Raw genomic sequence first — 1153433 nt, 5'->3', positions numbered from 1 at the left:
TTTGAACCTTCCTGAAGCAGGGATTGGAGCTGCTGGATAGAAGGGGGGTGAGTCACAGAGACAAAGACACTGAGGTGGGGGCCATTTGAATCATATATCTATAAACCAAAATAGCAATAATACATTCTGGATTAGTGTGCTTGAGATTGTGATTTTATTTTATTTCAAAATGACTGGCTTAGTTCAATGTAATAGCTGTTTTGCACCTGTCTTTCACAATACTCTTTTCAAATTTGGATACTGTCCCCTTTGTAAACAAATTACTAGTCTACATAGACAGATTACCTATCTAGAATCTGTAATCTGTGCTCTCCAAGCAGAAACTAGATGTCTACTTCAGCCATTCTACTCTATGGAGATGCCATGCTATCAGCCCCCTCTGCCACAAAGATCTTGCAGAGAAGAGCAGTCTGGACAACCGTGGGATCTGGCAGGTTGAGAGCTGTGAACCATAAACACAAAGCTTTTGCTGTGACCCAGCAAAACAGATATAGTGCCCTTGCTGACCTTAATGGGGACACTAAAGAGATAGGTCAAGGTAGTTGTGATAATGATGACTCAAATAAGCAGGGGATCGTGGTCCAAAACGAAGAACCTTCTTCGGAAATGCGAAATGGGGAACCAGGTATCACACATCAGTCACAGAAGAAGAGCAAGGTAAGCAAAACGAGAAGCCACCTTCTGGTTGGTGATTCAATCGTAAGGGATGTAAATTTAGGAGAGGATATGGAGGTTTTAAAAGAGGTCAGGTGTCTACCAGGTGCTACTGCCAGCAGAGACAAGAGGCGTATTCTTAAGATAGTCAAGAATGCAAGTAAGGACTGTGACATTGATGCTATTATACATCTTGGCACAAATGATCTGTCCCCAAAAGATGTACTTTCTGTGCAGAATGATTTCCAGAACTTGGGATATGAACTTAATAGTATAGGTTGTAGGCTTATCTTTTCAGAGGTTTTACCTGTATATAAGGAACAAAAAGGGAAGGCCCAGCATGTAGCAGAGTTTAATGTTTGGCTAAAGGAGTGGTGTAAAAGGGAAGGCTTTGGTTTTATTAGTCACGATGCCTGTAGCTGGTCCAATAAAAAACTGTACAAAAGAGATGGGTTGCACCCATCAAAGACAGGGACTGAGCTACTTGGCATCAAATTCACAGATTTTCTTGATAAACATTTAAACTGAAGAGCAGGGACAGAGAATTAATAGATACAGAATATTTCTGTCCCCAGCAAACTAAAATTCATAAGATTATAAGTGCATGTAACATAGATGTGTGTGTGGGTAAGATTATCACTCCTGCTGTCAAGCAAAACCAAGCATTTAATAGTGATTGCCATACCATGTGCATGAATCACACAAGTGGCAAGAAAATAGGGGCAGTCAGGCATAACACAGGTTATATAGACAGTAAACACAAGGTCAATCAAAATGGACTCAAATGTCTATACACCAATGCACAGAGTATGAGGAATAAACAGGGCGAATTAGAAATTCAAGTAAAAGAGGGCAGATACGATATTATTGCCATTACAGAAACTTGGTGGGATGAAACCGACAAATGGAACATACAGCTAGAAGGATTTAAATTATTTAAAAGAAATAGACCAAATAAAAGAGGAGATGGAGTTGCACTATATACAAGAAATAACTACATCTCTACAGAAATAGAACACAACAATGATGAGAACTATCTTGAATGCATTTGGGTCAATATTAAATGTTGTGGGGGAAATGACATTGCCATAGGTCTATACTACAGGCCACCCAACCAAGCAGAGGAAGTAGATGAACTTTTTGCTAGTCAGCTAACTAAGGTATGTAGGAAGCACACCACAATAGTAATGGGAGATTTTAACTACCCTGACATCAACTGGGAAACAAACTTTGCACCAAGTGGAAGATCCAACAGGTTCTTAAGAAACCTAGCAGACAACTTTGTTTTCCAAAAAGTAGAGAACGGAACAAGGGGATCAGCCATATTGGACTTAATCCTCACTAACAGAGAGGAAATGATAGAAGGTGTTGAAGCCATAGGAACCCTGGGGGCAAGTGACCATGCAATATTGGAATTCAACATTATCCAAACACAAGTAGTAGAACAAAGCCAAACTAGAGTCTTGGACTTTAAGAAAGCTAATTTCAATAAACTTAGAGAGAGCTTGGGAAAAATTCCATGGATGAGAATCCTCAAGGGGAAAACAACTCAAGAAGCTTGGGAAATTTTGAAAAATGAGATTACAAAAGCCCAGTCTAGCACAATACCAATGAAGAAGAAAAATAACAGCTCCCAAAAGAAACCAGCATGGTTTGGAGTCCTAGTGGACAACCATTTAAATATGAGCCAGCAGTGTGCAGCAGCTGCCAAAAAAGCCAACACAGTTCTAGGCTGCATCAACAGAGGGATAGAATCAAGATCACGTGAAGTGTTAATACCACTTTATAATGCCTTGGTAAGGCCACACTTGGAATACTGCATTCAGTTCTGGTCGCCACGATGTAAAAAAGATGTGGAGACTCTAGAAAGAGTGCAGAGAAGAGCAACAAAGATGATTAGGGGACTGGAGACTAAAACATATGAAGAACGGTTGCAGGAACTAGGTATGTCTAGCTTAAGAGAAAGAAGGACTAGGGGAGACATGATAGCAGTGTTCCAATATCTCAGGGGTTGCCACAAAGAAGAGGGAGTCAAACTATTCTCCAAGGCACCTGAGGGTAGAACAAGAAGCAATGGGTGGAAACTAATCAAGGAGAGAAGCAACTTAGAACTGAGGAGAAACTTCCTGACAGTTAGAACAATTAATCAGTGGAACAGCTTGCCTCCAGAAGTTGTGAATGCCCCAACACTGGAAGTCTTTAAGAAGATGTTGGATAGCCATCTGTCTGAAATGATATAGGGTTTCCTGCCTAGGCAGGGGGTTGGACTTGAAGACCTCTAAGGTCCCTTCCAACTCTACTATTGTATTGTATTGTATTGATCAGATCTTCCTTGCCTTCCTTTGTGAATATAGGACTAAGATTTGCTGTCTTCCAACTATTCTGTTTCTGTTTATTTGGATTTATATGCCGCCCTTCTCCAAAAGGACTCAGGGCGGCGTACAACATTAAAAAAACACACATCCCAAAGTTAAAAAAATATACATATCCAAAAAACCCCAACTGAATTTAAAAGACAATACATTTAAAATAAGTTAAAATTAACAGGCCAGGCCAGCTTGCTGGAAAAGCCAACTTTTTAGGGCGCGTCGGAAGGACCAGAGGTCAGGGATTATGCGAAGCTCCAGGGGCAGCTCATTCCAGAGGGAAGGTGCTCCCACAAAGAAGGCTCTCCCCCTGGGGGTCACCAGCCGACACTGTCTGGCCGACGGCACCCTGAAGAGGCCAACTCTGTGGGATCGTACTGGACGGTGGGAGGCTACTGGTGGCAGTAGGTGGTCTCGCAGGTACCCTGGGCCTAAGCCATGGAGCGCTTTAAAGGTCATAATTAATACCTTGAATCGCACCCGGAAAACAACCAGCAACCAGTGCAGGCCGCCTAAACGGGGTGTAACATGGGAGCACTTAGGTACCCCCATGACAATCCGCGCGGCCGCATTCTGGACCAGCTGAAGCCTCCGGGTGCTCTTCAAGGGCAGCCCCATTTAAAATATTCACCTATTTTAAACTCCCCCTCCCAAACTCCACTTCCCCCAACCCAGTGATGTATATATATATTGCCTATTTGTACTTCCTCAGCCAAGTCTTTCCTATATATTCGTATCAAGTCAAGGATAGCTGATCATTAGGAGTGTGCAATAGAAAATTTATTTTGTTTGAGCCTGGCCATTCTTTTCAACCATTTCAACTTGGCTGAGTTTGGATCAGAGGTGGTATTCAGCAGGTTCTGGCCACTGGTAGTGGAAATTTTGAGTAGTTCAGAGAACTGGTAAATACCACCTCTGACTGGCCCCATCCCCATCTGTTCTCTGTCTCCCAAGTCCCAGCTGATTGGGAGAACATGGGGATTTTGCAGTAACCATTCCCTGGAGTGGGGGGGGGGGGGAAATGGAGATTTTACAGTATCCTTCCCCTGCAACACCTACCAAGCCACGCTCACCAAGCCGTGCCACGCCCTCAGAACCAATAGTAAAAAAAATTGAATTCCACCACAGGTCTGGATGGGACAATGTTTGGCTCAAGGTTCCAGATTTCATTGAAACAAAGCTGGAAAGGTAAAACTGGTCCTTGCCCACAGCTGTGTTCCAACAGGTAGCTAGCATTTAGATGGATGGTGGCATACATATATTTTCAATCAATAAATCAATCATTAGTCTCATTGATGGCAGGCCATGCCAGGCCCCCTAAAACAACATTATGAAGATGAGAAGTTGGTTTGGGCTTCCTCAGTCCAAACCCTCTACGTTGGGACCTTGGGTGCCAACCATAATCCATTCCAGGACTTCAGTCGCCACCCAATTTGGTTGTGACCAGAAGCAAGACTGACTGTGTATGCGGGCACACAAACAAAATGGTGCGGAAGTGGGAATTGCCATAGCAGGGGAAATTGTCTCAACTGTGTTTATTCGGCACCCGAGGATGTCTTCGTGACGTGAGTGAAACATTTAGCGGATTTTTTGGTCAGCACCCAAATTATATGTGGTCTGAGCCGTTTGGGACCCAAGGTCCCACTGTATTATCCAACATGGTCTTAAAGTTAGACTCTGTGCATGTGTATTTTCCAGTCTGTTAGAAGTTACACAAGAACTGAAAAAGACCACAAAGAAAGAAAACAAGACCCATAGAATCTTACATATCCCACATCAAAGATAAGGAAACAAAAACATGATTTTGATACATTAAATACTCAAGAAATATGAAGCTGCTTTACTCCAAGGGCAGACCATTGGTAAAATAGGCACACATTTTTCTGATCTTTCTTTGCTGTTCTGATTTAAACTTGCAACTATATGAATTCTTATTCCTATTGGTTGAAAGAACAACCTATTGGATTATTAATATTTTCATTAATCTAAGGAAGAATATACTTCAATCTAATGCTGTTATCTTATTTCAGTGAACCTCTCCCAGTTTCGCACTATTAAAAAAAGAGATACTTATTGCTTAAGCATTACTTGGGAAAAAAGATTGATTAGTCTAGTATTAGTATAACTTAGACCAGCGGTTCTCAACCTGTGGGTCACAACCCCTTTGGGGGGTCGAACGACCCTTTCACAGGGGTCGCCTAAGACCATTGGAAAACACATATTTTTGATGGTCTTATGAATGGCATAGGCTGAGCTCAAACTACAGCTCCCAGCATCCCCTTCTGAGCCAGGAAAAGAAAGGCTGGGTGTCAGCCGGCTGCTCCTACTCGGCAAAGCTTCTGATATGCTCTTTGTGACAGCTGCTCTGAGCCACAAGCGCTGAGTGGTCGCCCCTCCTTCCCTAGACAGGGGGCCTCACTCAGCCACGGTAGCCCCTGGTGGCCTGGCGAAGACCTTGGGTGAGAAGAGTGGGCAGTGAAGGGAGCAGGGCTGGGACCGATTCTATTGATCTGCTGGGCTCCTGCTCTTTCTTTGGCCAAGGCAGGAAGGAGAAGCGGCCGCCTCTCTTGGGAGGCACGTTGGCTGCTTCACCCTGCTCGGTGAGGGGCAAGCCAGATTGGCAATGGCTGTTTGGCATGGCCTTTTTTTTTTCCACAAGACGCCTCCGCCATCTTATGGAATATCCCATGCCGAGCGGCCGAGGGAAGCATCTTCACCACTTTCCCTTCAGGCTGCCCCGGCAACCGAGAGGGAAGAGGAACCATCGTGGTGGCAAGGGGGTTGTGCCAGCTTCCCCCTTTGAGGTTCTTGGGCCAGGCAGCGGGTTTTAACTTCAAACTAGGGAAGTAAGGATCCGGGGCTGCAGCCCGCTGAGTCTCAAAGGAGGCATCCTCACACTTTCCTTACTCTGCTGCACGATTTTAACCTGTAACTTTGCACGATGCTTGAGTAGGGACTTTGAATCCAGTTGGGTCAGTGCCCTAATTTGTATTCAGTTAATTATTGCTTTTCTATCACCTCTTTCTTCTGGAAGTTTAGAGTGCCCGGCCTGGGGATCGCCATTCAAATAACAACCTCTAAGGAAGGCCAATTTGAGTGTTATCAGAGTGAGTGACCTATGAAAAAGGCCAGGTACATCTGTTGATGCTGTGCAGCTGAAGTTCAACTCCTTTTGAATCTGAGTGGTTTCATTATCCAGAAGTCATAAAATTCTTCACAGTGGGCCTTTCAGACTTTTTATGAAAATCGTCTTTTCTGTCTTTAATCAGATGCAATGACGTGGCAAAATATCTCAATTTGATTGTTGGATTTTCACTGTGTAGATGCAAATGTCAACTCTTACTAGTGATTGGACTCAAAATGGGTCTTTAATTAATTATGTTCAATTTCTAATAATGAAAATACATCCTGCATATCAGATATTTACATTACGACTCATAACAGTAGCAAAATTACAGTTATGAAGAAGCAACAAATATAATTTTACGGTTGCGGGTCACCACAACATGAGGAACTGTATTAAAGGGTTGCGGCATTGGGAAGGTTGAGAACCACTGACTTAGACTATCTAAATGTGTGCATGCATATTATAAACAACAAAAAGCCCTGTCGCTACAGAATCTTTTCACACAGGGGGGAATTAAGATTCACCTCACATCCTTCCCCCCCCCTCCTTTTTTTCCGGTAATCACAGTGCAGGCACTATCAGTGCACATAGAATCTTTGTATTATTTCCAAGTTCCCCCTATTGTCAGTCAATGTGACAAAGAGCAGGACAACCTGACACAATGATAAATCACTTCAGACATTGAGTTTTCCCATGACTGTGAAACAATCTTACTAGACGGTGGCACCTGAAGCACCCATCGATCCAAAGTAGTGCTTTGCTTTAAAATACTTTGTTCAAATTTTCTATTAAGTCAATGGACCTTTCTGTCAGGGAACAGAAATGCAATAAAAGAAACTCCTTTGGATTCCCATCTATTTTACATTAATTGAAATTGCATCAGCAGGAATAAAATGGCTTACTAGAATCAGGTTTAATACGAATCGACAAGAAAAAACTGTAGTCTGCACCATCTAATGGTTATCTAAGAATTATGGCCCTTTGTCAGCAGTTGTCTAATAATGGACTAGAAATCCTGAAATAGTGGCTTTCTTCATAAATATGCTAGGAAATTATTTACTAGAAGTAGGCAATCCTTTGCTCTTGTCTGTTGAGCTCAAGCACCACTGCCTCAACTGATGAGGTGGTTGGAGTGCAATGCATGGGCAACATTTGGCTGATAACACAAGTGATTGGTACGAGATAGATGAACTTACACATGGATTAAAATAAAAATATAATAATAAATATTTATAATTACATAAATAGACACGTTACTCCAGGAATCTCTATGTAACGTTTCAGAAGTTTAAGCAAGCCATCGTATCTGTCAATATGGACCATTTCACTTTGTTCAGGTTTTGCAAGGATCCTAGTTTTATTCGGACCATGCTATCCCAAATCTTTCCACCCATTATCCATTTATTCAGCAACCAAAGAAAAAGCAGTGCCCCACCCACCCAATTTGCCCACTGGCTAGCTATACGCTGGAATTTGGGGAGGAAAATATAAATAATACCTGCAGCCACCACCACATGTATTTATTTAGGGAATTTATATTGCTGCTTATTCGCACGAGGGACGTGGTGGCTCAGTGGCTAAGATGCTGAGCTTTTCGATCAGAAGGTTGGTTCGAATCCCTAGTGCTGCGTAATGGAGTGAGCTCCTATTACTTGTCCCAGCTTCTGCCAACCTAGTTGTTTGAAAGCAAAAATGCAAGTAGTCACACCTTATACAAACTTGAGAGAAGTGTCTTCAGGAGTAAAGCTTTCCCATGTGTAGTTGTTCACATGCTAGTGTCTAAATGTGTAAGGACTCTGATACCAGTGAGTCCTGGCAGACATGAAAGTTTCACAAGTGGAAGCATATCAGGGAAGACTTTTCTCTGAACAAGATTATTTGAGTGACATCAACAGAGTGTAAGATTTGTTTGTGAGGACATTTTATTAACAGCCCTGGCTTTGATCATTTATAAATGGATTTATATCCCTTCTAGGCGTCTATATTCTGGATACCTTCACCCTAACAAATGTATGTGAATATATTTGGGATGCGGTGGCTCAGTGGCTAAGATGCTGAGCTTATCAATCAGAATGGTCAGCAGTTCATTGGTTCGAATCCCTAGCACAGCGTAATTTAGTGAGCTCCTGTTACTTGTCCCAGCTTCTGCCAACCTAGCAGTTCAAAAGCATGTAAAAATGCAAGTAGAAAAATAGGAACCACCTTCGGTGGGAAGGTAACAACGTTTCGTGCACCAAAGACATCTTTGGACAGCACTGGCTCTTCGGCTTTGAAACAGAGATGAGCCCCACCCCCTAGAATCAGGAATGACTAGCACATGTGTGCGAGGGGAACCTTTACCTTCACCTAGTGATTTGCATTTCTATATTATAGTAGGACACACATGTAACTTTCTTCCAAATATGACATGCTACTAATATTACTATCCTTTTTCTCATTTTCTCAAAAGCTGGGTAAGAGACAGTTACAATACATGGTTGCATGTACTCTATATATTTAGAAATGCTTGTTTTCCTGCATCAGTAGTAGCTTTACTTTTCCACATGGCGATGTCTTCTATTTTTTCCCCATAAACATATCGGACTCTCTGAGTTATTTCTCTTCCTGCACAATATTCATGATAGCAATTGGATACCTTAGCAGTTTCAAGGTTATCAAATGATTGAGAATCCTGCTGCTTACTTCAAGGTATAGCAGATAAATCCCACTTGCCATCCGCCATAGAACTGTAATAGATTTTCTTAATGCCTTTCATGAAGCCCTGATTTAAAAGTGCGAGCTAACTTTAGAAAAAGGACTTATCAGTGGTGGACCTGGTAGGCTGTCCTTAACAGTGGGGAGGCAGCATCTTGATTTTCAATCACAAGGGGCCGTCCTCCTTAAGGGAGCCCTCTTTAATCTCATTCATCTCTCTTGGTAAATCAAACGGATGGAAGAGTACAATAAAGTATCTATAATGAAAAAACAATGCCTCATGTATTGAAGTTTTATTTCCTGGATTAATGCCTGAGCTGCAAAGATATATCTGCTTGCGCTTCTGCTGAACATGGAATAGGCTGGGAACATTGTGTGGCGGAGTTTGTGATAGACAGATCTTAGGAAGATACAGATTCATGCTTCTAGGGCATTATAAGATTACTTTAGAGAAAGGCAGAAAACAGGCCACACAGCATGGTAATGTATTTCTATAAATATACAGAATGACCATCATTAATCATCATCATCATCTTAATCAAACATTTCCTAGGAATAAAAGAGAATAAATATTCCCAAATGCATTGGTTGTCTCAGAATAAGGTTCCTCTTAACATTGCAGTACATATCAAATATTACAAGGTCATGGTTACATCAGAGTGGGCAATCTGAAGATATCAATAGAAGTAGTATTTAGACTTATATACTGCTTCACAGTGCTTTTACAACCCTCTCTAAGCAGTTTACAGACTCAGCATATTGCTCCCAACTATTTTGCCAACCTCGGAAGGATGGAAGGCTGAGTTAATCATGAACCGGTTAGGATTGAACTGCTCATCGGAATTATCCTGCAATATTGCATTCTAACCACCGTGTCACCAGTGGTGGGTTCCTGCATGCATACTGATTCAGACCGAACTGGTAGTAACATGGCGTTCTGGGTCACTGGAACCGGCAGTGACCCAGGCCTGCCACCACCACCACCTGAACCAGTTCTCCCGGCGCTGCCGTAGGTGCCACCATCTTGTTTTTTGCTCCTGCGCATGCGCAGAGCAATTTTACTTGTACTGCATATGCGCATGCGTGTCACATCCCTGAGGGAACCAGCAGTAGTCTCTGCCAGAATCCACCCCTGTGTGCCACCCTGGCTCAAGATGGCAAGGTCAAATTGGCACACTTTCTGTAGCTCTTTTGGTGGACTTTGGCGATCTTTCCAACTACAAATGATTATGAAAGTTTTCATCTAGGTTGCTCGAGACAGAGATCACACACATATCATGTAACATAAACCCTAAATTGGTTTTATTCATATCAGTCACAGGTGTGTCCTCACCTGGCCTCTTTGCACCATTAACTTCTCCATTTTTGCTTTCATCTCTTTCAGTGTTAAGTATAATGTCTAGCAACCAAACAATTATGCACTTCAGAATTAGGAAATAGAAGATATATAGAAGTGTTGGTCATGCCTCCCTTACTGAATGATGAAGCTCTTTTATTCACATCTCTATCCATTTTTTAATTTTAATTTAATTTAGTTTAATTGTATCCTGCTTTTATTATTTTTGCATATAACTCATGGCGATGAACATATCCAATACACTTTCCACCTCGTACAGTATTTTTCCACCACAACAATTCTGTGAGGTGAGTTGGGCTGAGAGAGAGTGACTTACCCAAGGTACCCAGATAGGTTTCATGACTATTACTGGACTACAGTTCACTGTCTCCCAATTTCCAACCTGGTGCCTTAACCACTAGACCAAACTGTCTCTCTATGCAGCAAATAACCACTGCCTGAAAGCTCTTTGTTTATTTATTTATTTGTTTATTTATTTATCTCACATGCTGCCCATCTCACTTAGAGATGACTCTCGGTAGTTTATAGACAATAAAACCAAGATAAAACATTAGAACAATCAATAGTACACTAACATTGATTTAAAATTAACAAGGATGGGAAGGAAGGGTGCTAGATGCACACAAAGGAGCTGGGTCTTATCTTAGTCCTTTAAACACCTCCACATTGGGGTTTCCAGCCAGCTGTCTTCAGGCCCTTTCAGAAGGTCAAAAGGATGGGTATCAGAGGTGGTATTCAGCCAGTTCTGACAGATTCTGGAGAACTGGTAGTGGAAATTTTGAGTAGTTTGGAGAACCGGCAAATAGGCTGGCCCTGCCCCCTCTGACTCCCAGCCTCCCAGCTGATCTTCTTTTGTTGCCCTGAACAGGAGAACGGAGCAGGAAAGCAGGTTAGTGGGGAGGGGAGGGAGTGGGGATTTTGCATAACCTTCCCCCAGGAGTGGGGAGGGAATGGGGATTCTGTAGTATCCTTCCCCTGCCATGCCCACAGAGCCATGCCACGCCCACAAAGCCACACCACACCCACAAAGCTACGCCCACGGAACCGGTAGTAAAAAAAAATTGAATCCCATCACGAATGGATATGGATCTCACCTGAGGAGAACATATTTTTCCATAAATATGTAGTCATACTCAAAAAGAACCGTGTTACATGACTTTAGCGCCTAATTCAGTAATATTAGAATAAGGCCTTCTGTCATAAAGCTGTTATAAGGCCTTCTGTCAAAAAGCTGTTATAATATCAGCTTTTTATGCTAGAATTCAAGACAAAGTTGATTCTAGGATATGGCTGGAAAGAAAGAGACAACAAAAGAACTAAACAGGGGAAGAATTCAGGTGGGAGAAGGTGGGGGAAATCCTTGTTGGTTCCTACAATTCAAAGTGAGTACTAGGATTTTGTTTCAGGTACCCTTTAGGTAGCCTCTAACTATTCAGCTGGGTTGCTAGATTGACTTTGCATAGGCACATCTGCTCGAGTAACAGATGTCTGTGTCACTAAGGTGCTATGTTCTCATTTTTTTATAGGAGGGCAAATGGCTTCTTTTATTATTTTTATGCAATTAAAATGCATTATTCTGATCCATCCAGGAGATTCATATATATGGAATAGTATATTTAGAGAGAGAGACACGCACACAGCTTCATAAAATTCTTTGCTTTTTGGGTATCAGAAAAATTCCTTGTATACTGTCAATTGTGCATGAAATTAGGTCTTATTTTAATTACCAATATAAAGGTACTGACAGTTATTCAGAGAGGACCTATTCATTTGGTAAATGAAGAGTGCATAATAGCACTGGAAGCTAGCGGATTTTCAGCAAGAAGTTCATTTTCAACTTATCACAAAGCATTAATGGTGAGAAGCAGCTGACTGGCAGTCTTAGAAAATACTATGACTTTTTTTTTAATGAGCTATATAGCTGAAACAAATAATCCAGGGGAATTTAAAATTCAGCACATTGTTCAAAGTTAAGTTGCCGTCCTGTTCACTGTAATTCATGTCACTCAAATATTTAAGCTATATTTACACATGGTTAATTATGTGCAAGATTGCGCCCTTTAAGCTTTGAATTAATTTCTAATTTGAGATGTTGTAATGCTAATTACAATACCTGAAATCATCCAGGGAAAAGATGAGATGCAAATATTTCAGTAAATAAACAGTATTAATTTATTTAATAAATTCTTCAGCCATTCATATGGTGCTTCACAGTAAAAATCACTCACAAACTAGACCTCTTCATGTCTCTTCTTACAGAGTTGAGCACATCTTAGTTCTAAGTAAGAATAACAGAGTTAGAAAGGGCCTTGGAGGTCTTCTAGTCCAACCCCTTGATCAGGCAAGAAATCCTACATCATTTCATACAAAAGGTTGTCCAATATCTTTTTAAAAACCTCCAGTTTTGGGGACCTCACAACTTCTGGAGGCAAGTCGTTCCACTGGTTAATTGGAATCAGTAAGGGTGCATAGGATTCCAGTATGCTTGCTTATTTATGCATGTAAAGTAAAGATAAAGGTTCCCTTCGCACATATGTGCTACTCATTTCTGACTAAACGCTGAAGGTGCATGGAAAGCTGTTACCTTCCCACCAAAGTTGGTTCCTATTTTTCTACTTCCATTTTTACATGCTTTTGAACTGTTGGCAGAAGTTGAGACAAGTAATGGGAACTCACTCCATTACATGGCGCTAGGGATTTGAACCGCTGAACTGCTGACTTTCTGATTGACAAGCTTAGCCACTGAGCCACTGCATCCTATTTATGCATGTATGTATTATCTATTTAATTTCTATGTTGCCCATTACACTCTGCCAAGCAACTCTATGATCTACTCTTTTTAGAAAAGGGGAAATGGCAATAATACTAGATTCTTTAAAATTAACACACAAAGTTATCTTTCAGTGAAAAGACATGTGGCAGCCAATAATGTAGGACAGGTCTTGGAAACCACAATGTTAGGAATGCTACTTGATTGATATACAGTATATTCCAGTAACAGAATCTTGAAATCCTAATCACATTCTCCTTTCCTTTTTGTCAAGTTGATACATTTCAACAATCCTTCATCTTGCTGGTGCTTTAATTAAATTTATCTCATTATTTTTAAGCATGTAGGATACAGTTCTTCTACAACTTTGCTTGCATAGTTAATTTTCAACTTATCACATAAGTTAATTCTTTTGGTGGCCAACTTAAAAGAAGTGTACATATTTCTAGCACCATAACTTCTCACACTGAGAATAATCTGCTTTTTTTCTGTACATCTGATTTAACAGCCAACCGATTTAACATCTGATTTAACAGTGTGGATAGTATATAAGGATCCTGAAGGCTGTGAATGGGCAAAATGTTTGCATCCAGACGTGAATCCTGTCATCTCACTAAAAGTGGAACAGGATCAGAAAAGGGAAAGCAAAAATAATCAAGGGACTGAATACTAATTTCTCCAAAGTGGTGTGGAAGGAAATGGTATATTTAGCTTTAAGAATAAATGAGTGAAAAAGGCTACCATAATATGTTTCAGGAAAGTGAGAGACAGAGAAAGCACGAGAAAGGAAGGAAGGAAGGAAGAAAGAAAGAAAGAAAGAAAAGAAAAGAAAAGAAAAGAAAAGAAAAGAAAATGTGTCTTGATCTCTAGGGTTCCAGAATGTTGAACACAGAATAATGGCCTTACTTTTCAAGAAAGCACATTCCATTTGAAGATAAGGAAAACTTTTCTAAAGGGAAGAATAGTTTGAAAATTGATCAATTTGCATAAGGAAGTGTTGCATTTAAGCAGAGATAGGACAGGCAGCTATCACTTGGCATTAAGCATTGACTTGTTGAGCTTCATTCCGGGGCTCAGAAGGAAATCTTAGGTCTCTAGATACCGTATTTAATTTTAATTCACATCTCAGCTAGATTTGGCAGAAGAGTCCCAGACACAATTTAGCTAGATTAGAATCTTTATTACAAACAAGAATGAAATCTCAAACAACCACAGAAGATTGGCCACAGGAGAATGTGGACATCTGAAAATTATGTTCCAAATTTTAACCATGCACATTCTTCATTTTGCCTTTTCAAATTAGTAGATATTTGGTAGATCGTTTGATGGTCACAGGAAATTCACATCTGTTTAAATACCAATGCTTTATGACCTGTGAACTTCTGGTCATCATGCTGTGAATCTCCCCTCTTATAGGCTGTGTTTTGGTGGTGCAAATGGTCCTTTGTTAGTCTGTGATTCCACAATTTTCAGCCACAGTACAGACAATCTTTTATGATTGCAACCAGCTCCAGATTGGAAAAAGTAAAGACAAGAAAGAAAGAAAGAAAGAAAGAAAGAAAGAAAGAAAGAAAGAAAGAAAGAAAGAGGGAGGGAAAAAGGAAAGGAAAGGAAAGGAAGAAAGGAAGGAAATTAATCATCTTTACTTCCAAAGGAACAAACCATGTGAATGGTTTGTTCTGACAGCCATTATCCCACCAGAACCTGTGAAGGATTCAAAGATACATGTCTTATGGCAAGAAATAACATCTGGCAATCTCATAGCCTAGCTGCAGGTAGCATAATCAACTTAATATTTGTTTCTTCTCATTTGCATGATTAATTGACATCTTGTTAACAACTCTTCAGGGAAAACAGAAATCGTCACTTTATAAAACAAACGCATTTCTCGCCAAGGGGAGCTTCTTACAGGAAATTAGTTTAGTTTTATTTTTGTTTTAAGGCACTCAATTGATTGCTCCAAAGGAAAAGTTATGAGCTTGTCTGGGGCTATAGGAAAGTATATCAAAGAGAAACGGTTCTTTTCTGTACTGAAAAAGGGAAAAAGACCTACTCCTTTTTCTTCCTGATTCTTGTCTTCAACCAGATGAAACATAATTGACATATTGTTTTCAATATAATTACATAGCCACTCCGGGCAAGTTCTTGGAAAAGTCAATTGGCTTTCAAAACCATTGACTATAGAATCCCTTCCCTACCTCTTGTCAAAGGTCAGCAACATTTTGTTTTGGCCCTTGACTTCCTTAAAAAGCAAGAAGCAGAGACTTGGTCCCTGCAAAACCCCTTTTATTTACAAGACTGTGAATTACTTTCATTCACAGTTCGCAAGGCTTAACAAACAGTCTTTTAGAGAATGTTTATCAACATGAACCTTATCTCATTTGGCGAGCTGCCAAATAACTAGTTTCCAAACTCAGGGCAAGGCAAAACTTGGCACAGTCTCTTATAGTCACAAACAGAAGTTTCCACTCTTGAAATGACTGACTGAATGAATTGTTTCCTGCAAAAGCCCACTCCCCGTTTGCTCCTCTTTTATTTCCTATGGGAGGGGCCAGTCACCTCCAAGCTGTGGCTCTACTCCTAAATCGACCCCTGCTTTCTTAGTTGTTCTTGTCTTCTGGCAACTCTGTGCGTGCGGACACTGGGAACAGGTTCCAGCTGTTCCTCTGCCTCACTGCTGTCTAACTTCCTCTCTGCCTCCGACGCAGAGCCCTTGTCTGAGCTTTCCTTAGCCCCCATGACTGACCCATGTTCCTCCCCAACCTCCCCAACCTCCTCACTGCCCAACTCTGCTGCCAGCTGGCTGTCAGTGGGCCACAACACTTTTCCATGGGACAGGCATCCCTTTCCATTCTAGAAAAAGAGGCCTGGACCATGTTCACACATGTTAATTCCACCAAAGCTGAACTCAAAAAAGACAGTTTGTGTCTGCCAAACTGCAGATTGCTCTCAAATAAGTCATAACTAGTTGTGGAAAGTGTGTGGGAATAGAGGGGTTAGAATTGGCAATAACTGAGAAAACTTGTGGAAGAGCTGCCCCGTGAGCAACGTAGATACATCTTCTCGAAGCCAGAAAGTGTGAATGGAAGGGGTATCACATGCAAAAGGAAAAACAGAAAAAAAAACCAAAGTTTGACCACAATGTTTGCCACTGTGCTTTCAGAAAAATGTGCTAACTCTTGGGCTTAAAAATCAACAGAATGCAACACACAACCATGTTTAAGGAGGAGTAAAAATGCAAAAGTGCACGATGTATTGAAGAAACCCTTATGAAAGAATTAACAGTGTGGTTTAATGGTCAAGGTGCTGAACTAGAAATAGGGAGAACATCAGTTCTAGTCATCACTTAGGCAGAGAAGCCAGCTGGTAAACTTTGAGCCAGTCGCTGTCCTTTTGCGTCATAGGGAGTTCTAGGAAAAATGGAAGATTATGTGTGAAAAATAAAACTGGGATATAAAACTAATACACCAGCAAATAACAGGCCAAAAGACTACTTATTTGGGAATCTGATAGTTTCCCTAAATAAACAGTTGGCTATTATTTGTGCGCCACCAAATTGGTATCAATTGTTAGTGAACATGTAGATCACAGGTGTCAAATTCGCTGTGTCACATTGCTGTCACGTGACGTTTCACGATGTTTTTCCCCTTCATGAAGCTGGGGTGGGCGTGACCTGCCCATGATGCATCCGGCCCACGGGCTGCCAGTTTGACAACCTGATTTAGATAAACCTTCTGCAGGATGGTCTCCAACTGGCCCATTCAAGGCTCACAATGGTGCATGTTTCTTTGCAATGGGTAGTGGGAAGAGGTGGGTTGTAAATCCCGGTGCTACCAGTTTGCTCATGCTTGCGTGCATGCTCACATGTGTGTGTGATGCTTCTGCACATGCGCAGAAGCATCTGGGCAGAGCCTCCCACTGCCGCCATTACCGGTTTGCCTGATCTGGGCCGATCCGGGAGCAACCCACCTCTGGTAGTGGGTAGTGAGAAGAAGGCAGTGGTGCAGACAAGCGGGTGTAGTCAGATGAGCAAGTGTGCATGTACAGGGGAGAGTGCAAGGGAGGGCATATATTTGGGAATGGAAAGAGAGAGATGATGGCATGACTAAGATTGCCTGATCTGCATGACTTTGTTTCTCAGCCTGGCATTCCTGTTGTTACTCCCAGTTCTACTGAGATACAACTGTTATGAAAGTATGAGAGGGCCTTTTCTGTTCTAGACTCATAAAGTAGAATTTTTAGGGCATTTATCCTCTTGGCAAATGTTCCATGGCAAATCTTGATTCCTCTGTAGCAGAGTTTGTTTATGGTTCTTTGTTGTAGCATTTATCCTCTTCCCCTTCCCTTCCTCTTTTTTCTTCCTCTTCCCCTTTCTTTTTTCCTGTTCAAAATTTTAATTTTGACATGAGTCAGATCTCCTTTTTTCCAAGTTGCAGAGTCTGTGTGACCATTCCCCTTCCTAATAAAATAGCTAATCAAATGCTAATAAAAAATAGGAGCAAAATAAATAGAGGGCTGGGCAAAAGAGAGAACCCTGGTATTGACTCTCAAGTCAAAAACGTGACAGAGAAGGAACCTGCATGTCCTGCATGAGAAGAGAAGTATCTGCTCACAAGCCATTCATTCCTCCTCCTCACCTCTACTTCCATTAAAAACGATAGCGACAAGAAGGCTTCTTGTGCCAGGAGTCATTATACAAACAAATATGATTGTCTACATGATGGAAGAGTATCACCATTTGTGAGACTACAAATGAGGAGGGGAGATTGTATGGTGAGAAAGCTCAATCAAGTCAATGAGGTGGAACTATGCTCTGGATATCAATGGCCAAAGATGCATAGATGGATACACGGGCATACAGTGGAAGCTCAAAAGAAGCTCGGATTCCATTCTTCACTCTGTGGCTTCTTCACATCATTTGGTGATTCAAAAATGAGACTTAGACAAAAGCAGCATAGGATTAAACCGTTAATTTCTCACTGAAGCACTGAGAGGGCTTCTTGCAAATTCAGATATAATTTCCAAAACCTATCTCTATGGTTCTGCTTTCCTTGATTTTAGTGGTATGTGACCATATAACAAATCAGTCCTTGGGTGCACCCCTCTCTGTGTGTGTGTGTGTGTGTGTGTGTGTATCTCTGCCTCTCTCTCTCTCTCACGCACACACAAACCAAACCACACACAGAGAGAGAGACAGAGACAGAGACAGAGAAAGACACACACACACACACACAGAGGTGTGTGTGTGTGTGTGTGTGTGTGAGAGAGAGAGAGAGAGAGAGAGAGAGAGAGAAAGACAGAGAGAGAGAGGTGTGAGGGAGAGGGGGTGAAAAAGAGAGAAAGAGAGGTGTGTGTGTGTGTGTGAGAGAGAGAGAGAGAGAGAGAGGAAGGGAGAGGGAGAGGGAGATATTCAAAGCATTCTGCTTTGTTGGCTTTGTTTGTCCAGAGGATCTGTCTTTCTTTTTCTTGTCCAGCTGTTGCTTCTTTTGCTTTTTTTGGAGCAGAATCACTCCTCACACCCAACACCTTTTCCTGCACCACGTAAGAAGGAAGCATGGTGCTGCAAGATTGGAATATACATTTAAAAAGCCATTAGTCCATTTCCAGTGGGACAGCAAGGTTAAATAAATTGTAGATGGATTTCAGCCCCCCACCACACCTCCCGATATTCTGGCATTGGTATATCCAAGTCATAAAAAGTACACAAATATTTGTCATAGAGCCACAAAGAAATGGGCCGATATCTTGCAAAGATCGTGCTTCTCCATTGGGGAATAATAGCATTAATTGTGCCTGAAAAGATTGTCTGAGAAAAGAAAAGATTCTGGCAAGCACAGATATTGCAGCTAATGATAGATGTATATCCTTTGCGGCAGAGAAATCAGTAGGAATACAAAGGACACATTTTGCCTCCCCGATGCAGCTCACTGTATCACTAAGAAAGATACCTCTAATATATTTTCTTTTATGTTATTCAGCAATGACATTGCTGATTCCTCCTCCTCCTCCTCTTTTTCCTCCTGCAGCCCAACTTTTGTGGCAAACCAGAAATATTATTCCAGAAATTCTGGAATATAACAACACTTTCATTCCATGCATCGCAGAGTAGAGTAATTTGTTTTCAGCCTTGGTCCCATAATATTATTGGAACAGGACAGGTGATATCTGAGAAGGAGTGATCAAGGGTAGGTGGGGGAAAGGACACACAAGTAATTTGCAAATAGAAAGAGTGTGCGAGGGAGAAGAGAGCTACTCTTTGTTTATGATGACACCCTCTAGCAAAATATGAAAATAGATTTCAGCAGATGACAGTTTTGTTGCTTTTTACATCTCAAGATGCCACTTCAAAACTCACTTCCTTAGCATCTGTGAGGCACTATGCTTCAGTAGTCAGAGATCGCAGAGAGGATGGGATTTAGCAAAGAAGCTAAACTAAGGAAAAATGAGAGCAACCTTCATAATCCCTACTTTTTTCTCTCTCTCTTGAAGGAAGTCACACGGGTGCAAATTCTTCCCATTCTGCCAAAAGGGCAATTCTTTTAAGTATCCTTTAAGGAAGGATACCTAGGGAATCTTATGTACTGTATAGCCCCACTTTCTTCTGGAGAGGTATTTGCCATAGGAGGCAAAGATAATAATGTGCACCCAAGAGATAGGAATGCATTTCTAAGATAGGAAGGAGAGAGATTTACATTTTTCACAAGCCTGTAGATCTAATATTGAAAGATCAATAGATTCCAAATATTGTGTTCTTATGGACCACATTTCACTGATAACCAGGAATTGAAAAAATACGAAAACATTTCCCCATCATTACTAAACAATCTACTCAGCAGTCAAAAGGGAGTCAGGCTACAATCTGTTTCTCCCTTATCTGAGGACAATGCCCTCACTGGTATTTATTTACTTAGTAGATATGTTTAGGGTTGCATTAAAAGTGGATCATCAAGTATTTAAGTAGTCTTGAATCAGCTGCAGGCCATTTTAGATACTTTCTAGACATAGAGACTTGTAATATATCTAATCCGGGAGTATAGATACCTAAGATTTGTTCTCCAGAGCTACTCTTAAAAAATAGCCACTGAACTGTATATATTGCAGTGTGGCAGAAAAGTGAAATTTGAGGAGGAATACACATATTTAGTTTTGGTCTCCCAATCTTGCATATTAATTTTCTTCCCACATTGGATAAATTTCATTCAGCTTACTTACTGTTTGAAGGAGAGACTTATTCAAGAATACAATCTAAAGACCAAATGAGATCTTGAGATCCTCACTATGGTTGAAATATACATGAAAAGCAAAATTCAACGTACTCAAATTCAATTCAGTGCATGTAGCTCCTTTGTTATTGGTTCAGTCACTAGTCATGTCTGACTCTTCATGACTGCAAGGACCACAGCATGCCAAGCCCCTGTGTCCTCCACTCTCTGACAGAGTGGAGTCCACTCTTTCATGTTCACTGTGTTGATGACACTATCTAACCAACTCATCATTTGCCGGCCCCTTCTCCTTTTGTCTTCTCTCTTTTCCAACACCAGAGTCTCTTCCAATGAGTCTTGTCTTCTCATTTGGTGGCCAAAATATTTAAGTATTTCAGGTTGTCCTTCAAAGAATGATCAGCATTGATTTCTAATTAACACTAAATACTAATAAAGAAGCCCCCTTTCTTTCAATTAACTGTCTTAAACATACAGAGAGAAATAAATGTCTGTCTTTGGGAGTCCTGGATCTCCACAACTTCTTTTTCCCAGGCACCACTTTCTAGTTTCTACTCAATCCCATCTAAAGAAAGAAAGACAGCCAGTCAAAGAGAGATTGTGAATGATAAAAACTGAACTATTTATCTATCTATTTCAAGAAAAGATTTCCAAATGAATTATTGCGATGATGGTGGTGGTGCCTATGATAATTGATCATTGAGCAGTAAGTTAGATGTTCAGATTGGATTTGACATTTTTGTTTACCTATCAAGTCCGTACCAAGGACCTGGGATAGGCAGATCTAGATACAGATATCATTGCAGGATGGAAGCTGTTCCAAGTAAAGCCGCCTTCAGCAATTGACTGATGGTGAATTTGACAATGCCGATGGTGTTCAAGGGGTGCTCCAATTGTTTAGGGATTGAGCCCAATGAGCCTATTACCATTGGTACTACCCTTGCTTGCCTTTGCCACAATCGTTCTACTTATATTTGTAGGTCTTTGTATTTTATTATCTTCTCCAGTTCTTTCTCTTCTATTCTGCTATCTCCAGGCACTGCCACATCCACTTTCCAGACATTTTTTGTCTTTCTTGTCGACAATTGTTAAGTCCAGGGTGTTATGTGACAAATGCCTGTCTAGTTGATTTCTAAAGACCCAGAGCAATTTAACTTGTTCATTTTCTATGACTTTCTCTATTTTATGGTCCCACCAGTTCTTGCTTGAAGGCAAATGATACTTCTTGCAGATCTTTCAGAGCACCATTGCTGCTACTTTGTCAGTCAGTCTTTCTAGCCCCTCTGCAAAGAAAGACAGTCTGTCAGAGAGGTTGTGAGTGATAATAACTGAACATAGGTCTATTTATTTCAAGAAGATTATTGTTATTATTATCATGATTATTATTATCATTATTATTCCCACTTCCATATGCTGTACATTCTGTTCCCGCTGTAGTGTAACTGCTTTCAATCCTTACTTTCCTTTAATGAAGCAGGTACAATGCAAAGATTGCTAAGCTTGACTAAACTTGATGTTCTCCGGGGATGGCGAAGGCATTGACTTTGATGCATCACAGTCACTCTTGAAACAGAGTCAGACAGATTAGTGTGTATCAAAAGCGAGATTTGGCATGCCTGATTTTGAGGGGGGTGGGGATGTTTCAAGGAGATAATTTTTCTCATTAACCTTGACAACATGCCTCAAATACATAGGGCTTCTTGGTCTATCGTGGAAATATATTTTCCAGACGGAGGTTCTCAGCCTTTTGTGAGAATACCAAGATTGTTGAATATTAACTCATTGCATGCCTCATTCCACGTAACCAAGGAAGATGGAAATGTTCTTTTGACCTCCTACAGGCCCATCGTTCAGATTCTCCCACTGGCCACCTATCTGTAGGGATCATAATAATTCACTGGATTGGATTTTGAGGATTCATTTGCTACCTATGACAGAATAAGCCTTCCAAACAGGCCGGCATAGCCAAGTCTCAGAAAATCCTCCATCTACCACCTGGAACCTCAGACATGTTTCTGAAAGTTTATATTCCCTAACTCCCACAGGTAGAAGAAATATATTTGAATGCTTTTGGAATCTGAGCAAAGAAAAGTAACAGCAGGAAGGTTTTCCCATCAAATGTGACAAGACAATTGTTTTGATATCAGTCGACATCAGACGGATGGCTATCATTCAATTTTCTAACTCTAGGACTTTTAAATGAAATTTGCCCTGATCACAGATCAGTGTTTATACGGTTATTCTGCCATAACATATTTAAGCCCAGTGTTATTATTGGATTAGAATGATTTGCTATCTCATTGACTCACCTATAGTAGATGCCAGTTTCCAATCTAAGGCCTGTGTAATCTCTTTGTTCCCCTTATAATCAAAATAAGTGAATCCAGAGAACTGAATCCAAGGGTTCTGTAAATTAGCAGCCAAGATGTAACTAGCTAACAAGCAAATCTATTGTTTGTTTGCAATACTACTACTGTGTTTCCCTGAAATAAGCACTTGGCCCCCAAAATAAGCACTTGGCCTTATTTTGGGGGAGGTATTATTATTTTTGAGGTGCAGGAGGCTGCAAGCATGGTCACCTCATGGCTGCTGCTCTGTTACAATATTTTTGGGGATGGCTTATTTTCGGGGGTTTATTTTAGCGCATGTGCTCAAAAGCCCAATTGGGCTTATTATCAAAGAGGTCTTATTTTCAGGGAAAAGGGAATGTACTGTGGAAACATCTTTGCTTAGAGCATAACTTTCAAATTTCAAAGTCCTGGTATTATAAATAATTGACTGTTTATTGTACATCGTTTTGAATATATAGGTAAATAACTATTCTTAATTTGTTTCATCTCACCAAGTCCCTTTTCTTTCTATAACATTGTCTATCCATGTAGATTGTCAATTGTTTGTAGGCCATCAGATTGATAACAGCTCTGACAATCTCTAGATCAGGTAAATATTGGCCACTTTCCTTTTTCAAAGCGATTCCATGCCCTTACAGCTGCAGAATATCAATTATGTTCGACATACAGTTTGCAAGTAGAAAATGAAATAAAATATGTATCATTTCTGATCATGGTCCAAAATCAGCAAATAGGTTTTGGAAAACCCTTGTTGATTTTTAATATTGAGATAAAAGAAGACCAGAAATGAGGTTTTTTCCCCCCTAAGAACAATAACATTTAAAAACTTTTGAAGAGTGCATCAAACTTTAATATAGCTCAATTGATTCTGTAACTATTGTGTTATATTGAGTCAAGATTAGCTTTTTATTCCTGCCTTTGATTTTCAAAACCCTTGAAAATTCCAAATACTAAATATAACTTTCAGAGGGAGACAAGGTTCAAGGTTATCTGTGAATCTGAGACTCCAGGTTACCTAGCTCACTCCTCCCTACTTCAATTTCTCTATCTGATATGGCAGCATTCAAAACCATGATAATTCACATCAAATTACAGGTGTGCTACATTACTCAGAGCACATAACTAAAGAAAATTCTGTCTTCCTGCAAGTTATCACCACATATTTGGCCATTCCTCCAATTATTTTCTGCCTTCCGTACTCTATGCTGTAACTAAGTGGAGCAGTTTACTGGAGGGGAATAAAACCTCTCCCTGTCAATAACAACAACAAAAACCCAGTTAAAATAAATTATTTCGACCCTTTCTTGAGATGTGACTAGGACAGCAACTTGAAAGCATGCATCCATCATGTCATGTTTGGCATATAGGCTAGAGGAAAGCCATGTGTTGCCTTGGCAAAGGCCATCCTATCAAAGATTGTCTGCTGCTTTGCCTATGAAACTTTGATTCATGGACTAGGCTAAATAATGTTGCAGATTAAGAAAAATGTAGAGTTTCGAGTGACAGGGAAAGACAGAAATGAGATTTGGGGGTCTGGAGGTTTCATGGAAGAAAAGAAATCGAAGTGAGAATAATAAATAGGACATAGACATCTTGTTTATCTTGTCCTTTTCAACTACAATTATAATATATCTGTTGATATAATTTCCTCGAACTGCATGTAAAATGGAACCAATACAAGGGCATAAAGATTAATTGTAAATCTGAATAGTTTTTTTTTTAACCATGAAAACAGGTAAAGTAGGCCTTTGATGTTATCCTCGCAAGAGAGGAAACAAAAGTTGCACCATTTGCTCCATAAGCACGTGGAATTAAGACAAATGAGGACAAAACATAGAGATGCTCACAAAATATATTGAGATGAACAGTGAAAATATTGAGAAAAATCAGGTTGAAAGGTATTAAAAGCACAACTCTAAAGACGGTGCCTCTGATAGGATTTAAACTGCTGATGAGATTCAAAGGGCTTAATCATGAAAAGCAGCTTATTTCAAGAATGTGGTAAACATGTACCGAAAATGCAGTATTGGAGAAAAACATATTAGAAAACAATTTCTTTGGAACACAATCTCATTTTTTTTCTAGTCTTCAAAATAACCATCTGGATAAACTTTAGGGACCCAAAAGAGATTCTCAGGGTACTGGACAACTCTTAGTGGTGAAGAGAAATTGTACTATGATTTCAAGCACAATGGGTCGCCCCCCCCCCCCAAATTGTGTTCTACAGTCTTATAAAAATGTCTGTTAGTCATTGTTGGTCTCTGGAAACTGTAGGGCAGTCTCTCTACCAATCTATTTTTTAAATATGGTATTGTATTAGACAGATAGAAAATCTCTCTCTCTCTCTCTCTCTCTCTCTCTCTCTCTCTCTCTCTCTCTCACACACACACACACACACACAAACACACTTTTCTGTGGGATAATACTTTCCCATTTAACTGCTGTTATCAGTAAATTGGGTAATTCTTTTTTCCTTGAAAATGAATACATCCCCCCCCCCCGCCCCCTGTAATGGTCAGTTGCAACGAATGCCATTCATAGGAGCTATGTAAAAAAAAAAAGGCCTGAATTTGCCTGTAATTTTTCTCCAAATTCTTTCTAGCTGCTTTTTCTCCTGGAAGAACCTTGCTCTTGTGCCTTGTCCTACTTATAAAACATTCTCTCCAACAATCACTCAACACTGACAAGTTCTTTGAGGCAGGCAGATTAAAGAAATAGGAACAGCTTGGATTTCTGGAATGATCTTTATTGCTGTAAGATATTGTAGCAGAGTCTTGTAAACCACCCAAGTAAATCTCCAGCTCAATGAATAGCTAGTGTTATTAAAGTGGAGTTATTCTGAGTCACCTTTCGTCTGTCCCAGAAATCGTTTCTATCTTGGTCAACACCCTCTTCCATATTCCTAGGGTGTATTAGACATCCATGGGTGAAATTCAGCAGGTTCTGACAGGTTCTGGAGAACCAGTAGTGGAAATTTTGACTAGTTCGGTTAACTGATAAATGCCGACCTCTGGCTGGCCCCAGAGTGGGGTGGGAATGGGGATTTTGCAATATCCTTCTCCTGGAATGGGGAGGGAATGGAGATTTTGCAGTATCCTTCCCCTGCTACGCCCACCAAGCCATGCCCATAGAACCGGTAGTAAACAAATTTGAATTTCATGACTGGTTCCCCCCTCCCCTTGGCTAATTCTTACAGAAATATAATAGATTTACTTTAGAAAAGACTTGAGACTGGGCGTACCCAAAGCTTTGGGGGATTTTTCAGTATCCTTCCCCTGCCATGCCCACCATGCCACACCCACAGAACCAGTAGTAAAAAAAAAATGAATTTCACCACTGATTTTATCACTTACTTCCTCCTGCAAATTCCATTTATATCTCCACCATGGAATCCCAACCCAGATGTATTTCTTTATGTCAGTGTGTATGACTGCCCAGAGTCGCCTATGAACAGCAATGCAAACCTATTTAAATAAATAAACAAGCCTATGAAGTAGGGTTAGATATCTCCTCAGTGTCATAGGCCAAGTCTGAAACAGAAGAACGTGGAATGTTTCATCCCCTCTTGCCCCTGTTCAATATCTGACTCGGAAACACCAGCTTGCAAGGCACAGAGTCCTCATGTACTTTGCAATCAAAATCTGGCATGGTAGGTGGCAGTTCAGTGAGATGAGGCATGTGGGGAAATGACAGATGGACCTGCCAAACAAGCTGGGGCACATGAATGTCTTCTGCCACTTCCTACAATCTCTGTCTCAAAGCAGCCATTTCGATGAATTAAATATTCTAAACTCCCCTTCCTAGAATCCAGAAAACACTTCATTTTGCCTTCATCCTCCTCTTGGTTTATCCATAGTGAATGGAAGAAGGAATCTGCAGGATGCAAGGGACACACAAGGAAAGAGCAGTAAAATACAGCAGTATGTCATAGTAGTGGACGTGCAGTAGTAGTAGTAAATCTACTACCAGGAAATGGTTAAACCCACCATATCTGAGATGTCATTAATCAAGTTTGGGAAAATGTGTCCTACTCTCTTGCGAGAGATGTGAGTAGGGAAACAGCTAAATTTGGATGCATTTCACTTATATTAAAAAATAATAATCAAAGTTAATAGAATTATTCTCCACTCATATAGTTGATCACATTTGCCTTTAATTTCCTTAAAAAATTACAAGTTGTTAATAAAGTAGGTTGCTTCCTAGGGACTCATGCACCCCTATGATCCTTTGCTGTACTCATATATTTTAAACCATGAAAAATATTTTTCACTACTGTTACAATTGGTTTTTAATTGTGCTATTTGTTTTTATATTGTATATCTGGAGAAGAGCCAAATGCTGGGAAAGATTGAGGGCAGAAGAAGAAGGGGGTGACAAAGAATGAGGTGGCTGGATGGAGTCACTGAAGCAGTAGGGCTGAGCTTAAATGGAGAATGGTAGAGGACAGGAAGGCCTGGAGGAACATTGTCGATGGGGTCGTGATGTGTCGGACATGACCTTGCAACTAACAACAACAATTGTATATGTTAGATATTAGCATATATCGGGATAAGTCTTCCCTCAGGTCCGCTCCTACAGCGGGAAACAGGTATTCCTCTGATTGGTCAATGGGCGTGCCTCATCCCTATAAAAGGGGAACCCTCCGACCACAGAGTAAGCTGGATCACTACTATTACTAATAAAGAGCTGTTAAGTCACGTCGTGTCCGCAGTCTGTCTCTCGTTGCCCAGATCTAACATTGGCGACGAGGGTGGGATTGAGAGACAGATAGGACGAAGAACGCTACTTCAAGAATCTCCGGATTTGATCCAGCCCAGGAATTCGGCAGAAATTCCGGCAGCCATCTCAGATCACCGCAGCGCGGCAAATTCAAACTGAGAAGATGGCGATGCATGCTCCCCCCGCTCCTTTCGACCCAGCAACCGACGAATGGGAAGCCTTCATGATTCGCTTCGAGTGTTTCCTCGAAGCAAATGAGTACACGGGGATCACCGATGCAAGAAAGAAAAATATCTTCCTCGGCTACTGCGGAAAGGAAGTCTTCAATACGGCCAGAGACCTCACCGCGCCTACTCCAATACAAGCAGTACCATGGGCGACGCTGAAACAAGCCTTGGAAACACATTACGCGCCAAAACCGTCCCGCCATGTCAGCCGCAAAGAGTTCAACATGAGGACTCAAAAGGCGGGAGAATCCATTAACCAATTTGTTGTAGCTCTACGAAGAATAGCAGCCCACTGTGAATACAGGGATTTGGAAGAGCATATCTTAGAGCAATTCATCTGTGGGGTAAGAGACATTTCGTTGCAAAAGAAACTGTTAGCCAACCCGAATCTAACCCTACAGTCAGCATTGAACAAAGCAAGAGCGTCGGAATCAGCGGAGAAATCAGCAGTGACCATACAACGAAGGGTCAACGAAACCCAGCCAGCACCGAGACAAACCAGAGTCCACTACGAAGACGCAAGCCCCGACTACGTGGATCCCGAGTTCGAGGACAGTCACCTAATGCAGAGCAGTCACTGGAGGCCTGGGGGGAAACCCGGATCCCGTTTGCCGCCCTGCGCAAGCTGCGGAGGGAATCACCCCAGGTCTACTTGCAGGTTCAGGAACGTTGTTTGTTCGCACTGCAACAAACTTGGGCACATCGCACGAGTGTGCCGGAGCGGAGTCCCTGCCTCACGGCAGCCACCCATGTACCGCCAACAGAAGCCCAACCCAGGGGCTTGGCGAAATCAAAAAGGGCGCCCAGAGAAAAATCCACAAGTGTTTACCCAGAGAGAAACTCCCCAAAGAGCTGAACGAGCGTATTCCCAGAGAGATTACTCACAAGAAAGTGAGCGAGCGTATCCCCAGAGAGAATTCACACAGAGAGCCGAAAGAGCGTTCTACCAAGACGCTCAACGAGAGTATTTTCAGGATATAGACGATGAGATAGAGTTGACCCAGAGAGAGGAGTTGCGAACGTATCTCACCACGATACATCAGGTCCGCCCTAAGCGGCCCAAAAGGCTGAAAGTCACAGTCCTCTTGGAGGGCTCACCCTGCGAGCTGGAGGTTGACACAGGATCAACCCTGACGATCATTTCATGGGCATCCATGAAACAGGCCATTCCCAGCCTCAGAAAGAGCCAACTGCGCGCTCCTGACGTCCTGCTACGAGACTACCAGGGGAACCAAGTCCCCATCGTGGGCCAAGGCACATTCCACATCCAGTTTAAGGACATCGAAGCCCAGCTGCCCGTGACCATCTCCAGCGCGCCATTGCAGAACCTCCTGGGGCTTGATTGGTTTGAAGCCCTGGGATTAGAAGTCACCGGAATCAACGCCGTGAGAAACAGCAGCGCTGAAAAGATCTTTAAGGAGTTCGAGGATGTGTTCAGCTCCGGTCTTGGTAAGTATGTGGGCAAACCAATATCGTTCAATTTAGATCCAAATGTGGCGCCAATCCGGCTTAAACCGAGACGAGTGCCTTTTGCACTCCGCCCAAAAATAGATAAAGAGATAGATAAGTTAGTGGAACAAGGAATCCTGGAGCCGGTAGATCACGCGCGTTGGGAGACACCTATCGTGACCCCAGTTAAGTCAGACGGATCAGTCCGCTTGTGCGCAGACTATAAATGCACAATTAATGTCGCGCTACAACAGAGCGCATATCCGGTGCCCGTAGTACAGCACCTATTGCACTCATTGGGGCCAGGAAAAGTTTTCGCTAAATTAGATATGGCACAAGCTTACCAGCAACTGCCAGTAGATAGCGCCACAGCGGAGGCCCAGACTATAGTGACGCACAGAGGAGCGTTTAAATGCAACCGGCTACAATTCGGCGTAAGTATTGCTCCAGGATTGTTCCAGAGCGTCATGGAACGACTGTTGCAAGGGATACCGGGAGTCGTCCCATATTTTGACGATATCTTGGTGTCCGCTGCAAACGAGGAGCAACTAAACAAAAGAGTCAGATCGGTTTTGGCCAGAATCAGAGAGAAGGGTCTCCGCCTGAAAAAAGAAAAATGCCAAATTAACGTGCCTAGCGTAGAATTCCTGGGTTATAGAATTGATGGTCAGGGAATTCACCCCACTGAAAAGAAAATTAAGGCGATCCAGGACGCCCCCACACCACGAAATCAAACCGAGTTGCAGGCCTTCCTCGGACTACTTAATTTCTACAGCGTTTTTCTGAGACAGAAGGCGACCGTTGCTGAGCCACTACACCGTCTACTCCAGAGGAACGCACCATGGAGATGGGGACGAGCAGAAGCTGCAGCATTCGCCGGGGTAAAGCGCCTGCTCACCACTGACTCACTACTTGTACAATACAGTCAGACCCTCCCGCTGGTATTGACCTGCGACGCATCGCCGTTCGGGGTTGGAGCAGTCCTCAGCCACAGGATGCCCGACGGGAAAGAAGCACCCATTGCTTTCTACTCCAGAACTCTTTCATCGGCCGAAAGGAACTACAGCCAAATGGACAGAGAAGCATTGGCTGCCGTTGCAGGTGTGAAACGTTTCCATGAATACCTCTACGGCCGCGATTTTGAACTCATTACTGATCACAAACCGCTGTTAGGACTTTTGGCGGGAAATCGCCCCACTCCGGTCTCCCTTTCTCCACGTATGACCAGGTGGACTGTTTTCCTGGCTGCGTACTCTTACAAGTTAATTCATCGACCGGGCTCCACTCTAGGGCACGCAGATGCGCTCAGCCGTTGCCCATTACCAGACATTTTGCCAGACCCCACTCCAGAAGTACCGGTATTGCTCATTGACTGTTTGGATTCGGGACCGGTTTCTTCTTACGACGTTGCAAGGTTCTCCTCGAAGGACAATTTAATAAAACAAGTGCAAACTTGGGTATGGAGGGGGTGGCCAAAGGGAAATGTGGGCCCGGAATTCAAAATGTTTTGGTCTAAACGGGACGAACTCTCCGTGTTACAGGGATGTTTGTTGTGGGGGGATCGAGTTGTTATTCCTTTTGCGCTACGAAAAAAGGTATTGAATGCTTTACATATGGGGCATCCGGGGATCGTGAGAATGAAAGCGTTAGCGAGAAGTTATGTGTGGTGGCCCAATATGGACAAAGAAATAGAGGAGTGGGTGGCCACTTGCGATCCATGCCAGGAGTCGAGACCAGCACCCCCGGAAGCGCCCGCCACAGAATGGGAGAAACCCAAGGCACCCTGGTCACGCATTCATATTGATTTTGCAGGGCCATTCCAGGGTCAAACCTTCCTCATAGTTGTAGATGCTTATTCTAAATGGTTGGATGTAGTCCTAATGACATCAACCACGGCAGAGGCAGTTATAAAGGTTCTTAGGCGGCTTTTCGCCACCCATGGTCTACCAGATCTGTTAGTATCGGACAACGGGCCCCAATTCACGGCCATGCAGTTCGAAACATTTTTAGCAGGGTTGGGAATCAGACACGCCCTCATCGCGCCATTCCATCCAGCGTCCAATGGTCAGGCAGAAAGAATGGTGCGGTTCGCGAAAGAGGCCCTCGCCAGGATGGGCCCGGGGGATTGGCAAACACGCATTGACCATTACCTCCTCATTCAACACATTACCCCGAGCGCAACGACGGGTAGAAGCCCCGCTGAACTACTAATGGGTCGCCGCCTACGATCTCACCTGGACAGGCTCCACCCGAATTATTCTACCTCGGCTCCCCCAGACTCTACAAGTAAGGTCAGATCTTTTAGAGAAGGAGACACTGTTTATGCTCAAAATTACACAGGGGGGACATTGTGGATACCGGCAAGGGTCATTGGCATCATGGGCCCTCGATCGTATTTGTTAGAGCTTGAAGATGGGCGGAATTGGAGAAGGCACATCGATCAGCTTCGAGGTCGCCTAGCACACTCCAACTTAAGGGATGAGGGCGAAAGTTCCCTGTCCACAGAAAGACAACCGCAGGGAAACTTCATCCCAGGAAACGACGACACCGGCGAGCTAAGCGGGGGACAGGACATCACGCACGCAGCTGAGCAACCCCCCGTCATCACAGCCGCTGAGCAAACCCCCGTCATCGCAGCCGAACAAGATACCAGGGAAAAGAGCATCGAAAACGCAAGACCTCCAGAAACAGAAAAAGCACCCGATCCTGCAACTACTTCAACCCAACAGGAAACCAATCCTGCAAGTACTTCAACACAACCTGAACTCCGACGTTCCTCCCGAGCAAGACAAACACCCACCTACCTAAAGGACTATGTCACCTACCGCAACGTCCCATCTAGGAGGGGAGGGGTGTTAGATATTAGCATATATCGGGATAAGTCTTCCCTCAGGTCCGCTCCTACAGCGGGAAACAGGTATTCCTCTGATTGGTCAATGGGCGTGCCTCATCCCTATAAAAGGGGAACCCTCCGACCACAGAGTAAGCTGGATCACTACTATTACTAATAAAGAGCTGTTAAGTCACGTCGTGTCCGCAGTCTGTCTCTCGTTGCCCAGATCTAACAGTATATCTTACATTTTAGTTTTAGTTTACATTGTAAGTTACCATGGGAATTTTGGCAGGTAGATACCTTTAATCTGCCCATTAATATAGACATTGTAGGAAATGAGCAGGACTGCTCTTAGAACAAGCTTTGCACACCTCTTCTCCATCAAATAAGTTGCTCTAAGATTTTGGATACCAGTTGCCAGAATATCATGAAAATATCTGTTTTTAGAAAGTTTTTCTAGTTACAGCTTCCCCTTTAATGGGAACAGGTGGCAGAATGAATAGCCAAGCAAACAGCAAGGAAGGGCTTAGAATAGTGATAGAAACATAGTACACCTTGATGTTTTTCAAATTCACTTTTAGGAAAGTTACAAATATCCTTAAATGATCAACATTCAGATGTCTCTGCTATCCAGATGGCATTCCATTTGTTGTTCAGGGAAAAAAAATCAAGGATAACAAAATCCAGAGTCTTTTCTTTTAACACAACTGAATGGCTCTCTGATCAACCAAAACCTCATTTGGCTTCAATTTGCTTTGAGCTGTCCAAGACTCTCAAATGAGCATCCTTGAGTATTTTGGGCTACATAATTGTCAGATGCAATAGCAAAAAGACAGAAATTACTGCTGGGGATTGTGTTTGTTCTTCGTTGCCATGCTTTCACTTTGGTACAATCTTTGCAATGTATGTTTGTAGGTAAATAGAGATGTTGCAACAAACTGGTATACATCACAACAGAAATAATATATTCAACTGTTCCTGTTCAAAAAGCGGAGAAAAGCCCTCTAAAATACATATAAGTGTAGCAAAACCCACCAGTCCTTGTAATTTAACTTATAATAAAATGTGTGTCAGAGTTCCAAATATCATGCAGAATTAAATCAGAGTCCAAGGTAGAGCTATCCTTAAAGTTCCAATTTAATAAGATAGACATGTTGGCACATCTATGGAAATCCCAAATCTAAAGCTTCCTTAGATTCCTCCCAGTTGAAAGTTCATGATCTTATCCCCACACCCATCAATCCATCACATGGTCCAATCTTCTTCAGCCACGCTGGCATCTCCACCCAGCTGATTCCGGTCAGGTGCAGAGGTGCGGAGACAAAATATGACCTTGGGCTTCTAGAAAGGAGTGACAACAACACATTCCACAATTCTACTCCTTTCTATTCCCCCTCCCAATTACTGCACTAATGAAACAGCATAATGAAATAATAGAGAGTGTGGCAGGCCAAAGATCCTAAAAAGGAATATAACTGCAGGCCTGACAATGTGTTTTTTTAAAAAATCTTTTTAAAAAATCTTTAAAAGTCCATTTATAAAAATAGGTGGAGGGAGGATAGTGGAAGCATGTAAACCTCAGTTCTACCCAGTGCAGTTAATGAGATTTGTACATATATGGCCAAACATGTTGGTACCCCTTTACCTTGCCCCTCAAAGAATTCAAATTTGTTATGAAATAAGTTGAACTTGACACGAGTAAATGGCATCCACCATAACCATAGAGCAGATACTTTGCTTTTGATGTATGAGTTACCATATTCTTGTAAATCATAAAACAAATAAAAATGGCATGGATATAATTATTGGTACCTCTTAGAAGTTAAAAATACCTTATTGGATTTTAGTGATCCTCCAGACAGACTGCTTACTTTAGTTAGTGTCACAGGTGTCTTCAATCTCAATCAGTACTGCACAAGGGGGCTCCCTCTGGTAAGGGGGAAAATCCAACATTAGAAATTACGTTTGATCCAGATATTTTCCCCTATAAATAAATACCCAGGCAACACCAGGTTATCAGCTAATCAGAAGATAAACAAGACATTCTGAAGCAAATACCCAGTGTTAGAAAGCTCCATCTTAGGCTGAGCAGGATAACAATTCAAAACATACACCTAAGAATGGTTGAAAAACAATTATTGCTCTATTCTGAGTGGCCTGCCATGATTTTGGATCTGAATCCAAAAGACCATCTATGGAAAGAGCTGAAACTCATCATTGGCAGAAGGGACCCATATGGGAACAATTTACTGAAGAAGAGTAGGACAAATTGACAAATGAGAAGTCTTCATCGGAGCTACAGAAAGCCCTTGATTGACACAAATGCTACAAAATATTAGGTTAATGGAGCCAATAATTGAGCCAGTGCCATTTTAATTAGCTTTTATGATTTATATGAATGGGTTAAGTCATACAGCAGAACAAAGTGTCTGCTCAGTGGACTATGGTGGGTCCCATTTGGAAAATTTGAAAGCAGATGCTGGCAGAAGTTGTATCATGGCAAATTGGGATTCTTTGGGAAAAGTGGAGGGGTACCCAATGCTTTTGACCATGTCTGTAGAATAAAGAGATTGAGTTCCAAAGGTCAAGTTTGTTTCGATCAGGTTTATTCTCACTGTGATGCCTACAGTCAACAGGATTTATTTATTTATTGTATTTTATTATTTTATTTGATTAGATTTGGAGGCTGCCCAATTCCTAGACAATGCTGGACAGCCAGGGATTGTCACCTGTTGAGACATTTGTTTAGTAAATCACAATAATTGTAATAAAAGTCTCAGCAGCAACATCTGCTGTCATTATTCATGATGTTCTCAGAAGTAGAGAAATAACTAATCCTGCAGTTCTCAGTGCATGTAAGTCCTCCTTTGGACTGCTAATTCAATGTTCAATTTTCTACATCATGGCTGAATTGCCATTCCCTTTGGGATCCTTCACTAAATTTAACTATTTTAACTCTCATAAAGGACTCATATTTTGTCGGGTCCAGAGAAAAAATCCACATAAAATGGAATTCCAAGAAAGAACCCCAGAATACGAAATACAAGAAAAGGCAGTAACTGTCTCAGAATGGCATAAAAAAAAGTAGTGCTTATGTTTCTTATGTTTTGGTACCTTACGAAAAAGGGAATGTGATTGAAGGACAGTGCTCAGAGGAATGAATAACAATTTGTCTGTGAGGAAGAACTTGTAATGACTCTGTGGACAAAAGTCCATCATCTCAAGCTGTCCATTGCCATAATCTGGTATGTTATTTGATCTTGTCCATCCATGTTCTCACTTGTCTTCCTCTTTTATTTGCCTCAGTCTTTCCAAGCATAATTATTTGTTCCCAGTCTGCCACTTCCTCACATCAAAAGTATTTGAGTTTCTGTTTATGTAATGTTGCCTCCGAGACATGGTGTCGGTCCTTATTAGCTTTAGGACTTATTGATTAGTTCTCTCTTTTTTGCAGTCTATGACACCTCCTAGTAAACATTTGCAGATCCATACTTCAAAGACATCTTATCTTGTTTTTCTCAGTCTATCTCAACGTCCCCCTTTCAAAGTGACACATTTTTCAGTAATAAGCTACAAATCTACACTATGACTCAAGATCCTATGGAGCGCCTTGTACAGGAAGCTGTTCTCATACAGAATAAAAGAATTGGAAGGGACCTTGGAGGCCTTTAAGTCCAATCCTCTGTTCAAGCAGGAAATCCTATATCATTCCAGACAAATGACTTTCCAATCACTTCTTAAAACCTCCAGTGATGGAGGACCCACAACTTCGGAAGGCAAGATGTTCCACTGATTAATTGTTTTCACTGACAGGAAATTTCTCCTTAGTTCTAAGCTGTATCTCTCCTTGATAAGCTTCCATCTGTTACTTCTTATCCTGTCCTCGGGTGCTTTGGAGAATAGCAATAGCACTATAGCAATAGCACTTAGACTTACATATCGCTTCACAGTGCTTTGCAGCCCTCTCTAAGCAGTTTACAGAGTCAGCATAATGCCCCCAACAATCTGGGCCCTCATTTTACTGACCTTGGAAGGATGGAAAGCTAAGTCAACCTTGAGCCAGTGAGACCCGAACTGCCAAACTGCTGGCAGCTGGTGATCAGCAGAAGTCGTCTGCAGTACTGCATTCTAACAACTGTTGACTCCTTCTTCTCTGTGACAGCCCCTCATCTGTGGTAGACCCTCATCTCTAGATCTTCCCTTCATTAAACTAGACATAAATCATCCTTCAACCATTCATCCTATGTGTTAGCCTCCACCTCCCTAATCATCTTTGTGGCTCTTTGCACTCTTTCTACAGTCTTTTTTGTATCATGGCGACCAAAACTGGCTGCAGAATTCCAAGTGGGGTCTTACCATGGTAGTATAAAGCAGTTCTAAAATTTCACGAGATTTTGATACTATCCCTCTGTTTTGTTTTGTTTTTTAAACAAAGTTTTATTGGTTTTTTAAAAATTTGCAAGGAAAAAGGTAGTGGAAAAAGTATACAAATTTTGGCAGTTGCAAAGTGTGGTAGGCGCCCCCTCCCTCCAAACTCATAGTATACATCTGGGTAAAAGTCATTAATACATAGTTATATATAGTCAGCATGTTAATTCTGTTGGTACTTTCAATCAATTTAATACATAGTAGTATAAAGTCCACATGTTAATTTCATTGGTACTTTCGGTCAGTTTATGTCAAAAAGATTTTCTTGTTCATTTTTGTGATCTGAGCTTTCTTGGTATTGCCCCATCTTCCCCCGCCAGCAGAGCTCCGGCCCCTCCCGTGTCCTGCATATCTGTTGTAAGATCTTCTGTTTTTTCTAGATGTGTTTTGTTTTTTTCCATAAAGGCCTGTGCCTCTACGGGTGTGTTGATTCTAATTCTTGTCTCCTCCCAGAATATTAACATACCTTCAGGCATCAACCATCTGAACCACACCCCCTTCTGGTATAATTTATTCGCTAATTGCGAATAATTTTTTCTTTTTTCCCTCACTTTCTTGGGGATCTGCTTCAGAATGGTTATCTCCCTATCATGGTATGTCAGGGCTTGCCCCCTTTGTGCACCCAGAATTTCGTCTCTTGTGGTTTTTCTGAGAAATTTAATATGTACCTCCCTGGGTACGTTGTGTGTTCTGGCATAGGCTGAGTTCACTCTATAAACCAGATCTATCTCCCATTCCATCTGTTGTTTTTCTTTATGGATATATTCGGCCAAAATATTTATCATGATGTCCATTATATTTTCATCATCTGCTTCCATCACGTTTTGAAATCTAAGATAAAAGGACATTCTCTCAAATTCTGTTTTCATTTGTTGGGTATCAAGTTCTTTGTTTCCCTTCTGCACTGCCTCCACCCTCCCTCATCTCAGCCACCCCACCCTCCACAAGGTCCAGTCTCTGTGAGTTCTTATAAATTTGGGCTTGATTCTCTTTAATTTCTTCTTTCATTTCCTTTAATTGTTTCTTAATTTCCTCTTGTCCCTGTAAAAGTTGCTGAAGCATTTGTTGCAAATCCATCTCTGTACTTTTAGGTTGCATCAGGTCTGTTATCTTTGATTGTGTAGCAGGGCTGGAAGTTGCTGATGTCGGGGCAGAGGTAGCAAAGCCAGGCTTTCCAGGATGTGGTCTTTTAGGAGACATTGTTTATAGAATAAAGAGCTCAGCCAGTGTAGAGAATGGACAGCTAGAGCGGCAGGGCAGCCAGATGAGTCCAGGAGGCAGAGGGTCCAGGCAGGAGAGAGTTTCTCTAATCAGCCTGGCAGTAGAGTAAAGTTTTTCACCCCAGGGAGTTCAAAGAGTAGGAATCCACAAGAGATTTATCTGAGTAGCACGGAGACAAAGACTGGAAGCCTGAATTTTTAAAGGTGGAGTCAGGTTTCACAGTTCATGAAGACAACGGAAGTGTGCCATCTTGCCCTGCCAGCTTCGGGTTTAGAGGCATAACAAAGTTTTCAAAGTTCCCAAAGTTTTCAGATCATCAGTATATTATGGGGTTAAGTCCAAAGAAAATCACTTTAAGCAAGGGTGTGGCATCATTGGTTGGCTCTCCCCCCTCCTCCTTCCCCTGGGGCTGAGAGCAGAATTGTTCCAAGCCGCCTGTCCGAGGGGGGGGAAATCCCCCTCCCTCCAGCCATGCCTCCCAAGTTAGCCGAAAGAAAAAGTTTTAAACTGCTGAAAAGTTCTTCAATTCAACAAAGGGAGTGAAGGGGGGGGTATGCGCCTCACCGCACCGCCGCTGCTTCCTTCTGCTTGTTCATTCTCCGCGCAGCATTCAGCCCACGCGTCCTCCGATCTGCTTCCCGGTGCCTTGGACGAAGTGGGGGACCTCCCGCCGGCCACCGCCGATCCAGGGATCCCCGCGATGCCGCCCCTCCGGCAGGACGCCTCTGCGGGGCGTCCTGTGCCCCCCAAGGAGTGGGGAAGCCCACTGAGGAGCTGGAGCAAGCAAACACTTGCTCGTCGCTGGTGGCCGCCGGAACCGAAGTCCGATACTATCCCTCTGTTGATACAGCCTAAGACTGCATTGGGATTTTTGGTGGATGCAGTGTATTGCTGGCTCATATTTAAGTGATTGTCCACTAGGGTGTACCTGTTCAGCCAGGTACAACCTATTCTGTACCTGTGCATTTGGAAATCTGCTTCAGCAAACCAGCTTTTCTCTGCTAGGAGATTTGGGGCTGTTGGTGTAGAACCATTTGGGACCAGATTACCTTCTTCCTATAATGAACTGATTCACAAGAAAGCAGCTTAATGCATCACAGTGGTATGATGCATTGACTGTTATTTTTTCACTTTAATTTGGAAAATTGTTTGTCAGAAGGATTAACATTTAACAGTTATGCTAACCTATCCAGCTGCTTGTCAATCTTGAGTTACAATTTAGCATATTGTGTAAATCCAGCTATTTGTAGCTTATTTAATGAACTATTGTTGCACAAATCATAATTTACTGTTATATTATATCCCTCCACACACGCACAAAAATTGTGTAAAAAAAAAACTTTAGCTGTAGTAGTGGGTATGATGAAGTAAAATTAGGCAGTCCCAAAATTAATATGTTCTCAGGCAAAGAACTTTGACCGGATTGATTCACTTTATATCAATTTAAAGTACTTCGGAGGGTTCTCTAGATAAATTAGGGGAAGAATTGCTATGAACTCCTGGATGAAAGCCAATCAATCTAATGAACAGAAAAATTGCAAATCCTGAGAGGGCACATAAGAGGTTTCTTGGTCAAGGGTCATCCAGTCCTACTTCTAGTTGTGGGATTCCCAATGTAGAAATAGGACTGGACAACCCTTAACCAAGGAACTTATTATGATCAATATTTTAAAAGAATTTGTAAGAACCTCAGGAAAATATTCTCTGAACCTGCAACTTTCAGTACAAACTTAGTAGTCCTTTAACCCCCACTAAAGATGTAATTTATTTTGAAATGAACATGTATAGCTAGTGCAATTCTGTCCTCGCTGACTCATTGAATTTGATGGGACTTATTCTTAAGTAAATGTAGGTATGGAAACAGAGCCTCAGAGCTTTTGCAACTTCAGAGTGCAGAAAGGTTTGCAAATAATATAGTTTTCCAGCCTTTTGTTTTCTGATAAGTAATCTCACCTTTCAGCAATGATAAATAAGCTTGAGAGAGGACAATGGCAGAATATGCTGCACTCAGAAAAGAAATGGTGAAAACATTATTTTTGTCCTCATTTTCTTTAGCACTTGTAGTTCAAAAAACAATGAAGTAAGTTCTCTGTCACAATGCTGTATTTTTTTTTCTTGCCTTATCCCGCCAAGTTTGATATGGGAGATTTTAAAAAAAAACTTTAAAACTGTGACTTTCAGGCTAACAAATGGATTTAATGTGAAGAATTGTTGCATTATATAAGCCAATTGTAAGGTTAAATTTTAGCCCTCTATTTTTTTTTCTTTTTATGACCCTGTGTAATCCCTTTTTATTGGGATGGAGATGGAGGGACTGAATGGAACTGAGCGTTTACTAGCTGGATGCCCTTCCTGACACCTACACAGAGTTCTCAGCAGATATTTTCTCGTTGTTCCCTGATAGAGAAACACCTGCTGCTATCTAGGATTCAACTCTCAACCTCCTGAGTGTGAGGTGAGCATCTTCAGCTCTAGGTCAGCACGCTGCTCCCTTTTAGTCATCTAAATGACTGTCCATTATTTGGTGAATACAGAATTTTCATTTTCTAAATTAACAGAGGTACAATTTGAAGTGACTTCTTTAGTCTGACATTATCTCAGACTTTAAGGTCATTTCTCCTTAGCCTTTTCAAATGAGCAATCAATATGTGTACTTTAATCACAGATTCAACAACATTTACCATTCCTGATGTCTATGGCATTCATTTTATTTTGTCATTTTATTTTTTCCAGTTTTTGAAATCTCCTCAATAGGAGATGGTGCTTCGCAGACATGTTCATTTTAATTTAATGTCACTGAATCAACCTTTCTTTTGTTTTAAAGTTGAAGAAGAAATATGCCTATATGAAACTTGGATGGTTTTGCACCAGAGATCTTAAACAGCAGGCCAGCAGGAGGATTCATACAGGTATGGCACAATGGTGTCTTCATAAATTTCTCCTCCTGATATTATTCATAACTGAATAGTTCATTGTGGAGGCCAAGTTCATCTCTCAGTAGCACTGAAAAACAATTTCATTATCAATTCTGCTCCTACTCATATAATTAATCCTGAATTAGAGGAACCAGTTTGGTCTGCCTCAACACAATGTCACTTCCTAGGTTAAGCCATAGGAATTCCCATATCTGCAACAACAATATTGGTGAATACAAGAACCAGGTATAAACAAACTTGAAAAGTTCCATTAAATTTGTTGAAAGAGAAATTGAGTGGACAACAATTGAGTGAGTCTACTCTGCAGCAATTTCTCAAGTGCTTCTGTCTCATTTACAACAAGTACTATAGAGGAATCTCAGTAGGAGGAATTATCTCACGGTGTCTTCACCACATTTAGTTGGAATTTAGGAAGGCTCCAGACTTCTGAAGAGATGATTATAAAATGAAATAATGCACTTACATAACACTTGGCTACTTATAATTAAGCAAGTATAAGAAACATTAATTCCATCTATTAAAAGTTCTGAGACTTTTTCCCCCATCAAACCAATGAGCTATAGAAAAAATTAGCAGGAGACTATCTGACCAACGGAAGTAATCTTTATTATGCACGATATTATCTATCAGTACTTCAGAGATTTCTGGTCTGAAGGCAATGTTTGCAAATTAAGGCATTCCACAAAGAGTTCTTAGTGATAATAGGCCTCAATACTCTAATCTTGAATACTGAGTAATACTTTCCAGAGTAATCTTGAATACTGAGTAATACTCTGCCAGTAATCTTGAACACTGAGTAATACTTTCCAGAGTAATCTTGAACACTGAGTAATACTTTCCAGAATAATCTTGAATGCTGAGTAATAATCTGCCAGTAATCTTGAATGCTGAGTAATACTCAGCCAGTAATCTTGAACACTAAGTAATACTTTCCAGAGTAATCTCGTGGGTTAGAGATTTGCCTATAAATCGGAATCGGGGCGGCAGCCTTCATGGCTGACAAGATGCTGGCCTTTTTCTCAAAATAAGTTTGGAACAGACGGAGACTGGGAGAGATAAAAGGCCTGGTAAGAGACCTTATCTAACACACAACTATAAATTAAACCTGGAAAAGGCAAATAAAATTTGAGAACATAAATAATACTGATGGTCAGATTAGGACTTTTTTTTCCTAAAGGAAAAGGAAGAAAGAAAGGTGAAGGGTTGTAACACCAGCCCCCCTGCAAGTTCTTCGTCTGTGCTTTTGAACAGAAGAACACAAAGCAGAGCAGTTACAAACCCACATAATTATAACATTAAATTTGGTTTTGGATCTTAAACAGAAACCAATATTTTTACTCTGTTTGAATTCCTTCCAGCTAAAATAATCAAGAAAAAACCATGTCGTCTTCTGAACCCACTCAATATAAACTCTAATTTGGTCTTGGATATCAAATAGAAGTCAAATATTTTGATCTCCTTTTCTCTGATAATGGATAACCTAACCTTGACTGTGTGGATTAACTAACCAACTACCATAAATCAGAAGTTGCAAGAGCAGGAGGCAAAAGAGACACGTACCCGAATCTAGTTCTTTATAAGTTTGTTCTAATTGATAAGTTTTAAACAGCTGTGGTTGATCGGAGACGGAAGATGACAGGGGGAAGAATTATTACAGAGATAAGAACTGGAAAATGCTAAGGTTTTTTTCTTTTTTCTTCTTCCCTCCTTCGCCTTTTTATTTTACTGAAAAAGATTAAGATGGCCCCGGCTTCGTTTCCAGTCCCACAGTAGCTAAAACTTGAGGTGGACCAGAGCCTCAAAATATGACTTTGTATAACTAACTGCAATCCTGGAACTGGATATTAAGGAAGAACAAAAGACCAAGATGGCTCCCATCATTCTCCCCTACAGTAATCTTGAATGCTGAATAATACTTTACAATAGTACTTTCTGATATTTTTATTGATTGATTGATTGATTGAGTGAGTGAGTGAGTGAGTGAGTGATTTTATTTATTTATCACATTTCCATACTATCCATCTCACCTAAGTAACTTTGGGTGGTTTACAGTAGAAATATGTCATAGCACAAAAGCATAATTAAGAACCGAATTAAAAACACAATTAAAAGGTACAGTTATAGTATTCAAGGTTTAAAAGGTGCAAAAGGTAGAGAGAACACCCCACAATGTCAATCATCCCCAGCCTTGCCTAGTATTCCTTTGTCACAGTGATTTCCCTGACACAACATCCAGGCCACATTATCCCAGTCTAATGGCCTAGTTGAAAATAGAAAATATTGTTTAAAAAGAAACAAACAAGGTAGCAATAGCACTTTGATTTATATACTGCTTTACAGTGCTTTTTACAGCCCTCTCTAAGCAGTTTACAGAGTCAGCCTATTGCCCCCAACAATCTGGGTCCTCATTTTACCCACCTTGGAAGGATGGAAGGCTGAGTCAACCTTGAACCAATGAGTCCCCGAACTGCGAAGTTGCAGCACATCTATATTATTTTTATACATAATTCAAAGCAGTGAACATACTAATATTTGTTCCTCCAATTTTCCCCATATGAAGCACTATTGATTCACTATAGGTGCCCTTTTAGGAAATGACCGTTTCCCGATGAAGTTGAAAATAAAATACAAAGGAAAGGGGGAATCTTTTTTTTAAAAAAAAGCCAATCCAGTGTTTTAAAAAGAGGGTTGGTGAACTTCCACAGCTGAAATCTGGTTTTCTTGTTTGTCTCCCCTAATAAGTGAGACAATCAAGCTCCCATTAAACAGAGAATTCTTCTGCATTCTTATTTAACTCTGGCAGATTAGGAAGAACTGTACCAGCAGAACCATCAAAATGTTGCCAAACAGGGAAAACAACAGAGGCATCTTCAAAAAAGCATCACCATCCTGTGGACAGCAGCTACTTGTCTAGCTAACTCATCGTTTCCAGTGGAAGATGAATGAATGCTCATAGAGATTCTTAGAAAGCTGCCAAGAACCTTCATCTAGAGTAGGGGTTCACACAGGGGGAAAACATCTCACTATAGGCAGTGTGCCAGCGATTCCTTTGCAGATGCTCTTAAGAACTATATTCTGAATTTGTTTTTCACTAAATGGGAGGAAGAGGGATTTGCAGAAGATCATGGGACCAGAAGGTGGAGATTAATTTTGGTATTGGCCTAAATATGTGTCTAATAGTGATGTCACAATAAAGAAGTTGTAGCATATTATTGGTTGGAACCTAGACTTGTACACCCTAAGTAAATTTTCACTTCCTTTTCTCTTTTGCTCCATGCATTCCCTATATTCACTTCAGATTATATCCACAGTTTTTCAAAGGAGATTTGGGGACTCACAAGAAACTTCAGAGTAAGAGAAAATATGCTGCACCATCCATAATGACTATTCCTGGATACACAAAATTGAATTTTACGCCTTGTTTCTGCTCATATATTACACCTAAAGGAGTTAGAGCAAATTAATATTCAACTAGTATATATTGCTATGTAAAAGCAAAAAGTTGAGATTGTATGTTATTACCCTGTTCTATTGCACTAAAAAGAGTGGGAAACCAATGTTTTTCTTTCTTTTCCTCCCTTTCCCTTACAACAGTGTTTCTCAACCTTGGCAGCTCAAAGATATGTCAATTTCAACTCCCAGAAATCCCCCAGCCAGCCAAGAAACACTTGAGAAATACTGCCACTACATTTTTTCCTCTTCCCTTTTTCCTCCGTTGCTTTCCTATTCACTTGTTAATACCATTTTCTAATGCTTTTGTAAGACCACACTTGGAATACTGCATCCAGTTTGGGTCACCACAATGTAAAAAAGATGTTGAGACTCTAGAAAGAGTCTTGTAGAGAAGAATAACAAAGATGATGAGAGGACTGGAGGCTAAAACATATAAAGAACATGGAACACTGGAATTGAATATGTTTAGTTTAATGAAAAGAAGGACTAGGGGTGACATGATAGCAGTGTTCCAATATCTCAGGGGCTGCCACAAAGAAGAGGAAGTCAAGCTATTCTCCAAAGCACCTGAGGGCAGGACAAGAAGCAATGGCTGGAAACTAATCACGGAGATAAGCAACTTGGAACTAAGGAGAAATTTCCTGAGAGTTAGAACAATTAATCAGTGGAACAACTGGCCTCCAGAAGTTGTGAATGCTCCAACACTGGTAGTTTTTAAGTAGATGTTGGATAACCATTGGTCTGAAGGGGTGTAGGGTTTCCTGCCTGAGCAGGGGGCTGGACTACCCATAGAAGACCTCCAAGGTCCCTTCCAACTCTGTTATTCTATTATTTGCATTTTTATTTGTATTGCATATGTTGATAAACTAATAAAAAAATTAAAACTGGAAAGTAAATTAATATTTGGATAAAAATTAGCCACCGGTATACAAAACTATATTCTATTGGTGAAGTGCTTTGCAATTTGGGGATGTATATACAATGTGCTAAAGAGCCAACTCTTTCAGAACAGGCTGTGGATAAGCTTAGAGTACATTTGATAGCAAAATGCACATTTATCGTGGATATTTAAAGGATAATTGAAAGGACTGGCAGACTATTCTCATTCAAACTAGCTTTAATTATCATATGCTTTTTGTTAGCAAAATGCACAATAACAGCACTTCAGGGCAATGAAGGCAATAAGAGCACAGCAAGAGAATGCAAGATTACATGCAAAAAAAAAAGTCGAGAGAATTAGATGTCTATTGCCTGCCATGCTTTAAGATGAAACCTTTTGAGAGAGAAGGTGATTCAGAAAAACAAAAATTAGCGGGGGTGGCGGAGTCTTAAAATTCATTTGTCTGGAGATACTAACAATTTGCTTCTTATGCAAAGGCATTCTGGGAGAGAAAATAGACAGGGGAATTGAACAAATATGAAATCTCATATAAATGAGTAACAGCAAATTGAGCAAAAGAGGATTTAGAGCTAAATCTTTTGTTCAAAGAGTGATTAAAAAGCATTATGTTGGATGAAGTCGATCAGAAGCTTAGCTAGACAAATTTCCTGTTCTGCTGATTTCCCGCATCTCTTTGTTTGGTCCCCAAGAAAGGAGAGAAGAGCAGAGGATTTTAGTGTCTTGAGGCTGGGTAGGAGGCCATAACAGCCAGCAAAGATGACAGTACATGATTTTAAAGTTTATTTCCTATCACCTTTGTTCCAATCTTTACCTCATCCCCTGGTCCCTTCCTTTCTCCTGTTAATGAGAACATCACCCCAAATGCTAAAAACTAGGTCTGCATGAAGGCAACTTAGATTCACTTTAACAGCTTTCTTCTTACAAAGGCAAAATTATTTCCTTTGTCAAAGCAAAGGTGCAACAGTTTCTTGTGACAAAATGCTTGCTATCGCCCTGAACATGCTGCAGGTCTCCTACTTCTGTTGCTTGCAAAAGCCAGCGCTCGGAAAGAAGCTATTCCAGTGTTGGCAAGTGCTTCTGGAGAAGGCTGATAGGGAAACATTTCCTCAGAAACTCTTACATTCTCCATCAGCACTTACAAACGAGGCCACCATGCAAGTGCATTGCTGAGGGGGAGTAAGAAACTTTAGGAAACTCACAAGAAATCTGGAAATTTCAGATAAAGGATGTTTATTGTATTCCAGGTTAGCAAGTGTTTATTTTATTTATTTAGTGTATGGCATCTACAGAGGTGATGCAATCAATGATAAACCAATTTAGTTTAAATAAAGTATCAGCAAATATACTGTAGATGATAGATGATAGATAGATAGATAGATAGATAGATAGATAGATAGATAGATAGATAGATGATAGATAGATAGATAGATAGATAGATAGATAGATAATAGATAGATAGATAGATAGATAGATAGATAGATAGATAGATAGATAGATAGATAGATAGATGGATGGATGGATGCACATAACAATTTACAGTGAACTATGCATGTGCAGTCATTAAAATCCAAAATGGCGGCGGCCCAGCAACAGCAAGAAAACTGGTTCAGGGGCATGGCAGGCTTGGATCGCTGCCGGTTCTATGAACCCATGCCTGAATTTCATTACCGGTTCAGCTGAACTGGGCCAAACTTTGAACAATCCACTTCTGTCCCAAGGGAGTCAGCAGCAATCCAAATATAAATATACAAAGAAAATATTTAAGAAAAGCTAAAGTAGAAATAAAATTCAACTCGGGGAGGGGAGTGAATTTTAGTTCAGGAGCTATGCAGATTTCCTGTACCAAATCTATAGTACGTGTGTGTGTGTGTGCGCGCGCATACCTGTGTGCTCAACCCATCTCTTCATTTGGTCTATAGGTCAGCATACTACCTGGCAAGTATGATGTCACTTATAGGACATACATTCCAGCTATTATTTTTGCTTTTTTGACCTGAGCAGAATTCAGAAATGTTTTAACTAGGTAGTACCCAGAGCTTCTGATTGAAGTTAAAATAGTAATGCTGAGCTGTAAGGCACAGCAGGCTCATTTTTTATGGTCATAGTCTTTGAAATTATTAATCCAGGCCTCATCTTTAAGGGAAAAGACTTCTGAAGCTGCTCCTCAACCATAAAGCAACTTTAGCTCCTAGAAGGCTCAGCTCCTGAAGTTTCTGTGTACACATGGGCGTTGCCATATTGAATGCTTATAGTAATAGCAATAGCACTTAGACTTATATATCACTCTACGGGGCTTTACAGCCCTTTTCAAGCAGTTGACAGAGTCAGCATAATGCCCCCACCAGTCTGGGTCATCATTTTACCAATCCTGGAAGGATGGAATGCTGAGTAAACCTTGAACCCTGTCAGGATCGAACTTTAGGCTGCAGGCAGAACTTTAGGCTGTTAGCCATCACTGCCCTAGACAATACTTTATAGATTTTAATGGGGTAGCTACTACTGTCCCATGCTGGCTCTTTTAAGATTTCACTCCTGTGCTGGCTCTTTCCTATTATAGACCTTGGTCCTGAGTCAAAGAAGGAAAAATAGCATATAAGAGAAGCCCGTAATCACATCAAAGTTCTCTGAATCTAATTCTTTGTTTTCTTTTCATCTTTCCCAAAATAGGTGAGTCATTTCAAAAATTGTAATTAGTTTTGAAGGAAGGCTTAATTAATATGTGGTAGGCAATAGCTATGTAAAGAAAGCAATCAGGGACAATGATTAGCCCATTGATAAGTTCTGTTTCAAATCAGGATTCAAATCTAGACATTAATTCCAGGTAAGACAGGTGTGCATAACCTGTGTCCCATAATGTTTTTTAACTAGGTTCTGAGTCCCTGAAAAGGTTTTCTTGAAGATTGGGGTTGATTGATGGGGTATGTTCTCATATAGTGAATAGTTTTCTTTATGAGCCTGTTATTATTTATTTAGAGTATGATGAGAATGTGACAGAACAGAAGTGAATATATATACACACACACACACACACATACACACACACACACACACACACATATATATATATATATACACATATACATATACATACATACATACACACATATATACATATACATATACTGTACACATACACACACACATATGTGTGTGTGTGTTGTATTTGTGCTGATAAATAAATAAAGGGAGACTAGTATAGATCTATTTCAAGCTATTTAACTCTCATCAGCTAGCCATACCCTTACTGGGATCCGAACCTGGCTTGTATTACATATTAGGCAGATGTATTAGTCACTAATCCACAGGCTCTCCTCCTTATCAGCTGAGCCAGGGAAATAGGTATGTATTTGTGAAAACCATATTTTTAATGTTGCCTTTTTATATTTGTGTTGTATTTGTGCTGATAAATAAATAAAGGGAGACTAGTATAGATCTATTTCAAGCGATTTAGCTCTCATCAGCTAGCCATACCCTTACTGGGATTCGAACCTGGGCTGTATTACATTTTAGGCAAGGGTTGTAACACACACACACACACACACACACACACACACACACACACACACACACACACACACACACATATATATATATATATATATATATATATATATATATATATATATATATATATATATATATGCTGGTCTTTTTTAATAAAGTTTTAATAAAGTTTTTTTGCCAATCACCCATCAAGTATACTTATTTTCATTGTTGTCCTTGTGCATCATACATTCAAGCACAAATGTTATTCCTTTGTTTCTAAACAGAGTGTTCTAAATATTCACTTCATACATGTACCAAACTTTCATTACTTCCTTATTAAACTGTAACAACAAAATATCTGTATAATATACATCACTACTTACAATTATGTATATCACCAATCATCTATCAAATATACATAGGTTCATTATTATCCTTATCCTTCATTTTAGAACAAAATATTCTAAATTATTCAATTCATATATCTACCAGTCTTTCATTATATCGTTATTAATCTATTTAACCTCAAAATGTCTTTGTATTATCACTTATCTCCCTCAATTGAAAAAGGAATAAAACATTTTCATTTCCAGGTTTTTTTATCTAACCATTGATAAAACAACTCCCATATCTTATAGAATTGGTCATCTTCTTGTTCTCTAATTTCAAATGTCAATTTACTCATTTCAGCACACTCCATTATTTTTCGAATAACTTCCTCCTGTTTTGGTATTTTCTCATTTTTCCAGTTTTTTGCAAATAGAATTCTAGCTGCTGTTAAAATGTTTACAATCAGATATTTCAAGTCTTTATTGTACGTTTCTGGTATAATTCCCAATAAAAAAACATCTGGTTTAGGGTCTATGTGTTTATGTATCATTTTCTCCAACCACATGTGAATTTTAGTCCAGAATCTTTTGGCTTCAGTGCAAGTCCACCACATGTGGTAATATGAGCTGATGTCTGATGACATTTCCAACACTTTTCCGACTTATTCTTGAACATTCTTGCAATTCTCGTTGGGGGTAGGTGCCATGTGTAAAACATTTTATACAAATTTTCTTTATATGCAGTTGACATTGTCATTTTATAATTTTAAGACCACAACTTCTGCCATTTCTCTAACTCAATCCCTTGTCCAAAATCCCCCCCCCCCCAAGCTATTATAGGTTCTTTGACTTGTTCCTCTTGTAGTTTAACCTCTAATAGATATCCATATAATTTTAATTACTTTTTCATCATTACCTGTTAACATTTTATCTAATTCAATTATTTTGTTGTAAATACCTTCTGATTTTCTATCTTCATTATATCTAGAGTGTATCTGCACATATGAATACCAATTCATTTCTATTCCTTCTTGTTTCAACTCTTGAATTCAATATTTCAACATATCTGTTTGTTCCTTTTTATATATTATTGGATATGAAAAGGCTTCAGACTGGAGTTTTTAAGTAATGTAATCTTTTAACCTTCTCCCAATTTAATAACAAAGCCTCCCTTATATAATGTCTTCTAAAATAATCATGTGCTTTAGTTTCCTTATACCATAAAAAAGCATGCCATCCCAATAGTAAATTATGACCCACTACATTCAATAATCTACAGTTTCTTAGTTTTATCCACTCCTTAATCCACATCAGGTTTGTTGCCTGGTAATATAATTCTCAGTCAGGTAAACCAATCCTCCTCTTATTCTAGCATCTTGTAACAATTTGAGTTTTATTCTTGCTTTCCCTCCCTGCCAGATAAACTTCAAAACTATTTTGTTTAAACCTTCAAAAAAAGTCCTTCCCCAATCTGATTGGGATTGTCTGGAACAGATATAAAATTCTGGGTACAATGTTCATTTTAATTGTAGATATTCTCCCTATCATTGATAGTTGTAGGTTTTCCCATTTCATCAAGTCAGTTGCAATTTGCTGCTTCAGTCTAATATAATTGTCCTCCTTAAGAGTGCTGCATCTAGCTGTTAGGTATATCCCCAAATATTTAAGCTTGTGTGGGACTTGAATCTGCAAGACTTCTGCCAATTCTTCCTTTTATCTTAATGGTATATTCTTTGTTAAGATCTTTGTTTTATCTTTATTTATTTTCAAGCCTGCTACTTTTCCATACTCCTCTATTCTTTCTAACAATTTGAGTGCTGTCTCTGATGGGTCCTCAAGAATAAAAACCAAATCATCTTCAAATGCTTGTAGCTTGTATTTTTTAATTCTCATTCTTTTATTTCTTCTTCTCTAATCTTTCTGTTTAAAACTTCTAAAGTTAAGACAAAAAGTAACGGTGATAGTGGGCAGCCTTGTCTCGTACCTCTCTTTATTTTAATAGAATCTGTCAATTCTCCATTTACCATTATCTTTGCTGTTTGTTTATGATATACCATTTGTACAGCTTGAATAAATTTCTTACCAAAATTCATCTGTTTCAATTGTAGGAACATAAATTGCCAATTCACATTACTGATTACTTCTGTGCATCAAGAAACATAAAAGCCATTTGTTTTTCGGGATGGGCCTCATAATACTCCAAAGTATCCAAAATCATTCTCATATTGTCTTTGATTTGTCTCTTTGGTAAAAAAAAAAAAAACATTTTGGTCAGAGTGGATAAAACTATTTAAGCATTTTTTAAGTCTCTCTGCCAGTATAGATGCAAATAATTTATAATCTGAATTTAATAAGGAGATTGGTCTATAGTTCTTAGTTTGTGTTAAATCAGTCTCTTCAATGTATGCTTCTGACCATGATTTAGATATTCTACTCTCAGACATCACTTCATTCATAACTTCTAGGAGTGGGAGAGACAAGGATTCCTTGAGTGTTTTGTAGAATTCCACTGGTAATCCGTCCGCTCCTGGGGCCTTTCCATTGTTTTGTTTTTTAAGTGCTTCGGTTAGCTCCATCATCGTTATTTTACCTTCTAACATTGTTCTAGTTTTGTCTGATATCTGGGGAAGATTAACATCCTATAAATATTTTTAACTCCTCCCTCTTCTATTTTCTCTTGTTCATACAGCTTAGCATAATAGTCTTGTATAATTTTCTTCTTCTCAGCATTTCCACACTGAATTTGTCCTTGCTCATCTCTTAACTGCAATATTTTCTTTGCTTCTCTCTCTTTTTTCAGTTTATATGCCAACCTTCTGCCTGGCTTGTTTGCATTTTCAAAGCAGTTCTGTTTAGCACCTCTGATTTTTTGTGCCAATTCTTCCTTTCCTAGTAGATCCATTTTGTGTTTAATTGTGTCCATTTTTATTTTAACATCTTTTTTGTGTGTGGAGATCTCTGTAGCTCTTTTTCAAGTATCTTATAGCCATTCTCTAAACCTTTATGTATTTGTCTTTTCTTTAAATTTCTCTTCCTTGTGTAGTCTATTATCAGACTTCTGGTAAAGGCCTTCATTGTATCCCAAAGATTCTGCATTGATGTGTCTTCTTTTCTATTTTCTTTAAAGAAAAAAGGCAGTTCTTTTTCCATTTTCTGTAGAAAGTCTTTTTCTTTCAATATAGTATTGTTTAGTGTCCATCTAGATCTTGTCCTTTGGCCTTTCCATTTGATTGTAATTGGATTATGATCTGCCCAGGTGCTTGTTTCAATCTCAACTTCTTGTATGTTACAAATCAATTCTGTTGAGGCCCATATCATATCAGTTCTGGAAAATGATGAATGTCTATTTGAATAAAAATTATATTGTGTTTTTTTTTTTGGTAGAGTTTCTTTCTCTCCAAATATCTTTCAAATTTGTTTCATCTATCATCCTGAAAAAGGATTTTGGAAGCAATTTTCTATTTAACTTTGTTGTTTTGTGTCTTTTGTAGTCCATATTCTGGTTTACAATGCCATTGAAATCTCCCATCATACAAGTATCAGCATAGTCCAAGTCACAATTTTTTTTGTGGAGTTTTTTTTTTGCAAAATTCATCTTGTTTTTCATTGGGTGCATAAATTGCAACTAAGAGTATTTTTTTAATATTGTCCATAGTTTCCACCATCAAGATTCTACCCTCTTTATCTGTATAAATTGGTTTTGCTGGAATTTTATATTTAATATAGAAGATCACTCCTTTTTTCTTACAATTCGCCAATGTAGTAAACATTTTTCCAAGCTTTGGTTGTACTAGTAGATGTTCATGTCTCTTTTGAATATGCACTTCTTGTAGGCAGATTATGTTTTGCCTTTTCTAGTTTGTGGAATATTTTTCCTTCTTTTAATTGCTGAATTAAGTCCGTTTATATTAATTGTGACCATTTTTTTCTTCCATGTTTATATTTTATATGTAGGATTTATGGCTCTAGTTCAGAGGTGGCGAACACGCGGCTCGCGAGCCGCATGCGGCTCCCGGCCAAAATAAATGAGGCTCTTTGCCTCTTATCATTATTTAGTATACTGTGGCTCGGATCGCGCGCTTCCTTTCGGAAGCTGGGGAGGTCCTTTGCAGGCAGCTTGAACGGGCCGCCTGCAAAGGACTTCCCCAGACTTGCTTTGAGGAGCACGGGGTGACTGAGGCTAGTTGTGAAGCCCCAAAGCCCCCACCGCCACCGGAAGAACTGCTGCCACCTCCTCCTCATCCTCCTCTAACAGGCAGCACTGCCGGATTTGCCGCCCGGCGCTGCGGCTGAGATGAAGCCGCCAAACCTCCAGCCGGCATCTCCGCGCGTGGCAGCGGCGCCTCCCCTCCGCTCGGAGCAGCTGAGCTCAGTCAGCGCTGGGTTACCCCTGCCCCTTCCTCCTCCTCCGCCGTGCTTTTGAGGAGCCATGAGGCTGCAGGAGCCAGTAGGAAGGCGGGGGGGGAGCAGGGGAAAAAAAGCCTCATGGCTCCTCAAAAGCACGGAGGAGGGGGAGGGGGCAGAGGTAACCCAGCGCTGAGCTCAGGAGCAAATTTGGTGATTCTGTTGGAGGAGGAGGAGGAGGAGGTAGCAGCAGTTATTCTGGTGGCAACTCGTACTCGTCGGCATCTTCAGCAGAAGCCCTGCCCACAATGAAGAAAGCAAAGATGGAACAGATCCACGCAGATGACGTCGCTGCAACATGACTGGAGGAGGAATTCTGGGAGTTGAAGTCCACAAGTGTTAAAGCTGTCAGGTTTGAAGACCCCTGGGGGTTTTTTCCCTAAAGGGTTAGGGGTGCAAGGGTCTTGTAACTTGACAGCTTTAAGAGTTGCGTGCTTCAAATGCCAGAGTTCCTGAGCCAACAGGACTGGAGGAGAAATTCTGGGAGTTGAAGTCCACAAATCTTAAAGCTGTCAGGTTTGAAGACCCCTGGGGTTTTTTTTCCCTAAAGGGTTAGGGGTGCAAGGGTCTTGTAACTTGACAGCTTTAAGAGTTGCGTGCTTCAAATGCCAGAGTTTCTGAGCCAACATTTTGGTTGCTAAGCAGGAGCGTTGTTAAGTGATACTGATATTATATAACACTTTGAATTAAGCGGGTACCTTGAAGAAACATAACTTTGAGTTTCAAATAATACTGATTTCGTTGTTGTCTTAGGTGACATCTGTGAAAAAAATTCGGGTGCTCAGGCATGAAAATGTGCCGCTCAAACACTATACTTTTCTGCTCACATCGAAAAAAAATTAGAGGGAACATTGCTTCCGGGTCTGTTTTGGCAGGTCACTGCGTGGTGTGGCACTCTGACTCTCACAGTTTAAAATTTTGGCTCTTTTTGTCGAACTTGTTCGCCACCCTTGCTCTAGTTGATCTCGGTTCTCGTTGTTCTCTGAGATTTACACCACCCACCGCGCCTTCTTCTATATCAATTCCACTTACAGCACTTTCTGTTTTCTCAGTCTCGATTATGGGTGCCTCCAGTAGCTGTACCAATAATTCTTCTTTTCCAGTTTTCCCAGCCATTCCTCTGAAGCGTTCTGCATAGAAGGCTTCTGCCTTATTGATTGTATCTATTCTGTATCTTTGTTCTTGCCATGCAAATATTAAACCTTCTAGTATGAGCTATCTATAATTAACACCTTTCTTGAGCAGGATCTTAGTCAAAAATTGATATTCTCTTCTCTTCTCTCTCACTCTTCTTGGAATTTCTTTCAGAACTACAATCTCCTTGCCTTTATATTCCAGTTTTCTGTCTCTCGTTTTCTGTAATATTTGTAACTTAGTTGCTTTCTTAGTAAATCTTACGTGGACTTCCCTTGGGAGGCATTTCTCGTTGCATATCTTGTGTGTACTCAGAACGCTTCATCTATGCCATCCATCATCCTCTCTTGGGATATCTCTAATATGTTTGTCAAAATTTCAGATATTATTTGTACTAGGTTCTCTCCTCTTTCTTCTTCTATGTTTTGAAATCTTAAGAAAAATTCGGACTGATCCATTTCCCGTCCTAATATTCCACTGCTCTCTTTTTCCACGTCACTCAATCTGCTGTCAAACTCTTCAGCCTTCTTCTCTTCTTGTTCAACCTTTTCTTCGATTTTTTGCATTCTGTCCTCGTACTTCATCATCCATTGTTGCATGTTTTCTATTTTTCCTTCTGTTTTAGCTGCCTTTTGTTCTATGTTTTCTGTTCATTGCTCTATCGTCTCAATTCTTTTTTCTATACTCTCAGTCCTCTTTACAATGGTGTCTAACCTCTCATCATTGCTATCAGCTCCTGTATGCAATTTCTGTATCCCTTGCATAACTGCCTCTAGGGTTATTTCCTTCTCTTTTTCCTGTTGAAGCATCACCTGTATTGATCTTTGTCCTCCTGCAGGTGAGGAGACAGGGGTTGTTGTTGTGGAAGCAACAGGTGTTATCTTTCTACTCATCTTCTAAGTTTTTTTTTCTTTTTATATTTTAGTCCAATTAATATCAAATAGTGTAAAAGTCTCAAATAACCACTGGAGTATCACAAACATTAAGCGTCAACTATAAAAATACAGAATTATGAATAAAATGGAAAAAGAAAAAAAGAAGAGAGAGAGGAAAAAATATTTCTTACTTAAAAAAAAAAGAAAAATTCTTCAGTCAAATTCACTTAAGGTTTAAAACAAGCCATCCATATGTCTCCAATATCTCCAAAAGGAAAAGAGAGGAAAGAAAAAACAGGAATCAATACTTCAAAACTTCAGAAAAAAAGGAGCCAAGGAGCCAAGGAAAAAATCACCACCTCCCTAGCAAGATAGTATAAGCACTGCCACCAAAAAAAGAGGAAAGAAGATTAAAAGTTTTTTTTTAAGATGAAAGTCTTTCCAAGGTCACTCTGAGCTTTCCCTTAGAGCTTCTGTTTATTACAAAGTAGGTTTCCAGATACTGAAAGTTTTCACAGGAAACAGCTGTATAAACAACTGTTCCTGCCCCTATCAGTTCTTAACCAAATAGCTTTCAAGGGAACAGCTTCTCTCTAAACAATTCAGATAATAAAACTTAGTAACAATGTTTCAAGTCCACTAGGTGGCAGTGGTAATTGTATCAACTCTCAATCCTTGTCTCTTTCCATTCTGCCTTTAACTTAAAAAAAAACAGGAAATAAAAAATACAAAAAGGAAAGCAAAAAAAAAAAAAAAGAGGAAGAAGGAATCTTTAAAACAATTAGAGCTTAGATATATTCAGTGTCTCCACAAAGTCCAAAAGTAAAAGTATAGGAAAAGCGCAATAAGCCAATCCACATTCAACTGCAATTGAAGTCCAGCCTGGCTTCCGACAATAAAAAGGGAAAAAAGAAAATCTTCAATTGGCCGTCTTAAATCCACCACTTTCTCTCTAGTCAGCCTTTATTTTAAATTAAATTTCCAGATTTAGGGTCTTCTCTCTCCAATAGAAAAAAAAGATTAAAAAACTCTCACCAAAATGACATGCTTCTCTCCTGCGCTTGCGTATAGAAGCTGTCAGCAGTTTCAGTAGCCTGGGGGCTGATTCGCGATCGCTGGCATACTTCTGGATACTTCATACTTCACATACATACACAGTTCATGTAATTATAAGTAAAACTTATATGGGGGTATGGCAGTGGTATGGGTTTGTGTTCTTATTAACATAAACATCTAAAAAATCTCCCAAATAGCAAAGGCTGTGTTGGAAACAACTAGGAAACAGTCAGTTTAAATTGTGATACCTGTTACAGTTAACTGCTCTCTGTATAAATATGTATTCCTATGTATTCTTTATGTTGTATGCAGTATGATATGGCATTGTTACACAAGTGATCATCTGCCTCCAGCATCCTCCTACATCACTGCTACCCAATATAGGTGCCTGCTTGCTGTATCTAGTTACCTGGATTTGGCTGAACCAGTCTGAATTGGTAGGAACCTACCACTGGTATATATACTCTTGCTGTATAGTGCTGGTATTCTTTATTCAACATTTTTAGGAACTGTTCAACCAGAGCAAGATTATTATTATTATTTATTTATTTTATTTATTTTATTTGTTAGCCGCTCCCTCTCCACAAGGGACTCGGGGCAGCGTACAATAAATAAAAACACATATATATATTACACGGAGGAGGTAACAACCATTACAATACATAAAATAATAATAATGAAATTAGAAATTAAAATACCCCAGTTTAAAATTACTAATTTAAAAAAGACTGTCAGGAGGAATAAGATGTAACTATGGTTGAGCCAGGCCAGATAGTTGAAAAAGGTGGGTCTTGAGTTTTGAACGGAAGGAGCGGAGATCGGAGGTAATCCTAATGTTGAGGGGGAGGTCATTCCAAAGGGCTGGGCCCATCACAGAGAAGGCCCTACTCCTGGGTGTCGCCCTCTGGCATTGTTTAGTGGACGGCACCCGGAGAAGTCCCTCTCTGTGAGAGCAGATTGGTCGTAGGGATGTATGGGGCAGGATGCGATCCCGCAGGTAGCTGGGTCCTATGCCATGGAGCGCTTTGAAGATGGTAATCAAAACCTTGAAACGCACCCGATAGACCACAGGAAGCCAATGCAGCTCGCGCAGGAGAGGTGTTATATGGGAGTATCTAGTACTCCCCATAATCACCCGCGCGGCCGCATTCTGAACCAACTGTAGTCTTCGAGTGCATCTCAAGGGAAGCCCCATGTAGAGAGCATTGCAGTAGTCTAGGCGGGACGTCACCAGCGCATGGGTGACTGTGCGTAAGGCATCCCGGTCCAATAGGGGGCGCAATTGGCGCACCAGGCGAACCTGGTGGAACGCCCCCCTTGCCACGGCTGTTACATGGTCATCCATGGACAGCCGGGCATCCAGGAGGACGCCCAAATTGCGCGCCCGCTCCATGGGGGCCAGTTGCTCGCCCCCGATGGCCAGAGATGGAAGCAACTGGTTGAACCGGGGGGCCGGAAGCCACAGCCACTCCGTCTTGGAGGGGTTGAGTTTGAGTCTGTTGTCACCCATCCAGACCCGTACGGCTTCCAAACACCGGGACATCAGTTCGACGGCCTCGTTGGGGTGGTTCGGGGTGGAAATGTACAGCTGCATATCATCAGCGTACAGATGATATCCCACCCCAAAACCACGAATGATCTCGCCCAGCGGCTTCATATATGTGTTGAACAGGAGATCTGGTTAAGCTGTGTCTTCTTAAGACTAAAACTCAGCAGATTATGAAGTATTGGGGTCCACCTACCTTGATCAATTTATAAACTGGTTGGCCACCAGTTTGACACCCCCTGCTCTATGGCTTCGATTGGTAGATTCAGAGTGGAGTTTCATTCCCAAGAGAAGCACTTGATGAAGCCATTTTCCCAGGTCTGTAATTGGTGTTCCATACAATATTTATCTGGACAATTTATTACAGAATGTGTAGAAGTAAAAGTGCTGGACCATAACTGGAGATACTTATATTCAGGTCTTGACGCAACCATCAAGTTTGTATGTCTGTTTATGTTTAGCATGGGGGTAAAATACATTTTTAGAAGCAATATTGCTTATAGTTTAACAATGCTTTCTAGTCAATCACGCGCACCTATAGTTGTCTCAAAAATGTTGTTGGATTTCATGTTACACTGTTACACTTCATTCTTTTAACTTTTCTTTCTGCAGACATTCATTACATATTTGCCGTCCAAAAACTTACCTTCTCTGTGAGACTGGTGGACTATATAAATATTATGACTAAACAAAAAGTTAAATCAATAAAAACTTTTTGAAGACTACCTGGAAGAAATTGCTTTGAAAAGTGCTATATACATTTTCAAATAGTTATAAACAGAAAAAGAAAACTGAGGCTCAGAGAACTTACTAGGCACTTTGGTTCCATTGCTGGGAATTCTATTATTTATATTCCTAAGGTATCTGATGAGTATCAAGTCATAATAGGCTATGGTAAAGAATATATTTGTAACTTTAATGTATTCAAATCTAATACTTGCTTTACACTTCAAATTAAGTTAACTAGTTATGTTAACATTCCTTTTCCAACCAAACCAAAGCAAACCAATCCAATCCAAAGCAAACCAAAGCAAACCAAAGCACACCAAAGCAAAGCAAAGCAAAGCAAAGCAAAGCAAAGCAAAGCAAAGCAAAGCAAAGCAAAGCAAAGCAAAGCAAAGCAAACGAAACCAAACCAAACGAAACCAAACCAAACCAAACCAAACCAAACCAAACCAAACCAAACCAAACCTTACTCTGATGTGGGACTCCAGTCATAAACTCATTCATTTGAACTGTGTTGTGAACTATTTGATATAATAATGCTATAACAGTGATGGCGAACATTTTTGGCTCGCGTGCCACAAGTGGGGGGAGCGCGGGGGGTCGTGTGCAGGCGTGCCGCACCCATAATGCAACGCGCGATCCCCCAGTGTGCATGCGCGCACAATGCCCCCACCCCCCCAATTTTTACATGCTTTTTTCGCCCTCCCCAGGCTCCAGAGGCTTTATAGGAGCCTGGGGAGGGCGAAAAGAGCCTCCCCGCCCCCCCCTGAAGCCCTCCGGAGGCTTCAGGGACCGTCTGGAGGCTTCCCTGAAGCCTTTGGAACACTTAAAACCACTCTCCGAGCAAACCAGAAGTGACTTCCGGGTTGCTCGGAGGGTCGTTTTAAGCGTTCCAAAGGCTTCAGGGAAGCCTCCGGACGGTCCCTGAAGCCTTCGGAGCACTCAAACTTGTGGCACGCGTGCCATAGGTTCGCCATCACTGTGCTATAACATAGCTCTGCTCATAGATAAAACTACTCCACCAAGTTAACCGTGGTTTGTTGAAGTATTAACTAAACTATAATTAGGGATACATAAATCAGGACAAACCAAAAACAAATAAACCTTATTATAAATTATGCTAAGTGTTGCCCAAGTACTGGTGTCACATTCTTTCTCAAAAATTATGCAAGTGTAGCATAATGCGTAGCATATAAAGTAAACATTTGTAGATTGTTCTTTGTTTAAGTGCTACACTCACTTTCTATCATTTTACAGCTTCCTGAATAACTGCAGGAGTACTGTTTTCTTTTTCAGCAAAACAAATGCTGTGCTGTGTAATTTATTGATTTGTTTTCACAAAATGCTTTTGCAAAAGGACTCTAGTTTGTGAAGGAGATGACTGTGAGGGTTGTGCTGTCATCTTCATTTTCTTCCCAGGCAGCAATTATATTTGCTATCATGTTTTACTTTCACAGCACACTAATGCTTTTAAAGCTTTTTCATGAGCACTGCAACTGGCTTGATAATGCACAAAGGGGTAACTGGGAGGTACTGTAGTAGAAGGAATGATATGACCAGACTGATGGGATGAAGTGGATTTTTATGTTAGCTGGCCTGGAACTCAGATATGATCTATGATGAATGACCTCACACTTAATATGCTGTCTGAACAGTAGGCTACACCATCTGTGACACTTCGTTTTACCATCACAGTAGTTTATTTTCATTCTCTCCTGAACAGACATGGGTGTTCATAAGTAAGTTGTACAACTCTGGAACATATGGCAAGAAGGTCCAAGAAGTCCCAGGAAACATGAAAAATCATGCTTGGTTGGGATGAACTTAAAGACCAGAATGATTGACTATGCCTGATCTGAACTCAGTCAAGCTAGATAGCAGCTCCTAGCCAACTTTGGCTGATTTTGAAAAGCTTAATCAAACCAATCTAAGTGTTTGGACCAGAGGCCGCGAGGAAATAATAAAAATGTAGCTATACCTGGAAGTCAAAATTACCTCCTAAAAGCAAACGATCGCAAATCATTGCCATACAGTTTTGGAAAATTATACGGATGTGCCCATGAAATCAAGATTGGCTTGCAAAATTGCTTATTTAGGATTGGCTTCTTTGGCATCTGTATTTATTTAGTCACACACACACACACACGTACTCTAGGGCAGGGGTGTCAAACTTGATTTCATTGAGGGCTGCATCAGGGTTGTGTTTGATCTGAGGGGGCCAAGGTGGGTGTGGCCAGCTCTACATCACTCATGTCGGGGGTGCCTGCGGTGGCCCGAACACTCTGCCAGCAAAAACGGGCTCCCGATTTCCATGTTTAGTTATGACGGCAACCTGCAACCCTCTGCCAATGAAAATGGAGCTTGGGCGGACTGCCTGAGACCCTCCCGAGCTCCATTTTTGCTGGCCAGAGCACTGCGGGCTGGTCCTTTGCTCCTTCCCGCGGGCCAGATCTATGCAACCCATGGGCCGAATCCGGCCCCTGGGCCTTGAGTTTGACACCCCTGCTCTAGAGGAATAGTGCACTTTCTGGAGCTCATCTGGGATTGGGGGTAGAAGGAAATCTAAGAGGAATGGAGGAGTGTTCTTTGTGTTAATCAAAGTCAGCATGTCTGCTACAGCCAATTTGTTTGATATATAGTCTTCAAAGAAATTAGAAGCTTGAATCAGCATAGAAAGGATCACAGACACAGAAAAGAAGCAAGATTCAAGCATACATGTAATCGAGACCCAGAAATAGAGCTACTAGATTAAATTCATGAAGAACAAGACACATCACTGCAATAAATTACATACTAGTGCAGTTAATATTGCTGTGCAGAGTGTACATCTTTTTGAAGGACCCCGGTGCTATGAATGTCAGTGGCATGAATATTATTGAAGGTGAAAAGAAACAGATCACTTTTTTGGATAAGGCTAGCACTGAACATGAATGGTCCTGTGGTATGTTTCTTGCTTTTTACTTGAAGATCTGTAACATCAACATATGACATGAAAAATATTAGAGTAAATAATAATGCATGTTATTTCTAAGCATCCTGAAGACACTATTGCTGTCAATATTGCTGAAAGTCAGCATGTTTTTGCCAAAAGAGTGAGAAATAACTGCTGTGGAATTCTATAGAGATCATCTATCTTGATTTCAGGAAAACTTTTGACAAGTTTCAGCAAAGCAATCTTATTGATAAACTCTTAAACGTGCAATTGGATGGCACTTCAGTAAGGCCAATCCATAACTATACCCAGATCAGATCAGATCTTCATTATGCTCATAAACTAGCATAAACTACACTTGAAGGGTCAGCATTAATGGCTCTATATTAAGTTGGATAATAGTTTTATAGTGTATTGTATCTCTTTGACATCATCCAGAGGTGACCCAGATATGGAAATATATAAAGGGCTGTACAGTTTTGATTTCCTACTGTTGAGACTCTAGAAAGAGTACAGAGAAGAGCAACTAAGATGATTGGCGGACTGGAGGCCAAAACATATAAAGAATGATCGCTGGAATTGAGCATGTCTAGTTTAATGAAAAGAAGGACTTGGGATGACATGATAACAGTGTTCCAATATCTCAGGGGCCTCCACGAAGAAGAGGGAGTCAGTGCACCTGAAGAAGAGGGATTCTCCAATGCACCTGACAGCAGAACAAGAAGCAATGGATGGAAACTAATCAAGGAGAGAATCAACCTAGAACTAAGAAGAAATTTCCTGATAGTTAGAACAATTAATCAGTGGAACAACCTGCCTCCAGATGTTGTGAATGCTCCAACACTGGAGGTTTTTAAGAAAATAATAGATAATCATTTGTCTGAAATGGTATGGGGTTTCCTCCATGAACAGGGTATTGGACTAGAAGACCTCCAAGGTGCCTTCCAACTCTGTTATTCTATATATTCTAATCTCATTCTCCGCTGTCCCCTTCTCCTTTTACCTTCAATCTATCCCAACACCAGGTTTTTTTTTCCAATAAGTTCTCTCTTCTCTTTAGGTGGTCAAAATATTTGAGCTTCAGCTTCAGCATCTGTCCTTCCAAAGAACAGTCAGGATCGATCTCATTTAGGATTGACTGATTTGATTTCCTTGCAGTCCAAGGGACTCTTAAGAGTCTTCTCCAGAACCACAATAACCCTACTCTTAAATATACTATATGCATTCATTTTCAAAGCATGAGCTTCAACAATCCTCCCTAAGCTAATTACAGTCTCTCTCTCTTTCTTTCAATTTTATCAGAATTAGCTAGTTTTCAGTTCTACTCCCTAACATAAATTGTTGGGTAATACTGCCGAGGGCTCTTAAACAGCTGTTAGATTTCACTCCAGTGCATGTAGCACCTCTGTGTAAGGTGAAGTGGTTTTCACATTTCAAGACACCGAGGTGTTTTGGGACAATTGGAAATGAAAAATGCAATATATATTCAAAATTCTTATATGACTTGTGGTAAAATTATATTATGCAATCAATGAAAACATCTGCTGTATTTTAAGACTCAGTGCACTTTATAGACATAGAAGCTGAAAAATAGTTAGTTACAGCTGGTGAAGAATTCTGTTAAAAATCTAAGGGTTTATATATGTGTGTGTATACAGTCTTCCTCACCCTCTCAATAAAATGGGTTTACCTGAGGAAAATTTAACACTTAAATGACGTCCTACAGATTGGCAATATTATTAAAATAATATTAAAACATTAAAAAAGCCTTTGCCAACAGAAGCACACCAATAAAAATAAGAATACCATGTTTTATACGTAGCTGTGGAGACAAAATAACGCAATCCAATAAATGTATCTAGATTTTATGCATTAAAATGTATAAATGGCTGGAGATTGAAGTGTGTTTTGTGTGTGCGCGCGCACGGATATAAATGTTCCTGACAGCAGGAATCTGATCTGAGAAATTATTAGAGAACCAGGTTTTATAACTATAGGAGAAAAGAGATTTATATATAGGACATACACTAGGTAAAGCCTAATAACTAACTAACTACATCAGATTAGCATCTTTTTGATGCAGAAGATGTGGAGTAATAAATAAAGAGTATGGACTTTTGGGTCAATAGGTCATGAGATGCTAAAAGAGTCACTGCTATTATTGGATTGGAACTCCAAACATAAATGAATAAAGAAATATTTCAAATTCCTTTACGTGCCTCATCTGTTTATAAATCTCTAAAACCAACATCTAAAACCAGTCTCCAGACTAAGGCTGGGCAATATTTCTATGGGCTGGGATCAGCTGTACACTGATAGCTATCAGCTATCAACCTGTTGCTTGGATATTTGGGGAAATGTTTTACGGGTAGGGACTTTCCTCATCCTACAATTTCATCTCTGGGAGGGATAGAACTCCCATTTCAGAATATAGAATAACAGAGTTGGAAGGGACCTTGGAGGTCTTCTAGTCCAATTCCCTGCTCAATCAGGAGACTCAATACCATTTCAGACAAGTGGTTGTCCAATCTATTCTTAGAAACCTCTAGTGATGCTGAACCCACAACTTCTGTAGGTAGATATTGTTCTAACTATCAAGAAATTTCTTCTTAGTTCTAGGTTGCTTCTTTCCTTGATTAGTTTCCATCCATTACTTCTTGTCCTACTTTCAGGTGCTTCGGAGAATAGGTTGACCCTCTCTTCTTTGTGACAACCCCTGAGATATTGGGAACATTGCTATCATGTCACCAGGGCCGGATTTTCCTATAGGCTAACTAGGCTTCAGCCTAGGGCCTCAAGATCAAGGGGCTTTTTATTTTTATTTATTATCCGTGCCACATTTTTTTTATAAAGGTTAGTACCAATTACAACATGTTTCATTTAATATATTGATATATATCACAGTAATGATGTATTTTATTATCTCTCATGTAATTTACAAACTTAAAAATGGGAGGTGAAAGGGCCCCATAAGTGGAATAGCCTAGGGCCTCTTTTCATCTAAATCTGGCCCTGCATGTCACCCTTAGTCCTTCTTTCAATTAAATTAGACATACCGAATTCCTGCAATCAGTCTTCATATGTTTTAGCCTCCAGCCCTCTAAAGAAAGAATTGAGATTTTTTTCTTTGCTATATTTTAAAGCTTAAACGTCAGCACTAAAATCTAACCATTTTACTACTTCAGGAATTTGGAGCAGCACTGGTTGGATGGGCATTATGTTCAGTTCAAGACAAGAGTCTCCCTGGCAATAGTATTATGACTCAATATAATTGGTTTTTTTATTGCAAATGAAGAAACTGAGGTACAAAGTAATTTTAAGGCAGAAATATAATCCATCCTGCCTTCCTCACTCTAGGATCAGGATTAATTTTGCTTGTCCTTCTCTGATCTTACCTCGCAATACACTATGAAATAATTGTTAATATTTAAACCTAACTACCCAATCGTTCTTGCATTATATTAAACTGAATGTTTCTCATTTTTTTATCCATGTATTTTCCCACACTTTCTTCTCTCAGCTGTTCTCTTTCCCTTTTCCTGATAACCATTACGCTAAGATTTATGTTTGGATAGTCCTTACCACAAAACATTTTAACCGAGTGCGTTCTCCTATCCTGTGTTTCAAATGAGTTCACAAATCCTACTTAAGTGGAACTGACATTAACCATTGCTGAGATTGATGCAAACATAAAGTCTGCAAAATAATAACTGGAGTACATGTAGTGCCACAGAAAATTCGTGTGGACAGAGGAAGAGGCTTAGGAAATACAACACAGGGTTTCCCAGCTGGTTGGCAAACTCTTTAACTATTGTTTAAATACCTAGAATGCTGAGCCTTAAATTCACTGCAATAACGTGTTGTTATTTATGAAATGCTATTTTTAAAACCGAATGAGTTAAGAGTATGCACTAATACAAAGCAAAGACCATCCCTTTCATTTACCAGCCTTCTATTTATGTAATTTAACTAGAGGTGAATTTAGACTTTCATTGATTTCTTTTATATATTTTTTCCTTGTCTTTTTTCGATCTCATGGGCTAAGTCCTTACAGGCGGGCTGCAAATTTTTATAGTTGAGTTATAACTCACTGAAAAACGGGGGTCTTTAAAATGGAAGGCCTGACAAAACTTTAAACTACAGTGTTGCAAATGGCATCACAATAATTTATAATCTACAGGCAGCTCTTGGGTTTATTATCGCAATGACAAATGCACTGTCACTGTTAATAGGATATTCCCAGCAAGGGCTTCTTGTTATGCAAGCCAGGTTCACTATGTCATGCAGCATGATAGCAATAAAGCCTACAAGAATTGGTAATGAACTTCAATTACTAATAGATTATGGTTAATGGGAAATATGTGCAGTAAAGATATGGGTTTTTATATGTGCCTTCTGCTACTCTACAAGGCAAAGATTTATGCTACAATTTATGTTAACATTCTCCAGACCGGAGAGAAGGAGAGTGAAAGGAAGTGAGAGTCTAAATTGGTAGAAAGCTCCTCCATCCAGAACAAAATATTTAAGATAATTTTGGCACATCGTACAAATGAAGATATAAAATTAGATCCCTTTTCATGAGATCGTGTATATTCTTATGAAACATTAAAGCTCCATCCTACTAATATATTGATATAGGGTGGAGCCTATGAAATAAAAACCTGGTTATAATTAAATGAGTGCTGCTAGGTTCAAGGAAGAAGAAAAAAGTGATGACATCATTGGAGAAACCAGTTAAATTTCCGCAATTTGCTTCTAGGAATTATTCAGTGGAAGAATAGGTGTGATAGGTCAACGTTTAGGATGAGTAACTTAATGATTTCCAGTCAAATGAAAGGAGCATGGAGTGAAAATCTTGGATACCATTAAGGACTCTGCAGCTTGATAAATTGAAAACAAAGTTATTTGGTCTACAATCCACAAGGGCTAGATCCAGGGGGAATTGTTGAGATAAAGGGAAAAGGCTGGGATTCAGGAAAGAAGGCTGAGGCTAGTGATATGTCTAGATTGCCTTCCACTTAACCACCCCATGGACAACAGGCTCCACCATTAGGTAAAATTTAGCCACCTCAAGTGGGTCCAAGAAAGTGTTATTTGTCCAAATAAGGGCTTTTGAGGGCAACATCTTCAGGGTTAATACGTTCTCCAGTTCCCAATCTAGTCAGGCTTTGTAGAGGGAATAGGAGGAGATCTGTCCTCTTATTCTTTGCTTCAGGCTGTAAAATATCCCAGGCTGTTCTACACAAGTGTTCATCATAGCCTGAACACATCTAGAGCATTATATCCAGTTTGGGGCATTACCTTTTAAGAAGAATATTCACACACTGGAATGGAACCAAGTGAACAGAAACCATTATGATGGGAACGTTGATGCAGTCCTGTTAATAGTTGAAATATCAGCATCTATTTAAGCCAGGGAATGTAAATTAAAGGAGAGATACAGTACCACTCTTCCATATCAGATATCTGGAATGGAGAAGATGAGTTGTGTTCTAGGGTTCAAAAGTACAAGTTTATTTCATGCTACCTATACACAAGAATCTGAACTACTAACGGTAAAGGCAAATTGGTGGTAGATAAGAGTCAATGAAATTCACATGGGGGCTAGATTTAGATCTCTTGTGGGAGTGTAGTGACTCCAAACTGATGACTCATTTGGCCCCACCTTTGGGCTCAGCCTGGTCATCTCCTACACACAGCTTCAAAAGGGGTGGATGGATTCTTTGATAGCCAGCTCTCCAAAGGCTGCCAAACTATAACTCCCAGGATCTCTTAGCATTGGCCATGCATGCTAGGGCTTCCAGGAGTTATCACTCAACAACTTCTAGATGTCTCCTTTGCATTCAGAAGCAATAACTATTCACTTAAGGTTTTATTGCAAGGAGAAAGAAGAAAATAACAATAGTGCAACATTAGACAGCAATCAAAGAATAATCATGAGTATTGAAGAATATAATAAGAAAAAGAAAGATCCCGTGGCCCTTCTGCCAGTCAGGAAACCCAAGAGAAGCACCCACTCACACATGCACTTCAGGGTCTGCATCGAACTTCCATCCCATGGAGGCTTCTCACTAGGACAGTTCTATCTTATTTTGCCATGCTTTGTCCTCTTGCCAAGAATGAGACCATCATGGCTGAAGAGTCCTTGTTTATATGAGGGGGGAAATGAGACTATGTTAAAAATAAAAACTATCTGTTTCTCCAGATTAATTGGATTGAAGATGAGAAAGATCATCCTATTCTACACAGATGTCTCACCAAGGATAGGGCAAAACAAAATATGACTTTTAATGACTAAAATAAATCTTTGTTTAATTCTGCAGTATATATTCAACAATTGTATGAAAATATAAAGATCTGTGTACTTTGTGCTGAAGGGAATGATGCATACACTGTTATCCAATGCCCCCTTACCAATGGAACTGGCAGCACTACACTTTCAGATTTCTATTAATGAAAGAAATTCACAATGAAAAAGAACTATGAAAGTGGCCAACAGAATTTAATTGGAAGCAGAATTAGTAACTCTTCCTCTGTGTGCTTTGTGCTCATGTGTCCACGTTCTTTTGCATCCATAGCAATAGCGAAACATTAAAGATGGGAAATCAATCATAAAAGATTGTTTTTTTTAATCCAGGAAAAAAGAGGAGAAATTAGCCTCTCCTCCAGTAGACCATAAATGTCTTGTTGAAGGAACGCTTATTGTGTGGCTAAACAAATACTTTGTTCCCCATCTCCCTTGCCTGGGAATTTCCAAGATAGAAAATGTCAGCCACTTAGGCAGCGTCACCTATCAATGAATGGCAGAGCATGCAAATTGGCATACAGTCAAAATTTTCCTTTCTGGAAGAGGAACAACCCCCTCCCTTTTCTTTGTGAACTAATCCATTTTGCCAAATCGTCCAAACAATTGAAGAATTTTGTATGCCCTCTAGGACACAACTGTTTCTACAGGAAGGCTTTCAAAAGTATAAACCTTCCCCTGACGATTTTAAAAATGTATCCTTTGAAGCTAATGTTGACTGCTGCACTGGTTGGCCTCGTGATCTCAGATCACAAGATTCATATGTCCCACGATGAAGCTGAACGTGAATGGGTGGTTAAGCATTCTTATCTACCTCAGAACACAACATCCTCCATAAAGGAAGGAATTATTCCTTTGACCAGACATATAAGGAAACAGAATAACTTCAAGGCAGAAAAAAGCAGCCCCAAAACACGAGAAAATGATCAAACCATCATTGTCCTCCCAGCCCAACCACAGTTTTCATTAGAAAAAACACATTATATCCCAAAAGTAAAAGAATGACAAGGAAACCTACAATCTCATAAATAAAAACCCTAAACAGAAACTAAACAACCAAATCAGCAAAACCCTCAATCACCTAATCATAATGTAACAAGTCATAAAAGAAGAACAATAGCTCATGAAAAAAAGAACAGATCCATGAACATCAACTGAGAGTTAAAAGAAAACTCCTTAGTTTCACAACACACTGATAATTTCAGCCGTATTTTCAATTGGGAAACTAGACAACTTAGACCAAAAATGCAAGAAAATTCCTAGATGTTTTTCACTCTGTGAGTCAGTCATTAAGACACATGTTGAGATAAGCTCCGACCACAAACTATTCAAGGAAAAAAGTGAGGAAAAGTCAAGGAAAGAAGCAAATACTTCAGACATCTATTGACCAGCACCCAGACAAGCAGCAACCAGCAATCAGATAAACAAGAATAATCTAAGAAGAAGCAATATTTCACCAAAAAAAGCAATCAAAGAAGAAATAATGTCCCAAACAAGACTGATAAGATAAGCTACCACATAGAAACAGCCAGCAAACTCCATTCCCCCATGCACTGATAATGTTTCCCAAACTGGTCATGAAATATCTACAAGAACCAAAAGCAAGTTCAGAGAACAATACCTCAACAATTCAAGTATGCCTATATATATATTCTCTACTATGGCAACATGTGCATGCTTTGTACACATCTAAGAGTCAGCTATTATCTATCTATCTATCTATCTATCTATCTATCTATCTATCTATCTATCTATCTATCTATCTATCTATCTATTTTAAGTGAGGTGGATAGTGATTCACACGTATGTGATAATAAGAGCCATACGAATCCATTGTCTTTGCTTTAAAAATAACATAAGTATCTTTCAGAAAATACTTCTCTTTTGGCATTCAAAAATGGCTGACATGTTGCAAACACAGAGGGACTGGTAACTGGGCAGCCTTCGTTGCAGGCTTCCCCATTGATTTTCTGGGGAAGCTGGCAGGAAAAGTTACAAATGGTGATTACATGAAGGTTACAAATGGTGTTTAAACATGGTGATTACGTGATTGAGGGCACTGCAACAAGTTGTAAATGCAAATTGGTTGTCAACCACACTTTCTTCATCAACCAGGTGAATATAGACTTCTGTCTTTTCAAGACCTGATTCATCATCTCAACATAGGACCTTCACATAGGAATAATGATAGACATCCCAATAAAGTAACTTTTAATTTATTAATAAGGTGTTTCTTTGCAACATTGCAAACGCATACTGGTATTGATACTCTTAACAATGATAACTTGAGGCACAAAATACTATATGCCACTTGAGTGTTTCTGTCTGTATTTGTCTCAGGTTTCACATACAACCCAGTTATTAAAATATTAAACAAGTTCATAAAGATATTAGGTTTGTAAGTAAGTCTCTCCATTTTAATGTTCAATCATTATTGCGCTCAGGGTGTTATTAAAAAAATACTTGTCACCTCTCCTTTCACTATATTCAGGCTTTTTAAGATCTTCAGTGAGTTCGTTTTTTAGATCAAGAGGGGCAGTTTTACTGAAATTATAGGTTTCTGTCAAAAAATCAAGCAAAAGTTCCCCATTTTTGCTCCCTTCAGTAAAACAATCCGTAATGTCCATGTCTGATGGAAGCTCATAAGTCTGATACTTCAGTCCAGAACCATCAAGCATCTCTTCAACGTCAACAGAAGAAATATATAAACACAGATCATTCGGAGGTAAACGAGGACCATATTTCCTCCACAATTTGGCCCAGCCACTGTGTCCTGTCAAATAAACAATATCACAAACATGTAAGTGATAAATCATTTGTATAATACATGTTCCAATAGAAGAGAATATCTATAGCTCAGGATTGAACTGTCAGGTCCTTGGCACCCTCTGAGCTTGGTGGTTTTCTTGCAGGCATTTCATTACCTAACTAGGTAACATCATCAGTTCTAGCAAGAAGCGGGAGTTTGCTCTCTGTTTGTATACTAGGAGCTTGCCCCGTCAGTGTTGGTGTAAATGATGTTGGTGGTTCCGTGATTAAGCTGTTGTTTAATGTTTGTTTGTCTGGGCTATATAATTTACAATGAATTGATTTCCTATATTTTAAACATGGGGCTTGAAATAGGACTAAAAACCAAAACAGTGAAATTTCATTCCATCAAATTCAATTTAGGTTCATTTTCCCCATGTTGTTCCCTTCAGATATATTTGCATTGTAAGTCCCTAAATTGTTGGCAATCTTGTTCAGTGGCCATGCTCTTCGGAGATTTTTAAGAGTGATTATAATCCCACAGAAGAGAGAAAAACTGAGAAGCTAGTAAATAGTGTTGGGTCAGGCAGGTATCCTAATTCTTAACTCGAAAAGTTCGATTTTGAGGAGAAATCTGAGGAAAATCAATTCACCGCATGGGTTGAGGAGTGTCAGTGACAGTATGCACAGATTTAACATGAGGCAAAAATATGGGCAGAATGACAAGAAAAAGACTTTGGCAACTAGATATCAAGAAAAAGGAATGTGCCAGGCTGAAAACATAGATGGTCCCAAATAAGAAAGTTGCCACATGCCTTGCCTTTTTGACACTTTTGCAGATCACAAAAATCCCAAATCTAGGTCCAAGTTGGTTCAACACACAAACCAATTAGGGAGGCCATCTTTATGAACATTATCCATAGTGAACAGGGGTGAGATTACATATTTTGCAGTTGGGGTGGTTATATATTTTAAAGGAGACCTCTTACTCTTTTCAATCTCTCTCGGTGCTGTTGTAGTTTTGTACATAATTTAGAAACTGAAGATCATTTCCAACCATGAATGGGAACATCACTGAGGCCAGAGCTGATCTCATGATTGACTCTTCACCACCCATACAAATAAATCAGAAACTGGTTGATAAATCTCCAAATCGTCTAGAAGAGCAGGTTTAGAGCTGGACTGAAGAGCCACTTTGGAAGCAATTGCTCAAGGGGCTAGTGAAATCATTCTAGCAGTGGAAAGCTATGATCACCACATGTAACTGTACATTTAAAATAAAATGCTTTTAATGGAAGAGGGAGAAGTATTTGGGTGTTTTCACAGTAATCTCTCTCTCTCTGTGTCTTTCTCTCTGTCTGTCTGTCTGTTTCTCTCTCTCTCTTTCTGCCTCTCTCTTGACTTTGCCAAAGATAAATTATTTTAGTTTACATTTATTCAAATTTAAAATCATCCTTTGAATCTGCAATCAGACATTAGACGTTCAGGGAAAGATAGTGAGATAAGTGATTATGTAAATAACGATTGCCTTTTCTTAGGTATTTCGTCGTATAGTATCAAAATTTATCCTTTCTGAAGGATGGGAAATTAATTTCTTACAATGATGGCTATTTATGTGTCTGGTAGAACAACAAGGACATGTGGAAATGTGTGTGTGTGTGTGTGAGTGTTTTACCGAAGATATCCTGAACTTCAAAGCTGCATTCTCATTTCTACCTATTGGAAATACAGGTAGTCCTCGATTTACAATCAGTTACTTAGAGACTACAATGGACCTTCCTGGGGGTACTCACAATCCAGATTCAAAATTCCAATGTTTTGCTCTCCCATCACATGACTGTACCTCAGACATTTGGCCACCAGACTGCATTTACAGCTGTTTGTAGCTTCCCACAATCACATGATCACATTTTACAATGGTTTTGGGAAAAACCAACATTTATGTCTGTTTTGGGCAAAACTGCACCTTTAGTGAACCATTACTTCACTTGATAATCACTGCAAAAAAAAGTCATAAAATTGGGTCAATCCCATGGGTCAGCCACTTTATGACTATCATGACTTATACCTGTGATGGGCAGGTGCCATTATGGTCATAATTCAAGGACCAGCTGTAATCCCTGTTTAACATAATCTGAATATACTAGTTTTAAAATGGGGTCCACATATTGTGTACTATCTTTCAAAATCTGAGGCAGAAATCTTATAAACAAATATTTTGATAGAGACTAAGCCAGCTTTCTCCCGCCTGATGTTTTAGACTTTGATTTCCAAAATTATCAGGCACATTGAAAGTATATTAGAATGGTAAAGGTTTGTGTAAGTCCATTAAAGCAGGAAAATAGTACATTCAGCCTAATCCTGGTTGTTTACTAGAAAGGAAGTCCATTTAGTGCATGTAGTGCAGCTTCATTCATGATTAATTAAAATCTAATTAACTTTCATATGATTTAGCTGAGAGATCGACTTATATACTGTATGCTCCTAACATAGGCAATTGTAATTAATTCAGAAGCATCCATGGAGACTGAGAAGCGAGAAAATACCAGTCTTCTGACAAAGTGTCATCCTGATTTACATTAGGCCTAAAATAAGCCAGGGCTACATGCTTTATGGCACTCTGTGGTACTTTAATATACTATAAAGTTGTATTAGAGTGACAGGATGGCAGGATAGGAGGCCTCCATTAGAATCATGAAATTCTAGTATAAAGATGTCCCAAATTATTCAAAATGTTTGGCAATCTTAGGTCACCCAGCTAACAACCCCTTGCAGTGAGAAATATTTTTATTTAAAAATTGTTTGCATGTTAGCTATACAGATATTACCACAGAGAGTGAGAGAGGGAGGGAGGGAGGGAGGGAGGGAGGGAGAGAGAGAGAGAGAGAGAAAGAGAGAGAGAGAGAGAGAGAGAGAGAGAGAGAGAGAGAGAGAGAAATATATTATCAGGAACAGTAGGAAGGGGCATCAGGCTAATTCATTTATTTAGTACCCTTGGTGGCATGATTCAGCATTTCTGATGTGAATCATTTATAAAAAGCCAAAGCTCCTGGCCCCTTTGGATAGGAAAGCAATAAATTCAGGACTAATGAGGGCCTGCTGAGAAGTATGACTGCAAATCCCCCATGTTAATAAAGCTACTTGTCTGCCCATTTTTTGTGTGTGTGGAGGAAAACAGTCAGTGTTGAAAGAGTTTCTTTCGGAAACGTAAACATTGTCAGCTTTAAATGGATGCCGCACAACATATTTGTGTTATTTATTCTTTCCCTGTCTCTCCCTCCCCCAGTGGTGGGAAATGAATGCTGAGCACTAATTGCAAGGAATGCGCTGGTGTTGGTGTTCTGTGACTCAATGCCATTTCTGAAATGGAGCAATTATACACTACCTGACTGGCACATTATTATAATCACTCCCTGTAGAGGGAACATATGGTGCCAGACTGGTGTTTTTAAAGACTTTGTGGCAAGAGAAGGATATTATCTTTAAAAACAACCCTATATCTTTCTTCATAGCTAGCCTGGTTTCACCGACAACTGAAATATGGGCAGATCTGATGTCCCACGTGTTTCTTATCAGATTCCTACTCTCCATTTCACATGACATAATTTTTTTATTAGATGAGGAGGCAATGGCACACTGAGCACAACTCACTGGGAATCCCTCCTTAGGCAGGCTGCACTGCAAAGAACAGGTCTGAGTAGCACCAGAGAGCTTTCGACATAAGACTTGGTACCAACGTGCTAGAGGTTGTTTTATTGACTACGTTCAGGAAAGTTTTATTTTAGCAAAGGCTTGTTCTGTTCCTCTGCTCGTTCACCTCTTTTGATGTTTATCTACTCTGTTGTACCTCACACTATTCACTCTGAATGATGGAGTCTGACATCTTTTCCTTAACTGATTGTCTTTGGTTGTCTTCCTTTTTTTGTTATCTTTTACCCAAGTGAGGAACGGCTGGCAGAAAAGAAATTGCACATGGATGTATCTCAGTTCCAATGGATGCCCCCATAAACATTTTCTGATAGGGGCCCTAGATTCAGTTAGCATAGAGCAGGGGTGTGCGTGCTGGCTGGGGGATTCTGGGAGTTGAAGTCCACAGGTCTTCAAGTCGCCAAGGTTGGGCATCCCTGACTTAGCATTTCTGCATGCCTGCCTGTTGCATTCCTTGTGTCTGCTAAGTATGCTGGAGAAGAGAGAAATGGAATAAAATTCAAAATGGAATAAGAGTGCCAGACTTGGGACAGAAAAATGTTTTGAGTTTTTAAAAAGTCTATAACTAAAAATATCCAAAATCAGGTCAGAGTAAATTTGCCCATTTTTTTTTCTTTGTCCTTTTCTAATTTCTTGTAAATGTCCTCTTTCTCTTCAGATGCTTCAAGATGTGCCAGCATAGGGTAGATAATCAATATAAAATTTGGCTTGTTGTATACATATGTTTTGCACCCAGGAACTTATAACTAATTATTCTGAAATACAGCTTTAAGATTATATTTCTCTTGAAAGTGTAAAGTCAGCACTTGATATCTAATATAGTCTTCTCCTTGATTAACTCGCTTTCAATATGCACATATTAAGAGAAAAGGGCGTTCAATGATGTATCTTCTGTCTACAAATATATAGCCCAAGCATATATTTGATGCATGAGATGTCCTGTTTCTTTAGGGTACCTCTTATGTATCCATGTCTCTGTGATTTGAATATAAGGATGCCCTTCATAATTTCTTATTGTATGTATATATGCATATGATTTTTTTAAAGATTTAAAGAAATGTCCTTACTTTAGCAATAGCACTTAGACTTATATACCACTTCAAAGTGCTTTACAGGCCTCTCTGAGCAGTTCACAGAGACAACATCTTGCCACAACAATCTGGGTCCTCATTTTACCAACCTCAGAAGGATGGAAGGCTAAGTCAACCTTGAGCCAGTGAGAATCGAACTGCTGAACTGTTAGCAGTCAGCAGTTAGCAGAATTAGCCTGCAATCCTGCATTCTAACCACTGCACCTCTAATCACGGCTCCTTTACTTACAAGAATAACCATATGGCTAAAGTTAGTGAGATGAAATGAGAAATAATCCCTAATTTGGTAATTTAAGGTTAAAGGGCAATGTTTCGCTACACGCTAAGCATTTGACAAAAATGTTGCTTTTGTTTTCACTGAAAACATAACCAGATAAATAACTCTTTCAAAAATCTAGAAGGACGTGTGTATTTGTGTTCATAAGCAGCCAGGAGTCCTATTGAGCTGGTTCTGTATTATTAGGCTGCTATTTTGTGAAAGATATTTGATAAACTCAACTCTTTTCCATCCCTCCCCTTTTTCCTGTGTACATATTGTTCTATTCACAACACAAACCTGAGAGTAACAAATGCAAACTGTGAAATCAATGAAACCTGAAAGTGCTTAACTTTGGCTGGTTGTACCTATAAGACTTGCATTAGGTACTAATCCTAAAAATGTTATTTGCTTTGCTCACCCAGTATCAGATAAAAATAAATGCTTCATTATCGTAATCTTTGGTATTTCATTTTTCAGATAACCTGAACACATCTTTTTTTCCCCAGGTTTCAGACATAACCCTCCTAGTGTAGACTTTTTACCCAGCACCACAATATTGGATGAAATGAGGAGTTGTAACATGGAAAAAAAGCCAGCCATATAGCTGGAGAGAACTTTCTAGCTATTTGCTTAATGCCACACGCAGTCAGGTGTTATGGGTGCCATTCTGAAAAATTTGTAAACACATGAATGAATTCATTAATGGAAATTGGACTCCTCCCTCCCATGAGTTAAAGTGTTTCAAACCCTCTCCCTTTCCTCTTTTTAACTTCTGTTCGAAATAAATATATTTCGAGTTTAATGGAAGTAATGAATTTTGGGGGGTTATATTTATATTGATAGTCACTCTCTCTATATATATATTTGGTAGATCACTCTTTATATCTATAAAATGAAAAATCAGCAAATAAGCTCTAATATTTTAATATAATCTGTTTTTTTTTACTATGCACAGGGGGAGCACCATTCCTGGTGACATATCTGAGTTTTATTTTCAAAGAAATAGCAGCATGACTAAATGTAATATAAGGCAGAGAGCACATGGGGAAAAGCTGGCTGATTTCATATGTCCGTTTCTGGATCAAAGTTTAAACAGTTGACAAATAGTTTTTATATATGTGTGTGCGTGCATTCATGCCTATACACGTTCACAGGCCTATTGATTCAGCCCTCCACAACAACCCCAGGTTCTGATGTGGCCCCTTTGGAAAATGAATTGCTCAACCCTGCCATAGAATAACATCTGGCTACACACACCTGATGATTCCCAAAGAGGTTGAAAGTGGTCCTATAGTGCCTCCTGGTGGCCAATGTAATCTTTTTATAGGGTAGTCCACATTATGGATTACTTCAATACAGGCGGTTCTCAATTTACAACAGTTCATTTAGTGACTGCTCAAAGTTACAATTGCACTGAAAAAGGTGATTTATGACCATTTTTCACACTTATGACCATTGTAGCATCAAACATCAGACACTTGGCAACTGACTCATATTTATGACAGTTGCAGTGTCCTGAGATCATGTGATCACTTTTTGCAACCATGTTAAGTTAGTAGCAACCATGTTACTAACTTAACAACTGCAGTGATTTACCTTAATAACTATGGCAAGAAAGGTCATAAAAATGGGGCAAAATTCATTTTAAAATGCCTCACTTAGCTACAGAGATGTTTGGCTGAATTATTGTAGTAAGCTGAGGACTACCTCTGGTACATAAATAATAAAATACTACAAATACTACAAATGTCTTAGGATTCAGATTTGAACCTACCTGAAACAAGAATAATGAGGAGTTTGGCCCCAGCTTCCAAGAGGCTGTGAAAGAATCTAATGGTAGCTGGCATGTCTTTTACGTAATATAGCATCTAAAAATGAGAAGAATCATTTCAAGGTGAAATGGGTTTGCAGATTTCTTGAAACATTTTGTTAAATCATTCAAATATTTTGCTTATTTTGTAATTCAAATATTTGCAAAATCTTCCTCTCTGTATGTTGAGTTATATCTCCCCCACCCCAGTCACTACAGAGCAGGATAACTATCAGATCGGGAAGATAAAACTACAGCGAAAAAAACTAGTTTATAAATAAAAAGAGCAAATTTGTAATATTGAAGTAATACACCATGCATGAAAAATAGCCCATTAATGTAATGTCTCAGTAACAGTGGTCTAGCCACATAATAATGTGCTTTGTTCTACCTGGATCATGTGGATGAAATTCCATTTTCCCATCTCTTTGCTGTCCATAATTCGATTTTCATATTCCAGGGATGTCTCTTTGTGCCAAGTGAACTTTATGTTCTTGAGATCTGATGCCTTTGCAACACATTCTGAAATGTGACAGTTCCAAAGTTTATCTCATTTGCAAATAAGGAATACATTTTCATTTCAGTCTTTTTAAAGCAGCTGAAAGCCATATAACTGTTAATATGACGTTGATGCCATTGGTGAGACCAGTTCTTGGATGCTATTCTTTGTTCACTTTAATATAAGCGGACGTACATTTCTGAAATCTGGTCTAGATCTCTGATACTTAAATATAGACCAACAATATATTCATATTATCTCGTTTGGGAAAACATGATTTATTTAACTAAGGGGGGGGGTCCTTGGTGCTCTCTGAGCTTGCTTGTTTTCTTGCAGATTTTCATTAACCTAACTAGGTAACATCATCAGCTAGTAAGGAGTGCTGTTTGCTGTCAGTTTATATTCTGGTGTCTTGCCTGTCCGTGTGTGTGGGCAGTCTTAAGATTCTTTTGTTGGGCTGTTTACTGATGGCTCTTTGGCAGTTTCTTGATTACTGGTGGAGAGGTGCTGGAGTCTTTTTCTCTTTTGAACTGGTTGATTATCTCTTTTGCATAATCTGAAGATGTTGTAAATGTCTATTGATGGTTGATTTATCAGAGTGCCAAGCTTCTAGATCCATCCATCTATCATCTATCTATCATCTATCTATCAACTATCTATCTATCTATCTATCTATCTATCTATCTATCTATCTATCTATCTATCATCTATCTATCTATCTATCTATCTATCTATCTATCTATCTATCTATCATCTATCATCTATCATCTATCTATCTATCATCCATTATCCATCTGCCCATTCATCTACCTACCTACCTACCTGGAGGAGAAAATGGCCAAAAGGTTTTACCATAAAACTGCTATTATTTGAGCTATGATAAGATTATGATAATACACTGAACTATGTCTTTAGTATTTTTATATAATCTAAAACTGGTTTTTGATCTATTTTTAAAAAAATAATGGAAGTTTGGTTTAATTCTAGAAGGATGGAAATCTGTACTCTTTGTGTTGTTATGAAATTACAGTACCTAGCATCTTGCACAATTTGCCATCATGGTGTAGCTAATAAAAGTTGTAATTTCATAAAAACCAAAAAACCACAAGGTTTCCTATTCTTGACCTAGAGGTTAATCCCACTGTGGTGTAATTTGACATTTCCTTGTGAAATCAGTTCTGATTTCAGGGTCATTTTGAAAACTAAGGGACATTGAGGTAATAATTGGAATATTTTCTTGATTACAATATTCTCTTAATTTCCAGTACAAGGAGACAGTGCCTACTCTGTCACTGAAAACTCATAAAGGATGTGGCTTTCTTCACTCCCCAAAACCAATAAAGATCTCCGTCACTGATACTGTAAGACTGTCTCAACCACGATTCCATTATTTTGGGTTCTGTTACGTGATCTGAAATCCTGAGTGCATGCACAGAGCATTCAGAATATCACAGACGCTGACTTAATGCAGAAAAGGAAATATTACTTTTCTCAAGGATCTGATTATGATACGTCCCTGCAAAGATGAGAAATGTTCTCTCTTTGCTTATTCTAGTCCTCTAACCGACGCTTTTAAGAAAAAGTTCCTATTGGACACCAGATTACTGTAGTGTACTTTATATGGACTTGTCTTTGAAGATAGTTCAGAAGGTTATTGCCGCATAAGCTAAGGTTTAGAGGTGCTTTATGGGCTGCAATGAGCTTCTGGATTCAATATAAAATGATATTTTTTAAATCTATATTTATCTATATATTTAATCTATAAAGGTGGACCAGGTTTTTCCAGGAAACCTTCTTCAGGTAGATGTAGCCCATTCTATTCACTCATCCCAGGAAAGTTTACTCAAAGTCTCCCATTTGTAAAGGTGGCAAGATGGACTAGTCTAGAATAATGTTTCTCTATGGAAAAAGGGACGTGGTAGCCAGGGGTGGATTCCAGCAGTCACTACTGCCAATTCGCTCGTGGGTGCTTTGCATGCGCTATTGCTGTGCATGCAAGTGCAATAAAAATTGCTCTGTGCATGTGCAGAAGCAAAAAACTAGATGGCAGCGCCTATGGCGCCGCTGAGAGAATTGGTTTGGGGGTGTGGCAGACCTGGGTTGCTGCCGAATCCAGCAAACCACTACCGGTTTGGCCAAACCGGTCAGAACTGGTAGGAACCCACACTGGTGGTGGCTCAGTGGCTAAGATGCTGAGCTTGTCAGTCAGAAAGGTCAGCAGTTTTGTGGTTCAAATCCCTAGCGCCGCGTAACAAAGTGAGCTCCCATTACTTGTCCCAGCTTCTGCCAACCTAGCAGTTCGAAAGCAGGTAAAAATGCAAGTAGAAAAATAGGGGCCACCATTGGTGGGAAGGTAATAGCTTTCTGTGTGCCTTCGTCGTTTAGTCATGCCGGCCACATGACCACGGAGATGTCTTTGGACAGCGCTGGCTCTTCAGCTTTGAAACAGAGATGAGTACCACCCCCTAGAGTCGGGAATGACTAGCACATATGTGCAAGGGGAACTTTTACCTTTTATGGCAGGTCCCATTCCTCTGTAATACCGATAGTCCTCAGTTTAAGACCACAAATTGAGCCCAAGATTGATTTTGGCAAGTGAGACAGTCACTGAGTAAGTTTTACACTATTTAGTGACTCTTCTTGCCACAATTGTTAAAGGAATCACTGCAGTTGTGAAGTTAATGATAGGGTTGTTAAGTGAATGTGGCTTCCCCATTGACTTTGCTTGTCAGAAGGTTGCAAAACATGATCACATGACCCCAGGACACTGCAACCCTCATAAATAAGAATCAGTTGCCAAGTGTACAAATTTTGATCAGGTGACCATGGGGCAGGAGTCGGCAACCTTAAACATTCAAAGGACCACAAAGGTCCTAACCGGAAGCCCCCTGTGCAATTCCGGAGCCGACCGGAAGTCCGTTTCCCCCACCATAGAATCTCCTAGCGTGGTGTCCTTTTTCCTCTACCTGTCCTAACTGAAAGCCCTATCAGTTGCGGAGCTGACCGTAAAACCCACCCCTTCCTATAGAGTCTCCTCCTGACATTCCCTTCTCCCCCCACCCACTCTCAACCAGAAGCTCCTCTCAAAATTGTGGCACCGATCGGCAATGGGGCCACAGCAATGGAATGAAAGAGCCACTTGCGGCTCCAGAGCTGTGGGTTGCTGATCTTGCCATGGGGATATTGCAACTATGTAAGTGTGAAATATGGTCATAAGTCTCTTTTCCAGTGCCATGGTAACTTCAAACGTTCACCAAACGAATAGTTGTAAGTTGAGGACTACCTATAGTCAAAAGTAGAGTTTTCTCACTCAGAAAGGCTATTAACACTGTATTTGAGACAGCATTAGGGACGTTGTCATGATTCAGCAACAGGGTGATGATTATTTGTTACATATTTCTGGTTTCAGTGGTGCTTTATTATTTTTTTCTTGCTCTGCAATAATTACTTTGAATTTATTCACACATGTGGTGTGTATTATATATGCATGCATTCTCTATGTGTGAGTGGTCTCACTTTTAACTGCTGCAGCTGTTTTTCAGCCCTCTTCCATTATCGGTTCCTAGGCTCTATGACCACAATGAAGCTCTGTGTGTATTAAGGCCAGATAGCTTTCTGCAAGTAATCCATACCGACAGTAAAGATAACATGCCCCAGAACTGTTTTTTATTTCATTATTGGACAGTTGATACACAGACAATGGGAAAATGAAGAGTGAGAAGAAAGCTAATGTCTATCAATATATCAAAAATTCTGGGCTGCCTACCAAATACTATTTGAAAACCTACAAGAGAGGAACTCTTTCCCTAAATGGAAATATGAAATATGAAATATGAAGTATGTAGCCAAACTTAACATTGTGTTATGGTTAGCCTTGTAAGAGAGGGGGAGGGAGAGAGGGAGAGAGAGAGAGTGTGTTCATAGTAGAAAAGGAAATGTGATCCCTACAGGAACCCACTATGTCTGTGGACATCACCCTTGGTATCTACCAGGCTCTGCAATGCAGAAGCCTTTGCAGAAAATAGCCTGTGGCAAGCATATGCAAGCTTTTAGCTTCACTTTATTTCTAAGGAGGCCTTATAGGCATCCTGTCAAGTTAAACGGGGCATTTTCCTTTCCTATCTACCGTGTTTCCCCGAAAATACGACAGGGTCTTATATTTTTTTTTGACCCATGAAATATGGCCTTGGGCTTATTAAAGGGGAGGGCTTATTGTTTTTGGGTTGCCGGACGGCTGCTCCCTTGCAACCGGGCTCCCGAAGAGCCAGGCACAGCCTCAGGGTCGAATTGCTGTGTTGCGCTGTCGCAGCAGCAACACAGCAACCACGAGGTGACCATGCTCGTGAGCAGCCACTCGGCAACACCCCTTTCCAGCTGGGCACAGCACTGCTGACCAACTTAGCGGTATCCAGAAGGCACCAAGCAACACTAGCCCGTTTGCCGTCTTCCGCCTACAGCGGCTTGCGCCTTCAGAATGCCCCTAGGTGAGTGAATGGGGCTCTGCATGGCTGGAGAGGGGGGGTTGCGTGAGTGGCTTTTCCACTCCCCGCTCGCACAACTCCCAGGCTCACGATGTCCTTTGCTAACTCTACAGTACCTGCAGAGCCAGGGCATCTCCGCTGCTGGCACCACCTGCCGCTTGGGTTTTTTGGTGGCTTTCAAAGCACAGAGGACAGATGCTGCTCTGGGAGTACGCTCTATGGTTGTGGGCTGCAGAGCATACAACCATAGAGTGTACTCCCAGAGTGGCATCCATCCTCTGTTGCGGCTTCCAAAGCACGGAGGTAGGATACCGCTCTGGGAGTATGCTCTATGGTTGTACGCTATCATAGAGCATACTTCCAGAGTGGCATCCATCCTCCATGCTTTGAAAACCAGAAAAAAAACCCAAGTGGCAGGTGGCGCCAGCAGTGGACATGCCCTGGCTCTGCAGGTACTGTAGAGTTAGTCAAGGGCATCGTGAGCTCGTGAGTCGCGCGAGCAGGGAGCGGAAAAGCCCCTCACGCAACCCCCCTCTCCAGCCATGCAGAGCCCCATTTACTCACTTAGAGGTATTCCGAAGGTGCCGAGCCGCAGGAAGCGGAGGGCGGCAAACAGGCGCTCGCGTTGCTTGGTGCCTTCCGGGTACTGCTAGGTCGGTCAGCAGCGCTGTGCCTGGCTGGAAATGGGTGTTGCTGGGAGGCTGCTCGTGAGCGTGGTCACCTCATGGCTGCTGTGTTGCTGCTGCGACAGCGCAACACAGCCATTCGACCCTGAGGTTGTGCCTGGCTCTTCGGGAGCCCGCTCGCAAGAGAGCAGCTGCCCGGAAACCTCCCCTCTTCAGCTGGGCACAGCGCCACTGACTGACCTAGTGGTACCCCGAAAGCACCAAGCAACACGAGCGTCTTTGCCCCCCACCTCGTTTCCACAGCTTGGCACCTTCAGGATACTGCTAGGTCGGCGAGCAGTGCTCTGCCTGGCTATAGCGGGGGATTGTCCAGGGGGCTTATTTTCAGGGGGGGTAATATTTTTGCCCACCCGAAATATGTGGCAAGGCTTTAGTTTCAGGACCGGTTGTATTTTCGGGGAAACACGACACCTGCTTATAAAAAGTCAGAAATAAGTTGGAGTGAAGCTGAGAAGGTGGCAACAATAACCAGCTAATTTGTTTTAGCTGGTTAGTCAATAAGTGAGGATTTTAAGATTGTAGAGAGTACACAATGTCAGAAAGCATAGCAGCTGTTTTGAGGCTTTTCAAACGTCCAAGAGCACCAATAGTCTCAAGAAAGCAGCCTTGTCCTTCTTCAACTCATGGAGAAAAAGCAACATTTGTGCCCTGGCTTGAAGTTTCAGAAAGTTTAATCCCTAATTATTATTTTTTTCAAACAACAAAGTGGCAAAATTTCCCCTTTTCATTTCCGTAGCATTAATACTGCATTGTGTTTGCTGTCACTTAAGCAGGGATTTACACCCTCTGGTTTGCCGCCATGCTGAGAAACATCAGGCTGTATCTCTTCCTCCCTTTCAGTGGAAATGTGATAAATGGATGTTTCAGAGAAACATTTCAATAGCACATTATTTCCATAACGAACTCTAGAACACCGAGGGGCAAACAGATCGGTGACGTGGAGCTCAGCAGAAGCTGCAACATTAAGCATACCTTTGTAACTGTTTATTTGTTCTGCATTTGGTTCTATCACATCGGTATGAATGATCACGCCAGGGTATTCCGACTGTAATCTTGCAAGAATCTCAAGGTCAATTTCCCCTAGGACACAAAGAAGAACAAAGAAACCAAAAACTAATATCATTTTTTTGCTAAACGTGTGTGTGGGTTTACTTGGTTCATGTGCAAATGTCAAATTAGTTTCCAAATGGCATATAGAGAATGGCAAGATGAAAAGCATTGCTTTATTACAGGGGTGTCAAACTCGATTTCATTGAGGGCCGCATCAGGGTTGTGTTTGACCTCGGGGCGGGGGGGGCTGAGGGGGCGTGGCCAGCTCAACCTTACTTGTATTGGGGGCGGCTGTGGTGGGCTGAGTGCTCTGAGCGCTCTGCCACACTCCCGAGCTCCGTTTTCAGCTGCGACAGCTCCTTGCAACCCTCTGCCAGCAAAAACAGAGCTCGGGAGTGCCATAAGCGGCTCTCCTGAGCTCCGTTTTCTCCGTCAGAGGCCTGTGGACTGGTCCTTTGTTGTTTCCAGGGCGACCCCACGGGCCAGATCTAAGCAACCCATGGGCCGGATCTGGCCCCCGGGCCTTGAATTTGACATCCCTGCTCTATTATGATCAAGTTACATCCCATCGTTATTAGGACCTTGTGACGGCTGAATGGCTGAATATTAGAACAACTAGATTGGGCTAGATGTAGCTAGTCATTCTTTTGACAACTCGTATGAATCTCGCGAACAAAACATGCATTAAATAGTATTCTATCACTGGTGTTACACCAGCAAATGGAATCGATAAGGAATCTGCTTCTGAACCTGATGGTGATGAAGAGTCACCATGACTACTACTCATTAGTTTTATACTTAATAGTTTTATACTCATGAACTTGTTTTAACGTACTTTAAAACTGTCCCAATTCTGCTGCCATCACATATGCGACAGCTATATATTTATTATATTTTGTGTATAGAAGTCTTACCTTTGTTCTACTTTAATCTCTTGCCATGTGCTTTATCGGCAGGAGGAGGAAAAAAGGATCTTGCTTTTTCCAAACCAGATATTGGATCTTTTTTTCCTATCTTGTCCTCATTTGCTTGCCATTTTTTATTCCTGGACAAATTATTATTCATCATTTTTGCTGACCATCTCATATGTATTCTTAGCTCTATAATATCTTTTCCAAAGTATTGTGATCAAATTTGTTTATGATATTCCAATCTATATTTGTTACATCATAGATACCTCCAAAGGCTTAACAAAATCTATCATTTGTATCACTTTTAGAAGATACTTTACACTATGGTCCTTCGATAGGGATCCATCCATCTGTCCATTATCTCAACTTATGTATACGATTCTTTACAAAGAAGTAAAATGGATCTATCATACCCAGAGGCTGAAATAGATAGACGGATAGACCTACTCATAATTGGTGTATTCAGTGCTAGCCAATTCTAAACAGAGGCTTAAGGTCACATTGCAAAAATAATTCATTGTACTGGAAAGCGAAGGAAAAAGAAACATAATGCTGATGGCATTGCATGTGATAGCATTGTATTTATGTTGGATTTGGTCAAAGAGCCTCTTAAGCTTACATGCAGAAGATGGAAGCAAATGCCAGATTCAATCATTATTGAATTATCTTAAGGCAGCCTAGTGCTCTTCTGGTGCATCATTCTTAACCAATATGGTCAAGCTGATTGGGATAGCTAGAGCTGTTATTGACTCATCTGGAGATCTTGTATTTTTATTGATCGAATGGGTAATGTATTCATTAACCCATTGCCCTCGGTTATTTTAAAAGCTCCTCTTCACCTCAAACTCCTGATTTGTAATTTAATCTTCTACCTTAATTGAGTTCATTTAGTTATTTATATGCAAACAAGGGCTTTGGGGCATTTCGGAACCAGTTTTCTAGCAGCCTGAAAATCAATTGACAACTATCAGTTAAAGCTCTAGAAATTATTTAAGGACTCTGATACAATTACCTTTAAAGGGCTACCACTATTTTCGCCATTAAATTACCAATTAAACTTTTCAAGGAAATAGATTGTTTAGAGTGGAGTCACTATTTTACCACACAGTAAATGTCTTCAGCGATTAGAAGGGGATGGAGTTCTCCACATTAATAAGATATAAAGCTATAAGCAGAACACACTTTCTTATAGATGGGAATGACACCACTTCATTATTCAAATGACCATTTAAAGGTAGACCGTCTACATCAGAGGTGGTATTCAGCAGGTTCTGACCAGTTCTGGAGAACCGGTAACGGAAATTTTGGGTAGTTTGGAGAACTGTTGAATACCATCTTTGACTGGTCCCACCCCATCTATTCTCTGCCTCCCGGGTCCCAGCAGATCGGGAGGAAATGGGGATTTTGTAGTATCCTTCCCCTGGAGTGGGGAGGGAATGGAGATTTTACAGTATCCTTCCCCTGCCACACCCACCAACCCACGCCCACCAATCCACATCCACTGAATCGGTAGTAAAAAAAATGAATCCCACCACTGTCCTACATTCCTAGTTTTGATAATGTAGCATTTTGCTCTCACAAGCTTTTCCATACCGACTGTCAACACTAGTATAATGAACAGTTGGGAAGAACTTCTTCAGTAGTAGAATTGAAATGTTTTTAAATAAATCATTCAAATGAATAAGAGATGTGTCAAAACTTTGGGCACATTGAGCAACTAGCATTCTACATGTGATCCTAAATTTTCTTCTTTCCTATCCAGACACTTTGACACTAAAAAATAAATACTGAACAAAGACCTAGGAGCTGGGCTAAATCATCAGATGCAGGTCCCGTTACTCTTAGCATGACTTCTGCTGCATACCAGTAGCCTACCACAGACACTAATAGTTGAATGGGGATCAGATAATGGAGTTCATCCAGTCCTATAAAATAGCCAATTCTGGCCAGGTTCTTAATCATTTGAAATCGTATTACTTGCCTCTTACTTTTAAGCTACCAGCCACCAGCGCTATAAATAAATATCACTGTCTTCATGAGTCGTGCAATCTTTCTGCTGGTGGTATCCAGTGAATAAAATAACAAAATTGAATTGGTATGGCATGGCATGATAACACTTTGAATGGATTACTTTGCGGAAAGAAGAGTGGAAACTTGGAACCAACTTCCAATGGAAGTAGTAGGTCAATTATCAGTAAATGAGTTAAAACATACTTGGAATAAACACGTATCTAACTTAACAAATAAAATTAAAATTAAAAAGCCCTCAAAGGGCAGCTTTAATCGATCACTAGGGCTTTTTCCATTGTCAGTTTTTTTGTTTCATGGTATGGTATGGTATGGTACAGTCCACTTCAGCGATTATCATTGATTAAATGATTCTCAATTATTAGAGTTATTGATTTTAAGACTGCAGGGCAAATATTTGTTTCATAGCAAGAGAGGTTTGGAGTTTTTCTTCATTATTGATTTACATGAGTGAAAAAAAAGAGTGGCCTGTCCTGATCAATATGGCAGCTCTCCAAAAGATTGAGCCCCCTTTTGGCGCTATTTTGAAGAGGGGGGCTAATGGGCAAAAGTCTTGCGGAGTCTTCAGGTACGCATTACATTCCTTAACACACACACATACCTGTATCCTGGCTCTACCACTTTCAGAATGAGATCCTTGATCTATTACACAACATGTAGTGTAGCTCTTGAGCCAAGAAAATGTAAGCATAGAATTATGTTATCCATAGGTAAAGGTAAAGCTAAAGGTTCCCCTCACACATATGTGCTAGTCATTCCCAACTCTAGGGGGTGGTGCTCATCTCTGTTTAAAAGCCGAAGAGTCAATGCTGCCCGAAAATATCTCCATGGCATGACTGAACACCAAAGACGCATGTAACACTATTATCTTCACACCAAGGTGGTCCCTATTTTTCTACTTGTATTTTTACATGCTTTTGAATTGTTATGTAGGTTGGCAGAAACTGGGACAAGTAGCAGGAGCTCACTCCGATACTCTGTGCTAGGGATTCGAACTACCAAACTGCTGACGTTTCTGATCAACAAGCTCAGAGTTTTAGCCACTGAGCCACCACATCCCTTATGTTATCCATAGAAACCAGTTAACGCCCCTTCTCCATTTTGCCCCATGTCTTTGTCTCAGCTCTACATTTAAGCATCCTTTCTTGCTCTTTTTAACCACAAAACCCATACCATTCCAAAAACAGAAGAAAAAAAACCAGGATGGTTTTATAAATAACCATTTATAAACCATAAATAAATAAATAAGGATGCCAGCAGCTCTTTTTACTGCTACAGCATGGGCTGAGTTCTTCATCGTGACTAAGGCAAGACGTTTTAATATTGAATTGCTCCTATTCGTGGGTTGTCGTTGTTTTGGTTTTAAATGTTTCCATAATAATTTATGACTTAAGTCATAATGAGTCAATCACTTGAAAATGAAATAAAATAAAACTAAATTCTGGTAGTAAAATAGATAGCAAACTCAAGCATCCCTGAATTTCCAATAAATCCAAAACTTTGGTGGGAAATGTAATTTTAAAAAAATACAAAAAAAACCCTCACCTAATATCAGTACTGCTCAAACCCCTGTCAGAACAAGAATGTTTACACTGTTTGGAAAGCCTGCAAGATGAGGACTAAATGAACTTCAGGGAGTATTTTGTTTCAAAGTGTTGGGGCCACCACCAAGAAGATCCGCTTCCAAACTCTACCCCAGTTAGTTACTTAGTTAGTGGGCTTGGGACCCTAACATTCACTCTTGGCATGATAGTCCGAATAGGAAAATTCTAGTTAGAAGAAAGGGTCCTGCATGTAAACAGGTGCTGGGGTATGTAGGTGAACACCAGATGGTTGCTTAGAAACCTATCGGCAGACAATATCATTGGGGCTATATGTTAAAGTGACTCGTCATCTTCACCGTCTGGATCCTTATCTTTTACACAATTGCACTTTGCTTTCTAGACTTTATTCAAAGGAGCAACCCTGCATAAAGTGTGCTACATTCATCTAAACCTGTAGTCATAAGGGCATAAATCAATGTTATAAAGTTACCTTAAGTCAAAAAGGATTGTAACAGAGGTGGTATTCAGGAGGTTCTGACCAGTTCTGGAGAACCGGTAGCGGAAATTTTGAGTAGTTCGGAGAACCAGTAAATACCACCTCTGACTGGCCCTGCCCCCATCTATTCTCTGCCTCCCAAGTCCCAGCTGATCGGGAGGGGATGGGGATTTTGCAGTAACCTTCTACTGTCATGCCCACCAAGCTACGCCCACCAAGCTACACCACGCCCATCAAGCTACAGCCACAGAATTGGTAGTAAAAAAAAATTGAATCCCACCCCTGGGTTGTAACTATTGTACCAACTGAAGATGGGCAAAAGGTCCCGCACCCTTGGCCTTCACCAGTGAAAATGTGAATCCTGGAGAAGCTGCAAGTCCCACAGAATCTGGCTGGATATCATGAGAATCAAAATGCTAGACCTAGATGAGTATCCAGAAGGCCTTTCTTATATGCTTAAAAAGTCATTTATCACAAAGAAAATGAAAAACAGAATAAGAAATTGAAAAGCCCCATCCCATTCTTTCTTTTGCGGGGAGGGGGCTAGCCAACATTCCAGTCTGATTCTATATATAGGTTTAATTTTCACATTATTCTCATTATCTGAGTCTTTTTTGCCCATTCATCCCCACATTGCAGAACATCCTTTTGCCAGGAGGTATATTTTCAATTATTTCTAAATTCCTCCAAGTACATGAATGCAATATAATACCCTGCATATGTAACAGCATTTATAATTCAGATTGCTAAATAATACTTTTGTGTTTTTGACTCACCTGAACCACCACCAACACTTAGAATGTTGATTTCACTTTTTCCATTACTGATGCTAGGAGGGAAGGACAAATTCATAACATCAAAAGCTGTTCAAAAAGTTCAGGAACTTGCATTTCTAGATGTCCTCTAGGGACACACATACCCCAGGCTTTTATTCCAGCCTGATGTGGCTCATTAAGGATGGTCAGGATGGGGCTGTGTAGATGGACTGCAGACTTGTGGTTAGGAACAAGTTTAAGTCTCAGTGACTTTGGACTATCAGAGAGAGATAAGTAAGATAAAGGTAAAAGTTCCCCCGCACATGTGTGCTAGTCGTTCCCGATTCTAGGAGGCGGTGCTCATTTCCATTTCAAAGCCAAAGAGCCAGTGCTGTCTAAAGATGTCTCTGTGGTCATGTGACTGGCATGACTAAATGCCACAAGCACATGGGGCGCTGTTACCTTCCCACCAAAGTTGTCCCTATTTTTCTATTTGTAGTTTTTACATGCTTTCGAACTGCTAGGTTGGCAGAAGCGGGGACAAGTAATGGGACCTCACCCTGTTATGCAGCGTTATGCTAGGGATTCAAACCGCTGAACTGCCGACCTTCTGATTGACAAGCTCAGCGTCTTAGCCACTGAGCCACTGCGTCCCCCCATCCCTAAAGTCTCAGTGAATTTGGGCTATCAGAGAGAGATAAGCATGGACTGCTTAAAGCTAAACTGAACTACGTAGCAGACAAACAAGAGCAGTAAGTCTTTTCAGCTCCTTTAGATGAACATGTCAACCAGCAAAAAAGTTTAAAAAAAATGCTAATGGGGTATATTGATGGAAATTTTAAATAGTGTTAGAGAGAGTAACTTTTTTTTTTTTAAAGGAAAAGTAGTGGGTCGGATTAAGTGGAATGAAAAGTTAAATTGCACTCAACTAAATACATTAAAAAGCTCACTCAGATTGACTTTAGTTGAAATATTTATATAGCCACTCACCTTTCAATTAACTCAGGGCACCTCCCAGTCAAAAATTAAAAGACATATAAAATCATATTTTATTATAAAACTCAACCAATTGAAAACTTAAAAAGAACAAAAACCTAGAACAAAACCAGTTCTAATCTGGGATTATCTAATCCCATGATGGCGAACCTATGGCATGCGTGCCAGAGGTGGCATGCAGAGCCCTCTCTGTGGGCACATGTGCCATCACCAGCTGCTCTTCTGGTTTCATGCATGCTGGCCAGCTGGTCTTTTGGGTGCTGAAGTATTAGAAAACAGCCTGAAAAACGGAAAAAAAATCAGGCTGTTTTTTGGACCATTTTGGGGCTGGTTTTGGGGCCAAAAGCAACCCAAACGTGTCCTGTAAATGGCCTGGAAAATGGCCTGAAAATGCCCCCAAAGCACCATAAAAGCAGTCTGAAAATGCCCTGAAAAATGCCCCCAAAACAGCCTGAAATCAGCCTGAAAAATGGCCTGAAAACGCCCAAAAAACAGGCATGCGTGTGCCAGCCAGCTCGTCTTCAGGTTTCCTGTACTCCGACACGTGTGAAGATCAGCTGGCTGGCACACATGCACATGCCAGAAATCTGAAAACCAGCTGGTCAGCATGTGCAATTGTGCATGCTCACCGGCCAGCTGGTCTTCGGTTTCCAGCACTCCGGCGCATGCACACACATGCACCTGAATGCGTGTTCCTGTTTGGGCACTCGGTATTGAAAAGGTTCGCCATCACTGATCTGGTCTTTTCCCATCAATCTCATGCATGAAAGCATCTATCAAATATTTCTAAGAACATGTCTATCGTATATTTACCTGGATATTAATTGGGGCAGCTTCTTCTGAATGAAGTCCAGCATGCACTGATGTTCGGTTGACTTCTTGAGGAAGACATGAAAAGTTTCAACATAATGACTGTGATTCGAGAACAAACTTCTCATGGCCATGGTGATCACCAACCTGCTTAAAGGTAGAGGTCAAAGAAACAGAAAGTACACTTATTTGGCTCACATTTTGGAAAGGCAGGAGACAAGGAAGAGGGATGGAAAAAGTAAGAACAGCCTCAGTCCTTGTCCAACCCCAGAGAGCGTTGCAAGGCCTTACTTAGGGCAAGTAAAGCAAGTAAGGAAAGCATTTGCTGAAACAGCATATTGTCATTTTTGCCAGATTTTGCAACAAGATCTCAGCTGCCTGCAGAACAAAGTGCCCAGCACGGCTCTTTTGAAAACAGAATCTAAGTAATAATAAGGAATTTCTACCCAGAAATGTTTTGGAAGATAGTTCTGCGTCTCTAAGGGGATATTGTGGGACCAGTTTAAGATTAGCTCAAATTCTGTTTTATCCTGGCAATCCCTTGGGCATTTGAAAAAACATAATAGGTTCAGCTTAGGGGGGGGGGAGTTAAATTTACAATACTGTGTCATCGTCAAACATTTTTTAGAAGGGAAAAAACTCAATTAAAAGGTTTTAGTGGAGCCTGAGACATTGCTCTGAAGTGATTGCTGCCCATCCTATCAGAATATTATACTGTAGACTCCTGGAGACAGAGGTGTCAAATTCAAATAGAAACAGGGACCACTAAATCCTGCTTAAGGATGCTGGTGAGAGAAGAGGGAGGAGCTAAATGCCAGGAAGCTAAGGAGAAAGATCAAAGGGAGATGGAGAAAGAACAGGAAGAGAAAGCATTAAGAGAAGGAGCAAGGGCCAAGGAGATGAAGGAGCAGAGGGACCTAAGAATGACTAGATCAACTAAACCTATAAATCAATAAGACATGGAGGAAGAAATAAAAGTAATCTCCATCAACATAAACAGACTAAATTCAGCTAAAAGAAGAAGAACATTTAATAAATTAGAGAAATTGAAATTGAACAATGTATGTTTACAGGAACTACATATTAGAAAGCAACATAGAAAATTTCTGGAACAGGTAAAACTAGGCAATTTATATACGACATTGGCTGACCAAAGCAAAAAGGGAATAACATTATATGTTAGAAAGATGATACAATAAAACTTAATTTTTGAAGATGGGAAGGGAAGAATACTGATGGTGGAGATAATGATGAATTTGAGAAAGATATTATTAGTGGCAATATACACTCCAAAAGAACGCTTCATGTTGTATTTTAATGTAGAAAATCATACAGGTATATTTGTGTATATATCCAGGTTTGGAATAATGAAAATGAAATGAAAGCCAGCTGGGTGGTCTTGACTCAATCCCTCTCTTTCACTCACTCCACCTTGCAGGGTTGTTGTTGTAGGAAAAATAGGAGGAGTGTTAGGTATGTTGCCTGCCTTGAGTTATATATCTAAGGAATGGTAGAAGAAAAATCAAATGATAATAATAATCTATTTTTATATTAATACATTAACACAACAAGAGATAACCAATACATTAGAGGAAACGTATCATTGCATTTATTATTACAAATGGACTATTTGTTTTCAGCACTTATGTATATTTATGGGCCCTTGAATTTTTTACAGTGTGTTTGCGTCTGGGTGTTTGCCTATTCACACACACAGTTAGATATATAGATTATCTCTTTCCCACTCTCAGCTTCCTCCCAGCCTACTGTTAAATTATCATGCAAATTATATTCTTCACCTTATAGCCAGGCTTTTCACCTCCCTGAAATGTCCCTTCTAATTTCTGATATCCCACGTATAAGGGGGAAATGTTGTTGCTTTTTTAAATGGCTTTTCCCAAACCAAGTTAAAATGTGTGGGCTACAAAACAAGAATAGTTTAAAAAAAGAAAAGAAAGAAAAGCATTACAGTCAACGTAAACCACTCATTCAGCATTGTTTTTTTAAAGTCATGACACCACTGAAAACAATGATGACTGGTCCTCTCACTTATGACCCTCATAGTGTCAGCCTTTGTGATTTTCCCAGCCAATTTTGACTAGCAAAGTCATTGGGGAAGTGGCAGGAAAAGTCGCAAGTCCCAGTCATGTGATGTCTCACTTAATCAATGGTGATTCGCTTAACAACTGCATCAGAAATAGGTTGTAAAATCGAGTGTGGTCACATGTTGCCTCACATAACAACCACAAGGCTTAACAATGAATTCCCTGGCGCCCATTGTAGTTGTAAGTCAAGAACTACTTGTATAACAAAAGTCATTTGAATCACCCCCTCTCTTTCATTGTCCCCTGTATTTTTTAAAATTTATTTTGCCCTTATTTATAGTTTCTGAATTATGAATGATTGCAAAACTTTTCAACTTTAGAAAGTTAGTAATGATGATGGACCTTGAGCAGCCTGAAACTCAACAGGTATATAGATTCAATCTCTTTTGGAGGGAGGACATTCAATCTTTTTCTTTTTCTTTTTTAAAGGAAGGAGAGGAATTAATTCCACCTGTTTTGGAGAGAGATAGTCCTTCATGCGCTGGAAGCTCTGAAGTTCGGAGCAGGTCACCTAACAGTGCAAGGCCACCTGCCTACCGATCACCTGGAGAAAAGGTACAGGTAGGTCACAATTAGTGCGAGTTTGAGTAATGCAACGTTCAATTTAGTGTGGACTGCTTCTTTCCAATTATCCATGACCTCTTTCGCCTGTTCAGATATCTAGTATCTTGCATCTCGTTAGCCCTATCTTTTCTGCTGCAATTTAACTTAGGAAACAAGTTTGCACAAGATTTTTCCTGAGTCACAAGCCTGATTTTTGGGAGATTGGCCATTAAACTTATTCTTATTGAGTTTTCAAAATGAAATGTCGTTTGTATTTTTATTTTATTTTTATAACAAAATTAGGAATGCATTTTAATCTGGTCTGGGACACACCTGGGAATATTGTGGGTTTCATGTCTGAACACTGGAGTGGGTGCCATCAAAATACTGATGATATCTAGACTACTTTATCTTTATTTAACTCTAAGCTGGTTTGTTTGTTTGTTTGTTTTATTGGATTTATATGCCGCCCTTCTCCCAAAGGACTCAGGGCGGCGTACAGCATTAAAAAACACATATTACAAAAGTTAAAAGGAAATTAGAAACAATCCAAAAAACAAACCCAATTAATATAGCACTAACATTTTAAAAATTAAATAAAAATAAAATTAACAAGCTAGCCCAGCTTTCTGGAAAAGCCAACTTTTTAGGGCACGTCGGAAGGATCGGAGGTCAGGGATTATGCAAAGCTCCGGGGGCAGCTCATTTCAGAGGGAAGGCGCTCCCACAGAGAAGGCTTTCCCCCTGGGGGTCGCTAGCCGACACTATTTGGCCGATGGCACCCTGAGGAGGCCAACTCTGTGGGATCACACTGGATGGTGGGAGACTACTGGTAGCAGTAGGTGGTCTCGCAGGTACCCTGGGCCTAAGCCATGGAGTGCTTTAAAGGTCATAATTAGTACCTTGAATCGCACCCAGAAAACAACCAGCAACCAGTGCAGGCCACCTAAAAGAGGTGTAACATGGGAGCACCTAGGTATCCCCATGATAACCCACACGGCTGCATTCTGGACCAGCGGAAGCCTCCGGGTACTCTTCAAGGGCAGCCCCATGTAGAGTGTTGCAGTAGTCCAGGCGAGAAGCAACCAGTCATTACTCTTCATCATTCACTAAGCTTGATGATAGACTACACCCCGCCCCCCAACAAAATGAAGATCCAATAGGAATGAGATCACTTTCTCATAGCTTGTGAAGGCCCCTTAATCCTCAACCATTATTGGATTCCCAGAATCCGGAGACAACCATAGCAAAGAATCCATTTCCACCATTATAACTACTCGGCCAACCATTCATGGGCTCATACTTACCAATTATTCATACTTCAGCAAAGAGTAGCATCCAGTTGATCTTGAAAAAGGGAAGCAGGGATGTACCTGATGTAGGAAACCAATTTAATAGTTAATATCATATTTTTAGGACTATAAGACCTACCAGAGTACGTCTTATTTTTTAATTTTTTTTAAAAAAGTGTTTGCACTCTGCAGGCCTCCTAAACCCTCTGCACACCTCGTTTTTTGTTTTGCCCAAAAAAGGGCATGCAGAGTTTTGGGAGGCTTGTAGAATGCTCCTGGGGACTGGGGGGGGGGCAAAAACGAGAAAACAGCCCGTTTTGTACTCATTTTTGCCTTCCCCAGCCCCCAGGAGCACCATGCAAGCCTCGCAAACCATCTGCACGTCCATTTTTGCAAAGGGGGTGGGTTTTTAGTAGGCCAAAAATGTTGCATTCAGTATATAAGATACACCCAGATTTTCACCCTCTTTTTTGGGGGAAAAAGGTGTGTCTTATACTCTGAAAAATACGGTAGTAGGTTACATGGCTTAAGGGAACTTTTTAAGTCACTCTTATTATATTATAAACGTCTGATATAATTGCTTTCTATGGAGCTACTCTTTAAAGTATCTAGAGCCAGGTTGGTGTAGTGGTTCAGCTGGTGGCCTAGAAACTAGGAGACTGTGAGTTCTAATCCCCTCTTAGCAATGAAAGCCAGTTGAATAGCCTTGGGCCAATCACTCACTCTTTCTCGGCCCTACTCACTTCACAGGGTTGTTGGAGGAGAGGAAGAGGAGGACAAAGAAGTATTATATAGGTTTGCCGCCTGGTTACTTAAAAGGTAATAAAAGCAGTATAAAATTAATTTTAAAAACAACAACTCTGAAAAGCTTCACTCTGAAATTCCTTGGTTCTCTATTTCTTCCAACCAGCCCAAGAAAAAAAGAAAACCCCATGCCTTTTTAATACATTCTATGGTACACATTCTTGGCAGAGGTGGCTTCCTACAGGTTTGGAACAGTTCAACCAAGTAGATAGTAACTTGGCCGGACACGCCTCTGAAACGATTCTATCAGCGGCGCCATAGGCACTGCCATTTTGTTTTTTGCTTCTGCGCATGCACAGAAGCAATTTTTTACTACTGCACATGCGGCAAAGCATTCATCAAGGACACCTGCAGCAAACCACCAGTAACGCAAGCCCGAACCCGCCCCTGATTCTCAGTGATCCTTTTACTTCGATCTCAATCGGTCAGGATTATTGTTTCTTTTCTCTGCTTTTACTGATAAAATATACCTATTCGTACTGTATTTCTTGAGATCTTGGGTGAGATTGCCCCTCATCTTCCATCCCCTTGGGCCTTCTGCTACCAGTCCTTTTCAGTCAGCAGGTTCTTTGCTCATTTAACATTTCTGAAGCCCATGTCAGCATTTTTCTCTGAACCTTCAACTTAATAATTGCCTTGCCAGCAGATTCTGTCTGAGAAGTCACAAATACTGAACTCAATATTCACAACAGCTTGGACGACGGCTAAGATAGGTTCAAACCAAAAGTGGCAAGATTAATTACATTTCCATTTGCATGCCCGGAATTCCTCATACAGTTTAAACAATACACAGACCAAATACAACCAAACACAGTATTATTACCTGTCTCAGTCTTCTCTGACTAAATGTCCATCAGCTATGTGGGGACTACAATACAATCTCCTAGATTCCTAGTCACCATGGCAATAGTGGAGGGGTGGAATTCTACCGGTTCGGGTGAATCGGTAGTTCTGAAGATCAGCTGGGAGTGAACCGGTTTGCTCCCATGAGCAAGTGGGCCCACCCGCCTGCCCCTGTGCTTTAACTACCTTTATTTTCTCAGCTGAGTCGCACGGCAGAGTGGATTGCCACGCCTCAGCTGTTTTCCTTCCCAAACAGTAATCCAGAAGGTAAATCTTCTTTCAACTGTGCATGTACGCACAGCGCGCGCAAAGCACATGCTTAGCAAACCGGTTGTTAAACCGGTAGTATCCCACACCTGCAATGGTGTAACTGGCTGGGAATTTGGAAATCTATACCATTAGTACATCTGAAGAAAGGGTTACCAAATATCCAAACAGGCAAATGTGGACATGAAAAATGGTGGGACACATTAAAAAGGACACTTTAACTATTTAACCTTTTAAGCATCCCAGACAAGATTATAGCAAAAAAACGTTTCGTTCCTATTGTTTTAGGTCTAGTGGTAGACTGTTAGTCTAGTGTCTAGTGTCAATCCTGGTGTTAATCTCTGCTTATCTGGGTGTTGATTGCTGGTGAGGAGATGTTTTATTTCCTTTTTAGTTTTTTGATTGTCTTTTTTGAAAGATATGCAAATGTTCTTTATCTGTTTGTGCCCATTGGCTGATTTGTCTGACTTCCTGCTTCCAGAAATTACCTGGTGTTTTTGTATTTTGGCTTGGTCTAGGATGCTTATAGTTTCTCAGTTGAAACTATGCTTAAGTCTGTCAATATCCATGGCAATTATGGAGTTTTCATCATGTCTTCTGACCGCTAGTTGGTGTTTATTCAAAGCCTTTATTGTATATCATGTATACAATGAAATTGTTTGCTAGTTTTTATGCACACACTCCACCGTGACAACAGGGGCTCAAAGCTGCAGTGTCTACGCATGCCACCATCTTGGGGGAAAGTGTTCATAGATGATTATGGCTTTGTCAATTTCTGGTAGCAGCCAAGCCAGCCCAAAGGTAGTAACCCATTATTTGTTATTTATTTATTAAATTTATTTGCCTGCCAGATATGAAGATAAAAATCAAATACTTTTGCCGAATGTCTGGTAACCCTATCTGAAAGGCACAGGTTGTATCTTGTCTTTCTAACATCCCACCTTGACAGTTAACATTCCTGCAAATTGATTAAAGAATTGTTGGGTAAATTAATGCAGGAAAGAAGTGACTAAGATGGTCCAACTGAAGTCAGTTTAGAATTCATAATGTGAATTCTAGAAGCATATTTATAGACAGTTGCTCTTGTAACCAAGGTTAGTTCTTCCTTAAATATTCCTAATTCATGGTGATGCAATCACCAACAAAAAAGAAATTAAAGGATTAAACCAGGGATGTGTTCTGGTTGCTGCTACTGCCAGTTCGCTCAGGGATGTGCTGTGCATGTGCACATGCTTGATGCACGCTATGCACACACGCACAGTACTTAAAAATGTTTTTGCACATGCGCAGAGTTACTACCTACTCAGCCGAACTGGGCCAAACCCGTAGGATTTAATCCACCTCTGGATTAAACCAAATCCAAGAGGAAGAGGACATCTTGTAGAAATGGCAGCTGAGTAAGTGCTACTACTTCACAGGACACTTTCTCAGGAGTCAGACAGATAAATGCAAAACGCATACCACCAAGCTAGAGGTACTTCAATTTTCCATCTTTATGCAGTTTCCAATGATAGCTACTGTCTAGCTATTGGAAGATCATGAGAATTGCTCTTGGTTAAGGTTAGGGTTAGGGTTTTACAGCGGAAAAGTTCCTGGAGAAATGAAATGGATGAAATAGTATGTGAGAACTTTTACACACACACACACACGCACGCACGCACACACACACACACACACGTCAAAATTATATGATACCCTAAGGCAATGTTTCTCAACCTTGGCAACTTTAAGTTATATAGACTTCAATTTCCAAAATTGGCAGTTGGGAGTTGAAATCTGCATATCTTAAAGTTGCCAAGATTCAGAAACACTGCCCTAAGGAGTTCAAATACTTGAGAATCAATCTTCATAGCTTACACAATACATGGTGAATAAATAGCCCATCTAAACAATGATACTGCCCATGTTTACACATTCTTTTACTAAGTAGTCTCTAGGAAGACTCAAGTGAATGACATTTGAAATGGTTTTGATTATTTTAATATATGATTCAGAGTTTGAATATTTCTTGATTGAAGGCAAAATAAATGAACAAAGCTTCTTCTTTTTTAACATCTTTGCACATTTAATCTAGCCTGCTGCAGCTTATATTTAAAAATCGGGCTGCATGTATTATTAGTAGCAACAATAATTTTATTTGCAGACTTCTTGTCTTTGCTTCCTAACTTTAGCTACATGGAGCACATGTTTGATGTGTTATGTAAATGCAAGGTAATATAGCACTAACACTTAGAGTTATATACTGCTTCACAGTACTTTACAGCCCTCTCTAAGTGGTTTACAAATGTCAGCATATTGCCCCCAACCATCTGGATCCTCCTTTGATTGATCTCTGAAGGATGAAAGACTGAGTCAATCTTGAGCCCCGTCAGGATCAAACTTCTGGCAGTCAGCAGAATTAGCCTGCAATACTACATTCTCACCACTGCGCCACCATGCTTCTTCTGTGCCATCAGGGCTCTTATAAATATAAACGTAAACATGCAGAACAATCTTTAGCAATGATCCCTAATGGCAAGGATGGCAATGAATATTGTATTTTGTTAATCCAAATGTATACCAAATATTTTACAGCTTGGTCATATTCAAATTAGCTCAGAACTAAGTCACTGAGTAACTGTCATCTGTAATTGAGTCATGGACTCAAATATGTAACATTGATTATTTGGTCCAAAGAAACACTACGTTGGAGTCTTAATTTAGAAGAATTTTGCAGCTGCTGCTGTGTTTCATTTCCAAGCACAGGATTATAGCTCAAAGTACAGAACACAAAATACCGAGTTAGATCTGATTCCCTATTTATAGAAATGTAGGCAATAAAACAGAGAAAGAAAAAAGAGTGTTTTAGGAAAAATGCATTGTTGGTTTCAGTTTAGTTTTTTATCTTTTAAAACCAACATTTGCAAACATTTGTACTTACCTGTAGAAGTCTCGTCCTTACAGAGCTGCTAGTTTCAATTTGTTGAAACGTCACAATAGTTTGCAGGAAATGAATTCTGTGTCAAAGTACATTTTTACAGGCTAAATCTATCTCCACCCACAGAAGCCCTGTCTTGGCAAGTACTGGATTTCTGCTTTGAACAAAACAAGAACAATTGGTGACAAACTGGTCGGTCTTGAATGGAGCTGAACACTGAAAACTCTTGCTCCACTTTCATTTTTGAATTGGGTTAATCCTGACATTGCTTGTTTTTATGACTGCGTGGAGAGAATACAGCTTCGGGCATTTAATTTCAAAAGTAGAATGTGCTTACTTTCACAGCAGAATATGGGTTTATTTTCCCCCCCCTCCTCGTAACATTCTGCTATGCAGGCAAAAAGTAAAATGGGGAAAAAAGCAGCATATCAGAATACTTAAATAGTTTCAAAAAGTGTAAACATTAATTTTCTGCTCTCTTACTTCCATCTACAGCCCTTCCCTCTCCCCAACACCTTGTTTCAGATAAGAGTTTACATGATTCAGTGTTTTTTAGTAGAAAACAATTAAAAGTACAGTGGAAAATAAAACCTATCTGTATAAATATTTGGGTAGTGGTTAAGGCAACAGTCAAGAAACCGGGAGAATATGACTTTTAGCTCTGTTTAAGCTATGAAAGCCAACTAAGTGACCTTGGGCAAGTCATTGTCCAACCCACCTCACAGGGTTGTCATTGTGGGGAAAAATAGAAAGAGGAAGGAATATTAGATATGTCCACCACTTTGAGCTATCTGTAAAAATAATGAAGGTGAGATAAAAAAAGATCTAAATAAGTAAATAAATGTGTTACCTGTCAAGATGATAACTGAAGGTAAACTGCTAGATCCTTAATCCAAAATAGCCCGTCTGATAGATCAAAGCAGCAGGGAAAGGTCAGGAGAGGAAGCAGTCAGTAAAGAGAGGGAACCAAACTGAACAGATTCCAGCCTCTGATCATGTCATTTACACTTGGTGAGTGAAATGTGCTGGATCACCATCTAAACCAGGGCTGTCAAACTCACAGCCTGCAGGCCGGATGTGACATGCCCTGGCCACACCCACGCCCAGTTTAGCAAGGGGGGGAGTCCCAATACGTCATGTGATGCCGCCGTGACGTCACGGGTTTGACACCCTGATCTAGATTTGAATGACAGAGGGCAACTACACATGCATGTCGGCATTATATTCATGGCAACTCCACCAGTGTTTTAAAAGAAGCCGGCAATAGAATGGAGTGTTTTCCCTTCCTTCTCTTTAAATCTGATCTGTGAGACTCTGCTTCAAAAGGTTACTGTAGAAACAGTAACATAACTGCAAACCACTCTCATTTTTTTGCAGAGAATAAAAAGGGCTAGCAAAGGAATTCTAAGCAAGCAAAGGGAATCTTTTTCCAGAGTCATTATACAGGGGGGGGGGGGGAACAGGGAATCGGGAATACATTGAGCTCATATATTCCCTTTATTGCCTATTACAACCAGTTTATGTAAGTGATATGGTGGATTCGCAAAAGATAGCATCAGCCACTCAAAAGGTCACTCTCAATCTTAAACATGTTGAAATATACACTGCTGATGAAAACTGCTACCTCAAAACCATCAGTTCACAGCAGTGGTGGGTTCCGTATCCTGTTGCAACTGGTACAGTGCAACGGGGCCCGGTGTGCACCACATGAACACACACAGCATGTGCACACACACGCTCAGCGTGCACAAGCATCCTTACCTCTTATGACACTCCGCGACACCTCCACAACGCTCCAGCTGCTCGGCGGAGTGTCGCGCAAGCGCCTTACACTCTGTGTGCGTGCATGGGAGTGCCGAAGAGCTCTAATACAGGTAAGGAGGGCGGGCAGGCAGGTGGGCCCTCCAGAGCACCGTACTGGAATGGTACCCAGTGCTCCTGGCAGGCACTGGTACACCCGTACCGAGGCGTACCCCCTGCAACCCACCACTGATTCACAGAGACAGTTTGTATGTCATCCTGGTTTTGGTCTTTGGAATCATTTGAGTTGGCTGGTATACTCAAAAAGGCAACTGGAGGTGTTTGCATAGTATCTCTTTGGAAATCCCATTCATATCAACTATGTTTTACGGCTCTCAACATTGCAGTAATTCCTTGAGCTGGAATTATTTCAAGCTGCAATGGCTTTATGTGGACAGACTTTAAAAAAATAGATTGTGTATTGAAATTTACCACTTCAGTCAATGTTTTCAATCATTTTTCTAAAGAGTTCCCAGTCAGTATTCCTAACAAAAAGTGGCATTCTAAGACTTTCTTGGGCATTTTATTAAATCCTAGTAGGTTTGTTACCTATTATGTTTATTGCTCTTGTTCTGAAGAACATTCTGGCATCAGAGGAGAGGGAAGGACTTAAAACATGGCCCTGCACCCTTTCTTGGGGTTCAGACAGGGTCACACAGCTGTGATCTTAGCTAACGCCCTGAAGGCCTGACTCCCAGCTTTTAACAAAGTTTTAACTAATTCTACCCTGGTTTTTAACTTATCCTTGATTTTCAACTTGTATATATTGTTTTTATAGTCTGGTGTTTTTTTTTCTGCACACAGGGAGATGGGTGGTTTTTAAAAAAATGATAAATAATAAATAAGCTCATAGCTAGCACTGTATAGCTAGCATAATAGAGTTAAATGTTTATTTACTAAACATCATGAACTTTTTTGTTCATGCAGGATAAAATCCAAGCCAAAGCAGGGAGAGAGAGATGAGAAGAACAGGGTGGAGAACACTCTTTTATATTATCTGTATCTCCCTATCTGTATCACAAGTCACAGAACTTTCCAGAAATAATAGTGTGGTTATATAATTAGCATGGACAGTTTCAAAGGAGGGACCTTTGGTTATTCCAACTTTAACCCTTTTGTGCAAATAGCAGAAGACAGAGGTAGAAAATAGAACACAAGTGGATTCCATTCCATTCTATTCCATTCCATTCCATCATGTTTTCCCGAAAATAAGACCTAGCCTGGTTTTTAGCATGCTCCTAATATAATCCCTACCCCAAAAATAAACCCTAGTTAAGGTCATCATCAGCTGGGCAGGGTGTGGATGGGCGTGACCAGCACAAGAAGCAGTGAGGGCATGGGATCCGATGGTATCCGGCCACAGCCCGCACTAGGCAAATGAGTTGATTATCTGTCCAAGCAGCAGGCAGAGGCAGAGGTGGGTAGGAGGCACATGATCCGGATGCGCTATGTGGGTCACAGGAAAACCAGGAGTTGGTGGGCTGTAGTGGGCAGCTGACCATGGGAGGCTTATCTTCATGCAACTGCACTGGAAGCATTTGGAGGCAGAGGTGTGTGTGTGTGTGTGGGAAAGGCGATCTCGATGCTCCATGTGGGACACAGGCAAGCCGAGAGCCATTTGGAGCCCCCCCCCCACATACACACCTCTGCCTCCATCTGCTGCTTGGAAATGTAATCAACTCATCTGCTCTGCATGGGCTGCGCAGCCCCAGAGTGTGCTGAACAAGTGGCCGGCAGGCTACAACTGCTGCCAGACACCGTCAGCTTCCGCGTGCTCACCGTCCTTGTGTACACATCAGGGGGTGGGGCGTCCAGCTGGGATAATCACCCTGATATCTTGTTGCGCAGAAAATAAGCCCTAATGTTTATGTTGGAGCCAAAAAAATATAAGACCAGGTCTATTCCTCTACTCTACTGCACTTCTAGCCTAGCTTCTTTTTATTCTGACCCAGGCTTCCTTAGAAAGCAAGAAGCAAAATCTTGGTCCTGACAAAACCTCTTTTATTTACAGGACGGTGAATTCCTTTCATTCACAGCCAGCAAGGCTTTAGCAAATAGTCTTTCAGAGGAATGTTTATCCACACGCACCTTACCTCATTTAGAGCACTGCCAGATAACTAATTTCCAAATATCGGGCAAAGTAAAACTTGGCATAGAGTCTCTTATAATCACAAACAGAACTTTCCAGACCGAATGAACAAATTGTTTCCTGCAAAAGCCCTCTCCCCGTTCATTCCTCTTTTGTTTCCTGGGAGGGGTCAATCACCTGCAAGGCGTGGCTTTACTCTTAAGTCAACCCTGCTTTCTTAGTTGTTCTTGGCTTCTGGCAGTTCTGCACATGCACACACTGGGAACAGGCTCCAGCTGTTGCTCTGCTCACTGCTGTCTAACTCTCTGTCTCAGAGCCCTCGTCTGAGCTTTCCTCAACCCCCAGGACTATGTTCCTCCCGAACCTCCTCACCGACCGACTCTGCTGCCATCTCTGCTGGCTGCTGGCGGGCCACAACACCCTTCTCTTCTCCTCCCCTCCCCCCTTTCCTTTCATCCCATCCCATCCCATGTCATTCCATCCCATCCCATCCCGTTCTATTCATTTGGTGGATGGGGACGATGTCTTCAACCGCAAAGAGAAGAGCTGCCTACTGGCATGTGAAACCAAGAGGCGGAACTAGTAGGACTTTTTTCTCTAACCTTTATTTTTCTCATTTCAATCCATCTCTGTACATTGTAGTATTCTCCATGTATCATTACTTTGTTCAAGCACCACATCCTCCCCTAAGAAACTGCCTGAAGGTATCTCATCATTTTCAAGCACTCCTCTGGGCACGCTTTGAACTGCAGCTAAAGAAATAAACAGCCATTTATATTTTGCATTAAATAAACCATAGAAGAACAACTTCAAAGTTATCATTGCTCACACTTGTTGGCTTCCTTGGATATGTATTTATCCTTGTTGTTTCAAAGCAGCATTTTTCACGATTGTTTCCTTTAAGTTGCCGTGATTTTCACCAGGATTGCATTTATACTTAGCTCTTTATTCTTCAGATTGCCAGTGAAACTAAAGGAACTTTCATTGAACTGAAATTTTGCAAATAATACTACAATACCGTAATTGCAAAATAATGAAATCATCAGCAGATAATGATTTTGTTTTATGAATACTCACACTATTTACTGTCACTGGACTCTGCCCCGAGTCACTTGGAGAATTATCTTCATTTGTTTGTTTGAATAAACCTTTATTATATTTGTAAATAACTCATGGCAGCGTCATATTCAACACCCCTTCTTCCTCCTATTTTCCCCATAACAACCCTGTGAGGTGAGATGTGCTGGGCTGAAAAAGAATCACTGGTCCAAGGTCATACAACTGGCTTTTTATGGCTAAAGCAGGATTAGAATTCACAGTCACGCATTTCCTAGCCTGGTGCTTTAACCATACCACCAAACTGGCTTTCAAATTATGCTTTTATCACCTAGATAATTTGTTGCTGAACTTTGTTGCTGTATGATTTTTGGAACTCTTTGGAGGAGGACAAATCCAGGAGTTAATTAAATAATTAATTAAACATATTCACAATTGAGAGAAATAACACAAATCCTACTGAAAAATGGCTGTCTATGTATGGCTATTTCCAACTTTGTTCTCTAGATTGTAAAGAACTTGTGTATTTTCTTGACCAAACCAACTGTAAGATAGGATTTAATCAAGTACTCGGGAAAACAGGTGATTCTTAAGGTTTTGAGAATCTAAATCGAGATCTCCTCCAAGCCGGTGCTACACATTTAACTCCTTACTTAAATAGCTATTGTTCTTTGCTGTTCAAAGCACGAGTGGATGTAACTGTCTCTGTAGCAAAGACAGATAAAAATGCAAAAGAACAGCAAAGTTGGTTTAATTTTTCATTGCTCATAGTGCACCATAGTACTATGTTTGCACATTCATTTCATATCATAATGGTTTCTCTTTCAACCCAACCCAATCCATTTCAATTCCTAGTCATGTTATCCTGAAAACAGAGAATAAACTTTAATCCAAATATAAAACTTGATTTTGTTCTATAAGCCTATGATAAACATTTATATTGGGACTGGGTTCATATATGGTGTTATGCTGTGGCTTCTTTAATTATATTAACTGTGTTCATTGAATAGCTCACTCTTGACTGAATTTACACACTAAGGAATAAATCATAGCTTGATGTTCAATGACTGATTCCAAAAATGATCAAAAGCAGATTTTAGGTTTTGCATGTTGTGTGAATAGAGTCTTATTGGGTTATTTACAGTCCAGATTTTTTCCCCCAAGGGACTCAGACAACATCCCCGATCAATAATTCTCTTCCTTCACCATTATATACTCATAGTAACCCTGTAAAGTAGGCTAAGAAATTAGTCATAATTAACCGATTAGCCAATGACCTTATTTCATATACTGAAAATAGTTTAATCCACTCCTAGCATTCTAATTAGTATACTAAGACCATAGGTTTAAAAAGTTAAGGTGGGAGATCAAAGGAAAGGCATGGCCATATTTGAAATGTCTTTGAATATTAGTAGCTTGGGTTAGTAGTTATGTTGTTCATTTGAGCTTCGAGCTTGGCCACTTGCAAATGTTTCAACCCCATTCAAGGAGACATCTTCAGTGCACTTTGGATTGCGCTTGTCTGGAAGAGCACTGGCCTTTAAATACTTTTCTGAGTCCTGGTCTGATTTCAGGTTATATGATTGGCTGGCTGTAGTTTCTGAATCATAGTCCTTGGTTTTAAATAACGTCTGTGTGTAAATTGGGGCTGGTGTTGTTGTTCAGAGATCTTGTGATGTCATGGTCTGTTTCGGATTGATTTGATTAGCTGCATGTGATGTGGTCTGATTTCTTGTGATCTGTTGAGGTATAACTTGGTTTGCAGTGTGGCTGTGTGCTTTGTGTGCAGTGTCATAATTTGAATCCCAGTAAGAAAATATCTCAATTGGTAAAATATTTGTGGCTATCAACTCAAAGGTTCAAAGAGAACAAGATAAGAAATCTAAGGAATGTCTGGCATTATTGTGTGAAAGTACAGAGGGAGAAATATAAACTTCATGAACTGTACAATCTAGACCTAGAGATAAAAGAAATCTTGTGATGCATACTATGTTTTTATAGCATTTTCAATAACATACTACAATGTTGATATAATTGCCATAGTCCAAACATCTGGGGTTTTGTACCCTGGCTCCACATTCTGCCCACTGAACTAGCAACTTGTTACTATGTAAATTAGATGATAGATAGATAGATAAGAAAAGAGAAGAGAAGAGAAGATGGATGGATGGATGGATGGATGGATGGATGGATGGATGATAAGATAAGAGTGAGAGAGGGGGAGAAGGAGGGAGGGAGGGAGAGGGAGAGAGAGATGAGATAGGAAGATCTCCAGTTGACTCCAATATGATTGATTTCACATTAAGAGTTTTTCAGTAAGACATTCTAATCTTTTATACATATTTTAAAATTTCGAATTTTAATATTTTATTCTCACTTTTAACTGTTTTTTAAAAATATATAGTTCTTAACATATATTTATACATTGCCCAGAATTGCTGTTTGAGTGAGATGGGTGGTTTCTAAATATGATATATAAAATATATATTTTATTAAGTGTAACTGTAAATAAAAATGTAAAATATATATTTTGTAAAATGGCAGCCACTCTCTTTAGATCATATCAGGGCAGACACCATTAAGTGACAGCTAAGAGACAGAAGGGACCTTGGAGGTCTTCTAGTCTAACCCCCTGCTCAAGCAGGACATCCTCCACCATTCTGAACAAGTTGCTAGAATATCTGGGCCTTTGCACCACGGTCCCTCATTCTGCCTAATACAGTAGCAACTTGGTAATTCCTGCTCCCATTATCTGCACTTTGCCGCGCATCTTTCCCCTTAACCTGGTGTGTGAGGGTAGTATCACCCTGGGTTACCTTTTGGAAATCACTAGGAAAACGTGAAAAAAGAAAATAAAATCATTGCTACACTGCCACCTTCTGGCCATAACTTGGTATTCTCTAACGGTTTTGCATTGCTGCTTCCATCAGCTCAAGCCAAAGAGCAAATAGTAGAAGATAGTTGTCCAAAGCATCTGAGTACCCCCATCTAGTCTCATGTGTCCTCGGGTTCTACTGGTGGTGGTAAACCAACTGAAAATTGGACAAAATATACTTGCTGAACTTCTGAAGAATTGGCCTATTGACTTCTGGGTCAATAAGGCCCAGAGGACCTTCTGTTATTCTATATCCTGCTATATATGAATTAGCAATCACAATCCTAACATGTTCAAAAGACTGGACTGCATTCCTTCATGAAGTTCAATTGTTGAACAATCAGCTTTAAAGGGGATTTAAATGGATTAAACATTTTGGGGTTGTAGTCTTGATTCCCCCCAAATTTTGTCAGTTGGCTATTTTAAGAAAACGGGATCTCCCCCGCCCCAAGATTAGAAGTATTTATTGCTCTATTGTAAAATCTAAGTATTAGTAGAATGTGCAAAAAGATGTAGTCCAACTTTCTGAAATTATTACTAATTGTGTATTCTTTCCAGAGCACTTTCAAACCTAATTACCAGAGAGATGTTTCAGAACTATATAGATTAAGATCAGTCTGTACTCATTTATTGGGGATATATTCTAGCTGAAGGATTTGTTTCTAGCAGAGGGGTTATTCAAGGGCAATAATGAAAATATATTAGTTTCATTTTCCATTCCTCTTCTACAAAAGAGAAGGCACCTATTAAATATCTCACAAGTAATTGTTACTGGAGAAAAAGAGGAACTGGGAAAGAAAACACTGTTATGAATTCGGAAAGATGACGAAAGCACAGTTTGTGAGTTGAAGATGATTGAATGGTAAAGATGTGGGTACAGTTTTGCTTCAGAATGATTCCCTTTACCAAGATTTAATTAAGAGATTTAATTTGACCAGGGAAGGAAGATTAAGAAGATCCTAGGAGCTGAATATCTCAAGTATCTCCTTCCCACTTCTACCACCTGACCCATTTCTTGTTTTTGCTGTGTAACCTATGTCAAACAGGATGCAGTGGCTCAGTGGCTAAGATGCAGAGCTTGTCGATCAGAAAGGTTGGCAGTTCAGCGGTTTGAATCCCTAGTGCCACGTAACAGAGAAAGCTCCAGTTCTTGTCCCAGCTTCTGCCAACCTAGCAGTTTGAAAGCATGTAAAAATGCAAGTAGAAAAGCAGGGACCACCTTTGGTGGGAAGGTAACAGCGTTCTGTGCGTCTTTGCTGTTTAGTCATGCCAGCCATATGACCATAGAGACATCTTTGGACAGCACTGACTCTTTGGCTTTGAAACAGAGATGAGCCGGGAATGACTAGCACATATTTTATGTGTGAGGGGAAGTTTACCTTTTTAACCTACTGTATGTCAATAATATTTTATTCCTTATGGAGACAAAAGACTTCATCTGTTGCGCTCTGATATAAATTAAAGGGATGCTAAACACCTTCATTCAAGAGAAATTGGATGGAATTTCAGTATGATTTGGAAATAAAGATGTCATGGAAAAATTGCTTTCTGGGGTACATTTTTAAAACAGCTTTGCCAGTCATATACATAAAAATAAATAATTTGCAAGAAGCACCTAATCCAGCATTTTTATTTCTACAGCAGCTCCCAACCAGATGTCGTAAGAGTAAAGTGGATTTCTTTTTATTTACCTCAAACTTGTAATTCAGCATTTACATGATGCATTTATTATGAGTAGTGTAAATTATTATTTTACGATAGAACTCTTTCCTAGGCACAATTCACAGTGTTTGAAAATTCAGTACAAGACAGTCCAAAAAGGTTAAAGCCATAATACTAAAATGAATAAAAGTATTCACATTAAAACAATCTTAACAAAAGCCCTAAAATCTGATATATATACCCGTCTGCAGATATTTAAATACCCCTAATCTAACTCCAGCCAATACCCCTGCCAACGAAAGTGTGTATAGTCAAGGCTATGGTTTTCCCATTTGCAATGTATGGCTGTGAAAGTTGGACTGCAAAGCGATCAAACCAGTTAGTCCTAGAGGGGATCAACCCTGACTGCTCTTTAGAAGACCAGATCCTGAAGATGAAACTCAAATACTTTGACCACCTAATGAGAAGGAAGGACTCACTGGAGAAGAGCCTAATGCTGGGAACGATTGAGGCCAAAAGAAGAAGGGGACGGCAGAGAAAGAGGTGGCTGGATGGAGTCACCGAAGCAGTAGGCATGAGCTTAAATGGACTCCAGAGGATAGTAGAGGACAGGAAGGCCTGGAGAAACGTTGTCCATGGGGTCACAATGAGTCAGACATGACTTCGCAACTAACAAGAACAATCCAACTGTATGTTTCAATGAGTCTATAAGGGAAGAGACACCGACACAATTTCTACATAGAACAGAGATAAACATATCTTGTGTTTGAATGCATATTTATGTTTTATGTATGGTTGCTTATGATTCAAAAGGAGCATATTTTGAAATAAATCAACCAAGAATATGGCAGGTATCAAAATATGGTCACCCCTGCAGTCAATACTTTACAATATTTCTTTTAGTAGAAATAACAGCTTCATTTTCTACTAGTTGCTAACATCTAAGAATCTTTGTAATCTTGCTTTTGGACTGTTCCTCATCGTTCCTGGTAGAAGTCATCTAGCTCACAAATATTCTGAGGGCTCTTTATGCTGTGAGACCTTCTCACCATTTTTCAACAATTGTTGTAGCTTTGGGCATTGCTAAGGCCAGCCCCAACCCCTTATTTTTCTTTCTCATATGTCTACAGCAGGGGTGTCAAACGCACAGCCCACAGCCCAGATGAGTCACATGCTGGCCACACCCACCTCCAGTTTAGCGAAAGGGAAATGTTGCAATAGGTCATGTGATGACAATGTGACACCACGAATTTGACACCCCTGGTCTACAGTTATAAGTTGAGAGCACAATTTGATACTCTAGAGAGGAAGTAAACAGCTTTCTGCTGATGCCTCTTGCAATTTATGTATGTGTGTCAACTTTGAAAAGGATAACTTAAACATGGGAGACCAAAAAGATATATTTAGCATCGCAGATACACTTATTTTCATTTTAATCCACTCCAGGTAGGTAAATTCCATTATTCCCAGCCGTGATACTGCTTCTTTTTTTACATGTTGACTTTGGTGAGTCGTCAGCACAATAGGATCGAGTGAAAATAAAAACACAAGACACATGGTTTCCCAAATGTGATGTAATCTGCATGCAAGTTGTCCAAATATAATTTAATCTTTTAAAATAATGATTTTATTTGTGCCTTCGATATTATGTCCAGTTTCCCAGCAAAGTACAAGGCATCGGTGAAAAATTCAATAGCACAATCTTTTCTCGGCCCTGTTCTCTGGCTCAGTCTATGTTTGTACGGATGAGCCAACACTGTTGAAAGAAACAGCCTGTCAAATGTCATAATGTTGGATTTTAATTTCTCCAAAAATGAACCTTGAAAATGTCTGTAATTACATGCCTCCTCTTTTAACTTTCCAGCTTTTACCAGTGAAGTGAGAGATGGCAGCCTGATTCTTACCGGTACTGATTATTTAAAGTAATGGGCTGCAACTGATTTAATCTAGCTGTGCAACGATGGGGTGTTTAAATGATATTTGTTCTCAGTGGAAAAGTGTCAGGGAGGAGGCAGCCTACACCCACAATGTCACACAGCTTTGGACATAGCAGTCAACCTTTGCCCCTGCAGCAGAACCACGCCATGGAGAACACTTCCACTATTACTCACAGGCAGCAAGGTTCTCATTCAGAGTAGGCCAAACCAAGAAACTGTCCCAAGAAGTCACAGGATTGTCTCATTGGTGTCCCAGTTAACTGTGGACTGAGTCCCCAACTGTGAGATTCTGTTTTGGCTGTCCAGCAGCCAACGGAGCTGGTGGCAGACTCAGACAGTGAGGAGGTTGGGGAGAAACAAGGGCCAGTCCTGCAGTCTGGGGAAGGCTCTGATGAGTGCTCTGCATCAGAGGCAGAGATGGGGCCAGAGCTGTGCAACAGTTATCAGCTGCCTTCCGAGTTGGATATCAGTGAGGCAGAAGAACAGCTGGAGCCTGTTCCCGATGTGCGCATGCGCAGAGCTGCCAGGAGAAGGGAACAGCTAAGGAACAAGGGCCGACTCGGGACTAAAGACACAGGTGGATGGTGAATGGCCCCTCCCAAAGAGGAGAGAAAGGAAAGGGGAGTTTGCAGGAGACAATTAGTTCAATTCATTAGGGTGAAGATCTGTTCCTGACTTCTTGCCAAGTAATTGCTGCTACAGCATGGCGTTTGGAAGATATCAGCCTGGCAACTCTCCAAGCCTGATAAAAGTCTGTAGTTATGAAATCTTATGAAAGACTGTTTGCCGGGACATTGCTGGAGAGGAATTCCCTTTAACCTAAATAAAAGAGGTTTTATGGGGACAAGGAGTCTCCTTCATGATCTTGGTAAGCCTAGGTCAGAACAGGATTTTGTTGATAATTTTTTATTAGTTTATCGAACTATAAAATACGAAGAGGAAATAATTTGAATCGCAGTAAGAAAATATCTCAATTGGTAAAATATTAGTGGCTAGCAACTCACTTAGAGGTTCAAAGAGAACAAGATAAGAAATCTAAGGAATGTCTGGCATTGTGTGAAATCAGAGAGGGAGACATATAAACTTCATGAACTGTACAATCTAGATCTAGAGATAAAGGAAATCTTGTGATGCATACTATGTTTTTAGAGCATTTTCAATAACATGCTACAATGTTGATGTAATTGCTATAGTCCAACCATCTGGGTTTTTTGTACCCTGCCTCCACCTTCTGCTCACTAAAGAAGCAACTTGTTACTATGTAAATTAGGGGGGAGAGTGTGTGTGTGTGAGAGAGAGATCTGGTTAACCCCAGCACCAATATGATTGATTTTCCATTATTATTATTATTTATGAATTCATTATGAGAAATCAAAATATTGGGAGAGTAAGGAAGGAAAAAAAGGAAGAGGAAAAAGGGGGAAAAGAAAGAAAAGCATTGATTTCTGACTCTTTTAGTGCAGTAGAACAAGGTAACAATATATAAAGTTGAGGCTCTTTTCTTTCTTTCCCCCCTTTTTCCTAGCTTGCAATATATACTAGACATTTTTATAACAACAAACCTATCTAAGCAACAAAACCCAAATTCAATGTTTCATTTTCCCCCCACCTCAAGCACAAAGTCCAGAAGCCGTTTCCAAGTAGAAACAAATTTGGTTGTAATCTTTTCTTTAATTAAAGCAGTCAATGTAGCCATCTCTGATAACTCCATCAGCTTTTGCAGCCAATTAGCCATTGGGGGAAATTAAGGGATCTTTCTTCGTGCACAGAGCGTTCCTGATGCTGTCAACATATAAACAGTGAGATTCCACATCGAGAGAAATCAAGGCGTGTATATTTTGACACAGCTACTGACTCCTGGATAAATAACTACACAGTCTGAATTAAGAGTGAGAAAAATGCAAAATGGTGCACGGCTTACCCTTTCCAAAAGCCAAGTTGGCACAAATTATTAGTTTGTTTTTGTAATAATCCTGGATGGGTCTGTTTTCCTTCCCCCACCACTTTCCTGCCATGGAGGGCAGATTAATTATGCTAAATGGAAAGGATTTGGGAAAGAAAAACAAAATCACTCTGCCCTGGAATCAACAGTTCGTGCTAGGCCCTGCATGGACGACTGTTTTCCATGCTAGGTGATATCTCAAACACACAATATGCTAAACTAAGTTAAAATAGGGTTGGGTACAGAGGTGGGTTGCTCCTGGTCCGGCCCAGATCGGGGGAACTGGTAGTTGTGGCGGTGGGAGGCTCTGCCCAACCGCTCGGACGCCTCTGTGTATGCGTAGAAGTGTCATGTGCATAAACAAGTGCACGCAGGAGTGCACCCAAACCATTAGTAAAAAAATTGGGAACCCACCCCTGTTTGGGTAGTCTGTGGTTCACCATATAATAAGAGCTTGAATGCTGTGTTTAGCATGCTGTCACTGTAAGCCACTTTGTGGTTTGATGAGGTTTTTTTGAGGGGGGTGGCGTATATTAGCAGAACAAAAGAATTGTGCATTCTAATCCCAAATTTAGGATTTAATGGTATGTGAACCCAGGCAGCAAATTATCTGCATTGCTGTTAGACTCCTACTTAGAATTAGCAAGAGCTAATCTACAGTAGCTCCCCCCCATCACCAATCCTTGGTAGCGCAACTATTTGAGATTTTGCAAGAAAAGATTCACATCTGTGCAGCAGTTATCCAAATGGCTTGGTTAAAAACCCTTTCCAATGATATTTGATAACTACAGTACTCTAACAGTGCACACAAATGGATACTCTCCAAGCCCAACAGAAGAGAGATCAGATCTTACAAAATGATTTCCCATAAGTCAGCAAGAGGCTGAATGCTGATTATGTAAGACTATCACATAGTAAAACAACTGCAGTCTTATGGCAATCTTTGCATCTAGTTCCTGGATAAATCTTAAATTCCTCAACAGTTAATTGAAGCTTAATGCTTCAGAATGCTGGCTCAATGTGCCGTTTCATAAAACTGAGGAAAAAATGTTACAGAATTTACTACCTTGTTCCATTTTGATGCTACTCACCTATAAAATCTAAGCATGAATTGATTACTAATGCTCCAATCTCAATGCCAGTTTTCAGAATTTTGGGGTTTAATCTCTGATCTGTGGTATACAATACAATAGCAGAGTTGAAAGGGACCTTGGAGGTCTTCTAATCCAACCCCCTGCCTAGGCAGGAAATCCTATACTGTTTCAGACAAATGGCTATCCAACATCTTCTTAAAGATTTCCAGTGTTGGGGCATTCACAGCTTCTGGAGGCAAGCTGTTCCACTGATTAATTGTTCTAACTCTCAGGAAATTTCTCCTCTATTCTAAGTTGTTTCTCTCCTTGATTAGTTTCCACCCATTGCTTCTTGTTCTACACTCAGGTGCCCTGGAGAATAGTTTGACTCCCTCTTCTTTGTGGCAACCCCTGAGATATTGGAACACTGCTATCATGTCTCCCCTAGTCCTTCTTTTCATTAAACTAGACATACCCAGTTCCTGCAATTGTTCTTCATATGTTTTAGTCTCCAGTCCCCTAATCATCTTAGTTGCTCTTCTCTGCACTCTTACTAGAGTCTCCACATCTTTTCTACATTGTGATGACCAGAACTGAATGCAGTATTCCAAGTGTAGCCTTACCGAGGCATTATAAAGTGGTATTAACACATCACGTGATCTTGATTCTATCTCTCTGTTGATGCAGCCTAGGACTGTGTTGGCTTTTTTGGCAGCTGCTGCACACTGCTGGCTCATATTTAAATGGTTGTCCACTAGGACTCCAAGATCCCTCTCACAGTTACTACTATTGAGCAAGGTACCACTTACACTGTACCTGTGCATTTCATTTTTCTTGCCTAAATGTAGAACCTTACTCTTTTCACCATTGAATTTCATTTTATTAGATAGTGCCCAATGTTCAAGTTTGTCAAGATCCTTCTGTATCTTAAGCCTATCTTCTGGAGCGTTGGCTATTCCTGCCAGCTTGGTGTCATCTGCAAATTTGATGAGTTCTCCATTTATTCCCTCATCCAAATCATTGATGAAGATGTTGAAGAGTACTGGGCCTAAAACAGAGCCTTGGGGTAATCCACTGCATACTTCCCTCCATGTAGATGCAGTTCCATTGAGAACTACACGTTGAATGTGGTTGGTCAGCCAGTTACGTATCCATCTGGTGGTGATGCTGTCTAACCCACATTCTTTTACTTTATCTAGTAGTAGGTTATGGTCTACCTTATCAAATGCCTTACTGAAGTCCAAGTAAACTATATCGATGGCATTCCTCTGGTCCACTAATTTTGTCACTTTGTCAAAGAAAGCAATAAGATTAGTCTGGCATGATCTGTTTTTGACAAACCCATGTTGGCTTTTGGCTACTACTTTGTTTGCTTCTAAGTGTTTGCTAATTCGTTGCTTGATTATCTTTTCCTTAATCTTTCCTGGTATTGAGGTCAGGCTGATAGGTCTATAGATTCCTGGATCTATTTTTTCCCTTTTTTGAAGATGGGAACCACATCAGCTCTTTTCCAGTCTTCTGGCAGTTCCCCGGTGCTCCAGGATCTCTGAAAGATATAGTTTAGTGGTTCTGAGATCTCATGTGCCAGTTCCTTCAGAACCCTGGGGTGTAATCTGTCCGGTCCTGGTGATTTGAACTCGTCTAGGGTAGACAGGTCCTCACTTACCATTTTCTTCCCTATTTCAATTTGTGTTCCTAATCTGATTTTTATGGTGCTGTTTTTGGAACACAAATTGAAATAGGGAAGAAAATGGTAGATTTGCCTCTGCACTCATCTCCTACTCTTTCCATTATTATTTGGCTCTGATCTCACTATTATGTTGCTTTTCCCCACTCCCTTTTTATCCTGGTTTCTGAGTAGAAAGGAAACAGGACTCACCTATTTCTGCCCTAAAGATTGTTCCCATCCCCATAACATTTTTCTAAGAGTAAACTGGTTATATTATTTTATGCTACAACATAGTACAAAAACTCTTGAATTTTAAATGGCTGGTTTTGTTTTCATGTGCTAATTATCCACAATACTTAAAGCAGGAAAGGATTCCTGAATTATCCACATTGCTTCATTGTTCTGTCACCAGAATGAGCCATCTTTTAAGAAGCTGAAATGGACAAATCTCTCTTGCCACCCACTCACCCATTACAAAGGTGGCCCCCGGGAACTTTTTCCAGCTGTGATTTGAAAGTAATCATTTCCCAGTCATGATTTAGAAACCACAATGACAAGATTCGGAGGACAAGCTAACCCACAAATAACCTGACCATTTCTTCAGTGCCATCTGTGAAGTTTGTGCAATGTTTCCTTCTTGATGTTTTTGAAGACTGCTTTTCAACTTTCCTCAGTTAGCATTGGTGGCAGATGAAGCTACCTTTTTACTACAGATGTTTTGGTACCTGTGGGATTCAGAAGAAGCCACTTATATTGGCTTTTCTTATACTAAACTTCCCACAGGTATTTATGGCTTCGGGGTGAAGACAAATGAGCTTTATTGCTTCTGACAAGGCAATCTATAACCCTGCTGACAGTTGGAAAGGCAGACGAATGATTTAGAGGGAGACAGGAAGTGAAGGATTGCAATCTCTCATAAAGGCATAATCGTGTGTGCTCCAAAGTAGTTTCCACAGTCATTTATATTTTGTCACGTTCTAAGTCCAAATGCTTTCAGGAATTCTAAGATGGGGCCCAGGGAGGCAGTTGGGCCTGCTGATAGTATACCTGGCTCCTCGCTATACTTCAGCGGCCCTGCCCGAACTCCTTGAGCTGATCTCATCGGTGGCGGTTGAGACCCCCAAACTTTTAGTGATGGGGGATTTTAATCTGCCGTCGATGGGAGAAGCGTCTGAGGGGGTTCGGGAGTTCATGGCTTCCATGACAGCCATGGACCTGACCCAGTTAATTCAGGGCCCTACTCACGAGGGAGGCCACACCCTGGACCTTGTTTTTGTCTCTGGCCAGTGGACGAGTGATCTGGGAATAGGGGATCTAGACACTATTCCCCTGTCATGGTCGGATCACTCACTTCTCCGGCTGGACTTCCCTGGTGCTACCCCCCGCCGCGAGGAGGCGGAACTGGAAGGTATTAGATGGTTCCGCCCCAAGCGCCTGATGGAACCGGATAGGTTCCAGACGGAACTTGGGCCACCTACTGTGGACCTGACCCGCCCCCGAGTGGAGGACCTGGTAGACGCATGGAATAGTGCGACTACCGGGGCCCTAGACCGGGTGGCGCCTTTGCGGCCTCTCTTGCGGCGACGAACCACCCTGGCACCTTGGTTTACCGAGGAGCTAAGGGTGATGAAACGCCACAAGAGACGCCTAGAGAGTCGTTGGAGATCCTCCCGTTCCGAATTTGACCGAGCACAGGTACGAGCATATTTGAAGACGTACCTTGTGGCATTAAGAGCGGCCAAACGTCAACATTGTGCCGCTCTTATTGCGTCTGCAGATAACCGCCCTGCTGCCCTATTTCGGGTGACCCGTTCCCTCTTGTTTGAGAGACCACGGGAAGCCCCACTACAGGGCAGAGCAGAGGAGTTTGGGAATTATCTACAGGACAAAGTCGCTCAAATCCGGATGGGATGGACCCCTTTCAGTGATTCAGTAGAGACGCCCATTGCGAGTCTTGAGGGACCGCTTTGGGAGGAGTTTGACTCGGTTGCCATCGAGGATTTGGACAGGTTGCGTGGACGTCTGCGACCTACCACATGTTTATTGGACCCGTGTCCCTCCTGGCTTGTACTGGCATCCTGGGAGGTTACGCGCGACTGGCTCCTGGGCCTGGTGAACGCCTCGTTGGGTGAGGGTTCTCTACCGGCCGCCTTGAAAGAGGCGGTGGTGAGGCCCCTGCTCAAGAAGCCTTCCCTGGACCCAACGGACCTAGTCAATTATCGTCCAGTCTCCAACCTTCCTTTTTTAGCGAAGGTTGTAGAGAGTGTGGTAGCACAGCAGTTCCCACGTCACCTGGGGGAAAATGATTATCTAGACCCGCGCCAGTCCGGCTTCCGACCCGGGCACAGCACAGAGACGGCCTTGGTCGCATTGGTTGATGATCTCTGGAGGGCCAGAGATAGGGGTTGTTCCTCTATCCTGGTCCTATTAGATCTCTCGGCGGCGTTCGATACCATCGACCATGGTATCCTGTTGCACCGGCTAGAGGGGCTGGGAGTCAGGGGCACCGTCTTACGGTGGTTTGGCTCCTACCTCTCTGATCGGACGCAACGTGTGTTGACAGGGGAGCAGAGTTCGACCCGGAGGCCACTCACACGTGGAGTGCCACAGGGATCGGTACTCTCGCCTCTCCTGTTCAACACATATATGAAACCGCTGGGCGAGATCATCCGTGGTTTTGGGGTGGGATATCATCTGTATGCTGATGATACTCAGCTATACATTTCCACCCCGAACCACCCCAATGAGGCCGTCGAAATGATGTCCCGGTGTCTGGAGGCCGTACGGGTCTGGATGGATGGCAACCGACTAAAACTCAACCCTTCCAAGACGGAGTGGCTGTGGCTTCCGGCCTCCCGGTTCAACCAGGTGTTTCCATCTCTGGCCATCGGGGGCGTCCAACTAGCCCCCATGGAACAGGTGCGCAATTTGGGCGTCCTCCTGGATGCCCGGCTGTCCATGGATAACCATGTAACAGCCGTGGCAAGGGGGGCGTTCCATCAGGTCCGCCTGATGCGCCAATTGCGCCCCTTATTGGACCGGGATGCCCTACGCACAGTCACCCATGCGCTAGTGACGTCTCGCCTGGATTACTGCAATGCTCTCTACATGGGGCTTCCCTTGAGATGCACTCGGAGACTACAGTTGGTCCAGAACGCGGCCGCGCGGGTGATTATGGGGAGGACTAGGTACTCCCCTGTAACACCTCTCCTGCGCGAGCTGCACTGGCTTCCTGTGGTCTACCGAGTGCGTTTCAAGGTTTTGATTATGATCTTTAAAGCGCTTCATGGCACAGGGCCTAGTTATATGCAGGATCGCATCCTGCCCCACACATCCCTACGACCAATTCGCTCACACAGAGAGGGACTTCTCCGGGTGCCGTCCGCCAAACAGTGCCGGGGGGCGACACCCAGGAGCAGAGCCTTCTCTGTGGTGGGCCCAGCCCTGTGGAATGACCTCCCCCGTGACATCAGGATTACTTCCGATCTCCGCTCCTTCCGTGTACAGCTGAAGACCCACCTCTTTCAATTATCTGGCCTGGCTCAATCGTAATTATTCTTATTCCTCCTAACTGTTTTTAAATTGTATTTTAAACGTTAAATCTTAATTTTATATCGGGTTTTTACAATTGGGGTATTTTAATGCGGGTCTTTTAACTGTCTATATGATGTAAATTGTTTACCTCCTCCGAGTCCGTGTTTGTGTATCTGTATGTATGTTCTGTATGTACGCCTATGTGTTTTATATATTTTCTGTGTTTTATATGCCCCATTGTACGCCGCCCCGAGTCCTACTTGGAAAGGGAGCGGCTAATAAATTCAAACTTATTATTATTATTATTATTATTATTCTACCAAGGTTTTAGTGAGCAACTGCAGCTTCAACATTCTTCTTGTGTGAACTGGATACTATCCAGTGGTGGAATTCAATTTTTTTTACTACAAGTTCTGTGGGCGTGGCTTGATGGGCGTGGCATGACTTGGTAGGCGTGGCAGGGGATGGATACTGTAAAATCTCCATTTCCTCCCCATTCCAAGGGAAGGTTACTGCAAAAACTTCATTCCCTCCCAATCAGCTGGGACTCGGGAGGCAGAGGATAGATGGGGGCAAGGGCAGTCAAAGATTGCATTTGCCGGTTCTCCGATCTACTCAAAATTTCTGCTACCAGTTCTCCAGAACTGGTCAGAACCTGCTGAATACCACCTCTGATACTATCTCAGTGAAGGCTTTGAAACTGATTTTTGGAAGCATTGTTACCACCCCTTGTAGTATTATGTAGAGACTAACAGGAGAGCACTCTGTCCTTTTTTGAAGAACACGGTTTGGTGTTTATGGGATGGGTTGAAGCCCTATTGGTTGTGATTTCTGTTATAGGGAATGCATTTATTTGGACACTTGGAATTTTAAAACTTGTTTTCTGCTTTTAAGGTAAGCTGCTCAGAGTCATTCTGGAGCTTGGTGACCTCTAAATTTCATTGCTAAATCAAATAACCCTGCCTTCATTTGTTTAAAACAGGGTGGAAAGAAACTCTTTCAAGATTCTGTTGTCCTATCCTGCAACATTTCTGGATGGAAAGAAAAGCTTGTGGGAATTTTTCTTGCTATTATCTCTTCTTGAGAACAAACACAGACTTAATGAGACACTAAATACGGATCACAGAAATAGTGTTGGTGACATGGTGAGCCTTAAATCCTTGTTAAATATGTCAACGATCCAAGGTAGACTTGGAAACCAAACACACAAAAATTAACACAATCTGAACGTCCTTCCTTCCTTCCTTCCTTCCTTCCTTCCTTCCTTCCTCTATCTTTATGAGAACAAAGGGGGAACGCTGTTTCAGACAGTTTCTCAAATTACATTTCTGCCCCAGACTTAATTTATTTTATCTGATTATTCCCTTGAGTGCAGTTCTTCATTCTGTTCTTCAAGGTTTTTCCTTTCTCATTTTGGTCCATGTGTTTTCTGCCTAAGGCAGGTGTTGCAACCCACGGCTCTGGAGCCACATGCGGCTCTTTGGGCCCTTTGCTGTGGCTCCCTGTCAGGTGATTCCACCACTTGCTGGCCCTGCCCTTTGCCTTCCCCTCGCAGTCATTCCTTGCCTGGCCTGAGAAGGGTGATGGCGGGGGATGGAGAGGCGGCAGGGGCTGATTCTTTGGTGCCTCACTTCGCTGCGCTTTGGCTGAGCCCAGCTGCTCACTGGAGGAGGGTCTCCCCACTTGTACTCACCCTCCCAGCCCCACCACATCTGGCCAGGGGGTCACGAGAAGAGAAGGAGGGGGAGGAGGGTGACCTGAAGGGAAGCCTCCACCATGGCTCACACTCATTCCACAGCCAGCCTGGATTTTTCCTGCCTATTCGCCCAAACCAGCAGTAAAAAAATATGGTCTGATTTTGCTGCCCAGATGCTTTAAAAAGTGAAAAAAGGTTCCATTACAATGAGCTGTGCCGTGCGATGTGGGAACCTTTTTTTTACTTTTTAAAGAATTTTTTTACTACCTATTCGCCTGAACCAGTTGTTTAAAAATGCTTTAAAAATTGAAAAAAAAAAGCTTCCCACAATCGCACAGCACTGCTTAAGTTTTGTGGTTCCCAGTGTTTTTTTAACAACCGGTTCTCTACCCTAATGACCAGTTGGGTAGGCGTGGCTAGGCGTGGCTAATGTGACTGGATGGGAGTGAGTGACATTGAGTTGGCCACACCCACCCAGGTTTTGTGGCTCCATGTTTTCTGTGAGGAACAGGTCCAAATGGTTCTTTAAGTGTTTAGGGTTGCAGACCCCTGGCCTGAGCCTTTCCACTCTGTTAAATTCATTTGGTTCACTCATTTTCTCATTCATGGTTTAATGAATAAATCACAAATGGGAAGGCCGATGTAATCCTCTGAGAAACAAGTCATGACTTACAAGTCATCATTTATACTGGGCTGGCCATTATTGTGTCATATTTTATACAAACCTGGATGCAAATTGTTCCCTCCTGTTAATTCAAGAAAAGACCCTCCACTTCTCCTCATGTCCTGAAGCAGAAGGCATTAAAAAAAATGCTTGTTTTGCTGCAATCTCTAGCTCTTCTCTATTAACATTTCATATCCTAGTGCTAATTTCTCCTCTTATTTAGGGACTTTTAACAAGGTCTTGTTCTTTTGAATAAGCTTACCCTTCCCAAAACAACAGCTAGGATGACTTGTTGAGCCAGTTTTGGAGGCTTCTGCACAGTCTTTGGCCAGATGGGCTTTTAACAGTCAGCAACCACGCACCCACAGTTCCAGTGCTAATTAAGCAAAGCAGCTCATTTATTTGCAATCCTTTCTACTAATACCAGCCTGGAAAAAGCGGAAGTCTCGATAATGCAGACCCATTTATTTCGAAGAGTCATTCCATTCCAGGGCATTCAAAGAATGGCTTCCCTTTCCCATCCTGCAATTTAGCATCATACAACTTTCTTTTTTTTTAAAAAAAAGTATTCTTTGAAGGAAAGGCTTGCAGATGGGGTGCGAACTGCTAAAACAAAACAAAGCAACGCAACGCAACAGAACGATGTGTTAATGAGGGTATTGCCTTATGGTTACATTCTGGAAGCGCACTAATGTGTAAACATTATTTGGAAAGCAAGCAGATTTTTTTTTTATTTGGGGGGTTGGATTTTTTTAAGCAAAGAAGAAAAAGGAAATTACTTAAACGAAATCCCTCTTTGGGCATCCATTTGACCTTTTTAGAGCAAATTAATGTAAGGCAGTGTTGGAAGAAATGTCCTTCTGGGTTCAGTTCCAAGTGGGGAGAAAGACACTGGAAACATGGCGGCTGTTTGGAAAGATGGTTTTAACGGTGGAAAGGACCACATGGTTTGAGGTCCTGGGGGGAAAGGGGATCATGTGCCTTGCAGATCTTGAAGAAAAAGGGCAGAGATGCTGAGAGTCCCTGGGTTTTATGCCCTCTCTAAGGGTTTTTGAATTTTAAGCTTATATTCTGATTGGTTGTCAGACTCCCATGGGGCCATGCAGGGGCAACTCTGTAGGCTGTCCTGTGTCCCAGGCTTGGTTGAGCCTTGTTGGATGATGTCATCCTCCCAGGTGCCATGTGGTGAGTTTCTGTTGCTAGATGGGTCCTATTATGTCTTGGAGGCCATGTCTTTTGTGTTGCAGATGAGCTGGCTCAGACCAGTTAATGTCCCATTAACAAAGGTTGCAGGGACTGAGTTTCTGCTTCCCTTTTAGGGAAAATATTCTGCCCTTTTTAATATTTCCTATACTATTTCATTTTCCTAGGAGAGGAGTGGGTACAGCAGCATAACTGCATATGGTGGGGGTAAGTCCCCATGTCCTTATATGTATACTCACTGTCTCTATTCACTCCTTGGATAGGAGCCAGCTTTTGTAGAGAAGTAGCTGACTGTTTGGGGGGAACGTGGGACAAAATGAATGAGTTTAGCATCGTACTTATGGTAGTCCATAGTTTAAGGTAGTCCTTTGTCATGCAAATGCCCAAGCAATTATAATTAAACTACACCTTGACTTCAGAGTGAGCATAAGGCACCTCAACCAAAATTGCCTATTGACCCTATGTTACTTTGGAAAATTATGTTGATATGCTGGCTTATCGTCAGCTCTGAAAACCACAGTTCTTTAATAACAATGCTCAGTGACTTATGGACGGCAGCCTAATCGCTTAATCCATTAAAAATTACTGTATACTGATATGGGTTACTCCCTCACCACCTCCATGATTACATTACGGTGAGCAGTGTTATTAACAGATGGATCACTGAGCAGGTGGAATGATGTCCTCCCTATATGGCCCTGGCACCATTCCAAAACGCAGGTGCAATTAGAATTACAAAATCTGGGCAGCCAAAACCCAGATCACAACAACAAAGAAGCTCCTTCATGCTTTAGTACCGTCTTCTCATCTTCCTCCATTTTGCAGAGAGGATAAGGCAATCCTAAGAACAGCATTTGCAACAATGCCTTTAGCAAACTCCCTTCCCTAGTGGGCATCTCTGATTAAAATTCCACAGCTGGAATTTTATATACATCCACCAAATCAACCTAAGCTACTGAATATCCAGACGGCACATAAAACAGCTGACAGAGCCCTCTAATTCAGGAGTGCTTTAACAGCAGTGTTGCATTAAACCTGTGCTGCGCAGGTATATCACCCCCTACAACTTCAAGGCATGGAGAATTATCTTAATCAACTGTTCTCCCCCCCCCTCCCTTTTTTGTTACTTAACATTCCTAAAGAAAGGGGGCAATCTCTGAGAAAGGGTTGTTGGCACAATAAACACATGGTAGGCGATGAGATTCCTTTCCCACCAGACCATCAACCTTCAGAGCATCTTCAAAAATTGGACCATATCGTCACACTTAACGTGACCAAAGAGGACAATTAACAAAATCCACAGGGAACAATATTATCTACACTCAATGCTTTTAGTTTAATTTGCGCCGTGTTCCAACGTGCAAGTTTAAAATTCTGTATTGCTTCACAACCACCATACGCCACCAACTCCATTAGGAGGCAGGCAGTTCTATAATAATGAAGATGGCCGTGTTGCTTTCGCTGCTGCGTTTGGAATGCTCCCGTGAGGGAATAATTTGGCTAAAATCTGTGTTGGAAGAAGACTGGGAACGAAGCTTTCTCTCTAATGTGTTGACTGATCTGAAGAATAACCAACCTCAGATGTAGTTTATCCATCTGGTTAAGTATCGGCAGAAAGTGTGCGGAGTAATCCCTTTGGGTGACGTGGTATTTGAGAAAGCTGAATGCAGATTCTGAAATAATAACAAGAGATTCAGCCGGTTCGGACCGGTTCGGGTGAACCAGTAGTTCCGGCGATCAGTTGGCCACGCCCACCCGCCCCTGCTTTATTCCGTCCTATATTTCCTTTGTTTGAAGCCCAGCTGATCAGCGCAGCAGAGTGGATTGCCGCATCTCAGCTGTTTACTCACTGGAGCTGCAATGTGCGTACGCACAGCACACGTTTGGTGTGTGTGCACGCCAAAGCACGCATGGAGTGAACCGGATGTTACACCGGTTGAATCCCACCACTGCAAGAGAGCATATCAAAAGTTTTGCACTGTTCGTGGCCTATGTTGATCCATATTTACCTTCAGTTTCTTTCTGAACAGGCTGATTTATTTTTATTTTAATGGAATACTCATTACAAGTGCATCGTATACTTATTACTGCAGCAATAGGTTTCCTCTACAGCTTATCACACCAGGATGTTTGTGTTGTTCTACTGAGAACTGAGTTTGTGTTGTTCTGCTGACCTCTGCTGCCTGTTGGTGGAACTACTACATGGGCCCAATAGGAGCCTGCTGTTCAACTTCGAAAGAGAACAGAATGTCCAAGACCATGGCCCCTAATCTCTCAAAGAATTTTAGCTGAGGTAGGGAGAGCAAATCTAATAAAAACAGGTTGCAGAAAAGAAAGATCCAAAGCAAGGCAAGACAAGAGACCTCATGCTTGAGGGGGCTTTGAACCAGGGGTGAAATCTACTTACCTTCGCTACTGGTTTGCAAATGTGAGCTCGCTTGCACCACCTCCGCACATGTGCAGGACCTTTTGAGCACGAGCATGATGACATCCGGGTGGGCGGGCGCCTGAAAGGTATGTAGAACAGCAAGGGGGGGGGGGGGTAATCCACTGTGCCAATCAATTTAGATTGGCTGCAAAGCAGGAAATCCTGCTTTCTAGCTAATATAAATCACACATCACAGCTGATTGTCAGAAATACCAGATCACCCAAACCAGTAGCTTTTTTTACTACTGGTTTGGGCCAACCAGTCCAAACCCCGTAGCATTTCACCCCTGGTTTGAACTATAAGATCTCCAATGTCCCTTCCAGCTCTATTCTGATTGAAAGATGACATGGATCATAAGGAATGATATTTCAGGATCAGCAACAACCACACAGTCAGATCTCTCCTAACATTAGACACAAGGAAGTCATCCCAAATATTTAAGTGTAACACCTTTAAACAATTAAACAGTTGATATTTTAGGTGAATTAAATCTGTATTGTTTTGCCAGAAGAGAGAAACTTACAGGATTTTCTTTTGCAAATTATATGGAGCAGCTTTTTTTTTTTTTTTTTTTACTTTTAACTGTGGAATAATTTGCAGCTCATTTTAGGCAGTCTCGCCCTTTTGGAGAACAGACCATTGAGTGAAATGGGTGCAAAGCTCTCCTCACTTGATGAAACTACCTTCCTTTACAGAGTGCTCTCCTCACATCTTGGATGATCACGCCTATAATTCTGAATAAGCATGAACTCTATCGGTTGGGTTACAGTTAGTCCTCGACTAATGACTGCTCGTTCTGAGACCGTTCAACGTTTTGGCGACACTGAAGGCGGAGAAGGTCAGCTGAGATGATGGAATGCAGAGCACTAGGAGCCTCAGAGGGCAGAGTGGGCAGAGTCACTGTGGCTGGGGCTTCCCTGAGCACAGCAGCTCTGCACCATGCTGTAAGGGTTTCCTGGGATAGGACGCCTTTACACTTTGCCAGAGTGGGGCTGGGCTTTGGGTGGTGCAAAGGGGGTTTTCCTTTTATTTTTGAGACTTCATAGCATAGCATAGAATAGCACAGCACAGCAGGAAAAAGAGGAAGGGGAAGGGGAAGGAAAGGAATGGAGGGAAGGGAAGGGAAAGAAAGAAAGGGAAAGGGAGGGAAGGGAAGGGGAAGGGAAGGGGTAGAGAAAGGAAGGGAAGTGAGGGAAGGGAAGGGAAGAGAAGGGAAGGGAAAAGAGGGAAGGGAAGAGAAGGAAAGGGGAAGAGAAGGAAAGGGGAAGAGAAGAGAAAGGAAGGGAAGGCAAGGGAAAAGAAGGGAAAGGAGGGAAGGGAAGGGAAGGGAAGGGGAAGAGAAGAGAAAGGAAGGGAAGGGAAGGGAAAAGAAGGGAAAGGAGGGAAGGGAAGGGAAGGGAAGGGGAAGAGAAGAGAAAGGAAGGGAAGGGAAAAGAAGGGAAAGGAGGGAAGGGAAGAGAAGGAAAGGGGAAGAGAAGGAAAGGGGAAGAGAAGAGAAAGGAAGGGAAGGCAAGGGAAAAGAAGGGAAAGGAGGGAAGGGAAGGGAAGGGGAAGAGAAGAGAAAGGAAGGGAAGGGAAGGGAAAAGAAGGGAAAGGAGGGAAGGGAAGGGAAGGGAAGGGGAAGAGAAGAGAAAGGAAGGGAAGGGAAAAGAAGGGAAAGGAGGGAAGGGAAGAGAAGGAAAGGGGAAGAGAAGGAAAGGGGAAGAGAAGAGAAAGGAAGGGAAGGCAAGGGAAAAGAAGGGAAAGGAGGGAAGGGAAGGGAAGGGGAAGAGAAGAGAAAGGAAGGGAAGGGAAGGGAAAAGAAGGGAAAGGAGGGAAGGGAAGGGAAGGGGAAGAGAAGAGAAAGGAAGGGAAGGGAAAAGAAGGGAAAGGAGGGAAGGGAAGGGAAGGGAAGGGGAAGAGAAGAGAAAGGAAGGGAAGGGAAGGGAAAAGAAGGGAAAGGAGGGAAGGGAAGGGAAGGGAAGGGGAAGAGAAGAGAAAGGAAGGGAAGGGAAAAGAAGGGAAAGGAGGGAAGGGAAGAGAAGGAAAGGGGAAGAGAAGGAAAGGGGAAGAGAAGAGAAAGGAAGGGAAGGCAAGGGAAAAGAAGGGAAAGGAGGGAAGGGAAGGGAAGGGGAAGAGAAGAGAAAGGAAGGAAAGGGAAGGGAAAAGAAGGGAAAGGAGGGAAGGGAAGGGAAGGGAAGGGAAGGGGAAGAGAAGGAAAGGGGAAGAGAAGGAAAGGGGAAGAGAAGAGAAAGGAAGGGAAGGGAAAAGAAGGGAAGGGGAAGAGAAAGGAAAGGGATGGAAAGGGGAAGTTTTGATTGCAGTCCTATATCCAATTACCTGGGAGTTACACAAGTTACTTAAACTTTGAATATTTAAGAAAATATGCACAGTGTTTTGCTACAAACGGCACACATAGCCAAGGAGTGCTGTTTCTACTTTGCCCTCTTATTGGAATCCACAGACATCAGTCAGAATGCTTATGTTGGCTTATTTCTCCAGTATCAAATTCGTCTTATATGAAGTTTGTGCTATTTTCTTCCATTGGCTAAAAATATTAATTAGACAAGATTGCCTCTTGCCAGTGATCAGACCCTGTCTGTTACTAAAACAGTCTGACGTGAAATGTTTGTTTTTATTTTTTTACAGTGCAACCAGATAATTCATCTCTAGCAATTGGCTTGTGTTCCTCCAAGCAGTGAAGCATTAATGAACATTTAACACTGTTCCATAGCAATGCCTCCCAAGATAAAATAAAAAATGAGCAATCTCTACAACTGACTATTTTTACTTACATTAGAGTGGGTGTCAGCAACCCATGGCTCCAAAGCCACATCTGGCTCTTTCGTCCCACGGCTGTGGCTCCCTGTCAGCTGAACCCACCACTGGCTGGCCCCTCTCCTCACCCTCCCCACCTGGCCTGAGAAAGTAAGGGTGACAGTGTGGGATGGAAACTCGTTCCACATTCCAGATTGGGAATGAAGCGTCCCTGTACTTGCCTCATCTCGCAGGCGCTTCTTCTGGCCCTTGTTTGTTGGTGCTACACGCACCTCGGTCACTTGGAGAGAGACACAACTTGCTTTCAAGGGTGAAGATCGTGCTTCACAATTGGGGATAATGGCCTCCTGGAGCCCATTACGATGTGGAGAATCGGCTGCAGCCGGGAGAAGCCAGTGTCTCAGGGTGGAGTCACTCATCTCCCTGAGCGACCGAGGTGCATGCAGCGCCAACGAAGACTGGAAGAAGTGCCCGCAAGATGAGGCAAGTACAGGGGTACATTGCTTCATAAATACATGCCAGTTTCCAAGCGTCTGGATTTTGATCTTTTAATCATAGAGATGCTCCAACAGTTGTGTTATAAGTCGCTTTTTTCAGTGCCGTTGTAACTTTGAAAGGTCATTAAATGAATGCTTGTAAGTTGAGGACTACCTGCATTGCCTTTGTTTCAATACTGGTGAATTAAAGATTACCACATCATCTCTGTTTCCCAGTTCCCTATCCTTTAAAAATATTTTGAAAATATACAACCATTTTCTCTTTCCTGGTATCACAATATTGAGAAGGAAAGAAGCATTCCCTGTTCTTGTTGGCTACATCATCCCCACCCACACAACTCTTCTTTATGGAACAGATTAGAAGGCAGATCACCTGGTGTCCTACTTTCCATCTCAATTCTGTTGCTGTTATGCAGAGGGAATAGCCAGAGACCATTATAAACATGTTTAATAAGTATTTTTGAATGAATACCTGGGCAATTAGATTGGTGTAAGATTGCATAAATATTCTATATGCTGTCAAACTTAAGAATTAGATATTGGCTACGTTATGCATAGCTAAGAGTGAGAGATTATCTGGTCATACATTTTCATCTGTACTGAGAAAAGCCGGAAGTCTTTCTTTTTCTATAATTCTTTGTTTATCCTTTCCCTCCCTCTTTTTCTTTTCCCCCCACACTTTTTAAGTTTTTTCCCACAGTTTTTCACTGTGAAGCCATGTATAAAGTGCTAATGTTATTGTTATATCACTGTCAAGTGATTCTAGGAAGCTTACAACAATATAAAAGGTAACATAAAATGATAAGAACATTAAAAATGTTTAACATTAAGAATTAAAACATTAAAATCAACCAAGAACTAGATAAAAAGGAACCAATCCATATATGGTTTCCATATATCACTATATAGAGATTGACTGGAACCAGATGCAAACTAAACTGGAAATTATCCACAGTGTTTATCTGAATTCTGAGTTGGCATAGGCCATGTAGCAACAAACATGCCCTCTTGACATCCCCCGTGTGAAAAGGGAATAAAATTAATATTTTGCAGAGTCTCGCCCAATGCATTCATTTGCTTTAGCTTTTGAGGATTTGTTTGGTTACAGAATAAAACAAAAACAAAAATCAAAGAGGCTCCTATCCCAGGCATCAAACCCTCTTTTCTCTTGAGAGACCTGCTGGGGTGGCTGACGTTCAGCAATATGAGATGGAATGGCACCGGAGTTCCTTTTCAATGGGGAAACAGATGGCTCAGAAGCTCCACAGAACTGTCACATTTGAAATATGCCGCAGCTGAGCACAAAAAAAAAATCAGCTCCACTTTTGAACACGGTCAACAGTATGAGATCATAGGAGCACAGGGTTAGGTTTGAACTGGTGCAGAGTCCTAGTGTGTAAGGCTTTTTACTTATTCTGTGTTAAGCTTGCAACAAAATATGTTTCAATTCTCATCTTCTTTTTTTTTACTTTCATATTTTTACAGATACGTATTTAACAGAATAGTTTCTATTGATATACAAATCATTTTCCTCTGTGGAATAACATCAATCCTGAATGTGTCTGTACGTCCTTCCTTCCTTCCTTCCTTCCTTCCTTCCTTCCTTCCTTCCTTCCTTCCTTCCCTCCCTCCCTCCCTCCCTCCCTCCCTTCCTCCTGCCCAGTGGTAGGTTTCTAATTTTTTGACCACCTGTTTGTTCGTGCTCTCGTGCGACGCTTTTGCGCATGCACAGAAGTGTCCGGGCAGGTGGGAGGAGCCTCCTGACGCCGCTACTACCAGTTCGCCAGATCCGGCCAAACTGGGAGCAACCCACCTCTTCTCCCACCCTTCATTTCCTTTCTCCCTTTCCTCCCTCCCTCACTTCCTTTCAATGCTGTATAGAGGAAATTAAGTGTGAACTTATAGTATTGAAATAACTCACTGGTTTTGTAACCCTGAATGAAAACATCAATCTTATCAAAAGAACCTTATTTGTGTTGGACCTGAGGCAATTGGTCTTGTTGTGTCATCTCTTCAAAAACCGCCCGCCATTAGGGATCAAATACATTAATGCCTTTTAATTAAGCACTTGCTCCAGTGCTTTAAAGTTTTGCTATTGCAGATAGGGATATATAAAACGTTCTAGGCATAAAGCAGCCAATTTTAGGTGTTCGGGTGTACGTTTTATTCAGGCATGGTCCCCAAACTTGGAGGATGTGGACAGAATTGTTTTGGAATTCAGACAGAAGAAGAAGAAGTCAAGGTCACTGGTAGAATCGTACAGCAATAGGTCGTTTTTGGTTGAGATTGGAAGGCATTGATAATATCAAATGGAGGCCGGTTAGATATGCTACACTTGAATTTAAGGGTCAAAGCAATGCCTGGCAATGAAAGAAGATACTGAGAAAGTTGGCCAGGTGGCCCACAGGTCATGTCAGAGACAAGAGGAGTGAGAATTGAAACATACCACCTTTGCCTATTGTTTCTCAAAGATGCCTTCAAAATCTGTGTAGGTAAAAAGTTCAAAGTACGATGTTTTAGGTTTCCTCTTCATTAAGCTGCAGCCTATCTAGGAATATTTGGTTGGATCTCTGAATCACAATGTACTTGTTTGGGAGTTTAAACAAAATATCCTTTCTGATTCTTGCATGCACAAAACTGTTGATTGGGTTCCTGTTTACAAGATTTTCAGTGCAATGGGGAGTAAAAGTTGGAGGGACCCAAGAATTCATGACAGTTATTTCTCAGACCAGTGAATTTATAAGGGCTGAGAGAAGCTGAAATACGAGGATTTCCCAAGACATTGGCCATTACTAAGTTTTGAGGACTTCAAGCAGGTAATAACAGGCATATATTACAAGCCATGTAAATTTTGCACTGACATGAAAACTAAGACGTTATTTGTCAAAAAATAGGGAGAAGATAATTTCAAGTCAAAGAAACAGTCCATATAAATCTGGATCTCAGCTGACATTTAACACACACAGCCATTCTTCTGCATTTTTATGTTAACGGTCTTAGTATGATTTATTACAGAAAGTCTGTGTGATGAAGGGCAGCACATGGAGGTCCCAGGATGAGAATGGTGCAACTGACACTGGCAGTGGGCATCATGATGGAGCTGCCAGCTGGGTTGCATCTGGCCCAGGGGTGAAATGCTACCAGTTCGCCCGAATCTGGACCACAGAACCAGTAGTAAAAAAACTTTTAAAAGTTTTTTTTAAAAAAAAGTTCCGACGATTGCATGTTGCACAGCCAAAAACGGGGGAGGGGAGGGTCCGTTTTTGCTTCCAGTAGGCTTCCCTGAGGCCTGCTAGCCCAAAAACGGGGGGGGTGGGGGTGCTGAGAAAGAAAGAAGGAAAGAGAGAGCAAGAGAAACAGAGAAAGAAAGAAAGAAAGAAAGAAAGAAAGAAAGAAAGAAAGAAAGAAAGAGAGAGCAAGAGAAACAGAGAAAGAAAGAAAGAAAGAAAGAAAGAAAGAAAGAAAGAAAGAAAGAAAGAAGAAAGTGAGAAAGAAAGAAAGAAAAAAAGAAAGAGAGAGAGAGGGAGAGAGAGAGAGAGAGAGAGAGAGAAACGGAGGGAGGGAGGGAAAAAGAAGAGGAAGGAAGGAGTACAAACCTGGCACTAGACACAGCTTCAGAGAATAACCCAGGGCTGGAAGGGACCTGGAGGTCATCTAGTCCAGCCCTGCTCCAGCAGGACATTGTTAAAGTGAGTTTCTGTCTTTTGATCCCCCAGTTACATGACCACATAGTCACATGACCCCCACCAAGCCTCACCCCAAGCCACGCCCACAGAACCGGTAGTAAAAAAAATAGATTTCACCACTGATCTGGCCACTTTAAGCTTCTGCTAGCCAGCCATGTGTTCTCCATGCTGCTGGCACCACTGTCTTCATAGCTCTTGCCTTGCTGTCCACCTTCTGCAGTACTCACATTCTCTCCTGGATAAGTCTCAGCCCTTTCTGACTGAGCAGCAGCTGGCCGGCCTGCTGGGGTATGTCCTGAGCATGCATACTGTAGCTATTGCAAAGTCCCCAGCTGGATGGGAACCGGGGGTGGGAGGGAAAAGGTCAGAGTAGCCGCTTCCTAAAATCTCTCAGCCTGAGAGTCTCAGGATAGGTCTAATAGCTTAGAAGGTGATAGCTTTAGTTTGGTAAGAATCTGTCCCTTAAGGCTGAGCAAATAAAAGATTGGTCTTGATTGAGATTAGCTGTATTTTGTCTCTGAGCTTCAACCTGGCTCAACATTTTCACATTATTATTTTTTTTTTTTTTTTAAAAATAAAGTCTATGTGATAAAATGAAAGATTTTAACCAAGGCTTCTGACAATTCCAGGGAAAGTGTTTTTCATGAGACAGAACAGAGAAGCCAAAAGCTACTAGTGGCACGTAGTGACTTTCAAAAGTTTCCTGTTCCTCCGATTTGCATCATAATTTCGTAATATGATTGGACAAAAAAATAAATTGATAAATAAATAAATAAAATAGATAAATAAAAAATAATTTTCCAATATTCCAAAGAAATAAAAGATGAAATCAGAATAAACCACCAGGTTGAAAAGATCCATCTTTTTCTTCAAGTCCTCCTTGGAGATGAAACAACAACTCGACTCCCCCAAACACAGAGGAAAAACTATATGGGTGGTGCATATTCATTCCACTTCAGTTGCTTTTCTCCATTTCCCAGTTGGCACCCATTGTGTGTTTTGTGTATTTTGTAGGAATCGGGGTCTGTTTTATGAATGACATGTGTTTGTGGTCAATGTAACACATTTACCCCAATTTAACAATGTTCCTATAGAAACAATAACTTTCTTGTGAATGATTGACCATAAATTCCAATTACTATCTTAATTGATATGACTTGTGTCAATGTTGTTCACTCTGATATCAATGTGCTCCCACTCTTTATTTGCCAAATACTTCAGCCAAATACTTATAGTAATGTAAATATTTAACTAAAAAGACAAGATTAACATAATGAGGTCATCACTCTCATCTTGATATAATAGACATCTCCACAAATGTATTTCACTCACTTTCCCCCTGTTCAATAATTTTTCCAAATGAAGAGCTGAATTTTCTGCATTGCACCAAGCTTAATGTTCACTGCACAGACCAATAGGACAAGAAATATTAGTCAGAAGAAAGGTTGGTTTACTATTTTATAGTAAAGTTTGCTTGGCATCAGCTTGTTGGCATTAACTTGTCAATGAGCAGTGTGTATTTCTGTGTTACTTCTAAAGTCAATACTAACAATAGTAAGTTAAGGGTTTCTATATAGGATTCTAGCCAATTATGATGATCTTTTCCATATTACTCCATTTCATTTCATTCTCGAGTTCTACATCCAATTTTTAATGGATATTTTTTATGGATGTTTAATTCTCATTGGGTTGCTTAGCTCCAGCCACAGTAATTATCTAAGGATTCTCTCCCTCCCTCCCTCCCTCCCCCCCTCTCTCTTAAATGTCTGCAGACCTCAAGATTTCCCAGAGGATTTGGTAGGCTGTTTTGTCTAAATAAGATTAAGGATACATCTTTGGAGTATGATAATAAGCTAAAATCTATAACTGTAATTTCAGTGTATATCTTCTTGGCCTTGCTGTAACTAATCAAACATGCTCCAGATTTAATTTAGAGTTAATTCCTTACAATCCTTGTAATATTACAAGTTATTGTTTAAGGGTGTACATTGGTGTGTTCTTTAAAAATATATATACCATATTTTCAAATCTTCAAGAAATATAAAGATAGAGTCAAAACTATACATAACCTTTTGTGAATATTTTCAGCAATGTGGAAAAAATATCCCATCTTCACACTTTGGGGCATTGACCAGTTTTGTTTGGGGAAAATGTCTGCATTTTTGTATATAGTGAAATCATCTGCTATATCTCTTAGTTGACTTTACTTGTCTTCTATGATTTAATCACATCTCTACTTCTGACTGGCTGTGAAGCTTTGTGATATTGTCCTGTTCACTACATTGTTCAATAGAGTGCACTGTTTTTCTTCTGGCTCCAACTCTAAGACCAAGGTCACACCCTTCCCTGGTTGAAGGTTCCTTGACTAGAATAACACAGATAGCCACAGATATCACAGAAGTCAACTGAGTGTTTGTGTGTTCTCTCTCTTTTCTCTTTCTTTCTTCCATATCCCCAGCCATCACCTCACCATTTCACAATTTGAAAATACTAGAATCCAAAAATAATATTAGGTAAAGGTAAAGGTTCCCCTCGCACATATGTGCTAGTCATTCCTGACTCTAGGGGGCAGTGCTCATCTCCATTTCAAAGCCGAAGAGCCAGCACTGCCCGAAGACATCTCTGTGGTCATGTGGCTGGCATGACTAAACACCAAAGGAGCATGGAACACTGTTACCTTCCCACCAAAGGTGGTCCCTATTTTTCTACCTGCATTTTTATATGCTTTCAAACTGCTAGGTTGGCAGAAGCTGGGACAAGAAGCTGGAACAAGGGACCTCACTCTGTTACACAGAGCTAGGGATTTGAACTGCAGAACTGCCGACCATTCTGATTGACAAGCTCAACGTCTTAGCCGCTGCATCCCTAAAATAACATTGAGCTTTAATAAATATCTTATTTCCTTAAATACCATTCTCTATCTTTTCTCTTTGCTTTGACTTTTTGGGACAAAAGTCTCTAGTCAAGTTGATAATACCTAGCTGTGATTGTACAACAATTAAATAAATGTTCAAGATCAAGAACCTTTATATTTCCATTTCTACGCTGACAGACGGAAATAGTGAAGTCAACATATTAGTGTTTGGAAACCATCTTTAATTTCAGATGATCCCAGTAGTATTTCCAGAGCAGAATGACTCCAACACTGAGCTCCTTTAAGGCTGCTAAAACATTCAAAATAAAAGTGTTTAAAAAACACAACTTTGCATGGAAGGGAGGGTAAGAGTGGCCTTAAGATATTAAAAGTTCACTGGAGTCAAGTTAGACTCCATTTCAGGTGTTTAACGTAACTTCCAATGGAGTGTCGGGCTGCCTATTCCATTCTGTGTTGAATGATACCAACTGCAGCAGCCTCAAAAGAATTCTCAATCCACTCATAAAATTAAAATGTAAATTAGGATGCGAACACTATAAATAACAGTTCAGCAATGGTGGAGAACACAAACAAACAGATTTGCCAGATGTTAGCAGAAAACATTTTCAATGTCATAGCGAAGAGATTGGTTTTTGCCTTCCCCAAAGAATTAAAACTTCCCATAAAAGGAACTCCTGATGACTTTTCCCCAGCTTTGTAAACATCTCAAGTGGCGCAAGCTCAGAATCTATGGGAAAATAGAATCCTGATGAATTTTGTGTTCTTTATTCTGCATGAACTGCTCCACAGAACGATGCTCAAGCTAAAGCTGAAATAAATTCTTTCAGAGACTTTCGGGACTCCTTCGGGGAGTATGCAATGCACTGAAAGAAATGAAGAAGTGAAGAAGCCAGGAAGGGAGGGAGGGAGGGAGAAGGTGAAGGAGTGAAGAAATGAAGAAGTGGGGAAGAAAGGATAGATGGAGGAGGAAGGATGGGGCGTAAAGGAGGGAAAAGGTGAAAGAGTGAAGGAACAGGGGAAAAAGGAGAGAAGCCGGATGGATTTTTATCCTACATGCCAAGTTCAATGGGGAAGCTGGTAGGAAGTTGACAGTAACTCTCACTCCCAATGATTTTATTCTCTTATCCTATTTTTCTGGTTAGTTAAATAAATATCTTTGAAATTATGACTCTAGGGGGCATGGGTGACCCAGTGATTTGTCAAAGATTGATTGCATCAAGTTTTCTCTCTCTCTCTCTCTCTCTCTCTCTCTCTCTCTCTCTCTCTCTCTCTCTCTCTCTGTGTGTGTGTGTTATCTTCATAAGGTGACTGCATTAGTAGACCATGGGAATGCTGTGGGTATTGTGCCTAGACTACAATTAGGCATTCGATAAAGTTTACCATTGCCTCTTTCTTGATTAAATGGAATAATTTGTGATGAATGGTCCCATTAGCAGAAAGATTTATAGTTTGCCAATTGTTTTGCCTTTGTCATATGCCACCCAGAGTTCCTTGCTTAGTGAGATGGGCATAAATTGAACAGATGAATGAATAAACTATGCCCAACATGTGGTCTTTAATAGATCTATAACAACATGAAGGGAACTATGCCCTTTGGGGTCCCTCAAAGATCTGTTCTCCTGCCAGTGCCCTTATCATCATCATCATCATCATCATCATCATCATCATCATCATCATCATCATCATCAATTACACTTGTATGCCACCCAACTCAGAAGAAATCTAGATGGCTCACAACAATCAAAGAAGTTACAATAAAATCAATAAAAGAGAAAAAGCAGAAGTACAACAAAGCGGATGGAATGAAGGCCCTCACTTTCCCTTGTCAAGGGCCTCAGTGAAGACATGCAAAGTTATACGTGCCTCTTTATCATTCTTTATAAATGCATCATTATGCATCTTACAAATGATCTAATCAAGGGCTTTGAAGAGGTGCTCATCAAATCTATAACTGACACAGAATTGGGGTGAGAGAGGTTGCTGAAACATCAGAAGTTTCAAAAGGATGAACTCAAGTTTCAAATGGATGTTGGTAGATTTGAACAGCAGGTCCTATCTAATAAAATGCTGCTCAATTGTAAGAAATATAAACCACATGTAAGTAGGAAAAAACAGATGCAAGATACCTAGTCGGGCAATAGAACTTGTGAGAAGATTCTGAGTGCTTTATAAAGAAGACCATGCGCATGAGTCAGTAATGTGCTGCAGCTGCCAAAAGAACCAATGCAATCTTTGTCTCCAGCAACAAGTCTATAAAGTATCATGTCAAGAGCATGGGAAGTGATATTTTGGCTGCTATGTGCTGCATTGACCATTATGCTATGCCTGAAATATCTGAGTCTGCTCATCACAATACAAGAAGAATGCTGAGGAACTCAATAGATTGTGAAGAAGAGCAACAAAGATTGTGATAGGCTTGGAGGCTATGAAATGTGATTAAAGGAACTGAGTATTTTTAGCTTAAAGAAGTGAACGTTAAGCGGAGATACAATAGCAATCTTTCAGTATTTAAAAGAGGGAGCGGTTTTTATTTTCACAACTCTCAAGGACGGGACAGCAATCAGAGGGCGAAGGTTTACAACAAGGCTTGAAATAAGGAAGAATTGCCTGACTGTGGGACTGTTAAACAGTGGACAGTCTGTTCTTGAAGTTGTGAGAGCTTCATCACTGGAGCTTTCCAAAGATTGGATAGCAATTGTTTGGGATGGTTTGAGGATTCCTGCCCTAGGTAGGAGATGGAACTAGAAGATCTTTAAGGTGCCTTCTAACCAGTGGTGGGATTCAAAAGTTTTTACCACCGGTTCTGTGGGCATGGCTAGGTGGGCGTGGTATGGCTTGGTGGGCATGACTTGGTGGGCATGGCAGGGGGAGGATACTGTAAAATCTCCATTCCCTCCCAATCAGCTGGCACTCGGGAGGCAGAGAATAGATGGGGGTGGGGCCAGTCAGAGGTAGCATATATCAGTTCGCCGAACTACTTAAAGTTTCCGCTACCGGTTCCCCAGAAATGGTCAGAACCTGCTGAATACCACCTCTGCTTCCAACCCCATGATTTTATGAAATAATAGATTGTGGACAAGGAAGATACAGATCCAAATCCATCCTTAGACACAGAGGTTCACTTGATACCTTTGGCCCACTTATCTCTCAGACCAACTTTGATGGGAGAAACTTAGAACAGGAAGTCTTCTATCAGATGTACATTCAATAAATAATGGCAACTAAACCTAAGTGACTTCGTTGAGAAGTATTATGGTAAGTTCTAATAACTTTTTTTAAAAAATAAAAATGATACTGAAAGTGTGAGTTTGCTATCCCTTTAAAGATATTATAGCCAGGCCAAGTCTCTCAAGAACTGAATAATTACATGAAAAATTACAAGTCTGACTTAGCCTCCTCATTTCTTTGAGATTATTTCCTATGGTTCCAGCTCCCACGAAGGTTTGATAAATATTTCAGATGAACGTCTGGAATTAAAAATCCTACAACTGAGAGCACACCTGAGATGATACAGGTGCAGTTTGAGTCAGCCGAATCAGACCAGGATGTAGTCAAAGTCTGCTTGAAAGAAGGAAGAATGGCTTGGGAACTTTGTCAAGCTGATAATGTTTACATAAAGGAATTGTGACTTCACTGCCTCTTGTGACAATAAACCTTGTATACAATACACCAGTGGTGGGTTACAACCAGTACCTGCCTGCCAGGAGCACTGGATATTGTTCAGGTACGGTGCTTCGGAGAGCCCACCCTCCCGCCTGCGCTCCTTACCGGTATTTTAGCTCTTCGGGGCTTCTGTGCATGCACACCGAGTGTATGGCGCCTGTGTGACGCTCTGCCAGGCAGCTGGAGCGTTGCGGAGATGTCACAGAGTGTCGCAGGCAGTAACTATGCATGTGCGCACTGCACACATTCATGTGGTGGATGCCAGGCCCCGTTGCACCGTACCGGTTGCAACAGGATCCAGAACCCACCACTGCAATACACCCTATGCCTGGGTGTGATGCCATCTGCACCCTGATTCCTTGGATTACCTAGCTGAAGTTTGGGCTGCAATCTGACCACTTTCGAATTATTTCTCAAATGTGTGTTTTCTCTCTGTCTTATCTGAAAGTGTTCTGACCTAGGCTTCCCCAAATCACAAAGTAGACTCCTTGTCCTGACAAAAAAAACCTTTTATTAAGTTACTGTGAATTCTTCTCATTCACATCCAGCAAACTCTTTCAAGGATGAATATACAATCACAGACCTTATCTGGCTTCGAGAGCTGCCTGGCCAATATCTTCAAAACTTTGCAAGGAGCCTCTGAGACTTACGAACCAATTAAGTGAACTAATTGTCTCCTGCAAACTCCACTCCCCTTTCGCTTCTCTTTTATTCCCTATGGGAGGGGCCATTTATCATCCACCTGTGGCCTTCCTCCTAAGTCAGCCCTTGCTCCTTAGCTGTTCCCTTTGTCTGGCAACTTTGTCCATGTGCACACTGGGAACAGACTTACTCCAGAACTGATCCATGTTCCTCCCCAACTTCCTCACTGTCTGAATCTGCTGCCAGCTCTGTTGGCCGCTTCCAGGCCACAACAGAAAGGTAACTTTTCGTGTTTTCATTCTCTAAGTAGAAAATGTGCAGTGTGTGATGTATTTATGTTACTGCAGTTACCGATTTACAACTGCAATACATATCCTGTTTGTATCAAAAGTTCGCCACATGTTTGTAATTAATAGCACCTCACAGTTTCTAGCACACAGTCAAAATAAACAAAAGCTTAATGCAATGTTTTTTTTTTAAAAAAAAACCTGCCCATAGAGGAAGCTGGATTCATTTAACAACCATTATTAAATTTGCCATAAAATAGGGTACGACTCAACATATGACTGCAATGACTTACAACATAAATTTGGGTTCCAGGTGTAGTCATAAACCAAGGACTACATGTTATTTAGTTGGAACCTGAAGCCCTTCATTTCTTTTTCCCTGATTCTCTCCAGGCTTCCAGCTGTTGTATTCCAGCTGTTGAAAAGAGAGCACAGCACTTCTTGCTTCGTGTCCCTGAACTTCTCTAATTTAAAAAAATATATATGTTTTTCCTATCTAGTAGATGGAGGAACCAAATATGCCTTTGCTTTATATAATAGACCTCTTATCTCTTTCAAAGTTGAAATGAGAAAGTTAAAGGTAAAGCTAAAGGTTCCCCTCACACATACGTGATAGTCATTTCCGGCTCTAGGGAGCGGTGCTCATCACCATTTCAAAACCGAAGAGCCAGCACTGTCCGAAGATGTCTCTGTGGTCATGTGGCCGGCATGACTAAATGCTGAAGGCGCATGGAACACTCTTACCTTCCAACCAAAGGTAGTCCCTATTTTTCTACTTGCATTTTTACATGCTTTCGAACTGCTAGGTTGGCAGAAGCTGGGACAAGTAACAGGAGCTCACTCCATTAGGCGGCTTTAGGGATTCGAACCGCCGAACTGCCGACCTTTCTGATTGACAAGCTTGGCATCTTAGCCTTCCAAACAACCCTGTTCTTTTCATCCCACACTTAATAGGGGAAACACACAGGACAACCATCCTGCCATATATTTATGACGAACAAGAAATCATTTTGGCATTGCTAAACATTAGAAAAGTTTGGCAATCTTAGCAACTTTAAGATGTGTGGACTTCAGCTCCCAACTTCCCTGGCTGGCTCAGGAAAATTTGGAAGTTGAAGTAGTCCACACATCTTAAAAGTTGCTAAGGTCGAGAAACACTGCATTAGGGATTTGTTCCAACACTGGCAAGTGTTAATGCACAATATTCATAATCTTTTTTGGGGGGAGATACATGTATTCTGAATATCTTAGTTCATCCATTTCACAAATTAGCAAAAAGGGAATAACAATGTACATTTGTAGCATAATTTTACAATTCAAATCTCAAGTGATTTTTTAACTGGTGTATTTTTTTTTAGAAAATGGAGACAATGCAAGTTTCTTTACAATATTAATTGCAATATTATTGTATGCCCTTCCCAAATACTAACTTTGCAGGTGAATTCCTGCAGAGTGAAATATTAAAACTGTGTATGGATTCAGTTTTGGGCAGGCAGTTGAACTAGAAGACTTCCAAGCTCCCTTCTGCCTCCCTATGACTCTATGTCTCAAGATTCAGCATCATTGGTGGGATTCAAAACATTTTTACTACTGGTTCTGTGGGTGTGGTTTGGTGGGCATGGCGTGGCTTGGTGGGTGTGGCTTGGTGGGCATGGCTTGGTGGGTGTGGCAGGGGGAAGGATACTGTAAAATCTCTATTCCCTCCCCACTCCAGGGAAAGGTTACTGCAAAATCCCCATTTCCTCCCGATCAGCTGGGACTCGGGAGGCAGAGAATAGATCGGGGCAGGGCCATTCAGAGGCCGTATTTACCAATTATCTGAACTACTCAAAATTTCCGCTCCCAATGACATGGCCACACACACTCCAGCCAAGTGGGATTGGTGCTGGCCAGGGCGGGACATTAGGTGGCCGTTGATTGGCTGCCCCACTTGACAGCATGCATATAAATAGCTGTCAAGCGGGGAACTGTCGTTTTTGCCTTGGTTCTAAAGTTGTTGTCAGTTGGAAATAAACGGTTGGTTTAAACTGCTGCCTTGCCTCAGTCAATATCCCTCTGAGGATTTAATATTGGCGATGAGGATGGGATTGACTGAGGAATAGGAAGATTGAAACACAGTAAAGCTGAATTTTGTCTTTCCCTCTCCTCGCCGGCTGACTACTCCTGAGGCAATCTCCTCAGACGCGTCCACATCAGAATGGCAACTTTAAATAACGTCGAGGTTTTCTTACCAGCATTGGAATCCTGGAAGGCATACATAGAACGGTTTGAGTGCTTCCTTGAAGCAAATAGCCTCACTGATCTACCAAACAGTACAAAGAGGGCTCAGTTCTTGAGTGTCTGTTGGCGCGAAATGTTTGGAATGACCCGGGCTTTAGCTGCCCCACAGCCGGTTCAATCCCTGTCCTGGGAAGTTCTACTGCAGAGGTTACAGAACCATTATGCTCCAGCACCAAAGCACATTGCGAGGCGCTATGCTTTCAGGCAAAGACTGCAGAAGGAAGGCAAGTCCATAAATAATTACATGGCCGCCCTCCGCTCTGCTGCATTGCATTGTGACTTCCCTAACCTAGATGACTCCTTGTTAGAGCAACTTGTGTGCAGAGTGAATGATGTGAGACTCCGGCGCCGGTTGCTAGCCCGTCAGGACATCAGCCTCCAGTCAGCGTTAGATGAGGCTCGGGCTTCTAAAATGTCAAATGAATCCTCTGGTGAGATTCAGAGGTTCCAAACAGCAATGCCACCTCCTAAGACTGTGCAAGTACATCAGGAGGAGGTGGTTGAACACCTTTTGTCTGATCCTGATGAAGCTGGCGTCTGCCACCTTAAAGCCACTGGGGTTAGAGCAGGGTGCCCGAGGAAGGAGTCACCTCAGAACTATTGCGCAGGCTGTGGCAGAAACCATTCCCGTGCTTGGTGCTGTTTTAAAAATGCTATGTGCCAGAATTGCGGAAAGAAAGGACATCTGGCGAAGGTGTGCTGCTCGACTCCCCCTCTCCGTAAACAAGCCAATGATCATCCAGCCTATCGTACGCCAGCCGCCAAAGCACATCAGACTGCTGAAGATTGTTTTGCAATCTTTTGTGACCAGTGGCATTCACCTGATGCTAGTTGTCAAGCCAACGCGATGTCAGGCAGCAAAATCTACTTCGACGTCCACATTGAAGGCAACCCGTCACATGGAAGTGGACACCGGCTCATCCAGATCAATACTGTCTTGGTCTACCTTGAAGCATCTGATACTATCCCTTTCAAAGAAGCTCCTATTCCCTTGCTCCTTCAAATTGCGGGACTACCAAGGGAATAATATCCAATTGTGGGCTGTGGTAAATTTAAAGTGGCCACCATGACATTTTCAGGGTACCTGCCACTCATCGTGGTCCAGGACACTCTTCCCAGTCTATTGGGTTTACACTGGTTCGACGCTCTGGGCGTCAGCATTGCTGGCGTACATACCACAAGGGGCAGTGACGAGTGGGCCATCCTGAAGGACGAGTTTGCCACTGTCTTTGACGGGTCTCTAGGTAATTATAGGGGAACCCCAATTAGTTTTAACCTAGACCCTCGGGTACCACCCATCTGGCTTAAACCTAGAAGGGTGCCTCTGGCTTTGCGTCCAAATGTGGACGCTGAATTAGACAATTAATAGGGTGTATTAGAGCCAGTGGATTATGCTAAGTGGGAGACCTATTGTTATACCTTTGAAGTCAGATGGTTCTATCAGATTGTGTGCGGATTACTGCTGCACGATAATTAAAGGGCTTCAGGCTAATCCTTACCTGTCCCTGTGGTCCAGGAATTGCTCCACATGTTGGGGCAGGGCTCCATCTTCGCCAAATTGGACCTTGCCCAGGCATATCAGCAGCTCCCTGTGGACAATGCAACTGTTGAAGCGCAGACCATCATTACCCAGAGAGGAGCTTTTAAGTGCTGGCAGCTACAGTTTGGTGTAAGTGTCACCCTGGGCATCTTTCAGGGTCTTATGGAGCGATTGCTCCATGGTATCCCTGGAGTCATCCCTTATTTCAATGATGTCTTCATCTCTGCCAGGGATAGCACTGATCTCCTTGCTAAAGTGTGAGCAGTTTTGTCAAAGTTCCAGAAAGTAGGGTTAAAACTTAAACCTTCCGAATGCCAAATTGGGGTTTCTGAAGTTGAATTTTTAGGGTACTTGATTGATGCCAAAGGCATCCATCCAACCCCCACAAAGTTGGCAGCCATTAAACAGGCGCCAGTGCCTACTAGTAAGGCCAAGTTACAAGCTTTCCTGGGGCTTTAAAATTTTTATGCTGTGTTTCTGCCCCATAAGGCATCAGTGGCAGAGCCACTGCATAGGCTCCTAGATGCCAAAGCTGTATGGAAGTGGAGTCACAATGAGGCAGCAGCATTCGCAGCTGTGAAATATCTTTTGACTTCCAATGCTGTTCTTATCCAATACAGTGAACACCTTCCCCTGACTCTAACTTGTGACACTTCCCCTTAGGGGGTGGGTGCTGTCCTTAGTCATAGGTTGCCTAATGGGTCTGAAGCACCTTTGGCCTATTTCTCTAGAACTCTGTCCTCTACAGAGAGAAATTATAGTCAATTAGGCAAAGAGGCCCTAGCCGCAGTAGCTGGTATCAAGTGGTTTCATAATTACCTCTATGGGCGTTTTTTAAAATTGATAACTGACCATAAGCCATTACTCGGTCTTTTGGCAGGTGATAAACAGTCCCCATCCATCTTGTCACCACGCATGTCCCGCTGGACAGTGTTCTTGGCTACATATAATTAAAAACTGGTCCACCGCTCTGGGAAACAGATAGGGAACGCAGACGCATTGAGCCGCTGCCCTCTCCCTGGTGTAGGGTCTGATCCTGTCCCTGACTCTAATGTCCTGTTGATAGAGGAATTTACAGTCCCTCTTTCAGCCACCGATGTTGCCCTCTGTTCTGCCAAAGATCCTACCATAGCTCAGGTTATTGACTGGGTCAAGAGGGCTGGCCACAGGAACAGGTTTCCTCCCAATTTCTTCCATTCAAGCACAGATAGCATGAATTGTCTCTGCAAGGAGGGTGCTTACTGTGGGGCAGTGATGTGCAGTCAGGGGAGACAGGGGAGGCAGAGCCTCACCACTCTCATCATGAAAATAAAAAAAAATACTCTGGGAAGCCGCGAAAGTGGCTGGGAGAGGCACGCGGCTTGGTTTAGCCTCCCTGGACATCTCAGCAGCAGCCCCAAGTGTGCCGATCTCACCATTTTTTGCATCGGGCGAGCCCGGGATCCTTTCAAGGGGAATGGGACCACGTGTGCAGGAGGTTCCTCAGCTCCAGCCTCAATCAGCGCAGCTGCGGTCCCCTTCATGTTGGCTCAGGAAGGAGGGGAATGGGACCATGTGTGCAGGGGAAGGGGATCGCGACTGTGCTAATCTGAGGCTGTGCGATGATGTTACCTAGTCATTTTTTGCATCGGGCGAGCCCGGGACCCTTGCAAGGGGAATGGGACTACGTGTGCAGGAGGCTCCTCAGTGCACAGCCTCAGATTAGCACAGCCGTTATCCCCTTCCCCTGTACACGTGGTCCCATTCCCCTCCTTCCTAAGCCAACATGAAGGGGACCGCAGCTGCGCTGATCTGAGGCTGTGCGCTGAGGAGCCGCCTGCACATGTGGTCCCATTCCCCTTGCAAGGATCCTGGGCTTGCCCGATGCAAAAAATGCCTAGGTAACATCATCAGTGCTAGAAGGGGGGGTGGGGGAAGGAGGAGAAAGGAGAAGTTTCTCTTCTCAGAAATGTCTTCTCAGTGGAGCTGCGGCAGCCTGCCTGCCTCTTTCTGACATTTCTGAGAAGAGAAACTTCTCCTTTCTCCTCCTTCTCCCTGCCTTCTAGCACTGGTGATGTTACCTAGGCATTTTTTGCATCGGGCGAGCCCAGGATCCTTGCAAGGAGAATGGGACCAGGTGTGCAGGTGGCTTCTCAGCTCCAGCCTCAATCAGCGCAGCCGCCGGTCCCCTTCATGTTGGCTCAGGAAGGAGGGGAATGGGACCACGTGTGCAGGGGAAGGGGATCGCGGCTGCGCTAATCTGAGACTGTGCACTGCTGAGGAGCCGCCTGCACATGTTGTCCCATTCCCCGTGCAAGGATCCCGGGCTCGCCCGATGCAAAAAATGCCTAGGTAACATCATCAGTGCTAGAAGGGGGGGGAGGAGAAAGGAGAAGTTTCTCTTCTCAGAAATGTCTTCTCAGTGAAGCTGCGGCAGCCTGCCTGCCTCTTTGTGACATTTCTGAGAAGAGAAACTTCTCCGTTTGGGCTGCGCCCATGCGATCGGAGCAACCACGCAGTTTGATGATGTCACCAGCCTCACCAGTCATAAACCTCACCACACGTCACTGCTGTGGGGCCATAGAGTGGAAATGCTCCCGCAGATAAGGAAACCCATTCTCCCTTGTTTTCACAAAGGCCATCCTGGCATAGTCCGGATGAAGGCTTTAGGGAGAAGTTATGTGTGGTGGCCGGGGTTAGATCACAACATTACCTGTTGGGTAGAGGGCTGTCAGGAGTGCCAACAAACCAGGCCTGCCCCCCGTGTCACACCGCCATGAAAATGGGAAGTGCCAAAGGACCCGTGGTGGCAGATCCATTTGGATTTCGCAGGCCCTATTCATGGACAGATGTTCTTGGTAGTGGTTGATGCATATTCTAAGTGGGTGGAGGTTGTTCTAATGCCATCGACCACTACCGAGGCTCTTATACGGGCATTGCAATGACTGTTTGCAACCCACGGGTGTCCGGACATTGTGGTGTCCAATAATGGGGCCCAATTAATGGCTACCCCTTTCCAGATGTTGTTGGCTGGGCATGGCATATGTCACGCCCTGGTGGCTCCTTACCACCCCGCGAGTAATGATAAGGCAGAGCGAACGGTACAATCCATTAAGGAATCCCTAGCAAGGTTAGGCCCAGGGGATTGCCAAGCCCAGGTGAATAAATACCTTTTAGTACAGCACACTGTACCCTGCCCATTGACTAACCATAGCCCTGCATAGTTGTTAATGGGTCGCCGCCTCTGAACCAACCTTGATCAGCTTCACCCAAGTTACTGCACGGATAAATCACTGGACATCGCTGGCCACGCCCGGTCATTTCAAGTTGGTGACCAAATATTCGCGCACAACTACGGGGGTGAGCCGAAATGGCTCCTGGGACATATTTTGCAACTAACCGGCCCCTGTTCTTACAGGGTCGGGTTGAGCGACGGGTGCATTTGGCACCACCACATTGATCAGCTGCGAGGGTGGCAGGCCTCGATGCAGATGCAAGCTGATCCACCACCAGTTGACCCTGTTGAATCCTTGGGTGTTCCAATTGGCCCCGCAGCCAAGTCACATCCTCCTTCCAGTTGTCCCGCCGTTCCGGTGCCAGGTTTACCTGTCGAAGCAGGTTCTGCACCGGGGTTGTCAAACGAAGGGTTGGCGCAGTCTTCAATAGTTCCTCGGGAAAATCAGCCTCCAGCAGCTGCCATGGAAGTAAGAAGATCTGGCCAGGTGCGCAGGCGGCCTGCATACTTGCAGGATTACGCATGCGCCAGGCTGGCAGAAAGGAGTGTTATGTCCGTGGCCCGAGGACGTGGCCAGGCATACTCCAGCCAAGTGGGAGTGGCGCTGGCCAGGGCGGGACATTAGGTGGCCGTTGATTGGCTGCCCCGCTTGACAGCTATTTATATGCATGCTGTCAAGCAGGGAACTGTCGTTTTTACCTTGGTTCTAAAGTTGTTGTCAGTTGGAAATAAACGGTTGGTTTAAACTGCTGCCTTGCCTCAGTCAATACCCCCCTGAGGATTTAATACCGAACTACTCAAAATTTCCGCTACCAGTTCTCCAGAACTGGTCAGAACCTGCTGAACACCAGAATGTTCAGCATGTAATAGTCATAGAAGCTGAACTAAAAATCAAAGATTTATCTAAATCAAACAAAGGATACAGAAGTGACTACACAGCACAATCTTACTTGGGAAAATAACCTCATTAGCTTTATTTAACAAGGAGCATACCAGCCTGCTTGAAAATCCTATCTGCTTAATCTATAGGTGGGAATCACACTGTGTTTGATAAATAATACATTATAATTAACAACAAAGCACCGCAACATGCCTAAGGAAATCTAATGTTTAAAGTTAAAACTGTCTTCTTAACCTCCTACCTTTCCAAATCAGTTTTCCAATTCTTTTAATTCACAGCCTGAGGGCACCTAATTGGACATGGGCAAAATGGAGAAACTGAACCGAAACTTCTAGGAAGTTATACATTACGCAGAAATCTATTATTTTGTTTGTTCGGTTGTTTGCTTTAGACTGGCATGCAATTAATCTTCATATTTTCAGAATCAATGTATTGCAAACTTGTTCATGTACTTGTCCTGTTTTACAGTGCATATTACTTACCGGGTCAGCTTCTGATATTGTAGCTAAAATGGAATTTCAATTCAGTTCTCTGCCAAAATACGATCCAAAGGTTGCTGTTTTATTAACATCTAGCTGCCAAGGTGCCAAAAATACAAAAAAAATGTAGAATATCAGAATTAACCCTTGTTGCCTTTCAAATTATTCTGTCATAAACATACAAATGGATACAGATCTATTATGTAAGTGATCAGTAAAATAAAATGGTTAGGATTTGCCAGTTAAGGTTATAATCTCATCCTTAGAGAAGTGCATTTTTCAGATCTCCCTATTCAGTATCCCTGACACAGAAGTGGTCTTTGATTTATGATTGGATTTGGGAATTTCAGTCATAGGCACATGATGGTCACATGTTGATGCACTCGTGCAACCAAATCTGATTTCATGACCTTTTTATGGCAGTTGCTATGAGAACCATGTGGTCATAAGTCCAAATCCATTCTCCAAAGTGGACATTTTTGCCAGAAATTGGCAAAAAAACATCACAAATCCTGGTTATACGATCGCAGGATACTGCAAGCCGTTGTAAATGTAAGCTGGTTGCCAGGAGATCAAAATGTGATCATTGACCTCTGAAAGGGCAGTGCGACATTTTATAATGGCCAGAAGTGATTTACTGGTCATAAAGCACCCTTTCAATTGTAACTCGGAATGGCCAATGACCAATCGTAAATCAAGAACTACTCGGTTACATGGTAATGTTTCCTTTAAGCTCATTTTTTCCCTTGGAGACTTCCTGGAGATGTTCTCATAGAATAGGGGTGTCAAACTCATGAGATCACCGTGGCATCACATAACAAATCGGGACTTTTTTCCCCTTCACTAAACTGGGCGTGGCCAATGCGTGACACATCTGGCCCGAGGGCCGGGAGTTTGACAGCCCTGTCATAGAGTTTTTCTTGACAACAATAAGAAGTAGTTTACTGTTGCCTTTTTCTCCGGATGTTTTTCTCACCTTTTCACCTCCAGGTAGAATTTTGAGGTGGTCTTCCATTCAAATACCGTCAGCTGGGCATTGCCTAACGTCTAGGTTCAGACAAGGTTGGCCAAGTGCTTTCATCTGCTGAGACAGATCTCCAATATCAGGAGGAGTGAAAGTAAACAAATTGGGGTCACCATCAAGGTATGCTGGGACAAGCTACAATTCCACACTTCACCATAGTTCTGGCATAGGTAGTAGATGGTGCTGTTCTGGGGCTCATTTCAGAGGTGGTATTCATCAGGTTCTGACCAGTTCTGGAGAACTGGTAGTGGAAATTTTGAGTAGTTCAGAGAACCTGTAAATGCCACCTATGACTGCCCCCCCTGCCCCCCCCAATCTATTCTGTGCTCCCCGAGTCCCAGGGAATGTGGATTTTGCAGTAACCTTCCCCTGGAGTGGGGAGGGAATGGAGATTTTACAGTATCCTTTCCTTGCCACGCCCACCAAGCCACGGCCACCAAGCCATGCCTATAGAACCAGTAGTAAAAAAAAATTGAATCCCGCTACTGGCTCATATGGCACATTTCTCAAGTTGTTTGTTCTTTTATAAACACTTTGTTAGATTCTATTTATGATGAGATGTTGTGAATAGCCAAATAATGAATTTAGCTAGTACATTTCCAGGGCTGAGGGTAGATTCTTGCACCAAGATCTCCCTGGATCTATTTCAACACTTTAATCAATGTATTTCGAAGGAGAACAATTGAACAGCAGTGAGAAAAGAACAATCCAATAAAGGGAAAAAACATAAATGCCTCTCTTCCTTTTGTTTTCAGCAGGACTCCCCAAAAGTTGATTGGATTTTACAGAGGTTCTGCCATTGAAGCTGTTTTTTGCCCCAAGTGTTACATTGGTGCCAAACTTTGAATGACAGTTCTGCTTCCCATAATTCATCGGGGCCTACGAATTCCCATTTTAATTTCAATCAGCTCTCAGATTATACCGATGGAAATGGGAGGAAAAGCCAAATAGTTTAGCAGCTTCTGTAACAATTACGATCATGGAAATCACCAAAGTCTGGGATAGCTCTGCTTTTTCTTTGGAGCAACTGAGGTCTCAAGTGCTCAAAATAAGTTTTCACCTTGTTTCAGTTAAACTCGAATCTTTTTGTGAAATTAAAAGGAATAAAAATGTTGAGTTACACCGCCCTCTAGTGGCCATAGTAATTCCACTGAACTACAGGGAAAAATAAAAATAAAATCTATATTAATTTTCAAGGCAAAGACAATAAGCTTTTTATCGTGTATTGTAATATCTGATTCACTCACCTGGCAAGCAAAACACATGTACACCCACATATATACACACATCCATCCATTCTTCTAACGTTATTTATTTCAGTAGTCTCTTGGGGGAGGGCGGGTGTTTCTCCCTCAGGCTATTTAATGAGTTTTGAAGAGAGTGATGGTAGCTTCGGTTGTGCTGCCAAATTATATTCCTTCCAGTCTGACACTCCATTAACTCTTATTGTTGATAATAAAGCATTTCTTTTTTGACTTCAGATGGGAGGGGGGAAATCAAAGGAGACATCTCCCCGCTCTCTGAGGAAGTGAAGAAGATTCCTGCTGCACAAGCGCAACATAAGGAAAACAAAGATTTGGAAGGAGAGAAACAAAAAGGCGGAGCCACAGGGGGGCCCAAAATCTCCCCAGCCATTCCAAAACTGATAGAAGAAGAGTTCTGGCCACTATCTGACATGTACATGTTGTTTCTCAACAATGGAATGTGTTCTTTGAAGAATGCAAATGTGCTATGAGTCTGAAAAAAACAGAACAAAATCAACTCCCAGTTTGAATTAATGTATAGGAGTTCTTGACTTAAAACTGTAATGGAGTCCATAATTAGAAATAAGTCATGTCACTCATTTAAAGAGGGCTGATCACCCGGTCAACAAGATTTTGCAACATTTTTTTTGCAGCGATTGTTAAGCAAATGTGGTAATCATAACATAAAAACCACAAATGTTAAGTGAATGCTGTAATTGTTGATTGAGCCCATCTTCTGCAATGGATTTTATTTATTTTTTTGTCAGAAACCTGAAGCAAATGCCTGCAAAGGACCACAAGACTCTGCAAAGCAGAGATGGTATTCAGCTGGTTCTTTCCAGTTTGGGCGAAATGGTAGCGGTGGCTGCGGGAGGCTCCACCCACCCTCCTCGACGTAATGCTCAAGCACTGACCCGACACGTGAGAGTAAAGCGTTCGCATTAGCAAACAAGGTAAGTGAATCCCACCGCTTCTGTAAAGGGTTCTAAATGTGGGGTGGTTGCCAAATGCTCAAAATTCGATCACATGACCACGTGGAGGGCTGCCATCAGAACTTCGAATCCTGGCCATAAGTACCTTTTTTGAAGTCCATCCAAAAAAAAAAAAACCCACCTTTGAATAGTCGTTAAGCACTAAAGTTCTGCTCTTCTCTAAAGTTGGGAAACTCTCAAAAGCAGCATGGGAAGGACTGAGGCCTGTGTTTACCCTTCTTTCTCCTGGTTAGTAGTAGTAGTAGTAGTAGTAGTAGTAGTAGTAGTAGTAGTAGTAGTAGTAGTAGTAACAACAATAATAACAACAATAATAATAATAATAATAATAATAATAATAATAATAATAATAATAATAATAATAATAATAATGAAAGAAATGTCCTTCTGGGTTTGGCTCCAAGTGGGGAAAAAGACACTGGAGACACGGAGGCTGCTTGGAAAGATGGTTTTAATGGTGGACAGGACCACATGGCTTGAGTCCTGAACAGAAAAGGTGATCACATGCTTCAAAGTTAGTGGAGAAGAAGAGAAGGGAGGAAGAGAAGCTGAGTCCCTGGTTTTGTGCCCTCTCTGGCCTTTGATCTTGAGCTTGTATTCTGATTGGTTGTCAGACTCCCATGGGGCCATTCAGGGGCAACTCTCTAGGCTGCGTTTTGAATCCAGGTTTGGTTGAGTTCTCAGATGCCATGTGGTGAGTTGGGTAAAGGGCCAATATTATCATGCCTTAATCGCATCCCCCTGGAGCTGAAGGGGAGAACTCTTTATTATGTAAAGGGACTGGCTTGGCCACCTTAATGGCCCATTGACAAAGTGGGTGGAGGCAGGAAGCTACAGGGAGCTATTCTCAATTCTTCCTTTTCACATCCAGGGAAATATAATATTCTGCCTTTTCAATATTTCCTAGGACATTTTATTTTTCTGGGAGGGGGCTAGGTGATAACTTTCCACAATCGAATATCATGAATTGAAAACAATTTTGCATACCATCCCAACTTTAGCATTGAAGTGTCACGGAACAATGTATTTCACACTTTCTTTTGAAGCTTCTAAATTTCAATAAGTAGCAGCTGATGTAAGTCTAGAAAGTTGGCACCCACCCCTCTCCTAAAAGAATGAGGAAATATTAAAAAGGCAGGATATTATATTTTCCTGGATCAGAAAAGGAAAAGCATTAAAGACAAAGAGCAGCTCCCTGCCCCCAGCAGATATTTGGTGCCCATTAAGACTGTGCCAGCCTATCTACAAAACACCTCAGCTCCAGGGTGATGGGATTAAAGACATGACCATCCAAGACATAATATGATAGTAGGCATAATCTATTAGAAGAGCTCACCACATGGCACAAACAAGCCCCTTTATTACATCACCCAGCAAGGTTCAATCAAACTTGATTCAGACAAACATGACTCCACATGGGAGTCGAACTGCAACTAATAGAATACATGCCCTTGCCACAGGAACAGGAAGCTCATGGGAAAGTCAGAGAGGGTATAAATACCACTCACTCTCCACTCCGTGTGGTCCTCTACCCAGAATCACACGTGCTTGGTGGTTCTGCTTCACCATTAAACCATCTTTCCAATCAGCCTCCATGTTTCCAGTGTCCTTCTCCCCACTTGGAACTGAACCCAGATGGACATTTCTTCCGACTCAAGATTTCAAAAGAATACCAGGAGCAACAAATTAGAGTTTTGTTTGTTCACAGAAGCAGCATGAAATCATAATTACCCCCCCCCTTTTTTTTTTTTTAAATTGCTTCATTGCTAGCCTTAAAAGAGTGGTTAGAGTTAGAGAGGGAAATTTTCATTATCGTAGTTGAATAGAAAGAAGTCAAAAAATGCATGAGAATTGCAAGTTTTTAGTTTTGATTGTGAACCATGATGATCCCAGAGAAAGGGGCTAGTAACAAAAGACGTTAGGAAGCCCAAAATCAAAGTCAGTCCTCTGCCATCATTTATAAAAAAATTGTAAGTAATGATTTTTGTTTTAGATACACACCTCCTTAACCATGTATGAAAACATGCTAGAGAATTACAGAAGATGGCATGGCCCTGTTTCATTCCTAAAGGAGGCTTGAAGAAGGTCTGTTTATGTAGTGCTGAGCATAAAAACACCAATTTTAATGGCAACTAATCAATAACCATTCCTAATTAATGGGACAAAATATTTAGGCCATCTAATGTTCTCTTTTTGTTTCATTTCAGTCTTGAATTCAAGGACATTGACTAAAACAATTGTTTTACGACATTGACTAAAAACAATTGCTGTTTCTAAATCATGCATTTATGTTCTAAAACTCTTATAATATTATGAGCCAAGGACACAGCTTTCAGACTTATTATTCAGCCTTTGCAAAGACAAATATGGAGATGATATTTGTTCTCTATTCAAAAATAAAATAAAATAAAAATTCATTCTAACTGACAAAGAAACAAGGAAGAGCTGTTTTTCTCTCTCTAATTTTGTTTTGCTGTTTGTTCTGCTTTGTAATAATTTCCCCCCTGATTTGTATTTATTTTATTTATATAGATCACTATATCTGATAGTTGTACCTTCTATTCTGTTAAATTAGTTATCTATGGAGTTGATTTTGTCTTTTTCTTGAAAAGTTTAATTAAAGAGAGAGAGAGAGACGAGAGAGAAAAGCATACTTCTGTTAAAAAGGTGTGTGCTAAATCAAACAGTATCACATCCACAATAAAAATTAACCTAGATTGGGAATGTTTGAAAGCAATATAAGCAAATAATGCATTTTCTTTAGCTGCTAGAAATAGGGGGAAGATAGAATTCAAACACAATCAGAAATCTTTTTTTCTAATTTGTGTTAGAAGTTACCTATTTTTAGATCAAGTTCTGCATAGTTATATATTATCTTTTGTGTCAGATTTTCCTGGTATGAGCAGTTTTACACATCTAGTTCCTGAATCGCCCCATCACTTCACCAGTAAATGCTGATGTTAGCATTGATCCAACACAACAGTCTTGTGATACATTCTTATGATAATTTTCCAGGACTATGACTACAAATTCAGTATATTCTACATCAGGGGTGTCAAACTCAAGGCCTGTGGGTCGGATCCAGCCCACAGGGTACTTAGATCTGGCCCATGGTGCCTCCCTAGAAACAGGAAAGGGCCAGCCCATGGTGCCTCTGCCGGCGAAAATGGAGCTCTGGAGAGCCTATTTTTTCTGGCAGAGTGCTTGGGCCACCACAACCCCTCCCCCCAACACGAGTGATGTCGAGCTGGCCACACCCATCCTGGCCATGCCCACCCTGGCCCCCTGAGGTCAAACACAACCCTGATGCGGCCCTCAATGAAATCGAATTTGACACCCCTATTCTACAGAATAGTAAAGCAGATCACACTGGCCCTTATTTTATTTTTATTTATTTATTTTTTATTGATGTTTACAGTTTTTATTAGCTTATAATATAAAATACAAAATACTGGCTTTACTGATGTGGACTGACATTTAGAGGTATCCAATATTTATATATTAACATTTGGTCATTTTAGGGGGGGTGCATCTTATAGTGGTAAGTGAAAAATATGGTAAATGAGGAAGCACCATAAGATACTTGTTGAAGAGCCTATGCAAGTAAACGAAACAACTGTTGTATGACACTTTTCTAATTCACCAATAAATCTCATATAGTAGTTGGTAAAAAGGTAAAGGTAAAGATTTACCTGTCAGTGGTGTCCTACTCTAAGGCATGGTGCTCATATGACAGAGGGAGCCAGCATTGACCGAAGACAATTTCCATGGTCATGTGTCCAGTATGGCTATGTGCCAAAGGTGCACAGAACACTGTTACCTTCTCACTGGAGTGGTATCTATTTATCTACTTGCATTTTCATGCTTCGAACTGCTAGCTGGGCAGAAGCTGGGAGTAACGAAAGCTCACCCCATTGCGTGGAACTCAGTCTCGAACCTGGGCTGTCAGCTTTCCAGCTGGCAAGCTCAGCAGGGTCTTAACCCACTGAGCCATAGTAGCTGGACAGCCGTAGAATCCTCCAGCAACTAATATTATTCTGTTTCATTCATCCTCTTGTATGTGAAGATTCAACAGTGAGTGAAACGTATTACCCCACAATTCTCAGAGGATAACTATCCCGCCATAAAATATATTTAATGTGCAATCATAGCGTCACTTTACAGGGTCATTTAAACTGTTGTTCAGATAAGAAAAGAAAATGTCTATTAGATTATATGTAAGAAAAAGAGAATATAGATTGTATTCAAGAGAATATAATCTCTTGAAAAGGATTGTGCTTCAGTCCCAAGGCAGAAAAATCAAAGGAACCATGAATGATTCAAGCATCCAATCGATACTAACGTTTCATTCTTAAAATGAAAAGTTATAATAATGGGATGACAAGCTGAAATCTTCTGATATGCTATCTAATCTGAGAGCCTGCCCATAGTGCTTTTATCTTTTATTTCATACATGCGATGCATCCATGTGCAAAAGAAATTGCCCATTGGCTTCAGGAACAGATTGCAACAGCCTTAGCTGAAATAACTGAGATTAAAGGCTTCCCATAATATATTATCAGTCTCTCACATCACTGGGTAAGAATTTATACATTCCATCATGGTGAATGCCTTCAACTCAGTAACATTGGAAGGTTTTCTAGCATGAACTGCTCATTTCAGGTCCTGCCAAAGATTTGTATGGGATTTCAGTCTGGGTATCTCAGAGAACTGAGTATGTTGTTCTTACTTCATTCTGTCATGAATTCACTTCTATGTTGGGAAACAATATCTTGATCAGTGGTGGGATTCAAATTTTTTTACTCCAGGTTCTGTGGGCATGGCTTGGTGGGCATAGTATTGCTTGGTGGGCATAGCAGGGAAAAGATACTGTAAAATCTCCATTCCCTCCTCACTCCAGGGGAAGGTTACTACAAAATCTCCATTTCCTTCCAATCAGCTGGGACTCAGGAGGCAGAGAATAGATGGGACAGATATTTACTGGTTCTCCGAACTACTCAAAATTTCCGCTACCAGTTCTCCAGAACTGGTCAGAACCTGCTGAATACCACTTCTGGTCTTGATGCAGGAATCAATTATTTATACTTCACATTTGGCAACAAACAGAGGATCTTATAGTCTACCTGTAGATGTCCCAAAACAGAATTGATGCTTTCTTCAATGATGATAAAGTTCTAAGGCAGCAAATTATCCCAAACCATGACTCTACCATTACATTGTTTGACAATGACTTGAAGTCATGTTTCCTGTTTCCTGCCTTAGCCACCAACCCGAACTGATTCTCTCTAAATTCCTGCTTATTTAAAAATTGATAACTGTAGTGATACAGAAAATGGCAAAACTTGGCTGTTTAGTGAGAAGACCTTATATCTTATTCGAATACTTAGTAAACGACCACACTAATTGACAAAAAAAGTAACATGTTCAACAAGCAAAAATATACAAACATGCTTTTCAATATTTTATGGTATTCGGTTCAATTAAAAAATAATAGTGTCAAGATGTAGAGCACAATTAATATGGTAATTGTATTATTGTGTTCTTTTGAAATCATATTAAATAGTTCAGTGACGTGCGGTGAGGTTTATGGCTGGTGAGGCTGGTGACATCATCAAACCACGTGATTGCTCCGATCGCATGGGCGCAGCCCGACCGGAGAAGTTTCTCTTCTCAGAAATGTCAGAAAGGGACAGGCAGGCTGCCACAGCTCCACTGAGAAGACATTTCTGAGAAGAAAAACTTCTCCTTTCTCCTCCTCCCCCACTCCCTTCTAGCACTGATGATGTTACCTAGGCATTTTTTGCATTGGGCGAGCCCGGGATCCTTGCAAGGGGGATGGGATCATGTGTGCAGGAGGCTCCTCACCGCCAGCCTCAGATCAGCATGAGCCGCGGTCCCCTTCCCCTGCACACGTGGTCCCATTCCCCTCCTTCCTGAGCCAACATGAAGGGGACCGCGGTTGTGCTGATCTGAGGCTGGAGCTGAGGAGCCTCCTGCACACGTGGTCCCATTCCCCTTGCAAGGATCCCGGGCTCGCCCGATGCAAAAAATGCCAAGATCGGCACACTTGGGACTACTGCTGCGATGTTCAGAGAGGCTAAACCAAGCCGCGCACCTCTCCCAGCCACTTTCGCGGCTTCCCGGAGTAAATTCTTTTTTATTTTCATGATGAGAGCGGTGAGGCTCTGCCTCCCCTGCCTCCCCTGACTGCACGTCACTGAAATAGTTCATAATCCAGAGTTTCATTTAAAAAAATTAAAATAGTACATGACAAAATTATGGAGGGCATTGTTCTGATGCAAAGCAGTGTGGAAAGTAATGAACTTTGAGAAAAATGAAAATAAGATTAGCTAACATAAAAGTAGAATTAATAATTTAGTTGAAACGTGGCTTTAAAATGTAACATTTTAAAAGAGAGTGTTATAAATGAGAGGAAGGATTGTTTTGTGATGAGAAACCCAGGTTAAAAGGATCAGTTTTCACAATATATTATTCCAAACAAAAGTTCTGAATTGAATTGGAGATATTGCAGCTAAAACATCTAGATCAGGGTTGTCAAACTCAATTTCATTGAGGGCCGCATCAGGGTTGTGTTTGACCTTGGTTTGCCAGGGTGGGTGTTATCAGGGTGGGCATGGCCAGCTTAACGTCACTCATGTCAGGGACACCTGTAGTGGCCCAAGCACTCTGCCAGCAAAAACAGGCCCCCAGGCTCTGTTTTCGGCTGCCACGGCTTCCTGCAACCCTCTGCCAGTGAAAAGGGAACTTGGGAGGGATGCCCGTGGCCCCCAAGAGCTCAATTTTCAGCTTTGACTGCATCCTGTAACCCTCTGCCAGTGAAAAGGGAGCTTGGGAGCTCCATTTTTGTTGGCAAAGGCACCGCAGGTCGATCCTTTGCTGTTTCCAGGGTGGCCATGCAGGCCAGTTCTAGGTACCCCACAGGCTGGATCCAGGCCCTGGGCCCTGAGTTTGACACCCCTGGACTAGATGAAAAATATTTTCTGAATTCTGTTTTATAAAATGTATTGATTATCACATCATATGACGGGCTGAACAAAGGGCTGACGACTGCCTTTATTTGTGGAGTTAGGATGACTGTTGTTATTTTACTGGAAATATATTCATGAGGCCTTCTAGGTAGAGGCCTACCTAGAAGGCCTTTACTTTTCAGTCTGACCTTGTAAACAACACACAGAAACTATGCCCACATAGATAAGGTAAAATTGGCTTGTTGGGGATATTTGAAGACATCTGAAAGGGCTGATATGTTTCTATTCTCATTTCAAAGACTTTATGCCTTTTGATACTGGTTCTTGAATCAGTTTTTGAAATCATGTAAACATTTTCAGGATAGTAAATAATTATGTCATGTGATATGTAATTATAGATGAAGGAGTTTTTTTTGAAATCATTATGACATATTTATAGATGAAGGAATCCCCCTTGTGGATTTTACTCCATTAGTTGTTGTTGACTGTAGGGGGCAATGCTCATCTCCGTTCCAAGGCTATTAAGCCAGCACTGTCTGAAGATATTTCCATGTTCATGTGGCCAGCATGATGTCATAGAGCACTGGTACCTTCCCACCGAAGTGATACCTATTTATCTACTTGCATTTGCATGCTTTCAAACTGCTAGGTTGGCAGCAGCTGGATGGGAATTCGCCTCGTCACATGGAACTCAGGTCTCGAACTTGGGCTTGCCAACTGACAAGCCCAGAGCCTTAACTACTGAACCACTACACAGCCTCATTTATAGATGAAGAAGAAACATAATTGCAGATTGGACAGGCTGCATATGTGCATTTTTTGGTACTGTAGTGGTAGTATGCTGATCAAGGACAGGCTAAGTTACACTGAGAGAATTACTCTCTGTATCGCTTATGAAGACAGCCAATTTGGGGTATTGGTGTTGATTCCGGTATAATGAACAGGACAGGTCTGTATATAGAGGAGCATATAAAAATGACTATAACCTTTGGCAGGCCAATATAACAGATATACAGTATGTTCTGATGGCTGGGCATCTTGCAATCTGTCTCGGTTAGATCAAATTTGGTGTCTTTCAAAACCTTTCAATCTTTCAAAACCCTTCAATTGAGTTACATGAATTCTAAAATCTGGACTCATCCATTGTCCTGAAAAAAAAATAGTCTGGGTGTTGAAACTCATTTTAACAGCACATTTTTTGGCAATATTTGAGGATCTCAGTAAAGTCAGCTCAAAGGGCACAGGACATTGGATTATTTATCAGTTCTGCTTCTTGGTTTATCGAATTTTCCCAGTTCTCTTGTGGAGTGGCTCTTTCTGTCTCTATTTTCAAAAAACATAATTCACCGCCAATAGCACTTTATCATAAATATGATTATCTACAGGGTAGGCAGCCCACATCATTTGAAAGTTATGTTTTATTATGTGTGTGTGTGTGTGTGTGTGTGTGTGTGTGTGTGTTGTATTTGTGCTGATAAATAAAGGGAGACTAGTGTAGATCCATTTCGAGCTATTTAGCTCTCATCAGCTAGCCATACCCTGATGAGAGCTAAATAGCTCGAAATGGATCTATACTAGTCTCCCTTTATTTATCATCACAAATACAACACAAATATAAAAAGGCAACATTAAAAATAAAAATATGGGTTTCTGCCTGGATGGTTTTCTGTGATGAGCCGAAGGACAGAAAGAGGGAGGAGTGAGCTCCCTCCCATATTTGGGCATACCAGGGGTTGTAACACAAACACACACACACACACACACACACACACACACACACACACACACACACACACACACACATATATATATATATATATATATATATATATATATATATATATATATATATATATATATGCTGGTTTTGTTGTATTCGGGTCTTTTCCCGTGTAAGGTTGAGATTGTCTCAAAGCAAAGACAATCTCAACCTTACATGGGAAAAGACCCGAATACAACAAAAACAGCATACCTACACCCGTGAAAATCTACGAAAACATTTTCATTTAGTGACCACAATCAGGACTGGCAACTCACTCGTTAAGTAGTCACTAAGAGAAATCACAACTGTGTTTACTATCTCACTTCAGCTTTCCTTTGTTGAGATCTGCGAAAGTCATAAATGTGAGGATTAGTTGCAAAATTGCTTTGTCATCACCACTGTAACTGAGAATGGTCATTAAACAAGGACTACATGTACTCCTTACCTAAATAATGTGATACAAAAAGTGAAGAGATTAAGTTTAGAGTCTATGCTCTGCCTAGTCAGTAGCAATTATGTGTGCATAATACGTAAAGATCAACTTTTGTGAGCTACATTATACTGCACCTCCGTTACCTCTAAGCCGCCAAAAGTAATCAATGAATCCTTTATCTTGTTCAGTTCTATGCTTCCTAACTTTTATATTTTGGAAAGAAAGAGAGTCATAATTGAGTGTTCAGAGTAACACCAGGAAGCCTTCTCATCCACCTCAGTAGGGAGCAGTCATACGGAGTTATTTGATTTAATCCATTATTATTGCTTTTTTAGATGAACCAAAGTAAAATTGCAAAAAGAAATGACCTGTCTGTAAATTTGATATATAATTACTACATCCTGAAAGTTCAGTTATAATAGCTACTCTATTATTATCTTCCTGGTCAAAGAGACAGATTTGGTGCTACTTAGGAACATTTGTTTGTATACCTGTTTTTTTTTTTTTTGCCATGGTTTAGATTGGTTGGGACCATTAATGGGGCAAAATTCTTTGCCGATCACTTTAACTCACTGTAAGCATTTCCAAAAAGTTTACCCTAATGCAATGCTAAAGAATCCGTTTTTTTTTAAATCACAAGTTTGATTTGCTTTAGGGCCAACTATTCAACATGTTGCCCTCTGCTACACTAATTTGACACCCCCAAAAGTGTAGATGTAAATAATGATGCATCAACAGGACTACACATGAATTATATCCTGAGCAAAAGGCACGTGTAATTTATTGGGGGGGGGGGGGAGGTAGCAGAAGAAGCAGGACAGGAGAGACTCTGAAACCAGGGCAATTGACAACAGAAGATCTATGGTACAGAAAGTCCACAAGGAGATTGTCCCACCTCTACATCTGTGGTCCTTTCCCACCAGCTTTCTCAATGTGGTTACTACTTTATTCAGTTAGTTAGTTAGTTTCATTTAGTGGCTGGCTTGCTCCTTCCTTCCTTATTCTGCCTTTATTACTTTAGAAGAAATCCAAGCCAGTGAATCTACTTAATATTCCTTCCTCCTCCTGTTTTTCCTACAACAACCATCCTGTGAGTTGAGGTAGGCTGAGAGAGAATGGCTAGCCCAAGATTACCTAGCCAGCTTTCTTGCCTAAGACTGGACTAGAACTCACTGTCTCCTGGTTTTCAGTCTGGTGCCTTCAGAGCTAGACCCAACTAGATCTACATATAGTTAAAAAAAATAGAAATGTGTGTACCAATATATGCAGTGATTTCACAGAACAGGAGGCAGTATTAAAAGCTTACCTTTTTCTATGCAATGGGTCTTGTATATCATTCTTTCTCGGGCTTTTTATATTGACTACTGCTGTTTTCTTTTAGCTAAATAGATATGCATGCATGCATGCATGCATGCATGCATGCATGCATACATACATACATACATACATACATACATACATACATACAGATAACTTTAATTAAGAAGTTTAACTTCAACAAAAGAAAAATAATAAATATATAAAGAAAGGAAAGAAGAGGGGCAAAGTTCAGGACACAATATAGTTAAAGGAAAAGAATGGGGAGGGGAGAGAAGATAATTAAAAAGAAATGACTCCTGGCCTTCATTGCAAAAAGCTACAATCAAAATTATTATCCCTCCTGAGTCTTCTATTTGTTGTTCTGGTTTGCTTTTGCCTCTCTCCCTTCCTCCCTCCCTCCCTCCCTCCCTCCCTCCCTCTTCTCTTTTTTTTAGGTAGGTGACATGATTAAAAGTTAGGATAGACATAAAAAGTTTTTTTAATAGAGTGTGACATGATTAAAAGATAGAATAAGTGATAGAAACAAGAGAAGGGGAAATATTCGTGTGTACACTTTATAATAATAAAAGTAATAAGATACAACATGGAATAATTGAATGATAATGCACTATAATCTAATATAAATGTGTATTACTATTAGAAATACATAAATTGATTGAATGTAATAATTATGATTAGTTTTATTAGTTTTATTTGTATTAGAAAGTATAACACCCAGGTGCCACACTGTTCACAAATTGATTTGAAACAACAACAACAACAACAACAACAACAACAATAATAAAGCAGCTTCCCTCCGAGGAACTCTAGCTTGTTGTGCTGGAGGGGCTTGCACGCTCTAGTGATCCTAAGGGCTATGCTGAACAGGTGCAACCATATCAGACAGGTCTTAGGTGAAGGGCCAGACAAAATTTGCTCCACAACCGATTCAAACATGGTGAATACGAGAAAAATGAAATTTATGCCGGCTGAACCGTCACCCGGATTAACTGTTGGATGCTATGGCTCCTGGGCGTTTTGCACAAAATGAACTACAGGGCTCAGCTCCCTCTGCTAGGCAACCAGGGCATGGAGCTGACGAGCTACTGGAAGAAAAAGCAAAAAAGCAAAAAATCTGGACCAGGGAAGAAAACATCTCTATTATGGAAGCTTACTACTAATCCGAGCCAGCAAAACGTGGATTTAAAAAATGAATGTGTCAGATCTGAAAGGTGAATCACATGGACTGTGATATCAGTGAACCAAGGCTAATGGACCAACGACGTGTACTTTTGAGCCACAAATTTTTCACTGCAACAGAATTAACAGGAATTGAAGAGAAAGCAATGAATGGTCTGAGAATACCAACAAAGAAGAGTAACATCAAGAATGATTTGCAGACTCAAAAGCAAACTGAGGAAGAAAGGGAGGAAGAAGTTGCTGAAATCGATGAAGATAAAGAACAAGGAAGCACTGAAGAACAATCACCAACAGATAGTGCTCAAGTAGCTGAGAAACTAAAGCATCAAATGGAAGATGCTGAAAGAACACGTTTGCCGAAGCTGAACAAAGTGAACCAGAAAGAATTAGGAAATGTATTAAAAAAGGTTGATGAGTCTGTGCAAACCATTCGAACCACTACATTAGCTGAAACAAACCAGCTGATGTATGCAGCAGTCTTCATAACCACCAAAGAATTAGGTTTGAAAATACAGAGGAACCAAAGAGGCAAGAAGGGGAAGCCTAAGTGGATAATTCGGTTGGAATTGAAGATCAAAAAATTTCGTGGAGACTTGAGCAACTTGAAGAACTTAAGGCAAGGTCAGTTAAAGAACAAGCAGGTCAAAGGCAGCCTGGAAACAAGATACGATTTGGAGAATAAGGAGATTGCGGTAGTAATTGAAGAGCTGAAGCAGAGGGTTGTTGCCACTGCTGAAAAGATTAAACGGTATGAAAATCGAGTAACACAGTTCAAGGAAAACTCACAGTTCAGAGCAAATCAGCACCAGTTTTATAAGACTTAGAAAGTGGAGATGGAGTAACAACAAATGAAAAGCCTGATAAAGAGAAAGCTCTGAAATTCTGGAAGAACTTGTGGGAAAACAACAAAAAGCACAACAAAAATCAAAATGGATCAAGCAGGTTGAGGATTCTATTAAAGTGCATTAATTGGGAGGTGTGAAAATAACAAAATAAATGGTGCAAAGGCAGTAAAGAAAAGTGAAGAATTGAAGTGCACCTGGACCTGATGAGCTACATGGCTTCTGGCTAAAGGCACTTACAAGTGTGCATGAAAGATTGGCAGCCCAAATGAACCAGATCTTAAAAACACCTGACAATGATGAATGGATGACAACTGGAAGGACATTTTTGATCCAAAAAGATAAAGAAAAAGGAAAGGACCCTGGAAACTATAGGCCAATCACCTGTTTGCCAACAACATACAAGCTCCTTACAGGCATCATTGCAAATCAAATTTATGGATACTTGAAAAGAAATGACTTGCTTCCCATAGAACAGAAAGGATGCTGCAAAAATTCAAGAGGAACAAAGGACCAACTGCTGATTGACAAGCTAATCCTAAAGAATTCAAAGAAAAGACAAACCAACCTGTTTATGGCTTGGATAGACTATAAGAAAGCATTTGATTCAGTTCCCCACAGCTGGAGCAAGAAAGGCCTGAAAATCTTTAGCATTAGCAGCAGCATACAAAAATTTATGGAAACTTCAATGAACTTCTGGAAAACAAACCTTATGGCTAATGGAGAAGAACTGGATGAAGTTGAAATTAAATGAGACATTTTCCAGGGTGATTCCCTTTCACCCCTACTTTTTATACTCTCAATGCTACCACTGACAACCATTTTGAAGAAGGTGAACTGTGGATACAAACTTGCAAAGAAAGGACTGAAAATTTCACACTTGGTGTACATGGATGATTTGAAGCTGTTAAGTAAAATGAAAACTGAACTGAATTCATTAATTGAAAGCACAAAAGAATTTAGCCAAGACATTGGCATGCAGTTTGGAATTGACAAATGTGCAACAATGGCAACCAAGGCAGGCAAGGTCCTAGAAGATGGTGGAATACAATTTGAGAATGAAGAAATGATAAAGGCAGTAAAACCAGAAGAAGGCTACTGTCAGGCGTTCTAAATACCATGCAGAATTAAATCATTGTCCAAGGCAAAGTTATCCTTAAAAGTCCAATTTATTCATGCAGGCAAGTTAGCACGTCTATGGAATTCCAACTCTAATGTTCTTCCTGGAATTCCACCCAGTTGAAAATTCATGATCTATCCCCACACCCCATAATCCATCACATGTTCCAATCATCATCTTCTACGCTGGCATCTACACCCCTCTGCTTCCGGTCAGGTGTCAAGGTGCAGAGACAAAAGATGACCTTGGCTTCTATAAAAAAATGTCAACAATACATTCCACAATCCTACTCCTTTCTATTCCCCCCTCCCAACTACTACACTAATGAAACAGCATAGGAAATTAATAAAAAGTGTGGCAGGCCAAAGATCCTAAAAAGAAACATAACTACAGGCCTGACAGCTACAAGTACTTGGGGATTTTAGAGGCCTCTGACTTAATGCATAATAAAGTCAAGGAATTAACCTCAACCAAGTACATTCGAAGAATTTGCAAGATATTAAAATCCAAACTGAGTGGAGGAAACATCATAAAAGCCATAAATACCTGGGGTGCACCTGTAATTCTATACTCTGCAGGAATAATTGACTGGACCCAGATGGAGCTGGACAATTTGGACAGAAAAACAAGGAAGCTTATGACAATGAATCATGCTTTGCACCCTAAAAGTGATGTTGACTGATTGTATCTATCAAGAGCAGAAGGTGGTCGAGGACTCCTACAAGTAAAGCAGACTGTGGAAGAAGAAAGACACAGCTTGAATGATTACATCCAGAAAAGTGAAGAACCAATGATTCAGGAAGTAAATAAAGGAGGCCTTTTGAAGACAACTACTGTAAGTTAAAAGCTGAATATAAGAAAGAAGTAATTGAGAAGTGAGCTGAAAATTGGAAAAGCAAAGCTATGCATGGCCAATACTTGAAAAGTATTGAAGGCAAAGCTGACCAAAAACTAACTTGGAACTGGGTAAGATCTGGAGTACTGAAAAAAGAAACAGAAGGCTTTATTTTGGCAGCTCAAGAACAAGCCTTAGCCACAAACTGCATGAAGGCAAAAATTTAACATGTTACCACCAACAGCAAATGTCACCTCTGTAATGAGAAAGATGAGACAGTCGACCACTTGATCAGCGGGTGCAGCAAAATTTCACAAACTGACTACCTACAACGCCATGACCGCATTGCTAAGATTATTCATTGGAAATTGTGCCAAAAGTTTGGATTTGAGTACAGCAAAAACCACTGGGATCATCAGGTTGAGAAGGTTTTAGAGAATGAGTAAGTCAATATCTTGTGGGACTTCAGAATCCAGACTGACAGGCACTTGGCCTACAACACACCTGACATAACAATAATTTAAAAGAAAAAAGTATGGTTCATTGATAGTGCAATACCTGGTGATGCACGAATTGAAGATAAACAGCAAGAAAAAAATCACAAAATACCGGGACTTGCAAATTGAGGTTGAGAGACTGTGGAAAAAGAAATAATGTGTTGTCCCAATTGTAATTGGAGCCCTTGGAGCAATACCTAAAGGGCTACCTCGCTATTTGAAAATTCTAAATTTACCTGACTTGAACATTCTGACTCTACAAAAAAACCACCCTACTTGGAACAACTTATATCCTCCGACGTTACCTTAACAGTTCCTAGGTCCTTGGTTAGAACTCGAGCGGTTAGGCTACCAAGCAGCCCCAAGGGCTGTGAATCTCACCAAAGATGATGATGATGATGATGATGATGATAATGACAATAATAACAATAATAACAATAATAACAATAAAAAATAACCCCTCCGAAGAGCTTTACCTTGTCATGGTGGAGGGGCCTGCGCGCTCTAGTGATCCTAAGGGCTATGCTGAACAACAACAACAACAATAATAATAATAATAGTAGTAGTAGTAGTAATATACCTCCTTCCTCTTAAGCATAACAATAAGCCCTTCATCAGCTTTTTCAACATGACTTCTGCCATTTCCTTCACCTTTGCTTTAAAGTACAGTTTTAGTGCTGCTCCTACTACTGTGGCACAGACCTGAGAATCTCAAGATATAGTTGAGACCAGGTTATAGAAAGACACAATGGCACCTGCCACCTTGAAGTTGCCATCAGTAACTTGAGGTTGCAAGGTGTCCCAGTCAGACCTTGGCACTTTGGGAGTACTTTTTAAAGCTGGCATTGTCTTTTGATTAAAGTAGATCGCTGCATTTTAGCCCTGCCTCTTGGAAGAGACCTAAGATGTGTCTCAGACTGCTGCAGCAGAGCTATTTTTACATTTCTATCTCTAGCTTAAATATAATACTGCACAGCTCTAGATATAAATATAATGCATTCACAATATGAATCCCTGTGACATCAATGGAACAGCAGATAGCAACTCCTTTCCTCTTTACATATAGAATATATTAATAGAATAATAGAGTTGGAAGGGACCTTGAAGGTCCTCTAGTCCAAACCCCTGCTTAGGCAGGAAACCCTACACCACTCAGACAAATGGTTATCCAACATCTTCTTTAAAACATCCAGTATTGGAGCATTCACAACTTCTGGAGGCAAGTTGTTCCACTGATTAATTGTAATATTGGGATACGACTAACACCATTCACCAAAATACCAACCCATTCTTGTACACCTCTGTAATTATATCGTTCATTCACTAGACATATTGGTTTTTATTTAGAATAAAACGTTCCAAGCTGGTATCTTTTGAAGATAGAAAATGAAAATTATTTTCAAGCTTTCTGGCTCATCTCCAAACTGCTTTTGGTGAAACCCAAAACTTCTCCCAACCCATGTCAATTTAGATATTAGTCTACATGCGATGGCCATGATGAAAATGAAATGAAAGTAGGTCAGATGCTGAAATCTCACAGTGTCTAGGATTATATTCTGCAACTTCAGTAGTTGTTCTCAGATTTCAGATCTAAGAACTGATAAATTTATTCAAACTTGGAAATCAGACTATTTGAAAACAGATTCAATATTACAATCTGAACAAAATTGTAGAGTGTGCTATACTTCCTCCTAGCAACATAGTGGAATACAAGATTCCAGATAGACTGTTGCAAAGAAACAAATCATGAGTATCAACAATGGCATTGTTCCATTCCCCTGTTTTTAAATATAACTTTAAAGCATCATACCTGAGGATCCACCTCAAAGTTCTGGTGTAAAAAATATATATTTTTTGTATTCTAAGTATGTGAATGGGGTCTGACCATCAGATGAACAATCATCATCATTATTATAACTTCTGAACAAGTAGGACTATCTCACTACAAAGGTAACTTTATGCTTCAATAATCTCTTTAATCAACATAACTTCAGTATGCTGTGCTTTCTGTCATTCCCATAGAAGCTCTTTGTGTCTTTCTTACCTCTTCACCTTTGCCTTTGGTCCTTGTTTTCTGTGGCCCTTTTCCAGCCCGTCCTTGTTTGGAACTTTTACTTTTTATATGCTAGTTGGACTCTAGTGAATAAATATGGAACAGATGATCTAAGATTATGTCTCCCTCTTTTGTCTCTGCAGTGCTCCATCTGTTACTGTCACTATGTTCCTGGCACTCGGAAAAAAAATATCTCTGTCACTTGTGGTATCTCAGAATACTCTTCTTCACACCTGTTATTGTACTTCCCACCCAAACTGCCTAAATTAGCGTGGCTTTTTAAGGTATTCCATCCTCCATTGGTCAGATATGTATCATAGAGTGCATAGAGAGCTGGCATAGGAAATGTTTGGAAAATTGTGGTAGTATTTACATTAAATAAAGCAGGAAACATGACATCTATCTGTTGTATATAGCAGCTAATGAACTGATAGGCTGAGATATATTGAAAATTACAGCACAATAAGAACTTATTGTAAGCTTCTTTCAGACCACTGAGTTTAAGAAGGCCATGAGCATGTGTGCGCGACCAGCACCCCACCCCACTTTTGGCGCTGTTTTTCTCGCCCTCCCCAGGATTCAAAGGCTTTCAAGGAGCCTGGGGAAGGCGAAAACAGCCTCCCCCTCCCCCTGGAGGCCCTCTGGAGTCTTCAGGAGCTTCCCTAAAGTCTCCGGAGCATGAAAAATGGCCCTATGGGCAAACCAGAAGTTCGGGAACTGACTTTTGGTTTGCTCGTAGGGCCGATTTTAGCCCTCCGGAACATGGTAATGAAACGTTCGGAAGCCAACCCACAAGCTTGGAGAACGAACCTTGACCTTCATCCTACATCCAAGCTACAGATATTTGCCACTATTGCAAATCTAGCACCCCACCTGATTGGACTAGTTTTTTAAAAAATAATTGAATGCGTAAAAAAATGTTTCTTTTTTCTTTAGAAGATGCCATACCAGTGGTGCCATACCAGCAGAATCAAGTTAAGTACACCAAGCCCCAAAGGTTCAGCATCATTGGTTTAAGGCCTGCCATTTACTCTCCTTCAGATTCAAGTCTTCCTGTGGAGTCACTTTAATTGGGCAAAAGAAAGCAGACAAAAATGAAGCAATTGTGCTGTTCACCCAGGCCCAAGCATATTGAAAGAGAAACAGCTAAAATTCCCAAATAGTGTCTGTGACGAATGAAGGAAAATCATGTTGGTCCCTTGTAGAGGACAGCAGCATTTTTAGCAAACTGAGTTCCTTGGCCCATTTACTGTATTTGCTGCTGGATTAGCTGTTAAAAAATGCTGAGCTTTTCAGCTGGAAAGCAGACAGGCCGTGTTCAAGTCCTGAGCAGCACATGCTACGGTGAATTCAAAAGCATGAAAATGCGAGTAGATAAATAGGTACCACTTCGGTGGGACGGTAACAGTGTTCCATGCGCTTTGGCATATAGTCATGGCAGCCACATGAAACATGGAAGCATCTTCCAACAACACTGGCTTCCTTGGCTAGGAAATGGAGATGAGCACTGCCCCCTAGAGTCGAACATGGCTGGACAGGGGAAACCTTTACCAGTGACGAAGGACATGAAAGGACATAAGTCAGATTTGTGACTGCATTGTCTGATGCATCACAAGATTTGACCATTTCTTGGACTTGGACAACATAAAGCTGTTTCTCAAAAATTTCCTGGATTTCTGTCATTAGCCCTTGTTGGAGGAATTTGCCATTTTGCTCACACTAATTGGATTAGGTGAAATATCATCTTCTAGCCTGAGGTTTGAGTCTTTGCTGCATCTGGTGGAGATTTATGAAATTAAAGAGGCTCAGGAGAAGCTCAGGGCTAGACAGTATTGAAATTTAGGTCAAATGCCAACAGGTAATCTTGATGTTCATTTAACAACATATTATCATCTTTCAGTTAACAGGATGGTAGTAATTTGATATGACAGATAAAATTGCTGGCTTGTGCATTGCCCTAAGAAGAAGAAAAATTATAACCTGGTGGTATTATTTATCTTTCCTTAGCTTACTTGTGTTTTATTTAAATAGGCCTGGTTTTTAAATGACAGCAATGTCAATTTAGCAGCCGAGTGAGTTGTTTTCAGGTCTTTGTGGAAGAACTAGCTGGCTTACCAGGGAACATCTTGAGTAGGGGGTTGCAATAAATTAGTAGTAACTACAGTATGACAGGGTGTGGATCAACGATTCAATGCCCCCTGATTGTGTATATTTATTTATTTATTTATTTATTCGATTTATCAGTCGCCCCCTCTCCGCAAAGGGACTCGGAGTGACGTACAATCAAATAAAATAAACAGGTGTGGCATGGAGGAGGTAAAATCAATGTTTAACAAATCAGATACAAATGAAAAGCCACTAGGTTAAAATAAATAATAATAAGTTACGACAGTTAAAACAACTTTAAAAAACCCAACATTTACATTTAAAATAATTAAAATTGCCAGGGAGGTTAGAAGATTCTGATTAAGCCAGGCCGGCTAGTTGGAACAGGTGGGTCTTGAGTTTCGTGCAGAAAGAGCGGAGATCGGTCGTTATCCTGATATCTGGGGGGAGGTCATTCCAGAGGGCTGGGCCCATCACAGAGAAGGCCCTACTCCTGGGCGCCGCCCTCTGACACTACCTAGTGGACGGCACCCGCAGGAGTCCCTCTCTGTGAGAGCGAATTGGTCGCAGGGATGTATAGGGGACATTCTTGCTTTTGGGCACTAGTGATGGAAAACTGTTAAATCTCAGCTCAGCTGCAGTCTTGGGCTGCCATTCATAATAGAGACAGTCATTCATAATGGACTGCATAAAATGTTATTTATTAATTGTGTATGTCCCAGTTTGTCACATTACATGCAAATTGGCTGACAGAACTCATATTTAGTACCAAAAGATATCCTAAGGCAAGGGATGGCATTGTATTGCTGGAATTAATCAACTGTGGACATTGGATGTGCCTACTCCCAGGGGTATAGACAACTTCCAAGCTGAGGGTTATACTTTTTCACAGATGAGGTCTTGTCCCATTCCAAAATGTAATGGGTGAGTTCAGGACAACATCCATTATTTCATTTCATTTGTAATTAAAATTAAACATTGCCCTAAGCTATAACTTGGGGCAGTCGAAAGACCCTGCCAGCTGGAACAGGTAGGTCCATGGACAAGGAGGGGGTGGATTTTGGCCAGGAGGCAACAGCCACCAGATGGGCACAGCAACTCAGAGAGAAACTCTGGTGCCACTCACGGACCTTCTTTGGACTGTTTTGCTCAACAACTCAGCTGGATCACTGTGGCAGCTGGCACACAGAGAGAGAGGCAGGTGGTCTGAGCGGTACCAGAACTGACATTTTGGCACGAGACTGCAAGATAAATGTTGTGACTCAATTAATGAAATGGAAAGCTGGGTTTTCAAAGTTTGCCCCAAAGCTACGTTAGCTTTCTACACATCATGTGCAAGCTTGCAGGCTTCCTAAAAGCAAATTTCACTTAACAAATAATCCCTCATTCCTGATGCTAACCATACAGGAGAGCATTAATATGGCTTTTATATTATTTATTATTATTGTTATTAATTATAATTCATATAATTCACTCTCCTACTTATTAAATACCCATAGCTATATGCCTGTCCCCCCTCCCCCTTGCTCATCCATCTCTCCTCTAATCTTAAAGCAATGCAGATGTGCCCAAAGGTACAGCATAAGCTGCTTCTGACACTGACTGATTTGTGTTGTACATATATATAGCTGACATTTGGCCTTGGACAGATTAACAAAGTCTCATCTGAAACAGAAATGGGACTTTGAGGAGGAAAACCAGAAGACATAAAAGCTTATTCTAATTGGACACACAGCTTCTTCTGTTCAGCAACCTCACCTGCCTATCCCAAGTCCTTGAGAAGTACTTGATAGATGGATAAAAATGCCAAATCCAATCTAAACATCTGGCAGATTATGCAATGAAACATATTGTTAGAATATTCATGACTGGGAAAGACATGGTAACAGGGTCAGCCAATGAATAGGCATAGCAACTAAGTCAGCCAATGGGAGCTTAAACAGATCTGAGTCTGCACTGAGAATCGAAACTGAAACTACTCTGTCTGCTTTGAACTCTGAGATGAAACTGTTCTCTCCTGCTTGTGTTCTGCTTGTAACTTCTACCACGTTGAAAGAATCTACTATTGGCATTGTATATTTATTCATCTGTTATTATGTGTGTGTGCTTTCTGGATCTGATTTTTCTGCAACAAACTTTGATACATAATAATAAGCAAAAGGCCACTTTAAGCTTTACAGTTATTGAAAAAAAAATCTCTGAAGGATCAGACACACAGAAGCAGAAGACGAAACAAACACTGGACTATTTTACACTCTGAGATCATATCCAGCTGTTAAGTTATGCTATCCAATTGGGGTTTAATTGTTTTGCTTCTCTTGGACATTATAGCTCCAATTTTTTTTTGGGGGGGGGGGTCCTGCAATCACTACTGCTGCTTCGCTCATGGGTACACTGCATGCCTGCATGTGCAGTGCAATAAAAATTGCTCTGCATATGCGCAGAAGCAAAAAACAAGATGCCGCCATAGGCGCCGCCCAGAGAACCGGTTCAGTGGCGTGGTAGGCCTGGGTGGCAGACCCAGGCCGTCAAACCACTACTGGTTCAGCCGAACCGGTCCAAACCAATAGGAACCCACCACTAGTCTTACCAGGAGTCCAAGAAAGAAACTAGTTCCAATCTGAAATCATGCTAACATCTGACTGATTTTATTTTGAAGATTGGCAAACTCCTCCCATGTTCTTTTTTAAATTTATGATTAAATGCAAATGCCACGCCCTCAAATTATCAGCCAATGCCTTGAGGTTTTGCTGTTGTTGCTGATGTTTGGAAAGTAGGATGTTGTGCACCATGTTGCCTAACAATTCTTTTTCAATACAATTCAAAAGCCCGCATGCTATTTTATGACTTCAGGTTGACCTAAAAAAAAAAAGAGAGAGACGGTGGTCTAATTGAGAGTCAAGAAAATGGCAATTTTACAAGGAATGGGCACAATGTCAGATGATTATTTGGGTCCCCGCCAGTCTAATTTCCATTATTTTTCTTCTTGCATAGCTCACAATCATTCAGATTTGAGGGACTTCAGGAGAATTTCATCTCAATCAGAATCCAATCTCTCTCTCTCAAGTGAAAGCAAAGACAGTGACTTGGTGGCTGTCTTCCAATTTCGGAAACGTTCTCAATCCCTAAGTATGAATAAGCATGGTGCATCAGTTTCCTTGGTCAAGGTCAGGCTGCTTTATCTTAATTTACATTTTATGTAGGTGTTTGAACACTTCTTTCTAAATCTCCCCAGTCATGATCAAAAGCTGACTCCATTGTTTCCGTTCCAATTACTTCATCACAGGAGCTTGCAAAGTATGCTGGTGTGAATCAGTTGTCACTTGATTAGAATTGGAATTTTAATAGTCAAGATTGCAGAATTCAAATTGATGACTCAAGATTCCAAGAGAAATCAGTATGGTTTTTTTTAAAAAAAAAACATATTTTGTGGGTAAGCATCGGATGAAATCAACTTACCTTTGCTACTGGCTCAGTAGCAATGTTAGCGTGCGCAGAGCGTCAAAAACGCAGGACCTTCTGCGCATGCGCAGCTCATCAAAAACAGATGTGATGATGTCCGGGCAGGTGGGCTGAGCCTGCTACAGAGCTGCCTGCAAAGGTAAGCAACCAGCGAGGGAGTGGGGAATCCTCTGTGCCACTTGATTTATATTAGCTAGATAGCAGGAAATTCTGCTTTCTAGCTAATATATATCGCACGTCACGGCTGATCTTCGGAAATACCGATTCGCCTGAAACGGTAGCATTTTTTTTACCACCAGTTTGGGTGAACCGGTAGAATTTTTAATTTGTAGAATTTGCAATATTGGATGGAAAATGAAAGGGTGGCAGAACAGCTTTCCATTTGCCTAGCAAACAACCTGTGTGCAAATTGTATTGAACCTGTGTGGAATGTATCCTGGTGCATGCTATTTTTTTCCCCTAACACTCACCCCACCCCCCCGGTCACTTATTTTTCCAGGGTGTGTCTTTTTGCACTTGACTTCTGTAGGATGCCAGGGAAATAGCAAATTTAGCCCTGCTTGGGAAGAAGTTGATTGTCCCTGGCTTTGGTGGGTGCTCAGCTGGATTGATTGTCAAGTGGTTGTTTTCTGGCAATGTTCTATATCAGGATGGGGGGACTTGTCCGTTGTAGGTAGATGCCAGCCCTGCTGATACAGGGGCAACGGCCAGCAGGGGAAGCAGGTGGGTTGGTCAGAAAAAAGGAGAAAGCTGGCAGAATCTAGTCACCAAGGAAGAAACTGGCAGAGAGAACCAGGCAATGTAACCTTTGCCATAACACAGAAGCTGTTTGTGAGTTTCGGAGCTGATTTCTTTCCAAAACTGCCAGGCACAATCTTTTTCGGCTCCTATAAATATTATTTTCGTCAAGCTGCTGCCAAAACTTCTACCAGGGGCAGCTGAAGGTTTTAAGAGTCAAGTTCTTTTCTTCCTTGGGCATCCAGCAAGACAAAAAGAAATACCTCCTCCAACTATAAGCTGTTTAAAGTTTTTACTTATGTCGGGGAGGTGAGGGGAGGTGGTCTCCAAACTTGGCAACTTTAAAGACTTGTAAACTTCAATTCTCAGAATTCCTTAGTCAGCCATGCTGACTGGAAAATACTGTGAGTTGGAGTCCACAAGTCTTAAAGTTGTCAAGTTTTGGAAAGCCCTGATTTATGTGTTAGGAGACAACAGCCAGACATACGAATGGCCTAACAGAGAGCAATGTCTATAACTACAATCACTGGCTTCAAAATGGCAGGTAGGGCCAGGTGAGTAAAGCCCCACCCTTTTTAAACATGTGTTGCACGCAGTGGTGGGATTCAACCAGGGAAACAACTGGTTGGCTGAGCGCGTGTTTCGTGCCTGCGCAAAACTCACCTTCTACTGCAGCCCTGGTGTAAAACAGCTAAGGCATGGCAATCCACTCTGCTGTACCTATCAGCTGGGCTTCAAAAAAGGGAATATAGGTCAGTATAGCGCAGGGGTGGGCAGGCGGACCCAGCTGATAGTTGGAGCTACCGGTTCGCTCGAACCGGTCCAAACTGGTAGAATCTCACCCCTGGTTGCATGCATTGCACACTTGTAAAAAGGGGCAGGGATTTGATAGCCCTAGATTTCAAGGTGAAAGTCTGCTCTTTTACAGTGGTGAAATTCAATTTTTTTTTACTACCAGTTCTGTAGCCATGGCTTGGTGGGAGTGGCAGGGGAAGGATACTGCAAAATCCCCATTCCCTCCCCACTTGAGGTGGTATTTGCTGGTTCTCCGAACTACTCAAAATTTCCTCTACTGGTTCTCCAGAACCTGTCAGAACCTGCCGAATTTCACCCCTGCTCTTTTACCTTCTCACCATTTGATTTTTGGTTGTTTGACCTCGCATGCCTTCCTCATACTTAGGAGACATCCTTCTTTGTGGGACTGTCTTCTGGTAAACTATTCTCTCACACCAATTTGCTTATGTTAGTGATAGAAAGGGTTGCCTCTTTGGGAGGTCTTATCCCCAACATCCTTGTTTGGTCAAGCAAGCAGTCTACCACAGCGAGCCAACGCCCTATTTATCAGAATCAGAAGAGTGTGCCAGTGGATAGAGAAGGATCAGACATGATGTGGTGGGCAGACGATGGCTGGCAGAGAGGCAGGGTCTGCCAATCAGTGGGGAGATGTGGCCGTGTGGAACAGGTAAGCAGACAGAGAGTGGCAGCGGGCACAGAAAGTGCCAGTCAGACAAAAGACCGTGCCAGTGTAGCAGATGGGCCTGTGGACAAGAAGAAGGATGCAGGTTGTGGCAGGCAGCAGCTGGCAGATGGGCACAGAAGAGGAACTGCAGTGTCAGGGTAAAAGGAATTGACACATTGTACCTTGTTGGGACTAACAGCCTAGCTGTGTCTTTGTGACAGCTGGCACATGCGGGTGGCAGGCAGGCTGACTGAAACTGTAATGTTGGCACAAGCCAGCAAGATAAATATAGTGACCAATATTAAGCTTCTTCTCATCACACGGACCTTTCTGCTTTCCGAAAAAGTACCTTTCACACAACAAAGGCCCATTTCCCACATCCCCGTCTTTAATCTTAAAGGAAAGAAACAATCAACCAACACGGAAATATTCATTTTCATCTGTTCTTCTTAATACCTACTTGTCCCCTAACTCTAAAAGCAATACATATTTAGAGGGGAAAGGGCCTGTTGTAATGATTGCGTGCCAATCGCTCAGTGTTTCGCTCAGATTTAAATTTTACCCAAGCAAAACCAAAATAATGGATCCAAACAAAGCAGAGCAGTGGACTCATTTGGAACTAAGGCTTCAGTCAGATCTTGTTCTCTGTTCTCCTAAATAGCAATACCCGATTTAGAGAGAAAATATCTTAGCCTTTTATTCCCATTTGCTCAGTGCAGAGACTGAAATCTGTCCTAGACAATACAGCTTGTTTTAAAGGGCTTAGAAGCATTAGAGTTGGAAAATGATTGCCAATACTTTTGAATTTAGCTTACACCCAACATGTTTCCAATCAATCTCTAAATCCAGATCCATTCAGTTCAACATATAGCAAAACTATAACTTGATGTTGATTAAACATCAGCAAACATCACAATTCAATATGTGCTTACCACCTGTTCCACACGTTTATTTAAAAGAAAGCTAAGATGGTAAGTCCCTTATCACTCTTAGGTTAATACACAAAGAAATTGTTATTGTATACAAAACAATCTAACTTCAAATGTGTTACTTTAGACTCAGCAAAAATGCATTTATCCATCTGAGATGGGCAAGCAAACCCATCTTTAACCACTGCCCAAAATCATGTGTTTGTGAAATGGACAGCTATATAACTGTGAAAAAATAAAATAATATAAAATATAAATGAAATAAGAAATAAAATAATAAAATAATAAAATAAGATAACATATTAAAAAAAAACTGTGGACTTTTCTATAATTCCTCCATTGGGCTTCTCAGCTCTTGATTGAAAATATCTTGTCCCTTATTGTATATTCTATGTTCCTACTGAGACAACATTTTAAATTCTAGAGGCCCAGTCATTCTGCATGTAAATATTAATAATAATTCAAGTTGATTTCCTATGTTTAAAAATTAGCAATCCTCAGGCAAAAAGGAACAAAAGGGAAAGTGTTAATTTGCATTTTTTTAAAAAATTAAACCTTAATACATAGAAAAGGAAAAAAGGAGCAAAGAAAACTATTGAAGCTGGGGAACAGTTAAGAAATATTCCACAGAGGGATATATCGTTCAGAAAAAAATGTATAAGCAGATCACTAATGCTTGACCATACAGAGTAATATTGATTGATTTTTCCATTACACAACAGAGAGCAAGTTCGTAAATGGAAAATGATCATACATCCTCCTTTATTTCCATAGAGAAGTATTTATTTTATTTTTGATGTATTTCATGCTCACTTAATCCATAATTCTTGATATCAAGATAAATTGCAAAAAAGATTTTTAGATCACATCGATCAGTGTAAGAACACATTAATAATCTTATAGACATTAAAATAAAATGAAACGAGACTGAGACCAGTCCATGATAATGTAAGTATATTAGCCATTTTACAGCTTCAATATATTTAAATCCTTTTTAAGCATTGTCTGGAATATCCAATAAGCCTGGGGTTTGGGTTGAATTAATCCCATATTACGATAATTAGAAAAATACCTCATATTCTATTAATCCCTTAACCATTGATTTATTAATACGGGAAATGCCAGCTCTTTATTCCAGAGCTCTTGCAAATACCCTCATAAGGATCTTTACAACTACTTATAAAAGTCTTAAATTCATTCCATTTCTCTTTTTCTCTCCTCTGATTTCATTAACTCAATCTAGTCACAACGTCATTGTTTTTTGCCTTGCTCTTTACCCACTGACTTTTCCTCCATATAGAGCAGAAATCTCTCTCACATTTATTCTCTCTCTCCTTTCAAAGTTTCTTTTGCACTGGTGATTCCCCTTTCTGTTCAGTTCATCTTTTTCAGTGTTCATTCATTCTTGTGGATTTCCTCTGTTCTTGTCCTACTACACATGGTTGTCGAATACATCATTCCCACTACACTCAATTTGTTTTCATATTTCTTCTCCAGTGCTCAACTCACACAATACTGCCATCTTGCTCTCTCTCCCTCCCTTCCTCCCTCTCTCTCTCTCCCTCTCTCCCTCCCTCCCCCTCTCTCACACATACACATTTTCACTTTTTCAGGCAAACATTTATTCCTTACAACAGACCACATATTAACCACTACCATTTTCAGATCCATGCTCTTTGTTGTATCATATAGTTTATATTTCAGCCAAGAAGATGGCATCAGTGGCATATCTTAGAATAGTCTAGTCTGGTGTACTCTTTGTGTTTTCCATGTAATCTTCTTGCACTAGAGGGCATGGCCCTATTTCTATTTTGGAAGATTCAACTGCTGTGGGATAGTTAGGATTGCCATTTTATCATTAATTGTAGGCCGCCAACTATTTGGGTGAAGAGTATTGAATCCCAGATAACAAGAAAATGCCTGAATGGGATCTGAATGGGCAACTGAAATATCCAACCGTTTATGAGATGCATGTCTCTCCTGGTGGAATTGGGAAGAGTTCATTTACTGCCTGGTCTTTTTCTTCTCTTTATCATCCATGCCAAAATTTTAATATAAAAAATAAATGGTTTCTGGGCAACTTGATCAATATAGTTCTACCACATTTGTTCCACATATGTTTTATGTTTTATATGTTTTATTGTACGCCGCCCCGAGTCCTGTCTGGAGAGGGAGCGGCTAATAAATTCAAATTTATTATTATTATTATTATTATTATTATTATTATTATTATTATTATTATTATTATTATTTGTATACCATTTTCTTTTTTTCTGATATCCCAACCAATGCAGACCCAGTGGCAGAGAATATTTTCCAGCATGAAATAAGAGGTTTTGATAACAATCATGCCCAGCTGTGATGCCATTTTATGTTTTCTGCCCTTTTTGGTCTGTGTAAATGTTTCTATAAGAAGCAGCCTCAAAGTCTATGTAAATCAGCAGGAAAGACAGTGAAGTGTCTTTGATAAAACCAGAGAAGTCTTGAATCCTCTTCATTAGAGGTCTTTAGTTGCTTAATTTCAGAGATCAACGTTGTTTGTTGATTTGCTCCTTGGATGAGAGCATCTTTGTGCTTTCCACATAATCTTCTTGTGCTAAATTGATTTCCAATGGAAGTAGAGGGAGCTGAATGCACATGCTGTATGAATGGCTTTTGTTCTGTAGGATACGTCTTTTGGAAAAGGATAGAAATTGGTGTAAAATTAATGATGAGTTTTCCATCCAAAACTTCATATATTTGTGCTGAAATGCTTTTTTGAAATGACTTTGAATTTATTTATTCTCATTGCCCCATGAAAAATCTGTCTCTTTCTTAGATATATATATTTTTCAAAATACATAATAAATACAATAAAAATCTTGCTAATAATATGAGGAATATGTTCATGCAATTCACCAACTGGTTCTTAAATTCCTGGGGCACTCTGAAAAAGAAATAGGTCAACTTGACTTATTTATTGTAATTATTTTATCCACCTGAAAGGAAGATGTCACTAAACTTAAGACCATTCCGCCAAAGGAAGGAATTTACGAGTATGTGAGAGAAAGAAAGATCAAAGTTTTGCTGTATGTCAGGCTTTCCTGTCTTGTCATCTTAAAGCTGCCATTTCTAACTGAAATTTATCCTTGATATTTCCTCTCAGGGAATCTACAGTACATTACTCATTTGTATGTATGTTATGTATGCAATAGGACAATGCAAACTTTGAAGGTGTGGTTCACTGTGATGAAACTTTGAACGAGACAGTTCCTTGAAGGTTCTTTGGAAAGAAACACAGCCTTCTGGCTTCTAAGAATAAAGTAACCATGTTGTCTCAAAGGTGCTTTTTCAAGAAGCAGCTGAGCTTTCTGTTTTTTCTTTGAAGATGTTTCGCTTCTCATCCAAGAAGCTTCTTCAGCGCTTCTTCAATGAGAAGCGAAATGTCTTCAAAGAAAAACCAGAAAGTCCAGATGCCTCTTGAAAAAACACCTTTGGGACAACCATGATCTGAATGACTGAGAATCTCCAAACAACAAAAAACTGCAGTATGTTGTTTCATCTCTGTCTTCTTTGGAGCCCTCTTAACCATCATTCACAGATCCCATGCTCATCCTTTTCAGGTTGAGGGAAGCTTTCTTTGGTAAGTGCTAGGGGAGAAGGTTGAATAGTGTCTTCTCCTACAGTCCTGGCTGAAGGCCTCTCCAGTTAAACAGGTCCTGTCCAATATAGATTATGGGCAGTTCCTCAGAGTGTACCGAACCTTTTCAGCCTGCGAAGTTCCCTGGACCATTCACCAAAGCATTACAGTTGAAAAAATACGTTCTACCTAACAAGCTGTTATGATTCCAGCAATCTGAAATGACTGTAATACTCTGGTCCTCTTTCTCTTGCTGCTAAGTAGATGATACACACCAGGGGTATGCAAAAGCTTCTTTTAGCACCACTTGCCTTCATCCAATAACTGATAAATGATTCATAATACTGTCTTCTTTCAACCATTCACCGAGCTTGAGAACAAGGCAAGTGGAATGGAAGGAATTTTTCTGCATCTGGCTTGTCTGCTGGAAGGGACAAAAGATTTCACTTGGAAAACCCAGGAGAAGACCCCAAGGTAACTTTTTCTAGCAGTACTGACTGGTCATTCCAGGTGTGAGTGACTTTGCCAAACTCTGAAGAATTGTCAGAAGTTCAAAAGTTGCTGGCAATCTTTCAGCCTTTACTGAAGACACCCAAGCCTGGAAACATTGGGTAGGTGACTTTGCTAAAGACAGCGGGCTCAGAGGCTTTTCATCAAACGCAACACACATTAAGGCAGAAGCTGTCAATCCAATAGACAAAACACCCAGAGGCAAACAGAGAAATATTGTATATGAAGTGCAATGCAGCGAGGCATGTACAAACTTGTGGGTAAACGAAACAACCACTACACAATGCACAGCACAACACAGGAGGATTAAAGCATCAGGACAGAATTCAACATCTGCATCTGAAAGACAAAGGCCACTCTTTTGAAGACAGCAAAGTCCAAATTCTGGACAGAGAAGACCACTGGTTTGAAAGAGGGCTCAAAAAGGCCATCTATGCTCAAACTGAACAGCCCTCTCTCAACAGAGGAGGGGTGACATAACCCCAACTATCTCCTGTTTACAATGCAGCCCTTTTTAGCAGTTCCAACATGGTTCCACACCCATATGCACTCTAATACAGGTGACCCTGAGGATACCTGTATCAGAACTCCCTGTTGTTTCAGCAACTCTCAGAGTGTTAACGACTGAGTGTTACATTCTGAAAATAATATAAATCCTTCCGTTCCCCTCCAGTTTGTTAGAACTGAAGACACTTCTTGGATGGGACATGAAAGAAAGTCCAGTTGCCCTTTTAAAACACCTATGGGACAACCACAACCTGCACAAATGAGAACCTCCATAGACAAAGGCAGTGGGCAACCCAAAGTCACTTAGTCTGGATGTTCCTTCGCCAGGGATTTTAAAAAAAAGGGATGATAGGAACCACAGCATTGGTTCAAACTGATTGGAAATCCTCCATAATATGAACCAGGTGGCTAGTTCACTTTAATCAAAGTGAATCAGATCACTAAGGTTTGAATTATTTTGTTGAAGTGAATACCTATGTTTGTTGGCACAGCTCTAGTATAGACATCCAGATGTTTAGCTATTCTACCTGAAAAAGAGAGGGGGAGGGAGGAAGGGAGGGAAAGAAAGAGGGTTATCTATTATACCAGGGGTGTCAAACTCACGTTGTCACATGACATATCATGACTTTTTCCCCTTTGCTAAACCAGGGGTGGGGGTGACCAGTGTGTGACCCATCCAGCCCATGGGCCATGACTTTGACACCCCTGTACTATACATTTTACAAAAAGAAGTAAATTCACCAGGGAAATAAACCCAGCTGAGGCTTATTTTCAAAGGCAAGACACAATTAGTAACATGGTATTTATAACGCTTCATGTTGTTTTTTTAATCAATGTAAAATTAAACTCCTCCTCCATAGGTTATTTGTTGAAATAAAACAGTATAAACCTGTTGAATAAGCTATATGTAAACTATACTTTTATTTTGGTCAATATTTATACTGACTTGTTTTCATTTAGCTTAAGTAATATTGTAATAAGGGATGCCTCTATCTCTTTTATTGAGCCTAATATTCTCTTTATTTATATATTGCCAAGCTAATTAGCCTTTCAATAATTCAGAAGTTACAGCACGAACAGGTTATCTGATGCAGACTAAAAAACAAAAATCAATAGATGGCAGCAAAGAACTGGAGAAAGCTTTAATTTTTGCTATTATCTAGTATTATCTTCACCCCTGTTGTTCTAACTAGATATTTTGGACTTCAAATCCCAAAATGCTACTTAGGAATTTGGGAAACTGAAACCCAACAAATTTGAGAAGCACAGGATCAGGGGAAAGTGGGGGAGATCAGCAAGAACCAATAGTTCTGCAGATGAAGATGCAGTATTTCCAGAAGCACACTCCAAGATATGCCTCCTAAGCATTAAGCAGACACACAAGGAATGTTCCATGCTTTTGGTTCTATGCCAGTCAAAAAATGCACCTGAAATACAGTCCATTTTGGCTTGTGTGACTCTCTCTCTCTCTCTCCATGTATTGCCACAAATTTTGCCACCAGATGGTGCTGTTAAGCAGTACTTCATTTTTTCCTCCAATTTTTTTTTTGCTCACTTACATTATTCTGTTGCTATTTATTACATCTTTCACCCCACAGCTTCGGCTTTCTTAATTCTGGCTTATTTTGGACACCCTAAAAGCAGGAACGCTTGTCCCAATGCTTATTTGAAGGAATGTATTTATTTTAAAAGTTACTCCATTAGCAAGCTCAAACAAATGCAGGCGGTGGCTGGGTGTGAGTGTAGAGTGTCCAAAAAGTCACAATGGCAGCCACAACAGCACAAAGCCATGTCGGATTTAATGTAGAAAAGGTCGGAGTTTTGATCACATGGGTGCAGTTGCCATCATGACAATCTTGATACACAGACACAGGCATTTCTGCATGCAGTGGTCCCTTTTTATCTTTCTTCTGATGGTAGCATGGCTGAAACAGAGAGAGAAAGTCTCAAAAGTGCTTTTCCAGAAAGACCACTTTCCTCTTGAAAAAGCACCCTTGGGATAACCATGACTTGGATGAATGAGAATCTCCATAGACATTTAGAGAGAAAGGAGAGGGGCCAAGGAAGTAGCTTCTTCCGAATCTACTTATGTCCCATTAACCAAGATTTTTCAAATAAGAAAATAAAAGTAAGATCTAGCTTACTGTCTTGCATTTATAACCTGGCGATATCTGTCACAGATTATTAAAATCCATATTTGGCTTCTTGTCTTATTCCTCATTGAACACTGACAAACTATCATTCTTTGCCGTTCACTTTAATTACTTGCTCATTTCAATATATGTTTGCTTTTCCTAGGCTCTGACTGTTACACTGATGTTATGGTAGAACTGCCACTCTTTGGAACAATCTTCCTCAAAACATAATATTTCAGCAGCTGCAAAAAAGCAGCTGAAAACTAGATGCTTATCTCAGTTGCAGCTGCTGATATGATCCTGGTCCAGAATGAAGACATAGCCCATTAACTTTATTTTACTGACACTAAAGAATGCTCTATGGCTTCCACTGAAACAAATCACAATGGCCAAACCATCATGTGCATCAGATGTGGTATTCAGCAGGTTCTGACCAGTTCTGGAGAACCAGTAGCAGAAAGTTTGAGTAGTTGAGCAAATACCACCTCTGACTGGCCCTGCCCCATCTATTCTCTGCCTCCCGAGTCCCAGATGATCGGGAGGGAATTGGAAATTTTGCAGTAACCTTCCCCTGGAATGGGGAAGGAATGGAGATTTTACAGTATCCTTCCCCTGCCACGCCACAAAGCCACACCCACAAAGCCATGCCATGCCCACCAAGCCACGCCCACAGAATCGGTGGTAAGAATTTTTTAATGCCACTACTGGTGTGGATGGTTTGCCTTGGCAAGGAAAGTCAATTGGGTGCTCCACTGCAAAATAAAATATACAAAAAGCTATAACTCAGTGAGGCAGCTTTGAAGGCCTTTGCTTGGGACTCGGGACATAATTCTGGATGATGATGATGATGACAAGCTGTCAAGAAATATGCTGCAGACTACCTTAGGTAAGAGGGATGCTCAGTGGCTATGATGCTTAGCTTGTCAATCAGAAAGGTTGGCAGTTCAGCAGTTCGAATCCCTAGCGCCACATAACGGAGAGAGCTCCCATTACTTGTCCCAGCTTCTGCCAACCTAGCAGTTCGAAAGCATGTAAAAATGCAAGTAGAAAAATAGGGACCACCTTTGGTGGGAAGGTAACAGCGTTCCGTGCACCTTTGGCATTTAGTCATGCCGGCCACATGGCCACAGAGATGTCTTCGGACAGTGCTGGCTCTTTGGCTTTGAAATGGAGATGAGCACCTCCCCCTAGAGTCGGGAACGACTAGCACATATGTGCGAGGGGAACCTTTACCCTTACCCTAGGTAAAGAAGCTATGAAGTCCTTGGAAAAGATATTTAAATGCTGAAATGTGTCTATGCCTGCAAAAATCAGACTTGTGCAAGCCACATAACAGTCAATGGAAATGAACAGTTGTTGGACTTCGGGGGGGGGGGGGGAAGAATATTGATGCTTTTGAAGGTTGATATCTGAGAAGGCTCCTGAGAATACGCTGGACGGCCAAGTAAATAAACAAGTATATCTTTGAAGAAATCAATTTAGAGTTCTTGCTTGAGGCCCAAGTGACCAGGCTCAAATTATCCTACTTCAGAAACATTATGTGATGACTTTGTTCTTTGGAGAAGAGCTTTAATGCTGAGAAAAGTTAAAAACAGAAGAATAGCAGCAAAATGAATGGACTCAGTTAAAGTGTTAATAGGTCTGCCTTTGGAAGACTTGAACGACCAGGTTAAGATTAGACAGTCATAGAGAAATTCTTGTGTTCAATAAGAGTAACAATGACTTTATAGCACATAATCAATCAATCAATAATTATAGCTTCTGGCAAACCATTCCTTCTTCCTGAAACTCCCAGTTACAATAGTTGCCAGATGGATTATCCGAAGGAAATGTTAACAAATCCCTTCATTAACAACTGTAAGTTCTTTTCATATATTGAGGTGATGACATCAATATACAAATCACACAACCTTTCAATCTGCATCTGTCAGCTTAGGCCTCTGTTGCCCACTGAATCCATAAGCCATGTCCTGCTTCTTCCAAGGCTTTACCTCACACCAGCACTGTTGTCTTTAGTGCCAACTTGGAGAGAGTCCTGTGTGTGTGCGTGTGTGTGTGTGTGTGTGTGTGTGTCCCTTATTTCAACACTGCTTGGAGGCTTTATACGACTTTCCATAAAAATGAAGTCTAGCAGCAACAGGAATCAGATTCACAATGAAAATTAGTGCACATTTGTAAGTATCAAGACAGCCTTGGCATAAAGTGCTTAGATACAGCTTTTGGCCTGGAAAAGAGCATTATTAGAAGCTAAAAATCTGAAATGGATGCAATGATGATGCTATTTTCAGATTGCTTCATTAAAATACTGTTTAATTTTATTAATATAATTTATAGGCCACTCGTAACAATCTGACTGGTGCACGCAGTACCCAAATAGTAAAGAAAGTTCATGACCAAAATGGAAACGGTTCACCTTTCAACGGAGAAACTGCATCTTCAGAGGCAATGTAGCCTCTTCCTAATTTGGTTGTAAATCCAAATTACTTCTGTATTTCCCAACTGCCCTGTTCTATTTGAAATTAATCCAATATTTTAGCCCTGTTCCAGCCCGCTACTGACATCACACATTAGATGGGCATTAGGCTTCTGCGTCAATGCATGTCAGAGAACGTATGCATCCGTTCAGTGGTGGGCTTCAATTTATTTTATTACTGGTTATTTACTACCGGTGCATGCATGTGCGACACTTCTGCGAATGCGCAGAAGCATCAGTGTGGGTGGGCAGAGCCTACCGCCACCGCCACTACCAGTTCGCCCAATCCAGGCTGAACCGGCAGAAGCCCACCTCTGTGTCTGTTGTTCAGAGATGGTTGTATAGCTTAACATTAACATTCTGGCTAGGGGCGCTAAAATAACAAAGCACAAAACCTTCCCAACAGAGAGTCGGCTCAACCAATCAACATGCAGGATGTGCATGTTCACGCAACATGCAGTTGAAATTTGGGAGGTGTGCACATCAGCCCACTTGCAACCATCTGCGACCTAGGCTTACCCATCAACTACTTCGCAGCATAGAGATATGTCAACGCCTACACACAGTTGCAGACAAGTCTAAATCAAGTGTAGGAAACTTCCAATCTCCTGAAAATCTGGATAAAGTAGAGGGATTCAAACATTTTTTACTACGGGTTCTGTGGGTGTGGCTTGGTGGGCATGGCAGTGGAAGGATACTGCAAAATCCCCATTCCCTCCTGATCAGCTGGGACTTGGGAGGCAGAGAATAGATGGGGGCAGGGCCAGTCAGAGGTGGTATTTGCCAGTTCTCCAAACTACTCAAAATTTCTTCTACTGGTTCTCCAGGACTGGTCAGAACCTGCTGAATACCATCTCTGGTCTAAGTGCTATTGCTAATACAATCAGTTCTCTACCCCAGGACCAATTTCAGTGTGCTCTAGCGGAGACTACCCAAACAAGACAAAGTACAAATTAATATATTTTTCTCTGGTGCCATGAAAAATGCAAGATTGCATTTCTATGGGGAGGCCATTCCAGAGATGGGATGACAATGGACTCTCTGTCTTTCCCCACTTTTTGTCACTGAGATGGAGTCAGCTGAAGAAGAGCCTCTAACTGCAGTTCCACACAGGAGCTGTAAGTCAGTTGGGCAGCTGAACACATCTCGCCTTCCAAAACAATGAACTTTTGAGTAGAGACGATAGTTAGATGCCTGTCGTTGTTATGTATGCTGTGTGTTAATAGAAAATCCTACGCAGTTCGTGTAGTTCAAAAGACCTCAAGCTGTTGGGTGGACCTTTTCTCAGCATTCTTAAATAGTGTTCATAACAAATAGCCACGTTGGTTAACTTCTTTCTGCCACAAATCAGCAGCCATCCTGTGATTAAATCCATTCCAAAAAGGAAATGGATCCAGGAGAAAATTGCTTATCCCGGGAAGCTCTGTGATTTTGGAGAATGATAATTGACAACTTTCTTCAGTCATGCTGCAGAGGGAAGACTTTATTAACCCACGAGCTCTTTCACAAAGCAGAGCTGAGCTGGGGGAGAAAAGGAAAATGAGCCATTTATTTATTTATTTATTTATTTATTTATTTATTTATTTATTTATCATTAAGAAAATGAAGTGGATTAGATAGCAGCTTCTTTTTAAAAAAAAAAGAATTTTATTAAAATTACCACAATATAAGCTACAAATAAAAATGAAAGGGAAAAGGGAGAGGGAAAGGGAGATAGGTGCAAGGGGAAAGAAAACGAATGTATGAACTTCCAACCTTTTTTTAGCACAGTAAAATATACAGCAATATTACAACCAGTGATGGGTTTCAATTTATTTTACTACCAGTTCACTTGTGCACGCACTCGCACAACGCTTCTGCGCATGCGCAGAAGTGTCTGGGTGGGTGGGCAGAGCCTCCCACCACCACCACTCCGGGTTTGCCCAATGCAGGGTCAACTGGCAGAAACCCACCTTGAATTACAACCTCAACTTTTTATTTCATTAACAGATACTAGCCATTTCTATAAGAATACATTTTGTGAATCAACAAAACCCAACAAAAGTTAAGTTTGGAAGACTGAACCAATCTGTCGAACTGCTGGCAGCCGGCAGTCAGCAGAAGTAGCCTGCAGTACTGCCCTCTAACCACTGCGCCACCACAGCTCTTAATTACAAGGTAAGACAAGTAGCAACATTATTGCTATTATCAAACTTAGGTACTGCCCATCACACAGAGTGGTTCTTGGTGGTGTACAATTTAAAAGATAAAAACCATATAAAAATATTATATCTCAATAAAAGGAATCAGTGAAAACAAGGATAGAAAAATTAAAAGTTAAAAAGTCAGAGAGAGGGCTTTCAGAAGGCTAAGCAAATCTGAGGTTACTATATATTGTAGACAGAGATGGGTCCCTACTGGTTCAGCCCGGTTCAGCTGAGTAGGTAATAAGTCGGCCGGACACGCACCCGAACTGGTTCTATCGGCCATCTTATTTTTTTGCTTCTGTGCATGCACCAGCAGTAAAAGAAGTCGGAACCCACCCCTGATAGTATAGCATTGTGAAATCTATTAAAACTGGAGCGAGTCTCTTTCCACAAATAGTGGCCATTTTAGAAAGTGATTGAAAAAGTTCAATCATAAGCCCTAGAAAATTCGGACTATGACACCAGACAGATTGTAGACAGCAAGGACAGATCGAATTTCGACAGATCTGCTTTCCTGGCACTGGGCTCTATCTTAAAAAGAAAAGAAAACGAACTTCTACTAATGCCGGCCATATGTTTTTGCAATGCAGCCTTCCTGTCCTAAGTATACAGGAGCCATCTCAGTGTCATTGACATTAATTTGCTGGAGCAAGTGCTGACATTTCATTGGCAAACAATGCTGTTCTCTTATGCAATGACCCACAGGCTACTTCCTAGCAGTGCTGTTATCTTGTCCTATTAAAAACAAATAGTGTTGTAGGGATGATGGACATTGTGAAGCTCTATAGTCTCCATCCTGGACTGAGCTATATAAATGGATGAGCTAAATTTCTCGAAATGAAGTATAGGAGGCAGACTGGCATTTTGTAATTTATGGTTTATTTGCACCCACATATACAGGTTTGTAAATGGAGGCTCATGACATTAACTGATGTCTACTCTTCACCCAGAGCATTTCTGTGGTCATAAATATGCTACCGGGATTGTTATCGGAAGCAACTTGGCTCGTATGTGTTTTTCTAACCTCCCACCAAAATTGCGAGTTTCTTCTCTTTTCTTTTTTTAACTCAGCTTTTGCCCAGACAACAATGCTGGTCTACCCTGTTCTAATTATAGTCATTGGTTCTTCCCTCAAGCAAAGCAGAAAATAGACCTCAAACAGGTTACCATTTTATGGCCAATATCATGCAAACTTGGGACACTGCTTGTTCCTTTTGAAAACAGGAGAAGCGGCCTTTTTTAAAAAAATGTATTTTGCTTTCTCTGGCTTGGTCCAAGAGAAATAATAAGCATGAATCTGTCTGGAGGATGTGCTAATAAAACCACAGTTAAAGCAATCCAGGACTTTTTTTTCCATGGGAGACATTGTGAACTCCAACAACTGCATGCATTCACTCTGCTCAAATTTAAACTGACGTACAAGGAAATAAAGGGAGACTAGTATAGCTACTGTGTTTCCCTGAAAATAAGACAGGGTCTTATTTTCTTTTGACCCCTGAAATAAACACGTGGCCTTATTTTGGGGGAGGTCTTATTATTTTTGAGGTGCAGGAGGCGACGAGCGTGGGCACCTCATGGCTGCAGGTGTGTTGCAATATTTTTGATGAGGGCTTATTTTTGGGGGAGGGCTTATTTTAGCACATGTGCTCAAGTGCCCGATTGGGATTATTATCTGGGGCAGTCTTATTTTCAGGAAAACAGGGTATCTTCTGTTAACCTAGCAGTTCGAAAGCACGTAACAATGCAAATAGAAAAATAGGAACCACCTTTGGTGGGAAGTTAACCATTCTGTGCGTCTTTGGCATTGGACACATGACCATGGAGACATCTTAGGACAGTGCTGGCTCTTCAGATTTGAAATGGAGATGAGCACCGGCCCCTAGAGTCGCGAGCAACTAGCACATATGTGTGAGGGGAACCTTTACTTTTAGTATAGCTATTTCAAGTTTTTTACCTCCCCTCAGATAGCCATACCCTTCTGGGATTCGTTCGAATCTGGCTACCTGATGAGAGCTAAAAAGCTTGAAATAGCTAATACTAATCTCCCTTTATTTCCTTGTAGGTAAATTTAAATTTAACATAAAAAACTTTGTCGCAGAAGCGACTGCCTGTGAAGGCTCATTGATTGGGGCTGAAAGGCAAAAGCGGAAGCAGTATGCTCCATCCCACATTTGGGTAGACCAGGTTGCTTTGATAGACTGATCTCACCGGAAGAACAGTCACTCCGCTCATTCCTCAGTATGCCAAAGATAGTGTGTGTTGCCCTATGTAGCAGCAGATCACTGCTTCTCCTGATCTAAAAGGAAGAATAAACTAAGATATTCAGTACCCATTATTGGGGCTGTTGGGATCATCTTGTCTTCTGAAGCACATCATCTGAAAGTTATTAACATTCAATTACCTGTTTGTCAGATCCAAAGAAGAAATGGTTAGGATCAGAGGTGGCATTCAGCAGTTCTGACCAGTTCTGGAGAACTGGTAGTGGAAATTTTTAGTAGTTCGGAGAACTAGTATATACCACCTCTGACTGGCTTCACCCCAGTGGTGGGTTTCAAATTTTTTTGGAACCTACTCTGTGGGTGTGGCCTCCTTTGTGGGAGTGGCTTGCCGGCCATGTGACCGGGTGGGAGTGGCTTGCCGACCATGTGATCGGGTGGGAGTGGCTTGCCGACCATGTGACTGGGTGGGAGTGGCTTGGCAGTCATGTGACCAGGTGGGCATGGCTAACTTGGAAAATGTGGTGAAATTCACTTAACGACGCTCTTGCTTAGCAACCAAAATTTTGGGCTCAATTGTGGTCATGTTTTCTTTCTTTTTCTTTCTTTCTTTCATCTCTCTCTCCCACTTTCTTTCTTTTTTTCTTTTTCTTTCTTTCTCTCTCTCTCTCTCTCTCTCTGGCTCTTTGTCTCTCTCTCCCTCCGTCCCTCTCTGTCTCCCTCTGTCATTTTCTCTGTGTGTCTATCTGTCTGTCTCTCTCTCTGTATCTCTGTCTCTCTCTCCTCCCTCCCCCATCTCTGTCATTCTGTGTGTGTGTCTGTCTGTCTGTCTGTCTCTCCCTCTCTCTCTGTCTCTCTCTCCCCTACCTCTCTCTCTGTCACTCTGTGTGTGTATGTGGGTGTGTCTGTCTCTCACTCATTCACTTAATCACTCACTCTGTGTGTGTCTCTCTCTGTGTCTGTCTTCTCTCCCTCCCTCCCTCCCCCTCTCTGTCTCTCTCTGTGTGTGTCTCTGTGTGTGTGTCTGTCTGTCAGTCTCTCTCTGATTCCCTCCCTCACTCCCTCTCTCTGTCTCTCTCTGTTCCTCTCTCTGTCTGTCTGTCTGTCTCACACACACACACACACACACACACACACACAGACACACACACTGTGGTCACCTTGTTGAGTGTTCCAATCACATTTGAAACACTCAACAACTGGCCTGCATTTATGGTATTTTGCAGCCTTCTGCAGTCATAGGACCAAAATATATGGTTAAAAATACCTGGCAGAGGCGTTTTTCCTTGGGGGGCTCCTCAGAACATCCCAAGATTTCGGAGGGAAGCTTACAGCCCGGAGCAGGACCAAAGCCCCTTTTCCAACTGGCCTTTCCTCACTTGGAGGGCTTCAGAGGGAAGCTTCTGCAGAAGCCCAGGTGAGTGACAACAAGTTCCCGCCGTTACGAAGTCTCGGAGGCTGTAATTTTCTGAGCTGTGCGTGTGCGCCTGTTTTCCACGGTGTGGAGCAGCGGCGAGGTTCTGCGTGGCCGGCAATGACTCCGGAGGCCATTCGGGAAGATGAGGAACGCGAGGGGGGACCGTTGATGGCCTCCGGAATCATCGCTGGCCACGCAGAGCCTCGCTGCTGCTCCACGCCTTGGAAAACAGGCGCGCGCGCACAGCTCAGAAAATTACAGCCTCCGAGACTTCGTAACGGCGGGAACTTGTTGTCACTCGCCCGGGCTTCTGCAGAAGCTTCCCTCCGAAGCCTTCCGAGGGAGGAAGGGCCAGTTGGGAAAGGGGCTTTGCTCCTGCTCCGGGCTGTAATTGCGCCTATGTTTTCCACGGAGTGGGGCCGCGGCCAGAAGACAAGGAACATGAGGTAGCGCAGCGGTGGCGGCGGGGAGTCAGCCCCGATGCAAAAAACGCCAAAGGGGCAGGGCAGGAAATTACTTCCGGGTTCATTGACCAACCGGATCGTGCGATCCGGTGCGATCCGGCAGAAACCCACCACTGCTTCACCCCCATCTATTCTCTGCCTCCCGAGTCCCAGCTGATTGAGAGTAAATGGGGATTTTGCAGTATCATTCCACTGCCATGCCCACCAAGCCACGCCCACCCAGCCATGCCACACTCACCAAGCTACACCCACAGAACTGGTAGTAAAAACTTTTGAACTCTACCGTTGGTTAGGGTAGTCTACCAGAGCCACAGAATCTTAAAATTAAGCATCGCAGAGTGAAGATCACCCCAAAGGGTAATCTTGACTCTTTGTAATAGCATTACAGCCATCATCCTTTGGGTAGGTCAAGTGTTGGTTATTAATCCAGCATAGTTTCCCATCAGATACAGTAAATGCACCAATTGATGGGAGGAGAAAACTATATGTGGAGTACAGCTGAATGGTTGGAAGATATATTAAGCACAGAGTAAGAACACCAAACAGCCTTTTAGCATTGAGCATTTTAGTATGAGTAGTTGCTTGCTTCAGGTGTTTTTATTTATTCATTTTGTATTTGTAGGCATTTTATCAAAGAAGCATTAAGAATGTAACTTTATTGAAACTTAGGTAAAGTCTCCCTTGAGTTACTACTTGAACAAGTTCATGGATCTCTTCCAGCAATAGGCTGAAAATGATTTATTTTGTTTGTTCCCACAATGTTGTGTTAACTTCTCAGTCGTAATCCATAACCTGGGATTTAATTAAGAACAATCTGACTAACCCCTTTTTTGTGACCAGTCGGGGTCATCTGAGTACTATTTGGTCTGACTCTTACACAGCATGGGATTTATGCCTGCATAAATATGTTGTTTGTTTTCTAATGTTCTTTCCTTTGATTGAAAACAAAACAAAAACAAAACAAAACCCCATAAAATTCTGTGTGGAACTTTTGGGTTAAAGACATTCAACACTGCTGAAATCCATCTTCTAGTTTCCTGAAGGAAAGTGCCAGGTGATAAAAGCTTTTGTTTTTCTATCATACTCTCAGGCTAATTTGGATTTCCTTTTTCATTTATTTTAGCAGTGATTTTGAGCTTACTTTGTTGTTAGAAGGTGGCCTTAGGTGTCATTCTTGCTTTGCTCTGCTAACAGATCTCTGCACCAATTGTGGCCTCCTGACAGTTTGGATGTCCTGACGGGAGAAATAAAAACATAGCAGGTTCCTTCATGATGTTGTGCTGGGGATTTAATTGATTCATGGGAACTCAAAGATGTGTGTGTCTCGGATTGCTGCATAGAGAAAGAGTTGGCGATGAAAGCCATGGACACATGTACAAGGACTACCATATCAACACCAGAGAATCCTACCACCATTTTTCCCTTTAAGGAACAGAATGGGAAGAATTTTGGTTCTATATCATGGAATAAAAATGGCTATTTTGAAAAATTAGTAATTTCCAATCACAAAGTGAGAGAATTGGGGCTGAAGGCTGGGAGCAGAGGAAGAGTGTTTGAAGTTCCACTTGGATGGAAGAGATCAGGGTTAATTCCACTTTTAGCCAGAAGATAGCTTTAGCACAATTCCTATATTTCAGCCTACAGCATTGCTGTCATGAGACCAAAATATAATAACTAAAAATAGAGGAGGAAGAGCTAAACAAAAGGTTTTTTTGAACTCCTGACAAAAAGGATATAAACAGAGCAACTAGCAAAAATAATAATGAATCAAAAGCCAATGCTTCTCTTTTTATCTTTCTGGATGGCATCCTAAAGGGGATCTCTTCAAAAGAACTTTTATGCTGCTCCTTGCCGGTACCACCATCCAGTTCTACCTTCCCACATGGTCTGAATGCACAAATTGGAGAAATGTCTACTTCTGACAACATGTCTCATACAAAATATTGCTAAGTAAGCCTTGTCCTTTCAGGGACAAGATAGCGTAGAACGAGCGTTTCTGTTTCTAATGGTTGATCCTTGGCTGTAGAACAGTTAGGCTGGAAGGGCCATCTCACGCCTTCACAGGTAGGTTATATACACTGTACCAAAAACCATTTCTCAGGGGTAGGGTTAGTATATCCTGGCTCTTGGGCAAATTGAGCCCCCTTGGGAAGTTGCTGTGCTAATCCTCCCAGGGATTAGCACTTCTCCAAGATGTTCCTTGATTATTTGTACAATATATAAAACAGCATTGGTGGGTCAAATGGAACATCATTTCTTTGCCCAAGGGAAAAATATGTCTCAGGGGCTGAGAAACATTTTTTTATCAGTTATATTGTGTAATTGCCATAAAGCTTTTTGGATAATGAGCCTGGTTCCAGTTGAAGGGCAGTAACATTTGCCAGTCAATTCTGTTGCTGTTCTCAAGATCGAAACGGCAGATTGGATTATTTTGAACATTCTCATCATGGATGAAAACCCTGAGATTTCGCCTCCTCCCATTCAGAAACTGCTGGATCTTTTTCTCAGGTATGCACAGATCTGTTTGACCTGTCTCCCTACTGCTCAGTTCTCATTCTAAATGAGATGCATGTTTTCATCTTAAGAGTTTAGGCATGAAGGAGACTCTTCAAAGGAATGCCAGAAAGAGAGACTTTTATTCATCCCCCCACCCCTTCTAGATGGAGACAAAAGGTTACAGCTTTTGGATCGCTAGTTGCCCCACTCCATATACCTCACAGGGGATGGTGTTTTATTAAGAAAGTAATAGTTTCTCCAGATAGTTTCTGGAGTTTGCACCTTCAAGAGCTCATCTGTAAGCTGAATGGTAGTGTGTTTGTGTGTGTGTGTGTGTGTGTGTGAGAGAGAGAGAGAGAGAGAGAGAGAGAGAGAGAGAGAGAGAGAGAGAGAGAGAGAGAGAGAGAGAGAGAGAGAGAGAGAGAGAGAAGCAAAAACAATAAGCCAAGTCTGTGGTTAGTTATTGTATTCATTTATTTATCAAATTGGTACAGCCATACACGTCCACAGAAGATTATGAGTGGCTCACAACCATTAGTATTGGTAGAATATTGGAGTAAGCAATGCACATCAAATTGCTTTAGATCAGAGCAATAATAATGAAAGCAGTTGGAAGGATGGGCTGGGTCTTCTAGCTCCCTCAGTCAAGGGTCTCCGGTCTTCAACCCATATAAGTGGTATCCACAGGGTGGTGACCTAAAAAAACCACAGTGGGTGTGACAATGTAAGTGAAGCATACCTTTCCCCATTTTTCTGCTCTTCTGCTCACCTCAGTGCTGGGAGAATTAACAAGAAGGTAATTAATGTTTGTATTTATGTTTACCGGAGACCCACTCTGAAGTCTTGTCTATAAGAGCATCCATGCTATGTACAGGTCAAAAAGGACAAGGCAGTGGATGTAGTGTTGCGGCATAAGCCTTTCCCTCTGGTAAATATGTTACAATGCTGAGTTAGCTATTTTGCTTGCTTAGAGCCTTCCTGCCTGCCAACACCGTTACTATCTGAGTTAGAAGCAGAAGAGGAACCAAAATGACAACACACTACAGTAAGTGTGAAAAAAAGATCCTGGTTTGTGATAAGCCTTATCCCTTCTGGCTTAACACTGCAGCCCCCCCCCCCCAAAAAAAAAAGAACCGAAATCAACTCTAGTCATGATCCTGGGATCCATGAATCCAATAAAGCAGAGATACAGATGAGGATCGACGCCTATCTCCCCTCTGCAGAGACAACAAAATATATGAGGAACAGATCCACTGCTTTAGGCTCCCTTTTACCTTCAAAGATTATAACAATCCTGAGCCCAGCCGCAAGAGAGATTTCCTCTGCAACACTTCAAACGCTCAGTCCAAGTCATTCCCCAGAGCAAGAGAATAACCTCCCGGAACACCCACAGCTCCATCACTCCACCTTTCCATGAGCTTTGCTTTCTGTCTGTAGAAATGTTGAAGTTTATATGGCAAAGACTAAAACATATGAAGAACGGTTGCAGGAACTAGGCATGTCTAGCTTAAGAGAAAGAAGGACTAGGGGAGACATGATAGCAGTGTTCCAATATCTCAGGGGTTGCCACAAAGAAGAGGGAGTCAAGCTATTCTCCAAGGCACCTGAGGACAGAACAAGAAGCAATGGGTGGAAACTAATCAAGGAGAGAAGCAACTTAGAACTGAGGAGAAACTTCCTGACAGTTAGAACAATTAATCAGTGGAACAGCTTGCCTCCAGAAGTTGTGAATGCCCCAACACTGGAAGTCTTTAAGAAGATGTTGGATAGCCATTTGTCAGGAACGGTATAGGGTTTCCTGCCTAGGCAGGGGGTTGGACTAGAAGACCTCCAAGGTCCCTTCCAACTCTACTATTGTATTGTACTGTATAAAGGCTAAATGATATTTCAGCCAAGGTAACATAGGCGATGCAGCAATACTCCTAACAATACCAGTTTGCCGCCTTCTACTTAGCATGAAATATGCTCAGGCCAAAGCTCTTGTTGAACAGCGTGGAGTAGATATACTGAGGGCCAATTTGACCTAACCAGGTCCCCGATCTTTATTATCAGTGAATGCAACAATTATTCTGACTCTCCTATGTCAGTCCTAATTAATCTGGAGGGGCCAGAGGGCCTTTACTCTGGCATGATGCCACGTCCTCCCCCTCAGCTGTCCACGAAACACAAGAAGATGCCCTACTCAGACAATGCCCCCGACTCCAGACATGTAGAAATAACAGAACCTGGATTTTTCTAGCGCCTATACTAGAGAAACATTTTTCATTTCACCATTATTGCACAAATATCTGGGATGCACAGGACAATTCTACAGCTCCCTGCTGCTTTCAGATGCCAAGCCTGCTACACCACATAATGTTGCCAGCACAGCAGCATTTAAAATGTGTCACGAAACAGCTCCTTATTTTAGAGTTCTTTGTATTGTGATAGTTTGCCATGCTCCTCTATCCTGATCTACGGCTTCTACCCGTCTTTTAGATGCTTTTTTAAACCTTTGTTTGTTTATATATTTCGCTTTCTATATGTAATTTTCTCTTCTAATGTTTTCATTTGATTCGAGTTAGAAGCGTTCTTATTCAGATACTTATGGATCAGGGGTGGGTGCCGCTACTGCCGGTTTGCTCGGGGATGCACCCCGCACACGTGTGCCCTTTGTGCGCTTGATGTGCGCTGCATGTGCATGCGCAACAAAAATTGCTCTGCGCATGCGCAGAAGGCAAAACCAAGATGGCGGTGCCTACGAAGAACCAGTTCGGGTTGCTGCCGGTTCCAGTGACACAGGCCACCAAGTTACTACCAGTTAGGCTGAACCAGTCCGAATTGATAGGAGCCCACCTCTGTTATGGATGGATTGCCATCAAAGGATATGTGTATATGGATTTAAAAAATCCAGCCATTCCATTCACTACCATTGCAGGTTTTTTCAAACTGGAACGTGTTGAGTAGCTTGCAGAGCCTTAGGTCAGTGCAAAATGTCTGTGTGTGACAGAAAACCCCACCATCCGAATTGGCACTTTCCTCCATGACCTCTGAGAAAAGTAATAAAATTTGAACAATTGCTTGAAGGCAGTAAAAATATGTGAACCCTCTCTTTACTGCCATCTAGTGGCCCAATGGATTTTTATAGCCATGATCTGAGAACTAAAAGAAGGACCAAGATAATTTTGAAAGGTTAAGGTTGAAATGCAGATGCTTTTTTCCCAGGGAACAAACCTTCTCGACTGTTGCAAAGTTCAGCAGATGATTATCCTGGGCTCTTCAGAGTTAAGCTGGCAACATGTGGCCCCTTTTTATGACGCTTGAATCTGAAGCTAAAGATGGGTCTCAGGCCTGTTCTCGGATCCACATCTTACCAGGTTTTCAAACTCAGCTTTTCTCTGACGCTCAATTTAGCAGGTCTGTTTCCTTTACAGTCAGCTTTTTGTTCCCATCCATCATGCCTTGTCAACCACCCCCTTAAGATGGAAATGGCACATCCAAACAAGCTAATTATTTAAGTGGTACTACTACCCAACGTGGCAGGTGCATCTGGCCGATTGATTAGCTCACGCATTTGCGAGAAGCGCTTAAAACAAAAAGCTGAGACTGAGCAATAAGTTGCAGGTCACAAAGTCCTTAGTCAGCTTCTCTGAGATCAATGGATGCCATTTAATGGCTTCGGTGTACAGAGTCTGAAAATGCCAAATTAACATGGAGGTCCCTGCTATTAGCATGCTAACTGCCAATACGTATGAGCCAGATGTATGCAAGTTTATGTCGGCCTGAATTTTGTGAAACTTCTGCAACAGGCACTGAAAGAAAATACCGTGGGGTTCTTTACTGAGGGAATGAAAAATGGATTCAAATTGGAAACACTTTCCAGTGATTTGAGTCCTGTATCAGCTAAAAAACATACAGGATTGATTGTGTAACCTTTATAAGCCAGGTGGATAAAATGCAAATATTCAAGCAACATTTTTTAGATACATAAAAAAAGCGTTTTTATTTTTTAAAATCTTAAATTCATAGTTGTTGGATGAATTAATGCAGAAACAAGAACTGAATCCATCCAATTTGCCAGATTTTCCATCCTAAATAGATTATATGATATGACAGTATTTGTCAACCTTGACAACTCTTAGATGGATGGAATTGAATTCCTAGAATTTGTCCACTCATTTTAAAGTTGCTAAAGTAGAAAAAGAAAACCTGTGAAATGACAATCTTAGGTTCCCTCTCTCTTGTTTCATATTCTGTCACTTCTGAGAATTGTTCATGCTGGCTAGAAGTGATGGGAGTTTGCTTGCAACAACATTTGAGAGTCATATTTTTTCATGTGATTTACAGGAAGGTTCTAAAAATGGTATGGTGGCATTTAAGTGGTAACTCAGCCCTATAATACGAAGATGTACACTCCATTTTACTATCTTACATTGAAGAAAACAATTGATATAAAGGTAATGATATGCGACTGTAGGTTTAGAAATAACTAGTTTAAAGTGTACGTATTTGCACGCATAACTGAGTGTGTATTTATATCATGCCGTTCTATTTGAAGGAACACTCAATTGCTGGCAAAAAGTAAAACATAAGAAATGCACTTTTACAATGCCAATTGAAAACCAGTGCTAACATCAGTATTAGTGAAGGTGGTGTGTTTGCGCTAATTTTTGAAACACAGAAATCCAAACACCGAATAGCTTGGGAATTACATAAGAGAAAATTCAAACAGGTTCATAAAAGTAGAGCTGGTCCCTAAAATATTTAGACCCTAAGTTCTTTAGGTTTAGAAAAATTAATACAAACATATTATTTTCTGACCAGAAAAATGGTTGGTAACTGATACTTTGAACATGTGCATCAGATGCTCCCAGTGGTGCATATAGCTCATCAGTTTATTGGTTAGGGCTTTGTGCCAGTTGAGTCCTGGACACTTGTTTGAAAGAACCCTACTTGGATCCTTTAATCTTCAAAGTCCTGTTGAAGCAAAACAAGACATGGATACATGCTGCCAGTTTTGATGAGTACAGGAATAAACACCCTAAATGCTACTGTGTAGATGTTCTTCTTGTCCCAGCCACATGAGATTCCCATGTTCTTCAAGAAACAGGAAAAGTAGTCAGACTGAAGAACCAATCTTTGGGGATAATCTTGAAACTCCATCCAAGACAGGATGAATCCCAGTTTCTGAGTCCAGTTTCTTGGTGCCACCTTGGTGTTGTCTAGATTTACTTTCAGCTAGTTCTCAATCATTCAGCTCATAATTTTGTTCAGATAATATTGAAAGGTACTATCAGTTACCTTGGAGTTGGGTAATAAGGCCACATTTTGAAAAAAAAACACCAAATATGATGTCTTCCATGTGGACACAACAGTGGCAGAGAAATATTCTTCACTGCCATGGAGTAGGGATACTAATGAGTCAGTTTGATTTATCTAGAGATTGTCTCCATTGCACTCAAGCTGTTGTCCCAGATGCTACATTGCTCCCTGCTCTCTAATAAATCCAAGGGACTGATTTGGCTTTGCAAGAGGAAGAGGACACTTAGGAATTAAAGCATCATTGCCTGAACTGAAAACTTCATCCTAGGTTTTCACACGCCACAATAGCATTCCTCAATCCATATGGTAAAGCCATTCCACAGAGTGGCCTAAATAAATGGAATTCGTTCTTTTCTTTTCCTAAACATCTCTGCCACGTGCAAAAAGGCACATGCAAAAATTATCGTTATAATTCCACTAAAGTTTACAAGGAAACTAAAGCTGAGCCAGTAAATTATTTCTGATTAGCTGGTTATACTGAGGAGATCCAGAGAACTGTTTGCTTGATTGAGAAAAAAAAATAGTTTGCCTTTCTCCATTTCTATGTAGTAGAGAATAATGTTCAAAAGGTATTGAGGGCTGCCTGACAACCTACATACAGGAGACTCAGATAATTTCTCTCCAACTATCCTTTATACCAGGGATCATGAACCTTGAGGACCTCAGGGACGACTAAATTCATAATTTTAAATCCCACGGACCACTAATAACTGCCTAATGACCAGCTGGGTGGGCATGGCCAACTCGATGCCACTCACATCGAGGAGTGCTCACCAGCCTCTACTCGCTCATCCCCTTCCAGTCACTCCTCGCTCCCTCACCCAGGCTCCATAGGAGCCCAACAGGAAGGAGTTATTGGAACTAAGGAGCCACCAGGAGAAAAAGTTGGCAAAACAGCTCTGTTCAAATTGAATCTCACCAAGAAGGAGGCTCAGCAGAAGTACGTCACTGAGAAATATGAGCATAGGCTTTCTACGCAGAAGGAAGACCTGTGGGAGTGCAAGGCCAGTTACTGGCGCCTGGTGGCTCAGTGGTCTGAGATGGTCAGCCAGTTCCAGGCCATGATGCAGTTCCACTGGAACGAGGCCCTCTGGCTCTTTGCCACTAACAGCACTTCCCTCCAGCCTTCGCCCAAAGCCCCGCACCAGGAGGCTGAAGCAGACCCCAAGTCGGAATTTCTTTCCCCCCTCTGACCCACACAAAAAGGAAAGGGGGAGACTCTCTGCAGCAACACAAACGTCCATTGCATGTATCCAGCCCAGGGACGTAGTTTGAGAACCCCTGATTTAGTGCAATATAAAAAATGCAAATAATTTATCGGCAGACCACCAAAATTTTATCGTGGACCACCAGTGATCCACGGATCACCAGTTGGTGACTGCTGCTTTATACATTGAACACTGAAGATGCACTAAAACCAGGACTAATAATTTCACTTGGCGTTTGTTAATGTAAAGTTGTCCTACACTTCTTCTTTCTGTATAAAATTCTTTTTATAATCTGGATTTAATTTAATTTCCTTAGAGAAGGAAATTCTCTATGAAACTTTTTCCTATACAAATTTGATTGGTTGCACAACTACCTGCTAAGTTTTAGGAGTGGCCCAAACAATCAAGTTCTGTATTTTGAGGCTTTAAGCAGGAAGTTCTTTTTTTCATCTCTTCTCTTCTCATAAGGTTCTTAGAGTACTGTCCAGTTTCTACAGAGCAAAAGCTCACAAATTCCAGCTCTTCAACAACACTTCAGTTCACACAATGACCAGATGGCAGTCAGATGAAAATCGACTAAATATTTGCCATCGTCTGCAGAATGTATAGCCAAATACCAACCCTAGTTAGAAGGATTCTTCAAAAAAGAAATGCAATCACTTGATGGTAAGGGAGAGAAGAAGAAAAATAAGTCTATGGAATAAACACCATTGTGCATGGCAGCCGGGAAAGACTTTTTATATGTGTGATGACATTGGGTAGGGCCAAAATTTCAGCTGAAGGAACTATCATCTTGTTATGCATTCTCCCCATCAGAGCATTACTGCGACATCTGATTTGAACTTGGAAAAGCGGAAGGAAGGATGAGTTTGAATTACTATTATATTCTTCCGGGGAACAGGTTGCAAATAACACCCCTTTCCCTTGTGACAACCCCCTAGAAGGCAACCCCTTCCATCCCCATAGTGTCAACTCTTTCCTTTTGAAAAAACAAATGCTTTATATAGTTATTTGCATCTTTTATTTACTTCTTTTTCCCACTTTAGACTTTTCTCCTGAGACTGGAATCATTTGGAAAATTGACAGAAATATTTTTAGCTGATTTTAAAATGGGCATTCCGTAATTTGGCTTTAGTTGCTTATATACAATATTCTGTCACTTTAACTGTCGATAGGTCCAATGATAGAAAGATGCTGCTTGGGGAGATCTGATATATTTTTATTCAGAAACAATGTGTGCCTAATGAACAATAATTTCAGCTGGAAACATGTTGGGATTCCCTTAATGAATTTATAATGTGTAATTACTTCAGGAATCCATTCTGAGTCTCCCTTTCTCAGAGTTTGCTCATAATTATAGTTTGATTAGGCTATGATCTCCAAGGACAAAATGCAAAATCTTTTTTTAATAACAGACATTGCAATGCATTTGCATCAACATCCCCACACCCTTTAGGGTTCTTTTTTTTTATTTATGTATAAATACATGTCAATACCACAAGATGGCACTTTCGTACTTGCAACATTTACTACTACACATACGTATCTTCTTCAAGATGTTCCAAATGTAGACTTGTAAACTTTTTTAAAAAGCAAGATCTTGTACAAACAGCTTGTTTGTGTGTATCTGTGTGTGTAATAAATAAAAGTCAGATAATTATTTTTTTTTAAAAAAGAATAATAAATAATTGCAGGTAATAAAATTTAAATTACAAAATCAGAATGCATACAGTATTAACCAACTGAATTAAAGTTTTCAATAGTTAAAATGTACCTAAATGGCTCGATACCAATTTAAAACAACACTCTTCTCACTTCCTTAATCATTCATATGTTTGTCCAACAAGGAAGAAAGAAAAACCTTCTCATGAATAAAACAAAAATGGCCTGGATTATATGCTGCAAAATTTCTGGTTTATTGTTGTCTCCTTTGGAAGGAAGGAAAATCCGATTATTTTGTGATCTAAGAAACTGAGTCAGTCTGGAAATCAAGGAACTCTGGATCTTTTGATAGTTTCAGATGTAACTCAAATATAAACTCTAGAAAACTCATTGTTGAAAGTGGTGAAAAAGAAAGAAACTTTGCACTAATATAGTGCATAATGACGTAGCGTCCAGCTTGTCCTTTACAGTAAATGTAATTTTATCTCCCCCCCGCACAGGATTGTCATGCTTTCAAAAAATTTAAAAAAAAAATCAGTAGAAGACTGTAGAACTTATTATTTGTCCTTATTCCTATGTCCTTAAAAAGGAAGAGATGTAATTCTGAGGTCCCCTCTGGGGAAGAGTCATAAAGATATACCATGTTTCAGATATGCTAAAAGGTAAAACCGGTCAAGTTTGGAAGTTAGATTCTGCCCAATTACCGGTATATCAGATGCCAGATTCTCCCAAAGAAAAAAAAAATAAAACCCAAAAACTCGTCAGCTGGAATCTTGTATCAAAAGTGGCGGGGGTGGGGGGGGGGCGGGGACAGCGGTTAAGGCAGCCAATGTCTACATTTGGGTGGTAGTTTCCATCTTACATATCAACATCTCCATCGTAGGCTAAAGTCAGACACTTCGGCGGAGGAGGAGTATGTTGTGGCTGTTTTGGTTTTTTGCTGAAAAGAAAGAAAAACATTCATTTTTTTTAAGGAAACCAAATAGGTGAACTGAATCCTTCTTTTGGAGCACAATCCAGGCAAAGTTAGACCCTCATCTTAAATCCAGGCAAAGTTAAACTCCAAAATTAAACCTTCGAAAAGGTTTCCCTTTTCAAAACTAGGAGGCTAAATTGAAGTTATTTTAATCCCCCCCACACACACACACATAGGCCATAGGTAGAAACCATAGAATGGGGGCTATTTGAGAAATGCATGCAGGTAATCCTTGACTTATAACCATTCATTTAGTCACCGTCTGAAGTTACAACGGCACTGGAAAAAAATGAGTTATGACCATTTTTCACACTTAAAATTGTTGCAGACATGAAACAAACAAAATGTTAAAAAGTTATGATATTTATGTAGTTACCTACCAAGCACATCTAAATTATAGCAATAGCACTTAGACTTATACAGTGCTTCACAGTGCTTTGTGGTGAGTTGCAGGCAGTACGCTCCGGTATGGGGGTACCGGCACCTGCCCGGAGCACCGGGTACTGTTCCAGTACGGTGCTCCGGAAGGCTACCCGCCTACCCGTTGTTCTTACCTGTCTTTAAACTCTTTGGTGCTTCCATGCACGGCGCATACAGCGCCTGTGTGATGCTCCGCTGAGCAGTTGGAGCATCACGGAGGTATTGCTGGAGGGTAGGATGCATGCACGCGCTGCGCACATGTGCATGCCCGCTAAGCACATTCATGTGGAGGACGCCGGTTGCAACGGGATCCGGAATCCACCACTGTTTACAACCCTCTCAAAGCCAGCATATTGCCCCCAACAATAATCTGGGTCCTCATTTTACTGACCTCAGAAGGAGAGAAGACTGAGTCAACTTTGAGCCAGTGAGAATCGAACTGCTGAACTGCTGGCAGCCAGCAGTCAGCAGAAGTAGCATGCAGTAATGCACTCTAACCATTGCACCACCAAATTATCCTAAGGTAACCAAAATATCTTTACAATCCCTAAGGCATGTCACAACTTTTGAGCACCCCTGATGTTTGGAAATTGAAAGCTGAAAGATTTGACACGCCCATTGGTCATTGGATCAAACCTCAGATGTTCTGCAATTGACTCATATTTATGATGGTTGCAGTGCCCTAGGGTCATGTGATCAACCTTTGCGGTCTTCTGACAAACCAAGTAAATGGGGAACCAGATTCACTTAACAACTGTGGCAAGAAAGGTAGAAAAATAGGACAAAACTGTCTTGCTTAGCAACAAAAAATTGAGGGTCAATTGTGGTTGTAGGTTGAGGCCTACCTGTATACCCCCCTTTCTTTTGCAGCCCTTGAGGACCACACTATAAATTCAATGACAAATCCCTAAAAATGACATGATTTTCCACCATTTTTGGATGACCTAGTACAGCAATAAAATGTCATAAGCCTTTGGATAGTTGAAAAGGCTCTAAAACAGTATTTCTCCCTGAGCCACCATTAAAAGAAAATACCCTCATAAAAATTAACCCTATTCACTAAAGTAAAATCATGATACAACAATCTTATCTTCCCCATCGCTCTTAAAATATTTGAATAAGTGGGATTACAGTTTCCCTGAATCAAAGAATATTGCCCCAACCTTTTATTAACACATTTGTGGGGAAGAGGAAGAGGAAGGCATATTGGAAATGTTCACTGCCTTGAGTTATTTGTAAAAATAATAAAGATGGGAAATAAATAAATAAATATTTGCTGCTGAAGGATAAATTCAGCAAGGTAGTTGCAATCTTCAAAAAAAAAAAAAGACCTGTATGTATGTGTATTTGAGAATCAAAATGCTATGTAGAAGGCCTATTTTTTAAAAAATATTTTTATTAATAGGAACTGCCCAGAGTCACTTAGACATTGAGATGGGGGAGTGTATAAATTTGATAAATAAATATTGCTCCACATTATCTTGGTATTTGTTATAGTAAAATAAGATATATTCAATTGTCTAGTCTTCTACAAGCCCGTTTGCCCAGAGCCATTTCATAATAGTTCCTAAAAAAGAAGAGACAAACTACTACTAAAATGAAAAACTTGTTATCAGTTAAGAACTAATATGGTGATATCATTGAATAAAACTCTATCTGCACACCTTATCCTCTTCTCTTGGACTTGAATGGATATGAATATATCTGTCTGTCTATATGTATGTATATAGTGCCATGGTGGTGTAGGGGTGAAGACGCTTGCCTCCCACTTGGAAGGTTGAGAGTTCAATCCTAGGAAGTAGCAGATGTTTCTCTATCAGGATGCAAAGAGAAAATATCTGCTGCAAATTCCATAGGCATCAGGAAGGGCATCTGGCCAGTAAATGCTCAGCTCCATTCAGTCACCTTGACTCCACTCCGAATAAAGGGATTAAAGAGTCATAAAAAGAACACACACACACACATCAACCTAAATAAAATGTCTATGGAGATTCTCAGTCATCCAGGTCATAGTTATCCCAAAGGTGCTTTTTGAAGAGACAACTAGACTTTCTTGGGTTTTTTTTTGAACATGTTCACTTCTCATTCAAGAAGCTTCTTGAATGGATTTATATTCCTTGCAGACAGCTGGTCATTTGCATTCTTTTAGAGAGGCCATCTCTTGAACAGCCCTCTCTCAACAGACTGGCAGGGATACAACATCGTCTATCGTCAGTCTACAACACAGTCATTTAAACAGTTCCAAAGAAGGCTCCACACCCATTTGCACCACTCAGGTGATCCTGACGGCACAGATAAACCTCCAGGTGGCCTTAACGACTCGCTAAAAGAATGCAAATAACCAGCAGACTGCAAGGGGTATAAATCCTTCCATTCCTCTCCATTCAATCAGAGCTGAAGAAGCTTCTTGGATGAGAAGTGAAACGTCTTCAAAACCAGAAAGTCCAGTTGCCTCTTGAAAAAGCACCTTTGAGACAAGGAGACAATAAAAAGATTGGAGCATCCTTTCGGGATGATAGGCTACACTAAACCGGTAAATAATGTGAACAGATGAAAAGGTTTTCAAGTGATACTTAGCTTTCTAATTACAGAGAATATAAAGTAACCTCAGAATTTTAATCTCTGAAAGCTATTTGTAACTTTGATACCAATGAATGAATTCTAATTTATTTCCAAATGACTGAATCTGAATCCAACATCTTGAAATTAACAGGGTTAGAATCAAGCACAGAATACATACCAAAGAAGATAGGAGGTGAAGATTAGGAAAACTATAATGAGAAATCCGCCAGCTGATACTCCATATACCCAGATTTTAAGTTTTCCATCTGAGGAAGGGGAAAAATAATAATACATTTGACGCGAGGTGTACATTTTGCTTATTTTCTGTCTGTTAAAAACAGGAAAACCTTGTAGCCACTACTTCCTGAATTTGCCTACCCTGAAGGGCTGGCAAAACATGTCTACGAACCATGCCAATCTGTATAGAAACAACCGAAGAATCATGCTAAATAAACAGAGCTACCAGGGAAGTTGCATCTTATGAGAAAAGAAGGGCAAATATGGCCTTTGTGTACATTTGAGTATATTGCTTACAGTTCTGTACGCTTAAGTACATTTTAATTAGGGTTGTTGTTGTTTTTTTGAAAAAAAATGGGATTGCGTTTTCCTAGAGTGAGATGTCCTGAAAAATGCTGATAGGTATGGCTGTATCAGTGTTCAGAGCCTCTCCCTCTTGAAAATAACCTTTATGCATATACAAGTAGTTCCCTACTCCCAACCATTCATTTATTGACTCTTTGAAGTTACAACGGCACTTAAAAAAGTAACGTACACCTGTTTTTCACACTTATAACTGTAGCAGCCTCCCCATGGTAACACGATCAAACGTTGACTGCTTGGCAACTGGTATGATGGTTGCAGTGGCCCAAGGTCATGTGATCACCTGTTGGTGCAATCTTCTGACAAGCAAAGTCAATAGTGAATCTGGATTCACTTAGCAACCCTGTTACTAACAATTGTAGTGATTCACTTGGCAACCGTGGCAAGAAAGGTCATAAAATGGGCAAAACTGACTTAACTGTTTCTGCTTAGCAACAGAAATTTTGGGCTCAATTGTGGTCGTAAATCGAGGACTACCTGTAGCTGTGTGAGTTCCTTTTACACTGATTCTGTCCCCGTCTAGCATGATATCCTCCAGGTAGCTTGGGGTTTCTAAAAATTCCTACCAAGCAAAGAGTCCCTGAATGTGTTTAAGTATCGCGACGTTTTTTGCCTTTATGGACAGGGGTGGGTTCTGGCAGGCACTACTGCCGGTTCGCTCGTAGGTGCGCTGCGCACGTGTGATGTCTGCACATACACAATGCAATAAAAATTGTTCTGTGCATGTGCAGAAGTGAAAAACAAGATGGCCCCTCCCAGAGAATCGGTTTGGGGAGGTGTAGGCCTGGGTCGCTGCTGATTCCAGCAGCCCAGGTTGCCAAACCACTACCGGTTTGGCCAAACTGGGCCGAACTGGTAGGACCCCACCACTGCTTGCAGAGCCGGGGGGGCATGGACTGTGTGTGACACATCCAGCCTGTCAGCCACCAGTTTGACACCCCTGCTCTATTTCATCTCCATGTAATCAGAAGAAGAATAGCTCACCATCCAAGGCTACAGGTTTATCACAGGTACACACAAGTGCCATTAGCTCATGTCAATTTGTTACACACCACTGCCAGATGTCTGCCACTCTTTGGTGGACAGGATAGGGTAAGCAATATTTTTCAGCCAATGGACTCCTTAGAATTTTAAGAGCACGTGGAAGGTGTTCTCGCAAATGGCTGGCAACGGGAGTCTTTGTGTTGAAGTAACATGTTATCAAAGCAGCCATATATCATCTGGGAGGGCCAGGTGAAGGCGTTGTACTATGACTAAGGAGATGAAGTTCCTCTTCGCCTTCAGCTTTGGAAGCTCCCCGGGTGATTTGGTCTCTCTCTTTCTCAGCCCAATATACCTCAAGGCATTGGGCTGCAGGAAATTATGGGAGAAATGAGTGTTCCCTTTAAATTCACGATTTGTATCATATAATACAAATCAGCAAACTAACCATTAAGTGGAGGACAAGAGGAAGGAACCTAGTGATCATCATGCCAGTTCCTACTGAGAAGGTCTCACTTTAGAAGAACGGTCAACAGCTTCATCTGCAAAGCAGCAGATAAGCAACCTTCTTCTGCATTTACAGCCCTTGTAACCATCATGAATAATGGAAAATATACCGAACAGCAGGTATCCTGCAATTGTAGGATTCCAACTTGTTATTTGATTGTAACTGCACTGTAATATTGCAGTGTTTGGCAGCTACATTTGGAGTTGAACACAGATCACAGGTATGGAGAAATGCTTTACGTTGACCTTTTATGTTTTTCTCTCTCCTCCTTGTAGGAGAATCTCTCCTACTTATATTTCTGATTAATCAGTGAAGGGAATGCCATTACCTTCAGCATTGTAAACTGAAATCCCAGGTCATGCTACAGAATAATGCTCTTGCACAATTTTATGTTAATGATATTCATATGATTATATTACAAATGAGAGTTTGTATATCCTCTAGTGTAGTTTCTGGTTATGTGATTCACTGAGCATGAAGCTTACTTTTCAAATTAAGAGAGAAAGAGAGAGAGAGGAGACAGAACATCATGGCACAATTTGTTATTTTTACCTGGGTTAAAAGGCTGAATTGACCACCCTTTAAAAATGTCATGCATTTTGGAATTGATAGGTTTATGCTTGGCAGCATTTGTTTTAACATCAGCTTTCTTATCTGCTAAACCGGGTATTTTCATGCAGTAATCCAGGAAGCCATTTGATCTCATGATTTCAGTGTAGCCTCTCTCACAGCCACAGATGCCACCCTAGGTAACAAGGAGAAAGGTAGTTCAGAAATTAATTCGTCCCCAGAAAATGTTTCTGCTGGGGGGGGGGGGCTGCTGGGTGCACCCCAGTTAACCTAATGCCAGGTGCCTTTATTGTCTTAACTGTAAGCCCAACCTAGACCAAGGACTTACTGTAAATTGCCAATGCCTTTCAAAGCTGTTTGAGTCATATTAAGTATAACAGAACAATGGAGTGCCTGTTCCTTCTTTTAATGAGCCTGGATAAATGGGTTGCAACAGAATCACTGAACACAAAAATCCATCTTGCCGAAAGAACCCAGCTCAAAACCCTGCAGCAATGAAAGTAAAACGTTTTCCCTCTCAAATAAGATATTGTTCATTTAAGGCTGCAATTCTGTGTGGAAGGATGGGTGGCCAGCTTGACTTGACATCTATTTAGAATCAACGCATATGACTTGCATTGTGATATGCATCAAAATTTAATTATTTCAAATCTGACGGTAAGGCTGTATATGGGTTTCAAAGTAAAAGCAGAGTTTCTGTGTTTCAACATGCTAATGTATTGATTGATAGAAAATAATAAAGATGGGATGCAAATAGAGGCATGGGGCTGGAGAAAGAGAGAGGGGGAGGGGAGAGGGAGAGAGAGGGAGAGAGGGAGAGAGAATGAATCGTTTCAATTGATATAACTGCCCATCTCAAATTCACAATTCTGGGCAACTAACAATATAAAAAGAACAAGATGTTATTTCATGCAAGAACTGGAGGCACATCAACATACTTTAGCTTTCCTCCATATAACGTATTGATGCGAGATTTTAGGGAACACACCATTTGCAGAGTGTAAAACCTTCAGGTGTCCTCAGCTGCAGAAGGATACTGAGATACAGGCAGAGGAGTGTGGTTGTGTGTTTGGAAAATGGCTAATGTCTTCTTGTTTGGAGGTTGTATGGATTTGTCCTTAGCATGAAATCAGACCAGGTAACAGCCCTCCAAAAGGCTATTTTAAAAGGCTGTGTTTTAAAATGCAGTTTGAGAGCCAATTTGATATACTGCAGTGGATGAGGCAACAGCTAGAAGCCAGGAGATGGCAAGTTCTAGTTCTGACTTAGGCATGAAAGCCAACTCACAGGGTTCTTGTGGGGAAAATAGGAAGGATTATTAAGTATGTTCGCTGCCTTGAAAAAAAACCCAATAAAGGCAGAATTAAAATCTAAAAAAATCTAAAAAACTTCTCTTTTTCTACTATGCATTTTAGATCCTTGGGATATTTTTCACTTCATATTTATCTGGGAGTTTTTGAAATCTATTTTTTGCTGAGGTGTATTGTCATATCAACATCTTGGGAGAAAAAAATCCACGGAAGGAGTTCCTTTATGGATGGATGATGTGAGAAAGCACATATGTCCTCTCATGTGGAGCCAGAAAGGTTCTAGATGAACAGATGTGACACAGCTTTAACTCTGTGAAGACTCTGTGAAGCAGCAGCAATTGTCCCACTGTTAACTTTTCAAGGAGCATATATAATGATACAGGAAACCTATCAATTGTAGCAGCTGTCAAAGGACCAATGCAATTTTATTGTCCTTCTGCCTCCCAAAATAGAGGAACAGGTGTGAATACCAAACTGTCTTCCAAAAATCAAGATATGGGGCAGGATAGCCTCCCCATGGACTGAAAGCTTGAAAGTACATTGTGCCTGATCTTTGGCTTGGTTGGTTGGTTGGTTGGTTGGTTATTTATTTACTTACTTACTTACTTACTTACTTACTTACTTACTTACTTCTTACTATTTTCCACCCATGCCAGTCAATGACCTTTTTCTTTGCTTATAATCATTGGAGGAAGTAACTTGGGTTGCTTCCTTTTCCCTTAAGCTCAGAATTAAAAGGCAGAGAAGAGAGAAAACTGATAGAAAATAATAAAGATGGGATGCAAATAGAGGGATGAGGATGGAGATGAAGAGAGAGAGGGAGAGACTGTATCAAACTGTATTTTAAAACACAGTTAAAACGAATAGCCTTGGTCTAGTTCTTAAGGCACCAGGTTAAAAACCAGGAGACTGACTTCTAGTCCCACCTTAGAAATGAAATCTGCCTAGATGACTTTGGGCCAGTTGTTCTTTTTCATCCCAGTTTACTCATAAGGTTATTGTGGGGAAAATATGAGGAGGAAGGAATATTAGGTATGTTGGCTGCCTTGAGTTTCTTATAAAATAATAAGGGCAGGATACAGATAAATTAAAAAAAAAACATTGTAGGAGGTCTGTTGTTTCATTTCAGTGTTCCAAAGAAATCCCAAAGGACTATAAGAACACAAATGGTTATGCTTCACATGGGAAGGCATTGCGTTCCTGATCTCACTGGAGGTGAACATTTATAGGTTCCTTTCGTTCGCAGCTTCTATATTTCTATATTTACAACCTGTCTTTCATGTTCCAAGCTGAATTTCTGTGAAAAGAAGGATGCATTTACTTTCAGGTTTCCCACATATATGTTTTCTTCACACATTCCCTTTTGTCTGTAAGGCTATATATTAAAATTAACTGAATGGATAGTGCATGCCCGATTAGACCTCCGGTCTGTTGGGAGCTTTTTTGATTTTGCTTTGTTTTACATTCTAAAAATAATTGGTTTTTTTTCTACTGAAGTAAAGGGCGCCATCTGAATTACCTGTGTACAGAATGAGAAGGGTTTCTTGCAGGCTGGGTTGCAATGCCTGGTTGTAGCTGGCTGTAGCTGCACAGAGCAGCCCCCTGCAAGAACAATTGTCAAGAGAAATCATCGAAGGTACCATTCAAAAATGAGTTAGGAATATCCGCTGGTTATTTGCTGTGGTGAAACGCTGCTTTTAAAAACGGTACATTTACATTATTCCCCAGACACGCTGGCAGAGGACGTTTTAGCATCCATTCTGCCCAGTGAAAAGTCTCGTGCTTGGAGTCTCTGTATTTTTAACGTATACAACCGATATTTTTATAGGGAGAGACATAAAAATATGAATATGACAAATGAGTATTTCATAGCACAAATAATAAAAATATTATAATCATAAAACAGGCAAAAGATGTATAACTTTATACATAACTTAATAACTTAAGCTGCTGGTTTTTGATTCAGAAATGTTTTTTTCTGCATGTATTAACCATACTTATCTTTCCCCCCAACACCTCCCCCCCCAATTTTTAATTTTTTTTGCAATTTTCTTCTGGAAAAAAAATTAGAGTATGGTTAATTTTTTTAAAAGTACATAATGTAGTACATGTCTTGAAGCAACTTTTTTATCAATATATCAACAACAAAAATTTGTGGCAAAAGACGTGCAGCATAATTATAAGTTTATTGTGGGCACTTGACAGCTGATGGCATTTATTCATATAATGCACATGAGAAATTGCCGGGAGTAGAATTAAAAATTAAAGCATCCCAAGCAGGAGTGAAATTCAGCAGGTTCTGATAGGTTCTGTAGAACCGGTAATGGAAATTTTGAGTAGTTTGGAGAACTGGCAAACACCACCTCTGGCTGGCCCCAGAGTGGGGTGGGAATGGAGATTTTGCAATATCCTTTCCCCAGGAATAGGGAGGGAAACGGGATTTTGCAGTATTCTTGGAATGGGGTAGGAATGGAGATTTTGCAGTATCCTTCCCCTGCCATGACTATCAAGCCACACCCACAGAACAGGCAGTTAAAAAAAAAAGACTTTCACCACTGATCTCAAGTGCATCCTTTTAAGTTTACGAAGACTCAAGCCCACTTCTCCTTAGATGGCATATGGAAGAAGCACAGCGCTTGTCATTCTGCTTAGAAATGCCCCTATGTTGATCAGATGAAAGATTCAACATACACAGTTGTATGTTGAATACACCAAGATTGAATGGCAATCCCAGGTGAGATGGGACGCCCTTATAAAAGAAGAGATGGTGAAAGGGTATGTCTTCCCATTTCCACCTTTCTTTTCTCTCAAGGGCAATTTCCTAACAAATAAGCAACTTTTTAATATTTGCCTACGAGCAAAGGTGTGAGGGCCAAGGCATGAAACTCATGCAGTGGAAACTTCTTTGTCACGCTTCAGCATTATAATGTTAGAAGGTTAGAAACGGACATAGTTATTTTTGATGATTCTTGGGAGGAAAAGGTATTTGCTGCCACATTAGAATTTGAATAAAGGGCTAATAGGCTACTTTCTTGGAAGAAAAGCAGCCAGGAAGTAAAGGACACTGAGAAAAAAGAGCTAGGGCTAATGTATTTGGGCTTCACAAATCTGGATGACCATCATATGACATAAATGGCATTAGAATTTTCTATATCTCTTTGCTGTCCTTGATTCACTGTTTCAGTCTGCAATCGAGCATGATGGAAGAGCTTTGTTGATAAACCTCTTTAGAGGTAAATAATTGCTCATATCCTATTGTATGCTATCTGTTTATAGAATATTACTATTAAATAAAGTTTTAATTATCTGTAATCAACTTGAACTGAAGACAGAATATAATATGCAGTTTCCCTAAGTCTAAGATATTATTGGTATCAGGAGAAGAACAGATAAGAGAGGTGACAGTTTTATTATAAGATCAGCACAGAGTGTGCTGGTTGAAATAAATATAACATTAGATGTTAGTTAAAAATGCATAGCCAAATGAGGCTCAGCTGCTATAAACTCCAATTCTAAGCCTAATGCCTTCTACCAAATACACATAAAACAGATCACAAAAATTTAGACTGGACTAGTGCCATGACTGCAAATTTTCCATGAATACGTAGAGAATTTGTGTCCCATTCAACAACTGAAGTCCTTTTTCCCCCTTCAAAAATCTTTACGGCCTCTGGATCTGAAATAACTTTTAAGCTAAAAAAGAAACCCCAAATGTAACTGGAATTTAATTTTTGAGTGTTTTTAGCAGTCTATTTGACCTGAGCTTTCCAAACTGTTGTATCTTTAAAGGTACTATCCAAACATTTACTTGTTCAATTAAATTCACATTTGCCACCTAAGTGGTTTTCAGCATCACAAGGCAATATCTATATGCATCTCTGGGCTCCTTTCCCACCAGTCCTGCACTCTTACATGCCATCTCCATATGGGAGGATATGTAAGTGCATGGAGGTGTGCAAGTGGTGCCATGAGAGGGGGGGGGGGTTGCATGGGGGTGCAATGGAGGTCTGTGTGGGTGCCTGAATGTTTGGTAAGGAAATATCTCAGAAAAGATTATACAATGGATCATGAATTATCTAATGTACTTCTAAAGCTTTTCCCAATTCCATGAAGAGCAGTGATAAAACACCTGTATCATTTTCAGACAGCGTAATAGGTGACAGCTTTTGGTCAACCTGTGGGGATGATGATCTCAATTGAGAAACATTTAAGAAACATATATATTTACTTCTCCTTGGTGGAGACAGCCCATAGCATTGTTTCTACTAGTTACATTTAACCCACCTATATTATCATATAACTTCTATACATATGTATTATCATATGACTATAAGTATTACCAAATATGTATCAATGGGGACTCTGGAAATTAGGCCAAACAGATTTAAAGACTATGAAGATTGAATAACATATCCTTTTAGAAGATGCAACATACCTTCCTGTTGGTTGACCTAAAATTAAATATTGGCTAATAATGCTTGACCTGCCCTAAAGCTCTCTACAAAAATATTCTCTTTTCAACCATTCCAGAAATTTCCAGTACAAATATTTAGTGCAAAATCACATCAATAGGTGACTGGTATAAAGCAATGCTGACAGTAATATTGCATTACATTTTCCCCAGCCGTAGCATATTATTTAGAGGAGTAATGGGAAAAAAAATGTCGCCCATACCATCAAAAGAGTAAGCTAAATTCAATAAATATTTAATCTCATCAGGATGGACTGCTTCAGTAGGAAAGTGATTGCCCCAGCTTCATTCTTAAGCATGGATTCGTGCCATTTCTCTAAATTCCCTATATCTACCTTTATTTTTTTTCTTTCTCTACCTCCATTTCTCTCTATCTCTCTCACTCACTCACTCACTCCTTGAAACCTTATCCATTCTTACTGAAAAGATCATGGGCAAGGTATTTATATTACAGTATGGCTCTTGGTGGCTTAATTTTCATTCCTATTAAATTTATAACACTATAATGGAGAAATAAACTACATGATGTGATTTTTTTTCACAATTCTCTTGCTGAAAAATTGCAAACAGAGTCCCCCAAATATACGACAGTCTCTCATTAAAATTCCATAAATAAATTCTCTTCTCCCCAGATGTGCCAGGCTCTACTCACTTACAGACTAGATATTTGAACACTCCTCCTTTGCTCTTTCAGATTACTGTATTGCCCTCTCTAATGAACAATGTAATTACTGTGCGGTTCTTAGTATACAAATGATTTTTTTTTATTTCTTTGAGACAGAGAGGAGCATTTCATAGGGAAAAATGTGCTTTGTCAAAGCTATATTTTTCAATAAACAAAGCTCTACTTTTGGAGATAAATATGCACTCCAACTCAAGAGAGACCCTGGTTCCTATTAATAATCAGAAGAACCATCATATCAGTCTTTAAAACATCAACTTCAAAAAAATCCATCAAAGGGAACTGCACATAGTGTTTATACATTTGAAGGCAACAAACCATAGAAGCATGTGAACAAATGAGTCTACCAGCATTTCGATGTGCTTTTGGTGAATGATCAGTATGAACCAGCTTTATATGACTTCATTAGTAATCCATCCACCACTCCCTGGAGACTTACACCTGAGAGGATCAGTGGTAGAAACCACACGGAAATAGTGAATCAAATATTCCTGCTTCTCTCTGTGAGTTCTCATCCTGGTCTTCACAGTCATTCCTATTCACAAGTTTAATTGTGTTGCCAGTATTAATTGAAATAGGCACATATATTTATGTAATGAAGAGTCATGATAGCACAATGAAGCGAAGTCAGCTGGAGCCATTTGCTTTGAAGGAAACCTTTGGCCATGTATTTGCTCTCTGCATGCGCCACACACTATTTTTCATTGCACAGGTTGATTGCTCTGTGTGCCCTGATGATTATGTGCATATATTCCTGTTTGCAGCTTTCAGCTGAACTCTTTAAGTTTATTTAAAATATTTATATTCCTCCTTCATTTAACTTGAATTTATAAGGTAACTAGAAAGAAAATCACACTGGTACTATAAAAACAATACAGCAGAGCATCTAAAATGAACAAAAACGAAAGAAAAATATCACCACCACTGTCTGGCATTTTAAATATCCCTGAAGAAAACAGTGATATTAACAAAATCCCTGAAGAAAGTAATAAAACTAATATCTTTCTTAAAGAAAGAAAAGATAAAGTCTCTTGGGCAAATGGAAGAGGAATATTTCAGGTTAGGGGAATGCATTTGAGTTCTTCCAGACATCAGGACAAACCCTTTCTAGATTTTAGAACACGATTATAAGAACATGATTATATAAGAACACAATTATAAAAAAAGATCAGTATTATTTTAGAACAATATTTAAAGTGGAAATCATAGAACGAGGAGTACAGCAAGGCAATACAATATCACCTATCTTTTGCTCAGGTCTCCTTGAAAAAGTATTTCACAAACTAGACTGGCTAAAAGTTGGAATAAATAATAATAATAATAATAATAATAATAATAATAATAATAATAATAATAATGCCTATTTAAATTACTTAAGATTTGCAGATGATGTTGTTCTGTTCTCACAAGACCCACAAGAGCTACAAAGACACATACAAGAGCTGCACAAACAAGAAAACTATGTGGCTCAAAAATAAACCTGAAAACGAGCTGGGTTGTGTTTAATAAATTAACCAAAGAGAGAGAGAAAAAATTACATCTGGAGAAGAACAAGACGTAATAGACCACTACATATACCTTGGTCAATGGATCTCAATGGAAGGAAGGTGATACAATAAAGGAAATTGAACAGCATGTTAAATGTGGTTGGCAGGCATTCGGCAAACTAAGCATAATTTTCAGGAACAACCTCCCCCTATGCCTGAACAAAAAAGTGTTCGATCAGTGTGTGTTACCTGCTCTAACATGTTCCAGGAAACATGGACATTAACCTCATAATTGATACAAAAGCTATGAGTGGTGCAAAGAGCCATAGAAATTACAAGTCAAGATAGAAAGACCTGCACAGGGATTAAGAGAACAAACGAAACTGTACGATGTCATCAAGAGAGTAAAAGAATTGAAATCGAAATGGGCTGCTCACATAGCAAGAAGAACTAATGGCAGGTGGACCAAGGCAGTCCTAGAAAGGTTCCCACTTGATAAAAAGCATCCACGAAACAGACCTAAAACAAGATGGATCAACAACATCAGCAATTATTGTGGGCCCAATTGGCAGAAGAAAGCTCAGGTCCGCATTGATTGGAAACATACGGAAGAGGCCTTTCATCCTGCAGTAGATAGACAGTGGCTAAAATGATGATAATGATTGCTTTAGAACAAAGGAAAATGTTATGTAAACATAAAGCCATCTGCCAAGTATTTATATGAATTAGCAGTGAGCTACCAATATTCACTTGTGAAGCAAATGCTTGAAAGGATGCTGGCTTTGAAGCCACAGAAATTCCTAGAAAATATCAATTCTCATTTTTTAAACAAAAATATAGATTGAAACTTGATTGGATCTATAATTGGTCTTGGGCCTCAATAAAGAGCAGAAAATAGAAAAGTTTATTTATTCATTTAAAAAAAATGTTTTATGGCTGCTATCTCACAGAGTGATCCTAACCAGCTCACAACAACTAATAAAAACAAGATAAAAACCTTTCTCACAAGGTGCTAGAGTAGCCATACAATTGACCCCAACTGAATCATATCCTAGCACAGTACTTGGGGGAAAAGATAAGTCTTCATTGCCTTTTGAAAGGCCCAAAGAGTAGAAGACCCTGGAATATCAGCTGTTCCAAAGGGCTATAGAGAAAGAACACCTCTGAGGTCTCATCAGATGACAGACAGAATGTAAGGAAAAGGACATGTGGTATAATCACCCTATTTGATCTAGTGGGACAGGTAGACACATCTGGGGAAAGATAGCCCTAACTTGGCCTTGTGCTGGCCTTTAAATATTATCTTAGCATTTTGAATTGCACCATGAAAGCATCTGGGACCCAATGCAACAGTAGTATAAGATGGTCAAACCATGGGACATGCAGAAGTCCACTTGCTATTGCCTTCTGTACCAGTTGTAGTTTCTTGATGGTCTTCATGTAGACCACATTGTAGTGACCCAATCAGGAACAGGCTAAGCCATGTGTGACTATGAGGAAGACCTGGAATGGGTACAATTGGGATACAAGACGAATTTGAACAAAGGCTGCTTTGGCTACATAAGCTGGAAGTTCAGAGGAACATCCCCCACCCCCAAACTATGTACCAATTCTGTCTATTATTTCATATAGAGTCAAATATGTCAGCTCTCCTGACTACCCACAACCACGGTTAGGATCAACAAGACCAGTGGTGGGTTCCTACCAGTTCCTACTGGTTCAGCTGAAACGGTAGTAACTTGGCGGCATGGGTCGCTGGAACTGGTAGCGACCCAGGCCTGCCACGCCTCCGAACCGGTTCTCCCGGTGGCACCTTATTTTTGGCTTCTGCACAAAGCAATTGTACTGCACATGCGTGCGTGCGGTGCATCCATGAGCGAACCGGCAGTAGTGGCTGCCCAAACCCACCACTGATCAAGACCCTTATAGCCACCAGGTATTAAGCCAGGACTTGCCTAACTATTGCCTCCTCCTCCTCCGTAGTGAGAAGAGGCTTCCTAAAAACCTCTTTGGCCAGCCTCCTTCTTTAAAAAGATGTAATAAATTAATGAGTTTGGGCCACCCAAGGTCCACGCTCATTGCTGATCCTATAAAAACAAATCAGCGTTAAAATTAATAATTTAAATTTAAATATGTTCAGAAGAGGGAAATAATGGGAAATAAATGAATGAGAAAGGGCTATCCAAATGCTTTCTGAATTAATTCCTTTGTATAAGGTCTTTCTTTTTTCTTTCATTGCAGTACCAAATTCAAAAAAGGGGGAAAAAAGGAAACAATTATAAATGCTTACAAAATAACAATTGCAAGAATCAATTTTCAGCAACTAATGAGTTTATATTATAATCTGCAGGCTTGTATATTGTATGTCATACTATTATAGTTTCTAGTTTTCATTCTTAAAGAATTTGAACATGATGTTTTCTCCTGTATTTGCAATTTACTTCTATTGAGGCACACAAATTTGTAGATCTTTTGGGAAAAGCTGCACAGAACAATTTTTTTCCTGCACACAGCATGTCACACATTAGAGGGAAGATTGGATGGCAGCATTTACAGTTTTTCTTATCTCTTTCCTGCTCTATAATGATCATCCAGATTTTTATAGCCCAGCTCTTAAAACACAACAAACTGAGACCGAAATGGCGGCATACCTGGATAATTCCAGGTAATGTTTTCCTATTCATGTGATGGAACGTGCTCTTGAAGGAGCAGAAGGGGAGAGTTATCGCAATAGAGCTTTCCCAGAGAATGGCCTAGATTAAGAGACCACACAGTTTTCGGCTGGATGGGTCAGGGGATAAAGATATTCTGGGAAGCCACATCTATAATATCTCAGGATAGATTTGGTAGGTTAGAAGGTTATAGCTTTAGTTTGGCAAGGTTCTGTCCATTAGGTGTAAGCAATATAGAATTGGACTCAACTGGATTTCGATGTCTCTTTTCTAGGCTTGGGTCTAATAGTTCTAGATGGCATAGATTTTCTTTAAAAAACAAAACCCAGAAAAAGCTACACTAGTTGGCACTTTGGGAAGGTCTCAGGCTAGGATTACCAAAGGAAGCCTAGAAGATTATACTTACCATAGCTCCTACATATGGAATGCTCTTCCTCCTGTTATTCAGGAGACACCGAGAGCACTATTTTTACATACCTCTTACAAACTTACCTCTGTATTCAGATCTGTTTTGGTACCAAGCATTTTAATTTAGACATGTAGTTCCTGTTCTCAGTTTCCTCATGTGGTAAATATTAAAATATTTCAATGACTGGGAGTTTTATATATTTTGAAGTTGCAATATTGTTTTTATATACATTGAACAAATGTAATCAATTGATTATTGATAAGAGATGAGATATGGAAAGGAGAAATTATTTTTTAATTTGAAGTACTGGAGAAGGTTGTTAAATTATTCAAATTGTTAGGCTTGCCTATAGGGGGAATTGAATCCTATCTATCTGTCTATCTATCTATCTATCTATCTATCTATCTATCTATCTATCTATCTATCTACCTACCTACCTACCTACCTACCTACCTACCTACCTACCTACCTACCTAAATTTCTATCTATATCTATCTATCTATCTATCTATCTATCTATCTATCTATCTATCTATCTATCTATCTATCATCTATCTCTATCTTCTTTTTTTTATTCTTTTTCTATCTCTTTTCACTTTTTTGTTTCTCTTCTTTACTGTTTATATTTTCTTTAGTTTGTATTAGTTTTCTATCTTTCTGTTTGTAAACTTTAATAAAATTATTATTTAAAAAAAAGAAGTATAAAATTGGTAATACAGAGAGTGATGAAGGTGATGGTGATATTGATGATAACAATGACATTGTTGAGCATACCTACCTGTAACATTCAGCCTATCAGAACGCTGGCACCACACTGTGCGTTCATTATCTTGCCAAAGACTTGTTTTCCATACATAATTATAGCATTTTCCTCCTATAATGTAGGAATGAGAGGAAAGGTTACGTAAAGACATGCGCAGCAAACTGCCATGATCTCAGTAGCTGCTTACCTTTTAACCTATGAGCTCACCTAGCAGAGACAGGCCGTATCAGGGAGTGATGTGGGATTCTACTCTGGCTGGAATGGTTTTAGAGATTGACAAGTAAAATGTACCAATAAGATGCTGTTGCTACCCCTGCTTTGCTTTTTAAAACTGTATAAAAGCCAAATAAACTCTGCATAAGGCAGGCAGACATTTTGGACACCACTGCTGTGATGGATTTCTGAAACCTACATCTGGTGCTGAAACCCGGGACAAAGACACTCTTCGGGGGAGCAACAGCCAACATACTTACCCCCCGTCTGGAACAGACCCCAAAGTGCACTCTCGTCCTACGGGACCCCTCAGAGGTAGGTATGGGTTGCAGGCTGTCTCTACACCAGCAACAACACGTGACAGAACTTAGATTCTTGTTACAGAAGTCAGGCGTTACAGCACCTGAGGCATGCATAAGGAAGCTAGTGGAAGAGATAGGGACACATTGTCTTTGGTATCCCAAATGAGGAACGCTTCGTTTACATGACTGGGAAAAAGTAGGGCAAACTTTACATTTTGAACCCAGGGCCCCAGTAGAGATATTACAACTATGGTTTCAGTGCCATCATGCAGTGGAAAAAAAATGGCTCTAATGTTTTGGCAGGACAACAATTGACCACAGAGCCTCCACCTGATTGTGATCAAGTAAAAAATATTCCCCCCAAATCATCTTTAATTGGACTTTCAACTGCTCATGGAGAGGTTAATTCTTCTGCTTCTCCACAGTCAGAGGAACAATTAGCAAAAGAGAGGGGGGGATATAGAAGATATATTTTCTGTCTATTCACCTAATTTTATTCTGCAAGATCATGAAGTGATTGGCTTAAAGGATTGTTTTTCCTCTATCCCCCTTGGCCCCCCTAATCAGGAAGAGTTTGTGCCTGTTTCTGGCAAGCCTCAGCAAGCCTTCTCTAATATCAGGTAAAAGGCTACTGAACTGTATCCTGATTTTATTAACAGATTGCAGGATGCGTTAAAACAACAAATAGACAATTCTGAGGCTCAGATGAAGTTGTTGATGAAATTAGCAAAGGAAAATGTTACTTTTGAATGCCAAAGGGAAATTATTGGTCTTGGGAACGATCCGGATTTGGCAGATATGATTAAAGCGTGTCAAGATATAGGAACAGCCTCTTGTCAAACTAATAAATTGGTGGCTGCTTTATTGCAAGACAGCAAGCTTCAAAGAAAGTTTTACAACTATGGTAAACCTGGTCATTTTAAAAAGGAATGTCGAAATCCAGGAGGGGGCGGTATGTCTGCAGCCTCCCGCAGTCCTTTCCATCAAGGGTCGAAACCAAAAGCAAAATGTCTAAAGTTATTTTGTTGGTGTCAGATTTATGTTGCAGAATTGGATCCTTTTCGTAAGTGTTGTCCATTGGCTTTGGTAAATCATTATATAGATGATATTTTAATTGGAGCCCCAAAGACACTACCTAATTGGCTTTTAGAAATAAAAAATGATTTAAGTGTTTATGAATTGCAGATTTCTTCAGAAAAAGTACAACTTCATGAAATGTTGCAATCTTTTTTTGCTCCAGTTTTTCTTTGTTTAAATGTACACGAAGGTATTTTGCTAATTAATTTATGGCAGTTGCTGGTGACCCTTACTTGCGTTCGTGCATATTTTTCTTTGCCGGCATATTTACTTAAGTTCTTTATTTGATTTATTGACCAAAGGAAAACAGTCCGACAATCTCATTGTGATTTTTTTTTTTTTTTGCAGTCCTTGCCACAGTTGAAAAGATTAATGAGATTTTGAGCATTTAGTTTATGGATCATATAAATTTTTAGTTAACTTTTTTGATGTTTTTTACTAGTAAGCCTGCCTATAGGAATGTTATCTGTATTAGAAGACAAAAATACCCCATCCCAAAATGTTTTAACCTTGGGACGTACCCGAGTTTGTTGAAGAAATTGGACTGATTTGATTAATATTGTTTTTCCTATTCCAAAATTTGTTTTCAATTTTATTTTCAGAATAACTTATCTCTTTAGTATGCTTTAACTGACTATGTGGGCTGTATTTCATATCATTTGCCTAAAGATCCGCGGCTTGCGTGTTTAATGACTTTTTCTTTTCCTGTTCATCTATAGCTTTTGTTTTCTTCGCTTTTGCAAGCTTTTACTATTTTTTCAGGTGGAGGGTGAATGGGAGGAGCAATTGCTTACAAGGACAGTCATCTCTGCAACACTTAGAATTAGCTGTTGCTATTTTAGCTTTCTAAATCTTTTCTCAACAAGCTTTTTAACTACATTTCTGACTTTTCCAGGTGCTTACATCACACCCAGGATTGATTCTTAATCTTATGGCTTTGTTTTTTTACTTTGTAGCAACTATTATAAGACTGAAAGCATTTATATTTTGTTTCTCATATACATAGTCATTTGTCTGCTTCCGGACCTCTCTCTGAAGGTTCCATTTAAGCAGATGTTGTTGTTCATGTTTTATCTGTTCTCTTTTCAGATCCATTTTTAAAATCACTCTTTTTTTCATCAGAATGCCAGAGGGTTGGCACAAGCTTGCCATATTCCACTAGACCAAGCCAAGCAGATTGTTTCATCTTGCCCCCAGTGTTCTGAAGCATCCCCCTCTGGGGACACGGAGGTTAATCCCCGTGGTTTGGCCTCTAATCAACTAAGGCAAATGGATGTCACCTACGTTCCCTCTCTGGCTCCCTGGAAATATATTCATGTTTCTATTGTTACCTATTCAGGAGTGTTTTGGGACATACCTCAACGAAGAGAAACAGTTAATCATGTTATTTCTCATCTTTTTTTCAGCTATTACTATTTTGGGTCAATTTTTCTCTTTAAAAACTGGTAATGGCCTATTTTTCATTGGCCTTTTGCAATTTTGTACAACTTGGAACATTGTTCTAATTCATGGACTTCCTTACAATTCCATAGGTCAAGCCATTGTGGAACGTGCTAATTGGTCCTTTAAGGACTGTCTTCCCAAACAAATAAAAAAGGAGGGCTTTTGTGTACCCAACAATTTGGCGTACCCCAATTTGGCGTGGGTAACACAACATGTTAAAAACGTTTGTTTGCCTCCCCCTCTAGGGGGACGAGGATATGCTGTGCTTGCTTCTACAGGTCTTTGTGGATTCTAGCATGTTGTGTTCGTCCAGCTAAGGATACCGTGGTACCAGTCCCCAAATCCAGTTCTAAAGATGACCAAGGTGACTCTACAGATGGTGTAGCGGCCAATACGATCTTGTTGGACCAGCTGTCCAGTGATGTGAAAAACCTGACCATCAAAGCACAAGCAGTGCTGCAACAACGATACATGGAACAAATCCGGGAGAAGTTATGCACTGCCATTTTTGCGGTTTTAACTGCCAATTCCTTAGTCATCATTTGTTTATGTTTAATTGTTAATTGTTTCCTTTTATCGATAGCTGCTGTCATCTCACCCAAAAACTCATTTGAACAGAGACTGAAGCAAAATCTATGGGTGCAGCTAGCTAATATTATACACACTGATGTCTTTTGCTTATCTGAATCATATGACATGGAAATTTTGCTTTCTTCATGCTTGGTTCCTGTTTGAATCCTGTCTGCAGTAATTCAAAACTTCACTGGTTTGAGTAGATTGCTATTGAATGAAAACTTTAAATATAAGACTATATCTAGTTGGGGGTTGATTGCCTATGATCCACCACCTGATGCAATTGCTTTTTATACCCCGATAGTAGCCATTTTTGAGAATACAATGTGTGCATAAGTAGTTAATTGTACATCTTCAAGTAAAAAACCTCACTGTCTTCGTATTAGTTCACCTGCTTTAAACTGTATAGCTTTTGAAGAGATTTCCGTTCACTTTGCTCATGTTCGGCTCCCGCAAGGATGGCTTTTTAAATATGGTCAAGAAACTTTTAATTATATTCCTGCTAATATTAGTGAAGCACAGTGTTATCTCAGCCAGTTAATTCCTGTTTTGCTTTCCAAAAAAACCAACTTCATTCAAGACGTTCTCGACACGGAGTCACGCTAGACAGTACTTGTGACTCTGAGACAGCTTTGCTTAATAAAGTAGAATATATAGCAATGGCTATATCAATAGTGGGTATGCCAGCGCTTGTTGCTTGCACTTATTTTAATATTAATGCTGTTGTGTGTAATTTGGTAAAAATAATTAATGCTACTTTTTTAGCTATTTTAGTAATTAATGTGTTTTTTCAATCTTTTGGATGAATTAAGAACCATCCAGCACCAATTTAATATTTTACACAATTTGGCCTCTGATTTGAAAATCGATATTTTAAGATCTTGGTGGGAAGGCTTTTGGGCTTGGTTGCCACAGGCTTATTGGGAAATGTCCTACGTTATTTAGTTATTATTTGTGCTATTTTGATTGGTGGGTGCTGTTTTATTCAGTGTCTTCCCTCCCTTTGCAAAATATGTGTATCAAAGCTTTTTGCCCTAAAATCCTCTTCTACACTGCCTCAGGGTCAGGTATATGCCCTGTATAAACAATTGCAAGAATGTTCCTCTCCTGATTATGATTCTTTCATTAACCCCTCTTACGATGCCTTGTCTAACAAAATAAAAAAGAGTGAGATGCAGGAATGAGAGGAAAGTTTACGTAAAGACTTGCGCAGCAAACTGCTATGATCTCAGAAGCTGGTTACCTTTTAACCCATGAGCTCGTCTAGCAGAGACAGGCTGTACCATGGAGTTATGTGAAATTCTACTCTGGCTTGGATGGTCTTAGAGATTGACAAGTAACATGTACCAATAAGATGCTGTTGCTACCCCTGCTTTTGGTTTGCTTGTTAAAACTGTATAAAAGCCAAATAAAACTGCTGTGATGGATTTCTGAAACCTACACTATAATTCAAATAAGGCAACAGTTTGTATATACCTGAAATATATATTTTCTTCTTCTTTTCAATAAACTAAACATTGTTAAGTAAATTCGAAGGAGAATATTAAACAAGACATATCCAAGCAGGAGAAATACAAAGATCTTAGAGTTTACTGTTTCGGTGATTTAACTTTTAGTAATTGTCTGTCTAGTCCCGTGATGGCGAACCTATGGCAGGCGTGCCACAGGTGGTACGCGGAGTCATTTGTCAGGGCATGTGAGGCATTGCCCTGTCAGCTGGTCAGCGCACATGCACGCTGGCCAGCTGACTTTGGCCTTCTTTTGAGGTCATTTTTCCTTGAAGCCTCTGGAGCATGAAAAACCAGCCCTACGGGCAAACCAGAAGTTTGGGAATGTACTTCCGGTTTGCTCATTTTAGCCCTCCGGAGCATTCAGGAGCAAACTTCCGGTTTGCTCGTTGAGTCAGTTTTTGCCCTCCGGAGCCTTCAGCGCTAAAACTGACCCTATGAGCAAACCAGAAGTCTGTTCCTGAACTTCTGGTTTGCCCATAAGGCAGGTTTTTCACGCTCCGGAAGCTTCAGGGAAGCTCCTGAAGCCTCTGGAGGGCCTCGGGGTGGGGGGGCTGTTTTCACCCTCCCCAGGTTCCTATAAAGCATCTGGAGCCTTGGGAAGGCGAAAAAAGCACTCCAAAAATGGGGGGGGGAGCACTGCTTGTGCACATATGCATACTGGGATTGTGCGCATAGCATTATGGGTATGGCATGCCCATCCATGATGCCCCCTTGCATTCCCCCCACTTTTGGCACGCGAGCCAAAACATGTTTGCCATCACTGGTCTTGTCTATCCTATTTTTTTCCTCCTTTCTAAGGACTGTAAACAGTTTCCCAGTCTCTGCTTGCTTTTTCAAACATTTTCTTAATTATCGTTTTTTGATGGGGAAGAGGAGACGGGGTTTGGAAACATGACCATAAACTACAAAAATGACAACGAGAAAACAGTTTAGAAGCAAACTCTTCTGTGAGGTAATAAGAACTGTGGTTTACAGTATTCCCTACCTGAGCAAGGCCTGGTCTCCAATTCTTGTTCCGGGCAGCTGTCTTGATTTTCGAAAGATTGAATGATAAATGTTCTTGATCGAGACTGACGGCCCATGCTCTCAAAGCTCCTGCCATCGATGCATGTTAATTCACAAGAGCTCCACTCAGACCACTCGGATAAATGACAGTCACCTTATAGTCAAAAATGAAGAAAGGAGGGGAATGTGGACTTTACTAATGGACGTCTCTATACTCTGTTCAATTATAACATCAGAAGGAACCTAAAGGTTATCCAACCCAAAGAACAATCTTGTACGTTCTGGGATCCTTTCGGAAATAGACTATGTCGCAGAATGTTGGTGAGAAAAGAGCTCGGAAATGGTGATATAGTTTCCAGTATTTCAAATGTGGGAATTTTTCTCTCCCTGTCTCTCCCCCTGTGCCAGCCTCTGTTTCTCTTTCACACATAAGTCTATAATTAAGTTAAAAGCACAAAGAAATGTGCAATTCCTGACAACTGCCGCTTGCAAAATCCTGGCCCAATCATGTGCCCACTATAGACATATTCACTTTGTGATTTCTGCTTCAATACAGTCTGAATTGCCCCCAGAAGTAGATAAGTGGTTTAGTTGTTATTTATTATTAAACTTATATGCCACCCAGTGGTAGATTGCCAATTTTTCTACTACCGTTTTTTCCACACTCATGCGCCGCTATTGTGCATGCACAGAAGTGTCCGGGCAGGTGGACAGAGCCTCCTGTGGCCGCTACTACCAGTTCGCCTGATTCAGGCCGAACCAGGAGCAACTCACCTCTGATACCACCCATCTTGCCTACTCGTCTACTTGACCCAATCCAATTCCTGCTTTGTTTGAGATATCCAGTATAGGATGTGGACAGGCCTCCTAGCAAAAGCCAGGCTTGTCAATTGTGAGGGATGTAGTTCAGCATTATTTGAAGGGTCAGAAGCTCTCTACCTCTGGACCCTGGCCTTCCTAAAAACACACTTCTAGAAAGTGCTTTGAAAACACTGACTTTAATTTTAAAGCAGTAATGGGAACCTTTTGATGTTGAGGGCTAACTTTTTAAAATTATTTTTTGTGGCTGCTGAAGGATACAATGAGATGATATATGAGAATATAGTATACGGATCTGTGAAGTAGAATATAGTATACGGATCTGTGGAGTGGGAGGGAGCTGTTTTTTTTAATAGTAGTTATGCTAAAAAAATTCCGTCCTTCATTAACTTGCTTTACAATTATGTTAAAATAAAACAGTTTCAATGGTTTTTTTTTCAAAAAGTAATAACAAAGTGTATCTTTGTGTTATAGCTTACTGACAAATGTTGGCAACACAATTTCACAATTGGGAGATTCTAAAAAAGAAGGGAAGGTTGCATGTGATCCCTGCTATTGAGCTGTAGGGATGCTTAAATCAAGCATGTCAAGTATGGTAAAAATTTTCACCATCTGAATGTCCATGACCTAATTATTAGCATATAATATACTGCACTTTTCAAAATCAAGTTCTTAAAAAACTCTTTTGCATGGTTTGCACTAATCAGCATAAGCACAAAAATAGTAAACTTTAACATAGCTTTGGAGATTTTGTTTCTTTGGATAAGGCTGAATCCTAGACTACATTATGCTTTCATTGCCAACAATGGTTTATTCATGGGTGTTTCTCAGATACATAGGGGAGGGGAGTATACAATTTAAGTTAAGGGAAAAAGGTGCTTAAACTAGATGTGTATTTCCCCTGAATGTGTAGTTGGGTTGCCAAAGATGCAATTGTATCAGTACTGTAGATGGTCCAAAGCACTTTCTTAACACTGAATCTGAAGAGTGCATTGCTCTCTGGTATAATGTGTATTGCATGAGTTAAAAAAAGAGATGGAGATTGTTGACCTCTGGACCATAGTCCATCTGCAAAGGCTTTCTGTTTATTTCCACTCTCAAATTTCCATGATCATTTTAACCCTCTATCTGGATTTATATTACCTATATTAAAACAGTAGAGTTCAGAGAGATCTTATAATAGGCTATAGGTAAGCTTAAGATAAAAGGTTAATTCTGCAAAAACAAAAGGGACCGTCCTCTCATGAAAGGTTGCAGTCCAAGTGAATGGGGATATTTCAACTTATGGTAACCAGAAGATGATTCTGACCATGGATGGATCCTGAGCCCAAGGTCAGCAAAGTCAGAGCCAAAACTGGGTGACATTAGAAGACTTCTTGGGGCCTTTGGACCACAAGTTCAGCATGCCAGATTTAAAAGTTAGTGTCAAGGAGACAAATGTAACTAGTCTTTTGTGTGATTGCATTCTGATTAGATATCTTTAAGATTGGACAGTAATCCATCAAGAAGCTAGGACGTATAGAACAAACTGCAGGTCTGTGTCAAACCACCTATTTTTTGGAACATCATGTGCAATTGGCCATAGCTATTTATCACCAAAATAATGAAATACGGTCCTTCTCAGAGATTACCTGGACAAGGGACGGAACACGGAAGTCGAAGCAAATTCTCTTTAGGGGGAAGCTCTTCACACAGGGTGTTCTCAACTTGCTTAAATGTTGATGACGAAGTGTTATCATGCACCACACACAGCAGGTTTCGTACCTGGATTCCATCTCCGCATTGTCCACCCTAACAGAGGGGAAAAAATAGAGGTTATCAAAACAACTTGCTGTATAAATAACTACCCTTTGTATGCTGTGTATACATCTTAATCCTAGAAACAAAGCAAAGTGTTTGCAAATCAGGCAATGCTTCTTGCAGCGTGCAAGAATAGTTAAAATAAAAAGTAAAAGTGTTCTTTCCTACTTCAATTTTTTGTGTTCCATCCCTGCAATGTTCCTAAAGGACCATTCGTCAACAAATAGTTCTTTTCGTGGAGGCAAGGAAAAGGATAGATGTGTTCTTATTAATCTTGAACAGGGGTCTCGAAAATTGGCAACTTTAAGAATTGTTGACTTCAAGTCCAAAAATCCCCTAGTCAGAAGTCCACAAGTCTTCAAGTTGCCAACTTCGGAGACCCATGCTCTTCAACTAAACATAATAATAAACTTTTGAGGATAATATGGATTCAGAAGGGCTAAAGCCTCACTGGGTATATTGGTAGAACATTATTGCTCTACCAATAATGCAAATTCAGAAGAAAAGGTGTTTTGAGTTTGTTTCTCAAAACAACATGTCTCTATAACAAATAAATCTTCCTCACTTTGCACATCTTCCTGGGTATGACCCAATTAGTCTGATGTGATTAATGCTAAGCAGATTTCATCTTCTCCGTATTCTGAAATAATTGAGTGTGGAAATCTAAATCACTTTAAAACCAATGCTAGATACTGGATCAAAATGTTTTGAATGAAGAATAATCTAAAAGATAAAGAGGGAAGTGTAGAATGATGCATAAGGCAAATAGATGCATGCCAAATGCAGTGTGAAAAAAGGGAGGACATACATGCGATCCATGCTGAGAAAGAAAAAAACTACAGCTGTTTGATGCTTCGCAATTCACACCAGCGTTTATATTTTCAGACTATTAGAAAAAGAAGTAATCATTTTAAGGAAAAAAAGTCAAAGTCAGCACTTCAGGCTACTGAAGCTTCAAACCATACTGTTTCAAGGCCTTTCGAAGTATTGAAAGAGGCTACGTGGTATTCTTAGAGCAAAAGTCAATTTCCTTGGTAGCAGGGTTCTCTGAAATTAAATCTTGCTTTGATCTAGGCATGCTGATGTAAAACCCATCTATGACATTCACTGGAATGCTATTAGAATTGTACAGCTCTTTGACCTTTGATATTAAATTAGTCACCTGCCTTGGTTGTATGTATGATGACTTTTCCCTACTTTGTTAGAATTTTCAATACTATTAACTTAACGTCACCCCCTTAACTTTCAAAACAAGGATCAAATTGCCTCATAAAAGTGGGTTGCAATCAAGTTCATTTTCTACCTGTTGTGCCAAGGAGATGTTTTACAAACTTCAAGTACCTCAACTCTACACGGGGACCATTCTCCAAGAACCCAGCTATAGCAGGGTTTTGCAACACAGCTGCGGAACTGAGTAAGATCAGCTGGGCAAGCTCTTCCTTCTCCTTGGGCTTCCATAATTATAGATCGGGTACGGAGCATCTGACCTAAAGAAGGAGAGATGATTATTGAACACCTTGTATTTTAATATTTTCTTAATCTTTCTGGGCACATTTAAAATATTGATAAGTCATTGGGAAAGGAGGTTATGATGTGCGCCCAATCCTATCTCTCTAATTCGTTTAAATGAAAACTGATAAGGCTAAAATAACCGAAGGCTTGAATTTGGCTGTACAAGAGCTACTCAGACTAATGCAATCAAGGTCAGAATTGGGGGAAAAAATCATCCAATGATTCAAACTGCAGATTGTACAAAGAAGCAGGAAAAAAAGAAACAATAGATCATATATTCAGCTTGTGATTGCACAAACTGATAATAAACAATGACATAACACAGTCACCAAAATGATTCATTGGAATATTTATAAAAATTAACATGTGCCAGTAATCAAAAATTGGTGGGAACATAGAGATGAAAGTGTAGTCAAAAATAAGCAGTCAAAAGTAGTCAAAAATATTGTGGGATTTCTGAATACAGACCGATAAAAGCTTAGGCTCGTAACACATCAGATATAATTGCAGTTAAAAAGAAGAAAATGTGGATAATGGATGAGGAAATACCAGAGGACAGTAGAATAGAAGACAAAGAATCGGAGAAGATCACAAAGTATCAAGATCTGAAAAGCCAAATTGAAAGATTATGGAATAAACAGCTGTGGTGATTCCAGTGGTTATTGGCACACAGGGTGCCATACCAAAAAAATCACAGGCAGGACTTAGAAAAATTAACACATTGACAAAATTTGCATCTGTCAATTGCAAAATGTCCATCATTACATTTTTTTAAAAAATGTACAGTATATATTCCAAAGTCAGTGTCTCGAGTCCTTTAAACCGAACGTGCCCCCCCTCAAAACAGAAATATTTAAAAATCAGCCCATCATTCTAGTAACATCCCATGTCACCTACCATGACTCTTACAGCTACAACACAAGGGCCAAAGATGTAGTGCAGCTCCAGGCTGAAAAAAGTTGCTTAGTTTTGTAGCCAAATGATATCCTATCAGTTAAATGTCCTTTACTCACGCTACCATTTTATCCTATTAAAAGTTGCTTTTTGAATGCATCCTTTTGAATGCATATTTTTAACATTTAATTCTAACATTGAAAGATGGCTGGTTGCTAATAGGGCTGAAGACAATAAAGGGCAGAAAATGCACCAGTAGGATTTTCTTCTATCATGGATGTATTGTCAACCAAATTCATAGCCAGTCCTTGCCTGCTCATCTGCAAGAGCTGGCTAAACTAAGCCAAAGGCTTGTAATAGATAAGCCAAAGAACACAACTATAGCTGTCTACATAAAGATAGCAAAGTTGCATTCCGATTCCAAAGTAGAACAAATCACATTGATGCCAGGTACCATTTTTGATAAGATGTGCGAAAAAGGCCTGCCGATTTAAGTAACACAGAAGAGATCCTAACAGACATAGCCGTCAAACTCCTGGCAAGAGATCATTTTCAATACCTTAGCGAACACTTTAAAAAATAATGATGGGATTTTGCATGCTTTCTGTATCTGTGCATCTCCTAAGCATTGGAAGCCATAGATATAGAGGTAGTTGGTAGAGGCATTTCGCCCTCCCCCCTCTCTCTCCCTCCCTCTCTTTTGTCTAACTTTACAGGCCTCTACTGATATGACTTCCTTTTTCCTTCTCCTTTGGTTTCTGGCTTGTTCTGCTCTATTTAGTTTCTCTCCTGACTTACCCTCCCTCCAATAATGGAGGGAAACCCAATTCAGATCCTAAGCTGTAGACGTGCTAATAACTCTGGCTTTCCTAACACTTTGTTATTGGGTAAATGGAGTTTATTTTCTTTCACATCAGCACTTGCCTCAAGAATTTCTTCTACCAAATTAATTATCCTGACTTGACACCTATTTGTTCTGTTGTACAAAACCACTCGCTATATAAAACCACTTGATGAGCAACATAATTTTCATCAGCTGTGCACACAGGGCTGAGGGCCAGCAGTGAAAGCAGATGTAAGGCACTGCCCTGGGAAAGGCTGGTTATGAATGTTTCTGCCCATCCCACCTCTTCCCATGAATGTCTCAAATGAATATCACTAGAACTAGTGCGGTATAATGTTAATGTATCAGGCTATAAACGTCTAGACCTTGAGTCCTAGTCAGTGGTGGGATTCAAATAATTTAAACAATTGATTCTCTGCCCTATAATGATTTCTTCCAACAACCAGTTTACCAAACTGCTCAGGAAAAAAAAAACAGTTCTCCCGAGGTGATGTGAACTGGCTTAATCCCACCACTGGTCCTAGCCCCACTTTAGGCATAAAGCCAGCTGGGTGCCCTTGGACCAGTCAGTCTTTCTCAGCCCTAGGAAGCAGGCAATGGCAAACCTAACTTCTGAGACTTTTAAGAAAACTGTAGGGACTATTTCTGACAGGAATCAAAACTGATGCGAAGGCACAGGCATACACAACACGCACAGAACGACAAGTCAGTGCTCAAGGATTTGTTGCAATAACAGAGGTGCCTTTGCATGAGAGATATTCCAGATCATTCCTGGTTCTACAGCGTCAATTCTATAGCATTAATTTATAACTTGTAAGCCTCCCAGAGTCACCTCGTAGGGGAGATGGGTGGTATCAAATTTAATAAATTAAATAAATAGATAAATAAATAAATAAGTAGCCAATACACTCATTAACTTTCAATATATGATTATTGTACTGAACGTGTCTGGTATGTACAGTAGGTATGTATATGTATGTGTGTGTATGTGTATACATATATACATATGTGAAGATCTCTATACTGCTTCAGCTAATAAGAGCCACTGTTATTTGCTCAACTTGATAAAGAAAGAAAGCTTTCCTAATGAACACTATCTTAAGTTTCATGCTATCAGTCAGGAAGCTTTTCCACTTTCAGGAACAAGCTGGCTTCTACGTAATGGGAATAGTATTAGATGGAACATTTCTTCCTGACTGAGGCTGTCCTATGTCAGGGCAGTAGATGATGGCGATGATTCCTTTTAATTGAATCTGCTGGTACTTTAACAAATGGGGCATAATAGTGTTATTCCAAAAATAGTAACCTAATTTCTGCTCCTATTTACCGAGTTCAGGATATTTTGCTGAAAATTAATAGGTTCTTAATGGAAAAGCTAAAAATGATTTCGGACAGTAATAGTCATTACCTGGCTTGTAATTTTTCAGCTCTGATAACTATAATTTGGTCAAACAACCTTCTCATTTCATATGGTTAGAAGAAGAAAAACAATTGAAACACATGACCATTGTTGTTGGAAAACAGCACTATCGTAATTACAATATTTTGGAATAAGCAACAGTACATTAGTATTTGAGTTTTTTTCTTTTTTTTTTTTTTTACTAAGTCTGTGAATTAAATACCAGGATATATCATTTAATAAAATGCTCAAACTGAGCCTGCTTCCAGGCATCCGGAGAAGGTCTGTTGAAGGTCACTAGTCCTCATGATGATTTTGGGGTGTGGGTCACAGAGCCCTGCTTTATGGCAATCACTACTTTGAAGAACTTGCTTCTCCAGAGGGATAAACAGTGCTTGTCTTGCTCACCAGCAAGTTAGCCAACCAGCAAGTTAGCCAACAATGATGATTAGGGGACTGGAGGCTAAAACATATGAAGAACGGTTGCAGGAACTGGGTATGTTCAGCTTAAGAGAAAGAAGGACTAGGGGAGACATGATAGCAGTGTTCCAATATCTCAGGGGTTGCCACAAAGAAGAGGGAGTCAAACTATTCTCCAAGGCATCTGAGGGTAGAACAAGAAGCAATGGGTGGAAACTAATCAAGGAGAGAAGCAACTTAGAACAGAGGAGAAATTTCCTGACAGTTAGAACAATTAATCAGTGGAACACCTTGCCTCCAGAAGTTGTGAATGCCCCAACACTGGAAGCCTTTAAGAAGATGTTGGATAGCCATTTGTCTGAAACGGTATAGGGTTTCCTGTCTAGGCAGGGGGTTGGACTAGAAGACCTCCAAGGTCCCTTCCAACTCTACTATTGTATTGTATTGTATTGTATTTGTCTCCTAACTTAGTGGCTCTAGCATGCTGGCTAGAAAAGTCTGGGAATTGAAATCTCCTCATCTTAACATTGTCAAAGTTAAAATACATTGGCCTAAATAATTTAAGTGTGGGAATCTATCTTTGGTGTTATGCTTTTATTTTTAGTTTACATTTTTGTTGCTGTTCAGAGTTCTCAGGACAGATTATGCACAGTCGGAAATAAATAAACAAGCAAACAAACAAACATATATACAAGAATCTTGAGGGGGAAAATAAATGCTTAATTACCAAAACCACCAGCATGGGTACTTCCCAACCTCCTATACAAAACCATGCAATATCTTTATTTATATACTTTTCAAATCATTATTTCTCCGAAGGTTAATTATGGAAAAAAGTAATTAGCTTAATAATAAGGATTTCTCTTTGGATTATTATTCATTTTGTTCAACTTTATTCTTATTGATTAACTTGCCGTGGAGAAATATGAAAGTTGTGCTATCTACTGATTTGTCATAAATGCTATTAAGCCTTGGCCTAAAAAGATGGCACTTAAAAATGAGTTTAATTAAGGAAACAATGAAGCATTTCTTTCAGATGCTTCTAATTAGCAAAGATGAGCTGACAAGATTTGGCGAATGAAACATATTTGTCATCAATACAGAAAACAAAGATTAACATAGATAATAATTTGTAATAATAATTAGGATTTATACTATAATGTATTATGGTAGTGTACATTAAAATGCCTACAGTACTGTATTTCAATGCTTTTCCTGCTTTTATTAGAATCTTTGCACCTTTCCTTTAGTCAGTAAATTCTCAGGAAAAAAAAAACCCTCACTGAAAGGGCTGTTTCAGCATAAAACAAAGGCTGTGTTCTATGGGACATGATTTATTCCTAATAACAGCTACAATCCTAGGATAAGATGGTTGTTTAAACTTACTAGGCCTCAGAGGAATTTATGCAAGCTATTGTGCATGGGATTGTAGCCAACCTAATTATTTTACTTCTACTAAGGTTTACAATTTTTTCAAGAGCTTCTGAATTTCCCTTGGTCATTGATAAGCGACCCCAGCACTTTATAATCAGAATTGCCTTTTAACTTCTAGTCATTAATGCAAAATCCTGAAAAAACAACTTGAAACTAATAAAGTGATTTGCTATTATCCACCATGTGATTTGCATATTCCTTTTTGGCAAAAGGGAACTTGGGAAAATGTCACTGCAAATGCTCACTTCTGAAAGAGCAGTACGGTTTTCTAACGACAGCTGCCACAGTATTTGCCTCTTAACAATTATTTCCCAGTCTTCTGGGAACGTCTCATTCAGCCATGGAAGAAGGTCATCAACTCCACTAAAGTAGGGACCTTGAAAAAGGCCAGTACAAAAGGAAGGCCAGCTGCATTTCTGTGGGCTGCAGAATGTTTCACACAAAGAATTATTACCAACCATCAAAACATAGTAATAGTGACAAATGCCAGTTCTGTCCTGGGTACTCTTGCATAAACAGAACAATTGGGAATCTCAGTTTCTTGGTGATACCATCAAAAATCATCTATGGCTGAATCTCTGTTTGAAAACCTGTGATTATTTGAGACAAAGCTGAGCATCGACAGCCTGTAAAAATTATTGTTCAATTTTGGAGGGGAGGAAAAAAAGGAACAAATTCTCCCAGTTTCTTCAGATGATGGAGAACTTCTGCAACCACTTTTCAAGGGAAAAAAAAAATCCTGCTTAGTGCTGACAGTAACACTGCCATGAAAGAGTCCCATAGGTGAAATTGCCCTGAAATACCTTCCCTTGGGTAGGAAGCCAGCTGGCCTAAAATTGTTGGAGAGATGATAAATCAATAACAAATGACTCACACACGCCATGTGGCCACCTTGTTACTAAATAAGTTTAAGGATAAAAGAGTGGTGATTTATAATGTGTTGGGATGGGAGGTGTACATAAAACACCTCTCTTCACATCAAATAATTGAGGCAGCTGCATGATTCTATTAAAAACAAAAACAACCCTCCACAGTGTTTTAATGATATGGGGGTTTGTATAGCCCTGAGGAGGATGGGTTCTAAATTTTAGGATTTTGCTTTGAAAGAAATTTCAAACATTAATTATCCATTGAACTGAATGTAAACACGAATACAATTGTTTCCACTGGTTTCAAGAGTGTGCCTCTTCTATTGATGATCAACAGGCATAAATCTCTCCTCCTGTCCGCCCTAATATTTATATCAGGTATCTCCATAGAAAAGGATCTTCTACCAAGAATAAACTCCTGAGGAAGAGTATTCACAATGTGTTTATCTCCTTTGGCTACAACTATAAATTCATAGTGATGCAGTTGCATTTATATGAGCATGCAGTCCTGGAAAACCAGAGCAAAAGACTGAGATTTATTTGCCTATCCTGAATCTTTCGGTATGCATCTCATCATTTCAATCAAGGACATTTTTTCTTCTCTACCACACCATTCTCTTCTGAGATACAGGCCATTGAAGTTTGCTGTGCTTATTACCTGCTATATGCTTGCTGTACAGAGAAACTGAGGCTTAAATTGTTTAAACAAAGCCATATATTCTTTTCATTTCTCCAGTAAACAAGAAGCAAAAACCACTGTCTTGTGTAATCATCTATCAATGTAAGCATGTATATGTTCCACCTGGTGCTGTACTTGGATTGGCCCACAGATGTAACTATGAAGAGAGAATTATGCTCTCATGGCTTCTTCATCAATTTTATCTCCACATTTACGGGCTTAATATCTCCAGCCTTTATCTGGCATGCACATCTGGACTGATTCACACATTGCTGCAACTGTAGTCCTCTGGTTATTGCGTCTACTTCACAAAGAGGATCTGCGTCTCTGTTTCTCATTTTCCAGTACTATTTGGTTACATAATTTTGTAGTACCTTTCTTTTCTACACATTCTAACAGACCATTTTCCAGGATAATCCTTTCAAAAAGCAATAAAAGATAATAATTATTTTACATCTTATATCACATTTTTTCTCTTTTTGAATGAAAACAGACCTGCTTTTAGAACTGGGACATATGAGGCATGTTTAATTTTTAAAATCAACAACTCTTCTTTGCCTGACACAAAATGGAATGTTGCAGAGACTCTCCCAGCTAAGTTGACCTTTTCTGATGGCCAAGTGAATGGTAGAGGTACAAGAATTCATTTTAATGAACCTTTTTTCTCCCCCTTAATGAAGTTTGAAGGAAAATCAAAATAGATGCCATTTGTTCTGACGCTGGTTGCTCCAACTCTTCTGTGGCCTTTTCTTACACTGGCCTGAGGTGAGTCATCATCTTTGGAATGTGGTTTAATAAGTTTGCCTTATCTCCCTTTTCTAGACAAATGAGTTATAAACAATGTGAACCATTGCAAATAAGCATCACGCTATCCCCCTCTTTTGGCTTGAGAAAAGTGGCTCTTCAAGGATAGGCAGGTTACCCTTTAACCAATGATTTACCACAAAAACATTTGTTTCCACTTTCATTTCTGTTGTATGTACCCCAATTTAGTAATTTCTAGGCACTGAATTTAAAATGAAAGTCGCCAGTGTTTGTTTCTGTATAGGCATATTTAATTTCTCAAGGTGACTTTAAATATCAGATGCAGATTTACATTCCTGACTCCTCAGACTTGTTTCAAGATTCTGCTCTCCTCCTTTTTTCTCATATAACAGATTTAACAGATTAACAGAGTTGGAAGGGACCTTGTAGGTCATTTAGTCCAACTCCCGCTCAAGCAGGAGAGTCGACACCAGTGATGGAAAACCTTTTTTGGCTGCCGTGCCAAAAGAGGGGGGAGCAGAGGGGAGCTGTGCGCTGGGGTGCCACAGCCATAATGCTATGTGTGCACGCTCTCCAGCGTGCGCGCATGCGTGCAATCAGAAATCCCCCCACTTTTGCAGCAGTTTTTTCACCTTCCCCAGGCTATAGAGGCTTTCTAGGAGCCTGGGGAGGACATAAACAGCCTCCCCAGCCCCCCCCCCCCCCCACGGACATGCTCCAGCAGCCTCAGGAGCTTCCCTGAAGCCTCCGGAGGGCAAAAAATGGACCTACGGGAAACCGGGAAGTTCGGGAATGGTGACTTCTGGTTTGTCCATAGGACCGATTTTCGACCTCCGGAGCCTTCAGGCGGCTTCCAGAAGGCTCAGGAGAGCGAAAAACGGTCCTATGAGCAAACCGGAAGTCAGTTCCTGAACTTCCCATTTGCCTGTAGGACCAGTTTTTCATGCTTTGGAGGGTTCAGGGAAGCCTCTGGAGGGTGAAAAATGGTCTCAAAGGAAGGCCAAAGTCAGCTGGCCAGTGAGCGCATGCGCCATTTGCCCTGACAAATGGCTCTGCGTGCCACCTGTGGCACACGTGCCATGGGTTCGCCAACAGGGCTCTATACCATTTCTGACAAATGGCAGTCCAATCTCTTCTTGAAAGTCTGAAAGGATGAAGCTCCCACAACTTCCAAAGCTGTTCCATTGATTGATTGTTCTCACTGTCAGAAAGTTCCTCTTTGTTTCTAGATTGAATCTCTCCTTGGTCAGTTTCCATCCATTATTCCTTATCTGGCCTTCAGGCGCTTTGTAAAATAGCTTGACCCCCTCCTCTCTGTGACAGCCTTTCAAATATTGGAACACTGCTATAATATCTCCCCTGGTCCTTCTCTTCACTAGACTAGCCATGCAAGTTCCTATAACCATCCTTCATATGTTTTAGTCTCCAGTCCCCTAATCATCCTGGTTGCTCTTCTATGCACTTTTTCTAGAGTCTCAACATCTATTTTATAGTATGGTTACCAAAACTGGATGCAGTACTCTAGGTGTGGTCTTACTAGGGCTTTATAGAGTGGCATCACTTGATAAGTTTGAGAGGGTTTTCCAAAAGTTTCCTGCTTGAGCTAAATCCTCTAAATACACAATCAGTCAGTGGCAAATAGATGACTCAGCTGTTTTGTTGTTTGGAATGTCCCAGGCTCTTTGTCTCTTCCCTGCTTCTATAGGTCTTTCTTTGTCTAGACCAGGGGTCTCCAAACTTTACAACTGGATGGGGAATTTGGGGAGCTGAAGTCCACAAGTCTTAAAGTTGCTAAATTTGGAGACCCCTGGTCTAGCATAAACATGATTCCTTTAGACTCCAGAAGCATCTTCATCTTCAATGACCAGAGGGAGAATTATGGTCCTTCCTTCCAGTTCTTTAGGGTAGGGGTCTCCAACCTGGCCAATTTTACAATTTGTGGACTTCAACTTCCAGAATTCTCCAACCAGCAACCAGTTGAAGTCTACAAATCTTAAAGTTGCCAAGGTTGGAGACTTACGCTCTAGGGAATGAAACCTTCCTAACTCCAATTTCTGAGAGTTGTCTGCCTTCCCTTTCACTAACTTTTTTTTTGCCACTCAAGTAGTTTACTCTCTCTTTCCCCTTTACACATTTATTCTGAAATTAACCATCAGTTAAATAATAAGCAGATAGATGTTAAGTAAAAGTTATAAAAATATACCATAAATTTGTTATCCTGCTTAATTTTTAATGATTTGCTACACTGGATAACACTGGAAACATTTGTATGCATCATGATGCTTTCATTGATAAGGCAGAATTTTATTTGGGAAGCCTAGTGCACAAGATCTTTCTCTCAGCTCATCTTAAGGTGTAACAAGATTTTAGCAAACAAGATTTTAGTAAGGTGTATTTATACTGTGGAATATGAGATAAAATGATCATTCGTATTGATTCCATATTGTTTTAACAGTAATACACCCTCCTATTTTTATAATGCACTAGAAGATGTACAGTTCACAAATGTTAGATTGTGGGTACATAAGATCAAGTAGAAAATTCAACATACTGAATTACTTCTTCCAAATTCTATTAGTATTGACTTTGGGAGACATTAAATTGGATTTTCATATAAATCTATCTCCATCCAGCAATATTAGTGACTACATAGAGCTCAAACAAACCCAATAAAAAGTGTCAGTGCTTAACACTATAGTTGCTAGCTAATATTTTATTTTACAGCAATTTTACAGACCTGGAATAAAGACAAAAGAGCAAAATAGACTATTCAACCAACTTTACCATTGAGTGAAGCTGTCACAAAAAATAGGAGTTTTGCATGTATTACCACAACCTAGCAAATAAACAAATAAACTGTAGCAATGAATGTAGCAGGTTCTGAATTGAAGTGAGAGCAGAAAATTTTTAATTATTTTTGAGTGCAAAAATAATCTTCTATTATGTCTGGTTTTAGATAAAAGACATGCACTACTATAACTAAAAGTCCTACATTCACATATTCACTGTGAGTCAATGACACATTATTCCATTTAATGATGGAATACATGAAATCTACTCCTTATTCAGTGTTGCAAAAAAACTTTTGGCTGTCAAGAGCAGTATTGTTAGAGGTGCAATATGTTGAAAGTTGAATCACTTGCCAGTAAACTTGAACCAAGTTGGTACAAGTTGATAAGATGTGGGAAGGCCATGATTGCAGTTGAATAGTAGCATGCTGACAGTGTGTCAGAAGGTTAAAAGAAGATTAAAATTATCTCTACTCCACTGTGCCTTGAAAATGCAAATGAAGCTAACTAATAAGCAGATTCTAGAGGTGGTTTCTGTAGAACAGACAAAAAGGGAAAAACCTCCTAATTTTAATCTCTGAGAGAAGAACGGAAACGTTTTACCAGCTAATTCATTAATAACATATCCCTGAATACTTTATCTGTTTTACAGAAAATTATTCAGAAATTCTGGCTTTTACTTTCTTTGTATTTATTTATTTAATAATTGCAGATTTGGAACAGATGAAGCTTCTTCCCCTTGTGGTTACATTTCCAGAAAAACAGTTTAATTTTAGAATTGCCAAAAGAAGATTGATCTGTAACATCACTCCTTAACATGTCTACTCAGAAGGAAGTCCCATTCAATTAAATAAGACTTATTTACATCTGCCTAGAATTTCAGGTTTCAATATGAAAATTGTCATGCCCCAACATATAATCTTTATATACTGTTGTTGCTCTCTGGCCCCATCTAGTGGCCGGAGGGATAAATACAAATTATATTGTTTTGAAGCTTCCCCAACCCCTTTACCCATCAGTCCACACTCTCAAAACAAGTGCATGCTGGGAAGCCAGACTCAATTTTCCTTTAGCATTTGGAGGAAGCAGAAGCACAAAGAAGAATCCATCTTAATCTGTGGCACATGTTTCTCCAAGGACAAAGCCACATCCCTCAGAAAGAACATCGCTGGTGAGATTTAGTTTACTTGTACTTATTAATTGTTATGTTCAGCAGTAACTCGATACTACCTATCTTGTATTTGGTTCTCATTGTATGTATTCCTATTTTCACCAGTTTCAACATATCCTGTTCTCTCAATAAAGTATCCAGATCTACACACACAGTCTGTGTTATTGGAGGCTAGGTAGGTTTAGCTGCATGTCAAGCTGCACACAGACTAATGTTAGTGGGGACAGAACAAAAATTTCAGAGCTTTTTGATCAGTATTTTCTCTTCAGTGGCACAATAGGGCTTATTGTCTTACAAAAGGAAAGTTTGCTTCCAAAAGTGTCAGGTAGCGAAAATAGTATATTTGCAATATACGTACAACGAAGTCTCATCAAATAAGCGTAACTTTACACAGCAATGGCAATATATTCATAAGACCACAACTCATACTGTATTAGTCGATTCAGAGGCCACATCCTAAATTGCCAAGAAACAGAAAATATTTTCTACAAATATTTTAACATCTCCTACAGCGTCCTAGAAGTTAGCATAAATTTTAAGTTTTTTGTAGTTAAAAAATACTCTAATTTTTATCCCTGTGTTCACATCACCAACATTTCAGCTTCAATAACTGACACTGATTATTTAACTCATCATTAGATTTTTGAAAATGTGTTGAAAAACTTGTATCATTTTATTACTGTGAATGCACACCTCATATATTTGCAGTATTAATCATTGCTAGACTTTAATTAACAATAATTAGTAAACATTGTCCTAATTACTGCCTGGGTTTATATGGTATGCTAAACCAAACGCTAACTTCTATTTGGCTTAGCAAGTTAATGAATCCAGTTGTTGTGGTTTTCAAACTTATCGTGTGAGTGAGCACCCGTTAATTGTCCCAGCTTCTGTCAACCTAGCAGTTCGAAAGCATGTAAAAATGCAAGTAGAAACATAGGAACCACCTTTGGTGGGAAGGTAACAGTGTTTCGCTGTTGAGTCATGCCAGCTACATGACCATGGAGACATCGTCTTCGGACAGCGCTGACTCTTCGGCTTTGAAATGGAGATGAGCACTGCCCCCTAGAGTCGGGAACAACTAGTACATATGTGCGAAGGGAACCTTTACTTTTAAGCTATGTAAACAGAGGATATTGCTGTTTATTTAATAAGTTATGGTTAAACAAACCATGACTACTGTACGTACTATATGACCATAGTCATAATATGTCATTCTGTAAGATGAGTTGTATGGTGGGGCGTCTACAAACAGGATAATGTACGTAGACATATTGTATAATATGTGTCTATTTTAACCTTGCCTAACCAGACTCTGTTCAAAAATGCTAGTAAGAGAAGGGTTAGTAGATCTCGGCTGCACAAATCTGAATGGTCACAAAACAAAAGAAGAAAGTTAGAGGTTGCCTGGCATTTCTTCACTGTCATCCAGTGTTTGTATGGATTTTTGCAGGCCAGTCTGGCAGTCCTAGTGAAAATATATTGTAATAACTCTTTCAGGTATTCCCTAATTCTTGGAGACTGCATGGACGGACACACACACACACACACACACACACACACACACACACGGTTCTCTTATCAGTAAGTTATTTAACACTGACTTCTTTTAGCATGTCCCAAAGGTGATTTCTAAAAGGCAACTTGACTTCCTTTGTTTTTTTTCCCTTGAAAATATTTTGCTTCTCATCCAAAAAGCTTCTTCAGTTTATTTATTTTTTCGAGTAAAAAGCAAAGAACAAAACAAACACAGTTGCCTTTCGAAAAGCACCCATGGGACAAACATGGCCTGGATGATTAAAAATCTCCACAGACCTCTTCTAGAATATTTTTGTTTGGCTTCCTACTATTTCCCACCCATTTCTCATCCAAATAATACAGAGATCTGACCTCGTCTAGCTTCCCAGCCCAAGCAAAGTTGGCTGGTGCTGCCATCTATTGAGACAAAAAAGGTGGAAAACTTCTAGATTATAGACCACTAAATTCTGGAAATTTTAGGGGGTTCCAACCCGATATATTTGCAAACTGCTAGGGCAAAACTTAAAGCAGGGGTGTCCAAACTTGGGAACTTTAAGACTTGTGGACTTCAACTCCCAGAATTCCCCAGCCAGCATGGCTGGCTGGGGAATTCTGGGAGTTGAAGTCCACAAGTCTTAAAGTTCCCAAGTTTGGACACCCCTGCCTTATGCATATACAAGTAGTTCCCTACTTCCAACCATTCATTTATTGACCCTTTAAAGTTACAACGGCACTTAAAAAAGTAACGTATGCCTGTTTTTCACACTTATAACATGGCTGGCTGGGGAATTCTGGGAGTTGAAGTCCACAAGTCTTAAAGTTCCCAAGTTTGGACACCCCTGCCTTATGCATATACAAGTAGTTACCTACTTCCAACCATTCATTTATTGACCCTTTAAAGTTACAACGGCACTTAAAAATGTAACGTATGCCTGTTTTTCACACTTATAACATGGCTGGCTGGGGAATTCTGGGAGTTGAAGTCCACAAGTCTTAAAGTTCCCAAGTTTGGACACCCCTGCCTTATGCATATACAAGTAGTTCCCTACTTCCAACCATTCATTTATTGACCCTTTAAAGTTACAACGGCACTTAAAAAAGTAACGTATGCCTGTTTTTCACACTTATAACATGGCTGGCTGGGGAATTCTGGGAGTTGAAGTCCACAAGTCTTAAAGTTCCCAAGTTTGGACACCCCTGCCTTATGCATATACAAGTAGTTCCCTACTTCCAACCATTCATTTATTGACCCTTTAAAGTTACAACGGCACTTAAAAAAGTAACGTATGCCTGTTTTTCACACTTATAACATGGCTGGCTGGGGAATTCTAGGAATTGAAGTCCACAAGTCTTAAAGTTCCCAAGTTTGGACACCCCTGACTTAAAATAATGCAAATAGTAATTCAAATGGCACAATTACCTGCAAGACCACAAGTCTGTGAACATTCCGACCAAGACGACCATTCGGTAACCAGACAGTTCACTACACATTCTACCATGCAGTTTGCAGTCATTTTGGTGGGTGTTTCCAGATTCAACTGTTAAGGAAAACACAACAGATCACTTGTCACTGACAGCAAGGCAGATGTGCAATTAAGCAGGTCTTTTAACAAAATACCAAAAGTTGGATCCTGTCTTCTGGAGTAGGCAGCGATAATACATTTAAAACAACAATAATAGTGTCTTCAATATTTTTTTCACTGCCCAAAGTCCAGCCCGCTCATAGCTTTGCCATAGACTTTGGCAAAGTAATATTCCTTGAAGTGCATTAGCATGATTCACTTTGGCATCCCCAGTTTATACATTGCTATTTTGTCTGTCTGTCTTCTAAATCGTCTGGACTTGGATGAAAGAGCTACAGTATAGAAAATGTATATGCCCATATAGAAAATGTATATGCCCATAAGGTCATTTGGGTTATAATTGACAAAGAAGGGTAATAATGACTGAGAGAGGGCCAATGGGATGAAATGCTAGATGAAGCCGTCAGTCGAGAAACAATCGGAGGGAGATGTTGAAATGATAGTTAGAAGGAAAGAAAAGAAGAACAGGAAGAAGCAGGTTAGAAATACAGAAAACAGAGAGAAGAATTATACAAATGCTGCTAAAAAAAGAAGAGTCAGCCATGATTTGGGTAAGATTTAGAAAAGTGTTTTTAACAGATTACTTTCAATTTTTATTTACCTTAAAAATTCATGTCTACTGATCAAAATGTAGGAATAGTTTCTGATCTACCTTACCTTATCCTGTATGCTGACTTCAAATGACAAACCTATGTCAGTGACTCTATGGAGGGTTCTACATGGAACTTTAGAAGGTTAGTAACATTTATTTTGATGCATTTTTCTGGCAGACTAAAATCTATGAGATGGTGGCAATTTTACTCATTTAACAATCAGGGTAATACAAAAAATATCTAACCTATGTGGAGACCTAAGTGCAGAGACCTACAAAGTGCAAAATAGATCTCTTAGCTTATCAGGCTGATCTATGAATACATTATCTCATCTGAATACACTTTATTCACTGCGTTCTATCCAGCCCCTGGGTGCAATGTTTCCAAAAATCCGTGAGCAAGAGAGGGCCACGTTGTATATCAGTGTGTGTTTATAAGTATTTTCATTTACCTTCTTTTAAATTCCTATATGAAAATTTCTGGGCTTCACTGAAGCCAGCACCATTTGGTTGTCCCCAAAGATATTTTTCAAAAAGACAAATTGGTTTCTTTTTTTTTTCCTGAAAACATTTTGCTTCTCATTCAACATATTTCTTCAGAAATGAAGAAGCGAAACAATTTTCAAGGAAAAAGTTCCGAAAAAGCTTCTTACAGGATAAGTAAAACATTTTCAAGAGGGGAAACCCCCCCCCCCAAGAACCCCCAGTTGCCCTTTGAAAAAGTGCATTTGGGACAACCGTGATCTGGATGACTGAGAATCTCCAAAGAGACCACATGGTAGGATTTAGGAAAATCAGGTTGGAATAAATAACCCAAAATGATTTGACAAAATACTTCCGAAGCTGAGTGTTGTCAGTCAGATATTATTTTATGGGCTATCCAAGGTGACTTGAGGGCCCAGGGAATATTTGCATTAAGTAACCAAATGGGAGCTTACCTGCTCACAGTGATTCATATTCACGGCTTTTCCATCACTGCGAATACAGCTTAGAAGGCGATTCCTAATCCCTTGTCCACAGGCTGAATTTTCATTTAGCTGGCATGTGCTCCAGTCTAAAGAGACAGTTGCATGGTTACAATTGGTTCTGCCTATTAATGCTAGAAGGACTTTTTTTTTTAAAAAAAATTAAGCTATATATATATATTTACAATTTGGAAACCAATATAATATTATTTAAAAGAAAAGAAGCCACCCAGCCTTAAATTATACTGTTTTTATTTCAGTAGCCCTTAAAGATTGCATTCCCTCTGAGTATGCTAACAACTGTCCGGTGATGATGAAATGTAGCACTTCATAGTGATCAAGTGGCATGCTGCTCCGCTGGATGCCAAAATTTGTAAAGGAAATTCTGCAGCACAACTACCTTGAAGCAACACTTGTCATAATCTCCAACTGAGTTTTGTTTGACAAAAGAAATAATGTTTCCCTTGAAAGAAAGCACTTGTAAAATATTAATATCTTCTTCAAGCTAGGATAACCAATTAGGGAATGCTGTTTTTTCAAGTACCACTCTGCAAAGGTAATGTTGGAAATAGCTAGAAATCTTAAATAAATGACTTTTTTTTTGCCTTCAAATGCATATGGAATGATATAAATCATTTTTTCCCTCTGTGTGGTCTTAACACTTCATTTCTTTGGATGTGCATCCTCTGTGTTGCTTACCAGAATTGTGAAAGACAGCTTCTTTTCTTGCCACATGTGAATTGAACCCTATGGCTTGTCCTCAACGTTATATAGGATTCCTAGGTGAACGTGCTTTCATTTTAATGAGGGGAATATCTCTAAACAGGGTTCCATTAGGAAGACAGGAATGATGGAATCCTAGAATAAAAAGTCCATTCTGTACTCTGCATGAGGCAGTAGCTCTTTATAGAATTCAAAGTTTTGCCTCTAGGAGCTGATACCTTTGACATCTTGAGCCCATTTTTAAGTACCTTTTTATAGTTTATCAATCTGAACTTAGAAATTAGGATCAATGAATCACAAATTTGCACCTCTCTTGAGTGAAGCTTGACTGCTGGTGTCTACCTGGATGGATTCCTGTTATGCTTTAGACAAGCATCGGGAAGTGACTGATGTCTTTATTCAGGATTATTTTTCAACTTCCCAACTGAGTCCACAACTCTGAAACTTTTTGGCGATCTCATGTCCAAGTGCTAACCATAACCATATTATTAATTTGAAAAAATAAAGGAAAATATACAAACAATGACGTGCAGGCAGGGGAGGCAGGGGAGGCACAGCCTCACCACTGTCATCATGAAAAGAAAAAAAATGTAAAAGGAAAAAGGCGAGAGCTGAGGTCAGGCTGAGGTACTTGCTGCCTCACCATGGATGACTCAACTGTTTAAAAAGGCCTCTAAAAAAGTGCCCTCTACTATGAGGCAGGAGAACTGCATGCCTCATCTAGTCTGACTTTAAGCGTTATATGATCACTCGAGCAGAGTTAAGCAAGGGTTAAAAGCCTAAAAATTCCTGACGTAGGTGAGGCACACAGTTCTCCTGCCTTATAGTACAGGGCACTCGTTTGGGCGGGGCTTCTTCAGAGGACCCGAGGCAAGAGCAGAGTTGAAATCCTCTCTGAAACAGCTGGAAAAGGTATGGGTGGTTCGGAGGGAGGGGGAGGAATTCAAACTTCAAAGTGTAGTTTGATTGCAGGCAGAGCCATGTTGCCTTTTCAAACCTGTAATCAGTGAAGCTGGGCTGGATCCTTCCGGGGGTGGGGGAAAGTGTGTGTAGTCCAATCCAACTTCTCTGTGTGTGTGTGTGTGTGTGTGTTTGAGAGAGGGGGGAGGGAGGGAGAGAGGGAGGAAGGAGGGGAAGAGAAAAGAAAAAGAAAGAAGGAATTTTTTTTCGCAAAGGAGAAAAACAAATGCTGTCGCTTTAAATCGGAACTGAACATGCCTGGCTGTGGAATTCTGCGAGTTGAAGTCCACAAGTCTAAAAAAAATTAAAACCCACCACTGGATTAGTGCCTCAACAGCCATAAACCTTACTGCATGTCACTGTATACAAATATACTTAAAATAATATTAAAATGATAATAAAGATTAAGAACCAAATATAAACAGGAAAATCAGGTGATAACTAACAGTTCTAAAATACTGTATGATGAATATATTGTAATACATCATTAAGAAGCATACAGACCTTCATATCTATTTTCTAATCAAAACATGTCTCTATTACATTACTTGATTATTATTAAATTACTAAATATCTCTATTAAAGGCACTTAGTTAACACAATTGGAGTTATGAAAAAGGAGAAAGAAAGGGACTGTAGATGATAAAACAATACATTAAGACAATTCAATGCATTATATGTAGATAATATGCCAAGTTAAAATATAAACTCTAAAACCTGAATTTTGGATGTGGTCCAATTCCACATAGAAAACTGCAGTCTAAAAATGATTTCCAAAGAGAACTATCTTCTGCAGTAGATTCATTTTTAAAATATAAAATTACTCTAAATTTTGAAGCATATGCTCATATTTTGGTTAGCCGTTCCTCATAGAGGTAGGTAAAAAAATATTTTTTCAATAAAAAGCATATAAAATTGCAGGCATTGTTTTATTTATTTATCTATTTACTGCGTTTCCCCAAAAATAAGATAGGGTCTTATTTTCTTTTGACCCCTGAAATAAGCGTTTGGCCTTATTTTCGGGGAGGTCTTATTATTTTTGAGGTGCAGGAGGCGGCGAGTGTGGTCACCTCATGGCTGCTGCTTTGTTGCAATATTTTCGGGGAGGGCTTATTTTAGCTCATGTGCTCAAAAGTTTGATTGGGCTTATTATCTGGGGAGATCTTATTTTCAGGGAAGCAGAGTATTTATTAAATTTATATGTCATCCCTGTCACTGATAAGGCAACTTAACGTCTATAATGTCAGTTGGGAATATACGTAGTCTTCGCTTACCAACTGTTTGTTCAGCAACCAACTGTTTGTTTAGCATCGATGAAAGATTATAAAAAGTGCTGCTCACAGGTAGTTATAATCCTCAGAAAAATTAAACATTTATATAATATAGGTAGTCCCCAACTTATAACTACAATTGAGTCTAAGATTCCTGTCACTAAACAAGACATTTGCTAAGTAAGTTTTGCCCCATGTGACAACCTTTTTTGCTGTAGTTGTTAAGTGAATTACTGCAATTATTAAGTTAATAACACAGTTGTTACGTGAGTCTGGCTTCCCCATTGATTTTGCTTGTCAGAAAGCTGCAAAATGTGATCCCATGTCCCTGATGCACTGCAACCATCATAAATACATGCCAGTTGCCAAACATACACATTTTGGTCACGTGACCATGGGGATGATAACACTTTTTGTAAGTGTGCAAAATGGTCATAACATCACTTTTTTCAGGGCTGTGGTAACTTTCAAACAGTCACTAACAAAAACTGTTGTAAGTCAGGGGTTATCTGTATTTATACACTATATAAATATAATTTACATTATAGCAAATATAGTAATGCTATATGTAATTGAATATAATTTTATATAATTCTATGAGAACTTAATTCATAAGTTTACAATTCATAAATTATCATGAATGAATAAATACATGAACTTTCTAGCTATTTTCAAAATGGCCTCCCTTGAAAGTTCAAGTTTAGTGAAAGTTATGTATTCCTAATGCTACACCATCTCTACAGTATATACTTTTGCCAGTCTGACATGGGTATTGGGCAGAATGCTCTAAATTTCATTCCAAATTACAATAAAGGATGCTTACCTGTTAAATTGTAACTATACTGAAAACAATTTTGATTCAGAATGCAAGGCCTGTGCTGTGCACTTTCAGGGCAGGTCTTGGGTTTTAAAGGCATTCGTAGTATATGTCGAGTCCTTGTTTGCCTTATACTGGGATCACATCGCTAGAGATTAAAAAGCAACAACGCGGGTAAGTGAATTATGCAAGCACATGTTTACAGTTGTGGCAAGGATGGTTACCTGCATTATTAATTTAATTGGTTTTCAAATTGCCTATCAGGCTAAAGAGTCTCTTGTGAATAATCTCATTATATAACACCAATGCTTTCCCCCTGAATTTGACAGTCATCTAAAAAAAAAACCCACCTCTGTATGTACATAGGAGAAGAATCATAACATGAGGCTGAGGATTTATATCGTGGTCATCCAAACAATCAACCAAGCTACTGCTGGTTTATTAATTATTTTGGAACCATAGAGAATGAAAAAGGAAAAAAAAAGGTACCATCAGAGTTAGCAAATTATCGTCCTGTCTCCAACCTTCCCTTCCTAGCGAAGGTTGTAGAGAGTGTGGTGGCGCAACAGTTCCCTCGACACCTGGAGGAAATTGATTATCTAGACCCGCGCCAGTCCGGCTTCCGGCCCGGTCACAGCACTGAGACGGCTTTGGTCGCGTTGGTGGATGATCTCTGGAGGGCGAAAGATGGGGGTTGTTCCTCCATCCTAGTCCTTTTAGATCTCTCAGCGGCTTTCGATACCATCGACCATGGTATCCTATTGCGTCGCCTGGAGGGGATGGGGTTGAGGGGCACCGTACTGCGGTGGTTCTCCTACCTCTCCAGTCGGACGCAATGTGTGTTGACAGGGGAGGAGAGGTCGACCCGGAGGCCACTCACGTGTGGGGTGCCGCAGGGGTCGGTCCTCTCACCTCTCCTGTTCAACACATACATGAAACCGCTGGGCGAGATCATTCGAGGGTTCGGGGTTGAGTATCATCTATATGCCGATGATACTCAGCTATATATCTCTACCCTGAACCACCCCAACGAAGCCGTCGAGGTGATGTCCCGGTGCCTGGAAGCTGTCCGGGTCTGGATGGGAGACAACAGACTCAGGCTCAACCCCTCCAAGACGGAGTGGCTGTGGCTACCGGCGCCCCGCTTTAGCCAATCTGTTCCATCCCTGGCCATTGGGGGTGAACAGCTGCCCCCGGTGGATAGGGCGCGCAATTTGGGCATCCTCCTAGATTCCCGGCTGTCGCTGGATGACCATGTGACGGCCGTGGCTAGGGGGGCGTTCCACCAGGTTCCCCTGGTGCGCCAATTGCGCCCCCTACTAGAGCGGGACGCCCTTCGCACAGTCACTCATGCCCTGGTGACTTCCCGCCTTGATTACTGCAATGCTCTCTACATGGGGCTCCCCTTGAGATGCACCCGAAGGCTGCAGCTGGTCCAGAATGCAGCCGCGCGGGCAATTATGGGGAGTACTAGGTACTCCCATGTAACACCGCTCCTGCGCGAGCTGCACTGCCTGCCTGTGGCTTTTCGGGGTGTTGATTATCACCTTTAAAGCGCTCCATGGCTCAGGACCTAGTTATCTGCGGGATCGCATCCTACCCACACATCACTGCGACCAATCCGCTCCCACAGAGAGGGACTCCTCCGGGTACCATCCGCTAAGCAATGCGGCGGGCGGTGCCCAGGAGTAGGGCCTTCTCTGTGACGGGCCCAACCCTCTGGAACGACCTCCCCCCCCGATATTAGAACTACTGTTGATCTCCGCTCCTTCCGTAAGAAACTCAAGACCCACTTGTTCCAATTAGCTGGCCTGGCCTAATCGCAATGATAGGTATAAGTACAATTTAATCCTGACCTTCCTGGATGGCATTTTAAATTTTTAAATTTTGGGGGTATTTTAACTTTTAAATTGGTTTTAATTAGTTTATGGTACTGTACAGACTGTGTGCTAAAGTTGTTTTGTCTGGGGCTTTGTGTTTTGTTTTGTTGTCTAGTATATATTTATTGTCTGTACACCGCCCCGACTCCCTTCGGGGAGAGGGGGCGGTTTATAAATTTAATAAACTAAACTAACTAAAACTATCATCTTTGTAGATCTTTATAGCTGTCTTCATTTTTTTTTCCTTTTCAATTAAGAAAAAAAATGTTATAGTAAAATATGAACACCTGTATTCCTGAAAATGTGTTTCCTTTAATTCTTTCAAATTGCAAATATGTTTTATCCCCTTTTTCAAAATCCCTATACTGGAGATGTTTTAGGGGATAAAGGTTTATGAAAAAATGTGCTATTTCCCCAAAATCATTAAGATGCTATATTTGAATAAAAGAAGACAGTATCAGACACTACTGAAAAACACCCACTTAGCACTCTTTTACTGTTTATTATACATATACAGATATGTATATTTAATTATCCTCTCCTACTGCACAGTCACCATCTTCTCAAACATGTTGCCCATGAAAGGTGTTTTTAAAAGGGCTGAATGGACAGTTTCTTCAGAAGTGGATGGCCCCTCTGCTTTCTTTAAGACTTCTGGCCCCAATCTGTCACATAAAGAAATATTTTCCCTGCCTGGATCTGCCTAGTCATTTTTCTTAAATAATTTAAGGTAGATAGAGCTCTAGTGTACATTTTTTATCTGTTTTCTTAGGCTCATAAAGTGAAAGTTATCCCATGCAATTTGATTAGAAACACTTTATTTCAACGCGGAATACTTTTCTCAAAGTCCCTCATAGATCCATCCTGGCAAATCTCCATGAATTGCAATACGAGGTTTTCCAGTGATAATAATCCTGGAACCAATTCAAAGAACTCAGTTGGAAAGCTACTTGAGAATGCAATGGAGATCACAAAATGAGTTATTTTTCTAGCCTTCATCTTCAGTAGTCTTCAGGGTTGTACATTTATGCTCTAGCCATCTTGTAGTCCATTTCATCCCAGGAAACCAGGAAGGAATGCATACACAAAACATTTACCCTGCCATTTATTACTCTATATGTTTTTTTGTCTTTTAATGCTCCTATAATCCTTGGGGTGGAGTTGGGCAATTGAATGGACCTGAATGTTTACTGGCCAGATGCCCTTCCTGTCACCAATGCAGAGTTCGCAGCAGATAATCACTCACTGTGCTCAGAGAGAGAGAAATAACTGGCGCTACCTAGGATTGAACTCACAGCCTCCTGATTGTGAGGCAAGAGCTCCACCTCTAGGCCACTACATCACTGCCATTTATTACACTATCTTGTAGGGCAAACAGTTTGCGGCACTGGAGAATTCTCCCAGACCATTCAAGGCTTTATCACTGTCCATATATCTTTGCAGATATCACCTTCCCCTTCCTCTTCTCTTGCAAGGGAAGAAGACACAGCTGTACTATTTTAGAGGCAAACAAAATCATGCCATATTGCAAGATGAGATTTTTTTTCCCCAGGCACAGCAAGAAGACACCTTTGCTGGCTAAGGAAGATTCAGCTTGCTGGTTGATTGTTTCTCTTTTTCTTCTTAATGAGGCATTTAATATGTCTCTCTCTGCCCCAGGGCACAGTTACATGGGTACTTTTGGGTAGCAGCGGCAAAGTGAATAGGCGGTAAGTGCAGTAATTTATTAGCTTCAGATGCTCCTAAAGGGCAATTAGCTTGGCATACAAATGTCCTAACCTGCTACCCTTTATCATGATGCTGGGGGTAATGGAGTTGCTTAAGTAATTGAGAATGGCAGAGCTACAACACAAATGAGTGGCAAATCCTAAGCCATTCCATGTCGGTGGTAACCCTGTTATTGATTCCAAATGAAGCAAACTGTGTCAGGAAGTAAAGAAGAGCAGAAAAGCAACCCCCTCTTCTAAATACAGAAATCAAATCCACATTTCAAAGCGCAATTGCATTTTCTCGAAGGCATTTAATTAATAGAAATGAGTTTGGAGGAACCGAGAGATGAAAGCCCATGCCATGAACTGGATGAGATTATAATCCAGCCACATCAAACCCACAACCCCTCCCACCCCTTGTGTTATCCTCATAAATATTAGGGATATATATTTTTTTAAGCATCCTTCCATAAATCACTCCAAGGGCATTACTCCCCCCCCCCCGTTTAAATGCTCATTAACTAGAGAGACAGCAGTTCAAAAACACAAGCTTCTCTTGTCTCGCAGCTGTCACCAAAGACAGAACTCAAGAGCGAGAGACTGGCAGAACCAAGAAAGAGAGACAGCGCCCCACCCTCCTGAATATGCAAAAGAAGACTCCAACAACTTGGCTCGCAGGCACAATACTACGGGGGACCTAGCCCAAAACAGCTGTGGCAGGAACCCAGCTGACAGCAGTCCAGCAAATGCCTTGTAGGATGCCTCTTGTAACAGCGGAAGGCAGACACTGGTGTGTGTGACCTCGGTGTCTTTCTCCTGAGCATTTGCCAAGGGAGACTAGACTGTTTGCTCCTTCAGTAAATCTGAATTAAGCAAATGCAAGAGCGCCATAGCCATTCTCTGTAACCTTGCGGCATGATTTCATACACATGCTGCTTTTCCTGGAAGCTCAGCTGTTTGCTGGAGAATGGTCACCCAGACATTTAACATAAGCCATTTTTCTTAATTACATGAAAACGAATCCTTGTTTCCAACTGTTTACAAATGGTTTATTATCTTTCCCACAATTAATTTGATTGTTTGTCCTTGCAGGCAAAAATAATAGTATGAATGATTTGCCAATAATAATCAACGAGAAGTATCTTGATAGAAGTTCCCAATTACTGCTCTACTGAATTCATTTTGCTGTGTTAAAATCAATCACTGAAAATCGATGAAGAGAGGAGCTGGTTTTATAAATGATCACCTTTTCAGCATGGAAACAAGCATCTCAAATAGCTTGGCCATGACTGTCATCTTTTAATTGACTGTATCTGGGATGTGTTTTATAGCAACTTATTATGGAGGCCTATTTAAAATCCGATCCAAACGTGGCTTGCGTAAGGATTAGGGAAGGGAAAGCAAAATTTCTTCTTGCTATCAGCAAATACTGTAAGATTATTTGCTAGTGCTGGACAGTCTAATTTTCCCACTCCTTCCACCAGTTCTTATTATTCAATTTGATTTCACAGATTTAAGAGAAATTGCTTTCAAAAATTATATCAAAGGAAAAAAAAAATCTCATGGATGGAATGCTGCACTCATCACTGTATGAAGTCAAGGTTTGTCCATGAATATTTTAGGTTTCATGGTGAAATTGCTTTTCAAGAGATCCTCAACTGGATTTTTTTCAGTAACGGTGCTTCTACTAAGGAAAACTCTCCTCCTGGAGAAAATTGAAGAAGATATTCATCTTATGTTTTCTGTCCACACACAGTTGTAGCAATCTTCATTTACTATTTTAATTTGGGATGCGTCTCTATCCAAGCGTAATAAAATATCTATTTCCCCCCACAACAACCACCTTAACAAAATAACAGAGTTAGAAGGGATGTTGAAGATTTTCTAGCCCAACTCCCTGCTCAAGTAAGAAACACCATACCATTTCAGACAAATGTTTGATATCTTCTTAAAAACCTTCAGTGTTGGACCAGCCACAACTTCTGGAGGCAAGTCATTCCACTGATGCTAATAAAATCCTTGGTTGTATAAACAGAGGTATAGAATCAAATCACGTGAAGTATTAGTACTGCTTTAGAAATCCTTAGTAAGACCACACCTGGAATGCGGCATCCAGTTTTGGTCACCACATAAAAAAAAAAGAAATTGAGACTTTGAAAAAAGTGCAAAGAGCAACTAAGACAATTAAAGGCCTGGAGACAAAAACATATCAAGGACGGTTGCAGGAACTGAGTTTGGCCAGAGAAAAGAAGGATTAGGGGTGACATGACAGCAGTATTCCAGTACTGAAGGGCTACCACGAAGAAGAGGAGGTCAACTTATTTTCCAAAGCACCACAAGGTAAGGCAAGAAACAATTAATGGAAACTAATCAAGGAGAGAAGCAACCTGGAATTAAGGAGAAACTTCCTAACAGTAAGGACAATTAACCAGTGGGATAGCTTGCATTCAGAAGTTGTAGGTTATCCATCATTGGAAAAGACTTGGTAGCCATCTGTCTGAAATGGTACAGGGTCTCTTGCTTGAGCTGCAGGTTGGACTAGAAGACCTCCAAGGTCCCTTCCAGCTCTATTCTGATTGAAGTTGTTCTAACTGTCATGACATCTCTCCCAAGCCCTAGGTTGGATCTCTCCTTGATTAGTTCCCACCCATTGCTTCTTGTCCTGCCTTTAGGTGCTTTGGAGAATAGGTTGTCCTTCTCTTCTTTGTGGCAACCACTCAAATATTGAAACACTGTTAACATGTCACCCCTAGTCCTTCTTTTCATTGAACTAGACATATCTAATTCCTGCAATTGTTCTTCATATGTTTTAGCCTCCAGTCCCCTAATCTTCTTTGTTGCTCCTCTCTGCACTCTTTCTAGAGTCTAAACATCTTTTTCTATATCATGGTAACTAAAACTGGGTGCAATATTCCAAGTGTGGAATATTATGCTTACCAAATGCATGCAAAGACCAGTTGGCCGGCACGCATCTGCATGCCAAAACCCGGAAGAGCAACGAAGTGGCACGCAGAACCATATCTCCGGGCATGCCAGCTGTCGCCCGACAGCTGGCATGCCCGGAGATATGGTTCTGCGTGCCACTTCTGCCACATGTGCCACTGGTTCGCCATCACGGCTATAGGGTCTGCTGCTTAAGTAGGGAGTCGGACTGGAAGACTTCCAAGGTCCCTTCCAACTCTGTTATTCTGTTCTTCCAAATGGAGGAAGAAGGGATTTTCTGACCAACCTAGTATATGTCTATAAACAGATTTTAAATAGGCTCAAACAACAGACATAACAACCAAAGTGCAAGGAAACTTTCTAAAGAAAAAAGTGTCAAATTATCAAATGGCACAACATTAAGATTAAATGATCAGCAGTAGTAATTTTTTTACCCACTGCACAGAAAATATTTTGTTATCTGTACCTTTCTAATACCTTTATCTGGGTTTATATGACATGTAGGAATTACGGGTGGAAGAAGCATAAAAAGATTAACTGGACAGATTGCTCCTATAACTAACTCTCCCTGAAATGTTTGCAGGAAACAGAGCAGATAGGAGTAGAATTTGTCCCTAAAGGGCACTCACTTGGAAGTTGTAAAAGGACTTTTAGACCTAACTCCATAAAACTATGTGATTTGATAAATAATCACAAATGGCAAATTGCTTCTGATCGCTTCCTGCTGTGACCTGATACCACTGAAATGCCCAGGTGTAATAAAAAGCACAAAGGAGAACTTTAATCTAGGAAAAGGGTGAGATCTTTTCTATTATTCTCTAGTTCTATAGATCCATAGAAAATAATGACGTATGTGCATGTATGTATTTTGAAATGTGTCTATTAGCCTAGAAAAAGTCAAAAGTGAACTGGGATTCTAAAATCCTGAAGAGAGAGGGTTGGGGGTAGAAAGGGCTTCTTTATCATTATTTATGAAACTGGATTTCTTAACAGCTGGTCACATTTTAAGCATTTTAAGAATTACACTAATCTCCTTAGACAAAGTTTGGGCAAGAATGCTCATGACATGGCTCCAAAAGCAAACATGCCAGCTAATCCAAAAATGTTATCTATCACTGCAAATATTCTTCTTTGGTAAATTAAATAAAGATAACACTTGCAATCCTAAGGATATACATTCTTAACCATATTTACAATATCCTTGGTTGGTTCTTTTTAAACACTTTTTCTACATTGATTTATAATAGTATTGGGCTGAAATCAAGAAAAGGGAAGCCTGGCCATGCTTTATGCTTTCATGGTTTCAGGGAGGTAGAAAAGCTTGCTTGTGCAAAATTCCCAAGGATATTATGTGTATTCAGCCAAACACGGAATGCTTCCCATCTCATAAAACTTTATTTAGTGCATGAAGGCCAAGGGATGCTTTCACTATTTCTGTTTTATTCTTGGAATCTATATTAAACTAAGTACAGATTTAAATTTATGAACTAAGTTGCTGTACATACTGATAACACTGAATCCCAGAACACCTGAGTAAAAATGGTCCAAATTCTGATTCCAAAAAAATCTTTAAGGTATCCAGCTAAATCCCATCTGTTCTCTTTCCCAAACTTACTGTTTGAGGATAATTAGAGAATGGCAACATTCCTGGCAGCAAAATGTCGTAAGTTTTAAAACTTATTAGCCAACCTATGCTTTATTTCCTTACCTAAACAGAGAAAGCAGAATGACCAAAAAACAGTGGGAGCAGGTCAGGAACAACTTCTTGCTGGCTTCCCTACTGAGTTTCTTTGTGGGAATCTGGCAAGGAGCATAAGAAATCTCCCCTCCCTTTCCCTTAGGTAGTTGCCTGCGGCTGGGTGGGTGGGGGGGAGTGAGGGATTGAGAGATTGTCTGGGAAACTGTCACAGAAGAATGCAAATGAAGATCATATGAACATATCAGCAGCATAGACAGTAGCACTGAAACAGTCACAACTTTCCCAATTTTCATTCCCTTGGGAGGCATGGGTCCCAAGTTTTGGCACATTCTGTAAGTTAGCCCATTTGGAATACCTTGTTTCAAAAATTGTTGCCCTATGACGCACTGCTTTGCCCAGTTAAAGGTCATGACAACATGAGTTTTAGTATTAGATAGATACACACCACTAAATTAAATTTAGAACAAATTCATTACTTTTGCAATAAGCCAGAGGAAATGGGATTTCCAACACTTCTCAGCTCAAAACACTGAAGATTCCTTAATAGTATTTCTTGGTGTGAATACATATTCTTGAGAATGATGAGATTTCTAGCTTTTAATGTGGAAAACATATTTATGGGTACGATAAAAGGAAGCAAGTGACCTGGTGAGACCTACATTAGTTGGGTCTGGCTTTGTTAATTTTGACTTATCTAAAATGACCTGCACTACCACACTGTAATAGGGTTCTGAACTGAGCTTGCTCATCACTTAATTATAACTCTGATCTCTGTTGTATGTTGCAATTGCAGATACCCCGAAAATGCAAAGGTCTAGCTAAATGTGACGATGAAATTTATGACTGATTTTGTTAATTTCCCCAAAGATACTGAATAGTAACTCTTATGGGAAGTATTTTAATTAAGAAACATAGCAGTGGAAAATGGCATTGATCCAATCTGAAGTATTCTCCTCCTCCTCTTTGCTAATATTTAAGAATTTGGACATTTGAGCTGGAGACTCCAGGGTGTCATCTAATTAGATCCCACTAGACAGCTTTCATGTTTTTCAACTGTGCTTTTGCGGAGGAGGAGGAGAGAATCATTGCATCATTTTCACTGAAGAAGAATCTTAGAAATGTGTGCAACTTCTACATTTATCTATGACTTTGGCAACAGGTTTAGCAAACAGAACTCAAAATGAATTGCTTATTATGAACATTTATTATTAACAACTGAAATACTGAAATAAGGTAGGGAATCCCCACTGAGCATGGCTTCTGGAATTCTTGCTAATACCTTTGACTAGCAGTAGCCATAGGAAAAATCTGTGTTTTCATTTGTGGAATGAAATATCATGGAATGTTTCCATTCTCTCTCTCTCTCCCTCCCTCCCTTCCTCCCTCTCCCTCCCGCCCTCTCTCCCTCCCTCCCTCCCTCTCTCTCTCCCTCTCCCTCTCCCTCTGATCAGGGCAAAAATATGTTCTATCTCATTCATTTGTGGAATGAAGTATCATGGAATGTTTCCATTCATCATCCCTCCCCTGCCGTCTCCCTTTCCCTCTTCCTCTCCTTCTCCCTTTCCCCTTTCCTCTCTCCCTCTCCCTCTGATCAGGGAAAAATATGTGCTATCTCTATTTTTGTATGTGTTTGTTTTCCTCCTCTCCCTAAGTTTTGTGGCTGGGTGAATGTTTTGTGTACACTAAGCGTGCATTGGGAAGCCCAGTGCAGGATGCCTATGCTCCAGTTTGGGTCATGTGACTACAACAGGGAGGGGGGAGGGGCTCTAGAGTGGAATAGTCAACAGCATTCCTGCCCAGAGGCCTCTCACAGAGGGCTGCATTTGGGAGTAACATTTTAGCCCCCAAAACAGGTCCAGATCATTTTAGAATTTAATGTTTCTTTCGGCAACTTTTCCCTCGCAGTTAATTTATCCTGCTGATGGACAGACAGCAGAATCCCAAGCGCTTTGCGTAGTTTCTTTTCAATATTACTCTAAATTAGAAATAATAAATGGCAACGGTTTAGTTGACTCTCTTCCCCCAGAAATGATAATCCCATGTTCTCCATGTGTGATTATTTTCGTGATGTGAAATTTACTGACTGATGGTTTGAGTTTCACCAACCCTACGTGGAATTTGATACAAGTTAGGTAGTAGTCCTTGATGAGTTCCAAAAAATAATAATACAGAAAGTGTGTGTGTGCGTGTGTGTGTGCGCGCGCGCGCATGTGTGTGTGTGTGGCCACTAAATGGTTAAAACAGCTTGTTCAACTGTTTGGTATCCATTGTATAAAAAACTATAATGAATTGGATGCACTTTAAAAGATACACCAATGCTACGATAATGTGTTTAAAATGTCTAAACAGGAGAAATGAAGAGCAAGACTGTACTTGCTGTGTGTTGTGAGCAAGCAGCGCTGTTTCGGACTATTTCTTAAGATGCTGACATGTTCAGCAATGTTTAAATATCTGCTTGCTGATGTTAGTATGATTTCTACAACTAATTCTTCATATGACCTTTATAAGTCACGATTACACAGGGTGGGACATGCTTGTTGAGCTTGTAATTTATTGAAATACTTGCATGTGGCTGTAGGAAGATGAGGTTTAATAAGCTATTCAAAATGAAATGTGTAAGTGGAATCCGTCAATGCAGAAAACACTGCATCAGGGAAGGAATTAGACAATCTGGTTTACCTAAAAATAAGGCAATTTGAGAAAGTTTGCAGATAGTCCTTGACTTATGACCATAACTGGGACTGGAAATCTTGGTCATATGTTGTTATAATTGTAAATTGAAGCACCCATGGGCTTTTTCACAGCGGTTGTTAAGAAGATATGATGGTCATTAAACAAACACCACAGTTGTTAAGTGAATGCATTCATCTGAATGGGAGTTTTTTTGTCTAGGAACTGGCAAAACATTCTGGAAACTACCCAAAACATAGTGATTCACAGTCATGTGACCATAGGACACCACAACCAATTGTAAAATTGTCCCGCTTGACATGCAATCACATGACCATAGTAGAATGTAGAGTAACCATTTACATGACCAGGGGTGCTTTTAAAAAAAGCACTCATTCTGGGGCCATTGTAGCTTTGAACAACTGTAAAACAACCGGTTGTAAGTTGAGAACTACCTGTACTTGTATGAAGCTCTCAACATAAACATAAAAATGTAACAACACATAAATGGATATAAGAGCTGCAGTGGCCCAGTGGTTAGGGTACAGTACAGCAGGCTACTTTTGCTGACTGCAATCAATTTGGCAGTTCAAATCTCACCAGGCTCCAGGTTGACTCAGCCTTCCATTCTTTTGAGGTCGGTGAAATGAGGACCCAGATTGTTGGGGGCAATATGCTGACTCGCTTAAAGAGGGCTGTAAAGCACTGTGAAGCGGTATATAACTCTAAGTGCTATTGCTATTGCTATCTCAGGGACACGGCGTTCTAATGCTTTGTCAATCATAACAAAACATGTATTTGTCAGGTACTATGGCATTTACCAAATGCTTTGTCGGTCGTAATAAACAATTCATTACAAGTCAGTCCTCTAATGGAATGAATGGGATTGTTCTTTGAGTGGCTCCTGTTTATTTCAGTAAAATTGAATGGAAACTCACACAGAAACATGTTTTACTGAAATAAACAGGAGCTGCTTTTCTTTCATTATTTCAATCTTATAGATTTGTATAATGGTATCCCACATTAATTTGCTTCGTTATTGCACCATACACTCTTTTTTTTCCACCTAGAGGCATTCTAGTTAAAAATGAAAACTGAAATCATGATTAATCCATTCAAAGAGTGGGACAAAGAAGAAAACAATGACTTGTTTTTAAGAGTAAGGGTGTTGGGAAGGGAAGGGTTGGCACAGCTCTTAAAGAGAGAGAGAAAGCAGCCTTATGCGTGGACTGGAAATTGTGGGAGTTAAGAAAATAACCACTTTATTTACATGTATTAAATTATATTGTATTTTATCCTATAACTATTGTATTTTACCTTACTCTTATTTTAAATTGTTTGTATAAGATTTTATTGGCGATATGTGTTTGAACCTTGTGCTTTGATATGGCCTATAGGCTAATCAATAAAGCTATCAAATCATACTAACCATTAAACAGTCAAACATTTGTAATCCACTTATCTATTGACATATTAAGCTTTCTTTATGGGTTGGAGAAGGGCCTCGATGGCTTGTAAAATCCCTTTTGCTTCTGTGATTTTGAAATGGGAAGCTAATTGTGTGCTAATTGCCTGATGCTGTAAAGGTTTTTATTTTAGGTTTTACATGGGCAAGTATTTTTGAAGAACTGGCAATACATTTAAACAACTCCAATTTTAATAAAATACTTGAGCCCTTACATTTAAACAATCAGTGGTCTCAACCCTGAATCCTGAAATAGTTAGGATACTTCCCCTCCTGATGAAGGAAAGAGGAAAAAGTCAAAATAACAGCATTTTTGTCCTCGTGGGTGCCACTGTGACAATGAACTACAGCTCAGGGAAGGAGAAGAAATGCTTTCTGATAAAATCTGCCTGCCTCTCAAAGTGCTTTTATTCAGTTATGATGCTTCTGTTACAGGTAGTCCTCGACCTACAATTTATTTAGTGACCATTTGAAGTTACAACGGCACTGAAAAAAGCGACTTTTTCACACTGATGACCATTGCAGGATCCCTGTTTGTATCCCCGTTGATCCATTGCAGGATCAACATTTGGATGCTTGGAAAACTGGCATGTATTTAGGACGGTTGCAGTGTCCTGGGGTCATGTGATCATCTTTTGCAACCCTCTGACAAGCAAAGTCAATGGGGAAGCCAGATTCACTTAAGAAATGTGTTACTAACTTAATAGCCGTGGTGGTTCACTTAACAACTGCATCAAGAAAGGTCGTAAAATGGGGCAAAATTAACGTAACGGTTGTCTTGTTTAGCCACAGACATTTTGGGCTCAATTGTGGTGGTAAGCCCAGGACTGCCTGTACTTAAAATTAGGGTATGTTTAGAACATTGTGTCCAACTGATTAGTCAGTATTTGCCTTTGACCTTTTTTTAAAAGATGGGGAAAGTGGATAATAGTACAAAATAGGTTTGGCTACATAAATATATGGCAGCAGCTGAGATTTTTTAATATCTTTTGAAAGGAGAGCTTGGGGGCATTTCCTTGCTTTTTAAACTGCCTAAAGTCCTTCCTAGGCATTTTAATAGAGTCTGCATATGTTCCCAACTCAAAATCATGAGATTAAAAAGCTACTGGTTTTCAGCAACCACAGTACTAAATTTTGGAATGGTTCTGAGGACTATAAAAAGGGAGTTCATAGTTTCATAACCACAGGTATAAGAGCATTGATGAAACTATTAATTTTAATCTTGTTACCAAGGAAATGATTTCAATTCTCCTCTATAGCCAATTCAGAATTATGACCTAAAATATCTAGGTGTTGTTGTCAAAAACTAGTGAAACTGATCATATGTCTTATTTCCACTTTTGAAGTTGTCCATTAATACTTTAGTAATACCAATTTTATTTATTAGAACATATTTAAGGTTCAGATAAGTCATAAAAGTGTTGCTGATCCACAATAAGGAACATTATTATTATTTTTCTTTCATCCCATGTCTTGCCTTACACATTTACATACAGTAATTAAATGAATGGTTTTCAAACCCTCTTGAATTAGCTACTCTAAATCTTAACATTTGATGCAAACAAGGAGGTCACTCAGATGAAATATTGGGAGTTATCAATTCTTGTAAGCAAAAAAAAACCCAAACCCCTGACAGCAGATACAATAAATCTCAGATAATTATTTCTGGGAGTTGTGGCCCAACTTGCATATTAACTCAGTTTAAGAGTGCTTTGATAAATTCAAGTGAAGTCAATTAATTACATTTCCAAGTCAGATGAACAGAGAGTCAAGACATCACAGGTATTGCCACAGTTCTTCAACGCTGAATATTTAACAGGAGATGTTATTTTCTCTGCTGTCTGTGCAGAAGGACAAAAATCAAGTAATGATGTGTGAATCTACTATTGTAAGTGGAATTCATATGAAGTCTCTGAAGAGAAAAGTGCTTCAGTTTAATTTCCCCATGTTTATTGAAACAGGCAAGACATAGTCTTGATGCAAGAATTCCCAAAATGAACCTTAGGTAAAAAGAAATGGAATATATAACTGGTTTACAAATCATATAAATAACACTAATTCTATATGTTAATAGCATTTGGGTAGTCCTTGAGTTAGTATTATAGATTGCCCATCACGGTTGTATCTCGTGACAATCACAAAGCCAATGTTTTGACCATTTTTTTTCTTGCAGAATGTTGCTGAAAACCAGGAATAAATACAGGTGTTTTATTTTGGCAAAACTGTTATGTGATTGTGGGATGCTGCGAACAACTATAAATGTGGCCTGGTTTCCAAGTGCCCAAAACGTCATCCTGTGATTGTGGGGGAGCCTGGCTGTTGGAACTTGGAATATGCTAAGTGAGTAGCCTAGGACAAGGATTACCTATATGTCCTCTGTTTATACAAGGTAAAGGTTCCTCTCGCACACATGTGCTAGTCGTTTCCAGCTCTAGGGGGCAGTGCTATCTCCGTTTCAAAGCTGAAGAGCCAACACTGTCCGAAGACATCTCTTTGGTCATGTGGCTGGCATGACTAAATACCAAAGGCGTATGGAATGCTGTTACCTTCCCACCAAAGGTGGTTCCTATTTTTCTACTTGCATTTTTACATGCTTTCGAACTGCTAGGTTGGTAGAAGCTGGGACAAGTAATAGGAGCTCACTCCATTATGCGGAGCTAGGGATTCGAACTGCCCAATTTTTTGATCAATAAGTTCAGCGTCTTAGCCACATAGACATAAATACATAAATGTAAATAAAGTGAATGTCACACAAAAAGGTATTTTTTTTCCCTTCACATAAATCAGATATATGCCTCAATCATTAAATAGAATTACCTTTCTTTTCTGTTTTAAACTTACTAAAGGAACCTCATGTTTCACATTATGGATAAAACAGTTTTAACTGGATATTACAGTTCCAAAAATGGATCCCTAAAAAATATTTGCTGGTTTCCTATTTCTAACAAGCCTTGGTAGAATCTCTAGTGCAACTTCACACCACTAGCAAGGCTGATAAAAACTAATTTTCACATCTGCAGATTCCCTAATACTTCATCCAGGCTGAAATCGAGAGAAGTATGGATTGAAGCCTTGCTATATTTGCTATAAATAAACTTTCTGAAAAAGTTTTTTTTTTAAATTAAATTTTGAAAGCTAGCAAACTGTTTAGTAAACTTGTGTTAAACTAATAAAGATATTCTATCATATAGATTTTGTATTCTCAGATAAAAAGAATCCTATATAACTAAGAAAAAAATCATTTTCAAGAATGTGGCAAACAGGCCTATTGAAACAAATTATCTCTTCTCTTTCTCTCCCTCTCACACACACACACTCACACACATACCTTATCCAGATTAAATTTTTACACCTTCTACAGTTTACTATTGACTACAATGATCATTGGCTAGTAAGGTATAGCTCAACAAAATAGAAGAAAAACAACACAATGAACTAAAAAAAAAAATCAAAAATAGAATTGTTGAGGCACTAGAGAGAAAAGTAATATGAACCTGTTAGCCTGGTGCAGTGGGATTGATTTGAATTGTACAAGTTTTTGCCTGGGGGGGGGGGCTTGGTTCTCTCTGGGAATAGTTGTTTTCTTGCTGTTTTATTACCCCAAACCAGTTAGATTTCATGAGGAGCACTCATGATGTTACCTAATTTGGGTAACGAAACACCTGCAAGGAAACAACCAAGCTCAGAAAGCACTAAGGACCACTCATTTTAATCCTGAGCTATGAATATTCTCCTTTATTAGGCTTCTCATCCTGGACCTCAAATACGAATACCGTATGTTATTAATATCTTAGCCACGCACCAGCAGTGCATCTAGTTATTTGAAAAATGGCCATCTATATTACCTTAATCAACCCTAGACAGACAATAAACACACACATAATAAAAGCAAAAGATTAAAACTTGAACACACCATCATGAGAACGAACCTGACATTATGCCCGCCTCCCTGAGAGGAAAACCTGGTTGTAAGGTAAGGAAGATAGGACCCTCCGTCTCACAGGAGATGATGTTCTATTGCCGTGATGGCGAGCCTATGGCAAGCATGCCATCCCTCTCTGTGGGCACACAAGCCGTCACCCCAGTTCAGCTCCGCTGCACATGTGTGCATGCCTCCCACTGGCCAGCTGGTCTTTGGGTCTCTGCCGCGCACGCGTGGAGGTGGGGCATGTCTGGTGGGCCTGTGTGCACATGCACAGGGGATGCAGTACATGTAGGGACCATGCGCTCATGCAGGGGGGGCAGGGCTCATGTGGTGGGTTGCACACACATGCAGGGCCCACACGCACATTGCATTTTGGGGATTCAGGGGCACACATTCATGCATGCAGGTCTGCGCTTTGGGCACTCGGTCCGGAAAAGGTTAGCCATCACTGTTCTATAGGGTTGGTAAATCTATAAGAAGGTTCACTTCTTAGGTCCTACCCGATGACCACATATAATTGAAGTGACTTGGGGTGAGGTAACCCTATCAATCTACTGGATGGTGGATGGGTAGTCAAATAACTCCCATAAGCCATGGCTGCAATCTTTTCTTCAGGAAAGAAATGAGACCCCTACCCCATCATGAGTTGAAAATGGCAACCCTCTAGATAAAGGGGATCCCCAAACCAAGTCACTGTATTTTGCTAGGATTAAATTGCAGATAGTCCTCACTATTTATACCAGGGGTGTCAAACTCGTGGCCCACGGGCTGGATGCATTACGCACTGGCCACATCCAGTTTAGTGAGAGGGAAAAAAAGTAGCAAATATGTCACATGATGATGCCGTGATGATGCAAGTTTGACACCACTGATCTAGACCCTCAGAATGGCCCTGAGTAATCTTAGACCCTGAGTAAGCACTTGTTTAATTTGGGGGTGAGATATATACTAGTGATTTTGAACCTCATACTGGCGGGTGTTCTGACCTAGGTTCCTCAAACCATGAAGCAGACTCTTTGTCCTGACAGAAACCCCTTTTTATTAAGTTACTGTGAATTCCTCTCATTCATATACAGCAAACTCTTTCAAGTGGGAATTTACACTCACAGACCTTATCTGTCTTGGACAGCTGCCAGGCCGATATCTTTAAAACGTGGCAGGGAGTCACGAACCAATCAAGCGAATTAATTGTCTCCTGCAAACTCCACTCCCCTTTCACTCCTCTTTTATTCCCTATGGGAGGGGCCATTCACCATCCACCTGTGGCTTTACTCCTAAGTCAACCCTTGTTCCTTAGCTGTTCCCTTCGTCTGGCAGCTCTGTGCATGGGCACACTGGGAACAGGCTCCAGCTGTTCGTTTGCCTCACTGATGTCTGACTCTGAAGGCAGCCGATAACTGTCAGATGACCAGGCCCCATCTCTGCCTCTGACACAGAGCCCTCATCAGAACTTTCCCCAGACTCCAGGACTGGCCCATGTTCCTCCCCAACCTCCTTATTGTCTGAATCTGCTGCCAGCTCTGCTGGCCTCTGGCGGGCCACAACAGCGGGTGACTTCACCCACCAGCTTCATCCAAATGTTAAATAGAAGAGGAGAGAGATCCAAACCCTGATGCAGGGGTTGCCTAAGATTGATCTTTTCTCCCCTCCAACACCGATTGGAACTGGGCAAGGAGAAAGGAAGTAAACCACTGGAGAACCATGCTCCCAACTTTCAACCTTACCCGGGGACGGCATTACTGCACTTTTGTCCTACTGCACCATCCATCCTCTGACTTTCCTGCACTCACACTTTGCTTTACCATCTCCCAGTCTTTTTATGTCTTTGTCCTGCCACACCGTCCATTCCCTGGTCTTTCTGTACTCAGGCTACACAGCACCATCCATGCAACCTGTGTTCATGTGCTTGCACACAACTGCACTGGGCCTCCTAGGATGTCTCTCAGCCTCCCTTCTACATCCCCACAGTAACCCCCCCTCCATGGGCACCCCTGCAATCCTTATTTGGGACTCCTGCCACTTCTTCTTTAAAATCCCACCTGTCTTGGGGTTGCCATTGCTAAGCAATATGATCATATGACATTGTGCTTTATAATGTCATCGCTTAGTGATAGCAATCCTGGTAGTCTTGGTTACCATTGTAACTCAAGAACTATCTGTAGTAGGATGGTTTGAGTTTAGTTTTAGTATGACAGCAATTAAACTAAGAGTATCATTCTATAGTCTTATTGTTTTGCCTGTGAAAGAATATAACCTAACGGCAAAAAAGAATCCGTAGGACAGATATTTTTTTAAAAGAATTAAGTGGATTGTTATGCTGATAGCAACCATACCATGAAAAATAATTTGCAGCATTTTGCATAGGGCAGTGCATTTAAATATTTTTAGAAGCCAGGCTTATTGAATCTGTATTGGTTCACAGTCTTAGTATGAAAACAACATAGCTATTCAAAATGATTTGCTTATTATAATGTCAATAGAATGATGACAATATGATAATGACAGCATAATAGCATCTATGAAGGACTGTTTCCTCAGGAAGATTCTTTTTCAAATATGAATGCAAACTCTTCACATTAAATCTTAAGATCAGGATCAATTATGAATTTCAGGAGGCATTCATAGGGTTTTATATTTGGCTGTCAATTATTAGTAGCATGTATTGAGGATATTTTCCTTTTACAGAGAGAAAATACATGGGCATTCATAATAAAGAAATCTCTTTATCATCTCATACATTGCTTGCTTCTGGGAGTATCACACCTTGGGAACTACCAAGCGCATGACATGCCTCAAATGTTTTCATGCAATTGGGGTTTTGGACATGTTACAAGAAAAAGCATTTGGTTTAAACAATGCTGCCACTGAATCTTCAGAAAGGGCTTGGTTCTCAGTTTATTCATTTACTGTTCATAGACACTGAGAATAGAAGATCACTATAGCAATCGAATAAGATGGGTGGAAATGTATATGGTCACCATCTCATCACGATGATTCTGGGCAGCTAACAACACTGGAAAAGCAACATAAAAAAACGCTACAGTGCTATATATTAAATTGGTAGCCGAGATCAAATCAAAAACACCAAAAGGCTTTATATGACATTGGTAGCCAGGATCAAACCACAAACTCTTTGCAACAGAGCTATGGCAGTGATTCTGCCACATGTTCTGAAGCCCACGCCCATAATACAACCACGTGTTTAGAGGGATGATGTCCCAAAGAGCAGGCACTATGACAGCAAAAGCTCACTTCCTGGGTCCCCTAGAATGGCATCCTTTAGAAGATGGGACCCACAGCATGCCTCTTCTGCTGGATCCGATGGGATGGATAGACACAACCAGGGAAAGGTACTACCTCAGCTAACCTGATTCCATTCCATGAAATGTTTTATAAATATAACTGAAACCACCTTGAACTGAACCTGGAAGCCCATTGGCAACTGATCCAGCTCATGAAGAAGAGGCTTAACACGTGCTGAATGTGAAGCACTCCTAATTACCTGCTCCCCTAATTTTGAGCTACTGTAATTAAATTGCTAGGAACAGCTGCAATACTCTAAAGCCGCAGCTGGCCTAGAGGTGGAGCTCTTGTCTCACAATCAGGAGATTGTGAGTTCGATCCTAGGTAGAGGCAGATGTAGGGTTTCCTGCTTGGGCAGGGGGTTGGACTAGATGACCTGCAAGATCCCTTCCAACTCTGTTAATCTGTTACTCTGCTCTTCAAGGGTAGACCCATGTAAAGCAAATGGCAGTAGTATAAATGACAATCTAAGAAATGCATATTTATTGAAAAACAAAAGTCATACATTGCTTCACTAGAGAAAGAGTTTACTACCAATCCATTTAGCAACAATATTGGGTTCCAGGAAAACATACATTTCTTAGTCGCTTCTTTTTATGGCATTATGGATCTTAGCATATCACGGGTGATCCTGTTAATATATAAAAATAGCAAGTATTTGAACTGAAGTACCTCTGGGCATTGACTCCAGTGACTCCATTCAGATACCACACATTCATTAGGACAATAGAGGATACATTTCTGTTTTTCCAAAGGAACTTTGGACTGGTTACAAAGCACAAGAGGTACAGGTTCACCATCTCCACCTTCAGTGGTGTTTATACATCTGTAGGATGATAAGAACATCATCTGCAAGGCATTCCACAATGAAAAACAAATAAATAATACAGTGAACAAAGTCAACCCTCCGAATCGAGCTCAACATCTGGTGAATTCTTAGACATGTCTCTGCAATTATCTAGACAGCAGAATAAAAATGGTTTTTCACTGCTTTCTTCTGGGATCCCCCCCCCCCCCAATTTCGTGATCTTACCTCTGATAGGCTTTCAATTACGGTTATATTTTTTTCCTTTTCAGAAATATTTTCATGTTTGTTATATATGTCACATATGACTATTCACTGCAGTGGATAACTAGTAATTATTTAATCAGTTGATTATATCTGAATATTTATGTCATGCTAGTGCTGTTGAGGAGAGCTGAAAGAATATGTAGAAATTGTGTAGAAATACTGCAATTAAGTAAAATGCTGTTCATGAAACCAAAGATATGATTACAGCCCATGTGACAGAAATTTCATCCTAAAGATTAACTTTATTTTCACACAAATATGAAACATGAAACAGACTACTCTAGACACCTTTGTATTCAAAAGTATTTTGAACAGTATAGTGTTGCATAGCATAGTACAATATTGGTTAATTAAAAAAAACAAGTATAAATAGTTGAAGAGGGCTTTAAGTGATAAAATTAAGACAGTTTTATAAAGATGTTAATGAAAAATAGTATCCTCAAAAGTTCCAAAGACAACTGTTATATTTTCTTAGCTTGCTTGTTTTAAAATTTATTTTGTAGATATTTTTATTACTTTTTTTTAAAGATTATTTTTAATTGTTTTAGAATTTTAGACTTGTAAGCTGCCCAGAGTGATTTGGTTGAACTGGGCAGCTATAGAAATCAAATCAAATCAATCAATTCATGAACCAATAGTCAACTGCTTTTATTTTCTACTTACCTGATTTGCCTCATTTGTATTCCTTCTCCACAGTGGAGGGAATTTTGTGCACTGCTGATTTCACATTGAGACCACGGGTCTACTCGCCAGGAATACTGATTGCACTCACTGTAACAGGGGACTGCCTCGTACACCTTCCGCAGAAAACATACAAATGTATACATAATCAGTCACTTGTGTGAAAATTCTCCAGAGGAATACTTTAGCAGAACAACAATAGAAGAAGAATCTTCCCCCAGTTGCTGAGTTCTGTGCTAGATTTTATCCACTGTTCTAAGGGTGTAATGTTTAAATTCATTGATTTCTTATAGACTTAAAAGGGAATGTAATAAGCATTCAGCCTCTTAGAATAAAAATAACCATTTCCCAACAGTCTAAACAAGAATTTCATTACAATTTCATTTCCTCTGAAGATCTATGAGCTATTCCCTTTTACAATTATATAACATATTGTACCTTACAAAAAAACTCTTTGATACCCACTGTCGAGAAAATAAAACGTTTCCCCCTTTTTGGTTGTATCACATGTACTGTTAAAATTGCATTTTAGTATAAAAACGCAACTTTGTTTTTTTTTTTTAAATATTTGAATTCCACAAAGCATTTTATTTTATTTTAGTATGATTTGTTTTTAAAAAATAGACCTCTAAAACAAATAATTGTGCTTCTCAGCAAAGCTCCACTTACAATGCATACAGTAGTTGCAAAAACAATTGGGCAGAAATACAAAGATCAGCACTGCATCAAACTGTTTAGGCAGAACATATTTAAAACAACATTCATCATTTCAAGGTCCCCTTCCGCCCTCCCTTTCTTCCCCAATATGTGTGTTGAGCTGAAGGAATTTTAGACTGGCTTTAGACTGGCTCTTATGATGGTCTAAATTTATCTTATGAGAAATTTCTGTCTAAATTTCTGTCACATTTGGGAAACTCTGACAAATAGTCTGACCATGCTATGGAACATTTGGGTAAAATGGGTGGAAGATGGGACATAGGGTAAAGTTGATGGCATCTCTATACTTTGAAGGTCTGGAAGCGCAGGTGTGGCTAGATCAATTTATAGGGGTGATGAAGTTGCGATATAGATTTTTGATAGGGTATAGCAAAAATGATAGTATTAAGTACAACAGAAGTTATTGGGCTGTCTGTCTATCTATTATCTATCTATCTATCTATCTATCTATCTATCTATCTATCTATCATCTATCTATCTATCATCTATCTATCATCTATAAAAGCTAAATACCACTCATGCAGCATCACGAAATCTCCAGAACCGTAAAGCCTACAGACTTGAAATTTGGCACCTCTTGGCACTAAGAAAAGCTTTTTTAAAATGACCATCAGATCATTAGTATTTCTTATTATTAACACACACTGATGCTAAGGAGTTAGACGTTCCACTCCCCCTCCCCACCTGAAAAGAACTCTGTTCCAACTCCTACTTGGGTGTGGGCGTGACCAGCACGTGACTCATCTGGCCTGTTGGCTGGCAGTTTAGACATTCTACTGCCCCTCCCACCTGAAAAATGCTCTGATCTAAGGAGGTAGACTGAGAGAGAGAAGGAGATAAAATAGGAGAGGCCTCTGTGGGGCCAGCCTGAAGGAGCGAGGGGAAAGGAGAGGATCAATGGGGCCAACCTGAGGGAGAGAAGGGGGATAGAAGAGGAGAGGATTTTGTGGGGCAAGCCTGAGGGAGAGAAGAGGAGAGGAGAGGCTGATCATAATTACTCATTAATTTTCAAGCTGTAAGTGTTGATTTATCAAATCTGATCACATAGTTTTGTAGCGGAGCACGGGTATCCAGCTAGTTCTAAGACATAAGTGATTGTCAACCTCGTGCCCATCTACTCTTCTAGCAAAATAATAGCCTCTCCCTTGACAATAGGCACTGCGTCACTCTGGCCTTTAGCCTCAAGTTACTGTTGATAAATGTCAGGTTTGTCTTCACCTTTTGCTTCTTGGATCAGTGAGCTGACCTGACTTGTAGAATTGAAACCTGGCTGGGCAAGAGGAGAACATTCCTTTATCCAAGATCTCCAGAATTTCCACAACCATGATGCCAAGGGCAGGAAGGTATGTGATAGTGATCTTCCACGAAGAAGAAGATGATCTTGAATCCATGAATTTGACTATTTTCTTTCATGCACATATTGTCTTGGGAAAAGACACATAATCCTGATATTGATTTGACTATTTCTACCTCTTATTTTGGGGGTCTGCTGAACCACTTTCAGAAAGCATACATTTTCATTAAATTGGACTTGAGAGGAATTTATAAATTGATTTGGATGAAAGAATCTCTCCTACTAATTATAGCAAATTTGAATACTCATTATAGCAGTAAAAGCAGTATTTCAACAATAAATAAATTTCTTAAATGGGCTAATCCACCCATGCATCACAAGAATTCCTCTTACGCTTACTTCTATATTACTTACGCTCCTAGCTAATAAAATAAAGTGTCAGCCAGATGCTTTACTATGCAAACCTTTATATGTTTCCTGCTTGTCCTTCCTTATCATAATTTTGATGCCTGTTCCCTCTGAAAGGGACATTCCTGAGACATTAGGGTGGGAGGCATCAGTTGGATCTGAGACAATTTGTCAGGGTTCCAACGGATGCCCTAATTAAATCATGAGCCTCAAGCCAAGTTTCAAAAGAAATCCAGTTATTTATTAGGAGTATCATGTCGGCACAGACCAAGTGAAGCCAACTCTGACTTCACTTAATCCGTGCCTTGTCTCTGTCCTTGTTTTCCCCTCCTCCCAAGGTGTGTCATCAGTCACATTCCCCAATGAAGCAATTTCGCGGGTTGTAGAAATCACTCCCTCCAGCCACTGTGGATCTCACGTTTGCCAACTGGAATGTGCTTTGTTTTGACTGAAGTGTGATTTTCTCACTGCAGCTGCAAGGCTTGATTCCCCATCTCCCTGCCTATGGCAATTCGAGAGCAGGTCAGGAATGCTTCGTGAGTTGACACAATTACTATTACAATAAGACTCATACGTTAGGAGTTGGATGGATGACCTGCAGGCCATCATACAGATCGGCTAAGGATAACTTTTTGAAAATGGCCACTTGCATTTTTCTCTCTAGGAATAAATGTGACGATAAGATTGCAGGGCAAGGAGGAGTTTTAATATGCTTCATCTGGGACTCAAAGACTGCTCATGGCCACAGGCAGAATGTCATGTCTGTTCTTGGACCAAGACTGTCTCTACTAAGCTAGTTGGTTTGTTCCAGTGCTCATGACTCCCATTAGACTGTGACATGCAATTTCCCTGGATTTTATTCTTAATCTTCGGGATGTACTGTGTTTCCCCAAAAATAAGGCAGGGTCTTATTTTCTTTTGACCCCTGAAATAAGCACTTGGCCTAATTTTCAGGGAGGTCCTATCATTTTTCAGGTGCAGGAGGCAGCAAACATGGTCACTTCATGGCTGCTGCTGTGTGGCAATATTTTTGGGAGGGCTTATTTTCAGGGAAGGGCTTATTTTAGTGCATGTGCTCAAAAGCCCAATTGGGCTTATTATCTGGGGAGGTTTTATTTTCAGGGAAACAGAGTACATAGTTTTGACATTATTGTAAGGATAGTGGATCTGCTTACCCGTATTATTATTATTATTATTATTATTATTATTATTATTATTACTATTATTATTATTTCTGTGTGAATATCCACCTGCTTCGGAAATGGCCAGCTGTTTTTAAATCATAGTACAAATTTGGAGTTAGTCACATGATTTGATCGTGGTTCTCAATTTATACCCCATTTTTGAAAAATCTCTCTTTTAGTTACTGGACATTTGTATCCATTTGTCATCCTATCATCACCTGGACTTATGTGAACAGATGGAGAAAACTAATGCTACGCTCAAACATTGTTTGTTTGGCTAGGTAGTGAGTCTGACAGGAAGATTGTGTGATGGGAGGTCTAACAGATACAGGGAACATGGAGATGGAAGCTAGTCCATCATGGGAAGAAGTCAGACCATTAAAGAAAATATTCCTTAGTTCAGGCGAGGTGGGAAAGGTGAGAAGGAGACTCAAAGTAATCCCATCTTAATCACAAGGAGTGTAAATTGATCCCATTAATTGCTTTGGCAGGCTTTCAAGAGGTTGTTACTTTACCCTATTAGCAATAAATTGAATTCCTGAAATCCAAGTAGTTCTGTTTCCTGAGTTTGCCAGCCTTGAAAGAGTTGGCAGAAACCTCTTTTTTCCTAAGCCAACAACATAAATACTTGATTCTATTGCTCTTGGTCCCAATCACTCAGGGACACTAGTCATGTAAGAGAGAGAGAGAGAGAGAGAGGGAGGGAGGGAGGGAGGGAGGGAGGGAGAGAGAGAGAGAGTGCATCAAAATGCATATAAAAAAGGCAGGGACAGGGCTTCAATTGTGCAATCTCAGCCACTATCCTGATATTTTTGAGACCCTTTGCAGAAGTTTCTGGAAGCTTTACCTATCGAGGAGATAAAGAAAAACTGAGACACTGTGTCACCACGCCCACCCCCCACTCTTGGTGACCCAGATGTCTTCTTTAGTTGAGGGTGAGTTTCTTGGATACATAGGCACATGGCAGGAGCTTTCTTGGGAGGTTTCTTGTAGGAGCACGGCCGCAACACTATGTCCCTAGCGTCAGCTTGGCTGATGAACTGTTTTTCTAGATTTGGGTTAATGTCAGGGTTCCAAGTAACACCCCCAATGAAAGAAGATGCTGAGGCATGAAGTTCCTCAAAGTTCCATTTTATTAGAGATGTCATATTGGCACATCTGGGAAAAAGGGCATCTTTTGGAAACCTGACACTGAATCTGAAAACTTACAGGTTTCCCCATCCCAAATGAAAGTCCAAGCCCCTGCCCAGCACTCACATGTCCCAATCAGGCAGTGTCCCAACTGGAGATGCCTCTCAGTCATACCCTTCTAGATGCAGAGCAAGGTGTCATTGACTCTCTGAGAAAGGAATGTTATTGTGACTATATATCTCCCATACTCCGTATAATTCCCCCCCCCCTCCCATTTTCCCACAGCAGTAAATGTGGCAGGCCTGAAGGCCCAATGCAAAAGATGGCTTCCAGGCCTGACACACTGCATATAATTCTGGGGTTGTTTTTCCAAATGAAATTATTTTTCTCTTGAAAAGGAACGTGAAATATGAATATGTTAAGGACTGTATGAGTAAACTGGCAAAATAAAATTCAGATTGTTTCACAATTTGAATAGTTCTAGTCCTGCCTTAGACATGAAAGCCAGATGGGTGACTTTGGGCCAGTTACTTTCTCTCAGCCCAACCCATCTCACAGGGTTGTGGCTGTGGGGAAAATAGGAGGAGGAGGAGGGAGCATTAGGCATGTTTGTCTTGAAGCATTTATAAAAATAATAAAGTTGGAGTATAAATGTACTAATCCAACCTAATCTAATCAAATCCTTGAAGAATTGGAGAATATGTGGGTTAATGTATTGAAATACATACATTAAACTATTACTTTAAAGGAAATTTAAACATAAACATATGTTGAAAATGCAATCAGCCTGAAGGTACTTTTTATCCTCTTTGGTGGACATAAAAAAGCTAAGAAATTTTGGGATGGGATATGTACTTTAATTGAGAGACTTCTTAGAATAAATGTACATTTAAAAACATATTTTTTTTCCTTTTAGGTTTGATCAAGAAACAGCCTGAAGCAAAAGTGGGAGTTTGTTTTTATGTGTTACAACAGCAATGAGACTTTTGTATTCACAGAGATGGAATACTCTGTGGCAGATTCCCACAATGGAGTTATGGATGGTGAATTTCATGCAGTTGACAGACATGGCAAAACTGACTATTTTGATTAAAGAAAACACATTTTGTCTAGCTATGTTTCTTTGTTACTTGAAAACCACCTTTGGATGTTTTGCTTGAAAATGAAAGAAATGAACGTTTAATTTTGAGATTTGAAATTAGCACTACTTATGACAGGGGTGTCCAAACTTGGGAACTTTAAGACTTGTGGACTTCAACTCCCAGAATTCCCCAGCCAGCTATGGACACCCCTGACTTATGATGATAGAAATACTGTGTAGTACTGTATAGTTAATCTTAAAAGTAAGAGGTCACTATATTTTATATTTGAATCTATATTAATGAACGTCAGAAATCTTCATTTCCTTTCCCCTTTCCCCTTCCCTTATAAACTTGCTTCTTTTCTGACTTTCATTTGTCTTTTTCTTTCTTTTTCTGTTTTGTTATATTTTATTCCCCGTCGAAGCGTAATAAAGTTTTATAAAAGATGAAATAACTTTCCTCATAAAAATATATAAAGTTTGAGATTGATAAGAGTTGTTAATGGGGGTCTGTTTAATCCTTTTGCTTTCATGCATTATATGTTCAAACTCACCAAACCATGTTTTTGAGGTAAACGTTATGAAAATGCCTCTGCAGCTGCTTCCCCCACTTGCTGTAAAAGTCAACCAAAGAACTGCATGAAATAGGTCATACTATCCAAAGCCTATCTGGCTTCTTCAGGTTCATACTTGTTCTCTAGAGCTTGAATATATAAAGCTGAATTTACTGTTTCAATACAGGCTTATTTCCAAAGTCTGGTCTTTCTGCAGTATATGAGGAGAAATATATTAAGACGGAAAGGATGGAGCTGTCCTTAAAATGAAATGACACAAGGTAAATAGACAGCAGAAGAGAAGCCAAAACCGAATAATCATAAGAGATAGATGTGTCATGCTAATAAAACTGAAATGAAGATGGACAAGCATCAAGAAACCAGCCATTCTATTACTGTAGTAGCTATACACATACTTTTTTTTTTCAGATCCTGAAAGTGTTGGTCATATTTTAGATTTTAGATCTATGTTCACAAAGCATAATACCTGTCTTCAACTTACAAGCTATGTTCCTCACAAATAAACCATATTACAGTTAACATTATGGCTTGATTCACAGGTCATCCCAGAATACTGGCAGGACTCCCAAATGCGCAACTACTCTAGTGTTGTCTAGCAAGCATATTGGATGCACCTAGCAAATGAATGAGAAACAGGTCAAGCGAATGTTTTCTCTATTTCATGATTCTTCCACGGTTCTCTTCATAAGAAACCCATTGTTTTTGTACTGTTATTGAAAATTACATTTTGGAAAACTGTGTTTGCCAAAAACCAGAGTTTGGTATGAGTTATTGTACTGTGATTAAATTTTAGGCTAGGAATGCAGTGATCCATGTTCAAATCTACTTTCAACTATGGAATTTTTCTGGGTGATTCCGGGCCAATCATATTTACTAAACACAACCCACCGTGGCCTTACTCTTTATTTGCATTGACACCTATGGCTGATTATGCAAAAATTAGGGGCTCACAGTCATTGCCCTTATATACAAAAAAAGAGGAAAATGATAAACCTACCAATTATAAACTCATCAGCTTCCTCGGTACAATCAGCAAATTTTATGCAATAGAAACTATAAGAATGGCTGGAATGAGAAACTATACAGTACCTGACGAATAGCAAGCTGGATTTAGGGAAGGGTGAACCAGTGCTTAGTTCTCCAATATCTCATTGAAAAATGCTCCTTCCACAACACTACCTCCATACACTTCCATAGACTTCAAAACAGCGTTTGATTCCATATCACTTTATCCAGGTCTTCTACTCAGCATGGGATATAATCAGGCCAAAGTACTCATTAAACAGTGTGTAGCAAATGGACTTGGCCAGGTCCCCATCTATTATTGCCAGTGAACTTAGTATCTCTCCTCTGTCATACCTAACTCAAAGTACCTAACCACCAGAGGGCCTTTACTTTTGCACAATGTTACTCCCATCAACTGTTCTTGAATGTTGATACAAGAAGATCCCCTACCCATTTGGGCAATGCCCCAATGACTCTAGACATATAAAAAGTACTGAATATGTATTTCTCCAGTGCATGTACTACAAAAATATTCATACTAGCCTCATCTCACCTTTATTACATAAATATCCAGGGCATGCAAGACAATTCTACACCTTCCTGATGTTCTCAGATATCAACCCTGCCACAACATACATTGTTGCCAGATTTATTAGAAGATGACTTGAGCCATAAATTAGTCTTAATGAGTACTTAGGTTGTCATTATACTGCTGGGTATTATGATATATTTTTTTCTGCCATTTTCTCCTATTTTCGTTCACAGCTCCTACCCCTTTTAGATTTATTTTAGATTTTTGTTTTTATAGTTTTTATCTTTTATAAGCAATTCTATTCTGCAATGTTTTTATAGTTTTGAACTGCTCCTGCACCCTCCTTAAAAGTGGGATATTCATTTAACAAAAAGAAGACAAAGGGGAGGAAAAAATCTCATTGATTCAGCCTTTGTTTTCATAGCAGGTTGGAAACTGATTTTATTTTTGGTTTGCAGAAGGAATCTTTACTTTTCTTCCTCACTGTCAAACAATACTATATTCTGTATTTTAATTTCTAGGACTCCCTGATATTAGTTTAAAATAGGTTGATCAAATCAAGCTGTTTTCTAAATGAGGCGAGTTTGTTCATTTATATTCTGAACATGAAATACAATCAAAACTGGCAAAATATTAATTTCTTCCTGGTGTTTCTCTCCTAAAGAAAGGAAGGACTGGCTGCAGTAAAGATGGCACAAAAACCTTTATATAAATGAATAAAAACCCAGGACAGAATAAAAAGTATCTGGCTCATGCCATATGGGGAGAAAGCTTTTTAAAATTAGGAATGTATACCCTAAATTCCTCTAATTCTGAACCTGTCTTCCATTTGCTAATAATGCTTCAGTGTGTTAGCCCTTTCTCTTCATTTCTCCAATAAAAGTGAAAACTAAATGCGTTAGTCGTCAACTAAATGAAACAAATCTCTACCAGCAACCCTGCCAAAGGACTGTTGTTCTGTTGGCAGTGAACCAAACAAGGACACCGACAATTGACGAGTGGCAATGAACGCGATTTGCCTATTAAGAAAGTCAGTGTCACAAAAGTTGATTTCAAAGGCCATGCTTGAATGGAGTACAAGATCAAATACAAAGGGGAACATGTTTATATTATCCTTGTGGTGACTCTGTTGTTAGATATGGGTTTTTACCAATGACAGCCAGAAAAATCAATAAAAGCTTTGTGTGCATGATGACTACAGATGAGAAGCTTCTTTCCTGCCTCTTCCTTTGCTGTTCCTCATATTTGTTCATTGCTCTTCCTATGAATTTGGTTTAACTAAAAACATTTATAACTGGTTTAACTAGGAACATTTATCAAATTCAGGAGTTTCTGGAACCTAAAGCTTTCAGGTTCATTCATCTACTTCATCTCCCAGGAATAAACAGACTAAGCAATTCAAAGAACAAAATGTCATGATTTCATGCATGATTCCATCAATATTGACTTTGCATATGTTTCCAATGATGTACCTTGATACTGGTAAAAGACTATACAAAACACACATGGATCCAAATTATATGTACTCTTATGTTTATTGGGCTTTCTGCTGCCCTCCCTCTGGCAATGGTCAGCAAGATACATATTAAGTGAGTGTTCATTATATGGACAGAGAAAATAATCTGGAATATGGAAAAATAAAATAAGATGTAAGCAAAGATAAAATGTGCACGCATAACTTGCAAAACACATTCCAGAGAATTTCTAAATGGATTAATTTCACTTTGGAAACAAGAGCAAAACATTCCAAATTGTTCATTTGTTTTTTTGTTTGTTTATTGGTTTGTATTCCATCCTGGGCAAAAGGGAGAATGGTCATCACTCTCTTCTATTTTTTCCACACAAGAATCCAGTATGGTAGTTTGGGATTAGAGAGAAGCATTGGTACACACACATCTTTTGAGCTTATCTGGCTAAGAGTGAAATAGAACTTTGTCTCCTCACTCCTAGTCGAATGCTTTAACTACTACAACACCTTGCACAAATCACCCTGGGAAAATTCAGAAAAGGAAAATTTCAGAACAATACTTCTATAGTTAACGGGTCCTGACTGACTGAAGATCAACTATCATCCATGAAGCTCTTCTGTTACTGTAAGTTTCCTGCCTGAAGTGCAACAATGGGAACGATAAACAGTTCCTTCTTTAACCCAGGCCACAATATTGATTTCTGCAACATGCAGAACAACAGTGTTGGTCTCTGAGACAATTATCTTTATTGTTCTTTGTAAATGTTCTATTTTGTTGTTTATGTCTTTCAGAGCAAATAACTCCAACCTGTCAATTCATCCAATGGTTTTCAAAACAGTATACAACTCAATGAACATTATTTTAAAAAGGTACAATTTACAGGTAGAAAGGAGGAAAAAACAACAACTGATGACCACATAAACCTATCAAGCTATCAGTCTGCCACCAGGTTAAAAGTATGCATTAGTCATAATCCCTGAGGAGAACATTCCAGAATTCAGATGCATGCCAACGCTCAAAAGTCTCTGCATGCAATGCTTGTGTAAGAACTAGACAACCCATGACCCACTGAATCATCTTTATTTCCTCATATAATATAGGTTCCCACCATTTCCCTTCTCCTCACAACCCTCAACACAGCCTTGGTGAAGCATACTCCTCCTCCATGACAACATGGAATTGTCTGCCACTTTTCATTCTTTCAGGAAATAAAGGGAGCCACTGACCCCAATGAAAACTATACCTCTGTTCCCCAACCTGATATGCCCTGAAGGCACCCCTCCCTCCAGCAGCCCCCAGTCCATCCTCCCTCACTAGCAGTCCCTTGTTCTTTCCTTTTCACCCATTGCTGGTAAAATATTTGAAATTTCAGCCTCAGGATCGAAATTGCCAATCACTGCTCATCCATTGGACCTTGCTGCCAGTTGACTGGGCACAGGGCAAGAGGGAGGCAGGAAAGAAGGTTGAGATATGCAGTATCCTTCCCATTTTCCCTAATGCTATGCAACCTATGGGGTTTTGGAGAATTGTAGCTGGAAATCACGCTCACATATCTGTGGCTCACTAGAGTGACGCTGCAGTGGCCACAAGGTATGCAAATGCAAATGTAGTGAAAATCTTTGATATTTCAATTACACATTGAGCAATGGGTTCTGGATTTTGTATGAATTTTTAAATTTGACTATTTGAGGTACTTTGATTCAAAAATTGTTATTTTATGATGCAGCGTTTTGCCCAATTTAACATTACAAATAGACAAACAGACTTTTAGTAATACACAGGTATCTGAAATCAGAGACATTCAGCTGAAGGTCTGAATGTACAAAGATAAGCCTTTCAGTCATGTGTAACTTAGAGATATGCAGTGCGATAGACAACTTTGCAAATGATGCCTAAACTTTTAGGAGAGTTAAAAACCAAAGCTCCCTGTGAGTTGCTCTAGAACAGTGTTTCTCAAACTTGGCGACTTTAAGTCCTGTGGACTTCAACTCCCAGAATTCCCCAGCCAGCTATGCTGGCTGGGGGATTCTGGGAGTTGAAGTCCACAGGACTTAAAGTCGCCAAGTTTGAGAAACACTGCTCTAGAAGAATCAATTTAAACCAAGTGATTGGTCAACTAAGCAGTAAATGTGATTCAATTTAGCTAAATGTGAAGTAATATACACTGGGGCAAAATATATATAATTTTAGATGTAAATGTAAATTGATGCAGTCTAAGCTATCTATAACTATGACCATAACTAGGGTCACGATGGATAGTATAATAGAGATATCAACTGAGTGTCTGGCAACTGTGGAAAAAGTAAAATTCCAAACTAGGGATCTTTAGGAAAAATACTGAAAATAAATCTGCCAACACTTTAATGCATTTATGAAAACAACTATATGTGTGCCTTGGGGATATTGTCTATCATCACATCTAAAAAAGGATTTAATGCAACTGGGAAAAGCATAGAAGAAGGTGATGAAAGTGACTCAGAGTTCAAAACGTTTTGATCAGAACGGCTAGAATATATGGGATTTTTTTAGCATGGGCAGATGATGACTGAAGGGTGACCCAATTGAAGTGTGTAAATTTATACCGAAAAAACTAAGTATAAAATCTGCATAAAATCATATAGAGAAAATGGACAAGGAGAATTCATTTTCTCTTCAGATATTAGGACTAGGATCATTCGGTGAAGTTGATCAGGAGATTTAGAAGAAACAAAAGATAGCATACAACAGATGTTTATGTGCAATATTCATGTACTGTACTGTATGTCACAATGATGATCATTAACTTTGATGGCTTTAGCCCAAATGTATCAGAGGCTACTAATCTTGAGAGACACAATATTAGGCCGTAGGCAGGCTCTCTCTATTTACCAGCGTGGAAACTATTTACTGAAAGGTTTATTTAACCCGCCTTCTAGACTGCCTCAACTGCATGAAGCTCTCATTATCTTAGGGAATACAACAATGAGGACTAAAAATAAGTGACAATAGAAGGACAAAACACTTATATGGGAAGACTAACACAGCCAGTAGTAAAAAAACAGTATAGGAGATACTGTAACAAATAGAAGGAATAATTCTGAGGAACAGGAAGAAAAACTGCAACCAAGACAATGGGCACATAAACAAAATCTAAATCTGAGACAGACATGTAATTTGACAAAGTTTCTCAGGCAGGTCTCTCCCTAGTTCTCACAAAGATAAAGAGAGGGAATTGCAATGTTTTGTTACTGTAACCTTATAAAAAAATAGTATTTGCATTCATAATTTTGATTTTTTAGTGTGGTCTGGTCTGCCTTGAAAAGCTGATTTCAGCTTTGCAATCTGCTGGGGAAAAAAAAATCAGATCTTCAAGAGTTGGTGATCCTGTTCCAGAGGGCAGAACACCAGAGAAATGTGTTCCCAATTTCCACAATATAATATTGCTTTAATGACAGGACCAGGAATGAGCCATGAGAGAGGCAGTATCCACCCCAATACATGAAGTGATTTCTAGGTCACAATCAGCACCTTGAATTACAGTCAGAAGCCACTGATATTGGTGTCACATAGGTGAAATGTGGCATCCTCATAATTACTTATACCAGTACAATCTGAATCAGATGCAATTATAACAATAATGGAAGAAGGATACATCTGAACCTTCTCCTACTTCATCTCATAGTGATTGGTTTCTACCAGAACCAAACGATTAAGATAACACTTGACTTAATCGAATATAGCTGTATTTATGTTCTACCTAATTAAATATCAGCAGTTAAAAGCTGCCTAACTAGTTCTTGTCCTCCATTCATGTCTAACAATGTCTCTTAATTGTCATATTTGCTGTGAGGAGCAGAGGAAGACAATTTTTCAAAAAACCAAAAACCATTGCATATGTTTTAATATAATATTTAGTATATCAAAAAGGCAGTTTGGAATAATAGGTATAATAACCCAAGACTAGAAATGAGGATACTGTGAGTTCTAGTCCTGCCTCAGTTATAAGCCAGCATTTTTCAAGCATTCTTTCTCAGCCTTAGGAAAACAATAGCAAACCACTTCTCAAACTTCTGAAAACGTTGCCAAGAAAACTGTGTAGACAGTTATGGTATGAAGTCTAGAAAGACTGGAAGGAATAAATAGAGACAGACTATTTAAATATTTAATTTTTAAACCCATCCCCCACCCATTAAGGTTATCAGGATGGCTATAAAAATAAAACACAACACTGAAATTCACATTACATTGCTGGCATCAGCTATAATTCTAACCTAATAATGCAACGGGGTACATCCAAGTCATCATCATCATAAGCACACCAATATTCTAAGCCAAAAGACAACTCCAAACAAAGTCAAACGTTTTTCAGGAAAGCATGCCAAGGAAGCAAATAAATATTGAACTTGTTCTAAATTAAGTTATGGGAAGTTTGCCAATTACTGAAATATCTCTTATGAAGCCTGGAATGAAGATGATTAATGTGGTAATAGAATTTTGAATAGCAAAACTTGCAAACTGAAAGTGATTTCATGTACTTATCACCAGAATCCAGGCAAAGAAAACTTGGGGGAAGGGGGGAAAGGCTATTTTAATGGGTAGTAGTACCTACTATAGACTCTTTTTTAAAGAGGTGTTCTGCTACAGTCCGTGCTATTTAGTTTTTAGAAGGAGGAGTTCTTTTGTTTTTCAAAGAGATTGCCTAGTTTTCAGATGAGCAATCTTAGTTCTGCTTTACCACACTGTTTATGGTGATACAGCTTTTAAATAAAGATCTCTGGACAAAATATTTATCAGAAGCAAATTATGAGAATGCAGAAGCAGCCAGAAAGAAATCTAGTTCGCTAGTAGTTAGTAAACATAGATTTGATTTTAGAGTTTCTGCTCATTCTGAGGTTCTATACTGATACCTGATTTATATGTTCCTAATTCAAAGCAGTAGTTTTAAATTCAGTAGGAAAGGAGAGAATTAAGTAGGCACTGAAGTACTGTAGAATGTCCATTGGATAAGTTATCACTCTATACTTTGTCAAATAAAATTCATCCTAGAGTGCTCAGTTGATGAAACCCTTCATTTAAACCTAAACAATACATATAGTCTTTGACTTACGACCACAGATGAGCCCAAAAGTTTTGTTGTTAAGTGAGACATTTGTTAAGTGCAATTGATAAGTTAGTCACCCGGTTGTTAACTGAATCTGAACTCCCCACGCTTGTCAAAAGGTCGCAAAAGGTGATCACATGTCCTTGAGATACAGCAATGGTCCTAAGTATGAACCAGTTGCCAATTTTGATCACATGATCATGGGGATGCTATAAAGGTCATAACTATGAAAAGTCACTTTTATTGGTGCTGTTGTAACTTTGAATGGTCACTAAATGAATCGTTGTAAGGACTACCTGAACTTCTACTCAATTTTAACATATATTTAAAAAATCAAATTCTTGGTCTTGAAGCACATAGCTTTACACCGTGTGTTGTTTTTTCTCATGGCCTGAACACATCGCTTCATGAGATCAGAATTCATTTTAATTTTGTTCTTCCTTTGTTGTCAAGATGAGAACAGAGACAAATCAGATTTAACCAAGAGAAGCATACTGCACTGAAGGGAATATCCTTCATGAGAGATCCATCTATACAATGTGAAAGGGACAGATTTTGTTTTGCCTCCACAAATTAAGTTTCATCTCTACTGCACTGCATTACAGTCCAGTTTCCCCTTTATCGGTACTTTGATCATACCTTCCATCCAGCATCTCCAAAGGCTGATATGGATCATGTCTATTTAAATGTGTATGTAGATTAATTGTGGATAAGAACTTTCTTCTGAATCATCGAACTCTGGTGAGACTATTCTGCTATATGTCTTTATTTCAACTTCCCTTCTGACACTGACACACGGAAAGCACAGCAATGTGCCCAATTTCTCCAACTGACTTTATCTACTATAGAGATTGGGAGTGGCTTGTATGCTGCAGAAATCTCTATGTATTCCATATACAGAAGCACATTGTTCTCCATTAAGAGCTCTTGTTGGTGCCGTCTGGCCAGCCAAGTATCAGAAGTCACTGTGCACATTTAGTTGCAACACTTCTTTTTATGAAGAGAGATAAAAAACAACATGCCCTTAATGAAGTTAAAGTTGAATGTTCCATTTATCCAATGATCAATTGCTTGTCTACAAGTAGGGAATTCCTATAAAAGCATATTGTGCCAATAATCCCAGAATAATATTAAGTATTAGATTCTCTTAACCTGGAAATAATGACAAAAATGTAAATAAGAACTGATAAACTTCTCTCTTAATTGCTTCTAGATGGTCTCCAAATTGACACCCATCATAGTATCTTTTTTGTTACTGAATTTCAGATGCACTGAATAAAGAAGTATCTGGCATTTCCAATCACCCAGCAATGTGGGGCAACCACAAATTCTAATCTAAGACTTATCCTGTGTATAAATTTATGTTTCCATCATGAACCCTTCTCAATTTTTCTAAATGAAAAAGTTTCAAGCCTTAGCGTTTTCTCATATGTGAATGTATAGTCCCTGATAATTTTGTCTAGGAGGGAGAATTTTTCCAGGTGTTGCTCTATTTAATAAAAAATACAAAGAAAAAAAAACAAAACAAAAAGGGAAGAAAAAAAAGAAAACACAATAAAACAACAGCAAAATTATATACTATAAACAAACACTTCTCATACAAGTTTAAGCACATAGCGTGACCACACACACACATATAATTTTACGTACTAGTTTAAATGATCATATTTCATTTTAATTATCCATACACAATCTATATCTAGAAACAATTCTTCACACTTTTCTTAATGCTAAGGGATTAAGTTTTTCAACAGTGAAAAGATTAAAGACCTGATGTTGCTACTTAGGAACATTTCCCCCCAAGCTCTAACTTTGATTTCTCTTTTGAAATACAGGGTCCAAAACTGTACATATGGCAGCCTTGCATTCCAGCAGATTTTTTTTCAAAGCGAGGTGATTTTGTGCTGTTAAGAGTCTTCCCAATTACACTTTAAATATCTTCTACCCTTCCACAAATAATCAGCAGAGGTCTAATACGAATTCCATGTCTGTGGTTTTTTCTTTCTTTCTGTTTCACAGTTTTTCATATGCTAGCATGTAAAATAAATAGTTGTTTACCTAGGGAAACATTGAGGAATAGCAATAGAAACTTAAATACTAGGAAAGGAGTCTATAAAAATAATTGGATGTATTCTTACATCCTGGTTGCCTGTAGTTTATGTGTGCTCATTGATAGCCCAGCAGTCAAGAAAATTAATGGTTGCCTAGTGTCTTCCCCCCTGGTCAATATCTGAGCTATAATTGTGGGTTGCTGGCCAATAGGCACTTCCTCTCTCTTGTTTGGTTTTTAAACAGCCCACCTAAAAAAACAACAAACAGATGCGTAATTGCTGAAGTGAGAGCAAACTGAGGTCCTAATCCCTCTTTCGGCCATGTTTTGTTTTAAATAATGCCTCACAACATTCCTACTGGTACAACTGAGCTGGGAGCAGTAGTAACTCTGAGGCAGAAGACACTCTGGGTAATAAGTTCTCTTTCATCTTCCATAAATCTGGTTGCGGAAAGGGTATTTAAGAATGAGTAAACTCCCCTGTCCAGGTGAGGCCAATACTCAGATTATGGTTGAGATAAAGAATCTTATTTCAAGTTGTGCTTAACCCAAACCCCAGGGTTGTAACTTATTTAACAAGCTTCAGTGAGTTATACAAATGGACAATTTCATCTGCATATCCTTCCATGAATGTACTTTATGCAAGCACTCCTCTTGCTTTTCTTCAGAGGGTATATTTTATGCATATGGTAGCAGGGTTAACCATAGTTTTCTCTTATATTCATCATTCCCATTTTTTTCATTAATTCTTTGGTCACTTTTGCTTATGTGGACTTCATAAGAACCCCCACCCACCCACCCTTTTCCTTCTCCAATTACAATAACTGCTCAGTCATCCAACAATGAAACCCTCCCAGCATTTCCTCGTATCCCCATCTGTATTGTTGCCAAGTTCTGCAGTTCATTGTGTTAAGTTTTTTTTTTCCTACCTAGCAAAAGTTTGCTTTTCCTTTTAAAAAACAGAGGTCACCATCGGTTGAACTCTCTCCTGCCCTAGAACTTCTCAGTAACCTACTTTTACTATCTTCCTTTTCAGTTCAATAAACCCAAAATGGAGAGGCCAAAAAAAAAAAAAAGTTATTTCCTATTATTATAAGGCTTCATCCCTTTTCAAGCAGATTATGAGTATTGGCGATTTTTGTTCCATCCATATTTTAAAACACTCCCCAGATTAGAAGAATGCAGTGAATAGGCATTCATGGAGGCAGGACATGTCAAACTCTTCCTTCCTTCCACATTCAATCACACAGTCCCAGATTAGAGCAGATAGGCAGAGTTCATTGCGATTACAACACCCAAGTCTCAAGCAGGGAACAATGGAGCAGGAAAGTTGTCCTAAGCCAGGGATATCAAACTGTGGGCCAGATGCATCAGGCACAGGCCACGCCCACCCTGGCTCCGCAAAGACAAAAAATGTCGTGATACGTCACATGACGCAATTGAGTTTGACACCCATGTCCTAAGCTCACCTTTGCTGGCAAAACCCTTTGCCTTGAGACCAGGAGAAGAAAAAGCTAAGAGATGTGAAAGGAAGGAGATCCCTTGGGAGGAGAAAGGAGGAAGAACTTGAGGAAGGAAGGAAGTGAAATTTCTGACTCAAGGAGCTACAAGGCTTTGAGGGATAGTTTCCATAAAAAAGTAGAAAGCTAAGCAATTGACATTTGGAAGGTACCGAGACAGTACTGAATTTCTTCAGGTAAAATAGAGTGTGGCTCAGAACTAAGAATATATTCAAAGAACCAAGTTTTGGTGGTGAGTTTAAAGTTAGTTAGTTGCCATCAAGTTAAGTTCAATTCCCTGTACGAACAGATAAAACCTGTTCCTCTACACTCAGTTGATTTTTGATAAACCAATTCTCCATATGTTTTGCTTTATAAAGATTATCAGTAATCTTTACTGCAGTATTTTTTGGAAAGTTTTAAATTATGATATATTTTCCATTTAGTTATTTAATTATTCATTTATCTTATTTATTAAGCAGGTTTGTATGCCACCCATCTCATCTAGATCTATTATCTATTTTAAACATAAGTGTTAAAAATTCAAACCATGTTTAAAATAGATAATAGATCTAGATGAGATGGGTGGCACATATTGATTATGCAAAAGGGGGTGCTAATTTATATCCCTTAATACACGTACCATAGTAATTTATTAATTTAAAAAGAACCACTAACTATTGCTTTATTCTGCACCCTTATTTATTACTATATTTAACATATTAGGATATTAGTATACAGTATATATACTATCCTATAATGTAGTATTACTATTAGTATAGTATAATAACAAAGTAGCTAATTGCACTATGGACTTTAATTTGAAAGAGAAAGGAAACATCTGCACACGCTCCTACAAAGCTCTGTAGAAAATTAAATTTAAATTCAAATAACAACGCTAGAAATTTGCATCTTTACTTTCTGTCAGTAAACGCTGACAGAACATTGACTCTCTCTCTCACACACACGTACACACACACATGCACACACACACACACACACACACACACACCAATCCACCCATACTTGTCTGCCATATATTAACATGTTAACATTAATGATATATTTTATATGGCTATTTTTATATACTTTTTACAACACATTTTATTCTATCCTCATTTATATTCAGACTCAGATTCAGATTAATCCAAGAACCTTTTCTACATATTAAACTTATTTGTAATAATTTTTGGCCGAACAATGAACAAGAACATTATTTGCAGTGATCAGTGTTTTTCTACTAACTCCCAGCTGTTTTATAAAAAAATATCTTTTCATTTGGCATTTTTGTTCTCCTCAGCTGGAATTCTGGTACTCTGTATTTCTGAAAGTTGCACAATAGCTAAATATACTGGTGCCTATCAAGACTTCTTGTTCTTTGAGGAAACTATTGACTCCAATTTTGCCTCAGCAAATACCTCAGTTTTCAAGTCAGTAAATCTTGATATCACCCTCAAGAAAAGTCAATATCTTTTTATTATATTTGAAGTAACCGATGACTGAATCAGATGGCGAACACTGGAAAAGAAAGCTTTCGTACTATTTCTACCAAAATAAGAGCAAATTAATACTCAATTATTTCTTCCAATGTGGGTAGGAACATGTCTAGGTGCCAGTAGAAATGAGAAAAATAATAATAATAATGTTCAGACAATAACCCCCCTGCCCACTCAATAAAGGGTAGCAATTTCTAAACTATCAAACTTGGTAGTTTGTGTTTTAGAAAAGCAGGTTGATTACTGAAGCATTTAGTTGGGTGGAAAGGAAGTCAACATTCAGTCAATGCTACTATTAAAACTCTCCAGCTGTGATATTCACTTTATAGGATTTGTTTTATATTCTTTTCCCATAGTGTCCAAGGTTCACAATCAGACAGCTGTTAGCATAAATTGGTTCTCTAATATCTTTCTGCTTTTGGAATGCAGGGACCTTAAAAAATAATTTCAAATGTGGTCAACAGGCTTATTCACTCAACCTCATAAAACTCGGGTATACAGGTGAAACTCTAAAAATTAGAATATCGTGCAAAAGTTCATTTATTTCAGTAATGCAACTTAAAAGGTGAAACTAATATATGAGATAGACTCATTACATGCAAAGCAAGATAGTTCAAGCCGTGATTTGTCATAATTGTGATGATTATGGTTTACAGCTCATGAAAACCACAAATCCACAATCTCAGAAAATTAGAATATTGTGAAAAGGTGCAATATTCTAGGCTCAAAGTGTCCCACTCTAATTAAGCCATAACACCTGCAAAGGGTTCCTGGTCTCTCAATCTGGTTCAGTAGGAATCACAATCATGGGAAAGACTGCTGACCTGACAGTTGTGCAGAAAACCATCATTGACACCCTCCATAAGGAGGGAAAGCCTCAAAAGGTAATTGTAAAAGAAGTTGGATGTTCCCAAAGTGCTGTATCAAAGCACATTAATAGAAAGTTACCATATGTGGAAGGGAAACGTGTGGAAGAAAAAGGTGCACAAGCAGCAGGGATGACCGCAGCCTGGAGAGGATTGTCAAGAAAAGGCCATTCAAAAGTGTTGGGGACTTTCACAAGGAGTGGACTGAGGCTGGAGTCAGTGCATCAAGAGCCACCACACACAGACGGATCCTGGACATGGGCTTCAAATGTATTCATTTTGTCAAGCCGCTCCTGAACAACAAACAACGTCAGAAGCGTCTTACCTGGGCTAAAGAGAAACAGACTTGGTCTGTTGCTCAGTGGTCCAAAGTTCTCTTTCCTCTTTTGTATCTCATTTGGAAACCAAGGACCCAGAGTATGGAGGAAGAATGGAGAGGCACACACTGCAAGATTCTTGAAGTCCAGTGTGAAGTTTCCACAGTCTGTGTTGATTTTGGGAGCCATGTCATCTGCTGGTGTTGGTCCACTGTGCTTCATTAAGTCCAGGGTCAACGCAGCCATGTAGCAGGAGATTTTGGAGCACTTCATGCTTCCTTCCGCAGACGAGCTTTATGGGGATTCTGACTTCATTTTCCAGCAGGACTTGGCACCTGTCCACACTGCCAAAAGCACCAAAACCTGGTTCAATGACCATGGGATTATTGTGCTTGATTGGCCAGCAAACTTGCCTGAGCTGAACCCCATAGAGAATCTATGGGGCATTGCCAAGAGAAAGATGAGAGACATGAGACCGAATAATGCAGAAGAACTGAAGGTCGCTATTGAAGCATCCTGGTCTTCCATAACACCTCAGCAGTGCCACAGGCTGATAGCTTCCATGCCACACCGCATTAAGGCAGTAATTGCTGCAAAAGGGGCCCAAACCAAGTACTGAGTACATATGCATGCTTATACTTTTCAGAGGTCCGATATTGTTCTATGTACAATCCTTGTTTTATTGATTGCATGTAATATTCTAATTTTCCGAGATTGTGGATTTGGGGTTTTCATGAGCTTTAAGCCATAATCATCACAATTATAACAAATCACGGCTTGAACAATCTTGCTTTGCATGCAATGAGTCTATCTCATATATTAGTTTCACCTTTTAAGTTGCATTACTGAAATAAATGAACTTTTGCACAATATTCTATTTTTTGAGTTTCACCTGTATTAGTATAAGGATTAAAAGAGACAACTATTCAGATATATCATGGTTTCACTATAACTCAACCACTGTTTTGCAGAGTTCTTTTTGAATTAAATTGTAAAACTCAAATAAGCCTATTTTCAGTAGAAGCTAGAAGAGTCTTGTTTATTTGACAAATAGTTAAGTGTATTTACTATTTCAGTTCCTATTTTTTAAAATAATAAAGCTAAGTAGCTGCATTTTTTTCTTTCACTTACTTTACTATTTTGTATTTTATTGATGTAATGACATAAGCCATGAAATCCTTGAAGAGAAGAGAAAGGTGGAACAGAACATTAAGTTAAAATGAAAAAAAGGTTTAGAAAATTTCATCATGCCTCCTTACCAAGTTTAAATGATGGGTACTAAATTGTAATGTGGGATGGGAGCAAAAGGAAACAAAGGCTGAGGTAGCACAAATGGTCCTTCTTTATGTACCATTTTTAAAAATGCTATGAAACTTGTGTTTATTGAATTCCTATTCATACCATTTAAGATTGATCACTGGAATTCTCCTGATTTGAGAATGCCAGGTTAACAATACAACCTTTTACCATCAAAATAAATCCACAGTGTAAGGTGACTATAGACTTTAAACATCATTATGTGAGAGGGGGCTAGATGGAACAAATTCAGACTTTGCCCCAAAAGACCTTTATGTTTTTCAGGACAACAAGCATTCTATAGCTGAGAAATGATAAGTGAACATAAACTTACTGAGATGTAATAGGATTTTCTCATTGTAAAATTAAATCAAGAGATGATTTGATAAAGGAGGGATATCCTTGTCAATGATATTTTTTATGTAAGATTGGAAGAAAAGAAATATTTTATGGTTTTGAACAAAGCAAGACTGAATCTGAAACAGAATTATGTACTAATTATGAACATATTACTACTTAGATGTATAAACTTTTTGCTGAAATATCACATAGAAGAGGAACAAATGAAAGAATGTATGGTGAAATGGGCTAAAAACTTTGGCTGTACTATACAGATGGATAAATGGGGAAATGTATAATGTTGAAAGGACAGACATTTACTTTATGTTTTAGTCTTAAAGATAATTTTTACAAGATGATATGTCTGTCAGGTCTGTAGCCATATTCCTTTTGGATCTTTGGCCTGCCACACTTTCTATTATTCTATTATACCTTTTCTATTGTGGGAAAATGAGAAGGGGGATTGTACAGAGTTAGATGCTATATAGCCAAAACAAAATTCTTCTAGAAAGCCAAGGTCATCCTTTGTCTCTGCACCTGACCGGAACTGGATTGGTGGAACTGCCAGCATGGCAGTGGAAGATTGGACCATGTGATGGGTTTGTGGGTGTGGGGCAAGATCTTGAATTTTCAACTGGGTGGGGAAAACCAGGAAGCTTCAGATTCAGGTTTTCTCAGATGGCTCTCTTAATAAATTGAAACTTTGAGCAATACTTTGCCTTGGACTCTGATTTAATTTTGGATGCTATTTGGAACCCTGACAATGTCATTTGTATTTGTCACCAGACAAACTGTCTAGAATATATAAAAGTACTTCAGATCTTTGCTGGAAAAGTGAAAGGGCATTGTATCAAAAAGTCAAAACATTTTGCATACAAACACATACATTGATTCAGAGGATTTTAAAGGTTAAACTACAATGGAAACCAGTGGCTTTTCTTTTGGGACTATTGGACAAACAACGAGAAAAAAAGTCAGGGAACTTTGTTTTGACAAGTTCAATGGGAGTTTTTCAGGCTGAAAAATGAGAGGCTCCATACTCCCTACAAAGAGGAATGATTGATGAAGATAATGGGACTTGGCTAAATTAGCCTCTTCGGTTAGAAAAAAAACTATATATATATATATATATATATATATATATATATATATATATATATATATATATATATATATATATATATATATATATATATATATATATATATATATATATATATGGCTGAGTAGAAACCTCTTATAGGTTCTTTGCATGAAACTGAAAAAATGTATTCCTATTTTGTAGTTTTGATGTTTAGAAAAAAAATTGGATAACAAAAAAAGTGAGGGGTTGGGGTTTTTTTGCAATCAGAGACCAGGGGTATCAAACTTGAGTCATCCCGGCAGCATCATGTGACATATTGTGACTTTTTTCTCTTTTACTAAACCGTCCGTGGGCATAGCCAGCTCATGACATATCTGGCCCACGGGCCACGAGTTTGACAGCCCTGTCATAGAGTAACATATTTTTTGTAAATGTACTTTTATTTGCTGAGTTCTACAATCATCCAAAGTGGTGACTGCAGCCCTGAGATCAGAAGGCATATAGCACTTGGAAGAACTGCAATATCTGGTATGAATAATATCTGGAAGAGCATACCATGGACTGCAAAAATAACAAACAAACACTGAACCTCACCCAAAATATCACTTGAAGCTAAAATTGCCAAACAGAGGCTGTCATACTTTGGTCATGTCATGCAATATGATTCACTTGAAAAGTCCATCAAGCTGGGAGTGGTCAGCAGAAAAAAGACAAAAGCCTAATCTATTATCCACTGGCTGGACACTATAAAGGTTGACACCAGGAAGACCATAGCAGATCTGAAGGAGATAATGGAAGACAGAGAGGCTTGGAGAGTGAACCATAGAGTGGCCGAGGGTCAGATTCGACTGAATAGCTGATGATAATTTATATTTGCTGCAAAGGAAATTGGAAGCCTTCTTTCTTTCTTTCTTTCTTTCTTTCTTTCTTTCTTTCTTTCTTTCTTTCTTTCTTTCTTTCTCTCTTTCTTTCTGTCTTTCTGCATTGCCTTCCCTTCCCTCCCTCCCTCCCTTTCTTCCTTAGTAAGGCCAGGAAAACTCCATGATTGAACCCCTCCTCCTTGCCAGGCTGGGTGCTTCCCAGCATACATCTAGGGTTTTGGAAGAACTGAAACATCCCTCTCATAAAAACCATAATTAACAGAGCCACAAATGATTTAAAGGCTTCTAGCTTTCTGGTTATATTATTACCTTCACAAAATGTGAACCAACTGAGAAAATATAGTGTTCCTACAGGCCCATGTCAGCATTTCAGAAATTGCTGTCGGCATCATCATAAAATAATAACTATAACCGATGCAAGAGGAAAGCAGCCATACATCTGATATCTCAAAGCATAGGAAAAGGCATCCAATCCATTCGCACAAAGTAAACTGAGATGTTAAGTTAATGAGGCTCATAGCCAATTAATTTGTCATGCCAGACACTCATACACATTTCAGACAAAACAAAACACAATGCTAATCAGACCCTGTTTCTCCCAGGTTGCTCCCAGCTACCCAGAATGTCTTCTACTACCCTTGGGATTTCTACCAGTTGATGGTGTGGTCCCATTTTTATTTTTCTTGGCTCACTGTTACAATGTTTTCAAGAGAAGCCTGCAGCTGATCTCAATTTTTCATTTACTAAGAATGCATCTGGATCCGCATGAAGCCCAAGAGCATTGTGTAGAAATGAATACTGTCCTCAGTTTGTATTGTATCCCATGTGTGATGCTAATATAATATTGCATTCTTGGAATTTCTTCCATCAAGCTACTAGTTACAGAAGTAGATTGGATAGTATTCCTAAATATGTGTAAGTAGAAATAAATCCTATTAAACACTACAATGTAGCTTTCTTCTGAATAGACTTGTACAGAATTGTAATTATACACATTTTAAAAAATAAATTTAAAGAACTGCAACACATTCAGATTTTCAATCCGAATTCCTATTATTACTCTTGTTAAGTCACCAATCATCACAATGTATTCCGATTCTGGTTTATAATGGTTTTGCTTTAAACTGTGGCTAATGGCTGTGGAATATCACCATAATAATGTTCAGGTGTATTTTTCACTAGTATCATGAAGGCTGCCCACTGGAACGAATGCATATCTCATTTCAGAAAATCTCCTTTGCATAAAACATATCTTTTGGGCTCTATAAAACTCATTAGAACAAATGTCATCAGCACATTGTTAGAAAAGCTTGCCACATCAGATTTTAGGCAGCCTATCAGCATATGAGAACTGGAAGAAGTACTTTCAGAGATTCTGAAACTTCAGTTCCCAGGTTACATGGGAACACTAATGTTTATATAATTCTAATTTATATCCATGTTTTGGTGTGTTTGAGTTTCTCCAATTTCTAAGTGTTTGGTTGCTGATTATCTCCAACTGAATGCTTGGTCTGATACTTTCTTGCCTGCAGAATCAATATGCCACAGAAGAAATGACTTTTACTGTCCTATAATCCAATCCTAACATCTATACACTACATATAGGTTGTCAGTATATAATTATATACAGCTACATCAGTTCATGAGATCATGTAAGAACTTGACATATATTCTTTCTTTTTGGTTAGATTATCTGATGCTTATCTCCTTAGAAGTAGGACCAAGGTGAAAATAAAGACAAAGTAAGTTTTTCTGTCATATTTTGAAAGCCTGAATCTTACTGAGATCAGATGTATGTACCACATTTGGAAACTCTGAAATTAGCGGGGATAATGCACAGCTTATAAATCAGGGATTTTTAATCATGTTTTGGAATCATTGTATGAATGAGATGGGCAGTTTGTAAACTTGTTATATAAATAAAATAAATAAAATTAATATGGGATGATTAACACAGAAGGGGACTACATTTGGAATTTCTTTCATTTTGTTCAGGCAGGTGTTTCATAGCTTTCTAATGAATGCTCATATTGGTTCAAATGATACTGCAAGTCCTCTGAAACCTTTGGGTAATGTTGGGAAAGTTTTGGAAATAGAAGGTAATGTTTTAATTAGCTGTATGCTAAAATTTTCCAGGGACAGTCCATTCCATTTCACATCAGATTGAAGATGTTTTTCCTCTCGGAATGACCCATTTAGCTATATAGGACATGGTTTGGTCATTTTTTAGAAATGTATTTTCTTGGGCAGGAAGTGGTTCTGAATATATTCTGTCCTTAAAACAGCCTATTTACTTCAGAAAAATACTAATAGCTGCACTGATGAATTTTGTCCACCCATGATTTCAATGTGCAATTTCCAGCAAATAAGAGTCAATTTAGTGTAGTGCTTAAGGCACAAGGATAGAAACCAAAAGACTGGGAATTGTGGTCCCATCTTGGCATGAACGCCTATTGGGTGACTTTCTCCCTCAGCCCAACTCACCTTGTAGAGTTGTTGTTGTGGGGTAAATAGGTAGAGGAAAGAGTATCAGGTATGTCCCAAAGATGCTTTTTCAAGAGGCAACTGGACTTTCTTTGAAGATGTTTCGCTTCTCATCCAAGACATTTCTTCAGCTTGGATGAGAATTGAAACAGTTGTCTCTTGAAAAAGCACCTTTGGGACAATATGACCTGGATGACTAAGAATCTCCATAGAGTATCAGGCATGTTCTTGTCTATTATAAAAATAATAAATGTGGGATGAAATCTAATTAATCTAATAAATAAGTAACTTTGTTGCTATTACTGTTGTTAGTTGAAATAAATCGGCTGCAGGATGAAAGGCTCTTCGTTGAAGTTTATGAAGATAATCTACTATGTTAGTCAAAAGGTAGCTCAACCACAGCAGGCAGAAAAAGGTAGCCTTTGAGTTTTCTTCTAAAAATTGTTGTGGTGCAACAGTCATCCATATTATCCAAAATAAATGCAGACTGAACTAGCAACAAAGGACAGATATACTTTAGCAAACTACTGAGAGGCCATTTAGAATTAGCAGTATAAAAATATGGTAAATAAATCAACAAAGTTAGTAAAAGCCATAAAATATCACAGTATCAATGTACTGAAACTATTCAGAACACAATCTGTCTACCAGTCAGCCTTGGGCACATTACTCTAGCCCCAATTTCTCTGTTATGCCAGTTTCATTCTTAACTTCCCTTATTTAAATTGTGAAGGAACAATATGCAGTTGACTTAAATATGCACTTTGATAATATTACACAAATAATTGTAACAATCACACCCCAAATCACATCCCTTTTTAATTCTTGTTACTGCTTGTCTGATACTTAAAACTTTAGTCTATTAAGCTACTATATCAAGATGTAGGTGGTTAATAGGTGGTTAAAAATTCAGATGATTATCTCTATTTTTGTTAGCTTTAGTAAATGGATACTTAATTAGTTGAAATGAATTGTTTCAAGTTTCAAAGATGCCACTTTAGTCTAGAACCCTGATGATTGTGATCTATCCATATATACTATAACTTTCCATTCTTGTTAACCTCTTTTTAAAAAATCATCTGCTTATAATTTCTTACAGCCCTGGCATATTTCCATAGAGCTTAAACTGAGCTGCTGTAATGAAATGTGAAAATATGGGATAAAATATCCTCAAAGTGATTGTTCATTTCAATAAACTACATCTCTAATTAGTAGCAGATGAAGATATGAGACCCCTAAAGCTTAGCATAAACAACAAGCTGTCTGTTTGTAAACTACACGGGTTCCTCAAGCTGGTGTAGTGTTAAATGTTTTCTAAACACGAAGAGGAGGAGGAAGAGGACTTTCACTAGTGAAGTATCTTGACCACTGTATGGCAAACTTTTCACGACCTTTTCTGAAGTTCTGAAGAATGACCATTCTCATCACATGTCATGCTGTTCCTCCTTCTTAATAAAGCAGTATATTTGTGACAAATTCTCTCAAAGATAGTGCTTTATTGGTAAATTCCAACACTGAATATAAATAGCTTTTTCTTAAAATACTGACTGCCCTAAAAATTCTATTGATTGCTTACATCTATTCTAGAATGGAGAATACTGTATTTCCAAGAGGGCATTGGCAAACATAGAGACTTACTGTACTACACTGATGTATGATATGGGTTTTATAAGCATAAACTATCCCATCCTTTCCTTGTGAGTGGCCATCTTGAAGAATATGTTACTCTGTTTCTGAGAATCCACACTATATCCATTAGAGCAGGGATGTCAAACTCTATTTCATTCAGGGACGCATCAGGATTGTGTTTCACCTCATCAGGGTGTGGGGGGCATGGCCAGGCGGCATGGCCAGCTCAACGTTACTCATGTCGGGAGCCCGTGGTGGTCTGAGCACTTTGCCAGCAAAAATGGACTCCCCCAAGCTCTGTTTTCAGCTGCGACAGCTTTCTGCAACCCTCTGCCAGCAAAAACAGAGCTCAGGAGGGCCACGTGCAGCCCTCCCAAGCTCCGTTTTCACTGTCAGAGGCACTGCGGGCTGGTCCTTTGCTGTTTCTGGGGTGACTCCGTGGACCAGATCTAAGCATCCCGTGGACCAGATCTGGCCCCTGGGCCTTGAGCTTGACACCCCTGCTCTAGAGAGTAGTTAATGATGATTTCAAGGTAGTAATATGTTTTGTTTTACAAAGAGTTTTAGTGTAGCAAATAGCCACTTCTCTAAAGTTTATTTATTTATTCAAAAGAAAAGATAGGCAACTAATTTTATTACCTGGAAAACAGCTTAAGCCAAAATCTAGGATCCTTGACATTTGAAATGGCATATTTGGCAATGTTGGCAGTAATACTTTTAAAAAATACTTTGTTTCTGTATATGAAGCCTGAGCTAAATAAGGCTATTAGGCAAACGGTTGAGTATTGGCCCATTTTCGGCTGGTTAAAAACAAGCTTTAGACTCTGAGATTACTGCTTTTCTTCCCATCATAATTAAGGCAAGAATAGCACACATAAACAAAGATAAATATTGTTATCTTTTGCATGATTTTTGAAACTCTGCATTTGGCCAAATTGTAAGACAATGCTCAGCAACACAGAATCTTTCTAGACAATTCTTAATTCACACAATAATGCTTTCATTCAGTTTGAAAAGGAACATGTAAATTTGATGGGGTTTTTTGACCTCCTCATAAGAAGGGAGGATTTGAATCAGTAACTCCTGGGAACGTTCCAGCCAGCCAGCCATGCAGCATCTATGCCATTCTCCATTTTTCCTTCATCCCTATCAGCATTACGTAGCTCATTAGGGTTCTTTGTTTTTGTTTTCAAAATACATTTTACTAGTGCAAATCTCTGGCAACTTCCCTGAGCGTGCTGCTATCTCCCTCTTGTTTCGCAATAAACTTGCTTTGGGTTCAATCTTACAGAGCAGTATTTCTCAACCTGAGCAACCATTAAGATGCCTGGACTCCAACTCCCAGAATTCCCCTGCCAGTATGCAGTATGAAGGTGAGTGGGCGGGGCTTGGTGATGAAGAATAGCATGAGATCCTCCTTATCAATTGTTATCAAATGAGAACAATAAATATGAAGACAGACTGTATCACCAACCTGAGCCTTCGTAGATGTCCATGTTAGCAAGGCATGATAAGCAAAAAGGAGAGAAAACCACATATTCATTAGTTTGGTGCTTTAGGAGAATATTGAAGGATATTCAGCAAAGCTTTGTATACAACATTGAAGTCTCTACCACAAGGGAGGCATTTAAATCCTGCTTTGCTCCATCTTTCAGTCCCAAGACACACAGGCAACTTCTGTGAGATTATAGTGAATCTCTGTGAATTGCTACTAAATTTATTTATTTGTCAAGGGTGTGTAGGATAATAGATGTAAGTATATACAAGATTATGAGAACATGAAATGGATACGAATAAATGGGGTTGTTAGGACAGGGACAGTAGGCATGTTGGTGCGCTTATGCACGCCCCTTACAGACTTCTTAGGAATGGGGTGAGGTTGACAGTAGATAGTCTAAGGTTAAAGTTTTGGGGGTTTGGGGAAGAAACCACAGAGTCAGGTAACACATTCCAAGCATTGACCACTCTGTTGCTGAAGTCGTATTTTCTGCAATCGAGTTTGGTATGGTTTACCTTAAGTTTGTATCTATTGTGTGCTCGTGTATTGTTGTGGCTGAAGCTGAAGTAATCATTGACAGGTAGGACATTGTAGTAGATAATTTTATGTACTACACTTAGGTCAGACCGAAGACGGCATAGTTCTAAGTTGTCTAAGCCCAAAATTTCAAGTCTGGTGGCATAAGGTATTCTGTTGCGAGCAGTGGAGTGGAGGACTCTTCTTGTGAAATATTTCTGGACTCTCTCAATTGTATTAATGTATATTAACTACAGCTAACTTGTTTGCAATCTGAAAATTTTGCAAATCTGAATGATTGCTGGAGCAATATGTAACAGTAACTTTTTATTTTATTTTAAATGAATGCTATTGAATATAATAGAGACAGCACTTAAAAAAACATTTTAATTGATTGGATGGGGCTCCTAGTAGAAAACCTATCAGAAAGTTTTCCCAAAGTCTCTTTTTGCTGCAGGTTCCTGGATGTGTCTTAACAGTGTCCCAAAATCACTTGAACACATCTTGAATGAGGATATCACTGTGCCACAAAGTGTTTACTTTCCTTACAATAAAAGGGCTTTGAAGAGCCAGAGGTTTTGAAAGAGCACGAATGCTGCAGTAGATAAAGCAAACAATTGCAAAGAACCTAAAAGAGGGTGCCCCTGAAAGAGAGGGGAAAAAACAACCTCAGATGTATAGTAATGGGGAAAGAGCAGTAAGGAAAGACAGATGAAGAGAGGAGGTTCATGAAACAAAATAGCGAGGCATGAATAAGAGGAATGAGATGAAGGAAAGGAGAAAAGAAATAGCATGCTAAAGGGAGAGAAAAAAAGGGAGGGCTGACAACTTTTGAGTTAAAACTGCTGAAAGACAACCGCGGAAAAGAAAGGCAAGCTTAATTTTAAGGAAGTGCTATTAGAGGAAAGAAAGCACCAACAAAAAAGGGAAAATCAATATATCTAAGCCTTCCGAAGCTTCATATTTCTAATACATATATAACATGGCAGAGGAAGGACATGCTGAACTATTTTATTTTAAAGTACTACTGTAAAAGGAATGCAGAAGAGTCTGAGACCTAACTACTGCATTCTAGTAGTTCTAACATTTTAAATCGCATCCAGTATTTTCTATTCTAATGTTAAGAAATTGCTGAAAATTCAAACGCATTTTAATTCCAATCTGCTAACTATGATCCCTCTTAGTATGTAATACACTGCTTTGGTACATCCTTAAAAATAATTAAAAAGGACCATTTGTTCTTTACAAGAAAACGATGCAACATTTGAAGATGTGTATACACACACACACACACACAAAACACTTACTCACTCACTCCTTTATTCATTCTTATTAATTTTCATGGGAGATAGGCTGCCTTGACTTGGAGAGAAGTACCTCTCCTTTATATTCAGTATGATTCTTCCAGCTATCAAAAGACGACAATTCTATATTTATTTATTTAGCTGTACCTTTACTTCTGGACAACTTTTTTTTTTAAAAAATTCTTGCAATTTTGAATAAAGTAAAAATATAACCCAGAGAAGACCCAAACTAATACTGCTAAGATTCCTATTTTTATGCTAAAACTTTTCAGCTGTAATGTTAGCGAGGGAAGTAAAAAAGAAAAAATAGAAAAAGGCCATGGCAATCCAGTTTGAAATTGCTGCCAAGAAAATCAACTCAGGAGCTGAACTTGGACTTAGATGTGTGGAATGCTCCATGCCTTCTGTTGCCAGGGTCATGCTGCAATTCTGACATCTTTTAATTGTCCCATCCCCATGCTGCTCTTTCCCACTACTCTAATTGTAGAGGGAAAGAGGGCAAGACTTGGATAAGGAAAGGATGACTCCCATTTATCATCCCCATTTGTCATCTCCCCAAGCCCAATTTGCACTGCTATGAAGCCATCTCAAAGTGGTATTGGTTTCATAATTGTGGGCTCTTAACAATTGTCCTTTGCAACTTTCTGCAAACATTAGTTCCCCTGAAAAGCTTGCTAAGATTTCAGTAAGAATCAAGGAGGCCTTAACACTCGGAAATCTTTTTTTCTCCCTCAGCTTCTTCCTTACCAACTCCGAGCAATAAGATATGATGACGACAAAAAGCCTCCATGAAGCCTTACCAACTAAATCAGAATAACAAAACTGTATTGAGTAATGTAATTTTATTGTATTTTCATCATTTGCTGACACAGTTCTGGAAAGACATTTCTTTCTTTCTTTTTTAACTTGTTGCCATGGAAACTTTATGTTCATCAAATATCTTGATAGAGCGGGTAGCACGGACGTTGAGTTAGTCAAAACCAATTTTTATAAGCCAATTACTTTGAGCCTGTGAGCATAAATAAGATGAGGATGAGAAAACAAGGCCAATTTGCCATTTCTTCGTGATGCTGAGAAAGACTCCATTCCCCGCCTCAGAAACTAATGTGGAGCTTAAGATGCTGCCTTGCAATCATCTGGAAGAACTAGTTTGTATCTAATCCCACCTACTTTAAAAAGAGGAATTTTAGACGGAAAGAAAAAAGATACTGGAATGGATTATATGAGGGTTTATGGTGGGGCTTTATGGTATGGATTTTTAATGTTGTACGCTGCCGGAGATCATGCATGAGTGATCCTGCCGTAGATCTTGCATGAGGCCATATAAATTTGTTTAATAAATAACTAAATAAATAAATAGACTGTACAAGTAGAATGAAGCAGCTAAGCTTCTAATCATTGACTAGTAAAGAAGACCAAGTTGTGGAACATTGGTTCTTGCAACACTGCACACTGTTGACTAAAAAGGGATACATTTAATACAAAACATCGTAATAATAATAATAGCCATGATCATCACAATAAAAAACAGATTTAACTTTCATAGGCGCTCCACTTTTTAACGAGGCATTCTGTATGGGGATCCTTTTATCTTGAAATTTCAATCAGGGAAAAAAAACACCCCACAGCTAGGCTATTCAGCGTTGCATGAGATCCTGGCTTAGTTGAAAGTTTTGCTGTGGTTGCTAACCACTTGATGGGCATAATTTAAAGCTGGGGCTTTAGAGGCTGGAAAATCAGAAAGATATCCTCCCTGTCAGAAGTCTACTTGTTGAAATTGTGACAAAGGGCCCCTTCCTTTTCACTCCCAAACTATGAAATAGCTCTCTTTTGCCTCCACTCGTTCTGTCTCTAGAAAAGGAATTAAGGTGTACTACTTTTTAAACCTGACCTTTAAGGATGACTTTTAGTATTTATGGGTCTCTTAGAATGACACTGTAACAGAGTTTATATTTTTATCAGTGTACTGTCATCATCAATCTGATTAGATTCAAAGGTGCCATGTAAAAAACCAACCAAACAACCAACCAAACAATCAACCAAACAATCAACCAAACAACCCCAAAACAAACAAACGTAATAAAATTATTGGCATTTATTTGGAAATAAATTCCTATTGCCATGGGTGTACTTAACATGTTTAAGGACTTATCTTCTAATCCTAATTTTATTTCTCTATATTATACAGGATGTCTGGAATGCACAATAATGAAATTAAAGAAAAACACTTTAAAAGCATAAGTAAAATTATTCTAAAATAAATTTTGTCTACGTTTATTTAAGGCAAAAGAAAAGAAGATTCTCCAGCACATTCTGAAGGGACAGAACTTAATTTTTTAACGCTAAAAGACTCTGGAGAAAAATAGTTAATAACTGTGAAGAAGCTTATTCTGTAGTTTGCTTATACTTGTACCCAGAGGATCTCAAAGTATTTGTTCATCATACACAAGCACATTGTCTATTCCTCCAAAGAATACCTTGGCTAAATTAAAACTGGCAAGATTGTGCCACAATTTATCTCAGTGGGAAACAAATGTGCCAGGTAGTTTCAATGTTCCCATTCACAAACTGTAGCTACAGACTTCCAAATTATTTCAAGTGTATCAGCAACTTCCATATTTCAGTCAAAGTTGCACAGCACTGACAAAATTCATATAGCACTATTGATTGGATAAGGGGCAGACAACATGTAGCTTTGAACTACCTGTGATCTTCAAAGGTCCTTCTTCTTTTTAGCCCATTCAGAACCTGCCTGGCTTTTAAACCTGAAACCTGGTCGTATAGCTTGTTGTTATTCTGAAGTGGGAAATGCATTTAAATTGTACTATAAACTAGGTTTAGGATAGGATTTTCACCATTTCTCACCTATGATCTTCACACAGAAAGGTAAATGTATTATCAGTTATTTAGCAGGTTTGGTTTGAACTTAGCATGATATGTGACCCAAGCTACTGTTGCTAATTTAACAACTTTGTTCAAATATAATGCAGATTAATTATATTTGAAGACAGCCAAAATAGCTCCACGCATTTCAGCCTAGTCAGTGGTTTAACAAATTTTGAAATACTTTTTTCTCTCTCCCCTCTCTGTGTGTGTTTGTATGTGTGTGTGTACATGTGCATACGTGTGCAGCTATGAGATATAGTATTATGGAGCTGAACTAGAATTGGGGAGAATCAGTTCAAGCTCTCCTTTAGGCACAGTTGGGCCATTGTCTACCTCTCTCTACCCTAGACCTGGAAGTTAAGGAACATCCATCAATCATCTTGCACTGAAACAGCATGCTACAAATTACAATCCACAACTTTTGCATTTTGTATTTCTTATATTTGTTTGGATTTATATTTATGCTGTTGCTATTACTCTGTACTGTTGTGCCACAGAGTTATTTGCTTAAGATAAGTGGCAATATAAATAAATCGATAAAGAAATCAACAAGCTATCAATGAATAGGTCTTCAGTGAACTGATTCAGAACAACAACAAAAACAATAATACACATCATCCATCCATCCACTCACTCACTCACTTAATTGTATACTGCTAAATTCAATAGGATTCCTGGCAGTTAATTTCGTATGAAAACACCCTCGGTAAATTAGCAATTAAACATCTAAAACAAGAACAATAGACAAAGTATAATAACATTGTGCTAAACATAAACTAAAGAAAAATAATTAAATAAGATACTGTGTTTCCCCGAAAATAAGACAGGGTCTTATTTTCTTTTGACCCCCGAAATAAGCACTTGGCCTAATTTTTGGGGACGTCTTATTAGTTTTGAGATGCAGGAGGCGGTGAGCGTAGTCACCTCATGGCTGCTGCTATGTTGCAATATTTTCAGGGAGGGCTTATTTTTGGGGGAGGGCTTATTTTAGTGCATGTGTCCAAAAGACCAATTGGGCTTATTATCAGGGGAGGTCTTATTTTCAGGGAAACAGGGTAGCATAATAAAATCATGACCGAATATACATTCAAACAGAGATAGCTCTAGTCAATTAACAAATGTCCACTGCTGAGCTTCTTCTGGAACAAATTCAACATGGAAGTTAATCTAATTTCAGAAGAGAGACTGTTCCTTTGTGTCTCAGTCCCCATCGCTTTATGGAAGCGAGATATTACAATCTCAGTCAGATTGATTCTGACTAAATAATGTGGTCTTTCAGACAACAAACTGCCAAACTATAACTATAGGAAAAAAAATAAAAAATAACACCTTTAATTGCACCAGAAAACCATTGGCAATCAATGTAGAGCCTCTTGCAGGTGTAATGTACCTCCTGCAGTGAGCTCCAGTTAATAAACAGGTGGTTGCATTTTGCATTTCGCACCAACTGTAGCAACTTTGGACTCTTTCATCCTACTCAGGAACTGAGACTGAGCAGTGATATGAAGTTGTGTATCATTAGCATATAGGTGATATCCATATCCTGAAATAATAATGACTTTCCCCTGTTATATAGCTGTTAACTAGTAGTAAGGGAGAAGCCCAACCATAAGGCACTCTATAAAGAGGTAACTATTGTGCAGCTACTTCCTTCCTCCTCCTCTCTGACTGGAACCACAGCCTATAGATGGAACGGAACCATTGTAGAACAGTGCCTTCAACTTCCCACTGTTGCAGATGGTCCAGAAAGATACCATGATTGATTGTGTCGGAGGTTGCTGAAAAGTTTTAAATGACAGGAGTGATGGATTCTTCACATCCAGATCCCAATAGGGATCATCCACTATGGCAGGAGTATCAAACTCATGTCATCATGGCAGTGTCATGTGATATATCGGGACTATACACTAAACCGGGTGTGGACGTGGGTGTGGCCAAGGCATGACACATCCAGTCCACAGGCTAGGAGTTTGACAGCCCTGCACTATGGCAACCAATGTTTTCTCCTTCCCATGCCCAAACTTAAATCCTGACTGAAGAGGATCAAGATAATCCATTAAAAGTTGCCCCCCCCCTCAACATGGATTCTTCCTGTGAAGGGGAAAAAAATCACAGAGACCAGATACTAATTATCCAAGTGTCCACCTGCCTAGGGAAAGCAAGCAGGTAACACAACTAGATGAGCTAAATCTACTTTCTTGTATGGCTACATTAACAGAACCATGCACGTCTGAAGGTAGAAGCTTCCCATTGCCACTTTTAACAATCTGACCAATTAGGGTGGATCCTTCCTAAGTTTCCTCCTCTGACTGTTAAGCCCTTTGAAACTCCCTCTTCCCTTGTATGATTGCTTCCTAGGCACCATCTCTTTCCCTCATTCCTCCAAAGCCATCCACAAATTCCATTACATCAAGACACCAGATATAGCAAGGGACTCTTTAATGGTGGTACGCCAGAGCATCTTTCTATGCTGCTAATATCACACTTTCCAAAAGGAAATGCTGACAACCTTCCAGCTGGCCATGCTTCTCCAGATCCCAAAGGAATCACGGAGGACATGGAACAAGCCCATGGGTATATACCGTCTTACAAGGTACCTCATCTATTTCATCAAATTCTACATGCCAAAGGAGTTCAAAATATGGATATGTTTACTATTAAGAAACAGACGTTTTATGGCATGGAATAGCCCACTGAAGTTGTGCAAGGGATTCAGCTTTCTTCGTGTTGTGGGCCTCTAAACTGCTGGACGTTTTAATCTAAAACATTCAAAAAGCATTGTCTGGTGAAGTATGGAGTAGAACAGTGATGGCGAACCTTTTTTCGCCTCAGGTGCCAAAAGCACACGCTATAGCGCACGCTTGCATGGCCACCCCCATAATTTAATGCCCTCCCCACACCGTGCCCCCTGTGCATGCATGTGTGACCTCCCCTGCTGCCCCATGCTTCTGTGCACAGGTTTCTTGGAGCCTGGAGAGGGCAAAAATGGCTTCTCCTGCCCCCATGGAGGCCCTCCGGAGGCCAGAAATGGCCCGTTTCCCAACTTCCGGTCTGCTTTTCACCCTCCCCAGGCTCCAAAGGCTTTCTGGAGGTTGGGCAAAAAACAGCCCAACACACAAATTGGAAGTTTGGGAACGGACTTCCAGGTTGCCTGTTGGGCCGCTTTTCTCCCTCAGGAGGCTCCAGGAGTCTTCCCTGAAGCCTCCAGCACGCTGGAGCTGACAGGCAATGCCTTGCGTGCCCTCAGAAATGGCTTTGCCTGCCACCTGTGGCACGCATGCCATAAATTTGCCATCACGAGAGTAGAAGATGACCAGTTAGGACACAGAGAAGATTTCAGCAGAGGACAGTAACTACTGGCTACAGAGGAGAGAATGGAACATCATTTTACATGAAAGTCTTTATAAATACTGAAAGAAATCCAAATGAAAAATGAACGTTCCCACCCACTACAGAAGCAGCAGCTGATTAATGGGAGACTGGAGGCAGAAGAGTTCTGATTGAATCCAGAGAATCAGATGAGTTACAAAATATGAGCATACTGTTCAGTTTAACCTGCTTTCATGCCTGCCAGCACCAACTGCTGGTCTAATTTTTCCAAACATATAGCTATATATATTGATATATCATGCTTGGATAACTTGCAATAAGAGAAATGAAACAGAGGAATACATAAAGCCCCTCTCCAAAGCCCCTCTCCCTTGTTCAAATAAGAATTGCTGGGAGAGCCTTATACACTAACTATGCTGTAGCACCCCTGTTCCTTCTGGTGTCATCCTCAGCGTGAGAACCTGGGACTGAGGGATAAGATTACTTAGCCATCAGTATTAGGGAGCATCCAACAGACAGGACAGTCCTTTTGCAGTTACAGGGTGGGAAAATGACATACGTCATTTTTAACATAAAATGTATCATGCACTTTAACATACGTAAATGTGGTCAAAATTGATAATTACTGTACCATAATCATTGCCAGGTCATCATATGTGTAAGAAAGGTGGTTGAGGTAATCTGGTTACCTATTACAGTATCTTACCTGAGGACTAACTGAAAAAAATTAGAACCTTGGCTTTCTGCAGCTGATGGGATTTCCTGAAAAATTGCAAAAAAATCTAGGTATCACAAGGTTCCCCACTCCCCCAAGATGGCTAGAGATCTTTAGTGGCTATCAACTGGACATCGTGGCAAAGGGCTATAAAAATGTCAGAAAGGCCCTCGTTGGAAAAAACAAACATGAAAGCACTAAACTTGCAGAGCAGGGATGTCAAACCCACGGCCCATGGGCTGGATGTATCATACACTGGCATGCCCAGTTAAAGTTGTGCTACATCACATGACAACTCTGTCATGATGCAAGCTTGACACCCCTGTTGTAGAGGGACAGCCTCATAAGCAGAAAAGCACAGGTGTTACAACTTTACAGAGTGAGTTGCCCCTGAATGGGAACAAGCTAGAGAAGAGGATGGATGCATGGCTATGAAGCTTATTTCATTGTTCTATCACAATTATAACAGCTTATCTCCTGAAATGCTCTTCTACACCAAAACACATAAACAAGTATCCCTGTACAAAAGAAAAATTAGGGAGAACGACAGATCTGCACAATGGTTCCTGATACTTACATTGAAGAAAAAAAAAATATAAACCCTCAGGATTATATGGCCTTATCTGCTGCTTAAGAACCAGACTAGTGATTAATGGATTTAGCAAAGACCTTTGCATAAGCTGTGACTTAATGTCTGAACTAGAGCAAAAAGTCCACACTTTTCTGTATTATTAACTATTCTCTCTCTACTTTGTTTTAGTGAAGAACCTAGGATAAACTTCTCCAAGATGGAAACCTGCAAGGAGTTCCCTTTGCATAGAGTAATTAGAGAGAAACCTATAAAGTAAGAGACAATGGAATATTAAAGGATTCACTTATACCTGGATAATACACATTAATATGATCTACAAGCTATGCTGTCTGAACAGAACTTCACTGACTTTCAAATGTAGATTTTGTACTTCTAAAGCTGACATAATCTGTCTCAAAGAAAAAAGCCAGGATTTTAGAATATATAAAAAACAGATATCAAATCCTGTGGATGTGAAATCACGCTGAAGAAACACTCATGGATAATCTGTGCATCTTTTTATACACCGCTCCCAATGAAAAAGTTATAATTACCTAATTATATTTGATCGACTCAATAGCAGTAAATTGAAGCTTGCAGAAAAAAGCAATGACCCAGACATTGCAAAATAGTCAATAATCAAAATTGTGCTGCAAAGTGACTCTTCCAACTGAATGTCTTCACTGAATATCACTCATCTACATTGTATTTTTTCTGGTAACCAAATTACACAAGATCAGTGCAACGATTATTCTTTGTTGTTGTTGTTGGTGGCTAAGTCATGTCTGAATTGTCGTGACTCCATGGACCACAGCAAAACAGGTCCCCTGTCCTCTATTGTCTCCTGGAATTAGCCCAAATTCATTGCATCCATGACACTATCTAACCATCTCATCCTCTGCTATCCCCTTCTTCTCCTTTTGCCTTCAATGTTTCCCAATATCAGGTCCTTATCCCATGAGACCTCTCTTCTCATTTGGTGGCCAAAGTATTTGAGCTTCAGCTACAATATCTCTCCTTCCAAAGAACAGTCAGGGTCGATTTCCTTGATTGCTCCTTTGGAATACATCAAAGAGGGAACTTTTGTTTTACAAGTCAATTTATGCATGAGTTCTCTTTCTGGTTTGTTCCAAGTGGTCTACGCAGTGCAACAGCTGGGAAATAAATCACACATTGGTGATTTGCAATTGCACAATTCAGGAAGGGGAATTATATACCCATTGTATTTAATCTTAAACAATGGTTGTAGTGGCCATGTCCTATAAAGGCTGCCAGAACTATAGACTCAGCAAATCCGTGATTAGAAAATAATGGGCATTATTGATTACTTTTTAAACATTCCACAGCACTGCTAAGTAAGGACTGGGTTGGTGGGCAGGGAACAAAAGCCATGAGTTTATCGCATGCCATCCTGTAGCTGGTATCTGCTAATAATGTATGGACAAACACATGTTCGAAGATTTTCTTTCTCCCAGACTGTGATAGATAAGAGTTTAAAGAAGTACATCTCAGCCTTTCTCCTACATAACGCAGATCCAATCTCTGCCAGGCTCAAAGATGTTTCCCACGCTGCCTATGTTGATTTAAAATGTGGGGTATGTTGAGTTTCTTCCACGAAATGGTTCACATTTGAAAGCTGCAGAGAATCTCAGATTAGAAGCTAGGTCTGTGAATAAGTATGAAACGAGGACATATATATATATTTGGCATCCTGCTGGGAATCCTCCCTTAGTAAGTAGGAAGAAGAAAAGTGAGAAGTGTTGATAAGTGAAACGATTAAGCTAACTTATCGTTTTTGCTTAGTCCTCAGATTTTGTATTTCTTTTGTGAAAGTGGCACAGTTCAGGCAGACAAAGGCACAGAGAGAATTTGGCAAAAGCATAATAAGGGTGGTCCCTGCTCCCAGGAACATAAACTCATTTGAGGAGACAACTATGTGGGTCCCTTAGGGGAACAGAAGGCAAAATAGGAGTTTCGGTAAGATGTGGAAGCAAAGGGATTAGCTGTTAAATATCATACGGTAGCTGACAGATTCAGGACTCGTAATGCAATTCGCACACAACTACCTTTAATGGTTTAATGGTACAAATGAAATACATTTAGGGCACCTGTGTGTATTTAATGCCGAAATGCAGTAAAACAGCCCATAAAAAGAGTTTCCATTAAATGTATCATAGCGCTATTATGTAGAAGCAATTATATATCCCAGATTGCAAATAAGAAAGCGTGCTCCTCTCCATTGTCAAAGCTGGAATAGTTCTGTGCCTTCTTTTTGTGTTTTGCCTTGAAAAGGGTTAAGGCAGAATCCACTGAATTCCGGAGGCTTGCAAGTGAACAAGGGTGGCATAGTAGCTGACACTGATTGATTGATGCTGCCCCTAAGGTGCTACCCAGTGCACAACTGAATGTGCTTAAATCCCTTCAACGGAAGTCTAAATATGTTTAATACTTTGCTATATTGCACTCTACAGATTCCAATATTATATGTATACAGCCAGCCATGCAGTCATTAGGACATTTATGCTCACAGGCAGATGCAAATGTGGAAGCCTATTATTGAAAATCCAAATACTATACATTTAACTAAGCAGAATGAGAGAAATCTAAGTGATTTTCCAGCATCTTCCTGGGATGCTAATTTTAAACATTTCCGAAGATTTTGGAAGAGCAAGCAGCTATATGTTACTTTTATATGTTTATTAGAATGCATCATTGAAAATGTAAAGACACTGGTCAAGAAACTGGAGAAACATATTATTGTCTTCCGAACAAAATTACAACATTTCTGGCCTGCTGAGGAAGTTGAGAATTAAACTATATAATTATATTGTTCACAGACTATTTATAAGATTTCCTATGCTTCATTTTCAATTTAAAAATCTGTATGATTTAGAAAACAAATCACTTTAAAATAAAGGATGAACTGGGAGTGTTTTATGAGATAAGCAATATTTAATATGAGACTGTACAGTAATGACAGAAATAAAAGTATTTGACAAAATAATGGGAACAATTCATAATTGCATGTAAAATACTATTTTTAAAAAAATATATAAACGTCATTATTTTCTTCATTTGTCCTAGGAAATGCACAAAGAACACATTTGGACTTGGTAAAACAGCAATTTTAATGTTGGCCAATTTGGACCTAGCAGAAAATATTTATATATATTTTTATCAGTGCATTCCAAAAACCCAAAAGAAACAAAAAAAAAAAAAACCCAAGCATATAAAGCAATATTGTCTCTTGAAGTCTGTGTCATGAATTTTATTATCCTCAGTTCATCCTATGCTCTGCTGCTGCTGCTGATCATATCAGGAAAAATTCCATGGTGAATCTGTAGCCTGTCAATGTGTCAGAAGAAGAAAAAAAAACTTTGGCCCTAAAACATTTCATTGAAAGGGGAAAAAAAGAGAGAGATCCTAAAGTATTAATAGGAAGAGAGAATAATAGCTGCTATTGGAATACTAAGGAAGTGTGAAATGATTTATCACCACTGAAAATATTTCATACTGGAATATGTCTCAAATGTGTTGCATATTATGGTGATAACTTATCCTGGATGGTGCTTTATAATTGTAATAATGGATAGTTCATTAGCAGTTCCTTAACATTGGGGAAAAATCTTCCCGTGGTTAATTTCTGAATAAAATTATTTACCAAGGCTAAACTATAAGCACTGTGCCATAGAACTGTAAATTAAGAGGTTGACATTCTTAATTTGAATAAACAGAGATGGTGAAATGTTGAGTTCATTTGCTCTGCTCCAGTGGTGGGTTTTGGCTCCTATTGCAACTGGTATGCTACAATGGGAGCCAGGCATGCACCATGGCATGCTCACTGTGCATGCATGCACACCCACCATCTGCAACGCTCCAGCTGCTTGGCGGAGCGTTGCACAGGTGCTTTATGCTGCGCATGCTTGCACAGATGGCCCGTTTCCTTCAAATACAGGTAAGGAACGAGGGCGGGTGGGCGGGCCCTGCAAAACTCTGTTCTGATGCGGTGGCTGCTACTTCTGGCAGGCACTGATACCCGCGTACCTAGGCGTACTGACTGCAAACCCACGACTGCTCTGCTCCAAAAAGAAATGTATACAAGTGGTTTCTGCTGAGGATAAACTGAGAATGTATTAAAAAGTTTCTCTTCAGATCATTGTCTTGATGCATTATTATTAAGGCTGGTTGCACAGTCAGCCAGATGTTCATACAGGACTTGGCATTTTTGTCCACCTATCGAGTCCTTCTCGAAGACCTGGGATAGGAAGATATTGTTGCTTGATGTTAAAGCTATCACCAAAGGATGTAAACTGTTTTGAAGAAAGCTGATGTTTATGATTAACTGATAGTGATTTGGTCAATGCTAATGGTTTTCCAGCAGTGCCCCAGATGTTTTACCCTCAGGGGGTCTATCACTATGGGTACTATTTTTGCTGTCTTTTGCCATAGTCATTCTACTTCTATTTGCAGGTTTTTGTATTTTGTTATCTTCTCCAGTTCTTTCTCTTCTATTTTCCTGTCTCCAGGTCCTGTCATGTCCACTATCCAGACTTTTTTCTCTTTCTTGTCGACAATTGTTATGACTGGGAGGTTATGTGGCAGGTGCTTGTCTCTTTCAATTCTAAAGTCCCAGACCACTTGAGCTTCTTCGTTTTCTATTACTTGGACTATTTTGTGCTCCCACCAGTTCTTGCTTGCAGGCAGAGCAGTATTTCTTGAAGATTTGGGGCCCAGCTTTGGACTCATATAAATGCTTGCAATATAGAGATGGAGGTTTTCTATATCTGCTTCTATATTGGCGGCTTCTATATTGGCTGCACAGAAAGCTACCTGCAGAAAGAAATACAAGTTTTTATGAAGCTGCATGAATTTCCATTGTTTTGAAGTACTGAAGTCTGCCCGAGTGTTGTTTTTTATTCATCCAAGCAGTATTCTTGTGGAGCTTTCCTTGTGGACAGTCTGATTGCTGCTCTGGTAATGCAACACTTGCTTTGAACGTGTTGTTTCTGCTGTATCTGAATTTGAAGTCGGCCAATGTTTCCTCTGATGATAATATCTGATGATAGTCTGTTATCGCTTTCCTCTTAGCTTGTGCATTTCATTCCATCTAATACTGTATGGTATAGACCAGTGATGGCGAACCTATGGCACGCGTGCCACAAGTGGCACGCGGAGCCATTTGTCAGGGCACGCAAGGCGCTGTCCTGTCAGCTGGCCAGCGTGCATGTGCGCGCTGGCCAGCTGAGTTCACCTTTTTAAAAGCTATTTTTCGCCTTCCCCAGGCTCCAGAGTCTTTATAGGAGCCTGGGGAGGGCGAAAAGAGCCTCCCCCCCCTGGAGGCTTCAGGGACCATCCGGAGGCTTCCCTGAAGCCTTCGGAATGCTTAAAACCACCCTCCAAGCAAACCGGAAGTGACTTCCGGGTTGCTTGGAGGGTCGTTTTAAGCGTTCCGAAGGCTTCAGGGACGGTCCGGAGGCTTCCTTGCCGCCTTCGGAGCACTTAAAATGACCCTCCGAGCAAACCGGAAGTCACTTCCGGTTTGCTCGGAGGGTGGTTTTAAGCGTTCCGAAGGCTTCAGGGAAGCCTCCGGACCGTCCCTGAAGCCTCCGGAGGGCCTCCGGGGGGGTGGGGAAGGCTCTTTTCGCCCTCCCCAGGCTCCTATAAAGCCTCTGGAGCCTGGGGAGGGCGAAAAAAGCATGTAAAAATGGGGGGGTCATGCGTTGTGCGCTCATGCACACTGGGGGGGTCACGCGTTGCATTATGGGTGCGGCACGCCCGCACACCACCCCCCTGCGCTCCCCCCACTTGTGGCACGCGAGCCAAAAAAGGTTCGCCATCGCTGTTATAGACTGTATTTTCAATTGTCCTTTGTGACTAAGACACAAGTGTCATCCACACAATAGATCCCTATTTTGGACTGCCTTTGGAGAAGGCTATTGCCTTTCAGACACTTTATGACCATTTTTGCTATGGGTGTTGATATGGGCGATTTCATACGGATTTTCTGATTTGTTTGTATATCCGCCCATTACACCGAAAGTAAGTGATGAAAATTCCATCATTTGAGGTTTTCCAAATTTTGTACACTTGGCTATGCTTCAATGGATATTTTTGAATCCATGGATGTGAAAAACCTGTGACCTCAAACGACATCATAACTTTATGTTCCTCAATAGTTAGTAATTTTTTTTCAAATAGTTTAATGGTGAATTAACAGCACATTCACCCATACCTATAGGGTCTCCAGGTTTTGCTTTTAGTTAAGTTATATGTGGTGGTTTCTAATAATGACAGACTGGACTACTGGTAAGTGGTATGTATGATTTATGAATTTGGGGAAGTCCATAAAAATGTGAGAGGATGGATCTATAGCTTTTCGTATGCCATTGTTCTTTCATAATTGATCCTCTCTTGGCTAGATCCTTGAGGGTTTTCTTGACGTCTTTCTCCAGTTTCAACATCCTATTTATACTTAGGAAATTATGTGTTAGTTGTTCAACAATTCTTCAGCTTTATGGATGAACAATCTTTAGCCATGATGACTGTCCTGCTCATCTCCTTCTATCGTGTTTTAAGGCCATTTTTTCTCCGGCTACTTTAAGGTGGTCCTGATTGTCTTCATTTTGGGTCAGAAATATGACTGTTATACATTTTCTTGGATCCAGATGGAGATTCCAGTAGCTGAGTGATGTTTCTAATGCTGCAAAGAATTTCATTGTCATTTCCTAAATTGTGGCTCACCCATTTCTGAATGATACAATGGTCCAAAGCGGAAGGAGGCAACTGGAGATGTTTGCTGCCTAATCTGGTTTATTTTTCTCATGACATGTTAATGCTAAATCCAATAGTTTGATTCTCAGTTTTTTTTTAATCTTTTGAAGATGGTTTATGAAAGATAGTGTTAATAGTAGATGTCAGTGTTTCTGTGGGCTCTAACTGCACCCATTAATCTTTAAGTCCTTGATGCTGTACTGATATTTGCTCAGCCTGAAATGCATATCTGATCAACAGTCTTGTCATTTTTTGCGGCCCTATTCTGCTACTTGCCATCCTACTGCAGGTTTTATTGGAGGTTTGCATCTTATGCCGGGAGGTATGGTTTTTTTTGTGTGTGCTGTTTTTCTTTTTACCCAGACTGTCATTGGCCTGATTGTTAATTCTACATGGAGCCAAACCTCTTACACTTTTTTGTTGCTTCTGTTGCTGTTGATTTCCTCATTATAAAATGTGAAAAGAATCATTCTGCAAATGTTAATTTGTAGATAGCTTTGGACGGCCAAGGTACAATATAGGTAATTGAATTCTGAAGTTAAAGGTTAATTTGAGATTAAATAGGATCACAGTTATACCTTTTGTGGAAGAAAGACATTTCTAGTTCATTTGATTTGCCATTCCTGATTTGAAGTACCAGTTCAACTGAATATATAGTATAGCACCCAAAAGAAAAATACTCAGAAGTCACCATTAACAAAGCAAGTTTTCCATTGAAAACAATAAAACCTAAATTTTGTACATTTAAAATAAATAAAAGGTCTTACAGCTTGACCTTTCTCACCCCATTATCCCTGATGAAACTATCCCTGGAGGAAAGAAGAGAACCGGTACAATATTGTTTTCCCAATTCCAATCTCTAGAACTAATCCAGAAAGATCCCATGATTAATAGTACTGAAGGCAGCTAAAATATCAGATAGCACCAAGAGGGATATATTTCCCATATCCTGGTTTTCATTACTGGTCATTCACAAGAGGAATCCATTTAGTCTTAGTGCCATACCCTGTCCTTATCAACTGGATCACAATCAAGAAGAGGCTGCTCAAATGTAATCCTATCCAAGGATGTAGAGTGGTCATATTTCAGCAGGAGACCAAAGTCTCAGCATAATTGCCCAATAAAGTTTGTTGATATTCTCCAAAGGCTCTTCAGAAAATAATTTGACCTATTAGATTAACAGATGAGTTGGGAGGGACTTTGTAGGTCAACTAGTCCAACCCCTCCACCCGCCCAAGCAGGAGATCCTACACCATTTCTGACAAATAGCAATCCAGTCTCTTCTTGAAAGCTTCCAGTGATGAAGCTCCCACAACTTCCGAAGGCAAACTGTTCCATTGGTTGATTGGTCTCATGGTCAGAAAATTTCTCCTTATTTCCAGGTTGAATCTCTCCTTGTTCAGTTTCCACCCATTATTCCTTGCCTGGTGTTTGGGTGTTTTGGAAAATAGCTTGATCCCTTCCTCTCTGTGGCAGCCCCTCAAATATTGGAACACTGCTATCATGTCTCCCCTGGGCCAGACTGAGTAAGTTCTCCTGCCCATGGAGGGCACCCATCAGCTCCATGGCAATAAGGGAATGGTCTCACTATGTTACATGACACATTAATATCTCCTACCCAAAGAAAATGTTCCCCCTGCTATGAACACAAAACCACAGTCAGAGGTGGTATTCAGCATATTCTGACCCATTCCAGAACAGGTAGCAGAAATTTTGAGTAGTTCAGAGAACCGGTAAATACCACCTCTGACTGGCCTCGCCCCATCTATTCTCTGCCTGAGTCCCAGCTGATCGGGAGGGAGTGGGAATTTTGCAGAAACCTTCCTCTGGAGTGGGGAGGGAATGTAGATTTTACAGTATTCTTCCCCTGCCATGCCCAGCAAGCCACACCCAGCAAGCTGTGCCCAGCAAGCCACCTCCAGCAAGCCATGCCACGCCCACCAAGCTATGCCCACAGAACCGGCAGTAAAAAAATTTGAATCCCACCACTGACCGTGGTCCACAGTGTAGCGGACCTCATGAATCAAGATTTTTTTTAATATAGAGAAGATGGGTTGATGTAACCCCAAATCACAGGCCTGGAATCTCCCAACATCAACCCAGAAATGAGATCAAGGACCCTGGGAAGATATGCTGCTGTGCATCAGAGAGAACTCTACAAAACTTTTCCCTTGATTTCAGTTGCAGAAACAAAGCATCCATCCAATTACCTGTTAATAGAAGAGTGCTCTGCGTCATAATTGTCTCTCTTTCTCCCTTGCTTTGGGTTTGGGCTGGTGAAAAGCCTAAAATCTGGTTGAGCAAATTTCTGAGAGTAGAGCACCCCCTTTTCACCCATCCCACTTTTGGACATCCAACCAACCTGCTTTTTTCATCCACAATCAAGTCATGGATAAAGACATTTATTGTAGACAGTCTGGCAGAACTGGCAGTCAAGAACCAAAGCCCCTGAAAATGGGAATTTCTCTTTCACATTAGGCAAAGGTCCAGAAGTGGGAATTGGTTTCAATTAAACAATACCCCTTCCCTAAAAGCAGTTTTCCATCTGCCTTCATTGCATCTCCTCCTGCTATTACAACTCATTTTATCCTTTATCCTTTATCCTTATCCTAACCCCACCCTCAGATTCCCTGGTTCTGCTTAAAATTCCATACAAGTTCTTCCCTTACTCTTCCCTAAACTACTAACAGCCACCATCTTCACAACTGCCTTTGCCTCTAAAAAAAATTGCCATTTAACTAGGCTGGATCTTCTTCTCCAGCTGGACTGGTTCCTACTGGGTGCTGGAAGCAACTATTTAAGAATGATGGATTTATGGGGAAGTGGAACAATATCATAACACTGAGATCCTTGCAGAGCATAACCAGTATGTGTGAGAGATTTGGCATCTTCTTCCCAGTCTATGTATTACCAGAAAGGGCCTGCTTTTCTATGTCAATTGTTCCTTCCTTTTCTGAGTTGGTTTGGAAAAATCCTATCCATCACCTGAAGAGCTGTAATGCCATCACTGCAGAACACAGGGCTAAATTTTGTTGCTCTTAATTTTGTGATGTATTGTCATAGTCAAACAATGAGCCTCTCAAATCTTAATACACTCATGTTATCTCTTTGGAATATAAGCAGAGGGTTTCAACCAGGGTGGTTTCTCGTGTTGTTGTTTTTTAAATCAGCAACACAATCTGAGCATCTTTGGAAGATGCAAAACAGAACACCCAAGTTGCCACGTGTGTAAAAAAAAAAAAAAGCCTCAGTTCCATTTAACACTTCCATAGACTGAATGTGCTAATTGATTATGCACTGGTTGTATTTTTTGTTCAACCAATCATTTTCTTACACAGCCACAATTAAACAAGGGAAGTGAATTTAGATTATCATTCTGGCAACTCATGCATTAAGTGCAGATTAAACGAAAGGTTATCAGAGGTGCTGCCTTGGATAAGGAGGGTATAATGAACTGTTGATATATTTTATTTTTATTTTCTGTCCTCAAGTAAAAGTAGTGAAGCAGAAAGCACTGCTGTGATTTTGGCAAAGCATTCAAGGCAATTTGAAACTGCATGAACAGAATATTAATGTATGAGATCATTTGTTTCATTTAATATCCCATCAAGAAAAGATAATATACAAAGTGAAAATCTACAGCAATTTATCTAAAGGAATGGTTACTTCTATGTAAACTGCCTTTTGACTCGTGATTAACTTGTATCTCACTGTTTCTCAATATTGTCAGTGAAAAAAGTTGAAGACAGCAGTCACAACATGCATCTTATAAAACAGCAAATTAAACAACCAACCAACCAACCTTATCCTATTTTACTGCTCCCATCTGAATTGGTTGCTTCTGAGCAAGTATAAATGCAAGTTTCCTGGCCAATTTTAGAGCTTTATATTAGAATCTTTGTGCACTAATCTCAGATATGTGGACTGAATTTTGTAACAACATGGCCAACCCAGTGATGTATAATAAGACTTTTGGAAATATTTCTTAACTTTGACCCTTTTCATTTTTCCCAGGGAAATGACTGGCAACCTCTGTGTTATTAAAGAAAAGGCTGAAATATGGTCATCTTTACATCATGTTGCCAGTGGTAAAGCTGCTTCGAGCATATAGTTTGGTGTAATGGTTAAGGCACCAGTCTAGGAACCAGGAGACTGTGAATTCTAGTCTCACCTTAGACATGAAAGCTGAATGGATGACTTTGAGCCAATCCCTCTTTCCCAACTCAACTCATCCTCACAGGTTTGTTGTTGTGAGAAAAATAGGAGGAGGAAGGAGTATTAGGTGAGTTTGTTGCCGTGTTTTACTGATAAAGGAATAGAGGTGGGAAAAATCTAATGAATGTATTTTTAGGTATTTTATTTATTTGTAACCCCCTTTATTATTTTTACAAGTAGCTCAAGGGCAAAAGAAGAAAGGGACAACAGAGAATGAGGTGACTGGATGGAGTCAAAGCAGTAGGCGGCAGCTTAAATGGACTCCAAAGGATGGTAGAGAACAGGAAGGCCTGGAGGAACGTTGTCCATTGGGTCACGAAGGGTTGGACACGAATTCGCAACTAACGGCAACAACAAAGCTCAAGGTGACGAACATACCCAAGACAATTTCCTCCTCTTATATTCCTAACAACAATCCATGAGGTAAGTTGGGCTGAGAGGAAGGGACTGGTCCAAAGTCATCCATCTGGCTTTCAAGGCTAAGGCTGGACTCAATAAATAGGTGAATAAATAGTTGTGCATTACATCAGATAGGAAGTAGGACAAGTGAACCAGTAGCCTTCTCCAACAGAAGTCCATATCGGATTCTGGACAATTGGGACGATGAATGGTTTAGTCCAAATTCTGTCCTGAATCAATGCATATTCACCAAGAAAGTTATCTGGACACATTTCCTGACATAATCTTTTTTTATATGTAATGTATATAGAACTTATTTCCAAGAAATAATTACCAACAAAGTGAAAAGTTCAAACACTATAAAAAACTCTATGTCTATTTGTTATAGAAGTTCCCCACCCCACTGCCGCAAATCACACACAAAAGCAAACACACTTTCACTGAGTTCAATAGAAGTGTTGCCTATAGCTACCGAGATATCTCTTTTTGAATCTTGGATTTCTGGTGCTAACGCCTTTTGTGTGACTAAGTTAATTACAGAAAGTTTTAATCAGTTGAATTTAATATGAAGTAGCTTAAAAGTGTTAATTAAAGGAATGGTTTTCACTGACTTTTGACCACATAATCACAAAAGGACGTTTGCCGGAAAAAGACTTGTTATGCCAATTAATACCATCTATTCAAACATCTACATTGTCAGCCATGCAAGCTAATTTAGCAATGTACTATGAAATTCACATGCAGTGTTGATTTTGGCTTTATTATTATGGCATCTCAAGGTAATAAACCACTACTGAGTAAATAGAATTAAGTTTTAGGAATCCATGACAAAATTCCCATTCTTTACTCCATCGGTACAGCTATTACAGGCGGAGTAAACATAATTTATTTTGGACATTTTATGATTTTGTTTTATTAAGATCATTATCAAGGATTTTAAGGAGTGCAATCAAGTTTCACAATAAGAATGCCATGGGACAAATTTTTAAGATTCCAAGAAAAAAAAAATTGTTGGCTCCAATGTAAGTTGAAAATCCACAAAGTAAGATAACAAGCACAACCAAATTGATAGTGATACAATTCGACATCTCCAGTTAAAGGTAAGACATTTTGACATTTTGATAAGAAGGGCTTCTTCCAAAGACCTTGGAGAGCTCTTGTCAGTTAAGGTAGAAAACCACAGAGCTGGTCTCCCTAAAAATAAGGCAGTTTCATCTCTCTATATATACTGTATCTATATTTTCCCCTTTTGCATTTTCTTATCTAAACACTTTATGCTTTTGACATCAATATTCTTGTAAATTACATGTAAGGAAATCAACATTTTTATCTGAGGTTTCTAAAGAGAGAAATATGCAGAATAATTTTAAAGTTAGCATATGAGTGTACAGTCTGCTTGCTATGCAGACATTATTAATAAGCCATGATGATGCAGAATGCAGTACTGTAGGCTAATTCTGCCAACTGCCAGCAGTTCGATCCTGACCAGATCAAGGTTGACTCAGCCTTCCATCCTTCCGACGTTGGTAAAATGGGGACCCATATTGTTGGGGGCAACATGCTGACATTTGTAAACCACTTAGAAAGGGTTGTAAAGCACTATGAAACAGTATATAAGTCTAAGTGCTGTTGCTAATAAGACTGGTCACATGTTTAAGGCAAACATGTATGCATAAAATCAGGCAAACGCAGATTCACATGCACAGCATGTTAAGCTCTTTTAAATTCATTGTCTTTATCTTGACATGCAACACAATCTACTCAACCAAATTTCTTTGCGGCCCGGTTTATGAATATCTGTAATCAAGCACACAGTGTTTATATTGTGTCTCAGGGAGAGCCCTTCAATTATACTTAATTTATTAGTGAGGTTTTTTAATGAATGAATTCACACAGAAACACACACAGATGGCTTCAAGTTGCTAAAACAGCCACTATCAGATATTTATTTCTTCTAGGCGAAACTTCCAAATTACATACATCTTTTTGTTTGCCATTCAGAATTACTAGCTAAGAGGAACAGCACTTTTTTTTTAAAAAAAGAAATTTGCCTTTGAACGGCATCTCAAATGAATAAACAGCCGTGCAAAGTGCTACGAGGTATCATCTGAGTAATATGACATATCCTGCAATAGGAATGTGTCATTTGATATGTTAACATTATATCCATTATTTCATAAACCATGCAATGCGTTTTTGGTTACTTGTCTGGGATAATGTATTTAAAAAACTACTTTATAATTGGAATTAATGTGTATTGGCCACTACACTAATTTGAAACTCTGTAACCTAGTTTCAGGAAAATATCTAATAACTATTTGTTCTTTCTAATTCTGAGCATGCAGGCTCAGTCCCTAGACAAGGCTGGAAACTCTATTTAAAAGTCTGGAAAAATTCTTCTTGCTAACATGGGTTGTATTGATCTAGATCGACTTAGGATCTGAATCAATACAATTTCCTAAATTTTGGACCAGTGATGGGCAATATTAGGACTTCACAACAACAATAAAATGCAACTCACAGAAGCCCAAGAAAGTATATGATAAAGACAAGTCTTCCAGAAAGACCTGGAAGAATCCACGTTCCAGAGGTGGGTGGCTCCTGCTTTTACTATCGGTTTGCTTCGTGCACACCGCTGCGTGTGGCGGGCACAGTTCAATGTAAATTGTTCTTCGCGCATGCACACATATATTTAATAGCATTTGCCTTGACAATTTGGAGCATTATTACTACATTGTATTGTGGTTATGGCATTTGTACGATTAGACCACTTGATGTCATCCAATAATTTATTTATGACTGAGAAATGCAAACTCGAGATTCTTTGAGACACAAGAGGCACAAAAGAAACAAAAAGTGTAGGCTGTGGGCTCTTGTCAACTGAAACTCTCAATGTAAGAACCTTCATTCACCCATCCACTCATCTAGGACACTCAAAAATGTGTCACTTTTTATGTTAAGTTCAAATCTTTGTATCAGTAAAACTAGGTCAGCTTCCATGTGAATTAGAAACCTGATAAATACAGTGGTTCAGATGAAAATCATCCACGTGCATGAAGTTACATGAATAGAATAGAATAACAGAGTTCAAAAGGGACCTTGAAGGTCTTCAAGTCCAACCCCCTGCTTAGGCAGGAAACTCTATATCATTTCAGACAAATGGTTGTCCAATCTCTTCTTAAAAACTTCCAGGGTTGGAGCATTCTCAACTTCCGTGGGCAAGTTGTTCCACTGATTAATTGTTATGTCAGGAAATTTCTCCTTAATTCTAGGTTGCTTCTCTCTTTGATTAGTTTCCAACCATTGTTTCTTGACCTGCTCTCAGGTGCTTTGGAGAATAGATTGATCCATTCTTCTTTGTGGCAGCCCCTGAGATATTGGAACACTGCTATCATCTCTCCCCTAGTCCTTCTTTTCATTAAACTAGACATACCCAGTTCCAGCAACCGTTCTTTATATGTTTTTGCTTGCAATCCCCTAATCATCTTTGTTGCTCTTCTCTGCACTCTTTCTAGAGTCTCCACATCTTTTCTACATCGTGGCGACCAAAACTGAATGCAGTATTCCAAGTGTGGTCTTATCACATGATTTGAAGACAAAAGAAGGAGACTGCAGAGGATGAGATGACTAGATAGTGTCATAGACGCAGTGGGCCTGGTTTTGGGCTGATTCAGGAGACAGTGGAGGATGGGGGGGTTGCCGTCCTGTGGCCCATGGGGTCAAAGAGTTGAACACAACTTTGCGACTGAACAACAAGAGTAGCTAAATGGATAAAACCTCTGCTGCAAATATTCACAGGAAAAAGCTGAGAATATTAAAACAGCAATAGGGGCAGATTTTTTTAAAGTTAAAAATATGAATAGTGGATATGGCAGTACCTGGAGACAGCAGAATAGAAGAGAAAGAACTGGAGCCAAATCACAAAAAATAGAAAGATCTGCAAATACAAGTGATATGACTGTTGCAAAAGAAAGTCGCTATAGTACCAGTAGTTAATAGGTGCCTAATAGCCCCCAAACATCTGGAGCCCCACTTGAATGGTGATTCACACTAACAAAATCTCCATCAGTCAATTACAAAAGGCAGCTTTACTTAGAACAGCTTACATCTTGATGATAAATTTAACAGCATGAAACAACAACATCTTACTATCCCAGGTCCTTGGGAAGGACTCGCTAAGTGGATAAAAATGCCAAATTCAGTCTAAATATCCAGCTGACTGTATGGCCTACTATAATAATAATTTATGCTAATATTTTGCCATAATTCAGTTGATTTTCTAATCTCAATGTTATTCCACTGTTTGGGTACTTGGCCTAACATATAAATGGCAAGTTAGTCTTAAGCTTTTGGCCAATGAGAAAGGAATGGCTAGTGGCCAGTTTATATTATATATAGCTTTCAGTGTGTATAGGTTAATGTTTAACAAATATTTAAATAATTTTATAACTTTTGTAACATAAATATGAAGGGAGAACCCATAGACCAAAATAGTACAACTTCTTAAAGCATGAATTTTATAAGATGAAGTATGGTCCTTGTCAATTTTAGTCTACATGATTTTGACACCTTTGTGTTAGCTTGCTAGATGTTTCAGTTATATGTCAGTTATAGAAGAGCAATTATATTTCTGTGGTATTAATATATTGTATTGATACGTTGCTTTCAAAAATCAGTATTCAGCAATGGAATTTAGTTCAACCTGATTTAAATCACAGAAATATGGGGTATGAAACAAATTAACTTTATTGTTGGAAGCTCTTCGGGTTTAATGAGAAAGTGAAATGCATGTGAGCTTAACTTTCTCCTATTAACCTTAAAGGAACTTCAAAGTAGTTAATTTAAACTGGATCATATTATGAAATCCACATAAATCTTACTTTGAAGTATTTTCGTAATGCAAATATAATTTATACTTCTTAGTTGTTTGCGTAGTACAGTCATTGAACACAAGTACTTATCTTCAATTTTCAAACCAGAAAACTATTCAATGGTTCATAATCAGATACAGAATGCTGAAGAATCTATACACTACTAAAATTTTCTTTCCTGTAACTTATAACTGGTCAAAATAGTGTATCACAGGTGAAAACCTTCTGAGTCAAAGTAGATCAAATGGGCTAGCTTACAGAATGCATTCAAAATAGACCTATGACTCCTGTGGAATGGAAAGTTGGCAAAATTTTATAAAACATTTTATGGCATAAAAACAATCATAACACAGTTCATGACATAAAACAAAATGCCATAAAACATTTCCTGTGCTGATGTTTGACTGTGGTATACAGTTAAGGTGGGCTATTTTGAAGGGAGATGCATCTCTGAATGCATTCCAACTTTTCCACTGAAGGCAGTTAGAAAGCATTAGAAGATCTGTTATGGTTGAAGAGATTGAGGAATTGGGTAAGAAAATATCTTTGAAAGGATGACTCAAGAGGTCACAGGTTGTCTGGTGCTCCACAAGCACTTCTTCAAAACTTTCAGAAGTAGAAATACACACACAAACAGGTTTCCAAAGTCCGTTGTAATAAATTAGGAGAGTCTACGCAACTAGAGTGATAAGGACAGGTCACCTAGAGTAATATAATAACTAATTTCTAGGACTTATAAAACATATATTTTATAAGGCAACAAATCACAAACAGCTGAGGGTGGCTCACACGGTAAGCTGGTATTTAATCCTTAAATGGCATTCACATTGTCTTCAGAGAATAATGGTCTAAACTTAAATATTACAAAAAGTTTTATTTGCAAAATAGTTTCAGACACAGGATCCTCAAATCTTGACTGAGACATTCAAGACACAAACATTTTATACTTTTCTCTTTTTAAGAAAGAGATGTCACGTTTGACTTTGATGGCTAAGAGTTACTTTATAGGTAATTGTTCATTTCGGTACTGGATGATTATTTCCCCAATCCTTCTTCATACATAATATACTTTTTCATATACTGGGATAGAGAATGTTGATGCTTTTGAGGACACACATATAACAATCCAGGAGATTCTGTTATCTCTTGTGCAATCAGAAAAGTGCTGTGCATACACAGAATATATTGGCCACGTCCCAATATGTGTTCAAGATGCTAAATTATTTATGTATTGAATTTACATCACTGCCCTTCTCACCTCCGTATGACTCTGCAGAGCATACATACTTAAAACAGAACAGTGCTGGATGGCACCTATGAGGAGGGAGGTGGTGTGATGGATTACAGTGAAATGGTAGATTCCAAGGCAGGGAAGGGAGGGTGAGACAAGAATCAACACTGTCTGATGCTAGGTAGGAGATAGACGAAAAGATTTAGGATTCCTACTCTCTTGAATCTCCCAAGGTATAGCAGTTGGGTGAGGGTAGTAAAGGGTTAATCTGTCAAAATTCTATCTCTTTGGAGTGAGCAAATAAAGAACTGAATTTTGGCTGGATAGCAATAGCACTTAGACTTATATACTGCTTCACTGTGTTTTACAGCCTTCTCTAAGTGAGTCAGCCTATTGCCCTCAACAATCTGGGTCCTCAGTTGACACACCTTGGAAGGATGGAAGGCTGAGTCAACCTTGAGACTGGTGAGATCTGAACTGCCAAATTTCAGGCAGCTGGCAGTCAGCAGAAGTAGCCTGCAGTACTGCACTCTAACCACTGTCCCACCGCAGCTCATTGTTCTATGCTGTTCTTGGGTTGGAGCCTTACGCAATCACCTTTGTCAAAATCATTTCCAATATTTGGCAAGCTTTGTACTCATAGTATAATTCTCACCATTAGATAACCCATTTATTAATTCTGGGAGGTTAGTTTCCCAGAATTATTATACAGTTAGTTAGGCACAACAGAAATGTGAATGATCAGATGATCATATTATAAACAAGGACATGCAGAAAGCCTTCAAAGTTGCCCCAATTCCAGACAAAATGAGAGAACTAAGGCTGAGGTGGTACAGCTGATGTGGAATCCATTTCGTGATGGGCACTTGCTCTCAGCCAAATGGCTGGTGGCTACGAGGATGACTGAAAAAAACGATGGATGGACTGCCTGCATGAATGCATGCGAGCCATGCGTGTATGCCCCACCAATGCTGCAGACTGGATGAAGTGACAGGTGAAATGCAAAACTGCAAACTCCACGATATATGACGGGAATAACGCAAATAACAAGAAAAGTTCCCCAAGTTTTGGAAAGTGTGAGTTTGGGAAGACTAATAATATATAATATAATATAATATTTAGGATGTTATTTGCTTGACATCCTAGAGCCAATCAGGTTATTTTCTACCCTTACTTTCAAAAAGTGTGATGTAAGACAATGAAGATTTTCCCATTTCAGTGACTTAAACCAAAGGGAAAGTGAGTGCAAGGTGAGTGCGTTGATAAAAATAGTGATTTTCCAGAAACCCTTATATGCAGAACAAGAAAAGGCCCTGAATGGCCTTACTATTATTATGTGCAACAAATGTCTGTTCATTATGCTACCAAATTGCCCTTCTCTGTGAAGAAATGGTTTCTCAGACACCTCAGACATGGCTCTGACATTTGACAATCACTCTAAGCTGTAATTGGGATCAGACTCTAAACTTTTAATGAGATTCTTATCTAATTCCAGCAACTAAGAAATGTGTCACATTCATATATTCAACTAGTTGAAGAGGTATGCCCATTAGATTTTGCTCATCAGAGCGAAATCTCAAGATAAATAATACAAATCTTTTAAACTTTTTTTTAAAAATGTGATTAGAACATCATCGAAGATCCAAATGAGGAAACAGAAATGGTACATGGAATAATAATCTAGGAAAATAGGGTGTTTCACTTTCTGTCTTGACTGTTCTCTCTTCACATGGTACAAAAAGAGATTGGGCTTCTATACTTTAAAAAGAGGCATAGGATCTTCTGATAATTTACCAGATTAGAGCTTCTTTCAAAGAATTAATTTGGAATTATCTTCCTTTCACAACATCAATGGTAAAGGTTTCCCCTGATGAGTCATGTGTGACTCTAGGGGTTGGTGCTCATCTCTGTTTCTTAGCCAAGGGAGCCAGTGTAGTCTGACGACATTTGTATGGTCATGTGGCCAGCATGATTTATAGGCTGAGATGCTTGGAATGCTGTTACCTTCCCACCGAAGTGGTACCTATTTATCCAGTCACATTTGCATGCTTTTGAACTGTTAGGTGGGCAGGAGCTGAGGCAAGTGACAGGAGCTCACTCCGTCATGTCGTTTCTTGGGTTTTGAACTGCCGATCTTCAACAAGCCCAGCAGCTTAACTGCTAGGTCACTGTGCCTCCACAACACCATTAAATATTCTCAAACTTGATTGAGATATTTACAAACTGTCATATGACTCTACCTGTATCAACATCAATCCTACGTCAGCAATAATATTCTTATAGACAATGTCAGGACTCTAGGGAAGTCCAAAAATCATTTTGGAGAGCAAGAACCAAAGGCATCACCCTGGACTCATTCTCTGCCTATGAATTTGATCTCCCAGTACATTTTTCTTCTCCACTTTCAAAGTAGTGCTTTCCTTTGTTTGCTATCTGTCTGGCCTTCCATATCTTCTTTTCTTTTAGCCCTGCATATTGATTGGCTGCTTTGCAGAGGGAGGATTACTCCCCTCCCGTCCCACACACATACACTGCACACATCTCTACAGGGATGAGGGTAATTGGTAGTTCCTTTTCTGGAATGGAAAGTTGAGGGGAAAACAGAAGCAGGGAACTATCAAATGGGAGGATGAGTTAGCAAGCAAAGTCTACAAAATACCATGCAAACTGATGCCAAAACATCTCAGTCCATACAACATTTTCTTAAAAACTGCTTAGAGACAAGGCTGTATGAACCCAGGATAGAAACAACTTAAGAATTCAGTGCAAACATATCTAACATCTCAGGGCTCCCTGCTTGGTTTTGCTGATATCCCCATATTTGGAACGGTTAAGTGTCCCATCCTCAAGTCTCCTTTCTATCTGAAGGAAGATTTTATATTTGTGGAGTACCGGCCATTGAAGACATTGAACATAATCTTTGTACTGCAAAATGTGTTCTACAGAAAATGCTGTTTATTCAGATTCTTACTTAATAACTAAATAATATTGGGACATCTGAGAGAAACTGTCTTACTTTTTGAAAGGAATGAACCTGTATATTACTAGTAAAACCGCTCTCTTTGTTTCAAAGGACATTTTGAAGAAGACAGAATCTTTAGATCAGATTGGGATTGACTCTGTATTATCTTTATACTTTTTATATAGTCAAATGACTGATTCAGTAAAAAAAAAATATTCTATTCTCCCTACTCATGAACGTGTAGAACGTCTAGAAATGCAGGATTTGTCTCTTTATTAAGCTTGGTCTCCATCAACAAACCAGCATGATTATTTATATGAAATTCCAATTTAACTTTCAAGAAATGATGGATCACTGAAGATCTTATACAGTAGCTTAGTAATTATATTACATGATCACAGAAACAATCAAGAGGCAGCAGGAAGTAAGGCTAAATTGAATGGGGTATGCCTATCATGGGCACTGCTTCACTGGTGGCTTTTAGGCACTATGGAGTTGTTTCTATCTCTTTCTTCTTCTCTGGATCTCAAATGAAGGGCCTAGATGACCAGTGAATACTTTTAGACAGTGTATAACACAGTAACAAAGTTCAACTGGGAAAATGTGACAATCCTAGACCAGGCCAAGTCCCAAAACTGCCAGGGAATTTCTAGAAGCCTTGTATTCTGACAAATCAGCCATCAATAGACACATAGACATTAACAACTTCTATAGACTATGCAAAAGACACAATCAACCAGCCCAAAAGATAAAAAAGACTCCAGCACCTCTCCACTGTAGTAATCAGCACTCAGATCAGCATAGATTAACTCCAAGAATAACTTCAGACCAACAACCAAGTAAGCAAGAATGCCAAAGAGCCATCAGTAAGCAGCTCAACCAAGAATCTCTATGACCACCCCCATCCACAAAGAAAGGCAAGACACCAGAATATAATCGGACAGCAAACAGCACTCCTTATTAACACTGATGATGTTATCTAACCACGTCAATGAAACATCTGCAAGAAAACAAGCAAGCTCAGAGAGCACCAAGGACCCCTAATAATCATAGTTTAAAAATAATATCACAATGAAGAGACATAAGTATCATCTTCTTATGGAGTCTTCCTCTAGCATAGCTCCTTGATTTTTGAGAGGCATTCAACCATCTTTTTCCGAGAATTGAAATAAAATGATGGGAAAAGTTGAGAGGTAAGTCAAAGGAAGAACATGGATTAAGAAAAGTGTAAAAAAAGAAAAGATTTGGACAAAGCCACTTTCTTTTTGATCACTTCAAGATCATGTGTTCCACTTTAAGTGCAACCTTTTTCTCAGAAAGATTTAGGGTATACATTCCACAATTTAGAGAAAGGTCATTTAATTAAGCTATAGGAAACCTGCCAAGGAGGTGTACATATTAATGTAATAAAATAAGAAGAAATGTATTTTGAAACCCGGCCTGTGTGTATCTTTTTTTTGCAAGTACACCTGTATATTTTATTTTTTATTCTTCTGCTTTTGAAAGACTCGATTAATCTGTCCAATCAGTGCTACAATATTCTGCTAGTATATGGCCTAATGTCCAAGCATAAAATTCAAAATAATTTAAAAAACCAACTATTATGTTAGATGGGACAATCAACTAAAATTATGTAAAGCTTCACTTCTATAAAGGTTTGTGCAAATCACACCTTTAAAGCTGCTGTATCTGTAAGTGAACTGAGCCTGCTGCACTGTTCCTTATTACTCTGATGCCTCATTCAGCACTTCCAGTAACCAGAAGAGGCTTCTGTATAGGTGAGGTATATACCTGTCATCTCACTCAAGGAAATACTCATTTTTTCCAGCTACTAGAACAGGTAGCTGATGATGGTTCATGGCAACAGGAAGCAACTTGAGAATTGTGTGCCTTCCATTGTGCAGAGCACAGCTGCTTCATAAAAGTCTACACGTTATTGACTACTGAAACTTTGCTTTCAGCCACAGAACTCTGAACTTTACTGAGATGTTTCATACAAGTGTAGCACTTAATCTCACATGGTTGGAGAGAAAAGGAATAATGAAAATCACTGAATTTTTTTCTCTTGACCTCCCCCAGGACATTTCAGCTACGTAAGGAATGGAGTTCAGCCTTGATGGGCTAAGAGAATGTGGTTTTGAGAAAGTCAGTTGTGCTGATATTTATGGAAAATATTAAAGTCATGCAACTTGAGTTATTTGCTAGTCTCAGACACATTTCTATCATGGACAAAAAAAAGTACCCACAAAATTAAGCACTGCAAATGACTCAACCAATCTTTTTGAAGTTTGTGTCTTCAGTTTAGTGCTTTCCCTATATATTTGCATTAATTCACTGATGGTAATCCTACACACTGGTAAATCAGGCTGAAGGAAAAAAAAACTGATGCCATACTGCAACACCTACAGATGCCAGTATGTATAGCAATTTGAATATTCACAAAAGGAGTACGTATAATTTAAAAGTCACTGGGTATGTTTCTAAAAAAGGAAAAGGGAAAGGGAAGAGGAAGGAAAGGGAAGAATTACACTTTCTGCCAAAGGACAGGCAAGGCATCTATTCACTCTGCTCTTTTCTACCATAGACAAAGATACTAGAATAATTTCAGCTTCAGTGTTAGCTGTTGTCAGGCTGATTTATGATGTCCCAAATAGTGGGTTAAAGTTACAGGAAAGTAGATTAAGCTAGATATTAGAGGGAACTTCTTCATGGTAAGAAATGTCAAGCACTAGATGGAGTCATGAGTTGATAGGTTTCCCTTCAATGGAGGGCATTAAGCAAAAATTGGATTTCTATCTGTGTCAGGTCTGCCATTGCATCGCTTCAGTCCTGCTTCACTTTGCTGGCATCCTGCCATAAAAGAGGGGGAGGGTAGATGACAGGACGAGAGGAACCAGAGGTGGCAGCCCAGAATAGAGCCTGTCCCAAGCGTGAGAATGGCATCCGAATGCCCACCAAAGAGGCACAACATTTTAGGACTGTTCCCAAAACACCTAGTCTGAATACCATTGGACATTTACGAAAGACTAAGTGGGAAGGGTCCAGGAGGGGGGAAAAAAGCACTGGGTTTATGCGGGAATATTCAGATCTGGCTTTTCTACACCTTAACCACTTGGCTTCAGTAAAAGTTATACCTCTCTTACTACAATGGGTCTTTTTTCCCCCCTGAACATCCAAGCTGAGACAGGTCTGACAATCTGTCTGAAATGTTTTAGCAGAGAGCAAGGGGGTTAGATTAGATGATCTCTGAGATACCTTCCAATGTCATGATTCCAGAAAATGGATAACAAATAAATTAAACATTGATCAAGACATCCATAAAAAGCTGCCAACAAAAGCCTCTTGTACATCTACTTAGAAGAAACATATCTCTGGTGAATAGACCACTACAAAGCCATTTCCGATGATTTGGCTGAAATTGGCAAATTTAATAGCCCTAATTAGCCAGTGATATCCTCGGCACGTTATGTTACAACTGAAGTGATATTTAAGATCAGTTGCTACAGATGACTTTTTCCTCATTCGCTCTGCTTTCCTATCTCATCCTGAGGTTCACACTGACTTCCTAGTCAACTTCCGCAGCATGTGCTAAAATTTAAAATAGTAACAAATGTGAAGAGTTCAACAACTAACAATATACAATATAGTCTTTTCTTATGACGAAGAAAATCTCATACAAAGCATGAATCATAAAATAAATTATAACTCTTTGTAAATATTGATAGATAGATAGATAGATAGATAGATAGATAGATAGATAGATAGATAGACAGAGAATATATAGTGAGATTATGCTTTTTGAAAAAATGTGTAAGAATCAGGGTACATTATATATTATTTTTGTAAACCACATTAAGAAGCTTGTACATGCCATTATACTGAGACAGTTGGCCAAATAGGCCTTACAAAGAAACAAGAAAACAAACATTACTAGCTATTAGTAATCAAGTGCAATTTTCAAAGTTTTATTCAAAGACCTGCTGAAACAAATGTGTTATTAAAAGCTGGCAAGAGAAATGTGTTTTAATTTCCATGTAAACATGATACTCTGGCTGCAGAAGTATAGTTCAATATTTTTTTCAAGACATTACCATCTCCCGTTTACTTACGGTGAGATTTCATTTTACTTGTTTTGTGATCCTTCAGTTTCATGAAGGAAAGCTTTGAGAAATGGGCATTATGTATCTTTTTGAGTATTCTCCATCATACTTCTTTGGAGTTTGGGTCTACCGTATTCGTCCTTATGTATTAAATGCGAGGAAGTCAATAGAAACACTAAAGAGATCTGACTAAACCCACTTGCAATAATAAAAAAGCTTATAATAATCTATAATGAAGCTTATAATGATGAAAAGTGAGCCAGCTTGTTGTAGTGGTAAAGGCGTTTGGTCTAGAACCAGGAGTCTGTAAATTTTAGTTCTGTTTTAAGCATGAAAGCTAGCTGAGTGACCTTCACTAGTCACACTCTCTCTCTCAACCCACCCCACCTCACAGGGCTGTTGTGGAGAAAGAGGAGTAGGAAATATTATTGGAATGTTTGCTGCTTTGGGGTTTATATTTATTTTTAAAGGCAGGATAAAATTCTTTAAAGAAATAGTGAATAATGTTAATGTTAAGATGAATCTAAATTTCCAGAGCGAAAGGTTTTGAAAAGTAATAATAAAGGCAAGTTTCTTCAACCTAATGCTTTCCAATTATGCTCAGCTACAACTTTCAGAATTCACAGTTAGCATGGCTGACGGCCATACTGGTTAGAAATTCAGAAAGGTAATCACATTTAGAAGTCCACCAGTTAGGGTTGGCTATCTTGGGTGGTACATGTGCTGGCTATGTAACCAGTAACCTAGAGTTGCTATTATCATGTAATCTAGGGTGGCTGATGTTTAGGTTTTAGATTTAGAGATTTGAATTTACCAACACAGCTAATGTTGAAGAGTGCTGAAGTTCTGATTTAAACCAACAAAGAATAACTGGTTTTGCCTGGTCATTTGTGACAAAAATAAGTCGGTCTAATGATTTAGACACACAAGTGCAGTCTAAATTAACCTTTACTGGACACAGGATGACTCTAATATTTTCATGCTTTCCATTCATGAATATAACATTTACTTTGAAAGAGGGCCAATATGTGTGTGTGTGTGTATAATTTTTGATCAACCTTTTTTTTTTTTTTTGCAAACAACAAACTCTTTGCCCAAGTACAGAACTACAGAGTTACCCACATAGGCTAAGCATCACAGCTACTATTCAACCCAACAGGATGAGGGATGGATGAAGAGAAACATGTGCGAGTACTACATGAACTAAGCCTAGGAACGAAAGCTGTCCCTTGAAATATTTCTTGCTCTGTGTTAACATATGATTGTGCTAAAAATGACCAGGTCAAAATTGCAATCAGAGGAAGGATAAAACAGCTGATACTATTTTCTTCTTTCTGGATAGGAATCTTTCCTTTTTGAACTCAAGGTTCGGGTTGAACGAACCTTCCAAACAGGTATGAATAAAACCTCTTTTGAAATAGTGGGCATGTAACTCTAGCAAACAATAAGGCTACCTCAGCCAACTTTGAAAAGAAATTCTTTATGTGGGCTCCGAGGCAGATCTCTTTGGAAGATTCTGCATAGCCCTATTTAGGAATACTCTAAACTTAAAAAGCTCTTCCAAACACAACTACATTTATATTAAAAACATAAAAAGAGTGGAATGAATCGAGACTGACCTTTTAAAAAGAAAATAATCAAAAAAAAAAGAAAAGAAAAGAAAAGAAAAGAAAGAAGACTACCGCTGATTTGGTTTCAATAGTCTTTAAAAAGCATTAAACATTTTAAATTGTATGAATGGAAATAATCTCCTATCTGTATTAACTGCAAAGTTCCTTTATTACATTAAATTGCAACATTAATTGAAAAATATTTTACTCCTAATTTTCCATTTGAATATTCCCATTTATATTGGCATCCTTTTATAATAGAATACACACTTGAAAATTAGCATGTAATTGTCAGACAGAAACTTATTAGAATGAGTGAAATTGAATTAGTGGGGGAAATATCTTCAAAGAATAATTTAAGGAAAAAAACTAGGCTTCACAGATGGTTTAAATATTATTAGCAGTGTCTGATCTCACTGACCAGACTTTGCTGTTTTAGGGTTGGAGACAAGATATGCTTTTATTAATGAATAATCTTTTATGGAGTGTTAATAGTTTTGTGAATAAGAAAACCTTTCAAAAGTTTAGCTATCCTAGCATGCAGCTGCAATAAAAGAGACAGTTAAAAAAACTATACAACCAGATGAGGGATTTTTCTTATGGGAGGGATTCTATTGTATCAATCACAGAATGATTTGGATATATATAATCAATTCCAAACTGGTATATTGGCTTTATGATACACCTCACCTGATTCTTTGGATCCAGTTTTGGACAAGGACGCCCTCCATTGTATGGTTTCTCCTTAAGCCACCTGGACCGAATTTTCACTCCTGTCCCACACGATGAACTACAAGGAGACCAGTCAGACCAGTCACTTAATTTGCAGTCAAATGGGCAAGGTACAGTGCAAGGCTGTTCAATATAACCTAAAAAAAAGGGAAAGAAGGAACAGTTAGATATTAGGGGACAGTGAAATTATTGGGTTTTTGAAGCTGCATTCAGGGTCTATGTCCCTGGAGAAAGAAGACATGAATTTCTTAATGCATGGATTGAATAGGGCACTCAAATCTTGGAGACATCTAGAACAGAATATTTGGAAAGAAATATAATATTTCTATCATTTTCAACATGTGATTTCATTCTAAGAATAGCTACATACCTTACTGATTTTAACTGGTTCAACATGTTGCATAAATATTGCCATAAATAATTACACGAGGCTTAAAGCAAAGACACAATCCTCTTTGCTTGACAAAAGAAAGTAGCTCAGCTGCTATTAATACTGCAGTAGCTATTATAAATATATGCCAACTTCATGCATTACAACCTCTTAAATATGTGCTAACTGGCTCTCTAATGGAAATAGATTCATCTTATCACCTAACACTTTCGTGAATGCCTGCTGTTAATATCACTATCAATATTTAACACAGTGCAATTTCCTTCCACACTCACTATCTACAATGCTGGAAGCCCAGTTAGATGGCATGCCCAATAGGCTTGTGTTGATGCAAAGCACCTGAGAAAAGTCAGACTTAATTAGCAAGTGCATAAGAGGTCACTAAGAAATAAAAGGGCTGCACTCAAGCTTAGGAAGTCAAGAAAACATCCCAAAAGAAAGCAGGGTTAAACTGCTTCTTTATGGTTGTCAAGAAAACAACTTGAATATGCTTATGAAATCAGTAGGATTCAAGTTCAATGCAAAGAGACTTATTAAGACATTCTTGCAAATGTTCTTATTAAGAATATTCATAGGTCTGAAGAGGTCAATTTTAATCCACAAATTACTTAAGTAATGTCTGTCTGTCTATCATTTCTATTTCCCCTTTTTATCACCCTGTAACCCCTTAGTTTGGGGTACAGTTGGAGCAAACGGATGAAGCTGGACATTTTACTGAGTGACACGGTGGCCTAGTGGTGAAGATGCTTGCCTCCATTCAGAAGGTTGAGAGTTCAATCCTATGTAGTGGCAGTTATTTCTCTTCTAGGGCACAAAGAAAAAATATCTGCTGCGAACTGTCCATCCATCATCTATCTACCTATCATCTACCTATAATCAATCTATCTATCTATCTATCTATCTATCTATCTATCTATCTATCTATCTATCTATCTATCTATCATCTATCTATCTATCTATCTATCATCTATCTATCTATCTATCTATCTATCTATCTATCTATCTATCTATCTATCTATCTATCATCTATCTATTATCTATCTATCTATCTATCTATCTATCTATCTATCTTATCTATCTATCTATCTATCTATCTATCTATCTATCTATCTATCTATCTATCTATCTATCATCTATCTATCTATCTCAGAGGTGGTTTCCTACCAGTTGGACCTGGTTCGGCTGAACTAGTAGTGGTATGCCGGCCTGGGTTGCAGAACCGGCAGCGATCCAGGCTGGCCATGCCCCCAAACTGGTTCCCTGGTTGCTGCCGCCACCATCTTTTTTTTTATTTCCTTGAACTGAACATGCACAGGCAGGCCCAAGCCACGCACATGAGCAAACCGGCAGTAGCGCCGGCTGAAACCCACCCCTGATCTGTCTGTCTGTCTGTCTGTCTGTCTGTCTGTCTGTCTGTCTGTCTTTCTGCCTGCCTGCCTGCCCGCCCGCCCGCCCATCCATCCATCCATCCATCCACTCACCCATCCATTTACTTTAGATCAGTTATGTCCAATTTTTTGACTTGCCTGGGCACACTGAATAAAGAGGAATCATCTTGGGCCACATATAAAAAGTATAATATAGTTAAGAATAATTGATGCCAAGATTAAGAAAGGGTTTTTTGTTGGTCCAAAATCTGATCAGATATGCCATCAATGACAAGTGGTTCAAATATCTGTTGGTGGGGACACAGAAAATCATTTTGAAAGTGTTCAAGGATATGGTTGAGAATTTTCTTGGCAATTACAGAGTACCAAACTACATACAAGTTCATGAATACATTTTCTGCATTCACACTTGGACATTCTTCCTAAAAATCTAGCTGCAGTGAGTGACAAACATGGTGTACAATTTTACCACGACATTGCCACAGCAGTATCAGGACAACTGGAATCCATCAATGCTGGTTGACTATTGTTGGACATAGCCGTGAGATGCATTGGAACCGAATGCAAAGGAAAATCAGCAGCAAAACACTTTTGGCCATATGGAACTCATGCAGTGATTAAAAGTTAATTTCATATTTCTTAACATACCTATGTGATGTAGCCATTCTGAAATTATATTTGTGTTCTGTTTAAAAGGATCTATTGGTATCACCAAGTGTTTTTCAGGAAGCAAAACCTTTGAAAATGTCTTGTCCTATTCCCTGGACATCGCAAAAATGTTAAGCAGACGCATGTATAAAATGTCCTTTCCTGTGGTATAGGAGTCACTGAAAGTACACCGAGGCACTATCTTGACTTGCATTTAAACATCTTCAAATCATCCTATGATTTTCTGTCATTATTATTATTATTTATCTGCACTTTATTGTCTGAACTTGATACTCCAACTATTTACTCTCTGTCAAAAACTTTAATATCCTCAGATCCTTCAGTATTGAGAAAACAAAAGGAAAGCTGCATAGTTTTATCCCCAAAGAATGAAATTACACATGCTGCTTTGCTATAGGAGGCAAAGACTGAGCTAAAGCTATAAACCAAATTGGCAGAACAGGCTGATGGCTTTTGCACTGAATTTGTTTATGACAAGGATAGATCCTTAAAAGGCTTTCTGTTACGGTGCTTTATTAGAATACCGGTAACTAGTTAAAACTGTCTGGATCCTTAAGCCACAATAAAATTAATTTTATAGAGAAGGGCAAAAGCAATAAATTGGTTGGCATCATTTATCTTTTCTTGCTGCATTTTGCTGCCCTTTTGCACTGGAGTCATAGAGAAAATTGATAGTTACAACCATTTTTCCATAATAGCTCTATATTGCAACTCTTCCCTAAGCTGTATAACGGTCTAATTTAAAATGTACACTAATTTGGTTGGCTATTTTGCATACCGATGTTTTCTTTTAGCAGCTTCTTTAAAGGTAAAGGTTCCCCTCGCACACATGTGCTAGTCATTCCCAACTTTAGGGTGTGTGTGCTCATCTCTGTTTCAAAGGCGAAGAGCCAGCACTGTCCAAAGACATCTCCATGGTCATGTGGCTAGCATGACTAAATGCTGAAGGCGCATGGAACGCTGTTACCTTCCCACCAAAGGTGGTTCCTATTTTTCTACTTGCATTTTTTTACATGCTTTCAAATTGCTATGTTGGCAGAAGCTGGGACAATGAATGTGAGCTCATTCCGTTACACGGCACTAGGGATTCGAACCGCTGAACTGCCAACATCTGTGATCGACAAGCTCAGTGTCTTAGCCACTGAGCCACCAGGTCCCTGCAACTTCTTTATTTACATACATATCGGTCTATCTTTCTTTCTCTATGTTATTCATCAGCACCTTCCTTCTTCCCATGACAGTATATATTGATCCATACCTGTCCTTTACACTTGCATATCAAAAAGAATCTATAGTTAATCCATTAAAAAGAAGCTCTATAAAATCTATAAAAGAATTCCTATCATTAGGCAGAGTGAAGCAAAATCTCCACAGGTATTTGTTTATCCCTTTAAGCAACAAAGCATAATGAGTGACCCAGTTATATGTGGGAAGTTTGCCAGATAATTTTGAATACCTATTACAAAGGAATTCTTCAACTCAGGAGAAACAAAAACAAACTTCAGTTTCCCAACTACCTTTTGACAGCCCGCTTAATTAATTTTCAGCAAAGAGTATTTTAAAGGCAAACGTTGAAATAAAATGATTATTAACAGAATAACAGGAGTAAATAGCTATTAATTCTCACACAGTATTTGTTATTGTGGGCTTTGTAAATAAATTATATATCTGATAGGCAATATAATGGGAGGGAATACAAATATATAGCCACTGGATAAAAAATAAAAAATATATTAGTCAAAATTCACCGCAGAGTTCTTTAAATGATCCATTGCAATGATAAAGCACCATATTTTCCTTGTTTCGGAACAAAGTATGTTAAGATGTTTCCTTTTTCAGTTGGTTCCTCCAAAGTTTAAGAAACTAAACAACACAGGATGTTTCTAAGAAGACAGGATACTTCCTCCTTTCCTCCTCCCTGTAACACGTAAAACATGAGTACTTCATAAAGGTAATTCATGCCCGCATATTCCAAATGTAGTTCAAACTGCAGGTCTTGATTGCTAAAGCCCAACATGTCTTGGGACTGAGGTATTTGCTGGATGGTCCTCTTCAAATTATTCTTATCTGCCTGACTCTTACATGTTGTGTAGAACTAGTTTCCAACTTCTGAGAAATAAAGGAGGCAGAGGCCCACAGGGTCTGAATTTTCTACTGGTACACTTGCAGTTTGGAATAATTGCCTCCTAGAAATCTGATCTACTCTGGCAGCTGAAAATGCACAGGATCTATAAGCTCCAGGAATAAAAGTCAAGGAGCACAATTTTTTAAAAAAGGAGTCTAAAATTAAATATAAACGAATGACAAACTTAGAGCAATCTGCATTAGAACTGACAATAAAGATATCAAAGTGGTGATTGGCTTCTGTGTTTTAGGATCAACTAACAAGAATAAAGGAACAGTCAAGAAATACACAGTAGATTAGAATAAAGGCAGTGCAGGTATGAAGGACTTTGAAAATATATTGAAATGCTGTGATGTATCTATACCTACAGACAGTAGATAAAAAGTACACAAGCAACGGTATTCCTTGTGACATTCTATGGAAGTAAAAGTTGGACTTTGAAGAAGCAGGATAGAAGAAGTATTGACACTTTTGAATTCTGGTGTTGATGAAGACTCCCGAAAATACTATGGATAGTCAAGAAAGCAAATAAGTGGATCATTCATCAAATCAACCCAGATTTCTCCCTGAGCACAAATGACCAGGTGCAAATTATTCCACTTCAAACACATCATGTGAAGACTTAGCTCTCTGGAGAAAGCTCTAATGCTTGTAAAGATGGGAAGGAAGAGAAGAACAGGTTGACTAGCAGCAAGGTGCATGGGCTCAGTTAAGTGGCAATGAATGTACAATCTGATCAGCCCCCTTGCTTTCTACAGGCTATTAAAAACAGCAATTTTGGAGAGACAAATTGATACAATCAATTTATATTTTTATGCCTCTTGGGCCGTGATGGCAAACGTATGGCACACGTACCCGAAGTGGCACATAGAGCCATGTCCTCTGGCATGCTTGGTGTTACCCGTTTCTCTTCCGGGTTTCTGGCGTGCATGCACATGCGACAATCAGCTGGTCTTCGTGCATGCAGCAGTGCCAGAAACTGGAAGAGCTGGTCTTCCATTTTCCAGTGTGACCATGTGTGCCATCCGGCTGATCAGCACGTGCACATGTGCGCCAGAAACCAGAAGACTTTCTAGCATGCATTTTCCAGTGTGCATATTCCCCCTGGGCTCTTCCTCTTCCAGGTTGCAGCCCAGATGAGTCCGCACAAAGTGTTCCATTTTTGGCATTGGTGCCCAAAAGGTTCACCATCACTGCTATAGGGGGTAGGGTACTTATTTTAGTTGCTCTTTCATATACCCTGGAAATTGATGGATGCACCATAAATTTTCAAGCATTTGTCTGATCATATGGGTATAATCCAACCAGCAATCAAACTGACTTCTGGATTATGATGGCTTTATTCTGTATGAAGCTGACATTTTGTGCAGAGAGAACGCTCATTTCTGTAACTATTAAAAATTCAAAATATCTTCTACCAGAATTAAATTATCTGCAACCTGAAATGGAAATAGACTCTTCTTACACCCTGCAGCACAGGGATATGGGTGTTTTTTCATACCTTCAAACATGAAGCAAGCTTCTTCCAAATCAAAAGGCAATTAGAAAGAAAATCAAAGGTATAGAAGAATAAGCCTGTCTTAATACATTCACTTATAAACTAGGTGTAAAGGCACATATGCAGTTTTCAACTTAATCCCCATCTCCTAGAAGTAAATGGGACTAATGAGATTCTATGAGAATTAAGCTATCTTGTTGGGAGCTGCTGTCACAGGTTTGAGATCGACAGTAGACACAACATACCTAAGAATTAATTGCTCCCACACAGGGGTTTAGTTTCAGCAACATCTTCTTAAGCAGAATATAAAGATTTATTTTTATTTATTTATTTAATTTTTATGCTGCCCATTTCCCCTACAAAGTGAATCGGGGCAGCGTCCAATTGATAAAGATGGGAAGCATGTATCTCCATTTCCCTCCCTATCAGCCATGCTTAATGTAGAACTGATTTCAAAATTTATTTCACAGAAAGACATTTTCAAAATTTTCATGTGCACAGAATTATGTTCTTCCAGTGATGAAAACACAAGGTGCCCACAGTAGATCTGTGAGTAACTTGCTTTCATTGTTCAAATGTCTCTCTAGTGGTCTGCAGCCTCTTTCATTTCCTCTATGACAATTCAGTCCTGAAGCAAGATAGCATGAGAATGTTCCTTCATGGTTTTTCTCAGTCTAGCATGTACAACAGAGACCTAAGGAGATTTAGTGTGGTAGGAAATATGTAACGACAAAAACAACAAAATCCCCACCATACAACCAACTTTATCTTCTGTTATCTCCAAAATAACATTAACTGCAGAGACCTCACCAAGGGAAATTCAAAAAGAATTCTCAAGAATCCAGAGCAAATGGTAGAAATGCAGAAAGCTCTTTCACAGGGGGAAAAATGATTGAGAAAGTGGCAGGTAAACACTGACACAGCATTAACTAAAAAAGATAGGAGTGAAACTACAGAAACTTCAGTTTCATGGGATTTGTGGGTAGAATAATGCGTAGAGCTAGAAGGCAGATTGGTTACTGAGCTTTTATTAGCTTTTTAAACTATTAGTGGCTACAGTTTATGATTCAATTTTTTTTTGCTTGCCTGCCTTATGACTGGACAGTTTCCCATATCAGTAATCTTGCTGGGCTGTAAAAGCCCAAGGCAGAAAGCACTCAAAGATGTTTAAGGAAACATATATATTTATACTAATTATTGAGAGGCTGATGAATTGCACGAGCACATAAATGGATATTAGATTCAAATCCCAGTAAGGGTATGGCTAGCTGATGAGAGCTAAATAGCTTGAAATAGATCTATACTAGTCTCCCTTTATTTATTTATCAGCACAAATACAACACAAACATAGCAAAGGCAACATTAAAAATAAAAATAAGGTTTTCTGCCTAGAAGGTCTTCTGTAATGAGCCGAAGGACAGAAAGGGGGAGTAGTGAGCTCCCTCCCATATTTGGGCATACCAGGGGTTGTAACACATATACATATACACACACACATACATACACACACACACACACACACACACATATAAATATATATATACCGTATTTTTCGCCCTATAAGATGCACTTTTTTACTCCCAAAAAGAGGGTGAAAATCTGGGTGCGTCTTATAGGCCGAATGTAGCCACCTGGACAGTGGTGGTTTTCTGCTGGTTGGTCAATGAACCCGGAAGCCCCGCCCCTGTCACTCACTCGTAAGTACTTGGCGTTTTTTTGCATCGGGGCTTGCTGCAAGAGAGAGGGAGCAAAGACCTTTTCCGGATTGGTGGTGGTGGAGGTGTGGGCCCGTACTCACTAAAGCAAGTCCGGGGAAGTCCTTTGCACCAGCTGGAAAAGGTCTTCATTTCCCCCTCCCTTGCAGCATGCCCCGATGCAAAAAATGGCGAGATCTCTTCTCAGAAATGTCTTCTCGGGCTGGCCGGATCTCTCTCTAGATCTTGCGGCTTTTTAGGTTTTTCTTTTTAAAAAACACCTGTCCGAACTATCTTGAAAACCTGCGATGTTGCTTTGGGAGGGGGCAGGCGGCAGCATTTGCCCCTGCCGCCCTCCCTGGGCACCTGCAGCCTTGGAGCCTGCAGCTTTAAAACAAGCCTTTGCACAGCTGCCCGTCTTTCCCCTCCGAAAGCAACCTCGAAGGTTTTCAAGATCGTCTGCAGAGGTGTTTTTTAAAAAGAAAACGGTCTTTTTTGGGGGGGGAACGGGCTGTGCATGGAGGAGCTGGCGGTCAGGGCGCCCTGAAGCAACGCCAGCCAGCATGTCCCTTAAGGGCAAGGGCAGCAGCGCTGCGCCCACCTCTGCCCTGCCCACTTCTCAGCAACACGCCCCCGCCTCCTCCTCCTCCTCAGCAGGCAGGCTGGGCAGGGGCGCAGGCACGGCTCAGGAGGGAGCAGCCAGGGGGGGGTCTCTGGCCAGCCGGCGGCTGGCACGAACTCCTCTCCTGTTCCTTCTTCTGCGGGGGGTGCTGCCTTGGTTTGACAGCCACCTCGTTTCCAATTGGGGGGTGGGGGAGAAATCCTCTGCATGGATCCCCCCAATTGGAAGGAGGAGGCTCCATCCACGGGGGGAGAGATCCCCCTCACATTCCTCGTCTTCCTGGATGGGCTCCAGATCAGTGAAGCCTCCTCCTTTTTAACCAGGCGATCTCTGTCTGTCCCTCTCTCCGTCCCAACTGGAGAACAACCTTTTCTGTCCCCTTACTAGCCCATCTGGGAAGATGAGGAACGCGAGGGGGATCCCTCCCCCCGCGGATGGGCTCCAAACCAGCAGAGCCTCGTCCTTCTTTTTAAGCAGGCGATCTTTAAGCAGGCGATCTTCACTGCTGCACAAGCCGCGCTGCCTTGTTCTCTCTGATAGCTGCCTGCTTAAAAAGAAGGACGAGCCGCTGTTGGGGAAGGGACAAAGGGGCGGCGGTCGCCCGATCTCGCCACCGCCACCCCTTCGCCCCTGGTAACGGCAACTGTTGTGCTGCTGCTTCCAGCTGGGATGCTGGAGGAGCTGCTGGCAGGGAGGCACGCTACCCTCATAAAGACACCACCGAGCCTGGCTCGCTGACGTGGGAGCAGCTGCAGTGGTTGCCCGGTTGCTCCTGCCCTTGCCCCTGTGGCTGTAGCTGCTGCTCTTCTGGGGCGCCTGAACCAGCCAGGCGCTCCAGACTGGATCCTCATCAGAGCCGCGGGCTGGAGTTGTGCAAGTAGCCTGCTCAGGTGGGGAGGGAGGAAAGCCTGTTCTTGCCGTTGCTGCCCCCTCACTCTTGGTGGCTGTCATAGTGCTGCTTCTGGCTGGGGTGGGATTGGCTGCAGGGGCCGTCCGCCCGCTCCTGCCCGTCCCCTTGTGGCTGCCGCTGCTTTTCTGAGGCACCCGAGCCAGCCAGGCACTTTGGACCGCAGATAAGCCACCGGCAGGAGGTCTGGGGCCATGCAAGAAGCCCGCTCAGGCAGGGAAGGAGGGAAGGAGGAGAGGAGGGAGTGAGGATAGACAAGTAAGAGGGAAAGAGGAAAGAAAGCAGGAGGGCAGAAGGGAGGTGGAAGGAAGGAAAGAAAAGCAGACACGCTGGAGGGAAAGAGGAAAGAAGACAAGCAGGCAGGAAGGAGGCAGAAGGAAGGAGGGAAGGATGGAACTGGAAGGGAGGCAGGGAAGGAGGGAGGGAGAAAAGAAGGATAGGAGGATAGGGAAAGGGAAAAGAAGGCAGGCAGGCAGAAGGGAGGGAGGTGCAAGGAAGGAAGGAAGCATAGATAAGCAGGAGGGAAAGAAGGCAGGCAGGCAGGAGGAAAGAGGAAGGAGGGAACTGGAAGGGAGGCAGGAAGGAAGGGAAGGAGGAAGGGAGGGTGGAAGGAAGGATAGACAAGTAAGAGGGAAAGAGGAAAGAAAGCATCTGAATGTACTAAACACGAGTCTTCAGGGAAAAGATGGATACATTGTGAAAACTCAGCTGTCAGTTGATCTTAATGTTATGAAATGAAAAGTATGCCATTTGCAATTAACTTGGCATAAAATAATTCATTTGCATTTAATTGTTATTGTTCAAAGAATGTTCGGAAAAATGTTCGGCCCTCCAGCATGTTCACTTCATCCAATCTGGCCCTCTTTGAAAAAAGTTTGGACACCCCTGTGTTACATGGTTGACATAAAATTGTTCTTAAACTGCTGTTAACTTTATACAGTTGATATAAAATATTTTACTATAGTATTTGGTTCAGAATCTTTTTTTTTCTAGATTTTCCTCCTTTAAAATTGGGTGCGTCTTATATTCCGGAGCGTCTTATAGGGCGAAAAATACGTATATATATTCATAAGCAAAAAATAAAACATTATAGCTGCAGGCCAGAGTAAATAAGATAAAGGCTCCCAGGAGTCTGAAGAATAAAGAGAATTTTCTTTGGTCAAAGGGTAGATTTCAAGAAATGTAATCAAGAAGCATGCAATCTTCACTTAATAAAAGCAATGGTGTATTTCTTTGCTTATGTGGTAAATTTGTTATAGCTGCATAGAGTCATGCCAGCATGTTAAAAAGTTTGTGTAAAGGGAGGCTAGGCTTTTGGAAATAAAATATGATAGGCAAGCAGCTTTTGAAGCAGATGCACATGTAAACTAATTGGCTTTAATCTCATTTGCTTCCACGACTAGCATATTTCATCATTGTAATTAAGAAATCTGAGGCAGCTGTATACTTGGAAAACAGCACCACAAGCTGCCTTGTACAACACAGGGCCTTTTGACAGAATTCCACACATCACTCCAGGGGTCAATGGCAACGGTGGCAACCATTTCCATAGAAGCAAACCGGGATCTTTTGGTTTCAAAGTGTTTTTGCGAGACATATCTGGGTTGAATATAAAATAAATAAAGGGACTGGTCTCTAGATAGTATTGAACTACAACTTCCAGAGCCCTTCCTGGCATTTACAAGGCCTTTGAGCATTCGGATTCTGCCTTCCTCAAAGGCAGAAGCTCCCTCAGCTGCGATCTATTTCAACAGAGGGTCTTATTTATTGATGCAATGAAAATTAGTGCTCAATTACAAGCGAATAACTAAATCCTCTGGATGTAAATTTGAACAGCAACAAGTCTCCTGTTTCTGCCTGTTCTTCTCAAAGGATGTGAATTATCATTTTGTTCTCTTCTCCTTTGCTTATTGTCACGTTACCATTCTGTATTTATGTACAACTGTTCTGAACTAGCGTGAGGAAAGCTGGAATCTGACGAGGTGTAAATTAGGAGCACCAAAGGAAGGATGAGAGAGCCAAGGTAGCATTTGGATGAAGAAATTGGGGAGGGATTGGGGTGATTTTTGCCCCACTCATAAAATGGAGCAAAACTCACTTAAAAAATGTCACACTTAACCACAGAAATTGCAGGCTCAAAAGTGATCATAAGTTTGTATTGCAATTTGTAACATGCAAATATCTGTTTCATGAGATACCTGTTTCATTGTAGATATTGCTGGGGTTATTATTTTAGAATCTCACCATAACAGCTAATACTTCAACGAATGCTGAAGAATAAGGTAAAGCAAATAAATATGCTCATTTGGACAAATTGCACGGCCACAAATAAATCTCTCAATTTTGGCATGCTGATATATTTAATAATACAGCATTTTAAGCATTTTTTTGCCCACATGCTATGAAAATATGGAGAAGCCCTACCCAGCAAATGATTTGTTTGTATTGCTTTTTCTCATATAAATTTTAAAAAGGCAAAATCTGGAAAGGTGTGCAGTGATTCATAAAGAGCTATCCTGCGTGAATTTACTGTCACTGCTAGAATGGAATTGTTGTACTCCAATGAACACCTCCATTACGGAGAAGCTTCATTCTGTCTCCTTCTGTTTGGTGTTTTCCCCCCTCGGATTCTCATTACAGTCAAACCTATGGGTACAACACTAACACTGTTAACAGATTATTCCTCCCGTTGGGGATCCTGCATGCTGATGAAAAGAGGCAATGCACAACAACAACAACAACAACAACAACAACAACAACAACAACAACAAAGAAAAGACTGAGTGAAGACAAGACTAAAGGGTCAGAAACAATGCTAATTATTAACAACAAATGTAACAACAACAGAAACAGAATGTGGCAACTTGCAAAAAAAGGGGGGGGAGACAATATGATGATGAGATGTTGAGAAATGTTTTCCAGCTTTGGAGAGGGGGGTGGGGAACATCTGTTAATGTAACTCCAGTTGATGGCATTTATGCAATTGACAATTGCTGATTTCCACACTTCTCAAAATTTTAAATTGCTTTCTTTCTGGAGCGAACCTATCCAACCTAATGAAATTATATTTCTAAGTCAGGCATGGCAGGAAGCCATACTGTTATCCTTTAAGCGAGTGGTTTTGCTTTAAGATTTACTAAAGCATCAAAGTAATTAGAGACTACCGTGTTTCCCTGAAAATAAGAGAGGGTCTTATTTTCTTTTGACTCCCGAAATAAGTGATTGGCCTTATTTTTGGGTAGGTCTTACTATTTTTGAGGTGCAGGAGGCGAGCTTGGTCACCTCATGGTTGCTGCTATGTTGCAATATTTTGGGGGAGGGCTTATTTTTTTGGGAAGGCTTATTTTAGCGCATGCGCTCAAAAGCTCGATTGGGCTTATTATTTGGGGAGGTCTTATTTTCAGGGAAACAGGGTAGTTAGCCGGATTTCACATCTGTAGCAGGAGAAGTGAGATATAGCTTAGCTTATATTTAGCTTATACTATATATCTATACCATGGTCCTCTCTTGAAGCAATGAAGTAGAAACATTTTTCATTCATGTCTGCCCAACTAAAATCTAGCTTCTGTTCAGCTGGGGCACTATCGATATTCATTAACTGATGTTATGAATAAATTGGTCTTCCACGGTTATGTTGTTAAAGGACAGCAACATAGTAAATTTGATCAAACAATTCTTATTCTGTTTTCTTGTCGCATGTGATGGGATGGATTATAACACCAATGTTTGCTACAGTGAGTGTCACATTATCTGGCTGACAAAGGAGGCATTACAAATGACTCCCTTTCAAGGTGTGATGCTTTACATATGTTCACTGCTCTTTTACCTGAGTGGTTGCACTGAGAGGGATCCACAACTCTGCCGGTCTTATCATAGCAGGCAAGTGCTCGGAAGCGCACACCTTCGCCACATTCTTTGGCATGTCTCTGAAATCTCATCTCCAACTGCAGTTCTGTTCTTCCTACCGCAATTATGCATTCTGACCAATTTCCATAAGGCTGGGAGGTAAATATTGCACAAGGGCAGAGTTCCGTCTCAAGCTGAGAATAGACTTCGGTATTTTGGCACTTCTCTCGCTTTTTGCTTCTTCCTGTTCCAACCAGGAAAATATGCTTGTTAGTGTAACATCTGCTGCTTTTGATAACAGTATGTCATATTATTTATACTTGAAGGGTTTTAATACAGTTAGAACCAAACCATCTGAAATGTAAATACGGCAGCAGAGTTGGTTCAAAGACATCTGTTAGTTCCTGCCAGAGCTCTGGAGAGCTAAGACGGTGGAGATATCTCCAGGGCAACCAGGAAACCTAAAGAAACTTGGAAAGAATCTTTTGGATGAAGCACAAAACAATAACAAGGAGAGCAACTATCTGATTGCTTTTGTTACAAAAGAAAACGAAAGTCTGTTCTTCCCCTCTGTAATTATCTGAAGAAAATAATTTTATTGTGCCATTCTCCATTTCCCGCCTACGGATTCTTGGGAATCCTACAAATGTAGAAGAAGAAGCTGCATCTCTTTCTTTGAATCTTCTGTATAAATTTTGTATAAATTAACTGAATACAATTTCCATATACAAATACTGGGCCCATCCTTTGAAATTCTGGCATTTAAGTGATTAGTAAGAACTCCAATTTTTCATGACTTTTTCTAACACAGATGGTCAGGCAAATGCCCCAAAGATACTACAGTGTATACTTAACTTATTACTCTTCACTATTTATTATATTATCTCAGATATTGTGGTGTATCTATAGATATCTGGGTCAACCTGGATTTCAGCAATTGGGGGGGGGGCACAATGAATTTAAGATCTACACCAGAAACCACAAGATTCCATTTATTAAAACAGAGGTTCTGAAATATCCATTTGTGATGCCAAAATATTTTATTGAATACGATTTAAAAATACAAATCAAAATAATGCAGAGCTCACAAGATAACCCAGTCTCTCGTGAAGTTTGTGTTCTTGCATGAAATCTCATGAGATTTTAGTCATTTTAAGTATTAAAATTCCATCCACAAGATCAAATGAATGTGTGCAACAGGGTCTGCTACCTGAAACAATTGCTAAGCTCTGATTAAAGTATGAGAATGATAAAAATGGTCCAATATCTAAGGCGCTGCACAAAGAAGGGGGGGGTCAACTTATTCTCCAAGACACCTGAAGGCAGAATAAGAAGCAATGGATGGAAACTAATCAACGCGAGATCCAACCTAGAAGTAAGAGGAAATTTTGAGATATTTAGAACAATTAAGCAGTGGAATGACTTGCCTCCAGAAGTTGTAGGTGTTCCAATGCTGGAGGTTTTTAAGAAGAGATTGGAGAACCATTTGTCTGAAATGGTATAGGGTTTCCTGCTTGAGCAGGGGGTTGGACTAGAATACTTCCAAAGTCACTTCCAACTCTATTATTCTGTTTATTCTGAAAGAATAGACTTATTTGTATGGTATCCTATAAATGTTGCCAACAGACATAGACAACATGTTCTAGTATCTGGAGATCATATTTTTCTCTATTATTTCTGGCAGCCAGGAGTTACATATGACACATTGATTCTGTAATGGTGTTTTTCAGGGAAGTGGCATGAATATTTCCATTTTTGGCTTGTTTGGGACAAGGTCTATTTGCCTCCTGGTTTATGTATATTGTCATAGGAGGAAATTATACACTTCATCATATGCTCTGGTACCCAATATTGATAGTGTGGTTGCGGGAGCCATAGAAAGATCAATTTTTTTGCTTGATAACAATGAGTTCTACCCATTAACCATAATAATTTAACAGACCCAATTGAGCAGCTAGTTTTAAAACAAGGTGTGGTAATGTATGAAACTCTGGCCAGTTGTCACAAGAGTAATCTATTTGTGGTCACAGTTCTTTCTATGAACATATATAAGAGAATCCCAAGGCCTAGAAGTGGCTGTTGTATCAGATTGTTCTGTGTGTCAGGGAACTAAACATGGGAACTGCACGTCTGTTATAAAAAGTAATAATTGTTATTGGTGTAAGTTTTGAAAATTCCTGGATGTCACATTGCTTTACCTTGATAAATATTTTTAGGTAATGGGTGAATTTGAAAATCAAATGAAATAGGAAAGATAATTACATCTTCCTCGTGTAGTTGACCCATCAGCCCTAGTTTTATTTTTTGTATTTTATAATTATCCCCAATCCTCTAGCCTTCTTCAAATGAGAAAGGGATAGCCTGGCAACTTCCAGTTTCTCTAGCAAACAGCCTATAGAGAAGTTTGATTGAACCAGTGCAGTGCAATCTCATAGGTCAGTATAAAAACTTTCAAAAAGTGTAGGAAAATTAAGTTTTTCCTAAAGATCACAGAGTTCCTGACTCACAATCACATACTTTTCTAGGATCGAAGGTTTGCTGGGCCAGGTTGTTGACAAGGTTTACCTCTTCTAAAGTGGTATATTTTTGTCGGGCAGCATTTTTTTTTAAGTCTGAGATGGCATCTATGTTTGGTATTCCTCGTGTAATATGTTAAAAATAAAATAAAAAATAGCTAGTATTAGATGCATTTTTTTTAGAACAAGTATCCCCATGCAAGGAATAAATCCATTTTCTCAGTACAGGACAAGCAAGCCAAACAAACAAAATGTAGGAGAATGAAAATGGAAAGATTCTGTTTTTTGTGTGTGTGTGAACTTTTAAAAGGAACTTTTTGGAGAAAAGTTTGGAAAATGAAAGGACAATGAAAACTATTTAAAAACCGAGATTTCCTAACTGTTTAATAGGAATTATTCTACGGGTTAGATAAGCTATCAGTTAAGGAAGAACAGGGCAAACAAGTATGCATTTGTGAAAAGGTTATATAAGAAAAAAGAGAATCGGATCAAAAAAAGAACAGCAAAGTCTCTCTGTCTCTTTGTCATCAAGTGTGGATCCCTCTCAAATGGGTGCTACCAGACAGCAAAGCAGCATTTCTGAAAGAAGACTCAGATTTCATCACTTCTGTAAATCACCTCTGAATCTCTTTGAAGCAATTCAAAGACTCTCAGTACTGTAAAAGGGGGTGCCTTGAACTGCCCTAGATATTTGAACGTTCAATTTGCAGGGATATTTCAGTTGAGCCTCCTTCGAACTGAATCACTCTTTGAAACATCAGAGAACATGCTCTGTTAAGGAACCCTATGAAGAGCTCACCTGAACACAAACAGCTTCCCACAGTGCCCATGGCTGTCTTTTTACAAGACTTGCCAACATTTTCCCACCCAATTTGTTTGTTTACTGAGGCTCACTCAATGCCACAAAACAGTCATTTTTCCTACAGAACTCTCCCACTTTGAGATTCCCACAGCATTGTCTGCTTTCCATTTTTGTTAATTTAAAGTAGGGCGTAAAGTGAGATTTGGACATTAAGAGTGAACATGTGGGTCAGGCTGGATAGCCTCTCGGGGTACCTTTCATCTTGTTATTATAAAGTAAAAGACGGAGTTTGAAGCTTGCGGAAGAACAAGGAGTGTGAATGCCAAAACCACAGAGTTCAGCTAAAGTTCTCACAAAACCACAGAGTTCAGCTAAAGTTCTCACAAAGCCACGTAGCCATTATGAGACTAGAACTCCATGCTCAAATACCTGCAGCCCAGACAAAAGGGGAAGCAAGACAGTAACCAATCAGAAATGTGTTAAGTATTTCCGTGTTGTGCTGCTTTTGACAAAGTATGTGTGCTTCCATTAGAAGAGTTGTTCAGAAGTTACATGCTTGCTTTGACAGCTTTTCTGAACCTGGCTGCCAAATAAACTTCTCCTTGATTCTAAAACGTCTAAGTCCTGTTATTTTCTGCAATAAATTAATATGTTAATATTTTAGAGCCATTTTCTAAAATGCTTTTTTTCAACAATCTGCAGCCTTAAGCACTGTTTTATTCCATTAGTTTGAATACAAATCATTTTCAGCATTAAAAAAAAACTTGTGAAGTTGTGGGAAATGTTGGAAATTAAACAAAATAAATACTCCTTTTTTGAACATAAGGCTTAACTATCTATCATCGCCTTTGGTTTCATAATACAGATTGCAAAGTCATGTAACCTCAAATTAGATTGAGCAGGCGTATACTTGAGGGAGGCTTTTCTGATGAGTTATACTAAATGGGTAAATCACACACAGATTTAAACATAAGATAACATACTGTATGCTATTAAACATGAAGTAAGAAGCAAGTTAATTTTGTGCATGTTTAATATTAACATGCAGAAAAGAAGAGGAAGATATTCCCATAATGCCTCCAAATTGGGCAATTTTCTTGATGAATCAGTACAATTATTACAGAACAATGTTACTTTCAGCTTTCTTGGTATCTTAAAAAAATCCACCAAAGCTATTTTTATATTTGAAACAATATCTTTTTATATGTTAAGTAATATTTTTTTTGAATAGGAATGGCAAAAAACCCAAAAAGGACTAGGGAATTCTAGCTTCGTCTATCTGCTGGCAGGATGGACAATTTTTATAGAACTGATTTTTCTACCCTTTGGAGACCTCTAATTTTAAAGAACCCGGGGAGCTTCAAATTATAGGGCTTTATGGATACAGAGGGAAGAGAGTGTGTTTGGTCATTGTTAGGCAAATCTATCTATTTGCCTAACAATGCACAAATCTTGAAACTATGAGTATTTTATGAAAAAAAATGTTATGTCTTATAGGCAAAGAAAGACCTAACACATATATTATGAAAATGCCATGGCTGATGCTGATGCTTGCACCATTTGAACAAAATGTAAATAAATATAATAACTTAATAAATTAAGATACAGAACTTGCCTACAACTCTATGTGGCTTGTTTGCATTAAAATATGATGGGGGAATGCAAATAGCAGATCACATTATTTAAGTTGCAACTTATCTACAGCAAATAAAAGTTTTTCCTGTTATCATAGAGACAGCAGCCAGACTGGGTATGCTCCGTCCATTAACCAATCGGACTGAGTCTACACTTATGATGTCATCGGGCCCTTGTGGCTCCTCCCCAGTTTTCAGACTCAGTCCAACCTGGACTGGCTGTGAGAATTGATCTCTCCTCCAAATTATTTAATTATATCTTTAATTGGTGATTTTTTTTCAAAAAAAATTGTTGTTCCTTTAAATTGGGTCCTTAAATAATCCTTTATTCTACAAATTGGAGGGAAATTTGAAGCTGATCTCTGGCTGCCTCTCCTCAGCCGTCTGATTGCCTGCAGCCACGAGTTCACTCAGGAAGTCTGCCTTGCAATCAGATCAGCCAGCTTACGAACTACGGCTCCACAGCTGTTTCCCCGCAGCGCTCCTTGATTCTGGGCACTCGGAGGGACGCTGGACCAGCTGTTTCGCACAAAGCGGTTCCAGGCAAGTCCGGTGGCCACTCTGCAGATCGCCTGGCCACACTTAGTATCGGTGGCCATTTTGCAGGTCGGAAAAGCCAGTGAACATAGCGGTGGCCATTTTGAGGATCAGAAAAGCCTCAGAGGAAAAAAGTCAGCCATTTTGGATGCTTTAAAAAAGGCACGAACTCTACAGCATCTGATTGGAGTGCACAGCAATGCGGGATCATCCCAGGTGGACCGGATCAGGAGCGCCTGGCCAGCAAACAGACCGTTGCCTATCTTATTGGGGTGTTGATTTATGTTTGGGGTAATGGCTGATCCAGCTATGGATACGAATGCAGGATTAGAGGAGGCAGGGCCATCAGGGGCAAAGAGCAGCAGGAAGAGGCAAGCCAAAGAGGCCCCTTCCTCAGGAGTAAACCCCAAGGTCTCTAAAGTGACTACAAGGGCAGAAGAGTGCAGGCAGAAGGCCCTTGAAAAAGAATTTCAGAGGGCCCAAAAACAACATAGTCTAACTGCGCAGCCCTCACTCCCTCCAAGGATCACCAAGTGGCATCCCCAGCTCCACCTGTCTTGCCTCCCATGGGCCCTGACCCCACCCTGGCTTATTCAGAAGGGGAATTGTCTTTTTCGGAGTCCTCATCTTCAAAGGAACCTGACAACAGAGGCAATTTCTTTGATGTTCCTCTCAATAGGGAGTGCACCTTTGAACAGGGTTCCCTCCTGGTTACACATGGTTCTGGCGGGCTCCACACCATGTACACCTCTCCTGCTGATATGGCAACCATCATTGCTGAAACAATTAAACATGTCATGGCTGCTGGCCTACAACAGCAACCTCAACTTGCTCCATCACATGGCCATAAGCATAAATCTTCTGCTGAAGCTCAGCAACGTGATCCCTCTGCCTCTACTTCTCAGGCCTCAATTGGCGGGGACAAGATAACCTGCGGAACTCAGACCTGTCTGATGATGAGGGGGTCACCTCAGATACCCCTGCCTTTACCGGATTATTCCAAACTGATCGATTCAAGTCCCTTCTACTTAAGGCCATTAAAGCTGATAACTTACCATCTTCTGCTTCAGCTTCTACTTCACAGGATAAACCGGCAGAACCGGCTTCAACTGCGGGTCCCAGTACCCCGTTCACTGAACTAACAGTGGAAAAAGAGGTGATCTCTGTTCCCAAGATATTCCTGAACGTCATCCAGAAGCAGTGGGAGTCTCCAGGCACGGACCCACAGCCGACCAACCTTGACAACCCCTTCTCTACAACATTGCACCAGACCTCACCAAGTTCTTCAAGACTCCCCCAGTGGATGTACTGCTTGCAGCCCTGTCTTCACGTATTGTGATCTCTGGAGCCCCTAAGGAGGTTCTCAAGCCTGAGGAGAAAAGGTCAGACCAAATCTTAGTCAAAAATTATCAGGCTGGGGCCTGGGCTGTTAGGGCCTCTACGGCCACTTCCTTCTTCTCCAGGGCGGCTCTGGTTTGGATTGAACAGCTTCAGGAGCGCATCACTCCTACTGATACTAGATCACATAGGAATCTCAACAAGATTAGGGCAGCGGTTGAATTTGCGGCTGATTCTTCCCTTAATGCTGCTAGATTCGCTTCTAAAGCCATGGCCTCTTTGGTCACGGCCAGGCGTCTGCTTTGGCTCAAGCCATGGCAGGCGGATGTCCATATCGAGTGGCGCCTAGCAACCTCCCCATTCAGTGGCACCCAATTATTTGGTAATCCCTTGGACTTGTACCTCGCAGAATCTAAAGACAAGCGCAAGATCCTTTCATCCATCTACGAGAAACAGGACAGTCGGCCTACTCCCTTCTGTAGGAGGTCACCCTTTCGGCCGGCGGATGGGGGACCTTCCTTCCCCCGTCCACAATGCCAATCCTACACTCCCAGACAGGGATCTCACCAGGACAGGTCCAATAGAAACACACAGCATTTCCCCTCCAAGAAATCTTACTGTGGAGGAGGCAACTGCCAATTTTCATGTAGGAAATGACTATCTGGACTCTCTTCCAATTGGAGGCCACCTGGCGTTCTTTGCCAACCACTGGGAGGAGACCACAACAGACAATTGGGTACTCAAAACTGTCAAATTTGGTCTCATGTTGGAATTCCTCTCCATCCCCCAGGAACACTTCATGCCATGCCCAGTTTCTCGGTGTCCTCGCAAGAGGGCACTGATGGAACAGGCCATTCAGCACCTGTTGGAGATCCGGGCCATCCAATCGGTTCCTCCACATCAGGAAGGGCAGGGTTTTTATTCCCACCTGTTTGTGGTACCGAAGAATTCCTGGGGATGGAGAGCAATATTAGATCTAAAAACATGGAACCGCCACATTGTCTATCGGTGGTTCAAATGCATTCTCTGCACACCATCCTCCAGGCGGTCAGGAAAGATGACTTCCTCACGTCGGTAGACTTGACCGAAGCTTACCTTCATATCCCCATCTTCATAGACCACCGAAAATATCTCCACTTCTCCTATGGGGGGGAGGCACTTCCAGTACCGAGCTCTTCCGTTCAGTCTATCCTCTGTCCCCAGGGTATTCACAAAAGTACTGGCAGCACTGGCCGCTCACATCAGGTCATCCCCAGTTCGGATTCTCTGTTACCTGGATGACATCCTCTCGTTGTCCAGGTCTCCGGTTCAGGCAGAAAGAGATCTCGCCCTCACCATTCACAACTTGCAGGATCACGGGTTCAGAGTGAATCTCAAAAAGAGTCACCTCGTTCCTAGCACTCGCCTTCTCCACCTCGGGGTCTTGATAGACACCATGGTAGAGAGCGTGTTCCTATCCAATGATCGCATTCTCAGTCTGAGGGAACTTGTCAGGAAGGTGCTACGTCTATGCAAAGTTTCCCTTCTTCTTTTCTCCCAAGTCTTGGGCAAGATGGTATCTTGCTTCGGGATTGTCCTGTGGGCCAGGTTTCACAACAGGAACCTTCAATGGTTCATGCTTCCACATCAAAAGGCTGACAGGAGCAGCTCTCCTCTCAGGATTCCCCTTCCCAGACAGGCATTATACTCTCTCAAAGGGTGGCAGTCCCCAACGATTTTGCAAGGGACCTTGTTCAGAGAGCCATGCCATCTCACACTTACAACAGACGCAAGTCTGACAGGATGGGGAGCACACATGCAGGATCTAGTGGCTCAGGGTCAGTGGTCCCTTGAAGAGAGCCAAAACAGCATAAATTGGCTAGAATTGTGGGCAGTTCACCTCACCCTCAGACACTTCCACCACAGAGTTCAGGCCTGACACATATTAGTCCTCACGGACAATACCACGACCAAGGCATACATAAACAGACAGGGGGGAACTCGTTCCTGGTCCCTGATGCAGAAATCCAACCTGTTGTGCCAGTGGGCAGAATCTCACCTGTCATCTCTCAGGGCAGAACCCATCTCAGAGGTCTCCAATGTCCAAGCAGACTGGCTGAGCTGGACAACGATAGATCAAGCAGAGTGGAGCATCCATCCGAACCTCTTCCATTGACTGACACTACGGTTCGGCCTCCCAGTCCTAGACCTGTTTGCAATGGCAGACAACAGCCAGGTATCCAGGTATTACTCGAGGTTCATGGACCCCATGGCAGAAGGAGTAGACACTCTCTGATGCCAGTGGCCCAGGTGTCTCCTTTACGCATTTCCTCCCCTTCACTTCATTCAGAGGGTAATTCAAAAATTGCTGGAGCAGGAGGCAGAACTGTTGCTGCTAGCACCAAATTGGCCATGCCGGCCTTGGTATGCCGACCTAGTGACTCTGTCAATCTCTACCCCATGGCATATCCCACGGTCTCTCCTGTCTCTTCACCAAGGATCAGTTTGTCATCCCGACCCCCAGTGGCTGCAATTAACTGCATGGCGATTGAGCGACAAGCCTTAACAGCCGATAACATCTCCCTCAACGTCATTGCTACCATTCAGGAATCACACAGAAGCTCTACTAACCGCATTTATGATGCCACGTGGCGGACTTTTGCTCTGTGGTGTTCCAACCAGACTGTTGATCCAGTTAGGGCATCCATTCCACAGATATTGGACTTCCTGCAAAGTCCAGGAAGTCAACAGGTTGCCGCTCTGGCCTCTGTTCTGGACGGCCTGGCATCCGAACATCTACCTTCTCACCCCTTGATCTGGAGATTTCTCCGTGGAGCGTCCAACTTGCGGCTCCCTGCCATACATAGATATCTGACTTGGGACTTACCTCGTGTCCTAGAAGCTTTGACTTCTGTGCCCTTTGAACCTATGAGATCCACTTCTTTGAAACTGTTGTCCTTTAAAACACTGTTTTTGGTGGCTGTAACTTCAGCCAGATGTATTTCTGATTTGGCTGCTCTTTCAGTCAGGCATGACTTGTGCGTGTTCCATCCAGGCCGAGTTGTCTTAAGACTGGACCCGACATTCATACCAACGGTCAATAGCTGTTTCCACCGAGGTCAGGAATTGACATTACCTGATTTCTGTCCATCTCCCCATCATGAGAGGGAGCGCAAGTGGCACACTCTTGACGTACATCGTGCCCTCAAGATCTACATCGACCACACTGCCTCATTCTGCCACTTGGAAGCTCTCTTCATCTCCTTTCGCCAGGCCCTCTTGGGTACCAAGGCTTTATCATCTAGTCTGGGGCGCTGGATAAGAACCTGTATTAAACTGTCTTACGAACTTCAATCCATACAGGTCCCTGCAAACATTACAGCTCACTCTATGCTCAGTGCTGTGACATCTGCAGCTTGGTCCACTCAAGCCACCTTGGAAGAAGTCTGCCGGGCGGCCACCTGGGCGTCTCCCACAGTCTTCCTACGTCATTACAAGTTGGACAAGTATGCGTCGGCTGATGCGGCTTTTGGGCGCAGGGTGCTATAACAACTGCTTGTGCCCTAACAGTCCTTTTTTACATTTTCCCACCCTAGTGGACAGCCCAGTCTTTGGTACATCCCAGTCTGGCTGCTGTCTCTACGATAACAGGAAAATGGGCGTTGGTCCTTACCTGATACGCTCATTTTCTGGTAGAGGAGAGACAGCAGCCAGCCTCGCCCTGGTATGAGTCACGCAAGGAGATTCCTTGTGCAGAGGAGAGAGATACAGTGACTATGGACTTTCACTTTTTGCTCACAATTCTCACTTGAGTCTACAGTTTTCCTTCATCTGAAACTGGGGATGAGCCACAAGGGCCCGATGACATCATAAGTGTAGACTCAGTCCGATTGATTAATGGATGGAGCATACCCAGTCTGGCTGCTGTCTCTACTCTACCCAAAAATGAGTGTATCAGGTAAAGACCAATGCCCATTTCCCCCAGATCTCTCCAATGGTTTTCTCAAAATAGTTTCCTAGTTACAGTATATACCGGTAATAAACTTTTAGAGAGCCCAATAGCCTTTAGTACAAAGACTTTAGTCTAGTGAACGATTTTTAAAAACTATTGGTGTGATGGAATATAGTGTAGAGGTAGATCTTCAGGAAGGAGAGGCTGCATTCTAGAGGAGTAAGGGGCAATTCAATACATAAATTATGAGTGAGAGAAATAGCATGAAGACAGCACCTCCTGAATAGAATAGAATAGAATAGAATTCTTTATTGGCCAAGTGTGATTGGACACACAAGGAATTTGTCTTATTAGTTCACAGAGTATATGGTATGTGAATTAGTTCACAGAGTATTTGGTAGATGCAGATAGTAGAGTCCTCAGCTTGACAAGCATTTCCATGCATCATTCTTGGTTTTAGTTATCCTAAAAGGTTCATCACAATATGCTGTTCAAAATTATTTTGCACCCTTAGTGTTCCCATAATTTCCCCTCATTTCTTATTAAGCAGCTTTGGCTATGCAAGATGACTGTCCTAAGACCATCAATTTGTAACTTTGCTTTACATATTTTAAAAGATTAGAAGAGAGTCAAATGCATTTACCTGTAATATATAATTTGATCCAGCTAGTGCATTTTCCTATGCTTTAAGCATACCAGTGATTCTACTACATCATACGCTAAACAAAATTAAGTAAACATAACCATAAAAAATATTATGAAAAACATGTTGCTGTCACCCTTTATGCCCATAATATTATGGAGAATATATTTTACTTTTTTTTGATATTGCATTTGCTTACATAAGACATCAATGCTTAAACAGAAAATAAATATGGCAGCTTTGTAAACATTTCTGGGATAAAGAGTTTCCAGGTTTTAAAAATTAGACAACAGCTATCATTTTTTAAGATAATGATATGCATGAAGGCCAACACCAACTGACGAACTGGCCACTGTGACTTCACATTGTGGTTAACAGCCAATAATAATAAAGATACCCCTAATATGGCTACTACCTTGATATGGTTGCGAGGCCTGTGTGCTTTGCAGAATATTAAAGAGACATGGGAAGGCAAATTATTACATTGTATTGTATTGTATTGTATTGAATTGAATTGTATTGTATTGTATTGTATTGTATTGTACATGTACATCGTATTGTATTGTACATACATTGTATTGTATTGTATTGTATTGTATTGTGCATAGCCAATAATTTTTAAAAAGGCAACATGGATAATAATAAGGCCTGAAAAAGGCTAGGGCGAAGGAAATTAAAGAAAGAGAGGGGTTAATTCAGGCTGCACAAATCAAGCCTTAAGAACAAATGCATACAAAGCCAGAATTGAGAAGACAGCAATAGACAGCAACTCTGTAAAGAACTGAAGAAGATCACCCAGACTGACTACAAACAACATCATGACAAAATATTAACAATGATGCATTGGACAATCTCCTAGAAATACCATTTACCTCCAAGTAAGAACTGGTAACCACAAAATGGACAAAGTAATAGAAAATGAACAAACTAAAGTGCTTTGGGACTTTAGAATTCAAACAGATAGGCACCTGCCACACAATACCCCACACTTAACGACTGTCAATAAGAAAAACAAAAAATCCGGATAGCAGATGTGGTAGCACTTGGAGACAGCAGAAGAAAAAAGAAAAAACTGGAAGAAATCACAAAATGTAAAGACCTGCAAAAATAAGTAGAATGATTGTTGCAAAAGAAATCAAAGGTAACTCCAATGGTGATAGGTTCCTTGGGTATAATCCCAAAACATCTGGAGCACTGTTTGAACACCATGGGCACTGACCAAATCATCACCAGTCAATTATAAAAGGCAGCTTTCCTTGGAACAGCTGACATCCTCCAAAGATACCTTTAACACCATCAAACAACAACACCTGTTATCTTCAATTGGTGGCTAAACACACCAAATCCAGTCTAAACATCTGACTGACCGTGTGATGAACCAGATCAATAATGATTTAAAGTCCAGGCTGTGCAAAGAAGCAGAAGAAACAATAGATCATGTGCCCAGTTTATGCAAGAAATTTGCCCAGACTGATTATAAACAGTGACAGAATACAGTTGCCAAAATGATTCACTGAGCATCTGTAAAAATTATCATGTACTGCTAATGAAAAATTGGTGGGAACATAAAGTTGAAAAAGTAATTGAAAATGAGCAGATTAAAATACTGTCATCCATGACAATAACTTTAACAGCATCAACCATCAACATTTACCTATTTCAAGTCCAAAGGAATGACTAGATAGGTGGATAAAAATGTCAAAATCAGTTTAAACATCTGAACAACTTTGCAACCAACCAAATATGCTATTATTTAATATCTTGCTGTATCATTGCAGGTAGCATATTAGATTTTTAATAACATCTTTGCGAGTTCTGTGTAATATTTTATTCAAAAGTATGGGTCATTAAGTAAGAATTACTCTTGCACTAAATGTACTATTGCTATTATTCATGTTGATTCTCTTTTGTAAAAAAAAAAAACCTTGTGACATTTGTAATCCTTGTTCTGAAAATGCAGTAGGAATTTTCAAGTGTTTTTTTAAAGGTAAATTGTAATTTTTTTCCTGTGAGAACAGTGATATGATGAAAGTTGTGTTACATATTTGAAAGAAGATATAAAATTAGGTAGATAATATTAAGCCAGTTTTTAAAGACAGTGGCAGAGGATTTCTTTTTCAGTTCCCCTGTGTGTCCCAGACTGTGCAAGAGGCAGCAAATTAAATTAGGATTTAGGGCACTTAGATTGAACTCCTATTCTACTTGAATTACTGTGTGCAGTTGGCAGATTCCCAACTGTTAGTTTTTGTTACAGAATGTTAGAAAGAAATATACATAAAACTGAAGACACTTTTGCTACTGAAGCCAAAACTAAAATCAATGTTAATCCATGCCATTGGGAAGGAGTTCATTATTAAGTAGTCACCTAAATAGCTGTAGCGTAAGTAAGAAATGTGTCTGGTTTGCCTAATTATGGGAGTGTATATTCAAAAGAGAAGAGGCTGGAGAAAAAGCAAGTGAACTGAAAATGAGCTAGAGGTCTTAGGTGATTTCCTCAAGTACCGCATTTTCAGAGTATAAGACGCACCAAGGTTTTGAAAAGGTAAATTTTAAAAAAAAGTTTTTGCACTCTGCAAACCTCCTTCAAAAAAAAAAACTTTTAGGAGACTTATAGACTGCTCCTGGGGGCTGGGGGGGCAGAATTAAGTAAAAAACGACCAATTTTTCACTCATTTCTGCTTCCCCAGCCCCAAGAAGTTTTCTGAAAGCCTTCTAAAAGCTATGCACCTCCATTTTGGTGAAGGAGGTGGGGCTTCAGGAGGCAAAAAATGTTGTATTCAGTGTATAAGATGCAACCAGATTTTCAGCCTCTTTTCTGAGTGAAAAAGGTGCGTCTTATATTCTTAAAAATACGGTAATACTAAATCTTGAAGGACCTGGTTGAGGTGAAAGGGAGGCCTTTTAATCGACTCAATTCAACCAATCTCATTGTACATAAATTGTGCACTGACAATAAATAATAATAATAATAACAACAACAGCAGCAGGAGCAGCAAATGTTGCCTCTGTAATGAGAAAGATGAGACAGTTGACCACTTGATCAGCGGGTGCAGCAAAATTTCACAAACTGACTACCTACAATGCCATGACCACGTTGCTAAGATTATTCACTGGAAATTGTGCCAAAAGTTTGGATTTGAGTACAGCAAAAACCACTGGAACCATCATATTGAGAAGGTTTTAGAGAATGAGAAAGGCAAAATCTTGTGGGATTTCAGAATCCAGGCTGATAGGCACTTTGTCTACAACACACCTGACATAACAATAATTGAAAAGAAAAAAGTATGGTTCATTAACATTGCAATACCGGGTGATGCACGAATTGAAGATAAACAGCAAGAAAAAAATCACAAAATACCGGGACTTGCAAATTGAGGTTGAGTGACTGTGGAAAAAGAAATCATGTGTTGTCCTAATTGTAATTGGAGCCCTTGGAGCAATACCTAAAGGGCTACCTCACTATTTGAAAATTCTAAATTTACCTGACTTGAACATTCTGACTCTACAAAAAAAAAAAAAAAAACCCTACTTGGAACAATTTATATCCTCCGATGTTACCTTAACAGTTCCTAGGTCCTTGGTTAGGACTCGATCTGTTAGGCTACCAACCAGCCCCAAAGGCTATGAATCTCACCAAAGATTAGCATAATAAGAATAATGATGATGATGATGATGATGATGATGATGATGATACCATCAAGGGCTTTTTTAAGCAAATGAGACATTAATAAAAAAATAGCTAGGGATTTGAAAAAGAGTTCTCCTAATTTTAGACTATAGTTCTGGAGCACAGAAGAACCATAGGGATATATATTTTAGGGGATATAAGCAGAAAAAATTAGTTTTTTATAGGAAAATGCAATTTTTTTGTAGAACAACACTTTGAAATATTATGCACTATGCACTGGAACTATGCAAGTCCTTTGAAAGGGTGCATGAAGCATCTTTTTAAAAATATTTAAAGCAGCTACATCCTTTCCCAGGCTTGTGTGTGATTTGTGTGGCTACTCCAAATACACATGCACAGCCATTTTACACTGCTGTCCTTTCAATCCTATGATTCCTCATCCTCAAAGAGCATGTGTGGCTTTAAGATATGCTAAAAAAGAACAGATGCAGATGTAGAAATAGAGATTTTTGCCCAATTCCTAAATGCTAAACCAAATCTAATTTGTGGCTGGAAAGGTTAGAGGGTTAGCAAAAGTAAAATTGACATGAATCATTTCTCCCTAGTCAGCAATGCTCAATTTCTTGTCATTGATAAATAATAAGATGATGGAATGTACTTTTGGCTGGAAGAAATTCCCTTAGATGGAGTGACAAGTTAAACAACAGATGTCTAACTGATTAAGGGCAAGGATGTTATTATAATTATGATAAACATTTGTATAATACTTTAATATTTTCAGAACATTTTACAATTCATATGTAAGTTTTCATAATATGCCTTCAAGGGATAACAATATTGTTGTTCTATTATCATTATACCCATTATTGAGATTAAAGCTGAGAAAATGTTCACCTGTCACCTACTCAGTATGATCCCGATAGAGATGGGATTTGAACTAGTGATTTCCTCCTTCAAATGGGCATTTTCTGTTTCTAATCAGCTCTACCTCATCTAATATAACAGTATTGATTACAAGATGCAGCTACTGCAGCTGCCATCATTAAAAGTTCATTGTAGCAACATCTACAACAAAAAACTTTTTGTGAGGTGCTGTCCAGTGGATCTTTCCTAAAGGACTTTAGGCTCTTCTCTAGACTGTTATATATTAGACCTGTGGCTGCTACAATTCATCTTGTTTCCCAGCAGAGTAAGCATTCAGGGAGAGAAGGCAGATTCCTTTGCTTAAAAAAAAAAGGACGGTTGCTAAGTGACACTTCCACTACGCTTGGAAACCAAAATCAGTGAGTAGCTGTGACTAGTCACAAGGCGTGATTTTCAGCTGTGGAAGATACACACAGTGACTCACATTACAGAAAAGCCATAAATCTTGGTGGTATTTATAGATTAATGCATAATCATATACTACTGCAAAAATGTGTGGCTATGCAATCAGCTGAGCAAGACCAACAGTTTATAATCAATTACATATATAGTTTGCAATAATTTGTGCATTGAAACACATGTCCTGTGAATGCCCCTTGAGACATTATACAGAAAAACCCATTGAAAGGAAGCTAGTATTCTATAATGAAATAGAAATTGTTGCCCCAGTTGGCTATTTGGGCCCTAATGATGCAGTGGTTAGAATGAAGTATTGCAAGCTAATTCTACCCACAGTCTGGAGTTCAATACTGATGGAGTTCAAGATTGATTCAGCCTTCCATCCTTCTGAGGTTGGTAAAATGAGGACCCAGACTTTTGTGGGCAATATGCTGACATGGTAAATTGCCCAGAGAGTGCTATAAAGCACTATGGGATGGTATATAAGTCTAAGTGCTATTGCTATTAGTAGTTGGAATAATTTCAGCATCCAAATAGTTTAAGGGATTCGCTGATGGAATTATGATCCTCACACCTTAGGAGGAGGTAGCCCTCCTGACAGACTTAATAGAATAAGAGAGCAAATTGTTAGTAAGTCAACACTGAGGGAATCATTATGAGACTTTTAACAAAACACGAATACACTTAATTGCCCTTGGCAAATTTCCAAAGTTGAGTCCATGGTTGTTTGGAAACAAAAGGACTAAGGATGATTGATTGATTGATTTATACTACCTGTGAGAGTTCTTCTTCTGCTCCGTGTTGATTCACAATCGGAAGTGCATGCTGTAAATTTAGACCAAGGAGTAAACATGCAGTCATCTTTGCAAGGCACTGAGCAATCCTGGACAAGGGAAGGCATCGGTCCTGCCCACTTCAAGCACTCACTGGCATCTACTGAATGATTACCTTCCAAAGTGCACGTTACAACTGCAGAAAATGAATGAATAAATACAGACAGAAATAAATGATTTGGAAACTCCTTGGAGGCCCAGTATGAGTTTAGAATCAAAGATCTAGATCAGGTGTGCTACCATCAAGGTTTTTTAAAAGCAAATGATACATTAATTAAAAAATGAACCTATATTAAGCTATTTTTGATGACAATAAGTGTTCTGTGGAATACTATACTGCCTTTTTTCAGAACTATGTTTGTATTTCAAAGAAGATATTTTCTTTTTTTTCTTTACTACTGTACTATAGAGGTCACCAACAAAAAATAAAGAAAAAGGAAGAGATGCATTGACTATAAACATCACTAAAGAATTACAGCTAGGATTAAAACACAGAGAAAGATTTCGTCATATAAATATGAATTAAAACTTTTTCAGGAGGCTTTTCTCTTTTCTGAAGAGCTCTGTCTATTAGGGATGCACAATGGATTATCTATGTTAACATAAAACACTTAGAGGGAAGATTAAGAATACAATCCTGCAAAGCAAAATCCTCCCCAGTGGACTATTCCCATGCAAAACAGCAAAAAGAATGTTACAGTAATTAGAGAACCTTTAAGTAGCCAAAAATAGCAAATGCTATATATAAGAGGAAGATTTCTGTAGATGGACAGGAAAACAAGTAGTCTGTTAACCACAATTGTGATTGGCAACTTGGATCATTAAGCAAAGTGGTGGCTAAGTGTAACCTTGGTTGTTCTTACCATCTCACTTCAGCTTTCCTTTGTTTTACATCTGCAAAGCTCATAAATGCATGAGTTGATCACAAAATTATCTTTTCATCCCCTTTGTGACCATGAAGGTCACTAAATGAGGCGGTATACTACCTGTACTAAGTATATATCCATAATGAGTCTTTAGATTTGAGATGGGTGGCAAATTCCATAATAAATTAATAAACAAACAAAAGTTATTTTTGTCTTCAAGACAAAGTTGTGTGTGTGTGTAAACATTTTTGAGATTTCTATATAAGTAAAGCAGAAAAAGAACTAGAAGCAGCAAAGTGCAAAAGTAAAACAGAAACATAACAAGAATTAAAAAAAAAAAAGTGACCCAACCTTTTTTTCCAGCAGTATGTTTTATTTAATCAAATATTTCAGAAGTATTTTACTAACATAGCAATGCTTCAAATTAAACTGTCCCCTTTAGTGAGATTGCACACTTAAGCTCTGGAGGGCCTGGGAAGGGAGAAGCTCACTGCTAGCTGCAGTTCAAATCTAACCGGCTCAAGGTTGTCTCAGCCTTCCATCCTTCTGAGGTGGGTAAAATGAAGACCCAGATTGTTGCGGGCAATATGCTGACTCTGTAAACAATTTAGAAAGGGCTGGAAGCATTATGAACCAGTATATAAGTCTAAGTGCTATTGCTATTGCTATCTGGAGGGAACTGTTGGTGACTTCTGAGTATAATGCTTGGAACAGTGGAAGGATACAGCAAACTCATAGCCTCAGGTGAAGCCTATTTAAAAGACACTTGGTCTACTTTCTTAAGCACATTTGGACAGAAGAATTTAAAGTGAAAAGAGGCCTTCAAGCCATCTGGGTAAGGGATACTTTGAATCCATGGGAAGGATTAAGGTGAAGAAAGACAACAATTTTAAAGATTTAAAAGCAAAAGGCTTGCTGGGAGTTTGGGTTAGTTTAAAGTTTAAAAATGGAGTAAGGGAACAGTTTAACTTAGAGCGTTGCTACATTAACAAAGAAGTTTGGAAATAAATAGGACACAAGTCTTAAATACCCACTTAGGACTAAACCAGTAGACTGATTCGGGATGGGGATCAAAAATTGTGCATAGAATAGGATACAGTTGAGTGACAAGAGTAGTGAACAGAAACACTGGACATGCAGATCCTGTTTGTCATACTGACAACCTCCCATTAAATATACATAAGGCAAATCACAATAATCCACTAAGTCAAGTATGTATATACTGAAAAAAATCTTAACAGCCACAACTGGCAAGAAATACATCATGCTCCTGATTTGACTCATCATTAGAAGATAGGAAAGAGGATCAAGGCCAGAAATTACATACAGTCCCAACTCTAGAAAGTTTTAGGATTCGTTATTACCAATATCATCATTGTCATTCAGTTCTTCAAAAAGAATCACATCGCATCTAGCTAATAGAAGACTGATATTTCTGTGCAAATTTCTGTGCAAATAGAGGCAGAGTAACCAACTGCCCAGAGGATGCTCTGGGTTTGGCACAATTGGCAACATGTGGTAGCAGCCTGGTGATGGGAAAGCAGGACTGACCAATATCAGATGAGCTAAGTCAAGGGATGATTTCAACTAGTAAGATCTAACCAAACAAACTCTCAACAATTCAAGAGCTTCTAACAGGTCCATCATCATCAATACAATATAATACAATAGTAGAGTTGGAAGGGACCTTGGAGGTCTTCTAGTCCAACCCCCTGCCTAGGCAGGAAACCCTATACCGTTTCAGACAAATGGCTATCCAACATCTTCTTAAAGACTTCCAGTGTTGGGGCATTCACAACTCCTGGAGGCAAGCTGTTCCTCTGATTAATTGTTCTAACTGTCAGGAAATTTCTCCTCAGTTCTAAGTTGCTTCTCTCCTTGATCAGTTTCCAACCATTGCTTCTTGTTCTACCCTCAGGTGCCTTGGAGAATAGCTTGACTCCCTCTTCTTTGTGGCAACCCATGAGATATTGGAACACTGCTATCATGTCTCCCCCAGTCCTTCTTTCTCTTAAGCTAAACATACCCAGTTCCTGCAACCGTTCTTCATATGTTTTAGTCTCCAGTCCCCTAATCACCTTTGTTGCTCTTCTCTGCACTCTTTCTAGCGTCTCCACATCTTTTTTACATTGTGGCGACCAAAACTGAATGCAGTATTCCAAGTGTGGCCTTACCAAGGCATTATAAAGTGGTATTAACACATCACATGATCTTGATTCTATCCCTCTGTTGATGCAGCCTAGGACTATGTTGGCTTTTTTGGCAGCTGCTGCACACTGCTGGCTCATATTTAAATGGTTGTCCACTAGGACTCCAAGATCCCTTTCACAGTTACTACTACTGAGCAAGGTACCACCTATACTGTACCTGTGCATTCCATTTTTGTTGCCTAAATGTAGAACCTTACTCTTTTCACCATTGAATTTCATTTTATTAGATAGTGCCCAATGTTCAAGTTTGTCAAGATCCTTCTGTATCTTAAGCCTATCTTCTGGAGTTTTGGCTATTCCTGCCAGCTTGGTGTCATCTGCAAATTTGATGAGTTCCCCATTTATTCCCTCATCCAAATCTATGATGAAGATGTTGAAGAGTACTGGGCCTAAAACAGAGCCTTGGGGTACTCCACTGCATACTTCCCTCCAGTTGAAACAGCTGTTAAATGAACTCACTTAATGACACCCAACAATTCATTTAATCATTAAATGAATGTGCAGGTTGTTAAGTGGAGCATGGAATACCTCAGGTGTGGAGTGTGGGGGAGTTCTGAGAGGCACAGTGTAGGTACAAGTCCACCTATCATGGGCCTCCCAGGGCTTCCCCCACCTGATGAGATACCCCATGCATATGTAAATTGGTTGATACTGATTTAAAATTATCAAGAAGCACAGTAATAACTTGGATTTGATCTTTTGTAAGCCAGCACACAGTTTATTGTCTTCATTATTGTCCTTACTGGAAAGCACACATGCTAGCATATGAAAAGGATGATTCTTTATCATTTGGCTGTTATTCTGTAGCTTTTACCTCATAATCATAATTATAATAATCACAAAACTTAATAAATCTCTCCAAAAATATGTACATACATCTAAATTATGATCTTTATAAATGATTCAAAAAAACACAAGTGTTAGAAAATATAAAGACTGCTATGTTTTTATATTTGATCGCCCAAATCGTAATGTTTTAATATTTCAGGCGACAAAAGACATTTTCCCCTACTTACTGACTTACATATATGCAAACTTTTGAAAAGACTAACTTCATTTGCTAAAATAAATTAAACAATCAACTGGTAATTGCCTGTTAGGGCAATTTAATTGACTCATAAGCACCATATGTGAATCAGCATGGAATCTCAATTATAGATATAGTTATGAAAACAAGCAAACCAGTTTTGCATGTTATAAGCCCAGAAACTAATGAATATCTTGATGTCCATCAAGAAGAAGGGGGGGGGCAGGGAATAAAATATGCAAACCTTTGATCAATATAATAAGACTGCAGAGTGACTGCTACAAATCCAGTAAAGTAGGTCAGTAAGTGTTTTACATTACGATGAAATTAATATTTTGTAAGTGTTTTGCATTATGATGAAATTAGTACTTTAACTTGCTTACTACGAGAGTCCTCAAACTGATTTTGTGACCAGAAAGGACATGGTTTGCCACATCTTGATGCTCATGTTTATAAAGTTGCCCATTATAGAATCAATTCTAGATTCCATACATTGGCCAGTCCCTGGATCCTGTGATATGTGGTAGTGTCCTACATTTTTAACATTGGTAAAATGAGTGGAAACAATTTGTGCTTTCTTTTATTTCTAGGAATGACTTTAAATGTAGACGATCAATCATATCATCATATTTGTATGATACAACTATAGTACATGTGAACTATCTCATTGCTGTGAGGATGAGGCAGTTACACGTATTGCTTATAGAAACAAGCCAATTAAAAAATAATAATAATAATAATATCTTCCTTCCTAAATGTATACTTCTGGAACTACGGTGTTCACTAACTAATGGATCCATTTGGGGTTAGTTTTCTTCTTTTTTTCTTTTGTCTAGAATAAAGAGTACAAAATTGCCAAGGAGGAGGATACTTGAGGGATAAGCACAGCGTTAATGAGAGCGATAAAGGGAACATAGATAACTGTCAATGAAAAGAGTGAAGTCATGAACTATTATTACATGAAGCAGAACAGATCAGACAAAAAGGTGTTAGTAGAGGAGTGGGGGGAAGAGCTTTGACAAAAGAGCTCAAATATATTTTGCAGCAAATTTAAAATATTTAGTTGCATCCAAAGAAAGGAAATAATTATATTATCTAATTATATTGCTCTACAAATCTGAATCCACCAGAGGTAGTATTTAGCTGGTTCGGGTGAACCAGTAGCTCCAACAATCAGCTGGCCCTGCCCATCCACCCCTGCTCTATCCTGTCCTTTATTCCTGCTTTCTGGCTTATCTCAATTGCGTGGCACAGCTGATTCCCCCCCCCGCTGTTTTTCTTATCGTTGCTGACTTGGAAGGTAAGCAGCTGAGCTTCTAAATGCTCTATTTTCAACACTGCGCACATGTGCAAAGCCCACACTCGCCGAACCGGTTGTTAAGCTGGCAACATTCCACCACTGGATTCCACGCCAATAGGCATGAGCTTGATGCTGGTGCCCAAGCTCCCTGATACTGCTTGGAACCATTTCTCTCCCTTTGGTTGTACTAAGTGATGCTAAAGCAAGAGTCTTGAAGTCAATACTTTTATCTCTGTCTTCCTTGTGTCAGCATCGAAGATATAAACAGTGTTATGGGGGAGAGTTACTGCTACCAGATTTCCATGCAAATATCAAATAAGGGGTTCTTAGGGGGGAGGGGCAGAGAAGGAGGAGGAAAAAGAGGAGAGAGGCAATGGATGGGGCATTCAAGAAGCTCTCTCCTCTGTAGTTCCCTTTGTAGCTCTCAATAAACTATAAAAGCTATAAACAAGGAAGCCACTGCTCTTATTAAGTCCCACATTGTCTTGAGTTGTATAGAGATCTAGACTCAGGCATCTGTTTTAGCAAAGTGGCTTTCCTTCCTTCCTTCCTTCCTTCCTTCCTTCCTTCCTTCCTTCCTTCCTTTCGTCTTTCTTTTTTTCTATCTGCCTATCTAATCTTATCTATCCGACTATTATCTATCTATCTATCTATCTATCTATCTATCTATCTATCTATCTATCTATCTATCTATCTATCTATCTATCATCTATCATCTATCATCTATCTAATTTTTTCAATATGCAGGGCAGAACTATAATCTGGCATTCAACTCTAATGTTTAACTCATTTTTGCATCAAATGTAGATTTCACACATCTGGAAATAATTCTATAGTGGAACCAAACGGATTAATGGATTTAGTAGTCCAGGATGCTTAAGACATATTCAAATAATTTTATTATATTTTCTAGCTGTTGCAAAAAAAGGCATTCTTTTCAGAGTTTGCTTTTACAGATGCCACAACCAAACGGAATAAAAACTTCCTGTGGATTTTTATAGAATTATATTGTACTCTCTAGACCGCATTCTGAGTAACACCAAAGAAGTGAATAATGCTGAAGGAAGCAATTTATGTATATATGGGATCTTGCAAGGAGAATAACTGCATGCTTTTGATTTCTTACTCCTCCTTTCTTTTTGAAAATTACTGGGCATTTTCAGAAGCCAAACAATTATTCCTGTAGCTGCTGTAGAAAGAAGTCATTAGCTCTTCTGTTAAGAATACTTGTCATATTCTCTCTCTTAAATATGGCCTGTTCCACAATGGTACTCAGACAATCTGAAGGGCAAATTCAGCTACTAGAAGGAGTTCCTAAGAACTACTGCAAAGATTTTTTTAAAAAAACTGAGAGTAAATTGCATAGCTTTAGCAAAGAAAAGAAATCATTTAGAATACGAATCCATAGGTGGAAGAAAAAGAAGAGAAAAAAGATAATTGCTGTAGTTTCTTTTAGTCACATAAAAAGTCCTTCATCTCTAACGCAACCAGAATTTTGGGAAAGAAATTGTGTGATGAGGCTCAAGCCTATGTCAGTAGGATAAAAAGGGAAACTAAAACAGAATGAGTATTTTTATTAAGTCCAGATGTATTTGGAAGAGGCAGCTGGTGAGCCTTTCTTCTAAGGCCATGTCCCAATGTTGGACTTCTAAGTGGTTGGCAAGAATTCTATAAAACATGATTCTGGTTCCAACATACATTAATCCCTTTAATCCAGATTACTTTATAATCCGGATATTCACCACTACTGCAAAATTAATCCCTTGCCTAATTTTATAAGTGAAGAACCTTTTGCCCACATGATCTAGTAAGTGAGTAATTCCAATTTGTGGAAGCCGGTATAAAATAAGAAAAATATTATACTGTAAAGAAATTGGACATGGTCCAGCTAAATCTTACACATGTATAAACCATAGTTCAAAAAAAAAAATAAGCAGGCCAATTATTGCCCTTAATCCAAGATACATTCCACAATATTTGCTTCCTTCCTTCTTTGGTGTGTTTTACAACTTTCATTTCCACTACAAAAAAAGCCAAGGTTAAAAATCGCCTTTATCCTTGATACATCCTAATGAACAATAGCTCTGCAAATTCAGAAAGAAAGAAAAACCATGATTTATTTTTAAAAGGGAAAATTAGCACGATAAGCAAACAAAATGATGCAAGTTACCTTAAGTGATATCAAATGAACTTCCTTTTGCATCTGAATCAACTCTAAACATGCACTTCCATTTTCCAGTTTGCTTATAGCTCTGATTAATTAAAACAAATCCATAAAGGTCTTTGGCCTCTGCTCCCAAGAGTTACATCTTTGTGATTGCTTCATTCAACCCAGCCATTATGTTACATCACAGACAATCCACTTAAATAGTGCACAAATATAGGATTATTTTGTGTTTTTGCAATATGGACCTATAAGCACTTAGCCCTCATTTCTAGGTGATCATGTAGAAGTTTTATATCCTGCAGATTTCAGAATTATTAGCAATAGGCTATGGAAAATTCAGGGACTTGTAATTCACAAGGAAAAAATGGACTTCTTCATTTAATCCCTTTATATTTTTTAGAAGGAACATGATTCAAATGAAGATAGTAAGAGATATAAAAAAATACTAACACTAAAAGAAACATGTTCTATCGTGTTCTGGGGTATTGACCTCTCTGAATTTTAAATGTTTTCCAGAAAAAAAGAAACTAACTAGTTTACAGTCAAATCCCAGAAAACCTGCAGAATAATGCTTAACAAATTTGAAGAACAAAAGGTTCAGCACGTTATATCTAAAGAGGCATTCAAATTATAAAAAAGATGTGATTTTAAAGAAATGCTCTCAGTGAGAACTTTTTAAAGGTTGCAGAAAAGTCCACCAAGGAAACCTGGGCACCCAATTCTGTTTCTCTTCACAGCCATCTAGTGGTCATCTGGATATTTGTTATCCAGATATACCGTATTTATTCGAGTATAATGCGCAAAATTTTCTACCAAAAAAAGAAATCAAAGTTTGGGTGCGCGTTATAAACGAAGGCTGGGGTGGGGTGGCAGTGGCGGCCGGTCCATTGAGGGCGCAGGCGAATTGTAAATTCGCACTGCGCCTTTTCCGGGCTGCAGCCGCTCACTGTACGCGAGGGCGAAGAAAAAAAAAAGTCCCCTCGTCACGTACAGTGGGCGGCCCGAACTGGGGATGAGAATTCTTATTATCCGCTGTATGGTCGCCGCTTCATTTCCTCGCCTCGCTCACACGTTACGGCATCAGCAATAAAATGGACGGCATTTATTTATTTCGGTATTGTGTTTATACCAGTTTACGTTGTCAATAAATGATTTTTATCATGGCCGCACGTGTTCAACAACGTTTTTTTGTCAATTACAATGCTTGGTGTGAAACAAAATTTTATACCGATTTTTAATCGAAAATTAGGGGTGCGCGTTATACACGTGTGCGCGTTATACTATTACTCGAATAAATACGGTAATAGCCCTCATCAGATATTTGACAGGATTGACTCTGAAATTAAAATTAAGTACATTCAAAGAACCAGAGAAGATCCTCAGATTAAAAAAAAAAACAAGATGTTAAACTGTGATGTTAAGAGATAAAACCACAAATAGAAACGGTCAGCAAAATTAATTGGATACTGAATGTGCAAGTGACAAGCAATAACTGGGTTAGTTTTTTTTAAAGTAAAAACTGATAGAAATAATACATTCAGTGGCTACCAGCTTCAGTGCATAACTCCCTTGTCAACACTTCAGGTTTATTATCTCAACCTGACTTAAAAAGTGATTTCTAAGCATTGTGTGAGTAGGCAGAGTTTAAGGGGGTTGCCCCTCAGTGTTGAAATTCATTTTTTTACTACCAGATCTGTGGGTGTGGCTTGGTGGGTGTGGCAGGGGAAGGATACTGCAAAATTTCCATTCCCTCTCCACTCCTGGGGGAAGGATATTGCATAATCTCCATTTCCACCTCACTCTGGGGCCAGCCACAGATGGTATTTGCCGGTTCTCTGAACTACTCAAAATTTATGCTACCGGTTCTCCAGAACCTGCTGAATTTCACCCCTGTTGCCCCCCAATCTCTAGGCAGAGAGTTAAGTAGAATTTTATTCCCTACCCAAAGCGTGCCACCAGTTTTTGCAATCAGCACAATTGAATTTTAGTGGTGTGGTTTGGGGTGAATTGGGCAGGGTTTGACTTGGGATCTAAGAACTGCCCAAAGTAAATAATAATTGGTTTACTCTAGCATGATGAAAAACCAATGCCAAAGTTACATCTATATTATGAAACTAAATTGGCATTGTCAGATGCATCCTATTTATTTTTCTGTTAGAGCTTATACATCACCTTTTAAACAGGAGTGACATACATAGTGTCCCCTTCTCTTTCACAACAACCTTGTGGGGTGGGTTTTGGGGAGAGGGAGACACTGGTCTAAAGCCACCCAGATAGCATCTGAGAGACCTGGGTTTCTTCACTGCTACTTTAGCAACTTAACTGCTCCTCCACACCACTTACATTAAAATAGTTGTTTCTCCCTATGCAATATTCAATTAATATTGAAAAAAGATCTTCTTTCCATATCTGATTCTTAGAATAATAACCTTTCAAAGAAATATTAAGAAATATAATACATGCAAAATCTGGGACAATTAATTTACTCGTCCTAGTAAATTAGCTAATTGTTCTATAGAGAGGTGTTATATATTTGGAACCATTTAGCCAAAGCACATTCCTTTATCTGGGTAAAAAAAATGTTTGATTTTAATAGCAGTTAGCAGATGAAGTTTATAGTATCAGTGCAAATTAATGTACATTTAATGTCCCATTAATCTGGCTGCTGATAATGCCAACAGCCCCTCTTAAGTAAGTCAATTTGAAGAATCTATCTATCTATCTATCTATCTATCTATCTATCTATCTATCTATCTATCTATCTATCATCTATCTATCTATCTATCTATCATCTATCTATCTATCTCTATCATCTATCTCTATCAATTATATCTAAAATTAAGTATAATTGTGAAAAGTTTAAAGAGAAAGAAAATGGAAATCAGCTGTGTTGCAAAGTTACCAAATGTGAAAGTTAGCTGCAAAGCTTTTAATAAAGTTAAGAACAAAACCTGTCTCTGCTAAATCACACGTTTTTTTAAAAAAAGATACCTTGTTAAAATCACCTTGTTTTCAAACCATCCTGAAACTTTTTTATATATTATTGAACGATATGATACTTATGAACAATATGATACTTCAGAGCACAGTGAAGTCACTTGAAAAAAAAAACCATCATAATCAATAGGCTGAGGATGGAAAGATGCTGGGATATGAGTATTCTTATATTAGACTCCAAAATTTTGATCTTCACCACAATACACAAAGGATTTTGCTTCTTGACCTACAAGAACACCAAGCCTGATTGCCGATAGAGGAATCTATTGAATGCTTTGGTTCTTAAGAGGAGAGGAGTCTGCAATTAGATCTACTGATCTTATGGTAATATTTTGCTTATTATTAGTGGCAACATATTACTTTCTGAAGTTAGTACTGCACCATTTTCACTTGCTTTTTCCCCTTTTCTGCCATTTTAAGATAAAAGGGGAAAGAAGAGAAAAAAAGATAATGGGATTCCCTCTACAGATTTTGTTCCTTTGTATTACTGTACCCCCAAAAACAATATAGAAGAAACAGAGACATCATTATATGCTACTCAGATAAAGGTCATGGTGTATTATTACAGTTTATAAAATATATTAAGGTTCCAAGCCTTCTTCTGCTAAATTTAATCACACAAAAATAATACGTATGTTTATCTGGGACTTCCAGGGAAGAAATGAAGAACTGAAAACGGAGCTAGACCACAACAGAATAAAGAGCCAGTATATAAAATTATTAAAAACCAGTTCTTTATCATTCCTTTTTGGACAAGGAGAACACTTGAGATCACTGGTTTTTGTTCATCATGAGGAGATTGCAAGTCAATTGTCTCTGGTGAGTTGAGAGCTCAGGGAGACAAGGAATAACCATCTTGTTCAAACCATGATTAGCACCTTCACAAGGACATGGGTTTGCATACTTCTTTGTCTGAAATTTCATTTTTGGAAATTTCTTGTTAGCTGCTTTCAGCTATTACAAAACTTTGGATAGACAAGTCCAACATTTCCTTCAATCATTAGCAAAAGAAGGTTTGAATACTAGTTTAAATATTTTTTTTAATAAACGGCAAAAGGGTGGTTAGAACTTTGATCTTAGAAAGTTACAGGTGGACTAAGGTTCCAAATGGATCTGAAATAAGATTTTTGAATTATTTATAAGAATTCTTCCTGGGAGCAAAATGCTTTTGTGTTTAATTCTTTTTCAAAAACATGATAGGGTGGAGCTTTGAAGATTGGAAACTACAGGCACTAAAGAACCTAAAGTTTAATTTCAGAGAAGAACATTTAAATGACTTACTAATACAATAGATTTTAACACTGGAAATATTGAAAGATATTTTTGAATAATGGATCTAGAGGTTAATTTGAAGAGTATCTGCTGCTGCAGATAAACTATTTATAGGAGAGAAACAAGACTGGGACTGATCTGAAAGTGGATTTTAAAATGACAGGCTACAAGAATGATATGGGTAAAGATCAGAGGTGGTATTCAGCAAGTTCTGACCAGTTCTGGAGACAGGTAGTAGAAATTTTGAGTAGTTTGGAGAACCGGTAAATACCATCTCTGACTGGCCCCATCTCTGACTGGTCACGTGAAGTCCTAATACAAAAGTTGGTTTCTCTTACAGCAGGTATGTTGTAAATGCTGCATCCCTTTTTCGTAGGGTGGAAAACTTCAAAAGAAAATTTAAAAAATACCTATTTTTCCAAGCATCTCCATTTTGACTTTTTGTCTTTATTTTTCATCAATATTTATAAATGTATAATAAATAACCATACAGTGGAGACCTTAATATTAAGCACTGAGCTAAATATAGAAACTTTTTTTTCATATTATGAAATAATTTTGTATTTTGCAATTGCCTAGCAATGCCATGCTTAACTTTAATTGTACAGTTGTAAAAAAAAAACAGTTTGGAAACTATATTTAAGAATGATATAATTTACCCCCACCTTATCTTTAAAGATTTAGCATATCAAATACATCACATTTGTAGTTTGTATTGCATAAATACCACTGTACTCAGCTATCATCTGTATTTTACAATGTATTTATTTACATATCATAATACAGTAAAAACTATTACTCGGGGGCAAAAACACTTCTAAATTTTGTTATGTTAAGAGTCTCTATTTCTTTTTCTGGTTTCTTCTACAGATGAACATTTAATCATTTCTTGAAACCTGATCCCATTTCTACAGTTGCTCTTAACCTCTGCTTTATCTTTTTATCTTTTTGATTGTACGTGCTATTACCTAAAGTTCATGCCTTTCTCTAATTATAGTGAATGTGCTAAATTCTCATAGATTATTAACTGGTTTTTATTTGATTATTTGGTATACAAACTTCAAATATTCCTTCAGCTATATTCCCCATAAAGTGCCAACTACTTCTTGTTTGATTGACCTATAATTCAGTAATCTCAAATGTTATTTAATAAAATGTATTGTTTGGTTATTAATCATGGTTTTATTTTTGTACTGTTGAATGACTTTTATAGTGTGATGGTCAAGACAGAAATGAGATTGTGGAAAACTCCAGCTTGGTGTCTTTTTATAGGGTGAAATTATAGCATTGTACTCAGTCTTGCCTCATGATAATATTCAAATACTTTTATCATAAAGTTCTCATCTAACTCACACATAAATAAATCATTATCTAATAAAACAATATGTTTGTGACTATGTGAACTGCAAAGTAGGTTCTGTCCCATTAGAAGTGGGGTAGGAAAAAGCTATATGAGTGATCCAAATAAAAAGAGGAGAAAGACGAGAGAGAGAGCAGCATGTCAAAACAATAACAGACATGTACATTTTATAAAATAAGTCAATACCCAATAAGATAATGACATGTTTAATATATTCTGGGAAAAACACAAGTCCAGTCAATCTGAAACTGCAATTAGAAAACAATTAATATGGAAACCGATTTGACAACTAAAAGATTCTTCTCACCAACATATTTTTTAACCTTGTTTGTGAAATGCTAATAATTAAAGTCTTTACTTCTGGTGTTTTTGCTAGACATTTCTACTGCAGAAAAGATCAAAAGGGATAGGTAACCCCAGGACCTGAAAAAGCAACAGGACCAATTATCCAACCAGATCCCATTTTATTTTTCATCCTGGAAGGCCTTGCTTAGGAAATAAAATTTAATGAGAAAAAAACAATGTAAAGCTTTGAGCAGCTATTAGAATTCCTCAAGCATGTTCCTTTTGAAAGGGAGCACTGAAGTTTGGAAATTTAAGTATCAGATATACAGCAAAGAGCAGCTGTTTCGCTCAGAAGCCCGTACACAGCTGCACACAACCCATAACCAGATTGCCCTAAATATGTGTGTTCTATCATCAATTAAGACTCTTACATGACAGGGAAAAATTAAGTTAAACGGTCAAAGGAGTCAATCCATGTAAAAAAAAAAAGACAGATTATTATGCATAATTTGCAATGCATATGTGACCTATAAGGACCTAATAGCACAATAGGTCGTGTGTAAATGTTTTAACAAATACAGAAACTCAAGCTCCAATATGAAACATAGCTGACTATATCAATAATGGAGAATATTTGTAGTTCATGGTTGAAATGAGGGGTCCTCTGAGCTTAGTTATTTTCTTGTAGATGTTTCATTACCCAAATTAGGTAATATCAGTCATTAACACTGATGATCTTACCTACTTTGGGTAATGAAATCTGCAAAAAACCCACCAAGCTCGGAGAGCATCAAGGACACCTCATAGCTAACCATATTAAAAACATGTCACTAAAAACCCTTCCTGGCATATTTAATGTACAAATATTCACCTTGGGAAGATTATTAGAGATTCATCTTAATTAAAAAAAAAAGATACAACCTATTCTCTTAATGGCCTGAACCATTCAGCAAGTGGTAGGATAAGGGAAAGTGTGGGCATACATTTAAAAACAGGCAAAAAAAAATTGAAGAATACAGATAAAGTCCCCACTGCCCAGTTCTTGAATGCTGTAATCTCCTAAAGCCATTTAATTCATGAAAAATTGAAACCTGGCATTAACAACTATATTTAGAATGTGCTGGTCAATGAGCAAGATAAAATGACTGATTAACTATACCTAGAAATGGTTCCATGGCCACTGTGTTAACTTCAAGACTGGTGAGATCTGTCCCATTTGAAGTCCTGGTTAGTAATCTCACTCCTAACCAATGCTATACAGGTAGTCCTTGACTTATAACCATTTGTTTAATGACCGTTCAAAGTTACAACGGCATTGAAAAAGTGACTTATGGCCATTATTCACACTTACAACTCCCCACGGCCATGTGACCAAAATCTGGACTCTTGGCTGCTGGCTCATATTTAGGGTGGCTGCACAATCCTGGGTTCATGTGATCACCTTTTGCGACCTTCTGACAAGCAAAGTCAGATTCACTTAATAACCATATTACTAAATTAACCACTGCAACGATCCACTTAACAACTGTGGCAAGAAAGGTCGTAACGCAGGGCAAAACTCATTTAACTGTCTTGCTTAGCAATCAAAATTTTGTGGTCGTAAGTCGAGAACTACCTCTATGTTATTTTTACTGTGACACATATTCCTAGTGGAATATTGGAACATCATAAACTACAGCCAGACAACTTTTTGTGTGGGGGGAAATGGCAATCAGGATGAGGAAAGATGTTTCAAAGCAAAGGCAACCAACTTTCCTTCTTTTGTAGTTTGCATCTGTTCTTTTGACTGAAGGAATATTCAGTCACCTGGGCTTCTAACATACCACAAAATGGGAGAGGCCAGTTACAAGCAGACTAGCTCAGTGAGAAGGAAGTTTCTAAACCAGCTGAATGACTGAAACTAATTTTTATCTTTTCTTAGTTATATGTATATTCATTCTGACCGGGCAGTTTAATACAAGTTAGATACACTCTAATATATCCAGAAAATTTCTAGCAAAGAGATAAGCTCCAGTTATTCCATCAGCTCAACTTAACTCACAGTGTTGTTGCTGTGGAAGAAATGGAAGATACTACTATGTATATTGCCTTGAGTTGCTATACAAAAGATGGAATATAACCCAAATGCAGTATAAAGAAATGCCAATAGTAAATTAAAAATGTATAAATAACAAAGACCTGTTTCTGCCACAAAGGACATTTTGTTTTAGGTTTGACTTGTCAGCAATGAACAGACACTGGCATGGTTGAAAAATGCAGAATGCATTCTCAAAAGCCGTACAGATAGTCCTCAGTTAATTACCATATTTGGGATTAGGACCTCCATCACTCAGTGACCTGGTTATAAAGTGAAAAATCACACAATCACTCTGACTTACAATAGCAATTCTAGTTGAGGACATTAAGCAAATCACCTGCAATCATTAGGTGACATCATAAGACCTTGAGTTGTGACATCATAAGACCCTGAGTTGTGACTTCCTGCAGGCTTCCAGTGATTTTTCTTGTTGGAAGCTAGCAAATGGTGATCATGTGACCATGGAATGTTGCAACTACAATAATTGCATGTTAGTTACCAAGCATGATCACATGGAGATGCTGTGACAACTGCAAATTTAAGGATCTGATGTAGGTTTCCTCATTCAGTACTGTTATAATTCCAAACGGTTGCTTGTTCAGTGCTGTTGTAATTTCAAACAGAATGAGCAGTCAGTAAATGAGGACTACCTATATGAACAAAACAAAACCAATCTATCCTAACATAGAGAAATTAAGAAATCATTACTCACATTTAAATAGAAATATAGCCCATCAGAGTGAGCGAGGCTGACCAAGGGACCTATGGACCTGCTCACTCTGCAGTCCAGGGGTTAAAAGAGAGCTTAAGCAATGTTAAGATACCTGATTTTCTTTCTAATTAAATGTTTATTACAGCCAAAGACCACCACAATTAAAAATACTCAAGGAATATAGTTAAAAATTCTAGAATAAAATAATAAAAAATAAAATATATGTCAAAATCATAATCTGTCCGTTGCATGTAAACAAGAACATGGCCTAAGCTATAATATAATATTGGTCCTTCAATTGTGAAAAGAAAGCTTAGAGAAATCTCCATTGTTTCTGGCTCCAGATTCTGTCAGATATACTGTCAGCCACACCAGTTACCTTAGTTAGAGATAGTGAATCATCAGAAAGCTTTTGCACCGGCCATCCTGGATGGCAAATATAAAGGGATACCATTGGTTGAAAGGCTCTGTCCCTGTGATTTTGGAGAAGTGGAAACCTCTGGACACATCCTTCTTCACTGCTCTTTTTATAGAGGCATTCAAACAAAATTTGTCCTCACAATAATTAATAGGTATCCTGTCTGTTCCGACACTGTTTATCTTCAGTGGCTGCTTAAAGACAGATGGATTTTAGTCACAGTGCAGGTAGCTAGATTTTAACTGAGGGTGTTTTAAATAGCTATTTTAATTGTATTTTATATATATTTTACGAGTGTTACCTCCTCCAGGTACATGTATGTATATGTGTCTATTTGTATTCGTATATGTGTTGTTATATATGTATTTTGTATGTGTTTTATTGTACGCCGCCCCGAGTCCTTTTGGAGAGGGTGCGGCTAACAAATTAAATTTCATTTCATTTCATTTCAGGACATACCATCTACCAGAAAAAAAGACACACCAACCACTACTTAAATGCACAATCCCATCACCACCCTGCACAGATCAACTCTGTAGCCAAGACCCTCATCTCCAGAACCAAACGCCTAGCCGACAAAGACCACCTGAAAACTGAATTACACAGACTCACAAATGTATTAATCTCCAATGGATTCCAAAGAAAAACAATCACCAACCTAATCCAAAAGGAGACTCCCCCCAAAAACCAAGACACAGAACAGGACAATGGCATCGCCCTCCTCCCTTACATCAAAGGCACCACAGATAAAATCAGCAAAATTCTCCACAAGCACAATATCAGGACAGCCTTCACCTCTGACCAAAAAATAGCCAACATCTTAAGAAACCCCAAAGACAAAATCCAGCTGGAAAACCAAGGAGTCTACAAAATACCATGCAAAATCTGCCCGGCAATATATATAGGACAAACAAACAGGAGGGTAAATGCACGCATCACAGAACACAAGAACGCAGTAAGAAAAAAAGAAAAACACTTCCTCCCTTTTCCAGCACCTTAAAGCTACAGGACATGAAATCAACTTTGAAGGAGCCAGGTTAATCTCCAAAACAGAACACCTCCACAAGAGAATAATCATGGAAGCCATCGAAATAGAGAAACACCCCCACAATATGAATAAACGTGATGATACCTCCCGCCTACCAAACATCTGGAAACCAGCCCTAGCCAACAAACGAACACCACCCACCACCCAAGCCGTTACAATACAAAACAACAATGCACATACAGCCAGCACCAATCAGCACCAATCTACCAATCATGATACAACCACACAACCAATCACTCCACTTACTGAAACAAAGCCAGCACTCCATCCCCTCCCACCAAGATTTACAGAAAGACGGCAGCTCCGTTCCCATTTTAAGCCCAAGCTTGAAGATGGCAGGTGAGATCCTGCCGAAACGTTGCAAAGACAATCTCAATCTTACACGGGAAAAGACCTGAATACAACAAAACCAGCATACCTACACCCGTGAAAATCTACCGAGAATATATATATTCTCAATTTGTTTTTGCTTACTCTCTCATATAATTGTAAATCTTAAGGAGGTTGTAAATGGTCTAATGAACGTTTCAGAAAGTGGACCAATTTCATTCCCAACACAGCCATCTCAAAGAACAAGTAACTATCAAGTTCCCTGCTATTAGAGTCTCTCTCTCTGATTCTTGTATATGCTTGCCAAAAAAAAAAAAAACCACACACACACACACACAGACACCAAAGATGCGTCTTCTTTCAAAACTCTATGAAGTCAGTGGAGTCACAGGGAAGCGGAAAGCATGTGTGATCATCACAAGCAGCATCTAGTGTTCCAGTCATAGAGAAAGAGCAAAGGCACAATAAAGAGAAGGTTGATTTGGTTGTAGTGTCCGAGGAGAGAAATATAAAAGAAATATCACTGAAGAACATTTGTCAAGAAGAGAACACACAGCTAGGAGTTACTGAAGGTCAAGTGAGGATTTCTTTTAATCTTGATTTTTTTTTTTTAAAGCCAGAACTGGAGCAGCGAATTGTATACAGCAGACAAGCGGAATGAGTGGGCAAAATTACTGTGTCATCAAAACACTACACAAGGCTTGCCTCTTTATAGGCCTCAATAAAAAATAATGCATTCTTCGGGTAAAATGTTTCTAAGGCACTTTCAGCAAATTTATGAACCATGCTTGCTAGATGATTAGTGAGGGCACACTAAAATTGGGTAGATAATTAAGGTGGAAAGCAGGTATCTAAATCATAAAAGCTTAAGTAAAACACCATGAAAAACATGCCACGAACACTTTGTGGGGTTATAATTTTCGTCACTAGATTATGGGTGACGAGCAAGATTAAAGGGCAATAACATAAGGAGCAATTGCTTAACAAATTTGGAACAATCTGGTGTTCTCTCTTTTATTCTTATTCAAACTTGTTCCAGATTGCCTTAATCTGAGTGGTTTGCAGATTTGATTTCACAGTAGGTAGGTTTTAAGATAATGTTTGAAGAGAAACTCAGCTGCGTCCAAAGGTAAGCTGAAAATTTCGGGCATGGAAAGATTTAAGCACAGAATCTGAAAGGGTGCTCATTGAAGTATTAGCACATAATAACAGAAAATATACTATTTTATAAATGATATAAAAGTATATTAAATGTACTTTTAAAATGGTGATGAAATATGTTTTTGCCCTCAATGGCTATCTGTACTGCCAGCGTTATTAGAATACTGCTAAATTTTGTTTTGAAACAAATCAAGCTTAGCTTTGCCTACTGGAAACACGTTACAGGAAAAAAAAATGATGAAACTTATGAATTAAGGATTCATATACTCAAGATTACCTAACCATATGGAACATTTCATTAACTGCAGTAGAAGTAATTTTGTGGGAGAACTTTGCATGAATTAGGCTTGATATCTGCACATAATAATTTCTGTTTGTAAGGTTCTTTTATCCAGATGAATTAAAACCCCAACTGTTTGCTTTTCCCCCCAGTTGTTTAGAAATATGTATTCTCCCAAAAATAAAAGGTTTTGGGGGGGGAGGGGAGGGGAGGAGAAAAGCACAAGAGAGTCTACAGTCAAAAGGTGTTTTTTTCCATATTAACTTGTTAGATTAATTTGACTAATTGTGTTGTATTGCAAAACTTTCTGTAGGAAGATTTACTACAGAAATCTTTTTTAAAACAGAAAAATAAGTTCAGTACAAACATGCTTTAACTAAATTAAACTGATACAAATGCAATCACCACTTTAGACATAGATATTGTATCAGTTCATTTTGTTTAATTGTGTTCTCCATAGCAAGGCAGGTAATTCTCACACAAAACTTCATTCTCATGCTGGAATGTCCTTGATTTTCAACAGAAGTCATTGGAGGGATGCTGTTTTATACAATTGTGAGGAGAAGGAGATTCTCAAAACTAAAGAGAATAAACCCTATGCAATACAACTTTTGATTGAAAACAATGCTTATGATTTACTGTTTATTTAGAGACAACTCAAATATTATGGTTTGATCAGAGAAAGGAACAAAGCCACTGACAAAACATTATTCCTTTGTTGCTTTCATAAAGGGTAAATTCATGCAATAGATATTTTCTACCTTCTATGAGAGTAGACAGATGGAGAGGGGTGGTGAAGTAGGAGGGGAAAAAAAACCTATATAAATTCAATGGGTATATGCTATTGATCTTTTTTTTTTAAAATTTTTGGAAATCAGTCTTTGCAATACAAAAAGCAATTGTGGAAATACATTATGTTGCCTGATGAGAAGCAACAATTCACTCATTCTCCCAATTTAGGCTGCAGATCATTTTATAGAAAGGAAGATATTAGGCCCTTTTCTCTATAGTGAGTATAGTACTGTATATACCAGGAGGGTCAAACTCAAGGCCCACGGGCCACATCGGGTCCATGGGGTGCTTAGATCTGTCCTGTGGGACTACTCTAGAAACAGTGAAGGACCCGCCTGCGGTGCCTTGGCCTGGCCCAGGCTGACCGGTCACTGATCTACAATCTGGTAGCGTCTGGCAGCATGCTGGAGAGGGTTTGGCAGCTGAAGACAGAGCTCAAGGGCTAGGCTGCACTCTTGCCCTCTGCTGCCTAGGGCTCTGGTTAGCCTGCATCACTGTCCAGGGTCATCCATATGGCCTGAGAGGGGTGGCAAGGCTCCTCTGGATGGCAAGGGTTTGGCCCTCCCCCTGGTCTTGCCTTCCTCTACAGGAGACAATGGATTTCCCCAGCTCTGCTGGGCCACCACAGGCACCCCCAATATGATTAGATTAGATTTAGATTAGATTTATTGCATTTCTAAACCGCTCCCTCTCCCCAAAGGGACTCGGGGCGGTGTACAATCGGAAGTTAAAAGCATATATAATTACATAGACATTGCATAATGTATATACAATTACATTTATATTACATTTATATTACATTTATATAGAGGAGGCATTAGGACTCATAAAACCAATTCATTAAAATCAATCCAAAAATGGTAAAATTAGTCCAGTAATGGTAAAATATAATACAACATTAAAAACTACCCTATAGTTTAAAATAACTACCAGGAGGATTAGAAGGTAATACTATAGTTGAGCCAGGCCGGCTAGTTGGAACAGGTGGGTCTTGAGTTTCGTACGGAAAGATCGGAGGTCGGTGGTGGTCCTGATATCTGAGGGGAGGTCATTCCAGAGGGCTGGGCCCATCACAGAGAAGGCCCTACTCCTGGGCGCCGCCCGCTGGCATTGCTTAGTGGACGGCACCTGGAGGAGTCCCTCTCTGTGAGAGCGAATTGGCCGCAGGGATGTATGGGGTAGGATGGGGTAGTCACATTCAGGTAGCCATGCCTGGCCACACCCCTCCTGCCCCCCTCCCCCCAAGGTAAAACACAACCCTGATGCAGTCCTCAATAAAATCAAGTTTGACACTCCTGTGTCTATCAATCCAATTGCTCCTGTTGGAACCCTCCTAAATGTGTGTACACATACACAAATGTGCATGTACATATGCTCTGTATTTAATCCTGCAAGACAAGATTATTATATTGTCCCAAAAGAAATGGTAAATTGAGACCCATGCTAATAAAATAATAAAGGAAACACAGAATAAGAAAATGGAGGAGAATACAAACTGGAGTTAGATAAAAGCCATTGGGAAGATTCCCAAGGTGACATGGGAGAGGGGGAATTGGTGAATGGGGGTGAGTTGAAGCAATCATACAAACATCAGGCTGCCAAGGACTTGCATTCGGATTATGTAACAGTGAGGGTGCTGCAATGGCTGTAACTTCAGGACTGGTCCTAAATCCCTTTGTTCACTTGAGAGTTGGCATCAAAGGTTACTGAATGAATGGTTGCAAACTGACCTATAAAGTTCTACTACATAAACAGGATTTGGCCATACTTCTCCACATATCCAAAATATACATGAGCTGGTTCAAAGCAGAAAATTCTCAGTTATCTATACAGAGTGCACAGTGCTTCTTTCCAGAATTGGTAAAAATATTGCCATCAAAAACAGTACAGCATCTAGAGCAGTGATGGCGAACCTATGGCACGTGTGCCACAGGTGGCACGTGGAGCCATTTGTCAGGGCACACGAAGCGCTGCCCTGTCAGCTGGCCAGCGGGCATGTGCGCGCTGGCCAGCTGAGTTCACCCTTTTTTAAAGCCATTTTTCGCCCTCCCCAGGCTCCAGAGCCTTTATAGGAGCCTGTGGAGGGCGAAAAGAGCCTCCCCCACCCCCCCCCCCGAAGGCCCTCCAGAGGCTTCATGAGCTTCCCTGAAGCCTCCAGAGTGCAAAAAACCGGCCCTATGGCAAACCAGAAGTTCGGGAATGGACTTCTGGTTTGCTCGGAGGGTCGTTTTGACTGCTGCGGAGGCTTCAGGGAAGCGTCCTGAAGGTCCCTCAAGCCCTCGGAGCGCTCAAAATGACCCTCCGAGCAAACCAGAAGTCACTTCCGGTTTGCTCGGAGGTTCGTTTTGACTGCTCCAGAGGCTTCAGGGAAGCCTCCTGAAGGTCCCTCAAGCCTCCGAGGGCTTCCGGGTGGTGGTGGAGAAGACTGTTTTCACCCTCCCCAGGCTCCTATAAAGCCTCTGGAGCCTGGGGAGGGCAAAAAAAGTATGCAAAAAATGGGGGGAGCGCCTGTAGTGCATGGATGTGCACTGGGGGGATCACACATTGCATTATGGGTGCGACATGCCCTCACACTACCCCCCTGTGCTCCTCCCACTTATGGCATCGCTGATCTAGAGTATTTCCAGGTGCTATTTAGAATATAGAATAAGAGAGTTGGAAGGGACCTTGGAGGCCTTCCAGTCCAACCCACTGCTCAGGCAGGAAACTCTATATCAGCGGTGTCAAACTCATGGCCTGCGGACCGGATGCATCCCGCGCTGGCCATGCCCACCCCTAGTTTAGCAAAGGGGGGGAGAAGTTGCAGTATGTCATGTGATGACAATGTGATGCCACAAGTTTGACACCCCTGCCCTATACCATTTCAGACAAATGGTTGTCCAATCTATTCTTTAAATCTTCCAGTGTTAGAGCATTCACAACTTCTGGAGGCAAGTTGTTCCACTGATGAATTGTTCTAACAGTCAGGAAATTTCTTCTTAGTTCTAGGTTGCTTCTCTCCTCGATTAGTTTCTATCCATTGTTTCTTCACCTGCCCTCAGGTGCTTTTGGAGAATAGCTTGACTCCCTCTTTTTTGTGGCAACCTCTAAAATATTGGAACTATCATGTCAGCCCTCGTCCTTCTTTTCATTAAACTAGACATATCCAATTCAGTTCTTTATATGTTTTAGCTTCCAGTCCCCTAATCATCTTTGTTGCTCTTCTTTGCACTCTTTTCTAGAGTCTCCACATCTTTTTTACATTGTGGCGACCAGAACTGAATGCAGTATTCCAAGTGTGGCCTTACCAAGGCATTATAAAGTGGTATTAACCCTTCACGTGATCTTGATTCTATCCCTCTGTTGATGCAGCCTAGAACCGTGTTGGCTTTTTTGGCAGCTGCTGCACCCTGTAGCTCTCATTCAAATTCACATGCTTTGCATCTGAATCATTAATATGGGGTTCTCAGCATAGCTACAGCCTTCATGCTTCTTCTCGGGCTACCTTCCCGTTGTCTACACATAATTATGAAAACTCCGAACCCTGCTATGAAGACTGCAGAATACTTAAACACAGGACTGATAGTTTTTCTCTGACATAAAGTTAAGTGAGGAACAGCTAGAGGAGCTTCACAGTTGGCAAGAGACATGGCGCCTCATTCTCTCCTTTAATATGCTTTTCATCCTCTGCAAAAGTTCGGATCTCCAAAGACATTTTTTATCTATTATGCACTTGCTAAACTGCTGTCATTAAAAAAAAAAGTAAGGGGGGAAAATTGCCTAGGACAGCTATTTGAATCAAAGGAGATATATATTTGATAAAAGAAATCTAAGGAGAGCCAAAAAAAAGGAACAACAATTAAAAAGGGAATGAAATATAATATGATCTATTCTTTCCTTCCCTTGATTGTCAAATTAAAAGAGCAGTTCCTTCAACTTTATTTTCCTTCCTTATTAAATGTAGCCTGCGTACCAGTAGTATTTGAAGATGAGTGAGATATGGTAATGGCTCATGCAAATTGTGTATATAATGGAACTTGTCTTCAATTGACATATTTCTTATTGATCTGGTGTAAGTCTCTCACTTTTTTCAATTAATCAAGCGAATCCAACTGTGAAAAGCTTTGATGTTTTGTCACTCTTCTTTTTCCCCATTTGGTTTTAATCCTTGCTTAGGTATTTCTCATGTAATATCCCTAGCTATCACCCACTCTCTAATTCTTTGGTTGGTATCATCTTATGCCAAAAGATTTAACCTATTTTGAATACAAACATCTATACTAGCCTCATATGGACACATACTATATATCCTGGCCCTTAATTATTTGATTTTTTAAATTCAGAATTGGTATGAGATTACAGGTTTGTAAAAAAGGGATGTTTTTTGTAATTGGTATGGGAAATGTGTTACACCAGGAAGCAGTTTTTCTTTTTGTAAAAACCTTATATTCTGTACCATCAATTTTGCACAAACATTAGTTCAAATGTTTATTTTTTTGAATGAACATTGTGTTAAACTGTGATTAATTGGCTTTGATAAAAACAAGCACTACATTGCTTCTTTTGAAATATAAAAGTGTACATATTATTGTGAGGACAATTTATTTTATTTACTTATTAAATATATATACTGAGTTTGTTCTGTGAGCTCTCTGAGCTTAGTTGTTGATGCTCTCTGAGCTTGTTTTCTTGCAGATGTTTTATCACCAAACTAGGTAACATTATCAGTGCTAGAAGCGAGTAGGGTTTGTTCTGTTATTATATACTGCTTACTTGATTGGGCTGTTTTAGGCAACACAGACAAACAAGCTAAATTTACTGTTAACTTGTGTTGGTAGGTCCATGATTGAGGTATTGTTTACTTGATTATTGATCTAGTGTTCATCTTGCTATTAATCTCTGCTCATATAGATATTGATTGCTGGTAAGGAAGTGTTTTTGTCTTTTTGTTTCTTTTTGATTGTTTCTTTTGAGTATATGCTGCTGGATCCTCAGTTTTATTGTTTGCTTGTTTATTACTTGGATTTATAAGGCCACCCAATTCAAACAAAGTGACCTTGAGTGTTATATAGTAATAAAAAAGAAACAAGCAAGCAAATAAGCAACCAACCAACATAACGTTAAAATATATACAATTTATGAACATAAAATAGGAACCACAAAAAAACAAAACAAAAAAACCCCCCAAAGAGGATTTCCATTCATCTAGTCCCTAATGCCTGGAAGGAAAGGCCTGGTCTTAACAGCTTTCCTAACAATGAGTAGAGTTGGGGCCTAATGCATATTAGTGGGGGGGGGGGGGAGAGATTGTTCCAGAGAAAGGTGGCCATCGTAGAAAAGGTATGCCCTCTGGGTCCCATGAAATGTTAAGCTTTAAAAGAAGGAACTCTTATCAGTTTTCAGTTGATAAAGAAATATTAGCCTCGCTTTGAAGCAGCACTAAATTTTGAAGTAATGCTCAGCATTATATAAATCAGCTTCCGTGGGCTTGTGGGGAGATCTTTTCTTCAGTTTGAACTAAAGGAAAACTTTGGCGACCTTTCCTTCTGTTTTAATTGAACTGCAGACTGTGATGCCACCCATAATGGACAGAGTTATGATTAATCCTAGCTATGGAAAATTGAAAGTAACCAACCTCAAACCAATTACAATTTCCAAAATTTCAACTAGCCAAAAACTAACATCCAGATTTCATACGTAATGCGGAAGCCAGCATATAAACAAGGTTCCTTTAAAAAGCCGTAGCATCTTGGTTTCAATGTAACACAACAAAAGCAGTAAATCTGTTAGCAGAGAAGTAGCTGGTTCTCATTTCTTCATAATCGGAACAGAAAGAAAATGGGCAGGGTTTGAATTGACCTTAAAAGCCAAATGTGAACATTTTTTTTCTTGAAATGGACAGTACAGCAGCTAACACTCCATTTATAGTTGTTGTTGTTTTTCCGTGCAGGCTAGGGCTTAAGGAAACTACAGTAGTTTATTTAATGCTTACCGTAACTTTGCATTAGAATGAACAGTCATGCTACTACTATACATTTCAAAAAATATGTGGGCAATATGTGCCCTTCTTTTTTAACCAGTTCTCACTGAGGTTGATGAAAGAGAATATGCTTGCAAAAGCAAGAATTTCAGAGAAGCTCTTGATTGTGGAGTCAAACATTATTTACTTGATTCCACATATGGCAATCAGAATTGCTGAGACTTTGGTCTGTCGAGTAAAAGCAGACAAAATCTGACAAGCCTTCCTGGGTTGGACCAGAATTGATTAATCTATATATATATAAAAGCAAAATACTACTCATGCATCATCACAAAATCTCTAGAACCGTAAAGCCAACAAACCTGAAATGTGACACGTGTGTTACTCTTGGCTTCTAGGTGCCTGCTTACAAAAGATTTTTCTAAATGACCATTAGATCACTAGTATTTGTTATATTATTATTAACATGTTTTGATGCTAAGGAGCTCTACTCCCCCCTCCCCACATGAAAAGATTTCTATTCAAACTGCCACTTGGGCGTGGCCAGAGCATGACTCATCCAGCCTGCTGGCTGGGAGTTTGGAGAGGAGCCTTAGGCAGAGAAGGAGATAAGATAGGAGAGGTTGCCCCATAGAAGACGGGATTCTGTTTCAACTGGAAGCTCTCGAGCTGGACATACATGGGGTGGGGTGAGCTCTCAAGAGCCTCACATGAACCCTGTCTGATAAACCTGCTCCAAGATCCTTTTTGGATTAGAACCCCCCTAGAGGGGGGGCGAAGAAGGGGCAGCATCTCATCAGACCCAGAGGGAAGCAACAGGTCCCTTGCAAGTCGGAGATTTGCCCTCTGAATTGGAGTAGGGGCGGCAGCATGGCTGCACAGAGGCTGGCTTCCAACCAAAGCACTGAACAGGAGCGTACAGGAGACGAGATAAAAGACCAGTAAGAAGATTCATTTAACCCAGTCATAAATCAAAACTTGGAAAAGGCAAAGAATCTTGAGAGTACAAACAATATTAATAGACAGATCTGGATTTTGGCAAAAGGAAAGAAAGAAAGGGAAAATGGAGGGTTGAAACACTACCCCCCCAAAAAATGCTATTTGTTTGAAATAATTCAGAAAGAAAGGGAGAAAGCAGAGAAGTGACAAACCCACTCAAATATAAACTCTAAATTTAGTTTTGGATTTGAAATAGAAACCAAACATTCTGAGGGATTTCGTCTGAACTTCTTTCAACTAATATATCTTAAGCAACTCCAATTAGGGAGAAAAATCAAGAAAAAAGCACTACCTTCTCACTGATAACTGATAACCTAATCTTGACTGCCATAAATCAGAATTTGGAAAAGCAGGAGACAAAGAGATCAAGATGGCTCCAGCTTCTCTTTTGTTTTTACATAAACTGAATTAGCTAAATTTAAGGTGGACCAGAACTTCAAAATAAGATCTGCATAACTAACTGCAATTTTGGAACTGGACATTTAAGGAAGAACAAAAGACCAAGAGGGCTCCCATCGCTCTTTCCCATGAAGTAAATAAAATTAAGGTGGACCAGAACTCTGAAAGAAGAATTGTATAACTAACTGTAACTTTGGAACTGGACATCATGGAAAGCTGGGAATTTGAAGAACTACATGAAATTATAAAAAATATGCATAAATCATTAAAATCATTAAATCAAGCCTAAATAGAATTCTGAAAACCCAGAGAAGCAGAGATTTAAAGAAGAGGGGAAAGAAGAATGGGGGAAAGAAAATGAAGGGGTAGAAACGGTGGGAAATAAAAAGCAGACAAAGAACTCCATTGGCAGTGGTATAAGGAAAATGGTAAAGGGAGGATGTGTCCCAACAAAAAGGAATAAAAAGCAGACAAAAGATGTTTCGGAGGTTGACAGTGGCATAAGGAAAATTGAAATAAGAGGTTATGCCCCAACAAAGAGAAATATAAAAGATTTCTTTGATGGTGAAGTGGGGAAAATTGAAGAGAGTGGATGTGTCAAAACAAAGAAAAGGGAGAAGGCAAGAACAGAGAAGTGGGACAAAAGACTTACTAGGAAAAAAAATCAGACAACTAGAAATTGTTATATGGCAAAATATAAAGCTAAGATAAGGGGTTTATTCCTAAATATGACAATAAAATGGAGTGGCTAACTGATTGAATATGATAATGGAAAGATAATTAAATAAAAGTCAAAAGAAATGGACTATTGATAAATATGAAACTGATATGGGGAGATTGTAAAGCAGAGGTTTGTGATTCACTTTTTTACATGATAATTAAACTTAGTTGCTAAATGACAATAGGAGGACAATTAAACATGGGTTAAAATATATGAAACATGGATATATATCCTTTAAGATGATGAATAAAGTGAGATGTGTAACATTTGTTATTCTATACAGTAGACTAAGTGAATTGTATTGAACATTGAACAGCAAGGATTGGGTAATCTAATCCAAGATATGGAAAAATGGAGAGGGAACATGAACTATACTTACAATGGGAAACTATTGAGATTTAAAAACAGAATCACAAATTGGGGACATGTAAGGATGTATAATTATATAAATATAATGATGAGAATAGCTGGGAATTGTAACCAGTCTACATCTCAGCCAAAAATAGGCCGGGGGGAGGAGGGTTAAAAGCAAATGACTAGATATGTATACTTTTTTGTTCTCTTTTTTTAAAAAAAAGGAGGAGGAAAATATATGTTAAAATTAAATATGTATACTGAAAAGGAATTATAAATACCATCAACATAAAATGGAGCTCGCTCAGAAGCTGAAATACACCAAGTAAATGAGATGAAGAATGTGAAGTAGAGGAGAGAGGTAAGGGAACACGACAGTGATAGGAGAGAGGGCAGGGGAGAGGAGGAGGAGGAGAGAAAGGAGGAGTGGGAAGGGGAGAGAGGAGAAGGAGAGAGGAAGGGGAAGTAGAGAAAGATGACAGAGGGAAGAAAGGAGGTAGGGAGAGGGAGGAGAGAGGGAGAAGAAAGTGATGGATAAGGTACAAATATGTATGGAGAGCAGAAGAGCCAATAATTGTTTTGGGGAGCTGATGGTAAGGTGAATTGATGTAAACATTTAATAATACAATATGATGTTGGCTATGTAATAGTATATATGTGATTATATGTTATGAAAATAGAAAAATAAAAAAACTTAATATGCAGAAGGCGGGGCTTCTATGGGGCAAGGCTGAGGGAGAGAAGGGGATAGGATGGGGAGGATTCTGTGGGGCAAGCCTGAGGGAGAGAAGGGGATAGAATGGGGAGGATTCTGTAAGGCAAGCCTGAAGGACAGAAGGGGATACGATAGGGGAGGATTCTGTGGGGCAAGCCTGAGGGAAAGAAGGGGATAGGATAGGTTAGGCTTCTGTGGCTTTGTTATTACCTTTTTAATAAAGATGATATTAGCACCTTAGCATGGCATCCATACATCTTCTTGAAGTTTAGGAAACCATGTTTTTCCTTTGAGCCAAAGCCCATTCCCTTTAATGTACAAAAAATAGCCCTTTCAACAACCATACAAGGGAGGTGCTCTGAAGCCCTTGATTAAAGGAAGCAAATCTGTATGAGAAAGAAGTGCAACACATTTTAAAGGTCTAACAAAACAAACCCCTTATTGCACAGTAATGTATTTTACTGTTTGATTGGCTGCTTTCTGACACATACTGAATGCAGGTAATCATTTGTTTCACTACCCTATATAAAAATTTCACTGCTTCCTTAATAAACACTTATTTTGCTTTGGCTGAAGTACTTGTGTTTTGCAAATGTCATTCAAATTCAGGGACAAGTTTCTTTCCAGCTTCACCCCAACTTAGATTCCTGATTTTTATGGGGAACGTTATCTGCCATCAAAAAGCCATACCATTTTTATGTTAGATTCTAACTTAATTACATTAAACCAAGAGTTGATCAAGGTACAATAATACTTCACGTGTTTGATTTTCAAGGAGGATAAATATCTTTCTCCTGTTTCTCACTTCTGGCTCCTAAAAAACAATCCAATTAATTAATCCAAATAGAATGTTAGAACTTTGAACGCTGTGACTGAATTTATTTTTTAGAAGGATTGCAGATGAAGTAGTTGTAACACTAGACTGTTAAAAGTGTGAGTCTTAGCTGTTTGGCAACCTGAGTGTATAGCTAATGCATAGTGTGCCATTATTTCTTACATGTTTCCCCAGGGCTAACATCTGCCCTGGATGCACATAAAAATAATAAGTTTCTCAATGATAGTTTGATATATGACCATTAAATTTAGCTTATTAATTTCTAGCATATTGGTTTCATCAATTATTTATCACCTCAGGAGTTCCTTTGATGTCAAACAAGGCAGGAGTTCTTTTGGAAGTGATGAAATCTAAAAGGCCTATTGTTCCTTTTTGCTGAAAAATTCTTTGTCTCTAGAGGTTCATTGTTGAAACTCTATGAAAACTCAGGAAATTCAATCACTTCGCACGACTGATTTGACAACATCTGATGCTGTGATGGTTAGGACAGAAAAAATGAACTATTCTGGTTTTATTACAGACCTATGCTTAATATTGCTCTTAATACACATAATTTAGTTCTCCAAAATTGCAAGAATGACTAGATTTCAAAGAACTCAGATCTATTGACAGAACATATTAACCATGCCTGAACTCAGGCAAAATGTAGTTGCTGAAAAACATGCCAGGTCACAACATGCTCTTGCTCTAGACCAGTGGTCGGCAAGCCGCGGCTCGCAAGCCACATGCGGCTCTTTACACCCTTTAATGCGGCTCTTCTGTGTGCCGGGCGCCCGCTCCCCTCCGTCCTCTCGGGCGGCCGCCCCAAAAGTCACGAAGTCTCCGAGGCTGTAATTTTTTGAGCTGTGCGCGCGCGCCTGTTTTCCACAGCGTGGAAAAGCGGCGAGCGATGATTCCGGAGGCCATCAGTGGGGGGCAGGGTCCCCCCTCGCATTCCTCATCTTCCCGGATGGCCCCCAGAATCATCGCTCGCCGCACAGAATCTCGCCGCTGCTCTACGCCGTGGAAAACAGGCGCGCCTGCACAGCTCAGAAAATTACAGCCTCGGAGACTTCGTAACGGCGGGAACTTGTTGTCACTCGCCCGGGCTTCTGCAGAAGCTTCCGAGGGAGGAAGGGCCAGTTGGGAAAGGGGCTTTGCTCCTGCTCCGGGCTGTAAGCTTCCCTCCCAAGTCTTGGGATGTTCTGAGGAGCCCCCCCAAGGCAAAACGCCGCTGCCAGGTAGTTAAAAGTACCTCTCTGATTCTGTCAGACTCTGTCAGTCTCTTTCTGATTCCCTCTCTCACTCCCTCTCTCTGTTCCTCTCTCTGTCTGTCTGTCTGTCTCACTCACACACACACACACACACACACACTGTGGTCACCTTGTTGAGTGTTCCAATCACATTTGAAACACTCAACAACTGGCCTGCATTTATGGTATTTTGCAGCATTCTGCAGTCATAGGACAGAGGGAGAGACAGAGACAGACACACACACACACACAGTGAGTGAGAGACAGACAGACAGACACACACACACACAGAGTGACAGAGATGGGGGAAGGAGGAGAGAGAGACAGAGATACAGAGAGAGAGAGACAGACAGATAGACACCCAGAGAAAATGACAGAGGGAGACAGAGAGGGAGGGAGGGAGAGAGAGACAAAGAGCCAGAGAGAGAGAGAGAAAGAAAAAGAAAAAAAGAAAGAAAGTGGGAGAGAGAGATGAAATTAAAAACAACAACATACAAACCTGACTTACTCAAACTATCCAAGGAAATGCAAGGCCAATGTTCACATTAGTGGTTGTGACTTTGTCAGTCATTGTCAGGATGTAAGTTTCTCTACATTGTAAGGCAAATTTTACAGAATTTAATGTTATCGATAAATAATATCGTTCTAAAGTTTTTGTTTTATTAGTTGTGTTATTTGTATCCTCCCGACCTATGTGGATACTTGCATGCAGAATATTCTCAATAAAAACTTATTGAAACTAAAAACAGTGTACCATCCTATGTATTTTCGGTTTTAAAAATGTGGCTCTCAAAATAAATTTCAATCGTGGTTTTGGCGAGATTTGGCTCAGTTGAAAAAAAAAGGTTGCCCACCACTGCTCTAGACCATTATTATTTTTTAAAGAAAAGGGGGAAATCCAATTTACAAGCAGTGGAGAAATGTATGAGTTTTGTTTGATCTCAATTATTAGCCATTAGCTTAGCACTGATTGGTTGAAAAATCTTCATTTCTTTCTATCCAAGAAGGAGACTCTCTTGGCAATTGAACTATAATAGAATAAACATATTTTATAAACATATAATTCATGATTGAACAGTATAGCCCTTGATACTTCCTGAGTGTGATTCTTTGCTTCCAGATATTTCATTATCCACCTAGGAAACATCATCAGGGCCAATGGATGTAGGCTTTGCTTCCTGTTTATATATAGTAGCTGGCCCTGACAGAATTGGTGACGGTGTGGTTTTCTCCTTGATAGATCCTTGATTAGATTATTGTTTTCTGCTTCTCTTGTGTTAATTTGTTTACCTGGATTTTGCCTGCTGGAGAGAATGTGTTCTGGTCTTTTTGTTTCCTTCTTAGATTTGTTATCATCTCTTACCATTTGAATAGTATATAAATATGGTTTATCTCTATGTGTCTATTGATGGCTGGTTTGCCTGAATGTCAACCTTCCAAGAATTCCCTATTTGGCTTACAACAAAACAGTTTCAAATGGGAATGGGAAGTCACGGCCAACAAATATCCTTCATAACATGGAAGAAACTTACACTCGAAATTTGTAATTACCGTATTTATCGGCGTATAACACGCACAGGCGTATAACACGCACCTTCATTTTAAGAGGGAAATTTCAGGAAAAAAATTTAAATTTCAAATAAAGAACTTTGAAGCAAAATAAGGGTAGCTCAGAACTTTTTTTTATTAACTTTTAGTTGGGAGTCCGGGGAGAGGAGAGATGGCTCATCCATTCTCTCCTCCTCTCACCCACACCCCGCTGTCTAAAGCGCTTCCTTTCGCCCGCCCGAGCTCTTCCGCGGGCGAAAGAAAGCGTTTTAGTCGGGTGTCGGGGAGAGGAGAGACGGCTCATCCATTCTCTCCTCCTCTCACCCACACCCCGCTGAGTAGCGCTCCGTGATCCTTTTCTGTGCGCCTGGCGTTTAGGACATCCAGCTATCTATCTAAACGCCAGGCACACAGAAAAGGATCGCGGAGCGCTTTGCCCCAACAGCAGCTGCTTTTCTGTGTGCCTGGCGTTTAGATAGATAGCCGGATGTTTTAAACGCCAGGCACACAGAAAAGGATCGCGGAGCGCTTCGCCCCAACAGCAGCTGCTTTTCTGTGTGCCTGGCGTTTAGATAGATAGCCGGATGTTTTAAATGCCAGGCACACAGAAAAGGATCGCGGAGCGCTTCGCCCCAAAAGCAGCTGCTTTTCTGTGTGCCTGGCGTTTAAAACATCCGGCTATCTATCTAAACGTCAGGCACACAGAAAAGCAGCTGCTGTTGGGGCGAAGCGCTCCGCGATCCTTTTCTGTGTGCCTGGCGTTTAGATAGATAGCCGGATGTTTCAAACGCCAGGCACACAGAAAAGCAGCTGCTGTTGGGGATCGCAGAACGCGAACCGGCGAAGCGCGCTCAGGAAGGCGGGGTAATGGGGTCACGTGTGCTTGAGGCTGAGGCAGCCTCAGGCTACTGTAAAAACAGTATCGGCGTATAACACGCATACATCATTTGCCCCCTATTTTTCGGGGGGAAAAGTGCGTGTTATATGCCAATAAATACGGTATATGGAGAAGATTGTGGTTGTATCAGATCAGCTTCCTCTTTCAATTTATTTTTGCATACACACACACACAAACACACACACACACACACCTTAGACTCCATTAACTAAAAACATAAAGCTATATGTACCAATATGTGGGAAAGAGTATAAACTCTATAAATAGAACACAAAATCATGAAGGAGACTTTAGTATGTTCAATAGAGAAGTACATCAGTGGTGGAATCCAAAAAAAATTTCTTCTGGTTCTGTGGGTGTGGCTTGATGGCCGTGGCATGGCTTGATGGGCATGGCTTGATGGGCATGGCAGGGGAAGGATACTGTAAAATCTCCATTCCCTTCCTACTCCAGGGGGAAGGATACTGCAAAATACCCATTCCCTCCTGATCAGCTAGGACTCGGGAGGCAGAGAATAGATGGGGGCGGGGCCAGTGAGAGGTGGTATTTACCAGTTGTCTGAACTACTCAAAATTTCCACTACCGGTTCTCCAGAACTGGTCAGAACCTGCTGAATACCACCTCTGAAGTACAGGCATTTCCCCACAGTGCAACATTTGAACATCAGTTTTTAACTAGGCAAAGGTACTTGTGAAAAATGCTACTTATGCCACAACATCAGTGGAAAACTCTCTATTGAATGGAAGATAGATACTCTTGAAGATAGCCTCAAAATTGGCTGGTTCCCTGTTCATTTCCAGTCTCAGCTAACATATTGGTCTTAATTTACAAAAGTTTCTTCCTATATGTTTTTATCACACCTTAATATTCAAAATGCAGCAACTTTGTCTTTTTAGCATTGGCCCCCAATTCTGGATAGCTTGTCTCAGTGATATACAGTATGATTGGTGCCAACTCCATTTTAATTCAATGTTCAATGTGAAGCAGAGGACTTTCATTATCTAAGACCTTTTAATCAATTGATGTATGGTTGTTAAATATATATGCTACTCAGCAAATGTTTAATTCTTTGGACTCCAGCTTTTATTATTTAGTCATTTTATCATTTTATTGCACATTTTTAATTATTGTGTTGTATTGTGTGTTTTAATTATTCAGAATTTTAATTGACAATTTTAGTTGAAATCACCAGGAAGACTTGGCTTGGAAGGAGTGGCACTGATAATGCAAAAATACAGATTTAAATGCAATAAGATTACAAGGTGAGCAAGAGTGACTGATGAAAAGCAGAGCTTAAAGTGTCTCTTTTGAAACTTACAGATGCAGAATCATATCTTTTAGATTTTTACCTCATTCCAAATTAATGATGATGTATATTTCTGAATTCCAACTATAATAGGGAGAACTATAATATCTTCAGAGACACAGCCACTATTTTAATGGTCTTAATACTACCTTTAAATAATTGTCCCCAAATTACCAGGATATAATATAAACTTAAAACACTGAGGCAATAGTTAGGCAGAAGGCATAACTGGAATTCTTGTAGCATATTATTGGCACTTTCACAGTATGCCTTTAATGAGAAAGTTCCAAATTGGTCAATCACATGATATCAATTTATCAAAGGCAAACTGATAAAGATGTCCTCTGCCTAAGCCCTTCTTGTTTCTTACGTTGACTTTTAACATTTTATTTTCCTTTGGGCAGTTGAACAAAAGATAGGATTTTAAGCAGCCATCATTTTACTTCCTAATAATACTATCGGAGTAGGGGAAGTCCTGGTAGCATTCTTCAAAATAAAGCATGATGCTGAAGCTGGCATTTTAATTAATTAACCTTTCAGGCAGGCAGATTTTTTGTTCTCATGCAACAATTCCACTGATGTCAGTAAGAATATTTCAAAGTAATCAGAGGACTGAACTGACAGATTGCCTCGTACAGAGCACCTAATGGACTGGATTAAGTAGCTTCATTTTTATGCATAACATCTTTCCATTATAGGTAGATATCACAGTATTTATCTGTAAAACGTTGTTTTAAAGAAGAGCAATGTGTGATTTATCCATCATAACATCATAACATTATAGTCAAATCATCATGGTTCCAATTCTCTAGCTGAGATTTGAGTTATGCTATGATTTTTGAGGACTTGTCAAGTTTTAGTTCCTCTTATAAGATTTACCCATGACTACACCTTGAGCATTATTTCATGCTGCAGAACTAGAGAATAGACCAGTGATGGCGAACCTTTTTTGGCTCACGTGCCATAAGTGGGGGGAGCGCAGGGGCGTCGTGTGCAGGTGTGCTGCACCCATAATGCAATGCGCTCCCCCCCAGTGCGCATGAGTACACTACAGGCGCTCCCCCCATTTTTACATGCTTTTTTTGCCCTCCCCTGCCTCCAGAGGCTTTATAGGAGCCTGGGGAGGGTGAAAATAGCCTCCCCCGCCCCCCGGACATTCTCCGGAGGCGTCAGGGAAGCCTCCGGACGGTCCCTGAAGCCTTCGGAGCGCTCAAAACGATCCTCCGAGCAAACCGGAAATGACTTCCGGTTTGCTCGGAGGGTCGTTTTGAGCGCTCCGAAGGCGTCAGGGAAGCTCATGAAGCCTCCGGAGGGTCTTTTCGCCTCCCCAGGCTCCTATAAAGCCTCTGGAGCCTGGGGAGGGCGAAAAATGGCTTTAAAAAAGGACGAACTCAGCTGGCCAGCGCGCGCATGCGTGCTGGCCAGCTGACAGGGCAGCACCTTGCGTGCCCCGACAAATGGCTCCGCGTGCCACCTGTGGCATGCGTGCCATAGGTTCGCCATCACTGGAATAGACTGTAAACAAGCCTTAGATTTACATCGGGGACATTTTATAGCAACCCACTTCCAATTAATACATTTATCTACATGCATAATAAACATGAAAGAATAATTATAAAGTTGGTATATAGCAATGACACACAGGGGAAATGAGTACCATAATCACAAAAAAGTCCTAATGAACAAAATGTAAAATTACATTACCAGTACTCTTTAGAATTTGATAATACATTTCATTTAACAGAATGCCTAAATTACACACTGTAGTTTCATAGAACAATTTTGTGATGACCTATATGAATAAATAATAGCAACTACACAAAGTCCAAAGGAGCAAATTTAAAGCCTAAATGTATAGGGGGTCTGTTTAAATAAGCACAATTCCCTTCAGTAGTGGAAAGTAGCACACATATTATTTGGGTCTTGTTACAATGTATTCAGCCCATGGAGGAACATTCTATATACTTCCACTTAAGTGAAATCCACTTACTTCTTCTATAAGGAATTTTAATTTAATTTAAAGCAGAGGGAGTACTAAGCATTTGAAGTGAAAAGAAGAGGCTAGAAAGCAAAACAAAACATCACACTCTAGGGCCTAAATAGTTTTCTGCCTCCTTATGTTTTCCAAACTCCTATAATATGCAAATAAGAATATGCATAATATTTAACACAACATTAAACAACTGCGATGAGTAACACTAATTTATTTCTAATAATTGTATTAGCAGGGTGGCTTGATTTCATTTGCAATGGAAGCGGAGGGCAGCCTGCCCAGCTTCCAATACAAACAAACAACAAACAAACAGACAGACAAACAAACAAACAAACAAACAAACAAACAGGCAGTGGTAAATACTCTGTTGGATGGAGACCAACATCTATGCTCCAAAAAGCTCCCAATGCATTACATTAACTTGCCTGTGCTACCACAAATGTTGGAAGTGTTATCATAAGATCTATAAAACAGAATGCACACACATTCATCTGCTGCTTAAAACTTTGATATTAAACCAGGAAAGAAACTGTTTCATCCCTCCTTAGAAAATGATTATTCTTTTCAGTTAACTTTTGCACCCTAGGCTTTCATAGAAAATAGCTCCCTTTTAAGTTAGAGATGTTTCCCTCCAAAAAAACCCCCAAACCCAATCTCTGGGATACAGTGTCAGACATGATCAGGGAGATCCAAGGATCTATTCTAAGCCAAGAAAGATCATTTGGTGACTAGGCCCAGTCACTTTCTCCTGTCTCATCTCAACCTATCACAAAGGGGGAGCATTGCAAGGAAAAAAATGATTGCAGGAGTGATAGGTACAACCTCTTGAGTTCTTGGGCTACGACTCTATTTTTGAGCTAGGCTATACATCCCACATTAAATAAACAGAGTGGTATATTGGATAACATATTTTACCCATGTATCTATATAGGTACTACTAAAACTCTCTCATTGCCATGACCTTTTAACTGGGAAAAATGGTGCATCATAAGACAACAATTTTGGAATCAAGATACTTCAAATAGGCCTGACCAATGCAGCACTTTGTACACACTTTTGTCACCCCCACCATGCAAGTCTTCTTGACTTGCACCACCCCATGGACATAACTTGATCCACACAGCACTTCTTATGTATTCTTGGGTATCATTTGCAACCTTGCTGCTATCCCACATGGCATCTTGGGAGGGAGGGAGGGAAGGCAGGAAAGGAAGGAAGGAAGGAAATTATAAATTTTATCTTCCTAATGTACAATAGGTTTTAAATGCTTAATTAGCATTCCACTGCCCTAAATGTAGGCATTTTTTAAAAAAATGTCATGACTATGGTATTATTATTTTTTTCAAAATCATCTATCATGTGAACCCAAAACAATTCCGAAGTTCTTTGTATGCCGTATACCTATCCTGTGTGTGATTTCCACTAAAGTAAAAAACAAAGCATTGATTTATCAAATATAAATTGTTTATGTATTTTTCTCTCTAATAAATATCCACAACTACTCCTTTTTCAAAATAATCGCAAGTCACAAAGGAAAAATGTTGAAACATCACGCTGGAAAATTTAAGAGTATTTGTTTTGGGATTCTGCTGATTTTATTTTGAAGACAGCAAATCTGAAACCTTTAAGTCTTATTAGAGGGTTTAAAGTTTTCATAACGTATCTAGACAGCTTATATATCTATTGGGAAAACAAATCACCACCGACAAATCATATAGTAAATAGGAAGGGAAATAAATCTGGGAATGATGTTTCAACACATGCAATCACCTTCATATTTCTGGAATCTAATTTTGGGTATAACTTTATTCTCTAGTTTTCAGCATTATCCTGAAGTATTTGTTTAGTTACACACTTTGTTAGTACATACTTTTCTAGGGGTCCTAGACTGCACTTTTGCTGCTGCTCATCACAAAAACCAAAACTGTAACCACTGACATCTAGATTACTGTGATGTGATTAACGTCCACTGTGATCCTCTTTCCTTACAATATTTTGTGTGAATGATAATTATCCTTTGCATGTATTGGCTGCTTTGTTGCCTGGCAGGAGCTCTTCCTCAGGTCCTAGGCCAGGAGGGATCTATGGCAATTTGCCATGGCCAACTCGCCACAGCCAACTTGCCATGGCCAACTCACCGCTTGACAATTCACTGCAGGACATGAGATACCCTAATATCAAAGAAATGGTTGAACTGGAGCATTAAAGAAAGTATGAGAAAGGAGGGACAGAATGAAATGTAAATGACAAAAATTAAAATATTTGTTTTAAATAATTAAATTGAAATTATTAAATTGCCCGGTGGCAAGTTGTCCATGACAGGTTATTCCTCAGAAAGTTAGCCATGGCGAGTTGACTGTGGCCAATTGTCCCATTCCAGGCCAGGAGTTCTTAAATTGGGGACAATTGGGGCATATCCTGAGGATAATAGAGCAATTTGTGTTCGCTTGTTTGTGAGCTGAGGATTCGTTTTGGACTTCCAGTGCCAAAACAACAGTCTGGTTTTGAGAAGTTGGGAAGTAATAACATTATTTGAGACTGGTGAAAAGAGGTACCGTAATCAGATAAAACAATTTAAGAGCTACAATCTTAGATCCTGCCAGGATCTTGCTACTGAGATCATCCCACCATTGGGTGCTTAGGAACTTCAAACTATGTGCCATGAGATCATGGGATCTTGGAAGTTGCAGGAGTTCATGACCATAGAATTTCCATGGGCATCTCCAGGGTGGACAAAGAACAAAACAGACAATACAATGCTGCAACATAAACTCTGTTCTTTTTGTACTTGCATCAAGTTACACACAGGAACTGGGGAGAGGAGCAGAATTTGCACTTGAAATGTTTGTGTATGTTTTGCCATTTTAATGAAATCTTTTTTTTTTTTTTTTTTTTTTGCTGCGGAAGAAAGATCTGGGCTTAGCCAAGTAATTTGGAGCTCATTTAATGGACATATGCTTCGTTTAATCCTTGCTTCTGAGCAGCCGATATGTGAACAGGATACAGAGGATGTCAGACTGGCTGCCTGGCCAGGAGCAGATCCTTCCTTGATCCAACTGTGGTTTTAACAGCTTGAAAGTTCCACAGCGTGGGTGGGCCTGTTAGAAGGATTAACCACAAGCAATCCATCGAACTAGGTAAATTCTAACGGGCACCTGAATTTTTTCCCAGTGCTCTAGTGGGAAACTTGGTTGAGTACATGTTAGAGTCTTGTACCAAGGAATGATATAGGTATTTGATTGGATAGCTCCCAAGCAGCTCATTCCTGCTGGCAAACCTGGAACCCCCTTGGTTTTGCAAGGTCCTTAGAGGCATAAAACATTAGGAACATTGGTAGAACATGTGAAAAGTAGATCTAACAAGCACAGGTAAAAGTTCATGTTCAAGCTTTTACAGTGATGATGAGAGCGGCAAACTGGCAATTTTGCTGTTATTATGTTAATGGGTTGCCATTTATTCATGGCGACTCATTGATAACTAGGAATCAATGAGTTGAAGCCCTGACACTTAATCCACAGAATCTGGAGAGAGAGGCAGTACAGCAACTTTCATTGTAAAATGGGATTATTTTCAACCTGCGGAATCTGACACACCATGTCAAGGTATTGTGTTAGCATTTTTCTTGCATCTGTAAAGGGCAGAAGGAATAAACTTGAGGAATATGATAATGCCACCGAGACACTGGTCAGATAAAAAGAAATCTTAGCCTGGGGCAGAAATATGATGAGCCGTGGTGGCAATTATGAGCTATGGTGGCGCAGGGGTTAGAGTGCAGTACTGTAGGCTACTTCTGCTGACTGCTGGCGGCCTGCAACTTGGCAGTTCAAATCTCACCAGGGTCAAGGTTGACTCAGCCTTCCATCCTTACTATGTGGGTAAAATGAGGACCCAAATTGTTGGGGGCAATATGCTGTCTCTGTGAACCACTTAGAGAGCACTTTAAAGCACTGCAAAGTTGCATATAAATCTAAGTGCTATTGCTAAGTGCTATGAGTAAGGGAACCCTCTGTTCAGACCCTGGCTTCCTTAAAAGGCAAAAGCAAAGTCTTAGTCCTAACAAAACCTCTTTTATTTACACATTTGTCAATTCCTTTCATTCAGAGTCAGCAAGGCTTATTAAACAGTCATTCAAAGGGAATGCTTATCTACACACACCTTAACCCATTAGGAGCACTGCCAGATACTTAGTGTCCAAACACAGAGCAAAGCAAAACTTGGCACAGAGTTTCTCACAAACAGAACTTTCCAGACCGATGAACAAATTGTTTCTTGCAAAAGCCTGCTACCCGCTGGTTCCTCTTTTGTTTCCTATGGGAGGGGCCAATCACCTCCTTGATGTGACTTTATTCTTGAGTCAACCCTGCTTCCTTAGTTGTTCTTGTCTTCTGGCAGCTCTGCGCATGCGCGCAATGGAAATAGGCTCCAGCTGTTCCTCTGCCTCACTGCTGTCTAGCTCCCTCTCTGCCTCTGACGCAGAGCCTTCCCCAGCCCTCAGGACTGGCCCCTGTTCCTCCCCAACCTCCTCGCTGTCCGACTCTGCTGCCAGATCCGCAGGCTGCTGGCAGACCACAACACCCTCCCTCCAAAATGGTTTTCAGGAAGATAAAGGAAGGGATGGGTAAAGCACCTTCAGACTTGCAAGATTCTTTAACTGTAGCATTATAATAAAATGAACATTAAATCCATGACTTTGATTTCCTAGTCTGGTCTGTCTTGAAAGGCTCTCAGCATCCCTCAGCTATATCCTACATCTCTCTTGCCAATTGTATAACTGTGATTGAGGCCAAGATTTATCATGAGTAATATATGAGTTATTAATCATAATAAGCCCCATTCAGAGTATTTTAATTACTTTTAATAAGTGCATAATGTAATTCTTTGTTTCTGTCAGTGTTTTGTTCATAGGTGACTGAAGGAGGCAGATCACTTTTAGCTAGTCTGAAATGATCTTGCAAAATACCATTGACATCTAGCAAAGAATTAGGTACCATGAGAAAATAGCTAATAAAGAGTAACAACAGTTATTTATGAATTCTTACCTCTTGACTGCAAACCGGCCCCACATGCTTCATTGATTCCTAATACACCTTGCCTTACTGAATCAGGCACCAATAAGCATTGACCCCACTTGTGGACCTTCCAACTGAAATGGCAAAAGAAGAAGAGTTATGATACATCAGATTTAGTTTGTTTTGGTTCTGATTTCCCCTCTCCACAGAATTTAATTAGGGGGTACACCAATAACAACTTAGTTTACTCAGTTAGGGATATTGGTAGCCCTATTGTGTCACCTGATATGTCATACCTTATTATGGCAATGGATTGTGACATGATGCTTGAGAGTAACAGGGCATATGTTGGTCCGCTAATTGTTTCAGCAATTCTTCCTAATTATTTAGAATAGAATTGATGAATAAACTTATCCACTTTAAATAAAATAATTTTAAAAAGTGCCAAAGACTGCTTCTTTGATGGCTTGATAGTATCTGGATTCAGGGCTTTAAAAAGAAGACATGAACGTTGGAACATGTATAACATGTATAACAGGGTTAGGGTTAGGTTACAAACTAATTTTTATATTAATTTTTATATCAAACGTAATTCATTCTAGAAAAAAGATCAACAATGCCCCTAGTTGGATCTTTAACACTAATGTTGTTTTTAAATTTTAAAGTTAGGTATTAAATATCAAAATAAACCAATGCAAGTAGTAACATTTATGTACAAACGGAACTCAAATACAATAATACTAATCGATCTTGGAGACTTCTATAGTATGTGAGTTCATTTTTTTTTCCTTTTGAGCATTTTGGTTTTCAAAAAGAATGTTCATGTTGTTACTGAAACTATTTAAATAAATGATAACAGAATAAGTATATAAAGTGCAATTTATAAAATATTGCATTTAAATAACTGTATATTATAAGAAGCTATGGAAAGACTTGACTTTTGTCCTCTTCTCAAATGTAAATATAAGGATCATATCCTCCAAAGGATGGATTATGTAGAGACTGACCCATTGACTTACAAAATAAAAAGTTACTACTCTGAGCTCTTTGCTGCTCTCTGAGGTTAGGTTGTTTTTCTTCCAGACATTTCATTACCCAACAAGGTAACATCATCAGTAAAGCAGCACTGATGATGTCACCTCATTGGATAATGAAATGTTACTGCCCTGATGAAGTTACCTTGTTGGATAATAAAACGTCTGGAAGAAAACAACTGAGCTCAGAGAGCACCAAGGACCATGTAGTTCAACCTTGAGCTCCAAATAAAAGTTCTAAAGTTAGAATGATATGTAGGATTCCCACAATTGGGTGGAATTCAGGAGCTTTCTGCATCTCATTTCAGCCAGGGATCCATGCTGAAAGGGTAATTTGGATTTGAGCCAAGATCAAATCATCTCTTCTCCGAAGCCCTGAGCCTAGTTGCATAATAGTACATATATAAATAACAGTATATTATTATGTACTTAGGTATATTACTGTAAACTATAGTATATTGCTTTATACCCAGATATATTATCACAGTCAATCAAACTAATGCATTGTCCAAACAAGACAATGAATAGGGCTGAACATATTTAGAAAATGATTTGGAAGAAAAGCTTTGGCACTCTTGTGATTTTTAAAAGTTTTGCACAAGCCTAAGAAAAAGGTGCTACCTCTTTAAAGAACTCACTTCATTCAGACAGAGGTCTGAAAGTAAAGAGGTTGCTTCAATAAAGAACGGAGATGAGTGTTTTTTTTTTTCTAAATCTGTGCAGAAGCAAGTATATCACTGGTAATCTGGGGAATGGCATTTTGGCAAATCATATGTTCAGAGATATTTTCTTACTTTACCTGTAGGTGGGACAAAGTGAGACGCCTTCACACTCTCTTTCTTCAAATAAGGTATCCGGGCATTCAGATCCTCCATTAAGTGCATCTTGAACGATGATCCTGGAGCGGGACTGTTTTTTTGCGGTGGCATTCCCTGAGGTATTTTGAAGCATATAAAAATGGTTTTCTATTAAGGATAGTTAATTTTGCACATCACTGATCTTCACTTTTATTTCTGAAGTATCTCACTTCAGTCTTCAGTTATATAGGTAGTCCTTGACCTACGACCACAATTGAGCCCATCCTTTCCATTGCTAAGCAAGAGTTATTAAGTTAGTTTTGCCCCATTTTACGACCTTTCTTACCCCAGTCGTTAAGTGAATCACTGCAGTTGTTAAGTTAGTAACATGGATGTTAAAATGAATCTCATTTCCCCATTGATTTTGCTTGTCAGAAGGTTGCAAAAGGTGATCACATGACCCCGGGACACTTCAACCATCATAAATACAAACCAGTTGCCAAGCGCCCGAATTTTGATCATGTAACTATGGGAATGCTGCAATGAACATACGTGTGAAAAACGTTCATGTCACTTTTTACAGTTTTAAACTCAAAGGGTCACTAAAACAAACAGTTGGAAGTTGAGGACTACCTGTATTGCTTTTAATAAAGAATAGTATGTAAATTTTATTTCCTGCAACCTTGACGATTCTTTGCGCTGGTGAATCAGGCCCAGTAAAGAGCTGATTATGGAAGAGCCTCTCTGCAGCCAGCCCTGCCCTTCCTAGTCTCATAACCGTTCATAAAAATAAAGCATAAACAATCATTTTCAGGGTCAGATTAACTATTTGCGCAGGCGTGGCTCAGCATGAAATTATTTGAAAGAAGCAAAAATATTACAGGAGACATAAAAGGAGAGAAAAAAAGAATGTGTGGGGTCTGGAATCATTATTTTGCTCCTTTTGACTTCTTACAGTATAGATGGGCCTTGTCTCCATGGAATAGGTATTCAAGGAAAATAAAGAAAGATCCATTTTCTATATTTGGGTCATCTCTAGCTCTGGTCTGTTTTTTAAAAAAGCACCAGCAATCCACTTAAGATAGATTTTCTTGGCTAAAAGAATACAGAGAAATTAATTTTGGATATTAAGGTTTAGTTAAACAATACCACTTCGTTCTCCAGTTTCCCTCTATAATATTCAATACCTTTGAATATTTCCTGTATGTTTTACAAAAAGATCCTATTACATTAAACCACTCTGCATCTCAGTGGCAAAAGTACTTTGCTCAGAATAATTTTAAATAGATTCAGATTATTTTATTTCCAAGCAGAGTGAGTACACAAGATAGAAGAGAACTAAAGCATTTTTCTGTATTTGGTTTTAAATTTCTCTTTTTAATTTTTGTCTTCCGATAACTGTTAATACCTTAAGCACTCAACAGAGCAAGATAAGTCTTTCGTAGAAAACTGTCATTTTGCTGACATTTAATTGCAGGGCAAGCAATAGGTAGAAAAGCTGAACACCAATTGCCCAGTTCAGCTCTTCATATTTTATCTAACAGATTGCTGCCAACATCTGATGTGACTTTCAATGCTGTTTGCTTAAGCTGCCATTATTTTTGCAGATACTCGGTTTTATCACTGGCAAATTAAAACTTGATTGTGATTATGTTTGCAGCTTAGCCACTCAGTGGTTTATGTATTTGTTCAATAATCTTTTCTGTTTAATTTAGATGCATTCACCATTGAGTGGCTTTCTAAATTTCCAATTGTGCTATGTTTTTAATTGTGCAGCATAAATTAAAGAACTCACAAAATAGCAAATCAAAAGTAAATCCAGTGCACAGCACAATTCTTACCACTTAGTTTTAATTTATTAAATCATATTAAATGATAACTATTTCAAGGAAATTAAATATGATGTTTGAAAGGCTTTTTAAGGCTACATTTCTTAATAAGAAGAATAATGTACGTCTGAATTCATTTACTTTCTCTAAGTAACATATAAAAACCAACAATTAATTACCATATTATTTGCTTTGTTTTAAATGGACTATAAATTCTTTCTTCAAATATAGTGCCATTACCATTCACAAGCAATAACTCATTTTTTACTCATAAAAATAAGTAAAATGAATGAGAGCAAAGATGAGAATAAACAGAAGCTCAGTCAAACAAGCAAAATATTGCAAAAAGCTCTATAAGCATAAAAAACCCCATATTCTACCAGATATGAAAAAAAATGGTTAGAAGTCCTTTCTCAGAGAGGGAATATGTTTTATAGTTCAGAGTAAATAAAGAGAGGCAGTGCAATGTTGAGTTCAGATCAAATCTTTTCTAAGTTATGAACTTTGCCGTGCGCTATTTCCAAAATAGACTTGCTGTTAAATCTCTTTTGAGGTACACATGGGAAGAGAACAATACTTAGCCACGATCTGCTTTTATTCTTATAACCGTGATGGCGAACATATGGCACGCATGCCAGAGGTGGCACGCAGAGCCCTCTCTGTGGACAAGTGTGCCACTGCCAGCTGCTCTTCTGGAACACACATGTGCGCCAGCCAGCTGGTCTTCGCATGCACTGGGAGCCGAAAACCAGCGCTCCGGCTCGTACAAAGACCAGCTGGCCAGCACACATGCACATACTGGAAACCAGAAGAGCAGCTGGCCAGTGTGCACATGCACACCACCCAGCTTGTCTTCGGGTTTCCGTTGCTCCAGCCCACACGCACCTGCACACACGCACATTCTAGTTTGGGTACTCAGTGCCGAAAAGGTTGGTCATCACTTACTATGAGATTCTCCCAAACAATGAGTTTTGGGGTACGTCTCAATGCCAGGGAAAACTTCAGCTTTCTATGTAGAATGTGAATTTATATATTCAGATAGCTAAGTCATCTATCTAAGTCAGAATATCTAGTTCACCTTTAGAATCTATTCAATCTTTCATACCAATAGCTATTATGATTTCAGCACAATTAACTCAAACATCCAGCTGAGGGTAAGGGTGATAAGTTACATTTTGTCACATTATTAAGTGGAACACTGGACTTAAAAGCTAGGGGTGGTTGGGTTGGGTTTGCACCTGAATGAGAACCTCCAGGGAATCCCACACTGAGATGTTAAAAAAAAAATCAAATACAAGAAGACGGCAATGGGAAACCACTCCCATATTTCTCTTCACCCTAAATAAATAGCTATAGCCTTCTAATCACTAGGAATCAAGTTCTCTAACTTTAATTATGTTTAGTGAAGGTTTAGTCAAACTGTAGTGACAATTCTTCTCCAAATATTAAGTTGAGATGCATGAACATATGTGTGCTTTGTCTACTGCTAAGGTAAACTCACAGTAGATCTGAAAGAACAGGGACAAGGGGGAGAATATAAAATACAGGTTGGTACTGAAAATGTGTCCGTGAAGTCACCAGGAATCGAGCTTAACTTGAAGATCTGACTTTACATTGGCTTTAAATGTGTAAGGTTTGAGCCAACGGGGAAAACATCAGGCAGTAGGGAAATGATTGTAAAAACAGCTGCTTTCACAGCAATCAATTTGTGACAAACTAGATGTGAATGCAGGTAACTTGCAATTTTTCTGAAATAGCGGCATCTGAGCGGCCTGAACAGCTCAAACTGTGGATTGGAGGGAGGGCAAAGAAATCTCTGCACTGGTAGGGGGAAAAGCTCCTCTCTGAAGGCTTTACTCGTATTTGAAAGACTTTATTAACAAGGGATTTTTTGTTGAAATGCAAGTAGGTAACTCGGCTATTTGTAGACTCCATGGATAAGTGCTTGCTACTTCTACCTCTCTCTAATAATACACTGTGGCTCTTCCAAAGAGAATTCTGTAATCTCCTTGATCCTGCTCATCTACTCTATCCGTTGCCTTCTTTTTCTTCTTCAAGCAATCTTGCCAAGGATAATAATTTTGTCCTAGTTCAGCATCTACTGATATTATATGCCCCCGAAAATGTGAACTGCTGCTGACCGATCATCACAAAGGGAAAAAAAAAACTATGTTTGTTTGATTTGGTATCCATTAACTGATTTTCTTTCCAGTCCATGATCATCTCCATAATAATCATCTTCATATCCATATCAAAATACTCTACCTAATTTTTCTCACTCTTTCTAAGTATTCTGGTTTCATAGTCATACACTACCACTGGAAAAAAAAACTGTAGTTTTAACGACTCTGAACTTTGTTGTCATAAATATATCTTGACGAAGTTTTTTAAGTTAATCATGTTCTATATCACTGGGATTAATTTCTGGTTTAATTTTTTCCAGCTCACTCTCCATCTTTATTCCTGAACTTAAAAATATAAAAGTTTCTATCAATCTTCACATCTTTACTATCAACCATCTGAGTTCACGGAGCCTCTGGGTTAAGATTACCTTTGCTTTCCAAATTTGGAAAACTAACCTTCATTGTTCATGTTTCATTTTTATTTTTGGAATAAGCTCTTTTTCATCCTCTTTATTTTCTTTTAACAAAGCACTGTCATCTCCAGTTTTTATTTCAGCTGTCATCTATTTAACTCCTGCCGGTTTTTGTGATATATTCATTGCATAAATTAAACAGATACAGTGACAATACATACCCTTGTCTCATTCCCTTCCTTATTCTGCTTCTCCAAATTTAGTTCCAACAGTAGCTTCTTATTCAAGGAAAAGATTCATCAGAGGAATAATTATGTGCTCTGGCACACCTTTAGACTTAATATGTTCTGTGTCAGACATTATCTCCAACAGTATTTTTCCAAAATTGGCAATTTTAAAACGTCTTAAAGTTGCCATGTTGGAAAAACCAAGATCTATGTGATCAAAGGCCTTAATGTGTCACATGAAGCAAAAATAAACCTTCTTTTGCTCTCTCTATTACCTATCTTATGTTAACATTTGAACTGCAGAGCTCTCTTCTTTTTAAAATAATTGTACATTTGGCCATCTCTCTCTTTTTCGGTAAGACCTTAAGTGAAAATTTGCTTGCATGAGAGTTGCTGTGATGATTCAGTAATCTGTGTATTCTCTCAAATTTCCCTTTTATGGTGTAATATCTACATCAAACCTATTTTATATTTAGTGACCTAGAACTGTTAACACTTAAATTGCCTCTTCTCTTGCAGCTTCAAACAGTACAGTTACTTTATTTGCATATTTACTTTCCTATTGATAGCTGGATTTTCATATGTCACTTTCTAATGGAATTGTGTATTCCCTTTTCTAAAAATGTTTCTGTAGAGAAATGCTATACACTTCCACTTCTAAATCGAGTCACCATAATCTTTCCATCTTCTTTTAAACTCATTCCCTTCTATTAGAACTTTTTCATGTTAACTACTGAGTATTTCTACCTTACATAGAACTTTTTTCCTATGGTGTCTTAAACAATGTATTGTATTGCTCTTTTATTCTCTCTCTCTCTCTCTCTCTCTCTCTCTCTCTCTCTCTTGTCCTAATAATCAAGTCTCTCCTTATCCTTTCAAGTTTTCTAAAAAACCACTAAAATCCATTCAACTTTGGCATTTATTTTGCTATATTGGTTTTCATTCTGCCCATTATCTCTTTGCATAGCATCTCGTGTTCTGTTCTTTAAATCGAACTGACTCAAGGTCAAATCTTGCTGCATTTCAACTTTCTTTAAGTTTATAAATTTAACCAGATGTTTGATACAAACAATGAATAGTTTGTACCACAATTAAATCTGGAAGTGTCTTGGTATGTCTTCTATTTCATATGAGGCATTTACCTAAATCAAATCTTCCCGTACAGTAATTCCAGGAGCTCCCATTTGTCCAACTCTGGAATTCTAATGATTTTTTAGTAGTTCTATATCTGTGCTTGATGTTGTATTGGCACCTCTTGAAATTTGCCATATAATGCCCCATTATCTTCTACTATTACATCTGTACTAGGTACATACAGTACATTTTAGTTCTATTGACTTGAATATCTATGAGCCTATCATTTGTTGGCTTATTGCCAAGTATATCCTTAGCTATGCCATGTTTTTAATATTAATTTCATTCCCTTCTTTCATATGGCCTCGTGCCCTGAAGAGTATATCATGTAATCACCTCATTTAAAGTGGCCCATCAGCTACCTGAGATCCCATATTCTGAAACATTCTATATAATATGTTTCACTTCTGCTTTGATAAATGAAAATTGTCCTTGAGTCATGCTGTCATTCCAACTGTATATATCCTTATCAAACTAAGAATTACTTTTCTGACATTACCAGTGGCCAAAATTCTGTGTAGCTTTAGTCTCAGCATATTGTCACCCCTAGATCTGCTTACAAAGTTTGTTGTTCTAGTTACTTTTCAGTAACAATAAGAGTTCCATCTAACCTGAGTGTCTTATTGTCCGACATACAAACTTCTTCATATTTCAGCCATTGCCTTTTTCTGGACTTGTCTTTGAAGATTTTTGTCATCAGTGAGTTGCCTTTCTTCTTCCCTGCAGATACTCATCTACCCTCCCTTTCTCTCGTGGAGTAGTCTTAGCCTTGTTCTTCTCCTTTCATCCTTACTGCAAAGGAAGATCTGACCTAGAGTTCCCACTCCCATTTATATTATCCTTAGGATCATTAAAGCCACTAAGTCCTCTCACCAAGTCACATAGATAAACCCTAGGAGGAATATAACAAAAGCATACAATACATTTGCTATTTGCATTCCTCTAATAAAAACTGTTAGTAGAATAGGTGTCAAAGCCTAGCACTCTTAACAACTTTTGTGAAGTTGTTAAGAGTGAGCTTGATGAGTTTTAAGGTCAGACATACTTATTTTACAACAGACACAAAAGTATGATGTACAGGATCCGAATACTCATTTAGAGCTTCATTTCAAAATGTATTTCAAATCCAAAATGTTACTAATATTGTCTGGAGTAGGATGAAAACAACTGGAGGATCGATCCTCACTCTTCTAGACCAGCTTACCATGTTGACAGGTGGTAGGGCAGGGTGTCCATTCACTGAAGGGGGTCACTACACAATCTTTCTTACATGGGAGCAAGCATGAGCGGACGGTTTCTGGTTTAATGGATTCTGGACACCTGGCAATACAATTGTATAACATGTGGTTAGTTAGGTGCCCCTGGATTGAGTTCAATTCTGGATAACTGCACAAGAGTCCGGTAAACCCCAACATTACTTTCGCAAAATGGAATCCCTACGCTCATCTAAGAACGAGTCTCACTTACTGTAGGAAGGCTGCACGTATTACCAAATTAATTTTAATTTATTTTGAAACAAGAACTGGACAATTACACAGAGAAATCTAATTTATAGTAACTGCCACTATGAACCTACTTGCCATCGATGAGAAAGAACTAAATGCAGGACACTGACAACCTAAAGAACCAATATCGCTAAGTGCAGGCAGATGGACAGAAAACAGATCTCTTCAGGGTTTTTTTGTTTTTTTGCAAGGCATATTAAATTATTTCCCTGGCATTCCCTAGTGAAATTGAATTTAGCAGGCTGGATTTGGAGTTTCTTTTTAAAAAACCTGAAGTATTTTGCAATATTTCTGGTGAAAAAAAGAGTGAGAAGATGTGATTATCACTGATCTTTCCCTCCCTGTGCTATCTAGCATTGGTTTGAGACAGCTTGCACAAATGTCTCATCGGGGTAGGTAGATATTTCTGGGAGGGATGAATGAAGTGTATTCTCCTTGTGGGTTCACCAAGGCATGAAATTCATCTCATCTGCCCTGTAAAGTAGGCAGGGACATGTATTGGGCAGCAAAAATATTAAAAGATGCTAGAGATGGATGACCATTTTAATGAAAATGACAAGGGCATCATTTCAGATTGCACAGAAGGCAGTAGTAAACCACTCCTGTATTATATATAGATAACCACACTGACAGACAAGATAAAATAACTGATAATATAGTGATAATCTAGTGCTGGATAATGGACTCTTCAAAAGCTAGTTTGGTGTAATGATTTAGGCATCAGCCTAGAAACTGGAAGGTCATGAGTTCTTGTCCTGCGTTAGGTACAAAGCCAGCTGGGTGACCTAGATGATTTGCCAATTTCTACAATCCAATGATTTCTTCATAACTATAAGGAAGATAATCTTCATAAATAAAACTTCAAAAATAAAATAATGCCTGTATTTATTGATGTCATCAGGTGGATTATGCTACAGGGGTGGGATTCTACCGGTTTGGACCGGTTCCAGCAAACCGGTTCCCTCCGACATTCAGCTGGGCTTGCCCGCCTGCCCCTGCGCTATACTCACCTGTATTCCCTTTTCTGAAGCCCAGCTGATAGGCACAACAGAGTTGATTGCCAGCCTCAGCTGTTTCCCACCCCAGCAGTAATGCGGAAGATTATTTCTCTGTATACTGTGAATGCGTGCAAAATGTGCGCTCAGCAAACCGGTTGTTAAACTGGTAGGATCCCACCCCTGATTATACAGACATCAAGTTGACTACCTACTACTGATACAAAGTGGTGAAGCTCAATTATAAAAGCAAAGATCTGGGCAGGGGATCATTATGGAACAGATTATGAACTGCCCATGTGCAAATTCCACATCAAAGCAAAGCAGAAGAGCGAAGTGCTTCCACAATTTGATATTAAGCATATACCCATTAATTTTAAGGAGAAAGGAGAAATAATTTTGAAATCCTGAACGTCATTGATAGGGAACTAGAGAAACTTGAGGAATGTAATAAAAGAAGATTTAAAGATGACTGAACAGAAAGAAAAAAAACCAAGATGTCAGAACAGGTAGTGGAAATTGTCAAAAAGAGGAGACAAGCCGAAGCAAGTGAGAGAAAAACATCAGAAAGGAACTCTCATGCTCCCATGGAAGACTGGTTGGTGAGACCAGAACGGAGCATCACCTTCCCTACAGGTATCTTTCTGGATCCCTTCGTGACATTCAGTACCATAAGTTACAGTGTCCTTCTATATGGGTCACTGTTCTCGCTAAGAGTTGGAGTTGGAGGCATTGTATTATGGTGGAACTGTCCTTTGTAAATTAGCAGAAACACTTAATGGATCTATGGGTGAAAGCTTGGATGGGGACTCTGTCAAGTGCATCAAGGATGGCCATTCATGCCCTTATCATCTCTTAGTTGGATTATTGCATTTCATTTTACCTAGGGTTGACCTTCAAGAACATTCAGAGGTATCAGCTGGTACAAAATATAGGGGCCTGGGGTTTTACTAGGTAGTCACAGCATTGGCATGTTAATCCACTACTAAGAAGAGAACTTTGTCAAATAGACTCTGCCTACTCCTATCAGGTGATGTGTGGGGAAGTGCCACAATGGCAGAGTTCACTGAGACAGCCCTGCTTCCTCAAAACAGCTTGTCTCCTTTATGAGGATGGTTCCTACTCTCAAGACTTTACAAAAGCTTATGAAAACTTGGCGATTCATGAGTCTTTAGAAATCAATTAATATGCACTAGCATTGATTTTAGATATTGTATTCTTAGGATAACAATGCTGATGGAATTATTTTAGTTTTAGCATTTATGTTCTGTCTCATGTCTGCTTGGGTAGAGCAATAGATAAATAACATAAATAAAATAAAACCATCCAAATAACTAAGACATTAATCTCTGACAGCTTTTAGGGTAGGAACTAGAATACAATGGAGTATATTTTGTTTCAATCAACAGTCAAAAATTTGGTAGGAACCAAACATAAATCATATGGCTGTAATTGTGTGCAAATTTAATAATGTCAAGCTTTTGTTAAGTTAATCGAAGCACACTGTGAAATGCATTGTTTTAATAAGTTTGCATATTGTTCCCTGATGAATTCTCTGTATATAATGCCTTTTTATTAGTGTTGGGTTTTTTTTGTCTCTTTCAATTTTATTATTCGTTTTTCTATCTACTTGGAAGCCTTTAAAATGGAAAATGTATTTAGCTCCCATTTCCTTCAAATAAAAAGAAGGAAAAAATCCTCATTTCATAAATTGCACTCTAAGGTAAATTGAATATTTATGTAGATACATAGATCTTCTTGAAGTTATCCTATGCTTAATCATCTCTACAGCAGCTCTTAAAGCAACTCCGAATGTTTAAATTTTCATAAATAGACAAACACAATATAATAAGCAGATCAAGCCACATACTATTTTTTTTCTTTTTGTTATTGTGGTGAAATTCACAAATTTATGCACAGACCCCCCCACACACTTCTAAGAACTTAAACAAATGAGTCACATGACATATAGAACATAAAGCTTAGAAAAGAAGACAGGATACCAGCATCTTATAGCTAACCATATTTTAGTTGGGAGGAAAAAAAACCCTAAATAATGTTAATATTTCTGCTATATAAATCACATTTTGGCACATGGGTACTATGCTAATCCTAGCATGATTTTCCTTGTCCAAAGAATGTCATGTAATGTGAACTCATCTCTGGTATCATGGAACAATGTACTGTTCCATAGATAGATAAAAAAATAAATAAAAATGTACTGCAGATAAATAAAAAAATTGATTCCAAAAGTCAATGAGAAAAATATAATCAACTGGATTATGTTGATTAAGAAGCCCGGGCTGGCAAGACTTGTTAGCACAAGCTTTCTTCAGATCTTCACATTCACTCTGACACGTATTGCTAAATAAGCCCTGAAGTGACCAAATTAAATCACTTTTTCCTACTGAAAAATTAGCAGTATCAATTTCAGACATTTCTGTGGCAATGCACATTAAATTCACATTATGTTAGAGGAGAGGTGTCAAACTCACGTCATCACGGCAGCATCACGTGACGTATCAGGACTCCCCCCCCCCCCTTTGTTAAACTGGGTGGCCAGCATGTGACAGATCCGGCCCGTGGGCCAGGAGTTTGACTGCCCTGTGTTAGAGGAAGATGTTCTTTCACTATTGTTTCTGATCACATCTTCTTCTGATATTCCAGGCTAATCACTAGACTCTACAACTTTTGCTTCAGCAATACATCTATGTCATTAGATTGCTATATAAGAGTAAAGACCCAATTATGTGTTAAACAATGTATGATGGAATAGAGAACAAAGCCAAAAGCTGATGAAACTTCTTCTTCCGAAGGAACAGGAGGGTTTTTTTTTCCTTATCAATTAGTCTCATTATCTTAAAGCATTTTAATTAACTGTACAGGAGTCAACACAGCCTGCTCATTTTCAGGAGGTATTTTTGTGGGTTTTTTTTTTTTTTTTGAGAGAGAGAGAGAGAGAAGGAGAGAAGGATGCAATAAGAATTAAAACTAGTTTGTAATTCTCTAGACTCATTAACAAAGCACAAAAGTAATTAGCAATGTCTTGATTTGGAAAAAAATGCAGAAACATCTGTATTTCTAATTTCTCTCAGCTACTAAAGCCAAGCAGATTAGGTCAGCCACGAGGCTAAATATCTTCTTTAGAATCACATTTGTTTTTCATAGGATAATTTCAATCAAACCTAATGGTGTAGTTAGTAGCTATTCAGCATCTTTTTTTTTAAATCTGAGATTGGACCGTAGGACCTGTGAACAACTGAAATATGATTTGAAAAAAATACTTCAGACCTCATGTGTACACAGCATCTTCCTATTATTCCTTAAAATAGGCTATTTTTATTTTACTAGCTTGTTTGTGATCCTGGAAAAATAAAAGAGATGCTAGGTGTTGCTTTAAGGAATCTTCCTCATTAAAGTTAATGTGACTCTTGCAATATCTTTTGGGGCCTGTTCCAGAAAATAGCAGAGAGGGCCCTTTATTCACCTAAGATCTAAAATACTTCTAGCAAAATATTTTTCAAAATCTATACAGTCCTCATAAATTTACTTTAAAGGAAACAGAATCAGTTTTGAAAGCATTTTCCTACTGTAGAATCATTTTGGCAAAGATGCTCAGTAAAATTTAGTCTCACATGCCCAAAAACTTTGCCTTAGCAGTTTAAAATAACACTTAGTTACAAACCCTGCACTACTCATGCAAGCGTTTTTGTTTCTGATATGGGAGCTTCTCTCAGGGTGAAACTTAAGGTGGAGGTGAGGAGAAATCTTAATACGTGAAATTAAGTCCAGATGAGGAGGAACAAGCTTTGCATCTTTGGGCCAAACAATTCCAGGGGAACACTACCTTTGTCTCTGAATAGTGTTTTATACCCCAGCTCAGAAATTATGCACAACTTGAGCCCACTATCACCGTTACTTTTTGTCTTGACATTAGAAGTTTTAAACAGAAAGATTAGAGGAGAAGAAGAAATAAAAGGAATGAGAATTAAAAAAGAAGAATACAAGCGTTTGCAGATGATTTGGTTTTTATTCTTGAGGACCCATCAGAGACAGCACCCAAATTGTTAGAAAGAATAGAGGAGTATGGAAAAGTAGCAGGCTTGAAAAGAAATAAAGATAAAACAAAGATCTTAACAAAGAATATACCATTAAGATAAAAGGAAGAATTGGCAGAAGTCTTGCAGATTCAAGTCCCACACAAGGTTAAATATTTGGGGATATACCTAACAGCTAGATGCAGCACTCTTAAGGAGGACAATTATATTAGACTGAAGCAGCAAATTGCGACTGACTTGATGAAATGGGAAAACCTACAACTATCAATGATAGGGAGAATATCTACAATTAAAACGAACATTGTACCCAGAATTTTATACCTGTTCCAGATAATCCCAATCAGATTGGGCAATGACTTTTTTGAAGAGCTAAACAAAATAGTTTTGAAGTTTATCTGGCAGGGGGAAAAGCAAGAATAAAACTCAAATTGCTACAAGATGCTAGAATAAGAGGAGGATTGGGGTACTTTACTGGGAGCTATATTACCAGGCAACAAACCTGATGTGGATTAAGGAATGAATAACACTAAGAAACTCTAGATTATTGAATGTAAAGGGTCATGATTTACTGTTGGGATGGCATGCTTTTTATGGTATAAGGGAACCAAAGCACATGGTTATTTTAGAAGACATTATATAAGGGAGGTTAAATTGGGAGAAGGTTAAAAGGTTTCATTACTTAAAAACTCCAGTCTGGTTATCAACCATTGAAGCATTTTCATATCCAATAATATATAAAAAGGAATAAACAGTTAGATATGTTGAAATATTGAATGCAGAGGGTGAACTCAAATCTATGCAAGAGTTAAAACAAGAAGGAATAGAAATGAATTAGTATTCATATGTGCAGATACACTCTAGATATAATGAAGATAGAAAATCAGAAGGTCTTTACAACAAAATGACTGAGCTAGATAAAATTTTAACAGGTACTGATGAAAAAGTAATTAAAAATTATTTGGATATCTATTAGAGGTTAAACTACAAGAAGAACAAGTCAAAGAAATTATGATAGCTTGGGGGGGGGGGATTTTGGACAAGGGATTGAGTTAGAGAAATGGCAGAAGTTGTGGTCTCAAAATTATAAAATGACAATGTCAACTGCATATAAAGAAAATTTGTATAAAATGTTTTACAGGTGGCACCTATCCCCAACGAGAATTGCAAGAATGTTCAAGAATAAGTCGGAAAAGTGTTGGAAATGTCATCAGACACTGGGCTCATATTACCACATGTGGTGGACTTGCACTGAAGCCAAAAGATACTGGACTAAAATTCACATGTGGTTTCAGAAAATGATACATAAACCCATAGACTTTAAACTAGATATTTTTTTTATTGGGAATTATACCAGAAACTTACAATAAAGACTTGAAATATCTGATTGTAAACGTTTTAACAGCAGCTAGAATTGTATTTGCAAAAAACTGGAAAAATGAGAAAATACCAAAACAGGAGGAAGTTATTTGAAAAATAATGGAGTGTGCTGAAATGAATACATTGACATTTGAAATTAGGGAACAAGAAGATGAGCAATTCTATAAGATATGGGACTTATCAGTGGCTAGATAAAAAAAACCTGGAAATGAAAAATGTTTTATTCATGTTTCAATTGAAGGAGATAAGTGATAATACAAAAATATTTTGTTGTTAAATAAATTAATAACGATACAATGAAAATGGCATATATATGAATTGAATAATTTAGAATATTTTGTTCTAAAATGAAGGATAACGATAATAATGACCCTATGTATATTTGATAGATATTGGTGATATTATGCATAATCGAAAGTAGTAATGTATAAACATAAACAATTGGAAAATTGTTTCACACTGTAAAAATAACTAGAATGAGATAGGTGATTATATAAAGGTATATTGTTATTAGATAGATAATTAAGGATGCAAGGGAATTAGATTTGCTGAAAAGGAAGGAATATTAATTGTAACTGAATACATGATGTACAATGAAAGTGAGGTACTTAGTTATATTTGATGGAAATTTATTGATCGCATATGCAATTGAAAATATGGATGCACAAACGCTTGTAAGCAAACGACATGCTGTATGTAATGGATGAGAGTTTTATATGTTATGTGTTGTTGGTCTTTTATGTTTCAATTTTTTTAAAAAAAATATATGCACAACTTGGGGTTCCTCCAGAACTCATAGCTCCTACAAGTGGTAGCTGTGCCAAAAGGGTTTCCACACATTTATGCCATTGCCTGAATTTCAGGACTACAGTTAAGGCCTAGGTCAGTGATGGCTAACCTTTTTGCCATCGCGTGCCAAAAAGGGACCCTGGGGTGTCATGCACGAGCGTGCCCACACCCATAATTCTATGCATCTTTCCTCCACGCATGCCCCCCTGCACTCCCCCCACCTTTGGCATGTGATGGCACGGTGGACCCGTTTTTTGAACCTTTTCTAGGACCCTGGGAGGGGAAAAAAGGCCTCCCACCCCTCCCGAGGCAGAAAACAGCCCATTTGCTCACTTCCAGTCACACCAGAAGGTCCACTTTTTGCTTCCCCCCAGGCTCCAGACCCTTTCTAGGAGCCTGGGGAGGGCTAACATGGCCTTCCCAGAGGCCCTCTGGAGGATAAAAGCAGCCCGTTTGCTGACTTCTGGTCAGCCCGGAAGGCCTGTTTTTCGCTCTCCCCAGACTTCAGAGCCTTTCTAGGAGCTTCGGGAGGACAAAAACAGCCTCCCCCCCCCAGACCCTCCAGAGGACAAAAATGGCCCATTTGCCAACTTCCGGTCAGACCAGAAGGTTCATTTTTCGCTCTCTCCAGGCTCCAGAGCCTTTCTAGGAGCCTGGAGAGAGCAAAAACAGCCTACCCCACCCCCCTGCGGTAGTGGAACTGAGCTCGTGTGCCCACTGATATGGCTTCGCATGCCACCTGTGACACGGATGCCATAGGTTCGCCGTCACTGGCCTAGGTTTTCTACCTTATCTGGGAGAAAAACGCACTTTGCATATTACAAATTTACAGGTCTGTTTCATGCTTTGCATGGTGGAAACCATTCTGTCTATTTGATTATCTATTTGACCACTCAAATGCAGTTCTGTTTATGTCTTAGAAACAGAAGCATGGATTCACCAGAGAAAGAATGAGAATGGCATGTCCACCACCTTGCTAAGTACACAACTCTACAATGGCCTTCTCCAATTTGTACAGAACTAAAAGCATGAGAGTGTTGAAAGGAGAATAAGCCAAATATTATAGCCATACTATATACCTTTTAGCCGGGACCTGGCCAGAGTTATTTTTCACACAAAAGACCCTCCTAGTCTGTACTCCAACTCCACAGGTTGCCTTGTTGTTCCAATTGATAGTCGTATTCAGAGTTGTTAGCAAGGCATTTTCTGAACAGAGACTCCATGCAGAGGTTTCCCAGTATAGCAGATTGCAAGAATGCTCATTACACAGTCGATACTCCTGGAGTGATGAAGGAGAAGGACAAGGCTTTCCACCTGTGAGTGATAAAAGCAACATAAACTGTAGCAATGGTTTCAAAAACAATGCCACTATTCAAGACGACACACTGCCTGCAGTAAATAAAGTTCCAAAACCAAGTTGTGCATTGTAGCAGTCAATCAAAAAAAGGAGGAATCTTTAAATGTGTTATACATATCTTTAAAAACTTTTTAAGGCTCTAGGTCTTGTTAGGTTTAAAAAAAAAGAATAAAAATTGGGAAAATAGTATTATGTATACTGATATATAATATAAGATATTATAATTACAATGTATACACAAATGTTAGAAGTTGAAGGATTATGATTATGTATATCTAAATATTAGTAGTAGTAGTAGTAGTAGTAGTACATTGTATAAAGTATACTGACCCAGACAATACACTAAGGATTTATGGATGTTATAAAAAAATCTATAAATAAAAATATATTTTTAAAAAGGGGGGAAACAAATCCCAGAAACCTTGATAAAGAGAGAAAACACTAGTACAGGTAGTACTCAACTTACAACAGTTCATTTAGTGACCGTTCAAAGCTACAATGGCATTGAAAAAGTGATGTATGACCATTTTTCACCCTTATGATCGTTGTAGCATCCCCATGATCAAAATGTAGCATCCCACATGATCAAAATGCAGACACTTGGCAACTGACTCACATCTTTCATTAGGGGTGTTACTTGGAACCCTGACAGTTGCAGAGTTCTGGGGTCATGTGATCCTCTTTTGCGACCTTCAGACAAGCAAAGCCAATGGGGAAGCCAGATGCACTTAATAACCGTGTTACCAACTTAAAGAAAGTTGTAGTGGTTCACTTAGCAACTGTGGCAGGAAAGGGTGTAAAATGAGACAAAATTCACTTAACAACTGTCTCACTTATCAAAAGAAATTTTGGGCTCAATTGTGGTCGTAAGTTGAGGACTACCTGTAATAGAGCATTACAGTGGTGGGTTCCGGATTCCATTCCAACCGGTACGGTTGGAACGGCCCCGGCAACACTCACATGCCCGCAGGCAGTGCGTGCATGCATCATACATATCTGCGATGCTTCCTCAAGCCCCCGTGACGCTCGAGCTGCTCGGCGGAGCATTGCAGAGGTGCCGTACGTGCCATGCGCGTGCACGGAAGCGCCAAATGCTTAAAGCACAGGTAAGGAGCGAGGGTTGGCCCTCCGGAACACTGTACCAAAACAGTATCCGGTGCTCCAGGCAGGCTCCGGTACGCCCGTACTGGGGCATACCGCCTGCAATTAACATTTTCAAAGTACAAAAATAGAACTTGAATGTTACAATTATTTGGAAGGTTGAGGTTTTACCCAACATTGTTTAGCCAATGATTGGGCTATGCTGCTTTTCCTTGGATAAAAATTCAGTATTAGAACAATTGATATTACTTGCAAGTGAGATATTTTCTATCTATAGCCTACAGTCATATGAAAAAGTTACTGCATCCCATGCTTCTTCTTTTTTTCATTTTTAACATGCTTTGACATTTTGTAGAAGTGGCAAGTTTCATCCTAGGGAAGAAATCCAAAGAGGAATCAGCCTAGAGTCACTATGGACTAAATCCAAACCCTCTTGAACTCCATTAATCTTTATCTAGTGTCAAAATTAGTTGACCATTTGTTGAATAGATTCCTGTGCATAGGCATGCAATAATAAACCCGTTTAATTGTAACTTCATGTGTGGTCCTGGTCTTTCCTGCCTGACACATTTCAATATTTTATTTTCATTCAAACAGCTTATAAACAGGTGATGGCATTAAACAAACAAATTATGAAAACTGGCAATTATTTATTCAACAAAAAGTTAACAGATATGTCATTTTCTTCTGTGCAAAAAATAAATGCGACCTTGGATCAAATATCTGATATTGTTTGTGAAGTTTTGCATGTACCAGCTTTTCAAATCAACCTGCAGCATCACAATATGATTTGAAAAATGAAGTTTGACTTGGTCATTCTAGAATCTTCTGTGTCTTGTCTTTTCTTTCCCCAGCTATTGCTTAATGGATTTAGGGGAATGTTTAGAGTCATTCTCATGTTGCAAGCTCCACATTCAGTTGAACTTCAATCTTCTGACAGTCAGTCTCATGTTAGATCTGTTGCTGTACATGGCAAAGACATTTCAATGCCTATCTGGCAATTTCAGGACTTTCTTTTAAAAGCTCTATCCGGAAATTCACTATTCTACCCTAGGAAATATTGCTTGTCATGTGAAATCAGTCAAAAGTCTGTAAATTGTTCCTTCTCCCTGGATGGCAATTCAGTGGCAACTCGCAGGGACTTCATTCTTAAGTATATTTGCACGGGATGCCTTCTTGATGATTAAATAGACCTCTTGGGGACATGCAACTATGTCTGTCCCATGAAAAGTGAAGAGAGATTGATGGACTCACTACAATCTGTCTGTGCTACTAAGCAAGTTAGAAACTCCTGGTGGATTTCTAGTTCTTTCTGCTTTCAATTCTCCCAGCTACCATTTAGAAAACACGGCCACCAGGGGAAATGTTTTTGGGAATTTGGGAAGTGTGTGTGTCTGTGTGTGTGTGTGTGTGTGTGTGTGTACAGGAAAACAAAATCAGGTAGGGGTAATGGAAGAGTAGCCAGTCATCTTCTGTATGATTTGCTTGCAAATGTGAAGGACAAGTGTGTGTCCTTTTTTTAGTCCAGTGTTTTCAGGTTTCTGCCATTTCCCTTGCCTTAGTCCCTCTTGGGTCTCATTCAAGTTAAGCAGTTTAACAAAAGCAGTTTTAGAGCATAGTTAGGAGTCTATAAGCTTTTATCGTTATTGAATGTTCATGGCATTTTTTGCTGAATCTTTATGCATAAGGGAAATATAGAATGCTTTTAATAAAAAAAAATGGAGTCAACCAGAGACAATTTTGATAACAGTAGAACTTCCTTAGTTGATAATTATATCTTTCCGAAACATCAAACATTTTTTTTAAAGATAAGGATTGCAGAAGCACATCACTTCCTAAGGCTGAAGCAATGTAATATCTATTAAAACATTTGGTGCAAAATACTATCTAAACCAGGGTTGGTGAACCTTTTTGGCACCAAGTGCATGTGCGCTCATCCAGTTTCCAGCGGGCACATATGCACCAGCTCCCTGGTCTTCTAGTTTCCGGAACCCGGAAGAGTAAAGGGGAACAGCTCACGAGCCAAGAGAGATGGCTCTGTGTGCCACTTCCGGCATGCGTGCCATAGGATCACCATCACAGGCCTAAATGGAGATTGGCCACTACTAAACTATTCTTAAACAGTGATATTCTACTCCAGATAATAATCAAATTTAACCATAATTTATCACTGTAACAAAAGCTATAAAATAAGACTGAAGGGAAAATAAAGCTCAGAAAGAAATGCATCATCATTATCATTACACTTAAGGAAAATATGAAAATATTAGCACTTTTTACCGTGTTTTCCCCCAAATAAGACAGGGTCTTATTTTCTTTTGACCCTCGAAATAAGCACTTGGCTTTATTTTTGGGGAGATCTTATTATTTTTGAGGTGCAGGAGGCGGCGAGCGTGGTCACCTCATGGCTGCTGCTGTGTTGCAATATTTTTGGGGAGAGCTTATTTTTGGGGAGGGGTTATTTTAGCGCATGCGCCCAAAAGCCCAATTGGGCTTATTATCCAGGGAGGTCTTATTTTCGGGGAAACGGTAATATTTTCCTTTTATGCATTAAATGTGAGAAACCAAAATGAAGATGCAATGAAAATTGGCTTGGGCTAAAGAAAACTGATGCTTAAAATTCACATAGTTGAATTTAAACTTACAAGGTTATTTTAAAAACATCAAAGTTAATCAAAGTAGTTTTAGGCACACTTGGTGTCTGTTTCTTTATCTGATGTTCTAGTCAATTTCAACATTTCCCCCTTTCTGGCTGAACAGTTGACATGCTCCTTTCGAAAGGAAAAACCAAAGATGTTTCTGTGGAAACTGGATCAAGCACCGACCCAAGGACTAGCCAAAGTTGAGAGTCTCTTTGGCCAACTATAACCAGCCACCCTTGATTGCTTCACATTAAATCTCCCCCATACTGTATGGACTGGTCTGAAGTTGTAGTCTTCTTCCATTTTCCCAGGACAACCACTAGCTCTGCAGCAGATCGCCTATGAGATGGAGGCACCATTGTGAAGCCGTGATAATTGAAGCCAGGATAATTGGGGTGCAATAAGCAGTCTGGGGGATGAATTGAAATTTGGGATCGTCTACCCACATCCAGGGTGGAGGACTTAAACATGCTAGCCCAAGTCGCTTCATTATACCTTTTATATGTAAACGAGGTTATCTGTGATGTGCAGACCCTTCCTATATCTATTGAAGGATTTCTATTTCTATACAGCTGATGAACCTTTATTCCACAGGAATTATGTAATTAACATTGTTTATTGTTATGTGAAAAAAATTATATAGTTACTATATTTACAACTGTTTAAGAGACATCAAACTCTGACATCTCCTATGCCACCTTTACAGATTAAATTGTCTTTGGAATACAGACAGTAACTACACATGGTGATTGCCTCTGCTTAACATTATATAATGCTTGAGAGGATGGATAGTCAAGGAAATAAACAAATGGAGCATAGAACAATTCAATTCAGAATTTTTACATGATACAAATGGTCGGGCATAAACTATTGTACTTTATGCACACTATATCTTGACCCAACTCTTTTGACCAATCCATACTGACAAAAAAGTTGAAGTAAACAGAAGAGGATTAGCAGCAAGATGGATGGACTTAATTATGACAGGAGTGAATGAAGCATTGAGAGACCTAAAGGTCAAGCTAAAGACAGATCATATATGGGTGCTAAGAGTCAATGACCCTAAATTAATAGCATGATTAAATTAACCATTGATTCTTGCCTGCTGCTATGCATACATTGATTCACTGAACAAGAAATGTATGATAATTTCATTAATTTTAGTTACTTTCTTTAAAAAATGATATTCAACATATTCAGTACAAATTATTGCACTTGCGCATTCATTCAGGCTTTTAAAATATGCTCCGAAGGACCTTACAAATAGGATGATTTAATATATGTAAATATATTACATTTGCATATATTAATATACAGTATGTAAGTAGATTGTTTTTTAGAACCCCATTTTCTTTTTCATTTTTATGTGTTGTACAATATTCTTCTCATGGATCAATTCCGTGAGTAACAGAAATGTCACATCTTCTGTTTTAATTAACTCCTGTAAATTTTAAACACAGTTAACTTATTTTATAAATAAAAAACCACATGAATAAATTGTTGTATCTTAGCTTAGTTTCTCTGAGATCCATTAACTGGGTAAAATTAAGCAGAATGTAGGGATACGCAGGGAAATACATTTCATGTTAACATGAAACTATCCAGATTAATTTTCCATTTTCCTGGATTTGGGAATGTGTTGTTCTTATCATTACCAGAAACGCACATTGCCTGTGTGTGTGTGTGTGTGTGTGTGTATACATACATACATACATACATACATACATACATACATACATACATACATACATACCAAAGGAGGAGGAAGAAATATCATATATGTTTGCTGCCTTGAGCTAGTTATAAAAAGTAATAAAGTGGGATAAAAAAATCTAATAAATACATACATGGAATATTTGGATACATTAAAAACTTCATTATATCATGATTTCAAAGTTGTCATCTGCAATTTAATGTCATAATGAATTAGTAGATATTTGTATATAACTTTGTAAGCTTATTTTTCCCCAAGTTGCAAGTTAATAATAACTGTTGCTAAAACTATTCTAATAATTCACTTGGGAAGGCATTGAATTGGAATATGAAACAGAACACAAACTTGAAAAGTCAAGTCCCCTGAATGTGCGCTCTCTCCCTCCACCCCCCTTCTCTCTCCACACAAGCATACACAAATCATTTTACTTTTTTAAAAATTTACATCTGATAATTCTAGCCATCCGTGTTCATAACGATTATTGATTGTGGTTTCTGACAAATATAGCAGTCCCTAGTATAAAACAGTAAAGGCTTTAGAATGAGAAACAACACATAAAAATGAAGAAAAAAATGGGGTTCTAAAAAACAATCTACTTACATACTGTATATTAATATATGCAAATGTAATATATTCTATGGTCATCACTATGGTCATACTAAAAAAAATAGATGTAACACTACATTGAAAACTTAACCCTTTCAAAAAAGGTTTCTATAATTTTATTCACTTCATATATTAGCTTCCATAGCATCCTAATGACAAATACATTTTCTCAAGTCAATGATGATCTGAAGACTGTGATCTACATGTTTGGAAATCAATGGAATGAAACTTTAGCATATCTAGTGTCTTCTGATAGGCAAAGATTCCCAAGCATGCCAGCTTTGGTACTTGACAGGAATTCTATTTGGAAGCAAATAAGCTAAAAAAGCATTGATTACCTTCTCCTGGTAATGCCAGTACAGATCTTGTTCTGCTTTGCCTGCCCTCTGAATTTTTATTGGAACAGGAATGAGAACAAGGTGACCATTGCAACCACTCCGTCACAACACAATCCATTCCACAGGGTACTTCACAAGTTGTTGTTTTGGAAGGCAATGGAGAATCAGCACAAAAATCATCAGCTACATCCTCACCTAAAAAGGAAAGACACCAACATAAAACGATAAGTGCCTTGATCCAGAAAAAGATCATTAGTACCACGATGAAGAGTAGGGTAGGAACAAATGTTCATCAGTTCACACATGCTTTGCTTTGTGTTGACAAATGCCAGGTGTGCGCAATGTACATCCTCCTACTTTATAGTGATTCAATCATCACCACTTCTTTCTTTGGGCCAGAGTTCAGCAATGGCATCACCTTATTATTAATTTCCAATTATTATCAGCCCTTGGAGGCATAGTAATACAAAATAATAGAAATTACCATCTAACAATATATTGCAAAGTATTACAAGACAACTGCAATACACTACGGTCTGACCTTATTGAAATATTGGCATGTGTGGGTCAAAATGTCTTTGCAAAATAAAAAAAGACATATTTCAACTGCCTTGACTTGTCAGTAGTGACATTTACAAGATGCAAAACCATATTTTTGACATCTCCTACAAGTCATATTCAAAAAGGTCAAATTCAAAACATCTATTAGTTCGTTTTCAGACTTCTTAGAGTCTTCAAAGCAGTGTACAATTAAACAACTACATTGAAACAGTTAGATAGCTAATGTTTTAAATGAGACTATTAAAATCCCCAAAGTCCATCAATGAGGTTGGATATATTAGGGTCGCTCATACCCCCCCCCCCCCAAAAAAAACCTCTAGTTGTCAACTGCAAGCTTCAAAAACATGGCAAATATTTTCCTTAGTGTATTCTTCAGTAAAAGTTCAATATACACTTGATGTGAAGAAAGGTTTGAGGAAATTATGTCCACTGAGAAGCTGAACCAAATACTTAATAATTCTGATCATGAAGCAACACAAGAGAAATGTATGTGCTATCTTGGAAAGATAAGGGAAGTGCATATGTTTAGTTGATCCTGGCCTTTTGGGGCACTTGAAAATAGAAGAACATGGTGATGTGCACGCAGATAAGACAGAAAACTGGACTGAGTTATGGATATCAGCTCTGAAGAATTCCCCAGTTTGAGCTCTTTAAACATGAAATCTGTATCCCCTTACAAACATTTTCACTCTGAATAACTTTCCTCCTCCCTCAGGACTTCTGCTTTTGTTATATTTAAGGAACCCAAGACTGACCCAATAGAGGCAAGTAATTTAAATATGAAGAGGAGATAGCAATAAAACTAGGAAATGCAATTGAAAGAGAAAGGAGAAAAAAAGCTATTTGGTTTATGATGATAATGTAGTGAGAAGAGATTTACATTTCTTTCTCTTTGCAGAAAGGCACACATGTTGCCAGTGGAAGCAGCTGTCAAATGTGAATCAGTAATTTCTACATTTATATTTCTAAATGAGGGCAGCTTCATAGTCCTTGAAATCCAAATAAAACTTTTCAAGCATATTATGGGTAATAATAAAGAGAATTGAGAATCGAGCAAGCAATAATGTCAAAATGGATGGATGGATGGATGGATGGATGGATGGATGGATGGATGGATGGATGGGCGGGCGGAGGGATGGATAGATGGCCGGCTGGCTGAATCTCTCTCTCCCCCTCTCCCGCCCTCCCTCCCTTCCTCTCCCCTCATCGCCATCTCCCCTGCCTCCCTCCCTCCCTCCCTCTCCCTCTCTCTCTCTCTCTCTCTGACTTCCCTGTGTGATTCAAGATGACGAAGGTTAACTTTCATGATCACTGTATATTTAGTCTAGTGTGCTGAATGATGACATAAACATCAAAATAAGAATGATGAAATAAACGTCAAAATAAATGTCCTCCAACAAGGCTTCTCATCATGAATGAACATCAATCTCTTTTCATGACCCATTTAGCAAGATTCACTTGCTGCACCTACAACCTGTCATTAAGTCATTCTCTGAGAATGGCCCTATTGCAACAACCCCACTCTGGAAATTCACATCTAGCTGACAGCAGATGTGCTAAAACATGGAGGGAGGGCAGGAGAAGAAGAATTAAACCATGCACCAATTATATGTGCTTGTCTCCAGACATCATTCTGATATTATAGCTCTTGCAAGGATTTTGAGAATCTGCCTGGATGGCAGTTGTTACTAGATTCGAAAAACTAGAGGCATGACAGAGTTATAAAGGACCCTTTAAAGTTATTTTAAGCCTGGGGGTTTTGATAATTTACAGGACAGGAGCCAACTTGTAAATTAGCATGTAAGTAAATAAATATCATTTTACCATTTCTACTTAAAACACGTGTATCACATATTTGCTCTGGGAATGAGATAGACAGTTTCTAAATTTGATATATATCAAATAAAAAATCAGCCTTCTTTGTTACATTTCTTTTTCAAAGAAAACACAGAATACATGTCCATCTCCCAACTTTCACAGCTACAATTCAAATGATTTACATTTTATGTTTCTTCTATTCTATATGGACAGAAGTAAAAATTCCTGCTTGTAGTAACAATGGTATTGCTATAACCTCTAAAACAAGGAATAGAATTACCGAAGAAAAGAAGAACTAACCTGATCATGGGTTTCAGGTGATCTCAAGAAAATATTTATGCAGGTGAAAAATAGGATACATAACAAGTGTTGAATATCACCTGCTTCAGCACAACTTGAAAATGCAATATAGTAAAATAATTTCATAAGGATAGCACTGGACGGTTTGACAAATGAATTATACAGATCTTTTATTCAAAATCCCAGGATATGAGAAATGTAAAACAGTCGAGGAAACTAGAATGCCAGAGAGGAGTTCACTGCAGTTTCATCCTATCATGTTGCCACCAATTTTAATGCCTTATAAAAAGCTGACTTTATTCTCACACTGGACAAACGTGATTGAAAACAAAACAATCCATTTATCCAAAACGCATTGGTTACAAGCTATCTATAGCAGTGGTGAGATTCAACTTTTTTTAATATCGGTACTGTGGAGTGGCTTTGTGGGCGTGGTGTGGCTTTGTGAAAGTGGCTTGGTGGGCGTGGCAAGGGAAGGATACTGTAAAATCTCCATTCCCTCTCCACTCCAGTGGGAAGTTACTGAAAAATCCCCATTCCCTCCCAATCAGCTGGGATTTGGGAGGCAGAGAATAAATGGGGGTGGGGCCAGTCAGTGTTGGTATTTACTGGTTCTCCGAACTACTCAAAATTACCACTACCAGTTCTCCAGAACTGATCAGAACCTGCTGAATATCACCTCTGATCTACAGCAACTGCCAAAGATGTATTTCTGATTTCTTTGACTTTCCTCAAAATAATAAATTGCAGATGGCGAAACAAATTATTTGACTCTAGCTGTCTATAGAGATCCTGGGTCATCCAGACCATGGTTGTCCCAAAGATGCTTTTTCAAAAGGCAACTGGACTTTCTTTGTTTTTCCTTGAAGACGTTTTGCTTCTCATCAAAGACGTGAAATGAAAAGGTTTTTGAAGAAACTTCCTGGATGAGAAGCGAAACATCTTCAAAGAAAACCAAAGAAAGTCCAGTTGCCTTTTGGAAGAGCACCTTTGGGACTCTGGCTTTCTGTGAAATTGATTGGCAAATCCACATTAATGTAATGGCCTTAACAAGTCTTCAGTACCAAAGGCTGGGTCACCAGACTGTTACTCTTCTTTCTTTTAGATAGATGGCTCTTTGGTCATCAGCTATATTCTATTAAGATTTTGGCTTTCATCTTGAGAATTGACGCTCATGAAAGAAGGAACCAATTTTTAAATGTATGCTATCTAAACTTCTTTCCATTCTACACTAAAAATAAAAATAAAAAATCCCAGCACATGAGAAAGATGTTTAGAGCAAACCAGAGCTTGAAGAAAACGATTGATTAAAAGCCAGCATCCTAACAGTTACTGCATGCAATAATTAATTACAGGTAGTCCTCCACTTACAACCATTTGTTTAATGACTGTTTGAAGTTACAACAGCACTGAAATAAATGACTTATGGCTTTTTTTCACACTTATAATCTTTGCAACATCCTCACAGTCTCATGATCAAAATTTGGACAATTGGCAACTGGCATGTATTTATGATGGTTGCAGTGTCCTAGGGTCATGTGATCATATTTTGTGACCGTCTGACAAGCAAAGTCAATGGGGACGCCAGATTCATTTAACAACCATGTTAACAGTTGCAGTAATTCACTTAACAACTGTGGCAAGAAAGGTCATAAAATGAGACAAAAGTCATTGAACAATTGTCTCATGTGGCACCAAAAATTTGGGAATCAATTGCAGACATACCTCAATTGAGAATTACCTGCAATAGCCATATGCTGACATGATCACTAGTCTACCTTCCTTCCTAAAATTAATAATAAGAATGGAAATTTGGAAATTTGGAAGAAGAGTTGCAGAGAATTACTTCATAATTACAAGTTTTACAACAATATAATGTTATAACACATCACATTATTTTGTTGTTATTGTTGTTATACTGTTGCAAGCAATGTTGGACTGTATATAATTTTGCAACCAAGCACTAAAAAAAAGAAGATCCTGATTTGCACACAAATGACTCAAGCAATAGTTTGGTTTATTTAATGGCATGCTGTCCATCAATATTACTTCTTGTATCTATTCTTGTTCTCCTTGTAAAATAATGAAACAGTCATTAAAATACTATGCTGGCTACAAAAAATTTATATCTCATTTAAATCTTGGGAAACAATACCAATAAACATTGAGTAACTGCTTCACTATAACAAAGATGTCAGAAGATGGTAGTAAATTCAGGAATGGAGACAGAAGGAAATCAAAGTTACCATTTGCCTGCTTACTAATAGCAATTTTAAATCTTTCAGGATAAGTTGTCTTAATGGGGAAAAACCTACTCTCAGATGTCTAATTAGCCAAAGGAACTGTTGCCTTTAAATACTAGGTAACAATAATAATACGATTTAGGAGGAAAGGATTGATTTGATATAATCGTTTGTAATGTACTCAGCTCTTAGCAATGTTGTCACTGACTTTTTCCCCCCATTCTGAGACACCAAATCAAGTCGTAGCAATTCGAGTTTCATGTCATTGCCTTGCCAGGTGAAAAGCCTACATCACACAGACATTGCTATTTGAATGCTGATTGCAGTTAACATAAATCCAACAAGCCATGTTGTCGGTTTTTCAGCGTAAGCATCAGGGTGGGAAATAACCCATCACTATTTTAGAAATTGAAAGAGGAAAGGAAGTTAGGGGAGGGGAGCAAATAAAATAATGAAAAGAATTAGAAATGTCACAGAGAGAGAAAAAACAAGCAAAGAAGTAATGTTTAACAAAGGGGAAATGGAAAATAAGACGAACATTTCAGAGTTTGCGGACATGGTTCAGGGAAACAGCTGAACAACACAAGAAAGGAAACGACATGAATTTAAAGAAACGTCAAAATGGCTTTGTCATTTCACACAGTGCAGAACATCATGTAATTTGTAATGTAAGGTTAACTGATGGCAAGGAACACAAAGAATTTTATAAGAGAAGTAGATCTGTTCATGGGATTGCGTCTAGTAGAAATCGGAATGGAATGCAGAACAACCTTCATTCATTCTTTTTACAAATAACTCAAGCTGGATAATATATCCAGCACACATTCTTCCTTCTATTTTCCCCCAACTATCCTGTGAGGTGAGTTCGGCTAAGAGAGTGACTAGCCCAAGGTCAGCCAGATGGCTTTCATAGTTAAGTTGAGACTAGAACTCACATTCTTCTGCTTTCTAGCCTGATCCCTTAATCCAGGAGTGTCAAATCAGTAGTCCGTGGGCCAAATGTATCACACGCAGGCCATACCCCCCCCCAGCTCTGTGAAAGAATTTTTTTTTGTGAAACATCACGGGATGGCAACATGACACCGCAGGTTTGACACCTGTGGCTTAATCACTTAGACCAGGGGTCGGCAACCTTAAACACTCAAAGAGCCACAAAGGTCCTAACCGGAAGCCCCCCGTTCAGCTTTGGAGCCGACCGGAAGTCTGGTTTCCCCACCATAGGGTCTCCTCCTAGTGTGGCATCCTTTTTCCTCTACCTGTCCTAACCGAAAGCCCTATCAATTGTGGAGCCGATCGGTGACAGGGAGCCGCAGCAGAGGGAAGAAAGAGCCACATGCGGCTCCAGAACTGTGGGTTGCCTACCACTGACTTAGACCAAAGTGGCTCTCAATGGCCATTCCATCCACTTCCAGGACTTCCCTTCCTGTTCCAGAGGCTAACCGGAGATGATGCTTTAGCCTTCTTAACTTTAATGATGGAAGTCAGTGTGGTTTAAAAGAGTCTTTCGTCAGCTGAATGCAAAGTAGGCTCTTACTAGAGTTTGGGGAACTTTGTTCTTTGCTCGGTTGCTTTTTCTTTCTCTAATTCTCTCATTTTTCTCTGTCAGGTTTTGCTCAATGATTCTCTTTATACATCATAATCCTGATAGCCACAGGGACTTTTCTCTTTATTTCCCTCCTCTTGGGCTCTCTTTTGATTGATTTTTTTTTAATGGCTGATCTGGCAGTTTAACTCCTGAGTTCTTTCTCCTCAATTTTTAATGTTTTCTATGGTAGCTATTCGGTTTGAGGCCAGTATCACTTTGCAGTTATCTTGTAATTTTCTTAAATTAATAAATGGGGTATGACTATACGATATAACAGAGAGAAATATTTCCTAAACCTCCTGCAACTAAACTGTCTTTCCCATTCTTTCTGAAATTTTGAACAGGTTATCCACTATTTCCCTGTAAACTGGGTGGAAATGTGTTATTTTTATCATGCACTACTAGGCTTCAGTCCATTGCAAAATCAAATCTTATATGAAAATCCTGGGAGGAAAAAAATATGTGTAAAATCCCTTTATCCTTTACAGTTCTATTTAATTATTCTTGTTCTGCTTTCACAATTACAATTCATCTTTTTTTTTAATTCTTCCTATTCTGCTCCTCAGTAGCTGATGCCAATGTACAGATAACACAACTTTTTTTTAATCTGAACATTATGAAGATGTAACAAAACAAGGTAATAAAACATACTGTAATATTTCAGCCAGTCTGTGAAACCTTTTTATATGGTTTCCATATAAATTCCACAATTCTAGGCATGTCTGCCATTGTTCACTGAGAATCATTTTTGCTAAATGTGCTAGGATTTAAGAGTCATTCATGCAATATGAAGACAGAGGTAAGGATAGGGGTGAAGAGAGAAATAAACGTTAATGAGAGAACTGAACAAACTAAAGTATCTCATGAATCCTACAATTCAGCCCTGTGAGCTCCACTGGGACATTATCAGAGTTTTAGGTCACATGGAAACTGAAGAATGTTCAACCATACATAGAAAGACTTGGCTTCTTTAGAAAGTCATACTATTAATAATCCTGGCATCAATTGTTATTTCAGCAACACTGGATGAGTGCAAGAGATAGAATTATTGACATTAAGGCTATGCTCATTAAGCTTGTGTGATGTAGCAATTAACATGCTGGAAGAGATCCATATCCTTCCTTTCAAGACATCGGTCACTATCTTTCAACCTGAGCTATTTCACAGGATTGTTGCAATGGGAAAATGAGGACTGAATACTATCTGGAGCTCGTGGTGGAAACGGAAATTTATCAAATAATTACATAAATAGAATTGAACCAGTAGGGTTTCCTGATAATATTAATGGAACTCTAAATCCTTTACGCGGTGGCTCAATGGCTAAGAGGCTGAGCTTGTCGATCAGAAAGGTCGGCAGTTAGGCGGTTCGAATCCCTAGCGTCACATAACAGAGTGAACTCCCATTACTTGTCCCAGCTTCTGCCAACCTAGCAGTTCGAAAGCATGTAAAAATGCAAGTAGAAAAATAGGGACCACCTTGGTGGGAAGGTAACAGTGTTCCGTGCGCCTTCGGTGTTTAGTCATGCCGTTCACATGACCATGGAGACATCTTTGGACAGTGCTGGCTCTTCGGCTTTGAAACAGAGATGAGAACTGCCCCCTAGAGTCAGGAACAACTAGCACATATCTGTGAGGGGAACCTTTACCTTTATCTTTAAAGTCTTTTATTTTTTTCACCCGTTGACCCAGGATTAGTTTACTACAGTGATTCAGTTCTTGTCTGCCAGTACATGCCAAATGTGAGGAAGAAAGGATCGAGCAAGAAGGGTGGCAAGAAACCTCGATGAATTGGCGCACAAGTGACAACTCAGACCACCATAATTAAAAGCCATTCTGTTTGTACTTTTTGTCATCTTTGTGCGTTACACAGAGACAATAACAAATGTAACTGATAATGGCGTATGGACGACCCTAAGAAGGATGCAGAGCCTTAATAAATGAAATTGAGCCCTACTGCTAATGCTGAGGTGATACCATTTGACAAAAGTAGACTAGACAATATCACTGTTCTACAAATATCCTAGAGCAATACGCTTCAAATAAGGGTTACAGTGGAGCTAGTTGTTCTAGTGGAGTAGCCTTTGGTTTTATCTGCAGATAGCAGGTTTACCCATTAACATGATTAGAATGAATAATGCCAATAATCCATTGGGAGAAGCACTCCTGAAAATCGGAGAAACAAAGGACAGGTTCGGAATCACCCAGCCAGACAGGGAGGAACCAAACTGGGAATTAAACTTGAATCATAGTAGAGCCACAAGAGATTCAGTAGTGGCCTCCTCTAAGCTCCATTGAACCTTACCTATCTGTTCCAAGGGAAGCCAAGTAGTCCTGTATTATAGCAGAAATATAATAAAATGGTTAGCCTGAATTCTACATGGATATATGTAGCTGCTTACAGCTGCCATCAGCTGGAAAATGTACTAAAATGAGAGTCTGAAAAGATGCCAACCTATTCATGTGATGCTGGATCTATGTCTATGTCATACAAAAATCTTGATTGCCAAGATGTGTTTTTAAACAAGAATAATATGGTACAGTACATACACACAGCCATGGTTAGCTTGATTGTGATGCATAAGTGGAAGGTACTCTGAGCAAAGGTAATTAAGAAGAGAGCTATTATGATTACATCTCAAATGTTATATATAATGTTAGTGTAAATGCGGCTCTCTGAAAGGTGTTTGAGATGAATGATTGCTCCAACAATGCTATTACTTTTTATATAATTCTTCTATTTGTGTGAAACAGAGATGAGCACCACCCCCTATAGTCAGCAACGACTAGTGGAGTAAAATCCTCAGGAACTCCTTTACCTTTCTATTTATCGGCAAAAAAACCACAAAATCTACTTGAACAGAATCTCCATGGGGGCATCAAAGCACACAGAAGACTTTCAACTGGTGCCACAATTCTACCTATTTATGCTTTAATCTCATCTGATGAGGAACAACCAGTTTACTGCAATGGCTGAAGCAGATTTCCACTTTGCATTCTATTATATTCTATTATTATTTGTAGAGCTCACTGTCTCATTAACTACGCTTTATTCCCATTTTCATTCAAGACAGGTGCCCTTCCTTAGATCAATGCAACTGTTTAATTTCAACTGAATACATTCACAGACTGAGACATACACGTCATAACATAAATGTTATCTTTATAGCAGGTTTCTGTTTTGCCTAAAATTTTAATTACATCATTAATAATTATGCCATCATTTATAGCCAACATGGCATGTTTCCTGAGGAGCCATTTAAAAAGTATTAAATATCAAAGCGGCTTTACCTTCTTATAACTGATCTGATGATTATATTATAATAATCATCTAATACTACACACAATTTAGTTATGATAGCATCTATAAAATGGGAAAGGATCATTCATAATATTCTAAAAGGAATTAGTTCCTCTCCAATTTCTTTTCTTACAGCTGTTAAAATGGTGGAAGCTCCCAAAACCCTTTAAAATAAACCACTGGAATCTGTACTGAATCAATTCCTCTTTCATAGACAAGACTGAATCTTAAAATTCATATTAGACATAATTTCACATTTTCTGCCAGCATCTCTGGGTCAGGGGTGGGTTCCGGCTTCTTTTACTGCAGGTTTGCCCAGGGATGCGCTTCAGGTGCGCACACGCTTCGGGTCTGCGCATGCACAGAAGTAAAAAACAAGATGTCAGTGCCTACTCTGCCACCAATAGAACCGGTTCGGGAGCGTGTCTGGCCGACCTACTAGGTCAACCTATTCAGCTGAATCGGTCTCAACTGGTAGAAACCCACCTCTGCTCTGGGTGAAGATAGGAACTGTGGGACATACTGTAGATTCATACTACAGTGCAAAAATTCACAGCCTCTACTTCGCAAAGCCATTCCATTATTTTCATGAAGTTGTAATCGCCTTGTAGGAGAGATGGGTGGCATTAAAATAAATAATAAATATATGGGGGAAATCTTAATATATGGTGCATTTGTTAATTAATTATAATTACATTTTATATAATTTATGTTATATACTGTCCTCACTAGATTTTGTTTGTTTGCTTTTGAAGAAAAACATACCGTCCAAAACAATAGTTTACTAATAATTGTGAGGAATGTGTTAGATTTAGGAGTATACCCTTCCTAAATAACATAAAAGAATGGGTAAACGTTCCTTTTGACACCCAAGTTCCCTGAAAATGTCCAAAAGCAAATCCCCAAACTCTAAATTTATTTAAAAGAGAAAGGAAATAATAGAATACTTGGAAAACTAACAACGTCAACATAAATAGTAAAATGTAGAGGAAGGAATGGAGTCTAACAATCAGGTGATCTCTAAGGGACTATATTCTATTATTGTTTAAATCTATTTCTGACCTCTGTGTTTACTCCTCTTTCTTTATGAAAGATTACCTTAGTCCATCTTTCATTTCATAATGTTTCTAACTTCTTCCAGTTTAGTTCTTGGTGTCTCTCAATACAGTGTCTTCCAGACTTGCCGTGTGCTAATATATGTAGCATGTAAAAAGGAAGCTTGCTCTATTTCAACATTTTGAAGAGGAAATTCAATCAAAGCTTCATGGAGGCCATGGGTACAATACTAGTAGATTTCATCAGGGTACATGTTAAAGCCTTAGGATGGCTGCTGAAACTCCCAAACAATTCAGCCACCATTTCCTCTGGCTGACTTTCTTTCTTCGAATCATCTTGTAAGAATAACAACTTCAGTATCTCTGGTCTGAAGTAGTATTGATGACACTGTAAACTTACAAAGAGAAAATTTTGGAAGCTCCTAATATCGCATTCAGGATGAGTATCTTTTACAGTTTAATAGAAAAGACAGAAATTTTATTAGGCATCCAAAGAAATCTGAATTTGCATTGGCTTCAGATCGTGGACTGCACATAAAGGTCTGAATTACAGAGGGATTCACATCCAATTACTGCACAATCCTTGCAGTGAGTAATCAGAAGTAAATCGAATGAATTCAGTGCGGTTTGATCCAAGTTAAGCACATACAGATTCATGGCCTTAGAGACAGACTAGGTACAATTACACTAATGGCAGATTTCACAGCCATGTTCTTATTTGCAGACCAATGATTATTACACCTGATACAAGGCAGCCATAACGCTATAGATTGTATAAGTATAATGACCTGATTGTTCCAATCTTCTGAACAATAAGTGTGTGCACTACTCAGTTGACAATTAAAAGAAACACAATAAACCAAATTCCAAATGAAAGAAGCCAAAAATTGTTGTAGAATGCCACAGTCCCCTTTTCCTTTCTCCTCTGCATATAGTTCATTTTTACATACCTACACATACAAAAGAAGAAGGGGACGACAGAGAATGAGTTGGCTGGCGGGAGTCACTGAAGCAGTCGACATGAGCTTAAATGGACTCCGGGGAATGGTAGCAGACAGGAAAGCCTGAAGGAACGTTGTCCATGGGGTCGTGATGGGTTGGACACAACTTCGTGACTAACAAAAACAACATACATACATACATATGTGTACATGTACATATACTGTATATACACAGACATACCACACACACACACACACACACACCACAGTCTCCTATTACTTAGTAAGGAAACAACCACTTTGGCTTATGTGGTTATTAAAAAGGAAGAAGTGCTATTTGACAGCAACTGCTGTCTGCTGGATAAATTTCCCATGTGCGTGTTTGAGCAAAGGAGCATAAGCAGGGAAAAATATTAAAACTTTCAGTATGAATAAATATTTCCCTAAGTATTTTGTGACAAAGCTCCTAATAGATGGTGTTCAAAATTCAGAACACATCAGCAAGCATGATTACATTACTGTCTCCAATTTATTTCTCTCTCATGCATGAGAATAAAATATTACCTTTGAACTTTTATGTAGCATAGCTGAGTGAATTGAGTGTGTGCAGGCACAAAAAATATAATGAAGCTTTTACTAATTCTATAAATTATTGAAGCCCTCATACAGCAAACAGAATCCTGCTGCCTTCGTACATTCTTAAACTCTGGCTTGACAATATATCATTGAGGTGTTCAGAAGCACACCACCAAAATCAGCCCAGATTTTGCATCTCTGCTATCAATGGAAGAGCACATCATCATCATTATTATTATTATTTTCTTTCCATGAGCACCATAAAGTTTTGGCTGGCCACCTAGAGCAGAGTAAGACAATTCCAAGATTTCAATTCTTGGGAACATAAGAGATTATTCTGTTCTGAAACAGTTATGGGGACTCCTCTTGACTATTAAAATATTCCACCATAAGATATTCTTATTACATAGCCATCACTGTGTATTTATTCAAAGAGTTCCACAACGCTCATATGGAGCAACATAATTATAATATCTAATATTCCACATACTGTTCATTGGTGGAATCCAATGTTACGAGCAGTTCCTTTCCAGAATAATGGAATATTTCTTTCTCCTGGATGAGAACACTTTCCTTTTTCTTCTCCCATACTAACACTACAAGTTTAGTTACAAGGAGAAAAAAGGGATCACTCTTCCTGAAGTAACTACTGTTAATAGAAATACATTACTAAATTTCTTCCATAAGAGTAAGGAACAACACTGTTTTATTGATGCTATATTAACATTAGTCTTCACACATTTTAAATGTTTGATTTTTAACACTGTTACACGTTTCCCTGTGGTGGATTAAGCTGGGAGATTAGATAACAACTGAGATTTTCATTAGTAAGAAGTATTAGATAGACATATGACAAGAAAAACCATTCATCTTTGTGGTAGAACAAAAAATGATTAAATCACATCATGAAGTTAATACATTCAATTAAACCATAAATGTATCAGAGTAATAGTTGCAGCACTGAATTGCAGATGTACTCTGAATGCATTGTGCTTTTCCCTTATAAAAGATTACTTAGCCAAAAGGATTCTGAAGAAACTCAAATGCTTTTAGGGAAATGATAGAAAGAAATTTATATATATAAATATATATATATAGCTTGATTATTCTGCAAAATCTGATATTTTTCAAACAAGAAGAAATCATTTCCTCCTTTAAATTGCTTCAGAAGCTAAGCTTCACTATTGATCTGTCTAGCTTAGAACCATCAACCCTATTTGGGAACCACTATCAGGATGGCAATAGAGTTCAGTCATTTTACATTCACATAATAATTATGGTGAAGAAATAAGTTAGGCTTCTGTCTTATTTGGGAATCAATTTTTTCCCAGAAAAAATTAATGAAACAAGCATCATTAAGAGTATTAGCATTGTTAACCAGGAGGAGGAGGAGGAGAGGAGGGGAGGGGAAGCAGAGGTGGGTTGCTGCCAGTTCAGCCCAGATCGGGCAAACTGGTAGTAGCGGTGGCAGGAGGCTCTGCGCACTCACCTGCATGCGCAGAAACACGCGTGAGTGCATGTCTGAACCATAGTAAAATAATTAGCAACTCACCTCTGAGGGGAAGGGAGGAGAAGAAAGAGAGGGAGATAGAAGAAGAAGAAGAAGAAGAAGAAGAAGAAGAAGAAGAAGAAGAAGAAGAAGAAGAAGAAGAAGAAGAAGAAGAAGAAGAAGACCTCCACTCTTGCCAAAAGTTCTATCCATTCTACATTTTTCCTATTCAGATGCAAAAGTTTACACTTCTTCATGTAAAATTCCACCTCACTGCCTAAGCCACTCTAGATCTTATTGAAACATCTCTTTTCCTTCCTTAGTATAAGCCGTCCTTTCCATCTGTTATGTCACATGTCAACAGATTGATAAGTGTCTCCCCAACTCCCCCATCCAAATCATTGAAAAAATGACAGAGCCCTGTGACACTCCACTCAATAATTCCCTCCAAGCTGACATAAGACTTCTTAATCACAATTTTCAATGGGAAATAACTCAGTCGTAAATCTGTCTAATTGTAGTATTCTCTAGCTACAATTTTATCTAGGAAATCTTATGTAGACAAGGGAGTCTGTCAATGACATTGCTGATGTTTAGATATACTATCTCTGAAGCATTTCCTTCATCTACTAAGGTAGTTAGACTATCAAAATTAGTCTATCAAAGAAGCAGTTAAAAACAGTCAGGCTTAATGTCTGTGGAAAACCCGAGCTGGCTTCTGTTTTGCTCCCATTGAAGGGGTACTAAAAAAAATCATATCCAAGGCCAATTATGTAATTTTTATGTTTTAATATAGTTTCATACTTACAGTCTCATCAACTGGATTTTGGGGCAATGTTTGCACAGCCATTTTTAAAAATTGTATATATGTAATGGTATCAAGAGGAAAGGAAACCCTCTGTTGAATTAAATAAGGAATGGCTGTGGAACTGTTCGTGATCTAATTCACGTTTAAATACTTTAGTGCTAAGAAGAAAATGTTCTGGCTGGGTTGATATTATGTAAGAACTCTACTTGTGAACTCAAAACTTCTTAGCAAAGTTTTTCAGTGGTACTTTAATATGCAACATAAGACATGCTGAAGAATATGAGAGCTCATGGACAGTCGTTTACTGTATCTGCAGCTCAACTTCATTTTGAGTTTACAGAAGAGATTAAATTAATCAGATGATTACCCAGAACATTTCTCCGACATCACTTTTCATTTTGCTATGAATCAACTTTACATTGTTCTCATGTATCTTGCATTAGTAGCAAAGTACATGCGGAAACAAATGGGGGAGGGGGAACCTCACCCTGCAGATGTCTGCAGATGTGAATGCCCTAAAACAGATATCAGGAGAGGAATAGGGTTTTGCAAAACAGTTGTCTGAATTGGAAAAAACAAACATTCTCCCATTTCGCAAACCAACTCCTTTAATGACAGACCATCTTCTGCAATGCCCATCAACATAACATTGCTGACTAGGATTATGGGAGTTAAAAGCCAACATATATGAAGAGCACTAGATCCGTGATGGCGAACCTATGCCATGTGTGCCACAGATGGCACACGGAGCCCTATCACGCGAGCTGTTGCGCCACCACGCATATGCGTGCACCTCCTGCTGGCCAACTGATTTGTGGACATCTGACGCACATGCGGAAGACACATGTGCATGCGTGAGGGGCACACGACACATGCCCCCTGTGCCCTGTTTTTGGTCCCAGGAGGCTCTAGGGAGGTTGCACGCACATGCACGAGGGGTTGGGGGAGCACAGGGGAGTCACATGTGCATGCACTGGGGGATGTTGTGCACACATTGTATTATGGATTTTGGCACACACGTGCACGGGCTTTCGGGAAGCAAGGACAAAAAGGTTAGCCATCACTGCATTAGGTTCTGAGAAGTTGCAAATGTAAATAAAATCTTCCTTTTTCAGAAGTTCCTCAAGATATGGCTTTGTCATTGGGCCTGAAGGTCTCAGGGACCCACTGAGATGTTGAGATAGCTCCTTTGCCAATCTAATAGCTGATGAGTCTTATACTTTTTAAAATAATATGACTGTTTTTGACAGGTCCATTGTTTTATATTTTTTGCTGTAGGCTGCCCAGAGTCATTTCTTGTGATGTGAGCAGCCATATAAATTTGACAGATTAAGTAAATAAATAAAACATCAAATGAAATGCATCAACCTTCCCCTATTTGCATATATTAAGCAATAAGCTAATTTACTAAAGAGCTATCCTGATACCACTAGCCGTTGAACCTTTAGGTATCATCAGCTACATGGTTCTGTTGGCTTCTTTCCATTATATGTTATTTCATTATTAATTTATCAGCAGTGAATCAAGTTTAATTCCATTTCCTGAGCAGTTGAAAAAAATAGATCTTGAAAAGATTTTGGTCCTTGAAAATCTAGAGCAATGTTTCTCAATCTTGACAACATTAAGATGTGTGAACTTCAACTCTCAGAATTTCCCAGTCAGCAGAAAGTCCACATCAGAAAGTTATCAAGGCTGAAACACATTGCTTTAGGCATTTATTATATATTAATATAGATAGTATTGATTGGAATCTCACTATTGTGATTTATTAACAATGGTTTATACCAATGTGATATTTGAACCCAATATTCACATGTAATCCAATCATGATTTAGTGTGATGGGTGAATCCAGACACTGAAATTAATGGGTCTTAGCTATTTTTTGTTAATTTTAATGTATTTATTCTTTTTAATCTTTTATACTATTTTATTAAACTGTAAGTCACCCAACAAATACATACATACTGTACATACAATTAAATAATTAAATTAAATTAAATTTAACAACTTTCTTTGTTCCTGTCTAGTGCTGGCATGGTCTAACATTGTTCATTTAATGCACATTTAACAATTGTTTGAATAAAAAGCCAAGGTTCCCAATGAAACTTAGCATGACATAAAAAAATTCTGGGCATTGTCATCCTGAATTACATTCACAATCCATCACTATCATCAATTTGTACCAAGTGAATTGATTTCTTTGGATCAATGCCTCGCCCAATTTCACTCATTCACTTCACATAGTATAACATTAGATTATATTCAGAAGATATTATCAGGTATATTTGATTATTCCCTGTGCATAATTATGTAAATCTGTAGCTTGAATTTTACGCAGATTTCCTATATATGATGTTTCTTCCTTCTCTTCAATCATGTCCAATTCTCAGAGACTGCCTAGACAAGTCCCTTCAATTTTCTTGGCAAAGGTTTTCAGAAGTCATTCCTTCCTTCCTAGGGTTGAGAGAAAGTGACTGGTCTGAGGTCACCCATCTAGTTTTTTGCCTAGGGAGGGACTAGAACTAGAACTCACTGTCTCCCAATTTCTGGCCTCACACCTTAACTAAACTGCACTAACTAAACTGCCTCTCTGAATGATTAACAATATCTTTTAAAAAACAATTTTATATCTAAACAGGACTTCACCAGAAACAGAATGTTGTTTAATGTATTCTGCAGATGTACATAGTTGTAATTAAGTGGGTTAAGTAAGAGTTATTTCCATAATCATAGATCTAGGTGGCAAAGCTCTAAAAAAGAAAAAAACCAGGCTCCAGTTGACTGATTTCAAAGGAGCAACACATCATTATTTGTTTCATTTTTAAAATAAAATTGTGGAGACAAAGTAAAAAATAGGCTTTAGAAATATTATGAATTTTATCCTTGCAATGATCCCTTGCAAATCAGTTGGTTGGTGGGAGTGCTATTTCTGGGGGTTAAGACCATACATTTGTATGCTTTGCCTAATCCTGGTGTCTCTAAATGGAAATGTACTTCCTGGTAATTATGCCTTTTCCAGGTGACATCGCTTCTTATAAACAGCACTTCTCTGCAAAGGCTTTTAAGCTTTAAGCACGCATGCTAGAATTCCCATAAGTGTGAACCTCCCTTACCAAACCATCTAACATCCAATTAAAATGAACTTAAATAAAGTATGCAACCCCTGTCTTATGCAAGGTGATAAATTCTTTACAAGACCACAGAGTGCCAGAGAGAGGGAGCTCTGCGCCCTTTCAAGAGGTTTGCCCATCCATTTCAATGTCCCAAATCATGACAAATGCTTGGATAATAACTTTCACTTCCCCTGTCATCATCCATCTTTCTAAGGCATTATTGCCTCAAATTCCAGTGATGAACCTCTGTAGTCACTCAAGTGAGCAGCCCGAAATGTATTGCTTCTACCTGAAAATAAAATTGTCCCCTGAAGGAAGTTGAATGGACACGAAAGCTAGATTCAGTTTGGGATGGTGGCAGGAATAAGACACTTCCAAGTCCTACATGGACAATGCACTACAATTGTACAGTGTGTTCCCATTTAAACAGCATTCAAACTCTTCTGATTGGTTGATGCCTCAGTATTATAATATATATAAGCACCAGAGGGTTTTTTTTATTATCATGCATATACTGTAAATAACTTACTTATCTGGTATTAATAAGAACATTGAAAAATAATAATGAACAAGTAAGTGAACTTTTCTCTTTCTTTAATGTAACAGCTGTGTTTTAAGCTTACGTTTTATCATTATTTTGCTGTAAAGTGATCTAAAAGCTACCAAATAAAATAATCATCCATCTTCAGTTAACAGAGTTCTCAAATCCCACAAAGAATATTTTGGGTTACTTAAGGAACCAAAAGGAACAATGTCATTGAAACTCCAGAACAGTGGTGGGATTCAATTTTTTTTACTACCTGTTCTGTGGGAGTGGCTTGGTGGGCATGGGAGGGGAAGGATAGTGTGAAATCTCCATTCCCTCCCCACTCTAGGGGAAGGTTACTGCAAAATCCCCATTTCCTCCAGATCAGCTGGGACTCTGGGAGGCAGAGAATATATGGGGGCGGAGCCAATCAGAGGTGGTATTTACTGTTTCTCCAAACTACTCAAAATTTCCGTTACCAGTTCTCCAGAACTGCTCAGAACCTTCTGAATACCACCTCTGCTCCAGAAGCCTTCACCAACAGTTGGTAACTCTTCATGCCTACTATTTTCCATTTGATCTATATTCAAAATCTTAGCATGGTTTTATTCCTCATCCCCACCAATGCATAGTGAGGGAGTTAAATGTATTACCCTTGACATCAAGAACACAGTAGCAGTTAACCTGGCTTCAACTGGCCTACCCAATATTCCAACTCTTCTGCCTAGAATGAAAGTTTTCATCAAATACGCATGCTTTAGCTTGGTCACAGAAAATCTGAAAGTAGCTGTTTTGTGCACAAGTTTAAAAGAAAAACAAAAGCAAAAAATACAAATAAAGCAAAACAAAACAAAAGGAGTAAAGAAAAAACTAAAACTAAAATATAATGAATGATAAACAGTGACAAATAACATAGAAAAAACATTCAAACTTGGCTGATGCAAATGTTCAAGAAATAAATTAAAAAGTAATGGAAAAATTGGGCAACGCACACTATATCTCAATTGGATCACAAATCAATTGATTTGTTACAGCTCTGGCACAAGGTTACAAATAATAAATCTCCAACCATTTGATAAAGTAAAGTGGAGAGCAGCTGTTCCATGCATGAACAATTTATGCATGAAACACTTTATACGTGCATAAGCCACGGAATACTATCCAAAATAGGACCTCTGTTCCTAGAAACACTTTACTTCTTTGTTTTAAAAAGTCATTGGTCTTGTGTGTTTACTTGAAGATCGGGATGATATACAATAGCAATTTGATGTGTAAAAAGAAGCCAGTATCAATAGGGGATTATATATTACCAAAGCTATATCTTATTAAAACTCTCCAGTCTGTTTGTCTATTATTAGTTAGCTGAAGTGATACCTAATAGGGTAACAATTTTTATATCAAAGTATCTCAAATGTACTAACTTAAAGAATGTATAAAAACTCCTGGACTTATCACTTCTATGGAATTGAAATTTGAAGGATATTCACAGCAGTTACACTCACACATTTGATACATTTACAAACCATGATCACTCACTGGCAGCCATGGTCACGTGATCATTATTCTGACACTTCCTGCCAGCTTCCCATAAGAAAGTCAAAGGGGAAGCCAGCAGGAGGTCAGAAGTTACTTATGCCCCCCCTGCTTTTTTTGTCTGAAAGTACATCTGAAAGGATGATCCCAAAGGTAATAGATTGTCTAGTGCAGTGGTTCCCAACATGGGGCCCACGACCCACAGGGGGCAAATTGATTTTTAATGGGGGCAATTTGAACCTTGTTTAAGTTAATGGCCTTTTAGGCTTCCTCCACATGAGTAGATAAAGTTCACTTTTGGAGTAAAGTAAGAATTATGTCACGGGGTGGTGGTGGTGACACTAGGATTTTAGAGATGCTTAGGTGGGGCATGGCCAAAAAAAGGTTGGGAACCATTGGTCTAGTGTATAATTAAACCTTTTTCAATCAAAATTAGGCTAGTTTACGGTATTGAAATGAAACCGGTTGTGCTTGTGAATATCTTCCAAGGCCAGTTCCAAATAGTGTTGGTGTTGGGAAAACATTCTAGCCCTAGGCCCGTTTTATGTGAGGTACCTCTGGACCTGGCCCCCTTTCCACTCCTGTTTAACATCTACATGAAACAGTTGGGTAAGAACATAAGATGAAATGTTATGTCAACAATAATGGGTTATGCATCTTCCTTCCTGGCTGTGATGTGTTTGAGGTGCTTCCCCAGTGCCCAGAGGCTGTGAGGGTCTGGATGGGGCAGAAGACAGAATGGCATTGGGTTCCTTGGGCCCCTGGATTGAGATATTTTTCTTCTTTAACTGTCACTCTCCAGACAGAGCTGTTGTGCTATATGGGATTCCTCCTGGAGTCACGGCTCCTGCTTAAGGAAGAATAAACAGATTGCATAGATCCATTTAGTGCAGCAGTCACAACAGTTCTGGACTGGGAGGCCCCGTTTGCTAACAATCATGCTTTAGTCCCCTCCTAGTTGGATTAGTGCAAAGCTCTCTATATGGAGCTATCCTTTAAAAGTACTTGGAAGCTTTAACTGGTCCAGAACGGAACGACTTGTGAAGACTTGGCTTTTTCTGGCGTTATTGAGTTGTGATAATAGATGAGGTCAAGTGTAAGTGGCTGATTTCCTTCTATGGCATCTTGATTAGTATTTTATAATTACTTTAAGTTGTTTTGTTCTGTTTTTAGCTGTCCAGAGTTTGTATGTTCGATCAGCAGGTATATATCCTTTTAACATAAATCAATAGCATTCATCGTTCTATGAAGCAGTCCCATCGTTTTTTCTATCACTTCTTTATAGAAAAGGAACAAAAGTTGGTATAAAAACTTTGTTATTAGCTCATTATTCAAAACTTACTTTTATTTATCCAGCATGATATTGATTAAAATAACGGATAAGCATAATGTGTTGCATAAATATTAAGAAAGTTCACTCATAATTGGAAAAAGGAAAAACAAAAGCAGTTACCTATAATTTAAAAAAATATTTCAAACAATATACAAGAGCCCTGAATTGCATTATAAGGAAAGAACATAAATTACAAAGAAAAACAAGTCAGGAGGGCTGTTTATTACTTTGGGGGCTTTAATGCTTTGTTCTGTCTAATGTATTTTGAATGCATTACTTGCCACAGCTCTTGTATAAAATAATCTAATTGTTATCTCCATCCGAAAGGAAGATGAAGATTTCTTTGTCAATAACAATGAGTGAATTGGAGGGCAGAGGGTCATCCAACAATAACTGAGAAGAGGCTAATAGAGGAATATGTTGTAGGTGGGAGGTTTAAATAATGAATGCAAGTGGCCGAAAGGGTGGCAGTTGAAGGAGAAAAGCCACCGCCACACTTCAGGGAATAAAGTTATACCACTTTATAATGCCTTGGTAAGGCCACACTTGGAATACTGCATTCAGTTTTGGTCGCCACGATGTAGAAAAGATGTGGAGACTCTAGAAAGAGTGCAGAGAAGAGCAACAAAGATGATTAGGGGACTGGAGACTAAAACATATCAAGAACGGTTGCAGGAACTGGGTATGTCTAGCTTAAGAGAAAGAAGGACTAGGGGAGACATGATAGCATTGTTCCAATATCTCAGGGGTTGCCACAAAGGAAGTGGGAGTCAAACTATTCTCCAAGGCACCTGAGGGTAGAACAAGAAGCAATGGGTGGAAACTAATCAAGGAGAGAAGCAACTTAGAACAGAGGAGAAATTTCCTGACAGTTAGAACAATTAATCAGTGGAACAGCTTGCCTCCAGGAGTTGTGAATGCCCCAACACTGGAAATCTTTAAGAAGATGTTGGATAGCCATCTGTCTGAAATGGTATAGGGCAGTGATGGCGAACCTATGGCACGCGTGCCACAGGTGGCATGCGGAGCATTTATCAGGGCACGCAAGGGGCATGTGCGCGCTGGCCAGCTGAGTTCACCCTTTTTTAAAGCCATTTTTCACCCTCCTCAGGCTCCAGAGGCTTTATAGGAGCCTGGGGAGGGCGAAAAGAGCCCCCCGCCCTCTGGTGACCCTCCGGAGGCTTCATTAGCTTCCCTGAAGCCTCCAAAGTGCAAAAAAACTGCCCTACGGGCAAACCGGTTTGCTCAGAGGGTTGTTTTGAGCGCCCCGAAGGCTTCAGGGAAGCCTCTTGACGGTCCCTGAAGCCTTCGGAGCGCTTAAAATGACCCTCCGAGCAAACCGGAAGTCACTTCTGGTTTGCTCGGAGGGTCGTTTTGACTGCTTCGGAGGCTTCATGGAAGCCTGCTGAAGGTCCCTGAAGCCTCCGGAGGGCTTTCCGGGGAGCGGGGGAGGCTGTTTTCGCCCTTCCCATGCTCCTATAAAGCCTCTGGAGCCTGGGGAGGGCAAAAAAAGCATGCAAAAATGAGGGGGTCGCACCTGTAGTGCGCGCATGCTCACTGGGGGGGGGTGTTGCACATTGCATTATGGGTGCGGCACGCCCGCACACAACCCCCCTGCACTCCCCCCACTTATGGCACGCAAGCCAAAAAAGGTTCGCCATCGCTGGTATAGGGTTTCCTGCCTAGGCAGGGGGTTGGACTAGAAGACCTCCAAGGTCCCTTCCAACTCTGCTATTGTATTGTATTGTATTGTACTGTTAAGTTTGATTATAAAAAAGGATGCTGTTAACAGCCAGCGTATGGAAATGGTGCAAATAATGAAAATAAGCGACCAAAGCAAGGCAGGAGCGACCTCCATTTGAAGGATGGGGAAAACAGTGTCTCTCCATACATGGACCATATCAATCATATCTCCATATAATGGAGAACTGGCCTGGTCTACAGAATCCCTACATAAATAAAGTTTCCAGCATATCTTGGTCCTCAGTGATCCTCTTCACAGGAAGGTAAACAAGGCCTCTAGGTTCCCATTTCTTTGTTAAAAAAAAGAAAAAAAGAAGAACCAAAAATAAATATTCCAAATATGCCTTTGGGAGGGGGAGAGGGTTTAAAAAAAACAACCTCAGTCACCTTCCTTCAGATAAATATGTTATTATTTTGATTGTCATAATTTAAAGACCTGCAGAAAATACTGTTTGAGGAATAAAATATGCAACCTTACAAAAAATTCAGAATAAAGGTAATTGTAGGAGGTCTGTAGTTGACTACATTCAACTTTCAATATAGTTTTTAAAAAAACAAAATGATGCAATCACATTAAAGGAGGAAATGATTTGACAGTTTTTGCTCCATATTTTACACAAGGGTTAAATAAGCACTTTACCCCTTTATAGATGTCAGCGGAATAAATTTAAGAATGTGTCTGTCTTTCAGGTTATGAAATTAAAGAAAAAATATCAGGCATTCATTGGGACTTGGCTCATTCAATTTACAAAAGATATGTGAATCACTAAATACATAACATGGGTAATTAATTCGTAAATATAGTTTTATGTTTAATCTTAGTGCATACTGTGCAAGTAAAGCCTATTTTTTAAAATGATTGCATTATTATTGTATTCCATCATGCAACACATGGATCAGATTTTTTTCAACACCATTGCAAATATCTGATTATGCATTTTTTTAAAAAAAAACCCTCATATTTTGAATGGAAGCAAATTCCGAAAGAGCAGAAGTAAAGTGGGTTTTGGATTAGGAACTTTTGGTTTCAAAATGACCTCTAAATCCATCAGATTACTGAATCAATATAAATCTCAATTTAACCTTACTCATAAGCAGTTGGCTACAATGAAAAGAGAAAAATCATATAGGAAATAATTGTTTCCACGACAATAAGACCTCCCCGGATAATAAGCCCAATTGGACTTTTGAGCGCATGTGCTAAAATAAGCTCTCCTCTGAAAATAAGCGCTCCCTCAAAATACTGTAACACAGCAGCAGCCATGAGGTGACCACGCTCGCCACCTCCTGCACCCCAAAAATAATAAGACCTCCCCAAAAATAAGGCCAAGTGCTTATTTTGGGGGTCAAAAGAAAATAAAACCCTGTCTTATTTTCAGGGAAACACAGTATTATATATCACAGGAAAACTTAGGAAAGTCAGAAATTTCAAGGGATATTGATTCTATGGGGGTTTCTATTCAGGGGATATTGATTCTATTGGGGGGTGGAATGAGAAACGGAATGAGAATTGTTCTTCCCCTTATAAGAATACAAGTTCAACAAATAAAGAACGGTAGGAGATGGAGTATAAAATCAAAGTGTGTGTGTTTGTGTGTACACCCACACATGAGTGTATATGCACAGATATATGTATACACTGTACATATATACATACATGTACACACACACAGAGATACACACAGTGTGTGTGTGTGTGCCTGTGTATACCCGCTAATAAAACTATTAACCATTTTACACAAGACACAAGAAGCAGGGCAACCCCGATGGCTTTAAAAGAAATCTAAAAAAAAAAACACACACACAAACAGAGAAAAGAGCCATCAGTGGTTACTGGTTCTATTTTTTCCGTCAGGTTCATGGCATCATAGACCCAGCCTTAGCTGAACTCAAAAAACTAAGCAAAGATCAATTGGGTCAATGCTCAGTGGAGACACCACCAGAATAGTAGGGCAGTAGGTCACTCACAGGGAAGTAAAAAAGAAAGCAACTGTGACAGCCTGAACTTGACCATGATTCTCTATCACATTCTACCATTTGTAGATTGCTAAGAAGCAAAGTTGGAGAGACAGAAAGAAATCAACTGGAGAAAGAACGCCAGGCTAAGAGAAAACCAGCAACAGTAATTGCCTTTTGTGTCGATAGGAAGTAGAAAGTCAAGGAATGTTAGATTAAACTACCAAATTTAGACCATAAAACTCCAGGCAACCATTACTGATACAAAAAAACCTGCTCTCTTATCATTACTTTTTATAAAAACCTTTACCTTCTCTTTCTTTTTTATCTTTATATATTACTTTCTGATAGTTTTTATCTTTCTTTCCAAAACTTACATACACAAACAAATACTGTGTAATTTAAATTCTTTATATTCCTTTTTCTGTATATGATTCTGTGTTTCCATGGTTTTGAGTTAGATTGTCCTCAGAATTCCATTACTGCCTTATTTTTGTTGGTTTATTCCCAGGTTTTAATCTTATGGTTGCCATCCACATCTTGCACATGGCAAGATGAATGGCTGTATAAATCAATGCAAGAAATAAATAATCATGTTGTTATATAATCATTGTTAATTGCTTGCTTTTCTTCTGCTGGTTTTTCAATCCTGCTACCCAGGAGTTGCAATTGCAAAATAAATAATTACAGTGTATAAATAAAAGAATTTTTTTTAGAAGTTAGAAAAATATTTAGAAGTTAGAAAAATATTTAGAAAAAAAAGTTTTTTTTAAAAAAAATATTCCTTTTATTTTTAACATATCTTCAACTCTGTCCTGTTTTTCTGAGCATTCTTTAGTAACTCACTCATTCCAGTTTATCATCATCACTATAAGTACAGACTACACACATAGATATATAGAGATAGAGATACATAGATATATAGATATAATATAGATGGCTATTTCCATCTCCTATATTTGTCCTTCTTTAATTTCATAATTTATTTAGCTTGTTGGCACTCACATTAGGTTCTTTTTTTCCCCTCATTGAATTTATTTATGGTTTTGCTATATGCTTTTGGGACCTCCCCTTAAATTCATTCCCAGTTGGCAGAGTCCATGGGGGAAGCCAGAATCAGTTAACAACTGCATAATTACTTAACTGTGGTGAATCACTTAACAACTGTGGCAGAAAAAGGTTATAAAATGGGGTACAGTTCACTTAATTGCCTTCTTAGCAATGGACATGTTGGGCTCAATTCTGACAATAAATCAAAAACTACCTATAAATAATCTGAACTGGCAGATCTCCACCAAAGCAGGTTTTACTGGTGTACTTCTATTATGCCAGCAATAATATCAGAGATAAATTGGATAACAGATCTTGGGCTACTAATATTGAGGTACTTTTATTAGTGCTCATTTTTCACTTTTGTACATTTGCTGTGAATTTTCAGTCCAACATATTTAACCTGATGTACTGCCCTAATTTTTATATTTCATTTTATAGTTTATACTTCGTTTTATGATTTGTATTTTAGATACAAAATAAAATTACCTCCTTTCATACTAACTGAATAAGGAAATGAAACAACAATTTCTTTTATTAGTCCTGATATGGTGAATTTTGAATATATTACATTCTCTGCATTCTATAAATAATTACCTTAAACAAAAGAGCATTGAATTCTTGAATTATTTGGATATTTCCTTATTTTCTACTAACAATAGAAAATAAGAAACTGACAATAATGTATACATACCTTGTGAAAATATATACATATCTCTCTCTTACATAATATATAAGATATAATCTGAATATCTGAATGATTATTTTATTCCATGAGTCAATACAATGTTATATACGGTGTGTGTGTGTTTTTTTAAAAAGATGATATGTAGGGTAACTCATATTTTGGGGGCTTTCTGAGTCCTGCAAATGAGAAATCAGGAAGGCAGCCATAAATTGCCTGGAATAACAGTCCTGTCCCAAGAGATGTGAGGATAATTGAAATTTTTCACCACTGCTACTTCATACCTCTTTGAAATATCTTTAATTTGCTTTTGTAAAGCATCATCTGCATATTCTCCTTAGCTCGCAAGTTTTGCTTTTTATTTATTATTTGTTAGATTTACATTAGTTTCTCAAGAAGGTTTAAATGTGGATTTTTCAAGAATTCTATGAGGCAAGCAGTGTGTATTCCTTTTGGGATCTTTGGCCTGCCACACTTCTATCTACTATGCTCTTTCTATAGTGGGGAAATGGGAGGGGGATAGTAAGGAGTAGGATGTGATGTAGCCAAAATAAAATTGCTTTTAGATTGCCAAGGTCATCTTTTGTCTTGGTACCTCTGCACCTGACCGGAACTGGATGGGTGGAACTGCCAGCATGGCAGTGGAACCTTAGACCATGTGATGGGCTTGTGGGTGTGGGGCAAGATCTTGAACTTTCAACTGGGTGGGGAAAACCAGGAAGCTTTCAGATTCGGGTTTTCCCAGATATGCCAACATGGCTCTCTTAATAAATTGGAACTTTGAGCAATACTTTGCCTTGGACTCTGATGCAATTTTGGATGTTATTTGGAACCCTGACACAGTGGCAAACATCTCAAATGTTGAAGATACCCTGAGGATAGGCATGAGAGATAACTATAAAAGAGAGACAGTCTTGTCTAGTGGTCATAGTGCTGGCTTAGAAACCAGGAGGCAGCGAATTCTAATCTGCTTTAGGCATGAAAACTTGGGCCAGTCACTCTCTCTTAGTCCAACCCACCTCACAGAGTTGTTACTGTGGGGAAAATAAGAAGAGGAAGGCATTCAGTAGTATGTATTTTCGCTGCCTTGACTGATTTATAAAAGCAATAAAGGGAGGATAAAAATAATAATAAACAAAAATAAATACATGTTGAGAGGTGAGAGGACCACACCTATAATCATTTGTTATCCCTTTGTTATCTCATTTATGCATCACTCTAACAGATGCTCATGAAGATTTTTTCTGACTTTAGATTTAATAAGCACAAAATATTTATTCTCTCACTCTGTCCTAAAATACACAGCTCCCTATCCCCACTATGTCTTCAATCCACATAATTTAATGCTGCCATTGTCAAGTATTTAATCTGAATGAAATGTTACTTATCCTTTGCCAAACAAGCATTAGGGACATACAAAACTGGCTGATTTAAGAACAGATCGCTCTGGAGAACTCTGGTATGTTTTCCTTACTGTATCTTAACTGTCTTTATGCAAAGTGCTTTTTCCAAAGCATCAATCTTATCAGGCTGCTTGAATAAAATTTATTAAGGTAAAAGTAGTGAGGAATACAAAAAATACTAGCAAGTGAAATATTTTTAATGTAGAATCATTACAATTGAGACAGAGTCTTTTTTCTCACAGCATTATGGGATCCCCACGGTATGCAGATGGGTGTCATTTGTGATAAAGGAGAAGTTAGTAACTGTGGTTTGTTTATACCAAGGCTGTCTGAATTGTTATTAGTCTGAGAACCAATACTTTGACTCAATCTCAGTTTGGAGAATGTATTTCCAGAAATTCCACATTTCCCCGCCCATCCCAAAAAGAACTGTATGGTCTGATAGATTCAGCCTTTTCCACATGCTCTTGAATGATGTGTTCCCAATCCCAAATTATTAAGTTTAACATAGCCCCATTGTGCTCTCAGCCTCTGTCTACCTCCCACAACATTTTTTTTTCTTCGCAGTGTTTTGGAAAGCCCCAAAAACTGCAAATGAGAGAAAAATGAGAAAAAAAAAGTCTAAATAGCAGAGGTTTTCTTCCGTCCACCATCCTGTTTCATCACCTGTCTATTTGTTATATAAATGTGGGGAAGTTGGAGAAGATAGCTTGGCTTCTTTTTGTTAGTTTCAGGTAGGAACAGTGAAATGTTCATGGATGGTATTCCCGGGATTGCTGTTCCTATCCATCACTTGTCCTATTCAGTTCTGCTTTTCTCCAGAAGTTGTGGTCCCTTGTTGATTGGAGGAAAACCTAAAGAAGTGGGGAGAAATTATGCTCCCTGATTTTCTCCTCTTCCCTCCAGAATTCAAATGAGGTCAGCAAATTTGCTGGCTTTCTTTTGTCAAAGGAAGAGGGTCTCTGAGCAATGTGTTTTCCTCCCATCTTGAAAACAGAAAGCAAGGTGGGGAGTTTGGGATGTAGGAAATCCCTAAAGGTTTTTGGGGTGCAGGCTGAGATGATTAGGAATGCCACTGATGTTTGATCCACCATTCCTGTCCTTCCAATTGTTTCTTTCACAAAGCAGAAGAGAGGAAGGATCACCTAGTAGCCTACTTTCCATCTCAATTTTGCTACTGCTATGTATATAAAAGTATTAAAGCTGGAATAACTCTTTGGGACTCTGCAACATTCTGTGCCTTGTGATCGAGGCAGAAGTATAAATCCAATCTGGGTCGGTCACTGGGATCAGAGGTTTAGTCTTCTGAGCTTTCAGACTCGTGACTCGCCGAATGTGAGAGAGTAGTTCCCGGAGGATGGGCTCCAGCACGAGTCTGAAAGTTCAGAAGGCTAAACCTCTGCTCCGTGACCGACCCAGACTAGATCCTGCAACATTATCCTGGGACACATATTTGTCTTCATCCGTGAGAGAGAGAAATGTAGACAATGTAGTTTCTTGCTTTTTGTTCGCATCACTCCCTGAATTTGCCTGGGTTTTGTTCTATTTTGCCAGTTAGCTGGATTTTTTAGCTTTGCTGGAGAGGTGGGGAGGGAGAGAGAAAGGGAGAGAAAGGGAGAGAAAGGGAGGGAGGGAGAGAGAGGGGGGCGGGCAGAGCTTTTTCACTGCCTACATCCTCCAATGATACCTTTAACACCATCCAACAATAATATCTGTTTAGCCAAGGTCTTGACGAAGGACTCAATAGGTGGATAAAAATGCCAAATCCGGTCTACACATCTGGCTGACTGTGCAACCAACCATAATAAAATCTATACGCCACTCAACTCCCAATGACTCAAAATAAGTCTCTACAAATTTATGAACATATTTTTCAATGCAATTGGGCTACAAAATCTGACAGCCTACCCCGCTTTGCCATTGCTTTAGTTTCTCAGTTTATACAAATTCGCTTTGTATTAAGTTTTCAGGGAACATAAAACTGTCATAAACAAGGAAAGTCTGTACACTGAAACACTAGAGGGGTTTTCCATAATTATCGTTATGAATGTTTTAGAAAGTATTTACCCTAAAATAACTGATGCCTCAGTAGTTAACAGAACATCTAGCTGGTTGTCACATCCACTGCATAAGTGTTAAATGATTCTTTCATGGTGACTGGAAGACAGGCTTCACAATAAATATTAGCAGTGAAATGCTCACAGTGTTGAAGCAGAGTGATCCCTTTTATACGTTTATTCTGCAAAATTACAGAAATGTAATATAGCAACTTCCCTCCCCCTCAAAAAAAAGGTTTTTTTTAGAATTACAGCCTATGACAGCATGATATATACAAGATCCATACACCTAAACCCACAAGATTTTGCTGAACTTATGAAAATGCTGCTTTCCCATGAGTTTTCAAGTGATTTGTTCAGTTCCAAAGCTCCAAATCAGATCGCAACTCATGTCCTCCTCTTCACTTGACTTAGGAATACAGATTGTATGTTGCAAACAGGTATGAGAGCCGAATTTTAAGTAAAAGTGGCATTCAGAATAACAACAGCAAATTATATCTAATTATGAGCCACATATTGAATAAATTATCACTGCAACTCAAAAATTCATGTGCTCATTTTGAGGTATATTAGGAAGCTACCAGCTCTGAACCGTTCAAGTTTTAGGACATGTGGAGAGGCTACAAGATGTATTATATTATCTATTTAAGCTTCTATTTTTAAAAAAAAAAACATTTTACATCGTATATCATCAACTACTGTTTCTGTTATGACTAAATTTCTCAAATATCAAATAATGCCCAAGTATGGATTTTCATTTCTCCCTCTTAGTTGAAAAAAACCCATTCCTATTAATATATAATGCGACGCGGTGGCTCAGTGGCTAAGACACTGAGCTTGTTGATCAGAAAGGTCTGCAGTTCGGTGGTTCGAATCCCTAGTGCCGCATAACGGAGTTAGCTCCCGTTTCTTGTCCCAGCTTCTGCCAAGCTAGCTCTCATCCAAAATTAAATCAGAGTCCAAGGCAAAGTATTGCTCAAAGTTCCAATATATTAAGAAAGACATGTTGGCACATCTGTGGAAACCTGAATCTGAAAGCTTCCTGGGTTTCCCTACCCAGTTGAAAGTTCATGATCTTGCCCCAACACCCACAAGTCCATCACATGGTCCAATCTTCCACTGCCATGCTGGCAGTTCCAACCATCCAGTTCCGGTCAGGCTCAGAGGTGTAGAGAACAAAAGATGAGCTTGGTTTCTAGAAAGGATTTTTTTTATTTTGACAACAACACATTCTACTCCTTACTATTCACCCTCCCAATTCCTCACTAATGAAACAGCATAGTAGAAAAGAATATTAGTGTGGCAGGCCAAAGATCCTAAAAGAAACCGGCTGCAGGCCTGACATTAGCAGTCCGAAAGCATGTAAAAATGCAAGTAGAAAAAGAGGAACCAGCTTTGGTGGGAAGGTAATAGCATTCCATATGCCTTCGGCGTTTATTCATGCCAGCCACATGACCACGGAGATGTCTTCGGACAGCGCTAGCTCTTACGGCTTTGAAACGGAGATGAGCACTGCCCCCTAGAGCTGGAAATGACTACCATTTATGTGTGAGGGGAACCTTTACCTTTATTAATACATAACAAATAAATCAAAATATTTACAGATTATATATATATATATATATATATATATATATATATATATATATATATATATATATATATATATATATATAATAATTTGTAGCATACATAACAAATAAATCAAAATATTTACAGATTATATATATATATATATATATATATATATATATATATATATATATATATATATGTTGTATTTGTACTGATAAATAAATAAATAAATAAATAATAAATGTGTTGTACAAATATAACACAAATATAAAAAGGCAACATTAAAAATAAAAATATGGTTTTCTGCCTGCATGGTTTTCTGTGATGAGCCGAAGGACAGAAAGAGGGAGTAGTGACCTTCCTCCCATATTTAGGCATACCAGGGGTTGTAACACAAATATATATATATGTTCATGTAAGAAGCCAGATACCATATAAATAAAGGTATAAGGAGAAAGTAAGTACTAAACTACAGCGTGATTAATCTTTGACGGATAAGGTTCCCAACTGTCTCATGGGGTAAAGCCTCTTTTACAGGACTGACAAAGTCACAACATGATCACTCTGTGGGCTATGCTTTTCTATGCCTGGTATTAGAATTCCAGCTGGATGTGGACTGTATGGCCTCTGAAGAACATAAGGCTAACAGCATCTCACATTCCCTTTCTTGCAGACAGCCGGACATCTTAACCTCTGACTAAAGCAGTTTCTGAGTTCTACTGACTGAAAAAAATCACACCCAGGGGAAATGGAGGAAAAAGAGAATGGAAATACTTCTAGATCAAGCTAAGAAAGGCGCTACGTTTATTTTATCATTTATTTATTACATTGATTTATAAGGCTACCCATCTCTAAGAAGTGACTCTGAGCAGCTAACAGTCCATCAGACACTCTACAAATACCAATATTGACAAAACCGTAAAAACATACAACAGTTTCTGAAAACAAACCCAATAAACACTCAACAGTAACATTGCAAGTCACATCCACCTAACCTCCTGACTCTCATTTCCTAGAGCACCAGTTCACTGAAGGCACTTTGTAAAAGACCAACAAGGTCAGGGCCAACCTAACTTCAGGAAATACGATGTTTGAAAGGACAAGTGATAATACATAAAAGGCCTAATTCCTACTGCAAGTTAGATGGCCTTCTTTCACTGAGGGGATCCAGCGTGTGCCCTTCTTGTCAGATTTGATAAATGGGTAGAAACAACCAGGGAGAGCTTTAGTCCCACAGATAACTCACTCCATGCCATGAAGGGCCTGTAAGTGACAACCAAGAACCTTAAATTCCACCCTGAAGCACCCGGGTAGAATTCCCTGCAGTTTGCAGAAGAAAGTTCTAACATCAGCATGAGATTACCCAAACTGGACAAAATACCACATTCTGGACCAGTTGTAGCTTCAGAGTTGGGTTCAGAAAGAGCCCCACATAGAATACACTAAAGGAAGCTATTAAAGCAGGAGTGACCTTCTTTCTCACAAGCGCCTGATCTTCAGTTTTCTATTTGTCAAATATTATATTCCATATTTGTGTGTTTATCCCTTATTTTTTTCCCTATCTAGTCTGTCTCATAGATAAACATAGGAACCTACATGGAAGTTAGCTCAGAGCTTTTTTTTTTTTTTAACTGACCACCAGTCTCTTTCTAGAATGGCAGAAAGAAATGTGTCCCGGCTTGAGTTGGAGTTTCCAGAGTCTACATCAGATATTTATACTTGCAGAAGAAGAGCTCTGGGTTGGAACCCCAGTATATTCCATTCTGTTTGTAAGCTGAATTAAGAACACCACTTTTTTTCTAATACTATTTGTTATTGTGATATGAAGGAAGAGGCCACCATTTAATCTACATTGCAGTTAACTGTTCGTTTAATTCAGATGGGACAATCTACTAGCTAAAATAAAAATTAACTCTGACGTTTCATCTTGTTACCATCCTGGAGAAGATGATGAATGGAAGAAACTGAAACTGCAGCTCCTTCCTAATGTGATAAATTATGCTTTATCCTGGCATTTGAGTGCAGCTTCCCCACACATATGTAGTGTGCAGACTGATACAAATGAGCACTAATAATTAATAGATTTGATTTCTCTTTCAATCTGACTTTCTTGACTCTCAACAATTCTAATGCTTCAGCTCTAATTTTATTTCCAGACAACTAAATGAACATCAAGAAAATTGCTGCCCAAAGCATTCAAGTTTATCTTCCATCGCAATAGCTTTTTTTGCATCATGAATTGCAATCTGAATCTATGTTTTTATGGCTTGGTAGGAGTTTTCTTCAAGTACTGTAGACTGATGAATGCATTCATTCACTCGGTAGTTATAGCAGCACACTTGATGTACTACCAGATAACTACTCAAAAGGCAATTAAACTTTGGCATCAACTTTGCATAATATAATTTAGCAAGACTGAAACCTAAATAAGTAATAGACAGATATCCTTTCAAAGTTTGAACAAAAATGTATTAATTTCCATTCTCAAATTCCTACATAATCTTGTTGAGGATATTGTGTACAATATGCTTATGAGGAAAAGTAGAAGACCAAATAAACCATCTGCATTTTCTCTCTTACAGTTCAAACTGTGATAATTGATATCTCTTGTATAAGGGAAATTTTAAAAAAAGCCCAAGATCAATGTTGCTTGGGATGATTAGCTCCTATAATCAGTATAACCAAAATCAAATTCAATAGGAAAAAAAGATATTATGAATCAACATCATATTACGGATATTGGTACATTTCACCATACAGCTATTTAAAAAGCATTCTTTAAAACTAGTTGCTTTCCAGAGTTGCTCAGTCACTAGCCTACCTTAACCATCTTTCTTCCTTTGGATGGAGAGCATATTGTATCATAAGGCTGTGCACTATTCAAGATATACGATCCACAATGTACAAGAAGTCCCAGAAATTGTTACGGAATTCCTGGCAACAACAATTAAGCCATGACAATGATGGCTCCATCTATCTAGTCAGACGCAGAAATGACAATACTTTTATAGAAAATTGATTGTTTTTTTTTCTTATTAGGGTTCTAATAAGAGCTTACCAACATTTATGATTTTTAATAAGGATTATTCAAGGCATTTCCATGAAAAAGAATTAAAAAAAAATGAACTGGCATATTTCAATCCTTGTATATCCCACCCAGTGGTGGGTTCTGGGCAGTAAGGCCCGGTACGCTCGTATCGGTAGTAGCCGGGAGCAGCGGCCACCGTACCGGCAATGTTCCCTCTAATTTTTTTTCAGTGTGGGCGGAAAAGTATAGTGTTTGAGCGGCACATTTTCATTCCTGAGCACCTGCATTTTTTTCACAGATGTCACCCAAGACAACAACAAAATCAGTGTTATTTGAAACGCAAAATATATTTATTCAAGGTACCCCCTTAATTAAAGGTGTTATATAGCACTATTATTAAATATTAAATATTAATATTAAAATGCTTTTATATGGTAATGTACACTCTTATTCACTGAAAGTCTGTCTCATCTTACAGTTTCTCACGTCTGTCTTTCTTTAACAACCATTCCGAGTACACTTTGTCAAGATCAATCTGTGCTGCTGAAGTCTGGTAAGATCGGATTCGCATCAGCATATCCAAGTGCTCAGTTTGCAGCCGATTGCGAGCTTTGGTCTTGATGGCATTCATCAGGCTGAAACCTCGCTCACAATCAGCGCTTGATGCTTGGAATGTTGCGCAGATGTCCAGCAGACGTGACAGCAATCCAAACTGTTGCTCTCTTAGTACAAACTGAACTACATCATCAAATGAGTGCATTAATCCAGACTTGAATTTCTCCGACACCAGAAATCTGAAGTCACGATATTGTGACTGTACAGCTGATGTGATGCTGACTTCATCCAAATCCTCAAAGAAATGCTGGTATTTTCCAACCAGAGTTGCAATCTCAGTTTCCCCAAAATTAAAAGAATTCACATTTGACAGAGCAGCAGTTTCAAATATATTCCAATCTGTCAGCTCGTTGTCTGGAAAACGGCTGTCAAGATGCAAGCACACACGTTCAATGAATCTGAGTATAGGAGCCGTGTCAATGTCTGGGTTGCTCTGCATATATTCGCGAGCTTCGTCATTCCAGTAAACCGTTTCACCTAAATACTGCAGGCGAAGCTTGGTTATTCTGGTCTTCACAAACTGAACGGCTTCGATTGGTGTCAGGTTGCTTCTTTGCAACAGCTTGTTCAACTCGGCTAATTCGCGAACAACGTCGTCAAACACGATCAATGCAGCGCGAATCTGTGGATCCGTCAACTTTCTGTAACAATATTTACAGACTGGGTCACTGTGTGTTTCTGCTGGCTCTTTACAGTACTCAACCAAAACTGTAATGTTTCTCATCAATGCTCGCAATGCAAAATGTCTGGAAAGCCATCGTACTTCATTCAGCGGTCTGAAAGCTACCGATTCACACTCAAGAACTTCTGCTAGTTCTGCAAATGCTGTTTTCTTCACAGAAGAGCGGCAGAACAGAGTGTAGACAGTTCGTAGTAAAGTCTCGATGTCCTTCATCAGTGAAACGTGCTTACACGCATCATCAATCCCTAGGTCTTCTCGATGTGCCACACAGTGCTGTTCAAGCAAATGGGATACATCTCGACGAAGCTGAGCAGCCACACCGTTATTCTTACCCAGCATCACAGACGCACCATCTGACGTAAACATGACCATCTTTTGAATGTTGATGTTGTTTGTAACATAGAACTCTTTTATGGCTGCTGTGATTGCTGTGCTGTCGCACGTTGACAACTGTAAAATTCCTGCAAACACGGTCTTATAAATTGCGGCATTAGACGGGCGGAATTTCGCATACAAAATCAACATTTTGGTGACTGATACATCGGTGCTTTCATCAGCAATAAGAGTATGAAAACTGGCATTACATAGATCATGCATGACTTCTTTCTGAACAACTGCATTGATGCACTCCACAAACTCAAAGCCATAATTCTTGCTGCGCCAGCTCTCCGGAATGGACACATACTTGCCTATGTGGTCATGTATGGCTGTGACTGATAATATTGACACATTCATGTTTATGGCCAGCAACACGTTATCGATCAAAACTTTGATTTCATCGGCACTGGCATTTCTGCGCAGTGAAACTTCTTTTCTGTTTGCTTTCTCTTCTGCACTTTCAGTCAGTAGCCTCGGCAGCCCTCCAGATTTCTGGCATCGTAGCTTAATGACTGAATCCAGGTGACTCTTTTGATTAATATGATGTTTCAAATAATCAATTTTCCAATCATTCCACCGTTTGCCAGTGGTGAATGCGCCGCCTGTACAAGCTTCTTGGCATACCTGGCAAACAATGTCGTCACTATTTTCACGATACATGAAGATGTCACCCAGTTTTGTTAATTGTTTTTTAGAGGAGGTTGGCAGTTCAGTCTCTACTAACTCTCCCAACCATTCTTGTTTAAATTTCAAGCTGCATTTTTTCTTCGCAACGAAGTTTACTCCAGCTTTCCGTTTCGACATCCACACTGACTGATGTACCTATAGGGTTATTACAATTATCTTTTCAAATTCATTTTGGATTAAATAAAAAACAGCTTTGAAATGAATATATAAATTGCACTTAATACCAGTAATATTAAAATAGTAAATGTTTGGTATATTTCATTTTAATGAATTTCACTTGATATACTTCATTTTAATGAGTTCACATTCAATTGCAAAAGTTGTCTATACACTGTATGCTTCTGTGAATGTATTATATGCAATTTGCTATTTTAAATGAGTAAAATTATTAAAATCCCCATTCATAAAGTCTCATTCACATCTAAGAGTTTTCTTCCATCATTAATTTGTAAACTCAAGGGTTTATTGCCTGCATGTTCAACAATGCTTGCTGATTGTTTAAAAATTTGTGGGAATTTGTTCCTCTCTATACAGGTGGTTTCAGTAACCTACTACTACTGCAAAACTAATGGCGATACATTAAATTTTATTATTTTTAATATGAAAAAATAATTTGACTCATAAAATCTTATTGTTTTTCATGATTGCTCACACAGAAGTTGCTTGCTACTGGAAAAAGTAATGAATAGCTAAACAGAATAGGAAATTGCATTATCCAAAACTCTAAAAAAATGAAGTGAAAAATATTTTAACCACACTTTTTTCAAATCTTACTCCTCCTACAACCCAGTGAACTGTGTGGATGACTTTAAAGTACTTATATTGTAGTTAAGATTTTAATTCTAAAAAATTTCTAAACTCCATACTACTTGCAAATTAAATAGATTGTTAAAATGGCTCTACCATAACAAATAAGAGGGGGAAAAAACACCTTCCTTTTGTTTATAAAGTAGTGATTTTAATTTGCTCCAAATGATTTAACATTACAACGTGGGTGGGACTGGAATTTTTATTAGTCAGAAATGTGGTCACAAAGCATGTCATGTCATGTGACCGGGCTCTCCAGGGATCTGCAAAATTGGCTCTTAAGACTGGTGGACTTCAACTCCCAGAATTCTGAGAGTGATTGATGCCCTTGGTGGACTTCAATTCTCAGAATTCTGGGAGTTGAAGTCCACCAGTCTTAAGAGCCATTTTTTGCAGATCCCTGGGCAAAATTGGCTCTTAAGACTGGTGGACTTCAACTCCCAGAATTCTGAGAATTGAACTCCACCAGTCTTAAAACAGCCAACTTTGCAGACGTGGGCGGGCCTGGCTCCACCAATGGGGGAGCTTCTCCCCCCCCCGCAAAAATCTTATCAGGGAGCCGACGAGCACGGGCAGTATCAAATTAGCTGATCACACGGCATGCACGGAAAGCGAGGTTTGACCGGGTGGGGCAGTGAAACTCCAGGGCTAATTCCCCATGAGAACTGTTGCCTCTGAAGCGATATTTTGCTCCCATGCAATATTTTGAAACTTTAAGCGCCCCTTTCCCTTTTTTCTTTTCAACCCACAATGATTAGGGAGGATCCTGAAGTCGGGCGGGGCTGAGAAGCGAGGCGGCAGAAAAAGAAACGGAGCCTCGCTTCTCAGCCCCGCCCGACTTCAGGATCCTCCCTAATCATTGTGGGTCGAAAAGAAAAAAGGGAAAGGGGCGCTTGTTTTGAAGTGCCCCCCTTTCCCTTTTTTATTTTTGACCTACACTGATTAAGGAGAATCCTGAAGTCACACAAGTTAGTCAGGCTCAGGCGACAATGAACTGCGTTTAGCTGGAGCTGGCTGGAGACCGTGTGTGCGTGTCCACACCAAATACGCGACGCTGGCGCTGCGTGGCAGTTAGAAATTAGTGCGCGGTGTACTCTAGGCACGTGCGCGGCCGCGCAGGCACGCACCTTAGAGGGAACGGTGCGTACCGGTACAATGGCTCGTTTGGCCTGCCCGCGTTCCATACCTGTTTTTAAAGCAACCGGCCAATTGCGCATGCATGCACAGCGTGAGGCGCCTGCATGACCTCCGACAAGCAGCTGGGTGTCACAGGGGCAGTGGAATGCGCATGTGTGTGCAGCACACTTGCATGACCAGGATGACCAGCCCCATGCGCAGCATACCAATAGCGATGGGGAGACGAACCCACCACTGATCTCACCATGTTCATGGAGCTAAATTAGTATTATCCACTTTTTTACTTGCAGATAAAGATATACCTACCAGCATGCAGATATGATCTAGTCCATTTCATGCTGGGAACTATTTGCTTACCAGCTCAGCACATCAGATGAAACCAGATACTAACAACTTTGGAAATGAGATGGGCTGCAAATACATTTAATTAAAACAACACTTTCCCCTGAATTTTCTGGAGCTAGTCATCTTGCCCAACTCCAGAGTCTAAGCAACCCATTGTATTAACACAGCCACCAAGTCTCAAAGCCACCAATTTAGGCATCCACAAAACATAAAAATGTCCATCAGTATATTTCCTCCCATGTTGCCAATGCATCATAAAAATGGCTTTACTCTGTTTTTCTAAGGATCTTTCTCTTCTATGAGAAACTGTTGCTAACCCATTGGTGAGCATTTGAGACAGAAGTGGCTGAAAGGCTAAATAAATAAGCTAAGGTTTTACAACCGGGAAAGTTGTTTTTTATCTTGTCACTGAGGCAGTATATATAGTTTCAAAGATTAAAAAACAGCAACAACAGGAGAATCCTCTTAAAGGCCTTTCTAGCCTAATACAATTAGATCAATCTTAGTTAAATAATTCAGCTGATGTGTAAATTTCTTTTCTCTGGTGAGTATTCTGCTAAATTAGGTTAATCAGGTCCAATTCACTGGATATCTGTAGGCAGAGAATGCATCATTCAGTCTCTCGCAATCAATTGCTTCTCTCCTGTTTCAAGAAATAAACACATCATTCTTCTGTAAGATTTTCCATCAAAAGGCGGGGGGGGGGGGAGAACCTTACGTAACTGCTTTAAGGAAAGCAGCTTTTTGAAAGCCACATTAGAATTTCAGCACATTCATTAGAGTTAGACATTTGTTTATTCAGACATATAGCCCCTTAATACAGCCAAAATTGGATTCATAGTGGAATCTGACCTTGCAAAGCAAGAGTACTTTAGAGGGATATAAAGAAAATGGAAAGGCATTGCAAATTAAGCCACACAGTTAACAATGGAATCTGGTTTTTTAAGATTACGGAATGCTCTGTTATTTTTTTCTTAAGACAGAAATATGAAGAGGTAAATGAAATCTGGGTTAGCTATGCAGAACACATTTGATAGCTAGGAAAGTCCCAGGGCAATCCTTTGTAGCTTTCCCAAAATTAGCTAATAAGAAGATAGCGTTCTTTGTATGGAGTTTAACATTTTTAAATTTTTAATTAGTTTTTTTGTTTATCCTTCCTTTATTACTTTATAAGTAACTCAAGGTAGTGAACATACCTAATACTCTTTCCTCCTCCTATGGATTAGAACTCCCAGTCTCCTGGTTCCTAACCTAATGTCTTAACCACTGTACCAATACGGCCCAAAAGAAATTGTTAGAGGCTGTTGATGATAAATATTTAAATTTAGATATACACACCCAGCTCAGATACATGACTCTGGGCAGCTAACAGTATTAAAAGAAAAATATAAAAGCATAAAAATAAACCAGAAAAACAGCATATACAGTATATCACAGAAGTGAGTACACCCCTTCACATTTTGTAAATATTTAAGTATAACTTTTCATTTGACAATACTGAAGAAATGACACTTGGCTACAATATAAAGTAGTGAGTAAACAGCTTGTATAATAGTATAAATGTGTTGTCTCCTCCAAATAACGCAACACAAAGCCATTAATGTCTAAACTTCTGGCAACAAAAGTGAGTATACCCCTAAGTGCTATGTTGTTGGTACAATCATCTGTACTACAGAGGAAATATAGATATCAAAATAGCAAATTGGAGAATTTTAGTCCAAACTAAGCTTCACAGTCACATTTCATGAAGATACTGTATTAAATGATTTAGGCACATGATTTGTCATTATGGAAATAGCAGTGAAGCACTAATGCATCTTCAGCATTTACGCCTACATGCAAATTTCAGAGCTAATGTGACTTTCTCATTTTGTGGATCTGTAGTGTTCATGCATATGTGTGTGTGTTGTGTGCGTGTGTGTATGTATGTCATGTTACATTCTTAAAAGTACAAACTTTTCCCCTTTTGTGTTCCAACATTTTGTGCAAATCTGAAAGGGTCTTGTATCATGATGCACATTTCATCACTTTAACAAAAACCCATTCTGCTATATGGAACCTCTTATGTTATTGTACCCTATGTACATATACTGTATAGAAACAGCAGTTAGAGTAAAAAAAGAGACCAAACACAATCAAAGTATGAGCTGAGCCCTACTTCCTGATCCACAGATCCAGTGACAAAATGAAATCTTTAACGCCTTATGAATAGCTAACAGATCTACTACCAATCTAATATTTGAGGAATGATATTTCAAAGACAGAAAGAGTCTGATTAGGTTGCATTCCTGAGCAGACAGAACCCAGAACATGATGCAATTGGTCCCTCAGGAACCCCCCACCACCAACTCAGGAACCCCCCCCCACCAACTCAGGAACCCCCCACCACCAACTCTCTACATGGGGCTCCCCTTGAGATGCACCCGAAGGCTGCAGCTGGTCCAGAATGCGGCCGCGCGGGCAATTATGGGGAGTACTAGGTACTCCCATGTAACACCTCTCCTGCACGAGCTGCACTGGCTACCTGTGGCTTTTCGGGTGCGTTTCAAGGTGTTGATTCTCACCTTTAAAGCGCTCCATGGCTCAGGACCTAGTTATTTGCGGGATCGCATCCTACCCCATACATCCCTGCGACCAATCCGCTCTCACAGAGAGGGACTCCTCCGGGTGCCGTCCGCCAAACAATGCCGGTGGGCGACGCCCAGGAGTAGGGCCTTCTCTGTGATGGGCCTGACCCTCTGGAAGGACCTCCCCTCTGGCATTAGAATCATTACTGATCTCCGCTCCTTCCGTAAGAAACTCAAGACCCACCCGTTCCAATTAGCTGGCCTGGCCCAATCACAATCATGATCTAATCCCTTGACTCTCCTGGCCGGTTATTTTAAATTTTGGGGTATTTTAATTTGGTTTTAATCACTAATTAATTTTTGCACTATTGTACAGACTTGTGTTTAATGTGTTTTTATGGGGTTTTGTAATTGTTGTATATAATGTTTTTTATTCTGTCTTTACACCGCCCCGAGTCCCCTTGGGGAGAGGGAGCGGTTGACAAATCCAATAAATGAAATGAAATGAAATGAAGGGTTTTGAGACTACAACCAGCACCTTGTACAGAATTAAACTCAGAAGCTAACTGGCCACCATTGCAGGTCACAGAGCAGAGTTGTAACAACTGCCTATGTCCCCATATTCTGTATCAACTGTAGCAATGGTGGGTTACGGGTGTACCGGTACCTGCTGGGAGCACCGGGTCCCGTTCCGGTATAGTGCTCCGGAGGGCCCAGCAGCCCGCCCGCGCTCCTTACCGGCATTTGAGCTCTTTGGGGCTTCTGCACAAGGGCCGAGCAGCTGGAGCGTTGCGGAGGCGTTGTGGAGCGTCACAGACAGTAAGTATGCATGCATGCACTGCATGCGCCTGTGTGCCTGCTCTGAACGTTCATGTGGTGGAAGCCGGGCCCCGTTGCACCATACTGGTTGCAACAGGATCCAGAACTCACCACTGAGCTGTAGCTTTTACATGTTCTTCAAGGGCAGTCTCTCAAATATTTAAAACAATAACAATAGCAATAGCAATAACAACAACAACAACAACAACAATAATAATTTTAAAAGGCATTCGACTCATTGCCACATAGTTGGATCATGAAATGCTTAGAAACAACTGGCATTAGCAAAAATATTACATCCTTTACTGAAAAGGCGATGAAACAATGGAGAACCGAGTTGGCAGTAGGGAATGAGAACTACGGAATGGTTAATATCAAGCGAGGAATTTTCCAGGGTGATTCACTTTCACCTCTTCTCTTCATCATCGTGATGATCCCACTATCAGTAATCTTAAAAAAAATGAAATTAGGCTACCAAACAGCCAAAGAAGCCGAAAAAAATTCGCATTTATTATATATGGATGATTTGAAACTCTATGGAAAGACAGAAATAGAAATCCAATCATTGACAAACACAGTCCAAGTATTCAGCACCGATATTTCAGTGCAGTTTGGCATGGAAAAATGTGCCACTGTATCCATAAAAAGGGGCAAAATCACCACATATGAGGGAATTGAAATGCCCAATGGTCAACTAATTAAATGCAACGAAAACGAAGCCTACAAATACTTAGGCATTCTGCAGTTGGATAACATCAAGCATGGAGAAGTAAAAACTATTGTCAGGGGAAAGTACACCAACAGAGTTAGGAAAATTTTAAAATCTAAATTGAATGGTGGAAATACAATCAAGGCCATAAACACCTGGGCAATACCAGTTATAAGATACACAGCTGGTATATTTAACTGGACACAAGCTGATTTGGACATTTTGGACCGAAAAACCAGGAAACTAATGACAATACACTACAGTTTACATCCACGTGGTGATATTGATAGACTACCTACCCCGAAAATCAGGTGGCAGAGGATTATTACAAGTGAAGCAAATAGTTGAAGAAGAAAAACATGCACTGGCTGATTATTTAAAAGAAAGTCAAGAACATCTATTAATCGAAGTAAAGAACAAAAATCTATTGAAGGCCCAACAGACAAAACAAGAATACAGAAAAGATGTGATACAATTAAGAATGGAGAGTTGGCAGAACAAAGCATTGCATGGCCAATTTCTGGAAAACATAAAAGATAAAGTGGACAGTGAAAAAACTTGGTTATGGTTAACAGCAGGTACATTAAAGAAAGAAACAGAGTCACTAATCCTGGCTGCGCAAGAACAAGCTATCTGCACAAATGCCATTAAGGCCAAAATCGGAAAATCCTCTAATGATGCCAAATGTAGACTTTGCAAAGAGGCTGATGAAACTGTTGACCACATACTCAGCTGCTGTAAAAAAATTGTGCAGACTGACTATAAAATGCGGCACAATTCAGTGGCACAAATGATCCACTGGAATTTGTGCAAAAATTATAATATTAAAACAGCAACAAACTGGTGGGAACATAAGCCTGAAAAAGTTGTCGAGGGTCAGATGGTCAAGATCTTGTGGGATTTTCGCATACAAACGGATAAAATACTGCCGCATAATACACCAGACATCACACTGGTTGAGAAAAATAAGGTTACAATCATAGACATCGCAATACCAGGTGATAGCAGGGTCGCCGAGAAGGAATATGAAAAAATCGCGAAATACCAGGACTTAAAAATCGAAATCCAACGATTATGGCACAAACCAGCAGTGGTAATTCCAGTGGTAATCGGCACACTGGGTGCTATTCCAAAAGCACTGGAATTACATTTAAAACTGTTAAAAATTGACAAAATCACCATCAGTCAAATGCAAAAGGCCGCACTGCTTGGATCCGCACACATATTACGAAAATACGTTACGACGTATTAGGCCCCTGGGTAATCATCATCATCATCATCATCATCATCATCATCATCATCATCATCATCATCATCATCCAAACCCAAGCTCTTTGGTTTGTTAAGCCAAAACACATCACATTAACTCATAATCAACTGAGTACTAACAAAAACAAATTTATCCTGTATAATTATAATCTTTTGTCTCCAGCTTACCTAGTCAAGCCTTTATGAGAGAAAAGGAGGAGGTAATAGCAAAAGGTGAACTCTCTAATGTCACCATTATTATGCTTGCAAAGTTGGAAACTAACAAAGAAATGAGAAAGTAAAGTAAGTTCAGGTGTCCTTCTTCTTTTTCACTGAATCCATAATTCTTCACTTCTTCTTCACTGAATCCATAATTCTGGGAAAAGTGCAACAATGGGTAGAACTGTTCTGCTATGCACGAAACCCAGAAACAGGTTATCTATGAATGATTTAGCACAGGGTTCCCACATATGTGCATTGGGCCACAAGGAAAAAGCAACCAAAGGCTGACCTTCAGCAGATCATGGTGAGGGAATTGCTCTTATCACCTTGCTGGATAGATTCTCTTCCAATCTATGAAGAGAGATTAATTACAATTTGTATTAATGTAGTCTTACCTTGTCAGCATTACCTGCTTTGGGACTGGTAAAACCTAGCTAAATTAAAATAGAGAATTTGGTATCTGGCTATCCAAAATGACAAAACCAAAGCCTCCCTCCCTTTTATAGCACAACTCCTAGTTATGCTATAGCATAGTTCCTTCCTAGTTTGTCTCTAAATATTTCTATAACATCTCATATGCTCCACTTTAGACACTTTAGGTAGGGTGCGACCTATTAGGGTAACAATTAGTAGATATATAAGCATCATGGATCAAGAGTGACCATTCTTAAGAAACTCTAAAACTGTTCCAAAATTCTTATCAATAGCTGTAGCTGTTAGAAACATCTGGTTCCTGCTGTTAACTATGTGGGAGAAGAGCAGGCTGAGCTGGAAGGCAGAGTTAAACATGTCATCAGTGTAGAGTCACTGCGTTGCCACAAGAGATCCCAGTCGAGTCACCTAAGAATTCCATTGACCCTTATCAAGCACTAATTTATCTTTGACCATTAGTTAACTAGATTCATATGTGTAGGTAGCAATAATAAACTCTTCAGTGCTTTGAACTCAGTGAATGCTCCTGGTTATTTGCTCCTGGCAATCTGTTAGCTGCTAATTGCTTTAGGATTTTCTCACTATTTTAAAATTCCCTTTTATACAGTAATTATTGTATTCTTTACTGGTTTTTTATTGTGTTTGGTCTTGGACCACAGATAAATTTTGATTGATTGAACAATAATGGGTTTTGAAATGGATTTTAAAAGGTTTCCATCTGATGCATGATATGAATTACCATTTGAATCAGAGATATATTTCCATTGGGTGCTGTGCCTTATGGCACAGATCCAGATTCTTTCTTTCTTTCATATTCATTTGTTCATTTATTTGTTCAATTTAGACAGCTACTCATTTGGCAAAATGACTATGGTGGCAGATTCAGAGGGTAAAAGATGATTTGAAGAACATATGGAAGTAAGTCACATCTGTCTATATCATTTTAAAGGAAATAGAGATTTTTCAGGGGATTGCATTCAGGAAGCAATACAACTTCTGAAAGATGAGATGTCCGTGTCCATGAATTCTCCCAAACCATTTTTGCCTTTCAAATCCAGATATTTGTGCAGCCCTGCTGGCATGAATGATGTTTCACAGTACTTGCACAGTTGCCAATTCATGCACCTGTATCTCTTATTGAGGTTTTAACTCAGAATTTATGTTCTATATTTCTGCAAATGTGTATACAAATTCAAACACTCAGTTCTATTTACTGAATTCGGTCCATAGTTAACGGTCCTTACGTTATTTCGCTATGTCTGCTTCCCTCTACAAAAGAGTTAGAGAAAAAAGGCTGGATTGGATGGTGAGAAAAATGAGAGTGATTTTAAATGACTAGGTTTGAATAATCTACTCCATGCAGATTACATTACTCTGATAACAAAAATTGCAAATGAACTGCAATCTCTAATGATGTAGAGCTAGTAACTAATACAATCCAGGAGCATGGTGTAAAATGGGATCATAAAAGAAGTCTAAATGAATAACAACAGGATCAGCAACCAATCCTACAATTCACAATGGAGATATTGAAACGTTAGATTGTTTTTTGGAAAAAACAACTGTCTCGCTTAACAGCATAAATTTGGGGCTCAGTTGTGGTCATAAGTCGAGGACTACCTCTATGTTTCTCTGTGATGCTCGATAGATACACACAAAAAAAGAACTCTGAAGAAAATATTATTTATCAAATTAGGAGACTGCCTATTTCTCTCACAGAGGGAAATTCTGCAGATAGAGAATCGACACTTCAGAGCTATGATTTTGGAGAAAACCTCTGAGAATGTCACGTCTAGGCAAATGGGTCATAGAACAAAACAACACTCAGGCTTTCTACCTGTCAATCATTTTCACAAGAAGAGGGGTTTTTTTTTCTCATAACTGTATGGGCAATTTGAAGTGTTGCACTGTGGGTTTATATATTAAATTGGCTGTACCATTCATATCTATGAGAGCTGAAGTTGAACAAAGAATAGCAGAGGAAGTGGCATGCACTTTCCTGTCCTTGACTGCCTGAGGCTTTCTTAATTGTTTGACTGTTTCCACCCTCTTGCCATCAGCCATCCTGCTGGATCTTGAGAGGAGACTCTGCAAAGTTTACTGAGGATAGGGTTTTGGAACAATTTCAGATTTGTGGTCACTGGTTTACAATTGCACAGGTGCCCAGGTTTCTCTTTTTTTCTGTTTCTCTGTCGCAGATAAAGACTTTTTTTTTTTACTGTTTCTATTTGAATGGATTCTCTAGCACTGTGGTGTGCAAGGAGGCTACCAGGGATGGGGAGAAGATGTAGGGAGATTATAAAATCCCCTCCCTTTATTATTTCCCTTATATTTCAACTCTCCAATCACCCATCAATTAACAACAACAAAAACCCCAAAACACAATGAAACACTACTTCCAAATTCTTTGGTGTGCCTAGTCTTACTAAATCAGCTCATCAGCAAGTCCTTCTTGAAATTGATCCATCATCCCACTCAACACCTCTGGGGTATAATTGAAAACTCTAATAGGCATTCATGAACTCTACTGATGCCTTGTTTCAGCTTGCAAATCTCTCAATTTGCTTCCTTCTCCTATAGTTGAATTATCAAATGCAGCTCTACCACTTTGCATGAAACCCTGGGAATTATCTAGCAACAGATAAATGTCCTCATTCAGGGGCACAAACCCATTTGGCTGCCACTTGTTTCAGTAGAATGAAAGTTTCCCTGGATCAGTCTGTAGGAAATTCTACCAGTTAACCTACCATAAAGAATTCACACTGAGAGGTAAACAAAATGTAAAACTGATTCTATATACTTCCAAACTTATCTGACAAACTGCCATGAGACTAAAGAAATATTGATTGGGGTGTAAGCTGCTTAATTGCTCTTGGCCGAGGCAAATGTCCCAAATGCAATGGGATGCTTAGGCCACGCCCCCGTTGCCCCCAGCCACCTGCCTCAGCTGATTTACAGCCAGGTTTCCTTCTCTGCTGCCCCTCCCCTGGTCATTCTACATGGCCAACGACCCCCTGGCCCTCGCCCTTCATCCCTGCCCATTTGCTCAGATACTGTTTGACCTGGGCCTTTGGCTGCACGGGACAAGAAGTCATCAGCCAATGGGGGCAAGCAGCAGTCACCGATCGATGACAGGCTGTGGGAACAAACACACCATTACACACCCCTTAAGAGGTGTGCACCAGGCAACTGGCAGTGGTGGCATGCAGAAATTATTCCATGGGCAGGTGGGAATACCAGGCAGCGGTGGTGTGCAGAAGCGACCATAGAATCTGTTGGGGCACCAGACAACTGGTGGTGGTGGGGTGCAGAAGTGATCACGGATGGGGGGGGCATGGACGATGCACCAGACAACTGGCAGTGGTGGGGCTTAGAGGGGTGCACCATGCAGTGCTGCATGCAGAAGCAATCCTGAATGGGGTGTGGGGGGGGGTGTACCAGTGAACCGGCAGTTGTGGCAAATTTTGATCACATGTCCATGGGGATGCTGCAATCATTGTTAAGTGTGAAAAGTGGTCATAACTCGCTTTTTCTGTGTTATTGTAACTTTGAATGATCCATAATGGTTTTATTCTGCATTCTTTCCAAATTTAGGTAAATTAGCAAAAAACAAAAACAAAAAAAACCAACCCCAACCCAAATATATCTAAAAGCATCTTAAAGAAAATTAAAAAGTCTTTTGCACAACGATAGAAGAGAGGAATGGCTGCAAAATCAGACTCCTACATTTAAATTTTAATGTTTCCTTCATATGCTTGTTTGGTTGTGCTTGAAATGTTTTTCTTTTTATAATCCTGACCTTGGACAGCAATAAAATATCCAACCATCCGTCCAACCTTATATTCAGCATTTCTTACCTAACTATCAAGAACAATAACAAGTATCTATTAAAAAAGAAAGTTACCAACATGATTCATTATTTGAAACTTGTATTAGAACTCAAACTTAGCAGTACACAGTAAGACCACGGTTCTGAGGGCAAAAAATGTCAAGGAAATTACTTGTCTGCCTGTCTGCCTTCATAAAAATCTGTTGTTCCATTAAAGAATAGAAGGCTGAGAAACATTTCAAGTCTGGGGAAAAAAACACTGGGTGCCGTTTGATTCAATGGCCACCCTGAAATTCCATAGAGGTATATGTGAAAACAAAATAAATGTTGTTGCTGAAAATATAATACCTATTCACAATGATGTGAATAGTTTTCCAAAGGCATTTTGCACTCCAGGAAATGATACCTCGGAACAAACGTGTGCTGTCTCAATCAACAGCTTTTCCTAACAAAAACAGCAACCTTGAAAGGAAGTAAACTCCACTGTATATTTTTAAAAGAAATGAAAACATTTCTATAATATATGAGAGTATATTATACATGTAGGTATGTGGCCATCATAGCAACCGAAATGCTGTATTTTCTTTTCAGGAGATGTGGCTGTTAGACAAGTGACTTCAAAGTTTCAGAGGGAATCACAAAATTCTTGCCAGGGTCACTTAGTATGAGTATGATGCTTTTGGCAGCCTTATGAGAAGTCGTGGGATACCGCAACAGGGTTGTTATCTGTGATGGGCAGATGCAGGTCACTTACAATTTGACCCATATCTAATATCCTAATATAGTTTCAGTCAGGAACACCAGAGCTAATTAAAAACAGAGAAGTGCTCCAGTTTTTGGTGCTACTGCTAGGATGACTTCGAAGGTGGACTAGAAATGGAGAGACTTAAACTAAGTATCCATATCAGGCTTAACTCTCCCAGCCAAAGACGCTGAGTCTTAATGTCAGAATCTGAGGTCATGGTTGTTTTATTTATTTATCACTCTATCTTTAGCAGTTAAAAGCTAACAGATGCTTTTTAAAGCACAGTACTCGTAACAGGATCAAAAATAAGTCTGAAAAGCAGAGATGGATGACATTACAATTGTACACAGTACAATGCAATTACATCAAATTGACAATACCTGTCAAGCTTGTTCAGAGTGAGAGAGAAAACTTTTTTCATTAAAAAAAGACATCCTATCAACTGAATAAACTGGAAGACAATGAAGTTATATAGCATATAATTCCCATTCATTAATGATGCTCATTGTGTGAGTTTGGCCAATCTCGTAGCCTAACCTAGCTTACAAGCAGAGGTGGGTTTCAACCGGCGTGGACCATTACGGGCGTACCGGATGGTGAAATTTAGCGTGCCTTCCTGTACTCCTTGTTTCAGAGGCCCCATACCAGAACACTGCCTCCCCTGGCCTGCCCACACCCCACCTGCCCTGTCACTGCTCGATCTCTCTCTCTCTCTCCTCACCTATCTGCACCATGCTTGCAAAGCGTGGAATGAGGGGCAGAAGCAGAAGCCTGGGCACCTGCACCCTCAGAGCCTGCAGCCTTAAAGCAAGCCTTTGCACAGTAAATAAAATCTTCTCAGGAGTGTGAGAAATTCTTAATTACCTTTATTGTGCAAGTTGCTGCAGGCTCTGAGGCTGCAGGCGCCCAGGAACAGGGGGGGAAATGCTGCCTGTCTGCCTCCTCCCAGAGCAACCTTGCAGGTTTTCAAGATTGTCTGGAGAGGCATTTTTTAAAAAGAAAAAGCAGAAAAAGCTGCAAGATCTGGAGAAATGGGCGGTCAGTCTTTGTTGGGGGGAAAGTACTGTGCTGCCAAGGATGGGCACTGGATGGGATGCCAGTGCTGGGTGTGCACGGAGGAGCCAGAGGTCAGGGTGCCCTGAAGCAACGCCAGCCAGCATATCCTGCAAGAAAAGCTCCAAGGGCAAGGGGTGGCAGTGCCGCGACCTCCTCCACCCTGTCCGCCACCCAGCAATGCGCCTTGGTGTGCAGGCCAGGCAGGGGCACCAGTGCGGCCCAGGAGGGGAGGCCAATGGGGGGCGATGCCCAGCCAGCCCTCCCTCAGCAGCAGCAGTTCCATGATGTTGCCTTCAAGGTGAGCGGTGGAGGCGGGCACCACTTAAGCGGGCAAGCGGGGCTCGCCCAGCGCCCACCAGCCAACACTTGATGGGCGGGTGGGCAGAGGATTGCCCTGGCCCAACTGGCAGCTGGCGCAACCAAGGTGGCATGTGTTGGGAAGGCTTGGCGGGTGCGAAGAGCGCCTGTCTTCCCTGGCCAGGCTGGAGCACAGGACAGCCTTGTAACAGGCACATCTGCCGCTTGCGGAGCAAAGATGTGGTGGGCTTGTTTTCCAGCCTGTTCCCAGCCCTGCAAAGGACCCAAAAGTGCCCGGGCTCCGAGGCATCCCACACTGCGCCCACTGCACTGCCTCTGTCTCTGCTCCTGAACAATACTGTCAGCCGCGAGCAGGTGCCTGAAGCTGCTGCTTGCAAGCATTCGCGGCTGCAAGTAGACTGCACCTGTAGTGGGAAGCTCTTCGCCCCATGACAACTCCACTCCAGCGCTCCCTTTCCCAGCCATCTCCACTTCTGGCGCTGCCAGTTCGGCCCTGCGGTGCCCTTTGCCCCCTTTAACATCCTTACAACAGATGGTCTTTTCCACTCAGTTTTGTTTGCCCAGCCCAGGACCCTTTAAGGAGGAAAGAGTGAGTTGGGAATGACTAGCACATACATGAGGGGAACCTTTATGTCTCAAAGGTGCTTTTTGCAAAAGGCAACTGGATTGTTTTTTCCTTGAGGAAGAAGAAGAAGAACAAAATGTATCACTTCTCATCCAAGAAGCTTCATCAGTTGTGATGGCTGTGTGTGTGTGTGTGTGTGTGAGGTGGGGAGGAAGGATAGGTATTGGTTGAGGCTGGATGGTAGGGGAAAGAAAGGTTCTGACCAGATTTTGGGGGGCACCGGGGGGGGGGATGGAAGGATTGTATTATTATTATTTTTTGCAGTTATCTGGTTGTTCACTAGCTCTCACTCTGAGAGCTGTTGAAGCCACTTGGGGGTTGATCTGTGCCTTCAGGATCTCCTGAATCAAATTGTGGAATCTTCTTGGAACTGCTACAAGGGGTGCATTGTAGACTAGACATAGGTGGTGTCTTATTCTTCCCCATCTGTTGAGAGAGGACTGGAGAGACCTGGTCTGTCCCGAACTTTTGAAGCTGGTGGGGCGGGCTCTGGATAAAAGTCAAAACCTGAGTTTGATGCTGACCTAGAGGTTTTTGTTGGAATCCTGGTTTAGGTTTTGGAGAAAGACTTAATTCACCCTAAACTTATGACTGCTTTCATCAAAACCTTAGAGTGATTTAGAATGAATGAATGAATGAATGAATGAATGAATGAATGAAAGAGAAAGAAAGAATGAGAAAGAGAGAAAGAAAGAAAGAGACAGAGAAAGAAAGACAGGAAGACTGAAGGAAGGAAGGAAGGAGGGAGGGAAGGGAGAAAGAAAGTGGAAGAGATACACACAAGAAAGGAAGGAAGGAAGGAATGGAGGGAGAGTGAGAGACAAAAGAGAGAGAGACAAAGATAGAAAGAGAGAGAGAAAGAAAGAGAAAGAAGGAAAGAGAAGGAAAGAGAAGAGAGGAAAGGAAAGGGAAGGAAGGAAGGAAGGAAGGAAGGAAGGAAGGAAGGAAGGAAGGAAGGAAGGAAGGAAGGAAGGAAGGAAGGAAGGAAGGAAACTTATGACCACAATTCAGCCCAAACTTTTGGCTGCTAAGCAAGAGCATCGTTAAGTGAGTTTCACCACATTTTCCAAGTTGGCCATTCCCAAGTTGGCCAGTCACATGACCACTGAGCCACTCCCACAAAACACGCCACAGCTACAGAATAGGTTCTAAAAATTTTTGAAACCCACCACTGCTTACAAGATAATATGTTTTACATTAGGAAAATAAAATTGAAACAGGCTAATATAATGCTACCTATCTATGTCCATGAATTGAGTGTACTCAAGATTTCAGCAAAAATGTTTTCACAAGAACCAAGAGAAAAAAGCCAAGCTATAAAATCTACTCAACGCTGGCATTAGTGCCAATAATAATTCCAATAGATCCATTTGCTAGAAAGAACTGATAATAAAAGAAATGGGGGAAAAGATGTAATAAACATAGCTTTCAGTATCATTTTTATTATCCAAACAAGATTAATATAAACATTTCTGGAAAAATATTGGACATCCAAGATAGGATTTGAAGAAGTGGAAGGAACAAAAAAAGGAATCTTTATTAGGTAAAATATAGACTATTTTGTAAATTATGAAAAGGGTTCAATACACCCCAATTGCTTAATAAGAAGTTTTCCTTCCAAAACACGAGTGCATACTGTATATGAAATCCATTTTCTATATTTTTGTTTCCAGGAGCATTCAGTCTATGCTAAGATCCAACTTAGGAATTAATTTTGGTCTTTATGTTAAAATTTTATCCTGAGCCCAAAAGAATAATGTTTTACATTTTTTCCCCTTGTTGTTACTTCAAATACAGATTTGTAACTTTATTTTAGGACTGTCCTGATTCTTTATTATTTTTATCCTTAGCTACTTTTTTGGACATACATATAATATATGAGTAAGTACACACCCTCATATTTTGCAAATATTTAAGTATATCTTTTCATGTGACAACACTGAAGAAATGGCTACAATGTAAAGTAGTGAGTATACAGCTTGTATAACGGTGTAAATGTGCTGTCCCCTCAAAATAATACAACACAGAGCCAAGGTTATGGACTGGCCAAGTATGTCACAAGACCTAAACCCTATTAAGCATCTGTGGGGCATCCTGAAATGGAAGGTGGAGGAGCGCAAGGTCTCTAACATTCACCAGCTCCATGAGGTTGTCATGGAGGAGTGGAAGAGGACTCCAGGGGCAACCTATGAAGCTCTGGTGAACTATATGCCCAAGAGCGTTAAGGCAGTGCTGGAAAATAATGGTGACCACACAAAATATTGACACTTTGGACTCCATTTGGACATTATCGCTTAGCGGTGTACTCACTTTTGTTGCCAGCAGTTTAGCTTTGTGTTGTGTTATTTTGGGGGGACAGCACATTTACACTGTTTTACAAGTTGTATACTCACTACTTTACAGTGTAGCTAAGTATCATTTCTTCAGTGTTGTCATATGAAAAGATATACTTAAATGTTTGCAAAATGTGAGGGGGTTTACACATTTCTGTGATATATTGTACACATATAAGTGTAGATCACATTTGCTGCATGTTTTTTGATACATTCCAGTAAAATTTCATTAGTACAACTTTTCTTTCATCATCTCCAAGGAACATCCAATCACCACACAGAAATCAAACCTCCACCTATTATAAATGGCAACATCCAGTTTTTAATTTTTTTCCCAGTGACGAAGCTTTGCTGGAACACATGGAGAAGTCCACAGCAATCCTATTAACCTAGCAGAATAAAGTCCTTATGTATTCTGATTTAAATGGTTGGTGCTGTAAAGTCAATGGAGCTCTGATTAATACAGCACCGTTGAAAACAGAGAAAAGTGGAATAAGAAGAGAATGATTCACAGTTCAATAGTAATTTTGCCAGTGTGATAATCAGTCTCATTTGTTTCTTTTTGGAAATATTTCCTGTGCCATGTTTACATCAAGACACTGCACATTTCTGATTTAGCTAGGATAAGATTAGTTATACTGTAGCATTCATTTGATTAAAAGCAGGATAATAGGCCCTTTGGAAAACAATCTTGTGATCTGACAATAGTCACTCTATCAAAAATAATTAAGCTCTGGGATAGGTTCAGACAGTACCAAGAAAAACAGTCGCTGCAACATGTTACTAAACTTCACCTGAAAATGTGCTTCATTCATTATTAATGGACTGTAAGTTGAAGATCCTTTGGGTCTGAAACGCTGCAATGCAAATATCATGTTACTCAGCACAATGTTTTCATTTACATAGCATCAGAATCTGGGAACACGAATCACATTCGTTATTTTTTAAAAAAAATGTTGTAATGAGATTGCAAGAAGAAACGGGGAGGGAGGGAGGGAGGGAGGGAGGGAGGGAGGGAGAGAGAGAGAGAGAGAGAGAGAGAGAGAGAGAGAGAGAGAGAGAGAGAGAGAGAATGTAAGCATTTGAAGCATGATGTTTACCAAAGGCAAACGGGAAATTCTGTTCATTTAAAAGATTTCTACTCTCCTTGGTTTTAGAGGCAGCACTGGGAAATTAGTAGTGTGGATTTCATTGGATTAAAAATTAGTGGTGCAGTATTCCCACTTCCTCTCAGATTAAAAGACTGTGTAAAACAAGGGTGTCAAACTCAAGGCCAGGCGGCTGGATTCAGCCCACGAGTTGCTTAGATCTGGCCCACAGGGCTGCCCTAGAAACAGAAAAGTACTGGCTCCCAGTGCCTTCTGCCACCAAAAATGGAGCTCGGGAGGGCCCTCCCAGGGTTCATTTTTGGCTGTGACAGGCTCCTGCCTCCAGAAGGCCGTCACAGCTGAAAACGGAACTCGGGAGTCCATTTTCCCTGGCAGAGCACTCAGGCCACCTCAGACGTCCCTGACATGAGTGATGTCAAGCTGGACACACCCACCCTGGCTATGCCCACCCCGGCCCCTGAGGTCAAACACAACCCTGATGCGGCCCTCAATGAAATCAAGTTTGACACCCCTGGTGTAAAACACTGTTTCCTATGTCATTCAAAGGAGGAAATTATGGTGTGAGCTATCCTTCTAAAATGGAAAACCAATAGTTACAATGCAAACTGTTTCAACTCCTCACCTCAGGACACCACTATAGGGCACTGCATGCCAAAACAATTAGACATAGTGATAAGTTTTTTACCTTGTGCCATTACTCTACTGAACACCTAATTCTCACAATACTAATTATATCTAAGTACATTTACCCATATTGTATGGCAGAAGTATTATTATCCTTATCTCCTTTACTACCCTCTCTTATTGGTATTATGATTATTATTACTCTGTTGCTTTGCATGCACACTGAGAGCTTCTACAAATTATTTGCGTGTCTAATCACACTTGGCCAAATAAAGTCCTCTTCTCTTCCCTTCCCTTCCATTCATTCCATTCATTTTATTCCAATTATACAATATGGTTTGGAGAAAGCACTTAAACCACTTTCCCCACTCAGATTATGGGACAAACTATTCAGCAATGAGTCATAAAACCTTAAAGTAAATCTTGTGTCTGCACGTATTGGCTACGGTTAGAAAGGAATGCAAATGTTGATGTACCTTTTTGAGAAAGGTTATACATTCTTGGAAAAATATCACAAGGCTGTCACCAAAAGAATTTTCTCTATTATAAATATAACTGACAAAGCAGAGAGATAATTCTGTTTACACTCAGAGGATTGTCACTCTCAGACTTCTAATGAGGATACATGCAAACTAAGGCATCCCAAAGGAGGATGACAATGCAACAGAGACTGGCAGTCAGACAGCAAATTCTGGCTGATGAAGTGTCCACCAAAATGGGGGAGATTGTGACATTGCCCTTATGTACGTTTGACAGCTGCTCCTTATGAGTAGGCTGCAGGAACTGAGTTTGGTGTTGCTGTTATTGTTTGTGGTCAACTTGTGAGATGAACGACTAGGAATCAAGGGGTTTCAATCAAGACCACAACTGTAATATAGCATCCATGGACACAAAGTCCGCTGAGAATTAGAAAGGACTAAAGATTACAATTAAATGGGAAGAACACTGAAATTTGATTTACTAATACAAAATAGTTTGGACATATTGAAGAATATTTGTGAATCATGGACTAAATAATTTTGAGAATATGTGCCATTATAAGTAGGTTGCGTTTAAAAGTTATTATGGAAGAGGAGCAAGTTCTACCAGACAAGATTGAGATTGATTTGAAAGTGGATTTTAAAATGACAGTCTACAGTTTCTCTCTCTATCTCTTTCCCTCCTTCCCTACCCCCCCTCTCAAAAAACAACAACTTGAGGTCATTTCCTAAAATCTATGCTATCTTTTGAATCATACACAGGGAAAGGGATGGTGGAAAAGAGCTCATATTCTCCTGTCTAAATTCAACATCTTCCCCAGTGCCATCCCATTTGCTAAAAAGAAGTGCAATAAACTGGACTGGGGAGCCTACAAACTATTCCAGCAAGATTTAGGTTTTTATGCTGTACCTGATAACTCTGGCCACAATAAGCTGGAGCCACAGATTGATAATATTTGCTTTTCTTTCCAAATCCAATGAAGCCCAGCTCTTTTGCACTGTATTTCAATGCATTCAGTAAGAGCAACTTTCTTCCCTTGGTATTGTGCTACCTTATGTGGCTTTGTTTACACAAATACAGTCAAGGATTTTATCTCCAGCATGCTTTTTTTCCACTGCACAAATTCTACTTGTAGCCCAGTAGTGTCCAATCTCCCCCAACACCTCCTGCCTGAGGCCAATATAACTATCATTTACACATGTGGAGCTAAATCCCTGCAACAACCCACTGAAAACTAGGCCTCAGCCCTGAAATTTTCACTGTGGGGATCTCTCTTTTTCTTATACTGAGGCAATTAAGGTTTTGTGGAAGTCCACAAAGAGGGTAGAGTGACGTGCTAGAAAGAACTGATTAAATTATTAAGCAACATGCCTTCACAAGACAAAGTGTGGTACAAAATAAAGCCACAAACTTTAGTAAAATCCACATCCGAATTTAAGATGTACATCATGCATTCTTTCTAGAAGATAGACAGTATAAAGCATATTGAATATTAATGCAGCATTGATGATGTTAGCACTGCTGGTGTTATCTAGTTTGGCAATGAAACGTCTGCAAGGAAACAACCAAGCTCAGAGCGCATCAAGGACCCCACAGTGTAGCATAGTTTTAAATGAAATATCTTTGAGCTACATACCATTGTTGTTCTTGCATTGGGCATACAACACACAGTTTCCTTGTCCACATATTCCATTATAAGGGAAACAGTTTCCTTCTGAAATGCTCCAGTCATAACACATTGGATTGTCACACGGAATAGCCTCTATCAAATGTGGGCAGTTCTCAGCATTACCAATGGAATCCACAACGATGTATCTGTGCCTCATTTTGAAACCTAAGAGGAGGGAGGGGAGCAAATAGCTAAAATCAGAGGGAAGAAACAATACTGAGTAATTTCCAACTATCAATCCATCTTGAAGATGAACAAATACAATGGAGGCAAGAAACACATTTTCTCACAGTTCTAGCTCATTGTCTTTGGCTAGACAGCTCTGCTAACTTTTAAGCTGCCTTGCATATTTACAATGAAATGACAAGAAGGTGCTGTTAAAAATCTCTCAGGTTACATCGCACGTCCTAAAGAAGATCAAATCATGCTTGTGCACTTTAGAAAAGAAGACTCGTTACGTATTTTTCCCACTTTCCAATTCTCCCTTGCTATTTCTGATGTACGAAATTACACATTATCATGTGCCACATTCGTATTGAGGGAATGTGGGGAAAAGGATAGACTCGCTGGCGAACATGACTGCTTCTCCATTATGTCTACATATTTGCATTGTTATGAAAAAGACTATTTAACTTGCTCAATAGCAAACTATACATAATAGAACTCTTTTCTTATAATATTGAACTCCTGGGGAAATGTGTGGCTGTACAATCTTACTCCCACCTATAACTTTACTGGTTTCTAGGTCTACTTTATGCAAGCATATACAGTGGGAGGAATCAGAATACAGGCAGAGTCACTTCCATTTGATAATTTAAAAAATCCATTTTAAAAAAAATCCACATTTGTTAAATAGGTGGAAAGGAGCTTTATATGCATGAATTCTTCAATAATCATGTGCAAATCATAATTTGGCATAAAGCACATTAGCTTTGTTATCAAACTAGGTAACTTCATCAGTGCTAGAGGATAGCAGAGTTCTCCTCTAGCACTGATGATGTTACCGAGCTAGGTAATGAAACGTCTACAAGAAAACCACCAAGAGAGCACCAAGGACCCCACAGTTCAACTCTGAAGTACAAATATTCTGTTCTGTCAGTATATTAGTTTTAATCAGAAACTCATTCTTATATGCTTCCTGGACTCATTTCATGACTTTGGGGTCCCCGTGCTCTAGTGAACCTTTGAGGCAGTGGTGTCTAAAGAAAAAGGTCAAAGCAGGTAAGATTCAGGTGAACATAATAATATGAACTAACTACTACCCCTTTTTGTATTGCATCAAAATTGCATACCTTCGAAAGGAATGGGGCTTACAATCTGATGCCATATCCACCCTCTCGTCCACTTGGACACATACACTTGAGACACCCCTGTTGGGAAGTGGAACACTTCTACTGTATGAGTAGGCACTGCATATAAAATCCTAATTTTGAAATAGCAGAGCTATACAGAGAGTAGAGGGGACCGGATAGTTAGTGAGTGCAATCTTGGACTGCTTTCTTATGAAACAACAACAAAAAAAGGCTCAGTTAAACACCCAAGGAGGACTAAATTTAGTCATGGATTACAATTCTGATTTGCAAAATAACTATAGTTTGCTAAAAATTAGGACACACGGTAAAGAAGCACAGGGAATAAAAAGGCAAGCGTATCAGGGGAAACTGGAAGGAAATATTATCCAGTACAACTGCAGAGCATCAGGTTAAAGAAATACCCCACATTATGTTGAAACTTCATATTCAAATTCACCTTTTCTTCCTTGAATTTCTTGGCAGTCTTCATGAACGCAAGGCCCCCATGCTGACCAGGAAGAAACTACACAATCAGGAGGACATGGAATGCTACACAGTTGAGAAGCAGGAGGAACAGGAGAAAGGCAAAGTTTCTTTTCCACAGGTCTAGTCACTTAAGAGGGTGGGAAAAAAACATAAAAGGAAAAAGAAATTATGTAGGTTATTCCTTTAAATCACATAGTATTTCCTAATTCAACTGCATTACTATGGGCAGATTCTCAGCACAGCAACCAAAGGTACATCTGAGTTCAAGCTAACAATAGTGTAATAATCAGAAGAAATGAAATTTCTTACATTGTATTTAAGTTATCTACTTCAATTACTTGATTGGTTCTTTTTTAAAAAAAAAATATTCTGACCAGGATCACAGTACCTACTGTTAGGAAGAAATTGTTTTATTAGATCTACAGTTCAGGATACCATTCGTCACAATTCTTTCCGTGAACCTGCCTGTAATCTTGACCTCTTGTCTCATTGTTTTCATTTTTGATATATTACTGCCTTGATTACGAGTGTTGCTGTTCCATCTCTGCCAACCTTCACCATGGAGCTCTCTTATTTCCTCAAAAGATACCACTGATCATTGACTAGAATATCTGTAGGATTCTTCCTCGCTGACATTCTCTACATCTCTATCAACCAAGCATCCCCGGGTATATCCACTTATACCCTTTAGCCAGTAAGCATGTCAACTGTGTGTACATCTAAAACAATCACATCTTCTTTCTGAGTTCCCTCACGGCCTACTGAATTGCCACATGCCAGGATATAAATGAATGACTAACCAGAATTTTAGGAGGAGGTATGTTTGTTTTATGAACAGGAAGGAAAATGGGGCTCAAAGGTTCAAGGGAATGGTTGAAGAACAGTCTAAACAACAAATAAGTAAAGGGTATTTTATCTTTAAGCCAAGCACTCTTGAGTACACATGGTAGTACAAAGAATATACATTCTCTTTGTATAATTTTAATTCAGGTTTGACTTACCCTGGTGGGAAAGATAAATATCTCATGCTCTATTTTTTATTCTATGTGTTTCTGCTCGTAAACCAAGCATGCACATGATATATACCCACATGTAGAGAAGCATGAAATGCAGAAAGGTCAAAGAAATAGGTATTTTAAGGTTTCACAGCCAATTGCCATAACAATCCTGTTTCACGATGAGATAATATTTAATTCAAAATTAACAGACAAAGGTACTTGGGATACAAAGATTACTTTTATTATTACTTATTTCCAAAACAACATTGCCTCTGACATATTCATTTAGGGATTGTAAAAGCCGGCAGGAATCCAATTGACTTTACTTTCTGAATACTATAGTCCTTTTCCTACAGGTTCAAAAAAATCATACAGCAGAAAAGGGTAAGACAAATATTATCTTGCTTGTTTTAGCCATCAAGCTTTTCCCTTTCAACAAGGTTCATGCATTTCTTAATATGCCCTTCAGCATTGTTCTTTGCAAAACAATTTATCATTCTGGTAATTTACTTGCAAAGAAGCCAGTAAAATCAGTCTCGCAGCATTTCCCCCCCCCCCCCCCATCACAAACAGATTCAGTTTCAGCAACACAAAAACATTATTAGCCATGTTGCTAAGTGCTCTCGCTTGTTTAGATATAGTTTTGAAATGCCCATTGGCAACAATCTATTTACCTCAGAGTATACCAACAATAAATATAGTAAGTCACATTAATTCTAAGACTACGAAAAATAGGTAATTTTTCTTCCAAAATGGAAACGTTGTAGAAATTATAAAAATAGAGTGCAACAGGCTGCAGTAATGACGTTGCTATTTTAATGCTACCCCCCCTCAAAAAAACCCACCCCTTTTTATTGGAAGGTAGATAGATATCAAGCAGACAGCAATATTAGCAATTAGCCTGAAACAGAAGTTATAAGAGTAGAAAGTTGCAAAATAAATTATCATCTCCAGCCACATAGCGTGAAGTACAACATTTAAAATAGGTTAACCTTACTTGATGTAAAAAATATAAATAATGATATGGAAACTCCTATTACAGTATTATTCTCTTTTTCTCCCTTAAACGTCACTGAAGACTCCATAATGGTAACTATAGCCAGTTCTTTTGGATTATTATCACTAACTTCAGACCGTTATTTCCATATAGAGGAAAAGTGAACTTGATGTGCTCATAACCCTGTAAAAAATCCTTCACAAATGGGAAAGTGCAAGAGGCATATTTATTCCCTAAGCTTAACTAAGATATGGTCCTGTTTAATGTTCCAAATGTTTCCAGCTCAAGGAATCTGATGCTCATAGCTATTATTTTTGAAGCAAAGCCATCCCTGAAAGTTCAATACATAAAATAACCTTGTGTGTTCAACCTGAGGAACAACAACACAAAGCTTTCTTTGTCGGATGATCTGTTTAAAAATACTATTTCTAAACCATTTTTTTAAAAAAATCACATTTAAGTAAGAGATAATAATTTCATATCCTAAGACATATGGTGCAGAACTGTGGGGGCCTATCAAAACAAAATTGAGCACATGTTCAAAGATTTCTTCTGGCACCAATAGGAATTCATCTGCAGCAGCAGTAAGAGCTGAAGCAAGGACCCCCTCTATTTACACCATAACAGTAATTAAGCTCTTAGGAAGGAGGAGCTGATGTCACGACGATACGACATGCTATTTTGGAGCTCCAAGATTGCCATCGATATCTCTGCTGCTGGACGGTCCTTTTGGACCTAAACCATGCCGTAGAGATGGTGATAGAGAAGGGCACATCCTGCTGATCTCAGGGACAACACAAAGTCCCTGATTGATCCAGGAGCAGCTCTTTTTTCCGATGACAGAGAAGCAGCCATTGAAGCTTCTGAAGTTGGGACAGTTCGAGGATGGAAGCAAAGCAGGAGAGAAAGTGTGTCGAATTGGTGAGATAAATTTTATTATTAGAGAAGAGATGACCCAAAAAACCCAAAAGTTAAATTAAAATTGAAGACAGAAGAGAGTAAGCGGCGAGCTTAAGCCAGAATTAAACTTAGTGTGTTATCCTTTTTTATTTTTTTATTTTTACGGATGGAATTTTTACAAATGTTTCCTACTTTTTAAATTGGATTGGTTGATTTTTCTTCTTCTGTTTTTCATTCTTTTTTCGTACTTATGGATTAAGAATGTTTTTTTTTTTACAACGCCCAATCGGATTGTTTTTCTTTTAAGAACTTTTCTCCTTAAATTTGGAATACAAAGAGGATGTAAAAGCAGAGGAAAAAGAAGTAACACTGACACTTAGAGGCTGGAGGTTTGGAAACATTGTTTTTCTCTTATCTCTTTGAACATTTGACTTAAGGCTTTTGAGTTTGTTTATTGAAAGTGATAGTTGGAAGGGCATGGGTTGTTTACACAGGTGCTCTTCTGGAGTACTATCAGCAGCTGGACTGGATTGAAGAGAAAGCCTTGACCTGAAAGATTATAATGAACTTGCTTGAAATTTAACAAAAAAGCCTTGGATGTTATAGTGGCAGCATTTATAAGTTGGAAGAATGGTGCAACGTGAAAAAGAAGCATTAATATTGCAAATGATTATTCTAGAAATCCAAAAAATACTAGTAACAACAGAGAATATTGAGAAGAGAATGGAAAATATAGAATACAGAACAGGAAAAATTGATGGAAAAATTGAGGATATTTATCAAACCATGATGAAAGCTGAGGACAGAGTTCTAAAAATTGAAGAAAAAGATGAACAAGGAGATAAGAAGATTGTTGATATTGACAGTAAACTGAGCCTGGTTGGAAATGGAAAGAGTGGAATATGGAAAGGGGAGATTGACGAATCAGAACTCTTATCTCAGACCATAAAATATAGAAGAAGAAAAGAGAAAATTTGACAGAAGTAATGAGAGAAATTTTGGTAGAAGCATCGGTGATAACCAAAGGCAAACTGATGGAAGGAAAAGATGGAGGGTTTCGAGTTCTTATAGGATATGCAACGATCAACAAGTTGCTAAGAGAAGTCCATATATGACTTATTAAGAAAGTAATCAGAACACTAATACTACAAATGGCAAGGGCTGTAAGATTGCACTACTACTGGAAGGACTCAGAATGATGTAATGGAAAGTCAAATAAAAATTTAGTTAAATTTAGTTAAATTTAGAGTACTATGAATAAAATGGAGTGATAATAGTTATAGTCAAATAAATGTGTAACAATGATAATAATGCATATATATACACCAGATTGATAATATGAAATTTTACACAAATTGTAAGTGGGGACTATGGGGAGGATGTTTAAAAGCCTTGTTATTAAATATAAACAATTTTTATATAGAATATAATATAAAGATATAATATTACTGAATGATTTAAGGAGGATGTAATGAAATGCCATAATATAGATTTATTTAAAATTTAGAATATTTTATATAAAAGGATGTAATAACAGTTATGGTCAAATGAATGTTTAATAATCATAATAATTGTTTATATATATATTGGATTGATATGAGAATTTGTGTAAATTGCAAGCGGGGACTATTGTGAGGAAGCACAAAGCTTTGTAACCAATTGACATACCGTATGTAACTGGAGGATGATTTTTATGTGTTGTGTGTGTCTATGACTGTTTGTTTTATGTTTGTTTAAAAATATATTTTTAAAAAAAAAACAGTAATTAAGATTTTCAACTACTGGTGGAGGTCAAGTCTTCCAATGGAATCTGACCGGCTACCAAAAATGTGTCTTGAAGAACAGATTGGCATTCTAAAACTCACCATGACAGGTGTGGGGAACTGTGGCCCTTTTATGACCATGCTGACTCAGGAATTCTGGGAGTTGAAGTCCAGAAGTCATAAAATGGCCATAGTTCCCCACCTCTCATATAGATGAACAAAATTATCAAACGGCTTTACTCAGATAGATTTCAGGCCAAGACAATATTCAAGAAGCTTTGAACACTAATGTTCAACACTGAGTCACTTACAAGCGTCGTGTGGTTGAAATGCTGATTACGAGTAAAAAGTCTTACTAAATAAAAAAAAAAAAAACCTGACAATGAGTCTGACTCAGAATCTGACTTGTTGAGTGCTATGATTCAATTCCAACAAGTGCCACTTTCCAACCAAATGTATGTTTGTGAAGCACCAGAAATAGAAGACATGAATGTCCTATTCAGCTACCAACTACATGACCCAGCAAGAGTTCAGAATTTACAAACATTATTTGACCGAACTACAAAAGGGAACCATAATAAAATGCAAACTTATTTCCACAAGGCCATAGCAAATTCCATGTATTATCTTTACAGGTTCAGTTTAGTCTAAACATCAAAGTATTAATAATATTCAGTCAAGACAATTGTACTCAAATAATATAATGTGCTACTTTTGTTTTATATTAATATAATAAAATAATATAAAAAGGAATAAATACAGATATGTTTTAAAAAGCTACAGTATCCTTACTCTGGCACAATAGTAAACTGGATTAAGTTAGCACAAAGTAAATTTAGTATTAAAAATACAAACATATTATATTGATCTTAACTGTAATCCTGGTTGCTTAGAACAACAGATATTTACGCTCTCTGATGCTGATAAAAACAAAAACAAAAATAAGCAAAAAACAAAATATGATACCCTTTGATCTCTCTCTCTTTCCTGCTATTCTTTCAATCTCCTAGAAAGAATATTACAGCTTCTTATGGTTATTTAACTTCTTATTCTCTACAGATTGGGAAATATCAGCAGACTGAATTGAGAGCTTTCCCGAATACAACAACAACAAAAAAACACCTTAGAATGGCTTTAAAAAATGAGAATATCAAGACAGATTGTCTTTCGGAAGGACTATTGGATCTGACTTCTCTTTAGTCAATATTAAAGTCTCAGGCAATGAATCGTGATACCCACAGAAGAAAAGTCAATACATGCCTGATGTGTGCTAAAATCTTTTGAAATTATTTGTTACTTCACTTTAAAGGTAAAGGTTCCCTTCGAACATATGTGCTACTTGTTCCCGACTCTAGGGGGCGGTGCACATCTCTGTTTCAAAGCCGAAGAGCCAGCACTGTCTGAATACATCTCCGTGGTCATGTGGTCAGCATGACTAAATGCCAAAGGCGCACATAACACTGTTACTTTTCCACCAAAGGTGGTTCCTATTTTTCTACTTGCATTTTTACATGCTTTCGAACTGCCAGGTTGACAGAAGATGGGACAAGTAACGAGAGCTCACTTTAAGGTAAGTAAAATATGAAAGTATTATACAGTCTGTTAAGTGATTCTATAAGCATGCATTATGTTGTAGTTACTATATTATGGTACACTTACAACATATAAAAATGGCCCTAAAATTATAAGAACAATGAATAAACCACTTGCACATTATTTTTAATTGAAATAATTAATCTGATATCAATTAAATGGACAATTTGGACTTGTTGATCTATGGGGGGGTAAAAATTCTTTTGTGACCCAAAAATATTTTTTTTTTCTGAAAGGCGTAAGTCTTTTCTAGAATAGATATGAGTTGGATGATTTAGGCTTTAGCTATTAACTTATAAAAATTACCAAAGACAACAATCCATTAACTTTAACTTTTAACAGGAAAAATAGCTCTTTTAAGTGGAGACTGAATGAGATGCTGCTAAAAGAAACAGTAATGAAGGATTGTAAAAAGAAGTTCAAATATTTTTTAGGGAAATAGCCTTAATAAAGATTAAGATTAAGAACAGTTTGGGATGAAAGCAAGACTTTTGTAAGAGGGTATTTTTATACAATAAAATAGTGAATTTAAAAAGAAAAGGAAATAGAAAGTACAAGTGATTTTGGATGAGATAAAAATAAAGGAAGAAAAAATTTAAAAATCACCAAGGAGCACAATTATTACCCAACAAATTAAGCTCCTAGAGAGCCATTTATATTAACAGTGAGAGAGATAGAAAAAAAGATGTAAACCAAAGAAGTTTTGAATTTTCAAATATACTAAGAAATGGTTGGCATATAAGTTGAAAAAAGAGAAAGAAAAAGAAGCGATACTAAAATTGGAAGAAGAATATACTGTAAAACAGATAATGCAAATATGCAAAACATTTTATTCAGTATTGTTCTACTTTATATAAAAGTCAAGAGCAAAGCAAGTACAATTGTGTACCAATAATGAACTGCAAATGTGTATAAAATTTTCAAGGAATAGCCTCAGCCATGGTTGACTAATCTATTAGGTTAGTTAGATTAATGTTCACAGAGGACTCAGCAACAGAGAAGTGACACAATACCAGGAAATAGTAAGATTTCAACAAGATCTGTCTGACTCAATACTGTCCTAAAAACAGTAGATCTAGCCATGCAATATCCTGCATTTCTAAACTAACTGGAGATATATTATTAGTACATAATAGCTGGTGTTGTGCATAATTGACATTTACCATGAGGAGAGAGTCAAGAAGAACCAACCTATTATGAGCTTTTTAATGGTCTTGCTATATCATCTTTAAGGCACACTGTGTAGGTTGCTGCCATTGTGTGAAGATGTAATGCTATTGCTAGATATTTCTACCTTCAGTTTCACTGCAGCAATTATCCAGGTGGTAAGCTATTCCAAAAGCTCACTGTCTTGCTATTAAGCAATCAACACAGAAAGTTTTGTGCCATCCTCGCGTAATGAATATAGCAGATTTATAACACACAAAAGGTAAGAGCAAGGCAAGATATACAGGGCATCTAATCATTCAGTAAAGAAGCTCTAATGTAGGAATTAATATGATTTAAGTAAAGTCTGCAATGATCCACACACATTCCTGCATCTACAATCACAAATAAAAAAGACTTTATTGGGGCCTACTATGTAACAGCTGTCACAAAAGTTAATGCTTTATTTGCCCTGAAAAAAATTGCAATATAGTAATATATAGCATGCTTGGCAGAAATATTATTAGGGTAGTGTGTGTGTGTGTGTGTGTTCACTACCTTGAGCTACTTATAAAGTGATAACGGCAGGATAAAAACATAGTGATTCTTTTTATACAATTTCATTTATTAATTGTTTATAGATAGATCTCTGTTCCACAAAATGACTTCTGGTGGTTCGCATAAAAACAAGAACATAAAAACAATTAATGCTACTAGGAAAGTTCCATAACACTGTCTAATATAAACTGTAAATTAAAACAAAAACCAAACCCCTTAGAGATAAAACACAGATAAATGGGAGCAATTTAGCAGCATCTCTTAATATCTCAGACATATCAACTATTTTGTGAAACAAAACTATTCCAAATCGCATTGCCATTTCGAACTATGCTAATCAATTTTTGGGAACAGAGATTGTACCATCTCTTCCCCTGTTGAGTGATCAGGGTGGGCAAATTCCATTCGAAGTATTTCCAGGGTGAAAAGCCTTAGGAGTCAAGCCACATGGGATTTAAGACTAAAACCAGTATTTTGAAAGGCATCCATTTGTAACCAGTGCAATGCCCTCAAAACCAATGTGATATCCTTATAAAGGTTCTTGTCCACTAACAGTCAGGCTACAGCATTCTGTATCAATGCAGTTTCCAAAAATTTTTTTAAGGCAGTCACCTAAGATGCACTGCTGCAGGCTCAGGATGAGAAATGTGTGAGTCATCTTTAATATCTATTCCTTCCACTTTCAATATGAAAGGGGAAAAAAAATTGGTTGCAAATTAATTTTTGCTCTTTTCATGAATTTACATCTTTGAATTTCCAAACTTTCCTGGAAAGTAGGCTACCAGTATACCAACAATCATAAAACCTAAATAATACATTTATATCTTGTTTTAAAAGCATCAGCTGTTATCCATTGTGCCATTACTTTAGGATGTAGGAAAAGGAATTGCAGAACATGGGGACGGAGTTAAAAGAGGGACCAGTCTAGAATTTCTATAAAGCCACAAGTGGACAAAGTCCAATCTCCTCCCCTTGAATTTTGTAGACTCTTAACTAACTCTAGGCAGGTACTTAACTGTTAATTGAGAAGAGTCCTATGCATAGGCTGTTTAATGATACATCAGTTTAATCAGTTTCCTTCATGTATTGACTTGCTCTGTCGTGTCTGACAATGTAGCTTTAATCTGATCCATTCTAGTTATACAAATGTTTGGCAATAAACCATTAATTAATAGGTGACTGCCCCAATAATGTAAAACTAGTCAGAGTACACTTATATCTAGTCAGAAGGTATGTCATTCATCAAGACAATTAAGCCCCTTGGAATAGATAGGTGTTTTCTATTACCCATGTCCACTTTAGGAAAACAAATCAATTCATTTCATCATTTCCTTCTGTACTTCAGTCTTGATGTTCCTGTTTCCTGTCTGAGAAAATGTAAGGTCCAGGTTGTTATCTACTGTATATTTTAATCTATGCCCATTAAATATACTTTCAGTTTCAGCTCTTCCATTAATCAATTCCACATGTTTGCAGGCTGCTTCTCAATGACACAATCACACCTTGAGGCTAGAGAATCAGTATTATGGATCCTAACTAATCAAACCAGTCCTTTTGATATAATTGCAGCAGATAAGACGTTGTTTCTAGCCTGACAAGATCCTCATGAAAAAACAACACTCATTCATTTTCCAATTTATGAGAGAGTCACATAACTATTGATTGTACTGATCATATGTCATATGCCTTGTCCTCATCAGCCCTCACCGGCAGAACAATTAACATTTTTTGTCATTGTTTGTCTTTTAAAATAAAACAGGAGAGAAAATACAACAGAAGCAGACATAAAGAGAGAAAAAAACATAAATATATGAAGTTAAAATTAATTATAGGCTGTACATGGCATTAAAGATGGAAGAGGGTCTGAAAATACGTGGCTATTGATTTAAGGTCATATTGCAATAAATTACTCTTGTAATTAGAGGATTATTGCCACAAATAATTCGATATTTGGAAAACAACATGAAGAATTAAGTACAGAAAATAATCATTTTTAGTGGCAAACTGAAACTCCTTTTTTGGATCTATCACACTGAATTCAGTAGAGCTTATGAGTTCAATATTAATGGTTTCAGAGTCACTGGACTCTAGACATCCATTTATAGATTGCAATTAATTAATAAATAAGACTGTTAAATCATACCTCATATATTACAATCAGGATTTTTAGTACAATTTTGGCTCTTACAGAAGTGGTAATATGAGAAAGTAGAGAGTTGTATTTTATGCTTCCTCTTAACATCAAACCATTTTATCTCCATAAGCCATTCATGCCCATGTCTCTAGCTCTGATCTGCTTCTGCTTTTCTTAATCACATGGCTGAACTGTATTATTATTCAGTCTGGAGATTACAGCAGGCAAAAATCAGTCTGTGACCCATCCCCTTCTTCACCATATCTTAAGGAAAAATAAAAGGTTATGTAAACAACAACATCTAAATAAGAAAAGGAATGGATTAGTTTAATCTCTAAATACATAGGAGAATATTACATGAAGTACATAAAAAAGGAGGATAAGAGGTAAGAACTGATGCACAGGAATATTTGCTCTTGGTCCAATATATTCTGGTTTATTGGATTACTATTTTTAGTCCTGAAACAAACACATATTATTCCGTAAAAGAGACAGCCATCCAGTTGTAGGCCCACATCATAGAAGTATGTGTAGTTGGGTCCATACAGAGCTTATTCTGGGATTTCTCCATGCATCTTGTAGTCAAGTCCCAGGTGTGCATATTATTAATGCCTATAATTAAAGCCCATCAAAGCCTTGCCCAAAAACAGTCCTACTCCATCTGGATAAGTGTCTGCTTCAGAAAGAGCTGGAGTGAGTTATGCCAGGGACCGTGCCTTAAGTGTACAAATGCCTTTCAAATTTCAAGTGACCCTTACATTTGGTCATGGGCCTCTTCCTTGAGCTTTTAAAACTGACAGAATGAAACCCCCGGCATGATATTATATGACCACCTGAGCAACACCTTTCTTAAAAGTAAACACCAGATGATAAAAGAAGGAATAGGTTGTCGAATTCTCTGAGGTGAATATCAAACAAAAGTTGGGGAAAAGTCAATAGGCCAAGATGTTTCAACCAAAAGGATTTAGAATCAGGGATTTAAAATGGAATCAATTAGTTTGTGTTGCAGTAGGAGTCCATTTTTACCTAGAATTCTGAGAGAAGGGCTGACCTTTATTTTTGGAAAATAATGTTTGGATACTATTGGGTTTTGTCTTTAAAGGAAATAAAATAAACCAATTTTATGTCAGACTGAGAGCAAAGTAAAGGACACTCTGAGAGCTTCCATATATCTCTTCTGAAACCACTGAGCACCATAGATAGCTCCCAATGCACTGTATGCACTCTATACTCTACACACCAAGGTCAACAAATTCAAATCCTGATGGAGAATTTGAACCGCATAGAATAATGTCTAGCTACCAATTTCTGATAAATCCCAAATAGGATGAAAACAGTCATGTAGTGCCTCCTGTGGCCAGTATAACTAAAAACTCCACATAAGTTACATATTGTGTAAAAACCCTTTTACATGGGGGCATGACACAATATAAAATCTGTATCTCCCTACTCTGAGTGCTTCGGGGAAGGTGGACTTTATACCATTCTGAGCTCTTCCAAAGAAAGAAATTGCTTTTATTGTAATGTATTAAAATATCAGTATTAACTGGTCTTTGATGTTTATTATGGGAAACATTTCCCCCTTCGATTTTAAAGCAGCATAAAACTTTGGAAAATCTTTTCCCCACAGCAGTGAACTAAACCAATTAACCATGATTTTTCCTAATTAATTCAAAGAGCTGACTTCTATAAGTTGGCTGCATTGCAATACTTTTATATTTCAAATTATGATTTCAAAGCTCTGCTTTTATGGCTTGGATCAAGCCAGTCCCCTTAAGTTTTTTTTTTTTCATGGGTCCATGTCTATTCAGTAAAACTCTGACACCAGGGCAACCATCCAGAGGAAAGAAAGCAGAAGATAACAACCATAGCAGAACTGCTAATGAACATAGTGAACAAAGGGAGTGATTATCTTGCTCACTTTATAAAGAGTTTCCCTACAAAAGCTGAATATAAGCTTAGCAGGAGGCAAAGATGTTCTTTGCGGTGGGCGGGGTGGCGATAAAGGTGCCCAACCCCCCCTCTTACAAATGGACAGAATCGATAATCAGCAACAGTTAGCAGAGAATTCAGGCCAAACGTGGGAGGCAAGCAACCTCTCTTAAAGACGGACTTGGTTTTTCTTTTCAAACAAGCCAGTTCTGGGTTTAAGGTACAGGATTTTGACCACCATTTCTGCAACAAAATTATATTTTTCTAAAGATGGGGTATTTAAAATAAATACAAAGGAGTTTATGTTATTCATTTAAATTTCTGTGCCGCCCATCGCTTTCTCTACCAAGAGATTCTGAGCAGCTTAAAGAACAAGATAAACAATTACAGGAATAAAACATTAAATCATTGACATTGAAAGTTAAAGCATTACAGTCAGTGGTGGGTTCCTACTGGTTCAGACTGGTTTGGCCAAGTCGGTAGTGGTTTGGCGGCCTGAGTCATTGAAATCAGCAGCGACCCAGGCCTGCTACGCCTCCAAACCCGTTCTCTGGGCGGCGCTATAGGTGCCACCATCTTGTTTCTGGCTTCTGCACATACGCAGAGCAATTTTTATTGCCCTGCACAGGTGTGCACAGCACTCATGAGCGAACTGGCAGTAGTGCCTGCTGGAATCCACCCCTGATTACACTTAATATTAAAACAGATATAAAGAGCCAATGTGTAGACAGAATGGAGGTGGACTCTTCTACTAATCTACTAGCCACCTCCACAATGGGATGCCCCCATCAAAATGTATCAGTTTGACAAACTAAAACAAATAAACATGATCCTTACCTGACAATTCCGTATCAGCTAATATCTCCACTCTTTCAATACCGTTTTTATTTCAAACTCTGTGCATACATGCGTACTACATGACATTAATCTAAATTGTACTTATTTGCAATGGTAACACAAAATAATACTCTTACAATTTTGCTGAGAAACATGTATTCTGCCTTTTTATTTTCATTTCATGTCAGTTTGATTATTTATTCAGATTACCTTACACAGACTCAAAGAAAGCTTTTTTCCCCCAGTTCTCCTAGATATGAGGCAGCTAAAACATGGGTTTTTCTGTATTCTCTCTCTCTCTCTCTCTCTCTCTCTCTCTCTCTCTCTCTCTCTCTCTCTCACTCACTCACACACACACCCCTATCCTTTATTTACCAGAAAATATATAAATAATTTCTATGTACCTTCCTTTGACTTGTGCATTTCCTCCAAAGTTGTCTGAGCACAGTAGACCTCGCGGATCTGTATCCCACCTCCACAGAGTGCTCCATGTTTATCGAGTCGAGGATCCTGCCTTTCCAACAGGAGGGAAACATCACATTCCTTCCATTCAGAGGTTTTCCATGAATATCTTGTAGAGAATAAGGAATGGGAAACATTTATGTAAAGTCCACTGACAAAGAGATCCATTTAACAATTTTGCAAATAAAAGAACCGAAAGACTAGATCTTATTTTTGAAGGATAAATTCCATCCATTTTAGAGGAATTTACTTCATCTACATTCCCTCAGGAATGTACTGAATATCTCAGGATTTCCTAAACTGAAAGAAACCAACAAGAGGAAAGAAAAACAACAACAACACAAGGCCATTTCACTCATCCTGGGTTGCTGGACTGGTGAAAAGTTATACTTTTCTTTTTCTATCTTTGCTGTAAGCTTTTTTCTATTTTCACTGTAAAACTTTGGACATTTCTTTTGACTGGGATGTTATAAGGATCCTGTCCTGTTTTGAGCAGGGGGCTGGACTAGGACACCTATGAGGTCACTTCCAGACCTATGATTCCATGTTCTATGTTTCTTCTTCCTCACCCGATGAATTTGAAAAGAGATCCACTATCCATAGGAAGAATAATAAGCAGTAATATGTAAGCAGACATAGAAGCTTGCAAGAACAAACAGCTGGACAAGGCTCATTACAAGATCTTCAATGAAACCATGTGTCCTAAAAGATTTGCCTACCAAAAAGACTACAGGTCTAAAACACTTTCCCCCAGCTCATCAATGTGCATTGCCTTGAACTCTATGATTTATTTTAGACTTTGCAGTCTTCAATCTGATTTATATAAAGAAGGTATGGTAAGCCACTGAAAGACACTTTCAATTGGAGCAGCATATAAACACTTCCAACCAAATATTCAATTTATGCCATTGTGGATTAGAGTATCATATTGGACCAACAAATAAGACTTCATATTAGTTGGAATGAATTCTTTTGGTTAGTTTGCTAAATGCTCCCCTTAACTACATGGTACTAGATCAGTAGGGTAATATGTAGGTTTTGAAAAATACTAAAAAGTTGGCTTGGGAACGTACTATAAATATTCACATCTTATTTTGGAGCTTGTTTTCTTCCAAGGTAAATTCATCAATTAAGATTAACTGGCTTGCGTTTTGTCTCTTCCCAGAAAATCCCAATTTTATCCAAATGTGCCTGGAATTGTCTATGTACATGTATCATGAAGAAAGTAAGTGAGAGTGAGAGCGAGACAGAGAGAGACAGAGAAAAGGAATAGCCTATCTGTCTTCCTAACTCTTATTTACTGAAAAGTCAAACACTGTAAGTCTATATGAAGAAGGTATTTTACCCAAAGAAAGGAAAATTACAGTGATATTTGCTTTTATTCTCTCTATAGTTTTACAAGCAAAAAGACTCTCGGAAACACTTGTGTTATTTTCCTCTTGTTTTATTCTCACAATGCACCTAATGGCACTTCCACGGTTTCTTGGCAGCACACAGAACTGCTGATAAGTGTGAAGTCAGTGTCCCATGCATACTGAGAGACCTTTTCCTCTTCAAGTCTAGATGCCTGCATACTCATATTCAATAGCTTTTATACTACTGCTTTTAAAGAGATGAATATTCTGTTTTTTCAGCTGATGTTGAGCACAGTGTAGCAAGATTCTGAATTTGCAAAAATTAGTAACTTTAAAAATATCCACAGCATGTTCTCACTGCAATGATAGTATTTTCAAAGAGCTAGTAGCCTGATTTCTTCTTTTGGCACACAGCCTTCTAACCCATAATCGTGTGTGTGTGTGTGTGTGTGTGTGTGTGTGTGTGTGTGTGTGTGTGTGTGTGTGTGTGTGTGTGTTTTATCTACTTGTGATTTCTAACTTACCAAAAGTAGAAGATCAAGTCAGCAAGAATTCAGTAATTCAATAGAAAGTTGAGGTCAGAAGCCACAGGGTGGGATAAACTTTCATAAATTTAAAACCTCATCGCTTTTAATTAATGATATGCCTGATAGTTATGTTTTCACTTCTAGTTCAATGCCTAAACATTATGTACTAAAAATCTACATATGTGCTTCTTTCATATGGTGTTATGTTCTAATATTAAACTTATTTTCTCTTTTCAAGGACAACGACAAGAAAGACGGATTGTGCAAAAATGTGACATTATGAGCCATGGTGGTGCAGTGGTTAGAGTTTAGCACTGCAGGCTACTTCTGCTGACTGCTGATTGCCTGCAATTTGGCAGTTCAAAACTCACCAGGTTCAAGGTTGACTCATCCTTCCATCCTTCCGAGGTGGGTAAAATGAGAACCCAGACTGTTGGGGACAATATGCTGACTCTGTAAATCGCTTAGAGACGATGGTAAAACTGTATGTAAGTCCAAGTGCTATTGCTATTGCTATTATGAATGTTTTAAAAATTTTGAGAGCAGTGAAAGAGCAGACTGAATTCTTCATCCTTCATTTCCTCCAATAACTCCCCCCTCCCCCAAATAGCCTCTGAACATAATCTACGAAAATACTGAGGAAGATCTATCTTTGAAAAGTAAGTTTACCTCGCACTAGCAACATGTTTATTTTATTCATAACGTTTGATATGCTTTTGGGGGATGGGAAAACAACTTCTGATGGAGTTCCCTACATGCCTTAGCAGCAGATTCTTAACAGGTTATATACAATAGCAGAGTTGGAAGAGACCTTGGAGGTCTTCTAGTCCAACCCCCTGCCTAGGCAGGAAACCCTATACCGTTTCAGATAAATGGCTATCCAACATCTTCTTAAAGACTTCCAGTGTTGGGACATTCACAACTTCTGGAGGCAAGCTGTTCCACTGATTAATTGTTCTAACTGCCAGGAAATTTCTCCTCAGTTCTAAGTTGCTTCTCTCCTTGATTAGTTTCCACCCATTGCTTCTTGTTCCGCCTTCAGGTGCTTTGGAGAATAGTTTGACTCCCTCTTCTTTGTGGCAACCCCTGAGATATTGGAACACTGCTATCATGTCTCCACTAGACCTTCTTTCTCTTAAACTAGACATATCCAGTTCCTGCAACCGTTCTTCGTATGTTTTAGTCACCAGTCCCCTAATCATCTTTGTTGCTCTTCTCTGCACTCTTTCTAGAGTCTCCACATCTTCTCTACATCGTGGTGACCAAAACTGAATGCAGTATTCCAAGTGTGGCCTTACCAAGGCATTATAAAGTGGTATTAACACTTCACGTGATCTTGATTCTATCCCTCTATTTATGCAGCCTAGAACTCTGTTGGCTTTTTTGGCAGCTGCTGCACACTGCTGGCTCATATTTAAATGGTTGTCCACTAGGACTCCAAGATCCCTTTCATAGTTACTACTGTTGAGCAAGGTACCACCTATACTCTACCTGTGCATTTCATTTTTGTTGCCTAAATGTAGAACCTTACTCTTTTCACCATTGAATTTCATTTTATTAGATAGTGCCCAATGTTCAAGTTTGTCAAGATCCTTCTGTACCTTAAGCTTATCTTCTGGGGTGTTGGCAAATGGCTAGGCAAACTGCTCAGACAGTCAATGCCCAAACCACTGAGAATTTAACAATTCATGAGAATACTTTAAAGTGTGCTTAGAAAGCAATAGTGCAGATTTTTTCAATCTCCGTATCCTGGGAACCAGATCTTTGTATCGGTTACTAACTACCACTTGGGTTAATTTTGGCATACTTTTCACATAGAGGATAGTTCTCCATAGTCCAAGTTGGAATGTGCTCAAGGCACCCAGAATGCTGCAAATCCATTTGACTCATGACCACGGGTGAAATTCAGCAGGTTCTGACAGGTTCTGGAGAATCGGTAGCGGAAATTTGGAGTAGTTTGGAGAACTGGCTGGCTTCAGAGTAGGCTGGGAATGGAGATTTTGCAATATCCTTCCCCCAGGAGTGGGGAGGGAATGGGGATTATGCAGCATCCTTCCCCTGTCACCCCCACCAAGCCAGGCCCTCAGAACCAGTAGTAAAAAAAAATGAATTTCACCACTGCTCATGGCCAGCCATGTTCTAGCAGTAACAATGCAACGGCACTCCACTCTGGAATTGTCATATGGGAAGCTAGCAATAGCTGAAAACCAAAGATCACACACACTCTCCAGGCTGCACCTTCAGGGGAAGCACAAACCATCAAACAACAAGCTGAATTTCATTTCCAAAGCCAGATATCATCTTATTCTTTTCTTTGTTCTCAATTAACTCTTTAACAAACTTAGGCAATGCCCCAGACGCAAAGGCACCTGTAACATTTTTCTGCCTGGCTATGTTCTGATACAGAATGCTATTCCCACTCCATGGATCAGACCTGCAATTCTACTCTACAGCAAGGCTGCAGACCGGCTATTCTAATAGAATTCTGCAAATCTGATTGTGTTTTATCTCATCCTTCTTATTCAGGTAGTCTTCAACCACAATTGAGCCCCAAATTTCTGTTGCTAAGCAAGACAGTTGAGTTTTATGACTTTTTTTTTTTTTTGCCACAATTCTTAAACGAACCACTGCAGTTATAATGTTAGTAATACAGTTGCTAAGTGAACCTGGCTTTTCGCATTGAGTTTGTTTGTCAGAAGGTCACAAAAGGTGATCACTTGACCCTGGGACACTGAGACTGTCATAAATATGAACCAGCTGCCAAGCATCCAAATTGTGATCATGTGACCACGGGGATGCTGCAACAATCGTAAGTGTGAAAAACGGTCATAAGTCACTTTTTTCAAAGTGTTGTTGTAACTTCAAATGATCACTAAACAAATGATTGCAAGTCAAGGACTATTGGAAAAATTACTTTGTCTGAGCCACTTCCTGAATGCGATCTAGCTATTCTAGACTTTTAAAAAACATTCCTGCATTTCTCTCTGAAGGTCATCCTATTTTCTACATTAAAAAAAAAACATTAAAAAAACATCCCAAGATGCATGGAGGTATCTGTCTCATATCCAGAAAAATGTGCATGGATCCACTCTTTTGTTCTTCATTCAATCAAAAGATGTCAACCATAGGACTGACCCTAAAGCCACTAGAGCCATGATGGCGAACCTATGACAGGTGTGTCACAGGTGGCACAAGGAGGCCTCTCTGCCAGCACACGAGCCCCAGCTGAGCTCAACCAAGCATGTGCAGCCAGCCAGCTGATTTTCGAGTCTTTGCAAAACACTATACAAGCCATCGATATATATCCAACAGGAACAGGAAGTGCCTCACAGGAACAGATCGAGGTAAATCCTAGAGAGGCAGGAAATGCATCACTGAACAATGGAGATGAATGCTAGAGAGGAATAAAGCTGCATATGAGGCCAACATAACTCCTGTAATAGTGTAGGCACACACACGGGGGAGTGCATTTTTGGTCCCAGGAGGCTTCAGGGAGGCCTACTAGGCCCAAAATGGTGCACGGGTGGTCGTGTGCACACGCGCAGGGGGAGATCGGGCGGGGGGCATGCATTGCATTATGGGTGTGGGCACGTGCGCACACGCTGTTGTTTGCGCAAGGACAAAAAGGTTGGCCATCACTGCACTAGAGGCACCTGAAGATCAACTCTGGCGAAACATGAGAAATGCAAAGGTATGGGATACCTTGGACAAGGCTGAAGGTGTTTTCCACCACCATCAGTATTGCAGACTTCTCTTTCTTCGGTTTCAGGACATTCCCTGCCAGCTCCAAGAGCTTCGTGCTTTATAATCCTTCTTCTGCTGCGGAATCCTGGTGAGAGATCCCCTGAGTAACAAGTCTTTGAACAGGAGCTCCAGGAAGACCAGCCTGATGTTTGACAGTCCTTAGGCATAATGCAGGAGCGAAAGGTCAAAGGGATGGCTTCTTGCATACAAAGGCTGTGATAAGAAAGTGTTTTGTTAGAAACAAATCCTGAAGAGTTATCACTCGAGCAAAAACATACATACACAAAAAACCCACTACGACCACTCCATAATAATTAGATTTTCCCCAGTTACATTTTATCAATCCCTAATTTGTTATCTCTTGCCAAGTAGTAGAAGAGATTAAGGAAACCAAAGAGACAATGCAGGAGTAAGAATGTACACGGGGTTCAATTAAAGGACTATTTTAAACTAATATAAGAACATGGCAACATTGAAAGGATTCCAATATTACTATCTCATTGATTTAAGGCTGCTTTTTGGAAAGTTGAAGTATGCAGGCCATGCAAATGTCATTCAGAAAACGAGACTTCCTCTAATAAGTTTCTTCTTCAAATAATTAAGTCTGGGGTGTAAATTTCTTGAAATGGGAGACGAGCTCAATAGACCCTCTCTGTATAAATGTCTCATGATGCCACAATTTTGCAACAGGATCACAGCATTTAATCACATATAATGTGAGGTTAATTACACTAAATGTAGCATAAAATTGCAAAGGTGCTAAAGGGCCATTGCTGCTTTGTAAACTGGAAATTAATGTAACTGATATTTGCTACATAAAAATGTAAAAAGAGATCTTTCAGATAGCTTGTTTGAAATTATCATTATTATCATCATCATGGTTCGTTGCCAAGCCAGCCTGATGCTTAGGTGGGATTTGGCCTATTTCTCCCCCTGTCAACTTCTTCATTCGGTCATTTTTGTAAGCCAGTTTGGTCTTTCCAGTAGTCATCAAGCCTATCTTCAGTGCATTTTCTTCACTATCCTTCAGATATTTTTCCAATGCCCTTTTTTCCTTTTTATGCATCCGAAGTAGTTGCAACATTCCATTTTCCTTGGTAAATAGAGTCTGTCAGCATTGCTGCATGAATGAATGATACATTGTCATTATTTGGTTGTTCTGACCTAGGCTCCTGATACAGTAAAAAGTACATGCTTAGCCCTCTTTTTATTTCAAAGGCTGTGAATTATGTTCATTCACAGCCCATAATGAGTCACAAATAGTTTGTAAAGAGTCCGACAGAAGTCTGCCACAGTCCTTTGGGATAAGGCTGATAAGCACCCACCTTTATCTTCCTTGAAACACTGCCAAAGACCTAATTGGCAATTAGCTTACAAGGCCACACCGAGCAAAGAATCAAAATGGAGCTTCAGAATTTAAACCAACCAGAACGAACAAAGTTGATTTCTGCAAAAGCTCAGCTGCCTTTGCTCCTTCATTATACTATGGGAGGGGCCAATCACCTCCAAGCCTTACTCCCAAGTCGTCCCTTTTGTCTTTTAACTGTTCTTGCCTTCTGGCAGCTCTGTGCATGCGCACTGGGAACAGGCTCCCCCTGTTCCTCTGCCTCGCTGATATCCAACTCTGGAGGCTCTGGAGGTAGCTCATAACTCCCAGATGGCCCTGGCCCCCTCTCTGCCTCAGAGCCCTCATCCGAGCCTTCCCTAGACTCCAGGGCTGGACCCTGTTCCTCCCCAACCTTCTCACTATCCGACTCTGCTGCCAGCTCCCAATCTGCCAGCGGACCACTGGTCTTCCTACCCAAGGCTTTTAGTGTTTACTTGAGTCCACTATACTATTCCAGCGGTGTATGCAATGAATGGAATTTCCCAAGTATTAATTGCCTTCATGGTATTTCCTCCATTGAGTTTGTACTTTAATAGCTTCTTCACTTTTGAGATGTATTCACTTCTAACCTTCTTCTTGACTTCAACATGCTTGATATTGTCAGCTTGAAGAATATTATTATTATTACTACTATTGGAGATGGGCATTGCAGCAGGGGTACTCAGCAAAGCCATCACTCCTACTCCTATCCCTGCAAATAGCAATACGACAAACAGATAAGGTAGTCTTTGTTTTTTGTATTGCCGAGAGTGTCAGCATCACTACTTTCTTTCATTCTTTTGCTTCAAGGTCCAATAACTTCATTTCAGACAAAGGAAAGAAGCAGTGATTGGTACTTGCGTGGTCTTGAACAAGCATCTTCACCTACTGGAAATGAGATTTGGAATATATCTTTCAGGACCTTCAGTGGAGAAATTACTTTTGATAACAAATAATTTCCATCACTCCAAAAAGCAAAATAGTAAAATGATACATCCAAACATATATTACAGAAAAGAAAAGAAAAGATCTCTCTTCTACCAACCTTCTTATTAGATAGCTGTATCATTCAGGATCATGGACAAGCAAGTGTGCATCACAGAACAATTGAAATTATAGTGCTATATTATTGGTGTTCCAGACTAAGTGAGCAGTTACCCACTCACAGACTCATACTTATCACTCCTACATGATAGCATATTATATTGGGTTGATCCCTGGACCAGGGCCTTCTACTGCTTTTGCCCCAGTCTGATTCTTTTTTCAAAATATAAAGATGGAGTGGTCAAGGGAGATTATTAAATGAATCATCTGACTGCCATTATCTAATCAAGTATCTACATGCCTAAACTGATCCAGCAACATTATCATAAATTTTAATATATCATAGGAAAGAAGAATCTGTATAGCCTATGCAAAAACTGGTCTAGAAGAGGAAATAATTCAAATCTGTACCAAAATGAGTTCATGAATGCATGAAATGAATGAATAGATACCTTTGTCAGGGGTCTTTTTTCCCTTCAAATATATATTTACCCTAGTAACGAATGAAAATGCTGCCCAAAGCACTGTTTAAAATGATTTGGTTTTAACACATGTGCTTATGTCTTTCTCCAGCCATGAGTCATCTGGCAAATTAATCAGGTCTATACAGAAATTTAAGTACAGAGGCTCCTGGGCAATTACAATACTGCAGAATAATTCAAGCAAGATTGGAAGGTGGCTATATCTTTAATGCTTTGTGAGACAAAACCCACAGGAACTACAGGGACAATTTGTTTGTTTGTTTGTTTGTTTGTTTGTTCGTTTGTTTGGATTTATATGCCGCCCTTCTCCAAAAGGACTCAGGGCGGCGTACAACATTAAAAAAACACACATCCCAAAAGTTTTTTTTTTAAATTAAATACATATCCAAAAAAACAAAGCGAATTTAAAAGACAATACATTTAAAATAAGTTAAAATTAACAGCCCAGGCCGGCTTGCACAATTTGCACAATGGAACCTTAAAACAACATGCCTTTTGTCTAAATCACACCCCCAAAAAAAAGAATATAGATGGATAGATGGATGGATGGATGGATGGATAGATGGATGGATGGATAGATGATAGATAGATAGATAGATAGATAGATAGATAGATAGATAGATAGATAGATAGATGATAGAGATGATAGATGATTGATAGATGATAGATAGATAGATAGATAGATAGATAGATAGATAGATAGATAGATAGATAGATAGATAGATAGATAGATGATAGATAGATATGTGCAATGTAATAAACAAAAGGTCACAAATACACTAACAAATACATTTCTATTCCACTGGTCCTGCAAATATTTCAGCAACATTAATAAACTCCTTCTATCCCCTTTCTTATTTTCTTCTAGTGAGATCTGGAAATTACAGGTCAGATAAAGGGGTTATATAAAGGAAACAAGGAAGACTGAGAGGGATCCACAGCCAGCCATGATTTCAGCAGCAACATTTATAGTATTTACTATCTAACCTAATACGATCTATCAATGCTTCTTTATCATTTCTTGTTACTTGCTGTTGGAATATTTTTGTATTCAAATTATTATTTCCATTTATTTACTTAGTACATTTACATTACAGGAATGATAAGAAAATTAGCCCAGAAAAAGTTGACAGAAGGAAAGGTTAAACTTTTATTTGAAAGACACAACAAAGTTCCCATCTGATAAAAAGCTAAGTTTGAATATGGTAATAGACATTGTGCTGATGGAATTATTATCTTCCTTGAGCTTGGCAAGAAATTATATTGAAAATGATTAATCTTACTAGCTACTCCACAACTATAGAATTTATATATATATTTTAAACAACAGCTAACCTTTTTCAGCTGTAAAATGCAAAATTCTGCTTGAATTGGAATTTGATAATTGTATAAACAACTTTTTGGTTGATAGTCAGTTGCAACAAACAATTCAACTCTAAACTCTTCCATATTTATCAATGTCATTTCTCTGTAACTAGATTTGCAAGATTAGATTGGCATGAATATTGATTCACCCTAAATTATTAGATTAGCAGAGACAACACTATAACAAAATGTATATTCCTTTTGTTAGCCTGTTGATTTACAATCAATTTCCATGCAATAGCCTAAACAAGATTTATTCATCTCTCTACGTTGGTTCAATCTTCAAAAATCCTATTAATTTCCAGTATTAATATATGTAAAAGTAACCCCTGCAACATTTTTTTATCTCTCAATGCCCAGCCAGATTCCTTTGGAGTAATTCAATCACAGCTATGGGAACAAAATATTCTTCCAGCATTGTTTCACTATAATTAATATTTGGAGGAATCCAGGGCCTGTCCTGAAGGAAAGAATGAACCTTCAAAACCAAAAAGTTTTGATAGTCCAATTCTCCCTGAATTGCCTTTTAAGTTGTCCAAATTATCAAACCTCTGAATGTCTTTGAGGAAACATTGCTTCTTTAATTGTTTTGAATCCCCTTCCAAACCATCTTATGGTTTGAGAGAGAAAGAAAAATTTTCTTTTTTCTGAAGAAGCAATGGCTATCACTTTGAGGGCAACAATGGTGGAATGAAGATAAGCACATCGGAACAAGGTCCCAATGAAGGATCAGCACCTCAGAATTCCTCTCCGAAGAATTAATAGATAAAATGGTAAATTACTATGTTAAAAATAAAGGATGGGAATTTAAAACTGATTTATTTGATCAAGGTGTATATATGTATATGTGTTTGTGTGTATATGTGTGTATAAATACACACACATACACACACATATATACATATGTAATAAATATAAATGAGATATGGGTGAAGAGATTTTTTTATTGAAATATCACAGAAGGTGATAAGTTACTGAAAATATGATGTTTGATGGAAGGAGAGGTCAGTCAGTTAAGTCAGTCAGTCTGTCTGTCTGTTCTATCTATCTATCTATCATCTATCTATCTATCTATCATCTATCTATCATCTATCTATCTATCTATCTATCTATCTATCTATCTATCTATCTATCTATCTATCTATCTATCTATCTAGGGATTTGCTAAGGAATCATCTACTAGTATCTACCTTACCAGTATTATCTATCTATCTATCATCTGCCTGTCCGTCTGTCTGTCCATCTGTCGATCCATCTATCCATCCATTTCATCTTATTAATAAACATATTATAAAGCCTAATGATTAAATCTTAATCAGCAAAAGACCATTAAGAATTTCCAGTAAGATTGAATGAACAAACGAAGGAAAAACACACACACACAAACACAAATGTTAATATAAATTAAAGAAAGAAAAACTTCTCAATTTCCACTTTGTCTTTGTCACGTATGATTTTTATGGAACTCCATCTAGTTCTGCCTCCGTTGTCTTTTCTCCAAGCCACAGAGTCCCAAATAAGAAAGGCTGCTATGCAACCTAATAGAACATATTTTAAGCCTTCTGCTCTTATGAATCCGTGGTAGTCATAAATGGGTAAGAATTACTTGAATTACTTCTGCCATGGATATGTGTCTCTTTTGATAATCAGCAGTCGAGTGATTTGAAATATCTGAAATGGCCTTTGTAATTGCCATATAGGCAATGAATGCTATCTGCTCCCTTTAGCAGAAAATATGGGTTGAAACTCTGCCAAAAAAAAAGGAGAAGCACTTAAATGGTACTATCTCTCTGAACTATTTGATCCTGATTACCCTATTACTAAATAAAGAGTAAATATAAAACATTACTGGAAATTGCAGGATAATAGACTTGGTATACAAAAACAGATCGAATCAGAGAAACGCAACATTGAAAAAGATTGTGAAGATGATGTAGCCCAACTTTCTGTTTTCTACTACAGCAACCTTGACAGGTGGCTGTTCAGCCTCTGCTCACATAATTGGCAGCAGATGGTCCTCCATCTTCCCATGGTAGGCTGCTCCATTAGAAAACAGCCCTTCTATTTGGAAATATGCCTTTCAAGAAAAGATTTGTCATGAATAAAGAGGACAACTTACCTCAATATAGCATTTTTCCCATCATTTCTTGTGCACCTCACCTGCCTTGTTTGATAACCAATGTCTATATCCCAAGCCCTGGAGCTGTAGTGGGAGCTAAATTTGTGAGAATGTTGCAAATTTTCAATCATTTCAAGCTTAAAAGTGCTTCGCTCTATTGAATCGGAACTGAAATCCAGGATAGTTCTCCCAACCATGTTAAGCTCTTTCAGATGTGGCAACCGGCATTTACTCCAAGGTCCAACTTTAAGACTGTAGGAATATTCCTCTTCCTCATGAGGACAAGACATGGAAACCTCACAGATCCTGGACTCAGTGAGATTTGGACATTTGCTTCCACCGTAGAGTGGAGGAGCAATAATAAACCGAGTTCTATGCTGTATACTTTTTCCACAATGTTTGCTACATTCAGACCAGGCAGAAAATTCGGATACAACGCAATCTCGCGGGCAAGGTATTAGACAGGCTTGTTCCATAGATGGCTGAGGAGTAAAATATCCACAAATCTCCTTCGAAACCACTGTTCTATTCAACTTTTGTACGCATTGCACAGTTCTGTGTTGTAATCCATGCTGTGCAGTTACACACTCCGAAGTCCTTGGTTTGATTTCACCGTGAGCAAAAGGGACTAGAATGCATATGCTCCATTCTGAAACTTCCCACTCAAAGAGTTCAAGGTGCCAATCACATATTTTAAAACAGCTCCTCTGGCATTCAGGTCTATCACTTTGTTCACAGTTTGAATGATGGGTTGTCCAGCCTTCTGAGTGTACACACCAAACTACTCGGCTCTGAACACCACCTGAACCACAGTCACCAATGCATCGTCCCCAGTGACCTAAAAAAGAGAAAGAACAAGAGATCTTAAGGCTAACATCTGTTTTCATGATGAAACAAACAAAAAAGTAGAACATATGATAAAGCTACAGATCAGAGCCCATTGGTTTAAGAACTGGTTCAATGTGGTAGAACTAGCTTGGGTTCATTTCTGTCATGCCTGCAGCTTTCCTTGTCATAACTTTCAGAACTAGAAGGTGAATAAGAGCTCAGAAAGTGAAAAAGAGACATTTTTTTCTTATTTCAGAGGCTAAGAAAAGTTATATGCAAACACATTTATACTAATCATTCAATTTCCTTTAAGAGTGATTAATGTTTTTTGCACATACCGGTAGTAAAAAAAAAAAGAATAAGTAGTAGTGAGCCAAAGAGAAGGAGGTCTAATTAATCTAATTTATATCAAACCAGTTATAAACTTTCAAGGGGGGAGGGAAGGAGAGAAGGGAGGAAGATTTAATGATGCTCTCTGTCAACTTCCCACAAGGAAAGTCAATGGGGAAGCCAGCAGGAAGTCAGAAGTCATTCCTGCTCCCACTGCTTTTTTGCCCTTGGCATTTTGTTTCTCTGTTTAGTAAGGAAATATCTCTGAAATAATGATCCAATGGGAGGCATGGGTTGTCTAGTATAGATATAGAGTTGCAAATACTACTCTTGTATCTTCTAACAGCTCTTGTCACATTCTGCAACCAAAAGTCAACTCCACAATTACTCAAACCATAATCCAGACCTGTTCACTATTGTAATATTTTTTCTAAAAATAGACAAACAATAAGCTTTCTTTCTCACACACATACATTTATAAAAGATCTGTTCAACACAGAAAGATCTACATACTACCTGCCGAACATAAAAATCATATTACACAAAATTTGCTATCATCTTTTATATACCTTTCCTAGATAAATGATACATCCTCTCCCTAACAAAGCATATCCATATTTTAATATCTCTCAAATAAACACAGTCTGCCTTTTATTTTCAGTCCCAACAATCTTCTATAATTTTCAAAGCAATTTTGACTTTCTTTTTCAACTTTTTTCTTTCTTGGGAGACTTCACTATCATTCCAATATAAATCTCTAAAATAATCCTTCAAGCATTCCCTGTCTTCAGTTTCATCCCAAGTCATTTCATCACTTTGTTTCAGCCAAGGCACATTTTTAAATTCTTCATCAAAACCACTTATATATTTGCACTGCCATTTTAATCTTAACAATTCCTTGCCCTCTTTGACTGCATGCTTTGCTATCTTTTTCCTTATGTGCACATTCAGCAACATCTCTCATCTTCATTTTTGCAACAATTATTTTCTAATGTGAATTTCTTCTTATACGCACCCTTTCACATCATAATTCCTTCAAGCATCCTTTTTCATATTTCCCATTAGGATACCTGCACAAACTTATATAACATAATTATTTTACTGTCACCCCAGCAGTTTTCTATATGCATTCTGTTGGGAAATTAAACTGTCCTTTCATAAGGAATCATATTTTCTCTTCCTGTAGTCTACATTCAGTCTAGTTTTTCCCCCTTTTCTTTTACATTTCCAAAAAAATACTCTTGAATTTTCAGAAAATAGTTTGAACCACATCCAGAACTTCCCAGGATTAAATATGGCAAGATAGGAACCAATGATCTGTAGACCAAATGGAACATAAACATGGTATAGATGTCTTTTTCCCATATCACATTCATTCAGTATATTGCACAATCTCTCTTAAACAGATCCCTGTGTTCTTCTTCTTCTTCTTCTTCTTCTTCTTCTTCTTCTTCTTCTTCTTCTTCTTCTTCTTCTTCTTCTTCTTCTTCTTCTTCTTCTTCTTCATCATCATCATCATCATCATCATCATCATCATCATCATCATCATTCAAAGAAGCATATCATTCAACTGTCACCAAGCTGTAAATTCATAATTGCACATGCTTTTGCTTTTACTTCCTTTCTGTTTATAATTCGACTTAGACCTTCACTTCCTCACACATATTTGTTAACTACAATCCGCAAGACAAGATGACTTTTATTCAAACCAATTACACATTTACATTTACATTTCTCTTAGTTTCACAATATTTGTTCATTTCATTTTTTAATTAAGTTCTTTTTGTAGTCCTATTAAATTTAAACAAGCTTTGAATTCACGTGATAATTTTCTTAAGTAATAGTCATACCAAGTTTACAAATGCTAGTATAACCAAAGTTAAAAGTGAACAAACAGAAAACAAGTGAAAACTGTATTATAGTATATCATACAAGTGAAATGTTTAAAATTGTTTTTTGTTATATAATTTTGCCTTTTCATTTTTAAAGATTAAATCTCTATATATGTTAGGTTAATTTATTTGTTTCCCCAAATCATTTCCCTCAAATTCACCAAAAGCATGGTCCTACTGTTGGTAATATGATGCTGAATTCTGGCAGCGAACTATCTTGGGAAATTCCAGAAAGCATTTTTCTTTTAGAAAAAGCATTAAATATGAAGTATCTATCTTCTTTAATTGTAAATTGTCCATCTTGTCCAGCTTAATGATACGCAAAGTCAAACATGGAAATACTACAAGCTCCATGGATTATTGATTCTAGCTTAATCTATTGTTGGGGTCAAACTTGTTTGACTACCACATCCACACATTTCCCAAATTTCCTTTGAAAACTAGAGTTCTCAGGAAATCATGATTCCTAAATTTTGCTGCACCCAGAAATTAGTTCCTCAATGTATTTGAGGACTTTCTACCTTCTGGTCCAGCTCATTGACCATTCCACCAGTTTTGGCAACCAAATGTTGTTGCTTTAAAAAAAAAAAGTCTTCACTGTTTGCTCAATGACTTAGTCAACGGGTCACCCACGGAAAAAGAAAAAGAAAAAACATAGCAATCCAAGGAAGTGAGTTTTTCTGACCACACTTTCCTACAATCAGAGTAACATAGTCAGTGTGAATCTCAAAAGGGTGTGCTTGCCCATTGATTAGACAACTGCTCAATCAACCAAGAGGAAAAAGGAGATTGCAAACAATAAATTCAATCTCCAAAAATGGTTAAAAAAAGAACTGGGGAGCAGTTGAAATGGTCAGGGGCGAGACTGAAGGCAGCAATCACACAGAAGGTAACACTCCAGGTAACTGGAGTCACAATATTTCCAGCATTTCTAGCCCTTCATATTATATGATTTGTATGCAGTGTCTTGAGGAGGAATATTAGGGAAAACTGTCCTTCCAGAGAGGTCTCACAACTGTGGTAGGATGCTGAGATACAGGTATAGACACGAAGACATGCATTCAGGAAAAGTTAGTAGGCAGTTCTTACACTGGGATAAGGAATAACTATAGATTCGCTCTATCCCTCTTACTCCCTCGCTCCCTCTACTCTCCCTCTCTGTTGTGTTCTCACAGTAGTGTCATATTTATGTTTAAATATGCCTTCCAATTTTCTGTGAAATGAAGTACATGGCTTTAAAAATAGTGTAACAGCCCTTCATAGAAAAAGATAGTTACCTGCTGCTATCTTGAAAGCAAGACAAGTACCAAAATTCATAGTCTGCTTTCCTATAATTAGGCAGCCCAATTTTGAGATTCCTATCCAGAAGTATTTTGGAAAAGTATTTTAGTTACACTGATTTTAGTATTGAAGGCAAGACTCAGAGATGGTAGCACAATTCTATAGTCTTTTGTTACATCAATGAACATGAATTGCACCAGCTTCCTTTTTCAAGAAATTCTGTAACTTCTTCAGACAAAATGCAATGATGATTCTACTGATTGAGCAGAGTATATGTGCATATTTTGTATGTAAATCTACAGTACTGTATAGATTAGCTTTGACGACTTCAAAGAATATTAGAGCGTGTCCTTGAAAAATGTGACAGATATTTCTACTTCCCTCACAAAATTAAGATTTTTAAGCAACTTAGATCCCTGGAGTAGGTTTCCTAGACATTACAAGTAGTTAACTTGTATCAGCTCCTAATGAAACATTAAACCAAAGATGACATATTCAGGCACCCTGCAGAAAACAGATTTAACAGCCAAATGCTGCAATATTATATCCACTTAATAGGTAATTAATTTCACGGAATTAATTTATTTCAAAATAGTTGTAGTTATAGTCTAGGGAGATGCTGTTGATTAGCCCAATAAGTCAAAAAGTGTGAGTGTCCAAAAATCTGACAGGTTTCAATTAAAAATGACATCATTCAAAAGTAAACACACACTCTTCTACTTCTAATCTAAATGAGTAATCTGTTGGTGTTTTATTTTGGAGATATTTGAACTGGATGTGAATTAAAAACAAAACAAAACAAAATAAGACTGCCTACCATCAGACAAATTATAAAAGATATCTCTATCTATATGCATAATTATAAAATATATCTCTATATGCATAAACTGGGAAGAGTTTCTTTTAATATTTTCAGGATATAAAGGTAAAATTGTTGCATCATCTTTTCCATTGTCTCATTTCATACTTAATTTCCAGCATCTGCAATTAGAAGAAGGCAAGTGGCAAATGTATACAAAACTAATTTGAAAGCTTAAAAGAGCCTGGAAGAACATGAACATTTAATATCAGTTTACACACATTTTTTTTTAATGTAGAATGAATTGGAAATAAATTTGTACAGCAATAATCACTATGTTCAACAAAAATGTAAATGTATTAAGAAAATCATTTTCAAAGAGAAATAACCAAGTAAAATGAATACTGAATAATCTGAATCACTCTCAAAAGAAAAGAGACAAGTGTGCTATACCTGTCTCTGTTTACAAGAAGAGAATCCCAAAGGTGCTTTTACAGGAGGCAATGGGACTTTCTTGTTTTTCTTTGAAGACATTTTGCTTCTCATCCAAGAAGCTTCTTCAGCTCTAACTGGAAGGTGGGGGAAATGGAAGGATTTATAGTCCTCGCAGACAGCTGGTCATTTGCATTCTTTTTAGAGAGTCATTGAGGCCACTTTGAGGCTGACCTGTATCCTCAGTGGCAGATTAAGGAACATTGGTGCCCTAAGCACTGACAAATCTTGGTGCCCCACTCCTTTGTACATACTGTACAAATCTTCATTGTTTTTTTTTCTTTCTCAACTCTGTGGTGCCCCCTTTGGGCCTGGTGCCCTAAGCACATGCTTAGTCTGCTTAATGGTTAATACATCACTGCTCAGGATCACCTCAGTAGTGCAAATGGGTGTGGCACGTTCTTGGCTGAAGGATGTTTTGTTCCCTGTGTTCCTTCACTGTTGAAGACAGGTGCGGGCTGTTGGGGATGAGTCTGTGACAAGGATGACTAAGAAGGTCCATAGACTTTTAGCTATGCACTTTGGGATGAACACCGTTCAAATGGTGTAGGATTATGAACAGATTTCGAGAAAGACTGTAGGAAGCATTTGCACTTCATTTCGAGATGCAGACAACAAAGAATCAACCACAACAGTCTTTCTTAAACAGTGAAGGGACACAGGGCAGAAAACATTCTGCAACCAAGAAGGCTCCACAACCATTTGCACTATTCAGGTGACCTTGAGGACACATATAAAAATCTCAGTGTCCTCAACGACTCTCTAAGAGAATGCAAACAACCAGCTGTCTGCAAGGAATACAAATTCTTCCGTTCAACACCATCCAGTCAGAGCTGAAGAAACTTCTTGGATGAGAAGCAAAATATATTTAAAGAAAACAAAACAAAACAATCCAGTTGCCCCCTGAAAAAGCACCTTTGGTACAACCATGACCTGGATGACTGAGAATCTCCATAGAAGGAGGAGAAAAGCAAGCTAGAACTAAGGAGGAATTTCCTGACCGTGAGAACAATTAACAAGTGGAACGGCTTGCTTTCAGAAGTAGTGGGTGATCCATCCCTGGAGGCTTTTAAGAAGAGACTCGACACCCATTTGTCTGAAATGTTATAGGGTATTCATTTTGGGCAGGAGGTTGGATTAGAAGACCTCCAACATCCCTTCAATTCTATTATTTTGTTACTATCTGCATGGAATTCAAGCTATAATATTTCCACCTAACAACGTATCATGAGATCATTTATTTATTTATTTATTTATTTATTTATTTATTTATTTATTTATTTAATTAAATTTATAGACCGCCCCCTCTCCCCGAAGGGACTCGGGGTGGTGTACAGACACCACATTAAAACATAATATAAAATAGATACACTTAAAAACCACTTAAACTATAAGACTGTACAGGGTAATAAAAGTTAAAAATTAGCTTAAAACAACCCCCAAAATTTAAAAGTACAGAATTGAGGGACTAGATCGGGATTAGGCCAGGCCCGCTAAACTGAACAGGTGGGTCTTGAGCATCTTACGGAAGGAGCGGAGATCAGTGATTGTTCTGATGTCACGGGGGAGGTCATTCCAGAGGCTCAGGCCCATCACAGAGAAGGCCCTACTCCTGGGCGTCGCCCGCTGGCACTGCCTCGTGGACGGCACCCGGAGGAGCCCCTCCCTGTGAGAGCGGATCGGTCAAAGGGATGTATGGGGCAGGATACGATCCCGCAAGTACCTTGGTCCTGTGCCATGGAGCGCTTTAAAGATGATAACCAGTACCTTGAAATGCACCCGAAAAGCCACAGGTAGCCAGTGCAGCCCGCGCAGGAGAGGTATTACGTGGGAGTACCTCGAGACTCCCGCAACAACCCGCGCGGCTGCATTCTGAACTAGCTGCAGCCTTCGAGTGCATCTCAGGGGGAGCCCCATGTAGAGAGCATTACAGTAGTCCAGCCGAGACGTCACAAGTGCATGGGTGACTGTGTGGAGGGCATCCCGGTCCAATAGGCGCATTTAAAGTGAGTTATATATTTTCTGCACAATCACCACCACATTAGCTGCAAGTTTTTAGCTCTCATGACTACAGTATAGAGTTATGTGGGTTTTTATAGACTATATAGTTTTACTTTCAAATAGGTGATAATTAAATCAATTCACTTAAATGGTTCAATACATTTATAAAGCAATATTTCTCAGCCTTGGCAACTTTTGATGGGTAGACTTCAACTCAGCATGGATGACTGGAGAATTCCGGGAGTTACAAGTGACATGATGGCATTTATAAGTAAAATCCTATGTGATTATTATTCAATTGTTAATGGTCTGCTCTCTCTCTCTCTCCCACCCACCCCCCTCTCTCTCACACACACAGTATATTTGTATGGGCAAGTATATAACCATATAATACTCCATATTTAATAAGTTGCACAATTTTTTTATCCAAGTATCTATGTTATTTAAAGAAATGAACCCCATTTGAATTTGTTTAACATGAAAAATAAAAGTCAATACTATAAAATCCATACACTAAAGAAATGTAAAGAAAAAAACACTGTGTTTTTCTTTACTATGTTTTCTAAGCTTTTTTTGTGCCAGATTCAATTTTTGTAAGGGATAAATTATAAAACTGGCACTAAACCAGTCAAAAACTAAATAGCAATTTGTGCTAAAAACAACTTGGATTCATTTGATTTTAACAGAGTTATTCTTAACATCCCTGTTGTTTTCAGTATCCAGCAATAGTTATAAAAATATTTGCCAATGTAATATTACTATGAAAAATCCATTGTAGCCAATCTGTTATTATACAGTTATTTAACAGCAGGAGATAACTTACAATAATCAGTGCTATTTCCATGGAACTGTTCTTAAAATTATAAACCAGAAGTGACTAGAAACTTTCCTACAATTACAAACTAAAGAGGAAAATATTACAGTGTATTTCTATTACAGCGAACTGAATTTGATTTGGCTTTTATAGAGAAATTCCTCAGCCCAGGCTGCCAAACTGCAAGTCCTAGATGAATACACCCATTATCTAAGATCAACATGTTAGCAACTACGTTGGTAACACATTTTCAGGCTAGTGGGTTGGGAAATGTCTTTTATGCCTGGGACCTCAATCATGTATGCGAAGCTGATCCTACAGATGGTCAACTTTTGCCATTTGACATCTTTTTTTTAATCAATGTACTTCATTTAACAGAAAATTGGAAGGCATATTTAAACATAAACATAACATTAATGTGATAACACAACCATCAGGAATACTAATCATCCTTCCAGCTAGACTTTTGCTCAGTTGACAAAAGCTGTCTCAACTCTGAACTCTAGGTTGTAAGTAAGCTTCCGGGGTCTATCGTCCTAACACCCAGCAACGACTGCACTGTTATGCAACGAAAAGGAGACCCATAAAACATGAGACTGATGTTTCTGGGTGTCTCTTCTGCGAATTGCAAACTTCCTGGGAGTCCCTATATGAATTGCAAACTTGCATAAGGAATTTTAAGAAAGTGCAGTTCATACCTGAAAGGTGTAGGGAGTCACAGAATCTTGGAGTCATCTTAGAAATCTAGACCTAAATATGGGTGATGCCATTTCTGTTATTTAAAATATATACTTTGTGTTTACTTTGAAATAAATTTGTGGGTGTCACAATGTGAAATGTGCATTCTGAACTATTCCTTATTTTCTGGAGATACGGGTAGTCCTTGACTTAATGGCCATTTAAAGTTATACTGGATCACCAAAGGGTGCTTATGACCCAGATTCATGACCCAGGGCATCCCCCCCCCCCCCCGCTTTCAATCACATAATCACATTTTGGCACTCAGCAACCAGGCTGTTTTTACATCCATTTACAGCGTCCTGCAGTTACATGACTGTGATTCATGAAGGTTTTTTTTTTTTAAATAGGAAATTAGCATTTACTTCTGGTTTCTGGCAAATAAAGGCCCATTGTGGACAATGGCTACATTGTGGGTGCATTGTGGCATTTGCTTAAAGACCATGTCATTTAATTTATGACTGCCATATCTGCTTAACAATCAGTGCAAAAGTCATATTGGACACATAGGTGCTTCATGACACAGGTTGGAATTTTTAGGTTCCATTTCTGTCATAAATCAAGGACTAACTATACTTAGGACTAAAACAATTATGTTAATAATTGCCATTTGAGAAACCAATCCAATGATTTCAAATGAATGAACAACTTATGGACGTTTCACCCATCCAAAATAGACATTCAACTAACTGAAAATGGAAGTACATGCACATTTTGCAAAGTCAGGTTATGCTGCATAGGAAGCTTTTTTTGAGGGAGCAGGACATGGATATATTACATACAATTTCCTGACAGCTCATTTTGATATATTAATAATATTACAACATGAATCTCAGTAACTTAACTAGATCTAAATTTGAGTGAAGAAACATATTTTTTTCATATCAATGAATGACTGCAATAGGCCGAATACATTTATTTTTTTTATGATGCACCAAATGATTTATTTATGAACCGTTCTCATTACTGAGTACAGAAAAAGGGAATAGCTAATTCAGTTTTGCTTGCTTCAGTAAGGTCTGTGCTGAGAGTTAGACCACAGGAGTCCAACTCTGTTGGGTCTGCAGGACCTATCAGTGGCATTCAGTATCATCAATTATGAAATTCTTCTGGACCACTTGACAGGAATGAGTTTGGGAGAGACCATTTTTTGCTGATTATATCATTTTCTTGGAGCTTTTGGGAGATGGGGGTGTTCAGCTCATGGACATCAGAAAATACTTTTCTTCATGGTTTAATCTTGATTTACAGTATCTCTAATTATTTAGCATCTACATCTGATCATCAAGGAATATGATAAGATCTGAGGCACTGTCATCAGTATGCCAATAAAACACATTGTATTTCCATGTACCAGGAAAAGAAACGTTTCATATTCTGAATCAGTATCCAAAAGAAATAATGCATTGGTTAAATGCTAATAAATTAAAATGAACAAGATATCCAGGATATAGAAAACAATGTGTTTTGGATAGAATAGTATCTACATGAAACATCACATTCTCAGCCTGGGGTAATTCAAGATTTTACATTGAGAAGTTTTGGTGGTACCTGAAGTTAGGACAGCATTTGTCCTCTTTAAGGATCCATTTTAAACATGATTAAATCTGGATACAGTCTCCCATCCAGATTGGACTATTACCTTGAAAAACCACATATGGTGCAGAATGCAACTACAAGAGTTTTCCTTAGTGCTTTTAGATAGGATAAGAATGGACTAGTTGTTTGTTCCCAAGCACAATTCAAAATGTTAAGGATAACCCTCAAGGGTTAGGTCCTGAGCAGCTCAAGAACTACATGGTCCCATACTAGCATCTGATGGAGAGGGGTTGCTTTATAGTCCAATAATGTTAGGCTGTGACGATATCATAGGTGATGGAAACTGTGAATGTGGTGAATTGCAGAGTCCTAAACATTTATTGATATACCATAATCTTGATGGACTGACTAAAGACGATGGATGATTTGTTCCTGGCCAATGATAAAGCTATTCAGACCACTACTTTCTGGCACTCAAATGCTTCATAATGTCACAACAGTATTTTAAATTCCTTCTGTGTTTTAATGTTTATATTTGTTATATAGTTACTGAAAGTTGTTTTAGTCTATTATACTAATTTAAATATTATATTCTGTCTTTTTAATGTAAGATGTTTTTACATTCTTAGACTCAGAAAATAGATGATTAGATAGATAAATAGATAGATAGATAGATAGATAGATAGATAGATAGATAGATAGATAGATAGATAGATAGATAGATGATAGATAGATAAAAAAATAAATCTAGTTTACATTTCATTTTGTTATGGTTGGGACAGGGCTTCCCATCAGTCATACATAAACTTTTATTCTCCACCTTCAAGAAATTAAGTTGATACCCTGCAGCTGTTATGAAGATAATGATATTTGCAGAGTGTACAGAGGTATCCAACACTCAAATTCAAATGTTATTTATGCATACACTACACAAGACAGTATCGTTACCCAAATAAATGTGCTGTTAGATGTAGTGAGCTGTTAACTGCATTCTTCCCATGACTTTTGAGTAGTTTTGGAAATACCTGGAAACCATTTCTCCTAGATCAATTGTTATTTGAATTATAGCAATTCTATTTTTGAGGCTTCAGTCTTATGTATGCGTACTTGAAGGAAGCTCAAGTAAGTAAGAAACTTGAATTGATTCTTACATACGAATGCATAACAATATTCTTTAAACTTCATAAATAAACTGAAAGAACTCACTTTACATAGCGATAAATTACGCCTTGTGTTGTTAAAAAAGAAACATTTAATTTGTAATTGTTTTAATAATTGTTCATATTAATTCTCATTTTATTTTTATTGAAATCTACCAAATGACTAAAAATAAAATAAAAATAAAAAGAAATAAAATAGAAATAATCAATAAAATAAATTAAAGGTTTATAAGAAAGTTGTTACAGGATGTCTTTTCCTTATCCTCCAAATGTCCATTTTTGTCCCAGAAGAAAGTATGTATTCTTCTTCACATCTTACACTTCGGCATCCATTTATGACACCTGTTATAATTTAATATTATGTAAATATTATTGACCAGATGGAAATATATGAGAAAAAATTATAAAATGCTTTTGCAACTTTGTAGATAAGGTGAGAGGCACAACCAATACTGCTAATTCCAATAAGTGTGAGTGTGTTTGTGTGTGTGTGTGTGTATGTATGTGTGTATGTGTATGTATGTATGTGTGTATGTATGTATGTATTTGTGTTACAACCCCTGGTATGCCCAAATACAATAACACAAATAACACAAATACATACCTATTTCCCTGGCCTAGCTGATAAGGAAGAGAGCCTGTGGCTTAGTGGCAATTACATCGGCCTAATACAGCCCTGGTTCGATTCCCAGTAAGGGTATGGCTAGCTGATGAGAGCTAAATAGCTTGAAATAGATCTATACTACTCTCCCTTTATTTATCAGCACAAATACAACACACACACACACACACACACACACACACACACACACACACACACACACACACATATATATATATATATATATATATATATATATATATATATATATATATATATATATACACACACGTACACAGAGACTGTGACAAAAGTACAAACATTTATTATTATTGATTTTTTATGTCTCTTTATTTTCTGTTAGACACAGCATCAGTTTCTGTTAGACAAATTTTCAGTTTAAACAACATAGAGAACTCCAGATATTTTTCACTGAATAGTTCTTGGTAATTGGCAATTAATTAGATTCTTTTAAAAACTGTAATGAGCACTTTTTCTCCGTAAATCCATGAGCCATTACCAGAAATAGCTATAGAGAGTGAAATGTATCTATATTTAAAAAAAACCAAAAGAAAATTTGGTATCAAAAAGCCATCTGCTCTCATTTCCAAAGAGGCATATATGCCTTTGATAGTTTTCATTACACCCCAAAATGTGGCTAATTAATAATTAGGATACTTTTTATAAATGGCAATCTTTTTAAATACTTCCTTTTTAAATATCTCTTCTTTGGAGTTGCTTCAGCAGAGATAGGCGGCATATAAAGTTAATATGTAAATAATTCTTATGCATAAAACCAGGTTTTACCTAAACATATCTAAATTATATAATGGTGGCCAATCAGTGTTTGGATATGCTGTCTCAAAATTCTAGAAGTTATAGTCCAATTGCATCTAGCTAATAAAAGATTGTTGTTTGATTTCCCCCCCTCCCTCCCTCTCTCTCTCTCCCCCCCACCCCTCCGTATATGTGTGTCTGTGTGTCTTAAATCTGAATTGTACTCTATTCAAATATAAGATTCACATTTTTTTATTTTTTTACACACTAATCAAATCTTATTTTACTTGTAAAGATTATCTTCTCTCCTCCACTGAACACTGCATAAATACAGAGCTAGGTAATACATGTTATTTATTTGAATTACAACCTGCCTTTCTATTAACCAATGGCTCTCAAGCTGATTTTTAACAAAACTAAAGGATCACAAGTTCAAGGCACAATTTTAAACACCCAGCTCAATTCCAGAGACAAATTTCACTTACATACTAAAGGCCAGCCTTCCTAAGATGCTATTCACATAAGTAAGTTCCCTTGGCAAAGAACTCCCAAAATTGGAACTAACCCTACTGTTTTCACACAAATTTGCATGCTGTAATATAGTGTCTTTCACCATGAACATTTTGAAATATATTTTGGAGTTATTATGCTGAAAACTCATTTGGAAAATGCAAAAAGTTGTGCTTTGTTGTTGTTAGTTACAAAGTCGTGTGTGACCCACCCCGACCCCATGGAACAATGTTCCTCCAGCCTTCCTGTCCTCTACCATCCTCTGGAGTCGATTTAAGCTAACGCCTAAAGTAGCGCTACACAATGACTAAATGAAGCAAAGCTTAGCATCTTGATAATAGCTTATAGAAGAAAGTAGTAATCTAGTTGAGCTTCAGCAAAGTTGATGGTATGTTTGCAATACTGCCTAATGCCTGTTCTTTGTTGGACTATCAATTTGTGACCCAGTTAGGGTCTACAGAATTGACAGATTACATTCATGAGATACAGCATGTATGACATTAGCCTCCAATAGCCCCCAGTTATGCAAAGTAGTGGCAAACCCTGTTTTTTTTTCCTAAAAGGGATACAAATGGTATAACTATCTTCTCTGGACCTCAAGCGCCTCCCAAAGATCCAGAAACATTATCAAACTGTAGGTTTGCTTTGTTATGAAAAATGTAACCCCATCAAAGAAACAGCATTACTACTGTTACATATATTTACTAAAAGTCTTAGATTGTTTGATAGTTTTAACCTTCAGTTGAATTAAGTGCTGTATCATAGGCAAAATTTGTCAACAAAGATATCTCAAATGGGCTAACATAGAATGCCAAGACACATTACTTTCAAGGGAATGAAATTTAAGAATTATTTTGCTGGGGAGGGAGGGAGGGAGGGAGGGAGGGAGGAAGGAAGGAAGGAAGGAAGGAAGGAAGGAAGGAAGGAAGGAAGGAAGGAAGGAAGGGTAATAATTACAGAAGCTGTATTTCAAAATATCTGGAAGGTGTTGTCTAAACACTTCTACTGAAATAGAAGAATAGATCCAGGAACACCTCCACAAAGAACACCTCCACAAAGAAATTTTAAGAAAAATAGCCAGCCTCAGAATTATCTTCCTAGGGGGAGAAATCCTTAAGAGAAACAAGATTTTCATCCTTACAATTTCAGCTAGAATTGTAAAGAATAAACCACCTCTTGTTTCAGAGTGTTTTCTTCATGGACTTTTCTGACCATCCATTAAATACCATCCGTAAGCTTGACTTCTTTTTTTCAGTTCAGCATCATTTCATCATGAGAACATTAAGAAATATTATCCCTCTGACAAATAACACTATTCTCTAAGTTGGAAAAAATAAAAACAGAGGACACCCAGCAATGTATAAATACAGTATATATATTAAGAGCATGAGCTTTTTCCAAGGTAAAACGCAGGAGAACAACTGATGCAATAAACAAGAGAGTGAGTAAACAATAGGAGTAATGTCTCTGGCTATAACTGAAAAATGAAAAGTTGTTCCTTTCTATAAGGGCAAAGCCACACATGGGCTCCTTCTGAAGTACAAAACTTAATGACACAAGAATTTTCTTCGGTATCCAAAGCACTAACATAAATCTAAGGCATTGAAATACAAGAACATAAAAGAGCTTGATCATATTTTCCAGATCCATCCATCCAAAATCTGGGTGCAAAAGTCACAACATTGCAAGTCAGTTTTTCTCCAATTGGCAGCTTTTAGTGGGGTGGATTTTAAATCCCAGAATTCCTCAGTAGTATGGCAACATGACAGAAAAAGCTGATTCTTCCTTTTGCCATCTAAAGAAGAAACACATTCTTTAGAGGGCATAGCATTTTACCCTAATGTATTATTGTTCTGACCATTTGTTTTAAAAAATGATGGAAATGTTTGAAATGTATAATCAGCTTCTGACTGCTGAGAATATTTGCTTTCTTAGCTTCGGCTTCAATAGTAGACCTCTTGCACACCCATCACTCAAATCATACTACTAGAAAGTATAGTACTCACAAAGTAAGTACATTTATAAAGGATTTCAGATGACTTCAGGTGGCACAGGAGGAGGAAGAGGAAGAAGAGGAGAAGGAGACATTGTCCAGACCACAAAGGACATTGGCTCCTCCTCTTACTCAGAGAGCTATTCCTGTAAAATTAGTGAAGCATTATTTTTAAAGTAGGAGAAAGGGTGCACCTTGTATGCTGGCAGTTATCTTAAAGAATCAACTATGAAGTACTACTGCAGCCATACCCTTAATAAAAGGGGAAGGAGTGCTAAAGCAAGAATCAACAAGATACATTTTTATCAGATGAAATCCTTAGAAATTTTATTTATTTATTCCATTTATATCACCTACGTGACTCCCGGCAGCTTCTATTATTAAAAACAAGAAGAGGAATTAAAACAAACGTAAACCAAAAGTCATTTAAACCAATAAAAACAGGTTTTCCAGTGGGTGAAAAAGGTGAGAACAAATCTTATGACATCGTCAAATAAAGACACCTGAGACTCACTCAAAATGTTTAAGTCCCACTAAAAATCTTACACACTTTCTTAATATCTCCAACCCATCTTGGAAGCCCCTATCAGGAAACTCTATTGTTTCTACTAAGAAGGAGAAACTTCCAGTGCCTGCAACTTCTTTGCATATGGGCAGGAAAGATCATCCTTTCCAAACAAAGTCCCATTTCGTCGGACATCATGAACAACATAAAGGAATCTTCAAATGATTGGTCTAATCTGTGCTGACCAACCCGTTCTATTTCATCCATACTCTCTTGGTAAGAAACTATCCAAAGTAAAATACTAGCAGCTTAAATATTGATTATGTGCAATTCATATCTTCTTACTCTCAGCATTTTCCAATCACAGTAATAAACTACAATAGCTAAAGATTTCTTCAGTGAAAGGGGAGTCTTTTAATACAGCACCTAGTATGGGTAGAGCTCAGAGACCAATCATAGATTAATTCACAGCAATATAAGGGAAGTCACTCACACTCACAGCCTGTAACCAGATTTAATAGGGAAAAGCAATAAATGCCATTATGTGCTGCAAAAAACCAAGTATTTAATTTTTAAGTATTTAAAGATTTAAAATGGAAACGTCTAACTTTAACAATATAATAAATAAGACTACAGCAGGAAAGCAAGTTTCAAGACTCCTAACTAAATAAGTGATCCAAAGGCAAAGCTATCGGGATGACCAATTCAAGAATTCAAGGTCTGTATTTTAATGTGGAGACATGATAGCATTGTTCCAATATCTCAGGGGTTGCCACAAAGAAGAGGGAGTTAAACTATTCTCCAAGGCACCTGAGGGTAGAACAAGAAGCAATGGGTGGAAACTAATCAAGGAGAGAAGCAACTTAGAACTGAGGAGAAATTTCCTGACAGTTAGAACAATTAATCAGTGGAACAGCTTGCCTCCAGAAGTTGTGAATGCCCGAACACTGGAAGTCTTTAAGAAGATGTTGGATAGCTATTTGTCTGAAACGGTATAGGGTTTCCTGCCTAGGCAGGGGGTTGGACTAGAAGACCTCCAAGGTCCCTTCCAACTCTGCTATTGTATTATTGCATTGTAAGTAGAAATGAATTAAATCCTCACAGGTATATATGCACAGCGATAAGACAAAAAGAATTAATGTGATATTTGTCGCACTGATTCCTATTAAACAAGGCACCACATTTTCTGTATCGACAAGGGAAAGAGCAATGAAAAACAAAAAGAATATTGCATCTTGTTGATAGTGAAGTTGTTAGCAAAGGAGCTGGGGAAAATAATCTCTTTTTCTTCCCTTCAGTCGCAGCTGAAGGGTCATTCATAGTAAGTAAAACCACATTATGCAGCTCGTGTGTAAGTCCAAATGATAAGCCTTTAAAATGCATGGATTAATTCTTGGAGTAGATGGCAGCCAGCAGATATAATAGCAGCAAATCATGATTTCATTACCGCCAGCCTGGAGAATTACTTTAGTCAGCTGCTATTATTATTCTTAAAGATCATCCCAGTTCACTTTGGCTGAGTATTTGTGGTTGATGTCTAGCATAAGTACTATTGGCACAACTCCAGGCTGACTCCATTTCTTCATGTAGTAACCTGAAAGTCTGGCACTTAGTAAAGTTGTACTTTTATCATCATGGACAGATGCTGCTGACTCAAAATAAAAATTCCGTTCTTTTTTTTTTTCAATTTCTTGGGTAGTTTTCTTTAATCAGCAGTTAATGGATAATCAATTCTGAGAATGCTCGATAAAAAACTGTATTAAAAACTTACTTATAAAATCCAATTAGCTTGTCTGACAATACAAAATAAGCAGCCATAAAATCAAGCCCTTCATTAACTTATATTAGTGGAAAATATATTACTTAAAGTTGTTTTGCAAGACAAATCCAAAACATGGACATTTTAACCAAACAGGAGGAACTAACTAACTTTATCTTAGTAGGCTCAACTTGTTCAATTGTAGCAGAAAAAATATGTCACAGTTAGGTAGTGAATAAACATACTCTCATTGTCAAAATCTAAGGCAGGATCAGGAAAATAATATCTATAAGCACCAGGTTATTGACACCAACTGATACCCATGGCCTCCCAAAATTGATGGAAAGGAAAGGTGATTCCAACATATTCATATGAGAGGTTTTTCAGACACACACACACACACACACACACACACACAAAATTACTATGGCTGCCATCTCAATCAATGACTCTGGGCAGTTGACAATTCCAAAACTGTAAAAACAATTAAAACAAAACATTTAAAAATAATAAAAACAACCAAAATAAATATACACAGCAGCTCAGATGGTTAATAAGTCAACAGTAAACTCAAGAAATGGGGCCCTTAACATATTCAGAACTCTAGGCTTAGGAATATGGTCAAGTTTTTAAAGTCTTATGAAAGGCCAACAAGATTGGGGCCCTTCTCATCTCCAAAGGGAAGGATATTCCACCAAGCAGAAGCTACTGCTGAAAAGGCCCATCTTCTAGTACCCACCAGCCAACCTGGATCTGCAGCATGCCCAGTCCACTAGAGCAAATTGGATAGGGAGGGACACTTGGAAAAAACCCGGTTGCTCAAGTAAGCCAATCCCAAGCATGTAAGACTTTGAAGTTGACAAGCAGCATCTTGAATTGCACCTGGGAACAGACCCGTAACTCTTGTAACTCACATAATAGTGGTGTTTTATGCCCTATATATCTGATACAGCTGCATTTTTCACCAATGGAAGATTCTGAGTGCTCTTCAGGGGCAGCCCCTTATACAGCACATTGCAATAATCTAAATTTATGAAGCGCTGTGTGAGTTTACCCGTTCTCTTGCACAATGTCAGAAACAAGATCAACAACATCTAGCAAGAGTTCAGCAAGAGTTTAAAATTTTGCTTCTGAGTTTTTATCATCTGAATAATAGCGATCTCAAAATGTTTCAAAAACTTGATTCTGGCAAATAATATTCAAGAATATTTCAAGCTTATATAAACATAAATTTAAGGTAACCTTATTTGCTCGGATTTCCATGCTACAAAATGAAAAGACCAAAACTGACAAGCTTTATTTTTGCTAGGTGACACAATATGCCTGTTGCTATTTTACAGGGATACTGAGTCTCTTCTCATATACGTGTAGACATCAATAAATTATCATCAATGAAACCAAAATAAGATCTTAAGAGGAAAGTGTGGTTGCTAGGTTTCAAGAAGTCCTTGCCCCCGTGCCTTTCTTTTAAACCCGTCTCCCATGAAACTGAATGATATAAATAGTTAAGATATCACCAGTCTCCGAATGCATCCTCTTCCACATTGAACAACTAATGAAAGAGATGAAACGATAGCAATTTGGAAAGAAATATATGGAATAATAACTCAAGCACCATATGGAATGATACACAGGTGGTAGTCAGCAGGTTCTGGCCAGTTATGGAGAACTGGTAGTGGAAATTTTGAGTAGTTTGGAAAACCGGTAAATATCATCTCTAACTAGCCCCACCCCCATCTATTCTCTGCCTCCCGAGTCCCAGCTGATCAGGAGGAAATGGGGATTTTGCAGTAACCTTCTCCTGGAGTGGGGTGGGAATGGAGATTTTACAGTATCCTTCCTCTGCCATGCCCACCAAGCCACACCCACCAAGCCATGCCATGTCCACCAAGTCACACCCACAGAACTGGTAGTAAAAAAAAATTGAATCCCACCACTGGAATGGTACCGTAGTTTCCCACAATCAGATAAGAAAGTACATGGCACACAGTTTGTATTTTTAGTTTTTACCATACAGTCCCCGTGAGATCAATCACAAATAAGCTGTCATGCAGCTGTAAGAATGACAAAACTAGCTTATGTCAGCTACAGTGTTGTACTACCAAGAATTATCAATAGGAGATGGAAGGATACAGAATGTGAATAGGAGTCCTGCTGAGTAGCTTCAATCTTCTTCCTTAAGAGTCTCAATCTATACAGGAGCATCTATATCGCAGCTATTTGCATAGCCAAAATTGCCCCACTAAAAGGTCAGATTGTGTCACCAAGTGACACTATCGGGTACAGTGATGACAAATTACTAATTCCCATAATTTCCATTCCTGGTCATTTTTGAATTGCAATGATTTTTTTAATAGATGCAAGACCATACTCAATGTCACATTCTTAGCTTATGAGAAGATATTTGCATATTTATTCCAGAGTGGGTGTGTTCAACGAGGCTAAAATAAGAGAGAATTTGTAACACCAAAAAGGTTCTGAATAAACCACTTTAGCATAACAGTCTCTGTTTAAAATTAATCTGACAAATTAGCCTTCAGCAAGTTAAATCCCATTTATTCCAGTGGATCTCTTTTGTAGAAAAGCATCTGTATCTAACCAATTGTATTCCCCTTCCATTCAATTCATTTTTTTTAAACATCAGATCTAAAACCCACATCCAAATGCAATGCCAATTAGCTGCATGAACACAAACACATAAAATGATCATACACGAAAGTAGAGAAGAAGCAAATTAGACATCTGAATCTAGTTTTATGTAGCATCATTATTGACAATCTAAACAGCAAAGCATCATTGCAACCATATTTTTGCCCCCTTAAAAATATGCTACAGTAATGAGAAATACACTTGTAACCTGAATCAAACCACAAGGAACAAAACACAGGGTGATACTTTTTTTCCCCTCTGCTACCCAGCCTTATTCCATCTGTTTTTCATACTTAACCAGCACCTCTCCTTATTTTGCAAATGCAACCACATTAACACATTGTGAACAAGGAGGAATAGGAACATCTACTTGACATTTGCTCCAAAGTTGCTAAATCCATCATGTCTTCCCAATAGTACTAAACTGCTTGAGACTGAGCATTCGCTAGGGCCAGGCAGTCAAGACACTCAATTCTTGGCACTTCACGATCAATTCTTTGAGCCTCTTCTTATTGCTCCCTCTACAAACTTTTTAGTAAAACCTCATGACAAGGACAGATAGCATTAACAACACTGCAGTCATGTGCTTGCTGAAAAATATCTCAACAGCTCTACAAAAGACCATTTTAATTCGGACAATGACAACCCTTAATTATTCTACATAATAATCCTTTAACTGAAAATGTTCCATCATACCTACTTTAAGAAATAGATTGTTCCTTTTGTCCCAGAGGCATTATAGAGCTGTTTGGCAAAACTACGCTCAATTAAATCAAGCAGACTTTATGTTATGTTGTTATGTTATCAGTGTGTTATGTTTCATTGATAATACCCAGGTCCAAATTAATATCAGGTGACAAAGCTCTCTTGATCGTATCTTTTCCTATTTTAAATGCCATTTAGGAACAAATAGTTTGAAGTTATTAGGCAGATCATTCTGAGATCTCAATATGAAAGATGTGCTTAGATAGATTTTTAAACTGAGGGTAATTTGAGCATTTTCTGAAGTTAATGGAGAAATTTGTAATTGTCTGTTTGTGAGTCCTACCGCACACATCCCTGCGACCAATTCGCTCTCACAGGGAGGGACTCCTCCGGGTGCCGTCCACCAAGCAATGCCAACGGGCGGCGCCTAGGAGTAGAGCCTTCTCTGTGATGGGCCCAACCCTCTGGAATGACCTCCCCCCCCCCCCCGACATCAGAACTACCACCGACTTCCGCTCCTTCCGACAAAAACTAAAGACTCACCTGTTTCGATTAGCCGGCCTGGCCCACTCATAGTTTTATCTTACCTCCTGGCAGATATTTTAATTGGGGAATTTCATGGGTAATTATTTTAAATTCAATCTTTTGGAGTATTTTTAGGGGTTGTTTTTAAATACTGCTTTTAATGCTTTACTTGAAGGTACAGTTTTATATAGCCTCCTCCATTTATGTATTTATGTATTTATTTATATGCATCCTATTTGTGTTTTAGCCTGACTGTACACCGCCCCGAGTCCCTTTTGGGAGAGGAGGCGGTCTACAAATACGAAATAAAGTAAAGTAAAGTAAAGTAAAGGATCTGGTTTAAGACATTTGCATAAAACAACAGAATCTGGGTTTTCTTTGGAGATTAATAACATTATTTGAGAGTTGGAAAAGTGGTAACTGGGTGAAAGGGTTTAAAAACCATGGGTTTAGATACAGTATAAGGAAGCAGAATAATAATAATAATTTCAGCTCCCACCAAAAGACTGCATTAATCACATTAAATACTATGAGAGGAAAATTTCTATACCTTTCCCAAGCTACAATTTTTCAATATACAATGGCTTGCATAACTGTAAAAACAATAAGAGATCAGTGTTGAAATGTGAAATTACAGGGACAAATAAAAGGATAAAGCAGATTATCTCCAACTGTTCATTTCTTATCATCTTCCTTCTGTTCTAAGCCACCCAAAATGACTTTGTTCTTTTCTGTGCCTCTGATATTCGTGTCAGCTATTTTTTTTAAATGTAAGTAAATAATCTGAGACCCATTTTTTGCTGTTTTTTTCAATGAAAATATTACAGACAATAGTATTGTTTATTATTTATTATAATATTTGTAATTTTGTTTGTTCAGTTCATATGCTCTTTGAAATATAAATACAAGCACCTTGTCCTCTCACTTAAATTAAAAAGTTTTCCAATGGACAGATTCTTACTTTGTCCGTCCCTTCACTTTCTTCTAAATTACCAATGATCCCTATACTGCCTATGTGTTTCCCCATTTTCTATCAAAATATGTAGTTAGATTGGGTTCCCCATTACATCAATGATATGTGGTTCCACATTATCATCAAAATACCAATGGTTAGACTGGGATTTTTTGAAGACAATTACCTGTGTATAATTCACATGGGTTACCTTAATTACAATCCAAGAGTTCAAATAACTGATTTTGAGAGTTGGTGCCCTATTCTATTTTTTTTTGCTGCAGCTAGCTTTCCAGTGGTGATTTTTTTCCCCAGATCAAAACCCACAAATTAATTAACATAACAGTTTAATTAAGTATTTAACCACACATTGTTTAATTAATTATTTGATCATTAATTAATTAACATGCAATTAATTCACAATTACCTTAATTAAGTGTGGAGTGCATACTGCTTGATAACTATGTATCATTAATTATTTAATTAACATTTCATTAATTAACAATTATGTTATTTGAGTGCGAGGTTTAAGAGGAACAAGGCCACTGTTCTCCATATTGCTTCCATCTCCCTGGTTGATCTTCGTTACTTCCACTACCTGCGTGCAACAACTTCAGTTGCGAATTCTGAGAGAAGCGCTTGGAAGAAAAATGATTCCTGTGAGAGACTAGTCTTTCCTAACCTCTTTGGAGAGTGCCAGATTAATACTGTCACGATTTCAAGGGTGTCCAAAGGTAGCCCGCTTACAGAAACCACCAAGCTTACAAAGGAAATACTGAATACTTAATTTCTACTTGTGGTTTCTTTATACCCATGACAGCGAACCTATGGCACCTGTGCCAGAGGTGGCACGCAGAGCCCTCTCTGTGGGTATGCACGCCAGCTGCTCTTCTGGTTTCTGACTGGCACATATGTGCCAGCCAGCTGATCTTCGCATGTGCCGGAGTGTCAGAAACCCAAAGACCAGCTGGTATGCACACTGGCCCCCTGATCTTTGGGTTTCTGATGCTCCAGCATGCACGAAGACCAGCTGCATGCACATGCCCTAAACCAAAAGACCAGGTGGCTGAAGCGCACATGCACACTGGTCAGCTGGTCTTTGGGTTTCCGGGGCTCCAGCACACACAAAGACCAGCTGGCCGGTGCAGTGTACAGCACACGTATGCATGCAGGCCAGCTAATCTTCAAGTTTCCGGGGCTCCGGCACACACACCTAATCCAGTTTGGTCACTCTGTGCCAAAAGGTTTCGGCATCATTGCCTTATACTCTCCTTCTTCAAGCTAGCATCCTCCAGACTGGCTAAGAATGGTTTACGAAATCTGGTTTAATAAATCTGGAGGTCACTAGATTGGGAAAATCTGTTTTATATTCTGAGACCTGGTCAACATCCTTTAAACATATTTTTTTTTAAATGCAAGAAGTGACAAGGGAATAGTTATTCTTTTAAATTAATCTAGGCTACCTACTGTATGCTCTATTGATTTGTGGTTATAACTTCTCATATTGCTGCAGCATTCCTACTGATTTCACAGAACATTGATGAAAACTTTAACCTACAGAACATTAAGGTTTTCAAGCTAGGAGAGCCACTGTATAACGAGGATTGCAGGTTTATTTTCTTTTATTTTCTGTTATTCTTTTTTTTCAAAATGCTCGATTGATTTTCTATTGAGGTTTGCACTTTAAATAATCAAAGTACAAAATTGCTGTTGTGTCAGTTCTTTCAGATAAGGCTTCTTGGGTGTTTTTTTTTTCTTCCTTACATACTGTATCCTTTTAGTGGTAGCAGTAATCTTCTTAAGAAAGTGCCTTCTGAAAAGAAACACTTCCTAAAATGTTTCAAAATTATCTTCCCCAAATCGTTCTTATGTTGAACGATAGGAAACCTGACTTAGGAAACATTCAAACATATTTGAATGTTATATGTGAATTTGCTTTATCCTGTATATAGCAAAATGGCAACTATTACCAACATTAATTTGAGGCAATGGTTGACACCTTGACACGTCAAACATGTGCAGCATTGCAAAATAATCTGAATAAAAGTGAGCAAAGTCAAGCTAAATGGGAAAGTTCTTACAAGTATTTACTTTGTTCTTCAATGTCATGTCTTTGAACATATTTGGAATGCTGCAAAATGTTTTACACTGAAATTTTCATGTCCAAGTACCATTTCTTTTGGTTGATGGATTCAGTTCTTCATCAACCATGGAAACTGGAGAGTTTCCTATCAGGAACCAAGATCATAACAGAACATGACTTTAGATTATCTAGCTACCATTATATTATTAATACAATAATACATAATAAAACATGACAGAGACAGGCAAACTGGATAAAAAAAAACATGAGCATTGCATTTTTCTTCCAAACAGCATGTCTCTGACCTGGGGGGGCTTTCTCTATCAGCCAGTTGTCTTTTAAAGAAAGAACAAAAACAATTGAGAAAAGAGAAGAGATGGATAGGGAAGTGAGATTCTAGGCTCAGTCATAAATTTGTGTCAGCCTATAACCAAAAGCAGAAAAATGTGGCAACTACTACAGTAGCCAGAAGCTGAACTAACTGTTCTGCATGCAAACATTTCTTCTCTCTAGTTTGTTATACTGCATTGTTTGAAACTGGTTAGAAAGTGGGGGGAGCTGGGTGAATGTGAAAATATTTTTGTGCTGCCTTCAGCTGGATCAATAATTTGGGTTTCTGAGTAACCCTTCCCTAGCCATTCATGTGACAAAGTACCACTTGGGTACGACAGCTTTCCTCAATCAGATGTATCCAGACTACAACCCCTAGAATTTCCATCGGACACAGAGTCAAAATCCTAGCAAAGCTGGAGAATTGAAGTTTAGGGAAGATTGCCTTCCTGTTTCAGTTTTAGAAAGGCTTTAAGTAAAGGGGACAGTACCAAGTTAAACCAGTTAACACATGGTCCACTGCATTTTGGATGAACTTCAGCTTCCAAATGGCCTTGAAAGGCAGCTCCATGTAAAAAGCTTTGCAATAGCTAAATGGGTGATAACGAGGGCATGAGTTAGTGTAGGATAGTCCTTGTGAGTCAGGTAAGGTCACAACTAGTGCATCAGCCAAAACTGGTCAAAAAACATCCTATGAGTTCCAAAGGATCCCCAGATTGCAACCCTGATCCTCCAGGGATAGCCTCTGCCCAGAGATAATACTGGTGGACTTTGATGGACCCTAACAGCCTCCCAGGTCCCAAGATCAGATATCGCCCACAGCGGCAAAGTTGGATATCATATCACTTTGATGCCAACTGACAGATTCTAGAGAAGATGGCTGAAGCACTGTCCTCTACTGCTATTTGGAACAAGTTTGATGCTATGGGTCCTGAGGAAGTGACCAGGCTCATCTGATGTATCAGTATAGCCACCAGTTATCTGGGCTCTCCTGGTTGGTTAAAACACTCCAGGAAGATGATGAGGAACTAGGTCAGGATGGTGGTAAGAACAGGAGTGCTTGTCCAAGCCTTTGGCTTGGATGAGTGCAGCTCTGTACAAGGAATGGGTGCAGAGGTGGTATTCAGCAGGTTCTGACCAGTTCCAGAGAACCAGTAGCAGAAATTTTGAGTACTTCGGCAAACCAGTAAATACCACCACTGACTGGCCCCATCCTCATCTATTCTCTGCCTCCCGAGTCCCAGCTAATGGGGAGGAAATGGGGACTTAGCAGTAATCTTCCCCTGGAGTGGGGTAGGAATGGAGATTTTACAATATCCTTCCACTGACATGCCCACAAAACCATGCCATGGCCACCAAGATACGCCCATAGAACCGGTAGTAAAAAAAATTGAATCCCACCACTGAATGAGTAGGTGTTTATTGCTTCCCAGTTTTACTGTCTTTGCTTCTTCTTCTATTGGTACACTATTTTTTAATTGTTTTCTCATGGTTCATATTTTTCTAATTGTCTAACATTGTTGGAAGTTGGACATATGCAAATTGAATAAAGTAAATCGATAAAAATCACTTAACCATCCTTTTTTTTAAAAAAAAGTAGTAGTATGCACTCTTCACAAAAAGCCATTCCCCAATTCATATCTATTAGGTAATTATTGAACTGTCTACAACTTCCTCTTTTGGGGTGGGGGTGATGAAGAAAGTGATTGGACTGCAATTGTTTAGGGCCTTGGAAGGAATTATTATTATCTAAAACTATTTATGCCTGGATTTCAGCCCAGTCTCAGCAAAGAGCTGACATTGAACATCAATGATTTCTGGTGGTGCCTGATAGCTGTAGTATGATCTTCTCAATCTGTTCAATTTCTGAATGCATCGATAGCATCAACTGATGGTTTTGATAGCTATCTCCAAGAGTTAGGAGTTGAGTGCACAGTTTTACAATGGTTCCAATCCATGGTAGTGTGGGTGGAAGTTGTCAAACGGGAGGTTTTTTAACTTGGTGCTGCTCTTTCCAGTCCTATTCAACATATACATGAACCCGTGAGGCAAGAACATCCATCAAATGGAGTCAACTTTCCTTGGTGTGCTGATGATACTCCATTGTATACCTCAATTCTTGACTGAATTGATGATGCTGTATCCCTCATGAGCCCTGGAATTAGATTCAGGAGCTCAAGGATCCCTAGGTTGTCTCTATGTCTCACTTACACACAGACACACACACACACACACACACACACACACACAAACACGTTATCTCAGGAGCAGCATATCAGGTAACAGAAAGAATGCTCCTATCAACCAACATCAGCCATCACCCTGATGAATAGAATAGAATAGAATAGAACAGAATAGAATAGAATAGAATAGAATAGAACAACAGAGTTGGAAGGGACCTTGGAGGTCTTCAAGTGCAATCCCCTGCCTAGGCAGGAAACCCAACACCACTTCAGACAAATGGTTATCCAACCTCTTCTTAAAAACTTCCAGTGTTCAGAACTTCTGGAGGCAAGTTGTTCCACTGATTAATTGTTCTAACTGTCAGGAAATTTCTCCTCAGTTCTAAGTTGCTTCTCTCCTTGATTTCATTTCCACCCATTGCTTCTTGTCCTGCACTCAGGTGCTTTGGAGAATAGTTTGATTCCCTCTTCTTTGTGGCAACCCCTGAGCTATTGGAATAGTTTCTAGGTTGCTGAAGGATCCAAAACTGATGGGGTAGATTTCAATGAAGGTGATTTCACCAGACTTGACCAACCATAATGAGCAAGGCTTTATTACAGACTTACCTGGCATTTGACTTCTTTCACCCAGCCCTCACCAGACCCCCAAAATGGGCCTATCAGTTTGGAAGTACAGATATTACCCACTGATATATCCAATGCAATCTTTTAAAAATGATCTCATTTCTTACAGAAAAGGCCAGTGGGCAGACAGAGTGCAGCTTAAATAGAGAGTGTAATGTATGTGGTTCATTACAACCAATGAATTACAACTTCATACATGAATAATATCTCAGAAGACAATGAAATTTTGCAGTTTCAACATTATGTGTATTGCCCTTGACCTCTATCCTATTCAAGAAACTTCACGTTCTTTCATCGTCAACTCTACATCACACACCTAAAATGATATGTATTGCAAACACTCTACACATACTTTAGAACTGTATTCATATAGACTGGTTTTACTTATTGTTTTATTATGTTTTTAGGCTGCTGCATTTTTGTAACTCCAAAGACATGATAAAGTATGTACGTACTCATTCTGCAACATAGACAAATCTCTAGGATCACCTCCTAATTTATAAACATTCACACCAAAATTTGGAAACAAAAAAGTGTGTCATAGTAACTTTCATTGAACAGAAATTAGTTGAACAAAACATCGATGCTTAGTTGTCTTGCTAATCTTATTCCTGAGAAACTCTTTCTACCAAAACAAATATTTACTGCAAACTAATATTTCCTCTTATAAAATGTTTTTCAAGTTGATATTCCTCAGAGCTCTTCACATCAGTTATTGTATAAACCAAAAACTTCCATGTAAAACAAAAAGATCATCTGACCCATCAAAGGACTGTCATCTAATGATCCAAAGGCAAGCCAACATGAAATGGTCAGAGTCCAAAGCCAAGCACAAAGTCTCTGACCCATCCAAATGCCTGACTCAGGCGCCACCAACGAGCCACTCAGCAGAAAGATTAGCAGGAGGAGGTATGGGAGGAGTTATGTAAATGAGGGGCCAGATCCTGGCAGTGCACCTTATCCCAGGACTTGTTGACAGCTTCAGAAAGCTAACAGAGATGCTGAATGGACCAGAATCAACTCCTTGAGAAGCAAATGCTCCAATACTTGTACCTAAGCCAGATCTTACATCTCGACTTCAGGTAATCCTCGTTTAGCTACCATAATGGGGAGTGGCATCTTGCTGGTTGAGCAAAACAGTCACTAAGTGAAAACATGCCTGCCCTGATGATCTGATGGTCAAAGACATAATCAGCACATCACATCCCGTTACGTAACTTTTCGGTGGATGATTGGAAGTGGGCAATGACTGAAATGTCATATGGGAACCATTTATCCTAGTTATTTGAGGCATGCGACATGAATGAATGAATTGAATGAATGGATGATAAAAGCAACTGCTTCATCCCAGTAAACCATTGGCTGCTGCTAATAATAATTAGCCTGGAACCATTCTTGTTTACCCAGTCTAAATTTCCAAAGGTTTCTTCTTCTGACCTATCTATTCTACATGGCTTTGAGGCTGCCAACTCCCCTCACTAAATCCTTCCAAGCATTGCAACCAAAAGCATTTTCAAATTGACAGGAAAGTCATTTTTTTTTACATAATCAGGGTTAATTATAGCAGGTGCATAAATGGAGATTATATGTGTTTGAACTGTGCCTGTAACAATCAGGATGGTGATGTAGCTCGGGAGCAGGTGAAATGACTTTTGGTTGTTTTTTTCTGTTTAAGTTGAAGTCTTATGTCTGTTTTGTCACCATAGTAAAACAAAGTTCTTTTTTTCATGTTTTATTTATATTACTTTCCATTTCCACCAAACAGTGTGTGATCTGGGTACAGTTATTTGAACAGACATAATCCACATATTTGTTATTATATTCATCACAATAATGTTAATAATATGACCATATAATAATATAATTGCAATAATACATCACATCTTCATCGTCAAATTCTCTCCACATTAACATTTTCTCTTTTTATATCTCCTCCTATCTAACTTCTGTTTCAATTGTCTATTGATAAAATACATCCCACGTCAAAAAATAGTCAGTTTCTTCTTTATCCTTAATAATAAGCATTAGTCTGTCTATTTCTGCACATTCTAGTATTTTCTTAATTACATTCTCATCTGATGGAGTCTCAACAAACAAAGTTATTTCTTTAATGATGTTTGGGACTAGAATACTTTTGTCCTTGATTCAATTCGTCTCCATTCAGATGGCGCCACTATTGAAATGTGATCAGTCTTGGACAATGATTCCCTTTACACTGACGTGGTGTCTAGTGTATATATTTAAGCAGCTACTCGGCCATCCAATTTTGGTGTAATAAATTGATATTTGTCCTGTGATTGATTCTTGGGCCAGTTGTAAAGTTGTCACTAACATTCTAGCCACAGGGTCACCTCCAAACAATAAACACCTTCTGTAATAACCTTGGAGAACTTCTGTAAGTTTGAATACACAGTAGTGAGCAAGATAGACTGTCGTGCAGAATCAGTGTCAGACAGATTACCACGTTTCTCTATCATGGACAGAATCCAGATGCTAATTACTGTATTTTATGAAATGAGACTCTTCTACAGGGAGAACAATGAATCCAATCCTTTTTATATTGCCATTTTTCCCTGCACGAAAGTGGGTTTCAGTGACCAGCTTCACTGCCCAAGCAGTCCATTTCCTCTCTCACAAAGCTGTAGATCAGTGTTTCTCAAACTTGGCGACTTGAAGTCCACAGGACTTAAAGTCGCCAAGTTTGAGAAACACTGCTGTAGATGTATTTCATGCACAGCTCCAACACTTTGCATAACATTAAGAAAACTGTTCTAAGATATGTTCCCCTCAACCCATTCATGTATCCTGCAAATATAGATGATCTGCATAACATTTCAATCAGCAAAAAAAAAGAGAGAAAAAAGCACCAAAGCAAACTACCGTGGCGTCTTAAAATGAACACTAATTCTGCATCCATTTTTAAGCATTGTTATAACTACTTCTGAAAACGCTGCAATCAGCACCTACATTGATTTCGTCTGCATTTTTCTGATAAGAAGGGCCCATACATAAATCTTTAGGCAATCCTGAAATGAATGTCAGCAGTGGTAATCTTCTCGTTGCATCTTTGTTCTGCTGTGTCACCAACAAAGCAAATAAAATATTTTCAAATGCCATTTCTGGAAAACACTCATTTATCACAATCAGTTTTTTTAAAAAAAAAAAACTGGTAAAATGATAGATAACCAACAAAAAAAAAAACCTCTTGAATTATCTTTGACAATACTGTCAAACAAATGTATTGGCTATTAAATATACTTCAAGGACTGAATGTAACTTTTCAAATGAGATTTCAAAGAGATAAAAAGACATCCCTGTCAGAAGCCAGCAGCACTTTAAATGCAATCACTTCCAAGTTCATCACAATAGGAAATGACACATTTCAACATCCCCACCATAGACAGGATAACAGCATGATAAATGAAAAACATCAGATGAACTTAACATTTAATGTTTAATTCTCACTGGGGGAAAAGAGCAAGCTTGGAGAAGCTCAACTTACATGCAATGGTTCACATGACTGAAAGTGCCTCTCATTGAAAGATTTCTCTGCACATAGAAACTTAACATGATCTCAGAGGAAGCTATGCCAGATACATTTAACACATTGCCTGGGACCCTGTTGGGGGTATCTCACTTTAGGTGTGGTTAAGGTGTGGTGGCCTAGCAGACTGGGCTTGTTGACCAGAAGATTGGCAGTTCGATATCCAAGTACCGCATGACCAGGTGAGCTCTAATGCTCACTCCAGCTCCTGTCCACCTAGCAGTTTGAAAGCATGCAAATGCAAGTAGATAAATTGGTACCAGTTTGGTGGAAAGAGGTAAGAGTCTTTGATGCACTCTGGCATATAGTCATGCTGGCTATATAACCACAGAAAATGTCTTTGGACAACATTGGCTCCCTTGGCTAGGAAATGAAAAAGAGCACCACCATGCCATGGCCCTGTCAGAGCCTGAGCCTGTGGAGGAGGACAAGCCAGACTGGGGCCAATGGAGGTCAAGGGGGTGGTCTCGTTGGCTTTGGAGGAACATGGGGAGGAGCAGAATGATGCAGCCCCAGATCCCTTGGGCTTGGGATGGCTTGTCAGCAGAATGGGAGCAGGCAGTGGAGATGAGAAGTGACAGAGCTCAGGTGATGAGCAAGGACAGCCCCCTCCTGATCCTCGAGCATAGACAGTGGAGAGGAGGCAGGAACAGAGCAGGCTGGAGGAAGAAGAACATGCCACCCTCTTCACAAGGAACACCTGGGGACTGAGACTTAAGGAGATGCTGGAGGAGTGGTGCTTGTCAGGAACAAACACTGAATTCGTTGAGTTTCGTGTGTTGCTGCCGACGTCTGGAATTCGCTGGACTTCTTGCTTTATAATTGCCTTGTTCCTTTGCTTCATGGGACTCCTTGACTTGTTCCCTTGTCTCGCTGGACTGCCTTGAACCATTGTGCTAACAGTGTTTTGCGGCGCTACTCACAGCCAGAGGCTGCTGGAGGTGTGTGCTCTGGGACTTGCCATAAACATGGGAGAGTTTGGGGAAAAGTTGGAGCAATAAAGAGGAGTTTTTAACTACCAGTTGACTATGTTGACTCCGTGCCTTGCCCCAGGTCATCACATACCCTCCAGAGATGGACACAACTGGACAGGGGAAACCTTTACCATTTCAGTAGATTAGTAGATGGTTCCACCTCTTCCCCATTGAACATTTACCATCCTGGTCCACTTATATATTTGTTAATTTTAATCTTTTAATTCTCAGTGTTGAATGTTTTTAATACTTTTTAATGTTCTTAAAATTTTACATTGTGTTTTTATATTGTTGTGAACAGCCCAGAGTTGTTTGGCAATAAAATGGGCAGCATATAAATTTAATATATAACAACAACAACATGCAAGGTCACTCTGTTCAGGGAGTACTTTTTCTAAGAGTTGAACACTTAGCTTTTGAGTATTTACTGACTGCCTTCCTATTCTCCACCCCACCCCATCCCAAGTAGTCTCGAGAGATTTCTAAATATTATATTTCGATGGGGGGAAAGATCATCATTATTACTTAATGTTGTATTATTAAAAAGAGAGAAATAATATCCACTGCATTAATTTAATTTCAAATGAATCCCCTTTGTCCCTGCCTTGCTTATACTTTTGAAGGCAGCCTCCAGCAAACACTCAGTAGCTATAAACTACCTCGCCTGTAGCATAAAAGAAGTTGGACAGCCTGGCCATACCTAGCCCAGATTTCTAATTCCACTGAAGGTGCCTCCTCAAACAGGTTGCTTGGCAATCTGTTGCTGTCATTCTTCCGCATTAGTATCCTGAAAAACAGCTCTTGTCAGAAATGTACGTCTTACTTGTCAATCAATGGGCCATAGGGAAAAAGTTGCAAAGTGAAGGGAAAACCAGCTATTGTGGTACTAAAACAGGAAACAAGTCAATAAACACAAATCCACTGAAGAAAGCAGGCAGGTAAACCCTTCAGTAAGTCTAGCTCTACATTAGACATCCCTTCTACAGAGGGATGCTTAGAACATCTTAGGGGTCAAGTATTCAGCCCTACTGTTAGTTCTTCACATCTATCCTAATCCATCCCTGGCTTTACTTTGCTTTTTACTTTACTTTGCCTGTTTTGACCCAAGCGATGGAATTTCAGATTTTTTAAGCTTCTATCAGAAACTAAAAAAAAAAAAAAATCTCACTTCTTCTCATTTCTTTTGAGGGTTCTTGTTCTTACCAGATTTATTTTTGTCCCAGAGCCATTGTTATTTAAGCATTTTTCTCCAGAGCCATTATTATTTAAGCACTTTTCTCCCAGAGCCATTATTATTTAAGCATGCTTAATCCAGCATTCTATCCCTTTCTCATCATTGTACTGTAACTATCAAGCACACTTTGCATACATGAGGTTTGTGAGGTACAAGCTGAACCTGAACATGAATTGTTCTTATTCTAAAAAATGCAGGATTTATTTTGTAACTCCTGTTTCATCGGACATCTTACATTTACCATTTGTATTCTAAAAAAAAAAAAAAAAAAGTGGAAAACAATAGTTTGTTTGCTCAACTAGTTGAGCAAACTATTACTCTCCCTAGTTGTATCTAGGGAAAAGTAATACAGATAGTGCTCAACTTACAACTATTTGTTTCGTGACTATTCAAAGTTACAATGGCACTGAAGTGACTTTTCGACATTTACAACTGTTGTAGCATTCCCATGGTCGTGTGACCAAAAATTCAAACACTTGACAACTGGCTCATATTTATGACAGTTGCAGTGTCCCAGGGTCATGTGATCACCTTCTGACAAGCAAAGTCAATGGGGAAGCAAGATTCACTTAACAACCGTGTTTCTAATGTAACTGTAAAGATTCACTTAACAACTGTGGCAGTGATGGGTTTCTATTATTTTTACTATCAGTTCGCTCATGCATGCAATGCTTCTCCACATGCGCAGAAGCATCTGGGCGGGTGGGCAGAGCCTCCCGCCGCCACCACTACCAGTTCACCCGATCCGGGCTGAACTGGGAGCAACCCATCTCTGAACTGTTGCAACAAACATCATAAAATGAGATAAAACTCACTTAAACACTGTCTTGCTTAACAATAGAAATTTTGGGATCAATTGTGGTCTTAACTCGAGGAATACCTGCATGTAATACAGATGAAACCTACAGTGGTAATAAGTAATAAAAATAATAGTAATAATAGGTCCAATAGCAACAATAGCATAACTAGTTCAGGTTTTGCTAAGGATTCTATTATTATATGGTAGAACGATATGTCTCATGACAACTGAGAAACTCCAGCTGCTGTGAGGGCATAAATGAAAACAGCCCTTACACAATAAAACATTCAGATTTGAGCAGGGCTGGTTTTAGCATAAAACGATAACAGCCTTTATTCAGGCTAAATGTATGTATAATGTATAATGAGATTGATTTCACTTAGTAGATCAGCTAGAAAGAGAAAGCAACACCAAAGGAATAATAAACTGCCTCCTGTTTTCTCCCTAAAGTCCTAGAACAAAATTACACAATAGTTCAATAAAAATTAAAATGGAACCCAAAATCACGTTTTTACTAAGGTGGAAGACTAACGCTCTGTCGCTATTTGAGATCTACATACCCTGGTTACACACTGTCCTTCAAAAGATTTCTTTTTTTTTTTAACAAAGTTTTATTGGTTTTTTTAGTATTTTGCAAAGTAAAAAGGTAGGGGAAAGGTTACAAATTTTGGCAACTGCAGTGTGCGGTAGGTGCGTCCCCCCTCCATACTCATAGTATACATTTACACATAATTCGTTATTAAGTAGTAACATATAGTCAGCATATAAATTCAGTTAATAATTTCGATCAGTTTATGTCAGGTGGATTTTCTTACTCATTTTTGTGATCTGAGCTTTCTCAGTGTTGCCCCATCTCCCCCCGCCGACAGGGCTCCGGCCCCTCCCGTGTCCTGTGTATCTGGTGAAGGATCATCAGGTTTTTCTAGGAGTAGTTTGTTTTTTTCCATAAAGGCCTGTGCCTCTATGGGTGTATTAATTCTAACTCTTGTCTCCTCCCAGAATATTAGCATACCTTCAGGCATCAACCATCTAAACCACACCCCCTTCTGGTATAATTTATTCGCTAATTGCGAATAACTTTTTCTTTTTTCCCTCATTTTCTTGGGGATCTGTTTCAGAATGGTTATCTCCTTATCTTTGTATGTCAGGGCTTGCCCCCTTTGTGCGCTCAGAATTTCATCTCTTGTACTTTTTCTGAGGAATTTAATGTGTACCTCCCTGGGAACTTTGTGTGTTCTAGCATAAGCTGAGTTCACTCTATAAACCAGGTCTATTTCCCACCCCATCTGTTGCTTCTCTTTCTGGATGTAGTCAGCCAAAATGTTTGTCATGATGTCTCTTATGTTTTCATCATCTGTCTCTATCACATTTTGAAATCTAAGATAAAAAGACATTCTCTCAAAGTCTATTTTCATCTGCTGGGTGTCAAGTTCTTTGTTTCCCTTCTGCATCCCTTCCATCCCCTCCCTCATCTCAGCCGCCCCACCCTCCAAAAGGTCCAATCTCTGTGAGTTCTTATTAATTTTGGCCTGGTTCTCTTTAATTTCTTCTTTCATCTCCTGCAGTTGTTTCTTTATTTCCTCTTGTCCCTGTAAGAGTTGCTGAAACATTTGTTGAAACTCCATCTCCGTAGATTTAGGTTGCATCAAAGCTGTTATCGTTGATTGTGTACTAGGACTGGAGGTTGCAGATGTCGGGGCAGAGGCAGCAAAGCCAGGCTTTCCAGGAGGTGGTTTTTTAGGTGACATTCTTTGTAGAATAAAAAGTTCAGTCAGTATAGAGAATGGTCAGTCAGAAAGGCAGGACAGCCAGGAGAGTCCAGGAGACAGAAAGACCAGGCAGAAGAGAGTTTTTGTTTCCACTGGCCTTGGCAATAGAGCAAAATTTTTCACTCCAGGGAGTTCAAAAGACAGCAATCAACAAGAGATTTGTCTGGGTAGCACGGAGACAAAGACCGGAAGCCTGAAGTTTTAAAGGTGGAGTCAGATTTCACATTTCATAAAGACAACGGAAGTGTGCCATCTTGCCCTGCCAGCTTCGGGTTTAGAGGCAAAAAATAAAGTTTTCAAAGTTCAATGTTCCCAAAGTTTCCAGATCATCATTGTTTTAAGGTTTAAATCCGAAAATTCACTTAGTAGGGGCGTGACATCATTGGTTGGCTCTCCCCCTCCTCCTCCTTCCCCTGGGGCTAAGAGCTAAATCGTTTCCAGCCGCCTGTCCAAGGGAGGGGGGGAAATTCCCCTCCCTCCAGCCGCGCCTCTCCGATTCAAGCCGAAAGCAAAGTTTAAACAGCTGACTTTCTTGTTAAAGTTTTTAAAGTTGTTAAAGGGAATGGAGGGAGTTCACGCCTTACCGCACCGCAGCCGCATCCTTCTATTCTCTTTTTCTCCGATCAGCCTCACAGCGAAGACGCCGAAGCGTCTCCCCTTCGTGCTCCCTGGTGCCTGGAGCGAAGCGGGGGGGGACCCGCCGCCCGCCGCCGATCCAGGGATCCCCCGCAGTGCCGCCCCTCTGGCAGGATGCCTCTACGGGGCGTCCTGTGCCCCCCAAGGAGTGGGAAGCCCACCAGGGATGCGCGGGGCGAGCAAGACTTGCCCGTCGCTGTCAGCCGCCGGAACCGGAAGTCCCTTCAAAAGATTTCTAATCTTAAGAAAATGTCTTTTTTTTAATGTGACCTGGGAGAAATTAACAATGACCGGAGAAAGCTCATATTAATATATATTTTATCAAATTGCAGTGAAATGAAAACAAAATCAAATGTAGCTGTTTCTTACCTAACTCTTTCTAACATTTGAATTTCTCGTGTGGTACATTCAAAAGTGAAGTGCAGTCCCCAACCTTGGTAAATTTGTACTGTGTAATTTGGATCTGGTCTAATTGCTCAAGTTACCCCTTAGAGAAGCTGAAGTTAGTTATTCTCTGTGGACCAGTCTCCAAATGGAAACTACAGATGCCCGTCATGAAAAACACAACACACACCTCACTCTATAGCAGTGATGGCTAACCTTTTTGTTGTCGCACGCCAAAAGCATGCGTGCGACAGCACATGCAAGCATGCCCACAGCCATAAGGCAATGTGTGTGCAACTCCCCGTACCTCGTTTTGGGCCTCCCTGCAGCCTCCTGGGAGCAATAATGGGTGGTGGGGAGACAAGCTATGACCCCCGCACTCGCCCTACGCATGTGTGTGTGACCCCTGCACATGCACTCACCTCTCCTGCATGTGCCTCACCCCCCATTCATGCACAGCAGAGACCCGAAAATCAGCTGGCAGGCAGGAGCAATAGAGCTGGGCTGCGGTGACAGCTCATATGTCCACAGAGAGGGCTCTGCATGCCACCTATGGCACGCCTGCCATAGATTCACCATCACGGCTCTATAAGGATTTTGCCTTGAGGAAAAGGGTTTTTATGTTCTGCCTCTTGGCTATCTCCTGCTCTCCCCATTTTTGCAGTCCTCTTTCCAACTACCTTTTGCTATCCAAGTGCTTTCCCTAATTTACTCAGCTGAGAAACAAGTGTGGGTGAAGCTCCACTGAACAGCTACCTAAAATTCCTCAACAGTCTCTTGGAACTGGCAGGTATCCAAGGCTGTAATTGCTGTTGGCGTTTAATTCCATGGGACCCTATTATAGTACTGCTAAAATGTTCTGCTTAAAACATAATGGAGTGAGCAGGTGATGAGATAGGAGGGGTGGTTAGAAATCAAATTGCTTCATGGTTATGTTAGCACAAAAGACAATAGTGGGGAAAAGAGGAGGAGGAAGGTGTACTGGATATGTTCACCGCCTTGAAGTTATTTATAACAATAATAAAGGCAGATAAATAAAATAATAAAATAAAATAAAATATCACCTAGGCATATATGGTGCTTCCCATTGCTTTATAGCCCTCTCTAAGCAGTTTTAAAAGCATATTGTCCCAACAATCTGGGTCTTATTTTACCGACCTCGGAAGGATAGAAGGATGATTTCATCTTGAGCCTGTCAGGATCGAACTCCTGGCAGTAGGCAGAGTCAGCCTGCAATACTGCATTCTAACCACTGTGCCATGACTGTGCACATAAAATGACATAATATAGCATAACATAACTTCATATTTATGGTTAAAATGAGACTTCATTTACAAAGCAATGCCTCCTAGGTAAGGCTTGGGAGTAATTCATTTGTCATGGTATTATTAAAATATAATTAATTTTAAATATTTATGTCCAATTTCAATTCAATTTCAATTTATTTGTGCTTCTAGACCGCCCCCTCTCCCAGAAGGGACTCGGGGCGGTGTACAGTCCATAGAGAATATCACAAAAATACAATAAAAAATTAAATATGTACAGTTTGGAGGAGGTTAAAATGCAATTAAAGGAACTGTACAAAGCTGAATAAATATAATTTTTTTTAAAATCCCTAAAACAGACACAACAGATTAAAAAACCCTAAAATAACCAGATAATAATACATTTGCCAGGAGGGACAGTTGTAATTATGCCAGGCCTGCTAATCGGAACAGGTGAGTCTTCAATTTTTGCTGGAAGGAGCGGAGGTCAGAAGTGGTTCTAATGTCGGGGGGGAGGTCATTCCAGAGGGTTGGGCCCATCACAGAGAAGGCCCTACTCCTTGGTGTCGCCCGTTGGCATTGCCTAGTGGACGGCACCAGGAGAAGTCCCTCCCTGTGTGAGCGAATTGGCCGCAGGGATGTATGTGGGAGGAAAGATGCCCTCAAATTGTAATCGACTCCTGATGATTATATAAATGTATACAGCATATTTAGGCAAAAATATGAAAGTGGTTTTGCTACAGTCAACTGAAAGTATTTCCCAGGGACAGAGGGAGTCCCAATGTAAACTACAGCCCTAGATGTATTTATTTTTCTTCCATTCCAGTGGATCTGCAATCCAAGCACTACTTAAGCATACCCTTGTTTGCTTCCTATCCAGAGGTGGGTTGCCAATTTCTTTACTATTGGTTTGGGTGCGCACATAACTCTTCTGCACATGTGCAGAAGCATGCGGCCGGGTGGGCGGAGCCTTCCACTACCGCTACTACCGGTTCAGCTGATCCAGCCAAACCGGCAGCAGCCCACCTCTGTTCCTATCCCATAAAAAATGATCATTTGCTGCTGTCCACTCAGATTGTTTAGGACACACTGAGAAATTTCAAGAAAAAAAGTTTATCTTCTTGATGGACTTCTCCTTTTGAGAAATAGGTGGTAAGTGGCACTTGACAGTAAAAACCAATTACCTGGAAAGGTAATAGACTCCATTCACAGAGGTTAGACACCCATCTGTCATAGATGCTTTTATCTAGGCAGCCTGCCTTAATCTAGAGATAGGAATTCATAGTCTAAATGGCCCCTTCTAATTCTATGATTCCATGTCCTTCTCTAATCTTAATCTTCTTGTAAACACAGGGGGGGGGGAATTCTGGGAAAAGGATCACATCTAAGAGAGTTCTCATTCTGCATTCTGAAAGAAATTTGTCATGTCCCGAGACTGTGAAAATATTGTATATTCATGTTGTAGTCCTTTACCTATGCCACCCTCAAAATGCAGGTCACAGCAATACCAAATCACCCAACGTTTACAAGGTATCTACATCTTTTTCTTGCGTCAATGATCTTGTCTCTTCTCAATTTTCTGGTGAAATCTCTTTGGAAGATAAATGAACGTTTAGAGAAAACTCTGTCATGTCTACTGTACATAATCCACAATAACCCTGCTGTATCAAATGATATGTATTTGATGTGACCTAATTTTACTGGGAGTGAGCCTCATTACCTCTGATATAATACTGTCTTACCTTGCATGGCTCAGCTACAGGCAATTTCTCCCTCTATGAGTCTTGAGGGGGATAGAAGAATATATACCATACACACTTGTCATATTTATTTGAAATAATTTTCCAAAGTGTTACACTTTACAAAGTGTCTCTATAAAAAGACAGATTCCATTAATTTCTACCAGAACTATGTTTTAGCAATTGACTACAAATATTTCCAGAGAGCAAAAGAGGATTAAATATTTAAAGGGGTTTGATCATTATAGTGACACAAACCAAGCCAAAAAAAAAAAAAATTCTGCAGAGGAAGAATTGTATTTTATTTTTCTTACCTTAAATGCTACTTAAATCATTTGCCCTGTGGTATTTTATGTTCTTGCAGCGCACTCTGCTACCGATTTTTCTGTCACACAGCTTGCTCCTGTGGAGGGCTGGAGTATCTGCTTTCTTTAAAAGCATTTCATAAAAAGCTCTGCAATTGTTACTGATTACTTGCTGGACATTTTAAAAGTTAGTCACAAAATGAGTCCAGCTTCCATAAGTAAATAATTGGGGGGGGGGGGGGTTGTTTCTTTCAGCCAAACTTCCCCATGTGCTTCTAAAGCTGGTTTTCCACCTCTTGATAAGATCATACAGTAGAGAGAGACTAACCCTGGGAAAGTACTGAAATATTCATGGGAGTGGGAGGTGAACCTAGAGCCCTCTGAACATGAGTTTATCCAGTTTATATGTGGCCCCAAAGAAAGTATTGGCTTGGCTCCAGGGAAACTGGGAGAGTCTCTACTTATCCACCTGGAATGTTAGGTTAGACGCATTCCCGAGACACAATGAAGTAGAGGAAGAGCAACAAGGGATGAAGAACAGTATATGGGGACAAATGACCAGCTAGCCCTAAAGATCATCAGAGATTCAACAGGATGGATGATAAAAAGAAACAAAACCAAAGGCTTGTCTACCCCAAAAATGAAGGAGATGGTCATCTACGTATCTTCTCTTCAGCAAGATTGGATGGTAAGATGTCAATGAATTCTAAACCTAAAGTGACAAATAGTATTACTTTTTGTCTATTTAGTAGTATTACTAAAGTGACAAATTAGCATTATGGAAGAATAAGTGGCACACACATCTGAGAAGCTAGTACAGCGAGTACTTCACTTATGACCACAATTGAGCCCCAAATGTCTGTTGCTGAGACACTTGTTAAGTGAGTTTTGCCCCATTTTACGGACTTTTCTTGCCACAGCTGTTAAGTGAATCACTGCAGTTGTTAAGTTTGTCGTTAAGTGAACCTGGCTTCTCCATTGATTTTGCTAGTCAGAAGGTTGCAAAAGGGGATCACTGCAACCGTCATAAATACATGCCAGTTGCCAATTGTCCAAATTTTGATCATGTGACCATGGGGATGCCGAAATGGTAGTAAACAGTCAAAAAAACCTCACTTTTTTCAGTGCTGTTGTAACTTTGACCAGTCACTAAACAAACTGTTGTAAGTCTAGGACTACCTATATTTTACACCATTTAGAGAGTTGAATGCTGAATGTTTTATCTGCATAATGATAATTACTTTCCCAAGCCAGTCACAAAAATTGAGAAAGATTGCTCTACTTCTTGTCAAGTAAGAGATCTTGACTTGAGTTCTTTATTGAACATAAAAAAGCACTAAATAAATATATATTAAATATATATTAAGTAAGCTACGTTACTTACAGTATTTCTAAACAAAACAGCTTGCATAGTGAAAAATACACTGCATGTCTAAAGATAGAATATGTAGAATATATTCCTGAATTCCCCTAATTCATGTTTTCTCTTCATAAATTGTTCAGAGGCGCTTACATTGTAGGTGCAGACAAATTTATTTGCTTGATATGATGAGAAAAAATTGCCTAATAGATCTGGGACATTTTAATGCTTTCTAGGACCTACCAAGCAGATCATATTAGAACAACAATAAAGAAGAGAAGCATTGATCCAGAATTAATCATGCTTGAAATAAATCCATTGAAATCAATGCAATTTACATTACCAATGTTTATTAGTATTATGGGTCCCATTTCCAATTTGGCAGCTGGCTTGGAGGTTAGTGGGAATGTACCGTATTTTTCGGAGTATAAGACGCACCTTTTTTCCTCTAAAAAGAGGCTGAAAATCTGGGTGTGTCTTATACACAGAATAAAGCATTTTTTGCCTCCTGAAGCCCCGCCCCCTTCACCAAAATGGCCATGCATAGCCTTATGGAGGCTTTCAGGCAGTTCCCGAGGGCTGGGGAGGGCAGAAATGAGCAGAAAATGGGCCGTTTTTTGCCCCCCAGCAGCACACTATAAGCCTCCATAAGGCTATGCATGCATTTTGTTTGACAAAAAGGCCTGTTTTCGCAAAAAATGGACCGTTTTTTGCTCTTTCCCTGCCCCCCAAGCACTCTGCAAGCCCCACCTATGTTATTCATGTCTTTTATTTGAAAAAAAAACAGGCCTGTTTTTGCGAAAAATGTGCAGTTTGGGAGAGGTTTGCAGAGTACAATCTTTTTTTTCCTTTCAGAAAGCTGTCTACTTAGAGTGGTTGATGAGATTTAGGTGCTACAGGTTGTCAGCGATTTCCTTCTCCAGCACATGGATAAATACACCTGGAAACATCTCCCTACCTAACTACTCTCTCTCTCTCCCTACCTATCTACTGTATTTCTCTTCCTCTCTCTCCCTCTATCTACTTATATATCTATCTACCTACCTACTCTCTCTCTCTCTCTCTCTCTCTCTCTCTCTCTCCCTATCTACTGTTTTCACTCTAATTCTATTTCTCTCTCTCTATCCCCCTACCTACCTACCTACCTACCTACCTACCTACCTATACTCTCTCTCCCTACCTACCTACCTACTGTATTTCTCTCTCTCCCTCTCTCTCCCCTCTATCTACTTACCTATTTTTTTTAAAAAAAATGCCTCTTCAAAACCTGGGTGCGTCTTATACTCTGGTTCATCTTATACTCTGAAAAATACGGTAATCCTTTATTATTTCAATGCATTTTGGGCCCATATAGCATTACTTTTATAGCTCTTTACAAGTATCAATTTTGTTCAACTTAGTATTTCACAATGCAAACTGTAAACACTATTTATTTTGGAACAAAATTTAATTTAATTTAATTTAATTTAATAGAATGAAAGTCTTCCTATCAGGGATATCCTTCCAATAGCATTAGAGTCCTTCCAATAATTTTTATAATTTTGCTTTAAAGGTAAGATAAAAGAGTAGGAGGCCTGAATCTTAGTAACACAGACACAGTCAAGTGTTATGGAACAAAAAAAGGAAGGGAAGAAAGAAGGGAGGGAGGCGGGGGAGAGGAAGAGAGAGACGGAGGGTGGGAAGGGGAAAGAGAGAGAGAAAACAGGAAAAAAGCAATTAGGAGGATAAGTACAAAAGGTCAGAATAGAAATCTAAGTAATAACTGCAAGGGCATCACTGCAGATGAACTGAAAACAGGAAAAATGAGGATTCGGTTTAATTAAAAAAACAGAAGCCCATGTACAGATTCATAAAGTGCTCATAATAGCACAAAAGGCTTCACTGACTAAAACAACATTTTAGTCCTACTGGCTGAGACAAGAATTTGACCTGAAACTTTTCAAACACTGCATATCTTCGTAGGCTTTCTATGAATTCAACAAAAAAGCAGGAGTAAATCTTACCTTTCCTATACAATTTGAATTTTTCCATAATGGAGCAGATGCACACTTCAAACATCTCCAGTTATTATTTCTTGAGCAATAAATATTGACTATATAATCTTTACTTCCCCTAAATTAAAAAACTGGATCCAGTGGTGAAATTCAAAAAAAAATTACTACCGGTTCTGTGGGTGTGGCTTGTGGGCGTGGCATGGGAAGGATACTGCAAAATCTTCATTTCCACCCCATTCCAGGGGAAGGATACTGCAAAATCTCCATCCCCATCCCTCTCCAGGGGAAGGATACTGCAAAATCTCCATCCCCATCCCTCTCCAGGGGAAGGATATTGCAAAATATCCATTTCATCCCAACTCCTGGGGGAAGGATATTGCAAAATCTCCATTCCCACCCCACTCTGGGGCCAGTCAGAGGTGGTATTTGCTGGTTCTCTGAACTACTCAAAATTTCTGCTATGGGTTCTCCAGAACCTGTCAGAACCTGCTGAATTTCACCCCTGACTGGATCTAATCTACTCTAGTGATAAGATACTTTCAACATCCTCCTTTAGTTTTCTTTCAAACTAAACTCTTCCTTGGGAGAGCCAATGCAGCTTATGTATTTTTCTGAGATCAGGGGAACTTAGTCTACCCAAATGTGGGATGGAGCATACTGCTTCCGCTTTCGCATATCATCCCAAATCCAGAAGCCTTTGCAGGCAGTCGCTTTTGCGACAAAATAATTTTGTGTTGAATTTTATTTTTTACCGACAAAGAAATAAAGCGAGACTAAAAAGGTAAAGGTTCCCCTCACACATATGTGTTAGTCATTCCCAACTCTAGGGGGCAGTGCTCATCTCTGTTTCAAAGCCAGAGCCAGCACTGTCCAAAAAAGTCTCTGTGGTCATGTGGTTGGCATGACTAAACACCAAAGGCACACAGAATACTGTTACCTCCCCACCAAAGTGGTCCCTATTTTTCTATTGCATTTTTACATGTTTTCAAAACTGCCAGCTTGGCAGAAGCTGGGACAAGTAACAGGAGCTCACTCCATTACGCCGCACTAGGGATTTGAATGGCCGAACTGCCAACCTTTCTGATCGACAAGCTCAGCATCTTAGACACTGAGGGAGACTAGACTATTTCAAGCTATTTAGCTCTCATCTGTTAGTCATACCCTTTCTGGGATTTGAACCTGGGCTACTGGCGTATGCGGCTTATGGACTACGAGAGGACAGACTCAAGTTCAAGATCTTCCTTGGACACACAAGCCAGTAAGATGACTTTGAGCCGGTCAATGTCTCTCAGCCCTAGAATGGAAAGTTGGAAAATACTTCACCGGCATGATAGATTACAATCTATAACCTTCAATGAAGAAGGCTTCATCCTATGGTGGATTGATTCAGGCTGATAATAAATTTTACCTTAATTACCAAGTTCTATCCCCAGTGAAATGTTTCGAGTTTATCCCAAACATATTGATTTCTTCTGTAGAGATGTCAAAGAAAGAGTGGCATGGATCTCTGGATTCCAATATAAAGAAAATTATAAGCATGCCTAGGTATACATACGTGATGTTTCATTTTCTTAGGGCAATGTTTATGCTAGTTACATGTCAGAAGCCAGTTGCAAACTACTTCCTTAATGTTGCCAAGAAAGTTATATAGATGTTTCCCGAAATCAACAAGATCGAAACTCAATTAATAGGAGACAGCTTTTTACATGTATCCTGGATGATCCTACCCTTCACCTAAATCCATGTGGCTTTAGAACTCATTCAGATATATACACATATACAGATATATACTGTATGTATATGTATACATATACATATACAGAAAACATAGATAGCAACCAAAAATACTACATAAATGTATTTCAAAATCATTATTGCTATCAGAGTAGCTATTTAAATATATGACTCTACTGTGTCCATAGTTATTCCTATTATATAAAATGACTAATATCTGTAGGATTGCTTTTGATGACTTACTAATTAATAATGAAACATTTGTTCATTTCTATGTAATTCTTCTTTGAGAATTATCATAGGCTGCAAAATGAATTAAAGCCGACATTTAATTAATGCATTTTAAATCCCTGAGGAATAATGTTATCTTGCCTGTCCCCCCAAAAATGTAATAGAAAATATCCTTCTTCAAAATAAGCAAAGGAATGCTAATTTGAAATAGATATATCTACTTAACACCTAAGTATGTTACCTAGAAATATAGAATTTTATTTTAAGATAAATAGCAAATTTGCTCACTGTGTTCAACTGATCAAGATGAACTAAATAGAGGGACATGCATTCCTCATTCCAGAAACTTCTCTGCCCCTGACAGGTTAAAACTTTAACTTTTCAGCAAAAACAAAGATGGGGAAACTTTCTGGGCTTTGCTGGCCCTTGTTGGTTTATGAAGCTGACATGTCTCTCTACACCTTTTGACAGGTTAAAACTTCAGCAATCAGATAGGTGCAGAAGTAAAGACTACATGTACATATTTGCTTTTCACTTGGACGATAAGGAAAAGGTTCCCCTAGCACATAAGTACTAGTCGTTCCTGACTCTAGGGCAGGGGTGTCCAAACTTGGGAACTTTAAGACTTGTAGACTTCAACTCCCAGAATTCCCCAGCCAACATGGCTGGCTGGGGAATTCTGGGAGTTGAAGTCCACAAGTCTTAAAGTTCCCAAGTTTGGACACCCCTGCTCTAGGGGATGGTGCTCATCTCTGTTTCAAAGCCGAAGAACCAGCGCTGTTTGATGACCTCTCCGTAGTCATGTGACCGGCATGATTAAATGCCAAAGTCACACGGAACGCTGTTACCTACTTTGGTTCCTACTTTTCTACTTGCATTTTTACATACTTTCGAACTGCTAGGTTGGCAGAAGCTGGGACAGGTAACAGGAGCTCACTCCCTTATGTGGCACTAGGGATTTGAACCACCAAACTGCCAACCTTTCTTAATCTTAGCCGCTGAGCCACCCACTTGGATGATACAATAGGCTGTATTGGTAAAAATCATTCTTAGACAAAGATGACAAGAAGGCCTGTGTATGCATCTGCTGAAGAAGTCTTTTTGATAGTATGTTTTACTAATCCTTGTTACTTAGGAAATGTTTTGTGAACAAGCCTGAGATCAAATAATTGGTACCACATGAGCCTGGCCATCTTTCATGAATAAACATAAAACTATAAAAATTATCTTATAGTGAGGTAATATATTGGTTTCATCTTGTTCAGAAACCCTGAACATTATAGCTGCTGGCTGAGAATGATGGCAATTGCATCTATCACACCTGGAGAAGATTAAAGTAGACTCTGGCAAAGCAGCAAAAAAAAAGTGGGGTGGGGGGAGAATTTTGTGAACAAATAATCTTTCTTATGCTTGTAATTTTGTCGCAATCTCCAGAAACTCTAAAATACCAATACTGTGTCATAACTGCAAAGGGATGAAATCTTCCTTTTCAGTTTCAGAGAAAGAAAGAGAGATGCCATTCATCCGTTTTCAAGGTCTCTGGGTACATTTTTCTATGTCTTCTTGGTTTATTTATTTATTGGATTTATATGAGGAGTCTACTTCTTTGACAATGATTAAAAAGAGTTGCTTCATACTTCAGGAGAGCAAGGCACTTATTCGTTATTCACTTGAGAAACCCAACTTGCTTATTTTTTTTAGAAATGTACTCATTAAAGGTAATTCCATCATCCTTTGCTAATGCTTTCACGATACTTCCCTTTCCTAGTTCTAATCCTTCTATTTTTTTCCATTTTCCCTCACTGAATGGATACTATAGCACAGTGATGGCAAACCTTTTCTGCACCAAGTGCCCAAACCGGAAGGCCCTTGCATGTGCGCGTGCCGGAACACCAAACTAACTGGTGTGCATGTGTGTGGAGGCCAGCTGGTCTTCCAGCATGCGCATGCGCACCGGCACCAGAAACCTGAAGATCAGCTGGCCGGCATACATGTGCCAGTTTTTCGGCCATTTGGGAGGCTGTTTCCAGGCCGTTTTTGGCCTGAAAAACAGCCTGGGAAACAGCCCAGAAAAAGCTCAGAAAATGGCCTGGAAAACGGCCTGGATTTTGGCTGTTTTCAGGCCAATTTCTGGCACTCCGACACCCGTGAAGACTAGCTGGCCAGCATGCATGTGCACGCTGAAACCAGAAGAACAGCTGTTGACGGTGTGCATGACCACAGAGAGGGCATGCATGCCATAAGTTCACCATCATGGGTATAGCACATTTTTCAAGTCCAAGTTCATTCTGATGTCGCTCCTGAACAGTTGAACAGTGTTGAGTATTGATTCAAGTTCAATGGGGCTTCTTGCATACAGTTTTAAGTCATCCATGTATGATGGTTTATCTTGCCATGTTGGCTTGAGATTTGTTAGCTCAGTACTGTGTTTCATAGGATTATTGTCAGTGGAATTAATATGATGTCGAACAGTAGTGGCGAAAGTGAGTCTCCTCAGAAGATTCCTCGTCTGATGTTTCATTATTATTATATTGATTTGTATCCTCCATTTATTATTTTTACAAAAAATTCAAGCAGCGAACATATCCACCATACCTTCCTCCTCCTATTTTCCATACAAACAATAACCCTATGAGATGTGTTGGGCTGAGAGAGCGACTGGCGCAAAGTCACCCAGCTGGCTTTCATGCTAAGACAAGACTTGAATCACACTCTCCTGTTTTCTAGCCTGATGTCTTAACCACTAGGCAACACTGCTAAGCAAGGCAGTTGTTAAATGAGTTGTGCCTGATTTTATGATTTTTTTTGCTATAGTTGTAAAGTGAATCATACAGTCATAAAGCCAGTCCAACTCCCCCTCCCCTAACATTGCTTGTCAGAAGTCGGCTGGGAAAGCCACAGGTGGTCATCAGATGATCCTAGATACTGCAACCATCATCAATACATGCCAGTTGCCAAGTGCCCGAATTTTGATCACATGACTAGGGGGGTGCTGCAATGGTCACGTGAGGACTGGTCTTAAGTCACTTTTCCTGTGCCATTGTAACTTTGAGTGGCCACTAAATGAATGCTTGTAAATCAAGGATTACCTGTACTGAATTTCTGCTTGAAAGTCACATGATACAGGCGAGTGTTAACCAATGATGGATTAAATCTATCAAAATTACCCTCTTGGCAGACATCATTTTATCAAAATGAACCAATACATTAAAAAATTCAAGAGTAATACTGCACAAGCATTGAGATTCTTCAGACCTTTTGATTAGAGTAGATATTAAGCAAAAGACATTAGCAAAGAAAGATAAAGATGATAAATCTATTACATCTGTAGCCATCACAGTCTTAAGGTGAAGTGCAAAAGGAATTGGGCAGACTTTATTAGATTAGATTCTGCTGCTATAACAAGAACTGTGCAAGACAAAGAACAAGATAATCCTACAAGTTAAGCAGGGCTCATTTTAGGTGATATTTGTGAGCTCAAATGCATTAGTGGGTATTTAGATTTGGAACGAAGAATGCCTGCCAGAATTGGTAATGGACAAACTAAAGTATTTTCCATAAAGCTTAAAATCTGAAATTATTGGATTCTATTTTAAAAACACTGAATGATCTGATTAATCAGACCTCAACCTTACATTACGAAATCCTATGATGACTGGAATTTTTTTTTTTTTTTGCTAATGATGCCTTAGGAAACTACAACTAGTATTTGTAATAGCCGGAAACTATTTTCCCTCCCATGGTTTGGGGAAAATGTTTTGTCCCTTGGATTTTTTCTCACAATTTTTTCTCCACATCCATTATTTATTAATTCGTTTTACTATCAGTTTGATTTGATTGTTTTAAGTATTTAAAAATAAATTGCTCCCACCACATTGAATCAGTCAGATGGTGGGTGGCTTTTAAATGTGGTAAAAATGTCTCGATAAACAGGGGGAAGTCATTCGCACTTGAATACAGTGAACAAAGTGATTCAGGTTCTTATAAAAAGCACTAAAACTACCCCTCTTCAGAGGCATCAACCCAAGGGAGTCTCAAGACTCATCCGTGACACTGAAGATATAGTGGAAATGAATGAATCACGGGTGATTCGTGGTGGGCGGAAAGATTGGTCTTTCGTAACATCTTCCTCCTTCAAATTGCTAGGCTCCAACTTATGGCTCAGAGACAACGTGGTATCATCGAAGTTGAGTTGGCTTCAACCATGCTATTTTCTTTTCAAGGAAAAAGGGAAACTCTGCAATTGTCTTTTCAGTTCTCTGAATGTTCAACGGAGGAAACTTAGTGTTATCTTTCTGAAAGATACTCAGTTATAGTATACAGTACAGTGATGGGGAACCTTTTCGGCACTGAATGCCAAAAAGGGAGCACTTCTGGGCCGTGACCAGGAAGAGGAGCTGCATTTGCATGCCGGAAAAAGAACTTATGCAAGCGCCAGCCAGCAAGTCTTCCGGTTACTGTTGAACATGTGCAGGTACCGATAAGCTGGCCAGCACACATGCTCACACTGGAAAATGGAAGACCGGCTCTTTCAGTTTCCAGCACTGCCACATGCACAAAAGCCAGCTGATAGTCGTGTGTGCATGCACACCAGAAACCTGGAGGAGGAATGGGTGACACCGCACATGCCAGGCGACATGGCTCCACGTGCCATCTCGCCCACACGTGCCATAGGTTCACCATTAAGGGGATAGGATATGTGTCCTTCCTCATAGGTCACTGGTGTGGGTTTATAGATACATATATGCATAAGGATACCTCAAATGTGTTACACTTATATCTGTCTCGATTGCAGTGCAACACCATCTTCGCTGTAATTAACTCTTGTTATCGCTCCAAAGACTTTGCCCAAATATGAGAGATGGCAATATAAACATGGCCCAAACAGGTTGCCATGGCTCCAAATCTCATAATCTACAGACCAAATCTATAGCACTCATAACCAGTACACTCCTTTTTGCACTATACACACAATCTCTCCACCCAGAAATATAAATAGGAGCAGAAAAAGACCTTAGGAACCAGTGTAATTGTTTACTCATAAAGTGAATTTAGATACACCCACAGCGAGGACACAATTGCCCAAACTGTATTCATGAAATCTAAAGTACCAGCCTGGTAAGTAGGTTAAACTGGCCACATTTCTTTGACAGCAGAAAGTCTGGAAAAGAAACCAAACATTCAGTGGAACACATGCAATCTAACAACCCGTGTTCAAAAGTACAGCACATAAGCAATCTCTTTGGCTCTTCGGAAACAAATATATTTATCCACTTGAGCAACTTGGAACAGTGTAGCTAAATCTTCCCACTTACTACAGCTTTCTTTACCTTATTGCTAAGTAAGTAAGTAAGTAAGTAAGTAAGTAAGTAAGTAAGTAAGTAAGTAAGTAATGGAGGGAGAGGGAGAGAAAAAAGAGACAAAGATAGAAAGAGAAAGAGAGAAAGAAAGAGAAAGAAAGAAAGAGAAAGGAAGGAAGGAAGGAAGGAAGGAAAAAGAAAGAAAAAGAAAGTGGGAGAGAGACGAAAGAAGCAAAGAAAGAAAGAAAGGGAGAGAGAGAGAAAGAAAAGGAAGGAAGGAAGGAAGGAAGAAAGAAAGAAAGAAAGAAAGAAAGAAAGAAAGAAAGAAAGAAAGAAAGAAAGAGACAAATGGAAGGAAATAAGGAAGGAAGGAAAGGAAGAAAGAAAGTAAGAAAGAAAGGGAGAGAGAGAAAAGGAAGGAAGGAAGGAAATGAAGGAAGGAAGGAAGGAAGGAAGGAAGGAAGGAAGGAAGAAAGAAAGAAAGAAAGAAAGAAAGAAAGAAAGAAAGAAAGAAAGAACCTATGACCACAATTGAGCCCAAAGTTTTGGTTGCTAAGCAAGAGCGTTGTTAAGTGAGTTCCACCACATTGGCCAACAATTCTGTCACTATTATCTCTTACTCCAGAAATGGCCCAATCTACTGTATTGGTCATTTAAAGAAAAACTGTTCCTAGTTCTTGACTTTTTGGAGGTAAAGAAAACTGAAGCACTTCTTGGGAGCCCCACTGGAACAATATCTCTATAGAGAACAGGCCTGCTTCCCCTTGTGAAGGTTCTCAGAAGGATACTGAAAATAGAGCAATTCCAAGGAACATTTTAACTAGACTGGGCTTTCATTTTTGCTTTATTCTGTTCTGATTTTAATGCAAGTGAATTTGTGTCTAAGGCAGGACTAGAACCTGGAAGACCATGAGTTTAATGCAGTGCTTCTCAATTATTTTCTGTCATGCCCCCCCCTAGGAAGAAGAAAACATTTCGCGCCCCCCCGCGCACGACTATAAATAGTATAATTTGTCTATAAAATTGTTATAAGTACACCTCTGCATAACATAGCACACCGGTCTTTCCTCGTCTCCCACCGTAGTCACATGCTTTCTTTCCTCTTTCCCTCTTACTTGTCTATCCTTCCTTCCACCCTCCCTTCCTCCTTCCCTTCCTTCCTGCCTCCCTTCCAGTTCCCTCCTTCCTCTTTCCCCCTGCCTGCCTGCCTTCTTTCCTCTTTCCCTATCCTCCTATCCTTCCTTTCTCCCTCCCTCCTTCCCTGCCTCCCTTCCAGTTCCATTCTTCCCTCCTTCCTGCCTGCTTGCCTTCTTTCCTCTTTCCCTCTTGCTTGTCTATCCTTACTCCCTCCTCCCTTTCTTCCCTCCCTCCCTGCCAGCAGCTCCTCCAGCATCCCAGCTGGAAGCAGCAGCACAACAGTCGCCGTTACCAGGGGCAAAGGGGTGGCGGTGGCAAGATCGGGCGACCGCCGCCCCTTTGTCCCTTCCCCAACAGCGGCTGTTGCGCTTCCGCTTCCAAACGGAATGCTGGCGGTGGAGCTGCTGGCATGGAGGCGAGCTACCTGCATAAAGACGCCGCCGAGGGCATGGCAGAATATATCCCGGCTTGAAGTGGCAGCGCTGGGGACTGCTCAGAGACTCATCAGAGCCGCGGGCTGGAGCTGTGCAAAAAGTCTGCTTGGGCTGGGGGGGGGGAAGGGAGGGAAGCCTGGGACAGCCATGCTTCCCTCCCTCCCACCCCCGCCCGAGCAGGCTTCTTGCACAGCTCCAGCCCGCGGCTCCAATGAAAATCCACAGTCCGAAGTGCTGCCACTTCCAGGCGGGATATATTATGCCTCGCCCACGCCGCCGCCGTTGCACCCAGATGGAAAGGGAGCCTTCGCGCCCCCCTTTACGGAGCCTCGCGCCCCCCCAGGGGGGCGCGCCCCACTATTTGAGAACCGCTGGTTTAATGTAACTCAGGGGTGTCAAACTCGAGGCCTGGGGGTTGGATCCGGCCCACAGGGTGCTTAGATCTGCCCACAGGGCCGCCCTGGAAATAGCATATGACTGGCCCGCAGTGCCTCTGCCAGCGAAAATGGTGCTCGGAAGCTCCATTTTCATTGGCAGAGGGTTGCAGTAGGCTGTTGCAGCCAAAAACGGAACTCAGGAGCCAGTTATCACTGGCAGAGCGCTCCAGCCACCACAGGCACCCCAACACGAGTAACGTCAAGCTGGCCATGCCCACCATGGCCTCCTGAGGTCAGACACAAACCTGATGCGGCCCTCAATGAAATCGAGTTTGACATCCCTCATATAACTCATGGTTTCCCAGGTTCTAGTCTGATGCCTTAAATACTACGCCAAAAGGCTCCCTCAACAAAGAAATAGATATTACTACTTCACGAATTATTAGCGCATTGTTCAGATGAATTATAGGTATAATTCCTAGCCAAACACACAAAGACTCAAATTCTCCTCTTCTCCCCTCTCCCTCTCCCTCTCGGAATCCTTCCTTGTCTATACATGTCAACTTCTTTCTGCTTCTCCCACAACATGGCATTCCATGAATTGATGTCCTCATGCTGAAAACAATCACTCCTTGTATGTGAATTTGTCAGGTGTAATGCTTTTCACCTTTGTGTGGAAAAATACTCTGCTTTGATGAAGATTAAAGTAGAGCTTTTTATCTGGTTTGTTTGTAAATGTCTTTGTACTGATATATCTATCAGCTAAATAAGTGTTAGATGATGTCACAACTGCTTATTGGCATGCAAATAAAAAAGATAATAAGTAACATGTTAAATTCCTGGCCATAGAAGGATTGCATTGAGGAAAACGTTTTAATTTCCTACTACAAGGCAAAATGAAACTTAGATTAACAACACTGAAAATATTTCAAATTTAGATTACAAACTTTTAGGCCCAAGAAAGGACGATCCATTTTATGCTAATTAAGATTTTTAAGAGATGAATTTGTTCCACCTGCATTAAAGTATTTGGCTGAAAATCAGGATAATTAATTGCTTAAAGGATTTTCATTTGATACAATATGCGTCTTTCAATGGATTGGTTTTATTTTGATAGGCTTGATGTTACATAATATTTTCTTTTTTCAAAAATTGACATCTCTAAGAAGAAAATATCAAATTTTAAATGCTTCTCATACCCTATTTATGCTATGATATACATTGAAGATTGAAGGTTGTCTCAATAACTGAAAAAGTATATTTAAAGTATTTCACTAAACATAGCAAAATGAGGTATACACTGAATTTATTCCACTGTATTCATAGAGAACTAGCGGTTAAGTCAACAAGGCTAGAAAGCAGAAGAACATAAGTTCTAGTCCCACCTTAACCATGAAAGCCTGCTGGATGACCTTGTGCCAGTTGTCTCAGCCCAACTCATCTAGTTGTTTGGAGAAAAGTGGAGGAACAAGGTGCATATATTCACTGCCCTGAGTTATTTATAAAAATAATTGACTGAATTAGTGTATCGCAAATGTTAGCTGGGATGTTGTGGCCTGCCAGCGGCCAGCAGAGCTGGCAGCAGAGTCAGACAGAGAGGAGGTTGGGAAGGAACATGGGCCAGTCCTGGAGGCTGGGGAAGGCTTGGATGATAGGGCTCTGCATTGGAGGCAAAGGTGGGGGCAAAGGCCGTCTGGCAGTTCTCAGTTGCCTTCGGAGCTAGACAGAGGAAGAGGAACAACTGGAGCCTGTTCCCAGTGAGCGCATGTGCAGAGCTGCCAGGAGAAAAGAAGAGCTAAGAAATCTGGTCAACTTGGGAGTAAAGCCACAGGTGGACAGTGATTGGCCCCTCCCACAGGAAATAAACAAAGAGCGAAGGGAAAGTTGGGTTTTGCAGGAAACCATTCGGTTGGTCATTAGTTCATTTCAGGAGTGTGAAGATCTGTCCATGAATCTCAGGGACTCTGTGCCAAGTCTTTCCTTGCACAGCACCGTGTTTGGAAAATATTTACATAGCAGCTTTCCACGCTAGATAAGGTCTGTGGCCATAGCTTCACCTTTGAAAGACTGTTTACCAGGCCTTTGCGGAATGTGAATGGGAGGAATTCACATGTGTTTAATAAAAGGGAGTTTGTCAGCACCAGGAATCTGCTTCGTACTTTTTGGGGAAGCCTAGGTCAGAACACAGGAATCACCAAGATGGCTGCCTGCCTCTGTGAAAGGAATGTTTTCTGGCGGTGCTATTTTTACCCGGGGGATGCCTTAATGCCGGTAGGCAATTGGGAAGGTTCCTTTCTTGTCCCTTCCGCAGTGGGAATCGAGCCACCGAGCTGTCACCCTTAGCGGTGCAGAGACCGCTGGTTTTACCACGTGAGCCTCCGTGGCTCCTCTAAAAATAAAATAAAAATAATAAAAGCAAGATACAAAGAAACAAATATTTTAGCCTGGGGAAAAAGAAAACCTATTTGTGTCCTTTCAGAAGTAAATCCAAACTGAATTCAATGGCAGCTAATCCTGGATGAATATAAAAGGGCTGCAACCTACAGTCTTTATAAACGTTAGCGGAAAAGATGAGGAAAGCAAAGTAAGGCAATATTCTCAAGCCACAATTTGTTTAAGCTTCTTTAAGGGAAGGAAAAAAGACAGCACCAGATAAGATAAACTAGGAAAAATTGAAGAAATGTAAGACAGCAAAAGATACACACATTCTCCTGGAGAAAAGATCTGAGTAATGATTTATAACTTGCAGTAAAACTATTCAGTTGTATAGATTGCTTCTCTGCCCTGAAATCTGACTAGTATTCCCCACCTCCAAATATCTGATTGCTCAGTCATATGGAATTGAGGTTTGTGAACAACTGATAAAATAAACAGCAAATGAAGGATCATTTTAAATTACTCATCTCTAATACTCAGTTTTGCCCAATTCTTATAATCTGGTATTCCCAAATAGTGAGCTCTTTTCTCCCATCGACTTCAATCTTGCACAGTTACATTGGCAAGAATTAGTTTAAAACCATCAATAACAAGTGGAAATGCTATCAGAATGTTATTTTATGAAGTGACTGTGAATTCCAAACTTTATTCTGAAAAATGAATCATGCTTAGCTTTTCTCTCTCCCTGGGGCTGAGAGGGAGGCTGCCAACATGGTGAGTGCAGGTGTGGGACTGAGAGGCTCCTTCAATCCATTCTGCTCTGGGGCCACCCTTGGTCCTGAGGATTCCAAGCTTCCCTTCCGTGCGGGCTGCGGAGTCTTTTACAGGGGATTATGGGGTTGAGGAAAGGGGCCTGGCAAAGATGCCAATGCCAGGGCTTCACATTGGATCCCCGGTTCTCTGCCATGGGCCAGCCTCTCTGTTCCCCCCACCCTTATTTATCTGAGCTGCACAAGGTTGTTTGTGGGAGCTTCATCAGTGGAAGCTTTAAAGAAAAAACTGGACTGCCATCTGTCAGAAATGGTGTAGGGCAGGGGTCAGCAACCCATGGCTCTGGAGCCACATGTGGCTCCTTCATCCCTCTGCTGCGGCTCCCTGTCGCCAGTCGGCTCTACAATTGATAGGGCTTTCGGTTAGGAGAGGTCGAGGAAAAAGGATGTCACGCTAGGAGGAGACTCTATGGTGGGGGAATTGGACTTCCAGTCAGCTCCAAAATTGAACCAGGGGGGAGGTCTGGTTAGGACCGTTGTGGCTCTTAGAGTGTTTAAGGTTGGTAGATCTCCTGCTTGGGCAGGGGGTTGGACTGGATGACCTACAAGGTCCCTTCCAACTCTGTTAAACTGTTAATAAATGGTATAGTGTCTCCTGCACTAGATGACCTACAAGGTCCCTTACAACTCTGTTAATCTGTTAACAAGTGACACAAAAAAACCCATCCTCTTCTCAGCAGTACACACTAAGGGAGGTTCACTAAAATGTTGCAGTTAAAAAAAATAGTTTAAATTTGGTAACTTGGGTGCTTTTGTTTTATAAACACAATTATACAAATAAGTTAATTCATGAATTTGCTAACAAAACTACACGTTTTGAGCAGATGGATCATTATTTACAACTGTTTCACACAGATGGAATGCTAGCTCGAAGTATTTGCCAATTAGGTAGTGATAAAAACAAGCTAGATAAAAGATAAATTTTATTTTGTTTTCTTCCTCCCTCCTCCGTGCTTCTTTCATTGTTCACCTATCTTCTTGCATTCGATCCTCCTTCTAGTGTCTACTCTGATTTTGGAGAAAACAACTATGAAAAGTAACAGAGAGCTCCCTCCTCTCTTTAGCAGCTTAGATGCCATGCATGCCACAAGTGCATGCTGGGAAATGTGGTTTTCCCAAGGGGTACTAACATTGTTCTTAGTGGCCTGACCATTTATAAATCCATATGAAGGCTAGGCTTCTGAAAGTGGGAAAGTCACTTCTCTTTTATTTCTCCACATGTGGCTTGGCAGCAGAAGTGCTACAACCAGAGATAGAACACCAGGAAGCCTAAGTAGATGTTAAGCATAAGTAACCAAAGCCACACTAATAAAATCAGTAACTTTATTATCTACCACTATATTACAAGAATCTCACCTGATCATTCACCTCCTCCTGGGAACAATCAACTTCATGGATCTTGGGGGAGATCCAACTTATAGCGCTTGTAGTTATGCAATGACTCCAAGCTAGGTCCTCCCTTGACCCCTCCTTCCAGCCTAGCTGCCAATTTTCCAACAATAGAGGGAGTAAAGAATAAAGGTGGTTCAAATTACCCTATGGCATTTAAGTAGGGGAATGATAATTTTTCTTCTTTGAAACATCCTTTCAAAAGATTGGAAATAAGAAATATCGCCACAAAAGGATGGAATAAAAATGGAGTAATGGTGCTGACAATTCTTATTGTAATATAAAAGGAATTCTGGGAGCTCACCCATTTCAACATCAGAGAGACATATGTGAACTTGGCCATTCTGATTTATTCAACAAATCCCTATTAAACTAAACTCCGGTTCAGGACAAAGTGTATACCCAGTCATAATGATTTGCCTAAGCACCCTGAGTTCATACCTAAGGTAAGATATGAAATTATAATTCTTGATGTTAAACACTGTGATACATCTCTGACTTCTGCACCCATACAGATCTACATTTTCTACACTATTTCTGCATCCTAATCAGGTTATCTTAAAAAAAAAAAGCTAGAAAGTTTCAAAGGTAGATCTTGGATGACTCAAGAGAATGAACAGATGGGAAAGAGAAGCAGTACATTAAAACATACTTAAGACACACTTTGCAGACATGCTCACTAGCAAAACAATGAGGATTTCCACTTGTTCATGCATTGTCTCCTAAATGCATTGCAACCAAACAAGCAATACTCTTGGAAAAAATAGCATGATATCATGATTAAGTTGAAGGAAAATATTGTCTCAAGGCTGAATGTTGGTGAAAATGGGTGGATCAGAACTTCAATCAACTTTTTCTCGGATAGCTGTTTTTTCTCCCCTGGGGAAACCAAATACCTGGCAGAATATAATACTAGTATACAGAACTGATATGAAACAGTTACTTTACAAGGTAAAATTTATCCTGTTTGTAACCCTGCAATGAAGTGGTGAGTTGGTACTAAAGAAGCAACTGGATGGTGAAAATACTCAAACCCACAATAAACTGAATAGTGTATTGCCACTGAGATACTTTAGACAATAATAATGTGCAACTACAGTTAAAAAGCAAAGCTTAACCATGAGCTGCTTTCAGAAGTCACTGCAAAATCTCCTATTTCTTATCTGATTCTTCTGCATTTAAGCCAAAGTGTAATTTACTGTGCTACATATTATTTTTGATTTTTGTACAAGCCAAGCAACTGCTGAAATTTTGATCTGTCAGCGCAGAAAATATTTCACACAACATTCGTGTGGGACAATACTGAAGTGATATTAAACTGAAGATGATTTTTTTTAAAAGGAGAAAAATAAAAGATTATTCCAAATATTGAACAAATGTAGAGATCGAACTGAGAAAAAAAATGGCACACCAATTGTAATAATTGGAATAAAATAAACTCTACAAGCTAAATTACATCTTTCTTTGCTGGTAGATTACAGTTATCACCTATAACTGTATCTTCTCTTTCAACTCCTATATTTATATACAAGGAGGAAAATATCATGAAATCGTTCTAAAAGTTGCCTCAAAAGTAATCTCCGAGTTTGAATCCAAAGAACCAGCATTAAACTAATAGTCTACTTGTAGATTATATTTGTAGAATTATATACCTAACATTTTAATGTGGGTTTGTTGGAATATATGTACATAGCACATAATCACAGATGTATATGTACATATGACACAATCACATAAGAGGTTCTATGTAGCAGAAAGAGGTTTTGTCAAAGTGATAAAATGTGCATCATGATACAAGACCCTTTCAGATTTGCACACAATGTTGGAACACAAAAGAAAAGTTTGTACTTTTAAGAATGTAACATCTCTCACACACTCTCTGTCTCTCTGTCTGTCTGTCTCTCTCTCTCTCTTTCTCTCTCTCTCTCTCTCTCTCTCTCTCTCTCTCTCTCTCTCTCACACACACACACACACACACACGATGCATACACAGTACAGATCCACAAAATGAGAAAGTCATGTCAGCTCTGAAATTTGCATGTAGGCATAAATGCTGCAGATGCATTAGTACTATTTTTTCCATAATGAGAAATCATGTGCGCAAATCATTTAATATCTTCATGAAATGTGACTGTGAAGCTTAGTTTGGACTAAAATTCTCCAATTTGCTATTTTGATATCTATATTTCATCTGTAGTACAGGTGATTGTACCGGCAACATAGCATCCAAATATGGTATCATCTCTTCTAAAATATTATATTTTTTCGAGGACTGCATCATCCTATACAGATAATCCTCAACTTACAATGATTTGTTTAATGACTGTTCAAATGTACAATGTGACTTATGACTGTTTTTCACACTTACAACTGTTGCAACATCCCCAGGGTCATGTGATCAAAATTCAGATGCTTGGCAACTGGTTCCTATTTATGAATCTTGCAGTGTCTTGGAGACATATGATCACCATTTGCAAGAAGCGAAGTCAATGAGGAAGCCAGATTCACTTAACATTTGCAGTGATTCACTTAGCAGCTGTGGCAAGAAAGATCGTAAAATGGGGCAAAACTCACTTAACAACTGTCTTGCTTAGCAATGGAAATTTGGGGCTCAATTGTGATTGTAAATCAAGGATTACCTGTACTATCTACTTTTAGTCAGGCATTCAGTACGTCTTAAAATATCCACTGCTAGAATGGGTGAACAGAAACACAAAAATAGAGTGTTCATATAAATATACATAAAGCTTCCTTCGGGTTGAACCAAATACATGGCAATCACGGGGTGTCGCTGGAGGTCCCAGCAGCATCTGAAGTGGAAGCTGCTTCCCAGATTTTCATCGTATTGTTATCTAAACAAGAATCCTGTTGAGATTTTTGCTCTGGGTTGTTTTAAATAACCAACTGCTGAGCCACAGTGTGTATGTGTGTCTGTTGGTTTTTTAGCAGCTTTGTGAGTTGCACTGAGTCATCAGACTTCTGAATAAGCTAATAGAATCTTTTATTTAAGCCTTGCCATAGAAACAGATATTTATACATATCCAGTCATAATTGAAATAATTTGGTTGTGCAGTGACAAACATGTGAAATTATCCATGTTTAAATATGAAACAATGAGAACCAAAAAAGTGGATTCCTATCAACACTGAGAATTTGTCCTATTACACTGCACATTCCATTAAATGGTACACCAAAATAAAGCCTTGATAATGTTTTGAGTCTCATTCTATGAATTTTTATAGCTATTGCATCTTTGAGCCAAGAATAACGTGGGTATAATAGCTTTCGATAAGAATATGTGCTAATGGTGCAAGAATATAAGTTAATGAATTTATGAGCAGTAAACTAGCAATTGCTGATCACATTTTTCCAAATGTTTTGTACCTGTGTATTGCAAATTATATAACTCTGTACTGGGTTTATTTATACTTCCTAGTCATATTAAATACAGCAATATAAGAATCAGTACATGACATGGTCTAAGATTAGTTTTGTGGATCAGAAATTACTATTCCTCTTTTGCTAGTTCTGTGTAATAAAAAGACCTAACTATGCAGTATTCAGTATCAAACTCAAGGCCCGGGGGCCAGATCCAGCCCGTGGGGTGCTTAGAACTGGCCCATGGGGCCACCCTGGAAATAGCGAAGGACTGGCCCATGGTGTTTCTGCCAGTGAAAATGGAGCTCATTTTCGCTGGCAGAGGGTTGTAGGAGGCTGTTGCAGCCAAAAATGGAGCTTGGGGCCACCACAGGTGCCCCTAACAAGAGTAATATCGAGCTGGCCATGCCCACCGTGGCATACCCAACCTGGCCACACCCACCATAGAGACCCAAGGTCAAACACAATCCTGAGGCGTCCCTCAATTAAATCAAGTTTGACACCCCTGCAGTGTGGCATGAATAACCATAGGATTATTTCCTAACCCTAACCTTAAGGTGCAAAAACACAAGACACAAATCTGTAATTAGGATGCAAAAAGGCAAGACAAGACAAGGCTTCAGAGATCTAAGCCATCTAAAGCAAACTGTACCTTATTGATCCAACTCTCTTTCTATATCCAACTCTCTTCCTATAAGAGCCACGGTGGTGCAGTGGTTAGAGTGCAGTACTGCAGGCTACTTCTGCTGACTGCCAGCTGACTGCAATTTGGTAGTTCAAATCTCACCAGGCTCAAGGTTGACACAGTTTTCCATTCTTCCAAGGTGGGTAAAACGAGGACCCAAATTTTGGGGGCAATATGCTATAAACCACTTAGAGGGGCTATAAAGCAATGTAAAGTGGTATATAAGTCTAAGTGCTATTGCTAAGTGCCATATATGTCCTTACGTCTACACTTTGTGTTCTCCAAGGGTGAGAAGCAGTCTGAACATCTGTATTTCTAGGATTGGGTCAGTGGTGGGATTCAGCCTGTTCGCACCACTTCGGGAGAACCGGTTGTTTTTTTTTCTGAGCAGTTTGGTGAACTGGTTGTTGGAAGAAATCATTAGGGCAGAGAACCGGTTGTTAAATTATTTGAATCCCACCACTGGATTGGTTTGATCATTTTTTGCTACATAGGTGGATGTGACTGAACCCTCCTTCCAATCTGGTCTTTTGTCAAATTTTAGGTTTTTTTCCTCCATGTTAGTTTCCTGAATCCTCACTATTAAGTTCTGTTTCTATCTCTCTTGTTGCAAATGTTATCATTCCTTCTAGTCACCAGGTAGATGCACATCCATTTAGCTCTGTATGAGTGATAAGCCTAGATGGTTGACATCTTTCATGAATGAGTTGCTGTCCAACTTCCTATATCTACAAGTGAGCTCTGGGAGAAAAAGTATGAATAGGAAAAGGTTTCTTTCTACAATTTTAGTAGATCTATCTTCTCATCTCAGGCTATTCCTTTATTTTTTGATGTGAAAGCTTTTATGTCTGCTAGAAATCTCTAGTTTCACAGCAGAACTGTGTCCCCTGCTTAGTTCTTTGTTTCTCATTGAGTGCAATGGCTAACCTATTGGCTTTTCCCAATTTTTCTTTCATGTTCTCCTGATATGCAGCGAAAATGTGTAGAAATACAAATCAATAGCCTTTTATCTTCCCTCCCTGAGCTCTGCCTGGTAGCATCATAATATGTAGAGTTGTAAACAGGTATGATATACTTTATGCACTAAGTGCAGCTCCTGTTACTGACAGAAAATATTAAACCTGTGGAAGACAATCCTCTTAACGATATCGAGCTAAGAGTGTGTCAGAGAGAGGGGGAGGATTTCCCATGACACTTCTGTAGTGTTTAAAACTTTCTTGAGTGAAAGAGTCTATGACCGTAAGACAGGTCTCTTTCCTTTGGTTACCTATTTCCAAAATAAGAAAGCCCATGCTGAACTAATCTTGGTTTGGTTTGTTGGTTTGTTTGTTTGGGAGGGGGAGTGTTGGACAACCATTTGCCTGTAATGTTATAGGGTCAACTGCTTGGCCAAGGTATTGGACCAGAAGACATCCAAGGTCCCTTCCAACTCTGTTTATTCTGTTTTTAATACAACTGAGGAGTAGTTTTGTTTGATCTTGGAACTGAGGAGACGGAGTCAGCTGTTTACTTCAATACGTTTATTAAGCTCAACAGAACTGACAGGAACCGAAGGAACGAAAGCCGTCTGACAGCTATTTATACATGCAGCTGTCAGACGGCGAACCAATAGAAACAGGATATTTTTCCCGCCGGCCAGCAGGCGCACCAGGACCAATCAGAGGGCTTCTCTGAACGAACGCCCTCTGCTGGCCAGGCTCGCCAGTACACAACAAGTTTTGTAGTAGTTTACAAAGCCCATGGCTTGCATGGGCCAATTTAACCTGACTAGTACGTCAGTGCCCATATTACCATACAGGACATGTAATATACATCTGTGTGAGTGTTGACACAAACAAAACGTTTTCAGAGTGCAATACCATAAAATTATTTCCCCCTGTTTAATATTACGTTTCTCAATCTCTTTTGATAATAATTTGGTGTCAGGATGATTCTGATAAAGAATATCATATCCCAGGTTTATTTTTCTCCTCTCTTTATGTTTCTCCATATAGAAGATCAGGCAAGGGTGTCCACTGAGCTCTGAGGAGACAAAATTACCATGCTGGATGGATCCCATGAGAAAATATTCCACAAGGATCATTTTCAGATGGATTTTCTCCTTTATCTGCAATTCCCATTTCCATACAAGGCTGGTTAGAACCTCATCTTAGAAAACCTTACAAAAACAGCTAAATCCAGTGGAGACACCTCACCATTCATTCTGACTACTGATCGCTTTTTTGTGGTCTTCAAATAGAATGCATGGGCCTTTGGGTTCATTTCCCAGCTAGGGCAAATTAAATTAATAGCAGACAATGCAGCCAGCCATTTATGTTCTGTGTTTCCTAGTTGGTAAATGGTAAATGTTTGTGAGCAATTACTTAGAAAAAGGCATGTTTTTGTTTTGAATATATACTTTCAGCATAAGTCTTTGTGTGTGTACCTACTGCGTACCCGGAGTGAATCCAAAAGCATAACTGATTTGATTGTTTGTGATGAAAAATTGAATTAGTGAAGGCTAAAAATCTGATGAAAGTTCTGAATGTTGAACAGAGTGTTATTTGCTAGCGTCTAGGGTAAGCCTTGGGGGAAAATATCAACTTCGTGAAATAAATTAAAGTGAAATTAGAGAACTGCAGGAAGAAAAAGTATCCATCTTCTAAGGGAAATTATTAGAAAATAGTTTAATCTCCAAATAGATAGGATGGACGGTGGACCTTGGGAAAGGAGGAAGTGGAAGCTGCTTGGAACAGAGTAAAATATATATTACAGAGAGCCACAGAACCGCAAGGAGTTATTCTAATGGGAAATATGAAAAAGGAAGCTTGGTGGAATGATAAAATTAAAGAGCCTGTGGATGAGGGGGGGAAATGCATATAAGAGAATGATTGCTACAAAAAAGCCCCGAGGATTAAAGAAATATATTCTGTAATGTGCACTGAGAGAAAAAAGATAAGTTGCAAAGAATGTAGTCAAAGAGAGCAAGGAACAGTTAAGATTGCAAAAGGCAGAGAAAATGCAAAGTGATTTTGATGGAAATACAAAATTGTTTTAGAAATGAAGAAGGTTAACAAAGACCTTCAGCCGACTGAATGAAATTACAAATAAAAGTGCTGATGTGATTTGGGATGAAACTGAAGTGAGATACTACAGGAAAGAATGTTTTAGAGATTTGTATGGGAAATGATAGAGCAATGTCCAAGAGTATCACTGGAATGAATGCTACAGACGTTTAGTGTACAAGAAAAATAAATGGACAAAAAGGCAAGTTGTACATGGTGCAAGAGCTTTGAAAAACTGAAAGACAGCAGGTGTAGATTGTGATCTCAGGGAAATGTTCAGAAGTGGGTTCAATTTGCTTATGGAGTGGCTGTGCACGTTTTTTAATATGTGTATGAAGACCATAGCTGTATCGGACAATTGAAAACATGTTTTGATCACTTTCCATATAAAGAAAAAGAAAACAAGAAAAGAGGCAAGTATTATATTCATTACATTACATTCAAATTAATTTAAATATGCCTGGAAAGGTATTGAATAGAATTTTGATTAAAAGGCTACAAGAGGTAACAATCAGCAAAGTCATGAACATGGTTTATGCAGAACTAAGAATATGCAGACTAGATTTTTGACCTTCAGCATGACATTCAGAAATGTGAATATTTAAAAAAAAACGCATATCTCTGATTTAGAGAAAGTCTAGGCTTGTGATAGTGAACCTGTGGCACACAGCACCCTCTCTGTGGGCATGTGAGCCATCGCCCTAGTTCAGCTCCACCATGCATGCGTGTGCACCTCCTGCCGTCCAGCTGGTTGTTGGGTCTCTGCAGTGCATGCTTGGGGGTGGGGGACGCACATACATGTGTGGGGAGGGAGGCATGTGGGGGTGCACATGCATGTGTGGAAGCAGGGAGCAGGCACAAGGGATGTGTGCGCATTGCATTTTGGGTGTTCGGGCACACACACAAACACACATTCTCAAGTGCACACGCTTTGGGCACTCGCTTTGGAAAATGTTAATCATCCTTGGTCTAGGCTAAAACAATGGACAAAGTGAAGACATCTGTACTGTGGCGTGGCATATGACAAAAGTAGAGAAGAGGTGAAAACAAAGCATTTAGCAAACAAATATAGGAAGTTTGATGTCCCCTTAGTTGTTTAATGTATTTGTGAGATTTATCTTAGATTTAGCAATAAATCGCAACTCATTAAGCCAGGCAATGTACAGCCTACAACCCGCATGTGACCCAAGATTGTATAAAAAGTTTTTAAAAATTAAGGAAGTTTGTTATTTATATACATTAACCACATTATATATTTTAAATGCTGCCCAAGACAGTTCATTTTCATTTAATAAGGTCTAGGCAAGCTGAAAGGTTGGGCACTCATGTTTTTAATCCTTTTATCTGGGCATTTGACTTGACTAGATAGATGTTTCTCAGATACAAATTGATTAAACTGTTTTTTTAACTGAAACATAAATGACTATTCTCTGCTTATCAGAGGATTCCAATGTTTATGTGTATATAAAGGTAAAGGTAAAAGAGACTTTGTGTATTTTACTCCACTAGTTATTGCCAACTGTAGCAGGCAGTTACCATTTCAAGGCCATTGAGACAGATTCAGCCTTCCATCCTTCTGAGGTGGGTAAAATGAGGACCCAGATTGTTGGGGTCAATATGTTGACTCTGTAAACCGCTAAGAGACAGCTGTAAAGCACTATAAAGCAGTGTATAAGTCTAAGTACTATTGCTATTGTCCAAAGACATTTCCACAATCATGTGGCCAGCATGACATCACAGAGCATGAGTATGTGTATATATCAGGATTTAAATCTCAGCCTTTTTCTCACACTTTTCTAATTTAAAGGATACTTGATTCCTTTGGAGCATTCAGATAACTCAGATATGTTGATGCAAAACTCTTCTCTAGCCAAGATTTTATTGATGCTCATCTAACCTCTTTAGCTTTGACTGTATTTATAAATAAATATATAAGAAACAGTATTACAGCTAAGTAGGTTGGGGTTGTACATGTATGCACGTTGGTACACAAACAATGTTGTATTGTTTCTGAGAACTTGAATAATTTGTAGTGAAAAATAGATTGAATGACCTTCGAATTCATTTCAAGGATTATGAAAACAAATGCATCAATGATCAAGGATGTTGCATTTTAGAAGAAAGGGAATGATCGAAGGTAAGTCATCCAAAATATTTAACAGCAATACATTAATTTGTAGGGCTGATTAGAAAGTTTACTGAAGATTGAAAAATGGATGGAAAGACATGTAAATATTGGTAGAATGATAGGGATGGCATGTGGTCTGCTGTAAGAAATTAATGTTTGTTTGTTTGTTTTTAAAAAGTAAAAATGTTCTGTATAAGAATGTGCTTGTCTTGGACATAATGACCAATATTTTAGCTGAATACATACACAAAGATAAACAACAGATGGAATGGGAGATAGATCTGGCTTATAGAGTGAACTCAGTATATGCCAGAACACACAATGTGCCCAGGGAGGTTCATATTAGATTCCTTAGGAAAAGCACAAGAGATGAAATTCTGGGTGTGCAAAGGGGGCAAACACTCACATACCATGATAGGGAGATAACCATTCTAAAACAGATTCCCAAAAAAATTAGGGAGATAAGGAAAAATTATTCGCAATTGGCGAATAAATTATACCAGAAGGGGGTGTGGTTTAGATGGTTGATGCCTGAAGGTATGCTGATATTCTGGGAGGAGAAAAGAATCAGAATTAACACACCCATAGAGGCACAGGCCTTTATGGAAAAAAACAAAGCGAACCTAGAAAAAACAGAAGATACCACAATGGTCACACAGGACACGGGAGGGGCCGGAGCTCTGCCAGCAGGGGGAGAAGGGGCAATACCAAGAAAGCTCAGATCACAAAAATGAATAAGAAAGCCACAATGTTATAAACAAACCGAAAGTAATAATGAAATTATATCTAGATTATATATTATAACAATATAAGCTGACTGAAAAAATTTTTTCTTCTAGAATTAATATGCTGATCTTTTATGACTATGGATTAATGCTTGATATATGGATGTAACCTATGAGACTGGAGGGAGGGGGCCCCTGTCACACTTGCTACTGCCAAAATCTGTAACCATTCCATTTACCCTTTTCCCTATAAATGTTTTAAAAAAACCAATAAAACTTTTTTTCAAAAAAAAAAAAAAAAAAAGAATGTGCTTGTCTTACACTCAGAAAAACAAAGTGCCCTCCATCAGATAATGTCCAACTACAAATAAACATGTGAAAGTAAAAATTACACAGCATTATAACTCAGTATGCAACATGATATATTTGCAATCACATAAAAGAATCTTATAAAATTTGACTGCAGCAGAACAGATTACATAAGCAGTGTGTGTAATAAGACAAGACAGTTAGGACAAAGAATCAATGAATGATGAATGAATGTGGATTAAGTACAAAAAGAAGGGGAAAATAAAAGAAATGTGTTAAAGTTGTTTATTAAATGAATGGGGATCAAATTCCCAGGTACAGAAAGGAAGAGTGGATGAGCCAAGAGGAAGGGAAAGATGAGAAAGTAATGGTTGGATGGAGTTGATAGGATCCAGGAAAAGAGATAAATGACAACTTTACACAACAAAAAAAAAGTATAAAATGTTATCTTGTGTTGAAGGCAAGGATGATTTGCAGGGCTAGAAAGGTATGAAGTATAGTAAATGATGGGGGCATAACTGGAGAAAAAGAGCAGACAGAGCTGGGGAGGTGAAGTTAAACATGTCATGAGCTTAGAGGCCTTATGTTGCCACAAATAATCCAAGCCCAACCCCTCATGAATTCTGCTGACCCTTATCTGGCACCAATTTAGTGTTGAATGGGAATTGACTAGATCCTTGTGTACAGGCACTGCTTGACTGAGAACCACAAACATTTTGTTGCTAAGCAAGACAGTTGTTAAGTTGTTCTCGGTCCAACTGGCTGTTGTTCTCGGTCCAACTGGCTGTAGTTCTCGTTCTGCGGCGGATAGGGTCCCGGAGTAAAAGGCAATAGGGGCTTCAGTTCCATTGGGCATACGGTGGCTGAGGACGGCGCCGACACTGAATGGTGAAGCATCGCAGGTCAGCATCAGCGGCAGGGTCTGGCTGTACTGGACGAGGAACGAATCCACTGACAGGAGTCATTTTACTGCGGCAAATGCGGCAGCCTTGGCTTTTCCCCAGATCCATTTTGTGTTTTTTGGCCAGTAGACGATGTAGGGGCTCAACAACAGTGGCTTTCTGTTTAAGAAAGACACTGTAGAAATTAAGGAGCCCGAGGAACGCCTGCAGCTTGGTTTGATTGCGAGGTCTGGGGGCATCCTGAATTGCTTTTATTTTTTGTGTGGTCGGGTGAATCCCAGAGCCATTGATCAGGTACTCTAGGAATTCAATCCTTGGCACGTTAATTTGGCATTTCTCCTTTTTGAGACGGAGGCCCTTGTCTCTAATTCTAACCAAAACCACTCATACTCGTTTTAAAAGTTGTGCCTCATTTGCAGCCAATACCAAGATGTCGTCAAAATAGGGGATGACTCCTGGAATCCTTTGCAAAAGACATTCCATGACACTTTGGAACAGTCCAGAGGCGATACTAACACCGAATAGCAGGTGGTGACATTTGAATGCACCCCTGTGCATCACAATGGTTTGGGCCTCCACTGTAGCGCCATCTACAGGCAATTGCTGGCATACCTGTGTCATGTCCAATTTAGCAAAAAGATTTCTGGGGCCTAATGAATGGAGGAGATGCTGTACAATGGGTACAGGGTAAGCGCTTTGTTGTAGCACTTTATTAACTGTGCATTTGTAGTCTGCGCAGATGCAGACTGACCTGTCAGATTTGAAAGGTGTCACTATAGGGTCTCCCAGCGTGAATGGTCAACTGGCTCTAGGATTCCCTGGCCTACGAGCTTGTCAATGTCCCTGTCAACCTTTGGGTAGAGAGCAAAAGGCACTCTCCTGAGTTTTAGTCTTATTGGGGCTATGTTGGGGTCCAAATTAAATGAAATTGGGCTCCCCACATACTTACCCAGACTGGTGCCGAAGATGCCCTCGAACTCCTTAAAGATGGCTTTTGTCTTTCAAGGCGTTGATACCGGTCACGGCTTGGAACCAATCTAGCCCTAGGAGGCTCTGCAGGTTGCCGCTGACCACTGTCACTGGGACTTTCCCACTGAACTGTTTGAAGTTCACCTGGAAGGTGCCTTGGCCCACGATGGGGACCCAGTTTCCCTGGTAATCGCATAGGTGGATGTCAGGTGTACAAATGTGCTGCTTCTTGAGGCTAGGGATAGCCTGTTTCAGGGTAGACCATGGTATGATGGTCAGTGATGACCCGGTGTCGATCTCCATCTCACATAGAGAGTCCTCGATGAGGACTGTGACCTTCAGCTTTTTTGGTCGCCTGGTGCGAACTTGTCTGATCAATGTGTGGTGGGTGATTCTATTGTCGCCCTCTGAGCGCCGTGGTGGCTTCTTCCAGGCCCTTTGGCTGGGCCTCGGTTGGCGGCTTGGTGCGCCTCTAGGCTGCCAGGCAGTGACAGGGAATTCGCTCTGGCACACCTTTGTAATGTGCCCCTTTTGGTTGCAGCACTGGCAGGTTACGTCGCAGAAACGGCAAGCCGATCTGGCATGGTCTCCTCTGCAGCTAGCACAAGGTGGCAGACGCAGTTTGAAAGAGCGTGCCGGCTAGGCGTAGCTACTGCACATGCGGCAGCTGTCATCTTCTTCTTCATAACTTTCGGGCTCTGCAGCCTCACAATGAATGTGTGTGCTTTTCCACGCTTCTTGGGGCACACTTTGGCGCTGCAGGGTTTCAGTCGATTTGACGGCTGATTCTGATGCCCTAGCTTCGTCCAAGGCCATTTGCAGAGTGAGGTTTGATTTTGCGAGCAACCTCTTCTGTAAACTAATGTCCCGAACGCCGCATATTATGCGGTCCAGAATCAGCTTGTCTAAGTCTCTGAATTTGCAGTACACTGTGGCCTTACGGAGTGTGGCAACGTACTTGTTAATTGACTCGCCCTCCTTTTGGTTCCTGATATTGAATTCATGCCGGCGAATGTGCTTGGACGGCTTGGGTGCGTAATGAGTCCTAAACATCTGCTGTAGCATGGACCAGGCAACTGATTGAAGCAGTGTCAGCTCAGAGAGGTCTTTTGCCATCTCGAACACTTCCTGGCTACAGTACCCGAGGAACATGTTCTTCTTGCGGCCTTCAGAAAGGCCCATGAGGTTGTTTGCCTTGAGGAAGCAGTCAAATCGTAGCATGTACGAGTTCCAGTGCTCGGTGACTGGATCATACAGAGTCGGTGGGGCGTGCATGGCCATTTTGTGTACAGAGGGCGTTTTGAGTTTGCCACTCAAAAATGGCTGCTCAAAACTGTGTGGAGCTCCTGGCTGGATGTACTTGCTGGATGTCTTCGCTCTTTTCGGTTCGCCTAGTTGCCTTCCAATCCCACTCTCATCACCAGTGTTAGATCGGGTAATGGATAGGCACACACAGGCTTAAAGGTAACAACAGCTCTTTATTAACAACAACTGAGAATAATCCAGCGAAGGTTGACTCTGACAGCAGCCCTTTTATAGGGAGCTGTCAGATCTTTTGACCAATAGGATTAAACCTCTATTCCCGCCGGAACAGAGGACCCTGGTGGGAACCAATGTAGTTGGTATGAGTATCTAACAACCAATATTTTAGAATATAAATTCCCAAAGATTTTCCCACTCTGGGCAATAGAAAAATAGACTATATATAAATAGGGTATTGGACAGTAGATAGGAAAGGAACACTTACTGATTTAAGGGGATCACTGCTGTGCAACCAAATGAAATAAAATAAGAAACCATCTGTTTTACAGACATAAATGATTAGTTTTCTGGATGATCTTCCAAAATTCATGTTATTTTGGCATAACATTTATTTATAAGATGCTATAAGTGGCAGCCCAGCATTTCTCATAACAGGGTTATAACTATATTATCCTGTTATCCATCTGGACCTTTTTCAATTCAGCAGTTTAATTAAAACTCAATGGTATTATCAATCTGTTGCATTTTTCATTTTGATGGTTATTACATTTGTAGTACAACAGAACTACAAATTAAAAGAAATACAATGATAAACCAACTTCTAACATTATATTTTGGTGTCTTTTCTAATTTAGAGTCTTTTTATTAGTAAAGCAGCATTCCTGATTTTCAGTGTTAAAACAAAACACACTAAAATAGTTTGATTAGTGTTCTTCATAATTTTATTTGCAATGGCTGTCTTTGACAACCCAGTCATTGGACACATGCCAAAAAATTAATTGAATGTAATTTTGTCATTCTGCTTCATGTTTTCTTCTACTCAAATATTAACAAAAAGACAAAGCATTGTTTGTAGTTATAAGAACGCAAATAAACCAAATGATAAAACATATAAGTACATTACACATTAATACAATTAAAAAATCAGATCATTTGTTCTAAATAAAATATTTGCACTCTGAAATCTAACCAATTGTGAAGTCCAAATGGAATGCTAATTAATAATCTGCAGATTTTAGACTAAGTGAAAATAAAGAAACTATATAAATGCTTTTGGCATGACTCACATGAATTTCTTTGAAATTCACATGCAGTAATAAAACTGTAGAGGCAATGTCAGTTATTAGATAACATTCTTTTCGTGTTTGACAGATGACTATAAATTTATAATCTTAAAATTCCTTCTGGAAAACATTATGGCTTTATTTATTGATATTTACTTGAATTTTAAGCTACTATTTTAAAGTGTATACTACCCTGAGTGGTAATTTTAATCTATTTTCTCTTTTGTTGAACGTGTATTGACTGAGCAATAAGACATTGTCTTCCCTGTTTTTAATACAAGTTTTAGTAATAATTCTTTCTAGGATCTTCTTCTAATTATTCTGGTATTGCAAACTCAGCTTTCGATAATTATACATTGACTTCTGCCATTAGATGGCAGAAAGTGAAGAGGAACTAAAGAGCCTCTTGATGTGGGTGAAGAAGGAGAATTCAAAAGTTGGCTTAAAACTCAACATTATGAAAACTAAGATCATCGCATCCGGCCCTCTCAACTCCTGGCAAATAGATGGGGAAGAAATGGAGGTAGTGACAGATTTGATTTTCCTGGGCTCCAAGATCACCGCAAATGGGGACTGCAGCCAAGAAATTAAAAGAAGCTTGCTCCTGGGGAGCAAAACTATGGCAAATCTAGACAGCATACTAAAAAGCAGAGACATCACACTGCCAACAAAAGTGTGTATAGTCAAGGCTATGGTTTTCCCTGTTGCAATATATGGCTGTGAAAGTTGGACCATAAGAAAGGCTGAGTGCCAAAGAATTGAGACCTTTGAACTATGGTTCTGGAGAAGTCCCTTGGACCAAAAGGTGATCAAACCGATCAGTCCTACAGATCAACCTTGACTCTCTTTAGAAGGCCAGATCCTGAAGATGAAACTCAAATACTTTGCCCCCCTAATGAGAAGTGGAGAAGAGACTAATGCTGGGAAAGATTGAGGGCAAAAGAAGAAGGGGACAACAGAGAATGAAGTGGCTGGACGGAGTCACCAAAGCAGTAGGCGTGAGCTTAAATGGACTCCAGAGGATGGTAGAGGACAGGAAGGTCTGGAGGAACATTGTCCATGGGGCCATGATGGGTCGGACACGACTTCACAACTAACAACACATTGATTTCCCTTGTTCTGGTTAGTTTCAGTAATAAAACTCTGGCTTCCATCTGAAACATCTGAAGAAATAATATGAACATATTGGTCCCAAACTTAAATTATTCAATTCAAGCTGAAATAGCTCAATTTGATTTACAAAAATAACCATCTCAATGAATGCTACCTTTTTTTTTTGAAATTTCAACATTTTCCACAATAACAGAGTTGCATGATAAATTTAGATGATCCTCACTTAATACCCACTCATTTAGTGACCACTTCAAGTTATGACTTTAATGAGCGGTCCATACAAATGGTCCTGCATGGCTATTATAGTGCTCCATGGTCATGTAATCATGATTTGGGAACTTGGTGACCAGCTTTCAGTCATGTGATTGCCATCTGCAATCTATACTGCTGGTTTCCAGCAAGCCAGCAGTATAGATAGCATAGCAACAGGGAATCTATCTATCAATAGGGAAAACAACAGGAGGTCATAAATGTTGTCCATAAAATAGAATTTAATGAAAGTTGGAATTCACTTAAATAATAGCAAGCAGAACTGTTGTTGTTGTTGTTGCTAAGCAACATGGCCACGTGACATTGTGCTTTAGAACCACCTCATTTAGCAATGGAAACTCCTGCTCCAATTCCTGTCCAAAATTTGGATACACTACCTGTATCCAAAATTACAAATCACTTTTTTTTTGTTTTCGCACTTTATCCTAACTTGAGTGCCTTGAGTGCCCAAAGGTTAAAAAACTAGGAAGAGATCTTAACAATCATGAAGTCCATTATTTAAAACGCTACACTGATTACTAACAAGTTCCATACAAAGTTTTTTTTTATGGTATAGCAATCCCTTGATAAAATTGAATCTATTTGGTAAAAACATCCCAAAAGAGTTTTTTTCCAAGTTTCCAAGGGCATCATGGAACATGACAAGACACTAAGCTTTTGGGTATCAATCTATATCTTCTTCTTCCATGCTATCAGTGAAAGATAATATTTTATGATATCCATGTTGGGGAGAGGGTTTTTTTTCCTATTATGATTTTACTTTGTTGCTTTTCCTTTTCATTACTTGTATTATGTTTACTTTCTTGTATGCTGGCCAGAGTCTACAAATTTTGAAGTAGGAACTACAAAAACAAAAAATATTACAATAATAATCTCACTTTAGAGTCACTTACCAACATGTGTCTACTGGAATTTATTGATTGACTTATTACTCATATATAATTAAGGTGATGAATCCTTTGTTGTTGTTAGTTATGAAGTCGTGTCCGACCCATTACAACCCCATGGACAACATTTCTCCAGGCCTTCCTGTCCTCTACCATCCTCTGGAGTCCATTTAAGCTCACGCCTACTGATTCGATGACTCCATCCAGCCACCTTATTCTCTGTCATCCCCTATTGTAGTATTTGTATAAAATTCAATCTTTTCCTAGGACATAATTTTCAGTGATTCTCTCTCTCCTATGTAGCACTCTTTGCCAAGATTCCTTAACTGCAATGTTAGCATTAGATAGTTATGTTCTTAAACTATCTGTTAATTATTTGTGTTAAGGCAAACAAGCAAGAAAGCAAGAACATATGTATTACAAAAATACTGTGTACTCCCAAAAATTAAACCTCTCCAACTTCAGTCAAATTATAATATAACTGTGAAGCAAATTTGTTCTTCCTTTTTTTTTAAAAAGAGATAAAAATTAAGACCTTGTTTTCAAAAATGCGGCACAGAGGACAGCAAATATCATTTGCAATTTGTGCTTTGGTTCTTTTGAAAATGAGGTCTTTGTAGTTTATTAAATATCTGATTACATAATTATGCAGACATCAGTATTAGTGCCTAAATACTTAATAGGACCTTAATGTATAATAGCTTTTGAAAGAAGGTGATCAGAGAAAACAGTAAAACGTTTAGTGACAAAACTAGGAAGTTCTTAAGAAGTCACTTCTTAAATTAATTTGAGGTTCAGAATCTGTGTCATTTTCATCTCTGTTAATACTCTAATTGGGAGAAAAAAAAGCATACTATACTATTAAGAAAACTAAATGGTTTAAAGCAATCACTGCTTGCTTTCCTAAAATTCTGAGAAAAAGTGAGTTAATAGCTTGATTCCAAGCCATTATCAACATCAGAACACTAAATTCTACAGTAGAATGAAAAATCCATGAAGTATCCCAAAACACATTTATAAAGCAAAAGAAGCTCTATAAGGTGACTTGACGGAAAGGAAATTGGAATGTATTTATGTATATGATAACTTGTTTGTATAATTTTAAGAAAGGACAACAGCAGTGATAGACCATGTGAATTACAGTATATGCAAAAATTGCATGACTCAATCCTAAAAAGGTGGCGAAGGGAAATATTTTTTGTCCAAGCTAGGAAGAATTGCTATTTGACTATACAAAGGGTAAACCAAACTAATACACTGTTTTTTGTAATAAGATAGCTTCCTGTTTTTAAACATCAATTAGCTCTACACTTTTGATGTTAGAAATTGTTCCCAACTGCAATAAAGTGATCTCTCAACTTTTCTTTTAAAAATGTACCTAATATCAAAGAATGTGCTTTAAAACACACTAAATGACCAAGATTCTGGTTTTTTTTTCCTTTTGGAGAAATACTCTTCAGCCTAATAGATCAGATTTATTAATCATATTTTTTTAAAAAAACTGTTACTATAATTTTCTTGTTCATTTGAAAATGGCAGATAATAAAGGAAAATTCAGTGTAATGAAGTTTCACACTGGCAAATTACTAAAATTTCTTTTTCTGTTTAGTTTGCAGGTATAACTCAAAATGATTCATCTGGAAAATGCCAGTATTTCTAGAGGAGTTACAGGTCCATTTTTGCAAGTAAGTATTATGTGTACATTTATATATAAAAAAATACAGAGGCAGAGATCTAAAAATCACACCTGGATATTTGGATAGTTTATTTACTGTTCTAAATTCATTCTGAAAAGGAAACAGAAGACCTCGTTTATCTGGGATTAGAGCCAGATTTACACATGCTTATATGTTCTGCAAAGTTGCACAATAATGCTGCCTACTGAGTCAACTTTTGCTCCTATAATGAATCGTCTTCCAGCGATATAATTGGTTAAGGCACTGCTTTGTGTAAATGAAAAACTGTTTAAGGAAATGCCATAATTTTTCTAACTGTAATAGCAACAGCAATAGCACTTAGACATATATACTGCTCTATAGGGCTTTACAGTCCTCTCTCTAAGTGGTTTACAGAATCAGCATATTGCCCCCAACAAACTGAGTCCTCATTTTATCGACCTCGGAAGGATAGAAGGCTGATTCAATCTTGAGCTGATCAGGATCAAACTTCTGGCAGTTGGCGGAGTTAGGCTGGAATGCTGCATTCTAGCCACTGCCCTACCATGGCTCTTATAAAACAGCTGTAGTGGGATTGTACAGCATATCAGATATCCCCCCAAAAATGATGTTTTGGAGCACTTGAGAACAAATAAATAGCATCTGTCAGCAATTTCCAACATCAAATGTGACATTCCCCATCCATCTAGAAGTACTGTGATTACTGCATAGGCTTAATGTGTAAGAAAATGTCAGAAACTATCAGGTGGTGTTTTCTGACTAATGTTCTGTTTGATTTCTAATTTAATATTATCCCCAAAGTTCTTATTTAATAAAATTAATAAAAACATAATTATTATTTATCAATTGAACACAAAGCTGAATGACTACATGTAGGACAAACGAAGTCCCCAGTTTAAGTCAACCAATTTATTTGGAATTTTGACAACTAATATGTAGCTGAGGATATAATTATCCCTAGCAGTGTATATAACTCTAAATCCTGTGACATAGTTCTCTTAAAAACTGCAAAAAGTTACATACAACGTATTTATATATATTAAGAAATAAACAGTACAAAGATGTGTGCACGAAAATGTAAGCAAATATTCATTTCTAGATTTTTTTTAAAAATTAACTCGGAGATAGAAGATAGATTTAGAACAAACGTATTTTTTTTTCTTTCGGTTCAATCAATCCTGTCCCTCGTGCAAATTAGCCTGGGTCAGATGTGGACCAGTTCCTGCCAAATTAGTTTCCATTCACTAATTGAAGACTTTTCTGACCTTACATATAAGAATGTAAATGATGTCTTTGCTTTACATAAGGAGAAACACGCTGCTTAAAAAAATTGAAAAAGATATATATATATATATATATATATATATATATATATATATATATATATATATATATATATATATATATATATATATATATATATATATATATATATATATATATATATTGTAAACCACTTGTCTGGAGGGTGGGAGTCCACCTCTGTTTCCAATTTATCTTAAATCCAACTCTTGGATTCTTTGGAGCACTTTAAAAAAAATTGTTTGGGATTCTTTGGTTTTAAAATATATCTAACTAACTTTCTCTGAGAAAACACACCAACATTTCACCAGTTTAGCCTTAGCAGACTCTTGCTGTATGGCACAAGGAAGACACAATCAGACAGAATTAATAAGATATAAATGGTGTTTTTTTTAAAATAAATAACAAAACAGAGCCTAGTGAGGATTCAGCAGAAGCAGTGTTTGTGTATGCTTAATTAATTACTGTTACAAATACTGTAGAGGAGACCACCATCCTCCAAATCACATATTGGAAATATGCCTAATTGAAATTCAGACCAGATTTCCCTTCCTCCCGATTGTATTGAGCTTTCCACAGATTCTTTCCCTCAATGCCAGTGTTTCTTTTACTCTAATCTCCACCCCAGTTTGTACTAACAATCCCAGTGAAGTTTGGATCCACATTAAGAATCTTAGTCAAGCAAATCCTCTCTGGGGCAAGATCACTATGGAATCACAAAGCTTCATTTCCTGGCTCATGATTACTGCACTCATTTTCCTTTCCTGCCTTACTGACCTTCTGCCTTACCCAGCTCATCATGTTCCCACTGATTTCCTATTCATAACTATGCTTTTGGACCCCTTTCGGTTGATCTGACTTTTAATAGTTTACGGGGCATAATGTCATAATATCCTTCAAGGGTTATTCACAATATGTGAGTTTCATCTAAATCAGCTCCAGACGTATAGAGGCAATTCTCAACTATCACCCTGACGATCTTTATGGTGTCCCCTAACTTCTTCTGATCAGATAGTAGATATGTTGTCTACTGGGGTGGCAGAGGAAAAAGGGCAAATTGACCAATCCCATGCCAATCAAAAATAAAGTGAGATCTCCAAAGATTTTTATTTCCCTCAGCCCTCAACACATAACATAAATTCAGAAGATTCTAAAGTCACTTTCTCAAATGGTCTTCCCTGAATTTCTCACTAGAGTGAAGCCTAAATATTCTTCTTCTGTTAAAACAGGGGTCCCCAGCACTCAGTCCATGGACCAGTACCGAATCATGTTAAGAACTGGGCCACACAGCTGGGGGTGAACAGCAGGTGAGCAAGCAAATTTTCATCTGTATTTGCAGCTGCTCCTTAGCACTAGCATCACCACCTCAGCTCTACCTCAGATCATCAGGCATTAGGTTCCCATAGCAGCGCAAACCCTAGTATAAACTGAGCATGTGAGGAATCTAAGCTGCGTACTCATCGTCCCCTCCCTTCCCCCAGGTCCATGGAAAAATTAGTTTCCATGAAACCCATCCCTGGTGTCAAAAAGGTTGGTGACAGCTGTTTTAAAAGACAACACTAATGCCAATATTCCAATCTTAAGAAAATAAACATTGGATTAAGATCCAACAGTAATCAATTTTAGAATTTTGAACCTATCCCACCAGAATTGATTTGCAAAAATCCAAAAACACATTTGGTGGCAGCAGAGCGATAAGAATATCGTAATCCTTTTAGTAGTCATCTGAATTCTGGCAACACAAATCTGGTTTCTTTACTTGATTATGTATTATGTAATGGAACATAACGTGTCTACATTGTTTTCATTGTATGATTTACATAAAACAAATTAGAGGAGTTCATAGCAACTCATTTTGCACTTTAGTTATATAATGCCTTAAAATTGTCAGAAGGCTATGCACTGGAAATATATTAACTGGGTTACACACAACCCATCTGGGAATCCTTTGATTAAATAAGAACAACTTCTGCTGAAGTACAAAAGCTCTCCCACTTATGGATGTTGTCTATGCGTTCTTAACTTTCTTCTAGAAATAGCATTTATATTAAGTCTTTTTCAAAATACCATTAACTCAGATATCCCCCACCCAAGGCATTATAAACAGAGCTGATTTTGAGACTCTCACTATTATGATTAAAAAGAACACTTCCACAGCTGTTCCCAAATGAAAAAAAACGAAGAAAATAAAACTGGATATGGAAGTCAGGACAGCATGACATGGTGATGTTCATTTACTTTAGTAAGCCCTGTTCCAAACTATTCTCAGCTGACATGCTGGAATAACTGGATTTGTCTAGAGTAACACAGCTACATAATTTCAACATATGCAACTGTTGATTCCACTCTTAAAATTACTGTATTTGAGAATTACAAAAGTTCTTAAAGTTATCTACTTATTACATCCATATTAAGTATTGGGCCTCTACAGTGTTTTGCCTGGCACAGGAATGTGACATTTGTCTCAGAGGTGGTATTCAGAAGGTTCTAACTAGCTCTGGAGAACCGGTAATGGAAATTTTGAGTAGTTCGGAGAACCGGTAGACACCACCTCTGACTGACCCCTCCCCATCCATTCTCTGCCTCCTGAGTCCCAGCTGATCGGAAGGAAATGGGGATTTTGCAGTAACCTTTCCCTGGAGTGGGGAGAGAATGGAGATTTTACAGTATCCTTCCCCTGCTAAGCCAAGCAATGCCCACCAAGCCACGCCCACAGAACCGTTAGTAAAAAAATTTGAATCCCGCCACTGATTTGTCTGTATCACCTAAGCTGTTATATATCATGGTCTTCAGGGTCTCCTCTGAGTCAGAACTGAAGATCCTGTTCTAACATACTGCCAGGGCCACTAACTAAATCAAACCAGGAAATCAACTCCACATGAAGGCTAAAACTATTTTTTTTGAGACTGGCTATAATAGCAGAAACTTGCAAATCTGATTGTGTTATAAGAATAATACTTATATCATAATAATACTTATTATAATAATACTATAATAATAGTTGGTATTATTGTTTTATGAATTATTCATTTCATTGTATTGGATCTAAAAAAATGTTGCAGCCCCTTTTGCTTAGGTAACTGTTCTTACATATCTTGTTCAAGGTCACCTTTCTTACTCTTTACATAGGCAGTTAATCACCTGGAGATCAGAGAGACAGAAACAGAAACTGGTGAGCATACAGGGCCAAATCCATGTGGGAAACTTTGAAAGAAAGAGCAAAGGCAATCAGCAAAACTACTGCAGAGGAAAGAATAACAACACTTCCCGATCAGCAATGCCCATAGCTGTGATTATGGTAGTCTCCTCTCACATGGAAATAGGGGAAAATATTTCAATATCAGCTCTGCATTCTTCCTATTCTAGTTCCTTGTGCTTGAATTCTACACTTGCTGATTCCCTTTGTGGAATTCTTCGCTTTTTCGACTGAAAAGGACAATTCTTGTTTCTCTGCTGCTCTCTAACCCCATTTTTCTCAGGGCAGTATGTTCTTCTTCTCTCTTACGGCTATCATCCAGGACTGGAATCTTTGGACCTTTGGTTCTAGGTTCTTAATCTCTCTTGTTTCAAACTGAACTGGAACTGTAGCATGGCTAGAAGTTAAGCACTCACCTAGAACTCGTTTGCAAGTATTCAATCAAGAATTCTACCTGTCTTCTTGTTTGAGTTTCAATCTCATCATTACACCTCTTATAAAACTTGCAACTGTTGATTGCTCACTCTAGAACCAAATACTATATGAACCAGGGAAAGAAAACTTACTTTCAATGTTACAGAGAAGTGCTACTTAATATTCCTGGTATCTTTCAAGCATATTTTGGACTTTGAATCTGAAGTGCAGCACTGTCTGATCAAATAGTATTAAAATCCAAAAAGGGTAAAAAAAAAACCAGCCATGACCTTTAATGTATACCAGTCATTACTCCTAAGCACAATCAAGAGCTATGTAAGCTAATGACTATGGGAATTGTGGCCCCTCCACTTGGAGAAGGCTCTATTTCTTTTTTCCCCATCATGCTGTATTCGCTTGACATATCAAAAGTGATCTTTCTTTATTCTGTACACACTTGGATCCGATTTCACACCTCAATGATGAGGCAACTTCCTCGATTATTTCTTTCACAAAATTATTCATTTCACAAAAAACACAAGAGCCAGAAAATATTGTATTTTCACACAGTCTTAAATTAATGCCTGCTGGAGTTCTACTCTAAGAGGAAAATCCACAGTAACCTTATATCACCTCTGGGCAATCTTCTTTCTGTGGTGAGCCTGAAGTCACCACAGTATACTCACAAGTACACCTTAGACTCCATCCCACAATTTCAAATCAGCTAGAGTTTACTACAAACTAAGAGTATCTTCCTCACCCTATAGCTATTTATTTATTGATTGACTGCTGTTCAATTGCTAAGTCATGCCTGACTCATTGCAACTCCATGAACCACAGCAAAGCAGGCCTCTCTGTTCTCCACTGTCTTTAGGAGCCTGCCCAAACTCATGCCCACTGCACTGATGACAGCATCTAACCATCTCATTCTTTTCTCCCTTTGCCTTCAGTCTTTCCCAACATCAAGGTCTTTTCCAATGTTTCCTCTCTGCGCCTTTGGTGGCCAAAGTATTTGAGTTTCAGTTTCAGCCTGATTTATTACTACTACAATGAATGCTATTCAGCAAGATCCTCTTTTGACTACCGAATCCTGCATGAGAGTTGTGGGATGAGCAAGGCTTTCTCTTTGAAAAACCCGGTGACCATGGTATTTGTTCAATACAGAAGACAAAGGATCTGCCCTGAGCTTGTTTACAAGAACAGTGGCTTCTATTATGAAGCACAATGATTGCACATTAATATACAGAAACCACTTAAATTGATAAACGGAGTTATAAAATATCTTGAGCGCAACCTTTATTATTAAATGCAAGCACCATACATCAACAGGTCCTGAATAATACATTGGGATCCAGACATTTAATTGAAAAACTACACCCATAATCCAAGTTGCATGATGCAACTTATTATTCAAGCATGCTTTTAAGACAAAGTAAGCCCTTTCATCTACAACATGCATCAATAGAGCAATTCCATTCTAGATGCTGAAGATATTCTTAACTCACTTTCAACTTGTCAAAGCCTATGCTATTATATTAAAAAGTTATTGAGGATTCAATCATAAAGGCACTGTATCTCATTGTCTAAATGTATCTATCTGTCTGTCTGTCTGTCTATCTCCAATTATTTCTCCAAAATCCATTCCAAATTAAAATACAGAAAAATTGATAAAATAGGGGGAAAGAGCTCTAAATAAGCAACCACTCCAAAAAGAGAAGAGAGAAAATTTTATTTCTGAGAAGATAGATATCAAATTGTCCCTTAATGATCAGATTCTGAACTATTTTGTTCTCTGCTCCCCAGGAGTGTACAATAAGCTCACAACTATTATTTGAATTTTCCAGAAGCTGTGTAGAAGGGTGAAACACATTTTTATGCACACATTACTTGAGAGACAGTGGCAGTAGCAAGAATTACCTCAGCTAGGTTTGGTGGGGGTGACCCAAATGACCACTAGATAGCAGCAAAGAGATACAGAAAATAGCTCAGAACAGCCATATAGGGGTTGTTCGGAAGCAACTGAGAGGTTGGAGCCCATTGAATTAAGCATACATGGTGTTACCTCAGCATGGATGAGATGAATATAGATATTCCAGCTTACTTTATCTTGAGCTGAAGTAAATAGATTAATACTATGCAATACATAATTCAGCATTTTGAGAGCTTAGGATGCAGCAGACAAATTTTTAGTTTCGACTTCAGAAAAGGGACAAAACCTATTGTTTTCTGAAACAATACTGGTCATTGACAAAATTTCAATTCTATCTGTAAAATTTATCCAAAGGATGTCAATTGACACACATTACATAAATTATGTAAGACGAATCAAGTATGTAACTATAGAGTTAACACAAAATTATTTCCTCTCATTCAGGGTGTCAAACTTGCAGCCCGCAGGCCGGATGCATCATGCGCAATCCACACCCAGCGCCGGTTTAGCACAGAGGAGAAAAGTTGCGATATGTCACATGATGACAACGCGTTGTTGCGAGTTTGACACCCCTGCTCTAGTTGTTCCATAAAACTGAATGCAGTAATTTAACGACAGTGTTTCCCCAGGTCTAATTTTCTTTTGACCCCCAAAGTAAGCGCTTGGCCTTATTTTGGGGGAGGTCTTATTATTTTTGAGGTGCAGGAGGCAGCGAGCGTGGTCAACTCAAGGCTGCTGCTGTGTTGCAATATTTTCAGGGGAGGCCTTATTTTCGGAGGAAGGCTTATTTTAGCGCATGCACTCAAATGCCCGATTGGACTTATTATCCGAGGAGGTCTTATTTTCAGGGAAACAGGGTATATTGTATACCTATTGTAATATATTGTCATGTTCACAAATTGATAAGAAATCTGCCTGCTCTCCAGCTTGTCCTGAGACAATCTAAGTGTTACATCCCTGCGGCCAATTCGCTCTCACAGGGAGGGGCTTCTCCTGGTGCCGTCCACTAGGCAATGCCAACGGGCGACACCAAGGGGTAGGGCCTTCTCTGTGATGGGCCCAACCCTCTGGAATGACCTCCCCCCCGACATTAGAACCACCACTGACTTCCGCTCCTTCCAGCAGAAACTGAAGACACACCTGTTCCGACTGGCTGGTCTGGCATAATTCTTAACGTCTACCTCCTGGCATATATATTTCCTACTGGTTTTTTAGGGGACTTAATTTTATAGGACACTGGGGTTTTAAATTTTGTATATTTTAAATTATTTATTTAGCAATTACAGTTCTGTCTATTTTATCCTCCTCTTATTTATGTATTTATCCATTTAATAATTTTTAATTGTTATTATGTATGATGTTTTTGATATGGACTGTACACCGCCCCGAGTCCCTTTTGGGAGAGGGGGCGGTCTAGAAGTGCTAATTAAATTAAATTAAATTAAAGTTAGCGTTCTAAATACCATGTATGAAATAAATCATTGTCCAAGGCTGAATCTTCCTTAAAGTTCCCATTTATTCATAACAGGCAAGTTAGCACGGCTATGGAATTCCAACTTTGATCTGCATCCTGGAATTCCACCCAGTTGAAAGTTCATGATCTATCCCCACACCCACAAATCCATCACATGTTCCAATCATCATCTTCCACGCTGGCATCTAGACCCCTCTGCTTCCGGTCAGGTGTCGAGGTGCGGAGACAAAAGATGACCTTGAGCTTCTATAAAAGAATGTCAACAATACATTCTACAATCCTACTCCTTTCTATTCCCCCCTCCCAACTACTACACTAATGATACAGCATAGAAAATTATAAGAAAGTGTGGCAGGCCAAAGATCCTAAAAAGAACATAACTACAGGCCTGACACTAAGGTTTTTTTTCTATAGGGAAAAAGCTTTTTTATCGTGGCATGTATTAGAGGGACCCAGGCTTACTACACGACTGTGCTTATTAGACATTTTATTTTCCTTATTCCCTGGTTCTTTGCTAATGTGACCTTTTGCTCAGGTTTAATGCCAATACTGCCTACAGGCATAACACTTCAATTCCAAGAAGATGGAGCAAGCACATGGATATTCTGTGGAAAGGTCGATGGGGGATCACTTTGAATGCAAAAGGAAGAGAGGATTTTCAGATAATATCAATCTTATGTGATCTTATCCCAACTCAGGAACCCCACCAAATAACTCTGAGGGAGATGGACAGATATGAAATACAAAATACGAAAAACTGAATGAATGAATGAATGAATGAATGCACATTAAGTATACATAGTGTAAAACCAAGAGTAGGGTCACCAAGAACAAGAAATTCATTTTGAGGTCCCTTCTCCATCAATGCTGGTGTCTCTCAAGGGAAACTGCAGCCTTGGCCACTAGTGAGCTCTCTTCCTGCTCCATTCACAAACATTAGTTTATCTTAGGGAAAAACATCTTTGAACCATCTCAAACCTGATCTCCTCAATGGACTAGACTAGGCTGCTGAGTGGCTTTCATAACTTGAAAGTACCAACCAGTTTAACCTGAGTCTATAAGGTACTAAACTAAACTGGCCAGAGCCCACAGGTCCTGGAAAACTATGACTTCAGGAAGGCAAAAAAATACCTAGTCAAAAAGCATTGATTAGCAGCTATTGATGTGCTTTCCACTTTCCTTCATTCATTCTGTGAACTTCTGAAGACTTTAAACACCAGTCCTTAAGATACAGGTTCATGCAACAAAGAAGAACAATCGTTTGTTTTCCCTCTTGCTCCTGATGAATTATCTGTCTTTATATAAGCTGATCTTTAAACCTTGGGATCACTGACCATTAGAACTGCCATTCAAAGAACAGTAACATAGGTACCAGCTTCCAGTGTTAATTCTTCGGAGGAATTTCATACTGACAAGAGGAGAATATTTGTAGCTCAAAGCTGAATCTTGGTACTCTCTCAGTTTAGTTGTTTGCTTGCAAATTAGGTAACATCATCAGTGGTAGATGGAAGTGGGGTCTGTGGTTAGGCTTAGTGGTTCCTTGATTAGACTGATCTTTACTGTTAGCTTGTTCATTTGAATTGGTAGTTCTTTAATTGGTAGTTCTTTAATTGGAATATTGTTTCCTTCTTGATTGTTGATCTAGTGTTAATTTTGGTGTTAATCTCTACTCATCTGGATATTGATTGGTGGTAAGGAGGTATTTTGGTCTTTTTGTTTCCTTCTTGATTGTATCTTTTGAATAGTATGTAGATAACTCATTTCTACATGCCTGTTGATGGCTGATTCATTTGAGTGCTAGTCTTCCAGGAATTCTCTAGTGTTTTTGGGCTTGGCTTGGTCTAGGAAGTTCATAGTTTCTTAGATAAAACTGAGGTAGTCTATCAGTGGTGGGTTTCAAAGTTTTTTAGAACCTCTGCTGTAGGTGTGGCCTGCTTTGTGGGAGTGGCTTGATGGCCATGTGACTGGGTGGGAGTGGCTTGCCAGCCATGTGACTGGGTGGGTGTGGCCAACTTATAAAATGTAGTGAAACTCACTTAACAACACTCTTACTTAGCAACCAAAATATTGGCTCAGAAACACTGGCATTTGAAGCATGCAAGTCTTAAAGCTGTCAAATTACAAGACCCTTGCACCCCTAACCCTTTAGGAAAAAAAACCAGGGGTGTTCAAACTTGAAAGCTTTAAGATTTGTGGACTTCAACTCCCAGAATTCCTCCTCTCGCTCTTCATCTTGATGTGCAGACAGGCAGAGGGAGGGAGCTGGAACCGGTTTTAAACAGCACAGTAGATTTGTGGAACCTCTTCTATAGAAGAGGTTAGAACTGGCAGGAACCCACCCCTGTTGTCTATCCATATGTTGTGGATCCAATCCATCTATGTCCACCTAATTTGAGGAAGAAAGCTCAGAGACCTATCCCAAGGAAATCATCCATCAACATGACAGATTATGGAATAGTTGTTTATTCCACAGGGGAAGCAAAGGCTAGTAGCCTACAGATCCTTTATATGGTGTAAATTTCTAGCACTCTTCTTGCTATGAAAGCTGAGAAAATATTCCGAAGAGGTTAGTCTACATTGTACTTAAAGACGGCTTTTTACAATCCTTGTAACACAGTACGATCAAAGGTAATGTCATTTTTTTAACATGCATCTGTGTTGCTTTAGTTCTTCCCCATGTTCCACAATCACATGTAAAATAAGTTTAGGAGGAGCAGCAAAATCCTTAGAGATCGCTTAGATCAGGGGTCTCCAAACTTGGCAATTTTAAGACTTGTGGACTTCAACTCCCATTATTCCTCAGCCAGCCTGTCTTTCATCAAATCATGGTGTAATTGTGTGATTTACCACAAAGGGGGGGGGGGGAGAATTAAAAGGCACCCATAACAATTAGACAATGAGGAAGACTTCCTTTTCATTTTTCTTATTGTTTCTTTCCTATCCATATGATCAGATTGCTTTTTCAGGCCCCCTTCTATGCACATTTACCTTCTGACTCCCAAATTAAGCAAATTCTCCTCCCCTGTTTATGCCAAACTCCCTAAGGCAAAGAAGGAGGCTTTCTCTAGAGCAGTGTTTCTCAACTTTAAGGTATGTGAACCTCAACTTCCAGAATTCCCCAGCCAGCATTGTTGAGAAATACTTGTCTAAAGCATGCTTGCTTTCTTCCCCAAAAGCTTCAGCCTACATACTTCCCAATCATGAGTCCCTAGAGATTGTTCATCACTGCTCTTTCAGTATTGTCTCAAATGCTATTCCCCCATTGAGCGCCATTTCTCCCGTGAATGTGGCCTTCCCCTTCATTGCCAAATTGTTATTTCCCTCACTCTGAGTGCTTTGTGGGGTTTTTTTCACGTTTTCATTGCTAGTCCCTTAGCACTTTTTATTGCTTTAAAAGCTATTTCCCACGGAATGTTGTTTCCTCACTGGCAGCTCCATTCTCCTTCAGTATTATTTTCCCCTGACATGTTTTCTCTGTGTTGTACTTCCATAAAGCCCAGTATCTTTCTCTGAGGAATGGCTAGTCCATTTCTGAGGTTCATCTTTGCTGCCGGAAGCATCATTTTTACATATTGTGCTGTTAAAAGTTCCTGCCTGCATAGGGCTGCATTATATCTTAAAATGCTAGTGTTCATTTTAAAATTTCCTACAAAGATAGCAGGAGAGAAAGAAAGAGAGAGGCGGGAGAGGGGGGAGGGAGGGGGAGAGAGAGTAAGGGAGGGGGAAAGAGAGAGAGAAGGAAGAAAGGAGAGAGGGGGGGGAGGAACAGAGAGACAGAGAGGGAGACTTTGAAAGTCAGTTGTGTAATGAAGAAAAGCGGAAAATGTGAGTCACTTGGAAGTGTCCATTAACTTCAATAAAGAATCTAGAGCAGGGATGTCAAACTCACGTCGTCATGGCGACATCACATGACATATTGGGACTTCCCCACCCTTTGTTAAACCAGGCATGGGCGTGGCCAGCACATAAGGTATCTGGCCCATGGGCCAGGAGTTTGACAGCCTTCATCTATAGAGTGTCTTTAAAAGAACAAGGTTCTTTACACAGACTAGAAAGAATTAGGAATGACACTGGAAAAATCAACAGTGACACCAAATAAGAATGATTTCTTCAAACAATGAGTGTTATGTTGATACTCTTCCCCTGCAGCATTACAGGTAGTCCTCACTTAACAACCAGTTGCTTAATGATCATTTGAAGTTACAACAAATTCAAAAATTAGTTATGAACTACCCTTGAAGTTAGCATTGCTGCAAAACACACATACACAGAGACACACATATATCATGTAATCACATTTGGGGGACTTGGCAACTGGCTCACATTTCTGACTGGTTGCAGCCTCTCATCGTCATGTGACCATAATGTCCAAGGGTTTTTTTTTCTAAACCATTTTGCAGCAGAAAATAGCAAAAGCACCTATTGGATATGCTGGATTTGCTTAACCACCACATGATTGGCTTAACAACCATCGTGATTTACTCTATGACCTTTATAAAAAAAAATAGTTGTAAAAATTAGCCAGATCATGTGATGACTCATATAATGACCTCAATGATTTATAACCAAAATTCTGCACCCGATTGTAGTTACTAAGCAAAGATTACCTGTATACACTGCTGAAGAACAATCATAAATAAGTGGTCAGCATAACAATTCTTTAACTGGCTGACTAAGAATGGACACAGGCATGCAATTTGACGTGCAAGGAAAATAAATGCCTATCAAAATTCCAAATCTGTCAAAACAATGTTTTTTATTTTCATTTCGAAACAAGGTGTATTTATGCATTTCAGTGACAGCCCTTTGATTCTCCCATTAGTTACCAACATTAAAAAAAAGGCATCAGTTCTGTGCTATGAAGGACGTAAATATGATAGACTCTATTTTTTTAAATAAACTTTCTACCGGGAAGATAAAATTCTCAGCAAGACACATTGGTATTAGTGTGCAACAATAATACACAGACATATTTGTGTCGCTATGTGTGTGTGTGTGTGTGTGTACACCTGCAAATAGACTACCTGTCCTAATATTAGAATTCTAACTTGTCTTATAAATCACCAAAACAGTATACAGAAAAAATAAAACTAATAATTCTTCCCATTTATTAAGACTTTTTTTTTATTTTTTATGGTCTATTGCATTAGTGCAATCAACAATTTTAATACAATAGAAATAATGGAAAAATAATGATTAATAGTGATCATTACTATTATTATTTACAACCAATTCTTTGGCAAAATTCAGACTTTCCCATGACATTAGATTCATTTAACATTACATGATATAGCAACAATCCTTCCATAATTCCGTGGAACTCCCATTCTGTTTATAATGCTATATTTCCAAGGATTATCAGGTAATGTTAAAGCATTTTCAATGTATTTTTAAAAGTCTGAGATATTTTCTGATCAGAATCACATTATGCATATGAATATATTCCCTGAGTTTAAGACATAAATGAATAACAGAATAATACATTGGAAGGGACATTGGAGGTCTTCTAGTTCAATCCTTTGCCCAAGCAGGAGACCCAATACCATTCCAGACTAATAACTGTCCAGTCTCTTCTTAAAAATCTCCAGTGATACAGCATCCACACCCTTTGAAGGCAATCCATTCCACTGACTAATTGTTCTCTGTCAGGAAATTTCTCTTTAGTTTTCTGATGATTCTTTCCTTACGTACTCTCCTTGATTATAACATAAGTTCTAGTTGGGAAACTACTCTAGAAGGTTTGTTTTTCTTTTGCTACCACCAAATAAATATTTCATTTAGTGGTTTACTCCAATTACATTCTCTAGATCCAAGATTTGGATCTAGATCTAAGATTTGTTGCTGTTTGGCAAGTTGTGGCTGAAAGAAGAGCCACCATAGCCCCTGGATTTTTCCACGACAAGCAGAAAACAGATCCCCAGATGTCCAGTTACACACCTTGTATACAACATGCCAGACTTTCAAGGCTCTGAATTGTTCAAACTGTGACAATAGTAGCAGTTCCTGGGAGTCACCATATGCACTACTGATGCAAAGATTCTGTAATGTTAGACTATGCATATGTTTCTGAAAAAGGGCTTGGCAATGCAAGGGAAACTGTAACAAAGATCTCTTTTCGAATTGTTAAAGTGGCTGTGTCTTTTTCATGGGTTGCTTTGGAAACTGTCACTACTATCTCCAAATGCATCTGCTTGAAGGCTTCAAAAAGGCATGTGTCATGCATGTCTTCTGAAGAATCCATTTAAAACAATCCTACTCAATTTCTGCCAATCTCAGAAGTTCCTCACTTCATTTTCCATTTTGGTTTAATTATAAGGGGGAAGGTTTGTAGGTTCTTTTTCTATCCTACACAGAGTGATAATCTGTATTCGTGTTGTTGTTATCTGAGCATGTTTGGAGGTTCTAATAGTGGAGCACAGGTATTATATACAGTAGTCCTTGACTTAGAATGACAATTGAGCTCAAAATTTTTGTTGCAAAGCAAGGCAGTTGTTAAGTCAGTTTCCCCCCCCCCTCCTTTTTATGACCTTTCTTGCCACAGTTGTTAAATGAATCACCGCAGTTGTTAAATTAGTAACATGATTGTTAATTGAATCTGGCTTTCCCATTAACTTTGCTTGTCAGAAGGTCACAAAAGCTGATCACGTGGCCCCAGGCATGTTGAAACTATAGTAAGTCTAAGTCATTTGTGAAGCATCCAAATTTGGATAACATGACCAAATTGGGAATGCTGCAACACTTGTAAAAGTGAAAAATGGCCATAAGTCACTTTTTTTCAGTGCCATTGTATCTTTGAATGGTCACTAAATGAACGATTATAAATCAAGGACTATCAGTACCTTTGACTGAAGAATGGTACGTTCCTATCTAGGATGATCATTGTCTTCCACCAGACCACGTTGTTCATATCCTGTGTATTGTGGCCTGTTGGCCGCCGGTCCTTCCAGCAGCCGAATCGGAGGAAGTGTGGTAGTCCGGGTCAGCATCAAGACAACCTGAGAGCTCCAAGGGGGGAGAGGGAATAGTGCTGGCAGAGAGAGAGAGAGGTGGAGCCTGGGCCATCTGTCAGCCCTCAGATGAAGAGTCAACTGATCTGGAGTTGGTCTGGAGGTGATTGATGAAGAAGAAGAGGAACAGCTGAGTCCAGTGCCTGACGCACAGATGTGCAGAAGGCAGAGGAGAGCAGTGGGAATTCATGGGCTGATCCTGGGGAGGGAAAAGCCACCGCTGCTAGTGAAGCCCGACAATAGCTGTGGTGTTGAAAGGCAGAGATGAATAGATGTGGTAGACAACTATTCATCTTCCAGCCGGACGGACTTGTTAGCATGCATTGAGAGAGAAACTTTTCGCTGGGGTTGCTGGCGCTTCTAATACAGAAATATTTGAGTTAATTTCAGAGGATTTGTCGTGTTTGGAGAACTGGGTCAGAATACTGTGTTTGGTTCTTTTTGTCATAGAAACCTTAATATTACAGCCCACCTATGTGAAAATCTTATTGTATTTGTGTTTTGTTTCTTACTATATGAACTGCTCAGAGTTGGTCTCGAGTCAGGTAGTGCCAAAGTCAAATTAAATAAATAAAATATAATCATAACTAATGCTGAAAAGCAGTCCATAGCTTATTTAATTTAGTAAATGTTTTATATTAATTTAGTGACGAATCATTTTGAATCATGTTCTATGTAAATTTTATTTAATACCCTGAATAAACTGGAGACTGAACTGAATTAAATATTTTACCCTGACTTTTGGCTTATTTTCTATTCTTCGGTCTTAAAATCTTTGTTTAGTGTTCTGTGTTTATGAAATCAACTTTAATTTGCTCTTAAATTAATAGTGATTAATTTAAATGTATGACCTATGACTCCAAAAGACAGGATACAAATCCCATATTTTTTTGAATTAATTTAAAATGCTAATACATTGGCTGAAGTATATGGATCTTGCCTTACAATTTTCAATACATGGTTTGTAATGGATTCTTAATTCTATACCATACAGTATCAATCTATATTCCTTCAGAAGTGAAAACTACTTATAGGATGCTAAGTGCCTGACCAAAAATATCCCAGAGGAATTTTTGTAAAATAAAATGGTAAGCTGGTTTTTCCATTAATGGACAGTTTCTCGAGGCCAAGCAGGGGACCCAAATACCTGCCACTATAATTACCCATATCTTGTATCTCCGGTACTGAATATGTTATGAAATATTTCCGCTCAAGCAACAGATGGTACTGAAATCAGATATGTCTTCCTTTGTACACTAATTGGTATTCTAAGACTAGAAAAGGTGGGCCAGACCCATTAAGCAGGGATAGGTCTCCTAAGGACCTGAAACTTAAGTAGTGCACAGATGTTTGTCCCCTTTTAAGAAAAAAATAACCTTATAAAAGAAAGGGTAAGTTTAAAAGGAAGTTTAAAGATCTGTTCAGCTAATTGATTTGATTTTTTTTAAAAAAGAGAAATATATAACCCATGCAAAAGTAAATTAGTTAACTGGTAGACTGAGTCAATTTGATATATATGAAAGCATTGGAAGTATTGCATGCAACACTGACAAATCGTAAGTTAAATTCATTTTGAGAATTTGCCTCCTAAGGCATACAAGTATTTCTGATTTTCCCAACTCTGGATTTTCATGCAATATTGTTTTCTTTTGAACCCTCTGACTAATATATATGAGGACCTCCGATAATTTCATCAAGCTTCATTATCCGTATGTGCTAAAATCACTTTTCTTTCCCCTAACATTAAGGGCTGAGATTTATTTCCCATTAACACTAAGGGCTGCTAGATGTTATAACCTACTTTTATTATTATTTGTAAAAACCAACCAATGAATATGATTGGAAGGTGGTCCATAACTTACTCATAGTAAATAAAATTCTGTTGATTATCTTGAGATCCAGTGATGAACAAACCTTCTAATACAAATCAGATGTGTATATAAGAGGTCTTTGCTCAGTAAAAAAAGTATGTTGATAATATTGTGACTAGAACTGAAAAATTTGTTTTAAGTGTGTTCAATATCACAAAGTATTCTAGAATTTCTTCTGAGTTTTAAAACCTATAAAACAAGAATATTGCCTAAGAAAAACAAAATGAATACTATCTTAAGATTCATGGAACTGATTGTGCAATTCTTGGTATATAAATCTAAATAGATGTGAAATTAAAAACAATCAGTTTCAGAAAAAAATTAGGGAACATCTATTACTCCTCTTATGGGATACCAGCTGGAGACAAAACTCAATTTGCTTTTTCGATCATAACCCTGAATTTTACACATCTAAAGACATAATTACATCTAGATATTATTTCCCTCTTTGTTTTTGTGCTAACATTTAAAGCAAAGAAACCCAACAAGCAAGCTTTTGCAAATAAATCAAGGCACTGGCCAAACCAAACTATGCTAACTACACTTTAATGAGCTGGTCATTATATTTTCCAAATTAGGCATGTAATAGGAGCACTAGACCCATAACTGTCACACAGAATGACAGCATTTGTCTCAATGTGTTATCACCAAGGCATAATAATGCAAAACTAACATATTTTTGAAATGCAAATAAATATTGATTGCATGGAAGCATACAAAGACCTATGCATAAGTTTATAATATAATTACACAGAAAGCAACTTGTTATAACTGACTTTACCACAAGCTAACAGAAATTTTGCAAAAATGGAAGGCTCTTTAACTACTAATAGTATCTTTAAAATATAATATATTTTAATGTACAATTCAATTCAGGAAATTATCCCTAGAAAAGGGAGTGAGAAACATCCTTCCTTAAGCTGGGTACCATTTATTCAACCAACAAGAAATTTGCCATATTTATTGAATAGATAGGGTATTAGATTTCAGAATTTCTCATTGGTTTCCAGGTTAAGATAAAATGAAAAGTACACAAAGTCATTCCCAAACTCTAGATGTTCTCTTGAAAATGTATCGTCTAGAAAATGTAACAAGAGTCACTTGTTGGGATGGGCAGTTACAAAAATCAAAGTCATACATATGGTACTTACATAAACTTATCACACTAAACTTAATACTGTAATATGATTATGCAGACTCCATTTGGGCAACTTGCAGACCCAAATTAGCCTCCAGTTCCATTTTGTGGCCTTCAGAGCATCTCCAAAACATATTGTGCATTTTTACAGGGCAGGGAGCAAAGCAAAATCCAAATGGATCCCATCAGATTGATATCCCTCTATACCCCTTATAAGCCAAAATATAAATAAATGGTAGTTCTTAGCTGATAAAACTGCCTTGTTCTGAACAACAGACATCAAACTTTTACATAACTAAAGTAAGTTCATAACTTTCTCTTGTTCATTTTGTCCTATTAGGTTTTTTAAAAAAAAGAGAAATATAAATGGTTAAAAATCTATTGTATAAGACTAGAGGCATATAGAGTACAACTAAATATCAACTTAACAGGTTTATTGTTTACATTATCCTATCCCAGTTTGGATAATCAAAAACAATTTCATCCTCCACACATAGGAAAAAAAGAGCCCAATCTCAATTCCTCTATGTTTCCTCTGAAGGTTCAGTCGAAAAGCCTGTCTGCAATCTAAATGCTTTTTTTTAAAAAACACCCAGAGCATGTGTTTATCTTCCCTTAATTTACCTCAGACATTTTAATAATAGCATTTGGAGTATGTGTAAAAAGGAAATTAAAACAAGAATGTTTTCACATTATGGTAGGCACATTCTCTCTCTCTCTTTCCCATACACACACAGAGAGAGAAATAAATGTGGGTTTTGACATCTGGATATTTCAACATGTAATGCTAATAGAAATTATAGCAATATACTATCAATGGACAGTGGCCTATGAAGGTAATTAAGGCTTAAACAATTTGCAATTATGTTTGGAGTTTCCTTTGTTTGGCTTTGCTGATACAGGTAACATTAATGTCTTTATGAAACCTTTTCCTTTTTGTTCACAAAGGCCATAGCCAGAGCTTCTATTTTCATTACTCCCATCTTTCAATGATTGATATGGATGTCAACAAGAGGTAGGAAAAGCCTTAGGGAATTAGAGGCAAGCATTTCTTCTCTCCTGCTAGTAAAGTTCTTCAAATAGCATTGGGTATCTCACACCATCTGCTTTTGTGACATCTGAACAAGACCTGGGATTATTATGCCATACATGATAGGGCTTTTTGTTCACTGCATACAAAACAAGATATCCTTCCAGGCCAAATATGTGCAGATAAATCTTCACTAGAAAACTCCCAGATGTTCTGACAGCTACGGCGGTGACCAAATTTTCGGTTTCAAAAAGATCAAATGTCTTCTCTAAACCAAGAACTTCAACATATCCTTTGGATGATCTCATCTAATAGACATTACAGTGCAGGGGTGTCAAACTCGCGTCCATATGGTGGCGTCACGCATGTGACGTATCGGGACTTTTTTTCCCCTTCGCTAAACTGGGCGTGGGCATGGCCAGAGTGTGATGCATTATGCCCATGGGCCAGGAGTTTGACAGCCGTGCTACAGAGTATCTGCACTGTGTTTGCAGTCCTTAATCACTTCCTGAATTACCTAATTTAAATAACAGTGCCCAAGACAATAATAATAATTACAAACCATGGAAATTAATAAAATAAAACATAACACACCACGAAGAGTTCATCAACTAAACATGCCACAGTAGCCACTGCAGCTTATCTAGCATAAAGTTGCCAAAATAAACCATTTTTTTTGCATATGATAGGGGAAGGTGGCCAGACTTGGGATTTAAAGACCTTGGTCAAAGAGTACCAAGACATCTTTCCCATTCTCATCAACACTCCCTCCATCTAGGCTAGAGAAAAAAGATTTAGGAATTGTGTAGTGAACAGTCTTTCAAATGTGTCATCCCAACAAGATGTAAGGAATTGTATGCACCAAAACAGCCAATAGAGTGGCATTCTCACTCCAATAAGTTGTTTAGCTATAGCTTTGGGATCCATTTGTCGTTTTAAAGGGCAACCCATTGTAAGTCATTTATAGCAATCTAGGCCGCTTACAATTAAAGCATATATTACTGTGGCCAAATCCGATATCTCTAAAGTTACACACAATGTGCTAGCCTTAACTATGAAAATTCAGTCTTGCCCACTATTAAAAACTGAATCTAAGTATAGAAAAAATAAATCAGTGAAACAATTTGCTTCCAGAAGTTGTGGGTGCTACAACACTGGATATTTTTAAGAAGAGATAGTCATTTGTCTGAAGTGGTATACGTTTCCTGCCTGAGTGGTGGGTTGGACTAGAAGACCTCCAATGTCCCATCCAACTTTGTTATTGTTGGTGTTGTTGTTATATCCAGACTGTGAAATTGAATCACAGAAGGACTATATATCCACTCAACATAGATTGAATCAACAATTTGCTTTTCAAGTGACATAGAACCTTGCCTTCTTTACATTCTTCCATTCATTACATTTATTATCAATCACCAACTCAGAATTTTAACAAGTTGACTTTCTTCTACTTTCCCACTTTACTTAACTTGCTAATGTTGCCACCCTTATCCCAATGGTAAAGTAATTAATATTACCTGGCCAAGGAAAGCATGGTATAAAAAAATTACTTTGACCAATGTGCTCCAGTTTCTTCATACTGATTCCAATTATTTCCCTTACACTGATGTGAAATACACAATGTTAGGCAATCAAGTTAATACCTAGTTAAACGTGAGCCATAATTTTATTTCAATCAGGAGCTAGTTTGAAGCTAAATAAAAGAATGATTGCCCCATCTAAAATATAATGGGAGGCTATAATTATCAGCAGCCAGAAAGAAAGAGTATGTAAGATAAATTTGTTGAAATGATATTTTAACATCCTTTGATTTAAAGTTTAAAATCTACAAATGACTAGTTGGGCTTATACTTTTAACTAGCGTTAATGTTATCGTGTGTAAACATTACAGGTGTGAATTCATTTCAAATCTTTGAAGCTTTTTGTAAGCTCTGCAGAAGTTTGTTTAAGACTCCCAACAGATTTTAGTCATTTGCAGTTTCTTCACAGTTAATTCTCCTTTAAATAAATAAGTATAGTTACCTCATGGCCAGATGGATGGCAAATAAATCTAATAAATAAAAATAAATAAATTAGGATGGCAAGGTAAATGCAAAAGAGAATGCAAGAAGCTGAATCCTGGGAGATCACTTCCAGTCCCCGAAAGCGACGGACGTGCACGTCCGCTGCTCGCCTTTTCGGTGGGCTCCCTTTGGGAGCACAAGGTGCCTTAGAGGGGCGCCCTGCCATAGTGCGGCTTGCTGGGACCCCCTGGATCGGTGGTGGCCACGGGGGGGTCTCCAGCTTCGCCCCAGGAGCCAGGAAGTGTGGGGGGTGCGTGGCGGCATTGCATGTCGCCACGCATCTTTGCCGAGCGGAGCCTGGAAGGAAATAATCGATTTGAAGGCTACAGCTGAAGTGCGGTGAGGTGAGGAGTCTCCCCAAGTCTTTTGCTTATCTACTCAATTGATGAACTGCAGTCTTGTTAAATTCCTGTTTCAATCTCCGGAAGAGTTAAGATTGGAGGGGGGGGGATTCCACCCCCCTCGGAAAAGCGGCATTTGTAACATCTCTCCCTCTCAGAGGAGAGAGAGAGAGCTAAAAACGGACATTCACTTCCCTTAACAAATGGGAAGATGATTTTTTATTACAATTGCAAGAGAGTGGATGGCTGAGTTAATCTTTCTTCAAACCATTTATGAGAACTATGGATTTGTTGTTTCCTGACCTCCTGTAAAGGTTGAGTCAAGATGGCCAACTTCCTCCTTCTTCTTTGACTTCTCTGACTTCATGAATAAGATTCCTCTTTTGGAAGATTTTCTGACTTTGAACTATTCTCCACCCCAGAGATTTCTAGGACTCTTTTCTATCATATACTTCCCCTGGATTTGGAACATTGGACTCAATTATTTGGCTAAGAGCTGCTTTGGAAGACTAATATTCCCTTCTGGGTTTGCCTGCCTCGTGATCTCTCCCGGGTGTGCTTTTCCACAGACGCCATTTCTTTGCACAGATTTATAACTATCTCTGAACTTTATGATGGGTCCCAAAAAATTACCGCCTGGCAAGGCTTCTTCGGCCCCAACTCTTCTATGTCTAGTCCAATCACTCAACAGTCACAATTGGGGTCATTTCTACAACCTAAAGCCCCCGAACAGAGTTCAAAGGACTTATCTGTTCACCAGATGCTTCAATCTCTCTTAAAGGGACAGGACGAATTGAAAAAAACAACCGACAGACTTAAATGATCAGCTCAGAGAAATGCAACAACAAGCCACACAAAATAAACAGAGAATAGGTGTACTGGAGGATGGTGCGGTTGGGATGAGGGAGGAGGTTAAGACAATCCAAAGGAGGAATGTAGAATTTGAAAACCATATGATAAAAATGGAATTCGAAAGGATGTCTTTTTTCCTTAGGTTTCAAAACTTGCCTGAAACTGAGAACGAAGATCTTAAGGAGATTATGAGCACAATATTAGCAGAATACATCAACAGACACAAACAACAGCTCTGGTAGGATATTGACCTGATTTATAGGATTAATTCGGCATGTGCTAGAACACACAACGTTCCAAGGGAAGTCCATGTTAAATTTCTTAGAAAGACCACAAGAGATGAGGTCCTGGGTGCTCAGAGGGTGGGACCACTAAAATATAAAGACAGAGAAATAACCATTCTTAAACAGATCCCAAAGAAAGTAAGAGATAAGAGGAAGAAATATTCCTCTTTAGCAAAAAAATTATATAATAAAGGGGTCTGGTTCAGGTGGTTATTGCCAGAGGGTATGTTGATTTTCTGGGAGGGCAGTAGAATTAGAATCAACACAGTGGTGGAAGCGGAGGCTTTTATTAAAAAACATAATGCCCTTCTAGACGAAACAGGGGATGGTACACAAGATATGAAGGAGGGAGGGGCCGAGGCTCTGCCAGAAGACAGGGGGGAGGATCCAACACTGAGAAGACTCAGGTCACAAAAATGAATTGAAACTTTATTGCAATTGTTGTTATAATGTAATTATTGGAAGTGACACAAAAATGATTGAATATATTGATGATTTAATGTAAACTCAAAACTGCCAATATCTACTCAAATGTTGATGCTTTTTTCTACCTTTTTTGTAAAAGTTATGAGACTTGGGGGGACTACCTTCCCCCGCATGATGTAGCTGTCAAAATTTTCTATACCCTTTTTTTACCCTTTTTCCTTTAAAAAATTTGTATAGAATTTTTTTATATATAAATTTTCAAAAAAAGAAGAAGCTGAATCCTTATTATTTCACGTGAACCATGTTTTTTTCAAAACGGAGGAATGGGGGGGGGGGTTCACAGCTAGTCTTTCAAAATGTTCAACATTTTACGCAAATCACTATATCTTAGGTTTGGAAAACATGATAGACAACAAGGATAAAATATAGATTAACCCCCAAGGGTTTGATAAGCAGCATGAGCAAATATAGAAGAGATGTCTTCTATAGTAATTCCATTGAGAAGGAGAGAATTGTCAATATTGAGACACATTCCTGAAGACGCAAGAAACATTGCACCTGGAAAGTCATTTTCTTCTGCAGGGTGATTAAAAAATGAAATAAGAAAAAAGAGATTAAGGATTCTGATTGGTTTAGGAGTACTGTGCTTCAAACTGAAATCTATCAAAACAGCGCAGTGTTGTGACTAATTTATCAGAATTCAGCAAAGCAAAATAATCGATGGTTATCCTTTCCTTCCTTTCTTCCATCCTCCCCCCCCTTCCCTGAGAGAATCCCTAAACTTTTTACATTTCTTCCTTTAATAAAACCATTATTGATTTTTTATTCCTGCAAATCATTGCCTTGGGCCAATTTCTTTTAACTGTAGGTTCTCACATTTAATTTGCAATGTATGTATGCTTTAAACAAAAGCACATCAACAAAGGCTCTTGGGTGAGGGGGTGTAAGCAGTTTTTCTTTTTGTATTAGCAACTCATGAATGGGCACTTGCAACTTCAAGCATCATAACACAATCAGGGATTAATCCAAGTCATATCTCTACACAACCTCCTGCACATACACATGGATTTGATGAAAGTCAGGGACAGATATACATCAATAACGTTAATATATTCAAAACATTGAAAAAAAGCAGAACACTGTAGCGTATTGTCTATCTGCCCTGTCACCCATTTCTGACTTGAATTGTCGGGCTAGGAATGCAAAAGATCAACAGATCTCATTTGTCAGAATATACCTCTCATACAATTCAAAAATACAAAAGAAAACATCGCAAAACATTTTCGATTTACAAAGGAACTATACACGGTGGTTAGTCATTTGGGGGAGAAAACATTATTTTCAAGTACATTGCTACATTATTTAGCAATCCCTTTGAGCAATTTGGTATGTAACGGGACAAAGATGAAATGGCAATGTATAGTGTTTTTCCAACTGACAATGGCGGTTTGTAAAATGAGCAAGTCATAGAGTATCTAAAGTTAAATAAGAAGCAAATCTTCTTTAGGTTCAGTGGAATCTCCCAGTCAGTATACATTATTTTAAAGGCATTAGGTAAATGCCAGGGGTACTCCACTGCTCTTTTAACAGAATAGCTTTTTAATAATTTTCACATCCAGTGTGTTCCCTCTCCCATTTGTCTCTGTAGCTGCTTTGGAACACATTGCCACAGGAAAAACAAAGGAGACATGAATGGGGAATCGAAAAGCAGTACAGGACTAATTTGAGATTGGATATACAGATAGTCCTTGACTTACGATCACAATTCAGCCCACTGAATTTCCATTGCTAAGCAAGACAGTTGCTAAGTGACTTTAGCAGCTGTTGAGTGAATTTGGCTTCCCCGTTGACTTTGCTCGTTAGAGTGGTCACAAAAGGTGATCACAGGAGGCACTGCAACTGTCATAAATACATGCCAGTTTCCAGCCAAACATCCAAATTTTGATCACATGATCCCTGGGATGCTGCTATGGCTTTATGTGTGAAAAATGATCGTAAATCATTTTTAGTGCCGTAATAACTTTAAATGATCACTAAATGAATGGTTGTAAGTCAAGGACTACTTGTAGCCCATATGTTGTTGTCTGGGTTTGTCTATTGCACATGCAGTATGCATAATATGTATAAATAAGATTTTAGTTGGTTTTAGATAAGCATAAAATACTGATTTTTTAAAAAAAAATTCACTAAGATTTTTATCCACGTTTCCTCTACAAGCTGAGAGTAGCTTATATATCATTGTTACTTCCATTTTTTCCCCTCACATCAAGCAATCCTGGAAGGGAAGGAACACTAAATGACTAAATGCCTTGTCCAACGACATCGAATGGCTAATTTTTGGATCGACTTCTACATCTACAGGGGAGACATGATAGCATTGTTCCAATATCTCAGGGGTTGCCACAAAGAAGAGGGAGTTAAACTATTCTCCAAGGCACCTGAGGGTAGAACAAGAAGCAATGGGTGGAAACTAAGTTGTGAATGCCCCAACACTGGAAGTCTTTAAGAAGATGTTGGATAGCTATTTGTCTGAAACGGTATAGGGTTTCCTGCCTAGGCAGGGGGTTGGACTAGAAGACCTCCAAGGTCCCTTCCAACTCTACTATTGTATTGTATTGTATTGTATTATATTGTATCTCCAGCGTTGTAGTCCAACATCTTAGTTACTATAACATAATGGCTCTCCTACACCACAATAGCTTTTCCACTTGTACATAAACACAAAAGAGAGAATTTTACCATGAGATTGTAACTATCTGGGTTTAGAAAGTGAGGCTGACAACAAAAACCACTGTAATCCCCATAGTTTATAGGCGTCCAATAAAATAAGATTTGACCACCTTTTCCACAGATCTCCATAGAATCATATTCAAATGACCTAAGCTGTTTATGGAAACAGTCTATATAGATATTCAATGCACATAGCCATTTTGTCCGTGATTGCTAGATTTTTCCAAGACAATGCTCTGTATAACTAATACAGGGGGATATATTTTATTTATTCACTTATTTATCAAGCATGTATGAAATAACAGATATAAGTATAAACATGATTATGAATACATGAAATGAATATGAATAAATGGGGACATTAGGACAGGGATGATAGGCATTTTGGTGCGCTTATGCACTCCCCATCCATGTTTAAATCCATGTTTAGATTACACAAGGAGCATTCTGTTTAATTTGGAACCCCGCATTTTAAAAAGGACATGAGGAAATTGGAGCAGTTTCATAGATGTTTCAGGGTGATAAACCCAATCCTATATTTAAGGAACAGCTAGAGATGTTAGGTTTATAAAAGAAAAGACTAAAAGTATGATATAATAGTGGTCTACAAGTACGTAAGAAACTGCATTGTGCAAGATTTAGTGGACTTGTTCTCTGTTGAAATTAAAGCAGGATTAAGAATAATTGAAATTAAAAAGAGACTCAGGCTGAATTAAGCAAAAGAGCAGTGATATATCCCCTCTTCATAGATCTCTAAAAAGGATAACGACCTGACATTAATGGACTTCTGCACTGAACAGACAGTTGGATTAAACAGATCCCTTCCAATTCATATAATCTATAATACTGTAATTGCATAAATCTCATGCAACAATAAATGGGTTTGTTCTTAAGGTGATACCCATTATGGTTGATTTTATACTTGGGAAACCATCGCATATGGAGCAATAAGTCTATATTTCAGGAGATTAAATGACATTATCACATTCAGCCTTGTGACCTTTTAAAATGGGCCCTGAGGGCATCTGTTACTGATAGGCCAACTGGGTAACATCATTACCGGTTACCTCATATCCTTTGCAGCTGTTCACTTTCTTCCCTTCCTCCAAAAGTACACCCTTGCACACTTATCAGTGTACCACAAACCTGATTTGGGATTTTGTTCGCAGTAATAATTAAGTCATTGTGCGAGCTCTGTAGCTGGTTCACCTCCTCTAGAATCAATCAAGGTCAAACTAATGAGAATATCAACAAAGGCGAAGAAAGTGTGACATATTTTAGTTTCCAAAGCATCTGTAAAAAAATGTTCCATATCAAAGTTAAAGTTTAAGACTTGTAGACCTGGGATTTAAATTATATAAATTCCAAAAATGCTGATTATTAATAATGTAGCCAATATTAAAGCCATCCTCCAAGATTTTAAGTAGAACACATACATATCTCAAAAAAAAGTTTGGTTTTGAGAAATATCTATTTCCAACCAGAATATTTCATGTTATATTCTATAAAAGCCTTCTTTTCTGATAATGTTCAGCTTGCTACCCTCAAATGTCATTCACCTATAGCCCATGCCTTATCAACTAGTTACTAGATAATCACATATTCTAGAAAAGGTTAACAATCAAATATCCATCAGCTAAACACTAAACAGGTAAAAATGTTAAGCACTGGGGCAGTCTTATTATACCATTTTTATACTTTGGAAAGTGCATTCTTAGTATTATTAGATATTTATAAAAGAATATTAGGAACAAGAATGGATTACAGCTTGTGGTCATCAGACCAATTAGAAAAAAACTATCCATTCTTGCCTCCCAAATCCAGGAAGTTAAAAAAAGAGGAGACAGAGACTGAGACCTTTACAATTTTCATTCATAAGAGAGTATCGTCTACTCAATATCTCATAAATATCCAGACATGCATAGGCACTTATATAATTTTAATAGCTAGAATCCAAACAAACTGTATTTTCCATTAACATGCCACAGTCAAATTCCCTTTTTGCTCAAGTTTAACCAGTTTCCCTTTTTACTCAGTCTGTTTGTGTTACTTTTCTGGTTTTAGGTGACTTTTTTTCATGTCACTTTTCAATTCTGTCTTGAATAAATATAAGCTTTTGAGTCACACAATGGCTGTCTTCCAAGAATTTCTGCAGCAATATCCTACTTTTTCATCATGATGGCATGAACCTAATGGTTCAGTATCACTCGTGTCTATCAATTACCTTCTGTCATGCTTATCACAGTTCTCTGGTGTGATACAAGCAGCTACACCTTAACATGGGTTTTGCATTTAAAAAGTTGCTTTGTTCAGTGTTTCCTTTGACAAGAGTTAAATTTTCAAGTCTGGAAAAGATCCAATCTCTTAAAGATAAGCAATTGACTCAGAATCTTAAAATATATATTGTATGCACTACAGACATTAATATATTGAATTGCATCCAACAATGATTTATTTTAATAGGAAACACTTCTATGTGCCCTAGGTTTAAGCAGTAAATTTTCATTTTGCATCTTACTATTTAGATTTCCTTTGCACTCTACCTCCACAAAAGCTGTTTTTGAGATTTAAAAGATATTTTTGAATTAAATGTGCTATTAACCGAAATCAGATATCTTGACTTGATAATGAAAAGCAAAAGTACAGCCCAAAATATTTTCTCATAAAAAGTCAATTAAAATCCACTGAAACATATAAACATTATGGAACTACCTAGAGTTCCAAAAATACCGTTGTGCTGGTTGTTGTTATTTGAATTTACAGCACACCTTTATTCTGTACAACTCAAAGTGGTGTATATAATGTTTCCCCGTGATGTTAATGCCAATGGTGAACTCTGATACACCTGCAGTGATTTTCCAACAGCAGGTTGGAAAAAAGCTTGTTTGGGTTCCCATAAGGAACCATTAAAGCAGTGTTATCAAGAAATGGCGTACATCTTATAACACATGGTACATTCTACTTCCCTACCCAGCACTGAAAGAATTAATAATGTATGCCATTTATCACATATTGTTAAAATGTGTCAAGATTGAAAAAGCAAACATTATTTGCAAAATAATGGCATTATTCCAATAATGGGAAAACAGTCAGAGAGATAGAGTAGATTTGCTTCATGTGTGATTGTCCTTCAAATGCATTCAGAATTTAAAGCTAATTTTATATCTTAGAAACCATATCAATGGAAAATATAAATTCAATGTAACATTCTGAGCATTCAAAAATAGTTTTTTTAATTTATTTTATTAAAATTCTGTAAACATTATCAGGGTCTACTACTTTAAGAATATTCATTGAAATGTTTTAACGATGCATAAATTGATACATTAACAGACATTAACCATAGTAAATAAAGCACAATAAGTCTACAACAGAGCATTAAATTCAGATGGTTTATTTATGTATATGCGTTGTAGTAAAATATTTCATGTAAGTGTGTTTTAATGCTAACACTGGATTCTTCTTTTATAACGAATAAATAACATTTAAAAAATTAAAAATTCCCGAGTTCCAAGCAATAAAATTGTCCATAATGCTATGTTTTCAAACTAAGACATTTAAAGATGAAAATACTGTAATCTTACTGTTTCAACACGATATACTGTAAACCAATATAACGCTGAGCAAAACTACACCTAAATAATTGCATTGTTTTTTCATTAACAGAAATCTAGACTTCAACATCCCAAAATGTCCCTATTAATAAGATAACATATTATTAAACTTGACTCCAATAAAATCCAATAAAACAAACAAACAAAAACAAACAAACAGAGTGAGTACTTTGTTAAAAGAAAGACTGTTTATTGATAAAAGAAAGCCTTAATCAGTTCCAGTAAAAATCAATTTACACTCTATCAGGACTGTGGAGAATATACAGATCCGAAAAAACATATCTATTCAACCCACAGCAGTCCTACTGTCCTCAAACAATTTATTAGAGTTGGAACAAAACTGTGAAGATTAGTTTGAAAATTGACCATACTGAGCAGACAACAGTTGTATTTTGGTATGGGTATAGGAGAAACGAAAATATCACCAGAAAGTGCATCTATTCATAATCATCAAAAGGAAGATGATTTTCTGCACAAGGGAGAGAGGACTGACAGTTTTGTTCTGTTGGTTGATATTTCTCCAGCCAAGGACGTACCACTGGAAACAGCACAATATTCCTTGTAATAGGACCCTTATTAAATTACGCCTAGAGACTGTAACGTTGGCTAGAAAGGGACCTGATACAATGGTTTAGAATGGTTCTAATTATTCCTGCATACTTTAAAATTCTAGTGATCACATATTCTGCCTTCCTTTCACAGAGACAGTTACCAGGGAAAGAAATGTTTAATTAATACTCATTACTAATTTAATGATGAAATCTTCCAGATGCATAAAATATCATAACTAAAGACCTTTCAAGGCTTCCTAGAGGTTACAAGCAAATGAGTTGTCTATTAAGAAAGCATTGAAAATGACACATAGCACCAGGGCTGAGGAAATGGACTTTAATCATATACCTGGCATGGAATTTAATCCATTTTCCTAGTTTGAATAAAGAAAATGTTGCTATATTAAAGAAAGCCAAAACAGATTACACTTTAATGGGGAGACAAAAATTGAGTTCTGACATTTATTTCAGCATTAGGATTCCAAATAAAATTGTAAAAAAATTACACTGACAGATAAAATATAGATTAAGATTCCTAGCAATATATCAAAGCCCTTAACTATCACATCAAGCCCATAGCTAAGCTATTGGATCACTCTGCTTTAGTCTGATGCTGCTTATCAATGTTCTGGAAAACATGATATTAAATTGTTAAGTCAACTCCTTAAATTGTTAAAAGTCTTCAAGAAGAGTAATTTACATTAGTGATATTATCAGGTGAATATTTGGACATTTGCAAGAGAGATTTCCTTATTCCCTAGGCTTCACCTAGTGAGTGCTTTCGTGCTTCTTATGACTACAAGAATAGCCAAATGCAAGGAAAATGCAATTTTACTTCATCCCACTAATTCAAAATAGGTTATTTTTTTTTTAAAAAAGTGATTCTTACAAACAAACACAAACACGCAGGTTCTGCTTCTATTTCGGAAAAGGTAAACTTCCTTGATTCCCATAGAGTTTGTTAATACTTTACGAGAGCGCAATGGCTCAGGGGCTAAAGAAGCTGAGCTTGTGAGGTGAAAAACGGAGAGCCCAGGTTCAAGACCCGAGTGCTGCACAATAGAGTGAGTAGGTCCCATTAATTGTCCCAGTTTCTGCCCGCCTAGCAGTTCAAAAGCATGCTAATGCAAGTAGATAAATAGGACTCCCTGGGGGGGAAGATAATAGCGTCACGTTGGCCACATGACCATGGATGTATTTTGGACAACACTGGCCCCTCAGCTAAGGAACAGAAGTGGGCATCACCCCCTAGAGTCAGAAACGACTAGAAAGGGAAACGTTTACTTTACCTATAATACTCTACATGCAAAAGTATTCTAGAAGTGACTAGCTATTGTAGTTTAATTACTTTTACACTATACCAGTGTCTCTCTGGTATGCACATTATCTCTTCCACCCATCTCTCTACTATCAAGATTAACTTTAGGCAATATCAGTTCTTATTCTGTCTCCATGGTCCCAAGTCAACATAGCAAACTATGCACATGATGACAATAAAATGCAGCAACATTAGAAGAATCAAACTTTGTCACCTCTGGTTTATGGGTAAATTTAAGGTTTTGTGAGGCACTTGTCCATAACATGAGTACTTGTTTACCACTATAGATGCTTTTCTACCCTTTTGCAATTATTTGTTTGGAATATGCGTAATTTATTCCTTCATTCATTTGTATAGCCGGATGTACTCTTCATATAATAATGATAAATAATGAGCCAAAGTTACATCAATGTCAGGCCTTGCTAAATATATTAAGCTGCAGTGTGCATCTACACTTGAGTATACTTGATTTCATAAATATATTTATACGGGGATATGTATGTCAGTAATCTGATTCAGATTTGCACATATCCCTTCATCTTGTAAATAAATTACTTTCTTGAGAGTATGGCTTACAGGGAGCTGAAGATAGCTGGTTCCATCTCTGCTCGCACTACTATTGTATATCCTATGCATTGGATGGATTTTAATGTTCCTGTAATAAATCTAAATTGTTCTCATGGACCTATCATCCAATAATATTTAGCAAAGCTCTACAAACTATGTGTGTGGCTGATTTCCCTTAATTCATAAATCCCATCTATATTTATAACTTTAGCAAAAGCAGATTTAGCCACAATACCTCTTAGAACGGACAAAGAACTTTTGGTTTAATACTTCAGTCTATTTTATTAATAGCCCAACAGTCAGACGTGGATATGGACTGCACACAAATGGTCACCTACTCAAACAAATTTCCATTCACTCAAGATTTTCTGTGGTCCTACTCCCTAAATCCTACATTTATCTCACCTCTGGTTCTGAAAATCCCCCCCCCAACATTTGGAGAACACATTTGGAGGGGAAGACAGGAGATGCAACAGAGGGGGGGGGGGAATCTTGTCATTTTGCATTGATTTTCAGTTGGTACATGGGCATTCAAGAAATAGAGGCAGTAAACTGAACACAAGGTCAGTTTCAAAAAAATACCTAAAATGCACCAATTCACAGGAACTATAGTTGCAGTTCCTGTAGTTTATCTTTCTGGCGAAGAAAGATAAATGTGCAAACATAATTAATATTAATTAATATAGCTAAGCAAGTGTATTTGCATATTTAGGCCAAGTCAGAAGCACAAATTATGTCTCTGTTGGCACTTGTCAGTATGGCCACGGGGTTTTGATGATTAAGTCAGCATAAACAACTCGGAATGATATGTTTAGCTTAGGTTGGCATAAAATGGAGCATTTTATATATTGAGTAGATAGATGAATAATAGTGTGCAATCTTTTTCCAGAAACAGTTGGGGACCATGTTATGTTAAACTCTTTTGCTTCAAGGATGTCAGATCCCTCCTTTCGTGGTGTTCCAATTGGATTCTCTTTGAACATATGCCCTTTCGAGTGAAATTAATCAATCTCTTTATCAGTCCTGCAGCATCTGGAGCCATAATCATTACCCAACTGCTGAGAAAGAAATGAAACCACTAATCACATAGGGAGTATGGCTTACCATTCGGAGCAGCAAAGTTTTTATTAAGTTCTAATTTGTAAAGTTATTTTTCATAAGTAACCTTTCAAGTCACACTTGCCCAGAAGCAGTGAGTTGCTTCGCATTACATTTTTTCCCAGAATCCCACAAAATTGACTGCTTTTAATCAAATTTAACCATAACCTTTCTTTCATGTACAACAGTCACACATTACAATCCGGACAAAAATATTGTTACAATTCTCTGATTTTTAAGAGTAGGATCCACCCCTTAAGTTAATGGGCTTTGAAAAGTACTGAGCTTTCGCGGAAAACTAGACAACGACCAGAGGGGTACAAGAAAGCAGTGGGAGTGACTTGACTTCCTGCCGTCTTCCTCATTGACTTTTCTTGAAGAAAACTGGCAGGGAGCATTGGAAATGACGATCTCGTGACTGTGGCTGACTGCTGCAGTGTAGTGGCATGACAGCGCAGCAGCAATGAATTGGCCACAACTCTGCCCAATTCCAATCTCCCAATTTCAATCATGGGTCTTAGATTTGGGACACCTTCTTTAAGTTACCCCATTTGAAGTACATTGATTCAAAAATTATTACAGGTAGTCCTTGACTTACAACCACAATTGAGCCCAAGATTTCCACCACTATCCTGTTTCCCTGAAAATAAGACCTCTCCAGATAAGAAGCCCGATCGGGCTTTTGAGCGCATGCGCTAAAATAAGCCTTCCCCCTAAAAATAAGTCCTCCCCAAAAATATTGCAACACAGCAGCGGCCATGAGTTAACCACGCTCGCCGCCTCCTGCACCTCAAAAATAATAAGACCCCCCCCAAAAAAAATAAGGCCAAGTGCTTATTTCGGGGGTCAAAAGAAAATAAGACCCTGTCTTATTTTCGGGAAAACACAGTATGCAAGACATACCATTAGGTGTGTTTTGCCCTATTTAACGTCCTTTCTTCTCTAGTGAAGTTATTAAGTTAGTAATACAGTTGTTAAGTGAATCGGGATTTCCCCGTTGATTTTGGCTTGTCAAAAGGTTGTAAAAAGTGATCACATGACTCCAGGACATGGCAACCATCATAAATGCGTGCTAGTTGTCAAGCATCTGGATTTTGATCATGTGACCACAGGAATGCTGCAGTGATTATGAAAATGAAAAACGAGTCACTTTTTTCAGTGCTGTGGTCACTTTGAATGGTCACTAAACAAATGGCTGCAAGTCGAGGACTACCTGTACCCCGTGGTGCACTAGTTCAGTAAACTGAACATTACAAACAATGAGATAAACATGAGAGTTTAAATACGGAAGAACTATATAAAAGTTTTCTGGCAATTTTCCTCCTATGCAAATCAAGTATTAGCATACATATTCATCATCTTGTTAAAAAAAGTCTGTTTCTTATTCACATTCATAGTCTTAATTTAATCAATATATTGGTTTCCAAACACAAGGAGAAGAAGAAAATAGATAAGAGTTCACCAAATGCAAAACCATATTAGCACAGTATCCCAATGTACTTGAATAATTAGAATAGGGAAAATTTAAACATCATTATCATAGCAAACAATAAAGACCTGTTTAAAAATAATTGTGTCTTATATGCTTTTATGGAAATATCTATATGCCATGGCTTGTGACGATTGCTCTACTCAGTGATAATAAACTACAGAGCAAGCTTCCTATTTCAGGCTATTTCCATTTCCACGTCAAGCAAAATCTTTTTTTTTTTTAAAGTGGGTAAAAAATAATCAAGGATTTTATATGTCAACAAGAAAGTAGAGAGAAGCTATTTAAAAAGATCTATAGATATTTCAAGCATTCTCAGCTCTCCCTTTCCTATTCAGAAAACATATTATGGGTAATTGTCAACTTGCGACCACAAATGAGCCCAACATTTTTGTTGCTGAGTGAAAACATTTATCAAGTGAATTTTGCCCCATTTTATTACCTTTCTTGCTACGGTTGTTAAGTGAATCATTACAGTTGTTAAATTAGTAATGTAGTTGTTGACTGAATCTGCCTTCCCCATTGACTTTGCTTGTCAGAAAGTCATCAAAGGTACCGTATTTTTCAGAGTATAAGACGCACCTCCCCCCCAAAAAAAGAGCATGGAAATGGTGCGTCTTACACACCGAATACAGCCGTTTTTAGCCTCCCTCAGCCCCCAGCAGCCTTCTGCAGGCTTCAGCAGGGCTGGAGCAAGGCAAAAATGCCCCCAGGTTTGTGAAAAATGGGCAAAAAATGGGCCGTTTTCACAAAAATGGAGGGGTTTCTGCCTTCCCTCAACCCCCAGCAGCACTCTGCAGGCTTCAGCAGGGCTGGGGCAAGGAAGAAACTGGGGTGTTTTTCCCTTGTCCCAGCCCTGTTGAATCTGCAGAGTGCTCCTGGAGGCTGAGGGAAGGCAAAAACTTTTTTTTTCTTACTTACCTCTTCGAAATCTTGCTGCGTCTTATACACTGGTGAGTCTTATTGTCCGAAAAATACGGTAATCCCATGATCCCAGGATACTGCAACCATCCTAAATATGAACCAAGTTGCCAAGGTTGCAAATTTTGATCACCTGTCCATCAAGATGCTGCCATGGTTGCAAGTATGAAAAACAGTCACAGGTCACTTTTTTCAGTACCATTTTAGCTTCAAACGATCACTAAACAAACTGTTATAAGTCAAGGACTATCTGTATTCAGAAGTTCTTTCTGATACAACTTGCCTCAAATGAAACCAGAGACAGGGAAGATTTGCCTGCTACAGAACACGGAAACCAAAGAGAGCGACGCCAGCTGAAATAGAGGAAGGGAAAAATTCCCAATTCTTTTTCGGCATAAGCTGATGAGACCTCTGAATTCGCAGACCTTTTCACACCTCCTTCCTCAGTGACCCCAGGAAGAGAAAGAGAGTGATTTCCATTTGTTCCCCTCCATCTGCAACTTCCCCCATTCTAGAATTCAGTCTTTTTCTATTGCCTAATACTTATACTTTATACTTTATTTGCGCTTATAGACCGCCCCCTCTCCCAAAAAGGGACTCGGGGCGGTGTACAGTCCATACATAAAAATACATAACATGAATAAATTAAATAATTAAATAGTTAAACAATTAAATAGTTATGGAGGAGGTTAAAAGAAGAACTGTACATCTAAGTAAAGTATCTAAAATATAGTTTTAAAAAACCCTTAAAAAATATCCCATAAGTTAAATTTAAAAACAGTTCCCCTAAAATACCAGTTAAAATATATCTGCCAGGAGGTAGAAGTTATGAATGTGCCAGGCCAGCTAATCGGAACAGGTGAGTCTTCAATTTTTGTCAGAAGGAGCGGAAGTCGGTGGTGGTTCTAATGTCGGGGGGGGAGGTCATTCCAGAGGGTTGGGCCCATCACAGAGAAGGCCCTACTCCTAGGCGTCGCCCGTTGGCATTGCCTGGTGGACAGCACCAGGAGAAGTCCTTCCCTGTGAGAGCGGATTGGTCGCAGGGATGTGTGTGGCAGGATGCGATCCCGCAGGTAGCTAGGTCCTGTGCCATGGAGCGCTTTGAAGATGGTAATCAAAACCTTGAAACGCACCCGAAAAACCACAGGCAGCCAGTGCAGCTCGCGCAGGAGAGGTGTTACGTGGGAGTACCTAGTACTCCCCATGATAGCCCGCGCGGATGCGTTCTGGACTAGCTGCAGTCTTCGGGCGCGTCCCAAGGGAAGCCCCATGTAGAGAGCATTGCAGTAGTCCAGGCGAGACATCACCAGTACGTGAGTGACCGTGCGTAGGGCATCCCGGTCCAGTAGGGGGCGCAATTGGCGCACCAGGCGAACCTGGTGGAACGCCCCCCTTGCCACGGCTGCCACATGATCGTCCATTGACAGCCGGGCATCTAGGAGGACGCCCAAATTGCGCGCCCGTTCCACGGGGGGCAATTGTTCGCCCCCTATGGCCAGTGATGGAGTCAACTGGCTGAACCGAGTGCCACAGCCACTCAGTCTTGGAGGGGTTGAGTATCTCTCCACCCCATGAAACAAATCAACTCTAGCCTTTTAAGTGGAATAGATGTTAAAAACGGTGTAAGAACATTGATTATAAATAGAATTCACATTTGACCCAGACGTTGCTGTAATTCTTGCACAATGGCTTCTTAGGTTTTTTCTTCCTAAGATCTATGGCATATACATATCAAACGTTCCTCCATCCTTTTGTGCCTGCCTGATTGCTTTATGTTGAGCCTTAAAGGGAAGAAGCTTGAGATGTATTTCAACTCACAGTCCCTCTTCAAACTGGTCTATCAAGCTTCCCTCATACCAGCCCAGATCCTGAGCTAGCAATGGAAGCAGGGGTGAAATGTTACTGGTTTGGGCTGGTTCGCCCGAACCGGCAGTAAAAAATGCTAAAAAAAAGATTTTTTAAAAAAAGATCCGACGATCGCACGTAACACAGCTGATCTTTGGAAACTTTTTTTTTTTACTTCCCTGAGGCCTGCTAGGCCAAAAATGAGAGCGGGGGGAGGAGTGCTGAGAAAGAAAGAAAGAAAGAAAGAAAAAAAGAAAGAAAGAAAGAAAGAAAGAAAGAAAGAAAGAAAGAAAGAAAGAAAGAAAGAAAGAAAGAAAGAAGGAAGGAAGGAAGGAAGGAAGGAAGAAGGAAGGAAAGAAGGAAAGAAAGAGGGAAGGAGAAAGGAGAGGAAGGAAGGATTATAAACCTGACACTAGATGCATCTTCAGAGGATAATCCAGGGCTGGAAGGGACCTGGAGATCATCTAGTCCAACCGTGCTCCAGAAGGACGTTGTGAAAGTGAGTTTCTGTCTTTTGATCCCCCAGTTACATGACTACATAACCATGCCCACCCAGTCGCATGACCCCACCAAGCTACGCCCACAGAACCGGTAGCAAAAAAATATGATATTTCACCACTGAATGGAAGTTAAAAGTATTTTCCTACACCAACATGTTTTCACAGCTGGCAGTCACTCCTTGGACCAGATAATTTAGCCCTAAAATTAGCACACTTCTCCAAAGACTGGGCTGCTCTGAGTCAGAAGGCAACTGACTCAGACTGCCCATTTTATGGATTAGGCTAAATATAATAGATAGATAGATAGATAGATAGATAGATAGATAGATAGATGGATGGATGGATGGATGGATGGATGGATGGATGGATGGATGGATGGATGGATGGATGATAGATAGATAGATAGATAGATAGATAGATAGATAGATAGATAGATAGATAGATAAATAAATAAATAAATAAATAAATAAATAAATAAATATCACATTCAGGTTCAATAGATGGGAAAATCAACAGGTCTCAGGGAGATGCATTGGTCACAATGAGTAAATACAGCAACGGATTGTTTTGGTTTCCTATTGCATAGGATTCCAATTTTAAAATACAACCATGAGGCATTATAATTGTATTAATTAATGTACTAATTGGTTAACTAATTGAACAGTACAGGTGTCAAATCTTCTCAATGCTATATATTGAATTTAAATAATTGAATGAAAACACCTACAGTAGGGACAAGAGTTTCACTTAATTGGGTGGAATCCCTGGCCTTTCCTGTTAACAAAACTGTGATAAATTTGCCTACATTAAAATCCCTATATGAGAGCAGAAATGCTTTAATCAGGGTGACTTTTGCAGTATGGAAAGAAAGGGCAAATTATTAGCACTAGCCACGTGACCTTTAACGTCCTTTATGTTTCGTTCTGTTTTTAACAACAATGCAATTAATATTCCCTGTAAAATCTGGAGGAAAAAGGAAAGCGTTGCTTTTAGATCATTACTGAAAATGAACTGGGGAAAGGAATTTGTCCTAACACATGCAAATATGCTATTTTATTGTTTAATCCTCATCTTTTGTAAAAGCTAACATGCTCACTTAGCTAAACACGCATCTCTGCATCCACACTTACTTTTAATTGCATTATTTTGTGCATTACCTGGAACGCGCTGGAAAGTAGTTAGCCTTTAAGGATGCATATAAACACCTCCCTTTGAGACATTTTTTTTTACCCTTTTAAGGAAACAGCACACAGACTTCCAAAATACTCTCTTGCTGGCCTTTAACTAAGATCAACTCATCCAAAACACAGATATGGAAATAAAGCATAGGAATATGATGACCACGCAAAATATCTCCAGAAATAAAAGTTGCAATTCTAAGTATTTTCGGCCAGGGTAATTGAAATCTTTATTTTATGCCCTTTAGCAGCAGCAGGCTTTCCAATTACATTCTGCTGGAAAATGTTTGATAGAGGTGTCTGTCAAAGGTTGAGATAATTTGTCAATGGCTATGTTGATCTACACATATAAAATATGTGAATTTCAATGGGAAGGAGAAAATGAACGATACGTTGAGTACCACATCAAGGTATGACTTTATATATTGGAATATTTTAGGAAGGATAGAATTTTTTTTGTTGCATGTAATTTACAGTTCTTTTGGATGAGACAACAGTGAGTAATATAGTACCTCCCAGAAAGCTACATGAGGCATAGTTAAAATCAAAAGTTAATCTAAAAGAGGGCAATTGTCCATCTGTGTAAACACAATCAGATATACCCCAAAAAAGTAATGGATTTGTATAAAATTTGTATTTCAATACATTTCTATTTACAATAGTCTAAACTAAGTTCTTATCAACAAAAAATAATGTTTTGTATAATCATTACAGTGGTGGGCTTCCATTTTTTTTACTACGGTTCGCTCGTGCGTGCTCGTGCACACTTGCAGAAGCTTCTGCGCATGTGCAGAAGTGTCTGGGTGGGTAGGTGGAGACTCCTGCCGCCGCCACTACCGTTCGGCCCATCCAGGCCAAACCGGCAGAAACCCACCTCTGAGTCATTACATGGGATGCAGTAGCTCAATGGCTAAGACGCTGAGCTTGTCAATCAGAAGGCCAGTAGTTCAGCGAATCCCTAACACCGCGTAACCGAGTGAGCTCCCATTACTTGTTACAGCTTCTTCAAATCTAGCAGTTTGAAAGCATGTAAAAAATGCAAGTAGAAAAATAGGGACCACTTTGGTGGGAAGGTAACAGTGCTCCATGCGCCTTCGGCATTGAGTCATGCCAGCCACATGACCACGGAGATGGCTTTGGACAGCGCTGGCTCTTCAGCTTTGAAACGGAGATGAGCACCGTCCCTTAGAGCTGGAAATGACTAGCATGCATGTGTGGGGGAACCTTTACCTTACCTTTACCTATAGTCGTTACAAGAATAATATACCATTCTATACTTGAAGAGCATTAGTGATATAATAAGAAATCCCGGTAGGGCATATCCTTGCCATAAACGCCTAAAACAAGCCAACCTCACACATACAATTGGTTTACAGCTTGGAGACACAACTGAAAATAGTAGATTCATCTAGGGTAGGGGTGCACAATTAATTTTCCCAAGGGGGCACATGACAAACCTGGATTGTTATGAAGAGCCAAACCAATAGGGCTGTGAAGGTGTGTACGCATGTATGCACGGACATAAGTAAACTGGGGGAAAAAATAGCAGTCACCTTCTACATTCTATATTCTAAAAGAAAAGCAATCCATGTAGGCCAGACAGGGACAGTCAAAGAGCTGGATGTGGCCTTGGGGCTATAAAATGCCCATGTCTAGTCTTGGATTTAAAATGGATATGCAACTGGAAAAAGCTACCCAAAGTTTTGGGACTTCATACTTAACTACCATTGCGCAAGTCTTTTTTCCCCACTGCAACTCAAGAAAACTGTACAAATTCTAAAACGGTATCAGAGACCTGCAATGGACTGCATATGGTCAAACAAATTAGCCACACTATTTAGAAGGCTGCATTCTCCTTTTTAAATTCTATCTTTACGAGCCTTACTTATTGAACACCTCTGAAGAAAACACTGGTTTGAGATTTGAAGTGAATGAATGAGGCGAATCAAAAATTTGAGGTGAATATAATCACATTTTCTCAAAGTTTGAACTCCAGCTAATTGTAATCTAGCAGAATTCTTTCTTGGCATTTTTTTTTAATAGAGATAAGGCTTCAGCCTCTCTATTTGCTTTTTTTAATTGCTCATTTAGTTTTTTTTTTAATTGATCTTTCCTTTTTTGCTTTTGTTTTGACCTATTGCATTCTTACTATATACTGCTGTCAATATCATTCTTCAATAGAAAAGTAAATTTAAATAAAATAAAAAAGTAAATTCAATAAATCAATTATTACTCTTTCCCTAGGACTATCACAAATGGACTATGAAATCTGGCAGAAAAGGTGGCAGAAAAGAGTAGGAATTGCTGGAATCTAGAGTTTATCTAGCTTTTCACAGTCCACATATGGTAACCCTAATTGCCTCTAATACACACTACTGACTCAAAACTACAAAGGATGTAAAAAACTACAAAGGATGAAATAGCTTATTAACTGCCAGGATTTTACATCAAATATCCAAAGTCTACCAGCATGTCCAACATTTTTGGGGGAGAAAACCAAATTTTAGTCCATCTGGTTAATAATAGGAGAAAAGCAGGTGTAACTACAATAACATTTTGCATTTGAAAGAGAAAATAATCCAAAATAATACTTTGGTCTACTTTTTCAAACCAGATTTTTTTAATTCTGATCCAGACATTTCATGTATTCACAAATCAGCTGTTGATATGCTCTTTACAAGTGTCTTGAATGCACCATCCGTGAAAAGAAAAATCAATTATTTTTAAAAAACATTTTAAGAATCTTTAAATCTTCTGAGATGTTTCAAGACTCACTGAAGGCTTATCTTCAAAGGTCAATATAACTATGTAGAAGATGTATCTAGAAATACTTCATGTTTTATGAACAACAACGCACATTTCCAAGACCCTTAAATTTCACAGACTATAAACATGGAAATCTGACTTTTCTTAGCTTCTTCTGGAAGCAGTACCTTGCATATTTTCTCCTAAAAGTTCAAAGAATTCTTATTATCTTCCTAGTATCTTATCATATGTGTGTGTGTATATGTGTGTGTGTGTGTGTGTGTGTGTGTGTGTGTATCTTATATTATCTTAACTCAGTGATGGCTAACCTTTTGTTGTTGCATGCCGAAAGTGTGCATACACGCACGTGACAGCACACCCGTGTGCCTGCACCCATAATGCAATGTGTGTGTCACACCGCCGCATATGCCCTGCCCCCCGGGCATGCACACGCAACCCACCCTGCACCCTTCCCATGGGGTGGAGGGGAACATGCTCTCTCCCTACCCCCATGCATGTGCCCCTTACCCATTTTCTGCTTCCAGTTTGGTGCAGGAAGCTTTCAAGGCCCAAAATGGGCCACAGGGGGGGCTCGTGTAGTGCCACCGCATCCTATTTTGGCTTCCAGGTTGTTGTAGGAGGCCTTCCAGGCCCAAAACGGGGCATGGAGGGGAAGCGTATACGCGATGGAGCTGGGCTGGGACAATGGCTGGCGTACCTGCAGAGAGGGCTCTGGATGCCACCTGTGGCATGTGTGCCATATATTCGCTATCATGGCCTTAACTTATCTTCCTATTCCAATTCTTTCCAATTAGGAGATAAGAGCCCATGATATTAACCAAGTCTACCTTCAAAAGTGGTTGAGAAGAATAAAGAGTTCCAGTAGGGCTATCTCATGCCCAGTCTACAAGAGACAAAGTGTGTGTCCGTGTGTGTGTGTGCGTGTGCGTGTGTGTGTGTGTGTGTGTGTGTGTGTGTGTGTGCACGCCTGCAAGAGGAAAAGAGGGCAAGGGAGAATCTTTCTCTTTCTGTCTCTTTTTCCTGTGAAGTTTTTTGCATCCCTGGATACTGAAATGGGAAAATTCTTTGATCCTGATATGGAATCATGTTAATTAACTTAAATAAATGATGAACATTCAAATAGTGGCAACATTAAAACAGTCTATAGAGAAATAATGATCTGAATTGAATTATTCCTTCTCCCCTTTCCATTTTTCTTTTAATATGTTCATAGCTTAGAATGAAGAAAGAGGTGGCTGGGATCACCAGGTACTCCTGAAAGATACTGTTCCGTATTCATTTTCAATTAGTTATGTTTCCTTTCTTCTCCCCCCCCCCCTTTAATTTTGTAACTGTTTTGAGCATTTATGATCTTTGCATTATATTTGAGAATATTAAGAAGTTTTTTATTAGTTGGAGTCCTAAAAAGTGTACTTTAACCAAATCTCATCCAATCTCCATGTGGCAAAACAATTTTTAATTTTGTTGGATAAATAATAACATCTGAGTCATGAAATGTTAAAGACATGGCACAAATCACCACCATCAGACATCCTGAAATCCAACACATATTTTCCTGGAAATACCCAACCAAGAAAATGTACTTTTTTAAGGAGGTGCTGACAGGTGCAGATGTGTGCCTGAAGCATGTTTTCACTACAGATCCAAAGCACAGCACATCCCTAGTGACAACACATAAGAGGCAGATAGATAGAGGGAAATAATTCAAAATGCTTGAATTGTTATCTTGTTTCCCATTCCATCCTTTGGAAAGATGTATTTCCCTGTATGAAGACACTTCTGTAGGAAGGAACCCCCATACCATTATTATTAATGGATTTCATATCCCCTTTTATCAGAATACTATAGTTAACAACACACAGCAATATTTGAACCACTATTTCTTTAAAAAAAAATGTAATAAAGACATTTATTTTCCCAAAGCTTTTCTGGAGGGATTGTTGGGTTTCTTATATCCACACCTGGCAAAGCCAAGAAAAATCCAGAACTCATAAAAGTACATTTTATTTTCTTTGTCAAAAATCCTTTATACATAAAAATGCATTTGATTAGCTATTGAAAACCCAAGTTGTGAAATGATGGCTTAAGTATACGCCTTTCTTTCTTCCCAACTCCCTGCCTGTACTGCATTCAAAATATAAATTGACAAATTAATGCATAATTTTCTTTTCTTCTAGGTTTTTGCTCCTCGTCTACTTTCTTGTTCCATACACAAATAGATATAACTATCATAGTTTTGGTTACCACAATAACTCTACTTCTATTCCACCTATTTGTAGCTGTTTATCCTAAAAGAGAATCTATCACTTACATTTCAGCTTGGAGGGTAGCAGTGAATGCCCTGGGCCTTTCACAAGGTTTTATTTTTTATTTTTTATCAGCACTTGGATAAGGGGGCATTTATCAAAGGTGAAGCTGAAGCATAGCTGGGAGGGACAACTAACACCTCTGAAGGAAGAAAAGAGTGAGAAAAATCTAGAGAGTCTTGAACTGAAATGAATAAATACAATTTAACTGGGAAAAACATACAGATCTGCACCTGGACAGGGAGACTGTAAGACACTAGTATGACACAGGATAAACCTGGTATGAGATTTGTGTTTAGTGGCTTTTCCTTCCTTTCAGAACCTTCTTAATCATAAGCTAATCCTGAATTAGTTGAATCACAGCAGTGTGAGGCAGCTGCTAAAAAGTTAAATTCTATCTTGGAGTTAAAGGAAGAGATTGTTTTGCTCTTACTCAATTCTAGTCAGACTCCACTTGGAATATGAGTCTCGTGCTAGGCATTGTGATGCACAAAGGACAGTGACAAACTGAAGTGAATTCAAAGAAAGGCAACCAAGGTGGCGAAAGATCCCAAAAATATTTTTTTGTGAGGAATGGGTAAAGGAACTGGGCACACCGAGACAACAGAAGAGATCACTCAAGGGGAGGGGAGATATAGCACTCCCCCAAAATCCAATGGATGGCATATAGTAGCAGGAATAGATTGGTTCTTCATCTAGCCCCAGATAGATGAAAACCTCAAGAAAAACTAAACTTCTTGGCTATATAAGCTATTGGCCAGTGGAGCAGACTGATACCTGAAGTGATTAATTTTCCTTTAATGGAGGCCTTCAAACTAGATAGATGGGCATCTGGCAGAGATATTGTAATGGTTCTTGCATAGAGGAGTAGTTTAGACTGGAAGACCTTTAAGGTCCCTTTCCTTCCATGATTCTGTGAACTGTTCTATGAAAGCACTCAGGAAAATTCAAGAGGGGTAACCTCCTCTGTCCATCACCCGTTGCAATAAAAGCCAAGCTGCAGACGATTGATATGTCACCTGGCTACATGGAGAGTGATGTCTCCTTGCTTTCCAAACATCTGTATGATCCAATCTTGTGAATGATTGAAGAATCCAGAATTGTCTAAATTGTAAACATCAGTTAAGGATGCATTTATCCCTACCTGTTTTCCAGACAAAGGGAGGTGACGTTCTACCTTCCAAATCAGAGGCGTGCAAGAGGAAGAAGGCAAGGATTATTAAGCCCTTTTTCATGTTTTTCCATGCCCGGCGAGCACAAAACCAGCTATCCCTCAGAAACATACTTCATGTAGATCAATCCAGTTCACTTCACTATGCCTAAAAATGAAAGAAACAAAAGCTTGTTAAACAATGTGGTCACCAGTTCATTTTTTAAAACATATCCTAGAAAGAAAGAGCTTTTGTGTAATTTAGATACAGGAAAGTGCTTAGTCTCTGCTTGCTGCCATTTATTACTTTTTTTAAAAAAAATGTCCTTAGGAATTTAAATAAAGAGTTGTTGCCCAACAAAAAAATTGTCCTCCAGCCACTTCAAAATTTATGTCAAGATGTCCTTATAGAACCACCTGTGATGCTCAGGATAAGTCCTGTGTCTCTATTTCAAGATATGGATGAATGTTCCAAGGCCGCACACAATTACTAAGTCCTCTTTTGGTGGAAAGAGCTTTTTCACACCATGATTACTGAACAATGATAGCAAGTACCCCCCCCCCACCACCACCACCACCACCCAGGGTATTGAGGTAGGCTACAGGTGAAAACTATTAGATTACATTTCTAAAACCATTAGGCAGAAGAGCTTCAGAGGCCTTGCAAGCATTGTGTCAATCCACCTTTGTGCAGACTTCCATATGAGCCTCAGAAAAAGATGATGATGGTTTAAGGAATCTGTCCAATAAATTAATGTGGTTATTAAAGCAGCAGCACTTCTTTTTCAAGCAGAAGCCTGGGGAGAGATCACAATAGCTTAACACAGATTTTAAACCTCTCAGCACCTTTTAAGGTATGTGGACTTCAACTCCCAGAATTCCTCAGGCAGCGTATTATGCTCCTAAGAGAACCAAAAGTGCTTTTTCCAGATCATTTTGGAATTGTGCACAGCCTTAAAAAGTATAATATCAGTTTTAAAATAGTCATATTGCATTTATAAAACAAAGAAAAACCCCAATTTTCCCCCGAGATCTACTCTCAACTACTTAAAGTGGCCTCATCCACATCATCTAGGCCAGTGGGTTGGGATCCCTTTCACAGGGGTCGCCTAAGACCATTGGAAAACACATATTTTCGATGGTCTTAGAAACCGAGACACCAATTTTATGGTTGGAGGTCATCACAACATAAGGAACTGTATTAAAGGGTCGCGGCATTGGGAAGGTTGAGAACCACTGATCTAGGCATATCTGAATATGCTTCTTTTGGTCATAAAGAGATTGCCCACAAATACTGAGAACTAAAAAAAAAACCATCTAAATCATAAGCACGATTAACTTCATTTTTTCCCTGATGTTTGTTTCGAGATGTCTCCCCACCAACCCGACTATAACTCTCAGTTCCCAAAGTAGCATTGACCTACATACACCTATATCTTGAATTAATTCCCTTTATTTAAAAAAAAGGATTGTCTGATTCTGTGATGAATCCCACATTTGTCAAAGAAAAATCACCACTAGCTTTTAAGATTTCTCATAAAGGTAAAGTGCAAATGGTCATATCTTGAATGTCAAAAAAATGTGCTGTGAAGGGAGAACCAAAAAAAAAAAGCTTTTTTTTTCAAGAGCAAAATGAACACAGGTCAAACTTCCCAATATTTTATATTTCATGGGGATTTTTTTATAATTTTGCAAGGATTTATGTCTTTTTAACATTTTATATTTGCTACCGGCTATTTGTCTTATTTTATCTAAACAGGAAACTTGTCATCTATTAAAATGTTACTGAACCATCAGCAATAGATTCATATCCAAAACGATTAATCACATAATTTTACTGTTTTTCTTTAGGCTTACTAATTGTTAATGACTGTGTTTAATTTAAAGCAAAACTATTTCTAAACATGTTTATGGAGATTCTCAAACATCCAGGTCATGGTTGTCCCAAAGATGCTTTTTGAAAAAGCAAGTGGACTTTTCAAAGCCCAGTTGCCTTTAAAAAAATAATATTTGGGATATTTCTAAACATAAAATGCAGCATTGTTATCATATAGTGTGCAGTTCTTGATAAGGCAAATATCACCCACCCAAAATTCAGTTTCTCAATTTATTTATTTATTTATTTATTTTCATGTAAATAACAATGCAATGGGAACAATATATCATTAAAACATATATTTTTTATGATGTTCTTCTACTTGGGAAGAAATAATCATATATACTAATTTGACTTTTACTATGCTTGAATGTCCACATCTTTCAAACCACATACTGTACATATTACCTGAAAAATGGCTGGACAATAGAATGAATTCTTAGTGCTTTCGTATTGCAAAGAAACTAGTTCTTCAATATTGGAAAAAATAAAAGTATAGGCCCGGTTACTTAGTGAATGGAACATCTGAAGTTATTTGCAATGTATGAATCAGATGCTTATCATCAGAGGTTGTGTGTGAACAATTACAGTGAGACATGTTAGTCTATTATTGAAATAATTGTATAAAATTTTATTTACATATATACATATATACAAGTACAAGACTATAAGAACACATGCATATACATATACTGTATATATACTGTATGTATGTATGTATGTATCAGTGATGGGTTTCAAAAATTTTTAAAACCTCTTCTGTAGGTGTGGCCTGCTTTGTGGGAGTGGCTTGCCGGCCATGTGACTGGATGGGAGTGGCTTGCAGTCATGTGACTGGGTGGCCGTGGCCAACTTGTAAAATGTGGTGAAACTCACTTAACAACGTTCTTGCTTAGCAACCAAAATGTTGGCTCAGAAACTCTGGCATTTGAAGCACGCAAGTCTTAAAGCTGTCAAGTTACAAGACCCTTGCACCCCTAACCCTTTAGGAAAAAAACTCCAGGGGTGTTGAAACTTGGCAGCTTTAAGACGTGTGGACTACAACTCCCAGAATTCCTCCTCCAGTCATGTTGCTCAGGAACTCTGGCATTGAAGTGTGCAAGTCTTAAAGCTGTCAAGTTACAAGACCCTTGCACCCCTGACCCTTTAGGAAAAAATCCCAGGGGTGTTCAAACTTGACAGCTTTAAGACTTGTGGACTTCAACTCCCAGAATTCCTCCTCTCGCTCTTCATCTTGATGATGTGCAGACGGGCAGCGGGAGGGAGCTGGAATCGGTTCTAAATGGCACTGTAGATTTGTTAGAACTGACAGGAACCCACCCCTGGTATGTATGAATTTGTGTGTGTGTTTGTGTGTGTGTGTGTATGTGTGTATGTATGTATGTGTGTATATATATGTGTGTGTGTGTGTGTGTGTGTGTGTGTATATATGTGTGTGTGTGTGTGCACGTGTGTATATATATATGTGTGTGTGTGTATATATATGTGTGTATGTGTGTGCGTGCGTGCGTGTGTGTGTGTGTGTGTGTGTGTGTGTGTGTGTGTGTGTGTGTATTTTCATGGGTGTAGGTATGCTGGTCTTGTTGTATTCGGGTCTTCAGGCTGGTGTTTTCGGCTTAAAGCGTGGTCGGCAGCTCAAATCTTACACGGAAAAAGACCCGAATACAACAAGACCAGCATACCACACCCGTGAAAATCTGCAAAAACAAATATATATATTTGCATGCACACACATATACACACACATACTTCTCACATATATGGGTGCGTGTATAAACAGATATGAACATATGCATGTGTGGGTAGACAGACAGACAGATAGATAATATTGTTTTGCTTTCTTTTCTTCCTTTTTTCTTTATTTTTTAATTAATTATACATAAGTATTATAGAAAACTTATATCATACACAAGTACACAAGCATATATACTTTTTTTTATCGCACCTACTAATAAGGAACTAAAAGCTATATGCGACATGATCTCTCCCTCTTTTTCCCCAGAACAACCACGATGTAAGCTAAGTTATACTAAGAGAGAGTGGTAGACTTAAAGTAACCCAGCAAGTTCCCATGGCTAAGTCTAAAGTAGCATCTACTTCCATACTCCTAGTCTAACATCTAAACCATGATATATCAGGCAAGGTCTGCCTTCATATACATATATATCCACAGATTTTTAGTACAGTGCTATATAATTAAATGTTAAGGTCTCCGTCATGATAAACTTATAATTCTACCCTTCAGATTTAGTCTACTGAGCATGGCATAATTATAACATTTTTGTCTGATTTCATTCATTAATATGCTCTGAGCAGCATAGTTAATGATAATCATAGAACCAATGGCTTTTAGCTTGTATTGATGGGAAAGTAAAACCATGTAAAGGCTTTGCCTAATTTGAAATTCAGCATCTGTTCTGATTAAGGAAAATTATTGGGACTACTTGTTATGTTTAATTTAGTTTATTTCTTTAATGTAACACTGAGGACTTTAAATACAAACTCCTTGATTTAGGTTTTCTATAGGTCAGGCCAATTTCAAAATTATTTCAACTCCAGTTCACTTTCTCTCCCTTTCTTTACTGATAGATAGCAGAAGCAATGCCAGGAATCACACAGTTGCAGTTTCATCACAACTGGAAAGCAGCAACTTACACCTGTTGTATTGCACGATTGATTGAATAGAAAAATTTGGGATTTGGTTGGAAGTCCTCTCCTGCTTAATAACTATCATGAACCTTTCACATGATGAAATGAGAATCAAAATCCTGTCGGTTTGTACAATATTTCTGAGTTCTCCAGCACTGAGCTACGATCCAAGGACAAGTTCAAGATCATGCACATATATATTTTTTTATGTTGAACTGCTACAAGGACTAGGGGAATTTCAAAGCCTGCCTTCCTCTGAGGATATAGTATATAGCTGTCCTTAGAGAATTTTTAATAATTTCAAATATGATGTATAATGGGACCAGTGGTGGGATTCACAAATTTTTACTACCAGTTCTGTGGGAGTGGCTTGGTGGGCGTGGCAGGGGAAGGATACTGTAAAATCTCCATTCTCTCCCCACTCCAGGGGAAGGTTACTGCAAAATCTCCATTTCTTCCCAATCAGCTAGGACTTAGGAGGCAGAGAATAGATAGGGGCGGGGCCAGTCAGAGGTGGTATTTACCAGTTCTCCAAACTACTCAAAATTTCCACTACCGGTTCTCCAAAACCGGTCAGAACCTATTGAATGCCATCTCTAAATGGGACCAATCTCAGAGCTTCAAATACCCAAATACAAATATTTTAAGAAAAATGTTGCCCCCCCCTTCCAGTCCTTCTATCCTTTGGTAAGGGCCTAAAGGTCTGACTCTGCCATCTTTCCTGGGATCCCAATGGGGAACAGCACAGTGGAGGTGGTTGATCGAGTAACAACAAATCACACACACACACACACACACACCGCCCCAGCCCTCTCCTTGTGTCCTTAGGTTCCAATGTTTGATTTTAATTATATTTTAATTGTAGACATATTTTTATCACTGTAAGCCTCTCAGAATTACCCTATAGAAAGATGGGTAGCCAATGGATCTGGTCATCTAACATGCAATAAAACTCTGCTGGTGCAGTGGTTAGAATGTAGTATTAAAGGCTAACTCTGCCCACAGCGTGATGGAACTCAAGGCTGTTCGAGCCTTCTGAGATTACTAAAATAAGGATCCAGTTTGTTGGAGGCAATAGGCTGATGTTGTAAACCACCCAGAGAGTGCTGTATAGCACTATGGGGCGGTATATAAGTCTAAGTGCTATTGGTATTGCTAAAAAAAAATTACAGAATAAATGAAGTTTCAATTGACTGAAGTATTGTTGTTTGTTTGTTTGTTTGTTTTATACCCTGCCTTTATTAATTTTTACAAATAAGGCAGTGAACATATCCAACACACTTTCTTCTTCCTATTTTCTCTCCAACAACTACCCTATGAGGTGAATTGGGCTGAGAAAGCTAAATATACCCTGTTTCCCTGAAAATAAGACCTCCCTGGATAATAAGCCCAAATGGGCTTTTGAGTGCATGCACTAAAATAAGCCCTCCCCTGAAAATAAGCCCTCCATAAAAATATTGCAACACAGCAGCAGCCATGAGGTAACCACGCTCGTCGCCTCCTGCACCTCAAAAATAATAAGACCTCCCCAAAAAATAAGGCCAAGCGCTTATTTTGGGGGTCAAAAGAAAATAAGACCTTGTCTTATTTTTGGGGAAATGTGGTATACAGCAGAACATATTTAAGTAAACAAGCTAAGTTAGCAAAATAGCTCCTGTCTCTCCCATTTCCCTCTATCACTCTGACTATTATCAATCAACTTTAGTTTGAATCTATCCCTATGGGTTTTCTTGTTCTTTATTCCTAGGATGAGTTCAACTCAGTATTATCAGAATTAACCAAGAGATTAATGCAGGATTTCTTCTGCAAATGTTCTACTGCAGTTTGTTTATCACATGGAAATGCTTTCTGGCAGAATGTCTAGATCCTAATCACCACCAGATATTGTGGTTTTCTAAAAACAAAACAGAGTAAAGATAGAAGAGGTCAAAGAAAGAAACCATAGCTTTGTCGGTTCGAACTCAGATGTGTGGCTGGACATGCAAAGAGACTTTCCAAGTTCAGCAATTCACAGCACCTGCCAAGTAAGAAATATCTGAAGATAATGAATTCAAAGGATTAAAAGTATCACCGGCTGGTATAAAGTTCTTTATATGCACAACAGCCCTACTTCAAAGTCTCAGCTTTTTGTGATAATGGGAGAGATGGTTGCAAAACCAAACAGATCAGCTGCTCCCCTTGACATGTGTATAGAGATTCTGTCAAGTCAGGAAAAACTGTAATAAATTAAAGCACACTGTGCCAGATCCTCATATCTTGGTGTCAAGCAAACTACTTTGACTCGCTAGACTCACTCAGAGTTAAGTAGCAAAATCAGAATCTCAGTTTTTATAACACAGTCACAAATATTAAGAGTTTATGTAAAGCTTTTAAAAGGAAAAGTACACATACGGCAAGGCACCCTTTGCAGATCCACCACACCATGAATAAATTGCATTATGAAGACCTCCAAACCTCTTCATCTGTTTCATCTATTGTATATTTCAAGCCTCCAGAAGTTATACTGGCTAACGAAAAGAGGAGATATAAGGGAATGAGATATATTTCTCATTCAGCTGTCCATAGTCTGTCTGTCTGTCTGTGAGTGTGTGTGTGTGTGTGTGTGTGTACACACACAAACACACACACTTCTATATCCCTATTGTACAGTCTAATGGGGGAGAAAATGAAACACAGAGTGTGAAGTAAAATGTAGAGTGAATAACTTGAGAGAAAACTGTCTCCTCTGCCTTTTCATTCCCGGCTTTGAAAACAGATGCTTTTTAAGTCACCATAAGTCAGAAATGGATGAAAGGAAGAAGATGCAAAGCAGGGAGCTTGGCTAAAGCAAAGAATTAAAGCACCAGGGAAGACAATAGGAGTTGTAAGGCCACATACACTTAAGAAAACAACACTCCATGGGAGAAAGCTGCAGGAGATACTTGAAAGAAGGAGAAGCAATGTAATTGGAGAGAGACCAGCTGAAAGGTGAACTACAAAGCCAAAACAGAATTTTGGAGAGAAAGGGAAATGTCATTGAATAAGGAGTGGGAGGATTTTTAGAACACCTGAAGAAATATCATACCTGCTTCTAATTCTGTGGACTAACTTGCTTTTGGTAAAAAGTGGCGGGGGGGGGGGGGAGAGCCCTCTAGATTAGGCTCATAAATACTCTTTCATAGTCTACGATCGCCTGATGAGCCACTGATCTCGAAGGCTGCAAATTCTGGGAAAGGAAGCCTCGCACATTTAGGACTCCAGGGCTACTACTCTCTTAAGAACATCAACTATTTTTAAAGCAAGCCCTTTCGAAGATAAATGTGAACACAAAGAAAAGGCTCTAACCTCTTCTATGATGAATCCCATTGATACAACAAGGGTGAGGGGAATATTCTTTACAGCTTTACTCTTGAAAAATCATCTAGAAGCAATTTCTTAGTTTTCACTTAGTTTTCATTTTCTTTTTGCTACTTCTGCCCCCCCTCCCCCCCACCCTGCTACTGCCATCTTTTAATAATGCAGATATTCTTATATATCTATATACTATTAAAACTTTCATTGCCATGATTTTTAACCGGGTAAAATAGGGTAACAATTTTTGAACCAAAGTACCTTCAAATGGGCTAGCAAAGAGAATGCGTCCAAAATTCGGGACCCATGATTCCCGAAGGAATAAAATTTGGAAAAGTTGTGGCTGCTTCAGTGCTGCTGACTACTGCTGGGCTGATGCTGTGGTCACATGATCTTCTTTTTTACAACGTTCTGTGACAATTTCCCAGCCACACTTGCAATCCCCTGCTCCCTCCCCCACCCAGCAGCAGCCACTTAGTGGGAAGGGAAGGTTACTGATACTCCCTGCCAAATTCTCAGAAGGAAATTCAATGGGGAAGCTAGCTGAAATCAGAGGTTGCTTCAGCTCTCACCACTTTTTCTGCCCACTGCTCATTCTGTTTCTCGTTTTCGGTAAGAAATAGTTCTGAAATGATGACCCAACAGGGCATAGTTGTCTAATAGTCTATATGCGTTTCCTATAGGAGCTCTAAAATTTTCCTTCAGTTCTATTGCCATAAAGGGGGAAGAGAAATATGAAACTCACAAAAGTCCTCTTTGGTTTCAACTTTTGAATTTCAGCATATGACCTGAAAATATAATGATGAAAGCTTTGTATTTAGAAGTTTAATTATGAACTCAGCTAAGTGGATTATAATGAAAGATATTTCCAACAAGGGAGTCCAAACTGATGCGTTACGAATATATTAAGAAAAACACCAGAGAATGAACTTTCAATCAGCAAAAAGGATTTTAATTAAAAGAATCGTAGAAGAGACTTCTTCTACGAAATGATATTACTCTTACATTCCAGTTATCATTCAGTGCTATTAGCAAAGGCAAAGAAATTACTCCCTAGTTTGGATAATTTCCTTTAAAAAAACCACTCTTGTTTTTTATACTGGTCTTTTTATGGATCACTAACAAAGAGATGCCAGTAAAATCGTGTGTGTGTGTGTGTGTTTTTTTTAATATGGCATGATACATTTGACCAATTGCCTGAATACAATGTAATAAAAATATCATCCAAAAATATAATAGGTTCCTTACATTAACAAAAGTTGACAGTTAAACACATAATTGAAAGAAATTGAAAAGGATGAAGCTGAGAGCAACATACACCAAAGTATGTTTAAAACGGATGCTAAAACCTGACCTTCAAACCTACCATATCACATAATATCTATGCTGAGCATAACATGTGGGAATTCTTACACCCAAATCTATTCCTCTGTATATTCAGCCAAAACTGGGTGTTCTGGGATGCTACTTTACAATAAAGAAAAAAAAGGTGGATATTTAGATTCTTGTTGGAAAATCAATAGTTTTCTACACATTTTTAGATCAAATACAAACAATATATAGCAATATAGATAAACCATAGCAGGAGCCTTTTCATGTAAATTAAATCTGAATGTGCCACAAACAAGCTCAAGCATAATCAGGCCCCGGGGTTTGTTCACTTCTTCACAAGTGTTCTCATGATTGAAATGGATTTCATCAATGCACTTTATTAAGCATGGATGTCAGGGGAACAGGATGGAGGTAGATGTGAGAGATGGTGCCCATAGGAGGGAGAGGAGGAGATGGTATGATGGAGTACCATAAAGCTGCAATTTCTTAGGAAGGAGGGAGCAGATTCCAAAGAGAGAAGAGTCACAAGAGCAACAGAGTCCTGAGTTGGATAGGAGAGGAAGAAAGTGAGGATAGCCATTCCCTAGTACAGCTATGGCGAACCTATTTTGGCTCGCGGGCCATAAGCGGGGGGAGCACAGGGGGGTCGTGCGTGGTCATGCCACACCCATAATACAATGTGCAACTCCCCCAGAGCGCATACGTGCATGACAGGCGCAACCCCTCATTTTTTGCATGCTTTTTTCGCCCTCCCCAGGCTCCAGAGGCTTTATAGGAGCCTGGGGAGGCTGAAAACAGTCTCCCCTGCCCCCCGGAGTCCCTCTGGAGGCTTCAGGAGATTCCCTGAAGCCTCCAGAGCACATTTGAGGGACTTAAGCAGAATTTAAATCCCACATTATTACACAAGAGTGTATCCACATAGGTGTTCATAAAAATTACAATTCTCAGACTAATATCTGTATTTGTTGTTTGCTGTTTTGGTCTTCTTACTTTAAAGGATAGCAAGTTTAATGAGTTTATGCTTTAATTTTCATGTAAGCTGTTTTGTACCCAAAATCCTACAGCACAATAAATCCATTGGTCTTCATTCTGAAATTCGACATTGTTTAGTATGCAAGCTTAGATTTTAATAGGCAGCCCACCTTTTCACAGCACAAACGTGCTTAGATTTCTCTAAGCAGAAATCATAGGTGGGAAACAGAATCATAGGTTGCTTTGTGGGACCAAAATTCTAAATCAATTATTTCAATCAGCTTGATTTTCATCATTACGTCACACAAATCTAGCCTCCCGTTTTCTTGTTATTGTAGCTTAGCACCTAGCTTTATGAAATGCCATGATCCCTTTTGAAACCCGTTCTTTTAATCCCTCCTAGTCCTGTGATGGTGAACCTATGGCACGCGTGCCACAGGTGGCACACAGTGACTTCTCTACCGTGCATGCGCACATGCCTTCCGGCTGATTTTCAGGTCTCTGCAGAGTGTGTTGTTTAATCAAACTGCAGTTAAAACACTACACAAGCCATGGAGAATATAACTATGTACATCCAACAGGAACAAGAAGTGCCTGATGGGAACAGATAGAGGTAAATCCTAGAGAGGCAGAGAATGCATCACTGAATAATGGAGATGAATGCTACCCCCCTCCACTCCCTTTATTGAATTGAAGAACTTTTCAGCAGTTTAAAACTTTTTCTTTCGGCTAACTTGGGAGGCGCGGCTGGAGGGAGGGGGATTTCCCCCCCCCTCGGACAGGCGGCTTGGAACAATTTCGCTCTCAGCCCCAGGGGAAGGAGGAGGGGGCAGAGCCAACCAATGATGCCACACCCTTACTTAAAGTGACTTTCTTTGAACTTAACCCCATAATATACTGATGATCTGAAAACTTTGGGAACTTTGAAAACTTTGCTATGCCTCTAAACCCGAAGCTGGCAGGGTAAGATGGCACACTTCCGTTGTCTTCATGAACTGTGAAACCTGATTCCACCTTTAAAAATTCAGGCTTCCGGTCTTTGTCTCCGTGCTACTCAGATAAATCTCTTGTGGATTGCTACTCTTTGAACTCCCTGGAGTGAAAACTTTGCTCTACTGCCAGGGTGATTAGAGAAATTCTCTTCTGCCTGGACCTTCTGCCTCCTGGACTCATCTGGCTGCTCTGCCGCTCTAACTGTCCATTCTCTATACTGACTGAGCTCTTTATTTTATAAACAATGTCTCCTAAAAGACCACCTCCTGGAAAGCCTGGCTTTGCTACCTCTGCCCCGACATCAATAATTTCCAGCCCTGCTACACAATCAAAGATAACAGACCTGATGCAACCTAAAAGTACAGAGATGGATTTGCAACAAATGCTTCAGCAACTTTTACAGGGACAAGAGGAAATTAAGAAACAATTAAAGGAAATGAAAGAAGAAATTAAAGAGAATCAAGCCCAAATTTATAAGAACTCACAGAGACTGGACCTTTTGGAGGGTGGGGTGGCTGAGATGAGGGAGGGGGTAGAGGCGGTGCAAAAGGGAAACAAAGAACTTGATACCCAACAAATGAAAACAGAATTTGAGAGAATGTCCTTTTATCTTAGATTTCAAAACGTGATGGAAGCAGATGATGAAAACATAAGGGACATCATGATAAATATTTTGGCCGAATATATCCATAAAGAAAAACAACAGATGGAATGGGAGATAGATCTGGTTTATAGAGTGAACTCAGCTTATGCCAGAACACACAACGTACCCAGGGAGGTACATATTAAATTCCTCAGAAAAAGCACAAGAGACGAAATTCTGGGTGCACAAAGGGGGCAAGCCCTGACATACCATGATAGGGAAATAACCATTCTGAAGCAGATCCCCAAGAAAGTGAGGGAAAAAAGAAAAAATTATTCGCAATTAGCGAATAAATTATACCAGAACGGGGTGTGGTTCAGATGGTTGATGTCTGAAGGTATGTTAATATTCTGGGAGGAGACAAGAATTAGAATCAACACACCCATAGAGGCACAGGCCTTTATGGAAAAAAACAAAACACACCTAGAAAAAACAGAAGATCCTACAACAGATATGCAGGACACGGGAGGGGCCGGAGCCCTGCCGGCGGGGGGAGATGGGGCAATACCAAGAAAGCTCAGATCACAAAAATGAATAAGAAAATCTTTTTGACATAAACTGACCGAAAGTACCAATGGAATTAACATGTGGACTATATACTACTATGTATTAAATTGATTGAAAGTACCAACAGAATTAATATGCTGACTATATATGACTATGTATTAATGACTTTTACCCAGATGTATACTATGAGTTTGGAGGGAGGGGGCGCCTACCACACTTTGCAACTGCCAAAATTTGTATACTTTTTCCACTACCTTTTCCCTTGTAAATTTTATAAAAAAAACCAATAAAACTTTGTTTAAAAATAAAAATGGAGATGAATGCCAGAGAGAAATAAAGCTGCAAACAAGGCAGACATAACACTTATGTAACAGCGTAGGCATGCATGGAGAGGGAGTACGGGAGGCGGCCCCTCTGCCCCATTTTTGGTCCCAGGAAGCTTCAGAGAGACCTGCTAGGCCCAAAATGGGGCAGAGGGGGGGTCACGTGCGCATTGTCTTATGAGGTGCGTGCTTTCAGCATACGAGGACAAAACGGTTAATCATCACTGATCTAGTCACTAGCTCCTAGCCACAGACACATGACAAGACACAATGCCTTGAAGCCAACTTACTTGAAGAATGGTCTATATCTTTATGAATATGATCAGGGCCAATCAAGAGTCAATAAAAATGTGCCTGATAATAAGAGGCATTCAAGTGGCAGGCATATAAAATTAGGGTTTTCGTCAATGTTTATGGGATACTATGTCACAATTCATAATGATTTGGAGGTTTTTTTTTCTGTTTTCTTTAAATAGACAGGTACCCATCTTCATTTTGTATATTTTAGATTTGACTCTTGATTGTAATTTTAAATTTCACCTCCTGTTTCCCTTAGATATAGGTGGATTTCACTATTTTTAAATTTTAGCATGCAAATTGGTCTGAGGGAGTTCCACTTGAACGGCAGTATTAAAGCACTTGAAATAAACAAACATTTCATTAGTTTAAATAAACAAACAAATAAACAAACACATCATTAGTTTGATTAATAATGCAGGGAAAACCAGCCTGGCAAGTCTAAGGATGACCACTGCAACAGCAAATTCATTTGTAGCAATATAGAACTGATCTTGTTAATGTGATAGTCAGGTAGTAGATTTCACGTTGGAAATGAACTCACATATTTGTTACCCTGTTACCATAGAGGCGATTTTCCACTTCATATGACTAACAATTTGTCTGGCTTTGACTATTTTGTTCGGTAGCCCTTAATGTACTGTATTTGTCACTTTCCCAAACAGAGCACTTATCCTTATAAGTAGTTCTCCCTCTCAATTTTCAGCAATAGTAAGTTGATCAGCAAATATGAAGCAGGATTCTCCTACTACTTGCTTGAATGTGAGCACTTCATGTGGTCTTAACACTGTAAAGCAGATGTGTCTAACCTTGACAACTTTAAGACCTATGGACTTCAAGTCCCAGAATGCCCCAGCCAGTCCACAAGTCTTAAAATTGCCAAGATTGGACACTTCCGTCCTAAAGCAGGCTAACAAGCCCTGGGAATTCAAAATGTAGAAGTGGTATAGAGTGCATATAGTAAGGTTGCTAAAAAATGCTCCGAATCTTTTTGCCTTTCCAGCACACTGACCTTAGTACAGTGTAAGATGGGAGGTGAGCAGAATGAATTGTATTACGTACAATTCAGTACCTCCTATTTCAGTTAAATCCCTCAACAGGATTTATAACCCAGCATTTAGTTAGTTGCAGAACTTAACTCCTTTCTTACCAAAGCTTCTATTATCCAAAGAGAAAGTCGGCTAAGTCTCCAAAGACAACTTTGGAGGGCAATTGCCTCCTCAGTTTATAAGAGACCAGAGTTCATGTAATATCATCCATGGTCCTATCATTTTTGACCTTCCCCGCTGTCATTCCCATTATAGTTCAATTAACAGAGGAGTCCTGCAGTGGCTTGATGAGCATCTGCTGGCAATACCTGGCAATAATTCAATAAGAACACACCATAGGAAGAAATAATGAGAATTCCACCCAGTGGTTCCTTTTCCCATTGACAATGCAGAGTAGCTTGGATTATGGGAAAGGGCATGACCTCCAGGAAATTAGCCATTCGCTTCACATTTTGAACACGCCACTATTTCTTCAACACAAGAATACTTTTGTTTATTTCGCCCATATAGGAAAATACCTTTCCCCCAAAAAATCTTAAACAGTGCCCTTGATGTATGAAGAGAAAGGGGGGAGGGAGAGAGAGAGAGAAAGATATCCATAGTGGCGCAGTGGTTAGAGTGCAGTACTGCAGGCTACTTCTGCTGACTGCTGGCTGCTGGCTGCCTACAATTTGGCAGTTCGAATCTCACAAGGCTCAAGGTTGACTCAGCCTTCCATCCTTCCCAGATCGGTAAAATGAGGACCCAGATTGTTGGGGGCAATATGCTGACTCTGTAAACTGCTTAAAGAGGACTAAAAGTACTGTGAAGCAGTATACTGTATAAATCTTATTGCTAGTGCTACCCTAAATATTTTGTGAGTTAAATAATTAACTGCAAAACTTCCTCTAAATTATCTAAAAGACAAGGGAACTTTTCACATATTAACACATATGGAAAATCCCTTGATCTTGATCCCTTGCCGAGATCAAGGGATTCTTCACTATGTCTCCATGATCAATACTAGAGATGTTGGAGTGAGTTTAGACTGACCATGTAATATTATGTGTCCCACCAGCAGTTCCCAGAACTCTTCCTTATGCATGCTGAATTCCTTCATGTATAAGAAGACCTTTATGAGATTGACATTCAAGTAGTCCTTGAATTACAACCATTCATTCAGTGACAATTTAAATTTACAATAGCACTGAAAAATTTGACTTATGGCCGTTTTTCACACTTACAACTGTTGCAGCATCTCCACCGTCATATGATCAAAATTCAGATGCTGGGCAACTGGCATATATTTACGATGGTTGCAGTGTCCCAGGGTCATGTGATCATCTTTTACAACCTGGTAAGCCAGATTCACCTAACAATCATGTTACTAATTTAACACCTGCAATGATTCATTTAACAACTGTGGCAAGAAAGGCTGTAAAAAGGGACAAAATTCACTTAACAACTGTCTTGCTTAGCAATAACAAATTTGGGCTCAATAGTGGTCATAAGTCGAGGACTACCTATATTGGAACTAATTCTTGTGAATGAACTTCAAACATTCAGAATTAGGCATAAGGGTAAAATCCCCTAAGGATTTGCTTCAGAAAAATAATTCAGGTTTTCCTCTATAAGCTTAGGATACTCAGTAGCTCTAGCAATCTACTTTCACTTACAACCAGAGTTTTTCAGGACACTTGAAAGCCTTTTATTTTTATTTTATTCATTTATTAAATTTATATGGCTCCCATCTCTCCTAGATGATGACTCCGGGTGGCTTAAAACAAGCAAAAAAATAAAACCTAAAAATGTTAAAACTGGACAAATTAAAATACTAATAAAAACTGTACTATGGGTGTATGGGTGCTGGAAATCTCTGAAAATTATTAAGAAATTCATAGATGGAAAGAAGTAGTGAAGAACAATCATAACTGTTTCCCACCAATTTCATGTAGGTATAAATGAAACCAAAACAAGTTTAGTTTTGAACATCATCCCACCAGTTTTCGAACTGTAACTCTTGTTTCACCACAGAAAGGACAGCAGTGATCCTCATTTCAGAAGATGTTGGAGTCATAACACATGAAATAAAAAGAGATAGCTCACCATGTGTATAAAAATGCTACATGATTATTTTAGCCTGAATCCCAAAGGATTTTCAGACAAAATCCTTTTACTTTTGAAATATAACCATAGAAACAGAACAACAAATGGTTGGTCTTGGATTGTAAATAAAAGTTTGCTGGGTTTTTTTAATTTTAAAACATTTTAAATGTTGTTTCAATCCTTTCTGTACAAATTTTATCTGAGGTGCTCCGTTTCTAACACCAAAAGATTTAAAGACATCCCAGTCAGGCTTCCAAAGCCTTGACCAAATACAATCTTCCCAATTTTGTGAAATGTACACTTCTAAGGTCAAGAACCTTCACCAAATTAAAAAAAACAAACAAAGACCACAAACCCAGAAATGCAACTTATCTCTAATTAGCTAATAATTAGCAGAGCCAGTTCTTTACCTTTTCCACTCCACTTCCAAAAATTACACAGATGGATCAATAGACCATTTGAGCCCCACAAATAATTAAGCTTACCTACTAAAGCTTTAAAAATCGCCGATGATACAGCCGAAGATAGCTATGCTGATAATTAAGCTTACCTACTAAAGCACCATGTCTACAATAATATCACTGGCAATTATGATAATATACAAGAGGAGTGATTAGGATCTCTGTGAGTGATCTGCCATAGGGCTAATGATGGGGGAAGCAAATGTATTCAGAGAGAAAACCTGTCCACTATTCCTTCAAGGTACTTTTTGCTATCTTGCTGCTGCTAAAGGAAAAGATCGGTTCAATTCAAAATTAATATTAAAAGACATAATTCTTTACATAGGTAAGAGAAGAGGTAAAAAAAAATTTAGATATCAGGGTGTATCCACACAGGACAGGAAGAATAAAACAGATGATAAGCAAGAGAAATCAATTGGAGCCAGTTGTTTGATAAGGATTGCTTCTGACATACAATGTTGCAAGTGCTTTCTGGTGTGAAAATTTAATGTGATAAACGTTAAGCTAATTGTGTGTGTGTGTGTGTGTGTGTGTGTGTGTGTGTGTGTGTAGCATTCATTATGCTGCTATAATGTAATGATCTGGTAAAATAACAGGCATAAAGGCTTATGTTCCATTACAGTTACTAGAACGAGCAATGCATTCTTCATTTTAATCTGATTTAATATTTACCCTAAAAAATCCATTTTATAATTGAACTATAATATTTATTGGCATGTTCACTCTTACTTTAAAATCAGTTGGATTTAATCTTGACTAAGTTGGTCTATCACTAAGTTGGTTCAAAACATGTGATTTTATTCTAATTTAAAATAAAATATTAGCAATGGTTAAATGATTTTCAGAGACAGCGTCGTTCATTAAAAATATCTCTAATTCACAAAGGAATCTGAAGAAGTTTAAAATATGAACACCTTTACTGAAATATTTTTTTTTTCAGTTTTGTTATTCAGTGCAAAAGAGTTCTTAACTCTTTTGCCGTTCTATTCTTGCCTCCCCCACTCCCACCCCTTCCATTCAGTTGTGTCTGATTCTCGGAGACTGCCTGGACAACTCCTTGCAGTTTTCTTCACAAAGTTTTTCAAAAGTGTTGTGCTCCTTTTTCTGCCTGAGAAAAAGTGACTGCCCCAAAGTTATCCAGCTGGCTTTATCCCTAAGGTGGAACTACAACTCATAGTATCCTCAATGAATAAATCTTGATTAAATCTGCTAAGAAAGCCAATCTTTCACATGCGCCATTCTACAAACTACTGTATATTCTGTATAAACAGAAATTGCAACAGAGGAATTGCAACTGCAAATTGTATATAGTTTGCAGAACTGTATCTGTACTTACCTTTCATTTATGTGAAGTTTTCCTTGTATTTTAATTAGCGGCATTTAAATGTTGTAGTGTCATAAAGCAGTTGAATGTTTATGAACATTACATAACTTCCATTCTCTGAAGTTTATCTAAACTCCTGCAAAGGTTCTAATATAGTTCTCAATAAAATGTAAAGCATATTTGTTTTTAGAAATTGTACCTCACCAGAAAATAATGCAGGCTTATTCTGTTACTATGAGTGAGTTGGGCAGCCAAATATTTTTTCTTAATAAAAATAATAAAATAATATAAAATAATAATATGAAATATGAAATAATATAAATATGAAATAATATAAAATATAAACTAATATAAAATATAAAATAATATAAAATATAAAATAAGATAAAATATAAAATAAGATAAAATATAAAATAAGATAAAATATAAAATAATATAAAATATAAATTAATGTAAAATATAAAATGATAAAATATATAAAAAATAAAAAATAATACAATAACATAACATAAAATGTAACGTAACGTGACATAATGTAACGTAATGTAACTAATGTAACATAACATAGCATTCAGTGTAAAAAGAACTTCAGTCATCTTACACCAGTAAAAGACATTGTGTTGGTTACAACCATTAAACCAGAACAGAATCATCATCCATTGTTGAATGAGTTATCCCTGTATTTGTTACACCATTTTTCTTTAATGCAGGAACCTCAAAGCTTTTATAAAAGGATTGCTGTTGCTCAAAAGAGTTGAAGACGGAAATTGATTTTTAAGAAATGGCAAATCTCTCATGCTCCACCTTTAAAAGATGAGGATGTCACCATACCAGAAATTGCTTCATGTGAGCATCTTATTTGTAAGATTAATGTTCAGGCTGTGGGTTTTCTCTTACAGACAGAAGAGGAGGCATGCACAAGAAAGATAGCTAGAGGAAATCGTTTCACTTGATAGCTGTTCTTCACACATTTCTAATAGAGCTTTCTATTCTACTTATAGCAAAGGGATATGTTTTCAAAGAAGTGTAGAATTCAATACTAAAAAACTACTTTAAAAGGCTTTGAAAAATATTTCTGAAAACAATCTAAACTTCTGCTGGCAGGATAGACCCAGTTTGGCCTAGTGGTTAGGGCTTCAGGTTAGAAGCCAGGAGACAGTCCCATTTTAGGCATGAAAGTCAGCTTGCGTCAGTTCCTCTCTATCAGCATAAACCATCACACAGGGTGGTGGTTGTCAGAAAAATCGGAGGAAGAAAAACATTGTTTATAAGTTTGCCATCTTGAGTTACTTATAGAAATAATAAAGGTGGGATAAAAAAATATAAATCTCCCTGCACCAAAAACTGAGTACATCTACATGGTGTGCAACCTTTTGGAGGCTGGGAACAAGGCAAGGACAGTATTTGACCAGTGACTTATGTTGGGAAACTGACTCTAAAACACCGGTGTCAAACTCGCTGCATCACATTGCCATCATGTGACTTTTCACGATGTTTTCCCCATTTGTGGGGCTGGGATGGGCATGATGCATACGGCCTATGGGCTGCCAGTTTGACACTCCCGCTCTAACAAGTAAATCAAATCAGGACAAGGAATAATGGGATCAGGGCTAAAAAACCCAAAAATCCAGGTAAAGTTTACATTTATTTATTTATTTAAGTAACATTTAACCAAGTAACTAACAGGATAGGATAGGATAGGATAGGATAGGATAGACAGCATAGCAAATATTATTATAATATTATAATATAATATATATTATGATATATTATAATATATATTATGATATAATATATTATAATATTATAATATAATATAATATATTATGATATAATATATTATGATATAATATATTATAATATAATATAATATAATATAATATAATATAATAATATAATGTAACGTAACGTAACATTATATTATATTATATTATATTATATTATATTATATTATATTATATTATCATAATATATTATATTATATTATATTATATTATATTATTATATTATATATTGTATTATATTGTATTATATTGTATTATATTATATTATATTATATTATATTATATTATATTATATTATATTATTATATTATTATATTATATTATATTAATTATATTATATTATTATTATATTATATTATATTAATTATATTATTATATTATATTATATTATATTATATTATATTATATTATATTATTATATTATATTATATTATTATATTATATTATATTATATTATATTATATTATATTATATTATATTATATTATATTATATTATATTATATTATATTATATTATATTATATTATATTATATTATATTATTATACATTATACATTATAATATAATATATATTATAACATAACATTATCTATATAAATAAAAATGTAATGTTTGTTTGTTCAAAATCTCAAATCTCCGAAAGTTCTTCACCGATTGCTTTGAAATTTTGACACAACGTTGCATTAGACTATGCGCATGTTTTCATATACGTATATTATATAGGTGTCGCCTCCTCCTCCTCCTCTCCTCCTCAGCTCTGCCAGGCCGGGGCCTGTGGGAGCATCCTCCTTGGCGGTTCTTGCAGGGGCCACCGTGGCTCACTTCCATGTGGGGGCCGCCTCTGTCAGGGGACTTGTGCTTTCTCTTTTCTTTCTTTTCCATTTAACCAGACTGGGCCACAGCAACTCATGGCCGGGTACAGCTAGTACTCTATAAAGTTTATGATTGTCTTTCATTGAAAGAAGCTAAGCTAACTTTGAAAGAAATGAACCTGCCTTGTATAAAATGTTGGTGTGTTAAATGGAAACCTACCAAAAACAGCCTGAAAGGAGACAAAAAAGCCCCACTATCAATCAATTTCACATTTCACATTTCATCCAAGAAATTAGAGATTGATTTGGCTTTTCTTCAAACCTTCAATGAATGTCTTTATTCAAAATTCTCCTAGCAAATAACCCTAGCTAGACTTGTAAATCTGTTTTCATATTCCACAATAACCTGCATCACTGGCAACAATACATCTGGTTAGATTAAAACTTGTAATAATATAATAAATATAACATAACATAACATAGCAACATAACAACATAACATAACAACATAACAACATAACAACATAACAATATCACAACATAGCATAGCATAGCATAGCATAGCATAACATAACATAACATAACATAACATAACATAACATAACATAACAATATAATTCTCCATTTGAAGAGGTACTAGGAGTCAAAATGTTCCAGGGTAGGGGTCGGCAATCTTAAACACTCAAAGAGCCATTTGGATCCGTTTCCCACAGAAAAGAAAACACCGGGAGCCACAAAACCTGGGTGGGTGTGGCCAATTCAACATCACTCCCACCCTGTCACATGACATCACCCCCCAGACATGCCTACCCAGGTTTCATGGCTCAGTGTTTTCTATGGGAATAGGGTCTCTCTTTCTTCTCTCCCCCTCCCTCTCATTTCTGTTTTTCTCTATTTTTCCTGTCCCTTTCTCTTCTTCCTTCCTTTCTTTCTTTCCTTTCCTTTCCCTCTTTCCTTTTCTTTCTTTCTCATTGAATACGAGAGCAAATCCAAAATAAAGTTATTAATTGTAGGATATTGCTTCTCTGTAATCTTTTCATAGTGAACTCTAAGTTGATAGAAGCCGGCAAGATTGTACTAGCAGCAATAGGATATGTATTTTGATTTCTTTCAAGTTTGACAATATAATATGTTATCCAAAATTATAAATAATCTTATTTTTAGATGCATTTTTTTTTGCCATCTCTGTTTTCTTTTTTAAAAATCAGACTTGCTTCCAATTTGTGCCTTCTGGCAAACTGCAGTTTTCTTGGCAAGAGATCTAGCTTGCCATTGCTTTCGTCATAGGTCTGAGAAAGTTTCTTTCTTTCTTTCTTTCTTTCTTTCTTTCTTTCTTTCTTTCTTTCTTTCTTTCTTTCTCTTCCTTTCTCTTTTCCCTCTCTCCCATTCTCTCCTTCTAGCTCTCTTTCATTTCTCTCTCTATCTATCTCTCTCTCTTTCTCCCCTTTTCTCTTTCATCTCTTTCTTGTGCGTGCAAGCAAAATACCCTCCTGGGCCAGGATCATGGTGGCAGGGACGCCACTGAGAAGTGAGTAGCTGGCTGCACTGCACAGGAAAGCCACGCTGTGCAGGAGACTCCTCAGCGCCAGACTCAGGTCAGTGCCAGCCGCGGTCCCCTACGTGTTGGCTCAGGAAAGAGCTGGAGCAGCTGTCTCTGGATGCAGAGAGGGAAGAGTTCCAGAGCCCTGCGCAAGGAGAGCCCTGTGCAGTGCAGGAGAACTGGAGCTCTTCCCTCTCTGCACCCAACCAGCTGCTGCTGCTGCTCCCCATTCCCCTCCTTCCTGAACCAACACGATGGGGACTGCAGCTCGTGCTGACCTGAGTCTGGCGCTGAGGAGTCTCCTGCGCAGTGTGACTCCCCTGCCCTGCGTACCCAGTTACTCACTTCATTGCGCAGTGGCGACAGCGGGAGGAGAGTTGTTGTTCCCTCCACCTTGATCCTAGCCCAGGAGGGTGTTTTACGTGCGCAAGAGATGAGCACAAGAAAAGGGCTGGAGCTCTTCCTGACACTGAGTTGCCTGTGAAGGATGCGAAATCACAAAAGCTGGCAAGAGGCTTATGCCTTCTCGGAGTGGAGAACAGATTGCGCGATTGGGTCAGCAGGGAGCCGCACCCAACCCACTCAACCAAATGTTCTCAAAGGGGGCAAGGGAATAAAGGAAAGATTTGCATTTTTCACACTGCCAATTTACATGAAAACTGTGTCGGACTTCCTCTAATGCATAAAATAAAAGATAAAATGAAATAAATGATAAAAGATGACATCACCCCAACCATGCTTTTGTTGACAGGACAGCTCTGCCTTCCCATCACCTCAGCATATCAAACCGCCAGAGAGTTTACATTCCACTGAATACATTCCACAAGTCATCCGACAAGATACATACTTTCATTCAAACTTTTCACCTCCAAATCTCTACTCTTTAACACTTTTTTCTAAGACTCTCAGGTGCGTTCCTGAAAAGATAAACCTTAATAGAATTCTAACAGGAATGATGGGCAGACGATAAGATTCCAGAGCGGTTGATTCTTCTACGTGTACATAAATCATTTTTCTGTACTGCAGCTCCTGAAAGACTGTACATATGCATCTTTTTCATGTATTTAACATTAGGGAACTCAAGTGATTTGTCACTTCAGCCTGAATACCTCAGTTGCAGAACTGTTCCTCACAAGGCTAGCTATACTTAATGATAGTGATGATGTTATCCATCCATCCATTCATTTATTCAATTGACTCTTGGCAATTCTATGGGCCAGGTCTCACCTCGTCTTCCAATCTTGCACTATTTCTTTGAGATTTCTATGCTCTGACTTGGGTTAGCTTTGATGGTGTCCAGCCATTTTCTTTGACAGCCTAGTTTCCTTTTACCGCTAACTCTTCCCAACATAATTGTTTTCTCCAATGAATTCCCCTGAATGACATGGCCAATGATTTTAAGCAATGATTTTAAGCAATGCTTAAAATGGTTATTATTTATTTATTTATCTATCTATCTATCTATCTATCTATCTATCTATCTATCTATCTATCTATTTATTTATTTATTTATTTATTTATTTTATCTGTTAAATCTATTTGCCACCTATCTGACCATGGGCGATTTACAATAATAAAAAGGAAGAGAAACGAAACAGGTGTAAACAGAAATAAAGTAGTGGAATCATTACTTTACCATACTTTACCATAAAATAAACAAGTAAGGAACGCAATGAGAATATATCAATATTATAATTAAAAAGATGAGTGTGGAGAGCAGAAAGCAAAGGCAGGGGGAAAGGTAAGGGGGAGTCTGCTGTTAATCCAGCAGCCACCTTCAACATGGAAGTCCCCCATCTGATCCTCAGGTCAACTGGTAGAACCAGGGTCTTGCAGAAGGATAGGAGAATGGGGATGTTCCATTATAATTATAGAATAGGTTTCAGGTTGAAATTCATCAACATATTGTATTTTAAGAGGAATCTTATAAAGAAATCAGTGTCGTTAGGATGACCTAAGAGAAAACAAACATCTGGAAAGTAGACTTCCAGCAGTTCACTTGTCTCTTCTTCAATGAATGATTGCAAGAGGAGCACCAGATTTAGGCAGAAATGCATCAGAAATGCCAATGTCATCCACTGTTTTGCACATTTTTCAATTTTTGTAGTTCTTCCTATTAACTGCAGACTTTCATCTCTGCAATCAGAAACTCTTGTCCAAGGAAAGGATAAAATTTATGTGCACACACCTGTCCTTCACTTCTTCTGATCAGATCTTGATTGATCCAGTAGATGCAGGAGAGGTTTTATTGACAAGCCTAGAATTTGTCACTTCATGCCTTCTAACTTCTGAATACTGGAAGAGCTTTTCTTCTCTTCTAATGCACATGCACACAATAATACAAGATATAAAGCAAACAAATCACTAATTAAAAATAATAAAACAGGAAAACTCCCAGTGATTATATTGGAAAATGTAACTTTCCTTGGAAGCTATATCAAAGGCTGTACTGGCATGTCAAGGAAGATCCAGGGAAAAACTATTTCTAAATAATTTAGATTCATTTCAATGTAATTAGAATAAAATGAATTGTTTATTTTGATTTCCTTATTGCTCATTTATCCTTCTGTCTTCTTAAGAACTACAATGCAGTGGCTATTTCTAGGGGATCTCGAGGAACAATATCCTAAATCTTATCCTTTATGGCATTAACTTTGGCAAAACGCAACTCTCAATCAAAGTTAACCTTGGTTTTATTACTATTTTTAACCTAACAATATCATCTGTAACTAGTTGCCATAGATCAGGGGTGTCAAACTCGATTTCATTGAGGGCTGCATCAGCATCATGTTTGACCTCGGGAGGCGGGGTCAGGGTGGCCAACTATACGTCACTCATGTCAGGGGTGCCTGTGGTGGCCTGAGAGCTCTGCCAGTGAAAATGGGCTATTTCCAGGGTGACCCTGCAGGTCAGATCAAAGCACGCTGTGGGCCAGATCCGGCCCCCTGGCTTGCAGTTTGACACCCCTGCCATAGATGATGGAAACAATTGAGTTTGCACTCCAACACACCTAGAAGGCATCAAAATTGGGGAATCGGAATTAACTTCAACCGGCTGTTTTCCTTGCATAAACTAGCTGAAAACGAAGCCAATTTAAGAAATCCTGTTTTGGATCTCACCCTTTTTCCATATTATTGGGTTTTCCTGCCACTTCCCCCAACTTCTACCCATGACATTATAGCAAGCACCAATTGCTTCTTGTTCTGTGGGGATGTTTTCTGAGGACTGAGAGAAGAAAAAAGGCAAACAGTTTAATAGTTTTTCTAGTCAGTTCGGCAAAATAAGCAAATGCTTAAGACACCAAGGGAAGGAAAGCACCAATGATTTCTTTCTTTAGCTGTCCTGCCCTTTGTTAACCTTTTCACGGCCATACTTGATTTTAGACAACTTTTTCTGTATTTGTTTTTTTATCTACACTGTTCAATTTTAATCTGCATTGTTAAAAATCTGTTTTCTTTGGCATGGTAAATGACTCAAGTTTAGTACCTTGGTTTGAAGGTACTGTCAAATATATTTGTTTCCAGTTCATGGAGTGAGAATTTTTATTATGACTGTGCTTAGTAACCAAATGTTTAGGGCACCAGTTGGCCTTAATTCAGCCCTATCAGATGGCTTAGAATTCTTGCCAATTTCAAGACAGAGGAAGGAAGGAAGGAAGGAAGGAAGGAAGGAAGGAAGGAAGGAAGGAAGGAAGGAAGGAAGGAAGGAAGGAAGGAGAGGGAGGGAGGGAGGACTTCATTTTTCCCCTGAACCTGTTAAAAAGAGAAACAGACAACGTTTCACTTTTCGCTGATGAATCCTCCTGGATCCCCCACCAAAGGTCACATTTTTAAATAAATAAATAAATAAATAAAAATAAAACCAAGAGCTGAATTTCCATGTTCTTCACCAGCCAATTGGAATGCAGCATTGGCTCAAACGGAAGTCCTGCCTATACCACCAGAGAGACAAAATCACTGCTTTTAATGGAGCAAGAATGGAGGGGAAAAAATCATTACAAAAAATGTGATAAACAAATAAGGGAGAAGACCACCTTCCTGGCAACCTGAAGATTATTATCTATTTCTGCCCATCCAAAATCATGGGTGGTCTTATATTGCGACAAACAAGAAGTTCATTATCAAACCTAAAGAAAGCATTTCTTGTTGAATATTGGCTCCATCCCACAAACATAATCATTTCTGTGACCTTCATTTTGAATCCCTCTATCCTGAATCACTGTTAAAGTGACAAAAAAAAAGAATGGTAGAATGCCTGCAAAATTATTAGTTATTTATGTATTTGACACATGCTATCAAGTATACCTATGGTATATTACAATTAAAAATATGTTAAAGAAAAAAAACCAGTAAAACACAAATGGCATAATATTTAGAATTAAACATTGTGCTCTATTTAAAATATATTATCACATGTAAAAAAATGAGTTACCGTAGTTATGCCACATTTTTTTAAATAGCTCAATATGTATTTATGTATTAGATGTTTTGAGTAACACAAGGTGGCATAGCTAACACTTGCTCCTCCTCTATTCTCTACAGGAGAAACCCATTTAGTCAGACTGAGTTACCCAAAGTCACCCAACCACCTTTCATGCCTAAAGAAAAACAAAACCTCAGTCTTCCTGTTTTAGTCCAACTTTAACCACTGCACCAAACTGGCTGTCATACTTTATCAAAACCTGGAATAGAATAAAGTTCATTTAAATTTTCCTGTCTGTAAACTGACTATAACAAGATGATGGATGGATGGATGGATGGACGGACAAACACAAGGACGGACAAACACATTCATATACAGGTAGTCCTTTATTTACAACCATTTGTTTAGTGATCATTCAAAGTTACAATCAACACTGAAAAAAAGCTATTTATGACCATTTTTCACATTTAAGATCAGTACAATATCCCCATGGTCGTGCAATCAAAATTTGGACATTTGGCACTGTCCCAGGGTCATATGATCTTTTGTGACCTTCTGGCAAGCAAAGTCAGTGAGAGAAGCCAGATTCACTTAACAATCATGTTACTAACAAATGCAGTGATTCACTTTACAACTGGGCCAAAACTCACATAACAACAACTGTTCTGTTCTTAAAAACAGAAATTTTGGGCTGAGTTGTAAGTCAAGACTACATATACCTATATACATATACCACATCTCTCTTCTGTTCCTTCTTGAAGAGAAGGGAGAATATATCAATATCAATATTATATTCTGGGAGAAAGGAGCTGACGTCGCGATGGTACGACGTGCGACCTCGATGGTACGACGTGCGACCCGAGATCGCAGTTGACACTTTTGCCGCTGGACGGTCCATCGGGACCTAAACCATCCCGAAGAGATGGTGACAGGGAAGAGTATATCTTGCTGATCTCAGGGACATCGCAAAGTCCCTGATTGATCCAAGAGAATCTCTTCTAGCCAGCGACAAAAAGCACAGCCCCAAGCTCCTGAAGTCGGGACAGCTCTGCAACGGGAGGAAAGCAGAAATAGAAAGTGTGTCCATCTGATGAAGAAATCTTATTTTTATAAAAGACTGCGCAAAAAAGATTGAAGTTAAATTAAACTGGTAAAGAAAAGGAAATAAGTGGTGAAACTAAGCATTATTGGACAGTGTGTTATCTTTTTTTATTTTATTTTCTCTATCGATGGAAGTTTTGTGAACATTTTTTACTTTTTAAAGTGAAAATATCAGATTTTCATCTTCTATTTCTTTTTTTTAACCTATGGATTAAATCTTTTCCTTTATTTCTACAATACTGGTTGGGATGGATTCTTTCTTTTTATTTTGTTTCATTTAAGAATTTAGTTTCTTCTAAGCCTGAAACATAAAGAAGATATAAAGGGAATATAAAGAGGGTAGTAATCTTAGAGGGAAAAGAAGTTACACTGTCACTTGGAGGTTGAGACCTGGAAACATTGCTTTTTCTTTTTTCCCTTTGATCATTTTGACCTTGCACTTCAAAGGCTTCAGCTTGTTTATAGAGAAGAGCATGGGCTGTTTACGCAGGTGCTCACTGGATGCTTGTTGGTAGCTGGAAAGAAGTGAAAACAAAGATTTGTTTTTAAACTAGAGTGGCAGTGTTTACTAATTGGAAGGATGGCACTACATCAAAAAGAAACCATAACATTATAACAGATTATGTTTGGAATTCAAAAATTATTAGAAACAACAGAGAGAATTGAGAAGAGATGGGAAAATATTGAAAATATAAATTTTAATGTGTAAAACCTGATGGAAAAAAGGAAGATATCCAGCAAATGGAAAAAGTGGAGGCTAGAGTCCTAAAAAGCCAAGGGAAAAATGAACAAAGAGGCAAGATAACTGTGGATATTGACAGTGAACTGAGTGTGGTTGGAGATGCAAAGATTGGAACAAGGAAAGGGAAGATAGATGGAAAGGTGTTTTACTTCAGATTTCATGGTATAGAAGAAGAAAAAAGAGACGAATTGATGGACTTAAGGAGAGGAACTTTGACAAAAACACTACTGATAATCAAAGATAAGCTGATTAAAGAAGCTGATGAAGGATTTCGAGATTTTACAAGATATGTAAAAAGCAACAAGTTGCGAAGAGAAGTCCAAACAAATTTAATTAAGAAAATAACCAGAAGACTAATTTCACAAATGGCAAAAGAAATAGGATTACACTATTACTGTAAAGACACAGGTAGAGATATGAAAATCAATAATAAACACTAGTTAAATTTAGTTAAAATTAGAGCATTATGTTAAAAATGTAGTAACAATGGAAAAAGTTAGGTAAATAATTGATAATGATAACAATGTATACATATGTATTGGTTTGATAAGAGGAAATTTGGTATAAATTTTAAATGGTGGAAAAAAAGGGAAAAAGCAAGTTCAATTTATATCCAATTTCCCTTTTATCATGTCAATATGAATTATTACATTATTATCATTATCAGTCATTTATTTAACAATAGTTTGACTAAGTTTAACTTGCTTTAAACAATGATTAAGAGAAGCAGTCTAAAGGTTTTGTTATTAAACATAATTAATTTTTATTTTGAATGTGTTATAAAATATAATGTGGCTGGATGATAGTGAAAATAGATAAGGGAATGCCATTATGTGGTTTTGTTTTAAATTTTGGAATGTTTGTTATAAAGGGACGTTAAAACAACTGTAGTCATATGAAGGATGAGGTATGATGATAGCACTATATATAAATATATGTGATGTAAAATATATAACTTGATATGAATCATAGGTGATGACTGTGGAAGGGATGCACGAAAGTTCTTTGTAGCCAATTGACACACTTTCTACAATTTGTAATGGAAGATGATTTTAAGGTATTTGTTTGTATTTATTCAAAAAATAAAAAATTTATATATATAAAAAGAAAAGATTAGAAAAACCTCTAGTCTAGTGCACATAAAAAAACGTATCTCTTCCAGAAATGAAAGGAAAGGAACGATACAAAACATTATTCCTTGATTGATCTGAAAATCTAACAACTTGCCATGTTTGTCAAGGCAAAGTGCTCCATTTATAAAAAGTTAAATATCGTAACAACTAAGGCAGTTATCCTTCAAAGAGTAGCCTATGAACTTTCCCTCAAGCAATCAACACAGTTTCAGGTCCATGTCTGTCGGAGACAGAACAAATCTGACCTTAAGCAGTTATTTTATTTTCTAGTCTTAGATTTCATAAGGTTTTTAGATGAGAAGTATCAGCCAGATCATAGCAAAAAATATCCCTTCTTTTTGTTCTTGTTTCATGAGCTTTTAAATCCTTTCCCAATTCATAGTAGCTGCATTTTGTCCTGATCTACATGTGGTTAACATTAACCACAACTGATCTTCAAGACAAAATCTAAAAAAAAAAATCCACATTCATTTCCTCAAATATATGTTTAACTTAAATCAGATTTTAAAGCTTTTCTTAAAATGTTTTCTAAACTAAATGAACATAGTTCAAAGAGACAATTATGAAGATAACTTACAATTACAGAGTTTGATATCCCACATGCTAATACTGAGATGAGAAACAGCATAATAAACTCAGTAACTGACCTGTCTCTAAAATGCCAAGATGAAGATCAATGAATGAACAAATTTATTAATACAGTATAAGAGCTGTTGGTTCTGCTAGCAGATAACAGTAAAAAATTTCCACAAAACATCCCCAGTAATTAAATGAATTTCACGAGTCTGTATCTGCTTGCTTAGCATTAATCATCATTCCATTTGCTATTAAAATTGATCAGAAGATAATCTGACAGAAATGGTATCTAAGGTATTCAGAATGAAATCCGTGTCTCTAAATTCTAAAAATGTGAATAGAATAAACAATAAGAATGCTTTTACTAAAAGTGATTATAAAATCCTTCTGACTAATGTATAATGTGTGATTTAAATAAAATTATGCTGAGACTTCCAGTCACCTAAGTCAATTGATTTAAATCAAATCCACCCTGCTTTAAATGTACCCCACTTTCTTTCTTGTCCCACATATCATTTTTCACTTGCATTACCCACTTTGATAGTTTTAATGTGCACACAGGGAACTGTAGCCCATCTGAAGCAACGGAGTAGAAACACCTCTGCATTATGACTTGTGGACTTCAGCTCCCAGAATTCTTCAGCCAGCATGGCTGAAATTCTGGGAATTGAAGACCACAAGTCATAATGTTGCCAAGTTTGGAAACCCCTGTCTTAGATAAAACCCCTTTTGCATAAAACCTAATATTTTACATTATTTCTGTGCCTCATCAATCAAAAGACTCTGGATAGCTTGTAACACTTAAAAAGAAATAAAACTCAAAAGACACAGTACAGAGTAGCATTAATCAAGAAACCTAGCCAATATAATAAGCCACTACCAACAGATTAAGACTGAAAAGCCTGGCAGTAGATAATCATGTCAAGTTCCCACCAACAAATGCCAATCAATGAGTCTTTTCAGTTGATGCTTTCCAGTTCCAATTTTCACAGTTGTTTTTAGTAACAAACATCATTTAAAATAAAAAAAAATAAGTAGCCTCATTTTAGTACAGTAAAGCTTTTAAAACATAGAGAATTAATATAAATAATATTTATTAGGATAAAACATAGCAGTTTGCGGTGGGGGGGGTGGACGGACGTATTGTACATCATGTCCTAACCTAGTAGTTTTCAACAGGTTATTTCTTAAGTCACACTGACCTCTCTGTCAAAGAGCCTTGGCTGCATTGTGATGAAAATAAAAAGGCAGACAAATTGGGGAGGCAGACAAAATGGCTAATGGACAATCCCAGAAATAGGCAGATCCTTTGCCATGTAGGACTTTATAAATGACAACCATTACCTTGAATGGCGCTTGGATCCTATTGGTATTCCATACGGCTCACATCATATACATGTTACATGAGCATTTGAAAGCCTGCCCATGTGTTCTGAGCCGGTTGTAGTTTTTAAGAGTATATACCACAACCATTGCTTTTAATTACGTGAAGTGTTAAAACATGAAGTGTTAATACCACTTTATAATGCCTTGGTAAGGCACACTTGGAATACTGCATTCAGTTTTGGTCGCCACGATGTAAAAAAGATGTGGAGACTCTAGAAAGAGTACAGAGAAGAGCAACAAAGATGATTAGGGGACTGGAGGCTAAAACATAAGGAGAACGGTTGCAGGAGCTGGGTATGTCTAATTTAATGAAAAGAAGGACTAGGGGAGAAATGATAGTAGTGTTTCAATATCTCAGGTGTTGCCACAAAGAAGAGGGAGTCAAACTATTCTCCAAGGCACCTGAGCACAAGATGCAATGGGTGGAAACTAATCAAGGAGAGAAACAACTTAGAACTGAGGGGAAATTTCCTGACAGTTAGAACAATTAATCAGTGGAACAACTTGCCTCCAGAAGTTGTGAAAGCCCCAACACTGGAAGTCTTTAAGAAGATGTTGGATAGCCATCTGTCTGAAATGGTATAGGGTTTCCTGCCTAGGCAGGGGGTTGGACTAGAAGACCTCCAAGGTCCCTTCCAACTCTGCTATTGTATTGTATTTTATTGTATTGTAATTAAGGGTACCTGAAACGATCCTTCTTAGCATACTCTTGCCTTCAGGTAAAATTTTGCAAAGTTCCAGGCGATCCCTTTGCCACATGCTGCTTTTCAAATCAAGGAAGTAACTGGTATGCCAGCTTTCTTGTCTGTATAAAGACAGAACTCCTTGAAAACTTGCAAAAGGTCATGCAACATTAGCTCCAGCAGATGCAACCATATGTTCAGCTGAAAAGTACAGGACCATGCCGAGTACCTGACTAGAATCTGCTTTGCATGATTTAATTTGGTTTCCTCCATTTTATGATCTAACTGGCAAGAATTCACGAAGGTTGGGCTCGACATTTCTTCAGCTGTTACTGTTCAGAAGGTTCCCAAATAGTGGTAGTAAATAAGAATTTATATGCAGCAGATATTAACCGTTCTTAAAAGTGCTACTGAGTTCTATTTTTAGTTTCCAGATCCGATCAAATATGGTGGCAATTCATTTTTCCATTCTATTATTTTTATCATCATTCTTTCTATAATATCAGCATAATCCTTCTCTAGATAAAAAAACCTTTTTAGATGTATAGGCATAGTATTGCCATAATATTACAGCACTCTCTGGAATATTTCTTTAAATACATATTGGTTTAATCGTTCTTAAACTCTATGGAACCTTTCCCTATGGATTCAGTATAGCAATTATATATGGAAGCCAGGTTCATTTTTAATTTTTAGTGGACTGAGCTAGTTTTCAGCTGCCTCAGTGGCAATACACTTAGCAGTTTTAATTAAATAAGAACAGAACATGGTTGTTCCTGGCTATAAAATTTGTATTATTTAACCATTTTTCATTTACAATTTAAGTGCACCAATTATTTGTCTCTAAGAAAGGAAGTTTCTGGTGCCATGCAGCTTCTTATGAAACATGCTACCAAACAAACAAATTATATTAATCTTAATATCAGGAACATTTCAAACAATTGAGAAAATGGGCTCCATCTTTTTTGACTGTCTGGGTAATATTGACTATATACAATACAATACAATAGCAGAGTTGGAAGGGACATTGGAGGTCTTCTAGTCCAACCCCCTGCCTAGGCAGGAAACCCTATACCGTTTCAGACAAATGGCTATCCAACATCTTCTTAAAGACTTCCAGTGTTGGAGCATTCACAACTTCTGGAGGCAAGCTGTTCCACTGATTAATTGTTCTAACTGTCAGGAAATTTCTCCTCAGTTCTCTCCTTGATTAGTTTCCACCCATTGCTTCTTGTTTTATCCTCAGGTGCCTTGGAGAATAGTTTGACTCCCTCTTCTTTGTGGCAACCCCTGAGATATTGGAACACTGCTATCATGTCTCCCCTAGTCCTTCTTTCTATTAGACTAGACATACCCAGTTCCTGCAACCGTTCTTCATATGTTTTAGTCTCCAGTCCCTAATCATCTTTGTTGCTCTTCTCTGCACTCTTTCTAGAGTCTCCACATCTTTTTTACATCGTGGTGACCAAAACTGAATGCAGTATTCCAAGTGTGGCCTTACCAAGGCATTATAAAGTGGTATTAACACTTCACGTGATCTTGATTCTATCCCTCTGTTGATGCAGCCTAGAACTGTGTTGGCTTTTTTGGCAGCTGCTGCACACTGCTGGCTCATATTTAAATGGTTATCCACTAGGACTCCAAGATCCCTTTCACAGTTACTACTACTGAGCAAGGTACCATCTATACTGTACCTGTGCATTCCGTTTTTATTGCCTAAATGTAGAACCTTACTCTTTTCACCATTGAATTTCATTTTATTAGATAGTACCCAATGTTCAAGTTTATGACGAACAGGTAATCAGAGCCCTCCTGATATTTTGAGAATGTCCTGCCATCACGCATGCTAGCTGGAATTGCTGTTGTGGTTTGCTTTACCTTATCTTTACTCTAAAGGACCGATGATGTTTTACTTGGGGGTGAAGCTCATATTATCTCCACACCTGTGCAGGAAGTTGGGCTGAGAATGAAAGGCAAATGGGTTAAATACTCCCAAAGTTTCACATCTGACTAGGGACTCCTTCAGGCATGAAATGCTGTAATCTTTGCTACCGGTTCGGAACTGGGAGCACGCACGGGGTGCTTCTGTACATGCGTAGAACCTTCTGTGCATGCGCAGAGCATCTGTGATAATGTCTGGGCAGGTGGACAGAGCCTCCCGCTGCTGCCACTATGGGTTCACCCGAGCTGGGGCGAACCGACAGAGTACCACTTCTGGACTCCTTATAACACCCCATTTCATTAGACCTAAAAGGCACTCAATTACTTACTTTTTCTTTTAATCAGGCAGGCTGTACTATAACACGATGAAACAACACACTCTATCGTTGATGCAAACTGTATCTACTAAGAGATGATATCAACTTGACCATTCTATAGTGTTGTACTCTGAAGGTTATTTTGCTACAAGCACACCAGCTACCTGGTGACAGCTTTTACAGAGTACATACATAATTTAGATAGTATCCCAATCTAGTCTAGCTTTACGTGCAACCGGCCCTTGATTAGAGTTACCAACAAACAAGATTTCTTCCATCAAGTGGTTCTCTGGTTGTTGTTTTTTTCTATCTTCATAAAATGTACAGTAAGTTACATGTAACAGAAATCACTTGAAAAGAACATATCTGTATAGACTGGTTCATGTTTTCCTACTAAAAATTAACCTACGTTTGACCCTTCTAATGGGTACCAGTTTGATATGGTTAAGATTAATGAGTCAATTATTTTTGGACAAGGTACAAGGCACACAAACTGCCTCTCTATTTAATATATAGTAAGTACATACCTTTTACACCATTTGACACCCATAAAATAATCCAAGGTGATTTTTTTTATTACAATATCATGTGTGGAAGACTTATTCTGAAAATACGGAAGCCACTGAGAGGAAAAGGCCAAGGGAATAACAGAATAGTTCAAGCAATTCTTTAAAATGATTGCTCTTAACCCCTTTTTTTTGACAAATTTCAAAATATTATGTTGATAAACAGTGTAACAAAAGAATATTCCTGATATCAGTGGCCCTATCAAAATGGCAGTTGAGATTCATGTGTAGATCTTAACAGCTATGAGAACATCTCTGACTGTCATAGCCTTTAGCTGCAGGGCAGAGAGGACATAAAGAGAGAAAATTAAGGAAAAAACTGAAAGACCTGTACGATAGGTAGGCATAAAAGAACAATCTTATCTGTTGAGAGTATTCCCAACAAGGAAACTGAGAATCACACAACAGAGTTTGCAAGATATCTATTCAATATCTATTCATACTGTTGTTTTAGATTTTTTTTATTGTATACAACCTGAAGTGATGTCTGTGAGATGAGCGGCTATATAAATTTAGACAGACAGAGAGACAGAGAGACAGACAGAGGAAGGAAGGAAGGAAGGAAGGAAGGAAGGAAGGAAGGAAGGAAGGAAGGAAGGAAGGAAGGAAGGAAGGAAGGAAGGAAGGAAGGAAGGAAGGATTAATTGATTTTGAATTGGATTAGAAGCCTACTGGTAATCAGTGCAGTGACCCAAGAATAAGCATAATCCTACAGTAATGAGTTTCTCTGCCTAGCTGGGATTACTATCTTCTGGACTCTGTGTAACTTCTGAGTTACCTTCAAAACCAAGCCCAGATGGGGTGAATTGCAGTACTCTACTGGATAATGATAAGGATATGATTTATTGTCACAGTGGTGGCACTGAAACTATCTTGCATTTGGTCTGAAGGTCAGATTTTTGTCTTTTTGTCAAATGCAAGATGTGAGATATAGCACTAGAAGATTCTTGCTTTATATATGATACCTCCAGGCAAGCACGCCTGCCTTCTAGTACAAGATTCATAATGGGAAAATTGGTCAGACAAAAGAGCACTGGTTGGTCTTTGTGTTTTGGGCTTCTCTGTGGAGTTGAGGGCAACCCGAGACTCTGAAAAAAGAAGAAAGAAAAAAAGAGGATTGCCAGAGCAAGGGGATGTTCTGTCAGGCAATCCTAGCAAAGCAAACAGAGTCAGGGGAAAAAAAGTCTGTTAAATGAAGAATGGCAAAGAACTGGACAGAGGAGGTGAGCTACTTGGAAAACAGCCTAGATTGGAGTAGCAGAACAGAGAAGTGTGATCAAGGCTTAGTGTTCCAGCAAGACTCCAAAAAGGAATTATTTTTCCCTCTTCCTCTCTCTTCAACTTAGAAAGGGGCTGGAGATGGGAAAGGGAAAATAAAGCAAAAAGAAGGGGTTTAACATAACAAAGCCTGGAGATTAAATTTAACAACTGGTGGATAATGAAGCTATTGAAATAATTAAGGCACTTCAAAAAATCGTTACACATAAACAAACAAACAAATAAATAAAATTGGTTGTAATTAAGACCTGAATATCCCCATTAAAGATAAGACCACTCTATATTGAAAAATAAGCCCAGATTAATTACTATGTTTGCATTGTAACAATAAGCAACACATTAGCTGGAAAAAGGACAAGATCTGGATAAATTCCTGTCTCTTTCCCACTCTCTGACATCAATTTTCAATGTATCCATCTATTTGATTGTTATCAAAAAGCACATACACAAGGGTGAGGGGAAGGTGAGGTAACTTATTTCCCCAAATGTTGTTCAAGATTTATGAAAACAAATCTACCCAATCCCAGAGTGCAATTAAAGCACCATGAGCCGTGGTGGCACAGCAGTTAGGATTCAGTACTGCAGGCTACTTCTGTGGGCTGCCAGCAGTTTGATCCTGACTGGCTCAAGGTTGATTCATGAATAATTTTGGAGGGTTTCACACAAGAACAAATAGATTTAGGTTTATGGTTTAGGTTTAGGTTTATTGGACTTATATGCCGCCCTTCCCCCAAAGGACTCAGGGCGGCGTACAACATAAAAACACATATTACAAAAGTTAAAAGAAAGATTAAATAGAATATCTAAAAAACCCAATAGAAATTTACAATGAGATTTAGAAATTAAATTAAAATTAACAATTAAAATTAATAATTTATTTTATTCAAGCCAGGCCGGCTTGCTGGAAAAGCCAACTTTTTAGGGCGCGCCACAAGGACCAGAGGTCGGGAATTATGCGAAGCTCCAGGGGCAGCTCATTCCAAAGGGAAGGCGCTACCACAGAGAAGGCTCTCCCCCTGGGGGTCGCCAGCCGACACTGCCTGGCCGACAGCACCCTGAGGAGGCCAACTTTGTGGGTACTGGAAGGTGGTAGGCCTAAGCCATGGAGCGATTTAAAGATCATGATTAACAACTTGAATCGCACCCGGAAAACAACTGGCAACCAGTGCAGGCTGCCTAAAAGGGGTGTAACATGGGAGCACCTAGATACCCCCATGACAACCCATGCGGCCACATTCTGGACCAGCTGAAGCCTCTGAGTGCTCTTCAAGGGCAGCCCCATGTAGAAAGCGTTACAGTAGTCCAGGCGAGAAAGGACGAGGGTGTGAGTGACTGTGCACAGGGCATCCCGATCCAGGAAGGGGCGCAACTGGCGTACCAGGCAAACCTGGTAAAAGGCCCCCCTGGTCACGGCCATCAGGTGTTCTTCTAAACCATGGGCCGTCAACCTGGTCCCTACCGCCCACTAGTGGGCGTTTTGGGATTCCAGGTGGGCGGTGGGGATTTCGGAGGTTAAAACCTCCTTTTGAACTAACGCCCGCGAGAACCGCCGTCCCGTCACCAGGGAAACAGTGAGTGAGGTGAATCACGTGGTTGCTCAGATCATACGGGCGCAGCCCGAGAAGACATTTCTGAGAAGAGAAACTTCTCCGGTTGGGCTGTGCCCGTGTGATCTGAGCAACCACGTGATTCACCTCACTCACTGTTTCCCTGGTGATGGGACGGCGCTTGCCTGTGCTTCACCAGCTCAGGCGCGACCGGAGAAGTTTCCTCAGCTCCTCACCGCTCCACTGAAGACACTTCTGAGAAGAGAAACTTCTCCGGTCGCGCCTGAGCTGGTGAAGTGCTAGAAGGGGGAGATAAAAAGGAAAAGCACCGAAAGAGGAGACCTTCGTTTGTTCCTTACAAAAATCGAACCAGATATCAAATATTTAGTCTGGCAGCATCAGCCTCAAAGATCTCATTAATCACTAGTAAAGCTAATTTCAATTTACTTTATTGTTTTCTAATTAAACTTTATAAAGTTAAAAACATTATAAACGTGTGACCATCAAAGAAGACAACTATACCAATCTGATTAATAAAACTAAGAAGGACCTAGAAAGATGGAAAAACCTACAACTATCCCTGATGGGCAGGATTGCAGTTATAAAAATGAATATACTACCCAAATTTCTTTTCCTATTTCAGAACATACCCATTAAATTAGAAAAAGGTGTCTTTAAAGATCTGAATCAATTGGTTTCGAAATTTATCTGGCAGGGAAGAAAACCAAGAATAAAACTTAAGGCTATGCAAGACACTAAGGAAAAGGGAGGATTTGGTGTACCAGATTGGGAACTCTATTATACTGCGGCTATATTAACATGGCTAAGGGAATGGATAATGCTGAGAAATAAAAGATTACTCAAATTGGAAGGTCATGACCTCCAAGCAGGCTGGCATGCCTTCCTCTGGTATGAAAAAGGATCTGCACACAAATATTTTAGTAGATATTACATTAGACAATCTCTGTTAATCATATGGAATAAAATTAAACATGACCACTATACTAAAATACCTATTTGGCTATCTACGATGGAAGCATACATACACCCAAATTTAATTAACATGGAAACTATAGTCACATATAAAGAGCTATTGAACAGGCAGGGGGAGATCAAAACTAGAGCAGAATTGACATCACAAGGAATACAAGTAGAATGGTGGTCTTATTTACAGATACAATCAAGGTATGCACAGGATAGGAAGAACGAAGGTATTGCCAAAGACTACACAATATTAGATAAACTGTTGATACAGACAGAAAACAGACTGATCAAAGTGCTGTATAGATTTTTGTTGGAATATAAACTAGAGGAAGAACATGTCAAAGAAAACATGGTCGCCTGGGCGAAAAATTTCGGTTACAATGTGGAATTGGTTAAGTGGGAAAAACTTTGGATACTTAATCAGAAATTAACATTGGCTACGGCGTATAAAGAAAATCTTTACAAGATGTTCTACAGATGGCATCTCCCGCCAGCATGGCTATCTAAAATGTTCAAAAATTTGGCCCCAAATTGCTGGAAGTGTAAAAAAACACCAGGCACCTTCTACCATATGTGGTGGACGTGCAATGAGGCAAAAAAATATTGGAAAATGATCCAATCATGGTTAGAACAAATGGTGGGAGAACAAATTATGTTTAAACCAGAAACTTTTCTCCTAGGCATAATACCGGAGGGGTTTAAGAAAGATACACTCTATCTAATTATACATATACTGACTGCAGCGCGCATAACCTATGCACAGCATTGGAAAAAAGAAAATACACCATCAGAGCTAGATATAATCAGAAAAGTGTTGGCCTGTGCAGAAGCAGATAGGCTCACTTTGGAACTTAAAAATAAAGGGGAATCAGAATATTTTGAGCTATGGAATAGATTTTATGACTGGTATAAGTTAAGATGACAAGACTGGAACAAATGTATATATGGCGATCGAACAGAAGGACAGACAATGTATTAAGTAGAATAACTGTTAATGGTTGAAACCAGCTGTACATAATGTGAAAATATGATCACCCTGACCCCGCAGCATTGCATTGTTTTAAATGTAAAAACAATAAAAATATATTTTAAAAAAACATTATAAACATGCATAAAGTAGAAATAAAAAGATAAATGTATGTACATTTCTTTTTTAAAAAAACACCCTCCTTTCTAAAAAATATTCCCACTTGCGCAAAAACTGGTGGGCGGTAAGGAAATTTTTCCATCAAGAAAGATCCATTAGTGGGCGGTAGGTAGAAAAAGGTTGACTACCATTGTTCTAAACTAAGCCGCATATCCAGGAGGACTCCCAGATTGTGGGCCCTCTCTGAGGGAGCTAAAATTTCTCCCCCTATCATCAAAGATGGAACAAGATGCACAAATCGGGATGACAGGAACCACAGATACTCAGTTTTGGAGGGATTGAGCTTGAGCTTGTTCGTCCCCATCCAGATCGGTACAGCCTCCAGGCATCAGAACATCACGTCGAGGACATCGTTTGGGTGGTTTGGGGTAGAGATGAAAAGTTTGGTATCATCAGCGTATTGATGATACCGTGCCCCAAAACCACGGATGATCTCACCCAGCGGTTTCATGTATATGTTGAACAGGAGGGGTGAGAGAACCGACCCCTGGGGCACCCCACAAGTGAGGCGCCTTAGGGTCGATCTCTGCCCTCCAGTCAACACAAACTGAGATTGATCCAACAGGTAGGAGGAGAACCACCGCAAAACAGTGCTCCCCACTCCCAACCCCCCGAGTCGTTGCAGTAGGATACCATGACCGATGGTATCGAAAGCCGCCAAGAGGTCTAATAGGACCAGGACAGAGGAACCCCTGTCCCGGGCCCGCCAGAGATCATCAACCAACGCGACCAATGCCGTCTTCGTACTGTACCTGAAACCCGACTGAAACGGATCCAGATAAGCAGCTTCATCCAGGTACTGGGGAAGCTGACGTGCTACCACAATCTCAACAACCTTCGCTACAAAGCGAAGGTTGGAGACCGGACGATAGTTGACTAAAGGGTTGAGGGAAAGCTTCATAAGGAGGGGCCTCACCACTATCTCCTTCAAGGCGGTTGGAAAGAACCCCTCTCTCTCAATGAAGCATTGGTAATCGCCTGGAGCCCGGCTCGTGTCACCTCCCTGGAAGCCGAAACTAACCAAGAGGGACATGGGTCCAGCACACAAGTGGCAGCACTGAGTCTCCCCATAATCCTGTCCATGCCCTTTGGAGTCACAGGGTCAAACTCATCCCAGATAGTTTCCACAAGATTCAACCCCATCAACTCGCCCAAATCTACCCAGTCAGAGTCCAAGCCTGTCCGAATCTGAGCGATTTTATCCTGCAGATACTGAACAAATTCCTCAGCCCTACCCTGTAAAGGGTCTTCCCCAGTTCCTTGGTTAAGTAAGGAGCGGATCACCCTAAACAGGGCAGCTGGGCAGTTATCTGCGGATGCGATAAGAGAGGAAAAATGTTGTCGTTTTGCCACTTTTATCACCACTAAGTAGGATTTAATATGAATTCTTACTAGTGATCAGTCGGATTCGGACCGGCTGGCCCTCCAATCACTCTCTAGGCGTTTTTTCTGGCTTCCGGGAGTTTCATCTCCCGGAACTCCTCGATAAACTATGGAGCTACCTGGGATCGGCACTGGGTCAGAGGCCGCAAAGGCACAACGCGGTCCAAGGCCCCAGTGACCGCCCTATCCCAGGCTTCCACTAGGGCTTCGGTCGAACTATGAGCAAGGGATTCAGGAAAAGTCCCAAGCTCCATCAGGAACCTTCCAGGGTCCATCAGGTGCCTGGGGCAGAACCATCTAATCGGTTCCGCCTCACTGCGGCTAGGGATGGCAGTATGGAAGTCAAGCCTAAGGAGGAAATGATCCTACTATGAAAAGGGTTGGATAGAAATATCCCCTAAATCTAGATCATTCATCCACTGTCCAGAGACGAAAATCAGGTCGAGCGTGTGTCCCCTGAGTGGGGTCTTGAATTAACTGAGTTAGGTCCATAGCTGTCATGGAAGCCATGAACTCCCGAGCTGACTCGGATGTCTTGCCAATGGAAGGCAGATTGAAATCCCCCAGGACCATAAGCCTAGGGAAATCAACCGCCAATCCGGCTAACACATCCAGCAGCTCCGGTAGGGCCGATGAAATGTAGCAGGGAGACAAGTACATAACAAAAAGGCCCACCTGGACTCCAAATCCACACTTCACAAAAAGGGACTCACACCCATTTATCTGAGGCACAGTGACCTTCTGAGGTCCAAGACTTTCCCTAATAACCACTGCCCCCCCCACCCATGCCCTGGGCTCTCGGCTGGTAAAATGCCCAGAAGCCTGGGGGGCATAATTCAATGAGGGGAGCAGCCCCCTCATGGCCCAACCAGGTCTCCGTAATGCCCGCCAGATCCGCTCTCCCTTCTTGTATGAGGTCGTAAAGGAGGGGAGCACGTTAGGTGATACCAGCCAGAGACCCAGGTCCTGTAATCCCGAGCACCCAGGGGTGCGAGAGGGGGAATGAGGGTTGGAGTGCGCCATCGCTCTTAAACAGCAAACCCACATCCCCCGGACATAATTTGGCCCTAGGCCCCCACCGTATCTGCCCCTCCCACATACAGTAGAGATGGCAAACCCCCCAACAGAATGATTTAATGTCTCCCCCGGAATCCCAACCCTTTCCAGCACTCCCAACCTGCGCCCATTAGTTAGCTCTGGCCTGTGTCCTGGCAGACACCCCACCAAGTCTGTCTGAGCCATCCGAATCAATCCCCATTGCCCACCCCTTAAAATTTGATTTTAAAAACCCTGTAAAAACCCCTAAGAAGCCTCTTCTTCGCATGCCACCTCTTGGGATCCCAAGATCCGTCATTAAGGAAACATCTTGATAAGCAAGAAGGCCATCCCGGGGAAAGGGGGAGTTCCCGAAGGGAGTAAAATTCTGTCACAGTATAATGTAGAGGAGAGTGTGGCATCAACAAAAACAGAGTGACATCACAGGGAAATGGAATGGGGAGATGACATATCCACCGGGGGGGGGGGGGCAGCCAACAGTGTTCAAGGTGGTAGCAGAAGGCTTATGTCCATCATAGCCATGGTCGATGTTGAAGACAATATGTAAGGGTAACGTCAGATATCAAAATCGCAGCAGATGATAAATTGCGGGTTGGTGAAGCGGTCAATGATGGTGGTGGTGAGGACAGAGGCAGCAGTGGCGGCTGCTCCAACAACTCCACTAACTGAGCTCCGTCCATGTCAGCCGCACTCATATCCATCGCCGGGGCCGCACTCCGTTAACCCAGTCAATAGGGGAGGGGCCAAATGGCTAAATAGCACAGTACGGTGGCCGAGGCAATGGCAGTGATAGCAGGGGGGCCACAACACAGGAGCCCCCCCTCCAACCACGCCCACGCCAATTACCGAAGCCATCTTCCGCTGACATCAATGCCCATGCCAGCTGCCTCTGCCACTCCCCCGCTAATCCAGTCTATCATGTCCATAAGCAAGGGGGAGCAAACGGGATAATAGCACGGCGTGGGCAGTGGCAGTAACAGCAGCAGAAACCCCAGGTAGGGAGCCCCGACGACGAACACACACCCATGTCGGCAGCAGAAAAACGCTCTCCATTCTCCATTCACCACCAACTGCCCCGTTTCACTCACAGCGTTCCGGCTACAGGGCAGGAAATCGCAGCTCAAGGGTATCCCCCGAGTTCCCAGGAACTTCCCATAGCTGGACCTGGAACCGATGATGGGATAGGATACCCCCTGCATACCCTGAGAAGGAAAATCATCTCCCCAAAGTTCTCCTCAAATGCGACAGGACACCATCTTGGGCATGCGCAGAAGAAATAAAAAGCCACATTAGCCACACTTGGCTTTTGGACTTCATATCCAACTTGTGTTCTGACTGAAGCTGTTGTTTTTGCTCCCTGGAGATATAAAGCAGGAGAAAAGATTGATTTTTTTTCCTCCACATATATTTCTATCTATTTTTTTTTTACTATGTTGTTTTCTCCGTTCTACATTATTGCTGAAATAAGAAAAAAAAAAACATCAGTAGTAATGTAATCCTACTGGGAAAGTTCATGCTTATTTTCACATTTTAGTACTTGCTAATATACACTAACTCCATCACGCAGACTGGCATTTTTCTTCTAAAAGCTTTGCATTTAAAAGAATAGGCTTTTGAAAATCTGGCAACCCCAATTTCAATTTTTCAATTATACATACAGGCAGACATAAGAACACATTTAACTTTCAATAAAATCAATCACCACACAACACTTCTACTGTATTCTTGGACAAATAACTAAATGGCAAGCTTCATTGTAGGAATAGAGGAAGGGTTACGTAAAGACATGTGCAGTAAAATGCCATGATCGCAGTAGCTGGTTACCTTGAATACCTATGAGCTCACCTAATTGGCAGAACCAGATGTGGGAAGAGACAAAAGGTTACGTACAGACATGCGCATTAAACGGCCATGATCTCAGTGACCAATGACCTCAACTGTTTATTAGAACCAGGTAGTATCAGGAGATATGTGAAGCCTCTACCCTGGCTGGGATGGACTTAGATATTGACAAGTAAAATGTACCAATAAGATGCTGTTGCTACCCCTGCTTTTGCTTTGCTTGTTAAAACTGTATAAAAGCCAAATAAACTCTGCATAAGGCAGACAAACATTTTGGACACCACTGCTGTGATGGATTTCTTAAACCTACACTTCATATTACTAATTTCCCCATATAGAGAAAAAGTAGGACGTTTTAAAAAGGCAAACAAAATTATTTATGTCCTTGTGGTTTATCTAATAACATAAGACAGCGATAGAGAACCCTTTTTTGGCTCGCATGCCATAAGTGGGGGGGGCAGTGGGGTAGTGTGCTGGCATGCTGCACCCATAATGCAATGTGTAAACCCCAGTGCGCATGAGTGCACTACAGGCATGACCCCCCATTTTTTGCATGTTTTTTTTGTGCTCCCCAGGCTCCAGAGGCTTTAGAGGAGCCTGGGGAGGATGAAAACAGCCTCCCCTGCCTCCCCGGAAGCCCTCCGAAGGCTTGAGGGACCTTCAGGATGCTTCCCTGAAGCCTCCAGAGCAGTCAAAACGACCCTCCGAGCAAACCGGAAGTCCATTCCCAAAATTCCGGTTTGCCCGTAGGGCCGGTTTTTTGCGCTCCGGAGGCTTCAGGGAAGCTCATGAAGCCTCCGGAGGGGCTCCAGGAGGGGCGGGGAGGCTCTTTTTGCCCTCCCCAGGCTCCTATAAAGACTCTGGAACCTGGGGAGGGTGAAAAATGGCTTTTAAAAAAGGTGAACTCAGCTGGCCAGCACGCCAGCTGACAGGGCAGCACCTCGCGTGCCCTGACAAATGGCTCCGTGTGCCACCTGAAGCACGCGTGCCATAGGTTCGCCATCACTAACATAGGACATATTATAACAGGGTTAGAAGAGACCTTGGAGGTCTTCTAATTGATTCCCTGGTTGAGCAGGAAAAATGGTTGGAAATGGTTACCCAATCTCTTCTTGAGATCCTCCAATGATGGAGCACCCACAACTTCTAGAGGCAAGCTGTTCCACTGATTAACTGTTCTTAGTACCAGGAATTTTCTCCTGAATTCTAGGTTGGATCTCTTCCATCTGTTACTTCTTGTTCTACACTCAGATGCTTTGGAGAATAGCTTGACCCCTCTTCTCTGTGACGGCACCTCTAATATTGGAAGATTCTATCATAGTCTTTCTCTTGGTTAGAGATACTCAATTCCCACAAGTTTACATTGTACGGCTTAGCCTCCAGGCCCCCTTATCATTTGTCTTGCTCTTCTCTCCACACTTTTTAGGGTCTCGACATCTTTTTTATATCATGGTGACCAGAACTGGATGCAGTATTCCACGTCCTACCAGTGCAGTATCGGGTAAAACCATTCATGATGTTGGCCATCCCTTCATCCTAATAAAGCAAATATCACCTGCTCTGTGAATAAATAAAAGTAAAAGTATTAGCTATTGCAATGAGATTTCTGTGAGAAAAAGCCAAATATTTGGGGCTTTCTAGTTTAGAAGATGACGAAAGATGCAACATGACAAGAAGCCTATCAAATGTTATGGGTAAAGGTAGCTAAGAAAGTACACAAGTCATTCAGTGATGCCATTACATTCAGGAAAAACAATACATTTGGGTAAGTATAGAGTAGGGTGATAACAATCGGTTTGTGTAGCTTTGTAATGGCTATAGGTAATGTTGACTAAAGTACAGATAGTCCTCAGTTTATAACCACAATTGAATCCACAATTTTGTTGCTAAGCAAGGCACTTAAGTGAGTCACACCGAATTTTAAGATCTTTTTTTGCCGTAGTTTTTAAGGCTCTTGCTGCAGTTAAGTGAATCATACAATTATTAAGTGAATCTAGTTTCTCCCATTGACTTAGCTTGTAGAAAGAAAACTGGGAAGGTCTCAAATGGCAATCACAAAACCCCAGGATGCTACTTCCCTCAAAAATATGTGCCAGTTACCAATGCCCACACCATGGAGGTACTGCAACGCTTGTAAATGCAACTGTAAATGCAACTGTAAGTCATTTTATTTTCCAATTCTGTTGTAACTTCGGTCACCAAATGAATGGTTGTAAGTTGAGAACACTGGACAACAAGCCATTGAATGCCAACTCACAGGGTATAATGACTGAAAAGACCTATTTTCCAGCCTTGTTTCTGAAGGCATGTAACTGATACACTTGGGACTATGTTGGGACTAGATGAACCTTTGATTATTCAGCACTATGGAAATTATGTAAATTAAACAATTCGACTAAGGGTTTGTTTAAGTCCATCTGACTTTCCATAGTGAACCAAATGCAAAAATGTTTAAAAGCTCATGATCTCATTTAACTGCATTTTCCTACTGAACAAATAGCAGGAATAGGTTGAAAATAGAAGATCAAAATCTCTTGTCATCAGTTCATATGCTAAGTCAGCAGCTCTGTGCTTTCTTGCTGCAACAGTCTAGTTAGCAGTGTTACATGGGGGGGGGGATTGTACAGGTAGCTGCAAAATATCAGATCAAAATGTGTCTGATGCCCATTTTTAAAAAATCATTCTCGCTGAAACAGAATGGAAAACAGGGAGCTATTTATTCAGCCCTCCCATACACCTATTGATGTCATGTACAGTACATGTTGTGTATACTTGCCCCATAAAATCATAATCCCAAAGGGGTTAAATTCTAAATACTCTCAATGGTCCCAGAAAGCAGTTACAATAATCACTTGACTTTTCTTCTTGAAGAGAAAAAAATTAAGTCCTTATGTAACTGGCAGAAGTTGTTTGGTATACAACTTTCTATATATTTCTAGAAGTCAATAACACAATGAATCTTTCTGTACAGCCAATCTTGCTGCAATTTTTAAAATACACCTTTGAGTACAGCAGTGGAAAATAAGAAGTAAGATATTTTGAACAAAGACTGTGTTAAGCTTTTTTGAACTACTTAACCTGCCTTTGAACCTCGATAATTCACACGACAGAGAATACCAAGTCATAGGTTTTATAGAAGGAACCAACTTAAACAATAAATAACCCAATTCTAAAACTGGCTACGCCAACCAAAGCTTATGAATTATGTTGACACTGCAGAGATGATATAACAGCAATTGCAAGCCAGCTCAACAGTTAACTTGAATCACTCAATACACTAATATTTATATTCTGCTAGTCCATTTATAGCAAGTTTTGTTTTCACTTGACAGCTAAAAAGAATTTGAAATTGACCACTGAGTCAGCTCCATGCAGATGATGACAGTTGAAGGAGTTTATTAATAGGATTTCATTCCATCTTTTGGCATGGTTCTTTAAGGGAAGAATAAACTTGTGTCAATTGGAAGGCTGGATTATACATTTTAGGAAGTTGTGTGCAATTAGTTTAACTTGTCTGAATTTAATATAGCACACTAGTTGTGCTTCTGTTTGAAAAATTCTGTAGGAAAATCTCAAGGTCCAATAATATAAAATAAGCAGAATATTTTCTACTTCACAGATGGGAATTTGTCTTAAAAGAAATCTCCAAAAAGAAGAATGGATAATATACAATACAATACAATACAATACAATACAATACAATACAATACAATACAATACAATACAATACATATGTAAATGATTTTTATAGTTAAAGATAAATGTTTCCCTGCACATGCGTGCTAGTTGTTCCGACTCTAGGGGGTGGTGCACATCTCCGTTTCTAAGCCGAAGAGCCACCATTGTCAAAAGATGTCTCGGTGGTCATGTGGCTGGCATGACTAAACGCTAAAGGCGCACGGAGAGCTGCTACCTTCCTACCAAAGGGGTCCTTATTTTTCTACTTGCATTTTCATTACTTTCAAACTGCTAGGTTGGCAGAAGCTGGGACAAGTAACAGGAGCTCACTCCATTATATAGTGCTAGGGATTCAAACCGCTGAACTGCTGACCCTCTGATCAACAAGCTCAGTGTCTTAGCCACTGAGCCACTGCGTCCCTTTTTTACCAACATAGAACCCTACAATTTCACTGCTTTTAAAACAATATTGGTTAATATATAAACCATATTATCAATACCCTAGAGCTAAGCACATACATATTCAACATAAATTGAATCATACAATATGGACAGTTATCTTAACAATGCTTTAAATTATTCATTCACTAGAGACTTTAGATGAGAACCACTCATATCTTAAACCATGCTGTGTAAATCTATTACCTACAAACTACCTCATCCAGACAGTTAAGAATAAATTTACTGTTATATTACCTTACTATTCATATTGCACACGAAATGGTCTTAATTTGCTTACTTTGTCTGGAAATAAACCCTACTTTGATAGTAGAAAATGGAGAGTCTATGGAAGTCTATGGACACCAATTTGTTAACAACATCCATGGCTAATACTCACAAAATATTCAAATTACAAAAGTAAAAAAAAATCTCATGATACTGTCAACTTTTGCAAGTTTTCAGATAAGAATTATAAACTCTCACTTTTTTTCTTTTTATGACCTTGCAATCCCTTTATTCGGGGTGGGGTCGAGATGACTGAATGGAGATGAGCATTTACTGGCCCAGATGCCCTTCCTGATACCTATGCAAAGTTCACAGCAGATATTTTCTCTTTGTGCCCTGATAGAAAAACATCTGTCGCTGCCTATGATTGAACTCTCAACCTACCAAGGTCTTCATCTCTAGGCCACTACATTGCTCAGTAATAAATGATAAACCCTCAATAATCCTGGACAAATGGTTGTCCAATCTTATTTGGGGTTTGGACTAGAAGACCACCGAGGTCCCTTCCAGTCCTATAATTCTGTGTTTCTGCATTACAGTATTTTCTTATAACATTCAATTATAACTTGACCATGGGTCCTCCAAGATATTTTTGAAATGTTTTCATTTCAATCATTGACAATGCGTTCTGACCATCATTGCTCTAATATGTTCATCAGCCATGTGTATTGTTGAATGCATAGGATGATGGTATTGCGGTCTTCCACCCATTATATCCCACAATCTTTTGAAGGCCCAAAGCGGGAGGCTCTAATGATCAAGATTCACTTCATCCTTGCTTGAATTCACTTACTGTTTCTTATTTTCGTTCCAAAAGGAAAAGAAAAGGGGGAATGAGCATAGCTTTCCATAAAGCATCAGGAATCTGTCATTTAATTCAATCTGGAACTATTTTGCATACCAAATCTAATTTATCAAATACCAGCAGCTGCACTCTTATCACATGTCTTCTCATTTCAATTTTGCAAGATACCAGATGTTGCTCTTTTCCCAAGTTTATTAACATAATACAGTAGAAAAGACTGCTAAGCTGCTCCCCTTTGCTTTTTGAGCAAAGGCCTGGAAAACTGCAGCACTTGGGGAAAATGTATAATCGGAATAGATTAGAAATAAAAGATATTGGTATGATTTTCTTGATTTCACTCATTTTTCAACACAATTCACAGACTATATAAATCTATGTATACAATTATTCTGGCATTTGAATAATTCCCAAAAGAATAAGCAGCAGGTCTAAAAATGGACAAAAATATGTCTTCAAAATAAATGTTAGAATGCCTCCAATAAATGGAACCAAATTCTAGATACCGTATTTTTCGGACTATAAAATGCTCTGGATTATAAGACACACCAAGCTTTTAGGGAGGAAAACAAGAAAAAAAACTGCCTCCCAGCAATTTGTCTCCTTGCAGTAAACAGCAAACAGCCTGGTCAGCTTCAGCACAGTCTGATTTAGAATGAGCAGCTGATTGTCAGTTGAATCTGCCTCCTGGAATACCACCTATCACCTGTTCCATGCTGCAGGGATCGCCACCTCCCATTGCCACCATTGCTGCCCATCGCCGCCTCCGTGCATCCCATTTTCAGCCTGTTCCAGGTGGTAGGGTTAGGCAGTGGCAATCCCTGCTGCCTGGAACAGATCAAAATTGGGGGCGCATGGAGGCCAAAAAAGAGATACTCGGAGGCCAAAAATGGGGCACATGGAGGCAGCGATAAGCAGCAGCAGTGATGGGCAGCAATGGCGACGATGGGAGGTGGCGATCCCCGTAGCCTGGAACAGCTGATAGGTGGTATTCCGGGAGGCAGATCCAACTGCCAATCAGCTGCTCGTGCTAAATCAGGCTGCGCTGAAGCTGACCAGGCTGTTTGCTATTTGCTGCAAGGAGGCAAATTGCTGGGAGGCGGAGGCTGAAGGGTGGGGGGCTGTGGGTGGGTGGGGCTTTGGTAACATTCACTGTATAAGATGCACAGACATTTCCACCCACTTTTGGGGAAGGAGGAAGTGAGTCTTATACACCAAAAAATACAGTAATTTGTGTGATCAAGTGGACACCTGAGACCACTTGACACTGGTATATTCTTTGATTCTCTTTTCCCAGCAAACTGTTGTTATCTGGATTGCCCATTTAAGTTGGCAAACATTCAGCATGGCGGATCCTGAACTTTCTCAACACCGAAAACCAACCCAGGAATTCACAAGGCAACTTCCAAATCGAAGTATCCTGGCAGTAGCAGAAAAAAACTATTAGGAAAATCCACTTGCTAAAAGGGAAATGCTCAGATATAGGCACAAGGGTCCTTTGCTTTAATTCTTTGGTCCAGGGTTCAAAAGCCTGCGGACTTCCAGATACTCCTGCGTGTTAAGTTCCAACATCCATTTCAACCGGTTGTGCTTGCTTGCGACTGCTGAGAATTATTCTTCTACACCATAGTGGGCTACACTTTCCTCATTTTCTTCTTGACTTACATCCATTATGTAGTACCAATACAAGTGATTCAGAACTATTATAAAAGTCATCACAAATCCATCCATCTCTTCTGAGCTTAGCTAGGCACGAAATCTTGAAATTAACAGTGGGTCCAAACAAGGACTGCCCTTTTATCAAAGTCTGAATATCTCTTTAAGGATAACCTGTTTGGTCTCCATAGTGGATGAAGCTAAAGTGAACAATCATAGCAGAAGTCTTACAAAAAAAAGCTTTAAAATTAAGCCAAACGTGTGTCAGGTTGCCCACCTTTGTCTTATTCTTTCATTAGAATTTACAATTCATGATTCTCTAACACAACTCAAAAAAATTATCAGCCTCAGCAATGGTTTTATGTTGCATAAATCATAGAAAGCAAGGTAAAGCCTGTTCCCTTAGAGACATGTTAAATTTTTAAACTGATGTTGAAAAATGTTGGGGTGCTAACCTTTTTTCTGAGACAAGAGAATTAAATGTGTCGAGTTTTCTTCTAAGAAGGCTTCTTTCAACATTATTTTGTGGCTTACCTATTCTTACTCTTCCATCTTTATGGTTATCCTTTTCTTCTCACTCTATCAGGAAATTTCAAATGCCAGACAAATTCAGATCCACTCTAGCATGACCAAAACACTTTGAATTGTTCATGATTAAGTTACATTTTCAGTTTTTTAAAAAAAAAGGGGGGGGATGTTCTCGTTCTTTATATACCTTTATTAAAATTCTATATATTTAAATTCTGCCAATGTAACATAATGCAAGCATTTGAGGAAGGGAATACATAAAAAGATAACATTTGTGAACTACAAGCTCTTTCCAAAGGCTGTGGCTAAAGAGGAAATATACATGAAACATTCATGGACCTTCTTTTTAAGTTGCTGTCGTTCTACTTATAATCAAATTTGCATGATGAAAAGCTGATCTTGCATTCTTTGTGGCACTGCTTCAGTGCTCCACCTGAAATAAATGTAAAATTCCCCATATCTATTACCGTCATGAAAGATCTAGCTAAACAGAAGCAATTTTTAAATTAGGCGAACATAAAACGAGCTATAAGATATACCAAAACCCACATCATGTCAGTGCTTGACTAAATGGAAGTTTAGCATCTTCAATATTTTATACCTGTCCTCTTATAGAATCTATGTGCCGATCACCAAACGTACGGGAATTTAATGAGAGGCTGCATCCAGAATTTAGTAGGTTTTTTACAGCATTGATTCTGCACATGAAACATGACTGATTTTTATCTCATCACCCTTCCATTTCTACAGAAATATATTATCAGGGAAAACAGAAGGGGGGTTCATATATTAAAAAATATTTTCCCCAACTACCTTATGCTATCAGACAAAAAGACAGGAGACACTATATTAGAACTTCCAAAAACTTAATAAAGCAGATGGCAAGTACCATGTGTAATGAGATGAAAAAAAATGAGTATACATGGTGGTGCCAGAAAGTGGAAGGGCTCCTTCCCTCAGTGCCTTTTTTAATACATAAATCAATCTTCATTTCACCTCTGCTATCTTAAATAAGCACAGCAAAGAAATACAGGGGGGGGGATGCACAAAAATCTATTCTGAGCCAAAATGGGTTTTTAAAAAAAGAAGAAGAACTGATAACTTTAAATCAATATGATGCAGCATTTAAGTTATGACTGGGTTGACTCAATTCTTCCATTGGCCTTGAAAATTCACTGACTAGTGCTCTCTCTCTCTCTCCTCCCCCCTCTCTTTTCAATCAATCTCACATATAACTCAGATCAGTGATGAAATTCAATTTGTTTTGCTACCGGTTCTATGGGCATGGCAGGGGAAGGATACTGCAAAATATCCATTCCCACCCCACTCCAGGGGAAGGATACTGCAAAATCTGTATTCCCTCCCCACTCTATGGTCAGCAGATGTGGCATTTGCCGCTTCTCCGAACTGCTCAAAATTTCCACTAACGGTTCTCCAGAACCTGTCAGAACCTGATAAATTTCACCCCTGACTCAGAGCTTTTCTTCATTACTGATTCGGTAGTGGGAGTGTGCCTGCACGCACCCTAGATTTGCTCTCACATGGCACTTCTGGGCATATGCAGAACCTTCTGTCAGGGTGGGTGGATGGAGCCTTGCGCCAACACCATTACCAGTTTGCCTGAACTGGTGCAAAGCTGCAGCATGTTACCTCTGATACAACTATATAGGTCATTCTATGTTCCTCTGGGAAAGCTTGGATATCAATTGAGCAATAAAGAAATTGCAACAAAATAACCCCACTCCCACACAAGCCATTGGGACAAGATGGATGACCAGATGATCAGTTGGTGCCTTTGCATGTTCTGTAGCTCATCTTCTCGCTTCATCAGTCTCTCTCCCAAACCTATGAAAATATGTTCCCATTGTACACTTGAAATCTGGAAATCAAAAGCCGTTTTTTAAAATAATTTTAATTAAGAGATTTTGCACAGATAATAAATTTGTGGAAAGAAAGAAAAAAGGAAGAAAAAACAGTAAATGTGAGAAAGAAAGAAAGAAAGAAAGAAAGAGAGAAAGAAAGAAAGAAAGAAAGAAAGAAAGAAAGAAAGAAAGAAAGAGAGAAAAAAACAGAAAAAAGAAAATAGGAAAAAAGAAAAAGAAAAAACTTCTCTCTCTCTTTCTATTTAACATTTACATGAAGCCCTTAGGTGAAGTGATCTGGGTTGGGGTAAGATATCATCAATATGCAAATGACACCCAACTTTTTATTTCGACCCCAGGCCCTTTGAGTGATGGACATCTTATCCCAGTGTCAGGAGTCTGTTGAGGAGTGGATGGGGTAAAGCAGGCTCCGATTCAACCCTAGCAAGATAAAGTAGCTGAGGTATTTGGACCCCCTGGAGACAAGGTTCTTCCATCTTTGGTTCTGGGTGGGATTGCATTGTCCCAGGTAGACCCAATACATTATCTGGAGTCCTCCTAGACTCATGGCTGTTGCTTGAAGAGCAGGTGGCAGCCATGGATAGAAGAACCTTTGCACACCTTAAGGCGGAGTACCAGTTGTAACTATTCCTCTACTGGGAGGCCCTGCTCACAGTGACCCATGCCATGAGACGTCCTAGAATCATAGCGCTGGACCTTGGAGGTCTTCTAGATCAACTTCCTGCCTATGGCAGGGGGTCTCATATCATCTCAGACAAATGGTTGCAATCCGTTCTTCTTCAACACCCATGTCTCTCTCTAGAAAGCAAGCTGTTCCTTGCCTTAACTGTTCTATCAGGAAGTTTCTCCTTAGTTCCAGGCTGGATATCTCCTTAATGAGCTTCCACCCACTCCAGCCATTCCAACCCATTGTACTACCCTCAGAAGCTTTGGAGAATAAATTGACCCCTGCTTCTCTGTGGCACTCCCGTGTATTGGAAGAATTGGAAGAAGCAATTTAGAACTGAGGAGAAACTTCCTGACAGTTAGAACAATTAATCAGTGGAACAGCTTGCCTCCATAAGGTGTGAATGCGTAATATACATGTTGCACAGAATATGATATACATATGGAAACGTATGACTAGTTGTTTTTTTTCCTAACTACTTGTATAAGGATTATTCCTTATATCATTTCATGTTGTCTTGTATTCTTGTATGGACTGCACCAATTGAGACTAAATCAATTTCATTGTATACATGATGTACAATGACAATAAAGGCTTTGAACTTGAACTTTGAACTCTCTTGCAACCACTGCAACATGTTTTACACAGGGCTGCCCCTGAAGAACATTGAGAAACTTCAACTGGTACTGAAGGCATAGTGCCAAACAGAAAACATTATATACATAATATTAATGCTTAAATGTAAAAATTATTCCTTCCATTACCAATAATCTATCTGGGGAGGCAACATGATCAGAAATTGTGATTTAGTCCTCTTCCTTTCCTTAATCAAATCATTGCCACTATCAATGTAATCCCGAAAAGACTTTTTACAATGGATTCTTTAGTAGTGTAGTAAAAACTTGTACTTGAAAATTGTTTGGAAGAATTGCTTTGGACCTCAGATAAGCACAAGCGTAGCTCCTTTCTATTGTTCATTTATGTCTTTTTTTGACTTATGAAAAAAAAAGAATACTGCTGTTTTAATGAATCAATCATTACGCTTAAGACAGTGGCATATATTTCCAGGCTTGCACTGATGCATGAAAAAATATGCATATTTTAATGAATAGCAAAGAGAGGCTATGCAAATAAAAAATCTGATTGTACTTTTCTTATGTACTATCAATTTTAAGGAACTAAATTAAGTTTAAATATATCGCATTTAGACCCCAGAATGATGTGCAGATTGGAAAGGTCCCAAAATAAATTTATTTTAAAAAGCTATTTATGAAAATGTTTTTGTTATGATCATGGCTTCTGTATGCTTCATGATGCCTATGACCTTCCTTGTCCCATCAAACTGCTCCTCAATTCCACCAGCATTGCCTTCCAGTCCTTGACTATATATTCTTAAGGCAAAGCTTTGTCAGTTTATTAACAAATCCTCACTTGTTTTGTTCCTTAAAAAATTGCCTGCATCTCCCAGAACTTAAGAAAGATATTCGCTGCTGTCAATATCATTGTCCAAATATTATATGACAGCAAATATGAGTTGATTCTAGGCCAATTACCTGTAATCTAGAGAGAAGCTACTTTAGGCCATTATGATTATAACATATCACAACATATCAAAATCCTTCTTATGGATTAACAAGCAGAATATCTGCTTGTTAATCCATAAATTCATACTGCTTTGTAGGAGCAGGCAAGAGGAATTGAGGCGACTCAGGAGTAACAAAAGCCGTTTATTAATTTCAACCAAGCAACAGAACCAATAACAACAACTTCAGCGCCACGCTCTGCCTGCAGCTATTTATACACCAGCTGTCAGGCAGAGCCGCCAATCAGCGCTCAGCAATCTCCCGCTCTCTGTCTGGTGTGTCTTATCAATGAGCGCTGTCCTCCAGTTGCCAAGGTTGACAGGTCATAAGTCGAGGACTTAGCGCCGGTCGTACATCGAGGACTTTGTCTTAGTCGTAAGTCGAGGACTCAGCGCATACATATTTTAGATGTCAAACCTTCATGTGTGTGTTTATGTGAGTGTGAGTGTGTGTGTGTGTGTGTGTGTGTGTGTTCTATTTGCCAATGCCTGATCTTTCTTTCCATACTGGATGCCAAAACCCATAGCATCATTGCACTTTGAGAATAACAGAGCTTTTTAGACTTCAAATGAATGGGAAAGCCTAAAACGAGTTAAAAAAATATATTTCTCCCATTTATTAAGCTTTCCTCCTTGGGTGCATAAATTCTTTACGGCTTTAGAATAGTCAGAAGACATTTTAAAAGAAACACACACTTTCAAACTGACTTCAAACCCTCTAATTTGCATTTGCTGTGAAAGACACCAGTAAATTACCCTGCACAGTAATAAGGAATTTTGGGATAATTGTTTGACAACAATTTACTAAACCACACTGATGTCTTGGAATATTCTGCAAAGGAACCAAAAGTTCGGGAAATTAAACTGTCAGCAGTAGGATTATCTTAGTCCAATTCTTTGGGAGACAGGAAAGCAGATAGTTTGGCTGGGTTTTAAAGACAGGAGACAGTTTTGTGGAGTAGCAAGCGAGTAGGCTTTGGAACAGAAATGTAAAGGGAAAAAAAGAAAAACCAGCCTAACTTAGATTTAGAAGGGAATGTAGGCAGACCCATGGAAGAATCCTATCTGGGCTAATATCGGTAGTGATAATACCGATAAGGAATTACTGATAATTCCTGTGGAGGAATGTGAATTAAATCGGGTGGTTTACAAGAAAGGCTCACCAAAATTCAGTGTTGCACCCCCACAAAAAAAAAAACACCAACCCCACAACAATAATTGTAAAAGAAAATTACAGAAAAGGGGAATGCTGTAATAAGGAATCACGAAGCAATTGATGGAAACTAGTCAAGGAGAGAACCAATCTAGAAATAAGGAGAAATTTCCTGACAGAACAATTAATCAGTCGGATGAATTGCCTCTAGAAGTTGTGAGTGCTCCAACAATAGAGGTTTTGAAGAAATGATTGGACAACCACTTGTCTGCAATGGTATAGGCTAGGGCAGCAATGGCTAACCTTTTCCGGACTGAGTGCCCAAAGGCGTGTGCGCGCACCCGAATCCCCACACACATGCCCCACCCCCACATATGCATGCATGGGGGCTCCGCACATGTCCCGCTCCCCACGCATGCGCGACAGAAACCTGAAGAGCAGCTGGCTGGTGGGAGGCATGCAACACATGCGGAGTTGAACTGGGGCGACGGCTCGTATGCTCACAGAGAGGGCGCTGCATGCCACCTCTGGCACGTGTACCATAGGTTTGCCATCACAGGACTAGGATCTCCTGGTTGAGCAGGGGTTGGACTAGAAGACCTCCAAGGTCCCTTTCCACATTCTGTTAATCAATAATGAAAGAGATCAGGAAGGATGGGGGCATTATATTCTAGCACAAGAAGAGCTTAAGCTATTTATTTAAATTAGTTACATGTATTTATTAAATTCAAATGCCACCCATCTCACTGATGAGGCGATAATGGCCTATTTCAGTGGTGGGCAACCCGTGGCTCGGGAGCCACATGCGGCTCTTTACACCCTTTAATGCGGCTCTTCTGTGTGCCGGGTGCCCGCTCCCCTCCCTCCTCTCGGGCTTCGGAGGGAAGCTTCTGCAAAAGCCCGGGCGAGTGACAACCAATTTTGGTCCTATGACTGCAGAATGCTGCAAAATACCATAAATGCAGGCCAGTTGTTGAGTGTTTCAAATGTGATTGGACAAGGTGACCACAGTGTGTGTGTGTGTGTGTGTGTGTGAGTGAGTGAGTGAGAAAGACAGACAGAGAGAGGAACAGAGAGAGGGAGTGAGGGAGGGAATCAGAGAGAGACTGGCAGACACACACACACACACACACACAGACAGAGAGGGGGAGGGAGGGAGAGAAAGATAGACAGACAGAGAGAGACACACACACAGAGTGAGTGATTAAGTGAATGAGTGAGAGACAGACACACCCACATACACAGAGTGACAGAGAGAGGAAGGGAGGGGAGAGACACAGAGGGAGAGACAGAGACAGACACACACACACACAGAGTGAGAGACAGACACACACACACACACACACACACAGAGTGACAGAGATGGGGGAGGGAGGGAGGGAGAGACAAAGAGCCAGAGAGAGAGAGAGAAAGAAAAAGAAAAAGAGAAAGAAAATGGGAGAGAGAGATGAAATTAAAAACAACATACAAACCTGACTTACTCAAACTATCCAAGGAAATGCAAGGCCAATGTTCACATTAGTGGTTGTGACTTTGTCAGTCAATGTCAGGATGTAATTTTCTCTACATTGTAAGGCAAATTTTACGGAATTTAACGTTATCGATAAATAATATCGTTCTAAAGTTTTTGTTTTATTAGTTGTGTTATTTGTATCCTCCCGACCTATGTGGATACTTGCATGCAGAATATTCTCAATAAAAACTTATTGAAACTAAAAACAGTGTACCATCCTATGTATTTTCGGTTTTAAAAATGTGGCTCTCAAAGTAAATTTCAATCGTGGTTTTGGCGAGATTTGGCTCAGTTGAAAAAAAAGGTTGCCCACCACTGGCCTATTTCTATGGGTGGGGAAAATTCTGGAAGCCTATTAAGTGTGAATCAAGAAAAAAAATCCACAAGGAAATCTAATCCAGAATACCAAACAGAAAGCAAAGATAGCGGTTATAAATAAACACAGAGCGAGTTAGCATCTGTAGTAAGAACAAAACAAACTTTGAAATATTTGTACTGTTGTGCGTTATCAGTTGGAGATAGATTTGGGCATTTGTCTTCCAAACAAAGCACTTATTTATTTCATTAATGTATGTGGCTGCCCAACTTGCAAACTGCAACTCTGGCAGCTAACATAAGATTAAAACACCAACAAGGATAAATATAATGGAGGCAATATTTTTCACACCAACCATTAAAGATGGGCTTATCCAACATGCTGGCCCAATTCCCATTGGAAAAGCCAAGCCTTCAAGGCTTTCCAGAAGGCCAGCAGGGGATGACAGAAAGAGAAAAGGCAAGCAGCAATATTTAAAAGTTAATGCTGATTTTATTCATCCCTAAAAATATGCACAAATATACAGACAAAATAATCTGCCACGACCCAAGGGGCATTTCTCAAACCTGGTCACTTACATGATTTAACTGGACTGTACATATTCAAAGATAACTCAATTTTCATATAAAATTCTCACATGCATTGTTCGCTTGTAAGCAGTCCAGCTGGTTTCAGTCTGCTAAAATTTTTACACACATTACAAAACCCAAAATACCGCTCGCTCCCTCTCTCTCTCTCTCTTTTTTTTTTTTTGCTCTGCCTGGAGAAGCCAGTTTATCTTGCTTAAGGAAGTATGAATCCTTCCATAAACTCTTAAGCACTGGAAGCACTACAAAATCTACAGATGACATTACACGTTATGCAGACTATATTTCTGCAATTCAAAGATACATCTTAACACGACATTTGTATTACTTTGGGCAGATTCAATAATCAGTTATGATTTTAGATGGAGAATTAAAAGGAAATGTTGGCATCCCAGGAATACTAACATTAACAACAATTCATAGTTGTTCCGTTTGTTCTGAGGATTAGTCATTCTCTTTCCAATTAAAAGTTCACCACTCCCTTGGAAATCCTAATATAAATAGCCCTCGACTTACGATGACAATTGAGCCCAGAATTTCTGTTGTTAAGTGAGACATTTGTTAAGTGACTTTTGCCTCATGATATGACCTTTCTTGCCACAGTTGTTAAGTGAATCATTGCAGTTGATAAGTTAGTAACCCAGTTGTTAAGTGAATCTGGATTCCCCATTGACCTGGGTTGTCAGAAGGTCTCAAAAGGGGATCCACAGGACCCCTTGCATAAATATGAACCAGTTGCCAAGCATCCTAATTCTGATCACGTGACCATGGGGATGTTGCAAAGGTTGTAACTGTGAAAAACAGTCATAAGTCACATTTTTCAGTGCCGTTCTAACTTTGAACGGTCACTAAATGAACTGTTGCAAGTTGATGACTATCTGTACGCAGTATTAAAATCTCATTACTGAAGTCGTATTTTCTGCAATCAAGTTTGAAGTAATTTACCATACGTTTCTATCCATTGTGTGCTCATGTATTGTTGGGGTTGAAGCTGAAGTAGTCATTGACAGGCAGGACATTGTAGCAGATAATTTTATGCGCTACGCTTAAGCCGGATCTAAGATGGCGAAGTTCTAAATTGTTTAAGCCCAAAATTTCAAGTCTGGTGGCATAAGGTATTCTGCTGCAAAGAGAGGAGTTGAGAACTCTTCTCATGAAACATCTCTGGACTCGTTCAATTGTATTAATGTCTGATATGCAGTGCGGGTTCCAGACAGATGAGCTGTATTCAAGAACTGGTCTAGCAAAAGTTTTGTATGCCCTAGTTTGCAGTTCAACATTAGTGGAAACGAAGCTACGCAAGACTAGGTTAACAACTCTTAAAGCCTTTTTGGCAATGCTGTTACAGTGGCACTTACTGGCACTTACCGTAGATCATTTGAGATGAGTACTCCAAGGTCCTTGACAGAGTGAGGGTTGTCTACAAGGTCATATCCATCCAGCTTATTTATTTATTTATTTCTTAGATTTTTAGACCGCCCCCTCTCCCAACAAGGGACTCCGGGCGGTGTACAGTCAATGCAAATAAAATACAGTCATAACAATGAAATACATTTAAAATACATTTGGAGGGGGAGATAGACTGTACAAGAAATAAATTATTCTAAAACCCTAAAAACATCCCAATTAAGACCCCAAACCCAATTAAAATAAATCCCCGGGAGGTAAAACTAAGAAAGTGCCAGGCCAGCTGATTGAAATAGGTGAGTCTTTAACTTTTGACGGAAGGAGCGGAGGTCGGTGGTAGTTCGAATGTCAGGGGGGAAGTCATTCCAGAGGGTTGGGCCCATCACAGAGAAGGACCTACTCCTAGGTGTCACCCGCTGGCATTGCCTAGCGGACGGCACCAGGAGGAGCCCCTCCCTGTGTGAGCGGATAGGTCGCAGGGACGTGTGTGGTAGGATGTGATCCTGCAGATAACTAGGTCCTATGCCATGGAATATAAGCCATGGAGCTTATATTTTGTGTTCTGGTTTTTTCTGCCAATGTGTAAGACAGAGCATTTGTTGGTTGAGATTTGGAGTTGCCAACTTTTTGGCCATTCTGACACATAGTCAAGGTCTTTTTGTAGGGTAGCAGCATTGTCGATGGTGTTGAATAGTTTTACAACATCAGTGAAGAGAATGTAGTTGCTTATAATATGATCGCAAAGGTCATTTATGTAAAGTATAGAGTGTGGTATAGAGTATGAAATGCTACCTTGGGGGAAACCGCTGTTAACATGATCATGATTAGAGGGTAAATACATGCCAGTCAGTTCAACCAGGAATAATACAGCTTGATAGCTATTTATTAAACCATTAGCAAACAATAAAATAATTAACTGGCAACGTAGGATAAAAGCCTGGGAAAAATGGAGAAAGCCTGACACAAACAAAAGGCAAGAATATATCTAGTTACTGTTTCTGTCTCTGTCTCTGTCTCTGTCTCTGTCTCCCTCTCCCTCTCCCTCTCCCTCTCCCTCTCCCTCTCCCTCTCCCTCTCCTCTCTCTCTCTCTCTCTCTCTCCCTCCCTCCCTCCCTCCCTCCCTCCCTCTTTGCCATAGGAAACCAAACTCCATTATCATATCAGAATATGAGCTTTAACACATTTATATACATGTATATTGTTTTTACTGTGGTCTGTACACCGCCCCGAGTCCCTTTGGGGAGAGGGGGCGGTCTATAAATTTAATAAAATTAAAATTAAATATCATCAAAAAAATAGAGATGGAAAGTAGGACTCAAGGTAATACCTCTCTATTCCACACGATGAAAGAAACTACTTGATAGTAGAGATGGTGTATCTAGAAAAAAAGTAACTATTTTTGCAGATTTCCAACAGTTATTTTTGTTCTGCATTCTTCTCCATTGGCATAATCAGGAAACTAATTAGTTTTTATATAGTAATTTTATTAAACCATTACAAATAGAACAATAAAAATTAATACAAGCTAAGAGAAGAAAAGAAAAAGAGAGAGAAGAAATAGAAAGTGCAGAAAAGAAAAGAAAACAGAAATGGCAAAGAAAGGAAAAAAATAAGATTATATCAAAGAAAACAAAAGGAAATATATAAGAAATTACTTCCCCCTTCATCACAAGAAATGTAATCAATTTTAGTACCTCAACACCTTCTCTTAAAGTACAAATGTTCTTCCCATATCCCCCCTTACTTATATAAAAATCCTTAAAATCTTATTATTCAGTCCATTACCAGAGATAGCAACTTCTCCATTTTAACCTTGATCAAATAAATAAACTTTATAGTTCTTCTTTTTTGTTTTAACAAACTTGATCTTTAATGCTTTCAAATGAACTCCTCGATATTTTTTTTTTGGGGTCTCTTCTCACAAAATTATTCTAAGCTGGAACAAGCTCAAAGGTACCTACCATGGTTTTGGCCAAGAGATGGGCATTCCCTCATTTCCCAGAGACACAAAACCCAATGGAGACTGCTATCTCATGGTCTCTTCATGAGGAGCAACTATCTGTAGTACTTATGGGCGATCTCAAGCCCTCTCCTTTTCCAGTCTACTTGCCAGTTCTTTATTCTACACAATTCTTGGCCAGGCTTTTCGGGGGCTGTCCTCAGTCTGCCATTTTGTGATGGCTTCCCTAGACATCTCTCCAGACAACAGTTTGAATGAGGAAGAGCCGATTCCAGGCACATTGCAGAGGGATGTGGAAGAACATCTGGAGGTGGCTGGAAGGTGAGCACAGCAAAATAGTTGTAGAGGGAGCAACTTGTTAAACAGCAGCTGAGCCTGGGACTGGAGAGACACAATTGCAGCAGGATAGCCCAGAGGCTTAGGCAGAGAGGACATGTAGCTGCAGCTCACCAGCAGAGATGAGGAGAAACTGCCTCCTCCCCCAATCACCCCCCCCCCACAATCCAAGAGCACACAGGGCTGAGACGAGGCAGGTGCAAAGGTGGTCAGCTTGGTTACTTGAGAGGCATCAGCCTTGCCCCTCTTGATGGGCTGTCCTGGCTAAACAACTATTTAGCACAGCTATTTTATAAGTCATATACTGTAGGAAGTTTTTGCCCCAGAGCTAGACACTAGAAAGAGTGTCTCTTTTTTTTTCATCTTTGCTACACTGATCCAATAACAGACATTGAGAGAAAGCATCTAAGTTAAATCAGGCTAAAGAGCTCTTCAATACGATCCTCTCCTGAGACAGCTTCACATGAAACCACAAGCAAGTAAAAGTCATCGGCTCTGAGCTTAGCAGCCGAATTCAACAACCTTACTAGAATAAAGAAAGTCTTCTTCTTCTTTACTTCCTCTTTTACCACTTCAGGTGTCAGGGGAGACACAGAGTTCTTATTCTTCCTCTTCTGGTGGCCTCAACCACTGTTGTTTGATGTTGTTGAGTGTGTTTGATGTTGTCCCTCCATTTTCTGGATCTGTCTCATGTTCTTTGACACTCTCCTCTTTTTGCATATGCCTTGTATGGTATGGAATAGAGAGACATTCTATTCAGGTGAGCAGCCATTTTATATGTAGTTTAAGATCGGTTCTTGCCAATTCTTTCTCGAATGATCTCATTTCTGATTTTATTTCTTCTGGTCACTCCAGCAGCTTTTCTCAAACATCTCAGTAACTAACTTTCATTTATGTTTTATTGTATCTATGTTTGGCACTGGTAACATAGGTAGGGATGAATATGCTTTGTATAAGATGAAAGGAAAGTATGTAATTAAGCTATTTACTGATTACAACATCCTTACTTTTTTTAATAAAAAAACTTTTTAAATATGCTCAGGAACCTATATTAACTCTTCATTTTAAGGTTGAGAGTCTTGTTACTTGAGATTATTGCTATACTATCATTCCCAGCAGCCACAGCCAACTTGACCAACAGTGAGGAATATTGAGAGGCATAACTCAGCAACATGTGAACAGGTTTTTCATCTCTTTTGAGAGACAATGTCATGGAATAAGTTGCGAAGTCCTCAATAACTGCATAAATGCATACATTTTCTGCTAAGCATAAGTCTTATTATGACACTGTTCAGAAAAAGCCTTCAAAGTATGCCCAAGTATGATGAAGATAAAGGCAAGAAACGGCGATATGTTAAAAAAAAAAAGAACCCAGAGGAAAAGTATGAAATATTACTTTATATGCTGAACGTTCCAACCTCTCTAATTGACATTCAGAGCTAAGAAGCCGGAAACCAAAATACCAAAAACATTAAATGTCAGGAGTCAGACGTAGTGGCGGAATCACTGTATGTCAGAAAATAGGCATGACACCCTCCAGCATTCCACAAGTCATTCCCCTCCAAATTTTATCTTGTACGCTTATGGACACTAAATCTGCATATTTATAATCAACAAAGATGTTTCTGCATTTCCAGAACGAAACCGAGCTACACAATCTCTCTGGTCTTTAAAAAAAAAAAAAAAAGATTTCTGGTACACATTTCAATTCTCCAGAAGTAGCTAGAGAAATTAAAATTAGCATTCATTTTCATAATCAGTTCTTTTTCTCTAGTTTCAAGAGAAAGTTGAAAGTTTTCTCAGGAATAGAAAAAGCACAGATAAAAGATAGGGGTTTTATTGGTTGCCAACTTGCAGCTTTAATCAGTTTACAGGGCACCCCTAATTGTGCACGTTAGTGTTACTGGAAAAAATACTGTGTATAATTTCTGGTTTCATCTGCACTCGCACACTTTCAGGCAAACCCAATCTCAAGATCACAACAAGCAGGTGTGCCACTCAACAGAACTAGCAACAGGGGTGCCCATGGTGGGCATTTAACAATCAATTGCACAGTTGTTGTTAACCATATCTTCCAAACTTCCCTGGCTAGATATCAGCAAACAAGATAAAACGATTAACTGGTAAAAATAGAACAAAAGGCAAGCCAGAGAAAAAGAGAGAGACACGAACAAGAGTATAAAAATAGAAGGGTATTGGAGTTAATATCCATAATCTACTTTATGTATATTTATATATCAAAAGACAACAACTTTATAGATCCACTGGAAACAATACTGTGGATCATTAGGATGGTCAGTCCCAAAGGGAGTTGGCCCTTGTTTATTCCAGATTCAATCATTTTAGGTAAATAACAATAGTAGAATGAAAATGGAAAGAAGGACACTAGGTGATCCCTTCTGTATTCTGAACCACGACGGAAACAATTTATTCCCCTCTTTGCCTTTAAAATAAGATCCCCCCAAACAGCCCAAAACTTGTGAACAAAATCAGCAATTTCAGATGTAAATAATGGAAAGGAGAATTATTTTTCTCCATATGTTTCCTGGTTCTATTTCCATCGTTACCCGAGTTCATATGATAAATAGGTCCCCAAACACTCAACACCAATTCCTACCGATGATGTCACATCATGAGACAGCATTCCAGCTCCCTTTACAGGTTGAGAGGCTGAACTACTGCCTCTATTTCTCAAACACTGCCCAACTCTGTGATAAACAGACTCCAGATTTGCACTAGACCACATTATTCTCCAGGGTGTAACACCGCCTTCTTGGAACAAAGAGGAGCTGTTCTTTTGTTTCCCAGCAAACAAGTAAGTGGAAGCGAAAATGCTGTTTAAGAGCATTGATATCATTACTTCCTATCAATCAAAGGTTCTTGTTATGCCACTTAATAAATGAAGGCTTTAACTACCACACTGAGCCACACAAAAGGTCCATCCAACCAATGGCAATTTTGCACTGTGACCAATAATGAGTGCTTTGGAGAGCACTACGCAATTTGGAAGACACTGAAGATTTATTATACACGCTCAGAAGTGATTTAGGAACATTCCACATCAGTCCAATGTAACATCCTCTCTCTCTCCTGGTCATCCACCACCGTTCTTTTGTTCAGTTAATCTTCTCCAAAAGCCACTGCTGCTTAAATGCTTGACTCTTCTTTGCACATCTTGATTTAAAGTTGAAAGAGAGGACCTCGGCTGCCTAAGGAATATTACAAGCAAAAATGCTTGTAAAACACTCACATTTTCATTTTTAACAAAAAGTAAAAGAAAAAAAAAAGAATTATCTGTAAAATCTTTAAAGGACTGGCTCATAAAACATAAATTTCCTGTAAAGGAAAAGGGCAGAGGATTTTTTTTAAAATACATTTTTATAGTCATTTAATTTTATAGGATATCTAATTCGCAAAATTACTTCTAAAGATACAGCCCGACTGAATGCAAGAAAAGAAATAGAAGGTTATTAGGTGTGATTTCCCAACTCCCTTTTTGTTAAAGCATTCAACAGCAGCATAAACCAACTAAAAGATCAGAAAGCTTGGATAATGGAAAGGAGAATGATAAACATTTTCACTGATGTCTTGTATTACCGTTGATAGTGATTTTATATTATTTGTACTGAAACTCCTTCGAAATACTACTGGGAGATAGAAATTATAGAAAAAATATTAGCTTAAATACCACCCAAGTCTTTCATTTCTTTCTAAATGGGAGTTATAATTGAAAAGATATGATTCAAGCACAAGCCGTTTCTTCACAATTAACTAGAGATCAAAAAGGACGCAAAGCGACAGGATGAAAGTCATATCTTGGTTGGTGCCAAGTACCCTCTCAGTGCAGTCTACTTCAAGCAAGTAGCTTTTTAAATCATTTAAAACACATTTAGTTTCAAACTCGGTTTAAATTAGAAATTTGCTGTTAATCAATAGCGGGTTGGCTCTTTTAAGTTTTTTTTTAATTAATATATTAGAAGTATCAATAAATTGGAAACACAATTATGCATTGAATATTTTACATGTTCTAAATACATGTTGTGACTGGAAAAAGTTCCATATATCCCTTTATTCTTCATACATTTTCGTACATGCGGATCTTTAAAAATGTGAACTTAGTAATGTTCTTTTTAAAATCAAAATAGGGCAGTTTCATCCTTATGACTTTCTGGAGGAATGTGAGCAGCTATTTGGGCATGCAATGATCATTTTGTGTTAGAAGCCTGCTTCGTCCCATATTTTGAACATTAAATTAGGATTATCACCACATCAACTCAGATTCTCTAACACCTGACCAATTGGTACTCTGAGATTTCAGATAACTGGGCCATACCAGAATCTGAACCTGGGGCTATTTCCAGTCAAAGGAAATATTAGATAACCAAAGAGATTACCCACCCATTATGATTGCAAAGTTTTTTTTAAAGAGCTTTCGATCACAATTTAATTTTCTTTATATATTCCCCATATGTTGCTCTGGAGCACTCTGGGGAAAATCATAATCAGCCACTGCTACCAAAAGGGAGTACATAGAAAGATTCTATACTTTTGTTTCCCCAAAATGCAGAAATATTCCCCTGGGCCATTTTACAAAAATGAGGCATGCTTCCATTACTGTTCCCAAAATACATTTTGCAGACATAGCAAAAACACTCAAAGAAAGAAAGGAGGAATTAGATTTCTAAATATCAAATGTTTAGCATTGCTCCTTGCCATGAGTAGGGCATACCTAAACTTATTCTTCTACAGTCTAAAATCATTCTTAGTCTTGCCCTGCTTGTAATATTTAAATTAAGCTGTTATTATCCTACTCGAGTAAAACATGAGCATTCTATTCATGAACAGTAGCATGACAACAATTCTCTGGTCAATGGTACAATGTTCAAGTGATGTCAATCATAAAGAATATACATTCAATCTCTTCCTTGCACTTCAGGATTATAAATCTTCCAACTGTTCAAAATATAGAAACATCTTGATAGGCTTGAACATTGGGCTCTAACAAAATGTTGATCAATAGTGAGAAATATATGGTTCTGAGATAAGGGAGGGGAAAAAACACATGGACAGATACAAGGTAGATGGCACCTGGTTTAACAGTAATACTTGTGAAAAGAATTCAGGTGGCAGATCTAGATTAGTAGACCACAGATTAAGCACAAGCCAGCGATGTGTCCAAGTTGACAAAGAGTCAATGGGTTGTACCAATAGAGATACAGTGTTAAGATCATAGGAAGCAATAGTACCGGATCATATTGCATCTGGAATACTGTTTCCAATCCTAGTTAACACAGTGCATAAAGAATGCTGAAGACTGGGAAAGAGTGCAACGGAAGAACAACATTGATAGTAACAAGCTGGTGGTTAACCCTGCAAAAAGCTATTACAGAAAAGTTGGTATGTCTAACCTAAAGAAGAGAAGACTAAGAGGTACCATGGAAAGAACATGATATCAGTTTTCGAATACATAAAGGGATATCCCAGCAGAAGGTATGGATTTGTTCTTCACAGCATCCAAGAGTCAGACAGTACAAATGGGTAGAACCTATACAGAGAGAAGAGAGATTCAAACTCAAAATAAAAAGCAATTTCCTGGCTGTGCGAGCTGTTAGGCCAGTGATGGCTAACCTTTTTTGGCTTGAGTGCCGAAAACGTGCATGTGCGAGCGATAGCACGCGTGCGTGTGACCACACCCATAATTTAATGCATGCATGACCCCACTCCCACCCCATTTGGGGCCTAGCAGGCTCTGGAGGCTTTCCTGAAGCCTGGGGAGGATGAAAACGGCCTCCCCCGCCCCCCTGGAGGCCCTCCTGAAGCCAGAAACAGATCATTTCCAAACTTCTGGTAGGCCTGTTGGGCCCGGGGTTTTTTGTTTTTTTGTTTTTCCCTCTCCAGACTCTGGAGGCTTTCCTGAAGCCTGGGGAGGGCAAAAACGGCGTCCCCTGGCCCTCTGGAAGACCAAAAATCAGCTGGCCAGTGCACGCATGCGCGCTGGAGCTGATCCTAGGGCAATGGCTTGTATGCCCACAGATATGGATAGGCGGTGGAAAAGCCTGCTTCCTGAAATTGTTGGTGCTCCATCACTAGATGTTTTTAGAAAAGACTTGCCAGACATTTGTCTAGTATGGTATATGGATTCCTGCCTTGGGCAGAAGGTTGGTCATGAAGAGGAACCTATGATTCTATTATTTCCTTTCAGCCAAAAAAAGAAAAAAAAAAGAAAGCCAATTTACGTTTTTTTTATTTATTTTATTTTTGAAATACCTAATCAATCTATTCAGCAAATGCTAAAGAAAAATGTGAAAGAGATCACAGAGCGTTAGAGGCAGGCACGTATATTCATATATAAAATGCACTACAGCAGGTGTTGCAAAAAGCACATAGTCTCACTGCCGTAACAATAACATTCAGTGTAAATACAAGTCTGAAACAAATCAAAAATTTGTGGGTTCAGTCTATCAGCCGAACACTTCGCTACATATGAAATCCATATTACGCCTCCCACCTCTAAGATACTCATAAGCATTCCGTACCCCTGTGTATTCACTCAATATTTCGTGCATTTGAAGTAGATGAAGATGTTTCATCCTCTCCAGTTCCTTTAAGACAGAGAAAGAGCAGCATTGGTGTCCAGATGGGACGGAGTGCCCATTGTTTTTCTCTAGTAACAGAAGTCAGAAGGTTAAATAGACAATTTTGCTCGGTGTCATCACTAGATAAACCAGCAGGCAAAGGTCTAAGACCTCCACATCTCGGGACCATTAAATGCAACTGACATTGATCATGCCTGTCCTTCCTTTCTATGACATTTAACACAACTTACATGGAAAACATGGGAGGAGTGGAGAGGAGGAGAGGTAAATAAAAATTTAAAAAATCACAGAAAGGCACAACTGGATCACACACTAGGCACTCTGCTGTGACCAGTCCAGGAAAAAAAAATATCAAGTCAAAATTAATGAATGTTAAGGAACCTAGCTGATGGAAAAAATAATGATTTATAACCTGTTTGAACCAACTTAACAATAAATGACAATCTTGACTGAAACTCTGGAATAAAAGGTCACAGAATCTGAAGATTAAGTTGTGTCTGAAGTTTCAGCACTGAACAAGTGTCTCCATAAACAAGCAGATGTTTCTAAAATTGCAGCAGCTCTAGGTCACATTAGCCAAAGAGAAAATACTTTTATAATAAGCAGCGAGTGTGCTTTTCACACTCTTGGTTTTTGGAAGAATACTGGAGAGAGGTCTACCAAAATAGCAAAACTTAGTGTAAAAAAACCATTTAATGAGCACTCTGGTGGTATTGTCTGTCATCAGCTAACAGATTTATACTCCACAACTCTTAACACTTGTTCAGAACCAGATTGACATCGTGAACGGATAGGTCTCCAGAAATTATAAGCCCGTCATTAAAAAGTACCAGAAATACTGTAAAATCAGTTTTCCAAAAGGGAATGTAGGTCGCATTACATCATTTATGGGATCAGAATGATAATATGAAAAATGATTATGACAGAGGATCTGTAGGTAACAACAGAAATCCAATAAACATCAAACATGATCCAAGATCCCAGTGCTTCAAGTTCCACATCAGAACTTTCCAAATTCCACATTTCAATTACCGTATTTTTCGGAGTATAAGACGCACCAAGGTTTTGAAGAGGCAAATAAAAAAAAGGTTTTGCACTCTGCAAACCTCCCAAAAACGGCCCATTTTTCACGAAAAGGGACCCGTTTTTTTAAAGGGAATGAATAGCCCTTAAGAGGCTTTTAGAGTGTTCCTGGGGGATGGAGGTGGGGCAAAAACAAGCAAAAAATGGCCCATTTGTGAAAATGGCCCCGTTTTTTGTCAAAAAAAGGACATTAGGAAACTTACAGAGTGCTGCTGGGGGAGGCAAAATTGAGCAAAAAACAGCCCATTTTTTGCTCATTTCTGGCCTCCCCAACCCCCCAGGAGCTCTCTGAAAGCCTCCTACAAGCTATGCACGGCCATTTTGGTGAAGGGGCGGGGTTTCAGTAGGCAAAAAATGATTCAGTGTATAAGACGCACCCAGATTTTCAGCCTCTTTTTTGAGGGAAAAGGGTGTGTCTTATACTCCGAAAAATACAGTATCACATTTTTTTTTAATTATGTTTTTAATTAAGAGCACAAAATTCTTGACTTTTAAAGTCAACTCTCCTCATACAAAATATGTAAAGGGTTTCTCAATTGTTATTATTTAGTAATACATTTCTATGCTGCTTTGTCTCCTAGAACAGCAATTCACAAAAAAATAAAAATAAATCCCCAACCATCTTAAATAAAACTATCAATCTTTAAATACGATAAATACAAACATTAAAAAGCTCATTTTAAAAATGCAACTTCAATGGTAATTTTAAAGATTTATGAAAGACTTTTAATTTCAGACAGCATTAAGGGACCATTAAGAACCACCTCCATCTAAAAGCAACTGAAATTGTACTAACGGTGCATATAATTTTAACATTACTTGGATCTTAATTTAAAACAAGACCAACAATATCCTTTAAAATAAATAGCTCATAGTAGCTACGATAACTCCTTGTATACCGGCAACATCTGCAGATGCCACATTGACGAAAGGCTGCGTTACAGCTCCTGATCAACTATTCTTTCATTCGGCAAAATTGCATAATGATTTCCTGATGGAAGAAAATAGTTCTGACACAGTGAACAATATTTTCCTAGTGTCTGAATGAGACAGCAATCAGACCTTAAGGAAAGTGAATCTGCTTTGTACAATTAAGGGGAAGGGTTGGGGTAAAGTGATCTTGTGCCTCTGGATTCCATGCGGGAACATCTGCTGCTGTATAGAGTTACACGCTTATGTTTTCTTTTAAATAGCTCTAAACAGAAGGATATTACAAAAACACTACAGTTCTCAAGAGCTATGTCCTCTAAGGGAAACCTCAACTGGGTAACACAACTCTAACGAGTATTGCCATGCCTTGGAAAGTGCACTACAATTAAATTACATCCTTTTAATTAAAAGTTGCCTTCTAACAGCCATCCTATAAAACCTCCTTTATATGTTTATTTTAACCTATATTTTGATTTCCAAAATGTTCTGGCCCAGGGATGTCAAACTCAAGGCCCACTGGCCGGATGCGGCCTAAGGTGTGCTTAAATCCAGTCCATGGGGCCAGCTTGGAAATATCAAAGGACTGGCCCACAGTGCCTCTGCTGGCCAAATCAGTGCAACCCCCCTGCACCCTGTTTTGGCCTCAAAAAGATAAAGGGCCTCAAGAGGCCCGTGCCCTGTTTTGGCCGGCAGAGTGCTGCAGGAGGCATCAGTCCCATCTTCTCCCCGCTGCCCCCCCTGCCCACGAAGGAGAACTGCAATGCTGATCCGGCCCTCGAAGAAATCCAGTTTGACACCCTTGCTCTAGCCTTTTTCTAATTTTTTTTCTTCCAAAAGAAGAAATATTTCCAAATGATATCTACTGGAAGTTTGTGAGGCATGTTTCAATCCAGTTCTGGAAACTTTATATACAAACTAACTGTGTTAACTTCTTTTCAACCATTTCCAGATTCTGTTAGAAAAATTACCGAGCAATCAAACTTTCCTCTGAATTTTAAAAAGAGCATTCCAAATAAGAGAGGAACAAAATATGCATGTATTAAAATTATTCCAAAGCCTGATTTGTGTGTGTTTGTGTGTGTGTAAAAATTAAGTGATCAGTGAGAAGAGAAAAAAATCATGTTCTCTAACAACTAGCATCAGTAACTCCAATGAATTTCCTTCATGCAAAGTACAATAGGTGAAGGAGTAGGAAGATTTCAGGTGCGTCAACATTTCTTGATCAAGCCATATTGATCAATGTGATATAATTTAAAAAGTTTTTAAAAATTATTTATCATATTCTTTGGCAAAACTGCTATGATTCACAGCAACCTGACAGCTCAACTCATGATTTTATGTATGAATCTGATCATGGAAGTCTTTGGTCTGGAGAAAGTTATGATGGCTATAATTATAAGCTTCTGAAAATTAAACCAATCTCTAGCCAGCGTTAGGCTTCCATTTACTAAAATGATTGAAGGATGAACACAATTCTTTGCTGTCCCGAAGCAACAAAAAAGTTGCCTTACCAATTTATATGCATGCCAATATTGTCAGCCTTCTCCAACCTGGTATTACCAGCTACGTCGTGTTAACTATCACTGTCACTGTTAATATTGTTAATATTGAAAAATCAAATCAGTTCTACAAGCGGAAGAATACAGTCAGGCAAGGGCAAAGTGTGTTTTGCTATCTTATTTGAAAGAAAATATGAGATTATAAGCATTGTATATAAACAGAGAGCACAGAGGACAAAGCATTCAGTAGAAAAACCAAAATAAGGGGGTTAGGTTTCATCTTTTCAACCACCAAATACGGACAAAGCAAATCCCTCACTGTCAAAGTTAGATGAGAAAATAATTGTTATGGATCCAGGGAATATAAACATAATTTCAAACTGTCTGTCAACAACTCAAATCCCAAGAAAGTAAAGATTATCTAAGGCAAATAACAGAGACTCAAGGATATGTAAAGTGTCTTCTTCAGTTATGACATTGTGATGAGACCATATGCAAGCCATACAAATTGTATCTTCAGTGGTCTACAAGGAAAATTACTTTCTTTCGTATTCTATATATACAGATCCCAAGAAAAGGGTTTCACATTGTGTGTGCATAGGGCGGAACTAGATATGAAAGACTATTAAGGCAAGACACCTAAAACCAGAAGAACAGGGATAAAGGATCTACCATAATCATCATCTTTTTCCTTCCTCATGTATTAATTATATACCTAATCAGAACATCCGAAGAGTTTCCACCCCATCAATTTCATTTGATAGCGCAGAATGACTTGGGATTGCTTATTACTTGGGATTGCTTATTGTTCACAGGTGAACAATTGGCATAGCGATTGTCAAGGGAGCACAACCTAGCTGATCATAAATACAGGCCAGCAGCTGCAATTAGAGTGTTTACCTAGGGTAGAAGCCATTCCAAAATAATCAAATACTTAACACAATTTCTGGGTTTAAAGTGGAAGCAATCACCAGTATTTCTTCTCCAGGATAAGACCTTTAATGCTTTATTGGAAATACAATTTCAGGATGAAAATATTTCCTCCTTGCTGAAATTACAAAACAGAGAAAATTGAAGGAATGATGAGAAATCTAGCACTGCTATTATTACACTTCTATACTTCTAATAATCCCATGCATTCTCACTTGAATGAAAACCATATGGAATGAAATATGGTAGAAAAGACTCAAATGCAGCTTAGAAATACGGGGCAATCCTACACATGTGTAACACAAAATCAAAGCTGGATTGATCCCAAGTGCACAAGATTGCAACACTGAATTTAAAGAAGTATTTGTTGTTTTATTCACTTGGCTAGTTTTCTTTCTTTCTTTCCTTCCTTCCTTCATTCCTTCTTTCTTTCTTTTCACGGTTTGTGTGTCTAGTTGTTTTAAGAAGGATATGTTTTGCATTAAACTTGTATGTGTTAATTACATCCCTGGGGGCTCCTCTTTAACCAAAGGTAAACAATGAAATAGCACAATCCCAAGTGGAGAATTTAATAAGGGTGGAAGCACTGAAGAGTCCCCTGGTCAGACTGGTGGAGCCAACATCTTCCAGAAGACAGCATTTATTGGTTAGAAAGAACAGAAAAAGTGCTTTTATTTCAAAGTATTCCTCCATAAAACCTTTCAAGTTAAAGATGTTATTTGTACTCCCTTTCCAACAATGACTGAAGCAGTTGGTTCAAAAATCATAAATAACATTGGAATCTATTTGATCAATCTCCTCCCCAGGTTGACACCATCCAGAAGTTTTATGACTGAAACTCCTCTCCACACAAGTTGTGATTGCCAGGAGTTCCAATTCAATATATCTAAAATGGAGATGATTGGAAAAGGCTTCCTTGGACGCCATTTAGACCAGATACTGTGTAGTAAGTTCCACAAAAGACCTTTCATGAAAGTTGCTCTAACCATGAAACTCCGCTGCACAAGGAAGCCTACCACAAAACTGATTTCAAGGCTCAAGCAAGAGAATAAGTATTAGTTATTTTTTGCCAGACTAGCAACCTAAGGATCCAATCTTTCGAAGCTAATAATGAGTGATAGAGACCATGCTCATATTCTTGATACACATTATCCACATTATTGATAACCCAATGTTTGACTCCCAACTAAAACATCTGCAGTAGCATTGCTGGACTTCCTCTTCCTATACATTATCATTAATCTACAAGAAAAATAAGAGGAAGCTACACTGATATTGAGTAAACCAGAATAAGACCGAAAAATGATATAGCAGGGGTGTCAAACCCGTGGCCCATAGGCCAGATGCATCACGCACTGGCCATGCCCACGCCTGGTTTAGCGAAAGGGGAAAAAGTTGAGATATGTCACATGACCACGATGTGAGTTTGACACTCCTGTGATAGAGCATTGCAGAGTACCATTTCTCCCGGTACAATCCCACATGAAATTATATCAGAGACACAAAGAAATAAAGCCAAGAGCTGATTCTTCTGAAACAATCTCTTCAATGCGTTATGGTTGATGAACACGGGAAAAGCAGATTTAAACAGCATGCTTTGTTTTGTTATTATTACAGTTACATTTTGCTTTTCCTCTGAGAAGCCAAGGTTTGCACAGGGTTATGTCCTCATTTTTCTCTACACAATCTCAACTCTGGATGGTTGGCTGCAAGACAACGGTGAAATTCAATTTTTTTTTTACTACCGGTTCTGTGGGCGTAGCTTGGTGGGCGTGGCAGGGGAAGGGTACTGCAAAATCCCCATTTCCTCCCCCCTCCTGGGGGAAAGATATTGCAAAATCTCCATTCCCACCCCACCACTCTGGGGCCAGCCAGAGGTGATATTTGCCAGTTCTCTGAACTACTCAAAATTCCCGCTACCTATTCTCCAGAACCTGTCAGAACCTGCTGAATTTTACTCCTGCTGCAAGACCATCCTAACCTGATCAGTTTCCATTCTGCAAATGAACTCCAACCTTCCCTTGTCCCAATTCACCTTTTTAAGCTGTACCCAATAGCCCCTGTCAGATGTTTTATTTTCCCTTTAGAATCCTCTATTTGTGTTACAGAACAGGCATGAATTGTTTGATTACTAATATGTAGGTATAGTTTAATATTAACTTGCAGAAGATCATGCTCGCATACAAAGCATACAAAGAGCAAAAGGCCAAGCTCTGTATGCCCACCTTACAGAAGGGGTGTTTGACTGATTGTCTTTAGTGCCCTGTTAATCTGCTCCTGTCTCTTTAAGCCTTCTCCCCTGCAAGCAGGGAAATCCTGACTATAAAAACTGGGCTGAGATTCAGGTGTGTAGTGAAGAAGGTATGTGTTTGCAAAACAGCCTGAAGCCATTTAAAGCATCTACTGTAGAAAGAGAAAAAATTATCTAGCCGTACTCCCAAGAAGTACAGATAGTCCTTGACTTATGATCACGATAGAGTTGAAAATTTCTGTTGCTAAGCAAGACAGTTGTTAAATGAGTTGCACCCCATTTTATGATAGTTTTGCCATGGTTGTAAGGTGAATCACTACATGAATCATGTGGTTATTAAGTGAGCCTGGCCTTCCCATTGACTTTGTTTGTTGGAAGCCAGCTGGGAAGGTTACGACTGGTAATGACATGATCCCAGAACAGTGAAACTGGCATAAATACATGCCAGCTGCCAAGTGCCCAAATTCTGATCATATGATCAGGGGAAGGCTTCAATGGTTTAGGTGTGAAAACCAGACATAAGTCACTTTTTTCAGTGCTGTTGTAACTTTGATCACTAAATGGTTGTAAATCAAGGACTACTGGTAGTGGTACAATCACAATGAGGAAGAATGGAGTAATGATGAGTCATAGCCTATGAAGTGTGTGTGTGTGTCAGTGGTGGGTTACAGGCGGTACGCCCCGGTACGGGCGTACCGGTGCCTGCCCGGAGCACCGGGTAACATTCCAGTACCGTGCTCCGGAGGGCCCATCCGCCCGCCCAAACTCCTTACCTGTATTTGAACTCTTCGGCGCTTCCGCACACATGCCCGGAGTACATGGCGCCTGAGGTTCACGGAGGCGTCACAAGAGGTAAGGACGCATACGCGTGCTGCACACGTTCATGTGGTGGATGCCGGAACCCACCACTGGTGTGTGTGTGTGTGTTGTCTAGAGACCTGTCTTGTGTTGGGTCTTTTGTGTTTTGAGCCCACTGAATTGGGTGTACTTAAAAGAACCTGTGACAAGGGGGACAGAGGTAACATACAGACATCCATCTCCTGGCCAGTAAAGACTACTTTTTGCCTGCTGTGTACTTCTTTAAACCGGACTTCAGCACAAATTTAAAAAGCTTTAAAAAGCATAAACCCGCCACCACCGCCACCCCAAACAAAACAGGCAGCAAGTGGAACAGTTGAGCTATGAACCAGTGAATTATGCACAATGTTCCATTTTACTGCCTGCCACCGCTTTCATATCCAGAAAGCAAAAAATGGACCAAGAACTGTTTTTCCTTTCTGACCAATAAGATGGAGGAAAAAACTGAATTTTACCCATTTTCTCTCTTTCCCGGATGATTCACAAGCTTTACAACATATGTGAAAAATCCTACTAAACTGTAATTCTTGAGCCCTAATTAGACCCCATGTTGTGCAACATGGTTGGTTTTTATTAAAAAAATGTCTGCATTTTTTTTTATTCCTCTACATATGGTTTATGTTGCTTTTGGGGTCTTCTGTTGCCCTTGTATTTATGGCTTCTGAAGGATCTTGTCTGTACAGGGGCTAAGATTGTTAATAAAGTCAGTCACTCTAGTTTCTTAAATGTCAATGCAACTTTGCATTTTAGCATACAAAAAGAAGGATAATAAAATGGTAGGGCATAATAAAACAATTGGCCTTGACATAAATACATACAAACTGTGTAGAACAATAATGGAGCAGTGAAACTTGGATAGCTTCTTCAAAGAAGAAGAAAAATTAAGCATTTCAAGTGAACTGTAACTCTGTTCTATGCAGTAACTATGCAAATCTATCTTTTCCTGAAATCTTCCACACAATAACAGAAGTAACAATTTGCACATAATCGAGTTTTGGATTTACAAGTTACATGCAACTCAGGATAAAATGTTTTAGTGACTCTAGGCATGCCCATGTAGCTTTTAGCCAACAATACACAAATAATGCTCCAAAGCTAGTGCTCAACCTACAACCACAATTGGGACTAGAATCTTGGTCGTAAGTTGTGACGGTCATAGGTTGAGACACCCACATGATCAGATCCAATCTTAAAACCCTTTTACTGTGGTTGTTAAGTGAATTGTGCAATCATAGGTCCAAATCCATTCTCCCAAATGAGTGGGTTTTTTTGCCAGAAACTGGGAAAAACACTGAAACTGGCAAAAAAAAAAAAAAAGACACAAATCACAGTCACATCACTATGGGACACCACAACCAGTCACAAATGCGAGTCAGTTGGCAGTTTAAACAAACAACTATCTACGTTCTTCTTCCAATACTTGTTTCCAGTCTAGTTTACAGGCTTGGAGTTTCATGAGCCCGCCCATCCAAAGTAAGCCAATCCCAATGCTGCTTAGATATACAATATTAGCTAGTAGGTATTGTCAAAAAGTCCCCAAATCAAAGAAAGGAGTGACATCAGAAGACATGTGCTTTTTTATGTTGGATTATATATGTGGGTCGTGTATGTACACACATATAGATATATCTTAGGAGCGGTAGTGGCACAGTGGTTAAAACGTAGTATTGCATTCTAACGCTGCCTACAGTCTGGAGTTCGATTTTGATGGGTCTCAAGATTGACTCAGCTTTCCACCCTTCCAAGGTCAGTAAAATGACAACCCATTTGATGTAAGGGTATATAAGTGCTATTGAGCTACAGTGGCATGGTGGTTAGAATGCAGTATTATAGGCTATTTCTGCTGACTGCCGACTGCCGGCTGCCTACAATTTGGCAGATCAAATCTCACAAGGCTCAAGGTTGACTTAGCTTTCCATCCTTCCAAGGTGGGTAAAATGAGGACCCAAATTGTTGGGGGCAATAGGCTGAATCTGTAAACTGCTTAGAGAGGGCTGTAAAGCACCGTGAAGCAGTATATAAATCTAAGTGCTATTCCTATTGCTATTCTATATACATATATCTTACACATATATCCATATATAAAACACCCCATAGATTTTTTTTCAAACTTTCCTAACACATCATTAGCAGGGACCAACAAGCATCCCAAGAGGCAAAAATCAATATATATTTTAATCTTGTGTTCCATTCTTGGCCCATTCTCTTGCAGAATACAAAAAAAAACCTTGGTCTAAGAGCTTTCCTGGACCCATTTCTGTTTAAAGCTAGGATCTCAACATGTGGTATACAGTACACAGAGACAAAAAAGGGATTTTAACAATTGAACGTGTAGCACCCTTTGGGTAAATACATTTAGTCTCCAATATTTATTTGCAGAAATGAAACTGTAAATGGCAAGTACCTGAAATTTAGGTACCTTGGCCAAATAAGCTTTATTACACATTGCATCTCAGATTTGCTTCTACATAACCTCTGCCATTGCAGTAAAAGAGATTGCCGAGCATCAATTATACCACAGACCTGATTTCTTTAAAAAGCAACACAATGCATGCTCCCGCATCGCTTAAAGAGGAATATGACAGGCTGCCATATCACCTGCGATATGTCTCATGCACCTTTTCATTTTAGTTGCTCCTCCTTGCCCTTTGCATGCCTAGCACACAATTAATTGTTAATAATGATGAATTCCTCAGTTTGGAATTAAGCAAGAAGACAATCTCAGACTCCATATGCATGCCATTTACAGCACATACTAAGATAAGAGAATCATGTGAAAATTGGATGCTATATTTTAAGGATATTATCCACCTTGGAAACTTTATTTGGGAGCAAAAGGTGATATTGTAGATCAAGCATGTCCAAATACAGCCCCGAACAGCTCGCAATGTGGCCCCACAAGATTGTAAACTTTTAACAATATTATGGGGTTTTATATTATAAAACTATGTTATATTTTATATGCGGCCCAAGTCGATTCCTCTTTGCTCAATATGGCCCAGGAAAGCCAAAAATTTGGACAACCATGCTGGAGATAATTTGCAGAATGAAAATGATAGAGCAAGTCTTAAAGGCTTTCCTTTCAACTAAATAGAATGGCAAATAAAAGTGAAAATACCTGCCACAAGAACTTTAAGACTAGCATACAAGTAGTCCTTGAATTATGACAGCAATGGAGCTTGCCCACCATCATAATCAGGGGTGGGCTGCTGGGGGTTCGCAGGGGTTTGGGAGAACCTCTAGCTAAGATTCTGTGTAGGTCGGAGAACCTCCAAATTCCACTACTGGCTGGCCCTGCCCTGCTCACCCGACCCCTCCCAGGAGTCCCCATACAGCCCGTTTGGATGCAGGTAAGTGCAGGGTACACGCGGAGGCACGGGGAGGGTGAAAAACAGGTCTGCCTCCAGAACCTGGAGAAGCCGTTTTCACCACCACCCCAGAGGCTCGTGGAAAGCCTCTGGAGCCTGGGGTGGGCAAAAACACCCCCCTGCCATGGTGCAGGAGCTGACTAGGCCACGCCCACCCAGCAACCGGGCAGAGAATCCCTTGCTAAAAATTTTGAAGACCACCTCTGAATAAGTATAACTCATGATGGTCATAAGAGTTTTACGACTTTTGCAGTAGCCATCAGAAACTCCATGGTCAGCGTAGCTGTGAAACCCTCTGACACCACTTTCCTTGGCAAGGATTTGCATCTCTGAACTTAAACAAATGGCGGCAAGGAAATCCCCTACCGGCAAAGTGCACTCAGCCCCATCATCAGCTGCCCCAAGCCCCACGATGCAACAGTCTAAGATATCGTCAATGTTGCAGAAAGCAGTGGCTGGGGAGGATCCTAAGGAATTATCTGTTACGGAAATGTTTAAAGAACTCATGAAGGGACAGAATGAAATGAGGGCTGAGATCAAAGAAGAACTCAAAGTGGTTAAAGAACATATAGCTGGAAATACACAGCGAATTTTGGTGTTAGAGGACGGAATGGCGGGGCTGGGGGAAGAAGTGAAAGCAATGCGCAAGGGAAACACAGATATGGAAAATTTTCAGACAAAAGTAGAATTTGAAAGAATGTCCTTTTTTCTTAGATTCCAGAACTTACCCGAAACAGAGAATGAAAACCTTAAAGATATTATGAGTACAATTTTAGCAGATTATCTCAAGAGAGATAAAAAACAAATATGGTGGGTTATGGATATAGTATATAGGATAAATTCAGCATATGCTAGAAGACACAATGTTCCGTGGGAGATACATGTTAAGTTTGTCAGGAGATCCACAAGGGACCCAAAGGGAGGGACCATTGAAATACAAGGGTGAAGAGATCACCATTCTCAAACAGATCCCGAAAAAAACAAGAGATAGAAGGAGGAAATTTTCCTCCCTAGCAAAAAAATTATATGAAAAAGGGATCTGGTTTAAATGGCTGATTCTGGAGGGGATGTTAATCTTCTGGGAGGGAAACAGGATCAGAATCAATACAGTCCAGGAGGCGGAGGCCTTCATTAAAAAGAATTTTCCACTCTCAGAGGAGGAATTGAGTGGGAGTAGTGAAAGAGACAGTAAAACACAAGATAGTAAGATCCAAGACGGGAAGGAGAGGAGCACTGAGGCTCTCTCTGGTGACAGGGAGGAGGAAGCAATATCGAAAAGGCTCAGATCTCAAAAATAAAATTATTTGGAACAATAGCAGTTAGTGATATATTAGAAAACGACAAAGAGAAACATGTAGGAACACAAGACTAACAATATAGAGTAAGATTTGGTTTACTGTTTTCTTCTATAAATTTGTTGTACAATGTTATATAAATGAGTATCGTGCTAGGATCTCTACCAGCAGTATGAAAGCTGCCAAAAAAATTTGTATACCTATTTACCCTTCCCTATATATTTGAAAACCAATAACATTTTGTTTTGTTTTTTAAAAAGGAAACTCCATGGTCCTTAACTGAACTCCACAATCATTAAGTGAACCAACAGTTCACTAAGGGTGCGGTTTTGCCAAAAACAAGAAGTAATTGCCATTTGTTTTGCAAAATCATCATAAAATGCAGTCACATGACCGCAGGGGGCTGCAAACGTCAGACTGATTGTTGAGCACCTTAAGTGCAATCATGTGACTGTGGGGAAGCAACCATGACAACTTCAAATCTGTGTCATAAGTACCCCCAGATAGGTCCATCAGAACTCTGAATGGTTGCTTAACTATCTTTCATAAGTTGAGGACTATATAAGGTTGGGCGTGTTGTGGCCCACCAGCGGCCAGTGAAGCTGGTGGCAGACTCAGAGAGTGAGGAGGTTGGGGAGGAACATGGGCCAGTCCTGGAGCCCGGGGAAGGATCTGATGAGTGCTCTGTGTCGGAGGCAGAGATGGGGCCAGAGCTGTCAGACAGTTATCAGCTGCCTTCAGAGTTGGATATCAGTGGGGCAGAAGAACAACTGGAGCCTATTCCCAATGTATGCATGGGCAGAGCTGCCAGGAGAAAAGAACAACTAAGGAACCACGGCCAACTCAGAAGTAAAGGCACAGATGAACAGTGAATGGCCTCTCCCATAGGGAATAAAGAGGAGCGAAAGGGTAGGGGAATTTGCAGGAGCAAATTAGTTCAATTTATTAAGGTGAAGATCTGTTCCTGACTTCTTGCCAAGTAATTGCTGTTACAGCTTGGTGTTTGGAAGATATTGGCCTGGCAACTCTCCAAACCTGATAAAGGTCTGTAGTTGTGAAATGTCATGAAAGACTGTTTGCCGGGACTTAGCAGGAAAGGAATCCCCTTTAACCTAAATAAAAGAGGTTTTATTGGGATGAGGAGTCTGCTTCATGATCATGGGAGGCTTAGGTCAAAACAGGGAGGTAATTTAGATTGAAGGGCAAAACAGTGTGCTGGGTACCAAGTGGGACAGCAATCTGCATCTCCTGGAAGTCTCTGGACCTCTTCCCAGGTTCAAGCTGCTGCACTGGGATCTCCAAAAAAGTGAGTTTGGCTTAAGTGTTGCAAACAGATGCAGCAGGCCTGCCCAGGTGTGCTCCAAAGAACCATTTTGCCTTTGAATCCAGCTCTATTAGTTTACATGTATAATCCATTATACAAATAATGCATTTGGGATCAGATATTTAAAAAGGGTGAATCTGAGAGCTGCATTTACAAAATTAGACCACATCCCTTCCTGTTTCACCTTGGCCTAAAATGAGTATAATTGTATGGATGTTTATCCCCATATGCACTTTTTTTTTCCTTTTAACGATTTGCAGTCATATAACTAAATCATTTACTTAGGTTTTCCTTTTAAAAATGCTATTTTGAAATTATTCCCTTAGTCTATATTTCTAGCATTAAACTACCTTTCTCAAGGGAACTATTCTGCTTTTCATACTGCAAGATGCGCAAAAAAAAAAAGGCAGAAAATATACACATTCTTATTTAAAACTGAACATTGATCAGGTCCATTCTAGTTCTCAGATAAATCTGTTCCCCTGGGGCTCAGAAGTGGCTGTATGCGAGCATTTCGGGGAACAATCTACAATTGACTGAATAGGCAGAGCCCCTCTGAAAACCTCCCCAGTGCTTCTCAAGATTCATAGCTTTCCCAAAGCAACATATAACGCAACCACTGGAGGGTAGTTGCAACCTCTCAAAAGTGCTGCATTTTCCTTCCAATGTTTTATTTACCTCCCTCCCCCCTCTCAATATTGCTAGCATTGCTGGTTTTATTTACCCCACCAAATATTGCTGTGTTATTTTAGGAACGGAGAAAGAAAAGCTTATAGCTGGATGAAAAGGACCCAGTGCGTTTCATAAAGAAGTAAAAGCTTCTATAGACACAGTCAAAAGGGAATTTGGATCTCTCATCCATTCCAATTAAAAGGTTTTTTAAGTCAGATCTAAATCTGTGTTCAGTCGCCTCCTAACTCTCTATTAATCCCGTTTCTGCTATCTTCATTTTCATCTTTCGCAGCTGCTTCCTACTGCAACTACTTCCAAGTGCAGATCAGCACAGGTGGCTTCCATGTCCATAGCTCTAAGCAGGGCCGGATTTTCCTATAGGCTAACTAGGCTTCAGCCTAGGGCCTCAAGATCAAGAGGGGCCTTTTATTTTTATTTATTATCCGTGCCACATTTTTTATAAAGGTTAGTACCAATTACAACATGTTTCATTTAATATATTGATATATATCACAGTAATGATGTATTTTATTATCTCTCATGTAATTTACAAACTTAAAAATGGGAGGTGAAAGGGCCCCATAAGTGGAATAGCCTAGGGCCTCTTTTCATCTAAATCCGGCCCTGGCTCTAAGCTCTACAAAACCAAAATCAATGGAGACCTTCTACAGAACCTAAACCACTTAGAAGGTAGTCATACAGGGCAGTGGTGGGTTTCCAATCTTTTTACTACCTGTTTGCTTGTGCGTGCGTATGTGCTTGTGTGCGTGCGCTCTTGTGCGCGCTTGCACTACCGCAATGCTTTTGCACATGTGCAGAAGCATCCAGGCAGGTGGGTGGAGCCTCCCGCCACTGCCACTACCGGTTCGCCCAATCTGGGCTAAACCAGTAGAAACCCACTTCTGATACAGGGCATGAAAATACTTATACTGTGTATGTCAAAACTTTCTTCTATTGCCTTCTCAGTGGTTTCCAATTGTGGTGTGTGTGTGTGTGTGTGTGTGTGTGTGTACCATTGAGTCAGTGTGGATTCCTGGTGAGTGCCTGGGCTTGTAACCACAATTTGCTTAGCAAGATTTCTGTATATGGTTTGCCACTGCTTGCTTCCTAAGGCTGAGGGAGAGTGGCCGGCCCAAGGTCAACCAGCTGGCTTTCTGCATAAGGCAGGGATGGAACTGATGGTCTCCAGGTTTCTAGCATGGTGCCTTAACCATTGCACAAAGATGCCCCTCTGTTTTGGCTCTACTCAAATCTCTATTTTGGCTTCCCACGTTTTAGAAATGGGAAATAAAGTTATCTTGCTGTAATTTTTTTTCTTCCTTATCCTTAAAGGTTTACATTATTAATATCTAGTGCTAATAATCTCTAATTAACCATGTATAAATACCACAATATCCAAATAAAAGAATTATTGTGCCTTATGATAAAGGTACAGTATATAGGAAATTGATTAGGAGTGAATGTAACGTCTGAAGAATAATTCAAGCCATTTTTACATGGAGAGGCTTTTTAATATGATCACAAGAGAGCAGAGGCCATGTCTGCAATCTGCCTATGTCCCCAAAATGTCTCCCCAGCTATTCATATGATTACTTCATGAAGACATCCAGGCTGGCTTGTGCACATCCAGGCAGATGTCCTACTGTTAACCAGGAGTGAGAGATTTGGAGATAGAACATGTCAAAGACAACATCTGAAACAACTGTAAGAGCTCAGAGTATCCCTTTCTTTTACAGATAGAATCCCAATCACATTTACAGAGGCTGGGAAATTGATTTAAAAATTAGACACACATCACCCCCTGAGAGCTAGGGGAAGACCAATCCTTTTATAGAGTTTTTTTTTTAAATTTTTAGAAAGGACTATGCTACATGTTCACAGCAAAAAAATCTTGGGAGAAGCAGAGGTGCTCTCCAAGAGAAGCTCCAAGTTATGGTCTCTACTGTCTTATTCCCTGAAAGATAGTGGCTTCTTAACAATAAGCCAACCATTTGTCTAGGGTTAGACAATTAACCCTAGGCTGGACCATAATTAAAGAAACCGAGTCAAAATCCATGTTTATAGGCAGAGGGGGGAAAAGGAGTCCTTAAACCACAGTCTGAATCATGGTCTGGTTTGGATGATGCAGTAATTCACAGTAGAGCATTGTGCAAGCTAAGTTTATATCTCAATAAGACAACTCCAATATAGATTAGTGCCGGTCTAATGCTTGTCTTAATACCAAACATAATTTACCAGCTGGATTTATACCAGGCACTGAATATGACCTTATCTGCTGTCTTAAACCTACCCAATCTATCTTCAATAAGCATTATTTGGCACTATATTTATTCAAGCATTTATATATCTCCCTAATGAAACAACGTAAGTCAAATCTAAACCATAACTTTGCAATAAAATTCTATAAAACCATTTAAAGATAAGATTTAATCAGAAGTAAGAGATTTACACATTAAAATGCAGTTCCAAATAAAGCAACCAATTAACCCTAAACCCTAACCAATTAAAGAAAAATAAACCAACATCCTCATCCATAAAATACATCCAATGTGCGAGCAATTCAATCCCCACAAAATTGTCTTCAGTGACCTCCTAAAGGACAACAATGAAAAGCCCCATCCAGGCTTCTGAGCAGACACAGTTCCATAAAAATAGGGCAACCACTGAGAGGACCTTCTTCCTTCAGATTCCCCCTCCCATCTCTTGGAAGGAGGACCCTAAACCGCCAATTCAGCACAAGACAGAAAGATCCATCTCAAAGCAGATACCTCCATAGGTGCAGGGAATCCTCAACATACAGCCATAATTGAGCCCCAAGTTTCCATTGCTAAGCAAAACCGTTGTTAGGTGAACTTTGCCCCATGCTATGATCTTTCTTGTCACAGTTGTTAAATGAATCACTGCAGTTGTTTACCTTCTAACAGAACTAACACGTTCTGAAATGAATCTGGCTTCCCCATTGACTTTGCTTGTCAGGAGGTCGCAAAAGATGATCACATGACCCTGGGACATTGCAACAATCATAAATACATGTCAATTGCCAAGCGCCTGAATTTTGATCACATGACCATGAGTATGATGCAAAGGTCATAAGTGTGAAAAATTGTCATAATTCACTTTTTGTTCAGTGTTGTTGTAATTTTGAATGGTCAACAAATGGTTGTATATTGAGGACTACCTGTACTGATACATACTTCATATATAAATTAAAAAGCAATGCAAGATTATGTTGACACCACTGAACTAATCCATTTTAACAGCCATCTGCTCTTAAAACCAGATGACAACTATATCCCGGGAGAATTAAACAAAAAAAAAATACCCAAGAAGATTTCATAACCTGATTCTTAAAATCATTTCCCGGGATGATTAATTGTGTTATCAGTCTTTATATAAATGAGAAAACTTTTGTGAGTGTTTCCCATTGACTTCTCAGACCATCTGTTCCTTACAAAGTATTTTCAAGTACTGTACATAAAAACTATTTCACCCATTTGGCTTTGATTCCATTCGTAAGAATGCTATACTTTTGTGACTGTGGTTATATTACTCTTTTATCTATTTCTATGAGTAGTCTTATGTCTGAATAAGAGTGAATATGATGATTATGAAAGTGAAAACGGAAAGAGAAGGAGGAAAACAAGACCTATAGAAAGGGCTGTGATAACACCCTGTATATGTAACTATTTCACAACTGCAACAATTAACGTAGGTAAATATTTATCACACACATTATTTCCTGCTGATAATTAAGGTCACGTGGGGATTTATCCCACTTCTTCCCCAAAGGCTATGAAGAAATTTGCCAGGCTGGAGAATGAGCTAAGTATATTTAAAATATAGCAGGACAGGGTTATTTGTCCATTTTTTTCCCCTTTTTCAGAAAGAGGGAAGCTGAAGGCAAAGTGGGGTTAGACAGATCCCTCCGCCATCCTGGTTGACTCATCAGAGAATGGATACTGCCATTAAGGCAGCTGCTGTTGAACATCTGGCATGGATAGTCATTTGCCATCACAAGTGGTAATGACTGGGTTCACACATTGTGCTAACCTCATAGTACCTTTTGCTTAGTTAATTTAGCCTGAAGTATGAATCCTTATTTACTTCGTATAACATACTTAAAACAAACAATAGCTTAGAATGCGGATAGGCTCCCAGTACAAACTATCAGTATTTATTTCAATGACTATTGAGATTATGGCATGAGTAGAACATGGCACGGCACTCCAAAATTCTGTGTGGATTTGGAGAATTGTTAAAGAATGTTATCGCCTACCAAAAGAGAAGGGGAGCTGTAAGTGTCTGAATTCCTGAAGGGGTTCAAGAAATCAGCTTCTGACTCCTACTCTAAGCCTCAGTAATATAACGAAGCAACCTGAGTCTAAAAAAAATCACAAAAATATTTCATAAAGTAGCATGCAGCTCTTTGCACTTACATTTAGCAGTTGACACTATAGAAAAGGTTTCCTCAGATTATCTAACTTTTTTAAAAAAAAGATCAGAAAAAGAATCAAGTCCATAGCCAGAACTGTAAAAAAAAAAAAAAAAGTGGAGGGGGGAATTACAGGCAAACAGCATCTTGCAAGCAACAGCTACAACGCATCAAACTTGTTTGAATGCTCTTCCTGATCCAAATGTAATGAAGGGGGATGGAACATGACTCCAGGGCAGAAGTCAGCAGCCTACCATAATGCATACATATGGAGCACAGGAGCTAGCATCTGTCTAGTCCTCCAGGTACAGCATGGGGGGGGGGGGTGAGTACTAAAATGGTGTGCCAAAAAATACAAATGGAGGTTACTGTCCTATGCACAGTTAAGCCCCTTCAATCCTATCAACTTCAATGGGGGTTTAATCATCCAACCAGCTGGATTAGCCTCATGTCTGAATGCATTGGGGGCTTCTATTCAGATCAGCACATCCCTGCTTAGCCAGGCATGCCTGTTAAATTTAGCAACATCAATTGTAGGCATAGGCTGAAATTCAGAAAAGGCTAATTTATAAAATATCCAAAATGGAAACAAAATCTTGTGGATACACATACGATGGACTTCCCCCACAGAATTAAACCTCACATTTTCATCATAGTTACCTATGAAGCAGTCAAATATAGCACAAAATTAATACCACAGTATTAATTTGTTTGTCATAATCCAATGATATTTTATGGATTGTGAGCAGAGTTTTTCCTCAGGGAGGAAGAAGGTATATTTTCCAAACAGAGTAGCAGCTATGGTCTCTTAAACGTTCTTACAAGTGTCCTCATTTAAGGACCACTTGTTCAGCAACCATTCAAATCTACAACAGCGCTGAAAGAATGGTAGTTATGACCAGACCTTATACTTTTAGCTATGATGATGGCATTGCAATTTGCAATCTTCTTCTTTGCCACCAAGCAAAGTCCACAAGAAAGGTGGCCAGAAGTGTGAGTCATCTAAGGTCCTCGCTTAATGACCCACACGGTCCTCACTTTGTGACAGCAGTCGGGACTATCATCATTGCTTAACAGCAGAATTTCCAGTCACAATTAGCATCATTAACTGAGAACTATTTGTATTCCTATAGCAAGTTCCAATGGTCCGCTATGGCTTCAGGCCTACACACTCATCCCTGAGAATAAGCCTTACTTCAGTCAAAAAAAAAAAGATTTTATTTTTTATTTATTTATGGTATTTATAAAGTTTATAAGCCGCCCATCTTACCGCAGAGTAGCTCTTTTACTTTTCAGCAGACAAATGGGATTGAACTACACATTCCCCTCATAATTGAGCCATCTACATTATTGGATCCAATATGTCTAAGCTTCACAGCAGAGTTTGACAATAAATCCTGATGCTTCAGACACTTAACCCATTATTAGGGAATAGGCTTACTCAGCAGAAGGCTGTTGGATAGGACTTGGCTAAGTCAGACTCTACTGCAGACAGAAATGAAGCCATGTACAGGTAATTTGTCCTCTGCGGTGCAAAGAAGTCAAAGCCTTTAGATAAGTCTAAGCTCCAGAGCTTAAACTCCAGTCATTTTCCTCCCTGTCTCACCAAGTTAACAATGATTGACAGCTCATTTGGCAGCCCTGGACAGCTCTCCTGGATTTCTAAAAGGCTTCCTTGGAAGCAGAACTGTGGGCGACTCCTTGCAAGATTCAGCCCTTATGAAGATGACACTTCCTGTTTTATGAATGGGTGACAAGGTTAAGCCCTCTTATCCTTGTTATTAGGTGGGAGGGGCAGCCTTCAAAACCAGAAGGGAAGCAACTCTTGACTTTTCTATCCATGTTTACTATAAAATAGGAAAGTACATCAAAGCAATCCTGCATAAAACAAGAGAAAGTCAAAAGTAATGAGAACGCAAAGGATTTGAAAGGGTGGGCTAGGAAGGAGGAAGGAAGGAGGACCACTTGATGGTTTAAAAAAATGAGATCGAAGCTTATTATTACAGAAGAAACATTAGTGTTCACCTATGGGGAGAGGAAGTTTCTTACTCTACATTCATACGGTTGTAATTCTGCCATCTTCTTCAGCCAACGTGGTCAGTGCATTTGAGAACATCAAAGGGAAGAGTGGTCCAGTACAAACACTCATTCGTAAATAAATAAATAAATAAATATATTTATTTATTTACCGTGCTTCCCCGAAAATACGACCTGTCCTGAACTAACGCCTTGCCACATTTTTCACGAGGGCAAAAATGACCCAAAAATAAGCCCCCTAGACAACCCCCCCTCCGGAGAGGCAGAGCACCACTCACTGACCTAGCAGTATCCCGAAGGCGCCAAGCCACAGGAGCCGGGGGGCGGAAGAAAGGTACTCACATTGCTTGGCACCTTCAGGGCACTGCTAGGTTGGGGAGTGGCATTCTGCCTGGTCAGAGGGAGGAGTTGCCGGGCACCTGCTCCCTTGCGAGCGGGCTCCCGAAGAGCCAGGCACAGCCTCAGGGACGAAGCAGCCATGAGATGACCATGCTCACGAGCAGCCGCCCGGCAAACCCCCTCTCCAGCCAGGCAGAGCGCTATTCGCTGACCTAGGTGGTATCTCTAAGGCGCCAAGCCACATGATATACATGCATATATGTGAATTTAAAATATGCGATTTGATATGAAAAGCAGGTGATGACTATGGAAGAGATGCATGGAAATACTGTAACCAACTGACACACTTTCTACAATTTGTAATGGAAAATGCCTTTTTATTTTTATGTTTGTTTGTCTTTGTTCAAAAATAAATAAAAATTGGTTTTTTTAAAAAAAAGATTGTCCCATTTAAAACTGCCTTCCAAGCAAATATGGTTAGGTACACAGAATTAAACTTTTAACTTTGTTTTGTATTGTAGTTAGCTATTATATGAATGATTATGCTTCTTATTTGAATCTTTGATATTGAACTATTTTTTATAATAAGCATGTATATATCCATGGTCTGTGATTGCTTCTTGCCACTATCTATGATTGCTATCCTGCTATTCTTCCCATCACTGATTTAAATACTATTGCATTGCTTGGATGGCACTTCAACAGTGAATTTTAAAGGCTTTGCCTCCATCTATCTTTTTTTATTGAATAGATTTGCCAGAGTACTTTTAAAAAATGGTTTTATCCACACACACACACATACCCAGAGAATCCCTCTTTTTATCAAGTTTAAGTTTATTTAAGGTCAGAAAGGATATCCTATTTTTAAAAATCCATACCCTGATCCTAAATATAATGCAATGGAAAGAAGTCTCATTGAATCATCAAAACCCAAAACTAAGTACAGAACTCTATGAAATCTAACAGCACCTGTCTCCAATGAATATTTACTACTCAGAAAAGAAGTCCCAAGTTTACATGGGCTTACTCTCAAAATAATAAGATGGCAAGAATAAATACCATGGGAATTATTGGGAATTATTATGAAAATGGTATTTGTAGAGCTGAGAAGGTTGGTATGCTATGAATTATAGCTATAGAGTCCAATCCTATGCATTGTTATTTAGTAGAGCCAACAAAGATGCAATCTTGAATGCATTTACTTGAGAGCAAATCTTCTTGATCCATAGAAGTAAGCTATGAGACAGGTAACTTACAGTAAGTAAGTATAAAATTTGGAGATTGTTAATACTGCAAAGCTAAACACTTATGTATAATTTTGCACAGCATCCCTTGTATTTCATTGAATTCAATTGATTTCCCCCCCCCCAAAAGTGTCAAAAACAATTCTATTAGCACACTCTCACTTGGAAATGATTGTAATGCGCTGACTTTAAAATAAACATGCTCAGGATTGTGCTGTCAATCATTAAACTCGTTCAGGCAAAGACTTTTTCATGAGCATATCAACTTTTTGAAGCACTGTATCTTCCATGCAATTATTGTAAAAGAAACCTCAAATTCTTCCCACCTCATATTGGTACCATCAAGAATCTTTAAACACAAATCTCATCATTCCTTAACCAATGTATATGCTGGCCAAGAATTATGGAACCTGTGATATGTCACATCTGGTAAGCAACAGATTGAAAAACATTGTAGAGAATTAAAAGGAGGAAAGGAGACTAAAAAAAAAATTGAAAATCTATTGCTGTCAATTGCTTTTTACCAAAGAAAAAGCATCATTCATCATTTGATTTTCTTTCAAAGCTCAGTAGGTAAGTAGAACATGAAGATGATCCAGTTGACCTCCAGATTAATGACTTTTTAACTACTGATCAAACCATAAATTAAACAAGTAGTAAGAGCAGTATAATCCACTGATTCTTTAGAAGACTAAAACAAAGAAGACAATTCCAAAGGTAATACAGTATTAATATGTGAAGAAACAACTTCCAAAACAAGAAGAGGGTTTTCTAAATAGACAGGCAAAGCACTATCTGCACAATTTGAGAAATCTGAAAGAAAAGTGATACCTGAATTCAATCACTGCAACTTTCAAAAAGCCACTCAAAATATGTGCTCTTCTCTTCCAAAGACTAATTTGTCTTTCTGCCAAGAAGTAGTATTCTGCGATGAAAAAAAGCCCCCTTAATGAAATGTCTTGATTTTATTAGAAAGCTAAAAAGTTTTCTCTCTTTCGTGAAGCCACCTCGAAGCAGCTATTATTAACAGAGAGCGTGAAACACAAAAGCAGTGTCCCTGAAGATTAGCTGCCTTCTAGTTACTCAACAAACCTACACTATCCTTGACACCACTGCCTGAGACATAAATTCATCATCTTGACATTCAACTACTGACTGAACCAAGAAAGACAGAAAGACACACACACACCCAAGTATTGCTCAGCATCTGATAACTACACAGATGCAGTTTACTTGGCAAAGACACAGACATGACTTACCATCACCTGCATTATTTTTTTTAACTTCCCAATCTAACTTAGCCTTCACCCTGGATATTCTGGATATTTTGATGGTGGTCTCCTAACCAAATATTAACCCTTGCTTAGCTTCCAAGCCTTGGAAAAAGTTAGGTGCTGCCACCTGCTGAGACATTAAGAAAAAAAGGAGGGGGATAGTTCCCCAAATCATAAACAGAGATAAAGCTTCTGTTGTATATTCAATACCAGACATCACTTATAAACACAAACAACTGACACACAAACAAGGTGAGGGTTATACCTCTAGCGGCTTATCGTATGTGTGTCTAATATTTATTTTAAAATGCCAGAACTGTGGCTGGTTCTTTCCTCTATTTTCCATAAAATAAAAACTGAGCTCCATCTGAACAGCAACCTGTGAAGCTTTTTTTTAAAAAAATAACAAACATAGCCCCATTGATTTTAAAAAATCTGTTCCAAAGAAATGATACCGATATAGTCTCTGGAAAAAAAGACACCGTTCAGTCTCTGGAAAAAAAGACACCGTGGAATAAGAATGGAAAGTATTTGAAGAAAGGGAAAGAAGAAGAAAAATCAGTGCGTATATGCTGTTATTTCTTGCCAGATGCTTAATCCTAAACAGGACAGCTGTATTTTTTATATTAAGATAACTGGCATAGTGTAGTCAAGAAACACTACTTAACCGTACAGTTTCATTTAAAAGTCACATTACAACCTATTCTTGAGCATGTTAACAAGGAGAAATCCAACCCCCCCACCCCAACTGAATTAAAACCTTCTAAATTATCTACCAACCGAATGCCACATACTGTATGTTTACTCTAAAGCAAGTCACATTGGTGTCAGTGCTACTTACTCACTTCTCCGGCTTCTGCGAGGGTCAGTCCCAAATCAGCATAGGGTCTCCCCTAGTTGCACCCATCCTTTTCTGAAACCTATCAGGACACTTTGCAAATCTGAGCACCATCCACAGATTTTTACACTATTTCCTTGCAAATGCCTCCAACCTACTCTCACAGAACTAGCATACTGCGGTCGTCTGCAAACTTCTGGGTTGTATCGGTGGCAGGAATAAGGGGAGGGGGGGATGTGGGGGGAGAGGATTAAGCAATCGCAATGCAGATTAACAACCATCCCAAGGAGTGTGTGTGTGTGTGTGACTTTTTTTTTTAAGGGAGCGAAGAACACAAATTCTTCTGAGAAGCCACGGAGATCCTTTGGACATGTCAGCAATTTGGATCGGGTCAAATTTGACCGTTTCGCCTTACCCTAGATTTTAACGACGGCTGGATTTTTTTAAAATTTAATTTTTTTTTAGACAAAACAAGAGGGGAAGGCGAAGGAAATGCCATTTCAAGGAAAAGTCGGATCGGGGACTGGGGATCATGGACAACGCGCAATCTTCTCCCCGGCTTGTCTGCCGGCGCTCGTCTCTTCCGAAGTAAGTCCCTGCCGACTTCAAGATGGGAGGGGGGTTACTCTCCGGTAAGGCGGCAGGCAGCCTTGGAGATGCGGGCATCCTCGATCCTGCCTGCCGCTTCCCGTGCCCCGATCCCTCCGTAACCTCCAGAGATAAAGCGTGGCGGGAAAAGCACGGGGAGGAAGAGCCTTCGCCTGACCTGTCTCCCCACCATCTCTCCCTCCCCATCCCAAGTTGGCATCCTGCGCCAAACGGAGCGAAGGTTGAGAGGCTCCCGCACGGAAGCGAAGCGGGCTCGAGCACTTACCGGACTCGCCTGGGTCTGGCGACGGGAGCGGCGGGGACGCGCTTCCCCGGGCGGAGGAAGGTGAAGGTCTGGCAGCAGCCCACCCATAGCCCGGCGCCGATGCCACAGACCCCCGCGAGGTGTCAAGCTCCTCCGGCGGGGAAGGCTCGCTCAGGCTCGCCGGCGAACGCCATCTGCTGTACGGCGCCGCCACGCCATTGGCTGCGGGGTGGCTCCCGCCGGCCAGCCGCCCCGCCCACCCGCCTCAGCCGGGAATGATAAGTAGAAGCGGCCGGGCGGCCAGGCGGGCTTTCCCGGGTGCGTGGAATCGCGGAGCGAGAAACGTGAAGAACCCACGCCCGCGAAAGCCGAGTGGACGCTGAGAGAAAAGGGCGCTCCGAGTCCCCTTCCGTATCCCGTCCAGCCCCACCGCCCCAGGTCGGCCTTTCGGCCCTTGAGGGTTTAAGGCGGTCGGGTCTTGAGTTATCCCCGGCTACCACGCTGGAGTTTGACATTGCCAAACACCACACGAGTGGCAATATATCGCTTCACGGTGCTTTTACAGCCCTCTCTAAGCGGTTTACAGAGTCAGCCTCTTGCCCCCAACAGTCCATATTGTACCAACCTCAGAAGGATGGAAGGCTGAGTCAACCTTGAGCCTGGTGAGATTTGAACTGCCAAATTGAAGGCAGACGGCAGGCAGCAGAAGTAGGCTGCGGTACTGCATTCTAACTACTGTGCCGCCACGGCTCCCAGAACTTGAGGAGGCTCTGACTATGCCGGGTTAGGCATAGCTGGGAGCCCTTGGCGATTCTTATGGGGGGAAGCTGCTCTTGGGCTGTGGGGACATTCTGTCAAGAGCAAAGCGGTTGCTGCCCGAGGCAACTGTGGTTGGTCTCCTGAAAGGGACCTACAGTACCGCATTTTCTGGCGTTGAGTTTGTCTGCTTCCAGTGAGTTAACTGGCCTTGACAGTTGTAAGAAGTAATTACGCATCCTCCCCCCCCCCAAATGAAATATTTTGAGAAATATCAAAAGAAGCATAAAATTATATTCCCCCTACTGAAAAATGGGGAAATTTTTTTAACCAAGGCAGAAAGCAGCCTCAACAGCCTCCAGCAGATGCCTGATGGATGGATGTGTTGTGCCCATGAAGAAAGACTGGGCCAATCTATTCACAAACAAAACACCTTCAACTCCAGGTGATGGATTAAGAAGGATAGAACATGACCTTTAGGACATAATAGGATCAACCCACCACCATTGAAATGGCAAGAGACACAAACGCTTCTTCATTGCAAAATCCCAAGAACAGTTCAAACTTCAAAGTCACAGAAATCTATTACGGTCCATCCACTCATGCAGCCATTTTGTCAGCTGTCCCAGAACTACATGCTGTTGTTGGTTCTGCTCATCAGTAAACAGACTCCCTTTTTTCTAACCAGCCTCCATTTTATTTCCAGCACCTTTCTCCCAGCTTGGAACCGGACCAGATTTTTCTTCCAACAGCATTTTACCACAGCAATTGGCATGGATCAGCCTTTCCCATCATGCTACCAAGACAACAGGCAACCATGTGGGCAGAAAAGGTGTGAAGGGGAGGGAGCAACTGTGTTACAAGTAGTCCTCAGTTTATCACAATTAAGTGTTAGATACTTGCTCTAACTTCAGTGGTTTCCACCAAGGTCCTCTGTTCCGGCGGGAACAGAGGTTTAATCCTATTGGTCGAAGGGTCTGACAGCTCCCTATAAAAGGACTGCTGTCAGACTCAACCTTAGCTGGATTGTTCTCATTTGTTGTACTTAATAAAGAGCTGTTGTTACCGTTAAGCCTGTGTGCCTATCCATTACCCAATCTAACAATAACTGAGCCCAAAATTTCCATTGCTGAAGTGAGACAGTTATTAAGTGAATTTCTGCTCCATTTTACAACCTTTCCTGGCACAGTTGTCAAGTGAATCACTGCAGTTGTTAAGTTAATAACACGGTTGTTAAATGAATCTGGTTTCTCCATTGACTTTGCGTATGAAAAGTTCACAAAAGGTTATCACATGGCCCTGGGACACTGCAACTATCATAAATGATCCAGTTGCCAAGTGATCAAATTTTGATCAATTGACCATGGGGATGCTACAATGGTAATAAGTATGAAAAAGAGTCTAAGTCGCTCTTACATTGCTGTTGTAAGTTCAAATGGTCGAGGATATTACTTGTACTGTCTTTGCCTTCTTACTGGCAGCCTTTACCATCTTAATGCATTGGGAGGTTGGCATGGACAACTTTGCTTACTTTCCATGTTCTGACTTAGTGCTTCTTTTGGATGACACACCCAAAGACAAGGGCTATTACATGAGAACATGGTAAGGGTTTCCATAAATTGTCCATTTTGGGGGACCGTAGATCCAATCCTTTGCCTCTTGCTGTATAAATTGAGGTAGATGAAGTGTAGAAAGATTACACTAGTCATCAGAAGCAGTGATAATAGTTCCATATGCAACCCTTTCTCTGCTCTTCACCTGGCATTCATCAATATAAAAATGAATGGGCAGCCCTCATCTTTACATACTGGCTGGGGAATTCTGTGAATTAAAGTCCACAAGTCTTAAAGGTGCCAAGGTTGGACACCCCCGGTCTAAATGCTCTATGAACTATTCTAATGTTCTCTTGACACTTTTTTACTTATCAAACTCAGATAGGTCCTATTTCACTCAACAGAACCCAAATCTTCTGGGATTTGTTGCACTTCTGTGTAAGTCTTAAAGACTTGAAACGCTGGATTATCAAATGTGATTTCTGCACCCATACAGAAATGAAAAAGGATAAATTAGGATCTTTCTGCTCCTTTGGAGGCAGATTGGATTTGTGCTACTTCTGTAAATGAATAAAATAGCAGAATTCTGGGTAGGTAATTGCAGTCATACTACCTCATACTGCAGGCAAAAAGCTGCATTCATTACCTTCAATTACCTTCCATTTTTTAACAAATAAATGTATTTTTAAAAGCAGCATATCAGAAAAAAGTTATATCTTTTTATTACTATTATTCTGATTTTCAGTTGCAAAAGGTTTGTACTATACCTTCATCTAAAATCTTAAAACATTTTGATCCAGTCTTCAATCTCTTTGCTATGTTGACAGTAATATCTGTTACCGATGAAAAGTAATGTCTCCACCTCTATAACTTTAAATAAGGATACTTTAATAGATAAAATAGACAAGCAGTCCTTGAAATGAGCTATTTGTCACCTGTGTTTACTTCTCCATATAATCACTACCATTCATTACACAATCCTGCCAACTATTAAGAAGCTTCTTAAAACTGTCAGGAAATAATGCCAAGCGTTGTCTTTTCAACCAGTTCAGTCCTTTTTACAGTACTTCATTTGATTCAAACAAATGTTCATAAAGACGTTCCTTCAATCTTGAGAAAAGGTGGAAATTACTTGGCTGCCAAATCTGGACTTCATACAGAAATAAGATGTTACGATCCAACTTTTCAGTTGTCTCTCTCTCTCTCTCTCTCTACAAAATTGTCGTATTATATCATATAAATTTCTTTCTTGGGATTCCAACTTTAGCTTAATCATTGTTTTAAGGTTTTGAGTGTTAGACAAGGTTCATTTCAAGGAGTATTTGAAAGCATTACTTTTCACTCAGCCCGCATACAATTATTCCCCTGTTCTGGAGTTTAGAGCTTCTTTATTGAAGGAATGTGATTCAATTAGCAATGACCAACTGTTCAACTGGTCCCTCTTGGGTCAAATGTCTTTTTACTTATTTGGGTTATCTATAGATGAACAGTTGCTACTTTTGATATTTGTATTAATCAGACTGAGGTTTGTTGCCAGAGCTGAGATCAATTATGTCTCCACTGTGTAGCAAATAGAATGCAGGAATTCTATGTGAGGACTATATTTTAACATCATTGGAAGGTGTCTGCATGAACTTATACAGTGAGCTAATGATTGCAGGATATTTCAGTCGAGTTTTAGACAGCTGTAGGATTGATTTCTGCCTTCTACAACTGGTTGTAAAACAAAGTCACCTCTTACAATTCGGCCAATATCGTCCTTCTCCAAATGTGAACATTATGCTGATGATAGTGATAATTGCAAAGAATAAGGAGTTTAAAGATGCTCTTGTGGCACCAAGCAGCACCATTCTGGGGGGTGCTGTGTTTATTTAGAAGCCATTGGCAGCACGACCTTTGGTTCTCCTGTATAGACTCTGGAGCATTCCAATTGTGATAAGTAAAAAAAAACCCACTGTTACAGGAAATAAGATGTACAGAGAAACAAGTACAAAAGACCTATCAGCACCACGCTTAAGGGGGCAAAATTTCTTCTGAATAAGGAAAGATCTGCTTTATGAATATAAAACTAGAGGTGAATATTAACATGATCAGAAATCATATCCTAAATTTGGAGAGCAAAATGTTGTAGTATATAAATTTAATAAACAAATAAAATTTAGCCTTGGGTGGTAATTTCTGCACATTTTACTTGTATTCTACACATGTCGTCTCCCGATTTGCTGGAAATACTTCTTGAGAGATTTTCATGTCTCAGATTCCCATTAGCATGAGTGTGTCACTAATATATCAAGTTGTACATGATTTAAAGTTTATATAGTCATTTGTTTGGTTGAAAAATTATACTGGCTTTCTTTCCCCATTTTTATTTTGTTTTTTCCCTATGTTTGTATTGTGTTGTTTTCCGGTCTTAAAAATATTGTATTTTTCTTTGGTTTCCATTTGAAATAATTTAGTTTGAACCAGATGGGGTAAAAATGTTCCTTTTGAAGTCAGTGAAGCAAAGCAAACATTTCCCCATTTTTGAATCTTACAGATTTGATAATTGGTATCTACACAATAAAAGATGTACTTCATTGTTGTTGTTGTTTTCTCTTGCCAAAAAGGGAACCCGTTTATCTTTCATGGATTATTCTGTGGTTTGTAAAATAAAAACCTTTGTTGACAGTACTGTGCAGCAGCTCAGGGATATTACGGCCATAAATAGTGAAAGTTGCTGAAGTTGAAAAAGGAAGGCATTGGTGACAATTGGCTCCTTCCCATGTTGAATAAGGGCTGCCAGCTTTTCAGCCCTGACCTACACTATAGCTTTAATGGTGCTTGTAATAGCTGGGGATAGTATGCTAAGAATAGTTGGTACACCCATATTTTTAATTAAGCAGACTACTCAAAAGGGTCTGTGACATTTCCTTCTTCTAAGCCCCTAGCTGAGCGATCTACTAGAAATCATTTCATCTGAAATGTGTCATCGGGAAGATAATCTGTCCTGTCGTGTCAAACATTTCACTGGTTCCACCTCAAGTCCTGCTACCCATAGCACAGTAATGCCTCATTAACTACTTTGTAGGTGTCAGGTAATAGCAACCAGAACAATTATGTGAATAAGCCAAAGCCGGTTTCTTTTTTAAATTGTAGACCAGGGGTGTCCAAACTTGGGAACTTTAAGACTTGTGGACTTCAACTCCCAGAATTCCCCAGCCAGCCATGCAGTTCCCAAGTTTGGACACCCCTGTTGTAGACCATCTATTTACAAGAAACTCACCAGCTTGACTGCATTCCCATGTGAGTCGGCAGGTAAGGACTTTCCTGCTCTTGGCCTATGTCGCTTCCTCCCCCAGATGGATTCCATACTGCCCTGCCTCTTTACTTCCTGTTCTTCTTTAGCCAGTAATTCCACCACATTAGATTGTAACCTAATGACTTCTCCCTTGTCTTCCCCCTAGCCTACAGCAGAGGCAGCTGGGACAAATGCAGCATTCAAGGTTTCCTCTTCCAGGCCAAAATTAATATTTTTCTTCTTGCTATATGAATGATGTAAAATACACCTGAACCAGAGGTGGCGTTCAGCAGGTTCTGACCCCTTCTGGAGAACCGTTAGCGGAAATTTTGAGTAGTTCGGAGAACTTGTAAATACCACCTCTGACTGGCCCCGCGCCCATCTATTCTCTGCCTCCTGAGAAGAGAAGGATGAAATGGGGATGATTTGGATGAAATGGGGATTTTGCAGTAACCTTCCCCTGGATTGGGGTGAGAATGGAGATTTTACAGTATCCTTCCCCTGCCACTCCCACCAAGCCATGCCCAGCAAGCCACACCACACCCACCAAGCCACGCCCACAGAACCTGTAGTAAAAAAAAATGAATCCCCACCACTGACCTGAACCAGATGGGTAGGGATTCTGCCCAGCTCCTATTGATCATACTTTCTTTTCCCGGTCCACTTTTCCAGAACCATTATCATTTTTGGTAATGAAGAATTTCTTTCAAAATAGTCTCTGTCTTGTGCCAAAAAAGACCCCTTCCTCCATGTGTTGTCTGCTTGCACATAAAAAATACCTCTAACTTCCCCTTCTTCTGTCCCACTGAACCTGATCCATTTTTTCCCTTCTCTATGACCAGGCCTTAGAACAGGGCTGTCAATCTCCCAGCCCATGGGCCAGATGTATCACATTCGGGCCATGCCCACACCCGGTTTAGTAAAGTGGAAAAAAGTCTCTATACATCACATAATGCTGCTGGAACCACATGAGTTTGACACCTCTGGCTTAGAAGAATGGTCAGAGAAGTGGGAGGAAAAGAAACAGGAAGTAGTTCTTTGGGCAACAGTTCTTCAAACTTGAAGCAAAAGAAATAGGGGAGGTAGAAGTGGGACAGGAAGTGGTTGGTTCTTAAGTCCCTTTATATCAGAGAACTATTTACTAAAGAGCTACTTCTCTTCCCTCCTATACAAGCCACTGGGAAAGGGTTCTTCGGCCAACTCCCCCCTCCCATGGTATACTGCCTGCTGAGTTTGGGTGTCCCCAAAACAAAACAAGTAATGGCCTCTTTTTTTACCTGGCATATAGATACTTGTAAATCAAGATTGCTATACCTGACCCACAGTGGTGGGTAGATTATGCCTGGTAGGGCTGCATCTGATCTATGAAATGTGTTAGATATTAGCAACTGTCATAATGGTTTCCACCAAGGTCCTCTGTTCCGGCGGGAACAGGGGTTCAATCTCATTGGTCGAAGGGTCTGACAGCTCCTTATAAAAGGGCTGCTGTCAGACTGAACCTTTGCTGGATTGTACATAGTTGTTCTGTTACAATAAAGAGCTGTTGTTACCTTAGCCTGAGTATGTCTTTCCTTTACCCAATCTAACAGAATGGTCATTTCTGACCAGTAAAAGAATAGATTTACCATTTTGCAAGGAGAAGTACATAGCATAGATTAAGCAGCTCAGTATCAAGATTTGACTAATTGTCCTCCAGTCTCTAAAAAGTTGCCTGATTATTAGGAAGAATGGTTTTAGCTCTTTTTTTTTCTTCCTGAAAGTTTCAGTTTCAGTTTCAGTTTATTAAATTTATAAACCGCCCCCTCTCCCGGAAGGGACTCGGGGCGGTGTACAGACAAAAATAAAATAGACAATAGACAACAAAAATACAAAACCCCAGACAAAACAAATTAAACACACAGTCTGTACAATAGTCATGAACTAACTGATAATTAAAACCAATTAAAATACCCTAGAATTTAAAAATTTAAAATGCCAGCCAGGAAGGTCAGGATTAGGTTATACTTATGATTGCAATTGGGCCAGGCCCGCTAACTGGAACAGGTGGGTCTTGAGTTTCTTACGGAAGGAGCATAAATGAAAATGACATTAGGATACTTTCCACCAATTTTTCTTTAAAATGTCCCATATTAAAATGGCACTGAAGCAGAATGGAACAGATAGGGCAGTGTAATATATGTTAATAAACTTTGGTGCTGCTTCATATTCTGGATGAAATCCCCTGTCTATGCATGGGGGAAAAACCTAAATTCTGGGAAAAACATCTAAGCTGAAATTGAGAACATCATAGGATGGTTCTCCTTGGAGCTGTAGGTCAGATAAATGTATCAATAAAATGAAGACATCCAACCTATACATTTCAGTTATCTTTCCTAGCTGTAATGTAAAAAAAAAAGAAAGAGGGATAAATATAGCCCCATGTTACTCCATAGTCCTCTGGCATTACTTGTGAAAATATTCCACCTGAAAGAACTGAGATCCATTGAAAATGGTGCACTTCCACATTACATTAGCCAAACATTGTAGTATATTCCAATATTCAATATTTCAAATATTAATATTTCAGCATGTAGAAGAATATTAATCAATATTAAATGCTGTTGAATGGTTGAGCAGTGATGCAATCCACTTGTAGAGTTTCCAGCACAGATCATCCAAGGGAGATCAAACCAAACCTGAATCTACTTTCCTGCCCTACAGCTTTTACTATGCAGGATTGATAAGAAGGGAATAACTGGACTCACTTACATATCCTCAAATTAAACAAAATGAAGCTCATTCATTCAAGAAACACAAACTGGCTGCAACCACAAACTAACTCATATAATGCTTTTATGAGGAAAAATGTTCTTCAAACTTATTACAAGTTGCTGAGGGTCCTCAGGGTGTCTAACCTTTCTGTAACTGAAAGAAAAACCAGCCAATTCTTTACTGCTAACAACAAACTATGATTGCTGCCAACTGATTCTCCTGCTGCCATCAGGAGGTAGGCATCCAAACAGGTTCCATTGCAATTCAATTTTCCTTACTCTACTATTGTCCACACAATCTGGCATCCAGGTATCCTTCTTCACCCTGAGCTCCTCAGGGGAAAAAAAAAGAGGGATAAATATAGCCCCATGTTACTCCATAGTCCTCTGGCATTACTTGTGAAAATATTCCACCTGAAAGAACTTTGAAAGCAATGGAATTAGATATTTTAAAAGGGCTTGTCTTCTTTCCACCTGGAGCTTCCAGGGATCACTTTTTTAGAAAGATTTAAAAAAAATCATGACATTGTTTGTATCAACAGATATATCCTAAATCAGAAGGAAACCTGGGGTTTTTCTATGTATTCTTTTAATGGATATGTTTTATTATTGAGCTTACAATTTTCACCTGTTTTTCAATCTCAAAAAGGCAGACAATTGCGCAATCAGTTTTAGCATTTATGGTTGGAGGGACTTTGAGGCAATCAAAAAGCGACTTGAAACTGTAAGTGGTCTACATGTACTGGTTGCCTAGACAAGGGCTGAACATACAAAGCCTTCCAAACATCTTTGAAAAGACTTCTGAGCAAAGTTATCAGGGTCAGCTTAAATTAACAGTTCTTGATATGCACCAGGAACATTTGAATTGTAATCAGAAAGAAGATCAAAGCCCATGAAATTCTTTCAAAACTGACAAGACACGTTCCTTTTGGCCAGACTGAGTCAGGAACTAGGCAGCTGCATTTTACAGAATTAGAATTTTAAGAAATCTTCAAAGACAGTACATACATTCTTGTTAGGGACAACCAGATTATTTCTGTCCTTTAAAAGATTACTGTATAGCTAGGCTTTTATAATAATGCATTCATCGCTACCAACAGTTCCTTGAGTCCTTACAAAGGAGGCTGGATTTAGAAGCACCGCTGAGTGCAAACAGGATCTTGGGGGCGCACTGAACCCACTTCAGACAGATTGAATGCGGTGTTATGAACAATGCTAGTAAAAGGTATTGTACCTTGAAAATGCTTTCTTTGCCCAGAAGGGGAGAGGAATCCTCTTCTTTTAGAAGACATAGCAGCACCTATGAAGAGCATTCCTCTGTTTGGAATATAGAGAAGGAACAGAATCAAATCCATATTAAGTGCATTTCCTAGCCATAGTAACTACAAACAAGAAGGTGAAGGTTTATTATGTAGCCATCCTTCATGGGGGCATCTTTTTCCTTTAACAGAAGAGCAGCAGAGGGAGAAAGCACTAATCCTCTTGGAACAGAGCACTTAACACCTATGTGGTAGCTGATAAATGCTGCATTCTGAAGGGATTAACACAAAAACAGCTGAAAAAATTGTAGCATTAAAAAAAATCCCTAAAAGCTGTCACTTCACTTTTCTAAATGAATAGGGTCATTTTTTTAACCCTTTATTTCTGTTTCCATACTGAAGCAAATGATTGGAGTCTCATTGGTGCTTTTTAACGACTGCAGTTATATGTAGTTTAATTTAAATCTCTTGAAGTCTACGTCCTTAGCTGGTGAGAACTTTGTACTGTCCTTCAACCTACCACCACCACCATCAGATTTCCAGAAAATGCTGGCCATTAGTTGCAACAGTTGGGCTTGAAGAATCCTAAACTCTATTGCCAAGGGCAGGGGTAGGTTCAAATTTTTTAGCAAGGGGTTCTTTGCCCAGTTGCTCGGTGAGGGTGACCATGGTGGGTGTGGCCTAGTTGGCCTCCTGCACCATGGTGGGGGGTGGGCGCTTTTGCCCTTCCCAGGCTCCGGAGGCTTCTCCACCCTCCAGGAGGGCGAAAATCCCCAAGCTCTGGAGGCCCTCTGGAGACTGGAAACGGGCCCGTTTATGACCTTCCCAAACTTCTGGTAGGTCTGTTTTTCGCCCTTTCTGAGCCTCCGTGCGCACCCTGCACTTCAAAATGGGCCACATGGGGACTCCTTGGAGGGCGTGGTGGGGTGGGTGTGGCCAGCCAGGAGTGGGATTTGGGGGTTCTCCAAACTGCACAGAATCTTAGCTACAGGTTCTCCTGAACCCCCAGCAGCCCACTCCTGGAAGGCTCATCTCTGTATTGGGTCTATTTCCAAGAAACAAATTAAAAACAAAGCATTTTCTAAATGCTTCTAAAACCAGAGGCACAGAACCTAACAAAACCACAATGATCCTAAAAGCACAATAATAATATGTATTAAAATGCAGAATAATAATAGAGCCAGTTTGATCTAGTTAAAGAGGCTAAAACCAGGAGACAGTGAGTTCTAGTACCACCTTAGGGATGAAAGTTTGCCTGAGTTACCTTGGCCTGTCACCCTCCCTTAGCATAACCCACCTCCCAAAGCTGTTGTGGTGGGGAGAATAGGAGGAGGAAGATGTATTGGATATGTTTCCAGTCTTGAGTTATTTGTAAAAATAATAAAAGTGAGATATAAATAAAATAAAAAATAACATAGAGATGTATGAAGGAAATATTGAGGGCCACTCAGAGTCTCCTCGCAAAGAATGAGCAGCAAACAAATTAAATGAATGAATGAATGAATAAAATAAAATAATTAAAGAATGAATTAAATAAATAAATAAGTGTTATCGTAAGCAGTTATTTTAAAAGCAGTTCTTTTGGATATTAGTACACATGCAGAGTTTGTTGCAGAGGGCATAACTTAAAATCTTGGTGTTGGAAGAAGTGCCCATCTGGGTTCAGTTCCAAGTGGGGAGAAAGACACTAGAAACATGGAGGCTGATTGGAAAGATGGTTTATTGAGGGACAGGACCACATGGGTTTGAAGTCCTGGGCAGCTGACCACATGGAGTGGAGATTGAGTGTTATTTATACCCTCTCTTGGGCCTTGCCCTTGAGCTTCCTGTTCCTGTGGCAAGGGCATGTATTCTATTGGCTTCTGTCAGACTCCCATGAGGCTATGCAAGGATCATAGCTAACTTTGTCTGAGCTCCCAGGATTGGTTGAAACTTGGAGGGTGAAGGTGTAATGAAGAGGCTTGTGTTCTGAAAGGGTGTTGGCCAATTCCTATTATGGCTTAATGGCTTTGTCCTGGCTTGGATCTTGAGTGTGGGCTAACCCTATTACCCTGAGGTTGAAGGTCTTTTGTTTTATAGATAGGATGATCCAATATTTCTGGGGCTATTGACAAAGGAGGGGGCTGCTTTCCAAGAGCGTGTTTCCCCTTTTCTCATCCAGGAAGGTATAATATTCTGCCTTTTTAATATTTCCTAAAATATTTCATTATTCTAGGAGAGGGGTGGGTGCTAACTTCCTACATTGGATTCTTAAGTAAGTCTCACATTTGTATAACAAATCCAAGACTACCAAAGTCTGTTTGCTTGCAGAGTCTGACTGCTATTTGCCCAATCATGTGGTCTGCTGCATTGCAAATATCAAGGAAATCAGAAAACTGCTTTTCGGCTTCTTCATATGCTTATAAAAATATAAAAGAGTTGAAAATAGAAAATAAAATATAAAAGTGCTGGCCAGCTATAATTTACAGCAGTTGTCCCACAGATCTCCTGCTCTGGGTATGTATCAGGAATAAATGTGGATGGAGAGAATTTTCCTCCTCTTTTCTCAATGTGATTTTTGTTTGCTTACATTTCTATCCAGTGCCTGGCATGATGCTCTTTTCATCTTGCTGTTGTTCTGACTTGTATGTTACATAGCTAGACTCTCAAAGAATGTTCTTTTTCCTCTCTTCTTATTGCTGGGCAAATCTACTTATTTTCAAGCCCGCTATTCACAGTCACTATTTTTTGCTCAAGATATTAAAGCACGTGTTTGCTTTTCCAACCCTTGATAAAGCAATGCGGGCAAACGATGGCACTATAAGAAGCGATTTTTTAAAACATTCCTATTTTTCGAGGGGGGTAGATAAACATACAAAGAAATATAAAATATTTTCAGATGATACTCTTATTACAGTAACAAAACAGACTGATGACTTCTACCATTTTCCATTCTTAAAGGCAATTTTTTTTTCTCTGTCCAGGCTTTCATTCACTAAAGTAAAATTCGGGCAGGATTTTGAGAGAGCAGTTTAGCCTTTTCACAATATCTGCCCTAGCAAAGATTCCCCTCTATGTCTCTTTCTAATACCTACAAGAATTCTTTATCTGAGTCCTTCCCCCTGTCCCCCACCAGTATCCTGTTGATCTAGTCCTAGTTTTCTGCCATTCCCACAATTGTGTTTTTTAAATTTTAGATGTGCGCCTCTGAAGCAGCCTATAGCTGAAAACACCTTTTAGCTGTTTTACTGGATCAGGTAACCGGATTCACAAAGAGATCCATTCTCTAGAACCATGATGGGGGACCTATGGCACGCGTGCTGGAAGTGGCACGCAGAGCCATCTCTCCAGCCATGCCAGCTGTCGCCTGGTGCTCTTTCGGGTTCTGGTCAGCTGGTTTTTGCCTGCGTGGGAGCGCCGGAAAGCAGAAGAGCAGCTCCCTGGTGTGCATACCAGGAAGGTCAGCTTCTGATTTCTGGCACTGCTCTTTTAGTTTCCAGTGCTCTCCTGTGCACATGCGCGCTCCCAATAGAACGTATTTTGTCCTCCTTTTCATTGTAAAAAAGTTGGTCACCTTACAATTTGGCACTCGATGCCGAAAAGATTCACCAACACTGCCCTAGATGTTTTTATTTCCCGATATCCCTTCCTCTGAAAACTCTAGGATCTATATTTGTAAAAGAGAATGAATGCAAAACCCCTTCCATTATTCCCCCAGGTCATGAAAATTGACATTAGAACTATGCATTGCATCACTAATTTTACCCGTGAGAATGCTAGAGGTGCAAATTCAATGGTAGTTGTTTTTCAGCCTCTTATATGACCTCCTGACCACAAGGGGGCAGCACAGTAGGGAAGGATTTATTTTATGTTCCCTGTTTGTTTATCACTCTGAATCCATGTTTCTCAACCTTGGCAAATTTAAGAAGTCTGGACATCAACTCCCAGAATTCCCTAGCCATCCATGCTTGCTGGAGAATTCTGGAAGTTGAAGTCCAGACATCAGTAAGGTTGAGAAACATTGACCTAGATGTTCTTTGTTTCAGAGATTCCTAATCTCAAGTCACTTTCTTTGTCTTTTTTTCCCTAGACACATGAATGTTGTACATGCTCTTGGCATTCCATATGGTAGGATGCAGAATTTTGCTAGGCTTTGCCTATCCATAGAATGTGCTTCGTGTAAATAGAATCTGTTATTTATTTGTTTATTAAATTTATATGCCATTCATTTCATTCTGCAAAGTGACTCTGGACAGCTTCCAATTAATTTTTTTCTGTTGTACAACTTGCTTCACTAACTATTGCTCAGGTCAGATTCCTACTCTGAAAAGTACTCACATGCACAAATAAAATGCTTCAGCCTTCTCAGAGGCATACTATCAGAAGGGATCACTTGATGAGCACTCACTCCAATGCATTAACAGAGGCCATTCAATACAGTACATGCACAGTCCTGAAAGTCAAGTCTGCAAATATCAAATATACACGGGCAAACAATAAATACAAACTCAAGGTAAATCGTTCCAAACTCGATTGCAGAAAATACGACTTCAGCAAGAGAGTGGTCAATGCCTGGAATTCTCTACCTGACTCCATTGTTACATCCTCAAACTCCCACAGCTTCAACCTTACACTGTCTACCATGGATCTCACCCCATTCCTATGAGCAGGGTGAAATTCTACTGATTTGGGCCAGTTTACCGAAACCAGTAGTAAAAAAATGGGAAACAAAAGTTTTAAAAAAGTTTGGTGTGCATGCGGGCACAAGCGAACCAATAGCAGACTTCAGAGCATTTCACCCCTGCCTAAGAGGTCCATAAAAGGGTCGTGCATAAGCGCTCCAACATGCCTTTCGTCCCTGTCCTACTGTCCCCATTTATTTGTATGCATTTCCTGTGTTCATGTCCATGTTTATACTTACACCTGTTATCTTGTACATGTTTGACAAAATAAAATAAATAAATAATAAATAAATATTTGCATGGAAGGCTTTGCTGATTTCATTTGAGCAATGTAGTAGGATATACAGTTTATGGGACTGCTAAGTACTTAGCAATCCCATGTTATTTGTTTTTACAAAGGTCCTGCCTCTTACAGATTTTTTTTTTTTAAAAAATAGATCCTGACTTAATTATTAACACTATAGGTGCCAAACAAAATAATTTCTAAAACTTTCCAAACCCTCAAGGAGGCACTCTTGAGCTACATGAGAATATAGGGGTTTGATGAAAGAACCTTCATTCAAGTTTAAAATAATAGCTCTCCATACCAGCACCATAGCATGTGTGACCCCTTCTCTTACTTTGAGATACTGGTTGATTTAATCAAGGTAGCTCTGAGAGAACGGAAGTACTGCTTTTCTTGGGGGAAAGTAAGCTGTCTGGAGCATTAAACCACATATTGTTATTTGTATCTTTCCCCATTATTTCAGAAATGCAATCTAAATCCCAGTCCCAATCCTTTCATTATATTCCATTCAAAACGTAACATTGGAGACATTATTACAGGTCTGTGCGGGTAGGTGATCAGTGACTGGATAGAAAAAGAAATTAAAGTGATTACATGGTGAGCTATTGTATTGCATTCATGGTGATGCAATCTCCAAATTGATTGATTGAGCTGCTAGAATGACTCATAATATTTCTGAACTTGTCAATTGCCCAAAGAAAGCAGTTCACACAGGTGCAGCCAGGTTATGAGAAGAAAATTATTGTATGTTGCTTGCACCTCTGCGGGAGCTGGTCTGGACTCCTGGAACATTGTGCAGATAGCCACCCATTCTTCTTCTTTTTTTTCAAAGAATTTTATTGGTTTTTAAACATTTATGGGAAAAGTGATAAGTTCAAAGTCATGGCCGTAGATGTACTCGTGGAACCGTTTCACGCCAGCAACTGCAGCCAAAGCCTATGGTCCAATTGGCTGTAGTTCTGCTCGGCAGCAGACAATGTTCGTGAGTAGTAGGTGATGGGCGCCTCGGTTCCATTGGGCATGCGGTGGCTGAGGACGGCTCCGATGCCAAATGGGGAAGCATTGCACGTTAGGACAAGTGGCAGGGTCTGGCTATATTGGACCAAAAATGTGTCTGCTGACAGCAGTTTCTTCACTGCAGCAAATGCGGCTGCTTCAGCTCTGCCCCAGGACCACTTGGCATGTTTGCTGAGAAGCCGATGCAAAGGCTCAGCAACTGTGGCTTTCTGTTTGAGAAAGATACTGTAGAAGTTAAGGAGCCTGAGGAACGTCTGCAGTTCGGTCTGATTGCAAGGTGTAGGGGCATCCTGGATGCCTTAATTTTTTTGTTGGTTGGATGAATCCCAGAGCCGTCGATGAGGTACCCTGGGAATTCAACCCTTGGCAGGTTAATTTGGCATTTTTCTTTTTTGTGGCGGAGGCCTTTGTCTCTGATTCTGGCCAGAACAGTTCCTAATCTTTTAAATAATTGTGCCTTATTTGCAGCCGATACCAATATGTCATCAAAATAGAGGACGACTCCTGGAATTCCCTGCAAAAGCCATTCCATGACGCTTTGGAACAGTCCGGGGCGATACTAACTCCGAATTGGAGGCGGGTGCATTTGAATGCATCCCTGTGCGTCACGATGGTTTGGCCCTCTGCCGTGGCACCATCTACAGGCAACTGCTGGTATGCATGCGCCATATCTAATTTTGTGAAAACTTTTCCGGGGCCTAATGAGTGCAGTAAATGGTGTACAATGGGTACAGGATAAGTTCTTTGCTGCAAAGCTTTCTTTATTGTGCACTTGTAATCCATGCAGATGTGGACAGACCCATCAGGCTTGACAGGTGTCACTATAGGGGTGATCTACCGGCTCTAGGATTCCCTGGCCAATCAATTTGTCTAGTTTCAAAACAATTTTAGGGCGGAAAGCGAAAGGTATTCTCCTGAGTTTTAACCTGATGGGGCCTACATTGGGGTCCAAGTTAAAAGATATTGAAGTCCTCTCATACTTACCTAGACTGGTGCCGAAGACGTCCTCGAACTCCTTAAGGAATTCCTCAGTGTTGTCATCTCGTATAGCGTTGATTCCAGTCACATCTAGGCTCAGGGCTTTGAACCAGTAAAGCCCCAGGAGGCTCTGCATGTCTCTGTTGACTACCGTCACTGGTAGCTGGCTGCAGAAGGTCTTGAACCTCACCTGGAAGGTGCCCTGGCCAACAATGGGGACTCGGTTCCCCTGGTAGTCGCGAAGGCAGATGTCTGGAACCCGTAGTTGGTGCTTTTTAAGGCTCAGGATAGCCTGTTTGAGCTCTGCCAAAGACATTATGGTCAAGGATGACCCCGTGTCAATCTCCATATTGCATGGAGAGTCCTCAATGAGGACTGTGACTTTCAGCTTTTTTACCCGCTTCGTGCGGACTTGTCCTATGGAGGTGTGGTAGGTGACTTTGGTGTCGCCTTCTGTTTGCCGTGGTGGCGGCTGCCTTGCCCCTTGTTTGGGCCTCTGCTGGCGGTTAGGTATGCTTCTGGGCTTCCAGGTTGTAGCGGGGTGATCGCTTCTGCAGACCTTGGCAATGTGCCTCTTGCGTTCGCAGCGTTGACAGATGTCATCATGGAAACGGCAATGTGTTCTGACATGATTTCCTCTGCAGCTGGCACAAGGCGGGAAATGCGGTTCAAATTTTTGCACTGGTTGGTGTGATCATTGCCCATGCGGTAGCTGTCATCTTCGCTCTCTGAGCCGTCAGGCTCTGTAGCCTCACGATGCACACCTGCGCTCTTCAATAATAATAATAATAATAATAATAATAATAATAATAATAATAATAATAATAATAATAATAATAATAATAATAATAATATTTATTTCTTAGCTGCACCCTCTCCCGAAGGACTCGGGGCGGCGTACAATAAAAACATAAAAATACAAGTATAGACAAACATACATATAATATAGACATATACAAAGAAGTATACAAAGACGTATACAAAGAGGAGGTGGACAAATGGATGGAAACAATTAAAATCACAATATTAAAATCCCCTAAATAAATTAAATAAAATTACAAAAATAAAAACCCGTCAGGAGCGATATGTTCAGACTATAGTTAAGCCAGGCCAGCTACTTGAAATAGGTGCGTCTTGAGCTTTACACGGAAGGAGCGGAGGTCAGAGGTAATCCTAATATCCGGAGGAAGGTCATTCCACAGGGCTGGGCCCGCCACAGAGAAGGCTCTACTCCTAGGCGCCGCCCCTCGGCACTGTCTGGTGGACGGCACCTGGAGGAGTCCCTCTCTGTGCGAGCGAATTGGTCGCAGGGATGTATGGGGCAAGATACGATCCCGTAAGTAACTAGGTCCTGAGCCATGGAGCGCTTTAAAGATCGTTATCAAAACCTTGAAACGCACCCGATAGACCACAGGAAGCCAGTGCAGCTCGCGCAGGAAAGGTGTCACATGGGAGTACCTGGAGCTCCCCATAATTACCCGCGCGGCCGCATTCTGGACCAACTGTAGCCTCCGGGTGCATTTCAAGGGAAGCCCCATGTAGAGAGCGTTACAGTAGTCCAGGTGAGACGTCACCAGCGCATGAGTGACTGTGCGTAAGGCGTCCCGGTCCAGTAGGGGCGCAATTGGCGCACCAGGCGAACCTGGTGGAACGCCCCCCTTGCCACGGCTGTCACATGGTCATCCATGGACAGCCGGGCATCCAGGAGGACGCCCAAATTGCGCGCCCGCTCCACGGGGGCAAGTTGAACGCCCCCCGATGGTCAAAGATGGCATTAATTGGCTGAACCGGGGAGCCGGTACCCACAGCCACTCCGTCTTGGAGGGGTTGAGCTTGAGTCGGTTGTCATCCATCCAGACCCGTACGGCTTCCACACACCGGGACATCACTTCGACGGCCTCGTTGGGGTGGTTCGGGGTGGAAATGTACAGCTGAGTATCATCAGCGTACAGAAGATATCCCACCCCAAAACCACGGATGATCTCACCCAACGGCTTCATATATGTGTTGAACAGGAGTGGCGAGAGGACCGACCCCTGTGGCACCCCACAAGTAAGGGGGCTTAGGGTCAACCTCTGCTCTCCTGCCAACACACGTTGCGTCCGACCGGAAAGGTAGGAGCCGAACCACCGCAAAACGGTGCCCCAGACCCCCAACCCCTCCAGTCAGCGCAACAGGATACCATGGTTGATGGTATCAAAAGCCGCCGAGAGGTCTAATAGGACCAGGATAGAGGAACAACCCCTATCTCTGGCCCTCCAGAGATCATCTACCAACGCGACCAAGGCCGTCTCCGTGCTGTGCCCGGGACGGAAGCCGGACTGGCGCGGATCTAGATAATCATCTTCCTCCAGATGTCGTGGAAACTGATAAGCCACCACACTCTCTACAACCTTCGCCAAGAAGGGAAGGTTGGAGACAGGACGATAATTGGCCAGCTCCATAGGGTCCAGGGAAGGCTTCTTGAGCAAGGGTCTCACCACTGCCTCTTTCAAAGAGGCCGGGAGAGACCCCTCACTCAACGAAGCATTCACTAGGCCTAGGAGCCAGTCACGTGTAACCTCCCAGGATGCCAGTACAAGCCAGGAGGGGCACGGGTCCAATAAACATGTGGTGGGTCGCAGTCGTCCACGCATTCTGTCCAAATCCTCGATGGCAACCAAGTCAAACTCCTCCCAGATCGGTGTCTCAAGACTCGCCACGGACGTCTCTATTGGACCTTCCGGATTTGAGCGATTTTATCCTGCAGATATTTCCCAAACTCCTCTGCCCTACCCTGTAAAGGGGCCTCCCGCGGCCTCTGAAACAAGAGGGAGCGGGACACCCGAAACAGGGCGGCAGGGCGGTTCTCTGCGGATGCAATGAGAGCGGCACAATATTGACGTTTGGCCGCTCTCAATGCCACAACATACGTCCTTAAATGGGCTCGTACCTGTGTTCGGTCAAATTCGGAACGGGAGGATCTCCAACGACTCTCTAGGCATCTCTTGCGGCGTTTCATCACCCTTAGCTCCTCGGTAAACCAAGGGGCCAGGGTGGATCGTTGCCGCCAGAGAGGCCGCAAAGGCGCCACCCGGTTCAAGGCCCCGGTGGTCGCATTATTCCACGCGACCACCAGGTCTTCTACCCGGGGGTGGGTCAGGGTTGCAGGAGGTGGCCCAAGCTCCGTCTGGAACCTATCTGGTTCCATCAGGTGCCTGGGGCGGAACCATCTAGTGTTTTCTGGTTCCGCCTCCCCGCAGCGGGGGGTAGCACCAGGGAAGTCGAGTCGGAGGAGTGAGTGATCTGACCATGACAGGGGAGTGATGGTTAAGTCCCCTCCTCCCAGATCACTCAACCACTGGCCAGAGACAAAAACAAGGTCCAGGGTGTGTCCTCCCTCGTGTGTCGGGCTCTGAATCAATTGAGTCAGGTCCATGGCTGTCATGGAAGCCATGAACTCCCGAACCCCCTCGGATGCTTCTCCCACCGATGGCAGGTTAAAATCCCCCATCATTAAGAGTTTGGGGGTCTCAACCGCCACCGATGCGATCAGCTCGAGGAGTTCAGGCAGGGCCCCTGATGTATAGCGAGGAGCCAGGTATACTATCAGCAGGCCCAACTGTCTCCCAGGGCCCCATTTCACAACAAGGGATTCACACCCGGACGTCTGTGGCACAGTGGACTCCCTTGGCTCTAAATCCTCCCGGATAATCGCTGCTCCACATGCTCTTTGGACTATTTTGGCACTGCAGGGTTTCCATTGATTTAATTGAAGACTCAGTAGCCCTGGCTTCATCTAGGGCAATTTGGAGAGTCAGATTAGTTTTTGCTAATAACCTCCTCTGCCGGCCAATACCGCAAACACCGCATATGATGCAGTCAAGTAGTAGTTCATCAAGATCTCTAAATTCGCAGTATGCTGCAGCCTTTCTGAGAGTAACATATTCGTTGATGAATTCCCCTTCTTTTTGGTTATGGATGTTGAATTCATGCTTCCGGACATATTTAGATGGTCTGGGAGTGTAGTGTGTCCTCAGCGTCTGTTGTAGAACTGACCAAGCGACCGATTGGAGCAGCGTTGGCTCGGACAAGTCCTTCGCCGTCTCAAACATTTCTGGTCTGCAGTAGCTTAGGAACATATTCTTTTTCCAGCCTTCAGAAAGGCCCATGAGGTCATTGGCTTTGAGAAAGCAATCAAACCTCATCATGTATGATTCCCAGTGGCTGGGTTGTACCGGGTTGGTGGGGCGTGCGTTGTCATCTTGTGTTCCTGAGTGCATTTGAATTTGCCGCTCAAAGATGGCTGCTCGGTGCCGTGCCGAGCTCTGGGCTGGATTGACTTGCTGGATTGTCGTGCTCTTTTTGTCTGTCTAGTTGCCTTTCAATCCCACCTTCGTCACCAGTGTTAGATCGGGTGAATGAAGGCACACTCAGGCTTCAGAATAACAAACAGCTCTTTATTAGCACAAATCAACTATGTACAATCCAGCGAAGGTTCAGTCTGACAGCAGCACTTTTATAGGGAGCTGTTGGACCCTTCGACCAATCAGATTGAATTTCTTTTCCGCCAGAGCAGAGGACCTTGGTGTAAACCATTACCAATGTTTCTGGTATCTAACAGTTTTCAAAAGATTTTAATTAAAGTGGGTGAGTTGCACACATCTCCAAACTTACACAGATTAGCCCAATGTACACAGCTTTTGTACAATTTTATCTGATATAATGCATTCTGTATATTAATTTCATAAATATTTAAATATAGGGTACAGTATCAGTATACTAATCAGCGCCTGTAAAGAAGGATGTGACAAAGCTAGAATGACAATTGAGCCTCTTTAGGCTGGGACAAAAGAGGGCAAGGAGAGAGATGACAGAGATAAGAAAATAATGGATGACAGCTAATATGGAAACACCATGTCTCCACGTTTTTTTCCTTCTTTCCCAATGTTAAAAATTGAGTTCCTTTCTTAAAACAAAATGCAAGGAGATTCAGGATTGAGAACAGGAAATACTTTTTCACATCACTGTGCATAGTTAAACTGGAATTTGTTGTTAGCAGTTATAGTCACAGAAGCCAGTTGGATGGTTTTAAAAGAAGACTGACATGTACATGAATGATTAGGCTATTAGTGATGGCTCTTCTTGACACACAGACATGCTAGAAACAATGGTTCAAGGGTATTTATCACCCTCCAGTCCTGGCTTGTGATCTTACCACATATAGCCAGTTGACCACTTGTGACACAAAATGCTGGACGAAATTGATCTGGTCCAGCAGGGTCTCCAAGTACAGGATAGTGAACAAGCTTATACATTCAGAGGAACCTAAAAATGAAACTATAATTAATGTGCAAGCCATACAAATTATTCAATAATATTTGGGCTAATGGCATACAGGACAATGAAATAATCACTTGGTATTCAAAAGTAATTATTAACTGTCTGCAGGCTACCACAGAGATCTTCAGCAGTTATTAGTCTGCGGGGAACTTAATATATTCATTTCCACGAGAGAAAGGATGAATTCAAAGAAAAGTGGAGAATGTATGATCAAGGCTTCTTGCAGGAGCAAAGAAAGCAAGAAGTTGAAAGATACAGTTTCAGATATATGCACAAATGCAAAAAGGAAGTACTGAGCACAGCTTATCTTTTGCACAAAGAACAAAGGAGAAGGAGAAACTTAGTTTGGAAAAGAAGAGGGGAGGGAATCGGTTGAGGTGGAAGATAAGTTGTGGGGGGAGAGAATCATTCGTCTATGCAGCACCACTTTTTACATTTTCTATGGGGAATTCCTTTCAAAGAATTCACACCCAATTCTCAGTTCAGGATTTGGGAAATGTCAATAAGGCGTCAGGTGGAAAGATATTCCGGTCTAATTATCCCTCCTCCCATTAGTCCATCAAATCAAGCTTTTGCCTAATTTTTTCTAAGGAAATGGATTGATAATTTATTCATGTAGCGGTAATACAGGGAAACTATGAGACGCTACTATAATGCATGAAGTATAGAAAATTGCCTACAATATCTAATTTAACCAATTATCAGAGTACACTAGCAACTACTTTTAATTTCATGCAATAGAACAATGCAGTGTGCAGGTTGTACCTATTGAGTGTATGTCAGTTTTGAAGGTCCGTAATTTTTCTGTCTGAGAAAGCAGCTCATCTCTAATGGCTGCAGTTGATGGACTAGCAACAGATAAACATGAATGAGCTGCTTAGTAGATCTGCTAAGAATCACCTGGTCAACTAAACTGCATATGCATCCATATTCCGTGTCTGACCATAAATGTGGTATTAGCATATTCTCCAAAGAGTTATATATCTGTGTTACAGATGAGATTTTGGGAGCACCCTAAGTCAACTTATATACTTGCCAAGCCTTCCCCATTCTTATACAGGTAGTCCTTGAGTTACAACTGTAATCGAGCCTGCCCATTCCATTTGTAACCCAAAGATTCATGGGAGTGAATCCCGTACCTTGAACGAGATGCTTGTTAAGTGCACATGAGGTATTTTTTTTGGGGGGGGGGGGAGGCCATGGGGGGAGGGCTACTGATGGAACAGGTCACCTGCCTAAGAACACCCAAGGCCTCCCCGAGACACTGAAATACCCCATACTCCCCACAATTGCTTCCCCCCAACCTGCCACGCTGGGTCACTTACCTTGTGAAGATCAAGCAAGCAGTGTCCTCTCCAGCCTCTCAGAGTGCCCCTCTGCAGTTCCATTGGACACTCTGTGGGCTTCCCTTGGCCCATTGCAGGCCAAAATGGAGACTCTGGGGGTTGGATCTGACCCTCTGACACTCCGTTTGGCCCTCCACAGGCCTCCCATGACCCATTACAGGCTGAAATGGAGCCTCTGGATGGCTGAATGGGGCTTCTGAGAGGCAGATCCATCCCTCAGAAGCTCCATTTCAGCCGGCAATGTGCAGGACGAATGTTGCAGAGCCTCTGCGGTTCATAAGGGTGAACAACTGCCATGGTGCTACAGGCTTCGTAGTTTCAGGCCTTGTTTGCAAACGCTAAGGAGCTCTTATCTCATAACTTCGAACGCTCGCTAAGGGAACTCTTGTAACCAGGGGATTATCTGTATTGTCAATGTTTGAGCATTGGTCAACTGTAATTTCAAGAGCTCATTCTCACGTACATATGCAGGGGCCTGTTTGTTTAAAAGTTCATTAAAGATATTTGGAAGAGCATAGCGTCTATTTAAAAAATGGAATACTTAACCTAGTACAGGCAGTGGAGTGCTTCTCAATTCCCAGGCTGTCTCCAGTTCTTCTCTAACATTCAGGTGCTGCATTTCTTCATTTCTGCTCCTTTTGTCTCCTGGGACATTGCGGAGCCTCCCAAGTGGTGCTGAAGTAAAAATTGACGCAAACCTGAAAGTGAGGACTGTGAATAAGGCCAAGGAGACACTCATCTTTTATGGAAAAGTTCTGCAAATCAATATGGGAATAGCACGACAAGGTGAATGACAGGTTGGATCAGGTTCATAATGACCTGGTTTGTATAGGCCAGGTGTTGTGTAGATTGGAGCTTGTTATTGTGCATCCTTTTGGCAACCCTGCTGTTCGTCTGCTGGTTCCAAGAAAGCTGGGCTCGGTGCCATTTGCTTAAGCAGCTCCCCTTCTCCACCAACCAGACAGGAGATGCTCCTTTTCCATCTCCCACAGGAATGACAGGCCTGCTGCTCTGTTCTCACTCTTTTGAATATATTAAAAAAAACAACCCACCCCAAACCCCACAAGCCAAAGTACAAAGAGAAAAGATATCTGGATTTAGAACCATGTATTTAGCAAGGATATAACTGTCAGGATGCCTTTTCACTTCCCTTCAAATATAAAAAGCAGTAAGAAAAGTAACCCTTTATAAGACCTATTTTTCCTTTTGTCTTTCGAAGCAAATCAGCTAGGCTTCTTACAAATACTAGTTTATATTTAGAAACTTTTTAAGATGTGGGAGGGTGATTTTTCTAGACTATTTTCCTGAGGTAAGGAATGCTGAAATGTGTACAAAAGTTCAAACAAGTACAATAAAATGTGGACACATGGCTGACTTCTGCTGTTTATTTACTTGTTCAATTTATAAGACAACTCAAAGCAACACTGGATCAGAGGTGGTATTCAGCAGGTTCTGACCAGTTTTGGAGAACTGGTGTTGGAAATTTTGAGTAGTTTGGAGAACCGGTAAATACCACCTCTGACTGGCCCCGTCCCCATCTATTCTCTGCCTCCCAAGTCCCAGCTGATCGGGAGGGAATGGGGATTTTGCTGTAACCTTCCCCTGGAGTGGGGAGGGAATGGAGATTTTACAGTATCCTTCCCCTGCCACGCCCACCAAGCCACACCCACAGAACCAGTAGTAAAAAAAAATTTAATCCCACCACTGCTCTGGATGGCTAATACCACAAAGAAATTCATTAACACATAATACAATAAACAATAATGCGTTCCTTTCAATTGTTCCCCACTGGGGATCAATCCTTCAAAGCCTAATACTCAAAGCATACAGAATTGTTTCTGTAAGATTAATATTGTATTAAAATATTGTGCAGTGGCACAATAAATCAAGACAAGTAATAATGGCTGCGATTGGTCTTTAATCCTATAGAATGCCAATCCTTGTCTTAGGCAGAAGTTGGAAAAGTAACAAACATACACAGATGTGTGCATATATACATGGCAATTTAAGATAATATAATTCATGAATAGTTCTTGGTTCTATCATCAATTTTATGGCTGCAAGATTTTACCATAAGAAATGAACAATCATTTTGGAATTAGCAACTCCATTTTACCTGGTAAGGTATAGTTCGGGTTCTATTTATACTGTTAATAAGGCCAAGGTAAAAATAATTCTGGTCTGTTAATTTCCTTATTGCCTATTACTTGCAATTAATTTAATTAATTCTCCATTAATTAATTTCAATATATTGAAGTTGAGATTAATTCATTATATTCAACAATATTCAGTGTATCAGATTTCTATTTTTACCCAGTTTTAATCCATTTTATGGATTTACTTGATTAATCTATTCTTTTAACAGATATTATTATTATTATTATTATTATTATTATTATTATTATTATTATTATTATTATTAGTAGTAGTAGTAGTAGTAGTAGTGGTAGTAGTGGTAGTAGTGGTAGTAGTAGTATTGTTATTATTATTTTATTACCTATAGGTTTTATTTGAATTCAGTTCCAGTAAGATAGCCAATATAAATTTTTAAAATTTATTTTCAGAAAGCTAATGTAAGGATATATCTAAGGCCAACAGATATACACTGATATCCAGATACGTACTAAAAAAAATCAGAAATAAATACTGAAAACTTTCTTTTTTGCTGATCTAGTGGTTGTCTGTTTTGTTTTTTTTAGTTTTTTGCATCCCAGGTATGTTAACCCCACTACAGCCAAAGGAATACCAGATATTCTGGATTTTAAGTGCAACATTGGGCAACATTTAATTATGCATGGTATAAAATTAAGTTGAACAAACTTTTGCTTGTTACTCATACTTTTGAATTATACATGCTTCTGAGTTCTACTTTAACTCATACATTAACTTCAGTGGTGGGATTCAAAAATTTTTACTACCAGTTCTGTGGGTGTGGCTTGATAGCCATGACTTGGTGGGTGGGTAGAGGAAGGATACTGCAAAATCCCCATTCCCTACCAATTAGCTGGCACTCGGGAGGTAGAGAATAAATGGGAGTGGGGCCAGTCAGAGGTGGTATTTACTGGTTCTCCGAACTACTCAAAATTTCCGCTACCGATTCTCCAGAACTGGTCAGAACCTGCTGAATGCCACCTCTGATTAATTTATACATTAACTAAGATGGGCTCAAATCCACATCAGGACTTCAGTATAAGAGATTATGCAAACCATGGATCCTTGAAAAAAATATGCTAAAAGAAGTACTAAAGCCTCTGGGCCCACATATATTCTAGGTAAACTATTCTTCTCACAGCAAAAAAATTTGCAAAATATCTGTGCAAAGTCAAGTGAGCTCAGTACAAACCACCACCCTCCAACATCCCTGCTTAAAAACAATTTGCTATGGCTCATTAGGCAAGATTTGCTTTTTTTCTCAATGCAACCTATTGGACTTCACAGTGATTATGTTTGGATCATGCTTTTTGTTGGTCTCCAGCTTTACCTTGCAAAGTAAATGGCTTATTCAAAGCTGTTTGGGCTATGTTTTAAGGTAAAAGGAAGAGTAGAAGGAATAGAACTGATCCTCCAGCTGCAACCTTAATTAGAATTTCATTAAAAGCATAGCTTTTGATTGCAATAAGATTTTTTCCTCCCTCCTCCCCAGAGAACTGGATTAGGATGCAGCTTTAAAAAGTATACCACTTCCCAGTTTGTATAGTCTTACCCCAGCAATTCCCAATTCTTATTTTTATTTATTTAGAGAATTTATATGGCCACCTACTCACTTTCAGTGACTCTAGGCAGCTTACAAAAATCAAAGCCCAATAAACAAAGAATAAAAACAATACACACCCCACATCCCCATCAACAATAATCAAATAAGCCACACAATGGGCTCCTTCCCATTCCGGGGTCTCCAGGCCTTTTGGCAAAACCAGGACTTCAGGGTTTTGCAAAAGAGTTTCAAAATGAGGGCCAGCCTAATGCCAGCAAAGATATGTTCCAAAGGGAGGGAACCACCTCTCTTTTATCCTTTTGTCTTGGTGGAAGGAAAAAAGTCAAATGCATGGTAGGCCCAAAATCCCAGAGGACCATCTACAGCAGGGGTGTCAAACTCAATTTCATTGTGACCCACGTCAGGGTTGTGTTTGACCTTGGGGGTGGTGGCCAGGGGGGCATGGGCAGCTTGATGTTACTTCCTGTTGGGGGTCCGAGCGCTCTGCCAGTGAAAATGGAGCTCAGGAGGACAGTCCTCCTGAGCTCCGTTTTCACTGGCAAAGGGTTGCAGGAGGCCATGATAGCAGGAAACTGAGCTCAGGAGCCCGTTTTCGCTGGCAGAAGCACCACAGACTGGTTCTTCATTGTTTCCAGGCAGCCGTGTGGGCTAGATCTAAGTACTCCGTGGGCCGGATCCAGCCCCTGGGCCTTGAGTTTGACACCTCTGATCTAGAGGGCCACACATTAGCCTAGGATGCCTAATTGAGAAAAGAAATGGCACCACAAACCTCCTAGAAACCTGTTTACTTGGCTAGTTTGCTCTCGGTGTCAGAAATGTATTTCTGGATGCTGTCTTGCTGTCTTGGGAAGTGAAATGATACCTTCTTATCCCAGGAATTGATCTCTCAGCAGTATCAGTGTTAATGAACAGACAACAGCAAAGAAACCAATGTCTCATCTCTTCTATCAATGCCAAGGAATCACAAGGATCCCTCTGTGTGTTGTCATGTGTAGTTAGAAGAGCAGAGATGTTAGGCAGGCAGGCATTCATCCATGGTTTACACAAGGTGTTATATTTGGCAGGTTGAGCATAGTTTGATTCACAAAACATTCCATTTAATATTGTCCTTGCATAGAGTGCAGGATCGAAAAATAGAGAAGGAAAGGGGATACACACACCAGGGACGTGCGGTCAGGGGAGGCAGGGGAGGCAGAGCCTCACCGCTCTCATCATGAAAATAAAAAAAAGGGGGGAAAGGGAAAAGGCGCTGAGGAGCCTTCTGCACACATGGTCCAGGAATGGGACCACGTGTGCAGGAGGCTCCTCTAGCCTCAGCTTCCCTCCTACACACGTGGTCCCATTCCCCGCCTTCCTGAGTCAATATGAAGGGGACCGCAGCGCGAGCCGCGGTCCCCTTCATGTTGACTCAGGAGTCAGGAAGGAGGGGAATGGGACCACGTGTGCAGGAGGCTGAGGCAGCTTCAGCCTCCTGCACATGTGGTCCCATTCCCCGCCTTCCTGAGTCAACATGAAGGGGACCGCGGCTTGCGCTGATGACGTCACCAGCCTCACCAGCCATAAACCTCACCGCATGTCACTGACAGACAGACACACACACACACACACACACACACACAGAGGTTAAAATCAAAAAGAGACCCCAGATGTGTCTAATTCTGTGACCCAGAAAACCCGGCTATATAAAATAGGACAGCTGTTTCCCAGAGTGTTTGAAATATATTTAAAAATTGTAGCTAGACTATTAATAAGCTTGATAGACAAGGTAATAGTTGAATGGTCTTCTATGGAAAAATGTCTGGTTCCAAATAGATTCCTCATTTTCTTTTATGACCCACATGGGTCATAAAAAAATTAGCACACCCCAAATATCAGGCCTAATAAAATGAATATTCCTTTCCTTTCTTTTACCTCCTATTTCCCTCTCACTTCTCTCCTTCTTCCAGTGCTCTGCAAGTAAATGGAATATTTATTCCACCAACCAATCATACTTACTTTGCTTAGGACAGAGAGATAACTAAGCAGCAAGCATTGTTGGAGGTGAATCCTGATTTTATTTCTGTTAGGATGCTTGCTAGAATGGAAAACAGCAAAGTTGCTCCTCAAATCTCAGTATGTATTAATCTGGTAAACCACAGTCGATATTTGCAACTGGTGAGAAAACACATTATTTCATAATTACTTCTCTGGGAAGGAAGATAAAAGCTTTTTACACCTTAACGTGTAAACTATCTTGATTTTTTTCCTCCACCCAGCACGTATATGGAAAGAATTTTGATGGCTGTTTCTAATAATTTTGTATTATAATAGTGTTTGTTAATGTCCAGGGACACATAGATATCTATCTCTACATCCTTAAGAAAAGTTGCAAATATGTTACTCAGAAGAGATGGCAGTTTTGGAATAAATATGGTAAAAACTATGGAATATGGAGTAATTTCTTGACTATACAATTAAAATGGTTGTCTTGATTTAACCATCTCACCAGTCTAATTTACCACAGCTTTGTCCTACTGATGCTACATGTGGATAAATTGATAGATCAAATTAATAATGCACAATTGATAACTAAAAGGAAGAAACAAAGCAACCGTTAGCATTATAAATACAAATGTCAACATACATTAGGGACATCTTGCAGACTAGTTATAAAAAAAGAGCTCAATATAGCTACAAGACAAAAAACAAAATGTCCGCTTTCTATTGCAGTTCACCTTTCCTTTCACTTTCCTTTTTTCCCCAAAGGAAAGTGACTTAAGTAATTGTCAAGTCTGGAGTTTTCCTGATCCAGCAATATTTATTATAGATGTTCAAAGCTTCAAAGGAGCACGGTAATTTGAGCAAGGTTCAATTAAATTCCCCCATTAAAGTCTATTCTTGAATTGAAAGGGGGCCCAGTTTCAAAACAGGAAATCAATCCAGTGGTTTAAAAAAGTATTTCATAAGCTTTTGAAGCTATTTTCAGACTTCATAACTTTTTTGCACTTTCAGATTGTTGCAAACAATGGAGGAGAATGATGGGTAGAGGTGGGGGGAAGAGGCTCTTGAAAGTGGCCAACCAAGCAGCCTTATTAAACCCTCAACACATTATAGCTGATTTAGGGTGCAAGGCTAACATTGTAATCATCTTTGTTTACTTTCTCACCTCGCAGACGGTAGCATTGAAGTCTCTCTCTCTCTCTCTCTCTCTCTCTCTCTCCCTCCCTCCCTCCCTCCCTCCCTCCCCCACCCCTCTCTCTCTTTCTCTCTCTCTCTCTCTCTCTCTCTCTCATAGAATGGCACATTTTTGCTGGATCTTACCAAGAGAAATATGATTCAATTCATCTTCAGTACATTCAAGATGGACTCAAACCCAACCAGTTCCATTATGCAGTCTTGAGTGAAGTCATTTTTCTACACTTGATTTTAGACATGTTAAAATTTCTTAACAATGAATGCAAGGATGAGAAATCCCTATTTAGAGGACTTATCTCAAACATGGTTTAAAGATTGGAAAGTGACCCTTTTCCTGGCCCATCTCTTCCTCTATAGCCATGATGGCAAACCTATGGCACGTGTGCCGGAAGTGGCACCCAGAGCTATCTCTCCAGGCACGCAAGCCACTGCCCGTTGCTCTTCCGGGTTCCAGCCCACCAGCCAGCTGGTCTTCACGTGCACAGGAGTGCCGGAAACCAGAAGCGCAGCCACCCGGTGCGCAAGTGCACATCGGGTAATTACTCTTCTGGTTTACAGCATATGCATGCACACTGGCCAGCTGGTCTTCCAGTTTCTGGTGTTCATGATCATGTGAAGACTAGCTGGCCATTGGGCATGCACATGCCGGAAATTGGAATAGCATCTTCCCGGCTTGCGCACGCGCACTGGGCCGCTGCTCTTCTGGTTTTCATCATGCGCATGTACACCAGGTGGCTGCTCTTCTGGTTTCCTGCACATTTGTGTGTGCACGCACTCCCATTTCAACACTCAGTGCCGAAAAGGTTCACCATCACTGCTCTATAGCCTGCTTGCCTGTGACAGTCTTTTTCACTACTCACTTCTGCTTCCTGTCCTAACTAACTAGTATATACTATTAGAGCAAAAACAGTTTCTGCCTGTGAGGAATGGTCCTTCCCAGGTAAACCATGTTGTCCAGAAACTATTCCAAGCCTCCTGCTGCCTCAGAAAATCCAGTGATCAAAGGCAGGAAATCTATATAATAGCACATGGGCCGGTGAATTGTCCTTCTTCTGAATCCTGCCAGAACGAGACCAAGCTTTGCCAATGAGAGATAATAATGTTTTCTGGAACTTATCAGCATAATAATTCTGGCTCCTTGTTAAACCATTGTACGGCACAATTGATGTGCTTTCTTCATCCCTGTAATCTCTGCCTTAAAATCGGTGCAGTGTATCTATTTCATTTATTGCGGTGAAAGATGTGAAGGTATCCGGGTAGAACTTGGCAGAGTTATAATGTTCTCTAAAGAATCTATCATCCTTATAATTTTCATCCCGTTCTGTTAAAAACTGAAACAGCTGCAGGGGTTTGGATGTTTCCCTATTATAGCCTTTGGTCAAATAATTTTTGAATCAAATCTGAGTGGCACAAATTGAATCACTTTGCCCTTGAATCTTGAAGTACAAATTGAAATAAAATCAGATACAATTTGAATCAAGTCAAAGTTGATAAACCCAGGCCCTCTGAAATTCATGAAAATGCAGATTTGAGGAAAATTACATGTAAGAGAATTTGATTAAAGAGAAAAGGGTCAAGAGAAAGAGATGTGGAATCGAGGCATTTTTTGATTGGGAGGATTAGAATTCCTTTCATTTTAAACATTGATCAAGCTGGCCAAGGGATTATATAATAAGAAGAGATGGTCCCGATTGTGTTGGCACAGTGGTTAGAATGCAGTTTTGCAGGCTAAACTCTGCTGACTGCCGCAGTTCAATTTTCACCGAAGTCAGTAAAAAGAAGACCCAGATTGTTGGGGGCAAGCTGCTGACTCTCTGAACCACTTAGAGAGGGGATGTTAGCACTGTGAAGCGGTATATAAGTCTATTGCTATCGCTATTGACTTTTTAAAAGGTTCTTGTTAATCTGAGCTTCTTCCCAGGCAGAATATTATGTGAACCCATTTTAGTATGTGGAAAGTAAATTATTTGTTTCTGATGCTGGGCATTTTTATTGATTGTCTGTTATATTTTGATGTTTTTAGCAGTCTGTAAGCAGCCCACAGCCATTTGACAAGTAGGCAGCCATACAAATCGAACAAATAAGGAAATGTCTGAAGCACGCTTGGTTGCGGAAGGATAGCCCAAACTCTAGTTAATAATTCTGTGACTGTCTTTTGTGGCTTATATTACCATTGTGATTCCATGACATGACAACTAAAAAGAAGCAATGTATGTCAAGTAACTGCAGGGAACTGATTTCCATGCATTGGTTTGAAGTAGCTAGCCAATTTTTAGGCTCGCCGGGTTGATACCAAGCTGAATTGCAATACAAATGATAGAGAAAGATAAATAGAAGATGAAATAAACTCTGGGCTCATGAGATTTACAAAAGCTTGCAAACTGGAGAATAGCAATTGCCAGTGGTGCCACGAGAGTAGAAATACAGGGCAGGTATTTACAGCCCCACTCAACTGAGTTTAGCAAACACTCAACAAATTTTAAAATGGAAAATATTGTGTAACACCTATAAAACTATTCAATCCTGAGTTGTAGTTAATGCAACCAATTCAAGTTTTAATGAAGAGACTCCAAACTGATGATGATGTACTTGATTCTCCCATTGGCTCAGCCTAGTTATCTTCTACTACAGTATAGTTATTCTATTTTATAAATGTTTTGTTAATGTTTATACTTTATGTAACACTAGCCAGAGTTACAGTGCTTTCATTGGATGGCTTTATAAATGTTGAAAGGAATGAATGAATGAATGAATGAATGAAGGAAGGAAGGAAGGAAGGAAGGAAGGAAGGAAGGAATGAAGGAAGGAAGTCATAGAAACAATTTCTACCTATTCCAATATGAACCATTATAATTTAAACAGACACGCATATACACATACATAGCTTGTTTCTATGACTTATGTATATCTGCTGTAGGGATTTTCTTAAAAAGAGCAATTACTGAGGAAACACTTGGAGAGGAGACTCACCAGAATTTGTAGTGCAGTGCAAAGCATACAAAATTAACATTCCTCAAGACGATGAGAGAGCAGCATCCTCCAAAAAGTTCAGTAGTGCTTTCCTCCATTATCACCATTGCACGCTCCTCCAATACAACTGCTTTGCTTCTCTGGAAATCCCTATGCTTAGGCAGGAAACAAGGAAAACTTTCAATGCTGTCATATCAAAACTTTCAAGGCATGTAATTGCCTAACTTTTAGAGAGCTGCACTTCACACGGCATCCTTTCAGATGCTTTGCCCTAAAGTTAATGGCACCCTACATTCTATTCTTTTGCTTTTTCCAACACTGGATCACAGATATCGGTGATAGATTTCTCAGTAAAGGAGGCTGACAATAACATAAGCTAAAACCTGAGATACTAGTAAAAAGAAAACAGTGAGAAATTCTTGAGGGGGTTCATTGCTATTTTAAAAAGTATCATCAGTGAATACAAGCACCAATTAGTCACTTCTGTCAAAACTGCCTTCCCCATATTGTCTGGTAAAACATATTCCTCTTCCATAACATCTTTTAAACACGGTCCATTGCAAAAGAAGCAAACACTTGTTGGAAGAAATGTCCATCTGGGTTCAATTCCAAGTGGGGGAAAAGTCACTTGATTTATGGAAGTTGCTTGGAAAGATGGTTTTTAATGGTGGACAGGACCACACAGTTTGAGGTCCTGGGGGAAAAGAGCAGAGATGCTGAGAGTGCCCTGGTTTTATGCCCTCTCTGGGCTTTTGAATTTGAGCTTGTATTCTGATTGGTTGTCAGACTCCCATGGAGCCATGCAGGGGCAGCTCTCTAGGCTGTCCTGAGTTCCAAGCTTGGCTGACTTTTGCTGGGTGATGATGTAATGAAAGGGCTTTGGGATTCCTATTATGGCTCTGCCTGAAGGAGGTATAACTTTGTTATGTAGAATAGACTGACTCAGGCCTTAATGGCCCATTGACAAAGGGGAAAGGATGAGTTTCTGGCTCCCTTTTAGGGGAAATATTCTGCCCTTTTAATATTTTCTAAAATATCTCATTTTCCTAGAAGAGGGGTGGGTGCTAACTTCCTACACATTTTTAAAATTAATTTTTGGGTCCATTGTTCACACAAATATCCTTTCATATATCCAGTATTAAAGTATTTTGCTCTATTCTGTATTATTTAAGTGTTCTTCTCCTATAATTATAATCTTTAGTTCCTTCTAAATTCCTTCTGGATACCAGTCTTCAATGTCCCATCTTATTTTTTTTTAAATAAAGTTTTTATTTAAAGAATTCAAAACAACAGGAAGTTTTGTTTTTATAATCAATTTCAAAATCTTAGTTCAAATCCATCTGGACCATTAAGTGAACTAATAGTTCACTTGTAACTTTCCAAAATCAATGTTTTAATACATTGCTATTGAATAAAAAATATTTTTTTAATCCTTTAAAAACTTTTATGCTAAGGATTGAAGGAGTCTCACCCAGTACTTAAAAATTTGCCATTAAAAAGATTCTTGATAGCTACAAGCTAAATGTTCATATAGCCTATATTAGTCTTGTGAACTTATCCCAAAGGAGCTTTTCCAAAAGGCAACTGGACTTTCTTGTTTTTCTTTGAAGATGTTCATTTCTCATCCAAGAAGCTGAAGAAGCTTCTTGGATGAGAAGCAAAACATCCTCAAAGAAAAACAAGAAAGTCCAGTTGCCTCTTGAAAAAGCACCTTTGGGACAACCGTGACCTGGATGACTGAGTATCTCCATAGACGTCTTGGGAGCTTGGTTGGAATTCTTCGACTGCAGGAGCTGACTACAGAAACTTGTTTTTGCTGACATCAGGACTGAAATGATAAGACTTGGATTTGTTCATAGATAAGAGTTGATATATGGAGAAAAAAGATCTTTGGTCAAAATGTTAGAAACGTTGATATGTTACTAAAAATGTTAGACTTGTTATGAAGTGGGAAATCATAGTTTATAGTTAATATATCTTTTTCTTTGCTATATTATTTATTTTCTATTTTGTATACAGGGTAACATGAAAGGATATTTTTTTTAAATAAAGTGCATCTTTAAATGATATATACAGTAAATGTTCAGAAATCCCAATGGCAAGAATTCTACCTGCCATGCAAATCAAGAAAAGCTTTGTGAAAATATCTACAAGTTATTAACCTTTCTCGATTGGAGTCTTGAACCTCCTGCTGGAGAAGGAAGTGTATGCCACCTATTGTCACACAGAAATTTATTGCTTGAGAATATTTTCCCCCTAGGCTTTGTTTTGGTTTTATTCTGATGAAAAAGTAGAAAACTGAGTACAGCAGAAGCAAAGACCAAAAAGGCTGCCCCCCAAAAAATTAAGAATCCCTGAAGAGGTTCAGCAAAGTTCACCACATCTTCGTGTCACCCATTAGAAGCAGCTTTGTTAGGGGTGGCAGTTGGAAAATGAAGGATTTGCAAATCCTTGCAGAGTGACATCACTGCATTTACCCAAAATTCCAAATCAAAGTTCTACAGAACCCTGGCTTATCAAGATTTGGAATCCTGGAAAGCACTAAGTTAATCACCAAGTTTCCAATTATTTCTAAACTGTGCCAAACTAATCAAAAACTTGCGCACCACAAGACAGATCCCATAACCCTGCTAAAAATCTTTGTTTTAAATTATCATATGTTAGAGAAGATAGAAGTCAGAAACTCCACATTCGGATTTTATGTAAAGTTTTTCTATCATGGAAAATTCTGGGGTTTGTTTAGCTGCTCCTAACTGCAGAAATAGCCAGCCATGGATAGTTTAGCCATGTGTCCTAACATACTTGTTAATTATCCACAAGCCAAACTTCAGACAGAAGCTGATAAAAGAACATGGAAAAGGTTACTGAAAGTTCAAATGCTGCTTTCAAAATAAATTATGCAAATCTGACAAATTTTCTTAATGGTTTTAATTTCTTCAGTTACTATGGAATATGATCTGATGAGTCAGGGCACATGATAATGGGAAGACCTGATATAGTAGAGGGAAAGATAGGACAAACACAGCCCAAGTGTTGTGAATAGAAAATAAAACTTTTCAGTATTAATTTGTAGAATCAGTCCAAAATCAAAGGCACAGTCTGCTTCAGAGAAATCAATGGTTTGGTTACCAACTCTGGGCTGCAAAAATGCATCTGACCACTAGATGACAACAAAAGGTATAGTTTTCTGTGTTTCATTACTGCCACCTACTGGTCATGGAGAACTTTGCAGGCTAGAACCAGTAAACCTAACAATGGGTCAACTTCATTTACAACTGGCTTGACACTCATCACTTTCTGTCTGATAAATGCTCACTAGTTTCTGATGTGTGTGTTTCTTTCAAGTTGGGTTGCAACTTCTAAAGTTGGAATGAAGCCCAAGCATATTAGGTCTACTGATATTATTATATATGTTGCTAGGATCTATTATTACTTGATATCATCTACCTACTGCTACTTTAAAGTCCCAGCCTGAGATATCTGTAGTGGGTTTTGATGGGAGGATGATGACCAACTGTTGTGCTGTCTTGACACTGCTTTAATCATTCTGACAAAAGCATTGTATCCTGCAGATGCTTCTGATTTTATGGGGAACAAATGTTTGAAAAACCCTCTTGCTTCCAATAGAAACAAATGCCCAGGAACAAGGCAAGAGCTTAAGAAGTATTAAGAAAACATTTCAAAGAAGAAAAAGCAGTTCAGGATTGTCCCTCTTCCTGGGAAAAGGCATAGACCAGATGACAGGACTGGTCAGCTTATGTCCCTTAACAAGTACTTTGCAAAACATTCTTCTTTGAGTATATTTTACCCACCTATTATTTTATGTTTCACTCTTTGTTTGTTTGAATTGTATGCTTCCTAGAGTCTGGGAGGAGTAGAGCGGAATATAAATATTTGAAATAAATTAATAAAACAAACAAGAGATTAATTGACCAGACAGAAAAGATACTGACCAACGAGTAGGTGACATATCCAGAAGGCTCATATTGATGAAAGTTTCATTGAGAAATGAATGGTGAAAAGAGTAAAGTTCTACATTTAGGCAACAAAAATGAAATGCACAGGTACAGTATAGGTGGTACCTTGCTCAATAGTAGTAACTGTGAGAGGGATCTTGGAGTCCTAGTGGACAACCATTTAAATATGAGCCAGCAGTGTGCAGCAGCTGCCAAAAAAACCAACACAGTTCTAGGCTGCATCAACAGAGGGATAGAATCAAGATCACGTGAAGTGTTAATACCACTTTATAATGCCCTGGTAAGGCCACACTTGGAATACTGCATTCAGTTTTGGTCACCACGATGTAGAAAAGATTTGTAGACTCTAGAAAGAGTGCAGAGAAGAGCAACAAAGATGATTAGACTAAAACATACAATATGAAGAACGGTTGCAGGAACTGGGTATGTCTAGTTAATAGAAAGAAGGACTAGGGGAGACATGATAGCAGTGTTCCAATATCTCAGGGGTTGCCACAAAGAAGAGGGAGCCAAACTATTCTCCAAGGCACCTGAGGGTAGAACAAGAAGCAATGGATGGAAACTAATCAAGAAGAGAAGCAACTTAGAACTGAGGAGAAACTTCCTGACAGTTAGAACAATTAATCAGTGGAACAGCTTGCCTCCAGAAGTTGTGAATGCCCCAACACTGGAAGTCTTTAAGAAGATGTTGGATAGCCATTTGTCTGAAACAGTATAAGGTTTCCTGCCTAGGCAGGGGGTTGGACTAGAAGACCTCCAAGGTCCCTTCCAACTCTGCTATTGTATTAACTATTGGATAATAATAATAAAAATATTAAAGCAGGCAAGCAAAAAATGAACAGAACAGTCCATTCATGTATGTAGAACAGCCACCTATGCAGGTAGTTTTTAAAAGAAAGTAGAATAAATTGACAGAGGATAAGGCTAAGAATTGTTATGATGCTTATGTGTCATTCCCAAGCTCAGAGGCAGGATGCTGAAGAATAGCTCTGAGATTCAACAACCGTGAGAATTACCATTTCCATGTCCTTGTGGACTTCCATGTATCTAGATAGGACTTTGGTCCGTTTGGTGTTTCCTATCAGACATCTAGTAACAAAGGGGACTTTACCTAGACTGTCAGTAATACTATAGGATTCTCTTGTAAACCTCATTTTATTAATTCTCTGGCATTTTAAGTATGGGCAGTGTTAATTTCAAATACTGAAAATTGAGTCCCCCCCCCCCCCAGGTTTGTTATTCCAATTATTTTTTTATTGACTTTATTATTCATTGCTTTGTTAATTTTCATTGGAAATTGGGATAAAGATTACAGAAGTTAGCAAATAACTTCAGTAACTATAATTAAAATATTGAATAACTTATATGCACCTAAAAGCTACTCAACTGACTTTAGCTATGTAATATGATCTATGTAAAAATGATTGCTGATAATATAGTTTTAAACCAGACAGATTTGCAAACCAAGCCAATTATGAAATTTAGTGTCTTATGTCTTTTTCTTCAGCTGATGAAGCTGTTCACTGATTATTTGGTTCCTGTAACATTACATATGAACATTACATATGAATCTACAAGTGCTATTCCCTATGTTTTCTCCAAAATAAGACCCTGTCTTATATTTTTGGGAACGACAAGATAAACACTAGGGCTTATTTTGGGGGGATGTCTTATTTCTTTTCCATTTATGGGAGACCCACTTCTTCTGCTTGCTCATGGCCACAATGAGGCAGGAGGTCAAGCACTGCACTAGTGCCACCACTGCAAGGCAGGGGGAGTGGAGCTGCCCCATGCACCCTGCACCGGCTTACCTCAGCACCCCCGTAGCCAAGTCATCCACATCCCAACAATGGCCTCACGGTGGCAGCACCAGGAACCATGTCCATCAAGAGCCCACATGGCCACTGGCCCACTTCTGCTTGCTCACAGCTGTAACAGAGCAGGAGGCCAAGCGACACATTGGTGCCACAGTCACAAGGCGGGGTGTGGAGCTACCCCATATGCCTTGCCCTGTCTTATCTCAGGGCCCTACAGCCAGGCCACCCATGCCCCAACACCTGCCTTGCTTTGTGGCAGCAGCTCCGGCTCATCATTCAGCCTCCTGCTCCATTGCGGCTGTGAGCAAGTAGGAAAAGTGGGTCGGTGGCCATGTGAGCTCCTGTTGGACATGATTGTTGGTGCTGGCACCCTGAGGCAATTATTGGGGTGTGGATGGCCTGGCTGCAGGGTTCCAGAGGTAAGCTGGTGTGGGGCACATAGGGCAGCTCCAGCCCCCCACCTGCCTTGCCCCACTTTGTGTTGGTGGCACCACAAGCAACCAGATGGAATGGGCAGATACCCAACTGTGCAGGCTCTTAAGTAGGGCTTATTGGGGGTGGGGGTAGGGCTTATCTCAGATGCACATGTAAAAATCACGCTAAGGCTTATTTTTTTGCCTAGGGCTTATTCTCAGGAAAATGTGGTGTACAAGATTCCCATACTACCCAATCCAGGTAGATATGGCTTACAGTCAAAATAAAATCCAAAGCAATATCCTCAGTGAGATAAACATTGACAAAAATATTTTAAAATTAGTTTACTTATGTAATATTCTGCTTTTATTATTTTTATAAACCACTCGTGTTGGCGAATATATCAATATTCTTGCCTCCTATTTTCCCACAACAACAATCCTATGAGGTTGGTTGTGCTGAGAAGGAGGGACTGGCACTCAAGACAAAGTCACTCTGCTGTCTTAATGCCTAACATAGGACTAGAACTCATGATCTCCTAGGTTTCTAGTCTGGTGGCTTAACCACTATACCAAACGTTCTATACTATCTCCTATAATAAATGCAACAAAATCCATGATAAGGTCAAAAACATGAACAATAACTCAGAAACAGCCATAACCAAAGTTACATGATATTCTGTGTAGGATAATTATCAATTACCAAAAGCTTTCTGAAACAATCCAATGGAGGGCCCTGAGCACAATTGTAGTATATCACCTATATATAAATGAATTATAGTGTTCTGCACTCTCAGAAGTTGCCAAGCTTGTTAAAAGGCAGGCTCGCTACCGAGCTCCAAGTGTGTGCCGATAGCAATAAGGACATGTCCCTGTTGTGAGGCTGTCAAAACTCGCCTGAATCTGGGCAAAATTCCCTGGCCATGGGAGGATTTTATTTTATTTTTATTTTTATTTTATTTATGTGGGTTATATAGCTGCCCTCTCAATAAGCCTCTTGATTGCTTTAGAATTGCATCTAACAGAATAGAAAAGTGCAATGAAGAGAGCTGTCTATAGAAGTTCTTCTAAGGTAAAAGCAACACTGAAAATGCCTATTTCCCGCCCAGAATGCAGTGTCAAGGAGTGTCTCCTTTCTTGTCATGTTGACTGAATTTACCTGACAAGATGACTGAACTTAAGACAAGGCCCGTTCCCAAATGTAAAGTAGATAGAAGAGCATCTCAGAAAAACAATACCTGCTGCAATTTCCTGCATTTCCCCCTTGTCGGCTTTCTGCTTTCTAGAAAGAGATCCAAATGCAAAACATGGAGGAATTTCCAGCCAGTTTCCTGGGGTTGTGGGTGGCCCTCAATGGAAGATTTTCAAAAAGAGGGCAGCCCCCCTCCACCCCCCCTCTCTCTCTCTCATGTGCAATGACATCCCCACACAGTAAAATAGGGCACATTCAAAAATGAATCTGTAATACTTAAGTTAATTGCTAATACATTCCCCTGCCTTCTTCTGCCAGAACTAGGAAAAAAATGAAGGATGAAATGGGGTTACAGGGGTTGGTAGCTTCACAAGAAAAGAATGAAAAGGAACAAAACTGAAGGAGGTCAAAAAGGGAGGGAGGACTGTTTAGATAAACAAGGAACTAAAGAACTAAAATTAACTAAGCAATTATTCTTTCCAATCTCCTAGCTGGTCTAGTTCAAAGGAATCCACTCATTTCAGAAGCAATATTTCTACCCCATTGTTTGCTTACCCATTGCAAACTGTTGAATACAATTGCTAAATAGGGAATTTGGAAAAGAGACAGGGTCCTGTTCCATGCGCAAAATTGTCCAGGTGCAAAGTTTTCTCTTTTTTCATTTATATTTCCATTTTGCAATATTTTCGCAGCAGAAGTTAGCAGATCGGGATAAGTCTACTTCTTTTAACTGTCCACTTTGGGGAGCAATTTCCAATCTGGGAAATATTCATTTTTAAAAATTAAAAATTCAAAGGACATTTTGCCAAACTGGACATAGGTCAGACATGAATTATACTTCCTTTTCCAAAGGTGCAGGATAACCAAAGTGCCTCCTTATTTTTTTAATGGCCGTGGACTGGTTCCATGGGAGTGCTGAGGATGAATGCTTCCCAGTGCTGCTTAAGTAGATCAAGCTTTTTAAAAGTTCAGACAGAAAAGACCTGACAGCTACTGTCAGCTAGAAAATAAGTGCAACTGCATCTGCTCATTCCATTTTCCTGGGGGAAGAACGCCTCACAATGGATCTACCAGCATCCAAATACTTAGATTCATTCCAGCAGAAATTCTTTTAAATCCTTACTCCACAGGTAGCTCTGCTTCAACATCCAGTGCTTTTCCTAAGCCTGAATATTGCAGCCCAAATGATGTGATCCAGTTACCAAGCAAATTCAGCTTCCTTCTGGAACATGAAGCAAGGGAAATTATTTTAGCTAAAAGCACATCTCGCTCCCCGGCACCCTTTCACTCCCAATATAACCCAATCCAATGCAACCTCCAGAATATAAGTAACTGCTGGCAGGGCTCTCTGTTCTTATTAGTCTGTGTCAAAATACTTTGAGATTAGTTATAATTAACTGTCATTGTGTCATTTCCCTCTTAACTACTCCAATTAATAAAATAACAACAAAAAGACCAGCAGCTAGCATGATGAAAAGATCTTTATTTCATTCCCACACTGTTCTGTTACAAAGCTCAGAAATATCCCCATCACCACCCAGCTTTCTATTCCTTTGCTTTCCAATATGAGCAATAGGATTTATCATAACAATATATCATACACTGGATAGACGGAGAATTAAGACAAATATTCAAAATGAGAATTACAGCCCTTGAACTTTGGCGCTCGGTGGTATGTAGTAGCCTCAGGCTGATCCACTTATTTTTCAAGACTACTGAGGCAGTTAATTGGTTAGCTTTGTAATTCTTCAAGGTAAATCTTATGTACTCTGAATGCATGCATCAAAAATAATGAAATTTATCTCCATGATGTTTCTAATGGAACACATGTCCTCTCACTACCATTTCTCAATTGCACAAAGACCAACCACATGCTTCTTTTATCTGTTTGTGAGTTTGTTTTTAATTCATTAAATTAATTTATTTTGGTGGTTTGTCAGGCCAAAGCACTGTAAGTGCATAGAGAAGAGCAGAGTCAGACAAAAGCTATCACACCCACTGCAGCTGTAGTAAACATAGGCAAGTAGTTTAATTCCAGTAGTTGCTTCAACTGCAAAGAGGCTTCTGTTGCACAGGGCCAATTACAGATTCAGCTGACAGCAGCTTTAAACAACACCTCACTCTGGCTCACAAGAAGAATTGGGTTCTGTTCTATGGAGTTAAAAGATCTCAAGAAGATGCAAACCACCCATGTCTTTCCCCCCACTAGTTCAAATGGAGATAACCCTGGTCTAGTACTAGCAATACACATTCAATCCTGCAGTGGAGATATTGGCTAATAAATAATGAAAACAATGACACTTATGACGCTGACATAAACAATGATGACAGAAAATGCAGGTGTCAGTATTCTGTCTCATATTAGTGAATAATTGGTGTATAGTTTCTGCAACCCATGATCTGCAAAAAAAAACAGCAGGTGTTTGTGAGTTACCAATTCTGGTAACACTCCCCACCTCCACCCCATCATGTCACCAAAAATAGGAACAATACTGTTGGAAGAAATGTCCATCTGGATTCAGTTCCAAGTGGGGGAAAAGACACTGGATTCATGGAAGTTGCTTGGAAAGATGGTTTTTAATGGTGGACAGGACAACATAGTTTGAGGTCCTGGGAGAGAAAAGGCAGAGATGCTGAGAGTCGCTGGGTTTTATCCCCTCTCTGGACTTTTGAATTACCCCACCCAGCTGCTCCACCCACAATTCCATCCAGATGACACCCAACCACCATCACCAATCACCATGACCCACAACCTCAACCACACCCCCACTCAGTGTCATCAAAACTTCCTTCCTGGTTAGCCTCATCCAAGGAGAAGAGTTGCGTCAGAGTAGGCAGTTGCACCCAAGCAGAAGAGTTACATCAGAGTAGGCAGTTCAACCCAAGCAGAAGAGTTACTTCTGAGGAGGCAGTTGCACCCAAGTAGAAGAGTTACATCAGAGTAGGCAGTTGCACCCAAGTAGAAGAGTTACATCAGAGTAGGCAGTTCAACCCGAGCAGAAGAGTTACTTCTGAGGAGGCAGTTGCACCCAAGTAGAAGAGTTACATCAGAGTAGGCAGTTGCACCCAAGTAGAAGAGTTACATCAGAGTAGGCAGTTCAACCCGAGCAGAAGAGTTACTTCTGAGGAGGCAGTAGCACCCGAGTAGAACAGTTACATCAGAGTAGGCAGTTGCACCCAAGTAGAAGTTACTTCTGAGGAGGCAGTTGCACCAGAGTAGACGAGTTACTTCTGAGGAGGCAGTTGCACCCAAGTAGAAGAGTTACGTCCGAGTAGGCAGTTGTACCCGAGTAGAAGAGTTACTTCTGAGGAGGCAGTTGCACCCAAGTAGAAAAGTTACTCTGCAGAGCGGTGAGGGAGCCACTTGCAGCTACAGGCTCCGCCAAGATCAGAGAGTCAACATCAATGTGGCAGCGTTGGTGACGTGTAAGCATGGCGTGTAAGCAGGGCGTGGCGATGGATGGGCTCCCCCCTGAATGGCAGCCCGAGGGCTGACAGTAAGTTTAATACATAGGATTTTATAGTTGCCACTTGGAAAATCCTAAATTCTCCCAAGCCTTCCCCACGTTCATGGAGTTGATCATTTTCATTACTTGTTATAACATCATTTTAATGGAAAAAAGTAAACAGGGAAAGTAACAGATGGTGCTTCTCCCTAACTTGTAGCCCTGTTAGTGGCAGGGCTTTGGGGATGTTGGAACACTCCAATTTTATCTTTAAATGGTTCTCTTTATAGGTTTAGGACAAACACAATTTTTGAGACTAAATTAGAACACTCTGAAAAACCCATCAATTCCAGTTCTGGCACATCTAAAATAATTGGAACTGAAACAAAAAGGACAGCGATGGATCTATACTAATTACTACTAATAGATCAGTAACTAGCCAAGGCAAGTTGAAGGCTTATGCAAATGGACTTTCTGGGAATGAGGGAAAACTAAATGGCATTTCCTAATGCCCATTATCAAATATTAAAAGTTGCCATATGTCAAATTTGGATGCTAATCCAGTTAGTTTGGTGTTACCTACTCTGACTGGCAGAGTCATTTCATTCTCAGTCATACCTGGGAAATATGAGGTATATATTTTACAGTTGAATTATGGCCTTTCCTCAATAGCATAATAGCTACAATGAATATAATGGCTGGAAAAAAAATTGTTAGAAACCCCAGCTGGACTTCAGTAACTTATTCATATACATTTATTTCACAATAAACTGATTATCTGGAAAAGCACCAAGGTACTGCTTTTCTGGGTTTGAGTTAAAAAATAAATAGATGTTATAAAATTAGAACTCAATCCTCACTCTTCCCCTCAAGTGGAAGAAATTAATTACACACAACCCTAGAAAGCATTCTTAAAACTTTCTCTAACAACTATTATTAATACTCTTGGGTAGCGTGGCTTTTAAAAACATTATTAATTTAGTTATTTCAATTTAATAACCTAATTTTCCTAGGGGGCACAAGGCAGATACATCCCCGAGTCAAATTTAAACAGTGTTTTTTTTTTAAAAAAAACATACAAATTAGATCTATGCAAATGATTCGGCGAAGAATCATGTAGAGGCTCCGGAGTTAGAGTAGGCCTCAGGAACTTCAGTTCAAAGCTATCTTCAGCCATAGAAGCTAAGCAGGTGATTCTAAGTCTGTGATGTTGAATCTATGGCACGCGTGCCACAGGTGGCACGCAGAGCTCTCTCTGCGGGCACGCGAGCTGTTGCCCCAGCCCAGCTCCACTGTGCATGCATGCATGACTCCCACCGGCCAGCTGATTTTCGGGTCTCTGATGCGCATGCGTGGGAGGGTGGGTCGTATGCGGGAGACATATGCGCATGTGCGGGGTGGTGGGGAGTGCAGGAGTGTGTGGTGTGTCCACCGATGGCTTGTTTTTGGTCTCAGGATGCTGCAGGGAGGCCTGCTAGGCCCAAAACGGGGCGCAGGGGAGTTGTGTGCATATGCACAGAGGAGCAGGGGAGCATGGAGGGTCGTGCATACATGTGCAGGGGGCAGGATGCATGGGGGTCATTTTCATTGCTCACAGTCAATTTGACTTGTCTACTTCTGTATTACCAAATTGGGGAGCTTGATCTCTGGCCAGACTCCTGATATCTTTGTTGAACTGTGCGGGATATACAAATATTAACATTCCCCTCCCGTCTTTCTAGTCAAGAGGGAAAGGGTATGCAAGATTGGTAGGATTAATGCCCTATAAATGGTCCTCTTTTATATCCACATGTTCTTCATTCCTAAAATTGGTTTGTTTCTTAATATTTTATAATAAATAATTTTTATTAAATATTTTGATCTTTAAAAACAATAGGGAAGACACAGCAAAGGAAAAAAAACACAATAAGACAAAACAAAACACAGAACATACATAACAATATACAGTAATTTTACAGCTTTCTCTATCAGCTTTCTTTCTTAGCTTTTATAATTCTCCCTTCTGCATTGCCTTCCTCTCACTATAACCTTGTCCTATAATTTAACAAACATAGTATTAACACTTATAATAGTATTCATTATTTATATCTCCATATATTTGTGTTCTCTATTTTCTGTCTTGGCTTCTGTTTTCTAGCCACTTGTACATTTTATTCCCTACTTTATCGAAGTCCGATTCTTCTCTTTCTTTTAGTTCTATTGTCATTTTATCCATTTCTGTGCATTCGAGTATTTTCCTGATTGTAGTTTCATCTGAGGGTGTATTAATTTTTTTCCAGTTTTGTGCGAAGGCAATCCTGGCTGCAGGGTTTGTTTCTTAATTTGTTTCCATGATTTGTTCCCCAGATTCCCAAAGTGGCTCTGCCTAAGGCAGAATACAAAACTTCATACAAATAAAATATTATATCAATTAAAAAACTCCATTAAATAATAAAACAATAAAATAAAACCACTGAATACACTGAATCTTCAACTTTTGACCACAACTGAGCCTAATTGTCAAGTGACTTTTACTGCAATTTTATGACCTTTCTTGCCACAGTTATTAAGTGAATCATTGCAGTTGTTAAGTTAGTAACATGGTTGTTAAGTGAAAATGTGGCTTCCCCATTGACTTTGCTTGTCAGAAGGTCACAGAGGTTGGTCACATGACCCTGGGATACTGCAATCGTTCAAATTTTGATTGTGTGACCACAGGGATGATGCAATGGTGATAAGTGTGAAAAACGGTCATAAGTCACTGTTTTCAGTGCCATTGTGACTTTAAACAGTCACTAAATGAGTGGTTGTATGTTGAGGACAACTTATAGCACTCTTTTATAACAGCAGCATGAGCTACCATTGTTATCTCTTAGAAGCAGACACAAAGAAAAGACTTTGCCTTTCACTATTTGGCAATGTTGATTCAAGGTGAGCATCTCTGTGAAAGGACTAATCTGCCCTTTCTTGACTCCACCCCACCTGGAAAGCATTTCAAAGTACCTCCAAAGCAGTGATGGGTTTCAATTTTTTTTAGAACCTCTTCTATAGGTGTGGCCTGCTTAGTGGGAGTGGCTTGCCAGCCATGTGACTGGATAGGCGTGGCCAACTTGTAAAATGTGGTGAAACTCACTTAACAACGCTCTTGCTTAGCAACCAAAATGTTGGCTCAGAAACTCTGGCATTTGAAGCACGCAATTCTTAAAGCTCTCAAGTTACAAGACCTTTGCACCCCTAACCTTTTAGGAAAAAAGCCCCAGGGATGTTCAAACTTGACAGCTTTAAGACTTGTGGACTTCAACTCCCAGAATTCCTCCTCTCGCTCTTCATCTTGATGATGTGTGGACGGGAAGGGGGGAGGGAGCTGGAACCGGTTCTAAACGGCACTGTAGATTTGTGGAACCTCTTCTATAGAAAAGATTAGAACTGGCAGGAACCCACCCCTGCTCCAAAGGCACAATAGGTGAGTGCACCAAATGTTTAGGGTTTTCTAGGAGTTAGAGTAGATGAAAAATGTACTTCTTGCTATATTAATATCCTGATACCAGTTAACAGAGGAGATGACCATTTATAACATCTGGGCCATGTATGGTTCATACTGATTGGCCAAACAATGATTCTAAGAAGTTATTAACAAGGAGAGGTTAGGAAAGCACTTATTATTGTATGTATAGGTGGCTTTTGTTTATTTTTATTTAAATTTATTCTCTACGTTTTACCCCACTGCAATCCAGAGACTTGGCAGCGTATATAAAATATGAAACCCAATAAAACCTTCACAGTAATATACTTATAAACAATGCTGGTTTTATTTTATAAAGTTATAAAGCTACCAGCAGAAAACTACAAGCAAAAAGAAAAAGGAAAAAAGGAAAATAAAAATGGCTTCATAAAATTGGGAGCAGGGTCTTCAGAACAGCTTTGCATTTAAAAGCATCCAAAATATTAACAAGTAGGCAATTATTACTCAACATATTCAGATTGTTGTATAGCATAAAACTAAATTAATAAATGAAATTAATTTCTTTATATGATTCACCTTTATGACCCTTTGAAATATTATTTGTAGAAATACCGTACTTTAAATCTCTCTTCTGTTTTTAAAAACTTATTCTTTTTTTTTAGTTCCACAATTTATATAGTTTAATAAAATGTCCATGGCAATAATAAATTTATCTAGTCTGAACAATCAACAAGCATTCTATTAATATCATGTTAACTATATTATATTAGTCAGATTTTCATTAGGTATAAAACAGTAAGAGCAAGATTTTTAATTATGTTATATGAAACACTCACTTTATACAGGATTTCACAGCAATTTTATACTATCTAGCTAGTATATCAATAGATAGTTGGAGTTATTTTCACTTACTCTTTTATCATTGTTATATATAACACACGAAGAAGGGAAACTATTATTGTGGACAAATTTGTTCAGGCATGATGTGCTGAAAAGAAGAAAATTAAAATCAAGAAAAGTGATTTTTATCCTCAAAGGACAAATGTGAAGCATAATGTTTAAGGAAGTCAACTTGATTGGGCTTATTTCTATTGAGGAGGAAAAAGGGTTAAATTTAAGAGATGTTTATGTGAAGCATAATATTAGCTGGCCCCCTGCATAGACTTTATATGAATGATTCATAGTTTTGGAATTGAATCTGGAATAACCTTGGTAGGCACAGAACATGTTTTACAGATTTGCAAGGTACGTTATTACATAAGTGAATAAAATCTAACTGGATTCCAGTGTCCATCTTTGAGGGAGGGGAAGTGGCAAAGAAAATATCAGGTATACTTTGGAAAGAGAGTGTTTACTCCAAAAGAAAAAGTTAGTAAATATTCATAACATTGCACTGATTTATATCATTTATAAAACCCTGTAGGTTTTTTTGAGGGAAAGTGGACAATTGCCAATATTGTATTTCACAATGACCACCATGGTTAGATTTGTAGTCATCCTTGCAAATGTAGAAAATCTCTTCTGTTCATGGAAGGGCGACTTTAAACTTTGGTCCTTTCCTCCCTGTTGAGGTGAAGAAGTCTCCACCTTTTCTTGGCTAGGCAGAAAACCACACCAGGATGAAATTTGCTGCCTCATCTATTGCCAATCCTTCTCCAGCCTCAGTTATGTTCACGTCAATGCTCTGCAATCGCCAGTGTTCTTTCCAAGGCAATGGAAGACAAAGGCTAACAGATTTCACACACCATGAGTTTGTCCTCAATAATAAATATCTTAACTTGTTTCTTTAAAGAACAAGATTGCGGCAATGTTTAGGGACAAGAGGAAAGCCATTATTTTCAATGAACAATTGGACAACAGTGAGGCCTAGGCATGGCCTTTCTTAGAACATTGCAAAAAGCAGTTATGTAACTAAAGTTAGGCAATCACTTGTATAATCTAATGCTGAAGCAGAGGAATGAATTTGGTTGAGCTTGTGCATGGCCTCTTCGGTGTGAATTCTTGGCAAATGTTTTGCATTGAATGGTAACGTGACCATTGGCAATTTTGTGACTTCTGCTCCTGGATTTATGGTTTTATTCCCATTGTCAAGATTCCAAGTAATACGTCCATAGCAGAGGCAAAATCCTCTGAAGTCTGCTATCGGTTCGGTGAATCTGCTACCGAGCGCACGCATGCATGCATGCATGCGCGCCTGAGGCCTTCCAAGTCTGCAAGGGTAAGTAGAACAGCGGGAGGGGGGTGTTAGATATTAGCATATATCGTAGTAAGTCTCCCCTCTGGTCCGCTGCTACAGCGGGAAACAGGTATCGTTCTGATTGGTCGAGGGGCGTACCCGATCCCTATAAAAGGGGAACCCTCCGACCACATAGCAAGCTGGATCACTACTATTACTAATAAAGAGCTGTTAAGTCACTTCGTGTCCGCAGTCTGTCTCTCGTTGCCCAGATCTAACATTGGCGACGAAGGTGGGATCGAGAGGCAGATAGGACGAAGAACGCTACCTCCAGAATCTCCGGATTTGATCCAGCCCAGGAATTCGGCAGAAATTCCGGCAGCCATCTCAGATCACCGCAGCGCGGCAAATTCAAACAGAGAAGATGGCGATGCATGCTCCCCCTGCTCCTTTCGACCCAGCAAACGACGAATGGGAAGCCTTCATGATTCGTTTCGAGTGTTTCCTCGAAGCGAACGAATACACGGGGATCACCGACGCGAGGAAGAAAAACATCTTCCTCGGCTACTGCAGAAAGGAAGTCTTCAATACGGCCAGAGACCTCACCGCGCCTACTCCAATACAGGCAGTATCGTGGACGGCGTTGCAACAGGTTCTGCAAACTCATTACGCGCCAAAACCTTCCCGCCATGTCTGCCACAAGGAATTCAACACGAGGAACCAGAAGGCGGGAGAATCCATAAATCAATATGTTGCAGCCCTACGAAAAGCAGCAACTCACTGCGAGTTCAGGGATCTGGACGAGCACATCTTAGCGCAGCTCATCTGTGGGTTAAGAGACATTTCGCTACAAAAGAAGCTGCTGGCAAACCCGAATTTAACCCTACAGATAGCGCTAAACGAAGCAAGAGCATCAGAGTCAGCGGAGAAATCATCGGTGACCATACAACGAGGGGCCAACGTAAACCAGCCAGCACCAAGACAAACCAGAGTACACTACGAGGACACAAGCCCCGACTACGAGAATCCCGAGTTCGAGGACAGTCACCTGATGCAGAGCAGTCACTTGAGGCCTGGGGGGAGACCCGGATTCCGTTTGCCGCCCTGCGCAAGCTGCGGAGGGAATCACCCCAGGTCTACTTGTAGGTTCAGGAACGTTGTTTGTTCGCACTGCAACAAACTTGGGCACATCGCACGAGTGTGCCGGAGCGGAGTCCCTGCCTCACAGCAGCCACCCATGTACCGCCAACAGAAGCCCAACCCAGGGGCTTGGCGAAATCAAAAAGGGCGCCCAGAGAGAAATCCACAGGTGTTTACCCAGAGAGAAAATTTCCAAAGAGCTGAACGAGCGTATCCCCAGAGAGATTACTCACAAGGAGCTGAACGAGCATATCCCCAGAGAGAATACACACAAAGAGCTGAAAGAGCGTTCTATCAAGACGCTCAACGAGAGTATTTTCAGGATGTAGACGATGAGATAGAGTTGACCCAGAGAGAGGAGTTGCGAACGTATCTCACCACAATACATCAGGTCCGCCCTAAGCGGCCCAAAAGGCTGAGAGTCACAGTCCTCTTGGAGGGCTCACCCTGCGAGCTTGAAGTTGACACAGGATCGACCCTGACGATTATTTCATGGGCATCCATGAAACAGGCTATCCCTAGCCTCAGAAAGAGCCAACTACGCGCTCCAGACGTCCTGCTACGAGACTACCAGGGGAACCAAGTCCCCATCGTGGGCCAAGGCACATTCCACATCCGTTTCAAGGACATCGAAGCCCAGCTGCCCGTGACCATCGCCAGCGCGCCATTACAGAACCTTCTGGGGCTTGATTGGTTTGAAGCCCTGGGGTTAGAAGTCACCGGAATCAACGCCGTGAGAAACAGCAGCGCTGAACAGATTTTTAAGGAGTTCGAGGATGTGTTCAGCCCCGGTCTTGGTAAGTATGTGGGTAAACCAATATCATTCAATTTAGACCCCAAAGTGGCGCCAATCCGACTTAAACCGAGACAAGTGCCTTTTGCACTCCGCCCAAAAATAGATAAGGAAATAGATAAGTTAGTGGAGCAAGGAATCCTTGAGCCGGTAGATCACGCGCGCTGGGAAACACCCATCGTGACCCCAGTCAAACCAGACGGATCAGTCCGCATCTGCGCGGACTATAAATGCACAATTAATGTCGCGCTACAACAGAGCGCATACCCTGTTCCTGTAGTACAGCACTTATTGCACTCGTTGGGGCCAGGAAAGGTATTTGCTAAGTTAGACATGGCACAAGTTTACCAGCAACTGCCAGTTGATAGCGCCACAGCGGAGGCCCAAACTATAGTGACGCATAGAGGAGCATTCAAATGCAACCGGCTACAATTCGGTGTGAGTATTGCCCCAGGATTGTTCCAGAGCGTCATGGAACAACTTTTGCAAGGGATACCGGGAGTCGTCCCCTATTTTGACGACATCTTGGTGTCCGCTGCAAACGAGGAGCAATTAAATAAAAGAGTCAGAACTGTTTTGGCCAGAATCAGAGAAAAGGGTCTCCGCCTTAAAAAGGAAAAATGCCAAATTAACGTGCCTAGCGTAGAATTCCTGGGTTATAGAATCGATGGTCAGGGAATACACCCCACTTCAAAGAAAATTAAGGCGATCCAGGACGCCCCCACACCACGAAATCAGACCGAGTTGCAGGCTTTCCTCGGACTACTTAACTTCTACAGCGTTTTTCTGAGGCAGAAAGTGACCGTTGCTGAGCCACTACACCGTCTACTCCAGAGGAACGCACCATGGAAATGGGGACGATCCGAAGCTGCAGCTTTCGCCGGGGTAAAGCGCCTGCTCACCACTGACTCACTGCTTGTCCAATACAGCCAGACCCTACCGCTGGTATTGACCTGCGACGCATCACCCTTCGGAGTTGGAGCAGTCCTCAGCCACAGGATGCCCGACGGAAAAGAAGCACCCATCGCCTTCTACTCCAGAACTCTTTCATCGGCCGAAAGGAATTACAGCCAAATGGACAGGGAAGCGCTGGCTGCTGTAGCTGGAGTAAAGCGTTTCCACGAATACCTCTACGGCCGCGATTTTGAACTAATTACAGATCACAAACCGTTGTTGGGACTTTTGGCGGGAAACCGCCCCACTCCGGTCTCCCTTTCTCCACGCATGACCAGGTGGACTGTTTTCCTGGCTGCGTACTCATACAAATTGATTCATCGACCGGGCTCCACTCTCGGACACGCAGACGCACTCAGCCGTTGCCCATTACCTGACATTCTGCCAGACCCCACTCCAGAAGTACCGGTATTGCTCATTGACTGTTTGGACTCTGGACCGGTTTCTTCATACGACGTTGCAAGGTTCTCATCTAAAGACAATGTAATAAAGCAAGTTCAAACTTGGGTTTGGAGGGGGTGGCCGAAGGGCAACGTGGGCCCGGAATTCAAAATGTTTTGGTCAAAACGGGACGAACTCTCAGTGTTACAAGGTTGTTTATTGTGGGGGGATCGAGTTGTTATTCCGTATGTTTTACGTAGGAATGTATTAGATGCTTTACATGTGGGTCATCCGGGGATTGTTAGAATGAAGGCGTTAGCAAGAAGTTACGTTTGGTGGCCAAACATGGACAAAGAAATAGAGGAGTGGGTGGCCACTTGCGACCCATGCCAGGAATCGAGACCAGCACCCCCGGAAGCGCCCGCCACAGAATGGGAGAAACCTAAAGCACCCTGGTCGCGAATACACATCGACTTTGCAGGGCCATTCCAAGGTCAGACTTTCCTTATAGTTGTGGATGCATACTCAAAATGGCTAGATGTAGTCCTAATGACTTCAACCACGGCAGAGGCAGTCATTAAGGTTCTACGGCGACTTTTCGCCACTCATGGCCTGCCCGACCTCCTGGTCTCTGATAACGGGCCCCAATTCACGGCCATGCATTTCGAAACGTTTTTAGCAGGTCAGGGAATTCGGCATGCCCTCGTCGCGCCATTCCATCCGGCATCAAACGGACAGGCGGAGAGAATGGTGCGATTTGCAAAAGAGGCCCTCGCTAGGATGGGTCCAGGTGATTGGCAAACACGCATTGACCATTACCTCCTAATTCAGCACATCACCCCAAGCGCAACGACGGGTAGGAGTCCCGCTGAACTACTCATGGGCCGCCGTCTACGGTCTCACCTGGACCGTCTTCACCCAAATTACTCTGCCACAGCTCCCCCAGACTCCACAAGCAAAATTCGGTCTTTCAGCATAGGGGATTCAGTATACGCCCACAACTATGCAGGGGGAACATTGTGGATGCCGGCAAAGGTCATTGGCATCACGGGTCCACGATCGTATCTGCTGGAACTAGAAGATGGGCGGAACTGGAAAAGGCACATCGATCAACTTCGGGGTCGCCTAGCGCACTCAGACCTTCGAAACGAAGACGAGATTTTCCTGCCTACAGAAAGTCAGCCACGCGAGAGCCCCATCATAGAAAACTACGACACCTGCGAACCAAGCTTGGAACAAGAAAACACGCACGAAGCAGAGCAAACCCCAGACAACGCAACCGAGCAGACTCCAGAATGCCCTAGCAATGAAGGCACAAAAACTCCCGAACGTGAAACAGGAAAAGCACCCGATCCTGCAACCACTTCTAACCAACCCGAACTACGACGCTCCTCCCGAGCAAGACAAACACCCACATACCTAAAAGACTATGTTACCTACCGCAACGTTCCATCTAGGAGGGGAGGGGTGTTAGATATTAGCATATATCGTAGTAAGTCTCCCCTCTGGTCCGCTGCTACAGCGGGAAACAGGTATCGTTCTGATTGGTCGAGGGGCGTACCCGATCCCTATAAAAGGGGAACCCTCCGACCACATAGCAAGCTGGATCACTACTATTACTAATAAAGAGCTGTTAAGTCACTTCGTGTCCGCAGTCTGTCTCTCGTTGCCCAGATCTAACAGGGGGGATCTGCTGTGCCACACAATTTAGATTCGCTAGAAAGCAGGAAATTCAATGATTCTAGCTAATATAAATCGTGTGTCACAGCTGATAATCACCCAGCTGATCGTCAGAAATACCGGTTCACCTGAACCGGTAGTATTTTTTGCTACTGGTTCGGGCGAACTGGTCCAAACTGGTAGCATTTCATCGTTGGTCCATAGCAAATAGAACTCCATGGCATGTGGATTTCTCAAAGAATAGTTTTATTGGATATATCATATTGGCATAGGCTGGTAAAAGTCGACTCTGAATGTTCCCACGGTTTTCACCTATTTTTTTTCCCTTCCCCAAACGATCAGTCACAATCGAGGTGTTGTCAGGTTGCTTGGTAACTTCACTCCTCCCCTCTCCGGCCACCTGTGGGAATGTCCTTGATTCCCAGGAGAAAGTATTTTGTTTTGGCTACAAAACCCCAGCTATCTCTATTCCCCCCTCCCTATTCCTCAGCTACAATGTGGCAACACTGAATCCTCAAAATGGTGACAGTCAGGTCAGCTTCAGGATTGACACCCAGGTCAGATCAGCTTCTGAAAGAGGTAGGTGAGCAAAGTAGTCTCATCTATGAAATCCTTTTTGGAACCCTATTTATCTATTTAGGTATTTATGTGCTGCTTTTCAAAGCAAAAGATCATTCTGGGGTCCCTTAAAATATAGCTGAGCATAAAGTTCAATTGAAAGAAACAGCAATCACCAAGATTTCCTTTGTCTTTACATGAATAAATATGTAAAGGAATTTAGACCTTGTTCTTACTTGGTCTTTTATATACTGTTTATTCTTATCTATATCAACTCAAAGATATTTGTGAGATCTTGCCCATTCTGTAAAAGAATGTGTCATAAGAAAGTACAATCAATTCTGAAACCCATATTAAGCAACTAGCATAGAAATACATTTCAAAGGAAGTAACCCAATTCATTCTTTTTGAATCTTGGAAGATAATTAATTTAACACTTAAGTCTTCCAGTAGACCACATGGAGTTTGTTTCTTGTTTACACCAATCAATATATATTGGATCACTTGAAAAAAATATATTTTACTAAGACTTGATTTAACTGCTTCAGCTCTTTCTAGCAATAATAGGTTTAAGGTTTATTTACATCTAGAAATATCTGCTATTGCATTTTTCCAGCTGAATTAATCATTTTTAAATGAATCTTTAATTTTGTCAAGTAGATCCCAAAATATTCAACCTATACAAAATATTAAACCCCATTGCTATTTATAGATGTTGCCTTTCTTTCTCTAGCAAATTCCATTTTAATATTTGAGTTTTTGCTTTATTAAGCTGATAACCTGACACAAGGCCATTTTTTTTTAAAAGGCCTCATTATTTCTGAGGGTGAAAGAAAGAACACTAATCAGGAACATTATCATGCATATTATTACATGAAGTCTTCCCAGAATGTTCTGAAACTCTCATCTATGAAAAGCGGCTAGTTTAAAGTTTAAGCAGTAGACCTGGCATGTAAATGAATCACCATCAGTAGAACAATTCAAAGAGTCAACTTTATTGGAATGTTGCTATATTTCAATAACATAGAATTCCAAGTGGTGAGAAACTACAGAGAATTAACATGAACTCCCATATAAGTCTACAGAAAAACAAATTTGTCTGTGTTTAGTGAGTATTATTTTCAGATAAGGAACCTAAGGGTTGATATTTCAATTTCCTCTGTAGAAAAGAATAGATTAGAATAGTCTTTATTTATATTTATTGCTTTTATTACCTTATTCAAAACTTACTGCCTATCATGCTTTGCACATCCAAGCAGCACACAGAATTAAAATAAAAAAATAAAATATTGTAATTTATACATATTACATTGTTATTTATATTATCTCCAATTTACAATGTACTGGCAACAAATATTATTTTTCAGCACTTAGCAAATGTAGAATCCTGCACTGTATTTCAAGACAGGAATTTATATTTTTCTCCTAATCCATTTCATTGTATTCCCCTTTAATTTTAATCCGTTTTAAAACTTCCAGCAAGGTTTCTCAAATTAATATCTTAACTTTGGTTCCTTATTCTCATGGTGTCAAATTTCATATTGTGGAGAGAGTTTCCAACATTTCATCATATCCCTGGCACTGATAGTATGCAGGATATTGACCGGCTATTGTATTCTGTTTTGCTTTTGGTGTTATCTTCTTCATTCATTATTGTTTTTAAATGAATTTCAGGATAAGAATGAAAAAATGTGAAGATTTCAGGTGATCCTTAATAAAAAAACAAAAGCTTATGTCTAGGTATATACTGGGCATGAATACATATATCAGTGCAGCATTAGATATTCTCAAGTGGTTATCGCTAAAGATAACAAAAGATAGCATGATTTAGTAAGTGTATCTGTAATTCTTCACCTGTAAAGCCATTCCTCACCTCCACATCCCTAGAGATATACTCTTACTAAGACTAGTTATAAGAATTTCATTACGCTGATAATTTGAATTAGTTGTCCAAGATATTGACCATATGTTAGTGGTATAAAACATTCTGTGATTTACTTGGATTCTGAGACTGTTGTGTACACAAGGAAGTGCATATAATTGTCCTTGTTGACAGAAATCTTAAGCCCATGTCCAAAATTATCTACACATATATGCCTAGTGAATAAGATCTTAGGTACAGGACAAAAAGTGTTGGTGTCAGGGGGCTTTAGAAGATTGCTTTTAGAGCTCCATTCATAATCAGCATCCAAAATCAAATGAAAAGTGTGCACCCGAGATTCTTGATGAACCGTGCATACAGTATATAACCACAGAAATTGACCATAAATAAACTCCTGTCTGTGTCAAATCAGGCTGATGAGAAAACCCAATATTTCCCCACAAATGATTTATTAGGAATGCAATAACTTGGAAATAGGAATGCGTGCAATCTTAGCCAATCTTCCATTTTATGTAAAGTTGCTGCCTTATCCTGACAAACAGAATCAAGTGCAGAAATGTAATAAACAAAATGGAAATTTTACTTGGTCTAAAAGCAATTGTCTTTAAAACGACACTTTAAAATAAAATAAAACAAAACCTGCTGAGCCTCATTAACTTAGTTAGCTATGCTGCACAGGACATGTTTTCCATCTAACGGAAGACAAAAATAAGTTTGTTTTTTTCCTTGGGAAAAAGAATGGGAAACCTATTAGAGATTAAATACATTTTTAAAGGATTTATTTATTTATATGTGGCACATCAGATGGACGGGATGTTTAGGAAAAGGCAACCAAACTTAGTTGCAAATCGTCAAGAATGGAGACAGCAGTCAGCTATAATTGTGGCTGATGTGCAATAATTCCTTCCCAACAAGCTAAGACATAATGCAATATTCATATCAAATGAGGGAAAGCTACTTCGGCAGCCCAGAGGGATGACACCATAAATATTCTAATTGGTGAGATAAAGAAATGTACTCTAAAGTCACATTGAGATCAGTGGGATTTGTTGCTTCAGCAAGTGGTGCTTGCAGAATGCAAGAATTGCCATGCCATAAAGAACTCTTCGCTGGCATTTGCCTGGATGATACATGAGGTTAGTTCATTTTTTAAACCGATTTGGCAATTGTAAGACTTTTCTTCCCTACCTACTGAACTCCCAAGTCATTTTGCAAGAGTGTGATAAAAAAAAAACAATAAAAATACCAAAAGGGTTATGAGAAGAGGAGCCCCAGTAATTATTACAGTTTATAAAAACAAAACAGTTAATACATAGTACTGTTAGAAGAAATGTCCTTCTAGGTTCAGTTCCAAGTGGGGAAAGAGTCACTGGAGACATGGAGGCTGCGTGGAAAGATGGTTTAATGGTGAACAGGACCACATGGCTTGAGCTTCTGAAGAGAAAAGGGGGATTACATGCTTCAATGTTGTGTGAAGAAGCAGCAGAGAGCGAAGGGCTGAAAGTTCCTGGCTTTATACTTTCTATTTGGCCCCACCTCTCTGTTTTCTGTTCCTGTGTAAGAAATGTATTCTGATTGGTTGTCAGACAACTATGGGGGCAAGTTTGAGTTTCCAGATCCCATGTGGTGAGTTTCTCTGGAAACTAATCCTTCCTTTATTATAAGTACACTAGCTCAGGCTTTAATGGCTCATTGACAAAAGGGAGGGGGGGCAGGAAGCTGCAGGGAGCTTACTCTGTCTTTTTAAAACATGTTTCTCCCTTTTTACATCCAGGGAAATGTAATATTCTGCCTTTTTAATATTTCCCAGGATATTTCAGTTTTCTCGCAGGGGTGGGTGAGTTTTAACTTCCTACAGTACAAGAAAGAAATCAAAGATAAATAGAAGTCAAAAGATGCAGTATTATGGTCTGTTATTGTCAACATAAGCAGAAACAAGATCCTTCAAGCATTTGGAATTACAGCAAGATTTCAAGGTCGTCTGAAAGGCCAACAGGGTCAAAGAAATCCTAATCTCAGGAATTCCCTTTTGCTTCTCTTTCTCTTCATCCATATCTAGGTTGAAAGAATTCCATGCTAAAGAGTCCTCTACTTTGTGCTGATGTTGTTTTATAGAAGATAGCTTTTCATTGGAAAAGAAAACAAGCCATAGAAATTTGCTGGATGACTTTAGACCAGTCACTCTTTCTAACCCTGACTTATGTTATCAGGTTATTGTTGTGATAAAGTGAAGGGACACCATCATTGGTAGGTAAGAAGGATACTTGAGCTCCCAAAGAAAAGGCTGGTGCAAGTTTAACATCCTAATCAATACATTTCCACATAATGGGTAGACAAGTATATCAAAAATAGTAGTGCCGAAACATCATATCAGCTTTGCTTTATTTTTATAACAATATCTAACAAAAAAAAAGATTTTCCATTTTTAAAAGGCCTTTAGATTGCCTTTGACAAATTGTTACGTAATTGTTGTGAGAAATGCTTGACTGTCGCCCTCGTTTTACAAGCTCAGGATTGTATCAAGTGCATTTAACAGCAGATGAGCTTTCAAAAATAATATTTTGATCTGTGAGCTTAGTCTTGCCATTGTGAAGTACAGTCACAACCTTGTGGTTTCTTTCTATCCTACATCTCTAAAATGTGAGGTCCCATAGACCACGAGCTGCAATAGTTACTGTTCCAAATAAAAAAACAGATGAATACTTCATAGTAAGAAATGGCTAATATTATTTCTTGCAGCTTACTTCTGGTGGCCCTAAAAAATAAGTCATTACATCAATGTTTCAATTTGTAAACTACTAGAAAGCTAGATTTTTGATGGTTCAGCATTTATACATCAAATAACATTTAAAAAAACTCTTTTGTTCTCTGAGCCATGAATCAGAGAAAGAAAGAAAACTCTCAAAAAAGTTAAAGGTCCATTTAAAACATTACCTCCCTTCCTACTAACTCTGATTCATTCTTAATGGCTCCAAAAGGACAAGAGAAGCCATGGATGGAGCTTGACATTGATGTTCTCAAAGTGGCATTATCTACTTTAACAGGGCAACATCACCCCTGCTGTCAGGCTTCACACTGGCACAGCAGTAAATCTCTACTCTCCAAAACGTAACCTTGCATCAGTAACTAACTAACAGCAGAACTTCACAGATTCAACAAGGTGTGATAATTTGGTTATTGTAGACAAGAAAGAAATCACAGGCAGCATATGCAGAATTGCTTCCTTTAGAAAATAAAATTACACCCTTATATATGTCATCCACCAGCCTTTTCTACCTGCCCTTTCAAATCAATAAACGTTTGGCCAAGAGGGGAAAGTTACTACCCCATGTTTGCACAACAGTTCTGGTAGCTGCCTTACACCTGCATGAAATAACTTCTGGTTATGCATTAGTGTAAACATTAGACTCTATTATAAAGGGATTTTTATTTGATGCGACAAAGGGCTCAGTGAGCTTAAGGGTGATGCTGTAACAGCAACCTTGCCAGTAAGGATGAAGGAGGAGGAGGATGCTAAGTGTAATTCATATCAGAGGCAAAGGAAAGTAACGCTTTGCAGGTGAAAGGAAAGACAATGCTCCTATGATAAAGAACTTCAAAACGAAACCTGAAAGACCTTTAGCAAACTACTTCAGTACCAAGAAAGCTACACATGTGTATAGTAGATGTTATATTCAGACATGTTGGGGTTCTGATAGGGAGAAATCTCTCCATAGTGGTTAAAGCACCAGTTTAGGACAGGAGACAGCGAAATTCTAGTCTCACTTTAAGCATGAAAGCCAACTGGGTAACTTCAGGCTAATTGCTTACTCTTAGCCCAACTCATCTCACAGAGTTGATTGGCCATAACCAACAGTGAGTTCTTACTGGTTCAGCCCAGTTTGGCGAACTGGTAGTGGTATGGCAGCCTGGATCGCTGGAACTGGCAGCGACCGAGGCCTGCCATGCCCCCAAACTGGTTCCCTCCATCTTGTTTTTTAGTTTGGCGCATGCACAGAACAATTTTAATTGAACTGCATATGTGCGTGCAGCATGAATCCAACACATGAGAGCGAACTGGCAGTAAATCTGGGCAGAACCCACCCCTGGCCATAATCCAATGTACTACAGAATTACCTCTATTTATATTAGTGGATGCAACAGTAGCTTGGTACTCAACCATTCTGGAACTCATTGAATTTGGTACTCAAAGCATTTTGACATGAAAATCTTGTATTGGTACTCACCATTTGTTTGCTACTCAACACATACAAGCTAGACCTGTCAGTGTCAGCTGCCTTCTAACTTACTACATTATTCCTTATGGGGAAAATGTATTTGGTACTCATCATTTTTTTTTTTGGTTTTCATCATGCCTCCCAGAACCAGTTAACAATGACTACTGAGGTACCACTGTATTAAATAAACATCAAGTGAATGCATTTATTACAAACTAGGTGAAAGATACTGAAAATTCCATAGGAAATTGCAGGAAGAACAAGATACAACTGGTTGTTGTTTTTTTAAAAAAAAGAATATAGTATCATTAATGACTGCAATGCAAAAGTTGGAGGAATGGAGGAAACTAGAATAGCAGGAAATTTTAGATGGGAGATAAACACAGTAGTGCAGAGGATAGTTTAATAGAATTTTGCAAAGATAAATCTTTGTTTATTGCCAACACCTGCTTCAAGCAGCATAAATGCAGACTCTATTCATGAAGATCCACATTAGTGGATGCACAATGACAGAATCAAATCAAGTGCCTAATAGGAAGCAGAAGATGGGTTAGCGCAATTCCATCAGTCAGATATTTTCAGGTGAAGATTGTGGAATGTACTGTTAATTACTGCTGTCAAATATACAGGATAGACATAGAAAATTAAACAAGATAGCTGTCCCAGCAGGATATTACCTGGAGAATGTATATCCACACAAGATCAGTACAAGGATCAAAATTCAGTACACTTAACTTGGGTGAAAATTAAGCTGAAGAACTATGGAAAGAGATTAGAGACACTATGAAAACTGAAAATAAAAATGAATAGATTCTCAACTTGTCATAGAAAAAAAAAGATGCAGCTGAGTTTCAGAAAAAAACTATCATAGTAGTCACAATGTAGAATGAAAACCACGGGCATAAGGAGGATATGTGATGATTGAATGGAGGCTTTCCACATCAATTACAAGAAAGGACAAAGCTATCAACAAATGATGAAACAAGAAGAGGAAATGAGATTTTTCAGAGAAATCACAAGAAAACTTACAGCTTAGGTGGGAATAGTGGAGAGCAATTGTGGAAGAGATCTGACATAAGCAAACAAATTTAAGAGAAGATGGAAATACCATGCCGAAACTCCTTTAAACAGGGATTATAGAATATAACCTTACGGTGGGGAAAAAATGATGTCAGGAGTTTGTAATTTTTGAATAAAAGACCATGGATTACACAAACCCTAAAGCACAACAGGGGCAGCATGCTTAATTAGCAGCAAGAATGGATCTGGTCCCTGATAATGGCTAATTGTCTGGCTGTCAGAGAAAACATTCTTTCCATAAGGCAATATTTCACATCCCAGGCAATTTTAAGATGTGGGGACTTCAACTCCCAGCGTGCTTTTTGGGGAATTTTGGGAGTTGGAACCCAGATATCTTAAAGTTGCCAGGACTGAGAAACACAGTCAGTGAGGAATACAGACATCAGGTTGAAGAAGGAATGCACAGAAACAACGTAAACACCAACACAGTCCTGGGAAAGGAAAGAACCTGAGAAGAGATACAAAATAAAATTACCTTAATCATGTTTGGTGTATGAGGGGGTAGTGGAAAACTCTAGCAGGCTTTCAAGATTCTGCTACTGTTTCCCTGAAAATAAGACCTCCCCAGATAATAATCCCAATTGGGCTTTTGAGGGCATGCGCTCAAATAAGCCCTCCCGCGAAAATAAATCCCCCCCCCCCGAAAATATTGCAACACAGCAGCAGCCATGAGGTGACCATGCTTGACGCCTCCTGCACCTCAAAAATAATAAGACCTCCCCGAAAGTTAGGCCAAGCGCTTATTTCAGGGGTCAAAAGAAAATAAGACCCTGTCTTATTTTCGGGGAAACATGTATACCCTCCAGTAGTTCATGTCTGTTTCTCCTGACCTAGCTGTGAATAACTGACCCTTCTTGAAGAAACCTTAGATATGGGGTAGAAAATGCATCAGAAAGGTCCTCATCAGCTTCGAGGGCAAAGTATGTCTTTTTAAGGAACAGTGTCACAGGTGCATTCACAATGCAACACCTTCAAGTTGGACTGGTCTCCTTCCATCTTACAAACATCACAGAGCAGTCTGTGACTAACCAGATCTAGGCTGTACCTAATGCTCCTTTACACACTAAATGGGCTTTGCTCACTTCAGAGCCACAAGGCAGAATGCAGCTCACTGATTGGTATGGCTCCAGTGGCCAATCGGCTAAGCAATGAAATGCCACCAGTGCATTTCAATGCACAAGAAACAAAACAAACTATCCATCCATCCATCTGCTGAGGCAGGGTAAAATATGTTTGGATGTGAAAAACAGAAAGTGGAAGTAGGGTGTATGACATAATCTAGGGTTAATCTTCAGCACGTATCAGGGTTCTAATTGTAGCCAAGTGCTGCCTTAGCAGCATACACCCTTATGTAAGCCAGCTACAGCACAATTCAACTCTGACAACAAGCTCTTTCTTTAATTCTAATGTATTCTCCCAAGTCCTTATCTTCATCTACAGCTGCCAAAACAGAGGATATGGAGCATAATATTTATCTCATTAGTTGAAGGCAAGAGGTAGTAATTAGAAGATGTGCTTCAAAATTATTTTGCAATTTGTCACTAGAATTCTTGATGTAGAATAGGTAATGTGACTTTAAAAAAAAACCTGACTAATGTCTTGTGGTAAAAGGAAAAGGAAAAGTGTTTATTCTTTCTGAAGGACAACTTTCAAAGTGTGAATTGTGGATCCTAGTGAAAGGTTAGACCTTGGCTTCTTTCCTTTGTGAACACCATTTCCCTGAAAGAAATGAGCTAGCCAAAAAAAGGCTTTCAACAAGAAAGAGGGGTAAACCCATTTGCTATCATTTACAAAGACTGGTGTTTATATGCAATTAGACAAGTGAAAGCATTAACCTCTCAACTCATCTCTTTCTTCAAGCTGTGTAGCATATTAAAATTGTGGTCATTAGTTTTAAAAACTGCTAACTTAGCAGAATCAATAAGATCTGGAGATAATGCAGTATGAATCTGCAAAAAAAAATTAGCTTACTGAAATTATCTTTGGATTTAAAGCCTAAGGTAAACAAAACCTCCAGCAATCCAGTTACTGCTTTCCTGAATTACAGACCCCAACAATGCTGGACAACTTAGCCAGCATCCTTGGAATTCATCATTTTGGAAAACAGAGATTCCCTAGGCCAATTTGGAGATCCCATATTTTTTGTGAATGTCACCAACAAGACATCAAAGATCACTCCAAAATATAAGGTCCATAGTAACAATACATATTGTGATGGTATTCAGCTAACTTTGTCTAAGCTTGATAAGGGTTGGTTGATATTAGGATAGGAGATCTACACAGTATACTGGAACATTAAGCTAGCCTGGGAAATAAAAAAGAAAACAAACCAAGGAAAAGAGCATTCTATGAAGTAGGTGCTTACTTAGAAATCAGGAGAAACCAGGACATGGTGAGTTCTAGTCCTGCCTTAGGCATGAAAACAAGGTGGGTGACCTTGGACCAGTCACGCTCTCTTAGCCCAACTCACCTTCCAGAGTTGTTGTGGGGAAAATAGGAGGAGAAAGGAATATTAGGTATATTCGCAGCCTTGAATTTTGTGTGATAAAAGTGGAATAAAAATCTAATCAATGCATTTTGGTACTGTTCTCAAGAAAAGTATAGGGGCATGCCCAACAAAGTCACTAGAAGTTGAGCTCAAGTTTTGAAACATAAATATATAGAAAAGTGTATATGCACATAAGAAATAAAAATCTTGTTATTGTTAAGCATGTTCATCACTTCATGGGAAGGAAAATGCCCATTTTGACTTCAGGTACTTAAGACGTGATGGCTTAGTGGCTAAGACGCTGAGCTTGTCAATCAGAAAGGTTGGCAGTTCAGTAATTCAAATCCCTAGTGACGCGTAACGAAGTGAGCTCCCATTACTTGACCCAGCTTCTGCCAACCTAGCAGTTCGAAAGAATGTAAAAATGTAAGTAGAAAAATAGGGCCACCTTTGGTGGGAAGGTAACACTGTTCCGCGCACCTTCAGCATTTAGTCATGCTGGCCATATGACCATGGAGACGCCTTCGGACAGCGCTGGCTCTTCGGCTTTGAAAGGGAAATGAGGACAGCCCCCTAGAGTCGGGATCAACTAGCACTACCTTTACCTTACTTAAGATCAGTCCTTTACAATGCCGATTGTAGATCTGAGTATCCTTTTTTTTATGAAAATGAAAGAATCTCATATTGAGGCAGATGCTTATAACATGAGAATGCCTTTATGGTTCTCAGGTATAGCTTGAGGGGTTTCTTTGTACAATAATTAGCAAACTGATAAAAGAAGTATACCTCTTTCAGAAAAAGGAGGCTGTTAAAATGGAATCAAAGTAGAATCAAAGTAATTTAGTTATACTTTCAAAGTATAACTTTCTCTCCTTTCGGGAGAGGGGGCGTCTATAAGCGCTAAGAATAAATAAATAAATAAATAAATAAATAAAGTATATTAAATTACCAAGTTCAGAAAGAATTTGAATCTGTCTTCCTGTCATCCCTATGAATTTGGTAGAAATTTTAGGTTTAAAATTAGTTTAAAATTTCTTATTTTTTGATAATTATATATTTCATCCCATATCAAGTGTAAACCAGTATTTTTTACTTCCTCAAACTAATATGCAGAGATGAAATCATGTTCTTATTGAAGTCTACTCAGAAATAAACACTGAATACAACAAAACTAACTTCTAAATAAGCAGGTTTCAAAGTTTAAAAAACCACATTAAGTTCAAGAAGGACTGAATGTAGTTGGCTAGATTAGCTGTGAAGTGGAAAATCTTGGAAAAACCCAAAATATAAAATAGACCAATATCTTTAATTGCAAAAGCCAACAGATCTAAGATGAGGCTAAATAGACATTTCCATTGGATAATACATTATTTCCTCAAATAGGATGAGCTTTAAAGTGTGAGGGAATGGTGATATTGAAATCATGTAGCTTGCATATCCTTAGATTGTAGAAATAAGCAAGCATATAGTTAATTCCCCTATTTGAATTTTTTTTTAAAAATCCAATATGTGTGTTTACATTGTGGTTTTATGAGTAGGTATTTATATTTTAATACACACATGCTCTTACTTTTGGCTGTATGTTCTTTTTGTCTCTTGTTTTGAGAAAACAAAATATACAGGAATAGCCTGGCAAATCTCTTGAAAAGTTGAACATGACAGACTCCTGTTTTTCCCTCAGTTTCTCTGCTGAATTTCTAATAAAAGCTACATGGTATCTTTGATGATTCCATTCAAAGATGTATTCCACTGATTCTTCCCCAGGATATATTTAGCTGTTTTACCTGACCTTCACTGACATTCTTAAGGTGAAGTTCTTCATTAAAAGCCAACAATTTTAAATCAATGGCAGCTTACTGGCAGGTAGTAAGAAATCTGTAAAGATCCCCTCACAGTTAGCATTCATCATGACCTGAACTGTTATTTTCCTTTGCTGTTGTCCTCTGGAGGTTCACAGATCAGCCCTGATCCAACGTGAACTAAAGGCATCATATTGTGAATCATCAAACCGTTCATAAAATTGATTAGGTTCAAAGTTTCCATCAATTTGCCTTTGAATTTTAAAAAAAATGTGAATTGAATCTTTGCAAATTCCTACCATCTACCAGATCCAGCTGTAATCTGCTATTTCCTAAAAGAAAATCTATTTAACTTTATAAATTATTACATAATTTGTTTTTCACTCATTACAATGAGGATTGTTTTAAGTCACTCCATGGGAAGCTAGTATTCCTTTGCTAAAAACATTATAGAAAAGAATATCTGTAGTTTAGGATTGAATCATGGAGTCCTTGGTGGTCTCCGAGCCTCCCCCAAATTATCCTTCAGCCCCAGTGGTGGCATCATCATTGCCTAGGAGTCCTGCCAGCTGCCCCCCTGCTACCCCACACTCCCCATCAAAGTACACAAATGGGCAGAGATTGCGGGGGGAGTGATAGGAAGGTGGTGAGAATTCAAAAGGAGGCAACCCCTTACCTTATCAAAGCTCAGGGCTGGGAAGGATTAAGTCCAGAATGGACTTGGATCAAGCTGGGTCCTCACCTAACAACTGGTGGGATTCAATTAATGATGACAACGGTGCCTGCTACAAATCTGTCATTAAATGATGCAGTCATGTGACATTGTATTTTACAACTGCATCATTTGACAATGGAAATTCTGGTCCCAGTGACTGTTGTTCACTGAGGACTAGCTGGCAACAGTCGACAAAATCAATCCAATAAAATTTCTATATCAGCCAAATAGAAAACAAAACTAAAATAATCAAGTACATTGAATTAAGCATTCCGGACTTTAGAATGTTCTATGTTTAACCTCCGTAAGCATCAGCACAGCACAGGTCGGTTCCAGGAAGGGGGTCTTATGGGAACAGAGAGATTGGAATGATTTCCTTATGTCTATGAGCTGAGAGGGATCACAACAAAGTAGTCCAAATCTTTACATCACGGGTAGAAACAGCAGCTCTAGCCCTCCATCCACTTTGGCATGGATATGCATTTATCATTCAGATGTATTTATTTAATAAACCTTTTTAATCCCGCCTTTGTTATTTTTATAAATAACTCAAGATGGTGAACATAGTTAATACTCCTTCTTCTTCCTACTTTCGCCACAACTACCCTGTGACTTGGGCTGAAAGAGACTGACTAGTCCAAGTCACCCAGCTGGCCTTCATGTGTAAGGTCTGACCAGAACTCACTGTCACCTGGTTTCTAATCTAATGTTATCTCTGTACAGATACAACAGAAAAAGAGCAAACCTGGAGAAAACATTGTTCTCTGTCTTGCCTTTACACAGAGCAGTCTGTCCAGTCCATATTTTTGGAATGAGTCATGCAACAGATAAATCAGCAGAAGTTCGCTCTCTCTTGCTGCTGTTCATCCCCGTGATAAGAAAACTGCTAATGAGAATTTGCACTAGAGCCACATTTTTGCTAAAGTGCTTTGGAACTCTTTGAGCTGAGTTTTGACCTGAAAATAAAGAGCTGTACCTTTATTCTGCTTTATTTTCCTAATATTGACACCTCTGGCTACAATAAACTGGCCATGTTGTGTGACAGCTGCCAAGGTCAATAAGAGTTATAGCAAACCGCTGAGTAAGTGCTGGTTGCACTGATTAAAGCTACTTAAGGATGGCCTCAACATCCATCCACTGATATGCAGCTTATTCAAAATGCTTTTGAGCCTCCAAGAATCAACTTGCCAATGATTTATTTCCTAAGATCTGCAGATAAGTTATGGGCAGTAATGTAATTAAATCAAATGAGATTCAGCAAATCCTTAAGCTGGGCCTCCCCTGTCACTTTACTGAGAGGAGACAGGTTAGGGTAGGGTTTTTTTTTTAAACTTCTTGAGAAAAATGAGCCACTAAAAGCCATGAAGTGAATGGTGACCTGAAAATTGACAGAAAACAGCCAGAGTACTGTAGTGTAAAGAACTTTCTTAATGAGCTCAAGAAATCTGTCTTATAACCCATTTAAAATGTCCAAACTGGAGAATGGAGCAGAGGATATGGCTGAGATTCAAAGACTGTATCAGATTTGGTTAAGCCTTGTCCGCTCCGTTGACTTAACCAGAAACCTGGAGATCTTATTGCAGATATTTCTTGATCAAAACCAGTGGGAACTCTCTTGTTATTAGAATCTTTTCCCATTCTTTCTCCATCTCAGGTCATTGACACTTTTCAGTCTGCAAACTTCTTTTTCCCCAAACAGAAGTAACACGCACCTTATTCCTTGTTATTAAATTTTCCTTTACCTACAAGCCAATTAAAGTGGTGTGCTCAGAGTGAAACTGATTAGCACATACCTCCCACAGCTAGCTTTCACTCCATATCTTGAGAATACAGTAAATGCCAGGGTGGATCAGATCAAGAGATTATTATCTGTAATCCAGGATTCCTTTTCCACCAATAATCATGGGATGTCCTAGCAGGACACACCAGCAGTCAGATCCTTCTACAGGCAGCGCTCGGCTTACAACCATAATTGAACTCAAAATTTCTGTTGCCAAGCAAGATAGTAGTTCAATGAGTTTTGTTCCATTTTGTAACCTTTCTTGCCACGGTTGTTAAGTGAATCCCTGCAGTTGATAAGTTTTTAGCATATGGCACATGTTAGCCAGGGATCACTGAAGTGGCTGCCTGCCTCAGTGAAAGGAATTTTTTTAGGCGGTGTTATCTTTACCCGCGGGACCCCTGAATGCCAGTAGGCAATCGGGGAGGGGCTCCTTTCTTGTCCCTCTGCGGTTTATTTGCTGACGGGAATCGAACCACTGGGAGTGCAAGCTCAGCTTCTTACCGCTTGAGCCACCGTGGCCCCTGATAAGTTAATAACACAGTTGTTTAAGTAAATCTGGCTTCCCTCATTGTCTTTGCTTGTCAGAGGTTCGTAAAAGGTGATCACATCAGTGGTGGGTTCCTACTGGTTCAGCCTGGTTCAGCTGAGCCAGTAGTGGTTTTGCGGCCTGGGTCACTGGAACCGGCAGTGACCCAGGCCTGCCCTGCCCCTGAACCGGTTCCCCGAGTGGCGCAGTTAGCACCACCATTTTGTTTTTCAGTTCTGCGCATGTGCAGAACAATTTTAATTGCACAGCGCGCACACAAGGAAACCAGCAGTAGTGCCAGCTGGAACCCACCCCCGGATCACATGAGCCGGGACACGGCAACATCACAAACACTGCAATGTGTACCAGTTGCTAAGTATCCAAAGTTTGATCACATGACCATGGGGATGTTGCGGGAATCGTAAGTGTGGAAAACAGTCATAAGTCACTTTTTTCAGTGCTGTTGTAATGGATGCTCAATGAATGGTTATAATTCAAAGACTGCCTGTACCTGACATTCCTATGCAACTAATACTAAGATGCTTGAAAGATTTCACCTTAAGATGAGGAGTTTACCACTTCCTCAAATACTAACTGTGTAAGAAATCATCCTTTTCTTCTTTTTTTTTTACTTTTGAAACTGAAGTCTAGCACATTTGGAAAACCCATCTGGGAAGACTGACTTTAGGGCCCTTCAGCAGAAACCTCCGAATTCCATAGTTTGGAAAGCAAATGTGATGTAGTGGCCAAGATGCTGGACAAGGGCAAGAATAGCCTAGGTTTGAATCAACATAATCCTGGAAACTCAAATGATGCTCTTGAGAATCACTCTCTCTCAGCCCAGCCTACATCAGAGGTTTTTTGTTATGGAGAAAAATGACAGATGCTACTATTTGCACTATCTTGAAGCCCAGGAAAGAAAGATGATGAATAAATCTGACAAACAAATAGAAAGCAGTAAATTATTTGAGTCAAGCCAACCAAGCATTTGGGAACTGTAAATATTAAATAGCATTGTTTCATATGACAAAACACCTGTATGCTTTAGGTCAATGAATACACTTCCTTTTCTTCTTATCTACATTTTAAAGGAAACAATTACCAAACATGGAATTTTGCTATCAAACAACAACGGTTTTTTTAAAAAAAGAATATCACATTTTTCTATTGTCATCCCAGCAAGCTTGTATTTACAGCCAGGTTTTTAGGCCCCTGAAAATAGAACTTTATAATGGAAGTGCTGACACACTTTTAACTGAAGTGCTATGAGCAGTAACACTGCAATAATTACACTAAAATAAGTGTTAAGAATGGTGAAGTGAGGAAAAAGGTGAAAATAAATCTCTCTTTTTTTTTTCTCTTCCAGATATTAGCTTACACAGCACTGGCTCAAAATTTTCCAAAGAAATATTGCAAGGCTCTTTGCTCTGAGATTTTTCTTGCCTCTTCTTTTTCTTCCTTTTTTCCCCCCCACTCCAAAAATTGGAGGAAAAGAATACTTTTCCAACAAAAAAAAAGAAGAAAAAGAAATACATTATTGACATTAATGAAATGTAAAAGGCCATTGGTGATATTGAACAGCTGTAAACAACACAGTCCCAAACGTATCTATGATGAAATGTGTCTGCTTGTCTTAAATTGGGCTCTGCTCCAATTGTTTCATTTGTAATGCACTTTTACTGCTGTTAGATATGATCCCTGTCATGTCAAATGAGAATGAATGAAAAAAGCCTCCACACACATAGATATAAAAATCCCACAAAAGTTTTAGTTGGATAGAAAGTAGTGGAAGTGGGGGAGGGGGGGGAGAAAGATCACAAAAGTGTATTCTGGAAAGATTTGATGGGTTATAAAGGAAGGTAGCCTAAGTAATGTGTCAGAGGTGGTATTCAGCAGGTTTTGACCAGTTCTAGCCAACCGGTAGTGGAAATTTTGAGTAGTTCAGAGAACCGGTAAATACCACCTCTGATTGGCCCCACCCCCATCTACTTCCTGAGTCCCAGCTGATCTGGAGGAAATGGGGATTCTTCAGTAACCTTCCCCTGGAGTGGGGAGGGAATGGAGATTGTTCTAGCTGGGAGAATGTGGGTGGACAGACAGGAGGTGAGCCAGGACTTCAAGCAGCTAACAGCTTTAATGAGAACAGGTTGCCAAACGCGGCAGTTCACAATCCGCGCGTCTCAGCTAACTGGCAGCTCTTTATATATGCCAGCTGTCAAACAGGGAACCAATCAGCAACGAGCACACCGCCCTCTAGCGGAACGGACCAGAGGGAAAACTATAATACACAACAGAGATTTTACAGTATCTTTCCCCTGCCACGTCCACCAAGCCACACCCACAGAACCGATAGTAAAAAAAATTGAATCCCACCACTGCAGTGGCCAGCACAAATGTGAAGGAGCAAATGTGCAACTTGTCTTCAATAAAGAAGCAGAAAAAGGGCATAGAATATTAGTTGTTAGAATCTGGCTGATGGTAAATTTAGTCAAGGTAAAAATACCTATTTCATTAAATGAAACTCAGGCAGAGTGAGCACTGCAAAATAGGATCAATGTGGTTTCTTTTTTCTTTCTTTCTTCCTTCTTTTTTGCAGAAAGCCTGCCATACAAATCTGTGGCTATTATTACCATTACTATTAATATGCCAAGCACACTTATATGAACAAACCAAGAGATAAATAACTTGGTAGCCCTGTTGTAACACCAGTTGAGTTGATATGTTCAATTAATAGAACCTTTTCTATAAAGGCCCCAGGTCATGAAGTTCCTGTTTTAAGAAGCTATTACAAGTTTTCCATTTTAGTTTTGAAGGCTTTTATTTTAAATAACCGCTAACACTACTTATTTTAAATGCTGCTTGCATTGGCATGTCTTTTGGTATTTATGAGAGATGGTGTCTGTGAAGGCCAGAGCTGATGTGGTGCAGTGCAGTGAAGTGGTTTCAGGATAACATAAGGGACCTTGGAGGTCTTCTAGTCCAACCCCCTGTTCAAGCAGGAAACCCTATAATATTTCAGACAAATGGTTGTCCAATCTTTTATTAAAAACTTCTAGTGATGGACCATCCATACTTCTGAAGAACTTCTGAAGGCAAGCCATTCCACTGATTATTTGGAAAATTCTCCCTAGTTCTAGGTTGGTTCTCTCCTTGATTAGTTTCTACCCATTGCTTCTTGTCCTGCCTTCAGGTGCTTTGGAGAATAGGTTGACTCCTCTCTTCCTTCTGGCAGCCCCTTAGATATTGGAACACTGCTATCATGTCACCTAGTTCTTATTTTCATTAAAGTAAACATACCCAATCCCTGCAACCTTTTTTTCATATTGTTAGATTCGGGCAACGAGAGAACAGACTCCAGACGATAGTGACAAACAGCTCTTTATTTATTATGTAGTAGTGATCCAGCTTGCTATGGGGTCGTGCAGGTCCCCTTTTATAGGGATCTGGCAGACCTCCCGTCCAATCAGAACAACCCCTTGTTCCCGCCCTAGTGGCGGACCTGAGTGGAGACTACAGCAGTTTATGCAAATATCTAACACATATGTTTTAGCCTTGAAGAACAGTTGCAGGAAAAAAGAGGAGCAGATTCCAGAAAGGAGGAAGAAACAAGAGGCAGCACAGTCTGAAACTGGATAGGAGACTGAGGAAGAGAGTAAGGATAACCACTCCTAGACTATCCCAGGGTATATCCATTAGGAAGAGAGTGATAAAAGTCTTTATTGGGCATGGGTCCTCCTCCAAAGAGAATAAGATATGCACATCGGGTGGAGAGAAAGATAAAATTAGGAGAATCACTGACTATGGTCTGCAGAGATGCCACAATCCACATTCTGTGCAGGTAAAGAGTGAATACATAGGAATTGGATGTGCTTCTCTTACAGATAGATAGGAGATAGATAGACAGACAGACAGACAGACAGATGATAGATGGATGGATGGATGGATGGATGGATGGATGGATGGATGATAGATAGATGATAGATAGATAGATAGATAGATAGATAGATAGATAGATGATAGATAGATAGATAGATAGATAGATAGATGATAGATAGATAGATAGATAGATGATAGATAGATAGATAGATAGATAGATAGATAGATAGATAGATAGATGTGTAAATACATACATATATTTCTTGAGCTTGGATCATTGAAAATGGAACTCTTAAGAAGGATAAGAACTTCAAGTCAATCTGCAGCTACCATTTTTATTCATTCTTGGCAGAGCATTAGCAATTAGAGTAGTCGGCAGCTTGAAAACTCGATCATTTATCACAAACAGCAGCATTCTTCTATTGTGTAATATATGCTAAAATTCCATCTTTACTTTTATCTTACCAGATAGTAATGAACACAAATCCTAATATAATAAATCAGTAAATTATACACCATGCTGACAACTTGCTTCCCACTGATTAATGTGTTAGTTTCATTCAAATACCATAACCGGAAGCACCCAAACCACATCTTAACAAATAGTGGCCACTTCAAAATTTAAGAGCGATGCCACTGGCTAACAAATAGAAAAGATAAATGTTTCAATTTGTTTTGGAGTCCCACATAGATATTTGAGGTGAGGTTTAAAGCACCATTATCTCAAGTAGTCTTTTCATCACTGTGATTAGGCCATAGATGGTTATCCAAGAAGATCTCTGGCTTAAGGGAACGAAGAGAATATTTTATTAATTCCTTAAATATCCCCTAGAGCTTCATCGATTTATTTTTTATTATATATGTTTCTAAAACTAACGGTAAGCCAAAAAGAATTGTGGAATAATCTTTGAAAAGTCTCAGTTTCATTGCCTGATAAGTGAACTTGACTAATCTTTGGGGGTTTAGTAAAATATGAAATAAGATGCTATCTTTTTATTTGCAAAGATCTAATTCAGGGGTACCCAACCTCTGGGCCACAGCCCACTAGTGGGCCTTGAGCAAGGGAGAAGCACGCGTGCATGTACATACCCTTTTGCACAAGCAGCAGACAAGCATAAACATGCACACTCTATTTGCATAACTGTGTCCGTGTGTGTGCATGCCACTCATGCAAATGGAGCCCGGTGCACTCTTGATGGCCACTTATGCAGAAACATCTCCTCTCCCCACCACTGCTGGCCCACCTGTTCATTTGATGCCCGGGGTGAGGACAGACTATTACTCATTAATATACCAGAAATGTTGGGACCCATATTCAATGCAGCTATCACCTTCACCAGAGGTGGTATTCAGCAGGTTCTGACATGTTCTGGAGAACCGGTAAATACCACCTCTGACTGCCCTCCTCCCCATCCCATTTATTCTCTGCCTCCCAAGTCCCAGCTGGTCAGGAGAAAATGGAAATTTTGCAGTAACCTTCCCCTGGAGTGGGGAAGGAATGGAGATTTTACAGTATCCTTCCCCTGCCACGCCCACCAAGCCACGCCCACAGAATCGGTAGTAAAAAAAGTTGAATCCCACCATTGCTCTTCATCTTTGAAAGACAGTCTATATGTGTAGTGAAAGATCAGCTACTTGATGCTAGTTTTATCCACCTGACTGTAGTCTAAATAAGGAGCAGACAGGCCAGTGTTATTGGTCTGCTCTGTGAAGGCAAAAGTGTTTTATTGGAGAGGTAAACCTGGGTATTCTTTAAATTCCCCTGAAGGCTCTCATTCCAAATCAGGCTGTTTTATCCTATTTTGCCTTGAAAAGCAAGCATTTTGTGGCTCCACTCATCCAAAACATTATGTTATTGGTTACAGTCAGCGCAAGGCTTTTGACCATACCTAATAGTGTATAGTTTTGAATCAACTGAAGAAATATTATATATAATTTTCTACTTGGGAAGCGGATTTCTCTTGAATCATTTCCCTGAACTGTATCTCACAAAAGCTAGAAAATACAGTTGTCCAGAGGGAGTAGAATGCCATTGAATATTCACAGCATATCTCACTTTCTTTCCCCTTTGAAACTCACAGTAATCTTTTTTTTTTTTTTTGAGACACGATACTTACCCTCACTATCTTATATCTAGGGGCATTCCCAGCATTCTGAATTATGGTCAAAATGACATATATGCATTGTGACATCACAAAGCAAGCTCCTATCCAAAACCTATTTCTATTTTTGCATTGGATCCATCCAACCACTTGCTACCTGAGAAGCCTTCAGCAACCAAGAGGGACGGAGGTCCGAGAGAGAAGTGGTGGAACCAACTCTGGAGACGACCTTGTCCACTTTATTGGATCTTATAAACTCAAGATGATCTCAAATCACAAGATGAAGGCACAGTCATTTCCACCACCATTGTCCAACTGGGCTCCTCTCAGATTTGGATAGTGTTGCCTGCAAAATGTTGCAGAATTACTCAGAGCAATTTTTCAGTTGGTTTTGGTGAACATTCCTCTTTAGAAGGGCTCTTAGATGGCATTCCACTGAGACAACAATGAGAATATTTCTTTTTGCCATTTGAATCACCACTGTGACTTGCTTGTACTGGTCACGATTTGAGACAGAACCCAATCCAGCAATGTTATAGGCATGCTTACTGTTAATTCATCTCCCTGAACTCTTCCATAAATCATGGAGATACAGCTGGGAACAGGTAGGGTCTGCTTTATTACAACCTGGTTCAGTGCCCAAGACAACTGTTTATTCTAGTGGGCAACTAGAATTTTAGCTGCATTGCATGCCAAAGCCTTAGGAAACCATGCAAGAGCCCCTCTGTAAGCCAACAAGAAGCAGTGGTGTATTAACCATTAAGCAGACTAAGCACGTGGTTAGGGCACCAGGCCCAAGGGGGTCACCACAAAGTTGAGAAAGAAAGAAAAAACAATGAAGATTTGTATAGTATTTACAAAGGAGGGGGGGGGACCAGGTTTTGTCAGTGCTTAGGGCACCAGTTATCCTTAATCCACCATAGACCAGAAGTATAAAGTTCACAGATCTAAAGACACCACCACAACCCCAGAGTGTTGCAGGAGTAAAACCACAACGCTCCATAGCAATTAGAGAGTGATCTATCAATGGCAGGGGGTGAAGTTCAATGGCCTCTAATTCATGTCACATCTGCTCTGAGATGAAAACCAGATATTGCGTTCTTCTCATGTGTGTCAGATTTTTAATAAGTCAAGTCAGGTCCATAGTTGGCATGGCAGCCAAAAATTCCCAGGCTCCTCCAGACCTTTGCTAAGTTGAAGAGTTGCCAAATCTAGGAAACAAGGAAAGGTACATTACTTATGTATTTCCATATTTTATTGCAAGAAATAAAATTGCATCGTATTAAATCTGTATAATCAAATATAACTCTATAAATAGCTGTGTTGCTGCATCATGAAAATAGAATTAGAGGGATGTGGCTTGAATATTGATTACTTGCATGCATCAGTATTGGTTGGAGTGCTAGGACAAGATTTGGGAGATCCAGATTCATGTTCCCATGAATTAGTAGCTCTATTGGGATGATGATAATGATGTCCTTTTATTTACTCAAGGTGACTATCAATATCAACAACATCCACACAAAGACCCATAACATATTTTTAAAAAACAGTTTTAGTCCCTGCTCAGCTCAGCTCTGCTCAAACTGAAACAAAGACAAGTCTTCTGCCAAACCTAACAGCTGAAAGAGCAGGAACAAACACAACTCTGAGGGTGTTGTGATATTATATGGCTTGGAAGTAATATAACAGAACATAACACTCCTCCTAAGTGGCCATATGAAAGATTTTGAAGAGAGTCTCTCCTGCTGCTCTTGGTGTCTGGCCACATTCCTTCAGATCTGATCCTTCAGAGAGGATCTATTGAGGACCCTAAAAGCTGATACCAAGACGCTGAATTATGTCCATAAAACACTCCCTTCAAGCGCTAATGATGTTACCTAGTTGGGTAACAAAACATCTGTAACATGTGGTGTTCAGCTGGTTCTCTCCAGTTCCGGCAAACCAGTAGCGGTGGCTGTAGGAGGCTCCGCCCACCCGCTCCTACATAATGCACAATCACTGCGCATGTGCAGAAGGTGGTGGGCATGCCAGACACGGGATGTGCAAGTGAAGCGAGAGGGAGAGAGCACTCACATTTGCGAACCGGTAGGGAAGGTAAGTGAATCCCACCACTGATCTGCAAGTAAACAATCAAGCTTAGAGAACACCAAGGACCCCGCAGTTCAACTCTGAACTACATATATTCTCTTCTATTAGCTCATAAAGCAGCTGGCAACCAGCGAAGATTACAGTAAGGATGTAATATGCTCCTATTATCAAGTACCAAGCAATAATCCTTTGGGATACAATCAGGAAAAATAATGAATTCATCTGATGTTCATATAGAAAAGTTTGCAATAACTGAATAAATGCATCTGGCTGTGTACTTGGATTGTACTCTCAACGCCTTGCTGGTGGAAGAGTAGCCAATTTAGTTCCAAGATTTCTAGAATAATTTTTTATTATTAAACCAATTTTGTTGTATTTAAGTACAATGACAATAAAGATTATACTTATTCTTATTAAGTTGGGTTTTTTAAAATTAAGTATTGTATGTAGATTATTGCATTACACTATATACAAAATCATCAGGATAAGCTTATTTAGCAGGTTCTGGGGGATACTATTACCATCAACATTTGGTTTTCCATGTGGTGAAGAATGAATTAGCTTTCCATTAGTATTAGAGTTATGCAGTGGAAGATGTTAAATTCTATAGGTAGGGATTGGTAGTGACAGCACAGGTTAGAATCTAAGAAAATAGAAAAGTTAATAGCCTCTACCAAACCCAAGAAGTAGCTTGTGTTTTCTCTGGAATGCTGTTATGGTAGTTAGCTCTTTCTAGCTAAGGGAACACCGTCTTTTACTTACATTTTTTGTTTCTCCCTTAACAATGCAATTTTTATTTTGACACTGGCTGTTAGAAATAGATTTTTCCACCTATCCTCCTTGCTTGCTATTGATTTGTCCTTGTTTGATTCTATTGGCTAACCGTAGTCCTTGAAAGACAGCAAAATGAAGTTTGAACTTTTGCTTATGGCAGGAAAATGTTGAAACACGTGAAAGCATTCCAAGGTAGAAGAAACAGTAAAACCTCTGGATATCAGAGCTCTTTAAAAATCATTTCTAGACATGCTTCACTTTAATAGCCATAAAGCTATGATATGAACTAAAGAAATAGTAGTGGCGCACACCAGCATGAGATTCGTGTTACATGTTATTTAAACTGGCACAAAGCTGATAACAGTAATCTCTTTTCTTTAGTGGGATGAATGCCCTTGCAACATGCCACGAAGCTTTGGCATATGATTCAGCCGAAGTGAGAGTTATTAGTTTGGGGCTTTGGAGAAGCACCAGACTTACTTTTTTTTCTTTTTGTTTTGCTTTGGTTTTACTTTAGATGGTTTATTCCAGAACAAGCAAGTTATTTTATTTTACTTTGAGATCAATAAAACAAGCAGACTTTTCAAGCCATAAAGCTGCACTCTTTGATCTCTACCATAGCTAATCACTTGGCTTAGCTTTATTTACAATTTACAGTATCCCCTACTGGGTTACCATATCTTCTTTCTCCCATTTTTCCTCCTTCTTTCCTTCTCCTACTCCTTTTCTTCTTCCTCCTGCTCTTCTTCCTCTTCCTCTGTAATTCTCTTTGAAGTCCACAGATGTGAATTTCACATGGAAAGAAACATTCATGAAGATTGCATATGAAGCAGATCCTCCTTAAAGAGGATCAGATGCTAAAAGACCCCAATTCTGTACTTCAGATTGGATGTCAACCTATTGCATAACTGTGAATAAGTAAATCCAATTTTCCTGATGGCAGGGATATAGGCAACCTGTCGCTCAAAGGCTGCGAGTAGCTTTCCAAATCCTATTTTGTGATCTCTGGAGCCTCTTTGGAATGTGTGAATGAGTGGTGATAATTTTCTGGAAACCCATGGCATAGTTTTGAGGCAGGCAAATTGCATTTGTGATCCCCCAATAAGCCTAAGCCAAAGGAAAAGGAAAGGGGGGGGGGAAGCATATATCCACACACACAAAAAAAAAAATCAGAATGAAATAAATCATCTCTGAAAAATTAAATTCCCCTCCAAAGTATCCTGTCCCCTTGCCCATTCTGACAACCACTGAGCCTAAAACAATTCTAAGTTTGCTCAGCATCTGCTGTAAAGCTTTTAACAGAGGCAGATTTACACTTCAAACTCAAGCTTTGAAAACAATGCATTTATCTCATTAGTGTGTCATTAGCATTACAGTATCTTTGTGTGCGTAATACATGTTATATTATTACATTCTTCAGTAGGCTTCTGTTCTCTTCTCTCTTCATTTTCACCCCCAGCAGTCACAATTTTTAAATGCCATTGGACATCCAAATGCATAATATCCTGTGCTATTTATTGTGCAAGCTTAGGAAAATGAGCAGCTGAGAAGGAGGTTGTCAGGGGGTAGAAACATGTTATATATTGTATATTGAAGGGGGTTGTCCACTTTTAGATCTAAAGATTGCACGCCTCTAATTTTCATAGCAAAAAAAAAGGTAATCCGCAGTTTATTACCTTCATCATTATAATTTCCTGAAGGAGAGAAGAAGATGCTGATTGGAAATATGACTTCTTGAATTTTTGTTTGTAATCATCTATTACTCATGCACAAAATGAGGGACAGACTTTAGGTATCTGCAAACATTCAGTTTTGTTATTATTAGGCTGAAACAGATCTCCCATAGATGATGGTTGCCTGGAGTTACAGACAGATTGGCTAACGAATTCATGATCCACTTCGATCCACTCAAGACAGGAGTGGGCTGCTACGGGTTTGCCCGGATTCGGGAGAACCCATAGCTAACGTTATGGCCTGTTCGGAGAACCTCCAAATCTCACTCCTGGCTGGCCCCGCCTTCCCCTCCCCTCCCAGGAGTCTTTATATGGCCCATTTTTGATATTCAAGGCCCTTGGGGAGGGGGAAAAAATAGGCCTCCCAGAAGTTCTGGAAGGCCAGAGACAGGCCCATTTCTGGCTTCCGGAGGGCCTCCAGAGCCCAGGGAAAGGCAAAAGTCCGTCCCCACCCGAGGCTCGAGGAAAGCCTCCAGAGCCTTGGGAAGGCGAAAATGGTTCCTCCCACCGTGGTGCAGGAGGCCAACTAGGCCATTCCCACGATGGCCACGTCCACCCAGAAACTGGCAGAAAACCCGTTGCTGAAATTTTTGAAGCCCACCCTGACTCAGGACATCTGCCCTGAATTTTGATACACATACTGCTCTCCAAGGTGTGAGGAGGGAGGAGAATAGAAAGAAAAAATTATTTGCCTCTTTGTGGAGACTTGGAGGGGGGGAAATCACTTCCTCCTTTTTTTTTCTTTAAAGTCATGAGCAATGTGAGATATTAAATTTCATATCAACTCATTGGCAACCAAGTCTTTCTGGCATTTAAATTGTTTGCAAGAAGAATCTGAATGATCTAAAACTGCAAAATAGGAGAATATTACAATCAAATATTTCTTGATTCACGATTGACCCAGAAGTATCAGCAGCATTTAAAAGTCCTGCATTAATCATAAACTTACAATACTTAAAAAAACTGTTAAAGATTACCACTAAGGTGGATATTTGTCCTCTGCAAGAAAAGTAAAGAGCTGGAATATCCTATATTAGCCAATCAATGGCAAAATGGGTTAAAATATTAAACGTATTTCTTAAGATCCAAATTCAATAAAAGGGTAGTTTTCATGTTTCTTGGATTCCTCAGAGGATGTTTTAAAAAGGGATGGTTATTAACAGCAATATCCTTGAGTGTAAAAAAGGCAGCACTTATTGATAGGATTTGGGTTTGTTCTATTAATGTTCCATTACAGTTTGACCTTCAGTTATACAGTGATGCAAAGAAACTGACATATCACTAAAAACAGATAAATTCCAACCAGAATATATGCCATCAACATAATTAGCAACAACAACAATGTTCTGAGGCTAATGTTTTAAACATTAATTTTCTTATTAAGACGGTAATACATTAATTGACCTTCAGTCATTTTCCATTTGGCTGCCATTAATTGTTTTCCCTCAACCGTAACCTCTTCTTCCATCTCTTAAAATATAATCCTTTTTCAAGAGGACCTTTAACCAATAATATACGAAAACAGTGTAGCTCAGCTTCTGTATACTGTACACCAGCCTTCTCTTTGCAGGCTCAATGCAACCAAGCAAATTTCTTTTTTGCTTTGGAGAGAATATGGAAGGGTGAACTGAATACTTTATTTTCTTGTAGAAACTTGGGAACTTCACTTCTTTCCTTAAAATCTCTCCAAATACCGCTTGCATTGAATCATAGTCCTACTCACTTTTGAAATACAGTCCTCCAAATGTCCTGGAAAACCTTGAACAGCCCTTGAGTTAAGAGGGGGGGGTCATAGTCCCCCAACCCTTCAAACATTGTAATTTGCCTCTTTAAGTGCTAATGTACAGTAGCTGATCTCCAGATGTGCTCTGTCCATCATACTGTGGTAGCAAGCTGATAGGCATGATGAGAGATGTATCTATCATAATTAGAAATCCATTAAAGTAGAAAAGGATAGCCTAGATTATTTATAAATAAACAAATGACAACAGAGTGTTCATGGATAACAAAGATTAAGGCAAGCCTGAAGAGACCCCATCTCTTTTCTTGTTCAGTTCTCCGATAACTAAGTAAGTAATATAAATAAGTAAGATTATATGTCAGAAATGGAGCAACTGCAGCAATCAGTTTATTTCAAGCAAGGATACTTGGAAACTCTTTGATGCAGCTTGTGATCCGTTAGCTCTATATAACATGACACTTCTGCAAATCAGTTAAATAAAGCATCATGAAGAGCTTTTGAATTACCTTGGTGGCCTTGCTTGTTTGGAAAATGTAAATGTGCTGAGAAATGTGATATCCAAGAAAAGTTAAACCAATTTAAATCAATTAGTAGGAAAGCTCATACTTTTATTTTATTCTTTATCATTCCAGACTTTAAAACTGGAAGGCTGGACTTAGAACTTTTTCACTGGAACTGCATTCATGGTAAATCAGGAGCAGGTAATTCTTGAATGGGCACATCAGAACCAAAATCAGTTGTTTTGTTGAGTCTAGAAGGACTAGGGTGACATTATCTTAGATTATATATAGGTCAGCCTTGAAGGTCACTCTTTAACACATGCTTTTTCCATGCCTTTTCCTACAAGCCTGTTCAGTTGATAAGGCTAAGTCCCTTTCATTGATTTCCCATTAGTTGTTGGATCTCTTTATGATACACTGTCCTGACATCATGTATTTTCTTTTTAACACAAAGTACAAACTGTTTTATTTACCCAGGTCCTTTAGATACATTTAGTGTGTAGATGTTTGCACTGCTTTTCACTCCATGAGGATGCTTCTTCCCAGCCACAAATATTTTTCCTTTGAAATGGATATTTGTGCACCTCCAAGTCTGCTAAAAGGAAGAGAAGACACCATTGAATGGCTGGAGATGCAAATAGTTGTGAACTTGAAGATTAGCTGTTGGTTGGGAGAGAATGTTTGCCTGTGAATTTAACCCCTTTCCTAATGCCTAAACATGATCTCCCCCACTCTTTTTTTTTACTATCCCTGTCCAATTACCTTTTCTCCTAATCCAGGAGTCTTCAAACTTGGTAATTTTATGACTTGTGGAATTTATTAGCCAGCTATGTTGGCTTGAAAATTCTGGAAGTGGAAGTCCACAAATCTTAAAGTTACCAAGATTGGACAGCCCTGCCCTAATCTATTCTCTAATCCATTTTATTTCCCCTTTCTTCCTAGTTCAATAGCTACTAGTCCTTATTCTATCTGCATCCTAATTGTGTGTGTGTGTGTGTGTGTGCGCGTGTGTTTGTTTCTCCAGGAAACATGCGATTGTATATTTACATCTGTGATATAAAATTAGTTCAAATGCAGAAGAGGAAATGATTCGCATATGGAAATGACTGGTGGATACATTTTATTAAAGGGGTAGCAAATTTTATAAACAATTAATTATAATAAAGTGAGTCAGTTTGGCAAAGTGGCCAAGGCAACAGGCTAGAAATCAGGAGGAGGCGTTAGGCACAAAACTAGCTGGCTAACTTTGAACTACTTGGTCCTGGGAAGGAGACAACGACAAAACACTTCTGAAAAAAACTTGCCAAGAAAACTTCAGGAAATAGTCCAGTTAATCGCCAGGAGCCCAAAACAGAGTCAAAGGCACACACAAAAAAGTTATCATACACAGATAGATTAGAGGGGTCTACTAATATCCCTCTATGGATTCTGGCAAGTATGTATATGTATATGTATATCAGTGGTGGGTTCTGGATCCCATTCCAACCGGTATGGTTGGAACGGGCCCGGCATTGCCCACATGGATGCATGTGGCGCGTGCATACGTTGTAGCTGCAAATGATACTTCCGCAAGCCTCCGTGATGCTCCAGCTGCTTGGCGGAGCATCGCACAGGTGCTGAACGCACCATGCACGGAAGCACCAGAAGCTTTAAAACACGGTAAGGAGCTCAGGCGGGTGGGGCGTATACCGGGGCGTACCGCCTGCAACCCACCACTGATGTATATGTATATGTGGTATACTGCCGGTTCGCCCCGGTTCAGGCGAACCAGTGGTGGTGGCAGCAGGAGGCTCCTCCCACCTGTCCAGACACTCGGCACATGTGCAGAAGGTTCTTCACATGCCAGAAGCGCCGCATACAAGCGCTCCCAATTCCAAACCAGTAGCAAAGCTAAGAGGATTTCATGCCTGTTATGTATATGTACACATATACATACATATATGCACAGATATAAAAGTATTTTATAGATATTTAAAGATGAGGGAAGGGCACCTAGGTTGACAAGCTAGAGAGAATGGGCATTCTCCAGGATTTTTTGCTATGTTTATGCAATCTGTGTTTCCTATGTTTTTCTATATATGCTGCCTTTGGAGAGGAAACGATTAGGATGATCATGTCAGAGTTATCCTCCTTTCAGGTAAATATAGGATTTCTTTTCTTTTCTTTTTTTGCATTTATTGTTTGCAATTGCTGTGTTGATCTCCAGTTGAAACCTGGCTAGCCATCCCTTAAATAAATAAAGGATAACACTGTAGTGATAAACAGCCTCTCCCCCTTTCCCTCTCTCCCACACACACTATGCTTAAAGAAAAGGGATGAGTCGTTTCAATATGCTGGCAGCACCACGCTAGCAGCAGCAGCTTGGGGCCTTTAGGCAAACCCTGCCACCTTGCAAAGTGCTTTTTCCCTCCTGAATTGTCGGCTTGGAGATTAAAAAAACAAAATAGAGAGAGAGAGCATTTGTGACAAAAGAGCTGGCTGGCAGAGTGATGTGTGGAGTTTTAAGTGAAAGCATCATCCCATCAAGGGCTGGCCTTTTCAAAATGGACTTCCAAAGGCCCAAGTCCACTTAATTTTTTACGACCAGCTCTCCTCACTGTGCAAACCAGAACAATGGAGAGAGCACCTTGTCTCCAACCTATCACTCAGCACTGCCCTAGTTGGCAGCTTCCCACTCCTCTTCAGAACCTTTTATGGTGGCAAAGCTGACCAGTTCTAATGTTTTTCTGTAGTGTCTGTACTTTGTACTAATAACAGCCCTGGAAAAGCGGTAAGCCCTCGAAATGGACGGCGGCAGGGGCTTCTGATAGAGAAGCAAAGGACTCCAGCCTGACAATTCTCAAAGGCCACCTCTCTTTTATTGTGGCGTTGCTTCTTCTGTCTGGGTTAGTCCATAAAAAGAATCTAATAACATTCTGTGTGTGTACTCAGTCTCGGCGTTTTTCAACGAAGCAACAAAAAGAGTATGTTTGCATGCGTGTGCAGTGTGCATGCACGTGGTGGACATCTGGCCCCATCACTGTGTACCGGTTGTGACAGGATCCAGAACCCACCACTGATTCATAGCCATGCAAGAGTTTCATCATCATGACTCCCTGTTCTAATCTAGACTTCCCAAGAGGATGAAGCAAACTCCTGGTCCTGAAAAAAAACCCTTTTATTAATTAATGTGAATTCTGTTCATTCATCTCCAGCAAAGTCTTTCAAGGGAGGATTTACAGTCACAGACCTTATCTGGCTTGGAGAGCTGCCAGGCCAATATCTGGAAAACTTGGCAAGGAATCTTGGATAGTCATGAACCAATTAAGCGAACTAATTGTCTCCTGCAAACTCCACTCCCCTTTTGGTCCTCTTTTATTTCTTCTGGGAGGGCCATTCATCATCCATCTGTGGCCTTACCCCCAAGTCGACCCCTGTTCTTTAGCTGTTCCCTTAGTCTGGCAACTCTGCACATGTGCACACTGGGAACAGGCAACTCTGCACATGTGCACACTGGGAACAGGCTCCAGCTGTTCATCTGCCTCACTGATGTCTGACTCTGAAGGCAGCTGATAACAGGCATACAGCTCTGGCCCCCTCTCTGCCTCCAACACAGAGCCCTCATCAGAGCCTTCCCCAGACTCCAGGACTGGCCCATGTTCCTCCCCAACCTCCTCACTGTCCGAATCTTCTGCCAGTTCCGCTGGTGGGCCACAACACTCCCCATGATGCTGTCCATATGCACAAATGCTTGTATGTTTTCCAAGTGTGTCATATTTTTGGACTGGTATTACAGAAACCTGGTCTCTGGATTCAGAGACAGAGAATCAGGATTAACTTGAGCCTTAAAAGACATGATGCACCTGTTAAAGTATCTGCAAACTGCCCCATGCATGACCTGTTCTATTTATGGTGCAGCTGGTATCTCTGGGCCCTAATTAAAATATTTGTGTTTTCCCAAGCGTGTGTTAGTGTCTGAATAGAATTACAGAAACTTGGTCTCTAGATTCAGAGACAGAAAATAGGGATTAACTTGACCCTTAAAAGATTCCACTGTTAAAACATCTACAAAATGTCCCATGCATGACCAGTTCCCTTTAGGGTACAGCTAGTTTTGAGTGCTCTGTGCCCTAAGTGAAATATTTGGGCTTTGGATGTTTTGATCTGTACATAGAACAAAGAAGAGGGCAGAGAGGCTATTGAAAAGATTGGGGGCTGATGATCCACTAGGACAGGGGTCAGCAAACTGCAGTTCTGGAGCCGTATGTGGCTCTTTCATCCTTCTGCTGCAGGTCCCTGTTGCCATTCGGTGCCACAATTTTGGGAGGAGTTTCCAGTTGGGGCGGGGAAGCACAGTGCGCCAGGAGAAGACTCTCATGTAAGGGGCGGGTTTTCCGGCCAGCTCCAAAATTGATAGGGCTTTTGGTTAGGGAAGGTAGAGGAAAAAGGACACTGTGCTAGGAGGAGACTCTATGGTGGGGGAACTGAACTTCCGGTTGGCTCCAGAATTGAACAGGGAGCTTCCGGTTGGGACCTTTGTGGCTCTTTGAGTGTTTATGGTTGCTGACCCCTGAACTAGGATCTGGGGCCTGTTTTTTGTTTTTTTTTTACTGCTAAGAACACAAGTGGCAGTAGTTGTTGAGGTTAGAATAGGAAGGAAAGGCTGGGTTTTCTTTGGAGTTTGTTTTCCTGTAGTCCAGGGGTGTCAAACTCATGTCATCACAGTGGCATCACGTGACATATTAAGACTTTTTTCCCCTTCACAAAACCGGGCAGGGGTGGGCCAGAACATGATTCATCTGACCATGGGCTGGGAGTTTGAAACCCCTGCTATAGACATTTCATATCAAGTTAGGTAACATTGTGATTGCACAAGGGAATGGTGTTTGATGGCTGTTTATATTAGAAGCTTCCCCTCTATTTTTCTTTTAGGGAAGATTTGAAGGCTGGGGAGATATTCCAGTGGACATAAGCAGTGGATGTAATTGAACTGTTGGGTTTTCCTTCAAATACCCAAGTGGTGGCAGAAGTGGCTCTGTAGGGAAGGGATAGAAAGCAAAGCATATCAAGGTACTAGGACAACTTGGGAGTATTTGGGATGGCAGGATAGGAGCTGATGAGAGGAGAGAGTGCAGACCATGCAGACCCTGGTCACCATCGAAAATCACTCCCTGATCCCTCTGGATTTTCCTTCATCTAAACCTGAAACAAACAAAATATTCAGATTTGGGTTTCACACCACTTTTGAATGCATTTGCTTGCTCCGGGTTTGAAACAAAAATGTGCTTTCCATGTCATGCATATCTCTATTTGAACTGTACTATGTCCCTTTATGAATTTTAAATGGTTTCCATTGGGTCACCTTCCACTTTCTTTCATAAAACATAGAATAACAGAGTTGGAAGGGACCTTGGACCTCTTTTGAGTCCAACCCTCTGCTCAAGCAGGAGACTCTATACCATTTCAGACAAATGGTTGTCCAGTCTCTTTTTGAAAGCCTCCAGTGGTGGAATACCCACAACATCTGAAGGCAAGCTGTTCCATTGGTTCATTGCTTTCACAGTTAGGAAATTTCTCCTTAGTTCTGGGTGACTTCTCTCCTTGCTTAGTTTCCATCCATTATTTCTTGTCTTGTTTCTTTTATTCTTCTTCCATCAGTTCCAACTCAAGATTTAGCCCAGGAGATTGCTTCCTATTCTCAGGTGCCACTGAACGAACCTCCTTAATCTTCCCAGTGGTAGGATGGTTCTGCCACTTCAGTGTGAATAAGAACCCAATTCTTCGCTTGAAATCAGCCTAGAAATATGTCTTTTTCTTTATTAAACCAGTCTCTGACTAAATATTTCAAAATGGCACCTTGAAATAGCACATTGCTATAGCTAGTAATGCAACTTTTGTGATATATTTTAGAAGCTAATCAATGAACCGAGTGAAGCTTGTGATTCAATGTTTTCAAGGCAGAATATGATTGTTCAGAGTTGTACTGGGAATTATCGGGACTTAAAAAAAAGAAAACCTAACAAGTGCATTAGTGCCTATGTGAAATCACAGTACAGACTATAGTTTGAAGCATCAATTGTATTATACGAAGATGGGATAAGAAAGGCCAGAAGGAGGGGTCACCACCAATGAAATGATAACAATTATTTGCTCAGGTTTGTCATTTTCATATTCTTTATCTGTCAGGTAGTTCCCAGTTTTCTAACCTACAATAAAGTAGTCAACAGTAAATATTAAAACAAATCTATTGTAGAAATAGAATAAGCTATTGTACTTTTAGACTGCCAGGATTTAGTTTATGATAAAATCATATCCCCAAACTCATAATTTACTTTTGTTGGCAAGCTCAATAGAGAGAATATGTTTTGCAGCTCAGCTTCTATATAAAGCTATAGAAAAAGACTGTGCCTAAGCATGTGTAAAGTATCTTTCAGTCAGCAACAATTTCACCAGCCATTATGATGCAGGTGAAAACATGCAGGTTTGGGCAATTGTTCATTTTAGAGATGAATAGTGCATATAACTAAGGTTAAAGTAATTCAATGTGTTAGAAAATCTTGTGTTTAATAAGGCTTCCCATACACAACATCAGCCTACATATGTAACATTTTCTGCAACATAGCAGAACTATCCACTAAAGCTGTCATAAATCTTTGCTGGCATAAAACTGCTCCCTACATGGCTTATCGTATTCTTCTATAGTAAGGAAGCTGGCAACTGAAGGAGAGTCTTGACGTCGCAGTGAAAAGACGGACATTCCTGGCGCTCCAGGATTACCACTGAATTTTGGTCGCTGGGCGGTCCAATTTGGCCCTAAACCATCCTGAAGAGATGGTGATAGGAAGGGGCATATCCTGTCGATCATGGAGACCCCCGCAAAGTCTCCGGTGATCCAAGGAAAGCTCCTTTTGCCGGCAGCTAAGAGGCAGCCACAAGGTTGCTGAAACTGCAGATAGCTCCGCTACGTAACATGCATAAAGATAAAAACCATGGTAATGGAAAAGGTTGGAGGGCCTCTTTATACAGTATATTTAAGAACAATAGAATGATATATGAGATACCACAAAGGCTTAGTATTGTTAAATAGTATAATATGAGGCAATGGAATGATGTTGTATTATGATTTTAATATTTAGAATATTAATATCTAGAACATTTTGTTTTAAATGATGGAATAACAATTGGAGTGGAACAATTGATGTATAATGATGCCATATATGCGAACCCAATACCTAGAATATTTTGTGTAAAATGAAGGAATAACAATCATAGTGGAACAATGACTATACAATGATAATGTATTTATGCTTATTCAATGGATAATTTGTGATTTGATATACAATTGTAAGTGGTGAGAATGGAGATGCACAAAAACCTGTAACCAAACTACATGCTATATGAAACAGTTGAAGGTTGTATGTTTTATATGTTTTATATATTTTGTTTGTCTTTTGTTTGTCTTTAAAAAATAAAATAAAATTAACAGAGGAAGCTGGCAACTGGTATACCCATATGATTTTAATGTCCTGTTTTAAGGAAAGAATCTAAGAATCTAGAGAAGAATCTAATGATGTGAAATGTAGAAGGAAAGAGTAGTAGATGAAGACCAGCAGTAAGGTGGGTGGACTCTGCCACAATGGCTCTTTGGAAGACCAGAAAGACCAAGTTACGGACAGATCCTCCTGGAGAAAATCTATGTGGACATTAAGAGCTGACACCAACTTGAAGGCATATAATCAATTTAAGGAAAGCAAATGATGAAATGAAACTCCCCAACTTTGTTTCTTCTTTATTTTATTTATTTAAACCCTTTACATAGCCACACATCTTCTAACCAATCTGGAGCTGACCCCAATCTTCCACCATACATGGCCTGATGGCAAGAAAGCAACCCCTGTCCCAATGTTGGTAGAGCAGACTGAGGCAGGAGCAAGTGGGTATTTGGAAGAGGACGCTTAACGTCAGGTTGCCTGACTGACAATTATTGAGCTGCTCTTTATTCTTCTGAAAGCATGCTAAACTCACATCCCAAAGTGGCTTTACTGAAAGAGTGTAGTAAGGTTAGAACAGATTGAAGAGATCTAGAATGACTGAGCTCCATTCTTATCTAGGGGGAATGGGCAGTGCTGGCAGCAGGTCCATTTTTGTCCTTGTGGCTGGGAGCACCTGGAAATATGGGCAGTCTTCGCCTGACAACTATTAGTGCAGTAGCTGTTCACAGTTACAATGGCAACAGAAGTGGTATTCAGCCAGTTCAAATGAGTTCGGGTGAACCAGTAGCGGAAATTTTGAGTAGTTTGGAGAACCGGCAAATAATCAGCCTCTGGTTGGCCCTGCCCTCCCACCTCAATCGTTCCCTGTCCTATGGTCTCTTGTTTTTTAGGCTCAGCTTATTTGCATGGCGGAGCGGATTGCTGCTCCTCAGCTGAGCTTCAACACAGCTCAGATCACCAGCGCTGACACTGAGGGTGGTCTTTGAGTGCTACGCGCATGCACATGCGTGCACGAAGCATGAGTGCACACATGAAGTGCTCTCTCATAGAACCACTAGGAAGAGATTTGGAATCCCACCACTGAATGGCACTGAAAAAAGTGATTTAACAACAGATTCCTACAGTTATAAATGCTGCAGCATCCCCACCATCATGTGATTAAAATTTGATTACAACCAACACCGCCATTGGCGAACTTCCTAGATAGTTTCCGACAAGCGAAGTCCATGGGGAAAGCTTTTTTTTGCCAAGGTTGCTAAGCAAGTTAAGTGAAACATGTAGTTGCTAAACGAATCCAGAGAGTAAAATCAGGTGTGACTCATTTAACATCTGCTTTGTGTAGCAATGGAAATTATGGTCATAAATTGTGGACTACCTGTAAGTTTGAAGAGTACTTGTAACCTGCAGACAGTCATGGAGCCAGAATGGGTGAATCCCCCCAAAAATGTATTTTTTAAAAATATTTTTTTTATTTAAGAAAACTAAAAAAACCTTGGCAGAAATAGAATGACCCCAATGGTGATAATATTATCAGCATACAGTGGGCATAACCTGTCCTTCTTTCCCAATTTCAACCAATCTTCCGAGCAGCACAGGACTCTCACCAGAAGGTGCTCATTCAGGTTCTTCCATAGATATTCGGTTCTCTTGCAAAAGAATGACCAACAATGTTTATAAGCAGCATGCATAAGATCGGAGAAGTATTTTGAAAGTGCCAGTTTGGCACTGCATGCACAGAGGCTTCCGAGGAAACAAGGTGTCCAGTCTCTCCTGAAGCCCAAGTCCAAGTAAACCAAAATGCGAGGGAGGACCTGTCCAAGTCACTGGAGGGAGGGAAACATGCACACAACAAGAGAAAAATAGTTGCTGGACAGACTCTCTATTCCTGATTGTGTCTGCAACCACACTATTATTGAAACATGTTAGATCAAATCCATAGCCAGAACTGTATCATAAGAAGAGGAAAAAAACATTATATCTATAATGTCCATGGAGATTCCCAGTGATCCAGATCATAGTTGCCCCAAAGATCCTTTTCAACTCGACTTTCTGGGTTTTTTCTGAAGGTGTTTCGCTTCTCATCCAAGAAGCTTCTTCAGCTCTGACCTAGTTATAGGTCTTTAATAACTAGGTTATATTATAACCTAGTAACCTAGTTACTAAAGACTGTCCCAGCTGTGGGCTATATATGTAAGAAAGACAATGCTAAGAGGACATAAAAATGTTTACCAGGGCATGATCCCACTGCAGATGTAGGAATGTCTGAATGAGCCAATACGGTAACCTGGCCATATCCACTATACTCACTAAACAATTAGCCAGCACTAGGAGAACTTGATAGTTAACGTAATTCTGGATCACCTTGTAAGCTCAAAGGTCTCCAGCATTCAATATCCAATCCAGATTCTGGGCAAAGACCCAGCTGAGAGGTGACAATTCAGAAGTGGCCGTTGAAAATCTATACCGGTTGTCAGCTCTAAGGGCAGCCCTTTTTGACCTTTGAGTCCTTGCCTTAATGCCTGGAAACATAGCCAAGATCTACCAATTAAAACAGGAGCACTGCTGGCTGGGTTGGATAATGAGACCCAGAGGAGACAATGAGAAAGGAAGAAGTTATTACAGTGAAAAGGAATAACGCTAGTCTCAAAAGAACATCACACTAAATAAATGTTGATCAACTTATTGAGTTTGAGACAGTTTGAGCATTGATTCTCAGATGGACACCACTAAACTCAGGGTTATTGAAAATATAAAGAGAGGAGAGAGAGATGAATGCATAGATTAAAAATGATAATCTGCGAGTCCACATACTGTATACCAAACAAAAACATTAAATATCATAGGCGTTAGGAAAATGAGTTGTATCTGAGACTAAATGATATTAAAATTTAATTAATTGATGATTATGATTGAGCTATTTGAGTATAAATGCAAAGACATGCCCCACACATTAGAAGGCATACCTGTCTACTGACCTAGCATCTTTATATAGTTTTCCATCTTAATTAAATGTGCTATATCAGTAAATTATGCATATTTCTGCATACAATTTCAGAGAGAATGAATTATAATTACAGTTTAATTATATATAGTTAATAATTTAAAAATAATTTAAAAATCATGGCATGAGTAAAAATAGGGAGCATCAACTTTATACCTCCAGGCGAATCACAGTCCTTTGTCAATGGCGTTGAGGCTTAGAAGAATTGAAGTCAAATCATGTTAATTAGAACTAGTAACTGAGCCAGACAAATGGTCTGTGTGGTAGAATTGTCTGCATTGGCTAACAATAGCTTCAGGATTTCATTCTTGAACATTAAAGCCGGGTACTTGAAGACGCTAAAGGCAAAGTCTGGGGTATTTGCATTCAGAGTAGATTTTCCACAAAGACTTGCTTCAATTTTTATAGTTCTACTGAATATAATAGAACAGGAATCTAGGATATACACATCTATAAGTCGTATGGGCCAAAGGCATGTTGGGTATTAAACTGGAGATTGTCCAGTTTGGATTGTATCCAAGTCAAGAAATCTGGTTCAAAACTGTTATCAGCTGTTTCATGAGCCAGTAAGTGCAAAAGAAATTGGTTAAACCAGATGATGTAAGATTTACAATCAGAGTGTGCTCTGGGACTTTAGTATTCAAACAGACAGGCACCGGCTGCATAATGTGCCAGACTTAACAATTGTCAGTAAAATAGAAAAGAAGAGAAGAGAAAGAATCGGAGAGATAACAAAATACAAATACCTGCAAATTGAAAAGGAATGACTGTGGCAAAAAAAGCAAAGGGAGTGCCAATAGTTCCTATATTGAGGTTTGACTGTGCCATACAGTTCAACATGGGCTATTTTCGACGCAAATATATCTCTGGATATATCCCAACTTTTCCAGTGAAGCTGGAAAGCTCTGTCATTGTTGAAGGCATTGAGGAATCTGGCGATCTCTGAAAGATTAACCCAATGAATCACAGATTTTCTGATTTTAATATCTGTAAATTTAGCATAATTTAATATTGTGTTTCTTAGGATTGGGAGGGTACCTTTGACTGCCTAGGAAAGTTCATACATTGTTAATCTTCTTTTTAGACTTGCCATTGCATGCTTCATAGACAATAGTAGGTTTCCATTTTTTTTTACTACCGGTTCGCTCATGCACGCAGAAGCATCTGAGCAGCTGGGTGGAGCCTCCCACCGCCGCTGCTACCAGTTCACCCAATCCGGGACAAACCGGGAGCAATCCACCTCTGTTCATAAAGCTGTAAGTCACCTACCTGCCTTCTTGCCTAAGGTAAGACTAGAATTCCCAGTCTCCCACTTTTTCACCCCCGTGCGTTTAGCAATAGCAATAAGTACTTAGACTTATATACCACTTCACAGTGCTTTACAGCCCTCTCTAAGTGGTTTACAGAGTCAGCATATTGCCCCCCCCCCCCCGCCAACAATCTGGGTCCTCAATTTACAGACCTCGGAAGAATGGAAGGCTGAGTCAAACTTGAGCTGCTCAGGGTCGAAGTCCAGGCAGTGGGCAGAGAGTTAGGTCTGCAGTACTGCATTCTAACCACTGCACCACCACGTCTCATCATAACCACTACTCCAAATGTGGAGTTGGAACGTTCAATATACTGTACATACATACATACATACATATATATATAATGTTTTTCTTTTGTCAAAGCACCTGGTATGCCCAAATATGGAAAGGAGCATACTGCTTCCCTTTCGCCTTTCAGCCCCACTCCAGGAGCCTTCGAGGCAAACAAACCATTTTGTGTTTGTGTTTATTTATCAGCAAAAATTCAACACAAAATATAAATAAATAAAGAAATATTAATAGATTTGCTAAATAGGGGACATAGCAAAAATAATATTTTTTTTCAATCTTCAAAAGACAACATGACCCCCAATTTACAATCTTGCAATTGCAATATATGTTCATTTCGTTTATGAATTGGTTCGCTACCCATGGTCATGAAAAGTGTGATCAAGGTTACATGCTGTATTCAAAAATTGGTTTGATAGGTCGGGCTCAGTGGTGGGTTCCGGATCCGTCGCAACCAGTATGCTGCAACGGGTCTGGATGTCCATCTGCACACGCGACCGCCCTGCAATGCCCCAGCTGCTCAGCAAGGTCGCGCAGGCTCCATACGCTATGTGTGCATGTGCAATTGGCCCATTTCCCTCAAAAAGAGGTAAGGAACACGGGTGGGCGGGTGGGCCCGCTGAAACACCATTCCGGTACGGTGGGCGCTGCTCCCAGCGGCCAGCAGTATGCCTGTACCAGGCCGTACCACCCGGAACCCACCACTGGTTGGGCCGATAGATTTTCTCTATGCAATATAGACAATACAGATATATTTTTATTATTTTAAGATGGTTGGCAGGGTTTGGGTTTTTTTACATCTTTTTTTTCTTGCCCTCTCTTTTTGTATATTAAAGCAAAATAATTTTACAAATTAACTATCGAAAGAGCAGAAGAAAGTAGCATAGGAATTGAATATAAGAAATGGTATAAAAAGGGAATGCACCTTCATGTTCCCAGAGAGTAATGAACTGATTCAAGTGGCTACATGCTAGTATGCAATAAAGATTCTTATCTAGCTGTGCTGCATCAGCCATTCAATAGCCTTCAATTGAGTTTGAGGTTAAGAGTCTAGTCAAGTTGTGCTGAGTCAGATATCGGGAAATATTGCCAAGTTCTTGTCAGCATTATTTCTTGAAGCCGAATGTTTGGAATTATTAACACCCCAAATAAATTTGTACTGATTAATAATTTTTCAGATTCACAGATCTATTTGCATAGCAAAGTGTGAATGTAGCTAAGAAAATACTTAGCTCCTATTATATGTAAGAGTCAGTTCACAGATTATTAAATATTCTAATGATTGTTATATAAATAGTTAGCAGCAATATTCCCTTAGCAGTGTTAAGCTACTTCATCATTAGCAGTGAAGAATCCTATCTGTGCAAGCTCTACAAGCAAACAAATAAATTCAAAGAGCACCAGGGACCCCATCCTATCTCTACTTCTTCCTGGATTAAAGGAAAGTTGCTGGAAAGAAAACCCAGAACCTGTCTATATTCCTAATAGACATTTTATTGCTTCTATCCTGAAAATAATTTAGAATTGTTGTATGCCATTCTGTTCCTTTCAACAAATCTTGATAAAGAAAACTCTGTGAAATGGCAATTAGGGGAAAAATGATGTTGATTTTAGGCGGCTGCCAAAGAACCCAACCCTAAATGACAAATGTTGATTCCATTGAATCAAATCATTTTACTGTAACTAGATTCCCCAGTTAGGATACCGTTCATATTATACAAGTCACATGTATAAAAATGATGAGAAATTATGCGAGTCAAAATCAGACAATCAAAAACGGCACGTTGGAAGAGAGGTCAGGGAGCAAATCTAAAATTGGCAATTAACCTAGGGCACCACTGCTTCATTAATGGTTCACTAATTCCATCTTTCCTTTCACAGAAAAGCCTAAGTAATTAGCAAAAACTACAAAAGAATGGAAACATGTGTGATGTTCCTCAGTTAAACACAAAAACTGCCATTATAATCTAAGCCCTATTTTTAGAGTTCTTTAATTTTTGCCATAAAAATAAATAAATAACAAAAGTTGGTTTAGTCTGAAAAAGACCAGGTTTGTTAGAAAAGCCAAGAGATTTGCCTGTAAAATGGGAAGAAAATTGGTCTCGCTTTTGTATGCATTTCTGGTCACTACAATTATGCTAATTTAACGTCTCGACTTCTCCAGCTTAAAGCAAAAACGAGGGCTTGATTGCATCTTTCTCTCCCCCCCCCCCACCCCTCTTTCCTTTTGTCCCCAGATTGCAGAAATGGCATACCTTCAGACTGAAGATTTAAACTGTTATTATACCTAACAACTTTTCACCATGGCCTTTCCTTTATTCATGCTGATCATAATGGGGATATCGTGTAGAAGGTTTTGCTTTTGGAGAAGTAATCAGGTGGTATTATCTTACATCCCTGCAGCAGCAAGATTTTAGAAATCTGCTTTTAGAGCCAATTGTTAAGAAACAAGCAATGCAGTCCAGACCTGATGTTCTGAAAATCCATACATTCCCTACTGTTCACAGGCAGACATACCAGATGGGGCATCGGCGTGGAAGGCAGAATTTTGTAGACCAAATGCTTCTAAGGTTTGCCCACATCAGGCTTTGCTCTTCCCCTTCAAAGCCATCTCACTGCTCTCCCAGCTAGGAGCCATGTAACTAAATTGCATTCTTGCAAAGAAGTAGGGAGTCCGAGGGTGGAATGGGACAACTTGACACAGCCAACTCACTGTGGCCAACCCGCCATGGCCAACTCACTGCAGAACAACTCACCATGGCCAACTCGATGTGGGACTATTTAACAATTCTATTTAATGATTTAAAATAAACTTTAAAAAATATTTTAATTTTTGTCATTTATATTTCATTCTGTCCCTCATTTTGCATTGTTTCTTTAATTATTCCACTATTTCTTTTTATATTAGTGTAACTCTTGCCCTACAGCAAGTTGTCCTGCGCTGAGTTGGCCGTGGCAAGTTGGCTGTGGCAAGATGGCCATGGTGAGTTGTCTGTGGTGAGTTGACGATGGTGAATTGTCATAGATCCGTCTGAGGGGTGCATGTGGTCAGTATTGTCAGATGCCCTGATTTTTTAAAAAATAATCTTATAGTCCAACAAGACCATAAAAGTAGCCCAAAAAACTACAACCCACAAAGGCCACAAATTTCCCTTAACTGATCTCCCAACTTCCTAACCCAGGGATGGGGAACCTTTTTTGGCTCGCGTGCCATAAGTGGGGGGAGCGCAGGGGGGTCGTGTGCAGGTGTGCCACACCCATAATGCAATGCGTGACCCCCAGTGCACATGCGCGCACTACAGTGCTCCCCCTCCCATTTTTACATGCTTTTTTTGCCTTCCCCAGGCTCCAGAAGCTTTATAGGAGCCTGGGGAGGGCGAAAACAGCCTCCCCCACCCCCCGGGACGCCCTCTGGAGGCATCAGCGAAGCCTCCGGACGGTCCCTGAAGCCTTCGGAGCGCTCAAAACGATCGTCCGAGCAAACCGGAGGGTCGTTTTGAGCACTTCGAAGGCTTCAGGGACCATCCGGAGGCTTCCCTGATGCCTTCGGAGCGCTCAAAACAACACTCCGAGCAAACCGGAAGTCACTTCCGGTTTGCTCGGAGGGTCGTTTTAAGCATTCCGAAGGCTTCAGGGACCGTCCGGAGGCTTCCCTGACGCCTCCGGGGGGTTTCCGGGGGGCGGGGGAGGCTGTTTTTGCCCTCCCCAGGCTCCTATAAAGCCTCTGGAGCCTAGGGAGGGCAAAAAATGGCTTTAAAAAAGGGTGAACTCAGCTGGCCAGCGGGCGCATGCCCGCTGGCCAGCTGACAGGGCAGCGCCTCGTGTGCCCTGACAAATGGCTCCATGTGCCACTTGTGGCATGCGTGCTGTAGGTTCGCCATCACTGTCCTAACCCTTCAATTTCTAATCCTTGGAAGGGCCAGAGGTATGCAGAGCATAAACTGAGGATGGGGCCTTGGAGGAGGAGAAAGAATGGCATTGCCTGCTGGGGCACTTCTGGCCGGGGTGTATCTGTCTTTCTGCAAGCAAAGCAGTTTGGGAAATCTGCCTCGGGACAGACACGGGAGATCCAAGGCTGGGCTGGGCCTGCCTGGGCAACAGGATGCACCGATAAAGATGGGGGAGGAGACAGGGAGAGGCAAAAGTGGGATAGTGGAGGCTTTGACATCAGGGTGCCAACAGTTCAGGAGAGGGCGAGGAGTCTATATATCAAGGGGAGGGGTGTTGACAGTTGCAAAGTGTGATTCCCCTCTCTAGTTCGCAAAAGGGAGGTGAGAAAAGTCAAGCTGGATTTGATGAATGAGCAATTTGTTTGGGGGGGGGGGGGTTTCTATGACAATTCACCATGGCCAACTCGCCACGGTCAAGTTGCTGTATGATCATTCATTACAATCAACTCACTCACAAGACAACTCGCTGCAGCACAAGAGTTACACTAATATTAAAGAAATAGTGGAGTAGAATCATCCAAGAAAGGATGCAAAAGAATAAAATGTGAATGGCAAAAAAATTTTAAAGAAGATTTTAAATGATTAAATAGAATTGTTAAATTGTCCCACGGCAAATTGGTCCATGTGACTTGGCCATAGCAAGTTGTCCTGCAGCGAATTGGCCGTGGTGAGTTGGCTGTGGCGAGTTGTATCACACCGTTGGTGGGGCAATAAGAGGGGAGAAGGCTAGCTGACCTGATTCAGCCTGTTGGCATAATCTGCACCCCCTTAATGCATTTTGCAGTTATCATTCATAAAACTTTGATATATGACCCCCAAGCTGTACATGCCCTTAAAAGTAGCCCAAAGTAGAGCCAAGACCTGCAATCCACAAAGGCTCCAAATTTCCTGCAGCTGATCCCCAAAACTAGCCAAATTGGGCAGGAAAACCAGTCAACTGGCAACACGGCGTGCAACCACTGGATCTCTTTTGATTAACTTTAGAAAACTGCTATGACTGTACCTTTCTTGTGATTTTGAAGTCAGACCCTACCCATTATTGGTTTTTTGTGTGTGTAAAAGTTTTTAATTTTTTAGACAAAGATAAACAAAACATAAAACATAAAACCATCATCAATTACATATAGCATGTCATTTGGTTACAAGTATTTGTGCAACACCCCTTTTAATTGTAGATAAAACCACAGATTGTCCATCGAATATACATAGGTACATTATTATCATTATACATCATTTGTTCAGCTACAATTATTATTCCTTCATTTTAAACAAAATATTCTAGATATTAGATTCATATATATACCAATATTCCATTGCATCATTCTTAGTCTATTTAATAATAATAATATGCCTTTACCCCATCACTGAGAAGGAATGGAATGTTTCCCTTCCACCTTCGATTGAAGTGCGGATCGCCAGCCCTTCCCAGAAGCATATCTCTTGATAAGAAATAAAACCCGATAACATGTTCTAATGAAAACAAACTTTAATATGAAAATAAAATAAATCAAAACCTTACTATCTAAATTAATTACATCTCTGCAGAGCTATGTGCCTGCCTCGTGGCAGGCGAACAGAAGATCAGAAGTCTCTGGAATGTGTGTGAGCAGGCGCAGTAAATCACTTGCTGATAAGACCTGTGAACTGCGCAGTAAATCTTCAGCGCAGCTAGCAAACAATTAATGCAGTGACAATCACTGATATCATTCTATTATTCTTACAGTACGGGGAAAAAAAGAGAGAAAAATTCTCCAACATTTTTCATTTCCATGGTTTTTTTATCTAACCACTGATAAAACAGATTCCATACCTTATAAAGTTGTTCATCTTCTTGTTCTCTAATTTCAAATGTCAACTTACTCATTTCAGCACATTCCATTATTTTTTGAATAACTTCCTCCTGCGTTGGTATTTTCTTATTTTTCCAATTTTTTGCAAATACAATTCTAGCTGCAGTTAAAACATTTACAATCAAATATTTCAAATCTTAGTTGTATATTTCTGGTATAATTCCCAATAAAAAGTGGGACTCTATGTGTTTTTGTATCATTTTCTCCAACCACGTGTGGATTTTAGTCCAATATCTTTTAGCTTCTATGCAAGTCCACCACATATGGTAATATGAACCCGGTGTCTGATGACATTTCCAACACTTTTCTGATTTGCTCTTGAACATTCTTGCTATTCTCGTTGGGGGTAGGTTCCACCTGTAAAACATCTTATACAAATTTTCCTTATATGCTGTTGACATTGTCATTTTATAATTTTGAGACCCCAATTTCTGCCATTTCTCTAGTTCAATCCCATGTCCAGAATTTCTAACCCAAGCTATCATAGGTTCTTTAACTTGTTCTTCCTTTAATTTAACCTCTAGTAAGTGTCCATATAATTTTCTAATTACTTTTTCATCAGTACCTGTCAAGATTTTATCTAGTTCAGTCATTTTATCATAGAACCCTTCCGTTTTGTGATCTTTATCATATCTAGATTGTATTTGCAGATATGAAAACCAATTCATTCCTATTCCTTCCTGTTTCAACTCTTGCATAGATTTAAGTTCACCCTCTGCATTCAATATTTCACCATATCTAACTGTTTGTTCCTTTTTGTATATTATTGAATAAGAAAAAGCTTCAATAGTTGATAACCAGACTGGAATTTTAAGTAATATTGCCTTTTGATCTTTTCCCAATTTAATAACAAAGCCTCCCGTAAATAGTGTCTTCTAAAATAGCCCTGTGTTTTAGTTCCCTTATACCATAAAAAAGCATGCCATCCCAACAATAAACCATGTCCTTCTACAGTCAATAATCTGGAATTCCTTTATGTTATCCACTCCTTAACCCACATCAAGCTTGTTGCCTGATAATATAATTCCCAGTTAGGCAGGCCCAATCCTCCTCTTATTCTTACATTTTGTAGCAATTTGAATTTTATTCTTGCTTTTCCCCCCTGCCAAATAAACTTCAGCACTATTTTGTTTAAATCATCAAAATAGTCTTTCCCTAATCTGATTGGAATTGTCTGGAACAAATATAAGATTCTGGGTAAAATGTTCATTTTGATTGTAAATATTCTCCCTATCATTGATAGTTGTAGGTTTTCCCATTTCATCAAGTCAATCGCAATCTGCTGTTTAAGTTTGTGGTAGTTGTTCTCTTTAAGTGTGCTACATCTTGCAGTTAAATATATCCCCAAATATTTAATCTTATTCGTGACTTGAATCCCCAAGGCTTCCGCCAATTATTCCTTTTGTCTTGATGGTATATGCTTTGTCAGAATATTTGCTTTATCTTTATTTATTTCCAAACCTGCTACTTTTCCATATTCCTCTAATCTTTCTATCAATTTAGGTGCAGTTTCTAATGGATCCTCTAGGATAAAAAACAAATCATCTGCAAATGCTTGTAATTTATATTCTTCTTTTTGGATTTTCATTCCTTTTATTTCTTTTTCTTCTCTGATCTTTCTTTGTAAAACTTCTAATGTTAAAACAAAATGTAGAGGTGATAGTGGGCAGCCTTGTCTTGTCCCTTTTTTATTTCAATAGAATCTGTCAGTTCTCCATTTATCATTATCTTTGCTGTTTGTTTATGGTATATGGTTTGTATGGCTTGGGTAAATTTCTTACTGAAACTCATCTGTTCCAGTTGTAGAAACATTTTTAATTTGTCTCTTTGGTAAAAACCCATTTTGATCAGAGTGAATGAAACTATTTAAATATTTTTGAGTCGTTCTGCTAATATTGAAGCAAATAACTTATAATCTGAATTTAACAAGGAAATAGGTCTGTAGTTCTTAATTTGTAATAGATCTGCCTCTTCTTTTGGCAGAAGTGTAATATATGCATCTGACCATGATTTTGGTATCCTCCTCTCTGACATGACCTCATTCATAACTTCTATTAATGGAAGAAACAATGATTCCTGGAGCATCTTGTAAAATTCTACTGGCAGCCCGTCCGGGTCTGGGGCTTTTCCGTTATTTTGTTTTTTAAGTGCTTCAGTTAACTCTATCATAGTTATTTTGCCTTCTAATATTGTTTCTGGGAAGGTTGACTTCCTGTAACTATTGTTTAACTCCTCCCCCTTCTATATTATCTTGTTCATACAGCTTACCATAGTAGTCTTGTATAATTTTCTTCTTCTCTGCATTTCCATAACAAATTTGCCCTTGATCATCTCTTTTTTTTATTGTCCAAGTTTTATTGGTTTTAAAAGTTTTACAGGAAAAAAAGGGATTAAGAGGTTATGTAACATTTTGACAGCTACATCGTGCGGGGGGGAGAAGCCCCCCCAGGTCTCGCAACTTTTACAAAAAAAAGTAGAAAATTATGAACATTTACATAGATATTAGCAGTTTTAAGTTTAACACAAAATCTTCAATATGTTTCAATCGTTTTGCTTTTTATCACTTCCATAAAGGTATATTATAACAACAATTGCAATGATGTTTCAATTCACTTTTGTGATCTGAGTCTTCTTGTTGTTGCTCCTTCCCACCCGTCCACTGGCAGAGCCTCCGCCCCTCCCGGCTTTGTTTCTTGTGTAGCCTCCCCCATATCTCCTAAGAGAGCAGTGTGTTTTTTAATGAAAGCCTCTGCTTCCTCAACTGTATTGATTCTAATTCTTGATCATCCCTTAATTGCAACATTTTCTTTGATTTTCTCTCTCTTTTCAATTTATACACCAACCAGCTACCTGGTTTGTTTGCATTTTCAAAATAATTCTGTTTAGTACCTCTAATTTTTGTGCCAATTTCTCCTTTTCCAGTAGGCCTATTTTGTGCTTATTCATGTCCATTATTATTTTAATGTCCTTTTTTGTGGAAATTTCTGTAACACTTTTTCAAGAGCCTTATAGTCATTGTCTAAACCTTTAAGAATTTGTCTTTTCTTTATAATTCACTTTCTTGTATAGTTTATTATCTAGTCTCTGGTGTAGGCATTCATTGTATCCCAGAGGTTCTGCATTAATATATCTTCTTTTCTATTTTCTTTGAAGAAGCAAGTCAGTTCTTTTTCCATTTTCTGTACAAAATCCTTCTCTTTTAGTATGGTATTATTTAACATCCATCTAGATCTTTTCCTTTGTCCTTTCCATTTAATTGTCATTGGATTATGGTCTGCCCAGGTACTTGTTTCAATCTCAATTTCCTGTGTATTACAAATCAATTCCGTTGTAGCCATATCATGTCAATTCTGGAGCATGATAAATGTCTATTTGAATAAAAGGTATATTGTTTTTTTTGTAGGATTTCTTTCTCTCCAGACATCTTTTAGGTTTATTTCATCTATCATTTAAAAAAAGGATTTTGGGAGTGGTTTTCTATTTAGCTTTGTTGTTTTTTGTGTTTTATAGTCCATGTTCTGATCTACAATTCCATTGAAATCTCCCATCATACAAATATCAGCATAGTCCAGATCAATTATTTCCCTGTGTAATTTTCTGTAAAATTCATCTTGGTTATCGTTAGGAGCATAAATTGCTATTAAAAGTATTTTCTTTTTATTGTCCATAATTTCCACCATCAAAATTCTTCCATCGTCATCTGTATAAAATTGTTTCACTGGAGTTGTATCTTCTCATCTCTCTTACTCTTCTTGGAATTTGTTTCAGAACTACAATCTCCTTGCCTTTATATTCCAATTTTCTATCTCTTGTTTTTGTAGTATTTGTGACTTAATTGTTTTCTTAGTAAATCTTACATGAACTTCCCTTGGGAGAGCATTTCTTGCTGCATATCTTGTATAAACTCGAAACACCTCGTCTATACCATCCATCATCTTCTCTTGGGTTGTCTCTAAAACATCTGTCAGAATTTCTGATATTATTTGTTCCAAGTTCTCTCCTTTTTCTTCTTCTATATTTTGAAATCTTAAAAAACATTCTGACCTTTCAATCTCCCATCCCAATATTCTGCTGTTATCTTTTTCTACCGTACTCAGTAGTACCGTACCGTACTACTGTCAATGTCCCCAATTTTCTTCTCTCTTTGTTCATCCTTTTCTTCATTTTTTTGTAGTCTGTCCTCATATTTCAGCAATTGTTTAATATTTTCAATTTTTTCATCTGTTTTACCTGTCTTTTGTTCTATATTTTCTGTTCGTTGTTCTATCATCTCAATTCTCTTTTCCATGTTCTCTGTTCTCTTTTCAATGGTTTCTGTTCTCTTTTCAATGCCCTCTGCTCTTACTTTTAGCTTTTGTATTCCTTGCATAATCACCTCTAATGTTACTCCCTTGTCTTTTTCCTGTTGAAGCATCATCTGTATTGATCTTTGTCCTCCTGCAGGTGAAGAAGAGGGGGTTGTTGGTGCGGAGCCAGTGGTTGTTATTTTTTTACTCATCTTCAAATTATTCTGTATTTTAATCCACCTAAAATGAAGTACAATTATAGTCCCAAGTGACCATGGAGTGGTCAAAAATAAACAATAAACAAGGGTTAAAGGGCAACAGAAAAAGCCAAAAAGAGAAAAAGGAAAAGAATACAATAATATAAAAAGCCAGGGAAAATAAAAAACTTTAATTTCTTGTATACCCAATTAGTTCCAATTTAAAAAAGGAAAAGGGGAAAAAAGAAGAAAACAAAAAGAGAAAAAGCAAACAATCCCAAGATAAAATATAAAAATGTGAAAATGCAAAAGTTATGAAAAGGAAAAAGGAAAAAAATGTTTAAGTTCCCCCTTTGTCCAATTCAATTGAAACAAGATAACAGATGTCTCAGAAAAAATATTCAAAAGAAAAGAGGGACAAAAAGGAAACACAACTTCCACAACAGAGAAAAGTAAAAATAAACACTGCCACCAAAGAAAAAAAAATTCAAAGCTTTTATGAGGTGAAAGCCTTTCCAAGATCACTCTAGGCTTTCCCTTAAAGTTGTTATTTATTTTTTCAAGGCAAATTTCCAGACACTGAAAGTTTCACAGAGAATACCTGTGTAAACAACCGTGTTTCTCTTACTATCAAGCCTTGGTTGGGTAACCTTGAAAAGAACAGCTTCTCTCCAAACATTCATGCAAAAATAAAAACAATGTTCAAGTCCTCTAGGTGGCAGTGATACTTGTTTCCCACTTCAGTCTTTGTCTTTTCCGCTCTGCCTTTTGTTTGTAAAAAGTAAAAAAAAAAAAAGCCAGGAAAAAAGAAGTACAATAGTGCATTAAACAAAGATATAAAAAAGAAAAATTCTTAAGCAATAAAATTTAATTATATCAATATATCCAAAGAATCCAGTGGGAAAAGAAAAAAGCACAAAGAACCAGTCCAATTTAAAAAGTAAACTACATTGAAAGTCCAATCAGGCTTCCGGCAGTAAAAAGGGGAAAAAAGGAAACCTTCAATTGACTATGCCTTAAATCCGCCGCTTACTCTCTCATCAGTCTTCCTTTTAATTTAAATCTCCACCTTTAGGGTGTTCTCACTCCAATAAAAAATAAATAAAACTCTCACCAAAATGACACGCTTCTCTCTTGCCCTTGTTTTGCAGAGCTGTCAGCAGTTTCAACAACCTTATGGCTGCCTCATAGCCATAGGCAAAAGGAGCTTTTTCCCAGATCGCCAGAGACTTTGCAGGTGTCTCCGGGATCGACGGGATATACCCCTACCTGTCACTGTCTCTTCAGGACAGTTTAGGTCAGAATTGGACCGTCCTGCGACTGGAATTCGGCGGCGATATTGGAGCCCGAAGAAAGTCCGTCATTTCACCGCGATGTCAAGATCCTCCTCCTACCCATTATTATTAGTAGTAGTACTATGAACAGTACTACAAACTAACAAATTCAAACAATATTTGTTAAATTATTCTCATTTAATAAACGTTTGGGACTCAATGAACAATCTGAAAGTTCATGAAGAGATTGGTGCTCTGAAGCGTTTGGGGACACTGGCTGTAAGCAAAGCAAGATAACTTAAATATATCTCTCAACATCAAGATTATAATATCACAGATACTCTGAGATAGTTTAGGCTGGGGAACAGAAACTGATCGAAAGTCATCCAATGAACACCCAGTTGGGTATAGATTTGAATCTAGACCTTCCACTACAAGTCTAAGATTACAACCTATACCAGTAAGGGCAAACCTTTTGGGCAACCGGAACATATGCATGCTGGAGTGCCAGAAACCCCAAAAACAGTTTGCTGGTGTGCATGCGAACGCCAGCCAGCTGGTTTTTGCGTTTCTGGCACGCGCATGCCTGCTGGCCAGCTGGTCTTTGTTGCACTGGAATGCCATGCGCACGCTGGTCTTTGTTTCCAGCGCTTCAGCATGCATGAAGACCAGATGTCTGGTGGCCATATGTGTGCCAGAAACCAGAAGAGCAGCTGGCGACACCATGCATACACACAGAGAGGTCTTGGCATGCCACCTCTGGAACCCAGTGACATGCGGTGAGGTTTATGACTGGTGAGGCACTGACACAGTGCTGGGTTTCAAATATTTTTAGACTTGTGGACTTCAACTCCCAGAATTCCACAGCCAGGCATGCTCAGTTCCAATTTAAAGCGACAGCATTTGTTTTTCTCCTTTGCTCCTTCTTTCTTTTTCTTTTTCTTCGCCTTCCCCTCCTTCCTCCCTCTCTCCCTTCCTCCCCCTCTCTCAAACACACACACACACACACACACACACACAGAAGTTGGATTGGACTATCTCTCCTACCCCTTCCCTCTCTCACTCACTCTCAAACAACCCCCCCACACACACAAAAGTTGGATTGGATATCTTTTCCAGTGGCTTGAAAGCAGCTCCTCTGCCATCCCCCCCCCCCCATTCCCCTGCTGCCTTTCCCAAACACCTCCACCATTGCAAATGCAGCCTGCTGTCTGGGTGGGAAATGACTGGAACACAATAAAGCCCACCCACCACCTCCTGCTGGCAGGCTGGGGTGAGAGGAGAGGCAGAGAAGCCGGAGGGGAGCCGAGCCGAGCCTTCCAAAAGAAAGAGGCTGGGGGGAAGTGTGTGTACTACAGCATGGCTCTTTGCCTGGCTTCCTGCCTCCTCCTGTGGTCTCCTCAGTGCTCGCTTGTGCTCTCCCTCCCCAAGTGTAGTTTGATTGCAGGTGGAGCCACGTTGCCTTTTCAAACTTGTAATCAGTGAAGCTGGGCTAGATTTTTATATAGTTTTATCCAGCTGTGTGTGAGAGAGAGAGAAATGAATGGGGGCCTGGGGAGGAAGTCACTACACTTGGGGAGGGAGAGCACCAGTGAGGTTAAGCAGAGTCATCCACGGTGAGGCAGCAACTAGCTCAGCTTTTTCCTTTTACTTTTTTTTTTCATGATGAGAGTGGTGAGGCTGTGCCTCACTTGCCTCACCTGACTGCACGTCACTGCTGGCACGCATACCATAGGTTCGCCATCACGGATCTATATCATACTGGTTTGAGGGGTAAGATCCGGCAGGCACTACTGCTGGTTTGCTCGTGTGCGTGCTGTGCGCACATGAAAAACAAGATGGTGGCACCTATGGCGCAGCTGGGGAACTGGTTCGGGGGCATGGCAGGCCTGGATTGCTGCCAGTTCCAGCAACCCAGGCCACTAAACCACTACCACTAAACCAGGCCAAACCAGTAGGAACACATCACTGTACTGGTTGCTTCCCACAATGGGTGATGTATAGGTAGTCCTAATTTACAATCATTTGTTTAGTGACTGTTCAATGTTACAATGGCCCTGAAAAAAGTGATTTATGACTATTTTTCACACTTGCAACTATTGCAGCATTCCCATCAGATAGCAAAATTCAGAAACTTGGCAACTGGCATGAATTTATGATGGTTCGAGTGTCCCAGGGTTATGTGATCACCTTTTGTGACCTTCTGACAAGAAAAGTCAATGGGGAAGACAGATTCACTTAACAACCATGTTACTAACCTAACAACTGCAGTAATTCATTTAATAACTGTGGCAAGAAAGATCGTAAAATGAGGCAAAATTCAGTTGACTTGCTTAGCAATATAAATTTGGGGCTCAATTGTGGTCAGAAGTCGTGCGTTACCTGTATTACTTATGGAGCAGTAACGATGCAAGAAATGGGGCGTAGCACTGAAGGTAAATTATAAAAAAAGTTATGAGTGAAAAGTTATTTTGCAAGCAAGCAAGAGAAACTCCTCCTTTTAGGATTGTTCCTCATACAAAATTATGTAGGAGTTGTTTTCTCAACACTTGAAATGTATGCTTGGTAACAGGCAAAAGAATTTAGGCAGAGAACTGATGTGATAATTCTACCCACGCTGGACTTCAAAGCACTATGGAGATTAACATGGTCAAAAGGTATGAACAGCAGCTATAGGTAAAGTTTACTTCAAGGAAATTCACAATAGTAAAACTTGTTACAGAATAACAGAACTGGAAGGGACCTTGGAGGTCTTCTAGTCCAACCCCCTACCCAAGCAGGAAACCCTATACCCTTTTAGACAAAATGGTTGTCCAATCTGTTCTTAGAAACCTCCAGTGATGGAGCATCCCAAACTTCTGAAAGCAAGCCATTCCAGTGATAATTGTTCTCACTGTCAGGATATTTCTCCCAAATTTACTTTACTTTACTTTACTTTATTTCACATTTCTAGACCGCCCCCTCTCCCAAAAGGGACTCGATTCTAGGTTGGATCTCTCTTTATTAAGCTTCCATCCATTACTTCTTGTCTTACATCAAATCTATGTTCCTATATAGGAGAATGATGTATCGATTGCTTTGTGATAAAGGCATACAGAAGTGGGCCCCTAATATCCAGCTACAAAGGTTCTCTATATCCATTCCCTAAAGTATCCCATCTACATATTTAGAAAATGTTCTGGTATCTCTCACAATTCTCATGATGGATGGAGTTCTTTCACCCTAGCCTTCCAGAAACATAAGCAGAACTAAATCTCATTAATTGCCTGAGAAAGTCAAAGGTGTAAAGCAAGCAGGATGAAGGATATTACCACACTGGCTTCAAATCTGTTCCGAAAGCAAATTGAGAAACCCACTGAACAGGTTATGATACCTCTGAGAATTCTGCTTTGTTTTTTTAATTTTATCTGCTAGATCCCCAATTTCTCTTATGGCAATGGCAGAACAAGACTCAAAACACCGGTGGCAGACAGATCTGTGGGATTTCGACGCATTACCCAGATCTGAACCCATCTTTTATTTTGTTTAACAAGACTTAGATGGCTGCCTATCCCATATAATGAGTCTATATGGTTCACAATACTCTATAAAAACAAAGGTAAAATAAGAGGTGTCCTTCCCCCAGGCAGTAAACCAAACAGCCTCCCAACACAATCCCCATCCTAGGCCATTACTTGGAGGAAGAACTAGGTTTTCATGTCATTCCAGAAGGCTAAAGGGGTAGGGATAAATTGGATCTCAGGTGGGAGGCTATACTAAGGACTAGGGCCATCACCAAGAAGGCCATCCTTCGGAGGCAGAGGTGGGTTCCTATCGGTTCGGCCTAGTTGGTAGTAACTCGGCCAGCCACGCCCCTGAACCGGTTCTATCGGTGGCAGCATAGGTGCCGCCATCTTGTTTTTTGCTTCTGCACATGCACAAAAGATTTTTTTTACTATTATGCATGTGTGCATAGAACGCATCAAGCACACATGTGCCCGAATCACACATGCACCTGAAGCGCGTCCCTGAACAAACCAGCAGTAACAGAAGCCAGTACCCACCCCTGCTCTGAGGTCCCATGAGATAGCAACATTTAAAGGAGGGGACTTGGAGAATGATTACTGTACATAACCTAGTAAAACAGGCAGTTTGAGAAATGTCTGTGGAGATTCTCAGTCATCCAAGTCATGGTTGTCCCAGAGATGCTTTTTCAAAGGGCAAGTGGACTTCTTTGTTGCTATTGTGGTGGTTTTTGCTTGAAGTCATTTCACTTCTCACCCAAGAAGCTTCTTCGATTTTTTTCAAATCTTCCCTATATAATCATTCAGAACTGAAGAAGCCTTTTGGATGAGAAGCAAAATGTCTTCTAGCAAAAACAAAGGAAGTCCAGTTGACCTTTGAAAAAGTACCTTAGGGACAGGCAGTTTGAGACTAGGCTGATCAAGGCTGCGTGTTGTTGCTCTGACTGCACCTATCTGGAAAACTCAGGTAGAAAATAAGAGAGGCTTAAAGATCTGGGTACATCAACAGGCTGTGAGTGTGTGAATGACCATAAGCCAACCTGGGAGCATCAGTAACAAGAAATCGCCTCATGGAAAGGCGATTCCACAAATAAATTGGCCCTGTGCCCTGAAGAGCTTTTATGGTAATAACCAGCCTCTTGAATTGCACCCAGAATGCAACTGGGTGCCAGCACAGCTCATGCAGCAATGGTGTTCCATGAATGTACTATGGAGCACCTAGAATGGTATGTCAACCTGTGGGATACCCAAAACAATTAACCAGTGGAACAGCTTGCCTTCAGAAGTTGTAGGCAGTTCATCATTGGAGGTTTTTAAGAAAAAACTGGAAAACCACCTATCCGAAATGGTATAGGGTCTCCTGGTTGAGCAGGGGATTGGACTAGAAAACCTCCAAGGTCCTTTCCAGTTCTATTCTGATTGATTGACATTTGTTCTTTTTTATAGCTCTTTGACCAGCACAGTCTCATCTTGGGTAGCCTATGGACACAACAACCTTTCCCAAACTTTTTGGCATCCTTTAGGGCCTCCTGAAATCTCACTGCTTATATATCAAAGCAAACTGCCCTTAATCAGAGATGAAATGTTCTACTCATGTTTATAGTAAACAAAACAAAACCAAACAGATGTGACAGCGGTAAGATGGTTCCCAGGGATGTGGGGACGCTCCAAGGGGCACTTTGTTCAGTAAAAGCCATGACTGAAGAATCCCCTAAGCTCTCTGGGGAAACAGTTCTGTCCTTATTGTAGGCTCAGACAAGCAGAGCCTCGTCATAGCTCAGGCTTCATTGGTCTTTTGATGATCATCCTGTCTGCGTGTACACAAGCACATCAGGTAATTCCATTGGCATTTCTGACAAAGCAAAGCAGCTAACAGAAACCAAGCTGCCTGCTTCAGTACTTCAGCTGGAAGGATTCATCACATCAAGGCTGGAAGGGATCTCAGGAGTCTTCTAGTCCAGCCCCTGGGAGACTTATACCATCCCAATGAAATTGTTGTCGGGTCTTTTCTTGAAAACCTCCAGTGATGGAGAACCCACAAGCCCAGGAGAAAAGCTATTCCATTGATTATTTGGTCTCACTGTTAGAAAATTTCTCCTTACTTACAGGTTGGATCGCTTTTGACAAGCTTCCACACAATACTTCTTGCCCGGCCTTCTGGTGTCCTTATAGGTCAGTTCCCCTCTTCTTTGTGGCAGTCCCTCAAGTACTGGAAGAGCACGGGATGTGATTCCCTTTTGCGACCGTCTGACCAGCAAAGTCAATGGGGAAGCCAGATTCACTCAACAACCGGGTTACCAATTCATCAACTGCAGTGATTCATTTAACAACTGAGGCAAAGAAGGTCATAAAATGGGACAAAACCCATTTAACAAATGTCTCACTTAACAACAAAAATTGTGGGCTCTATTGCGGTCGTAAGTCAAGGATTACCTATATTCAGTTTGAGCCCCTTGCTCCCTTGGATTTTACTCCAGTGGATGAGGTGGCAGACCATGCTATTGACCAGCCAACTTGCAGATAAATTGAAAATATTTTTAGAACATGTTTTAAAGCTTTTTGGGGGGGAAAAAATCCCCATAAGATAAATGACCCCATCCCAATATGTCAGCAGAGACAGTCTTTAGTTATTTAAATAAAGGCCGTAAAGCACTCAGCAAATGATGAGAGAACAGAGAGGGCTAATTGACCCTCTCCATTCTTTCTACTGGCACTTACTTCCGAAGTTAGCAGCAGTTATCATTTATCAGCAGCTGGAATGTCAAGCAAGACCTTGGAAATAAGAGCTAGTACAAATGGCAAATTCACTAGGGGGTTGGGTGGATATTTTGGTCTTTTGTTTTCACTTCTTACAAAAAAAAATGCTAGGATCATTGCACATGAGGAAAGAAATCTCTACAACCTCTACAAATGCTTACAAATTGTAAGTAACAATTTGCTATATGGCAAAGATCTATCTATCTATCATCTATTAATCTGTCTGTCTGTCTGTCTATTGTCTATCTATCAACTATATCTATCTATCTATCTATCTATCTATCTATCTATCTATCTATCTATCTATCTATCATCTATCTATCTATCTATCTATCTATCTATCTATCTATCTATCTATCATCTATCTATCATCTATCTATCTATCATCTATCTATCTATCATCTATCTATCTATCTATCTACCAACTATCTGGCTCAGGACCTAGTTACCTGCGGGATCGTATTCTGCACCATACATCCCTGCGACCAATCCGCTCGCACAGAGAGGGTCTCCTCCAGGTGCCGTCCACCAGGCAGTGCCGGGGGGCGGCGCCTAGGAGTAGAGCCTTCTCTGTGGCGGGCCCAGCCCTGTGGAATGACCTCCCCCCGGATATTAAGAATACCTCTGACCTCCGCTCCTTTCGTGTAAAGCTCAAGACCCACCTATTTCAAGTTGCTGGCCTGGCTCAACTCTGATCTAATTTTATCGCTCCTGACGGGTTTTTTATCTGGGATATTTTAATTGCATCCAATTTACTTAGGGGTTTTTAAACATTGTGTTTTTACTTGTTTTTATCTACCAATTCACCTCCTCCTAGTATATGTTTTGTATATGTCTCGGTATATGTTTTTGGTATATGTATGTTTGTCTGTATATTTATTTCCTATGTTTTGTTGTACGCCGCCCCGAGTCCTTCGGGAGAGGGTGCGGCTAAGAAATAAATATTTATTATTATTATTATTATCTATCATCTATCCATCCATCCATCCACCCAACAATGACATAAATAAATAAATAAATAAACCTTGATGGAATTATCTTTCTGTTAAATTAAGTACATATATATGCCATTCTTCAACTCTTAGCAGTCTCAGTTGGTGCAACCTAGATATTTTTATGCTAAAAATCATTAACCCTGAATCATTTGAACTAGGTTGGCATTTGTGACTATTCATTTTAAATATATAAATTCAGTAACAAGAGGCTTTCTATATATATAAGTAAGACCTTAATATAGTATTATATATTCCTCTAGCTAACTCTTGCAATGAACACATTTATCCATATACTTGAAAAGAAAAAAAGATTTAAAAATGAATGATTTAAGAAGATAGATATTAATTTCTTAATGTCAAGTAGCACTGATATATAATTCCCTTTCTGAAAGGAGGCCCAGTGCTCACTCAATTTGTACTCACTGAATATTATTTCATTTCTACCTCATTGTAATCTGCCTAAGTTAAAATGTATGCACATGTTTCGACCAAGCATAAAATAGAACAGAATTCTTTATTGCCCAAGTGTGATTGGACACCCAAGGAATTTGTCTTTCGTGTCTATGCTCTCAGTGTACATAAAAGAAACGATACATTCATCATGAACCATAAGGTACAACATTTAATGATTGTCAGAGGGTACAAATAAGGAATCAAATCATACTAGGAAGCAATCAATATAAACAATCAACATGTGGTATTGCTATACTATGCAGGTCTGTTTAATCATTAGAACTTTTAGAGCTCCATATAAATGAAGTAAAAAGCTTATTTCCTTCATACAAAACCATGGAATTGGGAATGTTTGAGACAAAATAGAATTTTAGGAAGTATAGTCATTGTTAAGTTAGATATTCTACTGAGTAATGATAATACAATATACTGGAGGAGGAGGAGCTTCCGGTGATGGCGGTCACCTCCTGAGCTCCGGAGAACGCCGCGGAGCTCCCCGATGGGTTAGGATTGCTACCGGGCCTCATGCCATCGGAGGCCCGAGGGTCTGATAGCCTGTCCACCCTGGCCTGTTTTGAGCCCGTTTTGGGCTGCCAGGGTGGTCGGAGTAGTCCGGAGTCTGGCGGAGAGCGCGGAGAGCGCGGAAGGAAGGCTGTTTAGAGCGAGGAGAAGGCGGGGCTGCAATGGCGGCAACAGCGGCAACAGCGATAACAGCAGCACGGAGCGGAACAGCAGCTCAGAGCGGAACGCAGCGTGGTGGACTGCGGGTTGCCCCAAGGCGAATGATGCAGGTGAAAAGATACTGGCATGAATAGCGCTGGGGAGAATAACAACAAAATAACAACAACAAAAAAAAAAAGGACGGATGGGTGTGAGGCTTGAGGCGCAAGAGATTTGCATTGCTGCTGGCAACTGGCCTAAGACCGGGGAGGAGAATAAAGAGACCAAGATATGGCTAGGAGTTGGTGAGTTAGCCAGGAGAGACCAATTGGAGGCGGCTATGGCGACGGGTGAGGGAAAGGAAGGTCGTCATTGCCTGGACTTCTGCTGCTTTTTCTATCATACCCTGGCTGCTCCCAACGTTCCTATGCCCCCCCCCAGGCCCTGCCAACGCCAGCAGGGGACACCAAACTCTAACTATAAATCTCTGTGGACCTCTAGGAAGGAACCATCCTGAACCAGTTCGAATAGTTTCCCACTTTTGGGTCATCCTGCCATGGAACATCTTGAACATCTTGAACAATCTCTCACCTTGTGGTCATTTTCGTCGTTTTATACAATTTTATGAAATTAAGGGTATTCGATCATTCCCAGCCCCTTCTTCTCTATCTAGATATTTTTAACATCTCCTTCCTCCCTCTAAGACCCCGACTCATTAGCCATCAACTTTTATTAACTTTTATTAACTTTCTATCAACCTTTATTAGCATCCTGATTCCATTGGACTTTTAACGAATTATTTATTCGAGGTTGGACCTGCTCCGCCTGCGGGAGGCCCCTCTCTCGCAGGTATGGCCCTTGGCTCTCTCAAGGGCCTGCCTTGATGACGGGTTTGCGAACCCCGAGAGGTGGAAGAAACGGAGGCTGAGGGGCTTTTTAATTAAATGTTTTTTAAAAGTTGTAAAGGGTTATAAGGATGGGGGGGGAGGGGCTGTAGGGATGGGGGGGGGAACTGGTTAGGAGGGATGGAAGAGCCAGGCACCTAGGTGTGGTCGAAAGAGGAGGGAGCGGAGTGGGGGAGGAGAGGGAAGAAAGCATTCCTGTGCAGGGCACCTTAATACCAACGGTCGTGGGGAGGGGCAGGTGCGAGGACAGTTTAAGAGCACGTAGTCGGTTGGGAGACCGGGGTTTTTGGTCATTCCCGGTCGTTTGTACCAACCCCTGCATACTAGGTGGTCAGGATCGACAGACCCAAGGCCTGAGACTGCTGTTATGCAATGCGAGGTCCGTTGTCAATAAGGCCCCCCTCATCCACGATCTAATTTTGGAGGGGGACCCGGACCTCGCCGGAATAACCGAGACCTGGTTGGGCCACGAGGGAGGTCTACCCCTTGTGGAAATGTGCCCTCCAGGTTATCGAGCATTTCACCAGCCTCGGGCCCAGGGAAGGGGCGGTGGGGTAGCAGTGATTATCCGGGAAGACTTAGAACCGAGAGAGTTCACTGTGCCGCAGACATCCGGGTGTGAGTCCCTCGTCGTGAGATGGGGCCCAGGGAGGCAGTTGGGCCTGCTGATAGTATACCTGGCTCCTCGCTATACTTCAGCGGCCCTGCCCGAACTCCTTGAGCTGATCTCATCGGTGGCGGTTGAGACCCCCAAACTTTTAGTGATGGGGGATTTTAATCTGCCGTCGATGGGAGAAGCGTCTGAGGGGGTTCGGGAGTTCATGGCTTCCATGACAGCCATGGACCTGACCCAGTTAATTCAGGGCCCTACTCACGAGGGAGGCCACACCCTGGACCTTGTTTTTGTCTCTGGCCAGTGGACGAGTGATCTGGGAATAGGGGATCTAGACACTATTCCCCTGTCATGGTCGGATCACTCACTTCTCCGGCTGGACTTCCCTGGTGCTACCCCCCGCCGCGAGGAGGCGGAACTGGAAGGTATTAGATGGTTCCGCCCCAAGCGCCTGATGGAACCGGATAGGTTCCAGACGGAACTTGGGCCACCTCCTGTGGACCTGACCCGCCCCCGGGTGGAGGACCTGGTAGTCGCATGGAATAGTGCGACTGCCGGGGCCCTAGACCGGGTGGCGCCTTTGCGGCCTCTCCTGCGGCGACGAGCCACCCTGGCACCTTGGTTTACCGAGGAGCTAAGGGTGATGAAACGCCACAAGAGACGCCTAGAGAGTCGTTGGAGATCCTCCCGTTCCGAATTTGACCGAGCACAGGCACGAGCCTATTTGAAGACGTACCTTGTGGCATTAAGAGCGGCCAAACGTCAACATTGTGCCGCTCTTATTGCGTCTGCAGATAACCGCCCTGCCACCCTGTTTCGGGTGACCCGTTCCCTCTTGTTTGAGAGACCACGGGAAGCCCCACTACAGGGCAGAGCAGAGGAGTTTGGGAATTATCTACAGGACAAAGTCGCTCAAATCCGGATGGGATGGACCCCTTTCAGTGGTTCAGTAGAGACGCCCGTTGCGAGTCTTGAGGGACCGCTTTGGGAGGAGTTTGACTCGGTTGCCATCGAGGATTTGGACAGGTTGCGTGGACGTCTGCGACCCACCACATGTTTATTGGACCCGTGTCCCTCCTGGCTTGTACTGGCATCCTGGGAGGTTACGCGCGACTGGCTCCTGGGCCTGGTGAACGCCTCGTTGGGTGAGGGGTCTCTACCGGCCGCCTTGAAAGAGGCGGTGGTGAGGCCCCTGCTCAAGAAGCCTTCCCTGGACCCAACGGACCTAGTCAATTATCGTCCAGTCTCCAACCTTCCTTTTTTAGCGAAGGTTGTAGAGAGTGTGGTAGCACAGCAGTTCCCACGTCACCTGGAGGAAAATGATTATCTAGACCCGCGCCAGTCCGGCTTCCGACCCGGGCACAGCACGGAGACGGCCTTGGTCGCATTGGTTGATGATCTCTGGAGGGCCAGAGATAGGGGTTGTTCCTCTATCCTGGTCCTATTAGATCTCTCGGCGGCGTTCGATACCATCGACCATGGTATCCTGTTGCACCGGCTAGAGGGGCTGGGAGTCAGGGGCACCGTTTTACGGTGGTTTGGCTCCTACCTCTCTGGTCGGACGCAACGTGTGTTGACAGGGGAGCAGAGTTCGACCCGGAGGCCACTCACATGTGGAGTGCCACAGGGATCGGTGCTCTCGCCTCTCCTGTTCAACACATATATGAAACCGCTGGGCGAGATCATCCGTGGTTTTGGAGTGGGATATCATCTGTATGCTGATGACACTCAGCTATACATTTCCACTCCGAACCACCCCAATGAGGCCGTCGAAATGATGACCCGGTGTCTGGAGGCCGTACGGGTCTGGATGGATGGCAACCGACTAAAACTCAACCCTTCCAAGACGGAGTGGCTGTGGCTTCCGGCCTCCCGGTTCAACCAGGTGCTTCCATCGCTGGCCATCGGGGGCGTCCAACTAGCCCCCATGGAACAGGTGCGCAATTTGGGCGTCCTCCTGGATGCCCGGCTGTCCATGGACAACCATGTAACAGCCGTGGCAAGGGGGGCGTTCCATCAGGTCCGCCTGATGCGCCAATTGCGCCCCTTATTGGACCGGGATGCCCTACGCACAGTCACCCATGCGCTAGTGACGTCTCGCCTGGATTACTGCAATGCTCTCTACATGGGGCTTCCCTTGAGATGCACTCGGAGACTACAGTTGGTCCAGAACGCGGCCGCGCGGGTGATTATGGGGAGGACTAGATACTCCCCTGTAACACCTCTCCTGCGCGAGCTGCACTGGCTGCCTGTGGTCTACCGAGTGCGTTTCAAGGTTTTGATTATGATCTTTAAAGCGCTCCATGGCACAGGGCCTAGTTATATGCAGGATCGCATCCTGCCCCACACATCCCTACGACCAATTCGCGCACACAGAGAGGGACTTCTCCGGGTGCCGTCCGCCAAACAGTGTCGGGGGGCGACACCCAGGAGCAGAGCCTTCTCTGTGATGGGCCCAGCCCTGTGGAATGACCTCCCCCGCGACATCAGGATTACTTCCGACCTCCGCTCCTTCCGTGTACAGCTGAAGACCCACCTCTTTCAATTATCCGGCCTGGCTCAATCGCAATCGTAATTTTCCCATTCCTCCAAACTGTTTTTTAAATTGTCCTTAAATATTAATTTTTTGGGTTTTTACAATTGGGGTATTTTAAAGCTGATTTTTAACTGTCTATTGATGTAATTTGTTTCCTCCTCCGTGTATGTATGTGTGTTGTGTATGTATATACGTTTGGTGTTGTTATATATTTTTTATGTTTTATGCTCCATTGTACGCCGCCCCGAGTCCTACTTGGAAAGGGAGCGGCTAATAAATCCAAATTTATTATTATTATTATTTAATTTTGCACAGAAGAGGTTCATTAGGTTGGTTTTAATTGGTTCCAATCCCTTGCAATAATTATTCCTAAATATTTAAATCCCCTAGACTAATGGGAGGCCCTGAAACTTCTTGAAACTGTTTCTGTAATTCGTTGTTGATGTTAATTAACACAGCACAAGATTTATCAAAGTTAAGGTGCTACCAAATGCAATTTATTCAAATGTTGCAAGAAACACCACGGTATATCTCTATTACGATTTTTAAGAGAAATGAGGAAAATGTTTGCAACTGGATTAATTACATGATAATTAGAATAATTAATATTCTGCACTATAAAAAGATTGAACAAAATAAGTTGAGAATGAGCAAACATGCTTCACCTCTTTGAAAAAAATAATCTATGCATAAGATATAGGTGATAATTACTGCCTGTCCCACTGAATATACTTGATAAATTAGAAAGAGGAATTTGTGTCCAAATCTGGTTCTAATAATTATGTTTGTAGGAAAGAATTTTCTTCCATATCAACTGTTTAAAAACATCTGTCTGAGGGCAGCACCTGGAATGAGAAGCTAAACTGAATTGAAAGTGGTCAGTTTTTCCAGAACTATTCTAGGATCAAAAAACAACTTAAAAGAAGGCAATAGGAACCATTTTTATATTTAATATGTTACCTAAGGAACCTGCATTAAAGCATAAATGAAGTAATCAGGAACTGAATTTGAATCACTTAAATAAAAAGCTTTTGAGAAATCTACGTGATTGCTTCCCGAGTTTGCCAGACGCATAAAGCTTGATATTACTTCAGCTATCTTTGAACGGACCTACAATTTCATGACTTCCTCTCACAGAGTACAACCAGTAGAACCTATTCACGAACCCCCCCCCCCACAAATAAATACACACACCCAACTCACCATTAACTCAAGTTCAGTAGGATTTTTTCCACTTCACTGATCACTGGAAAAACCAGTGAGTCAGTCATATTCAGCAGAATCCCCCCCCCCAAATATCTTATTAAGAATTATACATGTAAAGAACAAAAGCCCATTAACTACATAAACTATTAAAATTACAAAAAAAAAATATAAAAAAGAAATGAAATGGAGGTGAGAAAAAAAGCAAAAGAAAGAAGAAATAACTTCCTTTTTTATCTTAGCAGGTGAAAATAATTTTAATAGTTTACCACTGTCTCTAAATCAAACATAATCTGTCTTCTCCCCACAACTCAGGTCACAGATAAGGAAAACAAAATCAAAATGCCACCTCAATCAATCTTGATCAGCAAAAGTCCAGTAGGGCCAACCAGATTTAACTATTTTCTTCTTTTAACCCTGATCAAACAAGCTAATTTTAAAAAAGTTTCCAATTTTTGAAAGTTATTCTTTGACCAATTTCAAGAAAGTGACCCAAGGGTCTTCTATGTTTCAAAGTGAAAATCTTTAGAATTGTAATAGAGTTTTTTCTTTACATAAAGTCTACCTTTTGTTTGTCACTTCTAAAAATGTTCTTCCAAATCTTAACAAAACCATATCCAGAAGGGGGGGAAATATCCAAATCAATCTTTTCATTTACTCTCTGTTCATCTCCTGTAGGGAATGAGTTCTCCAAAAAATTAATTTGCACTGTTTTAAAAGTCTTGCTTCAAATTAATTTCATAAATATCCATTACAGCTCATTCTTGTTTTACAATTCCATATGAACTTGCTTGGTCAATTTTACCAAGCATCCATTCTGTCCAAACGCTTGGCTGAAAGCTATTCAAAAATTTTCACCAAGGATTTCTATTCCAATTTCTTTATCCTCTGGCTCTAGTATCCAGCCTTCAAGGTCTCCTTTCATAAAAAAATCATAACCGAGACAATCTCTATTTTCCCTTAAGAAAGTATGTTCTAAATAATTCAAAGCTATAATTCCAAATCCCCCTGTCCCCTTAATCCATTATTAACTTTCCAAAATCCATACACCAAGCATTCTTTTGCTGCCTAGTCCAATACATTATCAATTTTTAAAACTTCAAAATCAAATCAAATTTACACGATCATCTTTTAAGGAGAGGAAAACTCGCAATGAATATAGTATAACTTTGCCAAATCAAAGGATCTTAATCTCTCTAATATGCAAAGAATAAAATAATAATCCAAAACCGAGGAAACATCTTGGATGAGGAGTGAAACATTTTCAGGAAAAAAATCCAAGGAAGTCTAGTTGCCTTTAAAAAAAAAACCATCTTTGGGATGAGCTTGAGAATTGTGACGAAGGCTGCTGACAAATATAGGTTTGTACTGGCAGCTTTCCTCATGCATTCTTGCTTTATTATATGCATGCAAAGATATGTTAGCTTTCCCCATCCTAATGTCCTATAGATGTTCCTCAAATGTCCAATCTGCATGGCCAACAAACAGAAACTCTGGGAGCTGAAGATCTGGAGAAGGTTGGCATTTATCATCTCTCCTTCCCAGGCAGTGGTGGGATTCAATTTTTTTTACTACCAGTTCTGTGGGCATGGCTTGGTGGATGTGGCAGGGGAAGGATACTGTAAAATCTACATTCCCACCCCACTTCAGGGAAAGGTTACTGCAAAATTCCCATTTCCTCCCAATCAGCTGGGACTTGGGAGGCAGAGAATAGATGAGGACGGGGCCAGTCAGAAGTGGTATTTACTGGTTCTCCGAACTACTCAAAATTTCTCCAAAACTGGTCAGAACATGCTGAATACCACCTCTGTTCCCAGGCTTAAGTATTGTTACCTTCCTAAAACAACCAATGAAGTATGCAATGTTCAAAGAACAATAGCAGCCTTTATCAGAATTCCGTTTTCTTGTCTTCTTCATTGTTGGCACCTCAAGTATATTTTGGGCCCCTTTTGCTTCAGAAGAGGTAGAGGAGGAGTTGGATTCTGGCTGTGTCAATATTACAACATCGAACTTTTAACCAGAAGTCCAGAATTTCTGCCTTAAAAGACATATTATTAAGCTAACAATATAAAACAATGAATAACAGAAATAAATTAAAATAGTAATACAGAAAACAAAAGCTTACTCAACAGTGTAGGAAGTTAGCACCCACCCCTCTCCTAGAAAAATGAAATATTTTAGGAAATATTAAAAAGGCAGACTAGTATATTTCCCTGGATGAGAAAAGGAGAAACTCGTTTTAAAGACAAAGCAGTTCCCTGCAGCTTCCTGCCCCTCCCGCCTTTGTCAATGGGCCATTAAGGCCTGAGCCAGTCTATTCTACATAACAAAGATCTGCCTACTTCAGGCAAGCCATAATGGGAATCCCAAAGCCTTTTATTAAATCATCACCCAGCAACAGCTCAACCAAGCTTGGGACTCAAAAGACAGACAGCCTGCAAAGTTAGCTAAGACTCCCGCCCCCTGGGAGTCTGACCACCAATCAGAGTGCATTTCTTGCACAGGAACAGGAAGCTTTGGCGTGGGATCCAGAGAGGCCATAAAACCAGGGCACTCTCAGCATCTCTTCCCTTTTTTCCCCTTCACCCAACATCTTCAAAGCATGTGATCCTTTCCACCATTAAAACCATCTTTCCAAACAGCCACCATGCTTTCAGTGTCTTTCTCCCCACTTGGAACTGAACCCAGAAGGACATTTCTTTCAACAACATCTCTCTTATTAGAAGAGTGAAATTTGTTTCAGAGAAAAGCCATCTTAATGTGTCATTTGATTAAAAAAAAAACAAAGCCGTCTTTTTTTTGGGGGGGGGAGTAGAAAATCTTGTCTTTAAGAAGAGTGCTCTTTGGGGAAGACAGCATAAGGATGTTCTCCAGATATTGCTCAATTATGCTTCCCAGGACATACTCACAATTAGACTGCTGCTGCTGGGGACTGCTGGGAATTGTAGTTCAGCAACATATGGAAAGTCAGCACTGCTCCCTGGAAAAATGAGAGATTCAGGGGAGAGATGCAGCCTTAGTTCTTAGAAGCAGGAAAGAACATATGCGAAGTAACAATCTCTGTTGTGATGATCAGTGTAATTGAGATAGTATCTCTCTCCCTCCGCACCGCAATCATGGCAGAAAGAAAAACTTTCTGGGGAGAGAGTGATTGGATTCACTTCCGTATCCGTTTGAAGGCATTCATCACCATAAAGTAGACTTATCTCCAGGTACATCAGTTAAAGAGAAGTTATAAGGGACCTCGGTGAAGCGATTTGCATAGCAAACCTCTCTCCCAGATGGTTGAGGGAAATCAGAAGAATTTGGGAGGGGGTGGGGGAGGAATTTAAGAACCTGCTTTGAAACAAACTGCTCTCTTCACACACACACACACACACACACAAACACACACAAACACACACACAATTTTTTTGATTGAAAATTGCGTCCCTTTCTTTTTTTAAGACGTTTTACGCAGGTATCTTTTTTTTTCTGCAAAAGAGACAAGATGAGCTCGGCCACTTAAAAAGTGTGACGTTGACAACATTGCCAGGATTCCAACTTGTTTTCATTTTGTTGCATTTCCACAAGACCTTGTTTCAGGGGTGGGTTCCGGCAGTCTCTACTGCCGGTTCGCTTTACCGATGTGCCGCAAGCATGTGCAGAGCAATAAAAATTGCTCTGCGCATGTGCAGAAGCAAAAAACAGGATGACACCGCCTATGGCACTGGCGGGAGAACTGGCTTGGGGGTGTGGCAGGCCTGGGTTGCTGCTTGTTCCAGCGACCCAGGCCACCAAACTACTATAATCTGAACCAGTCTGAACTGGTAGGAACTCACCACTATTTTGTTGGAAGAAAAGATGGTTTTAATGGTGGGCAGGACCACATGTTTTGAGATCCTGGGCAAAAAAAAGCACATGGGAGAGAGAGACAAATGTATACCCTCTGTTGGACGTTGAATTTGAGCTTGTATTCTGATTGGTTGTCAGACTCCCATGGGACCATGCAGAGGCAACTTTGTAGGTTGTCTGTGTGCTAGGTTTGGTTGAATCTTGCTCAGTGATGCAATGAAGGGCAATTAAATGGTTCTGCCTGAAAGGGGTAGAACTTTGTTATGTAGAATAGATTGGCCCAGGCCTTAATGGCCCATTAACAAAGCTGGTAGGGGCTGAGTTTCTGTCTCCCTTTTGGGGGAAATATTCTTCCCTTTTAATATTTCCTAAAATATTTCATTCTTCTGTGAAAGGTGTGGGTGCTAACTTCCTACAATCTTAATGCCAAACATATGTCTTATCATTTCAGTGATTAAAAGCATCACCTTTACCTTTACCTTTATTTCGATTTTTATACCGCCCCCTCTCCCCAAAGGGACTCGGGGCGGTGTACAGTCAAATAAAACAGATAAAATGGAATACAAACATACAAACATAAAAACATAGAAGAGGAGGCAATACGACACTGTACAAAGTAAAGTAGATAAAAACAATATTTCAACAATCCTAAAAACACCCAATTAAAATTACCCAGTTAAAATATATCTGCCAGGAGGTATAATAAGGTTATGAATGGTCCAGGCCAGCTAAACGGAACAGGTGAGTCTTCAGTTTTCGTCGAAAGGAGGGGAAGTCGGTGGTGGTTCTGATATCGGGGGGGAGGTCATTCCAGAGGGTTGGGCCCATCACAGAGAAGGCTCTACTCCTAGGTGCCGCCCGTTGGCATTGCTTAGTGGACGGCACCCGGAGGAGTCCTTCCCTGTGAGAGTGAATCGGTCGCAGGGAAGTGTGTGGTAGGATGCGATCCCGCAAGTACCTAGGTCCTGAGCCATGGAGCGCTTTAAAGATGGTAATTAACACCTTGAAACGCACCCGAAAGACCACAGGCAGCCAGTGCAGCTCGCGCAGGAGTGGTGTTACGTGGGAGTACCTAGTACTCCCGAAGATAGCCCGCGCGGCTGCGTTCTGGACTAGCTGCAGTCTTCGAGCGCGTCCCAAGGGAAACCTTGCAAAAGCATGTCCCCTGTATTTAAAATACAGGTTCTTCTCTTTCTCCATTTCAAAAAAGAGCACACTATTTTACCTTCATGGGGGGAAAACAGTAGGATATATTGAACACATGACCTCCATACACTAAATCGTTCCCTTAAATGGTGCAAAATAGAGGGGAGATCACCTGGTGGCCTATTTTCCTTTTTTATACTGCTGATACGACATTTTTAAAAAAAGATTTAAGAAGACTGGAATGGATAAAGGCCCCTCCCTTTGGGACTGTTCATGTTCATTATTGTTTCCAACTGCTCTGTAAAGTTTAGTGCCCTTTTCCATACATAGAAAAATAGAATTAAAGTCTTGCAAGTTATTCATCTTTCTCTCCATATTTTGCTTGCCTCTTGCCCCATCAGCCTCTACTTTGCATGCTTGCTATCGGCTGCCATAGAGATGGGGAGGGTGGGGGCTCATGGTATTTGGAGGGGGGGAGATAGGTGCTGAAGGAGATATTAAGAAGGGAGATCCCCCCCCCCTCTTCTGAGCATGCTGATGGCTCATGTTTGGGTTTGGTCAAGGTCAACTGTCTCTGCATATGTACCCCACATGACAACTTTGGGAGCTGGAGATTGGACATTGGGTTGGGGTAACTGGGCGGGAGGGCTTTGGGTAAACAGTTGATATGTACAATGTTAGAGTGGGTGATGGATAGGCACACACAGGCTTAACGGTACACAGTATCTGAGGAACATGTTCTTCTTGCGGCCTTCAGAAAGGTCCATGAGGTTGTTTGCCTCGAGGAAGCAGTCAAATCATAGCATGTATGAGTCCCAGTGCTCGGTGACTGGGTCATACGGAGTGGGTGGGGCATGCATGGGCATTTTGTGTTCTGAGGGCATTTTGGAATCTGCCGCTCAAAAATGGCTGCTCGAAGCCGCGCTGAGCTCTGGGCTGGATGTACTTGCTGGATTGCTACGCTCTTTTTGGTTCGCCTAGTTGCCTTCCAATCCCACCCTCGTCATGTTAGATCGGGTAATGGATAGGCACACACAGGCTTAACGGTAACAACAGCTCTTTATTAAGTACAAGTGAAAACAATCCAGTGAAGGTTGAGTCTGACAGCAGCCCTTTTATAGGGAGCTGTCAGACCCTTTGACCAATAGGATTAAACCTCTGTTCCCGCCCGAACAGAGGACCTTGGTGGAAACCACTATAGTTAGAACAAGTATCTAACATACAAGTTCGCACTTTTTTTGCTTCAGATCTTGCTTCACTTTCTCTGTTTTCACGTCCAGTAAAAGTACCTTTTCTCTAATCAAATAGAGTTGGGGATTTTTTTTCTTGGATTTTGAATGAGGCATGCCTGACATTCCCATTTTGTCAGTTAACTGTTTGAATGTTTACTGAAGTTTCATAAATAAACACAGAGACCTATAAAGACAGAGGAATAAATAAATAGTCCTATAAGCAGCATATGTGCTTGTTCTGATTGGAATCAAGGAACTGACTGGGAGTGTGCTGGGGTGAAAATAAACTGGAACATTGTGTGTGTGTGTGTGTGTGTGTGTGTGTGTGTGTACACGCGCACGCTCACTGTTGACTCCTGACAATTGCCTGCAGTTTTCTTGCCAAGATTTTTGGAAACAATTTGCCCTGGGTGTTTTTCCTAGGGCAGAGAAAGAATGAATCCACGCAGGTGAGGCTGATAGAGAGTCAAAAAGAACAGATGAAGTGGCCAAAGAGCCGTTTCCTGGGCTCCCTGGTTTATTGGTCACCTGGCATCACCTCTACTGTAACAGCTGGGAAAGTGTAATAGATTTTACACTCTTTTAAGCTGCCTGATGGGGAAGCAGTTTTTCTTCTGCTGCAGCCTAAGGACGGCTAAAGCGGTTTGGATGGAATGAAAACAAAAATATAAAGACAATACAGGGGAAATATGTTGATGAAACTATTAACGAATCCTCCATCATTTAAAAACTCACTGGATGTTTTTGGCCAGTCATTATTCTGATATCAACCCATCTCATTGGGGGGGGGGGGGTGAACACATGGGAACTACCCTGATCTCCTGGAAGACAGCTGAGGTCTTGATAGTCCCAATAAGTGATATGTCATTAGCGTATCCTAAGCCCAGATATAATTCTTTCTATATATATTTTTCTTTTCCCCCCTTTCCTAATTACCTACATCAGAATGGACTCATGATATTTCTCCCATGGGAATTTCTCCATTTATCTCAGGAAGTGGACTTGATGTACCGTACTTAAGTTTATGGTGGAATTCCTTTCCCTTTCCCTCCTTTCCTTCCTTCCTCCCTCCCTCTCTCCCTCCTTTCATTCCTTCCTTTCTTCCTTCCTTCCTCCCTCCCTCCGTCCTTTCCTTCCTTCCTCCTTTCCTTCCTTCCCTCCTTCCTCCTTTCCTTCCTTCCTTCCTCCCTTCCTCCTTTCCTCCCTCCCTCCCTCTCTCCTTTCCTTTTTTCTCCCTCCTTTCCTTCCTTCCTTCCTCCCTCCCTCTCTCCTTTTCTTTCCTTTCTTCTTCCTTCCCTCCTTTCCTTTCCTCCCTCCCTCCTTTCCTTTCTTCCTCCCTCCCTCCCTCCTTTCCTCCCTCCCTCCCTCTCTCTTTTCCTTCCTCCCTCCTTTCTTCCTTTCCTCCTCCCTCCCTCCCTCCCTCCTTTCCCTTCTTCCTCCCTCCCACCCTCCCTCCCTCCCTCCCTCCCTCCCCTTTTCTCTAATATGGCTGGAAAAAGGAAGATGAAAGAATCAAAATGCAGAATAATAGCAAACTCAGGGAAAGCCTTACTCCCAAGCCATCGGTATGCAGAGAGGCAATGTCGTCTTGGTGACTGCACTGGCAGCAGACAAGACACCTTATGCTCTCAATACATCCAAAGAAGAAGAAGAAGAAGAAAATAGAGGCCAGCTTGTTCATTCAGGAGCAATTGTCAAGCCTACCTAGGTTGTCATGTAAGACTGTCACGTTACCGGGAACTCTATGTGACTAGGCATATTACAATTGATTAGCACGGACCTAACTGTTGTACAAGAGCCAGGAATGAATTTCAACAGTGAATAGAGGAGGAGGGGAAGGGGACAAGCACCAGACATAAACAAGCCATTCCTGTGCTGCTGTCACATGCCCACGAGGACAGAGCCAATATCAGCAGTGAGCTCTATGAAGATATCTCGGTTTCCAAGCATTTGGCAACAAGCAGCTTTTTCTGAAGACCAGTATGAGGCCTGGCTGAAGTCCAAAGCATTTCCCTCCTTGGAAATTAGTTAGATAGAATTCGCAAGGCTTCCTTCTGGGCAAAACACCTCTTGGATTTCTACTGTCTGTTCCTGTTCAGTTACAGAAAATTTACAAGAATCAAGAAAGATCCTGCCACCCCAGGAATCCTTTGGTAAAGAAAAGCAGCTGTAATTAATCATTTATACAAGGTGTATGTTACCACTGTAGCTCAGACAAAAAAAAAAAAAAAAGAGCTGTGGAGTGATCAAACAAAGGGAGCTAAAAACAGTTTGGTCAAGGAGTTTAGTTCAAACGGGAACTTCATCTCCAAATTCCTTTTCCCAGATCAGCCTTAAGCAGTTTGTCTCTCAGGCCAAAATGAGTCTGGCTTAAGAAAACTCACCCCAGTTTAGGTTTGATGGAGAAAGAGAGCTTGAAAAAAAAATCGGAACTTTGTTATTATATATGTTGACAGCGGGGGAGAATCTTATATGTGCAAAGATGCAAAGACACACTCATTCCCACTGTGGAGGATGATAAAGGTGGTAAGAGTTGGCAAAGATGGCAAAAATCAACTGTTCTATTTTAAAGAGAAAAATCTATTTAGTTTTGTTTCCATTTGGACTTCTGGATTTTGTACTGGAAACTTTAAAAAAAAATCAAACGTTACTTTTAGGTGTGGAGGGGTAGAATGATTGTGTTGTAATAGAAATGGCTTGAGCTTTTTAGAAATGCAAAGCAAAAGGCAGAGGCTGCAACATTTGCTTTTGGTACTCTACTGCGTAGGGGCGCTATGGATCAGCGGTTAAAGCCACTGAGCTCGTTGACTGACAGCCTGGGTTCAAGACCCAAGCTTCACACAACAGGGTGAGCTCCTGTTACTTGCTCCTGCTCCTGCCGCCTCCTCTACTAGTTCAAAAGCATGCAAATGTGAGTAGATTAATAGGTACCACTTGGGTCGGAAGGTAACAATATTTCATGTGCCTTTGGCTGGCCATATGTCCACAGAAATTGTCTTTGGACAACACTGGCTACCTCGGCCAAGAAATGGAGATGACCACTGTGCCTCTGTCAATCAGTTAGACATGACTGTCAGGGAAACCTTTACCTTTAGTCTCCTGCAGAGAGCAAAAGTCAGAAGTCACTATTTTTTTCTTTTCTTCTTTTCTTTTTTGTTCCTTTTGTTTTACTTCTTTCTACACTTGTGTCCTTCTCTCTTAGTAGCACTCCTTTAAAAAAAAGTCAGAGGGTTGTAGTGTCATTTCTGCACGCTCATATATTATTGTAAAATTAATGCTATTCATGCAATGAATAATAATGCCCAACAAAGAAAGTGTTTGCTGGTCTCAAGACAAGGTGATTATGTTCAATATTTTTTTTCATAAAAAATTAAAGATTAAAAAAAAATCATGGAAGTATTAGTTGAAAGGATTGCTAATGAGCTTAGTTGCTTTTTATTTTGATTGTATAAGCTGTTGGATTGCTGATTGAGAAGTTTATTGAGAGATATTAAAAAGTTTCTTGTCTTCCTTCTCTTAAAGGATATTTATTTTGTTTTGAATTTTTTTTAAAAAAATAGAAACCCCTAAATTAAGATGTTTCAGTCTGTGAAAGTAAGGTTGTGGTTATTATTGTTTGCTATAAGGATATATTTTAAAGTTTTAAAAATTGTTTATTTGGCCATATTTTCTGCAATTTCAGAGGCAGTTAGCATTCATCATAAGCTAACATGATGAAAAAATAAGGGGGGTGGGGGGGAGATGAGCATTTGGGTTCCACCTTTCTATTGTTTCCTAGCATCAGAATGCTCAAAAACAGTGAGTGAGTATTGTTCTGATGCAACACAATACATTTCATGTGTTTGAACTAAATTTATACTTGAGCTTTTCTATTTTCTGCTTTACCTGAGAGTTTTTTTAAAACAGAGCAAATGATCTGTAAAGACCTTCTTTTTTTAATGTAGCAATCACCAAAAGATAGCATGGGATTGTTAAGAATTGTTAAGTTAGACTATAATAGTTGTTGCCGGGTAACTTTCTTTTCTAGACAATGGGAATGCTATGTATAATACCTTGGTTTCAAAAAAGCAGTATCTAGTGATATTCTGATTAGCAAGCTAATTAAATATGGAGTACATATACATAGAGACTCAGTGGCTCAGTGGCTTAAAAGATGCCAGCGAAGGTCTTTATTTCAGCAGTTCCACCTCTAACTCTATGCAATGGAGTGAGCTCCAGTTCCTTGCCTCAGCTCCTGCCCATCTAGCAGTTCGAAAGCATGCAAATGCAAATAGATAAATATGTACCACTTCGGTGGGAATGCAATAGTGTTCCATGTTTTGTTACATGCTCTTGCTGCAGTATGATGTCATGTTGGCCAGATTGACCACAGAAACATCTTCTGACAGCATTGGCTCAATGGCTTTAAAAAATGGAGATGAGCAGCGTCCCCTACTAGTAGTCATAGTGGAGTAAAACCTTTTACATAAATACAGCTGTTTCAGAACTGCACTCAGAGGTTGCCCATCAATCTCTGTATCAATATTACTTTAGCAAACTAGACAGAGTTACTAAACGGGATGTGGCAAGTTTCAATTCTGGGTATTCTACATTTCAAATTTCTGTTAAGGACAGGTGATGAGCTAAGGAAAATACTAATTGTATAGCAAAAGTTACAAAATTGGATGGAATAGTTAATGCCTGCCAAATGGGAAATAAAATTACAAGGCCCTTGATGGTTTCAAAAAATGGGCTGGAAATAGCATGAAGTTATTCAGAACTGAATGACGTTTATTGGAGACAAATGAAAAATTCTTCTCCTAGAAAAGAGTAATCAGATACATATTTTGTATTTCTTGAAATAGTACATCTTATGAAATAAATGGGATTTACTGAAGTTCCCTCTACTTTAGCATCTCTGTAAATGCCAGTTGTTCCCTTGACACCTACAATGGTTTTATACATAAAGCCTGTACAACATTTTGCTGACAATATTTGCATACAAAGGAAGTTCCTGACTGTGTTTGGAAATGTCATACAGAAGCTCTTAAAATGGAGAGCCTCCTGGGGACCAAACCACAGTCCCCACTAACTCTACTCCTTAAACTGAAGCAGGTATGGACAAGGTGAGAAATAGAGTCTAAATGTACTCGTGCAGCCAACGTAGGGAGGCTACGCAAGGTTGGTTGAGTTCTGTAGTCATGGAGAAACTTCGGGGGGGGGGGGAATCTTATTAAAGCAGTTAACTACAAACGGAATTTAATCAGTATGATATAGATTGTCCTCACTTACTGACTGCCTCATTTAGCAACCACCCAAACTTAAAAAGGCAAAGGTTCCCCTTGCACATATGTGCTAGTCGTTCCCGGCTCCCGGGAACAGTGCTCATCTCTGTTTCCAAGCAGAAGAGCCAGCACTGTCTGAAGACGTCTCCGTGGTCATGTGGCCAGCATGACTAAACACCAAGGATGCACAGAATGCTGTTACCTTCCCACCAAAGGTGGTCCCCATTTTGCTACTTGCATTTTTACATGCTTTCAAACTGCTAGGTTGGCAGAAGCTGGGGCAAGTAATGGGAGCTCACTCCATTATGCAGCGCTAGGGATTCGAACTGTCGAACTGCCAACCTTTCTGATCAACAAGCTGAGTGTCTTAGCGTCCCTGAGCCACCATGTCCCTAATAATCCAAATTTATGACAGCGTAAAAAAAAAAGCTTTGTGACCAATCCTCACATTTGTGACTGGTGCAGCATCCCCTAATCCTGTAATCAATACTTGTGTGCTTTGCAACCAGCTTGAGACACGCAGAGTTAATAGAGAAGGCAGAAGTAAAATTGTAAGTTGCAGTCACATGGTTTTTCATTTAGAGACGGAGGAACTTTGCTTAACCCCTTAATGGGAAATGAGGTCGTACACCCATCATGGTCAGATTTTGTTTTTCACTTGGTGACTGTAGCAGTCAGCAATTGAGTTGCCAATCCCAGTTGTGGTCACTAAATAGGATTACCTGTGGTTTAAAAAAAAACTGTGTATAATTTTGAACTACAGCCACAGAAGTATAGTTTACAGATCATGGGATATAACATTTTCACTTTGCTGAGCATTGATCAGTCCTACCTTACATTCCGAGACCACACATTAAGAATTGCTCGGAGAAATAGAACCAAACTAGAGAGAGGCAATGAGGATGTTCAGGAAACTAAAAATAAATTATATGAAGAGAGGCTGAAGGAACTGGAAAGTCTTACTCGTGAAAAGACTGAGGGCAATATGTTAAAATTTTTGAAATCTATGAAAGTATGTCATAGCCCCCAACCACCGCCAGAATGCCAGCTTCTTTATCATCTTAGTGCAGGACGTGGATTTAAGTTACAAAAGGCAGCATCTGGCTGAATACTAGGAGAAAGAAAGGAAAACAACAACAACAGCTATTCAACAGTGGAACCAATTATTGAAGGAAGACCAGAGCCCTTCGCTGGATGTGTTCGAGCGAAAACTGGAGAACCATCTGAGAGGTTTGCTTCCACTTAAACTCTAGCACCGAGCAGGGAGTTGGGTTCAATTGCCTTAATGGCTCTTTCCAACTGGATGTTGCTATTAATAAATGTGTCCCATGTATTCTTTAAATTTCTAGTACTTTCCTATTTCCACTAAGCAAGTAGCAAAAGTGATACCTTGTATAACCACCTACTATATGAGAATGTCTTTATTTCCACCTGGTGTCAAACATTCATTTATATATATACACACACACACACCGTGTTGTCCTGAAAATAAGACCCGGTCTTATTTTCTTTGGGGGTTGAAAATAAGCACTTGGGTTTCTTTATGGGCAGACCTTGTTTTTTTTAAGTGCAGGAAGTGGCAAGCACGGGTGTGGGAATGCAGCTACCGCTGGCCCTCTCCTCTCTGTCCCACTGCCTGCTCGCCCACATCTGCAATGGGCCAAGCTCCTGGCAATCCCGGTCTCCACCCGCCCTACCTGCTGGCCCAGCTACTAGCAGGACACTTGTTGGCCACAGCGGGCACTGTGCTGGCCGCCAAGTGGCTGCCCATGCTGCTGTTGGTCTCACAGAGGCTCTTCACCCTCCTACCAGGACAGGTGAAGACCGGGGCATGCTGAGAGTTTGGCCCTGATTGAGGCCGCGGGCAAGCAAACAATGGGACGGAGAGGGCAGGGCCGGTGGTCACTGCCCAAACACTTTTCACCCAGAGGGAGGCAAAGCTTTTTTCTGCTTGCAAAGGGGATGCTTTGAAACGGAGTTAATCGCCCCATTTCAAACTATCTCCTTTGCAAGCACACAAAGCTTTGGGTCTGTCATTTTTCCATCCAGCCGAAAAGTGTTTGGTTGTCTATGGGGCCTTTTGGAATGGAGCAATTTGCTCCATTCTCAAGCACCCCATGGGTGACCAAACACATATGACTCTGCACTGCATAGAATAAAAAATAAACCCATAAATTCAAAAACATCAATATTAAGAGACATAGAAGAGATCATCTCAGACAATGTAACCATCTCCTGATTCATCTTGAGATTTCAAGCTTGTTGACCCAATCATGTTTTGAGGCATTTTGGGAAGGATGTTAAGGATGGAGCCAGTCTCATCTCCAAGGGAATGATGCTCCACAGGGCAGGTGTCACAACCCAAAAGCCTTGTCTTTGAGATGCCATCAGATGTGATTATTTACCAGATGGAATCCACAACTTACTTCTTCTGCCAGATCAGATGAGACAGTAATTGGGAAGAGGTGGTCCCTTAAATAACCCACAAAAATAACTATTTGGCCTGGTAAATCAGGCCGAATGTACTCACCTGACTTTTTAATCCTTGCCTCTCTTCACCTTCATTAGCTTTTGAATTTTGCAACCCATGCACACATGAACTGACTTACCTATGGCTGAAACTTTAGTCCTTTAGCTAAACTTTTCAAATTATACTGAGTTTATTTAGTTATGCCACAATCACAACAAGGATATTGCACTATTGGTTATGTCTGTTGAGAGCAAGCAAAAACCTTTTGGACATCAGTTTTTAATACTCTTAATAGTGGGGAAGAAGAAGAAGAAGAAGAAGAAGAAGAAGAAGAAGAAGAAGAAGAAGAAGAAGAAGAAGAAGAAGAAGAAGAAGAAGAAGAAGAAGAAGAAGAAGAAGAAGAAGAAGAAGAAGAAGAAGAAGAAGAGGAGGAGGAGGAGGAGGAGGAGGAGGAGGAGGAGGAGGAGGAGGAGGAGCCTGGTTGTCTTTAAATCCTACATTTCATCCTTTCTCTGTGGTATATTTTACAAACAGCCACCTCAGTTCCAGAACGAAGGTAGATAAGGCATCTTTAATTGCATTCTCTCTTTGGAAACTTAAGGAGACTCCCAGCTGAAACGATCTTTCTTCTGTTTACCAAATTAGTGGTGGATTTATAATCCTCAACTTCAATAAACCTCTCCTTTTTTGGCATAATCTAAACGACTGCCATCTGGTGGCCAATTTGTTCTTGCATGCATTGTTTCTGGATTTTTTGTTTTTGTTTTTCCTATTTTCATTAGCCTGAAGACAGTCTAAAGAGTTTGCCTTGACTCCCTTTCCTAGGACAACTGAATTCCAATGCCCTGAGCCATTGCAAGGTAAACCTTCCTTTTCCTTTCTCCTGCCCTTTAACAGAGTTTCCAGACGGAAAACTGGCTTTTTAGAGTTAGGAAGATTGCAATCTCCTAAGCAATTTATCACAAAATTAATATCCGCTTCTGCTTCTATTTCTATTGCAGCTACCACAGTTTGATAGCTGGAGTTTAAAATGAAGGCAACCAGCTTTTCTTCCTGTTTAGTCGCTTAAGATGACTTGCAATATATTTTATTTGATGTAGATGTAGATGAGGAGGAGGAAGCATTTGGTGAAAATGACAAGGCAGAACGTAAAACAGCTACATTGAAATAATTACCAGTGAGAACCAGTTTGGTTTAGTGGTTAAGGTTTAGTGGTTAAGGCTGGAAACCGGAAGACTGTGTGTTCTAATCCCACTTTAGTCCGGAAAACCACCTAGATGACCTTAGACCTCTCTCAGAACCAACTCACCTTACAGGGTGGACTGGTGGAAAAAATAGGAGGAAGAAGTCTTAGGTGCATTTGTTGCCTTGAATTGTTTTTAAAAATAATAAAGGTGGGATGCAAATAAATAATTTTATAAAGTAAGTCAATATTTGGACTGGGTTTTCTTTGGCATTTCAGTGACTACTCTGATGATTAAAAGCTTTTTAGCCAAACCATTCATAACCAGCATTCAGTAGCTAAGTGAGCATAAGGTAAATTGATATTTGTCACTAAATAGAATATTTGTTAAAAGAAACATGATTTCCAAGTAGCGCCTATTTCTGGCTTGTTAAAATGTTGTGATCGCCATTATTTTCACTTTCTTTGGTGAGCAAAAATGCTGATAGTTGCTTCATTTAGCCTTTGCTATGCTGTGCTTCAACCCCCTGGAGCAGGTTTGTAGCAATTCCGGATTCACTGACTATACTCCTTAGCTATGAATAATGGGACTATTGGAACTTTGCTTCCAAATAAAACTTCTTGCTGTATTCTCAAGGCAATTCCTTTCTCTCCATTTAAATATAATGAAGGCGGCAGCCGCTAAATATAGCTTCTAAGATTCCATCTTCTTTCTGGTGGATTTTTGAGCTGGGCTGTATAAACATGCTTGCTGCATTTTTTTTCAGAGTGCATCATAAATCACACGCACAGCCTGGAACTAGGTTATTGGGAAGGCCACGCTTACAGAGATTGAAAAACTTTCTGTTATTATTTGACTAAGGTTTAAAGTATTTCCGGCCCTTCTCTTAAGCGTTCCATTTTAACTTAAATTTTGTAAGATTCATTGAAATATCACAGCAAATTGATACAAAGCCTAATGGGAAACACTTCACAGCATCATTTCCAAAACTGATTTAAGGGAAAGACCTGTTTTCAATGTTGTCAGCTGCTTTGATTACCAAAGAGATAGAAAGGATGGGTCTAAATCGAAAAAATAAAATAAATATAAATGAATTTATAACCAATATAGCCTTGGCAAGCTGGCAGGGTCATAAGAATTAACTGAGGCCAGATTTCCCGCATTTTTGTAGCTTGAATCGCTTTTCCTATCAGATATCATTTTAATATGCCAGGCTGGGAATTATGGCAATTGAAGGCAAACATTTGTGGACTATACTAGATACTTCAGGGATAAATCTTGTCTACATAGGGGGCATAAAACCAAGCTCTCAATTTCAGATTCAGAGGTAAGCAAAACATGCATGTATTTTAGGTCACTCACTTAAAAAAGACTCCTAGGCTATTTAACAAAATTATGAAGCAATTAAACACAGCCATCTAATCCTAATATTAAACAAACTAAACCAATATTAGGCCAGGTAACAGGAGGGATTAAAACCTTTCATAAATCACTTCAAAGTCAGCATAACTACTTGTATCATTGACCTTCAATCAGCAGTGAAGGAAATAATGCATTGGTTTTTAGTTCACTAAGGTGCACCATCAAAACTTTACAGCCCCTTATTGCATACTTGCTGTATTTTAACCTAAATTGTTTTTAATCATTATTCTAGTATTGGTTCCTTGAATTCCAGCCAGGAAAATGTTTTTATTAGCCAAGAAACATTTAATAGACATGGGGGGAGGGAGAAATCATCTTTAATTTTGTAGTGGTTAGGATGCAAAAATAGATAACCTCCTACAGGTTTAAAAATTCAACCGGTGTGGAATTTTCAGCCTTGTTTCATCAGAGATTCCAAAAGTCGTATCTGCACAAGTAATGACAACTGAAGTACCTTCAGCCATTTTTGCCATTTAAAATTTTTTGCTGGCAAGCACCAACAGCAGGGGTGGGTTCTATTGGTTCGGCCCGTTTTGGCCTGGTTCGGCCAAAACAGTAATGGTATGCCGGCCTGGGTTGCAAAACCAGCCGCGATCCAGGCTGGCCACACCCCCGAACCGGTTCCCTGATCACCACCATTGCCTTTTTTTTTTTAGTTCTGCGCATGCGCAGAACTATTTCCATTGAAATGTGCATGCGCGTGCAGTGCACACAAGCAAACCGGCAGTAACGCCAGCTGAATCCCACTCCTGGGCACCACCCACAGGACAACCTGGCAACACAGATATGGCCTAAGAATGGAATTACGGTAGCCCTCAATTTATGAATGTAATGGAGCCTGCCCTTTATGGTTCAAGTCATGATAGTCATAAAACAGGCGACCTATGTGACAAACCTGATTTTTACAACATTGGGGGGGGCAGTCGTTAAGAGAATGCTGCAGTCATTAAGCAAACCAATTGTTTCCTATGGGAAAGTTTTGGGGGGAAAAAGACATGAATGCCAGTTTTGGGCAAATGCATCGTAAAATGGAGTCATGTGACTGCAGGATGCTGCAAATGAGCATAAATGAAGGCCAGTTACCAAACACCCAAAATGTATTCATGTGGTCACACCATCTGAATTTGAGAACTAGATATGTGTACCCTTCGGGAAGTCCATTGTAGTTTTCACTGGTTAAACTAGGCATAAGGCAAGGACTGCATGTACTGCATTTCATATTTCCAGAGATGGAAGATTTGCTTGCTTCATCTTCCCAACAAGCTTTGGAAAAATTCTTAGTCCAATCTAACCCTAATTTTATATTTAATAGGCATCGATTTTCATGTTAGCCCTTTTTATCCACAGCATAATCTAAGATAGTAACCTGATCCAGATGTTACTTAAATTTCCGAAATATTGTGCCTCTTCCTTTTTCTCCCAGTGTTCAAAAATTGTTTAAACTTTTACTGACAGTTCACCTGATAAAAGAATTACCTTTGCATGGATTTTTCCCTTTCCATTGTTCTTCTTGGTTGGTTGGTTGGTTTGTTTTTTTAATATTTTTTTTATTTTCAAACAAACACAAACATGCAAAACATATAATATAAAAACCTCTTCAACTGCATACAGTGTGTCGATTGGTTACAAGATCTTTCTTTCCATAGTCATCACTTGAGCTTTATCAAAATTCACATATTGTCAATCAAATATCTTTGTATACATTATTATTATACTTCATTTGTTTGATTATCACTATTGTTTCTCCATTTTAAATAAGGTATTCTAAATATGTGTACATTTATATTATAATGATTCAATATATCAATATATCCAACAATAAATAATTTTTATATCCCGTTCTAAGTCATTCTATTATTTTAGCATTGATAACATTCTATAATAATTTTCAATTCCATGTTTTTTCCATTATTAGTATCATCAATCTAATATAAATGTATACAAATTGTTAAACATCCATTAAGCATAGCTATTATTACAACCTTTTTATATGAAACATATTAAATTTGAAGTAAATTTATATTATGGCATTTCATTACATCACCCTGAAATCATCCAATGATATTACATCTTTATATTCTATTCTATATAGAATTATTCATCTTTTATAAAAAGATTTTTCAACATCATCTCCATCATCTTCACTTACAGTTTGTATAAAATTTCATATTATCAATCTAGTATATATAAATGCTTTATTATCGTTATTAATCATTTATTTGACTGCAGCTATTATTACTTTGTCTTATACATAGTACTCAAAATTTAACTACATCTAACTAAATTTTATTGTGACATTTAATTTCATCATCCTGTATCCTTCCAGAAATAGTGCAGTCCAATATCTCTTGCCATTTGTAGAATCTGTATTCTAAGTATTTTCTTGATAGGTCTTATGTGGACTTCTCTTGACAACTTGTTATTCATTGCATATCTTATAAAGATTCGAAACCCTCTATCTTTTCCTTTCATCAGCTTGACTTTTGTTATCGCTGGTGCTTCTGCCGAAATTACTCTCATTGTTTCTGCCAAATTTTCTCCCCTTTCTTCATCTATATTTTGACATCTGAGATAGAGTTCCAGTTCATCGATCTCTCCTTTCTGTATTTCGCACTTATCATTTCCCCCCACTCTCGATTTGCTGTCAGTGTCAACAATTTTCTTATCACTTTCATATGTCTCTGTGGTTTTTTGAACTCTGTCCCCAAATTTCATCATTGTTTTATAAGTATTCTCAACTCTTCCCTCCGTACTTTCTGTATTTTGATCTATAATTTCAAGTCTCTTTTCAATTCTCTCTGTGATTATTAAGACTTTTTGAATTTTAGCATAATTCTTTGCAATATTAGTCCCTTTTCTTCTTCATATTGGACCATTTTTCCAGGTTATAAACACTGCCACTAAAACATCCAAGGCTTTTGCTAGGTTTCAAACAAATTCAGTAAAGTTTTTCAGGTCAAAGCTTTCTCTTTCCTTCAAAGTTCCACTGACCCTTTCAGTAAACAAAGCCAATAGCTTTGTATTATCAGATGTTGCCAATCCTCTAGCCTCTAGATGGCAGTGTTACATCCTTTCCCTCTATTTTTGCCTCTCTTTCTAAGCTCCGAACTCCAGAAGAGAAGAAAAAAATGTTTAAAAATTATGATCCAGCCGAGCCTTGCGAGGAAAAAAATGTTTAATCCACAAATACAAGAAATGGGAAAAGTATAGAGGAAGAAGGAGGAAAAAGACCAGTCCAGTTTAAAAGTAAGAGGCATTTGTGAAAAGTCCATCCATAGAAAACAAACAAAATTAAAGTGAAAAAGATAACACAATAGTTTTAAACCAGGGTTAATTCGCCGCTTGCTTTCTTCTGTCTTCAATTTTATTTTAACTCTAAGTCTTTTGGGTTTTCTCTTCTCTAATAATAAGGATTTTTCTCACCATTTCGACACACTGTCTCTCCTGTTCTGCTTCCATTTCAGGGGACTGTCCCAACCTTCTGCAGCCATTTTGACTGCTTCCCTTGTAGCCGGCAAAAAGAGCTTTCTCCTGGATCGATCAGGGACTTTGCGATGTCCCTGAGGTCAGCAGGACATGCTTTTCTCTATCACCGTTCCTTCAGAATGGTTTAGATCCAAAAAGGACCATCCAGCAACAGAGATATCAACAGCAATCCTGTTGCATGTCCCAAGATTGCATGTCATGTTGTCGTGACGTCAAGCCTCACCTCTCGTTAATTAGTTTGTTAGTTAGTTAGTTAGTTAGTTAATTAGTTAGTTAGTTAGTGTCTTAGACTTTGTGAATACCAACTCTTTTACCATTTGAATTTGGCCTAAACTTAAGACACTGCATAGAAAGTGAACAGTCATTATCAACATCATTAATTAACCATCCCCACCCCCTGAAAAAGGAAATAACTTAATTACATACATGCCCATTCACCCAACTGCTGGGCTTACACAGCTATGTTTGTTCTCCTGGTCTATTTAGTCTCATTTTGTAAATGGCAGATTATTTCCAGGCCAAATACAATAATACTGAAAATAAAATGAAGTTCATTTCTTGCTCTCCCTACTTGGTTATTTACCATTAAATAGGATGTTGTAGTTTTATAGGCCAGACTCAAAAAGCAGCCATTCATTTCCCAGTAGGAGTAAAATTCTTGAAATATTTTCTTTTCACAGCAATCTGCAGCTAGTACATTGATTTGAAATGAGAATTTAATGATAACACTTAAAAATGCTTTACTGTTCTGTACTGTACTGCTTTACTGTAAAAATCCATTAGGAAATTAAGAGAATTATTATGCTGGAGTTGCTTAAAATGATTTACTAACAAAGAGAAAATGCTGGTTTTCTTTTCCTTTTCCTTTGCTATTTGACTGCCATCTAAACAAGTACAACGATATTCACCATCTTGGGTTCCTGAAAAATACATTTGAGCTAATATTGAGAAACTCTTATAAACCAGCTGCAGGCATGAAGACAGAATGTAAGAAATATTTTCCCGGTCAGATTGATGAAGCATGGGACGTAGAATAATAGAGTTGGAAGGGACCTTGGAGTTCTTCTAGTCCAGGGATGTCAAATTTGCACCATCAGGTGATGTATCATGTCTTTTTTCCCCTTCACTAAAGTGGGTGTGAGCATGGCCAGCCTATGACACATCCAGCCCTTGGGCTGCAAGTTTGGTAGTCCTGTCTAGTCCAACCCTCTGCTCAAACAGGAGACCCATAGGGGATATTCAGCAGGTTCTGACCAGTTCTGGAGAACCGGTAGCGGAGATTTTGAGTAGTTCGGGGAACCGGTAAATACCACCTCTTACTGGCCCCGCCCCCATCTATTCTCTGCCTCCCGCGTCCCAGATGATCGGAAGGAAATGGGGATTTTACAGGATCCTTCCCCTGGAGTGGGATGGGAATAGAGATTTTACAGGATCCCTCCCCTGCCACGCCCACCAAGCCATGCCATGCCACGCCCACCAAACTACACCCACAGAGCCAGTGGTAAAAATTTTTGAATCCCACCACTGAGGAGATGGTATATCATTTCAGATAAATGGTGATCTAGTATCTTTGAAAGCCTCCAGGGATGGAGCACCCACAACATCTCAAGGCCATTGGTTGATTGCTCTCACCGTTAGGAAATGTCCCCCTTAGTTCTTAGTTGCTTCCCTCCTTGGTTAGTTTCCATCCATTGTTTCTCATCTTTCCTTTTGGTGTTTTGGAAAATAGTTTGAGCCCCTTACCTTTGTAGGATGAATATTCCAAATATTGGAACCCTGCTGCCATGCTTTTCATAGTCCTTCTTTTCATTAGACTGGACATATCCAATTCCTGTAATTGTTCTTCGTATGTTTTAGTCTCCAGCCCCTAATCATTACTGTTGGTCTTCTCTGCACTCTTTCCAGTATCTCAACCTCTTTTTTATATTGTGGGGATCAGACCTGGGTGCAGAATTCCAAGTGTGGTCTTATTAAAGCTTTGTAAAGTGGTAAAGCAATAGTTTACTTGCTTTTAATAATTTTCATTGCGTGTATTAAGCTGCTTTGTCATCATTCTTCCATGTTGCAAGAATTCTGGGACCAAAATCCTGATTTTCATCTTCTAAACTGTAACAATGATAATAAGGTGACATGCCATTACTTGCCACTCTGATATGTCACTGCAGAAAAAAATGCAGGCAAACTTTGGCATGCTTTGACAACTTTGACAACTCCAACACAGCACTACAGAAAAAAATGTAAGCAAACAGAAGTCAGGAGTTCTTTTATTTACTATGTAGTCCATTTAAAGTCCACCTCAGTTGCAGAAATAACTCTAGTGATACAGAATTCATTAAAAACAGATCCAGAGAAAACATAACTTTCTAAGATAGATATAAGATTCATGCATTGTGATAAAGCATAATATGGTTGATTCGATGGAATTCAAATCAAACAGTCTTCCTATTTGCATTCTTCATCTTAAATACCTAGGTTTACACATTACAGAGAGATGTTTCTTTATTACATCTTGTTTATTGAACAAGCCATAGTGGATTGCTTTGCATATAACACTATGCTGTAAACTATGGATTGCAAACTACATCTGGGTTCAGGTACTGAGCTGCAAAGATATAAGCCACAGTACAGCTTAGCAGACAGTTTGTGTCTGGTTTATGTCAGAAGTCAACAATCTTTCCCTTTCTTCGTGATTGTAACAACATACATCGAAGAATAAGACCGCTGCTAACCATGCAACTTACCTCCAAGTAAATAGATGTATAATTACACCATTTATTTTTCTTTGTATTTCAAATTAGAAACTTTAGAATATAGTTAGTGCTCTTACTGAAGATCCTAAATGCTTGCTGCTCAACACACTCAATTGAATATTAATAGCAAGATTCATTTCAACTGAAAGATTTGTGAAATAATTGCAGAAATTTGTCCTGGATCAGTGTCCAAAACTTATCCTAGCTATATAGTTGTCATCACTTCTTTTTGGGTGATGGCTATCTATCTGTCCATCCATCCATTTCTATTTGAAATATTTGATTTGAAGATGTCAGCATAAGGTTAATTTACAATTACTTTTACTCTGATTCTCTTTTTGACATAATTCTGTAGAACAAAACAAGTTAAAGAAACAATGCTATTTTCACGTCTCAGTGATAATATATATGAAGTGATAACTAGTCAATATGAAATGATTCTTCAGAATATTTTTAAAAGCTATTGAAACGCAGAACAATGAGATTAAGACATTTTATATTGATTTGTCCTCTCCTATTGATTGTTTGTAAGGAATTTTTGCAGTATCCTGTTAACATTCATCAGGATCATTTAATTGCAAGGTTCTTTTAAAGTTAAATTAAACTAGTACCCTCATTCATATAAATACACAAAGCCAGTGCAATGGAGTATATAATGCAACCATTTTGAAAATGCAATTGCATGAAATTATGTTTGCAATGTGTTAGTGGAAGATTTAATACTACTTAATAAGTATTCCTGTTCTGAAGAATTATTCAGTAAACATTTGCTTTAGTGACCATTGTATTTGTGATGTCTCAATACATTGCCATTAAAGCTATAAACGTAAAAGTAGCCGTCAGCAGATAGCAATCAAGAGGCTTTTGAGAGCATGTCCAGAGGAGAACAACCAAGATAATAAGAAGCTTTGAAGGAAAAATGTGCAAGGAACAGTTGGAGTCATTGAGTAGATAGAAATTGGAAAAGGAAAGACTGCAGGAAGTCATAATAGCTGTTTTCAAGTAGTTGATGGATTATCAGTTAGAAAGCAGGACAAAGTTCTTCAGAGGTGTTTAGAAGCCAGGACAAGAAAAATAGGTTTCAATTGGAAGGAAATAGATTTGGAGTAGACATCAGGAAAAAATGTCTAATGATAAAATCTGGCTACGAATGGGACCTACTGTGTTTAAATAGAGAGTGGGTGACCACATGTCAAAAATGCTACACTAGTGGATTCCCACACTGGTTAGACTCTTATGTTTCAGGATTGTCAAAAGCTCTCCAGTTAATTGTTTATTTACACATCACACAACTGTGATTGTTATAGCTGTTTACAAAAGTATGTATTTCACATAATGAATGTAAAATGAATGCAATGAAGACAGAAAAGCACTTACTGGCATCCTACTATTAACACAGCAATATGACTTGTCTCTAGAGAGGACTTCCTAAAAGCATCCTAGTCCTAATCCAGATTTTTATGGAACAGGATAATGCAGATGAATATAAACTCCAGTTCCTAGAATTGGAAGGCTGAATAGCCAACTGGAACTTGTAACCCTAACCTTTCTACAGGTTATAGAAAGTTGGATTACAGTGTTACATGCTAGACTTACCCACAATGTCTTCCCTTGTTTTGGCCTCACCCTTAAATATCCCAACAATCTAGTGCTGAATGGAAATGTTACTAGAAGATTTTTTATCCATGTTCTCTTGATAGGAGGGTCACTAACTTTTTGCTTTGATGTTGTGTTCATATAGATTTTTGCAGCCCAGATCTGGAAGCCTTAATCCAATCCCAGTACAGTAGACATGGGTCCAAGGAAACAGGTTGGAGCCATTATTGTTCACAATAGATGGTAGCATCTACAGTAGCTGAATGGATGATCTCCAAAAATGCTAACCTGAGTCAAACTTGATTGGTACGGGGATGGAAAGTAGCAAGAGTGTATGCTTCTTTAAGAAAGTCAAAAAATATATCTGAAGAAAGAAATGGCAAACTATTTTCACCCTGTTGCCAAGAAAATTGCATCAATATGTCAATAGAATCACCAGGAGTCAAGTCTGACTTGATAAAAACATTATCTGTTTATATGTCAGGTTTATCCTGCGACAGAGATAGACAATTTGATGTCCTGCATGTGCTTTGACTTTAATTCCCATCTTCTCCATCAAGTATGACCTATGGATCAGGGATTCTAGAAACTGTATCACAAAAAACTGGAAGAAGAGGATTGTCTACTCCTGCTTAAGGAGTTCTCTGTGCATATCAATCACAGCATCTCTACTATAATTTGGGGAAAGGAAGCACATTTTTCTATTCTTCTGTAGTAGAGATCAAGTGATATTGCTCAGGATCCAGCCTAGAGTACCCATCCTAGGGCAGAATATAGATTTTTAAGTGACTCGTTGATTGCTTCTATCGCCTGTAGTAAGAGTCCATATTTCAGTTTTAAAGACACTTAAGAATCACTTCTAAAAATTCCTATGAACTTAGTCATCAGCTCAGTTGTAAATCACCTCCCCACCCACCCCATTTTCAAGCTTCATTTCCAACAGTCTGAAACTTCTTCAAAGCTGACCTTTTTACCCGATGTTCCTCCTCTGCCAGTGAAAACTCTATTATGTGTGGACTAGCTATCTAAGCGAAGAAGGCACTTCAGTGCTTATGGTCGAAGAAAACAAAACTGAAATAACAGTCCTACAAATTACTAACCAATTCAACGTTAGACCTTAAAAGCAGCATTTAGTACTATATGGAGGGCTTTCTGTCTCAGATTTCTTTGAAAACTTTTTTATAACCTTTTTTTCACAAAGTTTATTTGAAGCTCGATATTGGCAGAAGGTTCCTCAAATGAAAAGAAAGTAGTCACTTTTGATACATTCATTAATGGAGTAGATAGCATTCTTCAATGTTGATAAAGAGAGAAGGAGGGAGGGAGGAGAGAGAGAGAGAGAGATCACCACTTTTATTATTCATGTTAATTGTTAACCTCTAGCATTTCGACAGAAAGAAGAAAATAAAATCCAGATATTTGGTAGGATGGAACAGCACTTGCCTATGATATTCATTTATCTGACACGGAGTCATAGCTCACTTGCAGGAAAAGTCAGTAAAATAATTTATGTCACTATTAAATGACCTCCACGCTAGAAGCATTGCAGCCTCAGCACAGTAACTATATTTACATCTAAGGTACAGAACAAGTCTGTCTTTTTTGACAAGGAGGAAATAAAATTATAGTTAAACTGAAATAAATCAAAGTGCTTTTCCCACTTTCCCTCTGTTTCTCTCTCTCTCTCTCTGTGTGTGTGTGTGTGTGTGTGTGTGTGTGCGCGCGCGCTAATTTTTGGACTGACGTTCCCCATCTTATTCTATATTTTTAATTTTCTGCACAAATCTATTTTGCATTCATCACTCAACAGAATTTTTAAATAGATCATAAGGTATTAAAATATCAACTTTAAAGAGTGACCAATTTTTGTGCCTGTGTTTGTGTGTGTATTTGTGCACATGCACGGGTATAATCAAGCCTCCGTTTAACAGACCTGAGTTTATTAGACTTCCACTTCAGTGAACAAAATCAGCAACTAGCCATCACCTCAAAATAAAGTCCATTTGAGTCACATAAATTAATGTTACTGCATCAATTTACATCATATGCACAATTATCCATGTGCATAAATAATATACATTCAGATTTAATGAACATTGGAGTCTACTGGATGCCTCTTTCCCCAACTACTCTATTAAATCAAGGTTTCATTGCATGTGTATGCATTCAAAGACACACATTTTTATTTTGACAGGAGGAAAACTGTCTGGACATGAAAAATAAATGACTCCTTTTTCATCTTCCCTAGGAGCAATAATATGGGAGTTGCTGAAGAGCTAACCAGTTATCCCTCAGAGGTATGCTGGAGCTTAAGGATGCAAGGAACAACGGAACAACTTTCCAGTGTAACTCCTTATATCTTTCTTGGGAGTGTGACCCACTGACTAGAGTAGTGGGTGGTATTCCAAGTAGGCATGCGTAGTGCCAGAGTTTGTTGCAAAAATCAAATCCAGAAATAACTGATTCAGCAGGGTTGATTTAAATAAGAAACTTCTTTATATATAAGAGTATATGTATACAATACCAACAGCAGAGGACAGTTTCATTTCATTTCAGTTCAGCAGATAAGTCCAGACTAGTTTTGTTTCAGAGCTCGGAGCTTAATAAACTTAAGCCACGCCCAGACTTCTTACTTAAGTTTCTGTTTCCAAATAAGCCTCATTGGCTGACCTGTTACCATGCCTATTCATTAGCTGACCTTGTTACCATGTCTCTGCCAGTTCATGAATATTCTGACACATAGCAATAGCATTTAGACTTATATACTATCCCATAGCACTTTACAGCACTCTCTGGGCAGTTTACAAGGAAGGAGCATTGTTTACCCATTGCCCGCAACAATCTGGGTCCTCATTTTACCGACCATGGCAGAATGGGAGGCCGAGTCAATCTTGAGTCCCATCAGGATCAAATTCTAGGCTGTGGGCAGAGTTAGCCTGCAATACTGCACTTTAATCAGTGCGCCAAGTCTGCAAACCAACACTTCAAAACAATTGGAGGCATCAGATTGAACCAGTTGTCTTCAAATCACTTTGAGCTTACATAGATTTCCTTTAAGCTTTTTTGGCTTCACAAAATTGTAGACCTTTTTTGTTGCCTTCCTTCCACATACGGACAAAGCTGTGGGTGAGTGGTGTGATGGCATTCTAATACGTTAACAAAAATAGCTGGCTAATGAGCCATGAAAACAAGCCTGCCAGCACAGAAAAACAAGTGATCCAAGGCTGTTTGGGCTCTTCAATTTTTAGCAAGAGTTGAGTTTTTGAAGAATGTGGGTCTTTTATATTTATTCATATTTATATTAGTTGTTTTTTTTTATATATATATGAAAGTGGAACACTTTCTGCATTGATCCAGGACAACCTCTTTATTGGCTCTTTGTGGACAACTGGAGAGTGAATATTGGAAAAAAGTATTTCAGAGCAAGCCTTGGAACTTGGAATGCCATCAGGTGGTTGTGTTTTTAACTATGGATTATTTTAGGCAAAAGGACACTAAAACAACTTCAGTGAAATGAGAACTATGCTATGTTGATAGTAAGATTCATTAAGAATCTTTGACATCTGATATGAATATAAGTAACGACTGTGGAAGAGATGCACGAAAGCTAATGGTAACCAATTGACACACTTTCTACAAGATGTAATGTAGGATGATGATTTTTTTTGTGTTGTTTGTTTAATAAAAATAATAATTTCTTGCAAAAAAAAAAGACAACACTGCTTTATCTGATTCTCAACTGTGTTATTATAAAATGTTAGGATTCTATAGCTTCTATTGAGCTTTCCGCGCAGGAAATACTTCAGAAATTCTAGAAACGTATTCTAAATAAATTCTAAATAAAAGAAATAATAAGTAAATCCACCTATCCTTCTTTTAAATCAGCACAAGCTTTGTGGCAAACAAAGTAAACATTAATTCAAGGGGGGAAAAACCCCTCCCATTTTATTTTGCCTATGTTAAATACACTGCCAATCAGCTTCATGGAGTGACCTAGTATTCTAGTATTATGAGAAAAGAAGTAAAAAAAAAATTCTCCCAATTCTGCATAGTTTTCAGACCAGCCCATCCTCCTGAAATTTACTTTGACTAAAGTAAAACACCTCCGATATTTTAGCTATCTGACCTCAATTCCAGTTTTGCTAATTAGCTGTCAACGGGGTTAGATTTGAATGTCCTTATCATGAAGGGCAGGAAGCAAGCCCAATTCTTCTAGTTGAGTTCTTTCCGAGCACCTGCTGGTTCTCAAACATCTAAGGAGGGATACTACAGCTCTTACTTCAATTGGGGGGGGAGGGGGGGCAGATGACATTTCTTTTAAAAAAATTTGCCAGATAAGAAGACCTATCTAGGAGCACCTGCACAATCCATGCCAAGAGAATTTTAATCTAGGAATTTGGTTTGCTTTGCAGTGTCGGTAGCTTACCTATTTTACAATTGTTCAGGTTCAGAGATGGTATTCAGCAGGTTCTGACCAGTTCTGGAAAACTTGGTAGCAGAAATTTTGAGTAGTTTGGAGTACCAGTAAATACCACCTCTGGCCCCATCTATTCTCTGCTTCCCGAGTCCCAGCTGATTGGGAGGAAATGGGGATTCTGCAGTAACCTTCCCCTGGAGTGGAGAGGGAATGGAGATTTTACAGTATCCTTCCCTGGCCACGGCCAGCAAGCCACGGCCACAGAACTGGTAGTAATTTTTTTTTTGATTCCCACCACTGTTCAGGTTAGATCTGATATGAAGGTAATTCCCATGCCTTTCAGACGTTACCCTGGTCCATTGCCTAATTGTAATGGCTTGTGAGAATAACCTTGAAAGACAGGAGGAAGAGCCACAACCTAGACAATGGACTGATAAAAGATATCTGAATCCAAAGCAGGAATAGGGATGGAAAAATCATCTCAGAAGTCTCTGTCTGTCTGTCTGTCTGTCTGTCTGTCTGTCTCTCTCTCTCTCTGTCTTTCTCTGTGTGTGTGTGTCTCTCTCTCTCTCATTCTCTGGAAAGGCAAGAGAAGAGGGAAGCACTTTTAGACTTGCAAGATTCTGTTACTGTAACTTTAAAATAAATGTATTATTAGTATTCCTGATTTTGGTTTCCTGGTGTGGGCTGCCTTGAAGGGCCGGCACTATTCTACTCATCATGGCAATGCTATAGAACACAGGTGTCAAACTCGATCGTGTTACGTGACATATGTTGGAAGAAATGTCTTCTGGGTTCAGTTCTAAGTGGGGAGAAAGACACTGGAAACATGGTGGCTGTTTGGAAAGTTGGTTTTTAATGGTCAACAGGATCACATGGTTTGAGATCCTGGGGAAAAAAGGGGACTACATGCTTCAAGATCTTAAAGAAGAAAAAGGCCAAGATACTGAGAGTCCCTGAATTTTATGCCCTCTCTGGGCTTTTGAATTTGAGCTTGTATTCTGATTGGTTGTCCATGGACTCCTATGGGGCCATGCAGGGGCAACTCTATAGGCTGTCCTTTGAGTCCCAAGCTTGGTTGAGCTGTTGCTGAGTGATGTAATTTCCATGTGGTCAGTTCTGTTGCTAGATGGGTAGAGGGCTAATCCTATCGTGTCCTGAGGGCCATATCTTAATCCCATCACACTGGAGCTGAAGGGGGTAGATCTTGTTATGTAGAATAGACTGGCTCAAGACTTAATGGCCCATTGACAGCTAAGTTTCTGTCTCCCTTTTAAGGGAAATATTCTGCCCTTTTAATATTTCCTAAAATATTTCATTTTTCTAGGAGAGGGGTGGGTGCTAACTTCCTACATATATCTTGATGTAGTGTGATGTTTTTTGCCTTTGGAGAGCCAGGGTGAGTGTGGCCTGCAGGTGACTCATTCAGCCCAAGGGCTGCCAGTTTGACAGGTCTGCCGTAGAATCATATTCTTCCAGACCTAATCAAGCCTCCATTTGGTGATCCATTTTCTATCCAATTTCTTTGATCAGTGACTGATGTGATATCTTCAGTCACTGCATTAGCAACGGGGAAGCTTCTCTCGGTGTTCTTTCTTTTTAAATAAACTCTTGTTATTGTTCTTTTTATAGGAGTGTGATGACTCCCCTGGATGCTTCCCCAGATATCTCTCCAGATGTCAGCTCGAAGGAAAATGAGCCAGTCCCAGCCATGTCTGGAGGGGAGTTGGTCAATGGCTCCAAAAAGCCATCTGTGAGGGATTTGGCTGAAGCGCAGCTGCAGCAAGATAGTCCTGAGGCTTCAGGTGGGGAAAACATGCAGCTGCAGCCAGTGAGTGATGAGGAAGAGGAACTGCCTTCTGCACCTGATCCAAGAACACATAGGGCAGAGAAAAGGCAGGAGCTGAGAAGGTCAGCTGGATTGAAGAGAAAGCCTCACCCTTCTGATGGGCCACAGCAGAAGCTGGCTATTTAGCACAGCAGACAGATGGAGGTGATGCTGGGAACAACATGTTCATTTCTTAGCTGTGTGTTTTCTGGTTGTTGTGATTCTTGCCTTGCTTTGGATTGACTCCTTGACTTGGATCGTGCCTTGTGAACTCAGGACTTTTATTGCCTCATGAACCTTATTGTATTGTGGATTGAATTTTCCCTGCTGGGTTTATTTTGATGGGGAAACTTTCAAGTGTCTTGTGGACTCATGGTCCATTGCTCTGTGGACTAACATTGGCCTGCTTGTGGCTGGGCTTAATTAGGACAGTTCTCGGTTTTTGGCGAAGGGAATAGCTGGGGAATATTAATAAACCCACTAAACTACAATTACATGTGTGTGTGAGGGGTGGGTGGGTTGGACAGCATAAGGAGGAACAAAGGAGAGCTCTCAAGAGTGGTTCTTTCTTCCCCACACAGTACTGAAACCTTGAAATTGGAATATCTTGTTTATCCTACACAAATAGCTACCCAATCCACATATCAATAAAGTCAAAAGCTGGAAGAATGGATAAGCAATGAATTCTAAACAGCAGACTGAGGAGAAAATGGTTTCTGGCATAATATTAATTCAGGACAATCAAAAAAGGAGAAAAGGTTTCCTTATTCTCCCTTTCCTACAAAATACTAAACATTTACTCCTCCCAATACTATCACTTTAAATATCCCTCTTTAATCTGTTTATATATTTCTATGCAAGGTGCATAAATGAAGGCAGAAATAAACGCAAAATTAAATAGAACTTGCACCTGTATGTCAGGAAGAGTAACAAACATTTTGTGGATGCAATCCATTTTCTGGCACTTTGAATGAAGACTTTATTGCTACTCCCTCTGACATGTAATAGGCAGGTTACATTCACCCACATCCTCATAATTACTTGTCGAGAATACAAAACGTTTTGCGCTAATCTTCACAAAACTTAAATAAGCCGTTACAGTTTTCCTGTGGCAGCTGGGCATTAGTTTCCCCTCATTTAGAGTACAAAATTAAAACTCAGTGTCCAGATCACCGGTCTCTGAATTCACTGGCCAATCGTCACTCATCTGTGACAAGACTGGAATATTATACAAGATGAACCGATTTTCCCAATGTAGGAAATTCTCCTGATTAAACTGAACATCTATATGAAGTCCCCGGGGGAGGTCATTCATCTATTTGGGATGAATTGTCAGCAGCACTCAGAAACTCTGTTTTCTATTGCTACCCTGGGCCAAGATGGAGCTTTTTGGAAAGGTTGAACAAGAGACTGGAAGCTGTCAGACTTGTTGAATATCACTAAAGGTTCAAGAATGTTGGTTCTAGTAATTACAATACAATAGTAGAGTTGGAAGGGACCTTGGAGGTCTTCTAGTCCAACCCCCTGCCTAGGCAGGAAACCCTATACCGTTTCAGACAAATAGCTATCCAACATCTTCTTAAAGACTTCCAGTGTTGGGGCATTCACAACTTCTGGAGGCAAGCTGTTCCACTGATTAATTGTTCTCACTGTCAGGAAATTTCTCCTCAGTTCTAAGTTGCTTCTCTCCTTGATTAGTTTCCACCCATTGCTTCTTGTTCTACCCTCAGGTGCTTTGGAGAATAGTTTGACTCCCTCTTCTTTGTGGCAACCTCTGAGATATTGGAATAATGCTATCATGTCTCCCCTAGTCCTTCTTTCTCTTAAGCTAAACATACCCAGTTCCTGCAACCGTTCTTCATATGTTTTAGTCTCCAGTCCCCTAATCATCATACTCTAGGTAAGGCTGTGTTCTCTCCAAATATGTTGGTTTGTGAGTTAGGGCTCCTCCAAGCATTAAGGCTGTTACTAAAACAGCAGCAGAAGGTTACACTGCTAGAGGGACTTCCCTCAGCTTCAGATGGTATGCCAATTATTGACTGATGTTTTTAAACTTATTTCTATGCTGCTGCAATCAAAACGATATGGGTGGCGTAGAATAGATAGAAGAAAAAGAGAAAGTTAAAACATCCATGGTAGGCAGATTAAAAACAGCCAGAATACAACTGCCACCATAAATATATTTGTTCAATCTGTGAAAAGGCCTGATAACTTTTTAAGAGAGCAATCATCCCTGCTGTAATTTCCCGCATCATCATGCAATAAAGAACAATGTATACAGGTAATCTTTGACTTAAAACTGTGATTGATCCCAGCATTTCTGCTGCTAAACGAGACATTGGTTAAGTTGGTTTTGCTCCATTTTACGATCTTTCTTGTCACGGTTGTTAAGTGAATCACTACCGTTGTTAAGTTAGTAATATGGGTTGTTAAGTGAATCTGGCTTCCCCATTGACTTTCCTTGTCAGAACATCGCAAAAGGTGAACACGTGACCAGGACACTGAGACCATCATAAACACGAGGCAATTGCGAAGCGTCTAAATTTTGATCATGGGTATGTAAGTATGAAAACCAGTCGTAAGTCATTTTTCAGTGCTGTTGTAACTTCAAACGGTCATTAAATGAACTGCTGTAAGTTGAGAACCACCTGTACCACAGGTGAGTAGGCTACAGAGAAAAACCCTGAAGAAGTGTCATCCCCCCAATCTTTCGATCACTGAGCAAATGGTTGTAATTCAAGGACTACCTGAACTTATACAAATCTAAATTGTCTCTGAGCTTTGAGTTACCTTTTTGTAGGGTTCCTGAATATTAAATCTATTGTTTTAAATCTCTCTCTATGTGTATGTACATAAAGAAAGGACTGTCATTGCTCTCTTCTCTAGTCATCTCACTGTCCCTTTCTTAGCCCTTCACTCTTGGCTAACTCTCCATCACTAACTCAATTCTGCTTTCTTTACCAGGGTGCTCAAGGAGTGATGAAAAAGGGACATTCCATAGCTTCACATTTGGTTGTCCTCAAAAACTATCACCTCTCCCATATTGTGGGACTATAGCCTAGGCCAGTGGTGGGCAACCTTTTTTTTCAACTGAGCCAAATCTCGCCAAAACCACGATTGAAATTTACTTTGAGAGCCACATTTTTAAAACCGAAAATACATAGGATGGTACACTGTTTTTAGTTTCAACAAGTTTTTATTGAGAATATTCTGCATGCAAGTATCCACATAGGTTGGGAGGATACAAATAACACAACTAATAAAACAAAAACTTTAGAACTATATTATTTATCGATAACGTTAAATTCCGTAAAATTTGCCTTACAATGTAGAGAAAATTACATCCTGACAATGACTGACAAAGTCACAACCACTAATGTGAACATTGGCCTTGCATTTCCTTGGATAGTTTGAGTAAGTCAGGTTTGTATGTTGTTGTTTTTAATTTCATCTCTCTCTCCCACTTTCTTTCTTTTTTTCTTTTTCTTTCTCTCTCTCTCTCTGGCTCTTTGTCTCTCTCTCCCTCCCTCCCTCTCTGTCTCCCTCTGTCATTTTCTCTGGGTGTCTATCTGTCTCTCTCTCTCTCTCTATCTCTGTCTCTCTCTCCTCCTTCCCCCATCTCTGTCACTCTGTGTGTGTGTGTGTGTGTCTGTCTGTCTCTCACTCACTCACTCTGTGTGTGTGTGTGTGTCTGTCTGTCTCTGTCTCTCCCTCTGTCTCTGTCCCCTCCCTTCCTCTCTCTCTGTCACTCTGTGTATGTGGGTGTGTCTGTCTCTCACTCATTCACTTAATCACTCACTCTGTGTGTCTCTCTCTCTCTGTCTGTCTATCTTTCTCTCCCTCCCTCCCCCTCTCTCTCTGTGTGTGTGTGTGTGTGTGTGTCTGTCAGTCTCTCTCTGACTCCCTCCCTCACTCCCTCTGTCTGTTCCTCTCTCTGTCTGTCTGTCTCATTCACACACACACAAACACACACTGTGGTCACCTTGTTGAGTGTTCCAATCACATTTGAAACACTCAACAACTTGCAGGCCAGTTGTTGAGTGTTTCAAATGTGATTGGAACACTCAACAAGGTGACCACAGTGTGTGTGTGTGTGTGAGTGAGACAGACAGACAGAGAGAGGAACAGAGAGAGGGAGTGAGAGAGGGAATCAGAGAGAGACTGACAGAGACGAATCAGAGACGTACTTTTAACTACCTGGCAGCGGCGTTTTGCCTTGGGGGGCTCCTCAGAACTTCCCAAGACTTCGGAGGGAAGTTTACAGCCCTCCCTCGGAACGCTTCAGAGGGAAGCTTCTGCAAAAGCCCGGGCGATTGACAGCAAGTCTCCCAGGCTGTAATTTTCCGAGCTGTGCGCACGCGCCTGTTTTCCACAGCGTGGAACAGCGGCGAGATTCTGCGCGGCGAGCGATGATTCCAGGGGCCATCCGGGAAGATGAGGAATGCGAGGGGGGACCCTGCCCCCCCCACTGATGGCCCCCGGAATCATCGCTCGCCGCCAAGAATCTCGCCGCTGCTCCACGCCGTGGAAAACAGGCGCGCGCGTACAGCTCGGCAAATTACAGCCTGGGAGACTTGTCACTCACCAGGGTTTTGCAGAAGCTTCCCTCCGAAGCCCGAGAGGAGGGAGGGAAGTGGGCGCCCGGCACACAGAAGAGCCGCATTAAAATGTTTAAAGAGCCGCATTTGGCTCGCGAGCCGTGGCTTGCCGACCACTGGCCTAGGCCCATGATGGCAAACCTATGGCACGCAGTGCCACAGGTGGCACGCAGAGCCATTTCTGAGGGCACGCGAGATGTTACGCTGTCAGCTCATGTGTGTGCCGGCCAGCTGATTTTCAGCCTTGATTTTTGGCCTTTTTTCGCCCTCTGGAGGCTTCCCTGAAGCCTGGGGAGGACAAAAAACGGCCCAACGCGCAAACCGGAAGTTCAGGAACGAACTTTCTGAAGCCTGCGGAGGGCAAAAAATGGCCCAATGCACCTCCCAAAAGTCCGGAGGCTTCAGTGAGGCCTGTGTGCAAGCACGGGGAGTTGTATGCACATGCACCAGGGGAGGGCATTGCATTATGGTATGGACACACGCACATATGCGACACCCCCCCCTACTCCCCCCGCTTTTGGCACACCTCAACAAAAAGGCCAGCCATAAATGCCTAAGGCATTTATGTCAGAAAACGCTAGAGTAAAAATAGCAATACCACTTAGACTTATATACCGCTTCAGATTGCTTTACATCCCTCTCTGAGTGAGCCAGCATATTACCCCCAACAATCTGGGTCCTCATTTGACCGACCTCAGAAGGATGGATGCCTGAGTCAACTATGAGCTGGTGAGAATTGAACTGCCGAACTGCTGGCAGCCGGCAATCAGTAGCCTGCAAGACTGCATTCTAACCACTACACCAGTCACTTTTTCTCAAGGCGGTGCAAACTTGCTTAGCCTCCCAGTGCCAAAATTATAAAGGATATCCAGAAATGCCCTTTGCTTTTTACTTGCGGCATTACGTGCTGGTCAGCTTATTTTCTTCAATGGAGCAACTGCTGATCTTTATCTGAGCAATGTCGCCTGTACACCCAGGTTCCGGAAACAATTAGTTTGAGTCATTGTTTTCCCCATTGGAATGTGATAATATTAAATCAGCCAGGGAAAGAATAGGAAACAGGAGGAAAAGAAACTGGAGCTCGGGGAGGCGAGCAGCAGATTTTTCCAAGATTGCCCAATGCCAGGCAATACATCCAGTTGAGGCACCAGCAGGAAATTAGGCTGGTGCAGTTGCACATTGTTCAGCCTTCCCTAGATACGCCACCTCCCAAAGAGAAGTGGCCAACAGATGAACCCCAGGCGAGCATGTTTTCCCACCTCCGTTTAATTTTTGCCAAAAATAAAAGAGGAGAAAAAGGATGGGCCTCCCTCCATCCCTTCGCAACTGCCCTCCTTTATTGATTGCCTTCCATGCTGTGATCTGTGCATTTGCACAAATCTATAAAACAGTTCCAGGCAGGCACAAAGCATGGCACAGGCTCCCCGATCCTTTCCTTTCCGAGCAAAGAAACATTTTTGGTTTCAGAAAGATCTCTGCTTTTAATATACCTTTTCCGCCCTATTCTACAGCAGGAGGCAGAACAAAAGAGGCTCGCCAAAGAATGATTGAAACCTCTTTCGTGGGGGAGAGGGGTTGTTAGCCCTTTTGTGGTAGGCCGGGTGAAAAATAAACACAGCGGGGATTCCACAATTGCTCTCTTTTGCAGTAAGATAGAATTACAAAATCTTGAAAGCATCTTCTTCCAAGTTTCTTTCGAACTTACCTTCCTACCAAACAAGGTGATCTGAATTCCTCTCTCGTGCTTCTCTCTTTCTCAGAGTTTTTCTTGTGTGAGTCTGTTCTGTCCCCTCCCTTAACTGTTCTATCATATCTTCCTCAAGGTCAGCTCTACCTTCCTTTTACAGTTCCCATTTCAGAAATATAATGGCTAAGGGGATAAGCCCACAATTATCAAAAGCTAAGATGCGAAAGCTTTCTCTTAAAGGAAAGATTACTTAAACTTAGAGCCAGCCTCCCCAAAGGGGCCCTGTGACCTTAAGAAAACACAATGAAACAAGTCCATTAAAAGAGAGTGGCACCTTCCCCCTTAAGGTGCCACACAGTTTTCTTTACAACCTGTTCAGCCAAAGCAATGCAACACAGGAGTTTCAGTTAATAATAATAATAATAATAATAATAATAATAATAATAATAATAATAATAATAATAATAATAATAATAATATATTATTATTATTATTATTATTATTATTATTATTATTATTATTATTATTATTATTATTATTATTATTATTATTATTATTATTATTATTTTAATTTGTTAGCCGCTCCCTCTCCACAAAGGACTCGGGGCGGCGTACAGTAAAACAGATAAAAACATAAAAACACATAAACATCTAAATACACACATATACAGAGACATACATGCACGGAGGAGGTAACAATTACATCACAATCAGAATATTAAAAACCAGCTATTAAAATACCCCGTAATAATAACACAATTAATTAAAATTTAAAAGGACTGTCAGGAGGATAAGAAAGACTACGGTTGAGCCAGGCCAGATAGTTCAAAAAGGTGGGTCTTAAGCTTTACACGGAAGGAGCGGAGATCGGAGGTAATCCTGATGTCACGGGGGAGGTCATTCCACAGGGCTGGGCCCATCACAGAGAAGGCTCTGCTCCTAGGTGTCGCCCCCCGGCACTGTTTAGTGGACGGCACCTGGAGAAGTCCCTCTCTGTGTGAGCGAATTGGTCGTAGGGATGTATGGGGCAGGATGCGATCCCGCATATATCTAGGTCCTGTGCCATGAAGCGCTTTAAAGATCGTAATCAGAACCTTGAAACGCACTCAATAGACTACAGGAAGCCAGTGCAGCTCGCGCAGGAGAGGTGTTGCAGGGGAGTATCTGGTCCTCCCCATAATCACCCGCGCGGCCGCGTTCTGGACCAGCTGCAGTCTCCGAGTACATCTCAAGGGAAGCCCCATGTAGAGAGCATTGCAGTAGTCCAGGCGAGACGTCACCAGTGCATGGGTGACTGTGCGTAAGGCATCCCGGTCCAATAAGGGGCGCAATTGGCGCATCAGGCGAACCTGATGGAACGCCCCCCTTGCCACGGCTGTCACATGGTCATCCATGGACAGCCGGGCATCCAGGAGGACGCCCAAATTGCGCACCCGTTCCACGGGGGCCAGTTGCTCACCCCCGATGGCCAGAGATGGAAGCAACTGGTTGAACCGGGGGGGCGGAAGCCACAGCCACTCCGTCTTGGAAGGGTTGAGTTTTAGTCGGTTGCCATCCATCCAGACCCGCACGGCCTCCAAACACCGGGACATCATTTCGACTGCCTTGTTGGGGTGGTTCTGGGTGGAAATGTACAGCTGAGTATCATCAGCATACAGATGATATCCCACCCCAAAGCCACGGATGATCTCACCCAGCGGTTTCATGTATGTGTTGAACAGGAGTGGCGAGAGCACCGACCCCTGTGGCACCCCACACATGAGGGGGCTCAGGGTCGATCTCTGCTCCCCTGCCAACACACGTTGCATCCGGCCGGAGAGGTAGGAGCCAAACCACCGTAAAACGGTGCCCCTGACTCCCAACCCCTCTAGCCGGTGCAACAGGATACCTTGGTCGATGGTATCGAACGCCGCCGAGAGATCTAATAGGACCAGGATAGAGGAACAACCCCTATCTCTGGCCCTCCAGAGATCATCAACCAACGCGACCAAGGCCGTCTCCGTGCTGTGCCCGGGTCGGAAGCCGGACTGGCGCGGGTCTAGATAATCATTCTCCTCCAGGTGACGTGGAAACTGTTGCGCCACCACACTCTCTACAACCTTCGCTAAAAAGGGAAGGTTGGAGACTGGACGATAATTAACTAGCTCCGTTGGGTCCAGAGAAGGCTTCTTGAGCAGGGGTCTCACAACCGCCTCTTTCAAGGCGGCCGGCAGAGACCCCTCGCCCAGCGAAGCGTTCACTAGGCCCAGGAGCCAGTCGCGTGTAACCTCCCAGGATGCCAGTACAAGCCAGGAGGGACACGGGTCCAATAAACATGTGGTAGGTCGCAGGCGTCCACGCAACCTGTCCAAATCCTCGATGGCAACCGAGTCAAACTCCTCCCAGAATGGTCCCTCAAGACTCGCCTCGGGCGCCTCTACTGGACCACTGAAAGGGGCCCATCCCATCCGGATTTGAGCGACTTTGTCCTGTAGATATTTCCCAAACTCCTCTGCTCTGCCCTGTAAAGGGGCTTCCCGCGGCCCCTCAAACAAGAGGGAGCGTGTCACCCGAAACAGGGCGGCAGGGCGGTTATCTGCGGACGCAATAAGAGCGGCACAATGTTGACGTTTGGCCGCTCTTAATGCCACAAGGTACGTCCTCAAATAGGCTCGTGCCTGTGCTCGGTCAAATTCGGAACGGGAGGATCTCCAACGACTCTCTAGGCGTCTCTTGTGGCGTTTCATCACCCTTAGCTCCTCGGTAAACCAAGGGGCCCCGGTGGTTCGTCGCCGCAGGAGAGGCCGCAAAGGCGCCACCCGGTCTAGGGCCCCGGCAGTCGCACTATTCCATGCGTCTACCAGGTCCTCCACCCGGGGGCGGGTCAGGTCTACAGGAGGTGGCCCAAGCTCCGTCTGGAACTTATCTGGTTCCATCAGGCGCTTGGGGCGGAACCATCTAATACCTTCTGGTTCCGCCTCCCCGCAGCGGGGGGTGGCACCAGGGAAGTCAAGTCGGAGAAGTGAGTGATCTGACCATGACAGGGGAATAATAGTTGAATCTCCTATTCCCAGATCACTCGTCCACTGGCCAGAGACAAAAACAAGATCCAGCGTGTGGCCCCCTTCGTGGGTAGGGCCCTGAATTAATTGGGTCAGGTCCATGGCTGTCATGGAAGCCATGAACTCCCGAACCCCCTCAGACGCTTCTCCCATCGACGGCAGGTTGAAATCCCCCATCACTAAAAGTTTGGGGGTCTCAACCGCCACCGATGCGATCAGCTCGAGGAGTTCAGGCAGGGCCGTTGATGTATAGCGAGGAGCCAGGTATACTATCAGCAGGCCCAACTGCCTCCCTGGGCCCCATCTCACGGCAAGGGACTCACACCCGGATGTCTACGGCACAGTGAACTCTCTCGGCTCTAGGTCTTCCCGGATAATCACTGCTACCCCACCGCCCCTTCCCTGGGCCCGAGGCTGGTGAAATGCTCGATAGCCTGGCGGGCACATTTCCACGAGGGGTAAACCTCCCTCGTGGCCCAACCAGGTCTCAGTTATTCCTGCGAGGTCCGGCTCCCCCTCCAAAATTAGATCGTAGATGAGGGGAGCCTTATTGACAACGGACCTCGCATTGCATAACAACAGTCTCAGGCCTTGGGTCTGTAGATCCTGACCACCTAGTATGCAGGGGTTGGTGCAAGCGACCGGGAATGACCAAAAACCCCGGTCTCCCAACCGACTACGCGTTCTTGATCTGTCCTCGCACCTGCCCCTCCCCACGACTGTTGGTATCAAAGAGCCCTGTAATGGAATGCTGTCCTCCCTCTCCTCCCCCACCCCGCTCCCTCCACTTTCGACCACACCTATCGCCTGGCTCTACCATCACTCCTGACCTGGTCCCCCCCCCATCCCTGGAACCCCTTACAGTTTTTAAAAAACATTTAATTAAAAAGCCCCTCAGTGTACGCTTCCTCCACCTCTCTGGGTTAATAAACCCGTCCTCAAGGTGGGCCCTTGAAAGGGCATGAGGCCATAACTGCGAGAGGGGGGACTCTCGCAGCAGTAGCAGGTCTAGCCTCGTATATACCATATTAAACAGGGCCAAAGCTCGTCAAGTGGGAGCTGTCGGTATTAATATGCATTAGCAGCCTCAGATCCCACTAAGGGGATAGTCCTGGCAAAGGATAGACAGATGGAAAAAAGTCCACATCTTGGATGGAAATGATGGGCTGATGGAAATAAGATAGCCAGCTGGTGGATAGAGGGCTGCAGCTAAGGGGTAGTTCGTAATGGGCGGTAGGGGCGGGTAGCCCATGATAAAGAGTAGTAAATGAGTAGTAAATGGGTGGGGGGGGCGGGTTGTAGTGAGCGCAGCAGAGTACAGAGTCAAACCTTCTACATGAGCCTCAGGTGTTCCAACGCCTCCATTTCGTGGCCCGCCTCTGCCTTAGATAGTCCTCCGTCCATTTGGCCACCCACAGTCGTTGTTATTGTTATTGGTGGTTACAAGTTGGTTACAAGTTAAGAGTAGCCGCATGGCAAGATGGGTGACAAATAAATAAATAAATAGACTTATTATCAAAGCCAGCATGGGAAATAAACACCATTAGCAAAATGTAATAATGAAATATAAACAAATCAGTACAAACAATAAGAGCAGTCAAGATGTTTATTTATTTATTTATTTATTTATTTATTTATTTATTTATTCATATTCTGCCTTTATTCTTCTTTACAAACAGCTAAAGATGGGGATTTACAGACGGCTGTTACGTATAAGCTGGGTCAACAAAATCACAAATGAGGATGTGATAAGCCACCTGGGAAAGCAAAGGGAAAGCATCAAAGCCAGTATTTTGGGCATGTGATGCGAAAAGATGGCATCTTTCACTTAATCCTCCAGGGAAAAATTGAAGGCAAACGAGGTCCAGGCAAAAGAAGAACATCATGGCTTCAGATCTAAGGGACTGGTTTGGAAAAAGCTCGGCAGCACTTTTCGTGTGGCTGTTGACAAAAATAGGGTTGCCAACATGATCGTCAACGTCTGATGATGGATATGGAAGAAGAAGAAGAAGAAGAAGAAGAAGAAGAAGAAGAAGAAGAAGAAGAAGAAGAGGAGGAGGAGGAGGAGGAGGAGGAGGAGGAGGAGGAGGAGGAGGAGGAGGAGGAGGAAGAGGAAGAGGAGGAGGAGGAGAAGAAGAAGAAGAAGAAGAAGAAGAAGAAGAAGAAGAAGAAGAAGAAGAAGAAGAAGAAGAAGAAGAAGAAGAAGAAGAAGAAAGATGGGGAACTTATTAATACACCTTCCATTTCCTATTTTCCTAACAACAACAACAATCCCATGAGATGAGTTTGGCTGAGAGTGAATGACTGACCCAAAGACACCCAGCCAACGTTTATGGCTAAGGAAGGACTGGACTTCATGACCTCCTGCTTTCTAGCCTACTTTTCAATTCTTTGGGCTTGGTAGTCTATGAATTAGAGGCTTTGTGAATTAGAAGCTCTAGGGGAAAAGTGTAAAATAAGGATGTCTATGGAGATTGTCATGGTTGCCCCAAAGGTGCTTTTTTCAAGAGGCAACTGGTCTTTCTGGTTCTTCTTTGAAGACATTTCACTTTGAAGACGTTTCACTTCAGCTGAAGAAGCTTCTTGGATGAGAAGTGAAACGTCTTCAAAGAAAAACCAGAAAGTCCAGTTGCCTTTTGAAAAAAGCACCTTTGGGGTAAAGTAGGGATCTGTAGAGTTTTAAGAACGTGGTTGCTAAGTGAATCTGGATTCTCCATTGATCTTGCTTCTCAGAAGATCACAAAAGGTGATCACATGACCCCGGGACACTGCAACCGTCATGAATACATGTCAGTTGCCCAGCATCTGAATTTTGATCACATGACCCTGGGAATGCTGTGACAGTTGTAAGTATGAAAAACGGTCATAACTCACTTTTTTCAATGCCGTTGTAACTTTGGTCAATAAATGAATGGTTGTAAGTCAAGGACAACCTGTATGCGAAACCCTAAATCACAACTTGCAAGCTATAATAGCAGGCTTCTCACTTTCTGCTAAATGAAAGCAAACAAACCACATTCTGGCTCAACACAATGTGCAAAACCAGTCTAATGGTTTTTTTGTAATAAAATTTTATTGGTTTTTCAACATTTATAGGGAAAAGGGTAAATGGACAGGTATACAAATTTTGGCAGTTGCAAAATGTGAAAGGCGCCCCTCCCTCCATACCCATAGTATACATTTATATATAATGCATTGGTATATAATTGATTACAATCAGCATATTAGTTCTATTACTAAATTCAATCAGATTAAACATTACAGTATAAAATCCTAATATAATTCCATTATCACTTTCGGTCAGTTTATAATAATATGATTTTCTTATTTATTTTTGTGATCTGAGTCTTCTTGCTATTGCCCCATCTCCCTCCACTGGCAGAGCTCTGGCCCCTCCCGTGTCCTGCGTGTCCGTTGTAGTGTCTGGTGTTTTCTCTAGGAGTATTTTATTTTTTTCCATAAAGGCCTGCGCCTCTATGGGTGAATTGATTCTAATTCTTGTCTCCTCCCAGAATATCAGCATACCTTCAGGCATCAACCATCTAAACCACACCCCTTTCTGGTATAATTTATTTGCTAATTGCGAATAATTCTTCCTTTTTTCTCTAATCTTCTTAGGGATCTGCTTCAGAATGGTTATCTCCATATCATGATATATCAATGCTTGCCCCCTTTGTACACCCAGAATTTCATCTCTTGTGGTTTTTCTAAGAAATTTAATATGAACCTCCCTGGGTACATTGTGTGTTCTAGCATAAGCTGAGTTCACTCTATAAACCAGGTCTATATCCCACCCCATCTGTTGTTTTTCTTTGTGTGTGTAGTCAGCCAGGATGTTTGTCATGATGTCCCTTATGTTTTCCCCATCTTCTTCTATAACATTTTGAAATCTAAGATAATAGGACATTCTCTCAAATTCTAATTTCATCTGTTGGATGTCAAGATCTTTGTTCCCTTTCTGCACAGCTTCCACCACCCCCCTCACCTCCTCCACCCCCCCTTCCACAAGATTCAGTCTTTGTGAGTTCTTATAAATTTGGGCTTGATTTTCTTTAATTTCATCTTTCATTTCCCTTAGCTGTTTCTTGATTTCCTCCTGGCCCTGTAAAATTTGTTGAAGCATTTGTTGAAAGTCCATCTCTGTAGTCTTAGGTTGCATCAGTTCTGTTATCTTTGACTGTGTGGCTGGACTGGATGTTGCAGATGTTGGAGCAGACGTGGCAAAGCCAGGTTTTCCAGGAGGTGGTCTTTTGGATGCCATCCTTTATAACGTTAAAAGTTCAGTCCATATATAAGAAAAACAGTCAGAAAAGAAGGGTAGCCAGGTGAGTTCCGGGAGCAGAAGAACCAGGCAGAAGAGAATCTCTCTAATAAGTCTGGCAATAGATAGAAAGTTTCCCCTAGAAAGTTCAAAAAATACCAATCCACAAGAGATTCCTCTGGGAGACACGGAGACAAAGACCGGAAGCCTGAATTTTAAAGGTGGAGTCAGGTTTCACAGTTCATAAAGACAACGGAAGTGTGCCATCTTGCCCTGCCAGTTTTGGGCACAGAGGCATAACAAAGTTTTTTAAAAAGTTCCAAAAGTCCTCAAATCACAGTAATATGTAAAATTAAATTGAAAAGAAAGTCATCTCAACCTGGGTGAGGCTTCATTCGTTGGCTCTCCCCCCTCCTCCTCCCCCAGGGGCTGAGAGCAAAATTGTTCCTCGCCGCTTGTCCAAGGGGGGGGGAAACCCCCCTCCCTCCAGCCGCGCCTCCAAATTGCTCCGAAAGTTGTTTTAAAGAAAGCTGAATAATTCTTCGTACTGAATAGGGAATGAAGAGAGAAGCAACCTCACCGCACCGCAGCTGCTTCCTTCTATTGTTGCATTCTCCAGTCGGCTTTAGCGAGGCGCGAGGCGTAGAAACGCGAAGCGCCCTCCGATCTTGCTCCCCGGTGCCTTGGGCGCGCGCGAGACCTCCCGCCGGCCGCCGCCGCTGCAGGAGTCCTCCGCGATGCCGCCCCTCCAGCAGGACCCCTCTGCGGGGTGTCCTGTGCCCCCCAAGGAGTGGGGAAGCCCACCGGGGAGCCGGAGCGGGCAAGGAGCTGCCCGTCGCCGCCGCCGCCGGAACCGGAACTCTCTAATGGTTTTTTAAAGGATTGTGAAGAGATAGTCAAAAATCCAACAGTCTGACGTGCCATAGCATAAAAACCTAAAAGTAATTGTTTGTCACAGATCCCATTACTCAACAATGAACCTGTCTCTAGGGACATTAGATAAATGATTTTGCTCATTGAATTTTCACCTTTAAGATACTGTTATTGAATCTTAATCTTCAATCTACATTAAGCTTATTTTTATGTTGCAATCAATAAAATGTGAATAACATCTTTTCTCCCCACACCCCAAGGATCTCTGCTCACCCTTATCCACTACTTTGCAAGCCTTTTTTCAGTTTCAATTTGCAATGATATTTATGAAGTCATTCAAAAAAAAAGGGGTGGGGGAGGAGACCAGCCCTTGGCAACCAGCAATGTTGGATTGAATATCAAACTTCTGCTTTAAAAGTCTCTTAAACCTCAATCCTTGACAAATTTGCATGGAAATAAGTCCCATTGATTTCAAGAGGATTTATCTCCAACTAAGCATGTTCCTGGTTGATGGCGATGCTGAGTTTTTGTTCAAATAATTAGCCACTTCATATTAATAGTTGCAGTTTCTAAGTGTAACTTTTTAGAATATTTAATTGGTAACAACTTTTTTTAAAAAATTAGGTGGATTGGAAAAATCACCTGCAGTGAATTGTTAGAGGGATGTGAGTTACATAGACTTTAACAATAGTGGAATAATACCTATACATCATGATTTCATGGATGAGAGCTTCAGTTGCAATCTTATTAAAATCCAGTGTTGTAATTTATAATTAATTTCCAAGTTCTTTATAATTCTCAGTAAACGTGTTCAGCCCTGCTTGAGATGTTAGAATCTGTTAACACATACAGATACACATTAACAGTTTTAACAGTTCAAGCATAAAATATTTTTAGGTGGTACTGTTAAAAAAATTGGGAGCAAATAAAAGGCCAGTGGTTTTTTTTTTTTAAGTATCTACCTTTTTGGGTAACAGGAACCTTTTAAAAGAATTATTTTACCTGAAGATGGCGAGTGAGACCTCGCTGAAACGTTGCCAAGACAATCTCAATCTTACACAGGAAAAGACCCGAATACAACAAGACCAGCATACCTACACCTGCTTCCTAGGGCTGAGAGAGAGTGACTGGCACAATGTTATCCACCTGGCTTTGTACCTAAGATGGGACTAAAATTCACCATCTCCTGGTTCCTAACCCAGTACCATCATCTGGCTCTCTTACATTTATATGTTTAGTCGTATTACTGTTTGATTGGTTGTTTGTTTGTCAAATCTGTATGTTGCCATATCCCAAGACTTTTGGTGGCTTACAAAATATAGAAATATGATAAATATAAAAAAATAAGACAAATAAAATCCAATAAATTATGTGGTACTGGCCTCACCGCAACCTCAACTTTCCTCTGGGAAAATTCCATCTTGCCTTGCCTTGCTTATGGTCACTCATGCCTTGGCCATCTTCTTTTTGGATTACTGCAATGTGTTCTACATGGGGCTGCTTGAAAATCACCCAGAAACTTCAAATGGTCAAGAATACAGTAATGGGAGCCCTTAGGTTTGCTCATGTGACATCTCTATTGCGCGAGCTGCATTGGCTTCCAGTTTCTTTCTGGGTGCAATTCAAGGTCCATGTATCTGGAGAACTACCTTTTCTTGAGGAGTTAGATAGGGTGGACATGTTCCTTGTCCCTTCCCCTAAAATAATATTGCTATCTGATGGGAGGTAGAGTGCCTTTTCTGTGGCAGCTCCTACCCTATGGAATACTCCTGAGGCTTTCTACTTTCCGCCCTTTTAATCTTTCGGAAGGTCTGGTTCTCTCCCGCCCCCCGCCCCCCCCCACTCCAAGAATTTGGGAGAAGATCAGATGATGGCATGTAAGCACTGATTGGTGCCTGATTTTTTTTTTAATGTTTAACTGTTGGAAGGAAAATCCATCAGGTTCAGTTCCAAGCTGGGAGAAAGACGCTGGAAACAACATGGAGGCTGACTGGAAAGAAAGTTTAATGATGAACAGAACCAACGGCACTTCTGGGTCAGCTGACCAAGTGGTTGAGTGATTGGATGGACCTTTATAGGTTTCTGTGACTTTGAAGTTTGAACTGTTCTGGGGAGTGCAATGAAGGGACTTGTTTTTTCTGAAAGGGTTTTGGGCATTTTTCCTATTGTGGCTAATGGCTTTCGTCCTGTGTTGGATCTTGAGTGAGGAAGTGCTTTCTAATCCTACCATTCTGCCTTTGCTAGCTATCAAACTTTTGCTGAAAGGATTTTTTAAATATCCGGTCTTGAATGGATTTCTGCCTGCAGTATTTGTTTTGCTTATGAATAGAGCTATCTAAATAGTTAGTTTCCTCTTTCAATAAGCTCTTTATCTCCTTAAGTGCTGGCATCTGCTGTGGGTTTTTAAGAAGGACTGAGGCTGCTTTCTGCCTCTAAAGACATGTTTCTCCTTTAGGGAAATATAATATTCTGCCTTTTTAATATCTCCCAAAATATTTCATTCTCCTGGCGATGGGGGGCTTCCCACATACGTTTAATTGGATAGGTTTTATATCATTAATTTTTTTAATGATTTTATATGCCTTTTAATTTTTGATTGGGAGCTGCCCAGAGTTGGCTGAAAGATGGGTGGATATATAAATCTCGTAAAATAAATAAATATCTCCAGAAAGCAGACAACATTGAGAAAAATGGATCTCCAGTGAGAAGCCGTTCTAGGTGACCATTAATGAATATTTACATGAGCATACATAATATTTATGCACCCGTATCAATACTTTTAGATTAATGTACTGTATGTAGATTTAGCCTGTCCGTTTACTCCCTGGCCATCCCTCGTAATTTCTCAGGTAATTGCTACTGAGTTCATTCATACTGGAAGCAGTTCTGAAGTGGCAGTGGGAACATTCATAATGGTGATTTGTACTCTGGCAGCCCTTCTAACTATTTTCCCTCTTAAAGTGTATGCAATAAAGCCACACCTCATCATTAAGTGATTATTTTCAAATACATTATGCATTATTTATTCATTTGTCCTTAATAAGAAAACTCACCCATTACCGAAAAGAAGAAGAAGAAGAAAAGAAACACAAAGTAATAAAATGTAATATTGGGACAAGTAGCACGACATATAAATGCCTGCCTGGTTTAAATGGCCCCAATTGTTTCATCCTAGCTTAATTAAGCTTATTGTCAAAAGCGATTGAAAGACCGTTGATGGCAGGAAGAGAGTAAATAAGGAACAATTTGGAGCATCTCTGGAGAAGCTTTTACAGAGTTTCTTTTATAGTGACTCAGTTCTATATCATGTAAGGAGGACATCATCTAAGGCTCTTTGCCCTAACCTGCTATGGGCATACAAATCAAATAACTAGAAAAAAAAATACATACATAAATAATCCTTTCAATCGATGAGGATAGTTATGGGATAAGAAAAATGGGTAGAAGGAAACTGTTAATAAGGTTAATATAACCTTTTTAGGGTTATATTAAACATTGTATTCTATTTGGTGTAGGTTAATGGGTGCCCATGTTTCCTGCTAGAAATAAAAATGAGAGCCAGGCAGACTTTTAGTTCCTCTCTTCCCTCTAGATTTTATTTCCCACAATCATGGTACTTGGTCTACTTACCAACTTTCCCTCCCTTAGCCCCAGATTGAGCCTCAGATTGAGTTTTGCCCTCTATGGTGTTTTCTACACTGTAACCCTGAATTGACATGGGCCTAACACTAAGAAAGGTGTCAAAAGCTGGTAAACACCTGAAAGCTCTTCTCAAACACCACCCATTGGAATGGTGATAAAGTGCTGATAAACATCCTCCAGACTCAGAGGTGTATTAACCATTAAGCAGACTTAGTATGTGCTTAGGGCACCAGGCCCAAAGTGGGGCCCACAAAGTTGAGAAAGAAAGAAAAATCCCAATGAAGATTTGTACGGTATGTACAAAGTAGGGGGGCACCAAGATTTGTCAGTGCTTAGGCCTCACCAGTGAGCCTTAACCCGCCACTGCCCAGACTGGATTAGGTCGCCTCGACTCCCAAAGAGGAAAGGAATGCTCCTCCTTCATAACAAGAATAGGTCACAAATTTTCAGGACAGGAAGAGCTAGTCTGCCTGTGAAGGTCTAGTTAATTAACATGCCTTCAGTTTGACATATAGTTTTCTTATCGGTATCGATTATTTGATACAAGATGAGCAGATTTTGGACTCCAAGCTAAGGCAGATATGGCATATTCGGGGGGAAAAAAGATAGGATAGAATAATCTGTGATTGTTCGTGTCTTATCAGTTGTACCTAGTTAATTTGTGTATGGCATTGGCTCATACATTATTGACCTGATCCAATGAGATATTGATTCGAATTGATATGCAGATGGGGAAAAGCCTTTAGCGTTAGATTCTAAGAGGTTGACTTGCTGGTCCATTTAAAACCATTATATATAGACCACATTTTTAAGCTAGAGCGGTCACTTTTTTTTTTACTTTAGCAGAGGGAATGATCTGGACAACCACTTCACTGACCTTGCTCAACTCAACTTAGTATATTTGATCCTCTAGTTAGATAGGGAACAACCTAGAAATTCAAGAACTATTGGATAGCCAGAAAAATTTCCAGAAGAAAGTAATGGCAAACTACACCTATAATACTACCAAGGTTGGGAATAAAGCACAACATGTAGGCATTGCAATCTTAAATTATTTTTAGGGTTAGGGTAACCTGCAATGCCTTTTATCTTAAGGAGCTGGTCTGACCTCTGGACCTCAAAAGAACTATTTAATAGTTTATGGACCAGAGGGCCAAGCTTGCAAAATGTGCACTAGGCCTCTCTTCCAGTTTGTAGAAGCCACCTCCTATTTAGAACAGTGTCTCTGAGGAATAGAAAATGACAGTTTTCCTAACAAAGAGCTTAGAACCAAGCTTGATAGCTCTTTTGTGTGTTTCCTTGCACACAATTAACTGTTTGAAATGTGTTGGAGTAGGGGAGGAAAATTTTACTTGCTTGTACAAAGTGGCAAATTATCCACTTTCAGGTTAAAATAAATAAATATCCTGAATAGGGAGAGACTAATAAATGTGAAAAGTGGTTTCTAATACAAATGATCGAACTGTAAACAATAGCCTGATTAAAGAACTACCAAGAAGAAAACAACATTCCCATTAACATTGACAGGACAAGTCATTTGCATATAAAAAGAGAGCAAACGCCACCCGCTTCTAGCACTGATGAGATTGCCTAGTTGGGTAATGAAATGTCTTGCAGGAAAGCAAACAAACTCAGAAAGCACCAAGGACTCCAGAATACAACCCTGAGTTCCAAATATTTTCTTCTGTTGATTACTAATAACAATTTAAGTTGTTGTTCAGTTCTTAAGCTTTAGCATTTCCTCCTTATTTTCAGAGCTGCGTCCTCTTTCAAATACAGCACTTACATCAAATGTGCCACAATTTCATGCCCTTCTTTGTCATGTGTATATTGCATACCCTGTTGCTTCCAAAGTACATGCTCCACAAAGCTTTTTGGAGACTCTCAGAAATGATTTTCATAGTCAAAATATGTCACTGAGCTTTCTTGATGCAGACCACTAAGATCTGAATTCCATGTTATATAAAAATCAATGCATACACCTGAATAGAGTCAATCAGGTTGTCTGGAAGTCAACTTCATACTGTCAACCTCATAAAAACAACCTTCCCTTTTATGACCCTGTGATCCCAATTCAGGGTAAAGTCAGGGAGATTAGTTGGAGCCGAATGTTTACTAGCCGGGTGCCCTTCCTGATGCCTACACAGAGCTCACAGCAGATTTTTTTTTCTTTACGCCCTAGGAGAGAGAAACATCTGCTGCTACTTAGGATTGAACTCTCAACCTTCCGAGTAGAGGTGAGCATCTTCACCACTAGGCCACCATGCGACTTCATAAATTGTCCTTAAGAAAGTGGATTATCTGGACCTTTTCAATAAGGATTCAGGCCTGGACATGGGAGGGACATGCCTTCATGGTGCTTGTGAATGACTTTTGTCAGGAGTAAGTCCTCATTAGACCTCTCAGTTGCCTTTGATGCCATCAAACGTGGTCTCTTGCTGGACCACCTGCAGAAGAAATGAGATTATTTTATGGAGATTCCCTTTGTTCTCCCTTTAGCAGTTCCTGTTGGGTGATTGCAGAGAAGAGATTATCTTCATGGCCCTTGTGGTTGGGGTGCCTCAGATCTTGAGAGGGGACATCAATCAGTTTATGGGGCAATATCATTAATATCCACCCATACATCAGTCTCTTGCCATCCCATAAGGGTTTGAATGGAACACAAGAAATTTGATTTATTTATACCTATCACCAATATTTTAATTTGTTCTATGGATTTGGGGGTGGTGACTTCAAGTTAATATTGACTCCTGGCAACTAGAGTTCTACTCCCATCTAGCTGAGTGACTCTGGGCCAGTTACTCTCTCTCAGCCCTAGGAAGCAGACAATGGAAAAATCACTTTCTAAATCTTGCCAAGAAAACTGCAGAGACTAGCCTAGGTGGTAGCAAGAAGTCAACACAGACTCAAAGCAGGGGTGAAATTCAGCAGGTTCTGACATGTTCTGGAGAACCTGTAGCGGAAGTTTTGAGTAGTTTGGAGAGCTGGCAAATACCACCTCTGGCCCAGAGTGGGGAGAGAATGGGGATTTTGCAGCATCCTTCCCCTGGAGTGGGGTGGGAATGGAGATTTTGCAGTATCCTTCCCCTGCCACGCCCACCAAGCCACACTCACAGAACCGGTAGTAAAAAAAATTGCATTTCACCACTGATTCAAAGGCACATGCACATCTAAAACTGTGGACATTTTTACTACGGGTTGTTCTGTAAACCACCATGGGGCTTGCAATTGATTCAGCAGTGTAAAGTGGAACAACTGAACAAACAAAAAAGCAACAAACATGGGACACAAAGAAGTGAAATGATCAAATCTCATCTACGAGAGAACCATTATATTTAGGACACAGGTACATTTTTACGATTTGGTGTGAATAATTTGACTTATTTATTTAAGGGGAAAAATCCAAAGGGGTCTTTCTTCTTTGTTTAAGCCTTTAATACCAAATAACGTATTTGCATTTGGAAAGGAAAATGAAAGTTATATCTGCTCAGGGGATGCGGATGTGATTTTGAAATCAAACCAGCAGAGCCATGATAGACTTACTGAAGTAGGAAGGGCACCAGAGAAATTAAATGGACTTGCTAGGATTATTGATTCTGTCTACAGTACTCCAAAACCAGCATATTTGAGCCTATGAAAACTTGCTATTTAATTGAGTTTACAGGGGAAATGCAGATGCAAGAAACTTCCACCCATCATCATTCTGACATCCAAACTGAAGTCACCTTTAATCTGTATATAATGCATGGGATTATAGGTTCATTTGATGTAATATCAAAGACCCAGTTCAATGTGGGACGTTAATATGCAAACCTGTACTGATCAGCAATCTATTTGTTCATTCTTCCAACAAAAGACATTATATTTGGCTGATTAAAGGACCGGTATAAAAGTCTTACTGGTAGTAATCAACATAACAGATTCTGCTGCAAATCAGAGTCCATCATGACTGAGTAATCCTTGGGGGATTTAAAAAAGGGGAAGGAGAGAAGGAAGGGGGAAGGCAGGCTGGCAGGCTGGCAGGCATGAAGGAAGGAAGGAAGGAAGGAAGGAAGGAAGGAAGGAAGGAAGGAAGGAAGGAAGGAAGGAAGGAAGGAAGCTTGAAGGTGTGAAAAAAGTTATATTTTTTTAAAAAGCTCCCAGAAGGGATGCAGATCCCACAGTGAATGAACCCATAAGGTGACAAAACTCATCAACTTCTCCAACAATTATCTTTGGCTGTAACCTTTGCTGATTATGCTACATAATTGAAGTAGACCGTTAGGGAAAAAAAATATCATGTGAACTCTCCTATGTACTATTATCCTTAAATAGGGCCTTATTTTGTTTTAGGTATCTGTCTTTACTGAGAATAGATGGGACTATTAACCAAATGGTTTTATTAATTCCTACATCTATGCCATGTTTGGTGATATATTTTGAATAGCCAGGCTATCATAGCTGCAAAAATCTTCAAGGCCATGGGAGGTTTGCAAAAAATTAAGAATTTTCTGCCAACTAGAGGTCATCTGGATGTTTTCAGTCCAGCTGGTAGATTTATATTGTATTTCTTTATTGTGTTGTTGGAAGTTATCACCCAGTCCTCTCCCAGAAAAATGAAATATCGTAGGAAATATTGATAAGGCAGAATATTATATTTTCCTGGATGTGAAAAAGGGAGAAACACATTTTAAAAAACTAAATTCCTGCAGCTTCCTGCCCATCCCCACTTTGTCAATGGGCCATTAAGAAGGCCAAGCTAGTCCACTTTACATAATAAAGAGTTCTCCTCTTCAGCTGTGATGGGATTAAGGCAGGATAATATAAGCCTTTATTCAACTGACCACATGGCATCTGAACTCAATCAAACCTGGATTCAAAACTCACCCTAGAGGGTTGCCCTTGCATGGGCCCATGGGAGTCTGGCAACCAATCAGAATACATTTCTTACACAGGAACAGGAAACAGATAGGTGGGGCAGAACAGATTATAAAAATCCCTGCAAGCCCTTCTTCAGCCCTTCTCTTCCCTTCTCTTCCCTTCTCTTCTTTTCCACCAACATTGAAGCATGTGATCACCTTTTCTGTTCAGGACTCAAGCCATGCGGTCCTGTCCACCATTAAAACCATCTTTCCAAGCAGCCTCCATGTCTCCAGTGTCTTTTTCCCCACTTGGAGCCGAACCCAGAAGGACATTTCTTCCAACAGTGTATTGTGCATTTCTTTGTACCCATTTAGCTGGAGAATATAAAACAAATTTCTTCTGTGGGATGCCTTTAAATATGGTTACAAGTTGTACCAATCTCCCCTTCAAAAGCCTATTACAGGAAGTCCTCGGCTTATAACTATCCATTTAGTGACTGAAGTTATAGCGTCACTGAAAAAAAGGGACTTATGAATGTTTTTCACACTTCTGACTGTTGCAGCATCCTCCTGGTCATGTGACCAATATTCAGACATTTGGCCACTGATTTTGGCAACTAATCTGCAACTGATTCATATTTACGACGGTTGCCATGTCCAGGGGTCATGTGGTCCTCTTTTGCGAACTTCTGACATGCAAAGTCAATGGGGAAGCAAGATTCACTTCACAACGGTATTACTAACTTAACAACTGCAATGATTCACTTAATAACTGTAGCAAGAAAGACCCTAAAATGGGGCAAAAGTAACTGAACAACTGTCTTGCTTAGCAGTGGAAATTTTGGGCTCAGTTGTGGTTGTAAGTCAAGAACTACCTGTAAGCACTCTTTTTCCGAAGCAAACACATTTTTCAGTAGAATCCCTTGAAATCATGTAATACTTAGGACATTCTAGGAAAATTAAGCAATGAACAACTGGAGTGACCGCTGGTGTTAGTTTCCTTGCTATCGCTACTTCTACAAAGTACCGCAAGAAAAGGGATGAAGAAAATAATTGAAAGACACCAGATGAATGTTTAACGGCTATACACACCATACACAGCCACTTTGTATGAGATGGGCAGCCATATAAACGTACTAAATGAATACATCCACTAAGTTAAAAAAAAAAGCCACACTTCTAATTGCTGCATTACAGAGTAAAGTGCAAGATGTTTATAATGAAAATGAATATAAGATTTAAAAATGGTACATTGCCCATTTTCTAAAAGAGAGAGAGAAAGCCTTGATGCTGTATTTGAATGCTATTTTGGCTCTCCATATTTGAAGGACCCATGTATTCATTTAACTGCATAAAACACTGAGCAATTTACGGTGTTAACTGCAGTAAACAACAGAAGCAGAAGAATAGAAATCACTTGCCTGTAGAAAAAGAGATATAGCCATGCATAGAAGTTTAAATTGGTCATAACCAAGCCCCTGGGGGACCAGTGAAGTTTTCAAAGTCTTCCTGAATGTCCTCAAGGCCAGGAGCCATCTGAATCTCTGAAGAAGTATGCTCCAAAGGGCAGGCTCTGCGATAGAGAAGAAAGGAAGGGAGAGGCCTCTGCACCTCATCAGTTAGGGGAAGAGTGGCAGCTCTCAGCTACTCATTCCCTCCTTCCTCATCTCCATTTCTTTCTTATTCTGCTAGAAGTATTGGAGATTTTCTTAACTTTATCTTCGGTTTCAAAAAAGCTCTGGACTTTTTATGGACAATAGGATTAGTGGACCAGTGGTGGGTTGCCAATTTTTTTACGCAGAAGCATCTGGGCAGGTGGGCGGAGTCTTCCACCGCCGATATTGGTTCAGCCGATCCGGAAGCAATCCACCTCTGCGGTGGACAAAAAACAATAACATAAGTAATAACTATGTTTTTCTGATCTATTATTTAAGAAAATACTATGATCCTGGCATGAAAAGGACTGTATGTAATAAACAAGAGTCTGCCCTGGAACCCTACACTACCGCATATCCATTATCCGCACTGTAGCTTTAAGCTGATGCTGGCTGGACTCTAAACTAGGTTCAGAGAATTCTGCCCAAAAATACAATTCTGTGGCAGGGAGTTGGCAGCTCGCTCTGGATTGGCAGCTCCTCTGCTCCTCCATTTGACAATCCCCTCACTGCTATGCCCTCTCTAGTTTCCACATCAGAAAAGAGAGTTCCAATTGCTTTCTTACATGCAGGCCTTCTGGACAAATACATATTTGCACATCTACCCTTTCCTGTAATTGCATGCCAATACTTCATGCCACCACCACCTCCTTGCGAGTTCATGTAGCTGCATTTCCATCCACCATTTCTTTCAATGTGCTTTCCATCCCAGCTGGCTGAGGGGGACATCTATTTTGGATTTTATTTAGGGGGAGTGTGGGTTAGCCTTTTTTAATGTTATGCTTTGTGCTTCAAACTGATTTGGGTTATTTATTATATTCTTTTATGTGTGATGTTGTATATCCCCTTCAATCCTTGGGATTGGAACAGGTTACAACTCCTGTGCAATAAATGCGCGCGCGCGCACACACACACACACAGCTAAGCCACCAAAGCGCACATATATGCATTGTGAAAATCACTGTGTATCATCATATATTCAATGTGAATGTAAATGTGTTGCTGTGAGATTAACAGTTTAAATAGATAACGTATTATTATAGAAGTATTATTTATGCATTCATTTGTTTCATTTGGGACAGTTTAATATTTGCTGACCTAATTCTCTCAGTTAAATTGTCAATCTGTATGTCTGCAGCTTACTTCAGTAGCCTAGGCATAAACAAAAAGGGCTATATAGTATTGTTGAGTGAATGCCACATAGTAACAGCACTTAGACTTATATACTGCTTTGCAGGGCTTTACAGCCTCTCTCAGCGGTTTACAGAGTCAGCATATTGGCCCCAAACAATCTGGATCTTCATTTTACTGACCTCGGAAGGATGGAAAGCTGAGTCAACCTTGAGCCGGTCAGGATTGAACAGCTGGCAGTCGGCAGAATCGACACTCTAACCACTGCACCACTGTGGCTCTTCCTCAAGCCCACACACTTAGAAGATGATATACTGTTAATATACATGGAAAGCTGAAGGATTCCAGATAAAACACAATCTCTTTGAGGCTAAATGGCCCATTCAAAAATCCCAAGACAATACCCACCACTACTACTTACTCAGTACAAAATGGCGACTTTATTAATTGCAAAGCCCAGTGAAGTGACAGGATCTCTTAAGTATTCCTTTGACTTGAAGCTGCAATGGTTGAATTTTTTTCAACACAAAAGGAAAGAACTGTTACCTGTTATTTTAGCTGTAAGCATGGCAACAGATCAAAGCCCAACATTTTGTTTGATTTTTGTTTTCCCCAGGTCTCAACACTTTAAACATTAAAAAAATATTTTTTCTTTCCTCCCTAATTAAAAAAAAATGATTTTGATTGCCATGATATGTCAGATACCACCATGTATATAAGATATCAAAACAAGAGTTCTGGAAATTGAATTTAATTTCTAAAAATAAAAAAATCACAATTATTATAATAATAAATAATCTAAGGTCATAACTTTTTTCAAAAAAGATGGATGGATGGATATGATAGATAGATAAGAGAGAGAGAGAGAACAGCTAGATAACAGCTAGATCTCATTTCTGATCTGTTGAACTATCATAAAAGTTAGAATGGACAAAAGAATGGGAAATCAAGTTCAGCATATCTGCAGGGAACCCTGTTGAAAATCATTCTTTTGAGATGATGATGATGATGATGATGATGATGATGAAGAAGAAGAAGAAGAGGAGGAGGAGGAGGAGGAGGCAAATAGTGGACAACCCAGAAGAAAAATATTCACTGAGAATAATTCAGATATTTGGTTTGGTGAACACAAGGTTGTGGAACAAACTATTCCTCCATGTATTCCCAATTTAATAGTCCTACTTCAACCAATTCACAGCATAAGATGAAAGCATACCCATTAGAGATTAAATCTATCAATGCTACTTGCCCTAATCAAAGCAACCCTTTAATTTTTGATAGAAGACTCTACAAATGGATTATGGTATATTACTCAAACTCTGCCTAGAAGAACAGCTTGCCGCTGTCCTTAATTTGGATAAAGTACAGTATTTTTCAGAGTATAGGACACACCGGAGTATAAGACGCACCAAAATTTTGAAGAGGCAATATTTTTAAAAAAGTAAGTAAGTAAGTAAGTAAACTTTTATTTATAACCTGCGCCCTTTCCTAAACAGGACTCGGGGCGGTGTACAGACATATTAAAAACCATATAGATACAAAATATAAATGTGCATAAATATATAAACATATAAACGGAGGAGGTAGAATGTGCTGTACCAAATTTAAATTAAAATACAAATATAATTAAAATTTCCCTTAAAAATTACACAGTAAGATGTTTGCCAGGAGGTTAAAGATGGGACTATATATCAGTCAAGCCAGCTAATTGGAACAGGTGGGTCTTAAGCTTCTGTCGGAAGGAGCGGAGGTTGTTAGTAGTTCTAATATCGTGGGGGAGGTCATTCCAGAGGGTTGGGCCCATCACAGAGAAGGCTCTACTCCTAGGCGCCGCCCGCTGGCACTGCTTGGCGGATGGCACCTGGAGGAGTCCCTCCCTGTGAGAGCGGATTGGTCATGAGGATGTGTGAGGTAAGATGCCATCCCACAGGTAACTAGGTCCCATGCCATGGAGCGCTTTGAAGATAGTAACCAACACCTTGAAACGCACCTGAAAAACCACAGGCAGCCAGTGCAGCTCGCGCAGGAGTGGTGTTATATGGGAGTATCTTGTCCCTCCCATGATGGCCCACGCGGCCGCATTCTGAACTAGCTGTAGTCTTCGGGTGCATCTCAAGGGGAGCCCCATGTAGAGAGCATTGCAGTAGTCCAGGCGAGACGTCACCAGCGCATGAGTGACTGTGCGTAAGGCGTCCCGATCCAATAGGGGGCGCAATTGGCGCACCAGGCGAACCTGGTGGAACGCCCCCCTCGCCACGGCTGCCACATGGTCATCCATCGACAGCCGGGCATCAAGGAGGACGCCCAAATTGCGTGCCCGTTCCACGGGGGGCAGTTGTTCGCCCCCTATGGCCAGCGATGGCATCCCTGGTTGAACCGGGGCGCCGGTAGCCACAGCCACTCAGTCTTGGAGGGGTTGAGTCTGAGTCTGTTGTCCCCCATCCAGACCCGGACGGCTTCCAAACACCGGGACATCATTTTGACGGCCTCGTTGGGGTGGTTTGGGGTGGAAATGTACAGCTGCGTGTCATCAGCGTACAGATGGTATCCAACCCCAAAACCACGGATGATCTCACCCAGCGGCTTCATGTATGTGTTGAACAGGAGGGGCGAGAGGACTGACCCCTGTGGCACCCCACAAGTGAGTGGCCTCAGGGTCGACCTCTGCTCCCCTGCCAACACACACTGCATCCGGTCGGAGAGATAGGAGCAGAACCACCGCAAAACAGTGCCCCCCACTCTCACCTCCTCCAGCCGGCGCAATAAGATACCATGGTCGATGGTATCAAAAGCCGCTGATAGATCTAATAGGACCAGGATAGAGGAGCAACCCCTAAGTCTGGCCCTCCAGAGATCATCTACCAACGCGACCAAGGCCGTCTCCGTGCTGTGACCGGGTCGGAAGCCGGACTGGCGCGGGTCTAGATAGTCAGTTTCCTCCAGGTGACGTGGGAACTGTTGTGCCACCACACTCTCTACAACCTTCACTAAAAAGGGAAGGTTGGAGACGGGATGATAATTGGCTAGCTCCACCGGATCCAGGGAAGGCCTCTTGAGCAGGGGCCTCACCACCGCCTCTTTCAAGGCGGCCGGCAACGACCCCTCCTCAAGTGCAGCGTTCACCAGACCCAGGAGCCAGCCTCGTGTAACCTCCCAGGATGCCAGTACAAGCCAGGAGGGACACGGGTCCAATAAACATGTGGTGGCTCACAGTCGCCCACGCAACCTGTCCAAATCCTCGGGGGCAACAGAGTCAAACTCCTCCCAGCGTGGTGTCTCAGGACTTGCTTCCGACGTCTCCCCTGGTCTGCTGAAGGGGGCCCACCCACTCCGGATCTGAGCGATTTTGTCCTGCAGATATTCCCCAAACTCCTCTGCTCTACCCTGCAAAGGGGCTTCCCGCGGCCTCTGAGATAAGAGGGAGCGAGTCACCCAAAACAGGGCGGCAGGGCGGTTATCTGCGGACGCAACGAGAGCGGCACAGTATCTATGTTTGGCCGCTCTCAGTGCCACAAGGTAGGTCCGTAAATAGGCTCTTACCTGTGTTCGGTCAGATTCGGAGCGTGAGGACCTCCACCTGCTTTCTAGGCGTCTCTTGTGGCGTTTCATCACCCTCAGCTCCTCGGTGAACCAAGGAGCCAGGGTGGTTCGTTGCCGCAGGAGAGGCCGCAAAGGCGCTACCCGGTCCAAGGCCCCAGCAGCCGCCCTATTCCAAGCGGCCACTAGATCCTCCGTCCGGGAGCAGGTCAGGGCTACAGGAAGTGGCCCAAGCTCCGTCTGGAACCTATCCGGTTCCATCAGTCGCCTGGGGCGGAACCATCTGGGACAATCAGGTTCCGCCTCCCCGCGGTGGGGGGGTAGCGCCGGGGAAGTCGAGCCGGAGAGATGAGTGATCTGACAATGACAGGGGTGTAATAAGTAGATCCCCTATTCCCAGATCACTCGTCCACTGTCCAGAGACAAAAACAAGGTCCAGTGTGTGCCCACCTTCGTGTGTGGGGCCCTGAATTAATTGGGTCAGGTCCATGGCTGTCATGGAAGCCATGAACTCCCGAGCCACCTCGGATGCTTCGCCCGTCGACGGCAGGTTGAAATCCCCCATAACCACAAGTTTGGGGGTATCAACCGCCGTCTCCGCGATCAGCTCGAGGAGCTCAGGCAGGGCCGCTGATGCATAGCGAGGAGCCAAGTATACAATCAGCAAGCTCAACTGCCTCCCTGGGCCCCATTTCACACCAAGGGACTCGCACCCGGAGATCTGTGGCACAGTGAACTCCTTCGGTTCCAGACTCTCCCGTATGATTACCGCCACCCCGCCACCCTTACCCAGGGCCCGCGGCTGATGAAATGCATGGTAACCTGGCGGGCACATCTCCACGAGGGGCAAACCATCCTCGTGGCCCAACCAGGTCTCCGTTATCCCTGCAAGGTCCGGCTCCCCCTCTGAGATCAACTCATTAATGAGGGGGGCCTTGTTAACAACAGACCTTGCATTGCAGAGCATCAGCCTCAGGCCCTGGCTCTGTAGGTCCTGTCCACCTAGGCTGCGGGGGTTGGTACGAGCGACCGAGCATGTCCAACAGCCACGGTCTCCCAACCGACTACGAGATTTTGTTCGGTCCTCGCACCCACCCCTCCCCACGACCGTTGGAATAAAACAACCCTCTATAGGAATGTCACTTTCCCTCCCCCCCCACTCCGCTCACTCCCCCCTTAGCCCCACCCGTTCGCCTGGCGAAAGTCCCCCTCCTGGCCTGATTATCCCTCCCACCCACCCTGGAACCCCCTAAAAAGGATAAAAAACATCTAGTTAAAAACCCCCTGAGTCTTCGCTTCCTCCACCTCTCGGGTTTAACAAACCGGATGGCCGGATGTAGGTAGGTAGATAGAGGGATAGAGAGGGAGAGAAAGGGAGAGAAATACAATAGGTAGGGAGAGAGAGAGAGTAGTTAGGTAGGTAGATAAAGGGAGAGAGAGAGAGAGAGAGAGAGAGAGAGAGAGAGAGAGAGAGAGTGAGAGAGAGGAATACAGTAGGTAGGTAGGGAGAGAGAGTGTGTGTGTGTAGGTAGGTAGTAGGTAGTAGGTAGATAGGTAGGTAGGTAGGTAGGTAGGTAGGTAGAGGGATATATAGAGAGAAATAGAGAGATAGAGAAATACAGTAGGTAGGTAGGGAGAGACAGAATGAGGGTAGGTAGGTAGGTAGGTAGGTAGAGGGATAGAAAGAGAAATAGGGATAGAAAGAAATACAGTAGATAGGTAGGTGTTTCTGCTGGCACAGCACTTGATCAATGTACGGTAATTCTCATCAATCAGTTAAAGAGGGGAAAATAAGTTTTTGCACTCTGCAAACCTCCCAAAAACAGCCTTTTCCCCCCAAAACAGGCATGAATAGCCTTGGGGGGACTTGCAGGGTGTTCCTGGGGGGGGGGGGCAAAAACGAGCAAAAAACTACCGTTTTTCGTGAAAACAGGCCCATTTTTTGTCAAAAAAATTGCATGCATAGCCTTATGGAGGCTTATAGAGTGATGCTGGGGGCGGGGGGAGGGCAAAAAAATGGCCCATTTTTTGCTCATTTCTGCCCTTCCCAGCCCCCAGGAACTCTCTGAAAGCCTTCATAAGGGTATGCACGGCCATTTTGGTGAAGGGGCGGGGCTTTGTGAGGCAAAAAGTGCTGTATTGAATGTATAAGACGCACCCAGATTTTCACCCTCTTTTTTGAGGAAAAAAGGTGCGACTTATACTCTGAAAAATACGGTAGTTTGTTAAAACTACGGTAAAGCAAGGTCTATCGCATTCTTATTTATTTTTAGTCAGACAACAGGCTAAGAAAATCTTCAAGCAGAGAGCCTTGGATGTCAGTGCTCAAACTGACATAGAGTTGCTTACAAGCAACTAAAATGGTTGGCCAAGGACAAAAGAGAAAAATATTTGACTGTGAGCTTGACACAGGATCAAAGAGGAGCTTTACCAGAGCAAGTTTCAAACTGCTGGACTCTATGGTAAAATATGGTGAAATATTTCCCCAAAATATAGCATCAGAAAAGGAAGTCATTTGTTGTTCACCCACTATAGAAAACATTGCACCCATTATGTTTGATTGCTAGGAGTAGTGTGGTGGCCTAGAAGTGGCCTCACAATCAGGAGGCTGTGAGTTCGATCCTGGGTAGAAGCAGATATTTCTCTCTCTGGGCACACTGAGAATATATCTGCTGAACAAAACTCTGCATTGTCGACAGGAAGGGCATCTGGCCATTAAAACACTCTGCTAGCTCCATTCAGTTGTCCAGATTCCACCCTGCAAGAGATTGTGGGGTTGTTAAAAAAAGATGAGGATTAATTTGATTGCTATTGATATGCCTTGTCAAGAACTTAGTATCTAGATTTATTACTATTTACACAGTTCATTGGGACCTGACATTAGAGGATCGTCTCTCCTTTGCAGGTAAATATAGTTAGCAATACCTCCAACTATATAGTTAAGACTGCCCAAATCAGAGTTCATTTTTAGGGCAGATTGAGGTCACCTGCAAAGTGATTAATTTATTTAAACATTTTAATATGGTAAAATAATTCTACCTATTTTCTTCCATTGTTTTTGATATCACATTGTGTTTTGTGCTTGAGTATCTTCTCACTCATCAATTATTATGGTTGATTGTACAATTTGCCAAACGGTTACACTGGATTTGGCATTTTTATCTACCTGGGATAGGCAAAGGTTGTTTGATGGTGTTAAAGATACTATCACGGGATGTAAGCTGTTCCAGATAAAGCTGCCTTTTGCAATTGACTCATGGTGATTTTGTAAATGCTGACAGTGTTTAAGTGGTGCTCCAGATGTTTGGGGATTGCATCCAGAGCACCCATCACTATTGGCACTGCCTCTACTTTCTTTTGCCACAGTCATTCTACTTCGGTTTGCAGGTCTTTATACTTTGTAATTTTCTTCAGTTCTTTCTCTTCTATTAGTATTAGTATCTGATTAGAGATTGGTAGAATTCTTCTCTCTCTTTGTCACAGTTTTATTTGCTGCTCTTAATTACTTTCCTTGTGCTATTATGAACCTTTAAAATTATCAGCCAGTAAGGTGCTATACATATATTTAAATACACATCAAACAATATTTCATATGTGAAATAATTATGTCTGTGCAATGCCTTGATGTTGCTCATGTGCTAAAGATAACAGAGTCTACAGACTATGAGGCATGACAGTTCTAGTGTCCTGGATAAACTGCATAGGTTATGATTAGGTTTGACTGGTTGATATTTAAGACTGCAAAAAAGGATGGTTCTACGGGAAATCCACATCTTTCGGGAAATCAATCTAATACCCATGATAAGCTGAATTTCAGACTGGTGGAATAGTACCTGAGATGTCTTCTGTCTATTACAACATCACAGTTTTGGCAGCAGAGTTAGAAATTGAGAAAAACAACCTGCATCACGTCTCCTGTAATAGTTATTTTAAAAAAAGATACAATGGTAGAAGTGGCGACCTGCATTCAGCCATGGTTTTCTGCTAGCTGGTAATATATCTACATAAAACCCAAATGAATGCTTTGAAGATAATTAGAGGCAGACTATAAATAGACAACTTAGTTTCTCATGGGAAAATGATGCCATTGGAGGAAATAAGAGGTAGAGAAATGAGTCTCAAAAACATCACTGGGAAGAATTAGGAGACGTTTTGGTGGTTGGACCTTGACAATGGTGGTTCTCGAAAATGCTGTGTTGGTTTTACTAAAGAATAATGCTGGTTCATTAGCAAGGTGCTTATTGTCCCAAAGGTGCTTTTTCAAGAGGCAACTGGACTTCCTTTGCTTTTCCTTGAAGACATTTCACAAATGTATGGCACAACATAGGACTATGATGGCAAACCTATGGCACACATGGCAAAGGTGGCACACAGACCCCTCTCTGTGGGCATGCGAGCCATTGCCCCAGCTCAGCTCCACTGCACATCGGTACGCACCTACCACCAGCCAGCTGGTTTTCAGGTCTCTGCCATACATGTGCGGGGGGGGGGCGCATGCAGAAGTCACACATGCATCCATGGGGGGCCAAGGAGAGTACAAGGGTCATGTGTGCATTCATGGGGAGGTGGGGTGCATGGGGGGGAAGTCATGTATGCATTGCAATATGGGTGGGTGCCGCTTTCATCACACAGCGACAAAAAGGTTAGTCATCACTGACCTAGGAGAACAAACCCATCAGGACAAAATTCAGCAGTCTATCTGCATCTGAAAGACTCAGTAAGTCCACATTCTGGACAGAGAGGATCACTGGTTTAAAAGAGGGCTCAAAGAGGCCATGCACATTAAAACCTTCTCAAGAAAATTTTGGGTGGGTGGGTGATGTGACATAACCTATCTCCTGTTTACCACACAGTCCTTTCAGCAGTTCCAAAAAGATTCCACCCCATTTGCCCTAGTTCAATGACTCTGAAGGCACAGATAAACCTCCAAATGTCCTCAATGACTCTCAGAAAGAGTGCTAATGATTAGATGTCTGCAAGGAATATAAATCCTTTGATTCCCCACCATTCAGTCAGACCTGGGGGAAGTTCTTGGATGAGAAGCAAAACTTCAAGCAAAAATAAAGTTGCCTCTTGAAAAAGCACCTTTGGGACATGACTGGATGACTGAGAATCTCCATTGACAAGATGCTCATTGATTCAAAGACACATTCAGGGAAGATTACTGAAGAGAGTTGTTGAGTGAAATCTGGAAAAAGACTGACTGAAGACCTGAAGTAGAAAACATGTCATGGAACTTGGTCTGTTCACTGCAGATGATCACTCAAAGGACTGAAAGCAACTGGAAGAGAAAATGTTCTGCAAGCCAGAGAAAGAAAGCCTGCGTCAGTCTGACAGAGAAAGCCAGAGAGTATACATTTATCCATTTTCTTATCTCTAAAACATGACATAAATAGAGAGCAGAATAATTAGAAATAATCATGTGCAACTACATGATAGAGCAAATTATAGCTTGCTAATATGTATGCAGTTAGAGAAAATGTAGGCTCTGGTATTCAGTAATAGAGAAAAACAAAAGTTCTGTCTACGAAACAGTTTTAAAAGTCGAGAAGCAGCATTAGCAGGGGGAAAAGGCAAGGAGGAAGCAAGCTTTGGAATGCAATTAGCCACAGGTATATTCTGCTTGCAGAGCCAGACTGGGGAAAATAAAGCTAACTGATGCCATTAGCTTTGATATGTTTTCTTAATAAATGAAATATCCAAAGTAAAGAAACATCCAAAGGAGTTATTGCACCATGTCATTCATCAAATCCTACGAGCCCAGGAAAAATGTCAGTCACCATCAGCCAACAGTCCAGAATCTACACCCGGAGTTGCTTGATAGGGAGATAAATTAAATAAATAAATAAGTAAAGGGTATTTATTTGACTAGCCAGCATTTGATACCAGTACAAGGTCAGACCAAGACAATGGCAAACGTAAGGTACAGAGCCTTATGGTCAACCCCAGTGTTTCTCAACCACAACACTTTGAAAATGTGTGGACTTCGACTCCCAGAATTCCTCATTCTCCCAGAATTCTGGGAGTATATATATCTTAAAGTTGCTGAGGTGGAAAAAAACCTCTGCTCTACACTATTGTGCTTAGATCAGGGGTGTCAAACTCAAGGCCTGGGGCCCAGATCCAGCCGGTGGGGTACTTAGATCTGGCCCATGGAGCCGCCCTGGAAATAGCAAAGGACTAGCCCACGATGCTTCTGCCAGCGAAAATGGGCTCCCGAGCTCCATTTTTAGCTGCCCCAGCCTCCTGCAACCCTCTGCCAGTGAAAACAGAGCTTGGGAGGGCGGCTCTCCCGAGCTCCCTTTTCACTGGCAGAGGGTTGCAGGAGGCTGTGGTAGCCGAAAATGGAGCTCGGGAGCCCGTTTTCAGCTGTAGAGTGCTCGGACCACCACAGGCACAGGCGACAGAAGTGATGTTGAGCTGGCCATGCCCATCCTGGCCACTCCCAGCCCAGCCCACTGAGGTCAAACCCCAAAAGAACCCCAAAAGAACACAGTGGCTGGACATCATCAAAGCTGATCCCAGCCAGAGCATAGAACAACTCAAAGAAGTAATGCAGGAGCGGGAAATATGGAGAGACCTGGCCATAGAATTCCCGAGAATGAGACACCAATAACATCATCATCATTATCATCATCTACTAGCTATTTATATAACAACAAGCCTCTCTAATCAGCCAAACCCAAAGTCAAAGTTTTGGATTTTTTCCACTTCAAAGCACAAAGTCCAGGAGCATTATTTTGACTTAACCTAAGACTGTATCACTGGATGAATACTAGAATGGCCAAGATAGAGTTCCAGGTAGAGGTGGGTTTCTACCGGTTTGGACCAGTTCGGTAGAACAGGTAGTAAAAATCGGGGTTGGCTCTCTGAATCGGTAGTAACGGTAGGCTGGCCACGCCCCCGAACCGGTCCCCTGGTTGCTGGTTGCATCCATCGGACAGCAAGCTGACCGGAGCTGGGAAGCGGTTGGCTGGCAAAGAAGCCTCTCAGCTGCCTCTTTGAGTGCCAGAGGATCGGAGGCTTCTTTTCCACCCAGCCGCTGGCCGCAGGGCACCAAAAAGTCCTCCAGCCGGTGAGAAGAAAGCTGCACATCTGCAAAGATGGTGGCAGCAACTGGAGTCTCTTTGGTGCTCTACGCCAGAGGCTGGGTGGAAAAGAAGCCTCTCGGCTTCCATTTCAGCAGCAGGCTCGATCCCTTCACAGGTCGCTTTTCTCCATGCCTGAGAAAGATCAAAAAGGACAGAGTAGCAGCCTTTAAGGACAAAGCCGGCGTAGCTGCCTAGAGGTAAGAAAATGAACCACTAAGGAGCCCTTGTAAAGCTGCCAGCATTGCAGCTGCTGCCCCCTCCCCGCAGCTTGGAACTCCAAGCGGAAGAGGTCCTCGGCTGTTGCAAAGAAGTGGCAGCTCTGGATGCACCACACCCACTTAATTCTCTTTGATAACCACTTTGCAAACAAGGAGGACCTGCTCTCAGCAAAAGCTGGTGGGCGAAGGCTTTTGGACTGGCATGTGACCGGCCTGGAGGAGGGGGAAAAAAACTCAATAGACTTGAGAGAGGCAATAAGTCCCCAGTTCTCCAGAGTACAGTCAGAGAGAGTCCCAGAGAAGGGCCATTTTTCGCAAAAATTGAGGTGTTTTTGCCTTCTCTCAGGCTCCGGAAGCACTTTGCAGGCTTCAACAGGGCTGGGGGAAGGCAAAAAACCCGTTTTGCGAAAAACCACCCATTTTTGACCCATTTTTAAAAACAACTGGGGCATTTTTGCCTTCCCCAAACCCTGCTGAAGCCTGCAGAGTGTTCCTGGGTGCCGGGGAGGACAAAAACATTTTTTTCTTACTGGGTAGTTTGCAGGCGCTCCCTTAGCTCCAGCGAGGCTGGAGACACACACACACACCCATCAAAACTTTTTGCCACCATTTCGGTGGGCTTGGCTTGGTGAGGGGGTCATGTGACTGAGTGTGCGTGAGTGACGTCAAGTTGGCCACACCCATTCAGTCACATGCTCCCCATCTAGCCACGCCCACCGCACTGGTAGTAAACAAATTTGAAACCCACCCCTGGTTCCAGGAAATGCAGAAGCAGGATGCCACAACTGGACTGAGAATCATCGATAAAAATCAGGTGCTTGGCTGAGTTTGACTGGCTGTGGTGGATGTCTATGTTAGTGTGAAGTACTTTCAGATATATATCGGGGGGGGGGGGGGAGGAATGGGAACAATATGAATATGTGCCCTGTATGTAATATATAAATAAGCATTGCCTTGCTTTCAGTTGATGTGTGCCAGTGGTGGGTTGTAGTTGGTATGCCCCCAGTATGGGCGTACCAGTCCTGCCCAGAGCACCAGATACCATTCTGGTATGGTGCTCCAGAGGGCCCACCCGTGCGCCCGAGTTCCTTGCCTGTATTTGAGCTCTTCGGCGCTTCCGCACATGCGCACAGAGCGCACGGTACCTGCGCAATGCTCTGCCGAGCAGCTGGAGCATCAAGTATTGCGGAGGCGTCGCAAGAGGTAAGGACCGATGTGGTAGATTCTGGGCCCTGTCACTGATGTGTGCGTTTGCATGTAAAACATAGACATAGCCAAATTGTATACATTTCTAATACTTTATCCATTTTACATAATACAATAGTAGAGTTGGAAGGGACCTTGGAGGACTTCTAGTCCAACCCCCTGCCTAGGCAGGAAACCCTATACCATTTCAGACAAATGGCTATCCAACATCTCCTTAAAGACTTCCAATGTTGGGGCATTCACAACTTCTGGAGGCAAGCTGTTCCACTGATTAATTGTTCTAACTGTCAGGAAATTTCTCCTCAGTTCTAAGTTGCTTCTCTCCTTGATTAGTTTCCACCCATTGCTTCTTGTTCTACCCTCAGGTGCTTTGGAGAATAGTTTGACTCCCTCTTCTTTGTGGCAACCCCTGAGATATTGGAACAATGCTATTGTGTCTCCCCTAGTCCTTCCCTCAGTCCTTCCCTCAAAATCAGTCAATAATAACTGATGATTGCACGCATGCTGGAATAAACAGCCTGACGTAACTTCCATTTCTAGCATATACAAATTTAAAAGTCCATTTCAGACAACTTAAGATTTAATGTGCTATGATGTAGCTGCTCTGATACTGTAAATCAATATATCCCTTCGTTTATTCATATAGCGCTCAGGATACAGAAGAAGAATACCCCTTTCTTCTAGCAAATACAAACCAGGAAATGACAGCATTAGTGTCACCTGTGGAAAAACATTTCACTTAACCAAACGTTCATTTTTTAACACAGCTATTGTGGGCATCACTTTTTATGACTGCCAAAGAAGCTCACTCTGAATTTTTTTTATAAAAAAAAAAAAATTCCTCTGAGATGTTTCATCCACCTTCACTCTTGCAAAGAGGAGGGAAGCACTTATAACATTGACCACAGAAAGTTGTTAACTTTACAAAGCTGAAAAGAACAACCATCGGGGGGGGGGGGGGGGAACACAGTGGGAGTGGAAGCATAGCTAAAAGATCCCATGGAAACCGTGCCTTTAAAGCTACTTGATATGCACTTTCCAGAAAGGTTTCTTTGGCATCTGCATCTCTCTAATGCCAAAATAAAAAGACCCTTTTAAAAAGCAAAAAAACCCCATACGTACTATGAAGCCTTTTTAGAAACATGGAAAGTTATGTGTTGACAAGTTTCTTATGACTGCATGCACTGTATTTCATTATTAGTGGTAGTAGTATTGTTTTTATGTTTTTATACTCAGTTTACATTGTGTGGTTTGAGCAGTTTTGTCCATCACCAGAGGATCAATGGTTATTGTTAAGAAATGCAAAAGAGGAAAGGAGAGGGGAAGGGAGGGGAGGGAAGGAAAGGGAAGGAGTTTGCCTCACCTAGTGAATTTCACCTAGTGAAATTCAAAGACAATTTCATATTTTTAGGTGAACAGACTTTTTTTTTTAATTCTATGTGTGTATTTGCACCCTCTCACAAACATTACACAATTACATGTTCAACCTCCAAAGCCATTGCTTTTGTTTCGGTTTTGGTGGACTAGGCCAGATATCCATGGCAGTTGACTAGCTCAATGCAGATCAGTTCTTGTTTCTTGTTTTGTTTCTTTCAACTGGAAAGCATTTTGATCTTTCTCTAACGCAGTGGTTCTCAACCTGTAGGTCGGGAGACCCCTTTGGGGGTAGAAAGATCCTTTCACAGGGGTCGCCTAAGACCATTGGAAAACGCATATTTTTGAAAAAATGCGGAAAACATAAAATAATTTTATGGTAGGGGGTTACCACAACATAAGGAACTGTATTAAAGGGTCATGGCATTAGGAAGGTTGAGACCAACTGCTCTAACCCATTTCTGGATGATTGGACTCTGCTTTTCTCCATGTGCCTCTGCTTTCCATATTTATCCTGCCTGACAGAACATGAAGTAGAAGAGCATTAACTGGCTGGACTCGTGTGTAAAGCCACCATGTGCCTTTGACCTGCCTGGTATAGTGCTCTCCAGCTGTGGTTGGAGTCCAGTTCATAGAGTTGCAAAGAATTGCAAACCTCTGGGATTTGGAGTCCCAGTATATCAATATTTCAATATCCAAAAAGGATATTGCGAAAGTAGCATTCAACAACATCTTTATTACACACATCCTTGTTGAAGCTTCTCAGTCAGGTTAGAAAGAAATGGATTTGTTGTCCACATGGGCATAAATAGATGAAACCAACACTTAGTAACTATTGCGTCTTATGCGCACCTCTACATAATAATACATAATAATGCACAATGGAAAATCAGTTGCCTATTTTTACTGTTTTAAGTTCCTGTAAAAAGGCTTTAAACCTTTTCAAAAAGAATACAAATTTTGTGTGTGTGTGTGTGTGTGTACCTAAGTAAACTTGTAGGGCGATCTTAATTAATCAGTGATGCAGTATCCTAGTTTAATTATGATGGGCAAAAAAGCCCAAGTAAATCGTATGCAGAGGCTTTAAGGAGTCACACATTGTTTCTAATTCTTTCTTTTTCTCTCTTTCAATTGAAACAATTTCCCAAGCTTAAAAAAAAAAGTCTCTTACCTGCTCAGTTTGAGAAAAGGGACATTTGCTTTGCAAATCCTTCTTTCTATTTCCCCACCCCCTCCCCCAAACCCACGAGCACTTTAAGACACATTTTCTAATGTGAGTCGCTGGATTCTCATTTCAGTCCTCATTTACCTGAGATGGGAAAGTTAAGATGTGAATGGTACAGTAGCAAGAGAATAAGTTAGGCTGTATTTTATTTTTTTGTACTTTACAATTTTCCTTGCAATGAAAGTTGCTTGTTAAGAGGCAGCATGGCTGCATAATTAGCGTAGCCTACATTGTCATATTTCTATTGCCAATGGGCCAAGACAATCAGCAGCACGATTTCTACTCAACAACAGAGACTCTTCTTCAAGCATAAATCTTTTGAACTTTTGAAGATTATTGGAATAATCTACTCTACTCAAAAGAAATGCTGTTCAAAATTCCATCCTTCGTGTCGCAAAGATCTAAAACATTCCTTCATCACAACCACAGTGAATTGTAGTAAGAAATAAAGAAAGAGTTACGTATAAACCAGTGGTTCCCAACATAGGGCCCATGCCCCAGAGGGGAGCAATTTGATTTTTAATGAGGGCAATTTGAAAATGAGCTGTTAACTGAAGCCCACAAATTGTTCTTATATATTTGTGATGAAACAGCTGTGTTTCATTTACCTATTGTTGTCTTTGTTAAAGTGCATTTCCTAGGACCTTGTCCAGGGGTGGGTTTCATTTTTTTTAACTAACGGTTCAGTGGGCAAGGCTAGGTGGGGAAGCATGTGACTTAGTGGGCATGGCCAACTTGACATCACTCACACACACTCAGTCACATAACACCCACACACACAAGCCACACCTACCAAAACGGTGGTGAATTTTTTTGACAAGGACGGGCGCCAGGCTGGGGTTCTTTGCTGTCTCCCGGATGGCACTAGGGGTGAGCCGAGTAGCCTGCTCTTGAAGTGGCGGCTGTGGTCAATGGGCTTGGCCCTGGGCTCTCGCTCCATCTACCCAGGATGCTCCCTTTGCTCCATCTGCCTGGGATACGGAGCCCAGGGATGGAAGGAAAAGGCCATTCAGGTGGGCTCGGGGCTCCTGGAGCAGCCCATGTGTGCAGGGTGCTCGGCTTGCTCAGGCAGCACCCGAGCTGGAGGAGGCAGGCAGTGGTTGCGAAGCCTCGGGCTCCTTGAGCGGCCCATGTGTGCAGGGCGCCCGAGCTGGAGGAGGCGGTTGGTTGCGGCGACGCCTCCGGGCACAACCAGAGCCTGCCGAGTACCCTGCACACATGGGCTGCTCCAGAAACTCCAAGGCTTCACAACAATCGCCTCTTATGAGAACAATGCAACCCTCATAAATATGAATCAATTGCCAAGCATTTGAATTTTGATCACATGACCATGAGGAAACTACAACGGTCATGAGGGTGAAAAACAGTGATAAGTCACTTTTTTCAGTGCTACTTGTAACTTTGAACATCACTAAATTAATATTGTAAGTCGAGGGCTACATGTAAAGAGTTTGGGATCTTCATTGGTTTGGGCCTCACGCTATTATCATTTTGTTGTATTAGCTAGTGACCAGTGGGAGGCACTAGACAATCAATTCCATTCTCATTGGGAGTCTTAGGGTGTAGTTATCTTCATATTAGATGTTCTATGTTCAACCTTTAATGGGATTTAAACCCACACACCGTGCACTTGATGAGTATACATTGCATTTGATTTTAAAACTATCCTGACTAGGCTAATAATAACTACACAAACCCCATCCCCACCTTCTTCTCTTATGGAGAAAGAGTTTTGATGGCTCTAGCATAAAGCCCAGACCAATAAAAAAAAACCCACAAAATTCTCTAGTATGAGAATATGGGGGGGGGGGGGGGAGGAAGGCAGAGCTATTTCGCTTCTATAAGATTTCTTTTCCTGCAAGCTACTGACAGCCAGGCCAAGATAGCTCTAAAACTAATGCATTGTATAGCCATCAATTGCAAGGCCTGTTAAAAGGTTGTAGATAAAACATTGTGTAGTTGGATTCCTATGCCTGAAGTGTCCCAATAAAGAGAGAATCAGTTGTGTAGTGTAGTGCCTCCTAATGGTCCTAGCTATTTTAACATCATCCCAATAGGGAGGGCGGAATTTATTGGGGGCAAGCCATCTCAAAAACAGGGCCTGAGCTGCAGATGCCTTGTGGCTGATTTTCGGCATCCATAATTGCATTCTGAAACAAATCAATAGCCATTGAATGGTTATGATTTCATATGGCAATGTGGAGATTGACTAGTAAACTCATCAGCAGCCTCATCTTATACCGACTGAAGATTTCAAGTGGTCTTTAAATATATCCCCATACGGTATGAATTACAGTAACAAGAGTATGAATAGAGATTACATCAGTGTTCTAGGAAAGACTGCAACTGGTGTACTGTATTAGTTCAGTTGGGAAGATTCCTTTCTCACTGTGAGGAGTAAAACTCAACTCCAAAGTTGTTGGATACAAAACAAAGATTTTATATGAAGCGATGGCAAAGGCTGGTGTGTTTCAATACAAACCCAGGCAAGAGACCACATCAGTTTCAGATCTCAACATATTTTTATCACTGGCCGTTTGTCCATCCTTCCCAGGCCCAGTTAATAGGCCCAGGCCAGTCACACGCTAACAGCCCACCTATAATCCACTGTCACACCTAAATGCTAAAAGTTAGCAAATCCCTTATTGTCACCCAAACTTGCTAAGCACTCATCCCCTCATCCCTTACCCCATCATTTCTCACCTCTTTGATATTCCCTCATCGTTTCACAAGAATTACAGCATAGCCATAGAAAAGAGCAATGTAAAAGTGAAAGAAACATTTGAAAAGGAAAAACATCAAAATGGGCTTGGGTAAGATACATCCTCAGCCTTTCCCAAAGTTGGCTTGACTATTTTCTTTGTTCATAGAGGCTTGAGAACAGCTAAAAATGCTACAAGGCCCAAGAGAGGATATAAATCAGGGGTGAAATGCTACCGGTTTGGACCTGTTTGTCCGAACCGGTAGTAAAAAATGCTATTGATTCGGGCGAACCAGTATTTCCAACGATCAGTTGTGGTGCACGATTTATATTAGCTAGAATCGTCGGATTTCCCGATTTCTAGCTAATCTAAATTGCGTGGCACAGCGGATTCCCCCCCTCACTGTTTTACTTACCTTTGCAGACTTAGAGGGGTTCAAAATGTTCCTTTTTAGTGCTGCATGGGCATGCCTCGGGCACACATGCATGCAAAGTATATGTGCATGCAAAGGGCGTAAAGCGTGGAAAGCGTGCGCTCGGTAGCAGACTCACTGAACCAGTAGCAGATTTCAGAGGATTTCACCACTAGTATAAATAACCCTCACTCTCCACTCCATGTGGGCATCTACCAAGAATCGCACGTGCTTGTTGGTTCTGCTTCACCATTAAACCACCTTTCCAATCAGCCTCCATGTTTCCAGTGTCTTTCTCCCCACTTGGAACTGAACTCAGAAGGACATTTCTTCCAACAGGGAGGGGAGAGGGGGCTTCCCACAAGGGTCTCCTTCTTGAGCAGGGGTTGGACTAGAAGATCTCCAAGGTCCCTTCCAACTCTGTTATTCTGAGGTTTAGGTCAGTTCATCTTTTGAGGCAACTGGGACCTCTCCTTTCTGCAAGGAGGCATTGGCCTCAGTCAGAATCCAGCTCCTTACTCCCACCTTGCCTACTTGAACACCCATGGCCAGCTAACATCAGCAAGGGCTCTGCACACGTTTTCAAAAATTACATTCTTTAGCATACTGTCAGTGTAAAAAGTTGGATTTCCTCAAATAAGTTAGAGAATTCTAAGCACACCTCATTTTTTTTTATTCTGAACAATATGCAGAGTTGGAGCAAAATGCAAAAGTCGGCAGAATAGGATTGTAACATCCTTGAGAACTAAATGAAGTCAAATAAACTTGTTATAGGATTGCAAAAAAAAAAAGAAAAAGAAAGAAAAAGAAAGAAAGAAAGAAAGGGGGGGGAACCTGAGGAACTGAAAGAAAATAATCTCGTTGCTCCGGGGAGTTAACAGCACATTCATGATGAATAATCACATGCTGAGAGTATTTACTATCCAAAGGATCTTTGAAATCCTTCTTCTTAGTTACTGTTAAAGCTGACTCATTCATCTCATTTTTAATACCTTATTTTTATAGAAAACCATTTTCTCCTTAACTTTGATTACTGCTAAGCAATTTTCTCCCCCCTCCTCCATTTTCAAAAAAGGGATATAAACAAGAGTGCAAGAGTGTAAAGGGATATAAACAAGAGTGCAAGTGCAGGTAATCCTCAATTTACAGCTTCAATTGGGACCAGAACGTCTGATGCTAAGTGATATTAAGTGAGTCACGTATGAGTTCACAACCCTTTTTTGCCACAGTCGTTACGTGAATCACAGGTTCTGTAAGCGAATCAAGCTCACCCCTATTGATTTGGATTGTCAAAAGCCCCTTGAGATGTCATAAACCAGGGGTGTCCAAACTTGGGAACTTTAAGGCTGGGGAATTCTGGGAGTTGAAGTCCACAAGTCTTAAAGTTCCCAAGTTTGGACACCCCTGTCATAAACGGTGATCATGTGATTTCAAGATACTGCATCATAAATGCAAACCCCTGAATTTTGATTGTGTGACTGAAGACATGTTGCAACAATCAGAAGTGTGAGGACTGGGCATAAGTCTCTTTTTTCAGCACTGTCATCACTTTCAATAGTTGGTAAATGAACAATCGTAAGTCGAGGAGTACCCGTGTTTTCATCTTGCTGCTGTACTTCACTTGCATGGCAAAGTCTTACCAAGTGCCACACACACACACAGAGAGAGAGAGAGAGAGAGAGAGAGAGAGAGAGAGAGAGAGAGAGAGAGAGAGAGAGAGATGCTGTATATAGAGGGAAAAGAGAAAGAACTTTACAAGTGAAAAAACTAAATGAGCTCAGAGAAAAAATCGATCTATATTACAAACAACATGAAGAAGCCAAGAGGACATTATTGATAAGGTTTCTAACAATATCCACAATATTGCTTAAATATATTCATTACGCAAGCATTATAAGCATGCTCTCTCGAGTCCTCTGCAAATAAGTATGTGAGAGGTCAGACTTTTATTATGCTGGAAATGTTACAGTGTGGTCTGCCAAAGCCACCTTGGTAAAATTCTATTTTGACAATTCTATTAGAGCCACTTTGGTGTAGGGCAGGACTGTCAAACTCGTGGCCTGCAGCCAGATGTGTCACGAGCTGGCCACACCCATGCCTGGTTTAGCGAAGGGGGGAAAAGTTGCGATTCGTCACTTGACACCGCTGTGATGACGCGAGTTTGACACCTCTGGTGTAGGGATTAAGCTGCTGTCCTAAAAAACAGGCGATTGTGAGTTCTAGTCCTGCTTTAGCCAGGAAAGCCAGCTGGGTGGCTTTGGACTAGTCACTCTCTTTCAACCCGACTCACTCACAGGGTTGTTGTTGTGGAGAAAACAGGAGGAGGGAGAGATATGTTTGCCGCAGTTATAAAGTAACAAAGGCAGGATAAGATAAATAAATATATCTGTTTAAAAAATTTTTTTAAAAAAACTTTAAAATAATCAGAACTTATATGAAAGCATGACCTTAAGGCATCCTTGCTTAACAAGTCTGCTCGATCACTTCTCTGCCAAGGCTACATGTGTATAAGCTTTTCGTACCCTTTTCCTTATGAACTATTCCAGTTACTGAATTGGATAAAAACCCTTTGAAATCATTGCATCACAACATATCTCCCTTTGAATCAATAAAACAGCCACCTCTCCCCCCCCCCCCCCGCCTACTTTTTCTACGTTGCTTTGGCAGACGAAGACGGTCGAAAGCAACGTGTATGCCTAGAATGCCTGGCTCCGTATGCCTGGCCCTGATTCAATATCCAATCTCGCTATAGGTTTTCCACTGCATTTCTTAGGATGTTAAATAAATTTTAAAAAAAACCCTAAGCCTTGAAAATCAATGAGATCGGTCTTCTTGCTTTCGTCCTTCGATGAGTTTGTGACAGAATGAACTTTTTTGGGTTTGCACGATATTGGTTACCTTCTAACTGCCAATACCTTCTGCTATTTTTGAAGTACTGTCGATAATTTTGCTCATTCTCTAGACGTTATTTCACTTGCGTGGCTAATTATATGAACTGCATGAATGGATTATGCAGATTGATTTGGGTTATGTTTCTTTGCTCAGTGAAAACTTAGTGGTGAACTAGAGAAAGTACAAAGATGCACTCGCAGCACTAGAGAAGATCAGCTGTGCAAAAGTTGAATTACCAAATATTCACGTGACTTTTTAGCCTCATTTCACTTTTTTTTTTTTTGGTAGCTTCATGTTTTGTGAAACTTTTCCTGCAACTTACATGACTTGGAGAAACATAAACGGTATTATATGTCCAGTCTTCAATTTAATTATTTTAAATGCTTGTTGGAATACTGTTTTATTGCTTTTAAGGGAGAAGCTAGAATTTGGAGACATCTGGTGGGCTTTCTCCTAGCGCAACATTGAAGTTTTCTACAAATATGACATCATCTCTGTCTTTTCTATTTCGGACAATACCTCTCTTGCCAGTGGTGGGATTAAAAAATATTCACTACCGGTTCTGTGGGCATGGCTTGGAGAGCATGGTGTAGCTTGGTGGGCGTGGCAAGGGAAGGATACTGTAAAATCTCCATTCCCACCTCACTCCAGGGGAAGGTTACTGCAAATCCCCATTCCCTCCCGATCGTCTGGGACTTGGGAGGCAGAGAATAGATGGGGACAGAGCAGTTGTGGGTTCCGGATCCCATTCCAACCAATATGGTTGGAACGGGCCTGGTGTCGCCCACATGGACACGCACGGCACACGCACATGCGTCGTACCTGCCTGCGATGCCTCTGCAAGCCTCCATGATGCTCCAGCTGCTTGGCAGAGCGTCCCGCAGGTGCTGTATGCGCCATGCGCGTGCACAGAAGTGTCGAAGGCTTAAAGGACAGGTAAGGAGCTCAGGCGGGCGGGCCCTCTGGAGCACCGTTCCGGAACGGTACCCAGTGCTCCGGGCAGGCTCCTGTATGCCCGTACCAGGGTGTACCACCTGCAACCCACCACTGGGACAGAGCCAATCAGAAGTGGTATTTACCAGTTCTCTGAACTAGTCAAATTTTCCGCTACCGGTTACCACCACTGTCTCTTGACTTTGAAATGTTAATGTTAGTCATTACCTTTAAAGCCCTTTATGGCATGTGTCCAAAAGATCCCAAGTATCTGATGAATCATCTCATCCCAATGGTGAGACTAGCCCCACTCATTCCAGTGGAAGAGGCCTACTTTGGATCCTGTCTGCCAAAACCTTTTAGCTATTGGAGTCCAGGAGAAGACCCTGCTGTGGCCCCCACTCTCTGGGATATTCTCCCTCTGGAGGTGAGGTCGGCCCCTGCCTTCCTGGCCTTCTGGAAGAGCCTGAAAACCTGGCTGTGCCACGTTGGGCTGGGACCCCAATAGGTATGCTTTATGTTGGGGGTGGCTGATGGGGTAGTGAGAAGATCCTCACTCCCATACCAATCAACCTCTTGGTTTTTAGTTTCCTATTGAATCCTCTTCATTTTAATTGTTTTGTTTTATCTTTTCTACCTTTTTATTATATTTTAAGCCATACAGAGTCGTTGTAATAATGAGATAGGCAGCATAAGCAATAAATAACTAAATAACAACTAAACAACTAAATAACAACTAAATAACTAAATAACTAGATAACTAAATAACTACATACAAACATACATACATACATACATACATACATACATACATACATACATACATACATACCAGTGACGTGCGGTGACGTTTATGACTGGTGAGGCTGGTGACGTCATCAAACCACGTGGTTGCTCCGATCGCAGGGGCGCAGCCCAAACGGAGAAGTTTCTTCAGCTCCAGCCTCAATCAGCGCAGCCGCGGTCCCCTTCATCTTGCCTCAGGAAGGAGGGGAATGGGACCACGTGTGCAGGGGAAGGGGATCGCGGCTCTGCTAATCTGAGGCTGTGCGCTGAGGAGCCGCCTGCACACGTGGTCCCATTCCCCTTGCAAGGATCCCGGGCTCGCCCGATGTAAAAAATGCCTAGCCGGGAAAAGCACCATTCACTGACCTGAGCAGCCGCCCGGCAAATCCCCTCTCCAGCCGGGAAAAGCGCCATTCACCAAGCCCTTGCGCAGTTCTCCCAGGCCACCGCCGCTGGCTGCTGCTGCCCGCCGCCGCCCGCCGCTGTCCCGCTCCACTCCGTGCATAACATCCAAACTCCAAAACTTCCAGCATCGGCCGCTCTAGGAGTGCTCTCTATGGTGGGCCGGCTGCTGGACAGAGAGTTTTCCGGACAGAGTCTTCCAGCAGCCGGCCCACCATAGAGAGCACTCCTAGAGCGGGCGATGCTGGAAGTTTTGGAGTTTGGAAGTTATGCGCAGAGCGGAGCGGGGTGGCGGTGGCGGCGGCAGTGGCGGGTGGTGGCGGGTGGCGGCAGCGGCGGCGGCAGCAGCGGCGGCGGGCGGCGGTGGGCGGTGGCAGTGGGCGGCGGCAGCAGCGGCGGCGGGCGGCGGCAGCAGCGGCGGCAGCGGGTGGTGGCGGCGGGTGGCGGCGGCAACGGCGGCGGGCGGCGGTAGCACCGGCGGTAGCAGCGGCAGTGGCCTGGGAGAGCTGCGCAAGTGCTTGGTGAATGGTGCTTTTCCCGGCTGGAGAGGGGATTTGCGGGGCAGCTTCTCAGGTCAGTGAATGGCGCTTTTCCTGGCTGGAGAGGGGATTTGCCGGGCGGCTGCTCGTGAGCATAGTTACCTCATGGCTGCTTCGCCCCTGAGGCTGTGCCCGGCTCTTCGGGAGCCAGTTCACAAGAGAGCAGCCGCCCGGCAACTCTCCCCTCTGGCCGGACAGAACGCCACTCCCCAACCTAGCGGTATACCGAAGGCGGCAAGCAACGTGAGCGCTCCCCCCACCCCCGGCTCCTGTAACTTGGCGCTTTCAGGATAACGCTAGGTCAGTGAGTGCGGGACAGGTTGTATTTTCGGGGAAACACGGTACCTAGGCATTTTTTGCATTGGGCGAGCCCGGGATCCTTGCAAGGGGAATGGGACCACGTGTGCAGGCGGCTCCTCAGCGCACAGCCTCAGATTAGCAGAGCCGCGATCCCCTTCCCCTGCACACGTGGTCCCATTCCCCTCCTTCCTGAGGCAAGATGAAGGGGACCGCGGCTGCACTGATTGAGGCTGGAGCTGAGGAGCCTCCTGCACACGTCCCATTCCCCTTGCAAGGATCCTGGGCTCGCCCGATGTAAAAAATGGCGAGATCGGCATACTTGGGGCTGCTGCTGAGATGTCCAGGGAGGCTAAACCAAGCCGCGCGCCTCTCCCAGCCACTTTCACGGCTTCCTGGAATAATTCTTTTTTATTTTCATGATGAGAGTGGTGAGGCTCCGCCTCCCCTGCCTCCAATGACCGCACGTCACTGATACATACATACATACATACATACATACATACATACATACAGTAGTTCCCAATCTGACTGGGGTGTGTATGATCATATCTCCATTTATTTGGGACCATAAATGCTGCCACTGATATTTACAGTGGTCAGGATTGATGGTACTTGTAATCCAAAACTAGCTGAAACAACTGATTCTCAAGGCATCAAGTGATAAACCAGTGAGTGGTTGTTGCAAATTAAGCCCATGGAAACAATGCTGAATCACAAGTTCTTGAGCACTGCTGAGTGACCTGACACACACCTGGAAGTGAGACCTGATTTGATTGCCTGTGGATTACTGAATAAAACGTAACTAACTGCACTGGCACAACACTTGATGTTTTGGATAGTGAGATAAAAATTTAATAAATACCATAAATAAACATCCCTGAACCATCAAAATATGCTAAGTCAAACAAATCACATTCTGGTTCAGAGATGGGCAAACTCAGCCCATCTTTTCCCCCCCCTGCCAAGTAACAATTGGCTCTCTGAGACTTTGAGAACGAAAGCTTTTGAGAAAATGTGGATTATTCTGTGTGCACTAAGCCATTGATTTTACAAATGTTGGCTTTAAGCAACTTCAGAATTAGCAGACAAAATCTGCTGAATGCAGCAGCTGAGGAGAGGGAAGGGAAGGGAGAGGAAAGGGAAGGGAAGGAAAGGGAAGGAAAATAAAAGAAAGGAAAGGAAAGGAAAGGAAAGGAAAGGAAAGGAAAGGAAGGGAAGGGAAGGGAAGATCAAGATGGGTGGAATCTTAATCTGAGGCAATGTCAGTGGCTGAGGGCAGAGAGAGAGGGAGGGAAAGAGTTGGGATGATTGAGAGGAAAGCAGACAGATGGCATGATGATGATGGTGATGAAGTCCCTTTCGGGAGAGGGGGCGGTCTAGAAGCATTAAATTAAATTAAATTAATTAAATGAAGATGGTGATATATTAGGTATATAGGGCCAACAAATCAAAGGTGGCTTATAATTGGCAAGTTGCTTTAAGACAAAGGGTCAAATGCTGAAAAGAAAATAACAATGGTAGAACTACCCAAAAGACAGTGTTAATCAAATCTCATTGCTTGACACCCACCACAATCACTAAAGCACTGCAGACTGGTTTGAAAAGCCACGTTTTCACTGCTTTCGTAAAGCAAAGTAGCCCTATGACCTAATGGACCGCTTCTTCAGAGGCAGAGGTGGGATATTCTGCCCAGAAGGTGAGGAGGAGCGGGGAAGAGGTGATATGGCCTAACGTGCTGTACTCATTGGAGTTATTGTTGCTTGGGTAGGGTAAGCTTCATATTAATGGGTGTTCAGCTACCAAAAACACTCTTTTCCCCATTAGTCTATTAAAATTGAGGACATAATGTTTGTGTTTGCTATCTGATCTGCTAAGCCTCCAATTCCTTTCAACAACACTTTATGCTCACTGAGATATCAGTACAAAAGGAAATATAATAAATACTTTAAAGCTATGCTGTTTGAAATCTTTATTAGTAAAATTACAATATTTACATAATACTATGATGGGGAAAAATGTTCACTAAGTGCTGTGATACGTAAGGGAGAGTTTGCTTTTTTCCACTTGTAATTCCTTCACCTTATCAATTCTCTCCTTTTCGGTGAAGTGTTCTAGTCTTTCTTTGAGATTAGCCTGGCTACTTTTTGTAAAGATCCAAGAGTGAAATAAGCAAAGGATTTATTCCTTGCAGACCTTTTAGAACCAGCCTTCAAAGAGGGTGTAAAATAATTTGTGCATATATTAACGGAAATATTGCTTTTTATGGGCATAAAAGCACTTTTTTAAAAAACCAGCCATGTCTCTGGTACATATAAAATTTTCTCCACTGTTCAGGTAGCCCTCAACTTACAACCACAATTGAAGCTAGGTTGCTAAGTGAAACAATTTTAAGTTAGCTTTGTCCCATTTTACGACCTTTCTTGTCTCCGTTGTTAAGTGAATCACTGCAGTTGTTCAGTTAGTAACACTGTTGGGAAGTGAATCTGGCTTCCCTCATTGACTTTGGTTGTCAGAAGATTACAAAAGCTCTATCGTGTGACTCCGGGATACAACAACGGTCATAAATGTGAACTTGTTTGCAAAGCATCTGGATATTGATCACGTGACCAAGGGGATGCTGCAATGGTTATAAGTGGGAAAAACAGTCATAAGTCCTTTTTTTCAATAGCGTTGTAACTTTGAATGATCACTAAATGAACTGTTGTGAATCTAGAACTATTTGTAATTCATTTTTACAAGTGACAGACTTCATCCTAGGTAAGTGGGCAAGGATCAGAGGGGTATTCAGCAGGTTCTGACCAGTTCTGGAGAACCGGTAGCAGAAATTTTGAGTAGTTCAGAGAACCGGTATATACCACCTCTGACTGGCTCCGCCCCGTCTATTCTATGCCTCCCGAGTCCCAGCTGATCGGGAAGAAATGGAGATTTTGCTGTAACCTTCCCCTGGAGTGGGGAGGGAAAGGAGTTTTTACAGTATCCTTCCCCTGCCACGCTGCCATGCCACGCCCACCACGCCTGCCAAGCCACACCCACAGTAGTAAAAAAAATTGAATCCCACCACTGGCAAGGATGGTTGTGTTTTAAGAGTCTAGGCAGAGAAACTGCATTGCAACTGGATAAAGTCAAAGTCAAAATGAAAGCAAGAAATAAGAGCAAAGGGAAGTGTGAAGAAAAGAAAAAAAATGACAGAAAAGAAAGCTGGTTAGAAAACTTTCAGCTGGCAAGGCCAGCTGAAAGTTTTCTTCATCCTCGTGGAACACGTAATAATGGAAGTCTCTACAAGATGTGACAATCACTGTCATTGCTGATGGCTTTATTTAAAAAGAAATCTGATTATTTCAAGGATGATGATCCATCAATAATTGTTACACATTCTACATCCAAGTAGAACTTCCTTGCTTGGAAACATTTTGCTTTTAAAAAAATACTGGGGATAAAGAATAGGGAGCAAGTTTCCCCATTTTAGCTGACAGCCATATTTAAAGAATATTACATTATAATATGTAATATTCGCATGCGCCGTGGAGCTGAGCTGGGGCAACGGCTCACGTGCCTGCAGAGATGGCTCTGTGTGTCACTTGTAGCACGCGTGGCATAGGTTCACCATCACAGATCTAGAGGATTATACTTTATCCACTTTTCCTTCAGTGAATTCTAAAACCATGATGTGACACAGAGCTCACGTCCATCCCAATCATTAGGCTTACATATGCAGATCTGTAAGGGATTGTTGTCATCCTTTTGTAACAATTAAGTGATATTCTTCACTAATTAACCTTTCTGTAAGGATGATGTGGCATTTGTAAGTTCAAAACAATGCTTTCTATCTTAATGGGTCAGTGGTGGGTTGCAGGAGATGCGCCCCGGTACAGGCGTACAGGAGCCTGCCCAGAGCACCGGGTACCGCTCCAATACAGTGTCCCAGAGGGCCCACCTGCCTGCCTGCGCTCCTTACCTGTCCTTAAAGTCTTTGGCACTTCCATGCTCGTGTACAGCATCTGTGCGGCACTCTGCAAGCAGCTGGAGTGTCATAGAGGCTCACAGAGGTGTCACTGGATGTCCATGTGGACAACGCTGGGCCCGTTCCAACCATACCGGTTGGAATGGGATCCGGAACCCACCACTGGAATGGGTGAAACTGAAGGAAGGTTTCTACGATGTGTTAGTAAATGTACAATGTTTTATCCTCACCATTTATTTTCTTCCTTTTAAAAATAAAAAACATTCCACTAACTTTTTTTAAAAAAAACGCAAGTCTCAAAAGGGACAAGCGAGAAAACAGTATACTGTCTGGTTGTAAATCAAAGGCTACCAGAAGAATTTATGTCTTCGTCAGATTTGATAGCTGTTATTGGATTTATGCTAATTATGAGGTTAAAATAATTAGAATTAGGTCGAAGGTATAAATCAAACACCCCAAAGTGACATTTCTAACATTTTGTCTCTTAAGACTCAGGGTAGTTAAATTGCAAGTATGTCCTGGTGTTATTTGGTTGTATTGGATGGCAGTCAACAATGGGTTAAGAATACAGAAATGTTACAGCACAGTCATATTACTCTCCGAGACCCTTTTTATTCTTCTTCCTTCTACCTATTGGTTTTCCCAGCTCTGTTAGAATTATACAAGTTGTTTCCTAAAGATTCTTTTCCAAGTTTGAAAACCCCAAGACCAGTGATGGGATTCAAAAGATGTTACTACTGGTTCTGTGGCCGTGGTGTGACTTGGTGGGTGTGGCAGGGGAAGGATCCTGCAAAATCCCCATTCCCTTCCCACTCCACTCTAGGGCAATGGTTCTCAACCTGTGGGTCGCGACCCCTTTGATTGTGTCTCTTCCACAACCCGAGTGCCCTGACCCTGCGCTGGTGCCGGCCGGGGAGCCGTGGCCATCACTGGCAGAGGCAGCAGCAGAGGCACTATCGGGCGCTTTTGCTGGGTGTGCTGCTCTTGCTCTCGGGCACCTGCCTCTGCTACAGCCTGCTGCTCCTCTGCTGTGCCCCCCAGCCACCCCCGATGCCACCCCCGCCCGCTGCCTGCACGCCCTGCTCTCAAGAAGTGGTGTGCCTGCCCCATTGCCGTCCACACACCACCTGCCTGCCCCCTCGGCTGCCGGGCGGGCGGCAGGAGCAACCGGGCCAAGGCGGCGGTGGCCAAGCGGCTCCCGCATGTGCTGATTGTGGGCATCAAGAAGGGCAGCACCTGCACCATGCTGGAGTTCATCCACGGCCACCCAGGCATGCGTGCCCTCGGCACCGAGCCCCACTTCTTCGACCGGCACTACGAGCGGGGCATGGAGTGGTGCAGATGAGGCAGCTCAGTCATTCCAGGTCGCCTGGCCGCGGCGTTCTGCTTTCCGTCAAGGCTGGAGCATCAGAACCTCGCAGCACTGCTCCATGTCTCGTGCTCCCCTGCAACCCACCAGCTCACTCGGGTGCCTGTCCTGTGCCCCCCCCATGCATTTTCCCAGGTGCCCCACCAACCCTCCGCCTCCTCCTTGCCCGATCTGAGGCGGTGGTGGTGGGAAGCGGTGCTTCTGCTCCCTGTTTCCTGGCCGAGACTTCCTTTCAGGCGACCCCCTCCTCCTCCTTCTCCTCTCGCAACCCCCTGGCCAGCTGTGGTGGGGCTGGGAGGGTGCACACACATGGGGAGACCACCCACAAGTGGCTGGCTGCTCGCTTAAGGAGGGACTTAACAGGGTACAAAAGGATGTGGCTTCTCTTCTGCACTAAGGCTCCAGCCATGACCTTGCTATGTCCTCCATGTCTTTGGCCAAGTGCGGAGGGCACAAGCTCAAACCTGAAGTGGCAGGAAGTGAAGGCTGCCTAATGGGAGAATGTGGTGCAAAGGGAGGTACAGGGCTGCTTCACTCCTGCACTAAGGCTCTAGCGACCCCCCTCCTTCTCCCTCTCCTCCTCCTCTCATGTGAGGGGGAGGGATGAAACAGCAAGGCCAAGGCATTGTGAGAGGGGGAGGAGGATCATCTGAAGGGAGGCCTCCACCATGGCTGGTGATTGTTCCTCAGCAGAGAGAGAGAGAGAGAAGGAGAGAGGGAGAAAGAGAGAAAAAGAGAGAGACGGGGAGGAGGGAGAGATAGGAGGGAGGAAGAGAGGAAGAAAGAGATGGGGAGAGGGAGGGAGAGAAATGAGAGAGGGGCAGGAAGGGAGATAGGAAAAAAGAGAGAAATGGAGGGAGGGAGAAAGATGAAAGGGAGGGAGGGAGGGAGATGGGAGAGAGAAAAAGAGATGGGACAGGGAAAATGAGAGAGATGGAGGAGAGGGAGAGACAGATAAAGAGATTAGGGAGAGAGGGAGAGGGAGATAGAGAGGGAGAAAGAGAGAGATGGCAGAGGGAGAAAGAAAGAAGGGGAGAGGGAGAAATGTGTATATGTGTGTGTGTGTATTTCCCATAGAAAAGACAACAGCCACAAAACCTGGGGAACCACGGCTAAGGGGGAGTCAAGTGACTCGGTGGGAGTGAGTAATATCGAGTTGGCCATGCCCACTCAGGTTTTGTGGCTCCCGGTGTTATGTTTTCTCTGGGAAACGGTCCCAAGTGGCTCTTTGAGTGTTTAAGATTGCAGACCCCTGGCCTAAGACCATCGGAAAACACTTATTTTCGATGGTCTTAGGAACTGAGACACTGGTTCCTATGGTTGGGGGTCACCACAACATGAGGAACCGTATTAATGGGTTGCGGCATTGGGAAGGTTGAGAACCACTGCTCTAGGGGGAGAATACTATAAAATCTCCATTTCCATCCCACTCCAGGGCAATGATGCTGTAAAATCTCCATTTCCACCCCACCCCACTAACCTGTTTTCCAGCTCCGTTCTCCTGTGCAGGGCAACAGAAGAAGACCCAGCTGATCAGTTGGGACTTGACAGGCAGCAAATAGATGGGTGCAGAGCCAGCCAGAGTTGGTATTTGCCGGTTCTCTGAACTACTCGAAATTTCTGCTACCGATTCACCAGAATGGGTCAGAACTGGCTGAATACCACCTCTGCTCAGGACTCTGATAGGAGCTTCCAACTTCTTCCCTCCTGACCATAATCACTGATCACATAATTCAGATCCATTGGCTATGTGACAAGTCCCAATCCATCAGATTTAAACAAAGCCAGGGACTTAAACAGCCATACACTGAATCAGCCCTTGGCTGGGTAAATTGATTACTGCAATGCAATCTATATGAAGCTGCCTTTGAAGACTGTTGTAGCTGCATTTCAACCAATGACTCTAGGCTGCTTACAATTCCAAAACTATCAAAACAATAAAAACAATTAAAAAAACAAATGAAGGTGAATATAGGTGTCCCAGGATAATGCTGCAGGATCCAATCTGGGTTGGTCACTGGGACCACAGGTTTTACTTTTCTGAGCTTTTGGACTCGTGCTGGAGCCCATCTTCAGGGATCTACTCTCAAAGCCAGCTAGAGAGAAGTTCTCTGACAATGGGCTCCAGCATGATTCCGACAGCTCAGAAGACAAAACCACTGGTCCCGGTGACTGACCCAGATTGAATCCTGCCACAATTAAGAAAACCATTTAAAATAAATAAAAACAACCAAAATAAGTATACATAGTAGCTGAGATAGTTAAGCAGTCAACAGTAAAGCCAAGAAACGGGGTCCTTGACATATTCAGAGCTCCAGGCATGGGAACTCAGTCAAGTTTTAAAGCCTTATGAAAGGTCAACAGGGTTGGCACCCTTCTCATCTCCACAGGGAAGGATATTCCACAGAGGAGAGGCTACTGCTGAAAAGGCTAGTCTTCTAATCCCACTAGTCAACCCTCTTTGGCTGATGAAATCCTGCAACATGCCCAGTCTGCTAGATCAAATTGGAAGGATAGAGACTCTTGGAGTTTTGCATTGGCTTCTAGTTGGCACCTGAAAACATTCAAACAAAGTGCTGGTTGGAACAGATAATACCTTTGGCATCTGGGCATTTGAAGGATTATCTCCTTCAGATAGAACTAGGCTGTCTGTATGTCATGAGCTCGGATCATAAGAATCACCACCGCTGGTTGGAATAAAGGGAAGGGGTTTTGTGCTTTTCTGTTTATGGCCCCACAGCTATGGCGCTCCCAGAGAGATCCAGATGTCATTCCTTTTTAAAGATATTCAGAAAGGCAGTCCAAACCAAGCTTTTCCACAGAGCTTTGAAAGATTGTTAAATATGTAGGTTTTTAGAATTGGGCAGGAGGGAATTTGGTGGAGAAGAAGGTACTTGCGGGATCGTATTCTGCCCCATACATCCCTGCGACCAATCCGCTCGCACAGAGAGGGCCTCCTCCAGGTGCCGTCCACCAGACAGTGTCGAGGGGCGGCGCCTAGGAGTAGAGCCTTCTCTGTGGCGGGCCCAGCCCTGTGGAATGACCTCCCCCCGGATATTAGGAATACCTCTGACCTCCGCTCCTTTCGTGTAAAGCTCAAGACCCACCTTTTTCAAGTTGCTGGCCTGGCTCAACTTTGATCCAACTATATCGCTCCTGACGGGTTTTTTATTTGGGGTATTTTAATTGCATTCAATTTATTTAGGGGTTTTTAAACATTGTGTTTTTACTTGTTTTTATCTATCAGTTCACCTCCTCCTTGTATATGTCGTATATATGTCTTGGTATATGTTTTGTTATATGTATGTCGATATATTTATTTCCTATGTTTTGTTGTACGCCGCCCCGAGTCCTTCGGGAGAGGGTGCGGCTAAGAAATAAATATTTATTATTATTATTATTATTATTATTATTATTATTATTATTATTATTATTATTATTATTATATTTGGGAATTGAGGTTGATTTGATTGGTTTTCATGGTTTTATGCCAGATTGGTGAATTGCCCAAATCCTTGTGGAGTTAATAGTGTACAAATACAGTACTACATACTGCCTTGGTGAGACCAGACTTCTAGGCACCTGCACATGGATTAGAGAACAAACAAAACTATACAAAATCATCAAGAGAGTAAAAGAATTGAAATCGAAATGGGCTGCTCACATAGCAAGAAGAACTAATGGTAGGTGGACCAAGGCAGTCCTAGAAAGGATCCCACTTGATAAAAAGCACCCACGAAACAGACCTAACACAAGATGGCTCTACAATATCAGCAAGTATTGTGGGCCCAATTGGTAGAAGAAAGCTCAGGTCCGCATTGGTTGGAAACATATGGAAGAGGCTTTCATCCTGCAGGGAATGATGATGATCATGATGATGATGATGATGATGATGATGATGATGATGATATGATGATGATGGTGATTTTTATAATTGGGTGAGAGGCAATTTGGTGGAGAAGAAAGTATTTGGGAATTGAGGTTGATTTGATTAGTTTTCATGGTTTTATGCCAGATTTGTGAATTGCCCAAATCCTTATGGAGTTGATAGTCTACAAATACATGAATAGTGGGTTGGACTAGAAGACCTCCAAGGTTTATTCCAACTCTCTTATTCAGTATTTATTCTGTATTCTAAACTGGACAAAGAGAGAAAGTGATTCTGATAGAGTCAGACAGACAGATACACAGATTATATACTACCAAAAGGTGAGTGAACCCCCCGGCTGGGATTCATAAAAACAACCTGCATCTTTTAAGGCTGACAAAGACAAAAAAATCACACCCTGGAAAGTCTGCACAGTAACATCCCAAAATAAGGGTGATTGGATACCCAGGCTTTATCATATGTTAAAATGCATAATTGCTGCCTATATTTTTAACATATTCTGTTTCATGGGATCTTCAAACTCTTTTTTTTCTAGAAATGCAAACTTTGCTTATCTCAGTGATCCTGATAAAGGGAGGAGAAAGGAAGAAATGATTTCTTTTCTCTGACATACTTTTTCTTCTTTTCTTTTTTTTTCTTTTCCTGACAGACTATTAGAGACATTCTTGACAGATAACGAATCACATATCATAGCTGAGAAACAATGTCTAAAAGGAAAAAAAAAACCCGAACTGGTGATGTTCATTAGATTTGTTTTTTTGGCAACCCTGCAGCTGGTAGAATAGAGAGAGAAAGAAATACCTTCTCGTGGCTTTTCTTTTCCCTCATTTTGTTTTTATAATTTTCCATGCCCTCTTTTTATTTTTTTATTTATTGCCTTTGAAAACATCTTCTTTCCCACCTCATTAATAGGATCTTTCTTAATAAGGTACGTCCTTATAATTCATATTTTCTTTGAGCTTCTTTCCTATCACTACAATATTTCTAAGGGGCCTTCTCGTATTATTAGTTTTAAAGAGACATAATCTTTTTTTAAAATGCAAGTTAGATCTTTGGCTGTAAAATGTATGACCTTCCTGTGTAATCATCGCAATTATTAAAGATAATAATCTTTAATAATTGCGATGATTACACAGGAAGGTCATACATTTTACAGCCAAAGATCTAACTTGCATTTTAAAAAAAGATCAGAAAAGTTACACTGACCCACCAGCTTTCCCTACCTGACAACACCACACAGGGGTATATATAGTCAAATTACCACGCTCAAAAAATATGAAACCTCATACACGGAGGCCTGAATAATGTAATCTCTCTCAGTGTGTGTCTCCTTCTCTCTGAGAGCTTAAGGAAAGGTGGACGGTATATCCCTTTGTGATAGCATTGGAAAGTCAACCAGTGCTACAAAAGGTATGTCCCTTGTTGAATAGAATAATGCTGTCTCCAGGGTATGATGTTTGATTTATGTGGCTGCCAAAAAAAAAAAAAGTAGTAGATTGCAACAAGTACTTGTTTTTTTTAAAAAGGCATTTCTTTTTCTACCAGGCTTGTTTTTAGCATCTTATTCCTTCCTTGTCATTTCCACCCTTCTTGACAATGAAATGCTTGGGAAATGTTCACTTCAGAGAGTTTAGGGTTGTTGTTTTTTTCCCCTGACTGTAGGAGTGGGCTGGAATTCTTATGTTTATCAAATGCCGCTTACATGATTTGTTCCATTGGGTTATAATTGGCTTAGCTGGGTGTAGAATTCTAGGGAATACAGACATTTGGAGCAGGTAGTAGGTTTATTTACCACATGACCGAAGAGAGGCTGATGTGTGTGTTAGGTGGCACTCTTTTATGCAGACAGGCCCTTTTGTCCTCTTTTCATAGGGGCATCTCACTCAAATGAAAGCCGGCAAACTCGGCTTTGGCAAAGCTCATAGACTTCAGAAACTGCCACTGGCTTTTCCACATTGTGGCTGCATCTACAACCTTTCAAAACAATGTCGCTGTTTTTATGAGGAAAACTCAATGTTTTGTTTGTACTTTGCCCAGCTCTAATGATATTTTGCCACGCCACTCTAGAACAAATGAATGTGTTCCACTACATATGGACAATGAGAAATAACTGGTGGAGTTAGCAGAGGTGGCTAAATTGCCCGTTTTAATAAAAAGAAAGAAAAAAATGCAAGTACTTTAGTTTCCACTTGGAAACCGCTTCTGGACTTTGTGCTTGAGGTGGGGGGAAAATGAATCTTTGATTTTGGGTTTGACTGATAGATCTGTTGTTATTTTTAAAAAAGGCTAGTTTATACCATTAAATAAAAGTAAAAAGTTGAGGTTCGCTGTTACTTGTTATTCTACTGCACCAAAGGGAGTCGGAAGTCAATGCCTTTTCTTTCTTTTCCCCTTCTTCTCTACACTTTTGTATTTTTGTATTTTATATTATAACTTAATAAAAAAAAAAAGAATTGGCATGGAGAGCTGAAAAGAGAGAAATAAATAAAGAGAAATAACTAAATGTATTTCTCTTAGGCATTCAGATTAGGCTGAATCTCAGGCTAAATTGAGTCAAAGAACCACTGGGTGTGGTTACTGCACAGTCCCTACAAATAGCCCATTCTTTTACAACAAAGGTGTAGAAGGTGTAACAACAGCTCCCTTGTGACTTATTATTAGAATAGATTGCCTAACATGTAAAAACAGCCCAGGTTCAAATCCCAGTAAAGGTATGGTTAGCTGATGAGAGCTAAATAGCTTGAAATAAATCTATACTAGTCTCCCTTTATTTATTTATCAGCACAAATTCAACACACACACACACACACACACACACACGTGTGTGTGTGTGTATGTGTGGGTGTATGCCCTGTTTCCCTGAAAATAAGACCTCCCTGGATAATAAGCCCAATCAGGCTTTTGGGCGCATGTGCTAAAATTACCCCCCCCCCAAATTAGCCCTCCCCAAAAACATTGCAACACAGTAGCAGCCATGAAGTAACCATGCTCGCCACCTCCTGCACCTAAAAAATAACAAGACCTCCCCGAAAATAAGGCCAAGCGCTTAGTTTTCATGCCTGAGGAAGTACTAGAACTCACAAACTCCTGGTTCCAAAACCAGCATCTGAACCACTATACCACACTGGCTCTCTTATTTTCTCATCTTGTCTAGGAATGCCCTCACTAGTTTTCAGTAAATAGCATGTGGCCCACAGAGGCCTTCAGCCTATAATTCAAACCATTGTCAACGGTGTTTGTAGGAAATAGATAAGATTAGACTTTCATTTTTGTGGACATATTTAACAGACAAAATTCCAAAAGTAGGTTTTGGTGACCATGTTACTAATCAGAAAAACCACATGGGAAAATAGTTACTGCTGTACAGTGGTGGGCTGCCAATTTTTTTACTACCAGTTTGGGAGTGCAGGTCCAACACTTCTGCGCATGCACAAAAGTGCCTGGGTGGGTGGGCGGAGCCTCCCGCCACCGCTAATACCAGATCATCCGATCTAGGCCGAACCAGGAGCAACCCACCTTTGCTGCTGTAGGTATTTCCCAGATTTGGATCTTCAGCGACTCCCAAGGATTTAAAAAAAGCTAATTTGCATATTTAAAGGGCAAAGTTGTGCATTACATATCAAAGTCTCCAAAGCAACAATCTAAAGTATGCTAGATTTATACAATTTAAGTAAATTATGTGTAAGTGCCCTATAGCAAATTAGGGATTCTTGTTTGTGTGTGTGTGTGTGTGTGTGTGTGTGTGTGTCTATATCTATCTATCTATCTTATAAAAGTCTATTTTTTATTGTATGCAAATCCTTCAAACTTTCCTTCAAATTCCAATTATGTACAGGTAATTCTATTTTTGCAGACTGTGATTACATACCTAGAGATAAAGAGAAGATAGAAATTATATACCTAGTCTTTCAACCAGTAGTGAATTTTGTTTTGTTCTTTTCACTGTACATGTTTAGAAAAATATATTACTCATATAAAAAAGACTGCAAAAAGTGGCTTCCTTTCAGCACTTGTGACATTCTTTTATTGGCTTTTATTTTTGTTTTCTGTGCTTTTAACTTCATTTAATCATACAATTTACTCAGAGGGGTTTGAGAACCAGATTATTGGTGAGGTATACTAAATGAAGTAAGTCTTATTTTTTTGCCCAGCTTCTGTCTTGTTGTATATGTTCTTTTCAAGAAAGAAGAGAACAATATGAAGAGTTTTAGGAAAAGAAGATATCATATATCTCCTTGGGTGACTCTTCAGTAGAAGGCAAGAATGGATGAAGAGGCAGCTTAAGGAGGCGGAAAAAACACTCTCTCCCAGAGCGTCTCTGAACCAGCTATACACTCAGGGACACAATCAATTCTTTCAACATTTTAGAATCAATTCCACCAGCATCTGTTCTTGGGAAATATCTCAGAATTTCAGAATAAAATGGCCCCAAAGCAACCACAACTAAAGTGGAAAAGAACTGTAAGGTTTCAAATGGATCTCCTTGGGAACAAGTGCCTATTGGGAATAAAGACTGTGCTCCCAAAGAGCTAATGAATACTAGATAAGTTTGGGTGAAATCCTAGGCTGCCTCTGTATAAATGATTTAAATAGAAGCTAGAAAATAGAAGGCTAAAATATATGAAGGGTGGCTGCAGGAATTGGGTATGGCTAGTTTAATGAAAAAGAAAGACTAGGGGTGACAATGTAGCAGTTTTTCAATATTTGAGCGGTTGTCACAGAGAAGAGGGAGTCAACCTATTCTCCAAAGCACCTGAACTAACCTAGAAATAAGGAGAAATTTCCTGACAGTGAAGAGAGTGAAGAGTTAATCAGTGGAATGTCTGTCTGTCCATCCCCCACCCCTCCCTCTCTCTCTCTCACACACGCACTTTATTCCTCTGCTGTGAATGTTTCTTAGTTTCATTTATTCCCTCCCCGTTGGACAGGACAATGTAGATTCTAAGGTGGAGTATGTTAATTTGGAACGGGTGCTTGAAACTACTCTGATCAGATTCTTGGCTTCCGTAATGTCTGTTTGTTTGGAACTGCAGCAAAAAGTAACGAATTTTTTTTTTAAAAAAGAGATCAATTTAACCCCTCCAATCGAAGCAAATGGATTTCCACAGAACACCATGTTGGGTGATGGAAAGATCTTGATCATTAACAAAAATATTTAATTTTATTATTTATTCCTTCTCACTGATGTCCAGTATCTCATTCTCAGCAAATATGGGGTATGTTTTGAGGCCTGCATTACTGGTTTTCCCTGTTGTTTTTATTAGATTTCTACCACCACCACCCTTTTTAAACTTTAAAAGTAACTCAAGGCAGCAAATTTGCTTAATACTCCATCCTCCTTCTATTTTCCCCACAAAAACATCCCTGTGAGATGGGCTGGACTGAAAGAAAGTGATTGGCTCAAGGTCACCCTTCCAGTGTTCATGCCTAAGGCAGTACTAGAACTCAGTGTCTCCTAGTTTCTAGCCTGGTGCCTTAACCACTAAAAGAAGCTGATGAATGCATATATGTTAACATATAACAAACATTACTCCATACTTATTTATTAATGCATGGCATACAGTGTCAGGAAAATCTACAAATGCTAGACCCAATGCATTCCTGACAGCCTAAATTGCTGGTTCATTCTGTCCAGCAGTCCTTGGTGCACTGCTGGGGGTGAGCTAGCTTACAACAGCTGAGTAGCAGCTCTTGGGTTGCTTGCTCTTCAGGGCCCCGCCACCGGTCTCGCCTTGCCTTGTGTTGCATTGCCTCACATCTGCAGGTCCAGAGCTGGCTTCTGCTCTCAGCACATACAAACACAGCTAGGCTTTTCCCACTGAAGTGGTACCCATTTATCTTCTTCCAATACTGTATGCTTTTGAACTGTTGGGTGGGCAAGCGGTAGTAACTCACTTCATCTCGCAGAGCCAGGCTCAAACTAGTGGAGTGCAGACCATTTCTGACTGGCAGTTCCAGCATCATTAAGCGTCACCATGTCTCCATCTTCCTTTTTTTTTCTTCCTTCCTTCCTCCTTCCCTCCCTTTTTTCTTTCTTTCTTCTTTCTTTCTTTCTTTCTTTCTTTCTTTCTTTCTTTCTTTCTTTCTTCCTTCCTTCCTTCCTTCCTTCCTTCCTCCTTCCCTTTCTTCCTCCCTTTTCTTTCTTCCTTCCTTCCTTCCATCCTCCCTCCACCCCTCCTTCCTCTTTCTTTTTTTCTTTCTTTCTTTCTTTCTTTTCTGTCATATAACTGCAGTTTACATTCTGGAATGAAATAGCTGACACATAGATGGATGGACATTAGCTCAGACTCTATTATTTATTCAGTAACTGCTTCATTTATTCCTCATCTCCTTCTACAATTTACATTTGAGAGACATTTCATATCTTAAATGCTTTGGCTACAGTTGAAAAACAGATACACTGAACTGAGATGCTCAGCATTCGAACAATGTCTCAGGAGAAGGGGGAAAATGGCATAGCTGAGAAATGAAGGAAAGATGGAGAGAAAAAATGAAGCATTAATCAGAATGTGAGCTAATTCAAGAGTTGTGCTACCCAGAACAGGTCAAACACAATTCATTTTAATTAAAGCCGGTTTTAAAAAATATAAAGAAAAGAAAATCCAAGCAACCAGATGATCAAGAAAATGGCTAGGAATTGGAATAAATCAGATATATATTTGAATAACCAGGATATGAGTGTGGAAGAAATGTCAGTGCTAACAGCCTTTGTGCTAACATTGATGGCGAGTTCCAATAATGAGACATTTTGCTAACAATTTACAGGAGTTCAAATGGGAAATCTGGTAGTTGTCTTTAAGGTGACATAAAAGTTATGGGTTCAGAATATAACAGCTTCAATTCCTCCATTTGCCAGGTTGTTTGACCTTCCAACAGTTACGTGTCTTTTTCCAGAGCTTTTGTTACAGCTGCTATTTGTCTCTTCTAAACTGACAGGACCCATTCCTCAGACCTCAAGACTCAGGCTCATTTTGACTATATTTCATGGGGACAAGTTGGATTTTCTTGTTAGGGGAGGGGGGAGTAAAATGTCAGAGTTGCCGCTGCTTTTTGTTTTGGAAGGAAATCCCATGTTAAAGTTTTTATATGCTTAAAATGTGTGTGTGTGTGCGTGTGTGTGTGTGTGTGTGTGAGAGAGAGAGAGGTTCCCTTATATTACACGATCTAGAAACATTTTAATGAGTGGATGGCTATTTTTTTCTGCAAAGCTGGTGTTATATTTTATTTGAGATGTGTGCTCTTAAATGTCCTCTGAAGAAAGAGCTCAAGATTTGTGATTGAAACAGACTTGCTAAAGTGACAATCGCAAGACCCCATACAACTCTAAATGCTAGGAAACAGTTGTTGATCTATTTACTTCATTTCCATAGTTGCCCTTCTCAACAAGTGACTCTGGGCAGCGTACGCCACAGACCATCAAAAACAAATTAAAAACAGAATAATTAAAACAACATAAAATATGTACTGCACCAAGTAGAACCGTAATCACAGATCTTAACCCAGCCAAGAAATCAAGTCTTTGTCACCCTGCTCATCACTTTCATCATGACCCCTTGATGTCACTGAAATAAATGATGTAATTCACATCATTTTCGCAATGGCCTCAAAATGTTGGTGATACGGCTCCTGCCATATACATATCCTCTATGAATCAAAATAAAATATAAGAAAAAAAAAAACCATCCCTGATAGCAATGGGATTTATTCTTCTTAGTTCTGTTTCACTGAATACCAGGGATGGGTTCCTGTCAGTTCTAATCTCTTCTATAAAAGAGGTTCCACAAATCTACAGTGCCGTTTAGAACCGGTTCCAGCTCCCTCCCCCCGCCCGTTCCCACATCATCAAGATGAAGAGCAAGAGGAGGAATTCTGGGAGTTGAAGTACACAAGTCTTAAAGCTGTCAAGTTTGAACACCCCTGGGGTTTCTTTTCTAAAGGCTTAGGGGTGCAAGGGTCTTGTAACTTGACAGCTTTAAGACTTGCACACTTCAATGCCAGAGTTCCTGAGCCAACATGACTGGAACAGGAATTCTGGGAATTGAAGTCCACAAGTCTTAAAGCTGTCAAGTTTGAACACCCGTGGGTTTTTTTCTAAAGGGTTAGGGGTGCAAGAGTCTTGTAACTTGATAGCTTTAAGACTTGTGTGCTTCAAATGCCAGAGTTTCTAAGCCAACATTTTGGTTGCTAAGCAAAAGCGTTGTTAAGTGAGTTTCACCACATTTTACAAGTTGGCCATGCCCACCCAGTCACATGGCTGGCAAGCCACTCCCACCCAGTCACATGGCTGGCAAGCCACTCCCACAAAGCAGGCCACACCTACAGAAGAGGTTGTAAAAAAATTTGAAACCCACCACTGCTAAAGACCATTGGTGGGATTCAGCCAATTCGCACCTATTCGGGAGAACCATTTGTTAACTTTCTAAGCCATTCAGAGAACCAGTTGTTGGAAGAAACCTCATTTTGTTTTTTCTACTTTACAGCGCTAATTCTGTAAGGAAGGCAGGAAGTAAACATTCTGGTGTTGTTTCTAGCCTAATCTTTATTGCCTCATTACAGAAACTGCCTCTCCGGTTAACCCTTATTACATTGTAACAGCTAAGATGAAGCTCCCATGGACATGAGTGACATTGGGTTGGCCACACCCACCCAGTCACATGACCTCCGAGCCACGCCTACCCTGTCATTAGGGCAGAGAACCGGTTGTTAGATTATTTGAATCCCACCACTGCTAAAGACCTACCAACTAGCAGATGGTAGCTGTTACAAGTGCCAGTTACACATTGCAAACCTAAGATGTAATATTTTTTAAAATGTGTTTGTCTTCCCCTCAAGCATGTGCTTCAGAGGCGGTATTCAGCAGGTTCTGACCAGTTCTGGAGAACTGGTAGTTGAAATTTTGAGTAGTTCGGAGAACCGGTAAATACAACTTCTGATTGGCCCCGCTCCCATCTATTCTCTGCCTCCCAAGTCCCAGCTGATCAGGAGGAAATGAGGATTTTACAGTATCCTTCCCTTGGAGTGGGGTGGGAATGGAGATTTTACAGTATCGTTCCCCTGCCACGCCCACCAAGCCATGCCCACAGAATCAGTAATAAAATTTTTTGAATCCCAACACTGATGTGCTTGAAGACACAGCTCTCAGAAGGAGTTGCTGGAATATCTAGCCCAGCTATTGCACGATGCCATTGAATAGTGAGGTGGCCTAGAGAGGCAGGTACATTTTGTAAAAATTGTGCCTGCTTGTTATATAAACCAACTTTGACTGACTCCAGGTCATCAAGGTGTACCAGCAAAGGTTCACCTTCGAACTGGAATTGGTACAGTCAACTTACTGTTTCGTCTCCTGCAGATTTCTTTACCAGCAAGGCTGTTCCCCATACATCCTTCCTTCTATTAGTTATCTTACATTAGCTTCAATTACTGTAATCTGCACCTGTCCATCAGGCTGTTGTCATCATCATAGAATCCGCACATTAGCAGAATTGAGGAAATTATTTACCAGCTGCCTTTGGTTTATCAGGAAAGAAGCCGCAGATTGTATTTGGACCTATCTCTTCCTCAGTATTTGATCAGAAGGGAGACTTGCTACGCGGCGACATCGCATTAGGTAGTCTAAACAGATTTCCAGGTTTTAAGTTATTTTCAAACTCAATCATTCTCTCCCCTATAAGCTTTATCTACGTCATGGTTGCTTCGGCGGTTGCCAAAGTGGTGTCTTAAGAAATGTATTTCATGCTAGCCTCCAAATAATAATAGGAATAATATAAAAAGGTACAGCAAAACACTGCTGGCGGAAGAAGCAATTTGAATTCACTGATGGAAAATATCGCCCTGCAGTCCTACCAATAGTCTGCTGATAGGCTGTTTATTTTATGCTTGATTCTGAGTTCCCATCACCCATTTTTAACAACCCTCAAATAACGGAGGAGTTCTTTGTGTTTTGAAATATATGTTGCACGATGCAATTTGCTAATCGGTAGGCTAAGTTCCATTGGCCAAACCTGCTTTTTTAATCAAATGCTTTTGTTATTTCCTAGCTCAGGGGAGGCCAATCTTTTTAAGCTTCGTCCTGTGCCTTAACTTAAAAAAAAAATTACCTTCTGCCTCAGAACACCCCAGGTGGTGTCACCAGAGAAGGGATGTCATATCTTCAGCCTGTCTTTGCGGCTTTCAGAGGAGCATGGGGCATATGATATAGAGCACTTAGCAACAGCAATAGTACTTAGATTTACAGTATATACAACTCCATAGTGCTTTACAGCCATCTCTGAGTTGTTTACAGATTCAGCATATTGCTCCAACAATCTGGGCCTTCGTTTTATCAAGGATGGAAGGCTGAGTCCACCATGAGCCAATCTGGATCGAACACCTGGCTCTGGGCAGAGTTAGTGTGTAATCCTGCATTCTAACCACTGCACCACCAGGGCTCCAGGGTATAGAGGATTAACCCTTCTCTCTTCATTGTTTAAAAGGCAAAATGCCCATTTACCCAGAAAGAAAAGCTTTCTTTCAAAAGTTGTGATTTGGATATGGAGGCTACTTTGCAAGCAAGCCCAGAGATTGTCCATTCCATTGCTACAAGAAATGTTCAAAATTTATTTATTTTACTTTATTTATTTTTATTTTATTTTAATGGTTTACACGGCCACCCATCTCACAGCAATGATTTACAGCTTAAGCAACAATCATGCCACAATTTGAACCAACAATATGTGAGGTTAAAACGATAGTGTTGGCTTGTTTAAAGAAAAAGCTGTAACAAACAAAGCTAGCCTAGCTTTCTGAACCAAACAGTTAAGGAATTTGAAGCACGAATGAAGCAAGATCTTCAATGCCTTGTCAAAGGCTAAGAGGGTGGGGACATCCAGATTTCCAGAAGGGAGACACAAACTGCTACAAGGAAAGGGTCAAAAACAAGGAGATTGTTTAATGGAAGGGATCCACACAACAAGTGCTCCCTACCAAATCTGGTGCAGGTAGGCTCTCCTGCACATAGACTAGCTTTTTCTCTCTAGGGCTTTAACCAGCACCTTGAATTAGTCTATAGAGATTCTCAGTCATCCAGGTCATGGTTGTCCCAAAGGTGCTTTTTCAGGAGGCAACTGGACTTTCATGTTTTTCTTTGAAGATGTTTCTTTTCTCATCCAATAAGTTTCTTCAGCTCTGACTGGATGGTCTGATCTTTCCATTCCCCACCATCCAGTCAGACCTGAAGAAGCTTCTTAGAAAAATAATATTATTATTAATAATAATAATAATAATAATAATAATAATAATAATAATAATAAAAAATTTGAATTTATTAGCCGCTCTCTCTCCACACAGGACTCGGGGCGGCGTACAATAAAACATATAAAAACATAAAGACATATGTGCAAACACATAAACATCCAAATACACACATATATACAGAGACATACATGCACGGAGGTGGTAACAAATTACATCACATTAAGAATGTTAAAAATCAGCCATTAAAATACCCCATTAATAAAAACACAATTTAAAATTCAAAAGGACTGTCAGGAGGAATAAGAAAAAAAAAATTACGGTTGAGCCAGGCCAGATAATTGAAAGAGGTGGGTCTTCAGCTGTACACGGAAGGAGCGGAGATCGGAAGTAATCGGAAGTAATCCTGATGTCACGGGGGAGGTCATTCCACAGGGCTGGGCCCATCACAGAGAAGGCTCTGCTCCTGGGTGTCGCCCCCCGACACTGTTTAGTGGACGGCACCCGAAGAAGTCCCTCTCTGTGTGAGCGGATTGGTCGTAGGGATGTATGGGATGTATGGGGCAGGATGCGATCCCGCATGTAAAAAGAAGAAAGCACCTTTGGGACAGCACCTTGAATGGTATCTGAAAGACCATGGGATGCCATTGCAAGCTGTGGAGAAGTAGCATGGCTTGGGTTTGATGGGAAACAAGCCAAACTGCTGCAGCATCTGCACCAGCCATTGTTTCCAAGCACTCTTCAAAGGCAGGTCCATATGGGGCATGTGATATGTCCCAGTAATCCAAAAGAATTGTGAATAAGGCATGAGTCATCCAGAGCAAGGCCTCCAAATCCAGCCATAGATGCAATTGATGCCCAAGGTGAACCTCTAGTCATGGTTGCTGCCTGCTCTTTCAGCAAGAGCCATAAGTCCAGGAGGATTCCCAAGATTAGTTGCTCCGATCTAAACTAGATCAAACTTTATGCAAACACTGCACCAAATCTGACTCTGGTTCTAGTTATCCCTTTGCGCGTGAAATCAAATTTTGATTCTTTGGCATGCCCGCAATAGCACTGGTTGCTTTGAAAAGATGATTGTGTGGCACAGAGGAAATTTATCTGAGCCAGGAACTGAGTCAGTTATAAAAATCAGTCAAGATATCAGTGAAGTTCTAAACTGCAATATTGCTATATTCAACTCATTCCATCCAGGGTAACCTTTTGTCCCTCTGGAAAAATAATCAAACAAAGTCCTAGATCAGTGTTTCTCAAACTTGGCGACTTTAAGTCCTGTGGACTTCAACTCCCAGAATTCCCCAGCCAGCTATGCTGGCTGGGGGATTCTGGGAGTTGAAGTCCACAGGACTTAAAGTCGCCAAGTTTGAGAAACACTGTCCTAGATGAATGCAAAGGGACATCCCAATTTTTCCATTTTCCTATTTCTCACTCCTATGGCATAATGTTAGTTTGGAAATCTCCTGCTGGAGACGTACCTTCAGATAATTGTTCATGAACAAGCAATCTGAGAGTCTTCTTTTTCCTTTGCTGTAGTTTCCATTTTTTAAAATAGATTTCTATTATTTATTGGGGTTCTTTTATCCCACCTTTATTACTTTATAAGTAACTCAAGGCAGCAAACTTATATAAAATTCCTTCCTCATCCTATTTTCCCCACAACAATAACTAGGATGCTGTTTTCTCTACAACCCTATGCTCCTTTCTACCTACCACTTTTTAGAATCCATATCCAAACAAGCAGGTAGAAAGTGTGGTATATGTTTGCAAACTGATGGTGTAACCTAGTTGGGTAACGAAATGTCTGCAAGGAAACAACCAAGTTCAGAGAGCACCAAGAACCCCACAGTTCAATCCTGCGCTAGTTATTCTCTTCTATGGGTTTGCAAATTTATCTGCTGGTTGTGAATAGGGATACAACAACCCTGTGTGTTGGGCTGGACTTAGAGAGAGGGATTGATCCAAAATGACCTAGCTGTCTTTCATGCCTAAGGCGGGACTAGACTTCACTGTTTCGTGATTTCTAACCTGGTGCCTTAACCAGCAGACCAAATTGTGTCTTATTGTAGAAACTGACTGTATTCTAGGTTTGCATTTCAAATAGATAGCCTTCTTTCATTGAAAACACACTTCCACCAATTCAAACTTTTCTTCCTTGTGTTTCTATGTTCCCTCCAATCTCCATAAGCAAACTGATTGCTATTTTCCACTGCAAAGAAAGCTACTCCTCCCTCTCCAGTGGTAAACCTAACAAAGCAAGAAAATATCCCAGGGGGGGTTATAGAAATGTAAGCTATTATTCCATGTAATTTCCATTGAATCTATAGCTAACGTTAATGTGCTACAGCGCTTTTGTGCCACAGGCCTAATCACCCTGGTATTCCGACGAAAAAAGATTACTCATGGTATGGTTTGAGGGTATCCTAACTATTTTGCTATCCTATTATTTCTAACTATTCACAACTTCACAAAGGCACTTGCGAGGAAGGCACTTTAAAGCAAATAATTAAAATGTAATAAATGGAAATTAGTTTTCTCACAGCTGTGTTTATTTCTATGAGCCTGTGGAGAGCCATGGGGAGCGTGCCGCAGAAGCACCGTAGGAGTTGAGAGAGTGAGTTTTCATAATCAGTTATTAATGGTAGCTTAATGCTCAGAGGCAGATCTTCAAGATCCGTGGGCCTCTTACGTCCTGCCTATTTACATTCTTCAACCTAGTGGTGTGGACCTCTCCTAAACAATGACTAATCAATTGTGGGAACTGGAGGGTTGATTTGGAAGTGTGTAGAAGCACACAGCAATCCTGTAATATACTTCCCCTGCTACTGCCTAACATCATATTCTTTCCAGCATCTGGTGAAGCTATTAGTGTTAGTATACTTCCAAGAATTTTTCTAATGCCATCTTTATGTTACTGAATTAATTTTATTGGTTTGTTTGCTTATGTTTATAAGCTGTTTTGGTTTTGGTTTTAATTGTGATTTTTGTCTGCTTCTCCTTTTTTTTTTTTAAGTTGCTTTTATCTCTACGGCACTGCTATTTTTCTAGTTTCGGTTTGTTTGGAGAGTCTACCTTTTCAGCAATTTGCTCACAGTCTGTTGGCCTGTGCTTTAATTAGACAGCCTAGGAAATAATGACATGTAAATAAATACTTAAATAAATACTGCTTTAATGTTGCCCGTCCCCAGTAGAATTCTCACAATTTGGCCTGAATTGCCACTAGTATCTTCTAATGCAGGCATATTCAGTGATGAGATAGGAATCACGTCCAATGGAATACTTCTTCCTACATGGAGCAAAAATTAGCAACAGCAACAACACTTAGACTTATATACCACTTTACAGTGCTTTTACAGTCCTCTCTAAGCGGTTTACAGAGTCAGCATATTTCCCCCAACAATTTGGGTCCTCGTTTTACTAACCTCGGAAGGATGGAAGGCTGAGTCAACCTTGAGCCTGGTAAGATTTGAACTGCCAAATTGTACGCAGCTGGCAGTCAGCAGACGTAGCCTGCAGTACTGCATTCTAACCACTGTGCCACCGTAGCTCGTCAATTAGTAGCATTATTCCTGGGATCAACCTTGGCTGACATGAGTGCAGGGGTGGGTTGCTGCCGGCATTACCGCTGGTTCAGTGCGCGTGCAATTTTGCATGCACAAGCTCGCTTCGCACGCACACGCATTTGCCCATAAATGCAATTACAATTGAAAACCAAGATGGTAGCGCTGGCCACGACATCCAGGGAACTGGTTCAGGGGCGTGACAAGCCTGGGTCACTGCCAGTTCCAGTAACCCAGGTGGCCAAACCACTACTGGTTCACCCAAACCAACCCAAACCGGTAGGAACCTACCACTGCATGAGTGCCACCCAAGTAAGTGTTGCTTTAATTTCCAGAATTCCAAGGCAATGTGACCAATGCTGAGAATGATGAGAGTTGGAGTTTTCATGCTTGGAAGCCCACCAGTCTGGGAAAGCTCTCCTAGATTTTGGGTCTCCACTATAGATTTGGATTAATGCTTTGAGTTCCACAGCTGACCCCGGGTATTAATATTGAATTAGGTATTGAATTTTTAATGTGAAGGAAAAAATGGAACCCTTTCCAAAAATAAGACAAGGATCTCAACAATAATAAAAATCATCACAATTTCTCAGTTACGTCTACCTTAGATCAATTGTTTATTCCCAGAAATATGCTGGCACTCTTAGTACAATTGGGATGATTTAAGTCCTCTGGCTTAATTCCAAGATAGACCATTTCTGCCCATCAATAGAGTTCCACTTAGTTGGAATACACTGGTCAAATTTTGTTTCCAGGAAGACAATGAAAAATGCAAAGCTGCCTCTCATGCAAAAGGAATGGCTGTGATCAGATTCTTTCAAGATGTGTGGGCTTCAAAAAAAAAAAAAAAAAGAACTGGGGTGCACTGTTCAAAATGAAAACTACCAAAATTGCAACACCTACCCATCAGAGGTGGCTTCCGGATCCCGTCGCAACTGGTATGCTGCAACGGGGCCGGGCGTCCATCATGTGCACCACCGCTCTACAACGCTGCAGCTGCTCGGCAGAGCATCGGGCAGGCGTCATACGCTGGTTGGGCAGCCCGGTAGGGTCAAATATGGAGGATGGGCGGGCGGGTGGGCTCTCTGCAGCACCATACCAGAATGGTACCTGCTGCTCCCAGCAGGCACCAGTATGCCCGTATTGATGCGTGCTGGCCATAACCCATCACTGCTACCCACTTTGTTTGGGGATATTAATAATGGCACTTTATAAAAACTCACAGCATTATAAGTTCCCCTATGAATGTGAGTAGAAGGAGAGGAGAAAGAGAAACAAAGTAGGTCTTGACCTATGACCACAACTGAGCCCAAAATTTCCACTGCTAAGTAAGACAGTTGTTAAGTGAGCTTTGTCCCATTTTATGACCTTTCTTGCCACAGTTATTAAGTGAATCACTGCAGTTGTTAAGATAGTAACACAGTTGTTAAGTGAATCTGGCTTCCCATTGACTTGGCTTGTCAGACAGTCGCAAAAGCTGTCATAACAGTTGCCCAACATCTGGATTTTGATCTTGTGACCATGGGGATGCTACAACGATTGTAAGTGTGAAAAATTGTCATAATTCACTTTTTTCTGTGCCATTGTAAGTTCAAATGATCTCCAAACAAATGGTTTCAAGTCAATGACTGCCTGTATATTCTAGGGCTGTGATGGAGAACCTTTTTGGCACCGAGTGCCGAAAATGTTGCACTGAAATGTCACATATGCATGTCGCAGCCACGTTCCGGAAAAGCTGAACTTCCAAGTGCAGAGAGCATATGCGCCTGACGATCAGCTGGCCGGTGTGCATGCGCAGGCTGGTTTTCAGCACTGCCATGCATGCGAAGGGACTGCGCTCCCGAAGAGCCGAAATTCTGTGTTCTGGCACGCATGCACATCCCCAATAACCAGCTGGCTATTTTCAGCACTTGCACACACAAAGGACAGCACCCCAGAAACCCGGAAGACAAACAGGCATGACTGCAAGTGCCGGGCGACATGGCTTTATGTGCCACTTTGGGCATGTGTGCCGTAGGTTCGCCATCACGGTTCGCCATCACGGTTCTAGGGTGCTCTTTTCTTTACAACCCTATGTTTCTTTCTGCGGGAACAAGTCACATAGCATTTACCAGAATCTAACAAGCAGGTAGAAAGTATAGCATACGTTTGCAAACTGATGATGTAAGGTAGTTGGGTAATGAAACGTCTGCAAGGAAACAACCAAGTTCAGAGAGCACCAAGAACCCCACAGTTCAATCCTGCACTGGTTATTCTCTTCTATCAGTTTATCTTCTGGTTGCGAATGGGGATATTTTTCATTGATAAGAGGTTGGAGCAAAAAACACACACCCCTCAAAGACTTATTGAGACAACCTCGAAGACCAAAATGAGAGGCGTCACAACTCTTTGATTTGCTTGGCTGCTGCCCCCTAATATACCCTGGAGCTATCAACCCAGAAGGGATTCTACACAAATGCCAGTTCTGTGCAGAAGCCCCTATACAGCTACTTCGAGGTACAGATGCACGAGGTGATCTATAGGTTTAATCCATGGCCCCACTTTTCCTGTTGAAAAAAAACCATACTGATTCTGTCGCATAAAGCTACAGAGTGAAGCAAATTGCAGACCCTTCGCCTAATTGAAAATACGTATATTTAAATGAGAGGCAGCAAGAGGAAATCTAGTCCCAGGAATGGCTTTTGTAAACATTTCTTTTTGTGATATATAAAGAAAAAAAAATTCAACATAATTCTTGGCAGCAGATGTGCACTAATCTGCAGTCAATAACCTCTTTACTACTGTGGCCAACTTTCTTTCCCCGGGCATTGTTGCAGCTAATTTTGAGCTCATCGAGAAGTATGATTAGTGCAAATTATTCTTTCAAAGCGCATTACTTTCCAGACCAAGAACATAATGGCATTTTGCCCGGCTTGGTTGCATTTTCTTTCAAACACACACAATCTTCTCGTCATCTCTCTAAACCCAGATAGTTAACAAATTGCTATTTTCCAGTTCATTAATACATTTCAAAATACAGGCTCTTAGGTCACAAAGCTATTACCCTGATTCCATATTTATTGATTTTCCTGAACATTTTCTGGTCTATTAAAAACATCTAATACACTAGGAAAACACTACACGCCCTTACAACTGTTTGGGCACAAGCTGGTTCAAAGCAAAGGTGAGGAGGCTGCTCACGCTTGTTACCATTTCACATCAGCCAAATTGTATAGTTTGCTGTTCAATTCATTTTAGTTGCAACTCTCTAAGTAGCGGGGTTGTTAGGATTAATCATGCACTTGCCCATCTCGTCTCCAGAATACTAACAAACAACTAAAAGCACCAATTTTTTTTGCCAGTTATACTTTTGAGGAATCGCTTCCAGAAACCTAATTAATTTTTGTATGACTCAGTGATATTATTCTATTTTAGCCATCACCACATATATATCCAACACCCCACTAAAATAGGAAACCTTATCCCAGTTATTAGATACTAGCTTCAGTTATAATGGTTTCCACCAAGGTCCTCTGTTCCGGCGGGAACAGAGGTTTAATCTCATTGGTCGAACGGTCTGACAGCTCCCTATAAAAGGGCTGCTGTCAGACTCAACCTCCCCTGGATTGTTCATACTTGTTGTGTTATAATAAAGAGCTGTTGTTACCGTTAGCCTATGTGTGCCTGTCCATTACCCGATCTAACACCAGTGATGACTAACATTTTTCCCATAGCGTGCCAAAAGTGGGAGGAGCAGGGGGTTGGACGTGCATGTGCCCTCCCCCTGCACATGTGCACGCAACCCTCCATGCAGGCGCATGCAACCCCTCCCCCGCTTTTCATACACGATGGCACGGTGGACCTGTTTTTCGCCCTCTGCAGGCTCCAGAGGCTTTCTAGGAGGCCGGAAACGGCCTGTTTTCCTACTTCCGGGTTGCCCATAGGGCCATTTTTGCCCTCCCGAGGCTTCTAAAAGCTCCCCTGAAGCCTCCAGAGGATGAAAAATGCCCTACAGGGGCGTTCCCAAGCTTCCGGGTTGCCCATAGGGCTGTTTTTCGCCCTCCAGATGCTTCAAGGAAGCCTCCTGAGGTGAAAACCGGCCAAAAATGAAGGCAGAAATCAACTGGAGCTGACAGGGCAACGCCTCGCATGTCCTAAGAAATGGCTCTGCATGCCACCTGTGGCACGTGTGCCATAGGTCCGCCATCACAGCCCTATCCCATTTCAGACAAATAGTTATCCAATCTCTTCTTAAAGACCTTCACGGTTGAAGTACTCACAATTACTGGAGGCCAGTCATTCCAGTAATTAATTGTTCTAACTGTCAGGAAATTTCTCCTCAGTTCTAGGTTGCTTCTCTCCTTGTTTAGTTTCCATCCGTTGCTTCTTGTCCTTCTTTCAGGTGCTTTGAAAGCCACTTAGCTATTGGAACAGCTGCTCTCACGCCACCCCTACCAGTCATCATCTCCTAGTTACCCACTTCAACTTCTTTAAAGATGCATTGAATGGGACTTAAGGGAACTATTGGCCCAAGCACCACTGGTATTTTAAGCTTCTCCAAGAAGACTTGCTCTCATCTATCTAACTAAATCCCAAATTAATCTTGCAAGAACCACCTCCTGCCGAGCTGCTGTTCACAAGGCATCTTCCTGCATATGTCACTTATCTGCAACCTGTTTTCAGTAGTTTTATTTAGTAGGTTCCTTCAAATGGTCAAAGTTTAAATATGTTCCATTATTAATTAGGCCCTGGGGCTAAAATGAAAGCTACTGTCACTTGACAGAAAAGCAGTCAAAGCTTGCCTAGGTCTAGACAGCTGCTTTTGAAAACCGAGGGCCTAACCCAGGGGTGAGTTCCTGCCAGTTCTAATATCTTCTATAGAAGAGGTTCCACAAATCTACAGTGCTGTTTAGAACCGGTTCCAGTTCCCTCCCCACCACCCATCCGCACATCATCAAGATGAAGAGTGAGAGGAGGAATTCTGGGAGTTGAAGTCCACAAGTCTTAAAGCTGTCAAGTTTGAACACCACTGGGGTGTTTTTTTTCTAAAGGGTTAGGGGTGCAAGGGTCTTGTAACTTGACAGCTTTAAGACTTGTGTGCTTCAAATGCCAGAGTTTCTGAGCCAACATTTTGGTTGCTAAGCAAGAGCGTTGTTAAGTGAGTTTCACCACATTTTACAAGTTGGCCACGCCCACCCAATCACATGGCTGGCAAGCCATTCCCACCCAGTCACATGGCCGGCAAGCCACTCCCACAAAGCAGGCCAACCTACAGAAGAAGTTCTAAAAATTTTTTGAAACCCACCACTGGCCTAGCCAAGTGGGAAAACCTAAGTTGCAAGAATATCAATCACATTATAGAAACCTAACATCAATAAGGGAGATCTGTAATGGGAACGCCAATTTTTAATCTGCTATTCTGGTTCAGGCATCTATATGTAACTCAGAATGACCAGGGTGTTTGTGACTTCTGCAAAACATGATGCTCCTGACCTTGGTTGTTAAACAAGAGGAATTTAATAACTCGGCAATTATTAATAAAATCAGTTATATAAAATTGCAAAATAATACAGTTACTCTCTCTTGCGGGCTCCCATCTCATCTCTTGCCACAAATGGACTAAAGCTCCATCTTATTTGTAATTACCATGGAGATTTTTAGAGGTTTTATGGTGCGTGCTCACAGAAGGTCTCGCACAGGAGGAAAATTATAGCAAACAGGACTTATAATGGACTTGTTCCTAAGTCTCTCCTTATATCCTTTTTGGATTTAAGACAAAGCCCTGCTACCTTGGACGGAATTATGTTATGGATTTAGCATTTTCATCACTGGGGAGCCATTAATAATTCTGAGAGCATAAGGCTTTGCTTATGGACTTACGGGCACATTGCAGGCCCCATGAACACCATATATTAAAAATATGCCAGTGTAACTGTAAAGACAAATATTTGGCTCGCATCGACAATTGCGGGAATGCTTCGGGCGAAGCATCTTTTATTTTGCGAGGCAGTTTGAATGCGAGAGGTATACAAAAATCTGTTAAGCAGTGACACTTGTGAGGTTTATTGGCTAATCTACTCCCAGACTTCAGGGTTAAGATGAATTGGATTCCTTTCCACTCTTTCTGAATGTAGAGTTTCCTTGTGGTATGTATTTTGCTTTTGGCTACTTTTAGGGAAACAGTAATGATCAAACAGAGACAAAATAAAGTCAGATAAAATTAAACTGTTCTAAGTTAGCAATAAGTGTCCAGCAGATAAAAATATTGGCATCAAGATAAATTATTGCTTATCGCTTTCCGGAGAGAAGATCAATTGATAATAAATATAAATGAAAATATGACTACATCTCATTTTTGATGCAATTTTCAGAATGACATGGCACTTTTATTATAAGATTCTGTCCTCTGTGTTTAGCCACAGCTTCTAACTTTGTCCCCGGTGTAAAGATTAATATCTTTTAGCAACAGAATCCATTCATTTCACCAGGTAGAAAATATAACAGTCAGTGCAAACAATTGCTTTGAAAACATTGATTTAAAAACTGAGGCCCTAATCTCAATCTTTTAATAAATGTTACGACCTGTAAATATATTTTTGCTGGCAATTACATCCTTCCTTCTGAACTCGATCAGACTTACTTTCACAAAAATATTTCTTTATGTATTAAATTTATATGCCACCCATTTTGTTGTTAAAGTGATTGTGGGTGGTATATACAGCAAGACAATTGTCAAGTGATTCTCTCCTCCCGCCCCCATTTTACAACTTTTCTGGCCACAATTGTTAAGCAAATAACTGCAGTTTAAGTTAGTGACATAGTTATTAAGTGAATCTGGCTTCCCTATTGACTTTGCCTGTCAGAGGGTTTTGTTGGAAGGAAAATCCATCTGGTTCAGTTCCAAGCAGAGAGAAAGACACTCGAAACAAAATGGAGGATGGAGGCTGATTGGAAAGAAGGACTGTTTATTGGTGAACATAATCACCAGGATGTGTGGTTCTGGGCAGCTGACCAAATGGTTCATTGAGTGGATGGATCTTTATAGGTTTCTGTGACTTTGAAGTTTGAACTGTTCTGGGGCTGGTGCAATGAAGAGGCTTGTGTTCTGGAAGGATGTTGGACGTTTTTCCTATTGTGGCTAATGGCTTTCACCCTGTGTTGGATCTTGGGTGAGGGGCTGCTTTCTAATCCTACCATTCTGCCTTTGTTAACTGTCAAACTTTGTTGCAAGGAGTTTTGAAATATCCTGTCTTGAATGGATTTCTGCCTGCAGTATTTACTTTGCTTGTGAATAGAGCTATCTAGATACTTATCTTCCTTTTTCAATAAGCTCTTTATCTCTTAAGTGCTGGCATCTGTTGTGGGCTATTAAGAAAGACTGGGGGCTGCTTTCTGTCTTTAAGAGCATGTTTCTCCATTCCTCCTTTAGCGAAATAAATTATTCTGCCTTTTTAATATTTCCCAAAATATTTCATTCTTCTAGGAAGAGGGGGCTTCCCACAGTAGCAAAACATGATCACATGATCCTCAGACACAACAATCATCATAAACACATGCCAGTTGCCACACATTCTACATCCAAGTAGAACTTTCTTGCTTGGAAACATTTTTCTTTAAAAAAAATACTGGGGATAAAGAATAGGGAGCATGTTTCCCCATCCTAAGTTATAGCTAGAATATATCTATAGACTACTATATGACAGGTAATCCTCAAAAGGCAACTACAATTGAGTCCAACATTTCTGCTAAGCAAGATTGTTGTCAAGTGGGTTTCGCCCCATTTTACAGCTTCCTTTGCCACAGTTTTTGTTAAGTTTGTAATACAGTTGTTGAATGAATCTGGCTTCCCCATTGACTTTGTTTGTCAGAAGGTTGCAAAAGATGATTCCATGACCCCGGGACATAAATACATGCCAAGCATCCGAATTTTGATAACGTGACTGTGGGGATGCTGCAACGGTTGTACGTGCGAAGAGATCGTTTTTTTCAGTGCTGTTGTAACGATCATTAAGCAGATGGTTGTAAGTTGAAGACTACCTCTATATCCTTACAACTCAGCTGATCAAGGAAAGCCAAGTACCTCATAAGCTTCTTATACCAGATAGGATCATGCTAAAGGACTGTCGCTTTAATAAAGACAAGGAAATGGGACAAAACCCAGAAAAACAGTAAGCTCAAATGGACAGCTGAGCAGGTGATTCAGTATCATTATTATTTTTTTCAGCCAAAGAAACAGTGCAGTCTTAGGCAAATGTTATATTACGAGAAATCAGCCTTACTCAGCTTAGTGAGTTAATACTTTTGTGTGGTTTTGTGCTCTCTCAAGAAAGAATAACGGGCAGGGAATTCAGTTATGAAACCCAGCTTGCCAACCCACCCATGCTGTTTGTTTGACCAGCTTTCACACATGGAACAACTCCTATTATTTTCTCAGCAACACTACAAGAAAATAGTTTCTGTTGCCTTCTAATATCTATAGAAGCAAATTGGGTCATGTTTACAATCTCACAGAATCATCACCTGGAATGATGATTCGGCTCTATCGTTTTTGACAAAGAGAGCAAAGAATTGTGGATTGCAGCTAGTCTTCGACTTACAACCACAATTGAGCCCAAGATTTTCATTGCTAAGCAAGACGGTTCATAAGTGAGTTTTGCCCAGTGGTGGGATTCAAATAATTTAACAACCGGTTCTCTGCCCTAATGATTTCTTCCAACAACCAGTTCACCAAACGGCTCAGAAAGTTAACAACCGGTTCTCCCAAAGTGGTGCGAATTGGCTGAATCCCACCATTGGTTTTGCCCCATTTTACGACCTTTCTGGCCACAGTTGTTAAGTGAATCACTGCAGTTGTTAAGTTAATAACAGGGTTGCTAAATCCGGCTTCCCCGTTGACTTTGCTTGCCAGAAGCTTGCAAAAAAGTCATCACACAACCCCGGGAATGCTAAAACCGTCACAAATATGAGTCAGTTGCCAAGCGTCTGAATTTGGATCAGGTGTCCATGGGGATGCTGCAACAGTCGTAATTGTGAAAAATTGTCATCAATCATTTCTTTCAGTGTCCTTGTAACTTTGAACGGTCACTAAACAAAACATTGTAAGTTCAGGACTAGCATGGTCTCTAAACAAACAGGGAATTGTTGAAACAGGTAAAGCAACTGATTTGGTAGTCCTTCCTCAAATGGGAAACAAAGCAATCTGCAAACTTTTTTTTAGCTGAAAACCTGTTTGTCATATCCAATTTCAAATAAACAGAAATTGCAATTTATATTTTATAACTGAGACACATCTACAATCTTATACACTTTTCACATTATTGCGCCCATATTCTTTTTTTTTAATAATTATTTTTAATAGGTGGCGTTACCAAAAGTCCTTCTTAATTGTGGACTATTGTTATGCTGCATCCAAGGTCCTTCGGTGAATTCAAGGATGAAAGAAATTGGAATTCACAGCAAACAGCCCAACATACATACTTTTAGCTGATTTTTAAAATATGCTCATAACAGCACAAAAAAAAACCCTAGCAAACTCCACATGTTTTGTTTTCTTCTTTGACACCTCACCAGGACTGTGTCTGCACTCCTCCCAATTATTAATTATAGGGATATTAAATGTAAGCTTTGTTAATTTATTGATTTGGAAGCAATGTGCAGTGCACAGCCTGATTCAAGAAGTCAGCAAAGTTACAAAAGACGTATTACGTAAAACTGTTTGAGCAACTTATTTTTCCTGGATATGCCCCATTGTTGTCGCTGGCTGGAGGCCTTCTCTCCTACTTTAACTAACATAGAGGTGGGCAATTACTCAACGGAACAGCTGCCTCATACAATGGAGGCTAACAAAAGGCATCCCTTGCTGTAAGAAGTGTTTGGCTACAGGAAAACAAACTTTTCCTTTTGTATGTCTTAAAACAGATTAACTTTCCACAAAGTCTTGCTTTGCTGGGTAAATTAATAGCACCCGTCGTTTCCCCCAATTTAGGATGTGTTAACTACTTCCTGCCACCCGAAATGGTTATTGCCACAACACATGGATTTGAGAGACTCTGATTCTTCGCAGAAACGATATGGTGATAATCTTTAGCGGAACACTTGGAGAATTACAGTATATTAGTGTAAAACGGCAAATGCCTAAATGAGTCCCTAGAAATGCATCCATTGTTGAACAGCTCTTTACAACCAATTACACACAAGGCAACTTCTCTGAAAAACCCAGATTTGATTTGATTTTCTCTCCATCCTCGTAAGCATCATAGGCCTAGGAAGCTGACATAAATGTAACTGCCCCACCCCGCCCAAAATCGATGGGGAAGGTTTTAGAACTTAAAATCCAAGGGGGATTATAGGAACAGAAACATAATGCAGGCCTATCCATTTTGCCACAGAACTTAGAAAATGAAAGACTAGTGGTTTTTTAAAGTGATAGTTACACCAGAAGGCACCACGTGACTAGATTTATCGTTTTGGGGGACTCATCAGACATGGGTAACTAGACGTTACTTCATATGGTTCAAATTCTTCATTGGGAATTGAAATTTGCAGTTTAAATGCCTATACACAATTAACAGGCTTTAGGAAATATCCAGGTCCTGGCACTCTTTTGTGCGAGTTCCTTCACCACCGCAAGATAATGATCCATAAAGGAAATATGCTTTACCATTGAGTTACGGCTAATCCCCTACTGTGCCAAAACGGATATATAGCATGGAGAACTATACCTATCAATGCAAAAGTGCTTTACTTTTTTCTCAGCAGTAACTTTCAAACTTTGAAGTTCATTACGGATGACTTCCCACTGCAGCAACTTAAAGAACTAGAGGGGTTTTTTTTGTTTTTGTTTTACAAAACTTGTGTTTCAAGACTTTAATGACCAAAGATTGTTGAGATAAAACAAATTTGGAGCTGGGTACACCAATTCAGTGACATGCAGTGAGGTTTATGGCTGGTGAGGCACTGACGTCATCAAAGGATCATCATGAAGGGAGGACTGTGACAACTTTGATCTTTGCAAGCGTTGAGGAGCCTCCTGCCCACACGGTCCCATTTCCCTCCTTCCTGAGCCAACAGAAAGAAAGAAGAAAGAAAGAAAGAAAGAAAGAAAGAAAGAAAGAAAGAAAGAAAGAAAGAAAGAAAGTAAGAAAGAAGAAAGAAAGAAAGAAAGAAAGAAAGAAAGAAAGAAAGAAAGAAAGAAAGAAAGAAAGAAAGAACAAATAGATCCATATTCTCATTTGGTCTTTTACCCATTCTGCTCCTCCCTTATGTTGAATTTGATATTTCACATGCAAAACCAGAATTTTAAATATGAAAAATTCAAGTTTCAGCATAACTTGTCCTTTTGACAGATCAGCCTGAAGATTGTCTCTTGGTATGTGATACTGAATATAATCTACCAGATGGTGAAATTTCTTTAAAGACATTTCTTCATACCCCATTTAAAAAAAAATCCTTACAGTTGATACCTTTATATTAATCATGGGAGCTCTATAAAGATATTGACAGTCTATGTTCCAGTATTCCATCTTTAAAAATCTTACAAGCCTATGACTCAACCATCTAAGGGATTCTGCGTACTGTAAAAGGAAAAACAAGTTTTCATTTACCACCAAAGAGGAAAATAGGTTTTCATTTGCCACTTGTCAGCAATAACTTTTGGACAGTGAAATAACACCAAGGTTATTTGTAGCCAGTCTGATAGATGTCAATCAGGATATCTAAATTTCAAAGTTGATGTCTGCTTTTTATCAATGAAATCCTTGTTTCTAGTTATGATGGATTTACATTGAATTATCGGGGTGGGTGGGTGTGTCTCAACATACAGAGAAAAAGAGACTCCATTCCAAGGTTTGTTTTATTATTGTTTTTGGGGGTGGCAGGAGAAATAAACACTTTGATTTAGAGAATGATTAAAAATGAAACTGATGATAGTTGACAACCTAGAACTAGATACCTCAAGGAGATCATGTTGTTGCTGTTCCCAAAATGTCAGTCACCAGGCAATGTACATTTCATGCAATCAAATATGAGAAGTCTTCACAAATTATGCCTAACCGTTGCTGGTAGCCCCAAAGGTGCTTCTTCAAAAGGCAACTGGACTTCCTTTGTTTTTTCTTGAAGATGTTTCACTTCTCATCTAAGAAGCTTCTTCAGTTCTCAGTTTCTTGGATGAGAAGTGAAATGTCTTCAAAGAAAATAAAACAAAGAAAGTTGCCTTTTGAAAAAAGCACTTTTGGGACAACCATGACCTAGATGATTGAGAATCTCGATAGACAGTTGCTGATAACCAAAAAGCAACTCTTAGTAGGTCCAGAACAACAGAATGGAATGGAATGGAATGGAACAGGAGTAGACATAATTAGATTCCTTGACATTTTTATTACATTCATGTGTCAAATGGACAGAGGACTCTTTTCATCTAGGGCAGGCCATGGAATCGGAGGCCTGGAACATCAGAGGCCCATGCAGAAGGTCAGACCCAGTGTTTTGCTGTGCTCACTACTACCCCCCCCCCACTCACTCATTTACCATCTACTTACTACGGGCTCTCTGCCCTACCACCTATTATGACTTACCATCCATTACGAACTACCTCTTAGCTGCAATCTTTTATCCACCAGCTGGCTACTTTATCATATTTCCATCAGCCAGCATTTCCATCCAGATATGGACTATTTTCATCAGCCTATCCCCCTGCCTGGACTATCTTCTTGCCAGGACCATCCCCTTAGTGGGAACTGCGGCCGCTGATACACATTAACATCTACAGCTCCCACTTGATGAACTTGGCCCTGTCTAATTATGTTATATACGAGGCTAGACCTACTACAGCTACGAGATTCCCCCCTCTCGCAGCTATGGCCTCCTGCCCTTTCAAGGGCCCACCTTGAGGACGGGTTCATTAACCCAGAGAGGTGGAGGAAGCGCACGTTGAGGGGTTTTTTAATTAAATGTTTTTTAAAAGTTGTAAGGGGTTATAAGGATGGGGGGGGGGGAACAGGTCAGGAGGGATGGGAGAGCCAGGCACCTAGGTGTGGTCGAAGGAGGAGGGAGCGTAGTGGGGGAGGAGAGGGAAGATAGCATTCTTGCGCAGGGCTCCCTGATACCAACGGTCATGGGGAGGGGCAGGTGCAAGGACAGATCAAGAACGCGTAGTCGGTTGGGAGACCGGGGTTTTTGGTCATTCCCGGTCGTTTGTACCAACCCCTGCATACTAGGTGGTCAGGATCTACAGACCCGAGGCCTGAGACTGCTGTTATGCAACGCGAGGTCCGTTGTCAATAAGGCCCCCCTCATTCACGATCTAATTTCGGAGGGGGAGCCGGACCTCGCAGGAATAACCGAGACCTGGTTGGGCCACGAGGGAGGTCTACCCCTCGTGGAAATGTGCCCGCCAGGTTATCGAGCATTTCACCAGCCTCGGGCCCAGGGAAGGGGCGGTGGGGTAGCAGTGATTATCCGGGAAGACTTGGAGCCGAGAGAGTTCACTGTGCCACAGACATCCGGGTGTGAGTCCCTCGTCGTGAGATGGGGCCCAGGGAGGCAGTTGGGCCTGCTGATAGTATACCTGGCTCCTCGCTATACATCAGCGGCCCTGCCTGAACTCCTCGAGCTGATCTCATCGGTGGCGGTTGAGACCCCCAAACTTGTAGTGATGGGGGATTTTAATCTGCCGTCGATGGGAGAAGCATCTGAGGGGGTTCGGGAGTTCATGGCTTCCATGACAGCCATGGACCTGACCCAGTTAATTCAGGGCCCTACTCACGAGGGAGGCCACACGCTGGACCTTGTCTTTGTCTCTGGCCAGTGGACGAGTGATCTGGGAATAGGGGACCCAACTATTATTCCCCTGTCATGGTCAGATCACTCACTTCTCCGGCTTAACTTCCCTGGTGCTACACCCCGCTGCGGGGAGGCGGAGCCGGAAGGTATTAGATGGTTCCGCCCCAAGCACCTGATGGAACCAGATAGGTTCCAGACGGAGCTTGGGCCACCTCCTGTGGACCTGACCCGCCCCCGAGTAGAGGACCTGGTAGACGCATGGAATAGTGCGACTGCCGGGGCCCTAGACCGGGTGGCGCCTTTGCGGCCTCTCCTGCGACAACGAACCACCCTGGCCCCTTGGTTCACCGAGGAGCTAAGGGTGATGAAACGCCACAAGAGACGCCTAGAGAGTCGTTGGAGATCCTCTCGTTCCGAATTTGACCGAGCACAGGCACGAGCCTATTTGAGGACGTACCTTGTGGCATTAAGAGCGGCCAAACGTCAATATTGCGCCGCTCTTATTGCGTCCGCAGATAACCGCCCTGCCGCCCTGTTTCGGGTGACTCGCTCCCTCTTGTTTGAGAGACCGCGGGAAGCCCCTTTACAGGGCAGAGCAGAGGAGTTTGGGAAATATCTACAGGACAAAGTCGCTCAAATCCGGATGGGATGGGCCCCTTTCAGTAGTCCATCTGAGACGCCTGCGGCGAGTCTTGAGGGATCGCTTTGGGAGGAGTTTGACTCGGTTGCCATCGAGGATTTGGACAGGTTGCATGGACGTCTGCGACCTACCACATGTTTATTGGACCCGTGTCCCTCCTGGCTTGTACTGGCATCCTGGGAGGTTACACGCGACTGGCTCCTGGGCCTAGTGAACGCTTCGTTGGGTGAGGGGCTCCTACCGACCGCCTTGAAAGAGGCGGTGGTGAGGCCCCTGCTCAAGAAGCCTTCCCTGGACCCATTGGACCTAGTCAATTATCGTCCAGTCTCCAACCTTCCTTTTTTAGCGAAGGTTGTAGAGAGTGTGGTAGCACAACAGTTCCCACGTCACCTGGAGGAGAATGATTATCTAGACCCGCGCCAGTCCGGCTTCCGACCCGGGCACAGCACGGAGACGGCCTTGGTTGCATTGGTTGATGATCTCTGGAGGGCCAGAGATAGGGGGCTGTTCCTCTATCCTGGTCCTATTAGATCTCTCGGCGGCGTTCGATACCATCGACCATGGTATCCTGTTGCACCGGCTGGAGGGGCTGGGAGTCAGGGGCACCGTTTTACGGTGGTTTGGCTCCTACCTCTCTGACCGGACGCAACGTGTGTTGGCAGGGGAGCAGAGATCGACCCGGAGGTCACTCACATGTGGGGTGCCTCAGGGGTCGGTGCTCTCGCCTCTCCTGTTCAACACATACATGAAACCGCTGGGCGAGATCATCCGTGGCTTTGGGGTGGGATATCATCTGTATGCTGATGATACTCAGCTATACATTTCCACCCCGAACCACCCCAATGAGGCCGTCGAAAGGATGTCCCGGTGTTTGGAGGCCGTACGGGTCTGGATGGATGACAACCGACTAAAACTCAACCCTTCCAAGACGGAGTGGCTGTGGCTTCCGGCCTCTCGGTTCAACCAGTTGCTTCCATCTCTGGCCATCGGGGGCGTGCAACTGGCCCCCATGGAACAGGTGCACAATTTGGGCGTCCTCCTAGATGCCCGGTTGTCCATGGATGACCATGTAACAGCCGTGGCAAGGGGGGCGTTCCATCAGGTTCGCCTGATGCGCCAATTGCGCCCCTTATTGGACCGGGATGCCCTACGCACAGTCACCCATGCGCTAGTGACGTCTCGCCTGGACTACTGCAATGCTCTCTACATGGGGCTTCCCTTGAGATGCACTCGGAGACTGCAGTTGGTCCAGAACGCGGCCGCGCGGGTGATTATGGGGAGGACTAGATACTCCCCTGTAACACCCCTCCTGCGCGAGCTGCACTGGCTTCCTGTAGTCTACCGAGTGCGTTTCAAGGTTTTGATTATGATCTTTAAAGCGCTTCATGGCACAGGGCCTAGTTACATGCAGGATCGCATCCTGCCCCATACATCCCTACGACCAATCCGCTCACACAGAGAGGGACTTCTTCGGGTGCCGTCCGCCAAACAGTGTCGGGGGGCGACACCCAGGAGCAGAGCCTTCTCTGTGACGGGCCCAGCCCTGTGGAATGACCTCCCCCGTGACATCAGGACTACTTCCGATCTCCGCTCCTTCCGTGTACAGCTGAAGACCCACCTCTTTCAATTATCTGGCCTGGCTCAACCGTAAACTTTTCTTACTCCTCCTGACAGTTCTTTTAAATTTTAAAAACCTTAAATTTTAAATTGTGCTTTACAATTGGGGTATTTTTAATGGTGACTTTTAATTGTCCAATGTGATGTAATTTGTTACCTCCTCCGTGTATGTATGTCCTGTATATATGTATGTTTATGTGTTGTATATGTTTTATATGCTCCATTGTACGCCGCCCCGAGTCCTGTCTGGAAAGGGAGCGGCTAATAAATTTAAATTTATTTATTATTTATTTATTTATGCATTATTGCAGTGTTAGACCTATTCTTAATTTGAAGAAACTAGTGCGGTTGCAGAAAGAAAGGTTATCACCTGTTTATTCACAAATATCTGAAATTGGGGACAGAGTTTATATGTATACAACGCCTTCCAGATAATCAAGGATCCTGAAAAATAAGATTAAGAGACATAAAGTAATATATGTACTGAATCATACTCTCTTAGGGGAAAGCTCTCCATAATGAGTTGTTCCATTTCTAATTTTCCTGACTGTAAGCTTGTGCAATTCAGTGGAGCCAGGGCAGGTTAAAAAATAAGCTAAATAGCAGGATATAAAGGGAGGGGGGAGAGAAGTAAGAGCTGGATTGTCCTCCCTGTGAGAACTGCTGGTTCAAGGTTATAGTTTAACTAAACTTAAGTAGGTCAGCTAATAGAATGGGGGGTAGATGAAGGGTAAAAAAAAGAATGTTCTGAATAACAGGTTGTTGGGTTAAAAATATGTAAAAGGGCAGAGTTTTGGGGAACTCAATAAGGAAAGGAAAGGAGGAGGGAGTTTGAAATAAGAAGTTAGGAGATGTTAGAAAGGCTGTTTGTTAGCAAGAGATAACAGTGATGAATCTTCTCACCCTTCAGCGCAATTTGGCTGGTGGAAGAGTTGTGAGTGGGTTTTATTAAAAAAAAACATGAAAGGGATCCAGCTTGTGAAATCTGTGTTGAGGAATTTCCAAAACCAAGTTCCGTTTCTGTGTTACAGGAGAGACTACATGTGAATTAGCTCACACCTACATCAGTGTGCAAATATAATTTAAGAAATTTAAGAAAAAGCTGTGGCAAGGTTTGTGCATTTTTGTACTTGTTCCATCTAATGTACATGATGTGTGCAAGATAGATCTTTGAGGTAGACCAGACATGGAAACCACAGTTATGAATACTAAAACTACTTTTATTATAAAGTTATAGTAAAAGAATCTTGCAAGTCTGAATGTGCCTCCCTTCCTCCCGCCTTTATCCTAAAAACAACTACAAAGGGTCAAGCCAAAATCCTTTTTCAAATTACATTTCCACTCCGGACTCAGAATTCTCATATCTGATCATTATCCTGGTTACAATTTTTCTTCCTGTTCCTCAAGGTTATCCTCATAGTTCCCTTTCTAAATAGGTTTATCCTTTTTATTATTGTTGTAAATTATATATATATATATATATATATATATATATATATATATATATATATATATATATATATATATACATACATACATACATACATACATACATACATACATACATACATACACACATTTGTGTTACAACCCCTGGTATGGCCAAATAGGTTGAAATAGATCTATACTAGTCTCCCTTTGTTTATTTATCAGCACAAATACAACGTATGTATGTATGTATGTATGTATGTATGTATGTATGTATGTATGTATGTATGCATGTGTATATACATACACATACACGCACACACACACACACACACACACACACACTGAGCCGACTTATCCTTCCCTATTCAGTATGCCCATTTTAATTAGATAGTATAGTACAAATAATTTAGATCTGAGACCTGAAATCATTAGTGGGAAAAGAACAAGAGATGGAGGAGACAAAGAGATGGGGGAAATAGAGAAGGAGGTAAAGAATAAAATAGCACCATAAGGAAGCCAGATCAGAAGAGCTGGGGCCTTGATCTTTGCATTGTACTAATGGTGAGATGAACCCTTCTGTACCCAGATAGCCCCAATTTATGGCCAGTAGCTTAGCTTAAGAAACAACAAATCTCCTCAAGGTACTTATAACCCAGGTCCAAAGTTCCAACTGTCCCTGCTCAATGGCCACATAACTGCATGTTGGATATTTGGCAACAGCCAACATTTACAGGCATTTGCAGTGTCCCACAGTCACATGAATGCATTTTACATTTCCCAGTCTCCCCCCCCCCCCAAAAAAAAACTGCATTTACTTGTGCTTTTTTGGAAAAGCAATGGCTTCACACACGCATGATCAAACCGGTAATAAAAAAATGGAAACCCACCACTACTTGGAGGTCTTCCAATCCAACCCTCTGCTCAAGCCAGGAAAGCCTATACCATTTCAGGCAAATGGTTGACCAATCTCTTCTTAGAAATCACATATGTGCTGAAATATTAAGCCGAAGGGAGAACCTTGTGTTCTTTTGTAGCCATATACCAGGGGTGACCAAACTTGGGAACTTTAAGACTTATGGACTTCAACTCCCAGAATTCCCCAGCCAGCCATGCTGGCTGGGGAATTCTGGGAGTTGAAGTCCATAAGTCTTAAAGTTCCCAAGTTTGGACACCCCTGCCATATACAAATTATGCAGGGAGCTAGAGACTTTCTTAAAAGGGCAATGCCAAGGCTGGAAATGAAAGACATTGAATGGAACATGAGCTTCTGAAAACATGACTGAACACATGATCCGTAAGGTTCAGGTAACACCTCTTCCCCAAAGAATATCCCATAATTTAAATCATGGTGTACAAATCTACGACTGCACGGGTGGTCCATCACCCTTTCAAATGCATCTGGCAAATTGCATTTTTTTTAATATGACAGAAGGCAAGCATTACTAAATGTATGAGGAAGAATGTTAATTGTACTTAATTATTTTCAGTCTGATTAATGTTAATTTAATTTATTCATATTTAGTGTTTGAAGAAGAACACAAGAGATGCCTTTGAGGAAGGTAGTCAGTGGCTGCTAGCAAACACCCACTTAGCTCTGAAAGGAAGGCAGGAATGAGGAAGAAATTCAGGATTGCCCTACCTTGAGAGGGGAAAGAGAGAAGCTCTTCACAGAATCTTCCACCCAACGTGTTCTTATAAAGCATATTTCAAAGTTACACTCAGCATCTTCTTTAAAGAGGGCAGATTTAGAATCAGAACTTAAATTTCTATGCATAACCCCCTTAAAAAATTAGTAAAGCAAATCCTTGATTTTTGTTTTGTTTTGCACAATTCCCTACAACAATTATCAAAGGACCAAAAAAGAAAGAAAGAAACTAAGAAAGTTCATTGGAAGCCGTTCAGAAACATTACTACTGTTGGAAGAAATATCCACATCCAGTTCCAAGCTGGAAGAAAGGCACTGGAGACAAAATGGAGGCTGGAGGCTGATTGGAAAGATAGTTTAATAATGAAGCAGAACCACATGGATGGTCCTGGGTAGCTGACCACATGGAGTTGAGATTGAGGAGTTTTTATACCTTCTCTTGGGCTTTGTATTTGAGCTTCCTGTCCCTGTGGAAGAACATGTATTCTATTGGTTGTTGTAGGGGTCATAGCGGGCTCTATAGGTTGTCTGAGCTAAGTTTGGTTGAAGTTTGGAGAGTGATGCAATGTCCTTAGGAGAGTGTGCAATTTAGTGAGCTCTTCTGCTAGATGGTAGTGTGTTAATCTTATTATGTCCTGAAGTGTCATATGTCTTAATCCCATCATCCTGGAGCTGAGGGTCTTTTGTTTTGTAGATAGGATGATCCAGTCTTTCTTCATGGGCACAAAATAACTGAGCTGGGGCTCTGAGCTTCTGTTTCCCTTAAGATTTTTTATTTCTCTTTTAGGGGAAATATTTTATCCTGTCTTTTTAAAAATATTTCTTAAACTATTTCATTCTTCTAGGGGGGTGGGGTGGCTTCCCACACCACCAACACCTGGATGCATAGTTACAGGCTTTGCTTTTCCAAGAACCTGGGGCCAACTCCATGGGTTGCAAATCCTTGATCCTGAAAAACCCTGCTTCTTGTTGGAGTGGAGGTTTAAATATTGTTGATGGGTTTTTTAAAAACCCTTTTTTCACTTGTAGAGAAGCTGTAGAAATGTTTATAGAAGTGATGCTTAGCTGTGGCCTCTGCTGTGTTTGTGAGAAAATTGCTTCTTTATCACTTAGGAATACTTTCAGTAGCTTGTAGATGTCATGTCTTGCTTGTCACTCACAGCAATTCTAATTAACTGGACAATACCTCAGAGAAGAACATTTCAGTGATTGCCATAGCCAAGTCATGGGTACTCAGCCGGCTGACCAAGTAGGGTGCTTCCATATTAAGGAACGTCAGGCACGAAAGACCAGGCGCACACATGAAAGTCCAATTAAACTGATTTATTGCTAATTATACTTATGCACAGGAATCTTCTCAACTAAGAGCACTTGCTTGGGATTAGATTCTAGCCAGTCAGATCAGCCGACTCAACCCTGGTGATCAATGGGGTGAGAGATGCCACAGCCAGATTGCCCTCGCATCCTGTAGGAGATGACCAGCCTGAGGGAGGAGTCAAACATGTCATCAGTCTCAAGTCCCTTCGTGCCCACAAGAGATCTAAGTCCAGTCCACCTTGAATTCCATTGACTCTTATCTACCACCAACTCACTTTGACTATTAGTAGTTTAGATTCTTGCAGAAAGCATTACCATATAATAAAGTTGTAGTCATTTGAACCACCTTGTTTCTTGATGTATTGCACCAGACATTATTAAGGACCTCATGCAGCTCACAGGCTGCGGGTTGGATGTGTCCGGTTTATATAGTCCACTTTCCCTTCAGCTCTTAGAGCAGATAGATGGAAATGTTACATTATGCCATTCCACCAAGTATGATGTTTTGTATCAGTTCCAACCCCTTCTTAGATGTGTACAAGTTACTTCCACCCCAATGCCTTTTTTATTCCACTTCCGATTGATGTCTTGTGGAAGCACATAAGGAATCAAATAGAGGAAAGTTTAGTAAGGGAATTTATATCTCATCAAAAGACAGGAAATATTTGAATATGAGTTTAATTGTCACAGAATTGCTCGACCCAAAACGCAGAAATGCCCACAATAAATAAGAATTGAACAATTCCTCATTTGCTTTGCATCATGATCCATGTTCTTTCAGGCATTTTTCCCTCAAACAGTTTTTTATTTCCCTGTGGCAGACAGAAAAAATAAGATTTAATTTTACAAATTTATATAATTTAAAACCAACTTGCAAGAAATACTAGGTTAGCCCATTAATAAACTAAAACACTCTCAGAGGGAAATCCTTGCCCATCTTTCATGAAATCTCGAGCCTTTTTCTTGTATGAGCACTTCAGCTACATCGATATGTCTCCCCTCCCCGCACCCGACAAAGCTTTGTTCACAGGCTTTGATAACTCAGCATTATAAAATGAATTCTTAAACCAGGGGTGTCCAAACTTGGCAACTTTAAGACTTGTGGACTTCAACTCCCAGAATTCCCCAGCCAGCTGGCTGGGGAATTCTGGGAGTTGAAGTCCACAAGTCTTAAAGTTGCCAAGTTTGGACACCCCTGTCTTAAACCTTGTTTTCAACTTCCGAGCTTGCAAACATAATTAGCAGACTTCTATATAATGTAGCAGCCTCTTGGGTATAACGTCTGCAAGATCAAATAAAGTTAGATATGTTGTTTTAAAAAAGCCATCCTGGGCAGGAAAAGGCAGCTGAGAAAGATGTTTGGAAATGGATTATGAAGGGAAAAAAATATCATTGAAAAGAATCAGTGTGGTGACCCAGTGGTTAAGACACTGAGCTTGTTGGCTGGAAGGTCAAATGAACTGGCTGGTGGAAGAGAGAAGGGTAGAATGCGTGTGTGGGTGGCTGGGTGGGGGTAAGGAAAATTTAAACAGTGGGGAGGGAATTGGGCGGTTAGTCCTGACTATGTACTTCATATTAACGAACGTTAATTAGTGCTGGACGTATAGTGAGGGAGATAAAGAAATTTTACAAACCAGAACACTTTTATTTCCACATGGTGTTTTTTTTTTTTAATTTCCATATCGGCGTACCGGAACCTTATACAAGGTAGGTGGATAAAAGACAGCACGAATTTTTAGGAACAGCCTTATTCTGACTGTGCAAAGGTATTCCTCAGATGATTATTCAACCAGAAAAGCTTTCTGACTGCATTCAGATTATACCGAAAATCGTCCTGCAGCAATTAGACTTGTATTGCCTTCACCCCCAAACTTTTTAAACAGGAGGCAGAGAGATTACTGGCTTTAAAACATGAAGAGAACATGCAGCTTTAGATGTTCTTTTCAAAGTCAAGATCAAGTATGTGAAAGAAATAACCAAAAGCACTTCATAAAAAGCTTGGGAGAGAAATTTAAATTTGTCCATTTAATCATAGCATATTTGGGGGGGGGGGGGTAGAAATTTCATCTCTCAAAAGTGTACAAGCTGCACTTCAAAATATTTATGCATTTGTTTATTCAATTCGTAATACATGCACATCTAAACCTCAATCAATAGGAGTCTGAAAGGTTCACAACAATATGCAATAATACAATAAAGCATGTACAGGAGTCATGTGGGAAGTTAACACCCACCCCTCTCCTAAAAAAATAAAATATTTTAGGAAATATTAAAAGGACAGAATGTTTCCCCTAAAAGGGAGGCCAAAACTCACCACCACCCCAACTTTGACAATGGGCCATTAAGGCCTGGGCCAGTCTATTCTACATAACAAATATCTACCTCCTTCAGGGCGAAAGTAAGAATTGCCCAGAGTCCTTTCATTACATCAACACCCAGCAAGGCTCAATGAAGCTTGGGACTCAAACACATCACTACAAAGTTACTCCTGCATGGCCCCAAGGGAGTCTGACAACCAATCAGGATACAAGCTCAAATTCAAAAGCCCAGAGAGGGCGTAAAACCAAGGCATTCTCAGCATCTTTTCCCTTTCTGCCCAGGATCTCAAGCCATGTGATCCTGTCCACCAATAAAAACCATCTTTCCAAACAGTCTCCATGTTTCCAGTGTCTTTCTCCCCACTTGGAACTGAACCCAGATGGACATTTCTTCCAACAGCCAAATGTAAACTTAGTCCTAGAGAAATACATCAATAGATACTGACAGCAAAAATGATCAGCCACAGACTGGGTGCGTTGAGTGCACATATCCATACAGGTAATATTTAAACACACACACACACACACACACATTTAAACAAGGAATGCAATGTCATTTTAAAAGATTTAATCGGTGGGCCTGCCAGCATAGCAGATGCAAGCCTGAGTCAGCAAATGATAGGTATTATACACCCATATTTGGAGTCTGGAAATAAGTAGAATTACAGTAATTGTCATCATCATCCAGGAGAACATTATCCCCTTCTCATTCCCCCCCCCCCAACAGCTTCTTCCTGTTACAACCATTCAGAGGGATCACATCATAGAGGGAAGAACAAGCTACCAACTTCTTGCTGCGGTTTTGTTCTGCTTTCATTGATTTCTGTGGTCTTGCAGGAAAATGCATCAGTTAATATGGGGAATGTTCCCCATCTAAATCTAAATCATCTTTTACACCACTTTGCCCTATTTGGAATTGTGGAATTACACTCCGGATTTGATCCTTCTGGATTTCAACTCCCAATTAACCACAGCTTTCATTCTTCAATCTTGCTCCGAGAACCCAGAACTTTTAAAACAGAGGCTTTACATAAAAGAGAATTCTGGTAAAGCAGTCCGAATCAAACGATCTGGTGTGATGTCATGATAATAATAGGCGGTAGAGAAATGTGAGAAACAAGTCAAATAAAATAAAATAAATTACATTGTTACTCAGAGAAGACAGCCTTTGATTTTTATAATGCAGAGCTGTATGGTAGAATAACTTTATTGTCACTTTAAATGTACACCAATCGGCATACCTTAAAATGAAATTTTGTGGCATACAGCTCTCAAAGGGTCACCAGCTCCAATATACACTACATAGACATGACAATATATAAATAAGTAAGTAAAAATAAACAAACAAACAAATATGTACCCACATATATTCTATGACACAGAGAAGCAACACAGCCTAGTTCGGATGTACATCCAAGAAAAACAAATCTTGGGACTTTACCAGACAGATGATGATGTGTTCGAAGAGGAACTTGGCATCTAACAGCCACGATGTGTCCGCAGGTGGCTGGTAAGGCCTATATGGCAGAAGCGGTATTCAGCCGGTTCTCTCTGGTTTGGGTAAACCAGTAGAAGTGGCTGCGGGAGGCTCCGCCCACCCTCCCTGACGTCATGCGCTAGCACTGTGCAGAAGGCAGTGCGCGTGCGCAATCGGGGCACGTGCACTCACATTTGCGAACCGGTAGGGAAGGTAAGTGAATCCCACCACTGCTATACGGGCACGAAATATTCTGCCACATGTCAGGCAGAGATGTGTGGGCACCATTGTTGCAGCATTTGCAGCTCTGGCTTTGCAGAGTGCTCACTTTACTTGTGTTGTGGTTGTTCTTCTGTCCTCAGATGTCTGTCAGCCTCGGTGGACCATCGTGTGCCACGTCGATCATCTTGTGCCAGGGTTTCCAGGAGGTGGTGTCAATATCCAGAGACTTGAAGGAGGCTTTCAATGTGTCTTTGTGTCGCTTCCTTCGTCCCCCGTGCGATCGCTTTCCTCACCATAGAGGAGCTGTTTGGAGATGTGATAGTCTGGCATCCTTGCAACGTGGCCTGCCCAGCGTCTGGCCTTTCATCAGCAGGGTGTGAACTGATGGCAGGCCTGGTCTAGAGAGGACTTCTGTGTCTGGCACCTTGTCCTGCCACCGGATCCTCAGAATTCTACGGAGGCAGGTTATGTGGAAGTGGTTTAATTGCCTAGCATGCCTCCTGTATACAGTCCAAGTCTCACTGGCATACCACAGGTAGTTAGCACTACTGCTCGGTAGAGTTTGAGCTTTGTAGCAAGGCTTATTCCATGTCGGTCCCAGACATTAGTCAGTGGTCTGCCAAATGCAGATGGATGATAAGATTTACATGGACTGCAAGCAACCATGGGAGAAAATTGACTTGTGCTATGATGGTACTGAGAGATGCTTCAGATTTGACCTTCAAGAAATGTTCTGGTACACATGGGACTAAAGCATTGGCCTGCAACATGTGTTCACTATACAATTCTGTTCTTTCAGTGCTTCTCAACTGCTTTAGAGTGTCACTGAGAGAGTGCTATCAAACAGCCGACGGCCCTTTCTTTCTCTTTACTCCCCTCTGGCCTCCTGGTCCTTTTGTTTTGTGCTGTTTGCACATTTTTCTCTGTTGTTCTTAGTTTTTAAAACATGTTTTGACAATTGTAAACCAGCCAGATTCACTGGACGTCAGGTAGCATATCAATTTAATATATTCGTTATTATAAACCAAAGCCATAATATGAGCGTTCTGCAAAACTGAATATATCTCCCTCCAGCCCAGGAAGAAAAGAAAAGTAAAGTCTATTCCTTCCAAAATCAGGGAGATGCAAGTGGAATGAAGTTGTCTACACAATCTGTCTACTCCTCCAGGGTCAATGATTGCTGAGAGCTGGCCTTTAAGAATGACAAATGGGGTGGAGTGGGGGAGCTGACAGATCTGGATGGCAGATCTCATTTCCTTGTGTCAAGGGGTGGGATTTTTAAGCATTACTGCTGTCAACCAAAATGTTCATTAGCAACCATCAACCAGGATGACTGACATTGGTGCCTTGTCCCACTTCCCCTCCCCAGGATCTCATGACTGAGTTGATTTATCCAGCACACCTGCTACTGCTTTTCTCCTTTGAAACACTCCATTTGTACAAACTGAATATTCAAGGGCAATTCTGAGAGCAGTGGGCGTGAAAGTGCCTCTCCGTGTGATGTTCTCAACACAGGCAAGGGGAGGGGAGAGACTCAAGATGGGAAGCAGGGCGGCAGGAAACGGATCACCAATGGATCACATCTTGGCAGGCCTTTCAAATCCAGGAAATGTATGGGTGGGTGGTAAGTTCACATAGCTGCCCTTGGATGATCTTGAGAAAGGAATGCAAAGCTGGACCAAGTTCCTACAGTTAGCTCTCGACTTACGACCACCAATTGAAACCAAAATTTCTGTTGCTGAGTGAGACATTTGTTAAGTGAGTCTCGCCTTGTTTTACAACCCATCCAATAGTTTTTTTTTTCCGCCTGCATGCTCAGGCACAGATGAATGGGGACTGTCCTGGATGCAGCTTCTTGAGCTTTCCGAAAGAGGTGGCCACTTTTGCTCTTTGAGGAACGGTGTGTCATTTGTACTAATGTGCTTTGTACAATTAAGGGATCAGATGCCCTCCACTGCTTTACTAAACATACCTTCAGTTTTATATTATACATTCACTACATATTAGTTCTGAGGGACGCGGTGGCTCAGTGGCAAAGACACTGAGCTTGCCAATCAGAAATGTCAGCAGTTTGGCGGTTTGAATTCCTAGCACCGCACAACGGAGTGAGCTCCCGTTACTTGTCCCAGCTTCTGCCAACCTAGCAGTTGGAAAGCATGTAAAAATGCAAGTAGAAAAATAGGAACCACCTTTGGTGGGAAGGTAACAGCGTTCTGTGCTCCTTCGGTGTTTAGTCATGCCGGCCACATGACCACAGAGACGTCTTTGGACAGCACTGGCTCTTCGGCTTTGAAATGGAGATGAGCACGAGAGTCAGGAACAACTAGCACACTTGTGCGAGGGGGACCTTTACTTACATATGAGTTCTACACCTTCCAAGGAATTCAGAATAGCTAAAATGGTGACTGATACTAAGGAATCTTTCAGTTTCCTAACTGAGCAGGGAACACAGTTTTTTTTTAAATTTCAACTTCTTATTTCCCTCTTTTATATCCATCTACACATATGCACACACACTCACTCACACACACACAGGCAAAAAAACTACCCAGCTTGAAATAATTTGCAACTCAAATTATTCAGTGCAGGCAGCTCAACATGTCCCTAGGTATAAACTAAATACTCTTTTATATCCACTGAAAGAAAGGCTATTGCAATAATAGCTATAATTTCCAGAAAACATTTTTAGTAAATTACAGTAGACAATAGCACAATTTTCTACATTCGGCACATTGGCTGCCAACCTTAATTTGTTTGCGTTTGAGAAACCACCTCTTTTCTCCTGTTTTCCAGGAGTGACTTGAGAGACCCATCAATTTGATTGGCACTTTCTTTCAAATAACTGCCACCTGTACTTTTTTTTACCAAGTAAAGGCCAGATGTCCAATTTTCTCGTTCATTGTACTGCTGAAAGTTTTCTGAATGCTACTAATTTTTTCAACCAAAAGTTAAAGCTACCATATCACCTCAAGCCATTGTAGGAAGTTGCCAAAGCCAGCACATATGTTTAAATTCAGCAAGGTAGCTGTTTCGACGTCTTTAGGTTATAGATTTACTTATCTCTCTCATCATTGAAATGCAACCCACGTGTCCTGGGTTATGCCTGGCAGATACTTGATGAATCTCACTAGTTTAGAATCCACAGACAGGAAGTAGGGATGCAAAAGGCATTATTTATTCATTGAAGCTTTTCTGCAGGAGTTACAAGTGCAGAGGAATTTAGCTCTGGCTAAATTCCCTGAGAAAGTTCCAAAATAGCCATGCTTTGATTGTGTTTAAAAGGGGCAGTGAAGGTTTTGGACAGGCTTTCAAGATTCTGTTAGTTACATTAATATAATAGGTTATTAACAGAATAATAGGTGCATTAACAGAACATGAAGTAATGTTCCTGGAATCCTTGAAGTCAGTTCTGCCAGAACTGATGAAATTAAGAAACTGACAGCATCCATCCAACTGAAATTCACATCAAATGCAAATTGATGATGATGAAGAAGGAGAAAGAGGAAGAAAAGAAGGAGGAGGAGGAGGAGGAGGAGGAGGAGGAGGAGGAGGAGGAGGAGAAGAAGAAGAAGAAGAAGAAGAAGAAGAAGAAGAAGAAGAAGAAGAAGAAGAAGAAGAAGAAGAAGAAGAAGATGATGATGGTAATGCTGATAATGAAGATGAGGTCGATGAATGTCTTCATATGGGTACTGTGCAACACTGCAAAATAATGTAAAAATGGTAAACTGGGAAGAGGTGATTTGTGTGATCAAAAACGAAGGGCCTGTGATCTGTGATAGCAAGGTTTCATATGAAAAAAGGATGATGAACCAATTAAGGACAATGGACAAAAGGGATGAATCACATTATTGACATTCTTCAATACTGGAAGCTTTTGCAAAACGTATTTCATGCTGGTAACAGGGATGAAAGCTTCAAAAGCTAAAATTTGCTATTGATTTTATCCTGCTACATGAATGAAAGTGAGGAGCTTTTTCACAGCATCACGTCGGCCAATAAAACACAGGGCTCATTATTATGGTTTAGAAATGAAGCATCAGTTCATGGAATAACATCAAAAAGCTTCACCCATGGAAAACAAATTCCAAAGCTAGACTTGAGCTGGAAAACTCATGACGACAGTTTGGGGCAATACAGCTGATGTTATTCACATGGATTTACTTGAACCTGGCACCACTATCAACTCAGAGCGCTACACTGCAACACACACAATTTTGAAACAACTAGTCAATGGAGTTCATACGCTCAAGAAGGAAACTTTGTTGCAATATGGCAGCCAAGGTTGTCAGCCCTCAGGCTGCCATCCAGGGGGACCCGGTCCATCACCATGCCCACCATGCAATGCTGCCACGTTGATGTTGCCTCTCTGATGTCGATTGAGCCTGTAGCTGCATGTGGCTCTTCTACCCGGGTGCAACTGCCTCCTCTGATGTAACTCTTTGCTCGGATGCGGCTAACCGGGAAAGAGGCTATGATGACACTGAGTGGGGTTGTGGCTGGAGGTGTGGGTCATGGTGATTGGTGATGGTGGGTGGGTGTCATCTGGATGGAGTTGTGGGTGGAGTTGGGTGGGGTAATGGTATATATATGGATGATGGTGTTAACTTTGTTAGAACTGACTTGGATTTGATTACCTTTGTATCATTGCCATTTAGTGCTGGTTATCACGTAGTTTGTTAGATAGAGAAAAAAGTTTTTCACCAAACTGACTCTCTGTTTGATTGCAATGTGAACGCCGGAACGTGACAAAGGCATTGTGTGTCATGCTAGCCAAGAGGCAATTGAGAATTTGGATCTTACCTCCTTACCCTGTTCACCATACAGTCGAGATTTGGCACCATGTGACTTCCAGGTTTTACCATAATTGAAAGAATTTCTCAGTGAGCATCCCACTGAACCACACGAAGAAATGAATTGGCAGGACTGGTTGAAGGGATAAAATATGGAGCTCCTTGACGATACGTTTAAAAAGCTTATCCATCATTGGCAGAAATGGCAGTGAATGGTGGTGAGTATGTAAGAAGCAAATGCTAAGACAGATCATTTCAAGGTTTATTTTCCTATTTCATTTATTGAAATATCTGTATTTAAATTAAAGTTATGGAAGTAGAGAAATTGCTAACCAAAACATATCATATCAATGAAGACAATGCTGGACACTTTCTAAACTTGTGGCACAGGTAGATCTTTAGACCCAATAACTCAGAACTGAGCACAACTCATAACATCTTCTAACAAGAATGTTCCCGACTTCCCTTGAGCATTGATAGACTAATTCATGAACTTATCCAGATGTGGTTGCTCAAATCACTTCTTCCTTTACATTATCCAGCAGTTGAGGCTACTGCAAAAGATTTATTAGCCACAACTCAACTCTGACTATGTTGTAATGTACACATGAGAAGGAAACTTTTGAGTTTAGAAATAGAAACACTGTTCTTTGTCACCCAATATTTTTTGGGGAAACAGAATAAATTGTGTATTTGACAGATAGGCACCCAGAAGTACATAATAATCAAAATGTTAAAATGACTGTCTTTGGAGGGAAATGAACAAATAAAATTAGTTGGGAGTAAATTAGCTCCCAGAAAACAAAAATTTAAATGCAACTTGAATTAATTAGGAGCATAAGTAAATGAAAGTAATATCAGTCACAACCAGGAAATGAGTTTGTCTTAAGCATAACTCTTAATAAGATAGGCTGTGGTTGAGAACTTAAGAAATAATTAGACGAGCTGAGTAGAACCATATCATTTTGATTAATTTATCTTGATAACTGTGGGTGGTTTCCAGTTTCGTCGGTATCCAGCACATTCCCATATATCCAGATCAGAGCAACTATACCTCATTCAATTCAGCTAGCAAAAAATGTAGCTTGACACTTGTTTGTTTACGAAACATCAGCAGACATAAAAAAAAAACAGTTAACTGGAAAATTGGCAAGCAAAAACAGAGACACACATGATGAACAGGAAATTCATATTATCAATACATCTCTAGCTACATATACCAATAGACACAGGATTTTCCAGAGCCAATAGAAGAAATACTGTAGACAATTAACATGGATATTCCCAATGGGAATCACCTTTGCTTATTCTGTTCTTAACCCTTTTATGTAAAACCAATAGAGATGGAAAATGGGACCCCAGGTGATTTTGCCTCTATTCTATACCATAAAGGAAACAATTTGGTGAATTGATTCATATATCTAGCAATAGCACCAGAGGTGGTATTCAGCCAGTTCTGAACGGTTCTAGCGAACCAGTAGCGGAAATTTTGAGTAGTTTGGAGAACCAGCAAATACCACCTCTAGATGGCTCCACCCCCATCTATTCTCTGCTTCATGAGTACCAGCTGATCGGCTGGGTCTTCTTCTGTTGCCCTGCACTGGAGAACGGAGCTGGAAAGCAGGTTAGTGGTGGGGGGAGGGAATGGGGATTTTACAGTATCCTTGCTCTGGAGTGGGGTGGAAATGGAGATTTTGCAGCATCCTTCCCCTGCCACACCCACCAAGCCACACCACACCCATAGTAAAAAAAAATTAAATCCCACCACTGAATACCACTTAGACTTATATACTGCTTTACAGGGCTTTACAGCCCTCTCTAAGCAGTTTACAGAGTCAGTCTATTGCACCCAACAATTTGACTCCTCATTTTACCCACCTTGGAAGGATGGAAGGCTGAGTCAACCTTGAGCCTGGTGAGATTTGAACTGCCATATTGCAGGTAGCTGGCATTACATTCTGCTATTGATTTTATTGATTTTAAAATGTATTAGCTGCCCATCTTGCCACACAGCATTTCTGGGCGGCTTACAATATTAAATAACTGCAATATTTTCTCACTAAGAAGGTTAAACAACATGCTTTTTTTTTCAAGATGGAGAAGAAGGACATCTGCATTTTAGAGACCTGAGGATATTCTTTTACAAAACGAATTTATTGTGCTTTTAATGGAGTCGCAAGCATTCGGGCATTCTTGTCTCTCCATGTTCCACAGAGAGGGTTCCTGTGCAACTTTGGGCAGCCAAAAATGCTCTTGCTTCAAGGTTCATTCTGTCATTTTGTGCACATGGGAAGAGTCTAGGACTTTTCCTTCTGCCACATGTTTGCGCTCCCTTGACCCCTGCCCTCCAGCCACAGGCAATTGACAACAAATGTTCAGACTCAGCTGAACCTCTGCTGGTATTTCTCCAATGCCAATAGGCACCCAGTCCTCCACCTCTGTCCCCCACCCACCTGTTGTGGGTGTTTCACAGAGGAATCATTGTACTCCAGCAATTTTGCCCCAAGGGACAAGCAGACGTGCCTCCTCAGTGTCTTAGCCACTGAGCCACCATGTCCCTTGAATTACATATAGTTGGAGTCAAAGACAGCAGGGGGAAAAAGTGTGTAGTGAATAACACAGAGTCCTATCAGGAGCCTTAGGGATGTCTTCAGGTGTTTGCTTTTCAGGACTCTTTCCTTGTGTGACCAGAGTGAGGAATAAATCAGTAGCTTCTTCATTACAGCTATGGCATCTTTTGCATGGCTTGACATGCAAGTACATATGTCACTTTCTGCAGCTGTGATTTGCACATTCAGCTCATTTTATATTCTCTGCCTAAGGAAGGGCATATCCTCGATTTACAACACTTCATTTAGCAACTGTTCAAATTATAACGGTACGGAAACAAGTGACTTATGACTGTTTCACAGTTACTACCTTTGCAGCATCCTTAGGGTCCTTTGATCAAAATCCAGAGGCTTGGCAACTGGTTCATATTTATTTATGACCGTTGCTGTGTCCCAAACTCACATGATCAACGTTTGCGACCTTCTGACAAGCAAAGTCAATGGGGAAGCAAGATTCATTTAACAACCAGGGGACTAAGTTAACAACTGCAGTGATTCACTTACAACTGAGGCAAGAAAAGTCATAAAATGGGCCAAAACTGACTTATCAAATGTCTCACTTAACAACATAAATGCCGATTACGATTCATACCACAGTATTTACAGCCTTTATTGTCATTGTACATCATGCATATAACTAAATTGGTTTTAGTCTCACTGGTGCAATCCACAACAAAAAATATTGACAACATACCGTATTTTTCGCCTTATAAGACGCACTTTTTTACTCCAAAAAAGAGGGTAAAAATCTGAGTGCGTCTTGTAAGCCGAATGTAGCCACTGGGTCATCTGAAAATGGGGCAGGCAAAGAGGGGGCTGCAGAGATCGTGATGGCTGGAAAGGAGAGAGGTTTCGCTTTCAGAGCTCCCGCTCGGCTGGGCTCCCGAGAGGGCTTAGGCGGTGGTGGTGGTGGCAGCGGCTCCTCACATTGCTGGGGCGCTGCTTTAAGCTGCCCTCCTCCTGCAAATGAAAGGTGCCTCAAGGCTTTGGCTCCTGAGATCGGTGTGCTGCCATCCAAAATGCTGGTACCACGATCACTGCAGCGCCCGCTTTACCTGCCGCTTCTCGGGCAGTTCCAGGCAGCAGAGATCGTAGTAATAGCATTTTGGATGGCAGCGCACCATCTCAGGAGCCAAAGCCTTTGAATCAAGTTTGATTGTGTCCCATCTAGCGTTCTCCACCCCCACCCCCAAATCTCTCCGGATCCGGAGAGATTTGGGGGTGGGGGTGGAGAATGCTAGATGGGACACAATCAAATCGAAGCCTTTGAATCAAGTTTGATTGTGTCCCATCTAGCGTTCTCCACCCCCACCCCCAAATCTCTCCGGATCCGGAGAGATTTGGGGGTGGGGGTGGAGAACGCTAGATGGGACACAATCAAATCGAAGCCTTTGAATGAAGTTTGATTGTGTCCCATCTAGCGTTCTCCACCCCCACCCCCAAATCTCTCCGGATCCGGAGAGATTTGGGGGTGGGGGTGGAGAACGCTAGATGGGACACAATCAAATCGAAGCCTTTGAATGAAGTTTGATTGTGTCCCATCTAGCGTTCTCCACCCCCACCCCCAAATCTCTCCGGATCCGGAGAGATTTGGGGGTGGGGTGGAGAACGCTAGATGGGACACAATCAAATCGAAGCCTTTGAATCAAGTTTGATTGTGTCCCATCTAGCGTTCTCCACCCCCACCCCCAAATCTCTCCGGATCCGGAGAGATTTGGGGGTGGGGGTGGAGAACGCTAGATGGGACACAATCAAACTTCATTCAAAGGCTTTCGCTCCTGAGATCGAAGGAGGGAGGGAGAAAGGAAGGATAGGAGGATAGGGAAAGAGGAAAGAAGGCAGGCAGGCAGAAGGGAGGGAGGTGTAAGGAAGGAAGGAAGCATAGATAAGCAGGAGGGAAAGAAGGCAGGCAGGCAGGAGGAAAGAGGAAGGAGGGAACTGGAAGGGAGGCAGGAAGGAAGGGAAGGAGGAAGGGAGGGTGGAAGGAAGGATAGACAAGTAAGAGGGAAAGAGGAAAGAAAGCATCTGAATGTACTAAACAGGAGTCTTCAGGGAAAAGATGGATACATTGTGAAAACTCAGCTGTCAGTTGATCTTAATGTTATGAAATGAAAAGTATGCCATTTGCAATTAACTTGGCATAAAATAATTCATTTGCATTTAATTGTTATTGTTCAAAGAATGTTCGGAAAAATGTTCGGCCCTCCAGCATGTTCACTTCATCCAATCTGGCCCTCTTTGAAAAAAGTTTGGACACCCCTGTGTTACATGGTTGACATAAAATTGTTCTTAAACTGCTGTTAACTTTATACAGTTGATATAAAATATTTTACTATAGTATTTGGTTCAGAATCTTTTTTTTCTAGATTTTCCTCCTTTAAAATTGGGTGCGTCTTATATTCCGGAGCGTCTTATAGGGCGAAAAATACGGTAAATAGTATAAAGAATAATCCCCATACAAGTAATTAGGGTGAAAAAGAAAGAAAAAGAAAAACTAGTCATATGTTTGCACGCGTGTGTGGTGTGATTGTGGTTGTGTTTAAGAGTTTGACAGCCCAAGGATAGAAACTATTTTTAAACTTATTTGTTTGGCTGGCTATGCTTTCATGTCTTCTGCCCAATAGTAGAAATACCAAGAGACCCTGACCAGGGGGTGAATCACCTCAATCATCAATTGTTGCCATAAGTCGAGGACTCTCTCTCTCTCTCTCTCTCTCTCTGTGTGTGTGTGTGTGTGTGTGTGTGTGTGTTTGCAGAGAGTCCAAAAAGTCTCATTCCAACATGGAATGCAGTAGCAGCTGGCAAGTTTAACCTGCTAACTCTGAAATCTGAGCTTTTCACCAAAGCCTACGAGAAAGCCAAAAAAGCAGAAAGGACGTGCAAAAGAAACCTCATGCAAATATTTGGAAGGCACCGTTAAGCTGTAAACTCCTTGTAATGTAACGATATGATTCTTCATCTCTGTTACCGTTTACCAGGTCATGCCTTCAATTGCTTAATGCCCTTCAGAGACAGAATGAATTGACTGGATATTGCTTTCAAGCAGAACAGAAATATTTGCATTGTCACTTCATTTTGGCACCAGAGCTTTTCATTTTTCCTTTAACTCTAAAAGTGGATTGGTGCTTATAAAAAGCTGCATGTGTTTACGTCTGCAATTCTTCCTCTTCTGAGGTCAGTAGGCACCATTTCTGGGTTAGTGAAAGTGGAGTAAAATGTATTGCATTCACAGGCTGACTCTTTTTATCAGTATCTTCATGGGCTCCTTTGTTCAGTACAAGTCCCGACTTACAACTATTCATTTAGTGACTGTTCAAAGTTATAGCACCAATGAAAAAAGGGACTTATGACCATTTTTCATACGTACGACCATTGCAGCATCCCCAAGGTCACGTGATCAAAATGCTGGGAACTGGCATGCATTTTTGATGGTTACAATGTCTCCCAGTCATGCGTTCACTTTTCTTTGGAAGCCAGATTCACTTAACAAAAGTGTGACTAACTTAAAAACTGCAGATTCACTTCAAAACTGTGGCAAGGAAGGCGCAAAATGGGGCAAAACTCACTTAACAAATGTCTCCCTTAGCAACAGAAAGTTTGGGGTCGAGGACTACCTTTATATACACAATTGCTTCCTAAATGAAAATACGTTTTCCTAGTTTTGTGTATGTATTCCTATTCCAATATTTGAAGGGCTTCCACAAGGAAGAGTGCCTCGATCTATTCTCCAAAGTACCCGAGGATAGGACAAGAAGCAATGGATGGAAACTGTTCAAGGAGAGAACCAACCTAGAACTAAGGAGAAATTTCCTGGCAGTTAGAACAATTAAATCACTGGAACAACTTGCCTCCAGAAAGTGTCGATGCAAAGGTTTTTATGGAAAGATTGGACAAACATTTGTCTGAAATGGTATATAGAAGATCTCCAGGGTCCTTTCCAACTATGTTATTCTGTTATTCTTTGGAGGAAGAGATCTCCTCTGCCATTTACTTCTTTTGAAAAATTTGCATATCTTGCATTTCTACCAAATGATGTTCCGGATGTTCCAGAAACTTTTTGGAAGGAAGTCCAGATGATGATACTCCAAAGCTTTTAAAACAAAACCTTTTACTTTGACTGAAAAAGTGAAACTGACATCAATTCCTATCCAAGAGGAAATAATTTAAGACTGTCTCTTCCACTTAAAAAGGAAGCCTGCACCGAAAAAAAGTTAATCTCCCCCTATTATCATATTCTTGGCAAATCTAAGACAACTCGCTCATTTAAATGTCAGTAAGCATTTAAAATGGAGAAAAAGGCTAATTCCAACTGTCAATAAATACAGTATCTGGATTTTGTTTCTCCATTCTATAATTGTTTGATTGTTACGTTTCCCACTTGAAACCAACACTTCATGATTAATTACTGAGATGTCTACAGACCAGAGGTGGGTTTTTGACGGCGTTACTGCCAGTTCAGTGTGTGCAGTTACGTGTAAATAGGTTTGCGCATGTGCAGAACATTAAAATGTAAAACAAAAATACCATGGTGACTGGGGAACCGGTTCAGGGACATGGCAAGCATGCTGTCCCTACCAATTCAGCAACCCAGTCACAATTTCCACTACCGGTTCGCCCGAAGCCGTGCAAGCTGGTAGCAGCCCACCTCTGCTACAGGCAGTCCTTGACTTACATTGGCAATGAGCTTGACGATTATAGTCATTAAGTTGTCACAGTCTAAAGTGGGCCACTTTCCAACCAGGCTCAATTTTATGATTTTCATTGCATTGATTATTAAGTAAATGTAGCAGTTGTAAAGCGAACACCACGGGCATTGAGTGAATCGATTGTTCACTAATGGTGTTTTTTTCCCTAGAACCTGGAAGTTAATGCCAGTTTTGTGGGGGAGGGTCAAAAAGTGGGATCACGTGACTATGGGACATTGCAAATGGCTGAGTGGCCAAAATGCCATCATGTGACTGTGAGGTGAGGGCGGCCATTGGAACTTCCAAATTGGGTCGAAACTACATTTTTTTCAGGATAGGATCCAATATAATTTCAAACAGTGGCTAAGTGAGGACTATCTATATCAGAAATATAATAAGAGTAGAAACGTGTCGACAAAACCTTTAGAGGTAGTCCTCAACTTACAGCCACAACTGAACCCCAAATGACTGCTGCTAACCGAGACAGGTGTGAAGTGACTTTAGCCGCATTTTATGACCTTTCTTGCTATAGTGGTTAAGTGAATCACAGCTGTTGTTAAATTAGTAACACAATTGTTAAGGGAATCTGGCTTCTCCATTGACTTTGCTCGCCGTAAGGTCAGAAAAAGTGATCACTTGATACGGCTGGGATACGGCTACTGTCATAAATATGAATCAATTGCCAAATGTCTGAATTTTGATCACCTGACCATGGAAGGGGGGTGCGTGAAAAAAAAATTTCAGCGCTGTTGCAACTTCAAACTGTCACTAAACGAACGGTTGTAAGTCGATGACTATTGGCATGCGTGTATTTTTGCAAAGGAAGGAAGTTCAGCTAAATGTTGGCTAGGTGGCAGCACTTATCCAATTATAGCTGGTTTTCAAAAAGCTAAACTTAGTACAATCTGCTTAGAGATGTTTGGATGGGCAACCACCAGGAAATCCCATGACTATAGGCTAGACTGGAAAGTAAACCAACCAATCCACCAATCAATACATTAATAATACTAGAAGATATGAATGGCAAATCATGTCCATATAGTCCCCCCAAAAAACGACATGCACAATATGTTCAGATAGCCCCAAGAGTAGGTTTTGACAAGAGAAACTTGACCTTTCTCTTACTAAATGTCTGTGGAGATTCTCAGTCATCCAGGTCATGGATATCTCAAAGGCCCCACCATCCAGTCAGAGCTGAAGAAGCTTCTTGGATGAGAAGCAAAACGTCTTCAGAGAAAAACCAGAAATTCCAGTTGCCTCTTGAAAAAGCACCTTTGGGATTCTCTTGCTAAAGTTCAAAGCCACAAAAGATCTGATCTAAGAGATCTGCGTGAGCTCCATTCATGCTTGTGGCTTGATCAGGGCAGCAAAGAATCTCAACTGATTCTTGGTGAGCACAAGGAAGTCTTCTAATAGCAATTCTGTAGGTACTGGCACACCTTATTGAGCCTCACAATTACTGATCCTATATTGCTGGGCCATCACTAGCCTTCCACCTCCCCTCTCCTCTTCTTCCTTTCCTTTCCTTTCCTTCCCTTCCCTTCTTTTCTTTCCTTTCCTTTCCTTTCTCTTCCTTCTTTCTTTTCCTTTCTTTTTCTATCCTTTCCTTTCCTTCTTTCATTTCATTTTCTTCTTTCCTTTCTTTTTCTTTCCTTCTTTCCTTTCTTTTCCTTTCCTTTCCTTTCTGTTCCTTCTTTCCTTTCCTTTCCTTTCTTTTCCTTTCCTTTCCCAGTTGGATATTTATACACCTATGTTAGGTAACATGAAGGGAAAAACCTTTACACACATAGATAAAACAGAATGGACCTGCTGCTGACATGAGCAATAAGGCGTTTCCAGCGAAATAAAGTCAAATTAATTTTGAGACACATTAAATCCAATGACTAAGATTTAAGAAGTGCGTATGTCTTCTGTTGAAATCAATTGGATTTAAAAGTGCTTACCTTTGGCAGGATTATGGCTATAATTTAGATCATATGCAGCAGCTTAATGAGTTTGTGCATCACTGCCAGAAAAACTGTTTGCATAAATAATCTGTTAATAAAATAATTAGTCGAACTATAAATCTCCCACAAATCAATAGCCTCGGAGCACACAGGATCTGCTATCAAAATCTCTTCAGGACCAAGGAGTAGAGACAATGGTGGCAGGATGTATTCAAGAATATAATCAGCAGTGTAAAGGCTTCATAGAAGCACATACTACTGTGCATGGGTGCATATACAAACACATACACAGGTTTATAGAAAGTAGTAAAAGTAGAGCTGGAAAAACTGAGTAAAAAAATACCTATTTAAAAGCAACAAAGTGAAAAATTAAAAGATCAGCTTTTCTAAAATCACTCATAAAGAAAGAAAGTAGTAAATTATCAAGAAATTTTAAAGCTGAAGGAAATTTTACCCTTATATTTCAGTCTAAGGCAGGGGTGACAAATTTGTGGCATCAGGTTGTCATCACATGACATATTGTGACTTCCCTCCCCCCCCCTTTGCTAAACTGGGGGTGAGCATGGCCAGCGTGGGATGCTTCCTGCCCACGGGCCACAGTTTGACACCCTGTTCTAAGGCAATGCAATAGGGAGTCTGTAACAAATTTTTAGCAAAGAATTTGCCTTCCTTTCTTTGGGGAGGTCTATCTTTTTTCTTTAAGAGCAACTCCACTCATGGTGTTTCTTGGCAGAAAGGTTTGATGGAAGGCTTCATCTCTTCGTCTGTGTTCTGTGGAGGAAGTGCTATCATTATACAATAGACTATCCAGCATAACAGATCTCAGTCATAATTCAGTATTCCTTAACAAAAGTGACAGTTTCAGAAATTTCGATTGGGAGGGTTTCAAAGTGAGATGGGCAGGGAATAGAACAAACCAACAGAAGAAGGAAAATGAGAAGTTGCTGCTCCTTATTGTCCCAACGAAAGCTGACTGCAGTGCTTGAGGAACAGTGATGGGCCAGAAGGATGAGATAATCAGTCTTCAGAAATCTTTTTCTTTTTTAATCAAATCATTCACCCCTTTCCTAAATGTCCAGAGTTTCCAAAAAGCACCAAGGCTGCTCTTACTAATGATCCTTCCCTGAAAGAAACCAAGCCTTTTCAAAAGGAACTTGACATCCATGGAACCAGCTCTCCCCACTGCTCCAAATAATTCTATTTCCTCTTCTAAGCAAAATGTTCATAAAACATGAAAGTGTTACTGTGCACTGTGCAGAATATTCACAGGGTGCACAATTGAATTGTCCTATAATCAGAGGTGGTATTCTGCCAGTTCAGACCGATTCACCCGAACCGGTAGCGGAAATCACAGGTGGCCCCGCCCACTCAGCCCAGCTCTATGGCATCCCATTTAGGCACTTTTATTAGCCAAGGCACATGCATGGAAGGGTGAGCGCATGCACAGACAGGGCATGTGCGCTCCCATTTGCGAACCAGTAGGAAGGTAAGCCTGGAAGCCCAGAAACATATCTAACTGCCAGCAAAGACCCAACCAAGGGGCAAGGCAGCCGCCACCACAGCAAACAGAAGGCGGCACCAGAGTCCCTATCACACCTCCATAGGCCAAGTCCACACGAAGCGGCCAAAAAAGTTAAAGTCACAGTCCTCATTGAGGACTCTCCATGCAATATGAAGATTGACACGGGGTCATCCTTGACCACAATGTCTTGGGAAGTGTTCAAACAGACTATCCCTAGCCTTAAAAAGCATCAGCTACGGGTTCCAGATATCCGCCTTCGCGACTACCAGGGGAACCGAGTCCCCATCATGGGCCAGGGCACCTTCTGGGTGAGGTTCAAGACCTTCTGCGGCCAGCTACCAGTGACGGTAGTCAACGGAGACCTGCAGAGCCTCCTGGGGCTTGACTGGTTCGAAGCCCTAGGCCTAGAAGTGACCGGAATCAACGCCATAGGAGACGACAGCACTGAGGAATTCCTCAAGGAGTTTGAGGATGTCTTCGGCACTGATCTAGGTAAGTATTAGGGGACTCCAATATCTTTTAACGTGGATGCCAATGTAGCCCCCATCAGGCTAAAACACAGGAGAGTACCTTTCACTCTCTGCCCTAAAATTTATTTGGAACTAGACGAATTGATTGGCCAGGGAATCCTAGAGCCGGTAGATCACGGATGCTGGGAGGCCCCTATAGTGACACTTGTCAAGCCTGAGGGAGTCTGTCTGCATCTGTGTGGATTACTAGTGCACAATAAATGAAGCTTTGCAGCAAAGCGCTTATCCTGCACCCATTGTACAGCATTTACTACACTCATTAGTGTAGGAAAAGTTTTTGTAAAATTAGATATAGTGCAGGCATACCAGCAGTTACCTGTAGATGGCACCACAGCAGAGGCCCAAACCATCGTGACGCACAGGGATGCATTCAAATGCACCCACCTTCAATTCAGAGTTAGTATCACCTCTGGACTGTTCCAAAACATTATGGAACCGCTTTTGCAGGGGATTCCAGGAGTCGTCCCCTATTTTGATGACATATTGGTATCGGCTGCAAATAAGGAGCAATTATTTAAAAGATTGGGAGCTGTTCTGGCCAGAATCAGAGACAAAGGCCTCCGCCTCAAAAAAAAAAAAAAAAAAAGCCAAATTAACATGCCAAGGGTTGAATTCCTAGGGTACCTCATCACCGGCTCTGGGAGTTTGGGCTCACCCAAATTGCGCATTGCAGTATTAGAGGCCTTGCACTTAGGGCATCCTGGAATTGTCAAGATGAAATCTTTGGCTAGGAGTTACGTGTGGTGGCCTAACATGGACAGGGAGATAGAAGAATGGGTGGCTACCTGCACACCATGTCAGGAGTCCAGACCAGCTCCCCCAGAGGCACCCACTAGGGAGAGGGAGCGACCTCAAGCACCATGGTCTAGGGTGCACATAGATTTTGCTGGCCCAGTTCATGGCCAGACCTTTATGGTAGTTGTGGACGCCAACTCAAAATGGCTAGAAGTAGTCCTCATGACCTCTACCACAGCAGAAGCAATCATCAAGGAACTATGGAGACTTTTCTCTACTCACGGCCTGCCCGATGTCTTGGTCTCTGACAACGGGCCCCAATTTACTGCCATGCAATTCGAAACCTATTTAGCAGCATAGGGAATCAGACATGCCCTGGTCACTCCATTCCACCCAGCTTCCAATGGTCAGGGGGAGAGAATGGTGAGATCTGCAAAAGAAGCCCTGTCCAGGATGGGCCAGGGAGATTGGCAAACACGGGTTGATCAATTCCTTCTAATACAGCACATCACGCCAAGTGCTACCACTGGTAGAAGCCCTTCCAAGCTTCTAGTGGGTCACCGACTAAGGTCCCACTTAGACTGGCTACATCCAAACTACTCTGCTGCATCGCCCCCAGATTCGACGGGCAAAATAAGAAACTTTAGCGTAGGGGATCAAGTTTATAGCCACAACTATGCTGGAGGAACTCTTTGGATTCCTGCCACAGTAATAGGCATCACTGGGCCTCACTTTTACCTATTAGAGCTCGAGTACGGTTGAAATTGGAGACGGCACATTGACCAATTCCGTGGCTGTATCTCCAACCCCAGTCTTAGGCAACCAGAGGTAACTCCTGCACGAGTTAGCCAAAGGCCCACCCAAAAGGAGCACGAATTCACTCCTTCCATGGATAACTCAATCCCAAAGGTACCGGGGCACTTATCTGTAAGTGTTGCAGGCCCACAGCGAGTTCCAAGTGAACCGACTCCAGAAACTCCATCCGCAGCCTGTGAGAAGTTCCAGGAGCTTCCACCAGGCGAAGCCGCAGAGACAACAGATCCATCCAACCTGACTGAAGAATACCCACCAACTGAATTGCGCAGGTCTGGGCGAGCCATCAGAAAGCCCGCCTACCTGCGTGACTACGTCACAAGTCAGTTGAGCCCATCTAAGAGGGGAGGGGTGTTAGATACCAGAAACATTAGTAATGGTTTACAGCAAGGTCCTCTGTTCTGGCAGGAACAGAGATTCAATCTGATTGGTCGAAGGGTCTGACAGCTCCCTATAAAAGGGCTGCTGTCAGACTGAACCTTCGCTGGATTGTACATAGTTGACGTGTGCTAATAAAGAGCTCAAGATTCTCACCAGCTCAAGATTGACGCAGCCTTCCGTCCTTCCCAGGTTAGTAAAATGAGGACTCAGATTGTTGCTGACTCTGTAAACTCTTTAGAGAGTGCTGTAAAGCACTATGAAGCGGCATATAAGTCTAAGTGCTATTGCTATTGCTAAGTGCTATACACACAGGATTTGGGTGCTGTTTCTAGATTCATGCCACCTCCCATTGCTGATATAAAGGTGTCCTCCTGGTACAGATGCTCAATCCATTTTTTCCCACTGCATCCTTTGGAGCTTGGAGGTGCTTATTCCTACAGGTGGAAATTACCACCAATATCCATGTTCAATGGCTTTCCCCCCACCTCCTTTATGCTTCCAGTGCATCATGGTGTGCTTGTCTGAAGATTCTGGAGTTTGTGGCTCCAGCCAGATTGGTCTTCTTAGCTTCTGCTACTTGTGATGTAATACCAGTTAGACAACAAAGTTTCCACAGAGTCCAGTGTTTACCTTAAAATAATGACCATTAAGATGCAAAATCTGCCTCTTTCATATAGAGACAATGATGTAATATTGCTTTTGTTATTTTTCCCCTCCCAGCACATACCTGCTTGTTTGGAAGCCAATTCATGATCAGATGGAGAAAGCACAGGTGATCTCTGACTCTTTTTGCAGCTAGGAGTGCAGTTCTGGGCTGTTTTGAGGATAGCTTTAGGATTTGAATGGGATGCAGTGGCTCAGTGGCTTAGACCCTGAGCATATCGATCAGAAAGGTCAGCAGTTCGGCAGTTCAAATCCCTAGTGCCACATAATGGAGTGAGTGGCCATTACTTGTCCCAGCTTCTGCCAACCTAGCAGTTTAAAAGCATGTAAAAATGCAAGTAGAAAAATAGGAACCACCTTGGTGGGAAGATAACAGCATTCTGTGCACCTTAGGCATTTAGTCATGCCAGCCACATGACCATGGAGATGTCTTCAGACAGCGCTGGCTCTTTGGCTTTGAAACGGAGATGAGCACTGCCCCCTAGAGTCGGGAATGACTAGCACATATGTGCCAGGGGAACCTTTGCCTTTAGGTTTGAAATAAGGTTGTGGGGGTAGAACAATCCATTGGTCTGAATTAAAATGACATGTTGTCTCCACTCTCATCAGAGTCCTGTAGCAAATAAATCACAGTCTTCACACGGATACAGAGTTTTAAGAGATTGGCTCACAGTTATACATCATGACTATCCATATCAACTGACTCACCAAGATATTTCAATTGTTAGCTAAAGAACTGGTCTTGTAATTCAGCATAATACAGATGCATATAACATACAAAGTACGTTGTATGCCCACTAGCAAAACTCTCTGGAAGGTTTAAAAGGGTTTTTCCCCTAAGATATGAGGAATTCCATCTGCTCTAAACTATAGGCTTTGTTATCTTAAACCATCAGCATAGCTTTCATAATTTTCATTGTAACAACCCACTGCCTTGGCCAGAAATCTTATTAGATTAGGGCCAAAGATCAAGTCTTTTAGCTTAGAAGGCCATAACTTTTCAGAATTACAAAATAACAAAGTTGGGAGGAACTTGGGAAGTCTTCTAGTTGAAACCCTGCTCAAACAGGAGACCCTATACCACGTCCAATCCCTTCTTAAAAACCTCCAGTGATGGAGCATCCACCACCACCTCCTCCTCCTCCTCCTCCTCCTCCTCCTCCTCCTCCTCCTCCTCCTCCTCCTCCTCCTCCTCCTCCTCCTCCTCCTCCTCCTCCTCCTCCTCTTCTTCTTCTTCTTCTTCTTCTTCTTCTTCTTCATCTTCTTCTTCTTCATCTTCTTCTTCTTCTGGTTTAAAACTTAAGGATTACTTTATTGATAATGTACAGGATCTTTTAGGTTGCCACAGCAGCTGCCTGAGTTCTTTGCACAGACACTCTGGTGGTGTAGGTCTTCGCCAGATGATCAGTGAACTCCTGACAAGGAGATTTAGTGAAGACCGTTTCTTTCCAGAGATCAGGCGTCAGATAACTGTAAGACTTGGAAACAGCATCAAAGGTGGCTTTAGCAAAATTGCCCAAGATAGCATTGCAGCCCCTGGCTGAGGTGTAGCAGTCATCAATTCCCCCCATCATCAGTAGCTTCTTGGGAACAGAGGCAGACACAATCCCTGTGCTACATGAGGTAGGAATGAGGCAAACCAGGATGGACCCACACCAGCCTGTCACACTGTATGGCACAGTGTGAGGCTTGTTTCCCCAATAGGCCCGCCTCACTGGCACGATAGAGAGTTTCACCAGGATGATGGCCCCACAAATGGTCAAGGCAACTTCTTCCGAGCACTTGACTCCAAGACCAACATGACCGTTGTCATCCCCAATGGCAACAAAGTCCTTGAACCTGGTGCGCTGGCCTGCCTATGTTTGCTTCTGCACTGGCATGATTTTCAAAACTTCATCCTTCAGCAAGTAACGCAGGAAAAACTGTTCTCATTGTCAGGATATTTCTCCTTATTTCTGAGTTAGTTATCGCCTTGATTAGTTTTCATCTGTTACTTCTGTCCTCAGGTGCTCAATTCAATCTCAATGACACACACCTCTTTTTTTTTAATGGCCATGATCCTTTTCTCCCTCCTCTCTGTCTTCTTCCCCCTTCCTTCTGTGAAGTAGAGTTTACATAAAGGAAACTGTAAGAGGAAACAGAGTCCCCGTGACCCGTTTCCTTACAAGCATGCCAGGCAAGAAATTTTAAAATTATAACAAGCACTCAAAAAGGTGGGAAGGAAGGAGGAAGCCTGAAAAGCCTTTTTTGTGTGTGTGTGTGTTGCTTGCAAATTCCAAAATGAATTCACCCTTTCTATTTTCTCCTTTGATTCATTCTCTAGCCTAGATTAAAGGAGAGGGACAGTTGGGGACAGCACTAATCTGCATTCTTTGAAAGAGAAGGAAGAAGAAGAGAGAAAATCTCACTGCTTGGGAGGCAAGTTAGAGGGAGAAAGAGAGAGAATACATGAGAACGATGCTGCCTTAAATTTGTGGGGCCACAGGTTGAACTTGGTCATTTTGCCATCTAGAGCAGTCCAATCTTAACAAGTGTAAGACCTGTGGACTTCAGTTCCCAGAATTCCCCACACAGCTGTGCTAAAGGTTGGACATCCTTGCTCTAGAGCAGAGCTGTCAAACTCTCGGCCCGTGGGCCGGATGTGTCATGCGCTGGCCCGCCCACGCTCAGTTTAGCGAAATGTAGAAAAGTCCCATAAGTCATGTGACACCGCCATGAAAACTTGAGTTTGGTAACCCTGCTCTAGAGCAGTGGTCCCCCAACCTTTGGGCATCAGAGACCCGTGCTGTGCAGAGAGGTTTTTATATGGACCAGAGGGGGCATGGTTTCACATGTTGCCTAAGTACCATTGATGGGATTTTGCTTGCTTGCTTGCTTGCTTGGCCCGGTGCTGATCCACAGATCGGGAGTTGGGAACCTCTGCCCTAAAGGTCCCGGACTCAGTCGTTTAATTCAAAAGCAATGAACTGAGGTTCTGCCTTTAATTATCTCCGGAGAAACCCTGCAACCAATAGTGCTGTTTCTTTTAAGCAACTTTCCAAAGGAAGACTTAAAGACGGAAAGATACTAAAAAGACTCTTTAATTGAGCAAACTCCAACCTTTACAGTGTTACAGTATGAATAAATATGCAGGCAAAAACCAATAAGCAATAAGCAACTGTAATTATAGCCAAAATTACACAGAAAAGCAGTCCAATGCAGATATAAAGAACAGAGTTTATAATTTACATTAAAAGGCTTTAAGATATTGCCTGCAGTTTAACTAGCTTCAAGGTACTGCGAAAATAATCAAGGGACTTCCTGATGACTTATGAACAGAACAGCTTGGACTCCATTGTGAAAATAAAATCTAGGCTGGATGGCTCAGATTCCAATTCCAGATTTGTACTTTGCATTCAGTTCTCAAAAGGGATCTCACAGTGAGTAGAAGCGTGGCCATGTCTCTTGCTTGGAACTTCTTAAAACCGCCACCCCTTTTCTCAGGGGGGTCATATAATGGCCATAGAAGACAACCATGCAATCTGGGGAGAAGATGCAGCTGCTGTAAGTAGCCAACATGTGCTATGTTTGTTCTTCTGTTTTCTCTTAAGCATCTTCTCCAAATTATTTCCTAAGGAATTTTCAGTCCTAATTTAAAGCTTCACAAGAGTTCTTCAGATGATTGCAATAGTGCCATTACAACAAATTTACTAGGTCATTTTGTTCAAGCTGGCAAGACCCCTCAGAATTACACTTTTGCTTAATTATTTCGCCTTTAAATCAAATTGACCCCTACCTGCCATTACCCAGGCTGCAGCACTTGCACGGGGCCTATTCAATTGTGGCAGTTGATTATTGTTCTCTCCTAATTATTGTTTAGATTCTTGGGGAAGGTGGGGGGACCTATATGAAAGTGAAACTCAGCTGCTACTTGAGATGGAGCTACTTTGCAATTCTTAAAGAGACATGTCTCTATATTAGCAATGTGTTTAGTACCTAGACGACTACTGGACTGGTCTTGAGTGACACAAAGGAAAGAGCCCTTAGATTTTCCTTACCTTTCTTGATTATTTCATTACTCACAATCTCTGCTTTTTGAGTTCTTCTCATGGCAGCAGTGAAGCAACTATCTTTTGTTGTTGCACAGGTAGTTCTTGACTTACAACGGTTCTCTTAGTGAACATTCAAAGTTATGATCCTGAAAAAAGTGACTTATGATCGTTTTCCACAATTATGACTGTTGCAGTATCCCCATGAAAGCGTGATCAAAATGCAGGTGCTTGGCTACTGACATTTATAATGGTGGCAGTATCCCTGGGTCATGTGATCCACTTTGGCGACTTCCTGACAAGCAAAGTCAATGGGGACGCCAGATTCACTTAACAACCGTGTTACTAATTTAAGAACCACAGTGATTCATTTAATAAATGTGGCACGAAGAGTCGTAAAATGAGGCAAAACTCAATAAACAAATTTCTCACTTAGCAACTACAATTTTGGGCTCAATTGTGATCATACGTTGAGGAGTTCCCGTAGTCACAAAGACTTGCTGCCTCAACTTGGAAACTCATGCAATTTCTTCAGGACAAATAACTGCCCCCTTCACTCTGTAAAACTAATATTTTCAAGCTTGAGAAGGAAAAGGAACATAACAATTCATGATCGGATTCCACAGACACAAAACAGAGACAGCAATAGCACTTAGACTTATATACCGCTTCATAGTGCTTTTACAGCCCTCTCTAAGCAGTTTACAGAACCAGCATATTGCTCCCAACAATCTGGGTTCTCATTTTACCCATCTCGGGAGGATGGAAGGCTGAGTCAACCTTGAGCTGGTGAGATTCGAACTGCCAAAACTCTGGCAGCCAGCAGTCAGCAGAAGTAGCCTGCAGTACTGCATTCTAACCACTGTGCCACCACTCTTAATACAGCTTGTGTCATTCCCAAAGGAAATCAATCCAGGGTAAAATTCAGCAGGTTCTGACAGGTTCTTGAGAACTGGTAGCAGAAATTTTGAGTAGTTTGGAGAACTGGCAAATACCACCTCTGGCTGGCCCCAAAGTGGGGCGGGAATGAAGATTTTGCAGTATCCTTCCTCTGCCACACCCACCAAGACATGCCCACAGAACCGGTAGTTTAAAAAAAATTGAATTTCACCACTGGAGCCAATGATTCTATTCACAAAAGTAACCAAACTTACGTACTTTGATCTGATATGAGGTCATCATATGTTTGCATCATTTCTGTGGTTGCACAGGTCACTGTGTTGATGTCCATATTATGGACATCCTTGGTTCAGGTGAGACCCCTTGAAATTTTTTTATTTTGGCCTGAGTTCCAAATGTGTTCTTGGCAAACCGGATGGATGTGATCTTGCTCACTTTATCTGAGGCTTCTCTGTCAAACAGAGCTCAGCAGTATAAGTTTCATGCATAACTTCCTGGCAATAATGAAATCATCTTGTCCCATCATCGGTGAAGGTTGCTTATGTCTCTTTTAATAGATTCTAGATTGGGAGATAATGGAAGCACTTTCATGCCTTGACATCCCTTCATTTTCCATTTGTGTACATCATTCCTAGAATTCATCTTGACTAACAATCTCAGCTCAAGGGCAACGTAGATTCACTGACAGCAAACATGTCCCAGACTGGAGCAAAGTTTTGAAAATTAAAACAGTTGTAACCAAAATAACATTTAAAAAAAAACCAATCAATAACACATTGCTTATTGCCCCCCTGTGTTCTCAGTATAGCATTTTAAAAGGAAATGCAAGAATCATACTGATCTTTCTTGCTCCATTGTCTTGCTTCTTGACCTGACTATCTCTCTTTGTTAATCAAGGGGTTAGCTTGTTTAATGTGGGGCTTGGTAGCTTAGAAGGTAATTTGAAAAATGGATAAGAGATGCCAGAATTCCATAAAATAATAGGATGTTGGGTGGGGTTAGCGAAAGACAACAGCTAACCAAAGATATTAAAAGAAGCCTTGATAAAATATGCACTGGCCTTCTCCTCTTCCAAATGCAAGTGTAAAGTCTGCCACCTAGTGCAAGCTTTTAGCAGAGCCTAACTAACCTCAGAAATTTTTAAGAGCCTATTCCAAACTTGCATGATTCCTCTAATTTTATGTCTCCACTGTCTGAAAAGCTACCTCCAGCATGGAGCCAAGCAGCAACAAGTTCAAGGCACCAATGAGAATTAAAAAGTTAAACAATGTTCATGTCTAACTATGAATGCCTAAGTTTCCCTGCTTACACACTGTAAATTACAAGTTACACCATGTACAATGATTATATTACATAAAATGGCAATACTACATGGAGCCAACCTTATGAATGTTTATTCAGAAGTTCAGAGGAGCTTATTCCTATTTGCAAGAGACTACAATCTCAATCAGCTTAGATGTAGTAGTCAAAACAGGGCATTGATAGAGAGCCAGTTTTGGGATGGTGGTTCAGGTGCTAGAAACCTGGAGCCTGTGAGCTCTAGTTTTTAGCATTGAGCAGGAAAGACTGCTGGGTGACTCTAGGCCCCTCACTTTCTCTCAGCCCAACCCACCTCACAAGATTGTTGTTGTGGGGGGAGTAGGAGTGTTGGGAATGTTTACCACCCTGAGTCATATAAAAAAAGGCAGGATAAAAATCTAGTAACAACTGCTTCAAAGTGAGGCCCTCTTGATATTGCAGAATTTCAACTTCTAGCAATTTCAACCAATAGCTTAGTGCCAGATATTTGCAGCAAACTGATTTGTGGCGAGTCCACTTTTATAGATATATGCAACAATAAGGAAAATGATAGAACCATTCATAAATAGACGAAGAGCTAAAAGTTGCAGACTATATAAATTGCATTCTAAATGGTGGAATATTCAATTATACAGTCTTCTCACCCTCTGCTTCTCAGCTCACATCACATTAATCCCAGGGGAAACATTTAATAAATAATATGCCGGCCAAAGTAGAGGATTTTTCTTCCCCAATAATTGATTTATTAAAAGCATTGACTTTGCCTTTTTTTGCCACATTGACATTCAAGAAAGTTTTACTAATCTAGTTTAAACAATGAAAAGATGCAACTAAAAATAGCAGGGCTGAAGAGATAAAAACAAGTGAAATCAAGTCCACTTAGAGATTGAATAATATTTACTGATAACAAAGTTATCACAGTCGAAACCTCTTTGCGAAGAAATACCCAGTTTCCCCCAAAATAAGCCCTATTCCAAAAATAAGCCATAGCATGTTTTTATGCATCCACCTAATATAAGCCCTATCCCCAAAATAAGCTCTAATTAATAGCCTGCAAGCTTCCTGGCCGCCCATTCCATATGGTTGTTCATGATGCCACAGACACAAGGCAAGATGGGCGGGGTGGAGCTGCCCCACCTGCACTGCACTGACTTATAGTACCTCATAGCCCCCGCAGCCTGCTTACTCGCAGTGGGGCATGAGGCTGCATGGTATGTTGGTGCACAGAGGCGAGACGAGGCGGGTGATGGGGTGTAGGTCGCCTGGCTGTAGGGTCTCCGAAGTAAGCCAGTGTGGGGCGCCTGGGACAAGTAGAAGTGGGCCTCCCGCACATGGAAAAAAATAAGACAGCCCCCCCAAATATAAGATCTGGTCTTATTTTCGAGGAAACGTAGATAGGAATGTAAATGTCTGGCAAATTTTCTACAACTTGAACACCATTACAATTTTGTCTTGGGAGCAAGTAATCTCATCCCAATAATCAAGGACATCTAACAAGGGTTTCAAGGTACAATCTCAAATGGAGAGCAAGTTTGCATGGCAGACGAGAAAATGATCCGCAAAACCCAGGCAACTATCAATCTACTTGGACACGTTAACCTTTCACATCATGTGAACATATTCCAGTCTTCTTAGCTAATGGACATCAAAAGTAATCAATGAAGAGTATTAAGCTCAAAATGGAAACATCAATAAACTCCTACGTGAACTTACATTACAGCTGTCTGATCCTGTCAAAGGATGTCAAAGTTGCCAATCAGATTTCATGCTGGATCCTGGACTTGAAGAAGCTGATGCATAAATATACATTGATTTGAGACATCTTGAAGGGGGAAGGTTTGAACTGGATCAGTGCTGCTGTTGCATCCATTATTATAGCTATTGTTGCTATTGTTATCATTCACCTAAATAGCAATGCTGCTTAAGAACCAGCAATATATTGCCTTTTGATATGTTTAAGTATGAAAGCCTTTGTTTGATGCGTTTTTAAGCACTCTAAAGGTTTTGGATATGGTTCATTGACTAATTCCATGAACGCATTCATTCAGTAACTGAAGCCTTCAGCGTTTTTCTAAAACCAACAGCAAAATGGGATATTTAGCATTTCCACCATTTCCCATATTGACATTTGCAAATTTTTTGACTGAGATATCCTGCATCAATGCATTTAATATGAATTAAATCAGGATTTTTCTCAGGACTGTAGAAATGCCTGTGCTGAATTTTGTCCAGTCCAAATTAGCAGCTAATCCATTATGCATCTTCTGTTTCACACACAAGCACATATACCTCTAATTAATTTATCTTCCTTCAGGCACTCAAATCTTTCGTCCTATTTCCCTCTGGATATGTTGGATTTACAACTTCTCCCAATTCCCAACCTTTATATCCTTGTATATTTGTCCATTTTGGGGCCACCTTGGAAGATTGCAGAGAGATGGAACATAGAACACAGAACATAGAATATCAGCATTAGAAGGGACCTTGGAGATCTTCTACTCCAACCCCCTACTTGAGCAGGAGACCTTATAACATTTAAGACAAATGGTTGTCCAGTCTCTTTTTAAAAACCTCCAGTGATGAAGCACCCACAACTTCTGAAGGTGACCCGTTCCATTAGTTAATTGTCCTCACCGTTAGAAAATTTCTCCTTAGTTCTAGATTGTGTCTCTCCTTGATTAGTTTCCATGCATTGTTTCTTGTCTTGCCTTCTGGTGTTTTGGAAAATGCTTCTGTTCTGTGCCTTTTGCATTTTTTTTCAGGATTCCTCAGTAGGTAGTTGAGGAAATTCTGTAGCAGTGCTTATGCTACATGCTTCATACATGTAATTATGGGGGGGGGGAATGGAAAGCAGGAACTGCTGGTTGGACAGCTTCACTCATTGTTTGCAACAAGGTGCAGCTTTTGAAATCCCCTTCTGAAATTATGTTGTACATGAACATTCCTTCTCTAACTGTTATAGGTTTTCTCACCCTTAGCTATAGCTATTCCAGGTAGCTAATATCAACTGACCCCCATTTTATTTTTATTACTCCTACTAATGCAGTTGTTACTTCTTCAATCTTTTCATATAATTTGTGGCATGGTTAATGCAATGTTGGCTTGTGGAGAATGCCTATATAATGAAAATCCAAGCAATTTGATTTAGTTAGTAGGATATGGTTCAACTAACAATAGAGCAGCTTATGTGATGAAGCCAACCTATCTCTGAAGTAGGGAATGCATTTCTTAACCCATATTGCTAAAGGGGGTTGGACTAGATGACCTACAAGGTCCCTTCTAACTCTGTTATTCTAACTAGAAGTCTTGACTATGTGACTAGAAATGAGGGACCCTGGAAGTTGCCGTTTTTAATATCCAGAAGTATATAATAGGTGGTATGTGGCTCAATAGTAGTAACTGTGAAAGGGATCTTGGAGTCCTAGTGGACAACCATTTAAATATGAGCCAGCAGTGTGCTGCAGCTGCCAAAAAAACCAGCACAGTCCTAGGATGCATTAATAGAGGGATTGAATCAAGATCACGTGAAGTGTTAATACCACCTTATAATGCATTGGTAAGAGCACATTTGGAATACTGCATCCAGTTTTAATCACCATGATGTAAAAAAGATGTGGAGACTCTAGAAAGAGTGCAGAGAAGAGCAACAAAGATGATTAGGGGACTGGAGACTAAAACATATGAAGAACGGTTGCAGGAACTGGGTATGTCTAGTTTAATGAAAAGAAGGACTAGGGGAGACATGATAGCAGTGTTCCGATATCTCATGGACTGCCACAAAGAAGATTAGAGTCAAACTATTCTCCAAGGCACCTGAGGGTAGAACAAGAAGCAATGGGTGGAAACTAATCAAGGAGAGAAGCAACCTAGAACAGAGGAGAAGTTTCATGACAGTGAGGAGAATTAATCAGTGGAACGACTTTCTTCCAGAAGTTGTGGGTGCTCCATCACTGGAGGTTTTGAAGAAAAGATTGGACAACCATTTGTTTGAAATGGTAGTTTCCTGCTTGAGCAAGGGGTTAGACTAGAGGACCTCCAAGGTCCTTTCCAACTCGGTTATTTGTAGGCCACAGATTGCCTTCTGAGCATGATCTCTACAGCAAGAAAAATGTTCCTTGCTACGTTTCTGCCACTGCAAGAGAAACAGAGCAATTCATGTGACTTTCAGAGTCCTACATGTTGAGTTATTGGGTTTTTTAAATCCCACTTTTGTTATTTTTATAAATAATTCAAGCCTTAGAATGCTTAGATGCATGGAGCATTCTGTTTTGGGGGCAGACACTGTAGGATTTCAGGGAGAAAATTGATCCGTCAAAATTCAAGTTTCCAAGAAACCCTAGTGGCTACAAGAATGGCACCAAGTAAACAAAAAAACAGTGACAGGTCTATCTAAGGTTCTCCATCCTTTTTGGACCTGCAGGCACATTTGAAAGCTTGGTAACATGTCCTGTGAGTGCACACAAAAATAGTATTCATGAATGGTAAAGCCACAGGGCTCCAGTACAAGTCACAGTAGCAGGGGGGGGGGGAATCAATAATATGAAGTCACGATAAAAACTTTGGCATTTTGTATTTCCATCCTGATATGTGATCCAAATCTGTAAATCTCAATGTTCGTATTGTGATGTTGTGATACTCATTTTATTATTTGTCCCCCAAATACATGGATGAAACTGTAATGTGTACATTCTGCCATCCGCAAAGTTATCCTTTACTTGATGGAATAAATCATATTTTTTCTGGACGTTGTATAAATTTCAAAATAAAATATTTCTCTGCAGTTATCATTGTGTGCATTCATATATGTATGTGTTCTGACCCCCCTTCCTCCGTTGCCCACACAGAACACACTCCAGAACAGTACAAGGGAACAAGGTTTATTGCACAAACAAACAGAAGGATCCGTGGCAGCAAGCCACCAAGACAAAACTCACAAGAACAGAACACAAAAGCAGCTATCCAGCTTGCTAGAATTCCAGGCTAGAACTTCTGGCATAAGTCTTCTGTTGACTGCTGCAAAGGGCGTATGCACAGTCAACCCTTTTTATAATCTGGAAAGGAGCCTCCCAAACAGCAGCTGAGAGCTCTTACCGCCGATAATTACGCCCACGCTCCTTGCGTCTATGGGCTCGGCGGTAACGAGCATCCAGAAACTCCCTGCTGAGTTCTGACTCACTGTCTCGTGTCTCCTCCCCGCTGCTCCAAGGCATGGCATCGGGAGCCCCCCTCCTCTGGCTCTCACCGCTGCTCCATGCCTCAGGCACCTCCTGGTGGCCGACCAGACTCTCGGATCCCTGCTCAGCGTCCGAACCCTGTCCAGTCATCTCCTCTGGAGCTGACTCGTAGGGACCCTCACTCTCGGAGTCTGGTGGCAGCGGCAACGGCACCTGCTGGGCCACAACACGTATGTAAGTGTGTGTGTGTGTGTGTGTATGTGTGTGTGGTGTGTATACATACATGTATACATACATATATGCATGTATACGTGTGTGTGTGTGTGTGTGTGTGTGTGATGCTTCAGTGGTCTAGATGGGACCCCAAAACACCACTGAAATGGGTAGAGTTTCTGGACACATTAATGTCCATGGTGCCGTGCTGGGGACTGAGCATCTAGCATCTGGCAGTGCACTAAATTTCCTGTGCAATGACAAGTCAAGGTGAACAAAACTAGGAGATATGAAAGACAATTCTGATGAAAGTTGTGAAATTAAATGAGATTCCTCAAATTCAACGAGAAATTGTTGGAAATCTCTAGGGTTGATGGATTCTGAGTTTAAGAGACATTCTGAGCAGTTTATTCTGTCAGAAAAAGCATGATCATTTGGAGATAGTTATAAATAGCAATTGCACTTTACCAATCTCGGAAGAATGGAAGGCTGAGTCAACCTTGAGCCGGTCAGGATTAAACTGCTGGCAGTCGGCAGAATTAGCCTGCAATGTTGCATTCTAACCACTGCGCCACCACAGCTCTTTGAATACAATTTGAATACAATCATTGGAATGTTTTTCTTTCCCAGGTCGATGCTGTCCCACCTCTTGAATCCTCAATTAGTTGTTCCCCAAAAGTTTGAGTTTAATAATAGCCAGACATCTTTGATTATTACGGACCTTTGGAGAACATCATATTTATATTGTATTAATATTTGACTTTCAACTTTAATTAGTGCAATTCTGAGGATTAAAAAAATGCTTAAAGTACAAAGTACATTTGAAAATGTTTGAATGTCATCCCCTCTGTGTCATCACATTTCAGAAATAGTTTTCAAGCAGAAAGGTCTCTATTTTCTCATTCACTTGCTCAGTTAGTCCTTTCACTTCACCAGCACTGAAATCAGGACCAGTATCCAAATCTGGCCCTTGAGAGCTCTGTTTTCAGTTGCGATGGCCTCCTGCAACCCTCTGCCAGCGAAAACGGAGCTCAGGGGGGCACGTGGCCCTCCCTAGCTCCATTTTTGCTGGCAAGAGGACCGTGGGCCAGTTCTTTACTGTTTCCAGGGTGGCCTCACGGGCTAGATCTAAGCACCCTCTGAGCCAAATCTGGCCCCCGGACCTTGCATTTGACACCCCTGGTCAATATAATAGACCAGGATGTCTATTATATGTTTTCAGGATGTTTTAGAGACAGTCCAAATCTCTACCACTCTTTTTCAATCTGATGCCTGTCAGCTGTATTGGACTTCAAAACTCCTCAAATTTAGAGGAAGTTGAAGAAGAACAGAGAACAGACATGGAGAAACTACTGAATTCACTACTTTTTCTTGAAATTCTCTACCTCCTAGGGACTACAGACAATATATTATCCACACAGGATCTTGCTTTCTTTCCCTACTATGTCCTTTGGTAGCTTAGGCAAGACCGGAAGTAAGATGTGGATGTGTAAAACACATTGTTCAAAGCAGCTTTCAGAAGCAAATTATGAAAGGTTATCCAGCAGGATATTGCCTAATATTTTTTTCAGCTCCCCTGTGCCCATTATATAGTGTGGAATGTATAAAACCTTGACTTAGTTTCCTCCAAGGTTGCACAAATGCTGTTTTTGCTTTGAAAGCGCCTCTTAAATTTCCAGCGCAGCTTATGGACCTCTTGTGGGTGATGTGTTGAGTAAGCATTAAGAGCCCTGAAAGTGTCTGAAGAGGCTACTGGCCACCTCACAAGCACCATCTATTGCTCTGTAGGTATCTCAGGATGAGGTAAACTTCAGGTAAACAATGAAGGCTCCTGTTACTTTACCCAGTCACATCTTTAAAAGGAGTTGCTTTTCGGTTTGAACTTAAAACAGTGAAGTGCATCTTCAGATAATGACAATAAAATAACACCTCAGCTCGGTATTCTGTTTTTTTTCACCTGCTCATTTCAGCTTGAAAAAAAAATTCCAAGATATATCATTCCCCTACCCACCCACCTCCATTCCCTGCTCTTTAGTTCAGTAAGATGCCTTCCATGAACTGTGCCTTCTGGCTTCTGACAGAAAGAATTCATTAATTGAATACTGTTTATGGAAGAATTATCCCTCAAAGTAATTTCTTTGTACTCCAGGAGCTTTAAGGGTGATAGTAGATGGAAGAGCAATTTTTTTCTCTCTGAATCTGTTCCAGCGCTATCTGGGATATGTGTGTGTGTGTGTGTGTGTGTGTGTGTGTGAGAGAGAGAGAGAGAGAGAGAGAGAGAGAGAGAGAGAGAGAGAGAGAGAGAGAGAGAGAAAGAGAAACAGAAAGAAATTTAAAAAAGGACATGAAGTCCATTCCCTTTTCTATGAATCACCAGAGCAAGGACATTACCTGCAAAGAGGGTTCAGGATTTGATCACTGGTGGCATTTTAATTTTTAGGACATCTCTTCTTTGCATGGGCTGCTCTGTTCCTCTCTTCCCTGTGGCCATTTTTCATTACCCAAATTCCCTGCTTCTCTACTTAGTTAACACTCTTCATTCTCACCTCCCTTTGGCACTGACTAGACTTTGGTCTAATCAATCTCAGGATGTACTGGACTCATATCACCTCTCACTCGACCTATGCAAGGGTCATCATGCAGGCCAGGGAATTACAGGCACCAAAGTCCAATAGTATTTTCAAGGCTTGTGATGTATTTGGGAAGGATCTTGGGAGGAAGGGGAAGAAAACATATCCAGGAGAATGGTCAGATAATCAAATATCTCCAGAGGGAGCATAGCTAAATGTCTATGGAGATTCTCAGTCATCCAAGTCATGGTTGTCCCAAAGATGCTCTTTCAAGAGGCAACTGGACTTTCTTGTTTCTCTTTGAAGGTGTTTCGCTTCTCATCCAAGAAGCTTCTTCAAACTCTCTCTAGTTTCCTAGGCTGTAAAGGGAGCATGGGAGAAAAGTGTTTTCATTGAAAAATTCTGTCAATGTAACCTTACAATAAATTAGAATTAATTTTATTTGGGTGTGCTTCTTATCTGGGCTACCTCGCAAAGCTGATGGGATCCCAGTAAACTACGCTCCTTTACTCCTTAGACAGTTGCAGGTAGTCTTCAACTTATGACAACAATGGAGGCCAAAATTGCTAAGCAGGACAGTTAAATGAGTTGTGCCTCATGACCTTTCTTGCCATAGTTGTGCAGTACTGTCACTGCAGTTGTCAAGTGAATCATGCAGTGGTTTAGCAAATTAAACCACTGCATGAGGTTTCCTGCCTAGGCAGGGGGTTGGACTAGAAGACCTCCAAGGTCCCTTCCAACTCTACTATTGTATTGTATTAAATATGGCTTTCCTCGTTGACTCTGCTTTCAGAAGCCAGCTGGGAAAGTTACAAATGATGATCACATGACCCTGGTAAAGTAGAATAAAATATGGATTAAAATATAAAAACGGAGACGTGGCAAAAGGAACAGTTAGAAGCTTGCTTAAAGGGACAGGGAAATGTCATCAGCCTCTAACCACAAAATGTTCCAGTATATGTCCTTATGTCAAAAGCCCAAAACCACAAGGTTCAGCTAAAGTTCGCTTAGAGACGCATAGTCAGTACCTATGGCCCAAGACAAAAGGAGAAGTAAGACAATATCTCCTTATAAGGCTTTTTCCTCAAAGTAACCAATAAGAAACGAATTAAGTGTTTCCGTGTTATGCTGCCTTTGAGAATGTATAAGAATGTGTGCTTCGATAATGAAGGTTGTTCAGAACTTGCAATGCTAGCCATGGGCTAGCTTTCTGAACCTGGCTGCCAAATAAACTCTTCCTGTATCCTGAGAAGTCTAAGTCTGTCATTTTCTGCAACACTGGGACAGTGCAACTGGCATAAATATATGCCAGTTTCCAAGTGCTTGAATTTTGATCACATGACCACGGGGATGCTGCAATGATCATGGGTGTGAAAACCGGTCATAGGTCAGTTTTTTTTCAGTACTGTTATAACTTTGAAGGATCACTAAATGGATGATTATGAGTCAAGGGCTACTTGTAATTGCTTTCTTGCAATCTGGTTAGCACCATTTGTCTGTACCTGGCCTTAGCATCCCTCCTTTTCTTTGCTTCAATTTTCTCTTGTTTTTCTCCTCAGAACTGGCCAGGGGCCTGTTTATCCGCTCCTGTTGCCAATGCCACAGCTTCTGCCAGGGTTTGATTTGCCAGCTCTGGCAAGCAGAACGAAGCTCCTCACCTCCTTTCTAGCCTTCCTCTTGTTCTACCTGCAGAACATGGCAGAGATAAATGCCAACCTGGTCCCAAAGGCAGGGCGGGGGATGAGATTCTCAGAACTGCTGCAGTAGTTATGGTAATAATGAGGCCAAATGCAAAGGCTGGAGCTGAGAAGAGATTTCAGGGGAGTACAGAAAGCCCATGGTACACATCAGAAGGGAGAGAAGGCATTGTGAAAAACAGGCAAGAATAGTTGTTGCAGGTATGAGCAGAGATAGAGGCCAAAGATGAATAGGGCCGTTTTTCCAAACCCCAAATTGAAAAAGCATTGTGGCTGCTGCTTGATTAACACGGAACAAGTTTTCTCTCCATTTCTCAGAATTTTGAAGCTCTTCCTGAACTGTCTGTCTGTCTGTCTCTCATCTGTCTGTCTGTCTGTCTGTCTGTCTGTCTGTCTGTCTATCTATCTATCTATCTATCTATCTATCTATCTATCTATCTATCTATCTATCTTTTATCATCTATCATCTATCTATCTCCATACACATGCCATCTATCTATCTATCTATCTATCTATCTATCTATCTATCTATCTATCTATCTATCTATCTATCTATCTATCTATCTATCTATCATCTATTACCTATCTATCTATCTATCTATCTATCTATCATCTATCTATCATCTGTCTGTCTGTCTGTCTGTCTGTCTGTCTGTCTGTCTGTCTCTATCTCTATCTATATCTCTATCGGAGGAGGAAGGTCTATTTACTGCCTTGAGTTATTTGTAAATAAATATAATTAATATAATAATAATAATAATAATAATAATAATAATAATAATAATAATAATAATAATAATAATAATAATAATAATAGGCAGGGGATGAATGGATGGATAGATGGATGGACACACACACACACACACACACACACACACACCTCCATCCACCTATTCCTCCATTCATTCCCTGCTTTTATTATTTTTACCAATAACTCAAGGCAGTAAACAGACCTCCCATTTTCCCCACAGCTCTGTGAGGTGGTCTGGGCCAAAAGAGAGGGCACCTACCTGGCTTTCATGCCTAAGGTGGAACTTGAACTCACAACCCCTTGTTTTCTAGCCTGGTGCCTTAACCACTAGACCAAACTGATCACTTCTTGTCCAGGATATCTGCTCTATTATTTTCCTTTGGCATCCCCAGCCTGCCTTGCCTGTTTTATATTTTGTTTTTAAGGAAAGGGTTTGCTAATAAAATGCAATCCCAATGCATCTACCTAGCTTTGCATCCCATTTTATTTTAAGTGATAATTCTGCCCAGGTTTCTAGCCAGGAACTATATTTCTATCTATATGCAGATCCACCCATAGAAGGCACTGGAGCATATGGCACAATGATTAACCAACTCATCAGTCTAGTTGCAGTGCTTGAATGAAGTTGAAATAAGGGGGGGGGGAAATAACTCTTCTCATTCTCTGGATGACTCGGTCTCCCTTTGTTGCTGGCAGGAAATGAAAAAAAGGACAGACCATTTTGTGTGAATGGAGACTTTCTTCTTTCACCATACTATGATCAAATCAGAGGTGGTATTCAGCAGGTTCTGACCAGTTCTGGAGAACGGTAATGGAAATTTTGAGTAGTTCGGAGAACCGGTAAATACCACCTCTGATTGGCCCTGCCCCCATCTTTTCTCTGCTTCCCAAGTCCCAGCTGATTGGGAGGGAATGGGGATTTTGCAGTAACCTTCCCCTGGAGTAGGGAGGGAATGGAGATTTTACAATATTCCTCCCCTGAAGTGCGGTGGGAATGAAGATTTTACAGTTTACTTCCCCTGCCACACCCACCAAGCCACGCCCACCAAGCCACACCCACAGAACTGGTAGTAAAAAAAATTGAATCCCACCATTGGATGGGAGTATTTTTTTTCTTCACATGAATAAGAGTTCTCTATGGGTTATTGCTAATGTTCTCCGTTAATATGCCACATGCAAGTTCTACGCTGAACTGGGGCCACCAGTCAACTCTAACAGGGCACGTGCATTCAGCAAGTCCACAAATGAAATGATCATCAATCATCATTATCATATCATCAATACAATTTATTAAATAATGTTTGGGCTAATGAAAAACTAGGCAATTAAATAATCACTTGGAATTCAACAGCTGCTATTAACAGTTTGCAAGCTAACTGTTGGCCATGGAAAGGGGAGATCTGAATTTATTCAACTTGCCTCTTTTACTAGTCACCTTCCAACCAGCCTTCTAATGGTGCCAGCTTCATTTTGGCAGGCGAGAGGGAGGTTTTTCTTGCTTTCCAACAATGTTTTGGCCTTATTTTTTTCACCAGACTTAAGTCAAACTGAGAAAGAAGAGCAAAACACACAACCGCTCCATTCTATCTGTTATCCAAATAGATAAGTGATACCATCTCATACCAAGATCTCACAGGCTAGTGCCCAGGATGGGAGTGTTATAATTTGATTTCTAGCTAAAGGCAGATAAATGAGAGGAAAATTCCATAATGTTTCTATTCTGATTCTGAAATTAATCACCAGCAAGTTGCTATCGCTTGCTTTCTGTTGGTGTCAGTGTTTTTTTAAAAAATAGTAACGGAATGGGATAAGTATCAAGGATGAGAATCAAGTAAACAGCAGTAAAGGTTGATATGGTAAGGACCAAATTAAACCCAATAGCAATAGATCTAATTGTTATAACCAGGGTCTGGGCTACTACACTTAAAATAGGAGTGAAGAGTTTTTTTAGAGGCGGTTTGATGTAAGCAATCCCACTCCTCGCCTTCTCCTATCCAGTCTTTGACCACTTTCCTAGCTCCAGCCCTTCACAACCCAAAACCCAACCGATCCCCTTTTCCTGCCAACTCACATTTATATTAGAGCGAAACCCAGTTAAAATTATTCAGGAACAGTGTCCAAAAACAGAAAAACCATGAACAGTTGATGTCTTCCACACATTAACAACGCTCAACTACTTTTCCATTATTTCTTCTCCCTCAGCTCCGTAGACGACGGTTATGCTGTTTTGCTTCCTCCGTTTCCTTTCAGTTTAGGAAAGCTTTGCAGGGCAAAGCTTCAGTCAGTCAGTCTGGTTCTGATCTTCAGAGGCTACTTAGGGAAAGGAAGAAAAAGAGGCGGTGATGACAGGAGAGAATTTTGGCAAATGTCCTTTTTCAAAAGGAAAAAGGAAAAAGCATAGAGTTGAGCACAGATTGTCTTACAAAATTATCCACCAAATTTATAACCAGAGCATTCCTCTCAATTGCTCCAGGGGAAGAAAAAAAATATTCTATAATTTCTCAGTAAGATTCCCTTACTTTCAGTAGTAACGGTAGCAAGGTGAAAATGTGAGGGAGAGAGAAGACAGACAGACAGACAGACAGACAGACAGACAGACAGACAGACAGACAGACAGAGACAGAGAAGAAAATTGGAAAGGGGAAAAAACCCTGAGAGACAATAATGACAAATAGAGGTGACAACCTGTTGTCAGTACCTCCCCCAATCTGCAACTCCCCTAGTTATGATCTATAAAGTTAGAACAGCTACCTAGGATTGAGGATGGGAGAGGTGTCGTTTCCCATCTTTATTACTTTGTTTTCTTGAACTGCACTGTTTTATTAATTTACTTTAATAAAATATGAAAAGCCCTGGTGGTATAGTGGTTAGAATACAGTATTGCAGAGTAATGACTGCCAGCAGTTCGATCCTGACCGGCTCAAAGTTGACTCAGCCTTCCATCCTTCTGCGGTCAGTGAAATGAGAACCCACATTGTTGGGGGCAACATGCTGACACTGTAAACTGCTTAGCACTGAAATGTGCTGTGAAGCGGTATATAAGTCTTAAGTGCTAGTGCTCATTTATCAATTGGTCAAATTTATATAGCCTGTGTTTACCTCAGCAGACCCCCAAAAGATAAACAAGACCACCTCATTAGTACTTGAATAAGAGATCGTCAAGAAATCTCAAGGCTGTGGACTTGGGCAGGAAGTTGGAAAATCATGCCAGAAGAAGGAATGGCACCACAATTTTCAGGTTGCTCTCCAAAAACAACATGGTCATGGATGTGTCATGATTAGGAGTTAGATTCTGAAGCATTCTAAAGGCATCCTGGTGCGCAATATACAATTGTTTTAAACAAAGTAAACTAAGATGTATGTAAAAGGGTTCTAACTCCTACGTTAAAGAGGTCAGTTGGAGGAAGATATAGGAGCTTATTTGTTCCCCGTTTCTTCTGCTTCATGGCCTCTGTTGATGGCATTCAGAGTCAATGATTGCCAGATTTCTACTTTTAAGGCCGAGTCTATCCTCTGCTTAGCTAAAATCCTCAGATATTGCCTGTATAGTGTATTTCACAGGCATTCCTTCTGGCTCCAAGTGGACTGTTTGTTGTTTAGCTGACTCCTTGTTGAAGCCCAGAAAAAAAATAACACTTCAGAGACATGTCTATGATGAGAAAACTCTTGCTTGACCAATACTGAAACCTCACCATTTACAGGTATCTAAAAGAAGTTCCATGCACACATTTTTCTTTTTGTTCGATATCTAACTAAAATACTACGGTGCATGAATTTTTAAAATCAATATCCACCTTAAGGGGGAAAATACTAATGAAAAAAATAATCCATTTCTCTTTCAAAATTACCACCAGGCATGCTGATTCTTTGCCAGACATTCAAAGCAGTAAATATTGTTGACATACTTTTCTCTGACTTAAAAAATGCAGGAGAATAAAGCCAGGACAGAGATTATTGCCTTGAAATACACCCAGGTAGGAGAGAGCAGAAAATAAAACAAGGGAGGCTCAAACTTCCCTGCTGAACATCAAGATCTGTGAAAGAAGAAATGATTGAAATTGCAGTAAATCATTTTAAAGCCGGGAAGAGATTGTCACCTCCCGGATGGGGTTGGATGCAGAACAGAAGGGTATGAAAGGAAAGGTTGTTTCTCCTGTGACTAAGACATGTATAAATACTGATTACACACCACAAAAATGCCTGACGATAAAACTATTTCAAAATTAGGCCTCTCCATTAATGTGTCAAGCAATCAGAAGGCAGCCCAGCCACATCTCAGCACCAGAAAATGGAGCACAGCTGCTGCTTGAGAGCTATTGAAGGCAGTCTCTTATGCAACCTTGGTCACCCTTGTCTATGGAGATTCTCAATCATCCAGGTCACAGTTGTCCGAAAGGTGCTTTCCCAAAAGACAGCTGGGGTTTTTGGTTTTAGCTGGAGTTAAAAATAAAGAAACTTCTTGGATGAGAAGTGAAGTGTTTTCAAGGAAAGAAACCAAGAAAAAGTCCAGTTGCCTTTTGGAAAAGCAACTTTAGGACGTGGCCAAGCTTAGTAAAAGAGAAAGCAAGACCAACTGCTGTCCCTTGATGTTGCCCTAAATCCCTCGGCCAGCCTTTCTAATGATCCCTGTACTATTCCCAAAATTCATTTCTTCCCCCAAAAAAGCTTGAGAGATGACCAGTTGATATGTTTCTTTAGCTGAGCCAGAGGTGGTATTCAGCAGGTTCTAATCAGTTCTGGAGAACAGGTAGCAGAAATTTTGAGTATTCAGAGAACTGGTAAATACCACCTCTGACTGGCCCCTCCCACATCTATTCTCTCTCTACCTCCAGAGTCCCAGCTGATCGGGAGGGAATGGGGATTTTGCAGTAACCTTCCCCTGGAATGGAGAGGGAATGGAGATTTTACAGTATCACCCCCACCAAGCCACACCCACCAAACCGGTAGTAAAAAAATTTGAATCTCACCACTGAGCTGAGCCATCTTCTACTGCTATTTTGATTATCTGGTATTTGAGGTTTTTTTTAATCTTTCATTATTCTTTCATTACTTTTTAGCTGATTTCTCTGATATAATTAGACCAGGCAATCAGATCTGGGGAACCCTTTAGGCCAGGGCTGTCAAACACAAGGCCCGGGGGGTAGATCCAGCCTGCTGGATGTTTAGATCTGGTCCGTGGGGGCCATCCTGGAAGTGAAGGACTGGCCCACGGTGCCTCGGCCAGCAAAAAAGGAACTTGGGAGGACCGCACATGGCCCTCCCGAGCTCCATTTTCGCTGGCAGAGGTTGCAGAAGGCTGTCGCAGCTGAAAACGGAACTCAGGAGCCTGTTTTCTCTGACAGAGTGCTTAGGTCATCATAGGCACCCCTGACATGAGTGACATTGAACTGGCCACACCCACCCTGACTATGCCTACTCCAGCCCCCCGAGGTCAAACACAACCCTGATGCAGCCCTCAATGAAATCGAATTTGACACCCCTGTTTTAGGCTATCAAACTTTTCCTGTTTTCTTCAGTCAGTATGATTTTTAAAAAATAATCTTTCTTGTAAAGTATGTTCATCTCTCCTTATTGTTCTTTTTGGATAACTGTTCTCGTGTGTCACAAGGTAGGATATAAAATGTTCTATGCACATGCACGCGCGCACACACACACACACACACACACACACTGTCTTGGCAATGTTTCGGCGAGGTCCCACTCACCATCTTCAGGCTGGTGTTTTTGGTTTCGTGCTTGTGCGGTGTGGTCGGAGCTGTTGTCTTTCTATAAATCTTGGTGCGGTGTGTGGAGTGCTGGCTTTGTTTCTGTAAGTGGGTTGATTGGCTATGTAGTTGCATCCTGATTGGTAGATGGAGCTGATGTTTGTAGATTGGTCGGCTGTTTTGTATCATCCTGTGTGGGTGAGGTGTGGGCTGTGTGTCCGTTGTTCTTTTGTGTTGTAATGACCTGGGTGGTGAGTGGGGTTCGTTTGTTGACTAGGGCTGGTTTCCAGATGTCTGGTAGGTGGGAGGTATCATCACGTTTATTCATATTGTGGAGGTGTTTCTCTATTTCAATGGCTTCCATAATGATTCTCTTGTTGAAGTGTTCTGTTTTGGAGATTACTTTGGTTCCTTCAAAATCAATTTCATGTCCTGTAGCTTTAAGGTGCTGGAAAAGGAGGAAGTTTTTTCTTTTTTTCTGACTGCATTCTTGTGTTCTGCAATGCGTGCATTTATTCTCCTGTTCGTTTGTCCTATGTATGTTGCAGGGAAGATTTTGCATGCTATTTCGTAGACTCCTTGGTTTTCTAGCTGGATTTTGTCTTTGAGGTTTCTTAAGATGTTGGCTATTTTTTTGGTCAGCGTTGAAGGCTGTCTTGATATCGTGTTTGTGGAGAATTTTGCTGATTTTATCTGTTGTGCCTTTGATGTAAGGGAGAAGGGCGATGCCGTTGTCCTGTTCTGTGTCTCTGTTCTTGGGGTGAGTCTCCCTTTGGATTAGGTTGGTAATTGTTTTTCTTTGGAATATATATATAATGTTCTACATACACACACACACACACACACACACAAAATTTGTTTGTGAAAAATGGGCAGTTGTGTGTGCTCCTCAATCAAGGAGTTCCATTAAACATATGCTCCTGAGATTCTTTCTGGCTTCAATTCAAGATGCTAGTAATGACTTATAAAGCCTTCTATGCTACAGGAGTGGTTTATTTAAGGGACCACTTCTGCTCTGTTCCATCTATCTGTTCCATCAAGACCCACAGAAAAGACACATAATGGGTCCTGTCTACAAAAGAGTCTCATTTTGGGGACACGGAAAGAGAGTCTTTTCTGCCATGGCATCCACTCTGTGTACACCATGCATAGCATGGAATAACAAAGTGTACATTTTTGGAGATCTGAAACTTCGCAAGAGCTCAGTGCTCTGGTCTAGTCAATAGCTGAGGTAAACAGAATACAGAAGCTCTTTAGCAGGGGTGTCAAACTCATGTCGTCATGATGTATTAGAACTTTTTTCCCACTTCACTAAACTGAGTGTGGGTATAGCCAGCGCATGATGCATCTGGCCCACAGGCTGGGAGTTTGACAGCCTGCTCTATAGAAAAAGTCCCTTTGCTTCTCCAGAATGAATGACTAAGAGGGGGAAACTGGAAGTTTTTGATGTGATTGACCTGTGGTTCCTCACTGTCTCATTCCTTCCCTCTCTCCCTCTGGAATCTTCTCATATTCAAGGACCAGTGATCTGGGTGTGCTATCTCTTATCACTTGGGTCTCTTTAGGACACCTGTCCTTGAATATAACATAAGTCATGACAACTAGCTTAAGTCCCTGTCTTTGCAGCCTCTCTGTATAACCATGGATCTGAACCCTCTGTGTGGAGAGAAACTGTATTTTCTCTGTGAATAAAAGGCTTGGGAAAAGTTTTTAATGGTATTTCCTTCTTTCTTTCCAGAGGTTGCTAAGCCTGCTGTTCTGGTTCTTTGGCATTATGGTTCTCTATTTCATTGGGGCCTCTTTCACACTGATTTATCTGATTGATTTATTAACCTCAGCTACTGAAGCCATCTGCAAATGCCTGCCAATATAAATAATTAGAGTAGTGGACATTTAGAATACAGTATTTTCAACAGTTATCCCATAGCTGTGAAATTTCTAAGGAATGAACTATGGTCCATTCAATAGGAGATTTCAAATGACGTATAAAGACTCATTTGTTCTTCAAAGCCTCACTGTAACCATATTATTATGGTTCTAACATTTGAAACCCTAAGCTTACTTGTTATACTATTTTTTTCTAATAACAATCAAGCAAAATAGGAATTGATCTCCACACATTGTAACCTACTTTGGTGACTGTAATATTCTAAAGCAAAGGTGGGAAAAGATGGCCCCTTTGTTACCTGTAGACTTCAACTCCCAGAATTCCTGAGCCAGCATGGCTCTCAAACTCAAACATACCATCATAGCCAATAGTCTCTGTTCTGTAGGGAGAACGAGGCAACAGGAACTGAGGCAAGGCAGGTTGAAGCTAACACAACCTTTATTAACAGTTTAACAAGGCAAAATGTAAGGCAAACCTTGACCCGGCAAACAGCAACATTTGACAGCTGACAGCCCTTTTATACTAGAGCTGTCAGACGCTGAACCAATAGAATGGCTGCATTCTCCCGCCAGCTGGCTGCTCACGCCTCAACCAATCAGGGCCCGGCAATGATAGTCAATGGCGTCATAGCCTTGAGGACTTAACAGTCTCTCATTGCAAACTCACCACCCCTCCCTAGAACTTTTTACTTCTCAGAGGAAGGAACACTCTAACAGTTTTCTTCAGCTAAGGAAATAAGGAACCATACATTATAATAAATCAATCAGAATAGAGAGCTGTAAGGGACCTTCAAGGTCTTCTAGTCCAACCGCCTACTCAAGCAGAGACCCTATATCATTTCAGACAAGTGACTGTCCAGTTTCTTTTTAAAAAAAACTTCCAGTGATGAAGCACCCACAGCTTCTAGAGGCAGGCTGTTCCACTGGTTAATTATTCTCACTGTTAGGAAGTTTCTCCTTAATTCCAGGTTGCTTCTCTCCTTGATTGGTTTCCATCCATTGTTTTCTCGTCCTGCCCTCTGGACCCTTTTTGGCTATTCTATGGACAGTGTATATAAAGGTAAACTCAGCAATGTAAGCAATACAAAGGTTTTAAAGAACAATTTGCAGGAGGCTAATGATACTTTGATTTAAAATATGAAGTCAAATCATAGCACATATCATATACAACTCCTTCCTTCTTTCCTTTCCTTTCCTTCTTTCTGTTGTTTATGAATCATGAGGATGACTTGCCATGTTCATTTCCAGTCAATTTGAGCATTTCTTCATGGCACATTTCAGGATCAGGCAGAAGATCTACTTCATGATCAGCATCAAAAAAAAAAAAAATGCTGCTTAGGCTTTATTCCACATTCATCCCCCTACTGATTGCTTTGAGTGATAATACATTCTTAAAACTTTTGCTCATAGTCTTAGCTTGGTGATTGTGGTGCCAATAGCAAACGCTGATGCTGATTATAGATGGGGAACCAAACAACTAAAAGAGGAAGAGAATCTGTTGGTTTCCATTATATTAAAGAGGGAATTTTGCCACTTCTTATATCAGGCTGAAAACAGGTGCACTTCTTGCAGCTCTTACTTTGCTGTGGTGATGGGATTCTCCAGATGATGCTAAGTGTTAATACCAGCAGTCCCAATAATGAGAGAAACTACTGGAACTGTAGCTTACAGCATCTGAAAGCTCACCAGTTGCCACCTAAGTATTAAAGGTGCAAAAATATTCACTGCAAAATCATTCTATCATTCACGCTAGAGTTCCAGACTACTTTGGGCTAAATACAAATTCATCTGCTAAAGGACTTATGCTAAACTACTCGTTCGGGAGTGATTTCAATGGTTATATGTCATAAAAGATTGATAAATAAAATTCCCTTCCAAGGATTACTAATGAATCCAGATTCCTACTTATAAATGTCCCAAGTTTCAACATGATCTGTCATCTTTGGTTATCCCTTATCTGCCCATCACCACATAATGGTAAGGCAAAATCATTACGTTGCATAGATAGCAAAGTCCATCAACCTCTCCAGTATTGTCTAAATTACCCCTTGTTTCATATTTTAGTTTATTTATTTATTAAATTTATTTGCTGCCCGTCTCATGTCAAAACATCTCCAGGCGGCATATGTTAGAACCCAGGTATTCAAACATCTGCAGCAGAGGTGGCATTCTGCCTGTTCGCCCTGGTTCAGGTGAACCGGTAGTGGTGGACGCTCTGTGCCAGTGGTGGGATACGACCGGTATGCCCCGGTACAGGCGTACCGGTGCCTGCTGGGAGCACCAGGCACCATTCTGGTACGGTGCTCCAGAAGGGTCCTCCACCCGACTTACCTATATTTAAGCCGATCGGGGCGTACGTGCACGCGCATGGAGCATACGGTGCCTGCGCAATGCTCCGCCAAGCAGCTGGAGTGTCGCAGGTGGTAAGTACGCATGCACGCACTGCGAGCATGCATGTGGTGGATACCCAGCACCATTGCACTGTACCGGTTGCACCGGGATCCAGAACCCACCACTGCTCTGTGCATGCGCAGAAGGTTCTGGGCATGCGCAGAAGCACCACGCACGAGTGAAGCAAGTGTGCACACACTTCCGGTTCCGAACCTGTAGTGAAGGTAAGAGGATTTCATGCCTGATCTGCCAACATGAAATAAATTGCACTTTTTATAGTAATGATTTAACCGCAGAATGTGGCTCCTTCATGTCTCTTTAGGGTGTTTTGTAAACCTTGATTTATTTGTTATTGCTATGATCGATGCATGTGTCTATGTTGTTTTCCTCACCAAACAGTTTCCAGCATCACCATCCAAATGAATAACACAGCAAATCAAACCGGATTTGCCCTTGCGGATTGCTGTGCATGGAGCCGAGAAGGTAACCACAGATTAGAATATTAATGCTTGTTTATCTCAGGCTTCACTTATTACAGTGAATATAGGAATGAATTCAGCCAGTACTTGCAGTCATTAATCACAGGTGATTTTCTGCTGTCTTGAATCTTCCAGAATAATTTACTCTAGGTGAAGAAGAAGAAGAGAAAAAAACCAAGTGATTTTAAGAACTGTTGAAATCTCCTTGTACTTGAAGTGGATTAGTGGCATTTTCATCTAAATCAGGAGTGGGGAACTATGGGCCCTTTATGAGCTGTGGACTTCAATTCCCCAAATTCCTTGTTCAGGAATTCTGGGAGTTGAAGTCCACAGGTCATAAAGGGGCCGTAGTTGCTGACCCCTGATTGTAAATGAATTTCAGAAAAGTATTGCTTATCTAGAGTGTTACATGGAAAAGCACTTCTCAGCAATTGGCCATTCTGGTCAAATAATTGGTTGGAGAGAAATGAGGTACACATGGAAAGTGGGTAGGTTGGAGCACCATGGTAGCAAGAGGGACTAGCTACATACAGGGATGAGATAATACAAAGAGAGACGGGGCTTTTATTCTTGAACACAGGAAAGAATATTAACAGATGTAGCTTGTCATGGAGATATGAACATCTGCAGCAGTTAGACTTTTAGAAGAGAATATTTGTAGCTCAGGGTAGAGTTGTAGGGTCCTTGGTGCTCTCTGAGCTTGATTGTTTGCTTGAAGACATTTCAATGCCCAATAAGGTAACATCATCAGTGCTGCAGATGTTGCCTGGTTCCATAGTGAAACATCTGCAAGAAAACAATCAAGCTCGGATAGCACCAAGGAATCCACAATCAGACCTTTTCTTCCCAGTGGCACCAGTTCACTTTATTCATGCCTAACATTTCTTGGTATCAAGGAACCCTTTCGAAGACATAATTTTCTGGAAAAGTTCTGCTAATTTGAAGACTCCATCCTTATAACACAGTGAAGACTTTTTGTCACCCAATTGTAATTAGCGGTTACAGTAAGAATTCTTCAGTGTTTAGAAATACCGTGTTTCCCCCAAAATAAAACAGGCTCTTGTTTTCTTTTGACCCCTGAAATAAGTGCTTGGCCTTATTTTTAGGGAGGTCTTATCATTTTTGAGGTGCAGGAGACGGCGAGCATGGTCACCTCATGGCTACTGTTGTGTTGTAATATTTTTGGAGAGGGCTTATTTTAGCACATGGGCTCAAAAGCCCGATTGGGCTTATTATCTGGGGAGATATTATTTTCAGGGAAACAGGGTAGTGTATGTGTGTACCTAAAGCAGGAGATGGTGGATTTCTCTTTCCATGTGGAGACAGCTGTCAAATGTCAACTATAAGTGAGGCACAATATTTAACTGATTCAGCGTGAGATGCATGAACCCAAAATGCAACCTGTTTGCTTTCCTTCAAAAGCAAAAAAAAAAGAAAAAGAAGAAGGTTCATGTTTCTTGTGCTTGGGCCAGTGGTGGGATACAACTGGTGCGCCCTGGTACGGGCGTACCGATGCCTGCTGGGAGCACCAGGTACCAACCCATCTGCCCACCTGCCTTACCTGTATTTGAGCCGATTGGGGCTTACGCCACGCGCACGGAGCATACGGCACCTGCGCAATGCTCCTTCAAGCAGCCGGAGCATCGCGGAGCATCATGGGCGGTAAGTACGCATGCACGCTCTGTGCGCTTGCAAGTGGTGGACACTCGGCCCTGTTGCACCATACCAGTTGCAACGGGATCCGGAACCCACCACTGGCTTGGGCCCATATTATCCTGCAAGGAGATCGAGTCTTTTATTGCACATCCTCACATGGTTATTGTTGAACTCCATCTTCTTGTATCCATCTTAACTCTCATTGCTGTGAATACAGGTTATACTGATCCAACCACACCTAGAAGTTTCTTGTTTCTGAGTTAGGTAAAATCAGCTGAATCTAAGAGTCATATCTATTCCTAGGAGATTGCATGGCAATCACAGTTATTTGGCAATTCTTATACGTTGCCAAACAAATAATGTCTTTTGATTAGCTGTTAGAATGAACCTCTAATTAGCATTCCAACTACCTTTTATTCTCCCATAGCAGCCAAGTTATGACAATAGGCTACCTTTCAATGAGAATGGAGAATGTTTACAAATATGTCTAGAATTGATGTAGGACTGGTATTAGTCAAGAACTGACTCATCGACCACACATATAATTTGCATAACCAAGAGGTGGCAGCACTCAATCAGGCTTAAATGCCATATAATGAAAGGCTGTGGGTTTTTCCTGCAGAGAGACAATAACACTGGGAAACAGAATAAAAGAACAATTGTGGATTAGCAGGGTTTGTTTTTCTCTGTTGTTATATTAAAAAAACACCATCAACAGTAATGATTTATTATTTTGCAAGGGGCAAAAAAATAGAGGTTTTCATTCCCTCTATCATAGTTCTCCATTTCTTGCTGAATTGACGGTCTAATATTATCCTTAGATAAGTAGTTCTCTTCTGTTTTTGAATAAACTTAGAATTTTTGTGCTTTTGTGAGATGATGCTCTTTTGATGCTCTTTTTTGCAACAACACACTGCAACAATCCGTGTCATAATATACTGTAGCTTCCTTTCTTTGTAATCGCATGCTCCACGCTTGGGCTTGTACAAAACAGTGAAGTCTATACTGCCTAGCTGAATGCACATGATCAGCAAATATAAATTCACTCACCATAAATCTGATAATTGCAAAAAAAAGATTACCCAATGGGAGAAGATGTAAGGTGTATAGATGAATAGCAAGTGACACACTGAAAGAAAAAACAGGGGAATAGATAATGGTAGGAGTGGCTGATAACTAAAGAAAAAGAAAGACTGGTATCTTAAGCCCATAGGAAATAAGATCAGAAAGATTTAAAGCTCAGAACAAGATGGAATGGGTGAGGAATGCAAAATACAGTTAGCAATTTATAGTATCTTCTAATAGCACCCAGTCATCATTGAGGAGAGATAGAACCTACCCTCATTATTATTGTACAGGCACAGCTAAGGCTGAAGAATTCTAGAAGTCATGAGTGAAGATCCTGTCTACAATAAGCAGGGAGATTTTGAGTATATTTGAAATAAGAGTCAAGGAAAACATGTCTGTCATGTGATGGAATCAGTAGTGGGATTCAAATAATTTAACAACCGGTTCTCTGCCCTAATGATTTCTTCCAACAACCAGTTCACCAAACTGCTCAGAAAATTAACAACTGGTTCTCCCAAGTGGTGTGAATTGGCTGAATCCCACCACTGGATCAGGGGTGGGTTGCTGCCGGTTTTACTACTGGTTCGCAATCCACACGCGAGCAAAGTGAGCCTGCGCTTGCCCTGTTCAGTGTAAATTGTTCTTAGTGCATGCGCAGAACAATTTACAGTGAACTGCACATGCACAGTCACTAAAAACCAAAATGGCAGCAGCCCAGTGGCATCGAAGGAACTGTTTCAGGGGCATGACAGGCCTGGATCGCTGCCGGTTCTGCGACCCAGGCCTGAATTCCACCTCCAGTTCGGCCGAAACAGTCCAAACTGGCAGCAACCCATCTCTGCACTGGATGGAATGATATATGGGAATGACCTTGGGAGACAGAAGGAAGATCCACAGACTAGGTGACAGTCAGATAACAGGAATCTGGGCCACAAAAGGAATGGGGCTGCGGCAAATATCTAAGAAGTAACCCTCCCTAGTTTTTTGGCCTGTAAAGATGAGGGGGAAGAGAGGTCCTTTTAAGACTTGCAAGATTCTGTTAATGTAAACTTAAAAAGTAAAGGTAATGGTTCCCCTTGCACATATGTGCTAGTTGTTCCCAACTCTAGGAGGTGGTGCTCATCTCCGTTTCAAAGCCGAAGAGCCACTGCTGTCCGAAGACGTCTCCGTGGTCATGGTGCGGGCATGACTAAACACCAAAGGCGCATGGAACGCTGTTACCTTTCCACCAAAGGTGGTTCCAATTTTTCTACTTGCATTTTTACATGCTTTTGAACTGCTAGGTTGGCAGAAACTGGGACAAGTAATGGGAGCTCACTCCGTTACACAGCGCTAGGGATTCGAACCACCAAATTGCTGACCTTTCGATCAACAAGCGCAGTGTCTTAGCTACTGAGCCACCGCGTCCCTCCTATAATGTAAACTTACAATAAGGTAAAAGTGATTCCTCCTTGGATAGGCTTTTATACTGGACTACCCTCAATGTTAGAGGACTTTTGTACAAATCAATGTTAAGCCCCAACTGCACCAAGTCTTTATATTATCCGGAGGTCCTGTACGTTTTTTTAAAGATACTTCAAATTTTGAATGCAAGTATCTCAGTCAAATATAAATGCTCTCAGGTAAATGGGGAAAAGGTCGACTAATGATATGTGTGGGGAAAATGTACCATGGAATTCAGAGAAACAAATCCATAATGAAGAAGGGAGATTTGTATTACATTTTTAATTTGAATTTACAAAAATAATAATTCTTTCGTTTATGCTCCAAATGATAGCAAAGTTCTATGCATTTTTTTTTCATTTTTTTAAATTCATTCTGTTTCACAAAGATATGAATGAGTCTTTGCCTCATAAACATAGGAGAAACTGCTTTATGTAAAAGGAATTCAGCTAAACTCCCTTTAAAGTGTCTTGGATTATACGATACTACTAGCTGTTTTGGATGCATGGTGATACAAATACCCTGAAGAGAAATAATATACCTACTAGTGTTCAGTTCATAAAACTTACATAAGAAGAGACATGTGTTGGATTTCTAACTCATTGTTAACTAATCTCAGAGGCATCAAAGTTGCAGCTCCTCCATGTTTAGATTATAACCCAATAATTGTACAATTAAACAGAGGAACCTCTAGTCTAGATCAAAGAACTGTTATTCTTGGAAGAGGACATCAAATTAAATTGCCAACAGGAATTCAAGAGCTTCTTCCAAGTCAATTTAACTTCTGAAGCTTCTTTATCTACAATAGAGGACTCCAGCAAATCATTTTATGAAAGAATTGTTTATCTCCCTAGCATCAAATAGAAGTAAGGATGTGCAAAAACAGAAAGACACACTGGTGAACAAACTGAAGCAATTAGAATGAAGGCACAAGTGTCACACAGTTTTGGACTTAGAACAAAAGATTAAAGTAATTTGTCATCAAATGGATTTCACGGAAGCAAATGAGAAATTGGATTTTGTCGAACAAAAGTATTTTGAAACAAGTCATTTAAACTGCTATTTTCCCAATTGCCTAAGAACAAAAGAACTGTTATTTTATTCGGGATGAAACCAGGTTCATTTTCACAATGAAGGAGATGATAAACCAATATATTTAAACATTATTCAAGATTCTATGGGAAACAGACATCTGATCTGGAAAAAAATGGGAGAATATTTGAATATGTTATTATCTATGAAATTTATGGATCAACAAAAGGGAGGCCTTAATAAATCCATAACAGAAGATGAAACTAAAACAGCAGTTTAAAAACAAAAAAACTTCAAAATGAACAAAGCTCCAGGAGCCTTATGGGATGTCTGCAATATACCACGTGACTTTTCGATCTTGGCTAAACCATTAACTCAAGTAATGCATGGATGTGGCCCTAGACAAAAATCAGGCAAGAAAGTTTCTTATCAGATTCTGAATTTTAAAAGGAGCAAAAGGGTGGGTAAATCATTATCCCTTTTCTGAGAGCTTTACTGAATAGTTCATTGTGTTCCTGTCACAACTGAGACCGTACTTGCAGGCCATACATCTCTTGTGAAGTCACCATAAAAACCTTTACTCACTGACCCCTATGCACAGGCTCCCCACTCCCACTGAATATGATCAGAGAAAAATTATTATGATCAGAAGTAAACAAGTCACTTTGTCCGGAAGGGAATGTATGTACAAAGTCATTGGGCGCCTTTTTCTCATGACTTTACTTATAATGAGGAGGAGGAGGAGGAGGAGGAGGAGGAGGAGGAGGAGGAGGAGGAGGCACTTATTTTGACATTTGTCTTATTATGTCAAAGTTTTGAAGTGGTTTAATGCTGAAGTCAATAAGAGAAGATCTCTCCTCTTGGAGAAGCAGATCAATCATCAGATACCTTGGATTTAAGATAATGGTTAACGCCATGGGGAGGTTTCTGTCTTGTCTGTGGAATCTTGATTTTGGCTCTTAATCATCCAATTTTCCTACAATACTTCCTTAATTTTGTATTGGGCAAAAGTATACGATGCTATTTTCATATAAGATGACTATTCTGAACTACAAAACCAGAACTGTGATAAGTTTCTCATCAGTTAGAGCTACATTATAAGGTTAACATGCTTTGCTGAAAAAACCTGTTGACCTTTAGCTAGTCTGCTCTCAAATAAACCAATCTGGTAAAGCTGAAGAAAAGCAATCATATTTTTTTTTAGATTTCTATGACGCTCATAGGAATGAGGAAATTCAAACTGAGAGTAAAATATGAGAACCATGTAGAATAAAACAAAAATCCCCCCAAATTGTCCAAAGCTAAATAAAAATTGTTGCTGATCTAATCCTAAAACAAGACAGCCATTAGCCATACCCATGACAATAAGACCATGAACGTTGCCTGGTATCATATCCCCATTCTATATTTCTTCGGAAATGAGAAATATTCCTCTGACTGTGTGCAGAAAGAGCTTGTCGTTCCTGGAAGACATCCAACTTCATAATTAATTTTCAAGCAATGACATTTAACTGCCTTCTCTGCTTTTTGGCATCAGTGCTCAGCTGGCTACGGGCTATAAATCTGCCTTCGAGTCTGGCAAAATAGGCTGTTCCATGAATGCTGCATTATGTTCACCCATAATATTTGCCTTCACTTCCACGGATTTATTCCATTGTAGTCTGTCTTATTATGATCTTTTATAGACTTTATTGCCAAGCCAAATTAAGCACTTCCTTAAAGCATCCCTGCATAAAATCATGGCATATGGTTCTCTCCCCTATCTCTACTTTTCTCCCAAAGAAGACATCTGTAAGGTTGTGTTTGTGTGTGTGTTTGCACTTGTGTACATAAATATATATTAATGATATTCAACAGCAAATGAGGGTATGCAATGTAGCTGCATATATTGAGGGTAATTACCAGTGGTGGGATTCAATTTTTTTACTATTGGTTATGTGGGGGGGGGGCTTGGTGGGCGTGGTGTGGCTTGGTGGGCATGGCAGAGGAAGGATACTGTAAAATCTCTATTCCCTCCCCAATCCAGGAGAAGATTACTGCAAAATCCCCCTTACCTCCCGATCATCTGGGACTCGGGAGGCAGAGAATAGATGGGGGCAGAGCAGGGGTGGGTTCCTGCCAGTTCTAACCTCTTCTATAGAAGAGGTTCCACAAATCTACAGTGCCATTTAGAACTGGTTCCAGCTCCCTCCCCCCGCCCGTTCGCACATCATCAAGATGAAGAGCGAGAGGAGGAATTCTGGGACTTGAAGTCCACAAATCTTAAAGCTGTCAAGTTTGAACACCCGTGGGTTTTTTTCTAAAGGGTTAGGGGTGCAAGAGTCTTGTAGCTTGACAGCTTTAAGACTTGCATGCTTCAAATGCCAGAGTTTCTGAGCCAACATTTTGGTTGCTAAGCAAGAGCGTTGTTAAGTGAGTTTCACCACATTTTACAAGTTGGCCATGCCCACCTAGTCAAATGGCTGGCAAGCCACTCCCACAAAGCAGGCCACACCTATAGAAGAGGTTCTAAAAAATTTTGAAACCCACCACTGGGGCAGAGCCAGTCAGAGGTGGTATTTACCGGTTCTCCGAATGACTCAAAATTTCCGCTACTGGTTCTCCAGAAGTGATCAGAACCTGCTGAATACCACCTCTGGAAATTATACAGAGGTAAGGTTCTAACAAGGGAGTGTTAAAAAAAAGAAATTTGTTCTGTTTGTTTATTACTTTTTCTCCCCGATTCTGCATCTCATTGATTCAAAACAAAGATTAAGACCATTTCCAAGGCTTTAGTATAGTTAACAGGCATCCTGAACTCTCTAACAATTCTTCTGTTTAGAACCAGGCTGATGTAACACAGTTTTAAGTTTGCAAAAGGTACTGAGAACTTGAGAAGCTAAAAATAGGTCCTTGTGAAAGGCAAGATCTTCAGGAGAGAAAGACAGAGGTCTTCCAAAGCAGATGTATGCGCATGCCTGGATGCACAAGCATGTGTACTACACACACTGATGCCTGCTGAGGTTGACAAGGCAAAGAGACCATCCCCATCTTAGACCTCAATTACATCTCCCTAATGTATAGTAGGAGGATATTGTGAACGCAGTGGCTCAGTAGCTAAGACGCTGAGCTTGTCGATCAGAAAGGTCGGTAGTTCGGCGGTTCGAATCCCTAGCGCCGCGTAACGGGATGAGCTCCTATTACTTGTCTCAGCTTCTGCCCACCTAGCAGTTCAAAAGCATGTAAAAATGCAAGTAGAAAAATAGGAACCAGCTTTGGTGGGAAGGTAAGAGTGTTCCATGCGCCATTGGCGTTTAGTCATATTGTCCACATGACGACGGAGACGTCTTTGGACAGCACTGGTTCTTCGGCTTTGAAACAGATGAGCACCGCACCCTAGAGTCAGGAATAACTAGCACATATGCGTGAGGGGAATCTTTACCTTTTATTGTGAACCACTTCTCTGTCTGCCTGTTATTTCTCACAATAGACACAAACACACACACCACATACACAAACACACTGGGCTATATGTGGTATTTATTGTAAGGTTTGGAGTTTCCCAGATAAATTAAGTCTCTATCATGACTCTTGAGAGATGACTTGGTTCTTGTGGTATTGTCTCAGTTATATCTTGTTTAGCACACTGCTTGGTGTTTCCGAGGAAGCAGAAGGCATGGCCCTTTTTCTGTTCTCTGCATTTCTTTTTTCCCAATGAGCAAATTAAACTTTAACCAATCCTCTATTTTTCTTTACTTGCTTAAACCAAATTGAGCCACAGGGAGTCGATAAATAAAACATCTCTTGAAAATGTGCAAAATGAGAGAACTCATCCTCCCAAGCACTGCCAGTCAGTCTTTTAGGCAAGTTTTAATCTCCCAGGAAAATCAATGTTACTTTAAATAAAATACCCCAGAATAGAGATTACTTAAGGGAATCGGGCGACAAAGTATGATTGCAAAATATAGATTTCCCTCCACCATTTTATCGCAACATGGCTCTACTGCAGTGTGCATAAACGTGTGGTATAATAATTATCTGAACATCTAAAGAAAGTCCATGGCGAGTTTGGCAAGGTTTTTTTTCCCTTTGATACAAGTGTTTGGAAGGAAGGGAGAACTACCGAAGGCGTTGAACCATCAGCTTTGGGAATCAAAACAGAGAGCATTAATATCTAACTAAGCTTTGCACTCAAGTATCTTGAACACACAAGTTTTTTCCTGTTCAGATTAGGTCTGTTTTATACACCAGGATTGCCATTAAAGAAACCCTTGTTCAGCTGAGATTTTTACTTTCTTGATGCAAAATTGGCCCTTATTGCCAGAAAAAAATGGGATCAAGACTCAGATAAATGACTGAGTCCGGAGTACAGATAGTCCTCGACTTAGCACCACAACTAAGTTGTAACTAAGTATTAACTGGTCAATGCCTGGAATGCACTACCTGACTCTGTTGTTACATTCTCAAACCCCCATAACCTTAACCTTAAACTGTCTAGCATGGACCTCACCCCTTTCCTAAGAGGTCTGCAAGAGGGTGTGCATAAGTGCACCAGCGCCTACCGTCCCTGTCCTGTTGTCCCCATTTATTTGTACCCGTTTCCTGTGCCCAGCGTACTCATGCCCACCATGGCTACGGCCATCCCCAGCCATGCCCATCCCCAACCCTCCAAGGTCAAACACAACCCTGATGTGGCCCTCACTGAAATCGAGTTTGACACCCCTGTACTAGACCAAACTGGTTCTTAGGTTTATCTGCTGTTGTGACTTACATCCTCTGAATATTATCCCTGCAATATATTTTTTCACAAAGAGAAAGATATTCCAGTTGTCAGGGAAAGTGACATTTATTGCTGTTCTTCAGGCAGCAAAATATCTTGAGCTAACTGATTAGTTTTATACATTTATATAATATATGATTATACAGTAGCGATCAATGAACCTGAGAATTCCAGAATACCTTAGATACAGTCTTAAGGCCTCCTTCAAAAGTTGTCATGAATTTCTCATAGTGGACAGTGGAAATAAATACGTATATAGGTGAACGAAGAATCATTGTTCAATTTCATTTTAATGAAATTGACATGTGATCTTTTGTTTTCACGCTCTCTGTTACTTTTGAGATTGGGACTTGAAGCAGCCCAGTCAGATCTAAATGTGGCTTTCAGTTCAGAACAAAAAATGGAACAACTCTGTGTTATAGCATCCTCTGCATTTTAAGAGAATGAATCCTGCCATGGAGTGGAGAGCTTAGCATTAATTGACAAAGCACTTGACATTAAGAAGCTTTAACACTGTATTTTCAGTAAATAAAGTTCCTCCACTGAATTTTTATTTGATTTATTTTTAGAATCAGTATATTGTAGCAGAACGTTACATTGAAGATAAAGCTTACTGATGAATCTAAATTTATGGGACAGCAGTATAAATCTCTGATACATTGGCAAATATTTATTTGTCACACTTTCTGGTGTATCGGGCTCATATTCTCAAATTAGGGAAGGAGTGCAGCCAGTTAATTGTCTAGTGAGAATAAATCATCAGATCAGAACTGCAAACTTCCAGCAGAGCCCTAGAGGCCAGCAAATTGTTACAGAAAATGCAAGTTTTCTTGCTGTGGTCTAGGGTCTGAATGCTTGCAGTTCTGACACTGCTACTTCACTTAAGTCAGGATTCAAGATTGTTTGAAAGGCATCAAAAAAAGAAACATGTTGCAAAAGATAAGTTCAGGATACAGGCAATGTCCAAATGAAGCTATATTGCTTGCCACTGTCCATGAATAAAATGTTATGCTCTGTTTAAAGTTTTTGCCCTCTTCTCTGAGGATTGCACAGTAGTCCTCATTTTAAAACTATTTGTTTAGTGACCATTTGAAGTTACAATTGCACTGAAAAAAGTGACTTATGACCATTGTTCAACCAACTTACGATGGTTGCCATATTCCCTTGGTCATGTGATCAAAATTCAGGCACTTGGAAACTGCCATGTATTTGTGACAGTTGCACTGTCCTAGGGTCATGTGATCACTATTTGTAACCTTTTCAGCTGGCCTCTTACAAGCACAGTCAATGGTGGGGGAGCCGGATTGGCTTAATTTACTTAACAACCACAGTGATTCACTTAACAACTGAGGCAAAAAGGTCAAAAAATGGGGCAAAACTCACTTAACAAGAGCCTTGATTAACAATGGAAAGTCTGGCCTCAATTGTGGTTGTAAGCCGAGGACTACCTGTTGTAGAACCTAGTATGGAGATGAACTGCTATATGCTGGACAGCATGAGGAAAGGAACTGATAAGATCTTCTGGATTTATTTCCTCCCCTTCCATTAAATATCATCACCCAGCAGGAAAACAGCTAGCAATCATTCTTCAAATGTACAGTGAGGTTGGGCCTGACAGAAGGATCTGCACTGTCACACCACGACTGTGCAAGCTCCACCCCTTTTGTACATGGGTATGATGATGTCATGATGCACATACAATTGCGCTTTCACTGTTTGTCCTCATCTTTCACATACACACTCCCTGAGACATCTCTGGGGGCTGAAGTAGGAAAGAGAGAGAGAGTGGATAGATGGATGGATGGATGGATGGATGGATGGATGGATGGATGGATGGAGGGAGGGAGGGATGGGCTGACCCATTGCTTTAGACTTTTTTAAAAAAAATTGTTACCATGACAGCTGAATTGCAAAGTTTGGGGGCTTCTGGTTCACTGACAATCTGTATGGCTGCAGAAGTTGCCTCCTCCTTCCACTCCAGATCCAGAACTGTTCCTCAAGCTATCAGTGATGTAACAAGGGAAGAGTGAATCTGGTCTGACAGCACCTGTTAGTCAACCTCAAAAAAAGGTGCTGGAGGGAGAAGAGCAGAAGTAATGCTGACAGGTTGCTGGAGGATTCATGCAATGCAACAGGTGAGCTTCCAGTTCTTCATACAGTCTTTCCAGATTTTGTCAGGATTTTCAAGCTATTATAAATACATCTTCTTCTCAAAGAGAGCCCAACCTGTTCCGGACTGCTTTTGAAAATGGGTTCACTGCAGTAGTGGGATTCAATTTTTTTTACTACCAGTTCTGTGGGTGTGGTTTGGTGGGTGTGGCATGGATTGCTGGGCGTCGCTTGGTGGGCATGGCAGGGGAAGGTTACTGCAAAATCCCCATTCCCTCCCGATCAGCTAGGACTCAGGAGGCAGAGAATAGATGGGGGCGGGGCCAGGCAGAGGAGCTATTTACCAGTTCTCCAAACTACTCAAAATTTCTGCTATTGGTTCTCCAGAACTGGTTAGAGCCTGCAGATAGTCCTCAACTTACAACCACAATTGAGCCTGGTTCACTGCTCTGCTCTTTGAAAAATAGCACTAGGCTAACTGTTCCTGACAGCTAGATAGGTGATCACACCAGTGGGACGCTTCTCTCCTACTTCACCCTGTAACAACTTTATACCATGCCTGTCAGCTATTGTTTCATTCACCTTTAAACACCGGTTTATAATTCTTCTGAAGGAACAATTAACCCTTGTTCAAAAGCATCCCAAATAAAAACTGAATGTGTAGAGTGGCAGGTGAATGTTTTGAAGTAACTGGCGAAAAGAAATCTGTGTCTTGCTTCATGTGCAGGCCATTACACTGACAAGCCTACTGGGCTACTGGGAAGCTGACAAGGCTACTGGGCAGCTGCTGCTCATAATACAGACTAACAGAGTTCAAAAAGACCTTGGAAGTCTTCTAGTCCAATCCTCTATTCAAGCAGGAAACCTAAACCAGGGTGTCAAACTCGTGACCCATGGGCCAGATGCGTCACCTGCTGGCCACGCCCACACCGTTTAGAAAGGGGGAAATCATGATATGTCACGCGATGCTGCCATGACGACACAAGTTTGACACCCCTGCCCTATACCATTTCAGACAAATGGCTGTTCAAGCTCTTCTTAAAAACTCCACTGTTGCAGCATCCACCATCCGCTATTCCACTGATTAATTGTTCTTACTATCATGAAATTTCTCCTTAATTCAACATTGGTTCTTTCTGTAATAATCTTCTATCTGTTACTTCTTGTTCTATTCTCAGGTGCTTTGGAGCAGGGGTCCCCAACCCTGCCCCCAGTCCACAGACTGGTGCTGGGCTGTGGCCCATTCAGAACTGGGCGGTGGAAGTGGTGGGTGAGTGTGTGCGTGTATGGACGCAGCTGCATTTGTGAAAGTGGTGAGTACATGCATATAAAACCATCCCCTCTTCCTTCCCTGTCACTACCATCTCTGCTGGTCCACCAAGCTGGAAAGGTTGGGGAACGCTGCTTTGGAGAATAGGTCAACTCGCTCTTCTCTGTGGCAGCCCCTCAATTATTGAAAGTCTGCTGTCATGTCATCCTTAGTCCTTTTCTTCATTAGACTACACATACCCAGTTCAGTGGTGGGTTATGACCGGTACGCTCTGGTATGGGAGTACTGGTGCCTGCTGGGAGTATCATTCCGGTACAGTGCTCCGGAGGGCCCACCCACCTGCCTGCACTCCTTATTGGTATTTGAGCTCTTTGGCGCTTCCACACATGTGCAGAGACCTGTGTGACACTGTGTGACACTCCACCGAGCAGCTGGAGCATCACAGGAGGCGTCACAGAGCATTGCAGCATTGCAGCATGTGCGCGTGTGCTGTGCATGTTCATGTAGTGAACGCCGGAACCCACCACTGACCCAGTTCCTGCAACAGTTCATCAGGTTAATCCAGGTCTCCACGCTGCAGACCATCTCAATACCTCGTAGCTCCAGGTTTGAAAGATCAGGACTCTTCTACTGGCCAAAACAGAATGGCCTGGAAGACAGTCCAGATGAAGTGAAGTCAATGGGGCTAATAGGTGCTAGGCTCATCTCATCCCTAGGAGTTGCCTGACTGTGATACCAACCAAATGGTCCCTGAAGAACATCTTCCTGCTCCCACAGCAAAACTGCCATGGCATGCTGCCTGTTTATTGTAATATTAGAGCAGCTAAGGATGTCTCAGGACTGAGTTGTGGAAGAGATAAAGGTAATGTCACAAGAACATGTCCAGAAAAAAAGAGATAGGGCATGTTCAGGCAATAGCTGGTTGCAAAAGAAAAAAGACCCTTGGATCTATCCATTCTGCATAAATAAACCTTACACCACAAAAGTACCATCTGTCTCCACCAATCTTTTTTCTACAGAAACACGCTCCTGATTAAATACTAGCATACCAGAAATTTAAATGCTGGTGGAATTGCATGCAAATTGCAATAGAAACAATTTAACGCAGCAACTAAAAATGAGCCAGGTAGTGTCTAGGCAGATTCTGGGTGTGAGAGGTCAATTATACTCCTTGCCTAATTCTCCTGATGCATTATGGAGGAGTAAATGGTTCAGCGCATGTGTTGGACTTCTATAATTCAATAGTGCTCTAGCATATAATCTCTGACCCCAGTCCCGAATTCATTATGTAATATTTTTTTTAATCTACTGTTCTCTCAGTCCGAAGTCCCGACTCTGCAGCTTGAAGATAATGCCACTAGCCTATTTATGCAGCTGTCAAAAGCTACAACGTTAATACACATTGAAATGCTTTAAACTCCAATAATAAAACTTGATTTTTAAAAAGTGGAATTTTGGAATGGGAGACATTTGCATTGTAGGAGCGGGTAATTGTCTTTTAATAGAATTGGATGATACTTCAAATTGAACCCGAAGTTCTTTGCCATGATGCCACATCCTTACGATCAGTTCAGCTCTCTTCCCTTTTTTTACAGCTATGGCATTGGGCTGAAGAAACAATCAGCCAAACAGCCGCTTTGTCTCTGCTGCTTCTCAGCATATATCCCATGCTCACATCTGCTATGATTGACATGAAAAGATGCACAGCCTCTTCAAATGCAAATCCCGGGTGTAGATTTGCCCTTTGGCCAAAAAAAAATAAGAGATGGAGACAAATAAATAAGTAAATAAATAAGGCCATGGATGCATTAGCGCAATAGTTCGGTCCTTGCACTTTTAACAGAATTCATACATAAGCATATCTACTTTATTTATTTGGTTAGATTTATAGCCTGCCTGTCTTCCCTCCAGAAGCTCAGGTGGTGTATATAAAACACTCCTTGCTCGTATTTTTTTCTTTATAACAACCACTAATAAGGTAGATATGATGGTTTATGTGAAAATGTATTAAATATTTAGTGGCAGAATAATAAAATAGAACATTAATAATATGTATTCTTGTTAAACTCCAAAGAGACCATGCAATGCACAAAGTGTAGCTTTTAAGAAAAATCTAGCCAAATGAAAAGATGTTTCCACAAATCAGGCAATGCGCTCCAGCCACCATAGGGATTAAAGCTGTACATATAATTTGATTCAGTTTCAATCCCCAATGACTGTGGCCTGAAATTACTGCCAGTCAGTGTCAAGAATACTGAGACAACTGGACCAACGACATAATTCATGATAAGGAACCATTCATTCATTCATTTACTCATTCATTTATTAAATGTGTTTGCTGCCCATCTCACCGCAGGGATATTTTTTTGAGTTCCAATTTCCAATAAGATTTGGATTATATTTTATCCATAATTGGAGAGAAGAATAAATTTCTTGTGCGGGTCTGATGCTCAAGACAACTCTTATAGTCATTTGCAAATCATATGAGCTCTAACTTATTTATTTTATTTTATTTTTATTTAGTTAATTAGTTAGCTTGTCAAACATGTATGAGATAACAGGTATAAATAGTATAAGCATGGACATGAGCACATGAAATGAGTACAAATAAATGGGGATAGTAGGACAGGGACGGTAGGCAAGCTGGGGCACTGATCACTTCCACATAAAATCCAATAAATATGCATTTTTAATTACTCCCTTGTTATTGATCCTGACTCTATTTCTTATAATCCAAGACTTTTCCAGGACAAGCACAAACTTGAAGATGAAGCTTGGCCAAAGATCAACGCGACACAGCTATCACTACATTTTTATTGCAAGGTATGAAGCCTTTACAAACACTGACAGTCTGTGACAGGTAAGGCCAATTCTCAAACCTGTCTTTTCCTTGGATTCCAATCTAATAATCTCTCTCTCTCTCTCCCTCCCTCTCTCTCTCTCTCTCTCTCTCTCTCTCCATGTTCCCCTCTGTGTGAAGATATACCGTCTTTCTTTTTCCATTATTGTTTATAGGCAGCAGTTGCCTGATTACATTCTCTACAGTGAATATCTAGCTACTGACAAAACCTTTATCCCATCACCTGCTGCTCTCGGTGTGTTCATTCAAGTCTTCCCTGTGACTTTGTTTTTAAAATCCCACCTAGATGACCATTGCTTGAAATTCCTGCATACTATAAAATATCTCTGTGTCTGCTGGACCTAGGTTTAAGCTCCAAGCAGATGCTTACTCTAATCGTTATTAAAAATAGCTTTTTAGAAGGGACAGCTGAAAATCCCAGCAAAGCGAAATGCAGGAAAAACTGGCCCATTATTCTGACACTGCTTGAAAGGGTTTGTAAGGAAAATCCAGTTGTGGATCACATCGGACTCTGCAATTGGTTCTTTGCTGGAGGTTTATGTTTTTATTGTAACAGCTGTCTTTTTTTCTGGCTAAATCATTTCTCTACTTGGAAAAACATTGTTTTCATCACTTATTGAAAATTGCTTACAGTGCTTTTGTGGCTCCCAGAGCATCAGCAATTTAATAAACAAATATTTACTCCTTTCGCCATTTTTTCCAGTAAGGACAAGAAATCCAAGACAAAGAAGATAACAGATTCTTTTGCCATCATCTCCCAGTTTAGATACTTCTGTTTCAGGACAGTAAACCTAGGATCAGAGTGCTTGGAGGTTGTTGAGGTGTAACTAATTACTCTTTTCATCACACTTACTAGTAAACAGAACAGATCTAAGGTCTTAGCAATTTCCTTGCCAAATGGCTAGGTGGAAAGGGAAAAAATGCCCGTCATAAAAAAAAAAAAGCTGGAAACCTTTTCACTTAATTTTGACAGCTGAATCTAATTGTGTGGAGTCAGGGAGAAATGCAGAATAACATTCCCCATTACAGATGGGGATTGATCAAAAATGTCATTTTGTTTCAATAGAGTTGATAGCTGATATGATCCTAATGGTTTCCTCAAAAGGACCCAATCAACTTCCTATTGAAATCATCAGTGCAAACAGCAGTCACTGAATGAAATGCCATCAGCCAAAACCTTGCCTTCTGTGTACAGAGTCATCCAGCCATACTTTTGACTGCCTGTGAAATTGTTCATCAGGAATAATCAAAACTGGTTGCGGAACAAAATGAAACTTTTGATTTATCGCAGCCATCTCACATTTTGCTTGGAAATTTGCTTCTGTGAAGTAACCTCAGGGGGCCTTGAGGTGCCACAACAAAATTTGGATGTCAAGCATAACTTGCATCTAAGGCCTTGAGAAGAACCAGTCAGTTCAAAGGCCACAATTCAATATGATCCCTTAACTGACCACAAGACCTCCTTCCTCAGCTTAGCTTTTCCTTACGGTTGGTGTCTCATTGCTTATAAGATACAGGTTTCCCTGTCAGTCATGTCTGACTCTAGGCCACAGTGCTCATCTCCGTTTCTTGGTCAAGGGAGCCAGCCTTGTCCAAAGACTCTTTCATGGTAATGTGGCCAGCATGGATATAGGCTGAAGGTGCATGGAATGCTGTTACATTCCCACCAAAGTGATACCTATTTATCTACTCGCATTTGCATGCTTTCGAATTGCTAGATGGACAGGAGCTGGGTAAGTAACGGAAGCTCATCCCATTGCATGGAGTTCAGGTCTTGACCCAGGGCTGTCACCTCTTCAGCTGACAAGCTCAGCGTCTTTAACCCCTAAGCAATCACACCAACCTAAAGCACTAAATATGTATAAATGTATATGCAGTATACCGTATGAATGGTAAAAATGGCCCTGAATCTTAGCAGAAAGATCAAAAAAAGGGAACGAGGAAAAGTGGAGTGGAGATTCTTCAATTAGAGTTGGGCTTTCTAAAGCATCTTTTCCAAAATCTGGACCAGGATTGTGTTCTGGAAACAAGTATATTGCCTATACCCCAATATTAATGTCCAAAAGAAAAATAAGGTAAAGGTTTCCCTCGCACATATGTGCTAGTCATTCTTGACTCTAGGGGGCTGTGCTCATTTCCGTTTCAAAGCTGAAGAGCCAGCGTTGTCCGAAGATGTCTCAGTGGTCATGTGGCCGGCATGACTAAACACTGAAGATGCACGGAACGCTGTTACCTTCCCACCAAAGGTGGTCCCTATTTTTCTACTTGCATTTTTACATGCTTTCAAACTGCTAGGTTGGCAGAAGATGGAACAAGTAACTGGAGCGCACTCTGTTACGCACCGCTAGGTATTTGAACCGCCAAAATGCCGACCTTTCTGATCGACAAACTCAGCGTCTTAGCCACTCAGCCACCTGCTAAATATATTGCACAGTTGAAATTCTCCTTAAAGTCTAATACATCCCAATTAGAATTACTATAAACCTTCAAGAGAACGTATGTGAAGGTGGATTAATTTTATGTTGATGCCCAGATTCAATTTTAATTCAATTTTAAAAAATCTAAAAGAAAGCAAAGTCTATAAAGTTTTATTGCATTAGTTTAAATCAGTCTTCCCCAGCCAAACAGCACTAAATGACATGAATGCAGTCCTCTAGGTTGAGAATTCTAGGAAATGCAGTGCAGTCCCAGTTTCAAGGAGGATACCCCCTTGGAAAAGACCCACTGGAAATATGGCTGCAAACTGAAACCCCAAGATTTGCATGCAAAACAATCCCATCCACATGAAAATCAGCTCTTCTTGTTTACATGACACATTTTTTCCGTCATTTCTCTGTCTTGTGATTTTGTTACCAGACAACCTCTGGTAACCTCAGACACTCTTTTTTTCAGACACTCACTTTACACCAGCTTCTTCTTTTTTCTAGTATTTTATTCTTGAACCTCGCAGATGCTGACTTTCCAGAATTTCAGATCAATCAAGATTCATGCGTGTTTTTTTTAACTGTTTCAGTTAGTTATGGTTGTCTCTGAAGTCTGCTGAGAAATCCAGAAATGTAGGAATGCATTTAAATAACTGGGTCTTTTGATACGCTACTGTCTCTGCGTAGAGCTTCTTCTTGCTGTTTTTTTCCTAAAAACAGAACAGAAATGTAAATTTGCTTCAAAAGTGAAAAATACAAATTAGGGTGATTATTATTCTTTCTTTTAGGTTTTTTTTGAAATTTATCTTTTTTTAAATAAAAAGCCAGTTGTGTTAAAGCTATAGAGACACAACTCCATAAATGGAATTTAGTGATTTTAGTGTGGAAATGCTCACGTTTCTGTCCCATGTATAAATAAAAGCTCAGATGGACACGGGAATCAAGAAAGGGCTTACATCTAGAACAGGGCTACCAAATTCGCAACCCGTGGGCCAGAGGCATCACATGCTGGCCATGCCCATGCCTGGTTTAGCAAGGGGGGGAGTCACAAAACATCATGGGATGCCACTGTGACTATGGAGTTTGACACCTCTGATCTTGAAGTTCTCTGAAGACCAAAACAAAACAGATCACCTGTCAAATTTCAACAACTGAAGGAGATGTAGAAAGAATGCTGCATGTCTACTTTGCTCCCCTTGTTTGTCAAATAGTACTGTTATTATCACAACAGCTAAAGCAGCTCCATAGAGCTGGTCTACTTGATGCATACCACCACTTGGAAAACCTTTTGTAAAAACTAGAAAGGCAACTCATGTCTGGGCAGAAAATCAAGAGTAGGTCTTCCATGTAGAAGGTGGCTGTTTCTGGGCTGTGAGATCACACAACTTTAAAGGGGGCCCCTGCAACACTTTTCTTTGCACGTTGATTATATCCATGCTCTTCTTCCATTCTCCTCTTGTTTTCTCTCAGGTGGTGGCACTACTGCACTTCACCTATCCTTCTTCTTGGAAGACTCCTTTCATATGACTCCAAAGAGTCCTTTCTTAATTATTAAAATCACTTCCATCATTCCCATGGCCAGCTTCTGCCTTCCACTAATAGGCATGAATTGTTACTTTTCCACCAATTGCTTGGCATGGTATGCTTCCTTCAAATAGAGAGTTTAAAATGCATGAGAGATTTTTAATTATATTTTCTTGTAGCTGAAATATAAAATGAAACGCTCCTCCCAATGTTTTTACCTGGCCCCAATAGAATTTCTTGGCTATCCCATTATTTAATCTTTATTAATTTAATAATCGGATACATTGTCAAACTCTAAGTAGCTCTAAAATATGCCCCAAAAGGCAATATAAGAACAGAAAACTATAAAAAACTGAAAGGTCTGGGTGGAAAAGTATTGTTTTAAGTCCTCACCTATATTTTAAGCAGAGGGTTAATCTCTTCACTTCCTCCACTCACAAATAATACTACTTCTATTAAGAGTGGGAGAGCAAAACACAGCAAGACTTTCATTTCAGGAATTTGTGTATTGGGTTCACATACTTTCTTTACTAGATTTGTCAGTTGCCTCCCAGTCTTTTGAATCTGGGCAATGTATTATTTATTTATTTATATGTATTTATGTATTTGTCTTTATTTTTATTTGATTTATGTGCCCCCCCCCCCATCTCTTGCAATGAAACAAAGTAGAAATAAATCTAAAATAATAAATTAAAGATGGCCATGCTGGGAAACTGTCTGTACATCCATCAGTTAAAGCTGAGTAGGTTTAGGGGTAGAATTCATATCATTCAGGAAAACCTGTAAAAAAAATTGGCAAGAAAGCTGGACAAGACAAAAAAGATGAGACAAAAATGGGGTAACTAGGGCTACTCTAGGGGTCACAAACTCACAAATAACATCTCACTGGTGCTAAAAGTTTCAGAAAACTCCTACGGTTTTTTTTCAGCATAGATAGGGTAGCTTTAGTTTCATCCTGGGGGGAATCCATTATTCAAAGGGGCCATCACAGAGCCTCTAAGTCTGTCACACGATGGACTTATTAAAATATGTGTGACACGTACCTCGTGTTAATATAAAACAAACTTACCCATCACTATGAGGACTTGCTTATTTTTAAAAAATTATTCACTGTCTAACATTCAATAGGTTGATTGAATAAAAACAAACCAGATGGTCTCGGTAAAATATTAGGCAGGAGCGTGTTGACTTTGCCATCATTTCTTTTGATGCTAATGTATCTCCTTGCAAATTAATGCCCCGTATCTGTAACCAAAGACAAGTAGTGCTAGTTATTCTCCTACAGAGAGTTACTCTACAGAGAAAAAGGATGCCTCCGAAGTGTACAGCAATAGATGCCACCTAATATCAGAACAAGATGGCCAAAATAGTTGTAGAATCTCCTTCTGTGGAAGCTTTTGATTAATCGGTGGTGGTTGCCCAGTTAAGTTTGAAGCTTTAGCTTAACCACATGATATTTTTCATCCATGTGAATTGCAAAACTAAATGGCTTCTTTTTGCCTCTTTTATTCGATTGAATGGTCCATAATGACTCTAAAACCCCAAAGGGGCAGGAGAGGAGGAGTAAACATGAATAAACATGAAAAACCAATGTTCCTGCCTGGGGACAGGGTAGGAGTTTGCATAAGCACACCAGCGTGCCTAACGTCCCTGTCCTATAGCCCCCATTTATTTGTACCCATTTCATGTTTATTCTAATTTCTGTTATCTGGTACATGAGTAACAAACTAAATAAATAAAATAAATAAACCGAGGAGACCTGGTTGTAGCTTCAAGTATTGTGAACCTCTTTTGTTTCTGAACATCACAATATTAGCATTTTACGCTTGAGGCTCTGCAAGCAGGCACAAAGACGAATATTTCCGTCTTCTTAATTGCAATCAAGTACCAAATGCCAATTTCTAAAGAAATACCAGTAAATGAGATTTGCAAAATTACAGTATCTTGGGTTTTGGTGCAAGCACACGACCCAAGCCAACCGTGGGAAAAAGACAACCTAGCTGTTTCAAGAGTTGAGGTTTTTTTTTTTAAAAAAAATTAGAAATTATATGTACAACTGTGTGAAATTATGCTATTGTACTAGAGCTTCAGGAGAGTTAGAAGTTATGCTGTCATGTCGGGTTTATTTTTTTGTAAAGGGAAGAGACTGCAAGGGCAGACTGCTGATTTTTAAAAAAAGGATTGACGGTTAGTCATAATTACACAGCAAGGCAGAAAAATTATGGGAAGAAAGTTCAGGAGGAAAAGAAACAAAGCAGAAGGTTGTGCTTCCTCAAACCCCCGTGGTGAAAAATTCACTAAAGAAATGCCAAGAGCTGGATCCGAATGGTTATTTTATGACTTCTAAAACTAACAGACTACGATACCGGGTGGTCTTGTACCTGTTGGTGCACAGGTAGTTCATGTAACCTTGTGAGTTTTGCTCGTGGTTTGTCTGGGTAAAAGACAAACCACGAGCAAAATTTACAAGATTACATGAGCTACCTGTGCACTTACAGAAGACCTCAATAGAGGGAGAACTGCTTTACAACTGACATGGGAACAAAGAAAGGAGACACGGATACCATGCATGGTACAAAAATACAGGTAGCCTACATCTTACTATCACTAGTTCGAAGTTATAACAGGACTATACAATACAATACAATACAATACAATAGTAGAGTTGGAAGGGACCTTGGAGGTCTTCTAGTCCAACCCCCTGCCTAGGCAGGAAACCCTATACCGTTCCAGACAAATGGCTATCCAACATCTTCTTAAAGACTTCCAGTGTTGGGGCATTCACAACTTCTGGAGGCAAGCTGTTCCACTGATTAATTGTTCTAACTGTCAGGAAGTTTCTCCTCAGTTCTAAGTTGCTTCTCTCCTTGATTAGTTTCCACCCATTGCTTCTTGTTCTGTCCTCAGGTGCCTTGGAGAATAGCTTGACTCCCTCTTCTTTCTGGCAACCCCTGAGATATTGGAACACTGCTATCATGTCTCCCCTAGTCCTTCTTTCTCTTAAGCTAGACATACCTAGTTCCTGCAACCGTTCTTCATATGTTTTAGTCTCTAGTCCCCTAATCATCTTTGTTGCTCTTCTCTGCACTCTTTCTAGAGTCTCCACATCTTTTTTACATCGTGGAGACCAGAACTGAATGCAGTATTCCAAGTGTGGCCTTACCAAGGCATTATAAAGTGGTATTAACACTTCACGTGATCTTGATTCTATCCCTCTGTTGATGCAGCCTAGAACTGTGTTGGCTTTTTTGGCAGCTGCTGCACACTGCTGGCTCATATTTAAATGGTTGTCCACTAGAACTCCAAGATCCCTCTCACAGTTACTACTATTGAGCACGGTACCACCTATACTGTACCTGTACATTCCGTTTTTGTAGCCTAAATGTAGAACCTTACTCTTTTCACCATTGAATTTCATTTTATTAGATAGTGCCCAATGTTCAAGTTTGTTCAAGAGTACTGGGCCTAAAACAGAGCCTTGGGGTACTCCACTGCATACTTCCTTCCATGTAGATGCAGTTCCATTGAGGACTAAACGTTGAGTGCGGTTGGTCAGCCAGTTACGAATCCATCTGGTGGTGATGCTGTCTAACCCACATTCTTTTACTTTATCTAGTAGTAGGTTATGGTCTACCTTATCAAAAGCCTTACTGAAGTCCAAGTAAACTATATCAACGGCATTCCTCTGGTCCACTAATTTTGTCACATTATCAAAGAATGCAATAAGATTAGTCTGGCATGATCTGTTTTTGACAAATCCATGTTGGCTTTTGGCTATTACTTTGTTTGCTTCTAGGTGTTCGCAAATTCGTTGCTTGATTATTTTTTCCAGAATCTTTCCTGGTATTGAGGTCAGTCTGATAGGTCTGTAGTTTCCTGGATCTATTTTTTTCCCTTTTTTGAAGATGGGAACCACATCAGCTCTTTTCCAGTCCTCTGGTAGTTCCCCGGTGTTCCAGGATCTCTGAAAGATATAATTCAGTGGTTCTGAGATCTCGTCTGCTAGTTCCTTCAGAACCCTGGGGTGTAATCCATCTGGTCCTGGTGATTTGAACTCATCTAGGGTAGACAGGTGCTCACTTACCATTTTCTTCCCTATTTCAATTTGTGTTCCTAATCTGATTTTTGTGGTGCTGCTTTTGACAGGTTGGACTGTTTTATCCCTTTGTGCAAAGACAGATGCAAAACATGAGTTAAATAGTTCTGCTTTCTCCCTGTTGCTTGTCACCTTCTTGCCACTTTCTCCTAGCAATGGACCAATTGTTTCCTTAACTTTTTTCTTGTTTTTAACATGTTGGAAGAAGCTTTTTTTGTTAATTTTTACTTTTGTGGCAAGCCTTTCTTCATTGTGAGCCTTAGCTTTCCTCACTTCATCTTTACAGGCTCGGGCTATTTGCTGATATTCTGCCTTAGTTATGTCCCCCTCCTTCCACTTTTTATACTTACCTTTTTTGTCTTTCAGTTTGTCAGAAAGTTCTTTATGCAGCCATGCTGGTTTCTTTTGGGAGCTGATATTTTTCTTCTTCATTGGTATTGTGCTAGACTGGGCTTTTGTAATCTCATTTTTCAAAATTTCCCAAGCTTCTTGAGTTGTTTTCCCCTTGAGGATTCTCATCCATGGAATTTTTCCCAAGCTCTCTCTAAGTTTATTGAAATTAGCTTTCTTAAAGTCCAAGACTCTAGTTTGGCTTTGTTCTACTACTTGTGTTTGGATAATGTTGAATTCCAATATTGCATGGTCACTTGCCCCCAGGGTTCCTATGGCTTCAACACCTTCTATTATTTCCTCTCTGTTAGTGAGGATTAAGTCTAATATGGCTGATCCCCTTGTTCCCTTCTCTACTTTTTGGAAAACAAAGTTGTCTGCTAGGTTTCTTAAGAACCTGTTGGATCTTCCACTTGGTGCAGAGGTTGTTTCCCAGTTGATGTCAGGGTAGTTAAAATCTCCCATTACTATTGTGGTGTGCTTCCTACATACCTTAGTTAGCTGACTAGCAAAAAGTTCATCTACTTCCTCTGCTTGGTTGGGTGGCCTGTAGTATAGACCTATGGCAATGTCATTTTCCCCACAACCTTTAATATTGACCCAAATGCATTCAAGATAGTTCTCATCATTGTTGTGTTCTATTTCTGTAGAGATGTAGTTATTTCTTATATATAGTGCAACTCCACCTCCTCTTTTATTTGGTCTATTTCTTTTAAATAATTTAAATCCTTCTAGCTGTATGTTCCGTTTGTCGGTTTCATCCCACTAAGTTTCTGTAATGGCAATAATATCCTATCTGCCCTCTTTTACTTGAATTTCTAATTCGCCCTGTTTATTCCTCATACTCTGTGCATTGGTGTATAGACATTTGAGTCCATTTTGATTGACCCTGTGTTAACTGTCTACATAACCTGTGTTATGACTGACTGCCCCTATTTTCTTGCCACTTGTGTGATTCATGCACATGGTATGGCATGAAAAAAAAGAGTTATTTACAACTGGTCCCCACATTACAACTGTCATGGCATCCCCATAGCCACTTGATCAAAATTCAAGCACTTGGCAATTGGCATGGGTTTACGATGGGTGCAGCCTCCCAGGGTCACGTGACCAGCCACTTTCCCAGCTGGTTTCCAACAAGCAAAGTCCATGGGAGAAGCCGGATTTGCTTAACCATTGCATGATTCATTTAACAACTGCAGTTATTCGCTTAACAACCATGACAAATGAAAGGCCATACAATGGGGCCTAGTGCACTTAATAACTGCTTGTCTTAATAATGGAAATTCCGATCCTATGTGTGATCGTAAGTCAAGGAGACTATATATATCCTATATTGCAGAAACATTCTTTGGAATGCAACACAGCTGTTTTGATATACAAGCCATGTCAAGACCCCAATTGTTATTCAAAGAAGCTGACCCACTATTTTACAGCAGAAGGAGGGAGGGAGAGATTAAGTAAGCACAGCGATGTGTATCCTTGAATCTATTGTTTTTATTCTAGGCATAAATTCTATAGGCATTTAATAACAATTGGCATCATAAAAAAAATTCCATGCTTAAAGGAGCTCTCGGAGAAATACAACTGGAAGACATACCCACTGTAAAGCAGAAATAACTCTACAATTGTAGCCATTCTTATTTCTCCTCAAATCCTGCTGGGTTGCCTCTTCCTGGGGATGATGGTGATGGAGTTTGTGGAAGAGATAAGCGAAGAATATCGGGGGGGGGGGGGGTTATGCCAAAATGGAAATAGGAAGTATTTGATAAATTCTATTCTACTCTATTCTTTAGCCCAGTCAAGTCCATTCTATATTGTATCATGTTATAGGTTATAGTATGTTGCATGTTGTGGGGTTATTAGGGTATGAAAATCATCTCAGCCACCCAGCTAAAGCAAGCAGGCAACAGACTGGACAGCAGCTATATGGGGAGATGCTAGAGCAAATGGTCAATTTAGCCACCAATGGCAAGGGACTCTATGAATACAGCATTGTATTCAAGCTGATGCAATGAATACAATGAGTACAGCCTTGTACAGCAAGAAGGCAATGGGAAATAGTGTCTATATTTCACTTAGAAAACCACGTGGATTGGTGAGAGAAAATGATTGGTGATGGAAGGCTGGATGATGGTCTTTTCCTACTAAGCAGGAGGAGGATTGGAAGATGAGCATGATTTTAAAAGAAATATCAAGAACTTGTGCCTTGCTGGTTATTTACTATGGTAGGTAAAAATATAAATGATTTAGAAACTCTTGAAATGGATGTCAAGACACCCGTGGGGGGGGGGGAGATTAAGATTAAATATAAAGAACCCCAACTAGCCCACAAAGTGGCAATAAAGATGTTGAAATGGTGGGTAGCTTCTGCCTTTTTGGATGAACTATCAGCAGTAAAGGAACCACATGCTACAATGCAATGCAACGCAATACAATACAACACAGTTTATCAAATACGTAACTCCTATCTCAGTAGACCTGGGAATGAGAGGGAGAAATATTTTAGGAAAACAAACAAAGCACATACATAGATAAGTAGAAAAAAAGAGAAAGATGCAGACATAAATATTCACCGGTAGGAACAGCCTAAAGAAGGGTGAAATCTACTTTCCTTCACTACCAGGTCACAAATGTGAGCGTGCGTCTCCACCTCCGCGCATTCGTATGACCTTCCATGCATGTGCAGTGTCAAAATGGATGTGATGACATCCGGGCGGGTGGGAGGAACCTCTACTGCAGGGGTGTCCAAACTTGGGAACTTTAAGACTTGTGGACTTCAACTCCCAGAATTCCCCAGCCAGCCATGCTGGCTAGGGAATTCTGGGAGTTGAAGTCCACAAGTCTTTAAGTTCTCAAGTTTGGACACCCCTGCTCTACTGAGAACGCCTGCAAAGGTAAGTAGAAGAGGGGGGGGATCCGCTGTGCCACGTGATTTAGATTAGCTAGAAAGCAGGAAATCCTGTTTTCTACCTAATATAAATCACCCGTCATAGCTGATCATTGGAAATAGTGGTTCGCCAGAACCAGTAGTATTTTTTTACTACTGGTTCGGGCGAACCAGTAGCATTTCACCCCTGTCCTAAAGCTTCTATGGCTGAAAAGGCTTTAAACTCCATTTTCTCCCCCTTCCTCCCATCACCAAAAGAAGCCCAGCCTGACACATTTACAAATGGAACTCCATACAATGGAACGCTAAGTCAGGACTACAACTCGCTGCCTTCTAGCTTCATGCCTGGTGCCTTCACTACAACCCCAAACTCTCTATTGACTAAAGTCCTATTACTACTAATATCCCACATTTGCATAACATCGCTCTCCTTTGAAAGAGCTATGCTGATATTACTTAATTGATCCAGTCTGCAGAACAAGCCCTAGCCGTCAAATGTCATGCCTGGATGTAAAAAAGAAGAAGAAATCATTAACTAAAAGGGGTCCATTCGTTGAAGCCCTATTACCATAAGTGTCACACAGCTTGCCTTCCTCTTTTGCCCCCACCCCCCAGTTATTCCCCTAGCCATCTGATTAATGGGTGGATGGAAGCAGATTAATTTACTTGTGGTTTCTAAAAACTCAATCGGTGGAAGTGCAAGAAATATCTAATAGAACTGTCAGAGATAATACATGCTTTAAAGGACATAAAATCAGAAAAAGCGTCCAATCAAGATGGAATCGCTATGGACTTTTTTTTTTAACGTGAAGAAATAAGCTCCTTTCACACACACATTTATTCTCTCTCTGATTTTTAAATGACTTTAAAATTATCTCTACATAAGCAAATTCACATTTGCTTCACCCTGAAGTCAAGGTTCAGGACAGAATGGATTGCTCCCTTCATGCTAGGATTTTTTTTAAAAAAAAATTCCATATTCGAAAAATGTATAAAATATTAAGAATTATTTTATCATGCAATAATTGCACCATTCATTATAACGGATGATAAAAAAGTCCTTCCTAGTTCTTTCTTTCTCCCTGCTGTATTTTGCTAAGAGGACGGCATGTACAATCTGTAGGATCTAATAGGTAATTGGTTCTAGAACCGGTGTCAAACTCGATTTCATTGAGGGACGCATCAGGGTTAGGTTTGACCTTGCGGGGGATGGGGGGGCATGGCCAGCTCAATATCACTTGTGCCAAAGGGGCATCTATGGTAGCCTGAGCACTCTGCCAGCAAAAACAGGCTCCAGAGCTCCATTTTCGGCTGCAACGGCCTCCTGTCACCCTCTGCCAGTGAAAACGGAGCTAGGGAGGGCCGCATGCAGCCCTCCCATGCTCGGTTTTCGCTGGCAGAGGTACTTCGGGCTGGGCCTTTGCTGTTTCCAATGAGGCTCTGTAGACCAGATCTAAGTACCCCGCAGGCCAGATCCAGCCCCCGGCCTTGAGTTTGACTCCCATGTTCTAGAACTTTAGGATTGCAAATCCCCCAAATGGTGAATGAATTTTTGTTAGCCCCATGAATAAAATTAATGATTTCATTCAGACTAGGTTTGATCAGCAAATGCACATAACAGGTTTAATCATATTTTAAGATAAGGTTACACCTTTGTCAAACTTTGGCTACTGTAAGTACCTTCTGCGATCTTGTGCAGGAAAAGAAGCATGGTCAAGATTCACTCTTGCAACATTTGAACAAGCTTAAGGGTTGTGATCCATAGCTTGAGAAGCTCATCTGTAATGTATAGATCTGGCTCTACTCTCCGTTGTACGGAGTATTGGGCAGTGTTTTGCCTTCCACTGGACAGCTGCAGAATTACACAAAATCCCCTCAATGGGAATAACGCAAATAATCAATGATTTGGAATGTAATGGTACGAACACCCCTTCAGTAAAGGCAAAAGCCACAGTTATCCAAGCATGAATAATGAAACCATTTTTAGAAAGCAAAAGCTTTGACAAAAAATCTGAGGAGCTACAGCTGATCTCTCACAGCTCTATGAATTGATCCAATGATGTAGTTAATAGATTCACTTTTTCTGCCAAAGTCCAGGTAGATAGGAAGAAGCCTTTTTAAAGGCACATTAACATGGAAGGCTGATGTCCTTTCGGAAAATATGTATTGATTTGTTAGATTCATATCCCTGCTCCCTCTGGGATACTGTTCACTACTCAACACCAATCCTTGGATTTTTAAAAAAACCAATAAAACTTTTTGAAAAAAAAAAAAAAAACACCAATCCTTGGATTAAGAGAGAGACCAATTGGCAGCTACAGTGAGCAACCATTACGGAGGATGGGCTTGAACTGGGCACCATTCCAACACCACCTTGGCTCTATGGCAGGGGTGTCAAACTGGATTTCTTCGAGGGTCAGCACTGTAGTTCTCCTCCATGGGCCAGTGGGGGGGAGATGAGACAGATGCCTCCTGCAGCACTTTGCTGGCCAAAACAGGGTGCGGGGGGCTTCATGCAACACCCATGCCCTATTTTGGCTGCCAGGGGCACCATGGGCCGGTCCTTTGCTATTTCCAGGCTGGCCCTATGGGCCAGATTTAAGCAAGCCATGGGCCAGATCCGCCCCACGGGCCTTGAGTTTGATATCTCTGCTTTATGGTTTTATTCTTAAGGCTAGCAGCTCCAAAAAGAAGGAAGGATTTAGAATATTCCAGTTCTAGGCATAATCATAGTATGGATGCCTCGTGCTATTGTTTTGTTTACAGAGTGGAGCTCCAGATCTAAAGGCCAATTCCCAGAACTAGGGATCATTTTATTTTCATTCATTCCAAGTGATGCTAATATTTATCTAGGGATTTATATCTCATTTTTTTTATCAAAGCCTCAAAGAGACTAGTAGAAAATATTAAAATCGGATCATAACAGCGATGGAGGAATGCTTTTTCAAAAATGCCTGGAAGTGTCCAGAGTTTTGATTTGGTATTATGTACATGTACATTTAAACAAACGCGTGTTCTTCCTTTTTTCTGTTGTGCATTCCCATTCCATTTATGAAGGTGACTACAGATCAGTGGCAAAAAGGGATCCATGCACAGCTTCCAAAGAGTTCCTGGGCTTTCTCTGTAGGAAAATGGTCTTGTCTATATCACCACTTTATGGCTCCAGAACAGACTGAGAGAGTGGATGGAAGCAGTATGTGTGAATAACAACCTTTGGCTATGACAGACCTCATCTTTGTCTGCACTAACACTTCCTGGCCAAACATGTTTCCTTAAAGCATCCAATCTGCTCTCCATCATTGCTGTCTCTTAATACCAAGGAGATCTGGCTGCAGAACTCCCTTCCCTTGCCCATCTCCACAGTAACTGTTCTCCCAGCCAAATAATAAAAAGCCATTGTAGACCTGTCTGGCTTCTAAATGCATTGAACAATGATGGCATGCTTGAGTTTGCCAGCCAGCCAGCTATGGTGATTACGGAGAATAGAAGAAGCTGGGTGTTGCACTCTGCTTATTGTGTCTATTGTTATGCAAGGCACGGCCATTCATCAAAAATATGTGGAGTTATTTCTCAAATGTTTGCAAAGGTCAGTCACTTGTGCAGACCCAAGATGGGAGAATCCTTGGAAGGCCACACCTAGCAATCTGTGGAATTCTCCTCCACTTCCCCTAATATCTTTGCTTCACAGATTCTTCAGAACAAGAGATTACCATGAGAATGTTGGGCTATAATGGAGTTTGATTGGTTGGTTGGGTATAGCGTGTTGTGTGTACCCAGCCAACGTGGCTCTTTGTGATGGTGCATGAATTTGACTCCTTATAGCTTATTAGACAAACTAAGCATGGCTCAGTGTATGGATCTGGTCCTAGCACTGACTTAATTGTGTGAAAGCGAATGGTCAGAAGAGTTTGCATATGTCAAGGCTCTTTAATGAGTGGAGTAGGTAAACCATGAAATGCATTCCTTTCTTCTCCATTGCAACCGGTTCCCACTTTTCCTCTGTTTTCAAAGAGAGTATTGACTTATCCTTTTACATTGGCCTTTTCATTTGCTGCTGTGCATGTTAATGTCATCTCAGTGGGTATAATTAATGTGATCAATTGTTGTATTTTTTTTTAATTCTGGTGAAGCTCCTTGATTGGTCTCAAGGAGAACAATAGTAATTTAGTCTGAGTGAATCCTATGGCTCAGTTTAAGCACCTGATGCCAAAACACTTGAGTAAACCCGAGACAAAAGGTTCTGGTGACAAAAGTGCTTGAAGGATCTTTGGTTTTCTTAATCCACCATGTTGTAAGCAATGGGAAGAGCCGTGGTGGCACAGCGGTTAGAATGCAATATTGCAGGCTAATTCTGCCCTACTGCCAGCAGTTTGATTCTGATTGGCTGAAGATCGACTCAGCCTTCCATCCTTCCGAGGTCAGTGAAATGAGGACCCAGATTGTTGGAGGCAATATCAGTGGCGGATTAAGACTCACTGGTGCCCTAAGCACTGACAAATCTTGATGTCCCCCTCCTTTATACATACTGTACAAACCTTCATTGGGTTTTTTTTCTTTCTCAACTTTGTGGTGCCCCCTTTGGGCCTGGTGCCCTAAACACGTGCTTAGTCTGCTTAATGGTGAATACACCACTGGGTAATATGCTGACTCTGTAAACCACTTAGAGAAAACTGTAAAGCACTGTGCAGCGGTATGTAAGTCTAAGTGCTATTGCTAAGGGGGATTATTTAAGTTCCCTTTCTGAGATCATCTGAGATCAAACTTGCATCATTTTGGGAAGAGAAGGCTGCAAGGTGAGTGGGGAGAAAGACATACCTCTCTCTGATAAAATACAGGGAAATTTAGAATAGCAATAGCAATAGCAGTAGCACTTGGATTTATATACCACTTCAGAGAGCTTTACAGCCCCCTCTAAGAGGTTTACAGAGTCATCATATTTCCCCCAACAATCTGAGTCCTCATTTAACCGGCCTTGGAAGGATGAAAGGCTGAGTCAACCTTGAGCCGGTCAGAATCTAACAGCTGGCAGTCAGCAGAATTAGCCTGAAATATGTCTGGGATCATAGGACTGTAGTTAAATCAATGAAATAAACTAGTATAACAATTCATCTTATCATTACTATTACTATTCCTTTCCATGCCTCATTAAATGGTTCATATACAGCATCCTCTCCAAGATGTATCCATGGTGCATTTTCCACAATGCTAAACGAGCATAAGCAGGAGGTTTAGAAGCAGAACCACGAAATTCTTTAAAACCTATTTAGTTATTGCTTTTCCCTATTTGCTATTTCATATCTAGCTATTCATCTTCAATATTGTGCTGTGCTGCACCTATCCAGGTAAGAAAAAACACGACTAAGGAATAGGTGCAGGTGATCTTTACCTACAACTATTAATTTAGCAATCATTTGAAGTTACAAAGAGACTGATAAAAGTGACTTACCTATGATTGTCACGACATCCCCATAGTCACGTGATCAAAATTCTGGTGCTAGACAACTGGCATGTATCTACAACATTCAATAAGTAACCAGTGGAACAGCTTTGCCTTCAAAAGTTGTGGCTGCTTCATCACTGGAAGTTACTAAGAAGAGACTGGACAGTCACTTGTCTGAAATGGTATAGACTCTCCTGCTTGAGCAGAGGGTTGGACTAGAAGACCTTCAAAGTCCCTTCGGGCTCTATTCTGATTGATTGATTGATTGATTGGTCGGTTGGTTGATTCCAGAGTCATGTGAGCATCATTCCCAGCTAGCTGCTAACAAGTAAAATCAGTGAGGAAGATAGATTCATTTAATGACCATATGATTCACTTAATAATTGCAGTGATTCATGTTACAACCATGACAAAAATGCCATAAAATCAAGTGTGATTCATTTAACAACCACTTTGCTTAGCAACAGAAATTCTGGAGCCAATCGTAATCATAAGTCAATGACTACCTGTAACAAGTTGAAATGCACGCCAAAACCCAAGATGCATGGATAGCATGTGTTTTGGAATCAGAGTCTTCTTACCTGAGCACAATTTTAAACAGCAGCACATCCTTCTCATCTGACTGTCTGGCTACAAGTCAAGACCGTTCCTACTGATTGGTGGCTACGCGCTACTTGCACATTTGTGTGAATTGGATCACTGTAATAATTTCTAGTAAATTTAGCATATCACATTTGGTTAAGGTGATTTCACAGGCCACAAATATCATTGGCGTGCCTAATTCATTCGCAAAATCGCTATTGATCATACAGGTACCAAGTAAATCGGAGGGAAAGAAATGGAAATTACTTGGTTAAGTAATTATGATGTAAAGAGATAGTTCTGTCACCCGTATTAGGAGCAACACGCTTGTTCATGCACTGATAGGAATATCAACACTGGGAGGAAAATGCCTGATAAACTGGAAACCTGAAATTTAGCATATACAATCCAAGATACCTCAGATCCACTGTGAAAAGTTCCTGAGAGGAGAACTTTCTCATACTTTTTCTCAACTTGTGCAGAGGATATAACCCAAACATTTTAAAAAATGATAACATTATCAGTGGAATAGAACAATATTTCTCAACCTTGGCTGCTTTAAGCTGTGTAGACTTCAATTCCCAGAATTCCTCAGCTGGGACTGGCTGGGGAATGCTGGGAGTTGAAGTCCACATATCTTAAAGCAGCCAAGGTTGAGAAACACAGGCATGAAATATTGTGTTAATTGCTCCAAAAAAAAATTAAAAACTGAAAATGAGAAAGTGACTTAGGATAGAAGCCACCTATCTGAGTACAGAGGTTTGGTGGGATTTAAAAAGGCAGCTTTTCACCACAAATCTTGTTTGGTTTCACACATGTTATTAGAGTCTGAGAAAGTATAGTGAAGTAAGAGAGAAAATGCTACACAGAGAAATCCAATTATATTCTTGGCATAAAGATGTTTCCAATAAATTCCTAGACATATGAAATCAGTGTGGCTCTAACTGTGGGATGTCATGATGCATATGCATTAGAATTTGTTTTTATGCTACCTCTATCTGCCACTGTCATACTGTTAGCAATCCTAGTGACCTTGTAATTGTTGGAAAGACTCAGGACAATGTATAATTTTATATTTGCACTAAACAAATGAGTGAGTGTGTTACATTTTCATTGCCTATTTTGTTTTCCAAGAGTTATAAAATACATGCCCTGGAAATGCCAGTTGGCAATGCCAGCTTGAAAGATCACAATGTTTGACTCTTGTTTGGGTTCAATTTTTAAAGTAAAAATAGCTGTTAATTCTCACAGAGAAATACCTTGTTCATTTTTCCCCTCTCAGGTTAATGGTATCTATCTATCTATCTATCTATCTATCTATCTATCTATCTATCTATCTATCTATCTATCTACCTACCTACCTACCTACCTACCTACCTACCTACCTACCTACCTACCTACCTACCTACCTACTGTTAATTCTCACAGAGAAATACCTTGTTCATTTTCCCCTCTCAGGTTAATGGTATCTATCTATCTATCTATCTATCTATCTATCTATCTATCTATCTATCTACCTACCTACCTACCTACCTACCTACCTACCTACCTACCTATGGTATCTATCTACCTACCTATCTATGTATATATCTATCTACGGTATCTAAACTATCTATCTTTCTATCTATCTATCTATCTATCTATCTATCTATCTATCTATCTATCTATCTTATATGTCATCCATCTCACCTGGAAGCGATCCTAGGCATCTTACAACCATGAATGAGGATTGAAAATATCTCAAAGATACAGACCATCATTATTTACGTAGGTTTTGTTGTCATTGAGCGATGAAGTTCATGACTCTTTCTGAAAATAATGGGCAGTGTTTGAAATAAAACTTGGTTTGCCACAAATCCACTTCTATTTTCCTCAATGGTAGACTTGGTTCACCTGATTAGGGTGCAAGGCAAAACACGGCAGGCAGGACCATCAATTAAAAAAAAAATACCAGAAGTGCTTTTCATACTGCTCCTCATCCTAAAAAAAACAAAAAAGTCTTGTCCAGGACATTATCTGATGAATGTTCCTTGATCTGATCAGGCAGGCAACATACAGCGACTTTCTATACTGCCCCCTTGGGAAGGGGTGTATCCTTCTTATAAAGAAGAACAGCATGGCAACTATCAAGACAAATGCAGTTTCAAAGAAGAGCTGTCCATCACTTTCAACAGCTGTTCCTTTTATTCCTCCTCATCTCCCCTCCTTGACACATCAGGACATTGGTTGCCATGGCAAGACACCAAATTGTTTTGCTTCTAAAGGGTATGGCTCCGTTAAAGAAAAACATTGCGTGCAGGAGCGGTCACGGTGCTTGGGCTTCTTTATATTGCTGGGGCAAACAGAAGTTCTCTTGGCCCTTTCTTTCAGCAGCTACTTAGCCCCCCCCCCAAAAAAATTAAGTCTATATATCACAGTCATATTGTTCCATTTTTTCTGAACATCTCAAAAATAGATGTTTTATTTCTTGCATTTATTTTACTAATCAGAATAGAGCTGGAATGGATATGGGAGGTGTTCTAGTCCAATAGTATAGTCTTTCTTGTCGTTGTACAAAACAAATACAACGAAATTGCTCAAGCAAGAGATCCTATACCATTTCAGACAAGTGGCCGTCCAGTCTCTTCTTAGAAACCTCCATCGATAAAGAACCCACAACTGCTGAAGACAAAGCTGTTCCACTTGTTAATTGTCCTCACTGTTAAGGAAGTTTCTCCTTGGTTCCAAGTTGCTTCTCTCCTTGATTAGTTTCCATCCATTGATGGAATAATTTCCTATAGCCCAAACCTTCCATGGCAATTATTTTTCTGTCACGTCATGCTTCCAGAAGTCGTGGGTGCTCCATCACTGGAGGTTTTTAAGAAGAGACTGGAATGGTCTAGGCCAGTGGTGGGCAAGCTTTTTTTTTCAACTCAGCCAAATCTCGCCAAAACCACGACTGAAATTTATTTGGAGGAGAGCCGCTCTTGCTTAGCAACCAAAATTTTGGGCTCAATTGTGGTCATATGTTGTTTTTCTTTCTTTCTTTCATCTCTCTCTCCCACTTTCTTTCTTTTTTTTCTTTTTCTTTCTCTCTCTCTCTCTCTGGCTCTTTGTCTCTCTCTCCCTCCCTCCCTCTCTCTCTCCCTCTGTCATTTTCTCTGGGTGTCTATCTATCTGTCTCTCTCTCTCTCTGTCTCTCTGTCTCTCTCTCCTCCTTCCCCCATCTCTGTCACTCTGTGTGTGTGTGTCTGTCTGTCTGTCTCTCACTCACTCTGTGTGTGTGTGTGTGTCTGTCTGTCTGTCTCTCCCTCTGTCTCTCTCCCCTCCCTTCCTCTCTCTCTGTCACTCTGTATGTGTGTGTGTCTGTCTGTCTCTCACTCACTCTGTGTGTGTGTGTGTGTGTGTGTCTGTCTCTCCCTCTGTCTCTCTCCCCTCCCTTCCTCTCTCTCTGTCACTCTGTATGTGTGTGTGTGTGTCTGTCTCTCACTCACTCTGTGTGTGTGTGTGTGTGTGTGTCTGTCTCTCCCTCTGTCTCTCTCCCCTCCCTTCCTCTCTCTCTGTCACTCTGTATGTGTGTGTGTGTCTGTCTGTCTCTCACTCACTCTGTGTGTGTGTGTCTCTCTCTCTGTCTGTCTATCTTTCTCTCCCTCCCTCCCCCTCTGTCTCTGTCTGTCTGTGTGTGTGTGTGTGTGTGTCAGTCTCTCTCTGATTCCCTCTCTCACTCCCTCTCTCTGTTCCTCTCTCTGTCTGTCTGTCTCACTCACACACGCACAGTGTGTGTGTGTGAGTGAGACAGACAGACAGAGAGAGGAACAGAGAGAGGGAGTGAGAGAGGGAATCAGAGAGAGACTGACAGAGACGAATCAGAGACGTACTTTTAGCTACCTGGCAGCGGCGTTTTGCCTTGGGGGGCTCCTCAGAACTTCCCAAGACTTCGGAGGGAAGTTTACAGCCCTCCCTCGAAACGCTTCGGAGGGAAGCTTCTGCAAAGGCGAGTGGCAACAAGTCTCCCAGGCTTTAATTTGCCGAGCTGTGCGCACGCGCCTGTTTTCCACGGTGTGGAGCAGCGGCGAGATTCTGCGCGGCGAGCTATGATTCCAGGGGCCATCCGGGAAGATGAGGAACGCGAGGGGGCCTGCCCCTCCACTGATGCCCCCCGGAATCATCACTCGCCGCCCAGAATCTCGCCGCTGCTCCACACCGTGGAAAACAGGCGCGCGTGTACAGCTCGGCAAATTACAGCCTGGGAGACTTGTCATGCCCAGGCTTTTGCAGAAGCTTCCCTCCAAAGCCCGAGAGGAGGGAGGGAAGCGGGCGCCCGGCGCACAGAAGAGCCGCATTAAAATGTGCAAAGAGCCGCATTTTGCTCGCGAGCCGCGGCTTGCCGACCACTGGTATAGGGTTTTCTACTTGAGCAGGGGGTTGGACTAGAAGACCTCCAAGGTCCATTCTAACTCTGTTATTCTGTTATGCACATGACATTGCCTTTCTTTCCCCCATAGCCTGTGATCAAGATAGACTTCAATCAGCCTTAGCCACAGCCATAGTCATATTTTCAATGCTGTCACCATCCCAAGGTGTACAGAATCTATTACGCTCTGTCACCCATTACATTGGAGAGAAGTTGGGTGACTGCACTTACTTGGGAAAGTGGCAACAGAGGCAGAATAGGGGTTGACTATGGGGTCAACAGATTTGATGCTATTACAATTTGGGGCCAACTCAAAGATGGGAGGAGAACAATTCAGCTATTCAACGGTGAAGAAATGTCCATGGCAACCTGGATGAGGTTTGAGATGACAGCTTTGTTTTTATTTTTGAGTAACAGCTTATTTTTCTGTTTCATAAAAGAAATTGAGGAAAAAAAGAATCAATTTCTTTTTACCCATGCGTGTTAAAGAAGCAAAGCACCAATATAAATCTCTGTGCAGGTCCAGCTAAGTCATAAACCATTTTATAATGGGTAGAGAAGGACACACTATAGGTTCTTGTAAGTCTGGCCTTTTTTAAAAAAAATAGTTGTGCTTTAAGTCCAATCTATACTGCCAATAATAAAAGAGCTAGAACAGTTGAATATTTCGAACTGGTATGGATTTTGATTGATTGATTTTGCATAATATTAAAATGTAGAAGCAGATCCTTTCAGGACTTGGAGCTTTAGTGAGATCCTGATGTCACTGGGCTTATTCGGCTTAATGGGGAACGACTGGAAAGATTTACAGTTCCATTTTAATACTTGTCGATAGGTCAAGTGCAAATCAGAGTTCATTACAGAACAAATGATTGTTGGGTCAAAAGGCAGAATTCCCTCCAGATCTGTGACTGAAAACCATTTGCCACCTGAGTCCAAGGCAGCTATCTTACCAAAATTAGGCTAGTAGGAAGCACCTAGAAACAACTGTCCTTGCCTTCATATTCTACTAGCATTTCAGTCAATGTTGCAATATAGAACACAAGAAGAAGCCTCAAGAAAACCTATTGTGAAAAGATATACCACTTAAGGTAGGGAGGTGAGGACAGGGCAGATAGGAAGCACAGGCCTGAAAGCCTCTGTTATCTCTCATTATGCAAGGAAAAATAGAATATTTATGACTGTGGACATATGAATCTGCTTTAATCAAGCAGAGCAGGGCTGGCCCAAAGCACGATGCTTTCTGAAGCAAAAATAAGCTGCTCTTACATAAATCTTATGTGGATTAATAGCTGAGTCTCTCTTTAAAAAAAGACACTTGCAATGGGGTTGCAACCGGGTAGGATGGTGAAAGTCAAGCCACTTTGCACATTGCTTCCTCCTTCGGTACCTTACAGGCTCTGTCTCTGGGACTGTTTAGCACTGTAGATTGGCCAGATCCAATCCCTTGAAGTCTTACATAGAGAATGTTCATATCCATAAGTTTGAAATGAGCAACTGAAGAAGGAGGAACTAGACAGGATATGGGAGGAAAATGCCAAATTGATCCCAGGGGTGGTAGGAGCGGTTGGGACTCTGACTCCTAAGCTGAGAGAGTGACTCCAGAGAATTCCAGGAAACTGATCAGAGCTGTCCGTCCAAAAGAATGCAGTGCTAGGAATAGCTAAGATCCTGCATGAAACCCTCAAGCTCCCAGGCCTCTGTAAAGGACCTGAGATTGAGGAAGACACGAACCACCCAAAGAGGTGAGAAGGATTTTTTTTAAAAAAAAACCTTTTTTCGGAGTATAAGATGCTCCAAAGTATAAGACTCACCTAGCTTTTGGGGAGAAAAACAAGAAAAAAATCTGCCTCTGCCTGCCAGCAATTTGCCTCCTTGCAGCAAACAGCAAACATCCTGTTTCAGTTTCAATTTCAGTTTAGTCTGATTAGCACAAGCAGCTGATTGGATTGGTCTCTCAACAATCAGCTGTTTCAGGCTCCAGGGATTGCCTTAGCCTATTGCCGCTTTCGCTTGCCTAATTTTCAGTCTCCGCATGCCCCATTTTCAGCCTCTGCTTGCCCCATTTTTCGCCCATTCTGGGCAGCGGGGATCAAAATGGGCAGAAAATGGGGCATGCGGAGGCCAAAAATGGGGCATGCGGAGGCGGCAATAGGCAATGGCAGCCTGAAACAGCTGATAGCTGGGAGGCAGATCCAACTGACAATCAGCTGCTTTGGCTAATCAAGCTGTGCTGAAGCTGAAACTGAAACAGGCTGTTTTCTGTTTGCTGCAAGGAAGCAAATTGCTGGGAGGCTGAGGCCAAAGGGTGGGGGCTGGCGGGTGGGCAGGACTACATTCGGTGTATAAGACACACCCAGATTTTCACCCTCTTTTAGGGGGGAAAAAGTGCATCTTATACTCTGAAAAATACGGTAGTTAATATTTTATGCACATGACAAATATAGATCAAAATCTTGAATGCACAAAACTCTATGGCTCCAAACAACTTTCTCAGTGTCCTTTAAGCTGATGAATCTTGTCCAAGGCAGAAGATGAGTTCACCCAACAAATTAAGCAAAAATATGTGATTGGTTACTTTATAAGCTCCATTCCTGTATTCACAGAAACACATTTTACCAGACTGGATAAAGACTAAGCAAATGTATTCAAATAACATACTAAATCTGGCTAATGTTAGGGTTCTTGGGAGTTAATGTGCTGCGCAAAGTAAAATCTTTTTGTTCTGGAAGGAATTTCATGCTTTCAAAAATGGTTTTAGGGTCTTTGCATTTTGGAGAAGTCAGCATGCCAATAAGGGATGCTGATTAAGTTATGAAAAAAGGTGTGTACCTGCCACCATAATCACTATAATTCCCTTTTCATACACAACTGCATATGGTTCAAAAGGCAACTTTGAATCCCACATCAAGTTGACAATGAAAGCAGTGGGTTGCCATCTTCTGACAGCTCTCAATTTTCTTTTTATTCCAAGTTGGTTTATGACCCTTCTTTCTTCTCCTTTTAAACATAATACACGGATGTCTTTCTTGCAAAGTTTTATTCTATTCATTTTGTTTTTATCAAATAAAATCCATAAGATCTTCCCATTTCTAAAAACTCAGTACCAATTTTTTTAAGGGGAAACAGTTATGTGCTTTAAAGGAGTTACAGTCAGGTCGGCCTAATCCAGGGATATCAGACTGATGGCCACGGGCTGGATGCGTCACATGCAGGCCACGCCCACCCCAGCTCCGCAAAGGAAAAAAGCATTGTGATACATCACGTGACAGCAACATGATGCCACAGGTTTGACATGATGCCGCAAGTCTAACTCCAAAGTATTTTTTTAGGATTAAACCCTAAAGTGCTGCCTGGTCCTAGGATAGGACCTTGACTTCCTGTGCTTCCCTTAAATCCATCAAAAGTATATCAGGTCATCTCTCAGCCAGCTTCCAGTAAAGGGGAAACTTGCTCTTTAGAAATTACTAGATATTTTCCCTTCTCCTTGGATAAATTTAGCAAGATCAGCTTACTGATATCTGACTTCTTAATTCATATAGAAGCATTATTCTCTAGGTATAATTCATAACGTACAAAGAGAAAGGAAAACATATAATATCAAATCCTACATATTTTCTACACCTAGAAGCTTCCATATGATTTAAAGCACTGGGAAATTTGGAGATGGTGGGGGTTGTTCTAAAACATGCTAGGAGGAGCCTAGCCGGAAAGAAAAGGCTCTCAGATATGGCAAAGAGACAACAATGCTAGCCTACTTCTTCATTACTGCTTAAATAGAGCAAATGAATGAGTGAAAATAGGGCAATGAATATGCATTAATTCAATCTCCTATGAATTATACATGGGCCACATTCTGCTGAACTAGCCAGGTTTACCATCTCTGCAAGTAACCCAACCTTACCTCTTATCCCATCCCTAACCCTAGGTCAGTTTTTGGACCTGACTTTAAGGAAGCCTAAGCCTAACTTTAACCCTAACCCTGCTGAAGCTATACCACTGCCTGAATCAAAGCACAAGATATTTTCCCCCATTTCATGACCATCTCTTGGGCAAATAAGTAAGTGTTATTACAAATGTCGGATGAACAGGTTCTCTAACACAGGGGTCTCCAAATTTGGCAATTTTAAGACAATGTTTAACCTTTAGCAGTGTGGACGTAACTGGGGGGCTGCCACAAAGATGAGGGTGTCAAACTATTTTCCATTGCACCAGAAGGCAAGACAAGAAACAAAGGGTGGAAAACAAATCAAAGAGAGAAGCAATCTAGAACTAAGGAGACATTTCCTAATGGTGAGAACAATCAACCAATGGAATGGTTTGCCTTCAGAAGTTGTGAGTGCTCCATCACTGGAGGCTTTTAAGAAGACTCTGGAGAGCCATTTGCTTGAAATAATATAAGGTGCCCTGCACAGGAAGGGGGTTGGGCTAGAAGGCCTCCAAGATCCCTTCCAACTCTGTTATTCTATGTCTAAGACTTGTGGACTTCATCTTCCAGAATCCCTCAGCCAGCCATGTCGGCTGGAGAATTCTAGAAATTGAAGTCCAAGTCTTAAAGTTGCCAAGTTTGGAGAGCCCTGCTCTAACACATCTTTAGGCCCCTAGGGTGGCCCAGAGAAGCATAACACAAGTTTGACTTCTAACAGTCCTTGTCATTTCCTACGTCAAAGTTCTGGTAGATGGTCTCTCATTAACAGTAGTCCTGGCAAAGGATACCATTTAGATGGGACACGTCAGACAGTTGTACATTTCAAGTGATTCATATGACACCAAGCTATTTCTGAGAACTACCTGATGACGAAGAAAGAGACACTAAGAATTGTCCATCTCAAGTTAATTACAGGAAAAAGAAGGGTTGCTTTAGGGTTTTCCCAACCAGGGACTTTTCTGCACTGCAGCCTTTAGCTGCTTGTCTCCCGTGTGAAAAACCAGGTGTAAATGAAGCTGGATGGAGATTTCTTTTCCAACTTTCAACTCCTTCTTCCACTTCAGCTACAATGATGAGCAGGGATTCGGTCTGGCAAGTAAACTCAGGACTCAGATCAGGGGATTCCCCTGCTTCCTTCCTCTTCTCACCACTGCCAGATTGAAAAAACCAAACCAAACCAATGATGTCTCTTCTCTGGGCATTCTTTAAAAAGGAGGAGGAATGGCCTGTGTTTCATTCTCCATTTTGCTGAATTTTATTGTTATATTATGTGTTTATTTACTTGACGTTTATCCCACCTTTATTTTTGTTTATAAATAAATAAAGTTGGCAAACATATCTAAGACGCTTTCCTTCTTCTTTTTCCCCACAGACAACAACAACCCTGTAAGGTGGGTTGGGATGGGATGAGAGAATGACTGCTCAAAAGTCACCCAGGTGATTTGTCATGCCTAAAGTGGGACTACAATTCCCGCTCTCCTAGCTTCTAGTCTGGTATTTTAGAAACAAATATGTATACAAAAATCCCCTATCAAGGCCCAGCCTTTCACTGCCACTTGGCCTACTAGCCCAGTATGAAATGACCATCAAAGACAGAGAGCAGGGAATGAGAGTTATGCCTGCACCTACCAGCCAACTGGAATGGAATTATTTGTCAAAATTGACTGTCCTGCTTGCATCAGCAGAGGGGAAAGCACTACTTTCAGTGGTGGGTTTCAAAAAATTTTACAACCTCTTCTGTAGGTGTGGTCTGCTTTGTGGGAGTGGCTTGCTGGCCATATGACCGGGTGGGAGTGGCTTGCCAGCCATGTGACTGAGTGGGAGTGGCTTGGAAGTCATGTGACTGGGTGGGCGTGGCCAACTTGTAAAATGTGGTGGAACTCACTTAACAACGCTCTTGCTTAGCAACCAAAATTTTGGCTCAGGAACTCTGGCATTGAAGCACGCAAGTCTTAAAGCTGTCAAGTTACAAGACCCTTGCACCCCTAACCCTTTAGAAAAAAAAACCCAGAGGTGTTCAAACTTGACAGCTTTAAGACTTTAAGGTTTAGACAGGACTCTTAGAGGTGGGCAGGGTGATTGTTGAGCCAGCCAATCAGTGAGCGGTGGGCGGAGCAAGCATGGTGCAGACGGGCAGGGGGAGGGAGCTGGAACCGGTTCTAAACGGCACAATAGATTTGTTAGAACTGGCAGGAACCCACCCCTGGCTACTTTCATTATGAAATAACAACTATGTATATTTAATGCATAACAGCCATCTTTCTGTCAAGCCAGGCTGAGGGTAATGTCAATCATTCTTGCTTTCTGCAAATGACAGGTGGTTCAACCTCATGTTCAGGAAAGCAGGAAGGGCAGATCAAGGACTAGGGGTCATATGATATCATAACAGTGTTCCAGTACTTGAGGGGCTCTCACAGTTCCCTGCCTAGGTAGGGAGTTGGACTAGAAGACCTCCAAGGTCCCTTCCAACTCTGCTATTGTATTGAAAAGAAAGGGGTCAACCCACTCTCCAATGCATCTGAGGGCAAGACAAGAAGTAATGGGTGGAAGGTCATTAAAGAAAGATCCTAGAACTAAGTTCTAAGAATTAAGAAGAAATTCCTGGCAATAAGAACAATTAATCAGTGGTACGGAAGTGGTGTGTGCTCCATCACTGGAGGTTTTCAGAAAGAGATTGGACAGCCATTTGTCTGGAATGGCATAGGACAGTGATGGTTAACCTTTTTGGTGCCAAGTGCCCAAAGTGTGCACCTGAAACCCCAAAATGCAATGCGAGCACCCCCTGCGCATGCGTCCCCCACATGCGCCCTGCTCCCCAGACCTGAAGACCAGCTAGCTAGTGGGAGGCACACTCACATGTGCGGTGGAGCTGGGCTGGCCTGACGGCTGGCGTGCCCGCAGAGGGGGCTCCGTGTGCCACCTGTGGCACCCATGTCATAGGTTTGCCATCACGGGCATAGGATCCCCTGCTTAAGCAGGGAGTTGAACTAGGAGACCTCCAACCTTATTATTCTATGTTCAATGTGCTAACCCTAGGTGAAGTAAATATTCAGGGTTACTTCACAACTAAAATAGATAAATCATGAAGAAATGGCTTCTTCTTTTTAGGTCTCTTGTGTAGGATTCTAATCACTATTCCAGCCTAATTTTCTATTTCAACTCCCTCCATTTACAGTTCTTTTATTTTTCCCATTGCCATCCATCCAATAGTTTGTTTCCTTGTGTTTGTGTGTGTGTATCTGTCTATGTGTGTGTGTGTGTGTGTGTGTGTATGTATATGTATATGTATATGTATGTATGTATGTATGTATGTATGTATGTGTGTATATATATATATATATATATATATATATATATATATATATATATATATATATATATATATATATATATTTTCGTAGATTTTCACGGGTGCAGGTATGCTGGTTTTGTTGTATTCGGGTCTTTTCCCGTGTAAGGTTGAGATTGTCTTTGCAACGTTTCGGCAGGATCACACCTGCCATCTTCAAGCTGTGGGCTTAAAAAATCACATTTTAAGCCCACAGCTTGAAGATGGCAGGTGTGATCCTGCCGAAACGTTGCAAAGACAATCTCAACCTTACACGGGAAAAGACCCGAATACAACAAAACCAGCATATATATATATATATATATATATATATATATATATATATATATATATATATATATATATATATATATATATATATATATATATATATATATATATATATATATATATATATATATATATATATATATATATATATATATATATATATATATATATATATATATATATATATATATATATATATATATATATACACACACACACACACACACACACACACACACATATACATATACACACATATATGTATATAAACCCACTTTGCAGTTCTACAAATGAATAGTGCTACGATTATTACAAAAGATGGCATTCGTATTGTTCAAATAAAATTATCATTGTCATTCTCATCATCATCATTCTTATGTAGTGATAGATCTTTTATTACAGAGATAAAAGATAATATCAGAAAGTGACTGACAATATAAAAGGGGTGTTTTCAATCCTTCATTTCTAATGTAGAAAAAATCTTGCATCCTTTAACAAACAGAAAGGCTTATTTGCATTTTAATTTGATGGCCATCCACAGGGGGGGGGGGGGACCTATAGTATAGCAAGACTTAAGACTGCAAAAAAAAGATAATCTTTGAAGTGGAAAAACCAAATAATTTGCAGATAATAAGATCTCTCATAGATTTTAGTCAAAACTGGGTCTTTTGTAGTAATGTTATTTTTTAAAAAACAAAAAAGCAAAGCATGATTCAATCATCATACTTTTGTACCACCAAAAAAATGCTCTACAAATCCATGTTTACTTCCAGTAATATGGTACTTAACACTTAACAAAAACTGTGAAATGTATCCCTGCAATAATCTCTGAAGACATTTCATGTGATATCATCTTGAACAAACTATCTCAAATAAGCTGTGATGGCACTCCATGTAAGTGATAAATTAGTAGCGCTCTGAAGAAACACAACTTTTGGATATTGAGATAAAGTATGATTTCATGGCCTTTTCCCTGGCTTCTATCCTCCCTTCTGTCTTCTCTTTTGGTGAAGCCTTGAAGCCAAAACAAAATTGGATGCTTAAATCCCTTATTTTTTTTCCCAAACTAGTTGCTTTTAACTTTGATTTATTTGAAAATAACCCATTTCAATCATGGATTATGAAATTATCTAGTGTCAAGAAACCACAGTTACATTAAGATTAGTGGTGGCGTCCAGTTCAGCTGCAATTTTAACCTGGTTGACCAAATTCAGAAGCAAGGTTTTGTTCTCCAGCAGAAACTAGGGAAGTCACGCCAATAAACTGATTGTGATAAACTGAGACCTGGATCTAATAAGTATTTTTATGCCAAGAAAACAAATGTCTGTTTTTAAAAGAGATTTTTTTGCACTTCTATGGTGTCCACAATTATGAACTGTAGGAAATTAGCACCCACCCCTCTCCTAGGAAAATGAAATATTCTGGGAAATATTAAAAGGGCAGAATATTATATTTCCCTAGATGAGAAATGGAGAAACATGTTTTTAGGCAGGAAGCAGACTCACCCTTAATAGACCCCATCCTCCTCAATAGCCCACAGCAGTTGTCAGCACTTAAGAGATAAGGAAATAGCTAGGTCTATTCATAAGCAAATGCCCTCACCCAAGCTCCAACAAAGGTAGGATCTAAAGCTACCCATCTAGCAATAGAACTCACCACATGGCATTATATCACCCAGCAAGATTCAACCATGCTTGGGACTCAAAACACTACACAGTTACTCTGCATGGCCCCATGGAAGTCTGACAACCAATCGGAATACATTTCTTACACAGGAACAGGAACCTCCAAGGCGGGGTCCAAGAGATGGTAAAAATCTCTCTCTTGCTCCCACCCATGTGCTTTTCCTTTTGCCCAGAATTTCAAACCATGTGGTCCTGTCCACCATTAAACCATCTTTCCAAGCAGCTCCCATGTTTCCAGTGTCTTTCTCCTCATTGGAACTGAATCCAGATAGAGCTTTCTTCGAACAGAACAAAGGAACACTGTAGAGTAAGGATAGGCCTTTTTTTTTTGTCTCGAGATTGTCATGTCAGAGGTCAGGACTGGCATGCTTGAAACACACACACACACACACACACAGCTGTGCACACAGATGCCCTCATCTCCTCAACAGAAAAGGAAAAGGGAACGATTCTCTTCCTCTCCCCCCACCCCCCAATACTTCTCCAGACTTCTTCAGCCACATCCTGCTGCAGGATATCTGCAAAGAGGAGGAGAAGGCTTCTGCACATCTAGAGATGCCAACAACCAAGAGAAGTAGAGTTTTTGTGCTTCCCACTAAATAGGAATTATTTAGAAATAGCATTATTCCATGGGATTTCTCCAACACAATAGTATGCAGTTCCTGGCAGCCTTCAATCTGTTGATCAGTGGACTGCTGAGAAATATGTGCTATTGTGCCGGGGAAGAGCATTTTCCAGATTAGCACTGTTCCTTGGAAGGCCATCAGTCAGCTTTGGGCAGAAAAGCAGTTATCAGCTGGGCAATCCAAGTCCTTGCCAAGAGTTGTTGGACGTAGCTTTGCCCACTTCTGGCTCATGCATCAAAATTCTTCTTTTGTTGTAAACCCAATGAATTATTTATGCTGATTTATTTGTGTTGACATCATGCGTCCTTGTTTTATAACTAGAAGATGGTCTTTCTCTTGTCTATCTCTGCTCATGCTGGGTTTATGGCTGTTTTCTTGAACTTCTCCCTCACTGATCGATGCTTATCTGTCTCATCTCATCTTCCAGGAACCCGACAATAAACAAACCAGCGCAGAGTTTTTTGGCTATAGCTTTAATCCTCCTGTTTTTCCACAGCACCTTGAAGCTAGACTTCCAAGGCCTTTAAAGCTCTGAGTGATAAAGTCCCAGAGAGAGGTCCTGGTTGAACCCCAGGATTTTAATTGTAGACTCGTGAATAATTTCTGGAGAATGACAGCCAACAACATATGGCTCTCTAGCAGCTGAAGAGGCAGATTGTGGTGAGTTTTAGAGGCCCAGCATTATAAGACATGGGCTGTGGCAGAGAAATCTCATTTTCCTCTAAGGCACAAATACCTTGTTGCACGGCAAATAGCCTTGTTTCACATTATCACTGGATTTCTGTCCTTGTCCCAACTGTGTATTTTTCTTCTACTGACTGGCATCAGAGAAGGGAACAGAAGTGCTATAATTGTGTAGGACAGATGATGATAATATTTCCCAGGATATAAACGGGCTTTTACGTTCAGCATCAATCAAATGGTGATGAGTTTCTGTCCAATTTAATTTTCTGGTGTTCTAATATTCGGCCAGCAGCAGTGATTGACATCTTCAGAAATGAAGTGACCTTACAGAATAATAGAGTTGGAAGTCTTCTAGTCCAAACCCCTGCTAAAGCTGGAGACCCTAGGCCAGTGGTGGGCAACCTTTTTTTTCAACTGAGCCAAATCTCGCCAAAACCACGATTGAAATTTATTTTGAGAGCCGCATTTTTAAAACCGAAAATACATAGGATGGTACACTGTTTTTAGTTTCAAGAAGTTTTTATTGAGAATATTCTGCATGCAAGTATCCACATAGGTCGGGAGGATACAAATAACACAACTAATAAAACAAAAACTTTAGAACGATATTATTTATCGATAACGTTAAATTCCATAAAATTTGCCTTACAATGTAGAGAAAATTACATCCTGACAATGACTGACAAAGTCACAACCACTAATGTGAACATTGGCCTTGCATTTCCTTGGATAGTTTGAGTAAGTCAGGTTTGTATGTTGCTGTTTTTCATTTCATCTCTCTCTCCCACTTTCTTTCTTTTTTTCTTTTTCTTTCTCTCTCTCTCTCTGGCTCTTTGACTCTCTCTCCCTCCCTCCCTCTCTGTCTCCCTCTGTCATTTTCTCTGGGTGTCTATTTGTCTGTCTGTCTCTGTATCTCTGTCTCTCTCTCCTCCTTCCCCCATCTCTGTCACTCTGTGTGTGTGTGGGGGGGGTCTGTCTGTCTCTCACTCACTCTCTGTGTGTGTGTGTGTGTGTCTGTCTCTCCCTCTGTCTCTCTCCCCTCCCTTCCTCTCTCTCTGTCACTCTGTGTATGTGGATGTGTCTGTCTCTCACTCATTCACTTAATCACTCACTCTGTGTGTGTCTCTCTCTCTGTCTGTCTATCTTTCTCTCCCTCCCTCCCCCTCTCTGTCTGTGTGTGTGTGTGTGTCAGTCTCTCTCTGATTCCCTCCCTCACTCCCTCTCTGTTCCTCTCTCTGTCTGTCTGTCTCATTCAATCACACACACACACACACACACACACACACACACACACACACACACTGTGGTCACCTTGTTGAGTGTTCCAATCACATTTGAAACACTCAACAACTGGCCTGCATTTATGCTGCAAAATACCATAAATGCAGGCCAGTTGTTGAGTGTTTCAAATGTGATTGGAACACTCAACAAGGTGACCACAGTGTGTGTGTGTGTGTGTGTGTGTGCGTGTGTGAGTGAGACAGACAGACAGAGAGAGAAACAGAGAGAGGGAGTGAGAGAGGGAATCAGAGAGAGACTGACAGAGCTGTACGCGCGCGCCTGTTTTCCACAGCGTGGAGCAGCGGCGAGATTCTGGGGGCCATCAGTGGGGGGGCAGGGTCTCCCCTCGCGTTCCTCATCTTCCTGGATGGCCCCTGGAATCATCGCTCGCCATGCAGAATCTCGCCGCTGCTCCACGCCGTGGAAAACAAGCGCGTGCGCACAGCTCGGAAAATTACAGCCTGGGAGACTTCTCACTCGGCTTTTGCAGAAGCTTCCCTCCGAAGCGCAGCTCCCCTCCCTCCTCTCAGGCTTCGGAGGGAAGCTTCTGCAAAAGCCGAGTGAGAAGTCTCCCAGGCTGTAATTTTCCGAGCTGTGCGCGCGCGCCTGTTTTCCACAGCGTGGAGCAGCGGCGAGATTCTGCGTGGCGAGCGATGATTCCAGGGGCCATCCGGGAAGATGAGGAACGCGAGGGGAGACCCTGCCCTCCCTCCACTGATGGCCCCTGGAATCATCGCTTGCCGCGCAGAATCTCACCGCTGCTCCACGCCGTGGAAAACAGGTGCGCGCGTACAGCTCGGCAAATTACAGCCTGGGAGACTTGTCACTCGGCTTTTGCAGAAGCTTCCCTCCGAAGCCCGAGAGGAGGGAGCGGAGCGGGCGCCCGGCACACTGAAGAGCCGCATTAAAATGTGTAAAGAGCCGCATTTGGCTCGCGAGCCGCAGCTTGCCGACCACTGCCCTAGACCATTCGTGACTAATCTGCTTAACACCTACCATATTTTTCACACTATAAGATGCTCGGGACCATAAGACGCACCTAGCTTTTTGGGAAGAAAACAAGAACAAAAAATCTGCCTCTATCTCCCAGCAATTTGCCTCCTTGCAGCAGACAGCAAACGGCCTGGTCAGTTTCAGCACAGCCTGATTTAGCATGAGCAACTGATTGGCAGTTGGTTCGGCCTCCAGGAATACCACCGATCAGCTGTTCCAGGCTGCAGGGATCTCCGCCACCCATCGCCACAGGTGCCGCCCATCGCGCCAGCATCTATCGCCGCCTCTGCATGCCCCATTTTCAGTCTCCGTGCACTCCATTTTCGGCCTTCACATGTCCCATTTTTGGTCCATTTGGCAGCGATAGGTGGTGGTGGTAGCAATAGCGGCAATCCCCACCACCTGGAACGGGCTGAAAACGGGATGCACGGAGGCTGAAAATGGGACGCGCATTTGGAAATTGCTTTCAGGAATTCCTCTTTAGTTCTAGGTTGGTTCTCTCCTTGATTACTTTCCATCCATTGCTTCTTGTCCTGTCTTCAGGTTACTTGGAGAATAGGTTGACCCAGTGGTGGGATTCAAATAATTTAACAACCAGTTCTCTGCCTTAATGATTTCTTCCAACAATCAATTCACCAAACTGCTCAGAAAGTTAACAACTGATTCTCCCGAAGTGGTGCGAACTGGCTGAATCCCATCACTGGGTTGACCTCCCCCCACCTCCATAATGACTTCCTCCACCTTCTTCACAGCAAACTTCTCTACAGCTCACAAACAACTGAGCAGGACTTAGGCTCTTGCATATGTAACTACGGTAGAGGATCTGGCTTCTGATTTAGTCTATTTTATTATTGGCATCTATTTTTAAATGAAGTGTTTCACAGGAGTCAGAGGAACTTAGTCTCCGACTGATTCTTCAACTAGGTAAGTGCTCAACTTCTCAGGCTCATTTCCCTTTACTAAAATCACACAGTACATTCCTTTAGATCCAGATTTAGGTGAGAATTCTTCTGAAAATAAGACCTCCCTGGATAATAAGCCCAATCGGGCTTTTGAGCGCATGCGCTAAGATAATCCCTCCCCCCAAAATAAGGTCTCCCTGAAAATATTGCAACACAGCATCAGCCATGAAGTGACCATGCTCTCCGCCTCCTGCACCTCAAAAATAATAAGACCTCCCCAAAAATAAGGCCAAGCACTTATTTTGGAGGTCAGAAGAAAATAAGACTCTGTCTTATTTTCGGGGAACCCGGTAGCAGAAATTAAAGTTTCAATCTGTGAACAATAAATGGTATACTTAGAAGATGCTGGTTTAAAATGATCCTCAGAATTTCCATTACAATTTTTTGTTGTTATTCTTTTTGTTGTTGTTAACAAAACAAGTCAAAAGTGGGAATGGTAAACTCAGGCCAGGAGGTACCTAGAATGGGCAGGAAAATCTATGTTATTTCTGTGGTATCACACACAAGATGAAATCTGTGGAATGCCATTTTTCTCTCCCATTTTAAGCTATTGTTATTTATTATTATTCCAGTGTAAATCTTGCAGAGAATGATAAAGCCGTCCAATAGTAAAATCTTGAATATATCTTAATAATGGGGTTTTTTTTGCACTGAATGCAACAAGATATTATATAATCCAATTGTCTGAAGGTGAAGGAAATGTTATCTGTAAATGTATTGCTTAGTCATTATGCTAGGAAAAAAGAACAATATACACAGGCATTTATTTCAAAGTTTTAATGATTTTATCAGCCTTTTGTCAGGGGTTGTGGTGAAGAGATTCACCAAATATTTTCACGTAAAAAGACAATAAAAGTGAATTATTAAAGACAACACTGTGGAAGCATATCTAATCACGCTCCTTTTCTCCTACCAGGCAAACAATAAATAAACAGCTAGTAAAGGTATCTGTGGGAAGTGATACAGAGATCTCCAGGACTTTCATAATTTATCAGAATTTCATTCAGAGGCTGCTTGAAGGAGAACAGAGCACAAGCAGCTTCATTGGACTGAGAGAAGCATAGCATGAAAGCCTCTATGGGCAAATGTTTGCCAGAGGTAAAAGTCCAGAAGCCACAGCTGCTTGCTCCCATCATGCCACCCCAGCAGTGCTTCATGTTTGATGAAAGCCAGTCAGGTTTGGGGCAGGTAGTTTCATCATTAGCCAACACAGCTCCATATGGCCTTCAAATAGATCAGGCCAATCCATTTTTTTTCAAGTAGGCTGGTCTGCCAATTGGATAATACTGCTGCCTATTGGCCAATAGATGGATACAGCAGGGAAGATTTGTAGGGTGGGAAAATCCATTTACAGACTAATACAGCTTTGTAATAGCCATTGGGTAGATTAGGCAAAGAAAGTTTTCAAGAGGCCCAGGTGTACACATGGCTAACAAAGCTCCATGTGGCTAATGGGTAATGGATCAATCATTTTGACAGAACATCAAGCAAAAGCATACTGACTCTTCTTCCTCTACCTCATTTTGACTCTCCCAGTTCCAAATGGAATGCTGGGACAAATTGTTTGAATAACAGTGGCATTCACACTTTTAAAAGGCTAAATACACTTCAGTACAAAGCATTTTCTATCTGGATACAAGGCGATTTATGTATATTTATCTATACTTCTTATCAGCTCTAAAACAATATATTTGGATAGATAGATGATAGATAGATAGATAGATAGATAGATAGATAGATAGATAGATAGATAGATAGATAGATAGATAGATAGATAGATAGATAGATAGATAGATAGATAGATAGATAGATAGATAGATAGATAGATAGATAGATAGATAGATAGATAGATAGATAGATAGATAGATAGATAGATAGATAGATAGATAGATAGATAGATAGATAGATAGAGGCAGGCAGGCAGACAGACACAGACAGACAGACAGACAGACAGACAGACAGACAGACAGACAGATAGACAGACGGATGACAGATATGTTCATCTTTGTAAATCTCTTAAACAACTTTTTAGAATTAATGGGTATCAAACTTGATCGCAACATTTTTGCCTTTGTGGAGCTGGAGTGGGCATGGCCTTCACATAATGCATCCGGCCCGCAGCCCACCTTTTTGACACCCCTGTCAGTAGATAATGATGATGATAATAATGGGAGAGAGACAGAGAGAGAAGGAAGATAGGTGGCCAATCTTTCTTTCTTTCTTTCTTTCTTTCTTTCTTTCTTTCTTTCTTTCTTTCTTTCTTTCTTTCTTTCTTTTCTAAGTCTTAAACAGTACTCTCTCATTTTTACTGTATGCCAGTTATTATGCTCCAGTAGTCCAACTTCATTTCCAGAAAATAAATTTGCCTGCACTAGTTTTGCTTGCTAGAGGAAAAACGAATGTTGTTAGTAAAAAAATGAAGACCCGGCAAATAATCTTAATTCTTTGTAGCCAAAAAGAGTCAGATGACAGGGATTGGAAATTGAAGCATCTTGTGCTAGCTAACTACCTTCAATCAGGAAAACAATCAAAAGAGAACGAAGGCAGAAGGAAGTGATCTCAGATTAGCAATCTTCTAATCCAAGAAGAAGCAGAGTGATAGGCAAAAGCGGGGGCACAGAATACACCCCCCAACTCTCTATTTATACCCTGTGGCCCCTTAGTACAGGTAGTCCTTGACTTACAACAGTTATTTAGTGACCGTTCAAAGTTACAGCGGCACTGAAAAATGTGACTAATGACTTTTTTTCATCGTTACAAACTTTGCAGCATTTCCTTGATCAAAATTCAGATGCTTGGCAACTGGTTCATATTTATGAGAGATGCAGTGTCCTGGGATCACGTCAGTGGTGGGTTGCAGGCGGTATGTCCCGGTACGGGCATACCGGTGCCTGCCCGGAGCACTGGGTGCCGTTCCGGTACGGTGCTCCAGAGGGTCCACCCGTCCGCCCAAGCTCCTTACCTGTATTTGAGCTCTTTGATGCTTCCGTGTATGCACATGGAGCACACGGCGCCTGCACAATGCTCCGCCAAGAAGCTGGAGCATTACAGAGGCTCGCGGTGGCATCGCAAGAGGTAAAGACGCATGCGCACGCTGCGCGCATTCATGTGGTAGACTCCGGGCCCCATCATGTATACTTTACAAACCCTAGGCAAAGTCATCAACTGGATTCACATGGTATTGCTTATTAAGCCCTAACCTAGCCTATTAAATAAGCCAAATTGCATGAATTCATGGATAATGCTATGGCATAAATAATGCTTTAAATATCCCAGTCATTGCATTCCTACTACATCCTGCTGTAGGGCTACCAGATTCAGGCTGCAAAATCCTGCATGACCAATGCATTTTAATGGAGATGCAAGATCTAAATATCTAAAAATATTTAACTTTTTGCTGCCATCTGGCAGCTGTCTGTATTTTTGTAGCCTAGAACTGGTAGCTCTACCTAAGATATAACAAAAACACGACAAGACAAATGCATGAATCCTCACCCTTAAGGTGTCCTCACATCTGACTATCTGAAAACATGTTGGGGGGTGATGGAAAGATATAAATGGCTGCTGAAAAATAGATCATGGGAGGAATTATAGAATATATAAGTAGTCTTTGATTTATGACAATTGAGCCCAAACTTTCTGGCTAAGGGAGACAGTTGTTAAGTAAGTTTTGCCTCAATTTACTATCTTTCTTGCCACAGTTCTTAAGTGAAACATCACAGTTGCTAAACGTGTATAATTACTGTACATGCCAGTTGTGAAGCATCCCAATTTTGATCCCAAGATTGTGGGGATGCTGCAACTGTCATCAGAGTGAAAAATGGATATGTCACTTTTTTCAGTGCAGTTGTAACTTTGAACAGTCACTAAGTGAACTGCTGTAAGTCAAGTACTGTACTGATTTATCAAAATGCTATCAAGCTCTCTTTTCCAGCAGTTTAGCAATAACACTTAGATTTATATACCACTTCACAGTGCTTTTACAGCCCTCTCTAAGCAGTTTACAGAGTCAGCATATTTCCCCCAACAATCTGGGTCCTCATTTTACCAACCTCAGAAGGGTGGAAGGCTAGGTTAACCTTGAGCCGGTGAGATTCGAACTGCCAAATTGCAGGCAACCAGCAGGCAGCAGTACTGCACTCTAACCACTGCACCACTGAGGCTCATGATCACTTCATAGGATGGTCCATAGTACTCCTGTTTGCCTTTTTTTATCAAGCCAGATGTGAAAGGCAGAGCACTGGACTGCAGCTAGATATCATTTTTATTTTCTAAGAAATCTTCCAGGGGCCATCCAGATCCAGAACGATTCTTGGAATATACATATATATGCTGGTCTTGTTGTATTCAGGTCTTTTCCCATGTAAGATTGAGATTGTCTTGGCAACGTTTCGGCGAGGTCTCACTCGCCATCTTCAGGCTGGAGCACCAGTATGAAGATGGCAAGTGAGACCTTGCCGAAACGTTGCCAAGACAATCTCAATCTTATACGGAAAAAGACCAGAATACAACAAGACCAGCATACCTACACCCATGAAAATCTACGAAAATGTATGTATGTATGTATGTATTCAGACTATGCTGGTAATTGGAGCAATATAGCAACAGCCCCTTCTGACAAACTCATCATATCTGATAGAAATCCCAGATATTACAAAAAAATTTCTTGCATGGGCTTAGCTGAGGCCATCTTCAGCTGAGCAGAAAGGATAGTTAGGACATATGAGATTTCGGTGCTCTGTGAGCTTGGTGGTTTTCTTGCAGGCATTTCATTACCAAATACAATACAGGTAATCCTTGATTTTCAACCGCAATTGAGTCCAAACTTTCTGTTGCTAAATGAGACAGTTGTAAAGTGGGTTTTGCCCCATTTCACAACCTTTCTTGCCACTGTTGTTATGTGAAACACTGCAGTTGTTAGTGACATGGTTGTTAAGTGAATATGGATTCATTGACTTTGCTTGTCGGAAGGTCACAAAAGGTGATCACATGACCCTGTGACCATCATAAATACATGCCAGTGGCCAAATGTCTGATTTTTTTGTTTTAAAGAATTTTATTGATTTTTTAAATTTATGGGAAAAGGAGAGGTGGATATACAAAACTTTTTTGGCAACTCCATCATGCTAGAGGTAGAAATCTCTCCAATTCTCACAACTTTTACAGAAAGGAAAAAACAATAGATAAAAGATAAGCAGAAACAGCATCTTATTATACATTGTATCAACCATGTGTTCAATCATCTCTTTTGCCACTTTCTAATATATCAACAATTACAATGATATTCCAGAAATATTTATTTTTGTGACCTGAGTCTTTCCAATATTGTTCCCTCCCCCTGTCCCCAGGCGGAGCCGCAGCCCCTCCCTCCTTCATGTCTTGTGCATTGTCGCCTTTTTCACTACCTCTTATATTTTCGTCCTCTAGGAGGGCAATATGTTTTTTAATGAAGGCCTCTGCCTCCACAACTGCGTTAATTCTAATTCTGTTTCCCTCCCAGAAGATCAACATTCCTTCTGGCAATAACCATCTAAACCAAATTCCTTTATTATATAATTTCTTTGATAAGGAGGAATACTTCCTCCTCTTATCTCTTATTTTTTTCGGAATTTGCTTAAGAATGGCAATTTCTTTATCTTTATATTTCAGTGGTCCCCCCCCCCTTTGAGCCCCTAGAATCTCATCCCTCGTGGTCTTCCTAAGAAATTTAACATGTACTTCACTTGGAACATTATGTGTTCTGGCATATGCTGAATTAATCCTGTAAACCAGATCCATATCCCACCACAACTGTTCTTTATCTCTTTTAATATATTCTGCTAAAATTGTACTCATGATATCCTTAAGATCTTCATCTTCTGTTTCCGGTAGGTTCTGGAATCTGAGAAAGAAGGACATTCTTTCAAGTTCTATCTTTGCCATAAAATTTTCCAATTCTATATTCCCTTTCTGGACTGCCTTAACTTCCTCCCCCAGCCCGACCACACCCTCCTCCAGCACACCAATTCTCTGTTTATTTTCTGTTATTTGTTGCTGTATACACTTTTGAGCTCTTCTCTAAAATCTGCCACCTCCTTTTTCAACTCATTTTATACAATACAAAAGTAGAGTTGGAAGGGACCTTGGAGGCCTTCTAGTCCAACCCCCTGCCTAGGCAGGAAACCCTATACCGTTTCAGGCAGATGGCTATCCAACATCTCCTTAAAGACTTCCAGCGTTGAAACATTCACAACTTCTGGAGGCAACTTCTGTTCCACTGATTAATTGTTCTTTTGCAGGGGCTCCCTCTTTTTTAAACTGAATGGATTAAGTTTTTCTTCTTTTTTTACTTTTGCTTATACCTATGGATTAAAATTCTCCTTTTTTATAATGCTTGATTTGATTGATTTGATTGTTTTTGATCTCCATTTAAGGGTTTTCTTTCTTTCTTAAACTTGGAATATAAAGAAGAAAATAAGAAGGATTATAAAGAGGGTTGTAACAACAGGAGGAAAAGCAGTTACACTGCCACTTAGAGGCTGGAGGCTGGATACATTGTTTTTTTCTTCTTTCTCTTTGAGCTCTTGAGATTTAAGGTTCTTTCAGCTTGTTTACTGACAGTGATAGTAGGAAGTGCACAAGTTTATATAGGTGCCTTTTGGAAGTTCTATCACTAGCTATTGGAGAGAAGACAACATTTTGACTTGAAAGATAATAAATGAATGAACCTAAATGAACCTGTTTGAAGTTTATTAAAATAGCCTTGAACCCTATAGTGGCAGTATCTGCAAAATTGAAAGAATGGCCCAGCAGGAAAAAAAAACTGTAACATTGCAAATTATTATGTTTGAAATTCAAAATCTGTTAGTTGTGACAGAGAGAATTGAAAAGAGATTGGAGAATATGGAATACAAAGCAGAAAAATCTGATGGTGAAACTGAGGATGTTTACCAAATGAAGAAAGTGGAGGACAGAGTTCAAAAGATGGTAGAAAAAAATGAGCAAAGAGATAAGAAAACTGTGGATACTGACAACAAAGTGGGCGTGGTTGGTAATGGCAAGAGCGGAATATGGAAAGGGGAGATGGATGGATTGGAACTCTACCCCAGACTTCAAAGCATAGAAGAAGAAAAGAGAGAAAAATTGACGGAGATAAGGAGAGAAATCTTGATAGGAGCACTAGTTATAACCAAAGATAAGCTGATGGAAAGAGCAGGTGTTGGGTTTTAAGCTTTTGTGAGATACGAAAGGAGCAGCATGTTGCTAAGGGAGGTTTATACAAGATTTATTAAGAAAGTAACTAGAACATTAATGCTACAAATGGCAAGAGATATAAGACTGCACTATTACTGGAAAAATACAGGTTACAATACAATAGTAGAGTTGGAAGGGACCTTGGAGGTCTTCTAGTCCAACCCCCTGCCTAGGCAGGAAACCCTATACCATTCCAGACAAATGGCTACCCAACATCTTCTTAAAGACTTCCAGTGTTGGGGCATTCACAACTTCTGGAGGCAAGCTGTTCCACTGATTAATTGTTCTCACTGTCAGGAAGTTTCTCCTCAGTTCTAAGTTGCTTCTCTCCTTGATTAGTTTCCACCCATTGCTTCTTGTTCTGTCCTCAGGTGCCTTGGAGAATAGCTTGACTCCCTCTTCTTTGTGGCAACCCCTGAGATATTGGAACACTGCTATCATGTCTCCCCTAGTCCTTCTTTCTCTTAAGCTAGACATACCTAGTTCCTGCAACCGTTCTTCATATGTTTTAGTCTCCAGTCCCCTAATCACCTTTGTTGCTCTTCTCTGCACTCTTTCTAGAGTCTCCACATCTTTTTTACATCGTGGCGACCAGAACTGAATGCAGTATTCCAAGTGTGGCCTTACCAAGGCATTATAAAGTGGTATTAACACTTCACGTGATCTTGATTCTATCCCTCTGTTGATGCAGCCTAGAACTGTGTTGGCTTTTTTGGCAGCTGCTGCACACTGCTGGCTCATATTTAAATGGTTGTCCACTAGAACTCCAAGATCCCTCTCACAGTTACTACTATTGAGCACGGTACCACCTATACTGTACCTGTGCATTCCGTTTTTGTTGCCTAAATGTAGAACCTTACTCTTTTCACCATTGAATTTCATTTTATTCGATAGTGCCCAATGTTCAAGTTTGTCAAGATCCTTCTGTATCTTAAGCCTATCTTCTGGAGTGTTGGCTATTCCTGCCAGCTTGGTGTCATCTGCAAATTTGATGAGTTCCCCATTTATTCCCTCATCCAAATCATTGATGAAGATGTTGAAGAGTACTGGGCCTAAAACAGAGCCTTGGGGTACTCCACTGCATACTTCCCTCCATGTAGATGCAGTTCCATTGAGGACTATACGTTGAGTGCGGTTGGTCAGCCAGTTGCGTATCCATCTGGTGGTGATGCTGTCTAACCCACATTCTTCTACTTTATCTAGTAGTAGGTTATGGTCTACCTTATCAAAAGCCTTACTGAAGTCCAAGTAAACTATATCAACGGCATTCCTCTGGTCCACTAATTTTGTCACATTATCAAAGAATGTAATAAGATTAGTCTGGCATGATCTGTTTTTGACAAATCCATGTTGACTTTTGGCTATTACTTTGTTTGCTTCTAGGTGTTTGCAAATTCGTTGCTTGATTATTTTTTCCAGAATCTTTCCTGGTATTGAGGTCAGGCTGATAGGTCTGTAGTTTCCTGGATCTATTTTTTCCCCTTATTTGAAGATGGGAACCACATCAGCTCTTTTCCGGTCCTCTGGTAGTTCCCCGGTGTTCCAGGATCTCTGAAAGATATAATTCAGTGGTTCTGAGATCTCATCTGCTAGTTCCTTCAGAACCCTGGGGTGTAATCCATCCGGTCCTGGTGATTTGAACTCGTCTAGGGTAGACAGGTGCTCACTTACCATTTTCTTCCCTATTTCAATTTGTGTTCCTAATCTGATTTTTGTGGTGCTGCTTTTGATAGGTTGGACTGTTTTATCCCTTTGTGTAAAGACAGATACAAAACATGAGTTAAATAGTTCTGCTTTCTCCCTGTTTTGTCCCTGCATAAGAGCCTGGAACATTTGAATAACAGATAAATCTTTTGAACTCTCTCCAGTCCTTTCTTGTTGTGAAAATGATGAAATTTTTGTCTGTTGAGTCATTGGGCTGGATGTAGAAGTAGGTGTCGAGGCTGTTTTGCCTGAAGGTTGTTTTCTGGGCCCATTGTCTGAGTTCAGAGATGAGTATAAATCTTTTACAAAAGAAATGGCGTCTGTGAAGCGTGCAGCCAAGCGAGTCAGAGAAGACACGCAAATCCAAAAGTGAAAGTTAATCCTCAGTCACAGTTCCAAGCCAAGAAGTCACACAAAACAAAACAAAAAAATCAAATAATCCAAATCCAGAAAGACCACGTAACAGGAGAAGCTCCAGGAGTCCTTCGGGGGGGGGGGGGAGGGATATAAAGCCAGACTTTCTTCAAAGGTAGTTTCAAAAGGCAGACTTCATTTATAAGTGCGAAGAAGAAGACGGAAACAGGCCATCTTAGCTCCCCGTTTCACAGGGAACCAGGAGCAGAACATCAAATATTTCCATAAAATTTTCAAAACAACTCAGCAATCACCTCTTGCAATTGTGATATAAATCTTTTCACATAGTTAGTTCAAGTGACTAATTCAACTTCTTGCTCTCTCTCTCCATTCCAAGATTGAGAGATAGTCCAAATGCCGCTTTGCCTGAGAGGGGTAGGGGAAAAAAAAGAAACCCCCCTCCAATCTTCCAACTTCAAACAGATTGAATCCACAACTTACAAAAAGCTGCTGCTCATCAATTAAAAGCAATTAAGGAGATTGGAGTGAACTTCTCACCTCCAGCACTTCAGCCGCTGCATGTAATTAGTTATTTCCTTCCGGAATCCATTCAGCGAAGGTGCTGCTATGCACCCCCTACGCTCCCCGGCTCCTGAGGTGAAACTGGTAACCCTCCCATGGCTATCCGGGGGGTTCCAGCAAGCCGCCCTATGGCAGGTGGTCCATCCAGGACCGCCTGTGCTCCTAAGAGGAGCCCACCGGAGAAGCGAACAGCGGACCAACGTCCGTCGCCTTCGGAAGCCGGAAGCGATCTCCCCAAATGTCTGAATTTTGATCACATGACAACAGAGATGCTGCAATGGCCATAAATGTAGGAAACGGTCATGGGTCACTTTTTTTCAATGCCATTGTAACTTCAAGCAGTCTCTAAATGAATGGTTGTAAGTCGAAGACCACTTGTATATAACATAACAAAACAGAACAAATGATTGAATCAAAGACAAGATTGCCACTGGAGGAACTAAGCAATGGTTAGTTCTCAACAATGTCCCTAAATTGCAGGCCTTCTTTTGCTGAATGTCCTTCTTTGGATTATTAAGAGCCTCAAGTCATAGAGGGAGCTACCTTCCAGCCAACTTTAACTGATTTCCAAAACCTAAGCCTAGTTGAACCTGGTTTCTGCAGCACATTCCTGATTCAAAGGAAAGGATGATTTGGATCACCTGGAGGTATACAGTCAGCAACAGGAAAAGAAATGTTTGATTCGATATGGTTTCCAAGAAAACTACCTAGAAACATCCAGGAAATGCAATCCCCAAAAACCTTAAATATTCTTTCTTATTTTATCAGAAATGATGCAGGATGCTCAACTGCTGGGAATCAACACATCAGCACATACTCCCAAAAATTTAAAAGCTTTGCTGTCTTTTTAGCAATAGCACTTCAACTTATATATCACTTCCTAGTCCTTTACAGCCCTCTCTAAGCATTGTACAGAATCAGCATATTGACCCCAAAAATCTGGGTCCTCATTTTACCGACCTTGGGAGGATGGAAGGCTGAGTCAATCTTGAGACAGTGAGAATCGAACTGCTGGCAGTCAGCAATTAGCCTGCAATATCGCATTCTAATTACTGTACCGCCATGGTTCTTTAGCCAATTCTTGTTTTAATATTTCCATGCTCACGTATATTCTTTTAAGAAGAAGTGTGCTTTAAGAAAGGAAAGAACAAACTACACCCCAGGATACACATATTTCTCTCCCCTCCCAACCTGTGATTGCAGCCCATCTACCAACATCCCCCTCAGGGATCCTGCTGCTGAAATTGCAATTGGTTGGGAGCCTAATTAGATGAGATGACAAAGATACATTGGCACAACTTTGGCCCTTTATCAAGCCAAACTAAGACTTGAAAATTTCTTAGTAATTTATTAAAGCCTACCTAAAACGTCTAGGGAAATGCAAAACTGACCTTTGAACATATAAAAACAACAATGGAATAATATTATACAGCAAATCAAAGGTCAGGAAATGTATAGCTCGTATTAATTTGGGATCACCATTAATTAGTTTTAATATATTGAGCCGGCAAAAACCTGCCAACCTCTTTGACCTAAAATCCAGTGTGTCAGCAGTAAATTTGCAGGTCTTTATAATATTGTGATATTTGCGCCGGAGAAATAAATGTGAGCAGCTAACAGAGAGTATATGAAACTATTCAAATGCAAAAATGAGCTTGCTGTACGATTAGGCTGTTCTCATTGTGGCCATCGCACCACATTTCTTTCATAACCCAGCCTGTTATATATGAGAAACAGGGAATAAAGAAGAGGAGAAGGTCAGAGATTAGTAAAATCCTTGTGAATACTAGAAAGTAGTCACCATGGTGTTTGCCAAATTAGCATGCCTTATTCAGTGTTTGGGATTTATTGAATGTCTGTCCACCTTTGCTTCTCTGTAAATGCCAGTTATCCCCCTGATGCCAATAACGGTTCAGTAGTTAAAGGCTGTGTAACATTTTATTGATAATATTTGCATGCAAAGAAGGTCCTCCTGTGTCTAGAAATGTCATAAAGAAGCTCTAAAATGGAGGGCCTCGTAGGGACCATGCCATCTTCCCCAGTAACCCTAATCCTTAAATCTGAGGTAATAGTCTGAACCAGTGGTGGGATTCAAAAATTTGTTTACTACCGGTTCTGTGGGCGTGGCTTGGTGGGTATGGCATGGCTTGGTGGGCGTGGCAAGGGAAGGATACTGTAAAATCTCCATTCCCACCCCACTTCAGGAGAAGGATACTTCAAAATCCCCATTCCCTCTCAATCAGCTGGGACTCGGGAGGCAAAGAATAGATGGCGACGGGTCAGAGTTGGTATTTACCAGTTTTCCAAACTACTCAAAATTTCCGCTACCGGTTCTCCAGAACTGGTCAGAACCTGCTAAAAACCACCTCTGGTCTGAACAGATTTGATCTGGCCATCATTTATTTTATTTACTTTTGTATTTGTTGTTAGTAGTGAAGTCATGTCTGACCCATCGAATATCCCATGGACAACGTTCCTCCGAGCCTTCCTGTCCTATATTATCCTCTGGAGTATTTTGTATTATTTATTTATTAATGAAGCAAAGGTATAGGGCTGCCCAACGCAGGTGATCCCACAGGTTACACAAGGCGTAAGTTCTACATGGGAAATAAAACAAGGGTAGAGACCTTATGACTCAGAAGATGTTGTTGCAGTGTAATTTCAACAGCACCAGATGATACAGTAAAGGAGCTGTGGCTGGAAGTTGTGCTTGAATAACATCTGGAAAGCCACAGATGCTTCACCCGCGGGAGAAAGGTGGGCTATACTCTATGTTATTTCAGACAAATAATATTTGAATGTAAATCAGAGTAAAAATTGTGTTACGTCTTGCTGTTTTAGAATGCTTCTGTAAATGTTGTGAATATCAGAAGCACGTTAGATCATTAATGCATATTTATCATTACACTATTATGCATCTAGCCATAAACCAAGCTGCTTCAGCTCAGAGAGGCACATAAATGAGGTAAGCAAGTTAGTGATGATATACTGCATGTGCTCAGATCCATATATCAGATGCCTATATCAGACTGTACATAAACTCATACCGTATTTATGCTGTGGTTCAGTTCAGAAGGAGGACATAGATTAGGTCAGCAGATTAGTGACTGTATATATGCTCAATGCATTTAAAGGTACACACATCTCAAATGAGGACCTGAAAGCCCCATCTTCTCTTGCTTTAACATTGATATGGATTTATGAAAAGGTAAGATCATTGTATCTCACCGCTGTACAAAAGGCCAGTTTTATATCGATGAAGGAGCTACTGTGTCATTTTTCTCCCTTCCCTCCAGAAACCAGCAGGAAAATCATGCCACCCTAAATCTTTTTGCTCCCAGAACAAATACACACAGAATGGTGATTGGCGATTCCTTGCACTGAAATGTTCCAATGTATCCTCTGCTTTGTGAAAACTCCTCTCCAATTAACACATACAACCCTAAAGTTATTTTGTGCACTGCATTTTTTTGTTTTTCCCTTCTAGTTGCAGCATGGAGGACTCCTTATCAGCTGACAGATCAGTCGTATGAACTTTCAACCACAAGATGGGAGCAAAGAAATTGTGTGTGGGTGTAGGTGTGGGTGGGCTAACCAGAATGTAGTGGTTATCCGTAGTTGTGCAGCCCAAATCCACACTGGGTTCATTGTGATGAAATGTTGAGAGCTAGAGTGCTTGAACTTCAGCACCAAGAGTTGTGTGCTTTCTGAGATAGAATCTCAGGGTTCCAAGTCACACTCACAACGAAGGAAGACTTTGAGGCTTGAAGTTCCTCAAAATTCCATTTTATTAGAGATGTCATATTGGCATATCTGGGAAAACCCGAATCTGAAAGCTTCCAGGTTTTTCCCACCCAAAGGAAAGTCCAAGCCCCTTCCCAGCATTCACATGTCCATCACATGGCCCAATCAGGCACCGTCCCAACTGGAGATACCTCCCAGCTATACCCCTCCAGGTGTAGGGCAAGTTGTCCTTGACTCTCTGAGAAAGGAATGTTATTGTGACTATACTGTATATCTCCCATACTTCATATAATCCCCCCCCTCCCATTTTCCCACAGCATTAAATGTGGCAGGCGTGAAGTCCCAATGCAAAATATGGCTTCCAGGCATGACATAGAGATTGTTGGGATTATACCAGAGCTGGAAACTACCCTAAGAACACAAGGTGAGGAGAGGAAACAAGGAACCAGGACTACTGAGACAACCGGCAAAGGGATTTTTGATCACAGAGAGCCAAGTCTTTGCAACAACACTTTCAGTTATACTGTATGTATTAAGCCCGTAGGCTAATCAGCTTCAGACCGATAAAGGAGACCGATAAAGGAGAATATTTATAGCTCAGGAATGAAATAAGTGGTCCTTGGTGTCCTCTGAGTGAGTCCTTGGTTGTTTTCTTGCAGATATTTCATTAGCCAAACTAGGTAACATCCTCATCTGGGTAATGAAATGTCTGCAAGAAAACAACCAAGCTCAGAGAGCACCAAGAACTCCTCATAATCAGCTTTAGAGTTACACACTATCTAGGTCAACAAAGTCAAATTATGCACTTTTTAAAAAGGAGGGGAGGGGATGGCTGTAGATGCCATGGGTCTAATCTCTTTCACAAAACAACTCTGCAGGCTGGGTACTAAGCCCAGAGACTGGACATAAAGGGGCAATCTCCCAGATCAAACAAATCCCTGTCCCACATTGTATCCCTTGAAGCTCTTCTTCCAGGAGCCATCAATTGTTGGTCCTGAAGATCTTGAGCCTGGGTAAGAGGAAAAAGATCACTTCCATAACAGCACATCTCACTTCCTTTTCAGGCTGTCTCAGTGTGGGCGGATGAGATACAGCATGGCAATACATCTTGTGGAAACCATGAGTTCCCAAACAGGGAACTTGCCACTTGTTAGGCTCGGCTTTCCCCTATTTATTTGCATGTGTTTTTATCCAAGAACTCTTCTTTCTTTCCCAGTTTTTTTATCTTGTCTTCTTGCAAGATCCAGTTCTTTGTGCTGTAATCCCATTCATGCTCAGTATCATTAATCTCACTGAAGACCACTGGATTTCAACAATAGCACCAGGGCAATTGGCCATTTGCTTATGATAATTTTCCTTCCTTCTCCTTGTTCCCATCCTGCTGTGCTCAGGAACTGTTTCACTGGTGAGGGGAGAGCATTTTGAAGGGAATTTCTCCCCATGCTTCTAAAGATAATTGTAAATTTAAGTGATTGAATTGTATTTTATCAGTCCTGTATCAGCTTTGTTATCAATAATCACCAGTCAAAACAAACTCAAGAGATGGGGTGGAGAAGGGGAATAGAAGGAAAAAGAAACACTGTTTGCTACTGTGTTAGTTCCCCCTATCCCAAGATTATCAGCCTTCCTTCATTCATGGTTTATAGCAAATCTAGAGATTACTGCTGGCAGGTTACATTCCAGTGTTTTAAATATTATTCTCCAAGCTTTGATTTGTGGTTATTTCCCACACACCCACACACCCACTTTTTAATTTGAACGACACTATGCCTGCCTGCCCAGCATGGTATTAAGGCTATACAAAACTACTTTGATTTTAATTTTATGCTGTTTCTTTAGAAAGAAATAATAATTTCCATTCCAATTTTCTAATTTTCCATTGCAACCCAGCATCTACTACTTCTTTGGCATGGGAATGCTTTCATTACTCAGTTGTTATTACTACATTCATTTGTGGAGTCACAACTCTGTATCCTGAAATTGATATGCACAGCCACCCCTTTACTTCAATTTAATTTAGGCAGACTGAGAACAAGTAATGCTGTAGACCAGTGGCTCTCAGCCTTTTCTTCACCTTTACATACGTTTTGTGGCCACGGACCATAACCACAGACCACAAAGTTTTAACTCAAGATTTAAATCATAACATTTCTTCAATCCTTCACTGACCTCCTGTGATAACATCGCAGTCCCCCACGGGTCTGCAGACTACAGGTTGAGAACCACTGCTATACACCAGTATTGATCTCTTAACTGGGGGGGGGGGGTTGGACTAGATGGCCTACAGTACAAGGTGTCAGGCCTGCAGCCATCTTTTCTTTTGGATCTTTGGCCTGACACACTTTCTATTCTTCTACTATGCATTTTCTATTCTGAGAAAATGGGAGGGGAGATTTTAAGGAGTTACATACTAGGTAGCCATAACAAAATTCTTTCTAGAAAGCCAAGGTCATCCTTTCTCTTTGCACCTCTGCACCTGACCGGATTTGGATGGGTGGAACTGCCAGCATGGCAGTGGGAGATTGGACCATGTGATGGACTTGTGGGTGTGGGAGAAAGATCTTGAACTTTCAACTAGGTGGGGAAAACCGGGAAGCTCCTAGATTCGGGTTTTCCCAGATGTGCCAACATGGCTCTCTTAATAAATTGGAACTTTGAGCAATACTTTGCCTTGGACTCTGATTTACTTTTGGATGCTATTGGACACAAGGTCCCTTCCAACTTTGCTAATCTGTTATCTGTTAACTATCCAAAAGCATTTCATCTTTGGCAGGAAGATGGTCAGCATAGACATTTAATTAATTAAATACAGCTCAGATGCTCTGAATCAAAGAGCCCTGCTCTGCATTCTGAGAATGTCTGGTACAAACACATTACTGAGATCACCACACCATTTTCACTTGCTTCCCTAAGCAAGATGACTCTCCTTTATACTCATTTGACTTTATCTATAATTCAGTTAAGCCGATACTGTCACCAAATGGTAGACTAACATTTGTATGCACAGCCTGGATTTGTCAAAATCAGTTGTAATGTTAGTCACATCCTGATTGACAAAGTTAAGGGACTATAAAATAAGAATAAATACAACACATTATTTTTTTTTATCAAGTGAGACTTTCACCCAGCCTTAAACTCTGTCCCTTTGTGTTAACACTTTTTTTCTCTCCAATTTCTCTATTTTCTCTCTCCCACCCTCCCTCCCTCTCTCATTCCTTTTCTAACAGCCTTGTTTTTCTCTTTTATTTAGTATTTTTCTATGTTTAAATTGTAACCCTCAACTAGACTACATTTACCAGAAAGAGGCAATTAATTGGCTGAACGATGGAAAGGCCAGGACTCAAATATTAATTACAATCTATTAATTAAGATGAGCTTGGACTAAACTTTGACCTTAGACAAGGGAACTTAACATCTGCAAGGAACAAGCCATTGTTCTTCATAACAAAGGAAGGTTCAGCTGGCATGTACCAACCATCCACTGTGGACATCACACGTTTCCTAAGACGTCCCTAAGGGGGCGTGCATAAGCGGGCCACTGTGCCTACCGTCCCTGTCCTACTGTCCCCATTGATATGTAGTCATTTTATGTGTTCATGGCCATGTTGTACTTATTTATATCCATCTATTCGTACCAATCTCATGCGATAATGTCCATGTCTATACTAATACCTGTTACCTTGTACCTGTTGACAAATAAATAAATAAAATAAACTTGCTCACATCCCTTGCTTTCTACATAAAATTATTAATTCATGCAACATTCAACACAATTCAAAGAATCTATCCAACTTGTGAAGTACATGTTACCCATGTAGCCTATTTATAGCATTCGGATATCCTTGTCACTTGATGTCAGCTGTTCCTTGCTTTCTGCTGAGGATATTGTATATTATTCAATGCCTTCACTCTATTGTTAATTTCTCTGGCCCATCTCTTGGCCTTCTTGATCGCTGGGTAGTCTTCACATAGGTGGGATAAAACTGGGGGTTATACTTCAGACTTCAGAAAAGTGCTTCTTTATATTCTGAAAACTCAAGACAAAGGAAATGAAAAGATGTCTACAAGTTGTACACCAGAAGAAAAAGGAGTCTGCGAATAATATTATTCTCTATAATGTGGAGAGGTTCATTTGATAAATACAAATCCCTCACCTAGTGCATCATTTCAGGGAGAAGGTGAAGGATGACGTTAAAAATGTATAATGTTAAAAGCTTTCTAACAAAAAATCAGCCCAACTGACAAAACATGCAATGCACCAGAAGCTCCCCCCCCCCCATCTCTTCCTTTTCAGTTTGCCAAGGAGAATTTTACATGAGCAGATGGGTAGTATTATTATACTACTTAGGTGATATTCGATGCAATTGTAGCTGGATGAAGTCCAAGACTATCTGAAGAAGATTTTGTCTGTTTTTGTTTCCCTGTGGCACACCCAGGCAGCATTCAAAGGAGGGAGAGACTCCCTTGTTTTCTATCAACAAACAACAAAAGTGCACAGCAACCAGCTAACTTGTAAATAAGAACCGGTGAAACAAATTGGATGCACGAGTCTGAGAAAACCTCTAGCAACCCCCATTAAGCCAACCTAATCTTCTGGCACCCTTTGGGGAAATCTGTTCTCTTACACCAGTTGCCTTTGAGCCCGACTCTTCCCCAGTCATGTTAAGCTGGCAAGTGGGGAGAAAAGATGCAACTTTTTTTTTTTACCCTCTCTTTCCATGCTTGACTGAAATTGAATTTCAAAACAGGAAGCTCCAGCTGTTACACGGGGTGACCCAGACGTCCACAAACAATAACTGAAGTGAAAGAAAGTTCACATCTGAAGCACAAACAATGCAGTGGTCATACTGCCGGTCATATGACGTATCAGCCAACTCTTCAAAGGAACTTTTGAATAATAAGAAGTGCTAATTTGTTAAGTCACCAAAATATTATTACAAGAGCTTTTATATTGGTTTTTATGGCCCAACAAAACCATTTGGGCTAACTAGATCAAATTAAAGGTGGCGAAAGGCAAACGTTGAAGTTGCTTCGAATTCCTTGGAATAATTTGGATGCATTGCTAGGTAGTACGCCTTGACTTACGACCACAATTGAGCCCAAAATTTCTGTTGCTAAGTGACAAAGTTGTTAAGTGAGTTTTGTAGGTCTCCAAGCAGCTTTAGGCTAGCCTACGAATCCTGAAAAGAATACAGCTGAATAAAAAACCTAGAGACAATCTTGATACTGTCTCCCACTTGAAAATGCAGTTTTAAGCCACCACTACCTGTAAATTTACCAGGTCCTTCATTAGGCATAATTTCATTATCCCAAAATCTAGTAATTTGGAAGAGTGTTCTACAAATCCTTTTAAGTTGTTGCTTAATGTTTTCTTGCTATCTCACAAGCCATGTTTATATGTGTGCGGTGTGCACCAGAGGTGGTATTCAGCCTGTTCTGGAGAACCAGTAGTGGAAATTTTGCATAGTTCGGAGAACTGGCAAATAGGCTGGCCCCACCCCCACTGCCTCACAGCTGATTTTGTTTTGTTGCCCTGAACAGGAGAATGGAGCTGGAAAGCAGGTTAGTGGGATGGTGGTGTAGTGGTGGGTTCTGGGAGGTACAGCCCGGTACAGCCATACCGAGAGTAGCTGTAATTTTATGGGATATTTGTAGGGGTTTTAAACTATTTACTCAGCTGTACAGTTCTGTTAAACCTTTTTTATCCTCCTTCGTATCTATTTATCTATCTAATAATTCAGATAAAATACCAAACTATAGCGTAATATGACAAAGAATACTTAAGTTTGTCTGCCTTCATTTCCCTCTCATCCTAGGATGGTGGAATCATTTCTGTTGGCATTTCAGATTTAACTGTATTTTATAATGTCAATCTTGGAGTTGGTCTTAATGATTGAAATTTAGAAAACTTGAGTTTTATAAACAATACTTTGAGGTTCGCCTATTTTCATAACCAGATTTAAATTAAGCCGTAGTTTAGTCTACATCTGGATCCCAAAGCAAGCTCTGCAAAACCAAAATGCAAGAGGAGTACTGGATGCTAAGTGAAGCATGAAAGAGCCCAGAAAGAAACTGAGCTCATTCTTGGGACATTTCCCCCCGGGGGGGGGGGGGGGGTCCTTGGTGCTCTCTGAGATTGGTAGCTTTCTTGCAGACATTTCATTACCAAACCAGGTAACATCATCAATACTAGAAGGAAATAGGATTTGTTCTTTAGCACTGATGATGTTATCTAGCTTGGTAATAAAACATCTGGAAGAAAATCACCAAGCTCAGAGAGCACCAAGGACTCCACAGTTCAACCCTGAGCTATAAATATTCCTTTCTATCAGTATTATCTCTGGGTTTGCTGATTCAGACCAGAGTTAGCTCATTTCACTTTAATAGGGTTAATGACTGGAGCTAAATCCCATAACCCAATGACAGAAACTCATCATTTAACATTACTAGGACCCCTCATCTCAAATGGACCAAAGCGATGATATTTTATTTTTATGCTATTTTTTAATTTATATCCTGCCTTTATTATTTTGTACATAGCTCAAGGTGGCGAACACACCATATACTCTTTCCTCCTCCTCCTCCTCTTTTCCTCACAATAGCCCTAAGAGGTGGGTTGGGCTGATATAGAGAGTGACTGGCCCAAAGCCACCCAGTTGACTTTCATATGGTAGAACTAGAACTCAGAATCTTTTAGCTTGGTGCCTTAACCACTAGACCAAACATGTCCAACGGATCACTACAAGAAGCATATGCCAGACACAGGTTATTACCTACTAAATGCAATCATCTTTTGGAATTTCTTCTTCTTTAATTATTCTTGGAGAATGAAAATTTGTATCCTTCCTTACAAACAAGTACCCTGGCATGTGGAATAAAAAAGCAGCAATAGCCAAAGCTAAGGAGCATACTGAAGAAGAGTGGGGAAAGATGAGGCTAGAGACTCTGAGGAACGTCCAACACAATTTTATTCGAATGTAACAGCAACAAGCAATACAGGAGAGAAACTCCGTTCCTCTGCCTGACAGCTATTTATACGAAGAGCTGTAAGGCCGAGAAACCAATCAGGGAAGCAGAACAGCCCGCCTTCAGCCAAGCCGCGCCTGATTGGCTAAGGCACGGCATGGCTGTTGCTAGCTGTCAACAGAGGGAATCCCCGGTCATATGTCGGGGAGGAAAGGAATATAGCACTCCTTCCCCCCTAGCGAGGATGCATGCGTGAAAGCGGAGCATGCGTAGTCGCTAAGATAGGCAGGGCGGCGTCGGACACGCCCAGAACGCCTCAGAACTGGGCAGACCGTCGGAGGAGGAGGTGGTGTCCGTGGGAGCTCCTCCCTGAAGGGAGTGGAGCTCCGGGCGCCATCTTGAAGGCCTATCTCAGACGGAGGCGGAGGCGGAGACTCAGGAGCTGGTAGGCAGGGCCGGGGTGGCACGGCCGCTGGCGGGCTTGAGTCAGGGAATTTTGAATTACTATTAGGGAAAGGCTGGCCTGATTGAGGGAAGGCCAAGGCGGGGTGCAATGTCGGAACTGGTAGCCCAACGGGGGCTGGAACGCTGGAAGGCTGTGGAAGGCGGAAGGCGCCAGGTCCAGTCTCTGTTGGTACGTCTTGCGGCCCGGGCAACGGCCACGGTGTAGGGATCGGTTGCGGCGTCAACCCCAGGGCCTGCGGTGGAATGGCAAAGGCCGACCCTGCAGGGTTGTTGTGTGGATCCGAAGGTTGGCGACGCCTTAACTGATCCACGTGGCGGCGCCAGTCTGCACCGTCGGCTGTCCGGACCCTGTAAGAGTAGGGGCCGGTTACAGAAGTGATGGTGGCAGGCACCCACTTAAGATCCCCTGAGAAGGCCCTTGTCCAGACTGGATCGCCCTCAAGGAAGGAACGGGGAGGGGGTCCCAGGTTGCTCGGCTGTGCCTCAGAATAGGTTGGGTGCAACCTATCTAAGGTGGTCCGCAGGCGCCGGCCCATCAGCAGCTCAGCAGGGGTTTTCCCTGACAGTGGGCACGGGGTGGAATGCTGAACCAGGAGGTAAGCAGCCACCCTCGTGGGCCAGTCGCCCTTGTCCATTCGTCCAAGGGCGTCCTTGGCCGAGCGGACAGCGCGTTCCGCCCGGCCATTGCTGGCCGGATGATAGGGGGCGACTGGGGTGTGCCGGATGCCCTGGGTGGCCAGAAATTCCTGGAACACGGCGGACGCAAACTGGGGCCCGTTGTCTGACACAACGACGTCTGGCAAGCCGTGGGTGGCAAACAGGCGCATTAATGCTCGGACAGTGGCCTCGGCTGTGGTGGAGGTCATGAGAATGAGCTCCACCCAGCGCGAGTAAGCGTCCACCACGACCAGGAAAACCTGGCCTCGGAAGGGCCCAGCGTAATCCAGGTGGAGGCGTGACCATGGGCCGCGAGGAATCTCCCACTCCCGCGGCGGGGCCACCGGAGGCGCTGGATGGGAGACCTGGCAGGTCGAGCACCTGGCAACCCAGGTAGCTATCTCGTCGTCCAGACGGGGCCACCAAACATAGCTGCGCGCCAGCGCCTTCATGCGCGCTATGCCAGGGTGGCCCTCATGGAGGCGAGACAGCACCTGTTCACGCAGGGTGGGTGGAATGATCACCCTGTCCCCCCACAGGAGGCACCCACTGTGGAGGGACAGCTCTAGCTGCCTGGCCTTGTAGGGGCGGTGGTCGTCCGACACCGGCCCCCCAGGCCATCTCCGCAGAACCCAGGTCATCACCTGGGAGAGGGTGGGGTCGGCCAGAGATGCTGCCGCCACATCGCCCGCGGAGAGCAGCAAGGCGAGGTCTGCAATGGCCAAAACAGAAAGGCAAGGCACTGTCTGCGGGTCGGAGACGGGCAAGGGGCAGCGGCTGAGGGCATCAGCGTGCCCCAGCTGCTTGCCAGGGCGGTAGACCAGGGCATACGAGTATGCCGCTAGGAACTCCACCCAGCGCGTCATCCGGGGTGACAGGATGGGAGGGGTCGGACGGTCACCGGCCAGAAGCCCAAGGAGCGGCTTGTGGTCAGTGAAGAGCGTGAAATGCCATCCGTAGAGGTACTCGTGGAACTTTTTAACCCCGGACACGGCAGCCAGAGCCTCCTTGTCGATCTGGCTGTAGTTTCTCTCCGCTGGAGAGAGTGTCCGGGAATAAAAAGCTATGGGGGCTTCCGAGCCGTTGGGGAGGACATGGCTCAGGACAGCCCCCAAACCCACGGGGGAGGCGTCACACGCTAGAGTCAGGGGCATCCTGTCACTATATTGGACTAGGACTGCCTCTGACGTCAGCATGTCTTTGACAGCCGCGAACGCATGCGCTTCGCGGCTGCCCCAGCGCCAGGCCGCAGATCGGTCGAGCAACCGATGCAGCAGCTCAGCTAGTGACGCCTTGTGCGGCAAAAATGGCGCGTAGAAATTTAAAAGCCCTAAGAACGACTGCAGCTCCGCCTTAGAGGCGGGGGTGGGGGCGTTCTTAATGGCTGCGACTTTAGCAGGGGTGGGGTGGATTCCATGGGCGTCTATGGAGAAGCCTAGGAAGTCCACTTTAGGCACAGCAAATTAGCATTTGCTGCGCTTTAATTTGAGACCTGCGCCCCTAAAACGGTCGAGGACCTTCCCCAATATTTCGAGGAGTCCTGAGCGGCTGGACGCAGCGATCAGGACATCGTCGAAATAGGGTACAACGCCAGGGAGCCCATGGAGCAATCGCTCCATGAGGCTCTGGAAGATCCCCGGGGCTACAGAAACGCCGAATTGGAGGCGGCGGCAACGGAAAGCCCCTCGGTGGGTGACGATAGTCTGCGCAGCCGCCGCTTCATCATCCACCGGGAGCTGCTGGTAGGCCTGCGCCATATCCAGTTTCGTGAAAATACAGCCCTGCCCCAGGGAGTGGAGCAGGTGCTGTACGACAGGGACTGGATAGGGGTTTGCCTGAAGGGCCAAATTGATGGTGGATTTAAAATCGGCGCAGAGGCGTATGGAGCCGTCGGCCTTCACGGGGACCACTATTGGGGTCTCCCAACGTGAGTAGTCAATAGGCTCCAATACGCCCTGCGCCAGCAAACGGTCAATCTCCTCATCAACTTTGGCCCTTAAGGCAAAAGGCACCCTGCGGGCCTTCAGCCTAATGGGAGCAACCTGGGGATCTAAGTTAAGAGAGATGGGGGTGCCCTTGTACAGCCCCAGCTGGCCATCAAAGACGTCCGCGTAGGCGGAGATGACAGTGGCTACGTCAGGGGGCGTGTCTGAGATGGAGTGCACCCCCTGCACTGAGAGATCAAGGGCGGGGAGCCAATCCAGCCCCAGCAATGCGGGGAGGGGCTTCTCGACTACTAGGACTGACAGGCAACCCGAAAACCCCCTGTATTCAACCCTAACTGTATAGCAGCCCAGGGTTGGGATAAGTGACCCCTGATAGTCCCTTAGGGCCACGGGGCTGGCAGTCAATTGGTGTTTAAGGACGCCGGGGCAAAGTTTGTTAAAGTCAGCCCAGGCAATTATGGAGCGGGACAAGCCGGAGTCCACCTCCATCACGCAAGGCGCGCCCTCAATGAGGACTGACGCCTTGATTCTGTCCGCACCTGCGGAGGCCTGGTAGATCGCCTCAGCAGGGGCGGCTGCTGGGCCTGGCTCCACGGCGTAGCAGCTGGCTCTCGTGCGCGGCTGGCGGCGGGGCTGCTGCGGTCCTGTTGTCATCTGCTGGCCCGTGGCTCCTTGGGGTGGTGGTGGAGGCAGCACAGCCCGGCAAACTTGGGCCAGGTGCCCCTTTTTTGAGCACCGGCGGCAGATGGACGCCCGGAACGGGCAGGCTGCCCGGTCGTGGCTGTCCCCGCAGCCTAGGCAGGCTGTCACAGTCCGGCTCGCAGGTCTCGGATTGCGGCGTCTCTGCAGCTCCGCCAGACGGGCCACTAGCTCTTCCTCTTCTTCGGCCGGGCTGGGCAACGGCACGAGTTGATCTATGAGGCAAGTGCGTGCTGGAAGAGACGGTAGCTGGTGGCGGTCCATTTCAGCGGTGGATTGCTTGGACAACTCCACCGCCCGTGCCTCAGCGACCGCCTCGGCCAGGGTGATTTCTGGCCGAGCCAGGAGGCGCCTCTTCAGCCGGAGGTCCTTGACCCCGCCGACGAATTGTTCCACCAGGTTGTCCTCCAAGTCCAGGAACTCGCAGGGTATGGCCGTGGTCCGCAAGGACTGGAGGAACTGGCTGACGTCTTCGTGCGGCTTCTGGACGCACTGGCGGAATGCGTACCGCCAGGCAATCTTTGACGGGGTTGGGGCGTAATGCCCCTTCAGCTTGGCCATTAGCGTATCCCAGTTGAGATCGTGGACTGGTAAAGGGGCTGCCAACGCCCGGGCGGCGTTGAACATCGGGGTTCCGCAGCTACTGAGGAAGAAGCTGCATTTCTCCTCCATCGGAATACCCCGTTTTCCGTTGGCTCGCAGGAAGCACTCGAAGCGCTCTAAAAATCCAGTCCATCCTTCTCCATCGGTTCCGAAAGGAGCGAACGGAGGAAGCGATGACATAGCGGCTTGAAGTTGTGCGGCTAAAACTCAAGCGGCAGTGCGAAGAGGTTGGGTTCCGTCAGGTTTGTCGCCTCAGGGAGATCCCACCTTCATCGCCAGTGAAGAAGAGTGGGGAAAGATGAGGCAAGAGACTCTGAGGAACGTCCAACACCATTTTATTCGAATGTAACAGCAACAAGCAATACAGGAGAGAAACTCCGTTTCTCTGCCTGACAGCTATTTATACGAAGAGCTGTAAGGCCGAGAAACCAATCAGGGAAGCAGAACAGCCCGCCTTCAGCCAAGCCGCGCCTGATTGGCTAAGGCGCGGCATGGCTGTTGCTAGCTGTCAACAGAGGGAATCCCCGGTCGTATGTCGGGGAGGAAAGGAATATAGCACATACTGTTTCATCATTCCTGTTGTATCTTACCGCACAGCCCAGTCAATGGCCTCGTCTCATACAAGCAATGTGTGAATTACCCACAAATAATTGTGGCAACTTGATTAGTGGCTGCTCTGTGAAATTCCCTTCAATAGGTCTGGTGGAGTCACTCTCAAGTTATTTCAGGGTTGGGAAGACTTTGCTCAAATACAGTAAGTTGTGTCATTCTTTGGTGTCATTTCAGCTTAGCTTCAAAAGAAAGTTTTGCAGAGTACACAGAAAGACCTGTTCCAGTGAAAGGCCTGACATCCAGATGTTGGAAGAAATGTCCTTCTGGGTTTTAGTTCCAAGTAGGGAAAAAGACAATGGAAACATGGTGGCTCTTTGGAAAGATGGCTTTAATGGTGGACAGGATCAGATACCTTGAAGGTGTTGGGTGAAGAAAGAAAAAGGGCAGAGAAACTGAGAGTGCCTGAGTTTTATACCCTCTCTGGGCTTGTGAATTTGAGCATGTACTCTGATTGGTTGTGAGACTCCCATTGGGCCATGCAGGGACAACTCTGTCAGCTGCCCTGAGTCCCAGGCTTGGTTGAGACTTGCTGGGTGATGTAATCTCCCCAGGTGCCATGTGGTGAGATGGATAGAGGGCTAATCCTACCATGTTCTAAGGGCCATGTCTTAATCTCATCACCCTGGAGCCGAAGGGGGTGGGGCAGGGAGCTGCAGGAAGCTGCTTTGTCTTTAAAAAACATGTTTCTCCTTTTCTCATCCAGGGTAATATAATATTTTACCCTTTTAATATTTCCTAGAATATTTCATTTTTCTAGTAGAGGGGTGGGTGCTAACTTCCTACACAGAGAAAGGCAAAGGAAATAAAGATCTTGAGGAAAACCCAGACATCTGAAGAAAGAGCAGAGGGTCGTTTAATTGACTGCGGCGGGAGGGGGGAGGAATAAAGCAAGTCTCTTAAGTGGTCCATTACAAAAGCTATTTGCTTCTTCATGGAAATAAGAGTGTTGTGTGGTATTAGAAAAGATAGGCCTTGATTTCTGAAATTGCTGTTGTTGTCGAATGATGAGGCTGCTCTTTCATGTGATGGATGACCCAATGCCACCTACCACCATCCTCTCATGAAGGAAAACACTGTCAGGCATGGTGGTTGGCAGGAGACTAAGAGAAGAAAAGTAACAGCCACATTGGCTGTCTGCATGTATGAGCAGCTTCCTTTGAAGAGAGTTAACACTTCAACTACTTCACCGCTTCTTGTTCTTTGTTTACTAGCGTGACGTTTGCAGGGCCAAATGAACAGGTGCATATGCCTTGTATGTTCCTTTGGTGCTGCGGTTTTCCGTAAAATTCAGACAGACCTCAATGTGCATTGAAGCATGGTAGAAAACATGCTGTGCCACCACAAACTGCATCTAAATGTTCAGATTCATTTTGTTTTAACAGCTACAAAGAGCTGGAGTCTAGCCTAAACTTTGTCTGCTGTGCTGGTAACACAACAACAAAATGTGACACCTTTTGCACCAGTCTTCCCCAGCCTCAACGTCTTCCAAGCCAGGGAACATGAACTCCCAGAATTCATAGCAATGATCATGCTGGTTTGGGCTGGTGGCCCTGGCAGTCTCACTACCTGGAGGCCATCCAGGTTGAAATCTGTAATTAAATGTCAAACTAAACCCCAGTTCTAATTAAATGAATTAAATGTGAAGAATATGATAATTCTATGCGCTGGATAATTTTCACCTTAAATATTAAGAGTTGGCTGGAAATGCTAGAAATTTCACCCAAGGGTTCCGGGATCTGTATGTGGTCCTGGACCTTAGGAAGAACCGCTTTACATGATCTCTGTGTCAGCGTTCCAAATATCATGCAGAATTAAATCAGAGTCCAGAGCTATCCTTAAAGTTCCAATTTAATAAGACAGACATGTTGGCAACAAACTGTAGAATCCCAAATCTAAAAGCTTCCTGGGATTCCACCCAGTTGAAAGTTCATGATCTTATCCCCACGCCCATAAATCCATCACATGGTCCAATCATCTTCAGCCACGCTGGCATCTCCACCCAGCTGGTTCCGGTCAGGTGCAGAGGTGCAGAGACAAAAGATGACCTTGGGCTTCTAGAAAGGAATGACAACAACACATTCCACAATTCTACTCCTTTCTATTCCCCCTCCCAATTACTGCATTAACGAAACAGCATAATGAAATAATAGTGTGGCAGTGTGGATCCTAAAAAGGAATATAACTGCAGGTATGACACCCTGTACATTTCACAGAAATGCTATGTAGGGTAGGATCTTTCATGACATTCCTCACTTCAGAAGTGGATTCCTACCAGTTCAGACCAGTTCAGCCGAGTAGGTAGTAACTCGGCCGGACACGCACCCGAACCGGATCTATTCTCAGTGGTGCCATCTTGATTTTCTGTTCTGCACATGCACAGAACAATCTTCATTGAAAAAATGTATTTTTTCCCATTTTCTAATGCTGTGCACATGCCAGTGGTGGGATTCAAATAATTTAACAACCGGTTCCTGCCCTAATGATTTCTTCCAGCAACCAGTTCACCAAACTGCTCAGAAAGTTAACAACAGGTTCTCCCGGAGTGGTGCGAACTGGCTGAATCCCACCACTGGCACATGCGCAGACCTTTTTAGGTGCAAATGCGCATGAGCGCAGAGCAAAAAAATTTGCCCACTGAACCAGTAGTAATGCCAGCCAGAACCCGCCCCTGCCTCACTTATAGTCTGAAGTAGAGCTGGCTGTGACAATTACTGCTGATAACCAGAAATGAATGGGCCGCAGAGAAACCATCTTTTTGAAATGATGTGAGAATTGCATCCATGTGCTTTAGGATCCCTGGTGGGGCAGTGGTTAAAGTGCAGGCAAACTCTTCCCACAGCCTGGAATTCATCCTGACAGAGCTGAAGGTTGACTCAGCCTTCCATCCTTCTGAGGTTGATCATATGAAGACCCAGATTGTTGGGGCAATAATTCTTCTACCTTGTAAGCTGCCCAGAGTGTGCTGTAAAGCACAAAGGGAAGTATATAAGCCTAAGTACTAGCGCTAATGCCACTGTTTTAAGCATTCAGGACCTGGGTTTGTTTGTTGCTGGACTACAACACCCATCATCCCTTACCAGTGATCAGGTTCATAAAGGCAGATGAGAGCTGACATTTAACAATACCTGGAGGACTGTGTGAATCCCACCTCTGCCTCCAGGAGCATGTACAGAGAGGAGAAATGGACAGCATCAAGTATTAGTTTTGCAGCTTTTTCAGCTGCCTACTCTTTAATTTCCAAATACAATCAACACTGACATTTGATATGTCTAGGCTGATGCAGTCCCAGCTGACTCCTTATTCTTTCAAATTCTGTGCAGGCAGTGTTCATTAAATTGCAGAAGTATAGGCTTTATTCAGGACAATAGCTGGGGGGGATCTGGTTTCTCAAGCCTTCCACAAAAGCAAATAAAAAAAAGCAATAATGAAAAGCAGCGTTCACGGACTACAAGCCGCCATTCCTGGTTCCATTTGAAGCTCCATATATGCTTGTGAGACTGAGACGCTGTAGGGAAAGAAAGAAAGCTCATTTACATTAGCAAATCACATGGATTAACAACATCTAATAATGTTGTCAAATGTTTAATTGCATTTATATGTAGCCCCAACGCACGGCCCTGCGATCTGCTTTGAAAATTCTGAGAAAATCACCTTGCACTAAAGATAAAGTGACAGAAAGGATTTGGGTTAAAAGGCTCATTTGAGCTTAGGCATATTCAGGGCAGGGCCAGATGCACAAATTTATTCACTTGGTTAATACATGGAAAACGTATACGTCATATGAAAAGCATTTCTGCACAGCAGACTAAGCTGCTGGTTTCCATTGTTGCTTAGCTTTTTATCAGGTGGCTTCTGAAATTCCAGGCTGGATTGATGCAAGTTGGCAACTGAATCAGCCTGGGGCTCAGACTGGACTCAGGCCAGTACAGGATCAGATTGGTTGTTCTCCTGCTTCCTGTCCCTCCCTTCTATGTAGGGACATCAAGTGTTATTGGATGACTTTGGTGTGGGCTGGTCTCCTGTGTCTTTTACTTTTAGGGATTGGTTCCACCTCTCCAGTCCTCCACATTTGCTTTCACTCATGGGTGCCCTCCTTCCAACTTCCTGTATTTGGTCATTTTAATTTCGCACAATTTCCTTATTCACTACATCCTTATTATCTTTATTCCTTTAGTCCCGGGGTGTCCAAACTTGGGAACTTTAAGACTTGTGGACTTCAACTCCCAGAATTCCCCAGCCAGCCATGCTGGCTGGGGAATTCTGGGAGTTGAAGTCCACAAGTCTTAAAGTTCCCAAGTTTGGACACCCCTGCTTTAGTCTCTCTCTCTCTCTCTCTCTCTCTCTCTCTTCTCTCTGTCTGTCTTTCTCTCTCTCCTTCCCCCTCCCTCTCCCTCTCTTTCTCCATTGTACCAACCCTGCCCCAATAAACTGGGCTAGTCCATCATTCCTGCAAAGGAACTTGTCAGAGGCTCCTCTCTTTTCAGTGCCCTCACCACTGGCACCTGTACGCTTAGAGGATGGGTGCAATGTTTCTAGCTAGAGCTTTTTCGTTTTAAGTTATAGAACCAAGGAGAAATCCTGTGTACCATGGACAGAGGGTGGGAAAGGAAGGGGAAAAACAGAAAGAGTGATTATATGGAGTGTAGCAAAAGCTTTTACAGAAGCTGGCAAATCTCTATGGGGCACTATTGGAATCAGCCTTGGATTTTAAGAAGTCTTTAGCTTACATTTTTGAAAGTGTTACTTGTAATGAAAATATAAAGAAAAAGGCGTGGAAATCCTAGCAACCCAGGACAGTGATCCATCTAGGACAGGGGTCAGCAATCTTAAACATTCAAAGAGCCATTTGGATCTGTTTCCCACAGAAAAGAAAACACAGGGAGCCACAAAACTCTTCCCATGCCTGACTATTTCCTGAGCAGCCACAAAACTAGCATATGTAGTTGGATTAAACGTTTTGTTTTCTTCTGAAACTTTTCTTTTCTTGGATTTATCCATGGTTGGCCTTCCGGGGTCAAAGAGCTCAATAAATCATGTTCTAGCGGGTGTCGCACACTGGCAGTTGTGATGCATATTTTGAACGACAGGGAGCCGCAGCAGAGGGATGAAAGAGATAAATGCGGCTCCAGAGCCGCAGTTTGCTCACCCCTGACCTAGGGGAAGGGGTGTGGCAAACCATGCAGCCAATCGCAACGATGCTTGTTACCTAAACCAGAACAGAATACTTGAAACCAACTACTCTGGTGGTTATAAGGTGGACTTGAGCAGAATCATAGCTGGAAAACATGGGCAGGGATTGCTTTGTGATGAAGAAGGAGTAGGAGCCATGACAGGGTCTTGGTTTGTTCCAGAAGTGATGAGAGACTTTTACAGTATCTGTGACAGTCTAAGCAGTATGTGAAGATATGCCCAGGTCTGTTAGTTTACGTTCATTTCTCCAAGCAGATATGCAGATGATAGGTTAGTAGTACTAAGTATTTATGAAAAAGGGGATTTTTAAAAAAAACGTAGCCACACATGCAAAACTCTGCAAGCAAGAAGAGACTTGGCAGACTTTTCCAATCAAAGTTGGCATGGAATTGTGGAGATTTAATGCTTCACTTTTACATTACGGAAAGTTCTATTATTTTCAGCAGAATATGTCTTGAGGGTTTTCGCTCTAAGAACTTCTTTTCACCTCACTCCTTTTTTCCCCTTTAATATATTAATCCTTGTCTAACAGTTCTCAAAATTGGCAAAAACCATACACAACTGCATTGGTATATTGAGGAGAGAACAAAGTCACAAAGCTGCCTTTATTACAATTATATTAAATGTTGCCAAAGCCACAAACGTTTTCCAGATTTCTTTCCCCAGAATGCTTTTTCAGGCTGAATACTAAGCAAAATAGTCAATGAAGTGGGAAAACAAAAGACTCAATACCTTAGTAAAACTGAAAGACTGCAGTTACAACAGTACAAAAGATATTCCCATATAACACCACTCCTGCGCGAGCTGCACTGGCTACCTGTGGTTTTTCGGGTGCGTTTCAAGGTGTTGGTTACTATCTTTAAAGCGCTCCATGGCATGGGACCTAGTTACCTGCGGGATCGCATCTCACCTCACACATCTCTACGACCTATCCACTCTCACAGGGAGGGACTCCTCCAGGTGCCATCCGCCAAGCAGTGCCAACGGGTGGCACCTAGGAGTAGAGCCTTCTCTGTGATGGGCCCAACCCTCTGGAATGACCTCCCCCCCAATATTAGAACTATTAACGACCTCCGCTCCTTCCGACAGAAGCTTAAGACCCACCTGTTCCAATTAGCTGGCTTAGCCGATTTATAGCTCCATCTTTCACCTCCTGGCAAACATCGTATTGTGGAATTTTTAAGGGAATTTTAATTTTATTTGTATTTTAATTAAATATGGTACAGTATATTTTCTACCTCCTCCGTCTATGTCTATGCTTATGTATATGTATATTTATGCACATCTATTTTGATATGTATATGGTTTTTAATAATGACTGTACACCGCCCCGAGTCCTGTTTAGGAAAGGGCGCGGTTTATAAATAAAAGTTTGATTGATTGATTGATTGATTGATACTAAATCCATTTTTAGGTTGTATCTTTATAAAGGTAATTCAAAGTTACAAAATAGCCTGGAATGTTTACATTTTCAAGAAGATTTCACAACAAAGACAGAACTTAAACAAATGAAAATAGCAGGACAGGAATATATGTGGCAAATAGTCAAGAGACATCAGCATTAATGTGATTAATTAATTAATTTCCTCAAGAAATGAATCTGGCATTGATATTAGGCCTAGGGCTAATGTATTCATGTATAACTGCATTGGGGGAGTGGGCTTTTGGGTTGCAATTGTGTTGAACTGTTTGTGTGGTTTTTTGTTTTATCTGCTTTTGTGGGTTTTTCAGTTTTCTATACCACCAAGAGTCTGTTGGAATTGGACAACGATGGATAGATGGATGGATGACAGTTCACCAAAAGGAGGCTCTTTGCACCTCTCAGACCTGACCATCATGATTGTTTGTTTGTTTGTTTGCTTGAAGATGAAGGTTTGTTCTCCAAGCTTGTGGGTTGGGTTCCAATCATTTCATTACCATGCTTGGTAACATCTTCAGTGGAGTTCAGAGAGTGTTAGTGTTCTTTATTTATTTATCCTGCCCTTAATATTCTTACAAATAACTCAAGGTAGTGAATATATCCAACATACTTTCCCCCCTATTGTCCCCATAACAACAAACCTATGAATAGCGTTGGGCTGAGAGAGAATGACTGACCCAAAGTCACCCATCTGGCTTTCATGGCTAAGGCACAACTAGAATTCATGATCTCCTAGCTTCTAGCCTGAAGCTTTAACCACTAGACCAAACTGGTTTTGGTTGCTTTAAAGAGGATGTTCATACTGTAACCATTGTTTTTTCTGGATCCATGGATAAAGCATGCTGTTGCATTGCTTGGATAAAGCTGACCAGCCCAGTCTTCTATAGTTCTGAATTCTGCAGTGCTGAATTTCAGGACTGAATCTGAGCATCAACACCTATTGATGCTGAGCAACATTCATATTCCCTTAAACATTGGGCCATTTTTGGCCACATCAACGATGTCTAAATCCTTGTGTCCCATGTAGGATGGAAATAAAATGAGGGAATCTTCACCACTATAAATAAATGGGAAGAGAAGAGCCAAGGAAAGATTACAGCTAACAAAATAATAATGAGGAGCTCACTCACAAAAAGAAGCAATCATGTTGGAAATTCTGCATTTTATAATGGCAAAGTCATCACATAGATCAGAACAGAATAATAGAGTTGGACGGGACCTTGGAGATCTTCTAGTCCAACCCCCTGCTCAGGCAGGAGACCTTATACCACTCTGGGCAAACAACTGTCCAATCTTCTTGAAAACCTCCAGTGATGGAACACCCACATGTTCTCTATTAAAACCTTTAAGGCCAGTGCAGTATAGAAAAGCTGTCAGTATTATATGGAATGTGAGAATAAGCTAAGAAAAGAAAAGAAAAAATGACTATGATTCTACCTGATACTATGTGGTTTGGTCTAATATGTAAGTGAAGTGTTTCAAGGTTTTTTTTCTGGAAACTTTGTTCAACTTTTCAGCCTATCATACAACCCTGATATTTCCTGGCCCAACCAAATATTGAGCAAGTCTAACTCCATTCAGTTGCTGTTATTATTGTTAGTCGAAGTCCTAAATACTACTCTCCAGTGGATACACGAATAAGCTTAATCCATACAAATTGACTCATACCAGATGCAAAAAGGTCTTTTCCAAAGTTTGATAGAATAAAACTTCTGTTTCCAAAAATATATATATCCATCAGTTAAGACAAACTACTTTTCACCTTTAGGCATAACATGGAGATATTCAGGGTGCTCTCTGAACTTGGTGGGGTTTTTTGCAGATGTTTCATTACCCAACTAGATAACATTACCTAACATTGGGTATCAAGGATAATGAAACATCTGCAAGAAATCCACCATGATCAGAGAGTTGTTCAGTTTGTATAGCAGTATCAAGGTTAGAGTGTACTCTTTTCCAGGAAAGTTCAGCACAATATTTTGTGCCTATTTAGGTACAAAACCCTTGAAAGAATTACAGTGTCTGTTTAATAATAGCATTGCTTACACAGTGACTAGAAATCAAATCTTAATTTATCAGCAGTTTCCCAGTGACAACAATTTAACTTTACAAAACGGCAATTTTTCAGTTTCAGTCAGCTTCTATGTAATATAGTCTTATGACAAGCACACAAAATCAGGTGTGAAATCTTCATAGGCAACGTGCAGATCTTCAGGCTCGTTCTTGATTGTTGAAGAAAACGATTAAGATCAAAAGGACACTGTGGGGAAAATCCACCCCTCTGCACATCTGGCATGTCTTCCTCAACAGTCTTCCTGTTTCAGGTTACATTTTCTTGCAGAAAGAAGATGGGTGGGGAGATTTCTGGAAACTTTCTTAAGCTGACCAGGTTTGCAAGATGCCTGCTTTGGATTCACTTGCAGGGTGTGTGTTTGCTACTTTATAGGGAGCCTGACTTGAGCTAGTCTTAAATCACTGCCATTCTTATTAATCTGATTATGCCAGATCAGAGAAGCCGTCAAGCCCACATTTCTGATCTGTGGTGATCTTTCCTCTTGAACAGAACAGAACAGAATAGAATAGAATAGAATAACAGAGTTGGAAGGGACCTTGGAAGTCTTCTAGTCCCAACCCTCTGCCTAGGCAGGAAACCCTACACCACTTCAGACAAATGGTTATCCAATCTCTTCTTTAAAAGTTCCAATGTTGGAGCATTCACAACTTCTGGGGGAAAGTTGTTCCACTGATTAATTGTTCTGTCAGGAAATTTCTCCTTAGCTCTAGATTGCTTATCTCCTTGATTAGTTTCCACCTTTGCCTTACCACAAGGAAGAAAAACTGATAGAGTCATTGATATGGTCACTTATGGTTCCTGGGCTCACTGGAAGCCAATAAATCTCCCATTCCTGAAAAGTTGCCAAGGGAGGGAGAAAGGAGGCTTCCTTAAAGCCAGTCCAGAGAAGTACTTACCGTTGTGCTGTGGCAATTACAACAAAGTGCATAGCTGGGTAGTAGTAGAAGAAAGAGATTATTCTTATTCAATAAGCCTCTTCTCTCTTTTTTCCTTCATCGGTGTATCAACCTCTGGGTACAAGGATATGATTTAGTAGATTGAGACACATATACCTCTGTAATATTCCCAGTGAAGTCAAATCATCCTTCTTCCCAGGGAAGCCTCTCATATTGGGCTTCTGGCCACTGATAGGTTTGTTTGTTTATTTATTTATTTATTTATTTATTTATTTATTTATTTATTTATTTATTTATTATTTATTTATTTTTATTTATTTATTTATTTTTATTTATTTATTTATATTATTTATTTATTTATTTATTATTTATTTATTTATTTATTTATTTATTTATATTTATTATTTATTTATTTATTATTTATTTATTATTTATTTATTATTTATTTATTTATTTATTTATTTATTATTTATTTATTTATTTATTTATTTATTTGATTTGATTTCTAGACCGCCCCCTCTCCCCCAAGGGACTCGGGGCGGTGTACAGGTACCAAATTAAAAACCATATAAATAATCATAAATATAGTTAAAATCAGATTGAACTTTAAACCCCTGTACAAGTTTATAAAAATTAAAAACTTAGCCTAAGACCAACCCGTGAAATTTAAAAATACAGACTGAGGTGGGAGAGCTGGAATTAGGCCAAGCCGGCTAGATTAAACAGGTGGGTTTTGAGCTTCTTACGGAAGGAGCGGAGGTCCGTGGTTGTTCTAATATCAGGGGGAAGGTCATTCCAGAGGGTCGGGCCCATCACAGAGAAGGCTCTTCCCGCTGGCACAGCCTAGTGGATGGCACCTGGAGGAGTCCCTCTCTGTGTGAGCGAATCGGTCGAAGGGATGTGTGGGGCAGGATACGATCCCGCAAATAACTAGGCCCTGTGCCATGGAGCGCTTTGAAGATGATAATCAGCACCTTGAAACACACCCGAAAAGCTACAGGTAGCCAGTGCAGCCCGCGCAGGAGAGGTGTTACGTGGGAGTATCTAGCGACTCCCGAGACTGCCCGCGCGGCCGCATTCTAAACCAACTGCAGTCTTCGGGTGCATCTCAAGGGGAGCCCCATGTAGAGAGCGTTACAGTAGTAGGTTTACAGGAGTCATCGCCCAAATCTACTTAGAGCTTTTTCAGATCTTTGTACTATAGTTACAGAGTTACTTGAAAGGAACAGCTGCAACACAAACAGGTTTGGCTGGAGACAGATACTATACCTGGCTACCTTGCTTTATCAGAGTATCTGGACTGTAGTGATGCTGTGTGGGCTTCCCTTCACAGGTGTCTACAGTTCTTTTTTCATTCTACCCACAAAGGTCTCTGTAAGGAGCACTGGGCATTGGACAGCCAATGTGTGTTTGCCCAGGTCTCCTAATCTTTTTTCTTTCTATCCTTCTGCAAGCCATTGTTAGTGTACGACAATCCTCTCCAGATTAATGGAATAGACTCTTAAAACTACAGTTAGTCCTCAACTTATGGCCCAAAGTTTCTGTTGTTAAGCAAGACATTTGTTGAGTGAAATTTGCCCCAATTTACTACCTTTCTTGCCACAGTCGTTAAGTGAATCATTGCAGTTGTTGAGTTGTTGAGTGAATCTGGCTTACCAATGGACTTTGCTTGTCAGAAGATCGCAAAAGGCAATCACATGACCACAGGATATTGCAACCGCCATAAGTATGAGTTGCCAAGCATCTGAATCTTGATCACATCACTCTGGGGATGCTTCAACAGTCACAAGTGTGAAAAACAGTCATAAGTCACTTTTTATAGTGTCATTTTAACTTCAAACAGTCACTAAATGAACTGTTGTAAGTCGAGGATTACCTGTATTTCTTTCAATGGATAATCAATGCATTATCTTGTTCTAAGCAGAACCAAACCATACATGCATTTAAACTTTCACTCAAAGGGGGATTTTTGGAGCCTAATTTTATATCAAAGTCTTCTTTAACTACTTTTTCTTTGGCTTTTAAAATGACTTTTCTGCCTTGAATCTTGGCCTTGACACCAGCATCTTTATATATGGATTTGGGGTACCTTTGATCTCTTTTTGGAAGGGCGGGTCAGTTTATTTTATGCACAACACTGATGCAATGTAAAATCTTATCAACTTTCCACTAGGTTTAGATTAAATATCAAGACATCTTTGCTGTTACCACTAGGATACGTTAAATTGCCTAATCCCCAACGTCTTCCTTCTCCTAACCTGTATGACTACTTTATTAAGGATGACAAAAAAAGGAAGTTTTTTTTCTCTTAGCCAACACTTTCAGCTTCATGCTTTTCCTGCGTTAAAATTGCTCAAGACATTTTCCCAGGGACTTAAGATTCAATTTCATCTTTCTAAATTTCAATCTTGAAGTAAATGAGATTCAAAGGAGGGAGTGCATTCTCCCCCTCTCCCCTATTTTTTTCTTTCCTTTTCTTGAATTTTTATCGGGTTTCCCAAACCTCTTTCAGCCCACAGAGTGATGCAGCATCGGCTTCTTTCCACGCTCACCACAATCAAGCAGCAATGCTATTTCCTAACCAGTGCAGTTTTAATTGATTCACGCTTTCCTGACTTGACCCAAGCAGCCTTTTCCTTTTTGATAGTGAAAAAGAGTCTTATGAAAATTTTCAACCATGCTCGTCAATTGGGTGGAGTGAAAGCCATTGCACAGCTCTCTTTTAAAAACAATTAGAGAGGTTTGGTTAAACAACATTTATAAGATGTAGTTTTCCTCTGCGGCAGAAAATATTGTTTCCTAATAATGAGTTATTGGACTTTAGCTTATCACTATGCCAGTGGTAGGTTTCCAATGTTTTTACTACTGGTTCGCTCGTGCACAGAAGCATCCGGGCAAGTGGGTGGAGCCTCCCGCTACTACTACTGGTTCACCCGATCCAGGCCAAACCAGGAGCAACCCACCTCTGCACTAAACCCCTTATGATAAACTATATTTTATGCACCAAAAACCCCTCTGTATATGATTCAAATAGTAATAGCACTTAGACTTATATGTGCTATTTACACCCCTTTCTAAGCAATTTACAAACATATTGCCCCCAACAATCTGGATCCTCATTTTACCAACCTCGGAAGGATGGAAGACTGAGTCAACTTTGAGCCTGGTGATATTCGATTTTCCAAATTGCAGGCAGCCGGCAGTCAGCAGAAGTAGGTGAAATGAATAAATTCATAGACGTTTCTCATCCCTTCTTTTTTACTCAAGTCATGTGCCTTCAAAAGTTCAATAATAAAGATTCATCTATTAATTTCCTTAAGGTCAGTAACAATCCAGAACATGGTATTATTTTAAGGGGAGGTGGGGAAGGGTTAAAGGTTAAATTAAGAACTGACCTGATTGAAGCCTTCTATTTCGGTCTCCAATGATATGTTTCACAGTGTGGACTGCTATGGAAGAGCAAATTCTATACTGGGATTCATTCAGAATAGGATTGAAATTAAAATGATCAATATTGTGAAGTTCTTCAGATAAAAACTGTGGCACAATCACCCTTGGAATATAAAATATTGTTCTGGACATAGAATATGTGTAGAAAAGAACAAACAACATTATCAATCAAGGCACTTGAGTTAAAAGTTTAAGTTAAAAAGTAACATGGAGTAGGGAAAACGGATGTATGCACATACTGTACATTAAGTACCAAAAAAAGTTTTTTTTCCTTTTTACTTATACCAAAAGGATCCAGGATTGTTTATGATGTGAACAGTGGGAGATTTAAGATAAAGAAAAAAAAAATCCTTCATACAACGCATAATAAAAACATGGAATTTGCAATCACAATATTTCATCATTTTTGATGAAAGGGATTTGAAAGGGATTCAACAACTTCAAGACTAACATTTATCTGTTCATAGGTATCAGGCCTTCTGGCTAGACAAATAAATGCCTGCATCAAAGGTACCGTATCTCTGAATCCTAACTGGTGAAAAATGCATCTGGAAGGAGGTTGTAGTCCTCACATCTTTGTTGGCACTTCCCAAGACATTTGGAGACTCAGGTTGATGCGACCTCACACTATTGACTGGGCAATATCATGCATATGAATATAGCATTTTATATACCTGGTGTTTTTTTTAAACTGTTTTATGGTGGGTTTAGAGTTATGTTACATTTGTGGCATGTTTCTCAGCTCAAAACTGGACATCAATCAATCACATTCTGGTGGCTCGATGGTCTTTGGGTTGTAGCCTAAGCCAACATTTCTTGTCCAGCCTGCAATCAGAAGTTTGCTTTCAGGGTGGTATCGATCACATCATCAAACCATTTAAAACATGGATCTAGTGTCAAATAGTCTCTTCCTTTTCATCTGTAGCCATTCTAAGGATTCCTCCCATTTGGTCATTCACAGCACACTGAGCAATGACATACCAAGCGGTCACCATCCAAGGACTACAATACAATGGCCATATTCCACTCTGTGACCTCCTTAAGGGTTAATTTAGTTTGTCTTTCACAGAAGGGCCTTTCATTAATTCATCCGGTGGAATTCCTTCTGGCAACTGCATTTAAGTATATTGAGTTCAGTCGGGCCTTTGTTCAGTTTTGCCCCAAATCTAGCTTTCTGTCTTTAGTTCTTCCATTGTTTCTGTCTTTCTCTGAGGATTACTGGGGGGGGGGGGGACGGGGGGGACTGTACACCGCTTTCTAATCTCAAAGATACAAGACTATATCACTACAACATTTTCATTACAGTGCTAGTGTTGCTGGATCAATAATCAGTCAGAACAAATAAGAATTATATTTCATATTGTTGAAATATTGTTTCATATCCAAGAATGGGGCCAACTCTCCCATTAGATAGAGTGGATGCCTCAGGCAAAAGATTTCAGGAAAGGGCAGCAAATTATTAGTCATTTAATTTGTTTTATTGTGTTTTTTTTTACCACCTAAAAGGAGGGAAAATGCTTCTGGAATGTTCTGCCTAATATATCAAAATATCTTGACTGGTTTAGGTACTCAGCAACTTAACTGTGAAGAAGGAAAAGAAAACCCTCAGAGATAAGAACATATTTGTCCCTAGCCCCTAAAAATCTATAGCTCTTCAGTCAAGCTTAAGCAGGGGCACTTGACAAATATTTGACCTGCCTTTTCAGGAACTTTATGTAGAGCTGAAGAAGAAAAATGAAGTGTTGTTGAGGTGCTAGGTTAAACAAGCAGAAAACTTGGGAGGCGTGCCCATCGCTGGTCAATTAATCTTCTAGCTTGAATCTGATGTCTAATAACTTTAGCACAGCAAAAGATTTGTCGATTTCTATTGGCAGAAGTTGAAATAACACAATGCAATTACAATGTATTTACAATATTAGAAAATGCTTTCCTTTGTTAGGCAATAAAGAGTCCATTTTTTTTGTTTTTTCATTATATTCATTAAAAGGGGCAGAACCAAATAGTGTTCAATTTTATAAAAGTAATCCTTAATTTTTAATGCCCTTCATTCATCTTTGTCCATCTCTATTACATCTATCCATAATAATCAATGGACGTTTCAGTTGCTTAATTATACCATTAATTCTGTTATTATAAAATGTATCACTCATGTTACAAACAAAAGAAAAATGTAAAAGCATCCATATATCATATTTAATACCCTAAATCTCCAATTAGAATATGCAGAGTAGGGTCTTCAGAACCCTTTTTTAAAAAGTCCAATGGTCCTATGGGCCTCCACAGAGGAACAAAGGGGAAACAAACAATGAAAGATTATACTTGTGATGGCTCAAATGTCAAGACTTACTAGCATCAGATATTGGAACACCTGAATATAATTATAGGGTTTAGGCAATGACCTCACCAATCACATGTCAAAGTATTGACTTTTATAAAGCTAGGTCATGAAATAGTGCGCTGATAATAACTTTCATATGTTTCTAACTTTAAAGCTAGAAGGCCTGTAGGATAAAACTGAGTAATATTTGTCCACAGAAAATGAGGTCTAGCCCACCCATTAACTGACTTGACATAGTCACTGTCAACTTTGCATCTTTCATAATCTGGTTGGAAAATAAATGGAGAAACAATATATCAGATATTCCCAATTTAGAACAATAATTTGCAAAATGCTTGGCTATATATAATTTTCAATGCTTCCCTGTAAATTCTGGGAGCTCTAATCTAACATGGGAAGACTCTGGACAGCATACACGATATCTAACCTTTGAGGTTGTTTAGACTGACCTCAGAGTGTGTCCTCTGACTTCTTGACATTTTTATAGCTCAAAGCACACTTCACAACTGCCTTTGAATTTCTCTGTGTTATAACTGTAAGAGTGGACAAACTGGATGGGACCAAATCGTGCTAAAGAGAACTCAGAGCAAAGTAATCGCAAAGTAGTTCATTTTTCTTAAAGGTAACTGGACTATCCTGGTTCTTTTTTTTTTCTTTGAAAGCTTTTCACTACTCATCCAAGAAGCTACTTCAGTTCTGATGACTAGCAAAATGTTTTCAAAGAAAAAAGAAATCAAGAAAGTCCAGTTGCCTTTGGAAGAAGCACCTTTAGGACAATTATGTATAGTTATTTATGCACAGATATTATGTTAATTATGTCCAAATATGTACACCAAGATCTTATGTTTGTATGCACACTGTATGTTTGTAAGTCCATTGAGAGCTTAGGCACTGGAGACATATTCCTTGTGTGTCCAATCGCACTTAGCCAATAAAAAATAAAGAATTCTAAGAAAGAAAGAATTAGGAACTGGATGGTTGAGATCCTCCATAGACATCTAGACCAAAGTATGCATTCTTGAAAGACAAACAATGGGAAGAGTTCTGGTGTTGTAGCTGCTGCATTTTCTCAGCCCAATATCCCAAACACCTATGTTCCCAGTCAGAGGGGAGGGTTTTGCCGTGCATTTGAGAAGGCTGTTTATCACCAGTAACCAAATTTCACAGGAAGAAGTTTCTGTCTTTGGCAGACAAATGGTTTGTATTGAGTAGCAGGATCCTACACATTTTGCAAAGGTGCCAGATAAACCAAAGGAGCCAGGAGAAGGTGACAGCAAGGGGTTGTTGTTTATATTTGAAAGACAAGGTGACATTTTACTTTTGAACTAACAAAATCCATAAAACGCAGTCTGTTCTGATGACACTGTTCTGAGGCTGTTCTGAGACAAACATCTAAGGATGTAGTTAAAGAATCGCGAGAGACACTTTAAACAACCAAATCCTGTTTTATGATTTCTTTGGAATTGCCATTCCTAAAACTCCCAGCCAATGATTCACTTCATCCCACAGAAAGATTCTGGGTTGTTTGTATGTTTTGGGGCATAGAGCTGTTGTTGTTCTCTTTCATAATGGACACATCCTTATATTATAAATGTACAAGAAATGAGACTACTGCAGTAATTATAATGACTCTTTCTTGGTTTTTCCTGCATACAGCATCAACATCTACTGTTTCACTATGTGTAAGATAGGGTGTGATGAACTTTTCAAAGTGGAGGCTACAGTTCTCCAGAATTCATGACTGAATTATATTTCCATGTGCTTTTGTATGCAAAAAAGGTGGGTTCATTGTTTGGAAAATTGTAAAGCATCCTTATGTTTTCTTTATAGCGTTGGATTTTGTTGGAGCAACATGGAATTGTACCATATCTTACTATCTTGGTTTTTACATGTTAAAAGCATCTCCCTGTACTTGCTATACGTAGAAGCCAATCTTTCCCTCTTGATGTGTCCAAACTTTGGCTATTATTAGTGCATTCAACTGTGCAAGGTTATCATAAAACCTATAAAATTCATGAGAGCCAAAGCTAGAAAAAGGAGACGAGATCAATATTTTGTTCCCAGTGTATTGATCCAAACTTTCCTTGAAAGTGATCTGTGGGAAAGCTTGATATTTATTTTACCAATTGTCGCATTGACGAGTAGTGGCATTTATTTATATTGTATTTCCTTTCCAATCAAAATTATCCAAAGTGGCATAAACAGAAAAAATTTAACACAAATCAATAGCAAGCAGCTGTAGTGTAATAGACAGCTAGAAAAGCAGCAGCAGTAAGGGAAGAATAAAGGTTTTGAAAAATGGGATTTTTATCTGCAAGTTTTCACATTGTGCTAAATCACCAGGTGGATTTTCTTACATTGGCTTTATTATGTTGGGCTGAATTAACAAGCCTGGGTTTCCTAGCCATGGTTTATGGCATAACATTATATATGAATCATCTAAATAGAACCTTATTACAGAACTCCAAATGGTTTGCTTGCTTTTGTCTTATTGCAACATAAGGACAAAGCCATTTTGATTTATGATAGTTTCTCCAACCTGGTACCCTTTAGATGTACGGAATTCCCAGAATTCTCCAGCCACTGTGGCCTTTGCTAGCAATTCTGGGAATTCCAATCTACACATCTGAAAGGTGGACTATATTCAACAAAGCATAGTTAAGCCACCCGTGCAGAGATGAATGATGCAGGCAGCTTAACTTCTTCAGAAAAAAAAATCATTTATTCTAAGCTGCTTTCCATTCCAAGCAGTTGTCTCCTTTCATTAGGCATTTAAATAATATGACACCGCTCACAGGAAAAGGTTAGAGAAATAGTTTTGGCCAAAGTCCAAAGACTCTCTTTGCTGACCTTGGATTCTGTCCCAACCGTTCCCACATTACAACGAAACTATTTTGCCAGGCAGTATTTTCCCATCTCTTGAAACAAGGCAGGAACAGCAACAGAAAAATTGGACAAGAGGACTCGGGAAATGAATTTATATAAGATTATTTGCTTTATATAAAGGCTTTTTTTTCAGCAAAGAAATCAAATAAGGTTTTAAAATACAAGGACACGAGCCTTGCAACAAGATTTCAATAATTTAATTAAACAGAATAGACAACAAGGGTTATTCATTTATCAATTTCATTCAACTCCTCTTTCCCCAACTTGTCAGCACCCACTCATAATTGATCAACCATTGAAAATCTTTCCCTCCCGGCAATTTTATGGAATTGAATGAAATACATAACAAATTTTATGCAGAAATAATTACAGAAGCAGACAACCATAGCAAAAGTAGAAAATGATGAAATACCTGCTGAGAGAATAGTGAACGGGATAGTGATCCATATTGATCTGGAGAACAGCTTTTGACTAACTGCAACCTATCAATTTCTAGAGTTTGGGCAATTATTATTTCCAGGAAGGAAGTTTTAAATACATAAGCTAGTGAGTCTCTTCATTCTGCTGACTTACCGTATTTTTCAGACTATAAGATGCACCAGTGTATAAGACGCACCAAGATTTCGAAGAGGTAAGTAAGAAAAAAAGGTTTTGTCCTTCTCGCCCCCAGGAGCATTCTACAGGCTTCAGCAGGGCTGGGGGAAGGCAAAAACACTGTTTTTGCGAAAAATGGGCCGTTTTTCACACGTCCCATTGACACACCAACATTTCCACGCTCTTTTAGGGGGGGAAAGTGCATCTTATACGCCGAAAAATACAATAGGCGGCAAGATTTCTGAAGTTACAATGTTCAATAGAAGAACTGATCAGAACCTGGAATAAAATAAATCCAGAATATTAGTATGCCTTTCGGATGGACTGTACTTTTCTAGAATAATAAGCATCAAATAACAACACTTCGTTCCTCATAGAAGACATAAACAAGCATCTTCAACCAGAGATGAGGATGGAATTAAAAAATAACTCGTGATACATTGATGGCATTGCTACAAATACATTTCTTTTGTGTCAAATAAGAACAACTGCAGAGCTTTCAGGGTTCTTTGGAACAATTCACTTCAAGGTTTGAATTTCACTTACAGTAGTGCTATTCAAAAATGGCATTTGCTTCTGGATGCAAGTGCAGTCTTAGATTAGGGTGTTGTGTGAACACAAAAAAAGAAGGAAATACTAATAGAAGAGAACACATGTAGCTCAAGGTTGAACTGTGGAGTGAACCTTGATGCTCTCAGAGCTTGGTTGTTTTCATCCTGACGTTTCATTATCCAGCTAGGGAACATCTTCAATGCTAAATATTTAGTAAGAGTTTGCTCTCTGTTTATATATGGTTTGCCCTGACAGAATTGGTGGAAGTGTGGTTTTCACCTTGGTGGTTCTTTGATTAAGTTATTGTTTACTGCTTGTTTGTCTGAGTTGATCCCTAGATTAGAGCATTTTCTGTTTGATTGTCTGCTGTTGTTCCTAGCGTTAATCCCTACTTACTTAGGATGATTACTTGCAAAGAAGTATTCTGGTTCTTTATGTTTTCTAGCTTTTTTATTGTCTCTTTTGAATTGTGTGTAACTATTGTTTATCTCTATGTGTCTGTTGATGGCTGATTTGTCTGAGTGCCAAACATTTAGTTTTGTCTAGGATGCTCAGAGTTTCCCAATTGAAAGTATAGTTAAATCTACATAGTGGCTCTTACACTGTTTGTTGTATATGACTCCATTTTTCTTCTTCTTGGGCTACTGGGTCTTTTGGTTTACTAAGATGTTATGGAGGGCTTAAGTTGATTTGAGTGCTATGGTGATGCCATGTGGTTGTAATAGTTTCTTGGCTGTTTCTGTGGCTTTTTGGGCATAGCAGTGCTATCTTTTTCATAGCTTGTGTTGGTTGTGCTATAATAGATTGGGTGGTCAGGAACCTGTGATAAAGTTACCTGGGTTAGGGTTAGGCAGTCTATTTCCTCTTTCTGGTGTTCTGGATTGCTATAGTATGCTTGCGTTCATCTGAATAAAGTTCTTACAGAGCTTCTCTTGTAGGAGATTGGGTTGGGAGATTGGTACTTTGGTAGTGGAACACTTGGTTAGTATGGATAGTATGGATACTTGTATTTCTAATTTGCCGTCATTTCCACTGCTGATGACGATATCCAGAAGAAGAATGTATTGTTGTTTTCTTCTTCTTTTGTTAAGTTTATTCTTTTGAAGATGTCGTTGATTGTTTCATGTATCTTCGCCTGCTGTTCCTTTTTTATTATGACAGAGGTGTCATCTACATACTAGATCCATAATTTTGGTTGTATGCATGGGAGTGATATAGTTTCTAGACACAGACAGCTATGAATCCTGATAGTGGTGATCCCATAGGCATTCCTCTGAGTTGTTGGTATATTTGTCCATCCAACTGAAAGTAACTAATGAGGCATAGGATGATAAGGTTCATGTTTCTCGTATTTCGATTTTGTGTATTTGGTTAGGTTGGGTGTATTGTGTAGTAGTGCTGCCATGCAGTCTTTCACTACTTCTGGGTCTATTGTTGTAAAGTGCTATGTCACTGAATAAAACGAAATGATATATTGTGTATCTTGGTGAAGGCATAGGATATAAACTAGACAGTACTATACTATGGTTTATGTATTTTACGCAGATGTAATTTGATAGATAAGATCCAATTAACTGGATTTATACAGCATGCTAAACAATAAACCAGGAGTTCACGCAGAAAACAAGACCTAGCAAATCATACTGGAGCTTAGTGCAAAGTGTGCACACACAATTTCTTCGGTACTTCTTTACAAAATGAAGAATAATGATTCTGTCTTTCTTTTACTGAAAACAGAATACTGGAATACATCTCCATCAAGTATAAAGGCTGAATGTGTGCAAAATTGATGGGAGTCTTTTTAAAAACTACACCAAAGTGGCAAATAAGACAGTAACCTTGAGCATTTTGAAGGGATATCAATTGGTCAAGACTTCACTCTTGATAGGTCATGGACAGATCTTGAAAATGGGCCTCAGCGCAGTGCGGCAAAATATAAAGTCGCTCAGCCTGAAGTTCTTGTGTTGCAATAAATTACAATTTCAAAACTTGCTGGACTTATTTTTGAACTTCCTGATAATAATCATAACCCTATCTTGGTTTGGTATGAATGAGGGTTAGGGTTTTGAAGTAACAGTTTTAAAAATGTATAGGAAATTGATGCGCGGAAGAAAAAGAAAATTCAAAGAAGGCAGTGGAAATACACCGCTATTTGCTCCTCTGACTGATCTCTTTTTCCTTTAACAATATTGCATACAGTCAACATTGCCCTAACTTAGAACTTCAGAGTTTTCCATGTTTTCCATTGGCAGAATAGCTTTCAATTGAAGGCAGTCTCCATGTTTTATTTTGTGTTTATTTATTGCACATCCCACATCACTCCCCTCATTGTTTCAAACCTGATTTCCTGAGGCATGGGAGCTACAGAGAAGACCTTTATTTTTATCATTTTTTCTAATGAGAAAGTCACAAAATGTTGGATCCAAACTGACTTTAGCAGCATGAAGATAATACACAGGTGTTAATTTGGCAGGCCGTGGGCCGGATGCATCACACGCAGGCCATACCCACCCCAGCTCCGTGAAGGGGAAAACACCACAAAACGGCACATGACAGCAACATGACACCACAAGTTTGACACCCGAGAGATAATGGATTATTAAACTATTACTGATTCTAACTTACAATTTAACAACATTGAATAATCAAGCCCTTGATGGATGGATGGACAGATAAATAATAGAAATGCATGTACAGTATCTACAGAAAGGCTGAGTCACACGTCGTACCAATCTATGATAGCCTAATTTCTCTTTTGGCTCAATAACTAAGACACCAGGCTAGGAACGGGATGATTGTGAGTTCTGGTTCTGTTTTAGGCATGAAAGACAACTGGCTGACTTTGGGCCAGCCACTTTCTCTCAGCCCAATTTATCTCACAAGGTTGTTGTGGGGAAAATAAGAAGAGGAAAGAGCATTAGGTATGTTTGCTTCCTTGAGGTATTTATAAAAATGTCAGGATAAAAATAAATGGATGTAAATAAAGAAAAATAAATGTGAGAATCCAGCCAACTTTAGTAATTGCACAAAATATAACCGAAGCATGATATAGAGACAGCATGTGAATTCAGTTTAAATATTGAGTCATGCACACCTACAAATAAATGTTAAAACAAAACAATAAGCCATTGGAGTTCTAAGCTGAAGAGCCCCCCATTTTCTCTTACCACAAGGCCAAATTTGTGTAATTCAGGGATTATCAACATTGTACTTAAAGAGGCAAGTATGCTAAGCTGTTTGTGACTTGTTCTGTTTTGTCTTAGCATGCTATATGAAGCCAATCATTGTGGGTCACAAACCAGAATTTCTGACTCCACATAATAAGCGAACCTACCTTTATTTAATAAAACATAGTTAAGCAGGCCTAGGCTTAGCAAGATGCATTGATCATTTCTTTGATTGCTGAAGTAATATAAAGCACAAACTTGCCAAACTGCTTCAGGGAAGATGCCTGCTTTAATTTCATACTATCAGTTTAGATGAGACCGACAGTTCTTCAATAGCCAAATATCACATTAAAAGAAAAAAGAAAAAGAAAAACTTCAGGAACATCATCATTGAGTAGTATCTGAAGCCTGAAAAGGAGACTTGGATATCAGCAGAATTGATTTATATTTATATATATTGTGTGTCAATTCCTGGCAAATAGTTAGGGAAGAAATGGAGGTAGTGACAGATTTTATTTTCTTGGACTCCAAGCCAAGAAATTAAAAGATTTAATGTCTCTTTGGGGAGGAAAGCTATGGCAAATCTAGACAGCATACCAAAAAGCAGAGACATCACTCTGCCAACAGAAGTGTGTATAGTCAAGGCTATGGTTTTCCCAGTTGCAACGTATGGCTGTGAAAGTTGGATCATAAGAAAGGATAAGCATCAAAGAATTGAAGCCTTTGAACTATGGTGCTGGAGAAGACTCCTGCGAATCCCTTGGACTGCAAGGCAATCAAACCAGTCAGTCCTAGAGGAGATCAACCCTGACTGCTCTTTAGAAGGCCAGATCCTGAAGATGAAACTCAAATTCGGAGACAACTTCACAACTAGCAACAATATACACAATACACAAGATTGAATATTGAGGAGACTTGGATATCAGCAGGATGTGTTTGTGTGTGTATACACACACACACACAAACACACACAGGCTGTCCTGAATTAAGGATGTCTGCATTTTCCTTGATCTAGCATTCCAGAAAATAAGCAGGTTTCTTTTACTGAATTATTTAGATTTTCCCCAACAAATGATTCCTATGTAAAGCTGGCCTCAAAGATAAAAATAATCTCTCCTGGTGTTTCTGTCCTTCAATAAAAGGGTAGTGTAAGTACAAGCAGGACACATTTGATGGCAGCTAAAGATATTACAGGATAAGGTTGGTTTGACAATAGAGTGTTAATTGAAAATAGTGTGACAAAGTACCTGAAAAGAATAAGCTGCCACTAATTAACTTCTTATCATTAAGAAGATTAATGCCTATAAGGGAAGTTTTCTTCTACTTCTCCACAATGTTTCTGACATTTGTAAATCGGATCGCATTTTCTTTACACAGAGGAAAATCAAAGTAAATTGGACATATTAATGCTTTTTCATCTACCGGTATCTATATATTTTGGGAAAGAATGAAGTAAAAAAATAGTAGTCTCTACCAAGCACATCTGCACATGTGCTGCCCTGGTCGTATCTATAGTGCAATGTGTCAAACCAAATTCTTTCTCCCACTCGCAAAACGCTCAAAAGCAGTCACAGGGAGACTGGGAAGGAAATAGGCGGGTCTTAAAGTCAATGCCAAAAGAGAAGCAGGCCAAATAGATGCTTAGGTTTTTCCTATGTAAAGGAAATAAGAAAGGTATCAAGAGACCACTTTTCCCCAAAAACAATCAATTCACCTCTCAAGTGCCTTTTCAAGCTTTACATGTAAGCACAATTTAGTCATTCCATGGGATGAAAGATGAAAGTAAAAGTTCATCCAAACAGTTCTTCAAGTTGATGTTCTTATGTTCCCTTCTTGTCTTGCAATTTGAATTTCTCTTTTTATTTCAGCACATAATATAGGCACTAGAAGGGAATTTCTCATTCTAGAAACCTGTGCTAATACAGCCTAAATCATTGCTTCTTCTCCTTCCTCCTCCTTCTCCTCTTTCTTCTTCTTCAGCTTCTCCTCCTCCTCTTTCCAGCATAAAAACATTATTTATGTTTTTAGAGTTTCATAATTAAACTAAAATAATGCCTGCCATTTAACAGTCTTCAAAACTCTTTGTGGTCTTTTTCTTTAAATGCTCAAAATCTTTTCACCCAAGTAGGAAGAAAACTAAATTCATGCCCAGCATTTTGAAATGGATTCCATGACAATTGAAACTTACCCAAAATCCTTTCAAACATTTTGAGAAATGTTTCCACCTAACTCTTGGGATTCTTGGGAATCCTATTCTTTTGTCCAGGATATATTTCCAGGCGCCTCAATTTAATAATTGAATAATTCAATGAGTACTTGGTAATGTAGGATTATGTCAAAATCTAGCTGGAGAAAAGAAAGCCTATTTAATGATGATGCATATAAAGGTAAAAAGCCAGCTTGATGAAGCAATTCAGATGAATTGTGGCTTTACTGATTGAGATGAACAGATGGCAAGATTAGTTGGATCAGGAAGTAAAAGTTAGAAGTACCATCCTAATCAAATAAGTGAGTCCAGTTTGGAATCATTTACTGGCAACCTTGCAGAATAGAAAGAAAATCAATGCTTAACAAAGAGATGGTCTCTAATCGTGATCCCTGTATCTGTTGCCTGCTTTTGGAGGAAGAACATTTAATCAACAATAAAGCATCACCATCTGTGAAACAGAAGACTTATTTTTATTGTTGTCAAGGTCAAGCCATAAATTATTCTCTGTGTACTTTATGTACTGCCTTGCTTTTATGCATGAAATCATGAAATTTTAATTGGTGAGATTATATTCTCTACTCTTCCTGCTGCCTTCCAGACACATAAGCACATTGGGAAAATATTTAGTCTGCCAAAAAGGCAACAAATCTATGAAAGCTAGATTGACAACAATGATAAATAAATGTTATTTAAACAGTAACTATAAGACTACTGCAGAAAGTGGCACTTGGCCTGTCTGGAAAAGCTAACCAGTGTCAATCTTAGTTGGTGTCTGAATAATAATATGTATTATTATAAAAATAAAATATTGGGTTCTACTAATCTAAATGAAATATCAATATATATATTGCTAGTCCGTGTATGATATGTCACAAGCCAAATAAGGAAGGAAGGAAGGAAGGAAGGAAGGAAGGAAGGAAGGAAGGAAGGAAGGAAGGAAGGAAGGAAGGAAGGAAAGGTCAGATCAGAAGAAATCTTAGACCTGTAAGCTAGATACAGACGTTAGACTACATTCCAGAGAAAGACAGTAGAAAACTACTTCTCTATTGTTGCTATGAAAGCTATTTGGAAATATCTATGTAGTCCAGCAGGAGTGGCGTGCCATTTGAGAAAGAGCTTACCTTTTAGTAGTCATCAACCTTTTTTTCAGTGAAGGCCCTCTGCATTTCCCAGTTGTCTTGAATGATTTTTTAAAATAAAATAATTATTCCATTTCAACATCAAACATTAAAATATGAACTAAAGGGAAAAGGGAAAGGGAGTAACAAAATGAAAAGTGACCACAAAAAGTTTTATACATCAAACAAATACAACAATAATGACCTCCAATGTACTTTTAGTACAGAGATAATAACAATACAATCACCTCTCTTAAGGTTTAAACAAATAATCCCAATTTATTAAATATTTTCAAATACTAATAGTCAACATACTAAAAAAACACAGCATTCATAAAATATTCTTCTCTTAATTTCATCTAAAATGTAGTAAATTATAAAATGTGAATAATCTTATATTTTAAAAGGTACACTGTTTTTTGAGTCAAACCCAGTCAAATCTTCAAATTCCCAACTCTAAAATTGAGTCTTCTCTTATTTTTTAAGATCTAACAATGGTCTCAAGGTCACATGAAATTTAGTCAAATTATTGTCTCTAAGCAAAGTTGTTAATGTTCCCATCTTGGCTAGCTCCATTAATTTCTAAATTGTCCAGAAGGACTGTATTCAGCAACATCCAGTGGCAGCATAACATCTGCATGAGCATTTTTAAAATCCCTCCTCATTTTAATTGGTCCAAGGACATAGGAGTTCACAAAGATTGTGTCAAAAATCAAGATGGCTGCTTTAACCATAATAATGCATGTAAAGAAAGGATCACATCATACACCCACCATCCAGGGGAGGGTCGCTTCCAGCAGGCTGGTTTGCTCAGGTGCGCGCCCTGAGCATGCATGTACAGTCCAATTAAAATTGTTCTGCGCATGCACAGAAACAAAAAACAAGATGACACTGCCCGGAGAACCAGTTTGGGGGTGTGGCAGGCCTGGGTCGCTGCCGGTTCCAGTGACCCAGGCCGCCAAACCACTACCGGTTCGGCTGAACCGGTCCAAACGAATAGGAACCCACCACTGCCACCATCTTGATATTCTTGCTGTTCAATTGTGGATATCCTGCCCAAAGTTATCTAAATCATTAAAGGAACTGAAGCAGCTTCCCAGAGAGGCAAATCTGAGATGTCAGTAAAAGCTACAAATTTTTTGTACGTACATAAATCCATTTATAACTATTTATATGGAAACGAAGAAGCATTTGGATTGTCTTTTTCCAGATACCAAAACATCTGCTGGTCTTCCCAGATTCCCTTTGATTGGCTGAAATTGTCCTTGAGATTGTGGTTTCAGTTTAGGAAAATACCGTATTTTTCGCCCTATAAGACGCACTTTTTTACTCCAAAAAAGAGGGTGAAAATCTGAGTGTGTCTTATAAGCCGAATGTAGCCACCTGGGTCCACTGTTCCCTCTAAGGTGCGCGGCAACAAAACACCGCACAGCAGTTTCCAACTGCCGTGCTGTGTTTTGTACTGTCACAGGTGCCGGAGGCTGGGGAGGTCCTTTGCAGACGGCTAGAACTGGCCACCCTCAAAGGACCTCCCCGGACTTGTTTTGGTGAGCGCGGGGTGACTGACTCTAGTTCAGCAAAGCAAGCCCGGGGAGGTCCTTTGTGGGCGGCCAATCCTAGCTGCTTGCGCCCGGCTCTGCGGCTAAAATAAACCCTCAAAGCCCCTGCCGCTACTGGAATATCTGCTGCCGCCTCCTCCTCCACTAACAGCAACACATTTGCTGTCCGACGCTGCGGCAGATTTCCTGACAGTGAGAAGTGAAGCCACCAAAGCTCCCGCCAAAGCTCCCGCCGGCGCCCCCGCCCATGGCAGCAGCGCCTCCCCCTCTGTTCGGAGCATCTGAGCTGAGCCCCGTTACCCCTGCCCCCTCCTCCTCTGCTGTGCTTTTGAGGAGCCATGAGCCGCGGGAGCCAGTAGGAAGGCGGCGGAGGGCAGCAGGGGGAAAAAAGCCTCATGGCTTCTCAAAAGCACGGCGGAGGAGGAGGGGGCAGCAGGGTAACGCGATGCCCAGCTCAGATGCTCCGATTGGAGGGGGACGCGCTGCCGCCGCTGCCATGGGCAGGAGCCAGTAGGAAGGCGGCGAAGGGCAGCAGGGGGAAAAAAAGCCTCATGGCTTCTCAAAAGCACGGCGGAGGAGGAGGGGGCAGCAGGGTAACGCGGTGCCCAGCTCAGATGCTCCGAGTGGAGGGGGACACGCCGCCGCCGCTGCCATGGGCAGGGGCGCCAGCGGGAGCTTTGGCGGCTTCACTCCAAATGTGGTGGTGGAGGAGGAGGAGGAGGCAGCTGTTATTCTGGCAGGGGCTCGTCGTCGGCATCTTCAGCGGCAGCCCTGACCCCTGTGAAAAAATCGAAGATGGAGCAGATCCACGCAGATGACGTCGCCGCAACATGACTGGAGGAGGAATTCTGGGAGTTGAAGTCCACAAGTCTTCAAGCTGTCAGGTTTGAAGACCCTGGGTTTTTTTTAAGGGTTAAGTGTGCAAGGGTCTTGCAACTTGACAGCTTTAAGACTTGCATGCTTCAATGCCAGAGTTCCTGAGCCAACATGACTGGAAGAGGAATTCTGGGAGTTGAAGTCCACAAGTCTTCAAGCTGTCAGGTTTGAAGACCCTGGGTTGTTTTTTTTTTCTAAAGGGTTAAGGGTGCAAGGGTCTTGCAACTTGACAGCTTTAAGACTTGCATGCTTCAATGCCAGAGTTCCTGAGCCAACATGACTGGAGGAGGAATTCTGGGAGTTGAAGTCCACAAGTCTTAAAGCTGTCAAGTTTGAAGACCCCTTGGGTTTTTTTTTCCTAAAGGGTTAGGGATGCAAGGATCTTGTAACTTGACAGCTTTAAGACTTGCATGCTTCAATGCCAGAGTTCCTGACCCAACATTTTGGTTACTAAGCAGGAGCGTTGTTAAGTGATACTATATAACACTTTTAATTAAGCGGGTACCTTGAATAAACATAACTTTGGGTTTCAAATAATACTGATTTTGTTGTTGTCTTAGGTGACACCTGTGAAAAAAATTCAGGTGCTGCTCAGGCATAAAAATGTGCTGCTCAAATACTATACTTTTCTGCTCACACTGAAAAAAAATTAGAGGGAACATTGCCTGGGTCATCTAAAAATGGGGGACGTAATAAGTTATAATAATAATAAGTTTGAATTTATTAGCCGCTCCCTTTCCAAGTAGGACTCGGGGCGGCGTACAATGGGGCATATAAAACACAGAAAATATATAAAAACACATAGGCATACATACAGAACATACATACAGATACACAAACACGGACTCGAACTCGGAGGAGGTAGACAATTTACATCATATAGACAGTTAAAAAACCCGCATTAAGATACCCCAATTATAAAAACCCCATATAGAATTAAAATTTAACGTTTAAAATACAATTTAAAACCAGTTAGGAGGAATAAGAATAATTACGATTGAGCCAGGCCAGATAATTGAAAGAGGTGGGTCTTCAGCTGTACACGGAAGGAGCGGAGATCGGAAGTAATCCTGATGTCACGGGGGAGGTCATTCCACAGGGCTGGGCCCACCACAGAGAAGGCTCTGCTCCTGGGTGTCGCCCCCCGGCACTGTTTGGCGGACGGCACCCGGAGAAGTCCCTCTCTGTGTGAGCGAATTGGTCGTAGGGATGTGTGAGGCAGGATGCGATCCTGCATATAACTAGGCCCTGTGCCATGGAGCGCTTTAAAGATCATAATCAAAACCTTGAAACGCACTCGGTAGACCACAGGAAGCCAGTGCAGCTCGCGCAGGAGAGGTGTTACAGGGGAGTATCTAGTCCTCCCCATAATCACCCGCGCGGCCGCGTTCTGGACCAACTGTAGTCTCCGAGTGCATCTCAAGGGAAGCCCCATGTAGAGAGCATTGCAGTAATCCAGGCGAGACGTCACTAGCGCATGGGTGACTGTGCGTAGGGCATCCCGGTCCAATAAGGGGCGCAATTGGCGCATCAGGCGAACCTGATGGAACGCCCCCCTTGCCACGGCTGTTACATGGTTATCCATGGACAGCCGGGCATCCAGGAGGACGCCCAAATTGCGCACCTGTTCCATGGGGGCTAGTTGGACGCCCCCGATGGCCAGAGATGGAAGCACCTGGTTGAACCGGGAGGCCGGAAGCCACAGCCACTCCGTCTTGGAAGGGTTGAGTTTTAGTCGGTTGCCATCCATCCAGACCCGTACGGCCTCCAGACACCGGGACATCATTTCGACGGCCTCATTGGGGTGGTTCGGAGTGGAAATGTATAGCTGAGTATCATCAGCATACAGATGATATCCCACTCCAAAACCACGGATGATCTCGCCCAGCGGTTTCATATATGTGTTGAACAGGAGAGGCGAGAGCACCGATCCCTGTGGCACTCCACATGTGAGTGGCCTCCGGGTCGAACTCTGCTCCCCTGTCAACACACGTTGCGTCCGACCAGAGAGGTAGGAGCCAAACCACCGTAAGACGGTGCCTCTGACTCCCAGCCCCTCTAGCCGGTGCAACAGGATACCATGGTCGATGGTATCGAACGCCGCCGAGAGATCTAATAGGACCAGGATAGAGGAACAACCCCTATCTCTGGCCCTCCAGAGATCATCAACCAATGCGACCAAGGCCGTCTCCGTGCTGTGACCGGGTCGGAAGCCGGACTGGCGCGGGTCTAGATAATCATTTTCCTCCAGGTGACGTGGGAACTGCTGTGCTACCACACTCTCTACAACCTTCGCCAAAAAAGGAAGGTTGGAGACTGGACGATAATTGGCTAGGTCCGTTGGGTCCAGGGAAGGCTTCTTGAGCAGGGGCCTCACCACCGCCTCTTTCAAGGCGGCCGGTAGAGACCCCTCACCCAGCGAGGCGTTCACCAGGCCCAGGAGCCAGTCACGCGTGACCTCCCAGGATGCCAGTACAAGCCAGGAGGGACACGGGTCCAATAAACATGTGGTGGGTCGCAGACGTCCACGCAACCTGTCCAAATCCTCGATGGCAACCGAGTCAAACTCCTCCCAAAGCGGTCCCTCAAGACTCGCAACGGGCGTCTCTACTGAACCACTGAAAGGGGTCCATCCCATCCGGATTTGAGCGACTTTGTCCTGTAGATAATTCCCAAACTCCTCTGCTCTACCCTGTAAAGGGGCTTCCCGTGGTCTCTCAAACAAGAGGGAACGGGTCACCCGAAACAGGGCGGCAGGGCGGTTATCTGCAGACGCAATAAGAGCAGCGCAATGTTGACGTTTGGCCGCTCTTAGTGCCACAAGGTACGTCTTCAAATATGCTCGTGCCTGTGCTCGGTCAAATTCGGAACGGGAGGATCTCCAACGACTCTCTAGGCGTCTCTTGTGGCGTTTCATCACCCTTAGCTCCTCGGTAAACCAAGGTGCCAGGGTGGTTCTTCGTCGCAGGAGAGGCCGCAAAGGCGCCACCCGGTCTAGGGCCCCGGTAGCCGCACTATTCCATGCGACTACCAGGTCCTCTACTCGGGGGCGGGTCAGGTCCACAGGAGGTGGCCCAAGTTCCGTCTGGAACCTATCCGGTTCCATCAGGCGCTTGGGGCGGAACCATCTAATACCTTCCAGTTCCGCCTCCTCGCGGCGGGGGGTAGCACCAGGGAAGTCCAGCCGGAGAAGTGAGTGATCCGACCATGACAGGGGAATAGTGTCTAGATCCCCTATTCCCAGATCACTCATCCACTGGCCAGAGACAAAGACAAGGTCCAGCGTGTGGCCTCCCTCGTGAGTAGGGCCCTGAATTAACTGGGTCAGGTCCATGGCTGTCATGGAAGCCATGAACTCCCGAACCCCCTCAGACGCTTCTCCCATCGACGGCAGATTAAAATCCCCCATCACTAAGAGTTTGGGGGTCTCAACCGCCACCGATGAGATCAGCTCGAGGAGTTCAGGCAGGGCCGCTGACGTATAGCGAGGAGCCAGGTATACTATCAGCAGGCCCAACTGCCTCCCTGGGCCCCATCTCACGACAAGGGACTCACACCCGGATGTCTGTGGCACAGTGAACTCTCTCGGCCCTAAGTCTTCCCGGATAATCACTGCTACCCCACCGCCCCTTCCCTGGGCCCGAGGCTGGTGAAATGCTCGATAACCTGGTGGGCACATTTCCACGAGGGGAAGACCTCCCTCGTGGCCCAACCAGGTCTCGGTTATTCCTGCGAGGTCCGGCTCCCCCTCCAAAATTAGATCGTGGATGAGGGGGGCCTTATTGACAACGGACCTCGCGTTGCATAACAGCAGTCTCAGGCCTTGGGTCTGTAGATCCTGACCACCTAGTATGCAGGGGTTGGTACAAACGACCGGGAATGACCAAAAACCCCGGTCTCCCAACCGACTACGCGCTCTTGATCTGTCCTCGCACCTGCCCCTCCCCACGACCGTTGGTATCAAAGAGCCCTGCACAGGAATGCTATCTTCCCTCTCCTCCCCCACTCCGCTCCCTCCTCCTTCGACCACACCTAGACGCCTGGCTCTCCCATCCCTCCTGACCTGTTCCTCCCCCCCATCCCTGGAACCCCTTATAATTTTTAAAAGATTTTTAATTAAAAAACCCCTCAATGTGCGCTTCCGCCACCTCTCTGGGTTAATAAACCCGTCCTCAAGGTGGGCCCTCGAAAGGGCAGGAGGCCATACCTGCGAGAGGGGGAACTCTCGCAGTGGCAGTAGGTCAGACCTTGTGTACGTGAGAATCATACAAAAAATCACGGGGCAAGATTATTTCAAGTGCTGAAGATGGAATCATAGTTTGTCGTGAAATTGTCCTTACCCTAGATGGAAAGGGTAAGTTGGTGGGCTAGCCAACTAGCTAGATTTATCTAAGGAGGCGCTCAAGATGATATTGGAGCCGATTAAAGCAGGATGTTAATGAGAGAGCCATAGTCATGATAAAAAGAAAATTGATGGAAATCCAAGTTTTGGCAAGGGAGGCAATTGTCCATAGGGGTAGAAGGAAAAATGTCAAGCCTTCAGCAGATGACCACCAATCCCCCCGGTGTCTCTCCTCCATGTCCAGGCCCAGGGAGAGATGGCCATCTGCCTCCTCGGGGGTCCTGAAGCTCATCTTCCTGGGGGGGTGTTGTTCTCAAATCCGAGACCGCCATAGCTCCCTGAGGCTTTCCCAAGCCTCCTGGAGTTGGCAGCACTCTCTCTAGCCTCCCCGGGCCTCGTTCTTCTTCTGCAACTCCCCCGGAGAACCAGGGGTCATGGCGACCAGAGGGTGTGGCGCTCGGCGTCTCCGACTGCCTCCCCCGCCGCCGCCATTGCCAAAAACCTCGCCGCCTGAGCTGTGCACACCACCCGGGCAATCCTCACCTCCGACATTGTTGTTCAAAGCTTGCCACTCTGGCCTGCTTCCCTCCGGTCTGCTTCGCTCAGCTCCGCCCTCCACCAGCCGCTTCCTTTTAATCTACCCGACTCCATTCCACAGAATACGGCTGTTCATCAGCTGTTCGGTCAGCGCGTCTCCATGCCTCCATGTCTCCACGCGCTTCTCCGCTCGGCGCTCGGCGCCTCTCGCCCGACCAGCCGACCACCCGATCACCCTGCCCAACCAGTCCAAGCTAGGACAGAGCCGGGGGTGGTCGCCGACAAATCCCGACCCTCAGGATAAAACTGAGGGTCGGCAGCACCCCTCTCAGCAGGGAGGCCCCTCCGCAATCATACGGAGCTCACAGATCGGCCGCCATTCCCTCCGGAAGCTCCTCCTCCTCTTAAACTGCTGTTAACTTTATACAGTTGATATAAAATATTTTACTACAGTATTTGGTTCAGAATCTTTTTTTCCTAGATTTTCCTCCTTTAAAATTGGGTGCGTCTTATATTCCGGAGCGTCTTATAGGGCGAAAAATACGGTAAATTACTGATCATTCAGAGCACTAATGAAGCTGAAGAGAAACATGAAAAGATTCAATCTGACTCTGTTGAAGTGTCACGTTAATATGGGCAGTAGGTTATAGTAATCATTTCACTATACAATCCATAAACTGAATTGTTCTCTGGGGATTCCAATCAAATTTAATCTGACCATGAACAAGAAAATGTACACATTTTCATGGAAAAGCTATTCACTCCAATACTGAAACTTCATTAAAGTACATTAATGGCCTACATTTCTTCAGTACCATTCCAAATAAATTTACATATAATATTCTGCCTTCCCTTTAATGAAACCTAAGGAGTTCAATTTCAAGTAAATTCTCTTGTGGACATTGCTGAATGCCAACATTTTAGCTAACTTCATCAAGAAGGAATATGAGAAGTTTTCTTAGGCTAGTTATGGTCACACAACACACTTGGCTATATCTGCTGGTCTCATGCAAATCAGGCATTAGGTTTTGTAAGCTAGTGCTGACAGATTGGTTATTATGACTTATTGAAGAAATAATATTTAAACATAGCAATAGCACTTATAGCACTTAGACTTATATAGAATCCTAGGGCTGGAAGGAACCTTGGAGATCATCTAGTTCTAGTCCAACCTCCTGCCCAAAAACAGGAATCCTTACACCATCCCAGACAACTGATTGTGCTATCTTTTCTTGAAAATCTCCAGAAAATGGAGCCCCTACAACTCTAGAAGACAAGCTGTTCTACTGATTAATGGTTCTCACTGTCAGGAAATTCGTCCTTGTTTCCAGCCTGGAGCTCTCTCTGATGAACTTCTACCCTGTTACTTCTTGTCCTGCCCTCAGCTGCTTTGGAGAATAAGTTGTCCCCTTCTTCCCTGTGACAGCCCTTCAATGATTGGAAGACCGCTATCATGTCATCCCTAGTCCTTCTTTTCATTAAACTAGACATACCTAATTTCCTTATCATATGTTTATCATATGATTTAGACTCAAGACCCCAAATCATCTTTGTTGCTCTTTTCTGCTCTCTTTCTAGGTCCTCAGCATCTTTTTTTTAATTGGGGTGATCAGAACTGGGCGCAGCATTCTTTCTACATTATTTAAATCCATCTCTTTGCATGTGAGGGGCTTCACCTGGGCTTCTTTCCTTTTGCTCCTTGTCTTGAAAATTAATCTTCAGTTGATATTTGGACTGGTCATCCCAGGACTGGACTGTATGGGGGAGGGAGATTCTTGGAGAGCCTCAGATGAGGATTTGAGTCACCAGGATTGTGAAGGGCTGTGGGATTTCATTCATTTTCTAGATTCTGATATCATTCTTCTTCCTCCACCTTCTGGGTTCAAGTCAAAGCAAAGATCAAAGAGGGGCCCTGGCCCTCATTCAGTTCTCCTCTTTTCTTTCATGAGGAGCCCCTGATGAGCCCTCTAGACATACAATGATTGGTCAAGCCTGAAACCACTTAATTCTCATATCATCCAGAACTAAATTTAATTGACTTAACAACAGACAGTAAAGACCTCAAGTAAGGAAAATATATACTGTTTCATAGCCCTCTCTAAGCATATTGCCCCCAGAAATCTGGGTCCTCATTTACCAACCTCCGAAGGATGGAAAGCTGAGTCAACCTTGATCTGGTGAGAATTGAACTGCTGAACTGCTGGCAGCAGGCAGTCAGCAAAAGTAAGCATGCCTTAATCCTAATGTAGGAATCCAGTCAGAGAGTTTTTATAAAGAAATTGAAAACTATTTTAGCATGCTGGTTAAGGTCTAAAACAGGTACTGCAATAACCCAGATTCAAGATCATCCTCAGCCACAGAAGCTCACTTAGTAACTCTGATCCAGTCACACTCTTTCAGCCCAAGTCATTTTGTTGTTAGGGGGGAAAATTGGGGGACACTGACAGAGAGGGAGGGAAGAAGGAAGGAAGGAAGGAAGGAAGGAAGGAAGGAAGGAAGGAAGGAAGGAAGGAAGGAAGGAAGGAAGGAAGGAAGAAAGAAAAAAAGACGATCAAAACAGACAAAGCTTAGCTAGATGGATAAATCTGGTCCCATACAAGATAGCTTCCTATGTGTCTCTCTGTTCCTCCTTTCTACCAGTCATTTGCAGAAGAATCAAAAAGAGAGTTGACAGCTCCACATAGCAAATGAAGGAGAAATATTGCTGGCTGGAATAAGGGACATCCATTCTGATCTGTGGGGACCACACCATCCCATAAACTTTTCAAAATTAATAGAGAACAGGAGATGGAGAAGGAAGATTTCTTGGAAATACTGACATGCAATAAATCACTGCCCAGCAAATTTATGGTAGGATGTGACTCTCTTATGGGGTAACCTGATCATACTAAATTGAGAGACATGCTGGCTAATTCCACTGGTGTTTTATTTGGCAGCATTAGTTACCTGTAAGATTTCTTCCTATATCATTATTCGTATCACACGAGTGGTCCCTTATTAAAACCCAGGTTATTGTAATTCTGAGGCTACCTTGCTTATTATGGAAGTGTTGAAACGGTCCAAACATCCTGTTTAACAGCGTTGACAAAGGTCACAGAAGCGCTTCAAGCAATTAGGAATAGCACTGTAAAAAAGGAATCCATTATTATTAATCAAATTTAATGCCACCCTACCACTAAAGAGCTCAGAAACATTGTTGCAGATCTGGCAACTATTCCAGAGTCTTTTATCGTTCTCTGCTCCTGGTATCTGCTTATTTTTGTAACACTTAATAGGTTAGTTGAGGGCTCTCGAAATGTTAATTGTTCTGTAGGGAGAACGAGGCAGGCAGGAACTGAGGCAAGGCAGGTTGAAGCTAACACAACCTTTATTAACAGTATAACATGGCAAAATGTAAGGCAAACCTCGAACCGGCAAACAGCAACATTTGACAGCTGACAGCCCTTTTATACTAGAGCTGTCAGACGCTGAACCAATAGAATGGCTGCATTCTCCCGCCAGCTGGCTGCTCACGCCTCAACCAATCAGGAGCCGGCAATGATAGTCAATGGCGTCATAGCCTCGAGGATTAATGTTTAATGTTAAATTAATCTTTTTCCTTGAGTTAATTTCCCAGTCTTATCTGGTGATGGGTTGTTTTTTTTTCTTTCTCATGCTAGGCCCAGAATTTGCAGGAGAGGCATTTTCCTTAATAGCTGGCGCTTTTTTTACAAGAAGACTCATTAGTCAAAAGAAACACTATGGCATCCAGTTCAGAGTTGAGTTTGTCCAAGCTGGGTTTTTTTTTCCTGTCAGACTTATTTTTGTGGTCCTATCATAATCCTATGGCAGATCGGAATTCTCTCATTTCCGATATTGATTGCATTTTAATCTGAAATATGTGGAGGAACTATTTCGGCTTGAAATGCGATGAATACCTGAAATGAGGGGGGGGGGAATCAATCAGCACAGAGAAGGAGAGAGGGGGGACGGAAGGGAAGGGAGAGAGAGAGAGGGGGAGAGAGAGAGAGATTGTAACTGAAACCTATTAGTTGTATCTTCATCTTTCAGATAGCCCTATCAGATCTGAAAATATTTCCCCATCTTTCCTCACAGCCCTATCTCCAATTCACATCACCTTCTCAATTACTGGGATCTTTACCCTTCCTAGTCCACTAAGAAGATGCCTCATAAGTAGCTTTTTTCAAACTTACAAAATTTCCGCAAATGAAAAGGTAAGAAAATGAGGGTTGGTATAAACTGGAAATTTCATTTGTCAGCCCCTTCTTCCACCTCCCTTCAAAATGCCTTAAAATGCCTCAGGGTGCTAAAGGCCGTCATCAATATAAGAGGAGCAAAAGAGAGGGGGGAGGGGACTTTAATATCATCATTTCTTTCACTTAGTGGACCATCCACCACTAAAGTCTCTTGGTGGTTTATAATGACGACAAATATATAAAATCTTCAAAACCTAATAACTATAAAACCAGGAAAATCAATACTTCAAGGGTAACAGCAGTCTGTAATCTTTCTGGAAACAAACAGGCAGCAAGAACGGTGTTTAAAACACAAGCGTAATATGGCCATCTTTGTGTTCTTCCCAAATCCAGCTACAATTTAGATATTTTAAAGTTTTCAGACTAGAAACAAAGCAGCCTCACGTAACGCATATTATCTTAGCCAAGCCTAGAAATTGTTAGAAAATGTATTACAATTTAAGATTTTTTTTTCCAGAAGGAACCCAGCTGCGCTATCAACCAAAGCTAATTAAAATGCTCATAATTGTTGTCATAATCATGAAAATCACACATAGAATGAAATCCAGACGCTTGCCCAAACAAGCTATTCATTTCTTTGAAGCGAACTACGTTCCATTGTAAAATACTCAGCTCTACCAAACTCTCTGTAATTATGGCTGTTCAGAATAAACATCTCCATTTTTGCCTGTGTACACTTGTAATTTATCATCCGATTCATTATTGATAGTGGAAAACATACAAGGAACCAAACCATTGTTTGAAATTGTCACAGAGAAATAAATTTGAGTGTCATTAGCACAATGATAGTACCATTTGAATCCTCCTCCTCTAGTAGTTTCATGTATTTTTTGGAATAGATTTGAGACAGAGTCCCGAAGGACAGCATAGTTTTCTCCCGTTTTGAGGAGAACAGATCATTCACAATTTGAGAATCGGGGTTGAAAAGGCCAATTTAGTAGTGTTCCTATCAGTTCTTTCTTCCAGCTAAGAACCTATCTAGAAAGTCCAAGCTTCACTTCTCTCTCAGTCAAGGAAGGTCACCAAATGGTTTTGGACAAACGAAAGCAAGATAGATGGTCTAAGTAACAGTGGCGTTTAGAATGGAAAAACTGCAGGACCAGCTTATGAACAGTTTATTATAAATTTAGCCTATCTTTGTGCGTCATTTTTGAGTCAACACTTATTTGATGGCACAATATCCATCAATTAGCCTTGAGAAAACGTGGGAGTACAATGATGGAAAATGGCTTTTCCTCAAAGTTTTCATAAACAGCTTAAACAACGGTGCAAGTTGGGAATATCTTTATAAATTTATTTTGATTTTTTTTTCCTGTTGGGAGTTTTCATTACCTGCTGAGCTTTATAACTTGAAAATATAAGCCTGTGCCACTGTTATTATCCATGATGTCTTTGGAGAACTAGCAGCTTGTACAATAATACCTTACACTTAACAAGACGTTGATTTTTTGCAAAAAGAATGGGTACCTAAAACATGTAGCAGATGTAACACTGTATGATCTGATAAACATCCCATCCTATTCCATACCAAACGGAAAAGTTTTCTTCTCTCACTTTAATTCCTTTTCAAATGGCCAACTCCCAGATAATGCTAAGGCTGAAGGCATCTGCAGCTAGCCACAGGAACCAAGGTAACAAAATGGGAAACATAGTTATGATGCAAGCTCTGCCCTTTTATACTTCTGTGGCAACTTCCCCTACAAATAGACCAGAGGTGAGGTGCTCCTGCTTCGGCCCGGATCGGGCGAACTGGTAGTAGCGGTAGCGAGAGGCTCCGCCCGCCCTCCCAGATGCTTCTGCACATGCGCAGAAGTGCTGTACTCGAGCGTGAGCACACCCAAACCAGTAGTAAAAAAATTGGCAGCCCAACACTGAAATAGACGAGGGGTAGAGTTGGTGCTTCAATGTTACCAAGCATGGTTTCCCCATCACAGTTGCTTGCAGGCATCCCCCCAACAAGGCAATACTTAAAATGTCCACTGGTTGAATGCTGAAAATCAGATCTAAAATATCTAGATATTTCCCCACACACACACATAATAGGTCTATGTAACCTTTTGTAGAATTATAGAAGCTTTCTGAAAATGCCAACTTTTCAAATATAAAAGCTACTCACAAATAAGCTACTCACAGATAGAAATAATCAGGTGCTATTAGAAAGGTGCAAGAGACAACACTATTGCAAGGTAGTGATCTGTTTCGACCATTTCTGTGAGTGTTGTATCAGATGGAACTAGCAGGAATGTGTGGAGTAAATGAGAAAAGAAATGAGTGACTGAAGAATAGAGTAGACAGAGTACAGCAGAGAAACTATTGTGCACTAATGTTACAATGGTTTCATGATTTCTAGGAGATTTTTCACGATCCGAAAATACAGAGGTTGTACAACTTCAAATAAGATAAATTTTGCATAAGTAGTACATTTTGGCAGAATAAAATGCAGTTTTTCAGTGACATGAAATCTTTTTGACTAACCAATACATAAGCTCTAATTTTTGAAGAGAAAGGAACACTTCTAAAACTTTCAAAATTTCTTCAGGGATATTTCAGTTTTCTTCAGCCTATTAATTATAAGCACAACATGTCCTTATATATATATATATACATGTGTGTGTAGTTTTCTAAAGCAGTCACCTGTTGTTGTTTTTAAGAGGGCAATAAACTTTACCATGCTGAGTTTTAGTTTGTTTATTTTTAAAGCAATGGTAATACATTTTTAATGGGCAGACCAACAATCGTTTAAAGATCACGGTTGATATTTTAAATTTGAAAATTAAGTCCAAACCTCACCTGCCTTGATCTGCAGAAATACATTTGAGTTTCAGACTTAATTTTAAAATGGCTGGCTGAGGAATTCCAGGAGTTGTAGTCCACAAATCTTAAAATTGCCAGGTTTGGAATTTCTTGATGTAGCTTGTAGACTAAAGTAGTAGAGTAAAAGGAGTAACTTCAACTTCTGAATCAGTGTGGAGGGAAGCTTCCTTGGGCTTTGGTAGTGAGACTCATTTCAAGAGGGTCTTATAACAAGCCTCTGCAATGATGCATCAAACTTAAAATACAGGAAAAAGAGTCACTCCAAAGCCATTTGTCCACTATATCATTCATTCCATTCCACTACAGCTATTCAGATCTCCCAGCAACAGTAGGCAGCAGCTTTTGAGAGCCTTCATAAACAGTTATAGCAACCCAGCTCATAATGGATAAAAAGCTTTGAGTTAAGGGCTTAGATATTGCAATGCATTGTGCAAGTTTTGAATGTATATATAACCCTCCTTGTAAACTGTTGCTCCCAAAGCCTAAGGCTATAAAAATCTTGATCGGGCTAGCCAGCTTTAAAAGGTTACATCCTGTTACTTTTTCCTGCTCTTAGGACCCTTTGTGCAAAGCTCATTGTTGAACCAGTTAGAGACACCAACAAAGGGAATCATTTTACAGTTTGAACAGTTATGCAGAAAGATTATTGAGGAGGGGGAACTTTTAGTGCTCTTAACTGCCAGCACTTCAGAGGTACCTAATTGATGGACCTCTACTGTTTTAACTCTTCCAGGCTCTATACAACTCCAAGTAAATTAAAGAACTGACCCTAATTTAGCACTGGTCACCAAGAAATGATATACCCAAAACCAGAAACGATGCTTTACAGATCATCATGCAAGTAACACTATAATGTGTTGTGTTTGCAGCAATTGATCCAAGTTAAGGTATACAGAAACATCTTATGACTTTGTAGGATTCATGAAGTCAGGAATCATCCCACTAGCAAGTGGAAGTCTGAACATGACTTCCTGAACTGTGTTCACTGAACATGCAATGATGTTTAACTTTCAGCGGTAGTTTAAAACACAAAAAACCTCACTTCTACTAATACGAATGAATACATACGTATGAATTCATTCCATCTGGCTTCCTCATCCCTAGATGGGATGGGTTCTAAGCCCCCCAAAAGAAAATTAAATGTAAAATGTGCAGGAATGCTTCAACATCAGTAGTTTCTTAATGATCTAATTTCCTATACAATTCAATATTTTGCACAATTATTTAACCTCTCCTGCACTGCCTCTGGACTGTATGAGTGAATGCCGCCAAAATGAAACCATGTAGGATTGATTTGACATCTACTGATCTAATCAAAATTTATTTCAAAGTTATGTATGCCCCCTACCCCTATTTTTTTATACTGAAAAAGAACAAAGAAGGCAACTGAAAAGAAAAGAAAAATTGCAATCATTTCTTGATCCATGAAATATTCCAACTTGGAAAGGTGGATAAAAGGACAGAAGGTGTCTTAAGGAAAGAGAAAAGCATTGGGAGTTAATAGAAAGGATCTAGAGTCTCTAGAGCGATGGATGCATCAACTGGATGAGACTGCCAGACCTGGACTATTCGACCAGTCCTTGTATTTCTTTAGAACGGAGTAGAAGCCCATATTCCATGTGATTTCACCTGCCATTATCTCCAGTGATTAGCCAGAGGGGAGGCACAGTTAGTTACCTATTTGCAATTCAATAATATCTACAAAGAAAGGTTGAAAAATTTGTTAAGTTTGGTCATCCATGCCCAAAAATGCCATGGTTGCTAACAGCTAGACTTCAGAGATTCAGATCATCCAGGTCATGGCTGTCCCAAAGGTGCTGTTCAAAAGGCAACTGGACTTTCTTGGATTTTTTTCCCTTGAAAATGTTTCGCTTCTCACCCAAGAAGCTTCTCCAGTTCTTCTCCAGAAACAAAGCTTCTTGGATGAAAAGCAAAATGAAAATGAAAAGAAAAAGAAACCAAGAAAGTCCAGCTGCATTTTGGAAAAGCACCTTTGGCAGAACAGCTAGACTGCTCCTATTAATTTTCATATTAATACGATTGATGCAAAGCTATTGACAAATTTTATATCCTGTTGCTCTGCTATCATCTGCGAGTGCTTGTTTATAAATGCCGTTTCTAATTGTGATTGGGAGAGTATAAGCCCAGCGTCATCCGCAGAGAAACTCTCTGTGGCTCAGGGGGAGTGTAGTGTGGTCTAGCGACATTTCACTATCTTATCCTGCATTGCGCCAACTCCATGTCCTAAACTAGTTTCAAAAGTTCAGTCATTTGGGCTTGCCTTTAACCACAAACCTCAGCCTTTCACAATTCTTCTCCAGTGAACCACCCTGGAAAGTAACCGAAAGATTGGGCTAATATAAAGAAAATACTCAAAACAAAAGGAGTTCTGAGCACTCAATCGAAGGGTGATTGAAGCCACCAGAACGTTTGGAGACAATTAGACCATGATTTGTGGAAAGGAATCCCCCAAGAAGGAATTTCCCAGGATCTGTTCTGCTTTCACAGAAATATATGCATGTGTTATTTCTATTCCCTATTCTACAATCTCCCTGAGAACCTACAGATGTCATTGTCCCAAAGGCAACTGGACTTTTGGGGGTCTTTTTTTCCTTGAAGATATTTTGCTTCTTATCCAAGAAGCTTCTTCAGTTCTGACTGAAAAAACTTATTGGATGAAAAGTGAAATATTGCCAAAGAAACCAGGAACATCCAGTTGCCTTTGGGAAAAAGCATCTTTGGGACAATCATGACCTGGACGCTTGAAAATTTCCATAGACATAGAGTTGTCATTCAAATCAAAATTCAATTGGAATACCACCACCACTTGAAGTACTGTACTGTGATTGACTTATTGCCATTTAATGCATTTTTTAAGCAACAAATGTTTTTTTTTTTTGCAGTGCTAAATCAAACTGTTGTTCAGTAACAAAGCAAGCCCAATAGTTAAACAAAAGGGCCATTGAAAACATCAGTATTTTTATTCAATTATAAGCAAAGCGGAACATCTTTAAGTCTCTTTTGCAAATAAGCAATGGGAAAGCCGGATCCTTGAGTGAAATGAGATCTTACTCATAGAAAAAAAGAGAAGGCAATGCTTTAAAGGCTGAGAAAAATCCAGAAAGAATTGACATAGGAGCTAGTCAGGGAGTTAAGCTTTCTGCTGGAAAAGCAAATGAAGGTTTGCAAGCAGTTTATATATTTAATTATTGCAAATAAACTGGTCTATTGTCCTTTCATAAGGGACGCGGTGGCTCAGTGGCTAAGACGCTGAGCTTGTCAGTCAGAAAAGTCCGCAGTTCAGCAGTTCGAATCCCAAGTGCCGCGTAACAGAGTGAGCTCCCGTTGCTTGTCCCAGCTTCTGCCAACCTAGCAGTTCAAAAGCCTGTAAAAATGCAAGTAAAATAATAGGGACCGCCTTTGGTGGGAAGGTAACAGCGTTCTGTGCACCTTCGGCGTTTAGTCATGCAGGGCACATGCCCACAGAGACGTCTTTGGACAGCGCTGGCTCTTCAGCTTTGAAACAGAGATGAGCACCGCCCCCTAGAGTCAGGAACGACTAGCACATATGTGCGAGGGGAACCTTTAACTTTACCTATTGTCCTTTAATTAGAGTTAACAGATTTCCAAGTGTAAATCTACCTATTGATTAATGTATGCTTGTTTGTTTTTATCCTACTTTTATTATTTTTATAAATTACTCAAGGCAGCCAACATATCTAATTTTCCTTCCTCCTCCCGTTTTCCCCAGAACAGCTACTCTGTGAGATGAGATGGCTGAGAGAGAGCAACTGGTTTCATGGCCCAATATGAAATCTCTATACGCAATGAGTCCCAAACATGTTGTTTCCCACTGTGTTGCTGTGCTTGTGGTTTTAGCCTTCTGCTGTTTGTGTTTCTGTTGCTGGCTATCCAAGGCAATCTCACAAAAGTACCTAATGAGTAATCAGTGGTGGGATTCATGGCTTGGTGGGCATGGCAGGGGAAGATTACTGCAAAATCCCCATTCCCTCCCGATCAGCTGGGACTCGGGAGGCAGAGAATAGATGTGGGAGGGGCCAGTCAGAGGTAGTATTTACCAGTTCTCCGAACT

The 1153433-nt window shown here is 40.3% G+C and overlaps 2 protein-coding genes and 1 pseudogene across 12 annotated transcripts; all 3 read right to left on the bottom strand.

Annotated features, from left to right (window-relative positions):
• Window positions 1–69698: 69698 nt before the first annotated feature.
• HNMT (histamine N-methyltransferase) lies at window positions 69699–101008 on the bottom strand. Of its 9 annotated transcripts, none has more exons than XM_081932418.1 (9): window positions 100992–101008; window positions 95326–95391; window positions 93927–94019; window positions 91374–91517; window positions 89586–89638; window positions 83753–83860; window positions 77506–77636; window positions 77079–77172; window positions 69699–70271 (listed from the first exon to the last, which is right to left on the bottom strand). In XM_081932418.1, the coding sequence occupies exons 4-9, from the start codon at window positions 91502–91504 to the stop codon at window positions 69916–69918; spliced, it is 873 nt and encodes a 290-aa protein (XP_081788544.1). In that variant the 5' UTR covers window positions 91505–91517; window positions 93927–94019; window positions 95326–95391; window positions 100992–101008; the 3' UTR covers window positions 69699–69915. The 9 variants fall into 9 exon arrangements, with proteins under 9 accessions (XP_081788544.1, XP_081788545.1, XP_081788543.1 ...); XM_081932419.1 differs by lacking the exons at window positions 93927–94019; window positions 100992–101008 and adding exons at window positions 92704–92870; window positions 100145–100189; XM_081932417.1 differs by lacking the exon at window positions 100992–101008 and adding an exon at window positions 96585–96747.
• A 103561-nt stretch (window positions 101009–204569) lies between these two features.
• Window positions 204570–738189, bottom strand: THSD7B (thrombospondin type 1 domain containing 7B). Of its 2 annotated transcripts, none has more exons than XM_081936133.1 (28): window positions 738040–738189; window positions 643315–643489; window positions 521447–522284; window positions 515029–515283; window positions 509387–509553; window positions 496096–496251; window positions 494314–494511; window positions 436234–436428; window positions 429555–429789; window positions 420956–421071; window positions 414028–414160; window positions 412225–412328; window positions 369866–370060; window positions 352720–352983; window positions 339558–339736; window positions 273454–273587; window positions 272391–272544; window positions 252131–252272; window positions 248327–248442; window positions 246634–246751; window positions 232261–232406; window positions 230751–230910; window positions 228281–228454; window positions 222192–222287; window positions 213213–213295; window positions 210366–210558; window positions 207903–207990; window positions 204570–204706 (listed from the first exon to the last, which is right to left on the bottom strand). In XM_081936133.1, the coding sequence occupies exons 2-28, from the start codon at window positions 643451–643453 to the stop codon at window positions 204625–204627; spliced, it is 4860 nt and encodes a 1619-aa protein (XP_081792259.1). In that variant the 5' UTR covers window positions 643454–643489; window positions 738040–738189; the 3' UTR covers window positions 204570–204624. The 2 variants fall into 2 exon arrangements, with proteins under 2 accessions (XP_081792259.1, XP_081792260.1); XM_081936134.1 differs by lacking the exon at window positions 738040–738189 and adding an exon at window positions 737169–737241.
• Window positions 738190–1006024: 267835 nt separating this feature from the next.
• Window positions 1006025–1108111, bottom strand: LOC309393195 (small ribosomal subunit protein uS5-like; annotated as a pseudogene). Its single transcript has 2 exons — window positions 1107959–1108111; window positions 1006025–1006588 (listed from the first exon to the last, which is right to left on the bottom strand). The product of its transcript is annotated as a small ribosomal subunit protein uS5-like (transcript).
• Between the last annotated feature and the right edge of the window lie 45322 nt (window positions 1108112–1153433).

This window comes from Natrix helvetica, assembly GCF_964273705.1.
Source record: "Natrix helvetica genome assembly, chromosome: 1".
Lineage (NCBI taxonomy): Eukaryota > Metazoa > Chordata > Lepidosauria > Squamata > Natricidae > Natrix > Natrix helvetica.
Note: the sequence above shows the minus strand (reverse complement) of the source record. Positions and strands in the feature narration are given on the sequence as shown.

Excerpts from the sequence above, each read along its gene's own strand:
- HNMT (XM_081932413.1), bottom strand. Across the intron at positions 77,637-83,752 it reads ACAAATAAACAGTTACAAAG|AATGTGTTGCAAAGGCATCA; the intron begins GTATGCTTAATG and ends GTCACATTTCAG. Across the intron at positions 77,173-77,505 it reads ATTTCATCCACATGATCCAG|ATGCTATATTACGTAAAAGA; the intron begins GTAGAACAAAGC and ends TCTCATTTTTAG.
- THSD7B (XM_081936133.1), bottom strand. The coding sequence starts at position 643,453 with ATGTTTCTGAGGGATAGCTGGTTTTGTGCTCGCCGGGCATGGAAAAAC. Across the intron at positions 273,588-339,557 it reads AACTGGATCCAAAGAATCAG|GTGTACGAGGCAGTCCCCTG; the intron begins GTGAGGTGTATC and ends TTTCTGCGGAAG. Across the intron at positions 248,443-252,130 it reads GTATAGTTACAATTTAACAG|ACTGGAGCACATGCCAGCTA; the intron begins GTAAGCATCCTT and ends CTGTCTCTTTAG.